The 1,087,991-nt window shown below is 39.2% G+C and overlaps 8 protein-coding genes, 1 long non-coding RNA gene, 1 other non-coding gene and 2 pseudogenes across 31 annotated transcripts in view; 5 read left to right on the forward strand and 7 right to left on the reverse strand.

Moving 5' to 3' along the window:
* The window catches only part of GALK2 (galactokinase 2), a 132,620-nt gene extending 97,981 nt beyond the window's left edge, over positions 1–34,639 (forward strand). Inside the window, exons 9-10 of the mRNA XM_045162158.1 lie at positions 18,705–18,906; positions 34,080–34,639. Coding sequence (XP_045018093.1) covers positions 18,705–18,906; positions 34,080–34,287 — 410 coding nt within the window. The 3' untranslated portion in view covers positions 34,288–34,639. The remainder of the gene's footprint in view (positions 1–18,704; positions 18,907–34,079) is intronic.
* FAM227B (family with sequence similarity 227 member B) lies at positions 34,523–238,141 on the reverse strand. The gene is made up of 16 exons (XM_045162068.1): positions 237,989–238,141; positions 236,926–237,050; positions 234,821–234,874; positions 232,320–232,551; positions 229,696–229,763; positions 226,673–226,708; positions 225,805–225,909; positions 219,729–219,827; positions 210,977–211,078; positions 207,042–207,168; positions 196,225–196,362; positions 65,581–65,678; positions 60,507–60,669; positions 42,151–42,226; positions 38,412–38,481; positions 34,523–34,744 (listed from the first exon to the last, which is right to left on the reverse strand). The coding sequence occupies exons 2-16, from the start codon at positions 236,971–236,973 to the stop codon at positions 34,631–34,633; spliced, it is 1,530 nt and encodes a 509-aa protein (XP_045018003.1). The 5' UTR covers positions 236,974–237,050; positions 237,989–238,141; the 3' UTR covers positions 34,523–34,630.
* Positions 105,893–167,618, forward strand: FGF7 (fibroblast growth factor 7). 2 transcript variants are annotated; one of them, XM_006077806.4, is made up of 4 exons: positions 105,893–106,184; positions 106,777–107,331; positions 165,069–165,172; positions 166,429–167,618. In XM_006077806.4, exons 2-4 carry the CDS (start codon positions 107,046–107,048, stop codon positions 166,621–166,623), a joined length of 585 nt encoding a protein of 194 aa, XP_006077868.1. In that variant the 5' UTR covers positions 105,893–106,184; positions 106,777–107,045; the 3' UTR covers positions 166,624–167,618.
* Positions 238,142–248,247: 10,106 nt separating the features above from the next.
* Positions 248,248–267,104, forward strand: DTWD1 (DTW domain containing 1). Of its 2 annotated transcripts, XM_006077797.3 has the most exons (5): positions 248,250–248,404; positions 252,861–253,179; positions 257,294–257,437; positions 259,641–259,890; positions 266,786–267,104. In XM_006077797.3, the coding sequence occupies exons 2-5, from the start codon at positions 252,916–252,918 to the stop codon at positions 267,031–267,033; spliced, it is 906 nt and encodes a 301-aa protein (XP_006077859.1). In that variant the 5' UTR covers positions 248,250–248,404; positions 252,861–252,915; the 3' UTR covers positions 267,034–267,104. The 2 variants fall into 2 exon arrangements, with proteins under 2 accessions (XP_025151349.1, XP_006077859.1); XM_025295564.2 differs by lacking the exon at positions 257,294–257,437 and having other exon boundaries at positions 248,248–248,404.
* A 98,779-nt stretch (positions 267,105–365,883) lies between these two features.
* LOC123328043 lies at positions 365,884–531,449 on the forward strand. 3 transcript variants are annotated; one of them, XR_006542773.2, is made up of 8 exons: positions 365,884–366,603; positions 406,497–406,634; positions 517,363–517,513; positions 520,497–520,573; positions 523,828–523,898; positions 524,523–524,729; positions 528,501–528,522; positions 528,890–531,449. It is a non-coding gene; the product is annotated as an uncharacterized LOC123328043 (long non-coding RNA). The 3 variants fall into 3 exon arrangements; XR_006542772.2 differs by having other exon boundaries at positions 366,456–366,603; positions 523,828–524,729; XR_006542774.2 differs by having other exon boundaries at positions 366,456–366,603; positions 517,377–517,513; positions 523,828–524,729.
* LOC112577847 lies at positions 434,069–434,168 on the reverse strand (annotated as a pseudogene).
* ATP8B4 (ATPase phospholipid transporting 8B4 (putative)) lies at positions 522,487–859,754 on the reverse strand. Of its 13 annotated transcripts, none has more exons than XM_044924995.2 (28): positions 859,559–859,753; positions 797,101–797,168; positions 763,734–763,792; positions 728,535–728,648; positions 725,445–725,543; positions 720,586–720,647; positions 667,688–667,760; positions 657,474–657,544; positions 652,423–652,505; positions 641,188–641,346; positions 633,064–633,152; positions 631,925–632,121; positions 623,213–623,421; positions 618,972–619,015; positions 613,525–613,690; positions 601,863–602,051; positions 590,825–590,940; positions 587,455–587,619; positions 586,379–586,490; positions 582,584–582,689; positions 571,741–571,888; positions 568,771–568,954; positions 567,902–568,125; positions 543,430–543,513; positions 537,128–537,373; positions 532,325–532,463; positions 529,004–529,134; positions 522,487–524,655 (listed from the first exon to the last, which is right to left on the reverse strand). In XM_044924995.2, exons 2-28 carry the CDS (start codon positions 797,126–797,128, stop codon positions 524,374–524,376), a joined length of 3,579 nt encoding a protein of 1,192 aa, XP_044780930.1. In that variant the 5' UTR covers positions 797,129–797,168; positions 859,559–859,753; the 3' UTR covers positions 522,487–524,373. The 13 variants fall into 13 exon arrangements, 12 of the variants coding, with proteins under 12 accessions (XP_044780930.1, XP_044780931.1, XP_025151351.2 ...); XM_044924996.2 differs by having other exon boundaries at positions 859,268–859,753; XM_025295566.3 differs by lacking the exon at positions 859,559–859,753 and adding an exon at positions 815,158–815,358.
* Positions 531,888–531,959, reverse strand: TRNAR-GCG. The gene has a single exon. It is a non-coding gene; the product is annotated as a tRNA-Arg (tRNA).
* Positions 859,755–878,715: 18,961 nt separating the features above from the next.
* SLC27A2 (solute carrier family 27 member 2) lies at positions 878,716–934,998 on the forward strand. The gene is made up of 10 exons (XM_006077795.4): positions 878,716–879,482; positions 894,103–894,312; positions 899,899–900,057; positions 906,377–906,501; positions 920,884–921,078; positions 924,947–925,037; positions 925,619–925,817; positions 927,508–927,605; positions 933,463–933,593; positions 934,533–934,998. The coding sequence occupies exons 1-10, from the start codon at positions 879,005–879,007 to the stop codon at positions 934,707–934,709; spliced, it is 1,863 nt and encodes a 620-aa protein (XP_006077857.4). The 5' UTR covers positions 878,716–879,004; the 3' UTR covers positions 934,710–934,998.
* An 11,857-nt stretch (positions 934,999–946,855) lies between these two features.
* Positions 946,856–970,442, reverse strand: HDC (histidine decarboxylase). Its single transcript, XM_006077794.4, has 12 exons — positions 968,695–970,442; positions 965,720–965,892; positions 962,193–962,306; positions 961,124–961,246; positions 958,047–958,181; positions 957,675–957,818; positions 956,760–956,826; positions 955,763–955,925; positions 955,580–955,670; positions 951,550–951,648; positions 948,032–948,133; positions 946,856–947,898 (listed from the first exon to the last, which is right to left on the reverse strand). Exons 1-12 carry the CDS (start codon positions 968,723–968,725, stop codon positions 947,164–947,166), a joined length of 1,977 nt encoding a protein of 658 aa, XP_006077856.1. The 5' UTR covers positions 968,726–970,442; the 3' UTR covers positions 946,856–947,163.
* Positions 970,443–984,576: 14,134 nt separating this feature from the next.
* Positions 984,577–1,052,850, reverse strand: GABPB1 (GA binding protein transcription factor subunit beta 1). Of its 6 annotated transcripts, none has more exons than XM_025295575.3 (10): positions 1,052,717–1,052,840; positions 1,018,965–1,019,086; positions 1,016,445–1,016,552; positions 1,011,275–1,011,442; positions 1,009,479–1,009,673; positions 1,007,433–1,007,544; positions 1,006,930–1,007,043; positions 993,315–993,497; positions 990,640–990,755; positions 984,577–986,080 (listed from the first exon to the last, which is right to left on the reverse strand). In XM_025295575.3, the coding sequence occupies exons 2-10, from the start codon at positions 1,018,968–1,018,970 to the stop codon at positions 985,928–985,930; spliced, it is 1,155 nt and encodes a 384-aa protein (XP_025151360.1). In that variant the 5' UTR covers positions 1,018,971–1,019,086; positions 1,052,717–1,052,840; the 3' UTR covers positions 984,577–985,927. The 6 variants fall into 6 exon arrangements, with proteins under 6 accessions (XP_025151360.1, XP_025151359.1, XP_025151358.1 ...); XM_025295574.3 differs by having other exon boundaries at positions 993,315–993,500; XM_025295573.3 differs by having other exon boundaries at positions 1,007,397–1,007,544.
* Positions 1,052,851–1,066,873: 14,023 nt separating this feature from the next.
* On the reverse strand, positions 1,066,874–1,075,796 carry LOC102412915 (annotated as a pseudogene).
* Positions 1,075,797–1,087,991: the final 12,195 nt, after the last annotated feature.

Here is a 1,087,991-nt window from a genome sequence, read left to right on the forward strand (position 1 = left end):
TCAGTATGACACTCTCTACGTCCATCCATGTTGCTGCAAATGGCATAATTTCATTCTTTTTAAATGACCGAGTAATACTCCACTGTGGGTCAGGAAGATCCCCAGGAGAAGGAAATGGCACCCCATTCCAGTATTCTTGTCTGGAGAATTTCATGGACAGAGGATCCTGGCAAGCTACAGTCCATGAGATCACAAAGAGTCAGTGTGACTGAGCACAATATTCCATTGTATATATCCATTATACAATGGAATTGTGTTTTTCCATTCCTCTGTCGATGGACTTTTAAGTTGCTTCCATGTCTTGGCTATATTGAAAATATCTTTTTTGATCCATCTTCCAGAATAATGGAAATAAAAACAAAAATAAATAAATGGGACCTACTTAAACTCAAAAGCTAATGCACCACAAAGGAACAATAAACAAAACAAAAACACAACCCATAGATTGGGAGAAAATATCTGAAATGATGTGACCAATAAGGGATTAGTCTCCAAAATTTACAAATAGCACATGATGTTTAACAGCATCAAAACAAACAACCCACTCAAAAAATGGGCAGAAGACCTGAATAGACATTTCTCCAAAGACATACAGATGGCTAATAAGCACCTGAAAAAAATATTCAACATTGCTAATTATTAGAGAAATGCACATCAAAACTACAATGAGGTATCACCTCACACCAGTCAGAATGGCTATCATAAAAAAAAAAAAATCCACAAACAACAAATGCTGGAGAGAATGTGGAGATAAGGGAACCTTCCTACACTGTTGGTGGGAATGTAAATTGGTACAACCACTATGGAGAACATAAAAAACTAAAAACTGAGCTACCATATGACCCTGTAATCCCACTCCTGGGCATATATCTGGAGAAAAACATCATCCAAAAGGATACATGCTCCCCAATGTTCATCGCAGCACTGTTTACAATAGCCAAGATGAAATTGTTAAAGGATCAGTTGTGAATTTATTAGATGCTCTGCTTTGAGTAGAATGAGGCTTCTGTAGATATGAGGACGGCTGACCTCTCATTATATCCCCTGGTGCTTCTCTGCCGGTTTGCGTTAGGAAACCACCTTCTATAATCCTTGTCTACCTAAGAGGCCAATCTTGACATTTCTATGTTCCTTCCTTTTGTTGCTACCTTTACTTTCATTTTCATATTTTTAGGTTTCCATATAATTAAATATTTTCCTTATATACAAAGTTGCTTTTCTTATAGTTAATTCTGGTTATTTTGGTCAAAGTGTTTATTCTCCTGTATTGCTGTGTTCAAGGTGATTTTTCTTCAGTAACAACCAGTTCTGACATCTCAGGGGCTTGACCCAACAAAAGTTCATTTCCACTCTGCCTTTTGATCACAAGTCAGCACATGGTCTGTTCATCTGAGACAATCAGGGACCTGGGCTCAGCAGGGGCTCCATCTCAACATGTTTGCCCATAATCACTGTGGTCTGAGGAAGGGACTGTGGCTGATCGCTCACTGACTTTTAACAGCTGCCTCTTATTCTCTTTCATTGGCTCAAGCAGGTCAAATGGATGTGATGAATTTCAGAGTGGGTGGCAAGTGCAGTCTGTCTCAACGTGTACAAGGAAAACTGGAACATTTGGAAACAGCTCTAACTAATGAAAACCACACTGACCTGTGCTGTGTAGCTGGGAGTCTCAGCCCATTTAAATCTTGCTGATACCAATGAAACCAGCTTATTTTCTCATCTAAACTATGAAGCTGACATTCCCTTTCAGACAATTGGGATGATGAATATTGTTTTGACCAGATTCCAAATTATCTTCCCTTGAGGATTAGACATACTATGACATCTTTTTAAGATGCACATTTCTCTCACACTGGCATTTTATCTGCAATTTGTCTGGTGAAAGCCTTCTTAGTCCTCATGGCTTATCATTTTTTCCCCATCTTGTGGCATTCAATCTCTTGTCAGGAAACTATCATTCTAGAATCTTAGGGCATGGTCCAGGAAAACCTCTTCACTGTTTGATATTAATAGGTTCACTTCCTATGCCTTTATTATTTTCAAAGTACCTAGCTTCAGGGGGAAGAAAGTTTCCTAGCAAAAACTTCTTAAGTAGAAACTGTGTACCTCTTCCTACTTACATATGTTTGTTCCCAATTTGTTACATGTGAGTCAGCAGAGGTAAATTACTATGCATGTACCTAATCATTTTTGCAGATTACTGCCAAATATCAATAGTAATGACAACAAAAATTATTATTCATTGTATCTGTATAGACATTCACAGTTTTTAAAATTGAAGTGTGGCTGCTGTAAAATACTATGTTACAGGTGTGTGATATAGTAATTCACAATTTTTAAAGGTTATACTCCATTTATAGTTGTTATAAAATATCTGCTATATTCCTTGTGTTTTACAGTATATCCTTAATAGCTTGTTTTATACCTAATAGTTTGTACCTCTCACTCCGCTACCCCTCTGTTGCCCCTCCTGCTCCCTCCTGGTAAATGTTCGTTTGTTCTCTGTATCTGTGAGTCTGCTTCTTTTTTTGTTAAATCCACAATTTGTATTTTTTTAGATTCTACATATAAATGATATCATACAGCATTTGTCTTTCTCTTTTAAGTCCATCTGTGTTGCTGTATATATCATATATATGTATCATATATGTTTGTATATATATTATATCTTCTTTATTCATTTATATGTTGATGGACACTTGGGTTACTTCCATATTTTGACACTTAAAAATAATACTGCTATGAATATTGGTATGCATGTATCTCTCTGAAGTAGTGCTGCTATGAGTATTGGGGTGTATGTGTCTTTTTGAACTTTTTGTTTTTTTTGGATATTTACCCAGATGTGAAATCGCTGGATCATATGGTAGTTCCATTTTCACGTTTTCTGAGGTGTCTCCATACTGTTTTCTACAGTGGCTACACCAATTTACAGTCTCACTACCATTTGTTCTTTGTGTTCTTTTTATAACCATTCTGACAGTTGTGAGGTGATATCTCATTGTGGTCTTGATTTGCCTTTCTCTGAGGGTTAGTGATGTTGAGCATGTTTTCATGTGCCTGTTGGCCTTCTGTACGTTCTCTTTGGAAAAATTAGACATTCAAAGTTTTAAACACATAAATATCAATTGATCGTCACTCATGCTGTAAATTCCAGATGAAAACATGACAGGGCACCGCTCTATGTTAAGGGTAGAGACTGTGTGTGGTTTTTCTTTTTTTTAAGTTTGAGGAAGATGATTCCTTGTATTGTCTTTAGGAGGCAATGGGGTGGAAGAGACCACAAGAATGAACATCCCTCAGTCCATTAGACTTTAATGTTACAAAGCCTTTCTTTTGTCAAGGACCACTGGTGCAACATTAAAAAGACCAGAGACTACTTCCATAGGAAAGAAGTATGTTTAGTCTTTTACTGGGAAACTATGAAATGTTCCAAGAACAACAGATATACAATTCTAGTCAATTAAGACAAGAAATAACAAGATATGTGCTTCATTTCTGTCATTTAGACTTATAGGGGTAAGGGGGACAGATGAAGATCAAAAAGGAAAGAGTCATATGGACAAAAATAAAGGTAAAATGAATCTAATAAAGGGGGAAAGCCTGACGTATACACACGGCTTGTTTATGGAGGAGCACATACACAAAAACAGAGAAACCACAAACTCACTCATGCCTGTGAGCATTCACTTCCCACCCTGGTTCCCGGGGGGCTGCACAAACACATTTGCAATCATGGGCTTCTGTGAAATAGCATCCTTATTCATCTTTTCAGGATGCTCATGCTCAGTCATGTCTGACTCTTTGCGACCCTTTGGACTGTAGCCCACTGGGCTCCTCTGTCCATGGGATTTTTCAGACAAAAATACTGGAATGGGTTGCCATTTCCTACTCCAGGGGATCCTTCCTGACCCAGGATCAAACCCAAGTCTCCTGCATTGCAGGTGGATTTTTCACCCACTGAGCCATTGGGGACGCTCCCTCTTTTCAGTCTATCACCAATTATACTGCAAACACCTTGAGAATAGGGGCATCTCATTAGATGTTTATGAAATTGAAACATTTTACCTTCCCTAATTCTACCCTTTGGAAAGTCTGGGTGCAGTGTAGGCATATTGTCTTCAGTACTCACTACGAGGCTATTAGGACAAGCTCCCCACTGCGAGTTTGCCCCTCATCCACTGCCCAGGTCACCTTCTTGGTCTGCTTCAGAGCACACTGTTCAGAAGCAAACTCTGGGCAACATCCTGTATAATCTAGCTGGGATTAGATTTTTTGTGTGGCACATAACATAGCTTCTCACTTGCTCAAACTGTTGTTGCATTTTGGTAAACTACTACTTTTGATCATACTGGCAAATAAGTGAGTAATGTAAGAGAACAGAAGCAAATTTTTATTCTTTTATTCAACTGGTACTCAGTTGAGAGCAACTATTCAAGCATTGTGCTAGATGCTTTTAAGTTTGAGGTTATTTTGGTTAGCAACAGATGCATTAGCAATCTGTAAGGCCAGAATAGTTTTTGCCCTCATTTATTTATCATTTTGTGGGAAGAAAACAATAAAATAATGATTAAGGTGTTCTGATGGAAATATACTACTTATTCTCAGATAACTACTGATTTCTCCTCTGCCTCTCCTTTATCTTTGTCTCTTACATTTTTGTTCTCTCTTTAATTCAGTTCATGGGAGAAAGCAAAGACAAGAAGAACTCATTCCCTTTTAGGTTAAAATACCAGCACTGGCCAGCTCTAGGCAAGTGTGACCATTGTTTCCCATAGTCCTTCATTCAGCTCTGACCAAGATTCCTGCTCAACTCCCTGAGTTCTTTTCAACTGACTTGAGATTGCTCCTTTAATGTTTTCTAAAAACAAAGTGTTAGGGTAGTTCTGGGAAGTTAATGGGAAGCTAATTTCCTCAAGAAAGAGAGGCAAACAAAAATGCAGCTCATCCAGCCAGCAGTTCCAGCTTATTCATCTGCTGCTGGGATGGGAGCTGATATTTATTGAGAATCTGCTCTATTCAAGACAGGGTGTTAGGCTGAGCTACAAAGATAAAGATGGCACAATCTCTGCCCTTCTAAAGTAGTGTGTGATCATTGTAATTAGAAGGGAATACATGGTATTCAGTGTCTGGAATGTTGGGGGACAGCTTCATGGAAGAGGGGCCTTGAGATCTGGGGATTACAAAACTAGTCTGGGTAGCATACTGACATGGGCCTCCACTCTTGGACAGGCAGTGATGGAGTGTGGTATCGCAAGCAAGGCATGGTACTGACACACCGTAAGAGGTTGGAAAGGGACATGAACATTCAGTAGACCCATTGCGTCCCACTGGATTGGACTGTGTGTGCCCTCATTTATTGGACCATGGAACAATAATGCAGCATTTGATACAGTGAAATATTGGGGAACACTGTAATCAAAATGGTAATTGGGGAAGTTTATTATGGTAGCTGTATACAGGTTGATGGGCTTCCCCGGTGGTTCATGGGTAAGGAATCCTTCTGCCAATGCAGGAGACTGAAGTTTGATTCTTGGGTCAGTAAGATCCCCTAGAGAAGAAAATGGCAACCCACTCCAGTATCCTTGCCTGGGAAATCACATGGACAGAGGATTCTGGTGGGATACAGCCCATGGAATTGCAGAAGAGTCAGAGAGGACTCGTTGACTGAACAACAGCAACAACAATACAGGTTAATAGGCAATAAGAGGGAGACCAGTTAGAAGGTAGAGCAGTTGTTCAGACCTGGGATAAGAATCCAAAGTAGGGAAGTATAGAACGAGAAGGAAGGGAGCAGTGGACTCTGTCTTGTCATTTGAATGGCGCTGGAGTTAACAGGAGCTTACTATATTGCCAGAAAGCAGAATGCAGGTGACAGTGCCTGCAGCAGAGTGAAGCAAAGGTTTCAGGATCGGAGGAGTGGAATGTATTATAAAACAGTGCTGGCTCTTCTGCTCCTGAAAATCTGAGAGAGGGAAGCTATAGATATGTGGAGGTGCTGTTATTCTCTACAGACAAGATGGCATTATGCTGTGGATTTGAAAACATTCACAAGTGCCTCTTGGAATGTAGTTTTCCATGGATTAATGTGGTTTGTGTTGAAAACGCATATATATATATATATATATATATATATATATATATATATATATATATTTCATCAGTGGTTTTGCTTTTAAAAGCAGGTAGTTAAAGCCTTTTTTTCCTCTTAAATGTAAAATGCTAACTTAGTTTAATCTTTGCAGCATGGGAATGGGATATTAATGTGGCTGAAAACAGCTGTTTATTTTTTGTGGGTTTGACCATTTCAGAAACTTCACATTTATGAAAAATATTATTACTGGGGAAATAAATTTGAAACTGCGGTCCAGCTTCAATGAGGACTGTATAGTGTTTTTCCATTCTACTGCTTAAATGCTCCAAAGATTCTATGCCTCCGAGCAGGGACTTGTTATAACTGTGCTGCATGGAAAACAGGCACTCTGCAGTGTATTCTGAAGTGGATTCCCCCATCCACCTCTGCATGGCTGTTCTTGGAAACCAGCTCTTAGTTTAGCCCAGTGGAGCTATGTGTTTGGAGAGAAATTGGCTAGTAGCGTGCAGCTCCATGATTGTGCAAAGACAGCTAAAACCACAACTGCTTTTAGCGCCCCCCTTCAAAGAGTGGGAAAGCATTTTGGGGTATGGGAGCCTCAAAAAGATTAATTATACACTTACATGATAAGGTTTCCAGTTCTCTCTGACGAGCCTATTTATTTATTTTGTTTTGATTAATTATCCCAAGATGAAGTTTTTATCCAAGTTAAATCTGATTCCCAAAATATTTATCACTTTTAGTTTGAAGACCAGTGCTCTGTGTTCTTCCATCACCACACAATCTTTTTGCAGTTTGGTATTACAAGGCTTATGTGAAGAAACTCACTGTGTTGAGAATGAAGGAGATGACTGTCCAGCTCTACTTTGCATTCCTCAGACTGATGTGGGGAGACCACTCTTAAGAAGGGCATGCTGCTAAGTCACTTCAGTCGTGTCCGACTCTGTGTGACCCCATAGATGGCAGCCACCAGGCTCCCCCATCCCTGGGATTCTCCAGGCAAGAACACTGGAGTGGGTTGCCATTTCCTTCTCCAATGCATGAAAGTGAAAAGTGAAAGTGAAGTCACTCAGTCGTGTCCAACTCAGCGACCCCATGGACTGCAGCCTACCAGACTCCTCCATCCATGGGATTTTCCAGGCAAGAGTACTGGAGTGGGGTGCCATCGCCTTCTCTGAAGAAGGGCATACACGGACTAATGTGTATTCAGAGAAATTATCAGTGAGGGAGACTTGAAATCCAGTCATGTGAGGGAACTGGGTGGGTGGTCTGGAGAAAAGATTTAAATGCTAACAGAGCTGTGGTATTTCACTGCTGCTGGGGCAGACACTAGCTTAACTACCTGGCATCCAGGCCTTTTCCTGGGGAAATCTGTTACATGCATGCTGGAGAAGGAAGGAAGGTTTGCCTCCTATGGTAAAAGTTGAGGGGTCAGATTTTCCTTTTGTCTTGTCACCTGAGTGTGAGCAAAGGTCCTTGGTTCCTCCTGTGTCCTGGCACATGCTTATGTTTTGGGCTTTCAGTCTGTTAGGCAAAGGTCCATTGACAAAGTATCTAGAATCTAATGTCATATCCAGACTTGTGGAGGAGACCTCAGCAATGGTCCTCACTGTCTATTTCACTTGGCACGTGGCTTATTCCCACCTGGATTCTCAAATTCTAATAGAGATTAGGAATATGTAATCCTAATAAATTTTGTGAGTTCTCTAATACCTTTAAAATTAATTCCTTTCAATTAAGTTAGTTCATATAGGTTTCTATTGTTCAGAAACAATAATCCTGACTATATAATTGCTAAAGACCAGTAATCTTTTCTTGTTTCCAGCTTGAATTCTTAACTTGAATCCAAGGAAACTGTATGTTGAACTGTGTGTAGAATTTCATATATTTATGCACTCAGATGGGGGAGAGAAGGTTCATAGCTTTTATTCTATTCTCAAAAGGCTCTATAACCCTAGAAAGGCCAAGAACCACTTATGTACAGGATACAATGTAAAACCTTACTTAGCATAACATATAAAGCCCTTATAATCTGACCTCTGCCTTGTTGTTCAGTCGTTAAGTCATGTCTTACTCACTGTGACCCCAAGGACTGCAGCACACCAAGGCTTCCTTGTCCTTCACCATCTCTTTGAGTTTGCTCAACCTCATGTCCATTGAGTCAGTGATACCACCCAACCATCTCATCCTCTGTCACCCGCTTCTCCTCCTGCCTTCAGTCCTTCCCAGCATCAGGGTCTCTTCCAATGAGTTGGCTCTTCACATCAGGTGTCCAACTATTGGAGCTTCAGCTTCAGCATCAGTCCTTCCAGTGAATAGTCAGGGTTGATTTCCTTTAGGATTGACTGATTTGATCTCTTTGCTGTCCAAGGGACTCTAAAGAGTCTTCTCCAACACTACACCTCTAAAGCATCAATTCTTTAGTGCTCAGCCTTTGTTTATGGTCCAACCTTTACATCTGTACATGACTACTGGAAAAATCGTAGCTTTAACTATATGAACTTTTGCTGGCAAAGTAATGTCTCTGCTTTTTAATGGGCTGTCTAGGTTTGTCATAACTTTTCTTCCAAAGAGCAAGTGTCTTTTAATTTCTTGGCTGCAGTCTCCATCCACAGTGATTTTAGAGCCCAGGAAAATAAAGTCTGTACTGTTTCCATTTTCCCCCCATCTATTTGCCATGAGGGATGGGACCAGAGCCATGATCTTAGTTTTTTGAATGTTGAATTTTAAGCCAGCTTTTTCACTTTCCTTCTTCACCTTCATCAAGAGGTTCTTTAGTTCCTCTTTGCTTTCTGCCATTAGGATGGTGTCATCTGCATATCTGAGACCTCTGCCTACTGCTTTTATTTTCTCTTTTACTGTATTTCTTGTTCCTACTGGGCTTCATCCTCTTTCTATGCTACAATCATAATCAAGTCCTATGAATTCTTTAAAAGCACCTTGTGCCCATCCAAGTACTAACCAGGCCTGGCCCTGCTTAGAGCACCTCATGGTTTTTGATCTCCGTGTTTTTGTTCACAAAGTTCCTTCTGTCTTAATTTCCCAGTCCTTTCACCCTACCTTTTAAGTGGTTTGCTGGACACCTAACTCCTCTTTTAGACTTGAGTGGTTTCACATTGTACTGGTAGACTCTGAAGATCATGACCACTATTCCCCATCCCTCAGCCTACCTGCTTCCAGCATTGCCAGTAACTTTGTCAAGCTAGTAGCTGGCACGAATGTCTCTTTGCCATCCTGGGGCATTCTCCAGAGTCACTGAAAGTTGCTGTGCTGCCCAGGCACATCTCTGGGGAGAAGTTAACCCCTCTAGGGGCAATGATGGCACTGTCTGTGGATAAAAGACCCAGGCTTCCCTTCTCTTTCATAGGTGGACCTGTTCCCTTCCAACATGGTTGGAACCATGGTTCTCCATGGTTCTTCAGAGAGACCCCCGAGCACTTGGGCGGTGGTTGTTCACTGTGGTGACCTACATATTAAGCACATTTATTGACTTTTCTTCTTTCCTGTCTCACTTTCCTTATTTTTGTCTTCCTGCTTCCTGGATTTCTGCTACTTGCACTCAACTCTTTGTGTCAGGCTCTGCTTTCAGGCTAACCCAGATTGGGACACCCTATTGACTCTGAGCCTCTACTTTGGCTGTGAGGAGCTGTCTTTCCATCTGTTGCTTGTTATTGCTCATTGTTGTTTCTCTTTAGTAGACTATTGGAAAAAGGAAGAGAGTTCCAGAAAAACATCTATTTCTGCTTTATTGACTATGCCAAAGCCTTTGACTGTGTGGATCACAATAAACTGTGGAAAATTCTGAAAGAGATGGGAATACCAGACCATGTGACCTGCCTCTTGAGAAACCTATATGCAGGTCAGGAAGCAACAGTTAGAACTGGACATGGAATAACAGACTGGTTCCAAATAGGAAAAGGAGTACGTCAAGGCTGTATATTGTCACCCTGGTTATTTAACTTATATGCAGAGTACATCATGAGATACGCTGGGCTGGAAGAGGCACAAGCTGGAATCAAAATTGCCGGGAGAAATGTCAATAACCTCAGATATGCAGAGGATACCACCTTTATGGCAGAAAGTGAAGAGGAACTCAAAAGCCTCTTGATGAAAGTGAAAGAGGAGAGTGAAAAAGTTGGCTTAAAGCTCAACATTCAGAAAACGAAGATCATGACATGTGGTCCCATCACTTCATGGGAAATAGATGGGGAAACAGTGGAAACAGTGTCAGACTTTACTTTTTTGGGCTCCAAAATCACTGCAGATGGTGATTGCAGCCATGAAATTAAAAGACACTTACTCCTTGGAGGGAAAGTTATGACCAACCTAGATAGCATATTCAAAAGCAGAGACATTACTTTGCCAATAAAGGTCCGTCTGGTCAAGGCTATGGTTTTTCCTGTGGTCATGTATGGATGTGAGAGTTGGACTGTGAAGAAAGCTGAGTGCTGAAGAATTGATGCTTTTGAACTGTGTTGTTGGAGAAGACTCTTGAGAGTCCCTTGGACTGCAAGGAGATCCAACCAGTCCATTCTAAAGGAGATGAGTCCTGAGTGTTCTTTGGAAGGACTGATGCTAAAGCTGAAACTCCAATACTTTGGCCACCTCATGCAGAGTTGACTCATTGGAAAAAACTCTGATGCTGAGAGGGATTGGGGGCAGGAGGAGAAGGGGATGACAGAGGATGAGATGGCTGGATGGCATCACTGACTCGATGGACATGAGTCTGAGTGAACTCTGGGAGTTGGTGATGGATAGGGAGGCCTGGCGTGCTGCAATTCATGGGGTCGCAAAGAGTTGGACACGACTGAGTGACTGAACTGAACTGAGTAGACTATTACTTCTTTTTTTTTTAATTAAACATTTATTTTGTTTTTTTATTGTAGTAGGAACACATATGAAATCTATCCTCTTAATAAATTTTAAGTGTACTATACATTATTGTTGACTAGAGGTGAATGCTGTACAGTAGGTCTCTAGAGCTCATTCATTTTACTTAGTTGAAAATGTTTTGTCTGTTTGTCTACTGATGATTAACTCTCTACTTTTCCCTCCCCTAGTCTCTGGGAACCACCATTCTGGCCTTCGATTGTATGAATCTGATGATTCTAGCTAACTCATATAAATGGTACTTGTCTTTCTGTGTCTGGCTTATATCACTTGGCATAATGTCCTTAAGAGGTCCATCCATATTGTTGCATATTGTAGAGTTTCTTCCAAATTTAAGCTTGAATAATAGACCTAGATAGCATATTCAAAAGCAGAGACATTACTTTGCCAACAAATGTCTGTCTAGTCAAGGCTATGGTTTTTCCAGTGGTCATGTATGGATGTGACAGTTGGACTGTGAAGAAAGCTGAGCACCGAAGAATTGATGCTTTTGAATGCTGTGGTGTTGGAGAGGACTCTTAAGAGTCCCTTGGACTGCAAGGAAATCCAACCAGTCCATTCTAAAGGAGATCAGTCCTGGGTATTCTTTGGAAGGACTGATGCTAAAGCTGAAACTCCAATATTTTGGCCACCTCATGCAAAAAGTTGACTCATTGGAAAAAACTCTGATGCTGGGAGGGATTGGGGGCAGAGGGAGAAGAGGATGACAGAGGATGAGATGGCTGGATGGCATCACCGACTCAATGGACATGGGTTTAAGTAGACTCTGGCAGTTGGTGATGGACAGGGAGGCCTGGTGTGCTGTGGTTCATGGGGTTGCAAAGAGTCGGACATGACTGAGTGACTGAACTGAACTGAATATTCTATTATGTATACATCATTTTTCAATCCATTCTTCCATTGATGGACATTTAGTTTGCTTCTACAGCATAGATATTATGAATAGAGCTGCAATGAACATGGATGTGCTAATAATTCTTTGAGATCCTTATTTTAGTTCTTTAGGAGATATACCCAGAAGTGAGATTGCTGGATCATAGGATAGTCCTATTTTTAATTTTTTGAGGATTCTGTGCTGTTTTCCATAGAGGTTGCACCATTTTGCATTCCCACCAACAGTGTGCAAGGGTTCATTTCTCCACATCCTCACCAACACCTGTTGTCTTTTGTTAAGACTATTACTTTTTGAGAGTAAAGAGCTTATGTTATTCACTGTTGTTCCCTTGGTATTATTAATAAAACTGGCATAAAGTGAATCCTTATCCATGTGTAAAAAACATAAGATATGAGAGCTTTCTTCAGATCTCTCAAGGGCTGTCTTGTGTTTACAAATGTCTGTGGAGCAGAAATAAGACCAAAGAGTAGAATTTACAAGGTGATGGACCTTTCTTCCATATGGAACTATCAATGCACCTAAGGGAGGGACCTTCATTAGTAACAGTGGTTTGTTATGGCATGATGACTCACTTGGTTTGTCCACTCTTCTGTCTCTGGCCAAGAATTCCTGTAATAGAGAGTTTTATGGAAAATGAGTCCCACACACAGATGCCTACAGAGACCAGGCAGACATGTGAACTAATGAGGCAGTCCAGGCATAAGATAATTGGGAATGGTGGGAAGTACATGGAAATACAGTGCATGCCCTGCCTAAACAGGCTGGTTGCTCCTCAGCTCCAGCCAACAGCTTTGCAAGAAGGTAGGTTCACCACTGCCAGGCCTTTCATTTTTTTCAAGGGAAAACAGAAATCTAGATTCTTAAAACTTCTCAGTTTAAAAAGTATGTGGGTCAAGAAAGCATCACTGTGGTTGGTTACTGACCATGGTTGTGAGTGTGCAACCTTTGTGTAATATATGTAGCAGAGGATGTTAAAGCCTCAGGTGTGAGGACAGCCTCCTCAAGAAACTGGCCTGGGGTCTGATCAGTTTGCCCCCTCCAGCCCATAAACATACTCTGCCTGTTCCCAGCTTGGGCCTTTGGCCATCCTGTCCTCACAGCAAGGAAGCTCTGTGGCTCTGGCATTTCCCACTATGGCTCTTTTTCCCACAAACCCTATCTTCTTGGTCCACCTCTAGTATTTCCTGCTCTTGAATATCTGCTGCACTTGGTCATTGTCCAGTGGTCTCATAGTCTGTCTTATTTAACTGAGTTATAAGTCTCTCATAGTAGGGGCTTCTATTTCACATGTCTTTCCTGTCATTTGTAGCATAGGGTTCTTGCAAGAAATACGCTTGCTCCTTGGAAGAAAAGCTAAGAGAAACCTAGGTGGCATATTAAAAAGCAGAGACATTACTTTGCCAACAAAAGTCCATCTAGTCAAAGCTATGGTTTTTCCAGTAGTCATGTATGGATGTGAGAGTTGGACTGTGAAGAAAGCTGAGTGCCGAAGAATTGATGCTTTCGAACTGTGGTTTTGGAGAAGACTCTTGAGTCCCTTGGACAGCAAGGAGATCAAACTAGTCCATCCTAAAAGAAATCAGTCCTGAATATTCATTGGAAGGACTGATGCTGAAGCTGAAGTTCCAATACTTTGGTCACCTGTTGTGAAGAACTGATTCATTGGAAAAGACCCTGATGCTGGGAAAGATTGAAGACAGGAAGAGAAGGGGACGACAGGGGAGAAGATGGTTGGATGGCATCACCGACTCGATGGACGTGAGTTTGAGCAAGTTCCAAGAGTTGGTGATGGACAGCAAAGCCTGGCGTACTGAAGTCCATGGGGTCGCAAAGAGTTGGACTGAACTGAACTTGCTCTTCTGAAGCTGAACTTCCAGTGTTGAGAGATAAGCACAGGCCACTGAACAAATAAGCATAAGAAAATTGGACAGTATTTGTGAGAATAAATAAAGTAGTTTTGGGAGACAAAAATAGGATGGAAAGAATATGTGTGTGTGTGTTTGTGTAGGTGTGATTATTCTGGGTTGGAGATGGGGGAAGGTCTTCCTGATGCTGTGACATCTGAGACTTGAATGACTATGAGGGGCTAGCCATATCAAGATCGGGGAAGAACGTTCCAGGGCAACAGAACAGCTGATGCAGTGGGTCCAAGGCAGGAGCCTGTGTGGTGAGCTGGAGGCTCAGCAGGGAAGTCATCGGGAAAGGAAATTTTAGAACTAGCAACTAAATTATTCAAGTGAACTTATTGTACAATTATTACTGTTTAAATGTATATGGTTGTGATCATTTAGATCTAAGAATCTCTGCCATGATTTCAGGATCAGATTCAGTAATTACCAAAGATTCACAGAGGAGAAAGTGATTGTTTTAGAATTCACATGACATATCCTACTTTGAAGCCTCAGATTTCCCATGGATAGGATAGGACACTGGCAATGTTTCAGGAAAATGGCACCTGGTATTATATTCTTAAACAATATTTGTGTTGGAAGTAGTCATATAGCAGTGAGCATTCATGCAGTAAGAAACAATTCCTTCATCCTTTAATAATTGCCCTCAAGGATTATAAGAGAGATGAAGCATCCATTTTAAAAGTTAACTGGACAAGGAAGAAAGCTTTGTCCACAGAGTTTCAGATTTTCTTGGATTTTCTGGTATCTACACAACAGAGACCTGCTGAATTGCCAGCCTATAACAAGCCACAACCCTGGATCCAGAGAGCATTTGTGATGTCCAGCCAATGCAGAACTGCTTTCCCTCCCAAAGGGTGGTCTCCAAATCTGTTGTAGCCTTTGGCAAGACATTTGTATCACAATTAAAAACAGATGCCCTTTCTGCCCTTTCCTTTGTTGTCTGAGTTACTACTGTTCAGGGGGTGTGAGCCATGGCAGTCTCTCACGCACCTTCAGAACACCCAGCGAGAGTCCTCATTAGACATTCCTGTCCTGAAGCCTTGCTATGAAACACTCAACAAAACAGAGTAGACACAGGGAGGTTCTAGTAATCTGCTCAGTACCTTCTGAATGTTTCTTATCACAAATCAGAACACCAGTCCTGAGGTTTAATACAAAAAAAACCCACCTCTCTCTAGATAGTTTCTACTTGAGAATATTTAATCCTAAAGGAAAAATATTTAATCTTAAAGAACTGTGTAGTCCTAGAGGAAAACCAAAGCACGCTCTTGCTAATGGACTGTTTGTTGTTGTTGTTGGTACTGAATTTTATTACAGGATATATTTGTATTATATATATATATATGACATTGACATTCCAGAGTATCAAAAATCACTGTGAATTCTTGATTAAAAGAGACTTATTAAACATAAGACTGAATATAATGTGTGGACTTTGCTTGGATCTTGCTGTAAATTGAAATTGAAACAACTGGGAAAATTTAAATATGGATTGAATATGAGACGGTGTTAAGGAATCATTGGTAATTTTGTTAGATGTGATAATGATACAGAGGTTACGTAAGAAAATATCCTTATTTTATAGAGTTGCACTCTGAAATATATAGGAAGGAAATGTCACATGTATAATTTATTTTAAAACACTAGCAAAATATTGAAGAAAATATTGCAAAAAATTATTGTTCAGTCTAGGTGATGGGCGTATGGAACATGCTATTGTATTTCCTTTGTTGTCCTGTATATAATTTGAAGTTTAAGAAATTCTTTGCAAATTGTGACATAGCAGAGCAATTTGTCAGCTAAATAGCACTATTTTACAATGTTAGTGGATGTTGCTTTATTGTGCCTTTTGTGCTGCAGCCATAAATGTCAGTGGACCTGGAAACTAGATGATTTTTTGGAAATGAGACACTACAGGAAAAATGAACCAATATTCTCTTCTTATGTATGCCCTCCACCCTACCCCTGTGTTCTCCTTTTGCAACTTGGCCCATGAGGGAGGTGAAATAGTTCACAAATAAAACTGAAACATATGGAATCCTAAAGCTAGAATTTTAAACATTTTGTTTCATTGTCAACTTTTAAAAAGAATATTTTTAAACTATAGTTACCATAGTCATTTTCCTCCTTTTCAAAATGTGTTCTATAATCTGGATTATATTCAGTTCAGTTCAGTTCAGTCGCTCAGTTGTGTCTGACTCTTTGCGACCCCATGGACCATAGCATGCGAGGCCTCCCTGTCCATCACCAACTCCCAGAGTCCACCCAAACCCACGTCCATCGAATCGGTGATGTCATCCAACCATCTCATCTTCTGTCGTCCCCTTCTCCTCCTGCTCTCAATCTTTCCCAGCATCAGGGTCTTTTCAAGTGAGTCAGCTCTTTGCACCACGTGGCCAAAGTATTGGAGTTTGAGCTTCAACCTCAGTCCATCCAGTGAACACTCAGGACTAATCTCCTTTAGGATAGACTGATTGGACCTCCTTGCAGTCCAAGGGACTCTCAAGTCTTCTCCAACACCAAAGTTCAAAAGCATCAATTCTTTGGCACTCAGCTTTCTTTATATACATGGATTATATTAACATGTATAAAATTATTGGTACTGTCTAATGTAGATACATGCCTATCAATGGCCCATCTTTTCCTTTCTCTGTTCAGGGATTTTGAAGGAGTTCTTGTTAAATCTACTAGTGCTTTTTCTTCAGACAACTTTGTTGCAGATGCTATGTGCCAGTATTGGGTATTGTTAAGACTTTCTTACCTTAAGATATTTTGATAACTAGACCCTAAAATAATATATTTTAATATATAACAATTCTCAATAATATGTAATATTCCTATTTCCATTGAACCTATTGATAGAAATAACAAATTCACACTGCAGTGTGCACTGAGTCACATGACCTGGCTACTGATGGAGCAAAGCATGTTGTTATATTTTTATCCCCACCTACATTTAACTTGTAAGTTCATTTTTTGACTTATTTTTCATCCTATGTAGTATCAGTAGTTATAGATTCAATACCAAAGGGAATCTGGCTGTCCCCTTTCCTCAACTTGTACATTTTTAGTAAGCTGTGAGTACTGGCACTTTTTTTTTTTGAATAACAGTGTCTAAATGGAGGTATCTTGATTTTGAACTGGAGTTAAAGCATCCTTCTGAATGTCCAACAGTGAACACGCACTGTGCTCTTGTCACATAAGGCACTGGTGAAGGTTCTGTGGAGTACCAGGTTGCAGACTATCAAATGCTTGGAACCAGAAGACCTGGTTTCTGTCTTCAGGAGTTGGCAAACTTTGTGCAGACAATTACTATGGAAAGTATATGATAAGTATATGAGTTATGAGGGTGGTACTGTGGAGGGGAAAAATGTAACCTAAAACTTTAACATAATTTGTTGGTTGTTAAGTATGTTGTCATGCATTTGGTATTTTTTAATATAAAATTATAAAAGCACTACTGAAAAAGCAGTAATATTCTAGGGGAGAGGAACCTGGAGGCAGATCCTGGAAGAGAGAATCATGTAGAAAAGGCTGCCTTGAAAGTATGTTCAGTGTCCTTCAGTTGTGGGGACAGGGGCCAGTTTCAGGTAGCTCTGCAAGGAGGGAGCCAGGGAGAGATCCTACAACTTCACTCTCTTCCCTCCCACCTCTCGTTGATATTCTCCCTTTTTCTAATCTAAAGACAAGGGAGCCCACTGGTGTAGTCCATCCAAGTCAGCCTCCTGGGGCAGATAGCAGAGTAGATAACAGCAGAAAGTAGAACAATTATCATCTTCTTCTCAAAATATAACAATATGGGGGGAATGCTTGGAGGGAGTTCTTCACAGAATCTAAAATGTTAGAGCTGGAAGGATCCTGAGAAATAATTTTCAACTTCATTTTGAAGATGGAGAAATAGAGCTCTATTGAAATAGCAACTTGAGTACAGTGAGTTGTCTCATGGCTGAGAAGATATGACAGACCTTTGGAGAGCCCAGGCTCTTCCCAGCAGGTCAGGCAGATTAGCCTCCATGTATTTTTCAAGTTTTTCCCAGAGGCACCCCACTCACTCAGCCACTGTTCAGCATGAGTGAAAATGGTAAGAAGGTTTTGGTTGTTATTCAAGGGAACATATGGGTACTATAAACACAGTCAATGCAGTAGGGCTTGTTTCTATAACTGAAGTAAGAGTCATTCCAGATAATCTGGAAGGCACAGAAATACGTCAAGGAGAAAGTAAAGCCGCCCACAATGCACCACAGAGATGATGACTGTTAACATTTTGGTGCTTTCTTATAATTTTTAAAATTAAAATGTACAGTTTCATATTTTATGTGTTCACTTAATAATGAACAGTTTCCCATGGAGTAATAGAATGCTTTAGCAGCAATAGTATAGCATAATATTTTTAATAGATGTAGCATGATTTTAAAAGTATTTTCTGTTGTAAGCAATGTGGATTCATTCTTAGTTTCTGCTGTGATAAATAATGCTACAGTATATACACATATATACATGTGTTTTTTACACACACACATACAGAAGTAATTGTGCTTATCTCTAAGAAACATTTTTGTAAATAAAAGTTCTAGTATAAGCATTTTCAGGGGTTCTTTCTGGTGGATCACAGTGGAAAGAATGTGGCTATGGGGTAAGACGTCATGACTTGTTCTGCTCTGCCACTTTCTAGATGTGTGACCTTAAAGTAAAATTGACTTGAAAAGAGAGTAATTTAGACTATAAGGAAATCTTTCAGAAAGACCTATTTAAAATCTAAGGTATTAATAATAAAGACAGAAATGGAAGTTCTCAATAACTGTATTTTTCTTTGCACTGAATTGTCCAGTAACTTTTTTTCTTTAGAAAAAATTTTTTTTTTCCTGTCCAGTAACTATTTCTAACTCTGTCCACCATAATCTTCCTTCCTAAGTGCTCACCTTCAAACTCTACCAGCGGGCAAAGCACGTGTACAGTGAGGCTGCGAGAGTGCTCCAGTTCAAGAAGATATGTGAAGAAACACCTGACAACATGGTCCAGCTGCTTGGGGAGTTAATGAACCAGAGCCACGGGAGCTGCCGGGATATGTACGAGTGTAGCTGCCCTGAGCTGGACCAGCTGGTGGACATCTGTCGGTGAGGCTGAAAGAGCAGTGTGGTGGGATGCTACCAGGGAAACTATTTAATGGGGAAAATAAGTGGGATGCCACCAGGGAAACTGTTTAATGGAAAAAAGCAGCATTTTTGTAATCTTCTCAGTGAAGGAAGATCCTTTCCACTTTGTATCAGAGGGTTTGTCTGTGACATACAGCTAGACTTGTTCCTTCCTGAAGATGTGTAAGATAAAAGATTGGAGACTCAACTCCATGGCTTTATGAGGTTCCAGGTTTGGAGTCCAGAGAAGGCAATGGCACCCCACTCCAGTACTTTTGCCTAGAAAATCCCATGGACGGAGGAGCCTGGTAGGCTGCAGTCCATGGGGTCGCTAGAGTCGGACACGACTGAGCAACTTCACTTTCACTTTTCACTTTTATGCATTGGAGAAGGAAATGGCAACCCACTCCAGTGTTCTTGCCTGGAAAATCCCAGGGACAGGAAGCCTGGTTGGCTGCCATCTATGGGGTCACACAGAGTCGGACACGACTGAAGCGACACAGCAGCAGCAGCAGGTTTGGAGTCAGTTCTTCACAACATCATAAAAAAAGACTTTCCCATCTTTGGATGATGTTTCAGGGACATTTTCTCAGACACAGACCCTGTTGTTACTTTCTCATGGTATTTTAAGCAATGGTTTTCACTACACTGCAGCTCCACCAGCATCTCCTGTTTGGTGTCCTAAGTTTAACAGTTTTATTCAAAAGAGGAGAAAGAAAGGAAAGAGGACCTCAAGCCTAACAGAAGTGTATCAGGGGAGAGGATGCCGTAGGAATTACTCAGAGGCAGCATTTCCTGTTTTCTAGGTTTAGATTAGACAGTTTGGGGAAAAGGATTGAAGAAAGCCCAGTTTATGAATGGACAGTTGAAACACAAATGTAAAGAGGGAAACTCTTTCATAAAGCCTGAGAACAACAGCCTTATAATTGCTGGAGAATAGGGATAACAGAGTAGAATGGTTCCTTTACCCAGAAGGGAACTCATTGACCTTGGAGGATAGAAAGGGAAATTGGGAGAACTCTCAAATGGATTGATGTTCTTTCCATTGTGAGAAAATCATAGAGAACTGCCTGCAATTAGCAATGAAAATATAATTAACCACTTGGCGCCTGCGGCTTGCCTCACTCATTGCCACACACCCAGCCTGAAAAGTTTAAACCAAGTAGCTCCAGTGATTGTAAATGACATGTGTAACCCAACTTGTTGAGAGACTTGAACACAACCTTGCTGAAAATCACTCTGCCAGTGTTTCCTCACTGTCTGCCAAAAAGGCTTTCAGAGCTTGTTTCATTGAAAGTACTCTCTTCTGAAACTATCAAGGGCAGATATTGTTCAGTTTGGGAAATAACAGGAAGTGGAATGATTTCTGCAGAAATTTAGCAGAAGCATCTTTACTAAGAAGGTAGTAGGATAGTTTGGATCCCATCTGAAAAGCAATGGAGGGGTATTTACCAGCCTCCTGGAATTCTCAAATGGACTTTCTTGTTCTGGCATGGTCAACCAGATCTTGTCTTTATGCAGCATACATTCACATGGGTAAGGAGGGAAATGACAACTAAAAATAGAGTGGGACTGATAAGTGTTATGAAAAAAATAGAAAGGCTGGAGAGTCCTAGGGGTGGGTGGGTAGTCTTTATACTGACTGGCTGAAGAAAGTCTCTCTGAAGAGATAGTTGGGCAAAGACCTGAAGGAAGTGAAGAAATGAGAACAGTGGCTTCACATGTGAGAACAGTCCAGGAGGAACAGTACACGAGGAACAGTACACACGGAGGGCAGTATCGGAGGAGAGGGCAGCAGGTGATGAAGCAGGAGAGGCCATGGGGAGTCATACCCCTGAACCTTGTTGGCCATTGGAAGGACTCTGAGTAGGAAAAGGTGGCAATAGAAGTGTGAATTGATCTTATGCCAGATGTGCCTTGAAGGAAGAGTCCAGAAGATCGCTGTATGGGTGAAAGTGAGGAATCAAGATGACTTCTGGATTTTTGACCAGAGAAAATTTCCTTGTTTCTGTGAAAGCCATATTTTGGGGTGCCAGGCTTCACATTTCTGGGTCAGAATGATCTTCTAGTTCCATAAGATATGAAAGCAGGAAGAGGCCTTAGAGATCCATGAGAGTTCTAAGAGGGTAAGAGATTGGAACAAGGAAACATAACGAGTCATTGGGAAAGCCTAGCTCCCCATCCAGGTGTTTTTTTTTTTTTCGCCACACCTGTTTCTCTCTCCTTGGGTTATACTGAAAGTGAAAGTGTTAGTCAATCAGTCATGTCTGACTCTTTGTGACCCCATGGACTATAGCCCACCCTCCAGGATCCTCTGTCCATGGGATTCTCCAGGCAAGAATACTGGAGTGCATTGTCATTCCCTTCTCCAGGGGATCTTCCCAACCCAGGGATTGAACCTGGGTCTCCCACATTGGAGGCAGATTCTCTACCATCTGAGCCACCAGGGAGGCTGAGATGTATTTGAATGAGGGACTTTAACCTATTTTATTAAAGTTTTAATGATGGAGGCTCTGGTTTTCTATAGGTTGCAGTATTTGAACATGGAGCAAAGCCATGTTGAGCAGGGAAGGGCAACGTGTGGAGAAGGATGAAAACTGGGCTGGAATTTAGGAAGGATGCGTTCTAGCTCTGCTTTGTTTCATTCTGAGCTTTGTGACTTTGAACTGTCACCTTGCTTTATGATCTCCAATATGTTTTTCTGTTCTAGCAGTCTATAGATCTATATATATATTTTGAAAATGTGCTTCTAGTAGAAGATTTGGAGAAGGCAATGGCACCCCACTCAGTACTCTTGCTTGGAAAATCCCATGGATGGAGGAGCCTGGTAGGCTGCAGTCCATGGGGTCGCGAAGAGTCGTACACGACTGTGCGACTTCACTTCCACTTTTCACTTTCATGCATTGGAGAAGGCAATGGCAACCCACTCCAGTGTTCTTGCCTGGAGAATCCCAGGGACGGGGGAGCCTGGTGGGCTGCCATCTATGGGGTCGCACAGAGTCGGACACGACTGAAGCGAATTAGCAGCAGCAGTAGCAGCACTCCTTTTCTTAATGGCAGCTAAACTGTCTCTGTCTAGACCATTTTCATCTGCTGTACTAATTTTCAGTTGGGTCTGGTGTAAGGAGCTCACTCCCTTTTTTATGGTTGTTTTGTTTGGAATTGCTAAGTATCAAAATTACTTTCTTATTCTATATGGACTGTTTGGACTGAGTTTCCCATATTGAAAGATTATCTTTTGGCATGTTGGAAATATTGGCTAGAATAGTTGTCTGGCCTCTTAGCTTCTTAAATAATTAATTTTCTCTTTGCTGTAACTGTGGGCAGCAGGTGATATTCTCCAAATATGCCAGTTGATTGCTAGTTACTAAAGGTCTTGAGTAGTGGAGCAACCTCAGAGGAGAATACTCTGGGAGAATTAAGTAGATGTAGTCATTAATGCCATGACTTCCTAAGTCAGCGCATATTTTTCATAGGGCTATTTTTGTCCCACAGGAAACTGTGGTCTAAACTCCATTTTCAAAAGCTCTGGCACTTTGCTTTATGTGGATGTATGAGGCGAAAAGGGAGGAATGCAGAAGAATGCAAGATAGTGGTAAAACAGAATGGTTAAAACAGGAGAGAAAGACAATAGGAGAGTAGTAAATGGTAAATGAAAAAGGTGCAAATTAAAATGGCAAAACTCTTAAGCCCTGGTTCCTTCTGCAGCTTTATGACTATCTTGGTGGGCAAGCAAGTGTGGGATGTGCTGGGAAGGACCTGGCAAGGCCTGGTGTGGGCCATTGGTCCCATAAAGTCATCATCTGGTAGAGTACTGTTTTGTATAAGAACCACCACCACCTCCATAATTCCCTGTCTCCTTAAAAAAAGTTAACACCAACAGGCAATTGTGATTAAGACTGGGCAGCCTGAGAAGGTTGGTTGCCTTGTGGTGATCAGAAGAGGGAAGAGGGAAGCTGAAGTTGAGGAGGAGCACTGCCAAAGACTCTCTTTAGATCACCTTCCCTGGTCCACTTGTGGCACTTAAAATTCTGTTAGTTTTTCTGAAGGCCTGCTTGGAAACTATTTGCTTGAAAAGACAACTGACTGATTGAGTGAATGAAGGATGTGATATGTAGAATACTAGGCACTATCTACAAATCTGAATGTGATCTGAGCTAGGTGTCTCCTGGTAGCTCATCTATAGGACAGCTTTATGACTCAAGTGGAGAGAAGTGGGGGAAAAAGGATAGAAGAGATCACAAATGCTTGAATTTGTTTCAGCTGAGCCTTTTACTGCTCTTCAAGAGAAAATCAGTTTAAAATCCAAAGAAAAGGCCAGAGAGGGAGAAGGAAATTATACTTATTCAGTTAGACTGCTTATTTTTTTAATTAAATTAGAAAACCTCAATTATATGAAATAATGAAGAAAACAGATGAAGCTTGCCCAATTATAAAATGATTCTTTTAAATGAACTAAATGTAAATTTTAAGAAAATGGGATTTCTTGAGGAACACAATAAATTTTGTAACCAAGTCAGTTATATATGAGACAGCTCATTATTATATAGAATAAAGAATGGTTATATAATACTTAAAAAATAGTTAATTTTTTATTGCCATTTTGACACTTGTTGAAATTAGAGAGGACTCACTGAAGTGTTACTGCCCAAGCTACTAAGGAAGATAAATAACAAGTTTTAAAAGACCAACAAAGGTTACAGAAGTTCATTTGTGGGCTTCCTCAGAAGCCTTCCCACAACTTTATTCCATGGCTGGCTGTGTGGCTTAGCTTCTTGCAGCCATTTTCCTAAGCAGGTGGGAGTAGGGAAGAATGAAGTGTAAATCCACCTGTGTGTGCTCTTTTCCTCATGATCTTATGGGCTAATCTGAACACTGTCAAGAAAAAGGAAGAGAGAGCCATTCAGCTGCCTTAGGGGCACACTTCTCTTTGGGTTTCTGTCCTCCATTTATTGTCCCCCTCCTCCTACACTCCCCTCCCCCAGTATGTGTGCCATTTGCAGGACAAACCGACTGGTCTTCCATGACCTTTGTGGCTTAAATTTATAAAATGGATATGTGGTTGTATTTTCTTATACATTCTCATTTGAACACTGTTTGAAGTCTATGGTTTCTTGAATCAAAAGCAATCTAGGGGGTACTCTTTCTGCCCCCTTCTGATGCCTATGTCAGAAGCTTTCTCTATCTCCTTTATACTTTAATAAAACTTTATTACACAAAAGCTCTGAGCGATCAAGCCTCGTCTCTGGCCCCGGATTGAATTCTTCTCCTCCAGGGGCCAAGAATCCCGGTGTATTCGCATGATTCAACAACAACCTTTCATCTTGGGGGCTCGTCCGGGATCCTTCAGGACAAAGTAAAGATGCTTGGAGCTTTAGTTCTTTGTTCTCTTAGCGAACACGTTTTCTGCTGTGCTTTACTAACTCTACCGTGTGCTTGTGTGAATGAATGGCATGTCCTGCGTGAAGCAAGTTAGGAGCCCTGCTCTGCAGTTCCACGGTGATCTCATACGGCTTATGGCAGAAACCTGTCGGGGCATTATACCGACCTGCCAATGCCAAGAGGCACCCAGTGTCTCCTTTGGGAACCGACCAGAAATGGGCAAAGCGTGTGGACCGAACTCTCCTTTCTCGGTCAAGCTTTTCGGTCTCTTTGACCATTTCATAACTCCTTGGGAATTAGAAGTACTAACCTAATCTATCGGATCATAGACTTTCAAGAGACTTGTGATCTATATTGTTACTGTATACTGTGGCTTAGGTCCCAAACTTGGATTGGTAGTCAAGAAAGCACCTAGCCTCGCTAGGAATCAAAGTTCAGAAGCTAGATGGAGCTCTAGCTCCCAGAACATCTCTGAGGTTAAAGGTTACTCAGATTGGGACTGCGATGGGTTTTTTTTCCCTTTGGTAACGCCAGCTCTTAGTGGACCAGAGGAGGCTGTTATACTGGTGTGGTGATGCTTGGAAAGAACATCACAGTTTTATGTTCGTGTTGGTCTTATTGTGGTCAGGAAATACTCAGGGTCGTGCACAGGCACTCAGGTGACTAATATTTCCCACAGCGGTTTTAGCTTGGGAGGCATTCCAGAAGGTTACTCTGATTCACCCCGGGTGACATCAGAGGCAAGCAAGGTTAAGGGTGAAGAGCTGGACGTCAAGTAGGGATGCTATCAAGTCTACCCCTGGTACATCCCCACCCCATCTCGGTGGTAGAACCGGGAGGGACGAGTACGGCGCCTGCGTCGGTAAGGGACAGACTAAGTCCGACTAGGAAGGAAAAGCTTTTGGTGTAACGTCTGTCTACACCCCCATCTAGATCAGGGAGGGACGCCTCCGGTAGAAAAAATGGCGCTGGTCGCTTTTTTTCTCTCTTACAGATGGGAGCTAACAATTCCAGCCTCACTCCTTTGAACTGTGTCCTGAAAAACTGGGATAGATTTGATCCCCAGGGCTTGAAGAAGATACACCTGGTCTTCCTATGTGATACTGCATGGCCACGGTATCCATTGGAGGACGGCGAACGGTGGCCAGTTGGAGGGTCTCTTAAGCATAATACTGTTCTACAATTAGACCGGTTCTGTAAGGAACAAGGGAAATGGGTAGAAGAAGCATATGTGTTGCCCTTTTTCTCTCTGCGAAATATGCCAGACTTATGTCCTAAGGGTATAGATTTGGGCGTGAAACCTTCAGCTCCCTCCTGTCCTCTTACTCTGCCCCCGTGCGGGGGACTCCAAACTGGGATTCAAACTGCCCACATGGAGGTCCAAACAACTCCTGTCTCAGTACGACCTCAGACTACTCTGGTTTCAGTAGAAACTCAGACCATCGAAGTAAGAGATGAGATGGAGGACAGGAGACAAAAAGAAGAGGAAAAACAGGTTTCTCCAATCTATCCCTGGGATCATATGCGCAGAGCAGCCAGAGAGACTGAGGAACAGCCACACAAGCTGTTGCCTCTTTATGAAACACCCACTGGGAGAAATAATCAGTCTGTGAGAGTTAATAAGCCTTTTTCTTATCAAGAAATACAAAGAATCAAGGAGGATCTGGGAGACTATTTAGATGACCCAGAAAAATATATTAGAGCTTTTAAAGGTGTTACTCTGCTTTATGACCTCACTTGGAAGGATGTGATGTATATCTTGGGACAAACGCTGACTCCTGAGTCAAAGACTCGAGTTTTGGGAAAAGCGGTTGCTTATGGAGATGAATGGCTTGGTAATGAATCAGTAGGGAAGAGGGAGAACGAGATAGCGGCCCTCCCCACTGGGAATCAGGCGGTCCCAACTATAGAACCAGACTGGGACTACAACACAGCTAAAGGAAGATGGGATCAGAGTCATTTTGTTAGATGTATTCTTGAAGGACTTAGGCAGGCGCGTTCTAAGCCTTTAAACTATGGCAAATTGGCAGATATAGAACAGGAGGAGAAAGAAGCTCCTGGTAAATTCCTAGATAGACTGAGAGAAGGCCTTCGCTGATTCACTGAGATTGATCCCGAAAGTGAAGAGGAAAAAGTGATCTTAAAGGATAGATTTCTCACTCAGTCGGCTCCAGATAGCCGCCGCCGTAAGCTATTAAAACAGGCGTATGGACCAAATCAGTTACAACTGGCTCAGTCTATTATGGTAGGGAATATGAGGAAAAGAAAGAAAGGCAAAAAAAGACAAAGGAAAAGGCGGAAGCCTTCGCCATGGCTATGAAAAATGTTCTTAAACAGCCTGAGAAAAATGCCCAGAGGGGCCCAGGTGAAAAGGGATGGGCTTGCTACTACTGTGGAAAGGAGGGGCACCTCAAGCGGGATTGCCCTTAGGCATCTAAGCCGCCCCTGGCTCCATGTCCGGTCTACAAAGGACCACACTGGAAGAGAGACTGCCCCCAGAGGCGTAGGTCTCCCGGGTCGGACTCTCAAGACAATCAGGACTGAAGGTGCCCGGGGGTCCCCACACAAGCTCCCGTCCTAATTACACCTGAGGAACCCCGGGTATTAATAGTTGTGGGGGGCCAATCCGTCGATTTACTTTTAGATACTGGGGCAACTTATTCTGTGCTTACTGAAGCCCCTGGCCCACTTTCTTCCCGATCCGCTTCCGTAATGGGACTGTCTGGACGAGCCAAAAGGTGTTATTTCAGTTATTCTTTATCTTGCAACTGGGATTCTGTGCTGTTTTCACACGAGTTTCTGATCGTGCCAGAATCTCCCTCACCCCTTTTGGGAAGGGATATACTGAGCAAGGTCCATGCCTCTGTTTTCATGAATATGGAGCCCTCCCTTTCTCTCCCTTTAGTTAAACAAAACGTAAATCCTAGAGTATGGGCTGATGGAAAATCTGTGGGTCGAGCACAAAATGCTATTCCTGTAGTTGTTAAGCTCAAAGACCCGCACGTATTTCCACATAAGAAGCAGTATCCACTGAAACGTAGTTAAGGAAGGGTTAAAACCCATCATTGAAAATTTAAAGGAGCAGGGACTATTAATTCCCTGTAACAGTCCTTGCAACACTCCTATTTTGGGTATAAAGAAATCGAATGGTAAATGGAGACTAGTTCAAGATTTACGAATAATAAATGAGGCTGTAGTTCCTTTACACCCCGTGGTGCCTAATCCTTATACTCTATTGTCTGAAATTCCTGAACGGGCCAAATATTTCTCAGTAATTGACTTAAAGGATGCCTTCTATTCAGTGCCTTCGGCGGAAGAAAGTCAATTCCTATTTGCCTTTGAAGACCCTACGCAGCCAGCTTCTCAATTAACCTGGACAGTTTTGCCCCAGGGATTTCGTGACAGTCCTCACTTATTCGGACAAACTTTGTCACTGGATCTACAAAACTTTAATAGCTCTGAAGCAGTGGTGTTACAATATGTAGATGATATTTTGCTCTGTGCTGAGACAGAGGAAGCTTGTTTGCGAGCCTCAGAAGATTTCTTAAACTTTCTGGCAGACTGTGGTTACAAGACATCAAGAGAAAAGGCTCAGCTTTGTCAACAATCGGTTAGATATCTGGGCCTAATCATATCAGAAGGGACTAGGGCCATAGGCCCTGAGAGAATTAAACCTATACTAAATCACCCCCTACCTATGACTTTAAGACAATTGAGAGGATTTTTGGGAATCACAGGTTACTGTCGCATTTGGATTCCGGGTTAGGGGGAACTTGCCCGGCCTTTATATAAACTTATAGCTGAAACTCAGCAGGCCCAAACCGACAAACTGGTTTGGTCTCTAGAAACTCAAAAGGCTTTTAAGGTCCTTCAGACTGCTCTCCTGGCAAGCTCCAGCTCTGAGCTTGCCCACAGGGTCAGAATTTAATTTGTTTGTCACTGAAAGAAAAGGTGTGGCATTGGGAGTTTTGACACAACCCCGAGGGCCTCACCAGCAACCTGTAGCTTATCTAAGCAGAGAATTATATGTAGTTTCACGTGGGTGGCCCCACTGCCTAAGAGTAATTGGGACAGCGGCTTTATTAGCACCTAAAGCTTTAAAAATAATTAATGGACGAAACCTTACTGTACTGACTTCTCATGATGTGAGTGGAATCTTAAATTCTAAGGTTAATATTTGGATGACAGTAGGCTTTTTAAGTATCAGTCGTTGTTGTTAGAAAGACCAGTAACTAAGCTTAAAGTTTGTAAAAATTTAAATCCTGCCACTTTCCTTCCTGAGAAGGAAAATGAAACACCTGATCACGATTGTTCTCAAATCCTAACTTTAAACTATGCAACTCGAGAGGATCTAAAGGATAAACTGCTGGGTCTGTGGAGCGCTCCCCTCTTCGTCAGTGGAAGGCTTCCCGTGGTGGACATCCCCACTTCAAGGAAAAGACTTTCTCCAAGTCTGTGAATACCTTTGACAACAATCACATGCGATGCCTCTTCTTCATCTGATGACATCTACCAACCCTAAAATGGACTGGTGCAACACTTTGTACTCTAACTATGGACATAATGTGACTTTTAATTTTGATTATACATTGTCTCGGTTCAATGACTATTTTTCTACATATGAGGTAAATAGGCCTAGATGGTTTTTTACCTGACGTTTATGAAATATGGGATGAGGTTACATGGCTAACTCCTGAAAAAGGACGCTTAATATCTACTGCCTTTATATGCTGGGAACAAACAGAGCCGTCCCCAAAAGTTAGCCAACAACTTAATTACAATGATTGGAAACAATTGGGATATTTGTCTCAGGAAACATGCAATGTAATCATTCCCGTGTTTTCCAATCCCAGATCAGGTTCTCCCTTTGTCTGGCCAGGCAAAAATTGGGACTGGATATCTCAGTCGCACTGGCTTGCTCCAAATGGGACTTATTGGATATGTGGCTCTTACCTACGGGCATGGCTTCCCCCTGGTTGGATAGGGAGATGCACCCTGGGTCTAGCCTTTACTCATGGCTTTATATTTTCAGAGCTTCCAGAAAAGCCTGCTAATTTACCCCACCTTAAAACTCGGTGGGCAAGGTCTGTATTTTATTGGTATGATTATTTGGCTGCAGCATTTGTTCCCTCTTTGGGAACTACAGATGTTATGTTACGAGTGGATGCTTTGACTAATTTTACTCAACAGGCATTACAAGATTCTCAAAAGGCTATTTCAGCTCTTAATGCTGAACAAGCACAAATTAGAAAGGTGGTTTTACAAAACAGATTGGCTCTAGATATTCTGACAGCTGCACAAGGAGGAACTTGTGCCATTATTCATACCCAATGCTGTACATATATACCTGACATGAGCACGAATGTTACTCATTTTACTAACCACATGAACAAGATGATTAGGGCCGTGGATACTCCTGAAGCCTCAATTGCCTCACTTTGGGAGACGTTAACTAGTTCCCCATGGTGGACAACTATCTCAATTACAACAATTCTGGTTGTTTTGTTCTTGCTGTTTGCTCCCTGCATCTGTAATTGTATAACTGGATTTGTTTCTAGCCGCATGAAAGCTTTTAAGTTACAAATGGTTGCTCAAACTCCTGCTACTGCTGTAGCTTCCTCCAACTACTATTTGGGGCCCCTGGATCAGATATCCTCAATATGAGGATTAGGAGAATATGTTGCCTCACCAATTTAGGGACAACGCCCCTTGTCAGCTCGGAAGTAGTTATGGAATGAGAACGACGCCCCTTTTCCCTAGGCAACATAATTCTCCTAAAAGAAAAGGGGGGAATGAAAGGGTAACAGGCAGGAAGGCCAGGGGTCTCCAAATGGAGGAAATAGCCTGCAAGTGTCAGACATTTTTATCTCTCTTAAGCGGCAGGAGGAAACAAACTAGCAATATTTTTTTCCTTCTCTATACAAATTTAAAGAGAGGTTTCTCTTAAAATACTGTGTTGCCATAATGACACCTGGTTTCGCCTGAAGTTAGCTTTTCTTGAGCCTAGAGATAACCAATGCCTTTTTCTTATGGAAATGTTTGTCTTAAGCTATGCTAATGTACTACACCTTTACTCCAAACCCTGTCTCCAAGTCGGTTCCGCCTCTTGGCCCAAAACCTACTTGACAAACCAGTATGTTATACTCAGATATTGTTCCCCTAATCTATGTAAATGAAACTATTTGTATGGTGGTCTGCCCTTCTTTAAGATTCAAGTTAATTATTTTACGGCCCAAGATAAACCATTTGGTGCCAAGATTATCCCAAAATGCGTCTTATGGGCGAGGGGCCTGGTGCTATTCTGAATTATAAGACATTCCTTTCTTTCATTAACAGACTGCTAGTGACTATATAACATCCAGCTGAAGACTAGCAAGGGGGTACGCTTTCTGCCCCCTTCTGATGCCTATGTCAGAAGCTTTCTCTTATCTCCTTTATACTTTAATAAAACTTTATTACACACACACACACACAAAAGCAATCTCAAAGTGTTTCTAATAAAAACCATAGAAATTGTTCTAGAAGCTGTGTTTTCCTGAGATTCTAATCAGAAAATTTTATACTTAGAGCAGAAGCTAAAAGTCTTTCCAGAAAAAGAGTACATTACTGATTATATATATATATATAAAATACACATATAATTGTTTCAAATTGTTTTATTTTACTCAATATATTTAAAATTTAGCCATTTCTTACAATTTACATTTTGTTAAGATAGTTATTTTATAATTGGGCAAGTATCATTTTCCTTTATTATTTTACTTTGTTTCACATAATTGAAGTTTTTAACATTAATTATTAGAAACTCCCAAGTGCCTGGAATTATGCTGGGCTGGAATTAGATAATAACCTGTCCCTAAATTCAAAATTTTCTGAAATAACTTAATATCTATTTATAAAATATATCCCTCTGCAGTTTGTGGCAAAGCTGGGACTTACTGGATCTCTCCCCACCTCCTCCCTCAAGGCCACCTTTGATCCATGCCTTACTTTAGTCAGTGCTTTATGGTCAACTCAGTTCATTTAAAAGTAGGAAATTTTATTCAGGCTATACTTAGGTGTCTGGAAAGCTGATTATATAGGAGTACACTTTTTAGTGATAAAAGGGGTCAAAGGGGAACATTCCTTATAATCTATATCTGCCCTAGTCTTTGTTTTGTAGATCATGCCTTATAAGGCTGAGGCTGTTTTTGTTGTTTTGACCAAACCTTCCTTGTTAGTCCCAATCAACTGACCACAAGCATCAAAGTGATATTTGGGATTTTAGGGGTTTGGTTTTCCTAGTTTTTGTATTGCTTCTCTGATGTGCTGTAGCTCAGGAGCTGTATTTTTAATGTCTCACTAGTTTCCCAGGAAAAAAAAGCAGTTGTGAAAAGTTCACTCAACACCCTTAGCTCACCTAACTTTTTTCTTGATTTAAAGCTTATTAGTTTACTAACTCTGGCTCTCTCACACAATTTCTATGGCCACATACCAGCAGGGCACACTGCAGGCAGTATCTCGCTGCCTTTGTGAGTGTGTATAACTGGGCAGGCTGCTGACTAGCTGTTGGGGCAGCGCCTGGTTTGTGATCACAAGTGCCACTGACTCGGGTAGAGGGCTCTTTATAATAGCACTTACCGTTCTTTGGCCACCTCATGCGAAGAGTTGACTCATTGGAAAAGACTCTGATGCTGGGAGGGATTGGGGGCAGGAGGAGAAGGGGACGACAGAGGATGAGATGGCTGGATGGCACCACCGACTCGATGGACGTGAGTCTCAGTGAACTCCGGGAGTTGGTGATGGACAGGGAGGCCTGGCGTGCTGCGATTCATGGGGTCGCAAAGAATCAGACACGACTGAGCGACTGATCTGATCTGATCTGATCTGACCGTTCTCTACAGGGGAAATTTGAGCCCTGATGATTTCAGACCATGTGGTTGATGCAATCTAGTTCATTTTCATTTGTAGCAGGCAGGGTGGTGACAGAGCAGCTCTGGAGACTTAAAAGTGAATGATTTACCTATAAAGACTTCTGGGGTCTGCCCTCTGGAAACTGGCAGCAGAGTCAGGAAAATAAGCCCCCTGGCACAATTCCTATGGGTTTTACAGCCAGTTAGAAACACTTTCAGTTTGCTTTAGATTCAATTTTGAGACCACAGTTTTCAAAAACTGTTCAAATGAGAAAGTGTAAGAAAATATGCCTAGAAGTTCACTGAAGACCATAAAAGAACTGGTTGACTTGAGTCCAGAAAAATGGTATAGTTTGGGTCTTAGAAAATCAAATAAGAGGGCATACTGTTCTCTAAACCATACCATGCTGGCTTTGATGGTTAGATTTTAGTGTCTTTCAGAGATACTTCAGTGACACCTCTGTTTTTCTCAGCATCTTCCACAAGAAGAGATAGTTTGATATGGCTGTGTGACAACTTTTTTTTTTTAGTCCACCAAATTGCAAACTAGCCCCTTGCCAGCCTAGGAACTCAAGATAATACTAGAATCTCAGGGTAAGTGAAACTTTTCAATTTAGGCTCTGTTTATCTACTGGGCCATAAACTGAATGTTTGAGGGGCAGGAGGAGATGAATAATCTATTTGCTTGCAAGCATTTTTGTTTTCTTCTCTAGACATCTACTTTCATATGAAAAATATATTTTAATGAATATAACAGATGATGAAAAGAAATCAACTGAGAAAATCATTGAGGGGGAAATGAATTACTGATGTGCAATAATTCTCATGTCCTAGAATAAGGGTAATATTCTATTGATATTTTCCAGGAAATAAAGTAGCTCATTTATATGGAAAAAAGGGACAGAATTGTGCTAAATTAATTATGAAATTCTTAATCTGCTATGAATTTGGAGTAAATTTTATTAGGATGAATTTGGAAGCACATGTGAACTGTTCTTGTCAGGATAAATTGCATCTTTTAAAGATGAGTGATCTTTGTACTTGTGTAGGGCCTTTCACTTTGGTATAAATCTTAGGTTTGAAACTGTGCTTGGTTGATGGCCACTAAAATTACCTCTTGCTGCACGGAGGCTTATATAGTCATTTCCATCTCAACCACACATTTTGTTCAGATGAGAAATTCTGAGTCCAGTCATCAGAACCAGCTCCTGAAGGCACAGGGCAAATGGGGATGGACCTGCTGAACCACTACCCTCTTGTGGAAAGGTCTGCATAATTTCCCTTTAGAGATTAGCAGGTAAACTAACTTAGAGTTTAGTAACATTCTTTGTTGATAAATTCATTTAGCACAAATCTAGGCTATCTGTTCTAGGTTACTGAATGCAGCTTAAATAGCCACCAGAGGAAGCTCTCACTTGTATGTATAAGACTTGCACTTTAAATTTTGATTTGCCCTTTTATGGAGCAACCTTCTGATTCATACTTTTGATTACATGTACTACCTGTTTTCTTTTTACTCCCTCTTCTTGATCACCTGAAGACTTGTTATATAACTCTTCAAATGCTGGCTTTATGGAATCAAGACTACAGGGGGTTATTGCCAGCCTTCATGAAACAGGAGTACTACTAATTTTTACTAAACAGCCAAAACTTGGGGCTAGTTTTAGATACAATTAAATTTCAAATCACCTTCTGATAATAGTACAAATTTTGTAATGTCCTAAAATGTTTGACAACACTGAAAAAAAAAAACCCCACAAAAACCCACAAAACAAAGCACACCACATAATCTCTCCTTAGTTCTCGGAGTGTTCTGAAGCACCAGGAAAATCAACTCTTATTTTCATTTGCAAGTTCTAATTTTTTCTCTCATTGTTTTAGGAAATTTGGGGCTCAAGGATCACGACTTACTGGAGCAGGATGGGGAGGCTGCACAGTTTCAATAGTACCTGCTGAGAAGCTGTCCAGCTTCCTGGCAAATGTGCACGAAGCCTATTACCAGAGGAGCAACCGAAGCTTAGCGCCGGAGAAGCAGAGTTTGTTTGCTACCAAACCTGGAGGTGGAGCTTTGGTTTTCCTTGAGGCCTAAACAATGTAAAAAATCTCCAAGAAACTATTTAGAGCATTTAGGGACTGGCAGGACTTCTTATGCCATAGTACATTAATCCTCCTCCTGTTTTGTATTATGAAGAAATGGTTGCTATTATCAAGATATATTTCCAAAGAAATGGTTGAAATCTCCCCATGCTTCATAAAGATGATTTTTCCACCTGAAATATGTTTTCTACCAATAACGGCAAAGATTATGCTTGGATAGAGATCTCTTAAGATAATTTACTTAGATTTATTGATTTCAAGATTTTTAAAGACACATGGTAAAAGCCCATCAATACGGGTACCTCATGGACTGTATCTGAAGTAAACACACATTCTTAAATGCAGTTTACTTCTGGTTCCTCCTGGCATTCTTCTTCCTCAGGGCCTTCTGTTGATGATGGTGATGACAGTGAAGCCAAGAGCTCTCTGTCAGTTAGAGCTTCAAATCGCTATTAAAATGACACACTATTAAGGAGCCACAGATGTTTCTGGATATTGTATACTTGAAAGTGAGATTCTCCCAGTTATCAACTTGAGGGAGATCACTTAAATTTTTTTCAAAAAATGGATTCAGGAAGAAAATCCCAGGCTGATTGAATTTTTTTAACCATTTGATAGCATATAAACAGTTACTTTCAATTCTTTTGGCCCTGAGCTTTCTCTATCATAAAAGAGAAACTTTAGATAACAAAACAAAACAAAAAAAACACTTCAAGTTCTTGTCTCTGTGCACATGGAAATAGATAATTATCCAAATATTAATTCAGATCATTCAATTTATCCATGGAATTTACTTTATTCCTACTCTATCCTTCCTTTTCTTAAATGCCACTCGAGTCCAGGATGCAGGTTTACTATTCTAGGAAAATCCATCTGCGCCTTGCAGCCTGCACTGTATGTCGAGCAAGGCTTGTTTGTATATGTGAACCAATGTAGGGCAGGTGTGAGGCACGCAGGCGAGGTATGAAAAGGCCGAGAGTGGGCTCTGGGATTGGGTAGGCTTGTTGGTAGATGCCTGTTTATCAAAATGGGCAGAAAGTTTGGCCTCATGGTTATGGTTAATGAGTGGCTGTCCCCCAGAGAGACTACAGGAAGGCCTCCCTGAATTATATCACAATTTAGACCAAAAAGCATTTTGCTGGCATAGTCAGATAACTGAGGGACAGCAGTTATTTGGCATAAATTATCCATAAGTTTATCACAATTTTCTGTTATTCTCAGCTTGGTTTTGCTCAAACACTGGGCATCTTCTTGAATCTCAGTTTCAGAGAAGCTGAGACAAAACTGGTTGTAACATTTCTCAAAGAACAGCAGTCATATACAAGCACTAGGAAATCCATTATTCTAAAATAAATTTTGGTACATTTTTATTCTTAGCAGAAAGGTAAATACTTGAGAAAACTTAAGTCAAATTTGCTTGCATTTAAAAAATTGATTTAAAATTATAATCCTTTAATAATTTTCCATTTTTCCACAGAAGATCTGTGGTTGATTGATATATAATTCTTTGAAGATACCCGAATTATTGTAAAAAATGCACTTGCTTTTGCTTTGCTATTCTATTTAAATTTTTCACAGGAGAAACCTTCTCCTCTGAAATAGGTAAGTAAACATTTCTTGTGCACACTCTGCTTTGGAGGACATAGCCATTCTAAGCTGAATCTACTCCCGTATTTATCTTGATGTCTGGCTTGAAGAAAAATATTTTTCCAGTGAAACCATCTCCTAGTGTTATTCTAGAAATTGTGAAAGATGTTGAACTCATTTGTGGAAAGGAGAGGGCTAAAGAAAGTGAAGTCCCTCAGTTGTGTCCAACTCTTCAGGTCTGCATGGACTGTAGCCCACCAGGCTCCTCTGTCCATGGGGATTCTCCAGGTAAGAATACTGGAGTGGGTTGCCATTTCCTTCTCCAGGAGATCTTCTCGACCCAGGGATCAAACCTGGGTCTTGGCAGACTCTTTACCCTCTGAGCCACCAGGGAAGCCCAAGGGAAGGGAAGCCAGGAGGGAAGACTTTCTTTCTTTCTTAAAGGATGAATAGAATTTGAAAGCTGGGGAATAGGCAATGCAGATGATCAAAGTATATGATTATGGATAATAAGCACCATATGTTCAGAAGACTTGGTGGGAGTGAAGGGTTTGCCTTGGGATGGATGTAGTGGAGAATAAGATGGGTGATATTGGTTGGAACCAGATTTTGAAGAGCTCCGTGTTCAGCAGGTAGACCAGGTATTGCAAACCAGCAGCCCACAGGCTGTGTCTGATCTACAGATTTATACAGTTTGACCTCCAGGGTATTTAAAAACTCGAGTCCTAAACAGGAATTTTACTGAAGAATCTGGCCCACTCTAGTATTCTTGCCTGGAGAATCCTGTGGATGGAGGAGCCTGGTGGGCTGTTGTCCATAAGGTTGCACAGAGTCGGACATGACTGAAGTGACTTAGCATGCATGCATGCAGTGGAGAAGGAAATGGCAACCCACTCCAGTATTCTTGCCTGGAGAATTCCAGTGACAGAGGAGCCTGGTGGGCTGCCGTCTATGGGGTCTCACAGAGTCAGACACGACTGAAGTGACATGGCAGCAGCAGCAGCAGCTGGATTGCAAATGGTAAAAGATCTGATAACACTTTGGTCTCCATTCCTGCAGTCATAGTGACCTATGTGAGGAAGTAGCGGCCATGTTTAGCTGAGGCACAGACTCTCCAGTGTGCTATGCTTTCCACAGCTCATGTCGTTTCCCTAATATTCAAGCCATTTACTGTTAACCAGCTGAGGTCATTTGCTCTTTACCAGCTTACTTCCACAATTTTCTTATACTAAATAAATATTTCTCTGTACCTGTGTCTTTAGCAGTAGTAGTCAAGAGAGATCATGAAATAATGGGAGGAATAATTTTTTGTGTGTGGAAGCATTGTTTTATTTGTTTAATATATAACACCCCAACAGTGCAGGAGATGCAAGAGACTCTGGTTGGATCTGTAGGTCAGGAAGAGCCCTTGGAGGAGGGCAGGGCAACCCACTCCAGTATTCTTGCCTGGAGAATCCCATGAACAGAGGAGCCTGGAGGGCTACAGTCCATAGGGTTGCAAGGAGTTGGACACGACTGAAGCAACTTAGCACACATGTACTCCTTTGTTACCTTTCTGCTTCATTGGACTGTCTTTGATCTGTTTTTGACATTACAGCAATAGCCAATGAGGATTGCTCTAGATTTTTGCATGGAAGCCTGGCACGCTGAAAATGAAAAGCTCTCTCTTATTCCTAACCTCAGAATGTCCAACCTTCAGATTTATTGTACACTGTTCTCTACATGTTCTTTCTTGTTGGAAGGGAAGAAGGACCTTTAGCTTTAACAGGATTGCCTGTAAGTTGAGGAGGAAGAGAAGGGAAGGGAATAAAGAAAACGCCTGCCTTTTCTTTCCTTCTTATACTTGAGTCCTATTTAGAGCCTTATCATTTCTTATGTCGAGAAGGCAATGGCACCCCACTCCAGTCCTCTTGCCTGGAAAATCCCATGGGCGGAGGAGCCTGGTAGGCTGCAGTCCATGGGGTTGCTAAGAGTCGGACATGACTGAGCGACTTCACTTTCACTTTTCACTTTCATGCACTGGAGAAGGCAATGGCAACCCACTCCAGTGTTCTTGCCTGGAGAATCCCAGGGACGGGGGAACCTGGTGGGCTGCTGTCTTTGGGGTCGCACAGAGTCGGACACGACTGAAGTGACTTAGCAGCAGCAGCATTTCTTATGTTCCTGTTAATTGAGGGCAAGGGTCATTCATCTAACATAGGAATCCAATATATTTTTGTTGAATTATTACTGGGAAATAAAAATTCTGACTGCATTTGGAGGTTTTCAGTTGTATAAAATGCTTCTGGTCAGAAGCGAAGATGGGGATGAGTGAGCATGAGCTTGTCACAAATCATGAGACAGAGATTATACTTAATGTACATGTGGATGATTAAATAACAAGAATGTATTCTATCCTGCTACTGTAACCTGGACTTGAAAATGATATATTGCTTATTAAGTATATTCCAGTCTTCATAAGAGAAGCTAAAGAGGGAATTCTCAATTATTTTCAGGAAAAAACAAAACAAAACAAAACAACCAACTTACCAGTTGATGGAGGAAATTCTCAAAATCACTCTTAACTTCATAGGGTTTCTTGGTAGCCTTTGCTTGGAGTCTAATTGTGAAAACAAGACAAATGGTGAGCAAACTAATTGTTTTAATACTGACACCAACTAAGCCAGCATCTACAGGGTTTAATATGCTAGCATCTACCACTTTGCATATATTAATTCAATTACTCTGACAATAATCCTAGGAAGTAAGTTCTACTATTATCCTGTATTATAGATGAGGAAAGAGGCTTAGATAGGTTAAGTGACCTGTCCACAGTCCTTCAGCTAGCAAGTAATAGAGGATTTGTACCCGAGCAGTGAGACTAGAGCCCTCCATTGTAATCACCGTGTAACACTGCATCCCAGCAGTGAAACACCCTCTTCAGTGAGAGGGTCCACACAGTATTCCCTTCACTGACTCCACTCACTGTGCTCCAGTGGGGATTGCAGGATGAGCCACTGGGGAGGGAAGAGTAAGAGGAACTGGTCTGGGAAGGATCTTGGCAGGGGAGAGAGAGATGTAAAAGGATGGAGGGTGAGAGTGCTTACTAAACCTTAAGCTCACTGAGGGTGGGGATCCAGGAATCTATCATGATCTCGGCCACCAACTACTCCATTCAAGAAATATTTATGAAGGAGTTAAATAACTGAACTGAAGAGGCAGCAGGAACCTTTCCAGAGATTATGGATGAAGACAGGAGCAGAGGCAGGCCAAGCAAGTAAGGATAGGAACTTGGGACCAGGGATAGACATTAGGAAGAAAAACATAGGTAAGAGAAAGAAAAATGAAAAGGGAAGAAGGATATTAATTTCAGTGGCAATTTTCAAGTGAAACATTTAAAAATTATACTGTGAAATCTGTAGGAAGTAAAATTTTCTAAAAATTCCAAACACACTTTTGCTTGAGCATGAAGCTTGGATTAGCCAACCCCTCATAAGGCCTGCTCTACATTTCTTCAGCATGTAGTCTAGGGTTCCCTGAGAGCATGCAGTAAGGCTACTTCTTAGAGGTCTCTTGCATTAGTGTTCTCTGACTGACAAATGCTCCCTCACTCATTCTCTACTTTATCTCTGCCAATTTTATCTTCTAAGCCTGGGTTTTCTCCTCATTTATTACCCTCTTGGGCTCTCCTTTCCTGCTTTTCTTATCCTGGCTCTTATGGTTGTTTTGGGTCTCTTCTTCATAGCACTATTTAAATACACTCCAAAATATCCCTGGTGCCCTTTTTTCAGTAATACTCTCTTAGAGTCTTTTTGACTGCAAGTCATTCTGAGACTGGTTCATCTTGCTTTGTTAAAAATCAATCCATCGTCAACCCACTTTTAACTTACAGTCCCTCTCTTCTTATTTTTAAATAACAGCTTTGTTGGTATATCTCATACCCTAAAATCCGTCCTTTTAAAGTATGCAATTCAGTGGCTTTAGTATATTCGCAAAGCTTTGCAACCATCACCACTACCCAATCTCCCATCTTTGTCTTTCCTTTCCATGAGTGTCTTTTTTTGAAGACTACAGATGGAAACTTGAACACTCTGCCTGTAAATTTAACAGGCTCACTGGAGTAAGATATCCATCTGAGTATTTCCCCCTTCACATTCTCCAGCAGTGTGCCATTGCATAACACATATTTGAGTGCTTCTTGTGAGGTGCTCTGAAAATTGGTCTACATTCTTCTGCATATCCTGAGTGGTGAGAGATCCTATCCTCTATAGATCTGATTTTTGGGAACCTGGAAATAAGATCTTATAATTTGTGTGTTGTAAAGGTGAAAGCTGGATGATAAAATTTTTGGTGAAAAGTGAACTAAGGTTTTAAAATAATGAGCTGAATTTTCTCATGTGACTGAGAGACTGGGTTTACAAGTTGCAAAATAGCAGTCAGAAGTATGGCAGTATGACTGGAAGAAAATTGTGGTTTATTTGAAGTGCTGTACTCATTGGACATTTATCCTTGCTTATGTGGATATACTGGAAGAAGAAGTGGGTTAGTCCCAATGCCTTATAGTTTTCTTTTTTATACCCTCATTTATGAAATAAACACATGTGCCCAACTTTCTTTGTTTCAGGGGGTACAATGTTTGTATGTATAGGGGAAGCAGCAGGGGCAGAAAGGGGGCAAAGAACTAGCCTGAGACAAAGTAAATAGGTTGTTTTTCTATAGTTCACATCTTCTGTAGGGCAAGGCATGGTTATGGATCTTTAAAAGGCCCTCAGCTTAAGTCCTATGCCTGGTGGAATAAAAGGAGATGATGATAATATTTAGCAATTAATTAAATTAGCAGAGTAAGTGATTATATGGATAAAATAGTGCTAATCCAGATGAACTATTGAGTAGAAAACTTCAGCAGATATTCCAGTTAGTGAATTTTTACATATTAAACCCATTGTGGTTTACATAACAGTTATTCAATTAAAATATTTTTTAAGCACTACAAGTTGAATAAGAAACAAACCTATGAAACTCCTTGTCAACTTTTTCCTGTCGCTGTCTTAGGAGTTTTATTTCTTCATTAATTATGTGGTTTTCTCTATAAAATCAAAGTTTGGAGTTAAGTTTTTAAAATAATGCAGGCAGTTCTCATTGAGAAAGAATAAGTCAACAATTTGCTGCCTTCCACATATCAGTAAAAGTTCCTTACAAAACTTTTCAGCATCCCCTCCCAATGCATGACTTTGGTATGAGGAGTTCCCCATCACATCTCCCCTTATAAACATGCACCAAAGGCATCATCCATGTCACCTAAGCATGGTCTGGACTCCACCTTGCTGCTTCCACACAGACTGTCTTATAAGGTACCCGTCCCTGTTCTTCCCGCTGAAAATAGGAACCCGGGAGTTGGTGATGGACAGGGAGGCCTGGCGTGCTGCAGTTCATGGGGTCGCAAAGAGTCGGACATGACCGAGCGACTGAACTGAACTGAAGGGTTCTGTATGTGTGTCTGTGTGTGTCATGTGTGTCAGTGGGAGGGGAATGGGGCCCCAGGGGAAGTACCAGCTCAGACTTCTGTCCTGCCTGCTGGATGGAATGGGACTTGGCTGACTATTCTTGGGTTTCCCTCTCATTGATGTGCTTCCTGAACAGCATCTGGTACCGAAAGGGTAGGATACCCATCCTTTCTCCCCTTTAAGGGCAATAAGACAGCTAGACAGTGACCTTGATATCACAGGCAGAAGAACTGGACCCTACCAGTGCTCATAAAAACTGATGGACATCCTCATTAAGCCATTTCATGCTTTCTGGCACATAAGAATACTATAACTGGGTAAGAGTAATAATTTTTAGTTAAGCACAAAAAACTTAGAGTGTTTCCCCAAGAAAACATTCCAGAAAAGACCCCCTGCCTTTCCTCCACACCACCCCTACTCCAAGAACTCCTTCTACTGCAAACAACCTGTCTGTTCTCCAGGGCTTATCTTTGTAAATGAATAATACTCAATCTCTGTTCTCTGGAACTCTCCCCTGGTTTCTCCACATTGGAGTACATCCCCCCACCCAGACCATGGGAAAGCTTCCTTCCTTCTTTCAATCCCTGATACATGCCTGGTCGCCATGGTTACAACATACATTGACACTTACCTGAAAGGAATCTCCGAGTCTATTATAAGATGCTCAGAGGTGACTCTTCTTGTCAGTAAAATAAGGAGCTTAGTTGTAGATAATTTCTATGGTCACTTCCAGTTTTAAAAGTGTCTATGATTTTATATTTATCATTAGTGTGAAGTAAACTTACATTCTAAATTCCTTTCGGTTCTTTGCAAATTGTCTTTTTGCCTCCTTTAGAATATCACGATAAGTTGGTGCAGGTGGTGTGATAGGCCTATGGTTAAGGAAAGATTTTCAACTAGGAAAATTTGGCAGAGGTAAACATATCCTTCAAAGGAGGACTCAGGGAGCCATCTTGCCTGGGCTTCCCAGGCATGAAAGATCTCAAGTATAAACGTGAATATTATGTCTGGGGTTGCACTGAAAGGACCAAAAGAAGTCAATACCCATCAGACCATGGCAAATTTATATCCACAATCTCGACTACACCATCCATAGTGCAAAGGACTTACAATTTCATAAATCCCATAATTACTATGTTCATGTTTTTTTTTTTTTTTTTTTTTTTTTTTGGTGTGATTTAAAGGCAGTGATTTGTTAAATGTAAATATTAAAACTGTACTAACATTTTTGTAACTCTGGACATTTCTTCATTTCTATATAGACCGAAACCTCAAAATCTCTTGGCTTTTGAGAGACTCTGAAAGTGACTGGCAGCATATGTTGGCTGCCTCTGCTAACTGCATGGAAAAAGGTAATAAGCAGAAGATAAAAATGTTCTGCTAATGAATCTGGGGCTCTTATACTGTCTGTTCCTGTTATAGCAGTGTCTGTGTCCCTAACCCTGGTCTTAACCCATGTTTGTGTCTGGCAAAGCAGACACTTGCTTCCCTTCTGAAGTGGCAATCAGAAAGTGACTTGAAAGGAGGGCAGCCCTCATCTTGTGTTAATACCTTAGGTTCATTGATAAAGTAGGAGCTCTTAAACCTCTGCTGTAATTAAGACACAGGGAATGAGTTTGTATTTCCATGGTCCCACTCTTCTACCTGAACCACCCTTCAGTATCACCTCCATCTTTCTCTGAATACAATTTGCTCATTTAAAACATATTTAAGTTCCCTTCAAGGATGTTTTTGATGCTCGCTTAAATCTTAATTATCTGGTATAAGAATGTTAGGAAAAGTCTGATGGATATGGTTCCTGAGACAGGTAATTTCCTGAGTAGTGTATCTCAATTGAGATAACCAGCATGAAAAACACGAATGGCTTCACAAGGAAGATTCTTACAATAAACTTGTATAAAATTAATGTCTTCCCTATGATGCTCTAAACTACTCAGGAAATAACTTAAATCAATTATGATTGAATAATTAGTGATTGAATAGTAAGGTCTTAGAATTAAGGAAAAGAACACTTGGTTTCTGCATACTCCAGACTACTTTTTCAGCAATGCTAGAGTGATAAATTTCTCTCTGCCAGTCACAGAACCTGTTAGCAGCATCACTGAGTTGCTGGGAAGCAGTGTGGATAGCAGACCACACTTCATCCTACCAAGCACAGAGTTTGGGAGGATCTAGATGATTATGTTATCCTGAGTAGGATAGGAATTCTCTGAAATAGATTTGAAAGAGAAGTTCACTCCTGTTCTTTATACATGCCAAGTTTATTTTAACTCCTTAATCATATCTAGGGTCTAGAGTATAATTATCGTAAAGATACAAGCCTAGAGGAGGAATCTCAAGATGGTGGGGTAGGAGGACGTGAAGCTCACCATCCTCCACAAACACATCAAAAATACATCTCCGTGTGGAACGTTTTTCACAGAAAATCAATTGGAAACTGGCAGAAGATCTCCTATACAACCAAAGCTGTAAGAAGAGTCTCTGCATAACCAAGTAGGATGGGAAAAAAGGAATCAGGACAGGACTGGCTTCCATGGGAGGGATCTGCAAAGGAGAAAAGGTCCACACAGGGCAAACCCTGGGAGCCCCCTTGTTTGCTGGGAAGATAAGCTGGGCAGAGGGGCTGGAGAAGCCCAGACTCTACTTGTGAGGAGTGCCTGTGTGCTGACTTGCTTACAGTCAGGGCAGAGAGAAACTGGTAGCCGGCTTGCCACATTTTCCAATCTGAAGTGGGCACTGGGCAGGGCTACAAACATGTGCAGTGACTAAGCACTGACTCTCTGGCAGACAGACTCTGGGAGAGGACTTGATCTGGCTTAGTGGAGATAGCCTGGGTAGTCTGGGGTGTATTTTGGGCCATACTTCAGAGTCCTCTGTCACTGCTTGCATGGTAGGGCCAGGTGCAGCTGTGGTGGACTTTGTTGGTGCGCGCAAAATGTTACACCACAGAAATGCTCAGTGGGTGCTGAGTCTCAGATGGAGAGCCCCTGGGTAGGAGCATGCAGTGGTTGGTTTCCCAGAGGGAGTTTACTGGATCCACCCACCTCACACACCAACTTGGAGCCACATTTGGCACAGAGACAACCCAGGTCTCAGGCAGCAGCACAACTACTTCAGTTCCTGCAGCCGCAATGCCCAAGTACCGCCCACTCCACACTAAAGCCTAGTGCTAGGTCTGGGATGAACACGACAGAGAAAAAGATGTGACTTTGGGCTGCTTCTAGGCAAAACTGCAGACACCTGCATGGGTAATATATAGATTCGCTGTGACCATATTGGCCTCACTTGCTTCATGGTTGTCTCGTTTGAAGCAGGCCATGCACTCAAAGGCAAAGGAGTCTGACTGAACTTGACCCTCAGGGCTTCTACTCCAACAACTGAGGAGCAGACACCACCCTGACAGGGCTGAGAAAGCCACAGAGCAAGGAGGAGGCCCCACCCAATGTCCAGAATAGGCTCTGGACATCACATCACCAATTACTTCCCTATCAGGGGGATAATAGCCAGCATACTCTGAGAAAAGATGTTGCTAGCACCTACACCAAAAATATTAGATTCATAGACTGCACAGGGGTGTTTCCAAATAAAAAGCCCTTTAAAGCTAACTATTTCTCCTAAATTAATAAAGTCAAGTAAAATGAAAAAGCAGGGAAACTACTCCAAATTAAAAGAGAAATCACCTGAAAGAACAAAAAAGGAAAGAGACCTCACCAGTCTACCAGACCCTAAAGGAAGTAATAAAGGTGCTAAAGGAATTAAAAGATTATCGATAAAAATGCAGATCACTGTAGTATAGAACTAGAAACTATCAAATCAAAGTTAGACAACTCAGTTGCTGAGATAAAAACCAATCTAGAAGCAATGAATAGCAACTAAATAACATAGAAGAAGATATCTGGAAGACAGATTAATGGAAATCACCAAATCAGAAGCTCAGACAGAAAGACAAATGAAAAAAAATGAAAGCAACATATGAAATCTAGAGGATAATATAAAGCATGTCAACCTTTGCGTAAAGGAGAAGAGTTCCAGAAGAAGAAGAGAAAAGGGGATTAAAAGTAAATTTGAAGAAATTATTGATGAAAACTTTCCAAATCTAAAGAAAGAAACAGGTATTTAAGTACAGGGAACACAGAGGGTCCCAAACAAGATGAACCCAAACAGACACACACCAAAACATATCATAATTAAAAAGCAAAAGAGAAGATTCTAAATGCAAGAGGAAAAAAAAAGTCAGTTATATGTGACCCCCATGCCCCATAAGGCTATCAGCTGATTTCTCTTCAGAAACTTTGTAGGCCAGAAGGGAGTGGCATGATATACTCAAAGTTCTGAAAGGAAAAAAACTTGTAACCCAGAATACTCTATTCAGCAAGATCATCATGTAGAACAGAAGGAGAGAGAAAGTATTTCTCGACAAGCAAAAATTAAAAGAACTCAACAGTACTAAACTTACTCTAGAAGAAATCTTGACAGGTATCCTCTAAACAGAAAAGAAACAAGAATCTATAAGAAAGGGAAAGTCACAATAGGAAAGGCAAATATATTAAAAAGTTGAAGATCACTTAGATAAGATAGTACACAGATTAAAAAAATAATTCATTTTTTGTAAAAGTGATTTTAACTGCAATCATCAGCAAAAGAATGATATGTAAAATAGGACATCAAAATCACAGAAAGTGAAGAAGGGAACTATAAAAATGTAGATTGTTTAGAATGTGTTTGAGCTTGTGTGACTATCAATTTAAAGCAAGTAGATATAGTTAGGGGTAAACATACTTGAAAACCAGGGTAATCACAAATCAAAAACATATAGTAGGTTCACAAATGCCAAAAAGAAAGGAACTCAAGCATACAAAAAAGCCATCAAAGCACAAAAGGAAAATCAGAGAGAAGACACAAAAAAGAAGTGCAATATCAACAGGAAAACAAGGCTTAAAATGGCAATAAGTAACACTTATCAATAGTTACTTTAAATGTCAAGGGATCATATCCTCTGACCAAAAGACATAGAGCTGTAGATTGGATAAAAATCAAGAACCTATAAAATGACCTACAAGAGACTCACTTCAAGATGAAAGACACACACAGATTGAAAGTGAAAAGATGGAAAAAGATACTTCATGTAAATGGAAATGACAAGAAAGCAGGGATAGCAATGCTCATATTGGACAAAATAGACTTTAAAACAAAGTCCATAAGGAAAGACAAAAAAAGACATTATATTATGAAAAAGGGACAAATACAAGAAAAGGATATTACAGTCATTAACATACATTCACCCAATATAGGAGCACTGAAATATATAAAACAAATACTAACAGACATAAGGGGGAAATTGACAGGAATACAATAACAGTAGGAAACTTTAACATCTCACTGACATCAGTGGACGGATTTTCTAGACAGAAAACCAATAAGACAACAGTGGTCCTAAATGGCACAATAGACTAGGTAAACTTAATTGATATCTACAGGACCTTACATCCAAAGCACCCAGAATGCACATTCTTTCCACGCATACAAGGAACCTTCTCTAGGACAGACCACACAGCTACTGCTGCTGCTGCTGCTAAGTCACTTCAGTCGTGTCCGACTGTGTGACCCCATAGACGGCAGCCCACTAGGCTCCTCTGTCCCTGCGATTCTCCAGGCAAGGATACTGGAGTGGGTTGCCGTTTCCTTCTCCAGTGCATGAAAGTGAAAAGTGAAAGTGAAGTTACTCAGTCATGCCCGACTCTTAGCGACCCCATGGACTGCAGCCTACCAGGCTCCTCCGTCCATGGGATTTTCCAGACCACACATTAGGTCATAAAACACACTTCAACAAATTTAAGAGGCTAGAGCTTATCTCAGGCTTCCCTAGTGGCTCAGCTGTAAAGAGAATCCATCTGTAATGCAAGAGATGCGGGAGACACGGGTTCGATCCCTGGAGGAGGAAGATCCTCTGGAGGAGGGCATGGCAACACACTCCAGTATACTTGCCTGGAAAATACCATAGAGGAGCCTAGAAGGCTGTGGTCCATAGGGCTGCAAAGAGTCGGACATGACTGAAGCAACTGAGAATGAGGATGAGAGCTTATCTCAAACGTCTTTTCTGATCACAATGGTGTATGAAACTAGAAATCAGCAACAAAAAGAAAAATAGGAAAAGAACAAACACATGGAGACTAAACAACATGCTACAAAAAAACCAATGGGTCAACAATGAAATCAAAGAAGAAACCAGAAAATACTTTCAAGACAAAAGACAATGAAAATACAACCTTATAAAATCTATGGGATGCAGCAAAAGCAGGTCTACAAGGGAAGTTCACAGTGATTCAGGCTTTCCTCAAGGAACAAGAAAATCTCAAACAGCCTAACTGACCACCTAAGAAGTCAGAAAAAGAACAAACAAAATTCAAAGTCAGCAGAAGGAAGGAAATAATAAGGATCAGAGAAAATAAGAGATCAAAACAACAATAGAAAACATCAATAAAACCAAGAGCTGTTTTCTGAAAACAGAAACAAAATCAACAAATCTCTAGCCAGGTTTACCAAGAAGAAAAGAAAGAGGACCTGAATAAACAAAGTAAGAAATTAAAGTAGAGAAATAACAATGGATATTGCAGAAATACAAAAAATCATAATACTATGGACAGTTATATGCCAATAATTGGACAACCTAGAAATGGACATGCTTTTAGAAATGTCCTGCTAAAACTGAGTCAAGAAGAAACTTAATTTGAGTAGACCGATCAATAGACATAAAATAAAATCTGTAATTAAAAAAGCTCCCTGCAAACAAAAATCCAGGACTAGATGGCTTCCCTGGGGAATTCTACCAGATATACAAAGAACTTATACCTATTCCTCTCAAACCATTTAAAAAAAACCAAGAGGAAGGAACACTCAAATTCATTCTGTGAGACCATCATCATCCTGATATCAAAATAAAAGACACTACTAAAAAAGAAAGTTACAGGCCAATATCTTTGATGAATATGGATGCAAAAATCCTCAACAAAATAGCAAACTGAACCCAACAATACATAAAAAGGACCATACATCGTGATCAAGTTGGATTTATCCCAGGGTTGCAAGGATGATTCAAAATATTCCAATCAATCACTATGATATATGACATTACAAAAAGAAAAGACAAAAAACACATGATCATCTCAATAGACACAGAAAAAACATCTGACAAAATTCAATATCCATTTATGAAAAAAATCTCACCAAAGTGAGTATAGAGGGACCATATCTCAACATGACAAAGGCATTTATGACAAACTGAGAGTCAACCTCATTTTTGACGGTGAAAAACTGAAGGCCTTCCTGCTAAATTCAGGAACAAGACAAGGATTCCCACTATTACCACTTTTATTCAACATATTGGAAGTAGTAGCCACACCATTCAAACAAGGTAAAAGCATAAAAGGTATCCAAATTGGAAGGGGAGAGGTAAAACTGTGACCATTTGCAGATGACATGATACTCTATACAGAGAACCCTAGCGTCTCCACATGAAATGTATTAGATCTGGTACATGAGTTCACCAAGGTATCAGGATACAAGATTAATATACAGTAATATGTTGCTTTTCTTTATACTAACAATGAAATATCAGAAAGTAAAAAAAAAAAAAAAAACCCTTATTTAAAAGTGAGTCTAAAAAAGTAACTTGGAATAGACTTAATCAAGGAGGTGAAAGAACCATTTGCTAAAAACTATGCTGCTGCTGCTGCTAAGTCACTTCAGTCGTGTCCGACTCTGTGCGACCCCATGGACAGCAGCCCGCCAGGCTCCCCCGTCCCTGGGATTCTCCAGGCAAGAATACTGGAGTGGGTTGCCATTTCCTTCTCCAATGCATGTACGCATGCTAAGTCGCTTCAGTCATGTCCGACTCTGTGCGACCCCATGGACAGCAGCCCGCCAGGCTCCTCTGTCCACGGGATTCTCTAGGCAAGAATACTGGAGTGGGTTGCCATTTCCTTCTCCCCTAAAAACTATAAAATGCTAATAAAGGCAACTGAAGATGATTAAAAGAAATGGAAAGATATCCTATGCTCTTGGATTAGAAGAATTAATATTGTAAATACAGTCATACTACCCAAAGCAATCTATAGATGTAATGCAATCCCTATCATATTACCCATGACATTTTTCACAAAACTAGAACAAATAATCCATATAAATAAAATGTATATGGAACTACAAAAGACTTAGAATTGCCAAAGCAATCCTGAGGAAAAATGAACAAAGCTGGAGACATAACGCTTCCAGACTAGACAATACTAGAAATCTACAATAAGGAAAACAGCAAGGTATTGGCATAGAAAGAGATATGTGAATCACTGGAACAGAATATAGAGTCCAGAAATAAACCCACATACCTACAGTCAATTAATCTACTTCGATTATACAATGGAGAAAATAGTCTCTTCAATAAGTGGTGCTGGGAAAGTTAGACAGCTATTGTACATGTAAATCAACAACACAGAACACTCCTTCATACCATATACAAAAATAAACGCAAAATGTTTTAATGATCTAAGTATAAGACATAACACCATAAAACTGGAAGAGAATATGGACAAAACATTCTTGGACATAGGTTGTAGCAATATTTTCTTATATTGGTCTCAAGGCAAAAGAAATAAAATCAGAAATTGACAAATGGGACCTAATAACATTAAAAGCTTTTGCACAGGAAAGGAAACCATCAACAAAACAAAAAGACAGCCTACTGGATGGGAGAAAATATTTGCAAATGATGAAACCAAGAAAGGGTTAATGTCTAAAATATATAAACAGCTCATACAACTCAATATCAAAAAACCAAACCATTCAACAAAAAATGGGAGTTCAGTTCAGTTCAGTCGCTCAGTCGTGTCCAACTCTTTGCAACTCCATGACCATAGCACACCAGGCCTCCCTTTCCATCACCAACTCCCAGAGTCCACCCAAACCCATGTCAAATGAGTTGGTGATGCCATCCAACCATCTCATCCTCAGTCGTCCCCTTCTCTTCCTGCCCTCAATCTTTCTCAGCATCAGGGTCTTTTCAAATGAGTCAGCTCTTTGCATCAGGTGGCCAAAGTATTGGAGTTTCAGCTTCAACATCAGTCCTACCAATGAACACCCGGACTGATCTCCTTTAGGAGGGACTGGTTGGATCTCCTTGTAGTCCAAGGGACTCTCAAGAGTCTTCTCCAACACCACAGTTCAAAAGCATCAATTCTTCGACACTCAGCTTTCTTTATAGCCAAACTCACATCCATACATGAGCACTGGAAAAACCATAGCCTTGACTAGATGGACCTTTGTTGGCAAAGTAATGTCTCTGCTTTTTAACATGCTGTCTAGGTTGGTCATAACTTTCCTTCCAAGGAGTAAGCGTCTTTTAATTTCATGGCTGATCACCATCTGCAGTGATTTTGGAGCCCCAAAAAATAAAGTCAGCTACTGTTTCCACTGTTTCCCCATCTATTTGCCATGAAGTGATGGGACCACATGCCATTATCTTCGTTTTCTGGATGTTGAGCTTTAAGCCAACTTTTTCACTCTCCACTTTCACTTTCATCAAGAGGCTCTTTAGTTCTTCTTCGCTTTCTGCCATAAGGGTGGTCATCTGCATATCTGAGGTTATTGATATTTCTCCCGGCGATCTTGATTCCAGCTTGTGCTTCATCCAACCCAGTGTTTCTCATAATGTACTCTGCATATAAGTTAAATAAACAGGGTGACAAGATACAGCCTTGACATACCCCTTTTCCTATTTGGAACCAGTTTGTTGTTCCATGTCTAGTTCTAACTGTTGCTTCCTGACCTGCATATAGTTTTCTCAAGAGGCAGGTCAGGTGGTCTAGTATTCCCATCTCTTGAAGAATTTTCTACAGTTTATTGTGATCCACACAGTCAAAGGCTTTGGCGAAGTCAATAAAGCAGAAATAGATGTTTTTCTGGAACTCTCTTGCTTTTTCCATGATCCAGCCGATGTTGGCAATTTGATCTCTGGTTCCTCTGCCTTTTCTAAAACCAGCTTGAACATCTGGAAGTTCATAGTTCACGTATTGCTGAAGCCTGGCTCGGAGAATTTTGAGCATTACTTTACTAATGTGTGAGATGAGTGCAATTTGCGGTAGTTTGAGCATTCTTTGGCATTGCCTTTCTTTGGGATTGGAATGAAAACTGACCTTTTCCAGTCCTGTGGCCACTGCTGAGTTTTCCAAATTTGCTGGCATATTGAGTGCAGCACCTTCACAGCATCATCTTCCAGGATTTGAAATAGTTCAACTGGAATTCCATCACCTCCACTAGCTTTGTTTGTAGTGATGCTTTCTAAGGCCCACTTGACTTCACATTCCAGGATGTCTGGCTCTAGGTGAGTGATCACACCATTGTGATTATATTGGTCGTGAAGCTCTTTTTTGTACAGTTCTTCGTGTATTCTTGCCACCTTTTCTTAATATCTTCTGCTTCTGTTAGGTCCATACCATTTCTGTCCTTTATCGAGCCCATCTTTGCATGAAATGTTCCCTTGCGATCTCTAATTTTCTTGAAGAGATCTCTAGTCTTTCCCATTCTGTTGTTTTCCTCTATTTCTTCGCATTGATCACCGAGGAGGGCTTTCTTATCTCTCCTTGCTATTCTTTGGAACTCTGCATTCAGATGCTTACATCTTTCCTTTTCTCCCTTGCTTTTCGCTTCTCTTCTTTTCACAGCTATTTGTAAGGCCTCCCCAGACAGCCATTTTGCTTTTTTGCATTTCTTTTCCATGGGGATGGTCTTGATCCCTGTCTCCTGTACAATGTCACGAACCTCTATCCATAGTTCATCAGGCACTCTATCAGATCTAGTCCCTTAAATCTATTTCTCACTTCCACTGTATAATAATAAGGAATTTGATTTAGGTCATACCTGAATGGTCTAGTGGTTTTCCCCACTTTCTTCAATTTAAGTCTGAATTTGGCAATAAGGAGTTCATGATCTGAGCCACAGTCAGATCCCAGTCTTGTTTTTGCTGACTGTATAGAGCTTCTCCATCTTTGGGTGCAAAGAATATAATCAATCTGATTTCGGTGTTGACCATCTGTTGATGTCCATGTGTAGAGTCTTCTCTTGTGTTGTTGGAAGAGGGTGTTTGCTATGACCAGTGCGTTCTCTTGGCAAAACTCTATTAGCCTTTGCCCTGCTTCATTCCGTATTCCAAGGCCAAATTTGCCTGTCAACCCAGGTGTTTCTTGACTTCCTACTTTTGCATTCCAGTCCCCTATAATGAAAAAGACATCTTTTTGGGTGTTAGTTCTAAAAGGTCTTGTAGAGAGCAATATTGCATAGGAACCTGGAATGTTAGGTCCATGAATCAAGGCAAATTGGAAGTTGTCAAACAGGAGATGGCAAGAGTGAACGTCGACATCCTAGGAATCAGCAAACTAAAATGGACTGGAATGGGTCAATTTAACTCAGATGACCATTATATCTACTACTGCGGGCAGGAATCGCTTAGAAGAAATGGAGTAGCCATCATGGTCAACAAAAGAGTCTGAAATGCAGTACTTGGATGCAGTCTCAAAAATGACAGAATGATCTCTGTTCGTTTCCAAGGCAAACCATTCAATATCACAGTAATCCAAGTCTATGCCCCAATCAGTAACGCTGAAGAAGCTGAAGTTGAATGGTTCTATGAAGACCTACAAGACCTTTTAGAACTAACCAGGTTCTTAATTTATGTTAATTTACCTGAAATGAACTGACTTGAAAGATACAATTCATAGTAAATTTTAGTAATGACACACAAATTGTTAGTCACATATTAGTGATAAAAAATCTATATGTGCACGTGTGACAAAGATTATTGGAAGTCTTTTTATGAATAAAAGTAAAAAGGAATTGCACATGGCTCTAAGGAATTTCCCACTAGATTCTGTGTAGATGGAGAGTTATACAGAACTAGTGATCTACTATGAGTCTCAGTATTTCTTTTTCCCCCCATTGACTATTTGAATCTCCCCCATCATGGATAATCCACAACAGATGGTTTCTTTGTATAGCTTTTATTTTTATGCTGGGATAAATGTTGATAGGAATATATCCTGATTTAGTTTTAATTGTAGTTTAATCACCTGCCTCTTCATAGTTTTTACATGTTGGTCTGTATAAATGTGTGGTGGTGGCAGCTTGTGTTTATAGTAAGACAAAACACTCATCATGACATTGCATTGAGTTCAGATTTTTCCCAAACTGCAACAAAATGTGAATGAACATTATAAACTCAGGTTAGAAATACAGATACAGCCTATAGACTTTACTTTTTAATGAGACTCAACATTTTGTTTTTGAGTTTTCTTTTTAAAAAAATAAATAATATTTGTTTCACATGTAAAATAATTATTAGACTTAAGAGTTTAGTTTACTGGAAACTAAAAAATAAACTAAAGAAATACTCAGAAGTCTAATAATTATTTTACACATAAAAGAGTTGAGGTAGTCTACAAAAATGCAGACAAATGTGAGAAGGGAAAACTAGGAGCTCCAAATACATTTTGCACAAGATTCTTCCCAGTTTGAAAACATACCACACATTCAGCTCTGCATCCTAGAAGTCAGTTTTTCTTTTCTGTTTTACTCAAAACACTAGTATTAAGCAGTCACATTAAAAAAAGAGAAATTCAAAGATCATTCACTAAAAAATTTAAATTTTCTACTAGTAATGATTTAATGTATATTATCTAGTAAAAGAGCTGATAACTTTCCTTATAAATATACATTAAAAATCATGTCAGAATCCGCAGCACCTTGTGACGTATGATTACGCTCCCTCCCTCCCTCCTTCTCTAGACATATCTCCAGTCTTCTCAGTGTTTATATGTGGACCCTGAGACACTGACAAGAAAGCAATCTTCGTCTTCTCTTTTATGACTTTAGGAAATCATTCTGAGTCAAAAGAAATATTACCTGCGATGTTTATTTTTAAACAATCGGACCAGACCAAATGGATCTGGTCTACAAGACTCTGATTTTAAAATTGCATACTGATCAAGTATCATATTGTTCTGAATTTAGTTGAAAAAAGTGTGTCATAAGAATCACTTTTGCAGAAACTTATAAGGGAAAATAATCTGAAAAAAATAAATATAGATACGTAAAACTGAATCACTTTGCTGCATACCTGAAACTAATACAATACTGTAAACCAACTATACTTCAATAAAAAAACTAAGTAATGAAAAAAATGAATATGAATGCCATGCATGAACCTCCACTGAAATGCAGTTTTTATGAACTGGTTGGAAGGAGAATATGTTTGAGATATCCATCTGAAAGTATGGCAGGATAAATCTCTCTGTGAGTCTTGATAAAACAAATTTTTAATGAGTGGAAAAAGAGAATTTCTTTCTAAAGAAATAAATCATTTTGAAATAGAATGTGCTCAATCATGCAATCTTATATGTCTGAAGGAAAAACTATAAAAGTTATTTAATACAGGACCAGCTGTAGAAATTTGAATTAACTATATATTCTCAAATATGACAACATTGTCATGGCATCCCTTTTCTTTTGTCTTCTGTTGGCTTCTCTCCCTCTTACCAATCCTCTCCCAAACCATAATTGTGATTATTTTTTAAAACCTAGAATACGTTTTTTGTTTTTTTTTTTTTAATTTTTATTTTATACCGGAGCACGGTTGATTAACAATGTTGTGTTAATTTCAAATGTAGAGCAAAGTGATTCAGTTATACATATACTTGTATTTATTCTTTTTCAAATATTTTTCCCATTTAGGTTAATATAGAATACTGAACAGCATTTCCTATGCTATACAGGTCCTTGTTTGTTATCTCTTTTAAATATAGTGGTATGTACATGTCAATTCCAAGCTTTTAATCTATCCCTACCCCTTCCGTCCTGCTAACCATAACTTTGTTCTCTAAGTCTGTGAGACTAGAATATGGTCTTATCTTCTGGAATTATACATGCCCCCTGGGTAAACAATTCAGCACCAGAGTTTTTGAGTGCATTGGCTCAGAAACCAGATTGTCAAAGATAGACTACAAGTGTTATCACTTACTCTGGTGTCCTCAGACAAATTGTCTAACTTTCCTGTGCCTCAGTTTCCTTATCTGTAAACTAGGGACACACACACACACAGAAGTCGCTCAGTCGTGCCCGACTCTTTGCGACCCCATGGATTGTAGCCCACCAGGCTCCTCGGTCCATGGGATTTTCCAGGCATGAATACTGGAGTGGGTTGACATTTCCTTCTCCAGGGGATCTTCCTGAGCCAGGGATCGAACCCAGGTCTCCCGCATTGTAGGCAGACGCTTTACCGTCTGAGCTACCAGGGAAGACCAGACTAGGGACAATAATAGTAATTACCTCAGAAGTTGACATGATAATTAAATGAGTTAATAAATGTAAAGTACTTAGAAACAGTGCTTGGTATACAGTAACTTTTTAATAAAGTTTAAAAAACATTTTATAATGACAATTTCAAAGATTAATTTTGGACCAATGACTCCTAAATTTCTATCTCTATCCTCTAGCTTTCTTAATTTTAACAATAATGTCAAATTTTGTCAAAAAAATAAAATGAAATTTAGTCTTATCTTTATATAAACTGTTATATACCCACCCATCAGACATTTATTTAATACCTATTTTAAGATACTTTTTTTTTTCTCGTGTCAGGGATATGGAGGCAGATAATTCTTTATTCTCTATTGGATGAGAAAAACAAGTATAGAAATGGTTACACTACAATGTGATAAATATTTGGATTGAGGTATAAAGGGGCTATAAAATTATTGAAGACATTTGTCTAAATCAAACTCTTGCTCAAACATTGTGAGTTATCCACTGATGTATAGCAAATTATCCTGAAATTTGGCAGAATAAAACAAGAAACATTTATTATTGGATAGCTTCTGCAGGTCAAGAATCTGGGCACAGCTCAGCTGGATACTTCAGGCTCAGGGTCCCCTCACAGGCTGCAGTCCAGGTATGGCAAGGGCTGCAGTGATCTCAGGATCAAATGAAGGAGAAGCTGCTTCTAGGCTCACGCATGTGATTATTGGCAAGATTTACTTCCTCAAGGGTTGTTGGACTAAGGGTCTCAGCTCCTTTTTTTGTTTTTTCTTTTTGCATTTTAATAGGGCTTTCATTGCAGTAAAAATATATTATTTCCCACTACACTTAGGGTCCAAATAACAGGGTCTCAGTTTCTTGTTGGCTGTTGACTGGAGGCCTTCCTCACCTCCCTGCCTCTGGGGAGTCTCCACAGGACAGCTCGCAACTTGGTAGCTGGTTTCTCCCAGAGGGCTCCAAAAGAGCAAGCAAGAAAGGCTGAGTAGGACTGATGTCAGTCTTTTTGCAGCTGAATCTCAAAAGTGACATTTCATTATGTTTGCCATATTCTATTTGTTAGAAGCAAGTCGTAGGTTCAGCCCATACCCAATGGGAAATAATTACACAAGGGCATAAAACAGAAGGCGGGAACCACTGAGGACCATTTTAGAGTGTGCCAATCCCAAACATGATGAATTAAATTTGTCTTTTTTTGTTTTTGTTATTTATCTCCTCCACTTTCTCTACTATCTCCTACTCCTTCACTCTGAATAGATGTATTTATTGCAAAGTGTTATTTTTCCGCTTCAGAAAAGCCAGAGGACTCCAATAAGCCCAGAGGAAACTAATAAAAAAATATTCTATATTCTGAATAGCTGTAAATATAAATGTAAATAAATAGCTGTAAATGTAAACTTTCAGAAGAAAGATTAATTTAATGATCGTACAGTCATCACAGATATAAGACATCTGGACACAAATTTCATTAGCAGCTATCAAGATCTTGGTTTTAACACAACATTTTAAAAATCAACTATACTTCAATTTAAAAAAATTACTGACAATTACACACTGCTATATTTAAAGTGGATAATCAACAAAGACCTACTGTATAGCACAGGGAACTCTGCTCAGTGTGGCAGCCTAGATGGGAGGGGAGTTGGGGGAGAATGGATATGTGTATATGTGTGGCTGAGTCCCTTTGCTGTCTACCTGAAACTACCACAACATTGTTAATCAGCTATACCCCCATATAAAATTAAAAGTTAAAAAAAAAAAACCAAAACAACAAAAAAAATTTTTAAGGAAAAACATGTTAAAATAAAGATCTTGTCAAAAACATTACTGGGCTGTGCCGCCAACCACCAGCCTGGACCGTCATGTCAGGCAAGTAGCAGAATAGCAGACTGTTGCCAGCCCTGCTGCATGAATCACCTGGGCAAGCTACTCAGCCTCGAGCTCTGACCTCCTCATTTGCGGAGTGGCTGTATGAGTGCCTGCCCTTCCCACCGCCACAGGAGTTGTGCCATTTCTCATAATAACACATAGAGAGAGTCGATACATGCTTTGAAACACTGCCAAGTGCTGACGAATGTAAGGTGTCAGTATCATTTTGTTCATCATTAGATCTAGGAATATTTTTTCTTATCAGCAGGTATTACATTTTATAAGCTCAGAAAGTCTAATTACTTTCTTTTCTTAAAAAATTTTGTTTTATTGAAGTGTAGTTTATTTTTAATGTTGTATTAATTTCTGCTGTACTGCAAAGTGATTGGTTATACATATATACACATTTTTCCATATTCTTTCCCATTATGGTTTATCACAGGATATTGAATATAATTCCCTTACTATACAGTAGGATTCTGTTGTTTATCCATTCTGTATATAACAGTTTACATCTGCTGATCCCAAACTCCCAATCCATCCCCCACCACCATCCCCCAGCAACCACAGTCTATTCTCTATGTCTATGAGTCTGTTTCTGTTTCACAGATAAGTTCAGTTGTGTCATATTTTAGATTTATAAATGATATCATATGGTATTTGTCTTTCTGCTTATTTCACTTGGTATGATAGTCTCTAGGTCCATCTATGTTGCTGCAAATGGCATTCTTTCATTCTTTTTTATGGCTGAGTAATATTCCATTGTATATGCGTACCACATTTTATTTAGCCATTCATCTGTAGATGGACATTTAGGTTGTTTCCATGTCTTGGCTATGGTAAATAGTGCTGCTATGAACACTGAAATGGTATGTATCTTTTTAAATTAATTTTGTCCATAGCTGACACTTTCTAAATGGTGATTTCTTTCAGATTTTTAGGAAATGAAATAGTCTTCTAAATGGTTTCATGTTCTAGATATCCATTTTCTGCTTTTCCCATCTCAACCCGTACTTACACTCTTCCCACATTCTCAGTAAATTGGTGTTATGAAACCTTGTATTGCTGTTTGACAAATCCATGCCCATCAGAAATATAAATAGAGACATTTTTACAATCACAATAAAAATTAGCTAAAAATAAAAATAATCTATAATGAATGGTTTTATATATCTTTCAAGTTTCACTTCTAAACATTTAAAAATTTTGAATTTTAAACATTAGTTTGAATAATTCAAGGTTGATGAGCATCCTTAAATTACAAGTCTCAGAACAGACTGAATTAGTTCTCTAGTTTGCCTTTCTCCTTGTGTTCCAGAGTCATCCAAGTTAATTACATGTCCTTGCGGTCAGTGAGACTCTGGAGGTTATCTGGACTGAAATATGGGAGAAGTGTCCTAGAAAGAATCCTCAGAGTCTGCCAGAGCAGAGTTCTCCACACTGCTAGGATCATGTATCCTATGACTAAAAGCTATGTGAGCACACACCCTTATAGGTATAATTTAAAATTTAGAAATTATACACATATCAATCTGTATTAATTTATTAGGCATATTATAAAAGATGCCGTCTACAAATAGAAAACAGTGAGATGAAATAAAATATTAAAAAATAAATTTAATATGATATTTATTAATGGTACACTGAACCTTTTATCCTCAAATTATAGCGATTTGTTTTGAGGTCTATACAGTTTATAAATGCCTTGCAAATTAAACTGGCATCATACTATTATTTGCTAATTTTGAAAAGTACAACGTACATTTAGGGCTAGGCTCATTGTTGTAATAATGATGTCTATCCATATTTCAATTGATATTTTTGAAAATTTTTATTTTTTTGGCCTATGTCTCAGCAGAACTGATTGGATCACCACTAATTTTGTCTCTCAGTATGACTGAAAAGGAGCTCCTTCAAGAAATAGGGGAAATATCATTTTTTTTTTTTTTAATAGTCTTGCATTATAAATATTACCATCAATCCAAAGTTTCTTTTCAGGGAAATGTTTAAAGCTATTGGTCCACCAGTAAGTGTTAATTTAGTTAAATTACATGATATAATCTATAACTCTGTTTAACCATCCAAAGAAAACAGCAATAAATTGTGAACCTCAGACAATAACATAAGAGCAAAGATGTCATTATTATCCCTCAATACAGTAGAGTGAAGACTGAAATGTCAACTGAGTGAGGGTACCTGTCTTCTAAATATAAGTCAAGTATAATTTCTTTTTTATTTTTAAAGATATAAATAGGTACAATATATATATTTTCCACCCAGAGTTGTATACACCCCAGTTTAGAGACCATTTACTATATCCCTTTGTGTTCATCCATGTCCCTAGTGAGACCTGGGCAAGAATCGGTTACACAGAAGGGGGACAAGAATGTAAACAGACATGCCTGCTGCAACCAAAGAGCTCCAACTTCATTAAATTATTGGGTTGGCCAAAAAGTGTGTTTGAGATTAAAAAAAAAAAAAAAAAAGGAAAAACCCAAAAGAACTTTTTGGCCAACCTGATATATTTTTATATATTAAGCTAAGAAATATTCAGTTGAACAAAGGATTACATAGCTAAGGTATGTCTGAAACTTTCTTCTGGAGAAATCTAGAAGCCCATGACCCACAGTTCTGACAAATGTTTGAAATGGAACACTTTACTAAAGAGCTAAACATACCAATTTTTTAAGTTCCTGAGTTTTATGTTTATTTCTCTTACATGCAAAATCATAGCCTTAGATCTAAAAGAGAAAATACTTTTAGCCAAACATGCTATGAAAGTTTTGAATGTAATTCAATGCTAAATAGAGCATTAGTTATAAAATACAATAAATTTTTTTCTTAACTGAGACATTAAAAAAAGCTAAAAGTTTTGAATATTTTGGAGATAGATCATATTAAAGCAAAGCTTAAAAAGGATATGGTTCTTTCAGTATTTCAGTGAGTTTAGTCCTGACTTGTCTAGGGGCTTTGGAAATACCAGCTACCTCATGCATCTCAAGATAATATAAAATCAGTGGACTCTGACCTCCAAAATTGAAGAGAACACGGTTAAACTCTGGACCACTACTGATATAATGGGACTGTAAGGGGTAGAAAAAAAAGAAGAGTCAATTATTACTTTTGTGTATTTTTAAAGAACTGTAAATTAAATATATCTGCATTATAACTATAAATACAATTATTATCTGGTATATTAAAACAAAGGGAAATTTTGCAAGGCATTCTTCTTAATGAAAGTGCTTATGAGCCTATGAGTGTGTACTGTAAGGCTCTGGTGGTCTTTTAGCATGAAGACAGGCCAATAGAGAGAATTCTATCTGAAGAACAGAAAGAGAAAAATGAGCAGAACCCCAGAAAAAGGGATAGGAAAAAATATGAAGAAATAATGACTGAAACTTTCCAAGTTTTATGAAAAACACATCCTAGAAACTTAACTCCAAGTAGGATAAAGTCACATCTAGATGATCATAGTCAAAAGTGTTAAAAAGACAAATTTCAAAACCAGCAAGAGAAAAACGACATATAAGAGAACCCCCAAAAGTTAACAGGTGACTTCTCATCAGAACAGTGGAGGCCAGAAGCCCATCAAAGTGCTGATGAAAGAAACTTCGACCATGAATTCTGTGTCAGGGAGACAATCACCATAATTATAATTGCTTCAATATTCTTCTATTGACTTCTTGTAGAATACAAGGTAAGTATAGCAACTACTCATATGTTGTCTTTCCTCAGTTTTTGTAATTCCTAGATGAGAGATTTATTGTTGATTCCACTTCCTATGGGGAAAGATTTTTTTTTCTCATTTGTTTTAACTGATATATAAAATTCTCATATTTCTTTTGCTTATGGTCAATTTTTCACTGTATTCATTCATAGCTACTACAAAATTATTTCAAATGGTGGGACTATTGTAATCCCACTATTGTCTTCATGACAATTCATATCAGGTTATATCTAGCCTGATCTCAAAAACTGCATGCAGAACTGGACTGAGCTCTATCAAGTTTAAAAGGAGATCTTGCCTGTCTAGAAAGATGTCTTAATGACCCTTTTTCTGAGTTCTGTCTTGGTAATAATAAAACAGAAACTCTATCTTACTGAAGTTTTAGATATAGACATTTCTGTTATTTTTCTGCAGTTACTAGTTTCTAAACTACGAAAACCACAGTACACAGATGTGTCCTCCTCGATGAGAATCTATGACTTTAAAAGGATAGTCCCATCAGTAAAGAGCAGAAATAGGCATTAAATGCAAATCCAGTGTTTTGTGAAGCCTTAGCCATTTTCAGTGCCAAAGAATGCTCAAACTACTGCACAACTGCACTCATCTCACATGCTAGTAAAGTAATGCTCAAAATTCTCCAAGCCAGGCTTCAGCAATACATGAACCATGAACTTCAATCTGGTTTTAGAAAAGGCAGAGGAACCTTTCAAATTGCCAATATCTGCTGGACCATCGAAAAAGCAAGAGAGTTCCAGAAAAACATCTATTTCTGCTTTATTGACTATGCCAAAGCTGTTGACTGTGTGGATCACAACAAACTGTGGAAAATTCTGAAAGAGATGGGAATACCAGACCACCTGACCTGCCTCTTGAGAAACCTATATGCAGGTCAGGAAGCAACAGTTAGAACCGGACATGGAACAATAGACTGGTTCCAAATAGGAAAAGGAGTATGTCAAGGCTGTATACTGTCACCGTGCTTATTTAATTTATATGCAGAGTACATCATGAGAAACGCTGGGCTGGAAGAAGCACAAGCTGGAATCAAGATTGCCGGGAGAAATATCAATAACCTCAGATATGCAGATGAGACACCACCCTTATGGCAGAAAGTGAAGAGGAACTCAAAAGCCTCTTGATGAAAGTGAAAGAGGAGAGTGAAAAAGTTGGCTTAAAGCTCAACATTCAGAAAATGAAGATCATGGCATCTGGTCCCATCACTTCATGGGAATTAGATGGGGAAACAGTAGAAACAGTGTCAGACTTTATTTTTCTGGGCTCCAAAATCACTGCAGGTGGTGATTGCAGCCATGAAATTGAAAGACACTTACTCCTTGGAAGGAAAGTTATGACCAACCTAGACAGCATATTCAAAAGCAGAGACATTACTTTGCCAGCAAAGGTCCAACTAGTCAAGGCTATGGTTTTTCCAGTGGTCATGTATGGATGTGAGAGTTGGACTGTGAAGAAAGCTGAGTGCCGAAGAATTGATACTTTTGAACTACGGTGTTGGAGAAGACTCTTGAGGGTCCCTTGGACTGCAAGGAGATCCAACCAGTCCATTCTAAACGAGATCAGCCCTGGGTGTTCTTTGGAAGGAATTATGCTAAAGCTGAAATTCCAGTACTTTGGCCACCTCATGCGAAGAGTTGACTCAATGGAAAAGACTCTGATGCTGGGAGGGATGGCGGGCAGGAGGAGAAGGGGACGACAGAGGATGAGATGGCTGGATGGCATCTCTGACTCGATGGACGTAAGTCTGAGTGAACTCCAGGAGTTGGTGATGGACAGGGAGGCCTGGCGTGCTGCGATTCATGGGGTTGCCAAGAGTCAGACATGACTGAACGACTGAACTGAACTGAGCCATTTTCTTGGGTACTTTAAGGTCTCAAGTTGTCCAAAGAACTCTTGCTAAAGATATACCAAGTAGCCAAAATAATTAACAGAAGTCCCACTGCTTCCAATTACCCCCACAAAAGATAATGGCAGAAAACTGAGAACTTTAAGATTCCATAAAACAAAACTTTTATAGCCAAAGTCAATTTAGTACTAAATTTTAAGAACCAGGCAATCCAATGAACTTTGGAAGGGTCACAAAGGATGAACTAGGAAATTCAAGGAATGGTTTCAGCCTTCAGTTTTTCTGTTAGTTTACTAAACGATAATTGGTGACAGTGGATAGAAAGCTAAACTTTGATTTTGAGGTTTGAAAGTGTGTACTGTCAATGGTCATATGGACACTGGGAACCCATAAGCACCCATTCAGCATTTGGATGACACTGGTGCTTAGAAGGACTTCCTTGTAGCTCAGGTGGTAAAGAATCTGCCTGCAATGCCAGAGACTCCGGTTTGATCCCTGGGTAGGGAAGATCTTCTGGAGAAAGGAATGGCAATCCCCTTCAATATTATAGCCTGGAGAATCCCATGGACAGAGGAGCCTTGTGGGCTACAGACCACAAAGAGTCAGACACTTAGGAAAAAAAAAAGTGCTTAGAAAACTTTTCTTTCCATTGAACTGAAACATGTTCTCTGTACAGCTTTTACTTATTGTTATTGGTAAAACTTTTTAGTATGTATTAGTAAAAACTTTTTTGAGCCATATAGAAAAAGTCTAATCCTGCTACTAATCTAATCTACTGTAGCTCTCTACATATTTGAAAACAGTTATTATGGGCTCCAGTCTCATCTTTTCTAGTGGAAACATCTTTACATATTTTGGCAATTGCTCAAACATTATGGTTTCAGAGCCCTTTATTATCTTGATGATTATACCCTTTTACAATGCAGGGCTCCAAAATGAACATAATGCACATTCTTTGTCCAATCAGCACATATGTTTAGACAGCCCATGAATACAGTAGATTTTGGGGTCAATGACATTCTACTTTTGACACATAGAGAGCTTACTGTTGAAAGTGATTCCCAAATCTTTTCAGATGCCGCCAAGCCAAGGCTTTATTATTCTATACTTAGGAAGTTGTAATTTTGGACCTTTATACTTTTTCCACAGTAACAGTTTATCTTCTAAGATCAGGTCTGTTATTCTAGCCTGTTGAAAACTTTTGGTCATTCATAATTCTTCCAAGTTTTATGACGTCTACATAGCTAATAAAAAATGGCAACCATGTTTTCATCAAAGTTGTCAATAAAATGTGTGTAATACAGGGCCAATGATGCAGCAATATGGTGTACTGCCAAAGACATAACTGCCATTTGCTTTCTAGCTTTTAAAGTGTCATCTGAAGAAAGGTCATTTGGTCAGTTATAAATCCCTCCATCCATATTTCTCCAACTTGTAAACAAAGTATAAAAGACCATTTTTAGTGGTTGTTCAAGGTCAGCTATACAATTTCTATCATACTTTCCTGATTTTGAAATTTACCAACATTGCCCTCCTCCTCTACTCCCATCTCCTCCCCTGCCCTCCCATCCCCTGCAGCCAAGATGGTGCAATATTGCCATCTACATCAACCTGACTCTCAGAGGTTACCAATTTCTATCCTAAGCACCAGCAAAACATCCTTGGCAGGACTGTGACATTTGGAAGAGATTCTACATACCTGGATTATTAAAGACCTGGAAATATATGAATATGACTTTCATAAAGTGATTTTTATAGGCATAATGTAAAATTTAAAATAATGGTCAGACTTAACTAGATAATTCAGACCAAATTTTATCAATAAAGACTGCAACAGATTTAAAACTTAACTGGCCAACAAATTAAGAGTTCAAATTCAGAAGTTCAAGCCAACAGTCTCATCAAATTTTGGCTAAAGCAACACAAGGTAGCAAGTCCACAGGATCTCTATTTTGGAGGCACATTTAAAACTGTGGAGAAAGCAAACATTCAAGACTGAAGAGTAACAATACCTGCATGTGGTCATTTATTCCAGGACCATGGTTTAAGAGGTAGGGACAGGTCAATCACTGTTGCAAACTCCTCTGATGTTCTGTCTACAACTTTGACTGATGGTTTTTGAGGTCAGAGCCCTGTTTGTATGTCAGCCCAAGTAGAAGCAGTGCCAGAATTATGATGAAAAGATAAACATTATTCTTTTTCCTTAGAGATGAGGATAGTTTCAGAAATAAACACAACTTAGCAATATTAAGGTTAGTCTCCCTAATAAGTCTCTTCTGATCAGTTTTTCTAAAATATATATCGAGAGTATAATAACCTACATTGTCCATGTGAAACTGTTGAACTAATTATACTGAAAATTTAAAAAGTAAGAACATTTTTTTTTATGATCATTATACTTCAAACCTTTGTTGGTAGTTTTGGTGGTCTTGATTCTTCCTTGAATGCAGGCGTTGTATATGCTTTTGGGTTCTCTAAAATTTTCGATATATTGAAGTCTATAGCTAAAACAAACAAACAAACAAAAATTTCTTAAATTCTGTTCTTTTTTTCTTCAGAAAGGAATGACACCATGTCTTTTATTTTTTTCCAGCAATGTACATTAAACATGGAGAGAGGTAAAAGTGTGAGGTTAGGATATTGTTACATAATAGCTTGCTCCAGTCAATCTAGGCTCCCAGGTGGTAAGGAATCTGCTTGCCAATGCGGGAGCAAGAAATGCAGGTTCAGTCCCTGGGTTGGGAAGATCCCCAGAGTTGGGAACGACAAACCACCCCAGTATTCTTGCCTGGAAAATTCCATGGACAGAGGAGCCTGGCGGGCTACAGTTCATGGGGACCCAAAGAATCAACAGAGCATGCCCGCACGCCCCAGTCAGAGGAAATGAATATTCCATCTCATTTCACTTAACAGGGATTTAGAGTTTTCAAATTTATTCACTTACACTATTTCATGCTGTCTTCATAAACCATTTTATGAGCTAAGTAAATTTCCCACAACTTACAGATGAGAAAACTAAAGTGCAGGAAACTCTACGACTTTTTCTAAGATGAGTCTTGCTCTAAGTCTTACCCTACCATTTATTGAGAGTAGAGGAAAAGGATATGGACCTAGGGCTTTTGCCTCTGAGTTCAGAGCTCTTTCCATGACCCTCTAGTTAAGTAGAATAGGAGGTTTGGGCCTCGGCATGTTAGAGGCCACCTTTTCCATATACTGACAACACACCCAGATAAGGAAAGACTTGGTAAATTTTTTTTTTTTTTTTTTTTTTTGTAACCAGCATAAATATGCATGAGGGCACATAGGGATTCTTATCTTAAAGGAGAGCTATATCATTTAATCAGTCATGTCAATCAGCCTAAAAGCACAGGCTAGTTACTAAGGGTACCTCAATATAGAACAGAGAAAACAGGTGATCTGAGAAGTTTGCACTAGGTCTTGGCACTGACAATTATTACCAGTTACCAGGTAGACAAATTAGACTACAGTATTTGAGGTTGATGACAAACCTTAGAAGAATAAAGGTTACTTGGATTGATTATTTATGTTACATATTAAAAGATATTCGATGTTAGCTTGAAATACTGGAGGCAACGAGGCATTTGTCTCTGGCAGAGATTAAAAAATTGGCTGGCAAGGAGCCTGTATTTTAAGAGTGAAACAAAAGTTAGGTTAAGTTGGGAGTTAGAATGGGCAAGAAAGGTAATGAACCATATCATTTCTCTACTTTAAAACTTGCTCAAAAACATACAAACCATTATGGAAAGGAATTTGACAATATCTATCAATAACACAGACATTTTTTCTTTGCTTCAGTAATCCCTTCCCTAAGAATATATTCTTCACAATCTCCTACACAAGTACAAAAACACACAAGTACAAGTTTAATGATTATGTATTTAATATTTAAATACATAAAACCTATGTATTTAATAGGTGCAGGTTGAAAAAACCATGGTACTCCTATTTGTTGGAATACTATGAGCTGTAAAAAGAAATGAGTAACATCTCTGTACAGATGTGAAGATATCTTGAGGTTATATCATTAAGTGAGGAAAGCAAGTTGCAGAACAGTACACAGAGTATATTACTTGACTGAAAGTATACAATATGCTATGTTCAGTTTAAAGAGATAGACTTTCTATTGTACTTGCCTTCATTTGTATAAAGGAACACTGAAAAGATAAATAAGAAATGAATAAAAATATTCTCTTTGGGAGGAATAATTAAAAATAAAAATTGCTCAATTTTGAATTATTCTTAAATACATACTTAGGTGATATTACTCAACAGTGGCCACAGGACTGGAAAAGGTCAGTTTTCATTCCAATACCAAAGAAAGGCAATGCCAAAGAATGTTCAAACTACCACACAATTGAACTTATCCCATATGCTAGCAAAGAAGTAATGCTCAAAATTCTACAAGCCAGGCTTCAACAGTACGTGAACCATGAACTTCCAGATGTTCAAGCTGGATTTAGAAAAGGCAGAGGAACCAGAGATCAAATTGCCAACATCCATTGCATCACTGAAAAAGCAAGAGAGTTCCAGAAAAACATCTATTTCTGCTTTATTGACTATGCCAAAGCCTTTGACTGTGTGGATCACAATAAACTGTGGAAAATTCTGAAAGAGATGGGAATACTAGATTACCTGACCTGCCTTTTGAGAAACCTGAATGCAGGTCAGGAAGCAACAGTTAGAACTGGACATGGAACAACAGACTGGTTCCAAATAGGAAAAGGAGTATGTCAAGGCTGTATATTGTCACCCTGCTTATTTAAATTATATGCAGAGTACAATATGAGAAATGCTGGGTTGGATGAAGCACAAATTTGAATCAAGACTGCCGGGAGAAATATCAATAGCCTGATATGCAGATGACACCACCCTTATGGCAGAAAGTGAAGAAGAACTAAAGAGCCTCTTGATGAAAGTGAAAGAGGAGAGTGAAAAAGTTGGCTTAAAACTCAACATTCAGAAAACTAAGATCATGGCATCTGGTCCCATCACTTCATGGTAAATAGATGGCGAAACAGTGGAAATGGTGACAGACTTTAATTTTGGGGGCTCCAAAATCACTGCAGATGGTGACTGCAGCCATGAAATTAAAAGACACTTGCTCCTTGGAAGAAAAGTTATGACCAACTTAGACAGCATATTAAAAAGCAGAGTCATTACTTTGCCAACAAAGGTCCTTCTAGTCAAAGCTATTGTTTTTCCAGTAGTCATGTATGGATGTGAGAGCTGGAATATAAAGAAAGCTGAGCACTGAAGAATTGATGCTTTTGAACTGTGGTTTTGGAGAAGACTCTTGAGAGTCCCTTGGACTGCAAGGAGATCCAACGAGTCCATCCTAAAGGAGATCAGTCCTGGGTGTTCTTTGGAAGGACTGATGTTGAAGCTGAAACTCCAATACTCTGGCCAAATAGGAAAAGGAGTATGTCAAGGCTGTATATTGTCACCCTGCTTATTTAAATTATATGCAGAGTACAATATGAGAAATGCTGGGTTGGATGAAGCACAAACTTGATGCGACTAGCTGACTCATTTGAAAAGACCCTGATGCTGGGAGGGATTGGGGGCAGGAGGAGAAGGGGACGACAGAGGATGAGATGGCTGGATGGCATCACCGACTCGATGGACATGAGTTTGAATAAACTCCGTGAGTTGGTGATGGACAGGGAGGCCTGGGGTGCTGCAGTCCATGGGGTTGCAAAGAGTCGGACACAACCGAGTGACAACTGAACTGAACTGAACCTATCTTCTAGTTGTTATGAACAGATAGTTTAAACAAAAGGACCTTCATGTTTACCCTATGCACAACAAACGCCAAGACCCTCTGGTGGGCTGGTCAGTGTTTCGGGATGGGTACAGAGGCAGTTCTGGGCTCTTCAGTCTTGAGGTGGACTGTCTGCTAAGGGGCTATGCCTCTGCTGGTTAGTTGTTTGGCCTGAAGCTTCTCAACTCTGGAGTCTGTAGGCTCTTGAGTGGCACCAGGTCTTGGAGCTAATGAGCCAAGATACCAACTGCTGATGATGCTTCCCAATATGTCTGCACCCAGAGTCAATATAGCCCCTTTCCTGCCTCCCCACGAGACTCTCTAAGCCCAGCAGGGATATTGTGTTTTCCCTTTAAGAGTGAAATTTTTATTTTTCCCCAGTCTGGTGGGATTCCTGCAATTAAGCCCCACTAACTTTCAAAGCCAAACACTCTGGGGGCTTCTCTTCTCAGTACCAAATCCCTAGACTGGGTAGCCTGATGTGGGAGAACCTCTAAAATTTAATTATTCTCCAGTCTGTGGTTTACCCATCCAGGAGATAGGGGATCTGATTATATGGTAAGTCTACCCTTCCTACCAGTCTCTCTATAGTTCTTTCTTTATGTCTTTAGCTATAGAAGACTTTTCTGGTAGGTTCTAGTCTTTTTCATTGATGGCTGTTCTGAAGATAGTTGTGATTTTGGTGTGCTTTTTAGAGGAGGTGAGCTTAGGGTCTTTTTACTGTGCCATCATGGCTACTTTTGACAATATTTTTTATTTATTGGGACAATATTTTGCAAGTGTTATTCTATAAATATGTTTCTACTTTTCAGACCATGATTCTTGGTTTTATTTGAAAAATATCACAGCTAAGCTCATGGTGAATGTTCCACTAGTGGCAGAGCATTTCAAGACCTTAATCATACTCCAAAAACTGCTCTAAAAACACATAAGCCATTTCTGCAGGTACTTCCCAAGACAATTCCAGTCACAGTCTGGGAGACTTTTCAAGGTATTTCCCTCTCCTATTCACTAAAAGAGTGGCTCAAACTCCCACTTGACCAGTAGCTTGAAGCACGGGCATGTGAACTTAATGTGCGTTCCTGAATCAGAGTAGTGTATTAGTTAAGCCTTGGAGACAGATGGACACAGATTTAAACATCAGCTCTGCCATTTGAAAACTAAGTGACTTTGGGCAAATACAATTCTTTAAGCTTTCAGTTCCTTGAAATATAATTTTGAAATGATAATAATGATTAAATTATAGACTTGTTAACTGGATAAAAATGAGATCATATAGGCAAATCACATGTAACTGGCATCCTGTAATGACTGTGTAAATTTTAGACAATATTGTCATTACCATCATTTTTTAAGGAGAATGAATTCAAACTCTCTATTACTTCATACTTAATAAAAGATTCATTGAGAGAAAATATTGAGGAGTGATTGAGTGTTATCTATTTCTTTAGAAAATCTGAGACATATTCTTGAGCTGAGGTAGACTGAAAAAGAGATATACATTAGAACTGAATTTTCTTGGCCACTTGTAGATCCGTTTTTACCAGATTATACTTTGTCTTTATATGCCCTTGGTTAACATAGTGCCATGTTATAGACTCAAATATGGCTGTATTTACACATCAACAACATTCATTACATTACGTAGAGCTTCTCTTAGGAGAGGGTGTTAATCAGTTGAGGTGTTCACAAGTATTCACCTTTTCATCCTTCCAAGGCACATGGTAGGACTAAATATCTAGTCTCTTTGAAGATAATTATGGCATTTGCAACTTGCTCTGGGCAGTATAAAAATGAATTTGATTACAACTATATATGTAATCTCCAGTGACCCACTTTCCAGTTGAGTCTAAATTTCCTCCTGTGTTAAAGAGGTCTTTTAGACATTTTTTGGTTTCTTTAAATTATGTTCCCTATTGTAAATTATATGAATTAAGGCATGAGAAGACAGATTAATCTACCTCCATCAAGTGGGGAAAAACCCTACAAATGTGATTTCTTAAACCTAAACCTATTTTCCATTTATTCAATTTTTCATGCATTGCTTCAAGAAATGCTTTCTTTGCAGACTTTGTGAAAAACACTATAAATTTCAAGAGAAATTAAAAGTATACAGTTGCTGGCCTCAGTAACCAATTGTAATCAAGTAGGTTGATAAAACATATGCAGGTAATACTTGTTAAAAATTCAACATCTATTCAAAAGTTAATATAAGATGAAGAGGCAAATAGATTGTATCAGAAGTAAAACTTTAAGGATGAATTAGAGATTGTTTGTGGGATGAGTTAATCAGAGAAGGCTCACTTAAAAACTGATCAGATTTGCAGGAATGCAGACATGGAGAAAGAATTCAGGCCAATGGCATGAACATAGGGCTGAGGTTGGGTAACAAGGTATTTTAACAGGACTTTGAGGAGACCACCCTAGTTGCAGGAAAGTGTTACCGTAGGGATGTTTTAAGAATATGAAGAAGAAAAAGAGCAAAGGAGATTAAGATGAAGTGGTTAAGCTAGTGTAAGCAGATTTTTACTATGTGTCTGTCAGGAAATAATACATTGAACTCAAATCTTTGATGATGATTGAAATAATTGGTCTGTAATTATGAGTTAATTTAAATACTATAGTTGCTTAACAAATGATGTGAGTGATGTGGTTTTACCCCTTAAGTCATAAACTTGTTAATAAGCCTGATTATCTGAAATTATCATAAATTTTATAAATGAAATAGGAATGGACCAACCCAACCACTATGAAAATCATGAAGAAAAGAGGAGCCAAGGAATGTATAGTTACCTTTACCACAGAGGAATAAATTACAGTATTATTAGTGAAAAATCAAAACATTGAAATAAAATCAAAGTGGTAAAGAATTCACATTTTGGTGGTGTCAGTGTTATGTATGACTTACATGAAATACATATGCTTCATTCAAAATGTGGATGGAGAGGTCAAATGTAGCAGGCATAAAACTTTTGCAAGAGTTCATTATGTTTTCCTCTTAGTGTACATGTTAAATGAAGGGTGCTGTGGTTCACCCATATAATTTCTACTTTGTTTAGAGTCATTGTGCTCTAATGGGAAAAATGCTAGCAGAGGTCCTAGTGACGCAGTGTCAGTTCCCCACCCTTTCACCAAAATCTTTCCATTAGAATAATTACTGTAAGTTAGACTTCTGTCCTAAACAAAGAAACTAGCATTTTATTCCACCATTAAAAAAAATTCTAGGCTCTCAAACCTCTTCCATGGGTGGATTATCAACATTCACCACCAATAATATGTCTTAAAGAAAGTTCATATTGCAAGATCAAATTTGAAAAATTAATTTATGCTTTTAATTAAACTAAGATTTCTATGTCAATGAGGAATTAATAGTTAAAATGAATGATTAGAATAAGAATTGGCTCTTTTAATGCTGGTAATTCCAAATTCTTTGATCTGCTACCACTAAGCTCCTATCCTGACTACTGAGACTAACCAAATTCAAACTTAATGGAATCAATCATACCAAGAGAATAGACACCATCAGAAGTTTCATTTTAAGGCCACAAAGCACTAATAGAATTTGTGGAAGGTTTGAATTAGTTAGTACCTTGGGAAGACATGTCATTCTTAATAAAATTTTCTTAGAGAGAAATACTGAGTGCTACTACAATATGATCTAAGAACAAATTTTCTTACTAAAATAATTGGTACCATTATACTACAGTGGAAAATCCATGGGAAAGAAGAGAATGGCACAGATAGCTAGTGTTCTTCATTGAAGGAAATACTTGTGGGGATCTTTTTCAAATGCAGTTTTTGATTTTGTTATTAGGTATGGGGTGTAATAACACCACAGGTGCTGGTGATGCTCTACCATAGTCCACGGAGTTGCCTTTTGAGTAATAAGGTGGTAGGTAACACAGTGTTGCAACAGTTCCTCTCTAATGATGTGACTTTGAACCTGTACCCTCAGATGTAAAACAGTATCATGAACACTGGTCTCATAGGATCACTAGGAGAGTAAGTGAACATTATGTTTGTGAAGTGCTTGGCAAAGTTGACCTTAGACAGGAGCACAGAAGGAAAAGAGTATTCATGCGCACTTAGTCATGTCTGACTCTTTGTGAAAACATGGATGGTAGCCCACCAGGCTTCTCTGTCCATGGAATTTTCCAGGCAAGAATACTGGAGTGGGTTGCTATTTCCTATTCTAGAGGATCTTCCCAACCCAGGGATCAAACCTGTGTCTCTCATGTTTCTTATACCGGCAGGCAGATTCATCACCACTGCGCCACCTGGGAAGCCTGGGAAAGCAGAGGAATGGAAAATAATGTTGGTAACTGGGTATATGTGGTGGTGGGAGTTTGTGGAAGTTCTCATTGTCTTAATTTTCTCACTGAAGTAGGAAGCAAAATCACTATCTGAGATTGAGTATAGGGGACAGAGTGTTGGAGATATGAAAAGATAAAAGGGGGAAATAGTTGGCTTCATGAGTGGTAGAAATAAAGGACCAGAGGAAACTGTACGATTACCTGACAGAATTAAGGCCCACTGGAGTTGTGTACTTATGAATTAAAAATGAGACTAGTTAGCATGGTTGAATGTGTTCTCTGTGTACATTTAGCTGTACACTTTCAGATGTGGGAAAGATGGAGAATGATTTTTAATTATTTTAATTATTTTTAGTTGGCAAATTGTAAAAGGAGTTGGGGATGAATACAAAGAAGTAGCTAGAACTACTGACTACAGTAGTTAGGTAAAAAGGGAAGAAGAAGGGTTAGTAAGATCTATATATTGTTGGGATTTTATTTTTGACTTAGTATGCAGAAAATTTTTGGAAATGTTCTATCTGTACCTGCACTTGAATGGACAGTTGAGTTATTGCATGTAGCCTCTCTCTCTCTCTCTCTCACATGTTATAATCACTAGTGTTTTCCTGATATATATTATTCACTAACACTTTTTGTCAGATTTAACTATTATCATCTAAGAGGGGAGAATTAAAGTATTACGGATTTTATATGAAAAATTGTAAGCTCGTCCTTGAGAGTCTGAACATTTTTGCTATGTTTCTAGGCAATATTTTTGGTATATACATTTTCACACATTAATACATTCTGTTGGATTATTTGTTAGGTAGTCTCTCTTCCTTTTAGTGCTTTATTCCTTTAATTTGTCTGATATGAATATTACTATATCAGCTTTCTTTTGCTGAATACTTTTATCTTTTTCCATTATTATCTTTTCTCATTGCTTCATTTTTAACCTTCTAGAAGGTTTTGTTCTGAGAATTTCTTTTGTGTGTGTGTGAGAAGGATGAACATTCTTTTAAAATAACCTACTTGAGGTTTTAACTCTGAGTCAGATGTAGTAGGTCTTATAGACCAATGTTTCCACTTTAATAATTAGAAAAAGCAGGGTAAATGACAAAAATGTCGTTTTAAAGGACACTAGAAACAATGGTAGAACAAGCGGAAATTCCAGAGAGGGAAGAACCCTTCCTTTGTGAGCTGACAGGCCTCCAGTTATTTTCACCCCTTGAAAGCATCTACTAATTTGGGGTGCTACTGAGAATCGGGTCTGGCGTACGCAGTACTCTTAGAGAAGAGATGAACCATCAGAGCTTTAACAATCACGTAGGCTGGTATAAAATCAAGACAACTCCCAGGTACACCGCAGCTAATTTTTACCATGGGATATTTACAGAGTTCTGCTGTGGTATGGAAGGCTGGGACAGGGCTGGGTTAGAAGCTTCTCAAAGGGTGGACAAAGTCTCTTCCAGGTCTTAGACAGTGGCTAGGAGACAACATTTCACAAATAGCTGGTTGGTCTTCCCCTTAGGACAATATGTCAGATTTTGAAGATGTGTGTCATTGGAGGTTAAAGAGTTAAGCTCAAAACATTCAAAGCATAGAATTAACTCTCTCTCTCTATTTCACGGCTGAGGATATAGAGACTTCTAGGTTCTTAATTAAAAACCCACAAAGACCATGCCCAAAGATTAGGGAAGACCTAGAGTTCAGTGAATCTTATCAAAGCTGTATTCCATCTGTAACCCAGTTCAGTCACAGAATAAGGCATGGTGTTTAGTCCCTCATGCTAACTGGAAAAAGCAAGAGGCATCTCTGGTGGAAAATAATATTGTCTAAATGTCTATAGTTACTTTATACCCAATGCTTAATGTATAATAAAAGAGTGTAAGACAAGCAAAGTGCATGATAGATAGAGACACACAGATGATCCATAAATTGGAGTTTAGAGACAAAGGGCTTTAAAATGATATTATAAAGATGCTCAAGAAATTAAAAGAAAAGATGAACACGATAGGTGAAATTACACCAATAATCAGGATCTATAAAATTGAATAAAGGATCCGTTCTGGATCTATAATTACATACAGATGTACTTATAGATAAGTACATACTAATAAGCACAATGAGATGGCTGGATGGCATAACCGACTCGATGGACATGAGTCTGAGTGAACTCCGGGAGTTGGTGATAGACAGGGAGACCTGGCGTGCTGCGATTCATGGGGTCGCAAAGAGTCGGACACGACTGAGCGACTGAACTGAACTGAATAAGTACAATGACTGAAATTAAAAATTCATTGAATGTATTTAACAGAAGACAAGATTAACGAACTTGAAAGATGTCCAAAGAAAATATCCAAACTAAAACACACATATATAAACACAGAACAGAGAAAACAAAACCTTATAAGATACATGGGGTATGGGAGTCCTGAAGGAGAGGAGAGTGAGATTGGGGTAGAGCAGCATTTGAAGAGATAATGGTGGAGAATTTCCCTAAACTGATGAAGAAGGTCAACTCACAAATTTTTAAAGATTTAGAAAACTCCAAATATAAAGTACAAATATGAAGAAAACCATACTTAAGTATATTATACTCAGTCTGCTGAACAATGGAGATGAAGGGAAAAAATATTAAAAACAGCTGGGGAAAAAAGATACATTTCCTTCAAAGATGCAATGATAAGATTTTATTAACAGAAACAATGGAAACTAAATAAAAATTTTAAATGGCAAAACAAAAATAAAACTACCAACATAGAAATATGTGATCTGCAAAAGTGTGTTAAATGTGAAAGTGAAACAGACATTTCAGACATAATAGGACAGAGCATCCAGCATGCTTGAATTTTCTCATATTACTCTTGTATGTCTCAAGTCTCAACACCATTACTTATTGTGAGAAACTGACAAGTTACTTAACCTATTAGGGTCTTCCTTTGTCAAACAGGGATAACCATTCTATCAATCTTAAAGCAAACTATGAAACAATAGCATGATAATAGTAAACTCTATTTCCAGAGTTAGTCAATATTACGATAAACAGGTTTATAGTCTATTTACTATTTTGCCCTTATTTTCACATGCCACTCTCACTGTTGTCTAACAAGTACAGATCAGATCAGATCAGTCGCTCAGTCGTGTCCAACTCTTTGCGACCCCATGAATCGCAGCATGCCAGGCCTCCCTGTCCATCAACAACTCCCGGAGTTCACCCAGACTCATGTCCATCGAGTCAGTGATGCCATCCAGCCATCTCATCCTCTGTCGTCCCCTTCTCTTCCTGCCCCCAATCCCTCCCAGCATCAGAGTCTTTTCCAATGAGTCAACTCTTCGCATGAGGTGGCCAAAGTACTAGAGTTTCAGCTTTAGTATCATTCCTTCCAAAGAAATCCCAGGGCTGATCTCCTTCAGGATGGACTGGTTGGATCTCCGTGCAGTCCAAGGGACTCTCACGAGTCTTCTCCAACACCACAGTTCAAAAGCATCAATTCTTCGGCACTCACCCTTCTTCACAGTCCAACTCTCACATCCATACATGACCACAGGAAAAACCATAGCCTTGACTAGACGGACTTTGTTGGCAAAGTAATGTCTCTGCTTTTCAATATGCTATCTAGGTTGGTCATAACTTTCCTTCCAAGGAGTAAGCGTCTTTTAATTTCATGGCTGCAGTCACCATCTGCAGTGATTTTGGAGCCCAGAAAAATAAAGTCTGACACTGTTTCCACTATTTCCCCATCTATTTCCCATGAAGTGATGGGACCGGATGCCATGATCTTTGTTTTCTGAATGTTGAGCTTTAAGCCAACTTTTTCACTCTCCACTTTCACTTTCATCAAGAGGCTTTTGAGTTCCTCTTCACTTTCTGCCATAAGGGTGGTGTCATCTGCATATCTGAGGTTATTTATATTTCTCCTGGCAATCTTGATTCTAGCTTGTGTTTCTTCCAGTCCCGCGTTTCTCATGATGTACTCTGCATAGAAGTTAAATAAGCAGGGTGACAATATACAGCCTTGATGTACTCCTTTTCCTATTTGGAACCAGTCTGTTGTTCCATGTCCAGTTCTAATTGTTGCTTCCTGACCTGCATACAGATTTCTCAAGAGGCAGATCAGGTGTTCTGGTATTCCAATCTCTTTCAGAATTTTCCATAGTTTATTGTGATCCACACAGTCAAAGGCTTTGGCATACTCAGTAAAACAGAAATAGATGTTTTTCTGGAACTCTCTTGCTTTTTCCATGATCCAGCAGATGTTGGCAATTTGGTCTCTGGTTCCTCTGCCTTTTCTAAAACCATCTTGAACATCTGGAAGTTCACAGTTCACATATTGCTGAAGCCTGGCTTGGAGAATTTTGAGCATTACTTTACTAGCGTGTGAGATGAGTGCAATTGTGTGGTAGTTTGAGCACTCTTTGGCATTGCCTTTCTTTGGGATTGGAATGAAAACTGACCTTTTCCAGTCCTGTGGCCACTGCTGAGTTTTCCAAATTTGCTGGCATATTGAGTGCAGCACTTTCACAGTATCATCTTTCAGGATTTGGAATAGCTCAACTGGAATTCTATCACCTCCACTAGCTTTGTTCATAGTGATGCTTTCTAAGGCCCACTTGACTTCACATTCCAGGATGTCTGGCTCTAGGTCAGGTACACTAAGTGGTTATTCTTGTGTCCTAGACATGCTGTACCTATCTCATTAGCTATTTGGTAATCAAATTACACTGATTAATATATGCCTACAATTAATTAACTGGATCTTTAAAAAGTGTTTTACCTTGTAGTCATATCTCTTCCAGATTTTATTTTTATTGCTGGACTTTTGAATCCATATTCCCAACCAGTGGGAGTTTTAGTGTCTACAATACTACCAAAGGATAAGACTCAGGATATTATCTATAATCCTTGAGGTGGAACTAAAAGTCCTTGACTTTGTTATATGGCTAAACTACTATTATTTTGTTTTGTTTGACTGCTTTCCTTTGTTTCTGCATTTTCTCATTCTCTGATTAAATTTGCTCTTTGAAACTCTGGAAAGAACTCTATGCCTTTCCAACATTTTGCCACACTTGTTTTCTCTTATTTGGTTAAATCGTTATTAAAATAAGCTGCAGACTCCGCCAGCATTTTAAAAATGAGGCAAATAAAAAGCATTTATATAGCTATGATTATTATCATTTATGCTTATGCATAACTTAGCACAGAAGCAGACTGTGTACCAAGGATTCCAGTATAAGCAGATCATTGGGAGAAACAAGGAACATGGATTACAGAAGAAGTGAAACAGGAAAAATAAAATAGCCAATGAAAGACGCAGTATCAAGCCAGGTACCACAGTGGGTGACTAGATTATAATCCCCTGCTGCTAAGTCACTTCAGTCGTGTCCGACTCTGTGCGACCCCATAGACGGAAGCCCACCAGGCTCCCCTGTCCCTGGGATTCTCCAGGCAAGAACACTGGAGTGGGTTGCCATTTCCTTCTCCAATGCATGAAAGTGAAAAGTGAAAGTGAAGTCCCTCAGTCGTGCCTGACTCTTAGCGACCCCATGGACTGCAGTCTACCAGGCTCCTCCGCCCATGGGATTTTCCAGGCAAGAGTACTGGAGTGGGGTGCCATTGCCTTCTCTGTATAATCCCCTAGGGAATCTCAAAAATGACAGAATGATCTCTGTTTGTTTCCAAGGCAAACCATTCAATATCACAGTAAACCAAGTCTATGCCCCAACCAGTAATGCTTAAGAAGCTGAAGTTGAATGATTCTATGAAGACCTACAAGACCTTCTAGAACTAACACCCAAAAAAGATGTCCTTTTCATTATAGGGGACTGGAATGCAAAAGTAGGAAGACAAGAAATACTTGGAGTAACAGGCAAATTTGACCTTGGAGTACAAAATGAAGCAGGGCAAAGGCTAACAGAGTTTTGTCAAGAGAACCCACTGGTCATAGCTAACACCTTCTTCCAACAAGACAAGAGAAGACTCTACACATGGACATCACCAGATGGTCGACATCGAAATCAGCTTGATTATATTCTTTGCACCCAAAGATGGGGAAGCTTTATATAGTCAGCAAAAACAAGACCTGGATCTGACTGTGGTTCAGATCATGAACTCCTTATTGCCAAATTTAGACTTAAATTGAAGAGAGTAGGGAAAACCACTAGACCATTCAGGTATGACCTAAATCAAATCCCTTAAGATTATACAGTGGAAGTGAGAAATAGATTCAAAGGGATTAGATCTGATAGAGTGCCTGAAGAACTATGGATGGAGGTTCATGACACTGTACAAGAGGCAGTAATCAAGACCACCCCCTAGAAAAAGAAATGGAAAAAGGCAAAATGGTTGTCTGAGGAGACCTTACAAATAGCTAAGAAAAGAAGAGAAGCTAAAGGCAAAGGAAACGGAAAGATATATCCATTTGAATGCAGAGTTCCAAAGAATAGCAAGGAGAGATAAGAAAGCCTTCCTCAGTGATCAGTGCAAAGAAATAGAGGAAAACAATAGAATGGGAAAGTCTAGAGATCTCTTCAGGAAAATTAGAGATACCAGGGAACATTTCATGCCAAGATGGGCACAATAAAGGAAAAAAATGGTATGGACCTAATATAAACAGAAGATACTAAGAAGAGGTGGCAAGAATACACAGAACTATACAAAAAAGATCTTCATGACCCAGATAACCATGATGGTGTGATCACTCACCTAGAGCCAGAAATACTGGAATGCAAAGTCTAGTGGGCCTTAGGAAGCATCACTATGAACAAAACTAGTGGAGGTGATGGAATTCCAGTTGAGCTATTTCAAATCCTGGAAGATGATGCTGTGAAAGTGTTGCACTCAATATGCCAGCAAATTTGGAAAACTCAGCAGTGACCACAGGACACGAAAAAGTCAGTTTTCATTCCAATCCCAAAGAAAGGCAATGCCAAAGAATGTTCAAACTACTGCACAATTGCACTCATCTTACATGTTAGCAAAATAATGCTCAAAATTCTCCAAGCCAGGCTTAAACAGTACGTGAACTGTGAGCTTCCGGATGTTCAAGCTGGATTTAGAAAAGGCAGAGGAACCAGAGATCAATTGCCAACCTTCAATGGATCATCGAAAAAGCAAGAGAGAAAAACATCTGCTTCTGCTTTATTGATTATGCCAAAGCCTTTGACTGTGTAGATCACAACAAACTGTGGAAAATTCTTAAAGAGATGGGACTACCAGACCATCTTACCTGCCTCCTGAGAAACCTCAATGCAGGTCAAGAAGCAACAGTTAGAACCGGACATGGAACAACAGACTACTTCCAAATTGGGAAAGGAGTATGTCAAGGCTGTATATTGTCACCGTGCTTATTTAACTTATATGCAGAGTACATCATGCAAAGTGCCAGGCTGGATGAAGCACAAGCTGGTATCAAGAATGCCAGGAGAAATATCAATAACCTCAGATATGCAGATGACACCACCCTTATGGCAGAAAGTGAAGAGAAACTAACGAGCCTCTCAAAATGAAAGAGGAGAGTGAAAAAGTTGGCTTAAAGCTCAACATCCAGAAAACAAAGATCATGGCATCCAGTCTCATCACTTCATGGTAAATAGATGGGGAAACAATGGAAACAGTGAAAGACTTTATTTTGGGGGGCTCCACAATCACTACAGATGGTGACTGTGCCATGAAATTAAAAGATGCTTGCTCCTTGGAAGAAAAGTTATGACCAATCTAGACAGTATATTAAAAGCAGAGACATTACTTTGCCAACAAAGGTCCGTCTAGTCAAGGCTATGTTTTTTCCAGTGATCATGTATGGATGTGAGAGTTGGACTGTGAAGAAGGCTGATCACCAAAGAATTGATGCTTTTGAACTGTGGTGTTGGAGAAGACTCTTGAAAGTCCTGTGGACTGCAAGGAGATCAAACCAGTCCTTCCTAAAGGAAATCAGTGAATATTCATTGGAAGGACTGATGCTGAAGCTGAAACTCCAATACTTGGCCACTTGATGCAAAGAACTGACTCATTTGAAAAGCCCCTGATGCTGGGAAAGATTGAAGGCAGGAGGAGAAGGGGACGACAGAGGATGAGATGGTTGGATGGCATCACCGACTCAATGGACATGAGTTTTAGCAAGCTCTGGGAGTTGGTGATGGACAGGGAAGCCTGGTGTGCTGCACTCCTTGGGGTCGCAAAGAATCATACATGACTGAGTCACTCCACTGAACTGAACTGATAAAATCTCTGTGGAAAAAAGTACAAAACACATGCCTCAGAATTATCCGAGCCAAGGATGGCAGTGGTGGGAAGTTGTGGCATATATTAATTCTCTCTCCTCAGTTATCAGGTCTCTCCTCAGAATTACCCTCAGAGGCTATTAATTCCGGCCCTCTGTGTGAGGGCAAAGTGAGTTCTGGTAGCCCGTCAACCAAGATACAATTGCTAGCTGATGGAAGGCAAGTTGACATGTAGAGAACATCAGCAGATTTTCAACACATTTGAACCAGAACTTATTTAACACATTTGAACAAGGACTTAGGAAACAATAGTTTAGAACAGTACACTTTCAAAATTATTGAAATAAAAAGACATGTAATAAAAAAGAGAATCTTGACAGGAGCAAGATTTAGATTAGTTGTTATCTTTAGACTTACAGGTTTCAACATATAAAATTTTCCTTTTTTTTTTCCTCTTCTTATATTGCCCAAACCTGCAATAACAACACTGAACTGAGCAGTGACCCTATTCTTAATGTATCACCATTAACAATGATGTTCTACAGGTTTGTTGTATTGACCTCTACCAAATTAATGAAGCTTTCCTCTAAGTCTCATCAAACTAAAATTTATTTCATTTTTAATTTTTTATATTCTAATATTATTATTAATGTTAAGAATTAATATTAAATCATGTAAAATATTATATATTTTTATGCACTGCGAGATGACAATACTGTGTCATATAATTTTAGGTCTGTCTTTTGCAAGCAGTATATACCTGGAATTTTATTTGTGAATTTTATGTTTAATTATAACAATTTCTTAGAATCTGTTTTATGATATTAAAATTTAACATAGTCATATTTATTATGATGATTAATGGGTTTAAAATTATTTTTGCCATTTTATTTTAGTTTTCCTCTATTAACCAAACTTTTCAGTTATTTCTGTTTTACTTTCTTATTAGATTATTTTCCATTACTGTTTTCTTATCTGCTTTAGAAGTTATAAGTTTCATTTCTATTCTTCTAGGGATTAATCTTTTCATACTGTTCATGGGGTTCTCAAGGCAAGAATACTGAAGTGGTTTGCCATTCCCTTCTCCAGTGGACCACATTCTGCCAGACCTCTTCACCATGACCTGTCTGTCTTGGGAGGCCCCACATGGCATGGCTTAGTTTCATTGAGTTAGACAAGGCTGTGGTCTGTGTGATTAGATTGGCTAGTTTTCCATGATTATGGTTTCAGTGTGTATGTCCTCGGATGCCCTCTCGCAACACCTACCGTTTTACTTGGGTTTCTCTTACCTTGGACGTGGGCCAAGAGAACGCACTGGTTATAGCAAACACCCTTTTCCAACAACACAGGAGAAGACTCTACACATGGACATCACCAGATGGTCAACAGTGAAATCAGATTGATTATATTCTTTGCACCCAAAGATGGAGAAGCTCTATACAGTCAGCAAAAACAAGACTGGGATCTGACTGTGGCTCAGATCATGAACTCCTTATTGCCAAATTCAGACTTAAATTGAAGAAAGTGGGGAAAACCACTAGACCATTCAGGTATGACCTAAATCAAATCCCTTATGATTATACAGTGGGAGTGAGAAATACATTTAAGGGACTAGATCTGATAGACAGAGTGCCTGATGAACTATGGACGGAGGTTCGTGACATTGTATAGGAGTTATAGATCAAGACCATCTCCATGGAAAAGAAATGCAAAAAAGCAAAATGTCTGTCTGAGGAGGCCTTACAAATAGCTGTGAAAAGAAGAGAAGTGTAAAGCAAAGGAGAAAAGGAAAGATATTCCCACTGAATGCAAAGCTTCAAAGAATAACAAGGAGAGATAAGAAAGCCTTCCTCAGCGATCAATGCAAAGAAATAGAGGAAAACAACAGAATGGGAAAGACTAGAGATATCTTCAAGAAAATTAGAGATACCAAGGGAACATTCCATGCAAAGATGGGCTCTATAAAGGACAGAAATGATATGGACCTAACAGAAGCAGAAGATATTAAGAAAAGGCGGCAAGAATACACAGAAGAACTGTACAAAAAAGAGCTTCACAACCAAGATAATCACGATGGTGTGATCACTCACCTAGAGCCAGACATCCTGGAATGTGAAGTCAAGCGGGCCTTAGAAAGCATCACTACGAACAAAGCTAGTGGAGGTGATGAATTCCAGCTGAGCTATTTCAGATCCTGGAAGATGATGCTGTGAAGGTGCTGCACTCAATATGCCAGCAAATTTGGAAAAGTCAGCAGTGGCCACAGGACTGGAAAAGTTCAGTTTTCATTCCAATCCCAAAGAAAGGCAATGCCAAAGAATGCTCAAACTACCGCAAATTGCACTCATCTCACATGCTAGTAAAGTAAATTTACTAGCTCAAAATTCTCCAAGCCAGGCTTTGGCAATACGTGAACTGCAAACTTCCAGATGTTCCAGCTGGTTTTAGAAAAGGCAGAGGAACCAGAGATCAAATTGTCAACATCTGCTGGATCATGGAAAAAGCAAGAGAGTTCCAGAAAAACATCTATTTCTGCTTTATTGACTATGCCAAAGCCTTTGACTGTGTGGATCACAATAAACTGTGGAAAATTCTGAAAGAGATGGGAATACCAGACCACCTGACCTGCCTCTTGAGAAACCTGAATGCAGGTCAGGAAGCAAGTTAGAACTGGACATGGAACAACAGACTGGTTCCAAATAGGAAAAGGAGTATGTCAAGGCTGTATATTGTCACCCTGCTTATTTAACTTATATGCAGAGTACATCATGAGAAACGCTGGGCTGGAGGAAGCACAAGCTGGAATCAAGATTGCCGGGAGAAATAGCAATAACCTCAGTTATGCAGATGATGCCACCCTTATGGTAGAAAGTGAAAAGGAACTAAAAAGCCTCTCGATGAAAGTGAAAGAGGAGAGTGAAAAAGTTGGCTTAAAGCTCAACATTCAGAAAACGAAGATCATGGCATCTGGTCCCATCATTTCATGGGAAATAGATGGGGAAACAGTGGAAACAGTGTCAGACTTTATTTTTTGGGGCCCCAAAATCACTGCAGACGGTGATTGCAGCCATGAAATTAAAAGACACTTACTCCTTGGAAGGAAAGTTATGACCAACCTAGATAGCATATTGAAAAGCAGAGACATTACTTTGCCAACAAAGGTCTGTCGAGTCAAGGCTATGGTTTTTCCAGTGATCATGTATGGATGTGAGAGTTGGACTGTCAAGAAAGCTGAGTGCCGAAGAATTGATGCTTTTGAACTGTGGTGTTGGAGAAGACTTGTGAGAGTCCCTTGGACTGCAAGGAGATCCAACCAGTCCATTCTAAAGGAGATCAGTCCTGGGTGTTCATTGGAAGGACTGATTCTGAAGCTGAAACTCCAATACTTTGGCCACCTCATGTGAAGAGTTGACTCATTGGAAAAGACCCTGATGCTGGGAGGGATTGGGGGCAGGAGGAGAAGGGGATGACAGAGGATGAGATGGCTGGATGGCATACCGGCTCGATGGACGTGAGTCTGAGTGAACTCCGGGAGTTGGTGATGGACAGGGAGGCCTGGTGTGCTGCAATTCATGGGGTCGCAAAGAGTTGGACACAACTGAGCGACTGAACTGAACTGAGGATTGATCTAAAAATATTTAGCGTATTTTTATCAACATCTAGAATATATTTATATGTCTATTCTCCACTTAAATATAGGCATAGTCCCAGTAAATTTTTGTTTTTTTCCTAAACTTATCTTACACCACCTCCAATGTTGTAATCATTTAAGATTTTAGTTCAAAATTGTTTTAAAATATTTTTAACACTGAGATTTAAAAATACATTTAACTAATTTTTTAGTCTTTATTGTGTTCCCCCCTTATTAGCATTAGTATATTTGTGTTTATACCCATGTATTTATTTGTTTATGAGGCATAATTTACATAGCTCTCTTTTCCCCCTTTTGGTGTACAGTCCTTTGAATTTTGACAAAAGAATATGGTTGTATACTCAGCACCACAATCAACATATAGAATAGTTCCATTATCCAGATAATCATCCTGCCCCCATTTTCGTTAACCTTTTCCCCACTGCAGTCACTGGCAACCACCTCAGTCACTGAGTTCTTTTCTGTACCTGTAGTATTTGCCTTTTCTAAGGTCATATAAGTGGACCCATATAGTATGTAGCCTTTGTGTCTAGCTTCCCTCATTTAGAATAATGATTTGAGACTAATGCATATGTCGTGCATATTAGTGGCTTGTTTCTCCTTATTGTTGAGTAGTAGTTGTTTTTTTGTATCCCACATTTTCTTCTTGGAAATATTTTTTATTTTGCTGCACTAATTCTTTCAGAGAGAGTCTGTAGCTAGTAGATCTTTTAAATTCTTGTTTGTGCAAAGATATTTATATTTAAACTTGCTTTTGAATGGTACTTTGACTGATACATATTTTGGTTTAATGTTATTTCCCTCAGACTTTTGTAGGTATTTCTGCACTTTCTTCTAGGACCAAATCTACCAAATAATTTATCTGATACCAATCTGATTTCTAGTCCCTTTGTAAATAGTGTTGCTTTTATTTTTTGAAACTTTTAAAACTTTCTCAATAGTCCGAGTTCAGGGGTTTCACTAAAATGTGGGTCTTTATCCATTCTACTTGACCCTGGGTGGGCCATTTCAGTCTGAAGACTTGAATTTTTGTTCGACTTTGTAAGGTGTTCTTTGCTGTCCCTCTTTCCCTTCATATTCTCTCTGGAATTAGTTTTGTAGTAAAGAATGGACTATCTGAATTCATATTGCATATCACAATATTTCTCTGTTTGTTTTTTAACCTTCTTTATTTTTGTAGTACTTTTGAATGCTGTGATATTCTGAGCCTAATCATTTATTTTTTTAGCCATATTCAGTCTCTTGCTTAGCCATTCTTCAAAGATATTTACTTAGCCATCATATTCTTGCTTCCTAAGAACTATTTTTTATCTGCTTCATTTTCTTGTCAGAGTGTGTATTAAAAAAATGATGCAGCATAATTTCAGATAAGCTCTATGGGGCAGATATTATGCTTTTTGTTTTTGGATGGGAGTGTGTTTTTTGTTTGCTTTGTTTTTTCATCAGAGGATAATTGTTTTACAATGTTGTGTTGGTTTCTGCCATAAATCAACATAAACTAGCCATAGGTATACATATGTCCCCTCCCTCTTGAACCTCCCTCCCACTTCCCATCCCATCTCAATCCTCTAGGTTATCACAGAGCACCAGGTTTGAGTTCCCTGTTCAGTTCAGTTGCTCAGTCGTGTCCGACTCTTTGGACCCCATACATCGCAGCATGCCAGGCCTCCCTGTCCATCACCAACTCCTGGAGTTCACTCAGACTCACGTCCATCGAGTCAGTGATGCCATCCAGCCATCTCTTCCTCTGTCGTCCCCTTCTCCTCCTGCCCCCAATCCCTCCCAGCATCAGAGACTTTTCCAATGAGTCAACTCTTCGCATGAGGTGGCCAAAGTACTGGAGTTTCAGCTTTAGCATCATTCCTTCCAAAGGAATCCCAGGGCTGATCTCCTTCAGAGTGGACTGGATGGATCTCCTTGCAGTCCAAGGGACTCTCAAGAGTCTTCTCCAACACCACAGTTCAAAAGCTCAATTCTTCGGCACTCAGTTTTCTTCACAGTCCAACTTTCACATTCATACATGACCACTGGAAAAACCTAATACAGCAAATTCCCACTGGCTATCTATTTTATATATGTTAATGTTTATGTTTCACTGCTACTCTCACAATTTGTACCCCCTCTCCTTTTGGCAACCCACTCCAGTACTCTTTCCTGGAGAATCCCACAGAGGGAGGAGCCTGGTAGGCTACAGTCCATGGGGTTGCAAAGAGCTGGACACGACTGAGTGACTTCACTCACTCTTTTCCCCACTGTGTCCACAAGTCTGTGCTCTATGTCTGTGTCTCTATTGCTGCCCTGTAAATAGGTTCATCAGTACCATTTTCCTAGATTCCATATAAATGTGTTAATATACAATATTTGTTTTTCTTTTTCTGCCTTACTTTACTCTGTATAACAGGCTTTAGGTTCATCCACCTCACTAGTAATGACTCAAATGCATTCCTTTCTTTGGCTGAGTAATATTCCATTCCATTACATGATTGTATGTGTGCACCACAACTTCTTCATCCATTCATCTACCAATGGACATCTAGTTTGCTTCCACGTCCTAGCTACTGTAGATAGTGCTGCAATGAACATTGGAGTGCATGTATCTTTTTTAATTATGGTTTTCTTAGTGTATATGCCCATTAGTGGGATTGTTGGGTCACGAGGTAGTTTTATTTCTAGTTTTTTAAAGAATTTCCATACTGTTCTCCATAGTGGCTGCATCAGTTTACATTTTCATCAACAGTGCAAGAGGGTTCCATTTTCTCCACCTCCTTCCAGCATTTGTTTGTAGATTTCTTGATGATTGCCACTCTGACTGGTGTGAGGTGATATCTCATTGTAGTTTTGATTTGCATTTCTATAATAATGAGCGACGTTGAGCATCTTTTCATGTGTTTGTTGGCCATCTGTATGTCTCCTTTGGAGAAATGTCTGTTTAGGTCTTCTTCCCACTTTTTGATTGGGTTGTTTGTTTTTCTAGTATTGAGCTGCATGACCTGCTTGTATATTTTGGAGATTAATCTCTTGTCAGTTCTTTCATTTGCTATTATTTTCTCCCATTCTGAGGGCTGCCTTTTCACCTTGTTTATAGTTTCCTTTGCTGTGTAAAAGCTTTTAAGTCTAATTGGGTTCCACTTGTTTATTCTAGTTTTTATTTCCATTGCTCTAGGAGGTGGGTCATAGAGGATCTTGCTGTGATTTATGTCAAAGAGTGTCTGCCTGTGTTTTCCTCTAAGAGTTTTATAGTTTCTGGTTTCACATTGAGGTCTTTATTCCATTTTAAGTTTATCTTTGTGTAAGAGAGTGTGTTATATTACCATGCATTTGGTACACAGACCAGAATCCGACAGATAATGGCTGTTCAGTAAATATTTATTAAATAAATGAGTATGAAAAGTCTACTTAGAATTAAGATTAGATCTCAATTACAAGAGAAAAACTATTAAAAATTCCAACATATGGAGGCTGAACAACACGCTGCTGAATAACCAACAAATCACAGAAGAAATAAAAAAATAAACCAAAATTTGCATAGAAACGAATGAAAATGAAAACACAACAACCCAAAACCTGTGGGACACGGTAAAAGCAGTCTTAAGGGGAAAGTTCATAGCAATACAGGCACACCTCAAGAAACAAGAAAAAAGTCAAATAAATAACCTAACTCTACACCTAAAGCAACTAGAAAAGGAAGAAATGAAGAACCCCAGGGTTAGTAGAAGGAAAGAAATCTTAAAACTTAGAGCAGAAATAAATGCAAAAGAAACAAAAGAGATCATAGCAAAAATCAACAAAACCAAAAGCTGGTTTTTTGAAACGATAAATGAAATTGACAAACCATTAGCCAGACTCATCAAGAAACAAAGGGAGAAAAATCAAATCAATAAAATTAGAAATGAAAATGGAGAGATCACAACAGACAACACAGAAATACAAAGGATCATAAGCGACTACTATCACCAATTATATGCCAATAAAATGGACAACGTGGAAGAAATGGACAAATTCTTAGAAAAGTACAACTTCCCAAAACTCGATCAGGAAGAAATAGAAAATCTTAACAGACCCATCACAAGCACAGAAATTGAAACTGTAATCAAAAATCTTCCAGCAAACAAAAGCCCAGGTCCAGACGGCTTCACAGCTGAATTCTACCAAAAATTTAGAGAAGAGCTAACACCTATCCTGCTCAAACTCTTCCAGAAAATTGCAGAGGATGGTAAACTTCCAAACTCATTCTATGAGGCCACCATCACCCTAATACCAAAACCTGACAAAGATCCCACAAAAAAAGAAAACTACAGGCCAATATCACTGATGAACATAGATGCAAAAATCCTTAACAAAATTCTAGCAATCAGAATCCAACAACACATTAAAAAGATCATACACCATGACCAAGTGGGCTTTATCCCAGGGATGCAAGGATTCTTCAATATCCGCAAAGCAATCAATGTAATACACCACATTAACAAATTGAAATACAAAAACATATGATTATCTCAATAGATGCAGAGAAAGCCTTTGACAAAATTCAACATCCATTTATGATCAAAACTCTCCAGAAAGCAGGAATAGAAGGAACATACCTCAACATAATAAAAGCTATATATGACAAACCCACAGCAAACATTATCGTCAATGGTGAAAAATTGAAAGCATTTCCTCTAAAGTCAGGAACAAGACAAGGGTGCCCACTGTCACCATTACTATTCAACATAGTTTTGGAAGTTTTGGCCACAGCAATCAGAGCAGAAAAAGAAATAAAAGGAATCCAAATTGGAAAAGAAGAAGTAAAGCTCTCACTGTTTGCAGATGACATGATCCTCTACATAGAAAACCCTAAAGACTCCACCAGAAAATTACTAGAACTAATCAATGACTATAGTAAAGTTGCAGGATATAAAATCAACACACAGAAATCCCTTGCATTCCTATACACTAATAATGAGAAAACAGAACGAGAAATTAAGAAAACAATTCCATTCACCATTGCAATGGAAAGAATAAAATACTTAGGAATATATCTACCTAAAGAAACTAAAGACCTATATATAGAAAACTATAAAACACTGGTGAAAGAAATCAAAGAGGACACTAACAGATGGAGAAATATACCATGTTCATGGATTGGAAGAATCAATATAGTGAAAATGAGTATATTACCCAAAGCAATCTATAGATTCAATGCAATCCCTATCAAGCTACCAACAGCATTCTTCACAGAGCTAGAACAAATAATTTCACAATTTGTATGGAAAAACAAAAAACCTCGAATAGCCAAAGCGATCTTGAGAAAGAAGAATGGAACTGGAGGAATCAACCTACCTGACTTCAGGCTCTACTACAAAGCCACAGTTATCAAGACAGTATGGTACTGGCACAAAGACAGAAATATAGATCAATGGAACAAAATAGAAAGCCCAGAGATAAATCCACGCACATATGGACACCTTATCTTTGACAAAGGAGGCAAGAATATACAATGGATTAAAGACAATCTCTTTAACAAGTGGTGCTGGGAAATCTGGTCAACCACTTGTAAAAGAATGAAACTAGAACACTTTCTAACACCATACACAAAAATAAACTCAAAATGGATTAAAGATCTCAACGTAAGACCAGAAACTATAAAACTCCTAGAGGAGAACATAGGCAAAACACTCTCTGACATACATCACAGCAGGATCCTCTATGACCCACCTCCCAGAATATTGGAAATAAAAGCAAAAATAAACAAATGGGACCTAATTAACCTTAAAAGCTTCTGCACATCAAAGGAAACTATTAGCAAGGTGAAAAGACAGCCTTCAGAATGGGAGAAGATAATAGCAAATGAAGCAACTGACAAACAACTAATCTCAAGAATATACAAGCAACTCCTACAGCTCAATTCCAGAAAAATAAATGACCCAATCAAAAAATGGGCCAAAGAACTAAACAGACATTTCTCCAAAGAAGACATACAGATGGCTAACAAACACATGAAAAGATGCTCAACATCACTCATTATCAGAGAAATGCAAATCAAAACCACTATGAGGTACCATTTCACACCAGTCAGAATGGCTGCGATCCAAAAGTCTACAAGTAATAAATGCTGGAGAGGGTGTGGAGAAAAGGGAACCCTCTTACACTGTTGGTGGGAATGCAAACTAGTACAGCCACTATGGAGAACAGTGTGGAGATTCCTTAAAAAACTGGAAATAGAACTGCCTTATGATCCAGCAATCCCACTGCTGGGCATACACACTGAGGAAACCAGAAGGGAAAGAGACACATGTACCCCAATGTTCATCGCAGCACTGTTTATGCCAGGACATGGAAGCAACCTAGATGTCCATGAGCAGATGAATGGATAAGCAAGCTGTGGTACATATACACAATGGAGCCATTAAAAAGAAGACATTTGAATCAGTTCTAATGAGGTGGATGAAACTGGAGCCTATTTTACAGACTGAAGTAAGCCAGAAAGAAAAACACCAATACAGTATAGTAACACATATATATGGAATTTAGAAAGATGGTAACAATAACCCTGTGTATGAGACAGCAAAAGAGGCACTGATGTATAGAACAGTCTTATGGACTCTGTGGGAGAGGGAGAGGGTGGGAAAATTTGAGAGAATGGCATTGAAACATGTAAAATATCATGTATGAAACGAGTTGCCAGTCCAGGTTCGATGCACGATACTGGATGCTTGGGGCTGGTGCACTGGGACGACCCAGAGGGATGGAATGGGGAGGGAGGAGGGAGGAGGGTTCAGGATGGGGAACACATGTATACCTGTGGCGGATTCATTTAGATATTTGGCAAAACTAATACAATTATGTAAAGTTTAAAAATAAAATAAAAGTAAAAAAAAAAGATATTAAAAAAAAAATTAAGCCAAAAAAAAAAAAAAAGAAAAGTCTACTTAGTATTTGAAAAAAGTTTTACATTGCCTGGATTATCATTTCTCATAATCTTCATTATCTATTCTAGTGAGTTTTATATTATAGTACCTAATTCATGACTAAGCTTTAAAATGAAGCTGTTAGATATATGGTTGTGTCTGTCTATATGTATATATTTCTCTACCTTTGGATTGTACTATCAAAATTAATTTATAATTGAGCTCTACTTAATGGGCTTAAAGGAAATTAAACACTTATAAAAATTCCCAGAAATATAAAGAAACTAACCCAAATGAATTTCAGGTTCCTGTAAACTGAGAGACAGTATTAAGATTAATTTAAATTTATTAAGTTTATTAGTTTGCTTGTCAATTTAATTAATACAGACATGTTTTTAGAGTGATCAATATTAAGTATAATAATTTATTGTACCTAGGTTTAATAGAAATCAAGTAAGCCATCTGTTGCAAATGTGTCAGCAAGAAAAATAACTTGGTAGGATTAACTTTTTACTCAGTATATTAAATATAGTGAGAGAAGAGCTTTTGCGTGAATCTTTAGAAATAATTGTATTTTAGAACTGTCGACTTAAAAATAATCTCTTAATCTTCTTCTTCTGGGACGGCTATAATGTGAATGTTGGTGCATCTGATATTGTCCCAGAGATCTCTTAAACTGTCCTCATTTATTTTCATAATTTTTTCTTTATTCTGTTCCATGGCACAGATATCCACCATTCTGTCTTCCACCTCACTGATTTTTTTCTTCTGCCTCATTTATTCTGTATTGATTCTCTCTAGTATATTTTTCATTTCACTTATTGTATTCTTCAACTCCACTTGGTTATCCTTTATATCTTCTAACTCTTTGCTAAAAATTTCTTGTAACTCAGAATGGGCCTGAGAAAATATCTGAAGCTAGATGAAAACTTCCCTAACATGGGAAAGGAAACAGTCACTCAAGTCCATGAAGCACAGAGAGTCCCATATAGAATATACCCAAGGAAGAACATGTTGAGACACAAAATAATCAAATCAACAAAAATTGAAGATGGAGAAAATATTAAGAGTGATAAGTGAAAAGCAACAAATAACATAAATACAATCTACATAAGATTATTAGTTGAATTTTCAGCAAAAACTTGGCAGGCCAGAAGGGAATGACAAGATATAAAGTGATGAAAGGGAAAAACTTACAACCAAGAATACTCTACCCAGCAAGCTTCTCATTCATATTCAAAGGAGAAGTCAAAAGCTTTGCAGACAAGCAAAAGCTGAAATAGTTCAGCATCACCAAACCAGCTTTACACAAATGCTAAAGAACTTTTCCAGGCTTAAAAGAAAGACCACAACTATAAACAAGAAAATCACAAACTAGGAAAGCTCATTAGTAAAGGAAAACATAAAGTTAAGGTTGACAATCATCCACATATATCTACAATATCTAAGTCAATAACTGTGACAGGAGGGCAGTACTTATGTAGGATATTTGAAATGCATTTGAAATTAAGAGATCAAAAGGTTAAAACACTCATAATATACATATATAAAATGCTACATCAAAACCTCATGGTAACCACAAACCAAAAATCTACAGTAGTTATAACACAAATAAGCAAAAGGAATCTAAACACAACACTACAGAAAGTCATCAAATCACAAGAGGAGAGAAAAAAAGAGGAAAGGAAGAAAAAAGACCTATAAAAACAAAGCAATTTAAAAATGATAATAAGAACTTATATATCAATAATTACCTTAAATGTTCCAACCAAAAGATATATACTGGCTGAATGGATAAAAAACCAAGACTGTATATATGCTGTCTACAAAATACCCACTTCAGATCTAGAAACACATACAGAATGAAAGTAAGGGGATGGAAAACGGTATTTCGTGCAAATGGAAATCAAAAGAAAGCTGGAGTAGTAATAATCATATCAAACAAAATAAATACAAGAGACAAAGAAGGACACTACATAATGATAAATGGGTCAATGCAAGAGTAAGAGGTAACAACTGTAAATATATATGCATCCACCATAGAAGCACCTCAATATATAAGGCAAATACTAACTAAAGGGAGAAATTGACATTAATACTATAATAGTGGGGACCAATATCACTGATGAAAATATCCACAAAAATCCTCAACAAAATACTAGCAAATCGACTGTAACAATAAATTAAACAGATTATACACCATGATCAACTGAGGATTTATCCCAGGATGCAAGAACTTTTTAATAAATGCAAATCAATCAATGTGACATTAACAAGTTGAATAATAAAACCATATGATCATGAATAGATGCAGAAAAGGCTTTTGATAAAGTTTAACAACCATTTATGATAAAAACTCCAGAAAGTTGGCATAGAGGGAACCTATCTCAACATAATAAAAGGTCACATTTTATAAACTTACAGCTAACAATATACTTAATGGTAAAAATCTGAAAGAATTTTCCCTAACATCCAGAACAAGGTGAGGATGTTTGCTTCTGCCACTTTTATTCAACATAGTACTGGAAACCCTAGCCACAGCAATCAGTGAAGAAAAAATAATAACAGGAATTCAAATTGTAGAAGAAGTAAAACTGTCACTGTTCTCAGACAACATAATACTAAACATAGAAAATCCTAAAGGTGCTACTGAAAAACTACTAGAGCTCATTAGTGAATTTGGTAATGTTGCAGGATACAAAATTAATAGACAGAAGTCTGTTGCATTTCTATACACTAACAATGAAAGATCAAAAAGAGAAATTAAGGAAACCATCAAATCAAAAAGAGCAAAGCATCTAGGAAGACCTATGGAGGCAAAAGATCCTGTACTCTGAAAACTATGATATGCTGATGAAAGAAATCAAAGATGACACAAACAGATGGAAAGATATACCATGCTCTTGTATTGGCAGAATCAATATTGTCAAAATCACTGTATTATCCAAGGCAATGTACAGATTCAACACAATCCCTATCACACTACCAATGGCATTTTTCACAGAACTAGAACAAATAAATCTTATAATTTGTATGGAAACACAAAAGACCCTGAATAATCAAAGCAATCTTGAGGAAGGAAAACAGAATTGGAGGAATCTGGCTTCCTGCCTTCAGACTATACTACAAAGCTACAGTCATCAAAAGAGTATGGTACTCGTACAAAAATAGAAATATAGAACTATGAACCAGGATGGAAAGGCCCAGAAGTAAACCCATACACTTATGGTCAATTTAGGCAAAACAAAGAAAGCAAGAATATATTTAATACAAATGAGAAAAGACAGTATCTTCAATAAGTGGTGCTGGGAAGACTAGACAACTATATGTAAAAGAAAAAAAATTAGAACATTCTGTAATGCCATATACAAAAATAAACTCTAAATGGATTAAAGACTTAAATGTAAGCCTGAATACTATAAAACTCCTAAAGGAAAACCTAGGCAGGACATAAATTGTGGCAATATCTTTTTGGATTGTCTCTTAGAGAAATGGAAGTAGGGGAAACAATAAAAACAACAACCACTAAATTAGACCTAATTAAACTTAAAAGCTTTTACACAGGAACAAAACCATAAATAAAATGAAAACACAACCTACAGAATGGGAGAATACATTTGCAAACAATGCATCTGACAAGGGATTAATCTCCAAAACATACAAACAGCTCATAGAGTTCCATATCAGAAAACCAACAAGCAAACCAATTGAAAAATGGGCAGAGGACCGCAATAGACATTTTTCCAAAGAAGGCATGTGAAATATGCCCAATATGCCCAAAAGGTCATGAAAATATGCCCAATATTGCTAATTATTATTTATATAAAAAGAAAATGAAGTATCACCTTACATCAGTCAGAATGGTCATCATCAAAAGCATATAAATAATAAATGCTGGAGAGGGTGTAGAGAAAAGGAAACTGTCCCAGAATGTAAATTAGTGCAGCCACTATGGAAAACAGTAAGGAGGTTCCTTAAAAAATATAGCTACCGTATGATCCTGCAAATTCACTCCTGTGTATATATCCAGGAAATACTATAATTCAAAAAGATACATGCAGCTCAGTGTTCACCGCAGCACTATTTACAATAGTCAAGACATGGAAGCAACCTAAATATTCATTGATAAGTGAATAAATAAAGATGTTGTATATATATGCAATGGAATATTCAGTTCAGTTGCTCAGTTGTGTCCGACTCTTTGCAACCCCATGGACTGCAGCATTCCAGGCTTCCTTGTCCATCACCAACTCCCAGAGCCTACTCAAACTCATGTCCATTGCATTGGTGATGCCATCCAATCATCTCGTCCTCTGTCATCCCCATCTCCTCCTGCTTTCAATCTTGCCCAGCCTCAGGGACTTTTCCAATGAGTTGGTTCTTTGCATTAGGTGGCCAAATTATTGGGAGTTTCAGCTTCAGCATCAGTCCTTCCAAAGAATATTCAGGACTGATTTCCTTTAGGATTGACTGGTTGGATCTCCTTGCAGTCCAAGGGAATCTCAAGAGTCTTCTCTAACACCACAGTTATTCAGCCATTAAAAAGAATGAAATAATGCCATCTGCAGCAACATGAATGAACTTAAGAGATTATCATAAAAAGTGAAGTAAGTCAGAGAAAAGCAAATATCTTATCATTTCCTTTAAAGATAAGACTTGTTACAGAACAGACTAAGTCGGATGACTTAGTGATATACTGCTGCTGCTACTATTTGGTCACTAAGCAACTCTTTGGGACCTAAGACTGTAGCCTGCTAGGCTCCTCTCACCCATTTCCCAGGCAAGAATACTGGAGTGAGTTGTCATTTCCTTCTCCAGAGGGTTTTCCTGACCCAGGATCAAACCTGTGTCTCACGCTTGGCAGGCAAATTCTTTACCACTGAACCACCTGGGAAGCTTGGTGATATACTGAGCCACACCTAATGGGAATTCAACCAATTTAAGTCAATAAATTACTTATGACCTTACTAATAATACTAGTTATATTACCTATACACTACCTATTTTATGACATTGCTGTTTCTTACACATTACTAACACATTTAGTAACGCATTTAGTAATGTGTTACTAAATGTGTTACTGAGCCTTTGATAAAATGATGATTAGGTAACTTCAAGCAAGTAACCACTTATATAGTTCTATATAAGATCAATGACTATAATAGTGTAACTCTAGATATGGGAAGAAAAACTAGAGGGAACCATTTTCTGGACCATAAAAGACTAGTAAGACAGATGGTCCAAAGACACTTGGTTACTGTTAATAGGACCTAGTTCAGTAATAGCACATTGAGTGGCCCATCAAAAAAAAATCCTTGCCTGATCTACGAATGATCATTCCTAGCACCATGGGACAAAATGGTCATGAAATACCTCTCCAAGTATGATTGAATTTAATACCATGAGGGGACCTGTCACTACAAATTTTTGTTTGCTACCTGGTTCTACAAGAGAAAAGTCACTAGCTGCTGCATTTGCTGACCTTCAACACATTCTGAAAGGAGTTCAGGGCAGAGATCAGGAAGAGGCACTCTGTGCTCTTGGAAAAACTAGCAGACTACGCCTTCACATAGTTAGATACTTCCAGGAGAAAATTTTAATGAGCCCAATTTCTTGATATTACTCATATCTAGAAAAGCACTAAAATCATTAATGGACATCTGTTCCTGGTGACAACAGCAACTTCTGCCAAAATGTGTGCTTAATTGCACATACTCTAATTTTGTATATATAGAGTCCTTTCCTCCCAACCTCTTGGGAGCAGTTTCTCAGAGCTATCTGAGACTGTCTCCCAGACTATAGTCCTCCTTTGGCCCCAAATAAAACTTAGTTCACAACTCTCATGTTGTGCCTTTTCTCCCCCAGTCAACAAGAGCAAAAGTAGTTCAAATCGAGGTATATCTGATTGCAAAGATAACATTTGAATGGTGAAACCTCATCACAGGCCAGTTGTTCCATATTACCTCTAAACACCATATCCTCTCACACAGTATAGCTAGCAGCTTTTAGTAATTTCTCATTTAATATTTATTTGCTGTTTCTTAGTGGCTCCAATTTTTTGTCTTCTTTTTCCGGTACCTAGGCTTTGCTATCTTCTTGCTCCCGTAACACTTTGTATGTGTCATTTAACTTGTGAACTCTCAAAAATGAATTGTTAATGAGAAGAGTGAATCATTTTCCATGTTTGGTTTCCAAGATTTCTCATTTTGAAAGAATAAGTTTCTAAATATTAACTTGCTTTAAATGATTACCCATACAAAGCCTACCTCCGTAAACTTTATCTTAAATGAAAACGAAAAGCGTGCCAAGTTAGAGTACATGAATAGCTCTTTTAAAATTATTGAATAAAAGTTTAAATTACCAGAGGTTGCATCATTATGGGTTATTTGAGAATTGTTTGTCTTCTATAATATGAAGGTTATTCTCAGAGGAATACTGATTGGAATAGAAACCAGATGTGTTTTTCAAGACTAGACTGAAAAAAATGACAAACAAGTAGAAAATTAATATAAGAATGACTAAAGGAGGTTTCTAGAAACTTGAAGCATGGGTATAATAGAAAAAGTGTGTGTGAGAGAGAGAAAGAAGGAGAGAGAGGGAGAGAGAGAGATGAGAATAAAAAAAAAAGTAGAGGAGAAAAATGCAGAGAAAGGGAAGGAGATTGAATAGGATATGATAAAAAAGTTTCAGAATTCAAAACAGAACCAAAAAACTCCTAAATCTTAGTAAATGTTTGTATCAACAAGGAAAGCACAGAATTGAATTTTTACGTATAAACCAAAAAGGGGGAAAAAAGAGACAAGATGATCTTTCAATCTAAAAGGATTAACTTAAGTACTAAAAAGATGAGGACTACTGCTGAAAGGAAAAAAAAAGCCCCCTTTAAATTTAATATATAACATGCTCTGAGTGTGTTAAAATGATCCAGAAATTTTATATTTTTCATCTCTTCCACCTTGATGTTTTGAATTTGCTTCTTGGTTTTATAATTCAATTATATTAGAAATACAGTATATTAATAAATGTCAACATGCTAAGTGAAATAAACAGAACAGAAGGCATAAGGAAGTCAATCCAGGGAAGGTAGGAGTACACCATACATAATTTCATTACAATTTTTGAATTAGTTTTTAACCACCCCTTTTTCTTATACTAAGAACTAGTATTATTTTCTTTCTTTATCCAAGTCAAAAATAATAAAGTGAATTCTATCCTAATAAAACATTCTATCTTGGAACAATTTAAAATACAGTAAAACTGCATTCATTTGGAGTCCCTTAATTCAGAATTTGTTTCCATTCAAACTGAGTTTCCATTGAGGTTTATCTTTTTGCTTTGCAGATATTTCTAAGCTAGTACAAATTAGTAGGACAAATCAGTTGTCAGAGGAGATTTAAAAATATTTAAGAGAGAAAGCAACTTTCAAACATCTTTCAGAACTTTCACATTCACATTTGCAGATAAGTTAATAATCTATTTCCCTATTTTTCTTATTCACTTAAGCCAGGTGACAGTATGATTTATTAAACATATAGTTCTTGGCTAATAAACAGTATTTCTTTTAAAATATACTCCAGTTTTTTATTTGTACTAATTCAGCAATGCTCTAAACTCATGAAACAATGCTTCCAATTTCCAAGCTTCTTAGGCTAGGAAATCAAAGCAATAATTATAAGCAGCCAAAAATTCATTGGAAAAAAATCAGTCTTTTGTTGTTCTTATGGCTATTATCAAATGACTGATATGACTGCCTTTTTTTAACTTCACTATTTTTTCTTGACATTAGAGATACAAAAGTTTAGTTTTTGATATTCCTTGTTATATAATTCACTGTGGCATTATATGCTGGTATGAACTACTCTACTACAATATTCCTCTAGATATAAAGGTAATTCTCTGGTAGGTAAAATACCCAGGGAGAATGCCAACATTGTCATTAGAAACTTCTTTCTCAGTGTCACCTGAATTGACTCAACTGCACATTAAACTATATTTGGACAACTTTGCAACCCGTTTATGGCTGAAACAAAAAAATAAACTGCTTTAGGCTTTTGTAATAAGGTTCCACAACACAGCTTGCCTTCTGATAATTTCATGTGTTATAATACTGGGAACTGTGATATTCTGGTTGTAGATATTCTAGAAATACTGTTTCTGATATATTTATATTAGATTTAAATATAATATTTATTAATCTTTCTAATAAAATTTCTAATATCTAGAAAATTAGAGTCTATAGGGTCTCAAAGAGTCAGACACAACTGAGCGACTAACACACACACAAGACTGCTGTAAGAAGTTTTCATTTTTGCACCTGAGTACTTTAGAAAGAGATTTTATTTCTAATTCCACCCTTTCGTGGTAATTGATTTGCAAGATTCTTACTGGTTCTTATTTTAAAGGAATGAGAGGTGCAGATCCCTTGGGTCCAGAATGAATAGGGTTTGGGTTTATAGCATTCCTCTCACCTAACTTTCCAACTGCCTGACTTCCCCCTCCAGTGTCAGTTCTCTTCCAGTCTATCTGAGTTCTGCAAATGACACTGCTATTTATCCTGTTACACATGTCAGACATCTGGAATTTAACCTTGACTCTTCCTTGTTTCTCACACTGAATTATCACCTAGCTTTGTCTCCAAAATCTATCTCCCCACTTCTTTCCTCTCCCTGCTCTGATCCCAGTCTAAGGCATCATCAATTCCAAACTGAATTACAGCTACAGCCTCCTAACTGGTCTCTTTACTTCAACTTTTGCCATCCTCCAAATCATTCTCACAAAGTTTTCAGGATGATCACATTACTCATTGATTATTATACATTATACTTAGAATTACATCCAAAGTCCCCAACACTGATATCAAGCTCCTACACAGACAAGAGGGAGGGGACCTATGTATACCTACGGCTGATTCATGTTGACGTATGGCAGAAACCAACACAAACTTGTAAAGCAATTATCCTCAAAAATAAAGTAAAAACAAAAAAGATCCCACGCACATTGATCTCATATCACCTAACTTTTCTCTTGTTCACTCAACTTCAGTTACACTGTCATTTAGTTTCTAGAACATACCAAGCTCATTTTCACCTCAGAGCTTTTGTTTTTCCCTGTTACCTTTGCCTGGAATGTATTACCTTCATTTCTGATTTCTTCTTATCCTTCAGATTTCAGTTTAATCACCACCTCCTCAGAAAGGTCTTTTGTGACCAGATTTAAACCACAATGACATCCATGAAACATTAAAAACGATAGTTTTAGCACTCATTTTGCTATGTAGACAATGAACATGGAACCAAAGAATGACAATTTAAAGCAAAGAATGTAGTAACCCTAATTGCCCAGAGTCTTTGTTGTTTTCCATAATGTTTTCCTAGGGTTGAAGCAAAACTCTCTCCATAGCCATTACAACAATTTCCAACTGTTAGAGTGGCACTTGTTATCAAAAAAAGGCACTAATGTATAGCATTGAATCAAGGAGATAGATTCTTTGCTAAAGTTAAGTGTTAATTTAAGGAGAGTCTAGGCAATCAAGAGTAAATTGTATAATTTAACTTCATTATACAGATATTTCTGAATTGGGAAAAAAAGGAGTAGTAACTCTGGAGATCTTGCTCCAGGTCTAAAGTCAATCTAGTAAGTTAAAAATATAATTTGAAGAACTTGATTTCTAGATTAGCATATTAGATAACTTTTTACAAATGTAAATTAAACAACAATTTTATATTGACTCAAGAGACACAAAGAATCTAGATACACTTGTAAACTGAGATATTTATATAGTTGAGTCACAGGCACACAATTTTGAGCATATGACTCAGACTTTGTATCTTATATACAGTAAGCTTTAAAATGTTAGGGCATAAGTGTAAGCACAAAGTTTGCATGACTCAAGATTTATAGGAAGCCCCACACTTGCTCAATTATTTTTGACATTTTTCTTTGGAGTTTAACTAGTGCCTTTGCGCAGGTCTATAATGTTTATAAGTAGAACTGCCTGTACTCCAGCTTCCTGTTACACTTAGAATAACCTCTAACTCTTATTACCATGACCTTCAAAGTTCTTTATGATCTGGCTCCTGCCTACTTTTTCAGTTTCACTAATCTCTCACAATTCTTCCCACTGCTCATGTACTTCATTCAACATATTGGCCTTCTTTCAGTTCTTGGAACACACCAACATCAGTCTTGTTCCAGGCAGCGCAAACTTTATCTCCTCAGATGGGTCTTTCTAACTTAAAATAGGTCCCTCTATCCATTGACCCCTCTATCTCCTATCTCCTTGGACACCTTGTTTCTATCCCACCCACACCCATGCTGCCTCTGTCATATACACAGGCCAAAGAGCTGTGTTTATGTTCTCTCATCAGAATGCATTCTCTGTAAGTGCAAAGACCACTTCTAGAATACTCACTGTACCTCCAAAAGTCTGGGACAACATCTGGCACCAGATAACTATTTGATAAATAGTTAAGTGAATGAACTAAGGAAGTGAGTAACACTGGTTGAATGGCATGATCCAAAGTTGAGGCTGAATTGATGAAATGGGACTGACAGAATAAAAGATGAAAATAAATCCATAGTTTGGTGATAGTGATGAGAATGCAGCAGAAATAAATCTTGGATCACAATCTCAAATATGCAAGAGGTAACATATAACCTTATAAATGATCCTGGCTTCAACTTTGAGAATTTCACCCCCCCTTACCTCTCACCACTGGTTAGTAGAAACTTATGTCAACTATTGGGTTCCCTCCTCTGTTTCAAGATGAGATAGAATTCTGGCCCAAGACAAGGGACTCAGTTGTTGTGTCCTTTGTCTGTTCTAGTTACTTGTATGTGTCTACTGACTGCTCATGAAGTTTCTTCAGGTCTGGGTTCTCTGCCTTTCCAGATGTCTTTTAAAACATGAGAAATATTTATAAGGGGTGCTTTTGAGTCTGTCTGTTTTTAGACACGTAGGCAGTCTTTACTCTTTGGAGCTTTGCTGCTTCTGCTGTGTGCTGTGGTACTACCCGAAATGTAGAGTGTGGCTCCCCAAATAGATTTTTCTCTATGCTGCCTGATCTATGGGCTTTACCTTCTCTGGGATTCTTTTCAAAGACACTTGGATGTTTCACTTCTTTTCAGGGCATTTAGCACAACCCTATGAAGCAGATTTGGGCTTTACTCAAGTTGGGAGATAAATATGACTTTTTCTTCTCCTACATCTTTCCTTTTCAATCACAAAGTTTGGGTATCTTTTTGAAAATATGAATAATGTAAAAAATAGGATAAAGGAACACAATTTTGTATTTCTTAAACTTATTCTCCTGGCAGAAATTAAATTAGTTTGGGTCAGAATAGAGGCATAGAGTGCAGTTATGAGTCATGTCACTCTTCTGATTATCATACCATAATGGCCATTGCTCTTGGGATAAAGATCAAACTCTGACTTAGCCCACCAGGACCCTGCTTGCCTCTCCAGCTTTTTTACATACCAAAGTCCTTCTCATTCTCTCTCCTAGAGCCCACTGGTGTTTCCTTGTTGAAAGAACTCCCTCTCATCCTTTAAACTGCAGCTCTACTGGCATTAGCACAGGGAAAGCTTCCTATCGCCACTTATGGCAGACACTCATAGCACTGTGTACTTTATAGTACCTGTCCATGATGGACACTTTCTTTCATAAAATGAGAAATGCAAGAAAAAACAATAAAATGCTTTTTTTACTGTCAGATTACCAAAACCCCCAGTGTTTGACAATACACTATACTGAACAGGCACTATATATACTGTGAATGAGACTAAAAAACTAGTTCAACTTCTGTGGAGAGTAAACTGGCAAAATCCATTCAAACGATATGTTTATAATTTTATTCATTGTGTCATTTTTTTTTTGTAATAGAAAAAGACTGGAAATAAATTAATTGTTCAACAACAGGAAGCTAGTCAAATACATTGTGATATATTCATTCAGTGGGGTACTGTGCAGCTGTAAAAAAAAATGAGATAATTTTCTAAACACTGAGATGGGAAGATTTTCTTTTTTTTATTAAGTAAAAAATGCAACACGCAGAACATTGTGTATGATATGCTACCTTTTCCATAAAAAGAGAACAAATAAAAATGTATACACACATATATATTCAGTTTGCCTATATATGCATACAAAATTATGGAAAGATGCACCAGAAACTAAATATAGGTAATAACAATGATTACCTATAGGGAAAGGATGGGAACTAGGAGGATGTGGAACAGGATAGAATATAAAAATGTAAAAGAATGAAAATATTTAATGATGTTCCCTCCTATTAATTATATTATACATACCTATGAATGTGACATCGGAGAAGGCAATGGCACCCCACTTTAGTACTCTTGCCTGGAAAATCACATGGACGGAGGAGCCTGGTAGGCTGCAGTCCATGGGGTCGCTAAGAGTCGGACACGACTGAGTGACTTCACTTTCTCTTTTCACTTTCATGCATTGGAGAAGGAAATGGCAACCCACTCCAGTGTTCTTGCCTGGAGAATCCCAGGGACGGGGAAGCCTGGTGGGCTGCCATCTAGGGGTCGCACAGAGTTGGACACGACTGAAGCTACTTAGCAGCAGCAGCAGCAGCAGCTTTCAACAGAGGCAATTATAGAAGGGTCATCCCCTTCTGCTCTAACTTAGAAAAGTCATATTTGGTGCCTAAAGAGTAACTGAGTAAATTTAAATTGTGCTGTGCTCTTGATTTTGTTCCCCCAAGCATAGACACAAAGGGAAATTATAACTTATAATACAATTGAATGTATTAAATACTTGATTTTCTTTTCCTATTTGGTCTACGTGCACCACCTGGCGGTAAAGTAATGCATTTCAAGTGCAGTTGTGTGTGTGTGTGTGTGTGTGTGTGTGTGTGTGTGTGCGCGCGCGCGCGCTGAGAGTATTACCATGGGAAATAGAATGTTATTATGTATTCCTAAATGTTGATTTAGATTAACAATGCAATTATTTTGCAGCAAATACCTAATGAAACTCTAGTATACTAATAAATACATGCTAGAACAGGAAACTAATATATACATGCTAAAAAAGGGGAGAATAACTCATGGTGGAAAGCAAAATAGCATTCTCTTTTTCACATGAGCTATACCTCTTAAAATTCCATCCTTAAATGAACATACATTTATTGCATCAATGTTTTTACTGAGGACGAGTCAACCATTGATAACCAATATAAAACCATATAAAATTTTATTTTTAATTTTTAAGAATAATAATTTAAAAGTATGTATCCTCTTCCTGATCTTAGTAGGGTAAGCAACAAGTTACAGAATTTTAAAACTACAAGGCACCATAGAATCATCTAGACTAATTTTACAAGTGTAGTAGCTGAGATTCAGAAACATCAGGTGACTTGTCCAAGGTCATACTGGTAATTATTGGCTCAACTCAAGTAAGAATATTGTTATTCTTACTTTCAATCTAGGAACATAAGACATAAAGTTATAAGCAATGCTGAAATACCTCTAAATGAAGAGATATACCCTTAACTCAGCTATACACTTCTTGAAGACACTAAGGTGTGACTTAATACATATTAGGAGTTTTATTCTAACATTCTTAACACAAAAGAATAATAGTAGCAATATATGCTTCATAAATCTATGTAAAAGATTTCCTGTTAAAAGATCCCTTTATGTATATGGTCAAAGCAATATTTTTAAACTTATTTCAACTGCTATGAGACAACCTAAAAAATTCTGTTTCCCTTTCTAACTGCTTCAGAATCAGAGATTTGTTTCTACAAAGTAGGTACCCATTTGTAGATCTGAGCATAAACCATGTTCATAGCTCCCTCTCATGACCACTGAATGAATACTATACAAGCCTCTTTTATTCTCACTGTTGTATTCAACTAACAGCTTACTGGCTAAGTTTTAATTGCTTCCAATGAGGTCAGCAAAGGTATTTATCGAAAAGCTCTGAATAAAAGGCTCCACACACACACACACAAGCTCACACGCGCTCACACACACAGAAAAAATCCTCTTGCCTGCTGTTGATTTATGGAAACAATTATGATTCCGCTGGAGAATTTCTCAGCTGAGAAATAGTTTGTAGCTACAGTAGAGAGGCTCAAGTTGCACAGGGCAGACAACAGACATGGAATTCTTGTGTATCCAGCTGTTATCAACAGAACAAGTAAGTGACTGTTACTTGTCTTTAAAAATAATGCTAACTGTTTGTTAGTAGTTTATCTATTTCTCTGCTTTTAGTACTGAGGGGAAAAGTAAAGTTACCAGACTTTTGAGCCGTGTGATTATCTACAGTAATTACGTTATAGAACTTACATAAAGATAAGGTTGAAATTCTCCAGAACAATTCTGACGTTTAACTTGAGAACTGTGGGCAGTTCAGAAGAAAATAACTGTCAAACCACAACTGTAAAAGAATAAAGACATCTAGAAAAAAGCATTAATATTTTGTTAATAGGAACTTTAGAACTGAATTTAAATCAACAGCTCTAAATTGCTGGATGTTTCTTATCAAATAGGGACTGGAATGAATGGTACAATCATGTTCAGATTAATCTCTACTAATATAGAACTTTTATAAGTCTACAAATAGAGTGGTAAGGACCCTGACATCCTCTGTGAAAACTGTTTTAAATGTACCTTCACAGTAAGAATTACACAGTATGTTGTAATAGTATTTGCCCACTGAAATTTATACAATCACTTTTCATCTTCCTCTCTCTCCTCCCTCCCCATTCTTAATCTCTCATTGCAAACAGAAGTCAAGTAGCAAACAGCATCTCAGCAACTGAGCTTATTACAACCTGCTTTTATAAGGATATACCAGCAGAGAGTTATTTAAAGAGGACTCCTATACTGCTATCAGGAACTAAAAGGATAAGGCTAACAATTTGGAGAGTGCAACCGCTCTTCCTTAAACCAATCTACAGTTCACAGATAGGAAGAGGTCAATGACCTAGGAGCAACAATCAACTCAAGATTTAATTTTCATTATGTTATTCATGAACACCCGGAGCACTATACTATAATGCGCAAATGGATACTGACATGGATCCTGCCAAGTTTGCTCTACAGATCATGCTTCCACATTATCTGTCTAGTGGGCACTATATCTTTAGCTTGCAATGACATGACTCCAGAGCAAATGGCTACAAATGTGAACTGTTCCAGCCCTGAGCGACATACAAGAAGTTATGATTACATGGAAGGAGGAGATATAAGAGTGAGAAGACTCTTCTGTCGAACACAGTGGTATCTGAGGATTGATAAACGAGGCAAAGTCAAAGGGACTCAAGAGATGAAGAATAATTACAGTAAGTAATGTTTTCTTATTTATAGAAAAGCTTATGAGCCTTAACAATCTGTGAAAAGATCAATTTTCAAGTGACATGCTTTCTAAATTTCCCTTTTTTTTTTGAAAAAATCTAAATGTAATTTTCTATTGGCTCTTAATTGGGATAAACTATGTTCCCAAAAATATCTCCTGGAGTAGGGCAAATATAATAATATTACAGTTGGAGCTGATAAACCAAGCCAATTTGAAAATATATTCTCCATGTTCTAATCTCAAATGCTCATATGTTAAGCAAAACATAAATATTATTTATACTGAAATGTGATTTATTGTCTTCTAGCAAAGCTCACTAGGAACTCTCCTAGAATACTCAGTGAATGCTCACCAAAAATGCATTATCATTATTTTGAGGAAATACAGATTTTTTTCAAAAAATAATTTGGTTTCTCTTGAAAAAATATTTCCGTGGTGTCAAATACTGAATTGTGCTAAATTGACTTGTGCAATTGTATATAACTATAAAACAGATAGGAATCTGTGGTCTCCTCATCTGTTCATGTCATAGGAACTTGTATTTGATTGCTTAATTATTTACCTAGGCACAAAAACAGGCTCCTCCTAAAATTTTTTTAATCTTCATATTCTATGCCATAAAAGTTCTATGTTACCTTAAGGGAAATATAAATGTGAAGGAGGAAATAAAAGTGAGTTGGAAGAGACATTAATTTCATGATTCAAATGTAGATAATTATATTTTCTTCAATAATCAGTTATTCTTTTTATCTTGATGTATCAGGTTTGGATTTATCATTTAGCAGTTATGATTAATAACCAATTTCAAAAGTATTAAATTTTATGGAGTAAAATATATACCTGAACATGTACACTAAGAATTTAAAATCCCTGAGTGAAAAGAAATTTTGTTTGCATTACTAGCACTTGAACAATGTTATAACATATCATTTTATAATGTTACATATGTCAAATTTAATTGAAAAAGAATGCATGGGGGTGATACTGTAAACATTTGCTTAGCATAGTGCCAGGCTTACAAGTGAACATTTAAAACTTTGCTGCTTATTTAATAAATGTCTTTTAGGCTTCTAAACTATTAATAATAAACCAATATGGGAATATGGAGAATTATGTTTCCAATATGAAAATGCGAGAAACTACTTTTTAAACTATAATTGATATAGAATGTTAAGGCCATTTTAATGGATTGCTAACAGTATGGTTATTATTACCTCTATTAATAATGTTATCATGTTAGTTCTAGAATATTGTTCTGATTATACTGAAGTTTAGCTAAGGAAATAACTATTTGGAGGAAAGTTTTGTGGATAGCTATTTCTATGTGAGCAAAAGAATCTGGCTCATATCAATAAATGACCCCATGGACTGTGGCCTGCCAGGCTCCTCTGTCCATGAAATTCTCCAGGAAAGATACTGGAATGGGTAGCCATTCCCTTCTCCAGGGGATCTTCCCAACCCAGGGATCAAACCCAGGTCTCCTGCACTGCAGGAGGATTCTTTACCATCTGAGCCACGAGGGAAGCCCATTTAAAAGTTATTGAGATTTATAATGGATAACAGAACTTGGTGGAGAAAACAGAGCCCAGGTGGAAGTTATGACAGATAGGTCCAAACCCTGCCTGTGACTGACTCTGGTACAACTCCTTACTTTTTCCAATTCTCATTTTTTAATCTGTAAGATGTGGGATATGTACAGATGATCCAATATACATTTTAGTTCTTATAGTCTATTTTAATCTAAACTTTAGAATATATAACATAAATGTGAACAATCTAAATTATATGATTATATGATATAATTACCATATATACTGAATGAGATGAAAGTGAATATCATCTTAATGATAAGTTGAGCTGTCAAAACTAATTTCAAATTGTAGTAGTAAAGTTATTGAGCCTAAACACTGTAGAATTCTTCCATATGCTAATTCCTTTTGACTGCTTTTACCAAGTAATGAAAAAGTGAAAAATTAGATGCAAAATTCAGTGAAAGTGAACATTATTCATAATTATTTGGGATCAATTAGAATATCTAAAATTGGAATACCTACAATAAGAATGCATTCAGATATGTGTCTTATTTTGTATTAAAATTTCTTGAAACTATGAAACCCAGATATTTTAAAACATACACAAAGTGCTAAAATTTTCCATAGTTTGAAACACAATTTAGCACTGACCTTGAGTAACCATAAAGGCAATATGGTACATAATTTCTCTTCTAACACTAATTCTGTAGTGAAAAATAAAGGAACAAAGAAAGTGAGGAAGTAAAGAAGAAGGAAGGAAAGAAAGAAAGTCATCCTATATCATTATAAGTTCGAATGTCACAATACCAATGTACTAAAAGAAATAATATATATTATGTAAATAATCTTATTTCTATAAGCTTTTTCATAGACTGTATATACTTTCTTGATAGTATATACTATATATAGTGTACATACTTCCAGGTAAATTCTCCTAGAAAGGGAAGCTTACATCTGGATCCTTTCAGTAAGCTCCAAATTGTTGTCAAGCTTTGCTGCTATCTTACTGAAGAATAAGCCTGTCAGACTTCTTCATAAATAGAGGCTAACTCACTGTTGTCTACAGAAAATCCTAAGGTACTCCATTGAAAAATATACAGAGAATAACATAGAAGAGAATTCTAATATTTATTTCCTTACTAATTTTAAAATTGAGTGTCTCATACAAAAAATGCAAATTGCCCTAGGTGAAGCTGAAGCTATTGCATCCAGATTCAAAGAAATTGCTCAGAAGATTTCGTTTAAAAGTCAAAGAAAACAAAAATCTGAAATTACAAAACTTATTGTTTATATCTCTCAATCCTTAACTGAATTAATGAATAAATGAACAAAAGCTGTTTCCTTCCTATTTCATTAAAATGAGAAAGTAAAAGGTAATTGGATTATCTACTAGGTTGAAATACCAAGTACAGAAAGTGGAAAAGATCAAAATTAAACTTCGAATTTCATGTGTTCTGATGCCTTAACTTCGTTCATACATTGTTGAACGTTCTTCTTTGGAGGCCTTTTAAGATGGGATACATTTAAATGTCTTAGATGATAAAATTTGGCATGGAAAGTTGGACATCATCTACATGAACAGTGGTTTTCTGGGTTACCATAAGAAAGTCCCTAGTCTATTTTCATGGCTTTGCTTTGAATGAAAGGGAAAATGACCTGAAGATATTAATGCATCTTGAAGGACTGCTATCTTCACCAGCAGAAGCACCGCTCCTTCATAGGAATGTGGTTTATAAGATGTTGCTAAGATAATGGATTGGAGTAGGTAGGTGAGGTGAAAAATCTGGGTGTATAATTCTGCTTCCAGAAGTGTTAGGCTGGGGCAGGTGAATGGAGGGTTGGAGGAAGAGAAGGGGAGTGATAAGGAGTGGATATGACGGCTCAGGTCTCACATCTTTGTTATTGTTGTTTAGCCGCTCAGTCGTGTCCAACGCTTTTGCGACCCCATGGAGTGTAGCCTGCCAGGCTCCTCTGTCCATGGGATTTCCCAGGCAAGCACACTGGAGTGGGTCGCCATTACCTTCTCCAGGGGATCTTCCTGACCCGGGGATAGAATCCATGTCTCCTGCACTGGCCAGCTGATTCTTCACCACTGAGCCACCTGGGAAGCCCCTCACATCTTTAGGGAATTAAGAAAATCATCTAAGCTACTCTGGGTTGTAAGGGTCTCACTTCAGGCTTAATTACAGTGCTGTCTTGTGAAATATTTTGTATCTAAATAAGATTGAATAAATGGCAGAAAAAAATGCACCAAGGAACCCAACAGAAACAAGACTTGTATTAGTAACTGTATAAGCAAGACCCGGCTATGTAAAAATAGGAATTTATAAGAGGCCAAGAGCTGCTGAATTGCATTTCTGACTCTGGGAGAGAGAGAAGTTATCACTGGAGAACTGGTCCTGAGAGAGCACACTATTCTTACCCAAGGAGAGGAAAGCCTCTCCTCTTAACTTGTTCTCTGGTGGCACCACATTTAGCTTTTTAGTAGGCTTCTAAGAGATGAAACTAGAACCTAACCTGAATTAATAATAATAATAGTAAAAGTACAAAATGCCCCTCCAAGATGAAATAAGAATCCACATTCTCTGCAGAAGGAGAGCATTAATAATATCACAAAGGGACTGGCAACGGATGGTCAGTCCTTCCACTGATGTAGTCAGAGCTTTCCACTCGGGGACAAGGCCAGGGGGTGAATTTAGATAATTGGCCCAGGCAGCCCATCGGCAGACAGAGGCTATCACTCCACACCTGACACAAATAGCTGCTGTTTAAGCTGGGAGTTGAGGTGCCAAGTGAGAGACAGCAGCAGTGCGCTGGGCAAATGACAACTGCCCTGAAAGACAGATGTGAACTCAGTCCCTGGGAATGATTTTCTTGCTTCTGACATTCAATTACTACCAAAGTTTTTCTCTTCCCATTTCTTTAGAGAAGGAATTCTTAATAGCCATAAGCCATTGATTCAAGAAAAAGTATGCCTCACTTGTTACAATTAAGCATTGAAAGTTCCATAGTAAGAAAAGGGTTAGCCATTCTGAAAACTGGCCAGTGATTTGGCAATATTCTCTTTTGGATTGTTAGACTGTGATGGGATATGGCCTAACAATTGGCAAAAAGAAAATAAACACACTGTTGTTGGATTTGACTTTGACCACAAAATCTTCAGCGATTTAATTGTCAACAATTCTTTGGATAAGTTCCTGCTCAACAAGAATCTTTGCTAGTAGCTAACAAATATACGTATCTCCTCTAAATATAAAGATGGTAAACTTGCTTATGCTTCAGTGAGTTCTAGTAGGTTATCTAAAAGAAAAAAATAACTCACAAAGGAAGATTGTGAAAATAACTGTCAAAGGAAGAAATAAAAAAATCACAACCTCATTTAAAAAAAATAGACAATGACAAACATGTCTATGGAATTGAACCAAAACTGTAGAATTACTGACAAAATGGAATCCTATAGAACTGGTGACCTGCATTTCCTTAAGTTCCCAAGGTTTAAATTATGGAAGATTTGGAAATAACAGCTATTTGGAAATAGCTCAATTTGGAAATATTAGCTATTCTTTGAAAACTCTAATATTAAGAATAATTTTCCATTTTATGGTCTTCCTCTATTTTTAGGCTAATACCAGTGTCTGGTGTTTAATAAATGCTAACAACAGCTCATTGCCACAGGTGTATTTCTTATTTATTTTATAGATTCTTATCTGAACTGATCATCACTTTCATTTCTTATCAATCCAGAGTATCTGATCATGCATTTTACCTTGTGACTCAGTTGTATCACAACTCTTCAGCCTATAGTTTTAGAGCTTTCAGAGACCCAGGTGAATTGAAGAGGATGTAAGACGCCACCTTTTAGATCTATGTGGAAGGGATTTCTTTTCTAGATTTTTCAATTTCTCAGCCTTGACTAAATATTGAAATCAGCTGGGAAACTTTAAAAAATACTGATACCAGGTTCCATCCACAAAAATTCTCATTAGATTTATTTGGGGTGCAGCCTGGGCATCAGAAATTTCAAAAGTTCCCCAGATAATCCTGACATGGCTACAAAACTACGGGGATCACGTTAGATTACTGGGGAAAGCACCACCTAGTTAAAGGAGACTCTTGTGAAGGCACGAAGAACCCAGGCATCAGTGTTTGTTTAAAGCTCTCCAGTGATTCTAATCTGCAGCTAAGGTTGAAAACCACTACTTAAGGAGCCAAGGCTTCTAATTCAGCAGGATCCCCCTAGGTGTCCTGCGAATGTTTTGGAACCCTTAGAGGGCTCCAGAGTTCACCTTTGACCTGAAGGATTTTAAAATGGGCCCATCAGGAACGAATCTCTGGATAATGCATCAGGATTCAACATTTTTGACAAATCTTAGTGGATCCAACATTTGGTGAACTGGCTTGGAAATCCATGTGATGACAGCTTTCTAGCTACTATTTAAGAAGGCATCTTGGATGAACGAGTTCATTGCTGGGAAAAAAATAGGTCCTGTGCCACAATTTCACAATAACAGGCAGGTCTGATTCCCTTCTGACATTTCAAGTGGTGCTGCAAGCAGGGAACCTGGAGTATAGGCATCAAGGCCAGCTTACAAGGCACTTAAATTAGCCATTTATGATTATGAACCGATGCCCCCAAATTAGGGTTTCACCTCCTATGGCCACCCTACAAAAGCAGTGATTTAAAGAGACAAGCTGCAGTCTAGAAAATCCAATAGGAAAGAAACTACAAGCCTAGAGGGTTTATTCAGATTAGTGAAAGGCTACGAACCTAAAAGTTTGTTCTGTTTGTAAGTTAGGGATTAAAGCAAAGCTTTCTTTCCTTTCTTTTCTAAAGATCCCAGCTTTCTTCTACTGCACCAAAACAGCACAGTAACTTCTTTTACATTACGACTGGAATACAATACATTTCTATGTTTTAATTTCACATATGGCACATAGAAGAGGCAGGAATTGCATATACCTAAGTAATATGGATAAAAAACAACATTAAAGGAAATGGGCTTCCACATGAATTCCTATTTTTTCTAAAGTATATTCAAGCTTTAAAAAAATGTTCTGAGGTATGATTAACATGCAAAAAGTTGTAATTATTGAAAGTTACAATTTGATGAATTCAGAGGTAAGTATATATCATCATAATCTATGCCATAAACATATCTATCACTTCCAATAGTTTTCTCCTGATCTTTTTTATTATTATTAATAGTAGTAGTAATAAAAGTACTTAACATAAGATCTATCCTCTTCAGTTCAGTTCAGTCGCTCAGTCATGTCCGACTCTTTGCGACCCCATGGACTGCAGCATGCCAGGCCACCCTGTCCATCACCAACTCCTGGAGCCTACTCAAACTCATGTCCATTGAGTCGGTGATGCCATCCAACCATCTCATCCTCTGTCATCCCCTTTTCCCCCGCTTTCAATCTTTCCCAGCATCAGGGGCTTTTCAAATGAGTCAGCTCTTCCCATCAGGTGGCCAAAGTATTGGAGTTTCAGCCTCAGGATCAGCCCTTCCAATTCAGGACTGATTTCCTTTAAGATGGCCTACTTGGATCTATCTATCCTCTTAGCAAATATTTAAGTATATCTACAATATTGTGAACTAGAAACACTACAGTGTAGAGTATGTTTCTTGGATTTATTTATCTTGCATAACTGAAACTTAGTATCCTTTGACTAATATCTCCTTGTTTTCCCCACCCTCCAGTCTCTAGAAACCACTATTCTTCTCTGCTTCTATGAGAGGTGGCTAATATTTTAGATTTTTCCTGAAAGCTGTGTTATATAGTATTTGTTCTTCTGTATCTAGCCTATTTCACTTAGGATAATGTCTTCCCAGTTCATATCCAATCCTTCTACAAGCAAAGTAGGTTGGAAAATAAAAATTATCTGCCTTTCACGTGGTTCTGAAAACCACATCAAAGACTCACTGAACATTTGACAGTTTTTTGGCCAAGATTCATATCTGTATTTGAGATACCTGATTCTGACTTAGGTAGAGAAGCCATACCAAGTTTACTAACAAGGAAAACATTATTAAACTTAGTCAGCTATTTGTGTTTGTATAGTAAAGCAATGGCACCCCACTCCAGTACTCTTTCCTGGAAAATCCCATGGATGGAGGAGCCTGGTGGGCTGCAGTCCATGGGGTCGCTAGGAGTCAGACACGACTGAGAGACTTCACTTTCACTTTTCACTTTCCTGCATTGGAGAAGGCAATGGTAACCCACTCCAGTGTTCTTGCCTTGAGAATCCCAGGGACGGGGGAGCCTGGTGGGCTGCAGTCTGTGGGGTCGCACAGAGTCGGACACAACTGAAGTGACTTAGCAGCAGTAGCAGTAATATATAAAGACAAAGGAATTAGAGTGGGGAAGGAGAGAGGAGAACTATTCAATGCCCATGTCCTGGTAAAACTTGCCAGTTAGGCAGACAATATTCTTCTTGGGTAAAAAAAGTTTGATATATACTGGGGAGAATTGTCTTCAGAGATTCTTCAGTAACGTCAGTCAACTTCCCTAAAGAAGAATGTGATCATTACTAATGAAGTGGCCACAAGCACTTGATAGAGCCATTCACTAGTGTCCTAAGAATAAAAAGGAAGAAAATATCTTTGTCCCTGAACGGGAGAGAAAAGGCAAGAGATGAAAGGAAAGAGGACTTTATATACACATTAGTGAATTTTGTATTTTAAGTTTAGGGAGGACTTAAATACAAAGAATACTTATAAAATATAGCTTTTCTATTTTTTTAAATTGAAGTATAGTTAATGTACAATATTTCACCAACTTTTTGATGCCCTTACAGAATAAGGGAAATTGAGTACAATGGATTGGTACGAGTAGAGGGAGGGTTTCTGAGGTGAAAACAAAAATAAAATAGTGTACAGAGGGTTGAAATGATAATAGATTACTGCATGTGTTTCTGAAATAAATTTGAAAATCTGTGCATAAATCTGTATAATCTTTGCTTATTTATACAGACTATTCTGAAACAGTTTATTTTTCTGTTTAATACTAGAAAGGAGAAATGCGGTATATTTCAACATCCTTAAATAGCATATTTATCATGTTCCATTAAAAGCTACTGGAATATTTTCCGTTTCGTCTGCCTATCTGAACATCAGATATAATTGTAGATAAATGAGAAAATGATTTGACATCAAATTCAAAATCAACTCAGCCTGCAGATTTTTCTTACAGCAGCAATTCCAAACTTTATTTCTTAGAACACTAGTGTCCCTCAAGATAATCAATGGTGTTTCCTATAGCACAGTTTCTGCAGCTTATTGGAAAATATTATGTTAAAAAAAGCTGAGCAAGTTTTTTCACAGAGAAAATTCACTGAGCCTATACTTCACTAGCATGAATTGCAGAACTTTGAAAGTGAAAGTGCCTCAGTTGTGTCCGACTCTTTGTGACCCCATGGACTATACAGTCAATGGAATTCTCTAGGCCAGAATATTGGAGTGGGTAGCCTTTCCCTTCTCCAGGGTATCTTCCCAACCCAGGGATCAAACCCAGGTCTCCTGCACTGCAGACTGATTCTTTACCAGCTGAGCCACAAGGGAAGCCCAAGAATACTGGAGTGGGTAGCCTTTCCCTTCTCCAGGGATCTTCCTGACCTAGGAATTAAAGCAGGGTCTCCTGCATTGCAGGCAGATTCTTTACCAACTGAGCCATAAGGGAACTTTAGCAGACTATATATGCTTTCCCAAACTTATCTGACAACAGAGCATGCCCTCCACACCACCCACATCCTCCCTACTCTCACCCCTGATCTGGGTAAAACATTTAAATTTCTAAATGGAAACTGCAGAGCCAGGAAATTTATCTTTGGTGTAATGAAGAAATAAAACCAAGCTTCCACTCAGTTGTTCAGTTCAGTTCAGTCACTCAGTTGTGTCCAACTCTTTGCGACCCCATGGACTGATGCACGCCAGTCCTCCTTGTCCATCACCAACTCCCGGAGTTTACTCAAACTCACATCCATTGAGTCGGTGATGTCATCCAACCATCTCATCCTCTGTTGTCCCCTTCTCCTCCCGCCTTCAATCTTTCCCAGCATCAGGGGCTTTTCAATGAGTCAGTTCTTCATATCAGGTGGCCAAAGTATTGAGTTTCAGCGTCAGCATCAGTCCTTCCAGTGAATATTCAGGACTGATTTCCTTTAGGGTGGACTGGTTGGATCTCCTTGCTGTCCAAGGGACTCTCAAGAATCTTCTCCAACACCACAGCTCAAAAGCATCAATTCTTTGTCGCTCAGCTTTCTTTATGGTCCAACTCTCACATCCATACATGACTACTGGAAAAACCATAGCTTTGACTAGACAGATCTTTGCTGGCAAAGTAATGTCTCTGCTTTTTAATATGCTGTCTAGGTTGGTCATAGCTTTTCTTCCAAGGAGCAAGCGTGTTTTAATTTAATGGCTGAAGTCACCATCTGCAGTGATTTTGGAGGCCCAACAAAATAAAGTCTGTCACTGTTTCCATCGCTTCCCCATCTATTTGCCACGAAGGGATGGGACCAGATGCCATGATCTCTGTTTTCTGACTGTTGAGCTTTAAGCCAACTTTTTCACTCTCCACTTTCACTTTCATCAAGAGGCTCTTTAGTTCTTTGCTTTCTGCCGTAAGGGTGGTGTCATCTGCATATCTGAGGTTATTGATATTTCTCCCGGCAATCTTGATTCCAGCTTGTGCTTCTTCCAGCCCAGCGTTTCTCATGATGTACTCTGCATCTAAGTTAAACAAGCAGGGTGACAATATACAGCCTTGACATACTTCTTTTCTATTTGGAACCAGTCTGTTGTTCCATGTCCAGTTGTTAGAAAGGCTATAAAATGAACCTGAACCAATGTTTTAAGAGTGACCTTGAACCACAAATATATGCCAAAGTTAGGAGCCTGCATATAATTTTGGACTCTTGGTGGAGTATTTTGGTTATAAATGGTGTACTGAAATCCATAGATTTTTAGTGAGATTTAAACCTAGTTGGATGTTCTTTACTAGTTGGATGTTCTCTTATTCAGTAAAGAGAACTTTAAAACTATTCTCTTAATTTGAAATGCTGTCCAAGAGCTATGTAGGAGAAGGAAATGGCAACCCACTCCAGTATTCTTGTCTGAGAAATCCCATGGACAGAGGAGCCTGGTGGACTACAGTCCATGGGGTCACAAGAGTCAGACAAGACTGCTGCTGCTGCTGCTGCTAAGTCACTTCAGTTGTGTCCAACTCTGTATGACACCATAGATGGCAGCCCACAAGGCTCCCCCGTCCCTGGGGTTCTCCAGGCAAGAACACTGGAGTGGGCTGCCATTTCCTTCTCCAATGCATGAAAGTGAAAAGTGAAAGTGAAATCGCTCAGTCATGTCTGACTCTTAGCGACCCCATGGACTGCAGCCTACCAGGCTCCTTTGTCCATGGGATTTTCCAGGTGAGAGTACTGGAGTTGGTTGCTGCTGCCTTCTCCCAGACAAAACTTCAACGAAGAGGGTGAAATTGATAGTTGCTCAGACAAGACTGAGCAACTATCAATTTCACCCTCTTCATTGTAAGCTTATAATCACAGTTAGTTCACTTTACAGAAGAAAAGGAAAAACGCTCAGGAAATTGGCCAGCTTGCTAGTATACAAGTTCTAGTTTTAAAATGATACATAGGCTACCACAGTGAGGTATCACCTCATACCTCTCAGAATGAATATCACCAAAAAGACCACAAATAACAAATGTGGGAGAGGATGTGGAGAAAGGCATGTACACTGTTGGTGGGAAAGTAGTCAATTGGTGCAGCCACTGTGGAAGGTCCTTAAAAATCTAAAAACAGAACTACCATATGAGCCAACAATTCCACTCCTGGAACTGAAAGATATGAAAATGTACTTTTTATCCAAAACAAGTGAAAATATTAATTCAAAAAGATACTGTATCTCATTGAGATACAGCATCATTATCTACAATAGCATAGATATGAAAGCAATCTAAGTGTCCATCAACAATGAATGGATAAAGAAGATATAATATAAACCACACATATATGCACAATGGAATACTACTCAGCCATGAAAAGAAATGAAATTTTGTCATTTGCAACAACATGTATGGACCTGGAAGGTATTATTCTTAGTGAAATAATTCAGACAAAGATAAATAATGTAGGTTATCAATTATATGTGGAATCTAAAAAGTAAAACAAATATGAATATAACAAAAAAGAAACAGACTCACAGATATAGAGAGCAAACTGGTGGTTAACAGTAGGGAGAAAGAAGGAGAAGGGGCAAGACGTGGATAGGAGATTAGGAGGTACAAACTACTATGTATAAAATAAATAAGCTACAAAGATATATTGTACAGCATAGGGAATATAGCCAACATTGTAGAATAACTCTACGTGGAGTATAATCTGTAAAGATTTTGAATCACTGTGCTGCATACCTAAAACTAATATAATGTTGTAAGTAAACTATACCTCAATAAAAATATATAGGCCTGTTGTGCCTATTTAGGTGTTGTGAGGCTATGCTTAGTCACTCAGTCATGTCCGACTCTTCGTGAACCCCATGGACTGTAGCCCACCAGACTCCTCTGTGCATAGGGATTCTCCAGGCAAGAATACTGGAGTGGGTTGCCATGTCCTCCTCCAGGGGATCTTCCTGACCCAGGGATTGAACCCAAGTCTCCCACATTCCAGATGGATTCTTTACTGTCTGAACCACCAGAGAAGCCCATTTAGGTGTGTTCACTTTAATTAAGAAAGATTGGTGTTCAATATTAGCTGATGATTGAAATCATCATATCAAAAATTTCTGTGTGCAATGATGGATTGTTTTCTGGAAATATCTGGGTAGTGAGTTAACTTATAAACAGTAGATATTGAATAGTAAGCCTGATGAATTCACTGTGATTAACATTATATATTAAAGTTCAAGAAATTCATATTCAGAATACTGCTTTAAAACTTCTAGTTTCCTTATAGTCAACACAAGATGCTAAGAGACTTTGAAGGGGAAGAAATGAAGTGTTTTAAAGTTACACTTTCTCCCTATAATGATAACACAAGTTACTAATATTATTTTAGGATCATGAAAATAACTACTAAAGAGGTAAACTTACTGAGTTGTTACCATGGGCCTGGCAGAGTTATGCTCATTTTGCAGAGGCAACTTTGGCTCACAGAGGTAGGTAGCTTGCTCTAGGTTCTAAAGCTAGTGACTGTCAGGGTTGGAATATGAATGCGAGTAGGCTTAACTTCAAAGCATGCTATGCTATGCTAAGTCACTTCAGTCGTGTCCGACTCTGTGTAACCCCTAGACGGCAGCTACCAGGCTCCCCCGTCCCTGGGATTCTCCAGGCAATAACACTGGAGTGGGTTGCCATTGCCTTCTCCAATGCATGAAAGTGAAAAGTGAAGTCGCTCAGTCGTGTCCAACTCTTAGCGACCCCATGGACTGCAGCCTACCAGGCTCCTCCATCCATGGGATTCTCCAGGCAAGAGTACTGGAGTGGGGTGCCATTGCCTTCTCCGAACTTCAAAGCATAGCTTTTGTTATTAACACATGTATCATTATACTGTCACTGATATTATTAAAACATCACATATTAATTTGCATCATGCAATGGGATCATTTGCATGTAAAGAACTATAAACAGCTGAAATTATCTTCTCTATGATAGGCCCTAATGAGTACTTGGCATTTTCTTATTATTAAAAAGGCTCTATTCCAACTTGCCTTGTACAAAACATCTCCATTTATGTTCCTCTGAGTTGGGGTGGAAACCTTCAGTTTATTTGCTTACAAATTGCTAAAGATGCTGCAAAATTTGATTTGGTTGTTTTTTAAACACATTTTTGACATTTGTTAAAAACATTTATAATTCTGTTCATTAGTAAGTATCTTCATAATTGTTATAGAATACATACATATATACAGTTGGATTTCAGAGAGTAAATCAGTCAGTTTGGGGAGTATAGCCAGACAGCTCCTCTCTCTAAAGGCCACTAAATTCAAACAGAACAAACACAAAAGCAAATAAAAGAAGTCGCAGAGTTTTTTATAACAAGCACTTATGAAAGGTTGAAAAAGAAATGGTATATTGGCAAATTGGTTCTTTCTTTTGTCCACATTTACTATGTTCTCAATTTATTTCTAGTACTTTTAGGACTTTTCCCAATTAAAGGAGGCAAAAGAAAGGCAATAAAAATGATGAGTTAGTGCAAAGATAGTATGAAAAATTTTATCTTCACAGTGCTCTTTTAATATAAACATTAATACATGCTATATAATACTTAGGAGTAGACAAATGATTATAAAGTCAGAGGCAGCATAGGGATACGGAAATAACACCATATTATTTCTTTTGTTTTAAACTTTTTTCTAGTAATTAATTGACCTTGGATAAATACTGAACTATTCTGGGTCTCAGATTTTTTAAAATATAAAAAGATGGTGGTTAGAGCACATTGTTTGAATAGATTTCAATTGCAAAATGTTACCAATGGTACTAAGCAACTGAGGGATGGGATGGGAAGAAAGAGAAGGCATATTAGCTATAAATGCTGCATAATAATAAATTATCCAAAATTTAGCAACTTAAAACAGTACATATTACTTCATAGTGTCAGAGGGTGGGAGTCTAGGAGCAGCTGGGTTGAGTGGTTCTAGCTAAAGATCTCTTATGAGGTTACAGTCAGCTGTCACCAAATACTGACCCCAAATATTCATTCATCCACTTAATGGATATTGTTAAGCACATTATATGCCAGGAACTGTGCTAGTCGTTGGGGAGACAATAAAACAGAATTGAAGATAGAAACTAACTCTGCCCTCACACACAGTCTTCTTTATCTGCAACTGTCACATTCAATCTCTTTTTCCTAACAAACCTGTCGAGTCGTTTGTGCAGCACCTGCCTGCAGTGATGGCAAGAACTGAGTAGAGATACAGGTGCCGTTTAGAAGCCAAATTAAAAGGCAATTTGATCAAATTAAAAGGCAATTTGATCTAGATAATTAGGATTTAAGTTGAGAATACAATTCAATATTTATAGATCACCTTTAATGTGTAAGGTGACACTGTACAATAAAGGTTATGAAGACAAATAACTTTTGTCTTTACCGGGCTTTTATAGGAAATAATCTAGTAAGTCCTGAAAGTTACTAATACGTTTCATATGAAGAAAGGAGAGATCAGGAGAGTGAAAGTGAATACTTCTTGGTGAGCCTAAAAATGTAAAAAGGACAGAGTAGAAGAATTAGGAAAAGAAAATTTTAAATTTGAATTAAATTTGAATAAAATTTGAATAAAAGGGGGATTGGTTTAAGGATTCTGACAGAGGGTGAAGAGCTTTCCAAGTCATGAACAAGTGTGCAAAAAGGTTTGAATAAAAGGGGGATTGGTTGAAGGATTTTGACAGAGGGTGACAAGCTTTCCAAGTCATGAACAAGTGTGCAAAAAGGTATGGTTACAGTAGGGCGATTTTGGAGAATGGTGTCTTGTCCCGGCTAGCTAGAGAGTATGGTGAAGAGAAAGTAGCAACACAGAGCTAGTAAACATGCAAAATGCTTTAAAACACATTTTAACTTCATAGTACAAAAAGAGAAGATAGGAAAACAAAAGAAGAGGGTGTAGGTCAGAGGTGGGGAGATAGAATTAAAGGAGAGGTGTGAGGAAGTAAATAGAGAAAGACACAAGCTAAGGAAGAAGCAGGGAGAGAGAAGGAAAAGGAATACAGATTACAGATACATCAAGAAAAGAGAGACAAAAGGCAGAAAGGGATGCTCTGTAATCCTGAGGTCCACAGAGATTTTGACAGATGTAACCGGAGTACCCACCAGAGGTGGAGGGCATGGGGGCTCATCTTCTTGGAGAAGTTGATTGTGATTCAACTAATATTACCCTAATCACTCAATGAAATCATGTTAAAGGTCAGATATGCAAGACTACAGTTTCCTACCCTAATGTAAGGCTTTCTCAAATATATCATTGTAATAATTTATGGAGATAAGCCATCAGACCCATGGTAAATAATTGCAAATAATCTTGCATTGTATTGTTATTTCTTCAGACAATTGTAAGAACCTGAGAATATTAACTAAAGGAAATTCTTCTTGTACACTGCTGGCAAAAATACTTTGAGCTTTGCTTAGAGGGTAAGTGTGTTTTGAGCTTCTTTAAGGTTAGGAAGAAGCCAAAGTTGCACAGTTAGTCAGTGGTAGAGCCAGGAGTGCAACCTAGGTTGCTAGGTATCCAGAGATGCATTAATAAGGTCAAAGAGAAAAACATAATAAATAGCAAAGAAATCATATGCTACCACAAGAGCTTCTCAATCTTCATGCAAACAAATTTTGTTCTGGGGGTTTCACATACAAAAATTGTTTTGAAATATAGTCTTATTCACTGTAGTAATTAGTAGTTATAAGTAATAAAGAAATTTCTTTGAGATATTTTAAGATTAAAATCTAAGGAATCAAGCACAACTTTTCAAGAAATCATATCCTCCTCTATTTGTGAATTTGTACTCTATGTTTGACATCTGTGTGCAGGAAGAAATACTTACTTTAAAAAATTTAATTATAGTAAAAAAATCACATTCTTTTTACAGATATAAAAATACACACAGTTTTAGACTTATAATTATAAAATAAGAAACAAAAAGAACTGTGCTAAGTGTGCAAATGAAATAAATTAATGCCTATTGTTAATTTAAGAAAGTCCACCTCAACCCTTCAAGTCAAGTCCAGTTCATAATAAAACACTACCCAGTAGGAAACATTGCCATGTTTCAAGGATGAAACAACATCTATTTTCCTGGAGTGCATTCAAGCAAAATGTATGATATCTTACATAGAAGATAATTTCTCTTCAGACATCCAAGATTCTACATTTTGTTGGTTATGTTAACATTATCATAAACATGTTTTTCTCACATTCTAAATTTGAAGGCCATTACCATAAGAATGTTATAAGAAAGCTGTTATAAAATTAAAACAATGGTAATAATAAAATGGCTCACTCTGTCTCAGACAATTTCACAGTTTTCTGAGGAGACTGAGTGGTCCTTGTTATGTCATCTTCAAGGTTATATCAGCATCTCACAGTCCCCTAATTATCTTTCATGACCAGGTCAGAAGCCTCTGGATTTACTGAAATCTTTCTTGACTATTTTCATTTTGTACTTGTGGAAATAAAGTTCCTATTTATTATTTGCTGCATAAAACAATATTGTACTGAGGAAGAAATTTGTGAAATTTTGGTCAGTTCTTTCAAATATACCAGTCATTTTATTTTAGTTATTTATTTACACTGAAGTATTATGCCCAGCTTTTATGTTTCTTTGAAATTAATTTTTTAAAAACAGACTTTAGATACATGGTTAACAATAGCATTTTGTAAGCAATATAAAAGTTGATGGGAAATCTGTATGTTTTTACTTGTAGTTAAGTAAATTTTGGTAGAAAATGCACTAATGTGTTATTTGCTATGCTTAAAATAAATGTTCATCATCAATGATATATTTACTTCAGGTGGATTTTCTGGTAATAGTGATAATTTCATATTGATAGCTTTTGATAGCTATTTGCAATCAAATAGGCAAATTGACAGCTTTCCAAACTATCAGTAATTGTTGAAGAAACTGATTTGGGTGAAACTGTAGACTGTCCATGCTATGCTATGCTAAGTCACTTCAGTCGTGTCTGACTCTGTGCGACCCCATAGACGGCAGCCCACCAGGCTCCCCCGTCCCTGGGATTCTCCAGGCAAGAACACTGGAGTGGGCTGCCATTTCCTTCTCCAATGCATGAAAGTGAAAAGTGAAAGTGAAGTCGCTCAGTCGTGTCCAACTCTTAGCGACCCCATGGACTGCAGCCTAACAGGCTCCTCCGTCCATGGGATTTTCCAAGCAAGAGTACTGGAGTGGGGTGCCACTGTCCATGGAAAGCTATTAATGCATAAGAATATTTTTATTTAGAATGACTATATTTGTTACTATTGGGCTTCCCTGGTGGCACAGATTAGGTAAAGAATCTGCCTACAAGGCAGAAGACCTGGATTCCATCGCTGTGTTTGGAAGATCCCCTGGAGAAATGAACAACAACTCACTCTAGTATTCTTGCTGGGAGAATTACATGGATAGAGGAATCTGGCAGGCTACAGTCCATGGACTGTACCTGTACATACAGTCAGTCCATGGACATGACTGAGTGACTAACATTTACTGACTCAAAACTAGTTTAACTAAATTATCACCAACATGATGGAGAAAACAAAATCAAAGTTTCAAACAAGAGGAATAAATTGAATAAATAGCTGCTTGCCTTTTGCTTTTTGTGCAGATTAATATCTAAGGTCTTTTCAAATGAGTCAGCTCTCCGCATCAGGTGGCCAAGTATTGGAGTTCCAGCTTCAACATCAGTCCCTCCAATGAACACCCAGGACTGATCTCCTTTAGGATGGACTGGTTAGAACTCCTTGCAGTCCAAGGGACTCTCAAGAGTCTTCTCCAACACTACAGTCCAAAAGCATCAATTCTTTGGCACTCAGCTTTCTTTATAGTTCAACTCTCACATCCATACATGACCACAGGAAAAACCATAGCCTTGACTAGATGGACCTTTGTTGGCAAAGTAATGTCTCTGCTTTTTAATATGCTGTCTAGGTTGGTCATAACTTTCCCTCCAAGGAGTAAGCGTCTTTTAATTTCATGGCTGCAATCACCATTTGCAGTGATTTTAGAGCCCAGAAAAATAAAGTCAGCCACCGTTTCCACTGTTTCTCCATCTATTTGCCATGAAGGCATGGGACCGGATGCCACGATCTTAGGTTTCTGAATGTTGAGCTTTAAGCCAACTTTTTCCACTCTCCTCTTTTCACTTTCATCAAGAGGCTGTTTAGTTCCTCTTTACTTTCTGCCATAAGGGTGGTGTCATCTGCATATCTGAGGTTATTGATATTTCTCCCGGCAATCTTGATTCCAGCTTGTGCTTCTTCCAGCCCAGCGTTTCTCATGAGGTACTCTGCATATAAGTTAAATAAGCAGGGTGACAATATACAGTCTTGACGTACTCCTTTTCCTATTTGGAACCAGTCTGTTGTTCCATGTCCAATTCTAACTGTTGCTTCCTGACCTGCATATAGGTTTCTCAAGAGGCAGGTCAGGTGGACTGATATTCCTATCTCTTTCAGAATTTTCCACAGTTTATTGTAATCCACACAGTCAAAGGCTTTGGCATAGTCAATAAAGCAGAAATAGATGTTTTTCTGGAACTCTCTTGTTTTTTTGATGATCCATCACATGTTGGCAATTTGATCTCTGGTTTCTCTGCCTTTTCTAAAGCCAGCTTGAACATCTGGAAGTTCACGGTTCACGTATTGCTGAAGCCTGGCTTGGAGAATTTTGAGCATTATTTTACCAGTGTGTGAGATGAGTGCAATTCTGCGGTAGTTTGAGCATTCTTTGGCATTGCCTTTCTTTGGGATTGGAATGAAAACTGACCTTTTCCAGTCCTGTGGCCACTGCTGAGTTTTCCAAATTTGCTGACATATTGAGTGCAGCACTTTCACAGCATCATATTTTAGGATTTGAAATAGCTCACCTGAATTCCATCACCTCCACTAGCTTTGTTTGTAGTGATGATTCCTAAGGCCCACCTGACTTCACATTCCAGGATGTCTGGCTCTAGCTGACTGGGAGTGATCACATCTTCATTATTATCTGGGTCATGAAGATCTTTTTTGAAGTTCTTCTATGTATTCTTGCCACCTCTTCTTAATATCTTCTGCTTCTGTTAGGTCCATACCATTTCTGTCCTTTTTTAAGCCCATCTTTGCATGAAATGTTCCCTGGTATCTCTAATTTTCTTGAAGAGATCTCTACAGAGGATGAGATGGTTGGATGGCATCACAGACACAATGGACATGGCTTTGGGTGGACTCCAGGAGTTGGTGATGGTCAGGGAGGCCTGGCGTTCTGCGATTCATGGAGTCATAAAGAGTTGGACATGACTGAGTGACTGAACTGAACTGAACTGAACTGAAAATCTAAGGTAGATGTCAAACCCTCAAGCTTTTATGCTTCGGTAATTTAGCTTTGGCTTCTGCAATCAGAAGAGTCTTATGCACTTATAGGCTGCTCTAACCATTTGAGTGTTTTTGATTATTTTAATGCAGAAGAGCAGATAAAGAACTATAACCATTATCTAACAAACTAATTAATCTGAAGTTGAACGGGCAGAGATATGAATCAATGCATTATGCTCCTGCTTAATATCTATGGTGTTGGAGCACCAGATGACTGGACATGACCTCAGGCACTTTCATAAATTACTAAGACTTCTCTTTTCAACCTTCTCCTTGGCATCACCCTCCTGATGTTTCCCCAACTCTTCTGTTTCTCCTCATATCTCCTAATTGCTTTTCCTTGCTACTCCCTTTTCCTCCCTGCTTTCTCTTTCTTTTCTCTCTCTTTTCTTCCTAACTCTTTCAGCTTCTTTTCTCTATTTCTTTGCTTTTAACTACACATGATATATTCCCTGGTAGCTCATCTGGTAAAGAATCCGCCTGCAATGCTGGAGACTCTGGTTTGATTCCTGGGTCAGGAAGATTCTCTAGAGAAGGGATAGGCTACCCACTCCTGTATTCTTGGGCTTCCCTGATGACTCAGCTGGTAAAGAGTCCACCTGCAATATGGAAGACCTGGGTTTGATCCCTGGGTTGAGAAGATCCCCTGGAGAAGGGAACAGCTACCCACTCCAGTATTCTGGCCTGGAGAATTCCATGGACCGTATGGGGTTGCAAAGAGTCAGACATGACTGAGCAACTTTCACTTTCAATATCAAATTAATGTTAATGTTAAGTAATAAATGAGTAAATTCCCTGTACTTGAATTTAAAAAGCAATATAAAAAGAATAATGTCTATTTATTGCATTAAAAAACCTACTTATAATTACAACTTTATAAAAATAGACAGGAAAATGAAAATAAATATAACAGTGGTATGTTCAGGTGATTCTCTTTATTCTTTTTTTTTTTTTTTAGTGATTTCCAAGTACTTGATGAGCATATATTAGTTTTTTAATGAACATAAACATTTATATCTATGTTTATATATGTATACATTTAATTATAGTAAACTAATGTTGCTTTTTAAATATGTGGGTCTCCTTTCCTCTTTCAGTCACAGTCTGGTAGGATTAGAAAGGCTCCTCTAACCACTAGCAGTCTAAGAAATCCAAGACCTATATGTGTCAAACCTTTTCTTGAAGCTCTCTAAGAATGGAACCTCCTGCAATCCATTTCAGTATTATATTACCCAAACAGTTGAAACACTTTCTCATATTGAGAAATCATTCCTGCTTTAAGCCCTTCATCATGTTATTTTTCTCTGTGTATGAATAATAGATTGACATGACTAATAAAACACTTTCATATACTTAAGAGAAATCATGGAGATCTTCTCTGTCTATAATCATTCCTTGATGATTTCATCTAGTCTCATGGCAAATGACCACTAAACTAGTTATAGATCCTCATGTAGTTCTGGACAATTTTAGAACAGTCCATTCCTGTTCTCTAACAGAAGCCAGGAACACTGTATCACATCTCCAATATTTGACTAGTGAATAGTAATAATGCCTGACATTTTTGAAACTCTTGTGTGTGTAAGGCACAAAGCTAAGCAAGTCACATGTGACAACTAATTTAATTTTCAGATAAATTGAATGAGGGAGGCACTAATTATTTTTCTTTTAAAAATGAGGAAATAAAGCCTCAGAAGGATTGAGTAACTCTAAATAGACTTATTGTCTGAATAAAAACTTCTTTGAGGCTTCAAATAGGTATAGTTAAATGAGTTTAGTTTGTTTGCAAGCTTTTAGGACTTCTTCTTTTGTGCTTTAGAAGCCTTTATGCCTACTTTCTGTACTTTCTGGTTATACTCTCTATCATTGAAAAAGGTTTGGTAAGTGACTTCAAAATAAGTGAGAGATTTCTAATAATTAATATTTTATACGACAAAGAGGAAATGATGCCCCTAATATTATTTAAGTAATTACTTAACTAGTGTAATGAACAAATGACACCTGAGCAGGGGATCAGTGGGCCAGAGTTCTGGCTCCTACCTGTGGCTTGTATTATGAATTTTACAAATTATTTAATTTTCCTCAGCCTCTATTCTTTATAAGAAGATTAAACCAGGTGATCTAGATCTCATTTAGCTCTAAAAATCCTGTAACAATTTTAAGTGGTTTTTGGCTACTTAAAATGCTGGGCTGACTAAGAGATAGGGCTATGATTAGAGATGTGAAAGATGCTTTCAGTCCACAGAGAACTATGTACTCTTTCCAGTACTATCTCAGGCTGTGTTACCAAGTCCAAGCTTTTCTTGCTGCTGTAAGTAATTTCCATCTACACATGCTCATACTGAGCTTCTAATACTCTCTTCTATTTAACTTCTGTATGGAATGTAACTACCATGAAATCAGTCTATCCATAATCTAAAATAAGACCATGAATTAGTAAATGATTTTTACTCCTTTACCACTAAACCATTCTCTATGGGACAGTCCTTTTAATATATAAAGACAGTTGTATTTTTATTTAAGCTGATCTTTTCTATGCTAAACAATGTAAATTCCCTCAGCCATTACCTTTCAATGCAATTTCCTAGCCTCTTACCTTTAGTTCTCCAAGGATACCATCCACAGTGAGGTACCCAGAACACAAAGCTCCAAATTGAGCAGGGTGAGGCTAACAACAGCTGGACAACTGCTTCCTAAGCCCCACTTAACTTCTATTGTAAGGCGGCCAAATCTTGCAATTAATGTATTTTGGAGCAGAAGTACTAGACTATTGGCTCATCTTAAGCTTGTGAACTAAAAGTTCCACATCACTTTCAAATGACTTGTTGCCAAGTCAGGTCTGTTCTGCTTCTGTACTTGTGAAGTTGCTGTTTTTAATCTGTATTTATAGCACTTTGGCATTACCTTTCTAAAACTGCATCATGTTGGTATCATCTTAACATTCTTGTCAATCAGTAAAAAAAATAAAGTTGCATGTGAAGAGGTCAGATATTCCTTGCTATTGCTTAACTTTAGAGATCCTGTCATCCTGGTAATTTTGAATACGATGATTCTTGACTTGGGAAACAGGCCTTTAGAAACACATGGAGGAAACATGTCACGGATTTATGAAGAGAAGACAGTGTCATGCTGAATCACAAACTAGACTGTGACATTGCACATTCATACAAATATGGTTACATGGACTCATACAGAGAGGAACAGTAATGCGTGTGCCAAAGTGTAAGTCCATATGAGAAACAAATGAAAAACATAAAGCTGTAGGATTAACGTGCATTCTTAGAGGGCAATTCACTAGAAAGAAACCCGTAATGGAATTAGGAGAGCAGAAAGTGAATTTAGTATATATGTCAAGACTCAGAGCTGACAGGAGACATTAACTGAGTAACTGAGGAAGTGTATGCTCATGGATCTCCTCCTCATCTTTCATCAGTTTTCTCTTATTACAGGCTATCCCTTTCCTCCAAATCTTGGGACTTTTACTGTAACTCCTGACTCTCTAGAGCTCCTTGCTCTGGGCCTTTGTCTCTAATTATGTTGTTATAGACTTCCTTCCCTTGCTATGATCCTTCAAGACTTTGCTGAATGTTGATTTTTCAGAGCCCTCCTTTCTACCAACCATGCAATTAGAAATCCATTTTTAAAATTGATGTTATAATGGTTAATAGCTCATTGTGTAAACTTCCTCAGGGTATATGCCTTTTAGCTGTGGATCCCCCTAGGGATATGATGCTTTATATGGAGCAATTAGTTTCCAGTGATAAGATTTCAGGGAGGTTTCAGGCAAGAATATGGGAAATATATGTGTTTGGAGACAAAATTCCTTTATGCCCCTTGATTCCTATACTATAGGTTTTCCATTACTTTCTTAATCTTTAAATCCAATTAAAACAAAAATTAAAGTTGAACTTGTCATAATAGTGCATTGGAAAATAAACCTCATCTTATTTTTCAGTAACATTTGTCCCAGGCAGTTGGATAGCTTAGGTTCTCTGGAGCTGCCTTGTTATTCTTTTACACATGTGGACTGAGCCTGTTTGGAAAATATAACTAGTTTAGAGGTGTAGTTAGCATATGTTCAGCTAATCAACTCTCGAATGGACCAAGAAAATGTATTGTCCTGTTCAGTGCCATCTACATGTGGGGGAGGCAGGGAATTCAAATTCTACAAAACTGGTTTTTAAGAGACAGTTTAACTGCACCAAAATTTTGAATCAGATATAAACCCAATGACCTCAAAAAAGTAAAACAATTAAGCATTAACACATGGTTGCTTCTAAAATATTAACTAAGAATGTGGCTACTTATATGTGAAATGAATGTTACTGTCATTGAATTCTAAGCAACTTAGATTTTGCCAGTTTCTATTAAAGACTGTGTGCATGTGTGTGTGCTAGGTTGCTTTAGTCGAATCCAACTCTGTGCGACCCTATGGACTGTAGCCTTCTAGGCTCCTCTGTGCATGAGATTATTCAGGCAAGAATACTGGAGTGTGTTGCCATTTCCTCCTCCAGGGGATCTTCCCAACCTAAGGATTGAATCTGCGTTGGCAGGCGAGTTGTTTACCACTAGAGCCACCAGAAGTGAAAAGTGAAGTCGCTCAGCCATGTCCTACTCTTTGCGATCCCATGGACTGTAGCCTGCCAGGCTTCTCCATTCATGGGATTTTCCAGGGAAGAATACTGCAGTGGGTCGCTATTTTCTTCTCCAAGAGCCACCTGAGAAGCAACTCAAATTGGATAACTACTATAATAATACTAACATTGAAATACAATAATAATATCTTAATACAGTTATATGTCAAAGAGCTTAATGTTCTATGAGAGAAGAAATTATAAACAAAAATTTAAAAACTATTATTAGGTACAAAATTGATATCAAAGGAGCAAAGTTTCTTCTGTGAATTGTTGAAAAAAGTAAACAGTAAATTTTTTAATGCAACATTTAATTTAGACAGAAATTTATTCCTCATTGGAAATAAAGTTTAATAAAATGTTCAAAGGTTAAGCCAATGCAAACTCTAACCATAACAACTATGTGTCAGGTTATAATAAGACTAAATTTTAAAATCTTAATTTTACTGAAATTTTAGTCTTTATATTGTAATTTTTCCCACATCCTCTTATATCTCTTCCACAATTCACCTTTATCTGTACTTAGTTTTCAATAGATTCATTTACACTGATATTTTGAGTAAATATGAAATGACAGACTATCATAAGTGTGTCACTAATAAATTATTACTAATTAATTTTTAAGTATATCTCAAATCATGAGAAATACCTTTTTGCACTGAAGGCCTTATTGAGGATTGATACTCCTAATTTTTATTTATTTATTTTAATTGGAGGATAAGTGCTTTACAACTTTGTGCTAGTTTCTGCTGTATAACAATGTGAATCATCTGTAAGTATACATATATCCATCCCCCCCCTCTTGAACCTCCTCTCCACCGCTCCATCGCACCCCTCGGGGTCATTACAGAGCACCAAGCTGAGCTTCTTGTGCTTTATACCAGCTTCTCACAAGCAATTTATTTTACACATGGTAGTGTATATAAATCAATGCTACTCTCTCAATTTATCTCACCTTCTCCTTCTGAAGCTCGTAATTTCTAAAAACCACTTTATTAAGGCATGCCTGATATACAAAAACATATACATATTCAATGTATGTATATAATGATAAGCAATACTAGTCAGAGTTTTGAACATTAAATTACCTTACTAATTCAGATATGTGAAAATTATATGAACACTAGTTGACATTAATTTCTATACTAGCTGTAAAATGTGATGTTTGGTAAACAAATTAATAAGTAACCATAAGCTATTAGAGAAACCAAAATACTGTTTTCTGTCACCTGAGGGAAAAGTTGTCAGTTTCTGTCAATTGTTCTGCAGTTTCAAGCCATTTTTTTTTCATTCAAGTAATACATTAAAGAGAGCTTCTTGGATATGAATCTTTTGGAAATGTAATAAAGAAGTCCTAGTTTGGATTCAAATCCAAGCTAAGACACAAACATTAGCCATGGGCAAATTACATAATCTCTATGAATCTTGTTTTCTTGTTTATTGAGTAACAGAGATATTATCTAATTTATAGGATTAGGAAGTTATTAAAACAATGAGTATATGTAAAGCACAGAAAAGGGTATAGTAAATATAAATACAGTCATGTCCAACTCTTTGCCATCCCATGGACTGTAGCCTGCCAGGCTCCTCTGTCCATGGAATTCTCCAGGAAATAATACTGGAGTGGGTAGCCATTCCTTTCTCCAGGGGATCTTCCTAACTCAGGGATCAAACCCAGGTCTCCCACATTGCAGGTGGATTCTTTACCATCTGAGGCACCAGGAAGCCCAGGAATACTGGAGTGGGTAACCTATCCCTTCTCCAGGGGATCTTCCTGACCCAAGAATGGAACCAGGTCTCCTGCATTGCAGGTAGATTCTTTACCAGCTGAGCTATTAGGGAAGCCCAATTTATAGGATTATGAGGTTATTAAAACAATGAGTATATGTTAAGCACAGCAAAGGGTATAGTATATATAAGTACCCAGTAAATGTTGACTACTAAGTGCCTAACTTACTATGAAAAGGACAAAAAGAGGACAAAACTAAAAAGATATTTTAAATATTCTAAAGTCAGGACTTATCACTTTAACCTTGTTTTCCTTCCAGACAGTCCAAATTCACAGAATGTTGCTCTTGCTAAAACCTGTGCTGCCAATATAATGATGACTGTTCTCCTTTCTTTTAAACCTGTGGAAATCTTGGATAATCATCCAAAAATACTGCATCAATGTACATGAAGAGTTATAGCATGTTTGGTCCCCCAGTCTATATTCTATACTATGATAACTGTCATTTTCTACTCATATAGTCCTAAATAATTGTATCTATAAGTGTCACTTTGCTTATGACCTATATGCTGATTATCCTGAAATCTGAAATTCCATTCCTCTTTTTTTTCTTGAGCTCTTGGTCCATATAGCTAATTGTTACTAGATAATTCTCCTGATAGCCTCCAGGCATTTCAAGTTCAGTATGTTCCCAAATGAACTCATAATCTTTCTCAAACCTGCTCTTGTCTTCTATTCCTTACATAAGAGCTATGCCATCCTCCATCCAGTTGACCCAACTGGAAACCCTGCATTATTCCTCTTCATTAACTCACATTTTCTGTCACTGAGCCCTCCTACTATTCTATTGCTTAAGTATTTCTCAGCTTGGATCCTCAAGTCTCCTCGGAAACTGGTGCAGCTGAGAGGCAGTGTGGTACAATAAAAAGATGTGTCATACAGGCCTGGGTATGAAATTTTGCTTTACCCCTAGTCTATAATTTAGAGCTATAAATTTAATGTTCTCAAACCTTAGTTCTTCACTTGTAAAATGCATTGCACAAAGGTTAAACTGTAGAATGTATATATAACAGGAGATTATCAGTAAATATTAATTCATTTCCCTTTTTTCTCTTCTTCCGCTATCTAGCCATTCCTCTTGAAATTCATTTAGTTAAGGCTCTTGTCACAGTCCCACCCACTAATCTCTTAAATATCTACATTTTCCATTTTCTCAGCTTTGAATCCATACTTCAGGCTGTCACTGTGTGTCTTTCTAAACCCAAAACTTGATCATTGTATTCCTACTTACAGTGCTCATAATTTGATGGTTATGTAACACCTACAGGACCAAATTCAAATATTTGGCTTCAACCTCACTTGCTATTCCCCTCTTTCTTTTCTTCTACCTATACACTTGTTTGCTGTGATTCAAATATATCAGTATTTTTCACACTTCTGTGTATTTCCATTGGCCTATATTTAACCTCGTTCTTTCTCTATTGAGTAAGGAGACAAAACATATCCAGGAAACACTTTAACAACAAAAATTAGAGTGCCTGTCATCATGCCACACTGAAGTAGAATTAGCATGTTATTCTGGGCTTCCCTGGTGGCTCAGAGGGTAAAGCATCTGCCTACAGTGTGGGAGACCTGGGTTCAATCACTGGGTCGGGAAGATCCCCTGGAGAAGGAAATGGCGACCCACTCCAGTACTTTTGTCTGGAAAATCCCATGGACTGAGAAGCCTGGTAGGCTACAGTCCATGGGGTCGCAAAGAGTCGGACACGAAAGAGCAACTTCACTCACTCTCAGAAGAAAGGATTAAATAAATTGCCTTTGGAATCCCTGAAATATATCAAGGATCATCCAGAGGTCCACAGAGGGAAAACACTTGTTAGATCTCTTCCATGTAGTAGTTCCTCCCCCTTTTCCCATTTCCAGTTGAATTCCAGAAAAACAGAACATACAGAGAGAATGGGGGAAGAATATTAACCTATGTAAAAATCCTGGTAATAATAATGATAGCCAATATTTATTGTGTCACTGCTTTGTATATAGAAAATATTTACCTATCAGCATGTCCCCAGGGCTTCCCTGATAGTTCAGTTGGTAAAGAATCTGCCTGCAATGCAGAAGACCCCAGTTCAATTCCTGGGTCGGGAAGATCCACTGGAGAAGGGATAGGCTACCCACTCCAGTGTTCTTGGGCTTCCCTTGTGGCTCAGTTGGTAAAGAATCTGCCTGCAATGCAGGAGACCTGAGTTCGACCCCTGGGTTGGGAAGATCCCCTGGAGAAGGGAAAGGCTACCCACACCAATATTCTGGCCTGGAGAATTCCATGGACTATATAGTCCATGGGGTTGCAAAGAGTTGGACATGACTGAGCAACTTTCACTTCACATGTCCCCAAGTAAATTCAATTCTTCTGTGAAATTCCCTATTAATGAGTATTGGTTCCACTCAATTTATCTATACTTTTAATATAGATGAAATCTTAAAGATCTATTTATTCTCCACAACAACTGTACTCATAAAACACTCTACATGCCTTAAGTCTCACCACCCTCCATCAGCCAATTCCAGGGGTTTTGGAGAGCTTGGATTGAAAGCATGGACTATCCTTACAGAGCAGAACAATGTAAAGTTCAGTTTGGGGACCATCTATGTTAGGGTAGTAAAGTCAACAACTTTACTTGTTAAAAGCTTGTTTTCTATATCTCAGTCCACACCCACTGAATCAAAATCTCCGTTATTAGTTCTCTCAGGTGATTGGTCTGCATGCTAAAGATTAAGAACCTTAAGTCTAGGTGGAATGTCTGTTCATTGATGTCTAGGTGACATTCCTGTTTATCAACATGTCATCACTGTGCTAGGTGCTGAAAACAAAAGGTTAACCAGGCGGACGTGGTATCCCTAATATATAGAGGTCATTAAGTGAAGTGAAATGAAGTGAAGTCGCTCAGTCATGTTCGACTCTTTGCGACCCCATGGACTGTAGCCTACCAGGCTCCTCTGTCTATGTGATTTTCCAGGCAAGAGTACTGGAGTGGGTTGCCATTTCTGTCATAGTTGTTATGAATTCATCTAGCATGAAAATCAAAGTCAATCTATATTTCTGTATTTTTTTCTTTTGTTAAATATCTGTTCTTTGATGAACACCATATGTAAAAAACATGCATCAAAAGTCAGTATTTTTCAAAACAATTTTGTATTCTCTGAAGTAAAGCAAGTGTAATAAGGGCATGGTAAAGTAATAAGTGCTAGACCATACAGGTATTTAAATGCAGCATTCTGAGATATATAAGATAGTATTTTTTTTACTGAATTAATAATATAATTTACTGAATTATAACTATCAGTTATAAATAGGATTTATAGAAAAGTCCTGTAAGAAATATTTTTAACAGCTTAATTTCTTACCAAACATCTCTTACTCCTACAGACACACGTTTTAGATGGCAGTATTTAAAAGAATGCTTTTGGTGTTTTAAGTAGATGTGCATGCTATTTTCTTGCTCAAAGTAGGAGAAATAAGAAAATATACTTTTAGGAAAACTGCTCTACTTTGGGTATAGTCAATATGAGAAAATTTTCAGTTTGTCTCAAGTATGTAATCATTTCACTGTTGGGTATTATTGAACCATGGTTTTATTCTTTTATTTTGGTACTCAGAAATATGCTTCTTTCCGTTTTCACTGTAGAACTAAAAGTGTGTTGGAAACTGCTCCAGAATGGGGACTGTGTTGTGGAGGAAAATATCAGGAAAACTGTGGAAGAGCTTCCATGAACATAAATAAGACCTGGCTCAAATGCTGTTACATGCTTTAATTTTTCTGTCTTTTATAACTACTTTCAAAAGACATTCTAAAACTTTACAGGTATTAGAGAATTTTTTGTTAATCATATTTTATTGAGACTTTTTTTCCACTTCTTATTCCATACACATTTCAGAGTTAATTTTTCAGAGTTTTATTTTTTTACCCTATTTTACTCTGAGACCCAAATTATTACCAAAATTCCCATAATATGTTTGATGATCATATTATATAATAGCACTCTTTGTAAAAGAAGTAGAAACATATTTAAAAGTTGAAAGTAACAATGGAAAGAGAAAGCAGCTGAATAGTATCTTACATGACATATTGTTTCTGCCAACTAAAATTACTTGACAGAGTTAAGAAAGGTTAATGTAAAATGTAATGCTATGTAGGTAACATTTGAAGCAAAATTGCTGAAAACCTATATAACCATTTGTTCACAACTATAGCATTTCTACCATGGGCAAGCATTTATATACATATGTTTGTCTTCTCCCATCTCAAGAAGTTAATGCTCTAAAAGGAAAAATAACTACACAAGTAACTAAAATAAGGCCGGATATTGTAAGTGTTCTTTCTCAAAGGAGTGAGAGATATATTTTGGGAATTCGTGAAAAGGGCAAAAGAGGGGAGGATCAAGTACTCTGGCTTAGCTTTGAGAGATGAACAAAACATTGACAGATGAACATGGGTGGAAGGTTACTTTGTAGTCTCAGTGAGCAAAAGATTTAGAGTTGTGAGGATCAGTGGCAGTCTAACTTCATTGATGAGTGATAAGATGGGAAAAGGATAAATGACTGCTCCCACAATATGTATAACACTGTGTTAAGTGTCTTGTTGTTTAGCCACTAGGTCATGTCCAGCTCTGTTGGAGACCCCACGGACTGTCCACAGGATCCTCCAGGCAAGAATGCTGAAGTGCAGTTGCCATTCCCTTCTCCAGGGGATTTTCCCAACCCAGGGATTAAAGCCATGTCTCCTGCATTGGCAGGTGTTTTTGTTTGTTTGTTTTACCCCTGAGCCACCCAGGAAGCCTGCTAAATGTAGTACATGTAATTTAATTTAAAAAATTGACAGGATTGCCCCTATATTTCAGAGATGAAAAGTCAGAAATGGAAAAGTTAGTTACCCTGCTAAGAGCACAGAGCTGTTAATTAGAGGAATCCAGATTTAAAGCCATATCCTCAAACCAGTATTATTTTTATTACTACACAATGGTACTGAAATATGAAGACTATAATGCAAGGCAAGGACTCTGCATTTCATTTCATGGACCATGGAGCATTATCAAAATCTTATACGCAGTGTCGTTTCTTAAGGAAAGCAGGAGGCTGCTTCCCGGGTGAACTGGACTGGGAAAAGAGTGGGTTAAGAGAGAAAGTTCAGTTAATACTATAACATTCCAAGTGTGGTAACAATGGTATTGGTAATAGAAATGCAAAAAACACTGGCAAACTATCCCACAGGTGGAATTCATAGCACTGGTAACTAGATGTAGCAGATTAGAAATAAGAATTTTTTTAAAAAGCATTTACATTTATAAACTAGATGATTTGGAAAATTGTGATGCCATTAAACAAAACAGGAAAATCAAGGGGACTTAACTTGAAATTTGGTGAAATGTAACTGTGCTGGGCTAAGCCGCTTCAGTCGTGTCTGACTCTTTGTGACCCTGTGGACAGTAGCCTGCCAGGCTTCTCTGTCCACGGGATTCTCCTGGCAAGAATACTGCAGTGGGTGGCCATGACCTCCTCAAGGGGATCTTCCAGACCCAGGGATCTAACCCGCATCTCTTATGTCCCCTGCATTGGCAGGCGGGCTCTTTACCACTAGCATAATCTGAGAAGCCCAAAATATAACTACTTGCATCAATTCTTAAAAATCTATAGCAATAGCTTTTATAAGAATGAATGTATAGTCAAAATTCCTCCAACAACAGGAAACTTTATCATTTTCATTTTTCAAGAGGAGAGAAACCAGAGTGCAGACTTGGGAAATGAGTTTACCAGCGTGATCTTCAGAATCTTTGAAGTGGTCTCAAGGTACCAATGATGATAGATTGCCAATGCATTATTAATTCAGTATTTATTATAGAAAACAGAAGGCAAGCATTGAGGCTTCATTTATTATATTATTTAAAAATTAGATAGTTTGTGGGTGCATTATATTAAAGAAACCTAGGAGTTTTTATAGTCTTGATTAAATGGTATATTTCTAAAAAGGGCTTATAATAGTAAAATGAAATTGAACAATTCATTCATTTTGTGTGTTACGTCTATTACTGATATTTTTTCCTTTGGTTAGATAATACTTTCTTAATTTTTTCCCAACCCAGTATTCACTTCATAGCAAAAGTGTTGTTGGGGAGAGCAAACGAGTTAAAATATGTTAAGATTTTCTGAAAATTTAGTGAAAGGTGCTAAGGTGAGGGCTTCAACTCGATAAGATGAGTAAGTCTAGGTTATTTATAATTACTAACATCAACTATTAGTTCCCTGGACAAAAAGAACAAAAAAAAAGCATTTAAATAGTCACAATCCACAAAAAAGCTATTATTTGGCTTTGAGTCATATGTAAAGGTCATTTAAACTCATAAACATGCACTTCCAGCCTAGTTAACTTGTGTTTCTAATTAATTATCATTTAGAGGTTTTAGTTTTATTTGGATTATTTTTCATCCAAGATTTTCCTGTTCCCTGTTTCCCAATTTAAGATTCAACACACTTTATGCATTTTAAAATAATACTCACTGGAAGAAACTCTTTAAGAAAGCAATGACTAGAAATTCCTTTTTACTATTGCCAAACTTTTGTCTTTATAGAAATCAGAGTGAACTTTATGTTCCCATATTTTCTAACTCTCATACAAAGTGAAAATGTAATACACCAGACAACAAAACTCAAAATCAACTTCATGATAATGTTTCATAAAAGCAATGGGATTAGTTACAGTTGTGGATACTTTTGAAGTTCCTAAATTTGTCTTTTAAAATTTATTCTATAAATTTAATTAAAAGACAAAAAATAAGCTTTGCAGATAAATTCAAAACTTTTTTTTTGTGCACAAGTATTTTGCTTACTTTTTTTTACTAGGCTGCCCAACATTCTGCTCTTTAACTATAATTGGTTAATTTTTATTTTTTATTATGTTATAAGAGTTACCACTGGTTGTAAAAATATGATCTGCTATCCAGGTCAGTAAGACAATTCCTTTGATTATCCTTATTTCCTATTTTTTTAAAAAAGACTGCTGCTGAGTCACTTCAGTCATGTCCGATTCTATGCGACCCCATAGACTGCAGCCCACCAGGCTCCCCCGTCCATGGGATTCTCCAGGCAAGAACACTGGAGTGGGTTGCCATTTCCTTCTCCAATGCATGAAAGTGAAAAGTGAAAGTGAAGTCGTTCAGTCCTGTCTGACCCTCAGCGATCCCATGGACTGCAGCCTACCAGGCTCCTCTGTCCATGGGATTTTCCAGGCAAAGAGTACTAGAGTGGGGTGCCATTGCTTTCTCTTGTAATCAATGCTTGACCATATCCTGTCCTTCTTTGGTGATATGAATACAAATATGTGACCCCATGGACTGTAGCCCACCAGGCTCCTCTGTCTGTGGGACTTTCCAGACAAGAACACTGGAGTGGGTTGCTATTTTCTTCTCCAACAAACATTACAGAGTATCTTAAAAGTTTCCGGGGAAGTTTCAGAATGCTCTCAGTCTTTGTTCAAGAGAGGGAATGTGTATGCATGTGTGTGCATGCGTGTATCTGTTTCTCCTACCACATTGCAGTTGGCTGCAGGGGTAATTTGGAGGAGAGATCTGTATGTTTGGCCACTTTAAACATGGAAGGTAGGCTCTCAACAGGCTCTGTGTGTCAGGTGCACTGGATGCCTGCAGCAAGCTCAGAAGCTTTCTCAGAATACCTATTATTAGTAAATCTAGTGCATTTCCTGAATGTCCTCATCCTCATACGTCCATACAGTGTTGTATATTCTTGTGGCGTGGTATTCTTTTCTTTATTTTGAGGTAGAAGAGGGAAAACTGTTTAAGAAGGAACCTGGATTTCAGCATCATATTTAATGCTTCTCCTTTCCCATCTGATAAAGTGGTTACAGTTTCCTATATCTTTATCTTAACATATCTTAAAAGTCTGCTTGGTTTCTTTTCTATCTCTTATTCTGTAAATTTTGTTTTTATGAAATTCATAGAATATGGAACATCAGTTCAGTTCAGTTCAGTCACTCAGTCGTGTCTGACTCTTTGCAACTCCATGAATTGCAGCACACCAGGCCTGCCTGCTGCTGCTAAGTCACTTCAGTCGTGTCTGACTCTGTGCAACCCCATAGATGGCAGCCTACCAGGCTCCACCATCCCTGGGATTCTCCAGGCAAGAATACTGGAGTGGGTTGCCATTTCCTTCTCCAATGCATGAAAGGGAAAAGTGAAAGTGAAGTCGCTCAATCGTGTCCAACTCTTTGCGACCCCATGGACTGCAGCCCACCAGGCTCCTCTGTCCATGGGATTTTCCAGGCAAGAGTACTGGAGTTGAAAAGCCATTGCCTTTTCAACGGGCCTCCCTGTCCATCACCAACTCCCAGAGTTCACTCAAACTCATTCCATTGAGTCAGTGATTCCATCCAGCCATCTCATCCTCTGTTGTCCCCTTCTCCTGCCCCCAATCCCTCCCAGCATCAGAGTCTTTTCCAATGAGTCAATTCTTTGCATGAGGTGGCCAAAGTATTGGAGTTTCAGCTTTAGCATCAGTCCTTCCAAAAAACACCCAGAACTGATCTCCTTTAGAATGGACTGGTTGGATCTCCGTGCAGTCCAAGGGACTGTCAGAGTCTTCTCCAACACCACAGTTCAAAGGCATCAATTCTTTGGTGCTCAGCTTTCTTCACAGTCCAACTCTCACATCCATACATGACCACAGGAAAAACCATAGCCTTGACTAGACGGACCTTTGTTGGCAAAGTAATGTCTCTGCTTTTCAATACGCTGTCTAGGTTGGTCATAACTTTTCTTCCAAGGAGTGTCTTTTAATTTCGTGGCTGCAGTCACCATCTGCAGTGATTTTGGAGCCCAAAAAAATAAAGTCTGACACTGTTTACACGGAGCATAGTTATAACTAATATTTGTATGATGTGGTATATTATTATTTTATGCTTTTAAAAATGATCAAACACATTTTCAGAGGCTATGGGCAGGCTGTGGGTCACAGCATGAGCTGTACCTGAAGCCTGAGGCAAAGTGTGTTGGGGCCAGATCATCTCGACTCCTAAGAGTCACTGGGCTGTATCTTTTACCAGCTCCACAGTTATCTCTTAAACTAGGTTTGGAGCTTGATAATGATATGAAATTGGACATGTGGGAGTATTTACACCATGGAAACTGGCAAATACAAATCAGAGCCTTTTCTTCTGCAGAGTAAATTGTTAGATATTTACTAGCACACCCACTGCCTGGAGCTGAAGTTTCCACAGCTATCACCTTCCTCCTTGGCACCATACCTCACGACTGCCTCATTTGTCTCTACCAAAACCAGACTTCACATTTCGTTAGTGCTATGGCAACTCATACATGAAAAGTCAGACCAGAACATCAAGTATGATACAAGAGGCAGGCCCTGGACTTTGAAGAGAGGAAGAACACTGATATCCTCTCCCTGGTACTTACTGAAGTTACTTCTGAAGTTCTCCCATGCCCTACCCCTCACAAAAAGCCCCCAAAACTTATTGTCCCTAGAAATTGATAAACTGTACACTTAATTACATCATCTATAATCACTGATACACACACAGTAAGCAATATGCTCAGACATATAGTTATGCTTAAGAAAAGTAAAGTGTAATTTTTAGTGGAATAAATATAATTTACATGTTGTGGGTAAGTACTGGGTGTCCACATATAATCTCTGAATGCACTGTAGGTTCTGGAATATACATGAAATCAAATTAGCTCAAATTCTAAGGCTGTCATACCAAGATTCCTTTGTTTTTACTACTTATATTTTGACATTTCTTCACAGTGTATGCAATCATTACCAAGTATTTGAGGTGGGAGTATTAGTGAATTCCAAAAATGTTCTAACAACAGTCAAGTCATAAAACAAATATTTTAACCCCCACACATTGCATTCATTATAGCCTGAAAAAAGTCAGTCTTATATATTAATTACTGAACGATTCTTAAACCCTTCTGGCACTTGTAAAAATTGTACAAGTTCTCTGACTTGGCAATATAATTTTCTGTACTGAGCGGAGGCATATTAGAGGTCAAAGCTGTATGGTCTTCATATGTAAAGTAACTATCAAAGATGAGAGTCATATGTTTGCTTTTTGTTTTACTTGTTTTTTTTTTCATATATTGATTTTTATATTTCTTTCTTAAAGAAATTCTGCCCAAGCTAAACTCTACTATGTCAGGATCCAGTGTGGATAGTTGGCATCCATGTACCATATTATCCCTTGCCTACCTCTTCCATTTGTCTTAGTCTAGTTCTCTCTAGTCTGTTTCTCACCGATTCAAATACTGCCCATCTTGATGGACTTTTTCAAGACTGTCCTGTTTTCAGAAGTCCTTTCTTCCTGGACTGACACTAATCTATTCTCTTCCTTACTATTTTGCCACTGAGAGTTTTTCCTATCATGTGGGCTAATAGCAGGTCTCTATTTCCTAAAGGGAAATAAATAAAGGGGGCTGCCCCAGGTGGCGCTAGTGGTAGAGAACCTGCCTGGCAATGCAGGAGATGTAAGAGACACGGGTTCTATCCCTGGATTGGGAAGATCACCTGGAGAAGGAAATGGCAATCCACTCCAGTATTCTTGCCTGGAGAATCAGAGGATCCTGGTGGGTTACAGTCCACAGGGTTGCAAAGATTCAGACATGACTGAAGTGACTTAACACACATTTTTTTTTTTTTTAAACTTTACATAATTGTATTAGTTTTGCCAAATATCAAAATGAATCCACCACAGGTATACATGTGTGCCCCACCCTGAACCCTCCTCCCTCCTCCCTCCCCATACCATCCCTCTGGGTTGTCCCAGTGCACCAGCCCCAAGCATCCAGTATCGTGCATCGAACCTGGACTGGCAACTCGTTTCATACATGATATTTTACATGTTTCAATGCCATTCTCCCAAATCTTCCCATGTATACCTGTGGCAGATTCATTTTGATATATGGCAAAACCAATACAATATTGTAAAGTTAAATAATATCAAATTAAAAAAAAGAAGAAAAAAAAAAAAAAAAGCAATTCATTTCTCAAAGAGAGCTACCAATTAGTTTTTCTGTATTTCCCATACACTGAGCAATAGATCTGTGTATAATTCTAGACATGGCAGTTACACAGCCAAAAACTTTGTTTTATTGTATTTAGATTCAAAAACTATCAAACCGACATACTCCTTGGTCATTACTATGCTTATAAAAAGAACAGTGGCTTATTTGACATCAGGTGTGTTTTTCAATGCAAACTGTAGCTTATCTGAAAAACTGTATATTTCATTCTCTGGCACTTCTCCACACTTAATGCTACACGTCTTGTCTTTCAGTGAAAAAAGCATGTACTCTTGTTTAACTTGATCATATGAGGTTGATACCTGCACTATATTGGCTAGATTAGTCTATAAACTGTGCATCCAGGTAGTGAAGATACAGTATGCATATTCTTAAGGCATCAGAAAAGTAAGGGTAATCCTGATTTTTTTGAGGAAAAATTTTGGTACTCTAAGTATCATCACAGAAGAGATATCATAGAAAATTGAGCTGAATTCCCTTGTGCTAATTATTGCATTGATTGAACTTAAAATCAAAGAGGTGAAAGGTCACTATTTGTATATGGAACACTCTATTTCTGCTTTATTGACTATGCCAAAGCCTTTGACTGTGTGGATCACAATCAACTGTGGAAAATTCTGAAAGAGATGGGAATACCAGACCACCTGATTTGCCTCTTGAGAAATTTGTATGCAGGTCAGGAAGCAACAGTTAGAACTGGACATGGGACAACAGACTGGTTCCAAATAGGAAAAGGAGTATGTCAAGGCTGTATATTGTCACCCTGCTTATTTAACTTATATGCAGAGTACCTCATGAGAAACGCTGGACTGGAAGAAGCACAAGCTGGAATCAAGATTGCCAGGAGAAATATCAACAACCTCAGATATGCAGATGACACCACCCTTATGGCAGAAAGTGAAGAGGAACTCAAAAGCCTCTTGATGAAAGTGAAAGCGGAGAGTGAAAAAGTTGGCTTAAAGCTCAACATTCAGAAAATGAAGATCATCGCATCCAGTCCCATCACTTCATGGGAAATAGATGGGGAAACAGTGGAAACAGTGTCAGACTTTACTTTTTTGGGCTCCAAAATCACTGCAGATGGTGATCGCAGCCATGAAATTAAGACACTTACTCCTTGGAAGGAAAGTTATGACCAACCTAGATAGCATATTCAAAAGCAGAGACATTACTTTGCCCACAAAGGTTCGTCTAGTCAAGGCTATCATTTTTCCTGTGGTCATGTATGGATGTGAGAGTTGGACTGTGAAGAAGGCTGAGTGCCGAAGAATTGATGCTTTTGAACTGTGGTGTTGGAGAAGACTCTTGAGAGTCCCTTGGACTGCACGGAGATCCAACCAGTCCATTCTGAAGGAGATCAGCCCTGGGATTTCTTTGGAAGGAATGATGCTAAAGCTGAAACTCCAGTACTTTGGCCACCTCATGCGAAGGGTTGACTCATTGGAAAAGAGTCTGATGCTGGGAGGGATTGGGGGCAGGAGGAGAAGGGGACGACAGAGGATGAGATGGCTGGATAGCATCACTGACTCGAAGGACGTGAGTCTGGGTGAACTCCAGGAGTTGGTGATGGACAGGGAGGCCTGGCGTGCTGCGATTCATGGGGTCGCAAAGAGTAGGACACGACTGAGCGACTAAACTGAACTGAACAGGCACTCTGTTTTACATAATAGATATAACTTTGAAAAATTGATGATTGTGTTTCTTACACTTAATCACATCTGAATGCATAAAAAGGATCCCATTATTTAAAATATTTTACCAAAATTCTTTCCAATGAAAGTATTTTGCAGGATAAACAGTAAGCTTCTAACATATATATCTACTAAATTTAGATAATTCTTGAATAAAGTTTCTTAACGTGGAGCTGTTCTGCAATCCTTCTTTTTCTTACGCTGGCTAGAGATCCAGCTTTTCTTCAGAAATATCTTTAATCCAGTCCCTCGATTCTCTTTTATATTAATGTGGGCTAATATAGCTTAAACTCTCTCATCATTCTGTTTTAACTCTGTATCTCCCGACTCCTTGTGCAGGATCTGCTCTCAACAGCCCACAACTAGAAAGCCTGGGGAAGGAAGGTGAGGGAAAATTACAATGACTCTTACCAGGGGGAGGAAAGCTAACTTAGCTTTATTCAGAGTCTATGACTGCTCTTTCTTCTCCTGTTTAGCTGAGTTTGCTTTCAGTTAAGTTAGAACACAACTTTGAAAGATAAACAAGTGAGATGTAACATGAATGTAGCTGAGACTAGTGAAGATTATGGAATGTACAAAGGACATAACTATTCTGGAAGATAACTGATAAATTATAAATTTAATATTACGTTCAAAATAAATAATAAAATTCTCTTCTCTAGGCCCTAAATTGGACATTTACACATTCAATTTTGGCATATTGGAATTGTGCTGTGGTAGCTATAACATTATCAAATTCTCTAAGCATCAATAATACTTTGAGGTTGTTGCATGAGGTTGTGTCTCAAAGTAGGATTGAGAATCAGTATTAGTAATATACGCAAGTATAATTTATTGAGGAAACAAGTACACTCATCTCCAGCCCCAAGCCCTATCAGCCTTGCCTTGGAGAAGGACTGCATCAGCTTCTGTCTAGACCAGAGCTGCCATCTTCACTGGCCTTGTCTCTTAGCAATCCATCTCCTATGCTATTAACAGAAACATCTTCCTAAGCCGTTCAGTGGCTCCTGTCTTGTACAGGATAAAAACCTAAATTCAACTAGCCACATAAGGTTTTCATGATCTGGTTATGCTATGTTTATTGTTTTTTCTCTTGGCAGTTCACCTTGTATACGCTACAAGCACAGCAAACCAAGCCCCAAATGCCACGGTATTTTATGCTTTGTCACTTTCTCTCTCTTGCCTAATTTTTCCTGTATCACTACTATGTTGCTACAAACTTTCATGATTTTGTAGAACAGATGTTGAGGAAAGGCAAGATGGTTTATGTAAGAGGAAAAACCGCACCCATTTACTATATAGCTCTTTGAGAAATAAGCAGGTCGACATCATTTTTTTGATCTTCAAAATTATATGATGGGGTTCAAAAACCAAGTTTTTTTTTTTTTTTTAAAGAAGTTATACTACAGTCCTAAAATAAAGCTGATCATTTTCATTGAAGAGATACTTTTAAAACCTGCCTTTGTGAACTCTGACCACCCTCAAATACCTGTTGTATACAGAATACTTTTATTAGTATCATTGTCTAACTACAGCAATAATCCCATAAGGCATGGATTGAGCAGGGCATGACTTTTCAAGGATGGGGAGGAAATATTAGAATCTTCATGAAATATGTGCAGTTTTAAAAACTCCTAGTAACTCTGAAATCTTTTTCCCTGAAGGATGTTCAAAAATGCCTGCCCCATCCCCAACACCTAGCCTATCATTCTGAGAATCACTGGTTAAAGAAAAAGTACAAACCCAAAAAAAGAATTAGTCTGAGTGAATACTTTGAAAATATATAATGGTGAGATTCCTCAGGGATCACTAAAATGATCACAGTTAGTCAACATTTTCTAACAGTAAGAATATGTGGTGAAAATTCCAAGTTTACAGATTATGCTACCATCTTTAAATTAGTAAAATAAGCTAATGATGACAAGATTCTGGAAGAGATAATATGTGTATATACCTAAGTCAAAAACTGGCAGATGAGTTTTCTCATGAGTTTGCAGTAAAATTTAAATTATATTTATAAGACAAAGGGCTCTGAACAATAACTTCCTCATGAAAAAGCATCAAGCAATCACTCTGGATGTCTTCCTAAAGATATTAATATATACCTTTAGTCAAGAAACCAATAAAGTAATGGGCATCATCAGGAAGAAAGTAAGACGCAAAACAGAACATATTATAATAGTTCTGTGTAAACAACATGGTATATTTACATCTGGAAGACAGATGTCATCCTCTTTGCTTAGCACGAATAGGGACTACACAGTACAATGGAAGCATCCTAGAATTAGAATGGATGAATGATGTAAGATATATGCTAAAAAATCTGGGCTATGATCTAGATAAATAAATGTTTATTAAGATGAACTATATTCAGTGTCTATAAAATCATAAAAATATGGATAAGCAGAATAGAGACTTGTTAGTCAACTTATGAAATATTAGAACTAGCATACACTTAAAGCCTTAATGTGCTAGGAGCAAGGCAGAAAAATAGATGTGCTATACTACACAGCAAACAGAAAACATATGTAAGTTGTTACACATATAAGTACTGCATGCTAAAAATATAAATAGGTTCAAGAGAGGTTTAGCCAAAACTAAAAATGAAACCTATAACTGATTAGAAAACTAGAGATGTTTGGAATCAAACATGGAGCTGATTGAGTTGGCATAATAAAATATGATCTGAGATGAACTATAGTTTGAATAAACCATGGAATTTTGTGCTTCTTATCTAATTAGATGATCTCCAAAAATGTAATGAAAATTAAAGGGAAATTTAACAAATACTTCTGGTTAATCAATCTTTACCCTTAGGTTCTTCTGATGTTTAGCATGATTAAGACACTCATTAATTTTTTGAATCCTGGAGTATTAACAATTTACATTTGCTGATTTAACGTATGACACACTAGTTACCATGGGGTTTATGCATTATTCTGTCTTTCAGCACTTAATGAGAGTCTGCCAAGTACAAAGCCTTATAATAAGTACTAGAGATTTGCAGAAGTTGTAAGGTAATCTCCTCAAATAGCTTGTAAATCAGATTAAAAAAATAGGCTAAAATTATGAGGAACAATAAAATAGAGGTGATTGCTTTTGTAGTATAGCAATGCATTCTTAAAGTAAAATAGATGACGACAGATTAGAAAACTGTAAAAAATTATGGAGAAACTTGAATTTGAAAGAAACTTTGGCTTTGAAAGAAATATGTTGCTAAATGGAAGCTGTTAAAATACTGATTCCTAAGCCTCCCCTCAAACCTATTGGATCAGACTTTCTTAGGAGTAGGAACTGGGCATTTGAAAATTTTTAAAGAGTTCGTCATGTGATTCCATGCAGCCAGTCCATGAGGCAATATTTGGGAAATACTGAAATAGAGACTCTATGTAATTACGGGAACTGGTGGGCAGATGCAAGAAAAGTTTCTGGCAATTTGTATGGGAGAGAAAGACAACGAGCAAATCAGTTTGGAGCCAAAGGCCCATGTAAGTTGTAGAGGAACAAAGGGAGAAAATTGTACAAGTAGGCTGGAGTCAAATTTTGGAGGGCATTGAATTCCAAGAAAAAGAGGCTTTATTTTGTTTTGCTTTTAATAGGGTATATCATTGAAAGTTTGGAAGCAAAAGAATAACCATTATAACATGTCCTTTATGAATCAGTTCAGTTCAGTTCAGTCGCTCAGTTGTGTCCGACTCTTTGTGACCCCATGAATCACAGCACACCAGGCCTCCCTGTCTATCACCATCTCCCGGAGTTCATTCAGACTCACGTCCATCGAGTCGGTGATGCCATCCAGCCATCTCATCCTCTGTCGTCCCCTCTTTCTTCTGCCTCTAATCCCTCCCAGCATCATAGTCTTTTCCAATGAGTCAACTCTTCACATGAGGTGGCCAAAGTACTGGAGTTTCAGCTTTAGCATCATTCCTTCCAAAGAAATCCCAGGGCTGATCTCCTTCAGAATGGACTGGTTGGATCTCCTTGCAGTCCAAGGGACTCTCAAGAGTCTTCTCCAACACCACAGTTCAAAAGCATCAATTCTTCAAATTAGAGATACCAAGGGAACATTTCATGCAAAGATGGGCTCGATAAAGGACAGAAATGGTATGGACCTAACAGCAGCAGAAGATATTAAGAAAAGGTGGCAAGAATACACAGAAGAACTGTACAAAAAAGATCTTCACGGCCAAGATAATCACAATGGTATGATCACTCACCTAGAGCCAGACATCCTGGAATGTGAAGTCAAGTGGGTCTTAGAAAGCATCACTATGAACAAAGCTAGTGGAGGTGATGGAATTCCAGTTGAGCTATTCTAAATCCTGAAAGATGATGCTGTGAAAGTGCTGCACTCAATATGCCAGCAAATTTGGAAAACTCAGCAGTGGCCACAGGACTGGAAAAGGTCATTTTTCATTCCAGTCCCAAAGAAAGGCAATGCCAAACAATGCTCAAACTACCACACAATTACACTCATCTCACACGCTAGTAAAGTGATGCTCAAAATTCTCCAATCCAGGCTTCAGCAATACGTGAACTGTGAACTTCCAGATGTTCAAGCTGGCTTTAGAAAAGGCAGAGGAACCAGAGATCAAATTGCCAACATCCGCTGGATCATCGAAAAAGGAAGAGAGTTCCAGAAAAACATTGATTTCTGCTTTATTGACTATGCCAAAGCCTTTGACTGTGTGGATCACAATAAACTGTGGAAAATTCTGAAAGAGATGGGAATACCAGACCACCTGACCTTTATGAATAAAAATAGGTAAATATAAAGTCAGAGAGACTGAAGAGTGGTCTGGTTAAGAGCTAGTTTAGGTACAAATAATGAAGGACTGGACTAAAGTAATGGTAATGGAAATGGAAGAGAAGTACTAGACACAAACTTCATAATACAAAAAGGGCAAATGTGATTATTTCTGGTACAGTTTCAGGTAGCTGGACTGCCTTTTTATAGTTTAAGTATCTTTCTCTGTAAATTCATATTTTAAAAATTTCTTTTACTTTCCATTTTCATTCTGTTGAAAACATAACTACTCTATTAATAAAAGTCTTTGTTAAGACTGCTAGCAAAGAACGAGTGCCTAAGACTTATTAAGAACCAATGACGAAAATGGCTTTAAATCATGCTTTAATTTTTCAATGCTGATTACCAGCATGATCTAAAAACCAAGTGTTTAGAATTGTGTTATTGCCTGGGTGGCAGAATATTTAAATATAAATTAAAGAGGGAAGATTACATTATATATATGCCAGCTAAACTTCATAGGACATAGCAAAGTTAAAATAGAGGGATAATGTGGATGTGTGGTTTATCTTCTAAGCTGGTATCTCTGTGAATTAGGTGAAACCTACTTGACTCCTAGAGCTAGTTGTAAGCAAAGTGTGAAAGAAAGTGCCATAATTTCTCCCTTTTACGACCATTTCCTCTTTCATTCTTGGTGTCCTTATACTTATTCCATTAGCACAGTCACATTTTGCTCTCAGAGAAGATATAGACACTTACAACACATATGAATTTATGTCTCTGCGTTATGTCTCCCTGGTATATTTGTATTTTGAGCCTTCTCTCTAGTCTTATGTAATAAAAAATTTGGCTTCCTTCGGAATGTATTTGAGGCTTCAGGAAAAGTCAGAAAATGGGAGAGAATTTTTAGGTAGTAGGAAGAGATTATTTTCTATTTCACATAAAAATCTGATATTTACCTCACATCTACTGGTATTATGGTATCTGTACTTGTGATAATTTTGGAGCCATTTTTAGAACATAGTAAAGTGTTGTATTTGGCAGATGTAAATATTTTACATCTGCCAAACAAAGAATTCTTTCTGAATTAAAGTATAGAACCTACAAAGATAACAGGGCAAGCAAAGTATTTCCTCCTGGCTGATTGAGGGAATATGTTTTCCCTGGTGCAAAGAGGAAAATCGGCTCCTTTATGTTCCAGAGAGGCTGTAAATGATAAGGAAAAGGTCACAATAAATTGGTATAGAAATTTAATTCTGTGTAATACAGTTCAGTGGTCTTCCTCTGACATTACTCAGTAATATGCCCATGGAATCATCCTATTTGTTGCACAACTGAATAGTTTGCTTCTAATCCTGGCATAGTTCTAACCCTGCTGAAACAAGCTGTTGCAACTTAAATTCTTTCAAAACAAAACACTGCCATCACTGTACCACAAGCCAATGTACTTTCTAAAGATTTTCTAGTGTTTCATTTATTTTCTTAAAAAATTCCTGAATGAAGGACATGATTCTTTTTACCTAACCCAACAAGTTATTTAAGTGGTTTTCCACATCATTATACAATAGATATAGGAGTGATAAGAACCATAATTGATTTACCCTCCCACCCCCCCAGTGATGATGATAGTGTGGAATCAATTCTCTTGTTGCGGAACATTTCAGTTACATTTGATACTAACAATTATGCAATCATGTGGAACTGTTTTGAGTTTCATGCTGGTTTGATGGGAATTACACTTTCTGGGTTTTGGTAATAATTTATCTACTTGTGTTTCTTTTTTGCTGGCTTTGATTTGATTAGTTTTCTAATTTCTTTTAGTGTATTCCAAAGTTCTGTCTTAGATCTATTATTTAACAGTTACAGAGCATGCTTTTTTAGGATAATGTGATCCAAAGACAAGATTAGCATAACAACCACATGTATCAATTGTGTTATCTTACAATAGTGAATTCTAGGGTTCATGGGAAAAGTAAGAGAATCTGGAACCTGCTAGAGGTCACCACCTCCACAAAGTCTTTTGTACCACCTATCCAAGTGACGTCCTATAAAGAAACACAGGGAAAATGAACTTACTTTTTTCCCAACTCAAACACTGAACTATTGCCACTAGGCAGTGAAGTCAGCACGTGCACAGCATACCAACCTAATGGTCCTAATCCAGCACTAGACTGAAAATAAAATCTGTCTTTCATGTTAAGCAGTCACTTTGCTTAACAAATTTATTTCAATCTAAGATAATTTGGTGTTTGTTTTACTATAACTTTTGAGAAGTCAATTTTAAACAGCATGTACACATTACTAAAGATCACCTGCTTATGTTTCAGGTTGACACCTGGAAACAAAATATTGTCAGTTACAAATCCTTAAGCAAATACATCTTATATAATTTTCACATCTTGATAAAACTTGGTTCATATATAAGTTCCACATGTAAGTTGTTTATAAGAAAATAAATGACTCATAAATCATCTTAAAAATTAATTTAAGACTGACACAGACTTAAAGTAGTAGTATATGAGTCTTTTGTCTTCTTATAAGCAATTTATCTACAGTGGTCTATATAAGATTTATGTTACTCTGCTTTTGGACACATTTGCTTTAAATAATTAATCCTTGATTAGAAGTAAATATATCATTTTTTTCACTGAGTACCATCTATAAATAAACTGCTACTTCTTTCAGAGACACTTCGAAAATTAAACATAATTCCATTTCTACTTGAAGGAGAGGAACATTAAAATTAGTTTAATTATCAAAATATTTCATATTTGGTTGTAAAAAATTATATACAATTTATAAGCATTATTTTATTTCATTCTAAATCTCAGACCAATAAATCATTTGGCTTTTAATAGCACAACAATTTTTATTCCCTTTCTTAGAGTCAGAACAGTAAAAACAGCTTTCTTTTTATAGTCAAAGACAAAACAGTGACTTATGGATTAAATTACCAGCTGTCACTAAAAATTCAAATAACTTAAAGCTTTGATTTCGCTAAAAGCGGACTAAAACTAGTTGAGGCACTCATTTATAACAACTATTGGCATCAGTTGGTGCTAGTGGTAAAGAATCTGCCTGCCAATGCAGGAGATGCAAGAGATGCAGGTTTGGTCCCTGGGTCGGAAAGATTTCCTAGACTAGAAAATGGCAACCCACTCCAGTATTCTTGCCCAGAAAATTCCATGGACAAGGTAGCCTGGTGGGCTACAGTCCAGGAGGTCACAAAGAGTTGGACATGACTGAGCACACACACGCACATTGGCATAAATGAATAAACTAATCTTAATCACAAAGAACTTGTCATGAAGAAGTTACACCTTTAAAAGTAGTTGATAACAGCAATAATATGACTGAGAAGCTATTGGCTAAAATATATTACCATAATAATTAGCAAATTCAAAATGAAAAATAATTTTAAGGAAAGAACTGAGGACTATCTAGCCACTTCAATCCAAAGAATTCTCATTTCCACAGCACAATTAAAGAGTCCATTGATCCCAGTTTATCAGCAGATGATGGTATTGAATAGAAAGAGTAATTATACACGTCTCAGTATCACTCCCACAAGTAAAATTTAAGCCCTGCATACAACTGTAATCAAACTGAGACCTTCTGACTCATTCATCTTTTGAAGACCTTGGGATTGTGATCAGACTATGGATAATGATGACATTCCAGGATGTGACAGTAGACTACAGATTAAAGGGTTGGAGGAGTACATGTGAGGCCACTTCAGGTGATACCGACAGATACTTCCCTTTAACACTGTGAATACTGGGAATGCTGAGTAAATATGAAAACTTTAAAAAACACTAACATTACTGCCATATTTTTAAAAGTCCAATATCATGCAGAATTCTTTAGTGCTATGCAAAATTATTTTTTATTACTAACAAACATTTCTGTCAACTTTATACATCTAGCATAGCCAGAATTTTATTGTGAATTTAGATCACAGAGTAATTTGCTTATGCAAAATTCAAGAACAAGATACAGAGAACTGCCATCGCTGTAAACTTCATAAAACTTAAACACGTTATCATTCCCACCCTAACTTTTTCTCATGTGCGCATTCTCAAAATTAGCCAGGTTTACAATGATCCTTGACTTCTCTAATTCCCTATTCTTCTATCTTGGCCTCAACATCTATTGGGCCTAGAACCTGAGGAAATGGGCAGAGTAAGAAGGATGAGTAAATGAGATAGAAATAATCTGAACCATTGCTGTGAAGTGTATGTTGAGAAACTGTGTTCTATTACATTGACTGAAAGATGCTAGGTTAGACAACAAGGTGGTTCATTCCGGTATTATGCTCCACTTCCTAGAAAGTAAATATAGCATATAGGCATTGAGAAGGGAATCATCCAGAAAGAATGGAAATAAATGCTTCCAGGAACTCAGCAACTAGCCAGGAGAAATTCCAGGATGTAAAAACATCAGGAACTATTTGGAGTGACATGGGGTGTATTTGTTGTGTTTGTCTCTGTGTCTGAGATGGTTACCAATAACGTGCAATATGAATACAAACTTTATTTTTGGCTAGATGTAAAAGTGAAAAGTCTGAGACTGTTTTCTAGCTACAGTTTTTTAGAGAAGATAAGTATTTTTAGAGAGGGTTAAAAAAAATCTAATTCAGGAAGGAAGCCAAGAAGAAAAAAACTAAAGAAGCTTGGAAATCTAAACTATCTTTAAGAATTCGGTGAATTTAATAAATGGTGACAGGTTTAAAAGACATTTGCTCCTTGGAAGAAAAGCTATGACAAACCTAGACAGCATATTAAAAAGCAGAGGCATCACTTTGCCGACAAAGGTCCATATAGTGAAAGCCATGATTTTTCCAGTGGTCATGTATGGAGGTGAGAGTTGGACCATAAAGAAGGCTGAGCACCAAAGAACTGATGCTTTTGAATTGTGGTGCTAGAGAAGACTCTTGAGAGTCCCTTGGACAGCAAGGAGATCAAATAAGTCAATCCTAAAGGAAATCAACACTGAATATTTGTTGGAAGGACTAATGCTGAAGCTGAAGCTCCAGTACTTTGGCAGACTGATACAAAGAGCTGACTCATTGGAATAGACATTGATGCTGGCAAAGATTGAAGGCAAAAGGAGAAAGGGGCAGCAGAGGATAAGATGATTGGACAGCATCACCGACTCAGTGGACATGAATCTGAGCAAACTCCAGGAGACAGTGCAGGACAGAGGAGATTGGCGTACCACAGTCCATGGGGTCACAAGGAGTTGGTTGGACACAGCTTAGCAACTGAACAACAACAATTTCTCTTACCTCATCATTTAAAAACTAGAGGATTCTATTAATCAGATTAGAATAGCAAATTGTATTTCTTCAGTTTTAACACTACGTGATTTATATTTTAATTTACATTTATTTTAATACATTTTCTATCTGCATATACCACTTATGATCATTTTGACATTTATTTATCCTCAAATAATGCTTTAAAAATAATTAATTTGAAGATATATTGTAAAATAATCATGTGTTAAAAGGGAATATTTGATACTTATTTACATAAAATATGAATCATTATACTATACTTAAACTTTATAAAATAATCTTGAAAATATAGTCGTGTCTGACTCTTTGTGACCCCATGGATAGTCCATGCAATTCTCTAGGCCAGAATCCTGGAGTGGGTAGCCTTTCCCTTCTCTAGGGGATCTTCCCAACCCAGAGATCAAACCCAGGTCTCCCACATTGCAGGCAGATCCTTTACCAGCTGAGCCACAAGGGAAGCCCGAAATAAAATTTCTTTTTGATAGGCACACTTTTTACTATATCAATATTCTAAAATAATGAAATGATTAAAAATATTATTAAGGAAGACAGTGAGATTATATTACTGTAGTTTATGGCCTATATTAAGGGAAATAATGAAGATTATATTACTGTAGTTTATGGCCTATATTAAGGGAAATAATGAGCAATATTCTGTCTTGGGCTAACTATATTGATCTAGTTCTTGCTAAAAAACTGGTTTTAGGTAAGTAATATAACTAATGGAGATTCTGGAATCCATGTGTATAATGTATGACTGAAGAAACTACAGATGCTTTGCCTTGGTATGACCAATGTCTTAATCTCTTTGAAGCACTGTTATATGGAAAAAGTATTGATTATCCTGCAGAATTTTAGAGGATATATCTGAGAGTATGTAGTAATACCTAGGATCAGAGCTATCTGATAAGTGTAATGAGGCACTTCAGCAGTTGGTAATCTATAATACATTAATGTGAGTATATAGACAGAAAGATACATCAATAGACAAAACAAGATAGCCAATATAGGGTAAAGGAGAGGCACTGTATCAGTTGAAAAATGTAATGACTTTCATTACAATGTAATGAACAATATAATATTTAATAACTAATGTTGAAAAAGTTAGCTAGCTATTTGCAGGAACAAAATATCAGTTTAGAGTCCCATCTCAAACCATGTGCCAAAATTAATTCCAAAAGAATTTAAGAGATATATTTTAAACTTAAATTACAAAAGCAAGAAATAAGTGTGTTTCAGATAGTAGAATGGAAAAATACTTTTAAGCATAAAAAACAATATCATAAATTATCAAGAAAGACTGATACATATGGCTACACAAAATTAAGCATCTTAAAATAAATGTATAAATTAGGATAGTGCAGGATTAGAGAAAGAGTGAGAATTAGGAATAGAATGAGGGATGTTGACAGTGCCATAATATTCAGAGAATGTTTATGACTATTGGAAATAGGCACTTACCCTGGTTTAGGCACTTATGAGGTCACTGCTGGCCTTGAAGAGATAAAGCCATTAAGCAGATTAAAAGTTAGGATGCAAGTGTTAAACTGAGGAAAAGTGAACAAATTTAGTCTATATGTTCAAGAAATTTGGTGTTAAGTGAAAAGGGAGCTGCTGCTAAGTCGCTTCAGTTGTGTCTGACTCTGTGTGACCCCATAGACGGCAGCCCACCAGGCTCCCCCGTCCCCGGGATTCTCCAGGCAAGAACACTGGAGTGGGTTGCCATTTCCTTCTCCAATGCATGAAAGTGAAAAGTGAAAGTGAAGTCGCCCAGTTGTGTCCAACTCTTCGTGACCCCATGGACTGCAGCCTACTGGGCTCCTCTGTCCACGGGATTTTCCAGGCAAGAGTACTGGAGTGGGGAAAAGGGGGCAGGGCAGTCTTTTGAAAAGATTTCAGAGTTAGAGGCATGAACATTTTATTCATCTGGCCCATAGGCACAAAGCCTAGTGCACATGAAAACATCAAGTACTTATAATGTATTTAAAACTTTGAAATTTGGACACTGACAGTAAAATTTGACAGGAAAATTAAGAACTAGAGATTATCAAATATTTAACTTATAAAATATATTATGCCAACTTCTTTATTTATTAAATACTTTTTCATAACATAAAAAAACAATCAGATAATTTTTTTCTTTGCAAGAATTCCCTAGAAAGTACAATATTTGCAGAAATGAGTTTTCAAAAATAGCAAATGATAAATAAAATAAGTTACTTTAGACCAAGTAATTTCAAAAGAAAATCTATATAAAAGTTTTAAATAGTTATACTGTATCTAATGAAAATTATGGACGTATTTTGCCATTTGATTATAAAAATACGCTTTCAAAAATAAAAAATCAGTGTACAAAAATCAAAGCAGTGCTAACACATATCTTAGACTTACTCTTTAATTAAAGCCATAATAACATTAAATTAGTAATGAAGTTGATCAAGCCTAAATATTTTACGTGCTTTACTATTTACTTATATAAGTTAATTATAATTTGCAACTTGATGTTTTAAAATATCATTAAGAAAATTTCCAAACATTTTAATGTTAGATTTGTGTTGGGTGGTCTTGAGAAACAACAGTACGTAGGGTGTATGAATATCTTAAAACAGCTTTATTGAGAGAAAAATTTGGAAAGCATAGTTTTGTAGACAAAAGGCAATGAAGGGAGGGACTGAAGACATCCAAGACAGACAGGAGGATACAGAATCAAGAGTATACTGTTCTTTGAAGGCAATTCCTTTGAATTTACAATATCGTGTGTGCATGCTCACATGCACGTTTAATAATAATTTGAGCAGTCACATGCAGGGTATTTAAAAAATATAATACTATGATATAGGATTTTAGTATGTCAAATACACAACACACATTTATTTTTTTAACTTTTTAATTTTATTTTATTTTTAAACTTTACAATATTGTATTGGTTTTGCCAAATATCGAAATGAATCCGCCACAGAATTCTTTCTTGTTCTTGTACTTGTGACCAAGGTACAAAAGTCAAAGCAGTGCAAACACATATCTTAGACTTACTCTTTAATTAAAACCATACTAACATTAAATTAGTAATAAAGTTGATCAAGCCTAAACGTTTTACATGCTTTACTATTTACTTACATGTTAATTATAATTTGCAACTTGATGTTTTAAAATATCATTAAGAAATTTTCCAGACATTTTTGAGTATATTGAGTATTTCTGTATACATGTGCTGTGGATATTTATTTATAAATCTATGTATGTACAGTTATTTATAAAATAACCAATGCTATGTATCTACAATAACAAGGGTACAATATACAAAGTACAAAGTGCAACTAAAAAGACCAGAAGGAATTGAATTAATTTAGAAAAGATGTTTTCAAGTTTTTTAGACTTGAGACAACTTTATACTCTTAAAAACTACTGAGGACCCAAAGAGCTTTTGTTCATATGAGTTTACAACTACTGATACTTCCTGTATTCAAAATTAAACTGAGACATTTTAAAACTATTTACTGACCTATTTAAAAATCAAAATAATGGCCAATTATGGGACAGCTCATAATATTAGCATAAGAAGAAAACCAGGGTTGTACAATTCTAGAAATTTTCTTTTTATCTACTCTGCATATCCAAATAATTTTCCTAAAACACAATCTGACATTTTTCAAATTTCAAACATTCAAAGACTCCTCACTGTTGACAAATAAATTTAAAAATTTTTTATTAATAAATTGGCAATCAAGGCCTTCAAAAAACTCATCCTAACTTTTTTTCTAACTTGTTCTATTTCTTTGATACATTTCCTACTCCAGATAGCTCTAATTTCTATCTTCTAAAAATGAGTTATGAATCATAGACTCTATTATCTTACATAAACTTTTATCTCTCAATTAGCATGATGTTTCCATTCTATCTATGTCAACCTTATATCTTCTTCAAGATGTAATTCAAGTTCCATCTGTTCCTCAAATCCTCTGTTGACCACCTAGGATATGTAATACCTCTTTCTTCTGAATAACTATTGAATTTATTTTCTATTCTGTTCTTAGCAACTGGCATATACTGTTGCTTATAATTCATTTTAATTTTCTGTAGGAGGAAATATAATTGATTTGATATATATTTTATTAATCCAGATATTTTTATGATATTACAATTAAAGTCACCACATCAAGTTTCTAAACTATCACTCAGTTCAGTTCACTCAATCATGTCCAACTCTTTGCAGCCCCATGGACTGTAGCATACCAGGTTTCCCTGTCCATCACCAACTCCCACAGCTTGCTCAAACTCATGTCCATCGAGATGGTAATGCCATCCAACCATCTCATCCTCTGTTGTCCCCTTCTCCTCCTGCCTTCAATCTTTCCCAGCATCAGGGGTTTTTCAAATTAATCAGTTCTTCACATCAGGTGGCCAAAATGTTGGAGTTTCAGCTTCAATATCAGTCCCTCCAATGAATATTCAGGACTGATTTTTTTTAGGATGGACTGGTTGGATCTCCTTGAATTCCAAGGGACTCTCAAGAGTCTTATCCAAAACCACAGTTCAAAAGCATCAATTCTTCAGCGCTCAGCTTTCTTTATAATCCAACTCTCACATCCATACATGACTACTGGAAAAATCATAGCCTTGACTAGACGGACCTCTGTTGGCAAAGTAATGTCTCTGCTTTTGAATATGCTGTCTAGGTTGGTCATAACTTTTCCAGGGAGCAAGTGTCTTTTAATTTCATGGCTGCAGCCACCACCTGTAGTAAATTTGGAGCCCAGAAAAACAAAGTCTGTCACTGTTTCCACTGTTTCCACATCTATTTGCCATGAAGTGATGGGACTGGATCCATCATCTTAGTTTTTTGAATGCTGAGCTTTAAGCCAACATTTTCACTCTCCTCTTTCACTTTCATCAAGAGGCTCTTTAGTTTTTCTTCACTTTCTGCCATAAGGGTGGTGTCATCTGCATGTCTGAGATTACTGAAATTTCTCCCAGCAATCTTGATTCCAGCTTGTGTTTCATCCAGCCCAGTGTTTCTCATGATGTGCTCTGCATATAAGTTAAATAAGCAGGATGACAATATACAGTCTTGATGTACTCGTTTTCCTATTTGGAACCAGTCTGTTGTTCCATGTCCAGTTCTAACTGTTGCTTCCTGACCTGCATGCAAATTTCTCAAGAGGCAGGTCAGGTGGTCTGGTATTCCCAACTCTTTCAGAATTTTCCACAGTTTATTGTGATCCACACAGTCAAAGGCTTTGGCATAGTCAATAAAGCAGAAATAGATGTTTTTCTGGAACTCTCTTGCTTTTTGATGATCCAGTGGATGTTGGCAATTTGATCTCTGGTTCCTCTACCTTTTCTAAAACCAGCTTGAAATCTCTGCACCTTCCCCTCAATTTTGCTGTGAACCTAAAACTTCTCTAAAAGATAAATTCTTAAAAAATTGTTTCAAGCAAGAAACGTTCAAACACTAAAATCATAAATGCCACTAATTATATGAACAAAGAATTAGCATGGATATTTGATAGGGAAACACCTAAAATTCTAGGAGGAGATGTTGGAGAAGTTTTTTAAAATGTAGTAGCAATTTATACCTAGGTTCCTCATTTCTCATTCTCAGTACAATACAGGCTTAAATAACAAACAGGCAAAATGGTTTAATGAATGATTAAATCACAGGGGAAAAAAACCTCCAGGGAAGCCATTTTGGGCATATTTCCTAGTTTGTAAGGGAGACATCCTAATGAATAAACTGATAATTCTGTTGACAATATTGTTGACAAAAATATTGCTAATGAGGCTAAATGGCCAATTTACTTGACATATTGTTTCATTTTTCATGTTCTATTGTATGAGCTGATCTCTTTGATTTTTTTTGAAGTCTGTCATTATATTACCACAGTCATTATGGTAACAACTCAATGCACTCATGTAATATGCCTTACATATTTGGGAACACATTTATTACGTTATATATAAACATGAACTTCTTGTAAACATAAATCCAGATTTTACAGTATGAATGTATTATCACGACTGAGCCTGAAGGGAAAGTGTCTACATATTGTAATTCACATTACCTCTATCATTCTACAGTTATATTTTATAGACAGTGGGTCTATAAAAGAAAAGCCAGCAAATATGACAGATTTCATTCCCTAATTAAATCTGGCCCTGAAAGATACTCTAAGCCTTTGCATCAGTACTCTTCTTTCTATCTAAGAGAAAGTGTAATATTGAATAAGAGGGAAATAGCAGAAATAAAGGGACTTGAAGGAAAGGAAAGGTAAACACTGACTTCTTCACAGCATTTTTACAGTGGTAAGATCTTCAGAAAGCCACTATTTCGTATGTCCTTAAATAGATATATTTACCCAATTTTGAAGGTACTACAAATATGCTGAATCCATTCTTCATTGTATTGATATAAATTTAAACTAACTGGATTTTGCTGCATAAATTACTTCCCTTTGATCTTCCTGAACTGAATAAGAAGAACAGTTAGCTGCTAGAGAAAGTGCTCCAAGAGGGCAGGGTTCGAATTGAGCAGCTCTGAATTGAGCTGAGGACAGAACTGGCTTTCAGAATATATTATGTCAGCAATAATCATTACTATAAAGTTTAAGTACAAAAGTAAAGATGTTACGAGTTATATACTTTCACGGTATTATATAGTGATTAAGAGCCAGACCACTCAGGTTCAAATTCCACTTCTGCCACTTACCAGCTGAGAGAATCTGGGCAAATTAATTAACTTCTTTGTGCCTGAGCTTGATCTATAAACTGGGGATAATATGAGTACTTGCCTTATAGGCTTGGTGATAAGTAAATGTATTAATATATAAGAGTGCTTAAACAATCCTTTGCATGTGGTATCAACTCAGTAAACATTAAGTATTATTGTTATTATGATTATAGCAATGCAAAGAAATAGAGAAAACAACAGAGTGTGAAAGACTAGAGATCTCAATAAAATTAGAGATACCAAGGGAACATTTCATGCAAAGATGGGCTCGATAAAGGACAGAAATTGTATGGACCTAACAGAAACAGAAGAGATTAAGAAGAGGTGGCAAGAATACACAGAAGAACTATACAAAAAAGGTCTTAATGACTCAGATAACCATGATGGTGTGGTCATTCACATAGAGCCAGATCCTGGAGTGTGAAATCAAGAGGGCCTTAAGAAGCATTACTACAAACAAAACTAGTGGAAGTGATGGAATTTCAGCTGAGCTATTTCAAATCCTAAAAGATGATGCAGTTAAAGTGCTGCACTCAGTATGCCAGCAAATTTGGAAAACTCAGCAGTGGCCACAGGACTCACAAAGGTCAGTTTGCATTCCAATCACAAAGAAGGGCAATCCCAAAGAATGTTCAAACAATCATACAGTTGTGCTCATTTCACATGGTAGCAAAGTAATGGTCAAAATTCTCCAAGAACTTCCAGATGTACACTGGGTTTAGAAAAGCAGAGGAACCAGAAATTTAATTGCCAAATTCCACTGGATCATAGATAAAGCAAGGAAATTCCAGAAAAACATCTACTTCTGTCTCATTGACTACACTAAAGCCTTTGACTATGTGGTTCACAACAAACTGTGGGAAATATTTAAAGAGACAGGAATACCAGACCACCTTACCTGTCTCCTGAGAAACCTGTAGGCAGGTCAAGAAGCAAGTTAGAACATTACATGGAACAAATGACTGGTTCAAAATTGGGAAAGGAATATGTCTAGGCTATATATCGTTACCCTGCTTATTTAACTTATATGCAGAGTACATCACGCAAAATGCCAGGATAGATGACTCACAAGCTGGAATTAAGATTGCCAGGAGTAATACAAACAGCCTCAGATATGCAGATGACACCATCCTAATGACAGAAAGTGAAAAGAAACTAAAGAACCTCTTGATGAAGGTGAAAGAGGAGAGTGAAAAAGCTGGCTGAAACTCAACATTCAAAAAACCAAGATCATGGCATCTGGTCCCAACATTTCATGCAAATAGATGGGGAAAAAATGGAAACAGTGGCAGTTTTATTATCTTGGGCTCCAAAATCACTGCAGACAGTGACTGTATCCATGAAATTAAAAGACACTTGCTCCTTGGAAGAAAAGTTAAGACAAACTTAGTGTATTAAAAAGCAGACATCACTTTCTGACAAAGTGATGTTAGCATATATGTATATATATTTTACATATAGACATAGCTATGGTTTTTCCAGTAGTCATGTATGTAAGTGACCATGAAGAAGGCTAAGTGACAAAGAATTGATGCTTTTGAATTATGGTGCTGGAGAAGACTCTTGAGAGTTCCTTGGACTCTCAAGATCAAACCAGTCAATCCTAAAGGAAATCAACCCAGATATTCATTGGAAGGACTGATGCTGAAGCTGGAGCTCCAATACTCTGGCCACCTGACGCAGAGTGGAAGCATTGGAAAAGAGTGTGATACTGGGAAAGAGGGGGCAGGAGGAGAAGGGGGTGACAGAGGATGAGATGGTTGGATGGCATCACTGACTCAATGAACATGAGTTTGAGCAAACTCAGAGACAGTGAAGGATACGAAAGCCTGGGATACTGCAGTCCATGGCATTTGCAAGAGTCAAATGCAACTTAGCAACTGAACAATGATTATAGTAAATTGGAAATATAATTGTAGAGAAGAAAAAGCTTCAAATATGTAACTTTTTTGAAACCAAATATCTTTTTCTGCAAAATAAAAAAATTGATAGTTTGCACTTCCCACATTTTATAAGGACTAAGTGTTTGTATTTACATGTTCTGAGTGGGTCGGGGTGTCAGGCTGAGTAAATAATCACATTAATAATCTTAACTCCCAGTTGAAACAAATAAGAACAAATGGTCATTCTTGGATAATCTATAAAACTAAGTGAATAACTGACATATCTTTCTGTGATTCCTTGCAGACATCATGGAAATCAGGACAGTGGCTGTTGGAATTGTAGCAATCAAAGGAGTGGAAAGTGAATATTATCTTGCAATGAACAAGGAAGGAAAGCTCTATGCAAAGGTATTGATAGATGATAGCTTAGACTTAATTTCTCAAACTTATTTTTGTCAAAAGTATCTTCCCTTTCTGAAAAGTAAAAATGAAATTAATTCCTCTCACACTATGTAATTCAATGATTTCATTAAAACATTTTCTATTTAGGAATTAAGGAAAAATGTTTTGTGTCACCTTGGACAATCTGTTTAAGCTCTCTGGCCTTTGTTTCATCATCTGTAAAATAAGTTGGATTAACTGACCCTTAAGGATCCTTTTGGGCTTCCCCAATGGCTCAGTGGTAGAGAATCCACTTGCAATGCGGGAGATGTGGGTTTGATCCCTGGGTTGGGAAGATCCCCTGGAGGAGGAAGTGGCAATCCACTCCAGTATTCTTGCCTGGAGAATCTCATGGACAGAGGAGCCTGGCGGACCACAGTCCAAAGTGCTGCAAAGAGTCAGCAACTGAGCATGCATGCATGCAAGGATCCTTCTAGCTCTAAAATTTCATTTGCACTTTAGATCTTTAAAATATAAAATTTCCATCTATCAGCTCTTTTTGTTAAAGTCCATGCAGTTTGCACTTTGTTGATATGAAAATTCTTGGTGAAAAAAATCCAGACTTTTGTTTATCAACACAATCTCACAATGATAGACTTTGACTTGTAAGCATTCCCATTGTTCCCTCTTTATTACAATACAAATATGTAACAGTTTATCCCACTATAATATAGTGTAATTGACTTTTCTTTTGTATTCCTGGCATGGATTACATAAAAATATAAGTTTAACTGAATGAATGACAAGTTGGATGGATGAGCAAATTAACTTTTTAATTTTCCACCACTATCACAGGTAGTATAATAGTAAATGAATAAAAGTTGTAAAATATGACTTCAGCTGAGGGAAGGAGTATGTGTGTGTGCTCAGTCAGAGGATCTACTAATTATATAAAAATCTCAAGGTTAGGAAAAGAGTGACTTGGGCATAGTAATATGAGAGCTGCTAATTAGAGGAAAATAGCTCTTAAGAATAGTAGCAACTGATTGCCAAAAAGCAATGGAACTATGTTGCATATGGAACTATGTTGCATAACTAAATGTATAGCATTTTAGCTTTGTATAAAAATCTGATCTTTTTTCAAATACACTATCCAACAAACTGCATTATTCTTGATCAAAAAAGTCATGTAGGTTTTAATTTTACCAAATATTATGCTTATTCTTTGTTTGAGTCCTTCTAAAAATCATTTGGATAATGTTGTTTGTTGTTCTTCATTGCAGAAAGAATGCAATGAGGACTGCAACTTCAAAGAATTAATTCTGGAAAACCATTACAACACATATGCATCAGCTAAATGGACACACAGTGGAGGAGAAATGTTTGTTGCCTTAAATCAAAAGGGGGTTCCAGTAAGAGGGAAAAAAACGAAGAAAGAACAAAAAACAGCCCACTTTCTTCCTATGGCAATAACCTAATCATATATGGCATATAAGAAACCAGTTCCAGCAGGGAGATTTCTTTAAGTGGACTGTTTTCTTTTTTATCTTTTCTTTTCTCTTTTTTAAACTAACCAAGAAAGGCTGGAAAACTACTGAAAAACTGATCAAGCTGGACTTGCGCATTTATGTTTATTTTAAAAGACTGTGTTAAAGAAAGATTTGAAAAAAATATACACAAAAATCAGATTTAGTAACTAAAAGTTGTAAAAAGTTGTAAAACTGGTTGTACAATCATGATGTTAGTAATAGTAATGTTTTTTTCTTAAGTTAATTTACCCTTAAGAGTATGTTAGATTTGATTATCTGATAATGATTATTTAAATATTCCTATCTGCTTATAAAATGGCTGCTATAATAATAATAATGCAGATGATGTTATATAAGATGTGTCAGACCTAAAGGCTGCTGGAATGATCTGTCAGATAATCAAGCCAACACTAACTATGGAAGATGAGCAGTATTTGAATACGTTCTAGTGAAAAATTATGAACCACTCTACTTAGAAAATAAACAAGTATTCTCAAAAATTCCATTATGGAAATGAGTCAAAGCAGTAGTTTTATAAAAGTATAGAATTAGAACATGCTTGTACCTACCAATTAACAAGAACAAAATTCGTAATGCTGCTCCAATTGAAAGGGTATTGCTTACAGGATGTTTTTAAAAAATCTTGTATATAAAATAGCAATAATGATGATAATACTGTATTTCATCTCACTCACCACAAAATAACATTTTATAATCCCTAAAAGTAAAATCCAAAAATCTTTTATGTTTTTTTGAGGTAACATAATCTTTCTTTTGTATAATTCATATTCAGGAATATGGCTTTTAATAACGTTCTTCCTGCAAATAATCGTGCTTTTCTCCTCTGGTTACAGCATTAAACTCTATTTTAAGTTGTATTTGAACTTTACTGTTTTGTTATTTAAGTTTATGTTATTTATAAAAAAAAAAAAACCTTAATAAGCTGTATCTGTTTCATATGCTTTTAATTCTAAAGCAATAACAAAACCGTCTGGCTCCACTGCAAGTCCCCCTCCCCCTTGTGACCAACATCAAGTCTAGTACACAGCAGTCAGGCCAGCAAATCCTGGATGGCAGACAAAAATGACAGCCTGCAGCATTTCTTACAATAGACGTCTCACAGGGAACAATACAAAAATGTGAACTATGTTTTGCGACATATTCTCGTCAACTAAATTGGATCTTATAAGTAAAATCACTGCAGATAAAAGGACTTACAGGATTTAAAAGTTAAGCTTTGTTTAAGTTCATGAGAAGAAAAGTAAAATACTTTTAAAATATGCATACTTAAGTTAGTAGTTTTTCTAATCTCTAGAAATCTCTGCCATTTAAAATATGCCAGCATTGAAAGTTGCTTTCCTATTGAATGGGGAAGACACAATGTCTGAAGTGGAGTCTATAGTTAGGGATTTGAGACTCTGAATAGTAATCAAGGCTTGAGGTCAGGCTACATATGATGGACTTATTGGAAAGATAAATTTCTAGTTCATAATACTTCCATTAGAAGATCTTCGTAGTACTTTATTGTTCAATTGAAGGCCAACATTTATCTAAGTTAAACTGCTGATATGCTAACAAATGGTGGTTTTGATTTCAAACTATTTGTCATTAAAGTCCCTTTATTTCATACAAATATCTCATAATACATTTATAGGTAAGAGTTACATAAAAAGGCTAGGTCAACAGAAATAACAGATTCATTTGATTTTCTTGTGGCTCACCTACATGATGAGGCTGTAGGAAGCTATGAAGGATTGCCTGTCCTCAGGTATACTCTGGGGAAATGCCATGTCTAATAGTCTTTATTATTTGGCTCCAGGGCCTTGAATAACTTAGGTTCCTAGATCAGGCTTCTGTGCCCGGTATCTTGGGAACATACCAAGAGAAGAATCGATGTTTCTCATTATTTGTTTTCCTTACTGCCTAGCAGAGTGTCTCTACCCATAATAAATTTTTTATATTAATTCATTGAATGTTTAATATCAAAGTGAATTCATAATGAAACTAATTTTAACTAATTTTTAAAAGTTAGGGTGAAACATGGTTATATGGAAATTTAAACAGAAATAGTGTGTATATATATAAGCTCATATTATTATATGAGCTATATTAGGATCAAATACTCTGACTAGAGTTATACTCATGAACAAATTATAAAGCAAGACTGAATTAATCAATATTTAGCAGTAAATCTGACCCAGTAGTGTTTCTAGAAACACTTAACAATTCTTTATCCTCCCCCCTTTATTTATACTTAATGTGCAAGTTTTAGAAAATAAAATCTGTACTAATTACATACATTTAGAATTCAAGAGTCTTACAACTGCAAGGAATCTTAGTCCTTACTATTTCATTTGTAGACTAGGGAACTGAGATTGTATTTTAATAGATCCCAATAACACAGCAGGTTAGGTTCAGAGCTGCCACAAGAGTTGAGCTCACTCAGCATGTGCTTCTTGCTCTTAGATGATTACAATTATTAGTTAATAGCCTTTAAAAAAAGTATTCCTATAGAAATATAACCTTTACATTTACATTCAAATGTGCCATGTTGGGAAATTCACTTGATATATAATAATTAGTCTATACTGTGATGAATTGAATAAAAAGGAGGAAAAAAATGAAATTTCCAATTCTGATTCCTATTCAACTCGTACATGCACCTCTTTATTTACAAATGGAGAGCATTGTGCAAATTAGCCAGATAAACAGAGTAATCTTTTCTAAATGTTCTTTGAAAGAGAAAACTGGTTAAATACATTGGTTTTCAAGAATTAGGAAGGAAAAAACTGAATAGTTAACAAAAGAATAAAAAATATATTTTCAATGCAGTTAGTGAACTAAAATATTTTTACATAAAAATGCTATAATATAAATTATCAGGCTTTGAGCTGGCAAAAATTCATCTTAATGACAGAAAAGAAAGGATGCTGGATATAAATTCTTGGTTTCCATCTCTTAGTGTTTGCCCCTTCTGGTTCTTAAAGAACATAGAGATGGACTATGGAACTGGCTGTGTGTGCATCAGTCACTTTAGTGGTGTCCAATTCTTTGCTACCCTGTGCATTTAAGCCCACTAGGTTCTTCTGTCCATGGTATTTTCCAGGCAAGAATACTGGAGTGGGTTGCCATGCCCTCCTCCAGGGGATCTTTCCAACCCAGGGATTGAACCTGTATCTCGTGCATTTCCTGCATTGCAGGCAGATTCTTTAACTACTGAGCCACCTGGGAAGCCTGGAACTGGCTGTACTAAAGGCAATTCTGTAACCACAAATACCCTAAATCAATGCCTCTCAAATTTCCTACTGAAACATCAATAATAGTAGATGTAGAGAATGAGTCTAAGGAATAATGAAAAGGTATCCCACCAAAGACACAAAATTTCTTGAAAATTTTTCTTAAAACTCATGTGATTTTTGCATTTTATTCCATAATACACTTATGTCTGCTTTAATATAAAATTCACACCAGTGGGAAAAAGTGATATATCAGAAAGATGTGTAAGTTTTATCATGTGGCTTCATTTACACTACTATCCTACTGCCATATACCTAGGCATGAATAAGACACAAGAGAGCCTGTACTTCACACAGTTCAACTTTACACACAGTTGACACTTGGTTAAAGAAAACCAAAACTTTATATATTATAAAAGTTTACTACAGTGATGCTAAAAACATTTAAGGACCGTAGTATGAGTAGTTGATGCCATCAAGGTTTTGCATTCATTATGTCAGCAAATCTGGAAGACCCAACAGTGGCCATAGGACTGGAAAAGGTCAATCCTCATCCCAATTCCCAAGAAAAAAAGTGAAAAAATGAAGTTGCTCAGTTGTGTCCAACTCTTTGCGACCCCATGGACTATAGATTACCAGCGTCCTTCATCCATGGGATTTTCCAGGCAAGAATACTGGAGTGGGTTGCCATTTCCTTCTCCAATTCCCAAGAAGGGTAGTACCAAAGAAGATGCTACCTATCACACAACTGCATCCATCTCACATGCTAGTAAGGTCATGCTTAAAATCTTGCATGCTAGGTTTTAGCATTATATGAACCAAGAAATTCAAGATGTCCAAGCTGGGTTTAGAAAAGGAAAAGGAACTAGAGATCAAATTGCCAACATTTGCTGGATTACAGAGAAAGCAAGGGGGTTACAGAGAAAGCAAGGGAATTCCAGAAAAATTTCTATCTCTGTTTCATTGACTATGCTAAAGCCTTTGACTATGTGGATCATGATAAGCTGTGGAAAGCTCTTAAAGAGACAGGAATACCAGACCATCTTACCTATCTCCTGAGAAACCTGTATGTGGGTCAAGAAGCAACAGTTAGAACCGTGTATGGAACAACTGACTGGTTCAAGATTGAGAAAGGAGTACGACAGGGCTGTCTGCTGTCACACTGTTTGTTTAACCTATAGGCTGAGCACATCATGAGAAATGCTGGGCTGGATGAGTTACAAGCTGGAATCAAGATATGCAGGAGAAACATCAACAATCTCAGATATGCAGATGATACCACACTAACGGGAGAAAGCAAAGAATTAATGAGTCTCTTTTTTCTTTCTTTCTTTTTTTAAATTAAATTTATTTATTTTAATTGGAAGTCTAATTACTATACAATATTGTAGTGGTTTTTGCCATACATTGACATGAATCAGCCATGGGTTTACATGTGTTCCCCATCCTGAACCCCCCTCCCACTTCCCTCCCCATCCCATCCTTCTGGGTCGTCCCAGTGCACCAGCCCTGAGCACCCTGTCCTAATGAGCCTCTTGATGAGGGTGAAGAAATAGAATGAAAGAGTCAACTTAAGACTGCTGCTGCTGCTAAGTCGCTTCAGTCGTGTCCGACTCTGTGCGACCCCATAGACGGCAGCCCACCAGGCTCCCCCGTCCCTGGGATTCTCCAGGCAAGAACACTGGAGTGGGTTGCCATTTCCTTCTCCAATGCATCAAAGTGAAAAGTGAAAGTGAAGTCGCTCAGTCGTGTTCAACTCTTCGCAACCCCATGGACTGCAGCCTCCCAGGCTCTTCCGCCCATGGGATTTTCCAGGCAAGAGTACTAGAGTGGGTTGTCATTGCCTTCTCCAACTTAAGACTAAATATTAAAAAAAAAAAAAACTAAGATCATGGCATCTGGCTCCATTACTGAGTGTCAAATAAATGGGAAAAGGTGAAAGTAGTGACAGATTTCTTCTTCTTCGGCTACAAAATCACTGTAGATGGTGACTGCAGCCATGTAATCAGAAGATAATTGCTTCTTAGCAGGAAAGCTATGACAAACATAGACAGTGTGTTGAAAAGCAGAGGCATTACTCTGCCAACAAAGGTCCATATTGTCAACGCTATGGTCTTCTTAGTGGTCACATATACAGTTGTGAGAGCTGGACTGTAAAGAAGGCAGAATGCCAAAGAATTGATGCCTTTGAACTGTGGTGCTGGAGAAGACTCCTGAAAGTCCCTTGAAGAGCAAGGAGATCAAACCAGTCAATCTTAAGGAAGATAAACCCTGAATATTCACTGGAAGGGCTGATGCTGAAGCTGAAGTTCCAGTATTTCAGTTATCTGATTCGAACAGATGAATCACTGGAAAAGTCTCTGATGCTGGGAAAGATTGAGGGCAGAGGAGAAGAGGGCATCAGAGGATGAGATGGCTGGACAGCATCACCAATGCGATGAATGTGAACTTGGGCAAACTCTGGGAGGTGGTGAGGGACAGGGATTCCTTGGCACGCTGCAGTCTAAGGGGTTGCAAAGAGTTGGACGTGACTGGGCAACTGAACAACAACAACGAGTGGTTACTGTCAATCAGAGTATACCACACTCGTAGAATAGATTCAGGTCACTATGACCAACCTGTGGGCACCAGATGATTATCAGCTTCGAACATTTCTACAACTGCCTTAAAACAGAGTTTTTAGAGAATACCTATTAATTGGTCTGTCTGGTTTGAGTTCTTAATGCATATCTTAATATGATATAGTTCATAAAAACTTCATGTCTAGCCATTTCAGCACTGTTGCCAGGTTACTCCTTTTTTTAAATTTTATTTTTTTATTGAAGTATAGTTGATACATATTATATAATTTATAGGTGTTCAATACAGTGATTCATAGTTTTTGAAGGTTATACTCCACTTATAGTTATTATATTGGCTATATTCCCTGTCTTGTACAACTTATCCTTGTAGCTTATTTTAGACAAAATAGTTTGTATCTCAATGTCCTACCCCTCTATTGCCCCTCCCCCAGCTACTTTTTATTCCACTTCTATATTTATTCAGCAAAGCTGCTGCTTTCAATGAAGGTAATACTCCTCCCACGTATTTTTCCACTCATCCTCTAACTTTGAGTGGCTTGTCCTAGAAAATATACTTTTTCTTGAGTTGAGAAGACTTGATGGGAAGCAACAGAGAAAGTCCTAGTCTCTTTCCAATAACTCCTGTATTTACTCTCACTTGAGAAATATTTCAGTTTCCTTTTACTTCCTGGTTATTATATGGTTCCAATTTCCAAATCTTCAAATTGAATTTATGAAATGATAAAAATTTATTTAATTTTCATATCAATAGAACTTGTATTCTAATAACTGAAATATGAGATGAATAATAACATTTATCTTGAAGACAGAAGGCCTTTTTCTTGACATATCCAGTCAGCCACATATTAATTATCTATTGTTATATAACAAATTGTCCTAAAACTTAATGGCTTAAATTGGTTTAACTTTAAAACTTAATGGTTTAAAAATGATTTTAATTATCTCATAGCTAATGTGGTCAGCAACCTGGGCAAGGTTTAGCTAGGTGTCTCTAGCTAGAATCTTTTGTAAGGCTATAATCAAGGTGTTGGCCAGAACTGCAGTTATTTGTTCCTTCAATGCTCAACTCAGAGAGGAATTTACCTTAGGTACTCACTGGTTGTGGGTTTGAAATACCACTTCTTCACCACATAAACCTTGCCAAAGTTCCATTTGCCACATGGCAGTTCGTTTCCCACAGAGCAAGGAATTAGAAAGAATGAGAGAGAAAGAGTGCCCCAAATGGAAGCCACAGTATTTCATAGCCTAATCTTCAGTACTGTTCCATCACTTCGGCCTGTATGCAAGGGAAAGAATTAACAAAGGCAGACAAACCAGAAAACAAAAATTATTGGAGGCCATCTTAAAGGCTGCTTAACACAAGTCATAAACAATGATTTTAAGGTCACTGCCATAAAGATAGGCTTCTCTAGGGCCTCAGTTCAGTTCAGTTCAGTTGCTCAGTCGTGTCCAACTCTTTGCGGCCCCATGAATTGCAGCACACCAGGCCTCCCTGTCCATCACCAACTCCCAGAGTTCACGCAAACTCACATCCATTGAGTCGGTGATGCCATCCAGCCATCTCATCCTCTGTCGTCCCCTTTTCCTTCAGCCCCCAATCCCTCCCACCATCAGAGTCTTTTCCAATGAGTCAACTCTTTGCATGAGGTGGCCAAAGTACTGGAGTTTCAGCTTTAGCATCATTCCTTCCAAAGAAATCCCAGGGCTGATCTCCTTTAGAATGGACTGGTTGGATCTCCTTGCAGTCCAAGGGACTCTCAAGAGTCTTCTCCAACACCACAGTTCAAAAGCATCAATTCTTCGGCCTAATATGAGTCATTTGTGGCTTTCAGTGGTGAGCCATTCAGCAGAGAAAGATGAAGTAAGTTTACCCTCTGTGGCACACACTTGATCCTTTCCTGAAGGATACTTTATAGTACAATGCCACTTAGGATAAATGAAAAAAGACTTGAACCACAGTCTGAACTGTCTATTAGCTTGAGTCATGCCTCCTTGGAGAAGGAAATGGCAACCCACTCCAGTACTCTTGCCTGGAGAATCCCATGGAGGGAGGAGCCTGGTAGGTTACAGTGCATGGGGTTGCAAAGAGTCGGACACGACTGAGCAACTACAGTAATGGTAATGCCTCCTTAGATCTCCGAACGTAGCTGGAAAATTAACAGTATTACTTTGCCTCTACATGAAGGAAATGACACTGCCTTCAGATCCAAAATGAAGATAACCCTCCTCTTCACCTTCCTACCTCAAGAGAATAAGATCATATATGCCAATTGAAATTCCTCAAACCACAGAGTTTTGTCCTAGATGGTGGAGGTAGTCAGTCATAAGTTACCCAACACCACCTAAGGATAAGGAGCTAAAAACACTTGAAAAAAAAAAAAAAGACTTTAATGCAAGATACACATTGGAATCATCTGGGAATTTTTTTTTTTTTTTTTTAATAATGAGGCCTAGGTCCCACTTCAGATCAACTGCATCAGTATATCTGGGATGCAGCTCAGGCAATCGTATTTTTAAAGCTCTCCAGGAGATTTTAATCAGCCTATGTATTTGAGAACCAATTAACTAAGTGAAGGCAGCATGTGGGGAGGGGACATTTTAGGAATTATACCTGATTCTTCATCCTTGTTTCTTCCTTAAACACCCCCAAAAGCCTTATGTTGCTTCCCACCTAATTCCATATTTTCTAATATTATTCTAAAGTGTACAGTGCTTCTAGACACTAGGTTTTCCTAGGTATTTCCATATTTTGCTGTCACATTGGGGCTAAAATAAATACAAACACTGAAAAGAGAGCTACAAGTCTTTTTGCATTGGAACAATTATGGAATATAAAGTGCAAAAAGGGACACTCCCCCCATTCTCAACCCCCACCACACACATACCACATGCCATTCTCAAACAGGGCAGACAGAGTTTAGATTCTGTTAAATTATATCTCAGATACTGTAATTTTTCTATTCAAAACTATACTTATTTTCCGTATATGAATGGAAGCCAAAGTTTTTAGAGTGGTCTATTGGAAAAGATTCTGATGCTGGGAGGGATCGGGGGCAGGAGGCGAAGGGGATGACAGAGGATGAGATGGCTGAGGATGAGATGGCTGGATGGCATCACCGACTGGATGGATATGAGTTTGGGTGAACTCTGGGAGTTGGTGATGGACAGGGAGGCCTGGCGTGCTGCAATTCATGGGGTCGCAGAGTAGGTCACGACTGAGCAACTGAACTGAACTGATGGAGTGGCAATGGAAAAACTTAAGTGATTTAAAACTTAGATGGTAATTTAGGTATCAGCTAGAAAAGTGAAAAAAAAAAAAAGTAATAAAAGTCAACAATTATGCACTCAGATTGTTTGGCAGATATTACTAAATTCTCATGTCATTTTAAAGAAACTCAAACTGAACACTGTAGACAATATTTTAATGGGTATCATATGCCCACTGGTATGGAAAAGGCAATAGCCCCACAAAAATTGACAAATGTACAGAAGTTTGAAGTAAAGGAAATATTTAAGGCATGTATATATCCACTTAATGTCTCAACTTTAACAAAAGTTTTCTCTTAATCAACTTAATGAAGTTAAGGGATCCAACTAGACTAGATGAGACTTTATTTAAACTGATCTCCTATTGTTCATTATTTTGGTTGTTTCAAATTTTTCACCAAATGAGATTCTTTTTGTACATACTTCTTTATATTTCTAATTACTGTATGAAGATAATTATAACAGAATTATTAGACAAGAAATCCTTCAAAAATGCAGACTGCAATTTGATTTTCAGAAAACTTTTCCCCGATATATATTTCAAACTTTAGTACATGGAAGTAGATAAACATTTTCCTTAATATTTATGCTCAAAATGTAGTCAGCTTTTATTCTTATCTCTTCTTCCCTTTATCTGTTATCATGAAAATTTAGCTAGACTCTTGCTAGCTCAGATGTATGTCTTTCTAGATCCTTCTACATCCTCACACCTCATGTCTAGAGTTTAGCTACTCTAGAATGTTCCCTAATCATTTTTATGTCAAGTTCCTTCCCATCTCAGATACTACCTATTCCCATAATCTCCCTAAAATACACTTTGATGATGTCTGTTGTCAGTTAAAGAATCCACATTAGCTGCTCACTGCATATTGGGTTTTCCAGTACTCTTGCCTGGAAAATCCCATGGATGGAGGAGCCTGGTAGGCTGCAGTCCATGGGGTCCGCTAAGAGTCCGACACCACTGTGCGACTTCACTTTCCCTTTTCACTTTCATGCATTGGAGAAGGAAATGGCAACCCACTCCAGTGTTCTTGCCTGGAGAATCCCAGGGACGGAGGAGCCTGGTGGGCTGCTGTCTATGGGGTCGCACAGAGGCGGACACGACTAAAGTGACTTTGCAGCAGCAGCAGCAGCATATTGTGTTTAATTTAAATTCTTTAAAATAACATCTAAAGCTGTCAAACAATTGGTTCCCTTATCTGTCCAATCTTCTCACTGTTCACCACAGACCTTCGAGTTTAGTCCACTGTGTTTATTCCATTGTCTTTCTTTCCTCATTAGTCCATAATTTTTTTTAAAAAAAGATCCTATTTATTTTTTTCACTTACATATCCCAAGCACCTTTAATAGTATCTGACACAGAGTAAACAGTCAGCAAATATTCACTGAATGAATGGATAAACCAATTCTAATTCAGTGACAGAATAATAAGCACACCTCATTACAAAGCGTTGTTCCAATTATTTAAGCAGTATATAAATGTAGTTGTTGCAAATGAATAAAAATGTACCTTCCTGGGGTGGGTTCAAGATGACAGAATACTAGGATGCTTGACTCACCTCCCCTCATGGAAATATAAAAACTACAACTACATATAGAATGATTCTCACTGGGAACGAGCAGGATGGCTCTTCCACAACCAAAGCTGTGAAGAAAGATTCACACAGAATCTTGTAGGAAAGGAGGAGAAGTGATCTGGTCAGGACTTGCATTCCTAGTAGAGGGTACAGAAGAGAACGGGCTATAATACAGGCTCAGGGATTCTTCCTGAGGAGTGAGGTGTTATGAGACAGGAGGGAAGGGGCAGGGCATAACCGTTAAAAGAATGACATAGCCTTTGAAGATACTACATAAACTGGTTAGAACACATTAGGCCCAAGATGGCAGACAATTTGACTTCCAGTAGACCTTGAGTCTTATTATATGCTCACTGCAATACATTGGCATGCTAAATGACATACCCACAGATGCCATGACAGTTCCCAGGCTGATCATAAAAGGGCAAAAAGTGAGCAGTGGCCCACTTCCTAGAAATCCCTTCCCCTTCCCCCAAATAGTAGGAATAATCCTTCCACTCATTAGCCTAGGAAATTATCCAGCTCATATAAACAAACCACCCCATATTTTGGGGACTTTAACCTGAGAAGACCTACACTATTTCTGTGGAGTGTTTTTCCCAGGACTGTTCTCACCTTCTGAGATGAACTGCATTCTGTCTATGAAATGTCTATCTCTGCTTTCACTTTACTATGGCTTGCTCTTGAATTCTTTCCTGCATGGAGCCAAAGACCTCCACTGGACAGCCAATCCCAGGGCCTCACCCAGGACCTGACCACCTTCTCACGCCCCATTTTCCTGCAACCTCTTTACAAAGGATATTAATAAATCTACATCTTGCCTATCACTTAGCCTCTTACTGAATACCATATGTGCCGAGATATAAAGAACCTGAGGTTCATTAAATCCTGAGATGGGTTGCATGGTTTCAGTTAAAATATTTTGGGTTTGAGTCCCAACTGAGGTCCAATTGGGTTTGAGTCCTATCCTAAGTCAGAGACTGTGGGTTCAAGTCCCATCTGAAGTGTGACTGCATTTGAGTACCACCTGAGGGAGTGTTGGCAACCACTGCCAGCATGCCAGCAGGAACCTGGTGCACACACTTGGGAGGGACATGAGGGTGGCTCCAGGGAAAAGAATGCCACTGCCAGAGAGTACATCCCTGCTCACACAGAAGGCAGTGAGACTAGATCCAGGGGAGAAATAATTAGCACACTTCAGCATGTTCCTGCCCACACAGGGTGAGACAGCTCAGTAGTGTGGCACCAACCCTTCTGGCCTGACTCAACCTCTAACCAAAGCAAGGACACTGAGGAAAAGTGAAACCAGCACAGAAGTGCAACCCCAAGGCCTCAGGTCCTAGCCACCTGGAGGAGAAATCCTGGAGAAACCCCTCTCTCAGGGCTCCTGCTCCAACCTCTTGGACCTTATTCCCTGAGAGAATGGTGATGGCCACTGAGCAAAGGAGAAGTGTCAGGTTGCACTTGGCTTTCACTCCAGCCCCTTCAACTCTAGCCCTACCTTCCATCAAGGTGGTGGCTGCCAACACACCGCAGGGGAAAATCTGGCCCCTGATCACTTCAGGTACAGCCACCCATGAAAGCCACTGGCCATAAGAAGACTGAATAGGGACCTTCCCACACAAGTACTCACCATTAAGATCAAGATAGGTAACTGTTTAACCTAATTTCACAGAGACAGAAATTTAAACAAAATGAAAATACAGAAGAATATCTTTTCAAACAAAAGAATAAGAACCACACACCCCTGAAAAATGCTAATGAAACAGAGATAAACAATTTACTTGATAAAGAATTCAAAGCAATAATAGTAAGAAAATTACTTGAAGTTGAGAAAAGAATAGATGAACACCATGAGAATTTTAAGAAATAACTAGAAAATACAAAAAAGAACCAGTCAGAGCTGAAGAATACAATAACTGAAATGAAAAATACATTACAGGGAATTAACAGAAGATTAGGTGGCTTCCTTGTGTCTCAGTGGTAAAGAATCAACCTGCCAATGCAAGAGATGTGGGTTTGACCCTGGGGTCAGGAGATCCCCTGGAGAAGGAAATGGCAGTGACTCCAGTACTCTTGCCTGGGAAATCCCAAGGACAGAGGAGCCTGGCAGGCTATAGTCCATGGGGTCGAAAAGAGGCAGAAATGACTTAGTGACTAAAAACCAGCTAACAGGTGATATAGAAGAATGCATGAGCTATCTGGAAGATAGAATAATGGAAATCACACAATCAGAATAGCAAGAAGAAAAACAAATTTCAAAAATGAGAATAGCTTAAGAGCTCTGGACAACATCAAATGTACTAGCATTCACATTATAGGGGTCCCAGAAAGAGAAGAGAGAGAGGGGTAGAAAATGTATTTGATAAAATTTGTTGTTGTTCACTTGCTCAGTCATGTCTGACTCTTTGCGAACCCATGGACTGCAGCACGCCAGGCTTCCCTGTCCTTCACCAACTCCCAGAACTTGCTCAAACTTATGTCCATTGAGTCACTGATGCCATCCAACCATCTCATCCTCTGTTGTCCCCTTCTCCTCCTGCCTTCAATCTTTCCCAGCATCAGGGTCTTTTCCAATGAGTTGGCTCTTAGCATCAGGTGACCAAAGTACTGGGGCTTCAACCTTGGTCCTTCCAATGAATATTCAAGATTGATTTCCTTTAGGATGGACTAGTTTGACCACCTTGCAGTCCAAGGGACTCTCAAAAGTCAAATAGGTTCATCAGTACCATCTCTTCCTTCTTTGTGGACTTCTTTTCCACCATTTGTACTTTGAATATCCCCTAGGTGCTACCTTCTTCTCTCGTCCCTCTTTCCCAAACCATCCATGCCATGACTTTAGCCCTGTTCCCGTGCTTCTCCACAGACTCTTGAATGTAGCTACTTACTGGACATCCCCACTCTGATGTCATTCTGCCATTTTAACCCCAAGGGCCAAACCTGAGTTTCTGTTCAAAATGGAAATAAAAGCAAAAACAAATGAATAGACCTAATTAAACTAAAAGATTTTACACAGCAAATGACATCAATAACAAAACAAAAAGACAACATACTCAATGGGAAAAGATTTGCCTGCTAAAAGTTAATATCCAAAATATATCAGGAGCTCATATAACTCACTGTCAAAAACCACCTGATTAATAATGGGCAGAAGATCTGAATAGAAATTTTTCTAAAGAAGACATATAGATAGCCAACAGGCACGTGAAAAGATGTTCAACATCATTAAACCTCAGAGAAATGCAAATAAAACCACAATGAGATATCACATTCAACTTGTCAAAATGTCTATCATCAGAGAGACAACAAATAATAAATTTTGCCAAGCATGTGGAGTAAAGGAACTCTTGTACACTGTTGGTGGGGGTGTAAATTAGTATAGCCACTATGGAAAATAATATGGAGGTTCCTCAAAAATTAAATCTAGAGCTACCATATGATCCAGAAATTCCACTCCTGGATATAGATCCCAAGAAACAAAAACACTAATTTGAAAAGATTAATGCTCCCTAATGGTCACAGCAGCATTATTTACAATAGCCATACTATCAAAGCAACCTAAGTATCTATCAATAAACAAATGGATAAAGAATCTAAAAAGTAGAATATATGAATGAATATAACAAAACTGATTCACAGAGAGTAAACTAGTGGTTACTGGTGGGGCAATGGGTGGAGATGAGGCAAGATAGGTGAATGGGATAAGAGGCAAAAACTATTAGGTATAAAATAAACAAGATACAGGATGCAATGCACAGCCAGTATTTTATAATAAACTTAGATGGAGTATAACATATAAAAATATTGAATCATTCTATTGTACACCTGAAACTAATATAACAATGTGAATCAACTATACTTCAATAAAAACGGCAAGACATCACCTTGCTGTTCAACCTAGTGACAGTCTCTCAGAAGTATTCAAATTCAAGTTATTCACTTCTCCTTAGCTTGATATTTCCATATCACTCACTGGAAGATGTTAATGCATGTAATAATACAATAAGAACCCGATGCTTTTTTATGTTATCTAGTACCTCTGACCACTGCTATCAATCTACAGACCAATGTACCTGGGGGAGGCATTTGCAAGTCACCCAGTGGCAGACCATGGACAATTATCTTGGAAGCTAAATTAGTAATCAGAAAGTTGCATCCCAACTTAACAGAGTAAAGTTAAAGGATTTTAAAAGATATATTATTCAAGTTATTATGAAATCTAATTCACAACAATCAAATTTGGATAGTTCTGTAAAAAACATTATTAGTTTCTGGCTCTTTGGGCCATATCTATTCTATGCTACATGTCATTTACCCAACTTATGTTCACATAGTCTTTCTCCACATAGTATAAAAGTAACCAAAAATAGTACAAAAATACAACTTATTAAAATTAATACCACTTTGGGAGTTTATATCTCTGGCCTTCTTATTAGTGTCTTGGGGATTTTGCACCTTTTAGCCATGCAAATTTCTTGGTTTTCTTTCAGTGATGTATATTGAAGAGAACAATATTGAGATTTTACTGGCTTAATTCTCAGAGGGTTATCTTATTTTTATGTTTTAAAGTTTTTTTATTTTTAATTGTTCTTAAGCATTGCTCACAGTGAAGAGGTAGCAAAATGACCAAGGTGCAAGTTAAAGTTCAAGTATCTAATCAATCTGGCGATTACTTTAACCATTTTTGGAACATGTCATTTGCTAAATATCAACTAGTGCTTGTATATGAATAACTTAAAAAAATTTTTTTTACCTCCCCATAGCACCAAGTACAGAAATGTGCACATAGTTACTTAAAAGTTACATGTTAACTGAATATAAGAATATTTTTATTGCTTGTGGTTTAAACCATAGTCTATTTAAAATTCATAAAACATGATAATATTTTAACCTTAAAGACTAGATAAAGAGGAAAATTTTAGCTTAAAGATTAGGGGGAAGGTGTAAAATTTGTTTTTCAAGAATGATCTTCATCTGAGTTTAAAAGGTTATATGCTGTTGTACCACAATAAGAAAAATGAACATTAAAACTTTGATCTTGTAAATAATCTAACAATATACTGGTAAAGGGGAGCTGGCTTGTAAATGCTGAGTCCTTCCAGATACTGAAATTCTACAACTGCTTACATTCCAGTCCTAAAAAGGGAGATATGCCATTTTGTTTAGAAGGCAAATTTTAACTATCTGCTGTCTGTTTATCTCATTAAAAAGAAAAACAGAAAGTGCTTTTAGTTTAAAATTCTGGAGAAAAGTTAATCCCAAAGGACAATAAGCATCTCAAATGTCAAGAAGAAGAAATTACGTTTTGGATTAGAACAAGCAATTTCAAGACAGCAGCATACATGGAGCACAGATTATTGTATTCCTTGAAAGTCATACATATGCACAAAATATATATACTCATGTGTTACCCTGGATCTGCTCTTGACCTGCCTTAGCATTCCTCCAGCACAAAGAAGCACACACACACACACACAGAACTACTGAAGGAAAATTAGGGTAAAGACTTCCAAAATAATAAATCTATGCCACCAGTTTCTACTGCTAATTCCACCTCAACATTTGACAGAACACTTTTGGAGTTCATTCAGTATTCATAGATAGGAGGGATAGAGTAATGAAATTTTAGAAAAGGGAACTACAGAAATAATCTATTCCAATCACCTCAATTTTTCAGGTTGAAAAAATAAGGCTGAGAGGGGTTATATGTCATGCTCAAGGACATTCAAGTCTTTTTCTCTAAGTCTTTAAAAGTGCTCTAAGTCCTCAAAAGTTCTGGGCTCAGGGCCACTTTATACTCTTAAGAATAACTAAAGACAATTAAGAATTTTTATTTATATGGGTTTTTATATCTATTAGTATTTCCTATATTAGAAATTAAAACATAAATCTTAAATATGTATTTATTATTTCATTAAAACTAATAAACTGATTTCATATTAACATAAATTGCATTGTTTTTGAAAAAGATAACTCAAAATTTATCAAGAAAAATTTTGAGAAGAGTTACTCTGTTTCCTATTTAAAAGATTCCTAGTAGAAGACTAGATGTCTTAGTAGTCTTAGTAGAAGACAGCTGGATTCCAATATCTACTTTTGCATTTTTCAGACAGATTTTTGAAGTATATATTTATATATTGAAGCATAGTAATAAAACCCAGTATCACACAAATAGTCAAAAAAGAAAAGTATTTTAACATCTGTGAATTTTGATTGAATACTATACTCAAACTTGACAGTTCTAGTTTCTTAATGGTGGGTTGCAATGTAGATTCTGAAAATATAACTGTGCTTTGTGTACTGTTATACTAAAATCCACTGATCTGTCATACTTTTTAAAATACATATATGATTTTTTAAAATACAATGCATTAGTCATTTGAAAAATATTGGTTCAGTGAGTTATGCAGATATTCTAAATATTGACACATTTCTTTACAGTAAAAAAAAAATCACATTATTAATATCACCATTGACTTACCAGAGAAGTCAAGGACTGGGAAACTGTCAAGATCATGGTAGCAGATGCAAGTTCTTCAGAATTTTTGTTTGAAAGTTCAAATTTTATTATTGGCCATGACAAGATCAGCACAGTTCAGTCGCTCAGTTGTGTCTGACTCTTTGTGACCCCATGGCCTGCAGCACACCAGGCCTCCCTGTCCATCACCAACTCCTGGAGTTCACTCAAACTCATGTCCATTGAGTCGGTGATGCCCTCCAACCATCTCATCCTCTGTCATCCCCTTGTCTTCCCACCTTCAATCTTACCCAGCATCAGGGTCTTTTCAAATGAGTCAGCTCTTCGCATGAGGTGGCCAAAGTATTGGAGTTTCAGCTTCAGCATCAGTCCTTCCAATGAATATTCAGGACTGATTTCCTTTAGGATGGACTGGTTGGATCTCCTTGCAGTCCAAGGGACTCTCAAGAGTCTTCTCCAACACCACAGTTCAAAAGCATCCATTCTTCGGCACTCAGCTTTCTTTATAGTTCATGTGTCACATCCATACATGATTACTGGAAACCATGCCTTGGCTAGACGGACTTTTGCTGGCCAAGTAATGTCTCTGCTTTAATAATACGCTAATTAGGTTGGTCACAACTTTCCTTCCAAGGAGTAAGCGTCCTTTAATTTCATGGCTGCAGTCACCATCTGCAGTGATTTTGGAGTCCAGAAAAACAAAGTCTGTCACTGTTTCCCCATCTATTTGCCATGAAGTGATGGGACCGGATGCCATGATCTTAGTTTTTTGAATGTTGAGTTTTAAGCCAACTTTTTTCACTCTCCTCTTTCACTTTCATCAAGAGGCTCTTTAGTTCCTCTTCATTTTCTGCCATAAGGGTGGTGTCATCTGCATATCTGAGGTTATTGATATTTCTTCTGGCAATCTTGATTCCAGCTTGTGTTTCTTTCAGTCCAGCATTTCTCATGATGTACTCTGCATATAAGTTAAATAAACAGGGTGACAATATACAGCCTTGATGAACTCCTTTTCCTATTTGGAACCAGTCTGTTGTTCCATGTCCAGTTCTAACTGTTGCTTCCTGACCTGCATACAGATTTCTCAAGAGGCAGGTCAGGTGGTCTGGTATTGTTTGAAAGTTCAAATTTTATTATTGGCCATGACAAAAGCACCCATATATAAGGATTACTGCACTATTCTTTAATTCTTGTAGCAGAGACACTTCCATGTCCTGCAAAATGTGTGCTCCCTATTCCACAGTATATAGCTATTACTAGGTATCACTTTCTCAACCAGAATTTTTGACAGCCCTTCTTATACCTAGTGTAGCCATGGTTTGCTCTTACTAATGTTATGTGATTGAGGTCATACAGGTAACTTCTAAACCAAGACTTCTATGAGTGCATCTCTATTCCTCTTTTATTCTATTAATTCTATTGACTGTGAAATTTTATAGGATGGTGACTGTGGATCACCGAATCAGTATGTGCAGGAGAGGGACTCATTAACCACTAACTAATGCAATATCTCGTAAGACAGCTTTAAATATAGGTTAAGGTTTTAAAGAAATATGAGGCTCAAAGTTCAAATAAAAACAAAGATTTGAACAAGCTTCCACCCCAGAGTTCCTAATAGTTACAGTTTAAGCAGGTCTACAGGAAAAATTACTTATAAAAAAATAAGAGCACTTCTTTATGCAATTCTTCTCTTTTTAAAGTGCTACAATTGCCCTTTTAGTTCCCATACAAAAAACAGTGGTGTGTAATAGACCTGTGCTTTCCCACTGGAGACTCAGTTTCTTTCATAGGATCAGAAATTCTAATTCTTTGCTGTCACTGTACCTCTGGGCCACTCTGGCCCCACAGTGTGGGTTTTCCAGTTCTCCAAATGACTGCTTACTATTTCTAGAGGCATCCATATACATAATCGGGAAATAAGTGAGATTTCTCCCCCAGTCTTCTCCATCCTTCTTTGGGTTCAATGCCTGGGTCAGGAAGATCCCTTGGAGGAGGGCATGACAACCCACTCCAGTATTTTTGCCAGGAGAATCATATGGACAGAGGAACCTGGTGGGCTACAGTCCATAGGGTTGCAAACAGTCAGATACCAATGAAGCGACTGAGCACGCATACATACTAACAGCTTTCCTCCTTCTTTCTCACTTATTAAAATTTGATCTCAGGAAGGAATCTAAACACTCATTCACATTAGTCATGAAAGAGGAAATAAGGCCATGGTAATTTTCCTAGGTTAAAACTCTTATCCTATGATGAAAATTTTAAGCCTTAATATACTTACAAGCCTGTAAAATTAAATGTCTGAGAGGCTGTATGTGAAGTAGTTAAAAAGTTCAGGCTCTAAGGCAAGAATTTCCTGAATCTGAATTCATGTTGTTGTTCAGTCGCTAAGTCATGTCCAACTCTTTGCGACCCCGTGGACTGCAGCATGCCAGGCTTCCCTGTCCTTCACCTTCACTTTCTGAATTCATATTCCACCATTTATCATTTATCTAACCTTGGGCAAGTTACTTAATTTATGTTTCAGTTTCCTCATTTTATAATTTATAATAAAAGCAACCTATTACATAAGAATATTAATAACATGGCTCTAATAATTTAACACATTTTATCAAGTACATAGTTCAAATTGAAGATTTCCCTAATTTAAAAAAAAGTATTAAAATTTAATTTTGAGCAGTATATGAAAATAATTCATAATTAAACCTCTAACCTGCCATAATATCCCAGACTTAGATGCCTTATCCAGAAACAGAAAATGATTTTTTTTAGAATCTAATATAAAAAGTATTTTTCAAATATTTATAGGCAAATAAAACAGATGAAGCATTTCATAAAGATTTTCCATTAACACAAAAATCAGGAGTGTTTGAACAAAGACAATTTTTATGTTTTTCCAAATTTTTAAAATTATTTCATTAAAAATAAAGGATAAAAATCTCTTTAAAGCATGGTAGTACACCACTTAGAGCAATTCTATATTTTAGATTGCAGAAAATGGATACTGCAAAATAATAACTTCTGAGAAAACTAGGACTATCATGAAATACCCCGGAGAAGGAAATGGCAAACCATTCTAGTATTCTTGCCTGGAGAATTCCATGGACAGAGGAGTCTGGTGGACATAGTTAATGGGGTCGCAAAGAGCCAGACACAACTGAAAGCCTAACACACATACACACATCATGAAGTAACACATAAATAAACAATTCTTGGAACAAAAGTAATTGAGATAAAAGCTCATAAGCAGTATTTCCCTTAATAAGAGAAAAACACTTTCAGTGGTTGCTATAAACTCTGAGACCACATAAGTATATTCTCTTGGTGGCCAGAAATATTGGTCAATATCAGCTGATTATTTTAAATTTTTGAATGTTGACTATGATTAAACACTGAAATATAAAACAGTTTTACATATATATTATTTATGTAAAGAATGTAAAAAAACAATGTTATATATTACAGAAAGAAAGAACGCCCACAAATTTCCATATAATCATTACCTTTGGGGAGGGAGAAACAGATTTAGGGATGGTACAAAAGATCTGTAAATAAAAGACTTGAAAAACAAAAATGGCAAAATGCAAATATTTGTTATGTGTGGGAAGTATTTTCTATACTTTCCTAAATAGTTAAATAAAATATAAAAATAAAAGCAAATCTAAAAAGAAACCCCATGTAAAGTATTGGGATAAATATAACCACTTTGATCTATCTCTCAACTCTAAGTAAAACAACTATGAAACATACAAATAGGAAAATCTGCATGAGCACCAGAAATTAAATACAAAATCTGATATAGAAACCTATGAAACAGGACCAAATTTTAAAGTGTTTTTAATAGTAAGTATACTTTACCACATGATGGGAAAGTATACATGAGGAATACTCAATAGATCCACATCCCCACTGGCAGAAACTTACTTAGAAAACCAAAGCACCACTGAAATGAGATGCTTATTGGGGAATCCAAAGAGATGCCCCTTACTCGAGGTCACTTTAGAGACACCCAGTAGAATGATAACCTCCACAGTATAAAACATGATGTTGAAAACCATGATTTTCCCTAGGGACTTGATTTTTTGCTTTCAATCTCACTTCCAGGGTCCTTTCAATAGTCACTTAACACAAAACTGTTCTTGGTTTACAAAACATATACCAGATGAGTAGCTTATAGAAGACTATCCTACTTTTTAAAATTGATCCGTACATATTTTCATTTTTTATGAGGCAAAAGAAGGCAACTTTAGTCTGTCAAAGTACTCCATGTGAAAACAGAATCTGAGGCCTTTCTCTGGAGATTTTATTTCCTTAATGTCAGGGGATATTCTCCAATGGTGAAATGAAACTTTTTCCTTAAATATCTGAAACAGTGTCACTTTCCCTCCCTCTTCAATTTAGTCTTATAAGTTGTCTATGTCTTACTGGAAACATTTGGCTAAAATCTTTACTAGGTCTACAAAAGAGCTTAGGGAGATCCAAGAATATTAACTAAATTTTGGCATTGTGAAAGCTTATGAAAATTATCAAGACATGTTTTAGTGACATTTTTAAAATTTAAAGATAAATTTTAAAATATTGGAACATCTAAATAAAGTAAAAGTAAAAACTAAATTTTATTGATTAACTGTATAGGAAGAAAAAATAGGTTGGTTTAGACTCCTCTATTAAGACTAAATAACAAGATAATGAAGCAGTATCTAGTTTTATAGGAAAATGTGATTTGACACTTTTGATATTTAAATTGAAAAATAAACTCAGTATTTAAACAAAACATTTAATTTATATCAGTCTGACTCTCCCATAGATAAAAGCTATGAATTCTTGAGAGTGTTTAAAGAAAGGGCACTAACCACTGGCAGAGGATGAGATGCTTAGATAACATCACTGACTCAAAGGATATGAATCTGAGCAAACTCCAGGAGATAGTGAAGGACAGAGAAGCCGGGCATCCTGTAGTCTATGGGGTTGCAGAGTCAGACATGACTTAAGAACTGAACAACAACCACTTGAAGATACCAGGGAAAGACTAAAAGCAGACAGAAAAAGGAGGGGGAATTGAACTTCTAACATGGAGCCTGTAGGATTCTCATCAAGAAAAAAATGAGGAGAGGACTGAAATCCATAGAATTAGAAATGAAAAAGGAGAAGTTACAACTGACATCACAGAAATACAAAGTATCATGAGACTACTACAAGCAACTATATGCCAATAAAATGGACAACCTAGAATTCTTGAAAGATACAATCTTCTAAGACTGAACCAGGAAGAAATAGAAAAGATGAATGGATCAATCACAAGTACTAAATTGAAACTGTGATTTTAAAATTTCCAACAAATAAAAGTCCAGGACCAGATAGGTTCACAGTCAAATTCTATCAAAGATTTCGAGAAGAGTTAACATCTATCCTTCTCAAACTATTCCCCAAAATTTCAGAGGATGGAACACTCCCAAGCTCATTCTATGAGGCCACATCACTCTGATACCAAAACCAAAGATGTTGCCAAAAAAGAAAATTACACGCCAACATCACTGATGAACACAGATGCAAAAATCCTCAACGAAATATGAGAAAACCCAATCCAACAACATATTAAAAGAAACATACACCATAATCAAGTGTGATTTACCCCAAGGATGCAAGGATTCTTCAACATACATATATCAGTGCGATACATCATGTTAACAAACTGAAGAATAAAAGCCATATGATCACCTCAATATATGCAGAAAAAGCTTTTGACAAAATTCAATACCTATTTATAATAAAAACTCTCCAGAAAATGGGCATAGAGGGAACATAACTCAACATAATAAAGGCCATGTATGGGAAACCTACAGCAAACATCATTCTCAGTGGTGGAAAACTGTAAGCATTTCCTCTTAGATTAGGAATAAGATAAGGATATCCACTCTCACCACTTTTACTCATTCTTCAAAAAGTAAACAATTGGAAAAAATATGTAAAACAATGATTTTCATGTGTTGGTCAACAGGCAACACTGGACAATAATCCCCGCCCCTCAGCCAAGAGAAGAAAACCTAAAGAAGGAACACTTGTCTATTTTTGTCTCTAAAAAAGAAATTTCAGGCCACAGTGCAAGTGGTGGGAATCCAAACAGAACTGATTTGAAAAATAAAATTTAGCATGCAGGTAGGTCAGGGAAAGCTAAAATTCACAGGTCAGCATAACATAGATGAGACAGAAGCGCATACAGAGCAATCTGGAGCCCTTTGGAAGGTTATCCTTAAATTTTTGCCTGAGGTTGGTTTTCAAAAAAAACACAGGAAGGAGCAGACAGAACAATGCCTGGGGCTCGGAGGAAGCTCATTGTTCCAGACAGCCAGATGGGAAATCTGCAATACACAGAGCATGGAGTAGAATACTAAAGAAGAGAACTGTCTCAGCAGGGGAAGCAAGTTAGGCTAAACAAAAGACTTCTCTGGTTCCACCTAATGAAGCTTAAAATAAAGCCTCAAATAGACCAAAATATTTCTAAGTATTAATAACTAGACTGCATCACAGAAGAAAAACACTCAAAAATATATAAAGGAATAAAATAAAAACTCACAAAATTACAAAGTTTACTTAAGAAGAAACTGATCATTTGATCACTGTATCTATTAGAGAAATTGAACTTTTTTATCTGACCAAAAAAATCTGACCACAGAGAACTTTCCAGACCCAGATGGCTTCATTGGGTGAATTCTACCAAATATGTAAAGAAGAATAAATACCAATTTTACACTAACTCGTAGAAAAGAGAAGAAGGGGAAACATTACACTTATTACTAAAATGTGATAGGATGGTACAGAAAAGAAAACAAAATTTTAGCAAACTGAATTCAGTAGTACATGAAAAGGTTAATACATAATTGCTAAATGGGATTTATCCCAGGAATGCAAGGTTGGCTTAACATTTGAAAAATCAATCAATATAGTTCATTATATCAAAAGACTAAAAAAGAAAAACAATATGTTCATCTCAACAAATGCTAAAAAGCATTTGTCAAAATTCTACATATATTTGTTATAAAAAGAACAAGAACAACAAAAACTTCTCAGCAAACTAGGAAGAAAACGAAACTACCCCAACCTGATAAGAGACATCTATAAAAATCTTCAGCAAAAATTTAACATTTTTCATCTAAGATCAAGAATGAAGCAAGGATGTCCACTCTTACCACTTTTAGTCAACATCTTAAATATCTTAACCACAGGCAAGTAAAACACATTAAAGGCTTATAGATTGAAAAAAAATGCTCTTTATTCTCAGATGACATGACTGTCCATGAAGAAAATCTTAAGAAATCTAAGAAGACTACTAAAAATAATAAGAAAGTTTAGTAAGATCGCAGGATATAAAATATATCATATTTTCTATGTATTATCAATGAAAAATTAGGAACTGAAATAAAAAATACCATGTGCAATATTACTTGAGAGATGTGTGCAGCATCTACACAGAAAAAATACTGGAAAATATTGCTGAGGTAAATGAAATAAGTCCTAAATAGATGAAATATTCTATGTTCATGGAGTGGAAAATCAGTATTGTTAACATGTCAGTGCTTCTTGAGTTGATAGATTTAACCTAATTTCAATTAAAATTTCAGAGTATATAAATACTGATAAGTGGTTTAAAATTATACAGAAAAGACAAGACTCTGGATAACCAAAATAATTTTTTTAGAAGAGCAAAGGTGGAGAATTTACAGTACCTGACTCCAAGACATGTTATAAGACTACATTTATCAATGTAGTTTAGTATCGGCATCACCGAAACAAAAGTTAGAGTACAAGTGTGTACTTAGGCATAGGCCAATACAAGTGTTGTCAAAAGCTTTTTTGATAAAAGTTCCAAGGTAATTCAATGGGCAAAGATAATCTTTTCAACAAATGGTTCTAGAATAATATGCAAAGAAATGATCCTCAATGCTTACTTCACATAATTTTCAAAAATTATTGAAAATGAATTAGAGTCCTCAATGTAAGAGCTACAGTTATAATCTATAAAATTATATACTATAAAATTCCTAGAAGAAAATATGGGAGAAAATCTTGACTGAAATTAAGTTTCATAAAAAATTCTTGAATATGAAACAGAAAGTACAAACTATATTGGAAAAAATGATAAATTTGATTTCACCATACTATATAATTTTGTCTTTCAAAAGACACTATTATAAAATAAAAAGGGAACTACATATAATAAAAGAATATTTATAAAATATATATGTTAAAGAACATATCTAGAATATATAAAGAACTGTTAGAATTAAAAGAACACAAACAACCCAAATAAAAATAGCCAAAAGACTGAAATAAACACTTCAGCAAAGAAGACCTACAGATGGCAAATAAGCACATGAAAAGAAGCTCATCATAATTAGTTATTAGAGAAATCAAAATAAAACCTAACTAAGTACCAGTATCACAGAAGGCAATGGCAACCCACTCCAGTGTTCTTGCCTGGAGAATCCCAGGGACAGAGGAGCCTAGTGGGCTGCTGTCTATGGGGTCGCACAGAGTCGGACATGACTGAAGCGACTTAGCAGCAGCAGCAGCAGCAAATACCAGTATAACCCACAAGCATGGATAAAATTAAAAGATTATACAAAGTGTTAACAAGGAAGTAGAGTATTAATATAACTTGTATCCTGGTAGGAAGTAAAATTTTAGATAAATTTGGCTATTTCTTAAAATGCTGTAATGCACTTCCTATAGTACCCAGACTTCCACTACTAGATGTTTACAAAAGATAAATGAAATTCTATGTTTACACAAAGACTTGTAATGAATACTAACAGCAGCTTTACTTATAATAGCTTATAAGTAAGCTTACAATAACTTATTTTGGAAACAATGCAGATGTCTACCCACCTGTGAACAGATAAAGAAACTGTGGTATATCCTTACTATGGACTTAGCAAAATACAGAGTAACAAACTATTAATACATGCAACAAGATGAATGAATCTCAAAATAATTATGCAGAGTAGAAAATGCCAACAAAAGATAGCACATGTTCTATGATTTCATTTACATAAAATTGTAGAAAATGCAAACTAACCTGTACTGACAAAGCTCACAGGAGTAACTGCCTGGGGATTGAGAAGGAGGGAGGAATTACAAAAAAAGTCTAAGGAACTTTTGGGAATGGTGGATATGTTTCCTATCTTGAAAGTTGTGATAGTCTCATGAGTTTATATATATGTCAAATTGTCAAATTTTATATTCTAAATATGTGTGGTTTATTGTACATCAATTAGATCTCACTCAATAAAGGTGAAATAAACCATGTAGTTATTTGGAGCAAAAATCCTAACACTAGATAACGTGAGGCCATTATTTATGTAGATCTTCTAATATATGTGACAACAATAGCACAAAGGACAAAGAGGAGTAGATACATGTAATTACCCTTCTCCAAGTTCCTGCACGTTAGTGAAATAGGATAGCATTAACTTTAAGTAGGATTTCAATAATTTAAGGATGTGCTTGAAATCATTAAGGCAATCACAAAAAATACAAGGAGGTAATATGCAAATAGCCAATAGAGGAATAAAAATGGAATACTAAAAATATTTGATTAACCAAATGAAGATAAAGAAGGGGAACTGAAGAACAAAAAAGAGGAACAAACAGGAACACAGTAAAACAAACCTAACAAGAGTTATGTTGAACTAACTCAATAGTTATGTTGAATGTAATGAAGTACTCACTCCAATTAAAAGGAAGAAATTTTAAGACTTAAAGAAACTCCAAGTTTCAACTATATCTCATTTATAAGAGGTACACTGTAAACATAAAACACAAAGAAACTGTAAGTAAAATGTTGGGAAAAGAGGCACTATGCAGACCACAAACATAAGCAAGCTGAAGTGGCTGTATTAATAACAGACAGAATAGCACTCAGTAGAATTATCAAGGATACAAAGAAACATGATAATTAAAGGGAAAACATAATATATAAATGTATATGTACCAAATAACTTAAAAATGCATAAAGCAAAAATCAACAGAATTAAGGAGAGAAATAGATAATTCTACAATTGTAGTTGGAGATCTTAATATCACCTCTCAGAAATAAACAGAACAATTAAAACATAATAAACATACAGAACCAGAGTTAGCAAACTTCTTCTATGAAGGGCCAGATAATCCAATATTTTAGGCTTTGTGGGCTGCATATGACCTCTGTAGTATATTCTTTAATGTTTTGTTATTTTACAGCCCTTGAAAATTGAAAAATCATTCTTAGCTCATAGGATATATAAAAATAGTCCAGATAGTTTACTGAACCCTGATATAGAAGATCTAAAGTGCAAAGTGAAAGTGAAGTCGCTCAATTGTGTCCAAATCTTTGAGACCCCATGGACTGGAGCCCACCAGGCTCCTCCATCCATGGAATTTTTCAGGCAAGAGTACTGGAGTGGGTTGCCATTTCCTTCTCCAGAGGATCTTCCCCACCCAGGGATTGAACCCGGGTCTCCCACATTGCAAGCAGACACTTTTACCATCTGAGCCACGATAAACCACCTTCATCTAATTCAGACAAAATAATTGCAGAATATATATTCTTCTCATGTGCACATGGAATGTTTACCAAGACAGATCATGTACTGTAGAACAAATCTCAGTGCACTACAAAAGACTGTACAGATCACTATTTTTAAAAGTAGAAATCATTATTTTAAAAAGTAGATCAGATCACTATTTTTTAAAGCAGAAATCAGTAATTTTAAGATATCCAGGAAAACCCTAAATTTTTTAAAATTAAGTAATACACTTCTAAATAACCCATGGATCAAAATATAAATTATACTGGATATTAGAAAATATTCTGAATTAAATGACAATGAAAATATAACATCAAAATTTGCAGAAAGTAGCTGAAACAGTAATTGGGGAAATTTATAGCTTTAAATGCTTATATAAAAAAGGAGAATGATAAAACAAATAGAATAAATTCAAACAACAGGAAGATAAAGAATATATGGGAGTTCCTTACACTATTTTTACTGCTTTCCTATAAGTTAAAACTTGAAAAAATTAAAAGTCCCTTAATTTTTTATTTAGCCAAGTTATTTTTCACATGTAAGACTAAGAAGCAAAAAGAGATGTTTAAGATTGGGTCAAAATAGTAAATTATCTCTCTTTCTATACAAAATAACAAATATGTATGAAGTTCTATAAAAACAAGGGTAACATTAGCAAATAAGAAATTTCACATAACTACTAAAAGACAGAATGCTATCTATAGAGATAAGAGTGGCAAAAAATCAAAGCACTAATCAGAAAAGCAGTAATTAACCAATTAAACAATTTTAGAATAAAAACTAACTGAAGAGAGAGTTTTCAGAAGAGTAGGTTGAGGAGGTTAGTCCCTCCTTCCACCAGCCTGTATCAAGAAGTATAATGGAAAGGTATTTCCCTTTACACTAGGAGTTCTTAACTTTGCCTGCAAATTGAAGTCATCTGAGTACCTTTAAAAAATACACTGAGTCTGAGATTCTGTTTAGTTGGTCAGTAATGAGGCCTGAGCACCAGACCAGTGTTTAGTATTGAAATACAGTATAAATTAGAGAGACATGAGCTTGCCTTAAAGTGCTTATTAATATAGAGTAACTAAGAAGTTTGGTCTTATCTCAGAAATTTGGCAGGTATAAGAGAACACAAAAATATATCCATGTGAATTGGTATTTCAAGTAGTCTGTAAGTGGATTATCTAAAAAGTGAGCATTTGGAAACAAAATACTGGAATCCAACTATCTTCCTTTGTAACAAATAAACCACAAGTGGATTAAAGAATTGAATAAAAATGGAAATTTAAAAGTACTAGATAAAAGCAGGTAGATTGTGTTTTCATATTAGGTTAAGTAAGCCCTGATAAATATGCCCCAAAACTGACACTCTACAAAGGCATTATTTAAATTTACTGAATAAAACATTTTAAGCTTATCTATTGGTAAAATACATTATTAACCAGTTAGTAATACAGCCAAAAAGTAAGAGTATTTGTAGCATTCTTATACCTGAGAAGTTCCCTGAAATTAATATTAAAATCATAATAAGTACAAATGAGAAAAAGACTTAAGTACATGTAATTTTTATAATGAAAAACTAAAAACATAAAGCAGTATTCAAATTAATATAATACCCATCTATAGTGAAGTGAAAGTTGCTCAGTCGTGTCCGACTCTTTGCGATCCCATGGACTGTAGCCTACCAGGCTTCTCCCTCCATGGGATTCTCCAGGCAAGAGTACTGGGGTGGGTTGCCATTTCCTTCTCCACCCATCTATAAATTAAATGTTATTTTAAGACTCTCACCAGAAAGTAAGTCATTAAAAAATTCTGATAAATGAATAATTTCAGTAAGCAATATATAATAAATTTACTTACAAGCTGATATCTGTTCTTGATTTCTTGCAATCATGTCCTTTATAGATTTTGAAGGCATTTTCTTGCTACCATGAATGGTTGTTGTGGAGAGTTCTTTCAGTTTCCAGTGGGTCCAAAATCCTTTTTGAGGTGGTAAACCTGTTAATACAAAATGTATATTTAACCAAAGAAATTACTATTTTAAAAACATCTTCTGTTGAAGCCTTTTTTTGAGTATTATGCATTTAATTCTCACAACAGTCCTGTGAGAACTGCCAGTCTTAGGTTTCAAATGAGGGAATCTCTACACAGAAATGTTAATGTCTTATCATATAAGACAGTGAATCAGAAAAGAGATAAACATGATATATACCCTTCTGACTCAAAAATACAAGCTAAGTTCATAAACAGACACAAGAGAAGATTAACATTGTGAAAACTTGAAAGGACCTAAATATCCAACAATAGTACATCCAAACAGTGGATCATGAAGTATCCATAAGAAGTTACCTTGTAAGTATTTATTAACATATAAAAGTAATCATAGTATTGTTTTTACGTGAAGGACAATTTTACCTTATACAGATGTGTGACTGTAGCTTAATTGTTAACATGATTGCCTCTGAGCAACAATCAATAGATGATTACATTAAAAATTTTTCCCTCTCTGTATCTATTATTTTCAAAATAATGTTTTTGACTAGACTATAACACTCTAAAAGTAATAAAAATAAATTCTATTTAAAAAAGTTCCACTTTTGTTCCAAAAGCTGTGTAGGGTTGAATAATTGATTTAACCACACAAAACATTTATATCCTCAGCAGTAAAAATGAGAACAATATAAATTCCTTAGTATACTTCATATGCTTATTCTGATGGTTAATTGAGTTTGTATATGTTAAAGCATTCAGTAACTGGGAAACATGAATATAAAAACAAACATAAAATATAATAAACATATTAACATACACTGACATACTCATAAAATATATCCAATATTTTCCCAGTAGTGAGCATTCAATGAGGATTATTTGTTGTATTTTGATATCAAATTGGAATTTTTGAAGTGTTTTTAAATTTGGTCATTGCTTATTTTATATTAGTTGCCACTAGATAAAATATTCAAAACAATTCATTTGAATGTTTCTCAATATTGTCTGTGTTTTAAAATATATGGCATATTAGTGGAAAATCTGGGGTATAGGAAGGTCAACAGATCGGGATATTTAAAAGATAGTTTTTTATTGAATGGGGGATCAATGTCAGAGTAGGAAGACATGGAGCTCACTTCTCACAAACACATCCAAAATATATCTACACATGGAAGACAACTTAAAAAAAAAAAAACCAAAAAAAAAAAACCACAACTAATTGGAAAGCAGCAGAATATCTTTTATAAAGCCAAAACTGCAAGAAAGATCTCCATGTAACGGGGCAGAATTACAGGGGGAGGGGAAGGCGTTAGGGTGGGACCAGCGCCCCTGGAGGGGTATGGACAGAAGGTCCACATATGTGCATCCTTGCCTCGGGGAGGCCCCCTTGTCTGCCGGGAAATCCACTGAGACAGATGGGAGAGCTGGAGAAGCCTAGACTCTACTTGTGAGGCGGATGTGTGTGTCGGATTGCTAACAATCAGAGCAGCGAGAGACTTGCACAGATGGCAGCCACCTCATCACACTTCCCAGTCCAAAGGGCAAATGCCCAGTTCCGCTCACTCCACACCACGGCCTGCCAGGGGATCAGGAGAAAGATGCAGTCTAGTTGCTAGAAGTGGGACTGCTGACTTACACAGTAGCTCTAGTTTTCATTTTTGATGAACCTCCATACTGTTCCCCATAGTGGCTCTACCAATTTACATTCTGACCAACAACAAGGGTTCTCTTTTCTTCACATCCTCATAAATATTTGTTATTTGTAGTCACTTTGAAAATGGCCATTCTAACAGGTGTGAGGTGATATCTCATTGTAGTTTTGACTAGCATTTCCCTGGTGATTAGTGATGCTGAACATGCTTTCCTGTACTTGTTGGACATCAGTATGTCTTCTTTGGAAAAATGTCTTCAGTTCCTCTATTTTAAAAATCACATAGTTTTTTTTTGTTTGTTTGCTATTGAATTGAGTTCCTTTTAGCTTTTGGGTATCAATCCCTTATAAGATATGATTTGCACACATATTTAATAAATTCCTTTTACATTTTGTTGATTTTTTTTTTTACTGTGCAGAAGCTTTTTAGTTTGATGTAGTTTCACTTACTAATTTTTGCTTTTGTTGCTTGTGCTTTTGATATCATATCCAAAAAATTATTGCCAAGACATATAAGGAGCTTTTCCACTATGTTTTCTTCTTAAGAGTTTTATGGTTTCAGTTCTTTCCTCCATTTGAAGTTAATTTTTGTGAGTGATATAGAAAAAGCAAGGGAATTCCAGAAAAACATTTGCTTCATTGACTACACTAAAGCCTCTGACTGTGTGGATTACAAAAAACTGGAAAATTGTTAAAGAGATGCGAATACCAGACCACCTGACCTGCCTCCTGAGAAACCTGTATATAGGTTAAGAAGCAACAGTCAGAACCAGACAGGGAACAACAGATTGGTTCAAAATTGGGAAAGGAGTATGTCAAGGCTGTATTTTGTCACTCTGCTAATTTAACTTATATGCAGAGTACATCATGCAAAATGCCACGCTGGATGAATAGTAAGCTGGAATCAAGAATTGCTGGGAGAAATATCAACAGACTCATATATGCAGATGCTACCACTCTAATGGCAAAAAGCAAGGAAGAACTAAAGAGCCTGTTGATGAGAGTGAAAGAGGAAAGTGGAAAAGCTGGCTTAAAACTCAACATTCAAAAAACTAAGATCATGGCATCCAGTCCAATCACTTCATGGCAAATAAAAGGGGAAAAAGTATAAACAGTGACAGATTTTCTCTTCTTGGGCTCCAAAATCACTGCAGATGGTGACTTCAGCCATGAAATTAGAAGACACTTGCTCCTTGGAAGAAAAGCTACTACAAACCTAGGCAGCATATTAAAAAGCAGAGATGTCACTTTGTTGACTAAGGTTCATACAGTCAATGCTATGGTTTTTCCAGTAGTCATGTATGAATGTGAGAATCAGACAATAAAAGAGGCTGAGCACTGAAGAATTGATGCTTTAGAACTGTGGTGCTTGAGAAGATTTGTGAGAATCCCTTGGACAGCAAGGAGATCAAACTAGTCAATCCTAAGGAAAATCAACCCTGAATATTCATTGGAAGGACTGATGCTAAAGCTCCAATACTTTGGCCACCTGATGCAAAGAGCTGACTCAATGGAAAAGAGCCTGATGCTGGAAAGGATTGAGGGCAGGAGGAGAAGCAGGTGACAGAGGATGAGATGGTTGGATGGTATCACTCAATGGATGTGAGTTTGAGCAGACTCTGGGAGATACTGAAGGACAGGGAAGCCTGTGTGCTGCAGTCCACATGGTTGCAAAGAGTCAGACACAACTTAGCAACTGGACAACAATAAGATAGGAGTCAAATTTCATTACTCTACATGTGGTGATTCAGCTTTCCCAACGCCATGTATGGAAGAGATTATCATATTCCTATTGAATATTCTTGGCTTCTTTGTCAAATATTAGTTGACTGTGTTTGTGAGGGTTTATTTCTGGGTTCTCACTTTTCTTCCATTGGTCTGTGTGGCCTTTTTTGTCTAATTTCCATGTTTCACTCAAATTACATATCTGATCATACATGTTATCCATCTTTTCCACTTGAGCATTTACCACATTAATCATAGGTAGTTGAAATTTTCTGTCTAATATTCTAATACCTATGCCTTATCTAAAACTGGTTCTGATTATTTATTTGTCTTTTGATAGGTAGTTCTGTTTCTGGGGTGAGTTTCATCTCCACTCCTTCACTAAGGGCAACTGGATTTGCTGCCCTTCCTCCCTGCAACCTCTCTCCCTCCTCCTGCTGTGACTTAAAGCTTGTTGTTGTTGTTAACACAAAGGAGACGGAAGAGAAGGGTCCAGGCAAGGCTTAATGCCTTTTTTGTAGTGGTTTCTCTTATATTCCCCCAGGCTTTCTCAAGACTGTCATACCATCCTCAATTGTTACTTATAAAATATCTGGAGAGAAACTTGTAATGTCAACTTTCTCCTTGTTTATGAAGCTCCTAAGTGTCCTATATGGTCACATTAGACCATACTCAGCTCTAAGTAATTCATTAGAAATTTTGGCTAAATTCTTCTTACTGCCTTTTTATGGCATCTAGCTGCATCTGTCCCACGTGAGCAAGTGCTGACATCTGGTCTTCCCTTGGAGGCACCTGTCTTTCTGTAGATTTTGGGTTGACTGCCTTGGAACCTCTGATGGGTTCAAGGAAAGTTTCAAATTTTCAGGTAGTTTAGTGTTTTCAGGTAGAAGAGTGGAAGTAATATTTTAGTTTTTTACATTCTAAGCAGAAGCCAGAAGTCAGAGCACAAACCTTCATCTTACTCATTGTAAAGCGCCACATAGGATAGCCATAGCTTGTGCTAAAACCTAGCCAATCATACAAAATCTTAGTGTGTCTCTATACTAGGCAGAAGTATCCTCCAGAGTCTTCTATATCTTAATGTTCCCAAATGGTGAATATGTTATATTACCTGGCAAAGAGGAATTAAGGAAGCAGACAGAATTAAGTTAATAACTGGCTAGCCTTAAAATATGGACAGTATGCTGGCTTGTCCAGGTGAGCCCAATGTACTTAGAAGAGTCATAGATATGGAAGAGGGAGGTAGAAGAGTCAGTATTAGAATGATGCAATATGAGAAAGATGACTAGTCATTGTGGGCTTTGATGATGAAAGGCTATGAGGCAAAGAATGGAAACAGCTTCTGAAAAGCTACAAAGAGATTTTCCCTAGAGCCTCTAGAATAACACAGCTCTCCCAACATCTTGGTTTTACCCTGCTGCTGCTGCTGCTAAGTCGCTTCAGTCGTGTCCGACTCTGTGCGACCCCAGAGATGGCAGCCCATCAGGCTTCCCCATCCCTGGGATTCTCCAGGCAAGAACACTGGAGTGGGTTGCCATTTCCTTCTCCAATGCATGAAAGTGAAAAGTGAAAGGGAAGTCGCCCAGTCGTGTCTGACCCTCTGCGACCCCATGGACTTCAGCCTTCCCGGCTCCTCCATCCATGGGATTTTCCAGGCAAGAGTACTGGAGTGGGGTGCCATTGCCTTCTCCATGGTTTTACCCTAATGAAACTCATTTGGACCTATGACTTTCAGAACTCTAGGATAATATACTTATTGCTTTAAACTAAGTAGTAATTTGCTGCATTAGTAATAGGAAACTAACACAAGCTCTGGTGCTTTTTTCTTATTGTATATGAGGATCTCCAGGCTTCCCATGTTGCTCAGTGGTAAAGAATCCACCTGCCAATACGTGTTCGATCCCTTGGTTGGGAAGGTCCCCTAGAGAAGGAAATGGCAACTGACTCCAGTATTCTTGCCTGGGAAATCCCATGGACAGAGAAGCCTGGTGGGGCTACAGTCCATGGTGTTGCAAAGAGTCAGACATGACTTAGCAACCAAACAACAACAAATAAGGAACTCTGGTAAAAAAAAAAAAAAAAATTGTGAAAAACAAACCAAAATGAAAGCCAACTGACAATGTAAGCAATCAAACTGAATATAATGCAAAGAAACAAATAAAGCTATGACATCATCTTTTAAAAAAGGAATTTTTCATATATTAAGGAGGAGAAATTGAATTAAGTATTTTAGATCTATGATATAAATATTTCTCCAACAAAGAAATAAGAAAAATGTCTTTTTAAATTCCTTCAACAAGTGCTCTAGCCAAAACAAAATAATTAATCACAATTGAGAGAGAAAATCATAGTAAAAGGTGAAAAGGTCATTTATGAGCATAACACTCAGAAAACATGTGAGTCTTGATAGATATGCAATGTGAGAAAAAGCACCGTGACAGAAATCTGTACAAACACATTCACGTCAGATAAATCAGAGGCTCCAGTGCACCCACCACTACTGCCTTTGTTTTCAACTTAAATTCTTATCCCTGCATAAAAATAAAAATGAACAATTATGTACAGGACAGTGAATCTTCGCAAGTTTAATACATGGCGTCCATGTTACCAGCCCTCAGAAACAAAATATTCAGCTTCTAACACCATGGATTAGTTTTGTCAGATTTTTAACTTTGTATCAAAGAACTCATATAGAATCTACCTTTCTGTGCCTGGTCCCTCAACCTTGTTTGTGTGATTTGTTTACTACTGTATATGATTGTAGTTCACTCATCCTCATTGCTGGCAGTATTTCACTATATGAATACTCCACAGTTTATCTAAATTTTATATTATTGTGGGCATTTGAACACTAGATTTTGATTATTATATAAATAGCACTGCTATGAACATTTTGTACTTTTGGTATACAGAAATACATAGATTTCTGGAGGTTAGGAACCTGAGAGTCCAAATTTAACATATGTTTAGCTTTAGTAGATATTGGTAGTTGTCCAGAATATTCATATAATTCCACCTGCATAGCTACCTTTTATCTTAAGAAAATGCAGGTTTGAATTTTTTTTTAACTCTGAGATGAGTGTAGATTTACATGCACTTGCAACAAATAATACAGAGAGATCCCTGTGCCCTCTATTTAGTTTCCCACAATGGTAACACCTTGTAAAACTGTAATACGATATCACAATCAGGATATAGACATTGAGGCTAAGGTACAGTTTCATCCCAAGGATTCCTTAAGCTTCCCATTTTAGCCACACCTACCCTTCACTTTAAACCATTTCTCTGCTTGATGTGAAGGAGAGGCAATAAATATCAATCCTTTCGCTATACAAATATTTTCTCCTAAGGTGAAACAACCCACAGAGAAGTACTGAAGCAAGTGTTCAACAGTGATAAATAGCCTATGTTGGAAGAATCAGTTCAGTTCAGTCACTCACTTGTGTCTGACTCGTTGTGACCGCATGGACTGCAGCACACCAGGCTTTCCTGTCCATCACCAACTCCCAGAGTTTACTCAAACTCATGTCCATCGAGTCAGTGATGCCATCCAACCATATCTGTCCCCTTCTTCTTCCACCTTCAATCTTTCCCAGCATCAAGGTCTTTTCCAATGAGTCAGTTCTTCACATCAGGTGGCCAAAGTATTGGAGTTTCAGCTTCAACATCAGTCCTTCCAATGAATATTCAGGACTAATTTCCTTTAGGATGGACTGGTTGGATCTCCTTTGCAGTCCAAGGGACTCTTAAGAGGTCTTCTCCAACACCACAGTTCAAAAGCATCAATTCTTTGGCACTCAGCTTTCTTTATAGTCCAACCTTAACATCCATACATGACTACTGGAAAAACCATAGCTTTGACTAGATGGACCTCTGTTGGCAAAGTAATGTCTCTGCTTTTTAACATGTTGTTTAGGTTGGTCTTTGCTGGTGGCTCAGGTGGTAAAAGTGTCTGCCTACAATGTGGGAGACCAGGGTTTGATCCCTGCGTCAGAAAAGGTCCCCTGGAGAAGGAAATGGCAACTCACTACAGTACTCTTGCCCGGAAAATCCCATGGACAGAAGAGCTTGGTAGGCTACAGTCCATGGGGTCGCAAAGAGTCAGATACGACTGAGTGACTTCACTTTCTTTCTTTCCTTTCTTTCTAGGTTGGTCATAACTTTTCTTCCAAGGAGCAAATGTCTTTTAATTTAATGGCTGCAGTCACTATCTGCAGTGATTTTGGAGCCCCCCCAAGATAAAGTCTGTCACTGTTTCCATTGTTTCCCCATCTATTTGCCATGAAGTGATGGGACCAGATACCATGATCCTAGTTTTCTGGATGTTGAGTTTTAAGCCAACTTTTTCAAAGAATATGCATTTGCAAACAAATGTATTCAGGCTAGAAGTGAGAAAACTATCTATTCTGATATTTAAATCAGATAAGGGATCTATATTTAGTGTTCTTGCCTTAAACTCAGGCAGTTCAAAGCAGAATGCTTTGAAGACCAATAGGGACAGGCTAAAGTAGACATCCCCACTGGATTTACCTTATAAATCTCCTAACTCGTTGCTATTGCTCATCTCAGCATATTACATACATTCATGCTTGAATACATCACAGAAACTAGTTAAAAGCATAACAGTTGCAAAAGAAGTATGAAAACTATATTTGCAGATGATATGATAAATGACTTGAAAACCCTAGAATGAATGATAAAGCTCAAACAAAAGGATTAAGTAAGGAAGTGACTCATAATATTTACATACAGAAATCAATATGAATTTGGGGTGGGAACACAATGTAGTCTATAACAGGTCTGGAGGAAATCTGTTCTGTTCTTCACTTTTTCTCTTATGGTATTTTTTTTTTTTGTCTGAATGCTGTGCTCATTCTCTTTTTATTTCTTATATTTGAATTAGTTGGATTTTTCTCTGTAATTAGGAGACTCCTGTCTTGTGTATTTTGATGGAGGGGGCTGGTGCTCCAGGTTATTTTCTAGAATTTACCTCCCACAGACTCCTTCCTTAAAACATGAAACATTTTCTTATAGAAATGGTTTGGTTACTAAGAATTGACATAAAACAATTATAAAAGAGTAGTCAAAATTTGGACAGAAAGTTTTATGAGAAGAACTAGACTTCAGTCACTTTTTCAGTACTTGAGAACAGTCAATAACTTCTGGTAGTCCATAATGGTATAGTAGTCTTCGGAAAAAATATTGGAGAGATTTTTCTCTCCAATACCATAGTTTTAAACCTAAGTGCCTAAATCTCTAGCTAAGTACTTCAGGATGGACTTTTACTTCCCTTCAGTGTTTTGAGTTCTGCCACTCCTACTTATAATATAGTTTTAAGGGACTTTATTTCAGTCATACCTGAATGGTCTAGTGGTTTTCCCTACTTTCTTCAATTTAAGTCTGAATTTGGCAAGAAGGAGTTCATGATCTGAGCCACAGTCAGCTCCTGGTCTTGTTTTTGCTGACTGTATAGAGCTTTTCCATCTTGGAAAACTCAGCAGTGGCCACAGGACTGGAAAAGGTCAGTTTTCATTCCAATCCCAAAGAAAGCCAATGCCAAAGAATGCTCAAACTACCGCACAATTGTACTCGTCTCACATACTAGAAAGTACTGCTCAAAATTCTCCAAGCCAGGCTTCAGCAATACGTGAACCATGAACTTCCAGATGTTCAAGCTGGATTTAGAAAAGGCAGAGGAACTAGAGATCAAATTGCCAACATCTGCTGGATCATCTAAAGAGCAAGAGAGTTCCAGAAAAAATCTACTTCTGCTTCATTGGCTATGCCAAAGGCTCTGACTGTGTGGATCACAATAAACTGGAAAATTCTTAAAGAGATGGGAAAACCAGACCACCTGACCTGCCTCCTGAGAAATCTGTATGCAGGTCAGAAAGCAACAGTTAGAACTGGACATGAAACAACAGACTGGTTCCAAATAGGGAAAGGAGTACGTCAAGGCTGTATACTGTCACCCTACTTATTTAACTTATATGCAGAGTACATCATGAGAAACGCTGGGCTGGAGGAAGCACAAGCTGGAATCAAGATTGCTGGGAGAAATATCAATAACCTCAGATATGCAGATGACACCACCCTTATGGCAGAAAGCGAAGAACTAAAGAGCCTCCTGATGAAAGTGAAAGAGGAGAGTGAAAAAGTTGGCTTAAAACTCAACATTCAGAAAAGTAAGATCATGGCATATGGTCCCATCACTTCACGGGAAACAGATGGGGAAACACTGGAAACAGTGACAGACTTTATTTTTGGGCTCCAAAATCACTGCAGATGGTGACTGCAGACATGAAATTAAAAGATGCTTGCTCCTTGGAAGAAAAGTTATGACCAACCTAGGCAGCTTATTAAAAAGTAGAGACATTACTTGTCCAACAAAGGTCTGTCTAGTCAAAGCTATGGTTTTTCCAGTGGTCATGTATGGATGTGAGAGTTGGACTGTGAAGAAAGCTGAGCACCAAAGAATTGATGCTTTTGAACTGTGGTGTTGGAGAAGACTCTTGAGAGTCCCTTGGACTGCAAAGAGATCCAACCAGTCCATCCTAAAGGAAATCAGTCCTGAATGTTCATTGGAAGGACTGATATTGAAGCTGAAACTCCAATACTTTGGCCACCTGATGTGAAGAACTGACTCATTGGAAAAGACCCTGATGCTGGGAAAGATTGGAGGTGGGAAGACAAGGGGACAATAGAGGATGAGATGGTTAGATGGTATCACTGACTCAATGGACATTAGTTTGAGTAAACTCTAGGAGTTGGTGATGGACAGGGAAGCCTGGTGTGCTGCAGTCTATGGGGTCTCAAAGAGTCGGATACGACTGACTAAACTGAACTCCTACCTACATACACACACACACACACACACACACACACACATCATGATTCAAACATTTTTTTCCCCTTGATTAATGATGGTATGTTATATAAATAATTCAGTTAGCTCTAGAATTTACCCAGTATTATCTGCTATAAAAATGCCGGCAGTGTTCTAAAAGAAGCAGCTTGAAATACTTCTCTTACAAATATAAAATATATATCATACAGTTTTCTTTCTGTGGCAGTTTTGGTTTCTACAAGAATTCCACTGCCTATAAAATTATTTGCCTTCTAAAGTTAATGAGTGATTAATTTTATTATAACAGAATTTTCAGAATAAAATCATCATGCTTTTGAAACATAGACATCAATATTCTGTTTTGTAAGACAAAGAACTACAAAATTTTTGACTAAACAAAACACTGCAATTCAAAAGTTTTAGATACCAAAGTAATGATCAAAACTTAAATAACATTCATACCTGACAACCAAAGAAAAATATTATTCCCTAGATCTTCTTTAAATTCATCATTAAAGAGATTACTGGATTCTGGAAATGCTTCCTGGAATGTTGCATAGATAGCTTGTGCCAAACAATCAGGATACACCTACCAAAACAGAGCCATATTAAAATAATTTCATATTTCATGTAACATTATCTCAAATACCAAAGAAGTTATTGAGTTTGTGAAATATACATGTCCCTTTTTCTCCTTATAACTTGTTTTTGGCCTTTTTTGCCTCTTTGTACTTCCAACAACTGACGAATATGAACAAAGAAGAGTTGAAAATAAAGTCATATCAGTTTAGCTATTTGTTAGCATTTAGGGGAAAAAATTTAATTTGGATAAAGGATGAAGTTAACAGTTAAGGTTTAACGGTTCTACACTTATTTAATTTTACCTTGTTATTGATATCCTCTTTCAGAAAAAGTATACCCTCTTTCCAGTCATTATAATACAAAGTATATATACATTTAATTGAAATATATTTGACATGTAATACTGCGTAAGTTTAAGGTGTACAACATGTTGATATATTTGTACTTTGCAATATGATTACCACCACAGCATCAGCTAATACCTCTATTACATCACACAGTTATCATTTTGGGTATGTGTGGTGAGAAATAAAAGCATGTTTTTAAATAATTTAAAGCCCATTTAGGTGAGTTAATGTAGCATAACCCCAATTGTTATTGAGGTTATACTACATTGTTTGCTCCTTGGAATAAAAGCTTTCTTCTTGGAAGAAAAGCTATGACCAACCTAGACAGCATATTAAAAAGCTGAGACATTACTTTGCCAACAAAGGTCTATTTAGTCAGAGCTATGGTTTTTCCAGCAGTCATGTAGGGATGTGAGAGTTGGGCTTTAAAGAAAGCTGCTGCTACTGGACTCAGTCGTGTCCAACTCTGTGCGACCCCATAGATGGCAGCCCACCAGGCTCCCCTGTCCCTGGGATTCTCCAGACAAGAATACTGGAGTGGGTTGCCATTTCCTTCTCCAATGCATGAAGGTGAAAAGTGAAAGTGAAGTAGCTCAGTCCTGTCCGACTCTGAGCGACCCCATGGACTGCAGCCTACTGGGCTCCTCTGTCCACGGGATTTTCCAGGCAAGAGTACTGGAGTGGGGTGCCATCGCCTTCTCCGAAAGAAAGCTGAGCACCAAAGAATTGATGCTTTTGAACTGTGGTGTTGGAGAAAACTCATGAGAGTCCCCTGGACTTCAAGGGGATCAAGCCAGTCAATCCTAAAGGAAATTAGTCCTGAATATTCATTGATGCTGAAGCTGCAACTCCAATATTTTGGCCACCTGATGTGAAAAACTGACTCATTGGAAAAGACCCTGATGCCGGGAAAGATTGAAGGTGGAAGGAGAAGGGGACGACAGAGGATGAGATGGTTGGATGGCATCACCGACTTGATGGATAAGAGTTTGAGCAAGCTCCAGGAGTTGGTCATGGACAAAGACGCCTGGCATGCTGCAGTCCATGGGGTCACAAAGAGTTGGACATGACTGAGTGACTCAACTGAACTGAACCCCAATTGTAAAGCCATGAGTGAATATCAACTAATATACAGTACTACCAGTATTCTATTAGACTTAAAGTCACTTGACTACTAAGTTTCTCTCGGGGAGTAACTACACACAGGAAGATACCAGATTTTTATGTTAAAGATTTAAAATATTCTATTTACTATTTTGGAAGGCTGGCAGACACCAGAAACTGGAAGATGCAAGAGATGATTTCTCCCTTTGGGTTTCTTAAAGAAATTAGCTGTGTTGATACTTTGATTTTAATCCCATAAGACTCATTTTGGACTTCTGATCTACATAACTGTAAAACAATGAATTTCTATTTCTTTAAGCCTCTAACTTCATGATGGTTTTTACACCAGCAATAGGAAACTAATATAGTCACCTACCTCAGCAGTGCTCAAATCTGCTGGTAAGTGATGGTATTCTTTAAAGAATTTCATTAGTTTTTTGGGGTAGGGAAAAAGAGGCAGGCAAGAATGCTTTAAAAACACTGATATATTTAATTTTATTGAATCAGCCATGGACATTTTAAATGCTACTGGAAAGAGTCACATAATTGTGGTATATAAAATTATGCTAGTAATTAAAAAAATGAACTAGGTAAGGGGAACTTTTACATTTTGTTTTCTGTGTATATCTCAGCTTTAGGAGATTCGTGGGAAAAGAGATAAAGTGTCAGATAGTGTTGGGAAATTTTCTGAGGGAATATCATTGTATGACATTGGAAGAAATGAAATAAAAACCATATGTTCAGATTCAATTAATTTATACTGAATAGTGAGACCTGAAGATAATTTTTTGATTCTTAAATATTAATAGCTTTTCTCAGATGAGCCAATTAGTAACAAAACTCCCAATTATTTGAATGAGTTAAAATAGAAATTAGTCAATGAGAGATGAAGCTCCACTTCTACTTATACAGCTGAGGAGGTAATAGATATGTAGGGAGGTGGTCTGATAGACCACAGGGGGAAGGGTCCAATCACTAAGGTGTACATGTTATTTTTTCTCAAGAGAGGCTTTGAATCTTAGAAGTATTGAAATAACTTGGAAGTATTGAAATAACTTCTAATTTCTCCTTGGAAAATGCCACTGAAAATAGGGACTTCAGAAAAAATCAAGTTGTGATTTGAGAAGGATATAAAGACAACATCTTGATATCAAAAGGCACATCATCCCAAGGAGAACATTCGGACAATAAACGTTAAGACTAGAAATTACAGAATGAGGGATATGTAACTGTGCCATTGCTTGTTTGTTCACATTAAATAGGCTTTTAAAAATTCTTTTCTTAAGGCTTGTGTTAAAGCATGCTTGACTTTATCAAACCACGTATTAGATAGACAAGACCCACCACAAAAGGACAGACTAGGTGAAGGATTATAGATAGGAGAAATCCAGCCAGTTTTGTCATCTCTAGGCAATTTAATGACCAAAAATCCTAACCACTAATATTTTTCCTGTAAATAAGAAAAATAAATTTATATTAGCAGAGAAAATCCTAGTCTATCTTTTGGAATATCAGTGTTCTACAAGGCAAGTTATGAATCATGGGTCAACCTCTTCATCTGATGGATAACAGGCTATGGCACTGAAGAGACTGAATATCTGCAAGATCACCTGTGTAGTTAGTAGCAGACTCCTTATTCCCAGCCCACTGCTGGCTTCCTTCTATAATACTGTATGTACATTTTTGTAAGCTAGATCAAGATTGAGTATAAATATTTGGCAATTTTATGTTTTCTTGATAGACATTTATTTTATTTTAGGCTTTATCCATAAAAACATTTACTGACTTGAAAATACTCATATATTTCTGATTTTACAGATGTCAGTTCAACAAAGAATTTGAATGTGTCTTCTGCTTTGAAATGCTAGATGTTTACATTTCAAAATACTCAATGAAATTCCATGCATCTTCATTTCACATTACTCAAGAACATAAATGATTTTAACCAAATTATTTTAACATAGTAAAACAATATTTGATTCATAAATTTGTTCATTGTTCTTTACTGTTCACAGGTGCTTAGTGTTGTACTTATGCATAACACAAGAGGTTAAGTCCTCTTAGACCAAAATATACTTTATAAAGTAAAAGGAAAATAATTTTGTAGATTGAAAAATCAAGAATATGCTTAGGATAAGTCAATATTTTTCAGTATGCAAACAAATGGATTCTGTAAGGCTTTCAGTAGAATACAATTTTCTGGGCTGGGGGCATAACTTAAAATATTAGCTTTTTTACTCTACTTGAGGCAATTTTGCTTTCAAAGTAACAAAATACATTCTCTTATGTATTTAAAGAAAATAACTTTTTATAGTTCACTTGCTATAAATATAATTTGTATAACCACTTAACTTCTGTATTTACCTGAAAGAATGTATCCTTTCGGCTTAGAGGTATGCTCATGAAAAGTGACACATAACTTTCTGAAATTCTATCAAACAAGCAAGCTTGATTTTCTCTGTCAGGCTAAAAAAATAAAACAGGTATGGAATTAAAACAATTGATATTACAATTTAAAATTAGAATTTGTTTACATAATGTCAGTAATTCTATCTATTCTCAAACGGCAGATCAGATGCTATAATGGAATGAGCATGGGTTTTTGGCATCATGCAGACCTGAATTTAAATGCTGGTTCCATTATTCATTAGCTGCACTATCCTGGGCAAATCCTAGTCTCCTTGTTTGCAAATGTAGGTAATATATACGGGCCTTAAAGTAGTATCTTAAAATTCAATTGGGACAAGGATCGCATTTTGTTTGACTTTGTATTTAAAGCCCTCAGCACAGTGCCTGGCACACAGAAAGCAAACCAATGTCTGATGAATTAATGAAGGTTCTTAAATAGTGGTTGGCATGTACAAGGCTGTCAATGACATAGTTGCCTTCTATTATTCTATAGCCATTTCAAATCTTTCATAATAAGTAACTCAGTATAAAATTAAAGCAATTACTGGAATGAGACAGCCATAGCCAGAACTAGTAAAATAGTGACATGAAAGACTAAAAACAAAGTAGAATGTCATCAGTTCAGTTCAGTTCAGTCGCTCAGTCGTGTCTGACTCTTTGCGACCCCATGAATCGCAGGCCTCCCTGTCCATTGCCAACTCTTGGAGTTTACTCAAACTCATATCCATCGAGTTGGTGATGCCATCCAGCCATCTCATCCTCTGTCGTCCCCTTCTCTTCCTGCCCCCAATCCCCCCCAGCATCAGAGTCTTTTCCAATGAGTCAACCCTTCGCATGAGGTGGCCAAAGTACTGGAGTTTCAGCTTTAGCATCATTCCTTCCAAAGAAATCCCAGGGCTGATCTCCTTCAGAATGGACTGGTTGGATCTCTTTGCAGTCCAAGGGACTCTCAAGAGTCTTCTCCAACACCACAGTTCAAAAGCATCAATACTTCAGCGCTCAGCCTTCTTCACAGTCCAACTCTCACATCCATACATGACCACAGGAAAAACCATAGCCTTGACCAGACAGAACTTTGCTGGCAAAGTAATGTCTCTGCTGTTGAATATGCTATCTAGGTTGGTCATAACTTTCCTTCCAAGGAGTAAGCGTCTTTTAATTTCATGGCTGCAGTCACCATCTGCAGTGATTTTGGAGGCCCAAAAAATAAAGTCTGACACTGTTTCCCCATCTATTTCCCATGAAATGATGGGACCAGATGCCATGATCTTCGTTTTCTGAATGTTGAGCTTTAAGCCAACTTTTTCACTCTCCTCTTTCACTTTCATCAAGAGGCTCTTTAGTTCTTCACTTTCTGCCATAAAGGTGGTGTCATCTGCATATTGCCTGCATAGTGATATTTCTCCCAGCAATCTTGATTCCAGGTTGTGCTTCTTCCAGCCCAGCGTTTCTCATGATGCACTCTGCATGTAAGTTATAAGAAGGAAGAAATCTATAGATAATAATACTGTTAACATTATAGTAAAGTCTTAAGGTAGCACCTTGAATTCTTGCTCTATTAAGCAATGAAGAGATGAATTAAGAGTCCAAATTCATTTATGATATCAACAGTAGAAGCACAAGCTGGCATTAATAGGTTTTGGTAATAAACACCAAAAATGATTAAATTCAGTGGTAATTTTCTATCAAATTAGCAAGCCATATGACCTGGGATTCATAAATGTATAGTATCTTAGAATTAAAATGGAAGTTAGATATCACCTAGGTTAAACTTCTCTAATTTAGTGATTGTACTACTGTCCAGAAAGCTTAAGTGAATTATTTAAGGTCATACACAGTTAAGTATGACTGATGCTGATGCTCAAATACTTTGGCCACCTGATGCGAAGAATTGACTCATTGGAAAAGACCCTGATGCTGGGAAAGATTGAAGGCAAGAGGAGAAGAGGACAACAGAGGATGAGATGGCTGGATGGCATCCCTGACTTGATGGACATGAGTTGAGTAAACTCCGGGAGCTGGTGATGGATAGGGAAGCCTGGCGTGCTGCAGTCCATTGGGTTGCAAAAAGTTGGACACGATTGAGCGACTGAACTGATACACAGTTAAGTAACTGAAAGCCAGACTAGAATCCAGGTCTCCTAACTCCCAATATAGCTCTCATGACTCTGTAATAAGTTTATGGATGGAGATAGTAATAGAAACAATGATAATGTTAATAGCTAAAAATTCTGGATCATTTACATAATGGCAAGTGGTTCTAAGATTTAGGGTTGTATGAGAATTAAATGAGATTATATATAAAGTTGGCATGTTTCAGCTACACAACCTACAATCATGTATGAAGAAATATCTAGACAAAGTTTCAAAACATGTCTTTGACTAATACAATTCAGTGTAATGTACACATCAAATATACTTTCACAGGAGACTGAGTAGCAAAATAGTATGGTAAATTTTTATACATGTTTTTTATGCTTGAAAAGAAAAGTTATCCTACAGCTGATGGGCATTCAAGTTACTGATATGCTCATTAGATCTAGCTATTTAACATATGTTAAATCATTCTTGCATTCCAGGAATAAAGCTCATTGGTCAGGCTGTATAACCCTTTTAATATACTGCTGAATTTAGTTTCCTAGTATTTTGTTGAAGGCTTTTGTATCAATATCCATCAAAGAGGATATTGATCTGTACTTTTTTTTTTTTTGTAGTATCTTTAGCTTTGGTATCACGGCAATACTGGTCTCATAAAATGAGCTAGGAGAATTCCCTCTTCAATTTTTTAGAAGAGTTTGAAAAGGAATGGTGTTAATTCTTCTTTAAACATTGGCAGAATTCATCAGTGAAGTCATTTGGTCCAGGACTTTCTTTGTTGGGAGGTTTATGATTACTGATTTAATCTCCCTACTAGTTATAGATCTATTTAGATTGTCTATTTCTTCATTATTCAGTCTTGGAAAATTATATATCTCTAGGAATTTGTCCATTTTATACAGGCTATCCAATTTGTTATTATATGTTTATTCACAGTCCTCTTAATCCTTCTTATTTCTTTGCTGATAGTAAAGTTCCTACTTTTATTTGACTTTAATTTGAGTCCTCTTACTCTTGCTGCTGCTGCTGCTAAGTCGCTTCAGTTGTGTCTGACTCTGTGCAACCCTATGACAGCAGCCCACCAGGCTCCTCTGTCCACAGGATTCTCTAGGCAAGAATCCTGGAGTGGGCTGCCATTTCCTTCTCTCTTACTCTTGCTAGAGGTTTGTCAATTTTATTGATCTCAGGGAATAACTTTTGATTCTGTTGCTTTTCTCTACTATTTTTCAATTCTCTGTTTTATTTATCTCCACTCTAATCTATTCATTCCCTCCTTCTATTAGCTAAGGGTTCAGTTTATCCTTCTTTTTCTAGTTCCTTACTAGGTAAATTTAGGTTGTTGATATATTGTTTATTGATTTGTTTAAAACTACAAATTTCTCTTTTAGCACTGCTTTTGTTTTTCCCTGCAAGTTTTATGTTCTGTTTTTGTTTTCATTTGTCTCAAGCTATTTTCTAATTTCCCCTGTGATTTATTCTTTGAGTTATTGGTTGTTTGGGAACTCTTATACATTAATGGCAACTCACTCTAGTAATTTTGCCTGGAAAATCCCATTTCTAGAGGAGCCTGGTGGGTTACAGTCCATGGGATTGCAAAAGTGTCGGACATGACTGAGTGACTAAGAAACGACAACAACTGGTCTTTATTATTTCCTTTCTTCTGCATACTTTGGGTTTTCATTTCTTTGTTTAGTTTCCTACACTAGAAGCTGGGGTCATGGTTTTTGAGAACGTTCTGTATTTCAAATATAGGCATCTTAATGCTTTAAATTTCCAAATACTGCTTGAGGTATATCTCACAAATTTAATCTACATTAGCATTTTCAATAAGCTCAAAACACTTTTCAATTTCCCTATTGATTTCTGGTTTGACCCATAGTTCCTGAGAAGAATGTTAGTTTCCAAATATTTGAGGATTTTCCAGATAGCTTTCTGTTATCCATTTACACTATAATTCCATTTTGGTCTAAAAACATGACTTGATTCTTTTAATTTTATTAGAATGTTTTCCTAGCCCAGAATATAGTTGGTAAAGATTTAATATGTACATGAGAAAAATGTGTATTCTACTGTCATTAACAGGAATGCTTAATACATATCAATTAGATACATAAAGTTGGTTAACAAAGTATTGCTCAAATCATCTACATCATTCTATATCATTAACTGATTTCTGTACATTCTACCAATTACTGAGACTGAGGTGCTGAAATATCTAACTATATTTTAAGATTTGTCTTTCTCCTTTAAGTATAAAATTTTTAATTAAATGTTTCAAAGCATTTTAATTAGGTATATAAATATTTCATTGTTATGTCATAATGAAGAATTGACTACTTTGTGTTTATGTTAGTCACTCAGTCGTGTCCAACTCCTTGCAACCCCATGGACTGTAGCCTGCCAGGTTCCTCCGTCCATGGAATTCCCCAGGCAAGAATACTGGAATGCCGTTCTCCGGGGGATCTTCCGGACTCAGGGATTGAACCTGGGTCTCCTGCATTGCAGGCAGATTCTTTACTATCTGAGCCACCAGGAAAGTCCTCATTATACAGTTACTCTTCCCTGGTAACATTCTTTGCTTTCCGATTTACTCTGTATGATGAGGTGAAAAAAGTTGTTATTTTTGTGGGTTACATATGGCTTATCTTTGATATTTTATGGGTAGAAGTGATATACTTTCCAGGCTTCTGAATCATTTTGAGAGCCAAAGTCCCATGGACAATTTTGAAACCTTTAAGGGTATATCATTACTGGAATTCTTCTAGTCAAACATCATCAGGGAAACTTTTATCACTAGCCTATACATTAGCCAGGAATTTTTGGAACACTGTATTTTCACTATGAATATAATAATAAACATAATAATGATAGATGTATCCACTGAACACTTACCATATACCCTAAATACCATTTAAACAACTTCTATGTAAACAAACAACTTTAAATGCATTTCCTAACTTCCAATAAACAGAAACAAGGTAATTTTTAAAGTTTTTATGCAAGAAGTAACTATTTAGTTACATCATTTACTAACGGATAAACTTGTTTGGGGGGCTTCCCTGGTGGCTCAGGTGGTAAGGAATCTGCCTGCAGTGGGGAAGACCTGGGTTTGATCCCTGGGTTGGGAAGATCTGGAGAAGGAATGACTATCCATTCCAGCATTCTTGCCTGGAGAATTCCATGGACAGAGGAGTCTGGCAGACTACAGTCCATGGGGTCATAAAGAGTTGGACCTGACTGACTGATAAACACTTTCAAACTTGTTTCTGAAAGCCAGATCGTAATTCTATTGCACTGAATCCATATCACACTTATATAGTATTTCACAGTTTACTAGGGCTCTTACTTATGTTACTTTTAGGGCAAAAGAGAGAGTTTTTTTAAATCTGTTTTTGTTTGTTTTGAAGACGAGATTATTGAAGCTCAGAGCAATCTTCTGACTAACCCAAAGTTTTACCCTCAGTTCAATTCAGTTCAGTCACTTAGTAGAGTCTGACTCTTTGCAATCCCATGGACTGCAGCACGCCAGGCCTCCCCGTCCATCACCAACTCCGGGAGTTTATCCAAACTCATGTCCATTGAGTCGGTGATGCCATCCAACCATCTCATCCTCTGTCCTCCCCTTCTCCTCCTGCCTTCAATCTTTCCCAGCATCAGGGTCTTTTCAAATGAGTCAGTTCTTCACATCAGGTGGCCCAAGTATTGAAATGTCACCCTAACTACTGGGAAAACCAGATTTAAAATTTTAACTTCTTGGAGTAAGTTCAATTCAGCTCAGTTCGGTCACTCAGTTGTGTCTGACTCTTTGTGACCCCATGAACTGCAGCACACCAGGCTTTCCTGTGCATCACCAATTCCCGGAGTTTACTCAAACTCAGGTCCATTGAGTTGGTGATGCCATCCAACCATCTCATCCTCTGTTGTCCCCTTCTTTTCCCCCCTCCCAGCATCAGGGGCTTTTCAAATGAGTCAGTTCTTTGCATCAGGTGGCTAAAGTGCTGGAGTTTCAGGTGCAGCATCAGTCCTTCCAATGAATATTCAGGACTGATTTCCTTTAGGATTGACTGGTTGGATCAGCAGTCCCCTGGATCAGCAGTCCAAGGGACTCTCAAGAGTCTTCTCCAACACCACAGTTCAAAAGCATCAATTCTTTGGCGCTCAGCTTTCTTTATAGTCCATCCAACTCTCACATCCATACATGACTACTGGAAAAACCTTAGCTTTGACTAGATGGACCTTTGTTGGCAAAGTAATGTCTCTGCTTTTTAATATGCTGTCTAGGTTGGTCATAACTTTTCTTCCAAGGAATAAGCATCTTTTTTTCATGGCTGCAGTCACCACCTGCAGTGATTTTGGAGCCCCCCAAAATAAAGTCTATCACTGTTTCCTGGATTCAAGCCCAGCACTTTTTCTACCAGATCAATTTACCACTAAGTCACGAGTAATAAAAGAAATTTGCTTTTATATTAGTCACCTAACAATTACTGAAATAAGTTTCAGAGTCAGCATACTGAATCATGCTATATTCTGGAGTATGATTATATATTATTTCATATTGTGCTGTTGGTAATTAAACTGTACTAGTGGCTTGGGGGGAGGTTATTCTAGTTATAAAGTCAGTACTATTTATCATTTATCAGTTCAGTTCAGTTGCTCAGTTCTGTCCAACTCTTTGCGACCCCATGAACCACAGCCTATAAGGTGGACCTAAAAATAGACAGAATGTATGTGTTTTGTATTCACCTGAAAATGTAGCACAGCTTGAAATATGAGCTTACCTAACAGTACAAATATTCCCACACAATGCTGGTAAAAATGTATGAGCACTCACCACATTTATTTGATGTATTTAGGAACCCAGGAGGCCATGCTTTAATCTAGCTCACTGGCTTCATATATTTAACAAAAGAACCCTCATAGAAATAAAATCATAGGTGAAATGTAATCAACAGAACAGATGAAACAGGCGCTGTTCTGGTTAAATCATGGAAATGTTGCTTCAATATGACTTGGATACCCTTTCAGTTCCCTTAGAACAGTAGCAGAACTCTCACTCAGATCAATCATATAATGTTCCTCAAAACACATCAGAGATCTTAATGATATTGGAAATGTTATTAAATTGTAAGATTTTTAAATAATTACTATAATTTCAGGAAGCCAGCAGTTAGAGAGAATAGTTTGCTTAAAGACAAAATGACTTCTAATTCCTTGTTATTCCACAGATACCCCTATAAATGTAGTGGGTTGTTAACACTTATGTGTCAGATCTGTTTGTTCCAAATAATGTAGCTTGACAAAGCAGTTACTAGAAACATTGCTAGATTATGTTTCCTTCAAAAACTTGTCATATATATAATCCTAACAGATTTAAGTGGGAAAGTAATGCTTTCTCTCTGTTATCATGGAAAAATATAAATTTTTCCAGATCTGGATCTGGAATCCAGATCTGGAAAAAGAAATTTAAGGTAATGAAAGTCTCATTTTATGTTTCCCTACATAATTGCCTTTGTAGAACTGATACACCACTTCCTATTTCTCATTCAACTCCTAACAATATCAGAAATACAGGACAGATACTCTTACCTTGAATTACATTAATTATTCTAACACATGTGAAGTGATGATGAAGTGAAAGTCGCTCAGCTATTGTCTGACTCTTTGCGACCTCATGGACTATACAGTCCATGGAATTCTCTAGGCCAGCATATTGGAGTGGGTAGCCTTTCCCCTCTCCAGGGCATCTTCTCATCCCAGGGATCGAACCAGGTCTCCCGCATTGCTGGTGGATTCTTTTAACAGTTGAGCCACAAGGAACATAATGCTCTATTCAAATAGTTTTATGAAAAATCAATAGAACTCATTCCTTCATTGTATGAAAGAATCCATAAGCAGTTTTCCTTGGGCAATTTGAGCTGGGGAGGTGAAGAACTGAGCCTAATATCAGACTTCCCTGATGGGGCAGCACACCTTCTTAATGCTTGGACTGTGGTCCCCAGCATTACTCTGCTCTTCATTCTTCTAGATCCAGAGGCCACACAGCAGCCATTGGTATTCCCCACTTTCTCCAGGCTCATGTATTCTCTGATGTAAGACTCGCATACTGCTTATTTCCATTCTTTTACTGCTTCCCAGATACGCATGTCTTTCTCTTTTTAATCCTAAGCAGAGTTTTCATCTTTCTGAATCAAGAGAGGACCCTCTCCGCATCTGATATATTGTGTTTTCTAAGTGAAACCTCTTTCAATGTCACTGATTTGCAGTTGATTTTCTCTTTAGTGTTCAATGTCACTGATTTGCAGTTGATTTTCTCTTTAGTGTTCATCAGTGCATTATACTATTGAGTAAAGCTACAACTTTATTATTTACTACAATGTTTAACTACTCTTTTTCTGACTAAAACAGACTCTGGATCTTTGAAATCCACATTAAGGTTTTAACTCCTCTAAAAGAACTCTAGATTTCAAACATGACTTTTAATATATGCAGAGTACTAAAAAAACAAGCTTTGTGATAGGATCAGAAGAACATTAAAAAAACACCAGTGTTACCGTTAATGAAAAATTATGCTGCAAACTTTTTAAAAAGAAGTTTAAAAAAAACATTTTACCTTAAATTTATGGAGAAACCACCACCAAAAGCAATCATGCAAAAGAGCAAGAGAAGCTTCTGAGAGAAAATGAGTCCTCCAGATTTTAAAAACTTTTCCCTATGGAAAAAAGATATATATGATCAAATTAATATGTATTATAAGACACATTAATATAATAGGCTTTATAAAGAGTATGTATTTAATAGTTATAGACTACCACTGCTCAATAGAAATTTAATGTGAGTCATCCATATATTAAGTTTTCTAGTAGACATTTTAACAAAGTACAAAGGTGAAGTTTTAGTGACATTTAACCAAATATATTTAAAATATTAGTATTATAATAAATTTTATAAAATTATTAATGAAATATTTTACATTCCTTTGGGTACTAGGTCCTTGAAATACAGTATATATTTTATATTTACAACACATCTCAATTTTGAACACTGTATTTTCTTCAAAAATACTAGATCATAACTAGATTTTATAAAATATATGGTTATTATTTTTTAACTCTAATTTAAATTTTTTCAGTAATTGAATCAAGTAATTTTAAATTTATATATAATTAAAGTAAATAAATTTTAAAATTCAGCTAATCACAGGCATAGAAAATAAACTTAAGGTTATCAAAAGGGAAAGTAGTGGAGAGGGATAAATCTTAAGTTTGGGATTAACAGATACACACATTCAGTGGATCATTTTATCTTATTCATTAAAAGTTTTTAAATGGCAAATTCAGTACAGTTCAAGATTTATTTCAATGAAATCCATAGGTAGGAACTTCTCTTCCTCAAGTACAAGTCTACAAAAAGGATATTGTACCAACTTTTATGTGCGCTCAGTCAGTTCAGTCCTGTCCGACTCTGTGGCCCAAAAGACTGTGGCTGGCCAGGCTCCTCTGTCCATGGGATTTCCCAGGCAAGAAGACTGGAGTGGGTTGCCATGTCCTTCTCCAGGGGATCGTCCTCATCAAGGGATTGAACCTGCATCTCCTGTATTGGTAGGAGGTTTCTTTACCCCTGAGTCAGCAGGGAAACCTGCAAACTTTTATACCAAGGAGATTTTTTTTATCATGCATTCTGTAGGGGCACTTCTTTTTCAGAGGCCACTTTATAGAATACATTGGTAAGAGCTTCAACTTATTTAGTACTCCTTAATTACAAAAAACATAAAGAAAAAAGTAGAAAGTTAAAATACAAGAGAAAAATCTGAATTTTTGTTGAAATACTTTCTAAATTTCAAACAAGCATGCTTTTTAGTGTAAACTAATTACATGATTGCTTCTGTTCTAAGCTTTGGTTATGCTTAGTGACACTAACTTTCAGGAAAATTCCAAATTCTTTAAATTATTATCAGTATTTAGTCAAAACAACAAAAACTAGAAATCTGCCAAAAAATTCCAAACCCAGCTTAAAAAGTTAAATGGTACTTTCTTCCATTAACCTTTACCTTTTGTGACACTTTGATTCATATAAATGTAAACATACCTTGAAGCCTATACATTATCTGACTTGGAACTTTTTCTCCTATTACTGATTCTTTTAATAGGTTGGATAAAACTACTTCTAATGTCCTCTAAGACATTTTGTGTATATCTGTATGTTTGTGGCTCAGCTTTCTCATAATATAGGCCTCTTTTCACCCAATTCAATAAATTTTTACTGAGCATCATCTGTAGTCAAGGTTCTGTTCTGGATGGTACAGGGTATAATTTACACTTTATCAAGAAACTTAATCTACGACTGTATGTGCAAGAATGTTATTTGGACAGGGTAACGTGAATCCAGTCAATTTCATGGATTGCCTTGCCTTCAAGCATGTAACAGTAACCCTTTAACACTCTCTTTCCAAGCTTTAGATTCATAAAGTTCACTCTTGGAAAGTTACAATAAGCATTTCTATGAAATAACATTCCTTCTGATTTTCCTACACTTATTTTTTCTTCACTTTAATTTCATCATCTATTTGAATGCCATTGCATTGCACATGTGTAGCAGGCCAATTGCCTTCTCATACTGTTCATAGGGTTCTCACAGCAAGAATACTGGTGGGGTTTCTCATTACCTCCTCCAGGGGACCGTGTTCTCTCAGAACCTTTGACTGTGTGGAATTGGAGCCTATTATACAGAGTGAAGTAAGCCAGAAAGAAAAGCACCAATACAGTATACTAATGCATATATATGGAATTTAGAAAGATGGTAACAATAACCCTGTATACGAGACAGCAAAAGAGACACTGATGTATAGAACAGTCTTTTGGACTCTGTGGGAGACGGAGAGGGTGGGATTGAAAGGTTGTTGTTGAATCACGGGAAGATACCGGGATTCTTGGCCCCCGGAGGAGAAGAATTCAATCTGAGGCCAGAGATGAGGCTTGATCGCTCAGAGCTTTTGTGTAATAAAGTTTTATTAAAGTATAAAGGAGATAGAGAAAGCTTCTGACATAGGCATCAGAAGGGGGCAGAAAGAGTACCCGCTTGCTAGTGTTAACAATGAGGTTATATAATCCAAAGAATGTCTGGAGGTTGTAAAGACCTCATCAGACCTACTCCCATAATTTACATTTTAAGATAACACTGTCCTCAGGCAAGATACGTCCTTGTAAAGACCAGGTCTACTCCCATAATTTACATTTTAAGATAACAGAAGGTTGAATCCAAGGACTGTCCTTAGGCAGGATACATTATTGTTATATATTCCTAAGGAATGTGGAGAAAGAAAAAAAGTTTGTCCTTTCTTCCTCCTTGAGAATTCCAGACCCCTCTCTCCTTGGGGACCCCTAGACTCCCTATCAACCTGCCTAGGAACTGACTCTCTCAGGATGATTTGGGAGAATGGCATTGAAATATGTATAATATCATATATGAAACGATTCGCCAGTCCAGGTTTGATGCACGATACTGGATGCTTGGGGCTGGTGCACTGGGACGACCCAGAGGGATGGTATGGGGAGGGAGGAGGGTTCAGGATGGGGAACACATGTATACCTGTGGTGGATTCATTTCGATATATGGCAAAACCAATACAATATTGTAAAGTTAAAAAATAAAATTAAAAAAAAAAAAACTATGGAAAATTCTTAAAGAGGGGAATACCAGACCATCTTACCTGTCTCCTGAAAAACTCAAGAAGCAACAGCTAGACCTGCATATGGAACAACTCACTGGTTCAAACTTGGGAAAGGAGTACAAGGCTGTATATTGTCACCCTATTTAACTTATATGCAGGTATATCTTGCAAAATGCCAGGCTGGATGAATCACAAGCTGGAATCAAGACTGCCAGGAGATATATCAAGAACCTCAGATACACAGATGGTACAGCCCTAAGGCAGAAAGTAAAGAGGAACTAAAGAACCTCTTGATGGGGTGAAAGAGGAGAGTGGAAAAGCTGGTTTAAAAGTCAACATTCAAAAAAATAAGATCATGGGATCCAGTCCCATCACTTCATGACAAATAGAAGGGGAAAAAGTGGAAGCAGTGGCAGATTTTCTTGGGGTCCAAAAATCACTTCAGACAGTGACTGCAGCCATGAAATTAAAAGACACTTGCTCTTTGGAAGAAAAGCTATGACAAACATAAGAGTATTAAAAAGCAAAGACGTAACTTTGCTTACAAAGGTCCACATATAGTCAAAGCTATGGTTTTTCCAGTAGTCACATACAGATGTGAGATCTGGACTATAAAGAAGGCTGAGTGCTAAAGAACTGATGCTTTCAAATTGTGGAGATGGAAAATATTCTTTAGGGTCCTTTGGACAACAAGGAGATCAAACTTGTCAATCCTAAAGGAAATCAACTCTGAATGTTCATTAGAGGGACTGTTGCTGAACACTTTGGCCACCTCATGCAAAGAGCCAATTCACTGGAAAAGACTTATGTTGGCAAAGATTGAAGGCAAAAGGAGAATGGAGTGTCAGAGGATGAGATGGTTAGGTAGCATCATCAACTCGAAGGACATGAATTCGAGCAAACTCCGGGAGACGGTGCAGGACAGGGAAGCTTGGCATGCTGCAGTCCATAGGGTTGCAAAGAGTTGAGGTCACAGCAATTGAACGATGACAACAGGCCCATTAAAATTCTTTTTTCAAATCAGGTAGGTGTATTAACAAATAGAACACTGGTTATCTATGTTTAGATATACCATTGTTAGTTGTTATTGATAATTGCTAAGTCATATCCAGCTCTTTGTGACCCCATGGACTGTAGCCTGCCAGGCTTCTCTGTCCTTGGCATTCTCCAGGCAAGAATACTGGAGTCGATTGCCACTTCCTACTCCAGGGATCTTCCCAATCAGGGATCGTACCCGCATTTCCTGCATTGGCAGGTGGATTCTTTACCACCAGGGACACACTGTTGGTACATAAACTCAAAATATCCTAAACCTAGCTGCTTGTCATATCCTGTGTACTTCTTAACCCAACCCCCTATCTGCATACACTCCTCCCTTTCCCACTTCTTTCAAAAATGCTGGCATCCTCCAAGTATACAAAATACTCCTCACAGCTGTATTCTATGTCTTGTTTATGTGACCGACTTGTGATCTATGTTAGATGTACATGCATCCATGGTTAAAATATAGTCTCATTTTAGAATACAAAATGCTAAAATTAAAGATTATAGAATGTCTAGAACATTCCTAAGATTATTTTAACAATAATTTATATTAATTTCTTTATAATAAAACCTTTTCCCTGAGGAAACTTTGGAAAATAGTCAGACAATGTAACAAACATGCTCATGATCCAGGCATAATCATACCACCTATAGTTTTTCTCTTAAAAAATGAAATCAGGTGATTGTATCATGAGGGCAAACTAAGGCTTTCCTCTCATCAATATCCCATAAAATATAAAAGAGAATTGAGAAGCATCTATATTAGTATAGAAAATAAGAAAAGGTGTAATTACTAAATCATTTCAGGTGGAGTTTTCAATGGAGTTCTGTGGTTCCCTAATGGAGGGGCAAACAGGAGGCCCAAATCAGGTTAATCAGATTATTTCTTGGAATATTTTTTCTTGAGGATGAAACACTAAAATGATGCACTCTCATCTTGAAGAGTGAGGAATGGGCAGAGAATAATGGCTGACACTGATTTATCCAAGTTTAATGGCTGACTGTGCTCCTTCTGATCATCTATAGGGGACTATAGTAGGAGAGAAGATTGATTTTGTGTTGAGAAATAAAGAGCCACAGGAAGGCTAGTGGTGAAGGACAGGAAGAGGGTCTGTGTGCATGCATGGTAAATCGCTTCAGTTATGTCCAACTCTTTGTGACCCCATGGACTAGCTGGCCAGGCTCCTCTATCCACAGGATTCTCCAGGCAAAAATACTGGAGTAGGTTGCCATGCCCACCTTTAGGGGATCTTCGCAACCCAGGAATTGAACCCCAAGTCTCTTACCTCTCCTGCATTGGCAGGTGGGATCTTTACCACAAGCACTGCCTGAGAAGCTCCCAGCAGAGGGTCTACTAAGAGCCAAGTCCATCTCAGAGTCTGCCTGGAGGTACAAGGAGCGTTGTCCAAGTCCCCAGGAAACAGAAACCTTTTTAGTTGATCACTTCATATTTAAATGAGAGGGAAATCAATACCAAAAACCACTCAAACCTCATCCTATACCTGGCATTCAATGGCCAATGATCTATTTACCTTCCTGTGTGCAGTTTTTCAATAAACTGGCTACTGATATTTCTGTAGAGATATTTCTTAAAAATTCCTCATAAAGTTGAAGGTTCAAAAGGTGGGGCTGTGGGGAAGGGTTCTCCTAAATTATCCTGACATCAAAATGAGCAGGCTAACATATCCTGAGCTGATAGAGCGGGGAGAGGGGGAAACACCTGTTATAGTCATGTGCCAAATCAATGCACACTAGCAACCTCAGACTCCTGAGGCAGTAACACAGAATCAAATATATTCTCTTTTGGTTATCAAGGTGTTAAAAATATCACTGGTCTTTCCTGCTAGACTTAATGCCAGAAAGAATTAAATCTTGCTTAATACCTAATCTGTCATAGCTTTAAATAAAGGCCTAATTCATGAAATCATATTCTCCAAATGTATCATATAATAGAAATAAAATAATATTTACATACATCAAAGTTATGGGCCTTTAAAATAAAAAGATAAATTCGTTCAGCATTCAGATGTCTAGGTAGCTGAGTAAGCTCATTTGTTCTAAATCCTGGGAAGTCACAACCCTAGAAAGAAGAAAAATCACAGAACAGGAATTACTTAATTCTTTTCATATAACTACAGAAGACAGGTAAAAATTCTACTAGCATTCACTAGCAATTATATTACAAACTTTTACTAAAAATAAGTAAATATATTTTATCCCACCCAAGAAAAATCTTCGTATTATCCAACCAGTCCATTCTGAAGGAGATCAGCCCTGGGATTTCTTTGGAAGGAATGATGCTAAAGCTGAAACTCCAGTACTTTGGCCACCTCATGTGAAGAGTTGACTTATTGGAAAAGACTCTGATGCTTGGAGGGATTGGGGGCAGGAGGAGAAGGGGACGACAGAGGATGAGATGGCTGGATGGCATCACTGACTCGATGGACGTGAGTCTGGGTGAACTCTGGGAGTTGGTGATGGACAGGGAGGCCTGGTGTGCTGCGATTCATGGAGTCACAAAGAGTCAGACACGACTGAGCGACTGAGCGACTGAACTGAACTGAACTGAACTGATGATATTAAGAGCCCTGGCATATTCACATGTCAAAAATTTAAAAGTAAAAGCAATTATTTCAGAACTAATTTTAACTTAAATTACAACAAATTTTAGACAGGCTACACATAAAGAAATTGATGAGTCAGAAAAAGATAGCTTCTGTATTTTTTCCAACTCTCTCTTCTGGGGCCATTATCTATATTTATTGCTATATTACTTTAAACATTCTTTTAGTTCCACATAATATTTTTGATATATAATCTCATAAAACAGAAATTTTAAATACCTCTATATCCTTCTTTGTCTCCATTTCATCTGAAAGCTGGAAAAAATTTAAAATAAAATCTTTAAAATTCTAAATTTAAGTATTTTTAGACTTTGTAACTCTACTAAGTATATGTGTGTGTGTGTGTGTGTGTGTGTCTTACTGAGACAGAGAATGCTGTTGCTATATAAGATGCTGAGAATACAAAAATATTCCTTGTCCTCAAGTTAGTCTGGGGGTAAGAAGGGAGTCAGCTACATATACAAAACACAAAGACATAAGAGCTATAACAGAAATATATACCAACTACTTATTGCAGTTTGATTTTTCTGGGAAACAGACTGTGAGGTGGAAAACCAATTTAGTGTTCAGAATGTTTATGGGGATTGATTATCTATGGAAGGCAAGAGGAGACGGAAGACGGAAAAGTCAGCTATGAAGCAAGTCAATCAGCCCTGACCCTGAGCAGAGCTCTAAAACTGAAAGGACCCATAGCAGTTGTCCTGAACTGGGTTGACAGAGTCAGGTCTTTCTGTTTCCAACTTGTGAGTTTGAGTCCTGGGCGGTAGTGTGAGTGAGTGACTCCTAGATGATAGTTTCCTTGGGAGAGGAGATCTGTCTGTGAGAGGAATCCCTGAAGGAGCTGACAGCTGAAGGATGTCCACTAACAACGCTTTTAGCAGCTGGGGCAACAGGTCCTTCCTTGAAGGGGAATCTGGGTGGCACATCTTCATGCCCATGACATCACTTTACACAGAGAACAGGAACCCTTCTGTTTAGATTAGTTTGGGTGTTCTAGACATGCTAATATATTGTTTACTAACTACCTTGCAGGCAAGTTTATACACATTACACACATACATATATCATTTAAGAGATGACATAGGAAACCAATTAGAAAGGATGATGATATACTGCCATATGAAAGAGGATCACGTTATTGCCATTTAAAGTATTGGTAAATGGATAAAAAAGAGAAGGAAAGTGAGATCAGTTATAAGAAATAAAGCTGTATGCTTGAGAGCTACAGACATAATTGGTCAATAAATTGGGATTTTAAAAGATATTAATCTTGAAGTCCTGGTTTTAGTCTCCAGAAAACAAAGAAACACTGAAAGTTTTCAAAGAGCAGAGTAATAGTAACACAAAACTAGTTCTTGATAACACAATCTGAAAAATATACCACAAAAATATAAATAATAAATTTTAAAATACTGATGAAATCCAATAAGATATATTTAACAAAATTATCATTAAAAGTTTTGTTAGTGCAATTCATTTAAAAGGTCATTTTAAGAGATCCTGAAAAACATTTGATAAAATTCATTAGAATTTTTGAAATCCTTTTGAAAATACAAAATTTACAATGACTAATGTAACTAGTTATGTTGGCTTAAAACTCAACACTCAGAAAACTAAGCTCATGGTATTTGGTCCCATCACTTCATGGTGAATAGATGGGGAAACAGTGGAAACAGTGACAGGCTTTATTTTGGAGGGGCTCCAAAATCACTGCAGATGGTGACTGCTGCCATGAAATTACAAGATGCTTGCTCATTAAAAGAAAAGTTATGACCAACCTAGGCAGCTTATGAAAAAGCAGAGACACTACTTGGCCAACAAAGGTCCGTCTAGTCAAAGCTATGGATTTTCCAGAAGTCATGTATGGATGTGAGAGTTGGACTATAAAGAAAGCTAAGTGCTGAAGAATTGATGCTTTTGAACTGTGGTGTTGGAGAAGACTCTTGAGAGTCCCTTGGACTGCAAGGAGAGTCAACCAGTCCATCCTAAAGGAAATCAGTCCTGAATATTCATTGGAAGGACTGATGCTAAAGGTGAAACTCCAGTACTTCAGTCACTTGATGCAAAGAACTGAGTCATTTGAAAAGACCCTGATGCTGGGCAAGATTTAAGGCTGGAGGAGAAGGGGACGACAGAGGATGAGATGGTTGGATGGCATCACCGACTCAATGGACATGAGTTTGAGTAAACTCCGGGAGCTGGTGATGGACAGGGAAGCCTGGTGTGCTGCAGTTCATGGAGTCACAAAGAGTCAGACGCTACTGAGTGACTGAACTGAACTGTACCTCCTTTCTAGAAAACAATTTGGCAACGTGTATCAAAACACTTAGATTTTCACATTTTTCCCATGTATTAATAGTTTCACTTCTGAAATTTATCATGAAATAATCATGCATAATCACAAATTTTAGCTCTAAATATATTCCTAGCAGCTTTGTAAATAATAATGAAATTTAACCAAACATCCAGCAAGAGGGCTATTACATTAGTTTATTTTTTAAATGATGTAGAAACCCTTCTACATTTGGCAATGGTAAAAATTCCATAAAACATTGAATATGTTTAAAAGTTAGTTTAATTTGAATTTTAAATGTTTTTAAATAAAAAGACAAATGAAAATGACAATAGTGAGATATGTTATTTATCTATAAATGATAAAATAAGAATGCTTATCCTGTTTAGTGCTTAAGGCTTAATTTTCTATAATGACTACCTTAGTCATAATCAGGAAAAATAACATACCAAGTAATTTGAAATTTAAAAAACATTTGAGGAGATGGATGGATGAATGACCGCATTTCAAGTTTTTCTAGCTTTAATTTTAGAATGCATTTTTGAAAAAGACGAAGTTTCTCAAAGAAAGCTATTATAATTCTAATCAAAATCTCAGAGATTCTTTTAAAAAAGTTAACAAAGTAATTCTACAGGCAATAAAAACTGTTCTTTTTTCCTAAAGGAAAAAGACATTTGGGACATATACCCCTAAGTATAAGACATTATAAAGTTTTAAATAACCAGAGGATAAAATAAGTCTTCAAATAAATTGCAGTGATGTGAGAACACCAAAAGTCATACTGAGTGTATAAAGAAGACTATGAGCCCAGCTATTTTAAAAATACAGGGATAGATAGATGATAAAAAACTAAAAGGAAATTTTTAATGTTATCAATGCTTATTTATGAAATTATAGTGACATTTTCTGTGAAATAGTTTTTCAAGCAAGATGAAAACAAATACCATACCATTATCTTCTTTTCCTTATGGTACTTCTTCAGAAATGCCTTGTATTGTTTCAGTTTTCCATGAGAAACTTTAAAAAATGAGAGTTTACACATGTAAATACACAAATATCCTTTAAAATTGAAAAGCAGATTATATATAATTATATATATTAAGAAAATTATATATAAAACTATCCAATGATATCAACCAGTTATTAAATTTTTAAAATTTATTTAATTGAAGGATAATTGTGACGGTTTTTGCCATTTATCAACATGAATCAGCCATAGGCACATATATGTCCCCTTACTCCTGGTCCCCCCTCCCACCTCACCCCACCCCTCCTGGTTGTCACAGAGCATCAGCTTTGGGGTCCCAAACTCCAAGCAAATATTTTGATAAGCATAATGCTAGATACATAATGCTAGTCTGAGTTAAATTATATCTTTTCCTTTTCCTTTTGCTATTTAGAAATGTCACCTTCCAACTAGTCTGTCTTTAGTATTTGCTCCTATATCTACAATTTTACCTTAATCCCTTCTTACTGAACAACCCCAAGTTTTTCAAACAGCTCAGCCACTTACATCTGGTTGTTTCATGGTCACCTTAAACACAATATGGTACAGGACCCTGGAGCATGGCCCAGTGAAAGACTATGGGGGCTCTGAAGTCAGATAATCTAGACTTGAGTCTAAGCTCTGATACTTACATATGGAGGACAATGAGTGCATAAAAAGTTGTTTTTTAAAATTATGCACAGGTGCTTTCTCTATATATATATGTTTATATCAGATCAGATCAGTCGCTCAGTCGTGTCCGACTCTTTGCGACCCCATGAATCGCAGCACGCCAGGCCTCCCTGTCCATCACCAATTCCCGGAGTTCACTGAGACTCACGTCCATCGAGTCAGTGATGCCATCCAGCCATCTCGTCCTCTGTCGTCCCCTTCTCCTCCTGCCCCCAATCCCTCCCAGCATCAGAGTCTTTTCCAATAAGTCAACTCTTCGCATGAGGTGGCCAAAGTACTGGAGTTTCAGCTTTAGCATCATTCCTTCCAAAGAAATCCCAGGGCTGATCTCCTTCAGAATGGACTGGTTGGATCTCCTTGCAGGCCAAGGGACTCTCAAGAGTCTTCTCCAACACCACAGTTCAAAAGCATCAATTCTTCAGCGCTCAGCCTTCTTCACAGTCCAACTCTCACATCCATACATGACCACAGGAAAAACCATGGCCGCAGTCACCATCTGCAGTGATTTTGGAGCCCAGAAAAATAAAGTCTGACATTGTTTCCACTGTTTCCCCATCTATTTCCCATGAAGTGATGGGACCAGATGCCATGATCTTCGTTTTCTAAATGTTGAGCTTTAAGCCAACTTTTTCACTCTCCACTTTCACTTTCATCAAGAGGCTTTTTAGTTCCTCTTCACTTTCTGCCATAAGGGTGGTGTCATCTGCGTATCTGAGGTTATTGATATTTCTCCCAGCAATCTTGATTCCAGCTTGTGTTTCTTCCAGTCCAGCGTTTCTCATGATGTACTCTGCATATAAGTTAAATAAACAGGGTGACAATATACAGCCTTGACGTACTCCTTTTCCAATTTGGAACCAGTCTGTTGTTCCATGTCCAGTTCTAACTGTTGCTTCCTGACCTGCATACAAATTTCTCAAGAGGCAGATCAGGTGGTCTGGTATTCCCATCTCTTTCAGAATTTTCCACAGTTTATTGTGATCCACATAGTCAAAGGCTTTGGCATAGTCAATAAAGCAGAAATAGATGTTTATATAGACACAGCTATATATATGTAGCTTGTATAATTTAAAATTTTTTTTTAATAATTTTAAATAATTAAAAATTCCATAAGAAAATTCTCACACTAGAGAATTTAATAACATTGTATTTAGACACACTCAGATTTTGAAAACTCAAGGTCTGAAAATGGTATTAAGTAGCTAAATAATCACATCTATTTAATACACAGAAAATGTAAGTACAACCAATATCATTCTTAAGACATATATGACAAGTTTGCCCCTTAAAGAATAAGAATCACCATTAGTATCTAAAAGTGTTCTAAAAAGTATCAAAAGTATCTAAAAGTATTCTCAAAGTGTTAAAAATACAACTAGGTAAAGGCTATATAAATACTGAAAAGCAGTAAAAATTATCGTTACTTACAGATAAGCTTTTCACTCAGTCTGCAGTTATCCAATAGTGAATGCTAAGTATTTCTCACAAACTAACTTAGCTTATATAGGTGAAGTCTCACTCCTTTTATTTTGGTTATAGGTCTAACTGTTTTTATATCTTGATTCTTTCTGACTTGCTTTTCTCTGGTACCAATATTTGTTAATGCAACTCTGTTTCCCTGATATTCAGTTATCTCTGCTCCAGATCAAAGTTTAGAACTGTTTTAGGTTTTGTCCCAGCAACACTTTCTTTGAATCCAAATGGTCATGTTCAACTAAAAAGCCATACTGGACCATTTAGAAATGAAGAGGTTTTAAAATAAAATAAATTTATGTTTTTAGATATTTTTACCTTAGGATTTCATTCTTTATGAGAATACACACACAGATAGACACAAACACAACAGACACACATACAACTGACAATTACTTTATGTATATAAAAAATAGATTTACTTGTCCTGGAAATTATTCTGTTCCACTCAAATATTTCAGAAGCATGGTTTTTCAAAAGAATTGAACATTCTGCTAATCTTGACTCCATGGCCATAGCTGCATCATCTACTCGCAGGACATTTCCCCACAGATGTGTATAAATGGAAGTAAATGAACTATCTTCTTTTATTTTCTTCATAGTGTATAACAATTTATCACTATCCCATAAATGGATTTCCTTTGGCCAATGATCCTGCAGAAAATGTGAGACAGTACAACTTAAATCATTTTTTGAATGAATTTAAAAAGTTCAAAAATCAATGAACTAAAACTGAAGTTTTATTCTACAGCATAATTTTTATTAAATGTATATTTTTTAATTTGTAAAAAAACATAAACTTTGGAAGTTTCAAATGCTTTACAAAAACCTTCCTTCCTGAATCATTTGAAAGTAAGTTGCTTACTTGACTGATGCCATCATCCTTGAATAGTTGAGTATTTATTTCCAAAGAACAAAAACATTCCCCTACATAACCAACTATAACTATCAGAATAAGGAAACTGGCATTATTACATCATTCCTATATAATTCTCTGAGATTACGTGAGTTCATCAACTAAATCAATAATGCTCTTTATGGTAAAAGGATCTAGTTCAGTATCACACATTGCATTTAAGCATCATATGTCTTTAATCCCCTTTGGTCTACAACAGTTCCTCAGTCTTGACCTCTATGTAATTAAAGCCATGAGTTCATATTGATAAATTTAATTCCAGTTCCAAACATTCTAGTTTTCTCTTTTTCCATATCATAATTACCATCTCCAAGAGTGAAAAATCTAACTGACATTATCTTAAATATATGTACTGATTGGATCAATCTTCTCAGGTAACCAATCTCTCCTATCCACTGCTAGACTCTTCAGTATATGGATGCCCTTCTCATTCTGCTTAGGCTCTGACTTTTCTAACCAGGCCACAGTTTGTCTCTGTACTTCCTGGAACCACCTCCCCACCCTGGTCACATGTGAATACCATCCTCACCCCCTTGGACTCCGACACCTGTGGGGTCACATGGATATCTTCCCCATGGTGGCAAGGTTCCGAAAGCCTGCTCCGGGGGACCACAGCACATTTCCTTCCCCTACCAATGTGGATGCTGCCTTGTTTTGACCCCCAAATGGCTTTAGGACTACATTGTTCAGGAAGGGAAGGAGAAGAAGGAAAGGGAAGGAAAGGGGAATCACAACATTAATATCTGCAAATCTAAATACAAGATAATCTTTTAATTGAGTTGTTGAATACCAAAACAAAGAAAGATAATGGACATAATTAAAGGTTTGTGAATAAGAGAATGCTTTCTGGAAGAGTAGCAGTTTTCATAGGATGAAACTCTTTTAAGAAGAATGTGGGTAAGATATTCTGGGAATTTAGCTTAAATGGGAATAAATCTGGAGTCTGCAGATCAGAAATTTTAAATTTTGCCTTGGTCTATTCTACTTCCATTTTTCTTCCTTTGAAAGCTTCCTAAATCCACTATACTCTGTAATGGTAACAGGTGCCTGAATAATACCCAGAGTTTAATGCTGAAAAACTTCCCCAGCAGGATCTAGGTCCCCCAGAATTCTAGATGCATCAGTGCTCTCTCACAAATCCTACAAACATATGTCTTAAACACATAACCACCTGGGGAAGTTTTCCAGCCTTAAAATCTGGATATTATGCGTCAAAAATACAAAGATCTTTGAAAAATAAGATATGATCACAAGATACACTCCCTGGAGACAAACATTGTCAAATTAGAATGACAGCCACTTTTGAAAACACAGTCCTTATGTTAGGGGTCATCCCAATTGTTAGAGAAGTTAGGAAAGTGGCAAGAGGCTAAAATTGGAAGTGAATTTGGGGAAAGTGGGGAGAGGCTAAAATAGAAATGAACTTGAACAGATTTTACAACATGCCTGAAGGTTTATGAAAATACACCTTTATGTCAGACTTGAGATATTACAACTCTTGTTCAAGATATTGAATTATACTATATAATTATACTATGAATAAAGTATCCTGAAATTCTACCAGCTTGATTAGATTATGTTTTCTCTAAATACAGAGATATATCTGGTTAATCTATAAAGGATAAAATTAAGATGCTTATCTTTTTTAGTGCTTTTCTCTTTAATTTTCTAAAACGACTATCTTAGTTATAACCAAAAAAAAAAAATCAGTAATTTTGAAATTTAAAAAAAATCACATTTTAAGGAGGTTGATAGATGAGTGCTGGCACTTAGAGTCTTTATAGTTCTAACACTATTTGATTTTAGAATGTATTTTTTAAAAAGGACTGTTTCTAAAAGTAATTTCAAAAGTCTATTGTAATTCCAATCAAACTCTCAACAATTTCTTTTAAAACTGTCAAAGTAACTCTAAGGGCAATCAAAAAGAATTGCTGTATTTTCCTAAAGGAAAAGGATTGATACGTGTACCGGTGGTGAAGGTCCCATAAAACAGGATATTCTACTCACCAAGTTTTGAAGCTTTAAAAATTCTTCAATGTTCTTTGGAGGTTCTTGCATTTTCTTATGAAGTAAAATCAATATTATTCATTAACATAAATTCAGATTGTTTATAGGATGGTTATACTTAACTTATTTAAGTACATTATGATACTGGACTTCAGTTATAATTTTCAGAGCTTTAAGTAAGATATTGTAAACTATTCTCTTTGTAAAGTTCTTGTACTTTGAAAAGGGACAGAGATTAATGTTTAAATTCTGAGTCTGCAAACCAAATTCTATAAAAGGCCTCCTTCTCATGCACTTTTCCTAGAGAAAAGCTGCATATGAATCCTGCTCAACGTCCTCATTTCTAATTCCATCATGAGTTCCAAGATATTTTGGGCTATCTTGGACGGTGTCTACAATAAATTCAGAGTCAATAATATATAATAACATTCTCCTCTTACTGATGAAATATTTTAAGAGGCACAAAAGTGACCTGGTGAAAATAAATCTTTGAATGTTTCAATGTAATAAGTTATAATCCCATTTTTGTTAGTTTCTTTGTAAATTGAAAATGTAGTCTTTCACTAGACAGATTAATTTTAATCCAAACATTTTGCTATTCCTTGTTTTGGAGACTGCATACATATTCTTCCTCCTGCTTAGAAGGATCCCTGTTCCAAACTGTCTCCTTTCAATTCATTCTTGACCTATTTAACTCTTATATCAAACATCAAATTAAAAGTCACTTTTCTAGGAAGTCTTCCTAGGTCCCCCAAAGGTCCTTTATGGTAACAACAGCAGATGTGTTTCTCTATGAGGACAGAAAATGTAGTGTAACCACTGCTGAAGAGTCAAAATTTCATGTAGTGGCTGGCCAATGGTTGTAAATTGTGCACATAAACTGGCAATGTTCTTAAATTAATGAATAAATGAGTAGATTAATGTCAAAGAGATGTGGAGGTATTTTAAAAAAATAATAAAACCATTTCTAAAGAATGAAAAACCAATGAGAAGGCAAAAATAACAGAACTTCAGAATATCCTAATATAATACCCTAATGCTCTGAAGATGACATGTCTGAAAAGACAATCTTACAGTTTAATTTACTAGAACATACTTCACATCAATAGATACAATGACCAAGATTACAAAATCACAAGGCCATGCTTTACAAAATGACTACACATTTGAGGCTCAATAGAATATTTCATTGTCTTAATACTGTTTAAAATATGTGAAGAATATAAGTAAATGTATAACGGATAATACAATAACAAAATAAAGAGCATATGTGACAGTCATTATAAAAGAGAAGTATACAGAAGCAAAGATGTGTAGAGCTGTCAAATTTTATGAAAAACATGTGGCTTTAGGCCTAGTCAAACTGAGAAAAGAAAAAAATAAGAGATGGTATGCACAGAATACTGAAAGACAAAAAAAAAAAATGTTCATGATACAGTATCTTTAGGGATAGTGAGAATAGCAATTTTACTAGAGGAAAGCCATCAATATTTTTTGAAATGCACAGAATACAAAGGAATATAATTACAACAATTTAAATGGTACCCTTTCTCCCTGCCTTGTAATGGATGTTAAACCACTTCTAGAAGAAAGCACTAAAAATACTCACATTTCAACTAAAGGGAATTAGAAAAATGAATTAAAGAAATGAAATATGCATAGGAAAATTTCAGTTAATTTCAATATAAAATTCCAGAGTTCTCTAGGGGGAAAGTTAAAAGGAGGTGAGGCATAAATTAAACAGGCTTATGACCTTGGTAGGATGTAGGATACAAAATGCTAATGATTCCATGGTAACAACAAGAAAATCCTGGACCAAATAAAAATCTTACTTTTCTATGGGGTTCGTGAAAAGTGGTGGATGCCACTAAGCAGGACTATATAATGTGTGACAATTTAGAGTCCCGGTGCTCAGAAAATAAGAATTTCAAAATGGTAACGTCAGATCATTAAACCTAGTGTAGGGTCCTTCTTATCAGTAGATGCATGCAACCACACAGCTTGCAAGCCCATGAAGCTGCCCTCCTGGGAAACCCTGGTGACCCGAAATCCGGAAAGAAGCATCTCCTTTATAAGTAAGTATAAAGCTGTGGCAGTTCCCTTACCTGACCGTGAGTTCTGTGTGGCAACTGAGGGAAAAGTTGGCCTGCCATGGGGAGTAACTTTGAAGAGATGAAGAGAAATCAGCTGCGCTTCAAGTGTCTGCATGAGCTGGGGAACAGACTGGAGTCTGAAAGATACCCAAATGAAAAAATATAAATGACTCAACCAAATAGTCCCTTCCCAGGTACCCACATCTTGCTTCTGAATTTTGTTAAGAAAGCAGCAGTAGAGGAGGGGCTGGAAAGATACAGAACCTAGACAAGCTAACACATGCTTATAGTACTTGGGTTCCAGGAGCCCAGACAGAGTTGGGTCCAAAGGTGAACTGAAATCATCTAAAACTTCATTCCGCAAGTGTCCCAACTCAACACTGACAAGTGATAAAAGGGGGCTCTCAAGAGGGAGGTTGGAGCTTGAGTTAGTCACAGGTGAGCTTAATCTAATTAAAGCTACAATCAATCCTAAAGCCCAACTCAAATCTAGGAGGATTTTAAAAAATCAGCCTCTCACTTGAAGTGCCAAGGAGAGAAAAAGGCTTATGCTCTCAAAACTAAAATTAAATTAAATTTGTCTCCACAATTTTTTCCACAGAATGTCTAATACACAATAAAACAATTTCAAGACATACAAAGAAGGAAAATGGGATCCATAATCAAAAGAAAATACAGTCAATACAAACCAATTCACCGAGAATCCAGTTATTGTAATTAGCATCAAGGACTTAAAAAGTATTATAAATACATTAAAGACTTTACAGTATAGGTTTGATTATAGTGCATGAAGCCATGGAGTATTTCAAGAGACATTAAAATTCCAAAAAAGAAACAAATGAGAATTCTAAAACTATGCAACCACTAAACATAACTGGTGTCTATATTAATATCAGACAAAGTAGACTTTAAGAAAAGGAAAATTACCAGACATAAATAAGGTTATTTCACATTCACAAAAGGTTAGTTCCTTAAGTCATACCAATGACAAATGCGTCTGCATTTACTAAAAGAGCTTCAAAAGAAATGTAGCAGAAGTTTATAAAACTAAAGGGAAATACAGGCATTGACCTACACCTGCAGGCCTGCAAGTCTTGTAATTGCTCAGGAAGAAAGAACCTGTAAATGGTGACAGAAACATCAACAGTTTGAAATCTTGTAAGTCCAAAGTCCTGGAGCTACACCTCAACCCAAAAGGCAGTCTGGACATGGCAGTAATCTTCACTGTTCCAGGAAAAGGAGGCTACCATTTATAGGGGCAATTAACCTCAGATTGGCTCATCAGCTACTAGGTAAATTAGCAGAGGCGGGTCCTTTGCAGCCCCACTGGCTAATGACGGCAAATGTTTCCCCTTGATAAACTAGCAGGTAAAGCTACTTTGGTCCAAGGATTAGAATAACTGGCTGGGGAAGGAACTGGTTGAGCAGGGGATATTCAAAGAGGAGGAGAACTGCTGTTTTGAGGGGTCTGATCATACAACAGGCAAAACCACAGTGATAGCTGGAGATTTTAGCATACTGCTTTGAGTAACTGATGAATCAAGTGTACACACACACACACACACACACACACACACACATCAGTCAGGAGACAGAAGATTTGAACAACATTATCAAGCAACCTAACCTAATTGATATTTATAAAACAACTAAATCCCACAACTGTAGAATACACAGTCTTTTTAAGTAATAAAACGTGGAAGATGGACTCATGCTGTACCATAAGACAAGACTCAAAAATTCCAAATAATTGAAATCATTCAGGGTATGTTCTTTGACTATAATAGAAAATAGTAACAAAAAGACAACTAGAGAATCCTTAAATATTAAATAATCCATTTCTAGCTCAAAGAGGAAGCAATAAGAAAAATTAGAACATTTTCTAACTGAAAGATAATGAAAACACAATGTATCAAACTTTGTGGGATACACCTAAGCCTATGCTTAGAGGAAAACACAGTGCTAAGAAAGCTAAAAAACTGAAAAGAATTTAAAAATAAGTAGAAAAGGAATTAAAAGATATGGGAAGACTAAATAAAAATATGAAAATAGAGAACTCAACAAATTGAAAGTTGGTCTTTTGAAAGATTCTTTAGTAGGTTGAATTAAAAAATGTGAGAAAAAAATAAATGACCAATACAGGAAGGATAAAAAGGATGTCATTAGGGAACCTACACTGATTAAATGACTTAGGGGCATATAATTTAAAACTTGTGTCAATAATTTAACAACCTACAAGAGATGGGCAAATCCTTAAAAACTACAATCACTAAAACTGAAAGAAGATGATAAGGCAACTTTCAAAAATAGAGGAGGGAATACTTTCTTATAATGCCAGTATAACTTTGATAACAGAATCTGACAAGATTACCAAAAAAAAGAAAATTATAAACCAAATGTCCCTCAAGAACACAGATACAAATATCTTTAGCAAATTACTGGCAACTTGAGGAAAAGTCAGGTATAAAAAGGGTACATCATACTCATGTGTGATTTACCCTGGAATTCCAAAATCAGTTATAATACTTTTATATTGTCTCTAATATATCATCAGTGTGGAGTAGGATTCAGAGCTATGAGATTTGTGGTAATCTTTAATGCCTGAATTTTTAGATTCTATGTAATTGTTTAAACTGATTTTTATTCAGAATAATGACACATTAAAGATTCATAGAGTGAATACTGAACATAAATATTTTACATTTAGGTATTTTAACTTTAAACCTAGTATTTTCAAAACACAATTCATGATCATTGCTTGAAACACAAGTATTTAGTAGAGAAATCTTATTTTTAATTACAGAGGTTTCACAATTATCCAGGTTTAAAGCCTGAATTATCTTAAACTCTTTCTTCTGCTTCATTATCTCCTATACCCATTTTATCTCCACAATTCCTTTAAAATATCTTTAATCATGCCTACTTTAACATTTCTAATATTAACATAATAGTTTCATTTATGGCTTGTTTTTATCAAGTCATATGTGCAACTTATTTTTGTTAATATTTTTGTTGAAGTTAAACACACATACAGTAAATTGCACACCTCTTAAGTGTATGGATTGATTTTTCAATCTTTCCATCTTTCGTTAGATTTATCCCATTGTATACTCCTATTTTATGGTATGTTTTAAATGTTTAAGCCACAAATGTATTTTAAACATGTCCTTTTCTATGGTTTCTTGATAGTTAATAGAAATATAAATGATTTTTCTACTTAAATCACCTATATTGAGGTGTAATTTACTTACTACACAATTACTATGTAAAAAAATTACCATTTTAAGTGACAAATGCATACATCCATGTAACCCTCATTACAGTTAAAATGTGTAGCATTTAGGGACTTCCCTGGTGCTCCAGTGGTAAGACCCTGAGCTCCCAAAGCAGGGATCTTGAGTTCAGTCCTGGTTCAGGCAACTAGATCCCACATGCCACAACTAAGATTTTGCATGCTGCAACTAAAAGAAAAGATACTGCATGCCACAACTAAGACTTGGCATGGTTAGATAAATAAACATTTTAAAAAATGTACCCTGGAGAAGGAAATGGCCACCAACTCTAGTATTGTTGCCTGGGAAATCCCAAAGACAGAGTAGCCTGGCAGGCTACAGTCCACAGAGTTGGAGTCAGACACAACTTAGCAACTAAACAACAAACACACAATCAGGCAGATTGTGATTTGGGGAAATGCCTTTTGATGGAAATGTGGCATAAAGCAGAGTGAAGTGACCTAGCAATACGGAATGTAGAGTTTTGTAAGAAATTAAAATTTGTGTATAGAGTCATAGTTGCAAATATTCAAATAATAAAGTCTGTGGCTAAAGAAAAAAAAATTGTGTAATATTTTGTTGTTCAGTGGCTAAGTTGTATCTGACTCTTGCGACCCCATGGACTGCAGCATGCCAGCCTCTGTCCTCCACTGTCTCCTGGAGTTTGCTCAAATTCATGTTCATTGAACTGGTGACATTATCTAACCATCTCATCCTCAGCTGCCCTCTTCTTCTTTTGCCTTCAATCTTTCCCAGCATCAGGGTCTTTTCCAATGAGTTGGCTCTTTGCATCAGGTGGCCAAATTATTGGAGCTTCAGCATTAGTCCTTCCAGTTAATAGTCAGGGTTGATTTCTTTTAGGATTGACTGGTTCGATCTCCTAGCTGTGCAAGGGACTCTCAAGAGTTTTCTCCTGCACCACAATTGGAAAATATCAATTCTTCAGGGCTCAGCCTTCATTGAGGCTCTCATATCCATACATGACTACTGGAAAAACCATAGCTTTGACTATATGAACCTTTGTCTGCAAAGTGATGTATCTATCTGTTTTTTAATATGCTGTCTAGGTTTGTGAAAGCTTTCCTTCCTAGGAGCAGGTGTCTTTCAATTTCATGGCTGCAGTCACCATCCACAGTGATTTTGGAGTCCAAGAAAATAAAATCTGTCTTTGCTTCCACTTTTTCCTTTTGTATTTGCCATGAATTCATGGGGCCAGATGCCATGATCTTAGTTTTTTTGAATGTTGAGTTTCAAGCTAACCTTTTCACTCTCCTTCACCCTCATCAAGAGGCTCTTTAGTTCTTCTTCACTTCTTGTCATTAGAGGGGTATCATCTTCATATCTGAGGTTGTTGATATTGCTGCTGGCAATCTTGATTCCAGCCTGTGATTTATCCAGCCAGGCATTTTGCATGATGTACTTTGCGTGTCAGTTAAGTAACTAGGGAGACAATTTACAGTCTTGCCATACTCCTTTCCCAGTTTTGAACCAGTCAGCTGTTCCATGTATGGTTCTAACTGTTGCTTCTTGAACTGCATACAGGTTTCTCAGGAGGCAGGTAAGGTGTTTATTATTCCCATCTCTTTAAGAATTTTTCATAGTTTGCTGTGATCCACACAAAGGCTTTTGTATAGTCAGTGAAGCAGAAGTAAACGTTTTTCTGGAATTCCCTGCTTTTACCATGATCCAACAAATGTTGGCAATTTGATCTCTGGTTCCTCTGCCTTTTCTAAACCCAGCTTGTACATCTGGAAGTTCTTGGTTCATGTACTGCTGAAGCCTAGCTTGAAGTTTTTTGAGCACAACTTTGCTAGCATGTGAAAGGAGCACAATTGTACAATAGTTTAAATATTCTTTGGCAAACTCTTCTTGGAGTTGGAATGAAAACTGATATTTAGATCACTTCCATAATGTCTCCTTGTGCTACTTTATTGTTGATTCCTACAATTTCATGCAAAAATATCCCACCACTGGTGTTAGGCAACACTAATCTGCTTTATGTAACTATAGTTAGCTGTAGATTAACTTTGCCTGATCTAGACTTTCATAAAAATGGAATCATAACATTGCATACTCTTTTGTATTTGGTTTGTTTTGCTTAACATAAGATTTCTGAGGAATATCCAAGATCATCAAATATTATTGCTGAGTAGTATTCCTCTGTGTGTGTGTGTGTGTGTGTGTGTGTGTACGCATTGCCTTGTTTAAAGATTTGAGGTATTATAGGAAAAAAAGTTGCTATTATAAATACATACAATTCTGTGGATACATTTTAATTTCTCTTAGGTGGCTAGAAAAGGTAAATAACTTATGACAATTAAATAGAATTTGTAATGAAAATCTCACAAAGAAAACTCCAGACTCAAATGGCTTCATAAGTAAATTCTATAAAAGATTTAAGGAAGAAACCACACCAACTTTACTCATAATCTTGCAAATAACAAAGGGGAAAGGAACATTTCTAATCATGTAATATTTGTTGTCCTATATGTTATATGTCTTTTCCTCTGGCTGCTTTTAAAATATTCTCCTTATCACTGGTTTTCAGCAGTCAGTGGGGTTGTTTGTCCTTCCCTCCCTCTTCCCCCAACTCTCCCTCCTCTCCTTCCTTTCTTAATTCTGTCTGGATTAGCTGAATTTCTGAACATGTCCATTTATAGTTTTTATCAATTTGGATAATTATCCATCATTTTTATTCAAATGTTTTTTTCTTTTGCCCATCTTTCCTTCTGGGTCTCCAACTGCATCTATGGTAGATAGCTTGAAATGGTCCTACAGATCACTAAGATCGCTGAGTTTTTTTCTAAACTTTTTTCCTCTGTTTGTCAGTTTGGATAAGTAATGCTGTTAGGTGATCCAGTAAAGTCTTCATTTCAGACATTATGTTTTCCCCTAGGGCCTACCTTGAAGACCTAACCCTCAATGTGACTATTTTGAGATGGAGCCTTTGGAGAGGAAATTAAATTTAATGAGGTCTTAAGGGTGGGGCCTTAGCTCAATAAGAGTGCTATTCTTCTAAGAAGAGTAAGAGACACCATAGGGGTCTTTCTCTGCGCGCATGCACAAAGGCTATGTGAGGACACAGTGAGAAAGCCGCCATCCGGAAGCCAGAAAGAAAGGTCTCACCGGAAACCAACACTGACAGCACCTTGGTTTTAGACTTCAGGCCTCCACAACTGTGAGAGAATAAATTTCTGTTAAGTGACCAAGTCTGTAGTATTCTATTATAGCAGCTAGAGTAGGCTAACATAGATGTAATTTCTCAAAATTGATAGAGTCACTGGAATTGTCTATTTCCTTTTTTATCAGTTTTGGTAAATTACATTTTTCAAGGAAAGCAAAAAATGTCAAATATCTTGATATAAATATTTGTTCTTAATATCCTCTTATTATTTTTATCACCTGTAGGATATTACCACTTTCATTCCTGATATTTGTATTTTGAGTTTTCTCTTTTTACTTGGTCGGTTTAAGGCTTTTCAATTTTATTAATCTTTTCAAAGAACCAATTTTGGCCTGTTGCTTTCCTCTAGTGCACATTTGTTTTCACTTTCATTGATTTCTGCTCTTATCATCATTAGTGCCTTTTATTCTACAGATGTTTGAAAATTTTCCATTGAAAAATCTGATCCTCTTATGAAGACACATTGAGCTTTATATCACTATTTTAATCTTCTTCATTCTTCAATACAAACAGAAATCCAAGGCTTACTATATATTTAAGGAACAGCTGCAAAATATCAAAAAAGATAAAAATTAAAAAATAGAAATCAGAGAAGATAACTGAAAATAAAATCTGAGAGAATACAGATAATACAGGGAACAGAAGGAAACTTTTAAAATGTCTTTAAGATTCTTAGACACAGATGATAAAATGCATCCCTGAAACCAAAAAACAGTATTTTATGAGGCAATAGGGAAAAAATAAAAGGTACAAATATAATGAAATAAATTAAGTAGTCAACAAAATGTTTATGGGGAGGAAGCTGAAGCAATGTTCTGGAAACTAGAATAAAAGTGTTAAAGATAAGAATCAGAGGTTAAAAGATAAGAATTTAGATGATTATTTCCAGAAAATGACTTTCAAGCTAGAAATTCACAAATAAATACAGATAGCCTATCAATTAAATACATGGCATGCTTCAGATTTTTAAGCCAGTTAAAAAAAAAATCACCATTTTTCTCTATATTAGTTTCACATAGCTGCTCTAACAAATTACTGCAAACTTAACTGTTTAAATCAATACAGGTTTACTTATCTCCCAGATCTGGAGGTCAGAGGCCTGAAATGGGTCTGCAGAACTATACTCCTTCTGGAGGTTCTAGGGGAGAATTTGTTTCCTTGCCTTTTGCAGCTTCTAGGAGCCCCTACACTGCTTTGCTCCTTAGCTCCTTCTTTCAACCTCAAAGCCAGTAGCATAGCATCTTCTCCCCTTTCTGACCTCTTGTAATCCGTTTTATAGGAACACTTATGATTATGCTGAACCCACTTAGATAATCCTGTAATTTCCTCATTGCAGGATCCTTAACTTAATCACATGTACAAAGTTCCTTCTGCCACACGGGAAAACATATCAATAGGATCTGCATTGAGGGTGGTTATTATGCTGTCTACAATACTCTCATTTACCTTTTCTCAGGAAACTACTAGAAAATATGTTTCAGAAAAACAAAGGATTATGCAAAGAAAAAGGAACAAGGGAGCTAACACAGGAGAGCAGTATTGAATTAGTAAAAGCAACCAATACTGAATGAATTCGAGGTTGAAATGCTCTAGAGAGAACATCTGGAAGGAAAACAAAATCAGCTAGATTAATCAATATGTTTGATTGTAATGTTTTGTTACTTTGGCAGAGTTTCTGAGGATAGATTATTAATAAGTAGACAGAACATGGCAATTATTAAAGCAAAGAAATAAAAGGTTGTATTAAAAGTTAATGTGATCATATGTGGTTCAGGGTCAAATAATATATAAAAATGTTACTTTAAACAAAAACTGTGAGACTACTATATTGAGAGATGAGAGGATAAAAAGAGTGTGGGGGAGAGAAGGAATGTTCACACTTGAAAGTGGTGTTATAAAAGAGCTTTATGACTGACTTCTAAAGGAGAAAGTTAACAGATAATGTTGGAGAGTGAAAAAAAATCAAGAAACTGTAGTATATTTTGATATATGAAATAAATAACAGAACAACTGAAAATACTTGAAAAAAATTTTCCTTTTAAGAAAAGTATGGAGGTTACTTAAAAAACTAAAAATAGAACTAGTATATAATCCAGCAATTCTACCATTGGGCACACACTCAAAGAAAGCCATAATTCAAAAAGACACATGCACTCCAATGTCCACTGCAGCACTATTTACAATAGCCAGGACATGAAAGCAACCTAAATTTCCATCAACAGGGCAATGTATAAAGAAGATGTGGTACATATACACAATGGAATATTACTCAGCCATAAAAAGGAACAAAATTGGGTCATTTGTCGAAATGCGGAGGCACCCAGAGAGTGTCATACAGAGTGAAGTAAGTTGGAATGAGGAAAATATTACATATTAATGAATACATGTGGAATCTAGAAAAATGGTAATGGTGATTCTATTTGCAAAGAAGAAATACAGACATAGATGTAGAAAACAAACATATAGATACCAAAGAGGAAAGGGGTTTGGGGGAAATTGGGAGACTGGGATACATACTGTATGTATGTATTGATACATACAGTATTGATATTATGTATAAAATAGATAACTAATGAAAAAATGAAATCTAGCAGAGGGGTTGGGGACTACAGGATTTTTGGCTAAAAATTTAGAATGTGGCAAACTGTTATTGCTCACCAATATCTGTATGTTTCTCTACATTTCTCAGGCTCCCTTGCAGTTAAAGGAGGGACCTTGGATTAAACTGGTCAATGAAATGTGGGCAAAGATATATGCCTTTTTTAGGGCTGACCTCTAAAACTTCTTATGTGATTCACTGTGCTTTTTCTCTTGTCAGGTAAGCTGCGAACCCCAAGTCACAGGAAACAGCAGAAACACTAAAAATAAAAAGAAACTCACATTCTTGAGTTTAACACTTTATCTGACTAGTAACATCCACAATGGATTTCTTGTGAGAAATAAAAATCTACTGTGTTAAATCACTGAAATTTAGGGGTTTTGGTGACAGCAGTAAATTCAGTGTTGGTTTTTTAAAAAACAGCCAAAAATTCCTTGATGGTATTTTGAAAAGTGACATCTATGTCCCCTCTCCTAAAATTTGGACATGCCTTCAAACTCACTTACAATCAAAAGAATGTGAGAGAAATAATGCTGTTTCTTTTGGGGATTAGGTTAGAAAAACAACATGTAGTTTCTGCCTTGTTCACTGCAACACTAGGTTTTGGAGCACTAGGCATAAGCAGTCTGGTTACTCTGCTGCCATACCGTGGGGGGAAGCCCAGGCCACATGAAAAGGCAACACATTGGACCTCTGCTAGCATTCACAGTCTTCATAGCTGAATTATCAGAAAAAATTTGTCCCTCTACACGCCACTGAATACAAGACTCATTAACATAAAAAATGATTATTTTAAGACAGCATATTTTGCAGTAATTTATTACATAGTAATAGTAACCCAGTACACACTCTGATAAAGAAATAGAATCATTTGCTTTTTAATCTGTGCATTTGAATTAAATTAGTTTAAAATGATAAATTACTTATTGGCTTGAAGACTCTGCTATTGATTCTCCTCTTTCCCTTTCTTAAAGCGGTGGCTTTCAAACATTTTAAAAAAGAAACACAAAATGAGAAATACATTTTATAAACAGTGACCTAGTGTACATATACATGCATACATATATAGTTTAAAACTCCACAAAGTAATACTCAACCTTACCAAATACCATGCACTGCTTTTCCAAACTAGGCAATTTCATTTTTTTTTAAAGTGTAGTTGTTACTAGATTTCCTTGATTACAAATGGGACCTCCACCAATGGGACCCACACCATTCCTTTGAATAACACTGTACTAAACCATAATCATTCTTCAGAGCTTTACTCAAATCCAGCCAATAGCCCTTCACTGACCACTCCATTCCGAGTTCTTTTGAAATTCCTATAATTTATTAGCCATATTGTATTTTCTCTACTATGCATGCTTAACTTGATACTTAAGGTCCAACATTTCTGGCACCAGGGACCAGTTTGGTGGAAAATAATTTTCCCAAGAACGGGGGGGTGGTGGGGTGAGGGTGGGGGTGGGTTCAGGATGATTCAAGCGCATTACACTTATTGTGTGTTTTATTTCTATTATTACATTAGCTCCAATTCAGATTATTAGGCATTAGATCCTGGAGACTGAGGACCCCTGCCTAGGGCAATATTCTGTCTTTTAACTCTCAATTGCTAAACTCATAGTATTCAATAAATACATTGCTCAAGATCTAGCCAATGTGTTTTTAAATCTCACAATTGTCAACATGCATTCCTTCCCTACAGATGTTCTTTGGGGTGGGGGAAGGAAAAATGGTTTAATAATCTATCCGCATACTACGCTTAATTTCAGATTGGAAAAGTGCACAAAGTAGTCCCGACTCTGTGTGAGTTTGTAGTTTTAAAGTAGACCTCATTATCAAATACAATTTTTCAAACAGCTTTCATTACTATACAGCATACGAACTACTTCTCTGGACACAGCCATTAAAAATTTTTTAAAAAGTAATAGAACAAAGTTCTCACTAAAATATTTTAGGGATTGGCAAATGGGAAAGTGTTCTGTAGGAATAGCATTTTTCACAACACAATGCAACTACACCTTGATAGTATATTTCGAGAACCGCGTCCTCCTTCCGCGGTCCCAGCCAGTCTCAGGAGGGAGCTCAGCGCAGCGCTGGCGGGATGTGAGGCCAGGCCTCACGGAGCAGGGTCTTGGTTCTCTATCACTTCTCTCCGGAAAAGGGTGACACCACAAAAAAAAAAAAAAAAAAAAGCTGGGGCGGGACTTTGCCTCTAACCCCTCACGGCGGTTCTCCCCGCCCGTTACCTTTGCCAGCGGAACCCGCGCTGAGCCCGGGCCTAGCAACGGCCTTAGCAACGTCCGGGCTCCTCCCTCTGGTGTCGCCCGGAAAGCGCTCCGCCGCGGCCAGGCCGGACCAGGGCCGGGCGAGCACCTCGGGCTCCGGCGGAGCGGAAGACGCGTGGAGCTGTGCGAGGACTCGCGGGTTGTGCAGGTCTGAGTCCCACTCTGATCCCTCGTGCCGGTCTCAGCGCTTCTGTGGGGACCGGGGTCTGGCCGCAGCCCGGCAGCTGCGGGAGTGGACGCTCCTTGGCCGGGCCCCGGTGGAGGTCTTGCTGGGTGTCGCTTGTGAGTGGGGCCTTGGTCCCTGTGCGGCCGCTAGCATATTTAAAGTCTTGTGGGCCCTTTGGGGAAAGGGCGTCCAAATTTTTCCTCAAAAAAAGTTTTTTTTTTTTTCTTTTTTACCCCTAACAACTATTTTCAGTGCAGTCTGGCCCAAGAAAAGTCTGTTCAGGCAAAGTTAGTCCACTAGGTACCCTATTTTTTATTTTTCAGTGTTTGGAGTGATTTGCGGGACACTGGTTATCACTGAAGGAGAAAATTAGTGCAGGCATAGTGTGCCATGCAGTGTATTTAAAGTTTTAAGGTTATAAATAGGTAATAAGCAAAGAGGCTGCCCTTAAGTCTGAATTATTTCTTGGAAATGTAGGACAAGTCAGGAGGTTTATTAACACTGCGAGGTGCCAATTCCATGAAGTTGGATGATAAAATCACTGCTTGATTCAGAACCACAATATTTAAAATTTACTTCTCTCTAAACCCCAGTGTACTATGAAAAACTAAGGCAAGACAGTCTCTACCACAGGATGTGGTACGTGTGTGTGTGGGGAGTGGTGGTGAGGAGGGCACAGGCTGTGAGCCTGTAGGAAAAAGGTGTTACCTTGAATCTTGAACAGTAGACCATTGGACCTGTACCTATGACCAGGTTCTTAAAAATAGGAAAATAAAATTTAAGTGGGTTTTATTTGGTACTGTTACGATCCAAAGTACAGGATAAGGAGTTTGTATAATGTTCCATTGCTGTGCTGTGTGATCACTCGTGTCCCACTCTCTGTGACCCCATGGACTGTAGCCTGCCAGGTTCCTCTGTCCGTGGGACTTTCCAGGCAAGAATACTGGAGTGGGTTGCTATTTTCTCCTCCAGGGGATCTTTCTGACCCAAGAATTGAACTCCTGTCTCCTGCCTGGGGATGGGGGGTGGGGGTAGGAGTTAACTTATTTGTAACTAGGAGTCTTTTGCTTTATTATTTTGGAAAAACAAGAAAAAAATCTGCTAGGCTGCAGATTACAGGTAAAGGTTGTCAGATACTTCAGTAGCAGTTGCATAGTGAATGCTTCTTTTTCATAATGGTTTTGATTTAGTTAAGTATTTGTTGAATTCCTCATTCTGGAATTGCAGAGTGAAGGATTCTACTCTTGGGGAGTTGACTACTACTAGGAAGGATAGCTTAACTAAAAGGTAACTCCAAATTAAAATACATTTTCCCGTGTTAAATATCTGGAACTAGTAATAAGCACATAAAAGCAAAGAGGTGAAGAGATTGCAATGGGCCATCTAGAATCCTGACTTTGAGACTAAAAATACAGGATTATATGCAAGGTAGAATTGGTACAACTTGATTGAGTAATTAATTTGTGTGGTAAAGAGGGTAGAAAGAGAAAAAAATTAATTTGTTTTCAACCCAAGTTGCAAAATGACAGGTGCATATCTAGGTAAAAATATTTGTTAGTTCCTTAGGAACGAAGTCTTTTTATGTTCTCAGTAACCCCCACAACTCCACTTGTATTTATCACACATATTTGATGTTAAGATGTATGCTCTGAAAGTTTTGAATCATTGTGTGTGCAATAAATGATTTGTACACATTAGAAACAGGTTGTTGATTAGGTCAGGATGGATCCCGGTTCATATGGTTTTAGAGACCTTTGGAGGGAGCTCCCCATGACTTAGAACGGCAGGCCTCCTCTGTAGCCACCTTATCTACATGTGAGAGTGTTTAGGGAAGGCAAGGCAGGGAGCCATAGACCTTTCCCTTGCACCGTCTCAGGGTGTTTGTGTTGTTTGATTTTTGTAGAGAAAGGACTTACAGGCTCTGCTAATTTGGGGCCTCCCTGTTGGCTCAGCTGGTGAAAAACCTGCCTGCCAATGCCGGAGATGCAAGAGATGTAGGTTCGATCCCTGGGTCAGGAAGACCTCCTAGTGGCAACCCACTCTAGTATTCTTGCTTGGGAGATCCAGTGGACAGAGGACCCTGGCGGGCTACAGTCCATGGGGTTGCAAAAGAGTTGGACACGTCTGAATGACTAAACAACAAAAAAATTCATTTAGCTATATGGACAGACTGCCAAGTGGAATCCATGAGGATTTTTCTGAGGCATCTCAGGAGGAGTGCGCTTTGAGGCTCCAGAAAAACTCACCAGCAGTTTTCCATTAAACGTCAAGCAACTACATTGACTTTCATGACACTGTTGGGAACTGCATAGTTCCCCACTAATGCTGGGCCCTATAGTGGCACATGCAAATCCCTGCATAGCTACTGAAATACCCAGGGAAGTGGAGTCAAATTGAATTAGACCACTCCAATTGCTTTTTTAGGATGAGCCCATGATCTGGATAACTCAAGACTATTGCAGCCTAAAAATGTTTTTAAGAACCTCAGGTAACAGTAAAACAAAGCCAAACCAAGAGGATTTAGGGACCAATTAGTTTCCTGAGTTCAGTGATGAGACCTCCATTGGCTTGTGAGAATTGACCTTTTGTTGGCCAGAGAAGGATTTGTGACTCTGATTTCTGGAGACTAATAGGATCTCTTCCTAGATTTTTAAGCCTTCTCCTGTTCTCCGAATGACTTTTTGATCTTAGCGAAGATGTCTTTACCTAGATTTGTAGATGGACTATAGAATCTAACCTGCAAACCATCTGAAATTGTGTGCAGAATACTGCATCTTTAAGTGCATTTACTAGAGAGAAGGTCAAAGACTCTCACGCAGTCTTAAAAGGATCTGAGCCTCAAGGAAAGGTAACAGCTTAATATCCTGCACTCTCCCAGTCATTGAGGGCATACTGACAAAGATAAAAGTCATTTTTATGAAGGTGATTTGGAGTAGAGGTCACATAATGTTTTCCATTCATGAGGCAAGAGGAGGGATGGGACAATCATTTTTAAATATCACTTTGTCCTAGCAACCCAAAATGTAAACCCTTACCTAATCAGTACACATCAAAAATATTTATTGTATTTTGGCTTTCCCCTTGGATAAATTTGGCAAGTATATTTTACTTTTCCTTCAATGACCAACATCTTTTTTCTTTGCCTTTCTTTATTGGGTCCCAAGTTCCCTGGCATTTACAATCTCTAAAAAACTCCTGATGACTGATTAAATTAGTATCACTAACTTCTTGTTAGTAAATTATATTGTGTATTATGTTCCACTGGACTCTTTGTTCACTTTCATTTTGGGAAACCACAAAAAGTTCCCTGTTTCTGTCACAGCATTTCTCCTCTCAGTGTTTGTACTTGAAGTGCCTGGAGTCTCATAGTTAAACACCACAATACCATAAGACTTTAGGTTATGAGAATCATTTTACAGCTCTGGAATGCATATCAAATTAAGAGGGCCCCAGTCTCTTTTTCCCTCTAAGCATATTGTGCTTACAAAGTATTTGAATAACAGTTTTGGCAACCATCATCCTCCTTTGAACGAAATATTTAAATGAGAAAGCCACTTTACTATTTTATCTCTAGACCTGAAGACTGAATGGTGTATATTTTTGAAAGCAATATGAATTCTTAGAATGGGTGAACACTGATGTTACTCTGTAAAATTTTAACATTTATAAGATTACACTTTAATCTTTATGTATATGCCTTTATATTTTTATAGGCATATGTTTCACCTTTTGAGATATTTAAAAAATTATAATTGGTAGTGGATGCCTCTCATTTTAATGGATGTTTAGTTATATTTTTATGTGTGTTTTAATTTATGTTGGAGAGAATTACATCTTTTAGAACATAACCAGCTAAATTTTACTGATTTCACCTTGCATTTTTTTCAAGGTTCAGACTGAGAATTGATGTCATGTCAGAGTGTAATTTGATGTCATATAATAACAAGTGAAAGTCAGAGCTTGCAGGGTTGAATACATTCCTGGCTGATACTAACATAAAAACATTACATTCCTAATATAGAGCAAAAGTACTGTTTCTGGAGCAAAAATAGTCACTGAGAAATAAAATGTTTGGACCTAAACTTTATATTTGAAATAATTTTGCTGGGAGACAACCTTCCTATTTTTATGGAGGGACTAGCTGTAAAGGGTCTACCCTGGAGAATCCCAGGGATGGGGGAGCCTGGTGGGCTGCCGTCTATGGGGTCGCACAGAGTCGGACACAACTGAAGCAACTTAGCAGCAGCAGCAGCAGCTTTAAAGGGTAATTTTTTTTTAGTTTATTGCTTTTTAATATTATATCTTAAAGCATGCTAATCTAGTGGTTTAAAAACTTATTAACATTTGTTAGTAAATACTAAAGTCAGCACACAGTTGTGAATTAAACAGTGAGTGAAATGTTTTGTTTTTTATTTTGCCCCCCACTTTTTTTTTCTAGTGCACCTACAATATATGTTTTAGAAATAAAAGTTAAATTTTGATTTGAATGAAAAATGTCTCTCAATACACCTATATTTCTCAAAGAAAGGGAAGAAGATACTTCAAAATTTGTGGAAATACAGCAGTCACAAACTACATGCATAGCTGCAGAAGATCCTCTTCAAAACTTATGCTTAGCATCTCAAGAAGTTCTTAAAAAAGCTCAGCAAAATGGAAGATCAAAATGTCTCAAGTGTGGTGGTTCAAGAATGTTCTACTGCTATACATGTTACGTCCCAGTTGAAAATGTACCTGTTGAACAGATACCACATGTGAAGGTTGGTGAGAAATTTAATTGTTTGAAAGTAGGAGAATTGATTTTAAAAACACATCTGATATATCCCTATTCTAATATAACTGATAAGCTTGATAAATGACATCATTATGAAAATTAATTAATAGAAAGTTTAATCCTGTAGACCTGTAAACCTATTTCCCCCCCCCTTGTTTCTAGAAAAAGAGATATACATTGCTGAAACACTTGCGTATAAGATGAATACTGTTGTTTTTAATGAAATCAGTTACTTTTTAAAATAAATGATTATAATTCCTTACAGCATAGAAAAAATGTGGTATAAACTCGAAAACTACAAGAGACAAGTTTACAGGCTGCATGAAGGAGCTTCAAAAACCACCTCAGGGCCTTGGACTGCCCTTGAGAAGAACACATATTCTGAAGGAAGTAGGGTTGATATTTGCTTAGGCAGAATTGTGAGTTTAGCCTCATTCTATATGTGGAGACGGAGCACATGTCAGTGACCAAAACTAAACTAAGCTGAAATTGAAAAGACTAAGGCCTGCTCATTGGGCTGTGTTATGGTGATTTAACGCCAGATTTAAACAAGTTGATTTGAATTGATTGCTTACCTTATACTTTTTGTTGCCTATCAAGACTACTTTTGTATAGATAAACGGTCTGTAGACCATCATGTCTCTGTAATCAAAGACTTAGTTACGTATATGTTAACTTGTCTAACAGTGACTCAAACTTTAAGTTAAATGGTTTATGAAATTTGACTGCTGCCTATTAGGACCTTAAAGAGACCAAATTCTACACATGGATTCATTAGAACTTGCCAATAAGAAAATAAGTTTAATGTGATGATAAGGTTCATTTAAATTTTAGGTAAGAACAATACTTTGAAACACTCTATTTTGTTACTTGAATTGCATTTTAGCTTACATGTTACCTTGTCAAGTCCATGATCTGCTTAGGGGTCTAAAATGGAAAGTTTACTGGCCAAGAATAAGTAAGTATAGAATCCAGTAAGCTTTATAGTTACCTCAGAAAAACTGAGAGCTTGAGTACAATAATTCTTCTAAAGTCTGCACTGTTGTTCAGTCACTAAGTCTTGTTCAACTTTTTGCCACCCCAGGCTCCTCTGCCCTCTACTATCTCCTGGAGTTTGTTCAAATTCATGTCCATTGAGTTGGTGATGCTGTCTAACCATCTCGTCCTCTGCTGCCCCCTTCTCCTTTATCTCCCTTCTCCCATTATCCCCATCTCTCATATAAGAATGTTACATTTTGAAGTATAGTTTTGGAGGTATGAACAGAATCATTTCATCTTCTGTTTATATCATAGCCACATAAAGAAAATATCCCATTAAAAGTTTTATCTTAAGATATATTTTGTTCAAAATGATTGGTGATTGGAATAATAAAAGTTAATAATACAGGGCTAATATTTTTGTAGAAATTTAATAATTGAGTATTGTTTTTTAAATCCATGACCTAATGTCCACTATTTTAATGAAATGGCTAAAACACTATACCAAGAGTTTGATCAACTCTAAATGGCCTACTGGATGGCGCAAAATTTTCTGGAGTGTTTTATTTTAATTACCATACATAAAATTTTGTGTTACTACATAGTAATAAAAAAATCTAAAAAATTTTCTAGTTTCGACTTTAGTTTTACAAATTGTTCAGCATTTGCTTTTAGATAGCCTGCTTTGGAAAGGAGGATGACTAAATAATGAGTAAGTACCTCCCAAGCTATAAATTTTACTCTAGGAATTAAATTCATTAATATATATCTTTTTAATGCAGAAGAAAAATTTTTTAATGTCATGACAAATTCATTAATTTTTTTAAAAGTCATGACAAATTTTTTTTTTTTAAGGCGAGAAAAGGTCATCAGATGAAAGCTTCATCTTTATTAGAGTACTAGAATTGAAAAGATTATCTTTGCGAAGGTTGATAATCACATGGAAAAAGGCTAGAGTTTTCTGCTAATTGTATTTTGATAAATATGGGTAGAAAGTTTTGTGGTAAATCTCTCATAGGAAACATAGATGTTAGAGAACAGATTGATGGTCTTTAAATGTTTGAAAACCAAACATCTCTACTTGAACTGAGTCTGGTCAACTTTAGTAGTATTACTCTGTACCCTGTCATTGTTTAAGATATATCTTCTTTTAAAATGTGTGAACTAGAGCACAAACATATATTTCTGTATTTCCATGACTTGACCTGTGTCTGGGCTTTCATAGTATAATTTTCAGGCTTACTCAGGGAAAACTAAAGATACCTGGATTGGCTCCAAAAATACTTCTTGAGCACAGATATTACATAACTGTTTGATACTTGTAGATGTTAGTCCATGATATGCTAGTTTCATGATTTGTGAAATACATTAGTAGCTTTCAGTCCTGCATTCTTGATTTAAATGATGTCCTTCAGAGATAGCCAACTGATCAGAAATGTTGGTCATTGCCTTTGAAATTTTCAGCTCTATTCATCAGCTGTATAAGAAAGTTGGTTTTATTAGTATTAGAATACTTTGTCATGATCTGCTTTCTTTTTTTTTTTTTTCCTTTCTTCTTTCCTGCCTTCCCTGAACTAAGGTAATGCTGAGCTGCTACTGAAAGGCCCTTGGGGAAAGGGAATGTAGAGTAGCATCAGCTGGGATTGAGTTTCATGAGTAAAGTCTGATGTAGAGTTCAGCCAGAGGTAGACTGATGTAAAATCATTTGTGAACTGCCTACTTAAATGGTAAATTTTCTATCACTCGAAGTTGATTTGATGTTTTGAAGCAGTTGCCTTCAAATTATAAATGATCACTAGGCCTAAGTTGAGAAGGTAGGAGACATCGGGTTTGAAAGCCTGGATTGAAAACTAGGAATGTTTTCAATGTTATCTGGGATGTTTATGGCCCTTCTAGGATATATAGCTTCCTCTTTCCACATAATGCCAACTAACCTATAGTAGATCAGTAGTTGCCTAGGACTGTGGGTGGGAGTTGATGAGGTAAGGGGAAGGAGGAAGACACAAGAAGATTTTTAGGGATGATGGATATGTTCATTAGCTTTATTGTGGTGATGAAGTCAAAGGTGTAGCATATATTAAAACTCATTTGATTGTACACTTCAAATATGTGCAGTTTATTGTTTCAATCCTATCTCTTTAATAAATCTGTTCTAAAAAAACAAGATAGTTTTGTACTCCAGGCTAAATAGCTGTTGCCCCAGAGTAAATACCTAGAATGTTGCCTTTCAGTGTGGGCTGGGAGCTGGAACAGTACTTATCATAACATATAAATCATTTGAACTCTACAGCGAAAAATCTGTCCTAGAGAGAGAATTTCTCATATGATGGGAGAGATATGACTTGGCTTCTGTTTTCATAGTCATGGCTGAAGGCAGGATTCATACAAGCATTATACAGAAAACTAAACCAAATAAGTCAGCAAAATAATAGAAAAATCTATCTTAAACAATTTGCAAGACAATATTATTTTTGCATGTAGATATGACATAATTCATAGTAATTAAATAATGAAACTAAGGGAAATAGGCAAAATGATTTTTAAAAGTTATTTTTTATAAAGAGTATACCTCCTGGAACCATTCTGTTAACTCTTTTTCCAATTAATAAATAATTTCACATGCTGAGAATCATGATGTTAACATTAAAAGATAATGCCTTTGACCTCAAAAGATGTTTTGAGGAACAAAATTTTAACTTGAATTTTAAATCTAAAACTTTTGCCTGAGCTTATATTTCTTTTTAATATAAAATTAACAGACCTGAAAGTTTATAGGAATTATATAAAATGTTCTTGACACAGATATTTGAATGCAAGGAATAGGACTCAGTCCAATGTGACAAATGAATATGACATTGGAACATTGCTATAAGAGTCTGTTAAATGAGTTGAAAATAGTTCTAGTACATGATTAACAGTATTGAGAAATAAATTTGTGTTTGCTTTATGACTTAACTAGTCTTAGTATTCTGTTCTAAAAAAGTATGACTTTCAAACTATAAGTGTATTTATAGGAACTTAGTGTGAGCTTGCTGTTTAAGCTTTAAAGACCATTTTTAATAACATAAAAATTAGAATTTTCTATTTTTTTTGTTCATTTTTCTTTTTTCTCTAAATTTTAGCTACCATTGAAGATTGACATCATTAAACATCCGAATGAAACAGATGGCAAAAGCACTGCTGTACATGCAAAACTCTTAGCACCTGAATTTGTAAATATTTATACATATCCATGTATTCCAGAATATGAAGAAAAGGACCATGAAGTAGGCAGCTTATTTTTTTTTTTTTTTACAGCTTTTCACAATGAATCTAAATATGAATTTTAAACTCCCTTGCCTTTCTAAACTTACTTGAACATAATTTAATATTTAATGGTCTTGGGTTAACCTTCTGTAGCACTTAACAACATATAGTTTACTTCATTAGTATCTTATAAGAGCAAATGATCCTAGATGTTAGGCTTTTTTGAGTCTCTCTTTCCACTTTTACTAGTTTGCATTATTTCTTCCAATTTTTACTCTTTGCTAGTATTACTAGACCTGCTTTTACTTTTCTCCTTTTTCCATTCTTGTTTATACACTACACGTAAAAACGCTAATTTGATACAAACTGAGAAACCAGATTACAAATGTTGAAATTTCTCCAGAAGAAAAAAAGAAAGACTAAGCTAGAAGGATTTTTAGAAATCCTTTCTAAATTAAAAGCTTTAGTACATGGCTTTTGTGATATTTATTTTGGCTACTCAGAGGCCTTCCTTGCTCATTTCTAGATTCTTAATGGATTTTCACCTAGTTGAAATGGTCACATTAGTGACAACAGGTCCTTACAGCTGGTCTTGTTGAAAAGTGATGTTGCTATAGATCTCAAAAAACTAGGCCTTCAATACTTCTGAAAGAAACATAAACACCTCTAGGTCTCTTGGGAGAACTTTTGTTGGTATGGTAAATCTAGAAAGAAAAAATCAATGCATTCGTTTGTTTAAGAAAGAACTTGGTAAGTTTTTCCTTTCCTATCAATATATTGTAATTTTTGGTTGAATTTATATAGAAAGTTGTGTTTGTAAATGATATCTGAGTTTGGGATCTAGGAATATATTTGTATTTCCTTCTTTGATCAGCTAGATATCATGTCAGTTACATAGAACATAGTGTTAGGTAATATCAAAAGACATGATGTGCTTATAATCTAAGAAAACTAAGAAGCCCTGAACTTGCGGGAAAAGTAGGTGTGCATTGTGAGCGTCTGAAAAACTTTATAACGTTGAAGTTTATAAATTTAAGATTTTAAATTTTAATATTTATTTTTCATATTAAAAATGATAATCTCCACTCAAAAATCTTTGGAAATACGGAAAAATATGGAGGATAAATACCCATGATTCTATCAACATTTATTCATTTACCAAATATTTGCTGGGTGCCTGCTTTGTGTTAGGAGTTGTTCATACCTTGGAGGTTCTACAGTATATAAGGTCTCAGTAAAAATATGCTGAAAGAAAGGAAGTACCATAATTCACTGAGTAGTTTCTTAACAGTTAGATTTTTAAAGTTTTCACTGTAATAAACATACTTTAACATATATTCTGGGTATTGTGTGTATGTTTAGAATTATTAAGATAAATTTCCATAATTGAAATCTCATTTGGCTAGAGAGTATGAATATTTCAGGACTCTTGACTTATATTGCCAGATGGCTTTCACAGAGTTACGTTATTTAAACTTGACATCAGTAATGGCTTTAAAGGCTTATTACACTGTTTCCTCCAGAGAAGCCAATGGCACCCCACTCCAGTACTCTTGCCTGGAGAATCCCATGGATTGAGGAGCCTGCTAGGCTGCAGTCCATGGGGTCACTAAGAGTCGGGCACAACTGAACAACTTCACTTTCACTTTTCACTTTCATGCATTGGAGAAGGAAATGGCAACCCACTCCAGTGTTCTTGCCTGGAGAATCCCAGGAACGGGGGAGCCTGGTGGGCTACCGTCCATGGGGTCACACAGAGTCGGACACGACTGACGTGACATAGCAGCAGCAGCATACTGTTTCCTCACCAGCATTGGCTGTATCATTTGTTTTCTCTTTGCTTATTATATAGGTGAAGATGGTATTTAATTATCAAGCACTTTTCAATGGTTCTTTTACAAAGTACCCCATACTTTGCCTTTTGTCTTACAAAACATTATAGAGTTTAGTTTTTTTATGTAAGATACAATTAACCTGGTTTCTATCAATAAGTGAATAACTTATTTTAAAGTATAGAAGTATTTCTTGGTAGTATATTATGATTATAGGTTACTAGGGAAGAACCAAAAACTTTACCATATATGTATTAAAGAGGCACATATACTAAAACCTAATGCTTTTTTCTCAGATACTCAACATAGTTTTTCCTCTTGAAGTTTTAAGTCTGAATTTATTAATTTTGAAGATCATAGCACACTACTAACATAAGCTTCTTTGCTTTAGGTTGCACTTGTATTTCCTGGACCTAAGTCTGTTTCAGTAAAAGATATTTCTTTTCATCTGCAAAAAAAGAGTCAAAATAGCATTAGAGGCAAAAATGATGACCTTGATAAGCCATCCATTAAACGCAAGAAAACTGAAGAACAGGATTTGAATGACAGCAAGTGCAAAGACACAACACTGAAAAAAATTGTATTCATAGATAGCACCTGGAACCAAACAAACAAAATATTCACTGATGAGAGACTTCAAGGTAAATAAGAATAAAAATGTTGCATTTATTTTTTTGACTTTTCCTTCCCCCAGCTTTCACAAACTTCAAACCTACTGATGCATTTAAGAAGAGTTGCATTGCCACTTTTGCTTTATTTTTTCTTCTCTATTATATGCATCTGTGTGTACTTAGATACGTATATTTTTGGTTGAACCATCTGAAAGTAAGTTGCAGGCTTTACAGCGCATCACCCTTAAATATCTAAGTATACATCCTTAAGAATGGCGTAATTGCTATACCCTTATCACTATAAGAAAGTTAGCAAAGTTCTATAATCTTTAGTCCAAATTTACATTTCCCTAATTGACCCAAAAATATCTCTTGTAGCCTTTTTCCTCTGATACATCCTGTGAACTCAGATTCCATTTGGTTATTATGTCTCTTTAGTCTCTTTTAATGTAGAACAGTCCCCCTGTTTTTGCGTTTTATGACTTGGGCTTGTGTGACGAGGACAGATCAGTTGTCTGCTGGTTTTAATATTAGGTTCAGTTTAAATATTTTTGTAAGGATACTTCAGATAAGGATAAATCCATGGTTGTCTACAAAAATTCTACTTTATATATGTTGTTTTGATATAATTAATAATAGCATTCCCTTTCAGAAATGAAGCTGTTTAGGTGATTAGTTACCCTATTCGTAGCTAAAGTTGTATACATCAAGTAAGAGGACATGGTGTACCTTTAATAGGTGATTAGTTACCCTATTTGTAGCTAAAATTGTATACATCAAATAAAAGGACATTGTGTACCTTTTTCCATTACTGCTGATAATGTTAATTCCTTGATTAAAGCAGTGATTGCCAGATGTCTCCATTATAAAGTTTATTTTCTTTGTTGAAATTACTAGTACTCTGTGGGGTAATACTTTTAAGACACTGAACTATTTCCCAACTGCTTTTTACAAAGTGGTTTTAGTATTTATTGATATGTGTGTGTGTGTTAGTTACTCAGTTGTGTCCGACTCTGTGACCCCATGGACTGTGGCCACCAGGCTCCTCTGTCCATGGAAGAATTTCTTTCTCCCTCCAGGAAAGAATACTGGAGTGGGTAGCCATTCCGTTCTCCGGGGGGTCTTCCCGACCCAGGGTTTGAACCTGGTCTCTTGCATTGCTGACAGACTATTGCCTAAATCAGTAATTACATTAAGGATTACAAAAGGATGAAATTTTAATGTTATTATTTCTTCTACATTTGTTTGCTGGCATTCTTAAGTAAAGATGAGCTTTTCGTTTTTTCTCTCCTTTTTCCTCTCTCTCCCACAACCTCTTTTTGGGATCATTGTGGTCTTACGGATTTCCTTTTCATTCAGTATATTATAATCTATCATGATTGTATTCTTTTTGATGCCCAAATTGTCTAAAATTTTGCCATTGGGAACATTCAGGTCCTTTGTGGCATGGCCTCTTTAGTCTTTCTGGTACAACAAGGTGTCCCAAGTTCACTTGTACTTTTTTCCTGCCCCGGACCTAGAATTAATTGTTTGAAGGAACTATGGTTCTTTTAATGGGGAATGTTATTAGAAACCAAGATCTGATACATTTATTACTGCTTGTATATCATTGCTTCAGTGGACAGAGCCAAGAAAAATAAATAGCTATGTATTGAGTTCACATGAATAGTTCCAATTCAGATTTAACATTTCTTTCTTTTTTTTGTTTGTATATATTTCTTTAGAATGAAAAGCTTAGTTTCTAATAATTAATGGTTTAAAGAGTTGCTTTACTTGCCCAAATAACACAACTAATAATATGAAGAATATTACCTGTCTTGTTCGCTTGTTCCTTACTCAGTTCTTTAGGCTTTCTCAGTAGTTTTTTTAAAAGCTTTGGGTTTATTTCTGGCTCTTTGGTGGTTTTATTTGTATACCATATATGATTAGAGAGCAGGAAAGTTACCCAGTTGGTTTTAAGCAGTTTCCAAATCAGTTTCAAACTGGAAGAGCTTCTCCTGGGCAGTTATTAAAAATGTACATCATGTAGAAAAGAAAGTGTATGGCACTTTTTGGGATCTTGTGTTAATTAGTCTCAAGCTTAAGTGAATGACAATACTAGATTTAACTCACTTAATTTATATAGTTTATACCCCTTCAAAACATACATGTTAGTAAGATTTCTTTGTCATTCTGCTTCTCTCTGATTGGGTGTATGTGTGTGAGAAAGATAGACAGAGACAAAGAAATGGTGTATTTGTGTTCTTGTGTGTTTCTGTTCTTGTGTGTTTCTGTGTTTGGGAAGGGTGTATATATGGAGAGTGACTGCAAAAAGACGACAGAATAAGATTTGTAATCTTATTGCTAATGTTTGATTGATGAAACCCTAAAACCCTGCTCTTTGGAGTATTGCCTGCCATATTCCCTTGAATAGTTACAGTTGCACGTTACCCAGTTTGAAGATTTTTCCTGAGCCATTTTCTTTAAAGTACCTTATATGGTAATGGAAAGGATCAAATGAAGAACATAAGTGGTATTAACACTTGAAAAAAATTATAAAGGGGATTATTGAGGTACAATTTAAATCTGTTAAGCCTTTGTGCTTAAGGCTTCAAATCACATTTGGACAAAAGTTTTCTGTTATTCATTCTCAGATCACATAGAAAGTATCATATATTTCAGTTCTGTGCTACATCAGAATTTTAAATGGATTTCTTAATTCCTTCAAAATCATGAAATAAACAGATTTCTAGAGTCAGTTTTTTCTGCATGTCCTACTTCAGCCCCTGTCCCTTCTGACTCCTCATTGCACCACAGAAACTGTTTAGGGCTCAGCATATTTATTATCTCTATATGTGTGTGAAATACCAGTTTCCAGATAAGCCAAGTTACTTCCACAAGAAACAACCCTTGTTTGTTATAAATCATTGCCGTTAGGTTTTAAAACATTTTATCATTTGATGGGATTAAGCTGAACAACCAACTCTAAATTTCTATTTAAGCCCTCAAATGTACTGTGTTAGAATGTTTCTGTTTCTCTTATTATGAATGCTGAGATTACAAATCCTCTTAACAATGTAACATACTCTTTTGCCAAACTTTACAGAGAAATAGCTGTGAATGTTTTACTGCTCTCAAAACAAAACATTTGAAGTTTGAGTGCCTAATTTAATCATGAAATGTAAGCCTGCAAGTGAAGAGTGGCATAATGTTCTTGAAGATTCATCATTGAAAGGCTTAGGGAATGCATTGGGGAAGGATGGTGTCTTTTTCTTGGGGAAGGAGTCCAAATTACTAAAACTAGCATTCATCTCACTTCAATAAGTGGTGCTGGGAAAACTGAACGGCAGCATGTAAAAGAATGAAATTAAAATATTCTCTAATACCATATACAATAATAAACTCAAAATGGATTAAAGACATAAATGTAAGACAGATACTAGAAAACTCCTAGAGGAAAACATACGTGGTACACATATACAAACATACACACAATAGAATACTACTCAGCCATTAAAAAAGAATGAAATCTTGCCATTTGCAGTAACATGGATGGACTTGGAGGGCATTATGCTAAGTGAAATAATGGAAAGACAAATATTGTATGATATCAGTTATATGTGAAATCTAAAAAAATACAAGGATATAATAAAAGAGATGCAGACTCACTGATGTAAAGAACAAGCTGATGAATACCAGTGAAGGAGGGGCAATATAGGGGTAGGAAAGTAAAAGGGACAAACTATAAAGTAAGCTATAAAGATGTATTGTATGGCACAGGGAATACAGCAAATATTTTATAATAACTATAAATGGGGTTGGAGAAGGCAATGGCACCCCACTCCAGCACTCTTGCCTGGAAAATCCCATGGACGGAGGAGCCTGGTAGGCTGCAGTCCATGGGGTCTCTAAGAGTCGGACAGGACTCAGCGACTTCACTTTCACTTTTCACTTTCATGCATTGGAGAAGGAAATGGCATCCCACTCCAGTGTTCTTGCCTGGAGAATCCCAGGGACGGGGGAGCCTCGAGGGCTGCCGTCTATGGGGTCGCACAGAGTCGGACACGACTGAAGCGACTTAGCAGCAGTAGCAGCAGCATAAATGGGGTATAACCTTTAAAAATTGTGAATCGCTATGTTGTACACTTGTAACTTATATAATATTGTACAACATACTTTCAATTAAAAAAAGATTTGCTTTTTTTAGATTATTAGTTTTTCTTTTTTTTTTTTGACTTGTAGTTTTCTCAGGACTCAAATTTTAAACTCACCATTTTGTTTCTAAGATTGTAGCTATAGTTTACTCATTTTCACTACTGTGTGATGTATGATTGTGTGAATATACTGAGGTTTATTCAGTCGTCTGTTGATGAAACAATTTAATTATTTCTGGTTTTTGCTACAGCACTACTATGTGCTACTATTACACACAGTGCTACTATGAACATTCTTGCACATGTGCAAGCTTCCTCTAGGAAACATACCTAGAACTGGAATTGCTGTTTTGTTACGTATAAGAATGTTCAGTCTTACAGGACGATGCCAACTATTTTCCAAAGCGTGGGTATACAAGTTTATACTCCCATCATTAATGTGCAAGAATTCCTATCAGTTCATAATGCCTCCTACCATTGTGTCGTCAAATGTTGGATACTTGCCAATAGAGTGGGTATAATATGGTATCTGGTTGTAGTCATAATTTACCTTTCACTAATGACTAATTGGGTTGAGCATCATTTTGTTTGCTTATTTGGCCGTACAGTACTCTTGCCTGGAAAATCCCATGGATGGAGGAGCCTGGTAGGCTGCAGTCCATGAGGTCACTAAGAGTCGGACACGACTGAGCGACTTCACTTTGCCTTCTCACTTTCGTGCATGAATGGCAACCCATTCCAGTATTCTTGCCTGGAGAATCCCAGGGACGGGGGAGCCTGGTGGGCTGCCATCTGTGGGGTCGCACAGAGTCAGACACGACTGAAGTGACTTAGCAGCAGCAGCAGCAATCCTGTTCTGTGAAATATCTATGTCCATTTTTCTAGTGTTTTGTTTGTCTTATTGATTTGTAGGAATTCTTTATATATTCTAGAATATACATACTTAGGTTTTGAAATATCTTCATGCAGTCTCTGACTCATCTTCTAAATTTCTTAATGGTATCATTGAAGAACTGAAATTCTTAGTGTGGAATTTATCCATCTTTCATGTTTTAGCACTTTTTTCCTTTTAAAAATCTCTCTCTTTCACCATGACAAGGCTGTGATCCAAAAGATGCTTGCTTCTTGAAAGGAAAGCTATGATAAACCTAGACAGCATATTAAAAAGCAGAGACATCACTTTGCCAACAAAGGTCCGTATAGTCAAAGCTATGGTTTTTCTAGTAGTCATGTTCGGATGTGAGAGTTGGACCATAAAGAAGACTGAGTGCCAAAGTATTGATGCTTTCGAATTGTGGTGCTGGAGACTTTTGAGATTCCCTTGGACTGCAAGGAGATCAAAACAGTCAATCCTAATAATAATCCTAATAATAAAGGAAATCAATCCTGAATATGCATTGGAATGACTGATGCTGAAGCTGAAGTTCCAATACCTTGGCCACCAGATGCGAAGAGCCGACTTATTGGTAAAGATTCTGATGCTGGGAAAGATTGAGGGCAAAAGGAGAAGGGGGCAGTGGAGGATGAGATGGTTGGATGGCATCATCAACTCAATGAACATGAATTTGAGCAAACCCCATGAGATAGTGAATGACAGAGAAGCCTGGCATGCTGCAGTCCATGGGGTCACAAAGAGTAAGACTTTACTCTTAGCAACTGAACAACAACAACAACAGATGTCAATTGTGTTTTTCCCTTTTCAATTATTATGCATGTAATTAATTTATTGTTTTTGTAGTATTGTGTTAACTAAGACCTTGAGTGCAGTATTGAATGGAAGCCTTGTGGAGGTCATTCCTATTGTGTTACATTCTGATGACCATTGTCTTTTAAATGGCAGGTTTAGTCAGTTTATATTTGCTGTGAGTATTGATTTAGAATAAAATATGATTTTTTAAAAGCAAATTTTATTGTGAGTCTCAGTACTGGTCTAAGGTGCTAAAAGCCTTCTGAGTTTGTATGTTGACATCTGAGTTGTAAGAGATGAGAGTGAAAGTGAAAGTGGCTCAGTCATGTCCGACTCTTTGTGACCTCATGGACTGTACAATTTATGGAATTCTCTAGGCCAGAATACTGGTGTAGAGCCTTTCCCTTCTCCAGGGGATCTTCCTAAACCAGGGATCGAACCCAGGTCTCCCACATTGCAGGCAGGTTCTTTACCAGCTGAGCCACAAGGGAAGCCCAAAAGATGAGAGTACTATTGTAAGATTTCATGAGTCATTTCCTCTTTAAATATTTAGGAGCACAGCATTAGCTGACTGTGTCCCCAAGGCTCTGAAACACAGATGTGACAGCTAATGAAACAGCTCTAGGTACTCTGTACATGAAGAGAGAGCCAAAAAGTGATCATCCAGTAGCTTTAACAGTATTAAGAACCGTTAACCTGCCGATCTGGTCTCAGTGAGTTTCAGAATGAATGATGTCTTAAAAATGTCAATTTATCAAGGAAATGAAACTCTTCTGAAAATTGGTGAACTTAGTCCTGTCACAGGTTAAAGTGAAAAAAGACATTGGTAAATAGATGACAGAGATGACCATCTTAAATGTTAACCACTTGTAACCCATTGGTGTAAGGTCTGAGACTTACAGATAACTGTCATGGATAATATTTCATCCTGTGTTTTGTATTGCTTCTGTATATATCTTAATACATTTGAGAAAATACCCTGTTTGGAATTGGGATTGAAGAAGTCTAAAAAAAGAATCCTTAAAATAATTAAGGGAAATCATTATTGTACCATACTCTGTGGTTAACAAGAAATACCTATATATTTCTTATTTGTTTTTGGCAGGGTTGCTACAAGTTGAGTTGAAAACAAGAAAAACTTGCTTTTGGCGCCATCAAAAAGGAAAGCCAGATACCTTCCTTTCCACAATTGAAGCCATTTACTACTTTTTGGTAGACTATCATACTGATATATTAAAAGAGAAATACAAAGGACAATATGATAATCTTTTATTTTTCTACTCTTTTATGCACCAGTTGATAAAGAATGCCAAGTGCCCTGGAGACAAGGAAACAAGAAAACTTACCCAGTAGTTTTTTCAAAAAAGTTACTTATGTAATTTTATTTTGCTAAAATCAATAAAATTATAATTGTGCTTTGTTTATTCCTAGGAAATATTCATGTGTAATGTCGATAAGACCACTTGAAAAAGTAAGGTTTTATTTATTTTACTTCATATTTTTTAAAATGAAGATATTTCTAAGGGAATTTTCAGAGATAGTGTTGACTGAAAAATTCATTTCAGAAGTCACTTGCTCAAGTTTGGCAGATCTAAATTTTATTACTATATTTTAATATAATAATGTGTTATTTTATATCTATGTGATGTAATTAGATATTTCTTTAGAGATCTTCATATCTTTCCACCTATACTCACAGAATCTCCTCAAGTAATTTGCTCAAGGTTGATGGCAAACCTGGGCAGAACTAGAATTGTAGCTCCAGTCCATAGGGCTGTTTCTTTAAGTCCATATTGCCTGTGATGGACTTTTTTTTTTTTTTTAATCTGCATCTTTTTTAAGGCAGAATTGTTAATAATCACGTCCTGTCTTAGGGATGGACATATGACCCAGGTTAGCAAGCAAAATGCCTAGTGATTGATCCAGGATAAGCACATGTTTCCTTTTTGATAAGTAATATGAATGTTCAAGGAAGTAGGGACTATTTTTCTTAAAGCAGTATGGTTCACTGGTTAAAAGCATGGCCTCTAGAGCTAGACTACAGACTCTAGGGCTAGACTATCTAAATCTAAATCTCAGTTTTCATTTTCTACCTACCAGTCACTTGTCAGTTTCTTGATTACTGAAGAGACCAGTAATACGGTAGGTATTTTAGGATGATATTGAGGTTTAGCTGAGTGAATGTATCTTTGGGGCTTTCAGTAGCACCTGGCATATAGTAAGTGCTATACATGTGTTTGTTCTTTTTGTTTTATGAAATTGTGAACTAAGCATGATGTGTATAACCCTAGAGCTACTGGTGACATCTCTGCTGCAGGTGGCAAAACTTTGCCTTAGAATGAAGCCAGCAAAAGAAACAGTGGGGAGATAAAAAGACTTGAGTCCTGAGGACATGATTTAATCATCTAATCTAGCTGCTTGTGAATGGAGCCCTACTGTGCTGAATACCTTCTATTTGCCCTCTGGATCTGCCTTTCAGTCTTTCCATTCTGCTCTTTGCTCTGTGAGGTAGGTCCCCTTGCCCATTGGCTTTTGGTTGGGATCAGCAAACAGGACCAGCAGTAGGTTGAAAGTTGAAAATGAAATTGTGTTGTTTATCTCCCTGGCTGCTTTGCTGCCAGGTCACCAAGGGTGGCTGTGTCCCTTTCCTGAAGGTCATCTTACCAGGCATCCTTTTCCCAGCAGTTATTCCAGTTCATTTCAGACCCATGCTTCCTCCTTTTACCCCTTTTCATTTATGTAGTAAGGTCTCCTAGGTGTTCTAGCCCGAAAGTAGGTCATTTACACCTTGGTTTTCCTAAACTCTGCCTGTACCTTTGTAAATAGTGATTTTTGTATGCTGTTCAGTCGCTAAGTCGTATCTAACTCTTTCCAGCCCCACAGACTGTAGCCCGTTAGGCTTCCTTGTCCATGGGATAGACAGAAATAGAGTGGGTTGCCGTTTCCTTCTCCAAGGGAATCTTCCTGACCCAGGGATTGAACCTTCTCCTGCAGCTTCTGCACTGGCTGGTGAAGTCTTGACCACTGAGCCACAAGAGAGGTGTTTTTCTCAAAAGTCCCCACTTGAAGTTGTCCTCTTTGTAGGATATTGACTATTAAATTTCACCCACGTGAGTGCTAGAAATAGCAATACATTCCCCGAAGTACACTCAGTGGGACATGTGTTTTATGGGAAAAAAAAAAAAAAGTTGCGGGTAAAATTTGTTTGCTGCACGTTATATCCCCCTCTTAGAGATTCAAAAGGCACAGCATGAAAGTCCTGAGAAGTCCTGCAATAAACATTTTGAACTTCAAGTTAGTATTTCTTAAACTTTTTTTGAATAAGGAATGCCTGCTAACATACTGTGAAAATAGATCTTTTGAAACATTGTAATTTAGAGCAGTCCCTGATTAATGTATCTGTGGCAGTTGAGGCCTAATGAGGTTAAGTAACTTCTCCATAGGATCACACAACTAGTTAGTGGCAGAATCCTGTCTAGAATCTGGGACTTATGATTTGGGTCAGTGAGGTCACCATTTTATTACACTCTTCATTAAAAGGAATGTGGCTTATATAAAGTTTGAACATTATTAGCCCCAATAGTCTTAGCCAAATAAACTATCTGACTTGCCTATTAGTTAATAAGCAATAACTGACTAGCAGTTATTTTACAAGAATGGAATTAAAATGGATTTCTTCATGCTTAGGACTTGGCCCTGGGAACAGAGGAAGGCCTGAATTGATTTAAGCAGGGCCAGAGTTGGATTTCTCTGGGCTAAATTTGAGCTTTTCCGAGCCAAAATCGATTGCCATTTAACTGGCTCTACAAACCAACAAAATATAATTGTTAAAAGGGAGAAGGGAAAAAAACTCATTTGCTCCTGTCTTATAGCTGTCTTAAGAAAGACAGCCCACATACTCCATAAGAGCCTAATTTATAGCTAAGTCCAGAAAAATCTTAAATTCTTTCCCCCAAACAATAATAATACCTGTTGAACAATGAATTGTCTATACTTGTCTTGTTTTGCTTTGGTCTGAGAAACTGTAAAAGCCACCCTAATTCTTTACTCCTCCCTGTATTCATGGTGTTTTTTTCATCTTCCTTTGAAGTGCATTCTCAAGTACTTTCTGGCCCGTGTGTATTTCCAAACATCTAGTGTATTCCCACTTTTGTGCTACTGCTGTCGCCAAAAGCACGTACATGTCTGGCTTAGCTTCCTAGAGGGTGAGACATGCGTGAAGCAGAGCCAGATTACCCTGGTCACCCTCCCTGAATCCAGTCTTAGACTGGCTAGTAGCCAGTCAACCCACAGGTATGTGAGCCATCCCAGCCAAGATCAGTAGAACCTGACACCTATCCGATAATAGATGTGTGAGCAAGGGATGTCCATTGTTATGCCTCTGAAACTTTATAGCTATTATTTTACAGCATCATGTGTTTACAGCAATAGATATCTCATCTTTGGATATAGTATCTGACACATCTTTCTCAAGTGGCTTCTCACCTTCTTGGCCTCACTGTTTCCTAGGCCACCAACTACCTTGCCATAGCTATCACCCTATATAGTGACACTGTGTACTAGCAGGCTGGAGTGATTGCTCTGCCTCAGCTAGCCAATGCTCAGAATCTCTGGCCCATCCGAACACGTCTGGACTCAAGGAAGCATCATGGCACAGGGTTACCCCCAGTGATTGTCACAAGGGTTAGATGATGCAATCTGGGAAAGCCAATTGTCTGCAAGACTTGGATCAATGGACTAGAAGAAGCTGTTACACAAATTCCTATCCTTTTTCGTGGACTATTTTGAGACACAGTTTTTCACCCTCTCGCCCAAAGTATGTACCATGTAGCTAAGCAACTGCACTGGCCAAAAGATCAGCAATGTCATTTCATGACTTAAATCATGAACCAGAAATGAAATACTATTTGGTTTAATCAATTTGCATTTGCTTCCAGTCCTTGTTAGCCTTACATCTTTACTCTGACCAGCCTGGATTGCCTCTTCTAATAAAGTAATAGATTTAATTTGTGCCTCAGGCTCTCTTTTCTAGAGAAGCCAGGTGGTGAGGAAAGCAGATTAAAGTATTGCATGAATGAAGAGGTTTAATAAAGTAATTGGGGTTCTCCCAAATATGGGGGCTGCTGGGGGGTGAAGGTCTAGAAAACTTCAGTGGAAGTGGATTACAGAAACATTCATTAACTAGTTCAGCCTGAGATGCTCCAAGTACTCACAGCTTAGTTTGTAGAAATGTGCATGTATTGAACATAGCAGTCTTCTAATTTCCTTAATCTTTCTAGTAGCCCTTTGATTTCAGTTGAAAAGCATCTCTTTAATCCCTTCAGAGGTTGTACAAAATGAGTGTATAGTTACACCCTTTACTTGTCTTTCCCTTGTGTATGCGTGTGTGCTCACTCAGTTATGTCTGATTGTAGCCACGTGGACTGTAGCATTCCATGCTCCTCTGTCCATTGGATTTTCCCGGCAAGAATACTGGAATGGATTGCCATTCCCTACTCTGGGGGATCTTCCTAGGGATCGGACCTGCATCTACTGCACTGGCAAGCGATTTTTTTACCTTGAGACCATGGTGATGGCAATACCCTGAATTTGGTCTTTGTCCTAAAGCTATATTTAATGATTCAGCATTTGATTTGGTGAAAACAGTTTCATTTTCCAGCCTAGACTCTATATTCCCTTTTAGTAATATTTGTATAGCCACTTCCTTATGTTTGAATTCGTCTTTCTGTTAGAATACCTTATAAATTGCAGTTCATAGCAGCCAGCTTATTCTTTCAAAATTCTGCTTCTAAGTCTCACTTGGTGCCATGAGTGAATTAGGTACATTTTCTGTCTTCTGTGTTACTGCTAGTGATAATTTTACCAAATTTTTGCCTCCAAATGCTGACAGAAGACCCTTAGTGAAGAGTTTGGCTAAACTCTTAGTAAGCCTGCAATGAAGACCACCAGCCAAAAATCACCACTCATCAATAACACTTAGTGAAAGCCTCCAAATTAGAGGGGCCCAGTTAACAAGGAGGGGAGGAATCCAAAGGAAACAGAGAATGAAAGGAAAACTAAATATCTTAAAAAAAAAAAAATTCATTGTATTCACAGGACATGAATGGGATAGTGTGAAAAAGAACCAGCAATAGACAAGATTCTGTAAATTAAAAATGTGCTTGCTGAAGTAAAAAGTCAATACAAGAGTTGGAGGACAAAATATAACATAATGAATAGAAAATTGTAAATTCCAAGTAAAAGTCCAACCTTAGTTTAAAGTGGCAATTGAAACTATAGGCTACCTGTTACACTGTATTTAATAAAAACCTTGAAGGGAAAGACATTTACTGATAGTGTATATACTTAACAACAACCATTTGTTGTTAAGGAGAAAGTTAGGGATTATTTGTATATACCAGTTACCATAAATTCACAAAAAGGAAAGATTATTAGCTAGGTGGAATGAGTCTGTTCATACACCTAATCTATTAATCTACACGGACACTGCATATTCATGTTGAGTTTTTAGTGGGGTTGCTGAGATGGACCAAAGCACTACTCCACATTGTTTTTAACCATGTTTCTTTTTTTTAAGACTTGAGAGAATAAAGATTTGAGAGAATAGCATTGAAACATATATATTACCATATGTAAAATAGGTGACCAGTCCAAGCTGAATGCATGAAACAGGGCAGTCAAAGTCAGTGCACTGGGACAACCCAGAGGGATGGGGTGGGGAGGGAGGTGGGATGGGGGTTCGAGATGGGGGGAAACATGTACACCCATGGCTGATTCATGTCAATGTATGGCAAAAACCACAATATTGTAAATAAATTAGTTTCTTTCTTTTAAATGGAGGATAATTACAGTATTATGATAGTTTTTGCCATACATCAACATGAATCAGCCCCAGATATACATATGTCCCCCCCCATCCTGAACCCCCCCTCCCCTTTCCCTCCCTACCCTATCCCTCTGGGGTTAGGGTTGTCCCAGAGCACTGGCTTTGGCTGCCCTGTTTCATGCATTGAACTTGGACTGGTCATCTGTTTTACATATGGTAATGTACATGTTTCAATGCTGTTCTCAAATTATTCCACCCTTGCCTTCTCCCACTGAGTCCAAAAGTCTGTTCTTTAAATCTGTGTCTCCTTTGCTACCTACCCTGCATGTAGGATTGTTGGTACTGTCTTTCTATATTTCATATATATGTGTTAATATACAGTATTTGTCTTTCTCTTTCTGACTTACTTCACTCTGTATAATAGGCTCCAGGTTCATCCACCTATTAGAACTGACTCAGATGCATTTTTTTATAGCTGAGTGCCAGAGTCCAGCTCCAGTAGCCAGGGGATCAACCTGAAGAGATGAGCGGTGTCAGCGAGAAACGAGGCAGCCTCTCAGTTTTCTTGGACTGCCTATTTATTTCAAGCTTAAGATTCTCTTTTATACTTTTACAAAAGCATTAGGTCAGAGGTTTGACATTTTCAGTTCCCCTTGACCCAGATTTTTTGTCTCCATAAATCATCGTTGCCCCTCAAAAGGAGTTCCTGCCTCAGCGATTTTCTTATCTACTTCTTCTCATGTGTCCTTGTGAATACACTGTAACTCATGGTAATGTCTGGGCTGCATACCACATTCCTCAGTTTATTTCTTATCTTTTTAAATCCTGTTTGCCCTAGTATCCTAAGCTCACTATTTCTTAAAAAGGGCTTCTAGCTATTAATATCTCTAAAGTTCCTAATCTCTATAAGCTATAGTAGAATATGCTAACATTACAACATTCCTTAAATCTTTAGTTTCTAACTATTTTAATTATTCCTAAGCCCTAAATTCAGCAAACTCCTTTGCCATAAACACTTTACTCACAAATAGGCTTCAGATAGCAATCCCTCCCATGGCCTCAAGCTGCGGCCTACGTGCTTATCCTGGAACACTCTTTTGCAAAAGTCCTTGAACAAATGTCAATGATTAACTCTATGAATTATTCTCTGAGCACAGCTGCAGAAGGCTTTGTGCCTTCTCATGCTCATCTCAAGAACAATAAGCACCTTAATATTCTTTTCAGTCAACTCAGCTGAGGAGAGGAAAAAACAAGTCAGAATTACAAAGCCTAACTTCTTCATCCCAGGTCCATGCCTGCGGGACAAAAAGAGGGAGTTGGGGCCGTGCCTCTATTTTGTCAGTAATGCCTAACACGGCCCCCAACAGCTGAGTAATATTCCATTGTGTATATGTACCATAACTTCCTTTTCCATTCATCTGTTGATGGACATCTAGGTTGCTTCCTTGTCCTAGCTATTGTAAACACTGCTTCAGTGAACATTGGGGTACATGTGTCTCTTTCAATTCTGGTTTCCTCAGGGTGTATGCCCAGCAATGGGATTGCTGGATTGTGTGGCAGATTAGACTCAGTTTTTTAAGGAATCTCCACATTGTTCTCCATAGTGGCTGTACCAGTTTGCATTCCCACCAACAGTGTAAGAGGGTTCCCTTTTCTCCACACCCTCTCCAGCTTTTATTGTCTGTGGACTTTTTGATGATGGCCATTCTGACTGGCGTGAGATGATACCTCACTGTGGTTTTGATTTGCATTTCTCTAATAATGAGTGAGTTGACTCATTGGAAAAGACTCTGATGCTGGGAGGGATTGGGGGCAGGAGGAGAAGGGGACGACAGAGGATGAGATGGCTGGATGGCATCACTGACTCGATGGACGTGAGTCTGAGTGAACTCCGGGAGTTGGTGATGGACAGGAAGGCCTGGCGTGCTGTGATTCATGGGGTCGCAAAGAGTCGGACACAACTGAGTGAAATGAACTGAACTGAATAATGAGTGATGTTGGGCATCTTTTCAAGTGTTTATTAGCCATCTGTATTTCTTCTTTGGAGAAATGTCTGTTTAGGTCTTTTGCCCACTTTTTGATTAGATTGTTTGTTTTTTTGGTATTGAGCTGCATGAGTTGCTTATATATTTTGGAGATTAATTCTTTGTCAATTGTTTCATTTCCTATTATTTTCTCCCATTCTGAAGGCTGTCTTTTCACCTTGCATATAGTTTCCTTCGTTGTGTAAAAGCTTTTTAAGTTTAATCAGGTCCCATTTGTTTATTTTTGATTTTATTTCCATTACTCTAGGAGGTGGGTCATGGAGGATCTTGCTGTGATTTATGTCAGAGGGTGTTCTGCGTGTGTTTTCCTCTAGGAGTTTATTATAGTTTCTGGCCTCACACTTAGGTCTTTAATCCATTCTGAGTTTATTTTTGATGTGGTTTTAACCATGTTTCTATGTCATCCCCTTGAGAGTCTGACAGCCACAATCTTATTTTATATGTAGTTATAGTAAATAGTATTCATCTCATCACATATTTATTATAGAATATTATGTTTGATGGAGAAAAAATCTCCTTTACCTGTGCTGTAATTTTCACACTAAATACTTGGCGGATTAATTTAGTGTCTGTAACCTCATTGTCTTTATTCAGTAATTCTGCTGCTAAAATGAGTAAATAGCTAGTCGAAAAGCAACTCTTTGTTTTGGTCTTCTTTCTAAATGTCATTTCTAAAGTAAGAATAGAGTTTATTTTTTCCACTTAAGGAGATCTCCCAGAAAGGCAAAGAAATGGAAAAGAGAAGGAAAAAAAAAACAAGGACTACTCTATGCGGTCCTTTATCTAGGAGTACAGAGAGAATGAGAATCTTAAGGGGCAAGTTTTCTTTTAATCCCTAAAACTAGAAGACACAGGTTTTTAGAATTTAAAAAGGCAAAAACTAAGGCTTAACATCAAGGAATTGCAGAACACCACAGATACAAAGAAAATAACCATAGTTTTCAAAGAGAAAAAACAGGTCTTACAAAGGTCAAGAAGCATGGTGTCAGAGGACTTCTTAAAAAATATTGGAAAGTAGAAGACATTGGGATGATGACTTCAGAACTCTAGTGAAAATGATTTGGGTTCTGTTTCCAGTCATATAATCAATCAAGTGTGAGTATACAATAAAGATAGATCAGATCAGTTGCTCAGTCGTGTCCGACTCTTTGCAACGCCATGAATCGCAGCATGCCAGGCCTCCCTGTCCATCACCAACTCCCGGAGTTCACTGAGACTCACGTCCATCGAGTCAGTGATGCCATCCAGCCATCTCGTCCTCTGTTGTCCCCTTCTCCTCCTGCCCCCAATCCCTCCCAGCATCAGAGTCTTTTCCAATGAGTCAACCCTTCACATGAGGTGGCCAAAGTACTGGAGTTTCAGCTTTAGCATCATTCCTTCCAAGGAAATCCCAGGGCTGATCTCCTTCAGAATGGACTGGTTGGCTCTCCTTGCAGTCCAAGGGACTCTCAGGAGTCTTCTCCAACACCACAGTTCAAAGGCATCAATTCTTCGGCGCTCAGCCTTCTTCACAGTCCAACTCTCACATCCATACATGACCACAGGAAAAACCATAGCCTTGACTAGATGAACCTTTATTGGCAAAGTAATGTCTCTGCTTTTGAATATGCTATCTAGGTTGGTCATAACTCTCCTTCCAAGGAGTAAGCATCTTTTAATTTCATGGCTACAGTCACCATCTGTAGTGATTTTGGAGCCCAGAAAAATAAAGTCTGACACTGTTTCCACTGTTTCCCCATCTATTTCCCATAAAGTGGTGGGACTGGATGCCATGATCTTTGTTTTCTGAATGGTGAGCTTTAAGCCAACCTTTACACTCTCCACTTTCACTTTCATCAAGAGGCTTTTTAGTTCCTCTTCACTTTCTGCCATAAGGGTGGTGTCATCTGCATATCTGAGGTTATTGATATTTCTCCCGGCAATCTTGATTCCAGCTTGTGTTTCTTCCAGTCCACCGTTTCTCATGATGTACTCTGCATATAAGTTAAATAAACAGGGTGACAATACACAGCCTTGACGAACTCCTTTTCCTATTTGGAACCAGTCTGTTGTTCCATGTCCAGTTCTAACTGTTGCTTCCTGACCTGCATACAGATTTCTCAAGAGGCAGATCAGGTGGTGACAACATCTCAAAAAACTTACCTCCCATATATCCTTTTTGAGATAAAGATGCTTAGGAAGATTCTGGAGGATGTTTGCCAGCAGAATGGAGAAAGAAACCAAACCAAAAGGGAGGAGAGAGCCTCAAAAAAGCAGCAAAGGAAAGTTCCAGGATTCTTCCACTCAACAAAAATTCTTGGTTGTCCACTATGTGCTACATTCTTGTCTAGGTAGTGGATATAGCATGTCAGTGCCTAGCACGTATATAATACATGCTAAGAAGGAAAGTAAAGCAGAGTAAGAGACAAACAGTGGCTGATGTAGGAAAGGGATGCTATTTTAAATAGAGTTGTGTGGGAAAATCTCAAGGTAAAGTCAGAGACCTAAATGAAGGGAGAAAGCAAGTCATGCAGATAACACAAAGAGTAGCATTCTGAGGAGAGGGAACAAGTATGTGCAGAGGTCCTGAGTCAGCAACATGCTGGGCATGTTTGAGAAATAGCAAGGAGGCCAGTTTAGCTGGAATAAGGGAACAAGGTAGAACAGGATCATAGTGGAGTGGGGATAAGGGAACACATCTTTAGTGCCTTGGAGACCATGGTAGATGTTTGGATTTTACTCTGAGGGAGACGTGAAGCCACTGGAGGATTTAAGCAAAGGAGTAACAAGATTTATTTCTGATTCCTTTGTGAAAAACAGACTATAAGAGGGTAAGAAGCTAAATTGGAAGATTAATTAGAATACTGTTTCAGTAGTCTATGTGTCGGAGAAGGCAATGGCACCCCACTCCAGTACTCTTGCCTGGAAAATCCCATGGACAGAGGAGCCTGGAAGATGGAAATCCATGGGGTGGCTGAGGGTCAGACACGACTTCACTTTCACTTTTCACTTTCATGCATTGGAGAAGAAAATGGCAACCCACTCCAATGTTCTTGCCTGGAGAATCCCAGGGATGGGGGAGCCTTTTAGGCTGCTGTCTATGGGGTCACACACAGTTGGACACGACTGAAGTGACTTAGCAGCAGCAGTCTATGTGAAAGATGGTATTTGCTTGGACAAGAACAATTGTAAAAGGAGAGTGGTAAGAGATGGTCAGATCCTGGATATATCTTGAAATTAGAAGCAAATGTGATTTGCAGATGGATTAGACTCTGGTGGCTATGGGGATGCATGAGATAAGGGGGATCCCCTTCCAGGAAAGACCCTCTGATGAGCTTCAGGGAGTGTGGAGGAAAGAGATTATCTAGCTCTCAGCACTTCATCTGCAGCAACTATAGAAAACACTGTACCTGAGATTATACCTTCCCTAGATCTGAGGACTAAGCACTAAGTGGGGATGTAAAAGCCTTGCCATTTCAGCCTAATGCACCACATTGTGTCAGGCAAAACTCACTCTAGAGCTTCCTCCTTGGCTGAATCTGCTTCTTCCCCTTCCCTTGACAAGTGTTCTTTGATAAACACCTGTAGCCCAAATTCCATCTCAGGATCTTCAGAGAACCCAACTGTAACAGTTGATCCCAAGAGTGGTATAAGCTGCCAGTGAGGACTCCATCACGTGTGGCACATGGAAGGAACATAAGGAACCCCTGGCTCAAGGTGGCAACTTTTACAACTAGTAAAATGAGACGGTTTACCTGTGGAAGAGAATGAACTAGTGAGTGCAGGGTATCAGGTATTTGAGACTCATGAAGGAACTCAGAGATTGAAGAATAACAGAATTGGGTGGCTAGATACCACTGATGCTTTATAGAAAGTGGGTCCCTTTAGTTGCATACCGAGCTTATCTGGAATGGAATAGCCTGAGTGGCTGAACTGGTAATTGTCCTGGGAGAAGAAATACTGGAAGGTCAACCATAGGAAGTCTGGAATAGAGGCCTGTTGATGGACATATTGGCAATGAGTGTGAGCATAAACAGTGAGGGTCTTCGTATCACATGTAGCACTCACCAGAGTGCATCCACTATTGAAGGGGCACTAAACAATAAAGAAGACATGAATAAATTGCTCAGTTGGCATCATCCATTCTGCCTCAGTCATTGGCCAGTTGGTGCTGGCACTTGAGCACATGAATGGAGTGTCCACTGGGGAAGGGGTGAAGCCTGGGTGTGGGATGAACTGATCAAAGCTGATTTAACTCCTGCTGACAAATGCCCAACCTACCAGCAATAGAAAGAAATGCTGAGTCCCCAATATGTCACTGATCCTTGGGACCAAGTGTCAAGTTGGCTATGTTGGGCCCCCTCCAACCTGGAGTGATCACCTGTTTCTTGTCACTGGATAATCACATATTCCAGATACAAGGTTGCTTTTCCTTCCTACAGAGCCTCAGTCAGTACCAGCATCTGAGTGTTTATTAGATTCACTAGCATGGGATCTCACATAATGTCATACCAAACTAGGGGACCTATTTTTCTAAAAAGGAAGTGCAGGAGTAGACCAGTATCCACTGATAATGTCGCATATCTTACCACCCAGAAACTGCCAGCCTGATAGAGCCTTGGAGCAACCTGCTGACACTATGGCTGAATACCAGTTCAGAAGCAATACTCTGAAAGAGTGAGGTGCCATACTCCAGAATGTATTATATTATTGGATCAAAGATGTTTATATGGCACTATGCTTCAGTACAAAAAAATATGGGTCTGGAAGCCAAGGAGTGGAAGCAGAAGTGTCCCTTATCCCTTAAAATCACTTCTAATAACCTTTAAGGTGCCACTTGTGCTTCTTATCTTTACAACTCTGAAGGTCTTGGTCCTTAAAGGGGACACACTTTTTCTAAGAGATACAGCAAAAACCCCATTGTAATATAAGCTGCAGATGCCATCTGAGTACTTTGTGCTCCTTGTACCCAGGGACCAGCAGGCAAGAAAAAGAGTCATCTTCTTACCTATCTCAGAAGGAGATGGAGCTCTTACTATGAGGTAGGAAGGAGTGAGTATGGAGCCCAAGTGACATACTTAAATTATGACTGTCATGGCTTCCCAGGTTGCACTAGTGGTAAAGAACACACTTACTAATGCTGGAGACATAAGAGACACAGGTTCGATCCCTGGGTTGGGAAGATCCTCTGGAGGAGGAAATGGCAACCCATTCCAGTATCCTTGCCTGGAGAATCCTATGGACAGAGAAGCCTGGTGGGCTACAGTCCATAGCGTTGCAAAGAGTTGAACACGACTAAAGTGACTTAGCAAGCATGCATGAGTAGGCATAGCAACTTCATCCTGAGGACTGCATGGTGGCAGAAACTCAGGCCCTTCCGGGAATGAGGGTCTGGGTCACAACACCAGGTAAGCCCACAACAGTAGCCAAGGTGGAAGTGGAGGGTGAGAGAAATCTGGAATTGATAGTGGAGGAGGGAGATGACGAGTATTGATTGTATTCCACAGTCTTACTACAACAGTAGGGATTATAGTTTGTCACACTAGCTTCTATCTTTTAAGTTCTCCTGAGGAAAAGAGGCCCCTTCAGTCTTACAGGAGCTGCTCCCTAACCATACATGGAGTAATAGACATTTATGGAGCAAGTGGTGCATTGTGGTAAGCAAAAAGACATGCTACCCAGATTCGTTTTCAAGAAAGGACTTGCTGCCTGGCTGCAAGGAATGAAGGTCAGCTGTCAGCTTTTTCAGAGTCTGGCTCAAGTGCAGAGAGCCACTTTGTTTCAAGTCCTGCCCTTCCCACATCTGGTGACTGAGTGAGATCAGCTGCGTGCAGCTGCAGAAGTGACCCAGCACACATGGGGAGCAGAACATATAAGCAGTCACACAGAGAATTGCAAGACATTGTAAATAATAGTTATTAATTTTAAAACACTACATTTTAGGATGTGATTTGTTATTCTACAACAAATGAGAAGGAAATGGCATCCCACTCCAGTATTCTTGGCCTGGAGAATTCCATGGAAAAAGGAGCCTGGTGGGCTACAGTCCATGAGGTTGCAAAACGTGGGACACAACTGAGCGACTAACACTTTCACTTTCAACAGATGAGCAATTATCTGGAATGGTGTATAATCATAACAAAATGTAGAAACGTGGGTACCGGCTTTAAGACTAGGCAACAGGTAGATATTGGAGAGTGGCAAGAAAAATGTTAGTGGAGGCTGAAAGGTCAGTGTGGTAAAATATAGTTCCTCCACCTCTCGATAGCCACATCCTAACCCCCAAACCTATGAATATGTTACCGTATGTGGTAAAAGGGACTTTGCAGATGTGATTAAAGATCTTGTGTTTACTTTGGATTATCTAGGTGGGCCAATATAAACACAAGGATCCTTACAGTGGGAGAGGGATACATAAGAGGGAGTCAGAGTGATGCAAAATTAGGACTCAGCCCACTGCTGCTGTCTTTGCAGATGGATAAGGGGAACCACAAGCCAAGGAATGTGGGCAGCCTCTAGAAACTGGAAGAGGCAAGGAAATACATTCCTCTCTAGAGCCTCCAGAAAGGAAATAGTTCAGCCAACATATTGATTTTATTCCTGTGAGATCAGTGTTGTGTTTCTAACCATCACCGACTCAAGTTTGAGCAAACTCCGAGAGAGTGAATGACAGGGAAGCCTGGCATGCTGTGGTTCATGGGGTCGCAAAGAGTCAGACACGACTTAGTGAGTGAACAACAACAGCCTACAGAACTGTATAATAATAAGTTTGTGTTGGTTAAGACTGCTAAATTTGGTGTTACACAAGCAGGAGAAAAACAATACAAGTGGTTAGGAGACGATTAGCTTCAGAGAGTAGTGAACAAACTCTTAGTAGAGGATGGAAAAAGGCAGTAAGGAAATGATCAAATGCTGGAGAATGTAGGTCCTGAGTTATATGGTAACAGTACACTGGGAAATACTTTTGCCTGCCATAGCACAGAAGATAGAAAACGCACCTTATGGTGAAAGTACCAGTTAACTTTCTATAGCTTCTGACGATAACGTACAAGAAGAGAGAAATAAGCTAAAGTAGGAACTGTTCAGTTTAAAAGAAGTATTTAGAGGAAATGTTTCCAACCCAGTGCTTGTCATTTCTTAGGAAAAAAGAAGAATGACTGGCAGAGCCAGAATCCCAGAGGGAGGGGCCAAGAAGCAAGGCGAGGGATGGATTAGGAAATCACCAGCAGAGGGATGGACAGAACCACAGTCAAGCACTATCCCGTGCCCTCAGTGTAGGGACCCTCACAACAATTTTAGTTTTGTATCTCCCACTTCCCTGAGCCCTGTCTAGACCGAAGTGTTTGTGTGACTTTTCTTTTTCTTTCTTATTTTTAAGGAGTTCTATTTATCTATTTAGGTCACATCTTGTGGCATGTGGGATCTTAATTCCCTGACCAGGGACCCAGCCTGCGCCCCTGCTTTGGAAGGTGGAGTCTTAACCATTGGATCACAAGGGGAGTCCCTGTGTGGTTTTTCTGTACTAGGAAATATGGACTGAGAGAAGCCAATCTCAAATAGTTGCACCTGAGGAACAATACCTGAACTGTTTTTGACACGTCTGGACCTGATTTAGATGATAAGATGCTGAACTTGAATGAATGATGTCATGGGGTGAGACTTTTAGGATACCGGGTAAGTATAGTTTTGCACGTTAGGTGGGACAAGAATTGTAGCCAGAAGTTGGACAATGATGATTGTCAAAGATGGCCCCTAAATAATTCTTTACCTATTTCTACAGACGTAACTACTCTTTCCTTCAACAAATGGAATTCATTTTCCTTCCCCTCAGTCTAGGCTGGCCTTGTAACTTACTTTGACCCGTAAAATACGGACAAAGTAAGTCCTGACAGTTTCTGTTTTCATGTTATTGGATTCCCGAGCCATTATATTAGGATTCCATGCTGTGCTGCTGGACAGAAGGACCATGTGGAGAATCCCTAGAGAGAGAGGCCATGTGGGGAAGAAGTGAGATGCCCCAGTCAATTGCATTTTCAAGGCTTCAGACACATAAGGGAGGTCTTGAACCTTCTAGTTCAGCTTAGCAACCATCTGGACGCAGCCATGTGAGTGGTTCCAGCCAACACCATTTGAAGCAGAATGACCAGCCAATTCACAGAAACATGAGAAATTTTTAAATCATTTTTTAAGCCACTACATTTGGGGATGGTTTTTTTATCTAGTAATAGATAATTGATAAAGCAGTCTTTTTGTCTATGGAGGAGACCTTAAGTGAAAGACTTAGGACAAAAAGACCTGTAGAGAACTGAGGGACTTTTGAGGAGCCCAGCAGGTTCCTCTGTCCATGGGATTCTCCAGGCAAGAATACTAGAGTGGGGATCCATTCCCTCCTCCAAGTGATCTTCCCGACCCAGAGATTGAACCCTGGTCTCCTGCACTGCAGGTGGATTCTTTACCATCTGAGCCACCAGGGAAGCCAAAAAGGTCTTATAGCCTCTTATTTATTCTAACCCTGTGACTATGTTTTACTGTTGGTTCTTTTGGCCTTTGTCTTTGCTTTGAGATCATTTATGACATTGCAAATATTTTTCTAGCTGATAAAGTTGGAAATAAAAAATGGTAGGGAATACTTCACAGGCTTCAGGTTGTGCTAAAAGTTTATAAGAAGATATGGAATATGAGATATTTTCATTATAAAAAGGCTTGAAAAGTTAATATTACATTTTTTAACTTGAATATACATTAAACTTAGAGGTAATATGTTTTGTTATTAAATGTGTTATAAATATTTATGTAATTATAATACAGTATAGTCATAAGAAGCATCTATGAACATTTAACAGGTGCACTTCCCTGGTGGCTCAGGTGGTAAAGAATCTGCCTGTGGAGACCCGGGGTTCGATCCCTGGGCTGGGAAGCTCCCCTGGAGAAGGGAATGGCAACCTACTCCAGTATTCTTGCCTGGAGAATTCCATGGACAGAGGAGCCTGGCTGGCTACAGTCCATGGGGTCGTAAAGAGTCAGACACAACTGAGAGATTAACAGTTTCACTCTCATGAACATTTAATAAACAACTGTTAATTTCTAAAGCAGACACTGTGAGTGAAAGTTCTGGTTAAATTTTTAGAGTGAATGCTAACTATTAGCTTAAGAAATAAATTATATTTGTCCTATATGAAAGTGTTGATTCCAACTGGTTCTTTGCTGGGAATTCAAAAAAACAACTCAAATATGTATGAAAGCATATCTTATTTACTCTTGAACACCAATACAATAATGTTTACAATCTTATTATCAAGAGCAATGGTTTCTTCTAACACATGTATATCCTTGCTGCTGCTGCTGCTGCTAAGTCGCTTCAGTCGTGTCCGACTCTGTGCGACCCCATAGGCAGCAGCCTACTAGGCTCCCCTGTCCCTGGGATTCTCCAGGCAAGAACACTGGAGTGGGTTGCCATCCTTGAAACTGCTGCAAATAGACTCAAATCTTCTAATTATTGATGACTCCTTTTTTTTTTTTTTTTTTTCAGAAGAGGCAAAACGATAGTGATTTATTGTGAGGCTTACAAGTGCGTGCGCAAGGGGATGCAGGGCCCCAAGAACTCAGTGGGCTACAGTTTTATAATCAAAGGAAAAGTGGAGAGGGGGAAAAGACCACCTTCTTCATTCTTGACTAGATGTCGCACTTTCATCACCAGTGCCTCCTCCAGGTTGGACAAGGGAGTTTTCTTGTCCCTACATGGTTAAGTTGGGACTGTCATGCACTATGGAAAAATTATCTCAGGTCTCAGTATGTTGAGGGTCTTTCACTTTAAAATATAATCATTTCCTGAACCCTCCTCCCTCCTCCCTCTCCATACCATCCCTCTGGGTCTGATGACTCCTTTTTCTTTAATTGATTACATACTTTGAAATTTTATAACTACCTTGAATCTTAAGAAAAAATTGCTTTGTTACTTTCAGGGCTTTTTTAAAGTCTAATGGATTGGAAAGATAATGGAATTTTTTAGAGTCTAGATTTCTTCTATTTTCAGAGAAGATTTCCTAGTCTTTTTATCACTCATTATAGAGGATTTGTTACACAGAGATACGTTGTTAAATGTTTGCTATTGTAACCCTTTTTTCCTTCAATTTCTCAAGTAAACATTGTACAAACATTTTAGGAAACTCTAGAGAAAATTTTAATAACACCTAATAAATTCTCATTTAGGAAGGAAGGTAGGAAAGAGGGAAGGAAAACATGGTGAACCAAGTAGCCTAATGTTTTATAATCTTAGGGGTGGGAAATTCTTTTTTTTTTCCTTTAATGATACATTTCCCTGAGAACATTTGAAACAACAGAAGTCTTTGTTGCTTTTGGAAAATACTTTTGTAAAGTTAAAAATATTTTCCAGATTTAAGTCTGAACACCTCAGTTTATTTTCACAATGGGAATTAAGAAGCTTTTCCAAAAGTAAATTAATTTTATTTCTTAAATGAAATCAATGTACCAAGATATTTAAAGCTGGAACATGGTATCTTGAGAAGCCCAAGCTAGCCTTCTAGAGATGTTGCAGATCTTTGGAGGCACTACATGGAAAGAAAGGCTACACAGGGAATAAGTGAAATACCCTAATCAATACTACCAAAGCCCCAGACAAGTGAGAGATGCTTTCTTGAATTTTCTCCCTTGGCTATAGCTACCATCTGAATATAGCCACAGTAGCAAACCTGTGTAACATCACTTGAAGTTAACTATAGAAAATGGTTTAACTGGATACCACATAACTCTATATTAAGCAAGCAGATAGTTGACTGAATTTTTTTCAGTGCCTAGTCAATGATTCTGTTGTATGTGAAAGTAGTTATACTTGAGAGCCTTGATTCTAAACAAGAAAAATGAAGGTTTGCTAATCATTGCTTTTCCTCTCGAGGTTGCTAACATTAGGTCATTACATTTACTGTGCACTTTAAAAATAATCAGTAGCATATGGCTTGTTGAAGTGAGTTTGCAAATTGCTGGCAAACACCTTTTTATAACCATATATTAGAAATAATAAGAAATATTTTCTATTTCAAATTTCAGTTCCCTAAAACACATAGCATAGTTTGTATACCATTTTATAGGAAAGATTTTAATTATGGGTTATTGGACAACTGACTGTAATTAAATAATAACCAATTAGTCTTTTAGGGGCAGTGTACTTGGATTAAAAAGTTGCTGCTTTTTCTGTCTACCTATATTAAGAATTTTATCCCCAGGTGCAATGGATTGATTGTTTCTGTCCCTATCCCCAGCTCTCCTCAAACTCATGTGCTGAAATCCTAACCCCCAATGTGATGGTGTTAGAACTGGGGGCCTCTAGAAGGTGATTCAGAGAAGGTAATGGCACCCCATTCCAGTACTCTTGCCTGGAAAATCCCATGGATGGAGGAGCCTGGTAGGCTGCAGTCCGTGGGGTCGTGAAGAGTCGGACACAAATGAGCGACTTCACTTTCACTTTTCACTTTCCTGCATTGGAGAAGGAAATGGCAACCCACTCCAGTGTTCTTGTCTGGAGAATCCCAGGGACAGCGGAGCCTGGTGGGCTGCCGTCTATGGGGTCGCACAGAGTCGGACACGACTGAAGCGACACAGCAGCAGCAGAAGGTGATTAGGTTGTGACAGTGGAACCCTTATGAATGGGACTCCGTGCCCTTTTAAGCAAAGAAACCGAGAGATAATATCTCCTTACGTTTGTCAGAACTATACTGTATCCACACCCTGAACTGATTGGTAAGGGCAGCCCAATCAGTATTTGCATTTAAGCTGGATTGACTTCATTAAAGGGATATATTATCTGAAGTCACTTCTGGATGATGTTTTAAGCAAAGAAGTAAGGAGGAAGGGGATGGGTATTGGATAAACTAATATTTTTCAAATTTCAGATCTCAATCCATTAGTGGATCATATGGAATATAATTGACACTAAAAGTGAAATAAAATGGAATCAAATAAAGTAGAAATAATAAGCTCATCATACTTGGTGCTAACATGGTTTATGAAATTTATGTTTATCTATGTGTATATTGGGTCATGCTGTAAAATGAATTTCTCAGTATCAGTTCAGTTCAGTTCAGTCGCTCAGTCCTGTCCGACTCTTTGCAACCCCATGAATCGCAGCACGCCAGGCCTCCCTGTCCCTCACCAACTCCCGGAGTTCACTGAGACTCACGTCCATCGAGTCGGTGATGCCATTCAGCCATCTCATCCTCTGTCGTCCCCTTTTCCTCCTGCCCCCAATCCCTCCCTGCATCAGAGTCTTTTCCAGTGAATCAACTCTTCGCATGAGGTGGCCAAAGTACTGGAGTTTCAGCTTTAGCATCATTCTTTCCAAAGAAATCCCAGGGCTGATCTCCTTCAGAATGGACTGGTTGGATCTCCTTGCAGTCCAAGGGACTCAGAAGAGTGTTCTCTAACACCACAGTTCAAAAGCATCAATTCTTAGGCACTCAGCTTTCTTCACAGTCCAACTCTCACATCCGTACATGACCACTGGAAAAACCATAGCTTTCCTGGTATAGACTCATGCTATTAATATTTATATATTGCTAAGTTGATTTGCTAATAATTTGTTGAGAGTTTTTGTATTTCTATCCATGTTGCATATTTTTATTTTCACAAATACAAATATCCCAAACCTCCTCCTACTACATTTATATTTTGTAAATAAATTAAATTTTTGACTTAAATAAAATTTTAAATAATAATTTTAGATTAAAAAAAAAAAACAATGCTCATGTTTCTCTCTCCTGAGATTCATATACTCACTGCTTATACTGAAATTGCAAATCATTTCTCCCCACCAGATCCATCTATACCTAGTCATCTGAGGATCCTTTGGCAGTCTTCTCATTTTCTTCAAAGTCTTATTCACCCTAACTGGTCAGACTGTATACCTAGAGACAGAGCAGGCTCCGCCACTATAGATGGTCTCCTCCCTTTCCCCCTATAAACTCATGATTTCCAGGTAGCAGCGGGACACAAAGATGGCAGCTGGTCCATACAGATGTGTGCAGAGGAATCACCTGGGTCATAGTCCATGAGGACAGCCAGTCACAGGAAGAGATGGTTGACCAAGGGCAAAAGGCCCAGCAAACACTTTGGGGCAGGGTAGGCATACCAGCGAGTCACTAGTAATGGGAAACTTTCTTCTTTGCTGTTTGTTATGGTGATGAAACCATATCTGGCTCTGTTACCAAGTCTGCAATCATTTAGACAAAGCCAGCAGATAGGCTACCAGGCAAGTCTATATTTTAATGGCTACGTCCCCTAATGTACTTATAATACATTAATAGAACATAGTATATCAATGGGTCATTACTAACCTCTCTCTTTATTTTCTAAGTTGTTTTTGGATCTTGGACATATTGGCTATGGGATGATGCAGGATATTTTTAAGGATTTTTCCCTAAGATTTTACAGTGTTAAGTAAAACATGGGGAAGGGTTATAGGGGTATGAGGAAAGAAAGGCAGTAATAAAAATTGAAGAAAGGGAATGAGCAAGAGAAGGGGCCAGGGTGAGAATGAGAGTGTGCATGAGACTAAAGGCTTGGCATATTTTAAGCCTGAGATCAAGATTATTTCTTAATTGAGGCTCTTTCATGCAAGAATCAGTCCTTAAACTGCAAATATAACTGTACTGGCTCTAGGTAAAACTGTTTAGAAGATAAAGTCCCTCCACGATCTGATCTCAACTCTACTTCATTCTCACCAACTGCCACCCTTTAGCATATACTTAGTCTTCATCACCTTTGAGTTTCTGAAGAATACTAGGCTATGCCATGCCTCTGTGCCTTTACATTTTTTATTCCTTTTCCTTGAAATGTCTGGTTCTTGTCTTTGCTATAACACCTCTTCTGTGACTTCCTCCCAGACCATAAATTCTATAAGAGTTAATAATTCTTCTTATGCAAAACATTATGTGTATCACTTTCATTATAACAAGTAATTGTTGTATGGGAATTATTGGTTCTGCATTTGTTGTGTCACTGATCTGTGAGTTCCTGTGGGCACGGCAAAGTTACTTGTCATTTTTATTCTGTTATCACTGCCTGGTACACCATAAGCTCTTAGAGAATGTTGGTTGATCTCAATCCAATAGAGCTGTAACAAGAAGTCACTGTACAGCCTCTCACTATGTAGACTTATGTTCAAATATGCAGCTGTGTTGTGCTATTATAATTTATCTACTCTGGGAAGAAAAAAAACCAAACAACATTATTTTAGGCAGATAGCTGGGTCAAGCAATCATGTTCTGTTTTTCCATTGGGATAAGGATATCCCAAAGGAAAAATATATTGAACAGAATCCTCTTACATCAATTTTTTATATTTAAGGGAAAAAGGATTTGCAAAATTTTCCAAAAGTCAGTTAGAAAAATTAAGCCCCTATGCAATGTGATACTTCTAAAAATAATGCCCAGAGGAACAGCAGTTCTAGAGAATAATAAATCCAACCGTGGCTAGATTCCATCTTCATTTTGGAAACAACTGAAGCTGTGGCCAGCCCCGTCAGACAGTGGAATGCAGTTGAGAATTTGATATGGGGGAGAAAGGAAAGGGAACTAGGTATCCTGCTCTGAGGCAGTTGGCACAGAGTCCCTGGTTCCTCCCCTTCCCCCCACCCACTGTCCCCAGCTCTCTCCTCCTCACCCAGGAAGTACATTGGTGATCTGGACAAGGTCTGGCATTTGGATTCTGTTTGTACTGTGGGGGATATTGCGGTAAAAGGGCTTGAGAAAAACTAAGATGACAGTGTTATATTATACTGTACATCTCTAATTCTTCCAAGTTTGGACAAGTATCAAGTTAAGCCACAGAGAAATGCTTTCGTTTTCTTTAAAAATTTCTATAAATGGCATTTTGCAATTTATCTGAGACAAAAGAAGCACAATGGTTCCAACTTCATTAAGCTTTCCTTTCCCAAAAGTTTGACAAGATCACTTGCCTGCTAGAAGTGACACACCAGTCTTAACTGACAGTACTTCATGGAGAAGATAGTTTCCAGTGCTATCTTCTACCTTGTACTCTCTGCACCTCTCCTGTGTCCTTTATTCAATTATAGAAGCTCATATAGCAAAAGTGAGGAAGCTATTAGCAACTACATGAAAGTGGCATGTCTTCTGTTAAAGAGCCACCAGGAAAACTAATTTATGACTGTGTTAGTCAGGATAGTGGTTACCCTTAGGAGGAAGGGTTGGCAGTAACTGGAAGGAGACATGGGGAAGACTTCTGGGGGTGCTGCTCATGCTCTGTTGCTTGATCTAGGTGCCTGATTACATGGCTGTTCTTAACTAGTGAAACATAGTTGATCTATACCCTTATGATTTATATACTTTTCTGTGCGTGTGTGCATGCTCAGTCACTCAGTTGTGTCCAACTCTTTTTGGCCCCCTAGACTATAGCCTGCCAGGCCCCTCTGTCTATGGGATTTTCCAGGCAAGAATACTGGAGTGGGTTGCCATTCCCTTCTCCAGTTGAAGGTAAAAGTGAGTTGCACAGTCATATCTGACTCTTTGTATCCCATGGACTGTACCCTGCCTGGTTCCTCTGTCCATGGAATTCTCCAGATGAGAGTACTGGAGTGGGTTGCCATTTCCTTCTCCAGGGGATCTTCCTGACCAAGGGATCAAACCCAGGTCTTCTGCTTTGCAGGCAGATTCTTTACCAACTGAGCCACTAGGGATGCCTTATTTCAAAAAATAAAAAATAGTAATGATAAGAAAGGTATTAGGCCTGTGTTGGTTCAAAATGTAATACTTAGCCAAAAGAAAATAAAGACCAGTAAATCCAGATCTATATAATAATATACAGTGAGTCCCTTGGACATCAAGGAGATCAGGCCAGTCATTCCTAAAGGAAATCAACCCTGAATATTCATTGGAAGGACTGATGCTGAAGCTGAAGCTCAGCATCTACTTTGGCCACCTGATACGAAGAGCCAGTTTACTGGAAAAGACCCTTATGCTGGGAAAGATTGAAGGCAGGAGGAGAAGGGGGAAACAGAGGATAAGATGGTTAGATGGCATCACTGACTCAATAGACATGAGTTTGAGACAACTCCAGGAGATAGTGAAGGACAGGGAAGCCTGATGTGCTACAGTTCACGGGGTTGCAAGGAGTCAGACACAATTTAGTGACTGAACAACAACAACGGTGAGTATACCCAATAGGAGTGTGTGGGATATACTAAGGATGGAGAAGGTCGCCTGCCATATTGTTTAAGGATGTTAAAGCCATCAAGCCCTCAGCCACGGCAACCACCTCCAGCAGTGTACCCTGAGGGGATTCAGGATGGAAAAGAACATGATACTGACCCTTGGACTGTCAAGGTGCATATCCTAGGAACGATTTCAGTGAGCCCAGGCTCTTGCAGCTTCCCATACAGAGAAAAGCATGCTAAACATTAGCTTGAGATGTCTAGCTTTCTTTAATTAACAGTAATCTTTTATTGTTCCAACTACTTGATCTTTGTTGCAAACACCCCTGTATATTCTGGCTCCTCCCTTCCTCTTCAGAGCAGTCCCTCAGAGCTATCTGAGCTTAAGTCCTCAGGAAGTCTGCCAAATAAAATACAATCACCAGATTTTAGGTTGTGTATCTTTTTCAGTCGATGATACCTTTTAGTAAGAGATCATTTGTTTACTTTTGGAATAGGAGGCCCAAGTCCAAATGAAGAGGACTGTTTCTTAGTCAGTAATAGGCAGGAAAGGTTTTATCCAACTCTTGTTGCCACACTATCCAGATCCTCTTGGGTCATCTTCATATTTATTACTGATCAACTTTATGAGAAATATAGGGCAGATATTATCAACCCATCATTTAAAAGGGGGAGCCTGGGGCACATACTATATTAATAATTTGTTTAAGATAATAGAGAAAGTCAGTGTAATAGAATTTCCACTTCATACATGTCAATATGATGCATCAAAGGCAGCAAATCACTATGTTCAGTTCTCTCTTCGATATCAAATCAAGAAATTGCTATGATTATTGAGGGAAAGCCTCATTTGGACCCTGTTGATCAAGGCTATGGTTTTTCCTGTGGTCACGTATGGATGTGCGAGTTGTACTGTGAAGAAGGCTGAGCACCAAAGAATTGATGCTTTTGAACTGTGGTGTTGGATAAGACTCTTGAGAGTCCCTTGGACTGCAAGGAGATCCAACCAGTCCATTCTGAAGGAGATCAGCCCTGGGATTTCTTTGGAAGGAATGATGCTAAAGCTGAAACTCCAGTACTTTGGCCACCTCATTCGAAGAGTTGACTCATTGGAAAAGACTGTGATGCTGGGAGGGATTGGGGGCAGGAGGAGAAGGGGACGACAGAGGATGAGATGGCTGGATGGCATCATTGACTTGATGGACATGAGTCTGGGTTAACTCCGGGAGTTGGTGATGGACAGGGAGGCCTGGCGTGCTGTGATTCATGGGGTCACAAAGAGTCGTACACGACTGAGCGACTGATCTGATCTGATCTTGATCAAAACTTTCTTGGTTAAGCTCTTTTCCATGACTAATCTTACCTAACCTTATACCTAGGAAACAATATCCATCCCTCACTGTAATCTCCTGTAGACAGGAGGATGTGAGCTATCTCAGCTTTCCTCAAATAACAGACAAAACTGGCAGGTCTGTAAAAGGACGTTTTGGTAAAAGAGGATGGTAGAACTTTATGGGATATCCCCGCTGAGATTTTTGAGGTCTATGTGAAAATCCAGCAGTGGCTTCCCACTGGGGGAGCTGTGTATGCAATCTGCCCTAGATGCAGGCAACAAGAGGATGCATTATCTGTAGAGAGTTTTCAAAAATAATAAAGCCAACTAAAGTTTTTTGTCTGCTTTTTATTATCACCATGTGCCTGAAAATCCTCCTGAGTACTTCCAGAGACTTCCACCAGACGGGAGAGCAGTAGTGAGTACTATAACTGACCCTTCTTCCCTCCTGTACCCTTGTACCCATTTGGACATTAAAATATTAACTCTTGTAGTTGTAAAGCACGTCCTAATTGCCAATGCACTGAGAGACATCCTCTGTCTGTCTCTAGGGCCAAAAGGAGAAGGGAGATTTTTGTAGGAGGCATGGTAGGTAGACATTCTGGCTTTTTCCGGGTCTGCACCTATCTCATGACCCCACATTTCTGGTGTCTCTTCACAGAACCAGAGCCCACAGTATTTGAGCAGATGCAGGGCTGGCTCAGAAATTGTTGTGAAGGAGACACTCTTATTCCTCTCACTTCTCAAGATCACAGTGTTTCTGAAGTGCTGCCCACTGCCTTAAGCAGATGAATAACTTTCTCCACCCTTGTCCCCCTAATTAAGACCTCTTTGTTTACTTTACCTACTCAGGTTAAACTCACCGTCTTTCATTTTCCACTCTGCACCATTTCACTGTAGAAATGAATTAAAACCTCCAACACAAAAGAGTAAAAATGATAGCCTGTAGCTGTGACTGGTTAGTGACTGAGGAAAAGGAAAGGAGTGACGGGAAATGCATTTCCTCCCAGTCAGACTCTGGATATCTGTACTGAGGTGTCTGCTACCCCCAGTTATGCCGTGTGCCAAATTTTTATGCCTTAGTAACTGACTCCAAATTTAGTTCTAAAAATTTGAAAAGTAAGGGTAGATAGGTTGAACTAGCAAATGATAACTCAAATAAAACATAAACAGTAATATAATATCAGGCAAAATAAAAATTTAAAAGATCATTATTTATAACAAAGATTTATGATAATAAGCATAAGTGTTTATGTATAAAAAATATAACCATAAAATATGTATTACAAAAATCTTTGCAAACTCTGCTTCCCCAGCAGTCTAGTGGTTATGATTCCACACTTCCAATGCAGGAGGTGTGGGTTCCATTTCCAGTCAGGGAACTGTGATCCCGCATGCCATGCAGCACAACAAATAAACCAATAAATAAATAAATAAAACCATTTTTTTCCCCATTCTTCTTCCTGTAACCTATTATCTTAACACTTCTATCTCTTATTTACCCATCTATTATTCACCATAGAACTGTATTGTTTTTTAATATATGCATTTAAGACCATTATCATAATTGATTCTCAATAATCAAAGGAGAATATTGTCTGTATCAATATGAGTAAATTCCAGAAAGTGTCCCCACGAAGTATCACACATCCTATTTTTATGTATAAAATGTTGATAAATTCTGTATTTGTTAACTGAGTAGAACCTATGTATTATATTAGAATTTTTGAGGAGACACAGTGTTGTTGTTGTTCTTCGGTCACTCAGTTGTGTCTAACTCTTTGAGACCCCCATGGACTGTAGCATGCCAGGCTTCCCTGTTCTTCACCATCTCCCAGAGTTTGCTCAAACTCGTGTCCATTGAGTTGGTGATTCCATCCAACCATCTCATCCTCTGTTGTGCCCTTCTCCTGTGGCCTTCAATCTTTCCCAGCATAAGGGTCTTTTCCAGTAAACTGGCTCTTCGTATCAGGTGGCCAAAGTAGATGCTGAGCTTCAACTTCAGCATCAGTCCTTCCAATGAATATTCAGGGCTGATTCCCTTTAGGATTGACTGGTTTGATCTCCTTGCAGTCCAAGGGACTCTCAAGAGGCTTCTTCAACACTACAGTTCGAAAGCGTCAATTCTTTGGTTCTCAGCCATTTTTATGGTTCAACTCTCATATCCATTCTTGACTACTGGAAAAACCATAGCTTTGACTAGATGGACCTTTGTCAGCAAAGTAATGTCTCTACTTTTTAATATGCTGTCTAGGATTGTCATAGCTTTTCTTCCAAGGAACAAGCATCTTTTAATTTCATGACTGCAGTCACCATCTGCAGTGATTTTGGAGCCCAAGAGAAGAGAGTAGTCACTGTTTCCATTTTTTTCCTATCTATTTCTATGAAGTGATGGGACTGGATGCCATGATCTTAGTTTTTAGAATGTTGAGATTTAAGCTAACCTTAAATCCACATATCTCCTCTCAGCTCCTGTGCCACTCTGCCACTGCTCCATGAAAGCTTCAGCTTTTTATTATAGAGGACTGGAATGCAAAAGTAGAAAGTCAAGACACACCTAGAGTAACAGGCAAATTTGGCTTTGGATTACAGAATGAAGCAGGGCAAAGGCTAACAGAGTGTTGCCAAGAGAACACACTGGTCATCACCCTCTTCCAACAACACAAGAGAAGACTCTACACATGGAAATCACCAGATGGCCAACACCAAAATCAGATTGATTATATTCTTTGCAGCCAAAGATGGAGAAGCTCTATACAGTCAGCAAAAACAAGACCGGGAGCTGACTGGCACTCAGATCATGAACTCCTTATTGCCAAATTCAGATTTAAATTGAAGAAAGTAGGGAAAACCACTAGACCACTCAGGTATGACCTACATCAAATCCCTTATGATTACACAGTGGAAGTGAGAAATAGATTTAAGGGACTAGATCTGATAGACAGAGTGCCTGATGAACTATGGACAGAGGTTCGTGACATTGTACAGGAGGCAAGGATCAAGACTATCCCCAAGAAAAGAAATGCAAAAAGGCAAAGTGGCTGTCTGAGGAGGCCTTACAAATAGCTGTGAAAAGAAGAGAAGTGAAAAGCAAAGGAGAAAAGGAAAGATATAAGCATCTGAAAGCAGAGTTCCAAAGAATAGCAAGGAGAGATAAGAAAGCCTTTCTCAGCGATCAATGCAAATAGAGGAAAACAATAGAATGGGAAAGACTAGAGACGTCTTCAAGAAAATTAGAGATACCAAGGGAACATTTCATTCAAAGATGGGCTCGATAAAGGACAGAAATGGTATGGACCTAATAGAAGCAGAAGATATTAAGAGGAGGCAGCAAGAATACACAGAAGAATTGTACAAAAAAGATCTTCATGACCCAGATAATCATGATCGTGTGATCACTCATCCTAAAAGATGATGCTGTGAAAGTGTTGTACTCAACATGCCTGCAAATTTGGAGAAAACAGCAGTGGCCACAGGACTGGAAAAGGTCAGTTTTCATTCCAATCCCAAAGAAAGGCAATGTCAAAGAATGCTCAAACTACCACACAGTTGCACTCATCTCACACACTAGTAAAGTGATGTTCAAAATTATCCAAGCCAGGCTTCAGCAATACATAAAACATGAACTTCCAGATGTTCAAGCTGGTTTTAGAAAAGGCAGAGGAACCAGAGATCAAGTTGCCAACATCCGCTGGATCATGGAAAAATCAAGAGAGTTCCAGAAAAACATCTATTTCTGCTTTATTGACTATGCCAAAGCCTTTGACTGTGTGGATCACAATAAACTGAACAATTCTGAAAGAGATGGGAATACCAGACCACCTGACCTGCCTCTTGAGAAACCTGTATGCAGGTTAGGAAGCAACAGTTAGAACTGGACATGGAACAGCAGACTGGTTCTAAATAGGAAAAGGAGTATGTCAAGGCTGTATATTGTCACCCTACTTATTTAAGTTATATGCAGAGTACATCTTGAGAAACGCTGGGCTGGAAGAAGCACAAGCTGGAATCAAGATTGCTGGGAGAAATATCAATAACCTCAGATATGCAGATGACACCACCCTAATGGCAGAAAGTGAAGAATAACTAAAGAGCCTCTTGACTGACTCGATGGATGTGAGTCTCAGTGAACTCCAGGAGTTGGTGATGGACAGGGAGGCCTGGCGTGCTGCGATTCATGGGGTCGCAAGGAGTTGGACACGACTGAGCGACTGATCTGATCTGATCTGATCTGATCTGATTAATGTGAAAGAGGAGGGTGAAAAAGTTGGCTTAAAACTCAACATTCAGAAAACTAAGATCATGGCATCTGGTCCCATCACTTCATGGCAAATAGATGGGGACACAGTGGCTGACTTTATTTTTGGGGGCTCCAAAATCACTGCAGATGGTGATTGCAGCCATGAAATTAAAAGACGCTTACTCCTTGGAAGGAAAGTTATGACCAACCTGGACAGCATATTAAAAAGCAGAGACATTACTTTGTCAACAACTGTCCATCTAGTCAAGGCTATGGTTTTTCTAGTAGTCATGTATGGATGTGAGAGTTGGATAATAAAGAAAGCTTAGTGCCAAAGAATGAATGATTTTGAACTGTGGTGTTGGAGAAGACTCCTGAGAGTCCCTTGGACTGCAAGGAGATCCAACCAGTCCACCCTAAATGAGATCAGTCCTGGGTGTTCATTGGAAGGACTGATGTTGAAGCTGCAACTCCAATTATTTGGCCACCTGATTTGAAGAGCTGACTCATTTGAAAAGACCCTGATGCTGAGAAAGATTGAGGGCAGGAAAAGAAGGGGACAACAGAGGATGAGATCCCTGGATAGCATCACTGACTCAATGGACATGAGTTTGGGTGAACTCCAGGAGCTGGTGATGGACAGGGAGGCCTGGTGCGCTATGGTTCATGGGATCACAAAGAGTCAGACATGACTGAGCGACTGAACTGACTAAAAGCATACATGTCCCCAGACATAGTCACTATAATATAGTAGAGAGGTTGAGGTTCTTAGAAAGCTGGAATGCATGTTATAGGAAAGCCAAAGAAAGCACTAGAAGTGTTCTGACCTTTTGTTGTGGATAGAGAAGATTCGTTGCTCTTACTTACTCTCCACTGTTGTCACTGCCAGATAACTTGACATCTGAACATTGCCTGAATCATATGGGTCAGTTTTTGTAAGATCCTCACAGTACCGACTGTTGTGGGTCAAGGTAGCTTCATGTTGGATCCGTTCCTTAGGAATAAGGTAGGTGGAATTCTGTTGTAGAAGGTTGAAATGTGCCAGTCCATCTGACACATAATGTTTCTTTGTAACAGGAATCTTATGAATGAAGACAGAGATGGTAGAGGATGAGGGAGATATGTCACCAAGAGAGAATAAGAAGTGAACTATGACTGGGAAAGCCAAACAATATGAATTTGTATACGTATTTTTCATATCCTAATGTTCTCTATATGAAAATGGAGTCTGGGTGAAAACTTTTTTATATATCAAAACAGTTAATTTTCTTGTATATCAAAGACCATGTAAAAAGTTAGAGGAAAGCTTAAAGCTTAGAAGTATTAGTCATACATGTTACATATTTTCTTCTGTGTACATATATATATAGAGAGAGACATATATTATAAATATTGAGAAAATAAACATAGATGGTTCAATTTTTAAATTATATTTTTATTTTTTATTGGAGTGTTTCTGCTGTACAACAATGTGAATCAGCTATATATCCATACATCCCCTCCCTTTTGAACCTCCATCCCACCCTCCCCCAATTCTACCCCTCTAGGTCATAATTGAGCACCGAACTGAGCTCCCTGTGCTATAAAACAGCTTCCTACTAGCTATCTATTTTATACACAATAATGTATAAAGTTTATCCCGATCTCCCAATTCATCTCACCCTCTCCTTCCCACCATATCCATCTGTCCATTGTCTACATCTGGGTTTCTATTGCTGCCTTACAAATAGGCTGAGATGGTTCAATCTTTACTATTTTTTATACATGTCTTTCTTTATTTGTCATTTTATGTATTTATCACATTATATCTTCTGTTACGGCCTTTTGTGTTTATTTTTCACTATGACTTCCCTATCCCTGTCACGTGATTTTGAGCTGCTTGAAGGCAGGACACAGTGGGCCTCATAGAACTGGGCATGGCATTCAGCATACAGCAGGCAATCTGCATTTACTGAATGAAATGATTATGGTCCTGACCAACCATCAGTAAGGCAAATCGAGTTGACTTTTGAAATTGGGATGACTTCATTCTTACCACCATCTCTCTCTCTGGAAGAGTTTCATTTTGTGACACAGAATATGAGTTGTAAGACAGAAGTTAAGCAGTTTGTTAGGCAGAAGTTTATGGCTGTAAAACAGAATTGGGATAATTATCCTGCTTTGGGATTGAAACGGGCAGTGGAAAATTGTTCCACGGATGATGGTGCTGGGAAACAATTCAAATCAGCCCCTGACAGACTGACTTGGTATTCCAGGTATAATAATTTTCCCTCATATCTAGGCCCTCATCAATTACTTTTGAAATATTTGCTTTGAAATTAAAAAAAAGCTAAAGCATTGGTTCTATTCATTTTCACTTAACTCAGCTACAAGTATTCCCAACTGACAGTTTTCCACTCTAATGCTAACCAGGGCAAAGCTTCTGTCTCCCTTTATTTATTTATTTTTTGTTATCTTCATTTTTCTCACTTATAAAGAAGGTGGCTCTCTATTGTGAATATGATGATCATAAATTGACTGCTGAATGTTGGTTGATTGGTCATGACAGTTTGGTAATGTTTTCATCAAATAGACTTCCTTGGCCCAGATAGGCAGGGTGTGTGGCAAGAGACTGGTATAGTTAAGCTGAAATAAAAGCCTCTGAATTTGAATTTTCAACTTAGAGACACCCACTGTCCTTTCTAGGCTTATTCATTTTCCCTTCAGTTCCTATGTAAACTTTTAACACAAGAAAGTGAGATAGTATACTCCATTACAAAAACAAGCAAATGAAAAATTTTCCTTGAGAAAGGAAACAGCTCTTGACTTCACTGTCACATCACCAGTGCCATTTGCCTAGAGTACACTCTGTGTGTAGAAGGATGAATGACCCATCCTCTCTGCTCATCGCCTCCCAGCCTAGTCATTCTTTTGTCATAATTGGCCTCCACTCTCAGCTCTAGAGGCCGCCTATGTGATCTTCTCTCTTCCAGATACCTGGAATCCTCTCTCTTACAAAGAATAGCTCTCTTCTCACTCTCCTACTTAGATTTCACAGTTTTTTCTACCTCAGGAATCTTGTATACCTTCCTTAGCATTTGGCCTGGGTTCTCTGTTATTAACAGCATCAGACCTTGCTTCTATCACCAGTCACATCCACAACTGGGTGTTGTTTTTGCTTTGGCTCCTTCCCTGCATTCTTTTTGGAGTTATTTCTCCACTGATCTCCAGTAGCATACTGGGCACCTACCGACCTAGGGAGTTCATCTTTCAGTGCCCTATCTTTTTGCCTTTTCATACTGTTCATGGGGTTCTCAAGGCAAGAAGACTGAAGTGGTTTGCCATTCCCTTCAATTCAATGGACATGAGTTTAGGTAAACTCCGGGAGTTGGTGATGGACAGGGAGGCCTGGAGCACTGTGGTTCATAGGGTCACAAAGAGTCGGACATGACTGAGCAACTGAACTGACTGACTGACTCTGTTATTTATTTCCATCAGACCCCTCCCCCTACCAGATGAAACTGAACTGAAAGAGATAATGACTGAAAGAGATAATGTCTCATATTCTTTCATTTCCCTAGAGAGTCCATTATCAAGATCAAGCATCTTTAAAACTATCTTCAAAATAATTAGACTTTTCACACTACCAAAAGTGACCTACATCAAGAAGGGCATGATGAATAGATGCCATGATGCTAAAACTTCATTTTTCCTCTTTGAATTACTTTTTAAAAGACTCACTTCTGAAATACCAATTTGGAGAATCTCTGGCCCCAGAAAGGTAATTGGGGGTAGTTGGGGGAGTGGGAGTGGATTAACATGTATCATGTACCAGGAAAGGAAGATAGGGGAAGGAAAAACAAACCCCAAACAAGACCTCTGTCTTGTTATACTCAGCTGAAGATGAAAAAAAATGAAGAGTCAATCTTTAAGATATGGCATATTTAATTCTAGTGTTTTGACTTCTGATAATGTTAAAAAGCCTTTAGCTTGGCTCTTGTTGATCCTGTGTACTCGAACTAAACTTTAGTTTCTCAAGTGCTTTCTTTTAAAAGGAATAAAATATTTTATCCAGCATGTTATTTCTAATTTTCTTTCTACTAATAGCTTTCATACTCCCTTGATCTGAGCCCAGAACAAGATGGCTGATTAGAAAGACATTTCCTGCAAGAGGTTTGATCTAGACGTATCTACATCAAGTCAGAATGCTTGGGCACCATCCAAAAGGGCAGAAAATATGTTCTGTGTTATTAGAAATTCTGGAATGGAAGTACAAAGTAGTACGCAGTAAGTGAGAGCATGTTTTATATCTGTGACTGGATTTTCTAACATTTAGAGGCACAGACTAAAGCAAAAGGGAGCAGCAGTAGGTCCAGCCCTTGGCTTTGTAAAAATGCCAAGTTGTAATCACATCTTATTTATTTTTCAAGATGACACAACAGTCTAAGAAAATTTAGTTTACAGAAAAATTCCAGAAACAGTACATCAACAATCCCTCAAAGTATATGTAGTTATTATTTATCCCTTGGAGGTAGTGGAAATAAAAATGGAGGTAATTAGAGGAGTCATTATGGGCCTCGAGGATCACTGAAAGATTGATAATAGGGATGAGATAAACTACCTGCATTGCTAGCTGCTCAGTGTTATGCCCACTTGGATTTGAGGCTAGTGAATTCTCAAGGGCTGGTTTCTGAAGAAATAAAGAAACTCTACTTGGGCTTCTTAAGACTGTGAGGTTCCAGGCAAGGCTGAGTATTTAAAGGAAAACCTATAGGAAAACTTAGTGATGGATGGGAAGCCTGGCGTGCTGCAGTACATGGGGTCACAAAGAGTTGGACCCAACTGAGCGACTGAACTGAACTGATAGGAAAACTTGAACTTGGATTGTCCTGTAATATCCCAGTTGATCAAAGCAAGTATGTTCCAGAGGAACACTTCATTTCTGGAGCCCTGCAACACTGCCCCAGGATAATTCATAGGATTTACTTATGGCAACCATCTCATCAGTGACCCTGAAGATTGGTTCTACTTCTTTTTTGCTGTTCAACAAATCATAGCCAAGTTACTATTTAGTGTTATATCTCCTTGCCCACATGCTGTTGTTTCAACTTCTGCAAATGGGCCTTTGTCTTTGTTAAGAGAAGCTGGTTAGTCTGACTCTTGAAAGCCTCCAGTCAGCCCTCATGCAGGACTGACTTATCTGATGGACTCAAGACATGCGCTGTCTTTCTGAGAAGCTTCACAATATTGCTCTTCTCTTCAACATCACCCTACCACATTCCCAGAGACCCAGAACTGGTCTGCTCTTCACTGGGTTTGTGATTGTAAACGCTTCTTCATGGAGGGCAGAGGAGTTGAAAGCTTACTGAGGAGTTAAAATATTTACCAAGCAACAGTCAAAGACAGCTGAGAAATTATAGAAAGGTACAGGTCACCTGACATTCTCTCTCTCTAATTTCTTACTTTTTTTCCTTCCAATTTATGCAAAGAATTGAAGATCCCGAGAAATAGTTGAAATAGGCTAACTATTAAAAAGGCACTTTTCCTTATTTAAAGAAATATAGGCATAGATTTTGTATGACTTAACATATTTTAAAATAAGATACAAATGAAAAATTATATGGGGATCTCTCAAAAATGCATTATTTATCCTGTGACTCAAATGATTACTGATAAAGCTACAAATAATGTTCACTTGGGGGAATACAATGATTTTCAATTATTGACTTATTTCTTTACCAACAAATGTTTGTGGAACAGGAACTTTTCACTAAATAAGATTTATAGGGGAAAAAGTCAGGAGCTCATCATGAGAATAAATTACTCAGAGAGAAAAAGGGGAAATGGATATTGTGTAGAAAACCAGGAAGACAAACAAATGTGAGAGAAAACACCTGCTTTCCTATAAACATTTGACTTAATACAGTTCCCAGAAATGTTCAATGAAATAACTGTTAACAACAAATTCAGACTCAATTAACATAACATTACAATTTCAAAGGTCAAAAGAAAAAGCTGCCTTTCTTCTCTTTTTACTTTTTAGCTTTCCCCCTGTCCAGAATTCTCTGGTGATGTAGCCAACAGATGGAGTTATTTCTTTTTAAGCTTAAAGAAAGGTCACAAATAGCTTTCAACAGATTACAAATGATTTGACACATGATTTCAGAAGCTGGGAAAATTCCATGGACGCAGGAAAGCTTCGAGAATTGATGAAAAGATTTCATAACAGTGCAGGCCAAAATTAACATTGCGAGCACAGGTTCCATTTTAAGTAATTAGGTGCAAACCATAGCCCAGCCCTCTGGATCAGTTGTGACTGCTTTACTAGCCGATTTTGAGAATTCTTTGATATTTAAATTTGATGTTACTGCTTAACAGTAAAAGGCCTTTTGTTACCTTAAGGTAAAAAGCTTCTGCTTTCAAACCCAAGCCCAGTTCCCAGTATAATTTGAAGGATTACAAAGGCACTGTCCTGTCCAAAATTATTGTCATTAGACTCAACTGAAACAGTATTTTTATTCTGTGCTCACTACATGGCATAGAGATCCTTTTCATTGCTGTGGATATCTGGGCTTTCCTTCTTAAAGATGAAGGGATCCTCAGAGATGACTGGCCTACATTTTTACTAAAAGATGCAAGTTATTGGGAGAAATTCTAGAATACTACAGTTTACTTGAATCGGGCTTGTTAGGGTGCAATTAGCGTCTTTTATTGCTTGAAAGAGAACATTTTTGAGGTCCCTTAAAATTTGTGATGTGAATCCTCATAAGAATATAGTATTTGTTTACTTTTTCATCTTTTCTAGTTGATTTAAAGAGATTAATGAAGCCATGATCAATTTAAGCTCCCTCTCTCTTTGTGTGTGTGGTTAGTTGCTCAGTTGTGTCCGACTCTTTGTGACCCTGTGGGCTGTAGCCCACCAGGCTCCTCCGTCCATGGGATTCTCTAGGCAAGAATACTGGGGTGGGTTGCCATGCCCTCCTCCAAGGGTTCTTCCCAGCCCAGGGATGAAACCCACGTCTCTTATGTCTCCTGCTTTGGCAGGCACTTTCTTTACCACTAGCTCCATCTGGTCCATGGAGGTCATTGAGTTGTAACAGTAATTATATTTCATTCAGGATCATTATTAATAAGGCAGTGCCCTATACCAATTAGGGGCAATCAGAGTTGCTTTGCATTCTGTGCGCTGTTGCTTCAGTCATCCAACTCTGCGACGTTATGAACTGTAGCCCACCAGGCTCCTCTGTCCATGGGATTTTCCAGGCAAGAATACTGGAGTCGGTTGCCATGCCCTCTTCTAGGGGATCTTCCCAACCCAGGGATCAAACCCACGTCTCTTATGTCTTCTGCATTGACAGGACCTTATAATGGATACAATTAGTTTTGTCTTCTTTCTCAGCTCTGCCCATATTTAACCTGGTAGTTGAGAGTATTATAGGCTTCCTCTTAAACAAAGAAGATTTTAAAAAATATATTTTAAAGAATAGTCTCACGTAGATTTCATAACAATGTAACTTAGATGAGAGTTTCTTTACATATTTCAGTCTCAGTTTCCTCTTAAGTAAAATGAAGCATACATATTTTTTCTTGCTCAAAAATGTTATGATCCATGGAGTTTTTTTGAATCTTTTTTTTTCAATGAATGATGTAATGCTGTGGTACTCAAGAATCTTTGTGTACCACTCTTGGTCTTCCCAGGTGGCGCTAGTGGTAAAGAACCTGCCTGCCAAAGCAGGACTGCCTGCCAAAGCAGGAGATGTAAGAGATGCAGGTTCATGGGTTGGGAAAATCCCTTAGAGGAGGACATGGCAATCCACTTCAGTATTATTGCCTAGAGAATCCCATGCTCAGAGGATCCTGGCATGCTACAGTCTATAGAGTCGTAAAGAGTTGGACACGACTGAAGTGACTTCATGCATGCACACAGGCATGTGCTTTTCTTCCCAAAGTCCTAAAAAATGTACTCTACCAACACAAGAAGTTAAATCAAGAGAGAGAAAAGACCTAGGGTCTAAGACATAGTGACATCAATACAGTACACATAAGGAAGTCTGATTATGAGAGTGAACAATAATCTTAGGACAGTATTCAGTTGCAGGACTAGACAGTAATTCAGTTCAGTTCAGTCACTCAGTCGTGTCTGACTCTTTGCAACCCCAAAAATTGCAGCACGCCAGGCCTCCCTGTCCATCAGCAACTCCCGGAGTTCACCCAGACTCACGTCCATCGAGTCAGTGATGCCATCCAGCCATCTCGTCCTCTGTCATCCCCTTCTCCTCCTGCCCCTAATCCCTCCCAGCATCAGAGTCTTTTCCAATGAGTCAACTCTTCGCATGAGGTGGCCAAAGTACTGGAGTTTCAGCTTTAGCATCATTCCTTCCAAAGAAATCCCAGGGCTGATCTTCTTCAGAATGGACTGGTTCGATCTCCTCGCAGTCCAAGGGACTCTCAAGAGTCTTCTCCAACACCACACTTCAAAAGCATCAATTCTTCAGCACTCAGCCTTCTTCACAGTCCAACTCTCACATCCATACATGACCACTGGAAAAACCATAGCCTTGACTAGATGAACCTTTATTGGCAAAGTAATGTCTCTGCTTTTTAATATGCTATCTAGGTTGGACATAACTTTTCTTCCAAGGAGTAAGCATCTTTTAATTTCATGGCTACAGTCACCATCTGCAGTGATCTTGGAGCCCAAAAAAATAAAGTCTGACACTGTTTCCACTGTTTCCCCATCTATTTCCCATAAAGTGATGGGACTGGATGCCATGATCTTTGTTTTCTGAATGTTGAACTTTAAGCCAACTTTTTCACTCTCCACTTTCACCTTCATCAAGAGGCTTTTTAGTTCCTCTTCACTTTCTGCCATAAGGGTGGTGTCATCTGCATATCTGAGGTTATTGATATTTCTCCTGGCAATCTTGATTCCAGCTTGTGCATCTTCCAGTCCAGCGTTTCTCATGATGTACTATGCATATAAGTTAAATAAGCAAGGTGACAATATACAGCCTTGATGTACTCCTTTTCCTATTTGGAACCAGTCTGTTGTTCCATGTCCAGTTCTAACTGTTGCTTCCTGACCTGCATACAGATTTCTCAAGAGGCAGATCAGGTGGTCTGGTATTCCCATCTCTTTCAGAATTTTCCACAGTTTATTGTGATCCACACAGTCAAAGGCTTTGGCATAGTCAATAAAGCAGAAGTAGATGTTTTTCTGGAACTCTCTTGCTTTTTCCATGATTCAGCAGATGTTGGCAATTTGATCTCTGGTTCCTCTGCCTTTTCTATAACCAGCTTGAACATCAGGAAGTTCACGACAGTAATTAGTAGAGTTCAAAACAAGAGATCAGAGGGCTTCAGAAAGGCTACCTTAAAGAAAAAATAATATGCAATTTGTAATTTTTTGGTTGTGCTTGACATTGAAAACGTCTTTAGAATTCTCTTAAAAGAACTTGAGGATAAATTAGTTAGTGCCTAGAAAAGTAATTATTGAAAAATTAATTTAATTTTGTTAACTCCAGGGAAAGCAAAAGTTGTAAAAGAGAAATGCAATACACACTATGTGATTCTACTGTAAACCATTTTTGTATCTTGTTAATGATATGTGTTATTCTTTATTCAACTAGAGTTTGCATTATAATTATGCTACAATAATGGGTGGGAGGTCATAGAAAAAAATGTGGTTTGTGTGTGTGGTGAGGAGGGTTGGGAAGAGTTTTGCTGTGCAAAAGAGCTGTATCCTAATATTTCATAGCCATAAATCAACAGATATTATCTACAGTTATAATAGCAGTTTATACATAGAAATATGGAAATAAACACCAGGAAAAATAATAGAATGGCTTGAAAGTGATTGCCTCTGGAAAGTGGGATTCCATGGTGGGGGTGACATGGTAGCAGACCACTCTGCTCCCTTATATCATGTTACTGGTGGTGGGGGGACCCCTTGCAGGGCCTGAAAAGGGCTAATACTTGTCTAACACTCAGAGATGAATGGTCTGAGGAGACAAACCTGCTGACAAAGTAAGACACTTTATTGGGAATGGGCCCCCAGGTGGAGAGCAGTAGAATAAGGGAACCCAGGAGAACTGCTCTGCCACATGGCTTGCAGTCTCAGGTTTTATGGTGATGGGATTTGTTTCTAGGTTGTCTTTGGCCAATCACTCTGACTCAGAGTCCTTCCTGGTGGCACACATATTGCTCAGCCAAGATGGACGCCAGCCAGAAGGATTCTGGGAGGTGGTAGGACACGTGGCATCTCCTTTTGACCTTTCCCAACTTCTTATGGTTTGCGGAAGGTTGTTAGTTCTGGGTTCCTTACTAGGACCTCCTGTCGTAAAATAATTCATGCAAATTGTTACTATGGTGCCTGGCTAGGGTGGGCAGTTTTAGTCAGTGTGTTTCCCCTAACACTACCACTATTCTCAGACAATGTACAATAATTACTTCAATAAAATTTAAAATGTTTTCAAAAGTACCTTACATGTGTTCAAAGGAAAGGCACCACTGTTTGGCAGCTGTTTCTACCCAGACAGAATGATTCACTTTATTTCAGAGTGGTGCTTATATTTTTATCCTTTATTTACATTTGTAGAAATGAGATTGTCTACACTGACCTGGCCTCAATATAGATTGGAAATCAGTCAAGTTCTGAGTGCTAAAAATGGCATGCAGGCCATTTTCAGCAGTCACCCATGACACATGGTGACTTCTTTGGTACCTTCTTTGTCATTTGCAATGTGTCCTGCCTGCCACTTCCTAGGGTTGCCAGAAAAAAGTACAGGATACCCCATTAAACTTGAATTTCAGATAAACAAATACAATTTTAGATAAGTATATCCTCAATATTGTATGGGATAGGCTTGTGCTATAAAAAATTCATTGCCTATCTGAAATTCAAATTTAATAGGGCCTCCTGTAATATTAGTTGCTAAATCTGACAACCTTACCATGTCTAAATGTTAGTGGGAGTGTTCCTTTAGTTGCTAGGGTTAATGAGTGGTAAACATCATTACTGATTTCCCCAGACTCTGAATTTTTCAAGTTCAAATCAGGTCACTATCTCTCAGTTTCTTCCCTTGCTGCTTGCTAACATCACTGAAGATTTTATTTACATGATGATAGTGTATAGACAAAATAATAGCATACACCACAACAAAAAATAAACAAGCAAAAAACCCAAAAGTGTAGACTATATTACCCTGGAAGATTCCATTCTCATATATCCTGCATTCTTATATATTTTATACTGATGGTCCAAAGTATCTTTTATCCATGAGTGAACAAATACAGAAGTTTTTCCTGTGGTCATGTGTGGATGTGAGAGTTGGACTGTGAAGAAGGCTGAGTGCCGAAGAATTGATGCTTTTGAAGTGTGGTGTTGGAGAAGACTCTTGAGAGTCCCTTGGACTGCAAGGAGATCCAACCAGTCCATTCTGAAGGAGATCAGCCCTGGGATTTCTTTGGAAGGAATGATGCTAAAGCTGAAACTCCAGTTCTTTGGCCACCTCATGTGAAGAGTTGACTCATTGGAAAAGACTGTGATGCTGGGAGGGATTGGGGGCAGGAGGAGAAGGGGACGACAGAGGATGAGATGGCTGGATGGCATCACTGACTCGATGGATGTGAGTCTGAGTGAACTCCGGGAGTTGGTGAGGGACAGGGAGGCCTGGCGTGCTGCAATTCATGGGGTCGCAAAGAGTCAGACACGACTGAGCGACTGATCTGATCTGAATACCTTTATGTTAGTGATTCAGTTAGCTATTTCATTTTCCAACTCAGTACATTATAATGAATAAATATTTGAAGGATTTAACAAATATTAGTTGGTTCTGGACATAATTTGCTAAGTCATTTTTGTTATTTATCTAAATAGAGTACATTTCCACATATTGCCACTATTAGGCATCTTTACTTAAAACAAAAATGAATTTCAAATGCCTGATGAAGAAATAGTGGTCTAATCCACAAAATCATCAAAATAAATGAGTTAGCATGAGGGATTAAAAACAATTCAGTGACTCAGACTTTGTGACTAACTCTGCATCCAAACAGGTAACCAAAAAATGACCTCTCGTGCAGCTTTTTGAAAATGATTCAGTGATATTCTTGTTTCTCATAAGAAATAAAGGTTTAGCAATGTGCAGTTCAGTTCAGTTGCTCAGTTAGGTCCAATTCTTTGTGACCCCATGGGCTGTGGCATGCCAGGCTTCCCTGTCCATCACCAACTCGTGGAGCTTGCTCAAACTCATGTCCATCGACTCAGTGATGCCATTCAACCATCTCATCCTCTGTTATCCCCTTCTCCTCCTGCCTTCAGTAATTCTAAGCATCAGGGTCTTTTCCAATGAGTCCGTTCTTCGCATCAGGTGGCCAACGTATTGGAGTTTCAGCTTAAGCATCAGTACCAGAGAATCCTTATCAGACGCTATGTTGATAGCTGAAATTGGCACTAACTGTGAAAGTGCTGCACTCAATATGACAGCAAATTTGGAAAACTCAGCAGGGGCCACAGGACTCAAAAAAGTCAGTTTTCATTCCAATCCCAAAGAAAGGCAATGCCAAAGAATGCTCAAACTACCGCAGAATTGCACTCATCTCACACGCTAGTAAAGTAATGCTCAAAATTCTCCAAGCCAGGCTTCAGCAATATGTGAACCGTGAACTTCCAGATGTTCAAGCTGGATTTAGAAAAGGCAGAAGAACCAGAGATTAAATTGCCAACATCCACTGGATCATTGAGAAAGCAAGAGAGTTCCAGAAAAACATCTACTTCTGCTTTATCGACTATGCCAAAGCCTTTGACTGTGTGGATCACAATAAACTGTGGAAAATTCTGAAAGAGATGGGAATACCAGACCACCTGATCTGCCTCTTGAGAAATCTGTATGCAGGTCAGGAAGCAAGAATTAGAACTGGACATGGAACAACAGACTGGTTCCAAATAGGAAAAGGAGTACATCAAGGCTGTATATTGTCACCCTGTTTATTTAACTTATATGCAGAGTACATCATGAGAAACGCTGGGCTGGATGAAACACAAGCTGGAATCAAGATTGCCAGAAGAAATATCAATAACCTCAGATACGCAGATGACATCACCCTTATGACAAAGTGAAGAAGAACTAAAGAGCCTCTTGATGAACATGAAAGAGGAGAGTGAAAAAGTTGGCTTAAATCTCAACATCAGAAAACTAAGATCATGGCATCAGGTACCATCACTGCATGGCAAATAGATGGGGACACATTGGAAACAGTGGCTGACTTTATTTTTTTGGGCTCCAAAATCACTGTAGATGGTGACTGCAGCCATGAAATTAAAAGACGCTTACTCCTTGGAAGGAAAGTTATGACCAACCTAGATAGCATATTAAAAAGCGGAGACATTACTTTGTCAACAAAGTTCCGTCTAGTCAAGGCTATGGTTTTTCCAGTAGTCATGTATGGATGTGAGAATTGGACTATAAAGAAAGCTGAGTGGTGAAGAATGGATGCTATTGAACTGTGGTGTTGGAGAAGACTTTTGAGAGTCCCTTGGACTGCAAGGAGATCCAACCAGTCCACCCTAAAGGAGATCAGTCCTGGGTGTTCATTGGAAGGAGTGATGTTGAAGATGCAACTCCAATACTTTGGCCACCTGATGTGAAGCGCTGGCTAATGAAAAGACCCTGATGGAGAAGGAGGAGAAGGAGACGACAGAAGATGAGATTGTTGGATGGCATCACCAACTCAGTGTACATGAGTTTGGGTAAATTCTGGAGTTGGTGATGGACAGGGAGCCCTGGCATGCTGTGGTTTATGGGGTCGCAAAGAGTCAGACACGACTGAGTGACTGTACTGGATGGAGCTGATGAAACAGAAACAGACTCACAAATTTATAGAACAGATTTGTGGTTGCCAAAGGAAAGTTGGGAGAGGGAAGAATTGGGGGTTTGGGACTAGCAGATGCAAACTATTATATGTCTGATGTATAAACAACAGAGTCCTACTATATAGCTCAGGGAACTATATTCAATATCCTGTGGTAAACCAAAATGGAAACAAATATAAAGAAGAATGTATACACACACACATACACAGATATATCTTTTGTATATATTTTTGTATATATTTTTTATTGTATAAGTTTTATATATATATAACTAAATCAATTTGCTGTACAGGAGAAACTGACAAAACATTGTAAATCAATTATACTTCAATTTTAAAAATATAGAAGGGAAAAAAAATAAGAAAAAAACCCAAAACTGCATGCTCTGGACATGATAGAATTGATGTGATTAGGTGTCAATTTCACAAACTGCCTTTAGAGAACCTTAGCACAATTAGACAAAATTAATGTTTGTGAACACCTGCCGGGGTCCAGCCCCGTGGATCCAGGGAATTCGAAGCGGGGACGGCGTCCGCGAGGATCAGGAAACAATTGCTTAATTAAACGTTAATTAAGGATATAAAGAGTGGTTAAATAAGGATAGCTCAGTGACAAAATTCAGTGGAGAAAAGAGGCTGAAATAAGGATAGCTCAGTGAGGAAATTCAGTGGAGAAAAGAGGCTGAATAATTCAGCCAGAAGGTGAGAGAAAGAACGACACGGGGAGACCAAGTTTCGGTGAACAGGGCTGGGACTTTATTTTCCAAAGTAGTTTTTATACCTTAAGTTATGCATAGAGGATAATGGGGAAAGGGGTAGAGTCATGCAGCAAGCCAGGCTTTCTTCCTGCAAACTTATCATATGCAAAAGTTTAGGTGATTTGCATCATCTTCTGGCCCAGAGGCCTGTTAACATTTTAAGAAACTTATTTTTCTCTATAGGTGATTATTCTAAAGTCAGGCACCACCCTCCAAAAGCATTAGATAAAGTTTCATTCCTACAGAGCAAAGGAGTGGTGGGCTATAACAAGAAAAAGAATTAACTCAAGGGTCCCGAGTTACAAACATCAAAGCTACTACTTACACCAATTATATTAATCAATACACTGCCAGGGACACAGCAGGTAAGGGGTATGGAGACTTAGCAGCAAACATTGGCCCAACAAGTGAAAAACCCTTCACCAATACAATTTCTAATCAATCTTTTAACTGCTCAAAGGAATCTGTATTTAGACAGTTTAGAACATCTCATGTCTCTCACAGTTGGGAGGCTCTGAGCAATCACATGTGGCCGGAAAAACCTATTCATGCAGGCTAGAGGACTTCCAAAGGAGTTTGTAGGTTGAAACACTATCACACCCAGGAACTTTATTAACTGGAGCTGTAAGTTAACTCTTTTTTCAGAGAGAGGTAATAGGGGACAGCCCCCTGTAAAGTCAGAGGTGTAGGTGAGAGCACAAAGCAGAAAGTAGGCAGACTCTGGTTTTGGGGGTAGATGCTTGAGAATTTCCAGGGGGAACTCTTGAGGCTTGATCCCACCTTTGCGTATGCCAAGTCTCCTTCCTCATGACCTTTGCCATGGGCGGAGCTCGCTCCCGGCAAACAACAATTATCTTTGTGTATCATCAGGAGTAAGTGGTGTGTTTACTCACACACTGGACTACCTAAAATGAAGTTGTTCAATGAACTTGTGAGTTGCCTCCATTGGTGAAGTGGCTGTGATGTGTGGTAAAGTAATGACCTTGGATCCATTATTTATAGATAGTGTGTCTTTGTACAGACATAATCTAGTGTCAGGGATTCCTAGGTAACTGAAATCTTAGACAGTCATTTGAGGATTTCTCCAAGGATGGTTCTGTTCTCCAAATGAAACATATCTGAAAATCTGTTTTCTACCCTAAGTCATTCATAGTCACTCAACAGTAATCAGTGATGATTCTTCGTCTTTTTCCTCAGTCTTGGTACTTCTTGCCCTCTTTGCACCTTTTGGCACTCTTGAAAGCCACCTTAATCCTTAAAATATTTTCCTCCTGGCTTCTACAATACTCAGCTATCCTGATTTTTTTCCGACCATGCCTCTTCTGATTTTTATTTCTTTAGTCTAAAAATGTAAACAAGAAAATGGTGCCCACTCTCACCACTACTATTCAACATAGTTTTGGAAGTTTTGGCCACAGCAATCAGAGCAGAAAAAGAAATAAAAGGAATCCAGATTGGTACAGAAGAAGTAAAACTCTCACTGTTTGCAGATGACTTGATCCTCTACATAGGAAACCCTAAAGACTCCACCAGAAAATTACTAGAGCTAATCAATGAAAATAGTAAAGTTGCAGGATATAAAATTAACACACAGAAATCCCTTGCATTCCTATACACTAAGAATGAGAAAACAGAAAGAGAAATTAAGGAAACAATTCCATTCACCATTGCAATGAAAAGAATAAAATATTTAGGAATAAAGCTACCTAAAGAAACTAAAGACCTATATGTAGATAACTATAAAACACTGATGAAGGGTATCAAAGAGGACACAAATAGATGGAGAATATACCATGTCCATGGATTGGAAGAATCAATATTGTGAAAATGAGTATACTACCCAAAGCAATCTATAGATTCAGTGCAATCTCTATCAAGCTACCAACAGTATTTTTCACAGTACTAGAACAAATAATTTCATTATTTGTATGGAAATACTGAAAACCTCGAATAGCCAAAGCAATCTTGAGAAAGAAGAATGGAACTGGAGGAATCAACCTGCTTGACTTCAGGCTCTACTACAAAGCTGCAGTCATCAAGACAGTATGGTACTGGCACAAAGACAGAAATATAGATCAGTGGAACAAAATAGAAAGCCCAGAGACAAATCCATGCACCTATGGACACCTTATTTTTGACAAGGAGGCAAGAATATACAATGGAGAAAAGACAATCTCTTTAACAAGTGGTGCTGGAAAAACTGGTCAACCACTTGTAAAAGAATGAAACCAGAACACTTTCTAACACCATACACAAAAATAAACTCAAAGTGGATTAAAGATCTAAATGTAAGACCAGAAACTATGAAACTCCTGGTGGAGAACATAGGCAAAACACTCTCTGACATAAATCACAGCAGGATCCTCTGTGACCCACCTCCCAGAGTAATGGAAATAAAAGCAAAAATAAACAAATGGGACCTAATTAAACTTTAAAGCTTTTGCACAACATAGGAAACTATCAGCAAGGTGAAAAGACAGCCTTCAGAATGGGAGAAAATAATAGCAAACAACACAACTGACAAAGAATTAATCTCAAAAATATACAAGCAACTCCTGAAGCTCAATTCCAGAAAAATAAATAAATGACCCAATCAAAAAATGGGCCAGACGTTTCCCCAAAGAAGACATACAGATGGCTAACAAACACATGAAAAGATGCTCAACATCACTCATTATCAGAGAAATGCAAATCAAAACCACAATGAGGCACCATCTCATGCCAGTCAGAATGGCCGCTGTCCAAAAGTCTACAAACAATAAATGCTGGAGAGGGTGTGGAGAAAAGGGAACCCTCTTACACTATTGGTGGGAATGCAAACTAGTACAGCCACAATGGAGAACAGTGGAGATTTCTTAAGAAACTGGAAATAGAACTGCCATATGACCCAGCAATCCCACTGCTGGGCATACACACCAAGGAAACCAGAATTGAAAGAGACATGTGTACCCCAAAGTTCATCACAGCACTGTTTATAATAGCCAGGACATGGAAGCAACCTAGATGTCTATCAGCAGACAAATGGATAAGAAAGCTGTGGTACATATACATAATGGAATATTACTCAGCCATTAAAAAGAATACATTTGAATCAGTTCTAATGAGGTGGATGAAACTGGAACCTATTATACCGAGTGAAGTAAGCCAGAAAGAAAAACACCAATACAGTATACTAATGCATATATATGGAATTTAGAAAGATGGTAACGATAACCCTACATGCAAGACAGCAAAAGAGACACAGATGTATAGAACAGTCTTTTGGACTCTGTAAGAGAAGGCGAGGGTGGGATGATTTGAGAGAATAGTGTTGAAACATGTATATTATCATATGTGAAGCAGATCACCAGTCCAGGTTTGATGCATGAGATAGGGTGCTCAGGGCTGGTGCACTGGGATGACCCAGAGGGATGGGATGGGGAGGGAGGTGGGAGGAGGGCTTAGGATGGGGAACACATGTACACCCATGGATGATTCATGTAGAAAAATATGTAGGTGCTTTACCTACTTTGATTCTTGGAATTCTGTTTTTCCTTCTCCTTCTCTTCTTTTTGCTCCCCTTGAGTGGATAAATGATTCCATAGCAATATTTTAAGCCCTGCCTCTATCTCAAGATTCAGTTATGAATTTCTCTCTGTCTGCTGCCTATTTCCACAAAGATGCCACAATCATTACTTGAAACTTAATATCCTATGTCCAAAGTCAATAACTGTAATATCAGTTCTAAGAATGGATTATCCATTCTCTGCTTATGATACACTCATGTTTCAGGTGTACAGATGTTTGATTAATGAGCAAGTCACTTGGAAGGCAGACAGTAATAGAGTCTGCACTTTTGCATAATTTTTATTTACTATTCAAAATTTCTATCATCAGTACTGTCAATTTTCTCCAAAAGAATATTCAACCTAAGAAATAACTGCAAAAATGATTCCTAAGAAAATATACCTGTATTTTTTCCTTCAAGGGGAAAATGGTAAATCAGGGAAAATAACGTGTAAAATTCTGTGCTCTTAATTTGACAATAGTATGTTTATATACTTATTTTTTTTTTGCAAGTAATTTTCACTGTCAGGATTTCTGAGTTTACCATGTCCTATTCTTAAGTATTAGCATTTTGGTTTCCAAGATCTTTAATCAATTTTATAAATCATAGTTTTCTTAATGTAAGGATCTTAAGGATTCAGGTTTACAAAAATTTTAAATAATACATTTCCTTGGCTCTACACTCACTAAAAATAATCAGACTCTCTCATTAGTTTTGTCCCTGGTTACTTAACAATATCTTCCAAAGCTACTGAAAGGAGAGAAACGCTTCTGCTGCTGGTAGAATGTGAGTGGTCAGTTCTATTGTTCTTTAGGCCCATGAATGTCATATGTGTAAATAAAACACAATTGGCTGAACCTTCACATTCCATCAGTTACACCTCACCCATGAAATGATTCAGATTGTGTTTATTCAACTGCAACTATTTTCCGCACTCAGTGTAGAAAATCAGTCTGGCCAGTTGTTGGGCTGCAATTAGATAGAAAGGTCATGGAAGTCTACAGAAAGCAGCTAGGAAGAAGCAAGTTCTTCCTGGAATCCTGAAGACTTGTGTCTTTAGCTAGTTCCGCAGAATAAAGCAAGGAATTTAGCAAATTAATGGTTTCAGCATTACCAATATAAAAGTCTTAAAATGGTAAGCAAAGATGCCAGGTAATTGTTGAAGGTGATTATAGGCCTGATCCAGAAAAAACTATTTTTCCTCCTTTAACAAAATTTTTTTTACTCCTGTTTTCCCCCTAATAATAAAAACAAAGGGGTCCAAAACATGCCAAAGAGTGATGAATGCAAGCAGATGATGCCATTTATAGATCATTTAATGTTTGTGTGGTCGTTCTGCCTTAATAATATTCAGATGCTCAACCACTTTCGTTTTTTCTCCAGATTTTAAAAATACAGGAGAGATGTGAGAAGCCATTAGGAAATATATCTAATGTCAGAATTTAAGACAGCTACATTTGCTTTGTTCTCTCTCCCTCTTTTATTTGGTCTTAGGACTTTTTTGAAATTTGCATAAAACAAATATTTTACAGTTGGGAAAAAATTTTACTAGTTTTTCTGTGCAAATTGCCAGAAACCCTTGGCTAGGCAAATTGCTCAACCAAATGCAGCAGTATAGAGTGGTGCAGAATGTGACTTACCATGAGAAAAGGTCATCTACATTGTCTATGGTTTTGAATACTGCCTGAAATGGAGATTCGGTTTGTTTGTTTTTGCAATTCTGGATTCATATTTTATTTTTAGTCTTGGAAAGCATTCAGGGTGGGGAATTTTCTTACTTTCACTCGATAACACTCATGGCCATTTTACTAAAAAACATTCCTACTGGACCATCTGAAGCAAATCCATCAATCAGTTCAGTTCAGCTCAGTCACTCAGTCTGACTCTTTGCAGTCCCGTGGACTGCAGCACGCCAGGCCTCCCTGTCCATCACCAACTCCCAGAATTTACCCAAACTCATGTACATTGAGTCGGTGATGCCATCCAACAATCTCATCCTGTTGTCCCCTTCTCCTCCTGCCTCCAATCTTGCCCAGCATCAGGGTCTTTTCAATGAGTCAGCTCTTCGCATCAGGTGGCCAAAGTATTGGAGTTTCAGCTTCAACATCACTCCTTCCAATGAACACCCAGGACTCATCTCCTTTAGGGTGGACTAGTTGGATCTCCTTGCAGTCCAAGGGACTCTCAGGAGTCTTCTCCAACACCACAGTTCAAAAGCATCCATTCTTCGCCACTCAGCTTTCTTTATAGTCCAACTCTCACATCCATACATGACTACTGGAAAAACCATAGCCTTGACTAGATGGACCTTTGTTGGCAAAGTAATGTCTCTGCTTTTGAATATGCTGTCTAGGTTGGTCATAACTTTCCTTCCAAGGAGTAAGCGTCTTTTAATTTCATGGCTGCAATCAACATCTACAGTGATTTTGGAGCCCCCCAAAATAAAATCAGCCACTGTTTCCAATGTGTCCCCATCTATTTGCCATGAAGTGATGGGATCGGATGCCATGATCTTAGTTTTTTTAATGTTGAGATTTAAGCCAACTTTTTCACTCTCCTCTTCATGTTTATCAAGAGGCCCTTTAGTTCTTCTTTACTTTCTGTCATAAGGGTGGTGTCATCTGCATATCTGAGGTTATTGATATTTCTCCTGGCAATCTTGATTACAGCTTGTGTTTAATCCAACCCAGCGTTTCTCATGAATGTACTCTGCATATAAGTTAAATAAGCAAGGTGACAGTATACAGCTTTGAAGTACTCCTTTTCCTATTTAGAACCAGTGTGTTGTTACATGTCTAGTTCTAACTGTTGCTTCCTGACCTGCATACAGATTTCTCAAGAGGCAGGTCAGGTGGTCTGGTATTCCCATCTCTTTCAAAATTTTCCACAGTTTATTGTGATCCACACAGTCAAGGCTTTCACATAGTCAATAAAGCAGAAGTAGATGTTTTTCTGGAACTCTCTTGCTTTCTCAATGATCCAGCAGATGTTGGCAATTTGATCTCTGGTTCTTCTGCCTTTTCTAAATCCAGCTTGAACATCTGGAAGTTCACGGTTCACATATTGCTGAAGCCTGGCTTGGAGAATTTTGAGCATTACTTTACTAGCGTGTGAGATGAGTGCAATTCTGCGGTAGTTTGAGCATTCTTTGGCATTGCCTTTCTTTGGGATTGGAATGAAAACTTTTCCAGTCCTGCGGCTACTGCTGAGTTTTCCAAATTTGCTGGCATATTGAGTGCAGCACTTTTACAGTGTGATCTTTTAGGATTTGAAATAGCTCAACTGGAATTCCATCACCTCCACTAGCTTTGTTCATAGTGATGCTTTCTAAGGCCCACTTGACTTCACATTCCACAATGTATGGCTAGAGGTGAGTGATCACACCATCATGATTATCTTGGTCGTGAAGATCTTTTTTGTATAGTTCTGTGTATTCTTGCCACCTCTTCTTAATATCTTCTGCTTCTGTTAGGTCCATACCATTTCTGTCCTTTATTGAGCCCGTCTTTGCATGAAGTGTTCCCTTGGTATCTCTAATTTTCTTGAAGAGATCTCTAGTCTTTCCCATTCTATTGTTTTCTTCTATTTCTTTAGGTAGGTCCGTTTGTATCGTATTTTAGATTCCACATATAAGTGATATCATGTGGTATTTGTCTTTCTGTTTCTGACTTCATTTAGTATGATAATCTCTATGTACATCCATGTTGCTGCAAATGGCATTATTTCATTCTCTTTTACAGCAGAGTAGTATTCCATTATATATATGTACCACATCTTTACCATTCATCTTTCAATAGACATTTAAGTTTTTTCCATGTCTTGGCAGTTATAAATTGTGCAGCTACAAAACATAGGGTTGCATGTATCTTTTTGAACTGTAGTTTTGTCTTGATATATAAACAGGAGTGGGATTGCTGGATTGCATGGTAACTCTATTTTTAGTTTTTTGAGGAACCTCCATACTGGTGTGCATAGAGGCTGTTCCAACTTACATTCATACCAACAGTGTAAGAGAGTTCCCTTTTGTCTCCACACCCTCTCCAGCATTTGTTATTTGTAGACCTTTCAATAATGGCCATTCTGACCAGTGCGAGGTACCTCATTGTAGCTTTTGTTTTCATTTCTCTTATAATTAGTGATGTTGAGCATCTTTTCATGTCCCTGTTGGCCATCTGTATGTCTTCTTTGGAGAAATGTCTATTTAGTTCTTCTCCCCATTTTTTGATAGAATTGTTTTTCTGTTGTTGAGTTGTATGAGCTGTTTGTATATTTTGGAAATTATGCCCTACTTTGTTGCATCATTTTCAAATTATTTTCTCCCAGTCAGGGTTGTCTTTTTGCATTTTTATTGTTTCCCTTGCTGTACAGAAGCTTGTAAGTTTGATTGGGTCCCATTTTTTATTTTTGTTTGTATTTCTATTGCCTTGAGAGATTGGCCTAAGAAAATATTGATATAATTTATGCCAGAGAATGTTTTGCCTATGCTTTCTGTTAGGAGCTTTATGATGTCACTTTTTTTTATTAATATTTAAGTCTTTAAGCCATTTTGAGTTTATTTTTGTGTATGGTGTTGGAGGTGTGTTCTATCTTCATTGATTAGCACACAGCTGTCCAACTTTCCTAACACCAATTGTGGAAGAGACTGTCTTTTTTCCTTTGTGTCTTCTTGCCTCCTTTATTGACAATTAATTGACTGTAAGTGTGTGAGTTTATGTCTGGGGTCTCTATTCTGTTCCGTTGATCATCTGTCTGTTTTTTGTGCCAGTATCACACTGCTTTGATTACTGTGGCCTTGTAGTATTGTCTGAGGTCTGGGTTGGTTATGCTTCCTTCTTTTGTTCTTTTTCCTATGGATAGCTTTGGCAATTATGGATCTTTTATGGTTCCATATAAATTTTAGGATTATTTGTTCTAGTTCTGTGAAAAGTGTCATGGGTAATTTGACACTATTAGTCTCTCAGTTGTGTCTGACTCTTTGCGAACCCATGGACTGTAGCCTGTTAGGCTCCTCTCTATTCATGAGATTCTCTAAGCAAGAATACTGGAGTGGGTTACCATTCCCTTCTCCAGGAGATCTTCCTGGCCCAGGGATTGAGCCTAGGTCTCCTACATTGCAGGCAGATTCTTTACCATCTGAGCCACCAGGGAAGCTGGATTGAATTAAATCTGCAGGGCCATAAGTTTTTAAAGTTTATTATAGATAATAGGAACTTAAAATGACAGAAGTGTTACATCTAATCCACAAAACAATCATGGCATGAATATGTCCCAGGCCTTTATATGGCTTTCTATTCCTGGTTAGAAGCATCCTTGGTAAACACTTATTGAGTATCTACTATGTGATGGCAACCCTGAGAATTAATTTATCCCACTTTTAAAATTAAGCCACAAAACAGCCTAAAAGATATTGCCCAAGATCACCTGATAGAGAGTGATGAATGAAAAAGAAACTTGTATAAGGTATAGAGCTGAATGTAGGAATGTACAACTATCTTAAGTAATAGAACAGGGAAGACCTCTTAAGGTTGGGGACATTTGATCTAGGTTTTGAGGGACAATGAAAGGCATTTATAGTCAGTAGAAGAGGGAGAAGGCATTGTTGTACAAAGGCATAGACTTATCCTACCCTCTAGATGGACCCTTGGCATTTAGTTTGAAGGACTTAGGGTAGCATATAGGGAAGGGGTGTCACTTGTCTGAGGGCTTTCCTGTTTGGAACCAGGTGGAAGAAAACCAGACCAGAAAATATTAAGGAGAGTCTGAGTAAAAGTAAATCATAATGGGAAAATATGGGTAAAACATGATGACAATCAAGGAGTCTGGATAAGAGGCAAACTTGGACAGTTCCCTGAGCTAAAGAAATAGATGTCAGGGGTCCTTATAGAGGTTTTGGATGCTACCTAAATAGTAGCTCTTGAGGGAACTGACCCATTTTGGACAGGGATCAGGGTATGAATAACCTAGCAACCTTACTGAACTGCAGACATTGTTACTGGAGAATAAAAAAAAAAAAATAAGAACATGGTTTGATGGACTCAAGCCATGAAGGACTTCAGGTGCTATACCAAAGAGCTTGGGCTTTCTTATGTAAGAATTTAGGAGCCAGTGAAGCAGGGGTGGGAGAGAGAGTTAAGAAGGGGGATGATAAGATTGCGATTTAGAAATTTCACTTCAGTGGCTATACAGAGGGAGACTAGAAACTGGAAATAGTTGAGACTAGTTTGGAGGCAGTTAGAATTGTCCAGAGGAGAGATGTTGTTAGCCTAAAATAAGGCAGTAGTTGTGGCAATGGTGATGGAAAAGAGAGAATGCTCTTGAGAGATATTTGGAAGATCATAATCAAAGTGAGGATAGGTACAAAGTGTAAGAGACTCTTGATAGGTATGAAGAGCCAGGGAAAATGAAAAACTGAAAAGTCCTATTGGATTTCTGGTTTGGGTAGTGATGATGCCACTAACTGAAGTAGAAACTCTAATAAGAAGCACACGTCTTGCAGAGAAAACGCTGGGCATCTATGACATCCTGGTGATTCTGGTTTGTGTGCAGTTTGATATATCTGTAATGAGTCCTGAGGAAAAGATGAAATTGAATTTATAGACTATTTTTCCAATTTTACAGAATTTATTCTAGTCACTTTTATATATAGGATCTTTTAGATCTTTTAGATATAGATATATCTATATCTAAAAGATCTAAAAGATCCTATATTTATATATGTATAGAATCTAAAAGAAAAATTTACTTCACTCTTTCCAAGGATAATAATATAGTATTTTAATACTAACCTATGTGTTGGTATTGGAAGGACTATTTTGAGTAGCTTGGCATACCTGTCATTCTGTTATGGGTACAGCCTGTACTTGGAGAGAGATACCCCTAATATAATTTACATACTTAGCCAAAAACTTAGGAGTGTTTGTCTGCAGTGGTTTTCTGACTTCCTGAGTTGTGAACTTCTGGGAGAAATTACGGGAGAACTCACTGCGCTCCAGGACAATGGGCAGACTATTGAACGAGCCCTTACATCATGAAAATTTAATTAGAGAAAACTGTATGCACCTTGAAGAGCTAGGAGTCACAGAATGAATTCAGACACACTCCCAGAGGACTCAGCACATGAAAGAACATTTACTCACATATAAAACAACTTGTCTTTCCCTGTCCCATCTTCTAGTTGCATGACAGGATAATATGTCAAGACTCACCTATTTGTTGAAAAATGTTTTATTTCCCTCCTCTCCTGAGGCAAGAATATTAAGGAATGGAATTCAACAACTGCCAAACATTTGAAATTTGCTTCAAAAATTTGTTTTATCTTGTACCCATTTTTAAACCTTGGCAAGTGGGAAAAAATAAAAGTAACAATAAGCAACAGACAAAAACCCTGGCACAATAGTGTATCATAGACCTGACTTGCTTCTTTTAAATATTTCAGGATTATTTCAACTGACAGCAATGGAAGTTGAGTCTGAAAGTTTGGGCATAATTTTGGCTGAGGTTAGTTCTCTTAGGCAGATATTATTTTCATTGCCTTTTCTTAAGTGAATTAAAGTAAAATCTTTTAGATGTTTATTTATTTGAAATTTTTGTCACAGTGATCCTAACTTGGTGACCTTTGGGTTGTAACTGTTGCTCAAAATGTGCCCAATAAAATCCAAAATGTCTTTACCTTTGCAATGGGATTTGAGGGGAGGAAAAAAAGAACTACATATGCCTGAACTTCCATGAAAAAATATGTATAAATATACAGCTCTCAGTTGTTTACCCCATGTTAGGGGTCTGATTTAGGGGCAGCAGGAGTACGGTACCCATGTCCCACCAGTTTCCTTGGTATGCCACTGTTTTCAGCCTCCACAGAAACCATCAAGTCCCCAAGAAGCTTTCAGACCGCCGTTGACATAGACACTTATCCCAGTTACTAGGGCTCTAGAAATGATTGGCTTCAGTCAACAGTTATTCATTGTGACTTAGGCCTGAACAAAGTATTGAGCAGAAGGATCTCAGACTCAACATATCAAAAGCTGAACATATAGCTCTATACTTGTCCAGAAGAAATCTGTTCCTCCTTGTGTTTTTCCAGTCTCTGTAAATGGTGTCACCGCCTACCTAGTTATCCAAGCCATGGAATGAACTCCTACTCTGAGTTATAAAAAGTAACATGGTATATCGGTTAAGGGGAAAGATGCTGGAACCAAACTGCCTGAATTTAAATCCTGGATTTATCATTTATTAGCTGTGTGACTTTGAACAAAATTCTTAGCCTTTCAGTGCCTTGGTCTCCTCAGTCAAAAAAAGGGGGATGGTAATAACAGTACTTACTTCATAGGGATGCTATATGAGTTATAAATATTAAGAGGGTGAGTTAATAGTTATAACATACTTGGACCAGGGCTTAATAAACAAATACTATGCAAATATTTGTTACATAAATTTAAATACATGTTATCCTCACTACCTTACCAATCACCTGGACTTTTTTAAAATTTATTTTTAATTGGGGGAAAATTCTTGCCGTGAGAATCCCAGGGATGGGGGAGCCTGGTGGGCTGCCGTCTATGGGGTTGCACAGAGTCGGACACGACTGAAGTGACTTAGCAGCAGCCGGGGGAAAATTGCTTTACAATGTTATGTTGGTTTCTGCCATACAACGACACAAATTAGCCATAATTATACATATATCACCTCCCTCTTGACTCTTTATATACAGGCTTATAACTGGTTCTTCTGTCTTCATTCTTGTTCCTCACAATTTGTCCTTCATACTGTGACATGAAACCTTTCAGAGTCTCCTTCAGTGAGCTACATATAGGATAAAGTTCAATTCAGCCTCATCTCCTCCTACTTTTCTTCGTGGTACCTCATGACCTGACATAATTTCATGTAAAGTTTTTTCCTTTTTCCTGGATGGTGCTTCAGCTGTTTTCTACCTACTCAAGTTCTGTCATTTTCAATGAACAAGGTTCAAACAGTCCTCGACATAATAGACCAATTCCCCTCATCTAATCCAACAGTCCAGTTCAGTTCAGTCACTCAGTCCTGTCCAACTCTGCGACCCCATGGACTGCAGCACACCAGCCTTCCCTATCCTTCACCATCTCCCAGAGTTTGCTCAAACTCATGTCCATTAAGTCGGTGATGCCGTCCAACTACCTCATCCTTTGTCATCCTCTTCTCTTCCTGCCTTCAATCTTTCCCAGAATCAGGGTCTTTTCCAATGAGTCAGCTCTTCACATCAGATGGCCAAAATATCAGAGTTTCAGCTTCAACATCAGTTCTTCCAATGAATACTCAGGACTGATTTCCTTTAGGATTGACTGGTTTGATCCCCTTCCAGTCAAAGAGACTCTCAAGAGTCTTCTCCAACACCACAGTTCAAAAGCATCCATTCTTTGCCACTCAGCTTTCTTTATAGTCCAACTCTCACATCCATACATGACTACTGGAAAAACCATAGGTTTGGCTAGATGGGCCTTTGTTGGCAAAGTAATGTCTAAATATGCTGTCTAGGTTGGTCATAGCTTTTCTTCCAAGGAACAAAGAGTCTTTTAATTTCATGGCTGCAGTCACCATCTTCAGTGATTTTGGAGCCCAAGAAAATTAAATCTGTCACTGTTTCCTTTGTTTCCCCATCTATTTGCTATGAAGTGATGGGACTGGTGATCCCATTCTGTGCCATAATCTTAGTTTTTTATGATGCTGAGTTTTAAGCCAGCGTTTTCACTCTCCTGTTTCACTTTCATCAAGAGGCTCTTTAGTTCTTCTTCACTTTCTACCGTAAGGGTGGTGTCATCTGCCTATCTGAGGTTATTGATATTTCTCCCAGCAGTCTTGATTCTAGCTTGTGCTTCATCCAGTCCAGCATTTTGCATGATGTACTCTGCATGTAAGTTAAATAAACAGGGTGACAATATACAGCTAGATATTCCCTTCTCTGTGCTCTCATGGCACTTGGTACACTGTGTGTCAAATATCCAACTGTGCTGCAAATATCCAACTGTATTTCTCTTTTCTGCCAGGTTAGAGCTTCTCTAGTAACAAGTTCAGAGTTTGTCTCACATTTGGGGCCAAGACATGGTAGATAAAGCACTCAGAATTACCTCCGTCTCTCCAAGGAGTCTAATGTTGTACATTTTTGAGACAGAATGACAGAGAAGTATGTATAATACATGATGAAACCATGCAGGAATTTTTTCATACTTAAGGTTAAAGTCTAAACTATGAATTTAGGTGAGCTGTTTAAGTACAGATTTGACTAATGATCAACTAAAAACAAAATGAAACTGGCAATATTATTTTATTACAAAATTGACAAATATATTCTTTTTCAGTGATTAATATTGTCACTTTCTGACTAGCAAGTAATGACCTTAATAGCTATTTTTATGAAATATGTTAACTGTTACTTGCTAAAGATTATTCAGCTCTTAAACTGTACCTGGAATGTACTAAGTATGTAACATGAATCTACATGTAGAATCATGTAGATATTTCTATAAAATATAATAATTTGAACAGTATTAGTTATAAAGAGTGAATCTAAGGCTAAAGCTATGTGATGAAATGCTCACATATATTATGAGGGAGCAGTGAAAATATTCATAGAAATAATTTATATTTCTATTAATTAGAAAAAAAGGATGCCCCATATTTTAAAGACTGCCTCTGTTCTTCCTTGACTGAAGCCAGTCATCAGGGAGTCAGAATGGCCTGTCTCTCTTCCACAAAGGAAAGGTTTAGAGTAGATAATACATAAATAACTTACCAAACCTTCCCTCTGGCCACATAACATCAGTAAGAGAAAAACTACACCTGTAACACTAGGGTATATGTATTATATGATGATGTATATTTAGAAATATGAGATTCATTAAGTATGTATAAGCTAAAATGTTAATGTTTTTCTAAACAACTCCTCTTCCCCTGTTGCAATGCTAGCCTATTGTTATTTAATAATCAATTGCAACTTCATAGTTTTTCTAAATTACTTGTTCTTTGGACAAAATCTCCCTGCCTTCCTTGCAAAGGCCCTTAGATTAAACTAGTGAAAAGTGAAAAGGTTAGTCACTTAGTAGTGTCCAATTCCTTGTGATCCCATAGACTGTAGCCTGCCAGGCTCCTCTGTCCATGGAATTCTCCAAGCAAGAATACTGGAGTGGTTAATCATTTCCTTCTCCAGGGGATCTTTGTGACCCAGGGATTAAATCCCAGTCTCCTGCATTGCAGGCAGATTCTTTACCATCTGAGCCACCAGGGAAGCCTAGATTAAACTAGACTTTTCAGGAAAAAACGATTTTCTTTGGAATGTGCTCATTTTGGGCTTCCCAGGGGGCACCCGTGGTTGAGAACCCTCCTGCCAATACAGGAGATGTAAGATATGTGGGTTCGATCTCCAGTATCCATTCGAATACTGGAATGGCAACCCACTCCAGTATTCTTCCCTGAAAAATTCCATGAGCAGAAGAGCCTGGCAGGCTTCAGTCTTTTGGAGTCTATGGGTCTGCAAAGAGTTGGACACACTGAGTGTGCACACACATGCACACACATACAGACAAGGACTAGAAAATTTCTGTGTTGTTTTGCAGCTGAAAACATATGATTTCCAATATAGCTACTTTGATTTTTTTTCTCAGTGTTCTGCTACTTAATCTATGCACTGGCATCTAAATTCATATACTTTCCAGTCATTCTGAGCAGTTAAGGAAATTGTTATCCAAAACTTCTCTTTTCTTGCATGTAAATATTATTGAAGCATATCTATTTGTCTCCCAGTCCAGCTGGAATGTTTTTATTTCTTTGGAACTTACTTCAGCTCCAACACTTGCCCATTTCTCTGGAATGAATGAACTATTGCAGAGATGCCAACTTACCCTTTCTTTTACCACACTTCCTCAGAATTAGTATTTCCTTTTGTATGTCTTGACTATTTTCCTAGATTATCTGAGTGTTACCAGTTGTACCCAAGTAGAATATTTCTTACCTGTGTACCAATTACAAAGTGAAAATAAAGCGTTGACTGCCCAGTCTCTACCAGATGAATTTCCTAATTTTTATCAATTTATTTATTCACACTTTTTCTTGAATATCAAAACCCAATGAATGAAAAAGTAATATCTGTATATTTGTTAAAAATTGGATATTTGATTCAGTCAAACCTAAGTAGTTATGCATTCACATGGCATCTGAAAAGACGAGCACAACCATCATCTCACTCTCAGTTTCCGTGTTATTGTTTCTCTAATGATCCAATCAAATCCCTTAATCACACTCATCCTTTGGCTTAAGGTGAAGCTACTCTTTGCCTGGAGAAATAGTTTTTAATCAATTCAAGATGCAGCTGGAATAAATGCTACTGGCTTGAGTAGCCATTGTTCTTGGCAAATCTCTCCAAGCAATAAACAATGAACACCACACCCTCATGAGAAAGGGAGTGACGGATGAGGATAGTCATTGTCCTCATTTTATATTGCTAAATATTATTATGGTCTATTTATATCCTGTGGGGACTGACATGTAGGATACTTGATACAAAGCAATGCAGAACAATAAGTGATTGTGAGTCACTAAAGACAAGTATTCTAAGTTTAACAAGCTCTGAATTCAGTCATGAAACTAATGCTCATTGCAGAATCCATTAAAAAAAATAGAAAACTTTATCAATAAGCCAATAGGAGGAAAAATTTAGTCAAGGATTGAGCATATAGATCCATATAGTGTTTATTTGGAAAAAGAACAAAGTGTGTGCAAGCTTCGAAACATTCATCGCTTATACAAAACCACTTACACATAGCAATGAGTGCCTCAATTGTGTTTTCATTTGAACATTAAATAGGATTTCAATAAATTATGCCTTTTATAGTTACTCATTTTTAAAATATTTTTAAAACAGAATTTCATGTTTCTTATATTAAAATTGATATTTGTGCTTTAGTGATGTGGAAAATCTAATTCCAAAACCTCAAACACTACAGGGATTTGAACTTTGGATCTTATGCCTTAAATTCAGAGAATTTTCTTGTAGCATTGAGTATCCTCCTTATTAATCAATTCAGACTTAAGTATATGAGTTGAACATCTTTCAAGCTCTTCCTGTGGATAGTCAATGTTTTACTGTTTAAGGCATAGAGACTGAGAAGATAGTGAGCTATGATTTTCAGGATTAGTCAGGTCTAGATTACACTCATCCTCTGAAGAAGTGACCATTGTATACATAGAATATGGCCTTCATCCACTGGCCTCTACCAATGCAAGAAAATCTTATGAGAGGTATCATATTCATGGAGGCAATTCAGCATAATGGTTAAAAACACAGGCTCTCGATTCAGAGACCCCAGGGTAGGAGTCTTAGCTCCACTGCTTACAAACTGTGTGACTTCTGAAAATTTACTTAATCTCAGTTTGCACACAGTTATAGAAGTGGTACCTATCTGACAGAGTTACCAGGAGGATTAAGTAGGGTGATGCACATAAAGTGCTTGACACAGGGCCTGAAACTTACTCAATATATTATATATAGTCAACCCTCACTATTTGTGGAGTTAGTCTTGTGAACTTACCTACTTGCAGACATTATTTTTAACCACAAAATCAATACCCAGGGCACTTGCACAGTCATTCACAGACATGTTCATGGCAGAGAAAAATTTGTCACCCAATGGGTATGTTCCCTGATGAGGTAGAGTAAAGCAACACTCTGCCTTCTTACTTCACCTCTCATACCATGAACAAGTCTATTTAAGATGATTTTTTTCCCACACTGTTGTGCTTTTTCTTGGCAATTTCTCTATTAAAATGGCTTGTCTAAGGGATCAAAGAGAGGGTGGGGAATTTTAATTAGTGCCCTTCCTTCTAGATCTCAAACTCAAACTGCTACTTATTGATGGAATATTCCCTTTTATTTTCAGGGCCCTTATCCAGGGTGTTTTTTGTTTTATTCTGTGTATTCTCAGTTACAACCTTTGGGCACTCTATGGGAAGCCTCTGGGAACCACATGTAAGCCAGAGTTATGAATGGGCTCAGTTTCTTGTGTCCATACATGCTTTTGAGTCTACACTTCTTTACTTGATGATAAGACAAATCTGAATTAAGACTGATTTTATTTTACTACATGACAGAATTGCTTACATTCCAAATGCTCCTGGTTTATCACATACAGTTAAAAGCCTGGAACTTATCACGTTAGCACTGTTATACATTTTCCCTCTGTCTAGAATGCTTTCCTCTCTTTTTGGGAAATTGCACAGCCTTCCAGTTTTAAACTCAACTTAAGTGTCATCATTTTAGAGAGACCTTCCCTAACCACCTTATCCAAAGTAAATGCCCCAATATTGTCTATCATGGCAACCTGCAATTTTCTTCATGTTTATCACTGTAATTGTTTTTTATCTGACACGTGCTTATTATGTGGCTTCTATCCCAGCATCTAAGTTTCATACAGGAAAAAACTTGATCTCTTTTGCTTATTGTTTTCTCCTTATTGTCTAGGCCTTTGATTAGTGCAATAACCAGTGAATGAATGGATCTTATTGCATTTTGTCAGTTTGAATCTTTATATATTTATTTTCTACAAAATAGTTCATTATTTGAGATGAATTGCATTCCATTTTTAAGCTATCATTCTCAGCATCATCCAGCAAAAGATAGGAGAGAGAAAATTATGCACTTTTAAAACCTGGTGCACTATGCTCATGTCCATGATATTTAATGCAGCATCTCAGATCCTAACCCAATGTCCCAAATTCATACCACACATAAAACTTCAACTAAGCTGTCATTTGTTAGCAGGCCAAGTAGTACTTGAGTTTTTGCATTGGGAAATCTAAATGCTAGACAAGTATAACTTTGAGATTTTTATCTAGGATCTAAGGTAATAATCTGTGACACAGCATTAAAAAAAACACTGCTCCAAGAAGCAGAAAACAGGTCATAATCTCTGTTCTGCTACAAAACTTGCTGCATAACTTTGGGCAATGTTTTAAATCCCCATTGGCTTCCCATGTGTAAAAAATATGGATTTGGACCAGTAGACACTCCAGTTCCTTCTAACTCTCTATGGCTATAAAAGCTGAATAGAATCCATCTCCTCTTTCTTCACAGAGCCAAGACCTGCCAGGTGAGGTCTCTGACTGGAAGCACTACAAGAGACTCCTGCCAGGGTCTGCCATGTTCATGGAGCAGGACACCATTTGGAGAAGACACCTTGAAGTAAGTATCCAGTGAGGAAACAGAGAGAAAGACCAAGTTTTTGAATCTGCATAGCTTGTGCTTTCTATTTGATAGGTAGAATGCATGGGAAGCCAAATGGTCATGAGGACTGCTTAGTGTGCATGGAATTACCCCTATGGAGAAGGGGAAGAAAAGGAGTTTCTTGATAAATTGAAGGATAGTTGAATGAGAAAGTATGCTTGCTGAAAGAATTTGAGACACCCTTCCCAGCATTACCAGAATGTTGTTAACCATAATTTTAAGACTGTGATTGGCAAAAATTGCTCTCTGTGGTGATCACTGTTGAAGTTTTCTTCTGTAACTCTCTCTTCCCCTCACCCTAAGCTTACTTGAAGTATGATTGACAGATAAACATTGTATGTGCTTAGGTAGTTCAATATGATGTTTTGATATATGTATACATTGTGACATGATTACCACAATCAAGCAAATTAACATATCTATCATCTCACATAGTTACCCCTCTTTATTTTTGTGGTGAGAATACTACTGTCTTAGCAAAGTTCAAGTGTACAATATGATACATTACATTAGTATTATTTATAGTCACCATGCTGTACATTAGGTCACTAGAACTTATTCATCTTATAACTGAAAGTGCTTACCCTTTGACCAGCATCTCCTTGTTTCCTCTACCCTCCAAGCTCCTAGTGACTAGCATACTACTTTCTGTTACTATGAGTTGACTTCTTTTTTCAGAGTTCACATTTAAGTGAAATCATGCAGTATTTGTCTTTATTTGTCTTACTTATATATCACTGGGCATAATGGCCTCTGTCTTCATCCGTGTTGTGGCAAATAGCAGGATTTCCTTTCCCCATTGAATCTTCTTGGTTCCCTTGTCAAATATTAGTTGACCATTTACATGGTCCCACTGGCTATCTATTTTACATATGGCAATGCATATATTTCCATGCTACTCTCTCAATTCGTCCCACCCTCTCCTTCCACAACTGCGTCCACAGTTGAGAACTGTGTTCTGAATATTTGTGTCTCCTACAATGGAGGGATTTTAGTTCAGGAAGTTAGTTACTCAAGTGATGTCATAGCTTAAAAGCAAAACAAGGAGTAATGGTGAAGCGTGGGTACTAAGTTGTGCTAAGTCACTTCAGTCGTGTCTGACTCATTGCAACCTCATGGACTGTAGCCCGCTGCACTTCTCTGTCCATGGGATTCTCCAGGCAAGAATACTGGAATGGGTTGCCATGCCCTCCTCCAGGGGACCTTCCCAAACCAGAGATCAAACCCAAGTCTCTTATGTCTACTGCATTGACAGGAGGGTTCTTTACCACTAGCATCACCTGGGAAGCCCAATGGTGAGGCATCCCCCTCAAATTAGCAGTAGCAGGAGACTACTCTCACCAGTAGGCTAGAACTGTGCTGTCCAGCTTGGTATCCAACCACACTTTGTTTTTGAGCACTTGAAATGTGGCTGATCTGAACTATGGTATGTTCTTAATGTAAAATACATACGAGATTGTGAAGAATGAATCTGAGAAAAAGAATAAAAAATATCTCATAAATAGATTTTTTTATTGACTATACAGAGAAGTGATATGTTGAATATATTGAGTTATATATTGTATCTAAATTAATCTTACTCTTTAATTTTGACTTTTAAAATGTGGCTATTAAAAAATAAAAACTTACATATAATATTCTTACATTATATATCTGTTTGATCCTGCTGGGCTAGAGAGACAAATGTACAGGGTGGTTTTACCAAAGCTCAGAGTTCAGAACCTCAATGGGCTAACCCATTGAGAACTAGAGGCAGGAAGGAAACAGCTGTTGCTTGAAATGCCAACTGGAGCCATATAGAAGGGGAAGAGAACCATGGCTTTACCCTGTCACTCCAATCTCCTATCAGTGCTGCTGAACCCACAAGGAAGTCACCTGGGAAGCGCCATCTCCCAGGGGACCATCTTCTTGTATTAGCGTTGAGAGGAGCAAGGGCAAGGAATGCATCTGAGGGCAGATTTATTTAGATTTCAGCCTAGTTCCAATGTGTCCTTTTTGTTCATTCATTTATTCAACAAATACTGAGTACTACTTACTACAGAGACCATTTAGAACTGTTGTCCTGAGTTCCTGATCCTTGCTGTTCAGATTGTTTGCTTGATTTGGTTCCCATTCTCTCACTGCCTAGATTGTAGTCTGGATACTTAAAGCTTCCCTGGCCTTTGATCAGATGAGTTTTCCTCTGTTACCTTCTTGGTGTTTCTTTGACAATAAGTATCTGAACTTATCTTTTTATGTTCTCTTAATTCTTGGTGCCTTGTCTTGGATTGTCATTCTATTCTTTATTCATGCAGTTCTTTATTCTTTCTTGTTTATACTGCTTATACAATCCCTGGTACCAAACAATCAGCTACTTCCCACAGGGTATGAGGACTGTAGCCAGTCTCAAACCATAAACCTGTTTCTCCTTTCTTATTTTGTGCTTCCTGCTTCCTCTCTGTAATACACCACCCCAAATGAAGCCAGTGCTGAAAAATCTAATCTCAGCACCCATGGCATGAAAAGATACCTTAAAGGAAATATGAAGATTCAGAGATGGCATGAAAAGATACCTTAAAAAAATATGAAGGTCCAGAGTCTAAGGGTGAATCTTTCTGGCCCAAAATGAATTGTCACAAAGTGTTTACCTTGGAAAGGCTTACAGTTTAGGTCTGGTAATCATCAGTTTCAGAGAAAAATACCTATTTTTATCATCAATGACCATTTATCTGGGTAAAATGGTTATTGAATGTTAGGTACTTTACTAAACAACAGAATATTAGATAAAAAGGTAAGGTACTCCTGCTACTGCTGCTTCTGCTAAGTCACTTCAGTCGTGTCCGACTCTGTGCGACCCCATAGATGGCAGCCCACCAGGCTACCCCATCCCTGGGATTCTCCAGGCAAGAACACTGGAGTGGGTTGCCATTTCCTTCTCCAATAAAATACTCCTAGAGGGTAGATATAAGAAAAGATAAGTAATCCAAGAAAACATGATAAGAAGTGGCACAAATAATGAATGTCCTGGGAGTTTAGGTGACACTTTATGTCACAGAGTGTTTCAGAAAAGAAAGGAACCTGAACTGGGCTTTGTACAAGGCAAGAATTTGATAAACAAATGGAAGGGAAAAGTTTTCCACAAAGAGAAAATTGTATACATAGTAAGAATATACAGAAGCAGGAATAAATCCACTCTCTATTAAAGTGTAGATTATTATAGGCAGGAGTCTTTCAAGTCTTTCAAGAACAGTCTTTATCTCAGTGAGACCCTGGAGCAGTATCAACTTGAGTGTAGGAGCTTATAGTGTTTATTAAGATTACAGTATGGCTGGAAAGTACAGCTTGTTAGCAGCTGGAATGGGGTTTTTTAATGGTTATTACACTCAACACTACAACATGACTTTGTTGTCGTTCAGTTACTAAATCATGTCCAACTCATTGTGATCCCATGGACTATAGCATGCCAGGCTTCCCGGTCCTTCACTATCTCCTGGAGTTTGCTCAAACTCATGTCAATTGAGTCAATGATGTCATCCAACCATCTCACCTTCTGCTGCCCTCTTCCCCTTTTGCCTTCAATATTTCCCAGCATCAGGGTCTTTTCCAGTAAGTTGGCTCTTCATATCAGGTGACCAAAGTATTGGAGCTTCAGCTTCAGCATCAATCCTTCTAATGAATATTCAGGGTTGATTTCCTTTAGGATTGACTGGTCTGAGTCCCTTGCAGTCCAAGGGACTCTCAAGAGTCTTTTCCAGCACCACTGTTGGAAAGCATCAATTTGGCACTCAGCCACTTTTATGGTCCAACTCTCACATCCATACATGACATGACTACTGGAAGAACCATGGCTTTGACTATACAGACCTTTGTCAACAAAGTGATATCTCTGCTTTTTAATACACTATCTAGATTTGTCATAGCTTTCCTTCCGTGAAGCAAGCATCTTTTAATTTCATAGCTGCAGTCACTGTCCACAGTGATTTTGGTGCCCAAGAAAATTGTCCTTTCTTCCACTTTTCCCCCTTCTATTTGGCATGAAGTGATGGGACCAAATACCATGACCTTAGTTTTTTGATTGTTGAGTTTTAAGCCAGCTTTTTCACTCTCTTCTTTCACCCTCATCAAGAGGCTCTTTAGTTCCTCTTCACCTTCTGCCATTAGAGTGGTATCATCTGCATATCTGAGGTTATTGATATTTCTCTCAGCAATCTTGATTCCAGCTTGTGATTCATCTAGGCTTGCATTTTGCATAATGTACTCTGCATATAAATTAAGTAAGCACAGTGACAATATACAGCCTTGACATACTCCTTTCCCAATTTTGAACCAGTCCATTGTTCCATGTCCAGTTCTAACTGTTGTTTCTTGACCTGCATACAGGCTTCTGAGGAGGCAGGTAAGGTGGTCTGGTACTCCCATGTTTTAAAGAATTTTCCACAATTTGTTGTAATCAACACAGTCAAAGGCTTTAGCATAGTCAATGAAGCAGAAGTAGATGTTTTTCTGGAATTCCCTTGCTTTCTCTATGATCCAGCAAAAGTTGGCAATTTGATCTCTGGTTCCTCTGCCTTTTCTAAACCTAGCTGGTACATCTGGAAGTTCTCATTTCCATATTGTTGAAGCCTAGCTTGAAGGATTTTGAACATACCTTTGCTACCATGTGAAATGAGCACAATTATAGGGTAGTTTGGAGAAGGAAATGGCAACCCACTCCAGTGTTCTTGCCTGGAGAATCCCAGGGACGGGTGAGCCTGGTGGGCTTCTGTCAATGGGGTTGCACAGAGTTGGACACGACTGTAGTGACTTAGCAACAGCAGGACATTCTTTGGCATTGCTCTTCTTTGGGTTGGAATGAAAACAGACCTTTTCCAGTCCTGTGGCCACTGCTGAGTTTTCCAAATTTGCTGACATGTTGAGTGCAGCACTTTAACAACATCATCTTTTAACATTTTAAATAGCTCAGCTGGAATTCCATCACCTCTACTAGCTCTCATTTTATACCATAAGCTTCATAATGCCTGACATATTCACTGCTTAGTCCCAAGGAATGGCCCATTCCAGATATGCTCAGTGATTCCATGTTGCATGAATGAATACCAATAAATGGTGTAATAATGTATGAGTCCCTGAACTGAGGAGACCCACAGCAAATGTTCATTCAGTATTGCTATTCCAGCATAGAGCTTAGGGAATTAAGAATAAAATTATGCACTGTACTCCGATTATTAGCAGAAATCCCTTCAGTGACTTTGGGCAGTTTGTCCTCTGGGTCACAGTTTATAGGATTCAGAAATCCCAGTGGAGAATTTAGTCAACCTGGCATGTTATTAGGAAATGATAACATTTATAATATAATTGTCATCACCCACACCTTTGTAATAGTTTTCTTTATGGTAATACCTATTTAAGGCTGATTCCATTAGGTTCATCTGGATTGAATTAAAAGTTACATTAGATTTCATACCAGAGCTAATATTCCAGAGACCAGATCCTGCAGGCCAAGCCTAGTTCATTAAATTCTGAAATATCAAGGCAGATAAATTATTATCACAGAAACAAGGGAACCATATCACAGAAACCAGGGAACCATAAAGATCATTGAAAGTTTCAGGTGAACAGCATTATCTAAGGAAGGATTTTAAAGAGGTCCTAGTTTATTCACTTAGACCCTGGGGAGTGTTGCTGGGTGTCAAATGTGGGGTGTATGTTAATCCAACACTCTACCATATGGAGGCCAAATGGCTGTTTGGAGTGGGCGTTGTCTCTAGAATCAGCCAGAGTTGGATTCAAAGCCTAAATTCTACACATATTACTCTATAAATTTAAACAAATGATGGGAGTAAAGATAGTGCTTACACCACAGTTGCAAGAATTCAATAAAATACTTCAAGTAAAGCCCTGGTCTATCACAGAGAAAGTGCTCAGTAAATATGAGTTGTCTCTATAAGAACACTAGAAGTGTACCTAGTACACAGTAGTCTTTAGTTTTTCAAGGAGAAACCCACCCCCCCCTGCCCAACATACACACACAAAACAAACACACAAAGCTGGGAGTTCATTCAGACCAATTACATACATGTCCTGTTCCCTACTGTTGTTGTTGTTCGGTCTCTAAGTTGTGTCTAACTCTTTGCAACCCCGAGGACTACAGCACGTCAGGCTTCCTTGTCCTTCACTATCTCCCAGAGTTTGCTCAAACTCATGTCCATTGAGTCAGTGATGCTATCTAACCATCTCATCCTGTCACCCTCTTCTCTTGACCTCAATCTTTCCCAGCATCAGGGTCTTTTCCAATGAGTTGGCTCTTAGCATCAGGTGGCCAAAGGATTGGAGCTTCAGCTTCAACATCAGTTATTCCAATGAATATTCAGGGTTGATTTCCTTTAGGATTGACTAGTGTGATCTCCTTGCAGTCCAAGGGACTCTGAAGAGTCTTCTTCAGCACTGCAGTTTGAAAGCATCAATTCTCTAGGGCCCGGCCTTCTTTATGGTCCAACTCTCACATCCGTACATGACTACTGGAAAAACCATAGCTTTGACTCTGCAGACCTTTGTCAGCAAAGTGATGTCTCTGCTTTTAAATACACTGTCTAGGTTTCTTGTTTCCTATGCCTTACCCCAAAACATAATCCTTTCAACCCATTACTCACTTTGATCTTGAATTTATTTGCCTATGAGTTTTTGTGTGTGTGTATCCCAGATCCCCAGATGAGTGCTTCTTGCTCTGACTCCAGCACAGCCCCGGTACTAGTTTTAGACTTCACTGGCAAGGTTTTGGCTTATGGGTCTTGCTCTCCTTAGCAGCTGACCTAAGTTTGCCTCCAGGTTCTACCTCTATCCTCCTAATGGCTCATGGTGGCTTCATATTACTGCAGAGCTAAAATATATTTTCCAGAGAGGAAACAAAGTAAATAGGCTTAAAGTGGCCTGTTGGTTGAGGATAAGAGAACAGAGTTGGAGAGAGAGTTTCCAGGGTGGAAAGGTACACAGAACATACTTCCCCTACTTTACCATTTTGTCTGGGGATTGTGGCAGTTAAGATTGACCCTGGTGTCACTAAGTAGGGTTGATCAAGGAGCCACTTAATCAGAAAAGCTCTTTACCCTTAAAAATACCCTCCATTTTTCCACTTTGGGAAATGGAAAGAAAAAACTATTCCTGTGATTTCTCAAATCCCTGAAGTTTAGTTTGGGTGCAAATTTTCAAAGTGGTCTCTGCTGGAGTATTGCTTTTATAAGCTGAGAAACAGGCATTTGGCTTTAGGGAAGCCAGGAATTTGGAGGTGATCCATGATGGGCCCAGTGTCAGCTCCCAGACTTGTGATGTCCCATGGCATTTACAACTCACTGCTTTCCATTGAAACCATTGCCGCAGAAGAGGATAAGGAAAGAGTGAGCCCTCCTCATCAGGGAATTGCCCTCAGCCATTGGGATACCTGCTCTATTGTGGGAAACCCTGCAGTTTGAGCACTGGTATAGTTCAATATGGCAAGCACTGGAGGAAAGTGATGCTAATACTGATTGACTATTCCACCTCCAGTATATCATGAAAAAAATACAAGTCTGCAAATTTCTCCACCTTCCCACTAACCCCTTTCAGAGCCATTAAAACCACTTGGGGGCCTTAAGAGCTGGTTGTCTGGCAGCTCTAGGCCCCGTCCACAGAAAGAAAGATCTTTTCCACAAACCAGTCTTCTTCCCCAGTGCTTTTGCCCAGTCCTTCTTATTCCTGCCAGGATCCTGCCTGCTCAGTTATAATATTCCAGGAGATTTTCTCTACCCAGTAACACAGTTCAGGGAGTCCCTTCTAACACAAAATGTAGTATGTCTGATGGTCTTAACATGCCTCAGGCAAAAATTAACCATGATCAGTGAGGTAGAAAATGAAATGTTACTATTTTATATTAGTGTGGTCAGGGAGGATCTCTTTGATAAGGTGAAAATTGAGCAGATAATTGATAAAAATAACCAATGAGATTTGGAAATAGTAGAGAAAGATTATTCTAGGCAGAGGGAACAGCCAGTGCAAAAGCCCTGAGGTGGCAGAGTGCTTGGCATGTGTTCAAGGGAAAGCAAGAAAGTCGGTATAGCTGGTGCACAACAAATGAGAAGACTGATGGAAGAGCTCGTGGGGAGCCAGACCACTTAAGGTCTTAGAGGCCTTACCCTGGAAAAGGCAGGAAACCACGGGAGAGTTTTGGGCAGAAGGACATGATCTGACTTTTTTTTTTTTTAATTGTTGGTAAATGGTTGAGTTTTAAAATGATCACTGCCTGTTGTGTTAAGAATAGACTGTAGGAGGGCTTCCCTGGTAGCTCAGTGGTAAAGAATATGTCTGCTAATGCAGGAGGCACAGGTTCAATCCCTGGTCTGGGAAGATCTACATGCTGTGGAGCAACTAAGCCTGAGTGCCACAATTGTCAAGCCTGTGCTCTAGAGCCAGGGAACCACAACTATTGTGCCCAGACACTGCAACTACTGAAGCCTGCTGGCCCTAGAGCCCGTGATCTTCAACAATAGAAGCCACCGAAATGAGAAGCCTGGGCAATGCAATGAAAAGTAGCCCCTTCTCGCTGCAACTAGAGAAAAGCCTGCCCAGCAACAAAGACCCAGCACAGCCATAAATAAATAAACAAATAAAATTAATAAAAAAAGAATAGATTATAGGAAAACAGGAATTAAAAAACCAAGAAAATTATTGCAGTAATCCAGGTTTGAGATTGGAGAAGGCAATGGCATCCCACTCCAGTACTCTTGCCTGGAAAATCCCATGGATGGAGGAGCCTGGAAGGCTGCAGTCCATGGGATCGCTGAGGGTCGGACACGACTGAGCAACTTCACTTTCACTGTTCACTTTCATGCATTGGAGAAGAAAATGGCAACCCACTCCAGCATTCTTGCCTGGAGAATCTCAGGGACAGGGGAGCCTGGTGGGCTGCCGTCTATGGGGTCGCACAGAGTAGGACACGACTGAAGTGACTTAGCCGCAGGTTTGAGATAATAGCTTAACCAAGATCATAGCAGTGGATGTGGATAAGAAAATTGGAACAGAATGATACTGAGAATTGGTAGTATTCTGGATATATTTTTAAGTGGAGACAATAAGATTGATGGTAGAATATGAGGCTCACAGAAAAATTAAAGAAAAGTACCACAGATGGTGACTGCAGCCATGAAATTAAAAGACGCTTACTCCTTGGAGGAAAAGTTATGACCAACCTAGACAGCATATTCAAAAGCAGAGACATTACTTTGCCAACAAAGGTCCATCTAGTCAAGGCTATGGTTTTTCCAGTGGTTATGTATGGATGTGAGAGTTGGACTGTGAAGAAGGCTGAGTGCTGAAGAATTGATGCTTTTGAACTGTGGTGTTGGAGAAGACTCTTGAGAGTCCCTTGGACTGCAAGGAGATCCAATCAGTCCATTCTGAAGACGATCAGCCCTGGGATTTCTTTGGAAGGAATGATGCTAAAGCTGAAACTCCAGTACTTTGGCCACCTCATGCAAAGAGTTGACTCATTGGAAAAGACTCTGATGCTGGGAGGAATTGGGGGCAGGAGGAGAAGGGGACGACAGAGGAAGAGATGGCTGGATGGCATCACTGACTCGATGGACGTGAGTCTGAGTGAACTCCGGGAGTTGGTGATGGACAGGGAGGCCTGGCATACTGCGATTCATGGGGTTGCAAAGAGTCGGACACGACTGAGTGACTGAACTGAACTGAACCACAATTTTTGCCCAAGCAACTGAATTTATGAATTGCTATTGGTGGAGATAAGGTTAACTGCAGGAGAATTAAAGTTGAGGGGAAAAGCAAGAGTTCTGTTTTGAGCACATTGAATTTAAATTTGTATTAAATATGTGTGGAGATTTTGAGTAGATAGAAAGGACTTCATGTTAGAATTCCAGGCTGAACTATAACTATGAGCATCAGTGGTATATAAATGGAATTTAAAGCCATGAAATTACATGAACTTGTAGATAAATAAAGACATCCAAAGATTGAGGCCTGGGGCAGGACAATGTTTAGAAATCAAGTAGATGTGGAAGAATCACCCAAAGTGACTGAGAAGAAGCAGCCAGTGATGTATGAAGAGAACTAAAAGAGAGTGATGTGACAAAGCTAAAAAAATATTCAAGAAGGAGAAAGTGGTCAACTTACTGAATGCTGCTGTTGGGTCAAGAAAGATGAGAACTGAGAAATGACCAAAGTGGAAAGTTGAAAACTGGAAGTTGTCCTACAACTGAACATTTATGTGTTTTCTCTTAAAGAAAAAAATTGGAAGATCCTAACAGAAACATGTGAGACACAAACATTTATTAATTTCCACTATAAATTTGGTGACCAAATTTCCTAAACACTAAAATTGATACAGTTGGTATAATACTGGAGTAAAATATTTGAAAATTAGATTGTTCTCTAAAACTCAAGCCATGTAGACCAAGAAATAGACCAAGAAAGAGCCCTCTGCAGAGAGACTGACTCACTTGGATGTCCCTAGAGAAAAGAATGGCTACCCACTCCAGTTTCTTGCCTGGAGGATCCCATGACAGAGGAGCCTGGTAGGCTATAGTCCATGGGGTCACAAAGAGTTGGACACGATTGAGTGACTAACACTTTAACTTTCCACCCCACTGAGAATCAGTGACTCATTCATTCACTTATTTATTTTACAAAGCACATATCTATACCTCTTTATTTCTCTATTTTCCCCCCTACCTGCCTATCTATCTAACCATCCTCTAACTACAAACCTGCTGCTGCTGCTAAGTCACTTCAGTCGTGTCCGACTCTGTGTGGCCCCAGAGACGGCAGCCCACCAGGCTCCCCCGTCCCTGGGATTCTCCAGGCAAGAACACTGGAGTGGGTTGCCATTTCCTTCTCCAAACTACAAACCTACCTATCTATAAAAGCAATGCTGCTTTAATAGAAGATAGCTTTAACACATAGAGATTTTGCTAACAAAATCAGAAGAATTTATAGCATTTTTACTCTTTAATATCTCTAAAGGCTATATAGTAACACACTTTTTTTTTTCCTGTAAGAACAAGAACTACTTTGAGAAACAACCAAAACCTATCATTAGTGATTTACGTTTCTTTGTGTACTAATATATGGATTCTTAATAGGGAAGGTCAAGGGTGAGGCATTTCAGAATGCAAGTATTACATTGCAACACTTCTCAGAATGACCAATCAGGATAATGAGGATGTGTAAAGTAGAATTTGAAGTGCCTAGAGAATATTTTGGAGAAGGAAATGGCAACCACTCCAGTATTCTTGCCTGGAGAATCCCATGGACAGAGGAGCCTGGTGGGCTGCTGTCCATAGGGTCGCACAGAGTCGGACATGACTGAAGCAACTTAGCATGCATGCATGAATTGGAGAAGGAAATGGTAACCCACTCCAGTATTCTTGCTTGCAGAATCCCAGAGTCAGAGGAGCCAGGTGGGCTGCCGTCTATGGGGTTGCACAGAGTCGGACGCGACTGAAGTGACTTAGCAGCAGCAGAGAATATTTAGGGGGAAAAATGTCAGGTAGAAGAAATAAATGGCTATATGGGTTTGTAGAACAAGCGAGAAGTCTGTTCTGGGTAAATAAGAGTGTGAGCCATCATAAGAGGGAAAATTTTGGTTATGATAGAGACATAGAGATTGTAGAGAAAGAAAGAAGAACTGAACGATTATTCTGTTAAATTTTCAGGGGGCCTCCCTCTCTTTCATAACTATGCTTAATCAACATGACAACATTGTTTTTCTTGTACAATGCCCTTTTTCATTACATAATTGTAGAACTAAACTGTGAGAGAAAACAGTAAAAGCAATTCATCATCAGTCTTTACATCTCATCAAAGGAATATGCTGAGACATCTCTTGTACTCCCCGATGCCTTCTGCCCCCATCCTACTATTTTTGGATTACAGCTGTTCCAGTATCCTGTAAAAGCCTGGGCTATTTTCTTGGGGAAATTTCTGGCTAGGGATATTCAGAATAGAGTAATGCTTCTCATAAAAACAACAGAGCATGAAGTCCTAAGATGGAGTGTGTCTAGACAGTATTTAATTTGTTGTTTTCTTTCCTCTGAATCATAATATGCTTTATTTCCATATGTAAGCATTGTAAGACATGAAATGGCTCTGAAAAACACTACTACTCCTCTTTTATGAGGTTTATTACTTCTTGTTTCGAACAATAATGACACTACTTGGACTTTCTGTGGTAAAGCTGTTTGTTTTAAAAGGCAGATTTGATTCTGTAGACATTTTATTTATTTATTTATTTCTGCTACAAATTTTTTTTTAATTTTATTTTATTTTTAAACTTTACAATATTGTATTGGTTTTTGCCAACTATCGAAATGAATCTGCCACAGGTATACATGTGTTCCCCATCCTGAACCCTCCTCCCTCCTCCCTCCCCATACCATCCCTCTGGGTCATCCCAGTGTACCAGCCCCAAGCATCCAGTATCGTCCATTGAACCTGGACTGGCGGCTCGTTTCATATATGATATTATACATGTTTCAATGACATTCTCCCAAATCATCCCACCCTCTCCCTCTCCCACAGAGTCCAAAAGACTATTCTATACATCAGTGTCTCTTTTGCTGTCTCGTACACAGGGTTATTGTTACCATCTTTCTAAATTCCATATATATGCGTTAGTGTACTGTATTGGTGTTTTTCTTTCTGGCTTACTTCACTCTGTATAATAGGCTCCAGTTTCATCCACCTCATTAGAACTGATTCAAATGTATTCTTTTTAATGGCTGAGTAATACTCCATTGTATATATGTACCATAGCTTTCTTATCCATTCATCTGCTGATGGACATCTAGGTTGCTTCCATGTCCTGGCTATTATAAACAGTGCTGCGATGAACATTGGGGTACACGTGTCTCTGTAGACATTTTAAATTCAGCATGTTACATCTTCTGCTAGCATCTAATTCAGGTTTCTAAATATAGAACCATCTTTCCCTGCTCTCATTACCTCTTTTGTGATCAGGACAAGTGCCTTTGTGAGTGTGTGTAGAACACCTATGGGCCTCCCTGGTGGTTTAGATGGTAAAGAATCTGCCTGCAATGCAAGAGACCCAGATTTGATCCCTGAGTCAGGAAGATCCCCTGGAGAAAGGAATGGCTACCCACTCTAGTATTCCTTTTTTAAAATATGATTTTAATGTCTAAAGTATTTTTCGGGTACATACATTTTTAAAATTTATTCATTTTTAAGGATGACTGCTTTACAGTATTGTGCTGATTTCTGCCAAACATCAACATGAATCAGCCACAGGTATACATATATCCCCTCCCTCTTGAACCTCCCTTCCACCTCTCTCCTCATCCCACCCCTCTAAGTTGTAACAGAGCAGTCTAGTATTCTTGCCTGGAGAATTCCATGGACAGAGGAACCTGTCTGCCTACAGCCCATGGGGTCGGAAAGAGTCAGACACAACTGAGCAACCAACACTGTAGGACACCTATAGCCCAGCATCTTGTAAATCAGATACGTTTTCAGAATGAAACTGCCTGACCTAGAAAAATATTGAAAATTCGTGTCTTAGTTTTGATTTATTAGAAAATTAAAAATGTATATTTTAATACATTGAGTTGTTTAATGTGAAAGTCAACATCATTGAACAGAACTGCAGATACACACTGCCATTCAATTTTTTCTTGGTACTTCATTTCAAAATGTCTTCCTTTTATTCTCCCCCAAGAAACATATTTAAAGCTTTCTTTGTAATCAAAGCAAGGATTGTTTTTGACCAAAATGCAGATCATAAAAACAATATGAGTAATATATATAGAAGTATATTAAGAAAATGTGTGTGCTTTTATTTGTGCTGAGCTAGAAAATGCTCCAACAGTTAGAAAATCAAATCATGAATCTGAGCACCAGAAGTTCCTTTGGCATGAAGACATTCATGCAAAACAAAAGTTGGCAAAATGGTGGAAGTTGGGCAGAGAGGATAAATGGCATTTTGCAGTTGCCTTTTTAAGGCAGCCATTTTATTGTGTGGACTTTTTCACACAAACAAACCATGTGAAAATTTCAACTCCTCATATCCAGAAATATGGGGCATAATTATCCCTGTCCCATCCCTTGGCAAAGAAACTAGTAAGACACAAGATAAGTGTAAGGTAGGGTAAAGATAAGGAGACACCTAGACATCATTTGGCAGACACACTACACATAATTGAGAGACATGTATTTACTAGACTTGCTCATTTCAAAAAAGGCCATCTGTCATTCTTCATTAAAGCAACTGTCCATTCTAACAATTTACATGAATGAATGGTTCAAATGTCAAATTCTGATTTCTGTTTTAAAGCTATAGTAGCCATACTAATTTATTTTACATAATTTATTCATTTTTTGGAGCATTTCCTTTTTTTAATGGGAGTATAATTGATTTACAATGTCTTAATTTCAGGTTATAGAGCAAAGTGATTCAGTTACACATACATTTTTTTTCATATAGTAATTTTTAAAAAATCAATATGTGTAGCTTCTCCTTAATGACAGCTGTTTTTTTTTAAATTTAAAACTAAGGATAGACATGTATACTTTCTGTGGGTGGGCTTCCTGAAATATATAGTATTTGGGAAAAGGAGGATATTGGTGCAGTACTTTGATCTATTTATATCTCACTTTCCATGGGCTTCCCCAGTGACTCAGCAGTAAAGAATCCACCTGCAATGTGGAAGACGTGGGTTCAGGCCTTGGGTCGGGAAGATCTACTGGAGGAGAAAAATGGCAACCCACTTCAGCATTCTTGCCTGGAAAATCTCACAGATAGAGGAACCTGGTGGATTATAGTCCATGGGATCACAAAGAGTCAGACGTGACTGAGCGACTGAACAACAACATACTTCACTCTCTACAGGGAATCCTTCAGTACACAATAAAACATATATATTAATATCCTTAAAATGAAAGTCTCATAAGATTTCCTGGGGTTATTGTATTGCAAATATTTCTTGGCAATTAAGAAAAAGAGGGGAGAGGAACAAGATGACAGGAGTAGATGGACATGGAGTATATCTCTCTCCACAGATACATCAGGAATACACCTTCAAACACAGAAGTACATGCAGAACACCAGCTGAGAGTGGACAGGAGTACCTGACCAGTGGAAAAGAATATATAGACCCACACAAAACTCGGTAGGACAAAGGAACTAGGAGGAAAAACAGAAGTGTTAGTAGGACTCGACTTGCCCTTGGCTGGCAGCTGGGGGAACTGAAGCAGGGGTCCAATCCCCACATTGGGGCAATTTGTCTGAGTCAAAGGAGAAACATTTAAGGCTGAGAGTGAAACAGCTGATTTGTGGCAGCCTAAATGGAATGAGAATCAGACAGTCCTTGCTGCAGCCATACATACCCCAGACAGGGACGTAGATCCCCTGGAAGGTGCAGCGGTTGGGAGCTGGAGTTTAGGGATTTGTGGAGCAATCCCAGGGCAAGGGCTGCTGTTAACTGTGGAGAGATGGATTGAGGGGATGTAAGGGAGGAGATTGTGGTGGAAATGCATGTGGAGGAAAGCTGGGCAGCCATGGAAGCAAAGCGATACTACTGAGTCATGCATAGGGGGTGGAACCATCGCCATAACCTCTCTCCCCCTACACACCAGCATTGGCAATTGAACAGTAGAGAGGCTGGCCCATCAAACACCTGACACATTGAACTACAGAGTAGGACCCCACCCAGGGTGCTCCTTTAAGTGCCTGACGCACCAATCTACAGAGTAGGACCCCACCCAGAGTGCCCCTTTAAGTGCCTGACACACCAATCCACAGAGTAGAACTCCAGCCAGGGTGGGCCCCTCTATGTTCCAGTAACAGAGAAGGAACCCAGGCAAGGGAAACCCCTAAGTGCCTGAACAGGCAGAGCTACAGAGAAAGACTGGCCAAAGAGACCTTCTGATGGCCAGCTACAAGAGGCTCAAAAAAAGACTCTGATAGGGCCATAACTCCTGCAGCAGAGGCAGTGTGTGTCCCTGCACACTTGGCGCTGTCAGGGTCCCTGCAAGCCGAGCAACTGTGCCACCTTCATGCTCAACTCTCACTGGGGCAGAGCTGCCATAGGCAAAAAAAATCTTGAGTCTATGCATGCGGGGTCACTTCAGTAGTGTCCAACTCTTTGTGACCCTGTAGACTGTGGCCTGCCAGGCTTCTCTGTCAGGGAGGGGGTTCTCCAGGTAAGAATACTGGAGCATATTGGCCAATGCTGGTTTTCATACCCTTCTAGAGTTCTATATTTCCTTCTGCCCTAGCCGCCAACTCCCTGAGTACCTGGTGCTGCCAGAATCTCTGCGACCCAAGCAGCTGCACCACCTATGGACCTGGCCCTAACAGGGGCAAACTCAAGTCCTCCAGGGAAGCCTCAGGAGCAAACCCCAGTGGACGACCCACATGCAGAGGTGGATATAAAACCACAATTGAAACCCAGGGGCAGTGTGACTAAGGAAAAAGACGCAAAACCTTCCCACTAGCTGTACAAGCTGCAGATTAAATTCACATGATCAGCTAGGCAGACTCTGTGTCTATGGAATATATAAAAGGTCATTGAGAGCTCCCACAAAAGAAAACACACTGGTTCTGATAGCTGTGGATATTAGAGGCGAAAACACAGAGGAGTAGGACCAGATTAGAATCTGAGCTGCCCCTGCAGCAGGTCCAGAGGTCAGCACAGTGTTGGAGGGCATCCTCGGGAGGTGACGTGGACTGTGACTCCCAGCAAGGGAAAGGACTCTGACAGCAGTGACTCAGGAAAAACATTATTCTTATGTTTTGACTTGTCTGTAGATGTTTTTGGATTTTTTTCTTTTTTTTCCTCCCCCCCGCCCTCTGCAGCCAGTTGTAGTTGACTTTATTGGCACTATGAAATCTAATTAAGCTTTTGAGCTTTTTTTTTCCCTTTTTTCCTCACTTTTTTTTATTTTTTATTTTATTTTATTTCATTTTTTATTGTTGTTATAAACCCCTGCCTCTACATCGGGCTTTTGCAGTTCTGGGGAGTTTTTCTTTTTTTCCTCTTTATTTTTTAAATTTCATTTTTAATATTTTAAACCTATTATTATTTTTCTACACTTATTCCTTTATTTGCTTTTCCCACTGTTCTTTTCCCCTTGCAGTTAATCTTTAATGTATATAAATCTTAATCTACCTCTTTTTAACTTTGCATATCTATTCTTTCTTTCCTTTCCTCTCAACATATTTGTTAGTTTTATTTTCATTGCTTTATTCCCTACTTGGCACCTTGCTTTAATTTTGTTTTTCATCTTGTGCTTTAGCTAGTTTTGTTCTGGTAGATATAATTTTTGGTTTCCTTTGATTGCTGAGTCAATCTATTGTACTTTATTTTTGTTGGACTGTTTTGATTTTGCTTATGGGTGTATGTTTATATGTGTATATTCAGTTACACTTTCTATTGTTGTTATAGACCTCTGCATCTACATTGGGCTTTTGCAGTTCTGTGGAGATTTTCTTTTTTTTCCTTTTTTCTTTCTTCTTCCATTATTTTTTCTTTTCTCTTTTTTATAATTTTAACTTTTAATTTGTTAAACCTATTATATTTTTTTACATTTATTCCTTTGTTTACTTTTCCTACTGTTCTTTTCCCCTTGCAGTTAATCTTTAATGTATATAAATCTTCTTCATCTACCTCTATTTAACTTTGTATATCTATTCTTTCTTTCTTTTCTTTCCTTCCTTTCCTCTCAACATATTTGTTAGTTATGTTTTCATTGCATTATTCCCCACGTGGCACCTTGCTTTAGTTTTGTTTTCCACTTTGTGCTTTAGTTAGTTTTGTTCTTAACTGGTAAATATAATTTTGATTTCCTTTGTTTGCTGGATTAACCTATTGTACTTTATTTTTGTTGGACTGTTTTGACTTTGCTCATGTATGTATATGTATATGTGTATATTCCATTATTTTAATTATTTGACTGATTTTGTAACTGCCATTTTTTGGGGGCTCATCTTTGGTTTCTCATTTTGGATATTTGTTTTAATCTCACTTAATGCCATAACAAACCACTTATGGAATCATCATTCCCAACTGGAGATCAAGCCCTGAGCCTTTGGAGTGGGAGCACTGACTCCAAGACCCTACACTACCAGAGAACTAATCCTAGGGAGTATCAAATAGTGAGAACTCACACCAAGGAAACCACTTGAGTACAAGACCCGGCATCACCAAACCACCAGTAGCACCCTGTGAAGCATGCCTCATCTAAACAACAAACAAAATAAAACTACAAACCCAATCATCAGCAGACAGGATTACCACCTCACTCAGCCTTGCCCATCAGAGAAAAAAAAACAAACAAAAACTCAGCATTAATCTCACCCTATACAAAGCTTACACAAACCACTGGACCTTAGGAGGGCAGAAACCAAAAGGAAGAAAGAATTCAACCCTGAAGCCTGGGAAAAGGAGACCTCAAACACAATAAGTTAAAAAAAAAAAAAGAATGAAAAGGCAGAGAAATACTACACAAATGAAGGAACAAACTAGAAACACAAAAGTCCAAATAAATGAAGAGGAAATAGACAAACTACCTGAAAAAGAAATCAGAATAATTATAGTAAAGATGATAAAAAAAAAAACCTTGAAGACAAAATGGAGAAAATGCAAGAATCAATTAACAAAGGCCTGGAATAATTAAAGAATAAACATACAGAGATAAACAATACAATTACTGAAATTAAAAATACTCTAGAAGGAATTAATAGCAGAATATCTGAAGCAGAGGAATGAATCAGTAAACTGGAAGATAAAATGGTGGAAACAATTTCTGAAGAGCAGAATAAAGTAAAAAGAATGAAAAGAACTGAGGATAGTCTCAGAGACCTCTGGGACAATATCAAACAGGCCAACATTCGAATTATAGGGGTCCCAGAAGAAGAAGAGAGAAAGAAAGGGTATGAGAAAATTTTTGAAGAGATTATAGTTGAAAATTTCCCTAACATGGAAAAGGAAATAGTCAATCAGTTCCAAGAGGAGGCACAAAGAGTCCCATACAGGATAAATCCAAGGAGAAGCACACCAAGACACATACTAATCAAACTAACAAAGACTAAACACAAAGAAAGAATGTTAAAAGCAGCAAGGGAGAAGCAACAAGTAACATATAAGGGAAACCCCAAAGGCTTAACAGCTGATCTTCCAGCAGAAACTCTGAAGGCCAGAAGGGAATAACAGGATTTAAAGTACTGAAAGGGAAAAATCTACAGCCAAGATTACTATACCTGGCAAGGATTTCATTCAAAATTGATGGAGAAATAAAAAGCTTTTCAGAAAAGCAAATGTTAAGAGAATTCAGTACCACCAAACCAGCTTTACAACAAACGTTAAAGGGACTTATATAGTCAAGGAATACAAGAGAAGAAAAACATCTACAAAAATCAACCCCAAACAATTAAGAAAATGGTAATAGGAACATATATATCAACAATTACTTTAAATGTAAATGGATTAAATGTTCCAACCAAAAGACTCAGACTGGCTGAATGGATACAAAACCAAGACCCATATATATGCTGTTTACAAGAAACCCACTTCAGACCTCAAGACACATATAGACTGAAAATGAGAGGATGGAAAAATATATTCTATGCAAATGGGAATAAAAGAAATCTGGAGTAGCAATCCTCATATCAGACAGAATATATCTTAAAATAAAGAAGATTACAAGAGAAAAGGAAGGACACTACATAATGATCAAGGGATCAATCCAAGAGGAAGACATAACAATTGTAAATATCTAGGCACCCAACATAAGAGCACCTCAATACACAAGACAAACAATAGCAGACATAAAAGGAGAAATTGCCAGTAACACGATAATAGTAGGAGACTTTAGCACACCACTCACACCAATGGACAGATCATCAAAACAGAAAATTAATAAGGAAACACAAGTCTTAAATGATACATTAGATGAGATGGATTTCATTGATATCTTCAGGACATTCCACCCAAATGCAGAAGAATAAACCTTCCTCTCAAGTGCACATGGGACATTCTCCAGGATAGACCACATCTTGGGTCACAAATCAAACCTCAGTAAATTTAAGAAAATTGAAATCATATCAAGCATCTTCTCTGACCACAACACTATGAGACTAAATATCAATTACAAGAAAAAAGTGTAAGAAACACAAACACATGGAGATTAAACAACAGGTTTCTAAATAACCAACAGGTTACTGAAGAAATCAAAAGGGAAATAAAAAATTTCTATAAACAAATGACAATTAAAACACAACTCAAAACCTGTGGGATACAGAAAAGCAATTCTAAGAGGGAAGTTTAGAGCAATACAATCCTACCTCAAGAAACAAGAAAATTATCAAATAGACAACCTAACTTTACACCTAAAACTACTGGAAAAAGAAGGACAAAACACCTCCAAAATTAGTAGAAGGAAAGAAATCATAAAGATCCAAGCAGCAACAAATGAAAAAGAAATTAAAGAAACAATAGTAAAGATGAATAAAACTAGTAAAAATTAATAAAATAATAGTAAAGATTAATAAAACTATTTATTTTTTATTAATAAAACTAATAAAAGCTGGTTCTTTGAGAAGATAAACAAAATTGACAAGCCTTTAGCTAGACTCATCAAGAACAAAAGAGAGAAGAAACAAATCAACAAAATTAGAAATGAAAAAGGAGAGGTTACAACAGACAATGCAGAAATACAAGGATTATAAGAGACTATTATGATCAACTGTATGACAATAAAATGGATAACCTGGAAGAAATGGACAGATTCTTAGATAATTTAAATCTCCCAAGACTGAACCAGGAAGAAATAGAAATTATGAACAACCCAATTACAAGCACTGGAATTGAAACCATGATCAAAAAATCTCCCAAATAACAAAAGCCCAGGACCAGATGGCTTCACAGGACAATTCTGTCAAACATTTAGAGAAAAGCTAATGCCTATCCTTCTAAACTCTTTCAAAAAACTGCAGAGGATGGAACACTTCCAAACTCATTTTACGAGGCCACAATTACCCTGATACCAAAACCAGACAAAGACAACACACAAAAAGAAAACTACAGGCCAATATCACTGATGAACATAGATGCAAAAATCCTCAACAAAATTTTAGCGAACAGAATTCAGCAACACATCAAAAATCTCATACACCATGATCAGGTTGGGTTTATTCCAGGAATGCAAGGATTCTTCAATATATGCAAATCAATCAATGTGATACACTATATTAACAAATTGAAAGATAAAAACCATATGATCATCTGAATAGATGCAGGAAAAAAACCTTTGGCAAAATTCAGCACCAAATTATGATTAAAACTCTTCAAAAAATGGGCATAGAAGGAACCTTCCTCAATATAGTAAAGGCCATATATGATAAGCCTACAACAAGCATTATTCTCAATGGTGAAAAACTGAAAGCATTCCCCCTGAGATCAGGAACAAGACAAGGAGGTCCACTTTCACCACTGTTATTCAACATAGTTCTAGAAGTCCTAGCTACAGCAATCAGAGAAGAAAAAGAAATAAAAGGAATCCAGATCAGAAAAGAAGTAAAGCTCTTACTGTTTGCAGATAACATGATACTGTACATGCTGCTAAGTCACTACAGTCGTGTCCGACTCTGTGTGACCCCATAGATGGAAGCCCACCAAGCTTCCCCGTACCTGGGATTCTCCAGGCAAGAACACTGGAGTGGGTTGTCATTTCCTTCTCCAATGCATGAAAGTGAAAAGTGAAAGGGAAGTCGCTCAGTCATGTCCAACTCTTAGCGACCCCATGGACTGCAGCCCACCAGGCTCCTCCATCCATGGGATTTTCCAGGCAAGAGTACTGGAGTGGGGTGCCATTGCCTTCTCTGTACTGTACATAGAAAACCTTAAAGATAGTATCAGAAAATTACCAGAGCTAATTTAGCAAAGTCGCAGGATACAAAATCAATACACAGAAATCACTTGCATTTCTATATAATAACAATGAAAAATCAGAAAGAGAAAATAAGGAATCAATCCCATTCACTATTGCAACAAAAAGAATTAAATATCTAGGAATAAACTTACCTAAGGTGACAAAAGAACTGTACACAGAAAATTATAAGACACTGATGAAAGAAATCAAAGATGACATGAACAGACAGAAAGATATTCCATGTTTCTGGGTAGGAAGAATCAATATTGTGAAAATGACTATACTACCAAATGCAATCTACAGATTCAATGTGATCCTTATCAAACTACCAATGGCATTTTTCACAGAACTAGAACAAAAAAGTTCACAATTCACATGGAAACACAAAAGACCCCAAATAGCCAAAGCAGTCTTGGCTGAAAGAAGAATCCAGCTGGAGGAATCAACCTTCCTGACTTCAGATTATACTACAGAGCTACAGTCATCAAGACAGTATAGTACTGGCACAAAAACAGAAATATAGACCAATGGAAAAAGATAGAAAGCCCAGAAATAAACCTAGATACCTATGGTTACCTTATTTTTGACAAAGGAGGCAAGAATATACAATGGGGCAAAGACAGCCTCTTCGATAAGTGGGTCTGGGGAAATGGGACAGCTATGTGTAAAAGAATGAAATTAGAACACTTCCTAATGCCATACACAAAGATAAACTCAAAATGGATTAAAGACCTAAATGTAAAACCAGAAACTATAAAACTCTTAGAGGAAAACATAGGCAGAACACTTGATGACATAAATCAAAGCAAGATTCTCTATGACCCACCTCCTAGAGTAACGGAAATAAAAACACAAGTAAACAAGTGGGACCTGATTAAACTTAAAAGCTTTTTTCACAGCAAAGGAAACTATAAGCAAGGTGAAAAGATAGCCCTCAGAATGGGAGGAAATAATAGCAAATGAAACAACTGACAAATGATTAATTTGCAAAATATACAAGTAACTCATACAACTCAATGCCAGAGAAACAAACAACCCAATCAAAAAGTGGGAAGAAGACCTAAACAGACATTTCTCCAAAAATATACAGATGACTAACAAACACATTAAAAGATGCTCAACATTGCTCATTATTAGAGAAATGCAAATCAAAACCACAAATCAAAACTCACATTGGTCAGAATGGCCATCATCAAAAAGTCTACAAACAATAAATGCTGGAGAGGGTGTGGAGAAAAGGGAATGCTCTTGCACTGTTGGTGGGAATGTAAATTGACACAGCCACTATGGAAGATGTTACGGAGATTCCTTAAAACATTAGGAATAAAACCACCATATGACCCAGCAATCCCACTCCTAGGCATGTACCCTGAAGAAACCAAAATTGTTGAAGACACATGTATCCCATTGTTCATTGCAGCACTATTTACAATATCTAGAACATGGAAGCAAGCTAGATGCCCATCGACAGATGAATGGATAAAGAAGTTGTGGTATATATACACAATGGAATATTACTCAGCCATAAAAAGGAATGCCTTTGAGTTAGTTCTGAGGTGGATGAACCTAGAACTTATTATACAGAGTGAAGTGAGTCAGAAAGAGAAAGATAAATATTGTATTCTAAAGCACATATATGGAATCTAGAAAAATGGTTCTGAAGAATTTATTTACAGAGCAGCAATGGAGAGACAGACATACAGCATAGCCTTATGGACATGGGGAGAGGGGAAGAGAGGGTGAGATGTATGGAAAGAGTAACATGGAAACTTACATTACCACATGTAAAATAGATATCCAATGAGAATTTGCTGTATGTCTCAGGAAACTCAAACATGGGCTCTGTATCAGTCTAGAGGGGTGGGATGGGAGAGGGATGGGAGAGAGATGGGAGGGAGTTCAAAAGGGAGGGGATATATGTATACCTATGGCTAATTGATGTTGAGGTTTATCAGAAAACAACAGAATTCTGTAAAGCAATTATCCTTCGATAAAAAAATTAATTGAAAAGAAAAGAAAAAGAGGGGAGAAGGTTGTGCATTAAATGCCATTTGAATACACTTTGACTTAGTGGTGGCAAATGTTTGCCTCCAGTAAATGTGTCAAAATGCCTGTGTAGTCAAAAGAGCCTTGGGAAAGTGACACCGTGAAATTTTCCTGCTTCAAATGCCAACTTAGGAATCAAAATTAATTTGGACCAATAGAACATAGATAACTTTGTTCTCTTCATTATGAGAATAGAGGTTGAAAAGTGTTTTTATTTAATTGCTTTAAAGAATGCATGATTGTGTCTTTTGGAAACTACATATCAATCTCTTTTTTTCTACTGCAGCAAAATATCATATTTTAGAATACTTGAGAAATAGTGAAATATGGTTAACTTGCTATTTTATTTTTCTGATGTTTAAGAAATTTTTTTCTGTACATGGTTGTTTTAACCTTACTTTAGGAGAAGTGGGTACAGGGAAACATTATAAATGTGTTAGTTCTTTCTCCTGGCTTAATTGAATATTTAGTAATTCAATAAATATTTATTCATCCTCTTTTTGCAAGTGACATGGGATGAAACACTTTATGTTTTTGCCCTCAAAGTTCATTGTTGACTAGGATGAGATGGGGATATGAATGTAATTATATAGTATATTAGTAAAAATTGGCTGACTGTTAAAAAATGTTAAATTTCAAGGTTTAACACAGTAAAGGTTTATTTCTTGGTTATGTTGCTGTATACTGGGGGTGCACAAAGTGGATGGTGCAAGGTCTGCACTCTGTGCAGTCATTCATATTTTTCCCATTTAGTGGCTCTGTCATCTTCTGGTCCTCAGAGAGCTCCACTGAATTTTCTACATCTGTCTAGCAGGTCAGGGAAAAAAGAACATGGGGTATTCCAAGCGAGGTTTCATGGATCAGGCTTGGAGGCGTCTTCTTTCCATATTATTTTGGTCCGAACTCAGTCATATAGCTACACCAAACTTGAGAGCTTTGATCCAGTTCATAATATTTTAAAGATATTTAAAGTGTGTTTGTGTGTGTGTGTATTTCCATATATATGTGTGTGTGTTTCCATATATGTCTCTCTGATTTTCTGGGCTTCCTGTATTGGTACACACCATCTGTATTACAAGTCTGATACTTGGTGAAGACTCCTTACAGTGTTTTCTTTTTGCAAAATAATCCTGGCAATTATTGACCATTTTCTTTTCCATCAAAATTTTTGAATCACCTTATAAAAGCTCCATGAAAGGGCTTATTGCATGAAATGTTTTGATTGAAATTGCATTTGACTATAATTTTATTAGAATTGAATTTGTATCTAATTCACCCCAGACTTTATTACATGGTAGTTGTTCAGTAAACATTTTATTGACTAAATAAAAGAAAGATGACAATTCTAAGCTTCAGGACAATGAGCCCATTATAAATATTCTGTGCTCAGAATTGCCAACCAATTTTAAAATTGAGCAAAATAAAATTTAAAATTTTACTGTTGCAGATCATCCACCATATAATGTAGTCCAAAGATATTATTTTTTCAGGGCACTGAACTTAGTGATTCAGATATTTAACTATGACAACACATTTAAGTGTCTAGTACATTAGTCTTGTTATACATGGTAACAGCAGATGGTATGTTTGAATAAGTCCCTTTTGCTACACCACCCTTCTACTTTATTAACAAAGATCATTTTAAAGTAGCATGATCTTTAAAAAAATAGCTCACCCAGGGAAACAAAAAGTAAACATCGATGTATTATTTGTTACTTTAAAAATATTATGTAATACTTTTAAAGTTTATTAGTACTATTTATTTTTTAAATATAAATTTATTTATTTTAACTGGAGGTTAATTACTTACAATATTGTATTGGTTTTGCCATACATCAACATGAATCCGCCAATTACTACTATTTAAAATCCTTTAATTTGAGTGCTAATAGTCCCTAATCTGGAGAAGGCAATGGCACCCCACTCCACTACTCTTGCCTGGAAAATCCCATGGACAGAGGAGCCTGGTAGGCTGCAGTCCATGGGGTTGCTAGGAGTCGAAAACGACTGAGCGACTTCACTTTCACTTTTCACTTTCATGCATTGGAGAAGGCAATGGCAACCCACTCCAGTGTTCTTGCCTGGAGAGTCCTAGGGACGGGGGAGCCTGGTGGGCTGCTGTCTATGGGGTCGCACAGAGTTGGACACGACTGAAGCGACTTAGCAGCAGCAGCAGCAGTCCCTAATCAAGCTACAGCTACATTCCTATATGACTTTTTGACTGCTTGCTGAAGTTTAACAGCAGCATAACAGCAGCATTTTTACTCTTACTAAAATATGAGATTATCTTTTAAATACCAGAATATTAATATAGATCTATGGTGGTGAGCTTTTCCTAAGAGGTAAATGGACTACCAGTATGAACTAATGAGTAAACATTAGTATTATACGAAAAAAAGTTTGACACAAAGGATTTTCCAAGGAAAGGAAACACATATCAACTGGTATCTTTACCTACATAAGCATATCCTAATTGAATGATGTAATCCCAGGGCTGGAAGTTGCCTTGATAAGATTCATTACTGTTTCCTTCCTCTCTCCCTATCCCCTTTCCCCATAATGTCTCTGTTTCTAATCAGGAAGAACAAAGTTCATGGCTGAAAGGCAGTTTGGAAATCCAGATGGGCAGCAGGAAACCACAAGTCTGATTTTCTGTTTATAGGACTAGATAGAGAAGTCGACATGGTCTATTAAATTGACGAGGTCATTAATGGTTCATTCTTTCCCTGAACCCATAGAGGTGAAGGATAAAAAGATTCAGCATAGACCTAATGTGCTACAGTCACACTGCAAGTGGTGAGACACATGTAAGTCCCAAGCTCATGCCAGGAAATACTAAATACCACATTTCAAGGTATCTGTGAGAAAAAGTCCCAACTCCCAGCTTCTAATTTTATTTTACAGTCATCCACTATCAGACTGTTCTATAGGACTGAAAATGACCCAGAGCTCATGCTCAAAAGCACATGTAGGGCTTGTAGACTGTAAAGCAGGCAATTTGGAGTTCTAGCAAATTGGCAGAACATAGTTCTGAAGTAAAAACCATTCATAAAACTGTTTTGAGCACTAGAAACAAACATTAGAATTATTTACCAGGTAGAATTTTGAATTCTTACCAGTCTGGCTGAAGTTCAGAAATAACAGAAATGTGTCATAACTAGAGAGCAGGTCCTTTCCTGGTGTCCTGATAACCCAGAAATTATTATATAATAATTGCACACCCTCTACTACAGCAGGGCTTAGGATGGAGGGAAAAGCTTGGACCCTGGAGTCAGAGAGTTTGGGTTGGATCCCAGTTCTTTTGTTTTACCAGCCGTGTCTTGGGCCCAGGCCTTTGAAATCTCAGTTCTTCTCTCTGTAATATGGAAATAAAAGTACTGATCAGATTACTGTGCTGCTGCTGCTGCTAAGTCGCTTCAGTCGTGTCCAACTCTGTGCGACCCCATAGACAGCAGCCCACCAGGCTCCTCCGTCCCTGGGAGTCTCCAGGCAAGAACACTGGAGTGGGTTGCCATTTCCTTCTCCAATGCATGAAAGGGAAAAGTGAAAGTGAAGTCACTCAGTCATGTCCAACTCTTAGCAACCCCATGGACTGCAGCCTACCAGGCTCCTCCATCCATGGGACTTTCCCAGGCAAGAATACTGGAGTGGGTTGCCATTTCCTTCTCCAATGCATGAATGTGAGAAATCAAAGTGAAGTTTCTCAGTCATGTCCGACTCTTAGTGACCTCATGGACTGCAGCCCACCAGGCTCCTCCGTCCATGGGATTTTCCAGGCAAGAGTACTGGAGTGGGGTGCCATTGAGGAACTATCAAAAAATGCAGGCCTGGGATGGGAGAGTGAGGTACACTGAAGTACCTGGTCAAGAAATGTGAGTCCTCAGGATTAGAGAGAGGGTGGTAAAGCATAGTGGGGGTGGAGTGGGGTAGGGGAGTGACTGTGCACAAAAATGACACTTGGACTTGGAGTCATCCTTGATTCCTCTGTCTCACACCTGTAGTCAAATCACCAGCAAATATCAGTATCGAGTCAATTCTTACCAGGTACGCTGGTGTAAACCATTTTATTCTCATGTCCCAGTTACCATGGTAGCTCCCTGACTGTGCTCTGCCTACTCTTCCCTCCTACTGTTTGTTCTCTGAGTTCTCCTTGCAAAACACAATGTCAGACCATATCATTCCTTGCAAAGAACTCTCTGCTGTTGTTTAGTCGCTCAGTCATGTCCACCTCTTTTGCGACCCCATGGACTGTGGCCCACCAGGCTCCTCTGTCCATGGGATTTTCCAGGCAAGAATACTGGGGTAGGTAGCCATTCCCTTCTCCAGCCTAGGAACTGAACCTGTATTTCCTGCATTGGCAAGTGGATGCTTCACCGCTGAGCCCCCAAAGAAGCCCGGGTATAATCTTAGGCAGCTCCTTAACTCATTCTTTCCTCCTAGCAACCCATCTGACTTTTGTGAGAATTGACAAAAAGTGTCAGGCATTGCACGTAGTAGGTAGATATAAACGCTCATTAAACTAAAATGAAAGATAGCTGTTTTAAGTGGAAGGGGGTTCACAAAGTCGAAGCTCTTCTGCCTTCTGCCAAGTTTGATCTCATATGCTCTGAGTGCTGGTGTGATAGGAGGAAGGAAGATGATAATGAAAAGGCAAAATAAATGTCCCCAAGCTATTGTTGCCCATTTGTCCTTCTGAAAACTAAGAAGACACAGTGGAGCAATTCTGAGCAGCCCGGTTTTAGGATCAGATGTCTGTTTTGGGAAACCTGCTCTGATAGAGGAGTGAAAAAGAAAACCAACTAGGGAGTTGCTGCCGAGTTCTGGGTGAAAGATCATGTTCACTTGAGTCAAGGAGGTGAGAAGGGCTGGAGAGGTAGGCGAGGGTTTCTGTAGATTTTTAGGAAACAGAATCTATAGGATTTTATGGTCATTTACATATGAGGGGTAAGATAAATAAAGAGCCTAAGAGGAACTCTAAAATAGTCACTAGTAAGAGCTAGGAGTAAGAGCAGCAAGGTGGTTCCTCTGAGAAGAGGACACCGTTATTGTCACTGTCTCCCCCCACATGGTTGTTGCTTCTCAGTCCAGAAAGGGGCTTATCAGAGAAGTGAAAGCAGGTAAGGTGAACGGGAATACTGCTGAGGCTGGGTCTCAAAGGGGCAACTGTGAATGCTAAAATGAGCAACAGCATCACCTGGGAACTTGATAGAACTTGTTCCACTCAAACTTCCTGAGTTATAGTCTAGGCATGGGGCTCAGCAATCTGTGTTTCAACAGACCCTCCTGGTGCATGTTAAAATTTGAACACTGCTCTAAACAAGTCATTTTGATCCTGAAAATACGTCCATTCATCAAACCTCTGGGCAGTCAGACAAAATGGATGTATAACCAGGGGCCTCTGAAATGGGCCAGGATTCAGGCTGAAGAACAGTTAGCTAGACATTGGCAATGAGGCAAACGTTTACCTTCCTCTTCCATCTAAAGATACCACGTGAAACCTTCCAAATTCTCAAGAGAAAGGTGTCTCTGATGTATATTGTTTGCCTTTGCTGCTGCTGCTGCTAACTCGCGTCAGTCGTGTCCGACTCTGTGTGAACCCATAGACGGCAGCCCACCAGGCTCCTCCGTCCCTGGGATTCTCCAGGCAAGAACACTGGAGTGGTTTGCCATTTCCTTCTCCAGTGCATGAAAATGAAAAGTGAAAGTGAAGTTACTCAGTCGCATCCGACTCTTCTCGACCCCAGGGACTGTAGCCTACCAGGCACCTCCATCCATGGGATATTCCAAGCAAGAGTACTGGAGTGGGTTGCCATTGCCTTCTCCTGTTTGCCTTTAGTCTTACTCAAAATAAAACATTTTCAAAAGGAAAGTAAACGTGAAGGAAAGGTGAAAATGCAGGAGCCACACATACCACTTAGCATTGCTCTTGGGAATGCCAGGCCCTGCTTCCTCACCTGGCATTTTCAGTTACCTCCCACACAGCTTGCTCCAAGGCCTGCACCCAGAATCCCCTGCAGTTTCAGAATCTATAGAGCAGGAGTGTGGATCAAATGGAGTGGCCATAAGGACACTACTCTTCTGTAGTGGACTCAGTCAACCAGGAAAGGGTTCTAGTGAGACCTGGTGAGATATTTAGAGTTCTTCAATCACTGCAGCAAGAGGATGGTCAGACCAGGAGTGAGGCACATGGGTGAAGTCAGTTCTGCATGACAAATCCCTAGAAGGGACCTCTGTGGGTGTTTCAGTGTGTACTTCCATCTCTGAGCCTCAGCTGGCTCATATTCAAAATGAAAGGTGCTGTGTGCCAAGTCACTTCATTCATGTCTAACTCTTTGCAACCCCAAGGATTGTAGCCTGCCAGGTTCCTCTGTCCGTGGGATTCTCCAGGCAAGGATACTGGAGTGGGTTACCATGCCCTCCTCCTGGGGATCTTCCTGACCCAGGGACCAAACCTGCATCTCTTATCTCCTGCATTGGCAGGTGAGTTCTTTACCATTGGTGCTACATGAGAGTGAAAGGTGGTGGTGGTTTAGTCACTAAGTCATGTCCAACTCTTGCAACCCCATGGACTGTAGCCCACCAGGCTTCTCTGTCCACGGGATTTCCTAGGCAAGAATACTGGAGTGGGTTGTCATTTCCTCCTCCGGGGGATCTTTCCAACCCAGCGATCGAACCCATGTCTCCTTCATTGGCAGACAGATTCCTTACTGCTGAGCCACCTGGGAAGCCTCTAAATGAAAGAGTGGGACTAAATGGTACACCCAGTATTTTAATTTTTACTTGTCCTTTCATACCCCAGAAGTCTTGATCCTAGAGATGATATCAATTTAGTTTTTGTAGCACGAGAGAGTAATATTCACGAAACTCTCTATTATTTCCTATTTGAGGGAAGGGATGTCAGGATTTTTAGGATTGAAGAGACCTTAGAGCAAGATAAATCCTGTCAAACTCATATACTCCCAGAGGATTCTGTGAACACTTTAATCCTTGTATATCTAGTGTTTAATCCTTGTACAGTGTTTTTGAGGGCGATGTCAAATTTCCATTGACAAATAGATTTGAATTATGCAGAAGAAGGAAATTTCTCCAGCATTATAAATGGTTCTGGAGCAAGATTTTTAAAATCTTTCAAGAGTCTTCAAGACACAGATAAAGGCTATGATTCTGAAAGAGCACCTCATTCTTTAATATCTTCATCTTCAAATTAAAGCACTGAATAAGTTAGGGTTTGTTTTTTTCCCCAAAGTTTTTCTTTTTATATGGTCACAGCTCAGAGTGTCCACAGTTGTAGTTTTCTTCCACACAAAATTAGTTCCTTTACTTTTACTATTTCCTTTGTCTTTCCTTTTATCATTTGAAAAAAAAAAATTTTTTTGAGCAAGACTCAAAGGCAAGTAGAATGAGCCATCTTCTTTCTCTAGAATATTTGGAAGGCTTTACTTGGCAACTTCAAGTGGAGGAGAAAGGTGAGTCTTTTCTTCATTTTGTTCTTGAATGTTCAGCCAACAATATTTTGACTTGAGTCCTGTCCCATTTCAGAGGATTATACATCTGTTTTGTCCAGCTTCCCAGAGGTTTTGTGAATGAGTGCATTTTCAAAACCAAACATAATAACAAAAGAAGAAAATTCACATAGAATGTCTTTAAAAAAGACTCTAAATTGTTTTCTTGATTTCCAATAACCATGGTACCTTTTAATCATGACTTCAGTTAAAGGTATTAATTCCTGAACTGAATGAAATACATCTCTTTCTTATTTATTCTGTTACACAAATGCTTACATAATTTTGCCTTAAACATAATGTTTTTTCTGAAAATTTATAGTAGCTGAAAGCAATTTCCAGAAAGTCAAATGATTCCTCACAACATCTCTATGCAGTATATTTGGAGAGAGGTTGGAGTAATTGTTTTTCAAACAACAGATAAATGCAAAGAAGGATGGGGTGATTAAAACTACTTAGTGAATCACTTTATATAAATTCAGAAAAATTCCATAATATTCCTATTAATAATCAAGTTCTTCATATATTTGGAAATGTTTCTTGTGTTTTGTCTTATACTCATGTCCTTTAAAAAAAAAAAACAGCAATTTTATTGTCTCACAGTTATAGAGGCTTGAAATCTGAGACCGAGGTGTCGGCAGGGTTGGTTCCTCCTGAGAGTTGTGAGGAAGACTCTGTTCTAGGCCTCTCCCCTAGCTTCTAGGGTTTTTCTGGCAATCTTGGGTGTTCCTTAACTTGTAGACGGAGAAGGCAATGGCACCCCAATCCAGTGCTCTTGCCTGGAAAATCCTATGGACGGAGGAGCCGGACATGACTGAAATGACTTAGCGGCAGCTTAGCAGCAACTTGTAGAAGCATCACTGTGATCTCTGCCTTGATGTTCACATGGTGTTCTCCCTGTATGCATGTCTGCTTCCAGAATTTCCCTTTTTCATAAGGATATCAGTAATATTGTGGAGAAGGCAATGGCACCCCACTCTAGTACTGTTGCCTGGAAAATCACATGGACAGAGGAGCCTGGTAGGCTGCAGTCCATGGGGTTGCTAAGAGTTGGACATGACTGAGTGACTTCACTTTCACTTTTCACTTTCATGCATTGGAGAAGGACATGGCAACCCACTCCAGTGTTCTTGCCTGGAGAATCCCAGGGACAGGGAGCCTGGTGGGCTGCCGTCTATGGGTTCGCACAGAGTCGGAAATGACTGAAGTGACTTAGCAGCAGCAGCAGCAGTCATATTGGATTAGGACCCATCCTAAGGACCTCATTTTAACTTTATTACCTCTGTAAAGAGCCTGTCTCCAAATAAGATCACATCCAAGGTACCAGGGATAGGACTTCAACACATGAATTTGAAAGGGGGTGGGGGATACAATTCAGTTCAAATACTATGTAATAAAATAATAGCAAAAATGTGTTCATTTATTATTAATAGATTCCTTTGAAAGTATTTATTGATGATTCACTGCTTACAGAGCAATATGTTTATGTGCCTTTTAAGGGGATCATTTTACTCCAGTACTTTTCTGATTCTTCCTAGCATACATCCCAAACTTACCCCATCCTATACTATCAGGAGGGAACTTCTACTCCTCTCACCCAAAAGCACAGAAGAGAGAAGAGCTAAGGGAAGTAAAAAAGTTAACAGAAGTCCAAAAAAAGTACACCAGAATTATTTTTTTTACCTTCAGCTGTAATAAAGCAAAATGAAAAATTTCCTGAAACTGAGTCCCATTTTCTCCTGTCTCCACTTAAGCAGTGACATTTACACAAGACCCACTGTGGAATTTCTCTTTATGTAATTCCTGATTCAGAAAAATTTTGGAATTAAAGACTGTATAACTTCAGAAGATCAAGGGCTTGTTATAATTGAGATATCTATTGTTAAAACAGTACAAAACTCTCCTATTTAAAATAAGAGGATAAAAGATTGCTTAAGCTAGAAAGGACTCTGGAAATTCTGCTTCAGGGAACAGGTAGATTCCATCCTATGTCATTTTAACATAGTTTTTTGTTGTTGTTCTTGTTCAGGTGCTAAGTCGTGTCTGACTCTTTGAGACCCCATGGACTGCAGCACACCAGGCTCCCCTGCCCTCCACTATCTTTTGGAGTTTGCTCAGATTCATGTCCATTGAGTCAGTGATCCTATTTAACCATCTCATCCTCTGCCACCCTCTTCTTTTGCCTTCATTTTTTCCCAGCTTCAGTCTTTTTTAATGAGTTGGCTCTTGGCATCAGGTGGCCATATTGTTATTATTGCTTAAATATGCTAAGGTCAACAGATCATATGAGTGCCATTGAAAAGACACTTTGTAATATTCACAAGATTCCAATAGAAAGGGGCATGAAATGCCATGGGGGTCAAGTTAGGACTTCAGCATATGAGTTGGAAGTGCCAAAGGTGGGCATGAATGAGAAAGAGAGGGGAGAACTGGGAACAGGATATGTGGGAAGGAACAGACAAGGCAGGGTGAGCAGGTTTAGGATCCACTACTTTGAATAACTTCAGCAGAGCTGGAGCATAGGCACTATTCCTAGTTGTCTGGTACCTGGCTCTGAAGTGATGTTGGCAGATGGAGAGTAGTGAGAGGAGAGCTTGATATAGGAGGTGGTTGTGGTGTGGGCTTTAGACTGATTGCTTTGCACGTGAAAACCTTACTCCTGTGCAAGTTGTTTCGCATTTCTAGGAATTGACTGACTTTGGAAGAGGCAGTCCCTTTATGGGCAGCAATGCCCCAAATATCAACATCAGAAGACATTGTTAACAGACATGTGTCATTTATAGTTGCTCAATGAGGACTTTCTAGATGGGACGTTGATAAGGATCCTGAGATCATCTATGGGCTCAGTAAAAAGGAGTGATGTTTAATTCTCATGTTTGATTCAACATGTGCACTGATACGCCATTTCTGTATTCCAAGATTGGGCAGAATATTGTGAGGGTTATAACAGGTAGTTTCCCTTGTTTGATCTGGATGTGGTGTGCTATAAACCCACATCCCCCAAGGCTTATTGTTTCTACCTCTTGAACTCCCAAATGAAATAAGGACTTCAAACAGAATTGTCAAATACAAGTGATTCCCACGGGAGAGCACAAACTACTTAGACACATGGCTGAACTTAACTGCCCTCTCAGTGCAACTGATACACAACGAAATGGCTCACAGAAAAATGGCAGACCTGAAGCAAAGGAAACCTATGAAGCAGACATAATTTATTTTTAAAATAGTAAAAGTGAAAAGGTGAAAAGTGTGAAAGTGTTAGTCATTCAGTCATGTCTACTTTGTGACCCCATGGACTGTAGCCTACCAGGCTCACTTTGTCCATGGAATTCTCCAGGCAAGAATACTGGAGTGGGTTGCCATTCCCTTCTCTGGGGGATCATTCCAACTCAGGGATTGAACCGGGGTCTCCCGCACTGCAGGCACATTATTTACCATCTGAGCCACCAGAGAAGCCCTGGTATAGTAAAACTTTCCTTTTAAAAACTCTTTCCACCCTCTTCACACCTACTTTTTGGAGCAAGTGCTTTGTGTACTTGCATTTTCACAACTAGATGCTCAGGGTTTCTAAATTTATCACTTTTCTCTGACCCTCCCTTGTTGGGTCTCACCACCTACCTCACCTTTCATTCACAGATTCAAAAAACCTATCTAAATTATGAGCTAAAAACACTAGGGTGGGAATGGCAGTGTCCATAGGCTACAGATGTTACACTGCCTGGAAGGGAACCTAATCCATTACATCCATCTACAATTAGCTAGACAACACCTTGGGTCCAAAAGAAGATACAATTTAAAGAACTGTCAAAGGAATAGGAATAGAAGAGTGCAGAACTATAGGTAACGTCATGGCTGCCTGGGGTAGGTTCCAGGAAGAAAGTTGTAATAGCTTCCTCAGAAGAAAATTTTGCAAAGGAGAAATGAGAAAGTGTTAGAGCAAATGTTGCCTGTTCTGCTTAAGAACAGTCCTGACTTTATGACATCTTTTCCCTGAGAAAACATGCATAGGCAAAAATAGTCAACAGCATACACCCAAGAGAATTGAACAGATAATAAAACTTTGCAAGTTCCAAAATGCTGTAATATTTAGCATCAGTAGTTAAGAATGCTCTGGATAAGTTATTGGCCTGACTGGAGAAAGAGAGTCTTGTTTTCTTGCAAATATTTTGAGAGGGTGGAAATAATGGTTCTTCTGATTTCCTTATTTTTATAGGATACTTGATTCTGTTTGAGGCTAGCTTATGAATTTGAGCTTCTTCTAATTTATAAGTGACCTTTGGATGAGTCTGTAGTTGTTCCTGGAATTTATACCACAGGGATTCCCTTTCTGTACTCTTTAGTTAATTACTCAACATATCACACATAAATGCAATGGGAAGGCACACAAACATTTAAATTACTTTCCAAAGGAAGCTTACGTTGGAAAATATTTGAACTACATCCATCTTGTGGGTTTCTTTTGTCTAATTATAGCATTTTTTCATAACTTAGCCTTCCTGATAAATTATTACTCAAAAGCATTTAAGCTTATTGTTTCTTCTTCAGAATACTGGTGGCAACCCAGTACCCATTCAAATACTGCCTCTGACTTAAGTTTCAGTAAGCCCACAGGGAAGCCTGGCCTGCAGCAGTCCATGGGGTCGCAAAAGTCAGGTGCAACTTAGCGACTGAACAACAACAACAAGCCCACCACAGTACTTAAATGCTTCATGTGAAAGGTCATCTAAGATCCCAGGTCCTGAGAGGGGAAAATTTTCTACTCTGCTAACGTTTTGGTTTCTATTCTGGATCTTCTACTATAAGATCTAGCATGGCAATTCTGTGTCCTTTCTTTTCATGGAATATTTTGGAGATAAAAAAAATAAGGAGAAGCTGCTTCTCGAAACTATGGATGATTGTCCCCTTGGTGACCTGAATGACAAATTGTGGGTAGCGCAAGGCAATGGGAAAGTGATCTGCCTTCCAGGATGTCAGCAGATGGTCTCCTGGACTCATCATCTGTATTGCATCAAAAACACATGGAAGTTGTTTTCCACAGAGGCAGAGTTCTGCCCCAAACTTGGCACCAGGTCAGTTCCATACTGGGTAGTTACTGGGGACTTTTTTCCTTCAGTACCACTGTCATTATGCCACTTCCTTGCTCAAAAATATTCATTGGTTTGGTAGTGCTATTGTCTGGATATTGTGCCACCCCGCTCAATTCCTATGTTGAATCCTATCCCCCACGGTGATGGTATTAGGAGATGGGGCCTTTAAGAGGTAATTAAGTCTCCAAGGAAGCTCCCTCATGGGTGGGATTAGCGCCCTTATAAAGAGGCCAGAGGCCGCTCCCTTACCCCTTTACACTGCGTAAGAACATGAGAACATGGTCGAGAGGGCACGGGCTCTGAAACAGAATGTGGGCCCTCACCAGAACCGAACCATGCTGGCACCCTCGTCTTGGAATTCCCAGTCTTCAGAACTGTAAGAAATTAATTTCTGTTGCTTATAATTTACCCAATCTATGGTATTTTGTTATACCAAGTAAGACTGTTAGGCAGAATAATAGTCCCTAAAATATGTCCAAAAAAATACAATCTGTCCATATTCTAATCCCCAGAACCTTTCAATATATTACCTTACTTGGCAAAAGAGTCTTTGTAGATGTGATTAAAGTAAAATATCTTGAGATGGGAAGACTAATGTGAATTACCCAGGTGGACCCAATATGAGTCCTTAAAAGCAGAGAATCATTTTCAGCTGTGATGAGAGAGCAAGCATGAGAGTAAAAGCCAAAAGGAAAGAGAAGAGAGAAGGAATGTGCTGACAAGATGAAGGGTCAGAGAGATGAGGTGGAATACAGAGAGATTTGAAGCTTGAGAGATTCTTATAGTTCTCCCAACCCACCCTGTTATCCCCACCACACTTTTTCTCACGCTGTTGCTTCTCTGCTTCTCACATCTGAATCTTCACCATCTATTGTCTGCATCCCACTCTGGAACAAAGCCAATTCTAACCCATAATATTTTCTCTGCTTTTACATTCCTGCACAACTTACTTCTGTACCACATTGTACACCTAATACAGATACTCAAACTTGCTGGTCTAAGGCTGTCTCTACATTCTTAAGAATTATTAAGGATTCCAAAAATCCTTTGCTTATGTGAATTACATATTTATTGTATTAGGAATTAAAGAAAAATTTCAAGTAATTATTTATTATTTTATTCTTAAATAACAATAATGTCTCATTTCATGCTAACATAAATAGCATATTTTAGTAAAGATAGCTTATTTTCCAAAACAAGAAAATTTAACAAATGTGGCACTCAGTTTTGCAAATCTTTGATGTTTGGCTTAATAGAAGATAGCTGGATTCTCAATCTATGTTCCATCTCTTGCTATATACTTCTTTGGTTAAAGTATTTGAAGAAAAAATCTGGCTTCAAACAGAGTGCAGTCATAAAAGGAAATTATTTTTAAAGCATTTCCAGATAATTCTGGATATTCTTCTTTGATATTACACCAAAACTCGATAAGTGGTATTAGTTTCTTAAAGGTTAAATGCAATGTAGATTCTAAAACTATATCAGTGAGTCAGTTACTACTCTGTTACTTTAAAATCCATTGATTTCCCTTGCACTTTGAGTGGAATTTTCCCCCATGCATGATTTTGGAGCATGCATGATTGATTATTTGGAAAATACTGGTTATTATAGAGTCAGGCAAACCTTATAAGCATTAACACAATTTTATGATGCAATATCAAAAATCATGTTTGTTAGAATCACCACTGATATAATCAGAAAAGTATTTATGTATTGAAAAGCTGTCAAGTTTATAGTGGTAGGTACAAGATTTTAAAAGTTCTAATATTGAAAGCTTGAATTTTATTGTCAACAAATACCATCAGTTGTTTTCCTTGGTGTGACATGCCTCATTCATTTTTAAAAAAATATTGCCAAATATCCAAGTCTGAAAATCCAAACAGACTGTTTGTCAGTCTTTGTTTCATGGAAAAATAGTGGCAATTCCCCACTTATAACTTAAACTGCAGTGAGGGAGGGCATTAACACATAGTATCTTTGCCCTCAGGCTTCGAGCAAGACACAGATTTTCCTACAAATGACCATGAAATGTTTAAAGGATCTGCCCACATTCCTTCAGTTCGAGTAATCAAATCCATAGGCTTGTGCCAGCTGCAAGAGAAGCAGGCAATCTCTCGTTACTTGGTATAACAAGCTAGCAGGGAGACAGAGCTGAAGGCAAAGTCATAATGACCTTCCAGTTTTTCCTGTAGTCTCTCCTCCTAAGTGGGCTTCCACAGTGGTTCAGTGGTTAAGAATCTGCCTGCAATGCAGAAGACGCAGGAGACAGGGGTTTGATCCCTGGGTGGGGAAGATCCCCTGGAGGAGGATATAGCAATCCACTCCAGTATTCTTGCCTGGAGAATGCCATGGACAGAGGAGCCTGCCAGATTACAGTCCATAGGGTCACAAAGAGTCAGACACGACTGAAGTGACTGAGCATGCACACGCACTCCTCCGAAGTGGTACTGTTTAAAAGGTACAGGAGAGTATAGAGGGAAGGGGAAGTCTTCCCATAGGCCAAATATCTAAGGCTGAGGTGAGATGGGCCTTAAGAGCAATAGGAAAGTGAGCTCTGAAGAGCAGTTCCATTAGAACAAACTGAATTGAAGCTGTGGGCTTTCTAGCTTCATTTCCCATCTCTCCTCATTATGTTCTTTAACATAATAACCCCAAACAGCTATGTATGTGTCAGACAAGAATCAACATAAAACACAGATTAGGGAGGGGAGATAGAGAAGACAAACACAAGGAAAATAGAGAAGTAACTAAAGAAAAAGATAAATAATTCAAATCACTATAATTTTAAAGAAATTTAAAATTTAAAAAATCTCAGATAACAAAAAGATGCTAAAACAGTGAAGGATGATAAGCAAATTAATAGAGCAAGTTGGAAGAGAGAAGTAAAATATTGCATTAGAGGAAAATCATAATGAAATAATAAAAGTAGAATAAGTACAATTTAAAATGAAGCTTAGAATATAAAACAGTCTATAGAAGCGTATACAGGAAAAATGGGGGGGCGGTAGATAGCTGTAACTTTCAGAGAAGACAGTAGACAGGTAGAATATACAAAATACCCCATCTTCCTAAAGAACACATACACACATACTCATGCAATCAACAAAAAGATTCAGAAAACTGCAGAAAAGAACTTTCCCAAAATAAAAATGCGAAATTGCAGGTAGAAAGAAAAGATCATGCTAGTGCCAAGAAAGAATAATACAAAAACCGCTGTGACACATCTTGATGAAGTTACTGAACTTTAAGGGTAAAGAAATAATATAGGCATCCAAGTGGAAGTTTAACATTAAAGGGGAAAATGGCGTTTTCCTCAAACTTGTCCAGAGCAGCTGTTTTGTTTTGTTTTGTTTTTTTCCCCAATATTGTTCTATTTTGTGGGGCACGGCTGTGCTGGGTCTTTCGGAGAAGGCAATGGCACCCCACTCCAGTACTCTTGCCTGGAAAATCCCATGGATGGAGGAGCCTGGTAGGCTGCGGTCCGTGAGGTCGCTAAGAGTCGGACATGACTGAGCAAATTCACTTTCCCTTTTCACTTTCATGCATTGGAGAAGGAAATGGCAACCCACTCCAGTGTTCTTGCCTGGAGAATCCCCGGGACGGGGGAGCCTGGTGGGCTGCTGTCTATGGGGTCTCACAGAGTTGGACACGACTGAAGTGACTTAGCAGCAGTAGCAGCTGGGTCTTTGTTGCTACGAGGGCTCTTCTCTCGTTGTGGCAAGTAGGGGCAACTCTCTAGTTGTGGTGCTCGGGCTTCTCACTGCAATGGCTTCTCTTGTTGCGGAGCATGGACTCCAGGGCACGAGCTTCAGTCATTGTGGCACCTGGGCTCTAGAGCACTTTCCAACAATTAAATAAGTGAAATTAAAAAAAAAAAAATTTGTGGCACAAGGACTTAGTTGCTCTGCAGCATGTGGGATCGTCCCAGATTAGGAATCAAACCTATGTCTCCAACATTGGCAGGCAGATTCTATACCACTGAGCCACTTGGAAAGCCCCACAGCAACTCTTGATACCAGAAAAATGGAACTGTTTTGACAAAATCTAAGAGAAGTATGAATTGTATGCCTAGATAAGTTGCTTTTCAAATATAAAACCAGGAGACATTCTCAAGCATACAAAAAACCCACAGACTACAGTACCCATAATTTGTTCATAAAAAAGGAAAAAACTTGAAAATGAAACCAGGGCAACTTAGATATGAATCAAAATTTAAAACTTGGGCATAAAGAAACTGTGGTTTAAAACCCAGCTGTGGTATTATACATAATAAATAGATTTAAATTTAGAATTAAGACTAAACAGTTATGAAAATATAGTTACATGAAAAAAATAGAACTGTCACAGAGCTTTAAAATGTAAAAATAATACAACTGACAAAAATCAGAAGCTAGGGAAGAGGAACATTAGAATAAACTGAAGTGTGTTTACTTTCTTATCTCTCAGGGCAAGGACTTAACAGATGAAGTTCGGTGTACTTCCTTCACAGAAAAAACAGTGCATCTGATTGTTTTCTGTAGATTCCATCAACAAATGATTGCTGAATAGTGCTTCAGAGACCGTAGGAAAACCAGTCGCCACATCTCAAAACTAAGAACAAAAATAGAAGTCTTGAAGAATAGAGACATAATTGGTCTTCATCACAGGAGAAGGATCTCTTTTGAGGCAAATATATAGCAAATAGGATTTTAATATTTTCTTCATCTAAGAACAGATAGGTGTAGGTTAAGGAAATGTTCATATCTCCTGTGGTTACTGGGTTATACAAAAGCTGTCTGCAAAATCCCCTCCCCGCCACACACCCCCCACCCCCCGCCAAATTTTCTTCCTGATTTTGTTTATGGTTTTACAAAAACTAACCATATTGACTAGGCTAACTTTACCACTGGTGGTCATTTTTTCCTATTTAGCTGTGTTATAATTGGAGACATGAGGATGATTCATATGACCACACTTTTATGACAGCTAAAGCTGAAGATTGTGCATGAGTACATGTGGTATAACTTGGCTAGAAAAATGTATAAATATAAAATTACAATGGAAGATGTAATTTCCAGTGAGTAAACAATTCTAAATAACACATACAAGGCCAAGAATGCCATACTCTGCCATATAGATAACCCAGGGGAAGAACAAATAGAAGATGGACTTGTGCTTTAGGTTAGATTTCATTTCAGAGATGTAACAGAGTTGGAAGAACCTGGCACTGGTGTCAAACCAGATCCTAAAGCCTGGCTCAGCCTCTTTCGTATTGAATATCTTTGGATTAATTAAAGTACTGCAAATCTAAAGCAATTGTCTTAAAAATCTACTAAAGCAATTGTTTTCTTATTTTTATAAAATAATAGCCATAACACCACCACCTACCACAGGGTCATTGTGAAAAACGGTGAAATAACATGTGTGTTGAATTTAGTTGGATATATTCTCAGTAAATGGCAGCTAGATGTGGCCAACTTAAGAAAAAAAGGTGACATGAAATGCTTACCTCTAGAAAGCGGTTGTAGAAATGTTTTTAAGTAGTTGGAGAAGACAGTCTTCTGCCTTTCATTTCACATTGCCAGATACTGTCAGCCCAACAGGCATCTTGAATTTTAACCCTAAATCCTCCATTAGTGTTCTGTATGGCCTTGGAGCCTTAGTTTCTTTGGCTCGATGACAAGTAGATCACTACCTGACAATATATTGTTAGAGCCAAAGAGATATATAAGGAAGTGTGTGTGCGTGTGTGCTCAGGTGTGTCCGATTCTTTGCGACTTCATGGACTGTAGCCTGCCAGGCTCCTCTGTCCATGAGATTTCCTGGGCAAGAATACTGGAGTGGGTTGCCATTTCCTCTTCCAGGGATCTTCCCAATCCAGGGATCGAACTCAGGTTTCCTGAGTCACCGCACTGGCAAGCAGATTCTTTAGGAAGCCCTAGGAGATGTAAGAACTCTGAAAAATATGATGTTCCATATCAAGTGAGGAGATAGCTGGTGATGTCAACAATTATGCTTTAATAGCTACACTTTCTCTTCATTACACTTTGCTATTCTTTCTCTTCAACTAAGGAGCTAAGAAACCATGTGCTCTTGGAGGGGGATATTTTTATGTCTTTGTGTTCCTTTCCCAGGGATGCCCATGAATGGAATATTCTTCTTCCTTACTGCACAAAATCCCTATTTATCCTTCAAGACTCAGCTTAAATGTCACTGTTCTCTGAAACCTGCCTTAACTGTCCCCATTACCTGTGTTCTCACAGTATACTGTCACTTTTGCAGTGTTTATTACATTGTCCGGTGGTTTGTTTTTTTTTTTTTTTCCTTTTTTAAAAAATTGGGATATAGCTACTTTACAGTGTTGTGTTTCTGCTGTATGATGAGGTGAATAAGTTACATGTATACATATATCCCCTCCCTCTTGGACATCCCTTCTAACCGCCTCCCCAACCCCCCACCGCCACATCCCATCCACTTAGGTCACCACAGAGCACCGAGCTGAGCTCTCTATACTATACAGTAGATTCCCACTAGCTAACTCTACCACCAGTATGTAGCAACTAGAACATGAGTTCCTTGTAGTAGAGACACTTTCCATCACCATCACCTGACACAGTGAGTGGTTTAGAGGAGGCACTCAATAAATATTCTGGGGGGAAGGACAAAAGCTGGAAGTAGAGAGGAAACGAACAGTTCCGTCCAGTTCAGTCGCTCAGTCGTGTCTGACTCTTCACGACCCAATGAATCACAGCACGCCAGGCCTCCCTGTCCATCAGCAACTCCCAGAGTTCACTCAAACTCATGTCCATCAAGTCGGTGATGCCATCCAGCCATCTCATCCTCTCTCGTCCCCTTCTCCTCCTGCCCCCAATCCCTCCCAGCATCAGAGTCTTTTCCAATGAGTCAACTCTTCGCATCAGGTGGCCAAAGTACTGGAGTTTCAGCTTTAGCATCATTCCTTCCAAAGAAATCCCAGGGCCGATCTCCTTCAGAATGGACTGGTTGGATCTCCTTGCAGTCCAAGGGACTCTCAAGAGTCTTCTCCAACACCACAGTTCAAAAGCATCAATTCTTTGGCGCTAAGCTTTCTTCACAGTCCAACTCTCACATCCATACATGACCACAGGAAAAACCATAGCCTTGACTAGACGGACCTTTGTTGGCAAAGGTCTGCTTTTGAATATGCTATCTAGGTTGGTCATAACTTTCCTTCCAAGGAGTAAGCGTCTTTTAATTTCATGGCTGCAATCACCATCTGCAGTGATTGTGGAGCCCCCAAAAATAAAGTCTGACACTGTTTCCACTGTTTCCCCATCTATTTCCCATGAAGTGATGGAACCAGATGCCATGATCTTTGTTTTCTGAATGTTGAGCTTTAAGCCAACTTTTTCACTCTCCGCTTTCACTTTCATCAAGAGGCTTTTTAGTTCCTTTTCACTTTCTGCCATAAGGGTGGTGTCATCTGCATATATGACATTATAGATATTTCTCCTGGCAATCTTGATTCCAGCTTGTGCTTCTTCCAGTCCAGCGTTTCTCATGATGTACTCTGCATATAAGTTAAATAAGCAGGGTGACAAAAGCCTTGATGAACTCCTTTTCCTATTTGGAACCAGTCTGTTGTTCCATGTCCAGTTCTAACTGTTGCTTCCTGACCTGCATATAGGTTTCTCAAGAGGCAGGTCAGGTGGTCTGGTATTCCCATCTCTTTCAGAATTTTCCACAGTTTATTGTGATCCACATAGTCAAAGGCTTTGTCATAACCAATAAAGCAGAAATAGATGCTTTTCTGAAACTCTGTTGCTTTTTTGATGATCCAAAAAACGTTGGCAATTTGATCTCTGGTTCTTCTGCCTTTTCTAAAACCAGCTGGAACATCTGGAAGTTAAAGGTTCATGTATTGCTGAAGTCTGGCTTGGAGAATTTTGAGCATTACTTTACCAGCGTGTGAGATGAGGGCAGTTGTGCGGTAGTTTGAGCATTCTTTGGCATTGCCTTTCTTTGGGATTGGAATGAAAACTGACCTTTTCCAGTCCTGTGGCCCTTGCTGAGTTTTCCAAATTTGCTGGCATAGTGAGTGCAGCACTTTAATAGCATCATCTTTTAGGATTTGCAATAGCTCAACTGCAATTCCATCACCTCCACTAACTTTGTTCGTAGTGATGCTTTCTAAGGCCCGCTTGACTTCACATTCCAGGATGTCTGGCTCTAGGTGAGTGATTACAACATCATGATTATCTGGGTCATGAAGCTCTTTTTGTACAGTTCTTCTGTGTATTCTTGCCACCTCTTCTTAATATCTTCTGCTTCTGTTAAGTCCATACCATTTCTGTCCTTTATCAAGCCTATCTTTGCATGAAATGTTCCTTTGGTATCTCTGATTTTCTTGAAGAGATCTCTAGTCTTCCTCATTCCGTTGTTTTCCTCTATTTCTTTGCATTGATCGCTGAGGAAGGCTTTCTTATCTCTCCTTGCTATTCTTTGGAACTCTGCATTCAAATGGGTATATCTTTCCTTTTCTCCTTTGCTTTTTGCTTCTCTTCTCTTCACAGCTATTTGTAAGGCCTCCTCAGACAGCCATTTTGTGTTTTTTGCATTTCTTTTCCATGGGGATGGTCTTGATCCCTGTCTCCTGTACAGTGTCACGAACCTCTGTCCATAGTTTATCAGGCACTCTATCAGATCTAGTTCCTTTAATCTATTTCTAACTCCACTGTATAATCATAAGGGATTTGATTTAGGTCATACCTGAATGGTCTAGTGGTTTTCCCCACTTTCTTCAATTTAAGTCTGAATTTGGCAATAAGGAGTTCATGATCTGAGCCACAGTCAGCTCCTGGTCTTGTTTTTGCTGACTGTATAGAACTTGTCCATCTTTGGCTGCAAAGAATAGAATCAATCTGATTTTGGTGTTGACCATCTGGTGATGTCCATGTGTAGAGTCTGCTCTTGTGTTGTTGGAAGAGGGTGTTTGCTACGGCCAGTCCGTTCTCTTGGCAAAACTCTATTAGCCTTTGCCCTGCTTCATTCTGTACTCCAAGGCCAAATTTGCCTGTTACTCCAGGTATTTCTTGACTTCCTACTTTTGCATTCCAGTCCTCTATAATGAAAAGAACATCTTTTTTGAGTATTAGTTCTAAAAGGTCTTGTAGGTCTTCATAGAACTGTTCAACTTCAGCTCCTTCAGCATTACTGGTCGGGGCATAGGCTTGGATTACTGTGATATTGAATGGTTTGCCTTGGAAACGAATAGAGATCATTCTGTCGTTTTTGAGGTTGCATGCAAGTACTGCATTTTGGACTCTCTTGTTGACCATGATGGCTACTCCATTTCTTCTAAGGGATTCCTGCCCACGGTAGTAGATATAAGGGTCATCTGAGTTAAATTCACCCATTCCGTTCTATTTTAGTTTGCTGATCCTAGAATGTCAATGTTCACTCTTGCCATCTCCTGTTTGACTCCTTCCAATTTGCCTTGATTCATGGACATAACATTTCCAGATTCCTATGCAATATTGCTGTTTACAGCATCGGACCTTGCTTCTATCACCAGTCACATCCACAACTGGGTATTGTTTTTGCTTTGGCTCCATCCCTTCATTCTTTCTGGAGTTATTTCTCCACTGATCTCCAGTAGCATATTGGACACTTAGCGACCTGGAGAGTCCTCTTTCAGTATCCTATCATTTTGCCTTTTCATACTGTTCACGGGATTCTCAAGGCAAGAAGACTGAAGTGGTGTGCCATTCCCTTCTCCAGGGGACCACATTCTGACCGACCTCTCCACCATGACCTGTCCATCTTGGGTGGCCCCAAATGGCATGGCTTGGTTTCATTGAGTTAGACAAGGCTGTGGTCTGTGTGATCAGATTGTCTAGTTTTCTCTGATTATGGTTTCAGTGTGTCTGCCCTCTGATGCCCTCTTGCAACACCTACCATCTTACTTGGGTTTCTCTTACCTTGGTCATGGGGTATCTCTTCACGGCTGCTCCAGCAAAGTGCAGCCAGTGCTCCTTACCTTGGACAAGGTTGCCCCTCCTGACCTTGAAAGTGGAGTAGCTCCTCTTGGCCCACCTGCACCCATGCAGCTGCCACACCTCGGTCATGGGGTAGCTCGTCTCAGCCGCCGCCCCTAACCTCGGTCGTGGGGTAGCTCCTCTTGGCTGCCGCCCCTGACCTTGGATGTGGGAGAGCTCCTCTTGGCCGCTCCTGCACTGTCGCAGCCTGGCAATCTCGGTCAACGCCTGGCTAAATGATCTTGTCCTGAAGATCCCGGAACCCCCAAGATGATAGCTTACGATGAATGGATTCAGATTGGTGATCTTCGAAGAAGATTTAGCTTTGGGACCAGGGTTGATCACTCAAGAGTTTTTGTGTAGCAGAGTTTTATTAAAATGAAAAAGGACAGAGAAAGCTTCTGACATAGACATCAGAAGGGGTACGGAGAGTGCCCCTCTGTCTTTAGCAAGGGAGTTATATATTTTTTCATTAGTTATTACAATAAATCAAAAGAATGTCTGAAGGTTGTAAAGATCTTACTAGACCCACTAATGAACAGTTACTGAATATCTAATAAGTGTCAGGCATGTACCAAACCCTTCATATACATTCTCTCATTTAATTATTATAGCACTAGCATCTTTTCATGTATCTGTTCACTTAACAAATATTTCTTGAGCCCTATACTGTGCCAGGCACTGTTCTAGATGCTGGGAATATAGCTACATTTACAATCCAAGAGAGGGGAGACAGACATGTATAAATATGTCAAGTAGTGAACTATGAAGAAAAATAAAACTGGATAAGAAAATAGAGTACGGGAGTTAGGTAATGTTTTAGATTAAGGACCAAGGGAGCACTTTGTAATGAGATGACTTTGAGCAAAGATGTGAATCAAGTAAGATGATGGACTATAGATATCTCAGAATGTCCCAAAAGAGGGCCAGTAGTGCAAAGGCCCCAGACAGGAACACGTGGCATGTGTTTGAGGGCCAATGTGGAGGCCAGTGTGTCTGGAGAGGAGAGATCAAGGAGCTGAATGACTTAAGAGGTCAGAGAGAGATATCATATACCCTCATGGAAAGGCCATCAGAAAACTTTGTGATGTTATTTTCAGTGAGAGAGGACGGCATGGGAAGATTTTGACCAAAGAAGCAAGTTCTTTGAATGCTGTGGAGAATATAGACTTTGATGGAGCAAAGTGGTTGGAAGGAACCACTTACTCTTTCACTGCAATAGCTGAGGAGAATGTTGATGGAAAAGGAGACTAGAATGATAGCAGTGGAGACCAGGTACTGAATATAGTTTGCTGCTGCTGCTGCTAAGTCACTTCAGTCGTGTCCGACTCTGTGCGACCCCATAGACGGATGCCCACCAGGCTCCCCTGTCCCTGGGACTCTCCAGGCAAGAACACTGGAGTGGGTTGCCATTTTCTTCTCCAATGCATGAAAGTGAAAAGTGAAGGGAAGTTGCTCAGTCGTGTCCGACTCGTAGCGACCCCATGGACTGCAGCCCACCAGGTTCCTCTGTCCATGGGATTTTCCAGGCAAGAATACTGGAGTGGGGTGCCATTGCCTTCTCCGGAATATAGTTTAAAGTAGAGCAAATAGATTTGCTGATGGATTGTAAGTGTGGCATGACATAAAGAGGCTTTAAGCCTGAGAAACTGAACAAACGAAAAGACTGTATACTGAAGTTGGGAGGTTGTGGAAAGAATAAGTTTAGGGAACAAAATGAGTCTGTTGTATTAAATTTAGGATATCTATTATATATCCAAATGGAGTTGCTGAGTAGGCAATTTGACTTCAAAAACTAGGAATAAAACTACCATATGTATGTATTAGTCACTAAGTCATATCCAACTTTTTGTGACCCCATGGACTGTAGCCCATCAGGCTTCTCTGTCCATGGGATTCTCCAGTCAAGAGCACTGGAGTGGGTTACCATTCCCTTCTCCAGGAGTCAAAACCACCATATGACCCAACAGTTCTACTACTGGGCATATACTGTGAGGAAACCAAAATTGAAAAAGATACATGTACCCCAGTGTTTGTTGCAGCACTATTTACAATAGCTAGAAAGTGGAAGCAACCTAGATATCCATCAACAGATGAATGGATAAAGAAGTTATGGTACATATACACAATGGAATATTACTCAGCCATAAAAAGGAATGCATTTGACTCAGTTCTAATGAGGTGGATGAACCTAGAGCCTATTATACAGAGAGAAGTAAGTCAGAAAGAGAAAGACAAATATTGTATATTAACACATACATATGGAATCTAGAAAGATGGTACTGATGGACCTATCTGCAGGGCAGCAACAGAGACACAGACATAGAGAACAGACTTGTGAACACAGAGGGGAAGGAGAGGGGAGGACAAATTGAGAGAGTAGCATTAAAACATACATTACCATGTGTAAAATTAGACAGCCAGTGGAAATTTGCTATATGACGCAAGGAGCTCGAATCTGGTGCTCTGTGACAGCCTAGAGGGGTGGTGTAGGGTGGAAGATGGGAGGGATGTTCAAGAGGGAGGGGACATATGTATACCTATGGCTGATTTGTGTTGGTATATGGTAGAAACCAACACAATATTGTAAAGCAATTATCTTTCAATTAAAAACAAATACATTTTTTTAAAAGTTTAAAATTAATGGGAAAAGTTGTGGCTGGAGATACAGCCTTTTGAAGGTCATCAGCATAAAAATAATATTTAAAGTCACAGGAGTGGATGAGATTACCTGAAAAATCAGAATGCTGTGCTAAGTCACTTTAGTTATATCCAACTCTCGGTGACCCCATGGGACTATAGCCCACCAGGCTTCTCTGTCCATGGGATTTTCTAGGCAGGAATACTGGAGTGGGTTGTCAGTTCCTCCTCCAGGGGATCATCCCAACCCAGGGATTGAACCAGTGTCTCTTAGTTCTCTTGTATTGTCAGGCAGGTTCTTTACCACTGGCACTACCTGGGAAGCCCCCAAAATCAGAATAAATAGATGAAAATTGAGGTCTGAAGACTAAGTCCTAGGTACTCCAATGATTACAAGTCAGGGAAGAGAAAAGACTTCAGCAAAAAAGGCTGGGAAAGGATGGTCACAGAGGCAAGAAAGGAAGGGGGAGTGGTAGCCCAGAAGCTAAGGAGAGGAAGTGATTCAAGAAGACAGAAATGATCAAAAGGATCAAATACTGCTCATAGGTTCAACTCGGAGGTCTCAGAATTGATTTGGTAGGTTTATTATTGCCATTGGATCTGGTTATTTTAGTAGGTGTCTTTATCCCTCTTTGACGTAATCAAACTGAAGTTCGAAGAGATTAAGCAACTTGCCCAAGTTTAAACAGCTAAAAAACAGGGAGAGGGGCATATGCAACTGCAACACCAATCTGCCGTCTCCACAGTCAATACTCTCTCTCCTGTGGTCTCAGTTGTGCTCTACACGAGGCACCTAGTCAAGGGTGAAACTGGAGACTGAATCCAGCTTGTATTCTGCTTGCTAAACCAAATATTCTGAAGCAGGGAAGGGTCTGACTTGGGAAAGGGGTGTTTCTTCGCACAAAGGCAGGAGAGACTTGTGTGGTAGGAGGGAGAGTGATAAGAACTTGGACAAGTCAAAAGAAAAGATAAAAAATTTTAAGTAAATCTGAGCATTGCTTGTGTATGAAGATCACCTGTAGGTATTTAAAAATGTATGGATGGCTGGGCATCACTCCAGACCTATTGTATCAGAATCTCCAAAAATGATCACCTATGTACCCTAGCATTTATAGATGGATTGCACATCCCAACATCAAAAGACCTTAAAATCTAAGATCTTACCACAGCTACATAGTATCCAGAAGACTGTGTCTCTTTAAATTTGAGTGGAACTTTCCAACACGTGCAACAGCACAAAGCAGTGAAGAGTCGGGAATGGATTTTTCTCACTCTGCTCTGAAAATCCCTACTTCTGTCCCCTCCAATATACGTGCAGCTTTAACACTGGTGGCCCCATATGCCATTCCCCTTGTGATAAGCAAAGAAGCCCCTTTCCTATGAGTCGTCTTTTTCCTTTTCCCCTCTCCCAAGGCCCTTCTTATTAGATATTTTGCTAACCCTCCCTTCACAAGATTAACCTCTTATAAAAGTGGCTCCCATATGTTATGCTAAAAGAGTACATCCTAGGGGCTTCCCTGGTGGCTCATTGGTAAAGAAAACCTGCCAGTGCAGGAGATCTGGGTTTGATCCCTGATCTGGGAAGATCCCACATACCGTGGAGCAACTAAGCTCGTGTGCCACAACCATCGGTCCTGTGCTCTAGAGCCCGGGAACTGCAGCTACTGAGCCCACACGTCCTAGAGCCCGTGCTCAGCAGAGAGAAGCCACTGCAATGAGAAGCCCGTGCACCACAACTAGTGAAAACCCACACGGCAACGAAGACCCAGTGCAGCCAAAAAAAGTAAAACAAACAAAAAAAATTAATTAAAAAAAAAAAAAACTTAGATACATCCTAGCTAAAAAATGTGCCAGGTTTCAGAAGGGTTGTGTGATGGTGGGTGCTGGAGGAGAATGCGAAGACAAACTTGAACCGTCATAGCCAGAATTTTCAAAAGTTCCAAAAGTGAACATGTTGATAATCACTGATAAAACCTAGTTTCCCATTCCACTTTCTCTTCCCTGTGGATAAGGAACTTGAAGCCCATGAAAATTAAGTGACTTAGGAAGGTCATATAGCAAGTATAGTGGCAAGTCAAGAGTTAGAAGTCAGGAGATCCAGTGCTTAGTCTGGAACAGCGGAGGAATGGATGGTCTAGTGGGAATTTAGTATCACATTACCATGTAACTACCTAGGACACTGAAAACAATCCTAATATCTGACCCTGTCACAGAGATTCTAATATAGTAGCACGGGATTAGGCCCAAGTATCACAAAACCGTTTCTGATGCTCAGCAAGTTTCTGGGAACTAAGACAAAGTCATTAGCCATAGAAAATCTTAGGAGCTTAGAAGCCTCCAGTTGGCTCTTTTTAGGAAAGGAAAAAAAAAATCACGATAGGCCAAAGTGACATAAACGCAAATACAGATTAATAGGTATTTTGAAGGAACTCTGAGCAGAGTATAGGTAACAGAAGCAAATACCAGATTTGACCCAACCTTTTCCAGCTCAGTCTTACCTTGAAGCTTGGCTGAAGACTTTCTGGATTCTATGGGCCATCTCTATTTAGGAAACATCAAGTGAAACTGCAGGGCATAAAGGAGACGACTCCAGAGGATAGGGGAAGGACATGCAACCTTTGGCTTCTTGAGTCTCTGGCTTGTGTCTAGCTCACGTCATTAGCATGAGTTAAATTTCCTATTGTCATGGTGAGCTGAGCCTTGGACACTCTCTAGTTCTTGGGAGAGCAGTATCTCAACTAACAATAAGGGCCATGAAAGCTTAGCTGAAAGGGCAAATCAAAAGGCAGCAGTACTAGACTTTCTGCTCCTGATTTGGAAGAGAAGTATCCCTGGAAGCAGTGAATATTGAAGACCCCTTAACACAGGTTCTCTGCTTTGCTTATCACTTTCCATAGATTATGCAGCTGCTTTTTCAATTATGTTCAAAAGGCAAGCGGGGATTTAACGTGGCCAGTAATATAGATATACCGGTTCTCATGATCCCAAGGAACACTCCATTTGCTTTTCATTTAAATCAATTACTGGGCATTCCAACTTTTTAAATAGTACTCAAATCAAGGTTATTTGCATAACCTTTTTCTGTGGGGGGAACTGAGGCTTGAGACACACAAACCAGTGAGGCCCTGAGCATGGCTTTGCAGTGCAGTCAGGGGGCAGCAAGCAAGCAAAGCAAGAAAGAGAAGCCAATGCTTGAGGATACCACCCCAGTAATGGCACAGCCACTGGGCCAAAGCATTATTAGGCAACCCGCCTGGAGAAGGAAATGGCTAACCACTCCAGTATTCTTGCCTGGAGAATTTCAAGGACAGAGGAGCCTGGTGGGCTACAGTTGCAAAGAGTCAGACACGACTGAGCGACTATCACATCATGACAAATATGATTGATTGGGGTCTGCCTTGTCCATTTGGAAGGTGAGAGTCATTCCTGCAGAAAGGGTATGTGTTATCCTACCACCTCCCTCCCCTCTGAAAACAACCAGCTTTTTGTCTGTATCTGAGGGTCTAATTCTGTTTTGTTTATTTTTGTTTTTTAGATCAATGAATAAGTGGTATCATATGGTATTTGTCTTTTTCTAACATTTCTCTTGGCATAAAACCTTCTAGGTCCATCCATGTTGTCACAAATGGCAAGATTTCATTCTCTTTTCTAACTAATATACCATTGTACATGTATATATATACCACATCTTCTTTATCCTTTCATCAGTTGATAGACATTTAGGTTGCTCCCATATATTGGCTACTGTAAACAGTGCTGCAGTGAAAATTGTGGTGTACAATGTCATGAACCTCCATCCGTAGTTCTTCAGGCACTCTATCAGATCTAATCCCTTGAATCTATTTGTCACTTCCACTGTAAAATCATAAGGGATTTGTCTTAGGTCACACCTGAATGGCCTAGATGTTTTCCCTACTTTCTTCAATTTAAGTCTGAATTTTGCAATAAGGAGTTAGTGATCTGAGCCACAGTCAGCTCCTGGTCTTGTTTTTGATGACTGTATAGAACTTCTCCATCTTTGGCTGCAAAGAATAGAATCAATCTGATTTTGATATTGACCACCTGGTGATATCCATGTGTAAAGTCATCTTTTGTGTTGTTGGAAGAGGGTGTTTGCTATGTCCAGTGCATTCTCTTGGCAAACTTAGCCAGTCTTTGGCCTGCTTCATTTTGTACTCCAAGGCCAAACTTGGCTGTTACTCCAGGTATCTCTTGACCTCCTACTTTTGCATTCCAGTCCCCTGTGATGTAAAGGACATCTTTTTTTGGTGTTAGTTCTAGAAGTTCTTGTAGGTCTTCACAGAACAATTCAGCTTCAGCTTGTTTGGCATTAGTGGTTGGGGCATAGACTTGGATTATTGTGATATTGAATGGTTTACCTTGTAAACAAACAGAGATCATTCTGTCCTTTTGAGACCTCATCCAAGTACTGCATTTCGGACTCTTTTGTTGACTATGATGGCTACTCCATTTCATCTAAGGGATTCTTGCCCACAGTAGTAGATGTAATGGTCATCTGAATTAAATTCACCCATTCCAGTCCATTTTAGTTCACTGGTTCCTAAAATGTCAATGTTCACTCTTCCCATCTCTTGTTTGACCACTTCCAATTTTCTTGATTCATGGACCTAACATTCCAGGTTCCTATGCATTACTTTTTACAGCATTGGACTTTACTTTCTTCACCAGACATATCCACAACTGGGCATTGTTTCCACTTTTGCTCAGCCTCTTAATTCCTTATGTAGCCATTTCTCTACTCTTCTCCAGTAGCATATTGGGCATCTACCCACCTGGGGAGTTCATCTTTCAGTGTCATATCTTTTTGCCTTTTCATATTGTTCATGGGATTCTCAAGGCAAGAATGCTGAAGTGGTTTTCCATTCCCTTCTCCAGTGGCCCACGTGTTGTCAGAACTCTCCACTATGACCTGTCCATCTTGGGTGGCCCTAGTAGCTTGAATTCAGTAGCTTGAATTTTCACTTTGCTGATGATTTTCTTCACAGTGCGAAAGTTTTAACTAGCCCCTATTTATTTGTTTTTCTCTTGCCTGAGGAGACAGATATAGGTAAGAACTTTGCCTATGCTTCCTTCTAGGAGTTTTATGGTTTCAGATTTTACAATTAAATCTTTAATACACTTTGAGTTTAATTTTGTATATGGTATAAGAAAGTGGTTTAGTTTTATTCTTTTGCATGTAGCTGCCCAGTTTTCCCAACACAATTATTGAAGAAACTTTTTCCCCATTGTATACTCTTGCTTCCTTTGTCATAAATTAATTGACCATAGAAACATAGGTTTATGTAAGCATTCTCTGTTCTGTTTCATTGATCCATGTGTCTGGGGGCCAACACCATACTGTTTTGGTTACTGTAGCTTTGTAGTAGTTTGAAATCAGGGCCCATGATGCCTCCAGCTGTGTTCTACTTTCTCAAGATTGCTTTGGCTATTCAAGGTGAATTTTGGCTTCTCACAAATTTTAGAATTATTTTAGTTCTGTGAGGAATGTCATGAGTAATTTGGATGATAGGGATTGCATTACATATGTGGATTGCATTGGGTAATATGGGAATTATAATAATGTTAAAGAATATTAATTCTTCCAATCCATGAGTGCAATTTATCTTCCATTTCCTTTATAAATGTCCTATATGTTTCAGAATCTTTCACCTCTTTGGTTAAATTTGTTTATGATATTTTATTCTTTTTGGTGTGATTGTAAATGAGAATTTCTCTTTCTAATGGTTCACTCTTAGTGCTTAGAAATGCAGTGGATTTCTGTATGTTAATTTTGTGTCCTACAACTTTATTGAGTTTATTGTTTTGAATACTTTTCCATAATGTATTTAGAGTTTTTTGGATATAGTATACTGTCATCTGCAGAGAAGGACTGCTTTACCATCAGTTTTTCCTTTCCAATTTGGATGTCTACTATTTCCTTTTCTTAATTGTTCTGGGCAGAACTTTCAGTATTATGTTGAATAAAAGTGGCTTTGGTGGGTATTTTTGTCTTATTCCTGACCTTAGAGGAAATTCTCTCAGCTTTTCACCATTGAGTATTTTGTTAGCTGTGGGCTTGTCATGTATATTCTTTATTATGTTGAGGTATGTTCCCTCTGTATCTACTTTGTTGAGAGTTTTTATCAAACATAGATGTTAAATTTTGTCAAATGGTTTATCTGCATCTCTTCATATGATCCTGTCATATGATCTCTTCAGGAGACTGTGCATTGAAATGTATATGTATTCTGCAGCTTTTGAATGGAATATTGTGTGTGTGTGTGTGTGTGTGTGTGTGTGTGTGAATTAAGTCAATTTGATCTAATATGTCATTTAAGACCAGTGTTTTCTTATTAATTTTCTTTCTGGATGGTCTACTCATTGATGTAAGTGGGGTTTTAAAGTCCTCTAATAGTATTATGTTACTGTTCATTTCTCCCTTTGTCTGTTTAATATTTGCTTTATGTATTTAGGTGTTTCTGTGTTGGGTGCATAAATATATCATCCTCAGATTGACACATCAGCCATTATGTAATGCCATTTGTTGTCTTTTCAGTGTTCTTTTAAAGTCTATTTTATGTGCAATATGAGTATTTCTATGACAGCTTTATTTTTCTGTTTGCTTGGTATACCTATCTCCATCTTTTCAGTCTGTGTGTGTATTTAGATCTGAAGTGAGGCTCTGGTAGGCAGCATGCAAATGGGTATTGTTTTTGATACATTCAGCCACCCTATGTCTTTTGGTTAGAGCATGTAGTCCATTTATGTTTTGTTTAGGGTGATTATTGATAGGTATGTACTTATTACTGTTAACTATTTTCTCATTGTTTTTGTAGCTCTTCTTTGTTCCATTCTTTTTCTCTTGATCTCTTCTCTTATGGTTTGATGATTTTTTTTTGCATTATGTTTGAGTTCCTTTCACTTTATTTTTGTGTGTGTATCTATTGTAGATTTGCAGTTTATGGTTGCTGTGAGCTTCATATATATCAGTTTATTTTAAGCTGGATAGTTACTTATGTTTGAATGCATTCTGAAAGCTCTACATAGTACTCTCTGATACATTTGTTTTTGATGTACAACTTTATGTGTTCCTATTTTGTGTATCCCTTAACTACGTATTGTAATTGTAGTTGATTTTACTTCTTTTGTCTTCTAACCCTCACAATATCTTTTTAAGCAGCTGATTCCCTGTCTTTACTAAATATTTATTTTTTATCAATGAGAATTTTTTCTTTCATATATTTCTCTATTTTTAATTATGGTCTTTCCTTTTCCACTTAAAGACGACCCTTTAACACTTCTTGTAAGGCCAGTTTAGTAGTAATGAACCCTTTTTGTTTTTCATTGTCTGGGACACTACCTTTCCTTCAGTTTTGAATGATAACCTTGCTGGGTTGAATACCTAGGTAGTAGGTATTTTTTCCTTTCATGACTTTAAATATATCCTGTCACTCCCTTCTGGTCTGCAAAGTTTCTGGTGAAAAACACCTGAGAGTGTAATGGGAATTTTCTTTTAAATGACTAGTTGTTTTTCTCTTCATGTCTCTAAAATTCTCTGTCTTGAAGTTTTTTCAGTTTAATTGTGGTTTGTCTTAGTTTGGAGCTCTTTGGGTTCATCTTGTTTTGGACTCTCTGTTTCTTGGACCTGGCTATCTGTTTCCTTCCTCAGGTTAAAGAAGTTTTCAGTCATCATTTCTTCAAATAAGTTTTCTTCCCCTTTCTTCTCCTCTGCGACCCTTGTAATGTGCATGCTAGTATGCTTGATGATGTCCCAGAGGTTCTTTAAACTCTCCTCATAAATTCTTTTTTGTTTTTGCTGTTCCAATTGGGTGATTTTCACTCTTCTGTCTTCCAGATTCCTGACCCATTTTTCTGTATCATCATACCTAATATCAATTCTCTCTAGAGTATTTCTGGGCTTCCCTAGTGGCCCAGATGGTAAAGAATCTGCCTGCAATGCAGGAGACCTGGGTTCAATCGCTGGGTTGGGAAGATCGCCTGGAGGAGGGAATGACAACTCATTCCAGTATTCTTGCCTGGAGAAGCCCCATGGACAGAGGAGCTTGGCCAGCTGCAGTCCATGGGGTCGAAAAGAGTTGGACGCCACTAAGCATAGCACATTCTTCAGCTCTGATCAATTCTTTCTTATATTCTCTACTTCTTTGTTGACATTCTCACTGTGTTTCTCTGAGTTCAGTGAGCATTTTTATGACTCACTTTAAACTTCTAATCAGTTACATTAGGGTGTTTTTCTGGGATTTTATCTTTGCTTTCATTCATCTCCTCAGTTTGTTTGACTTTGTTATCAATTAGATGAAACAGCTACCTCTTGCATTCTTGAAGGTGTGGCCTTGTGTGGAAGCATCCTCTGTGTAGACTGTGTGTGTCAGGCAACTTTGGCAGGCTTGTTGGAGCTTCAGTGGGTATAAGCCACAGGGTCCAGTCCTTCCCCACCCATTTATCAGATGCTCTAGGGTTAGTGAGTGGGTTTCTTTCATGTATAATCGAGGTGACCTTGAACGACTGTTTTTCCTATGTGCCTCAGGGCAGGTGAGTAAGTGACTGGGTTCCTTCAGACATATCCCACCCTATTGCATGTTGCTGCATCAGGAGTGGGGTGGGGTCCCTTCAATACTGTGTCTCTCTGTTTCTCCTGCCCATCTCTATGTGGTCCCTGTAAATGAAAGAGGGCTGGAACTCTCTCCAGGGTTGGAAGCACCAGAAAGCACCATAATTTGGATTCCCCTTCCACCTTTAAAGCACAGGTGAAACACATTCTCGGCACTTTAGCCCTGCCAAAGCCACCCCTTTGATTTGTACAAATTAAGCTGCACAAAAGATTTTCATTCAGCCCTCAGTTCTTCAGGAGGAATTGCTCTATATGTAGGTGTTGATTCCTTGTGTCAATAGAAGGAGATGAGTTCAGGGTCTTCCTTTGCTGTCATTTTTGCACTGGAACTCTGAATAGGTCTTAAAGAAGGATGATTTTGCTGATAGTATCTGCAACCTCCCCCACCCCACCATTGTTATCCCTAAACTTTCTATCCTCTTTCAAAATACAGTTACTCCTGGAAGATTTAGTGCATTAAGCTTGTTTGGGATTCAACTGCAATTTACTATAATTTAGTTGGTTTATACTTACGTAAGTAGGGTCAAGAATACAGGGCAAGTGTATGAGGTGCTAGGGAAGGCAATACGGGGGTCTTTCATGGCTGTGATGATGGTCTGGGTAGTGTGGAAAATCAGAGACAGCACTAGAGGCCTATTTTGGGGTGGTAAGAAGGTATTATGGGAGAAAGCTAAGGAAAGTGAGAGAATGAGCCTTATACCAGTATTTCTCAAATGTTCATACATCTACTTTAGAGTCACTTGGGGAAGCTTTATAAAGATATATAAATGCTGGGGCTCCATCCAAAGATGCTGTGGCTCAGTGAGCCTGGCCTGGGGCCCAACTAAGTTTAATAACCAGTACTGTTAGGCACTTTTTATCTACCTCATAATTTTTCACAAGGTCAACCATCTTACTGGCTTTTCTTTACAAACACTTTTCACTAAGAAGGATAGCCTGGTCTACCTCATTGATCTTCTAAGCTAAGAACAAAATAGAGCAAAAAAGCCACTTTCTTCTAGTGGCTCAGTTTCCAGCGGCTGAGACCCTGACTTTTCTTGATGCCTATAGTCCTTTAAGCCTTGGGATTCTGTTGTCTCTGAAAATACCCAAGCAAATATCCAAGGAAAGACAAATTTCAGTCTGATGCCTTCTGGTAAGGGATGTTTATGAAAGCCAATGAATGATAGGGTTTCCTTTGTTGTTGTTCAGTCACCCAGTCATGTCCTCCTCTTTGCAACCCCATGGACTGAAGCATGCCAGGTCTCCCTATCCCTCACCATCTCCCAAAGTTTTTCCAAATTCATTTCCCTTGCATCAGTGATGCCATCCAGCCATCTCATCCTCTGATGCCCTATTCTCCTTCTGCCCTGAATCTTTCCCAGCATCTGCGTTGACTTTTCCAGTGAGCTGGCTGTTCGAATCAGGTGACCAAAATACTGGCGCTTCAGTTTCAGCATCAGTCCTTCCAAATAATATTCAGGATTGATTTCCCTTAGGATTGACTGGTTTGATCTCCTTGCTGTCCAAGGGACTTTCAGGAGTCTTCTCCAACACCACGGTCTGGAGGCATCTATTCTTTGGGGCTCTGCCACCTTTATGGTCCAGCTCTCACTACTGTACCTGACAACTGGGAAGACCATAGCCTTGACTGTATAGACCTTTGTTGGCAGAGTAATGTTTCTGCTTTTCAACACACTGTCTAGGTTTGTCATAGCTTTCCTTCCAAGAAGCAATTGTCTTCTGATTTCATGGCTGCAGTCAACATCCGTAGTGACTGTAGAGCCCCAAAAGATGAAACCTGTCACTACTTCCACCTTTTCCCCTTCTATATACCATGAAGTAATGCAGCCAGATGCCATGATGTTGGTTTTTTTAATATTTAATTTTAAGGTGGCTCTTTCACTCTCCTCCTTCACCTTCATCAAGAGGCTCTTTATTTCCTCTTTGCTTCCTGCCATTAGAGTGGTATCATCTGCATATCTGAGGTTGTTGATGTTTCTTCCACCTATCTTGATTCCAGTTTGTAACTCATCCAGCCAAAATTTCTCATGATGTGCTCAGCGTATAGGTTAAATAAAAAGAGTGACAGCAGACAGCCTTGTTGTACTCCTTTCTCAAACCTGAACCAATCAGTTGTTCCATACAGGGTTCTAACTGCTGCTTGTTGACCTGCATACAGGTTTTTCGGAGACAGTAAAATGGTCTGGTATTCCCATCTCTTTAAGAGCTTTCCACAGTTTGTTGTGATCCACACAGTCAAAGGCTTTAGCATAGTGATTGAAATAGAGATAGATATTTTTCTGGAATTCCCTTGCTTTCTCTATGATCCAGTGAATGTTGGAAATTTGACCTCTGGTTCCTCTTCCTTTTCTAAACTCAGCTTGGACATCTGGAAGTTCTTGGTTTGCATAATACTGAAGCCTGCTGCTGCTAAGTCACTTCAGTCATGTCCGACTCTGTGTGACCCCATGGACTGCAGCCCACCAGGCTCCCCCGTCCCTGGGATTCTCCAGGCAAGAACACTGGAGTGGGTTGCCATTTCCTTCTCCAATGCATGAAAGTGAAAAGTGAAAGTGAAGTCTCTCAGTCATGTCCGACTCCTAGCGACCCCATGGACTGCAGCCCACCAGGCTCCTCCATCCATGGGGTTTTCCAGGCAAAAGTACTGGAGTGGGGTGCCATTGCCTTCTCTGATACTGAAGCCTAGCATGCAGTATTTTTAGTGTGACCTTACTAGCATGGGAGATGAGTACAGTTATCTGATGATATGAACATTCTTTAGTACTAACCCTCTTAGGAACTGGGATGAGGATTGACCTTTTCCAGTCCTGTGGCCACTGCTGGGTCTTCCAGGTTTGCTAAGATGTTGAGTGCAACACTTTGATAGCATCATCCTTTAGGGTTTTGAATACTTTACTGGAATTCCATCACATCCACTAGCTTTATTGGCAGCAGTGCTTCCCAAGGCCCACTTAACTTCACATTCCAGAATGTCTGACTCTGGCTGACAGACCACACCATCGTAGTTATCTGGTTCATTAAGATCTTTTTAATATAGTTCTTCCATGTATTCTTTCCATCTCTTCTTGATCTCATCTGAGTCTATCAGGTGTCTACCATTTCTGTCCTTTATTGTGCCAATCTTTGGGTGAAATAATCCCTTGATATTTCCAATTTCCTGAAGGGATCTCTAGTCTTTCTGGTCTGTTGTTTTCCTCTAGTTTTATGCATTGTTCATTGAAGAAGGTCTTCTTGTCTCTCCATGCTATTCTTTGAAACTCTGCGTTTAGTTTGATGCACCTTTCCCTTTCTCCCTTGCTTTTCACTTCTCTTCTTTCTTCAGCTATTTGTAAAGCTTCCTCAGACAACCCCTTTGCATTCCTGCTTTTCTTTTTCTTGGGATGTTTTGTTCACTGCCTCCTGTTCAGTATTACGTACCTCCATCCGTAGTCCTTCAGGCACACTGTTTACTAGATCTAATGCCTGGAATTTGTTCGTCACCTCCACTGCATATTCATAAGGAATTTAGGTCATACCTGGCTTACCTAGTCGTGTCCCCCACTTTCTTTAGTTAAAGCCTGAATGTTGCTGTGAGAAGCTGATAATCTGAGCCACATTCAGCTCCAGGTCTTGTTTTTTCTGACTCTGTACAGCTTCTCCACCTTTGGCTACAAAGAGTAAAATCAATTTGATTTTGATATTGACCATTTGGTGATGTCCATGTGTAAAGTTATCTCTTGTGTTGTTGAAAAGGGAGTTTGCTTTTTCAACAACATAAGGAAGTTGCTTATGCCTTTTTAATTGTAGGATGTAGCTGATATCCTCGGGAGTGGGCCAGATCAACCAAGAAACCCAGCTTGAGTGTGTCTTTGCGACAACATAACCGTGTTGAATTCTTATAAAATATAGGAATGTGAGACAGAGCAATGGGGAAGATTGGTTAAGAGATGCCTCTTGTTTTTCCCCAGATACTTTGATGATACTTAATATTTTTACTGGGTTGAATCTGCTCAGTGTCTGAAGGAATTCAAATCTAAAACCATTTCCACATGTAGTTTGTATCAGACTATAATTGGTCCAATATTTGAACCAGTTTGGGTTTTCATTTAATAAGATCCTTATTCCAGATCCAAATGACTATTGAATCATTTCCAAGCTTGAATTGATTCAAACTGTGACTCTTTCTGAATGATGACGTGTTGGGTGGTTGTTTCATGGAGACCTGTGAAGCTATGTGGGAGGGCTGGGATGGGATCTTTATATATCCACCACTTGGTGGCTGATGAGTTCTGTAGTGGGACAATCCAGTGCTTCCAAGCCAGAGAACACAGAGCTATCACTGTCCACTGGGTGGGGCCTGCTCTTGCTTGTGACTCATAGTAAAATATTCTTAGGCTGGTTTGTCTCCAGACTCTCCCTCACTTTTTTCATCTATAGGAAGAGGGCAAATTCAGGTCTGGGGTTGTGTTTAAACGAAAGATAATCATGAGGAAGCTGGAATCCATATTCAAAAGTGCATACTCATTCGCTTCAGTTGTGTCCAACTCTTTGCGACCCTATGAACTGTAGCCTGCCAGGCTCCTCAGTCCATGGGATTCTCCAGGCAAGAATACTGGAGTGGGTTGCCATGCCCTCCTCCAGGGGATCTTCCCAACCCAGGGATTGAACCCACATCTCTTACATCTCCTGCACTGCCAGGTGAGTTCTTTACCACTAGGGCCACCTGGGAAGCCCATATATTCAGAAGGGTTCAGTACAGATAGAGGAGTACAGGTAGTGATAGAGTGCTGCTCAAAGAACTCAACCAATGACTTTAACTTTATGTAAAATAGGCTGTTATCTATAGAAATAATCAATTCTCAATGACAATAGAAAAACTTTGTGGTATATAGGATTATTTGGAATCCCAAGACTACAGGAAACTTAGAAGTATTCAAAATATTTATATATAACTTTTGTCTGACTATTACTTCCATATCAGAAGATAAAGGCCACATTCTCATGATTAGGATGTGAGTGATTCAATGGCTCAATAGCACATTAAAACCGTAGGAAGGTTAGCTGACAACTTTAGTTTCTATAAGCAATATCAATGTGAGTTGTGTGAATTCCTTAATCTAAAAGAACCAAATAGATATCATGTATTGCTTCATACATCTGTGCCTTTGTCAGGGTAATTGAAAACAGAGTTTTGGTGCATGTTTGGTAGGTTCTGATTAAAACTATAGGATCATGATCAAATAACCTTGTTTCTCTTCAAAACCATGGCCCTAGGCAGAAGTCAAAAGTGAACCAACAATGCTGTCTTTAAGTACTTCACCAACATATTTAATTCTCCTGTTCAGCCCATTTACAATTTTTTTCAAAAAGTATGCAGATTTAATGATCTGTGTAGCAGAAGTTTCCTCTGATGAGTATCTTATTTTGTTTAAACTTCTATAGACTCTTCTTGGCACTTGGCACTATTTGAAAATTCTTGGGGTACTGGTCAAGCTAAATTACAAACTCATAATATTTTCCCTTAGTTAATAAACTCTCTGAGCCAGGGAAGAATCTATCATAATTTATTTATGTCCTTTAAATGATAGGCCTCAAATCTGGTATATTTTATTGCTGGTCTCTAAATATGTTATAGAAATCATCATTGATTCTTCATTTCCTTAAATATACTAGTCCAAATCTCAAATCACAGGGAGATCCATAGGTCTGACTTTATAAGGCATAGAGTCAAAAGACAAGAGACTAATTCTGATATCTTTTCATCATGTTTTAATTCATTCTGAGAGTATTAAAGAAGGGCTTTGGTGGGAGAGTTTCCATGTTCCATGTTGGAATTGGTAGCATCCAAACTAAACAGGTTTCAATATTTGTGGTAGCACCTGGGGCTTTAAATTCCTTTTTATCACTGGAGTTGTGAGAGAGACTTGACATTTACTTAATTTGGCTGGCAATACTCAAAAAATAAGAACCACAGTGGATAAAATGCATGGATTTTAAAAAGTCACTCTTCTGCCCACCACCCATGGCAACAAGTTTGTTTATTTGGAAGAAGACTAAAACCTGAATTCCTACCAATAGTATGAACTGTAACAAATCTTAAAGTTTTTCTTGTGTGAGAATGCTGGAGAACACACATAGATAGGATGCTTGTCTTAGCTATTCCTTTCTCTCCTACTGAATTATTTTCTGAAGAATGAGGTTGATCCAAATTTTTCATACCTCAGTATCAACATCTGGAAAATATGGCTTACTGGGTATGATTATATAGTGTTTGAAGAAAAGGGAATTGTTCATTTATGAATAGCATGAGAAATCTGCACTAAAAATTAATCTTGGTTTACACTTTAGTAGAGTTTGGACTGCATACAAATTTAAGATATGAACACCATGATTTGCTGTGTAGATTTTTTTTTGTCCAGGTCTCCTTGTCTAATCTCTTTGGCTAGAATAAAAGTAAATCCTTAGAGGAGCCAAGCTGGGAACTCATTTTCTTCTCTTAAAGAATCAATGCTTGCAATAAGTTAATATCTACAGGGAATTTCCAAAATAATCAAGAATATACAACTGAAGTGATTGTGGTGTGGCTTTTAGAGTAAAAGCAAGACTACTTTCTTCAGAAAGGTAGTAATAATGTTTTTAGATACCAGACATTCAGTAATGAATGTTTGAGTTAAGTCTAATAAAAGCATATCCATGTAGACACCCATCCTTTCTACCCAAATTTGGAGTGGGGTTCAGAGCTCAAAACAATGTTTCTTATCTAGCTATTTTAATATTAAATCATATAAAGAATAAATTAAGAGACTGAGGTAAGAATTAAGTACTTGATAAAGAAATTGGTTGATAATCTGTATGAACTTTTTTTTTATTGGAGTTGAGTTGGTTTACAATGTTGTTAGTCTCTGCTGTATAGCAAAGTGAATCAGCTATATGTATGCTGTTGCTGCTAAGTCACTTCAGTCATGTCTGACTCTGTGCGACCCCATAGATGGCAGCCCACCAGGCTCTCCCGTCCCTGGGATTCTCCAGGCAAGAACACTGGAGTGGGTTGCCATTTCCTTTTCCAAAGCATGAAAGTGAAAACTGAAAGTGAAGTCACTCAGTCGTGTCTGACTCTGAGCGACCTCATGGACTGGAGCCTACCAGGCTCCTCCGTCCATGGGATTTTCCAGGCAAGAGTACTGGAGTGGGGTCCCATTGCCTTCTCCAGCTATATGTATACATATATTCACTTCCTTCTTTTTCAACACAAAGCATTGAGTAGAGTTCCCTGTGCTCTACAGTAGGTTCTCATTAGTTATCTATTTTATACTTAGTAGTGTATATATGTCAATTGCAATTCACTTCCACTCCCTGTCCCACCTTGGTGTCCATATGTTTCTTCTCTACATATGTGTCCCTATTTCTGCTTTGCAAATAGGTTCATCTGTACCATTTTTCTAGATTCCACATATGTGCATCAATACATGATATTTGTTTCTGACTTATTTCACCCTGTATGACAGTCTCTAAGTCCATCCACGTCTCTGCAAATGGCAGAGTTCCATTCCTATTTATGGCTAAATAATACTCCATTTTATATATGTGCCACATCTCCTTTATCCATTCCTCTGTTGATGGACATTTAGTTTGCTTCCGTGTCCTGGCTATTGTAAATAGTGCCACAGTGAACATTGGGATGCATGTATTTTTTAAATTAATTGTTTTATTTTAATTGGAGGCTAATTACTTTACAACATCGTAGTGAGCTGCTATCAAAAAGTCTACAAACAATAAATACTGGAGAGGGTGCAGAGAAAAGGGAACCCTCTTACACTGTTGGTAGGAAGGCAAACTAGTACAGCCACTATGGAGAACAGTGTGGAGATTCCTTAAAAAACTGGAAATAGAACTGCCATACGACCCCGAAATCCCACTGCTGGGCATACACACCGAGGAAACCAGAATTGAAAGAGACACGTGTACCCCAATGTTCATCGCAGCACTGTTTACAATAGTTAGGACATGGAAGCAACCTAGATGTCCATCAGCAGACAAATGGATAAGAAAGCTGTGGTACATGTATCTTTTTAAATACATGGTTTTCTTTAAATTAATTTCTCTTGGTATATGCCCAGGAAGGGATGGTTGGATAATATAGTAGCTCTATTTTTAGTTTCTTAAGAAATTTCCACACTGTTCTCCATAGTGGCTGTATCAATTTACATTTCCACCAACCAACAATTCAAGAGTGTTCCCTTTTCTCCATAACCTCTCCAGCATTTATTGTTTGTAGATTTTTTCAGTGATGGCCATTCTGACTGGTGTGAGGTGATACGCCATAGTAGTTTTGATTTGCATTTCTCGAATAATCAGTGATGTTGAACATCTTTTCCTGTGCCTCTTGGCCATCTGTATGTCTTCTTTGGAGAAATGTCTACTTGGGTCTTTTGCCCATTATTTAATTGGGTTGTTTGATATTGAACTGCATGAGATGTTTTGGAGATTAATCCCTCAGTCAGTTGCAAATATTCGTTTGCAAATATTTTCTCCCATTCTGAGGGTTGTCTTTTCATCTTGTTTGTTTTGCTTTGTTGTGAAAAATCTTTTAAGTTTAATTAGGTTCCATTTGTTTATTTTTGTTTTGTTATTCTAGGAGGTGAGTCAAAACAGGTCTTGCTGCAATTTATGTCAAAGAGTGTTCTCCCTGTGTTTTCCTCTAAGAATTTTGTAGTGTGCGACCTTACATTTAGATATTTAATCCATTTTGAGTTTATTTTTGTATATGATGTTAAAGGATGTTCTAATTTCATTATTTTACATGTTCAGTTCAGTTCAGTCACTCAGTCGTGTCCGACTCTTTGCGACCCCATGAATTGCAGCACACCAGGCCTCCCTGTCCATCACCAACTCCCGGAGTTCATTCAAACTCATGTCCATCGAGTCGGTGATGCCATCCAGCCATCTCATCTCTGTTGTCCCCTTTTCCTCCTGCCCCCAATCCCTCCCAGCATCAGAGTCTTTTCCAATGAGTCAACTCTTCGCATGAGGTGGCCAAAGTACTGGAGTTTCAGCTTTAGCATCATTCCTTCCAAAGAACACCCAGGACTGATCTTTAGAATGGACTGGTTGGATCTCCTTGCAGTCCAAGGGACTCTCAAGAGTCTTCTCCAACACCACAGTTCAAAAGCATCAATTCTTCGGCGCTCAGCTTTCTCCACAGTCCAATTTTACATGTAGCTGTCCAGTTTTCCTAGCACCACTTATTGAAGAGACTATCTTTTCTTCATTGTATATTCTTGCCTCCTTTGTCATTGATTAGGTGACCATAAGTGTGTGAGTTTATCTCGGGGCTTTCTTCCCAGTTCCATTGATCTATATTTCTGTTTTTGTGCCAGTACCATGCTGTCTTGATTACAATAGCTTTTTAGTATAGTCTGAAGTTAGGGACCCTTATTCCTCCAGCTCCATTTTTCTTCTCAATATTGCTTTGTCTATTTGAAGTCTATTGTATATTTCACTACAAACTGTAAAATATTTTATTCTAACTCTGTGAAAAATGCCATTGGTAATTTGATAGACATTGGATTGAATCTGTAGATTGCTTTGGGTAGTATAGTCATTTTCACAATATTAATCTTCCAATCCAAGAACATGGTATATCTATCCATCTGTTTATGTCATCTTTGATTTCTTTCATCAGTATCTTTCATAGTTTTCTGCATACAGGTCTTTTGCCTCTTTAGGTAGGTTTATTCCTAGGTATTTTATTCAATCTATGTGAACTCTTAATGTAACTATGAAATTATATAAATAAGAGTACATTAGGCTCCTGATTGCATAGGTAAATTAAATGCAACAGGCTGTTCCCTTGATGATTTCATAGCTATTGAAAAGCAATTAGTCAATTAAAAGAAACCCAAAAGAAATAATTTATTTAATTAGATTGAATACTTTTTTCATTATACATAGAAGTTAAGAGAAATTTGGAAAGGAGAAAGAGAATAAAAAATATAATCTTAGTTAACACAATAAACAAGAACAAAAAGAATTTTTCAAGGATCCCCAAATAGGGAATTTTAATTATTTTAAATGTATTCAAGTGTTAAAGTAATTAAACAAAGAGCTTATTAGACTAAGGTGGTTCTAATATCTTGGCAGCCTAAGTAAACAAACTGAAACCTAAGTGATAACCAATTACTGTAAGTGCCTCAAGGTTAAGAAATTGAAACTTAAGGACAATCAATCACACTGACTAGGCTTTCCCAAATAAGGCAATAGATTAAGCAGTAGCCAAGCAGATAACTTCTTTGCTTTGCTTCTGTGTCTGCTCTGTAAGACTTTCTCTTAAAGTCACTCTTTAGTGACTAAACTCTTTAGCCACTGAAGAGTTCCTACTCATTTTTGGTTTGGCATTTAGCCATTTCAAATCAATGTTTACTCAAATAAACTCCAAAACTTTAATGTACTTCAGTTTATCTTTTAACATAAGGAAAATTTCTCCATTGATGGGAACTGATTTCCAGAATTAGAATACATTTAAATGAGCAAATATAGTCTGATAAACAAATATTTGCTTTAAAAATAACATGTTTAAAAGGTACTCACTCATTCAGTGTGTTGGATCCTAGTGACCAGAAAGATTTAGTATAAAAAGGCTAGTCATGTAATTCTTCATGTGTTAGGCCAAAAGACTTAAGCGCTTAGGAGATATTACATTTTGCTAAGGGGGTGTCATTTCAGGGTCACTTGTGGCAAAGGATCACTAAGAAGTGGGGTACAAGGTTTAGCATCATCTCCAAGACAAAAATGCAAGGGTAGCAGTAAGACGGGATCAGAAAAATGGAAAGGCTGATGGCCAAGGAAGATCAGCAAGACCAAAACAAGATGATGATTCAACTTCAAAATTCATTAAGATATTTGGGAAAACATAACAAATACAAAAAATACAGTAATAAGGCAAGGGCTTCACAGAGTCTGAATTCAAGACAAAATAGCTGCTCAAATAAGGCAAAAACAAAAGAACTGAAAATATATAATACTAAATACAAGATCAGAAACCATGGTTGAAAGTCATTTCCTATTCCAGGGAATCTTCATGACCCAGGAATCTAATCTGTGTCTCTAGCATCTCCTGCATTGGCAGGTGGATTTTTTACAACTGCACCACCTGGGAAGTCCCTTAGAAATAAAACAGGAAATAATTACATCACAGGAAATGCAACAAGTGGCACCCTTCCATACTTAGCAAAAATGTGGACAACCAGTATGAAGCACTTCAATACTGAGAACAACTTCTATCCCCTCTCACTTCTTGGTAGAGCAGTCAGTTCCAAGGCTCAATTAATCTAGAGTCTGCAGGTTGTAGCAGATTAGTCAATTCAGAACATGAATATCTTGGCTGAATTGGGGAGTATGAAGACATGTCGGTGAGCATGCATATAGGGAATTCATTTATTAATTCACTTATTCGAAAACATTTTATATGGATATCAGTTAAAAAATGGTAGAGGAAGGGCTTCCAAAGAAACCTCTTCTCCTTAAAAGTGTAAAAAGACTGGCCCCCCCCCAAAAAAAATCAAGATCAGTTTTTTTTAGAACTCTGAAAATTAATCAAAGGCTTACAGTAATCTGGGGAGCAATTATTCAAGAAAAATGGCCAAATCCTGATGATAAAAGCAAACTTTGTGGTGATCTAATGTTCCCTAGTCCACCCCAACCCTCTGCTGCTCCAGTTCTGTGATAGCATTAAAATCCTACAGCCACCAATCACGGTGAAAACCAACAGTTTGGCAGCAACTGAAGAAGACAGAATGGGATTGGAACGCCTCCAAAGTTACCTTCCTGGAGAAGTTTTGACCTGTTCAGTGGTGCCATAGAAGATACCACTTCAAGGCTATCTTTAATTGTCCTGACATAGAACTTGCTCACTGAAAACAACTTTTTCCAAGGGTGTCTGTCAAAAACAATCATAGGCAGCTATGGCTGCCTGAAGCAGTAGGTAACATTTAGAGGAGACAATAGACTATTTAGAAATTGCATTTCTGATAAAGTTCTAATATCCACACTATATAAGCAACTCATGTGCAATGTGTGTTTGTGTGCACTTGTTCATGGTGTCCAACTTTCTGTGACTCCATGGACTGTAGTCCACCAGTCTCCTCTGTCCATGCAATTTTTCAGGCAAGAATACTGGAGCGGGTTACCATTTCCTACTTTAGGGGATCTTCCCAACCCAGGCATCAAATCTGTATCTCTTCTCTCTCTTGCATTGGCAGGTAGATTCTTTACCACTGTACCTCCTGGGAAGAGCTCTCAACACTAAAAAAACAACAAAATATGGGCAAACGATTTGAATCATAAGTTTTCCTAAGAAAACATGAATGGCCAATAAGCACATAACAAGATGCTCAATATTATTATTCATTCAGATCAGATCAGATAAGTCGCTCAGTCGTGTCTGACTTTTTGCGACCCCATGAATCGCAGCATGCCAGGCCTCCCTGTCCATCACCAACTCCTGGAGTTCACTCAGACTCATGTCCATCGAGTCAGTGATGCCATCCAGCCATCTCATCCTCTGTCGTCCCCTTCTCCTCTTGCCCCCAATCCCTCCCCCAGCATCAAAGTCTTTTCCAATGAGTCAACTCTTCGCATGAGGTGGTCAATGTATTATTCATTAGGTAAATTCAAATCAAAATCAAAATAAGACCCCCTTCATATCCATTAGGATTGCCATAATCAATAAGACAGACAGTAGCAAGTACTGGAGAAGATCTTAAGAAATTGGAATCCACAGTACACTATGGGTAGGAATGTAAAATGGTACAGCAACTTTGGAAAACAGTTTGGCAGTTTCTCAAAAAGTTAAACAGAGTTACCAGAAATTTCACTCCTTTGTATCTAAGAGAATTGAAACTATATATGCATATAAAAGGGGCTTCCCAGGTGGCTCAGTGGGTAAAGAATCTGCCTGCAATGCAGGAAACGTGGGTTTGATACCCCAATCCGGGTCAGGAGGATCGTCTGGAGGAGGGCATGGCAACCCACTCCAGTATTCCTGCCTGGAGAATCCCATGGACAGAAGAGCCTGGTGGGCTACATTCCATAGTGTCACAAGGCATCAGACATGACTGAAGCAACTGAGCACACACACATGCACACGAATATAAAAACCTTTACATGAGTATCCATAATGACATTATTCATAATAGTCAAAAAGTGGAAACAATCCAAATGCCAATCAACTGATGACTATATAAGCATATGCTCTGCTATGCTAAGTCACTTCAGTCGTGTCTGACTCTGTGTGACCCCAGAGATGGCAGCACACCAGGCTCCCCCGTCCCTGGGGTTCTCCAGGCAAGAACAATGGAGTGGGTTGCCATTTCCTTCTCCAATGCATGAAAGTGAAAAGTGAAAGTGAAGTCGCTCAGTCGTGTCCGACTCCTAGCGACCCCCTGGACTGCAGCCCACCAGGCTCCTCCATCCATGGGATTTTCCAGGCAAGTGTACTGGAGTGGGGTGCCATTGCCTTCTCCGATATAAACATAGTATGCTATATTCATACCAAAGATTATTATTCACCAATAAAAGCAATGAAATACTGGTTCATGCTACAGTATGGTAGAACCTTGAAAGTTTTATGACAAGTAAAAGAAGTCAGACGAAAAAGTCACATATTGTATGATTTCATTTATTTGAAATGTCCAGAAAAGGAAAACCCATAGAGATGCAAAACAGATCAGTGGTTGGCAGGAGCTGGAGGGAGGGTAAAATTTGGAGTGACTGCTGTTGGGTTGAGATCTCTTTTGGGGCTCATAAAATCTTATAAGATTATACAGTGAGTAATGGCTATTACTTACTCAGTCGACTTGCTCAGTCGTGTCCAACCCTTTGTGACCCCATGGACTGTAGCCTAGCAGGCTCCTCTGTCCATGGAATTTTCCAGGCAAGAATACTGGAGTGGGTTGCCATTTCCTTCTCCAGGGGATCTTCCCCACCCAGGGATAGAACCCAGGTCTTCCACATTGCAGGCAGACTTTTTACCATCTGAGCCACCAGAGAAGTCAATGGCTATACAACTTTGAATTAAAAAACACTGAATTGTACACTCTAAAATGTAGGATGAGTTTAGCATTGGGTAGATTTTACCTTTAAGAAAAAACTGTACTGAGGATCTAGCAAGTATCAGTTCCTATGTTGAGCACTGAAGTTAGAAGAGTGAGGTATGCTCCAGGACCTTGTGAGAGTCTAGTGAAAAAGAAAGACATAAATACAGTTGACCCTGGCCTACTGTAAGTTGTATGTGAATTTTTGACTATGCACAGGGTTGGCACCCCTAACTCCAACACTGTCCAAGGGTCAACTATAATTTACTATAATGAAAACCTGAAAAGGGGGAAATCAGAAGAAGCATGTAATATTGTTGGGATATTAGGAAAAGCTTCACAAAGGAGGCAGCGTTTTTGAGCACTGAAGCAGCTCATCAGACAGGCAAAAGGGAGAATGAAATTCAAGGCATAGGAAAAAATTAGTCAAAGATCTAGAAACGTGGAAGAGCAGGCTCTGGCAGAAATTCAGTGCATAACACAGTGAGTTCCTACTTCTAAATTTAAGAGGCACTTTTAAAAAATGAGACCAGGCAATGAACAATCGAGCAATGTCTCACCAACTATGTCATATCCCCAAATAGAAATTCACATGACAAAAACTGTTTATACCAGTCAAGATTAGCTAAGTGTATATAAGACTTTTGTCAAAAATCACTTCTGGATGACTACCTAAATGACCAGTAAATAAATGATTCAGAGTAAATAAATGAATTTGTGGGCCTTTATATGGACTAAGAATTTGTGAAATTCAGTCCCTTGGATCTCATTAAATATAAAGCATGGGAGAGTGGCTTCAAGTTACTGTATACTTTAGATGACTTTTTATTAAAATAAGAGATAGGTTAACAATGAAAGAGAACAATAAAAGAATATTTCAAGTATTTTTTCACATAATGAAGTAACTTTATTTATTCAGTTATTCTTTCTTTCAATGCTCATTTTGTGTTTATTTTGTGCCAGCTGGGTTAGTTGTTCTCTAGTTGTCTAAAGCTAGGTAAAAAAAAGTAAGGATGAGAAGGGTAAAGGTCATACACTTTCTTAAATGTATAAGGGTGGATACATAAGCAGCTTTAAAGGAACAATCACAAACCACAATCACAGAAAACTGATCAATTGGATTACATGGACCACAGCCTTGTCTAACTCAGTGAAACTATGAGCCATGCTGTGTAGGGCCACCCAAGACGGACCAGTCATGATGGAGAGTTCTGACAAAACATGGTCCATTGGAGAAGGGAATGGTAAACCACTTCAATATTCTTGCCTTGAGATCCCCATGATTAGTGTAAAAAGGCAAAATGATAGGACACTGAAAGATGAACTCCCTAGGTCGGAAGGTGCCCTAAATGCTATGGTAGATCAGTGGAGAAATAACTCCAGCAAGAATGAAGAGAGGGAGCCAAAGCAAAAACAACACCCAGTTGTGGATGCAACTCATGGTGGAAGTAAAAACCAATGCTGTAAAGAGCAATATTGCACAGGAACCTGGAATGTTAGGTCCATGAATCAAGGTAAACTGAGTGATCAAACAGGAGATGGCAAGAGTGAACATCAACATTTTAGGAATCAGTGAACATTTAGGGCTGGAAGGGGTGAATTTAACTCAGGTGACCATTATATCTACTACAGTGGGCAAGAATCCCTTAGAAGAAATGGAGTAGCTGCCATAGTAAACAAGAGATCAAAATGCAGTACTTGGGTACAATCTCAAAAATAACAGAATGATCTCTGTTCATTTCTATGGCAAACCATACACTATCACAGTAATCCAAGTCTATGCCCCAAACAGTAATGCTGAAGATCCTGAAGTTGAATGGTTCTATGAAGACCTACAAGACCTTTTGGAACTAACAGCCAAAAAAGATGTCCTTTTCATTATAGGAGACTGGAATGCAAAAGTAGGAAGTCAAGAAACACCTGGAGTAACAGCAAATTTGGCCTTGGAGTACAGAATGAAGCAGGGCAAAGGCTAATAGTTTTGCCAAGAAAACACAATGGTAATAGCAAACACCCTCTTCCAACAACACAAGAGAAGACTCTACACATGAAAATCACCAGATGGTCAATACCGAAATCAGATTGGTTATATTCTCTACAGCCAAGGATGGAGAAGCTCTATACAGTCAGCAAAAACAAGACTGGGAGATGACTGTGGCTCAGATCATGAACTCGTTATTGCCAAATTCAGACTTAAATTGAAAAAAGTAGGGAAAACCACTATACCATTCAGGTATGACCTAAATCAAACCCTTTAGTATTATACAGTGGAAGTGAGAAATAGATTCAAGGGATTAGATCTCATAGACAGAATGCCTGACGAACTATGGACAGAAGATCGTGACATTGTACAGGAGGCAGGGATCAAGACCATCCCCAAGAAAAAGAAATGCAAAAAGGAAAAATGGCTGTCTGAGGAGGCCTTACAAATAGCTGTGAAAAGAAGGGAAGCAAAAAGCAAAGGGGAAAGGAAAGATATACCCATTTGAATGCAGAGTTCCAAAGAATAGCAAGGAGAGATAAGAAAGCCTTCCTCAGTGATCCATGCAAAGAAATAGGTGAAAACAACAAAATGGGAAAGTCTAGAGATCTCTTCCAAGAAATTTAGAGATACCAAGGGAACATTTCATGTAAAGATGGGCACAATAAAGGACCTAAATTGTATGGACCTAACAGAAGCAGAAGATATTAAGAGGAGGTGGCAAGAATACACAGAAAAACTGTACAAAAAAGATCTTCATGACCCAGATAATCACGATGGTGTGACCACTCACCTAGAGCCAGAATGCAAAGTCAAGTGAGCCTTATGAACAAAGCTAGTAGAGGTGATGAAATTCCAGTTGAGCTATTTCAAATCCTAAAATATGATGCTATGAAAGTGCTGCACTTCATAGGCCAGTAGTTTTGGAAAACTTAGCAGTGGCCACAGGACTGGGAAAGCTCAGTTTTCATTCCAATCCCAAAGAAAGGCAATGCCAAAGAATGCTCAAACTACCGCACAATTGCTCTCATCCCACATGCTAGTAAAGTAATGCTCAAAATTCTCCAAGCCAGGCTCCAACAGTACATGAACCTTGAACTTCCAGATGTTCAAGCTAGATTTAGAAAAGGCAGAGGAACCAGAGATCAAATTGCCAACATCTGCTGGATCATCAAAAAAGCAACAAAGTTCTAGAAAAACATCTGCTTTATTGACTATACCAAAGTCTTTGACTGTGTGGATGACAACAAACTGTGGAAAATTCTGAAAGAGATGGGAATACCAGACCACCTGACCTGCCTCTTGAGAAATTGGTATGCAGGTCAAGAAGCAACAGTTAGAACTGGACATGGAACAACAGACTGATTCCAAATCGGGAAAGGAGTACATCAAGGCTGTATTTTGTCACCCTGCTTATTTAACTTATATGCAGAGTACATCATGAGAAACGCTGGACTGGAAGAAACACAAGCTAGAATCAAGATTGCTGGGAGAAAGATCAATAACTCAGATATGCAGATGACACCACCTTTAGGGCAGAAAGTGAAGAACTGAAGAGCCTCTTGATGAAAGTGAAAGAGGAGAGTGAAAAAGTTGGCTTAGAACTCAACATTCAGAAAACTAAGATCATGGCATCTGGTCCCATCAGTTCATGGCATGTAGATGGAGAAACACTGGAAACAGTGACAGACTTTATTTTTGGAGGCTCCAAAATCACTGCAGATGGTGATTGCAACCGTAAAGTTAAAAGACGCTTACTCCTTAGAAGAGTTATGGCCAACCTAGACAGGTTATTTAAAAGCAGAGACATTACTTTGCCAACAAAGGTCCATCTAGTCAAAGCTATGGTCTTTCCAGTGGTCATGTATGGATGTGAGAGTTGGACTATAAAGAAAGCTGAGTGGTGAAGAATGGATGCTTTTGAACTGTGGGGTTGGAGGACTCTTGAGAGTCCCTTGGACTGCAAGGAGATCCAGCCAGTCCATCCTAAAGGAAATCATCCTGAATATTCATAGGAAGGACTGATGCTGAAACTCCAATACTTTGGCCACCTGATGCAAAGAACTGACTCATTTGAAAAGCCCCTGATGCTGGGAAAGATTGAAGCTGGGACGAGAAAGGGACCACAGAGGATGAGATGGTTGGATGGCATCACCGACTCAATGGACATGAGTTTGAATAAACTCTGGGAGTTGGTGATGGACAGGGAGGCCTGGCGTGCTGCATTCCATGGGGTTACAAAGATTCAGATACAACTGAGCGACTGAATTGAAAGGAACAATAAGGCTGTGGTAGAAAGGATTAAGTACATATTCCTCAGATACAGTTAGGACAAAAACCATTCAAAGATAAAAGTTTAAATGGAGAGACTTACTTGTAAGGTTTGGATAAAGAATAATCCTAGGAATCATTTATGTTGCTGTTTAGTTCAAGCTCCGACTAGACATCAGGACCAGGGTTTTACAGAAATAACTGGACTTTCTAAACAAAATACCAAAGTTCTAAATTAGTACTTCCAGAGAGTATACACATTTACATCACTAACTATGGTAGTGTGTGTGTGCTCAGTCACTTATTCATGTCCATCTCTTTGCGACTCTGTGGACTGTAGCCCACCAGGCTCCTCTGTCCATGGGATTTTAAAGGCAAAAATACTGGAGTGGGTTGTCATTTCCTCCTCCAGGTGATTATAACAATTATAACTTGCTTGGATAATCCCATGGGAAGAGTAGTCTGGTGGGCTACAGTCCATGTGGTCACAAAGAGTCAGTCAGATACGACTGAACAGATGTAGGACAGACAGATGATAAAAGTTGGACAGAATACCATTAGACAATAGATTGTAAAGAAAAGAGAGTGGCTAAGGCGGCCAGAATTTGAGGGGTCAAGATCTCAGAGAACAGATGCATGTATTAAGAGAGTCTCATGTTTTACACTACTCTTTCCCCCCAGGGCATTTCTGAATTCAAATCATGGGCCATGGAAACAGAACAAAGTGGTGACCTAGTGCTGTGGTAGTCTCACTGGGCCAGAGCAACAAAACATCCAGGACTTGAGTCAAGGTACTGGAGAAAAGGGAACCAAAGGAAGGTGAGTCTGACTTTCTGCGTTCAATTTTTGCTTTGGTGCATTTTTATGTCTTCTAACCTATATGTGTATGTTAGGAGACTGAAAATCAAAGCAGAAAGCTGTTGGCAAGAGGCTAAAATACTAAACAAATTTTAGTAGTTGGTGCTAAGGATATAAAAGTTGGAGTTCAGAACCTTCTGAGTAGAAAAGACCAACGAAATATCCCAAATTTCCCACTGACTTTTTTTTTCTTTTATTGAGAAATGCTTGATTTACAATATTATAAATGGTTCAGGTTTATGTAACAGTGATTCACAGTTTCAAAGGTTATACTCCACTGGTAATTATTATAAAATATTGGCTACATTCCCTGTGTTGTACAGTATATACAACTATATACAAGCTATATCCTTGTAGCTTATTTTGTACATAATGGTTTGTAACTCTAAATCCCCTACCCCTATCCTGCCCCTCCCCACCTCTCTTCCCACTGGTAACTACTGGTGTTTTTATCTTTGAGTTTCCTTTTTTCTTATATTCATTAGTTCGCTTTAGTTTTAAGATTTATATGTGATATCATATGCTATTTGTGTTTCTCTCACTAACATATTTCACTTAGCATAATGCCATCCAAATCCATCCATGTTTTTGCAAATGCCAAAATTTCAATTTTTAATGGCCAAGTAGTATCCTATTGTACATATATTCCATATATTCTTTATACGTTCACATGCTGATGGACACTTAGGTGGCTTCCATATTTTGTAAATTGTAAATCATGCTGCTATGAACATTGGAGTCCATTATCTTTTTGAATTGGTGGATTTTTTATTTTTTTATGTATACTCAGGAGTGGAATTGCTGGGTCGTAAAATACTACTGTATTTTAGCTTTTGAGACAATTTCATACTGCTTTCCACAGTGGTGGAACCAATTTACATTCCTACCAACCATGTACAAAAGTTTCCTTTTTCCATATCCTTTCCAACATTTGTTATTTGTAGACTTTGTAGGCCTATGATAGCCATTCTGACAAGTGTGAGGTGAAATCTCATTGAGGTTTTGATTTGTGTTTTTCTGATGATTAACAGTGTTGAGCATCTTTTCATGTTCCTGTTGACTATCTGTAGGTTTTCTTTGGAGAAATGTGTATTCAAGTATTCTGTGCAATTTTAAATTGGATTGTTTGATTTTTTGCTGTTGAGTTGTATAAGCTGTTATATGTATATATTTATATACATATAACATGTATATATACATGTTACTTTTGGTTTGTTCACTTTTATTGAAGTATAGTGATTTATAGTGTATTGCAGGTGTACAGGAAAGTGATATATGTGTGTGTGTGTATACCTATATATATATACACACTTTTTCACATTCTTTTACCTTATAGATTATTACAAAATATTGAGTATAGCTCCCTGTGATACGCAGTAGCTAGGTCCTTGTTGGCTATGTATTTTATATATAGTAGTATTTATATGTTAGTCCCAAACTGCTAAATTTATCCCTCCCCACTTTTCCCCTTTCGTAACCATAAGTTTGTTTTCTGTGTCTATGGTTTTATTTCTGTTTTGTAAATGAGTTGATTTGTATATATTTTTTTTGGATTCCATGTGTAGATGACACCATATGATAATTTGTTTTTTTTTTCTGGCTTACATATCTTAGTATGATCTCTAGGTCCATCCAGTTCCTGAAAATGATGTAGTTTCATCCATTTTTATGGCTGAGTAGTATTCCATTGTGTGTGTGTGTACACATGCCACATCATCATTTTTTTTAAGCAAACTTTTTTATTGCAGTAAGTTGACATATAATATTACCTACGTTTCACGTGTACAACGTGGTGGTGGTGGTGTTCTGTCGTGTTGGACTCTTTGCGACCCTATGAACTGGAGCCCTCCAGGCTCCTCTAGTCCATGGCGTTTCCCAGGCAAGAATACTGGAGTGGATTGCCATTTCCCGCTCCAGGGGATCTTCCCAACCCAGTGATCAAACCTGAGTCTCCTGCGTCTCCTGTATTGGCAGGCAGATTCTTAAACCACTGCACCATTCATAATTTTTAAAGGTTACATTCCATTTATAGCTATTATAAAATATTGGTTGTATTTTCTATGTTCTGCAATACATCTTTGTAGTTTTTGTACTTTTTAAAATTTATTTTTAATTGGAAGATAATTGCTTTACAATGTTGTGTTGGTTTCTGCCATATAAGAATGTGAATCAACTGTAAGTATACATATGTCCCCTCCCTCTTGAACCTCCCTCCCACCTCCTACCCCATCCCACCTCCCTAGGTTGTCACAGAGCACCAGGTCAATTTCCTTGTGTTGTACAGCAACTTCCCACTAGCTATCGTTTTACATATGATAATGCATAAGTTTCACTGCTGCTCTTTCAATTCATCCTACCCTCTCCTCCTGCTGTGTCCACAAGTCTGTTCTCCATGTCTACATCTCTGTTGTTGTTGTTCAATTGCTAAGTCGTGTCCAGCTCTTTGCAACCCCATGGACTGCAGCATGCCAGGCCTCCCGGTCCCTCACTTTCTCCCAGAGTTTGCCCAAGTTCATGTTCATTGAGTTGGTGATGCTATCCAACCATCTCATCCTCTGCCACTCTTTTCTCCTTTTGCCTTCAGTCTTCCCCACCATTGGGGTCTTTTCCAATGAGCTGGTTCTTCCCATCAAGTGGCCAAAGTATTGGAGCTTCAGCATGAGTCCTTCCAGTGAGTATTCAGGGTTGATTTCCTTTAGGATTGACTGATTTTCTCTCCTTGCTGTCTAAGGGACTCTCAAGAGTCTTCTCCAACACCACAGTTCAAACGCATCAATTCTTTGGTGTTCAGCCTTCTTTATGGTCCAAATCTCACATCTGTACACGAATACTGGAAAAATCATACCTTTGACTATATGCACCTTTGTTCACAAAGTAATGTCTCTGCTTTTGAATATGCTGTCTGGGTTTGTCATAGCTTTCCTTCCAAGAAGCAGGTGTCTTCTAATTTCATGGCTGCAGTCACCATTTTCAGTGATTTTGGAGCCCATGAAGAGGAAATCTGTCACTGCTTTAACTTTTTCCCCTTCTATTTGCCATGAAGTGATGGGACTGGATGCCATGATCTTGGTTTTTTTTTTAATATTGAGTTTTAAGATAGCTTTTTTTTACTCTCCTCTTTTACCTTTATCAAGAGGCTCTTTAGTTCCTCTTGGCTTTTTGCCATTAGAGTGGTATCATCTACATATGTGAGGTTATTGATATTTCTCCCTGCAATCTTGATTCCAGCTTGAAACTCATCCAGCCCAATATTTCACATGATGTACTCTGCATGGAAGTTAAATAGGGTGACAATATACAGCCTTGTTGTACTCCTTTCCCAGTTTTGAACCATCAGTTGTTCCATGTGATATTCTGAGTGTTGCTTATTGACCCACATACAAGTTTCTCAGGAGACAGATAAGATGGTACATCTCTATTCCTGCCCTGTTTATCATCAGTACTGTTTTTCTATGTTCCATACATATGTGTTAATATACAATATTTGTTTTTCTCTTTCTGACTTAATTCATTCTGTATAACAGGTATATCCACCTCAGTTCAACTGACTCAAATTCATTCCTTTTTATACCTAAGTAATAGCCCATTGTATATATTTACCACAACTTCTTTATCCATAAATCTGCCAATGGACATTTAGGTTGTTTCAATGTCCTGGCTACTGTAAATTGTGCTGCAGTGAACATTAGCATACATGTGTTTTTATGAATTATGGTTTTCTCAGGGTATATGCCCAGTAGTGGGATTGCTCTTACATGTACCATATCATCTTTATCCATTCATCTTTCGATGGACACTTAGGTTGCTTCCATGCCTTGGCTATTGTAAATACTGCTGCAATGGCCATTTGGTTGCATGTACTTTTTTGAATCATTATTTTCTCCAGATATACGCCCAGAAGTGCAGGATGATATGGTATCTTTAGTTTCTTAAGGAACATCCATAATTTCCATATTGGCTGTACCAATTTATATTCCCACCAACCATGTCTGAAGAATCCTTTTCCTCCACACCCTCTCCAGCATTTATTATTTGTAGACTTTTTAAAGATTTATTTATTTTTAATTGGAAGATAATTGCTCTACAATGTTGTATTGGTTTCTGCTATACAATAACATGAATCAGCCATAGGTGTATATATGTCTCCTCCCTCTTGAACCTACCTCCCACTCTATCCCACCCCTATAGGCTGTCACAGAGCACCAGGTTGAGCTCCCTGCATCATACATCAAATTCCCACTGGCTATCTATTTTACATAGGATAATGTATATGTTTCAATGCTACTCTTTCAATTTGTTCCACCCTCTCTTTCCCCGCCATGTCCAAAAGTCTGTTCTCTATGTCTGTGTCTCAATTGCTGCCCTGCAAATAAGTTCATCAGTACCATTTTACTAGTCCATATATGTGTGTTAATATACGATATTTGTTTTTCTCTTTCTTACTCTGTATAAGTCTCTAGGTTCATCTACGTCATCAGAACTGACTCAGAAGCATTCCTTTTTATGGTTGAGTAATATTCCATCATAGATAGGTACCAAAGCTTCTTTATCCATTCATCTGTTGATGGACATTTAGGTGGTTTTCATGTCCTGGCTGTTGTAACTAGTGTTGTAATGAACATTGAACACATTCATGATACATGTGTCTTTTTGAATTATGGTTTTCTCATGCTATGTGCCCAGTAGTGGGATTTCTGGGTCATACAGAAGTTTTATTCCTAGTTTTTTTTTTTTTTTTTCATGAAATCTCCATGCTGTTCTCCATAATGACTGTGCAAGAGGGTTCCCATCAACTATGCAAGAGAGTTCTCTTTTCTCCACATCCTCCCCAGCATTTATTGTTTGTAGATTTTTTGATGATGGCCATTCTGACCAGAGTGAGGTGATATTTCATTGTAGTTTTGATTTGCATTTGTCTAATAATTAGCAATGTTGAGAATCTTTTCATGTGCCATTTGACCAACTGTATGTCTTCTGGAGAAATGTCTACTTAGGTCTTATACCCATTTTTTGATTGGTTTTTTGTTTTTTGTTTTTTTTTTTTATATTGAACTGCATGAGCTGTTTGTAATTAAATATTTTGGAGATTAATTTCTTGTCAGTCATATGGTTTCCAAATATTTTCTCCTTCTGTAGGTTGTCTTTTCTTTTCTTTATGGTTTCCTTTGCTGTGCAAAAGCTTTTGAGTTTAATTAGGTCTCATTTGTTTATTTCCATTACTCTAGGAGATGGATTCAAAGAGATAATGCAGCAATTTATGTCAAAAAGCATTCTGCCTATGTTTTCTCCTGAGTTTTATAGTGTCTGGTCTTACATTTTACATTTTTAATCCATTTTGAGTTTATTTCTATGTATGGTGTTAGAAAATGTTCTAACTGCATTATTTTACATCTAGTTGTCCAGTTTTCATATCACCACTTATTGAAGAGATTGTCTTTTCTCCACTGTATATTCATGCCTCCATTGTTATAGATTAATTGATTATAAGTACATGGATTTACTTATGGGATTTCTATCCTGTTCCATTGATTTATATTTGTTTCTGTGCCAGTACCATAATTTTTTGATTCCTTCAGCTTTGTAACATGATCTGAAGACTGGCAGCCTAATTACTCAAGCTCCATTTTTCTTTCTGAAGTTTTCTCTGGCTGTTTGTGTTGCCACTCAAATTTAAAATTTTGGTTCAAGTTCTGTGAAAAATGCCAATGGTAATTTGTTAGGGGTTACATAGAATCTGTAGATTGTCTTGGGTAGTATGGTCATTTTAGCAATATTAATTCTTGAAATCTATGAACACATTATATCTTTATATCTGTTTCTGCTCAATTTCTTTAATCAGTTTCTTATAACTTTCCAAGTATAGATCTTTTTCTCAACTGAGATTTTCAAAAAAGGTATACTGTAAAACTAGTAGCAGATTAAAATAGGCCAACCTTGAGTAGATCAAGATGATCTGCCCATCAGAGACAGCCTCTTCAATAAATGGTGCTGGGAAAACTGGACAGCTACATATAAAAGAATGAAATCAGAACACTAACACCTAACACCAGAACACTAACACTAAATTCCTAACACCATATACAAAGATAAATTCAAAATGGGTTAAAGACCTAAATGTAAGACCAGAAACTATGAAACTCTTAGAGGAAAACATAGGCAGAACACTCGATGACGTAAAGCAAGATCCTCTATGACCCACCTCCTCGAGTAATGGAAACAAAAGTAAACAAGTGAGACCTGATTAAACTTAAAAGCTTTTGCACAGCAAAGGAAACTATAAGCAAGGTGAAAAGACAATCCTCAGAATGGGAGAAAATAATAGCAAATGAAACAACTGACAAAGGATTAATTTCCAAAATATACAAGCAGCTCATACAACTCAATACCAGAAAACCAAACAACCCAATCAAAAAGTGGTAAAAAGACATTTCTCCAAAGAAGACATACAGATGGCTACAAACACATGAAATGATGCTCAGTATGGCTCATTATTAGAGAAATGCAAATCAAAACCACCATGAGTTATCACCTCATACCAGTCAGAATGGTCATCATCAAAAAGTCTACAAACAATAAATTCTGGAGAGGGTGTAGAAAAAAGGGAACACTCCTGCATTGTTGGTGGGAATGTAAATTGACATAGCCGGTATGGTAGATGGTATGGAGATTCCTTAAAAAACTAGGAATAAAACCACCATATGACCCAGCAATCCCATTCCAAGGCATATATCCTAAAAAAACCAAAATTGAAAAAGACACATGTATCCCATGGTTCAGTGCAGCACTATTTACAATAGCTAGAAAGTGGAAGCAAGCTAGATGTCCATCAACAGATGAATGGATAAAGAAGTTGTGGTACATATACACAATGGAATATTACTCAGCCATAAAAAGGAATGCCTTTGAGTTCTGATGAGGTTGATGAACTTAGATCCTCTTATACAGAGTGAAGTAAGTCAGAAAGAGAAAGATAAATATCATATTCTAACACATATATACAGAATCTAGAAAAATGGTACTGAAGAATTTACTTACAGGGCAGCAGTGGAGAAACAGACAATGAGAATAGACTTATGGACATGGGGAGAGGGGTGAAAGGGTGAGATGTGTGGAAAGAGTAACATGGAAACTTACATTACCATATGTAAAATAGATAACCAACAGGAATTTGCTGTATGTCTCAGGAAACTCAAACGGGGCTCTGTATCAACCTAGAGGGGTAGGATGGGGAGGCAGATGTGAGGGAGGTTCAAAAGGGAGGGTATATATGTATGCCTATGGCTCATTCATGTTGAGGTTTGACAGAAAACAACAAAATTCTGTAAAGCAATTATCCTTCGATTAAAAAAAAAAATCTGCCCATATGTTATCAGCCTGCTAGAAGAAAATTAAATACTCCTTAAAAGATGATGACTAATCAGATGTCTTATAATATTTCAAACATTAGATTCAACATTCAGTTAAACTTTACTAGTTAGGAAAGTGAAAGTGTAAGTTGATCAGTTGTGTCCAGCTCTTTGAGACCCTTTGGACTGTAGCCCAAGTTCCTCTTTCCATGTGATTCTCCAGGCAAGAATACTGGAGTCATGTCCAACACTATTACTCCATGGACTGTGACCTGCCAGGCTCCTCTGTCCTTGGGATTTCCCATCAAGCATACTGGAGTGGGTTGCAATTTCCTTCTTCAGGGTATCTTCCCAACCCAGGGATCAAACTCAGGTCTCCTGCATTAGGAGGCAGGTTCTTTACCACTGAGCCACCTGGAAAACCCATTACTAGGTGTATTAGAAAACAAAACAAAAATGTAACTTAAAAACAAATGATAGAAATAAACCAACCAGTGATTTGCATATTAGAATTATCAAATATAAACACTAAAATAATTATGATTGGAATTTTTGACAAAACAAAAAGATGGAGAATTTCATTAAACTGGAATATGTGAAAAAAATTAAAGGGAAATTTTCAAACAAAAAATAAAATAATTAAGAATTTAAAAAATGGATTTAAAAACATATTAGACACACCAGAAAAGAGGATTAGTGAACTGAAAAAAAGGTCAGTAGAAAGTGTCCAAAATAAAGTCCAAAGAAGGAAAAAATATTTTAAAAATTTTTGAAGAGATAAGAGATATGTGGAATCGGATGTAAAGATTTAACATACATGTAATTGGAGGAGAGGCTGTGGAAGACGCAATACTTGAAAAGTTACTGAATGAGAATTTTCTAAAACTATCAAAAGATATCAAGTCATAAATTCAGGAAGGTCTGCAAATCTCAGGATATAGAAAGGAAATCAGGATGAAATGAAAACAGGATGAAATCAAAGAGAACCATGTCTAGGCACATCATAGTAAAATTGCAACAAAGGCAAAAGAGAAAAATCTCTTAAAAGGCAAGGAAAAAACACACTACCTTCAAAGAGGCAGCAAGACTGACAGCCGAACTCTTATAGAAGCAACAGAAACCATGAAACAATTGATTTACATCTTTGAAATAATGTAAGGAAATAAATGTGAATTTAGAATTCTGTACCTAATGAGCATATTCATCAAAAATGAAGGCAAAATAAATACTTTTTCAGACAAAAGCTTAGCATTCATCATCATTTGTCCTTCACTAAAATACTAAAGAATTTTTTACAGAAGGAAAATGATCCTTGAAAGAGGTTTAATAATGCAGAAAGGAATAATGAACAACAGAAAAAATAACTACAGTGTAAATATAAATACATATTAATTAAAACAATAATACTAATGTTTGTGGGTTTAAAAATATGTATTGTATTGAAACACACAATACCAAAAGCACAAGGAGAGTTAAATGGTGTTAAGCTATTATAAACCCTTGAGGCATGCTGAGCAAAATAAATCAGACAGAGAAAGGCAAATACTAAATGATTTCACTTACATATGGAATCTAAAAAAATGTATTTACAGGGCAGCAGTGGAGAAACAGACATAGAGAATAGACTTATTGACATGGGGAGAGGGGGGAAGGGGTGAGATGTATGGAAAGAGTAACATGGAAACTTACATTACCATATGTAAAATAGATAACCAATAGGAATTTGCTGTATGTCTCAGGAAACTGAGGCTTCCCTGGTGGCTCAGATGGTAAAGCGTCTGCCTACAATGCAGGAGACCTGGGTTCGATCCCTGAGTTGGGAAGACCCTCTGGAGAATGAAATGGCAACCCACTCCACTACTCTTGCCTGGAAAATCCCATGGATGGAGGAGCGTGGTAGTACAACCCATGGGGTCACAAAGAGTCGGACATGACTGAGTGACTTCACTTTCACTTTCTGGAAACTGAAATGGGGCTCTGTATCAACCTAGAGGGGTAGGATGGGGAGGGAGTTTCAAAAGTGAGTGAATATATGTATGCCTATGGCTCATTCATGTTGAGGTTTGACAGAAAACAACAAAATTCTGTGAAACAATTATGCTTCAATTAAAAAACATATTTGAAAAATTTTTTTAAGTTTTGAGGGTTAAAAAAAAAAAACTGAACTCATAAAACAGAACAGATTGATAGTTGCCAGAAGCAAAGAGTTCAGGGATGGGGGAAATTTGTGAAACTGGTCGAAAGGTACAAACTTCCCAGTTATAAGATAAACAATTCCAGTGACATAATATACAACATGATAAATATAGATATCAATACTGTACTGTATATTTGAACATTACTAAGGGAATAGACTTTAAAAATTCTCATCAATTGAGAAAAATTGTAATTATATGAAGCAAAGGGTATTATAATTAAACATATAATAATTGAGATCCAAAATAAGAGTGTTGCCAACTAATAAGGAAAGAAATTGAATAATTATAAATACTTTACTATGTAGTATTACTAGACATAAAGTAAAATTTCTATACTCAACAATTCTAGAGATATAGATTTCAAAATAGTGAATATATGTATATGGATAACTGATTCACTCTGCTGTACACCTGAAGCTAACACAACATTGTAAATCAGCTATGCTCCAATAAAATTTTTTTAAAGATTTCATTTTGACAAATTTAAAAGGAAGATTAATACTTCTAAATATTTCAGTATTAAATGTTAGAGATAATTACTATATTATATTAATAGCAATAGAGGGACATTTCATTTTAATAAAATAAAGGGAAGATATATAACCTAAATTTACATCCAACTAGTAAAATAGCCTTATTTTTAAGATTAACAGAATTAAATGGAGAAATAAACGATTCCACAGTCATGCATAGAATAACTACAGAATGTTCAGTATTTTCAAATACACATGGAAAATTTGCCAAAATGACTGTATGCTGAAAAATAAAATAGTTTCCAATAAACAATAAAGAATCGAAGTCATAAAGTTAATTTTCCTGACCACCATGGAAACAAACTAGTAATATACAGATTATTCCCAAAAGAACTAGAAAAAAAATTTTAAGAAGGACATTTAACAATATGTAGGCAAGAACTTGTTGAATAGCATTGAGAAAAGGTACAAAACCTTGGCTCAGTCACCATTTTTCATTGGAAACTTTTCTGGATTTCTGTGTATGCTTTAATGAATGCATTTGTTAAGCTGGATTCTCCCGTCCTCTCAAGGACTGAGTTTTCTCCTGCACTGCAGAAAGAGAAAGCTCTTCTGACTTGCACTGCAAGTCTCCCTATTTCTTTGACTTCTTTGAAAACCTAGAAGGTTTTGTAAATTTTTAGTGTACATTTGCATGTAAAAGTAAAGAAAAAAATTCAACTGGACATTGGAAACATGTTTAATCCAGGCCGTGTTCAGTAGCAATTCAGCCCTGACCTTTTGGATAATCAGGCTGAACAAACAAACTGAAAGGAGTGGTGTGACAAATAAGATGTTCTATGAACAGATGAGCTGGTTAATGAACAAATTTAAAGTAACTATGACTGGGAAGCCTCTTTTCATGGCTCTTGCCCTTTCTGACTTAGTGAATGACAATACACAATTAGAATGCAGTGCTCTTGAATGAAAAGTCAATGAGTCAAAAACCAAATTTGATTGTATTTTGACCGACTGGACCAAAGGTGGATGGGTAGTCATCATCTTAGTGCTTCCACAGTGTCTCCATCCTTCCCTTTCTAGCCAATTCATCTTCTGTAGTAGATTGGTCATCAGGCTAAATAAAAATGTACACTTTTACTCCTATAAATTAATGGGAGTTAATCATTCACAAAGTTCAGAAAGCTTAGCATTCCTTCATGTGGACAGGGTTATCAACTCCATATGGTTGCATTCTCTTGTGCTTCATGGCTTTCTGTCTCTTCTCTTGTGTTTCCCCTGCCTAGAACCCCCTTCTTCACTTATCAGCCAAATGAGATCCAATAGGACTTCCTCTCTGAGACTCATGGTCCTTTCTGACAAAAATGAATGGCTATCTTGCCCGTGCTTTACTGTTGTTGTTTTTTTTTAAGCATGTCAGTTATAGCAGTTTTGTCCAGATGTGTTATTTATCTCTTTAAATATTTTCTTTCCCTTATATGATACCATGAACTCCACAAAATTAGGGTCCATGTTTCATTTTTTAATAGTAATATTGCGCTCTTACTATGAGCCAGGCTCATAGCATAAGCCTCACAGCAACCTTATTATAGTTATTTGTCATGCTCACTTTAAAGAAAAAGTCAGAGAGGTGAGGCAACTTGCCTGAAATCAACAACAATTTAAGTGACAGAGCAAAGAGTGAACCTCAGTTTGTCTGAGTTGAGAGCCTGATTCTTATCCACATTCTTCATCTTACCAGTTTCACCTTTGAGAAAGTTCTCTGGTGCTTAATAAAGGTTTGACATTAAGGGCAAGATTCTTCCACAACTATGTAAGTGCCCCAAAGAACATGTTTGTAATAGTATGCAGGTAGAACTGATGAATGCAGAAACTATGTATCTAATAGAAATTTCTTTCTATACATGTTTAAGCCAATAAGTAAATGAGCAGATTCTCTGAATTCCAAGGATGCATTTTATTAAAGAAAGCAGAAGAACAAGTGTACTGAAACCTCAAAGGAGTGTTTGCTTACAGAGATGTTCGGGAAGAGTGACAATGCCAAGCACACAGCCACAAAGGAAGGGCCACAAAACCTTCCTCCTGAAACAGCAGACTATGAGTGAGAAGTCTGGTTGATTTAATACTGTTCTTCTCTACAAGAAAACACTTTGAGTAGGGACCAGCCTTAAGCTTCCGTAAGAAGTCACCACTTTTCTCTTCTCCAAAGTCACTTAATCAGGATAAAGTAGGTCCATGAATTCTTCAGAAATGCACAGAGAGGCGGTGCCTTAGCAGCTCAGAAACATACATCTCCCTTTAGTCTAATCATTACCTGATTGACTGCTGGGAGTTCGTGTTGTCACTGGAGACAGCAACTGGTACTCTGAGTCAATTCTCGATTCGGGCAACAGTCTCATTTGATGAGTTTTATATCCCCTTCGTGTCATTAGTTGTTTTGTTTTCTATTCTTGGAGGTCTTGCCAGTGACAGTATTGCACTGAGATACAGATATAGTGCCACTTTCCTGTGGAAAAGTGAAAGTCACTCAGTTGTGTCCAACTATTTGCAACCCCATGGACTATACAGTCCATGGAATTCTCCAGGCCAGAATACTGGAATGGGTAGCCTTTCCCTCCTCCAGGGAATCTTCCCAACCCAGGGATCAAAGCCAGGTCTCCTGCATTGCAGGCAGATTCTTTACCAGCTGAGCCACAAGGGAAGCCCATTTCCTGTAGAAGGAGGAACCAAAGCAAGTGTCAACAGCTCCTGTCAAGAAAGAGGTCAGAGTAATTGGCAGGGCTGTCTCAGATCAGTGACTTAATCCCCTCCTAGGAAGGGTGGGAATAATGAAAACAGATTTTTATGATGTTTAGATGACTATGGAGACTCACTTTAAGCCTGCACTTAGAGAGACAAATGTTGCTCTTAGAGCCTGGGAAATCATATGCAGAGGAAATTTGAGGACATTACTTTCCAGTTCTTCATTTTCCTCCTTGCCTTGCCATTTTTTTCTTCTTTCAGCCAAATATTGGGGCATTGGCTGCATTGCTCTTAAAATACACAATTCTTCTTCCTGCAATACAACCCCTGGTAAGAGAGCGAGAGAACTGATGCAGATACATACTGCTGGGTTAAAGGACAAAGAGTAGGAAAAGTAGGAGTCCTTCCCTTCACTTTTTTATTTTACTCTTTTTTCTGTGCACATTTTATCTCTGATTCAATAATCAAGTTCTCAGATACAGGCTTGGACCCCCACCCCCACCCCACCCCCATTAATTAATTAGTTTCCTGACCTCAGAGGCTGTGTTCTTCAGCTCATCAAGGACCGTGGTGTTCTCTTGCTATCTGATACTCACCATGTGTAAGCAATATTATAAAGACTCAGGGCTTTAGTCGAACCTGGGATAGTGATTATCGGGACATGTATTAACAATACAGTGGGAGGCTACTGGGTTGAGTGCTGCTTTAAGGCCAAGGAGGTGGCTGGGTCCCAGCAGCAGGTACATTTGACTTCATCCTGCCTTTGGTCTTACCCCTATCAGCATGTTATCTCAACTCTGAAGGCCCCCAGTGATGACTGCTCCTCAGTCTCCAATGGACAAGAATTGAAGAAAAATTACCTTGAGTATATCTTCCATTCTTTTACGAAGTTACCAGAGTTATTAAGTGCCCAGGGTCTGTCTGTCGGTCAGTTCTTTGGCTAAGGCTGCCTTCAAACTCTGATTCATCCTCTGCCTACCCATCCCCTGCCCCACCCTCATCGCCCATCATATTTTGAAAGTTTAATCCCTCTCTCTGCTCACTGGCAGGCCTCATTCCTCTTAAGCATGGTTCTCATTTCCTTATTTTTATAAGCTGGTGACTATCCAGTTTTCTCCTAGGCTGCAATGTGCAACACAAAAACAAGTCATTTAAAATCTGCTTCATTGGGTTCAGGACCAATCTGGATACCAACTGGATAGGTCCAGGAGTTGATAACAGATACCCATCCCAAACTTGGCAGGTCTGGTGGGGGAAACTGAAGGAAAAGATGTAGTTGGAAAAGAAAAGAACCATCTGTTTGGCTATACCAGTGTCCAGGGAATTCTATATCAAATATGTTTCTTCTACTGGCTTCAAACATTGTCACAGTACACTGCTTAGCAAAGGGAAATAATATGTCTTTATATGCTAGGGGTGTGGGTGGTAAAAGATAGAGGAAGAGTATGGCCTCTGATGTTTGGAGTTCTCAGATTGAAAGTATGGACAGCTCCACCATTATTATCTCTATATCCTCAGCAACATCCCCAACCTCTGTAAGCCTCAGTTTGTCTATCAGTGAATTGAGAATCGTATTAGAATCTTCATTATAGGGTTGTTACAAAGATGAAATGAAATAAAGCATTGCAAAACATGTAAAGTACTTAGCCCATGGCAAAGTATAATGAAGACTTCTGTTAATGTGAGATAAAATTATCTTTTCATTAACAATCCTAAAGGATATTCATTGGAAGGACTGATGTTGAAACTCCAAAGCTTTGGCCACCTGATGTAAAGAGCTGACTCACTGGAAAAGACCCTGATGCTGGGAAAGATTGAGGGCAGGAGGAGAAGGGGGCAACAGAGGATGAGATGGTTGGATGGCATCACCAAGTCAATGGACATGAATTTGAGCAAACTCTGAGAGATAGTGAAGGACAGGGAAGCTTGGTGTGCTGCAGTCCATGGGGTCGCAAAGTGTCAGACACAACTTAGCGACTGAACAACAACAGCTTTCATGAACAAAGTTCACCTGAGTCACTTATACCTGTTTATGTGTCCAGATACAGGAAGCAGTATGTCGTCTCTGACACTGGTAACTCTGGGACTCTGAGGTTCTTTGTTCCAACTGCAGCCTGCTGAGGGTTGTTAAGGAATGGGTCAATGGCTACAGAGAAGATCTCTGAACCTAAAACAACACAAAGTGTATTTGAGGATTGACTCTCTGCCTAACCTCAAGAGGACATTGTCACTGCTTATCTGAAATTTGAATCTCCCTAGAATGGGCCAGATACAGCTTTTAGTCTGAGGTTAGTGTAATGAAGGTGTAGGGTGCAGGTAATGGCCACAGAAGATGTTCTATGCCACTACCCCATCACACACACACACACACACACACACCCACCCACCCACACATACACACACACCCCTAAATTCAGTATAAACCCAAAGACTCTTAGAGGGCATGTCATAGAGATAAATTTATCAAACTCTGTGGATTTGAATCTGAAACTTCATCTCATCCAAGAGCCTTCTTAGCGGCTTAGGAAGCCTCTCTATGCCTCATTTTTCTCTGTATAAAATAGGAATTATAATGGTTCATTTGGAAAGTGGTTTCAATTATATAATGCATGTAACATGCTTAGTGTGCTGGGTACAGCCTTTAGTATTAGCCACTGCTTTTTGTTTTTATTTTTTAAAAAGATATCAGAAGCCAAATCTGGAGCCCCAAGGCAAACATTATTTTGATCAAAGACAAAACAATCATATTTCATTCAGGGGTTTGTTTCAAAATATCTGCCAGATATTAGCAAAAGTAAAAAGCCAAATATTCAAAAAGACTAAAAGAAAATAAACCAAAATATCCAGTAACTTTCTATTAGTGATGGGATTGTGGTAAAATGTTGTTTGTTCTCTTTATACTTTTCCTAAATTCCAAATTTTGTGCAGTGGACACATATTACTCTTATAGTCAACAAAAATCACTGGCTTTTATGAATACTCATATATGCAATTATGACAGTATGTGGACTTTAACCTCTCTCCTTAATGTCCTCATTTGACCTTATCTTTGCCAGAACCTTTAGTTAAATATGGCATCTAATGACGGAAGAATTGTTAAAAGTGTAAATGAATGTGTGCTGTATGTGCGATGTTATTGATATTCAATTTTTTTGGCTCTGTTTCATTTTTGAAAAGTTAAAATACCAAAATGTAAAAATACCCTACTCTCAAGAACAATCAAATATTAGTATTTAGTCCTTTTGGCTTTAGATACATTGTTTATCTAACTAAAGTATTTGGAATATTACAAATAAAATTCAGGTTCCCTTTGTTTTCCTCTCCAGGTTCCATCCCCTATCTATTCTCCATGGGTGGGCATTATTATGAATTTTGTGGGTACCATTTCAGTCTACATTTTTGTATTTTAATTGCATATATATGCTCTATAAATAGTAGACAATATTGTTTTATATGTTTTGTGGTGTTTATAAATTTTTCCATAGCTTATTTTAACTCAAATTATATTTTCTAGACCAGTGCTGCCCAATAAAAATATAATTGAACCACATATTAATTTAAAATTTTCTAATAACCACACCTAAAAACAAAAAGAAGCAAAATTAAATTCAGTACATATTTTATTTAACTAAATATGTCCAAAATATTATTCTTCTAATATTAGCCATATTTCAAGCACTTATTAGCTTTATGTAGCTAGTAGCTACCATAATGGAGAGCAAAATTCTAGATCTATTTATACTGATACATATGCACTTAATTGTTGTGGAGCATCTCAGTTGATATATCCATTCACTTATTGATGGACAATTAGGTTTATTTTCCTATGGCAAATAATGTTTCCTTGATTTTTTTCTGTGTCTCCTGTTGTACACATACAAGAGTTTCTCTTAGTGAATATCATGATTGAAATAACCCATTCATAACAGTGAGCGTCTAATTGTAAGACTGTTTCCAAATTGCTGTCCATAGTGGTTATATCAGTTTAAAATCTTAACAACAGAGGCAAGAGTGCTGAGAATACTTGATCCAATATCTTCCCTGACAGACTCCCACCTTTAAATCTTATTAATTTTGGCAAGTTGTTTAATCTCTCTCTATCTATGAAATGAGACTAGTAAAAATACTACCTCATTGTTAGTAGTAGTAGATAAATTAATACATAAAAAGAAAGAACTTAGAACCATGCCTGGAAAATGTTAATTCCTCAAAAAATGTAAGCTATTGTTGTCAGTGTTTCATTTGTTTTCTCATAACTGCTCTATGGAGTAAGCAGGATAGTCACTCTTATTACCAAGATAAGAAACTGGAAAAACCCAGTCCAGGTCTGGGATTCATTAAATGATATTTAATGAGATTAAATAGCTACAAAGGACCCTGACACAACTAAGTGACTAAACAACAACAAAGATTTAGAATATTTTCCTCTTACATCCTGATGTTCAGTAAGAATTTCAGTTCTGTCTGCCACCATTATCACCAACATTGTTAACACTACCACATAATCAATACCATCATCTTACCTACTATCCCACTGAGATCAAACCTGCGTCAACTGGAATAGGTGATACTACATTGGATATTATTGACTGTGCTTCCATAAGGCCTGTGGTGGTTTAATCACTAAGTCGTGTCCGACTCTTGAGACCCCATGGACTATAACCTGCCAGGCTCTTCTGTCCATGGGACTCTCCAGGCAACAAAACTGGAGTAGGTTGCCATTTCATTCTCCAGAGGATCTTCCCAACCCAGAAATCGAACCTGGGTCTCCTGCATTGCAGGCAGATTCTTTACTGACTGAGCTACAAGGGAAGATCCATAATGGGTAATGCCTAGTGAGGGTAAATTAGACCCTGGTATTAGTAGAGATGTCTCAAGTCTAGGCAAGAAGGACAGATACTAGGAAGGGAGAGGTTTTCTTTTTTTCCACCTTATAGTCTTCTAAAATTTCTTCTTTATTTTCACTCATTGTGTGTGAATTTTTTTGTGGGTTTGTTTTTTTGTTTTTGTTTTTTTTTTGTACATCAAGGGGCTTTTTTGATTGGCAACTAGACCTTGAATTATACAGGGTTGGGTATCTGGATTATGTTATGTTCTTCTAAACAGTAAGTCTTATTTTAGAAGGCAGTTAGTTACTTTGGCTTGACTCAGACTCAGAACTCTGTCTTCCTTGTGGTAGATAGCAAATGACCTCCCACTCAATTTATTCAGCTCTCAGCTACTCTATATTTCAAGGCCTCTTTAGGTCTTCCCTGGCCATGTATAGTTTAGCGGTCATCCACAGTTTTTGGCAGATTTTGTATGTATATGTTCAAGGATTTCACCTTGTGCAGTTCCCTCCCTTCCAGGATAATTCCTCTAAGTTTCTGCTTTGCCAGCCCCAAACTGCATCTGATAGCTCAGATTAGTAAGACGGTGGCTTTCTGCTGCTGTATAGCTGTGTAGGCAGTAGCCTGAAAACCTTCAAATCACACTCATGGAAATTCTTCTTTCCTGTAGTTTTGATTTTGGTCACTCTCCAGTTCATATGTGTGTGTGTGTGTGTGTAGTCCAGATTTTGCAATTATCATCTAAGGAACAGTTCAATCCACCCAGAGTCTCCACTATTTCTGAAACTGCAACACCCTGTTAAGTATCTTTTAATTTAAAATGATTCTACCTTCCCCCATGCTATTTACCCACGGTAGAAATTGAATCTGAGTTGTAAGTACATTAAAGCATTTATAGTATTATCTCTTCTTCTGAAAATGTTTTATTCTTTCCTTAATAAAAATTTTTAAATGGAAAGATTACTTCAGCAATGATGCTGCTTACTTCCTATTACTTGACAAAAGGAGCATGATGTTTTGTTGTTCTACTTTTAATGATATTAAGACTGATCACTGCACTTGGTTGGAGATTTTCAACCAGCCCAGGCAGAAATCAGTACCTCAAGGGGGAGTTGAAAGTAGAATGTCTCTCAGTGGGCTGAGTCATTGAAAATGCACAATTGTGGAGCAAAAGAAAAGAAAATAAATTTTGATTTGACATATTATTTTCTGGCTTTTTCTGAGAAACCTGTGAACTCAGGTCAAGTTAGAACAGAAATAAAATGATGCAATTACTAGGAAAGACCCCAGAGAGCCCTTATATAGAAGAATTGTCAGCAACATTATGGAATACTTAGAATCACTAGAGTTTCATAACAGGAACGGCCTTATTGGACCCCATATTCAGTGCCAAGAATTTCCTACAGGATATGGTTTTACTTTCCTGTGCTGCCTATTCTTTCCTTACTGGTAGGATGACATCAATAATCCCAAAGGTCCCATAGAGCTCTAATAGTCTGTGATTTATAATCACCATCCCTTCCCAACTGAGGCCATATCTTGAGTTAATAGCTGAACTAAACCAAAGCATGGATCTAGTCTTTTCTATCCAGTACTCTTTCCACAAAGGAAAAGCTAACATTTATTGAGTATGCTGAATATTGTACATGCCACATATAATTTAATCCTTACTTAGCCTATCATAAGGCAGGTAGTAACTCCCTTTTTAAAATTATGAAATTAAGGCACAGAAAGCTAAACACTTTAACAAATGCACCTCCAAAGCATATCTTTAAATTTTTAAAAAAATTTTACATTGGAGTATCATTGATTAACAACAGTGAATTAGTTTAGGGTATACAGAAAGATATTCAGGTATACATATATGTGTGTATATATTTTTCAAATTCTTTCTCATTTAGATTATTACAGAATATTGAGCAGAGTTCTTTCTGCTATACAGTAAGTCCTCCTTGTTTATTTATCTTAAATATCTGTGTATGTGTCAATATCAAACTCTCAGTCTATCCCTCCCCCTACCTTTCCCTCCTAGTAATCATAAGTTCATTCTCTGTGAGTCTGTTCCTGTTTTGTAAGTAAATTCATTTGCATCATTAGTTCTAGACTCCACATATAAGCAATATGATCTGATATTTGTCTTTCTCTGACTTCTCTGATTATGGATGGAGGTTCATGACGTTGTATAGGACACAGGGATTAAGATCATCCTCAAGGAAAAAAAATGCAAAAAAGCAAAATGGATGTTTGAGGAGGCCTTACAAATAGCTGTGAAAAGAAGAGAGGCAAAAAGCAAAGGAAAAAAGGAAAGATATACACATTTGAATGCAGAATTCCAAAGAATATGAAGGAGAGATAAGAAAGCCTTTCTCAGTGATCAGTGCAAAGAAATAGAGGAAAACAATAGAATGGGATTGACTAGAGATCTCTTCAAAAAAAAATTAGAGATACCAAGAGAGCATTTCATGTAAAGATGGGCTCAATAAAAGACAGAAATGGTATGGACCTAACAGAAGCAGAAGATATTAAGAAGAGGTGGCAAGAATACACAGAAGAACTGTACAAAAAAGATCTTCACTACCCAGATAATCATAATGGTGTGATCACTCACCTAGAGCCAGACATCCTGGAATGGGAAGTCAAGAAGGCCTTAGGAAGCATCACTACGAACAAAGCTAGTGAAGGTGATGGAATTCCAGTTGAGCTATTTCAAATCCTGAAAGATGATGCTGTGAAAGTGCTGCATTCAATATGCCAGCAAATTTGGAAAACTCAGCAGTGGCCACAGGACTGGAAAAGGTCAGTTTTCATTCCAATACCAAAGAAAGGCAATGCCAAGAATGCTCAAACTACCACACAATTGCACTCATCTCACATGCTAGTAAAGTAATGCTCAAAATTCTCCAAGCCAGGCTTCAACAATACGTGAACTGTGAACTTCCAGATGTTCAAGCTGGATTTAGAAAAGGCAGAGGAACCAGAGATCAAATTGCCACCATCTACTGGATCATAGAAAAAGCAAGAAAGTTACAGAAAAACATCTATTACTACTTTATTGACTATGCCAAAGCCTTTGACTGTGTGGACCACAACAAACTGTGGAAAATTCTGAAAGAGATGGGAATACCAGACCACCTTACCTGTCTCTTGAGAAACCTGTATGCAGGTCAGGAAGCAACAGTTAGAACTGGACATGGAACAACAGACTGGTTCCAAATGGGAAAAGGAGTATGTCAAGGCTGTTAATTGTCACCCTGCTTATTTAACTTATATGCAGAGTACATCATGAGAAACACTGGGATGGATGAAACAAGCTGGAATCAACATTGCCAGGAGAAATATCAATAATCTCAGATATGCAGATGACACCACCCTTATGGCAGAAAGTGAAGAGGAACTAAAGAGCCTCTTGATGAAAGTGAAAGAGGAGAGTGAATAAGTTGGCTTAAAGCTAAACATTCAGAAAACCAAGATCATGGCATCTGGTCCCATCACTTCATGGCAAATAGATGGAGAAACAGTGGAAACAGTGGCTGACTTTATTTTTGGGGGCTCCAAAATTACTGCAGATGGTGACTGCAGCCATGAAATTAAAAGACACTTATCCCTTGGGAGAAAAGTTTTGACCAACCTAGACAGCATATTAAAAAGCAGAGACATTACTTTGCCAACAAAGGTCCATCTAGTCAAAGCTATGGTTTTTCCAGTACTCGTGTATAGATGTGAGAGTTGGACTATAAAGAAAGCTGAGCACCTAAGGTTTGATGCTTTTGAACTGTAGTATTGGAGAAGACTCTTGAGAGTCCCTTGGACTGCAAGGAGATCCAACCAGTCCATCCTAAAGGAAATCAGTCCTGAATATTCATTGGAAGGACTGATGTTGAAGCTGAAACTCCAGTACTTTGGCCACCTGATGCTAAGAGCTGACTCATTTGATAAGACCCTGATGCTGGGAAAGATTGAAGGCAGGAGGAGAAGGGGACGACAGAGGATGAGATGGTTGGATGGGATCACTGATTCAATGCACATGAGTTTGGGTAAACTCCGGGAATTGGTGATGGACAGGGAGGCCCAGCGTGCTGCGGTCCATGGGGTCGCAAACAGTCAGACATGACTGAGTGACTGAACTGAACTGACTTATTTCATGTAGTATGATAATATCCAGATCCATCCATGTTGCTGCAAATGGCATTGTTTCATTCTTTTTAATGACCCAGTAATATTCCATTGCATATATGTACCTCTTCTTCTTTATCCATTGATATTTTAAAGGATATTTAGATTGTTTTCATGTCTTCGCTGTTATAAACAGTGCTACAAAGCACACTGAAGTGCATGTATCCTTTCAAAACATGTTTTTCTCCAGGTATATGCCTAGGAGTGGGATTTCTTGATCATATTGTAGCCCTGTGTTTAGGTTTCTGAGGAACCTATTTTCCAAATGCTTGCACCAACTTACATTCCCACCAACAGTGTAGGGGAGTTCCTATGACTCCATACCCTCTCTAGCATTTATCTTTGTTGACTCTTTTTATGATGACTTTCCTTCATGGTGTGAAGTAATATCACATTATGGCTTTTATTTGCATTTCTGAGCATCATTTAATGTACCTCTTGGCCATCTGTGTGTCTTCTTTGGAGAAATGTATATTTAGGTGCTGGTGGTGTTCAGTCACTCAGTCATGTCCAACGCTATGCAACCCCATGGACTACAGCACCCCAGGCTTTCCTGTGCTTTACTATCTTCCAGAGTTTGCTAAAATTCATGTCCATTGAGTCAGTGATATTGTCTAACCATATCCTCACCCTCTGCTCCTTTTGCCTGCTATCATTCCCAATATTAGCATCAAAGTCTTTTCCAATGTGTTGGGTCTTATCAGGAAGCCAAAGTATTGGAGCTTCAGCATCAGTCCTTCAAATGAATATTCAGGGTTGATTTCATTTAGGGTTGACTGGTTTGATCTCCTTGCAGTCCAAGGGAATCTTAAGAGTCATCTTTAGTAGCACAGTTTGAAACCATCAATTCTTTGATGTTCAGCCTGCTTTGTTGCTCTTACCCTTCTCCATCAGAGGGCAGACAGACTGAAAACCACAATCACAGGAAACTAACCAATCTGATCACATGGACCACTGCCGCTGCTGCTGCTGCTAAGTCGCTTCAGTCTTGTCCGACTCTGTGCCACCCAATAGACGGCAGCCCACCAGGCTCCCCCGTCCCTGGGATTCTCCAGGCAATAACACTGGAGTGGGTTGCCATTTCCTTCTCCAATGCATGAAAGTGAAAAGTGAAAGTGAAGTCGCTCAGTTGTGTCCGACCCTCAGCGACCCCATGGACTGCAGCCTTCCAGGCTCCTCTGTCCGTGGGATTTTCCAGGCAAGAGTACTGGAGTGGGTGCCATTGCCTTCTCCACACATGGACCACAGCCTTGTCTAACTCAATGAAACTAGGAGCCATTCCAGGCAGGGCCACCCAAGACAAATGGATTATGGTGGAGAGTTCTGACAAAACATGGGCCATTGGAGAAGGGAATGGCAAACCACTTCAGTATTCTTGCCTTGAGAACCAAATGAACAGTATGAAAAGGCAAAAATTAAGACACTGAAAGATGAACTCCCCAGGTTGGTAGGTGCCCAATATGCTACTGGAGATTAGTGGAAAAATAAGCCCAGAAAGAATGAAGAGACGGAACCAAAGCAAAAACCACACCCAGTTGTGGATGCAACTGGTGATGAAAGTAAAGCCCGATGCTGTAAAGAGAAATAGTGCATAGGAATCTGGAATGTTAGGTCCATGAATCAAGGCAAATTGGAAGTGGTCAAACAGGAGGTGGCAAGAGTAAACATCAATATTTTAGGAATCAACAAATTAAAATGGACTGGAATTGGTGTTTAACTCAGATGACCATTATATATGGAGTAGCCATCATAGTCAACAAGAGTCCAAAATGCAGTACTTGGATGCAATCTCAAAAATGACAGAATGATCTCTGTTTGTGTCTATGGCAAACCATTCAATATCACAGTAATCCAAGTCTATGCCCTGACCAGTAATGCTGAAGAAGCTGAAGTTGAATGGTTATGAAGACCTACAAGACCTTTTAGAACTAACAACAAAAAAGATGTCCTTTTCATTATAGGGGACTGGAATGCAAAAATAGGAAGTCAAGAAATACCTGGAGTAACAGGCAAATTTGGCCTTGGAGTATGGAATGAAGCAGGGCAAAGGCTAATAGTTTTGCCAAGAGAACACACTGGTCATAGCAAACACCCTCTTCCAACAACACAAGAGAAGACTCTGCACATGGACGTCACCAGATGGTCAATACTGAAATCAGATTGATAATATTCTTTGCAGCCAAAGATGGAGAAGTTCTATACAGTCAGCAAAAACAAGACTAGGAGCTGACTTTGGCTCAGATCATGAACTCCTTATTGTCAGATCCAGACTTAAATTGAAGAAAGTAGGGAAAACTGCTAGACCACTCAGGTATGACCTAAATCAAATCCCTTACAATTATACAGTGGAAGTGACAAATAGATTCAAGGGATTAGATCTGATAGACAGAGTGCCTGATGAACTATGGACAGAGGTTCATGACATTGTACAGGAGGCAGGGATCAAGACCATCCCCAAGAAAAAGAAATGTAAAAAGGCAAAATGGTTGTCTGAGGAGGCCTTACAAATAGTTATGAATAGAAGAGAAGCAAAAGGCAAAGGAGAAATGGAAAGATACAGGCATCTGAATGCAGAGTTCCAAAGAATAGCAAGGAGAGATAAGAAAGCCTTCCTCAGTGATCCATGCAAAGAAATAGAGGAAAACAATAAAATGGGAAAGTCTAGAGATCACTTCAAGAAGATTAGAATACCAAGAGAGCATTTCATGCAAAGATGAGCTCAATAAAAGACAGAAATGGTATGGACCTAACAGAAGCAGAAGATATTAAGAAGAGGTGGCAAGAATACACTGAAGAGCCATACAAAAAAAGATCTTCACGACCCAGATAATCACGATGGTGTGATCACTCACCTAGAGCCAGACATCCTGGAATGGGAAGTCAAGTAGGCCTTAGGAAGCATCACTAGGAACAAAGCTAGTGGAGGTGATAGAATTCCAGTTGAGCTATTTCATATCCTAAAAGATAATGCTGTGAAAGTGCTGCATTCAATATGCTAGCAGTTTTTGAAAACTCAGCAGTGGCTGCAGGTCCGGAAAAGGTCAGCTTTCATTCCAATCACAAAGAAAGGCAATGCCAAAGAATGCTCAAGCTACTGCACAGTTGCACTCATCTCACACGCTAGTAAGTGAAGTCGCTCAGTCGTGTCCGACTCTTAGCGACCCCATGGACTGCAGCCTACCAGGCTCCTCCGTCCATGGGATTTTCCAGGCAAGAGTACTGGATTGGGGTGCCATTGCCTTCTCCATACATGCTAGTAAAGTAATGCTCAAAATTCTCCAAGCCAGGCTACAACAGTACATAAACTGTGAACTTCCAGATGTTCAAGCTGGATTTAGAAAAGGCAGAGGAACCAGAGATCAAATTGCCACCATCCACTGGATCATCGAAAAAGCAAGAGAGTTCCAGAAAAACTTCTATTACTGCTTTATTGACTATGCCAAAGCCTTTGACTTTGTGGACCACAACAAACTGTAGAAAATTCTGAAAGAGATGGGAATACCAGACCACCTTACCTGCCTCTTGAGAAATCTGTATGCAGGTCAGGAAGCAACAGTTAGAACTGGACATGGAACAACAGACTGGTTCCAAATGGGAAAAGGAGTACGTCAAGGCTGTTAATTGTCACCCTGCTTATTTAACTTATATGCAGAGTACATCATGAGAAACGCTGGGATGGATGAAGCACAAGCTGGAATCAACATTTCTGGGAGAAATATCAATAACCTCAGATATGCAGATGACACCACCCTTATGGCAGAAAGTGAAGATGAATTAAAAAGCCTCTCGATGAAAGTGAAAGAGGAGAGTGAAAAAGTTGGCTTAAAGCTCAACATTCAGAAAATGAAGATCATGGCATCTGGTCCCATCACTTCATGGCAAGTAGATGGGGAAACAATGACAGGCTTTATTTTTGGGAGCTCCAAAATTACTGCAGATGGTGACTGCAGCCCTGATATGAAAAGATGCTCTCTCCTTGGAAAAAAGTTATGACCAACCTTGAGAGCATATTAAAAAGCAGAGACATTACTTTGCCAACAAAGGTCCATCTTGTCAAAGCTATGGTTTTTCCATAGTCATATATGGATGTGAGAGTTGGACTATAAAGAAAGCTGAGTGCCAAAGAATTGATGCTTTTGAACTGTGGTGTTGGAGAAGACTCTTGAGAGTCTCTTTGACTGGAAGGAGATCAAACCAGTCAATCCTAAAGGAAATCAGTCCTGAATATTCATTGGAAGAACTGATGTTGAAGCTGAAACTCTAATACTTTGCCCACCTGATGTGAAAAACTGATTCATTTGAAAAGACCCTGGTGCTGGGAAAGAATGAAAGCAGGAGGAGAAGGGGATGACAGAGGATGAGGTAGTTGAATGGCTTCACCAACTCAATGGACAAGAGTTTGAGTAAACTCTGGGAGTTGGTGATGGCCAGGCAGTTTTGGTGTGTTGCAGTCCTTGGAGTCACAACGAATGAAACACAAGTGAGCTACTGAACTGAATAGCCTGCTTTATGGTCCAACTCTCACATCTGTATATGACTGCTGGAAAAACCCATAGCTTGGACTATACAGACCTTTCTAGGTGATGTCTCTGCTTTTTAATACACTGTCTAGGTTTGTCATAGCTTCCCTTCCAAGGAGCAAGCACCTTTTAATTTCATGGCTGCAGTCACCATCAACAGTGATCTCGGAGTCCAAGAAAATGGAATCTGTCACTGTCTCCACTTTTCCCTCTTCTCTTTGCCATTAACTAATGGGATTGGATGCCATGATGTTAGTTTTTTGAATGTTGAGTTTTGTTTGTTTCCAATCTTAAGATATTCCTTTAATGTATTTGAGATTAAATGCTACTTCATTAAAAATTTTATTAAATATAGAGACTCTCTCAATATAAGTCAGAATAAATTGAAGAACATAAGAATTACTTTTGAATCCCTTTAGGTCAAGTAAACAATCTATTTATAAAAACTTTGTAAGTATGTGGAAAAGTATTGGTCAGTCATGTCCGACTCTTTGTGACCCCATGGACTGTAGCCCACCATACTCCTCTGTCCATGGGGTTTCCCAGTCAAGAATACTGGAGTGGGTTTCCATTTCCTTCTCCAGTAGGCATGTGGAGTACAAGAGAAAACTTTGAATATTGCATTTACCAAAACAAAATAGTATAACTAAATTTAGTGACTGTATTTCAAATTTTTTAAATGTCAACCAAACTCATTTAAAAAGCAATTATATGCACCCATGGCTGATTCATGTTGACGGATGGCAAAAACCACCACAATATTGTAAGTAATTATCCTCCAATTAAATTAATTTTTTAAAAAGCAATCAGCTTAAATGTATAACCTTTATTGATTCTTCAAAATAAAACCATGGTGGTGTATTCTGCTTCTTAGGTAGAATAGTTTCTTTTAACAAAAAAAGTGCACATAGCGGTATAATGTCTGAAATATTAATTTTGGTAACTTACTTTATGTCACTGTTTCTGATATGTAAAATGAGCTTTCTTCTCAACTCCGTACTTGGAAAGTGTATGTCATGACTTAAAATTTTTATTTATTTGTTTGTTTTAATTGTAGGTTTGTCACTTTATAATATTACGATGGTTTTTGCCATACGTCAGTATGAATTGGCCATAGTAAAATATGGAGCGCTTCATGAATTTGTGTGTTGTCCTTGTGCAGGGGCCACGCTAATCTTTGTTTCATTCCAGTGTTAGTATGTGTGCTGCCAGAGTACTAAATGCTGTTTTAGGCCAGCTTCTTTGCTCTTCTCTTTTACCTTCATCAAGAGGCTCTTTAGTTCCTCTTCACTTTTTGCCATTAGAGTGGTATCATCTGCATATCAGAGGCTGTTGATATTTTTCCAGACAATCTTGATTCCAGCGTGTGATTCGTCCAGCCTGGCATTTTGCATGATGTACTCTGAATATAAGTTAAACAGGGTGACAATATATAGCCTAGTCTTGTGCATGTGCTGTACATGCTAAGTCGCCTCAGTCATGTCTGACTCTATGTGACCCTATAGACTGTAGGCTGCCAGGCTCCTCTGTCCATGGCATTCTCCAGGCAATACTGGAGTGGATTGCCATGGCCTCCTCCAAGAAATCGTCTTACTACTCCCCTAATTTGAACCAGTCAGTTGTTCCGTATAAAATTCTAACTGTTGCTTCTTGACTGGTATACAAGTTTCTCAAGAGACAGATAAGGTGGTCTGGTATTCCCATCTCTTTCAGAATTTTCCACAGGGTGAAAATTTGTTTGTTGTGAGCCACACAGTCAAAGGCTTTAACATAGTCAATTAAGCGGAGGTAGATGTTTTTCTGGAATTTCCTTGCTCTCTCTATGGTTCAGAGTATGTTGGCAATTTGATCTCTGGTTCCTCTGCCTTTTCTAAATCCAGCTTGTACACTTGGAATTTCTTGGTTCATGTACTACTGAAGCCTGGCTTGAAGGATTTTGAGCATAATCTTACTAGTATGTGAAAGGAGCTCAACTGTACAATAGTTTGAACATTCTTTGACATTGCCCTTCTTTGGAATTGGAAAGAAAACTGCCTTTTTCCAGTTCTGTGGCTACTGCTGAGTTTTCCAAATTTGCTGACATACCGAGTGCGGCACTTTAACAGCATCATCTTTTAGGATTTGAAATAACTTAGCTGGAATTTCGTCACCTCCACTACCTTTGTTTGTAGTAATAATTTTAAGGCATAACTTGATTTCACACTTCAGGATGTCTGGCTCTAGATGAGTCACCACACCGACGTGGTTTTCCGGGTCATTAAGACCTTTTTTTGGTACAATTCTTCTGTGTATTCTTGCCACCTCTTATTAGTCTCTTTTGGTTCTGTTAGATCCTTATGGCTTCTGTCCTTTATCATGCCCATCCTTGCGTGAAATGTTCCCTTGGTATCAGCTATTTGTACATTTTATTTGTAATTGGAGATTAATTGCAAGTAGGCCACATCATTTTCAGTTTGGGGTTGCAAAAGAACCCCATTCTGTGGGTTGTCTTTACATTTTATTTAAGATTTCTCTTGTTGTACAAAAGCTTTTGAGCTTATCAGGTCCCATTTGTTTATTTTTGTTATCTTCATTACTCTAGAAGATAGACCACAAAAGATATTGCTACAATTTATGTCACACAGCCTTTTGCCTATGTTTTCCTTTAAGAGTTTTATGGTATCCATTCCTACATTTAGATGGTTAATCCATTTTGAGCTTATTTTTGTGTATGGTGCTAAGAATGTTCTAAAGTCATTTTTTTTACTTATAGCTGTTCAGTTTTCCAAGCATTTATTGAAGAGACTGTCTTTTCTCTATTTATATTCATGCCTCATTTATCTTAGATTAATTGACTATAAGTGTATGGATTTATTTCTGGGCGTTCTTTCCTGTTCCATTGATCTATATTTCTATTTTGTGCCAGTATTGTTTTGATGGCTGTACCTTTGTAGTATTGTCTGAAGTCAAGGATCCTGATTCCTCCAGCTCCATTTTTGTTTCTCAATATTGCTTTGGCTATTTGGGGTCTTTTGTGTTTCCATACAAATTTTAACATTTTTTTGTTCCAGTTTTGTGAAAATTGCCACCGGTAATTGGTAGGGATTGTATTGAATCTGTAGATTGCCTTGGGTAGTATAGTCATTTTGACAATATTAACCCTTCCAATCCAAGAAGATAGTCTTTCCATCTTTCTATGTCACCTTTCATTTCCTTTATTGGCATCTTAGAGCTTTTGGAGAACAGGTCTTTTGTGTCATTGGAAGTGAAAAATGAAAGTCGCTTAGTCGTGTCTGACTCTTGGTGACCCCATGGACTATACAGTCCATGGAATTCTCCAGGCCAGAATACTGGAGTGGGTAGCCGTTCCCTTCTCCAGGGGATCTTCCCAATCCAGGGATTGAACCCAGGCCTTCCTCACTGCAGGTGGATTCCTTACCAGCTGAGCCACCAGGGAGGCCTAAGAATGCTGAAGTGGGTAGCCTATCCCTTCTCCAGGGGATCTTCCCAACCGAGGAATCAAACTGGGGTCTCCAGCATTGCAGGCAGATTCTTTTCTAGCTGAGCTACTGGGGAAGCCCTTTGTGTCCTTAGGTAGGTTGATTCCTAAGTATTTTATTTATTTTGATGTGATAGTGAGTGGGATTGTTTCTTTAATTTCTCTTTCTGATCTTTCATTTTTAGCATATAAAAATGCAATGGATTTATGTGTATTAATTTTGTATCCTACAACTGTATTGAATTCATTGAGCTCTAGTACTTTTCTGGTAGCATCTTTAGGATTTTCTATGTATGGTATCATATCATTGGCAAACAGTGACAGTTTTACTACTTCTGTTCCAATTTGGATTCTTTTTCTTCTCTGATTGCTGTAGCTATGACTTGCAAACTGTGTTGAATAAGTTGTGAGCATGGACATCCTTGTCTTGTTCCTAATCTTAGAGGAAATGCTTTCAGCTTTTCACATTGAATATGATGTTAGCTGTAGGTTTTTCATATATGGGCTTTATTATGTTGAGATACGTTCCCTTCATGCCTACTTTCTGGAGAGTTTTTGTCATAAACGGGTGCTGAGTTTTGTTAAAAACATTTTCTGTATCTATTGAAATGATCATATTCTTTTTATTCTTCAATTTATTGATGTGGTATATCACACTTACTGGGCCTTCCCTGGTGAGTCGCATGGTGAAGAAACTGCCTGCAATGTGGGAGACCTGAGTTTGATCCCTGGGTCAGGAAGATCCCCTGGAGAAGGGAATGGCAACCCACTTCAGCATTCTTGCCTGGAGAATCCCATGGACAGAGGAGCTTGCTGGGCTACAATCCATGGGGAGTCACAGAGTCAGAAACAACTGAGCAACTAACGCTATCACACTGATTGATTTGCAGATTTTGAAAAATCCTTTCATCCCTGGGATAAATCCCACTTGCCTATGGGTTTTTGTTGTCACTCTTTAGTTGCTAAGTTGTGTTGACTCTTTGTGACCCCATGGACTGTAGCCCATCAGGTGAATTCTTCACCACTGAGCCACTAGGGAAGCCCCTGATCATGGGGTATGATCCTTTGAATGTATTGTTGGATTTGGTCTGCTAATATTTTGTTGAGGCTTTCTGTGTCTATGTTCATCAGTGATATTGGCTTATAATTTTCTTTTTTGTGATATCTTTGTCTGATTTTGGTATTGGGGTGATGATGACTTCATATAATTAGTTTGGGAATGTTCTCCCTTTGCTATTTTTTGGAAATAATTTGAGAAGGATAGGTGTTATACTTCTCTAAATGTTTGATATTAATAGAATTTGCCTGTGAAGCCATCTGGTCCTGGACTTTTGTTTGTTGGAAGATTTTCTAATTATAGTTCAATTTCAGTACTTGTAATTGGTCTGCTTATATTTTCTATTTCTTCCTGGTTCAGACTTGGAAGGGTGTATTTTTCTAGGAATGTGTTCATTTCTTCCAGGTTGTCCATTTTATTCACATACAGTTGCTTGTAGTAGTCTCTTATGATCCTTTGTATTTCTGCAATGTTAGTTGTAACTTTTTTCATTCCTAATTTTATTGATATGAGTCCTCTCTTTTTTTTTCTTGATGAGTCTAGCTAAAGGTTTATCAGTTTTGTTCTTAAAGAACCAGCTTTTAGTTTTATTGATCTTTGCTGTTGTCCTCTTTGTTTCGGTTTCATTTATTTCTGCTTTGATCTGTCTTATTTCTTTCCTTCTACTAACCTAATGGGGGCGGTTGTTGTTCTTTCTCCAGGTGTTTTAGGTGTCTGCTCCTTGTTAATGGATGCTATAAGAATGTCAATTAAGTTTCTGCTCTAATGTCTCATTTAAGGCCTATGTTTCCTTATTGATGTTCTGTCTGGATGATCTGTCTTTTGATGAAAGTGGGCTTTAAAGTCCCCCACTATTATTGTGTTCCTATTGATTTTTCTTCTTATGGCTATTAGTATTTGCATTATATATTGAGGTGTTCCTATGTTGCTGCTGCTGCTGCTGCTAAGCCGCTTCAGTCATGTCTGACTCTGTGCGACCCCGTAGACAGCAGCCCACCAGGCTCCCCTGTCCCTGGGATTCTCAAGGCAAGAACACTGGAGTGGGTTAGGTGCATATATATTTACAGTATTTATTTCTTCTTGGACTAATCTCATGATCATTATGTAGTGTCCTTATCTGTCTCTTGTAACAGTTTTTATTTTAAAGTCTATTTTGCCTGACATGAGTATTGCTATTCTAGCTTTCTTTTTATTTGCATTTGCATGGAATACATTTTTCCATCCCCTCACTTTCAGTCTGTATGTGTCCATGGATCTGAAGTGCGTCTCTTATAGACAGCATATATACAGGTTTTGTTGTTCTATCCATCCAGCCAGTCTTTGTCCTTTGGTTTTTGTCATGCCGATGTCACACCGTTTGCCACTCCAATGAATACTCCCCAGAACTATCGCAGCCAGTGTCTTTGTCCACAGTGAGCCACAGCCACTTCCTGCCTCTGCAGGAGGGGTATTTGACCCATTTATGTTTAAAGTAATTATTGATATGTATGTTCTTACTGCAATTTTTACAATTGTTGTGGATTTGTTTTTGTACGCCTTTTTTCTTCCCTTCCTCTTTTGTTCTGTTCTTTTGTGATCTGATGACTAATTTTAATTTTGTGGTTGATTCCTTTTCTTTTCTGTGCATGTATCTATTGTAGATTTTCAGATTGTGGTTATCATGAGGTTTTGATATAGAAGTCTATATAAACAAGATTGTTTTAAGTTCCTGGTCTTTTAATTTCAAATGCATTTCCAGTATACTATATTTGTGCTCTTCTCAAATTGCTGATTTTGATATATCTGTGTGCTGATAATTTCCTACCTTTAGTGTATGTTTTCCTTTACCATCAAGCTTTCCCATTTATAATTTTGTTGTTTCCAGTTGTAGGCTTTTTCCACCTAGAGAAGTTCCTTTAGTGTTTGTTGCAAAGCTGATCTGATGTGGTATTAAATTCTCTTAGCTTTTGCTTGACTGTAAAACTTTTGACCTCTCTATTGAATCTGAACGAGAGTTTTGCTGGGTAGAATATTCTTGGTTGTAGGTTCTTCCTTTTTATCACTTTAAATTTATCTTGACATTCTGTTCTGGCCTGCAGAGTTTCTGCTGAGAAATCAGTTGATAACCTTATAGGAGTTCCTTTGTAAATTATTTCTTGGTTTTCCTTTGTTTCTTTTAATATTTTTCTTTGTCCTTAATTTTTGTCAATTTGATTACTATGTGTCTTAGCATGTTCTGCCTTGGTTATATCATGCCTGGGTCTCTCTGTGCTTCTTAAACTTTGGTGACTCTTTCCTTCCCCATGTTAGGGAAATTTTTAGCTATTATCACTTAAAATATTGGTGCTTTTAATGTTGATCTCTTAGGCTGTCCTCATTTCTTTTCATTCTGTTTTCCTCTGTTTCATGGCAGTGATTTCCACCATTCTGTCTTCCAGCTCACTTATCCATTCTTCTGTCTCAGTTATTCTGGTGCTGATTCCTTCTAGTATATTTTTCATTTCAGTTATTGTATGTTCATCTCTGTTTGTTATTTAGCTCTTCAAGGTCTTTATTAAACATTTCTTGTAAATTTATTTTTGATCTGTGCCTCCATTATTTTTTGAGATCTTGGATCATCATTACTCTGAATTCTTTTCTGGGTAGATTTCCTATCTCTACTTCACTTAGCTGTTCCGGGATTTTATCTTGTTTTTCTTCAGAAACATGCGCTGCGCTGTCTTATTTTGTCTAACTTCCTCTGGTTGCAGTTTCCTTTCCTCCAGGTGCAGTGTTGTAGTTCTTCTTGTTTCTGCTGTCTGCTCCTTGATGGATGAGGCTGTCTTAGAGGCTTGTGCAGGCTTCTTAGTGAGCAGGACTGGTTCTTGCCCACTGGTGAGTGGAGCTGGGTCTTGTCCCTCTGGTGGGCAGGGCTGTTCTCAGAAAGACTTTAAGCACTCTGTCTGCTGATAGGTGAGGCTGTGTTCCTGCCTTGTTGGTTATTTAGCCTCAAGTGTTCCAGCACTGGAGCCTATAGGCTGTTGTGTGGGACTAAGTCTGAAAGAAAGTGGTGGCCTCAAGGTGGGTTCACACCAATGAGTACTCCCCAGAACTATCACTGGCAGTGTCTTTATCCCCACAGTGAGCCACAGCCACTTCCCGCCTCTGCAGGAGACCCTCAACACTAGCAGGTAGGTCTGGCCTAATCTTTTATGAGACCATTGCTTTTTTCCCAAGGTACTGATATGAATGAGACCTTGTGTATTCCCTCCCAGAGTGGAGTTTCTGTTTCCCCGAGTTCTATGGAATTCTTGTGATCAAATCCTACTGCCCTCCAAAGCCAGATTCTTGGAGGCCCCTCCTTCCATTGCCAGACCTCCAGGCTGGGGAGAATTATCTGGGGCTTAGAGCTTTCCCTCTGTCTCATTGTGGCTTTCTCTTTGTCTTTAGGTGTCAGGTATCTTTTTTGGTAGGTTTTGGCTTTTTTTTTTTGGTTGATTGTTGTTCAGTAGTTAGCTGTGATTTTGGTGTTTTCATAGTAAGAGGTAAGCTCATGTCCTTCTGCTCCATCATCTTGTCTCCCCAAGCATCTACTCTCTTTCTTCTTGGTTGGTCCTTTGTCAGCACTTGATAATAGGTCCTTGAGAACACACATTTCACATGCATATATTCCCCCAAAATATGCACTCTGTATCCTTGGGTGCTGTGTCCTCCCAAAGCATATCTTGAGTGCTTTTATTTTTTCTACCAGTAGTATCACTATCATAACCCAAGCCTACGCCAACTCTCACCTAGATTCTTGTAATCTAACTGCTCTATTTTGTATTCAGTCTTGCCATCCCTCTCCAGTTTCTCCTCTCAGTAACCAAAGTGACCTCTCAAAAATGTAAACCAAGTAATGTCACCTTTCTATTCAGACTCTCCAGTGGATTTTCATTACACTTAGAATAAAATGTATTAATAGACTCCATACCTTGGCCTTTGAGGTCCTATGGAACCAGCCTTTATTTTTCTTTCTGATACTCCCTCTTTCCATGATGTCATAGATGATGCTTATAAAATCCCTGTCTTCATATTCCCTAAACATACTGGTTCTGCTGGGCTCCAACCCTTCACACTGCCCAGGTCTTCCTCTCCAGCATCTTCCCATCTCATTATTCAACTTTCAGCTGGAATATAACCTCAGCAGCATCCTTCCTGGCTGTGTAAGCTCAAGAACAAAGTGCCTACACAGTTATCACTATCTGAAATTTTTTTGCTATTGCTCAGTTGCTAGGTTGTGTCCAACTCCTTGCGACCCCATGTACTGTAGCCTGCCAGGCTGCTCTGTCCATGGATTCACCATATTATTATTTTTGTCTCAACCATATTATTTTTTTTTGTCTTATTCACTAGAACATATACCCCATATGTTAGTCTTACGTTCCCAAAGAAGCAAGCACCAAGGTGAGATTAGATGTGCAAGGCCTTTAAGTAAGAAAAACGCCCAAGAGGGAAAATGGGAAGGGAACACAGATTTGAGAGAGTCACCAGAACCTGATTCAAGTGTGAACCTGATGGAAGGAGAGAGGGCAAGAAGGTAAGGTTGAAGTGAACTAGACTGTTGTACAGTCTAAGGAATGCTCAGTAAGGCCATTGGTGAGCTCTCAAATCATAGTTCATCATCTTAAGAATACCGTGTCTCCCAAGAATGGACAGTCACAGGCATAGAGCAGTCCATTCAAACTGTGATCTGCAACAAAGGATGCAGTAGATTGCAGAGTACAGAATCTGTACTCTGAATCTGTACTTTTCAGAGTATAGAGGTGCCTGGTCAATTATACTACCATATTTGGAGACCTGTAAGGCATGTTTTTATGCCTGCCACACTTTATAAGAGCAAAGACCGCATGTGCTATCCATTCTCAGAGCTTTCATGATAGCTGACACACAGAAGATATTTAAGACATACTTATGGGACAAATAAATGAATAAACGAAAGAATGAAGAATCTTGCCCAAGATCACATAGGTGGAAGAGTTGAATTTGGAAACTAGTTTCTCTAGTTACAGATAACTAAGTGCTTGTTGTTGTTGTTGTTCAGTGGGCCAGTCATGTCCAACTCTTTGTAACCCCATGGACTGTAGTATGCCAGGCCTCCCTGTCCTTCACCATCTCCTAAAGTTTGCCCGAGTTCATGTCCAGTGCATCAATGATGCCATCCAGCCATCTCATCCTCTGACACCCTCTTCTCCTTCTGCCCTCGGTCTTTTCCAGCATCAGGGACTTTTCCAGTGAGTCAGCTGTTCACATCAGGTGACCAAAATACTGGAGCTTCACCTTCAGCATCAGTCCTTCCAATGAGTATTCAGGGTTGATTTCCCCTAAGACTGACCAGTTTGATCTCCTCGTCAAGTCTCTCCTTGACAAGGGGCTCTCAGGAGCCTTCTCTGGCAACACATTCAAAGGCTGTGCTACCAGTGTATACTGGTACACTTGTTATACTGTCTCTAAGACTGTTAACCAGAATAAAAGAAAATCAATTATGTACACTTGACCAGACCTTCATGAGATATTTACATCTCTTCTGAAACATTTTGTCCAAATGTTCTATCTATAAGATTTTTTTTTTGTTGGACCTGACAAAAAAACAGAAAAGATTGTATCCATCATGCAAAAAAAGTGTTAAATTCCCTCCCTTATACCACGTGTGTTAGATATACCAAGTGGAATATTGTTTTCTTCAAGCGTAGTTACAAAGTGGAGGGGAGAAAAAAACAAAACAGAAGACAATGCTCTTCCAGAAAGATTAAGAGTGGGCATCAACCCTGTTACTCTCAGTAAATGTCATGTAGAGAAAAGCAATGCATTCATGTTACCACTGTGTGATATGATGATCAAAAAGTCTGGAATATTTCTATAAAGGAGTTGAATTTTATCACAAAGGACAAACATCTAACTTGACCATCTTACAAAAATGCTCAAAAACAGAAGAGACGTCTTAAAACAAGCTTCAATGCATGCAAGGCAAGAAAAATAATAGAAACCACATTAAATATTTTTAAATGTTATACTTTGAAGCTGATAGCTTGAGATCAAAGACAGTGGTAAATTGCTTATCTAAAGTATCTTCTACTCAGAAATCTGGATGGCAAAAATACACAACTTGGCTCTGGGCCTTAATCATTTTCCCGAAAACCAAAACAGAATAGTACTAGTTGTCCAGAGAGTCCAAAGCAGTAAGCAAGGGAAAGTACACTGGTGGTGTGTAAGAGAGCTTGGTTCAGTGGCTTGTATGATGCAAAAGAGCTGATTTTCTAAAAATAAATCATGTTTCAAAACCCCGGAGCCTTCATTCTGTGTAGTGACTTGGAACCCAGAGAAAAGAATATCTCTTTGATTAGCCTTGGATCTTTGTTTTGACCCAAGGATCAGAAGGGCCACAGTACTTGGAGACAGGTGAGAAGAAACGAAGTAGAGAGAGATGATTAGTCATAAAAGAAGAGGTGGAATTTGTGATGGGCAGATAACTGATTTGCATAGGTAGAAATTAGGCAAGTGGGAGATGATTTAACATGGTATGAGAGGGAGAGAGGACGGCAGTCTGAATCTGATGGAGGGTTCTAGTGGAGACAAGGGTGTGAATGCTAATTTTGCACAATGCTGTTGTCTCTAATCTTGGTTTATATGCAAATTCATTGACTTCCACCTCAGAGTTACTAAATCAGGATCTCTAGGAATGGGGGCTGCAAACTTTTTTGATTTTAGGATCAACAAGTGATTCGCATGGTCATCCAAGTCTGGCTGACTGATTCAATTTGAATTTAAGGTCTCCAGTTAGTAGGAAATTAATGTCAGCAAATTCTACTGCCAGTATAAATACAGGTAACTGAAACCAGTAAGAATATCCTTGAGCTTACTTTTTTCATTTACTTAAAGATGTGTTTCTGAAATTTGATTTCATGATGTTGCATTCCCATCTCCTTTAAGTGTTGTAAAGAGTAGTTTAGAGTCAGACTAGAGGTACCACTAAGTATTTCAAAGGGATGATAAAACAGAAAAGAGATGACCATCAAGCCAAATAAATGAAACTGATTCACATTTTTAACAGTTTCATTGAAATATAATTGACATACAAGCAAATGCATATGTGAGTTTTGACATATGTATACAGCTATAGTGGAGAAGGAAATGGCTACCCACTCCAATATTCTTGCTTGGAAGATCCAATGGACAGAGGAACCTGGCCGGCTACAGTCCCTGGAGTCATAAGAGTCAGACACAACAGTGACTAAACCACCACCACAACCACAGAACCATCTCCATAATCAAGATAATGAACGTATCTATGACCCCCCACATTTTCGTTAGGTCCCTTTGAAATCTCTTCCTTCCGACTTTCCCTATTCCTCTGTCTTGTCCACAGGCAACAACTGATCTGCTTTCTATCAATTTAGTTTTCATTTTCTAGAACTTTATGTACTTAGAATCACTGAATGATCTCTTTTGTCTGGCATCTCTTACTAAGTATAATTTTAGATTCATCTATATTCCTATTTTATCAATAGTTATTTTCTTTGTGTTTCCTAAGCAGTATGTTATTGTATGGACATTCTAGCTTGTTTATTCACCAGGTGATATGCACTGGGTTGTTTCTGGGTTGGGGCTAGATAGGTCTCTTCATGGACATGTACTTTCATTTTTCTAGGGTGAATATCTAGAACTACAGCTAGATTATATGATAAGTATAACCATCACTTTTTAAGAAACTGTCAAACTATGTTCCAAAGTGATTATACCATTTTATATTCCTGCCAGCAATGTCTGAGTTCCAGTTCCTCCACAAGCCAAATATCCCTTGATCATAATAGATTATCATTTTTATATATAGCTGGATTTCATTTGCTAAAATTTTGTTTAGGATTACTACATCTGTGCTTAGGAGGAATATTGGTCTGTAGTTTTGTTTTCTCATTGTATTTGTCTGTTTTTCGTGTCAGGATAATGCTGGTCTCATAGGATGAATCAGGAAATGTTTTCTTCTATCCAATTTAATTTTCTGTAAGAGTTTGTGTAAATTTGGTATTATTTCTCCATTAAATGTTTAGTAGATTCATCCATAAAGATCATCTGTGCCTGGTATTTTCTTTGTCAGATGTTTTCTAAACTATGAATTAAATTTCTTTCATAAAACTAAAGCTACTCAGGTTATTTATTTCTTCCTGAGTAAATTTTGATAGTCTGTATCTTTTGAGGAATTTGTCAACAATGGCTTTAAAAGGCAGAAAACCGTGAAGCAGCACATTAGAAAATCTGAGATAAAATTATTTTCTATTCTTGGTCAAACAATTAAGCTTGGGCTTCCCTGGTGGCTCAGTGGTGAAGAATCCACCTGCTGGTTCAGGAGACATGGTTTTGATCCCTGATCTGGATAGTTCCCACATGCTGCAGAGCAACTAACCCTGTGCACCACAACTATTAAGCCTGTGCTCTGGAGCCTGGGCGAAGCCTGCATGCCTAGAGCCCACGCTCCACAACTAAAGGTTAGCTCACTCTTTGTAACTACAGAATAGCCCTGGAGGCCCAGCAGAATAAAAAACAAATAATAAATAAAATTTTTACAAAACAAGCTTGAGGTAGGGTAAATATATTTCAGTCATGCAAGTTCTTACACTCCAGAAGCTACTGAGGGATATGCTCTACCATAAGAAGTTAAATCAAGAGAGGAAGACAAGATAACCCAGAAATGGGGTGTCCAACATAGGAAATGCTAGAAAACTAGTCGAAGTTAGAGCAAAAGGACTCCAGGATGAAATGAATAAACTACTCATGCTTTTGTCAGTCAGTTCATTTGCTCAGTCATGTCCGACTCTTTGCAACCCCGTGGACTGCAGCACGCCAGGCCTCCCTGCCCATCACCAACTCCCACAGTTTACTAAAACTCATGTCCATTGAGTCAGTGATGCCATCCAACCATCTCATCCTCTGTCGTTTTTTGACTCTGTCTTTTATCATGAAAAATAGAATTGAAAGAATTTTTTAGTATCTATTACTATATTGGGGAAAATTAATAAGTACATACATATGTAAAATAGCCAGTGGGAATTTGCTGTATGACTCAGGGGATGCAAAGCTGCTGCTCTGTGATAACCTAGAAGGGTAGGATGGGGAAGGAGGTGGGAGGAGGGTTCAAGAGGGAGGGGACATACATATACTTAAGGCCAATTCATGTTGATGCATGGCAGAAACCATCACAATATTTTAAAGTAGTTATCTTCTAATTAAAATTTTTAAATATTAAAAAATGTATATAGATAACTAGGCAAATAAAAGAGTAAAGCAGTAATGAAGAAAAACAAAATTTTATAAAAAGAAATTGTCATACTATATCTGCTAAATAATTAACAATATTTATATAGATATAATTCACTAGCACCACCTGTGAAGCCCAGAGCTATAATTGTTGTTCAGTTGCTAAGTCATGTGCAAATCTATGCAACCCCATGGACTGCAGAACATCACGGTTTCCAGTCCCTCACTGTCTCCCAGAGTTTGCTCAAACTCATGTCCATGGAGTCAATGATGCCATCCAACCATCTCATCCTCTTTTGTCCCCTTCTCCTCCTGCCCTCAATCATTCCCAGCATCAGGGTCTTTTCCAGTGAGTCAGCTCTTTGTATTAGATAGCCAAAGTATTGGAGCTTCAGCATCAGTCTGAATATCATATTCCAGTGAATATTCAGGGTTGATTTCCTTTAGGATTCACTGGTTTTATCTCCCTGCTGTCTAAGGAACTCTCAAGAGTCTTATCCAGCACCAGAGGTTGAAAGCATCAATTCTTCGGTGCTCAGCCTTCTTTATGGTCCAACACTCATATCCATACATGACTACTGAAAAGACCATATTTTTGACTATATGGACCTTTGTTGGCAAAGTGATATCTCTGCTTTTTACTACACTATCTGAATTTGTCATAGCTTTTATTCCAATGAGCAAGCATCTTTTAATTTCATGGCTCCAGTCACACTCTGCAATGATGTTGGAGCTGAAAAAAATAAAGTCTATCACTGTTTCCATTTTTTTCCCCCATCTATTTGCCATAATGTGATGTTACCAAATGCCATGATCTTAGTTTTTTTGAATGTTGAGTTTTAAACCAGCTTTTTCACTCTTTCACCTTCATCAAGAGGCTCTTTAGTTCCTCTGCTTTCTGCCATTGGGGTAGTATCACTTGCATATCTGAGGTTGTTAATATTTCTCCCAGCAATCTTGATTTCAGCTTGTGATTCATCCAGCCTTGTATTTCACATGATATATTCTGCATATAAGTTAAATAAAGGTCACAATATACAGCCTTGATGTACTCCTTTCCCAATTTTGAACTAGTTTGTTGTTCCATGTCTTGTTCTAACTCTTGTTTTTTGATCTGCATACAGGTTTCTCAGGAGGCAGGTAAGGAGGTCTGGTATTCCCATCTCTTTAAGAATTTTCCACACTTTGTTGTGATCCATACAGTCAAAGTCTTTAGCATAGTCAATGAAGCAGAAGTAGATGTTTTTCTGGAATTCCCTTACTTTTTCTGTGATCCAATGGATATTGGCAATTTAATCTCTGGTGCCTCTGCCTTTTCTAAATCCAGCTTGTACATATGGAAGTTCTTGGTTCACATAATGTTGAAGCACAACTTGAAGGATATTGAGCATTACCTTACTAGCATATGAAATGAATGTAATAATCTGGTAGTTTGAACATTCTTTGGCATTAACCTTTCTTTGGAATTGGAATGAAAACTGACCTTTTCCAGTCCTGTGGCCATGGCTGAGTTTTCCAAATTTGCTGGCATATTGAGTGCAGCACTTTAACTATATCATCTTTTAGGATTTGAAATAGCTCGACTGGAATTCCATCACCTCCAGTAGCTTTGTTCGTAGTAATGCTTCCTAATACCCACTTGGCTTTGCATTCCAGTATGTCTGACTCTAGGTGAGTGACCAGATCATCATGGTTATCCAGGTCATTAAGACCATTTTTGTATATAGTTCTTCTGTATATTCTTTCCACCTCTTCTTAATCTCTTCTGCTTCTGTTAGGTCCATATCATTTCTGTCCCTTACTGTGCCTATCTTTGCACAAAATGCCCACCTGGTATTTCCAATTTTCTTGAAAAGATACTTAATCTTTCCCATTCTATTGTTTTCCTCTTTTTTTTTTGCATTGTTCACTTAAGGCTTTCTTATCTCTCTTTTCTTTTCTCTGGAACTCTTCATTCAGTTGGGTATCTTTCCCTTTCTCCTTTGCCTTTTGCTTCTCATCTTTTCTCAGTTATTTGTAAGGCATTATTTTGCCTTCTTGCTTTTTTTTCCTTTGGGATGGTTTTGGTCACTGCCTCCTGTACAATGTTGCAAACCTCTGTTCATAATGTGTCTCTTATATCTAATTCCTTGAATCTATTTGTCACCTCCATTGTATAATCACAAGGGATGTGATTTAGATCATACCTGAATGGTCTAGTGATTTTCCCTACTTTCTTCCATTTAAGCCTGAAATTTACAATAAGAAGCTGATAATCTGGGCCACAGTCAGTTCCAGGTCTTGTTTTTGTTGACTGTATAGAGCTTCTCCATCTTTGGCTGCAAAGAATATTATCAATCTGATTTCGGTATTGACCATCTGGTGATGTTCATGTGTAGAATCATCTCTTGTGTTGTTGGAAGAGAGTGTTTGCTATGACCAGTGTGTTCTTTTGGCAAAGCTCTGTTAACCTTTGCCCTGCTTCATTTTAATGGCATTAAATTTCTAATGTAAATTATTAAATGGATTGATTCACATAAAGGAATATCAAGTAGAGAAGAAACAGAAAAATTCTCATCTGACATAACTTGAAGTCAACAGATAATTTCTGTAAAGAGTATACACACAGTATATAGAAAAATGAAGATACATTCCAGAATAGAAAACCAAAAAATAGTACTGGACATACATATGTGTATAGCTTGGGACTACATTTTTCCTTTATAATCCTTATAGAACTATTTAACCTTTTAAACCGGAGAAGGCAATGGCAACTCTCTCCAGTACTCTTGCCTGGAAAACCCCATGGACGGAGGAGCCTGGTGGGCTGCAGTCCGTGGGGTCACGAAGAGTCGGACACGACTGAGCAACTTCACTTTCACTTTTCACTTTCATGCATTGGAGAAGGAAATGGCAGCCCACTCCAGTGTTCTTGCCTAGAGAATCCCAGGGACAGTGGAGCCTGGTGAGCTGCCGTCTATGGGGTCGCACAGAGTTGGACACGACTGAAGAGACTTAGCAGCAGCAGCAGCAGCAACCTTTTAAACTATATGCGTTATTTTGATAAAAATTAAAATTTTTTCCTAGACTAAAATTATCACTAAATTCCACTACTACTATGGTGACAGGAAACTTTCTAATTAAGTTTTTTTATTGTATAAATACTTGCGGATAATAATCCTCATAATGCTTATCGGACCAAGATCACAGTTCCTTAGCTTGTTACTTATGTCAGTTAGATATTGATGGGTAACAAACCATCCCAAAACTTAGTGGCTTAAAACGATTAACATTTCTCACAAGTCAATAGGTCAGTTGGATGCCTCGCCCCCTCATGTGTGTACAATTAGTGAAGGATCAAGTAGGCAGCTCTGCTGACAGAGGCGGCATTATCTCTTGTATTTGGAGTTTGCTGGTTCTTGGATAGTCTAGGATAGCTTTGGCTGGGACAATTGGATTTCTTTCATATAATCTCTTATCCTTTAGCCTATTAGCTGGACTCAGTCTCATAGCAGCCAGCAGGGTTCCAAGAGAGTGGGAAGGATGCAAGGTCTCTTGAATTCCAGGCTCATGATTATCACAAAATTACTTATGCCTCATTTCATGTCAGTACAATTGTAATGCAAGTTCAAATTGAAAGGATAAAAAATAGATTTTATCTTTTGATGAGAAGAGCTGCAAAGTCACATTGCAAAGGGTATGGGTCACAAAGAATTATGACTACTTTTGCACTCAAGTCTCCTTTAACCCTCAAACACACATTTTCCTTCCTACATGGGTTTCCCAACTCCATATACATTGTGTTAGTCCCTTCAAAATGTATAACAAGAGTACCACATATTTATTTCTCACTCGGAGAAGGCAATGGCACCCCACTCCAGTACTTTTGCCTAGAAAATCCCATGGACAGAGGAGCCTGGTAGGCTGCAGTCCATGGGGTCGCTAGAGTTGGACACAACTAAGCAACTTCACTTTCACTTTTCACTTTCATGCATTGGAGAAGGAAATGTCAACCCACTCCAGTGTTCTTGCCTGGAGAATCCCAGGGACGGGGAAGCCTGGTGGGCTGCCGTCTATGGGGTCACACAGAGTCGGACACGACTGAAGTGACTTAGCAGTAGCAGCAGTAGCAGCAAACTGGTACTTATTTCTCACAATTCTGGAGGCTGGTAAGTCCAAGATCAAGGCTCTAGCAGATCAATTATGAGGTGAGGACATGCCTTCTGGCTTGTAGACAAATCACCTTCTCATGGTTAATATATAGGTCAATAGACAAGCAGGCTGCCTTCTCTGATTTGGAATAGACTCCTGCCTATATACAATGACTGGGAAGAAAATTAGATAAGCCTCACACTGTGTAAGACCATGACTCTAGGGTGTGTAAATCAAGCAGTTTCAAGGAATAAAAGACAAATAAAAGAGAACAGTAAAGGAAGGTAGGAAGGAATGAGGGGAGGAAGGAAAAAAAGAACAGAAGGAAAGCTACTCCCTCTTTCACCCTCACTATGTATAAGGTCACTCAGTCTCCTTTTGGACCAAAATTATGAATGCTATTCTGGTCTCCCCTGCCAAGAGGGTCCTACCTATGTTTCTTACGTTGGAAAATTCTCTTCCCCTGCCTGGGCTCCGCTCTCTTTGGGCCATATCAAAAGGGGTCTGAACTGACGCACAGTGAAAGACTGCCTCCCCCTGCTGCATTAGGGCAGGGGTGTCCAGAGGCTTTCCTTCCTTCCTTCCTCATATTCCCTTCTTGCTGCATGAGGTTCTTGGCCCAAGGCAGTTTGGACAATCTCATAAAAACTAGAGATGAGACATCCAAAATTCCTTTTATTGATTATTATGAGGAGCTGAATTCCAATCTTCAGAGAAATTTGGCCTTCCTGCCCTCCACTGGCTTCCCTTCAGGACAGAGAGAACCTATTACTGTGTCTCCCAAGCTCCCCTGCCCATCTGCTTTTGTTGAAACAGTCTCTCTCCCATCTGTGTTTGATCTGCAATATTGCTCATTTTCTGGTAAAATATTTTAAAGCTTAGATATTTGTTTTTTAGTGGCTCTTCTGTGAGTTCCATTCATTCTTCCTCTAAAGGTACCATCTTTTCTGTTACTTTTAACTCATGTGGAATTTATTGCTGGATCGTGCTGTCACCACCAAAGGTTCTAACGGTCTTTCTTTTCCAATTTAAATGCAGGCTGTCAGTTGCTGAATGGGTTTAAGAGTCTTATGACTAGTAACAAGACCATCCAAATCAATCCCACTCCATAAGAGTAGAATTCTCCACAGCTCTGGTCAGTCTGGAGAGTTGGCACCTTCTCAGAGCCCCCACACACACTTTTTTTTTTTTTCATATTGCTCCAGTCTTTTAAAGGGGCATTGCCTGTTTAGTCTAATCCTATACTTTGAGATATTTGAAAACAGTTGTAAAAAATTTGATGAAGATTAAGATGTTTTCAAAGTTTAAAATGTTCTACATGTTTCATAAATGCTTTTTCATTCCTGAGTTGAAATATATTGACAGTTAAGAATCAATTGGTATAATTACGAAAAAAAGGAAGAAGAGGGGAGGTGGGTAGAAGATGAATTGTGCTGGCTGTTTGTATTGCCTATGCTGAATACATGAATAAAACAAAACATGATTAGGAAACCAAGAGAGACAGTGAAAAGTAACTTTGGCTCCAAAGCTATTGACCCTTATCTCCCCTTTCAGATTCTGGGTAAGGAAACCACAGAAAACCACATAGGTGATCCATGTGCGCATCTCTACACATTCTTTTCTTAAAGAAGATCCAGGTGTTTAAAATCATATATACATATAGCCTTCTCTCTGAATATTTCACACCACCTAGTAAACTCCCTGTAACTCCCCTGCATTTTATTGGCCTCTTTGTATTATTTCCTTTGCACTTCTCTCACTAACCTTCAGGCTCTCAGTGAGGAATCTCTCAGAGTGGTGTGTCCATGTTCCCAGCTAGATGGGAAAAAAAAATTAAACTATGTCAACCATAGAAGAATTTTCTGTGAAGTAAATTAAGCTTCGTCTCAAAATTCTTCATTTGTATGAACTTTGTCCAAGGTTCTAGACCTAATTCTGTATTCTTATTATTTTTCTTGAAAGTGCCCCTTTAAGTCATATAAGATTCAGGTCCCACAAAACCCAGATCTGTCCTGGACTCGACTTACCTCTGGATTTTCTCTTACCCATTAATTCATTTAAAATCAAAATACAATTAAAGTGAAAGTGAAAGTCACTCAGTCATGTCTGACTCTTTGTGACACCATGGACTGTAGTCTGCCAGGTTCCTCATTCCATGGAATGCTCCTGGCTGGAATACTGGAGTGGGTAGCTGTTCCCTTCTAAAGAAGCATCAAATTTAGTTTTTTATTTGAGTCTCTCCATCAAACAAAAAATTCATCAAAACTTATTTAAAAGGCATCTTCTTTTTCTTCCTGAGTTCTTCCCACACTTATATATGCTGTTGTATTTTCTTATCAATCAAAAATAATCTAGCCCCAAACTAAAATCTTTTGGCTTATCCCTGTAACTTTACTGTCTTCCAAGTGGAGGGTTAAGTCAAGCTGGAGGACAGCGCTTAGTCTTTTCCAGTGACTCAGGACACTGCTAGTCTCCAAACAGAAGAATATAGGAAGGCACCTTTTAAGATGTGTGTCTTTGTAGCTCCTGAAGGGCTGGATACTGTCTGCAATGTATCAGTTCCTTAGGACTCAAGTTTCAAAGTCTTTGGGAACAAAAATATGGTCATGATCCTAGTGTCAGTGTTTCTGCCCAGTAGAGAAGGCCCTACATGCATAGTTTGGGGATAACTTTTGGCCAGTGTTTACTCACAAGATGAGTCTTCACATACCTGAGTGAGTGATACCAGGGCAAGGAAACAAGGATAATTGGACAGGGAGTCTTGACCCCGCCCCCACCCCCACTACTAACTACCTGTGAAAGTGAAGTCGTGTCCGACTCTTGACTCTTTGCGACCCCGTGGACTGTAACCTACCAGGCTCCTCCATCCATGGGATTCTCCAGGCAAGAATACTGGAGTGGGTTGTCATTTTCTTCTCCAGGGGATCTTCCCAACCCAGGGATTGAACCCAGGTCTCCTGCCTTGCAGGCAGACCCTTTAACCTCTGAGTCACCAGGGAAGCCCCCTAACTACCTATATTGAGTCTGATAATCAGAGGAGTCAGAGCCTAGGCTTGAGCCTGAAGACCCTTGAATAAGTTGAGGAAAGTGAAAGAAGCAGATCCTCAGAGCTGTGTGTGGCTCCCTTCATCTGAGCAGCCCAAGTCTTCTCTTCACCTAGAAAAACTTGTAGAATGCAGCTCCCACCTAATCCTCTCCATCTTAGACCTTTTATTTGGCCTATGCTTTTCACTGCCCCTGCACCCCAGTTTTTGTTTTGTTTTTTTTTTTTAGAAACTTAGGATATAACCATGTAAAAATCAGGGTTAGGAGCACAGGCCAATCAGTCCTAGGATTGTTTATTATACCTGGCTTTGGTCACTCATTCTGGTCTTGGGTTAACCTCATTAAGCTTCAGTATATTTTATAGATAGAACAGGGTTAGAATTAATATGGTTGGTAGAAACTAAATGAGATGTCCGTCAAGTCCTTAGCAAATAACAGGCCTTCAGTAAATATTAGCTATTGTGGTTGCTGTGATTACTTTTTTGGAAGTCCCCTAAACAAAATGTATCTTCAGGTATTTGAAAGGGAAGAGTCAAGTTATATGGGCTTCCCTGGTAGCTCAGACTGTAAAGAATCCGCCTGCAATGCAGGAGACCTCGGTTCTGAGTTGGGAAGATCCCCAACTCAGAGGGCATGACAACCCATTCCAATATTCTTTCCTGGAGAATCCCCATGGACAGAGGAACCTGGCAGGCTACATACAGTTCAGGGTGTCACAAAGAGTCTGACACGACTGAGTGACTAAACACAGCACAGTCAAGTTATATACTGCCAAAGAGTATGGAAAGACATGCCCATTGACTGTACTTGCTATCCTTTTTCTAGACCACTAAGAAGCCCTGAGATGGGGGCAGGATGGGCTGGGAGGGCCAGAAACAGAAAGAGAAGAAAACGCGTAGAAGACAAGTGTGTTGAAAGAATAGGAATCCTCAAGGGTCAGAACGGTCTAGGGATAGAGTTTAGATTGCTGATGACCATTAGTGGAGCATCCTTAATCTATACTGAGCACCATCCTCCAATTCCACAGGAGTTTCTTCCTCCAGATGATTATGATGAATCTCAAAGTCTGGAAGGCAGCAGAGAAAACTGGAGTCCAAAGAACAGGTTCTTCCTATTGGCAGCAGAGTCCTGGGTTAACTAGTCAAGTCAGATAAAATATATCCACTTATTCAAACTAGCAGGTTTATGGCATTTTAAAAATAGAGATTAGTCTATTTCGTAAGAGGAAATTGTGAAGTGCTTATTTAATTCAATATAAGTACCACAAACTCTCATGGCTAGAAGGCAATTTAAAGACCATTCACTTCACTCCTGTTGTTTGTTAGATGATATAACTTGAGGTTCCGAAAGGTCAAATGACTTGCTCATGGGTACATTGCAACTTTGACCAGATAGCCAAAATAAAATTAGCGGGGACAGACAAACATTGGCTTGGCTTTTAACTTTTTATTAATTCAAACTTGATCAGTCAAAATTGGTTTAGAAATGTAGATACAGATTAAGAAATGCCCATGTGAGTGGAAAGAAAATAAAGACTTGGACTGTATTTATACTGCTTTTTCTTCTCTGAAAGATAATGTTTATAAAGACTTATTGATTCATAGACCATAAACTTTGAGAGAAGGTAGTCTTTTTTCCCTTCAGTCTTTTCTCTCTTTAAACATAGGAAAGTAACATGATAAAATACAGATTATTAGTGTCCTACTGTTCCCAGAACTGCCCTCCTCCTCTGTCCTTCAAAGAGCTGCCCATCTCTCCTCACCCCACTCCAATTAGGTTCTAAAGAGGAAGATCTCTTTCCTCCAGAAGAGTAATCAATCTAATTTTAAAAAATCCAAAAAACCAAAAACAAAAAAAAAAGGGAAAATGGCCATAGACAGAGGACGAAGTAGAGAAAAAGTCTAGGTGGTGTAGGATGGAGAGGATAAATTTTGTCAAAGAGTTTGAGAAATATGTTTTAAGCTATATGTTTTGATCTTCAATAGAATCCATTTCTAATTACCTCTTTCTCTTTAATTGGACTATACTTCTTCCAAAGGGCACTGGTATAAAACAACCTCTCCTAAAAACCTTTCCCCTAGAATTCCCCTTTTATAAGGGTTACAAGCAAGAGTTTACAGAGGCCAACTTGTACTTGCTCATGAGCACATTATGGGCATCTTTTCTCAGTTCCATTCAGTGGCCTCAGATTGGTAGCTTGAAATTGCCACGGTGGGAGTATTTACACCACAGAATTTGGCAAAGACTACAGATCAGGGCTTTTCTCCTCTTAAAGAGACAGTTTACCAGCACACCACAAGGGAGAAATATGGATAAAAGAATCCTCCCAATTCCCATGTTCTGATTTTGTTTTTTAATCATGATTGCTGTGTTTTCCCTTTGGACTCTCTTCCCTGAAAATAAATGCTTCTAAAAATATAGTATTGGGGACTGGAAGAAAAGCAATGGAAAACTAACTTCTCGGTTCTTTCAAGTTATAACTCCAGTGTCATTTGTTTGAGTTAACTTAATGTGTTAGAATGTGTCACTAGAGGAACAGAAAAGTAACTGTATCAATCCAGACACTTCAGTTTTCTTCTTTCAAAGAGAGAAAAAACAGCCTTTGTTCCAAGGTCACACTCCATACACTAGAACACTAGCAGCTGTTTCATGAGAGGCTAGAAGAATGTTTATAGTTTCATTCAAACCCATCCATCACCATTACAATAAATATGTACTATAACAATGGATAAATATCATCACTTTAGCATGTGAAAGATAGCATAGTTTTTCTTCCGTTAATTAAATTTGTTATTAATATTATAGCACTCTATTAGGAATCTTGGCATCTATAAAATATCTTTTACAAGATTCTTATTTTTTGTTTGTCATAAATACCTAGAAAAAAAATAATAAAATAACACTTCATCTCACTGGAAAAATATACAAGATAAAATTCTGCACCCAATTTCAGTGAACTACAGGTTAAAAACTTGCTTGTATGTAAGGTCCCTGTTCTCAAGGTATTTGCAGTCTCCTTGTGGAACTTTTTAAAGAACTTTTGTTTAGAAATTCCTTAAGAATTGTAACATATTCAGTGCATAATCTTAGTCATGGCATCTTCATCCTCTTGGGTTAGATTTAACTCATAGGAAGAAAAAATCCAGAGGTCATTTGTCACCAAACCATAAAGTGGGCAATGAAACTGGAAAAGTACCTTTTTTGGTAAAAAGAAGCAGAGAGAAGAATAATAGGACTGTTTTTCTTTCTGACTCATAAACTGGCTCTGTAGGTAACTCAAAACAAGGATTTCTGGAAGAGAACTGGGCAATGTAGCATCATCAGAATAAGTGGGTATCTTCCACTCATTCATATAACAAGTGTTTGTGGGGAAGTTGACAAAGGAGATGGCTCACTGGATGCATAAGTTTCTTAATTTCCACTAGTTTAGTTGAAAGAAATCACTCTCATTACTACATATCCTATTTTTTAAAATTAGCATCTATTTCTAAATATATATTTCTAAAAATTCTCATATAGCAGGCACTGTATTAAATGCTTTCCATGCATTTATCCAACCTCTGTGAGATAGATATCATTGTTACCTTCAATATATAAATGAAAAAACTGAAGTAGTTAGTTACATCAGCAGCAGCCTGGAATTTGTATCGTGAGCCTTTCTGATTCTCAGTCCTGTGCTCTTAACCACAATTAAGAGATCTTCCTCCTGTCAATACAAGAAAATCACACGCTACTTCCATCACTACATGAAAAGCCTCTAGAATGAAGCAGGTGAGAATTGAAATAGGAGTTCAAAAGCAGCAGGCACCTGTGTGGGCTGTGATACAACAGAATTGTGCAAAACTTTGGCCCAACAGATTGTTGTTGTTTAGTCACTAAGTTGTGTCCGACTCTTGCGATCCCAAGGGCTATAGCCCTCCAGGCTCCTCTGTCCATGGGATTTCCCCAGCAAGAATACTGGAGTGGGTTGCTGTTTCCTTCTCCAGGGGATCTTCCTGATCCTGGGACTGAGCCCTAGTCTCCTGAATTGGCAAATGGATTCTTTCCCACTGAGCCACCAGGGAAGCCCAAACAGGGTTAGGAAAGAGGAAAGAGGACTGGTGGCAGGCAACAGCAAGAACAGGGCACAGGTTTGACGGTAAGAACACAAAGATACTTTTGTTTGGGCAGGAAACAAAGGAACAGAACAGATCAGGTAGAATGACATCAAAGCAGACGGTTAAGTGACTGTAGGTGAGTGATTGCCCAGGAAAACAGGGTATCTGGGGAAAAGAAATAAACAAACAGAAACCAGGTTTGTTGCTACCTAAACTTAGAGGCAGAAATCAAGAATAGCATCTAGGGTAGAGGTTCTTACCTCAAATTTCCCAGAGAAATTTGAAACATATCCGAGGCCCATGACCAGATGGTCCCCCATATCAATGAATCTGGATTTCTGGGGACCAAGTCTCATTTTGTTTGTTTGTTTGGCTTATTTTGCTTTAAATTCCCCCAAAATGAAAGTCACTGGTCTAGTATCTTCAGTCAAACTAGATTAAAACAGATAAGGATGGAGTTCATGTGTTTGAAACACAAGTTGACCATTTGAGAACTAGGCCACAAAGAGGGAAACAGACTGAAAGGTAGTGAAGATACAAAAATGAACTGGTACCAAGAGACCAGATGGGGTAGGAGAGCCATGACACAAGTGTACCCTGTGTGTGAGTGAAAGGTTTGGGTTCAAACCAACTCTGTTCACACCAATCTGATGGAGAATCATACCAGATGCAGAGAGTAGAGTGACTTGATAAAAGGACTCTACCATTTGTTAGCTATGGGACCCAAGCAAGTTACTTGACCTCTGTGAGCCTCGGTGCTCTCACCTGTAATGGGAGGGCTAATCCTGTCTGTCTGTCAGAAATATATTACACACCCTCGCTATAGGAGAAAGATTTTGAGCTGACAGTCCTCTTGGAGATGTCAGCTCTAAAAACAGGTTGAAAACGGAATTGAAAGGTGCTCATTCCTGAAAACAAGGAGACGGCCATAGAAAAGTAGATTGCTGCCAGGTGGTAGGAAAGAGGGTCATTTTTTTTGCAGTAATGATAGGGGAAAAAGAAGCATGACATTTTTGGAAGGCAATGTGGAAAAATATATCACGAGCCAGAAAGATGTTTATACCATTTTATCCAGTAATCCCACTCTTGGAATTTATCCTAGAGAAATAAATCAACAGAAGAAAAAGAAGCTGCACTGTATAAAGGACTATAATGTTGAAGAATGGAAACAACCTAAATTGCCAAATATAGGTCAATGGCTAAGTAAACTGTTAAACGTCTACTCAATGGAATATTAAAGTTGAGATTCAGGAACTTTGTATCTTATTCATCTTTTAATTTTTAAAAGTTCACCATTAATTATACAAAGAATATTTTTTTTTAATTTTATTTTATTTTTAAACTTTACATAATTGTATTAGTTTTGCCAAATATCAAAATGATATTTTAAGACATTCAAAAATACAGAAAAACTAGAGTCCCCTTGACCAAATGACCAATCTTAATTTCCTGTCTAAAGGTGGCCACTGTTAGCAGTTTGGTACAGATGCCCCCAGACATTTCTTTAGTATATTTACACACATACACATATATACTTTACATATGCATATACACATATCTCAGTTTTCAAGGTGGCTCAGTGGTAAAGAATCTGCCTACCAATGCAGGCAATGCAGGGTTGAGAGACCCCCTGAAGAAGGAAATGGAAACCCACTACAGTATTATTGCCTGGGAAATCCCAAGGACAGAGGAGCCTGGCAGGCTACAGTCCATGGGCTTGCAAAAGAGTCAGACATGACTTACCAACTAAACAACAACAGCAACAACAACATACACGTGTCTATAAAGCTATATATTTTGTTTAGAGTGTGTGTTAAGAAAATGCCAATTTGCTGTTCTTGTTTTCTACAACTTTTTTCTTTTTATTTATTTTTAATTGAAGGATAATGCTTTGCAGAATTTTGTTGTTTTCTGTCAAACCTCAACATGAATCAGCCATAGGTATATACATATATTCCCTCCCTTTTGAACCTCCCTCCCATCTCCTTCCCCATCCCACCCCTCTAGGTTGATATAGAGCCCCTGGTTGGGCATTCTGAACCATACAGCAAATTCCCATTGGCTATCTATTTTACACATGGTAATGTAAGTTTCTAAGTTACTCTCTCCATATATCTCACCCTTGCCTCCCCTCTCCCCATGTCCATAAGTCTATTCTCTGTCTGTTTCTCCATTGCTGCCCTTATCTCCATTGCAGTTAAGTTCTTCAGGACCATTTTTCTAGATTCTGTATATATGCATTAGTATATGATATTTATCTTTCTCTTACTTCATTCTGTATAATAGGCTCCAGGTTCATCCACCTCATTAGAACTGACTCAAATGTGTTCCTTTTTATGGCTGAGTAATATTCCATCATGTGCATGTACCACAGCTTCTTTACCTATTCATCTGTTGATGGAGATCTAGGTTGCTTCCATGTTCTAGCTATTGTAAATAGTTCTTCAAAGAACAATGGGGCACATGTGTCTTTTTCAATTTTGGTTTCCTCAGGGTATATGCCCAGGACTGGGATTGCTGGGTCATATGGTGCTTTTATTCCTAGTTTTTAAAGGAATCTCCATACCTTCTATAACTTTTAAAAAATGTGTTTGTTGGCTTGTTTTCTTACCAACAGCCTTGGAAAGTTTCCATGTCAGTACTGATACAACACATTCTTTTTAAGAATGAATGTATCTCAGTTTATCTAACCATTTCCAGGATTGATGAGCAGTTTTGTGGTTTTCAATGATCAAGATTGCAAATGTTACAGTGAACATCCTTGTTTCTGTCTCCCGAAGCACATGTTCCTGAGGGCAGATTTGGATGAGTGAGACTGATAGTGGAATGGAGAGTGTCTGTACATTTCCCATGTTAATAGTTAAATGGATGCACTGGCTTCCTCTTGGCCAGCAAGAGAGGGCAGCTCCCATTATCCTATGCTCAAAACTAAAGTGGGTGTTATCAAACCTTCTGATATTGCCAGTATGCAAAGTGAACATTGACTTTAATTTGCACTTCCTGACTTCTTGTTAGGGTTAACCTCTCGTCTGGCCAATTCTATTTCTTTTTTAGCCTGTTACCTGTTTGTCACTTTTTGCCAGTTTTTCTAATTTATCATCATTTTGATACTACTGTCACATATCGGGTCAGTTTTAAGATGAGTGCTAAAATACTGAGTCAAATTATACTAGTAAAAATAATAATTAAATCTACATGAAAACACATAAAGTATTTATGACATAGTATTAAATTAAAGGGATGGATATAAATTATGTGCAATACGAAATGATACCCATTTGAACATAGGCTGGAAGGGAACACTTAGTAACATCAAAGCTTTTGAAATAGCAGTTAACATTTTTGTTTGTTTTTGTTTTTCATTTTTTAAAAAAAAATTTAGGAGTTAACATTTTAAAAGGCACATGATAAATGCTAAGTGTTGATCAAAATGTTTTACATGTATTAATACCTTTGTTCCTCAGAACAATCCCTATTAAATTTCTTTGAACTTGCTAGAAATCATAATTTATATAAGTGGCAAAGCCAGGATTTGAAAAAACTGAGCAATCTGACTCCAGAGCCTACATTCTTAACTACTATATTGTACTAATATAACTTTTAAAATTTTTTGTCATTTTCACGTTATAATTTATAATAAAAAATACCAATAGAGAGATATTGCAGGGGGGACTTTTTAGTCATCAGTCTTCATGGAGTATATGCACCTTAGTAGTCATCATGGCCTTCTATTTTGCAAGTTGGTAAATTCTAGCCTAACAGTAATGAGTGTAGCCAGGTCCCAGGGAACTGAGCCATATAAACCAAACTCACAAGAGACTGACTAATTTATAAGTCAGAACTATGTCAGTTTTGTTCATTGATACTGAGAGCTTTCATTGCCAAGAGAAATGCAATACTCCCAGCAGTCCAAACATGCTCTTCCTGCTGGGAAAGTCTAAACTGGAAACCAAATTAAAAAGTTACTCAATGAGAGCCGAGTAAAAGCAATGGGAAATGGATGAGCTTGGCAAGCAGTGTCTTCACAAAATAGTTACAGTGACTTTCAGTCCGCAAACACAGGTGTACAAGAAAAGTGACTTTTTAATAATATAATTTTTATTCTTAATCTTCTTCCTACCAAGCTACTGGGAAACTGAACTTCATTTTCCTTGTTCCCCTCTCCTCCCAGTGATTTCTGGAACACTATGCAAAGCCATTCTATGAGGGTGGGGTAACATTATATGTCATATGGTCCTTGATCCTCTACCATCAAGCTACCTAAGTTGCCAGTGAGATATTCCCTGTCACTTCCAGCTGCTGTCTGCTGCTTGTGTGCTATTCACAGCAAACAGGAAGCTTTCAACTGCTGCCCAGACCCCACTCAGGCCCGAGGCTGGCTGCCATTCTATCAGCCATGTTGCCTGTGCAGCCATTCCTGGGATGGTGGGGTGTACATCCTCTCAATCAGGGACACACTGCCTTTGTACTTGCCTTCTCTCTCACTCGTTTCTCAGGCAACACCAGGAGAAATGCCTTTCTTGCTACTGCTAAGTCGCTTCAGTCATGTCCGACTCTGTGTGACCCTGCAGAAGGCAGCCCACCAGGCTCCCCTGTCCCTGGGATTCTCCAGGCAAGAACACTGGAGTGGGTTGCCATTTCCTTCTCCAATGCATGAAAGTGAAAAGTGGAAATGAACTCACTCGGTCGTGTCCGACTCTTAGCGACCCCATGGACTGCAGTGCACCAGGCTCCTTGGTCCATGGGATTTTCCAGGCAAGAGTACCGGAGTGGGGTGCCATTGCCTTCTCCGGAATGCCTTTCTTAAGTGCGGTAAATCCTGCCTTCATGAATCTGGCTAATTTCTATGCTCATTCAGCATTCCTTTCCCTGTGACTTAGGCTTGTGTACCTATCCAAGACAGCTATGGGATTCTTTATTCTTTATGTACTGGTGGATAGCTCCCCTGACATGAGTTCAGAGACAACTGTTAGCTTGGGGTTGGGGTACAAAGCTAGACATCCTATCCAGATCTAGATAGGAAAGAAAGAAAAATGGAGGGAAGTTGGGAGAGAGCAATGGAGGGAGGGAGCAGAAGGAAGGAAGGAAGGAAAAGAGAGAACGTCTCCAGATACGCTTTCACATAACCTCATTTAGAGATGAGAACATCCAAGGCCTTCTCTATTCAGTGTTGGTACTTGGTTGGGTCTTCAGTAGCCACCTGACCTTTTTCTGATGTTCGTAACAACTGTACAAAACCTCTGTCTTACCACTGTTACTTCTGACAGACATACTGCATTTACTTTCCATCATGTTTTCCTCCTGTTGCTGTCCCTGCAGATGTCCTATAGACAGCCGGGACCATCTTCTCACAGAACAGTTGGCAATGCATAGTGAAATGTCATGTGTTCCTGGTGGCTCAACAGAAGGGGAGCTGGAATACAGCAATCCTGAGGCCTTGCCCTGAGGACAGGGCCTGCTTCATGGGTTTATACCCAGTGTCATCAAACATACTTGGTTGAATGTTCTGCTATCATTAAGTTCTTAATATTTTAACAAAAGGCCCTGCACTTTCATTTTATGCTGGGCCTCACATATTATACAGATGATTCAATCAAAAGGTCATCATCTCTAGAGGGAACTTACGAGGTCTGCATTTAGACACCTGTCTCCAGGATTTCTGAGATAGGACGCTGTAGAGAGAAATCAGATTTTAACTGCATTAAGGATTTAATTAATGGCTAATTTTGGTAAATTTGGTTAAGAAGTATCGATTCAAGTAATTTTTTTCAGTTTCAAAATTCTTTGGCTTTTTGAGTGATTTTAGTAATTATAAAAGTCCTGTTTGTGAGCTTAATGTGCATATCCTCTTCATTTATGGCTATATCCATACTTTTATTCATGGATGTAGCCTCACATATACAAATTGATTAGAATAATAGAATGATTGCAAAGTATATGTTGGAATTAATTGAGACAACTGTTTTCAGAATGACTGGTGGTTTACTTGGATGGTGTCTTTCTATAGCTCAAAAGTCTGTGGAAGCCTAACTGGACCAATGCCATGAGCCACCTTAATAAGGTTATTAAATTTCTGTCCCAAGCTGATTTATGGATCAATAGGCACTCTTTACCATAAGCTTCCCATTAGCTGTGGCATCAGCCTGAGAAAGGAGCCTGACACCCAATCTTTAGGCTCCCTAAAATGTGGTTTAGAGAATCCGTTTTATCAGCCAGTCCCATTCCATTCCATCCTGTCATGGTTAATAAAATACCCCAGGAGTTATAGATAAAATGATAACTTCATGTCACCAAAGAATTATAGTTTTTAAAAATATTTGTATCATTTCCTGTCAAGTGAATAATAACTCAGGCATGGAGACTGCAAATCAATGTATTTTCCTGCCTGCTTGGGAGAGAAGGCACCATTCAAACTAATCCCTGTATTTATAGGAATTGACAGACAATTCTGTCTTCAGAGGAGGGTCTGTGCAACCTTCCAGAAAACGTGGAATGTCTTTCATCACAGAAGGAAGAATGTTGTGATCTATTTCCTGAAATAGTTTATGGCTCTTGGAGATGATCTCTGGGTACCCAGCCCTTGGCTGACATACAGTGACCTCCCCAATAAGTAGCATCATGTACTGAATGTCTCTTGACACATTATGTATATCATGCATGTATATTGGCCACCAAACCAGGAAGGCCCTATCATCTCATTACCACTGCTCTTCTTCCCTTACAACTATTACTTAAATCTGTCAATAAGAAAATAAGAGTTTTTGTTTTTAACACTTACACAGTCTAGGGTAGAAATGTGTTATGTATTATGGTCTGATGAGTAGTGTCCAATGACAGACTCTGAATTTAGGGAGTTACAAAATAACGGAAAGAACAGTGAGAGTCTGGAACCATGGATTCAAGGATTATTACCCTCTGTCTGTCCCAGGTATGTGTGCTAAATTGCTTCAGTTGTGTCCAGCTCTTTGTGACCCTGTGGACTATAGCCTGCCAGGCTCCTCTGTCCATGGGATTCTCCAGACAAGAATACCGAGGACAGGTTACCTAATCTCTCTGAGCCTCATTTTTAAAATATTAAAATCAAGGCAAATATCCAAGGGTATAAATATACTAATACTCAAATTCATATGAACTGCTTCATGGGGTTGTTTTAAGGCTTAAAATAGATTTATCTGTGAAAACATTTGTAATGGGTAGTCTTGAAAAAAATTGGTGATCCAGAATTAAGACAACCTTGGAAGATTCTGTGTAGATTTTATTCATTCCTAAGACAGCGATACTCAATCTTGGCTGCTTTTACATTTCCCAGTGCTGAGGCTGTGTTCAGATCAATTAAATCAGAATCTCTTGAATCAGGATTAAGGCATCAGTATTCTTTAAAGCTCTCTAGGTGATTCTAGACAGATAAACTTGAGGATGACTCAAGGAAAAAGAAAACCACTTTCCTGGTTTGCTTCCTATAGGCTGCCCAAGCAGCTGAACAAATAATTTGGTTATAGGCTCCGTTAGGCACCTGGGATGCTTCTAGGCACATTGCAATTGCTCAAGAAATTTTTGTTGATAATCCACCCTTATGGCAGAAAGTGAAGAAGAACTAAAGAGCCTCTTGATGAAAGTGAAAGAGGAGAGTGAAAAAGTTGGCTTAAAGCTCAACATTCAGAAAACTAAGATCATGGCATCTGGTCCCATCACTTCATGGCAGATAGATGGGGACACAGTGGAAACAGTGGCTGACTTTATTTTTCTGGACTTCAAAATCACTGCAGATGGTGATTGCATCCATGAAATTAAAAGATGATTACTCCTTGGAAGGAAAGTTATGACCAACCTAGACAGCATATTGAAAAGCAGAGACATTACTTTGCCAACAAAGGTCCGTCTAGTCAAAGCTATGTTTTTTCCAGTGGTCATGTATGGATGTGAGAGTTGGACTATAAAGAAAGCTGAGCACTGAAGAATTGATGCTTTTGAACTGTGGTGTCGGAGAAGACTCTTGAGAGTCTTCTGCAAGGAGGTCCAACCAGTCCATTCTGAACGAGGTCAGCCCTGGGATTTCTTTGGAAGGAGTGATGTTGAAGCTGAAACTCCAATACTTTGGCCAACTGATGCGAAGAGCTGACTCATTTAAAAAGACCCTGATACTGGGACAGATTAAGGGCAGGAGGAGAAGGGGACAACAGAGGATGAGATTTTGGATGGCATCACCGACTCAATGGACATGGGTTTTGGTGAACTCCAGGAGTTGGTGATGGATAGGGAGGCCTGGCGTGCTGCCATTCATGGGGTCGCAATGAGTCGGACATGACTGAGCAACTGAACTGAACTGAATCCCTCCAAATGACTATGAAGAGAGTTGAAAACTCTTCACATTAAGTCCATATTACAGCAACTTGTCCTTGTTTAGTGAGTTACTTGGGGTAATTTGGCAAAAGATGGTAGTGCCTGTCAAAAAAATTAAAATGACTTTGCATGATAAGTCAGGTGGCGTGTTGACCACAACCACATAGAAATGAGTATAAAAGGAGGCAGGAGAGAAAGATGAAGCTGTGCTGGGGGCCCCAGCCAGCACATATGCACACAGCTTTCCTTGCCAGCTTGTGATGTGCAGCAGATGCCTTTGTTGTCTGGCTGACGATGGAAGATGCCAGAAAAGTGTGAAAAGCCTTATGAATATGTCCTCTGAACATCACTGACAAGCAACTGGACTCCAGCTCTCCCATCTGTCTCCAGCAGAGTTGCCGTCAGCCTTCCAAGTCTGAGAGATTGGCTGTGTGATAAATCACTCAGTGGCCTGGGAAGGTCAAGAGTTTTCTCGTGGTAGAGAGGTGCCTATGATGGCTGTGGGAGAGGGACAGGTTCTAGTGAGCCAATAGTCCCACACAGAGAACTAGGTAAAGGCTTAGGAAGGGTAAAACCTAGAGGGACTGATATAGTTGCATTGGGCTAGGAATTTTTTATATGTGATCACATTTAATGCTCAGAGCCATTCTATGAGATGGGTATCTTATTGTCTCTGTTTTTACAGATTCACACAGATTCAGAACTTAAGGTTCTGAAAGCTTAAATGGATATCTACAGATTGTATGTCTAGGAAGTGACAGAATGGGGGTCTTAACAAAGTCAGTTATCTCTCAGTTTGTGTCTTCTCTATCATAAGGACCTAAGTCATCTAAAGGTGAGCAGTCAACTAAGTCATCACTCAAGCCAAGCGAATCTTTGGGGTTTCTACCCATTCATAAGCCTTTCTCTCATCCTTGAGCTGCTACCTATGTTATTTTCATCCCAGAAAGTCAATCAACTTCCTTTGTGTCTGTGTCTTGTTACAGAAAGCCTTGCTACTTAGAGCGTGGTCCAGGAACCAGTAGCATGGCCTGAGAGTGTAGTATTAATACAGGTCAAGCTCCACTGCGTTTTAACAAGCTCACCAAGGGATTCATTAAAATGTACAAACCCTACCCAGAAATCTTTATCTGAAAAGGAGTTTAGATCAGTGACTCTCAAATTTGTATGCATTAGAATTACTTGGTGGTTGGGGGTAAAATGAAGATTTCTAGGTCTTTTGCCCAAGGGTTCTAAATTGGGAGCTACTGGGTAGGACCTGGGGAATATGTGTGTTTTAACAAAGCAGCCCAGCTGATTCACTAAAAGTGATCTGGAAAGATGGCTGTGATCAACATTGGCTCAGGAAGGTCATCCCCTGCCTTCATTTACAGATGATGAGACTGAGGTCAAGGAAGGGGAGGTGAGGTCATTGGTGATAGAATCAAAATGAGAATGACTTCCTTGAAGCAGACTAACCACATCGAGTTCAGTACTGTAGGCCTTGGAGAAAATCACTGCCAAGCCTCTGCCCCTTTTCAGGTTTATGATTATACTTCTTTTCCAGCGGTTTATAATTCTGACCCAGATGCAGTTGATCGACTCCTTGATAAGAGAGGAACATTCTGGACATGGTGTTGGAGGAAACAGTGGGAGTCACTGGATCTCACTGAAATCTTTGCTTTCATAGACCCAGTTTTTAAAATTTGTTTTGTTGTCAATGAGTAGGGATTGTTTTGGCAAGGAAGAGTTAAGAAACACAGAGACCCGAGTGAAATAGTAATATTCACACTTCCATCTGTATGTGCTTACAAATACGTTATCTCATTCAACCTTGGCAGAAACCCTGTGAGGTACCATTTTACAGCCATTGAACTGCAGAGTCAGGGATGGAACCTAGCCCTTTGGCTCCAGGGATCTCTCTGCTGTACAATTATCACCTTCTGGGGAGAGTTAGGAAATTCCACCTACAGACTGTAAGCAGTTGGTGGACCACAGTTTGTAAACCCAAGAGACACAATTAAAATCATGCTTAGGTTGTACTTTTATTACCATGACCATGGAAATTTAATAACATCCTTGGCATTTCATTGCATTCCTTAGGAAGAAAGGCAAGAAAAAAAAAAAACATCTTGGGGTGCTTTTATTCAGAAACAGTTCTTCTGGGTTTTGACATGACATAGTCAGGAAAGCATAATTTTTGTTAAATCATGCTTCCTCCATTTATTATGATACTGGGCACGTCTTTCTAATATCTACAAGCTTAGTTTTTCTTATATGTAAAATGTGTCATTGTGAGAATCATGCAGATACTTTTAATATGTAGTTTGACACAATGCTTAACGTACATGTGAGGACACAATGGGACAACAGGAAGTGAACCAGGAAGTGATTTCTCACCAGACACTGACTCTACTGGCACCTCGATCTCCAGAACGCTGAGAAAAAATACCCAGTTTGTGGTACTTTTGTTACAGCAACCCACAAGGAATGAGATACCTTCTTTAATATGAGACATTTCCACAGGCTTTCTTTGTCATTTTTTAGGAACGTAGTCCCTCTCCTTTTTTGTTTTTAGTAGAATGTTCCTCATTTTGATTTTTTTTTTTAATGTTTCCTTATGGTTAGACTCAGGTCATATATTCTCAGCCAGAACACCGCATAGGTGATGATGTATCCTCCTCAAGATATCTCATGGAGCCACAAGATGTCCATCTACAGTAGTCATGTTGATTTTGATTACTCTGACAAGTTGTTCAGGTTCTCCACTATGCCATTATTGTTTTCTCTCCCTCACAACTGACAGGCAATCTGTGGATACTTTTGTTGTTGTTGTTCAGTCCTGTCCAACTCTTTGCAATCCTATGGACTGCAGAATGCCAGGCTTCCCTGTCCTTCACTATCTCACAGCACTTGCTCAAACTCATGTCCATTGAGTTGATGATGCCATCCAACCACCTCATCCCCTGCCACCCCCTTCTCCTCCTGCCCTCAGTCTTTCCTAGCATCAGGGTCTTTTCCAATGAGTCAGCTATTCGCATCAGGTGACCAAAGTATTGGAGCTTCAGCTTTAGTCCTTTGAATGAATATTAAGGGTTGATTTCCTTTAGAATTCACTGGTTCGATCTCTTTGCTGTCCAAGGGACCCTCTAGACTCTTTTCCAGCACCAGAGGTTGAAAGCATCAATTCTTCAGCGCTCAGCCTTCTTTATGGTCCAACTCCCACATGCATACATGACTACTGGATAAAACCATAGTTTTGATTATATGGACCTTTGTTGGCAAAGTGATGTCTCTGCTTTTTAATATGCTGACTAGATTTGTCATAGCTTTCCTTCCAAGGAGCAAGCATCTTTTAATTTCATGGCTGCAGTCACTGTTCACAGTAATTTTGGAGCCCAAGAAAATAAAGTATGTCACTGTTTCCATTCTTTCCTCATCTATTTGCCATGAAGTGATGGGACTGGATGCCATGATCTTATTTTTTGAATATTGAGGTTTAAGCTAGCTTTTCCACTCTTCTCTTTCACCTTCATCAAGAGGCTCTTTACTTCCTCTTTGCTTTCTGCCATAAGGGTGGTGTCATCTGCATATCTGAAGTTATTGATATTTCTCCTGGCAATCTTGACTCCAGCTTATGAGTTATCCAGCCCATTATTTCACATGATGTACTCTACATATAAGTTAAATAAGCAGGGTGACAATATGCAGCCTTGATACACTCCTTTCCCAATTTGGAACCAGTCTGTTGTTCCATGTCTGATTCTAACTGTTGCTTCTTGACGAGCATACAGGTCTCTCAGGAGGCAGGTAAGGTGGTCTGGTATTCCCATCTCTTGAATTTTCCACAGTTTCTTGTGATCCACAGAGTCAAAGGCTTTAGTATAGTCAATGAAGCAGAAGTAGTTGTTTTATTGGAATTCCCTTGCTTTTTCTATGATCCAGTGGGTGTTAGCAATTTGATCTCTGGTTCCTCTGCCTTTTCTAAATCCAGCTTGTATATCTGGAAGTTCTTGGTTCACATACTGTTGAAACCTAGCTTGAAGGATTTTGAGCATTACCTTGCTAGCATGTGAAATGAGTGCAATTGTGTGGTAGTCTGAACATTCTTTGGCATTGCCCTTCTTTATGATTAGAATGAAAATTGATTTTTTCCAGTCCTGTGGCCACTGCTAAGTTTTCCAAATTTGCTGGCATATTGAATGCAGCACTTTAACAGCATCATCTTTTAGAATTTGAAATAACTCAGCTGTGGATGGTTTAAGACTATGCAAATATTCTTCTCTTCATCAAATCTTTCCCACATACTTATTAGTTATTGATGTTTCTTGCCTGATGCACTCTTTACTATGATGATTCAAAATGTTAATTTTCCAGCTCCCATTTCCTCTCCACATTTATAAGTTGGCTCTCAGTATTTTTTGGTAAGCATGGGCCCTCTATGCTCTCTCATTTATTTATTCATGTATTACTCGTATGGATGCATGGCTTTTAATTTTTTTCAAAAGTTCATCATCAAACTTAAGTATATTGATGATCAAATTATTCCACGTTTGGCCAGTTAGAACCCTTTACAGTTACTACCTTGGTCCTTGTGACATGATCCCCTTTTTTTTTTTTTAATGCTTTCTTACTTTTAAGAATAGCAAGATGTTCCAGGCTCACATTTTACCTACACTGCCCCATCCCTGGAGTTAGCTATTTATCCAAAGAGCCTTAGTTCCTTTTAATAGATAATGGTATTAGAGACCAGGCTCTGGGTTTTAGGTATGATCATTGCTACTAAGTGGGTCTTTGGTTCTCGGCCATTTCAATAGGCAGAGCTAGGGAATAGTTACATGTAAATATACCTGTACATATACATATACCTACACAAACATGCATATAAACACAATACATAATGACAAATACTCATATGTTTGCTTGTGCATATTACATGCATAGACATAATTATAAGAAAACATCGGTTCACACTGATTTCTCCAGTCTCAATCCATACCACTAAAGTTCTTTCTTGCCTTCTCTCATTCTATATTTGCATGTCCCTTCTTCCACAGTAGGAATTCTGACTTTCATCAACATTAACCCATTTGCTCAATCTATAAGGCATCTAAAATAATTTCAGAATTGCTTTGCTCATATTTCTATAATTGAAAAAAGTGCTAAAAAGAGTTCATAATTTGCAATTCTTCTCCACTCCTCATGCTCAGCTTTGGCCAAGATTGTGGGTATATGGTCAAAAAATTGCATTACTAGCCACTATCCTCATATATGACACCCTAATACATTAAAGCCCCAAGGATTACAGTAAGGAAATTTATTGGCTAAAGATCTAAATTAATTCAGGGTACCTAAAGAACCCATGGTTTTGGTGTGTATTATTATGAGAGACCCACAGGTCTGCTCTATGATGGGGACTGGTGTTCATGTCCTATGTTTCAATTCCTGTAAAAAATACAAATGGAATTGATTCGGGCTCAGAAACTAAGAGCCATGCTCCTCCAGATTGGTTTCTCTTTGATGTAGTCAATCCTCCACTATTTGCAGAGTGAACCATAAATTTGGTCTTACTACACTTCTTAAAACCTGCAGGCTACCAACTCATCACCAAAGTGAGAACGTAGCTTCCCATCTCCAAGCTCAGCTTCCAGAGTTGAATCCATGTCCTCTGGACAGAGCCAGTATATTAACTGGCAGACAACTGGAGAAAGCACAGTTTTCCTATAACTATTCTGAATCCCTCCTTTGATGTTGGGTTACAGTTCTCTCCTACATGCTGCAGTACACACAATTTCATCTGAATGAAATCCAGCTCTGATAACCCTGGGAAGCCACAACATGCCAGGAAAGAGATTTATACGTGTAGTTCTTTTCCACAGCAAGAAAATAATCGAGGTAGAAAAGATTGTCATTGAAACAGCAGTGCTTCCAAGAGCCTTCTGCTGTCTGTTGGAGGTGGTCCTATTCAGTCTTGACCCCTTTAGTTACAGTCTTCTGTTTGTAATCAGCTCATGATGAATAGAGAGTTAATAAAATAAATGTTAAGTCCTTAATGACAAAGTCCCCGATGTGATTTACATTTCTCTTGATTTTCAAAAGTGACTAGGAAAGGACCATAGAGATAGTGTTGGAGTGTGGCAGAATCAAGTGAGGACTGGGAACAAGGGACTTTGTTCTAAATGCTTATCCCTGGTCTCAGAGCATGAATTTGATTAGTACACCTATCTCAAAATCCGGCCTTTCTTCTTCATATCTTTTTCCACCATTTGTTCCCTCTGTCTCAGAGGCACTTCCTAAGACAGATTCAAACAGAAAGTAATGTTTGGCCCACCACTTCTCCTTCCACTTGAATTTCTACAATGTATAAGAGTGTGAGCCATGCTCTCCTAGTTCACGTGATCTTTTATACCTGCAAATTACCTGGAACACAATTCATAACCCTCAAATATAAACGTAATGGTCTTGTTCTTCTTTCCAGTTCTAGCTGGCAGTAGCAATTGTAGATTGTGGTAGGCAGTATTGGAAATGCCACTCCTCTTTCCAATGATCTTCACTTTCTGTGTAATTCCCTCAAGTATGATCTGGATCTGAGGACTTGCTTCTAACTCATCAGATCAGATCAGTCGCTCAGTCATGTCTGACTCTTTGCGACCCCATGAATCACAGCATGCCAGGCCTTCATGTCCATCACCAACTCCCAGAGTTTACTCAGACTCACGTCCACTGAGTCAGTGATGCCATCCAGCCATCTCATCCTCTGTTGTCCCCTTCTCCTCCTGCCCCCAATCCCTCCCAGCACGAGAGTCTTTTCCAATGAGTCAACTCTTCACATGAGGTGGCCAAAGTACTGGAGTTTCAGCTTTAGCATCATTCCTTCCAAAGAAATCCCAGGGCTGATCTCCTTCAGAATGGACTGGTTGGATCTCCTTGCAGTCCAAGGGATTCTCAAGAGTCTTCTCCCAAGACCATTCCCATAGAAAAGAAATGCAAAAAAGCAAAATGGCTGTCTGGGGAGGCCTTACAAATAGCTGTGAAAAGAAGAGAAGCAAAAAGCAAAGGAGAAAAGGAAAGATATAAGCATCTGAATGCAAAGTTCCAAAGAACAGCAAGAAGACATAAGAAAGCCTTCTTCAGCAATCAATGCAAAGAAATAGAGGAAAACAACAGAATGTGAAAGACTAGGGATCTCTTCAAGAAAATCAGAGATACCAAAGGAACATTTCATGCAAAGATGAACTCGATAAAAGACAGAAATGGTATGGACCTAACAGAAGCAGAAGATATTAAGAAGAGATGGCAAGAATACACAGAAGAACTGTACAAAAAAGGTCTTCATGACCCAGATAATCACGATGGTGTGATCACTGACCTAGAGCCAGACATCCTGGAATGTGAAGTCAAGTGGGCCTTAGAAAGCATCACTATGAACAAAGCTACTGGAGGTGATGGAATTCCAGTTGAGCTATTCCAAATCCTGAAAGATGATGCTGTGAAAGTGCTGCACTCAATATGCCAGCAGATTTGGAAAACTCAGCAGTGGCCACAGGACTGGAAAAGGTCAGTTTTCTAACTCATAGAATATGGCAAAAATGATAAATGTCCCTTCCAAGATTACATTACAAAAGCCCGTAATTTCTGTCTTCTTCCCACTCTCTCACTTGTACCCTCATTTACCCTCTCACCTGTTCACTCTGGTGAAGCCAGCTGCCATGCTGTGAACTACTCTTCAAAGAGATACACAGGCAAAGAATCAAAGGATACCTCTGACCATTAGACACTGGAGAACCAAGGGTCTCAGTCTAACAGATTTAGTTCACAAGGAACTAAATCTTGTCAGCTTGGAAGTAGATAGTCTCCAAATAAGCCTTCAGGTGAAACTAATCCCATCCTTGTGAGAGAACCAGAGTGCAGGACCCAACTAAGTCAGTCCCAGGGAAATTATTAATATGATAGTAAGTATTGTTTAAGCCACTAAGTCTGGGTATAATTCGTTACACAGCAATAGATAATGAACGCACAAATTCTTACTCAGCTGTGCCACAAAGTTAACCTTGCAACACATCAGTTCATCTCACTGGCTCCACCTGCATTCTTTCACCCTCATAAATGAAGCTTATGTCAATCTGTGTACTTCCTTTATTTTTTTTAATAAACATTTATTTGGCTGCATGGGTCTTAGCTATAGGACTCAAGATCTTCATCGTGTCATGGGGGATCTTTTACTGCAGTACACAAACTCTCTAGTTGTGGCACTCAGGCTCAGTGGTTGTGGCCTACAGGCTTAATTGCCCCATGGCATATGGGATCTTATGGGTTCTTAGTTCCCTGACCAGGAATCGAACTGGCATCCCCTGCATTGCAGGGTGGACTGCTAACCAATGGACCACCAGGGAAGTCCTTACTTGCTTTATAATGTCATTCAATTTCCATATTTTCTTGGCCCATTCCATAGGCTACTCTGCCACCATTCAAAATTGTTTTTTCTGTTGCACCTTAATAGCTCATGGCATTTTCTTTTCTTATCATCACTGAGCCTCATCACGTTCTTCCACAGCAGATATTCAGTAAATAATTGTGTATTGATTTAAATGTAAATATTCATTTCATATCATTTACTTAAAAGGGTTATTAATACCTATTCTTTGGTGGGTGTTGCGAATGAATTGGTAAGTAAAAATATACATAAGCCTCATGGAGATTACCATCTAGAGAGGGAGGCTGATATTTGCATTGGTAAATTACATAGCAAATGTGTTAGACATTAAGTTCCCTGAAGGAGAGGTAAAGGTGCTGTAAGAAAGTTAGAAATACTCGTTTTTATCTAGTTTAAGGGAAATCAGGGGAGATGCTCAGAAAAAGTGATAACTGAGTTAAGTTTTCAAAGATGAGTGGGTATTAACTTAGCAAAAATGAGCAGGGGTTTAGGGATGGAGGGAGGAGGAAAGCAGTCTAGACAAAGGGAACAGAATGTGCAAAGCAGTCTTTGAAGTACTTGAAAAGAGTTAATCTTGATATTGAAAAATAAAGAATGTGATATGAGATGAGCGGAGAGGTAGATGAGGGTCAGACTTGATTCTATCTTATTCTAGGCCAACTTTGGAAAATGGTCATTTCAAGAATATCCAGAAAGTCTCTGAGCTACAACTACATTCTTTTGGTGGCATTACAACCCAGCAGATCTCAAATATGTTTTAGTCCTATTTTAGGGAGTTGTTTTTTGAAGCTTGCTTTGATGGCACCCTTGAGAGAAATCAAGACCATGAAAAAATGAAAAGACAATGGCCCATGATCATAAAGAGTATGTGTTCTAGTTGGGGACTCATCATGGAAAAACAAGCCTCTGAATCACAGTTGCACAGTGCACATAAAATAAAACAAGCCCCTAAAATCCCAGTAGAGAACTCAACATTAAATAACCCTAGAGAATAAAGGGGAGATTAATGATGAGTAAATCCCTCTTAGTCTTGGTTCGCTCAAAGCCCACTTTCAAGCCTCTCTGACTAGCTAGTGAGTATCAGTCCTTTCAAAGATGTCTATGGTACAGTCTGGATCATAAGAAGGGAGGAATTGATCTCCAAAAATAGAAACAAGACAAGGCTCTGTGAAACTGATTTAAGATGGCAAGTGAAGAACCAAAGATACTTGTAGGAAACTCTGCTGTTTAGTGATACTGGAATAGTTCTGCTCATTTTATTTGGAAATGATAGAGGATGGCAGACACATATGTGACTCATATGCCTGGCACAAGTTGATGGTCAGTAGACACCTGTTGAACAGTTTGGGGAGGGCTCATTCATCATCTAGGAGATCCTCACCCACTGTGAGGATAGAGATTTCCATAGGAGGAATTATATTGCTTATGGACTCAAGGTGTCTTGAAGCCCTGTTTAGGGATTCTGTCTCTCTTTTCCTCCCTGACTTTAAGATGCAGCCAACTTGTATGAATGGCCCCTGCAGACTTCCTGTAAGGACAGGTCATATGGGTAGAAGAGACAATGCATGAGCCTGTAAGCCCTACTCATTAACTCTGCTTGCTCTTATGTGTGTTGGGATCTACCTCTTGAACTCACTCCTGAGTACTTGGGCCACCCCAACAGTATTGAGTGGTCCTGCCTGTAGGATTATAGGCTCAAGTCCAATCATCCACAAAACAAAAACTTAAACAGCAAATTCCAAGTGTACCTTACTCTTGAGTGGGGTGGGGGGAGTGGTGGCGGGAACCCACATGGAATTTTTAGGTATATGCAGATTTTCAGTAATCAAAAATGGCTACCATTGGGACTTCCCTGGCAGCCCAGTGGTTAAGATTTCTCCTGCTAATGCAGAGAGTGGGGATTTGATCCCTGGTTGGGGAGCTAAGATCCCACATGCCTTGTGGCCAAAAAAACAAAACATAAAACAGAAGCAATACTGTAACAAATTCAGTAGAGACTTTAAAATGGTCTATATCCAAAAAAAAATTTTTTTTAATGGCTACTATTTTAAAGCCCCAATGTCATTTCTTCTGTAAAGCTTTGTGTGAGCTTTCTGCCCACTATGCCCCCATCAGATTTTGAACCTACTTCTACTGTTGTTCAATCACTAAGTCATGTCTGACTCGTTGCAACCCCATGGATGGCAGCAAGCCAGGCCTCCCTGTCCCTCACTATCTCCTGGAGTTCGCCCAAGTTCATGTCCAGTGAATTGGTGATGCTATCCAACCATCGCATCCTCTGCCACCCTCTTCTCCTTTTGCCTTCAATCCTTCCCAGCATCACAGTCTTTTCCAGTGAGTTGGCTCTTTGAATCAGGTGGCCAAAGTATTGGAGCTTCAGCTTCAGTCCTTCGAATGCATGCATATTAAGGGTTGATTTCCTTTAGAATTGACTGGTTTGATCTCCTTGCAGTCCAAGGGACTCTCCAAAGTCTTCTCCAGCAGCACAATTCAAAAGCATCGATTCTTCGGTATTTAGCCTTCTTTACAGTCCAACTCTCACATCTGTACCTGACTACTGGAAAGACCACAGCTTTGACTATTAGACATTTGTCAGCAAAGTGATGTCTTTCCTTTTTAATATACTGTCTATGTTTGTCATAGCCTTCTATTATAAGCTGAAAATATTATACAGTAGTAACAGGATTTCATGAAATCCTCTTTGAGGGTATTCCCTAGTACTGTGCCTGACACACAGTGGGTCCTCCAGCATTTATAGAATAAATGAATGCATGTTACAGTCATTTTTCTGTGGAAACAAAGCATGGGCTAACTTTAGAGAAAAAAACAGCAATTACGCTAAAGAACTGACTAGGGACTTCTTTCACCTCCCTGTTTGTCTCAGAAGAGGACATTTTTCTGTGAAGCAGGTACTTGGCCTCTTCTGTAGTTGCCACAGTGGCTTGGAGGACCCCTGGAAGCCAGAACCTTCTCCTCTCCCATGCCCCATCAGAGCACGCTTGTCTGAGCACAGGTCCTGGGGCTCTAGGCACACATTCTGCAAAAATCTCTCTCTCTGTAGCACGAGATCCAAGAATGACTGAGCATGACTCAGTGAGAGCCCAGGGAAAGTGAGGGCTGCTGTGGTTTCTCCTCTTCCTGTGGAAAGATCAGTTGATCCTGAGCCTGGGCTTCCCATGGGTGTGGGCTGCTAGCCTGATGCCTCTGCTCTTTTCACTTGGCTCTTTCCTCAGGGCCAGGATGACACCTTAGGGGACTCACATCTGAATCATATCAGGAGGTCAACAGGGAGGAAATGAGAGGTGAGTGCAGATATCCTTTCCCCCAGCTGAATGGATAACAGACCTGGTAGTCATAATAACCAGCAGAACCTTGGGCATGTCCGGTATGCCAGCCACTGTGTGGAGGGCTGCAATGCACAGTAAATGTTCACTCTTCCTGTTATTGAGTGCTTACTCTGTACCAGCCACTATTCCAACAACTCCAGAAGTATTAACTATTTTAATCCTTAGCACAATCCCATGAGATAGGTTCTGTTATTACCATCACCATTTTACAGGTAAGAAAACCAAAGCAGGGAAAGAGTGATTAACTTGCTCAAGGTCACAGAGCTGGAATATGGTGGAGAGGACTTTGAACTCAGGCAGCCTGGCTTCAGAGCCCATTCAACTACTTAAATATTCAAGTGGTGGCTCAGATGGTCAAGAATCTGCCTGCAGCCCAATCTGCCTGGGTTTGATCCCTGGGTTGGGAAGATTCCCTGGAGGAGGGCATAGCAACCCACTCCAGTGTGCTTGCCTGGAGAATCCCCATGGACAGAGGAGCCTGGTGGGCTGCAGTCTATAGGGTCACACAGAGTTGGACATGACTGAGCAACTAAGCATAGCACAGCAATCCTTGCAAAAGTCCTTGCAGTGGTTACTATTCCTCCCATTTTGCAGATGAGGAAGCTGAAGTTCTAAGGTTCTTAAATGACCAGGATGAGATATAGAAGCAATTAACTAGAAAGGACGTGAATTTATTCTGGTTCCAGAGCCTGAGCACATTCCCCAGCATCATGCAGAGCTGAAGCTCAAGTTGGTTCTCTAACAGGAAATATTTACAAATTACTAGAAGGGCAGCATGGTTAGGATCTGTTCTTGAGAGATGCCAGGGCTACTGATTTTGTCCCTTTAGGATCTGCTATCCTCAGAATGACTGCTGCTACCACCCACAACAGCCCAAATGTCCCTCCTCAAAACCCTCACAAATAGGTGAGTGGTTCTGGCTCCCGGCTCCAGCCAGCATGTCTCTCTGAAACTCATTTCAGCACCCAGGAAAGAACTCAAGGACCAGGACATAGACTCTATCTGTGCTTCAACTCTGGCTCTAAACTCATGCCAAATGAGATGCCAAATGAGGGGGTTGCCAAATGAGGACCCCTGCCTCCGACCACCACCACCACATGTGTACTACTTTCCCTCTAAGTCCCAGTCTCCTTTGTTCTTTATTAAGGAGTGAAAATGGATAGCTGCCTTTTCAGGTGCCTAGTCCAAGTGCAAAATGATTCTAAGGACTGAAATCTGTGATTACTATTTGATAGGCTTGAGCAATGCCTGGTCCGTGGGAGGGTGTCCACAATGAAGATGAGAAGGAGCCACTTACTTACTTCTTGCCGGTGGGGGAACCATACTCTCCTTGATTCCCCTCCAGGCATGTGGTTCAAGTCATCTTGGCCAGTAGCAGCAACTGGGGCCCAAGCTGCACTGGGTCCACAGGAAACTTCACAAAGGTTTAGGCATGGAAAGCATTTGGAGCTGTGTTGGTCTCAGCTGTGGGGACAAGTGGGGTGCAGCCAGCAACCCCACTCTCAGCTGCCAGAGTGCAGGCAGAGGGCCTGCCTCCTTCCAGAAGGCATTTCCAATAAAGGGGATACATTTCTTTCATTAGAAAGAAAACAAATCCAGATTGACAATGTCACAGCATTTTTCAAGAGAAGAAGGAAACCATTTCCAAATGTCCTCAGTGAGCTCCTCTGGTGCACCTTTGGATGAGGCTGGCATGGGGAGGGAGATGTGAATTTACATAGAAAGTGAAAGGAGACCCCCACAATTCCACCATCAAAACCTCCCTCCTCCAGCTAAACGATGCTTGTTTGGCTACATCATAGGCTATTAGGGCTTGAGGAGACAAAAAGGGCACTCTCCCTGTTTTGCAGATGAGAACACAAAGCCCAGGGATTCCAAAGAACTCGACCAGCAGTTAGGACAGAGCTGCAGCCAGAACCTGTAACTCCTAATCCCAGTCCAGGGTGTTTTCTGGCATATCCCATTCCATACAACCATCGCAACTGAACACACTTCTACTCATGTGTAGCTGATGCTTGAAAGCAATGGTTCTCAAACTGGATACATGTTATAAATGCCTGGTGAGCTTTGAAAGAACACCAGTAACACCTAGGAGTCATACCCTGAGACTTGTATATAGTGGGCCTGGCATGAGGCCCCAACACGGGTATTTCTAAAAGCTCTCCAGATGACATGTACAGGATTGAGAGCCCAAGATTGAGAGCCAGTACTTTAAGGAATATAAAGGTGAAAACAATGTGTTCCCTTTCTTCTAGAAATTCAGAGGGACTGGGGAATGTATAAATAACATCCAAGCTCTCATGCAAGATGCTATAGATTGTCTAACAAGAATACAAATCTTGACTAACATTTTTCCCCAGAAGGTTAATCCAAGTAAATACTTCTGTTTATTCCACCTAAGCAAAGCTTGCTCCCCTTTTCAGGCCAATCTCAAATCACCCCTCCTCCATGAAATGTTTTTAACAAGACTCAAAGACAGTTGGCATACCTCTTCTCTGAACTCCTACACTGCCTACAGACTGTAGGTAACTGACTCAGCACCAAGTTACATTTGATTTCTATTGTTATGCTGTAGTCATCATGAAATGGAAACTTCCATTTCTTCAGTGTGTACTAGGTGCCAGCAATTCTGCTTTTTGCTTTCTGTACATTGCCACAAATATTCCCAGGAGCTCCACAAAGAGGGCATCAATATAGCTGTTGCATAGATTGAGAAAGTGAGGCTCAGAAATGTTAAGTATCTTGCCCCAAACCAGCTAGCTAGTAAGGACATATGAATCTGCATGCCTTATTAAGTTCTTTCAAATGCATCATTTTATGTCAAATATAAACACTATTCCTTTATTATAACATGTACTACTAATATGTTACTCTGCAAGCTGTAAACTTCTTTGTTCATTCTCTTCTTTAATCTTGACTATAGCTCTACCTCTTGAGAAACCTATATACAGGTCAGGAAGCAACAGTTAGAACTGGATATGGAACAGCAGACTGGTTCCAAATAGGAAAAGGAGTACGTCAAGGCTGTATATTGTCACCCTGCTTATTTAATTTATATGCAGAGTACATCATGAGAAATGCTGGGCTGGAAGAAGCACAAGCTGGAATCAAGATTGCTGGGAGAAATATCAATAACCTCAGATAAGCAGATGACACCACCCTTATGGCAGAAAGTGAAGAGGAACTCAAAAGCCTCTTGATGAAAGAGAGTGTAAAACTTGGCTTAAAGCTCAACATTCAGAAAACGAAGATCATGGCATCTGGTCCCATCATTTTATGGGAAATAGATGGGGAAACAGTGGAAACAGTGTCAGATTTTATTTTTCTGGGCTCCAAAATCACTGCAGATGGTGACTGCAGCCATTAAATTAAAAGGCGTTTACTCCTTGGAAGGAAAGTTATGACCAACCTAGATAGCATATTCAAAAGCAGAGACATTACTTTGCCAACAAAGGTCCATCTAGTCAAGGCTATGGTTTTTCCTGTGGTCATGTATGGATGTGAGAGTTGGACTGTGAAGAAAGCTGAGCGCCGAAGAATTGATGCTTTTGAACTGTGGTTTTGGAGAAGACTCTTGAGAGTCCCTTGGACTGCAAGGAGATCCAACCAGTCCATTCTAAAGGAGATCAGCCCTGGGTGTTCTTTGGAAGGAATGATGCTAAAGTTGAAACTCCAGTACTTTGGCCACCTCATGCGAAGAGTTGACTCATTGGAAAAGACTCTGATGCTGGGAGGGATTGAGGGCAGGAGGAGAAGGGGACGACAGAGGATGAGATGGTTGTGTGGCATCGCTGACTCGATGGACATGAATTTGAGTGAACTCCAGGAGTTGGTGATGGACAGGGAGGCCTGGCATGCTGCGATTCATGGGGTTGCAAAGAGTCGGACACGACTGAGCGACTGAACGGAACTGAACTGATAGCTCTGCAGTCAGCTTTATTTGGCAAGCAAGGGAATTAAGTCTGAAAAATTAGATAGAAGCTCAGGATCCCATGGCCTAGCCAGAAACCCAACTATTCTGATTGCGAGTGCAGAACTATTTCTACTCCTGTCATATACCATGTGTCAAGCTTTGTTCCTTGTTCACCTAAAGTCCTGTAAGGGTAAAGACTGGGTTTTTATGTTTCTCCTGTATTCCCCATATGTACCAGATATGCAGCCTGTGCCTTTATTAATTGATTTGCCAAGAAGTAGCAAGCATATCCTTATGAGGCATCCCGTCCCTAAGGACATGAATAACAGAACGCTTGCAGTACTTTGGGGACTGGAAAGAACTGCTGAGGAAGCATGACTGGTTTTTTCTAGTGCTATGACTAAGTCATGTTCTTTAAAAAAAAAAAAAAGCCTTCCAGTCACTGTTTATGAAGGTATGATTCTCAACTATCTGCATCAACAGAAACAAAAAACTAATGTGAATTAAGTGACCTGCTTAAGATCATGAAATGAACCAATGGAAGAGAGAAAATTTCCATCTGCCTCCCTCCAAAGTCTCTGATTTGAATCCAAGTCACCTACCTATGGCATAGCAGTGTTTTTTTACGTATTTAGTCAGAACTGACCTCATTTCCCAAAGGACTCCGAGTGGTTTGCAATATGAATAGATACAAGTAAAGATAAAATATAAACAAATGAAGATAACCAAGGATGGAAAAAAGGGGGAAAAAAGGTCAAGGAAAATATTTTATTAGAGAAGAAACATTGCCTAAAGCCCAAAACACTGCAGTGCATTTAAAATTGATCTTCCATGTGTGGAGTTCAGTTGATGAGGTATTTTTAAGGGCTCAGTAATTCCTCTGGGGCTTTACTCCATGCCAGATATTGACCCAGAAGTATGATTAAAGCAATCAAACTGTAGAATTTATCCCCAGGATGTGGTCAACATACTGTATTTATGCATCTGTGGTTAAAAGGGAAATCTGTCCTTCGAGACTGATGTTGCCAAAAGACCACGTCAGTGCTTTGTGCAGAACAGAATTTTTATTTCAACATCTCTGAATCATGTCCATTCATTCGTTTAGCAAGTATTGTGACAATAAGTCATCTGCCAGGAACTGGGAAATGCACTAGAAATTCAAAGTCACATAAGACACGGACTCTTTCCCACAGGGCTTCTCAGTCAAGAGGAACAAACAAAATTTATAAGCCTCTCGGCTTATAAATTACCAACAAAACTGTAATAAGATTCTAGAGGTGTCTATAAGGGGTGCAAATGCAGGAATGGGGACAACCACTTCACTGAGATTATCTGTTGTTTCTTATCTTCTAACACAATCTAATTACAAGGACACTGGGGTTCTGGGTGGAAGGGGCCATCCTCAGTAAAGCGTTGACTTGCTGAACAGCCCAGTATTTCTGATCTGCATGGATAGGCAGGCAAAAGGCAGCCGTTTCAGCTTAAAAATGATGGTCAGCAGGAAGAAGCTGAAAGAATGTAAAGGAATGCTGTGGCAAATATTTTTATCTAGATTATTGAGGCTGGTTTCTTGGCATGGCATAAGTGTTTTATTCTTGGCAATTCTCCATATGATAAAAACATGTTTAAAATCAAATTCAACTTTCTAAATGTTTCTTGAATGCATCCATTCAAGCCACCTATGATCACATTTAAATAAAAAATCTAACATCTTGAGAGAGATAAGATATGATGATGTGTATGCAGTTATCAGAACAAAAAACTGGAACCTAGTGACAAAAGTGATCAAATATCTTAATTCTTTGGCTCTCTGGTGAGGACTCAAAAATTGGGAGCAACCTCTTCTGGCTGAAGAAAATGTTAATGGTTATAAAAAATTTAGTACGAATACAGAAGAATTTACAAAGCAATAGTTGCAAAAGCAACCTGCATATAGAACTTACTGTGGGGGGCGGTCCTAAGATGGCGGAGGAATAGGACAGGGAGACCACTTTCTCCCCCACAAATTCATCAAAAGGATGTTTAAACGCTGAGTAAATTTCACAAACAACTTCTGAATGCCGGCAGAGGACATCAGGCACCCAGAAAAGCAGCCCATTTTCTTCTAAAGGAGATGTTTTATCAATGGTGCTGTATAGAAGGAAAAGTCTTGCGACTACTGTAAAAATAAGACTGAAAACCAGAAGCAGGAGGCTTACGTCCAAATCCTGAGAACACCAGAGAACTCCTGACTCCAGGGAACATTAATAGACAGGAGCTCATCAAACGCATCCAAACCTACACTGAAACCAAGCACCACCCAAGGGCCAACAAGTTCCAGAGCAAGACATACCACGCAAATTCTCCAACAACACAGGAACACAGCCCTGAGCTTCAATATACAGGCTGCCCAAAGTTACTCCAAAACCATTGACATCTCATAACTCATTACTGGACACTTCATTGTACTCCATAGAGAAGAAATCCAGCTCCACCCACCAGAACACCGACACAAGCTTCCCAAACCAAGAAATCTTGACAAGCCACCCGTACAACCCCACCCACAGTGAGGAAACTCCACAATAAAGAGAACTCCACAAACTGCCAGAATACAGAAAGGCCACCCCAAACTCAGCAATATAAACAAGATGAAGAGACATAGGAATACCCAGCAGGTAAAGGAACAGGATAAATGCCCACCAAACCAAACAAAAGAGGAAGAGATAGAGAATCTACCTGATAAAGAATTCTGAATAATGATAGTGAAAATGATCCAAAATCTTGAAATCAAAGTGGAATCACAGATAAATAGCCTGGAGACAAGGATTGAGAAGATGCAAGAAAGGCTTGACAAGGACCTAGAAGAAATAAAAAAGAGTCAATATATAATGAATAATGCAATGAATGAGATAAAAAACACTGTGGAGGCAACAAATAGTAGAATAACGGAGGCAGAAGACAGGATTAGTGAAGTAGAAGATAGAGTGGTAGAAATAAATGAATCAGAGAGGAAAAAAGAAAAACGAATTAAAAGAAATGAGGACAATCTCAGAGACCTCCAGGACAATATTAAATGCCCCAACATTCGAATCATAGGAGTCCCAGAAGAAGAAGACAAAAAGAAAGACCATGAGAAAATACTTGATGAGGTAATAGTTTAAAACGTCCCTAAAATGGGGAAGGAAATAATCACCCAAGTCCAAGAAAACCAGAGAGTCCCAAACAGGATAAACCCAAAGCGAAACACCCCAAGACACATATTAATCAAATTAACAAAGATCAAACACAAAGAAAAAAATATTAAAAGCAGCAAGGGAAAAACAACAAATAATACACAAGGGGATTCCCATAAGCATAACAGCTGATCTTTCAATAGAAACTCTTCAGGTCAGGAGGGAATGGCAAGACATACTTAAAGTGATGAAAGAAAATAACCTACAGCCCAGATTACTGTACCCAGCAAGGATCTCATTCAAATATGAAGGAGAAATCAAAAGCTTTACAGACAAGCAAAAGCTGAGAGAATTCTGCACCACCAAACCAGCTCTCCAACAGATGCTAAAGGATCTTCTCTAGACAGGAAATACGAAAAGGGTGTATAAACTCGAACCCAAAACAATAAAGTAAATGGCAACAGGATCATACTTATCAATAATTACCTTAAACGTAAATGGGTTGAATGCCCCAACCAAAAGACAAAGACTGGCAGAATGGATACAAAAACAAGACCCCTACATATGTTGTCTACAAGAGAGCCACCTCAAAACAAGGGACACATACAGACTGAAAGTGAAGGGCTGGAAAAAGATATTCCATGCAAATAGAGACCAAAAAAAAGCAGGAGTAGAAATACTCATATCAGATAAAATAGACTTTAAAACAAAGGCTGTAAAAAGAGACAAAGAAGGACATTACATAATGATCAAAGGATCAATCCAAGAAGAAGATATAACAATTATAAATACGTATGCACCCAACATAGCACCGCAATATGTAAGACAAATGCTAACAAGTATGAAAGGGGAAATTAACAATAACACGATAATAGTGGGAGACTTTAATACCCCACTCACATCTATGGATAGATCAACTAAACAGAAAATTAACAAGGAAACACAAACTTTAAATGATACAATAGACCAGTTAGACCTAATTGATATCTATAGGACATTTCACCCCAAAACAATGAATTTCACCTTTTTCTCAAGTGCACACAGAACCTTTTCCAGGATAGAACACATCCTGGACCATAAATCTAGCCTTGCTAAATTCAAAAAAATTTAAATCATTCCAAGCATCTTTTCTGACCACAATGCAGTAAGATTAGATCTCAATTACAGGAGAAAAACTATTAAAAATTCCAACATATGGAGGCTGAACAACACGCTGCTGAATAACCAACAAATCACAGAAGAAAGCAAAAAAGAAAGCAAAATATGCATAGAAACAAATGAAAATGAATACACAACAACCCAAAACCTGTGGGACACTGTAAAAGCAGTCCTAAGGGGAAAGTTCATAGCAATACAGGCATATCTCAAGAAACAAGAAAAAATCAAATAAATAACCTAACTCTACACCTAAAGCAACTAGAAAAGGAAGAAATGAAGAACCCCAGGGTTAGTAGAAGAAAGAAATCTTAAAACTTAGAGCAGAAATAAATGCAAAAGAAACAAGAGAGACCATAGCAAAAATCAACAAAGCCAAAAGCTGGTTCTTTGAAAGAATAAATAAAATTGACAAACCATTAGCCAGGCTCATCAAGAAACAAAAGGAGAAAAATCAAATCAATCAAATCAGAAATCAAAATGGAGAGATCACAACAGACAACACAGAAATACAAAGGATTATAGGAGACTACTATCAGCAATTATATACCAATAAAATGGACAACTTGGAAGAAATGGACAAATTCTTAGAAAAGTACAACTTTCCAAAACTGGACCAGGGAGAAATAGAAAATCTTAACAGACCCATCACAAGCACAGAAATTGAAACTGTAATCAGAAATCTTCCAGCAAACAAAAGCCCAGGTCCAGATGGCTTCACAGCTGAATTCTACCAAAAATTTAGAGAAGAGCTAACACCTATCCTACTCAAAACTCTTCCAGAAAATTGCAGAGGAGGGTAAACTTCCAAACACATTCTATGAGGCCACCATCACCCTAATACACAAATCTGACAAAGACGCCACAAAATAAGAAAACTACAGGCCAATATCACTGATGAACATAGATGCAAAAATCCTTAACAAAATTCTAGCAATCAGAACCCAACAACACATTAAGAAGATCATACACCATGACCAAGTGGGCTTTATCCCAGGGATGCAAGGATTCTTCAATATCCACAAATCAATCAATGTAATACACACATTAACAAATTGAAAAATAAAAGCCATATGATTATCTCAATAGATGCAGAGAAAGCCTTTGACAAAATTCAACGTCCATTTATGATAAAAACCCTCCAGAAAGCAGGAATAAAAGGAACATACCTCAACATAATAAAAGCTATATATGACAAACCCACAGCAAACATTATCCTCAATGGTGAAAAATTGAAAGCATTTCCCCTAAAGTCAGGAACCAGACAAGGGTGCCCACTTTCACCACTACTATTCAACATAGTTTTGGAAGTTTTGGCCACAGCAATCAGAGCAGAAAAAGAAATAAAAGGAATCCAAATTGGAAAAGAAGAAAAACTCTCACTCTTTGCAGATGACATGATCTTCTACATAGAAAACCCTAAAGACTCCTCCAGAAAATTACTAGAGCTAATCAATGAATATAGTAAAGTTGCAGGATATAAAATCAACACACAGAAATCCCTTGCATTCCTATACACTAATAATGAGAAAATAGAAAGAGAAATTAAGGAAACAATTCCATTCACCATTGCAATGAAAAGAATAAAATACTTAGGAATATATCTACCTAATGAAATAAAAGACCTATATATAGAAAACTATAAAACACTGGGGAAAGAAATCAAAGAGGGCACTAATAGAGAAATATACTGTGTTCATGGATCAGAAGAATCAATATAGTGAAAATGAGTATACTACCCAAAGCAATCTATAGATTCAATGCAATCCCTATCAAGCGACCAATGGTATTTTTCACAGAGCTAGAACAAATAATTTCACAATTTGTATGGAAATACAAAAAGCCCCGAATAGCCAAAGGCATCTTGAGAAAGAAGAATGGAACTGGAAGAATCAACCTGCCTGACTTGAGGCTCTAATACAAAGCCACAGTCATCAAGACAGTATGGTATTGGCACAAAGACAGAAATATAGATCAATGGAACAAAATAGAAAGCCCAGAGATAAATTCACACACCTATGGACACCTTATCTTTGACAAAGGAGGCAAGAATATACAATGAAGAAAAGACAATCTCTTTAACAAGTGGTGCTGGGAAAACTGGGAAACCACTTGTAAAAGAATGAAACTAGAACACACTCTAACATCGTACACCAAAATAAACTCAAAATGGATTAAAGATCTAAACGTAAGACCAGAAACTAGACAACTCCTAGAGGAGAACATAGGCAAAACACTCTCCGACATAAATCACAGCAGGATCCTCTATGACCCACCTCCCAGAATATTGGAAATAAAAGCAAAAATAATCAAATGGGACCTAATTAAAATTAAAAGCTTCTGCACAACAAAGGAAACTATAAGCAAGGTGAAAAAACAGCCTTCAGAATGGGAGAAAATAATAGCAAATGAAGCAACTGACAAAGAATTAATCTCAAAAGTATACAAGCAACTCCTGCAGCTCAACTCCAGAAAAATAAACAACTCAATAAAAAAATGGGCCAAAGAACTAAATAGACATTTCTCCAAAGAAGACATACAGATGACTAACAAACACATGAAAAGATGCTCAACATCACTCATTATCAGAGAAATGCAAATCAAAACCACTATGAGGTACCATTTCACGCCAGTCAGAATGGCTGCGATCCAAAAGTCTACAAGCAATACATGCTGGAGAAGGTGTGGAGAAAAGGGAACCCTCTTACAGTGTTGGTGGGAATGCAAACTAGTACAGCCACTATGGAGAACAGTGTGGAGATTCCTTAAAAAACTGGAAATAGAACTGCCTTATGATCCAGCAATCCCACTGCTGGGCATACACACCAAGGAAACCAGAATTGAAAGAGACACGTGTACCCGCAATGTTCATTGCAGCACTGTTTATAATAGCCAGGACATGGAAGCAACCTAGATGTCCATCAGCAGATGAATGGATAAGAAAGCTGTGGTAACATATACACAATGGAGTATTAATCAGCCATTTTTTTTTTTTTTAAATAAAGCCTTTTAATTATCACACTTGCTACTGGATTAGACACAGAGGATTCACAGTGAGGGTAATGATGAGCGCGCTTGGCAAAAACAGGCTAAGAATACATTTGAATCAGTTCTAATGAGGTGGATGAAACTGGAGTCTATTATACAGAGTGAAGTAAGCCAGAAAGAAAAACACCAATACAGTATACTAACACACATATATGGAATTTAGAAAGATGGTAATGATAACCCTGTATGTGAGACAGCAAAAGAGACACAGATGTATAGAACAGTCTTTTGGACTCTGTGGGAGAGGGAGAAGGTTGAATGATTTGGGAGAATGGCATTGAAACATGTATAATATCATATGTGAAATGAAACACCAGTCCAGGTTCGATGCAGGATACAGGATGCTTGGGGCTGGTGCACTGGGATGACCCAGAGGGATGGTCTGGGGTGGGGGGGTGGTTCAGGCTTGGCAACATATGTACACCCGTGGCAGATTCATGTTAATGTATGACAAAACCAATACAATATATAAAAAAAATTGTACATAGGAACAGATTGGTTTACTAATTTACCTTCTCTGGTGAAAACAATTCATGTTAGAAAAAAATTCAATAAAACAGTTTGTACTTTTTCTGTAAAAAAAAAAAAATTTTAAAAGAAAGAAAGAAAAGGGAAATGTAAGCTGGGAAAAAAAAAAAAAAAAAGGAAGAACTTACTGTGATTGATTCCAGTATATGTGTCTGGAGAACTCCCAAAGCAGAGCTTCATGGAAAATTGATACAAGCCTAGTGTTAGCTCAAGGCATATAAGTTTTTCTGTAAAGCAAAAGCAGGTAAGGTAACTTTTAAAGAAAGTAATATAAAATTTAACCTTGCATTAACTCATAGGTTGGAAGTTGGAAAAAAAAAACTATCAGTTCGGTTCAGTCACTCAGTCGTGTCCGACTCTTTGCGACCCCATGAACCACAGCACACCAGGCCTCCCTGTCCATCACCAACTCTTGGAGTTCACCCAAACCCATGTCCATCGAGTCGATGATGTCATCCAGCCATCTCATCCTCTGTCGTCCCCTTCTCCTCCTGTCCCCAATCCCTCCCAGCATCAGAGTGTTTTCCAATGAGTCAACTCTTCGCATGAGGTGGCCAAAGTACTGGAGTTTCAGCTTTAGCATCATTCCTTCCAAAGAAATCCCAGGGCTGATCTCCTTTAGAATGGACTGGTTGGATCTCCTTGCAGTCCAAGGGACTCTCAAGAGTCTTCTCCAACACCACAGTTCAAAAGCATCAATGCTTCGGCACTCAGCCTTCTTCACAGTCCAACTCTCACATCCATACATGACCACAGGAAAAACCATAGCCTTGACTAGACAAACCTTTGTTGGCAAAGTAATGTCTCTGCTTTTTGATATGCTATCTAGGTTGGTCATAACTTTCCTTCCAAGGAGTAAGCGTCTTTTAATTTCATGGCTGCAGTCACCATCTGCAGTGATTTTGGAGCCCAGAAAAATAAAGTCTGACACTGTTTCCACTGTTTCCCCATCTATTTCCCCTGAAGTGATGGGACCGGATGCCATGATCTTCGTTTTCTGAATGTTGTTGAGCTTTAAGCCAACTTTTTCATTCTCCACTTTCACTTTCATCTGGTTACTAATTGTTAAAAAATAATTCAGCTGTTGTATCATAAGCATTCTCTCATATAATTCTCACAACCCTGCATGGAATGTCCAACGATCCTTATTTTCATGGCTTGGGACAGGTAGGTGTTGGCTAAACATCCCATGGGTGATGGGCTTTCTAAATGAAAACCACACCCTGCCTTCTCCCTCCCCTCCTTTCCCTAGGCAGCCAGACTATTCATAGTGTAGATAGTCTTTCACTTGTTTCCCCAAAGTCAGTCTTTCCCATGACTTTCTCCCCTACCTTTCCTCCTTTCTAATTCTCCATGATCCTCAAGCCCCTCCTTTTACCATAAAATATATTTTGTTTTGTCATTGGCTTTCATTGATTAACATTTTTTTTCAAGTTCTATTCCATTATAAGTTACTATTAGATATTAGGTATAATCCGCTGTGCTATAGAGTAAGTCGTTTTTGCCTATCTATTTTATTATGGTAATTTGGGTCTGTTAATCCCATACCCCTAATTTTTCCCTCCCCCACTACCTCTCACCTCTGGTAACCAAGTTTGTTTACTATGTCTGAGAGTCTGTTTCTGTTTTATATGTGCATTCGTTTGTATAATTTTTTAGATTCCACATGTAAGTTATATCATACAACTTTTGTCTTTCTCTGTTTGACTTATTTCACTAAATATAACATTCCCTAGGTCTATCCATGTTGATGCAAATGGTAATATTCCATTTTTTCCGTGGCTGAGTAATATTCCCTATCTTCCTAAGTCAGTCATCTATTGATGGGTCCTTGGGTTGTTTCCATGTCTTGGCTCTTGTCAATAGTGCTTCTCTGAACATCTGGGAGCATGTATCTTTTCAAATTAGAGCTTTACTTTTTCCAGATACATGCTCAGGTGTGGGATTGCTGGATCCCATGATAGCTCTATTTTTAGTTTTTTAAGGAACCCACATATGGTTTTCCACAGTGCACCATTTTACATTTCCACCAATAGTGTGCAAGGGTTCCCAACATTTATGATTTCTGTATCTTTTGATGATAGCCATTCTGATTGATGTGAAATACATCATAGTGGCTTTTATTTGCATTTCAATAATAATCAGCAGTGTTGCACATCTTTTCATGTGCCTGTTGGCTATCTGTATGCCTCCTTTGGGAAAATGTCTAAGTCTTCTCCCACTTCTTGATTGGGTTCTTTGTTTTTTCAATATTGACTTATATGAGCTGTTTCTGTATGTCAGATATTAACCCCTTCTTGGTAGCATCAGTTGAAAATATTTTTTCCATTCTGTAGGCTGTCTTGTTGTTGATGATTTCCTTCACTATGCAAAAAATTGTAAGCTTTATTAGGTTCCATTTGTGTATTTCTTTTGCTTTGGAAGAGTGATCTTAGAAATTATTACTATAATTTATGTGAAAGACTGTTTTGCCTATGTTCCTATCTAGGAGTTTTATGGTGTCAAAGCTTACATTTAGATCTTTAAGCCATTTTGAGCTTATTTTTATGTATGGCGTAAGGGAATGTTTTAATTTCATTGATGTACACATAGCTGCCCAACTTTCCAAATACCATTTGTTAAAGAGACTGTCTTTTCTCCATTGCATATTCTTGGCTCCTTTGTCACAAATAAATTGACTAGAGGTGTGTAGGTTTATTTCTGTACTCTAGATCAATGGCACAGAATGGAGAGTGCAGAAATAAACCTACCTGCATATGTATGTATGTATATCTTTTTTGTGCCATGCTGTTTTGTAGTATACTGTAAAGTCTGCAAGGGTCATACCTCCAGTAGGCTCTTTTCTCTAGTTTGCTTTGGAAATTCTATGTATCTGTGGCTCCATAGAAATTTTAGGATTATAGTTCTAGTTCTATGAAAAATCTCATGGTTACTTGATTGTTGTTGTTTAGTCACTAGGTCATGTCCACCTCTTTGCCACCCCATGGGTTACAGCATGCCAGGCTTCCCTGTCCTTCACTACCTCCCGGAATTTGCTCAAATTCATGTCCATTGAGTTGGCGATGCAATCCATCCATCTCATCTCTGTCACCCTCTTCTCCTCCTGCTCTCAATATTTCTGAGCATCAGGGTCTTTTCCAATGAGTTGGCTATTCGCATCAGGTGGCCAAAGTATTGGAGCTTCAGCATCAGTCCTTCCAATGAATATTCAGGGTTGATTTCCTTTAGGATTCATTGGTTTGATCTCCTTGCAGTCCAAGGGACTTCTCCAGTACCACAGTTTAACAGCACTCAGCCTTCTTTATGGTCCAACTCTCACATCCGTACATGACTACTGGAAAAACCACAACTTTGACTAGACAGACTTTTCTCAGCAAAATGATGTCTCTGCTTTTTAATACACTGTCTAGGTTTGTCATAGCTTTTCTTCCAAGTAGCAAGTATCTTTTAATTTCATGGCTGCAGTCACCATATCCAGTGACTTCAGAGCCCAAGAAAATAAAATCTGCCACGGTTTCCATTTTTCCCCTTGTATTTGCCATGAAGATGGGACCAGATTCCATGATGTTGGTTTTTGACTGTTGAGATTTAAGCTAGCTTTTTCACTCTCCTCTTTCATCTTCATCAAGAGGCTCTTTAGTTCCTCTTCCCTTTCTGCCATTAGGGTAGTATTATTTGCATATCTGAGATTGTTGATATTTCTCCAAGCAATCTTGATTCTAGTTTCATCCAGCCAGGCATTTTGTATGATATACTCTGTATAGAAGTTGAATAAGCAGGTGAAAATATACAGCCTTGATGTACCCCTTTCCCAGTTTTGAACCAGTCCATCGTTCTATGCCTGGTTCTAACTGTTGCTTCTTGACCTGCATACAGGTTTCTCAGGAGACAGGTAAGGTGGTCTGGTATTTCCATCTCTTTAAAAATTTTCCAGTTTGTTGTGATCCACACAAAGGCTTTAGCATAGTCAATGAAGCAGAAGTATATATATATATATATATATATATATATTTTTTTTTTTTTTTTTTTTTTTTTTCTGGAACTCTCTTGCTTTTTCTATGATCCAGTGGATGTTGGCAAATTGATGTCTGGTTCCTCTGCCTTTTCTAAATCCAGCTTGTACATCTGGAAGTTCTTGGTTCATGTACAGTTGAAGCCTAGACTGAAGGATTATGAGCATTACCTTGCTAGCATGTGAAATGAGTGCAATTTTTGCAGTAGTTTGAACATTCTTTAGCATTGCTCTTCTTTGGGATTGGAATGAAAACTGACCTTTTCCAGTCCTGTGGCCATTGCTAATTTTTTCAAATTTGCTGGCATATTGAGTGCAGGACATTCTCAGCATCATTTTTTAGGATTTGAAATCACTCCACTGGAATTCTATTACCTCTACTAGCTTTGTTTGTAGTTATGCTTCCTAAGGCCCACTTGATTTCCAGGATGTCTGGCTCTATATGAGTGACAACATCATTGTGGTTATCCAGATAATTACAACCTGTTTTGTTATTTTGATAGGGTTTGTACTAAATCTATAGATTGCTTTGAATAATATCACTAAAATTAAAAATATTAATTTTTCCAATCTAAGAACTGGGTATATTTCAATCCTCTTTAATTTCCTTTACTAATGTTTTATAGTTTTCAATATAAATGTCTTTCACCTCCTTCAGTTCAGTTCAGTCGCTCAGTCGTGTCCGACTCTTTGCAACCCCATGAGTCACAGCACGCCAGGCCTCCCTGTCCATCACCAACTCCCGGAGTTCACTCAGACTCATGTCCATCGAGTCAGTGATGCCATCCAGCCATCTCATCCTTTTTCGTCCCCTTCTCCTCCTGCCCCCAATCCCTCCCAGCATCAGAGTCTTTTCCAATGAGTCAACTCTTTGCATGAGGTGGCCAAAGTACTGGAGTTTCAGCTTTAGCATCATTCCTTCCAAAGAAATCCCAGGGCTGATCTCCTTTAGAATGGTCTGGTTGGATCTCCTTGCAGTCCAAGGGACTCTCAAGAGTCTTCTCCAACACCACAGTTCAAAAGCATCAATGCTTCGGCGCTCAGCCTTCTTCACAGTCCAACTCTCACATCCATACATGACCACAGGAAAAACCATAGCCTTGACTAGATGAACCTTTGTTGGCAAAGTAATGTCTCTGCTTTTGAATATGCTATCTAGGTTGGTCATAACTTTCCTTCCAAGGAGTAAGCATCTTTTAATTTAATGGCTGCAGTCACCATCTGCAGTGATTTTGGAGCCCAGAAAAATAAAGTCTGACACTGTTTCCACTGTTTCCCCATCTATTTCCCATGAAGTGATGGGACCGGATGCCATGATCTTCGTTTTCTGAATGTTTAGCTTTAAGCCAACTTTTTCACTCTCTACTTTCACTTTCATCAAGAGGCTATTTAGTTCCTCTTGACTTTCTGCCTTAAGGGTGGTGTCATCTGCATTTCTGAGGTTATTGATATTTCTCCCAGCAATCTTGATTCCAGCTTGTGCTTCTTCCAGCCCAGCGTTTCTCATGATGTACTCTGCATATAAGTTAAATAAGCAGGGTGACAGTAAATAGCCTTGACGTACTCCTTTCCCTATTTGGAACCAGTTTGTTGTTCCATGTCCAGTTCTAACTGTTGCTTCCTGACCTGCATGCAGATTAGCTGAGTTCATTTCTAGGTAGTTTTTTGATATAATTTTAAATTAGATTTTTGTAAACTTTTGCTTTCTGATATCTCACAATGCGTATAAAAATCCAAGATATTTCTGTTTGTTAATTGTATACTACATTGCTTAATTCATTCATTAGTTCCAATAGTCCTAGGGTGGAGACTTTAGGGTTCTTTACATAGAGTACCATGTCATCTGAAGATAGTGACAATTTTACCTCTTCCCTTCCAATTTATATATTTTTAATTTCTTTTTCTCATCTGATTGCTATAGCTAGTATTTCCCATATTGTATTGAATAGAAGTGTTAAGAGTAGGCATCCATGTTTTGCTTCTGAATTTAGTAGGAAGGCTTTCAGCTTTTCACCATTGAGTATTTTGCTGGCTATGCATGCTCATGCTCAGTCGCTCAGTCGTATCCAACTCTTTGCAACCCCATAAACTGTAGCCTGCCAGGCTCCTCTGTCCATGGGATTATCCTGGCAAGAATACTGGCATGGGTTGATATTTCCTCCTCCAGGAGATCTTCCTGACCTGGGGATTGAACCTGTGTCTCCTAGGGCTCTTGCATTGGCAGGTGGATTCCTTACCACTGAGCCCCCTGGGAAGCCCAGGGGCTGTGGGTTGTCATAAATAGCCTTTGTTATGTTGAGATATGTTCCCTCTATATCTACTTTGAGATTTTATCATGAATGATTCTTGAATTTTATCAGAGCTTTTTCTGAATCTATTGACATGATCATGTTTTTGTCTTTGCTTTTGTTAATGTGGAGTATCACATTGCTTGATTTGCATATGTTGAAACATTCTTGCAACCCTGGAATGAACTCAGCTTGATCATGGTGTATATTCTTTTTATGTTTTTGTTTGTTTGTTTTTTGGATTTGGTTTGCTAGTATGTTGTTGAGGATTTTTGCATCTGTTAATATATTCCTCAAAGATATTAGCTTGTACTTCTCTTTTATGGTAGTGTCTTGGTCTGGTTTTCTAATGGTGGCCTTGTAGAATAATTTTGGAATGTTCCCTCTTCAAGTTTTTGGGAATAATTTGAAAAGAATAGGTACAAGTTCTTATTTATATAATTGGTAGAATTCACCAGTGTATCCCTCCAGTCATGGACATTTGTTTGCAGATTTTTTTAGATTACAGATTCTGTTTTACTTCTAGTGATTGGTCTGTTCAGATTATCTGTTTCTTTTTAAATCACTCCTGACAGACTGAAGGTTGCTAGAAATTTGTCCATTTCATCTAGACTGTCCAATTTAGCATGTAAGAGTTCGTGGTATTCTCTTGTGATTTTTCGTATTTCTGTGCTGTCAGTTGTTATTGCTCCTTTGTCATTTTAATTTTAATTATTTGGATCCTATGTCTTTTCTTCTTCAGAAACCTTACTAGAAGTTTGTTAATTTTGTCTTTAGAAAAAAACAGCTCTTGGTTTTTATTGATCTTTTCTATTGGTTTTTACCTCTATTTTAAAAAAATTTACTCTCTAATCTTTTTTAGTTTCCTCTACTGACTTTGGGCTTTGTTCTTTTCCTAGTTCTTTTAGATGGTAGGTTATGTTGTTTTACTTCAGACTAGTTTCTTGAGGGAAATCTGTTTCACTATGAATTATTTAGAACTTCTTAGGTTGCATCCTATAAATTTTGTAAAGTTGTGTTTTCATTTTCTTTTGTCTCAGGGTATTTCCTGATTTCTTTGATTTCATCAATGTCCATTGGATTTTTCACAGCATGTTGTTTAATCTCCACATATTTGTTCTTTTCTTCTTTTTCTTTCTGTGGTTGATTTTTAGTTTTGTATTTTTGTGATCAGAAGAGATGCTTGAAATAATTTCTATTCTCTTAAATTTTGAGGTTTGCTTTGTGTCCCAGTATGGGGTCTATCCTGGAGTACATTCCATGCAGGCTTGAAAAGAATGTGTATTCTGCTTTCTTTTGGATGTGTTGTCCCTGTTGTTGTTCAGTTGCCAAGGCATGTCTGACTCTTTGTGACCCCATGGACTGCAGGATGCCAGGCCTCCCTGTCCCACACCATCTCCCAGAATGTGCCCAAGTTCATATCCATTGAATCAGGGATGCCCTCCAACCATCTCATCATCTCTCACCCTCTTCTCCTTCTGCCTTCAATTTTTCCCAGCATCAGAGTCTTTTCCAGAGAGTTGGCTTTTCACATCAGGTGGCCAAAGAATTGGGGCTTCAGCTTTAGTATCAGTCATTCATCAGAATCAATTAGTATTCAGGGTTGATTTTGTTTAGGGTTGACTGGTTTGATCTCCTTGATGTCCAAGGAAATCTCAAGAATCTTCTCCAGCACAACAATTAGACAGCATCAGTTTTTAGTGCCTTTACTTTCTTTATGGTCCAACTCTCACATCAGTACATGACAACTGGAAAGACCATGGCTTTGACTATGTGGACCTTTGTAGATAGAGTGATGTCTTTGCTTTTTAATACACTGTCTAGGCTTGTCATTGCGTTCCTTCCAAGAAGCAACTGTCTTCTAATTTACTGGCTGTAGTAAAATCCGCAGTGATTTTAGAGCCCAAGAAGAGGAAATCTGTCACAGCTTCCACCATTTCCCCTTCTATTTGCCATGACGTGATGGGACTGGATGCCAAGATGTTAGTCTTTTTAATGTTGAGTTTTAATCTGGCTTTTTCACTCTCTTCTTTCACTCTCATCAAGAGACTCTTTAGTTCCTCTTCACTTTCTGCCATTAGAGTGGAATTATCTGCATGTCTGAGGTTGTTGACATTTCTTCTGGCAATCTTGATTCCAGCTTGTAACTCATCCACCCCAGCATTTTGCATGATGTACTCTGCATGTAATTTAAATAAACAGGTGACAATATACAGACTTCTCATTCTCCTTTCCCAATTTGGAACCACTTAGTTGTGTCATGTAATGTTCTAACTGTTGCCTCTTGAACTGCATACAGGTTTCTCAGGAGAAAAGTAAGGTGTTCTGGTATTCCCATCTCTTTAAGAGTTTCCCACAGTTTGTTATGCTCCACACAGTCAAAGGCTATAGTGTAATCAATGAAGCAGAGGTAGATGTTTCTTTGGAATTCCCTTGCTTTCTCTATGATACAGAGAATGTTGGCAGTTTGATTTCTGATTCCTCTACCTTTTCTAAACCCAGCTTGTACATCTGGAATTTCTCAATTCAAGTATTGCTGAAACCTCACTTTAAGGATTATGAGCATAATCTTAAGTGCAATTGTCTAGTAGTTTGAAAGTTCTTTAGCACTGCCCTTCTTGGGAGTTGGTATAATGATTGACCTTTTCCAGTCCTGTAGCCACTGCTGGGTTTTCCAAATTTCCTGACATATTGAGTGCAGCACTTTAATAGGATTAACTTTTAGGATTTTAAATAGCTCTGCTGGAATTCCATCACCTTCACTAGCTTTATTTGCAGGAGTGCTTCCTAAGGTCCACTTGACTTCATACTGAAGGGTGTCTGGCTCTAGGTGAGTGGCCATACCACTGTGGTTATCTGGGTCATTAAGATCTTTTTTGTACAGTTCTTATGTATATCCTTGCCATCACTTCTTGATTTCTTCTGCTTCTATTAGGTCTTTATGGTTTATATCCTTTATTGTGCCCATCTTTGCATGAAATATTCCTTTGATAGCTCCAATTTTCTTGAAGAGATTTTTACTCTTTCCCCTTCTGTTGTTTTCCTCTATTATTATTATTATTTTGCATTGTTCATTGAATAAAGCCTTCTCATCTCTCATTATTCTCTGGAACTCTGCATTCAGTTGGGGGTACCTTTCCCTTTCTCCTTTTCTTTTCACTTCTCTCCTTTCCTCAGATATTTGTAAAGCCTCCTCAGACAACCATTTTGCCTTTCTGCATTTCTTTTTCTTTGGGATGATTTTGGTCAGTGCTTCCTGTACAGTGTTATGAACTTCTGTCCATAGTTCTTCAGGCATTCTGTTTACCAGATCTAACCCATTAAATTTATTTGTTACCGCCACTGTATAATCATAGGGGATTTGATTTAGGTCATAACTGAGTGGCCTAATGGTTTTCCCTGCTTTATTTAGTTTAAGCCTGAATTTTGCTTTAAGGAGCTGATGATCTGAGCCACATTCAGCTCCAGGTCTTGTTTTTGCTGACTGGATAGTCCTTCCCCATCTTTGGCTACAAAGAATGTAATCAGTCTGATTTTGGTATTAACCATCTGGTGATATCCATATGTAAAGTCACCTCTTGTGTTGTTGAAAAAGGGTGTTTGCTATGACCAGTGCATTCTTTTGGCAGAATTTTGTTAGCCTTTGCCCTGGTTCCTTTTGTACTCCAAGGCCAAACTTGCCTGTTATTCCAGGTATCTCTCGGCTTTTTACTTTTGCATTCCAGTCCCCTGTGATGAATAGGACATATTTTTTTTGGTCTTCATCCTAGAAGGTCAGGTAGGTCTTCATAGAACTGCTCAACTTCAGCTTTTTCAGCATCAGTGGTTTAGGCATAGACTTCGATTACTGTCATGTTGAATGGTTTGCCATGAAAACAAACTGAGATCATTCTGCAGTTTTTGAGGTTGCACCCAAGTACTGCATTTCAGGCTCTTTTGCTGATTATGAGAGCTTCTCCATTTCTTCTACAGAATTCTTGCCCACAGTAGTAGATATAATGATCATCTGAATTAAATTTGCCCATTCCCAATCATTTAGTTCACTGATTCCTAAGATGTTGATGTTTATTCTTGCCATCTCCTGCTTGACCACATCTAATTTATCTTGATTCATGGACCTATCATTCCAGGTTCTTAAGCAACACTGTTTTTTTACAGCATTGGATTTTACTTTCATCACCAGACACATCCACAACTGAGCATTGTTCCACTTAGGCCCAGCCACTTCATTCTTTCTGGAGCTATTAGTAATTGTCCTTCACTTTTCCCCAGTAGCATATTAGACACCTTTTGACCTGGGGGGGGGGGGTGCTCATCTTTGGGTGTCACATCTCTTTGCCTTTTTAAACAGTTCATGGGGTTCTCATGGCAAGAATACTTGACTGTCTTGCCATTCCCTTCTTCAGTGGACCATGCATTGTCAGAACTCTCCACTCTGACCTGTCTGTCTTGGGTGGCACTACACGGCATGGCTCATAACATCATTGAGCTACGCAAGCCTCTTCATCATGAGAAGGCAGTGTTCCATGAAGGCACTTTTGGATGTAGTTTCCTGTAGATAGTAATTAAACCCAACTCATCTGTAGTGTCATTTATGGCCTTTGTTGCCTTGCTGAATTTCTGTTTGGATGATCTATTGATGTCAGTGAGGTGTTAAAAATCTCCTATTATTACTGTATTATTGTCTATTTCTCTCATGTCTCTTAGTATTTTATCTAAATATGGAGATACTCATGTATTGTGTGCATGCTGTGCTATGCTTAGTCGCTCAGTCATGTCCAACTCTTTGCAACACCATGGACTGTAGCCCACCAGGCTCCTTTGTCCATGGGAGTTCTCCAGGCAAGAATACATGTTAAAAATTATAATATCTTCTTGTACTGATCCCTTTAAAATTACATAATGCCTTTCTTTTTCTTTAGTTAAAGCCTTTGTTTTAAGGTCTATTTTGTCTGATATGGGTATTGCTACCTCAGCTTTCCTGTTGCTTCCATTTGCATGAAATATTTTTATTCCATCCCATCATTGTCATTCTGGGTGTGGTTTTTACCATGAAATGAGTCACTTACTGGCAGCTTATTGCAGATATTTGGTGTTTTTTTCTTAATCCAATCAGCCACTCTGTCTTTTGATCAAAACATTTATTCTGTTGCTATGAGAAGTGGTTATTGATTGGTATGTATTTTAGAGCCATTTTGTTCCATGATTCCCCGTGGCTTTTGTAGTTCTCTTTGTTCTTCTTTTTTTCTGTTGTGATTCGATGATTTTCTTTTGCAATATGCTTGAGTTCCTTTCTTTTGATTTTTATGATTCTATTGTATGTTTTTGATTTAGGTTACCATAGGGTCATGTCAGCAATACGTGAACCATGAAGTTCCAGATGTTCAAGCTGGTTTTAGAAAAGGCAGAGGAACCAGAGATCAAATTGCCAACATCCACTGGATATCGAAAAAGCAAGAGAGTTCCAGGAAAACATCTATTTCTGCTTTATTGACTATGCCAAAGCCTTTGATTGTGTGGATCACAATAAACTGTGGAAAATTCTGAAAGAGATGGGAATACCAGACCACCTGACCTGCCTCTTGAGAAACCTATATGCAGGTCAGGAAGCAACAGTTGGAACTGGACATGGAACAACAGACTGGTTCCAAATAGGAAAAGGAGTACATCAAGGCTGTATATTGTCACCCTGTTTATTTAACTTATATGCAGAGTACATCATGAGAAACGCTGGGCTGGAAGAAGCACAAGCTGGAATCAAGATTGCTGGGAGAAATATCAATAACCTCAGATATGCAGATGACACCACCCTTATGGCAGAAAGTGAAGAGGAACTAAAAAGCCTCTTGATGAAAGTGAAAGTAGAGAGTGTAAAACTTAGCTTTTAAAGCTCAACATTCAGAAAACGAAGATCATGGCATCCAGTCCCATCACTTCATGGGAAATAGATGGGGAAACAGTGGAAACAGTGTCAGACTTTATTTTTCTGGGCTCCAAAATCACTGCAGATGGTGACTGCAGCCATGAAATTAAAAGACGCTTACTCCTTGGAAGGAAAGTTATGACCAACCTAGATAGCATATTCAAAAGCAGAGACATTACTTTGCCAACAAAGGTCCATCTAGTCAAGGCTATGCTTTTTCCAGTGGTCATGTATGGATGTGAGAGTTGGACTGTGAAGAAAGCTGAGCGCCGAAGAATTGATGCTTTTGAACTGTGGTGTTGGAGAAGACTCTTGAGAGTCCCTTGGACTGCAAGGAGATCCAACCAGTCCATTCTGAAGGAGATCAGCCCTGGGATTTCTTTGGAGGGAATGATGCTAAAGCTGAAACTCCAGTACTTTGGCCACCTCATGCAAAGAGTTGACTCACTGGAAAAGACTCTGATGCTGGGAGGGATTGGGGGCAGGAGGAGAAGGGGACGAAAGAGGATGAGATGGCTGGATGGCATCACCAACACGATGAACGTGAGTTTGAGTGAACTCTGGGAGTTGGTGATGGACAGGGATGCCTGGCGTGCTGCGATTCATGGGGTCACAAATAGTCGGACACGACTGAGCAACTGAACTGAACTGAGGGTCATGTATGTTGGTCCATAACTATACCAACTTGCTTTAAACTCTTAGTCATTCAAGTTCAAACACGTTCTCAAAGATCTATTATTAAGTGCTCTCTACATTTTGTGTTTGATGTCCTATTTTATATATTCATGCTTATACTTTTACTGCTTATTGTAGTTATAATCACTTTTAAATTTTTTATATTTTTTAATGTATGTACTGATTATTTATATAATCTTCATTCCTTACTTTATATCTGCCTTTCCTATAGTGGCTTTCCCTTTCTTATAGATTCTTTCTTCTTTGCTATTTAGAGAAGACCCTTAAATATTTATTTTTAGGGTATGTTTAGTATTGCTGAATCCTTTTATCTTTTGCTTGTCTGAGAAATATTTTATCTCTCTATTCTAAATTATAATATTTCAGAGTAGAGTATCCTATGTTGCAGGGTTTTCCCCTTCAGGGCTTGGGATACATCATGCCACTCCCTTCTGGCCTGCAAAGTTTCTGCAGAGAAATTAGTTGATAAGCTTATGAGGGTTCCTTATAAGTGACTCCTTGTTTGTTTCCTGCTGCCTTTAGAATCCTCTTTTATGTCTAACTTTTGCCATATTAATTTTGACATGTCTTGGCATGGGACTGCTTGGGTTTGTCTTGTTTGAGACCCTCTGTGCTTCCTGTACCAGGATACATGTTTCCTTTTTAGGTTTGGGAAGTTTGGGGCCATAATTTTTAATATAATTTTTATTTGGAGTATAGTTGATTTACAGTGTTGTATTGGTTTCAAGTGTGCAGCAAACTGGTTCAGTTATATCCATTCTTTTTCAGATTCTTTTCCCATATAGGCTATTACAGAATTTTGAGTAGAGTTTCCTGTGACATAGAGTAAGTCCTTGTTTATTATCTATTTTATATATAGTAGTGTATATATGTTAATCCCGAATTACTAATTTATCCCCCGCAACCTTTCCCCTTTGGTAATCATAAGTTTGTTTTTGAAGTCTGAGAGTCTATTTCTGTTTTGTAAATAAGTTCATTTGTATAATTTTTTAGATTCCACATAGAAGTGATATCATATGATATTTATCTTTCTCTGTCTGACTTACTTCACTCAGTATGACAATCTCTGGGTCCATCGATTTGCTACAAATGGCATTATTTCATTCTTTTTTATGGCTGAGTAATATTCAATTATACTTATGTACCACATCTTCCTTATCCATTCCTCTGCCAATAGATATTTAGGTTGCTTCCAGGTCTTGGCTGTGGCAAATAGTGCTGCAATGAACATCAGGGTGCATGCATTTTTTCAAATTATAATTTTCTCCAGATATATGACCTTGAGTGGAATTCCTGGATCTTATGTTAGTTCCATTATTAGTTTTTTAAGAAACTGCCATACTGTTATCCATAGTGGTTGTACCAATTTACATTCCCACCAACAGTTTTGAAGGGTTCCCTTTTCTTCACACCCTCTCCAGCATTTATTGTTTGTAGATTTTTGGTGACAGTCATTCTGACTCGTGTGTATACTTCATTATAGTTTTGATTTCCTTTTCTCTAATAAGTAGCAATGTTGAGCATTTTTCTAATATCACTGATGAATACAGAACCCAAAATCCTCAACAAAATACTAGCAGACCAAATCTAACAATATATTAAAGGATCATACACCATGATCAAGGTGATTTATCCCTGAGATGAAAGGACTTTTCAATATCTGCAAATCAATTTGTGTGACTCACCACAGTAACAGACTGAGGAATAAAAACCATATGAATATCTCAGTAGATGCAGAAAATCTTTTGATAAAATTCAATACCCATTTATGAAAAATATTCTCCAGAGAGTCAGCATAAAGGGAACCTACCTCAACATGATAAAGACTATATATGACAAAGAAAACATCATACTCAATGGTGAAAAGCTTAAAGTGTTTTCTGTCAGATCAGGAACAAGACAAGAATGTCCACTCTTGCCACCTTTATTCAACATAGTTTTGAAAATCCTAGCTATTCCAATCAATGAAGAAAAAGAAATAAACAGAATCCAAATTGGAAAAGAGGTAAAACTGTCATTGTTTGCAGATGACATGATACTATATACAGAAAATCCTAAAGATGCTGTGAGAAAATCACTAGAGCTCATGAGTGAATTTAGTAAAGATACAGGTACAAAATTAATACACAGAAATCTCTTGCACTTCTATACACAAACGACAAAAGACTAGAAACAGAAACTAAGGAAACAATCCATTTACCATCTCATCAAAAAGAATAAAATATATAGGAACAAACCTACCTGTGGAGGCAAAAGACCTGTACTCTGAAAACTATAAGACACTAATGAAAGAAATTGAAGATGATACAAACAGAAAGCTATATCATGTTCTTGGATTGGAAGAATCAATATTGTCAAAGTGACTTTACTACCCAAGATTCAATATCATCCCTATCAAATTTCCAATGGCCTTTTTCACATACCTAGAATGTTTTTTAATGTGTATGGAAACACAAATGACCCCAAATAGCCACAGCAATCCTGAGAAAGAAAAATGGAGCTGGAGGAATCAAACTCCCTGACTTCAAACCACACTACAAAGCTACAGTAACCAAAACAGCATGGTATTGGTACCAAAACAGAAATATAGATCAACGGGACAGGATAGAAAGCCTACTAATAAACTCATGCACCTATGGTCAATTAATCTATGACAAAGGAGGCAAGAATGCACAACGGAGAAAAGACAGTCTTATTAATAAGTGGTGCTGGGAAAACTGGACAGCCATATATAAAGAATGGAATTAGAACATTCTCTAATATATTATACAAAAATAAACTCAAAATGAATTAAAGAGCCAAACATAAGACCAGATACTGTAAAACTCTTAGTTGAAAACAGAGGCAGAACATTCTTTGACATAAATTCCAGCAATCTTTTTGGATCCACCTCCTAGAATATTGAAAATAAAAACAAAAATAAACAAATGGGACCTAATTAAACTTAAAAGTTTTTGCACAGCAAAGGAAACAATAAATAAAAAGACAACCCACAGAATTGAGGAAAATATATGCAAATAAAGTGACCATCAAGGAATTACTCTCCAAAACATACAAACAGCTCATGCAGTTTGATATCAAAAAAGCAAACAACCCAATCAAAAGATGAGCAGAAGATCTAAATAAACATTTCTCCAAAGAATGGACGGCTAAAAAGAACATAATTTCTTTAAATACGTTTTGATACCATTTTCTCTCTTCTCCTGGATTCCCTGTTATGTGTAGGTTGGCATGTTTTATATTAACCTGTAGATCTTAAATGTTGCTTCTTTTTTTTTTGTTTGTCTCTCTGTCTGCTGTTTTAATTGGCTGATTTCCACTATCCTGTCTTCCAGATCACCGATTCATTCTTTTGTCTCATTTAGTCAGCTATCCATTGCTTCTAGATTGTTTTTTAATCTTAGAAATTAATTTTTTTGTTTGCTTATCCTGATAGTTTCCAATTCCTTGTTTTAGTGATCCCTGTTTCTTTCAGTAATCCTTTTAGTTAGCATTTCTATTACCAGCTTTTTGAACTCGGGACCTGATATACTGGTGAGCTTTGTTTTATTTGTTCTTGCAGGGGATTTTGCTTGTTCTCTTAATTGGGAGTTGTTCCCCTGCCTTTTAATTTTACTTAACTTTCTCAGTCTCTAGGAATTTAGGAGAAATAGTTAACTATTGTGCTCTTGAAGAGGTGTTTTTATGTGGGAGCATCACTATGTAGACTGTGTGTGACCAATGTGTTGGATGCAAGACATAGTTTTGATAAGGATACGAGCCATGTCTTCCCTCAGAGTGTGTTGGCCACTATACCCTGATAGGGATGTGGTTGGTATTGGGGGATCTAAAGCCTATGAAGCGTGTGAGGCAGGACTTTTTCTTGCTCCATGGCTGTTGCTACCCTGTCAGGGACCAGATCTGCTCACCACATGTTGGAATAGAAATCCTGAAGTTCGGACTTGATCAGGCTCCATTTCCCTTGAATGCCTGCCGTGCCTCAGAGGAGGTGATCACTGAAGCCAGTTGAGGCCCGTGAGCTCACAGAGGACTAATGTGCTACCTGTGTAGCCATCTGTGGTTCCACTAGAACACAGCTAATCACATCCCTTCTCCCATATGTTCATCTCAGATCTTTTACAAGGCTGTGGTGTGAGGGAGAGGGTCAAAGCACTCACTGGCTGGAAGATGGATCGTGGCATGCAGGTTATCTCCTGCTGCACCACCTGAGAAAGCACCAACAATGGCCACCATCGCCCCACCTGGACAACATCCCAGGCTCCCTGGGCTCTCCCTGAGCAGCTAGACCAAGTGTTCCCCCTGGGCCCACCTGGCTCAGACCTCAAGCCAAGTTGCGGCATGGAGTGAGCAGGGCCAGAGCCTTTGTTGGGTTGGAGTGGGGACAGGAGCAGGGACCAAAGTGCACCAGTTCCAGTGCTACTGTAATCTTTGACAATGCCTGCTACTGTCCCACCCCAGCTGCATTCCAGGCCCTCGGGCTGTCTCTGACTAGCTATACCAAGTCTTTTCCCAGTGCTTGGCTGTCTCAGATCCCACACTAAGTTATGGTGGGGAATGAACAGGGCCAGGGTGTTTGCCCCGCTTGGATTCAGGAGCATGGTGAGGCAGCAGCCACTAGTGCAAAGTTCTTTCCTCCCTGATTGTTGGCAAGCCAGTACTCACACATTCTTTGCAGGTAAAGTCTAGGCTTCCCCAGTCCTTTCTTTTGTTCCAACAGCTCTCTCAACAGCCAAGGAGGCTTGTCTCCTCCATGTAGACCACAGGACTGGGAGGCCCAGTCTGTGGTTTCACCTACTCACTCGCCAAGGTGAGGGTTCATCTTTGTGGACCTATTCTCCCTCTCAGATCCCTCCCAGGGACAGAGGTTTAGACTTTGTCTTTTCTCCATGGTACCCATTTACACAGGCTTCTCTGATGGCTCAGCAGTAAAAGAATCCACCTGCCCAGATCAGGAAGATCCCCTGGAGGAGGGCATGGCAACCCACTCCAATATTCTTGCCTGGAGAATCCCATGGACAGAGGAACCTGGTGGGCTACAGTCCATAGAGTCACAAAGAATTGGACACAACTAAAGTGAAATGAAAAGATGCTTACTCCTTGGAAGGAAAGTTATGACCAACCTAGATAGCATATTGAAAAGCAGAGATATTACTTTGCCAACAAAGGTCCATCTAGTCAAGGCTATGGTTTTTCCTGTGGTCATGTATGGATGTGAGAGTTGGACTGTGAAGAAGGCTGAGTGCCAAAGAATTGATGCTTTTGAACGGTGGTGCTGGAGAAGACTCTTGAGAGTCCCTTGGACTGCAAGGAGATCCAACCAGTCCATTCTGAAGGAGATCAGCCCTGGGATTTCTTTGGAAGGAATGATGCTAAAGCTGAAACTCCAGTACTTTGGCCACCTCATGCAAAGAGTTGACTCAATAGAAAAGACTCTGATGCTGGGAGGGATTGGGGGCAGGAGGAGAAGGGGACGACAGAGGATGAGATGGCTGGATGGCATCACTGACTCGATGGACGTGAGTCTGAGTGAACTCTAGGAGTTGGTGATGGACAGGGAGTCCTGGTGTGCTGCGATTCACGGGGTCGCAAAGAGTTGGACATGACTGAGCGACTGAATTGAACTGAAAGTGACTTAGCATGCACCCATTTACATGGAGATCTTTCTCACAGGTTTGGTTGCATAGAAGTTCTGCCAGTTTCCATTAGTTTTTCATGTGGATTGTTCCATATGTTTTGACATATTTTTAATGTCTTTTGTGTGGAAAGGTGGGCTCCACATCCTCCTATTCCACCATCTTGATACTGTTCATCAACTTGTTTATGCCAAGGACACCCAGGACTATCCCCACTAAGCACTAGTATTAGGGAAACCACCTTGACTATGTAGATGAGAGCTTTTAACACCCCTCTCATCATCATCTTTGTATTTTAACACCCCTCTCATCATATTTGTCCATATTTTTTCAGCTTCAAAGTAGCCCCTTCCAGATCTTGACAAGGTTCTCAGGGAAGATGAAAACATTTTAGAGATTACGGATGATTCCAACTTCCATTATCAGACCACAGATCACTTTAAAGACTACAGTCAGTCAAAAGAACCTGCAGTATAACTCAGAGAAGAGAGGAGGCCAGAAGGAAGAGCACCTGTTTTCAAATATTTGAGATGCTTTCATGAGGAAGAGACTGACTCAACATATTCTCAAAAGGTGGAAGCAGGCACTGGGTGGTGAAAAGAGTACAGACTGAGGGAAGGACGATGCTCAAGACAAACTACCCACCTTACAACACTGTCTCAATTATCACTGATATCCAAAGAAATATAGTTCCTCTTTGGAGCTGCCCAGGTGTCCAGGACTCAGGGAAGGCACTCTACTCATTTGCTCCACCCCATGTCTTTTTTTTTTTTTTTTTTTTTTTTAACCTTGGAGCCCTCCCATCCAGCAGCAAGTCAACTAAATGCCTCTGACTGCTCTATGGTGCTATTTTGGAGAAAGTCCTCAGGCCTGGAGGATCAGATAGAAAGCCAAAAGTGAAGGCTAAGCAGCAGTTGATGAGTATATAATTGAGAATAGCCTTTGGGGGTTTAGATCTGATACCCTTGATTTCAGCCTAATGGGTGGATGGACCAAGGAACACCACCACAGTGTAGCTAAAAGGAGGAGGGTTGGGGATACATGTGGAGTGATAAAGAGCACAAGAGACCTACAGGCAGCTTGGACTGGACACACATATCTCATCTTAGAACTTCTCAGAATGAGCTAATAATAATGATTACTATACAAAATAGCAAGTCAAAGAATTACTCAATGGATCTGGGTTTGTTCCACAGAAATTTGGAGATGTATAGAGCTGTGAAAAGAAGAGAAGCAAAAAGCAAAGGAGAAAAGGAAAGATATAAACATCTGAATGCAGAGTTCCAAAGAATAGCAAGAAGAGATAAGAAAGCCTTCTTCAGTGATCAATGCAAAGAAATAGAGGAAAACAACAGAATGGGAAAAACTAGGGATCTCTTCAAGAAAATCAGAGATACCAAAGGAACATTTCATGCAAAGATGGGCTCGATAAAGGACAGAAATGGTATGGACCTAACAGAAGCAGAAGATATTAAGAAGAGGTGGCAAGAATACACAGAAGAACTGTACAAAAAAGATCTTCACGACCCAGATAATCACAATGGTGTGATCACTGACCTAGAGCCAGACATCCTGGAATGTGAAGTCAAGTGGGCCTTAGAAAGCATCACTACAAACAAAGCTAGTGGAGGTGATGGAATTCCAGTTGAGCTATTCCAAATCCTGAAAGATGATGCTGTGAAAGTGCTGCACTCAATATGCCAGCAAATTTGGAAAACTCAGCAGTGGCCAGAGGACTGGAAAAGGTCAGTTTTCATTCCAATCCCAAAGAAAGGCAATGCCAAAGAATGCTCAAACTACCGCACAATTGCACTCATCTCACATGCTAGTAAAGTAATGCTCAAAATTCTCCAAGCCAGGCTTCAGCAATACGTGAACCGTGAACTTCCTGATATTCAAGCTGGATTTAGAAAAGGCAGAGGAACCAGAGATCAAATTGCCAACATCCGCTGGATCATGGAAAAAGCAAGAGAGTTCCAGAAAAGAATCTATTTCTGCTTTATTGACTATGCCAAAGCCTTTGACTATGTGGATCACAATAAACTGTGGAAAATTCTGAAAGAGATGGGAATACCAGACCACCTGATCTGCCTCTTGAGAAATTTGTATGAAGGTCAGGAAGCAACAGTTAGAACTGGACATGGAACAACAGACTGGTTCCAAATAGGAAAAGGAGTTCGTCAAGGCTGTATATTGTCACCCTGTTTATTTAACTTATATGCAGAGTACATCATGAGGAACGCTGGACTGGAAGAAACACAAGTTGGAATCAAGATTGCCGGGAGAAATATCAATAACCTCAGATATGCAGATGACACCACCCTTATGGCAGAAAGTGAAGAGGAACTAAAAAGCCTCTTGATGAAAATGAAAGTGGAGAGTGAAAAAGTTGGCTTAAAGCTCAACATTCAGAAAACGAAGATCATGGCATCCGGTCCCATCACTTCAGGGGAAATAGATGGGGAAACAGTGGAAACAGTGTCAGACTTTATTTTTCTGGGCTCCCAAATCACTGCAGATGGTGACTGCAGCCATGAAATTAAAAGACGCTTACTCCTTGGAAGGAAAGTTATGACCAACCTAGATAGCATATTCAAAAGCAGAGACATTACTTTGCCAACAAAGGTCCATCTAGTCAAGGCTATGGTTTTTCCTGTGGTCATGTATGGATGTGAGAGTTGGACTGTGAAGAAGGCTGAGCACCGAAGAATTGATGCTTTTGAACTGTGGTGTTGGAGAAGACTCTTGAGAGTCCCTTGGACTGCAAGGAGATCCAACCAGTCCATTCTGAAGGAGATCAGCCCTGGGATTTCTTTGGAAGGAATGATGCTAAAGCTGAAACTCCAGTACTTTGGCCACCTCATGCGAAGAGTTGACTCATTGGAAAAGACTCGGATGCTGGGAGGGATTGGGGGCAAGAGGAGAAGGGGATGACAGAGGATGAGATGGCTGGATGGCATCACTGACTCGATGGATGTGAGTCTCAGTGAACTCCGGGAGATGGTGATGGACAGGGATGCCTGGCGTGCTGCGATTCACGGGGTCGCAAAGAGTCGGACATGACTGAGCAACTGATCTTATCTGATCTGATAGTATCACATTCTTTTATCTTTCTATATCCAGTTAGGCTAGCTCTCAACCTCTAGTCTTTCCATACATCCCCTGGCTTCTATAAAAATCTCAGCTCTTACTTGGTGCCAGGAGCCAGGAGAGGGCCTAGTTCTTGGTCCCTAGTGAATGTCATTATTTCCATGGTTCCCATGTCACCTCTGTTGGTGTCTGGCTCTCCCAGCTGGTCACAAACAAAGTTACAGGAACAAGGACTATTGCTCTGAAGTCCTGAACCATAACTGTTTTTTTTTTTTTCTTTTTTTTTCAGTTATGTATATATTTAATTTTTTAATTGAAGGATTATTGCTTTGCAATATTGTGTTAGTTTCTGTCAGACATTAATCAGCCATAGGTATACATATCTCCCCTGACTCCTGAATCTCCCTCCCCATCCGACCCCTCTTTTAATCCCCATGTTGAGTTCCCTGCATCAAACAGCAAGTTCCCACTATCTGCTTTTCACATGGTAGTGCATATGTTTCCATGCTGCTTTCTCCAGTTGTCCCACCCTCTCCTTCCCCCAGTCCATGTCCACAAGTCTGTTCTCTATGTCTGCATCTCATTGCTGCCCTGCAAATAGGTTCATTAGTATCAGCTTTCTAGATTCCATGTATATATGCATTAATATATTTGTATTTCTCTCTCTGACTTACTTCACTCTGTATAATAAGCCCTAGGTTCGTCCACTTCATTAGAACTGACTCAAATCAAATACATTCCTTTTTATGGCTGAGTAATATTCCATTGTGTGTGTGTGTGTGTGTGTGTGTGTGTGTGTGTGTGTGTGTATACACCACAGCTTCTTTATCCATTCATCTGTCAATGGACATCTAGGTTGCTTCCATGTCCTGGCTATTGTAAAGAGTGCTTCAGTGAACACTGGGGTTCATGTGTCTTTTTCAATTATGGTTTTCTCAGGGTATAGGCCCAGTAATGGGATTACTGAGTCATATGGTACTTTTACTCCTAGTTTTTAAGGAATTTCCATACTGTCCGTATCAATTTACATTCCCACCCACAGTGCAAGAGGGCTCTCTTTTCTCCACATCCTCTCCAGCATTTATTGTTTGTAGATTTTTTTTGATGATGGGCCTTTCTGATCACTGTGAGGTGATACCTCATTGTAGTTTTTATTTTCATTTCTCTAATAATGAGTGACATTGAGCATCTTTTCATGTGTTTGTTAGCCATCTGTATGTCTTCTTTGGAGAAATGTTTGTTTAGGTCTTCTACCCACTTTTTGATTGGGCCTTTTGTTTTTCTGGTATGAGCTACATAATTATTTATAAGATTTTTATTTATAAAAATATTTTACCAATAATGTCAGTAATTCATAAAGATAAGAAACCATTCACAATACCTCAGGACAGTTTGTCATTAATGCTATACAGTTAGAAACTATTCCTGTTGTTCAAAACACATAGCTTTAGGAAATATAAACAATTAGCTGGTATAGCACAGCAATACCAAGAAAATATTTTGACCTGCCATATAGTATCTATGAATTACTTAGCTTAGAAATTTTGTTTTTATCTAGTTCAGACCAAGTAAAGTGAAAGTCGTTCAGTCATGTCTGACTCTTGGCAACCCCATGGACTATACAATTCATGGAATTCTCCAGGCCAGAAAACTGGAGTGGGTGGCCTTTCCCTTCTCCAGGGGATCGTCCCAACCCAGGGATCAGACCAAGTAGGCACATTATAAAGAAAAATAGGTACAGTTTCCATATGTGAGTTAGCATGTGATCAGAATAGGGCTGAATGCCAGCCACAATTAACAGTAGGCAAGCATCAGTCATTCATGATTCTGTCCATCCTTACTGGTCAGTGTCCTTGCTGAATACATTGATGATGATTTTAATATCTCTCCCAATCACCTAATCATGATCCCAAATTAATTCTTTTTCAACCATTACTTAATAAAAGTGTCATCGTCTCAAGAAAGTAATACAGATTTTATTCAAAACAGTTTCTGAGGATGTGTTAGAGTCAGTGTAATTCCCATCCAACCTCTGTCCATTAGTTTGTACTTACATATTCATACAGTGCTGCACACTGAGGGGAGCGGCAGAGAGGGGACCAGAAGTAAAATCATCAACATCAGAGGAACATCCTCCTCTCTGCTCATTCAGGAAGACAGGGAACATAGAAATATTTGTGACAAAGATGAAGCGACTACATTTCTCCTTGATCATTACTTCCAAAGTAAGTTCACCATCATCTGACTATGCATCCTGATCCAGTAACATATTTTTTTTTTTTTATAAACCCAGGGATGCAGTTTATTAAAAATTTAAACTTGCCCTTATAAACTTTACGGGAACCAAGCTTGAGATAGCCAGAGATTTCTGGCCAGCTCATCATGATTATTTTTTGAACTCTGGACATTTACGTATGCAGCTCCAAGCTGATTTGCATTTTTCACCAGTTACAGGAATGGATCTGCCAGGAAATTTTGAAACGTGAGGACAGATAGGCCGCTTTCTTGGTTAAATCATAGCTCCAGTCCTACAGATCAGCCCAGCCGGACCCTCCAGATCTTTTGCAATGAGCATTTTTAAACACATGGGTCATTTAATTCTGGCTTCCAGGCAGTTCGGCAAAATGCTTAGGCTACAGAATTGCAAAAGTTTATGAATTCTCACCAAGGAATGAAATGTGACGCAGTAGAGCACAGTGCAGACATTTAATACCAGATGTTAATGTAAAAATTGGAAAATTGTGGCCTCACATAATTATCTGATCCCTGACCCACAAAAGCCATTTGCAGTCCAGAAGGCGTCATCGTTTCTGGCTTCTTCCACTATTAAACTTTGTGTCTAATTTTTTTAACCTAAAATAGTAATTCTGAGTTATTTAACTGAGGTAACTAGATTATATAAATCTCAAGGCATTTTGTGCACATACTAACAGAGTAATATAAGTAAAAATTTTTCCTTGCTGTAAAAATCAGAAGTAAAGCCTTTCTGATTTGTTGTTTCCTAGTAATTAAAAAAAAATAGTGTCAGGCACATTTTCCTTGTCTATACTCCACCACCATCTATTAATAACTTCATGAAATGCATAAGGGAAAGGTGGAAATCTTGCTAATTTTCATTGAAAAGAGAACACCTGAAATACACATTTCAAAATACATTGAACTTGTTTGCACTGCTTCCTTGAATCTGTATCCTTAAGCAAAATGATTGGTTTAGGAGGATAGACTGTGGAGATATCCCAGATCTCTGAGGACAGCCTGGTGCCAGAATGAAGAACTGCGGCTAAGAAGCTGCAGACTTGCTGTCACTCAGTGAGTTCAGCTCTTTTACTTCCTGTGTGACATTGGACAAAGCACTTAACCTCTCTGTTTCTTAGTTCCCTCTTCCTAAAAGTGAGTTCAGCACGATCACTCTGCCCACCAGACAGGGTTGCTGTGAGGCTCAAAGAATACACAAACTGAAAAATTCTATATAACTATGAAGGAAATAGCTCAAGTTCTGTTGTTTCAACTTGAATCTTGAGGAGACTGGGACCCAAAGAATCTCCTCTAAGGCCAGGGATAAGGTATTGAGAATTTTAAAGAGGCCCTCTTTTGACCTTGCATGAGTGTCTTACTTTTATTTCCTTATACTTTTGATACTAAAAATGGCAGAGAGGAAAGGAGTTGTAAGATCTCAGTGAATCACTAGTAAGAAACTGTGTTCAGCTGACTCGGCCAGAAGCACTACTCTGGGGTTTAGCACCTCTATGAGGTGAGACTGAGAAAGAGCTGGAGATAGGAGGACACCAGGGACTAGAGAGACAGAAGCCAGTGCCAGAGCCAAGCGCTGCCCTCAGGAGAGCATCCAGTTTGATCTTTTCCCCTTTCACTCTTCTTTCCTCCCTTCCTCCCTCCCATCAAAAACAATTGCAAATATATAGCAGGCAGTACTGGAGGATCCAACTCATAGAATGTGTGAATAAGAAACTGTCTTTGAGACCATGCTGACCAATTTCTCCACTGATGAACTGACCCTAAGGTCTAGGGGATTGGGTGGCATGCCCCGCCTCACACCAATCAGTAGCATCACTGCCATAAGAAGTCAGAGCTCCTGACCCATATTCCAATGAAATTGTCTTTTTTTAATTTAATTTTTATTTTGTATTGGAGTATAGTAGATATACAATGTGGTATTTCAGGTATACAGCAAAGTGATTCACTTACACATGTACATATATCCATTCTTTTTCAGATTATTTTCCCATATAGATTATTACAGAATACTGAATAGAGTTCCCTGTGCTATACAGTAGGTTTTTACTGATTATCTATTTTATACATGGTTAGTGTGTTTATGTTAATCCCAAACTCTTAATTTATCCCCTGCAACACACATCTCCCCTTGGTAACCATAAGTTTGTTTTCAAGTCTGTGATTCTGTTTCTGTTTTGTAAATAAGTTCATTTATTATTTTTTTTAGATTCCACATACAAGTGATATCATAGATATTTGTCTTTGTCTGACTTACTTCACTTAGTGTCATAATCTCCAGGTCTTTCCATGTTGCTGCAAATGGTGTGATTTCATTCTTTATAATGGAGGACTAATATTTCACTGTATATATGTACCACATCTTCTCTACAATGAAGAGTTAGAAGCATTTTCTCAGAGATCAGGAACAATACCAGGATGTCCACTCTTGCCCTTTTATTCAACATGGTTTTGGAAGTCCTATCTATGGCAATCAGAGAAGAAAAGGAAATAAAAAGAATCCAAACTGGAAAATAAGAAGTAAAACGGTCACTGTTGCAGATGACATGATACTGGACATAGAAAACCCTAAAGATGCTACCAGAAAACTACAAGAGTTTGCTAATGAGATTTTCTTGACCTCACATTAACTATGCAGGAGGTTTTATTTGTTTTTCAAATACAATCTAATATTTTTTCCTTTGAGGAGTTAAATTCATTTTGCAGGAAGTCATATCACCTTAAGTGATATATATCTGGAAACTCTTATCTCCCTCCCTCATTTTCCAGTCCCTTCTTTATCTCTTGCTTTCTTCACCCCTCTCTGTCTTTAGATCATAGATATATATGGGGGCAAATGAGAGAGAGAAAAATAGGAAACACAATTTGGTCTTTTTTTTAATTTTTATTTATTTTTTTATTGAAGTTGATTTACCATATTGTGTTAGTTTCAGGTGAATAGTGATTCAGTTCTTTCTTTTTCAGATTAGATTGTATTATAGGTTATTGCAAGATATTGAGTATAATTCCTCTGGTAAGCCATAAATCCTAACTATTTATATATATTATATATACAGCAGCCTGTTCATCCTACACTCATTTGTCCCTGTGCCCCTCCCTCCCCTCTTTGGTAATCATAAGTTTGTTTTCTATGTCAAAAAGTCTGTCTTTTGTATATACATTCATTTGTAATATTTTTTAGATTCCACATATAAGTGATGATATACAGTATTTGTCTTTCTCTGTCTGACATATTTCCCTAAGCATATTATTATCTAGGTCCATCCATGTTGCTGGAAATAGCAATATTTCATTTTTCTTAGGTTGAGTTGTAATTCATTGTGTGTGTGTGTGTGTGTGTGTGTGACATTTTTTAAGCCAGTCATCTGTTGATGGGGACTTGGGTTGCTTTCATTTCTTGACTATTGTAAGTAGTGCTGCTATGAACATTGGGGTATATGTACCTTTTTTATTAGAGTTTTTGCCTTTGGGGGCTATATGCCCAGCAGTGGGATTGCTGCAGCCAGAACTAGAGGGCCAAGATCTCAGAGTAGCTTCATGCATTGAGAGAGTCTCATATTTTACAGTTTTTCTCCCCAAGGCATTTCTCATTTCAAATCATGGAACGTGGAAATATGGTAGAAAATGGTGGCCTAGTGCTGTGGTAGTCTCACTGAAGCAGAGCAACCAAACATTCAGGACTTGAGTCGTTACTGGAGAAAAGGGAACCAAGGAAAGGTGAGTCTGACTTTCAGCATGCAATTTTTGCTTTGGTGCATTTTTATGTCTTCTATGTCTTCTCTCTATAAAGAACATATTAACCATAAAAAATGAAATCTTGGCATTTTTATATATGTATATATACACACACACACCCTGCCACATATTCTTTCTTTCTTCATCTGTTGATGGACACTTAGGTGACTTCCATATCTTGTCAATTGTAAATAATGCTGCTATGAACATTGAAGTGCATGTATCTTTTTGAATTGTGGTTTTCTCTGGATATATGCCTAGGAGTGGGATTGTTGGATCATATGGTAGTTCTATTTTTAGTTTTTTTTAAGGAAACTCCATACTGTTCTCTATAGCGGCTGTACCAATTTACATTCCCACCCGCAGTGTACTTGGGTTCCCTTTTCTCTACACCCTCTCCAGCATCTATTATTTGGAGAATGTTTGATGATGGCCACTCTGACTGGAGTGACATGATACTTCATTCTGTAATACTTACCAGGGCTTCCCTGGTAGCTCAGCTGGTAAAGAATGTGCTTGTAATGCAGGAGACCCCGGTTTGATTCCTGGGTTGGGAAGATCCTTGGAGAAGGGAAAAGCTACCCACTCCAGTATTCTTGGGCTTCTCTGGTGGCTCTGTGGGTAAATAATCCGCCTGCAATGCAGGAGGATTGGGTTCGATCCCTGGGTTGGGAAGATCCCCTGGAGAAGGGAACTGCTACCCACTCCAGTACTTTGGCCTGTAGAATCACCAAGGACAGAGGAGCCTGGCATGCTACAGTCCCTGGTGTCTCAGAGAGTCAGACACAACTGACCAACTTTCACTTCACTCACTCTGACTGGAGTGAGATGATGCTTCATTGTAGTGTTAATTTGCACTTCTCTAATACTTAGCAATGTTGAGTATATATTCATAGGCCTTTTGGCCGTCTGTATGCCTTCTTTGGAGAAATGTCTATTTAGGTCATTTGCCCATTTTTTGATTGGGCTATTTCTTTGATATCAAGCCACATGAACTATTTGTAAAATTTGGAGACTAATCCCTTGTTGGTCACATCGTTTGAAAATATTTTCTCCCATTCTGTAGGTTATCTCTTTGTTTTGTTTATGGTTTCTTTTGCTATACCAAAGTTTTTGAGTTTAATTAGGTCCCATTTATTTTTGTTTTTTTCTCCATTAGTCTATGAGCTGGATCCAAAAGGATTGCTACCATTTATGTGAAAAAGTGTTCTACCTATGTTTTCCTCTAGTAATTTTATAGTATCAGGTCTTATGTTTGGTCTTTACTCCATCTGAGTTTATTTCTGTGTGTGGTGTTAGATAATGCTCTAATTTTATTCTTTTATGCTTGCCTTTCCAGTTTTCCCAGCACCACTTATTGAAGAGACTGTCTTTTCTCCATTATATAATCTTGTCTCCTTTCTCATAGATTAACTATAAGCATGTGAATTTCTCTCCAAGTTTTCTCTCCAGTTCCATTGATTTCTATATCTATTTTTGTGCCAATACTGTTTCAGTTACTATAGCTTTGAAGTAGATAGAATGTGAAGTCTGAAAGGATTATACCCACAGTTTTGTTCTTTTTCCTCAGGATTGGGAAATTCTGGGTCTTTTGTGATTCCATATAAATTTAAGGAGTAACTTAAAAAAATTTTTTACTTCTATATAACGTTTAAAGGTTATACCCCATTTCTAATTATTAAAAAATATTGGCTATACTCCCCATGCTGTGCAGTATGTGCTTGTAGCCTTTCTTACACCCAGTGGTTTGTATTACCCACTCTTCCACCTCTGTATTACTCCTCCAAATCCTCTCCCTATTGGTAACCACTAGTTTGTGGTACCCACTCCAGTACTCTTGCCTGGAAAATCCCATGGACGGAGGAGCCTGGTAGGCTGCAGTCCATGGGGTCGCTAAGAGTCGGACACGACTGAGCGACTTCACTTTCACTTTTCACTTTCATGCATTGGAGAAGGAAATGGCAACCCACTCCAGTGTTCTTGCCTGGAGAATCCCAGGGACAGGGGAGCCTGGTGGGCTGCCGTCTATTGGGTCGCACAGAGTCGGACATGACTGAAGTGACTTAGCATAGCATAGTTTGTGGTAACCACTATTTGTGAGTATGCCTCTTTTTTGTTATATTCACTAGTTTATTTTTTTATATTCCACTATAAGTTATATCATATAGCTTCTGTCTTTGTCTGACTTATTTCACTTAGGATAATGCCCTTTGAGTCCATTCATGTTGCTGCAAATGGCAAATATTCATTCTGAATAGTATTCTATTGTATAAATATATACCACACCATCTTGATCCATTCATTTGTTGATGGACATATAGGTTGCTTCCATGTCTTAGCAATTGTAAATAATGCTGCTGTGAACATTGGAGTTCATGTATCTTTTTGAATTAGTGATTTGGGGTTTTCTGTATGTATACTCAGGAGTGGAATCTCTGGGTCCACATGGTAGTTCTTTCAGTTTTTTAAAAAATCTCCATACTGTTTTCCACAGTGGCAGAAGCAATTTACATTCCCACCTATGGCGTACAAGGATTCCCTTTCATCCACATCCTTGACAACATTTCTTATTTGTAGATTTTTTGATGATAGTCATTCTGACAGATGTGAGATGATATCTCTTGTGGTTTTGATTTGCACTTCTTTAATGATTAGCGATGTTGAGCATTTTTTCATGTGTTTGTTGGCCATCTGCATTTCCTCTTCAGAAAGTTGTCTATCAGTTCTTCCACCCATTGTTTAATTGGCTTGTATGGTTTTTGATGTTGAATTGATTCTTCTCAGGGGTGGGGGTCCTGACCTTATACAATTAAGCCTTTATCAGTCATATCACTTGCAAATATTTTTTCTTAGAAATATTTCTCCTAGGTTATCTTTTTGTCAGTGGTTTCCTTTACTGTGCAAAAGCTTTAAAGTTTAATTAGGTCCCCTTTATTTATGTTTGCTTTTATTTCCATTACCCCAGTAGTCGGACACGAGTGAAGTGACTTAGCAGCAGCAGCAGATGAATCCACCTTTTTGAAATCAGGATCTGGTACACTGGTGAGTTCTGTTTCATGGAATTTCTCTTGCTCTTCTTATTGGGAGTGGTTTATGCATTTTCATTTTATTTAACTTTCTCCTAAATTCATAGAGACACAGAAACAGCTTTTGTGGTCTTAAAGGGCATTTTTATATGGGAGCATCACTGTGTAGACTGTGTGTGGTATCTTTGGTGAAAGGGCTGGTTTTAATATGGACACCAGCCACATCTTCCTTCAGGGTGTGCTGGCTGTCTTCCCCTTGACAGGGAGCGTGGCTGGCATTGGAGGGTGTAAAGCCTGTGTTGGGTATGAAGTGGGATTTCCTCTCTGCTCTGTGGCTGTCACCATCCTGTCAGGGGCGGGGTCTGCTCCCCAGGTGATGGGGTAGAAGCCGGGCTGGTTGGGCCCAATCAGGCTCCATTCCCCCTGAGTGTGTGCCCTGCCCCCGCCCCCCACCCACTCCCCACCACCACACTCACAGAGGAATGATGTGCTGCCTGTGAAGGCCTCTGCAGCTCCACTGGGATGCAGCCCAAGGTCACATCCCTTCCCTGTCTTGTTAGTCCCAGATCTAGTACAACATGATGATGTGGAGTGGCTGGGGCATTCACCAGTCTGGAGCTGGAGTCAGGGCTTTGTGGCTGCAGGAACTGAGGTGGCTGAGCTGCTGCCAGTGATCTGGGCTGCCTCCGCCTCCATGCTCAGCTGCAGTGTGGAGTGGGTGGAGCTGGAACACTGGGCTGGGAGGCTCACTGTGGCAAACTCGAGCAGCACTGCCCAAGCACACGCTGACAATGACCACTACTACCTTAACCAGATCACATCCCAGAGCTGTCTCTCTGTAGCTACACAAATCTCAGGGCCAGCTGGCCCAGGTCTCATACAAAGCTATGGTGAGGAGTGAGCGGTACTGGAGCGTTTGCCCCATTCGGATTGAGGAATGCAGCAAGGTGGCAGCTGCCAGTACAAGGCTCTGTCTGCCACGATCGGCACACACAGACTCCTTGGTACTGAGTTTGAGCTTCTGCAGCCCTTCTATGTGTCTCAGCAGTTCTGCCATTGGCCAACAGGGCTTGTCTTCTCCATGCTGTTCCCCAGGCCTGGGAAACCCAGACTGTGGCTCGAACTGCTTGCACCCTAGATGAGGATCCACCAATGCAGGACTTCTCTCCCTTTCAGATTCTTCTCAGGGGTGGGGGTCCTGACCTTATGCTTTTTTTCTGTCCTACCTTGTTAGGTGAAGATTTTTTTGCAGCTTTGGCTGTATAGGAGTTCTTCAGTCAGTTTCCAACTAGTTTTCCATGAGAACTATTCTGTATGTAGATGTATTCTTGATGTCTCTGGAGGGGGAGGTGAACGCCACAGTCTCTCATTCTGCCATCTTGGGCCCTCCTTTGGAAAACACAATTTGTAATTGTCTATAAGAGCTCAAAACTTGGACAAAGACTTTAAAAACACAAGTTATCAACTTTAGTCCTAAATATAGAAATTAATTTTTTTTCTTTCCAAATAATCTGATAGTTTACATAAAACTAAAATTTTACTATTCCCCAAAGCATCACCAACACCCTTCAGGCCTTTTTATCTTCAGGTTCAAAATAATCCTTGGCATTTGAAGGACCTTGCAATGGGTGTGTGAGTTTATTTGGATCTCATAGGGCCAAGTAAACTGATAAATGTGTTTCTCTCACAGCTATCCACATTATCTGTTTATAAACAAACAGCCTTATTTAATTTGAACTGAATTTGCAAACGTGTACCATTCCTAATCTTTCCCATCCCTTAAACATAGGTTGAACTGGTTCATTTTGTTCTTGACTCTGATCCTAAGAATGAGTACACTTTCCCTAAGAGAGAAAAAACAATTAGTTGATCAATGTAACAAAGACTTTCCCAATGAGTTTCCAATAAAGAAACAACACATCAAACACCAACAGTGCCAAAATATTTACTGAGAGTTTTCAAATCTTTCAAAAATGTTACAAAAAGCAAGCAAACACAGTGAAACTAATGACAAATTAGACACTACAAACTAACATCTGGATAAATCTATGCAGGCATGCAAGAGAAAAGGGTAAATCTATAAGTATTAACTATGATTAAAGCACTGCATTAGGCTTTTTTTATACATATCTCATCTGACCCCATTCAGGAAACCTTATCCCAGATGTGGAAATTAAAGCAAAAAAAAAAAAAAAAAAAAAAGGATTGTGTGATCCATTAATATCTTGCTAGCCTACTATCCATCAAGCTCACCAAGGGCCATCTGACTCCAGAAATATAACTTGAATAATTCAATAAAGACCAGATTAAATATTCTATAAAGTTGGAAACTGATTTGTAGAAAATTGATAAAACATGATTTTTGTTTTCTTATAGAGAAATTTACCTTCATGGTTAAAGTTATATAAAAATACCTCCAAGGTTATTTTCCTTTACGATACGAACCAAAGTAAGGCTCTTACTTTACAGTCTCATTTCATCAAGACCTTTCCCACTGATTACTTAAGTTCCAGTTCTTCACATTTGCTCTTTTCAAACTCTTATTCTGATTAGTTAAATGGCACTTAACTAATCATCTATTCACTGAGAATTGTTTTTAATGATTTAAGAATTTGTGCTTTGACAATCCTCAAACAACCACATGAGGTAGGTAGAATATCCTCATTTTACAGAGGAAGAAACTGAGCCCCGAGGAGGCACATTACCTGCCAGAGGTTACAAAGGTAAGGAACAGAACTGGAGTTTGAACATGAATATGCCTGAATCCTTTTACAGATACTGCACTGGCAACTCACACGTGGACTGAAATCTGGGCTGGTGCATCCCCAGAAACTCAACACATATGTTAGAATTACGAGTATGGCAGGGGAGCAACCTCAACCTGCATACTTCAATAGCAAGGAAAGAGATTATTTGTTTGGTTTCAACTCTGAACTTTTCAAAATTGGAAATATCAAAAGTATTTGCAGATATAATTAATTACATGAAATACTATCATCAAAGTAAAATTTCAGTGCTTTGCCAAGTCCATCAATAGTTATGGATGACACAGAGTAAATAACTACTCAGTTTGTTATAAAAGTCATTGACAAGTACTTAGAATACTTTCTATCTAGAGTCTGTCTTTGACATTTCATGAACATGTCCCTGAGAATTTCTTGAATAAATGTGAACAAGTTGTCAGCCTACCCACTGTAAAGATGTTCAGTCTACTTTGTCTCCAGACTAGTAGAAAAATGTGGAATACCAGCAAGTTTTTCTTCTCTTTAGGCATGAAGGGGATCTGTTGTTCTGACTGAACACACAGGTAGAGATCAAGACTGGAGAGTAACAGGCTGCTGGTAAGTCTGAAAGCACCTTCGTGTACAATGTGCACCTCTAAAATCTTAAACATATATCTTGGAAATAGCTGACCTTACATATAAGTGTTAATGTGTCACAAGGATGCTTTTCACAGCTGGGATATATACCTTGCGAATGTATCCTTTTATCCAGCTTAAGATCCATTCTCTGTGTATACAGATTTACAAGTGTTTCTCCATAAATGAGATTCTAAAGTACAGATTGATTGGTATCTAGGTCGATAAAAATCTTTGCTAGTATTTTGAGACTTTTATCCACCAACTCATCAGTTAGGCAGTGCCCTCTGGCCAGGCTGTCAGTAGAGTGCATCTCTATCCAATGTGTACTGGCTGCTGTTTGCCACAGGTGAGGCCATCTACTCCAGCCTAGCCCCTGACCCCAAACCCTGGAGCCAGCTGATTTCAGCTCCAGCCAAAGTGAAAAGATAACTGTGTGGTTCAAATTCATCTTGACTCACAGTTTCACTGTTTTATCCTGGCTAAAGCTGCTCACTGTGTCTGTGGTTTTCTTACATAAATTTTCAATCCAGCTAGTGCTATTATACAGTGTCTTTTCCAACCCTGACGATGGGGGTGGATTTTTAGCTCGCATGTTTTTTCCAGATGTGATAAGCTCGCCGTAGCCCTCTTGGTGAGCAAAAGCATATCCAGATCTTCGCGAGCTTGATCTCCGAGTCTGAGGCTTTCGGCTACGCATGGGCCTTGCCTTCTTTTGAGCCTTCTGCCACTGGCGGATCTGGAGACAAAGGAGACCCAGGGTGAGAAGGAGCATCCAAATGACAGACTCCACATAGCAGGCCACTTCCTGAGGTAAAAGCCTTTTCCGTGAAAACTGTATCAGTAATAACCAACTACTCAACTTCACTGCAAAATCAAGTTTTTTCACCTAAAAGCCAGGAAAACTGGATACTGGTCAGTTTTTATTTCTATGAAGAGACTATTAAGCAAACAAAAAGTGTTAAGACAAATTTCAGAATTGTCTCCATCTCATACATCCATCTTAAATGAACAGGAACATATTTTGCACAGAATGATTTTCTAACTTGCACCACCCAAACTCAGTCAGTGTAACAATTTACAGTCCCATTTCCCCCAAGTAAGCCTTTCCTTTCTCTTTTAGAGGTTCTCTGGCTCCAAAAAGTTAGTGGTGACTGGACTAAGAAAATTTAGAAAATAAGAGTCATAAATTTCAAATTCTTGTGACAGGTCCAAATACCATGAGATTTGTCATGGTTTTGATTTCTTGTAGGTTTTCTGGTGACCTTTTGAAAAGCTCAACATTGTTTGAGTGGGTTTGTAGCATCTCATTTCCCTGTAATGCTGAGGAGAGAAAAGATCCAAGGTTTGATGCTTAGCACCTTGTTCTCTAGATGAGCTGACTGATCACTTGGATTCTGACCTTCATGTCAGGAGAAAGCCATGAAGCAGAAAATCATGGTGTACATAAACATAGGAAGGAATGAGCATCATCTTCCTTCAGCTCATCGATCATTGTCTGGATTTACATCAGAATGAGCTCACAGGGCCAAAGGGAAAGGGCAAACATTAGAGGGGAATGAGTGAGTCATTTCAGAAGGAATCTCTTGGCACTTTGGCCCCAGACCAGGAAGGATTTCATGATAAGGGAATGTCTACATCAGTTCTTCTCATCATCAGCCTGGTCACTCATCTCATCAGTATTTCCCCCTTCACATGACGTTGGGCTTCCCTGGTGGCTCAGACGGTAAAGCGTCTGCCAGCAATGTGGGAGACCCAGGTTTGATTCTTGGGTCGGGAAGATCCCCTGGAGAAGGAAATAGCAATCCACTCCAGCACTCTTGCTGGAAAATCCCATAGACGGAGGAGCCTGATAGGCTACAGTCCATGGGGTCGCAAAGAGTCGGACACGACTGAGCGACTTTACTTCACTTCATGACGTGGCTACAAACGTTGTGTCCACGTGTGTCCCCTCTTTTTCCTTTTCTCTTCCTCTCTGGGTCCAGATCTAACAACATTGTGTTGCTTATACTCCTCTTTCCATGAAATACTGAAATATGTTCTGTTAATCCCTTGGCTTAGGTATTTCTAGAATCTATTCTTTCTGTTTTTCTTCTAACTGTACTTTTCAACCCAGCTATTATGAACATCACCTCCCCCTTGTGTTTAATAATCTGTTACTATTAATATATTTCTACAGGTATTTAGAGCCCCTTCACCTCATACCTTATTTGTCTCTCTTTTACTACCCTTTACTTTTCCAAGTCAGTTAATTTCCATCAAGCTTCCCTTTGCCTTGGGAGCAAATGTCCAAAATGCTGCCAGGGGTTACATGGTAGCTCTGTGTTTAGTTTCTTAAGGAACTGCCATGCTCTTCTCCATAGTGGCTGCACCAATTGACATTCCCACTAATAGTACCTGAGGGTTCCCTTTTCTCCACACCCTCTCCAGCATTTATTGTTTGTAGACTTTTTGACAATGGTCCCATTGACTGGAGTGAGATGATACATCATTGTAGTTTTGATTTGCATTTTCCTAATACTGAGCGATGTTGAGCATATTTTCATGTGTCTTTTGGCCATCTGTATGTCTTCTTTGGAGAAATGTTTGTTTAGGTCTTCTACCCAATTTTTGATATGGTGGGTTTTTTTTTGTTTTTTGTTTTTTTTTTTTTTAATTGAGTCCCATTAGCTATTTGTAAATTTTGGAGACTAATCCCTTATCAGTAGCATCATTTGCAATTTTTTCCTCCCATTCTGTGGGTTGTCTCTTCATTTTGTTTATGGTTTCCTTTGCTGTGCCAAAATTAGATCCCATTTGTTTATTTTTGTTTTATTCCCATTACTCTAGGAGACAAACCAAAAAAAGATATATTGCTGCAACTTATGTCAAAGGCAAAACATTCTGCCTATGTTTTCCTCTAAGAATTGTATGATATCTGGTCTTACATTTAGGTCTTTAATCCATTTTATTTTTGTGTATGCTGTTAAAGAATGGTCTATTTTTTTTTTTTTACATGTAGCTGTCCAGTTTTCCCAGAACCATTTATTGAAGAGATTGTCTTTATTCCATTGTACATTCTTGCCTCCTTTGCCACAAATTGACCATAGGTACATGGGTTTACTTCTGGGCTTTCTATCCTGTTCAGTTGAGCTCTATTTTTGTTTTTGTGCCCATATCATTCTGTTGTTTTATAATGTAGTCTGAAGTCAGGGAGCTTGATTCCTCCAACTCTGTTTTTCTTTCTGAAGACTGCTTTGGCTATTCAAGGTTGGTTGTGTCTTTATAAACATTTTAAGTTTTTTTTTGTTGTTCTAGTTCTGTGAAAAATACCATTGGCAATTTGATAAAGATTGTATTGAATCTGTAATTGCCTTGGGTAGTATAGTCATTCTGATAATATTGATTCTTTCAATCCAAGAACATGGTCTCTATTTCCATCTGAACTTGTCATCTTTGGTTTCTTTTGCCTTATTAGGTAGGCTGATTGATTCCCAGGTATTTTGTTCTTTTTGATGCAATAGTAAATGGATTGTTTAATTTCTCTTTATTATCTTTTGTTGTTAGTGCATAGAAATGCAACAGATTTCTGTGTATGAATTTTGTATCTTGCAACTTTACCAAATTCAGTGATGAGCTTTACTACTTCTCCAGTACCATCTTTAGGATTTTCTGTGTATGGTATCATGTCATTCACAAGCAGTGACAGTTTTACTTCTTCTATGCAGTTGTTGGAACATAAATTGGTACAGCTACTAAGGAGAATGTATGGATATTCCTTAAGAAACTAAAAATAGAGCTACTATATGATCTTGCAATTCTACTCCTGGGCCTATATCTAGAGATTATCATACTAAGTGAAGTTAGAGAAAGACAAATATGATATCACTATAGGAAGAATCTTAAAAAATGATACAAATGAACTTATTTACAAACAGAAACAGACTCAGAATATTTAACAATAGCTTTAAGTTCATTCTCTAATTACGTTGACATTATTTAAAATGGAACTCTCTTCTTAAATTCCTTTTGAGGTTATTCATTGGTAGTTTATAAAACTAAAAAGATTTTGTGTACTAATATTTTGTATTGTAAATTTATGTATTTGACAACTAGCTGAAGTTATGCTTTAAATTTATATGCATGCTAAATTGCTTCAGTCGTGTCCAACTCTATGCCAACTCCTTGCAACCCCATGATTGCAGCCTGCCAGGCTCTTTGGTCCATGGGATTTTCCCAAGCAAGAATACTGAAGTGGGCTGCCATTTCCTTCTCCAGAGGATCTTCCCCACCCAGGGATTGAACCTGAGTCACTTACGTCTCCTGCACTGGCACTGACAGGCAGGTTATTTACCACTAACACCACAGCTATAACTATGTGTGTATACTTATCAAAATTACTGTTATCAGAGTGCTTTTTTAAATAATCTATTCGTTGTTTTAACTGTGATGATGTGGATTTATGGTGTAGAGGAATATGTTAGTGGTACAAAGTGTTTTAAATGTGATGTTGACTTCCTATTACTGTTATTTGGTGCATGAATCTTATATCAATGTTTGAATTGCTTATTGGATTGTTAAGTGTGCAGTTTGCTTTGATTGTAGATGCTGTAGATGCTTCAGAAAGGTAAGTCTATGGTTGGGGTTTGGGTTAAGTTAGGGGTTGGGCGGAAGAATGGAAGGGAAGGATAGACTGGGAGTTTGGAATGGAGATGTATACACTGCTATATCTAAAATAGATAACCAGCAAGGACTTGTGTAGCACAGGGAATGCTTCTCAATATTCTGTAATAACCTAAATGGGAAATGAATTTGAAAAAGAATAGATGCATGTATATAACTGAATCACCTTGCTGTATACCTGAAACTACACTTTAGGCTCCTCACCCACATTTACTGTAGACAGTGATCTCCACTGGCACTCCCAAGTGCTAGTACATTCAGATGTGGGCAGTTCCAGCTACTGCAGTGTGATGCTGTGCACCTACCTGTAGGTGTTTGCTGATGAGAACTTCATTAGCTTTTCCCTGGACTTCTGGTCAGGCAGAGGACATGATTCCAAGAGCAAAGAATCAACCCCTCAAGTATCCATCAGAGCTGCAACATACCTGATCACTCAGAGCTGGGAATAAATCCACCTTCAAAAATCTGAATGCCACCACAGGCATAACTGAAGCCACTGTTGTTAAGAGAATAATAAGCCAGGTGCACTTCTGGGTCAAGGAATGTCGTGCATTTCCTGTTATTAAAGGAAAATAAACACTGTGGTTATAAATCAGACTGAATTATTGAATTGATTGTTTAGATTTCCTAGAGAGAACACTGGGTATCTTTCCCCAGCATATAGTATGTTCAGTGGTGATAAGAAAAAGGCAAGAACAATGGTCAGATCACCCTTGGGAACGGCTTCATGGCTTGATCACTAGGAGACTGATAGCCAGAGACATGCATTGTCTGATCCAGGTTCAGTCCACCTTCACTGAAGAACAGCATTCTCTCATCTAGTTTCAGGATGCCTCAACCACAAAGCAGTCATTAAAGCCACATTTACCCTTAAAACTACCATATCAAATGACACAGTAGATGTTCTAGATCCAGGTACAATCGCAAATGATGGTCTTTTCCACTGGCTATGTCATAAAAAGTAAGCTGTATCTATGACAGGATCAACCTTTTAAATCCAGGCAACAGCCTCGAGCGGACATGCTGATCTCTCTAATGTTCCCACGGATAGGAAGTCCTCAAGGTCCCAAGGTGATCAGAGATGCTCCTGGGTTTGTGAAAAGAGCCTTCTCCACACTGGGAAACCACTGGTGCAGTCCTTCAATATACTAGTTCTAGAGAATAGTGAAGCTCCTTCCCAAGCCTGGAGCCAGTGTTCTTATTTTATACTCACACCTCATATCCTGGGCTGTTCGCCTAAACAAAGCAATAGGGGTCAGTGAGGCAGACAGGAAAATTATACAGAAGATGTCAACTGTACTTATATTGCCAAAATGAGCCTTTGTTCCTTTTGTTGGTTTTCTAGGGATATGATACATCCAATTATCCCTCCCAATCCTACAGCATTACCACTATTTGAATGGGCTTTAGGTGTGAGGGCTTGGCTACTTATTGGAATGTCTGCATTTTCTTCGTAGGATAGACACTGCCTACCAAAGACCGCTTGATTCCAACTGCCTGGGCAGAAATGAACAACTCCATAAATTAAATATCTCTGAGCTTCAAAAAGCTGCAGCCATGGCTGGAAAAAACCCCATCACTTTAAAACCACACTCCTGTTTGCTGCTGGCTACTAAGAAAAAATTTCTTAAACCTCAGTGTTGATCTAACTTTTGAAAAGTCTCATTGGAACTCAGTAATTAATTCCTGGAATGGCATGTGCTTAGCTGGAGAGAGTGGTCACCACTAGACTACTTTCTCCAGTTGAGGCATTCCAGTCTCATTATGTATTGGCGAATGCTCTCTTAGGACTGGAAGTCTGGTCAACACACTGAACTTTCAGATTTGGCACCAAAGAGAAAAGAAAAGGAAAAACTTAAATGTCTCTTTTTTCCCTCCTAATATGCTTATTATTCACAACCATCATGTTTCTACACGGTTGCAACCTTTTGGTGGACAAAGGATTAACAGTTTATATTAAGTAAGAGTGGTGCAATTTAAATATTTCCAGGTACACAGAGCAAGACAAAAAATTGAATATAATACTCTTAAATGTATATATGCATTTAAATGGAATTACATCTCAATTACAATTACATTCTTGGAAATGTATAACCCGATAGTTGCTCTTATTTTGCTTTCTCCATGAATCAGTCTTCTAATAATTGTTTTCTAGACTCAGTTTCCCAACTAATGGATGCAGATCTCAGCCTTACCTAATCGAACTCAAGAAGGTTGTCACTGTGCATCTCTTTTCCACATTTCCAGGATGAACTCAGAAACATCTCTGTTACGAGCTTATTTCACACACACTAGAGATTTTAAAACTTCTTTAAAAAGTCTATTAATAGCCCCACTGTGTAAAGCTCAGTGGCCTTTGCTGGGAATCATTTCAAAATATGGGGGGCAATGACAGTATACTCCAAAGGTAGACCAGACATATACTCTTGGTGGACTCAGAATATCAGGGGCTCAAGGGATTTTAGGAGGCCTTTTGCTACCCACCCGCTGTTCAAATCGCTTGCAGTGTCCCCAACCAGTAATCAAGTCACATTTTCTTTAATCATCATTATCAGTAAATGTTAACCAGGATAAAGTACTATGTACCAAGCTGCATGTTAAGCATTTTATATGCATTATCTCATTTAACCCTCACAAATTCCCTATAAAAGTAGGAACTATTAATATCCCTAAGTTTAGAATTGAAGACATTAAGGTATTAAAAGGAAAAGAAACTTGCCTAAGGTCACACATCTTATAAGTGGCAGAGAACACTGGCTGGCTGGCAACAGAGCCTACACTTTGTGCCACTTACAGCCTACTGTCCAGCCATTTTTAAAAGACTAAATTATACACTGGGCTTCCCAGGTGGCACTAGTAGTAAAGAAAGTGTTAGTTGCTCAGTCTGTCCAGCTCTGTAACCTGCCAGGGTCCTCTGTCCATGGAATTCTCTAGGCAAGAATACTGGAGTGGGTAGCCATTCCCTTCTCCAGGGGCTCTTCCCAATCCAGGGATTGACCAGGTCTCCTGCACTGCTAGGCAGATTCTTTACCATCTGAGCCACTACCCACCTGCCAATGAAGGAGACATAAGAAATGCGGGTTTGATCCCTGGGTCAGGAATGTCCCCTGGAGGAGGGCATGGCAACCCATTCCAGTATTCTTGCCCAGAGAATCCCATAGACAGAGGAGCCTGGCGGGCTCAAGTCCATAGCATTGCAAAGAGTCAGACATGCGGCCCCATGGACTGTAGCCCACCAGGCTTCTCTGTCCATGATATTTTCCAGGCAACAGTACTGGAGTGGGTTGCCATTTCCTTCTCCAGGGGATCTTCCCCACCCAGGGATCGAACCTGGGTGTCCTGCATCGCAGGCAGACGCTTTACCCTCTGAGCCACCAGGGAAGCCCACTTAACACACACACAAATTATACACTTCTTTTCTAAATGAACATAAGTTCCACAGGTGAACTTTGGCATAAATGCTGGTTATAATGTGGCATAAAAGGGAGAGCCTGGCATTTCTTTCTCTTCCCTCTATCATATACCTGAACTACATGGTTTTCAGGCAGCTCTGATATATATGTGCTATGCCTCTTATTTGAAAAGGGACAGTCTACTGCATCTGCACTGTTAGGAAACTGTAAGCCTCCAGCTGTCTGGTTCAGTCAGTTCCTAGAGACAGAATTACTGGTCATTCCTAGTCCCACCAAAATGAAGATACATGACATCTTGACACAAGGCCCCAGCAAATAATATGACTCACTTACCAACAAACGGAAACTGGTTTGGGAAGAGGCCAAAGATGCCATTACTGTGCATTGTAAATAAAATGGAGAAATAAGTGGCTATGCTGCCCCAGATGAAGACATGGTTAATGACAGTCCAATAGCTGGTATCCAAGGCTATCTGTAAATAAAGTCAAATGCCAAGGGGAGATTGTTGAGGATGAAAAGAGCATCATTTTACTGAGTAATGTCTCCTCAGGACACTTCTGTGAAAAGACAATTGTACCTGTCTAGTCAGCAGCCAACCACAGGCTCTACCACTTTCTGCACAACACAGGGGACTGATGTGACGTCTGGTAGACAACTGACCTTAGGCCTTGCATCTGCAGCCGTTATATCTAACAATATTGAGTGAACATCAGGAAGTAAAATGTTAAACTTTTAAATGAGAAAGCAGAGTGGCTTCTAATTTCAATGCTACTTTCCAAATTGCTCTCTAAATTTGTCTATTGGAAAACTTTTTCATAGTGAGAAACTGCAACATTTTAAGATCTGGACATGTATTTTCATTTGACCATTTTGACACAGGTATAGTCTGTTTTATATCAATATTCTAGTTCATTTTGATTACCATTTCTGTTAAATTATTCAAATAATAACAAAAATCCTTAATCCACTTTTGGCATCAGGAGTCGGGCTTCATGGTGACCTGGGAGCATGTTCACAAGCCCTTTTCCCATCTAATAACTTGTTATGGCAGCACAGCTGAAAAAGAGTGATCTGATATGGACAAACTAAGGAAGCCACTAGTGAATATGAACACTTCAGTTCTCAGAGGAAAAATACGTAGGTTCTGTGAAACTGGGTCATTTGCAGTGATGTGGATGAACCTAGAGTCTGCCATGCAGAGTGAAGTGAGTCAGAAAAACAAATACCATATATTAACTTATATATGTGGAATCTAGAAAAATGGTGCTGATGAACCTACTTGCAGGACAGGGACAGAGATGCAGACAGAATGGACACATGGATGCGGGGGAGGAGAGGGTAGGGTGAATTCAGAGTAACATTGATATGTATAACACTACACCATGGGTAAAATAGATAGCTAGTGGGAACCTGCTGTATAGCACAGGGAGCTCAGTCAGCTCGGTGCTCTGTGATGACCTTGCAGGGTGGGAGGGAGGCTCAAGAGGGAGGGGGTGTATATATACATATAGCTGATTTACACTATTGTACAGCAGAAAGTAATACAACATTGTAAAGCAGTTTTATTCCAGTTTTTCTAAATAATTTTTTAAAGTAGGTTCCAGCATCCTTATTTGCATCTCAGAGGTTCCAAATGGTCCAAATGAAAGTTTAGATTTCTAGCAGAGTCTCAGAAAGTCTCAGAGTCACAGATTTCCTGCCTGCCCAAGGGGGCTCTACCTACACAGTAAACAGACTCTTCTGCATTATAGAGGCATACTTCCCCTTCCCACACGAAGTTACTGTCCTTTAAAATGATGCCCCATAAAAAGAATGTTAGCAGCCTTGATGAAACTGCAGGAGTGCCAAAGGGACAGCCTTTTCTTTCCTCAAGAGGCCTGAGAACAAAGAGCCCTGCCTTCTATACCTCAGCAAAGAAAGACTTGCTGGTTTCCCTGCTCATTCCTCAAGACAGCTGACCAAAATCTCTAGCTCTAACGTTCACCATCTGTCAGTTCATCACCATTAAAAGACACCAATAGTTTGACCTGTGTAGGTATGAGTAGGCAAAGAAAAATCACAACCAATTTAAGAGGATTTGACTTGGGGGGAAAAAAAAGGTAGTTCCTACAATGAAAAAGACAAGCACTGTAACAATAATTTTAAAAAGTAATGCGAACTCTTAAGGAGAAGCAATTAGATAATAGAAAAAAATTCTGGAAGAAAAAAGTGTTATTTCTGAATTTAAAAATTTAATAGAGAAACCAAATAAGAATAGTTACTGATTAGAACTGAATATTCTGTAAAAACAAATGGAAACATCTCATAAGGGCAAAAACTCTAAGAAATGGGAACCATGTGCAAAAACAATATGAGACATGGATGGTAAATCCATAGATGTCCAATCCATAGGCCCAACATTCAAAGAATGGCATCCTAGAAAGAGAAAAAGTAGCAATCAAAGAAATGATGAACCCTGCTCTGTGATAGCAGCAAAGATTTTCAGATTGAGAGCGTACTCTAAATTATAGGCAAATCAATGAATGAAGTTATATTCTGGTAACATTTGTGAAGTTCAAGGATAAAAAAACATAGCTTCTAGACAGAAAAGATACTATTTACAAAGGAAAGAGAATCAACCTATTATCAAGCTGTTACAGTGAAACAGAGATGTAGTGGAAAATCATTTACAGAATTCCTAAAACACTCTGATTCAAGCATCTTATGCCCATCTAATATATGATTTAACTGTGAAGATAGATTTGAACTCAAACATGCATCTATGTACTCCTGCAGAAATTACTCGTGCTTAGAGAGGAAAACATGTTAATGCCACTCTCAAAATGAGCTTATTCACAAAATTCCTGAAGTTTACTCTGTACTAGAGACAGCAGTTTCTGATTGAAGCCATGATTTCATGATGGATGCCTTAGCTATGTCAGATACTTCCAATTCACTCTATTGTTTCCTCCTCTGCTACAGAATTAAACACAAGGGACCTAGCCATGGAGCATTCACAAAGCATCAATATGCTTTATGTAGTTGTGAAACAGACAAACAGAACTCTGAGTGGAGAAATCTGGTTCTGATTTTGGATGCTATCTGACTCTGAATTTTGAACTCCCAAGATGTCAAGTGTTAGATGGCTTTGGTATGAACTTAATGATACTCACTTAGATGGACCAAGGAATGGCAGAGATGTCATTTAAAAGCAGTATGTTTACATTTGACTCATTCAGTCTAATAAATATTGAGTCATGAAGAGAAAGTCTGGGGTTTAACGAGATCTTTTGTTGATATAAATAGCTAAGATTTGTAAAAGAGATTATTTATAGGATAGAAAAAGGACTGACCAAAGACAATTCAAACTCTGTAAAAATTAAGCCCTTGATTGATACTTTCCCCCTTAAAACACACACAAAGGCAAAGAACAGAGGTCACACAGCTTGTTGTATCCACCCAGAGGTACAGATTTTAATGGATTAGAAAGCTTTTGTGAACTCTGACTCAATATCTAATAGTATTGTCCTCCATTTTCATTAAAAAAGAAATAAAAAAAAACTCAAGATGTCCAATGATGATCAATGGATCATCAAAAATCATTTCTACCAGGTGGGAATGTAAATTGGTGCAGCCATTATGCAAAACAATATGGAGGTTCCTCAAAAAACTAACAGTAAAGTTGCCATGTGATTCAGCATTCCCAGTCCTGAGCATGTATCTGGACAAAAGTATAATTCAAAAAGATACAGGTTCCTCAACGTTCATAGCAGCACTGTTTACAATAATCAAGACATGGAAGCACCCTGAGTGTTCACTGACAGATAAAGGAATACAGAAGACGTGGCATGCACACACACATGTGCAGACAACACACTGGACGACTACTCAGCCATGAAAAGAATGCAATAATGCCACTCGCAGCAACATGGATGGACCTAGAGATCATCATACTAACTGAAATAAGTTAGAGAAAACAAATACCATGATATCACTTATATGTGGAAAATAAATATGATACAAATGAAGAAATTTATGAAACAGAGACTCACAGACATAGAGATCAGACTTGTGATTGCCAAGGTGGAGGGGGTTTAGGAGAGGGATAGATTAGGATTTGGGATTATCAGATGCAAACTACAATATACAGAATAGATAAACAACAAGGTCCTACTGGAAGAGGTATAACATATTCAGTATCCTGTGATAAACCATAATGGAAAAGAATATGAAAAAGAATATATATAAAACTGAATCACTTTGCTGTATAGTAGAAATCAGTACAATACTGTAATTCAATAAAATAAATTAAAAAAAAATTATTCCTACCAGAAAAGCTTATATGAACTTGAGATTCAAATGTGCCACACACCTAACATTCAACCTCTTGAATACAGAAATGTACTGCCAAATAAACACGACATCTCACTATAAAACTAGATGCCTGAAGCAGGGCACCCAAAGCCAGTGCTCTGGGACAACGTAGAGAGGTGGGGTGGGGAGGGAGGTGGGATGCAGTTCAGGATGGGGGGACACATGTATGTGTATGACTGATTCATGTTGATATATGGCAAAAACCATCACTATATTGTAAAGTAATTATCCTTTGAGTGAAATAAATTTAAAAAACCTAAAAGTTACTTTTACAGAAATCATGGGAAAGTTTCTATTATCATTAGAAACTTTTTCTCCTAAGAAGAAAACACAAGGAAGAATTAGTATATCAGTTCTCTTTACATACAGTGTTCAGTCCCAAGAAGTGCCCAATACACTGTGAGGTTTCTACTAATATGGAGGTTATAGACACAAAATGCTAATCGCCCACATCTGGGGATTTATGTTAAAACCTCCTGTTTCATCTCAGAATGTGTAGTTAAAAAGAAAACCCCCGTATTACAGGGGTCCCCAGCCTGCAGGATCTAATGCCTGATGGTCTGTGGTTGTTGTAATAATACTAGAAATAAATGCACAATAAATATAATGCATTTCGGAAACCATCCCCCCACCACCCTGGCCTGTGGAAAAATTGTCTTCTATGAAACCAGTCCCTGGTGCCAAAATGGTTGAGGACCCTACTAAGATTACTGTCAACAAATGAAGCAGAATTTTACAAGAAGTAAAGCCATCCAGTTAAGATATTTTCACCAGTAGGGTTACCTGCACGCTGACCACAATGATCAAAGACGTGGCCATGGTCACTGCAAAAGACTGGTAGTCTGCAGTGTGCTGTCCATCTTCTCCAGCCATGTTGTGAAAGGCCCCATAAGGGATGAAGAAAAGGGCTAATGAGGTGTAGATTCCATGTGCCATACAGATGAAAAACTCATGCTTGTTAAAAAGTAGATTCAGCTGCCCAGGTCTGTAGAGCTGGGGATAATCCATGCTATTCTGGTCACTAACATCCTGTCAACAGAGAGTTACTTTAGTGGAGGAGCCTCGAGGAGAAGTTAGAGAAACTCTGAATTTCCTGTCTCCGGAAATAGCACGTGCATATCTAAACATGGCCTTCCCAGGTGGCTCAGTGGTAAAGAATCCACCTGCCAGTGCAGGAGATCCAGGAGATGAGGGTTCAATCCCTAGGTCAAGAAGGTCCCCTGGAGGAGAAAATGGCAACCCACTCCAGTATCCTTGCCTGGAAAACTCCATGGACAGAGGAGCCTGACAGGCTACAGCCCATAGGATCGCAAAGAGTTGGACACAATTGGGCATGCATGCACTATCTATGCACGCCCTAATATGCACTACTCATTACTTTGTTTTCATTCCCACAGTAACCCAAAGAATATTAAAATTATCCCTACTTTATATAGGAGGAACTTGAGTCTCCAAGAGAGATTCATGAGAGGCAACACAGCTTTTATAACAGAACCAGAACTTGACTGCATGTGGATATTTGGCTTCACACTGAAGTTTCTTTTCTCTACTCTCCTGCAGCTGCACTCATGCTCCCAGAATTCCAGGACATCCAGTGCAGTCAGTGGGTCCTGGGGTTAGCTGCCAAGGCAGTGACAGGGGATGCCAGCAGAGAGCCTGAGTCAGAAAAGGCCCCCCCGAGTTCCCAACTTCGGGGGGAGGGTGAGCAGAAGGAAAGAAACAAGGAAAGAGGGAACAGAATGTGGATTCCAGGTGCAAGGGAGCTGAGCCTGCAGAAGTGAGAGTTCTACCCAGGGAGGGCTCCATAGGCAGCTACCAGGTGCTTAGGTTAAAGAATTTAGACAGAATGAGAGGCATCATGTTTGGGCCCAGCCAGGCCCTGGGAGAAGCTAAAGCTGTGCTTCTCAAACTTAATGTGCACACTGATAACCTGGGGAACAGATGGCACTTCAGTAGGTTTGGGGTGGGGCCTGAGACTGCCTTTCCAACAAGCTCCAAAGCAGTGCTGGTGACCACACTGTGAGCACCACAGCCGAACACCACAACCGCTTCAAAGCCCGACAATCCTGAGTTCAAACCCCAGCTCTGCTGCTTAACAGGTGTGTAGTCTTAGACCCGTCACTTAACCTGTCTGAGCCTCAGGTTCCTCATCTTCAGAGGTGCAAACAACACCATCTCCCTCACAGGATCACTGTCATGATGAAATGGGTATGTATTCAGCAGAGTTCTTGCCATAGTTCATATAATTAAAAAACAAGATGCTTCTATAAATAATAACAAGATAATGATAGTAATAGTAACAACAGTGTTACAGTCTCAGAGTCAAGTGGCCTGGTGCTAGGTTGAGGTCTGTCACTGACCGTATAACTTTAGGAGTATGACCTTAACTTCTGAGTTTTAGTTTCCTCCTTATACAATAAGCAGTGCCATAGATGGTCACTGAGGCCTTCCAGCATAGCACCCCATGATCGGAAGATCATTTTAAGGGTCAGAGTAGACAAATCAGAAAAGGATATGGGTAGACACTCAACTTGATGGCAATAAGGGGCCTTATTGTGTATACGGAACTTCCCTGGTGGCTCAGACGGTAAAGTGTCTGCCTGCAAGGTGGCAGACCTGGGTTCAATCCCTGGGTCAGGAAGATCCCCTGGAGAAGGAAATGGCACCCCACTCCAGTACTCGTGCCTGGAAGATCCCATGGACAGAGGAGCCTGGTAGGCTACAGTCCATGGGGTTGCAAAGAGTTGGACACGACTGAGCGACTTCACTTATTGTGTATACAGTTGACCCTTGAACAACATGGGTTTGCAGTAAGTGGGTTCACCTACACACAGAATTTTTCAATAAATATGTACTACCTGATCCACTCTTAGTTGAAACCTCAGATGCAGAACCATGGATATAGAGGGGCAACTCTACAGGTAAAGGAGAATTTTGGACTGTGTTGGTGTACGAGCCAAAGTGAGGGGGACCCCTAACTTTTGTGTTGTTTCAAGGGTCAACTGTATATTTTTTATCTATATCTTTTAGCTCTTAGGTTATTTCCATATCTTATTTACTATCAATAATGCTGCAATGAATATAGGACTCTCTATATCTTTTCAAATTAATGTTTTGGCTTTCTTTGGATAAATACCCAGAAGTGGAATTGCTAGATCACTTGATAGCTCTATTTTAAATTTTTTGCAGGATTTCTATACTGTTTTCCATTCTGTTCACATTTTCTGCTTAATCATAATTCAGTCTTGGTAGGATGTATGTTTCTAGAAATTTATTCATTTCTTTAAATTGTCCAATTTGTTGCTGTATAATATTAGTCTCTTATGATCCTTGTATTTTTGTGGCCATTGTAATCTCTTCTGATTTTGAGTCTTCTCTCTTCTCTTATTGGTGAGTCTACCTAAAGGTTTGTCGACTTTATCTTTTCAAGGAACCAGCTTAGTTTCATGGATCGTCTCTATCACTTTCTTAGTCTCTATTTCATTTATTTTTGCTCTAATTGTTGTTTTTCCCTTCCTTCTACCACCTTTGGGCTTTGTGCTGTTCCTAGTTCCTTGAGGTATCAAGGCAGGTTGTTTGAGTCTTTTCATGTTTCTTGAGGTTGGCATTTATTACTATGAACTTCCCTCTCGGAACTGCTTTTATTCTATCCCACAGATTTTGATATCTTATATTCCCATTTTAATTTGTCTCAAGGTATTTTTAAATTTCTTCTTTGATTTCTTCTTTAACCCATTGCTTTTCAGGAGCATGCTGCTTAATCTGCACATATAAGTGAATTTTCCAGCTTTCTTCATGTAATTAATTTCTAGTTTATACCACTGTGGTTAGAAAAGATACTTGATATGATTTCAATTTGTAAAATGTATTAAGACTTTTCATAGCTTAACAAATGATCTTTTCTTTAAAATGTTTCACGTGCACTTCAGAAGAATTTGCATTCTATTGCTTTTGGAGGGAGTATTCTACATTTTTAGAATATATAGATAGATATAGAATATACATATATTAGAATACATATATAGATATAGAATATATAGATATAGAATATATATATTCTGTATATATTCCTTGTATTCTATATATTATTCTATATATACATGTAATAATGTATGGTCTTTTATATACGTGTGTGTGTGTGTGTCTACACACACATTAGAAGTGTTCCCTGGCAACAGTCATAAAAGTCAGGACACCAGACAGGAGTATGAGATCCTTTCTGGGTCAGGCTGATTACTATAGTCCCATAGGCTCCTTGGAATAAAAGCTATGACCAACCTAGACAACATATTAAAAAGCAGAGACATTACTTTGCTGACAAAGGTCCATCTAGTCAAAGCTATGGTTTTTCCAGTAACCATGTATGGATCTGAGAGCTGGACCATAAAGAAGGCTAAGTGCCAAAGAATTGATGCTTTTGAACTGTGGTGTTGGAGAAGACTCTTGAGAGTCCCTTGGACTGCAAGAAGATCAAACCAGTCAATCCTAAAGGAAATAAACTCTGAATATTCACTGGAAGGACTGATGCTGACACTGAAGCTCCAATACTTTGGCTACTTGATGCAAAGAACTGACTCATTGGAAAAGACCCTGACACTGGGAAAGATTGAAGGCAGGAGGAGAAGGGGACGACAGAGGGTGAGATGATTGGATGGCATCACCGACTCAATTGGGATGAGTTTGAGCAATCTCTAGGAGTTGGTGAAGGACAGGGAAGCCTGACGTGCTACAGTCCATGGGGTCGCAAAGGGTCAGACATGACTGAGTGACTGAACTGAACTGATGGGACCAGGAATGCAAGTTTCTCTGGCTTCCAGAGTTAGGCAGCCAAGAGGTGTCCCCTGGGTGGCAGCCACAAAAATAGGGGCACCAGACACATGTACCAGCACCTGTTCAGGAGATACTGGTGATCTGAAGTCTGGCAAAGGGAGCATGCAAGGATGGCACTGACCCTCTGTCCCTGGAGCGTGTTCCAGCAGACTCCGAGATGTGTGTGTTCAGCTGGATGCCTGCTCCCAGGCCGACACTTAATATAAGCTGGTGAGCCTCTGTGACTGGCATGATCTGCTGTGTCTGCACTGGGCCCAGGAGCAACTGAGTCTGAGCACATGGGCCCATTCAGAACTATTTCTTAGATTGCTTCAGTCTTGTGGGTCTTGGAACAGGAGCCCCATTGGTTTGGGGGAGCTTATCTCTAGTTGCACGTTTTAAAAGTTAAGGTGCTCAATGTGGGGTGCATACCCTTCACTCCTAAGGGAAGAACTTCAGGCTTTGAGTTTTCACCTGGTTGAAGACTGCTGTGCTGAGGGTGGGGGTAGGGTTTATGGCAAGATTGTGTCCCAGCCTCTCCAACTCGCTTCCATGAGTGTGGTTCTCTTCTTGTTTGCTCAGTGTATAGTCTTCACTCAGACAGCCTTTAGGGTTGTTTAAGAGAAAATTTTTCCTTGTGTAGTTGTAGACTGTGTCTACAGCAAGAGGTGAGTTCAGGATCTTCCTTTATCACCATCTTGAACTCTCCCCTTATTATATTTTTTTCCATATTGCACAATAACCATCTTTTCCCAGAAATTTTTATTTTTAATATTTTACCCCACATTCTGGGCAGCTACAAAGCACCAAGAAAAGGAACACTTGTAAACATGGGCACTTGGAAATGAAAGAGCCTAATCCTTTATATCCAAAGTCTTCAAGAGTTCATTGCTTTTTGTAGAATTTCACAAAATGAGTTGTTCACAGTCTGCCTTTTTTACATACAAGAAGTGAGGCTTGCAACTGACTACAAAGCTTCAGAATGGGAGAGCAGAATGAGCTCATAAAGTTAAGATTTATATTTTGCAATAATAGATGGCTTTGGGCCAGAAAATGAGGCCTAGCAAATGGATCTAACAACAGCCTGGAGAAAATCTGGTCTCCTTAAAAATACTTCAAAAATAATTTTTTTAAATAATACACTCTAACTGTGCCATGGAAACTCCTCTGGCTAGTCTTTCACTTCCCCATGGGCAGCCAGACTTTTTCCCCATCCAGGAAGTACCCTCTAAGGCCTTGAGTGTGCCAAGGACCTACCATTTTATAATTGATTCCCTCCCTTCACTCCCCTCAAGCACATTGAGCTAAACTAAAGAAAACCACACCCTTTCTCTCTCCATGGCTCTGGGGCTCTGTGTCTCCCTCTCCCATTGGCAGGGTGTTCCTCTGGCCTTGAGTTTCTGTTCTGAGTCGTGCTGGGCAGTTTCACCACAGATGCTAGCTCTTTGCACTCCAGCCAGCTCCATGCTTTTCTATGTATCCTCACATGGTTCTCTGCACTCTCAGAAGCTAATACAGGATTCCCCAGTGTGTGAACTAGAGAGACTAGTTCTGAGGCATATTGGTCAGTTCTACATGAAAAATAAGTAAGTAAGTGTAAGTCCTATGAGTTTGGGAAATTCTGGGCTACAATGTAATTAAAGAGACTATTTCTTGTAGGACCTCTCAGAGCCTTTAGAGAAAATAATGTAGGGTGTGAGTCTTTAAGAGGATAGTAATCAAGCTCTGATGCAAGATCTTTTGGGGGAGTTGGAAGGGTTTTTGATCCATGTGATACCTATTAAGGTATCGACTCCATTCTTAGGACTCTTTCCATGATTTGCATCTTCTCAGTTCAGTTCAGTTGCTCAGTTGTGTCCAACTCTTTGCAACCCCATGGACTGCAGCACGCCAGGCCTCCCTGTCCATCACCAACTCCCAGAGTTTACTCAAATTCATGTCCATTGAGTCGGTGATGCCATCCAACCATCTCATTCTCCATCGTCCCCCTCTCCTCCCACTTTCAATCTTTCCCAGCATCAGGGTCTTTTCAAATGAATCAGTTCTTCACATCAGGTGGCCAAAGTATTGGCGTTTCAGCTTCAGCATCAGTCCTTCCAATGAATATTCAGGACTGATTTCCTTTAGGATGGACTGCTTTGATCTTCTTGCAGTCCAAGGGACTCTCAAGAGTCTTATCCAACACCGCAGTTCAAAAGCTTCTACTTAGAAGCTAAAAGCAACTAAAAGGCATCAACGGAGCAAAGTAAGTTACAAAGACAAAGGAAAACACATACCTGGTCAAAAATCCCCATGGCTAAAACAGGCAGCGATGTGTAGACAATGTTAAAAAGGGTAATGAACCACTGGTCGTAGACAGTCTGAAATGAAATTAACACATCAGTGAGAAACAGCATGCATAGGTGTGAGAATATTCACTTTTAGGCTCTTGGACTAACTATCTCAATTTTCCTAAAGTGGATGGGAGTTTGGTGTTAGAGTCAGATAGACCTGAGTTCTCCCCAGGCTCATTCTCTTAACAGCTTTGCTGCTTTATGGGACACCTAGATCTCTCTAAACTTCAATCTATTCATCTCTAAAATGAAGTCATACTTTCCTTATAGAATTTCAGTTGGGGAGAAGGGCATCAGACATGTAGAACACCTAACACAGTGCTGGATGCACACAAGCTCTGGCCCCTCTGGAGGGTTATTTCACCCTTTAGGTTTTCAATGTCTTCTAATAAGTCCAATTATCTGAACCGCTAAGCAATAAGCAAAGGATCCATGAACACCTTCAGAGGGAGATACAGAAATGAACCTGTCAGCCCCATCCTGTGTTCACATGGAGAACTTTTTTCTTGTGAGTGGTTTAAAGCAAGGTGGGCATGGAGCTAGCTGCTTGCTACACTGGATATAAATCAGACAATAAAAATACCCCTCACACCTACAGACAACAGTTCCTTGCATGAACCTCACTAAAAGTGAGGCATGTGAAATAGTCCTTATATCTCCTTTGTATTAATAAGTACATAGAAATGTAGAAACAGAATGGAAAAAGTATTATAGATCTTATCACAGGCAAAGGGAAAGATTAAAACATAGGTCTCCAGCTCTAGAGACTTCCCTGGTGTTCCAGTGATTAAGAATCTGCCTTGCAATGCAGGGGATGCAGATTCGATCCCTAAGACTCCACATGCCACGCTCCACAACCACTGAGCCCACATACTCTGGAGCCTGTGTGCCACAACTAGAGAGCCCATATGATGCAACTGCTGAAGCCTGTGCCCTCTAGAGCCTTCGAGCCACACCAGAGAGTCCATGCATCATGATGAAAGATCCCACATGACACATATAAAACCTGATGCAGCAAAATAAATAAATATTTTAAAAACAAATAATGGCAAAACCAATACAATATTGTAGAGTTAAAAAATAAAATAAAATAAAACAAACAAATAAATAAAAACAAATAAAATAGGTCTCCAGCCCCTAACCAATGTCTGTTCTACCACTGTATCATTCATTCATTCAATATTTATTAAGAAACCGCTATGTGCCAGGTACCAGGTTCTCAGCAATGATAATTTAACATGATACAATCATATAAAAATTCCTCATGAAATCTTCACTGTAACAAAAAAGATTTTATATAATAAACAAGATATACAGCTGATGAGTAAGTGAGTGAGTAAGAAAGTAACAAATACTAGGGTAGAAAGAGGGTAGGAAATATGGAAGGGTTGTAAGGTGATTGGAGAGGGTATCACTAAGAAGTAACATTTGAGAAAAAAAAATCTGAAGAAAATTAAGGATCAAAATATGCAGTTTTCTGGGACATGAACATTTCACATGGCAAGTAGATCACATGAAAAATCTGTGAGGCAAGAAAGTATCTGGCAGGTTCAGAGGACAGCAAGACAGCCCATTTGGCTGGAGCAGAGCACCCTACATGGAGTATCATGAATTTCAAAGAAATAATTACAGGAGGATCCTATAGAGGTAACTATGGATTGTTCCCTAAATAAAAGATGACGGCATTAGAGGATTTTGAGCACAGGAACATCATGATTTGTACTTTAACCTGATTCTCTGGATTCTGTGCTGAGAACAGACTACAGAGGCACAATTGTGGAAGTTGGGAAACCGATTAGGAGGCTAGTGCGGTGCTCCAGGTGAGAGATGACGGCAACTGGATCAGATCATCAGTGGAAAGAAGTGCTGGAGTTTGAATATTTTCTGAAGCACACTTTCTTCTTAGGGAAATTCTGAAAGCAACAGGAATCTTAAATGCAAATGTTCCAGACAGAGAAGCTAAAGGTAGGTTCTGCATAGTTATATAGGTAAGGCAGTCTTTCAAATCATGTCCTATACATGTAGATAATATAGAAGAAAAAAATATTTTGGTGGCTTTATTGCTAAATCTGGATTTGGACTATTACATGTCTTTGCATTGCTCTTTGTTCTTGAGATGGGTGTATACTTGTTCAAGGAAAAGAGAAGGAAGCCAGTCTTTAAAGGCCAAATCTCAATCTGAAATTTCTGTTGAAGCTCCACAGGTGGTTTTATTCAACACTGAATAAACCAGACACTGTGAAAAATGCTGATTATTGTATTCTCAGCAAGGTTAGTCCCTTGGTAAGAAGTAAGGAGCATGGACATGTCAATCAATTCACGAAGACTTCATTCTTAGGGCAAAAAAAAGAAAAAGAAAAAATGAGAACAGAAAAATGGAGGTGTGGGCTAGATGAGAGAAGGAAGGAATTTGCTTTGTTCGCTGAATATCTCAGAGAGTTGAGGCCTGGAATCTACATAGGAAAGACCTGCTCTGTGTCATTCTCTTTGAGGGTATGCCAAACACCAGGCAGGAAAGCTGAATTCTACTACCAATAAACAGTGGAGACAGGATTTAGGCAAAGGGGCAACATTAGGGACCACCATCAAGAGGCCTATGCTTGTGACTCCGAATAACCATTTCTAGTAACCAGTTTTTAAGTTCTCTTTTGTTATCTGTGCGTGCATGCGAAGTCATTTCAGTTGTGTCTGACTTTTTGCTACCCTATGGACAGTAGCCCACCAGGCTCCTCTGCCCATGGGGATTCTCCAAGCAAGAATACTGGAGTGGGTTGCCATGCCCTCCTCCAGGGGATCTTCCAAACCCAGGGATCAAACCTGCATCTCTTACATCTGCTGCTTTGGCAGATGGGTTCTTTAGCACTAGCACCACTTTAAGGCTTATTAAATTCTGTCTGAACTCTGCTGTGAGGATCTGAAAGGGGGCCTTATGTCCAGTGATACGCTAGATGTTTAACAACTAGCTGTTTAAAAACAGAAAGAAAAAGCCTGAGTTGTAACATTTACCAATTTCCATGATGTAAATATTTTCCATTGGCTGTTCAAGCGGTCATATCACTGAGTTAAGAAGAGATGTGCCATAGCACACCACTGTATAGTATTTCCACCACATCAATCCAACAGATACAATTAACCTCAAGAGCATAATCAGCAAAAGATGGTAAACTCATTTAAAAGTGATTCAGTGGGAGGAGAGGGTGGGATGATTTGAGAGAATAGCACTGAAACATATATATCACCATATGTAAAAATAGATAACCAGTGCAAGTTTGACGCATGAAGAGGGAACCCAAAGCCTCAGCTCTGTGACAACCAAGAGGGATGGGATGGGGACAGGGTGGGAGGGGGCTTCAGGATGGAGGGGACACATGTATACCTGTGGCAAACTCATATTGATATACAGCAAAAGACACTCACAATATTGTAACTGTCCTCCAATTAAAGTAAATAATTTTTTTAAGTGATGAGTTTGGAGTAGTTATGAACTTTGTTTTCCATATAGTTCATTTAAATTATAAGTTTATAGAATTTAATTTTCATTAACAGCTGTGTTTAACCACTGGCTCACATTTAACAAGCAGTTCTTAGGGACCAATATGGGCTAACTCTAGCATACCTCAGCCTATGTTTATGCTGGGAGCAAAGCAGTACTGACAGTGCAGATTCTAGAGGACCTGAGACTCCGTGTGGCAAGAGAGAACCTGCAGAAGGGCAGGGCAATTGCCTGGAGTGTCAGGCAACCACAAGAATAGACCAGAAAAGCTTGTCAGCATTCCCTGGAAACCCCAGGATATTCTAGCCGAGGTATCTGGAACAAGCCTGGATTTATGGTACTCATATAAGACAGGCGCATGTGCCATCAATAACAACTGATTAATACCAAACTCCCCACTGAAGATGCACGTATGCATGCTCAGTCATGTCCCACTCTTTGTGAACTCATGGACTGTAGCCCTCCAGGCTCCTCTGTCCATGGAATTCTCCAGGCAAGAATACTGCAGTGGTTTGCCCTTTCCTTCTCCAGGGGATCTTTCCGACTCAGGGATTGAACCTGCATCTCTTGCATCTCCTGCATTGCAGGCAGATTCTTTACCACTGAGCCACTTGGGAAACCCTATATGTGACAGAGACATGTGCCATCAGTAACAATTGATTAATACCAAATTCCCCACTGAAGACAACAACAAAAATGAAGGGTAAAAAAAGTATCTTCATCAAAGCCTCAATGAACTAATGAATGGGGAATACCTGTCAAGATAAGAGAGAGGATGATAATTTAAGAACCACTTCAAGGCCTAGAATGACGTTTTTTTTCTTCTCCAGAGACTATGTTTATCTCTATCAGCTGCTGAGGTTGGGATGAAAGCCTGATGTTTTGTGGGCCAACCAATGTCCTGCCGTAAGCCCTAATCCCAGGAGGCTGTCCAGATTGGGAAGTATTTCAACAGGATCTTTACCCTTGACGGGAACATTATCCCTCTAGTCTCAGAAAATGATTAAAAGCAGAGGGTCCTGAGCTCCTCGTTGCCTTCTGTAAATCTTCAGCATCCCCAGGGCACATGGCTCAGAGCAGTGAACCCTCCAGGGGCCCAGCCCACAGTAGAGTGTTAACAGAGTCGCAGATACCACCTCCTATCTGCCAAACTCCTGTCTGCTCAGCCTCTTTCTCTTCCTTCAGACAAACCAATGTGTCCGAGTCTATTCCTAGAAATATATGTCAGAATGCCTGCCTTCCTGTACCAAGAGACCTATGAAAATGCTCATACCAGCATTGGCTATAAAAGCCCCAAACCAGAAACATTCATGGCAGACACTGTGGTATACTGATATCATAGAATTCTACAAAATAATTAAAAGCAAGGAACTATATAACTATATCCAAAACCACAAATGAATCAAAAAATACATACGATGTTGAGCAAAAGAAGCCAGACAAAAAAGTATGTTTCCCTTTCAGTAAAGTTTAAAAATGTGCCAGTCTATGTTGTTTAGAGGTTTATACTCATATGGTAAAATTATAAAAGAACATGATTATAAAATATCAGGACAATGATTACCTCCAGAGAGTCAGAAATGAGGTGTGACTGAGAAAAGGCAAGGGAGCTTCTGGGGTTTGGCAACCTTCTGGTTTTTGCACTGGATCATGGGGATGTGAGTGTTCATTTTACAATTTGTTAAGCTGACATTTATATATTATGTACTTTTTTGTAGATTTGTTATTTTTTACAATAAAAAGGGAAACACATGACCTATTCTTTAGTCACACTCTGGTGGGACTTTGGGCAATGGGAGTATTTTAAATATCCTGATGCCCAAGCCATATCCAGGCCAATTAAATCAATATCTTTGGAGGTGGGATGATCAAAGTATCGATAATTTTAAAAATTTCTCTGGTGAGTCCACTGTGAAGCCAAAATTGAGAATTTCACTCATCCCATCCAGAAAGAAAGCAGTAGCTGGCACAAACCCTCAAGTATTTTATGATGGTTTCATATCAATTCATTTCATGATTGAAGCATGGAATATTTAAGAGTGGGAAAGCAATTTAATTGAAGTCTGATACCCCCAGGCAAAACCTCATACTGTTGGATCTCTTCTTCCTCTACCTCATCCACCATCCAACTTCTACTTACTGAGGACAGATGATTTCCTCATCAAGAAAGAAAGAATCTGGAAAATTACAACAAGCTAAACTGTGAGTGGGGCTTCCCTGGTGGCTCAACAGTAAAAAAAATCCATCTGCCAATACAAAAGACACAGGTTTGATCCCTGGGTTGGGAAGATCCCCTGGAGAAATAAATGGCAACCCACTGCAGTATTCTTGCCTGGAATATACCATGGACAGAGGAGCCTGGGTGAGCTATAGTCCATGGGGTTGCAAAGAGTCAGACATGACTTAGCAACTAAACAAGAACAACAAGTGATACATATTGATAGAGTCCTGAGATCACAGCATTGGAAAACGTTGGCCTATCAAGTGTTAGGACCAACTGCTAGCCCTGGTACTCAGCATTCACAGCACTGAGCATGGTATGAAAACACTGCTCAATCCGTGGTATCATTTGGCAAGTTTCTTTAAAAGCTTCCCTGCTTATGTCACTTTGTGTACAACAAATACAATTCTGTATGCTGGTTTTTGTCATTTAAAATGATACCATTAGCTTAAAATCTTCAAGTGGTTTCCCATTTTACTTAGAGTGAACTTCTAAGGCTCTGCCCCATGCCTTAAGGCCCTTCCTGATCCATGCAGCCTACCTCTTCAACTTTGCCTCACTGCACTCTCGTCCTCACTCACAGAGCTTCAGCTTCACCGATTGTCTTTCTCTAACTTACCAGGCTCATTCTATGTCAGGGGACGTTTGCACTTGCTATGCCGTCTGTCTGGAATACTTGAACCCCAGGGTATTCATATGAACATTTCCCTCTAAACACTCAGGTCACAGTTCCAGTGTTAACTTCCCAATGAGAACTTCTACAATACCCAGTGCTTTCTTAATAGCAATTCTGAAATTATCTCACTAATTTACTCCTTTATTATCTGTTTTCATCTCTCTCGAATATAATCTTCCCAGGTAGCTCAGCTGGTAAAGAATCTGCCTGGAATGCAGGAGACCCCACTTCGATTCCTGGGTCAGGAAGTACCCCTGGAGAAGAGACAGGCTACCCACTCCAGTATTCTTGGGCTTCCCTGGTGGCTCAGACAGTAAAGAATCTTTCTGTAATGTGGGAGACCTGGGTTCAATCCCTGGTTTGGAAAGATCCCCTGGAGGAGGGCATAGCAACCCACTAGCATTCTTGCCTGGAGAATCCCCATGGACAGAGGAGCCTGGTGGACTATAGTTCATGGAGTCACAAAGTCAGACAGTACAGAGTGACAGAGAACAGCACAGAATATAATTTCCGTGAAACAGAGACTTATGCACAGTGATAACTCCCATATCTAGAGCAGTGTCTAGTCAATGGTGGGTGCTCTAAAAAGAGTTGTTGAATATTTTACAACTTTTTATAAATGTTAAACATTTAACTTGCTAGTAGACCCTCCCCTGAGGACATGCCATGGGCTTTGCAAATTCAGTGTGTCCAGCCCTGGACTCATTCTCACAGTCCCTTAACCAGGCCTCTTCCTATGTTCCCTAAATCAGTTTCTGACACTACCATTTCCATCCCAGAGCCCAAGTCAGATATCTGATCTCTCTTCCTCTCTCCAACACCCCACATTAAATTAATCCCAAACCCCACTGACTTAACCATGCCAGGTGGGTGGAGTTCCAGCCCAAACCATTCTTCACTTCAGTTTGGGATGGGAATCCCAAACCAGGGATTCCCATTCTTTCCCTCTTCACCTGCTTCACTCTGATGGATCCCTGAAAGGTCAGCCCAGGGTCAGACCTTCTAGTAAGCCTTTCTGAGCTCTGCCCACTGCCATCTTCCATAGCTGGGTTCCAGGCCAGTAGTCCCATGGCATTCCATACCTCACTGCTTCACAGCTGTCGACTCAGTAATAATCTATTTAATAATCATTCCTATGTCAGGGGACATTTGCACTTGCTATGCCCTCTGTCTGGAATACTTGAACATGCTGGTTCCCAGGCCCTCCCCACTAGACTTCAAGCTTCTTGGTGAAACTGCAGGATCCCATGGGGCTCCTGGGCATGGAAGCCTTTCCATGTGCCCCATTTCTTGTTTGTAGGGAACAGCTCCAACGTCTATGACCTTGAGTTCCAAAGGGAAGATTCCAGCAACTGTTAATCAGGAACAGGACACAGAGACAGGGTGAAAAAGAGAAGAAACAACACTGAAGCCTAGGACAAGGTCCTGGTTCCACCTCAAGGGAGTTTCAGTTCAGTCACTCAGTCACGTCCGACTCTCTGTGACACCATGGATTACAGCATGCCAGGCTTCGCTGTCCATGACCAACTCTGGGAGCCTGCTCAAACTCAGGTCCATCGGTGATGCCATCCAACTACCTCATCCTTTGTTGTCCCCTTATCCATCTGATTTCAATCTTGCCCAGCATCAGGGTCTTTTCCAGTAAGTCAGTTTTCTGCATTAGGTGGCCAAAGTATTGGAGTTTTAGCTTCAGCATCAGTACTTCCAATGAATATTCAGGATTGATTTCCTTTAGGATTGACTGGTTGGATCTCCTTGCAGCCCAAGGGACTCTCAAAGAGTCTTCTCCAACACCACAGTTCAAAAGCATCAATACTTTGGCACTCAGCTTTCTTTATAGTCCAACTCTCACATCCATACATGACTACTGGAAAAACCATACTTTGACTAGATGGACCTTTGTCAGCAAAGTAATGTCTCTGCTTTATAATATGCTATCTAGGTTGGACATAGCTTTTCTTCCAAGGAGCAGGCATCTTTTAATTTCATGGTTGCAGTCACCATCTGCAGTGGTTTTAAAGCCCCCCAAAATAAAGTCTCTCACTATTTCCCCATCTATTTGTCATGAAGTGATGGGACCAGATGCCATGATCTTCGTTTTCTGAATGCTGAGTTTTAAGCCAACTTTTTCACTCTCCTTTTTCACTTTCATCGAGAGGCTCTTTAGTTCCTCTTCACTTTCTGCCGTAAGGATGGTGTCATCTGCATATCTGAGGTTATTGATATTTCTCCTGGCAATCATGATTCCAGTCTGTGCTTCATCCATCCCAGAATTTCACATGATGTTCTCTGCATGTAAGTTAAATAAGCAGGGTGACAATATACAGCCTCTACGTACTCCTTTTCCTATTTGGAATCAGTCTGTTGTTCCATGTCCAGTTCTAACTGTTGCTTCTTGACATGCATGCAGATTCTTCGGGAGGCAGGTCAGGTGGTCTGGTATTCCATATCTTGAAGAATTTTCCAGTTTGTTGTGATCCACACAGTCAAAGGCTTTGACAAGGATCAATAAAGCAGAAGTAGATGTTTTTCTGGAACTCTCTTGCTTTTTTGATGATCCAACAGATATTGGCAATTTGATCCCTGGTTCCTCTGCCTTTTCTAAATCCAGCTTGAACATCTGGAAGTTCACAGTTCACGTACTGTTGGACCCTGGCTTGGAGAATTTTGAGCATTACTTTACTAGCATGTGAGATGAGTGCAATTGTGCCATAGTTTGAGCATTCTTTGTCATTGCCTTTCTTTGGGATTGGAATGAAAACTGACCTTCTCCAGTCCTGTGGCCACTGCTGAGTTTTCCAAATTTGCTGGCATATTGAGTGCAGCACTTTCACAGCATCATCTTTTCAGGATTTGAAATAGTTCAGCTGGAAATCCATCACGTCCACTAACTTTGTTTGTAGTGATGCTTCCTAAGGCCCACTTGACTTCACATTCCTAGATGTATGTCTCTAGGTGAGTGATCACACCATCATGGTTGTCTGGTTCATGAAGATCTTTTTTGTATAGTTCTTCTCTGTATTCTTGCCACCTCTTCTTAATATCTTATGCTTCTGTTAGATTCATACCATACCTAGAAATGGTATGGATCTAACAGAAGCACGTAACAATAACCTCAAGGGACATATATAACAATATCTTTGAGCTCTTTAGCTTACACTAAAATTCCCAACAAATGCAAGATGTCAGCACTCTTCCTTCCAGAGAAGACCACAGAGGTCAGATTAAAAGAACCAGAGAAATGCATCAAGAGATTACCTGAGACCAAGTTAATGGAGTACAGGCCCTTATATACCCTGACCCTTGTCAGCACATCCCCCCTTTGAACCATTGCTATAAAACTCCTCACAAATCCTCCCAGGCTGGGACACACAGCCTTCAAGGGCAGGCGTTCACTGTGTTCCCCTTGGCCTGGCAAAGTAATAGACTTATTCTTTACTACTGCACCTAAAATTCTGTGTCTGACAAATGGATAGTGCCCATAAGTGAATACCCTCAATAAGGAAGGAAGGAAGGAAGATAGGGAGGGACAGAGGGAGGAAGAAACATGCAAAGATTCAAGCTTCAAGTTGTATGTTTAACAATTTTTTTTAAAAAGGTGCATTTTCCTACTAATTATATTTTTTTATGGAAATACAATCTTTTACTGCTACAACCAAAGATATTTGTACCCATTAAAAACTACTATATTAATAAAATCAATGGAAAATTAGAGCATGAGTTAAGGAACATGAAATACCTTGATGTAATTATGCATTTTCCTCATGAATATTTCATTATATCAACCACTGTTTACTCTAACTCTAGTTTTGCCTCTACAAATGTCATTCATGAGTCACTCACTTTTAAAAAACACCTTCTAGTGATGTGTATTGATTTAGCACAGTTTAGGCTTTAGGGGCTTGAAAGATAAAAAGGAGAATTAAAAAGCTGGCTTAAAACTCAACATTCAAAAAACTAAGATTATGGCATCTGGTCCCATCACTTTATGGCAAATAGATGGAGAAACAATGGAAAGAGTGACAGACTTTATTTTCTTGGGCTCCAAAATCACTGCAGATGGGGACTGCAGCCATGAAATTAAAAGATGCTTGCTCCCTGGAAGAAAAACTATGACCAACCTAGACAGCATATTAAAAAGCAGAGACATTACTTTGCCAACAAAGGTCCATCTAGTCAAAGCCATGGTTTTTCCAGTAGTCATGTATGGATGTGAGAGTTGGACCATAAAGAAAGCTGAGCACCAAAGAACTGATGCTTTTGAACTGTGTAGCTGGAGAAGACTCTTGAGAGTCTCTTGGGCTGCAAGGAGATCCAACCAGTCAATCCTAAAGTAAATCAGTCCTGAATATTCATTGGAAGGACTGATGTTGAAGCTGAAACTCCAATACTTTGGCCACCTGATGCAGAGACCTGACTTATTGGAAAAGACCCTGATGCTGGGCAAGATTGAAGGCAGGAGGAGAAGAGGATAACAGAGAATGAGATGGTTGGATGGCATCACCGACTCAATGGACATGAGTTTGAGCAAGCTCCAGGAGTTGTTGATGGACAGGGAAGCCTGGAGTGCTGTAGTCCATGGGGTCGCAGAGAGTTGGACACGACGACTAAGTGACTGAACTGAAATGATTAAAAATATTAAGTCACAAGCAGTATTTCTACTATTACAGGCTCCTTCCTCTCCCTGCAAGAGATCTCCAACTACTCAGAAAGTTATCCTAGTAAATGCTCCACTTCCCCTTTAAGTCCTTAGATATATTCAGAAAAATGTAAAGATCCCCTCTGATGACTAGGACCAGATGAGAGGGACATACTAGCCAGATCATGACCCACATGGACTCCCATCCATTTTCTCCCCTTCCAGGCATCCTCAAGCCCTCTACTACCTCCACTATCCCCATCTCTCTCTTCTGCTCATCCCCACTGTTATGGATTGACCAGATGCCCCAAAGAGATGGAACGGGTAAAGGAGGGTGGAGGAGGGATTCTTTTGCAGCCTCTCGTGTGAGCAGCATTCTGGCCTGAGACTATATCAGACCACTGCTGACATTCTGATGTGGGGTGACTCAAAATTGTTTATATAAACAGGAGTCTTGAACAAAAATATTTGTCCTAGGAACTGCATCCTCCTAGGGGCAGCCATACCACCTCTACTTCTAAATTTTCTGTTCTGCATGATGCTACTAATCTCTTTGGAAGCCTAAAATTGTCTCTTCACAGATCAGAAAAAAAAAAAGTGGAGTGTTCCTTTTCCCTGCCTCACTGTTTTCCTATTTAGGGAAAGCTCCTCCTTGCTCCCTTCCCTGTGGGAGCAATTTATCAACCTTATCAACCATTTTATATAGAGTAAAAATACCCCAGCTACAAATTACAATCTAACAGCTTGGGGAACACAAAAGCTATGATTTATAGAATACCACATTTAAATAAACTTTAATAAGGATCTCAGACAGTTACAAAGGGCTTTCTATTCTGAGACCGTTGGCTTAGCTCCTTGTTCAAATGACAGGACAAAATACCTCTCTGGAGACATGTATTCATCCCTTTGCTGTGTGTTTCAGAGGAGAACTATATAATGATACTTTTTTTTTTTCTTTTTGGCCTTAAAAAATATTTGCCATTTAAAGAAAACACATTGTGGGATAAATATGAGGTGCTCAGCCTCAACACATCTGTTACTGATTTGTGTAATTAACAGAAACCCACTAGCTGGATCCAGGAGTAATGGCCCAGGCCTGAGCACCCACCCCTCCCTGGGTTTTCCCCAGAGCACATCTGGAAGGCGAGGCGGTGGCAGGGGAGTGAGGGGGGAGGCGGGTGGGGACTGCCAGCCAGGTTGAGATGGGCTTGCAGGTAACCAAATCCATGAAGTCATCCAAGCCTTGAGATTAGTCGCACTCTTTCACGTCACTTTCCAAACTTTTCATTATGAGTTTTCTTATACTGTTTGACAGAACTTATGTTTTTCTGGCCTTGACAAGATAATTGTTTCCATATCACAGCAGAACTTTAAAAAAAAAAAACATACACAGCCCTGTATCTCACTGACAATGATAAATTGTCATCAGATAATATCAGAAGTACACAGTGCCAGTATTTGCATGGTTTCAAATGTGAATTTCCTAAACAGGGATTCAACCAATGGGTTTGTTTTTGTTTTTTTTTTTGCTGTGGGGTTTTTTTGTTTGTTTGTTTTGAGGCGGGTGGGGGGCTTATCTCTGGTTGGGGACAGTTTACCTTTATTAAAAGTCTTGAGGGCATAAGGTACTTTAAAAATAAGTTACACATATCAATAGTGTACATGAGCACACAGTGGATTCCATGAAAACCACGCAGGCTGTGATGACAGATTGGAATAAGGTATGTCCTTAGAAAGGATCCATGATTCAGTTTAAAGATTTATATGATCTTTCTCCAAATCCCCCTGCTCCAGAAATCTGGTGGAAATCTCATCAGGAGAGATTATATTTAAATTGTCTTTTTAGTGGCAGTTTGCTGGCAGAAGGTGGCTTTCAGCTTCCAGATGATTCCAGGAGGCAGTTTGCCTAGAGGCAGGCCTGGCCTTTCTAAGGATCTGAGTTGCAGGAGACACTCCCTACAGTACAAGGTCTCTCCCTCTCAATAAGACAGTTCATTTTCTCCCCATAGTCATAGTATACTGAGTGTTTCTGGATGTTTCTCCTTCCTTTAGATTCCAAACAAAGCAAACATTTGCCTGATTAGGGGTTAGGAGAAGACAGTTTTTTTCTTAAAGATATAGCCATTCTCTCGAAGGTCCTTGGAGAAGGAAACGGCAACCCACTCCAGTATTCTTGTCTGGAAAGTCCCATGGACAGAGGAGCCTAGCAGGCTACAGTCCGTGGAGTCACAAGAGCCAGACATGACTTAGCAACTAAATCGCCACCACCATTCTCTCAGTCTGTAACAATTCCAGTGGCCACTCATCAAGCAGAGCAGAATGAGCACTGAAGAAAAAGTCAGAAGGCATGGTGAATTCTGGTCTTTGCCTTGTCTATTGCTGATCCTCAGCTCTTGGGGAACTTGGATTCCTCCTCTATAAAATGAGGAACTAGACTCAGTATCACTGACATTCCCTGCCAGAGCAAAGATTCTAGATTTCAACAAGGCACACACATTTTGTTCTGTGTCCAGACTGCTTCTCCCAGGAAAGGTCCACCCAGCAAAGCAAACAGAGTTTGGTCTCTGCCCAGCATATTCTTTCCCCATGTGTCCAGAAACAGTCACAACAGAGGTGAGCCACTGAGGTTAAGCAAAGGGAAGTCCACAAACCAAGTACAACCAGCCTGCAGCATACCATCCTCCATCCCAGTGACCTCAGGGCCACCATGTCACAAGCAGTGAGAGGTCCCACCCATCGGCCCCTGGGAACCTTGCACGTCACAGCTGAATGGGCTCACACATCTGCCCCAACCCACCTACCAGGAATCTACTGGAGCTCTCATCAGAGAATAGGAGCCTAGACAGAATTCACCAGGCACCGAGAGACAGGCCAAGGTAGTAAAGAAACAGCACATGTCATTTCATTAAGTAATTAAACTGGTGTCTTAAAAGTCAACAACATGTCTCTGGACACACATCTGTTTACGTTTGGTCAGATGTTTTCAGCTGCAGAGTGGATTACTTCAAAGCAGTCTGTTGAGAGAGGCAGGGAAGAAAAATTTAGGTGTTTATGAATCATGCTGAGATTGGACAGGGTTGGCCACAAGATACATCCCATCCGTGACAAATTTAATTTTAAAAAACCCTTGGTGGAAAAATAAGAGAAAGGTGACTACAGAGTTACTCGACATCAGTTTCATATTTATGAAAATGAAACCGTTCCCAGGCTGTTAAGTTCCCTGAGGGCAGGAACTGCATCCCTCTGGCTCATTCTCTTATCGCTGGAGGCCAGCAGAGCACTTGGCCCCAAACTGGCACTCAGTTTCCTCTTTTGAAATGAATGAGCATTCAGAGACTATAGGTTCTGTGCTAGAGGATGTCAGCGAGTCTCAGTCTTGTGGTGACTAAAGAGGTGACTGCAGATCAGGCCTGCCAAGGATGGACCTCTGCCCACATGCTTAATGTTTCTGCATCTGCGGGGCCCTGGAGGTTTTATTGCTACTGGCTCCATTTCACTGCGGAGCTTTCAATTCCACTGAAGCAATTTAGGAGAAGGATGGCAGGGGTGGGAAGACGTCAGACGGCCAACTTTCATTAACAGATTGGAAGTAAGCAGCTTTCTAATGGGTTCTACGGGCTAAGAAAGCCTGTCACCCAGCATGTGGCTTTGGAGGCCCAGGACAGCTCAATGAGTTCAGTGGGTGAAAAAGTGTCACTGAAAAAATGTCCCCTATTCAAAAATTCTCCTTCTATGCAGACTAGTGTCTCTCCCAAAAATGCTGTTTTCTTTTCACTTGCCTCATTTACAGCATATTGTCCTTAGAAAAACAGGGCTAAGAAAAAAAGCCAAAGAATTTTTTCAGTTAAACCTGTTGTTAATCAGGAGTTTCTAGTGCAAAACAGGGAATGGAAAAGAGACCATGAACCCAACCCATCCCAATTCCATATCTAGGTTAACCTCACAGCCAGTTCTTAGTAATACTAACACATCAGCCCACTCACATGTGGGTGGTATGCAGCGTGCATGTGCGCTTAGCCGATCAGTCCATGACCTTCGGACTAGAGCCCACCAGGCTCCTCTGTACGTGGGATTCTCCAGGCAAGAATACTGGAGTGGATTGCCATTTCCTTCTCCAAGGGATCTTCCTGACCCAGGGATCGAACCTGTCTCCTGTGTCTCGTGCACTGGCAGGCAGATTCTTTACCACTGCGCCACCTGGGAAGCCCAGGGTAGGATGGAGGAACACCAGTGTTTTCATCTTTATAGAAGTACAACATCTGTTCTAGAATATACTTCTTGCTTTATACAGTAATACCATGCAGTTTATAAAAGTTATTTCTGAATGAGTTGATTTTAAGTGGAATTTTAGAAATTAAAAAGATATTTTAAATTCCACTAACAGCAGGTCAGTTGGAAAGTATTTAGTTGTGACAGGAGGGTTTTCCTCCTTTTAATCAAATATGTTATACCTTTGCTTCCCAGATGGCACAAAGATAAAGAATCCAGCTGCCAATGCAGGAGATGCAGGTTTAATCCCTGGGTCGGGAAGATCCCCTGGAGAAGGAAATGGCAACCCACTCCAGTATTCTTGCCTGGAAATTCCATGAACAGAGCAGCCTGGTGGGCTACAGTTCACAGGGTTGCCAAGAGTTGGATATGACTGAGCACACACACACTTAAAACTTGATACAAACCAGCCCCTGCATCCCTGAGGTAGCTAGACTTTCAGGCCTCCAGACTTCCACTTAATTTTGAAAGTATTCATATTCTCACCTGAGATTTAATTGAGCCCCTGAAGTCACACCAAGTCCTCATAGATTCTCCCTTTCCCTTGCTCTCCCATTAACTTCAAATGCAGTACTTCTATGAGACATATTTGTGCATGTGTCTATTTCCCAATGAGAAAATGAGTACTCTGTGGGTAGGGACTTGACCTAGTCATCATTTTATCTTCTCTTCCCAAGTCAGTAAACAAGCATTTTTACTAGCAACTTGACAATGCCGTGTGACTCATGGCTATGGGCAAGGGATGAATTATTCAATTTAAAATGATAAAAATTTAAATGTTTATGAAATCAGAGTAAACAATTTGTAATAAATGTATATTTCTGAGTGCCATTAAGAAAAATAACATTTTTGAAGAATGTAAAACAAGAGGGATTTCTCAAAAATGTGATGATTTTTTTAATGAGAAAATACAAAATGTATGTTCTCAGATATATAAAGGTTGATATACATCCACATATATTTGTTTTTATAATAAGGACAAAACTTTGAGGATAGTGAAAATGAGTTTGTAAAAGTTTAAATGTAACTCCCTCTCCCTACTTAAGCATTTAAGACAGGGTTATTTCATCCCTAGACTAGAGCTAATTAATAGAAGTTTTTGAAAGAGAGGACCACAAATAGCTTATTCTTTTGGGAAAAATATTCTTAGCATCATTTTGTGCTTTGTACATCTTATCACTTCAAAACATTGAAACTATGATAAATAGTTTTGAAACTCTCACCACAGAGACATCTATTCCAGAATTTCCCAAAGATGGTTCTGTATGGTACCTATTCTATAGAACTTTATGCCTATTGCTTGGAAAAAACAGGGTTCTATGCCAAGGAAGTTTGGGTAATAACACTAAATCTCATTGACTCTAAGACTATTTATCATAAGAGACAGCATAATCAATGCAAAGATTAGACCAAAGTGGGGATCTAACATTCTCATAAAGCTAAGGCAGCAAAGGATTGAATCCTTAGTGTGAGAGTTCAGAGGAAATAAATCTTCATGTAGAAAGGGACTGCAAGGAAATTTGCCTGTTTCAACCTTGGCACCAGCTAAATGGAGAGACAAAAAAAAAAAAAAAAATCTCCTGAAACCTGAATCTCTGATGGTATTCAGCAGAGTTTGCAATTTAAATTAAAAAAAAAAAAAAATCCTAAAACAGAGAGAAAGATCTCCGGTAGGTAGTGTCCTCAGGGACTCAGTGCATGCCACACAAATGCTCTCTAGAAAAGAGAGACTCAGGAGTGATGTGATCATGATGGCAGCTTAGGTCATCCCCAGCTTCAGTTCCCCTCACAAAAAGACCACCAAGCGACTGTCCACAGCCAAGAGAGCACTGTGAAACCCCAGGAATGGGAGTGAGTGCCCCACTGGATCACAGAGACCGAGAAGGATCACCTTAGAAGGGAAAGAACTACACTCTGACCCTGTCACCTCTCCCCCAGGCTGGCACAGCACTGCACCAAAAGGGCCCCTCTGGGCCTATGCTTTCTCCAGTGAGGGAAAGAGAGCCCAAAGTGGATCAGATAGAGACGTAAGGGAGACAGAGCTTATAGCAATCAGCACTCAGCAGCACTGAAGCAGAGATGCCAGCCAGGGGTTCTGCCCATTTGCAGAGCTGACCCAGTAACCCCTTCTGGCCAGGAAATCTTGTTTGGTCCAGGCAGTTCTGCCTGATATGGGTACTCAGTCAACAAGCTATATTTGCTGTGTACCCTGTTCTGTAGCCTCACCCGTGCAGAAGAGAAAACTTATAACCCCACCTAACTGCTGAATATAGCCCCCAGTCCCACTGAACCAGGAAGCCTGGGCAGTGAACCCAGGGAACCCTCGACCCTACAGCCTGTTTATACAGACCCCCAGATCAGAAGGCCTACCCAAGTCTCAGGTATAGCTTCTGACCCCATGCAACCATGGAGTCAGAACAGTGACCCCGGGCAGCCTCAAAGCCCAGCCTGTGATACTATCCAGTCAAGGAACCCAGTCTGTAGATCCACCCTGAAGCAGAGCCCAACAGACAGAACTGCCCAATTGCTAAACACTGCCTATAACCCAGCCCACTCAGGGAGCTCAGCTAGTGTATCTACTCAACCATGGAGCAAATCACCTCTGGGTTCCACCTGATGAGGGAACCCAGACAGGAACCCAGCCCAGCTTTGGGGCACATACTTTGGTCCCACCTAATCACAGAGAACAGCCTGAGGTCCCTCCAAACTTACAGCCCTGCAGGTGGCTCTACATAAACAAAGAATCCAGCCAGTAGCATCATCTGGTCAGGAAACAGTCTGAGATGTCATCTACCATGAGCAATCACAGAGCCCAGCCAGCAACAGCCCCCTGACCTCAGAGCACAGGCAGGGACTTCATCTACTAGAGACCCTGACAGCATCCCCCCCCCCCACCTGCCCACAGATGCTGCCAGCTGACCCATTTAGTACTCCAAGCTGAAGGAGATCTATAAACTCTCTGACAAGGAATTCAGAATAATCCTCTTAAAGAATTTCAGTGAACTGTAAGAACCCAGAGGAAACGAAAATTAACAGAACAATACATAAACAAAATGAGAAGTTCAACATAGAAATGGAAATCATTAAAACAAAAATCCAACAGCTGAAGGATACAATAACTGAAGATGTCAATAGAGAGCATCAACCAAGTGGAAGAAAGAATCAGTAAACTAGAACATAGGTCATTTGAAATTATCCAGTCAAACTCAAAGAAATAGAAAGCAAAAATGATGATTTTCATGGGCTGGAGAGAGAAGGAAATAGGGAGTTGCTTTTCAATAGATATAGAGTTTGTTTCAGTTTTATAAGATGAAAAAGTTCTGAAGGTCTGTTGCATAACAATGTGAATGCACTTTTAATATACTGAATGGTACATTTAAAATGGTTAGGACAGTAAATTTTATGTTTATGTGTCTTAACACAAAAATATTTTAAAATTATTTTTAAAAAGCTGACATAGACTATAATTAAAAGACCTACTTCATATGATTATTATAAGAATTGAACAAATACAGGTAAAGCATTTAAGCAATGCCTGGCACATAGTAAGTGATAATTAAGTGTTAGCTATAATTACAATTTGCTTTTATCCTTACTTGTTGGTATCAACAATATCATGACTCCACTTAGAAGATGACATCAAAGCATTGATGTTACTACAAGGGTACTGTCATTGACCTGCTGCCTTTTCCTCTCCAACAGATAATAACAAGTTACTACTTGCCACTCTGCTGACAAGCCTATCTACTGTTGTGAAAATCCTGGAACTGGAACCTTAAATTCTCCACAGTGTGGATAGCTAATAAAATTTGTGATATCAGTTTGCCATGTCCACCAAGAAGACACCTCTCAGACATCCCTTTCTGTACCTAAGATACCACCAGTTCCTGCAGGCATCACAGTCTGACACATAGTAAATATTCACTGATTTGATGAAAGCCTTTAGTGGTAAGACTGAAGTGTCCTGTCCAGTAGGTGTAAACCTAAGTCTCAATTTGATCAAATCATCATAAAAATTAGGGCAAATGGCCCTAATAGCAATCCAAGATAGCAATCCAAGATTTCTACTCAGTAGCCCAATTGGTCTCATGTGGTGACTCCTCCTCTGCTTAAAGAGGATATTCCCTGCCTTATTTAAATCAGCCAAGATCCAGCCAAAGCAAAATAAACCAGGGAAAATCCACTCTATGTCTTTTTTAGAATGAAGCTAAATATATATATATATATATATATATATATAAATAATTAAGGAATATTACCTATGGCCCAATTAACTATCATATTATATTAATATTAATACAACTGAAAAAACATCATTCTACTTTCTGGAATCAATGCCATAATCACACTAAGATCTTAAGACACTGACTCCACAGTGTTAGTCAGGCTGTACTTATTTACACAGACCAGATGTGAAGCCTATAGAAATGGCCCTTGGTGCAGGTGCAGTAAGTGGCACCTGCAGGAGTGACTGGAGGCAAGTTGGAAGGACTCTCCTTGCTGGATCTGCCTCAAGGAACACAAGGAAGGACCCTAGAGACATCCTACAACACTGAAATGACTATACACCTTCTATGTGCCAGGTGTCATTCAAGAGTGTAGGCTGAGGGACTTCCCTGGTGGTCCAGTGGTTAAGAATCCACCTTCCAATGCAGAGGACCGAGGCTCAATATCTGATCAGGGAACTAAGACCCCACATGCCATGGGGAGACTAAGCCCATGTGCCACAACAAAGATCCCTCATGCCACAACCAAGACTCAATGCATCCAAATAAGAAAAAAAAAGTAAAATACATAAATAAAAATAGTCATATGTGCACAACTCAGATATGCTTTCTTTCCTGGAGGAGTTCAGAGTTAAGCTAGATAAAATCATAGTAGACTGAGTTAATTGCGAAAAGCAATCCTTTCTCCTGAAACAAATACCCCTCTTTCTCCTGACCTTGTCTTAGTGCATGTATAAGCCTCAGGGGCCAAGGTTTTGGCAAGGTGTATAAGGAGATTCTAAGCCCTGTGGAACAATTCTATTGGGAGGGGTGATAAGACGTTGGCTAAAGTGGCTGCTCTGCCTCAGAAAAGATAAGTAGAGTCTAGAATGGACCAAACAGCATCAGCAGACTGGATTTCACTATGGGCTCTGGGTTCAAAAAGCATATCTTCAGATTTTCTTCTGTATTGCCAGCCCCCTGGTTCTCAAAGTATGGTCCCCCACCTGCAACATCAGCATCTACAGGCAACTTGCTAGAATTGCAAATTTCTGGGCTCTGCCTCCTACCTACTGAATCAGAAACTTGATGGGAAGCTGTGTTTTAGAAGCCTTCCAGGTAACTTCCATGCACATTAAAACTTGAGAACCACTGGTCCAGCTCAACTCACCACCATCAGAAAGAATACAGAGGGCCAGTCCAGACTGACAATGGATTTAAAAGAAGGCCATGCAATTAACTAGTTTTCAGTGTAAAACATAATATAGGGTTGGCCAAAAAGTTCATTTGGGTTTTTCTATAAGATCTTATGGGAAATCCCTAATGAACTTTTTGGCCCACCCAGTAATAACAAATAATAAAAAGAAGAAGACAGGAACACAGAAAAGAAACATGCTCAATTAAATCAACCATTTATGAAACCTAATCATAAATGGGTGATGTGCCTCATAGCTGAGTTTACATCAGGTATTCATGTCTTTAGTGCAATCACTTTTCCACCTTGCTGTTCTCTTTCAAACTGAAAATACTGTTGAGAAGATTAAAAATCTAGTTGTTTAACATCTGACTCTGCCAGTTTTATCAGATCCTGAAAGCAGAGCATAAAATCATACAAATGTAGACATTACAAGTCATTGAACATCCATTTCAATTTCACAGTTTCAACAAAGACAACTCTGATGGTAAATTTGCCTATCCAAGCTTCGTGTGTCTGCACATTCAAATCATTAACTACTCCTCTGTGTCCTAAGAGGTCTAAGTAAGAGTTGACATCTCTTCAGTGTCTTATGATCTTTCAAAAGCCCCAAACATCTGCAGTATGAAAACTGGATATCTCAAAACACCACTTGGCAAATAGCCTTGTTTCATTCTCAAGGGGAGGAAAAGCCAACAGCCCAGGAGGGCACAGGCCACACTCACACTTGTCTTTGTTGCACTTAAGGTGGAATTATAAGCAGGTAAATATCCCCACCCTGGTGCCTTTTTGGGGGGAGTGCTAAGAAAACTTTTATTTCTGAGAAGGTAAAATCAAGATCACAATAAACTGGAAAATTCTTAAAAAGATGGGAATACCAGACCACCTTACCTGCCTTTGAGCTTGTGGAGGTGATGGAATTCCAGTTGAGCTATTTCAAATCCTGAAAGACGATGCTGTGAAAGTGCTGCACTCAATATGTCAGCAAATTTGGAAAACTAAGCAGCAGCCACAGGACTGGAAAAGGTCAGTTTTCATTCCAATCCCAAAGAAAGGCAATGCCAAAGAATGCTCAAACTACCACGCAACTGCACTCATCTCACATGCTAGTAAAGTAATGCTCAAAATTCTCCAAGCCAGGCTTCAATAGTACGTGAACCATGAACTTCCAGATGTTCAAGCTGGTTTTAGAAAAGGCAGAGGAACCAGAGATCAAATTGCCAATATCCCTTGGATCATCGAAAAAGCAAGAGAGTTCCAGAAAAAAAACATCTACCTCTGCTTTATTGACTATACCAAAGCCTTTGACTGTGTGGACCACAACAAACTATGGAAAGTTCTTCAAGAGATGGGAATACTAGACCACCTGACATGCCTCTTGAGAAATCTGTATGCAGGTCAAGAAGTAATAGTTAGAACTGGACACAGAACAACAGACTGGTTCCAAATTGGGAAAGGAGTTCATCAAGGCTGTATATTGTCACCCTGCTTACTTAACTTATATGGAGAGTACATCATGCGAAATGCCGGGCTGGATGAACCACAAGCTGGAATCAAGATTGACAGGAGAAATATCAATAACCTGAGATATGCAGATGACACCACCCTTATAGCAGAAAGTGAAGAGAAACTACAGAGCCTCTTGTTAAAAGTGAAAGAGGAGAGTGAAAAAGTTGGCTTAAACCTCAGCATTCAGAAAACAAAGATCATAAAAAAAAAAGAAAACGAAGATCATGGCATCTGGTTCCATCACTTTATGGCAAATAGATGGGAAAACAGTGACAGACTATTTTGGGGGACTCCAAAATCACTGCAGATGGTGATTGCAGCCATGAAATTAAAAGACGCTTGCTCCTTGGAAGAAAAGCTATGACCAACCTAGACAGCATATTAAAAAGCAGAGACATTACTTTGCCAGCAAAGGTCCCTCTAGTAGTCATGTATGGATGTGAGAGCTGGACTATAAAGAAAGCTGAATGCCTAAGAATTGATGCTTTTAAACTGTGGTGTTTGAGAAGACTCTTAAGAGTCCCTTGGGCTGCAAGGAGATCAAACCAGTCAATTCTAAAGGAAATCAGTCCTGACTATTCATTGGAAGGACTCATGCTGAAGCTGAAACTCCAATACTTTGGCCACCTGATGCAGAGAACTGACTCACTGGAAAAGACCCTGATGGTGGGAAAGACTGAAGGCAGGAGGAGAAGGGGATGACAGAGAATGAGATGGTTGGATGTCATCACCGACTCGATGGACATGAGTTTGAGCAAGCTCCGGGAGTTGGTGAAGGACAGAGAAGCCTGGAGTGCTGCAGTCCATGGGGTCACAAAGAGTCAGACACGACTGAGCAACTGAACTGAACTGAAAAACCAAGACTTTGTTTTATTTGAACTGTCTAGAGATTACCAAAAATATCAACAAAAATATCAGAGTCTGTTTTTCGTTTTGGAGAATGTTATTATTAAAAGAGAAAATTCGGGTACAGGTGTGCCTTACTTTAAGAAATTTCAGCTTCTCAGAGAAAGAGAAAAATGTACAATAACTATTTTCTTTACCACAAGGATTCACTAATTTCCCTCAGCATATTTAACATGCTGCTGCTGCTGCTAAGTCACTTCAGTTGTGTCCGACTCTGTGCGACCCATAGACGGCAGCCCACTAGGTTCCTCTGTCCCTGGGATTCTCCAGGCAAGAATACTGGAGTGGGTTGCCATTTCCTTCTCCAATGGATAAAAGTGAAAAGTGAAAGTGAAATGGCTCAGTTGTGCCTGACTCTTAGCGACCCCATGGACTGCAGCCTACCAGGCTCCTCCATCCATGGGATTTTCCAGGCAAGAGTACTGGACTGGGTTGCCATTGCCTTCTCCAACATTTAACAAAAATGCCAAAAATTAATTCATACTCAATTTTTCTGAAATAAAATAATTGAAAAAAATAGCTCCATGTATACCATTGAAACCAGTAACTAAAACCAAGAGGAAAGAAGAATTGAAGAAATCTCCAATAATAGTTACAGTTACCATTTCATTCTCAAGAACAATCTTTTTCTTTTGTTGTTGTCTAAAATAGTGATGCCATTTTTTATTCACAAATATATTTAAATGCTGTAAGTCTTACATTTCAGTTGATTCTCAGGATCAAAACTTTCCTGATATCCAAGATATGGGCTTAAGTAACCTTTAAGATGGCTATAAATAGATATAAAAATAGAATCCTAATTTACAAATTTGCTAATATTTCTTCCTTGCCACCAACATAACCTATAGATCATTTTTAGCTAATGAATTGCTATCAAAACAGCCTTGAGGTTGGAGTTTCAATTCCTTCCCCTGATTTGAAATATTTACAGTTAGTGTGTTGGGTGAGTGACCATCTTCCTAATAGATATGTTTCAACATTTCTTATTATTGTTTCTCAAATCCTCAATTAAACCTACAGCAAGCTTACCTGTCATCATACAACATTTCAATAAAAATATAAAAATGCACAGAAAGGTTGTACTCATTAGTTATTATGTAAATAAGCAAAAGATAAAAATCTAGCTAAATTATTTTTTTAGGTTGAACACTCAGGTCAACTGTGAATTACATAATTGTCACACTGTCATTTGTATTAGACATATGAAAATAATCTCTATATATTATAAAGAACCATGAAGAACAGTCATTGACAATCCAGGGGATCTTATAAAAGAAAAAAAATTTTTTTTTTTTTGCTAACCTGGGCTGAGAAACCACAGAAGAAACCAAACCAGAAATGCACAAGTGTGAAGGCAAAATTCTTATAGAAGAAATAGCATAAGAATTTGCACATTCGGACGTAGGACCACCTTCCATGAACAAGGAGAAGCCTTTGGAGGTATCTGAACTGTGCAAATGAGTAGTCGCTGGCTAGGACTGCCTGCAGTCCTTCCTGGCCACTGATGCCGATGCCAATGTGAGCACCTACAAAGAAGAAGGACACTTTCACTTCCCAGACAAAGACACCTTTTTGGGGAAACTATTTTTCTTTCTTTCTTTATAGCCATATGGCATGGCTTGGGGTATCTTAATTCCCCGACCAAGGACTGAACCTGGGCTTCAGCAGTGGAAGCACCAAGTTCTAACCACTGGACCACCAGGGAATTCCCCTATCAATCTTCTTGTAATGCTATTATTTATTCATGGAAATCTTACAACTATAGCATTTATCATTTTCCCCACACATTATCTCATGAAACACTCTTGATAGTTAGGTATTTATCCTAGTTTTATAAGAGAAAATTGCTCAGAAAGTTCAGTAACTTGAACAAAGATTTACAATTTGTGGCAAAACATAACATTTGGGACTATGTGTCTAGTGTTCATTCCTCTACACCATAGCTATTTACTTCTCCAAATAGTGATAGATACACAAATGATTTAATTAAAGACAGAGGGTTGTTTTGTTTTGTTTTTTTTAATGAATGGTGGATGCATTGTACCTGAAAGTATTCATTTTAGAACCACTGGGAAAATTAAATTTCAATGCAATTTCCATTATATATTGCCAAATGCCGAACCTGGGCCTCCACATCTGTAGTGTGCCCCATTAAGCAAATGTCTCCTTACTTTTGATCATGCTGACATCATTGGCTCCATCGCCGATGGCCAAAGTGACAGCATTTCTGTACTTCTTCACAAGCTCTACTACTTGGGCTTTCTGGAGAGGGGTGACTCGGCAGCAAATCACAGTCTTACACATGCAGGCAAGTTCCAGAAGATCATTCTTGACATCACTTTCTAGGGCATGGGCCTAGGTTATTTAAAAAAAAGAAAAATCCACAATAGAACAAGAGAGATGTCATTTGGGAAGCAGATTTCTTATTTCTCAACTGATTTCTAAACAGTTTAATTCACTTCAATAAGTCATTGTTGACTCAGGGTCACACAAACAACGAGAGAAGAGAGTACTGAACGTCTACTATGTGCCGGGGAATTTTACCATAAAAATCAAAAACACAGCACCCTGCGTGTCCTCCCTGGTGCATTATCATGCTGTGCTGGCAAGATACAGTTCAATGCCAGGGAAGCGCCAGAATCCACTAAAATAAGGGAAAGTGAAGGACAGCCCAATCTACCCCTTCACCAAGCTTAAAATGAACTACAAAGTGACGATTTGTTTGTTCTGCATGGTGACATTTTTGTTTCCTTTGCATTGTTGTTTTGTAATTTAGTGTTTATTGTTGTGGTTGTGGATGTGAGGGCAGATGAGGAGCAAATGATCCGGAGATCAGTCCTTGAAGAGCCTAGTGACTGAAATCAGGCAAGTTCTGTGCAAAGGGTGGCATGCAACCTGTATCTCAGACAGGGAGCTTCAACCAGTTCCACCCTTGCTCCTCCCCAAATACATTAGAGCCTTTAGACACACCAAGAAAGGACTGAAAAAGAGAACATAGTCCTTTGCAATTAACTGTAATTTTTTTTCTAGAAAATATCTCACTCTACATTATTTAGTAAATGCATTAAGAGAAAACAGGAACCCATCTAACCTTTGAGTCGGCATTATCTTTGAATGAATCTCTAGCAAGATGTTCATAGCCCATCACATTCTGGTCCCTATATTCCTTTTGAGGTCTGTCTCTACCACCACCTTTAAGTTTACTCTTTACTCCTGTCATGCCAAATTGCTTGTTTCTACAAGGTAACAGGTTCTTTCTTGCCTCTGTGCTTTTGCACTTGCTGTTTCCTCTACCTGAAAATATCGCTTTCTCTAGGAATTCTTCCCTAATTTTCCCATGAGGAACTAAATGTGCTGCTTTGCCTCTATGCTCTCAAAGCACCATGTCCATGCTTCTGTATAGTATTTATCACAATACTGTGAGATTAGCTCTCCCACCAGATGACAATCTCTAAAACAGAGACTGTTCTCTTCATATCCTTATCCATCTTCAGGCTCTAGCACTATGACCTGGGCATGCTTAATAAATGTTAATGGGATGAATGGAAAGATGGGTGAATGAGTATAAAAACATAACTCTAATGTAGAAAATTCTCATGTCAAGGCCTAGAATTTTTAGGGGAAATTGTGAATTAGCATTCTCAAATATAATTTACACTCTCTGAAACAGAAAGCTGGTAACTGGCTGTCTTGCTCAGAATGGTTCCCATCTCTCTCTTTTCTTTTTTCTTTATTATCAACAACAAAAACAGACACAGACTGTGAGAAAAAAGATCCAATTACACTCTGCAAAGCATCAAGATCTGAGCAAAGTGAAATCACGATATTTTTTAAACTTCTGACCATAGTAGGAGAAACACAGCCAATTCTCCTTAAATGAAAAATGATATTTCATGGTTTCTAAAGCTCAGGCTTTGAAGCTGAGGGAATTCTTGAAGAGCAACTATCTTAGATCTTTCTTTCAACATATTTGGAGACAGAGAGAGAAAATCATGTGTGTTAACACCTGAGTGCCCTAACTGACCTCACACTGACCTCACTGAACCTGAGAGAAAGTCCAGGCACAAGTCTTTAGGGAATCTTTCCCTATCGTGGTCCCTGGGGAATTCAACGAAGGCCACCAGCTCCAAGTCCCAGCTGACAGGCTTAGAATTCTCAGTTGCTGCTCATTTGTGCAAGAGAGAAGTTCGTGTCATCTGGACAAACTTTCAACTAAGCTTGGCCTGCAGCTGAGCTCTGTAACTTTCCATGGTGTAGAAGACAACACATCGGTACGTCTGGAACCCAGCTGGACAATGCTCTAAACGCTAAGAGCTAACAGACAGCTGATTACAAGGGGGGAAACACAATATACTCCTGTCCAACTTCTTCTGTCCTCTAAGAAATAGTCTACAAGGAGATCCGTTTGTTTTCCAATCTCTGAAAGTGAAAAATAATCATCAAAGCTGGAAAAAGATGTGAGATTAGCTCTTTGTGCATATAAATGATCATTTCACTCAAGTACAATCAGAGCTTTTGTTTTCTAAGTTAGAAACTCAGAAGAGCATTTTGATATTTGTTCAAGATTTGGAACCTGAACTACATTAAAAGCACAATGGAAGTTTATTCTATTACGACAAGAACCAGATTTCCTAATCAAAGCAAATTGTTTGGCATTGCTGTAAAATGCTGCTATTTAGAAAAACCACTAGAGGTATCTTAATGGCAGTAATTTGGTGTAGTAATTATATGAAGGTCAGGTTGTGCTCTGCAAATCGCAAATGTTAGGAAGAGCAATAATTGCAATACATCCATCCAGTTGCATTATTTTAATTAAACAACAGGAACTGTGATACCCTCCCTGAGAAGAGCATTTAAACAATACTGCTGAACAGTCTACAGTCATTAAGACAAGACAGATATTCTCTGAATTCAGCATTTCTTCAGATCCTCCCCTTTACTGTGATGGTTCGAGCAATAATGTATGAAATATATATTACAAGCTTCCCTTTCCTTTGCAAACAGGAAATCATTGTGTATGCCCTGTTTCTAGCAGTGTCATTTGTTTTGAATACACAAAAGAAGATTTCGTTATGACAGCAGAAAAGAACTGATTATCGGGGTGGAGAAAAAGAAATAACAAAAGCCTTAAGCGAACTCACCAAACTGTGGCCATTTATGATTAAGGCATAATCCCCTGTTACGGTTTCTTCTACAACTGAGTCCAGCTCCAGCGACTGCTTTTTTTCAAAAACTACATGTCCATTGGAAAAAATTCTGTTTTGTCCAAACAAATTTTTCTTTGCTTTCCTTAAAGGAGAATGGAGGAAGGCAAATCATAACAATGTATACGGAGCATACCTATCCACTCTAAGGAGAGGTTAGCCTAGAGGTAGATTCATTTCGTCACTATTCAGACTGCTTGCATGAGATTCAGTTTCAGTGAGCTAGCTGGATGATTTGTTGTGATGGGGGATACCATAGCAAATTTGCAAATTCCAGGAAGTAGGAGGGTAAACACAAGGAAACAGAATCATCTTGAACGTTTTAAATTACCTTAAAGCTAAATCATCATTGTGGGCTGGGTTGGAACCAGGGGCTCTTGATAAATTTGATATATAAGGTTACCTGAGCTTCATGGACTTAAGAACGACTGATCTGGCACATGATATTGTTAAATAATGGAAAGGGAAAGACTGAAGACAACTGATGAAATCTTCTAGGAATTCTGGGAAATTCTGTACATAAATTAATCAACTTGTAGAACAATGTAATACAATCCCACTTAAAACAGCAGCCTTCTGAGAAGCACATCTTTTATTTTATTTTATTTTTTAAATTTTATTTTATTTTTAAACTTTACATAATTGTATTAGTTTTGCCAAATATCAAAATGAATCCGCCACAGGTATACATGTGTTCCCCATCCTGAACCCTCCTCCCACCTCCTTCCCCATACCATCCCTCTGGGTCATACAACAACTCTATTGTTGGAGCTAATGAGTACAATTTTCACTTAAAATATCCCATTGTATTATAATGACTATGCCAATTCAGTAAATGCCATTATTTGTTTTTATTGTCAAATTTCTAAAAGATGTGCTTCTCAGAAAAGGGAACCCTCTGAGAAGCACATCTTTCAGAAATTTGACAATAAAAACAAATAATGGCATTTACTGAATTGGCATAGTCATTATAATACAATGGGATATTTTAAGTGAAAATTGTACTCATTAGCTCCAACAATAGAGTAAGTCTTCTGAGAAAGGAGCTACAGACACCAAAGTGTAGAGGGCAGTTCCAAATGGAAACTCCCTCCAGTGCCCTAGATCTCATCAGCACTACAATAATCCTGCCCACATCCATCGCTGCTGTTTAAGAGGAGGACTGTATGGTGACTTAATACTCTTCCTTAGAAGTGGAATTTTATTCTTCTCTTCAAAATGGAAAGACAATGCCTTTAAAGGGAGGAAAATCTCCTCTCCGAATCCCTTGGATAACACGCTTTGAAGTAACATAGGGTGAGCTGACATGACTGCTAGAAATTTCAGTCACAACCAGGGAACCACACAGTAGGTGCCCCCAAAGATGAGTGGCAAAGCCAGACACCAACACTTCGGGCCACAACATGCATGTGCGAAACGAGCACCCAGGACAGAATGGGGAGAGGCCAGAAAATGGGTATTTTGTCTTAGAGCGAAATGAAACGATCCCCCAAAGGCTCATTCTATGTTTAAAAAAAAATTTTTTTTTTACTTAAATGGTTGTGTCTTTTTGTTTGTTTTTGTTTTTTGCTGTGGCTCCTCTGAAGGAAAAGAATGTTCACATTATAAAAACAACCATTTTAGCCCTCAGCTTTCTAATTATTTGAAAATGTACCACTAATTGTTTACAAGTTAAACTGAAACACACACACACACACACACACACCCCTTCTAGCTCAACATCTCCTTCTGCTGTTCAAGACCAAAATCACAGCCTGCATTTAGGAACCCAAGGAACCCTGAGGTTACATGCCCTTGGCTCCAGGGGTGACATGCTATGTTTAGCAATCAGTTTGCAGAATGAATGAAAAAGATTAATAAAATCAGAGCGCTATGTGTGAAATTTAGGGAGTTAGGGTAGGGAGAGGGAGGGAGGAGTAGACATGAAAAATCATTGCTTTAAGTGGGAGATACAGGACTTTTGCATCAGAGAAGTATGTAAGGGAATCCTCCTCACCATCATGAAAATTTACAGTCCCAGGTAATGAAGAAAGCAAGAGAGACAAGTTCCTCTGAAACGAAAATATTTCTCTGACAGGTTTGCAGAGCTCATGAATTAGGTCCTCAGAAAGCACCAAAGGGCCAACATCTCCTGAGGTCTCCTTTTTAGTAAAGTTCTCACTTGCTGTATTAATGACTCAAACTCTTGTTTTCCCCCCAGAGAATGAAAACATTCCAAAGAAGGGTGAAGTTCATGAAAGTATTGGCTGAAATTCTATTTACTTAGGATTTTTTCCCCCTAAACTGTCTTCCTAACATCTCACATGATCCCTTTTCCAGGCAGAAAAGGGACAGACAGTGTTTCTGGCCCTGCTTAAATCCCCATTGCACTCCCTCTGCAGAGCCTCCGTTTGCCCATGCTCTATAGCTGTCATTTCTTTTTCTTCCTAGAACTTAGCTCTTCAAACACCAGCTAGTTCTCACAAAGCAATTTATTAGGAGGGGAAAGTGACACATAACTCCCTTCAAAGACTATGAACTATACAATGAACACACAATGCTTTACCACAGAATACAAGTTACAAATGCTAAAACAAAAAGAGTGCCTGTTTTTTCCAAGCTCTGTAATGAAGGGCAGTCTGTTACAATGCTGGCATACAGAAATGCGTTAATGTCTGAGAACGACCTTGGTTGGCATTCACAGCCCCACACCAACCACTGAAACCTCACCACAAACAGAGCAAAGCACAGCTAGGCCCATGTTGGCTTACATGCAATCCATAAAGTAAAGAGAGAGCAGGAAAAAGAGTCGTTTTGTCAGGCTTCTTAAGGCACTCTGTATTCAAACATGAAAAGGACCTCTTAGAAAATGGATTGAAACTATGATATTGTATTTAGAAGAATACAATTTTGACTTTGACATGAGCACTGGACTTGAAACCTGGAGATCTGGCTTCAGGCCCAAGGTCTGCCTCTGACATGTCATATGCCCACAGCTGAGTTAGCTGACCTCTAGTCACTTGATTAGCCAGTCACAGACCCATGGGAGAACCCAGGTCTTCAAATTTCTAGTCCTCTGTCTGCCGCATCAAAAAGCTTACACATAGTTAGCCACAGGCTGCCTCTAGGCTGGGACAAAGACACAGTGCTAGAGCAGCAGCTAAGGGACATTATCCTGCCATCCAAGGAGAAAGTACATGAAATTCTGACATCAAGCCCCAGTTTCATCCCTTATTAACTGTTTGACCTGTAAGATACTCAACCCCTAAACCAGTATCTTTATTAAAATCTAGGTGAATGGTACCAGTCAATCACACTGGTTGATACCATTATGAACACCGGGCAGCTCTACCAGGCTGTACTAGGAGGTCTCCAGTATTAAGTGCCCTAAAATTTTACAATTTATGATAGAAACGAAACATACTAAAACACTTTGCCAGGGTGAGAATTAGGAACAAGGGGCATTTTGTTTGGCCTGCATAATGTTTAAAAAGAATCTGTATGAATTTATGGACAACATGATGTTCACTTTCACCAAACCCCCAGCCACTAATGCCTTGTACAGCCGAGATCACACAACCAACATTACCTTTCTGACCCTGGAGCCATTTGCTTTTATGACCCCTCCTCATTCAAACAATAACTATCCACCAAATAGGTATATAAAAAATGCAATACACATGTTGTTGAGTAAAGAGGAAGCATCAGTTCCTAGGTATATCACTGGAATACTACTCAGAAGCAATAGAGTCTCTTCATGGTTCAGTTAATTTTTCTAATAAAATATGTGATCAGTGCAACAAAAATGAAACATGGATTTGGTTTGCTTGTAGGCCCAAGCAAACTTAAATCCTCAGTCTGCTTTTCTTTGGGCAGAAGACATATGTTATCAGTGAAATGTAATCAGTGTAGTAATCTTCAAAGAAACCTTCAGTTCAGTTCAGTTCAGTCGCTCAGTCGTGTCCGACTCTGCAACCCCATGAATTGCAGCACACCAGGCCTCCCTGTCCATCACCAACTCCCAGAGTTCACTCAACTCACGTCCATCGAGTCAGTGATGCCATCCAGCCATCTCATCCTCTGTTGTCCCCTTCTCCTCCTGCCCCCAATCCCTCCCAGCATCAGAGTCTTTTCCAATGAGTCAACTCTTCGCATGAGCTGGCCAAAGTACTGGAGTTTCAGCTTTAGCATCATTCCTTCCAAAGAAATCCCAGGACTGATCTCCTTTAGAATGGACTGGTTGGATCTCCTTGCAGTCCAAGGGACTCTCAAGAGTCTTCTCCAACACCACAGTTCAAAAGCATCAATTCTTCAGTGCTCAGCTTTCTTCACAGTCCAACTCTCGCATCCATACATGACTACTGGAAAAACCACAGCCTTGACTAGATGGATCTTAACAGGGTTTAATTGTAGATTTCTGGACAGGCCCTTAATACTAAAGCAGCAAACTTAACCCAGGACTCAATGTGCTTAAACATTTTCATGACATTAAATTTGAAAATCTTATGTGACATTAAATTTGAAGCAAGCATCTTCATGAGATGCATGAAAATACATCACTGTTTATGATGTAATTGAAACACATTTGATGGGTTTAAATATGAGCATTGTAGGTCATTTTCCCTCAAGAGCTGCCATCACTTAGGTCAGCGGTCCCCAAGCTTTCTGGTACCAGGGACTGATTTCATGGAAGATAATTTTTCCATAGACTGGGAATGGGGGGAGGGATGGTTTCAGGATGATTCAAGTGCGCTGCATTCATTGTGCACTCTACTTTACTTCTAGTCTAATGCTGCCACTGATCTGACAGGAGATACCAGTTCATGGCCTGGAGGTTGAGAACCTCTGACGTAGATCCTGTACTTCTGATACACTTTTAAAATATTTTTGCATCAACTCCCACTGAACTGAAACATGTAACACAAGAAAACTGAGTGGTGTAAATTTATAATTTCAATATTTCATCCCTAAAACCCTGGGTTAGATGTAAGAAGCCAAGTATAGGATTGTAGAGAGCACCTCTAGTAATAACTTTTCTTGGATGTTCTTTTCCCCTCTAATATAAGAAAATGCATACTATAAACATATTGATTCTTCTCATACAGAATTTTCTACTATGTACTGCCGCTCTGTCTTAGACTCTAAGAATGCGGTAATCTCCAAATCCTGGTTGAAATCAACATTATTTTCCAGCAAGTTAAGAAAAGTGGGCTCAAGAGTCCTGAAATACTTAGGCTAGATGGAAAATATTTTTCTCCTTTGAATATATTGTTCTTCTCAGATAATCTTTTGGCTTGCTGTATGAACACTATTACAATTTCATTAACACAAAGTGCCAGAAATAAGAAAGCAAACATGACCCATAATTCTGTCATCCAGAGAGAACCACATGAGGAGCTAGGAGGATAGGTATGGATATAGATGTATATAGTGTTTTACACACATACATACATACCTGTATACACATATATGCCTTTTTAGAAAAATGGATCATGTTATGCATGATATTTCATAATCTCACTTTTCACTTATCATGGACATCTTCCAATGTCAAAAAACACATAATTACTTTTAAGACTATATGGTATCTCATTGCATCTATGTATCATACAAATTAACAAAATCCTGGTGGCTGGGTGTTTGAACAATTTCCAATTTTCTATTATAATAATTGATGCCACAATATCTATGTATGTATGCATACAAACACACATGCATGCACACTCAAACATACATACACTTGTCCATTTATTTTCTTAAGGGCAATTCCTAGAGGTAAAAACGACTGGGTCAAAACTGTACACATATATAATTTTGAAATATATTGCTAGTTCACCCTCTAGAAAATTTCTACCAACTTACTCTCCTGACAGTATATAAGAATTCATATTTCTTCACATTCCTTCCACATTCCTACAGTTATGTCACCCACTTCGTCAACCACACGCACCTGGATAAAATCTTGAGGTATTAATTTCGGTTCCCCACCCCTTCTGCAATCACCACTGCTACCACAGACGACCCTCTCTGTTTACTCAGAAACATACCTTGCCTCAGGAGGATGTGACAGAGCCAAACACAGAGAAAACAAGCGTCAATATCTTGTTTTCTGAGTATGAAAATAGACTCTTGAAACGCAAAGCAGAATTGCCATCATGAATTCCAGCAATCTGGAATTCTAGTAATTGGGCTTTTTGAAACGGAAGAGTGTCAAAAAATTAATCCTTAAAAGAATCAGAGCGTAAAATGTTGCCCTCAGCGATAGACTGGGGAAAAAAAAAAAAAAGACTCCTTTTCTCTGTTTCCTATCTAGCCTAAAGGAGAGAGACTGAAGAGGAGATTAGATGCTCATGAATCAATCACTAAAGAAGCCTAGGTGCTGCTCCCACTCGGGACTGGGAGTGGGTCGCTTTTGGGAATCTGAATGTGCAACAGTAGTCACTGAAGCATGGTGACATGAAGGGGAGTAGAAGAAAGGGATTTCAGGAACAGAGGCACCATGTGAGGGCACTTCTCAGACACAGAGAAGTGAGGAAGAACCCCTGAACACCCATGTTTCCCCAGGAGGATGTGGAAGTCAGCCCACAGGGAAAGCAAGTGGGACGTGCCAGATGCCAGCGGGGCAGATGCTGAGCCTCCGTGACAGTCAGGCAATAGCACGGCCTAGCCTTGAACTAAATGTACTCACAGTGCCTAATTTAATTGTTCTGTCATCAGGCAGAAAAGGGGTTCAAGTCTAGTTTTAGAAAATTTTATGAGTTTCTGTTCTTGCCCAGCTCAGTATATTCCAGGTTGTGAAGTCAGAGAAGCTAGAAATGACAGAGCCTCCTCCTTCTTCCTTCACATCAAATCAAATTCTGAGTCCTATCCATTATACCTCCAAAACAGCTGTGAATTTCATTCCACTCTTTCCTTCCCCATTCTTACAACCTCACTGCCTTAGTTTAACCCTCAACATTCCCAAACTTGAGTATTCCAACAGCTTCCTAAGGCATCTCTCCATACCATTCATTTTTTTCCTCAAACATACTTCATCTATCCAGTCACGCAAGTGTTATTTCTAAAGTGTAAAACTGGATTTGTCTCTATTCTGCTTAGAAGTCCTCCATATCCATCCAATACTTTCAAGATAAAGTACATTCACTTTTGCTTATCACTCAATCACCACTTTTATCTCTGAGAAATTGTCCCCACCCATAACTCTGTACTACACTCTAACTACGACTTGACACATGGTTCCTGAAATATAACATGGTGTCTTTCTCATCTGTATGCCTTTGTGTATGCTATTCCATCAAGCTGCAATACTGTTATCCAATGTAATCAACAGAGGAAGAGGATTCATAAAATGTGTAATGGGGGTCAGGATATTGTTTTCAGTATCTTAAGAAGGTTAATTAAAAGTGTAGTTTTTCTATGATGAGAATGCAAAGACTGTCTAATTCTTTAAAGTTTTGTTTTACTTTCAGCTACTTTGTATCAACCTAGTATAGCAAACCACTATATCACACTAGTTAGAAGCCATAACTGAAGATTACATGTGTCTTTGCCAAATAAAAATTAGAAAACCTAATTGTTACTGATACAATTTTATCATTATTATTTATATGATCTTAATAATAGACTCCAAAGTTTATTGGAAAACTATTTTTTAAAAATTAATCCTTGTTGGTTGAAAGATTGGGAACAACGGCTAAGGAAAGAGGGCAGGAGGAAGGGAGGAAAGACAGGAGGGAAGGCAAGAAGGATGTTCAATGAATGGTCATAAAGCTTTAAGCTCTTATATTAATCCCTCAAATAAAATCATTTATAGGGTTGGTATTTGCATATTTTCCCATTTTACAAATGAGGAAAACAAACAGAGAGGTTGAATCAGATCAGATCAGATCAGTCGCTCAGTCCTGTCCGACTCTTTGCAACCCCATGAATCGCAGCACGCCAGGCCTCCCTGTCCATCACCAACTCCCGGAGTTCACTGAGAGAATAGTGTAGCAAAAATCACTTAGCTAGCCAGAGCACAAAGACAAGATTCCAACTTGGCTCAAGTCAACATAGATTCTATACTTTTCCACTTAAGCTGGCTGTCTCTACCTGAAATCCATTCTGCTATAGTTGCCAACCTGGTGTCTGACCTCAAGGGAAGCAACCAGATGCTTCAAAAACTGCATTTTTAATATTATTTAAAGAGAGTAAGAGTACACCCATGGTGTTTTCAGAGAAATGTGGCAAGTGAATGGGTGCACAGGCTCTGGGGCCATGCTACCTAGATTCAGCCCCACCCGAACCACTTGACTAGTTGTAAAACTTTGAGCACATTATTTACCCTATGTGTGTCTCAACTTGCTAACTGCAAAACAAGGATAATGATAATGTCTTTCACTGGGTTGCTTTGAGAATGAGATGAGAGAATACATGCCTTCCGCTTACTACAGTGTCCAAGGCATTGTCTCAAGTTCAGTCACTCAGTTGTGTCCAGCTCTTTGTGAACCCATGGACTGCAGCACGCCAGTCTTCCCTGCCCATTACCAACTCCTGGAGCCTGCTCAAATTCATGTCCATTGAGTCAGTGATGCCATCTAACCATCTCATCCTCTGTCATCCCCTTCTCCTCCGGCCTTCAATCTTTCCCAGCATCAGGGTCTTTTCCAATAAGTCAGTTCTCTGCATCAGGTGGCCAAAGTATCGGAGTTTCAGTTTCAGTAACAGTCCTTCCAATGAATAGTCAGGACTGATTTCCTTTAAGATTGACTGGTTGGATCTCTTTGCAGTCCAAGGGACTCTCAAGAGTCTTCTCCAACACCACAATTCAAAAGCATCCATTTTTTGGCACTCAGCTTTCTTTATAGTCCAACTCACATCCATGCATGACTATTAGAAAAACCAGAGCTTTAACTAGACAGACCTTTGTTGGCAAAGTAACATCTCTGCTTTTTAATATGCTCTCTAGGTTGGTCATAGCTTTTCTTCCAAGGAGCAAGCATCTTTTAATTTCATGTCTACAGTTACCATCTGCAGTGATTTTGGAGCCAAAGAAAATAAAGTCTGTCACAGTTTCCATTGTTTCTCCGTCTATTTGCCATGAAGTGATGGAACCAGATGCCATGATCTTAGTTTTCTGAATGTTGAGTTTTAAGCCAACTTTTTCAATTTCCTCTTTTACTTTCATCCATATAGTCAAAGCTATGATTTTTCCAGTAGTCATGTATGGATGTGCGAGGTGGACCATAAAGAAGGCTGAGCACCAAAGAACTGACTCTTTCGAACTGTGTTGCTGAAGAAGACTCTTGAGAGTCCCCTGGACTGCAAGAAGATCAAACCATTCAATTCTAAAGGAAATCAACCCTGATTATTCAATGGAAGGACTGATGCTGAAGCCCAGTCCTGAGCCACCTGATGCAAAGAGTCAACTTATTGGAAAAGATCCTGATGCTAGGAAAGACTGAGGGCGGGAGGAAAGGCAGTGACAGAGGATGAGATGGTTGGATGGCATCACCAACTCAATGAGCATGAGTTTGAGGAAACTCCAGGATAGTGAAGGACAGGAGAAAGCCTGGCATGTTATAGTCCATGGGGTTGCAACGGGTAAGACAGGACTTAGTGACTTAAAAATTATTAAATAAATTATTAATTTTCCCAATAGACTCTATAGACTCTATCATTAAACTTATAGAAATAATAATGATCCAGCAATCCCACTGCTGGGCATACACACTGAGGAAACCAGAAGGGAAAGAGACACGTGTACCCCAATGTTCATCGCAGCACTGTTTATAATAGCCAGGACATGGAAGCAACCTAGATGTCCATCAGCAGATGAATGGATAAGAAAGCTGTGGTACATATACACAATGGAGTATTACTCAGCCATTAAAAAGAATACATTTGAATCAGTTCTAATGAGGTGGATGAAACTGGAGCCTATTCTACAGAGTGAAGTAAGCCAGAAAGAAAAACACCAATACAGTATACTAACGCATATATATATGGAATTTAGAAAGATGATAACAATAACCCTGTGTACGAGACAGCAAAAGAGACACAGATGTATAGAACAATCTTATGGACTCTGTGGGAGAGGGAGAGGGTGGGAAGATTTGGGAGAATGGCATTGAAACATGTAAAATATCATGTATGAAACTAGTTGCCAGTCCAGGTTCGATGGACGATACTGGATGCTTGGGGCTAGTGCACTGGGACGACCCAGAGGGATGATATGGGGAGGGAGGAGGGAGGAGGGGTCAGGAAGGGGAACACATGTATACCTGTGGCGGATTCATTTTGATATTTGGCAAAACTAATACAATTATGTAAAGTTTAAAAATAAAATAAAATTAAAAACAAAAAAAATAATAATGATAAAATTATATCAGTAATAATGAGATTTTCCAACTTTTACTTGTCAAATACATATGTGGTCTCCAGCCATAGCTTCTAATGAGAATGATACAGATATTTTCTACAGTGACTAAGACAGTGTAAAAATGTTGGGAGATTCGATCTACAAGTATTAAGGTTAAATGGAGACACAGTAAGGAAGCTCACGGTGCCCCACTGTTATGCTGCGTGAACTGTGTTGAATGGGCTGTGTTAGCCCCTTCAGGACTAGAGCAAGTGGCAAGCCATTTGCCTCTAAGCCATTTGGTCAGACCCCAAATGGACTGAGTTTAGAGAAAGCAAAACTAGTTATAAGAAAGCACTTTCTAAAGTGCTGGGGAAATAATTAGGCACACTCTTTCTCAACTCTCAGATTTTCCTTTCCCCTCCTTCCCTCTCCTCCTTTCCTCTTTCCTTTGACACTCACCTGAGTTCTTCTCTGACCTCCGCAGCTGTGTTCCCTGCTATGATGAACACATCATTCATGTCATCAGTCAGCATGTTGCAGGCATAGCCAATATTAATGGCAGTTTCTGATACAAAAGAAAGCCCACTTCAGTTAGAACATTACTTATTAAGATAAGCATCTTTTTCATTAGAGTTTTGAGACCTTTCCATATTTCCTTAAGGCCTACAGGCCTCCTTAACTTCAGAGAGAGTATGATTGGTAATAAAATAAATACAAGATATCGAGGAAGAAATTTAAAAATTTGCTAAATCCACACACACAAAAAAAAACAACCAACATCTATGAATCCTCAACATTCTCATCTAGTTTTTAAAAGAACTTTTTGATTTCCAAAAGGAGTATTCATGAAAAGATCCCAAGATCTTGTGATATAGTAAAATGTATACATTTTACTTGTATAAAATTTTACCAGAAGTCTTGAATACTGTCTTTGCAGAGCTGAAATACTAAGCTATTATTCAATCTGATATAATAGACAAATTGAAAACTCCCCAATGTTCAGTTGAACAGCAGAAAAATGATTTTAAGTTTTAAAAATTCTCCCACATGCAACATTGCCATATTTCCATTAAGTGACTAGAAATTTGGAATTTGAATATCACCTCAAAAACAAACCAGGACTGCTGCTACTAGATAACTAGAATATTACATGATATTGACCAATCCAACCTCTAATTTTGTATAAGTAGAGCCTAGGATAGGTAAGTACCCCTTCCATCTTCAATACAATCATTCAATTTTTAATTTTATTATTTGTTAGATTCTTGTGAATTCTATAGAGTCATTAGATTTGTCATAAGTCAAGGAAGACAACTGATAAAACTTCAGCATATCCTTTGTAGAAACCACAGAAATTAAAGCTAAGTAGTAAACTTATAAGTATTCATAACTAATTGAATGGCTGTACACACTGATCAAGTGAAGTCTCTAACAACCCAGCACAGAGCTCAACTCTCTGTGTTTTACATTTTGTAGTCGGTGATTTGAGTAAACATATAGAGAACTGATTTATCAGGTCTGCAAATCCGCCAATGTTCTAAAAAGTAACTAACATGTAAATAGAATCTTAAAAATATGTATGTCAGTTAACTGAATATTTCTGGTCTACTGATGGCCAAGCAGAAAATCATGCTTGTTTTAACCATTACTGCTAGCAATAGACCCAAACTAAATTGATCACCTTTTCTTTCCTAGGAAAGATGGTATTGTGAACCTAATGACTCTTTCTCTGATGACTTGGAGTTTTGTTATGCCTGAAAGTGGGTCAGCTCTTCGTGTCCAACTCCATGGGCAATCTTGGAATTCAGCCAGGTTACACTTGTACAGTTGTGGTGGCTGTTAAAATACCAAAATATTTTCATACCAGTTGATAAAAAGCTGCTTCCTTGAGTCTCTCCAAAGCCTACCCCTCCTTGAAGATTCCCAAACCTCCCTACCAAGAAGAAACTAAAGAAGTAATGCTGAAGTCTCCAATGTCCTGCTCCAGAGCTCTGCCACTCTGTGTTCTAAACTGGGATCAGTGCACATACAAACTAACAGTTAAACATTTTAATACCATTGCTGCCTACGAGTATAACTATTATTTTTAAGAAGTATTTGAACTGAAACTCAACTGACTCCACAGTGTACTACAGAAGATATTTGGTTCACTTCAGTCACTCAGTCGTGTCTGACTCTTTGCGACCGCATGAACCGCAGCACGCCAGGCCTCCCTGTCCATCACCAACTCCCAGAGTCTACCCAAACCCATGTCCATTGAGTCAGTGATGCCATCCAGCCATCTCATCTTCTGTCGTCCCCTTCTCCTCCTGCCCTCAATCTTTCCCAGCATCAGGGTCATTTCCCTTTGGTGCTCAGCTTTCTTCAGAGTCCAACCCTCACATCCATACATGACCACTGGAAAAACCATATTCTTGACTAGACAGACCTTTGCTGGCAAAGTAATGTCTCTGCTTTTGAATATGCTATCTAGGTTGGTCATAACTTTCCTTCCAAGGAGTAAGCGTCTTTTAATTTCATGGCTGCAGTCACCATCTGCAGTGATTTGGAGCCCAGAAAAATAAAGTCTGACACTGTTTCCCCATCTATTTGCCATGATGTGATGGGACCAGATGCCATTATCTTAGTTTGTGAGCTTTAAGCCAACTTTTTCACTCTCCACTTTCACCTTCATCAAGAGGCTCTTTAGTACTTCTTCACTTTCTGCCATAAGGGTAGTGTCATCTGTATATCTGAGGTTATTGATATTTCTCCCGGCAATCTTGATTCCAGCTTGTGCTTCCTCCAGCCCAGCATTTCTCATGATGTACTCTGCATATAAGTTAAATAAGCAGGGTGACAATATACAGCCTTGATGTACTCCTTTTCCTATTTGGAACCAGTCTGTTGTTCCATGTCCAGTTCTAACTGTTGCTTCCTGACCTGCATACAGGTTTCTCAAGAGGCAGGTCAGGTGGTCTGGTATTCCCATCTCTTTCAGAATTTTCCAGTTTATTGTGATCCACACAGTCAAAGGCTTTGGCATAGTCAATGAAGCAGAAGTAGATGTTTTTCTGGAACTCTCTTGCTTTTTCAATGATCCAGCAGACGTTGGCAATTTGATCTCTGGTTCCTCCGCCTTTTCTAAAACCAGCTTGAACATCTGGAAGTTCATGGTTCACGTACTACTGAAGCCTGGCTTGGAGAATTTTGAGCATTACTTTACTAGCATGGGAGTGAGTGCAATTATGCAGTAGTTTGAGCATTCTTTGGCATTGTCTTTCTTTGGGATTGAAATGAAAACTGACCTTCTCCAGTCCTGTGGCCACTGCTGAGTTTTCCAAATTTGCTGGCATATTGAGTGCAGCACTTTCATAGCATCATCTTTCAGGATTTGAAATAGCTCAACTAGAATTCCATCACCTCCACTAGCTTTGTTCATAGTGATGCTTCCTAAGGCCCACTTGACTTCACATTCCAGGATGTCTGGCTCTAGGTGAGTGATCACACCATCATGATTATCTGGGTTGTGAAGATCTTTTTTGTACAGTTCTTCTGTGTATTCTTGCCACCTCTTCTTAATATCTTCTGCTTCAGTTAGGTCCCTACTATTTCTGTCCTTTATAGAGCTCATCTTTGCATAAAATGTTCCCTTGCTATCTCTAATTTTCTTGAATAGATCTCTAGTCATTCCCATTCTATTGTTTTCCTCTATTTCTTTGCACTGATGGCTGAGGAAGGCTTTCTTATCTCTACTTGCTATTCTTTGGAACTCTGCATTCAAATGGGTATATCTTTCCTTTCCCCTTTGCTTTTCGCTTCACTTCTTTTCACAGGTATTTGTAAGGCCTCCTCAGACAGCCATTTTGCTTTTTTTGCATTTCTTTTTCTTGGGGATGGTCTTGATTCCTGTCTCCTGGACAATGTCACGAACCTCCATCGATAGTTCATCAGGCACTCTGTCTATCAGATCTAGTCCCTTAAATCTATTTCTCACTTCCACTCTATAGTCATAAGGGATTTGATTTAGGTCATACCTGAATGGTCTAGTGGTTTTCTCCACTTTATTCAACTTCAGTCTGAATTTGGCAATAAGTATGGTTAGTTTGATAGTAAATTTTTGTTATATATTCGCTTTCCTCTTTGTATTTGAAACTCTTTCCTAAGTGGAGTACTGGGCAAATGTCTTACTAATTAAGCTTCCTGGTTCATTAAAATTGTACCACAAGAATGATCATCCTCTTTTCAAAACATCATCATCTATTTTCAAATTACCTTGTTTGTCTCCTGTTAGGACCCAGATCTTAATATTGGCTAGTGATAAGCTTGTAACTGTTTCAGTCACACCATCTTGTAACTTGTCTTCTACAGCAGTGGCACCTAGTAGCTTCAATGAAAAATAGAGAATACCTTACGTTAATGCATGCATATAATACCCATAACATCTATGGCTTTTAATTACAGAGTTTAGAGGTCAAAGTACATAAAGATGGAAATTAGGATGTGTTGATATAGCAAGCATCCTTTATGTACAGAGGTGGGCTGGGAAAACCCCCAGAAGGAAGTTCCCTAATCCAGGCAACTGGTGAGCATACCAATTAGTGCAGAGATCCTGGAAGATAGAATTTACATGAGGGATATGATATGCTCAGATAAAACATTAGCATAAATGATCAGAAGCCATTTGGGCTTGTAGAGCCTCAAGAATCCCCCAGGTGTCTCAAAGGAAATGCCTCATCTCAGAGTCAGGACCTCAAAATAAAAAGTAGAACCATTCTCTTCAATGAACAAACCATCAGATGTTGTGAACTAAAAAGTGAAGGTTCTTATGCAATATTTCATCCAAAGATGATCAAGGTGTGATCCTAGTACATCACAACAGCTAAACAGTCTAGCCACTGGGGCCCTAGGGAAGAGTGGTTTCTAGAATAAATCACACTCTGGACAGTACAGATATCATCAGCATCTCATGGCTCTAGGTTGGTTTAGAGCTGGATCCCCACTCTTCACAGCAAGTTTCCCTGTTCTAAAAGGGTGGGTCATACAGCATGGAGGAAGAAAAAACACAACATCAAACAAAACATGATATACCAGAAGCTGACAAAGAATAGGGAGTCTACTATCTTCCAATCTTGGGGGACTTCCAATGGCATAAGCTACTGCTAATTGAAATAATCCTCTGGCCACATATGGCAAGCTCAAAGCCAACATATAAAGCATGATTCAAAGTTTGAAAGAGTAACATCTGCTGTGTGCAAGATGATTTAGCCAGTGGATTATTCCCTTGCTAGATCTCTAAACACATACTATCCCTTGTGTAAACACAAACCATCATGCTTCTAAATGCATACCATCAAATCCCTTTCAATTTCTTCATACAGCCCTGCTATCCGTTCATCCCTCTCATCTGTGGTAGTATTTGCATCTTCAAGCATCTTATGCCACTCTCTGAAGTACTTGTCATCCAGATCTCTGTATGCAATGGCCAAGGTTCGAAGGCCTTCTCCTGCAAATTCCTGCCAGGACAGACAGAGACCTTGGAACCATCCCAAAACAATAATCACAACAATAAAACAACAAAAGTAATGAGTAAGAAGTTATGCACTCAAATTCATTTTAGCCCAAGAGCACAACTTAGTCCTCTTGACTCCAACTTTTTAGTCCCCTTGGAAATGGGAGATGCTATTTTTATTTTGTATTTTATTCCAACGGGACTGAAACATTCAGAGGACCTAGCATTCCCCCTTAAGACTGCTGAAACACCCACTAAAGGGTCCTCTTTGAGGTGTGATCAATGGTGCGCGTGACTTGAGGTAACCATTCAAAGCAACATGTTGGTTTCTCACCTATATTCTGCCTGATGGAAGCACTGCTAGTGATGAGAGGGATTCAGCCTGTTTTATGGGCCATGGCCCTCAGTTTTCAGGGGAGAAGAAAGGACCTTCAGAGGAGCCACGGCTCTCAAATCAAAGGAAGGGGGCTCTCACAAGGGGCTGCAACATGACATCTCACCAAAGTCATGCTGCTGCTGCTGCTAAGTCGCTTCAGTCGTGTCCGACTCTGTGTGACCCCATGGACTGCAGCCTACCAGGCTCCTCCGTCCATGCTTTCCCCCTAATAATATAGCGATGTCTAAAACTTACTCTCTCCTACTTGTGTTTATGTTTCAAGATTTATAATAATAAAGTAAATGTATTCAATAAAGATGAAAAAAAAAATGTCATGCAATAGAAATTCAAGGGTATTAATTAACGTTATAATAATAACTCTAGAGGAAAAGTGAGAAAGGTAGGAAAGTTAATACAAATTTTCACTTCTGGGAACTAGTACTAGAAGTGGTGGTGGTGGTTGTTCGTCATTAAGTTGTGTCCAACTCTATGACCCTGTGGACTGCAGCATTCCAGGCTCCTCTGTCCTCCACTATCTCCCAGAGTTTGCTCAAATCCATTAGAAGTTGAAGCTGACTTTTACTTTTCATCCTAAAACCTTTATAATATTTTTTTTGCTGTAGTAAAGTCTAATTTTAAAAATAAAATTGCTTGAAATTTTAAAGAGGTCATCAAGCCCAGTTACTTTTAAAAAATAATTTTTTTTTATAAACTATCTTCTATAGAGTTAGTATTTAATAACAGGTCAAGTTTATCAGAGGATGATACTCCTTCTTTAGTGTCTCAGTCAACTGAGAGTCTGAAATAAAACCTTGAGTGCTACATCCTTTTAATATGCAAATAATTCACTAAACATAGGAGACTGGTAGTTGCTAAGTGTTTCAGACAGTCACAATAGCTAGAAACATATGTTGAATGCTTGGATAAATGCTAAAAACCTCCCACTTTGCACAGGCCTCTATGGCCACTTTATGGCCTTCTATACTGGAAGCATTTTTATAGCCATTTCTGCTCCTTTGGGCACTGCCATGAAGCATATCTTCTCTGTTGTATTCTGGCTTATGGGACAGACACAGGTTGGCAATCAGACACAAATTAAACTTTGACACACCCTAATTAGGAAAATGGAAAATCAGTGCCCACTGTGGTGATATGGTTTAGCCCAGAGAGAGTATGAGAAAAATTATCCAAACTTATCTCGTAGACCATTGGTAGCACTTTGGATGTTGCAATCACACTGTACAAGCCCTCCCTTCCAAAACCACCACTGGGTCCCCAACTGATCTGAAAATCTAGTTACTGCCTTATAATGATCTTTTGTCCTCTTAATTCCGACAAACACTTCTTTGACTTTAACTTGCAACACCCCTGGGCATTACCAGTGCTTTTCTCTCTGTTCTGCACAGCAGTGAATCAACTCTAAGATGACACTACAAAAGGGGACAGATGATTTAAGTTATTTAATTAGTGCATGAAACAAGTTGAATCCTAAATCAACATTTAGGATTAGCAAGATCATTTCCCATCATTAAATCATTCAAAAACCAATAACTAAATATAAATTTAAAACCTCAGAATTTAGAAGTCAAAATGAATAAAGTGAAAGAAGCAAAAGCAAGTCAAATTGATACTCATAGAAATGTAGAAAGATCAAATCAGGTTTCCCATACTTTAGTATGAAAATCCAGGACCTTGGTGTTTGAGCAATGGCAAAATCAAATGCTTATGATTCCAAAGTTGTTTTCATAAAAAAAAAAATTTTTTTTTAAAGGATCATGATGGCCTTCTGGAAGAGATTAAAAGAAAATCAAGAATGCTCTATTGGGAAGACAAAAACAATAGCTATGTTTGTAACCAATATTACCAAACAATCATTCTTTAAACTTAAAGTCAGGCAGAGGTTTTTATTTATTTGTTTGTTTTTTAAAGATTCAGGGAATTTTTTTTTATATTAAATATAGGGCTTGGCAAAGAAAATGAACCCTCAATTGCTTTTTAAAGGAGAGAAACCAAGGAGGAAATAAGAGTTCTGAGCAGTTGCCCTTAAATTTCATATTGTGTTTAACAGAACCTCAAACATATGCTAGAATGACCCTTGAAATCTCAAGTTTTTAAGTCAGATAACATTTATATTTATTCTTAGACTCTTACTCTTTTGCAAAAAGAAAAACGTATGCCAAAGATCATCCCTGCTCCCTTTAGAAAGCTTCTAGAAAGAAACTTTGCATAGTCTCAGGCTGTATGCATTTGCTAACTTCAACCCAGGGAACATTAGTGACTCATCATGATATATGACCTGAATAAAAAGACCTTTAAAGGAGAAAGTTGGCTACAAAGATTATTTTCCTCTCACCATATAAACATGACCCTAAACTATCCCCTGGGTGGAGGGGAGTAACCCTAAGAGTACCAGATACATTAGTACCAGACACATCAGAACCCAAGGGAAAGCAATTCTCCAGTTCCTCTTCACTAAAACCAGTCCAGTCATCCAGGTGGAACAGCCCCCAGCTGTAAGGAAGTCAGAGCAGGTTTCCCTTGGTGTCCTGAGTCATCTCCTGACCAGAGTTGGTTGGTTGGACCACTCAGCGGCTATTTCTCATCAGCTGTGGATTCATCCACCTTGGAGTGACTGACCTGATGTTCAGCAAGGCAAGGGGTGGGTCCATGTGCCAGTTTCTAAACGTTCATTGGCACAGTTTCCTGTGCAGCCATTCTCCACACACTTTCTATTTCAGAAATCAGATCACTTAGCTGATATTTTAAAAAAAAGACCTAACCACAGGAAGCTGCTAAAGGGCCACTGTGCTAACCTTACCACAGGGGCACTTACACTGAGATGGTCTGAAGTCAAAGTCAGAAGGTCTTCATTGGATGGATGAAGTCTTTCAAACAGAATAGTGTCTGCTCCTTTGGAATAAAGCTTTATCTGTCCTTCTGGGTTTCGAACTGAAAAAAAAAAAGTTGGGAAAGTAGACAATAATCAATGAAATCCATCAAAATTAGACTCTCCTTGGCCTCCAGCCAGGCAATTTGGAAATGAGCATCAGGCTTTAGGCAGTCATAAAATACTCAGTGCCTTTGGTTAAAAGGTCATTACCTAAGTCACCTGACTTTACTCCTGTTTTGTTAACTTAGAAATATTCCATCTACAGGAACAAGTATTTTTGTTCTGATGTATATAACCTTCCTATTTTCCTTGCTTACTATTTCTGAAGGGCTAATACATTTAAATTTAAGCCTTCTGTATTGAGCAGAACTGAGAGCTTTGTTTGCCTGTCTCCTGATGTGAAATTCAAGACTGACTATAGGAATCAGCTATCAGCATTATGCCAAATGATCACCATATGGAATTCAAGTCATTCAAAGTCAGGGCTTATGGATTTTTCTCAGCCCTTGCTGATATATTTCCTCACTACCTTTACTCCTCAGAAAAGCTCTTTTACTCTTGGATCATAATCCTAGCTACAAGCAGACTTCTCAGGGGGCTTTCAAAACTGAAGTTTCTACCTTCTTCCCACTAAAAGTCTGTATTAGTAGGGCTGTGCTTTAACCTGCTCTCCCCACGTTTGGGAAAGATAGCCTTGATGAGGCTCCAATCCCTCATTTACAATCCTCAACTCCTCCCCTGGGTGTCACACATGTTGCTGTCAGACAAATCTTTCTTTAAGCCACAGAATACTTGACCTATATTTGTAGGCTTGGTTTTACATCTTGGCACATATCAGGCACCTAATTATTTATTAAACAGATGAATGATATAGAAATGTATTTCTCCCCTACTACATCTAAAAGTCAGATACAATTTAGGACAACTGCTCGTCACAGCTTCATAGTTTGAACAGTGACCCTCACAAGTTTCATCGAGTCTAAGATTATTATATGCTTTCAACTCAGTTGTACCTTTTCTCTAAAAATAGAGTGCCTCATAACAAATGGACATAAATATTGACTACTATTAGTTTAAGAGGATATGAAGTTCAGAGCTTGATTTAAAGGAATATAATACCACAGTACAATAAATTACTTTTCCCCATAACTTTTTTTAATTGAAATATAGTTGATGTACAACATTATATAAGTTACAGGTGTACAATACAGTGATTCACCATTTTTAAAGGCTACACTCCATTTATAGTTACTCATGCTAAGTCGCTTCAGTCCCAGCTAACTCTTTGTGACCCCATGAGCTGTAGCCCACCAGACTCCCCTGTCCATGAGATTCTCCAGGCAAGAATACTGCAGTGGGTTGCCATGCCCTCCTCCAGGGGATCTTCCCCACCCAGGAATCACACCTGTATCTCCTGTAGCTCCTGCATTGCACACAGATTCTTTACCACTAAGCCAGGGGGGAAGCTCAGAAGTTATTCACAATATTGTAGAAGTTATTCTACAGTATTGGCTATGTTCCCTGTGCTGTACAATATATCCTAGTGGGTTATATTATACATAGTAGTTTGTATCTCTTAATGCCCTATCCTTAAATTTTCCCTGCTCCCTTTCCTCTCCCCACTGGTAACCATTAGTTTATTCTCTATATCTGTGAACCTGCTTTTTAGTTGTAGCCACTAATTTGTTGTATTTTTTAGATTCCACATTTGAAAGATATTATACAGTATTTGTCTTTCTATGTCTAACATTTCATTTAACATAATGCCCTCCAAGTGCACCTATGTTGTTGCAAATGACAAAATTTAATTCCTTTTTATGGCTGAGCAGTATTTCATTGTATATATATACCACATCTTCTTTACTCATTCATTTGCTGATGAACACTGAGGTTGTTTCCTCTAATTTTTAATGACCCTTAGTCAACACTTGATCTAATCCAATTTCCTCCTAGCTTGAATAAACCTAATGCACCCTGGAAACTTCTTTGTATTGGGATTTATCTATGGGTTGTCTTCTCTTCTAAGACCCATGGTCAACTTTCATAGTTTCTAGAACTTATGCAATTTTTCTTGTACTCGGCTCAAATGTCCACAGTGGGGAAAATGAGAGGAAAAAAATGCAATTTATATCTATTCAATCAAGTGGGAGGAAAACATTTACTCCTAGGAAAGGCTTTCTCTTTCTTTTCTTATACAGCAATTCAATTTAATTTCTCCCACATTTTCTTCCTTATGTTACCAGAGCTATAAAGTCAAAGTGTGTATATCCTCCACTTGCTAGTAAAACTTCTCTATGACGGTTCATTTTTTAAAGTCCAAGGTAGGATATTGATTCTCAAACTTCTTGGTCTCAGAACCCCTTTACACTCTTAAAACTTCATGAGGACTACAGGTGGGTCCTATCTATCAATATTTACCACACTAGAAATTAAAACTGAGAAATGTTATTATATCAATAGTCATGACACTAATAATATTAATCAAAATATAAGTATTATATAAATAACAATAAACATTACATATTTACATAAATGACACTTTTTCCAAAACAAAATAGTTTGGGGAGTGGCAAATGTTCTATATGATTATAGAGCTCTTTAATATCTTGTTTAATAGAGGACGGTTGTATTCTCATATCTGCTTTCTATATTCAATCTGTTGTGATATCACATGTCATGTGGCTTTTGTAAACCTCTGTGACATACTCATGAGAAAAAAACTGAAAGATAAATAACATTAGCAATGTTATAAAAATACTTTTGTCCTTATGAATCCTCTGAAAATCTTTCACGTTTTCCTAGGGTTCCCCAAACCACTCATTGAGAATCCCTGGTCAAGGGAAATCACAAACTGATTACGAATTGTGCAAATTCCTTACCATCTCTTTGTCTCACCATCTCAATTTCTATTCTGAAAAAGAGATATTTAAACAACCTAACTTCTAATGTCATTCCAGCTCTACAATTTCCTGATTTAGTAAAGCTTTTCCATATCCGATGCCTTCTCTTAACTCAGCATTAACTCCTTTAAATTTGAGTTTGCATAGTCCAATTTCATGGAATCCTGCTTAATTTTACTCACTGAACATTTCTTTTAGCAGCTCAGCTAGTTTTATATCCATTTTCATTCAAGGCAGTTCTGCTAGGAAATCTTTAGGCTAATAAAATCTCAGTCCTTTCAGAAGTTAGCTTTTTAAAATAAATTTAAAATAACATAGCAGTTTTAAATGATTGAGATAAATAAACAGAGTCTGGACAAAGGTCACAGATTTTAATTATAGAATTTGTTCCCACTGCCTGTCCTTTAAATATTGGTGTTCTTCATAGATTTACCCCAAATTGACTTCTCATCCCATCCTTCACACGCTCTTTGGGCTGTCAGATTCTGTTTCTGGCTTCAGCTATAGGATGGTTGCTCTAAATGTGTATCTCCTGCCTAAATCCATTTCCAGTGCTCCCTTCTGCCTGGACATCTAACTACCAACTGGACATCTCCTCTTAAATGTGCCTGAGCACATTAAACTCAAACTGGAAACATTACCTATCACCAATAACTAATTATTCCTCCTATGTCTCCGTTTTTTTGTTTTTTTATTTTTTTATCTCCAGTTTTAAATATCAGCTTCACCGTCCACTCAGTCTCCCAAAGCAGTTATCTGGTCATCACTCAAATCTCCTCCCCCTTCACCACCCATATCCAATTGAAACCAAGAGGTCTCTGCCACCTTCTCTCTTTCCTAGATTATCATATTAACCTAACTGGTTTTATTCATCCCAGTCCTGTTTCCCTCCTGTTTTCCTTCTATAACACAGCCATCACACACAGGGTGAATCATCTTCACACTACTGTGTAGAATCCCGTAATTGCTTCCTTTTGCCCTTAGATCAAGTCTGGACTCCTTTGTTGTTGTTCAGTCACTCGGTTGTGTCTGACTCTTTGCGACGCCATAGACTGCAGCATGCCAGGCTTCCCTGTCCGTCACTATCTCCTGGAGTTTGCTCAAACTCATATCCATTGAGTTGGTGATGCCATTCAACCATCTCATCCTGTCATCCCCTTCTCCTCCTGCCTTTAATCTAACCCAGCATCATGGTCTTTTCTAATGAGTCAGCTCTTTGCATCAGGTGGCCAAAGTATTGGAGCTTCAGCATCAGTCCTTCCGATGAATATTGGACTCCTTAATGTGGCAAAAACAGGAATCATCTAGATCTGCCCCCTTTTAGCCTATTTCCTACCCTGCTTCACCATCTTCCTCTGAATGCAACCACAAAGTAGTTTTCAGTTTCATATTCTACTTCAGCTTCAAGTTCCTAGAACATGGTAGGTACTTAATAAATATTTGCTTGATTGAGTTAAATTATAATTATGCAAAATATGTTGCAAGCAGTAGCTATGCTTTTGTGATATAAAGAAAAAAAAATATTCAGAAATGGTTCCAGGTTTCTGCTGTAAGAGTAAATATAATACTTATACCGTGAAGGTTGATGAATAATTCTACTTGCCATATTTCAGTTGGGTTAGAAATGCCGGTCACATCTCAGTGTGATTTGTACTTTGATAATCCTTAAAAGGTTTAGAGTTGAGAAACCTTTATATAAAGATCTTGTAAGGGCTTTACAAGGAGCTACTGTAATTTATTCTTCTTTAATAATTATCTGCCACTTGGCTCTATTAATAACTAGCCTTGAATTTTATCTGTTTTTATTTATATAATTAGTAAATATGTAAATAACTATTTACATATACCCAAAACTATATAATGAGATCTATACACGTCTCAAGGTTTCCTAGATGGTGCTAGTGGGCAAGAACCTGCCTGCCAATGTAGGTGACCTAAGAGAGGCAGGTTTGATCTCTGGGTTGGGAAGATCATCTACTGGAGGAGGTCATGGCAACCCACTCCAGTACTCATGCCTAGAGAATCCAATGGACAGAGGAGCCTGACAGGCTATGGTCCTTTGGGTCTCACAGAGTCGGACACAACTGAAGCAACTTCGCAAGACTGCACCCATATACTTAACTATAAAGCATATTTTTTTCAGTTCAGTTCAGTTGCTCAGTTGTATCCAACTCTTTGTGACCCCAAGGACTGCAGCACGCCAGCCTTCCCTGTCCATCACCAACTCCCGGAATTTGCTCAAACTCATGTCCATTGAGTTGGTGATGCCATCCAACCATCTCATCCTCTGTCGTCTCCTCTTCCTGCCTTCAATCTTTCCCAGCATCAGGGTCTTTTTCCACTTAGTCAGTTCTTTGCATCAGGTGGCTAAAATATTGTATCTTTTATACCTTCTGACAAAATTATTTACAGAAATCTATTTTTATTTAGAATAAATAAAAACCTCTGAATAAATCAGGGCTCTTGCCCCAGAATGAAAGTACCACTGGTACTGAAACTGTACATTCATGATTCAATGAATGATTATCTAAAACAAACCTGAAGAAGGAGAAGACCTAGGAGGAGGAGGAGAAGAAACAGCAACAAATGTCTGAGACTTTGTGTTGGGGTGTTTTCCCCACCAACCCGTGACAATCATGAGTCTGACACTGCTTTTTTTTTTTTTTTTGGTCTTATTATCAAACATAGACTTGTCTACCCTAGTGGAGTTTCTCTTTCAAATTCCTCCTGATTAAAAAACAAACAGAACTGATTAAAAAACAGAACAAACATAAAGCCCCAAGCCTCCATGCATTCTGCGGTGGAACACTACCTTTCTTCATATGGGATCCATTAAGGCAAACATGTGACGTTTGTGGTTAGGCTGTGATTTCCCTTAATAGTGACTGATGCTGGGGAAAAGCCAAAAGCTTCCCTGTGTAGCAATCTTAGGTTTTGTCAACACCCTCAGAGCAAAGAGAAGCCAGTTCTGGGCCAACCCAACATCAATAACACTTCCCTGAAGCTGTAAATAGAAGATAGTCCCTGCTGATACAACATCAGGCCAACACCCAGAGCAGCATATGTGCTCATTAGTAACACTGACAATGACTGCCTACAGCCTGTTGTCAGAAAAATAAAAATAAACACCCTCAGATGATGCTTGGTTTTTACCTGCTGAGAGCAATCTCCCAGGGCTAGTTTCCAGTAATAAGACACCAAAAGTCCTACTGTTACATACACACACGTTTTTCAGAGTAAAAATTGATTTAACATGTTGATCAGGATATTCATAAGTTGTAAAATGTTGGGTTAAATGTTATTTAACAGATATTCCTAGAGAACGTACTATGTGCTTAAGCACTTTGCTTGGCCCTGGGTAGTTTATGAAGATTAGGGCACAGTCCCTGCCTTCAGGTAGCATGACTTTAATGGGGAAAGCCTGAGTATCACAGGACTGGTATCACACTAGTGCTTCGAACAAGGGGCTCTGTGAAACAGAGCAGAATGTGGTTATTTGGAAAGGAGGAAAAGAATCGAGAGAATGGGTGACACCTGAATCAATATTACCAGATGATTAGGAGTTTTCTGAGAAAGAAAGAGGAAAAGAGGAGAGGTCTACATTGAAATAGTCCATGCAAACAGTGTGAAAGTGCACAAGGCAAGCTGAGTATCTCAGCGGAGAATAAAAAGTAGCTACGGATCTGCAATATGTGAACCGTGAACCTCCTGATGTTCAAGCTGGTTTTAGAAAAGGCAGAGGAACCAGAGATCAAATTGCCAACATCCGCTGGATCATCGAAAAAGCAAGAGAGTTCAGAAAAACATCTATTTCTGCTTTATTGACTATGCCAAAGCCTTTGACTGTGTGGATCACAATAAACTGTGGGAAATTCTTCAAGAGATGGGAATACCAGACACCTGACCTACCTCTTGAGAAATCTGTATGCAGGTCAGGAAGCAACAGCTAGAACTGGACATGGAACAACAGACTGGTTCCAAATAGGAAAGGAGTACGTCAAGGCTGTATACTGTCACCCTGCTTATTTAACTTATATGCAGAGTACATCAGGAGAAACGCTGGAGTGGAAGAAACACAAGCTGGAATCAAGATTGCCAGGAGAAATATCAATAACCTCAGATATGTAGATGACACCACCCTTATGGCAGAAAGTGAAGAGGAACTCAAAAGCCTCTTGATGAAAGTGAAGTGGAGAGTGAAAAAATTGGCTTAAAGCTCAACATTCAGAAAACGAAGATCATGGCATCCGGTCCCATCACTTCATGGCAAATAGATGGGGAAACACTGGAAATAGTGTCAGACTTTATTTTTTTGGGCTCCAAAATCACTACAGATGGTAACTGCAGCCATGAAATTAAAAGACGCTTACTCCTTGGAAGGAAAGTTATGTCCAACCTAGATAGCATATTGAAAAGCAGAGACATTACTTTGCCAACAAAGGTCCATCTAGTCAAAGCTATGGTTTTTCCTGTGGTCATGTATAGATGTGAGAGTTGGACTGTGAAGAAGGCTGAGCGCTGAAGAATTGATGCTTTTGAACTGTGGTGTTGGAGAAGACTCTTGAGAGTCCCTTGGACTGCAAGGAGATCCAACCAGTCCATTCTGAAGGAGATCAGCCCTGGGATTTCTTTGGAAGGAATGATGCTAAAGCTGAAACTCCAGTACTTTGGCCAGCTCATGCGAAGAGTTGACTCATTGGAAAAGACTCTGATGCTGGGAGGGATTGGGGGCAGGAGGAGAAGGGGACGACAGAGGATGAGATGGCTGGATGGCATCACTGACTCGATGGACGTGAGTTTGAGGCAGAACTCCGGGAGTTGGTGATGGACAGGGAGGCCTGGCCTGCTGCGATTCATGGGGTCGCCAAAAGTCAGACACGACTGAGCGACTGAACTGAACTGAACTGAAGGATCTCTTAGTCTAAGGAAATGGCTCCCAAACTGTGGTCCAAACAGTGATGCAGCAGCATCAGGAACACCTGGGAGCTTGTGCGACATGCAAACTTTTATGCCCCACCCCAGACCTGTTGAATCAAAAACTCTAGTGCTGCACTTTAACAGCATTTAAAATCTGCATTTTACTTTATACTTATCTTTCCAAATCACATATTCGCCTATCTTCTATATTACCAGGTGCTTCCTAACTATGATTCAAACTGTAGAAGCCCTAAAATAATTCAATCATATTAAAAGAAAAGCAGAAGAAGGGCACATAAAAAACACTATACGTATAGCTAGAAATACTAATCAAAGTCAGACAACAAACTGGAAAAAAATGTCTGCAAGCTACATCACAAAGGGCTTCTCTCCTTAATATATAAGGACTTCTGTAAATACAGAAGAAAAAAATCTAGCAGTTCAATAGCAAAATGAGTGAGGAGTACTAACACTGTACAGAAGGAAAATATACATGTATCTCAAGCATAGGAAATAAACTCAACCTCATCTGTGATAAAAATGTACAAACTAAAACTACTGTTACATGCCATTTTAAAAATTGACAAAAATCTGAAGTTTGATGTTGGTGAGGATATAGGGGGAAAGGCATTCCTACTATGGAGATGGGATTGTAAAATGATATACCTGCAATGGTAATAACCATTTTGGCAATTTGGCAATAACCATCAAAATTAAAAACATGTTTATCCTATGACCCAACAATCTCATTTCTGATAAATATTCTGAAATAACTGCACATGTACAAAATGAAATATGTACAAGGCTATTCATTTCAGTACTTGTAAAAGCAAAAGTCTGAGGACAGCATAAATGACCACCACAAAGGGACAAAATGAAAGTGTTAGTCGTTCAGTCCTGTCCAATTCTTTGCGATCCCATGGACTGTAGCCCACCAGGCTCCTCTGTCCACAGAATTTTCCAGGCAAGAATTCTGGAGTGGGTTGCCATTCTCTTATCCAGGGGACATTCCTGACCCAGGGATCAAACCTGGGTCTCCTTCAGGAAGACTGAGCAACTAGCACTACCACTACTATACTACTACTACAAGGGACAAAATAAATTTTGACTTAATCCATAGAGTGGAGATTTACATAGTTTAAAAATTTTTAAGTATATTTTTTTATGTACAGATAAGGAAACAGTTCTTAAATGTACTGCTAAGCTAAAAAGGCAAAAATAAATAAATAAAATCTGCATTTTAATAAGTCTTCCTGGTGGTTTTGATGGAAGCTGAAGCTTGAGAGCCAATAACCTAGGGGCACAAAGTAGATGGAGGTATCAAAAGCATGTGACCTACAACAGGGATAAAGAGGCCAGACTTTGGAGACAGACAAATCTGGATTCAAATATTTGCTCTGCATCTTACTGGCTTTGTAACAAGATACATGACAATACTGGGAAAGATACTTAAAATCTTTGAGCTTTAAATGTCCCATCTCCTGATTGGGGGTGACATACTATTCAGATCAGATCAGTCAGATCAGTCGCTCAGTCGTGTCCGACTCTTTGCGACCCCATGAATCGCAGCACGCCAGGCCTCCCTGTCCATCACCAACTCCCGGAGTTCACCCAGACTCACGTCCATCGAGTCAGTGATGCCATCCAGCCATCTTACCCTCTGTCGTCCCCTTCTCCTCCTGCCCCCAATCCCTCCCAGCATCAGAGTCTTTTCCAATGAGTCAACTCTTCGCATGAGCTGGCCAAAGTACTGGAGTTTCAGCTTTAGCATCATTCCTTCCAAAGAAATCCCAGGGCTGATCTCCTTCAGAATGGACTGGTTGGATCTCCTTGCAGTCCAAGGGACTCGCAAGAGTCTTCTCCAACACCACAATTCAAAAGCATCAATTCTTTGGCGCTCAGCCTTCTTCACAGTCCAACTCTCACATCCATACATTACAAGACTTTAATAAAATATTTGTAAAGTGTTCAGTTCACTCACACTGGCATATAGCAAAAGATAGATAACAATTTTAATAAGAACATAGTTGTGACAAAGTTCTATATTAGACTTACAAAATTTGAGATAACTGTAGAATAACCCAGTGAGAGAATCCAAGAGAAGCCTGAAAATGTGTATAGAAGCCTCAGAGACAGACTAAAACTGAAGAACCATATGGGAAGGACACAAAATATAGGCAGTAGCTGCCACCATGTGAGTGGTCAAGATTATACGAGGAAAGCGCAGAAGAGAAAAGGACACCAACACTGAAGAGTATGATGAAGACCAGTCAGCTTGAAAGGGAGCTCGAGAAAGCAAGCACAGGACAAGGGGAGACCCAGGAGCCAGTGTGGTCAAAGAGGCCAAAAGAGGAGTGTCAAGAGAAGCAGATTAACAGTATCAAATGTCACTAAGTTTAAAGAGATAGAGATGATAATAGAGGATAGATATATCCACAGATGGACAGTAAACAGATAAGGAGGAGGGAGGGAGGGAGAGAAGGAGGAAGGGAGGAAAGAAGGAAGAGAGGGGATGTCATTGCACTGGGTAGTTAAGAGGTGATGTCAAACTTCTGAGAAGGAATTCTGTCTTGAAGATTAGAAGCAGAAGCCTGACCCTTATAGGCTGAAAAGAGAAATCAAGATGAGGATCAAAAACTAACCTTGAAAAATTAAGTTGTGATGGGAAGAAGAAAAATTGGGTGGCAAAATCAGTGGAGATCAGAATAGGAACAATATCTTTAAGGAAACAAAGATGATCATAGAGTTGCAGGCTGAAGAAAGAAGTCAGTGATGAAGAAGAAAGTGAAGTTACAAGCAAGTGAGAAGGGAGTGAGTAAGGAAGGGAAATGGATGGGAACAGATAGAACCTTTAGCATTGAAAAGGAACAAGAGCAATTTTAATCTGAAGCAGAAAACAGACTGAGTAAAATCGTAGCTTGGGGATGAAGGCGGAGAATGGGGCAAAGGGTAAGGTGACGGTGCTGGACACAGAATAAGCACTTGTTTCTTTAGTTACACTCACTGCTACCGAGTTGAGGCTAAGCTGAGGATGACACAAGTTCAAAAAGTTAATACATATCACAACTCTCAGCACATAACTAGAGTGAAATCATCCTTGAGAAGTTTTCATATAACCACAGTATTATCAAAAGATCGAAAATACTCGCAGCCACCAACCATACCTATGACAGACATCCTTTTTCGGAAATTGTTGAAATCCAAAAAGGCAAGCAATTGATAAGTAACTAGTGTTCCCAATTCTTCTATTGTTATTGTCTCTGGGGTCCGAGACTTAAAGATGAACCCCAAATTTTTTGCAGCAGTCACTAGAGCTCCTTCATCAGGTGACTGAACTTGGTAAATCAGCTCTCCTAAAAGGAAAAGAAACAAGTGGATCAAATAACAAAAAGAAACAGATTATTAATATGATGATAGTAACATTCATAGAACAACCAACATCAATTTCAACTTATTCTATAAGACCCAACCCAAGTGTCGGCTCTAGAAATTAGACTTTTTCCACTCACTAACCAGCTGACCAGGCACCAGTCCTGTGGAACTTTCAGGACACCATACATAACACCATGCATAAGAGCCCTTGTCAGCTTACAGGAAAAAACTCATTCCTGAGCCTGCCTCCCTCCTATGTGGAAAGTTTCTTAGGTCAGAGACCACACCTTTGTATTTTCAGTGACTAGAAACATGCCAAGAAAATTTCACAAACTAAAACACTTAATATAAATTAACTCACATAATCCTCATGGCAATGAGGGAGGGATTATTAAAATTATTACAGGCATATCTCAGATATATTGCAGATTTGGTTCCAGACCACTGCAAAGAAGCAAATATTGCAATAAAGTGATTCACATGAATTTTTTGGTTCCTCAGTGCATATAAAAATTACATTTACATTATACTGTTGTCTGTTACGTGTGCAATAGCATTATGTATAAGAATATACATACTTAATTAAAAAATACTGTGGAAAAAAAATGTTAATAATCTGAGTCTTAAGTGATTCATAATATTTTGGCAATAGTAACATCAAAAAATCACTGATCACAGATCACCATGAGAAATACATGTGTTTGTCACTAGTCATGTCTGACTCTTTGTGACCCCATGCACGGTAGCCTGCCAAGTTTCTCTGTTCATGGGATTGTCCAGGCAAGAATACTGGAGTGAGTTGCCACTTTTTCTCCAGGGGATCTTCCCCACTTGAGGATCGAACTTGGGTTTCCTGCATTGCAGGCAGATTCTTTACTAGCTGAGCCATCAGGTGAAAAAGTTTGAAATATTAAAAGAAATACAAAAATGTCACACAGTGACACAAAGTGAGCAAATGCTGTTAGAAAAATGGTGCCAATAAACTTGCTTGATGCAAGGCTGGCACAAATCTTCAATTTGTAGAAAACACAATATATGTGAAGTGGAATAAAGTGAAGCACAACAAAATGAGGTATGCCTGTATTTCCACTTTATACTGGTAAAATTTATGAAAATGTTATGCGACTTTTGCAAGATAACACACCAGAGTGACGATGCAGACATCCCAAATTCCTCTTCAGTCTGCTACTAATGATCTTTTTATGAAAATACATCAAAGAAATCCCTTGAAATATAAGGAATCAAACCAGGATATTAATGATTGGTACCTGATATTGTGTATGTGCTGGAGTGGGAGTAAGAGGAGAGAAGAGAGGAAAAGAATGAATGTGGGAAAAAAATAAAAATACACTTAAAAACCAGCATGAATAAAGTAAGCTCTTCTATATACAAGTATCTTTGTATGTAAAAATAAATTAGAAAAAATTAGGCAGAGCTAGATCCATATTTACTGACTTATAATAATGTCCAACATAAATTGTTAAGAAAACTGGTTGCATATTAATCTATGTACTAGAATTCTTTTTTTGTTAAAAAAAAACTACTTACATATCTATCCATATATATATGCGTACATGTATAAGCAAGTAGAAAGTGTGAAATCATGTATACCAAATGTTAACATTAGTTACCTCTCTGCTGCTGCTGCTGCTAAGTCGCTTCAGTCGTGTCCGACTCTGTGCGACCCCATAGAAGGCAGCCCACCAGGCTCCCCTGTCCCTGGGATTCTCCAGGCAAGAACACTGGAGTGGGTTGCCATTTCCTTCTCCAATGCATGAAAGTGAAAAGTGAAAGTGAAGTCACTCAGTTGTGTCCGACTCTTCGCTACCCATGGACTGCAGCCTACCAGGCTCCTCCGTCCATGGGATTCTCCAGGCAAGAGTACTGGAGTGGGTTGCCATTGCCTTCTCCGAGTTACTTCTCTAGAGATTGAATTAAAGTTCATGGAAGAAATTACTATCTTTGCCTTTATAAATCTTTATGTTGTATGGCTTCATTTGCTACAATAGGCATAAATTAATTTTTGAAATTAAAAAAAATTGAAGCAATTACTTCATCTATTATGAAATGACATCATAACTTCCACTTCTGGAAACATGGTGGACTAGGTTCCAGGATCAATCTCCTCTGTTAGAACCAGCTATAGATTCTATAAATAAAATGCATTTAAATATTTTTGCATGTACCCAGGACTGGCAAGAAAGCAGCAGTTGCTCAGGTCAAAGACTGAGGAAAAAAAAAATATGGTTGGAATAAAGGATGGGCATTTTTGAAACTAACTGGTTTCCAGTATCTCAGGGCATTGGTTAGAAAAGACATAGGCCAGGGAAAGAAGTCTAATAGGAGATCACTTCTTAAAACTGAGCACCCTCCCTCCTCAAAAGGATGTTCTCTCAGTATGAAGGTAAACTGGAAAACAGTGCCCATTTTAAGAGTACCTATAAGGAAAACTGTCTATTTATAAGAGAAAAAAATATGCTGAAAATTTATAACAGAAAACTGACTTTCATGTATATTTGCATCCTAAATTCACAGATTACCCAGATATTGTGAATTTAGGTTGAAAATATACATTAGTGACTAAGTGAAAGTCACTCAGTCATGTTTGACTCTTTGCAACCCCATGGACTACACAGTCCATGGAATTCTCCAGGCCAGAATACTGGAGCGGGTAGCCTTCCCCTACTCCAGAGGATCTTTCCAACCCAGGGATTGAACCCAAGTCTCCCGCATTGCAGGTGGATTCTTTACCAGCTGAACCACAAGGGAAGCCCAAATAGTGTCTAAAGGAAATGCAAATCCTTTCTTGGAGAAACCAGTCTTAGCCTCAGAACCTGAAAATTTTCTACAAATGAAGTCCCAAATAAAATGGCCAAGATATAATTAGAACCAAGAGAAAGAACAGAGAGAATAATATCCCTAAAAACTTTAGATATTGAAGTTATCAGAAATACTACAAACACTTAATGGATTTCAAAAAATAAAAGAGAAAATTAATCAGATTTGAAAAAAGAATTAAAGACTTAATAGAAGTCAAAAACAGCAGATTAAATACTACTAGAAAGAATTTGTGTACAGGGGGAAAAATGGGGAAAATTCCAGAATATATCCGAGAGAGACAAAGAAAGGAAAAAAATCAAAGAATTATTAAAAGACATAGAGAATAAAGTGAGACTGTTACACACTAAAGACTTATTACAAGAGAGAAAATGAGTCAGGGTCCATATTTGAAGAAATAATATGGCTGAGGAAATTCCAGAAGTGATAAAAGACAACATTCTATGGACTCAAGAATCTCAATGAATTCTAAGCAATACAAATATTTTAAAAATTCACACCTACACTAAGAATATGAAAGAAGAAGAAATCTCAAGTCTATGCCTTGACCAGTAACACTGAAGCAGCTGAAGTTGAACAGTTCTATGAAGACCTACAAGACCTTCTAGAACTAACACCCAAAAAAGATGTCCTTTTCATTATAGGGGACTGGAATGCAGAAGTAGGAAGTCAAGAAACACCTGGAGTAACAGGCAAATTTGGCCTTGGAGTACAGAATGAAGCAGGGCAAAGGCTAATAGAGTTTTGCCAAGAGAACACACTGGTCATAGCAAACATCCTCTTCCAATAACACAAGAGAAGACTCTACACATGGACATCACCAGATGGTCAACACCAAAATCAGCTTGATTATATTCTTTGCAGCCAAAGAGGGAGAAGCTCTATACAGTCAGCAAAAACAAGTCAAAACAAGCAAAAACAAGTCTCAAGTCAGCCTCTTGAGAAACCTGTATGCAGGTCAGGAAGCAATAGTTAGAACTGGACATGGAACAACAGACTGGTTCCAAATAGGAAAAGGAGTATGTCAAGGCTGTATATTGTCACCCTGCTTATTTAACTTATATGCAGAGTACATCATGAGAAACGCTGGGCTGGGTGAAGCACAAGCTGGAATCAAGATTGTCGGGAGAAATATCAATCACCTCAGATATGCAGATGACACCACCCTTACGGCAGAAAGTGAAGAACTAAAGAGCCTCTTGATGCAAGTAAAAGAAAAGTTGGCTTAAAGCTCAACATTCAGAAAACTAAGATCATGGCATCCAGTCCCAACACTTCATGGCAGATAGATGGGGACACAGTGGAAACAGTGGCTGACTTTATTTTGGGGGGCTCCAAATCACTGCAGATGGTGATTGCAACCATGAAATTAAAAGATGCATACTCCTTGGAAGGAAATTTATGACCAACCTAGACAGCATATTAAAAAGCAGAGACATTCCTTTGTCAACAAAGGTCCATCTAGTAAAGGCTATGGTTTTTCCAGTGGTCATGTATGGATGTGAGAGCTGGACTATATAGAAAGCTGAGCGCAGAAGAATTGATGCTTTTGAACTATGGTGTTGGAGAAGACTCTTGAGAGTCCCTTGGACTGCAAGAAGATCCAACCAGTCCACCCTAAAGGAGATCAGTCCTGAGTGTTCATTGGAAGGACTGATGTTGAAGTTCCAACTCCAATACTTTGGCCTCTTGATGCGAAAAGCTGACTCATTTGAAAAGACCCCGATGCTGGGAAAGATTAAGGGCAGGTGGAGAAGCGGACGACAGAGGATGAGATGGTTGGATGGCATCACCAAGTCAATGGACATGGGTTTGGGTGGACTCCGGGAGTTGGTGATGGACAGGGAGGCCTGGCGTGCTGCAGTTCATGGGGTCGCAAAAGGTCGGACACGACTGAGCGACTGAACTGAACTGAACCAGGGAGAAAGGACTGATCACCTTCAAGTCACAACTAAACTAACAGCTGACCATGCAGTAACAGAAATAGCAGTCAAAATATAGTTAAATATCTTCAGTGTGCTGAGAAAATTGTCACCTTAAACCTTTGCACACAACAAACATCATTCAAGAATAAGAATGAGCCAGGGGAAGACGGATTATGGGAGAGAAAGAATTCAGAGTTTGGGATTAGCAGATGCAAACTATCATATAAAGGATAGATAAAAAATTAAGGTCCTACTGTATAGCCCAGGGAACTATATTCAATATCCTGTGAAAAGAATATAAAAAAGAATGTATATATATACATACATATATATGTGTGTGTGTGTGTATATGTATATATAACCGAGTCACTTCACTGTATAGCAGAAGTTAAACACAATATTTTAAATTAACTATACTTCAGAAAAAAAAATTTTTTAAAGAATGGGATGAAATAAAGTTGTTTTCAAAGCTTTTGAGAGTTTATTACCAGTAGCTCCTGCCTAAAAGAAATTCTAAAGAATACATTTTTGACCAGCAGAAGCTCAGTGATTGGACAGCATTAAAGAGCATAGAAATAAGTAAATATATAAGTAAATCTAAGTAAACTGACTGTAAAAACCATAAAAATAACCTCTTGAGAGACTGAAAAAGAAAATATGAGACAAAAATACTATATAAATCAGGACAGGGTGTATTAGTATTGAAGTGTTTTAATGTCCTTATTTTGTTCACAAAGGCTTAGGCTATGTTGAGTCAATTATGCTAAAAGTTCTAGGCTATTAACTAAGAATACAAATAAGAGTATATTATTTTCAAGGCAGTAGAAATAAAATTGAACTAAATCTATAAGACTGGAAGAGGCAGACAAATGATAGGGTAAATATAAAATACAAAGTAAGATGGTAGAAAGACATCTATCAGTAACTACAGTAATTATGTATTAAATTGTTGCTGTTGTTGTTTAGTCACTAAATTGTATCTGACTCTTTTGTAACCTCATGGACTGTAGCCCAGCCGGCTCCTCTGCTCATGGGATTTCTGAGGCAAGAATGCTGGAGTGGTTTGCCCGTTTTCTTCTCCAAGCCCAGTGATCAAACCTGTGTCTCCTGCATTGGCAGGAGGACTCTTTACCACTGAACCATAGGGAAGTCCATATATTAAATACTTAGAACCTAAACATATTGATAATCAACAATGGGTAATTAGCTAAATGTTCTATTTAAGATTTGGTTTAGTTAAACTAGATATTCTTTTAAATATCAAAAATTTTGCCATTTAAAAGAGATGTGTCTAGAACATTAAAAAAAAAGAATGGCAGGAAAGAGTATGGAAAGCTGAACAGTGCAAATACTAACAAGAGGGAAACATCAATAACTATACTGGATCAGACAAAATAAACATCTATAACTATACTAACATCAGACAAAATAAACATTAAGGCAAACGTGTTACTAGAGATAAAAAGAGTAAATATATATTGATAGATGTTTTCATTTAAAAAAAATTTAACTCTAAACTAGTATCTAATAATGTGATCTTAAATATACAAACATTAGCAAAACAAAGTAGAATTCATGAATACACAATTACAGTGCATCTAACTATGCTTGTGGCTTCCCTTGTGGCTCAGCTGGTAAAGAATCCGCCTGTAATGCAGGAGACCTGGGTTTGATCCCTCGGTTCGGAAGATCCCCTGGAGAAGGGAAAAGCTCCCCACTCCAGTATTCTGGCCTGGAGAATTCGCAGAGAGTCAGACACGACCAAGTGACTTTCACTTTCACTATACCATAGTGCTTTAAATACATTCTCACTAATCAAGAAATCAAGTAATCAAAAGAATCCAGAGAGGGAGAAGATTAAACAATACAATTAACACACAGTATCTAGCAGATATATTAAGAACCCCATTTTCAATAACTGGATAATGCACATTTATTTCAAGCACACACAAAACACAGAAACTGAATACATCTCAAGCCATAAAGCAAGCCTCGACAAATTTTAAAGAACTGATTTTAAGGCAATAAGAAAAATTTTCTAAATTTTTTATCTCTTTAATTGACATCTACCTAATAGAAAAAAACTTGTATTGAAGCCTTTGTACCTTCCACTTCTCTGCTTCTGAAATTCCTGGCAAAGGGAATGAGAATATCAACTTTCCCAAATGTCTCCATGAAACAAAGAGCACTCACTTAAAATAAAAGCAATACCCTCAGCTATAAATTATATAGTCATGTAGTTTTATGTTCATCAGATTTGGGTTCTGTTCTTTATCATAACTAACATTTATGTAAGTAAGGTTTATATTTTCCAGTGCTCTTGAACATACATGGATTTAAGTCATCTATCCTATAATTAGAGCTTTAAAAGGAGAAAAAAATGTAATTTCCCCTTATTTAGTATTGTAATCCTTCACCGAGAATTTGAAATCTCATAGGAAAAAACTGAAATAGTTGAAATGATACACACATTTACTTCTCTTCACTTCAAAATGCTTTTATATGGCAGAAGAGATTAGTCCATATCCACGAGAACAGGTACAACTTAATAATACTAAAATGTTAGTAAGAATGTAAAGGTACTAGAATTCTCATATACTGACAGTAGGAATGTAAAATGATACTCCATTTTTGGAAAATAGTTGAGCAGTTTCTTAAACACACCTATGCTATGATCGGGCAATTTCCATTCCTAAGTATTTACGAAAAACAAATTTGTTAACTTTTTTAAAGACATAAAAATATTTATGGCAGCTTTACTCATAATAATCCAAAGCTAGAAATAATCTAAATGTCTGAACAGAGGGCTGGGGAAGAATAAAAGTGGTAAACATATTCATACAGTGAAATGTTACTCAAATTTAAAAAAATGAACTACTGATTGATATGACAACATGGATGAATGACAAAAACATTACATTGTATGAAAGAAGCCAGACACAAAAGAATACATATTGTATGATTCCATTTATATGAAGTATTACTATAAGAACAGGCAAAACTCATCTTTGATGATAAAAATCAGGATAGTGGTTGCTTGGGCAGTGGCTGGTGATGTGGACTAGAAAGGAACATGAGTAATCTTTCTTGAATGATGGAAAATATTAATACTTTGATCGGGGAGGTGGTTACATGGGTGTATATAATGGTCAAAATTCATTAAGCAATACACTTAAGATCTGTGTTTTATTGCATTTAATTATATCACAACAGACATAATGGACTTTTGGGCACAGTGAGGGAGGGAGAGGGTGGAACGAAGAGAGTAGCATTGAAAATACACATTACCATATGTAGAATTAGATAGCTGGTAAAAATTTGCTATGTGATGCAAGGAGCTCAAATCAGGTGCTCTGTGACAACCTGGAGGGGTGGGAAGGGGTGGGAGGGAGGCTTATAAGGGAGGCAACATATGTTTCCTCATGGCTGATTTGTATTGAGGTATGGTAGAGACCAACACAATATTGTAGGGCAATTATCCTCCAATTAAAAATTAATTTAAATATTAAAATATCACAATATGAAAAAATTGTAGTGATACCATAAAAGAGGAATGAATATTTTCAGTGAACCAGAAATTTGAGAAATGTAAAATATAAAAAGTAGATTTGATAAATGAATAAATAAGAAAGGAGAAAAACTCAGTTCAAAGAATTTGAAAAAGAAAATTAATACAGAGTTAAAAGCAATGCCCAAAGTTTCTCCAAATCAGAATCAACAAAAGAGAAGAGCAGAAGTGATCTTGGGGGCACCAGAAATAAAATGAGTTGAAGAATTCCACTCAAGCTTGCCAGGACCACTTCGGCTCCTCCTCCTGCCAGCTTACTTCCAACAACAGGCTACAGTGATATTTGCCTCAAGATGAAACCTTGAAAATGTTCTTTTACACTGAGTACACAATCCACCTAAGGAACCTTTTATGGTTTTCATGCTGGGGCTGGAGACTAAAGCTGAAAACAGCCAGAAATAGCTTTAGAATCCCATAAGGATAAGAGAAATTAATTAACAAAAGAAAGGGAGTCCATGACTGTGATACTTTCTTTTAGGCCAGACCTTAAGTACAACTTTCTCTGAAATGAGAGTTCTGCACCATTGCAACGGAAAGAATAAAATACTTAGGAATATATCTACCTAAAGAAACTAAAGACCTATATATAGAAAACTATAAAACACTGGTGAAAGAAATCAAAGAGGACACTAACAGATGGAGAAATATACCATGCTCATGGATTGGAAGAATCAATATAGTGAAAATGAGTATACTACCCAAAGCAATCTATAGATTCAATGCAATCCCTATCAAGCTACCAACAGCATTCTTCACAGAGCTAGAACAAATAATTTCACAATTTGTATGGAAATACAAAACACCTCGAATAGCCAAAGCGATCTTGAGAAAGAAGAATGGAACTGGAGGAATCAACCTACCTGACTTCAGGCTCTACTACAAAGCCACAGTTATCAAGACAGTATGGTACTGGCACAAAGACAGAAATATAGATCAATGGAACAAAATAGAAAGCCCAGAGATAAATCCACACACATATGGACACCTTATCTTTGACAAAGGAGGCAAGAATATACAATGGATTAAAGACAATCTCTTTAACAAGTGGTGCTGGGAAATCTGGTCAACCACTTGTAAAAGAATGAAACTAGAACACTTTCTAACACCATACACAAAAATAAACTCAAAATGGATTAAAGATCTCAACGTAAGACCAGAAACTATAAAACTCCTAGAGAAGAACATAGGCAAAACACTCTGACATACATCACAGCAGGATCCTCTATGACCCACCTCCCAGAATATTGGAAATAAAAGCAAAAATAAACAAATGGGACCTAATTAACCTTAAAAGCTTCTGCACATCAAAGGAAACTATTAGCAAGGTGAAAAGACAGCCTTCAGAATGGGAGAAGATAATAGCAAATGAAGCAACTGACAAACAACTAATCTCGAGAATATACAAGCAACTCCTACAGCTCAACTCCAGAAAAATAAATGACCCAATCAAAAAATGGGCCAAAGAACTAAACATACATTTCTCCAAAGAAGACATACAGATGCTAACAAACACATGAAAAGATGCTCAACATCACTCATTATCAGAGAAATGCAAATCAAAACCACTATGAGGTACCATTTCACACCAGTCAGAATGGCTGCGATCCAAAAGTCTACAAGCAATAAATGCTGGAGAGGGTGTGGAGAAAAGGGAACCCTCTTACACTGTTGGTGGGAATGCAAACTAGTACAGCCACTATGGAGAAGAGTGTGGAGATTCCTTAAAAAACTGGAAATAGACCTGCCTTATGATCCAGCAATCCCCCTGCTGGGCATACACACTGAGGAAACCAGAAGGGAAAGAGACACGAGTACCCCAATGTTCATCGCAGCATTGTTTATAATAGCCAGGACATGGAAGCAACCTAGATGTCCATCAGCAGATGAATGGATAAGCAAGCTGTGGTACATATACACAATGAAGTATTACTCAGCCATTAAAAAGAATACATTTGAATCAGTTCTAATGAGGTGGATGAAACTGGAGCCTATTATACAGAGTGAAGTAAGCCAGAAAGAAAAACACCAATACAGTATACTAACGCATATATATGGAATTTAGAAAGGTGGTAACAATAACCCTGTGTATGAGACAGCAAAAGAGACACTGATGTATAGAACAGTTTTATGGACTCTGTGAGAGAGGGAGAGGGTAGGAAGATTTGGGAGAATGGCATTGAAACATGTAAAATATCATGTATGAAACGAGTTGCCAGTCCAGGTTCGATGCACAATACTGGATGCTTGGGGCTGGTGCACTGGGACGACCCAGAGGGATGGAATGGGGAGGGAGGAGGGAGGAGGGTTCGGGATGGGGAACACATGTATACCTGTGGCGGATTCATTTTGATATTTGGCAAAACTAATACAATTATGTAAAGTTTAAAAATAAAATAAAATTAAAAAAAAAAAAGAAAAAAAAAATGAGAGTTCTGACACAGAATCCTAGCACTAGATTTGAAAAAATAAGTTAAGCCCAGGTATCATATGAACTCCAGGAAGCAGGAAACTCCATGCCCAGAAGACGAGCAATATTTTGTGACTCTCCCCAACAATTTTGGGAGACAGGCCGCTATCAGAACCTATATTCACCAAGAGGCAAACTGGGATGCTCAAACACAAATAAGAACAGGCAATAACAAACAGTAAGACGTTTGAGAACAACATGAAAGTTAGACACAGAACTCTAAAACAACATTTCATAAAATGAAACAGCAGATAGCTATTAAAATAGAACTTAAAAAATGAAATAAACGAAGGTAGAGATAAAAAAAAATTTACTTAAAGGCACTGTGATATCCTCAGATAAAAATGTCATTATTGGCATTAGTATTACAAAGATAAGTATTGCTGTATGCAAATACGGTATTCAGTCAAAAAAAAATATCCCTTTTAACTGGCTTATCTAGGCCCTCATCTTTTTACTGTTCCTAATTTTTTCTTTTAAGTCTCTCCATACTTATAGAAAACATTCAGTATACAAATAAATACAAAGAAAAGCTAGTAATAGGTAAAGCCCTTGTGCAATGCTGTATTTTGGATTAGAAAATCCTTCCAATTCCAAACATTTCAATGAAAATATATCTATTTAAAAAACAAGACTCAGACACACTTTGCACTTACCTGCACTATTTTCCTCTGACATTACAGTGTGGCAGAGTGCAAGTAACCTAAGGAATTCGTGCACTTTGGGATCACCCAGTTCAATGGATTCCATCAAATGGTGGTCAAAAAACTGAAATGTTCTCTCTGCTTGAGGGCTGACTGAGAAACCCACAGTCTCTTTTTTCTGTAGGAGAAAAACAACAACAAAACTGTAGACTTAATTCCAACAAAAGTCTTTTAAAATTCAAAAACACTTCCTCTAAGTATTTTTAGAGTTTGTATGACTTTTCAGCCTCCAAAGCCTGGCACTAAAATGGCTTTCTGTTTCCTCATTACTGTTAAATATCATCTTCTCATTTCAGAGCCATGTAAGCCTTCATTACCAGAGCAATAAACCTTCCAAAAGCATATGGAGAAGAAAAAAATCCAATGACTGTACAAATTCTCAAATATTTACTTCAACTCCTAAATACAAAGAAGCCCTAAAAATTAAAAGTTGCTTTCAAAACCTACTTGATGGAAAAACTTGACCTGACTTGAACTCATTTTGGCAGCAATATCTGACCTGGAATAGTATGTGCATAATTATAGACTTTTTAAAGTATCAGTTCAGTTCAGTTGCTCAGTCATGTCCGACTCTTTGCGACCCCATGAATCGCAGCACGCCAGGCCTCCCTGTCCATCACCAACTCCTGGAGTTCACACAGACTCACGTGCATCGAGTCAGTGATGCCATCCAGCCATCTTATCCTCTGTCGTCCCTTCTCCTTCTGCCCCCAATCCCTCCCAGCATCAGAGTCTTTTCCAATGAGTCAACTCTTCAAATGAGGTGGCCAAAGTACTGGAGTTTCAGCTTTAGCATCATTCCATCCAAAGAAATGCCAGGGCTGATCTCCTTCAGAATGGACTGGTTGGATCTCCTTGCAGTCCAAGGGACTCTCAAGAGTCTTCTCCAACACCACAGTTCAAAAGCATCAATACTTCAGCACTCAGCCTTCTTCACAGTCCAACTCTCACATCCATCCATGACCACAGGAAGAACCATAGCTTGACTAGACGAACCTTACTTAGCATGAATTAACATTTCAAGATACAAAAATATTAATGTGTTTGATTACAGAGTACTTCTCTGATCTAACTAAAGTAACTGCAAAATATTATGACAGAATTAAAATCAGGATCTTGAGATATTTGTACTCACACATTCACTGCAGCATAATTCACAATAGCCAAAAGGTAGAAACAACATTGGAGAAAACAATGGCACCCCACTCCAGAACTCTTGCCTGGAAAATCCCACGGACAGAGGAGCCTGGTAGGCTTCAGTCCATGGGGTCACTAAGAGTCGGACACGACTAAGGGACTTCACTTTCATTTTTCACTTTCATGCATTGGAGAAGGAAATGGCAGCCCATTCCAGTGTTCTTGCCTGGAGAAACCCAGGGACAGAAGAGCCTGGTGGGCTGCAGTCTATGGGGTTGCACAGAGTCAGAGGCGACTGAAGCGACTTAGCAGCAGCAGCAGCAGAAACAACATAGGGCTTCCCTAGTGGTTCAGATGATAAAGAATCTGCCTGCAATGCAGGAGACCTGGGTTTGATCCCTGGGTTGGAAAGATCCCCTGGAGAAGGGAATGGCTACCCACTCCAGTATTCTTGCCTGGAGAATTCCATGGACAGAGGAGCCTGACAGGGTACAGTCCATGGGGGCCACAAAGAGTCAGACATGACTAAGTGACTAACACTTTCACTTCACTTCAGAAACAAAAATAAAACATCCATCAAATGATGAATAAAGAATATGTGGTTTTATATATTTATATATACACACATACACATACACACACACACACACACACACACACACACACACAAAAGGAACCTTGTCTTTATGCTGCAACATGAATGAACCTTGAGGGCATTACATTAAAAGAAATAAATCACTCACAAAAGAATAAATATTGCATAATTCTATTTATGTAAGATATCTAACGTAGTAAAATTCACAGAAACTGAGTGTAAAACAGTAGTTTCCAAGACTAAAAGAATGGGGAAGTGGGGCATTGCAGTTCAATGAGAAATTACAGTTTCAGATGTACAAGGTGAAAAAGTTCTAGAGATCTGCAGTACACACTGTGCTCATATTAGTTTACTGTCCACTTCAAAATTTGTTGATCACAAAAATGAAAGAAATAGGATTAAAGATAGAACAAAATAGAAGATAATATTAATATTAAATAAGATCTCTGTTAATTCACTGACTGATGAAAAGCATAAAATGTACTACTAATTTTTAAAAGTTTATTACTCGAAGGACTAGATGTGTGATAAGGTCTTTGCAAGAACAACCGATGAGAAAATGCTTTTCAAATACACTTTGTCTTGGAGACTGCAAAATAATATTTTAAATATAATACTTAATATATCCAAGTACATGAGAATACATACCAGTATACAAGGTAGTCCATTAGCTGTGTTTATTTCAGAATCATCGAGACTTACTTTAATCAAAGATTGTTTTGTTCATGTAAGAAAATTTAAAAACAACTACCCAATAGGAGAAAAAATTGATCAACTCACTAGTATGAAGTAAAATACACACTGGCCTTAGACTTTCCTAAACCCCCTTCCCCTGACACCCAGGGAAGAAACCATGACTCATAAAGATTACAGCCTGTCAGACTAGAAAAATAAATAGAAGGAATATAAATTGGAAAAGAAGTAAAACTGTCACTGTTTGTAGATGACATGATCTGTACATACAAAGTCCTAAAGATGCTACCAGAAAACTACTGCTGCTACTGCTGCTGAGTCGCTTCAGTCGTGTCCGCCTCTGTGTGACCCCATAGACAGCAGCCCACCAGGCTCTCCCATCCCTGGGATTCTCCAGGCAAGAACACCGGAGTGGGTTTCCATTTCCTTCTCCAATGCATGAAAAGTGAAGAGTGAAAGTGAAGTCACTCAGTCATGTCTGACTCTTAGCGACCCCATGGACTGCAGCCTACCAGGCTCCTGTGTCCATGGGATTTTCCAGGCAAGAGTACTGGAGTGGGGTGCCATTGCCTTCTCCAAGAGAAAACTACTAGAGCTAATCAATGAATTTAGTAATGTCATTCAATGATTAAGTTAACAGATAATTCTGAACTGCTATTTCTCATGAACCCTTCTTGAAACTGGAGGATACACTTCAGCCAAATAAAAGATAACTGGAAAAACAGTGGGAAAGGGAAAAGTAGTTAGTGGTAAGTACTGAATCTTATTACCTGAAGAACTAAATATAAAAGAAACAGATTAGTATTATAAAACAAAATGTATATGCTATATACATTGACTACATAGAAAAACTGCTTAAAAATTAGAAGCTCCTGATGTCCTCATTTTAGTATTTGAAGGTCAGAAGATACCATTTAAAAACTCAAATCAACTAAGAGAAATCTATGTACACTTAAGATTAAGAAGCATCATTAATAAAAATAGTAGGAAAATATGAAGGAAAGAAAGATAAACATCATAATTTTACCATTTTTCATATTAGGAAATTGATAGATACTCCTTACAAAAAAAGAATTAAGAGTATTATACAAACTTTTGAAAGTATACAGTGGAGAAACAATGAAATATTTTCCCAAATACTGTAAGAGAAGCAAGCACATAGTCTGTAGAATCCATATAGAGAATTATTAAAAAATTATAAAATATAATCTAAAATATTTAATAGATCCAATGTAATGGCCCTAACTCACTTACTAAAAAAATTGCACATAAAGTAAAAGCCAATCCTATGCTATACGTTCTTAAGAGACATATCTAAAACAAAGTTATTCAGGAATATTGAAAAAAATGTGGGCAAATGCAAATCAAAAGTTAACCAGGAGACATGATCTTAATATCAAGTAAGGTTGCATCCAGGACAAGGAGAATTAAATGAATCAAAGAAGAGCAAATTCATGATAAAAATATAACTACTATGAACATCAATGCACCTCACAAGAGCATCAATACTCATAAAATGAAGACTTCAGGCTATAAAGGAGAGCAAGAGAGAGAGAGAGAGAGAGAAATTATCAAAATGCTTTTATTAATCTCTTTAATCCAAACAAATAACATAGATAAAAAATGAGATAGAAGACCTAAATAATATAATTAATAAGGTACAATTAAATGACAATACAGCTAATTTTATACCTTGAAGACAGAAAATACATAAACTTTCATTTTAAGGACCCTGGAACACTGACAACAATTGATCATATTAAGGCACAAAGAAAACCTGAATAAATGCCCCAAAGTAGAAATACAAATCTATTCTTTTATTAAAAATATTATAAGGCAGGAGTGAGGCCCAACCTCTTCGAAATGTTTAGTTCTTCTCATGGTTCAGTTTGGATATTCAAACTGATATAACAAAAATAAAGATATTACAGGCCAAAATCCATGTAATAAAACTAAAGCAGTGTTCAAAGGGAAATTAATAACCACAAATTCTTGTACAAAAAAGGGAGAGAACAATTTTTTTTATTTTATTGAAGTACAGTTGATTTACAATGTTGTGCTTAATTTCTCCTATACAGCAAAGTGACTTTTTAAATAGTCTTGTCAAAATTCAAAAACTTTGACTGTGCTAGTGAATGTAGGAGAAAGCAGACACTCTTGTACATTGCTTGTGACAGGGTAAATTGGTGGATAAATGTATACATATAACTGATTCACTTTGCTATATAGCAGAAACTAATACAACATTGTAAATCAACTATATTCCAACAAAAATTAATTAAAAAAATAAAAAAATTGATAAAACATTGTGTTGGTGAGGGTAGGAGAAAGCAGGCATTCTTATACATTGCTTGTGACAGGGTAAATTAGTGCAAATTCTAAAAAGGGCAATTTGGAAATATTGATCAAATTAAAAATGCACATACATTTTGACTTAGCAATCCCATTTCTAGAAATGGAACTTGTTTAAAAGTATAGGATCCATGTGATATAACATGTATACATGGTTACTTTTGTTGCATTTCCTTTACAAGCAAAATGTTGAAAATATTATGAATGTCCATTTCTACCTCCTTACATGATTTAAGAAACATCAATATAATAAACTATTATTCACCATTAAAAGAATTAGGGAGCCCTTTTTTTCCCACTGATATAGAAAGATCTTGATCACTGCTAAGGAAGAAAGTTAAGCACAATAAGTATAGTTCACTACCACCTATGTAAAAAATTGAGAAATATATTTGATTGTATATAATAAATATCTCTAACAGAGGGGGAAAAAAGACAGTGAACTCTGTGATTGGGAAACCTGGATAAGAAGGAAGTTTGAACCATATGAATTTTTTTTTAAGTTACATATTAAGTATCTAATCTGGTCATAGTGGAAATTAGGCTTCTAGGAACTCATCATTTTTTAAAAGCATGTACAATTTGAAATTAAAAGTAAGAATGAATTTAATCACCTCCACACCTTAGTCATGTCAGTCTTCTGACCCAGGTCATCATGCACTTCACCTGCCAAAACCAAAACTGAGAATTAAAAATAGATGAAATTGAAACTAGATTTACACATTTAGTTTGAAGATATATACTTGTTTATTAAAGCACCACTACTAGATGAATTATGAGTTCAAACTTAAACAGTAACACTAGACATGGCAGTTAACACAGAAAGATATTCATTTGCCCAAAACAGAACTAAAATCAGTACATATTAATACAAAATAAGTCATAATTCTGTTTTTCTGTAAATTTTATCATTCTGTTGTTACATTATCTATGATGTTTGCACAAGGCAAGTTTTTGTTTTTCACTTTGTACACACTGTTGGGGAATCCAAAATGGTATGCAAGACAGACCAACTGTCATCAGTGCTATAGCGTGGTGAGTACATCTTTGTCTATATTGGTCTAGGCCAGACACATCTTTAATATCTGTAATGGCAAGGTCAAATTAGCATGTAAACATTAAACAACTGTCAGAGCCTTCTGTAGTCAGAGAACATAGCCACCCAACTATTCTTAACATAAAGCCAATACGTACTTATTACAAATATATTGGAAAATACAGGGATTTTTAAAACAGAAATGAAAATCTTAAAAAAAATTTTTTTCATTCCTGTTTTATGGATGACAGAACTGAAGAACAGAATATAAAGTGACATGTGAAAGTCACTCAGTTGCATCCAACTCTGTGCGACCCCATGGACTATACAGCCCATGGAATTCTCCAGGCCAGAATACTGGAGTGGGAAATAATTCCCTTCTCCAGGGGCACCTCTCAACCCAGGGATCAAGCCCTGATCTCCCACAGGATTCAACTAAGACTAAAAAGTCAGCATAGTATAGTAGTACTGTTAGTCACTCAGTGGTGTATGACTATTTGTGATGATGTGGACTATAGCCCAACAGGCTGCTCTGTTCATGGAATTCTCCAGGCAAGAATACTGGAGTGGGTTGTCATTCCCTTCTTCAGGGGATCTTCCGAACCCAGGGATTGAACCCAAGTCTCCTGCATAAAGGCAGATTCTTTATCCTCCGAGCCACCAGGGAAGCCCATAGTAGGTTTTTAATTCAAATCTCTCTCTTTTCACTATTCAATACAAACATGCATGCTAAGTCGCTTCAGTTACGTGCAACCCTTTGGACCATAGCCTGACAGGCTTTTTTGCCCAGGGGACTCTCCAGACAAGAACCACAGGAGTGGGTTGCCATGCCCTCCTGAAAGGGATTTTCCCAACCCAGGGATCGAAATGGCATCTCTTACATCTCCTGCAGGTTCTTTGCCACTAACACTACCTGAGAAGCCCCTCACCATACAAGAGTATGACCCAAAAAAGCACTCATAAAGAGTTACTGGTGGTTTTTCTGGGGCTCAGGTATAAATCTAGAATACAGTGAGGCTGCTATATGGGAGGAATCCCTGAGCTAGTGAATGAACCTCACCCAGCACCTGGAATTTAAATACCAAACTCACCACAGTTATATTCTAGTCATTACCCCCTATGCTATAACTCTGATAAATGATAAAAGCAAACAAACTGCCTTTGTGTAAAATGGTGTTCTCAAAGAAAGCCTCTTCATAAGGCTGGTGATGAAGCAAAGAAAAACTGAAGTCTAAGAAAATGATAGATCTGAGAAAGAAAACAGAGCTTTAGGCAAATAAGAATGGACTATAAAAATTTCCCAAGGCCTGGATCTAGGGCATAAACAAGGCCAACTGTATGGGGGGAAAATGATTCTGGAGCAATCTATGAGTTCTTTAGTAAGAATATATTTTACTGACATTATAAATTGGAACAGCTTTACAAATTAAAGGTCTAAAGGGGTTGTTAAATCTTTCAGTTACTTTCCTGCCTTTTATGAGGGAAATTACAAGCTCTCAAAGATCATGGCATCTGGTCTCATCACTTCATGGGAAATAAATGGGGAAACAGTGGAAACAGTGTCAGACTTTATTTTGGGGGGCTCCAAAATCACTGCAGATGGTGATAGCAGCCATGAAATAAAAAGACGCTTACTCCTTGGAAGCAAAGTTATGACCAACCTAGATAGCATATTGAAAAGCAGAGATATTACTTTGCCAACAAAGGTCCATCTAGTCAAGGCTATGGTTTTTCCAGTGGTCATGTATGGATGTGAGAGTTGGACTGTGAAGAAAGCTGAGCGCAGAATTGATGCTTTTGAACTGTGGTGCTGGAGAAGACTCTTTCAAGTCCCTTGGACTGCAAGGAGATCCAACCAGTCCATCCTAAAGGAGACCAGTCCTGGGTGTTCACTGGAAGGACTGATGCTGAGGCTGAAACTCCAATACTTTGGCCACCTCATGCGAAGAGTTGACTCCTTGGAAAAGACCCTGATGCTGGGAGGGATTTGGGGCAGGAGGAGGAGACGACAGAGGATGAGATGGCTGGATGGCATCACCGACTCAATACACATTAGTTTGGGTGAACTCCAGGAGTTGGTGATGGACAGGGAGGCCTGGCGTGCTGTGATTCATGGGGTCACAAAGAGTTGGACATGACTGAGCAACTGAACTGAACTGAACTGAATATCATAGGATTTGTAAATTTGGAGATTTGCAAAGATCTTGGGATATATATATTGTGAAAATCCAGGGACTTTTCTAATAACAGCCCCTGTGACAAACATCAGCTCAGTTCAGTTGCTCAGTCATGTCCGACTCTTTGAGACCCCATGTATTGCAGCACGCCAGGCCTCCCTGTCCATCACCAACTCCCAGAGTTCACTCAAACTCATGTCCATCAAGTCAGTGACGCCATCCAGCCATCTCTTCCTCTGTTGTCCCCTTCTCCTCCTGCCCTTAATCCCTCCCAGCATCAGAGTCTTTCCAATGAGTGAACTCTTCGCATCAGGTAGCCAAAGTATTGGAGTTTCAGCTTTAGCATCAGTGACAAACATTATCTTCAAATAAATCTTGGTCCCCATGTCTTAAAGTTTCCTTAGGATAATTTCCTAGAAGTGATATTGTTTCTATTATATTACCAATAAGTGCCATGGCAAAAGAATACAAAAGGCCTACAAAATTCAAAATGACTCCAATACTCCAACAAAATTTTTTTCATTTAAACTGCTCCTGGGTTGTATTTATCAAAAGCATCTGAAAATAATATCAAAAGAAAAAATTTTAAGAAAAGGTTCTATTTTATTTAGCATCTTCATAATATTAATAGTGATGTAAGAAAAACGCACAATGTAACTGAGGCCGTGTGGAAGTCCAGGTTGAATATTATCTGGTCTACTACCAGAGAAAGGTGGGGTAGGTGTGGACAGAAGAGAAGTGAGGAAACCATGGCAACCAGGGGTTATGGGGAGTGGAATAGCAGAGGGAGGTCAAAAGACAGGAGAGTATGAAAATCAACTTATATTTCTCAGTTTTGCTCAGGATCAAATCTTACTTTAAAATATTTGGCAATGTGTGAAGTTTCCCATTAAGAGACAAAGGAAAGGTTTCTCTCTCTCTCTTGGATTTTCTTTACTTCCCGAGATTTTTGCACTGAGAAACTGGACACTCGAGTTCAGTGAAGTGATACTGGGAATCCAGAGGAACCTGACAGGAGCCCTCCGGAGAGCTTCCATGCTCTCAGAAGGAACTGTCTGCTAACTGGCCTAAGTCAGGGTGACAAGGGTCACATGTAACTAACTAGAAAGGCTGAAAATCCCCAACAGAGCAGGTATCCTAACAAAAGCATACAAATAGGAACTCAATATTGATGAAACAGCTTGTCTGACCACTAAAGGTAACCCTGTGCAGTGTGAATTTTCAGGAATGAGTCATAAATTCTTATAAACACAGACACTAACATCAATTGAGGGCTGTTAAGAAGCAAGTATAAAATACTGCTTTCACTGAGATAAATCAGGCTCTGAAGAACTCCTCCTCCCTGGAATATGAGTCTATTAAGCACCACGGATCACACAGTTTGAGCAACAAAAGGAAGCTTGGACAGTATCTAAACTAACCCTCATGGGGTTACATGAATGGTAACAGATCCAAAGCTTTATCTGAATTATTCAACATTCACCCAATAAATATTTAGCAAGTGTTTATTATGTGCCGACCACTCTGGTGGATGCTGGTGGTCTCCATATTAATAAGAAAGCCAGAGACTTTTTTATTTAAAAAAAATAGGGTTTCTTAATTTTTTTAGGACTGTTAACAATAACAACAAAAAGGAAAGGTTTCTCTTACCATAGATTCTCCCATTAATGGAACATTTTTTAAAAGTCATGATGTTTTGAGTGAGGGTACCCGTCTTGTCAGAGAAAACATATTCAATCTGGCCTAGTTCCTCATTGAGAGTGGTCGTTCGCGCTTCAGCAGGTGTTGCCTTCCTGGAGTAATACATCTTCCGATCCCAGTTTATAAAATAACTGTGTCCCAGACGAATTACTTCCACACTTTCATCCATTTAAATGGAAAAAAGAGAGAAATACTCCATCAATCTCAGAACATAAAAAGCTTTACCAAAGCAAGAAGTCTGCTAATGTCTTCAGAGTTTAGAAGAAAATGTGAATGCTCTGTTTCAAGGTCCTAGTCATCTTCCGAGACATGTCAGCAGAAAATGTTCAAAGACATTTCCTTGTAGCACCTTGAAACAATGGGCTGACTTGGCATAAAGCCTTCAGGAAAGTTCCATGCTTCTCTATTTACATTAAACAGGCCCAGGCCCAGTGGAGATTTCTTGTGTAGCCTACCAGTTAATTTGATGTGGCTTCATTTTACCAAAAGAGGTAAAAAGGAGTCCCTCCATGAAGCACTAAGCGAACCATAGTAGATATTGAGTAAAAACAGGGTGTATTGTCATATTACTTTGTCCATTTACCAGAAAAAGAGCATTGTCTTGTGATCTAGTGGTGATTTATGACTTTCCAGTTCCAGAAGTGGAATTTCTAAAGCCAAGAGTATAATATTTTTCAGTCTTTGTCATACACAAGGCCAGATCAACTTTCAAAAAAATTACAACAATGTAAGTTTCTACCATTAGATTATTGAAAATTATCTTTTAGTCTATGCCAAGTCAAATGGCATCTTATTACTGTTTATTGAATTTCTTTTCTTATCAATGAATTGAATATCTGTTTCAAGTTTTATTGGCCAGTTGTATGCCTTCCTGGAATTATCTAATTCCATTACCTTCCAAGTTCATCTTTCCTATTCAGGTATTAGTGTATTTCTTATTGATTTATATATATGGAATATATATCTATATACATTATATCAATATGATACACAGTTTATCATTCATCTTTTAATTCTGTTTCCACTATTTTTGACACAAAGAACTTCTCCCTTTTTAATCAATCAAATTTATCAATGGTTTATAGTTTCTGCTTATAGCTTCTTTGGGGGAATTTTTGCTTAGATAAGCCTTCCCTGTGGCAAGATTTTATATATATATATATATACACACACAGATATCTATACTTTTCTCCAAGTTCTTTAATTTTTTCCACATTTAATTCTTTCTTGCAATTAGAATTTTCTGAAGTATGACATGCATATGAGAAGCTAATTTCAATTTTTACCAAATGTATTCATCACTATTTGTTGAACAATGAATCCTTTCCCCTATTGTGTTAAGATGACTCCATGTCACATAAAGATTACTTCCTAACTAGATTCTGTTTCAGGTATTTCAATTTTGTTCCTTAATGTGTGATTCAATTTATCTCATGTTTTCATTATTGCAGCTTCATAAAATTTGGCATATGAGGTAAGAAAATCTTCATTCTCTTCTTTTAAAAAAATTCTTACCTGTAATCACTAATTTATACCTCTTGATAAAATTAATGTGTTCATCAAATAAACTTTAGAATCACTGTATCAACTTTCTCATAAAACTTACTTGAGATTTTATTAAAGTTATATTAAACTCAATTATTTGAAAAGAATGAATATTTTATAATAAATACAACTTAAAGAAGGATAAATCTTCTGAGGAGTTCAACTTTGAAGAAGTACTTCTATTGGTAAAGAGTTTTAGTTTAGTTTTGTTTTGTTTTTGCACATAGGTCCACACCATAGCTTGACAGATTCATTCCTAGACATTTTATCTTTTTATTGATGAGATAATTTTTAATTGCTTTGGTTCAATGTGTTTTTAATAAAAGAAGCTTTCCTTAATATTAAAAAAAGTGATTATGTGACAAAATTCAACATTTCACTGAATTATTTTACTGAGTTTTACAGAGTTATTCTATGGATTTTCAAGGTTTATAATCATATTATCTCTGCTCTTCCTCTCTAAAAGGTTTATTTTGGTTTCATGTCTCATTTTTTTTAATATTTTAGTTGCATGACTTAGTACATTAACAAGGACATCCAGAACAGTATAAAATAGTAATGATAAAGCAAGGACTTGTAGCTTATTTCTGATCTTTGTGGGAATTAAGCTTTGGTTTTCTCATCTGTAAACTAAGTTGAAAGCAGCTTGATTATGCTAACTCTGAATATTTATCTCCTAAAAGACAAAAGATGACACACAAGTTCTTTCTGCACATAAATCCTATACATCAAATTGACAAATCATTAGCCAGACTCATCAAGAAACAAAGGGAGAAAAATCAAATCAATAAAATTAGAAATGAAAATGGAGAGATCACAATAGACAACACAGAAATACAAAGGATTATAGGAGACTACTATCAGCAATTATATGCCAATAAAATGGACAACTTGGAAGAAATGGACAAATTCTTAGAAAAGTACAGCTTTCCAAAACTGAACCAGGAAGAAATAGAAAATCTTAACAGACCCATCACAAGCACGGAAATTGAAACTGTAATCAGAAATCTTCCAGCAAACAAAAGCCCAGGTCCAGACGGCTTCACAGCTGAATTCTACCAAAAATTTAGAGAAGAGCTAACACCTAACCTACTCAAACTCTTCCAGAAAATTGCAGAGGAAGGTAAACTTCCAAACTCATTCTATGAGGCCACCATCACCCTAACACCAAAACCTGACAAAGATGCCACAAAAAAGACCAATATCACTGATGAACATAGATGCAAAAATCCTTAAAATTCTAGCAACCAGAATCCAACAACATATTAAAAAGATCATACACCATGACCAAGTGGGCTTTATCCCAGGGATGCAAGGATTCTTCAATATCCACAAATCAATCAATGTAATACACCACATTAACAAATTGAAAAATAAAAGCCATATGATTATCTCAATAGATGCAGAGAAAGCCTTTGACAAGATTCAACATTCATTTATGATAAAAACTCTCCAGAAAGCAGGAATAGAAGGAACATACCTCAACATAATAAAAGCTATATATGACAAACCCACTGCAAACATTATCCTCAATGGTGAAAACCTGAAAGCATTTCCCCTAAAGTCAGGAACAAGACAAGGGTGCCCACTTTCACCACTACTATTCAACACAGTTTTGAAGGTTTTGGCCACAGCAATTAGAGCAGAAAAAGAAATAAAAGGAATCCAAGTTGGAAAAGAAGAAGTAAAACTCTCACTCTTTGCAGATGACATGATCCTCTACCTAGAAAACCCTAAAGACTCCACCAGAAAATTACTAGAGCTAATCAGTGAATATAGTGAAGTTGCAGGATATAAAATCAACACACAGAAATCCCTTGCATTCCTATACACTAAGAATGAGAAAACAGAAAGAGAAATTAAGGAAACAATTCCATTCACCATTGCAATGAAAAGAATAAAATACTTAGGAATATATCTACCTAACAAAATAAAAGACCTATATATAGAAAACTATAAAACACTGGGGAAAGAAATCAAAGAGGACACTAATAGATGGAGAAATATACCATGTCCATGGATTGGAAGAATCAATATAGTGAAAATGACTATACTACCCAAAGCAATCTATAGATTCAATGCAATCTCTATCAAGCTACCAACGGTATTTTTCACAGAGCTAGAACAAATAATTTCACAATCTGTATGGAAATACAAAAAACTTCGAATAGCCAAAGCAATTTTGAGAAAGAAGAATGGAACTGGAGGAATCAACCTGCCTGTCTTCAGGCTCTAATACAAAGCCACAGTTATCAAGACAGTATGGTACTGGCACAAAGACAGAAATATAGATCAATGGAACAAAATAGAAAGCCTAGAGATAAACCCACGCACCTATGGACACCTTATCTTTGACAAAGGAGGCAAGAATATACAATGGAGAAAAGACAATCTCTTTAACAAGTGGTGCTGGGGAAACTGGTCAACCACTTGTAAAAGAATGAAACTAGAACACTTTCTAACACCATACACAAAAATAAACTCAAAATGGATTAAAGATCTAAATGTAAGACCAGAAACTCTACAACTCCTAGAGGAGAACATAGGCAAAACACTCTCCGACATAAATCACAGCAGGATCCTCTATGACCCATCTCCAAGAATATTGGAAATAAAAGCAAAAGTAAACAAATGGGACCTAATTAAAATTAAAAGCTTCTGCACAACAAAGGAAACAATAAGCAAGGTGAAAAGACAGCCTTCAGAATGGGAGAAAATAATAGCAAATGAAGCAACTGACAAAGAATTAATTTAAAAATATACAAGCAACTCCTGCAGCTCAATTCCAGAAAAATAAATGACCCAATCAAAAAATGGGCCAAAGAACTAAACATACATTTCTCCAAAGAAGACATACAGATGGCTAACAAACACATGAAAAGATGCTCAACATCACTCATTATCAGAGAAATGCAAATCAAAGCCACAATGAGGTACCATTTCACACCAGTCAGAATGGTGGCTATCCAAAAGTCTATAAGCAACAAATACTGGAGAGGGTGTGGAGAAAGGGGAACCCTCTTACACTGTTGGTAGGAATGCAAACTAGTTCAGCCACTATGGAGAAGAGTGTGGAGATTCCTTAAAAAATTGGAAATAGAACTGCCATATGACCCAGCAATCCCACTGCTGGGCATACACACCGAGGAAACCAGAACTGAAAGAGACACGTGTACCCCAGTGTTCATCACAGCACCGTTTATAATAGCCAGGACATGGAAGCAACCTAGAGCTATCAGCAGACGAATGGATAAGAAAGCTGTGGTACATATACATAAGGGAGTATTACTCAGTCATTAAAAAGAATACATTTGAATCAGTTCTAATGAGGTGGATGAAACTGGAGCCTATTATACAGAGTGAAGTAAGCCAGTAAACACCAATACAGTATACTAATGCATATATATGGAATTTAGAAAGATGGTAACGATAACCCTGCATGCAAGACAGCAAAAGAGACAAAGATGTATAGAACAGTCTTATGGACTCTGTGGGAGAGGGCCAGGGTGGGACGATTTGGGAGAATGACACTGAAACATGTATAATATCATATGTGAAATGAAACACCAGTCCAGGTTTGATGCATGATACAGGATGCTCGGGGCCAGCGCACTGGAATGACCCAGAGGGATGGTATGGGGAGGGAGGTGGGAGGGGGGTTCAGGATGAGGAACACGTGTACACCCGTGGTGGCAAAACCAATACAATATTGTAAAGTAATTAGCCTCCAATTAAAATAAATAAATTTATATTAAAAAAATAAATCCTATATATCTAGTTCTATAAGTACATGACATACCTACATCTCCCTCCGCAGAAATGGTATGGTGTCAGTTCATTTTCTATTTAAATGCTAATACTTTTTTTCACACAAACTAAAAAAGCACACTGTAACTCTGTAGAATCATAAAAACCAATGTCATATTCTGCATGTATTTATTTATACATTACCCAGTTACAATCTAATCTTAATTTCATTCCCACCCTACTTCCTTGTAAGTTCCTTGCTAGCTGTTCTAATCAGCTTTGCTCTTCCTATTCCATTCACTCAGAAAGCATTAGCACTTATGAACTAGCCACAATGCCTGACCTGTCATAGGTAGTCAGTTAGTGTTGAATGAGTGAATCCTGACCCTTTATTCCCCAATTTCACCAGTAAGGACATTAAGACCTTCAGAGGTTGTGAATAACCCAAGGTCACACAATCACAGAACCAAGACTAGAATTCAGGCATCTGGTAAAGTTAATGCATACCAGACCTGGAGAGTGCCATAAAAAAATGGCATTATGCATTGTCATAATGTGAGTAACTGTTCAATCACTTGACATTTTCATTTATTTCAAGGTAAAGCATCTCCCTAAAAATCTAAGCAAAATGAATGGAGAACAGAATTTAATCCTGTGTTGTGGTTCAAGTTGGTGGAAGTATTCTTAATTAATTTTAATTCTTAGACCTTAAAATAGTCTATAGAGAAGAAGGTATCCTTTTTGTTTGGAAAAGGAGGATTTAGGAGAGTCACAGTGGAACATTCACCCCTTTGCTTTATAATAGCAGAGAAAAGGAGACAAATGTTCCAGAGTTAGTATAATCAAACTGCTTAGTGTTTTCTGCCTGGATGCTCAAAGAGCAGGGCTTATGATTTCCCCCATTCTGTGGCAAAATAAGCAACATGGAAACAAGTTTCTTTTGCTTTGGAAAAAAACACTCAAAAGCTAATTCCTTGGGAGTACAACAATTACATTTCTTAAGATGGTGTATTAAAAACTGTAGCTGGTTATATTTTAACACTATAGATAAACTGACAGCATAGAAATACCCTGCCAAAATCAACGTATTACGCTCACATGGAATTGTTAACCATTTAGTGTAAATTCTGCACCGTTATCCTTTAGTGACACAGCACTGATTTATTCCTTGAACCTTTGGAAAATTTTGTAAAAAACCTTCATCCCTCCAATCAGAAATACCTGGACTTCTCTTTTTCCAGATCTTGGTATGGAGCAACCTGAAATCTCCCAGAATGCTTTTTGCCTCAACTTTATGTCAGGCTGACCTCAGATCACTGTTCTTATTTGGTGAGGAAAAAAGCTCATATTATCTTCATCAATACCATGGCTTAGCAACAGGCAGAAAATTCTAGTGTCTTTTGATGTCTTGGCTGATTAATAAATCATGTACAACTTAGACATAGACACTGTGCCAAGCGTTAGAATACTTGGGTTTGGATCTTGGTTCTGTCCCTAATCAGCTTTACACTCCTGAGAAAATCATCTCATTTATGAAAGAAGTTCAACAGCAATGACTTCAAAAGATTTGGGGAGAGGGAAATGTAAATGAGATAATGTATGTGAAAGCACTTTATGTAAAATACAAATGTCTATCTTACATTAATTGTCTAGAGGTAAGGTGATATTATTTGGAGCAGAAAGTAACTCAGAAGTCAATTATTTTAATCCTCTCATTTTACAGCAAGTATTTCCTAGGCAAACTAGGGCACAGAGAAGCCAAGTACTTTATCCAAGGTCACACAGCTATTAGTGGCAAAAATACCAGAATGTGAACTTGGACTATTCCAAACAGGTTTCCTTTCTGCCACTGCAGGGAACACATTAGAAGGAAAAAGGACCTGGGAATCTTGGTCTTTAAAAAACAATATTAGAAATCATAAAATGAAAAATACCAATACACTTCAAAGAAAGAGTATATACGGAATATACTTCCTTTGTGAGGACACATGAAACTGCTCATGTGCAGATGGTAAGTCACTCTGAGCATCTATTGTTCATTTCCACATAAAAGGAAAGCTATAAAAGCTGACCATAGCTCCTCTGGCAAAGAGCAAGATTTACTACAGACTTTATAATTGGATACAAGCATGAGAGGTCCTCAGAATCAAAGACAAGCCAGTAGGATACATTTTAAATAGAGCCTGCTCTGACCACAGTTCCAGAAGGCCCAAAGTAATTTGTGGTGTTGTGGCCACATGCCACTATTTCAAGTCAATTTCCCACAACTTGACATTTCAGTTTCCTGACTGCTATCCAAAATAAGGGTGGATTTTGTGCATTAAACTTCCCCTGAATTAAACTTCATCAGAGTGAGGATTTTGGAAGGAGAGAAAAATAAGCTCATAAAAATTAGTAGAGATTTAGAGCTGGTGATTTTGTGTATTGTTAAAATACTGGTGATGAGGAACGTCAAACAACCAAGTCTCATCTTGGCTCCAGTGTCTTTGGGATTGTCCGCCTCAGTCTTGGCAGGATTAGGATCAAAATTGTCTCAGGTACAGATTCTAGGGCCAACTTCTAACTTTTATCAAACACATACATAAACACACACACTCACAGAGTGCTTATGTATAGATAGATAGGCAGACCGTTTTAGCCCTAGTTTATAGGACCAAATCTAGAAATGACAAATCAACTTGTAGAGGGAGTAATAAGCCAAACTTCTTTTTCAACAATGAATAAGCACCAACAACCATATTTCAACTCCTTCAAGTATTAACTGATAGTTACTAATAAAAATAGAAAGAATTAATATTCACTGAGCTCTTATAATATGTCAGGCATTTGTCTAAGAGCATAATAGGTTTGCTTACTCTCTATACTACCTTTTAAAGTAGAACTGTTACTTTCTCCATGTATAAAACGAGGACACTGAGGTACCAGGAAGTAAAGTAACTTGCTCAAGGTTATGGAACTAGGAAGTGGTAGCACAAGGTCTAAATCCTGGTATCTGGAGCCAGATTAGTACCAAGAAGGCATCATCTCAATAGATCCCCCCAAATATTTCTCTGTTTCTTTCCCAACATCAACCCAATTCTAATTCATTAGGTTGCATGAGACTACATGGTAGTCCATGTATTCCAGAGGAGAACATTCCTAAGAAACCAAATCAAATCAAGAAGAAAATAAAATGCATCTATTGTTAATTTGAAAATGTGAAACTTAAGCAGATTAAACAGCTTAGTTGCCTCATTTGTAACAGATGGGGCAAATCATGAGCAGTTAGAGACTTCTATCTCACTGCTGTAATTTTAAAACAAACAAAAATGATTACATAGAACACAGGCTTTTGACAAAATGGTTTCAAAGAACAAACTCTCATCTTACCTCACATATAATGAAATGGGTACCACTGTATTAAGGATAATAATATATGACCAGAATGTTAAGAATCCTGAGAACACAGAGTTCTTCTCTCTTTCATTCCAAAAGAGGAAAGTTCTGAATTGGTTCCCAACTTGATTCTCCCAGATTGAATTTCCAATCGCAAGAATAGTTCCCAAGCATATCAGAAATCCAAAAATCTGAAATGAGTATAGAAGTCCAGTTAAGGTTAACTTGAATCCCAACTAGTCACATCAACACAATGCAATTACACTTCTAATTCCAACTGTTATTTGAAAATCAAGTTATACAAAGCTCATCTAATTATCATTAATCATATGAGTAAAATGTAATATGCTTACATTGGGAACTTGGCTAAATATTTTACATATACATTTTCTCACTTAATTCTCCCATTAACTTTCTGAGATAGGAAAAAACATTCACACTTTACAGGCCAAAAACAAAAAACAGACAGGTTACATAACTTGTTTATGGCCACAAAGCTAATAACTTCACATCCTCTATTTGTGAAGTATGCATACGTTTAAGTGGCTTTCAAAGATTAAGGGCTTCCCAGGTGGTGCAGTGGTAAAGAATCTGCTGCCAATGCAGGAGACACAAGAGACATGGGTTCCCTACCTGGGTCGGGAAGATCCACTGCAGTAGGAAATGGCAACCCACTCCAGTATTCTTGCCTGGAAAATTCCATGTACAGAGGAGCCTGGAGGGCTACAGTCCATGGGCTCGCAAAGAGTACATCAGTAATAAAAGACTTTCTCAGACTAGTCAAGTCTCTTGGCTACAGATCTAGCTACACAATGATTCCTTGAAGTCAACAAGATAGATAAGGGTTAGTTAAAATACTGCATGACATACACTAAAAATTTTCAGGTTGCTTTTGAGATTCAAAAAAAAAGTAGAAAGCAACCTCAAAATTTTTAGCCAACTCCTACATTTGCAAATACTCTATCAGTATTAGCGAAGCAGACATTTTGGAGGTAACGAGGCCCCAAATGCAAAATCTCCAAATACAAATTCCACAAGAAGAATGAAGATTTCTGAAAGAAATCTCATCAGAATGTAAGAAACATATTCAGATAATGATTGTGATATTGCCTAATTTTGTTATAATAACTTACCCATAGTACTAGAGTATTCATCAGTCTATCAATGCTTGTCCTCTTAAACTTTGTCTTACCACTGTTCTGCATTAGTTTAGTGTCAGGACCTGCAAAAGAAAAAAGAAAAGAAAAATAACTTTGAAATGATTAGATTATGTATTATTATTATTATAATTAATTCCTAAGAATATCAAATGTTCCTGAAAGGAAAATAACGTTTTTCCAAAATAATTTGAGTTTTATTAAGAGTAGGATTATTAAGTTGTTTATGATGATGGAATTCCATTTGAGATATTTCAAATCCTAAAAGATGATTCTGTGAAAGTGCTGCACTCAAATGTAAGCAAATTTGGAAAACTCAGCACTGGCCATATAACTGGAAAAGGTCAGTTTTCATTCCAATCCCAAAGAAAGACAATGCCAAAGAATGTTCAAACTACCACACAACTGCACTCATCTCACACGCTGGTAAAGAAATGCTCAAAATTCTCCAAGCCAGGCTTCAGCAATACATGAACCATGAACTTCCAGATGTTCAAGCTGGTTTTAGAAAAGGCAGAGGAACCAGAGATCAAATTGCCAACATCCATTAGATCATCGAAAAAGCACGAGAATTCCAGAAAAGCATCTACTTCTGTTTTATTGACTGTGCCAAAGCCTTTGACTGTGTGGATCACAATAAACTGTGGAAAATTCTGAAAGAGATGGGAATACCAGACCACCTGACTTGCCTCTTGAGAAAGCTGTATGCAGGTCAGAAAGTAACAGTTAGAACTGGACATGGAACAACAGACTGGTTCCAAATAGGAAAAGGAGTACGTCAAGGCTGTATATTGTCACCTTGCTTATTTAACTTCTATGCAGAGTACATCATGAGAAACACTGGGCTGGAAGAAGCACAAGCTGGAATCAAGATTGCTGGGAGAAATATCAATAACCACAGATATGCAGATGACACCACCCTTATGGCAGAAAGTGAAGAGGAACTCAAAAGCCTCTTGATGAAAGTGAAAAAGGAGAGTGAAAAAGTTGGCTTAAAGCTCAACATTCAGAAAATGAAGATCATGGCATCCGGTCCCATCACTTCATGGCAAATAGATGTGGAAACAGTGTCAGACTTTATTTTTCTGGGCTCCAAAATCACTGCAGGTGGTGACTGCAGCCATGAAATTAAAAGATGCTTACTCCTTGGAAGGAAAGTTATGACCAACCTAGACAGCATGTTAAAAAGCAGAGACATTACTTTGTCAACAAAGGTCCGTCTAGTCAAAGCTATGGTTTTCCCAGTAGTCATGTATGGCTGTGAGAGTTGGACTATCAAGAAAGCTGAGTGCCAAAGAATTGATGCTTTTGAACTGTGGTGTTGGAGAAGACTCTTGAGAGTCCCTTGGACTGCAAGGAGATCCAATCAGTCCATCCTAAAGGAGATCAGTCCTGAGCGTTCATTGGAAGGACTGATGTTGAAGCTGAAACTCCAATACTTTGGCCACCTCATGTGAAGGGCTGCCTCATTTGAAAAGACCCTGATGCTGGGGAAGACTAAGGGCAGGAGGAGAAGGGGAAGACAGAGGCTGACATGGTTGGATGGCATCACCAACTCAATGGACATGAATTTGGGTGAACTCCAGGAGTTAGTGATGGACAGGGAGGCCTGGAGTGCTGCAGTTCAGGGGGTCAAAGGGTCAGACACGACTGAGCGATTGAACTGATGATGAAACAACTGATTCTCAACTGATATCTTTAACAATAATCCTGGAAACTGCAAGAGAATTGATCTCCTTAGAATAGGATAAATCCAGACATAATTTGTAGCTAAAAGGTTTAAGAAATGCTATTTTCCAAAAATCTATGTATGGATGTGCTTATAGTTTGAAGCAATTCAAGTCAATCAAATGGAGGAATGATTTGGAAATGTTTAAAAGAATGTAGTAATAAACACAATTCAGAACACTGAAGTCAAAAATGGAAAGTTAAGGGAAAAAATCAAATGCTGGATGTGTTTCCCAAAAAAGATTTTTGGTGGCTTTAATGGAGAAACTCCAAACAATACAACAGCAAGTAATTTAAACCTTTATTGGGTATTGCACACTGTTTATATGATATGCATTTTTGTAACAGCAAGAATTGTCTTAAATATGGTGTTGAGATTTATTTCAAGTAATCCTTTTAAATCCCATGTTAAATATTTACTAACTGCCTTGTTCAAGAAATTCTAAGAATAATATTAGCTGCTTTAGAGGCAGATTATTAGATGACTAACAAAGAATATTAGATTATATTGCTAAGTAAATTCCTTATAAACAAAGATGCTCAATAGAAGTGATCACATTTTAATTATATCTGATTTCCCTAGTCTTCCCTCTCTATACCATCTTCCCACAATTACCACCAATCCATGTACCCACTTAATAGAGGAGGAGAAGGGGAAGGAGGGAAAGGAAAGAAAGGGGGTACACATGAAATTATACATCATTCTAGAAGTCAAGAAACAATGGGAACATTCCTAAAAGACTCCTTTACTTAAAAGACAAATTGGAGTAAAGACTGGGGTCTCATAACAATTCAGTCTTGAGTTACAAATTGTACCCCAGTGTCCTTTTCCCAGCCAATGCTGGGCAAAGACCACCCACTTTTTCCCAGAATCGTTTATTAAAATCATCTGGACATTGAGGGTGGGAAGCATTTCTTTTAGTAAAGATCACAAAGGGCAAATAAAGTTTGGGATTGCTAAAAGCTGAAATATTGAAAGACCAGTTTTGTGCTAAAAATTTACATTTCTTAGGCATACATACACACAGACTAGCAAAGAATCTGCCTAATGAGTTCTTAAGTACTTATTTAAATATAGCCACAGATGTTGAGACACACATCTCTTCTTCCCCTCATAGTCAAGATTTTGAAAGAATTTTCTTTACCCTTCAGCCTCTGATTTTTTGTCTCCAACTCATTTCTCAAGCTAGTTTCTGAGCCAATCACTCCACCAAAACAGATCCGGCATTGTCATCTATATCCTCCATGCCTTCTTTGACCTCTCAGCAGACTTTGACACTGTTGACTATTTCATCCTTTTGAAATACACTCTTCCCTTAGCTTCTGTTTTACAATGTTCTGCTATTCCTCCTACCTCTTTGATAGCTTCTTTGTTTTCCATTATGCTCACTCCTTTCTTCTCAACCATTAAACAGTGAGACTTCTTAAAAATTAAGTATAGACCATCTTCTCTTCCTTCTCAACCCACCTTCCCTGAGAAATCTAAGATCATAGCTCCAGTTAACATCTGTAGACCAAATATGTATCTTCAGCTCAGATCACTCCTCTGAGCTCTAAACTTATATATTTCATTGTCTATATGATATCTTCCCCTGGATGTTTCTAAGGCCCCTCAAGTGGCCCTTGTCCAGCCTAGCTTCTGCTCTTTCTCCAGGGTTCCTTATCTCAACGAATGGCACCACTCTCCATTCAGTTGTGAAAGGTAGGAGAAACCTCAGAGTCTAATCTATCCCATGACTCCCACTCTAATGCAAAGTATCATCACCTCTCAACTGGACTGTATGTAGGAAAAGCCTAGCAACTTTGTCTCCTGCATCTGCTACCATCCTACGTATACACTTTTTCCTGGATCCTATTGACCAACTTTAAGAATATTACAGGCAAAAGCAAAACTTTCCAGTTTAACACATACACATATCATCTGTGTGAAAAACTGACAATGGCTTCTCAATGCTCTTAGGATAAAAACCAAAATTCTGAATACAGACCATAAGGGTCCTGGATGGTCCAACCTCTATCCCTGTCTCTAGGCATGTGTCCACCTCTATTCTCTAAGTTTTCCAAGTTCCACACTGGCCTTAAATTTTGCCTTTTTTTTTTTTTTTTTTAACCTCTCCAGCCTCATTCCCACCATAGGGCCTTTGCCTATGGTGTGCCTTTTAGCTAGCTTGTTCTTTCCCCTCAGATTCCTCCACCACACACTCTTGTGAGTTCATGTTCTTTTTCTTTAGAGTACTTTTCTCAGTTTGATATTATACACTCATTACTATAATTATTTAAGAGTAATGCCTTTCTTTCCTACCAGACTCAAATCACATGAGTGAAGGGACTACACTTTTATTGGTCACATTCTTGCAAAAAAGTAAGTAGCACAGTGCCTGCCACATAGCAGGTACCCAGTAAGTAACTGTTTAATGAATGAATTTATTTGTTAAGTACCTACAATGTTTTAGGAAATATCTATATGTGCTTTTCACATCTTATTATCTCACTAATGCTTAAAACAAGCTGATCTGATCTGAGGTGTACTTATGTCTTCCTTTAAGAGTTTTACAGTATCCAGCTTCACATTTAGGTCTTTATTTCATTTTAAGTTTATTTTTTGTATGGTGTTAGTGTTCTAATTTCATTTTTTACATGGAGCTGTTCAGTTTTTAATAAGCACCAGTTATTAAATAAAAAGCTTTTTCTCCATTGTAAAAAAAAAAAAAAACAAGCCAATAAATTAGGTATTATTATCCTTAGGTCAATAACAATGAAACTGAGGATTAAAGAATTTAAATAACTTGCCTGAGGTTTCCTTTTTTTCTTTTTTTTGGCCTGTAAGCATCAGAGCCAAAATTAGAACCCAGATACATCTAATTCTAAAGCTTTTGCTCTTAACCACTATTTTTAAAGCCATATGAAATAGTCCATTAATTCATTAACTCACTGACTCATTCAATCAATATGTAAGACTATGACTCATTCAGAGTTCAAACAGGAAATAGATGACACACTGAGCAAGGATTATTAGAGGAAGGTATATTTATAAAGAGACTCTTTACAAAAGTACTGGTGGGTGTATAGGAGGTACAGGATTAGTAAAATGTTAACATAGTAACCAAGCACTTCAGAGCAATCAAGATGTTTCTTCATCTACCCTAGAAGGGAGACATGAGGGGAGGGGTGGTTATTGCACCCTAAAGGAGAGAGTTGTGTAAAGTTTGCAGCTTCTAAAGGAAGGGTGGCTTTATGTTGAGGGACCCAGCCAGCTTTAAGGGAGGCAGCTGGGGAAATAAATACAATGACCTGAGTCTTCTTCCTTTGATTTCTTCCCAGGGATCCCCAAAGACAGGACCAAAGTCCAAGGAAACCTATTAGTGTGAACCACACAGGTCAGCCTCCCAGGGTAGAGAGAGGAGTGTGAAATGGTGACAGCGGATCTGCAGGGGCAAGTGGAATACAGCCAGCACAAAAACCTACTATGCGCCAAGATGGTGCTGACTCCTATGGACCCCTTACATGGATAAGACTGCTACCCTTAGAAACAGGACTTTCTCCTGTCGTGAGTTAAAAGAAAAGCCATTCCAGGGAGGCGTGGCCTAGCTGTTAATGTATATCATAAAATCTTCATAAATTATACATTTGTAAAGTAAACCATGTTTATGTCAACTACACTTCTTACACAACCCTTAAGGGCAGGTATAACTAGAGTACTAATACAGAAAGAATAGTTAATTTGTTTGAGATAACTTTCGTAAGATCTAGGCATTCACATGGACCTAGTTCCCGAAGTTAGATGTCTCAAGACTTAGGGTGCTGAGACACTCCTTTGTTCAACTTTAGCACTGACAAAATCAACCATTCCTCTGCCTGCAATTATTCTAATTAAGCTTTCTATTAATATTTGTGCCTAGATGAAAGTTAATATAGGCATGCTCTGCTTTATAAATATATATAATAAATAAATGCTCTGCCAGTGAACGTTAAGGTCACATCACAAAAGAGGGTGATTCCCCATTTCTCCCTGCCAAGATCCAAGAGCAGTACATTATCCCAACTCTCAGCCTATGGAGCAGATAGTGTGCTCTGAATTGATGTCAGAAGAAGCGAGAAGCAGGGAAGGAAGGAAAATAGCAATTGTGAGGCATTCTCTTCCATATGCACTGCGTCTCTGAGCCTTTATAGTGACTCCCTAATGTACTCATTCCCACATTACAGCAGATAAAACTAAAGCTTAGGACTTTTAAGTAACCACGGTTTAACATCCTTCAGCTGGCAAACAAATCTGAACCCAGATATGTCCAATCCAAATTCTGTGAACTTTCTGTTATACTGTTTCGAAGGGGGACCTGTTCAACTTACCACTCCACTTTCTTCTGTGGAGGAGCATTTCCACACAAAGCCAACGTGATGAAGAAAAACCTGACCCCTGAGTGGCTCGCATCAGCTGTCCTAACATAACATGCTATAGCTGAACCACGGTCCTGAATGAGTCATTCCAAACAAGATCACACAAATGCAAACAAAACTTTGGGTTACAGCCCACTCCTAGGATGATGCACTTCCACTTCTCTAATGACAGGGAACAAACTGAGAAGGTCTTTCCCATCGGAGGACCTTGAAGGGCTTTCCTGGTGGTCCAGTGGTTAAGAATCTGCCGGCCATGAAGGAGACACAGGTTCTATCCCTGATCCAGGAAGATCCCACATGTGGCGGAGCAACTATGCACGTGCACCATGAGTACTGAATCCACACTCTAGAGCCCAGGAGCCACAATTACTGAAGTCCACACACCCTAGAGCCCATGCTCTGCAACAAGAGAAGCCATCGCAATGAGAAGCCTGCACATGTAGAAACTAGAGAATAATCCCCACTCATCACAACTAGAGAAAAATAAGCAGCAATGAACACCCAGCACAGCCAGAAAACAATAAAAAATAAATAAAATTATTTAAAAAAATAATAAAAGAAACCTTCAAGAAATCTCTTCATTAAGTGTGACAATTGAAGTGGGAAGATAAAGAGAGGGAACACATGTATACCTGTGGCGGATTCATTTTGATATTTGGCAAAACTAATACAATTATGTAAAGTTTAAAAATAAAATAAAATTTAAAATAAAATAAAATAAGTGTAAAAAAAAAAAAAGACTAGCATGCTTTTTCTCAATACAAGATGCAAAATAAGGAAATATATAATCAAGGGTTTATTCCCCTGACTAAAGAATAAAAGCATCTGATGAAAACATGATGAAACTAGATTCATTCCCAGATAAAATGACATATACTGCCTCATTTCGAGGGATTTCTCAAGTCCTTATAATGGCAATGCCCCGACAGTGAGACCTCGTTAACACTCACAGCTGAGAGTATTTAGGAGGAATTCAAAAGATTTTTCTAGATTTGGAGCACTTTTGAGACTTTAATGAACATTTTGTTGTTGCTGAAGAAAGTCAGTTAAGAAAAACATTCCAATTTTGATTGCACATATAGTCAATGGGCCCAAAACACATCTTAATTTGGTGTCACAAGAAACAGGATTTTAAAAAGTCAAGGGCTAACAATTGAAGCCATGAGTAAAAATTGAGAGGCTTTATGAAATGATGCTACTGCAAGCTTCCTTGGCAAGAAAGTGCCACCTTGGGCCCTTTAGAGATAAATTCAGTTCAGTTCAGTCGCCCAGTCGTGTCCAACTCTTTGCCACCCCATGAATTGCAGCACCCAGGCCTCCCTGTCCATCACCAACTCCCGGAGTTCACTCAAACTCATGTCCATCGAGTCGGTGATGCCATCCAGAGATAAATTAGAGACAGGAAAAGTAGCAGCAGGAAGAGTAAGAGATGCTCCCCTTCCTCCCTCAAGCCCCACCCCCACCTCCAGCCTGCACAGTCCTTCCAGAATCTGCTGGCCTGCTGACAAATAATAGAAGAAGCTCTGAAGTATACACAGAAACGACTGCAAGATCGTTAGACAGGATCTCTAACAAGGCTTTTCTTAAAGGACTGCTTGAAATTGGCAAACTATAAAATCAACAACAGAGCCAGGACTTTCTTTCATGCTTGTCCTCCACTTTAAAGGCAGGCTGATTAATACATATGATGATAGGGATGATTGAGATGGGGTTAGAGAATAAGAAAATAAACATCTAGCATCTGAGCAATTAAGGCCCATGCACTCTCAAGAATAAGTTCGTGATGTCAGTGGTTCCTTACAGAGTGGGGCCAGGCACACTGTTTCTAGAGCAGCGGTGTCTTACCCTGGTGCTCTACACTCTGTAGTCAACTCAGAAGGGCACTTTGCATGCTCATCCAACCTGGAGAGCCAAAGACTGTGCCCATGCAGTTCTCAGGAAGAGTTCACCCACTGTACCCTGGGAAGTCCACTGTACCTGCAAAAATAACCATTCCAAAACACCAGCTGGTATTTCTCAGGACACAGCCCCTCAGGATTATCTTCTCATTGTTGAGTGAGTGCTTGCTGCCCTTCCAAGAGAGAACTCCGGTGAATTTATCTAACTTGTTGTTAGGCGCCTCACACACAACAATCCCTGTAAAATACAAGAAACAAACATCTTTATGCCTCACCTTGAACTCTCTTTAGAAGCCTGCAATACCGTTAGCAGCCTACTTCTCTCATACAGTTCATTTTCTTTCTCTTTTCAACAGCCCAGTATCATATATATGAAAAAGTGAAAGTGTTAGTCACTCAGGTGTGTCCAACTCTGTGAACCCCATGGACTGTAGCCCGGCAGGCTCTTCTGTCCATGAAATCCTCCAGGCAAGAATACTGGAGTAGACTGCCATACCGTTCTCACACACACACACACACATACAAAGTCAAGCTAGGAAAAATCACCTGGGGCAGGGCACAAATGTTGTGAAACATGATTTTCTGCACTGTTCAAATAAGAATAGAAACCCCAAGAGCCATGGGATGTTTTTTTCCTTTAAAAAACAATCACTTTCATGTTGATATATGGCAAAACCAATACAATATTGTAAAGTTAAAAAATAAAATAAATTAACAAAAAAACAATCACTTATCTCTACTTTTAGTTTGAAACAAATGATTTTTGGAAAGATAAAGCAGAGGTGATCCTAAAAGTTTTTATTTCATCTTTTTTTTATTATTATTTAATGTAACTTACACACAGGTTAAGATGGCATACTTCTAGTTTCACAACCAAAGTTAATTGGGTCTTTCTAGGCTCATAATCAGAATTTCGGGTTCCTATTATACTCCACCCCCAGGAAACCTGGGCCTTGTTTGCCCCATGTGCCTGAGAATGCATGTGATTCCTTTCAGCTGTTCCATGCTTCTTATCTTGATTAGATTCAGAGTTCTGGGGACTCTCAGAGGCACCATATAACTTGCCCCAAACTGTCCGAAAGATGTTTCTAGTTTTTTTTTTTTGTTTTTTTTTTTTAATACCAAGCCCATTCCAAATCAATCAATCAATTTGTTCAATTATTTCAATAAGAAAATACATTTTTAGGATGAGGGTTCTCTTGATAGAAAAAGAAACCAGAAATAATCTTTCACGGACTCTGTCACAAAGTATATCTATTAGATTTAAGTACATTTGCATTGCACATAGTTGGGGTTAACTTTTTGAGTACAAAGATTTGAAAGACAGAGGGAGAGAGGAAGGAAAAGAGAGGAAAGGAATGAAAAAGATAACTGAGAACAGATCAAAACAAGATTCAAGCCAGCCAGGGGTAAGATTAGTGTGTACAAAATTCTCTCCCCAAAACAATAAAGATACATTTATTTAATCAGAAACCAAAAGGGTATTTTGCAACATAGAAAGCAACATTTGGAAAATAAAAAAGGGAAGTATGTCTTTAGCACTGACTGAAGGGAAGAGAGACCAGAACTTCCTACAGAACTTCCATATTGCACTGTTTACACCCCCATCAAACACCCTCCTGAACTTAGAGACTTCTTACCTGACTCCTTTCCTTCCCAGGATGATATGTTTTCCTTTTAAAGCTCATAGACATAGGTGATGGGAGCTTCTCTGGTGGCTCAGACAGTAAAGAATCTGCCTGCAATGCAGGAGAGCTGGGTTTGATCCCTGGGTTGGGAAAATTCCCTGCAGAAAGAAACGCTACCCACACCAGTATTTCTGCCTGGAGAATCCCATGGACAGAGGAGCCTGATGGGCTACAGTCCATAGGGTCTCAAAGTTGGACACGACTGAGCAACTAACACTACAACAAACCTAGATGACAGCAACCAGTTTTCACATGGCCTGATCATTCCTAACCAACCAGATTGCTAAAGTTAATAGACCTTGCTTGAAAAAACAAAACAAACAAAACCCTGAAAGGAATGAGAGACTCTAAGGGCTCAGGTTGCTTTTCCAAACCCATCTACCTTTCCCCAGAATCACTGAAATATTGCTGCCGAAACACCCCAACTGGGACACACACTGGCTTCTTCCCAGACATCTACTGCTAACTGTGAGTGTGCTGGCAGAAGGATTTGGATGAGGCTAAATAATCCATACAAAGTCACTTTTTGTATGAACAGGAATGGCTAAGTCCTCATTTGCTCCTATTATAGCATATCACAGATATTCAAAAGTAAGTGAAAACTGATTTCAACTGGCCCAAGTTATTTAGACAACTCCATTGTGGAAGAGGAGACTTTTTCTAAACTCTAAGAATTCAACATCTTTTTTTTGTTGACCAATAATTAACATTCCCAAATTTTACAGAACCTTGAACTAGGCATCACCAGCAAAACCTAAATAAAATAATGGATCCATAGCAACCATTAAAGCTTATTCCAGATTCAAGACTCAATTTCTCCAGCTTTAAACTTGCCCACTAAAAAAAAAAAAAATGTGCTTTGGGCAAAAACAACAAGATACACAGTTCCTGCCAACAGGAATATAAAAAACAGGCTCATTTGATCATTTTTATTGTTGCAAGCAAAGACTGACATTGAAGCAAATATAGCCTTGAACATGCTGGCTGGCTCCTCCCTGGCCCCAAGGCTCATCCATTTCTGGCCTGACACCACGGGTGTGGTTCTAGACAGGAACAGGCAGTAAGGCCAAGGGGCTATGCCTCAGTTTTTGGAGGCCCAGCACCAATTCAGTCATTCTGGAAGAGTATGAGCCCAGTGGTTTAAGTACATACTAAATACAGGGCCTAGTGAAAATAAAGTAGCATGAACAAAGCCAAGCTACTTTTTTTTAATCTTTAGAAGTGCTCCGCTTCCCTCTTTTAGTCCTGTTAGCACAAAACACAAACTTCCCAATGTCTTTTCTTCCTCTTTCCAAAAAGGGTAAACAGGTTCCTTTTAATGGAGCACTGTATTCACTTCCGTATCCCCATAACCTATCATACTACCTACATAATAGGAACTTAATAAATATTTGTTGGAGAGATGGATGGAAAGATGATTTCAAGAGAGAGATGGGAAGGTGATGTGGGTACCTGAGCAGATCTAAGATGAATGAAAGAAGTGGTGGTATATTTCCATGGTAACAATGATAAAGGGGATTGGAAGACCTAATGGTCTAACCACAGTGGGCCACTTAAGTTGGCCTAACTCTGAAGCGATACAAATAGATCTGAGAACACTGAAAATAAAGTAGGCAACTTCAAGCACATTAGAAGCAAGCAAAAATATATCCCTGCCATAAAGCACAATAAGGATTAGAGAAAAACTGTAGGACCCTGCTTCCCTCTGCTAACTGAGTCATAGAGTAAGTGGCAGGTAACAGTTTGACAATGGATGAGAAAACAGTTTAGAAAAAAGAGCATTGTTTCTCACATAGTTATTCACAGAACACATGTACAGAGAACAAAATCATCTTTGATGAGCAATAAAACAACTGGGGGAAAAATCATGTCAATTATGAAGTATAAATATAATGAAACTAGTCAGTCACAGTTGTTTGCTTCTCTGAAAAAAAAATAGATGTGAAAGCAGATAGCAGTTCATCCAGTTTGCAATCACAGAGAAATACTCGAGGCTCGTACCAAACAAAATCTACAAGATTTCACTCTGAACCCTCCTGGCATTCCAAATTTAGTCAGCTGGATTGCTAGTTAATTAACAACCTACTATTGTTCTCAAACTAAAGTGTTCCACTGTAGAATGGAAATCTATAGTTTATCATGAAAATGGAACTCAGTGTCCCATATTTCAAGATTTTCCCAGAGTACTTGACTTTATTTCTTTATGGATATTATTACTGTTAGCAATGCTTCTTGATTATCTGCACTGCAACTCTTCTCGAAGACAATTAGCTATTGAATTAAGACATCGTTGCTGTTCAAGAGTGCTCCAGCCAAGTGCTTATTAGAGTTTAGAAGACTGCCCTCTACTGTTGCCCTGACGATTGTGATAAATATTTTTTTCTTAGAAAAATGTCACCTTCCCATTTTCTAAAACCTCATTACTCTTCAACCGTAAGCCTTAGCTACCCATCATCATCACCATAATGGCCATATCACCATAATGGCCACATCAACACCAGCAGTAAAGAAAAAAGTTATTTTCTTCACAAGGCTTCTGTGTCTCACACAGTCACATCAGCTCTGCTACTGAGCTGTGCTTCTATCCAGGTGAATGAGAAACTGATCTGGAAAGTTTAAAAAGTCACAAGATTCTAACAAAGACTTTCTGTGTGTTTGGATTTTTTTAACCAAAAAGAGATGCTTGTTTTTCTGTGTTTTAATTACACACATGCTCTTCTTTAGAAAGGACCACAAAAATACACAAAGATTCCTTAAATAAAGAGTCAACCTTTCCCTGCTTCACAACTCAGTATTAACAGTCATACAAAATATGTAAACTTGTCATTGTTGCAAAAAAACAGATCTTAGTCCAGTAACAATATGCAAAAGATTCTTAAACACATTTGGACAATTTACATCCGGGGCTTTCCCCAAGGCATAAGACTGACCAGTTTACAAATGTATAATTGAAACTATTTCCAGTTATTTATAAAAACTTGTCAATTCCTGAAAGACTTCAAAATGAAAAATCAAGATCCACTCTATTTTTATACTTTTTATAATATTAGGCCAAGTTATATATCATTTTTTATACAATTCAACAGACTACATATCAATTTTTCTGATGTTTGAAATGTATAAAAATATTTATATGAGAACTTTTCAAATAAATGGATTTACCTACCAAAACCCAACTCTGTCGTGCATGTACTGGTTTCTATGTTTGGCCAACTCTTCTATAAACTCTTGTCAGAGATCCTGACATTCAAGATCACTGAGAACTTTGCTACTTTTAAAAAACATGGTGATGTCATCTGGGTCCTGGATGGACTTGATCTCCAGAATTTAATTTTGTACTTTCAGGTTTAAAGTATTCTTCAATTAAAATCTTACCCTTATCAGGAGCTAAGCAGTCATGCTGATTCCCCTGACTCTCCAATAATGCCTTTTTGTTTACAATTTAGAGCCTCTCATGTAAGGCTTGGAGAAGAAAATGGCAACCCACTCCAGTACTCTTGCCTGGAAAATTCCATGGACTGAGGAGCCTGGTAGGCTACAGTCCATGGGATCGCAAAGAGTCGGACAACTGAGCGACTTCACTTCACTTCACTTCATGTAAGGCTTTGCCAGTAGTCCTAGGTTCATATTCTACTTCTTCCACTTAGTAACCATGTGACCTTGGGGAACTTATTCAATTTATCTGGGTCTCTGTTTCCTAGCCCATAAATTGGAAGTAATAGTAATCTCTTCCTCCTGGGGCTGTAAGGATTTAATAAAATAAAATGTGCAATTACTTAGCATGGTGCCTGGTACATAGTGACTACTTGTTCATGTGTCAACATCATGGGTAGGCCTGGGAACTTTAGAACTTTTATCTAATTAAAGGTTTCTTTGAGGATGAGTCCTTGTTCAAATCTGTCTTCTCCCCAGGGCTATAAGTGCTATGAAGGCAAGGCCTGAGTCTGACTTGTTAACCACTGTATCTCGGGGCTTAGCAAATCCCTTGGCTTTGTGTGAAATATACATTTAGTAAGTAAATGAACAGGTGGCCGAGTGAATGGATAAAAGAAAAAAAAAGAAAGAAAGAAAGCTCATGCCATGCCTTAAGAGGCCACCAACAAGTTACTGTCCTTAGGTTTAAGAGCAAAAGTGGGGAGGCAGGGAGACTTACAAGAGACATCCTAAGGCCCTACCCACCTCAGTTTTGATGCTTGCTGATGTTGTCCCCAGTTTGGAGTTCCCAGTGGGGACTTCTTGGGTTCAGTTCAGTTCAGTTCAGTCACTCAGTCATGTCCGACTCTGCAACCCTATGAATCGCAGCACGCCAGGCCTCCCTGTCCATCACCAACTCCCGGAGTTCACTCAGATTCACGTCCATCGAGTCAGCGATGCCATTCAGCCATCTCATCCTGTTGTCCCCTTCTCCTCCTGCTCCCAATCCCTCCCAGCATTAGAGTCTTTTCCAATGAGTCAACGGAAACTCGGGTATTCAGCTACTTAGAAGATATGATACGTCCTTTTGATACAGGACTGGAACTGTAGTTCGGTGCTAAAGATAGCAGTGTGACACAAATGGCAGAAAGTGAAGAACTAAAGAGCCTCTTGATGAAAGTGAAAGAGGAGAGTGAAAAAGTTGGCTTAAAGCTCAACATTCAGAAAACTAAGATCATGGCATGCGGTTCCATCACGTCATGGCAAACAGATGGAGAAACAGTGGAAACAGTGTCAGACTTTATTTTTCTGAGCTCCGAAATCATTGCAGATGGAGATTGCAGCCATGAAATTAAAAGACGCTTACTCCTTGGAAGGAAAGTTATGACCAACCTAGACAGCATATTCAAAAGCAGAGACATTCCTTTGTCAATAAAGGTCCATCTAGTAAAGGCTATGGTTTTTCCAATGGTCATGTATGGATGTGAGAGTTGGACTAAAAATAAAGCTGAGCACAGAAGAATTGATGCTTTTGAACTGTGGTGTTGGAGAAGACCCTTGAGAGTCCCTTGGACTGCAAGGAGATCCAACCAGTCCATCCTAAAGGAGATCATTGGATGTTCTCCTGGATGTTCATTGGAAGGACTGATGTTGAAGCTGAAACTCCAATACTTTGGTCACCTGATGCGAAGAGCTGCCTCATTGGAAAAGACCCTGATGCTGGGAAAGACTGAGGGCAGGAGGAGAAGGGGACGACAGAGGATGAAATGGCTGGATGGTATCACCGATTCAATGGACATGGGTTTGGGTGGACTCCGGGAGTTGGTGATGGACAGGGAGGCCTGGCGTGCTGCAGTTCATGGGGTCGCAAAGAGTCGGACACAACTGAGCGACTGAACTGAACTGAACTGACACAAATCTCAGGAGAAAAAATACATGGTAACTAGAAGCAAAACCAAGACCTTACTCAGATTTGCCCAGATGTCACAAGCTAAAAGATACACACAGCAAAGACAGAAAGGGCATGCCTCACACATCTGTCTCATCTATTAGACCTTGCCATAGCCAGGCAGGGCACTTCCAAATGTACAAAATGCTGACATCATACTTCTAATTTAAGCTAAAGGATACAGTGTGTGCTGTGTGCTCAGTAGTTCAGTCCTCTTTAACTCTTTTATGACCCTATGGACTGTAACCCACCAGGCAAGAATACTGGAATGGTTGCCATTTCCTCCTCCAGGGGATCCTTCTGACCCAGGGATCAAACTCATGTCTCCTGCATCTCCTGCATTGGCAGGTGGATTCTTAACCACTTAACCATCTGGGAAACCTAAGGGAGGCAATATCTGGTTTTACTTCTCATGACTGAAAGAAATTTTTTTTAGCCCTGAGAGGAAAACTTGAAATCTATTGATATCCCATTATGACAAAGGTTAACAGAGGAGACCTAAAAGAGGGGATAGAAAAAGAATGGAGGAGAAGTATCAAAAGAATCATGATAGTACCTGTGAAGATATGTTGTAATTCTACATACTTTGTATTGCAACTTGTCCTTAGAGGTGCTTAATGATAAACTTGATGTGATGTGTCATGCATGCTCAGTTGTGTCCAACCCTTTGCGACTCCATGAACTGTAGCCCGCCAGGCTCCTCTGTCCGTGGAATTTTCCAGGCAAGAATACTAGAGTGGGTAGCCATTTCCTCCTCCAGGGGATCTTCCTGACCCAGGGACTGAATCCACATCTGTGTCTTTTGCTGGGAGGCAAAATTCTGGGAGGCAGATTCTTTACCACTATGCCACCAAAAACTTAATAAACTAAGAATACAAAGAGAGTGATGAAAATATAAAATATTTTAAAATAATAGAGAAAAAGAGAATTCAGATAGAGGAGATAAGTAAACTATTAAAAACAAAGAGTTGAAGGAGAAAGATGCAAAGAGAATAGTTAGAAATAATGCAAAAAGGGAGGAAAGAAAAACGATGGCTAGGGTCATGAGAGAAATGTGTGTATATAGTAAAAGTATTGGTGTGTGAACGTGTATGTCACAGAGGTAGGGAAAGAATGAAATTAAAATTAAGGCTTAAAAAGAAGGAAATGAAAGAAAAGTTGAAGGCTATAAGAAAGCAAAAGCAATTGCGGGAAAGATTTGGGGTTTGTTAACTGTTCCAACTCTTTCAAAGACTTTTCCACATATTGCATCACTCATCTTTAAATTTGTCTGCTAAGAGGGGGGGATTAATTTTTATATTCTATCAAGTTTATTTCCCCTTAATCCCTCTATTCATTTTTCAGATGTTTTCTTGGAAATAGGAAATCATATTTTAATATGGCTAAACCCATAGAACATCCTATTGCCTTGAATGTTATGGTAGATTGAAATTCAACCCAAGATTTAAGAAGAAAAAGTAAATTTAGCAGAGATCTGATATTTAGCCCAGAAGTGTACCTGCCTCATAAATTTGGCATTACATGTTCTCTGAAAAGTGATCACAGTTTATGTATAAATGAGAGACAATAGAGGTCTGTGTTGTCTTTATTGGCAAAAACTATTATATATTAGAGGTTTTGTGAATCACCTATGCTATTTGAAGCAAATGCAGACCACAACTATTAAGTAATAATTATGAATACACTTTTAAAATCAATTTTATTAAGTATTAATAAAGACTTTATCTGTGTATATATATACATCCACATACACACACACACAAGTCCTTTAACCTCTCTGGACCTGTTATCCCATCTGTGATAAAAGAATTATTTTAGGTGAAGAAGTATTTTCTGCTTTAGCCCAAGCAGCACCACTTGTATTAGTTTAAATTTCGGACTTCTGTGTTCAACTCTGTTTTGTTTGGAGGAAAGATTCTGCGGAAAGTCATTATAAAACCACCACAGCAGATGGTCCCTTTCCCAGCCACTGCCTCCAAGAGAAGGGGCCCCAGCACTCTTGCTTTGTCTTACAAGTTCCCATCAGAAGTCTCTTCTTCACCCATCATTTCATACTCCACCCTCTGTCCCTTACCTTAGGCCCCTCCTTTGCTCTCTCATGTCTTTTTGGGGCCTGAGGCTGATCCTGTCCCCCACTCTCTGGCCCCTGTGACCATTTATTCATGCATTCATCAAGGATTTGTTGAGCAATCACTCTGTGCCATGCTTTGTTCCAGGGACTTGGCATTTATCAGTGACCAAAACAGAGATCCTTGTTCAGCTCACACTGCAGCAGGTAGAGATAGACAATAAATAACAAGCAGAAAATAAGCACTTTGTAGAGAATGCCAGATAAGTGCTATGAGAAAAAAGAAAAAGTCAAGCAGGCCAGGGAGGATTTGAGAGGGGTATGAGGAGTCATGTTGAGAAGGCAGATTCTTGGCCCCATTCCTGCAGTTCCAAGTAAGAAATCTACCTAATCTAGTGTGTCCCTTTACACAGGATCCTGGAATTGACCTCTGGTCACGGGGTGTGGTAGAGACAGCACTCAACTCAACTCCATACTCATTTCCTCTCTTGCAGTTAGGTCAGGCCCATGTGACTCGTGTTGGCCAATGAAACATGAGAGGTAGAGCAGTTAAAAGTTAGCTTGTCTCTTTCATCTCCTCCTTACTCTGATGTAATCACCTTAAGGCCCATTAGTCTAGGCATCAAAGCTACAAGATGAAGAAGCCCATCCAACCTGCATCAGATGCTACATGAGGAAGAAATAAACTTCTACTGTTTATGCCACTATGATTTCAGGGTTGTTTGTATCTAAATCACAGCACAGGCTATCTGTGCCAGTATCTATGAAAGAAAATGAGCTGGCAATTATAACATAATTTTCTGCTTTTTAACAGTAAAGTAAGCAAGAAGTCATGAATTTTTACCTCCTCATAGATTAACAGAGGTGTAAAGGTACACTTCTGCCAGGAAAGAAATGAGTAAATTACATTTAGGTTGCACTTTTAGGACTCTATGAATATTCCTTGACGTGTTTTAAGGAAGTATTTTGATTCATGAACACAATTTACTTTTTTGGATTCATATAACAGTAAAATTTCATTGAAAAAAATTACTTAGTAGAAAATGTGTAATTTATTTTAATCTAATCAAAATATTTCTTGGGCCATTCAGTTTCCTGGCTATTCCCCTGACTTAAATCTCAAACTGGAGGAATATTTTTTTTCTGTAAACATTTGTTACAATGGCACTCATTTAAGAAAGATTAAAATATTAACAGTATCCAGATGGAGTCTATAAGCAAATGCAAAGCACAAGCAATAGGAGCTCTAAGTTGTGCCCTAAGAAACTTTAAAATGTAAAGCTGCCTGTGCTCTAACTCACAGGATCTTGCTTGTCCATATTTTCATTTAGTAGACTCCAAAGGAAACATTTAGAAAGATAGCCTCAAACTCATAAATATGGGTTAATAAATAAAACAAATCTGTATGGAAATATTGATATCCAAGAGAGACCATTGAGGGATGCCAGGAAGACCCCAAAGATTCTCCAACCACCTATCAGGATGCCCGAAGTCCTACCATTAATTATTTTTCCTTTGACTAGAAGAATTTTGCTACTCTGTGACAGCTTTGATAGAAAAGAACAAGACACAGATGGAGTAGAATAGGCAGGGGAGACCATGCTGAGGAGCATGGGACTGGGTTGAATGATGTGAAGATGGTGATAACAAAACCCTGGTCTAAAATACAGGGCAATAGTTGACAACTGATTGATAAATTATAATGTTCTTCTTGAACACCTACTATCTTTATGATATTATACCAGGCACTCTGAAAGACAGAAATATATGAGGCAGAGTTACTGTCTTCATCAAGTCTGTAGTCTGGGGTTTGGTCTTTGTTATGGAGCCAGAGAACACATGGCTAGTTAGAGCTAGTGTGGCCTGTTACTCATCCTCAGCAAGTCTGTATGAGGCTCCAGGGAGACCCAGGTCAGGCAAATGAAAGGTATTATAGGACCAGAGGGAACGAAGTCTAGAGAAGAGAAAACAAGGATGAAAGGAACAATGAACTGATACAGCCATTCTCCCCTTGTTAAACATTTTTACCCTTGAGCGTGAGAGGAGATCACAGGCTTTGATGCTTGGAGAATTTTATGTCCTTCCACCAAATAAAAAGAAACATAAATTGAATTTCATATAATTATTTTGTTACATGGCTTTGTTACAAAAGCTTTTTGGTTTTGAGGTCTTTCTTTTTCAGTTTTAAACACTTACCATCAAACTTTGCAAGTCTGCTAATATCTGCTCCAAGTTCTGAGGTAACTGAGAGCGCGTGGCGCACTTTAAGGTTTGTTTCCCTGTAAAATTAATTGACATGACATGAACTTTTAAATGAAGTAGCCCAACAGTATCTTACACAAAGCAATCAGGGGCATTTCCGCAATTTTAGCACATGCAAAATCCAACACAAGAGATTCAAGAAACTCCCTCTGAATGTCATTCACACCTCCCACACTATCTCAGGAAAGTGGACAAGTCTTTGCAGACTCCGAAGAGTTAGCATTCCATCCACGGCACATCTCTGTAACAACAGTGATCTGTTTGGCTATTTAGAAAAACAGAGGATGTATTAATAATAAGTATGGTTGCATTCGAACATTCTTAGACATCATGCATGAGTTACAAAACACATTAGGAATGGGAACACAGTTGCCAGTTAAAGGAGGTCAGTATCACTCCAGAATCTGGTATCTAGGCAGAAGTTTTACTGGTTAAGAATGGTCATAGCAAATTTCACAGTAGCTGAAATTCAAATGGGAAAAGGAATACAGCTTTCTTTTTCTTGAAGAATCAAGCCAAGAATCCCATACATCTAGAATCATAAAACTAGACAGGAACTAAGTAGATCACAAGGAGCTGGTCATCTTCTTCCAAGCAAGACCATGTATACATTGGACAGATGGCTGTCTGGTATTCATGAGATGACCAGCAGTGAGGATTCTATGGCCATCACTCAAGTCTCCTGTTTAAGGAGTTTGTCATGTTAGCTTCCTCACTGAGTTCAACCAAATTCTCTTCTACCATAGCTTAAGAGCATCTGTCAGAGTTCAGTCTTTATGGAAATGTTTAGTAGTGGGTTCAGTAGTAGTGGGTCAACAAATATTGACTGAATACATACCATAGTCACCCATGAAATCAATGCAGCCCTGAAGGTTACTGTCCTCTTGAGGAAAACAAGTGGTAGGTAAAAAAGCAAATATCACCTTTTGGAAGTGCATGCCAAACCATGAAAAACTGAATTTAGAGAACTGAGCAGATACCTGCAACTTCATTTAATCTAAACTTCTCCATGATTAAGTTTCACAATGATGTTATGGCAATAAGAACTGAATCCAAGGAATGCCCATTAGTCAAACAGCTTACTGCAGAAAACATTAAGCGAATGTATAATTGAAATAACTTTATTCAAAAGTCATTTAGATCTTACTGATCTAAATCTACAAATTCTAGGAGGCAGAGATGAGTATAGACAGTCAAAAATAACTTCATAATTGAGGCAGAAACTGAGTTGGGCTTGATGGAAAAGAGTGAGACAGTGGTGTTGAGATTAAAGGACAAATATTTGCCCTTTAAATGACTTTTCAAATAATTTAAACAATCACACCAACTGGACTAGACAGCTCTCATTCCTCAGCCCTATTCCATATATGCTGTCACTCACCAAAGTTCATCATCATGTTAATTTGTTTCCTCAGGATTCTAATATCTCACTTCTATATTCAGACATGGAAACTAAAGAGGAAGAATAATCACACACAGCCCTCACTGATAAAAAAAATTTTTTTCCAAAACTCCTGATTTTTTTTTCTCAAATAATATTTTTTAATCTGTAAAAAAAACTACAAATGACAATATAAAATAACACATGCATAAAGGATCTGAATAGACACTTCACTAAAGAAGAAATACAGTGATAAAAAAAAAATTCACTGTCATTTCTCACTAGGGAAATGCAAATTAAAACCATAATGAGATACTACTACTTGCCTACTATCTAAATAATAATACTACTACATGCCTACTATCTGAACTATCTGAAATTTAAAAGATTGATCATACCAGGATAGTCACTGAAAATCTCATATACTAATAGTGACATCTAAAATGGTACAGTCACTTTGGTCAATATCTTGATAAACTTCAAAATGATTTTCAACATAAGAAACAATACAGAAAGATCCTTTTTACCTTTTAGTCAATTTCTCCTATGGTACCATCTCACGAAACTGTATCACAATATCACAACCAGGATACTGACATTAACAGTCAAGATATGGAACACTTCAATCAACACGAGGATTCCTCTGGGCTCCATTTATGGACATACACCTTCTCTGCCTCCTCCAACCCATCTTAAACTCCTGGCAATTCCTAATCTGTTATCCATTTCTCTAATTTTATAGAAATGTTATATAAATGAAATAATACAGTATGTGACCTTCTGATATTTACTTTTTTCACTCAATATGATTCTGTGATGATTCATTCAGGTTATTGCATATATCAATAGTTCATTCCTCTTTGTTGCTCAGTAATATTCCACAATATGGATATACCACAGTTTGTTCAACCATTCACCTGGTGACAGACATGTAAGTTGTTTCTAGTTGGAGATATTACAAATAAAGTGCCCTAAACGTTTGTATACAAATTTTTGTGTAAGCATAAGTCATTTCTCTGGGATAAGTGCCAGATAATGAAACTGCTGGATACAGGAGCTACATGCTTAGCTTTTTAAGAAACTGCCACACTCTTTTCCAGAGTGACTGTAGCATTTATATTCTCATCAGCAATGTGTGAGTGATTTGGTTTCTCAATGTTCTTGCCAGCATTTGGAGTTCTCACTAGTTTTTATTTTGGTTATTCTGATAGGATAAGTGGGAAGTGATATATCATTGTTGTTTTAACTTTAATATCCCAATGGCTAAAGTTGTTCGGCATCTTTTCATGTACTTATTTGCCATTTGTAAGTTATCTTTGGTGAACTGTCCTTTAATATCATTTGTCAGTTTTCTAATTGGATTTTTTTTACTGTGGAGCTTTAAATATTTTTCATATATTCAAGATACAAGTCCTTTGTCAGATATACATAGCAAGTATTTTCTCCTAGTCTGTAACTTTTATTTTCATACTCTTAACAGAGTCTTTTGCACAGAAAAAAAAAAAAAAAGAAATTTAACATGACAAAGTCCAGTTTGTCAAATTTTCCTTTTATGCATTATGCTTTTTGGATCAAATCTAAGAGCTCTTTGACTAGCCTTAAATCTTCAAGACTTTCTACTATGTTTTTTTCTAAAGGTTTTATAGTTTTATGTTTTATATTTGAATTGTTTCCTTAACAATTACAGGACTACTCAAACTATTTCATACTGGATGAGTTCTGACTGTTTTTCAATGAAGTAGTCCATTTACTCTAGGTTGTTAATGTGTATAGAGTTATACAGAGTATCTGCATATCTTTTTGATGACTTCAGGAACTATTGTAATACTCCCTGGTTCATTCATGATATTGTTAACTTGTATCTTTTTTTTTTTCCTTTCACAGTCTTAAAAATGTGTCTATTTTACTGATGTTTTCAAAGAACTAACTCTTTCTTTTTCTATATTCTTTTTCTATTTTCAAATTCATTGATTTTCTTTTCTCTTTGCTCCTTCCTTCTACTTGCTTTGGTTTATTTTGCCATTTTCTAGGTTATGAATGGAAGATTTGATAATTGGTTTGAGGCTTTTTTTTCTCTTTTCAAGTATATACACGTATAGCTGTAAATTTTCCTCTTAGCACTATTTTAGCTTCTGCCAAACCAAGGGTAGGATCACATAGGCTGATCTCTATTTGGATACCTCAGTACAGCAATGATTTAGAAGGCAGTGGTTAAAACCATGGGCTCTTTTGTTAGACTGCCAGGTTTGAGTCCTGGTTTCATTTGTTAGTCTGGGACAAATTCTTTAGTCTCTCCAAGCTTTCGTTTCCTTGCCTATACAATAGGGCTATAGTACCTACATCAGGATTAAATGATAGAATCCATCTCAAGCACACACTTTAAAATGTAAGTGTTCAATAAACGTTTTTATGTCAGACAGACTAACTGAATCCATTGAAACGAAATTACTATATGAACTATAACTAAATTCCAAATTAGCGTCTATGTCAAAACTGCATCCTACTTCATTTCTCTCTCTACATCCTCACTTGACCCAGTCCAAAAGTTGCCTTATAAAGTAACACCAGTTCTTCTTTCTTCAAGAGATCTTGATTGCCATTCCTCTCGTTTTCTTTAGAAAAGCACTTCATATTAAAAACAAATAAACAAAGAGACCCTTCCAGGGAATCTCAGTGAAGAATCCCTATGTAAACTATATATATTACTCACATATATAATTAGCTCATTGTTTCTGAAATAAATTCAAGAAAAAAGACAGAGTTTTCACAAGATCTGCAAAGTAACTAGCAAATGGACTAAATGGGACTTCCCTGATGGTCCAGTGGCTAAGACTTCACCTTCCAATGCAGGGGGTGCAGATTCAATCCCTGGTCAGGGGCTAAGATCCCACGTGCCTCACAACCAAAACACCAAAACATAAAACATAAGCAGTATTGTAATAAATTCAATAAAAACTTTGAAAATGGTTCACATCAAAAAAAAAATTTTTAACAGACTTTGCAATTTACCAGTCTTATTTCTTCCAAGAATATAAAATTAAGAGTATTTTTTTTAGTTTTTTTGATTGAGGTATAGTTGATTTACAGTGTTTCAGGTGTACAGCAAAGTCATTCAATATACACATATATTCTTTTTCAGATTCTTTTCCATTATAGGTTATTATATTTAATGTAGTTCCCTGTATTATACAGTAGATTCTTGCTGTTTATCTGTTTTATATATAGCAGTGTATGTATGTGTTAATCTCAAATCCCTAATTTACCCCTTTGGTAATCATAAGTGTGTCTATATCTGCTTTGAACTAAGTTCCTTTGTATCAATTTATCAATTTAGATTCCACATTTAAGTGATATATGACATTTGTCTTTCTCTGAGTTACTTCACTCAGTATGACAATCTCAAGGTCCATCCGTGTTGCTGCAAATGGCATTATTTCATTCTTTTTAATGATTAATATTCCATGGTGTATACACACACACACACACACACACATTGCATCTAAGATTAAGGTTTAAGATTTAAGTTAGGTTTTGTTTCTAAAGCTATTGCTCTTAAATAAATTGAAAACCAATCTAAAAAATTATTTGAATTGTAATAACTTACCCATCAAGCTCAGCAGTTTCGATATAACAGAGACCATGTGGCTCACTACTTGATAGGAGAAGGAGATCAGCCTATTTTGAAAAACCATGATAAAGAATATTTGAGGGGGGAAGATTGGTTGAATGCCTTCAACACTGTATCACCCCTCCATTACTAATGAGTCAGCAGTCTTAGGAAAAAAGTGAGACATGAAGTCTTGCTCCACCTCTCTGACATATGCCCTGAATCAAAACCCCCTCTGCTTCCTTGTTCCTGCTTTGCACTCTCTTGGCCATCAGAACATAGGCAAGGGCAGGATATAGCATATAAATTAACAACCGCTTTATTTTTTAATAGAAATATATAAAGTTTTTATATATTCCCATATAAAATTTATCTTTTATAGAAATATATAAAATTCCATTTTCTTGCTTTGATAATTGCTCATGGAAAATATAAAATGTTCTCCAATAAGATAATTGGAAATACTTATATGCACACACTTTAATTCTTCAGTTATCAGTAAAGAGCAGAGGGCAGGCAAAGAAATGGGGAAAGACAAAAGTGAATAAGCAGGAGAAAACTGAAAACAATAGAAAAAAATGAGAGGCAAGGAAAGAGAAAAGGATTAAAGGAAAAACAAACTTGAAAAGATAAACAGAACAACAGGAAGATTCAAGAGGGAGGGGACATATGTGTACCTATGGCTAATTCATGTTGATGTATGGCAGAAATCAAACCAATACTGTAAAGCAACCATCCTTCAATTAAAAATAAATAATTTTTTAAAAGATAAACAACAAAAAAAGAAAAAGATGATTGTGTATAAGAAAAGGGAAAGAGAAGAAAAGCAGGGGTTAAGCAAGAGGGCTGGATAGAATAGAAAACATGGTAAAAACAGAAAACATTCAGAGATGAGGAGCTAGTCTAGGACAGAGATAAATTATTCTCTTGGTGCTTTGGAAATGACTGATCATGATTCAGTTTTAGAACTCTGGTAGCTTTCTACATTGGGAAATTGTTTCTTTGAAATTTCAAAATTAATTTTAAAATAAAAGTTTTTATGAAATTCTTAAGGATATGAATATCTACAAAGAACTGACTAAAATTATAGCAATTTATTTTGACATATTAGCCTAACAATTTTCTACCTCTAAATGTATGACTGGCACTCCAAAACTGTAAATTTTTCTTACCTTTGGTTTTTAAATACTAGAAATATCCCATTATCAAAGCCTGGAGGTTAAATTTAGAATCAAACTACTCATTTCATTCTCTCAAGTGTTTAAATTTTCAACTCAAAAATAGGCCAGGCGTAGCTGCATGTATGGGGGAATAGTTTTGTCTAAGTCATAACAAAACAGAACTGAAAAAAAAACTCAGTGACAAACCCCTAACAAAATAAATGGGTTTGTACTATCAAGGTTCTTCAACTCTGGATGAAAAAGTCACAGACGTCTGTCAAGGCAGAAATTATTTACTTTCTGACTTCTCACAACATGACCAAAGCAAACTCACTCTGAAGAGGACATGTGAAGAGTATATGCCAGTTATAAGCCAACATTTTTAAAGTGAAAAAGTGTTATGAAAATGAACCTTGATTTTATTTCTCACATTTACATTACAATGAATAAAGGCATAAGGCACAACAGCAGTAGAGCTTCACACTCTTTGGCCTATAGTTCTCCTCCCTGAGTTTAACAGGATCATTTTAAACAAAAGCCAGAATTCTCTAATTGCTACCATCTGTGACTGAAAAATAGTTATGAAGTTTAGAGAAAGATAACCATGTGTACCTACGGTTGCTTTTCTTCAAAATTCTGCCTAGTAAGAACTATCCAATGTTACTGCGTAATTTTGAGCTCAGCTGCCTTAACACATATTCTCAGCAAATAAGGAGAGAGACTGTTGGCCACAGTTGGCTCAGAACATGTGACTGGGGCACCACTGCCACCTGGTGACTGGATTCTCTCCTGAGCAGTGACTCAACTCCTAGAGGCAGAAAGTGTTAACCTCACAGGTTCTGGGCTAACTCTTTCTGCTTTTTCTATACCCTGGGAAGCTAGGACTTCTATCTTCCCTTCATCTACCTTCCCTGCCTCCTCCTGTAACCTCCATTGTCAACTTTTTCTATGTCCTCTGAACCTTCCTCCTGTTTTCCCAATCCCTAATCCCTGCCCTGCCTCCCCTCACTCTTCCTCTGTTCTCCCAGCCCAACTGCTGAGTTTGGGTATTTCCTTTTGCTAACTTCTCTCTTCAAGTTTTGTTCATTCACTGTAGCTGAAGAGCATGTGTGAACGAGCAGTGGCCAGCTAAGTTGCCATCATGCCGCCCTGCTTCCACACGCACTCGGTAGTCCTTTTGGAAAGGAAGGGCAGGAGAGCTGTAGGAACAGCCTTGTTAGTACTGGATTGCTCTCTGCTCTTTGGAGCAGGGAGTAGGGCAACACATGGGTGGTCTTAGGGTCCAACAAGCCCCAACAGTCTGTCAGTCTCAGGTCAGTCCTCCTTAAGCTGATCCCTTCAATCTCTCTCAGGGACCCAATTCCTAGTCGATTCAGAAACTTGTGTTTGAGTTGGAGGTGTTTATAATACCAATAGCCAAAATTTGGTGAGTTTTTACTATGTGTCTGGCACTATTCTATATAGCCTAGCCTTAATGCAGTATTTTATTTAACTCAAAGAAATCCTAAATGTATATCTTGGTGCTATCTCTACTTTACAGATGAGTAAAGTGAGGCCCAAAGAGGTTCAGTAACTTGAGGCCACACAGTAAGTAGGGCACTAGGGTGTGAATCTAGGCAATTCAAGGCCTATACTGCCTATACTGCCAGGAGTACTAAATTGAGTGAAAACTTCTTTCCTTCAAGGATTTTATAGTTTAGTAAAGACAGAATATGATAAGGGTTCTAAGTATCTTATTAACAAAGTGCTATGGGAGTAACAGAAAGTGTGATTACTGGAACTCACAGTGGGACCAGGCAGCAGTTAATCCCAACCATACCCATCTTCCTTAGACTCTTATTTGTACTGGGTTGGCCAAAAAGTTAGTTTAGGTTTCCAAGAGATGGTATGGAAGAGCGCGAACAAACTTTTTGGCCAACCCAATACTTTCTTCTGTCAATTATTGGTTCCTTTTCCCTGTGCCCTCCCAGGAAAGATTCAACTATCTCTCTCAAGAATTGAGGACTGTTTTTAACACAGTGTCTCTTCATCCACCTTCCAAAGGTAACAAAAAGCCCAAGTAGCAGCTTCACGGAGACCTGAAACAAATATATCAGCCAGAGGACTCTTGAAAAGAATCTGCAGAACATCTGTAAGTTCTAAGAGCCAATGACACTAGTCAGTTCAGTCGCTCAGTCATGTCCAGCTCTTTGCGACCCCATGAATCGCAGCACGCCAGGCCTCCCTGTCCATCACCAACTCCCGGAGTTCACCCAGACTCACGTCCATCGAGTCAGTGATGCCATCCAGCCATCTCATCCTCTGTCGTCCCCTTCTCCTCTTGCCCCCAATCCCTCCCAGCATCAGAGTCTTTTCCAATGAGTCAAGTCTTCGCATGAGGTGGCCAAAGTACTGGAGTTTCAGCTTTAGCATCAGTCCTTCCAAAGAAATCCCAAGGCTGATCTCCTTCAGAATGGACTGGTTGGATCTCCTTGCAGTCCAAGGGACCCTCAACAGTCTTCGCCAACACCACAGTTCAAAAGCATCAATTCTTCGGCACTCAGCCTTCTTCACAGTCCAACTCTCACATCTATACATGACCACAGGAAAAACCATAGCCTTGACTAGACAGACCTTTGTTGGCAAAGTAATGTCTCTGCTTTTGAATATGCTATCTAGGTTGGTCATAACGTTCCTTCCAAGGAGTAAGCATCTTTTAATTTCATGGCTGCAGTCACCATCTGCAGTGATTTTGGACCCCAAGAAAATAAAGTCTGACACTGTTTCCACTGTTTCCCCATCTATTTCCCATGAAGTGATGGGACCGGATGCCATGATCTTCATTTTCTGAATGTTGAGCTTTAAGCCAACTTTTTCACTCTCCACTTTCACTTTCATCAAGAGGCTTTTGAGTTCCTCTTCACTTTCTGCCATAAGGGTGGTGTCATCTGCATATCTGAGGTTATTGATATTTCTCCCAGCAAACTTGATTCCAGCTTGCGTTTCTTCCAGTCCAGCGTTTCTCATGATGTACTCTGCATATAAGTTAAATAAGCAGGGTGACAATATACAGCCTTGACGTACTCCTTTTCCTATTTGGAACCAGTCTGTTGTTCCATGTCCAGGTTTAACTGTTGCTTCCTGACCTGCATACAGATTTCTCAAGAGGCAGGTCAGGTGGTCTGGTATTCCCATCTCTTTCAGAATTTTCCACAGTTATTGTGAAAGTGCTGCACTCAATATGCCAACAAATTTGGAAAACTCAGCAGTGGCCACAGGACTGGAAAAGGTCAGTTTTCATTCCAATCCCAAAGAAAAGCAATGCCAAAGAATGCTCAAACTACCACACGATTGCACTCATCTCACATGCTAGTAAAGTAATGCTCAAAATTCTCCAAGCCAGGCTTCAGCAATATGTGAACTGTGAACTTACTGATGTTCAAACTGGTTTTAGAAAAGGCAGAGGAACCAGAGATCAAATTTCCAACATCCGCTAGATCATGGAAAAATCAAGAGAGTTCCAGAAAAACATCTATTTCTGCTTTATTGACTATGCCAAAGCCTTTGACTGTGTGGGTCACAATAAACTGTGAAAATGACACTAGACTCCTAGATTTATTAGGCATAATTAATGTTTTGTTGAATTAAAGAGCCAATGAAGCTAAACCTCAAGCAATTATATAACTTCTAAAAGCTGTGCAGCTAAGGGCTAACAAAACATTCACATAATTGTATCACTTTTTTCTCTCAACAGTCTCATTGGGGGATAATATTCCTACTGTGTGAATAAGAAACCTGGGAAGGTCATTTCCAGCCTCACAAGCACAAGAAGAACTAAATTAACTCAGGTAATGCCCATAGCAAGTCATGGTGAAAGCTTCATCACATCTAATAGAGGAACCCAGGGCTCTAAGAGCTTTAAAGCCATACCCATGACCATATGGAGCTTAAAGGGCAAAGCTAGAACTAGAACTCAGAACTCTGATCCCAAAATGCACACTCTTTCTTCTGGTTGGCTACAGAATGACTGGAATACAACCATAAATAACAAACAGCATTTTGCTTTGCTAGTGTTCAAAAATCAAAACTACAATGGTGAAAGGATACTGGGATTTGATTCATAACCAAATGGAAAGATATTTTGTAGAATTAACTGAAACATCATATTTGGATCTCCCTTCATTTTTTAAGCCATTCTCAAACATGGAATTCTTCTTTATCATCTACAAAATTATCTCTTCTTTTATAGTCCAAAAATAAAAATCCAAAATGGCTCATGTGGTGTGAATAACTTGTGGAAAAATATGTTGATATGGACAAAAATCAGAATGAGGTCATAAAAATGAAAATGTATACGATTATAGTTAATATTTTTCTTATACAGAGTGAAGTAAGCCAGAAAGAAAAACACCAATACAGTATACTAACTCATATATATGGAATTTAGAAAGATGGTAACAAAACCCTGTATACAAGACAGCAAAAGAGACACTGATGTATAGAACAGTCTTTTGGACTCTGTGGGAGAGGGAGAGGGTGGGATGATTTGGGAGAATGGCATTGAAACATGTATAATATCATATATGAAACGAGTCGCCAGTCCAGGTTCGATGCACGATACTGGATGCTTGGGGGTGGTGCACTGGGACGACCCAGAGGGATGGTATGGGGAGGGAGGAGGGAGGAGGGTTCAGGATGGGGAACACATGTATACCTGTGGCGGATTCATGTTGATATATGGCAAAACCAATACAATATTGTAACGTTAAAAAATAAAATAAAATTTAAGTTTCAGATCCATTGTTCAGATCCAAATGTTCAAATGCATGTTGAACATTTCACATTTTTTTTTAAAGAGGAAGATTTATTTCAGCAATTAGAGTAAAACAAGTAACTCTGAAGTTATAAAAGTTAAAATAACTGAAAATGCAATTCAACCACAAAATGGCCTCCCTAAAAGGATATCCTTTAAAAGATGTTGAAAAAACATTGGATGAGACACCCTGATGATGGGTCGAGAGAGAGACAAAGCCTGTCCACGGTCAGGACTGGAGTTTAGGTCAAACTAGTCCTTTCATTTCTTAAGGTGAAATTTTCAGTTTCTGTAGCAGAAGAATGCCTTTGTTCTAAAGCAAAAATTTACCGTTGTAAACATCTAAAACACAAAGGCCATTCTGTGGAGGGAGTGGAAGGGGAGCTTTTTCCAAATAAGCTAAACTACTAAATTCATGTGAAATTCAAATATGCTCATGTCCAGGAAAAGGTTTATTTCTACCACCAGATAAGAAAAGCAAAACATAAATTTATATTAAAAAAATAAATTAAAAAAAATAAAATATACTTAAAAAAAAAAAAGGCAAAACAGGAAAATAGCACTGCAGTCAGTTAAAGGAGGAAGGTAGGCATGGTTCCCACGGACCAGGGTCTACCAGTATCGGGAACTCTGCAGTGTGGTTTTCTCACACTATTTACTTGGTTCATCTAACGCAAGTCAGTCTCATTGTGATAACTGAATTATGCTCTCCAATTTTTCTTGGTCCTAAAATAAAAATAGGAGCTCTGAAAATTCAGTCCAGAAGTGTTTTAGATTTTTTAAGGTAAAGGGCAGTAAGGATTTCTTATCTGGAAAACAGAGGTGAGTAACTCTTAACAGGCCAGCTAACTGGTCATCTCAGACAAGCTCCTTTCCTTGCTTAAAGTGACTTAAGTCAAATTAGAAATACTAAGTTTGACAGTTATAGGCTATGCATTAGAATTGGGAGCAGCACTTCTAGCATCCAAGCCTAGAGGCTCTGACTCTGGAAGCCCAGGCTCAAGGTAATTAGGACAGGTCTTCTAACAGAGGCAGGAGCTGCATATGGTAGTGGTAATGAGTGGGGTTAAAACCCAGATGGAATTTAATTCCTAACCTTCCTATTGACAAGCTATCTGATGGCACTGCACCTCTATTTTCTTATCTGTAAAATGGGAACAATAATAGTACATAACCTGCTGTCATTGGGCTAATGTGAGGATTAAATGAGTTAAGCTGTATAAAGAGTTTTTAATATTATCTGATATGTGGCATGTAGTCAATAAAGGCTAGCTATGATTTTTCATGATCTTCACTATCTGGTTTCCCAGGCTCTACCTCGGTGCAGTAACTCAGAAGTGAGTCTCTTTTAGAGACCTGTGATTGTTGCTCCCCACATGTAAGCTCTCTGATAGCCTCTAACAGCTGATGCCAGGGAGTAGGAAGGTATATTAGCACTTCTAAGTGATTATAGCAGTTCACCCATAGAAACATTTATTTGTCCCTGAAAACAGCTTCATAGGTGCTGAGTAGCTGCACATGGAAAACTTTTGAACAAAGTGACCTAATCAAGAGGCACTGAAGTGTTCTGGCATTTGGAGGACCCCCTCACTTATCCAAAGACTAAACCAACAGAGCTATAATTGTAGGAGTCAGACAGACATGACTGGAAATTTGAAAAATATCATCTGTTACTGACCAAGCAGTTGGAGACCAGGCTTTAGGTCTGTGGGCTGAGTGCCTACTAATACTTCGCTCCAGATAGACAGATTATCCAGCCATAGATGAAGCTCTCTGGAAAATCGAAATTACCCAGACCCTCCCATCAGCCCCACCATGGGGATTTACTCCTATAAAATGAATGCTGTGACCAAGCAGGGCAGAATGTTCTCTCTGTACATAGACAGAGCCTGAAGAGAAAGGGAAGGAAGGAGGTGCCAGGTCATGCACACCTGTTACTGCCCCACACTTGACAATCAGAGAAGTCACTCCTGAGAAAGAGAGGGGAGCAAGCAAGGGGGTGCAAGATGCTCAGTGTTATTTTGTTGCTGTCCCTCCAAGTGAAAGCAAGAACAACAGGACCTAGGGAATGTTTGGGAATAAATAAGCATTTCCGCCCCATCACATGACCACAATGAAAAGGCTACATCTGCACTGTCCAATAAGGAAGCCACAAGTCACACGTGGCTATTTAAATCTAAATTAATTAAAATTAAATAGAATTTAACTTTCAGTTCCTCAGTTGCATAACCACATTACCAGGATTCCATATCCACAAGGTGCTTCTGACTGTTCTATATTTGGACAGCACATAGAACATCTTCTTCACTGCAGAAAGTGCTACTGGACAGTGTTGGGACACATGGATCACGAACTTCATGGGAACTCATCTAAATGTGGATTCATTTTAAACCAATGCTAACGATGTGTTTGTGGAACTGGTTTCCTGCATGCGATGCCTGCAGTTATACTTGTCTCCATGTTTCATTCCACAGAAAGGTTTGCAATAACAAGCAGCGTGTATACTATAACACAGAAAATACAACTAAATTAAAAACAAAGACCAAGGAAAGTGCAAGTTAGAATATTAAGGCTTTAGAAGGCAAGTTGGAGCACCAATACACTATGGGGTCAGAGAAATAAGCACTTCTCTACTTAAAGTGTGAACTTTTTTTTTTCTTTTTTTGACTTTTAAACAACAGAAATTTATCTCTGATAGTTCCAGAGGCTGGGAATCCCAAGATCAAGACACTCACTGCAGGATGCCCTCATCCAGTGACAGCCATCTTCTTTCTGTGTCCCCATGTAGCAGAAAGGGTGAGGGAATTCTCCATTGTCTCCTCTCTAAGTGTGCTAATCCTACTTTTTTTTTACTTTATTTATTTTTAATTGAAGAATCATTGCTTTACAGTATTGTGTTGGTTTTTGCCAAACAACACGAATCAGCCATAGGTATAGATGTGTCCCCTCCCTCTTGAACCTGCCCCGCCACCTCCCTCCTCATCCCACCCCTCTAGGTTGTTACAGAGCCCCTGTTTGACTTCCCTGAGTCATACAGCAAATTCCTGTGAACTTTTTTTGAATGTCCTATTCACTGACTAGTTGCCTTAGCATGGGTTGCTCTCAAGAATCACTATACACAGAAAATGACTTAATGAAAGAAAACTGCTTCTGAAAGTGACTATTTAAGAGTCTCAACTGAGTAATTCTTATAAATAGATCTTGGAGCCGTTTATTTTATCCTGTGGGAAAATGTCTCAGATTTAATGAAGAACACAACTTGATGAACAAAATGGTATTAACACAAAAATTTTCCTCACTAATCTAATATACATTTGACACAAAGACTATATAGAATTTTTAATCCTGTTCTGAATAGCTTTTATACATAGCCTTGCATTTAATATGATCTATAGTTAGTCACATATTTTAGTCTGAATTGATCCCTTGAATTTTATTAAGAGAACTGTAACCCAGGAATTTTGAAAACATAAATTATAGTGCATTTGAAAGACAAAGTAAAACCTCAAAAATAGCATTTAGTGAGAACATTCAATCAACATTTTCTGATTGTGATTATTCAGGAGAGAGCATTCATTTTCCTCTTTCCCTAGCTAGTCTTTTCTCCTAAAATCCTGCAAATTAACAGCATTAATTCTGTTGTTAAGGGACAGTATTCCAACTCTGCAGGAATAAACTATTTTTAAAGTATTCTGGAGCATTTTAAAAGCTGTTATTTACATCAAACGATTTTAAATCTTTTTATCTATTAGGTTAAAAGACCCAAAAGAAAATAACAAGGTGACAATCACTCAGCCTTGTCTGAATTATCATGTTATTGAAAGTAATTAATCAATATGTCCTTAAAAGTATCTTATAATTGAGACATTTTAATAATGCTTCTTGGTATTCCCTCCTTGCTGCTGCTGCTGCTGTTAAGTCACTTCAGTAGTGTCCAACTCTGTGTGACCCCAAAGATGGCAGCCACCAGGCTCCCCCATCCCTGGGATTCTCCAGGCAAGAACACTGGAGTGGGTTGCCATTTCCTTCTCCAATGCAGGAAAGTGAAAAGTGAAAGTGAAGTTGCTCAGTGGTGTCCGACTCTTCGCGACCCCATGGACTGCAGCCTACCAGGTTCCTCCATCCATGGGATTTTCCAGGCAAGAGTACTGGAGTGGGGTGCCATTGCCTTCTACGATTCCCTCCTTAGTTATGCTAAATTAGTACAGATTTGCTGAATTAGCCTGAGATAAATTCTTTAAACAATACAAAATACTCACAGCAACAAATTGGTTATTTTCTAATTTAATGATGTCTCCCACTTTGACGTTCATCCATTTTTCATTCTGCAGTCTATGAACAAAAACAAAATTAATTTTTTTTTCAGGAATAGAGAAAAGAATCAAGAAAATGTATTCACAATATAGCATCATATGACAGAAGAAGCAAGTAAGACTTTTTTCCTAGAATGCTCAAAGAGCCTTGAATAACAAAGTCATTTACCTGAGTGATGTGGGAACTAGAGAGAGGTCAAAAGAGGTCAAGCAATTTGCCCAAAGACCCAGTGAGTTAGTTATCTCTAGAGCTAGACTCAAATGCCTAACTCTTGGCGTGTACTCTTCCTACCACTCCATGGTGCCAGCTTTATACAGCAGCTATTAACTCTTACTTGCAGAACATTCAAAAACAAAAAAGCTCAGGGGGAAGGAAAGGAATAAATTTAGTCATTAATATTCTTTTCAAACTCTATGTTAATATGAAAACATCACGGCTGTTGTCTCAGACGTCTGTTTAACTGGAGGCAATATATGAAGGAGATAGAGCAAGGGAGAGTAGTCCAGGGCAACAGCTAGAATGCAAAAGGAAAAGAACAAAAATTCTGAAAAGAACAAAAGCAGCAATCAATGACAAAAAAAAAAAAAAAAAAAAAAAACTGAACAAGAAAGACCACCTACAAATCATCCACAGTATTCTGGCCAAAGGACAGGCTTGGTGGCATTCTAACAGCTAGGATGAACAGCTCAGAATTGAGAACATGGTCAAGATGTTACACTGTTTTCTTCGAGGTTCATGTATATAATGGAGTCCCAAGTCTACCTTCACCAGGTTCAAAGCGGTTTATGACAAAAAGCTGTTGTGTCTCATTGGTCAGGCCCCTCTCAACAAGTTAGGCAGAGAGCCCATCTGGAAACACACCACCTGTGTGTATCCATGATGCTCTTTCTGAAGTTCTCTGAAATGTAAACCAGCTTTGTTTTCTGAGTTGGAAACCTTCATCACACCTCCTTCCCAGCAATTTCTTCTAGGAGAGAAGGCTGCGACAAGAAGGGCAGGTTTCCCAACAAGTTAAGGTGGGCAGATTAATTTCATTGTGAAGTTTTTGAAAAACAACCTAATTTACTTGTTTTATAGGCTGGAAAACAGTTTTAAATATTTATACAACTGTGAAATATACCTCACACTATCAACCCTGCTGGGTCATTTGGCTTAAACACTCCAAGAATTTCTCTTTAATACAGCTCCAAGTACATGTTGTTCTGGAAAGTTTTCAATTGAAGCATTTTCATCTCTAACCAGAATTCATTCATTTTTCCAATACCATACTTTTCTGCACTTTATCTAGTTTAATGACAATGAGAGAATCTAGGAAGCCTTTAAATCTCATTTTATATCTTTTTACAGGTACGAATAGATTATGTGTTGGTCTGTTTCTCCTGGGGTATCTACTTTGAGGCATTAGTGACATGTCTCAGGGAACAGTATCTCAGATAAAATAAGACCAAGACAGAGACCGTGTCTTTATTTATGGAAACTGCACAGCTACTGAATTTCCCTGAAGTCTCTATTGAAAGTTCCTCTGCATCAAGAAGACGCTGAGAAGACACTAACTCTCTTTAGTAAACTCTTATTCCTCCTACCTGTATACTCTAAGCTCTAGGAAGGACCACAACCTACCTCTTCCACCCAAATGGAAAAGTCAAACCAAGTTAAAAGGAAACTCTATAGGATCTCTTATACATTTCAAAATATACATTTGAGAGTTAAGTAACAACAGTACAAACAAGAGTTAAGTAACAGATAAGTAACAACAGCCACTGTTTGGGGGGAATAGATCAAAACCTGAGTTTTCTTACTTAATTCTAACTTGTTTTTCTCTAGTGTATTAATATTTCCCCCCATAAAACCAAAGCAATTGGAAAAGATGCTTTTAAAAGTCTGGTGGTATCCATGGGAATTACTTGAATTAACTGCTACATTTGGAACAATAGTGGAATAAAGTCTCTAAGAAAACAATCTGTGGAGGCGGTCCTAAGATGGTGGAGGAATAGGACGGAGAGATCACTTTCTCCCCCACAAATCCATCAAAAGAACATTTGAATGCTGAGTAAATTCCACAAAACAACTTCTGAATGCCGGCAGAGGACATCAGGCACCCAGAAAAGCAGCCCATTGTCTTCAAAATGAGGTAGAAAAAAATATAAAAGACAAAAAGAGAGATAAAACAGGTAGGGATGGAGATCCGTCCTGGGAAGGGAGTCTTAAAAAATAGAGAAGTTTCCAAACACCAGTAAACACTCTCACTGCTGAGTCTGTGGCAAGCCTTGGAACCACAGAAGGCAACATAATAGGGAGGAAAAATAAATAAATAATTAAAACCTACAGATTACGTGCCCAATGGTAACTCCCCCAGCGGAGAAGCAGCGCAGACGCCTGCATCCACCACTAGCAAGCGGGGGCTGGGCAGGGAGGCGCGGGCTGCATTGCTTAGAGTAAGGACCAGGCCTGAATGCCCTAAGGGCAATCTGAGGGAACTAACTTGGACTAGCAAACCAGACTGTGGGATAGCTACCAAGCGAAAAGCCCTAACCTAAGACAGGAATGGGAAGTCAAGAGTGCCTTAGAAAGCATCACTATCAACAAAGCTAGTGGAGGTGATGGAATTCCAGTTGAGCTATTTCAAATCCTGAAAGATGATGCTGTGAAAGTGCTGCACTCAATATGCCAGCAAATTTGGAAAACTCAGGAGTGACCAAAGGACTGGAAAAGGTTAGTTTTCATTCCAATCCCAAAGAAAGGCAATTCCACAGAATGCTCAAACTACCACACAATTGCACTCATCTCACACGCTAGTACAGAGAAGGCAATGGCACCCCACTCTAGTACTCTTGCCTGGAAAATAATATGGATGGAGGAGCCTGGTAGGCTGCAGTCCATGGGGTTGCTAAGAGTTGGACACAGCTGAGCAACTTCACGTTCACTTTTCACTTTCATGCATTGGAGAAGGAAATTGCAACCCACTCCAGTGTTCTTGCCTGGAGAATCCCAGGGATGGGAGAGCCTGGTGGGCTGCCATCTATGGGGTCGCAGAGTCAGACACAACTGAAGCGACTTAACAGCAGCAGCAGCACACGCTAGTAAAGTAATGCTCAAAATTCTACAAGCCAGGCTTCAGCAATACATAAACCGTGAACTTCCAGATGTTCAAGCTGGTTTTAGAAAAGGCAGAGGAACCAGAGATCAAATTTCCAACGTCCGCTGGATCATAGAAAAAGCAAGAGAGTTCCAGAAAAACATCTATTTCTGCTTTATTGACTATGCCAAAGCCTTTGACTGTGTGGATCACAATAAACTGTGGAAAATTCTGAAAGAGATGGGAATACCAGACCACCTGACCTGCCTCTTGAGAAATCTGTATGCAGGTCAGGAAGCAACAGTTAAACCTGGACATGGAACAACAGACTGGTTCCAAATAGGAAAAGGAGTATGTCAAGGCTGTATATTGTCACCTTGGTTATTTAACTTATATGCAGAGTACATCATGAGAAACGCTAGGCTGGAAGAAGCACAAGCTGGAATCAAGATTGCCGGGAGAAATATCAATAACCTCAGATATGCAGATGACACCACCCTTATGGCAGAAAGTGAAGAGGAACTCAAAAGCCTCTTGATTAAAGTGGAGAGTGAAAAAGTTGGCTTAAAACTCAACATTCAGAAAATGAAGATCATGGCATCTGGTCCCATCACTTCGTGGGAAATAGATGGGGAAACAGTGGACAGTGGCTGACTTCATTTTTTTGGGCTCCAAAATCACTGCAGATGGTGAATGCAGCCATGAAATTAAAAGATGCTTACTCCTTGGAAGGAAAGTTATGACCAACCTAGATAGCATATTCAAAAGCAGAGACATTACTTTGCCAACAAAGATCTGTCTAGTCAAGGCTATGGTTTTTCCAGTAGTCATGTATGGATGTGAGAGTTAGACTGTGAAGAAAGCTGAGTGCCAAAGAATTGATGCTTTTGAACTGTGGTGTTGGAGAAGGCCCTTGAGAGTCCCTTGGACTCCAAGGAGATCCAACCAGTTGATTCTAAAGGAGATCAGTCTGGGTGTTCTTTGGAAGGACTGATGCTAAAGCTGAAATTCCAAAACTGTGGCCACCTCATGCGAAGAGTCGACTCATTGGAAAAGACCCTGATGCTGGGAGGGATTGGGGGCAGGAGGAGAAGGGGACGACAGAGGATGAGATGGCTGGATGGCATCACTGACTCGATGGACATGAGTTTGAGTGAACTCCAGAAGTTGGTGATGGACAGGGAGGCCTGGCGTGCTGCGATTTATGCAGTCTCAAAGAGTCAGACATGACTGAGCGACTGAACTGAACTAAACTGAAGACACCATCAGGCCCGCTCACAGGACAAAGGACTGAGCAGAGCGAGCCGGCTGCAGACCATGCCCCTCCGCTGACAGGCAGCCAGAGCCAGAAGGGGGCAATCACAGCCCCAGAGAGGCATTATCTACCAAACTGCAAGCAGACTTCGTTGCTAACTAAGACTTCCTGGAATTCTGGACGGTCAACATCTGCCTAAGAAGGTGTGCCAGTTGTACCCCCAGAAACCCAGGCAGCAGGTACGGGGGAGGTGATAAGTCGCAGCAACTGCGCTTGCCAAACACCTGGTCACCTGAGCTGCTTGGACCTGGGAAGGACACAAAACGCAGGCCCAACCAAGTCTGCACCTCTGAGGACTACCCGTGTACCTGAACCTGAGTGACTTTTACCTGGGAAGTGCATACAACCCAGGGCTGGGCTCAGACAGTTCTCAGCAGAGCACCTAGAGCCTAAGCAGTGTAGACAGGGAAAGCACACACGCCATGAGCGGGGGCAGGCCCAGTGTGGCCGAGACACTGCGAGCACATGCCAGTGTTATTTGTTTGCAGCATCCGTCCCTCCCCACAGCACGACTGAACAAGTGAGCCTGAAAAAGTGTTCACCACCACTCCCTGTGCCAGGGTGGAAATTAGACACTGAAGAGACCAGCAAACAGAAGAAGCTAAAACAGAGGGAACCTCCTTGAAAGTGACAGGTGCAGTAGGTTAAAACCCTGTGGTTAGCACCGACTACACAGGAAGGGGCCTATGAATTTTGAGAAATATAAGCCAGATCAAGGAACTATTCAAAAATGAACTGACCCCACACTGCCCACAACACCATCAGAGACAGTCCTAGATATATTTTTACTATTTTTACTATCATTCTTTATTTTTTTTAAATTTTTAAGTCCTCTGTTACTCCTTTAATTTTCATTTTTATAACCTACTATTACTTGGCAAAAAAAAAAAAAAAAGACCCTATTTTTTAAAGCAAACTTCATATATATAAATTTTATAATTTTTGTGACTTTGTTGTTTTTTTTTTCTTTAATATTGTATTTTTGAAAATCCAACCTCTACTCTAGATTTTTAATCTTTGCTTTTTGGTATTTGTTATCAACTTTGTACCTTTAAGAACCCAATCTTCAGTACCCATTTTTACTTGGCAGCGAGATTACTGGCTGGATTGCTCTCTCCCCCTTTGAACTCTCCTTTTTCTCCACCAGGTTGCCTCTATCTCCTCCCTCGCCCTTCTCTTCTCTACCCAACTCTGTGAATCTCTTTGTGTGTTCTGGACAGTGGAGAACACTTAGGGAACTGATTACTGGCTGGATCTGTCTCTCTCCTTTTGATTTCCCCCTTTATCCTCCTGGCCACCTCTGTCTCCTTCCTCCCTCTTCTGTTCTCTGTATAACTCCGTGAACATCTCTGAGCGGTCCAGACTGTGGAGTGCACATAAGGAAGTGATTACTGGCTAGCTTGCTCTCTCCTCTTTTGATTCCACCTCATCTCATCCTGGTCTATCTCCCTCCTCCCTCTTCTCTTCTCCATGTAACTCTGTGAACCTCTCTGGGTGTCCCTCACTGTGGAGAAACTTTTCATCTTTAACTTAGATGTTTTATCAACGGTGCTGTACAGATGGAGAAGTCTTGAGGCTCCTGTAAAAATAAGACTGAAAACCAGAAGCAGGAGGCTTAAGTCCAAATCCTGAGAACACCAGAGAACTCCTGACTCCAGGGAACATTAATAGACAGGAGCTCATCAAATGCATCCAAACCTACACTGAAACCAAGCACCACCCAAGGGCCAACAAGTTCCAGAGCAAGACATACCACGCAAATTCCCCAGCAACACAGGAACACTGCCCTGAGCTTTAATATACAGGCTGCCCAAAGTCACCCCCAAACCATAGACATCTCATAACTCATTACTGGACACTTCATTGCACTCCAGAGAGAAGAAATCCAGCTTCACCCACCAGAACACCAACACAAGCTTCCCTAACCAGGAAACCTTGACAAGCCACCCGTACAACCCCACCCACAGCGAGGAAACTCCACAATAAAGAGAACTCCGCAAACTGCCAGAATACAGAAAGGCCACCCCAAACTCAGCAATATAAACAAGATGAAGAGACAGAGGAATACTCAGCAGGTAAAATAACACAATAAATGCCCACCAAACCAAACAAAAGAGGAAGAGATAGGGAGTCTACCCGATAAAGAATTCCAAATAATGTTAGTGAAAATGATCCAAAATCTTGAAAACAAAATGGAATCACAGATAAACAGCCTGGAGACAAGGATTTAGAAGATGCAAGAAAGGTTTAACAAGGACCTAGAAGAAATAAAAAAGAGTCAATATATAATGAATAATGTAATAAATGAGATCAAAAACATTCTGGAGGCAACAAATAGTAGAATAACAGAGGCAGAAGATAGGATTAGTGAGGTAGAAGATAGAATGGTAGAAATAAATGAATCAGAGAGGAAAAAAGAAAAATGAATTAAAAGAAATGAGGACAATCTCAGAGACCTCTGGGACAATGTTAAACGCCCCAACATTCAAATCATAGGAGTCCCAGAAGAAGTCAAAAAGAAAGACAATGAGAAAATACTTGAGGAGATAATCATTGAAAACTTCCCTAAAATGGGGAAGGAAAAAAATCATCCAAGTCCAAGAAACACAGCGAGTCCCAAACAGGATAAACCCAAGGCAAAACACTCCAAGACACATATTAATCAAATTAACAAAGATCAAACACAAAGAACAAATATTAAAAGCAGCAAGGGAAAAACAACAAATAACATACAAGGGGATCCCCATAAGGATAACAGCTGATCTTTCAATAGAAACTCTTCAGGCTAGGAGGGAATGGCAGGACATTCTTAAAGTGATGAAAGAAAATAACCTACAGCCAGAATTACTGTACCCAGCAAGGATCTCATTCAAATATGAATGAGAAATCAAAAGCTTTACAGACAAGCAAAAGCTGAGAGAAGTCAGCACCACCAAACCAGATCTCCAACAAATGCTAAATATCTTCTCTAGACAAGAAACACAAAAAGGGTGTATAAATTCGAACCCAAAACAATAAAGCAAATGACAACAGGATCATACTTATCAATAATTACCTTCAACGTAAATGGGTTGAATACCCCAACCAAAAGACAAAGACTGGCTGAATGGATACAAAAACAAGACCCCTATATATGTTGTCTACAAGAGAGCCACCTCAAAACAAGGGACACACACAGACTGAAACTGAAGGGCTGGAAAAAGATATTCCACGCAAATAGAGACCAAAAGAAAGCAGGAGTAGCAATACTCATATCAGATAAAATAGACTTTAAAACAAAGCTGTGAAAAGAGACAAAGAAGGACACTATATAATGATCAAAGGATCAATCCAAGAAGAAGACATAACAATTATAAATATATATGCAGCCAACATAGGAGCACTGCAATATGTAAGACAAATGCTAAAAGTATGAAAGGGGAAATTAACAATAACACAATAATAGTGGGAGACCTCTGTACCCCACTCACACCTATGGATAGATCAACTAAACAGAAAATTAACAAGGAAACACAAACTTTAAATGATACAATAGACCAGTTAGATCTAATTGATATCTATATGACATTTCACCCCAAAACAATGAATTTCACCTTTTTCTCAATTGCACATGGAACCTTCTCCAGGATAGATCACAGCCTGGGCCATAAATCTAGCCTTGCTAAATTCAAAAAAATTGAAATCATTCCAAGCATCTTTTCTGACCACAATGCAGTAAGATTAGATCTCAATTACAGGAGAAAAACTATTAAAAATTCCAACATATGGAGGCGGAGCAACATGCTGCTGAATAACCAACAAATCACAGAAGAAATCAAAAAAGAAAACAAAATATGCATAGAAACAAATGAAAATGAAAACACAACAACCCAAAACCTGTGGGACACTGTAAAAGCAGTCCTAAGGGGAAGGTTCATAGCAATGCAGGCATACCTCAAGAAACAAGAAAAAAGTCCAATAAATAACCTAACTCTACACCTAAAGCAACTAGAAAAGGAAGACATGAAGAACCCCAGGGTCAGTAGAAGGAAAGAAATCCTAAAAATTAGGGCAGAAATAAATGCAAAAGAAACTGAAGAAACCATAGCAAAAATCAACAAAGCCAAAAGCTGGTTATTTGAGAGGATAAATAAAATTGACAAACCATTAGCCAGACTCATCAAGAAACAAAGGGAGAAAAATCAAATCAATAAAATTAGAAATGAAAATGGAGAGATCACAACAGATAACACAGAAATACAAAGGATCATAAGAGACTACTATCAGCAACTATATGCCAATAAAATGGACAACTTGGAAGAAATGGACAAATTCTTAGAAAAGTATAACTTTTCAAACTGAACCAGGAAGAAATAGAAAATCTTAACAGACCCATCACAAGCACAGAAATTGAAACTGTGATCAGAAATCTTCCGGCAAACAAAAGCCCAGGTCCAGACGGCTTCACAGCTGAATTCTACCAAAAATTCAGAGAAGAGCTAACACCTATCCTACTCAAACTCTTCCAGAAAATTGCACAGGAAGGTAAACTTCCAAACTCATTCCATGAGGCTACCATCACCCTAATACCAAAACCTGACAAAGATGCCACAAAAAAGAAAACTACAGGCCAATATCACTGATGAACATAGATGAAAAAATCCTTAAAAAATTCTAGCAATCAGAATCCAACAACACATTAAACAGATCATACACCACGACCAAGTGAGCTTTATCCCAGGGATGCAAGGATTCTTCAATATCCACAAATCAATCAATGTAATATACCACATTAACAAATTGAAAAATAAAAGCCATATGATTATCTCAATAGATGCAGAGAAAGCCTTTGACAAGATTCAACATCCATTTATGATAAAAACTCTCCAGAAAGCAGGAGTAGAAGGAACATACCTCAACATAATAAAAGCTATATATGACAAATCCACCAGAGAAGGCAATGGCACCCCACTCCAGTACTCTTGCCTGGAAAATCCATGGACGGAGGAGCCTGGTAGGCTGCAGTCCATGGGGTCACAAAGAGTCGGGCACAACTGAATGACTTCACTTTCACTTTTCACTTTCATTCATTGGAGAAGGAAATGGCAACCCACTCCAGTGTTATTGCCTGGAGAATCCCAGGGACAGGGGAGCCTGGTGGGCTGCCGTCTATAGGGTCGCACAGAGTTGGACACGACTGAAGTGACTTAGCAGCGGCAGCAGCATGACAAATCCACAGCAAACATATCCTCAATGGTGAAAAATTGAAAGCATTTCCCCTAAAGTCAGGAACAAGACAAGGGTGCCCACTTTCACCACTACAATTCAACATAGTTTTGGAAGTTTTGGCCACAGCAATCAGAGCAGAAAAAGAAATAAAAGGAATCCAAGTTGGAAAAGAAGAAGTAAAACTCTCACTCTTTGCAGATGACATGATCCTCTACCTAGAAAACCCTAAAGACTCCACCAGAAAATTACTAAAGCTAATCAAAAAAATACAGTAAAGTTGCAGGATATAAAATCAGCACACAGAAATCCCTTGCATTCCTATACACTAATAATGAGAAAACAGAAAGAGAAATTAAGGAAACAATTCCATTCACCATTGCAACAAAAAGAATAAAATACTTTGGAATATATCTACCTAAAGAAACTAAAGACCTATATATAGAAAACTATAAAACACTGGTAAAAGAAATCAAAGAGGACACTAATAGATGGAGAAATATACCGTGTCCATGGATTGGAAGAATCAATATAGTGAAAATGAGTATACTACCCAAAGCAATCTTTAGATTCAATGCAATCTCTATCAAGCTACCAACGGTATTTTTCACAGAGCTAGAACAAATAATTTCACAATCTGTATGGAAATACAAAAAACCTCAAATAGCCAAAGCAATCTTGAGAAAGAAGAATGGAACTGGAGGATCAACCTGCCTGACTTCAGGCTCTTACTACAAAGCTACAGTCATCAAGACAGAATGGTACTGGCACAAAGACAGAAATATAGATCAATGAAACAAAATAGAAAGCCCAGAGATAAACCCTCGTACCTATGGACACCTTATCTTTGACAAAGGAGGCAGAAATATACAATGGAGAAAAGACAATCTCTTTAACAAGTGGTGCTGGGAAAACTGGTCAACCACTTGTAAAAGAATGAAACTAGAACACTTTCTAACACCATACACAAAAATAAACTCAAAATGGATTAAAGATCTAAATGTAAGACCAGAAACTATACAACGCCTAGAGGAGAACATAGGCAAAACACTGTCTGACATACATCACAGCAGGATCCTCTATGACCCATCTCCAAGAATATTGGAAATAAAAGCAAAAATAATCAAATGGGGCCTAATTAAAATTAAAAGCTTCTGCACATCAAAGGAAACAATAAGCAAGGTGAAAAGACAGCCTTCAGAATGGGAGAAAATAGCAAATAAAGCAAGTGACAAAGAATTCAAAAATATACAAGCAACTCCTGAAGCTCAATACCAGAAAAATAAATGACCCAATCAAAAAATGGGCCAAAGAACTAAACAGACATTTCTCCAAAGAAGACATATGGCTAACAAACACATGAAAAGATGTTCAACATCACTCATTATCAGAGAAATGCAAATCAAAACCACTATGAGGGTACCATTTCATGCCAGTCAGAGTGGCTGTGATCCAAAAGTCTACAAGCAATAAATGCTGGAGAGGGTGTGGAGAAAAGGGAACCCTCTTAAACTGTTGGTGAGAATGCAAACTAGTACAGCCACTATGGAGAACAGTGTGAAGATTCCTTAAAAAACTGGAAATAGAACTGCCATACGACCCAGCAATCCCACTACTGGGCATACACACTGAGGAAACCAGAAGGGAAAGAGACACGTGTACCCCAATCTTCATCGCAGCACTGTTTATAAGAGCCAGGACGTGGAAGCAACCTAGATGTCCATCAGCAGACGAATGGATAAGCAAGCTGTGGTACATATACACAATGGAGTATTACTCAGCCATTAAAAAGAATACAGTTGAATCAGTTCTAATGAGGTGGATGAAACTGGAGCCTATTATACAGAGTGAAGTAAGCCAGAAAGAAAAACACCAATACAGTATACTAACGCATATACATGGAATTTAGAAAGATGGTAACGATAACCCTGTATGCAAGATAGCAAAAGACACACAGATGTATAGAACAGTCTTTTGGATTCTGTGGGAGAGGGTGAGGGTGGGATGATTTGGGAGAATGGCACTGAAACATGTATAATATCATATGTGAAATGAATCTCCAGTCCAGTTTGGTGCATAATATAGGATGCTTGGGGCTGGTGCTGGGATGACCCAGAGGGATGGTATGGGGAGGGAGGTGGGAGGGGGGTTCAGGATGGGGAACACGTGTACACCTGTGGCAGATTCATGTTGATATATGGCAAAACCAATACAATATTGTAAAGTAATTAGCCTCCAATTAAAATAAATAAATTTAAAAAAAAGAAAACAACCTGCAAAATCCCAAGGCATGCAAAGAATCCCTGATAATGAAAAATCTGATATGCTCAATATGGATTCCTACTGGGAAAATAAAGCAGAAAGAAAAAGGGGAGAAAATCTCTCTCCTCATGCTAGATCATTGTGCTCATTCTCCTCTGACCCACACACCCCTATTTGTATTTTACCCTCTACTCTCTAACTTATTAAATATTTCCAAAAATAATAAAACACTTAGAATCAGTTATCTGACCATTCTCTACAAAGATTTGACCATTAGTCTGCTAATGTCATCCAACAGGCCAAAAAAGCAGAAAATATTAATAATAGCTATATGAACTCAGTCTCCCTTAGTTTATCTTACTCTACTTCTTTTCTCTCTTGCCACCTGTCTGCCCTCTTCCCAGAACATGTACCTTGGAGCGCCTCTTCCCAAAAAGGCCCCTTTGTAACTCCAGATACCTCCGAACACCTACTCTTGTCCTTGGTCACCTATCCATCTCCACCTATCCCTATGCAAAGTCCTTCCCTAAGAAGCAGCACTCCAAACACTTGGCTTCCAAAGTCTATGACAAACAGCATTTGAATCGTAAAAACTTTCTGGGATGTGCATGTACACATTTCACAGGATATAATATAACCTCTGTGACCAATGAGCTACAGAGAACACCAGGCGACAATGTCATCTGACACAAAATTTTTCTGAACTTGAAACAAAATATTGTTTTGAAGGTACACAATCATTGGAGATATTTCCTCGAAACAATTATTATCCAAAACTAATTACCAATATGACACAAAAAACAGCAAGTGGTATTCTTTGAATGTTGACCCTGACCCTAGCACTATTCAGCTACTTCATCAATAACCGACACAACACCACATTCGTCAGATTTGCAGATGGCCTCCTACCAAGAAGAGAGCATAACCCTTACAAAGATGATTATGATAGAAAGTTACAACTTGGGACTTCCTTGGCGATCTAGAGGTTAAGCCTTCATCTTCCAAAGCAGGGGGTGCAGGTTTGATCCCTGGTCAGGGAGGTAAGATCCCATATGCCCCAGGGTAAAAAACAAAACAAAACAAAAAAACATAAAACGGAAGTAATATTGTAACAAATGTAATAAAGACTTCAAAATTTGTTTTGGTCCACATCAAACAAATTCCTTAAAAAAAAAAAAAAAAAAAAAAAGTTATGACTTGAAGAGGCTACCAGAAACTGAACCAAGAAGAGAAGGAAGAAGTACAGACCATTATCTTGCAGAGGAGAAAGTAATGTTCTACAGTGTAATTAGGGTCATGAAAAAAAAAAGGGCCTGGAGACATTAGTAATCCATAAGTTCTTGGTTAAGCCTCTCATTTGAATATATATCTACAGAACAATCAATATGTATAATACAATCAGAGGAGTTTCTTAATTTTATTTACTATTCTTTCTTACCAGGTAATTATAACTGCACTTAACTAGGACCTCAGAGTACACTGCAATGAGCACTAAGGATCATAACTATAGAAGTACCAAACCTACTAACAAGTATAAACAGATAAAGATCTGCAAAGGAATTTAAATTGAATATATTTTAAATCCCACCATATTTTCTTTTCCTACCCACTACCACTGACCACACAACATCAAAGACATATCAAGGGATGGAGGGACAGATAGGAAAATTTCCTTTAAAGCTCATCTTCAAAATATTTCTAGACTTCTTCTAAGATTTTGGTTGGTATGGTCATTTCATTTTGTCATCATCCTGACACAATAAAACGGACATTCCCTGACTCTATGTGTGGTGCAGCTGCTCTCAAGGCTCATGTTGGAAGCAAGTGTGCATCACAGCTCCGTGAAGGGAAAAACAGGATGACCTTTTGCACTGTGACAATGGCACTTGGCTCCACAGACTCGGTATTTTTAAACTTTGCTTTTACGTTTGTCAAGAAAAACCCTCCCATTTTAAGAGAGGATTTGCAGTATACAAACACTCTGAAAGCAAGTTAATTCATTGTCCTGAATCAAGAAATTCCAAGGTTTCTAAATATGCTTCAGTATCACAGAATTGCTTCAGGTTTTGAAACTGACATAATTCGAAAACAGTTACAGTAATAAGTTAGGCTTTACCTTATAAGCCCAAAGCCAATCACCACATAATAAGCCAAACTTCAAGATAAGAACTCATAAAATTTAAATTCTAAAGGTGCCATAGAAGATATGGCATTAAACTGTCACAGAATAATGACTAGAATTATTTTGAGGAAAGAAGTTTTAAAAATATACCCACTAGCTCTATATCTACTCTCAGAACATCAGAGAATCTGAGTTCTGAGAGAAGGTGATGAGAGATAATCACAGTATTGAATAATTATTGATAAATTGGCCTAAACCTAATTCTTCCTTTTTTAAAAAATGTTTATTTGGCTGTACCAGGTCTTAGTCACAGCATGCAGGGTCTTTGATCTGGCATGTGGGATCTTTAGTTGCATCATGCAAACTCTTTGTTCTGTCATGTGGGATCTAGTTCCCTGACCAGGATTCAAACCTGGGCCTCCTGCATTGGGAGGGCAGAGTCTTAGCCACTTTACCACCAGGGAAGTCCCTGAATCTGCTTCTTTCTGATGAGGCATAGCATACTAAGAGTTGTTATGATTTGCTGAGAAACTGCCTGAAGAAATGAGAGTGAGACAGCACCTACCATTCTCCACGTCACTGAACTGTTAACACCAGAGGCTAGAAATCACCTGTTTACCTTGAGCAAGATCCCAAGTCCATTGCTGAAGCTTAAGGGACAGAAAGAGGAGATCTTCATTGGTCTCTTCAAAGCTCCTGTCATCCTTTCCACAATCTAATGCCCATGAGCAACACAGATTATCCTGAAAAGACTTCCTCAAAAACTTTGTTGTGGTACTACATAGAGAAGATAATAAAGAAGGCCTGTGTAATTGACTTCATCTAATTAACCAAACAATCCACGTGAACTTGGTTTCTTCCTTAATCTCAAGCCCATGTCAGCTCTGTAACATACAAAAGCATTCCTCTGCTCATACCGACTTTGTTTTATTCACTACTGTATCCTTGTGTGTGTTAGTTGCTCAATTGTGCCCAACTCTTTGCAAACCTATGGACGGTAGTTTCCCAGGCTCCTCTGTCCATGCAATTCTCCCAGCAAGAATACTGGAGTGGGTTGCTATTCCCTTCTCCAGGGGATCTTCCCAACTCAGGGATTGAACCTGGGTCTCCTGCATTGCAGGCAGATTCTTTATCACTGCACCACCAGAACCTAGAATAATGCCTAGTTTATAGTAGGCACTCAGTATTTGTTGAATGAATAAGTAAATTAATAACTATAGAATCATTACTTCTAAAAACGTTTGCTGATGATAGCATTTCCCTGAATGTCTAATAAGAACTATAGCAACGAACAATTTATTTAAGGCTTCCAGGGACTGTGTTGGTCCCTCAATGTACAGGGTTGCCAAATAAAAATAAGTGTGTGAGTGCTCTGTCATTCAGTTGCGTCTGACTCTTTGCCACTCCACTGACAGTAGCCCACCAGGCTCCTCTGTCCATGGGATTTCCCAGGCAAGAATAATGGGGTGGGTTGCCATTTCCTTCTCCTGTGGATTTTTCTGAGCCAGGGACCAAATCTGAGCCTCCTGCATCTCCTGCATTGGCAGGTGGATTCTTTACCACTGAGCCACATCCAATTAAATTTGAATTTAAGATAACAAATAATGTTTTAGTTTAAGTGTGTCCCATGCAACATTTTGGATATAGTTATATTCAAATGTTGTCATTGTTTATCTGCATTTCAAATTTAACTGGAGGGCCTATATTTTGCTACATCTAGCAACACTGGATGGAGAAGGCAATGGCACCCCACTCCGGTACTCTTGCCTGGAAAATCCCATGGATGGAGGAGCCTGGTAGGCTGCAGTCTGTGGGGTCGCTAAGAGTCGGACACGACTGAGCGACTTCGCTTTCACTTTTCACTTTCATGCATTGGAGAAGGAAATGGCAACCCACTCCAGGGTTATTGTCTGGAGAATCCCAGGGACGGGGGAGCCTGGTGGCTGCCGTCTATGGGGTCACACAGAGTCGGACATGACTGAAGTGACTTAGCATAGCATAGCATAGCAACACTGGATAGTATCTTATTTCTTTTTTAATCCTCCCAGCAGCCCTAAGAGATAGGTACTATTGCTACTCCCATTTTATTAACTTTACTCAGAAAAAAAGCTGAAATTCATAGAGACTGGGACACTTGCCCTAGTCTTCAACATCTATCAAAAATTCAAATACCCACATACTTTGACTTTCTACTTTCAAATACCCACATACTTTGACATTCTACTTTAAAAAACTAATCATACCAATGCTCAAAGATGGATATAAAAGGATTTTTTTCAATATTTACTTGTAATAGCAATGTATGAGAAACCATAAGTGCCCATCAATAAGAATGTTAGAAATACCAGGATACATCTATCCTATCATGCCTCATCTTCTCACTGGAATACAGTGCAACCACTAAAAAAAAAAAAAAATAGATCTATACGTGGTAATGTGAAATACCCTCTAAGTTACATTATTACGTTGAAAAGGAGTACATGCAGAACACTCATATGCATTGAAAGATTCTGTGTTTTGAAGCAAAGATTTACATTTGCATTTGTCTGCAGTTATACACATAGAAGATTTCTTGAAAGACACATGAGAAACTGTTCAGTGGTTGCCATTAGAAAAAGGAAACTAAAAGGAGAACTGGGATGTAGAGGAGATGCCATTTCATTGTATACTTTTTCAGTCTGTTTGAATTTTTGGCATTACACATATTGGTATTTTAAAGGACAACTGGGGAGTAAAAATAGAAGAAAACTCCTCCAAGTTTATATGTGAGTGGCAAATCAGAACTTCAAAATGAATCTGCCTGAATACAAAGCCATGTTCTTAATAAATCTATACTCATTATTCTTTTTTTACTTTATTTTCTATGATAATTATGTATCATCTATTTAGAAAGAGGATGGCTCCTAAGGAGCTGAAGAGATTCAAGCATAGCAATAGTACAGGCTCCCAGTGTTTAAATACAGCTGATTCAAACCCAGCTTGCAGTCATGGTCCCCTGACACAAATGTCCAGTGGACAGCAGCAGTCTCTGGTTCTTTTCAATCCCACTGCTGTCAGAGCCACACTAAAGTAAGAGATATAGGTTGTCCCTAATCCTCTAACAGACTGGTGAGCAGGATCTCATTACACTGAGATTGAGCATAAAATGGCATAGCCTTGTCTAATTCAATGAAACTATGAGCCATGCCATGTAGGGCCACCCAAGACAGACGAGTTATGGTGGAGAATTCTGACAAAATGTGGTCAACTGGAGAAAGGAATGCCAAACCACTTCAGTATTCTTGCCTTGAGAATCAAATTGCCAACATCCATTGGATCATCGAAAAAGCACATGAGAGTTCCAGAAAAACATCTACTTCTGCTTTACTGACTACGCAAAAGCCTTTGACTGGGTGGATCACGATAAACTATGGAAAATTCTTAAAGAGATGGAAATATCAGACCACCTGACCTGCCTCTTAAGAAATCTGTATGCAGGTCAAGAAGTAACAGTTAGAACTCTACATGAAACAACAGATTGGCTCCAAATTGGGAAAGGAGTACATCAAGGCTGTATATTGTCATCCTGTTTATTTAACTTATATGCAGAGTACATCATGAGAAACACTGGGCTGGAAGAAGCACAAGCTGGAATCAAGACTGCCGGGAGAAATATCAATAACCTCAAATATGCAGATGACACCACCCTTATGGCAGAAAGTTAAGAAGAACTAGAGCATCTTGATGGAAGTGAAAGAGGAGAGTGAAAAAGCTGGCTTAAAACTCAACATTCAGAAAACTAAGATCATGGCATCCAGTCCCATCCCTTCATGGCAAATAGATGGGAAAATAATGGAAACAGTGAGAGACTTTATTTTTTTGAGCTCCAAAATCACTGCAGGTGGTGACTGCATCCATGAAATTAAAAGACACTTGCTCCTTGAAAGAAAAGCTATGACCAACATAGCTTTGACCAATATGCTGCCTAAAAGCTGGACAGCATATTAAAAAGCAGAGACATTACTTTACCAACAAAGGTCCGTCTAGCCAAAGCTATGGTTTTTCCAGTAGTCATGTACGGATGTGAGAGTTGGACTATAAAGAAAGCTGAGTGCCGAAGAACTGATGCCTTAAACTATGGAGTTGGAGAAGCCTTTTGAGAGTCCCTTGGACTGCACGGAGATCCAACCAGTTAATCCTAAAGGAAATCAGTCCTGAATATTCATTGAAAGGACTGATGCTGAAGCTGAAACTCCCAATACTTTGGCCACCTGATGAGAACTGACTCATTGGAAAAGACCCTGGTGCTGGGCAAGATTGAAGGCGGGAGAAGAAGGGTATGACAGAGGATGAGATGGATGGATGGCATCACTGACTAGATGAACATGAGTTTGAGCAAGCTCCGGGAGTTGGTGGCGGACAGGGAAGCCTGGCATGCTGCAGTCCATGGGGTTGCAAAAAGTTGGACATGACTGAGTGACTGAACTGAACATGACTCATATCTTTAAAATCTATTTATTTTGAAGAATGCAGATGTTTTCCTTCTTGTCCTCACTTCTTTTTAGCACCATGCTGATGCTGAGGCAGAACCACAGAGGTCAATGGTATTGCTCCCATTTTGGAGGGGGAAAGGGTAAGAAGAGGGAGAAATGATAAAAGGTAATAATTCTACAGCATGGATAGTTTGGTTTATAAATTTTATTAGAAAAAATGCAGTATTAGCAATGCCTTGCCTAATTTATACAAAGGTCTTCCCAGATGCCTCAGACGTAAAGAATCCGCCTGCCAAATAGGAGATACGGGTTGAGGCCCTGGGTCAAGAAGATCCCCTGGAGAAGGGAATGGTTACCCACTCCAGTATTCTTGCCTAGGAAATCCCATGGACAGAGGAGCCTGGTGGGCTACAGTTCATGAGGTTGTAACAAGTCAGATACAACTTGACTAAACAACAACAACAATTTATACAAATCCTTGTAGAGTCTTTTGAGCACTATTTGGATGCAGAAATACACACTATTTTTAAAACAGAATGAACAATTCACTTACTAAGTTTTACCTGAGCAATAAGCCACTGACAGTCGTACAGAAAAACTATTATTTTAATCATTTCTATAAACTGAAACATATCTCCTGAATGAATCTCCCTAGAGCCCATTTTCTGTAATTTCTTGGTAGAAATCCATTAGTAGATGGCTAATAGATGATGCAACCCCTAGGAAATTAGAAAAAAATTATCTCAAAGGAAGACTATTTCATCTGCTCTGATATATGAATGCTGAAGGAATAGTTTCATTTGACCATGGAGCAAACAGTTATTTCGGTTCAGGTCACATTCCTGGGCAGCAGAATCAGGAGGAAAATCTGCATGCAAGAAGTTTATCAGCAAGTTCTCTTGGGAATAATCCGTGTGGGGCAGGAAGGAAAGCACTGGGCAGAGTGGGGAGCTGGACTGCTGCTGCAGCCACAGAAAGGGCTCAGCTAACCCCAGGGGAGCTCTGAGCTGGAATGGGCCTCTCGAGTTGGATCAAGGGTTCCTGGCCTTTATACCTTAGCATGTCCAGTCACTGGACGCAGTCTGGTCCCAGATACAGCAGAGACTTTAATTTAAAAAAAAAAAAAAAAAACTGTTCCTCAGCTGGGAGCTATTCCCAGAGAGAGCTGACAGCTGAGGGCTGTGTGCAGGCAGCACACCCAGCTTGGGGAAATACATTCTGCATTCTGGAAGAGAAACTGGGGTGGCAGCAGAGCACATGGGAACTTTATCAGGATTGAAGCCCTACAGTCTGTTTTCCCATCGCCTCTAACCATGTTCTTAATCATTTTTCAAACATAGGGCCAAATTAAGAGAGAAGTGAATATATGTTAAGCCAGAAAAAAACTAGTTGCTTACTATATCAAGTAATAATGCATGCCATATTGACACAGAGCAAAAGTGTCTCTAGGGGGTGTGATCTGGTTTGCTCTAGTCAGAGAACACAGCATCTCTGGAAACAGCATTCCTGACCCTGCAGCACAAAGCACAGCTGAGGATATCACTGAAAGATAGGGAGTTAATTTACTTAGAAGATTTGCAGTAATATTAAATCCTAAACAATTTTAAAGAAAATGTTAAAGTGTTACTTTAAAGTAGGCTCTACTATTTATCACTTTGAGTTCCTCAGAAACAGGATAGCATATAGGTGAATTTTTCATTCAATCAAAATCCACTGGCATGGGAGGCACTATCATCCTTCATTTTAGGAGTTCAAGATTGCTCCATACACACAACATGTGCATTCTGAGTCAGGCACTGCACTGAGTGTTGAAGCTACAAGTAGAATTAGATACAGACTGTGATTTCAAGAAACCTAGAGACTAGTGGGATATAAATACGGCTCTTCAATAACCCCAATTCAATCATTTTTGCCTTCTAATACCTGAAACATGTGGATATTCTTCCACTCAGCATTGAGGAATACCTGTATTCAGGAGAATGACCTCAGTGTGAGATTATTTGCCATACAGCTGTCATCAAAAGCTGAAAACTGAGAAAATTGATAGGCCAGAGAAATTGTCTAATAAAGGATATATTAACTTTCATTCCTCAAGATACTCTCAGCTTTGTCCCCTTACACAGTGAGCTCATCAGAAAACTATATGCCTGGACTGTATTACTCTGGTCCCTCTAGACTTGGCTTCTCAGAATCATGACTTAAAGTCATGCCAAAAGATTTCAATCAGGATTTACTTGTGGTCATGAGGAAAGTATCTCCACTTTCTGAGATTTCAACCATTATGTCATTCACATCTTTCTCTCAGGACCAGGATAAATCTTATTGCTTGTAATTACTAGAATACATCCTTTCATTGGGCCATCGGTTCTGCACCCTAGATGCTTTCATTATGAGGAGAAACAAAGTTCAAGGTAATATTTGAACTTCATGAGAAACAAAGCCTAACGGATTGTTTTAACAAAAACTAGAAATTTTTAAAGTAAAGATTCTGTCCTTTGAGGATGACATTCTAGGGACAATCTTGATACTTGAGGAAACAGAATACTATTTAGAATGGACCAGAAGCTGCAATCAATTTTTTTGAATCCTTACATTTATCAAGAGGAGAATCTTTACCTTAAATTTATGAAAGACATGATGTAACATAGTAGAAAGAGCCTATGTCATGAGAACCAGAAGACACAGACTTGGGACTAAGTCTACTACCAACCAGCCATGTCACTTGGGCAAGAAGTTCATCACAACTAGAATTCCCAACTATGATCTATGTTAATCGGTTCATGCCAACTCCTCAGAATGCTTCTTTAAACAGAATCCTAAGGATTTAAAATGTGATAAACCCATCTGACATTTAAACATGTGTTATGATGACACCTATGAATTTTATACAAGTTTATGAAGAATTCTATAAACTATAAAATAATACATACCTTAAAGTATTGTGACTACTTTCTTATTACTATAAACCACCTCATTATAAGAATGGTACATTCAAATTTTTAAGTCTTCAAAAGAGCTATCTATATTTAGTATCTCCACTTCAAGACTGCCCATGCTTCTTTCTCCAATCAGAATTTTGTCTCAATCCCTCCATCTGTAATCTCTCTTCATGATGTTAAATCCAAGGATCAGTTCTCAGTCTTCACTATACCCAGCACAGTTAACCATTCCCTCCTGCTTCAAACACCTTTTCTTTAAATTCAGAGCACCATATTCCCTTGGTTTTCTTCCTACTGCATTAGTCACTCCTTCTTAAGCCCTTAGCTACTTTTCTCTTCTTCCCATCTTCAGAACTCCTCTCTCTTCTGTCTAGAGTCTGGAGTCTCACTCTAAGTGGCTGGACGACTCCCTCATATATCTTCAGATCAGACTTCTCCCCTAAGCTTTTTCTGCTCAACCTACATCTCTACAGAATGGTTACTATCTCACTAGAACTCTGGTTTCCAAGTCTAGTCAAAAACAAAACATAAAACAATCAATGTCACAACAACATGCTTCTTTCCCAGTTTTTCCTGTCTTGGACCTCACCCAAGAAAACTCCTCCTGATTTCTCTCTTCACACACCTCCATATGGCAGCACTCCTATTGACTCTAACTTCAAAATACATCTCAAAGTGTGGGTATTAGATAATGTTAAAGTTAAATGAGTACTGCTATTTCATTAAATGTAGTTATGGTATTTGGGCAAAATATATTATAAGTCCTTATCTGTTCCCGAGAAACACTAAAGCAGTATTTACTGACAATGTGGGTATGACACACAGAGTTTACTTTTATTAGTAAAATATCCCAAATAATAAAAAGTGAGAATGGATACAAAAATAGCAGAAGCTTGATGATGGCTGCAGCTAGGTAATATATAAAAAAGAGTTCACTGTACTGTTCTATTTTCATGTGTTTAAAAATCCATAATAAGATATATTCCACTTATCTTCTCTACTACTACCACGAGTTGATGATGGCACCATCATCATCTGTACAACAGTAGAAAACTCACAATTTGTCATTACCATTCTACACTTGCCCTTCTCTGCTGTCCACTATCCACACACCAGCCAGAGAAGTATTTTTGTCCGTCATGCAATTCTCCTGCTTAAAACTAGCTTCACATCACATTTAGTATAAAATTGGAATTTTCCAACATGATCTATAAGAATTGGCTCTTGCCAACCCCTCCGAACTCCCCTTTATCACAATACCCTAGCTAGAGTAGACATCTTACTGTTAAGTTCATTGACACTTTGAGGCCTTTATACTTATTGTTTTTACCCAGATCTTGGTATGGCTAGGTCCCTCTCAAATCAAATTGCATCTCCATAAGAGAACTTCTTTGGTCACCTTGTTTATTTGGCTTCCAGATTTGAAGGATCCCTTTTATCTTTTTAATTGAATGAAAATTCTTTAAATTCTATAGTGCTTTATAATTTTCAAAAGCTCCACACATATGATTTCATATAATCTCATAATAACCCTCTTTTTTTAATCCCTTGTCCTTTTATTGCCTCCTCTCCCATCTCTTCACTGGTAACCACTAGTTTGTTCTGTGAGTCTGGCTTCTCTTTTGTTTTATTCATTAATCTGTTGTATTTTTTAGATTCTACATATAAGTTACATCATAAAGTGTTTGTCTTTTTCTGTCTGATATTTCACTTAGCATAATGCCCTCCAAGTCCAATCATGTTGCTGTAATGGCAAAATTTTATTCTTTTTATGGCTGAGTATCCCACTGTGTTTATGTACACACACACACACACACACACACACACACACACATCACATCTTCCTTCTTCATTCATCTATTGATGGACACTTAGGTTGTTTCCATATCTTGGCAATTGTAAACAATATTGCTATGAACACTGGGGTGCATGTATCTTTTCAAATTAGTGTTTTCAGAGGGTTTTTGACTATATATCCAGGAGTAGAATTGCTGGGTCCTCATACTGTTTTCACAGTGGCTACTGCTACAGTTTATATTCCCACCATCAGTGTAAGAGGGTTCTCTTTTCTCCACATCCTTGCCAACATTTTCTTTTTGGTGATAGCCTTCTGACAGGTGAGAGGTGATTTCTCAACTGTGGTTTTGCTTTGCATTTCCCTGATGATTAGAGATGTTGAGCATCTTTTCATGGGCCTGTTTGGCCATACTATTTAAACTCATCTGCCTATCTCTCATCCTACTACTATGCCCTATTTTGTTTTCTTAGTTGCATTTATAACAACCTGAAACCATATTACTTATTAATATTTTGTTTACTGTCCATTTTCCCTACTACGTAGTTCACTCCTTAGGATAGGGATTTGTCTGTCCTGCTCATTTCTGCATCCCTAGCAGGCAAAACAGTGCCTGGCATATATAAGGGGCTCAATAAATATTAGTTGAATGAATATTTGAATGGATTTGTTATTTACATAGTTACTCATACTGTGTGCTTAACACATTTAGCTCTAGGGTCGCAGTGAATAATAGTTCCATATGGCTACACCTGTCTGTGGGAAGGCCCTAAAAATCTAGTAGAGATAAGCACAAAGTACAGAAAGAGTAAATATAGAATGAATCCTTGCAGGGCAAAGGTTAACAGTTTAGAAAATAAAAATGTTATTCATTTTCCTCAAAGTGTGTACTTGTGAGTTACATTTCTTCACAGCTATAAGGCAAGTGGCACATCCCACAGGGATGCCAACTTCTTTCACAGCTTTACATTTCCAATTTCTTCACTATGACCTGTATCATGAATGTATGTTGCCAACTGAAAGAGTATGTGGATTCTGAATTCATAAATATTGAACACCTACTACATGTCAGGCAGTAGAGAAGCACTGTGAATAAACCCTGAAGAGTCTCCCAGTCAAAGGGGAAGACTAAAATGGACTGTAAAATGCTGTGCTTAACTCTAGCTTGGTGACAGGTACATGTTGCTGCTGCTGCTAAGTCACTTCAGTCATGTCCGACTCTGTGTGACCCCACAGACGGCAGCCCACCAGGCTCCCCCATCCCTGGGATTCTCCAGGCAAGAACACTGGAGTGGGTTGCCATTTCCTTCTCCAATGCATTCAAGTGAAAAGTGAAAAGGAAGTCGCTCAGTTGTGTCCGACTCCTCGCGACCCCATGGACTGCAGCCTACCAGGCTCCTCCATCCATGGGATTTTCCAGGCAAGAGTACTGGAGTGGGTTGCCATTGCCTTCTCCGCAGGTACATGCTACAGGAATAAAAAGAGGATGCTGATAGTTCTACCTGCCTGAAATAGATACCGAAGGGTTTTCCAGAGATGGTTAACCCAGGAGTTGAGCCCTAATGGATGAAAAAGGGAGAAAGGAAAGCATAGCATTGCAGGCTGAGGTAAAGCAAGTAGTTCTATGTGATTGTAGATAATGTTAGAAAGACTGGCTGGGAGCTTGACTGGAGTAAGTACTTTGATGGTAAGGACAGAGTAGGGAGTTGCCAAGGAGTTTTTAGCAGAAATATGTTGTGATCTGAGTTGTTTTGTAGAAAGAAAACTGTCAGGAATATATTTGGCTCAGCACAACTCAATCCTGCTTAGAGAAACTATACACACACACTACACTAGCGAAGACTCTAAAACAATCTCTCTCCACACCATGTAGGGATGTCATTGTTTCCCACTGGAAAAATTTACTAGAAGACAAAATCTAAAATTTATTCTCAAACAGAACTCAAAAAAATACTGTAGACCCACAAATGGCAGTGAATAGAATTAGACAAATCACTAAAAAGAGAAATGACAGTTAATATATACTTGAAAATGTAATCATCTTCACTTTCTAGAAAACAACATATTTTTAAAACAAGACATCTGTTGTGTATCTGCTATGCAAAACAACTTATGCAATTGGCCTAGATTTTCAAAATGATAATACTCAAAGTTCTGATGGTGTTGTGGAAAAACCACTTTGTTCAAATGGGAGGATAAATGGGCATGAACTTCCTAGAAAGCAATTTCACAACATTATTAAGAACCTTTAAAAAGGACAAAGTCTAGGTTCCCTAGAAATACAGCCTGGTCAGGAAATACAGACAACCTGGATGGGAGGGCAATTTGCGTGAAAATGGGTACATGGATATGTATGGCTGAGTCTCTTCACTGTTCACCTGAAACTATCATAAGATTGTTAACCAGCTATACCAAAATACAAAATAAAAGTTAAAAAAAAAAAGAAAGAAACATAACCTAAAGAAATAAAGATACATATGAAACATTTCAAAAATGCTCCTCCTAGAATTATATATAAAACAAAATATTAGAAAAAAGTTAATTTCCTAATAGGGGAATGATCAATTATAGTATATCTATTATTTAACTACTAAAAAAAGTTTTCAAATAATTTTTAATGACATAAATGAGTTATATCAAAAGAAAAAAGTAAAATAAAAAGCTATTGCATGGGCTTTTTTGCATATACACACAAAAAAAAACCAAAAAATACAAGGAATAAAACTTTACTCCAAAAAAGTAGAAATTGATTTTTCTGTATTATTATATTTTTAATTGATTAATTTTAGTCAAAGATTCACCTCTTCCGGGAAGCCTCCTCTGACCTCTAGACTAAGTACCCTTTCTTCAGTGTTTCTATGACAGTTCATGAAAATTCCCATCATCGTCCACATTATACTGAAATTACCTACTTGTTTCTCTCTCTCCCCACAAAATGAGAATTCATGAAACTAGAAATGGCATGTTAATCATCTCTGGCACACTAAAGATACTTAATATTTAGGGAACTAAGACAGACTTAAACATTTCTCTTTGGCTCAGAATAGCTATATGTCTGGTTTTAATAGTGCTGGAACAATAATTCAAGTGGTCCCAATAGGACTGGCTGGCTCTCTTGTGGAGCCCTAACCAGGCCAATAGTGGTAGGTGTAAGCAGGAACTTCAACATTCTCCCATGCCACAACTTAGGACAATAACCTGAACTCCCAAATTAATCCACTCTTCCTGGAACCTGTAGGCCTAGCTAAACCCAGCTTCTGGTGAAGGTATACCTAATACATGCACTGCCCCATCCATCACTCCATGGGCCACAGCTCTGGACAACCTTGGAACAGCCAAAGACTTTGGGTTGAAGGTTGGAATATTAAATGGTAGTTCTATTTCTCATACTTTAGAGGCAGGAGGGGTGGGAAAGGCCTTATAATACAATCCCTTTATTTCTCTCTGGCATTCCTCAAATCTCAAAGTCTCTAAAATTCTCTGACCCCTGGATCTACGTAGATGATCCCTTTTTTTTTTTTTTTTTTTTGGTCCAGAGTAGACTCCAGTTTTCTCTATTAAGAAGATGAAAACGTTCCATCAGAAAGTTGCCCTTTGAATTACTTTCTGGAAAATATTCTACACTGTATGCTCCATCCAGCTCTTGGATGAAGTTTTTCTGTGTCAGAGCAATGACACACTGGTCTCACACTCCCCGGGCCCTCTATACTTTCTAGATATCAGGGGGATTCGGGCCTTATGGTTTTATTTGTAATCTGCTAATATATATCTGGCTTCCCAGGTGGCTAAGTGGTAAAGAATCTGCCTGCCAATACAGGAGACACCGGTTCAATCCTTGGTTCAGGAAGATTCCCTGGAGAAGGAAATGGCAACCCACTCCGGTATTCTTGCCTGGGAAATCCCATGAACAGAGGAGCTTGGTGGGCTACAGTCAATGGGGTCGCAAAGAGTCAGGCATGACTCAGCAACTGAACAACAACAATACATAGGCAAGTATGTAAATAACAATCTTTTCTCTTCTGAGCTTCTTCCCTAATCATAAGAGCCACTGCTGGGAAGTGTGTTGTCGACTTGGTTAATTGGGAGATTTTTACACTGGGGATGGTGGTCAATAATTAAGCATCATTTGAGTAGGACTAACATTAGTTCGACATTAACAGTACCAGACTTGAAACTTCATACCAGACTGGCATGAACAAATTTGCATGCCAATTCTAAATACTTATGCTGTGATACTTTGCACTAATTTACATATGCTATTACAATTTCTACCTTTTTAGACATCTAGTATTCGAAAATGTTCTCTACTTTAAAAGGCCTACATTGAATATTGTTTTCTTATCCTTCTTTGTATCTCAATTCCAGTCTTCTTTCTTCTTTACTCCTAGAAGAAGAGTGAGAAGAGAGATACAAAGAAAGGACAAAATTTGGAGTGAAGAAAAAAAGAAAACTCTGAAGTGGTTCACCAGGACACAGTTAAAAGGTCCTCACTGATAGTCTACATATAAAAAGGAGTGATAGCATCTCTGTGCCTTGGCACCCAAAAGAATTAAGGCCAAAGGCAAAAAAGAAAAGCAAAGGTCTTATGGAATTACTTTCTATAATGAAGTGTCAAGTGAAAAAGAGAAAGCACATACACAATGGAGTATTATTCAGCCATTAAAAAGAATACATCTGAATCAGTTCTAATGAGGTGGATGAAACTGGAGCCTATTATACAGAGTGAAGTAAGCCAGAAAGAAAAACACCAATACAGTATACTAACGCATATATATGGAATTTAGAAAGATGGTAACAATAACCCTGTGTACGAGACAGCAAAAGAGACACTGATGTATAGAACAGTCTTATGGACTCTGTGGGAGAGGGAGAGGGTGGGAAGATTTGGGAGAATGGCATTGAAACATGTAAAATATCATGTATGAAATGAGATGCCAGTCCAGGTTCGATGCACGATACTGGATGCTTGGGGCTGGTGCACTGGGACGACCCAGAGGGATGGAATGGGGAGGGAAGAGGGAGGAGGGTTCAGGATGGGGAACACATGTATACCTGTGGTGGATTCATTTTGATATTTGGCAAATCTAATACAGTTATGTAAAGTTTAAAAATAAAATAAAATTAAAAAAAAAAAAAAAAAAAAAGAGAAAGCACAACAGAAAACAGGACAGATGTGGGAAGTGAGGTTGCAGCATGGTAGTTACCTGAGGGGGAGCAAATAGAGGAAGCCAGGTCCCTTTTTCTATTTATTCTTTTCTTACTCTTATAAGAAAATTAGGTTCTATTATTTAAAAAATAATAATAATCTATGTTTAGTACCCAAGTTTCAGAAGAAAATAGTAAGTGAAAGAAGGCAAATCTCCAGTAAAGGCACGGACCTAATAACTTCCATAGCTGTGACCCCAAAACCTATTTCTAATAAAGCAAGTGTTGGCAGAGCTGAAGCCTCAAGGGGATTAAGTTTGGATGCTCCAGGCCCTGTTGACAGAGACAGTAAACAGACTATATGGTAGAGGTCAGTAACTTCCAACTCATATCTAATAACTGAGTCTAGAAAGAGAAAAAAAAAAAAAAAACAAACCCTCAGCTTTCCTCTTTTGGCAGAAAGCTTTACTTTTCTACATTTTAAAACGATTTACAGTTCATATGGTTTCCAGACCCGCTCTCCAGAAGCAAGGGCACAGTTCCCTGCCTGGGTCTCTCAGCTCTCCACATGTGATTTATCAGGCAGCCATCCAGATGAATATTTGATTTGAAAATGAAGGCTTAAATTTAGCAGTGTGAAGGGGGAAAGTGTGCCTGAATGCAAATGTCTGGAAAAGGGCAAGGTAACCAGACGAAGCAAACTGGGTTAACAGGATTCATTAGCAGGCAATTCACAAAGTCCTGCTGGAGGGCAATATCAGATGCAGACACAAGGAAACCCATCTCCACATCCTCATCTCCAGTGTTGAGAGCTGCCTGGGCTCCCACATTTTTGGTTTTCTGACATGCTGCAACCTGGGGAGAGCCGAGAAGCAAACAGTAAGCATTGCTTCAAATGCTTCCTAGAGCTCTGCTAATTCAGAAATGAAGCCCAGATGGACCAAATCCTCTCCCTTTCTTTAATGTCAAGCACAGTCTCAGGCATGTTAAGGTGCAGCAACATCAGGGAGACTCCAAATAATACAAGGCATTTGGGTTAAAGATGGGTCTGACATCCAAAGACCCCACAGCAGACACCATTCTCCAGTGGTGATGACAGCAGGCAATGATGTGCACAGAATATGCAATATGTGGATACCCCACTTTCCCATATTAGTTGCAGGGAAGAAGAAGGATAGGGAATACTAAAAAGATATTCTGATCTTGCCTCAAAGTGAGCTGTTTAATTTAAATGCATTTAGTTCATCCATCACATAATTATTGAGTCTCAACTCCATGCAGGATGCTGCTCAGTCAGGTGACAGAAATACAGAGACTGTCGCAGCTTCCAGTAACTTAAAGTGACATGACAGACAAGCAGAGCAGGACAACTCCCTTCTCCCACATCTATCATGACCCCCTTCCACTGACTTTTCCTCCATGCAACAAACATGCACTTTTCCAAAAGCAAATCCTTCCACATATTCTGTTTTTAGGAAAACACTCAAACTCTCAATGCAGTCTTCAAGGCCCTTCAGTCTCTGACTTTGGACCATTTTTCCAGCCTCGCTTCACACTGCTTTTCTCTCAGTCTTGCCCTTTGCGCTTCTGCCATGATCACATCCTCCTTTCCACCATAGGGCCTTTGAATATGCTGCTCCCTCTGTCTGTAATTCTCCTTATCATTCCATCACCCCACCCCTCATCTAATTAACTCCTAGTTGTCATAAGCTCTCAGCTTAAATTTACTACTCTTGCAAAGAACCCTTTTCTAAATTTCCTTACCTCTATCCACTTCCCCTGCCACACATACCCAAAAAAAAACCCATGCTTCAGAATCATAGTTTTCCTCAACAGCACCTGCCTTGGTTCATGATTACACCACTTAGCGTGACTGCAGTGGTTCTTCCTTATCTGTGGTTTTAGTTTCTGCAGTTTTAGTTATTTGCGGCCAGCCACAGTCTGAAAACATCAAATGGAAAATTTCAGAAATAACTCATAAATTTTAAATCATGCAGTGTTCTGAGTATCATGAAGAAATCTTGCTCTGTCCTGCTCCACCCTACCTGGTACATCAACCAGCCCCTTGTTCAGTATATCCCACCCTGTATTCACTTAGTAGCACAGCATTGCAGTGCTTGTGTTCAAGTAATCCTTACTTTACTTAATAATGGTTCCTAAGCATGGGAATACTGATGCTGGCAATTCAGACATTTTCTTACTGTGCCTAGTTTTAAATTTTTACCATAATTTTGTATGTATAGGAAAAAACATCAGAGAAGGCAATGGCACCCCACTCCAGTACTCTTGCCTGGAAAATCCCATGGATGGAGGAGCCTGGTGGGCTACACTCCATGGGGTCGCTAAGAGTCGGACACAACTGAGCGACTTCCCTTTCACTTTTCACTTTCATGCATTGGAGAAGGAAATGGCAACCCACTCCAGTGTTCTTGCCTGGAGAATCCCAGGGACGGGGGAGCCTGGTGGGCTGCCATCTATGGGGTTGCACAGAGGCGGACATGACTGAAGCGACTTAGCAGCAGCAGCAGCAACTGTCCATGATTTCAGGCATCCATGGGGGAGAGAGGGTGGTCTTGGATAAGGGGAGACTACTGTATTTTATTGGGCTTCCCTCATAGCTCAGTCAGTAGAGAATCTGCTGGCAATTCAGGAGACCCGCATTCGATTCCTGGATCAGGAAGATCCCCTGGAGAAGGAAATGCAATCTACTCCAGTATTCTTACCTGGAGAATCCCATGGACAGAGGAGCCTGGCAGGCTACAGTCCATGGGATCCAAGAGTCAGACAGGACTTAGCAACTAAACCAGTATTTTATTAAGTATTTAATTAAGTAGTTAACAGTACTTTATTAAGTCCACCCTTCTCACTAGATACTGTGTTTATGGTTGCAGAGACCATGTCTATTGGGGTTCACTGAATTTCTGGTACCTAACATTAACAGATGTAATAAGCATCAAAAATACAAATAAATCAAATGTAAGAAGACCATCATGACACTATGTGCCGTGATAGAGACAAGCAGGATTTGGGAGCGTCTGGTTAAGGCATTAACCCTGGGAACATCATGCTCTGAACTGTTTTCTGACACTTTCTGCTACACTTTCTCCCATTTGGAATACAATATTCTCATTGTTGGGAGATGCTATGGTTAAAATCCCTTTCTTCTTTCCCTAATATATTCTGTAACTTACTCTCATATCTAACTTTCCTCTCCCATCATCATCTTCTATTATTTATTACCATTATATTCATCCTTACATTTCCAGTATCCCATTTTGTGTTAAGTCTTTTTGTACTGACTTCACTTCTTAAGATCTTCACCATCACCACAAAGGTGAAGAGACTCACAGAGCCTTAGTCCTAAGGGCTAGAAAGGACCTTGAATATCTGGCCCAATGGTACTCAAACTTCAACATGCACAAGAATCCCACAAGGTGCTAACAGAGTCCTCTCCCAGACTCAGAGATTTTGATTCAGGAGGTCTGGGAAAAGCAGTCCTCAGACCTCACTGAGAGAAGCACTGTATGGTCCAGAAATGCTTGTGCTGGCCCCTCAGGGGCCACCATAGACAGTAAGATGGCAGCTGAGGACCCCAGCTGTACTTGTATATATTCTAAACACTGGACTTCTATATAAGATTTCATTTGAAAGGGATCTGCTGGTTGGAAAAAGTTTTTAAATGACTGATATCCACTCCCTTGTTTTGTAGATGAGAAAATTGAAGTCCTTGGTCCTTAGTCACACAGCAAATTAGTGACAAAGCTGAAATAAGACATCAGCTTCCTGACACTAGACTGGTGGGCTTTCCCTAATAACCACACTGCTGTGCCATTCAATACCCCTATAATGAGATGTCTATACATGACAATGACAGTCATAGATGGACCACATTTCACCAAGCAGGTAGTTTCAAACATGAGAGAATGGATTTATGCTAATTCATCTATCTGTATTTTTCACCCAGCATGTTCTCAGGCTCCGGGTGTTAGTCACCTTTATGACCTGTGCATGCTCAGTCGTTCAGTCAGTCGTGTCTGATTCTTTGCAAACGTATGGACTGTAGCCTGCCAGGTGCCACTGTGCATGGGATTTTCCAGGCAAGAATACTGGAATGGGTTGCCATTTCCTCCTCCAGGGTATCTTCCCAACCCAAGGATCAAATTCACATCTCTTACGTCTCCTACATTGGCAGGCGGGTTCTTTACCACTTAGCCACCTGGTAAGCCCTTCATGACCTGGACCCTTCCCTAATTCTCTTCTGTCTCCCTCCCCTCTCATCCTCTCCCCTCATTCAATTAGCTCTCCAATGGATGACCTCTGTTAGAAGACAATTTTTCCATGATTTATCCTGAGACAATGGTATCTCTGCTCCTAGCCTCCCAAAACGTGGGTTAAGATACTCCCAAGTGTGTTCTCCAGTCCTGTGGCCAGTGCTGAGTTTTCCAAATTTACTGGCATACTGAGTGAAACACTTTCACAACATCATCTTTCAGGATTTTAAATAGCTCAGTTGGAATTCCATCACCTCCACTAGTTTTGTTCATAGTAATGCTTCCTAAGGCCCACTTGATTTCACTTTCTAGGATGTCTGGCAATAAGTGAGTGACCACACCATCATGATTATCCAGGTCACTAAGAACTTATTGTACAATTCTTCTCTGTATTCTTGCCACCGCTTCTTAATATCTTCTGTTTCTGTTAGGTCCATACCATTTCTGTCCTTTATTGAGCCCATCTTTGCATGAAATGTTCCCTTGGTATCTCTAATTTTCTTGAAGAGATCTTTAGTCTTTCCCATTCTGTTATTTTTTCCTCTGTTTCTTTGCATTGATCACTGAGGAAGGCTTTCTTATATCTCCTTGCTATTCTTTGGAACTCTGCATTCAAATGAGTATGCTTTTCCTTTTCTCCTTTGCCTTTAGCTTCTCTTCTTTTCTCAGCTATTTGTAAGGCCTCCTCAGACAACCATTTTGCCTTTTTGCATTTCTTTTTCTTGGGGATGGTCATGATCCCTGCCTCCTGTAAAATGTCCCGAACCTCCAAGCATAGTTCTTCAGGCACTCTGTCTATCAGATCTAGGCTCTTGAATCTATTTGTCACTTCCACTGTAATCGTAAGGGATTTGATTTATGTCATACATGAATGGTCTAGTGGTTTCCCTACTTTCTTCCATTTAAGTCTGAATTTGGCAATAAGGAGCTCATGATCAGAGCCTCAGTCAGCTCCTGGTCTTGTTTTTGCTCACTGTACAGAGCTTCTCCATCTTTGGCTGCAAAGAACATAATCAATCTGATTTTGGTACTGACCATCTGGTGATGTCCATGTGTAGAGTCTTATCTTGTGTTATTGGAAGAGGGTATCTGCTATGACCAGTGCTTTCTCTTGGCAAAACTCTGTTAGCCTTTGACCTGCTTTGTGACAGAAGAACTATACAAAAAAGATCTTCATGAACTAGATAACCACGATGGTGTGATCATTTACCTAAAGCCAGACATCCTAGAATGCGAAGTCAAGTGGGCCTTAAGAAGCATCACACGAACAAAGCTAGTGGAATTGATGAAATTCCAGTTGAGCTATTTTAAATCCTGAAAGATGATGCTGTGAAAGTGCTGCACTCAATATGTCAGCAAATTTGGAAAACTCAGCAGTGGCCACAGGACTGGAAAAGGTCAGTTTTCATTCCAATCCCAAGGAAAGGCAATGCCAAAGAATGCTCAAACTACCACACAATTGAATTCATGGCACAGGATAGCAAAGTAATGCTCAAAATTCTCCAAGCCAGGCTTCAACAGTACGTGAACCATTAACTTCCAGATGTTCAATGTGAATTTTGAAACGTCAGAGGAACCAGAGATCAAATTATGAACATCTGTTGGATCATTGAAAAAGCATGAGAGTTCCAGAAAAACATCTACTTCTATTTTATTGATTACACCAAAGCACTTGACTGTGTGGATAACAACAAGCTGTGGCAAATTCTGAAAGAGATGGGAATACCAGACCACCTGACCTGCCTCCTGAGAAATCTGTACACAGGTCAAGAAGCAACAGTTAGAACTGGACATGGAACAACAGACTGATTCCAAATCAGGAAAGGAGTACATCAAGGCTGTATATTGTCACGCTGCTTATTTAATTTATATGCAGAGTACATCATGAGAAATGCCAAGCTGGTTGAAGCACAAGCTGGAATCAAGATTGCTGCAAGAAATATCAAAAACCTCAGATATGCAGATGACACCACTCTGATGACAGAAAGTGAAGAACTGAAGAGTCCCTTGATGAAAGTGAAAGAGGAGAGTGAAAAAGTTGGCTTAAAACTCAACATTCAAAAAACTAAGATCATGACATCCAGTCCCATCACTTCATGACAAACAGATGGGGAAACAATGGAAACAGTGAGAGACTATTTTATTGGGCTCCAAAATCACTGCAGATGCTGACTGCAGCCATGAAATTAAAAGACATTTGCTCCTTGGAAAAGAATTAATGACCAACCTAGACAGCATATTAAAAAGCAGAGACATTACTTTGCCAAAAAAGGTCCATCTAGTCAAAGCTATTATTTTTCCTGTAGTCATGTACGAATCTGAGAAGTAGACTATAAAGAAAGCGGAGCGCAGAAGAATTTATGCTTTTGAACTGTGGTGTTAGTGAAGACTCTTGAGAGCCTCTTGGACTGCAAGGAGATCCAACCAGTCCATCCTAAAGAAAATCAGTCCTGACTATTCATTGGAAAGGACTGATGCTGAAGCTGAAACTCCAATACTTTGGCCACCTGATGGGAAGAACTGACTCATTGAAAAAGACTCTGATGGTAGGCAAGATTGAAGGCGGGAGGAGAAGGGGACGACAGAGGATGAGATGGTTGGATGGCATTACCAACTCGATGGACGTGAGTTTGAGTAAGCTCGAGGAGTTAGTGATGGACAGGGAATCCTAATGTGCTGTAGTCCATGGGGTCGCAAAGAGTCTGACATGACTGAGCGACTGAACTGATACTGAACTGATATTTGCATGAAAATTTCCCTTGGTATCTCTAATTTTCTTGGTGATCTCTAATCTTTTCCATTCTATTGTTTTCCTCTATTACTTTGCCTTGTTCACTTAAGAAGTCTTTCTTATCCCTCCTCGCTATTCTTTAGAACTCTGCATTCAACTGGGTATGTCTTTCCTTTTCTCCTTTGTCTTTCACTTATCTTCTTTTCTCAACTATTTGTAAGGCCTCCTCAGATAACCATTTTGCCTTCATTTATTTCCTTTTCTTTGGGATGGTTTTCGTCCCCACCTCCGGTACAATGTTACAAACCTCTATCCATAGTTCTTCAGGCACTTTGGGTGCTGCACTCAATATGCCAACAAATTTGGAAAACTCAGCAATGGCCACAGGACTGGAAAAGGTCAGTTTTCATTCCAATCCCAAAGAATTTGGGGCAATGCCAAAGAATATTCAAACTACCATACAATTGCACTCATTTCACTTGCTAACAACGAAAGGCTCAAAATCTTTCAAATTAGGCTTCAACAGTACACGAACCGAGAACTTCCAGATGTTCAAGCTGGATTTAGAAAAGGCAGAGGAATCAGAGATCAAATTGCCAACATCCAATGGATCACTGAAAAAGCAAAAGAGTTCCAGAAAAACATCTACTTCTGCTTCACTGACTATGCTAAAGCCTTTGACTGTGTGGATCACAACAAAATGTGGAAAATTCTTAAAGAGATGGAAATACCAGACCACTTTACCTGTCTTCTGAGAAACCTGTATGCAGATCAAGAAGCAATAGTTAGAACCGGACACAGAACAATGGATTGGTTCCAAATTGGAAAAGGAGTATAATAAGGCTGTCACCCTGCTTATGCAGAGCACATCAGGCAAAATACCAGGCTGGATAAATCACAAGCTAGAATCAAGACTTCTGGGAGAAATATCAACAACCTCAAATATGCAGATGACACCACACTAATGGCAGAAAGCAAAGAGGAACTAAAGAGCCTCCTGATGAAGGTGAAAGAGAAGAGCGAAAAAGCTGGCTTAAAACTCAACATTCAAAAAACTAACATCATGGCATCTGGCCTTATCACTTCAGGGCAAATAGATAGGGAAACAAAGGAAATAGTGGCAGATTTTACTTTCTTGGATTCCAAAGTCACTGCAGACTGTGATTTTAAAAGACACTTGTTCCTTAGAAGAAAAGCTATTATGAACCTACACAGCATATTATGAAGCAGGGACATCACTCTGCCAACAAAGGTCTGTAGAGTCAAAACTGTGGTTTTTCCAGTAGTTGTGAATGGATGTGAGAGTTGGACCATAAACAAGGGTGAGTGCCAAAGAATTGATGCTTTCAAACTGTGGTGCTGGAGAAGACTCTTGAGAGTCCCTTAGAAAGCAAGGAGATCAAACCAGTCAATGCTAAAGGAAATCAACCCTGAATATTCATTAGAAGGACTGATGCTGAAGTGGTCAATACTTTGGCCACCTGATGCCAAGAGCTGGTTCACTGGAAAAGAAACTGATTTTTGGAAAGATTGAGGGCAGGAGGAGAAGGGGGTGACCGAAGATGAGATGGCTGGATGGCATCACCAACTCAATGGACATGAGTTTGAGCAAACTCGGGAAATAGTGAAGGACAGGTAAGCACCGCGTGCTGCACTCCATGGGGTCACAGAGTCAGATAAGACTTAACAACTCAACAACAATGTGTATTCTCCCAAAGCACTTCATGCTTCCTTTTATCATGGCACCTACTGCTGTAAAATAATAATCTGTTTGTCCACCTCCTTCTCTGGACTCTGGGCTCCCCAAGGGAAGGAACGTGGGTCTTAATAATCCCTGTATCCCTAGTATTAGCACAGTGGCTGGTACAGAGGTGTTACATAAATGTAGGTTTAATGATAGGTGAGTACTGCTGCTAAGTCACTTCAGTCATGTCCGACTCTGTGCGACCCCATAGATGGCGGCCCACCAGGCTCCCCTGTCCCTGGGATTCTCCAGGCAAGAACACTGGAGTGGGTTGCCATTTCCTTCTCCAATGCATGAAAGGGAAAAGTGAAAGTGAAGTCGCTCAATCGTGTCCGACTCTTCGCGACCCACATGAATTCCTGCCACTACTCTCAAAGCTCCTGTAAAATGTCTACTTCATATCTCTGATGAAGCCCAGGAGTGTGTTGATTGACACACAGAGAAAATTAGATCCAAATGAAACATGCCCTGTTGCCAACACAGTCCCCTTCAATCTTCACTGTAGTCCATGCATTCTCCGTCATGAAGCCCTCTCTAATCTCAATTCCATTTCTCAATGCTTTGCTTTTCTTCTTTACCCCTGGAACGCCCCCATACTGGGCTTAACACTGGAAATTAGTCAAATTTAAAACCCAATACTTATTTTGAATTAATGTGTACTCTTCTAAAGCTTAGAGAAAGTACACTTTTCCCACATACATTCTTCATTTAAAATGCTAACAATTTCTTTCACATCTTTAAAAACTAATTCTTTCCCCATCATCCAAGTCAATTCCTTCTGAAATGTTCAGCATCAGAATCTCAATTACACTTCCCCTTTCTTCCTTACCATTAGGAACTAGTCCACAATGCCACAGAGTTTTTCTTTTCATGGGTTGCTGACAATATCACTCTTACAGCCTCCAAATTCCCAGATGCTTTTGAGTCTTTAATTCTAATTTAGAGATGATTATTCTTACTTCTATTCACACTGACTTCTCTTTCTCCTGTCACTATTATAATTTCCTTGCCAAAGATCAAGAAAGAATTTTTTAAATTCCTGACGTGGAATAAGGGACTAGATCTTGGTTTTTGAGAATACTGTTCAAATTTAAAGGTGGTTTCATGTTCCCTGAATTACAGCTTTAAGGCCCCATTTCCACTCAGGCTCCCAAATCCTACTGAGGTTTTCTGTCACTTGGCATCAGTTTGTCTGTATACTGACAAAAAATTTAGAAAGCTGCACATTCGTAATGAGATGAGTTGTTTTGCTCACTCACCTTACCTGTGAGTAAAAACAATGAAATGTGAGTGTATCCTGGCAATTCTAGAGATAAACCTATTACATACAGTATATGTATGAATGTATTTTATTGGGGGCAAAAATTATCTTTTATTTAACTCTGCATCCCCAGCACATAGCATTCTGCCTGATACAGAGTAGGGTTTAATAAATGCCTGAGTGAAAAGAAAAAAAATGAACAAATAAACAAACATAGAACCTCTGGTTAAAAGCTAAAAAAACAGTGAGCATTTGTTTCCTAAGTCCACTTTAACAGTGGACCACAAAGTAGGTCTTAAAACAGTAAATCGTTACTCTCTCACAGTTCTACAGGCTAGAAGTCCAAAATCAAGGTGTATGCACAATGCTGCTCTTCCGACAGGCTCTGGAGAAGGATGTGTTCCACGCCTCTCCCCCAGCTCCCAATAGCCTCAGGCATCCTTGATTTCAGGCTTTATAGCGCCAATCTCTGCCTCCATCTTCACCTTATCTTTTTGTCTATCTTTTTCCCTGCTCTTCTCTTATACACTTGTGATTGGATTACCAGGATGATCTCATCTCAAGATTCTTAACTTAATTATATAGGCAAAGACCCTTTATCCAAATAAGATCACATACACAGTTTCCAGTGGATCTAGCTTTTGGGGTGAGAGGAGCACCATTCAAGCCATGACAATAAGGTATAATATGATTGCAATTATTTTTTAAATAAATAGTATGTGGAATAGAAAGAGAAAAGAAGAGGAGAAAACAAAGATACTCAGATGTAAGAGAAAAGGGAGCAATAAAATGCCTTCACAAGTTCATTGCAGTTAACACTGATCTGGAAAGTGGAATCAAGAGAAATATCTGTCCTTTCTTTATATTCTTTTTAAGTTGTCTTCATTTTCTACCCACAAAAGACAGATAATATATCAATCTAAAATGCATGGGAGAAGGGAACACATTGAGATTAATCTCAGAAGATCTAAAGCAAAATGCCCTTGTAGTAGAAATGTACACAGTTAATCAACAGTACGTAGTTAATTGACAAATGCTGTCAAAACTTTTCCTGGGTTTGGTTTAGACAAACCAGTGGGCTCTGACTGAAACCAAATTTACTTACTATAATATTACAATCTCTTTCAGCTTTCAGATTTTATCTTAAGCCTTTACATTATTAAAATTAATGTTCTGACATTTCCAAGGCCTTTGTGGTTTAGATTTATGTTTGTTTTTTCAAAAGAAATTCTAGATCTCTCCTCATGACAACAGAGAAGTGATGCATAAACCTATTTTTTTAAAAAGAGAAGCAAGTTTTAAATGTTACATAGAATGTGGTGTATTTTTAGCTTCTATTGTCATCTCAGATAAAGTGGGTACTAACTACAGAAGAGCCTGATATTTTGATGAGCAGCTGCAACAGAGTTTGTGTTCAGAGCCAAGGAAGAAGCAAATTACTTTGAGTAATAAAAGGGAGATAAATATGAGAAGCCCCAGAACTGAGAGGAGACTGGAGTCAGCTATACTGAGCATTGGATGGGTCAAGGAGAAATGATACAGGCCAACAGCCAAGAAAGAGAACTCTGGGGAATAAAAATGTTAAAATGCGATTTCTCATGGTTTGCTATGGAATTTGTGAAATAAACTTCCTCGTTTATACCCCTACAAAGTCTTCATTCAACTCTACCTTGCTCTCTAATGCTTTCATCTACAGGAGCAGGGGCGTTCTTCAAGGGAGTTTTAAGAAGAGAAAAAAAGTGGCTAACATCTGGGTTATAGAAACTTTAAAAGGAAATTAGGAGATGCCTCTGAAAAAAAGCCCATGTGCAGAGTTTTGAAAGTGCTATAATTTCCTATTATTTCAAGATGTATCTCATTCAGGGAAATAGTCATCATTTAGAAATTCAACACTTAAAAAATTGTATTCATTCAATATAATAATTGATTACAATGGAAAAATCATTTATAAGAACTACAACGTCAAAGCTTACATACTGCTGCTACTGCTAAGTCACTTCAGTCATGTCCGACTCTGTGCGACCCCATAGACGGCAGCCCACCAGGTTCCCCCGTCCCTAGGATTTTCCAGGCAAGAACACTGGAGTGGGTTGCCATTTCCTTCTCCAATGCATGAAAGTGAAAAGTGAAAGGGAAGTCGCTCAGTCGTGTCCAACTCTCCACGACCCCATGGACTGCAGCCTTCCAGGCTCCTCCATCCATGGGATTTTCCAGGCAAGAGTACTGGAGTGGGGTGCCATTGCCTTCTCCAAGCTTACATACAAAAACCAGCATATCCCATCTGCAAAACTGACATGTAGACTCGCCCATGAAATGATCAGTCTAAGAGTTAAGCTGAAATTAATTTGAGGATGAAACTATTCTTGAGACTATTCTTTTATTCTGACTTAGCAGTGCTAAAGCTGAAACTCCAGTACTTTGGCCACCTCATGCGAAGAGTTGACTCACTGGAAAAGACTCTGATGCTGGGAGGGATTGGGGGCAGGAGGAGAAGGGGACGACAGAGGATGAGATGGCTGGATGGCATCACTGACTCGATGGACGCGAGTCTGAGTGAACTCCGGGATTTGGTGATGGACAGGGAGGCCTGGCGTGTTGCGATTCATGGGGTCACAAAGAGTCGGACACAACTGAGCGACTGATCTGATCTGATCTGAGCAGTGTGATCTAAAATTAAATCAATTTTAAACCATTTCCACTGAGTCCAAAAAACAGAGACTACTCCCACTAGCTTGTTTAATTCATTGTCATTTAAGCCCATAATAGTGTGTTTTATTAACATTGTTTTAAAAAAAGAAGAATCAATATTTTTCACCTCAAATTTTCTTTTCAAATATGCAGAGCTATTCATATAGATTCTGAATAGCTGTCCCCTAAACCCAGTTGTGCCAACATAACATAAATTATCTACAATGGGCTAGAGATTTTTAAAAACACTGAAACTTGGTGCTCTGTCTTGTGCTTCTGCATTTAACACAGAAGTTTCCACTCTGGTTGCAAACCCACGGGCCCTGATGAAGAAAAGATAACTCAATGCAGAGTTCATCCATTCTCCCAAGAAATTAATAGAATTCCAGAACCTTGCATGTAACCACTCACCCAATTACAAGCAGCACACAGACACACTAAACATGCATCAGCTTCAGATTCATCAAGTTCAATGACCTCAGTTAGTTTTTGTTTAGGAAGCTCAAGGGCAAAAAGAGCATATTTAATAAGAAATAATAATCCGCTCTTACCCAAGACTGACATTTTGGATCATAATCCAACAAAGGATGATGACATACGTGAATTACCCCCTCCTGAGTCGGTTATTGCCAAGAGTTCAACAGCATATGATAGATCTTTTGACCATAGGTCTACATACCTCTAATCTGGCAGTACAAATATGGGAAGAGTTCCTTCCTAGCTGCTGAAAGGATCTGCTAGCCTTCTGAATCACTACCCAAATGTCCTCAAGGAACTCTGCAAACCAAAACTGATGCATATGAGTGCCATACAGCTAGTAATTGCAATATAAAACTTATATTCAAACCGTTTCAAATTATTGATGTTTGGGGATTTACATGTGTCACTAACACATTTTTTAAAGCAGAATGTTCTGGAGCTTTTTTTCATGTTGTGCTATGATTAAGGAAAGATAAACTTGAAATTTGATGGTGGTGGTCTGACAAGAAACCCTTGTTTCAGGAAACCCCCATGTGTGGTAGAACTGAAACCTCCCACGCTTTGGTCAACATACCCAACCTGGTCCTGTTCACACTTAAACCCGAGATACTCTGACAAAAGTTACTATCAGTGGGCTGAGTAATAATCCTTAAGGTTTCAATTACTTAATATAAGAAATAACAGGGTCAGGGTAATCATTCTAGGTGGATTTGGTAAATACATCACAAAACCCAGTATTATGGAAAAGGGTAACTATCGATTTAGAAAAATCAAGAAACTATACTTTAAAATTAAAAACAGAGTAAATATCAAGCAGTGAGAAAATGGTCACGTGAATTATAAGATATAAATTCAACTGAGTACAGTCTTTAAAAATGCAACACTTAGGGAGGCTTAACAGGGAGGTGGTACATATATAATTGTGGCTGATCTGTGTTGCTGTATGGCAGAAACAAACAAAACATTGTAATGTTTCCCCAATTAAAAATAAATTTTTAAAAACGCAACCCTTAAAAATTACATGTATAAAAATAATAGAAAGAGATTTGGAAAATGGTAATGACATGGTGTGAAGTAAAAACAAGAATAAAAATACACATATATACACAATTATGAAAAATCTTGAGATAGAAGGAAAAAACAGAAAGGAAATATAGGAAAATAGTAACAATAATTACTTTTGGATAGTGGAAGAATGAATGTTATTTTCTCCCTTCTACTTTTTTCTGTCTCCCAAATTTCTCTTAATAAACATATGCTATTTTTATAACAGGAAAAAATACCAAATTAAAAAAAAAGAAATGTTCTCTTCTAATATCCAATGGGAGATATCAAACTAGAAAATTTGATTAGACAAGGAGAAAATTTACTCCTACTGAATTAATACATTTGTTTTCATAATCATGCAGCATATCTAGGAATATGAGACTTGAAGAGGGAAGACAATACTCTGCAGTACAGAAAGCCCTTGTCTTTCCCTATAAATACTCAGTTTCAAATGAAAAATGATTGAAGAAGATTGACAGGAAGAATCCCATGAAAGAACTTTGGAGATTTAAGCCAAGTGTGCCAAAGCTCAGGAAAATATCAAGTGGAATGTGTTACATAAAAAGTTGATGGGCAAGAGCAAACTGACATCTAGAGGAGTCAGGGAAGTATCCCACCTGAAGGAGGGCAGGGCCAGCTCAGATTCTCCTAGTGCAGAAGTGTAAGTTCAGAAGATGCTAGGTAAGTAACAAATGCTAAGAAAAAGTAGCACTGACTCAAGGTGTTCACAATAACACAAACCACAATGCCAAAAGCCAGCCAAAGCAAACAGAGACTCCTGAGTTGGGAACCCAGAAGCCAGCCCCATGGCAAAGAGTTCATTTTCTTCTTTGCTGTTTTCTCATCTGTAACCAAGAGCAGTGCTACCCAATAGAACTAGAATTCCAACCACAAATGTGGGCCACAAAGGTAATCTTAAATTTTCTGGTAGCCACATTCAAAAAAGTTTTTCAGAAGGTAAATTAATTTTAATGTTATATTTAACCCAGTGTATACAAAATATAACTTCAAAAAGTAATTTAAAACAAATTATTAATGATATGTGTTACATTTGCTTTTTGGTACTAAGTCATTGAAACCTGGCATACACAATGTACTTAACAACACATATGAATTTGAACCAGCCTCATTTCAAATGCCCAGGAGCCCATGAGGTTAGCGGCTATCTAATTGGGTAGCAAGACTTCCACATTCCTTTCCTTGTTCCAAACCCATATGACTAGGAATGTTGATGGGACAGGACAAAAACTGGAAGCTGCATATAGATATATGAAAGTCAAGAAACAATTCAGCGCTGAAGACAACACATGTAACAGGAAAGAAAGAAAAGATGAAAATGAGGAAAATTTAAATTTCTCAAAGAAAAGCTAGCAGAGTAATCATTGATTGGCCATATGTTTGACTAAAACCGTGAGCCTTACTACAAAAAAATGTAAATCAGTATTACAGAGTTCTTCTTTTGTGAGGCTCAGATAGTAAAGAATCCGCCTGCAATGCAGGAGACCCAGGCTTGATCCCTGGGTCAGGAAGATCCCCTGGAGAAGGGAATGGCAACCCACTCCAATATTCTTGCCTGGGGAATTCCATGGACAAAGGAGCCTGGTGGGCTATAGTCCACGCAGTCACAAAAAGTCAGACACAACTGACCAAATAACACTTTCACTTTCATATAAAAAAATTATACTATCATTTTAAAAAATCAACGGAATTCTTTCCCTTGGATGTCTTTTACAATTTGAGAGATACAGGCATAGAGATAGAAGTGTGGGTAAAGAAATGGCCTTGGCTGAGCGACTTCACTTTCACTTTTCACTTTCATGCATTGGAGAAGGAAATAGCAGCCCACTCCAGTGTTCTTGCCTGGAGAATCCCAGGAACGGGGGAGCCTGGTGGGCTGCTGTCTATGGGGTCGCACAGAGTTGGACACGACTGAAGTGACTTAGCATAGCATAGCATAGAGGTTCTTGATTGTGTCTGCATAGTAGAATCACCGTGGAAACTTGAAAAACAAAACACCAAGGCCTCCCTTGCAAGCCTTGCAAGCCACTCATTTACTTGCTCTGGGACTGGGTGGAGCACAGATACAACACACAGCCCAGGCTGAGAAGTGCTAGATGGAATGACCTCTGTTGAAACCTTCAGACCGGTTCACACAGCCCCTTACCTGCCTGGGTGTTTCCATGGTGGCAGCTGGCCCAGGTTAGCATGCCCTGAGGAACCCTCATGAGAAACACTGGGTGTCTCTTGACATGTATTTCAAGAGACAGAGTCAGCAGACGGCATTCATAGCCTGGAAGAGAACGTTTTCCTCCCATACATCAGACACAGCAATTTCTACACATGGAATCATTCACTCCTGCCTAGTTTTAACACTAAAGTCACCACAAGATTTTATCAAAGGTTAATTCAACACCTATTTCTTAAGCACTTTCACATAAGATGCAGAAGATTGGTCCTGACTGGAAAGGAACGTAAGTAACAAAATCAAAACATGAAATTGAAAAGGAAGGTTATAAACAAAGAATCTTGTCTCCCTAATTATTGTGTGGCTTAGGTTAATAATGTTCATTAGCTTGCCCCATGCTAAGAATGTAGATGAGTAATGCTCCAGGCACCAAAAGTAAGGATATATATGCTTATTCACATACATATTATATTTAGATAAACTATATATATTGTGTGTGTTAGTCGCTCAGTCATGTCCAACTCTTTGCGACCTCATGGACTGTAGCCCGCCAGGCTCCTCTCTCTGTGGCATTCTCCAGGCAAGAATACTGGAGTGGATTGCCATTCCCTTCTCCAGGGGATCTTCCCAACCCAGGGATCAAACCTAGGTCTCCTGCATTGCAGGCAGATTCTTTACCATCTGAGCCACCAGAGAAGCCCATGAAACCATATGTATATACATATACATAAATTAGACTTCTAATCACTCATGACATAATATATAAATGTAGGCTTTGTGGTCTGATTACATCATCTCTATTTATTTTATATATAGTTTATATTATTAATTACGTTTATATTTCTATAATTATATGCAAAGCCCTTCAGATGCAAAATAAATAGAGAAGATGTGATCAGACCACAAAGTCTATATTTACACATCATGTCGTGAACGGTTAGAAGTCTAATTTAGGCTCTTACTTGCCATGGAACCCTGGACAAGCCACTCCCTTTCTAGGCCTTAATCTCAGCATCTCTAAAAAGAAGCACTATCACCACACCTTGGGGTTTTATCAGAATTAAATGTGGAAGCATGGAGCCCACACATGGTAGTTGTTGATTAAGTATGTGTTGAATCTGAATGTAAATGTCCATCTTCCTCACTTCTGAGAGCAGCAGAAGGGATACCTGAAGCCCAGAAGGAAAATTAATTGCCCAAAATCACATAGCGATCACTTACATAGACAATGTTTTCTGACTGTGCTTTCATCTCATCCCCTTCCTCTCAGGGATCTCATCCCCTTCCTCTCAGGGATCTCCTCCCCAAGACTAACCTTGCCTCCCCTCCCTCCAGGACAAGCCAATGATGCCTCCCCTGCCCTAGCATGAACCTCAAGTTCAAGCCTTCTGCCAGAAGCACAAAGAGAAGCCACAGGTACCTGGCAGTACCCAGCCCAGTAAGACACTCATCTCCAGCAACATCCAGACACCTGTGATTCTCTAGGCTTTTTACTTTAACCCTGTGTCATGACCCACAGGTGCCTAAAATAGACCCCAAAGCACTTTCCCAATATTTTCCATTAACACTGCCATGGGATTAAGCATGCATTAACTACTCTTAAGTCAACTTCCTTGAAAGCAGATCCTGAGATGAGGATTCATACGCAAAGGATTCATTAGGAAAGCACTTCTGAGAGAAAATGGAAATGAAGATGAGAAGTACGTGGAAGGGGAAGGAGCCACGCAAGGGTATGACTGCAGGCAAAGTCCCACCTTCAGCCTGATTTCAACACGCACTTGCGGTGCAAATTAAACCTCAGAGCTTATCCAGCTCAAGCTAGAGGCACTGCTCTTTCTTACTCTTGCACCAATTGGTCATTGGTTCCAGTAGTCCAAGGGCAGTGCTCTGAAGAAAGTAGCAAGTGCAAGCCCTTTGAAGCAATGCAGACAGCAGCCTAGGGTAAGCCCAGCAACACAGTAGTGGTCTGACACGTCCCTCACAGCATCCTCTACAATCACCAGCTCCAAAGGAGGACTGAAAGCTCCCCGGGCTTTCTCAAATCTAAGCCCATTTGATATCTCCAACTTTGCAAGTCCCAAAAAGTGAAAAGCCAGTGTTGAAAGCCAGAGTACATTCTGCAAAGACCACAACCCCAGCCACTGGTATTGGCTAGTAAAGGGACTCTGCAACATTTTATAGATAAAGCTCCTCTGGTAGATTGCCCTCTCAGCAAGAATACTTGTTACTGCTCAGTTTGAAAGTTCAACAGCCACTCAGCCACTGTGCTAGGCTCAAGGGACACAGACATGATCAACAGAGATGGCCAAAGGAGCTCACAGTAGTAGATAATCTTAAAAATGAAAAACGCTGCATGATTTTTAACCATATCTTAAAGAAGACTCCATTCTCAGGACTGCCCTATGGTCCAGCAGTTAAGAATCCACCTTCCGATGGAGGGGACCCAAATTCGATCACAGGTCGGAGAACTAAGATCCAGTATGCCACAACTAAGACTCGATGCCGCCAAAAATAAATAAGTAAATATTCTGAAGAAAAGAACACTCCATTCTGGTTATGTGCTTCTACCTTCAACTGTACAGAATCAGGAACAGGACTTTTCAAAATGTCACATATATCAAATTACAAAGAGATGCTACCTCAAAAGGAATTGACAAAAAGCTAAATGAAAGCACAAGACCAGTGCTACTTCTAATAACCATGACAAAGATTATTGTGTGGGACACATACAACCATCAAGTTTCTGAATATCTAAGTTACTGGATTACTCCCACGGCCTCCAGGTAGAGGCCTCAATATCTTTCACTGCCCAAATACAGTCACAAAAGTTAACTGGTAATTTGAGATTCATTAAAAGATATACTGAAGCCTTTGAGTTAGACAAGGCTGTGGTCCTAGTGTGACTAGATTGACTAGTTTTCTGTGAGTATGGTTTCAGTGTGTCTGCCCTCTGATGCCCTCTTGCAACACCTACCATCTTACTTGGGTTTCTCTTACCTTGGACATGGGGTATCTCTTCATGGCTGCTCCAGCAAAGCGCAGCCGCTGCTCCTTACCTTGGACGAGGGGTATCTCCTCACCGACGCCCCTCCCGACCTTGAACGTGGAAAAGCTCCTATAGGCCCTCCGGTGCCCACGCAACCACTGCTCCTTGGACGTGGGGTTGCTCCTCCTGGCCACCGCCCCGGCCTCAGGTGTGGAGCAGCTCCTCCCGGCCGACGCTAGTCAATCTAATCACGCTAGGACCACAGCCTTGTCTAACTCAATGAAACTAAGCCATGCCCTGTGGGGCCACCCAAGAGGGGTGGGCATGGTGGAGAGGTCTGACACAATGTGGTCCACTGGAGAAGGGAATGGCAAACCACTTCAGTATTCTTGCCTTGAGAACCCCATGAACAGTATGAAAAGGCAAAATGATAGGATACTGAAAGAGGAACTCCCCAGGTCAGTAGGTGCCCAATATGCTACTGGATATCAGTGGAGAAATAACTCCAGAAAGAATGAAGGAATGGAGCCAAAGCATAAACAATACCCAGTTGTGGATGTGACTGGTGATAGAAGCAAGATCCGATGCTGTAAAGAGCAATATTGCATAGGGACCTGGAATGTGAGGTCCATGAATCAAGGCAAATTGGAAGCAGTAAAAAAGGAGATGGCAAGCGTGAACATCGACATTGTAGCAATCAGCGAACTACAATGGACTGGAATGGGTGAATTTAACTCAGATGACCATTATATCTACTACTGCGGGCAGGAATCCCTTAGAAGAAATGGAGTAGCCATCATGGTCAACAAAAGAGTCCGAAATGCAGTACTTGGATGCAATCTCAAAAACGACAGAATGATCTCTGTTCATTTCCAAGGCAAACCATTCAATATCACAGTAACCCAAGTCTATGCCCTAACCAGTAATGCTGAAGAAGATGTAGTTGAATGGTTCTATGAAGACCTACAACACCTTTTAGAACTAACACCCAAAAAAGATGTCCTTTTCATTATAGGGGACTGGAATGCAAAAGTAGGAAATCAAGAACACCTGGAGTAACAACAGGCAAATTTGGCCTTGGAGTACAGAATGAAGCAGGGCAAAGGCTAATAGAGTTTTGCCAAGAAAATGCACTGGTCATAGCAAACACCCTCTTCCAACAACACAAGAGAAGACTCTACACATGGACATCACCAGATGGTCAAAACTGAAATCAGATTGATTATATTCTTTGCAGCCAAAGATGCTACGCTATGCTAAGTCACTTCAGTTGTGTCCGACTCTGTGCGACCCCACAGACAGCAGCCCACCAGGCTCCCCCGTCCCTGGGATTCTCCAGGCAAGAACACTGGAGTGAGTTGCCATTTCCTTCTCCAATGCATGAAAGTGAAAAGTGAAAGTGAAGTCGCTCAGTCGTGTCCAACTCTTAGCGACCCCATGGATTACAGCCTAACAGGCTCCTCCGCCCATGGGATTTTCCAAGCAAGAGTACTGGAGTGGGGTTCCATTACCTTCTCTGGCAGCCAAAGATGGAGAAGCTCTCTATACAGTCAACAAAAACAAGACCAGGAGCTGACTGTGGCTAAGATCATGAACCCCTTATTGCCAAATTCAGACTTAAATTGAAGAAAGTAGGGAAAACCACTAGACCATTCAGGTATGACCTAAATCAAATCCCTTATGATTATACAGTGGAAGTGAGAAATAGATTTAAGGGCCTAGATCTGATAGATAGAGTGCCTGATGAACTATGGACGGAGGTTCATGACACTGTACAGGAGACAGGGATCAAGACCATCCCCATGGAAAAGAAATGCAAAAAAGCAAAATGGCTGTCTGGGGAGGCCTTACAAATAGCTGTGAAAAGAAGAGAAGCGAAAAGCAAAGAATAAAAGGAAAGATATAAGCATCTGAATGCAGAGTTCCAAACAATAGCAAGAAGAGATAAGAAAGCCTTCTTCAGCGATCAGTGCAAAGAAATAGAGGAAAACGACAGAATGGGAAAAACTAGAGATCTCTTCAAGAAAATCAGAGATACCAAGGGAACATTTCATGCAAAGATGGGCTCAATAAAGGACAGAAATGGTATGGACCTAACAGAAGCAGAAGATATTAAGAAGAGGTTGCAAGAATACACAGAAGAACTGTACAAAAAAGATCTTCATGACCCAGATAATCACGATGGTGTGATCACTCACCTAGAGCCAGACATCCTGGAATGTGAAGTCAAGTGGGCCTTAGAAAGCATCACTATGAACAAAGCTAGTGGAGGTGACGGAATTCCAGTTGAGCTATTTCAAATCCTGAAAGATGATGCTGTGAAAGTGCTGCACTCAATATGCCAGCAAATTTGGAAAACTCAGCAGTGGCCACAGGACTGGAAAAGGTCAGTTTTCATTCCAATCCCAAAGAAAGGCAATGCCAAAAAATGCTCAAACTACCACACAATTGCACTCATCTCACACGCTAGGAATGTAATGCTCAAAATTCTCCAAGCCAGGCTTCAGCAATACGTGAACCGTGAACTTCCAGATGTTCAAGCTGGTTTTAGAAAAGGCAGAGGAACCAGAGATCAAATTGCCAACATCTGCTGGATCATCGAAAAAGCAAGAGAGTTCCAGAAAAACATCTACTTCTGCTTTATTGACTATGCCAAAGCCTTTGACTGTGTGGATCACAATAAACTGTGGAAAATTCTTCAAGAGATGGGAATACCAGACCACCTGACCTGCCTCTTGAGAAACCTGTATGCAGGTCAGGAAGCAACAGTTAGAACTGGACATGGAACAACAGACTGGTTCCAAACAGGAAAAGGAGTACGTCAAGGCTGTATATAGTCACCCTGCTTATGTAACTTATATGCAGAGTACATCATGAGAAATGCTGGGCTGGAAGAAGCACAAGCTGGAATCAAGATTGCTGGGAGAAATATCAATAACCTCAGATATGCAGATGACACCACCCTTATGGCAGAAAGTGAAGAGGAACTAAAAAGCCTCTTGATGAAAGTGAAAAGTGGAGAGTGAAAAAGCTGGCTTAAAGCTCAACATTCAGAAAATGAAGATCATGGCTTCTGGCCCCATCACTTCATGGGAAATAGATGGGGAAACAGTGGAAACAGTGTCAGACTGTATTTTTCTGGGCTCCAAAATCACTGCAGATGGTGACTGCAGCCATGAAATTAAAAGACGCTTACTCCTTGGAAGAAAAGTTATGACCAACCTAGATAGCATATTCAAAAGCAGAGACATTACTTTGCCAACAAGGTCTGTCTAGTCAAGGATATGGTTTTTCCCGTGGTCATGTATGGATGTGAGAGTTGGACTGTGAAGAAGGCTGAATGCCAAAGAATTGATGCTTTTGAACTGTGGTGTTGGAGAAGACTCTTGAGAGTCCCTTGGACTGCAAGGAGATCCAACCAGTCCATTCTGAAGGAGATCAGCCCTGGGATTTCTTTGGAGGGAATGATGCTAAAGCTGAAACTCCAGTACTTTGGCCAGCTCATGCGAAGGGTTGACTCATTGGAAAAGACTCTGATGCTGGGAGGGATTGGGGGACGACAGAGGATGAGATGGCTGGATGGCATCACTGACTGGATGGACGTGAGTCTGGGAGCACTCCGGGAGTTAGTGATGGACAGGGAGGCCTGGCGTGCTGTGATTCAGTGGGTCGCAAAGAGTCAGACACAACTGAGCAACTGAACTGAACTGAAGCCTTTAGTTCAAATTCATCATGTAATTGCACATATTTTTAATATATTCCATATGAGATGATAATTCAAAGTAATTGAGTCTGATTATCAAATATTCTCTGGGGAATTAATCAGATCATATTGTCAGATCTAATTCCCAGTCAGAACTGCAAGGCTTGAGAAATTCAAGATAGGCAACAGTCCAACTCAAAGTTATACACTACATCAGCTTACAGACAGTCACCACCTCATAAGAACTTGCTCAACACCACAAAAGTACTCAGGGTCAGAACTAAACTCAAGTCTCTCTGCGCATGAAACCCAGGCTTTTAAATACCATGCTATAGTGGCTACAATTCAAAACCTGCTGACGCTGGAAATGAACCACACGGTTCCAAGCATCTTTATGACTCTGTTTCTATAACTGTGGTTTTAGATTAAGATCATTTTTCTTCACTGTGCATTTAACACCATTTTCTAAAATAATCTAATAAAGGAAAACTATATTATTCATTGCACTGTAAATAATCAGTCAATATTTTACTTATAGAAAGAGATTAATTACTTTAATCCTACCAGTTATTGTCTAAGCTACCTAGCCCTTCTCGATGTCCATTTCTTAGAATTTTTCCATCTCATGTGATTAATTCATTTTATGATATTCCCTTTAAAAACTGCATTCTTCACAGTATCCAAATGCTTCAAAATCATCAACAGACATGACTGATTGCCAGACTGAAGTACAATGTTACAAATTTACCTTGCCATATGTTATTATTAGAAAAAAAGGGACAAAGAGACTAAGAAACAATGAAATGAAGGTTTAAAATTTACCTTTTTGAAAGTTTTCTGAAGGCGTTTTTGCTATTGTTTGTGTGTAAATACACATTTTAAACCATTTCAGGGTCAAGAACCATTCCCATATATATTTTTTTCATTGATGGATGAATTTTACAGCAATTAAACATCTGTGTTATGGTGAATAATCCATCCTAAACTCAACTATCAAGTTGGTACAAAGTTCTTATCACTATATTTATATGTGTTGAAATCTCTCTAGCAATATTCCCAGAAATTACCAAATTAAATCATTCAAATACTTACTAAACATCTACTACATAAAAGACATCATATGTGTGCCAGTTCCAAATAGTGTTAGATCTAGAAATGAAAAAGTAACTATAGCATGTCTGTATTCGACAAAGGAAACTCCAAAGGAATTTATTTGAAGTAGAAGTTGAGCGAGTAGCACAAGCATTTGCTGAACATAAAAGAGAGCTATGAAGATACAAAGGACTTACACTGCAATTTTTAACAAGTTAAAAGGGGGAAGAAACATATATTCAACTAAAAGAGAAAGTCACCAATGGTCCAGACCTGTTTGATGACCTGAAATCTTAAAAGTAACTGAAAGAATGTATTTCTTACTTGCTGTCGATGAGCACTTCAGATTGCCGATTATTCACCTGATTATCACTCTTGTGGCGAAACTGAAAATCAAAGCATTTGTGAAAAGATATATTAAATCAGTGCTCTGTTAAATCAGACCTAAATGGGAAAGAAATCCCAAAAAGAGGGGATGTATGTATACATATGTACAGCTAATTCACAATGCTGTAGAGCAAAAAGTAACACAACATTGTAAAGCAAATATACTCCATTAAAAATTTTTAAAAACACATTAAATCATACTTTGTCAGCACAAATAGTGACACTGAAAATACTTTGAGTTCACCTGTTTGGAAAACAACATCAAGTCTAAAATGAGCATGACTTATGCTTACCTTAGCCCCAGCTCCATGCGTTCTAAATTAAGACTCTTCTCACTAAATCTCATTCTGGGTGTCACCAATGGAATAAGTCTGGCCACATGCTCTTCCAATTCCCACACATTTTTAGCTGTCTTCTAAGAAGACAATGTGCCTTTTACTCTGTCACATAGTTCCAGAGAAAACCATACATGAATTTTGATGTCTTCAACAAGGAATGGGGGCTTCCATTTTTCTCACATATGTGCTCAATACTTTACTGAACATCATCCATTCTGTTTTATGGATTTCTTTGAAGTCAAGCAATTACTTGTAACAACATGTATTCTTATTCTCCAGAAATTCTTATTGTTAACAGTGATCTTATGAAATACTGAACATTTAAAACAAAATCAAAATATAATACTGAACCACATTTGGTGTGGATTCATGTTTTTATGCCCAAGTGATCCTATTTCTTATGCTATATTTGCTTGGAAGAATCCACACATTATGAGCCTTCTACTAAACTAATAAATGAGCAGCCATTCAGACAGGAACAGGCTAAAGTAGAGATAAAATGTTATTTTAATTGATTAGGCTAAATGCACAGATGAAGAGGCGATAGTATCAGGACATAAGAAATTTTGATTTCATAGATTTTAATCATCAGGATTATCACTTTTTCCTTAAAAAAAAAACACCTAACATTGTATTAATATCACAGTATATAAACTGCTTCAATCAGCCCTTCCCCATTTTCAACATCGTTACCAAATCCATCCCATTCTTTCTGTTATGCTATGCTCAGTGCATACAATTACACTGATTGCCATGTATAAGTCAATGAATATTACTAAGGAAAAAAGATACTTGGCATTTGTTAACAGGGAGTTTTATAACACTGGTAGAAGAGTAAATTAAGTCAACCCATCATTGGCATGCGAACTTCTCTCCAGCAATAAGAATAGAAACATTATTCTGTCCAAATATGTAATTTGAAAGGGGTGGATGTTCTGTTTTCCCCTCCATACCTACACCTCATCCTTCTACACTCTGCCCTGTGCCAGGGGATGCTGATCTATTTAATCCCTGCCTTTTGGCTACTGATTGGGCTTGGGTGGTATTGACAGAAAATCACTGGATCAGAGGAGAGTAAAATGGGGTTATGTATTACTGGTTTCTTCTGAACTGGGTCAGCAATGGGTGCTTCCTCTATAGATAGCCCTCAACCTCAGCTCCAGGTCTGGTAACTGCCTCCTCCCTTTGCCCCTTCAGGTCTAGAAGTAATACTGCCACCTTTGTTGCTACCCTACGTGCTTTTCCTCACTCACAACCCTTTTAATAGTGCCTTGATTATTAATCTTTCTCCAATCTTCCCCCATTCCACGGTGATATCTGTTTCCTGCCAAGACCCTAACTGATAAAGATATTCTGTTGTTAAACTAGACATATTATCATAAAAATAAAAAGATATTCAGACATCAGAGACTTAATATTTAGACACCTCTATATCTAACCTGAACAAGCTTCCCAGGTGGCGCTAGTGGTAAAGAACCCACCTGCTAACTAGCAGACATAAGAGATGCAGGTTTGATCCCTGGGTCAGGTAGATTCCCTAGAGGGGCATGGCAACCCACTCCAGTATTCTTGCCTGGAGAATCCCATGGACAGAGGAGCCTGGTGGGCTACAGTCCACGGGGTCACAAAGAGTCAGACATGACTGAAGCAGCTGAGCACACAAATTGACTAGCTGGCTGGCATCACAGAAAATCACCATGGAGTTCACTGCCTAAAAGCTGAGCGACCTACTCTCCGAGCCTCAGGATGCTCAGGGTTTTCCAAGGGATCTTGCCATTGACACAGATGGAGCCTGGGAAGACTAGAAACAATTATCACAGGTTCAGAAGATGTATAAACCTATCACTCAATGGCATATAGAGAGCTATTGAGGCTAGAGCATGTGCAGTCACCTAGGCTGAGAATAGAATTTGTCTGAATTTAGAATGCTTGGTTTTCCCAAAACTGTTTTAAATCTGAATTTGATTGACTTCCTTTGGATTATGGAGATTTCAAAACTCTCCATCATCTTATACCTTAATATTTATATTAGTTGCTTGACTTTTTAAATTACTTGATTTTTTAATTTCATGCAAAGATGGGCTCAATAAAAGACAGAAATGGTATGGACCTAACAGAAGCAGATGATATTAAGAAGAGGTGGCAAGAATATATAGAAGAACTATACAAAAAAGATCTTCATGACCCAGATAATCATGATGGTGTGATCACTCACCTAGAGCCAGACATCCTGGAATGTGAAGCCAAGTGGGCCTTAGAAGTATCACTATGAACAAAGCTAGTGGAGGTGATGGAATTCCAATTAAGTTATATCAAATACTAAAAGATGATACTGTGAAAGTGCTGCATTCCATATGTCAGCAAATTTGGAAAACTCAGCAGTGGCCACAGGACTGGAAAAGGTCAGTTTTCATTCCAATCCCAAAGAAAGGCAGTGACAAAGAATGCTCAAACTACCACACAATTGCACTCATCTCACACGCTAGGAAAGTAATGCTCAAAATTCTCCAAGCCAGGCTTTAGCAATACGTGAACCGTGAACTTCCAGATGTTCAAGCTGGTTTTAGAAAAGGCAGAGGAACCAGAGATCAAATTGCCAACATCCATTGGATCACTGAAAAAGCAAGAGAGTTCCAAAAAAACATCTATTTCTGCTTTATTGACTATGCCAAAGCCTTTGACTGTGTGGATCACAATAAACTATGGAAAATTCTGAAAGAGATGAGAATACCAGACCACCTGACCTACCTCTTGAGAAACCTGTATGCAGGTCAGGAAGCAACAGTCAGAACTGGACATGGAACAACAGACTGGTTCCAAATAGGAAAAGGAGTACATCAAGGCTGTATATAGTCACCCTGCTTATGTAACTTATATGCAGAGTACATCATGGCAAATGCTAGGCTGGAAGAAGCACAAGCTGGAATCAAGACTGCTGGGAGAAATATCAATAACCTCAGATATACAGATGACACCACCCTTATGGCAGAAAGCAAAGAGGAACTAAAGAGCCTCTTGATGAAAGTGAAAGAGGAAAGTGAAAAAGTTGGCTTAAAGCTCAACATTCAGAAAACGAAGATCATGGCATCCGGTCCTCTCACTTCATGGCAAATAGATGGGGAAACAGTGGAAACAGTTGCTGACTTTATTTTGGGGGGCTCCAAAATAACTGCAGATGGTGATTGCAGCCATGAAATTAAAAGACGCTTACTCCTTGGAAGGAAAGTTATGACCAACGTAGATAGCATATTAAAAAGCAGAAACATTACTTTGTCAACAAAGGTCTGTCTAGTCAAGGCTATGGTTTTTCCAGTAGTCATGTATGGATGTGAGAGTTGGACTGTGAAGAAAGCTGAGCACCGAAGAGTTGTTGCTTTTGAACTGTGGTGTTGGCGAAGACTCTTGAGAGTCCCTTGGACTGCAAGGAGATCCAACCAGTCCATTCTGAAGGAGATTAGTCTTGGGTGTTCATGGGAAGGACTGATATTGAAGCAGAAACTCCAATATTTTGGCCACCTGATGCAAAGAGCAGACTCTTTTGTAAAGACCCTAATGTTGGGAAAGATTGAAGGCGGAAGGAGAAGGGGACGACAGAGGATGAGAGGGTTAGATGGCATCACCAACTCAAAGGGCATGAGTTTGGGTAAACTCTAGGAGTTGGTGTTCCACAGGGAGGCCTGATGTGCAGCGGTTCATGGGTCGCATAGAGTAGGACACGACTGAGCAACTGAACTGAACCGGTATGATGAGCAGAGGATGCTGCTGCTGCTGCTCTGCTGCTGCTAAGTCGCTTCAGTAGTATCCAACTCTGTGCGACCCCATAGACGGCAGCCCACCAGGCTCCCCCGTCCCTGGGATTCTCCAGGCAAGAACACTGGAGTGGGTTGCCATTTCCTTCTCCAATGCATGAAAGTGAAAAGTGTAAGGGAAGTCCCTCAGTTGCGTCCGACTCTTAGCGACCCCATGGACTGCAGCCCACCAGGCTCCTCCGTCCATGGGATTTTCCAGGCAAGAGTACTGCAGTGGGTTGCCATTACCTTCTCCAGAGCAGAGGATGTGAGAATGCCTAATATCTGCCAGTTCCTAAAACTTAAACAAAGACTTGAGATACAGGATAAATAATACTTTACTGAATGGAAACAGGTTTGTCTATCAATTCTGATCTTACCACTAATTATTTGTATGTTCATTAAGAAATCTTTAGTTCTTTATAGGTGAGAGTGTCTTCATGTATAAAATGAGGGAGTGAGTCTACTTACTGAAGCCCCGTTGCTATTACTATAAACAGCCCTGGCTCTATGACCTCTATATTAATCATCAGATAACCATAAAGCTTCTTATGGCAAATATTTGCCAAAATAACTTCATTCAAAAATTTCAAATGGATCTCTATTTTCTACTTCTGAGAGGTCACAACTGAAACTGAGACCACAGGAATGCTCAAAAGCAAATACTTACATAGTCATCTGTGGCATCTTTGACAGCTGTCATAGTTACCACTAGGACCAAGGGTACAATGGTGGTAAACCAAGTCAAGGAGGAAATTTCTGGAATCAGCTGAAACAAACATTTCAAGTAGTTTAGTGCTTTTAAGTTTCATAAACATAGCTTTCAAGTTTTGTCATTCAACTTTATAAGACAACAGAAATTAATGAAATGATATTCAGTTATTTGTACAAATGTAGAACATTCGATAATTTAAGTGTTTGCACTCAGATATAAGACACAGAATAAAAGCATCATTGAACAATTTTCAGACTACCTGGCAAAAAATTAAATTTTTATAGCAAGTTGAGAAGAAAGCTTCTTGAAGTCTTTTGCAAATGATGATCTTTTCCCAGGATGATAAATGTCACCTATCTTTTCTCAGCTTCTCAATTCAACTTTTCACAGTTTTACCAGCTCCTTACCAATTCTCAAAGAGAGAATCTTCCAGCACCTACCTTACACCAGACACAATCCCAAATACTTTTTATATATGATATCACTTGATCCTCAGAGAAGTTTATCAAGTTAGATTCTGTACCAGAGGTGTTTTGCACACATCTAGAGTGTTTATATTGCATGTAAATAGTGCACAGCACAGAATACACCGTGAATGACAGCCACGAGTCCGGAAATGCCACAGCCCTGGGCACCATTTCCCTATTTTATAAAAAAAAAGTATCAGAGAAGTCAAACTGATTAAGCAGCCCAGAACATACGCTGCTAAAAGTTGAATCTAGGTCTATTTGACTCCAAAGCCTGGGCCTCTATCTGTAAAGCCACCCACCTAAGAGAGACAGAGTGACAGTCAACATGACTCTCTTACATAGGCAGTCTTCAAGTGGGGTTCATTTTGGAGTTACTTCAGGGCCATCAGGCAGGGAAGGATGGGTGGAGATGGTCAGTGTATATTGATCAGGCCTCAACCAAACAGCACTATAAATTTTATGTAATAGCTTCCACATAAGATCAAAAAGAAAAACCCTCAAAACCCTATGAAGGACCAACAAAAACATCAGCCTGAGTGGCAGAAAAGATGGATTCTAATCAGAGTTGTATCATTAACACATGGTAAAAGCTTCACACCTCACTTAACCTCTCCAGATCTCATTTCTGCATCAATAAAAGACAGGAGATTATACTGAACCATCCTAAAGAGCCCTTCTAGATATAAAATTCTGTGAACAGGAACCTTTGGTCATAAATAAGAAAACCCATTAGAGAAATTAGGGAAGTGGTGTAAAGGGTTCTATGAAGACACCAAAAGCAAATTCATGGGGGGAAGAGAAAAAAAGTCTCTTCCAAAATTGTAAGGTGTACTTTCAGTGCTATTTTTTTTCTCTTGTTAAGCATCCAGTTCTTTTTTTTTTTTTTCCTCCCTACTCCAGGAGGACTCCTCAGACCCTACCTGCTTACCTCTTAATGGTTTCACGCCCTCTTAAACTTTCTCTCCAAAGTTCTTTTCAACTTTCCCTCATAGTACTTGGTGACTATTGGTCTTGTGCAGGTATTTAGCCTTAGATGGAGTTTACCACCCACTTTGGGCTGCATTCCAAAGCAATCTGACTCCAGGGAGACCTGGTCTGGTATACCAGGTCTACCAACCTCACACCAACCCTGGGCTGGGCCTCCATCAGAAGGAGCAACCAGTTGTTTTCAACTCTTCCCTTACTTCTTAATACCCCTCTACTTTGAGTACACATAATTTTGATGGACTGATTCCATCCAACTGGCTTTTGGACTTTGGCATGTGATCCAGGTCAAGACAATCACTGCATTAAATTCCTGTGCCAGAGTGACAGGTTTGGAAAAGGAAGGTAACAGCATGGTCCAATTAAAGCTAATCCCAAGACTTTTTAGAGAACAGAAAAAGTGATTCATTTTCATTCTCTCTTTCTCCCTCTTTCCTCTCCCCACTGCCTCTCCCTCTCCTTCTCCCCCTCTGCCTCTTTTTTACATCAGCATTGAAGCCAGGAAAATAAAACTCTAAAGTTTTCAAGGATCACCAAAGTAGACAGAATCTGCCTGAGAGTAAATATGAAGGAAATAAAAAAGAGAAGTGACATCCTGTTGAAACAGTTGTCATAAAGTACATTAAGTGAATTTAGATGTCTGTGACTTACATTAAGTGAACTTAGATGTCTACAACTTACAACCAAGATTCTTAAGACAGTTATTCTACTGAATAAATTGTTGTTTAGTTAAAGAAAAAACAGTGCTCAAGCTATAATCAAGACTGTACATATCCAGTTCATCCTCTTTTCTCCTATAATTAATGCATAGCCCAGCAGATTCAGAATCTACCTGTTTGATGTGATTACTTTAAAATAAATATAAGGTAAATAACTGGCTAATATGAGCCACTTATATGTATGCTAAATCTTTGACTTATGCCTTTCCTCCCTGAAATATCAGTAAAATTTGAAATTTCACTTAGGTTCAAATTTTAGTCAAGTGGGAAGAAAAAGGAAGGTTACCAACTACCAATGAACCACTCAAAACTATAAAAAAAGTCACAGTGAAATAACATATAGCATTTACTTATATATGTGTAAAAAATGTCATTGTTCTTATTTTTTTATATTTATTAAAATATTTTTTTCTTTTTAAATTTTATTTTATTTTTAAACTTTACAATATTGTATTGGTTTTGCCAAATATCGAAATGAATCATTGTTCTTAGATGCAAATAAAATTTGCCAAATTAAGTTCCACAAACCACTAGTCAGATAAATTCTTTGCTTCAACTCTGTCAATAACCATGCTGTGAATGTGATAGGGAGATAAAGAAAGGAAGCAGTAATTATTAGGCTCTGGTTTGGTTCAGATAAAGCTCAAGGCAGCATTTTAAAATGACCTCAGTGTTTAAAATTATGAATGTACTAGTTTTTTTACCCATTCCTATCCCTCCCACACTTGTGAAGAGAAACAGCAATAAAAACATCAAAAATCTGATAAGGCTGCTTTTCTATGCATGAACATTTAGATAAGCTAAATAATTTTCTCAAATTATCTGAATACTCTTAACAAACAGATGATGAAGAAATACAACCTAAACATTACCTGCAAAATCAGAAGGAAAAGGAAATATGCATTTGCCACTCTTTGGAACTGTTCAAATAAATTAATCGGCAAGAAGGTGAGAATGTTGTACTTGGATGTGTGGATACGATTATCCTGAAAAAGAAACAGCATCACATTAGTTTGGGGTGAGGCATGACTCATTATCAGAAACAGCTCTAAACTTATGAGAAAGAGCATGAGTTATGCCAGAGCAAGAAAGATAAGCCAATTCTCTAGGAAATTTTAAACTCTGTGTGGGCCAAGGGTTTCAGTTTTCCCAAGAGGACATGCTCCTGATACTAGGTGAAATTACCATTCAATGTTATAAAATCATCCATGACTTAAAAATTTATCAAGTGCAAAAGTCTGCCCCTGACATTTTTTATCCTTATGTATTTACTCACTTGGCAGCCATTTCTTGAGAACCTACTGTTTACAGACACTGAGCTCATGGCTGCGATTTGTGAAGTAAAAAGGAACTTCAGGAATCACTTGGTTCACCTTCCCAAAGCCATGACCCTTTAGATAACTCTGACAAAGGCCCCTAGGTCTATCTTTGAGAGTCTTCTGGTGGAAAACTGACCACCTTACAAGGCAGGTGTAATCCTGTTTCCATTTCAGGATGGGAAATGATAGAAAGGTCTTTATTATGAGAGACTCAAATCTGCCTCCCTGTAAATTTTGCCATATGCCATCCATCCCTGGGGTCACCTAAATAAAGTCTAAGCCCTTTCCATATTGACAATCTTCAAATACTTGAGGGTAACTCACAGGACTCCCCTAAATCCTCTCCATTATGATCTAGGTGTTCACGAAACCCTTAGCCATTCTCCATGATTTTTTCATGGACATCTCTTCCTGATCAGCCTCTTCTGCATCCATCCCAACCTCTCTGCATCTCTCTTAAAACATGGTGTCCAAATGCAAATATTCATTGCAGATCTAGCTCAACTGGTCCACATACAAAAGAGCCTTTGATGTTCTGTGTTATGGATTATTGTACTAATTTGCCTTAAAATTTCATTAGCATTTTGTCAATTAATCTGTTTATTCACATTGTTTTGATTAATTAAAATCTCAAGGTCATTTCTTCATAAATCACTATTAAATCAGGTCTCCCATTCTTAAATATTCAGTTTATTTTTTTAAGTCCTGATGATTTTTCACAAATTCCTTTTATAAGAGCCAAATTAAAAAAAATAATCTTGAGTGTGCTATCACAAAGCACTAAATATTCCTCCCAACTTTGTGTCATCAAAGAATTTCAAACACATGCCTTTTATAGTCTTTCAAAACTATATAAGTTTAGTTACCAGAGATTTCTCCAGATTATAGTTGATATCTTTTTCAGGCATTTACATAAAACATATTAAATATATATTATTTAACAATTTATAAATCTAACTACATTCTCATGAGACTTCACTCTATCTTATTCACAAACATAGCAGAAGAAATTTGATGTGACAGATCTTACTGACACTCAGAATCAGCATGCCTAGAGAATTTCTATCCACTCATCTCATAACATGGAGATTAGTCCATATGATTTTTATTTATTTTTATTGAAATATAGCTGGTTTATAATGTTTTTCTAGTTTCTGGTATACAGAAAAATAATTAATATATATATTCTTTTTAATATTCTTTCCATTATGGTTTATTACAGAATATCAAATACAGTTCCCTGTGCTATAGAATAGGACCTTGTTTATATCTGTTCTATATATAATAGCTTGCATCCATCCATCTAATCCATCCATCCACCCCCACCCTTCCCCTTGGCAACCACAAGTCTGTTTGCTATGTCTATGAGTCTGTTCTGTTTCATAAATAGGCTTGTTTGTGCTGTATGTATTTTTTAATTAACTTTTATTGGAGTATAGTTGCTTTACAATGTTGTTTTAGTTGTGTCATATTTAGATTCCACATATAAGTGATATCACATGGTATTTGTATTTCTTTCTTACGTATCATATATATGATAATCTCTAGTTCCATCCTTGTTGCTACAAATGGCATTATTTCATTCTTTTTATGACTGAGTAATATTCCACTGTGTGTGTGTGCGCACACAGGCACCTATGTGTATATACACATATATCACATCTTCTCTATCCATTCATCTGTTGATGGACATTCAAGGTTGTTTCCATGTCTTGGCTATTATAAATAGTGCTACAATTAACATTGGGATGCATGTATCTTTTTGAATTACAGTTTTATCTGGATATAAGCCCAGGAGTATGATTGCTGGATCATATGGCAACTCTATTTTTAGCTTTTTGAGGAGTCTCCATACTGTTTTCCATAGTGATTTACATTCCCACCATCAATATAGGAGGGTTTCTCCGCACCCTATCCAGCATTTGTCATTTGTAAATGACAGCCATTCAGCCCGAGTGAAGTGATACCTCATCATAGATTTGATTCTCTAATAATTAGCAATGTTGACCATCTTCTATGTGCCTATTGGTCATCTGCATATTATCTTCAAAGAAATGTCTGTTTAGGATTTATGTCCATTTTTTTGACTGGGTTATTTGTTCTGTTACTGAGTTGTATGAGATATTTGTATATTTTGGAAATTAAGCTCCTGTCAGTTGCATCATTTCCAAATATCTTCTCCCAGTCCATAGACTGTCTTTTCTTTTTGTTTATGGTTTCTTTGGCTGTGCAAAAGTTTTTAAGTTTGATTAGATTCCATTTTTTTACTTTTGTTTTATTTCTATTGGTTTGGGAGACTGATCTAAGAAAACACTTGTACAATTTATGTCAGAGAATTCTCCTCTAGAAGTTTTATGGTGTCATGTCTTTTTTTTTTAATTTAAATTTATTTATTTAAATTAGAAGCTAATTACTTAACAATATTGTATTGGTTTTGCCTTATATTCAGGTCTTTAAGCCATTTTGAGCATGATATGAGGGTGTTTTCTAACTTTATTGATTTATGTCCAGCTTTCCCAACACTATTTGTTGAAGAGACTCTTTTCTCCATTATATACTTTTGTTTTTGTCAAAGATTGATTGACCATAGGTGTGTGGGTTTATTTCTGAGCTCTCTATTCTGTTGCACTGATCCATATGTCAGTTTTTGTGTCAATACCATGCTGTTTTGATTACTGTCATTTTGTGGTATTGTCTGAAGTCTGGAAGGGTTATTCCTCCTGCTTTGTTCTTTTTCCTCAGAATTCCTTTGGTAATTCTGGGTCTTTTATGGTTCCATATAAATTTTAGGATTATTTTTTCTATTTCTGTGGAAAATGCCATAGGTAATTTGACAGGGATCACACTAAATCTGTAGGTTGTTTTGGGGTAGTATAGTCATTTTGATGTTAATTCTTTCAATCCAAGAGCCTGGGATACCTTTCCATTTCTTTGAATCATCTTCAATTTCCTTTATCAATATTTTATAGTTCTAAGCATCTGTCTTTCACCTCCTTGGTGAGGTTTATTCCTAAGTATTTTTGGATACAATTTTAAAAAGGATTATTTTTTTTTTTTGCATTCCCTTTCTGATATTTCATTGAAAGTGTAAAGAAATGTAGCCAATTTCCATGTGTTAATCTTGCATCCTGCTACCTTGTTAAATTTATTTATCCATTCTAATAGTTTGTGTGCAGAGCCTTAGCATCATGTCATCTGTGTATAATGGCAATTTTACCTCTTTTCTACCAATTTGAATAGCTTTTATTTCTTTTTCCTATCTGACTGCAGTGGCTAGCACTTCCAGTACTACGCTGAATAGAAGTAGTGAGAGTGAGTCTCCTTGTCTTGTTCTATGTTTTAGCAGGAAGGCTTTTTAGCTTTTCACCATAGAATGTACTTTTGGCTATGGATTTGTCATAAATAGCCTTTATTACATTGAGATATGTTTCCCTTATGCCCACTTTGGTAAGAGTTTTTATCATGAATGCATGTTGAATTTTATCAAATGCTTTTCCTTTATTTATTGAGATGACCATGTGGTTTTTGTATTTTCTTTTATTGGTGTGGTGTATCACACATTGATTCTGTGTATTTTAAACCATCCTTGTGACCCTGTGATGAATCCAACTTAATGGTGGTATATGATCTTTTTTTTTTTTTTGGAGAAGGCAATGGCACCCCACTCCAGTACTCTTGCCTGGAAAATCCTATGGACGGAGGAGCCTGGTGAGCTACAGTCCATGGGGTCGCAAAGAGTCCGACACGACTGAGTGACTTCCCTTTCACTTTTCACTTTCATGCATTGGAGAAGGAAATGGCAACCCACTCCAGTGTTCTTGCCTGGAGAATCCCAGGGATGGCGGAGCCTGGTGGGCTGCCATCTATGGGGTCGCACAGAGTCGGACACAACTGAAGCAACTTAGCAGCATGATCTTTTTTATGTGTTGTTGGATTCAGTTTGCTAATATTTTGTTGAAATTTTTGCATCTATATTTACCAAAGATATTGGCTGAAATTTTCTTTTTTGGTAGTGTCTTTGTCTAGTTTGTTATCAGTGTGATGGTGGCTTCATAGAATGACTTTGGGAGTGCTCCCTCCTCTTCAAACTTCTGGAAGAGTTTGAGAAGGATCAGGATAAGTTCTTCATTGTATGTTTAGTAGAATTCTCCAGTGAAGCCATCTTGTCCTGAACTGTTTTTTTGCAGGGAGTTTTTTTTTGTTTGTTTTACTTTTTTTTTTAAATTACAGATTCCATTTCACTTCTAATGATCTGTCTGTTCAAATTATTTATTTCTTCTTGATTCAGTTTTGGTGGGCTGTATGTTTCTAGAAACTTGTCCATTCCTTTTAGGCTGTCCTATTCGTTGAAAAATAATTGTTCCTAACATTCTCTTGTGCCTTTTTGTATTTCTGCAGAATCACTTATTTCTCCTTTTTCCTTCATATTTTATTTTGTTTTTCTCTTTTCTTTTTGGTGAGCCTGTCCAGAGGTTTGTCAATTTTGTTTACCCTTTCAAAGAACCAGCTCTTGGTTTTGTCAATTTTTTTCTAATTTCTATTTTATTTTCTCTCTGATATTAATTTTTCCTTTCCTTCCACTGACTTTAGGTTTTGTTTTCTATTAAGTTTTTTATTTCAGACTTTTCTTATTTCTTGAGGAAGGTTTGTATCACTATGAACTTTTCTCTTAGACCTGCTTTTGCTGCATCCCATAGATGTTGAATGGTTGTATTTTCATTGTCATTTGTCTCAAGCTATTTTTTAATATCCTCTTTGATTTCATCATTGACCCATTGATATTTTTAGTAGCATGTTGTTTAGTTTCCATGTAATCATTTTTTTTTCTCATGTTTCATGTTTGAGATAATTTCTATCCTCTTAAATTTGTTGAGGCTTATTTTACATCCTAGTAGGTGGTTAGTCCTAGAGAATGTTCCATGGGCACTTGAAAAGAACACATATTTTGTTATTTTGGAATATAATGTCCTAAAAATATCAATTAAGTCTAACTGTTCCGTTGTATTATTTAGGATCTCTGTTGCCTTTTTGATGTTCTGTGTGGAACATCTGTCCATTGACGTGAGTGGGAAGTTAAAGTCTTCTACTATTATTGTATTCATATCAATTTCTCCCTTCACATTTGCAACCCACTCCAGTACTCTTGCCTGGAAAATCCCATGGACGGAGGAGCCTGGTAGGCTGCAGTCCATGGGGTCGCTAAGAGTTGGACACGACTGAGTGACTTCCCTTTCACTTTTCACTTTCCTGCATTGGAGAAGGAAATGGCAACCCACTCCAGTGTTCTTGCCTGGAGAATCCCAGGGACGGGGGAGCCTGGTGGGCTGCCATCTATGGGGTTGCACAGAGTCGGACACAACTGAAGCAACTTAGCAGCAGCATATTCATTTTATGTATTTGGGTGCTCCTATATTAGGTGAATATGTTAATGCATATACTATCCTCTTCTTACATTGATCCTTCTATCATTATATAGAGTCCTTCCTTCTTTATGCACTTTGCTTGAAAGTCTATTTTGTCTCATGAGTATTGCTACCCCCAATTTCTTGTCATTTCTATTTGCATTAAATGCCTTTTTCCATCCCTTCACTTTCAACCTATGTGTATTTTTTTGCCCTATTAAGTAGGTCTCTTATAGGCAGCATATTGTAGACTCTTGTCTTTTTAACCAGTCTGCCACTTTAAGTCTTTTGATTGACTTATTTATTTCATTGACATTTAAGGTAATTATTGATAAATATATATTTATTGCCATTTTAAACCTTGTTTTCCAGTTGATATTTTATTTCTTATGGTTTCTTTCTTTGCCTTTTTGCTTTTCCTTTTATGGTGAGACGGTTTTCCTTTATATTACATTTGTGTTCTCTTCTTTTTGGTTTTTGTGAATCTATTGTATGTTTCTAATTTGTGGTTACCTTCTTTTTAAAGTATATTAACACATTCCTATATCTAGTTGCTTTAAATTTGTAGTCACATAGGCTCAAACACATTCTTTTTAAAAAAATATACATTTTCTTTACACTCTATTATTCTCCCCCACCACATTTTGTTACTTTGATGCCCTTTTTTTACATCTTCATGTTTTTTCTTTGCAGTTCATTGTGGTTATCATAACTTTCATCAAAAAAAAATTTTTTTAACTTCTGTACTGGCTTTATTTAAGTGACTTATTTTCCAGTTGTAATTTTCTCTTTCCTATAGATTCTTACTTGTTTTCTATTTAGAGAAAACCTTTCAATATTTTATTTTAGAATAGGTTTAGTATTGCTATATTTTAGTTTTTGCTTCCTTGTGAAATTCTTTATATCTCCTCTATTCTAAAGGATAATCTTGCAGGGTAGAGTGTCCTGAGTTGCAGGTTTTTCCCTTTCAGAACTTTGAATATACCTTGCCACTCCCTTCTGACATGCAATGTTTCTGTAGAGAAATAGGCTGAGAGCCTTACGGAGATTCCTTTGTAACTATTAATAACTTGTTTTTTTCTTGATGCCTTAGAATCTTCCCTTTAACTTTTGCCATTTTAATTACAATGTGTCTTGATGTAGTTCTGTTCAGTTCATATTGTTTTGGACCCTCTACACTTCCTGTAACTGGAATTCTGTTTCCTTTAGGTTTCATACTTTTAAGCCATAATTTCTTCAAATATGTTTTTGATCCCTTTTTCTCTTTCTTCTCCTTCCGGGATCCTATGATGTGTAGACTGACATGCTTTATATTATTCCATGAAAAAGTGTGAAAGTAAAAGTATTAGTTGCTTAGTCATGTCTGACTTTGCAATCCCTATAAGCGGACTGTAGCCACCAGGCTCCTCTGTCCAGGGAATTCTCCAGGCAAGAATATTGGAGTGTTTGGCAGAAAGCAACACAATTCTGTAAAGCAATTATCCTTCAATTTTTAAAGAATTCAAAAAAAAAAAAAAGAATACTAGAGTGGATAGCCATTCCATTCTCCAGAGGATCTTCCCGACCCAGAGATTAAACCTGGGTCTCCTGCATTGCAGGTGGATTCTTTATCATCTGAGCACCAGGGAATATGACATAGATCTTGAATATTGTTTTCTTTTTTATTATCTTCCCATCTGCTATTATGATTAGATGATTTCCATTATTTTATCTTTCAGATCACTTACTTATTTTTTTGCATTATTCAGTTTGCTATTTATTGCCTTTCACTCAGTTTTCCTCTCACCAAATCAGCTTTCTAATTTTTCTTGGTTCCTCTTCATAGTTTCTAGTTCCTTTTTAAAATAATCTGCATTTCTATCAATAGTCTTTTTTAATTCCTTTGTTATTTTTATTTTCTCTTTTTATTTTAACTCAGAGACTATTAGACTGGAAACGTCTGTTTCACTGTTTCTTTCAGGGGAATTCTCTTGATCTTTTAATTAGGAATGGTTCCTCTGCTTCTTCATATTACTTACATTTCTCTTACTTTATGAATTTAGGAGAAGCTACCGTGGTCTACTGAGGTCTTGGAGAGCTGTTTTTCTGTGGGAGTGTTCCTGTGTAGTGTACGAGAGTCTAATGTTTTTGGCTGCATGTGCTGTTTTTAGTACAGATGCCTGCCACATGGTTTTCCTCAGTGTGTGCTGTTTGTTATCTCTTTGGTAGAACATATGACTGGCGTGGTGATGACAAAAGCCTGCACTGGATGTTGAGCAGGGTCTCCTCTTTGCTCTATGGTTGTCACAGTCCTGTTGGGGGCAGGGCCTGCTCCACAGTTGTTGTCGTAAAAGCCCCCAGATCCATTTCTGAGCTGTGATGTGAAATAGGCAGGTCTTTGGAGAAGGCAATGGCAAAATGCCAGTACTCTTGCCTGGCAAATCCCATGGACGGAGGAGCCTGGTAGGCTGCAGGCCATGGGGTTGCCAAGAGTGGGACACGACTGAGTGACTTCACTTTCACTTTTCACTTTCATGCACTGGCGAAGGAAATGGCAACCCACTCCAGTTTTCTTGCCTGGAGAATCCCAGGGACGGGGGAGCCTGGTGGGCTGCCGTCTATGGGATCACACAGAGTCAGACAAGACTGAAGCGACTTAATAGTAGCAGCGGCAGAGTTATGGGAGGAGCCACTGAGTATGCCTCTTCCTCCAGAACTGTCCACCAGAGAGTACATTCTGTGGTGTCACCTGTTACCTGTGATACGGGCTCACAAAGTACACAGTTCCACCTCAACCGTGGGAATGCAGTTGGCCCTGGTGTTCCTCTGGAGCTATATTCACAAAGCCACCAGCACAGATCTGTAGGTGCAGCTCCACTTAAGTCAGGTACCAGGACCGCAGTAGTTGTGCACCTGGACTTGCTGTGCGAGCTATGGAAGCAGCCCAGACCCAGACCCACCCCAGCGTGCATGTGCCTGCCAGCAAAGCCCACAGCTACTAATGTCAGAACTGCCCAAGCCATGGGAGCACCCATAGTCCGCTCGGATGTCCTGCAGCACTGAGTTTACAAAGGCACCAGTGGCTGGGGGGTAAATATGTGGATTACAAAGCCATGGGGAGAGGGCTTAGTTTCAGCCCTTCTTCCTACATCATGTAGCACCTGCAAATCAGCTCCAATTTCAGCCCCACCTCCACATGTGGGCAATCCACTGGCTCTTGCACACTCCCAGAGCTCAGAAAGGTGGAGACACACCCACTGTGAGCATAGCAATAATGGGGCTGCTATGGCAACCTTCATGCACCCACTAACAATAGCGCTTCACTACCTTGGTAGTCTGGGAGTATGCATGTACTCCTTGGTTGCAGCCTGTACCACACTCCGGCCCCGTCAGGCTGTCTCCGTGCAGCTCTGTCCTTTGAAGCTCACGTTTCAGCACTCAGCATCGCCACTCACCAGCAGATGCATGTCTAGGGCTGGGGATACCAGGGAAGTGGTACAGGCTTCCTGTACTGGTCCCTCTCTGTTCTTGCCACAAACCAGCTGCTGTACTCTCCTCGAGCCCCTGAAGCTCCCTCTCTGTCCCAGCTGATCTCCCCGCATTTGAAGGGCTTCCCAGGGTGAGGAAATGGTTCCTCTTTCACAGCTCCCTTCCAGGGATCCCATCCTGATTCTCTTTTTTCTTTCACCCTACCCAAGTATGTGGTGATCTTTCTTGCAATTTTGAGGTTCTGAGATCTTCTGCCAGCGTTCAGCAGTTATTTTATAAGAATGGTTCCACATGTGGATATATTTTTGATATATTTGTGGAGGATGTGAGCTCTTCATCTTTCTATTCTCCCATCTTGACTGGAGCCTCCTCCCATGTGGCTTGCTTTAAATGAACCTACAATGATGCCTAGTAATCACTACTACCTGGACTATCCAGTCCATGGAATTCTCCAGGCCAGAATACTGGAGTGGGTAGCCTTTCCCTTCTCCAGGAGATCATCCCAACCTAGGGATTGAATCCAGGTCTCCTGCATTGCAGGTGGATTCTTTACCAGCTGAGCCACAAGGGAAGCCCAAGAATACTGGAGTGGGTACCCTCTTCCTTCTCCAGGAGATCTTTCCAACCCAGGTACCCTCTTCCTTCTCCAGGAGATCTTTCCAACCCAGGGATCAAATCCAGGTCTCCTGCATTACAGGCAGATTCTTTACCAGCTGAGCCACAAAGGAAGCTCAAGAATACTGGAGTGGGTAGCCTATCCCTTCTCCAGTGGATCTTCTGGACCCAGGAATCAAACTGGGGTCTCCTGCATTGCAGGTGGATTCCTGACCAACTGACCTATCAGGGAATCCCAAAGAAAATACTGTCATCTGTTAAATGGCCATTTTTACCATTTATCAGGAATCAATGAATCCAGCTCTACGAAACAAGTTGTGGGAGAGTAAAAGAAGTGTCCAGAGAAGGATTTGCAGCTTCGTTGGACTGATGAATAGCACTGTACTGAAAACTGTCTGTAAGCTGATGATCACTATTTTGCACTGAGTTTTCTATCCAAAAAGTTGACTCGGAAGGAAGAGCTGTTGATCACAACACGTTTTTCTTAAAAAAAAAAAAAAAAAAAAAGGGACTTGGAAAACTAATGGGAAAGAAGAAAGCTAAGGAGAAAACAGTTAACCAAAAGGATCACATGTTCCTAATTCCATTTTACATTTTCCTGCTAAGTTGAAACTAAAATAGAAGTTAAGCCTGTATCTTACTAAAAGGATAGACAACAGAACATTTGCTGGGACCACATTCTAAACCCTGACAGGAATTATAAAGAAATTCTCCTATAAAACTGAATTCCACAAAGGTGGAGGGTAAATTGTATGGGACAGAGTGATAATACCAAATAGGGACTGTGACAATTCTGTTTAAATTGACTTACAGCAACAATGGTGTTTGTTCTACTGGCTTTGTTGTGACTTAGTCACAGATGATGCCAACACGCATAGCCGACTGGGAACAAGGAACGAGGGCTCCCCCTCCTGGAGAATCTCCACACCCATTTACCTTTGTTCTTCAATAAAAAAAGGAAAAACAATGCTTCCGTTTCTACTGCCCTATCCAAGAATGTGACCATCAGTTAGACTGTGATATTTGGCCATTTCCTTGAGCCAGCCTATTGGCTTACTGTTATATTGGACAACTCATTCTATAATATAGCATGGAAGAGCTTCTCAACTATCCTCTTTGCACTACTTTTCTACCAAGGACCACTAGCAATAACCCAACTTGGAAGAAAGGAGGAGGAAGTGGACGAGAAAGAAACCAAGGAGATGGGAGTACATGGAGGGAATCTGTAGAGCTTCTTTCGTGCTGACAGACATCAGGCTGGAAGTCATGGCTTTAGTCTGTTAGCCAAGTGGACTAGCCAACTGACCCCACAATGAGGTAGGTTTAGCCACACAGACATAAGTAATCTGGGACCAGGACAGACCTTCCACATGGTAAGAAAGAGCTTGTCCGTAGAAAAGCATCAGGAACCACCTGCTTCCTTTAGGAAGCTCACTTCCCAGAGGAAGAGGGCAAAGCTGAGCTGAAGAAGCTCAGATATTTACCCAAGACATATTTACCCATCAGGGAAATAACTCCACATCATGGGGCAGAGTGAGAAAAGGGGTGGACAGAGAAACATCACCCCAGTAGAGACCTTTCCACCTGGAAGGGAACATCAGAATGAGGTAAAGGCACTGCTTCTCTGAAATATAGTAAAACAAAGGCCCTGAGATGAGCAGAAGGTAGCACACCTGAGGATGTAAAAGAGGGACTATGAAGCTAGAGAGGTCAGCACAAACTGTAGTTAGAGAAGTTTCTCACAATCAATACTACAGATTTTAGTCTTTACTGTAAAGTCTTAGGTAATCCTGATGAGGTTCTAATTTTAAAAGATTACCCTAACTACAAGGGGCAGTGGGAGGTGGCTGGGACAAAGATGGTGATGACAAAGAATAGATGTGAGAAGACCAGTGAGAAGGTCTTTCAATTATTTACAGATGAGAGATGATGGATGGCTTAGACCGGGATGGTGGCGGAAGGGTGGCAATGAAATTATAATAGTTTCTGGTATTGATTAAGCTCTTACTATGTGTACTGTTCTAAGAGCAACATCCTTATGAAAGAGGTACTATTATCCCCCTTCTATAGAAGGGAAATCCAAGATATTAACACAGCAATATTAAGTAGTTTACACAAGATTGCACAGCTTATAAGTAGTGGAACCAGGATTTGAATCAAGTCTCTCTGCTTCCAAAGCCCATTCTCTTTACCACTAAGTGAAGTGAAGTCGCTCAGTCGTGTTCGACTCTTTGCGACCCCATGGACTGTAGCCTATCAGGCTCCTCTGTCCATGGGATTTTCCAGGCAAGAATACTGGAGTGGGGTGCCATTAAGGAAACTTCTCCAGGAGATCTTCCTGACCCAGGGATCAAACCGGGTCTCCTGCATTGTAGACAGATGCTTTACCAACTAAGCTACCACTGTGCTTCCCCAATTCATTGCAAAGCAGATGTCTCTTCTGCTTTCAGAGCAATCAGCCCTTGCTTTCTCCTGTACTCTATTTCTGGCCTGCTGCCATTTTCTGACCAGAAGAAACACTATATGCCTACTCTCTCCTCTTGAGTCCACCCCCTCAGCAGGAGCCCTGTTTACCTACTGTCTAGTGTAGAACCACAGCTTCCCTGAACTCCTTTCAGTCCCCCTCAAAGCTCAATGCAGGCAAATAGTTTAGCTAACCACTCCCTTAATTTAGCTCTCCAACAGAAGCAGCAGAAGTCTTTAACACTGACTACTTGGTGGAGGGGAAGAATAAAGTAAGAAAATGACAAATTCTTCAAGAAGGGGTCATCAAATAAAATATTCATAAAATGAAAAACATAATTTTTTATAATCTGATTTTATCGTGTAATCATATTGCTTAAGAAAACAAAGCAAATGGAAAGTAGCAGATACTGCTAAACTAGCAGACAGAGCATTTCAGGAGTTTGCCTCAATTCTTCCACTGGCAAAATGGAGTAATAATATTTCTCATTACATTTATACAATCGTTGTGCAGATAAGATGGTATCATAGACATGAAAGCAATTTTGTTAAGTTGAAAAAAAATTATAAATATACAAGATATTTGTGACCAACCCTCAAATAACCCAAATGGGTTTAGGAAATCCAGTGTCCTAGACAGGATAAACCAGTTATGCCACAGTAACCAACAATTTCAGAATTTTCATGGTTTAACATAATAAGGGTTTGTTTGTTTTTACTCATACTACTTGTCTAGCATGAGCCAGCAGGGAGATCTGCTCAACATAGTTACTTATAATGGACCAACCACCATCTCAAACACTTCCACTTGCATTAATGGAGGCAAAGAGAACACTCTGAATAGTCTCACACCCACAAGTTAATGCTTCAACCGAAAGGCTCACAGCTAATAGACCAGAAAGAGTAACCAAGTGTCCATAAAGCAGAAAGCCAGAAACACTAACAGACATCAATAATGGCTACCATAACCAAAAATGGAAACTAACCCTAATATTTTAAGAGTGCAAGACACAACGGATACAAAAAGTAAAAATAAAAAACCAACCTCAGTGTTCCCAACCCAGTCCTGTTTCAATGCCAAGTATAACAAGTATTTCCCCCTTTACCTCAGCTAACAGCGCCCCAAATTTCTTAGTCCTGTCATCTAGATTGACTCAACTCCAAACCATAACTCCAAGGTCAGGCCTGCTGCTGCTGCTAAGTCACTTCAGTCATGTCCGACTCTGTGCGACCCCATAGATGGCAGCCCACCAGGCTCCTCTGTCCCTGGGATTCGCCAGGCAAGAATACTGGAGTGGATTGCCAGATTAGTGTAAATCAATTACATGCCCCATCCTTCTAATTACAAATTTGAATTCAAGGATTGGTACACGACCTACATCATGTGATTAAAGTCTTACTAATGTATCAGTTTGGGGAATTTGCTGGCAATATAGGCTTTTTCTCTCCTACTGAAGTCCAACCTGGAAGAAAGTAGCCTTAGGAGTCACTGACAGCATTTGGGACCATGAATGGAGGAGGCTGCCAAGAACAAATTCTACACTGAAGATGCAGGGCCAAGAAACACTGAGAATGAAACCAAACCAAGCCTCTTCTGAGAAGAACCCTACCTCTGAATTCTTTAGTTATATGATCTGTCCATGTCTTATATTGTCTGCGTTAATTTGAGTTGATTTTTCTTTTACTCCCAACCAATCAAATCCCAGGTAAGAGTCTTAATAATATATAAAAGATCAGTTTACACTTTTATATAATAATTTACTTGTATCTCTATATTTGCCTTAAAGAGTGAGTCATGGAAGGCTGAGCCTAACCGCGTTTGGTGGTTGAGGACACTGCCTGCATCTGTGAATCCCACAGGCCAAACCCCAGGAACTTTCACAATGAGTACCAAAGTTTAAGCACTAGCAAAAGATCTTCCCAAATTTGATGAAACATTTTTATTCCATGACAGTTATAAAAAGTAACTGTCAGGATCTTGAAGGGGGAAAGCCTATTTTTCTTACCAGAAGAGGAGGCAGATGTGGTATTGTTATAGTACATCCTGGATTCCAGAGAGAGAAATAGCCCTGATTCCTAAGGGAGAGATTATCTTTAAACCATAAAATGAAAACCAAAAGAGACTGTGTCCACAGACTACTTGCATTAAAAAGGAAGTGGCCTAAAGGCATTTGCATCACACGGAAATATGTGAAACGCCCATGTTTATGCAAAGATCCCAAAAGAATGCATGTATGGGGCAAGCGGGTGTGGAGATCCGGCGTCTGGCGCCTCACTGGTACCAGGGAGAACCACAACTCCTCAGTATTAGTCAAAAGTTGCCCAGTGAGGAGCCCACAGCGTTCCTATTTGGAAGGAATGGAGAAGTGATAACTACGGAGGAAGGGTCAACACACAGATGAGGCTTTACTGAGAACCGCTAAATCCTTATCATCAGCACCAACACCACCACTATCAGCAGCTTCAGAACATTCTCCTAAGCTTGGGCTCCCCACCATGAACAAAAACATGTGTGCGAGGGGAGAACAAAGGGACATGTCCCCGAACCTTTATCTTTTCATTTAATTTAGGGTCTTCTGTGTGTCAGGCACTGGATCATGGAGCCAGGACTACCGATGTGAATAAACAAAGACCCTACCCTCTGAGAGGAAGTTTGCACTTTAGATGTAGGGAGAGAGGCAGACAATAAACTTGTAAACTGATAACACAAATTAAGTAAGTGATCAGTGCCAGAGAACAGTGAGCAACAGTGCAGGAGCACCTTCCCTGACAAGAGTCGCTTTAAGAAGCTGCTTGTCTGGCTTTCCAGGTTAATGCAACCTCAAGATTTCACTATCTGTTAAGAATGCTGGGGCACCTGTCCCCCAGGGATGCCCCAAACAGTGCTTCAGGATAGCAGAAAATAAAATAAAATAAAACATAAATGTGTGTGTGTGTGTGTGTGTGTATACACACACACACTCCCATATATATTTTAACAAAATATTCAAAAGTTAAGGTTTCCCAAAAAAATGGTTCCTAATGTTCAAAGTACAGATTGTCTTTATTATATATGCATACACATTCATGGACTTCTTTGGTGGCTCAGTGGTAAAGAATCCACCTGTCCATGAAGGAGACATGGGTTTGATCCCTGGGTCAGGAAGATCCCCTGGAGAAGGAAATGGCAACCCACTCCAGTATTCTTGCCTGGAGAATCCCATGGATGGAGGAGACTGGCAGGCTACAGTTCAAAGGATCACAAAAAAGTTGAACACAACTTAGCAACTAAACAACAACAATACACATATTCATATAAACATATACATGAATACATCTATACAAATACATATATATGTAAGACTCCTCATTCCATGGAATTTTCCAGGGAAGAATACTGGAGTGGGTTGCCATGCCCTTCAGGGGATCTTCCTGACCCAGTGATTGAACCCAGGTCTCCTGCTCTGCAGGCAGATTCTTTACCATCTGAGCCACCAGAGATGCCCAAGTATCATAATTATATATATATATATATATATATATATAAACACACACACATATATATATGAATATTGGGAAGGTTTTCTTTTTACAAGACCCATATTCAAAAAGTTTGAAGACTGTCAGACGAAACACTGTCATGGTCAAAGGAAATAAGTGTGGCCCGTGTGTCATGAAGGGCTTCCCATGTGGCACTAGTGGTAAAGAATCTGCCTGGCAACACAGGAGACTCAAGAGATGTAGGTTCAATCCCTGGATTGGAAAGATCCCTTGGAGAAGAAAATGGAAGCCCACTCCAGTATTCCTGCCTGGAAAATTCCATGGACAAAGGAGCCTGGAGGGCTGCATTCTATGGGGTCACAAAGAGTGGGATACAACTGAGAGACTGAGTATGTGTCATCAAGACTTAGACACAAGATGGACATGCATGACTATGTCTGTGATGGTGTTTCTGTGTCTCCCAATAACACCAGATAACAGGTGTTACATATGACAAGCACTATGCTAGGCACTGTACATACATCATCTCAGGTGATCTTTAAAAGAGAAACAAACAGTGAACTGTTACAGTTGCACTCCATTTTACAGATGGAGAAACTGAGGCTTACAGCAGTTGCAAGCATTGCTCATAAAAGCTATGTTTCATGGAGTTATGTATTCTCCCTAATGGTATGTGTTTTCTGAGAAATGAGTAAGAAACAAGGAATCTTTAGATTCCCTCTTGATCAATGAACTCATTGATCCTCAGAGAACATTCTGCAACTGGTGAAGAAAAGAGCCTCCCTAAACTAAAGCACACTAAAGTGGACCATGCACACTAATTCAATCAGCTGGAGCAGTCGCTCTCAGTCTTTTCAATCTAGGGAGAGCATCACAGGGCTTGTCTAGGGAGCATCATTTCCCATCTAGGCCTCAGAAACATAGACAGTGGCAGCAAGCTTTCAGGAAGGCCTCAGTCTCACCTCAGAGCAAATCTGCCTGGCAGTGTCATAAACCTTGCTCTGTTTTCCACTCTCAGGCCTTGGTTTAGCGTTCCAGCATCTGAAGGACTATTCTAAAGCTAGTAAGTGGCTTCTGACTAGTAATTTATCTACAAAAAGCTAATATTGGACAATTACCAAGTGAACACATTAAATTTCCCTCTGAGATTAATTTAATCACACTAATTTTTTTTGTCTCCAGGGTGTTTAGACATGTACAATATAAAAGACTTTTAAACCATTCCAGATAAAATGTTAACTTTTCTTTTAAGATATCTGAAAAAGGACTAAAAAGACTCTTAAAATTATACAGAGGGAGAGAGATTCAGTATATGATTTATCCAGAGAGATATGAGGTAAAACAAAAGAAAAGCAGAGAAAAGAAAAAAGAAATCAAAGGTTGTATTTCGGTGGGACTCTCACAGGGCATCCCTAAGCACTTGTTTGTCTCCTAGTTCTGGTTTTCCAAAGCTCTTCTGTGCCTCCACCTTGATGGTCTGATATCTGCTGGGAACAGGCCCGAGCTTTGGCTCACTGGCTCATCTCAGTCCAGGGCTTACGAGGCTTTGGACAACCAGAGTGGGCATTTCTTTGAGGTGATGTGGAGTTGATTGCTGAACTACAAGGGCATCTTTGGATAACTCGGTGCATACAAACTGCTTTGTTTATTAAGACTAAAAATCAGTTCATGTTGTACAGTCTGGGAACGAGGCCAAACTTCAGGCAGGACCTCGGCATTTATGACAATAACAAAGGCACAGTGGAAAAGTCCAGTTAATGAGGAAGGCACCCATGAAGAATTTCCCAAAGGGCCAAGGGGTTATAATAACACACTACAAATAGTATGATCCTTCCTAAGACTATCTCTTATACTAGGGTTCTGCACAAATAACACCAGCCCTGGGGAACTATGCAATTTTCTCCTGAAACCCTGAGGATCAGATGAGAAATGTGTGTAGCTCTGAGTTCCTATATTCTGGAGGTTGCTGGGGCAACAAGGACCTCAGGTCAGATCACAGAGGTGTCCTCCTCCAACATTCTTGGGTTTTCCTGGTCTTTAGCCCATTCTCATTCAGGGTAGGCTGATAAACCTAAATTTAGACAAACCCACACTATCTGGTTTTATGATTTTTGTTTGTTGAGTGATTTTTCTTTGGGAATAAAGGTGTTGAGAAGAGAGAATAAGGGAAAAGTTGGCAAAGACGGAAGGAAATCTGTCTACATGGAATAGGGGAAGAGAGAGGCTTCAATAGCATTTTCTATCATTAAAACACAATTCAGTTCAGTTCAGTCACTCAGTTGTGTCTGACTCTTTGTGACCCCATGAACCGCAGCACACCAGGCCTCCCTGTTCATCACCAACTCCCGAAGTCTACCGAAACCCATGTCCAAAGTCGGTGATGCCATCCAGCCATCTCATCCTCTGTCATCCCCTTCTCCTCCTGCCCCCAATCCCTCCCAGCATCAGAGTCTTTTCCAATGAGTCAACTCTTCACATGAGGTGGCCAAAGTATTGAAGTTTCAGCTTTAGCATCAGTCCTTCCAATGAACACCCAGGGCTGATCTCCTTTAGAATGGACTGGTTGGATCTCCTTGCAGTCCAAGGGACTCTCAAGAGTCTTCTCCAGCACCACAGTTCAAAAGCATCAATTCTTTGGGCCACATTTTGTCCCTGCACTCACCCTCTGCAATGGCCCACACTCTGAGGAGTGTGCTTCTCTCTGAATCTGAATAAATCCACTTCTTACCTATCAACTTTGTCTCTCATTGAATGCTTTCTGTGATAAGGCATCAAGAACCTGAGCTTCATTAGGTTTCAAAACCAGGTACCATGGGTTTTGGCTGCCTTTGAGTCCCAGCCACATGGGTTCAAGTCCCAAGCAGGGTTTTGACTGGGTTCCAGTTCCAGCCATGTGGGTTCAAATTCCAATCTGAGGTAAACAGTTTCAGTGGCACCCCTCAGGCTTCTAGGAAACGTTATGGTTCCAGACCTGAAGCAAAGCCCTCAACAGCCTGTGGTTTAGCTCCTTGAAGGCTGATAGGAATGAGTCTTGCTCACCTCTATGTACTTCACCCCTGTGCCAGGAGCAGAGTAATTCCTCAAAAATTTTTGTCCTCAGAAATTTCATTTGTAATAATACTTTTAAAATTGTAATAATAGTTGGGGGTATGAAATAAATGCATGAATAAACAAACAAATAAGTTGCGATGATTCAGAGAAATCCTCTACCAGAAAAACGTTCACACTTACCATTTGCCTAGCAATGTTTCAGGCATGGGGTAGTAGGTAAGGGGGATACAGAGGCATTAATTTGCACCAACCATTGTTCTCTAGCCACTGTCCTCCATTACAACTCAAATACCCAGGGAAGACAACATATTAATTTATAACATGTCAAAATGAAAAGTATATCCTTCCTATGAGAAAGATCTTGGAAACGAGAAAGCACCAGGCAGACATGGGGAGTAAGATCTGGGGAAGGAAACTTGAAAGCAGGAAATGGGGCATAGTCCACACATAGTCCACACATACTCCACACATAACTAGCTTCAGTTGAAAGCACTTCACTTACTATTAGCATATACAGTAACTGAGGGAAGGGCTTATCACAACCTACAGTGCTAATCACATTGTACCCCCTCTACTCTGTGAATCCAAACTGGATTTCGCATGTGTGACTAAGCCCCACCATTTCCCTGAAAATACCACTGAAATATGCCATGCTTCTGTTACAAAATTACATGAGATACTTTCTACATATGCCTTCTTACTCATTACAGACACACTATCGTAAAGAACAATGACAGGAACTATTGTAAAGGAGGAGGAGAAGGCAAGAACAGCAGGAAAGGGAAGGAGGAAGGCAGACATGCTGTATAAAGAAGAATTACACATGGAGGAGGACAAACCAAACCTCCAACTTCACATGCAGAAATTAAGAGCGAGCCTTTGGAAACATACACATTACCATATGTAAAATAGATAGTCAATGAGAATTTGCTGTGTGACTCAGGAAACTCAAACAGGGGCCCTGTAACAACCTAGAGAGAGGTGGGAGAGAGGTTCAAGAGGGAGGGGACGTAGGTATACCTATGGCTGATTCATGTTGATGTCTGGCAGACACCAACACAATATCATAAAGCAATTATCCTTCAATTAAAAATAATTTTTTAAAAAAGAAAAAAAAAAAGCCTCCTTGCAAACCTTGTTTCGGATGTCAAGAGTTCTTGGAGACATTTTCCCTTCAAATCTAAATCATATTCACCATAAAGCCACAACCATCCAAGTAGTAAGGACTTGGGTAAATACCAACTGTCCCAAGAGATAATTGAGTACTAGGAAAATTGGAATCCTGAATCTGGAAGGTGAGTCTACATTTTACCAACTAAGTGACCTTGAAAAAAATCTTAAAACCTCCAATTGTCAGTTTTCCCATCTGTAAATTATGTGTAGTAATATTTACCTTGCACAACCAGGAAGATCATATGAGATAATGTGTATGAAAGCACTAGCACTGTGCTTCCTAATTAAATGCATTTTTCTTCCTTTTTTGCTTTTGCCAAAACCTTCAGGGCACTTGTAACAGAAATAAGAATAGAGGATCTGTCCAGTGTTTCTGAAACTCAAAGTGTGTATATGAATCATTTGAGGCTTTTGTTCAAATGCAGATTCTGACTCAGTAGTCTCATGATGCAGGCCGAGATTCTGAATTTCTAACAAGCTCTAGAGGAGGAGATGATGATTGGTAGAAAACTGCTCTTCAAGAAGCAGAGTAATAAAAAGCCTGTAAGTTTTGACAGGCACAAAACTTTGTAATATAAGAAAGGGTCCATGTATTTTTTCAAAGGGCTATGTAAATAATTTAGTGAAATTAATACAAATCCAAAAAAGTCCCATCTGTCAACTACAGATTACGAACCTCGAGTAATACTTGATTTCAACATGAGACTATGGAGCCAAATCAACATTAGAGCTACAACGCTGAAATGCCTTAAACTAGGGCTTAGACTACAGACAGAAAATGTCCTTTTAACTCAGCTGCAGGTATTTTTCTAGATTTCTCTCAATCCTTAGAAAAATACACTGGATGAAAATAAAAATGAGAGATACTTCATGCATTTTCAATTAAAGCTCAAGCAAATAAAAAATTCAGATCAAGCATTAAGTTGGGGGCCGGGAGAGAAAGACTATGGCAGAAATTCCACAGAAATTCGCAGGAAGAGAAAGGGAGAGGAACAGGAGGAACCCTTTTTTTAAAATTATAAAATGCTAGAAAACTAACCCTCTGCATAGAAAATAACATATAGAGACTGACTAGATTCAAAAATTTATTAATAATTATTTGTTAATAAAGCATAAGTTCAGAACTATTCCTAGTGTCAAAACACTTTAAGTATTCACGTTTAATAAATACATGTAAAATTCACATTTGAATTAAACAAACAAAAAGAAATTCAACTGCCTTTCATAATCAAAACATTCAATTCCAGAATAACCCAGAATATTTGAATGACTACATCATCTTCTTCCAACAGTTTAGGTTCAGAAGGGCTTGAAGGGGATTGGTAATTGCCTTTTTGCGTAGCAAATGCTTCCTCAAATTCAGACAAGGATTAGGTTTCCAAATCAAGTTAGCCCATTTTTATACTATATAAATGTAACATGATATTTTATCATTCTTTCATATTTTTCAAAAGATATTTATTACTAACATCAGTTGCTCAGTCGTGTCCAACTCTTTGAGACCCCATGAACCTCAGCACACCAGGCCTCCCTGTCCATCACCAACTCCCAGAGTTTACTCAAACTCATGTCCATTGAGTCGGTGATGCCATCCAACCATCTCATCCTCTGTCATCCCCTTCTCCTCCTGCCCTCAATCTTTCCCAGCATCAGGGTCTTTTCAAATGAGTCAGCTCTTCGCATCAGGTAGCCAAAGTTTTGGAGTTTCAGCTTCAACATCAGTCCTTCCAATGAAGACTCAGGACTGATCTCCTTTAGGATGGACTGGTTGGATCTTCTTGAAGTCCAAAGGACTCTCAAGAGTCTTCTCCAACACCATAGTTCAAAAGCATCAGTTCTTCGGTGCTCAGCTTTCTTCACAGTCCAACTCTCACATCCATACATGACTACTGGAAAAACCATAGATTTGACTAGATGGAACTTTATGACAAAGTAATGTCTCTGCTTTTTAATATGCTGTCTAGGTTGGTCATAACTTTCCTTCCAAGGAGTATGTGTCTTTTAATTTCATGGTTGCAGTCACATCTGCAGTGATTTTGGAGCCCAAAAAAATAAAGTCTGACACTGTTTCCACTGTTTTTCCATCTATTTGCCATCAAGTGATGGGACCGGATGCCATGATCTTATTTTTCTGAATGTTGAGCGTTAAGCCAACTTTTTCACAGAGGCTCTTGAGTTATTCTTCACTTTCTGCCATAATGGTGGTGCCATCTGCATATCTGAGGTTATTGATATTTCTCCCAGCAATCTTGATTCCAGCCTGTGCTTCTTCCAGCCCTGCGTTTCTCATGATGTACTCTGCATAGAAGTTAAATAAGCAGGGTGACAATATACAGCCTTGACGTACTCCTTTTCCTATTTGGAACCAGTCTGTTGTTCCATGTCCAGTTCTAACTGTTCCTTCCTGACCTGTTTCCCAAGAGGCAGGTCAGGTGGTCCGGTATTTCCATCTCTTTCAGAATTTTCCACAGTTTATTGTGATCCACACAGTCAAAGGCTTTGGCATAGTCAATAAAGCAGAAATAGATGTTTTTCTGGAACTCTCTTGCTTTTTCAATGACCCAATGGATGTCGGCAATTTGATTTCTGGTTCCTCTGCCTTTTCTAAAACCAGTTTGAACTGGAAGTTCATGGTTCACATATTGCTGAAACCTGGCTTGGAGAATTACTAACATAAACATATTTTTAAAAGATTCATCTCTTCTTAGAAAATTATCTTCTTTACCCAGATATAATGAAAATGTTAACTGTGAATCTGTTTGTGTCCTCAGCCCCTCAGTCATGTTCTACTCTTGGCAACCCTATGGACAGTAGCCTGCCAGGCTCCTCTATTCTTGAGGTTCTCCAAGCAAAAATACTGGAGTGGGTTACCATTTCCTCCTCTAAGGGATTTTCCCGACCCAGGGATCAAACCCATGTCTCCTGCATCTCCTGCGTTGGCAGGTGGATTCTTTACCACTGAGGAAGTCCCAATTGTAGTCTAATACCACTTAATTTTATACTTAATATTATAATATATTATGCTATTATTTTATTTCTGCATATAAGATAATGTTAAAATCTCAAGGTGACCACAAATCCCTGAGGAGCTAAGATCCTATCTTATACTTTTATAAACCTCTAAAGGATTTAATGAAGTGGTAAAAATTACTGATTACTCAATATAAGTCTGATAAACCCAATTTTCAAAATGCAAAATAATATGTCAAGGGAAAGCAATTCCATTTATCAGAACAAACATGAGCTATTAATAAGTGTTAGCAATTCACAACACAAACAAGTAATTTCCAGTATATAACTTAGAGAAGTACATTTGCCAAAGAAAGATAGGTTCTAGCATAAGTACAGATTTTTCACACTTTTAGCATAACGTCTTTGTGTGGTTCATTAACATTTCCATATCAGAGAGTGAGAGAGAAGGAAAAAAAAAATCAAACATTTCTTTACCTTATTTTTCTCACCTAGAAAAGTCTGAACAATGCTTTCTCTGCAAAGCATTAAGAAGTTCAGTCTATTGTGCTTCTAATCTCAAGAATGTCTTGCTTATAACAATGCTGTTTTTGCGGCATTTGGCATACAAGAGTGTTTAAAATATTGCCGTATAGGACTACGTGTTTTGCAAGAATCATAGAAACATGATTTGGAAAGCAATCTTCAAAGTTCAATTATTCATTCCAACCTTCTGCTTCCATATAAGTTATCTAAACCAGCACTATAATAGATTTAATATCTTTAAAGGCTTTCTGCTAATTAAGACAGAGAGCAATAATGTAGCACAATTAAACAAAAATTGGGTTGGCAGCCAGGAGAGCTAATTATAGAAACTGGAAACTAGCTAAGGCAACAAGACATAATGATTATGGTCCAATGGCAACCTGTTGGAAGGCATCTAGTGATAAGGCATTGGCTCTGTCCTCAACTGTGTTGTGCTCAGTATTTTACTTAAGAACTTACATCAGGGATTCTTGAACTCAATGGACATGAACTTGAGCAAACTCTGGGAGATAGTGGAAGACAGGGAAGCCTGGCGTGCTGTAGTCTATGGGGTCGCAAAGAATTGGACACAACTTAGCAACTGAATAACAACATCAGTAATTCTTAACCTGCTTGCTCATTAGAAACACATGGGTGGATTTCTTTTTTTAATATCACTGCATAGACTCCATCCCCCAGAGCGTCTGACTTGATTGGCCTATAGGCTTATACATCAGTGAAAATGAAGAAGGCATGCTCATAAGTCCACATGTGACACAGGCCAGTAAGGTCTGTTCTACAACAAGATGCAGAGATAAATGTGGCACAGTCCTGATCACTAATAATGAAAATGAGGTTAATATGAGATTAATAGGCACCAATAATCACCAAAAAACTAGTGCCATCTTTGGTTGCAGTAATAATGCTTCTACTTCAAGCTGGTCAAATAACTTTTAGAATATTGCTTGACTTTGGAGCAACCCACTTTAAGAAATGATAGCAAAGCTGAAGCTCTTTGAAAAGAAAGGGAATTGGAGATATTCTGGAGACAAGTCTACTTAGTGAGCCAAATATCAGAAAGGTTGTCATGGGAAACAGGAGATGCATTTGCTCTGCTTTGGCCTCAGAAGAAAAGCTAACCCAAAGGATAACAGAGCAAAAGAAGATCACTTTGCATCAATCAGTAGACAAACTGTCTTATGGTCAAAGCCATACAAAGAGAGAAAAGGCCCTTTTAAGAGAGGGATACAAACACAGACTGGATGTGCCGTCAGCGAAAATTCTGTAGAAGTTGGGAAAAGCTTTAAAGGATAATTGTACACTGAGATTCTGTGATGAACTTCAGCTATCTTCCTTACTGTACCAACCAGGTTTTCTCATCTGAATAAAATAACTCCTCTTCCGTGCACTTTCAGACTACTGGTGCAGAATGATGTCACCAACTGCAACATATATACATTGTACCTGGACAGGCCACAGCTATAATGAGGTGACCTTGATTCACAGCAAACTTTACAACCAAAGAGCACACATGAAAACCAGAACAACCAGCGCTGCCAGAAATGTCACATCAGGATATCAGCAGGTAGAAATTTACATCACCCATCTAGATATAAGAATCTGCTGTTCTCTGCGCCAAAGAACAGTCTTTCACCATTCAAGCTAGAAAATTCTTACAAAGACATACACACATTCTTATAGCTACAACAGTCCCTACATGCACATAAATACACAACACACAAATATTTATATATATGGCTCCTTATCAATTCTTAGTATCATTTTTAAGTGATCTCCAGGTCTAACTTTAATGCCTAAATAGTTTACTTTTGTAAGAAACTGCATATAGAATGTCAGATATAAAATTCACTAGTAATCTAGTACTGGTTTTATAATAGTAGACATGAATTTGAGACTAAACTGTTAACACAAATGATTTGATTAATCTTTCAACTACAAAATATAAAATGTGATAGTTATTAACTTTTAATAATATGAATCACAGAAACAAACTGTTTGGTCCAGTAAAGAAAATTACAAAACCGGGTTAAAAACCACCTTGAGACTGTTGGGTTGGTGGTTTTTCCGTTAGCCCCTCAACTGTTACTGAACTTGCCCAGTATTATCCACATGATTGATTTATGGATTACCTTCATAAACCACTGGCCAACAAAGGAAATTGCAGTTGTAGTTCTTGCTTCACACAGGAGGTTACTTTCCTTCCTGCTCCATCTTTTCATTTCTCAGCCTTAGCTTAATCTAGTCCACCAGAGCTACGCTACAACAGAGCTCCAAAATGCAAACATCAAAATTAGCTTATTTTAACTCTTTTAATTCCAATTACATATTGTTTGAAAACTATTTAAAATTTTATATCATTGCAATGAATAAAGTAAAAGCAAAATAAACAAATGAAGCTAATTATGTGGCTTTACTAGAAAACTTACTTCGTAGAGCAGACAGAACAGAACTAACTTATGAGGATGCTGAAATTATCTCACTCAAACCTGGAAGAAGTAAAAATCAAACTCTTCAAAGTTCTAGAACTTAACTGGATTTTTAAATTTTCTTAATGTACCATTTTAGAACATTTAGAAATAGGAATTCAGAGGCTAAAACAAAAGGTTTAAAACAGATCAACCAAATTAAGGAAACAAAACAAAAAATTAGACAAATGCTTAGCCAAATAACAGTATTTAAATAAATCAGATGTCAAAATGATGAAATATTTATACTTTTAAAGTCTTGACTCTAGAATGAAAATGAATTTGAGGGATATCCAAAAATTATCTTTTCTCCTACAAGTATTTATAAAACCTCTGTCATGTAGAACATAGAATAATGGACACGGATATTAACAGCACACAAAACAGAAAGCGTTTCAATGTTTGCTAAAAAGTTACTGCTACTATAGTAACTCCCCAATACAAAAGAACTCAACAACCAACAACCAGAAAAGACAGCAAATGCAAGTTACTGGCACTTTCCACAACCAATTCCAACTAGTCACAGTGCCTGGCATCATCCATACTTTTTGGTTGGTACATAAATTGCTTTAATCATCAGGCTTCTTGGTGAGCATCTACAGCATGTTGGCAGTACAACTACGCTGCTCATGAAAAAAAGAAGAGAAAACCAAATGTTCCCAGGATTAAAACAGGACTAGGATGTGTCCCAACATGTAGATATCCCGAGTCTTTCAAAGAAAATGTTTAAAGTTTTACCTTCCCATGGCTTTCTGTACCTAGTCAAAATGTGAGAAAACTGACTCAAAAATCCTTCACTTCATTTCAGTGAGTCTGAAAGCTTAAATACTATTTCTCTTTTTATTCCTTATTATTAACTAAGTAAGCCCTTCTTTTCTGAATGTTTTTTCCCTTGCCCTCTGACTTCCAAAAAAATTAAACTGCTTTCTTCAGGTCCACCAACTGCTTCCATGTGATGTAAAGATATTCTGCTTCAACTTTTACGTTCATGAGCACCTAGCTTCAGATATGGTTACGGACCGCCCTGTACCCCACCCCACCCCAGCTTTCATCTCCCCCTTTCCCTGTTTTCCTCAGCACTCCCCTCTCTAACTGAGTGGGAGTTTCTATCCCTACACCTTTCAGCCATCACTCCTTAACAAGTTCTGTTTTTCTTCTAACTTGAAGTGCCTTCTTCCAATGGATATCCTTAATCTATTACTCTAACCCCACCCAAGTTACATTCCCTATTAACCTGGGCATTTCCGTTTGATTGTCAAATCTACTTAATCCAGAGGGCTACTAAAATCCTCTCTTTGTGACTCCTCAGCCCCTTGAGAGCCTATTACCTCATATTCAAATTCTTTTTTTAAAGTCAGGTCTCACCTACCTGAACTATAATTTCCCTTGACCCATCCCCACCACCAATTAGATCAGTCTTGAGGATTTTTCTCCCATTTCTCGTTTATAACAAGTGGTGGTACATATAAACAAACAAGTCTCAAGTCATTTCCCATTTCCTCTGTTAACACTTCGTCAAACATCTTCACTCACACTGAGCCTTCATTTCCCTTAACACAGGCCGCATCACACAATTAGAATTTAGCATTACCTTTTGATTATTACCTATTATCAAATTCATTCCTATGTGCTGTTCTTCTCTACTTGAATAGATTACACACGCTCCTTGAAAGTGGAAAGCAGAATCTATATCCCCTTTATAAATAACCCCAGCACTTCCCTGGTGGCTCAGACAGTAAGGAATCCGCCTGCAATGCAGGAGACCCGAGTTCTATCTCTGGGTTGGGAAGATTCCCTGGAGAAGGTAATGGCAACCCACTCCAGTATTCTTGCTTGGGAAATCCCATGGAAAGAGGAGCCTGGCGGGCTATAGTCCAATGAGGTTTCAAAGCAGAATATCTTTAAATTACATGGAAGCAGTTGGTGCACCTGAATAAAGCAGTTTAATTTTTTTGGAAGAAAGCAGTTTAAATTTTTTGGACATGACTGAGCGAAAAACACTTTCACTTTCAGCACTCAACACATTGCCTGTCTTAGCAACAGGGTCTTCTAGCATGCAGTTTGGGGCCCATCTAAAAATACTCTACACATTCCAGTTTCCTCATGTATTTTTACTCCTTTCAGCTTCACATTCTTTTTGTAAATCTCCTCAGAACCTCTTTGGAAAGTAATTAAGTCAATGAACACATGTTGCTAGGTCTAGAGTAGGTACATTGTGAACATACTGAATTTTAAAAATCATTTTTATTTCTATTTTTTAAAAAAGGAGACAATGAAACATTAATTCACCCACACACAGGAACAGAAAGTTTTACTGTTATGTCAGTCTGGTCTGAGAGAAACACAGACACATCATTACAATGTGGGCCTAAAGAGGTCCAGTGACTGTTCAAGTTCACACATCCAGAGTGATGGTGGGCCACAACCTCTGACTCCACTCTTAACCACTTATTCTGAGTTAAGAGAGAAGTGACTATGTAAACACACAAGTCCCAGCCAGTGGGTGGGAGGGAAATGGAAGGGGCTCAGCTGAAGGGCATCTTGGCGATGTCATCGTAGCACTGACCGCTGAGAGTCCGCCATATTGTCACACTGAAGAAACACTTTTTGGAAAACCCAAATGGTTATTGTTTTACCAATCACAAAACTCATAAGAGCAACAAGAGCTTCCATTTAGTAACCATAATATCAACAAGCCATCTCAAGATTCTAAGAATAAATTATGGTGTTCAAACTGACATTTGGGGAAGGAAGGCCTCCTTTAAAAGCATCTAAAACTACTTGGCTAAATTTTCACCAACTTCAAGCCAGGATACTTCCTGAATAGGACCAGTAATTTAGCTCAGGGAAAAAACTCTTTAGAAACTTCCCATCTAACTTTGTGCAAGAAATATTTTCAGATAAAAGCTATAAAGTGTTCAGGTTTACTGGACTATCTGAGTTGGAGGCAGGATAAGTTTCTCAGCACTCAGACAAGTTCCTCCCCCTTCTCAAATTATGTTTGAGTTCAAGAGAATTGAACAGGGATATGTCTGTGCTGACATAAAGAAAAATAACAGGACACAGTGGGAAGCAGTGTTTTCCAATATTTCTTTATTTTTTAATAAAGTCAGAAAATAGCTATAATTAATCTAACACTTTTTTCTGACATTTTTGACATCAACACATTCTAATACAATTACAGCTGTTTTCACTACTCCTACCGTTCACTCCGAACTCCTCCTAACAGGGATCGTGAGTGGCTGTCTGGCTCGCACTTATGTTTTCCTAACATTTTTAACATTAACATATTTTAATACAACTGTTCTCATTACTTCTATTATTCATTCCTATTATTAACCAAGAAAACTTTGAAGTCCTTTCTAATGAGAAGAATAAGTCTAGTGCTTGGCTCACTCTTCCTCCACCCTGGTCCTGCTTTGTGTTAAGCATCTTGGCAGTCTGAAAGCCCACTTGCAGGTTTATGTTTTCCACCTTTCAGTTTTCACAATATCATGTCTCATTTGCCAATTAATTTTACTTAGAATCATTAACCTTGTCTTTTGTTTGTATTCTAAACCCTTTATCTTTTAAAAGCACTTTTGGTCATTTTTTAAGACTGTTCTATGTTCTATAAATTGCTTTGAAGCTTAAGGGTTTGTTGATAAATTAAGGTTTTTCTAGGTATTGAAATATCTTTTTTCAGCCTTCAAAGAGAAAAGTTTGCTTGGCCAGTCTTTGTGTTTGTGGAAATTATACCATTTATCTGTGCTTTGTGTAAATTTTTACCCCAAGTTCTCATCTACAAATGCTAAGGGTAGGATTTAAGGTCATTCTTAGCCTCACATTTGTAAAATTTTGTATCTCCTTTATCTACCTTTGTCTTCAGAGTATAAAATCTTCACCAGCAGGTATGTAATAAGAGAAGGAGAGGGAATTCAGAGGATTTGTTTGATGGGTTTTCTGTTGTTACTGTTTTTCAAGATTGGTCAAATGAGCAGCAAGGTATCATGGAAATAAACAGGCGTTCAATTTGACCAATCTAAATTAGGATTCTACCTATGAGCTGTGTGACTTCAGACAAATGACTAAATGGGACACCGCTTCATCTCTTAGGGTTTTGTGGAAGATTAGCTATATGTGCAAAGCACCTGGTTCACAACTACACTCATAGTTTTAAGAATATGAGCCATTATCCAGCTCTGTGACCTTGAGTAAACCACCTGAGATCTCTGTGCATCAATGTCTTCATAAATAAGAGTGAGATAAGTAAAGTGCTCCCTTCACAGGGTTGTGAGATGAAATCAGTTTACTATAATAGAATGCTTAGAACCATGTAAGCACTTACATATGTGTAACCTATTATCATTATTAACACTAACTTTGTTACTGTCATCACAGTTAACCATACATCTGTCAATATCCATACTAAGAATATCAGGATTATTTCCTGAACTTATCAAATGCATTGCACAGAGTATTAAGTACTAGCACTTTCATATGGCTTAGTTGGCAAGTTGGAGCGGGGTGTTCTCTACAATCATAGTCATTCACACTGTTAGCCTTCTTGCTTTAGGTGCATCTGCATCTCCATATTGCATTCCCTGCATAATTTGTCAGCAGCTTCTACACCTTTAGTATCACAGACTTGCTAACTTTTTGACATGATATCTGCTACAAAAAGTAACTTCAGCCAATTTCTCACTGTCTTCCTAAGCCATTTTCACTAATATCTTACTTTACCCAGTACTTTATAGGAAATCTAAAATTGACTGTGCATACTTGCCCACAAACATGTTAAAGAAAAAATTCATAAAAAAGGTTTAGCCTAGGATGTGGTACATAGTACACATCCAATATATACTACCTAGTCTTACTGTTATCAAATATTTATATAAATTATTTCATTTAACCCTATGGTAGATAATCCTCTAAGGAAAATGCCCCATTTCACAGGTAAAATTAATGATATGCAGAAAAATAAATATATTGAAATCACAAGTTAGTAAATGAGAAAGAGAGTAAAGGATTCAAACTGTGGTTTATCTTATCCCCAAACACTCTCTCTACTACATTTGAGGAAGCTTCGCCACTTTTTATATACTTTTATACTTTCATATTTTTTATAATTTTCGGTTTATCCCCATCCCCTTTTCAGCCTTTAGGGAAGAATATTACTTCATCAATTATTAAGATCATTCTCGCTGAGATCTGTTCAGTTCAGTTGCTCAGTCATGTCCGACTCCTTGCGACCCTAAGAATCACAGCATGCCAGCCCTCCCTGCCCATCACCAACTGCCAGAGTCCACCCAAACCCATGTCCATCGAGTCGGTGATGCCATCCAACCATCTCATCCTCTGTCGTCCCCTTCTCCTCCTACCCTCAATCTTTCCCAGAATCAGAGTCTTTTCCAATGAGTCAGCTCTTCACATTAGGTGGCCAAAGTTTTGGAGTTTCAGCTTCAACATCAGTCCCTCTAATGAACACCCTGGACTGATTTCCTTTAGGATGTACTGGGTGGATCTCCTTGCAGTCCAAGGGACTCTCAAGAGTCTTCTCCAACACCACAGTTCAAAGGCATTAATTCTTAGGTGCTCAGCTTTCTTCACAGTCCAACTCTCACATCCATACATGACCACTGGAAAAACCATAGCCTTGACCAGACAGACCTTTGTTGGCAAAGTAATGTCTCTGCTTTTTAATATGCTGTCTAGGTTGGTCATAACTTTTCCTTCCAAGCGTCTTTTAACTTCGTCGCTGCAATCACCATCTGCAGTGATTTTGGAGCCCCCCAAAATAAAGTCTGACACTGTTTCCCCATCTATTTCCCATGAAGTGATGGGGCCAGATGCCATGATCTTAGTTTTCTGAATGTTAAGCTTTAAGCCAACTTTTTCACTCTCCTCTTTCACTTTCATCAAGAGGCTCTTTAGTTCCTCTTCATTTTCTGCCATAAGGGTGGTGTCATCTGCATATCTGAGGTTATTGATATTTCTCCCAGCAATCTTGATTCCAGCTTGTGCTTCTTCCAGCCCAGGGTTTCTCATGATGTACTCTGCATATAAATTAAATAAGCAGGGTGACAATATACAGCCTTGACATACTCCTTTTCCTAGTTGGAACCAATCTGTTGTTCCATGTCCAGTTCTAACTGTTGCTTCCTGACCTGCATACAGGTTTCTCAAGAGGCAGGTCAGGTGGTCTGGTATTCCCATCTCTTTCAGAATTGTTCAGTTTATTGTGATCCACACAGTCAAAGGCTTTGGCATAGTCAATAAAGCAGAAATAGATGTTTTTCCGTAACTTTCTTTTTCGATGATCCAGCGGATGTTGGCAATTTGATCTCTGGTTCCTCTGCCTTTTCTAAAACCAGCTTGAACATCTGGAAGTTCATGGTTCACGTATTGCTGAAGCCTGGCTTGGAGAATTTTAAGCATTACTTTACTAGTGCCTGAGATCTGTACGTTTTTTTAAAAACCCATTTCCATTTGAGGTAATATCCTTTAAAGCTACGCGAGACTGAGCGAAAGGCCCGTGGCTTCTGCCTTTCCTAAAAGGATAGCCCACGTATGAAGTGCTTCAAAATCCTTAAAATCAGATAGATATAGATTCAAATACTATCTCTATAAAGAATAGCTCATGGGGTCACTTTTTGTTATTCTACTTTAATCCATACAATAAGTTTATGAAATCAGTACGCTTATTATCTGTAATTTTTATCTGAATAGACTGAGGCTGAGAAGAGTCCTACAGCTCATGTGTGGCCAGACATCCTATTGGGAGTTCCCAAATCAACACACCATCAGCCAGATCTGGTAGGGACCCTTGTTCACTCTAGGAGGGCCTGGCTTATCCCCTTTGAGCCATGGGAAGGGTCATTAGCCCCGGGACACTCATGTCCCTCTCTGCTCTGCAGCTTCCTTCTCTCAACTCTTGGTGTCATTCTTGGTTTTCCTAGACCTTAATGGGCTTTGTTTTTTCCTTAGTATGTTTAAACTCAGGGATGAAGCTGCCTTATTCCATCTGCTGCAGCTGCAGAATATTGTTCTACTGCCTTGTCACTGTTAAGAAGACCAACAGAAAACACATACATCTGTGTGCTTCTGTTCAATATCATGCAAGCTCAAGAAAATAAAAACCTCTGTTATTACTGGCATATTATTATTAATAGTAAAAGAAAGATGAAGCAAGCATGGCAAATGGTTACTACCTGTTTAATCTGGGTAGTGGGCACACAGGTGATATATTATTTCCTGTACTTTTCTCTAAGTTTGAAATATTTTATAAATTAAGTAAAAATAACCATAAAGAACACTATCATCTTACAAGTAACATAAAAAATATGGCTTTCTTTATACAGTCACTACTCACAGAATGAAAATACTTCTTACATATTGGAAAAATAAGGATATAGCCAAATATGTAAATGCATGATTACCCAGTAGTAGATTACTGAACTTTTCCCCCAAGGTCTTAAAATATAGACTTCTACTCCTCTTATTTAGGATTTGGTGGTCAAGGCTTTCAAGGGTCATCCTCAAGAGTTAAGGAACTGGCTATAAAATGGATAGAAAGGCATGGGGCCAAGTCTAGTGATGACCAGCCAGGCTAAATGACCAGATGGCAGGAGGCTGAACAGAGTGGAAATAATCACCATGGAGAAAGTCATCCTCCCACTCCCACTCCAGGCTAGAAAGCACATTCATGAGCCTTCTGAGAGAGATTCCTTCTCTCATGGGGAGGCTTACTTTAACCAAGTTTATAAAATTAGTGAATAAAATCAGAGTTGCCATATATTATTCTAATGAGAAATCTGTCATAGAGGCAGTGTGCTGTAGAGAATCTCCCTGTAGAGAATCACAAGTTTAGGTAATTAGCACAGCATGAGAAGAGGAGTGGTTAGCTATCTCTGTTGGTATTGAGCTAGAGCCGTCCAATGCTTTCATCTACACATATGGAAATGACCTCCCAAAAGGAACCAAATACTAAAAATAATCCATTGGCCAAAATTCTCTCTCCTCTAGTTAGTTCCTGGATGGACACTGCTAAAGTCTGTCCCATGAAACTCACATTGCTACATCTTAATAGTCATCAAACCCCTCTGTGAATTCAGACTCTGGTTAATGTGCTAGTAACTCAATCATACCAGGTCTTATAGGCTGCATGTCAACTGCAGCATCAATTCTACCAATTATCTTTCTTAGAACTTATCTTAAAAGCCCATGTAGCAACTTAAGTTGAGTTAAGGAAAGAGGAGATTTTAATGAGAGTCGGACACGACTGAAACAACTTAGCAGCAGCAGCATGACATAATTCACAGTGTTCACCAGTGTATCCCAAGTTTCTAGAATAGTGCCAGTCACTTAGTAGATGTTCAATAAATACTTACGTAAATGAAAAAAAAAAAACCTTGCTTAAAAAAAAAAAAGGTACTTCAGGGACTTCCCTGGTGGTCCGGTAGCTAAGAATCCACCTGGCAATGCAGGGGACACAGGTTGGATCCCCAGTCAGGGAATTAAGATCCCACATGCCTTGGGGCAACTACTGAACCTGAGCACCACAAGTAGAGAGTCTGTGCACCTCAACAAAAGATCCTGCACGACGCAACAAAGATCCTGTGTGCCCAATAAATATTTTTTTTAAAGTAGTTCAGTACAAGCTTAAAGCCCACACATTTTAAATAATAATTCTCACTGCTCACTTGATAAATACAATCATTCAGGTTGGGGAACTTTCTCCTACATACAATTTTCCACATTCAGCCTGAGTTGCTTAGCGAAAATCCCCAAATGTTATTCATCCCCCATCAGCCACTTTCACCACTTCTATCACAAAGTACTACCATAGAGGCCTATTTTCATAGTATCCTCACATTATTCAAGTGCCCGATGGGCACCAGAATAAACTAAGCATCATTCTTAAGAAGATACTTCATCTTATTCCCATACCAATATGAATACCAATCATTCTTAATGTGTAAAAAAATAAGTGTATAAACATTACTAAAATCTAAATTTATTTTTAAAAATCTGAAACATATGGCACCTTACTATTAAAATGGGCCAACAAAGTTTTTAGTGAAGTCAAAGTTCTAGAAGGTATGAATCCTACTATCTTAAGACCTACCCCAGGTTGTGTGCGGGATATGTGTTTTACTCACTTTGTACAGGAACTTCTCATTATATTCACGGTCATTGGCTTTTACTATCCGTTCCACTTCTAAAGAGAAAGAGAAATCAGGTAAGAAATTAAATTTTCAACCAAAAGAAACATACAAATCATTAAACTAACATCACATAGGTTACTTTGATTGTCATCAAGGTTGCAAGAATTCTTTCTTTTGAAATTTGGAGGGCATTGGGTTTTTTTCCAGCATAAGAGTTGGAACGTGTATCGGAAAAGTCCCCAAATGGAAAGCTGAAGTGTTTTTCATTGTCTTTCTAACGCCAGCCATAAAGCAAAACAGTATGTGTTGCCAATTTCTATATCCCTTTCACTCCATAAAGACCCTTTCTGTTAACTTCAAGTAGTTTCTAAAAAAAGAAGAAGCTATGTCAAATGCCACACTGGAAAGGAAATTTTGTTTTGCTACAGAATTGTAAGACGTAACATAGCCAAACAAAACCATACTGAAGTGGCCTGTGAGGTCACTGACCTTATGGTTATGGAGCCAATGGTAAAATTTCTAAACAACCCATGCATAGTGAGAGGAACTTGACATCTTCAGGACACTGAGACTGGCCCTTAGCTGGAAATGGCCAAAAAAATTAAATCTCTTCGGAAAGCAAATGCAGAATTTCAGCTCAAGGTAGCAACTTATGAAGATCTTGAAGTCATCTCCTCCCCACAGACACACCAAATCAACAGCTATACCTGGAACAAGTTCCTCTGAAAAACACCTAAAAACTAGCTGAGTGATGCCCTTCACATCAGACAAACAAGAGGGAAACCAATCAAAGCAGGTAGGAAAGTCTGAGACACAATCTCAACCCCACACAAAGGAGAAGGGAACTCAAAACCCAGAGCTTCAACCTGAGAAGCGAAGGGTTCATACCCCAACTTTCCAGATGAGTACCTGAGAGACAGCCTCCAAAGCATCCGCTTCAAAGACCAACAGGGCAGGAATATGGCAAACTGAAGCACAGCTCTTTAAAGTGCCTACAGGCAGACTCACCCACCCCAGGGCCCAGCACAGAAGCAGCCTTTTGAAAAGCACCAGAAAAAGACTCCCTTGCTAATTTTAAAACATTGGTCTTAGGGGCAGGGACCTCTGGCATACTCCCCAGAGATGGCAGTTGGTGGGCACAATCTCCCTGCTCTACCTCTGCCTTGCTAATGCAGATGGGTGCCATCTTTTATTTCTTCCTTTATTCTTTTTCTTTTTCTCCTTGTCTTTTTGTTTTCCTATTTCTATTTTCCCTTTTTATCTTCCAATAGGTGCTATCTTCATACTCCACCTTTGCCATACTCCAGAGTTCTAGGATCCCCTGGAGGGGATGTCCAAACACACTTGGTGCCCCAGTTTCTACATCTGATGACCCAGTTTTTTACAGCTGCCACCCAGGGAATACTCCTTGGCCACTTGGCTCTGAAAGTCACAGCCTTGTGTTCCTGGATCCTATGGAACTGTAAAAATCAAAGATTCTGTTCTTGGCAGACTACCATCCTCAGGGCACTGCACAGACAGCTGACTAAAACACATTCCCAGTCTTTCTGAGAAAGAGAACTACATAAAACCTTGGGCCTGTGGGGCAGGCTTCTGGTCTGGCACTCAGGGGACTACACACAGGCTCCCAGGGAATAGAGGCCAAGGGGCACAATCTTTGCATTCTCTCTATACCTCACTCCAGCTCACCAGGATCTTCAGAAAGGAGCTTATCCCTTCTCTGGGGCCCAATTTTTCTGTCTACTGCCAGGGGACAGCTCCTTATCACCTGAAAGTAAGTACAAATAACAAACCAATAGGACCACAAACCCAAAGATTATCATATTGCAGAAATTAAAACTTGTAAAGGGCAAAACAAGCCTTTGACTGTGTGGATCACAGCAAACTGTGGGAAATTCTTAAAGAGATGGGAATAGCAGACCACCTTACCTGCCTCCTGAGAAATCTGTATGCAGGTCAGGAAGCAACAGTTAGAACTGGACATGGAACAACAGGCTGGTTCCAAATGGGAAAAGGAGTATGTCAAGGCTGTATATTGTCACCCTGCTTATTTAACTTATATGCAGAGTACATCATGAGAAATTCTGGGCTGGATAAAGCACAAGCTGGAACCAAGATTGCTGGGAGAAATATCAATAACCTCAGAAATGCAGATGACACCACCCTTATGGCAGAAAGTGAAGAAGAACTAAAGAGCCTCTTGATGAAAGTGAAAGAGGAGAGTGAAAAAGTTGGCTTAAAACTTAACATTCAAAAAACTAAGATCTTGGCATCTGGTCCCATCACTTGAAGGCAAATAGATGGGGAAACAATGGAAACCGTGAGAGACTTCATTTTGGGGGGCTCCAAAATCACTGCAGATGGTGACTGCAGCCATGAAATTAAAAGACGCTTGCTCCTGGGAAGAAAAGTTATGACCAACCTAGACAGCCTATTAGAAAGCAAAGACATTACTTTTCCAATAAAGGTCTGTCTAGTCAAAGCTATGGTTTTTCCAGTAGTCATGTATGGATGTAAAAGTTGAACTATCAAGAAAGCTGAGCGCCAAAGAATTGATGCTTTTGAACTGTGGTGTTGAAGAAGACTCTTGAGGGTCTCTTGGACTGCAAGGAGATCCAACCAGTCCATCCTAAAGGAAATCAGTCCTGAATATTCATTGGAAAGACTGATGCTGAAGCTGAAACTCCAATACTTGGCCACCTGATGCAAAGAGCTGACTCATTGGAAAAGACCCTGATGCTGGGAAAGATTGAAGGCAGGAGGAGATGAGGATGATGGAGGATGAAATGGTTGGATGGCATCACTGACTCAATAGACATGAGTTTGAGTAAACTCCGGGAGTTGGTGATGGACAGGGAGGCCTGGCGTGCTGCAGTCCATGGGGTTGCAAAGAGTCGGACATGACTGAGTGACTGAACTGAACTGAACTGAAAGGGCAAAATAAGACAGTGCCCCAGAAACACCAGCAGAGCATGTTTCTATAGTAAGAGTAGCAAATTCCCACTCCATGTTTACTGAACTCAGAGTTGACAAAAGGGTAATAATGGTGGAGCAATGAAAGTGATAGAAGAAAGACCAGTCAAGTAACAAACAGATGTCAGTGTTGGACTCTCCTAGTAACTGACCTGACCATCTCAACCTGGGATTCCCTTAATCCCACAGCTCTCCACCTAGATAAGTGACAGATTGTAAAAAGTATAGGGATGTGCTAAGAGTTTGGCTTTAGAGAAGGTACACACAACCACAGAGATAAAGGTGACTGGAGAGTAGAAGTAACTTGGAGGCACATATTAGGGATGAGGAAAGGAACAGCAAGAAAGAAACAAAGAGGAGGAGATAAGAAGGAGATAAAGATAAGGGAGATGAACAGGGAAAGAAGGAAGGTAGGAACATGTCTTACCACCTGTACCCTATGTGCCAGGCATCATGATTTATAAGAACTGATTCCTATTTCCCAAAAGTCTAAGAGGAATCTAAATGTCTCTACATCCCCTGTGTTGGCTCAGCTTTCAGGTATGAAGTTCACCTCTGAGGACTGCTCCTGACAAACAGTACCCTGTCTTTGGTTATGATTGGACTCCTAGCATTTGTAGAGTGTTTATTTATCTGTTTGATAGCCACCTCATGACTTCCTTCTTTACCACTGAAAAAAAGTCAGTTCCCTGCGTATAACTCTGAAATTGAGAACCCACCAGGAAGCAACCTCTCAAACAACCGCCCTCTGAAAGAACGATTTCAAACTCTGACTGTAAAAGCATCATCCTCTCTTTCTTGCTGATTCTCCAACAAAGAGCAAAAATATCAAAGCCCAAAATGAAGTTTTGGAGGCTAAGGAGACTTAAAAACTTAAAAAGCTAGATGATGTTTTTATTCCCCACATCAACCCAGGCATAGTAAAACTGCTGACAGGAAAACAACTGATGTTACTGGCCCACTGGCATCCTGTATGTAATTTCCAGATTAGCTGTAAATTAAAAATCAGATGTGCTACTCTGCTCAGTGTTATATGGCAGCCTGGATGGGAGGGGGATTTGGGAGAGAATGGATACATGTATATGTATGGCTGTCCACTTGAAACTTTCACAACATTGTTAATTAGCTATACATCAATATAAAAGAAAACATTAAAAAATCAAATGTGCTCATATTAACTGGCTTTAGTTTAGATCATATACCTTCAGTTGATGATCATTTTTAAATTACACATTTGTATGAAGCACATCCAAGCACAGAATTCTATAGTTCTGTGTCTAGTTTTGCTTACTCTAAATATCCTATCCAGTGTCTCCATGAAACTACGCTCCCTAAGGACTGAAAACAGCCATTTTCCAAAGTGGCCAAAGGAGTAATTTCTGTGCTGGGAAATTTTGGATCTTCTCCCTAGTGCTCACACTGCTCTTGCCCCTGGAGACTTTGTTAGAGCCAGGAGGTCCTCTCCTCTATTTATATCTGTGTGCTCACTTGGTAGCTCAGTTATGTCCAACTCTTTGTGACCTCCCTGGACTGTAGCCTGCCAGGCTCCTCTGTCCATGGAGTTTTCCAGGCAAAAAATATTGGAGTGGGTTGCCATTTCCTTCTCCAGGGGGTCTTCCCAACCCAGGGATCAAACCTGTATCTCTAGAGTCTCCTGAAATGACAGGAAAATTCTTTACCATTGTGCCACTTGGGAAGTCCCTATTTATTTTTAAATTCATCTTATTAAGTCTTCATCTTTACTTCTATACTTTCAGTAAGCATTTTCTTTCTGAACTGAGTCTTCATGAAAAAAATTCTGGCAGATTTTCATCCATTCCTTAAGCCCTGCAAAATTCTGGCTTTGGATCTAAATTTCTAGTTTTCTGCCTTTTACCTTTTTATGCTAGGCCTGAATTGTCTTTGTAGGAATTGACATTCTTCCATGTACTACAACAGTATGTGAGGGGATATAAACCCCTGTTGGCAATAAGTCACATCCTGCCAAGAACAAGAAGCCGAGACCGAATTCCCCATAAACAATGCCCACTGAGAACTGCTCAGAGGTTCAATGACTTAACGCCTGCCACTTCATAAGCATCCTTCGAAATGGGAGAGTAATATAAGGAAAGTGTTCACCAAGGGATTTATCATTTACCAAGGTAAGCTCATTCCTGCACAACTGGTGTCACTAAATGTGTCTGGTTCCAAAAAGAAGCAAAGTGATACACATGGATTATAGAATATAGTAAGCTAGCATATGTTCACAGTGAAATGAAAGAGCTCACTGTTCAAGATAACATGTCCTTCTATTTCCCTTTCCTCTCAGGTCCCACTGAAATGACAGAAAATATTTTTCTAAAGAATAAAAACATAACAATGTTAGAAAATAAGAATGTGAGTTAGCAGAGGCTCATATATTTTAAAGACAGTCTAGAAAATAAAATAGAAATCAGATGGAATCAAGTTGCCCCAAAAAAGAAAAAGATAGGAACAATGCTAGCCAAAAGAATTAGAAGAGTGGTCTTTCACAATGGTGCTCCAGACAAGTTCCAAATTCAGCCAATAAATACAAAGATTGAGAGTGTGCTGTAGTTATGCCTATTAGCTTGGCAAAATGATTAATAGGGTAGCCTTTTACTCTAAGGGGTGTCCCTGTTTGGGAATATTTCCCTAGTGGTCCAATGGTTAAGAATCTGCCTTCCAATGCAGGGGACATAGGGCTGACCCCTGATCAGGGAACTAATATTCCACATGCCACAGTGCAACTAAGTCCATGTGCCACAACAAGAGAGAAGCCCACTCGCCTCAAGGAAAGGTCACATGTGTCACAATGAAGACCCCACATGCTGTAACTAAGACCTGAGGCAGCCAAATAAATAATGATAATTTTTTAAGTGTCCCATGTTTGGAACATAAGTTATCTGATACCCTTAGTTTTAGAGCATTATCAAAATAATTAAATTGTAATTGAGCCAGTTGGGCCCTCTTACACACACTGCCCTCACCCATTGAAGAGAGCAGGCAACATGCTGAGGGAGGAAACTAAGAGTGGGTGTTCAGGCCTAAAAGAGAAGCAGCTGCAAACTCCACATCACCTACAGCTGACTTATGCCCTAGTAAAACCTGCCTTCCTGGGGTAATTGTGGTGTTTGCCAGATTGCCTGACTATACCACAACACTACAGAATGATTCTCTCTGCTCCTCCCAAATTCAAATGTTGAGACTTAATCCCTGATATGATAATATTTGAAAGCTTTTGGAAGGTAATTAGGTCATGAGGGTGGAGCCCCCACAAATGGGATTAGTGCCCTTATAAAAGAGGCCCCACTGAATCCTCCTACACTTTTAGTAAGAATGTAAATTGATGCAGCCACTATGAAGAACAGTAGGAATGTCCCTTAAAAACTAAAAATTGATCTACCATATGATCCAGCAATCCTACTCCTAGGCATATACCTGGAGAAAACTATAATTTGAAAAGATACATGCACCCCATTGTTCCTTGCAGCACTATTTACAATAGTCAGGACATGGAAGCAACCTAAATCTTTATCAACAGGAATAAAGAAGATGTGGTACATATATACAATGGAATATAACTCAGTCATAAAAACAAACAAAATAATGCCATTTGCAGCAACATGGATGAACCCAGAGATTGTCATACTGAATGAAGTTAGGCACAGAAAGACAAATATCATAGATTGTTTATATGTAGAATCTAAAAAAAAGGTACAAATGAACTTATCTACAAAACAGAAGTACAGTCACAGATGTAGAAAACCAACTACGGTCACCAAGAGGTAAAGGAGGGGGGAATAAATTACAAGTTTGGGATTGACATATACACACTGATATATATATGTATATGTGTGTGTGTGTGTATGTGTGTGTGTGTATATATATATATATATATATATATATATATATATGCTGCTAAGTCACTTCAGTCGTGTCCAACTCTGTGTGACCCCACAGATGGCAGCCCACCAGGCTCCCCCGTCCCTGGGATTCTCCAGGTAATAACACTGCAGTGGGTTGCCATTTCCTTCTCCAATGCATGAAAGTAAAAAGTAAAAGTGAAGTCGTTCAGTCGTGTCTGACTCTTCATGACCCCATGGACTGCACCCACCAGGCTCCCTCGTCCATGGGATTTTACAGGCAAGAGTACTACAGTGGGTTGCCATTGCCTTCTCCATATATATATATATATAATAGATAACTAAAAGAACCTACTCTACAGCACAGGGAACTCTATTCCACACTCTGTAACAGCCTATATGGGAAAGAATCCAAAAAGAAAAGAGTGGATACACATATCAGATCAGTGGCTCAGTCGTGTCCAACTCTTTGCGACCCCATGAATCGCAGCACGCCAGGCCTCCCTGTTCATCACCATCTCCTGGAGTTCACTCAAACTCATGTCCATCGAGTCGGTGATTCCATCCAGCCATCTTACCCTCTGTCGTCCCCTTCTCCTCCTGCCCCCAATCCCTCCCAGCATCAGAGTCTTTTCCAATGAGTCAACTCTTCGCATGAGGTGGCCAAAGTACTGGAGTTTCAGCTATAGCATCATTCCTTCCAGGGAATACCTAGGACTGATCTCCTTTAGGATGGACTGGTTGGATCTCCTTGCAGTCAAAGGGACTCTCAAGAGTCTTCTCCAACACCACAGTTCAAAAGCATCAATTCTTGGGCGCTCAGCTTTCTTCACAGTCCAACTCTCGCATCCATATATGACCACAGGAAAAACCATAGCCTTGACCAGACGGACCTTTGTTGGCAAAGTAATGTCTCTGCTTTTGAATATGCTATCTAGGTTAGTCATAACTTTTCCTCCAAGGAGTCTTTTAATTTCATGGCTGCAGTCACCATCTGCAGTGATTTTGGAGCCCAAGAAAATAAAAGTCTGATACTATTTCCACTGTTTCCCCATCTATTTCCCATGAAGTGATGGGACCAGATGCCATGATCTTCATTTTCTGAATGTTGAGCTTTAAGCCAACTTTTTCACTCTCCTCTTTCACTCTCATCAAGAGGCTTTTGAGTTCCTCTTCACCTTCTGCCATAAGGGTGGTATCATCTGCATATCTGAGGTTATTGATATTTCCCCCGGCGATCTTGATTCCAGCTTGTGCTTCTTCCAGCCCAGCATTTCTCATGATGTACTCTGAATATAAGTTAAATAAGCAGGGTGACTATATTTATATATGAATCAGCGAACTGAAATGGACTGGAATGGGTGAATTTAACTCAGATGACCATTATATCTACTACTGCGGGCAGAAATCCCTCAGAAGAAATGGAGTGGCCATCATGGTCAATAAAAGAGTCCAAAACGCAGTACTTGGATGCAATCTCAAAAATGACACAATGATCTCTGTTCATTTCCAAGGCAAACCATTCAATATCACAGTAATCCAAGTCCATGCCCCAACCAGTAACACTGAAGAAGCTGAAGTTGAATGGTTCTATGAAGACCTACAAGACCTTTTAGAACTAACACCCAAAAAAGATGTCCTTTTCATTATAGGGGACTGGAATGCAAAAGTAGGAAGTCAACAAACACCTGGAGTAACAGGCAAATTTGGCCTTGGAATATGGAATGAAGCAGGGCAAAGACTAATAGAGATTTGCCAAGAAAATGCACTGGTCATAACAAACACCCTCTTCCAACAACACAAGAGAAGACTCTATACATGGACATCACCAGATGGTCAACACCGAAATCAGATTGATTATATTCTTTGCAGCCAAAGATGGAGAAGCTCTATACAGTCAGCAAAAACAAGACAAGGAGCTGACTGTGGCTCAGATCATGAACTCCTTATTGCCAAATTCAGACTTAAATTGAAGAAAGTGGGGAAAACCACTAGACCATTCAGGTATGACCTAAATCAAATCTCTTATGATTATACAGTGGAAGTGAAAAACAGATCTAAGGGCCTAGATCTGATAGTTAGAGTGCCTGATGAACTATGGAATGAGGTTCGTGACATTGTACAGGAGACAGGGATCAAGACCATCCCCATGGAAAAGAAATGCAAAAAAGCAAAATGGCTGTCTGGGGAGGCCTTACAAATAGCTGTGAAAAGAAGCAAAGCGAAAAGCAAAGGAGAAAAGGAAAGATATAAACATCTGAATGCAGAGTTCCAAAGAATAGCAAGAAGAGATAAGAGAGCCTTCTTCAGTGATCAATGTAAAGAAATAGAGGAAAACAACAGAATGGGAAAGACTAGGGATCTCTTCAAGAAAATCAGAGATACCAAAGGAACATTTCATGCAAAGATGGGCTCGATAAAGGACAGAATGGTATGGATCTAACAGAAGCAGAAGATATTAAGAAGAGATGGCAAGAATACACAGAAGAGCTGTACAAAAAATTTCTTCATGTCCCAGATAATCACGATGGTGTGATCACTGACCTAGAGCCAGACATCCTGGAATGTGAAGTCCAGTGGGCCTTAGAAAACATCACTACAAACAAAGCTAGTGGAGGTGATGGAATTCCAGTTGGGCTATTCCAAATCCTGAAAGATGATGCTGTGAAAGTGCTGCACTCAATATGCCAGCAAATTTGGAAAACTCAGCAGTGGCCACAGGACTCGAAAGAAAGGCAATGCCAAAGAATGCTCAAACTATCGCACAATTGCACTCATCTCACACGCTAGTAAAGTAATGCTCAAAATTCTCCAAGCCAAGCTTCAGCAATATGTGAACCGTGAACTTCCTGATGTTCAAGCTGGTTTCAGAAAAGGCAGAGGAACCAGAGATCAAATTGCCAACATCCGCTGGATCATCGAAAAAGCAAGCGAGTTCCAGAAAAGCATCTTATTCTGCTTTATTGACTATGCCAAAGCCTTTGACTGTGTGGATCACAATAAACTGTGGAAAATTCTGAGAGAGATGGGAATACCAGACCACCTGATCTGCCTCTTGAGAAATTTATATGCAGGTCAGGAAGCAACAGCTAGAACTGGACATGGAACAACAGACTGGTTCCAAATAGGAAAAGGAGTTCGTCAAGGCTGTATATTGTCACCCTGCTTATTTAACTTATATGCAGAGTACATCATGAGAAACGCTGGACTGGAAGAAACACAAGCTGGAATCAAGATTGCCAGGAGAAATATCAATAACCTCAGATATGCAGATGACACCACCCTTATGGAAGAAAGAGAAGAGGAATTCAAAAGCCTCTTGATGAAAGTGAAAGTGGAGAGTGAAAAAGTTGGCTTAAAGCTCAACATTCAGAAAACAAAGATCATGGCATCCGGTCCCATCACTTCATGGGAAATAGATGGGGAAACAGTGGAAACAGTGTCAGACTTTATTTTTCTGGGCTCCAAAATCACTGCAGATGGTGACTGCAGCCATGAAATTAAAAGATGCTTACTCCTTGGAAGGAACGTTATGACCAACCTAGATAGCATATTCAAAAGCAGAGACATTACTTTGTCAACAAAGTTTCGTCTAGTCAAGGCTATGGTTTTTCCCGCGGTCATGTATGGATGTGAGAGTCAGACTGTGAAGAAGGCTGAGCGCCGAAGAAGTGATGCTTTTGAACTGTGGTGTTGGAGAAGACTCTTGAGAGTCCCTTGGACTGCAAGGAGATCCAACCAGTCCATTCTGAAGGAGATCAGCCCTGGGTGTTCTTTGGAAGGAATGATGCTAAAGCTGAAACTCCAGTACTTTGGCCACCTCATGCGAAGATTGACTCAATGGAAAAGACTCTGATGCTGGGAGGGATTGGGGGCAGGAGGAGAAGGGGACGACAGAGGATGAGATGGCTGGATGGCATCACTGACTCGATGGACATGAGTCTGAGTGAACTCCGGGATTTGGTGATGGACAGGGAGGCCTGGCGTGCTGCGATTCATGGGGTCGCAAAGAGTCGGACACGACTGAGAGACTGATCTGATCTGATCAGATATATACACAGCTGATTCACTCTGCTGTACACCTAAAACTAACATAGCATTGTAAATCAACTACACCCCAATAAAAGGTTTAAAAAAAAAAAAAAAGAAAAGAGGCCCTAGAGAGTTCCTTTGCCCCTTCCATTATGTGAAGACAGAAGGAAGACAACTATCTATGACCTAGGAAGCATGCTTTCATCAGCCCCCATATCTGCCAATACCTTGATCGTAGACTTCCCAGCATCAAGAACTGTGAGAAATAAATTTATGTTGAGCCACCCAGTCCGTGTATTCTGTTATTACAAACAGAACAGACTAAGACACACAGTAAAACTTCTATGTGAGCTGACTCTATCACTGGACCTCGTATTTAAAGGAGAGGCCTGACAGGAAAGAGACTTTGAAACCACACTAATCCATCTAGTCCTTCATTTGTAAATACAGACCAGCAACCATAAGTCAAATAAGACATCTGAGAGAAACCAAGAACACAAAACAGAAGATTCCAAGGGGAAGAGATAATGCTGAAAACAGGTGGGGGAAGGGGGTTGTTTTTGTTTTTAATTCTAATTAGTACCTTGAAGATATTCAAGAAGACATGGTGCCCATGAAACAAGAGCAAGCTAATAGGAACAAAGAAAATACAGGACAAGAGAAAGCTCCTGGAAATTAAAAATATTTAATGCACAAACTGTATAATAGGAAAGACAGAATGAAAACTAAGACTGAAGAAATCTCTTAAAATATATATGAAAATGACAAAAATGAAATGTGAACAAAAAAAACCACTTGGGAGAAAAAACATAAAGAATGGGTGGGAGGAAATAAATAGAAGAAAATTTCTCTGTACGAGAATAAGACAGCTCTTCAAAGCAAAAGGGCCATCAAGTGGTGATCAGGATGAATGAACATGAACCTACAAATATTCATAAAATTTTGAATTCTAAAAATAAAGAGAAAAACATTAAAAACTTACAGAAGGAAAGAGGTTTTCCTCCAGAAAGTAGTCTTACTCCACTAGGAAAAAAATGGGTAGCCTCAGAGTTACAAGAACTAGACCAACATGAAATTTCTCATCAGCAACAAGGATGATAGAAAACACAGGAGTGATGCCTTCCAGTTTTAAGGAAAATATTTTGAACTTAAAATTCTATACCCAGTAAAATAATCAATCATGAAGGGACAATAAAAACATCTTTAAACATGCAAGAGCATTTACACACAAGATGTCTCCAAAATAACTACAAGAATGTACAAGAAGAATAACGGTTTAAGTATTGAAAGTAAAGTTGAGTGGAGGAAAAAATGAAAGGATAATGAGCAGCTAGAGTCCATAATGAAAATAAAAATGCCTGACATGATGACCCACACATCTGTTCCAGGTGGACCACCAACTCTACAGAAAAAAGGAAGGCATGGCTAGTAGTAGTAGTGTTAGTCGCTCAGTCGTGTCCAACTCTTTGTGATCCCATGAACTGTAGACCTCCAGTCTCCTCTCCATGGGATTCTACAGTAGGCAAGAATACTGGAGTGGACTGCCATTCCCTTTTCCAGAGGATCTTCCCAACCCACAGATCAAACCCAGGTTTGATCTGCATTGCCGGCAAGATTCTTACTGTTTGAGCTACAGGGAAGACCTTAAAAGGTAAAATAAACCAATTTCTTTGGGAAAGGACAATTATGTATTAGCTCTTGGCTAAAACAATAATTTCTCTAAGAACTCCCCATAAAGTAGTCATTGTTTGATATAAAGAACATAAAGCGAGGACTTCCCTAGTGTCTCAGTGGTAAAGAATCCACCTCCCATTGCAGGAAACACGAATTTGATCCTTGATTCAGGAAGCCCCACGTGCAGTGGAGCAGCTAAATCTAGGCACCACAACTGTTGAACCTGCACTCTAGAACCTGGGAACCACAACTACTGAAGTTTGCATGCCCTAGAGCCTGTGCTGCACAACAAAAGAAGCCACTGCAAGGAGAAGCCCACACACCCCAACTAGAGTAGCCCCCACCAGCAGCGACTCAAGAAAAGCCCGAGCAACAACAAAGACCCAGAACAATCAAACATAAATAAAGTGTTTTTTTGAAAAGAACATAAAGTGAGATTTTTAGAACTGTGTTTTATAATAAGCCTAGGGATATCTCAAATACAATCCCAAGAGCCCAACAAGAGTTTCTGTGGGCCCAACATTCTGTAGTTTCTAAGGCCAAACATCAGTTCTCTGGCTGAAGTGATGAAATTCAAAATGTATTTCAGGTTATTTAAATGAGCAAATGAACTTCATGTCCTTTGAGCAATCATCTTAATTATTATTCCTCTCTGGTGAAGTACAAGTCAAGAGTCGTCACTTCTGTTCCTTAAACCTAAAGTAAGAAACTGACTTCAAGAAAAAGATGAAGAAAAATGTATATAAACATGCTTTACAAAGTATGTGAAGATGTGAGAGGGGCAACAGAGACTTGACTCTTCAAGGGAAATTATAAAAATGCCTCTCAAAAGTGTTTACCTGACCCTAAGCCCCCACCCTGTTGCCCCAGGGGACGTTAACTCCCCTGTAGGTCCTAGCTATACTTATATATGGCCAAGCGGACAACCATGGAGAAAGCGAAAAAAACATGCAAGGCTGTATGATGATTGTGGTTGGCCCCTTTCACCATAAAAAGAACTTAAATTTTCATTTTATTACTGCATTTGTATAAAGAAAAATATATTACTATTCTATAATAAAACATTTTTATAGATTTAAAAAATTATTCCTCTCAACTGCACTTGTGCTAAACACTAAATGACTATAAGGTTGAGATTGAACTTCCTAGGAAATACCTGGAAAACTGCTACTCTGTGTTGCTAGCTGAGTATAGATGTATAAGGCAGAAGAGCAAGCTGGTAACAGTGTTAACATTCTTTTGTGACAGCTGAGGAGCCCACCAAAGACATGTGCTTGGATAGGAAGCCATCCTTCACCATTTCAGTGGGCAAGACAATAGCCATTAGCAGAAGCAAAATTATCTTAGACATTGTTTTTAATCTGCTGCAGAAGAGAGGCAAAAGAGGTCATTAAACCCTCAAAGTCCTTCTTCATACAGGGTGCTGGAAATAGACTTCACTCTTCAAATCTCAGGAAGGCCAAAATAATTTGTTTGCCTCAAACAAAATATCAATGAAGCACTCATGGAATGCTTATCTTTGAGCCATGTGCTTCCTGTTACGTAGAGAAGAGAACTAACTGAGGCTACCCCATCTATTTTATGAAATGATTATAAATCAGTTAAATGTTAGGGAACATTTATTAAAAAAGAGTAACCTGAGTTTCGGAATATGACCTGGAGGAACCCCCTCCCTCCCTGAAATAATTTTCTCATAGGGCTGACAGTTTGTTTGACTCAGTTTCAGACAATAAAACCATATCCATTTATGTATTATGCATACTTGCCTTTCCTTACAGAAGGAGGAGATGCACCTAGAAAATCCCAAAAATGTTATCAGATCACTAAGACATAAGTTTAAAAGATGGGAGGGACCTAAGACTACTCTGCTGGAAATTTCTAATTGTAAGCACAATGCTGTTCTCATGTTAGCAAGAGGTTTTAGACCCATAAATATGAGGTTGATAATGTGGACTTCCTTCATGGTCCAGTGGCTAAGACTCCACACTTTCAATGCATGGGGCCCAGGTTCAATTCCTACTTGGGGAACTGGACCCCACATGCTACAAGTAAAGATCCTGCATGCCACAACTAAGAACCTGAGTGCCACAACTAAGACCCAGCGCAGCCAAATAAATAATTTTTTAAATGAGTTTGATGAAGGAGCCCTCAGAAGAAGCCAAGATAGTGAAGCAAGAGACTTGAGATCTCCTTCCACCAGATCATCTGTGTGAGCACTTTTAACTCAGGAAACTCTCCTTACCCATGCTTCCTCAGTAATAGAATGCCACATTATGGGGCCATCATTAAGTGAGAAAATGTTTGCAAAGCACTTTATAAACAGAAAAATACTCAAAAATGACTTTTTTTAATGAAAAAAATAACAGGTGAAAAAGAGGAAATCATCTAAGTTCATATAGTCAATGTCACTATTATTACTATAACTGAAGAGGGTCTGAAGTAATTTTCTGAATATTTTCAGTAGAAATTGGCAAATACCCATTGATTCTATGCTAGGTTATTGAAGGCAACACCCACTTCCTAATCTGGGCTCTTCTCTCTCATAACATAATAAATTACACATTATCCAGCTTCAACTTTCAGGAGACAAGAGAAGACAGGTCACTTAAACATTTTTTTTTTTTTTGGATGAGTTTGTCTCTGAACAATGCATATTGTCTCCAAACAATGTCAATGTGACCTTAGTGTTTAAAACTAGTTAGAAAATGTAGCAATTCTGTTAACAAGACTAAGAGTAAGGGGAAGATTTAGGAGGTTTCCATTGGGCCCATGAGTGATCACAGCAACTATGAGCCCATAATTAACGAGCATACTGTCTTTCTTCATTTAACTCCAGAGCATTTTGTCCTTCACCAAATGCGGCTCAGAGGACAGTGTCTAGGCAGTTGGCTTTAGCTCCCCCAAACCATGAAATGAGGAAGCACCATGGAGAATTTGGGGGTGTCCCTATAAAATCCTGATAGCACAGACTAATATTTCCTCATGAAGGCTGGTCCCAGTCCAGAAGTTGAAGAATGTCTCCAAACATGGAGTGTCACTTGAGGTTTGAGGGTTGTAGGATTTGGGGTTGGGCAAAAATTCCCTCAAGCCAAAATAATAACTTAAGCTTTTTCCCTTCTTAATGTTCTTTCATTCTTCACAATCTGGCCTGTGTGGTTGGGAGCCAAAGTAATTCATTAAAGACAAGAGGAAAGAAAAATGAGCAGGGCAAGGTTTTAAAGACAATAAAAATAAAAATAATAAAAAAAAGAGTTCCCCAGCCTTCAAGATTTCCTGATTTTACTCCAAGAGTACATTCCGATACAACTGAAAAATGTGTATTCCGAATCAGGGTTTTCTACTGAAACTCAGTGGTGACCTGCATCTGTGAGGATTTGTTGACATTTAAAAAGCAAACGAACGGGAGAATTGAGGCAAAAAAAAATCCTTCCATGATTTTTTAAAATTCTTGTGCTCTCAAAAGAGCTTGGAAACAAAGTTAGGGGAGTCAACAAATGCTAAAGGGCCCTGGGATTGTTTTCCTCTGGGTTGAGCCAATTTGCTTATCAGGTCCAGATATTTGGAAAACTTGATTTATTGAGAGATTTGTTCCTCTCATGACTTCCTACAGCTTCACAAAGAAATAGAAAAATATTTTACTAATTCATTTCTCCTCGAGCATACATGAATTATACTATACACATTACAAGTTAAATCGATAGAATCTTCCCATGAGCCTCACCATGTGGCTTTCTTCTCTAAGTACAGATTCACAACTGGAGATTTAAGACTTCACTGTAATACAGTGAAAAGAATAACAGCTAATGTGTACTGAGCACTCCTTAAAAGTTAGATGCTGTATGAAGCATTTCACATGCATTAACCCTCACAACAATCCTATTAGGTACTCGCTGTTATTAACACCACTTTACAAGTAAGAAAAATAAAGGCCTAGCACAATTATGTAATAGAATCTGATTTCAAACACTGACTGTAAAAGGAGCTTGGAAGAGATTCTAAGGAGATGGTGGGTGGTACCATGCAGAAATGATTAGAGAACTGCACATTAATGTACCCATGCCTGTGTCCAGAGGTCAAAGACAGGAAGATGAGACCTCTCTCAACAAAAGTGATCCTCCAGGGGACTTTCCTGTGGTTCAGTGATTAAGGCTTCCTGCTGCCAATGCAGGGGTGTGGGTTCAATCCCTGGTTGGGGAACTAAGATCTCACATGCCCTGGGGCACAGCCAAAAGATTTTGTTTTCAAAGTGATACTCCAGGATGTACTTCAAAACACAGACTCCCTCTCAGTCAAACCTGGGGCCCTGTGACTCCTTACATTTCACTGCTTCCAGGCTTCTCTCTGCTTCACAGTGGAGTACCACCTCCCTCTCCCAGAGAACCTGACTGACCTCTCACTAGAGGCTTTCCCAAACCCCTGTCCAAAACTTGTTTTCTTACCAACCTTTTTCTTATGGATACAATACTAGAAAACTGGATTTTTATCTACATTCTCTTACAATTTGATTATCTACAGCAAAAACTATATTGTTATGAACTATGCCAGGATCAGAATATTTCCTATACAGATAAAAAATAGCTATATTTTCCCACAGCCTATCCATTCAAAAAAAAAAAAAAAATCGGAATCTACCCCAAGGATTACAAGAGCCTAAAAAAGCTGAAGGATATTTAATTTCCCTTTGTGAGACACAGTCCAACTATTCAAGGGAAATCAAGCCACCTGTCACAAAGTGAGAGGAAAGAACCCCATGTGGGAAAGACAGAGATGTGAGAAGGAAACCCGAGGAGGGCTCTTATCTGCTTCACACCCCAGGGCTTACACAGGAAGCTGTGTTTCTCAGAGCTTGTGTTTGTCATTTTGAGACGTGTAGGGCTATAAACTGAGTTTCTTTAGTACATACTAGTTTCTGAGCCTTAATTTCTGAAACCATTTGGCAAATAAAATCTGATGGAGCCAAGACTAAGTGATTTATTGCCGAAATATTTACTGAACTCCTTTGAGTTCAGTAAATATTGAGTAAAGGCTCTATTCTAGATAGTGAAGGAAAAATAAGTAAGCCAGCCATCATGTTCAAAGGTCATGTAAATGTGCACAGCAACGAAGTGGAAGAGAGGCCTAGAGGGCCACAGAAAGCAGAGTAAAGGAAAGTCAAGTCCAGGTGGGGGGTCAAAGTCATTCCCACCTATCCTGGGAAGCTCTGAAGGGAACTTAGGTGAATACAAACTGTGGAGTGTGGTAGGTTGACCCTGTCCAAGCTGAGTCATAGTCATTTACTAAAAAGAGAAGGCATTTGGTGGAGGTGGTCTGCCACCCGCAATATGGTGAAATATGGACTTTGCAAGAGGACATCTACAGTTCCTCCTCAGCTGTACCTTCTAGCAGAATATTGGACGAATTGAAAAGATGAAAAGAAAAACATAGGAGCCTTGATTTCTTTACCTATCCATGAACCAGCCAAATAAAACACATTTTAAAGGAGATGAAAGACAGCCAGAACTTTGAGCAGAAAATAAGTCTGCCCATTTCTCCGCCCCTCTTCTGACCACACTCTGGTCCAAGCCACCTCACCTCTCCTCCTGGCTGTGGTAACAGCCTCCCCTTGGGTCTCCTCACTCCTACCCTTTCATCTATTTTCAACAGAACAGAGTGACAGTTCCAGAATTGCAGTAGTTTCCAATTGCTGCTCTACGAAATCACCACAAATGTAGTTGTTTAAAACAGTACCAATGTATTGTCTTATTATTACGGAAGTCAAAAGAATGAAAATGAATCTCACAGGGATAAAATTAAGCTGTTTCATCAAGACTGAGTCCCTTCTGGAGGCTCTAGGACAGTCTGTTCTTTGCCTTTTCTAGCCTCTAGAGGCTGCCCGAATTCCTTGGTCATGTATGCATCACTCTGACTTCTGCTTTCATTATTACAACACCTCCTCTGACTTCTGCATCCCTCTTATAAGAAACCCTTTTGATTACAACGAGCCCACTTTTATAATCTAGGATAATCGTCCCATCTTAAAATCCTTAACTCCATCACATCTGCAAAGTGTCTTCTACCATGTAAGGTTACATGTTCACAAATTCCAAGGATTAGGACATGGACACCTTTATCTTTGCAGGAGCCGGGCATGAATCTGCCTACCACAAGACTCATCTCTGTCCTCCACACAAAATGTCCAATTTTGCTCAGGAGAGAAGCCAGTTCTTCTAATGAAGCTTAAGCTTCAGCTTCAGCTTACCTCACTTGCACATTTCATCCCAAGACCCTGGGTGTAGCACTAGAAATCTGTTTCACTCTGTCTTGTTTTTTGATGTGCAAGATTAAAATATTTTAGCCACAAAGGCTAAGATCATTGTCTCCACTCTATTTCCTCCCATCACATTTTGCCTTGTACTAGACAATGCTGGGATAAAAGACTGCCAAGTTAAAAATACACCAAGTTGTGTTTAGCAGAATGTATTTATGTGATTCACTGTCACTTCTGTACAAAGTCACTGGCGGTCACCCAAAAGTAAGAATAATTCTGTCTCCATGGGGAATTACCTAGCATGGCAAGATGAAAGTGCAGAGCCCAAGGTCATATGGCAATATGACTGTGTCTGGTAGCACCTGGCACCAGAAGTATGTGAATCATGGAAGAAACAGGAGTTTGCAACACTGAGCCAGAAGTTAATCTGTCCAGGATTCTTCCCATCATCACACATGTAAAACTGTACATGGAAGGTTTACTTTTCATTAACTACTAGTCAAAACAAAATTTATCTCCCATTAGTAGTATTAGGAGAATCAAATGCTTGAGTATCCTTGATACTATATATAATAAGCCTATCATATATTTTTCTCTTTACATAAGAATTAAACATATAAAATGTATTAATATCCCAGTGCTGACAGAGCACAAACCCATTTCCAATATTATCATATATAGTTAAGTACATCTGTAACAGCTCAGATATGAAGGAAACTTGATGGAAGTTTTCCCAAGGTTAACAATTCTAAATCTTTATATGACATTACGAAGTCATGAAGTTGCAGTTATTCTCAGTTCAATTAAGTCATTCAGTCGTGTCTGACTCTTTGGAACCCATGAATTGCAGCACGCCAGGCCTCCCTGTCCATCACCAACTCCCGGAGTTCACTCAAACTCTCGTCTATTGAGTCGGTGATGCCATCCAGCCATCTCATCCTCTGTTGTCCCCGTCTCCTCCTGCCCGCAATCCCTCCCAGCATCAGAGTCTTTTCCAATGAGTCAACTCTTCACATGAGGTGGCCAAAGTACTGGAGTTTCAGCTTTAGCATCATTCCTTCCAAAGAACACCCAAAACTGATCTCCTTTAGAATGTACTGGTTGGATCTCCCTGCAGTCCAAGGGACTCTCAAGAGTCTTCTCCAACACCACAGTTCAAAAGCATCAATTCTTGGGCGCTCAGCTTTCTTCACAGTCCAACTCTCACATCCATACATGACCACTGGAAAAATCATAGCCTTGACTAGACAGACCTTTGTTGGCAAAGTAATGTCTCTGCTTTTGAATATGCTATCTAGATTGGTCATAACTTTCCTTCCAAGGAGTAAGCGTCTTTTAATTTCATGGCTGCAATCACCATCTGCAGTGATTTTATTCTAGACTATCATAATTTTAAAACTAATTTTAATGTGCTAGAGGAAAAAATGAATTATCTTTCTAGTATCTCTATAGAAAGTTATGCAAAAAACAATGGTCATAAAACACGCAATCAAAAAATAGGGCACCAAAAGTAGAGGAACAAAGGCATTATAAAGGTCTATCAAGTAGTGAATTAATGAACCTGTTATTTTTCTGAATTTTGTGATATGCATGGTATGTTACGGATTTTCAAAATTGAGATTTATAAGGATTTGTTTTCTCATGCTAAATGAACATTACCTTTAATACTTAGTTTTGTATTAGTTTAAAGCTTCAAAAAAAAAAATGGATCTAGCCCTGACAACCACCCTCCCCCTTGCTCAGTCAGCTCCAGGCACAGCGCCTCTTTGTTGTTCCTCTAACAGGCCAGGCACACTCCCACCTCAAAGCTTTTACATTTGCTGGTCTCTCTGCCTAAAATGCCTATCCTCCAGTAACTACATGATCCCCCTTCTCACTTCTTTCAGATATTTGCTCAACTATGTCTTTCTCTATTCAGCCTTCCCTGATTATCATTTTTAAAACTGCAACACCTCCAGTACACAAGATGACTTACTTATTCATTGATTGTTAACTATCTCTCCCTGTCCTCCCCACAAAATGTAAGCTTCACACAGACTTAAGAGTTTTTGATTTTTAAAATCTGTTTTGTCAATGAATTTCACCTTTTTCTCAAGCGCACATATAACCTTCTCCAGGATAGATCACAGCTTGGGCCATAAATCTAGCCTTGCTAAATTCAAAAAAATTGAAATCATTCCAAGCATCTTTTCTGACCACAATGCAGTAAGATTAGATCTCAATTACAAGAAAAAAACTATTAAAAATTCCAACATATGGAGGCTGAACAACACGCTGCTGAGTAACCAACAAATCACAGAGGAAATCAAAAAAGAAATCAAAATTTGCATAGAAATGAATGAAAATGAAAACACAACCCAAAACCTGTGGGACACTGTAAAAGCAGTACTAAGGGGAAAGTTCATAGCAATACAGGCATACCTCAGAAACAAGAAAAAAGTCAAATAAATAACCTAACTCTACACCTAAAGCAAACTAGAAAAGGAAGAAATGAAGAACCCCAGGGTTAGTAGAAGGAAAGAAATCTTAAAAATTAGGGCAGAAATAAATGCAAAAGAAACAAAAGAGACCATAGCAAAATCAACAAAGCCAAAAGCTGGTTCTTTGAGAGGATAAATATAATTGACAAACCATTAGCCAGACTCATCAAGAAACAAAGGGAGAAAAATCAAATCAATAAAATTAGAAATGAAAATGGAGAGGTCACAACAGACAACACACAAATACAAAGGATCATAAGAGACTACTATCAGCAATTATATGCCAATAAAATGGACAACGAGGAAGAAATGGACAAATTCTTAGAAAAATACAACTTTCCAAAACTGAACCAGGAAGAAATGGAAAATCTTAACAGACCCATCACAAGCACGGAAATTGAAACTGTAATCAGAAATCTTCCAGCAAACAAAAGCCCAGGTCCAGATGGCTTCACAGCTGAATTCTACCAAAAGTTTAAAGAAGAGCTAACACCTATTCTACACAAACTCTTCCAGAAAATTGCAGAGGAAGGTAAACTTCCAAACTCATTCTATGAGGCCACCATCACCCTAATACCAAAACCTGACAAAGATCCCACAAAAAAAGAAAACTACAGGCCAATATCACTGATGAACACAGATGCAAAAATCCTTAACAAAATTCTAGCAATCAGAATCCAACAACACATTAAACAGATCATACATCATGATGAAGTGGGCTTTATCACAGGGATGCAAGGATTCTTCAATATCCACAAATCAATCAATGTAACACACCACATTAACAAATTGAAAAATAAAAGCCATATGATTATCTCAATAGATGCAGAGAAAGCCTTTGACAAAATTCAACGTCCATTTATGATAAAAACTCTCCAGAAAGCAGGAATAGAAGGAACATACCTCAACATAATAAAAGCTATATATGACAAACCCACAGCAAACATTATCCTCAATGCTGAAAAATTGAAAGCATTTCCCCTAAAATCAGGAACCCGACAAGGGTGCCCACTTTCACCACTACTATTCAACATAGTTTTGGAAGTTTTGGCCACAGCAATCAGAGCGGAAAAAGAAATAAAAGGAATCCAAATTGGAAAAGAAGAAGTAAAACTCTCAATCTTTGCAGATGACATGATCCTCTACCTAGAAAACCCTAAAGACTCCACCAGAAAATTACTAGAGCTAATCAATGAATATAGTAAAGTTGCAGGACATAAAATCAACACACAGAAATCCCTTGCATTCCTATACACTAATAATGAGAAAACAGAAAGAGAAATTAAGGAAACAATTCCATTCACCATTGCAACAAAAAGAATAAAATACTTAGGAATATATCTACCTAATGAAATAAAAGACCTATATATAGAAAACTATAAAACACTGGGGAAAGAAATCAAAGAGGATACTAACAGATGGAGAAATATACCGTGTTCATGGATCAGAAGAATCAATATAGTGAAAATGACTATACTACCCAAAGCAATCTATAGATTCAATGCAATCTCTATCAAGCTACCAACGGTTTTTTTCACAGAGCTAGAACAAATAATTTCACAATCTGTATGGAAATACAAAAAACTTGAATAGCCAAAGCAATCTTGAGAAAGAAGAATGGAACTGGAAAATCAACCTGCCTGACTTCAGGCTCTTACTACAAAGCCACAGTCATCAAGACAGTATGGTACTGGCACAAAAACAGAAATATAGATGAGTGGAACAAAACAGAAACCCCAGAGATAAACCCACGCACCTATGGACACCTTATCTTTGACAAAGGAGGCAAGAATATACAGTGGAGAAAAGACAACCTCTTTAACAAGTGGTGCTGGGGAAACTGGTCAACCACTTGTAAAACAATGAAATTAGAACAGTTTCTAACACCATACACAAAAATAAACTCAAAATGGATTAAAGATCTAAATGTAGACCAGAAACTATAAAACTCCTAGAGGAGAACATAGACAAAACACTTTCCGACATAAATCACAGCAGGATCCTCTATGACCTACCTCCCAGAATATTGGAAATAAAAGCAAAAATAAACAAATGGGACCTAATTAACCTTAAAAGCTTCTGCACAACAAAGGAAACTATAAGCAAGGTGAAAAGACAGCCTTCAGAATGGGAGAAAATAATAGTAAATGAAGCAACTGACAAAGAATTAATCTCAAAAGTATACAAGCAACTCCTACAGCTCAATTCCAGAAAAATAAATGACCCAATTAAAAAATGGGCCAAGAACTAAATAGACATTTCTCCAAAGAAGACATACAGATGGCTAATAAACACATGAAAAGATGCTCAACATCACTCATTATCAGAGAAATGCAAATCAAAACCACTATGAGGTACCATTTCACACCAGTCAGAATGGCTGCGATCCAAAAGTCTACAAGCAATAAATGCTGGAGAGGGTGTGGAGAAAAGGAAATCCTCTTACACTGTTGGTGAGAATTCAAACTAGTACAGCCACTATGGAGAACAGTGTGGAGATTCCTTAAAAAACTGGAAATAGAACTAACTGCCTTATGATCCAGCAATCCCACTGCTGGGCATACACACTGAGGAAATTGAAAGAGACACATGTACCCCAATGTTCATCACAGCACTGTTTATAATAGCCAGGACATGGAAGCAACCTAGATGTCCATCAGCAGATGAATGGATAAGCAAGCTGTGGTACATATACACAATGGAGTATTACTCAGCCATTAAAAAGAATACATTTGAATCAGTTCTAATGAGGTGGATGAAACTGGAGCCTATTATCCAGAGTGAAGTAAGCCAGAAAGAAAAACACCAATACAGTATACTAACGCATATGTATGGAATTTAGAAAGATGGTAATGATAACCTTGTATGTGAGACAGCAAAAGAGACACAAATGTATAGAACAGTCTTTTGGACTCTGTGGGAGAGGGCGAGGGTGGGAAGATTTGGGAGAATGGCATTGAAACATGTATAGTATCATATGTGAAAGGAATCGCCAGTCCAGGTTTGATATATGATACAGGATGCTCAGGGCTGGTGCACTGGGATGACCCAGAGAGATGGTAATGGGGAGGGAGGTGGGAAGGGGGTTCAGGAGGGGGAACACGTGTACACCCGTGGTGGATTCATGTTGATGTATGGCAAAACCAATACAATATTGTAAAGTAATTAGCCACCAATTAAAATAAATAAATTTGTATTAAAAAAAAAATCTGTTTTGTCCACAGTTGTTTCTTTTCTGTTTGGAACAGTGTCTGGTGTGTAACAGGTATTCAGTATGTATCTGTGAAATGGCTGGCTGGCTGACTGGATGAGTGGATAAATGAATAAGTGAATGAATGAACTACCAGTCAAGGTTGAGATTAACATAAGACAACCAGTACTACCACAATGATACAAGATCAATCCAGTCAAAATCATTGAAATGTGATGTTTTAATTGGTTTGTTCATCATATGAAGGCAGGTTTACAATTCACAGTAGGCTTTTCATTTCTGAATTATTAAAAGTATTTTTCTTTATAAAAAATACCATGTTTGGGATTACCTCATAAACTTTCAGACTTCATTCCACCATCAAAAGGAAATCCAGATTTCAATATTAAGACTAGAAATAAAAAATCTTAATTTTCTTTAAATTACGAAGTTCTATTTGAACAAATAGTGAAAATGATGTTTTTGAGAAATAGGTCCAACATCCTGATTGTGGGCTGGAAAGTGTGGGATTCTTGCCATCCTGGGGAGTGAGATTTGGACTTTTTTTTTTTCCTAGTTTAATTTTATTTTATTTTTAAACTTTACAATATTGTATTAGTTTTGCCAAACATCGAAATGAATCCGCCACAGGTATACATGTGCTCCCCATCCTGAACCCTCCTCCCTCCTCCCTCCCCATACCATCCCTCTGGGTCGTCCCAGTGCACCAGCCCCGAGCATCCAGTATCGTGCATCAAACCTGGACTGGCAACTCGTTTCATACATGATATTATACATGTTTCAATGCCATTCTCCCAAATCTTCCCACCCTCGCCCTCTCCAACAGAGTCCATAAGACTGTTCTATACCTCAGTGTCTCTTTTGCTGTCTCGTACACAGGGTTATTGTTACCATCTTTCTAAATTCCATATATATGCGTTAGTATACTGTATTGGTGTTTTTCTTTCTGGCTTACTTCACTCTGGATAATAGGCTCCAGTTTCATCCACCTCATTAGAACTGATTCAAATGTATTCTTTTTAATGGCTGAGTAATACTCCATTGTGTATATGTACCACAGCTTGCTTATCCATTCATCTGCTGATGGGCATCTAGGTTGCTTCCATGTCCTGGCTATTATAAACAGTGCTGCGATGAACATTGGGGTACACGTGTCTCTTTCCCTTCTGGTTTCCTCAGTGTGTATGCCCAGCAGTGGGATTGCTGGATCATAAGGCAGTTCTATTTCCAGTTTTTTAAGGAATCTCCACACTGTTCTCCATAGTGGCTGTACTAGTTTGCATTCCCACCAACAGTGTAAGAGGGTTCCCTTTTCTCCACACCCTCTCCAGCATTTATTACTTGTAGACTTTTGGATCGCAGCCATTCTGACTGGTGTGAAATGGTACCTCATAGTGGTTTTGATTTGCATTTCTCTGATAATGAGTGATGTTGAGCATCTTTTCATGTGTTTATTAGCCATCTGTATGTCTTCTTTGGAGAAATGTCTATTTAGTTCTTGGCCCATTTTTTGATTGGGTCATTTATTTTTCTGGAATTGAGCTGTAGGAGTTGCTTGTATATTTTTGAGATTAGTTGTTTGTTAGTTGCTTCATTTGCTATTATTTTCTCCCATTCCGAAGGCTGCCTTTTCACCTTGCTAATAGTTTCCTTTGATGTGCAGAAGCTTTTAAGGTTAATTAGGTCCCATTTGTTTATTTTTGCTTTTATTTCCAATATTCTGGGAGGTGGGTCATAGAGGATCCTGCTGTGATGTATGTCAGAGAGTGTTTTGCCTATGTTCTCCTCTAGGAGTTGTATAGTTTTTGGTCTTACGTTTAGATCTTGAATCCATTTTGAGTTTATTTTTGTATATGGTGTTAGAAAGTGTTCTAGTTTCATTCTTTTACAAGTGGTTGACCAGATTTCCCAGCACCATTTGTCAAAGAGATTGTCTTTAATCCATTGTATATTCTTGCCTCCTTTGTCAAAGATAAGGTGTCCAGATTTGGACATTTTATAGACAAAATCTCTATAGCCTCCCAGGTGGTGCTAGTGTTAAGGAACCTGCCTGCCAGTGCAGGAAACATAAGAGATGTGGGTTCAAATCCCTGGGTCAGGAAGATCCCCCAGAGGAGGGCATGGCAATCCACTCCAGTATTCTTGCCTGGAGAATAACATGGACACAGGAACCTGGTGGGCTACAGTCCACAGAATCACAAAGAGTCGGAAACGACTGAAGCAACTTAACACATACATAGCATTTAAAAGACTACTTAAAATAATAACAACGACAACAACCATTCAGTAGGTGCTTACTATATGCCAGGTACTGGCTCAAATGCTAAAGTAAAGGACTGTTCTAAGGTGTGGGTCTATGGAAGGAATATAAAGCATCTTTAAAAATAAATTATTATAATTCTATGGATGAAATTTTTCAATTAAGACAATTTTTTTTTATAAAACCAAAGTGTGACAATTAGATTATTACACAGTTGGAAATACTAATAATAAAATGGAGAATTGGAACAATGTATTTGGAAATATGTTCTAAGACCAATAAACATGTATGACATAGAATGCAATTCTGAATATTATTGCATTATTCACTGGAATGAGACAGCTCAAAAGAGATATATATTTGTATACATGTCATAGCTAAAGCTTAAATCCATTTTAGTAAAAAAGACTGATTAACATATTGATTAAGAATTATTTTCTTATTCAAGTTAACTATTCCTTTTGCTCATTTCTTACTTCTAATCCTAACAATCTAAAATATTTATCTAACGACCCAGATAATCATGATGGTATGATCACTCACCTAGAGCCAGACAACCTGGAATGTGAAGTCAAGTGGGCCTTAGAAAGCATCACTACGAACAAAGCTAGTGAAGGTGATGGAATTCTAGTTGAGCTATTTCAAATCCTGAAAGATGATGCTGTGAAAGTGCTGCACTCAATATGCCAGCAAATTTGGAAAACTCAGCAGTGGCCACAGGACTCGAAAAAGTCAGTTTTCATTCCAATCCCAAAGAAAGGCAATGCCAAAGAATGCTCAAACTACCACACAATTGCACTCATCTCACACACTAGTAAAGTAATGCTCAAAATTCTCCAAGCCAAGCTTCAGCAATACATGAACCGTGAACTTCCAGGTGTTCAAGCTGGCTTCAGAAAAGGCAGAGGAACCAGAGATCAAATTGCCAACATCCGCTGGATCATCGAAGAAGCAAGAGAGTTCCATAAAAACATCTATTTCTGCTTTATTGACTATGCCAAAGCCTTTGACTCTGTGGATCACAATAAACTGTGGGAAATTCTGAAAGAGATGGGAATACCAGACCACCTGATCTGCCTCTTGAGAAACCTGTATGCAGGTCAGGAAGCAACAGTTAGAACTGGACATGGAACAACAGACTGGTTCCAAATAGGAAAAGGAGTACATCAAGGCTGTATATTGTCACCCTGCTTATTTAACTTATATGCAGAGTACATCATGAGAAACGCTGGACTGGAAGAAGCACAAGCTGGAATCAAGATTGCCGGGAGAAATATCAATAACCTCAGATATGCAGATGCCACCACCCTTATGGCAGAAAGTGAAGAGGAACTAAAAAGCCTCTTGAGGAAAGTGAAAGAGGAGAGTGAAAAAAGTGGCTTAAAGCTCAACATTCATAAAACGAAGATCATGGCTTCTGGTCCCATCACTTCATGGCAAATAGATGGGGAAACAGTGGAAACAGTGTCAGACTTTATTTTTTTGGGCTCCAAAATCACAGCAGATTGGGACTGCAGCCATGAAATTAAAAGACGCTTACTCCTTGGAAGGAAAGTTATGACCAACCTAGATAGCATATTCAAAAGCAGAGACATTACTTTGCCAACAAAGGTCTGTCTAGTCAAGGCTATGGTTTTTCCAGTGGTCATGTATGGATGTGAGAGTTGGACTGTGAAGAAAGCTGAGTGCCAGAGAATTGATGCTTTTTAACTGTGGTGTTGGAGAACACTCTTGAGAGTCCCTTGGACTGCAAGGAGATCCAACCAGTCCATTCTAAACGAGATCAGTACTGGGTGTTCATTGGAAGGACTGATGCTGAAGCTGAAACTCCAGTACTTTGGCCACCTCATGCGAAGAGTTGACTCATTGGAAAAGACCCTGATGCTGGGAGGGACTGGGGGCAGGAGGAGAAGGGGACTACAGAGGATGAGATGGCTGGATGGCATCACCGACTCGATGGACATGAGTTTGAGTGGACTCCAGAAGTTGGTGATGGACAGGGAGGCCTGTCGTGCTGTGGTTCATGGGGTTGCAAAGAATCGGACACAACTGAGCGACTGAACTGAACTGAACAACTATAGAATAATGTGATATAATGTAGCTTTCTGATAATCTTATAAAACAGACTGTTTTAAAACAATCTGCTTCCCACTAAAACAGGATAAAATGTCAGGAAAACCCATTTATTGAGAACAATGATAAAAGATGACATATACAAAGCTGTTTGAAACTACCATGGAACAACAAAATCAGCCAGGACTTTAAGGGAAAAGTTCCAGCAGAGAAGAGAAATATACTGAGATGAACCTGATACTCTGTTCTTTTCCCCTGAGGCATGTGATAAGTTCTAACCTGCCCAGAGATGAGACAATAATTAGAATTCAGAGCCTGGCAGAGAAGAAGGGCCCTAGTAACATACTAGGTTTTGGATTGACTTAGAGTGAGAAAAAGCTAAAGCAAACAAGGTCTTATGAACACTGAAACCCAGCCTTAACTTGTCTCAGTCCGTGACTGGATCAAAATGACCTGTTCCTTCTCTTACTGCTTGCTGGAAGAAAGGTAAATCTCCTGAAGAAAAATGACATCCAGACCCTCTGTAACTTTTTCATATGCAACGTGTAGATTTTAATAATAAACTAGCAGGTATGGTACAGCACAATAACCAACTATTGAAAACCAAGAGATAGAAAATATAAGCAGGCTCACAGATAGTCTAGATATGGAAACTGTCAGATATGGACTTTAAAATAACTATGATAACAAGATGGATAGTTTCACTAGAGAACCAGTATATAAATAAAAGAAACAAATGGAATGTCTTATTCATCTTTTGTGTCACCAGTCCTCTGCAATAGGAACAACCCAGTACCTACTAAATAATATATAGGTATCTTAACTTCAACAAAAGCACTACCTCCTTTGTAGGCACAGTATATGCAGCATCTGGAGCCGACAATACTTTTAAGGAACACAAAAATATTTAAATTTTCATTTAAAGTTAGAAGAAAAATGAATATAATAATAATGGATACATAATAATGAGTCCAACCTGGATTATATTTGTCTTTAAACCCTCACAACTGTAAAACTTAATTTTCAGTATTTTTTGAAACACATAATGTGACCTTGGTCTGATCTTCCCACCCTGGACCCTGTGGAATAATGCATGTTGCTCCACAACCTTCACATTTTGGAATCAATAATAGCTTTAGAGCTTAAATAAAGCCTCCAATTATCTACCTCTTTTGCTTACCATATTAGCTAACAACCTAAAATCTGAATTAGGTATTTTACACATGAGCAACATTCTTTGTTGTTCATATGTAAAATATGAAGCACATATATGCTTTAAAGTGGTCATCTTTGGATTTCCCCTTCAAGCTTACACCAAAAGGATGAATTACAAATAACAAACAAACAAAAAGAATAGATTGTAAGTGTGTTTTAAATATTTGAGTCAGTTAGCTAGAATTTTCCACATGCTGAAGACTGTGAGATTTATGTGAATATGGAGATAATAAATAGTAAAGCATATATCTGGGAGAAAATTCTTGGGTTCCCACAACACTTAATGGTTGGCTTGTTATATTCTCACATACATCATCAATGTTCCAAGCTTCTTGATGATGTTGTGAAAGTTTATATAAATATAAGTGCACATTTCTTAAATGTAGATCTTAAATAACTCAGTGAAGTAAGATATCACTTCTGCCTGATTCTCTCCCTGACAACAGCAGGCTGACTAGAAGTTCTGTAGTCTGTGCTCCTCTGGAAAACATACTGGTAGTGATGTTTGGTAAATTGTTATTAAGTTATCACTGCTACTGTAAACTTAATTGTATAAAGATATGTTTTTTTATTAAATCATAAAAAAAGTTATGTGAAGTAAAGTTGGTACTACCTAGCATATCATAGGTGCTCAAAAATATTTGTTGACTGCGTGAATAGAGGAGTGGAAGAGAGAGGAGAAGAAGGAGAGGAGAGGAAGGAGAGGAAGCAAATGTGGCAAAATGGTAAGTAAATGAATACTGTAGATTGAATAAGGTCTCCAGCATCAACTGATGCCAAAGCTGATGCTCCAGTACTTCAGCCACCTGATATGAGGAGCCGTCTCATTGGACAAGACCCTGGTGCTGGGAAAGAAGGCCAAGGAGAAGAGGGCGGCAGAGGATGAGATGGTTAGATAGCATCACTGATTCAATGGACATGAACTTGAGCAAACTCCAGGAGAGAGTGGAGGATAGGGAAGCCTGGCGTGCTGCAGTCCATGGGGTCACAGAGAGTCGGACATGACTTAGCAACTAAACAACAAAGATCTGCAGTCTATAAATAGATCTATAAGAATTGATATAATCTAAAGATGTCACATTCCCAATCATGATGATGCAAATGATGGTGACACCAAGGTCAGTGTCTCAAGTCATGTGGTCATTGTAACAAGTCCAAGAGGAAGAAACTAGCCTCAGCTTTCTGTGCCAATTAGCACCACAGTGAATATAGACCCACCTATGTGGCAACATTTCACCTCATTACAAAGCTATTTACAAATGGGCTACTTAATAGCTCATTACAAATAGCTATGACAGTCTGTAAAATGAAATTCTATATGAGGAAGATCAGCAAGTTGTGTTCCCCATCAAGAGTGGTTCAAGTAACTAATTTATTAGTTTCCCATTTAAATATTATTTCAGAGTATTTGCACCCAAGATGTTCAATCCAAACGACTGAGTGGAATGACTTTTGGAATGGACTTTTGCCAAAAATCAATATGATGACAAACTATTCTAAATCTAAAAGAAAATAAAGGAGTTTAAAGCCAAACACAATGTGTGAACATTATAATTAGATATCATACCAAAAATAAGAACAAGCTCTGAGACATGAGATATGGGGACAACGGGGGAAACTGAAAAAAGGAATGTATGTTACTGATTCATAAATGTTTCGCTTCTTGGATGTGGTGACAGCACTGCGGTACGATGGGCGCCCTTGTTCTTAGGAGATCTGTGTGAGGCATCTGGGGATAAGAGTCATATCTTCAAAAACAAAAAAGTTTATGCGTATGCATGTGTTTCGGTGCGTGCTGGCGGAAGGGAGAGGAAAAAGAGGAGGTAAATGTGGCAAAATGGTAACAACTGTAGAATTTAGGTGAAAGATATTTGGGTGTTTATCATTCTTCCAATTTTTTGTAAGTTCCAACATTTTCAAAATTAAAAGTTAGAGGAAAATATAAAAAAATATTATGCTATAGAGAAAAGTTTAAGGTAGAAAAGGTATCTGTGATTACAAGATTAATATTTAAGAGCCAGTTTCAAAATAATGCACACCATAGTTCCATCTGGGGATATGTTGATAAATATACATTAACGTATTAATAGAGGTCACTGATTGGAGCCCTCTAAATTGGACAATGTGGCAGACTGGAGCAGTTATCTCTGGATTGTCCAATTACAGTTACTTCTATTTTCTTAATTTTATTTATAAAAAATTACTTATTTTATACATATGCATTCATATATACATAGAAAGTATTTTTAAAAAGTGAAACTGAACTTATCAAAACCTCACAACAGTAGATTCTGTTGGAAACTTGTCCTTGTCAAAACCGGTTAATCTAATGTTTACATTATTAAGGTAATACCAGTGACTAGGTATAAATAAATCACTATTTGTAAAAGAAAAAATGACGACAATAATTCTAGACTCTTAAATAAGCTCTGGAAATATGAAACTATTACCCCAGAGGGCATAACTAATGACCTACAGGTGCAAACTACACTGAGACAGATTTCAGCTCATTATGAGACTAAACATTGCAATGAATGTGTCCAAAAAGGGAACAGACTGCACCAAGAAATAACTGCCTATCAAAGTAGGTTAACCAACTGTCACACATAGGATTAGAAGGAGAATATTAGATATACTCTAATCCAGCCTTTCCTCTCTAACAAGTCTGAAATAAAACAGTAGTAATAAACCAAATACACTTCCACTGAAGGAAAAACTACACAATAACGTCACTGACTAACAAGGTTTAAGACAAGATTAATACTCTCAGGTCACAATAATGTATTTCTTAACACTAGAATACTATTAAAACTGTTTTGTTAGACAAATTACTCAACCAGAAACCAAATATTTCTTGCCATAGTGAACCTAAATTATTTCTAACCATAGGATCTTGGTCTTAAGTGTTGGTGTAATCATACAATGGAATACTACTTTACAAGGAAAAACTGAAGAGCAAAATATTGATACATGCAACCACATGGAAATATGTCAAAAACCTTATACTTAGTGAAAGAAGACACAAGAATACATGCTGCATGGTTTCATTTATATTAATTTCAAAAATAGGTAAATCAACCAAGTAGAAATCAGAAGGTGGTTGTGTACAATGCAGGGAAAATGAAAAAAAGGGGCACAAGGAACTTTCTGGAGTGATAGAAATATTGTTTCTTGCTTTTCGATAATTACAAATATACATAAAATTGTCAAAGCTCAAGCAGAACACTCAAGATCTATGTGGTTTTTGTTTATAAATCATACCTCCTTGAAATTGAAATGAATGCTAAAAAAAATCATATTTGCTTTGTATCTCCTGAAGAACTCAATACTTACCAAGTGATTTCTTCTTACTGCAGAACATTATTGCACTTGATTATTTTTCACCAGGCCTCACAGCTGGCCTATATAAGAAAACGAGATATGTACAAAACATTAGTATTTGAGAAACACTCGTTAACCAAAAATTCCCATCATTCAACTTTCTTACTAGTCAAATCTAGATGACTAGGAAGTCATTAAGAGAACAAATAACAGACTCCATTTATGAGACTTAAATCTAACCAGACAGACACAGAAAACAAACTTATGGTTACCAAATTGGCGGAAGGGATAAATTTGGAGTTTGCAATCAAAATATACACACTACTATATATAAAATATATAACCAACAAAGATCTGCTGTATAGTACATGGAACTATGTACAATGTCTTATAATAATCTATAATGGAGACAGCAAAAGAGACACTGATGTATAGATCAGTCTTATGGACTCTGTGGGAGAGGGAGAGGATGGGGAGATTTGGGAGAATGGCATTGAAACATGTATAATATCATGTACGAAACGAGTCGTCAGTCCAGGTTTGATGCACGATACTGGATGCTTGGGGCTGGTGCACTGGGACGACCCAGAGTGAGGGTATGGGGAGGGAGGAGGGAGGAGGGTTCAGGATGGGGAACACAGGTATACCTGTGGTGGATTCATTTCGATATTTGGCAGAACTAATACAATATTGTAAAGTTTAAAAATAAAATAAAATTAAAAAAAAAGAATGTATATATGTATGTGTGTATATATATATACATATATATGTGTGTGTATATACATATATATACAGATGTGTATATATGTGTGTATATATGTATATGTATATACATATATATGTATATACATGCATATATATACACACACACATATATGTACATAGAGAGAGAGAGACCCAAGTCAATTTGTTGTACACCTGAAACAAACACACCATTGTAAATCAATTCTATTTCAATGAAAAGTTTTAAGAGAGACAATTCTATATAAAAATTACCTATTTGTATTATAGCAGATATATGGAACTTAAAGTAAGAACAAGTATGAAATTCAATTTGGGATTAAAATGGAACCAAATTTTCTAATATATCCAAAACCCTGTAAATTTGAATATTACAAAGGTGATGCTCCAACACCTGCCTTTTATTTAAGTGCCAAGTGTGATTCCTTCCAGAGTCACCCAAGTCCAGGAAGTGCAGATGGTCCCATATAGAATTAAATGAAGGAGGAACATGCCTAGACAGATAGTAATCAAACTGACAAAAACTAAGGACAGAGAAAATATTAAAAGCAAGAAAGGAAAAGCAACAAATAATAAACAAGGGAATCCCCATAAGACTATCACTTGATTTTTTAGCAGAAACTGTACAAGCCAGAAGGGAGTGCCTTGATATATTGAAAGCAAAGAAAGGGAAAAACCTAAAACCAAGAATACTTTGCTCAGCATGACTCTCATTCAGAATTAATGGAGAAATCAAAAGCTTTATAGACAAACAAAAACTAAAAGAATTCAGCACCATCAAACAAGTGTTACCACAAATGCTAAAGCAATTCTTTAAGCGTAAAAAAAAAGGCCACAATTAGAAACAAAAAAATTACAAAATGGTAAAGCTCACTAATAAATGTAAACATATAGTAAAAGTAGAAAATCATCTACACACAAATATGATGTCAAAACAGTAATTGTGAGAAGAGGAAAGTACAAATGCAGGATACTTGAAATGCATTTTAAATTAAGAAATCAGCAACTTAAAACAATCATGTATACATATAGACTGCTATACCAATACCTCATGGTAACCATAAACAAAAAATCTATAAGAGATAAACACACAGAAAAGAAAAAGAATCCAAACACAACACTAAAGATAGTTATCAAATCACAAGAGAAGTAAACAAAAGAGAAAAGGAATTTAAAAAGTCCTACAAAATCAAACAACTTTAAAATGGCAATAAGAACATATATATCAATAATTATCTCAAATGTAAATAGATTAAACGCTCCAACCAAAAGACATAGGCTGGCTGAATTAATACAAAAACAAGATCCATATATATGTTGTCTGTAAGAGACCCACTTCAGATCTAGAGACACATACAGACTCAAAGTGAGGGGATAGAAAACTGTATTCTATGCAAATAGAAATCAAAGGAAAGCAAAGCTAGAGTAGCAGTACTCCTATCAGACAAAACAGACATTAAAATAAAGACTGTTACAAGACACAAAAAAGGATATTACATAATAGTCAAGGGATCAATAGAAGAAGATATAACAATTATATATGCACCCAACACAGGAGCACCTCAATATATTCAGCAAATGTTAACAGACATAAAAGGAAAATTGACAATAGTACCTTGGTGGAGGACTTTAGCATTCCACTTAAATCAATAGAAACATCATCCAGACAGAAAATCAATAAAGAAACACAGGCTTTAAATGACACATTAGAACAGATAGATTTAATTGACATTTATAGAGCATTCCATCCAAAATCAGAAAAATATATCTTCTTTTCAAGTGCATATGGAACATTCTCCAGAATAGATCACATGCTGGACAACAAAGGAAGTCTTGGTAAATTTAAGAAAACTGAAGTCATACCCAGTATCTTTTCCAACCACAGTGCTTTGGGACTAGAAGTAAATTACAAGAAAAAACAGCAAAAACCACAAACACATAGAGGCTAAACAATATGCTACAAACAACCAGCAGACCACTGAAGAAATCAAAGAGGAAATTAAAACATACCTAGAAACATAAAAATGAAAATACCATAATCCAAAACCTGTGGGACATAGCTAAAGTAGTTCTAAGAGGGAAGTTAATAGTGATACAAGCTTAGCTCAGGAACGAGAAAAATTACAAATAACAACCTAACCTTACACTAAAGCAACTAGAGAAAGAACAAACAAAACCCAAAGTTAGTGGAAGGAAAGAAATCATAAAGATCAGATTGAAAATAAATTATATAGAGACAAAGAAAACAATAGAAAAGATTAGTGAAACTAAAGATTGTTCTTTGAAAAGATAAATAATTGATAAACCTTTACACAGACTCATCAAGGAAAAAAAAAAAGGAGAGGGTTCAAATCAATAAAATCAGAAATTTTGAAAAAGGAGAAATTACAACTGCCAGCACATAAATTCAAAATATCAGAGACTACTATGAATAACTATACACCAGTGAAATGGACAACCTAGAAGACATGGACAAATTCTTAGAAAGGTACAATCAACTAAGATTGAGTCAGGAAGAAACAAATTATGAACAGACCAATCATATGTACTGAAATTGAACCTGTAATTTAAAAAAACTCCCCAACAAAAGGCAGGACCAGATGATTTCACAGGAGATTTCTATTATACACTTACAGATTAGCTAACACCTATCCTTCTGAAACTATTTCAAAAATTGCAGAAGGAACAATCCCAAACTCATTCTATGGGGCCCCGATCACCCTGATACTGAAACCAAACAAAATATCACAAAAAAGAGAAAATTACAGGTCAATATCAATGATCAACACAGACATAAGAATCCTCAGTACTAACAAACCAAATCCAACAATGCATTAGAAGAAGCATATACCATGATAAAGTAGGATTTTTAATATCTGCAAAATCAGTGTGTGATACACCACATTAACAAGTTGAAGAATAAAAATCATATGATTTAAATAGATGCATAAAAAGTTTTCAACAAAATTAAACACCCATTTGTGATTTAAAAAAAAAAAAAAAAACCTTCTATAAAATGAAAAGAAAATCTTCCATAAAATGGGCATAGGGAAACTACCTCAACATAATAAAGGCCATATATGACAAATTCACAGCTGATATGATACTCAATGGTGAAAAACTGAAAGCATTTCCTCTAAGATCAGGAATAAGGCAAAGACGTCTAGTCTTCATCACTTTTATACAATATAGTTTTGAAAGTTCTAGCCACAACAACTTGAGAAGAAATAAAACAAATCCAAATTGGAAAAAAAGAAGTAAAACTGTCACTGTTTGCAGATGATGTGACACTATACATAGAAAATCCTAAAGATGTTACTAGAAAGCTACTAGAACTCAATGAATTTGGTAGTTTCAGGATAAAAAATTAAAACACAGAAATCAGCTTCACTCCTATACACTAATATTGAAAAAACAGAAAGAAAAATTAAGAAAACAATCCTATTTACCACTACATCAAAAAGTATAAAATACTTGGAAATAAACCTAGCTGAGGAGGCAAAATATCTGTACTCCAAAAACTATTAGATGCTGATGAAAGAAATCAAAGAAGACACAAATAGATCTAAAGATATAACATGTTCTTGGTTTAGAAGAATCAATACTGTCAAAACAGCAATACTATCCAAGGCAACCTACACATTTAATTCAACCCCTATCAAATTACCAATGGCATTTTTCACAGAACTAGAAAAAAGTTTTTAATTTGTATGGAAACACTAAAGACCTCAAATAGCAAAAACAGTCTTGAGAAAGAAAAACAGCAGGAGGAATCAGGCTCCCTGACTCCAGCCTGTTGTACAAACCTATAATCATTAAAACAGTATGGTTCTGGTGCAAAAATGGAACTGTAGATCCATGAAAAGGATAGAAAGCCCAGAAATAAACCTACTCATCTATGGTCAATTAATCTATGGCAAAGGAGGCAAGAATACAATGGGGAAAAAGCATTCTCTTCAACAAGTGGTGCTGGTAAAACTGAACACCTACATATAAAAGAATGAAATTAGAACATTCCCTAACACCATACCAAAAATAAACTCAAAATGGATTAAAGACCTAAATGTAAGACCAGAGTCTAGAACTCCTAGAGGAAAATATAGGCAGAACACTCTCTGACATAAATCACAGAAATATCTTTTTGGATCCCCTCTCCTAGAGTAATGGAAATAAAAACAAAAATAAACAAGTCAAACCTAATTAAACTTAAAATAAAAGTTTTCGCCCAGCAAAGGAAACCATCAACAATGTGAAAAGACAACCTACAGAATGGGAGAAAATATTTGCAAATGATGTGACCAACAAAGGGTCAAGCTCCAAAATATACAAACAGTTCATGCAGCTCAATATCACAAAAACAAAAACCCAATAAGCAAAAGATCTAGATTGACATTTCTCCAAAGAAGACATACATATGACCAAAAAGGCAAATGAAAAGCTGCTCAACATTGCTAACTATAAGAGAAATGCCAATGAAAATTACAATGAGGTATCACCTCACACTAGTCAAAATAACCATCATCAAAAAGTCTATAAAAAATAAATGCTAGAGAGGGTATGGAGAAATACGAACCCTCTCCACTATGGAGAACAATCTAGAGGTTCATCTAAGAGCTAAAAATAGAGCTACGCTATGATCCTGCAATCCAACTCCTGGGCATAATTCAAAAAGATACATGCACCCCAATGTTCACTGCAGCACTATTTACAATAGTCAAGACATGAAAGCAAACCAAATGTCCATTGACAGATGAATGAATAAAGATGTGATGTGCATGTGTGTGTGTATGGAATATTACTCAGCCATAAGAAAGAATGAAATAATGCCCATATGCAGCAACATGGATGTACCTAAAGAGTACCACGTACTAAGTAAGCCAAAGACAAAAATCATACAAACATTATTTCCACATAGAATCTAAAATTTTAAAAGACACAAATGATCTTATTTCCAAAAAGAAAGAGACTCACAAAGAAAGCAAACAAACTTATGATTGCCAAATGGGAGAGAGGGTAGTGAAACGGATATATTAGGAGGTGGGGTTAACAGACACACATGCTCAGTTGTGTCCGACTCTCTGCGACCCCATGGACCAGGCTCCTCAGTCCATGGGATTCTCCAGGCAAGAATATTGGAGTGGAGTGCCATTTCCTTCTCCAAGATATACACACTCTGTATAAAACAGGTAGCCAACAAGAACCTACTGTATAGCACAAGGAACTATACTCAATATTATGTAATAACCTACCTATAAGGGGAAAGAATCTGAAAAAGTATGTGTGTGTGGTGTACATATATGTGTGTGTGTGTATATGTGCTGCTGCTGCTAAGTCACTTTAGTTGTGTCCGACTCTGTGTGACCCCATAGACGGCAGCCCACCAGGCTCCGCCATCCCTGGGATTTTCCAGGCAAGAACACTGGAGTGGGTTGCCATTGCCTTCTCCAATGTATATGTGCTACATAATATATAAAAGTATATGTATGAAGTAAGCAAGGAAAACATAAGAAAAATGGGACTATATCAAACTAAAATACTTGCACAGTGAAGGAAACTGTCAACAAAACAGAAAGGCCACCTACTGTATTTGTGAAGATATTTGCAAATGATATATCTGATAAGGAGTTAACATCCAAAATATACAAAGAACTCGTACAACTGAATATCAAAAAAAAAAAACCTAACCCCATTAAAAAATGATCAGAAGACCCAAAGAGACATTTTTCCAAAAAATACATATGGATGGCAAATGGATACATAAGAATGATGCTCAACATCACTAATCAGCAGAGTAATACAAAACAAAACTACAATGAGATGCACCCCAATGTTCATTGCAGCAACATTGACAATAGCCAAGACATAAGGAAATTACCTAAATGTTCACTGAAAAACGAATGGATAAAGAAGATGCACTGTGTGTGTGTGTGTGTGTGTGTGTGTGTGTGTATACACACACATATATACATACAATGGAATACTACTCAGTCATAAAAAAGAATGTCATTTGCCACAACATGGATGGATCCAGAGAGTATCATACTAACTAAATTAGAAAGAGAAAGACAAATAACATAATACCATGTATATGTGGAATCTAAAATATGATACAAATGAACTTAGCTAAGAAACAGACTCACAGATATAAAAATCAAGCTTGTGGTTGCCAGTGGGGAAGGGAGTTGATGAGAGATGGATTGGGAATTTGAAGTCAGCAGAGCAAGCTATTATATACACAATAGATAAACAAGATCCTACAGTATGTGTGCCGGCTAAGCCACTTGTCATGTCCGACTCTCTGTGACTCCATGGACTGTAGCCTGCCAGGCTCCTCTGTCCACGGGATTCTCCAGGCAAGAATACTAGAGTGAGTTGCCATGCCCTCCTCCAGGGGATCTTCCCAACTCAGGGATCAAACCCACATTTCTTATGTCTCCTGCATTGGCAGGCATATAGAGAACTATACTCAATATTCTGTGATAAACCATAACAGAAAAGAATATAAGAAAGAAAGTGTATATGTGTATATATATAAAACTGGACTTTGCTATACCATAAAAATTACATTACAAATCAACTAAATTTTTTAAAAACTACAATGCAATACCACTTCACACATGTCAGATGGCTATTATCAAAATGATGACACATAGAAAGTGTTGGCAAGGATGCAGAGAAAAGAGTTTTCTTATGCACTTGCACTATGGAAAACAATATGGAGATTCCTCAAAAAAGTAAAATTAGAACTACCATAAGATCCAGCAATCTCACTTTGGGGTATTTTTTCACTTTTGGATATTTTTCCAAATAAAAATACTAACTCAAAAGGACATTAAGCACCCCCATGTTCGTCACAGTAGTATTTACAATAGCCAAGATATGGAAGCAAATAGCCAAGATATGGAAGCAACCTACGTAACCACTGATAGATGAATGGATACAGGTGTGGTGTATATAAACAATTAAATACTGTAAAGCCATAAAAAAAAAAATGAAATCTTGTCAATTTTGATTACATAGATGGACCTAGAGGGTATTATGCTAAGTGAAAGAACAGAAAGACAAATACTGTATGGTTTCACTTATACATGGAATCTAAAAAACAAAACAAATGGATAAATAAAACAAAACAGAAACACATACACAGAGAACAAACAGGTGTTTGCAGGGATGGGGAGACAGGGGGAAGGAGAATGAGTGAAATAGGGAGATTAAGAAGTATAAACTTGCAGTGACTAAACAAATGAACCATGAGAATGAGATGTACTGTGTGGGGCACACAGTACATAAGAATATAATATCTCTGCATGGTGATAGATGGTAACGAGACTTACCATGGTGATCACTTTGTATAGAAATATTGAATCATTGTGTTGTGCACCAGGAACTAATATAGTGTTATAGGTTAATTATACCTCAAAAAACAAATAACAAACTCATAGAAAAAGAGATCAGATTTGTTATTACCAGAGACAAGGGGTGGGAAGAGGGGGAATTGGATGAAGGTGATTAAAACATACAAACTTCCAGTCAGAAGATAAGTACTAGGCATGTAAAACACAACCATGATCAATATAACAGTAGTGCATGTTACGTACAAAAGTCGTTAAGAGGGTAAATCCTGAGTTCTCATCACAACAAAAATAATTTATCTATATGAAATTATGGGTGTTCATTAAACTTATTGTGGTAATCATTTCATGATGTAGGTCCAGTCATGCTATACACCTTAAACTTACACAGCACTATATGTCCACTACTTCTCAATAAAACTGGAAGAATAAAATTATTTAGAAATAAATAGGGGGCAGAATAATATTATGTTTCGTTTTTTCCCCTACATGTGGTCTCAATTTTTTCATATGGCAAACTCCATTAAAGATCTAGAACGAATCAATAAAGGGTAAACAACGTCAACCCCGTAGACCATAGACATGAACTCAGACACCTCTGCAAACACATGACAGTAAGGAGAGCTTCTGAATTCATATTCCCTAGGTTAGCAAGAGAAATGACTTGTTTGTTCGTGCTCAAAGATGTGGTGTGGCAGGATGCATTAAACACCCACGAAAGAAGAAGCTGGTCACTCAACTAGAGACCAGAAAAGAGGAAGAGCAATGCGTATGGCTTAGCAGTTACAAGAAAGGAGGATGCAGAGGAATTTCATCAACACCTATTTCTCCACTATCAATTTCTAGAATCTAAAAAGCCTGAACCATCAGCATTTCTCCCTGTTGTGCACCTAGATTTATAAGTTCCTATCCACTACAGCCAGGAAAAGCCATAGCCTCAGCAGTGCTGAGGGAATAATGCCCACCACAAGGTGTCCCTGACATGTAGGGCCATCAACACTTTCTAAGACCCACTGCTTTTCCAGGAACAAGTCACTAATATTGATGAATCCAACATGAAGATGGGGTTACTACTGCTGGGTGCTGTGAGAAGCCAAGAGAGGTCCTCCAATATGACCCATCAATAACTCTTCTGTTCCTCTTCCAATGCCTTCTACGAACTGCTACAAGGCTGCCTAAAACAATCCTCCCCTCCCCTCACTGTTCCCCAGCCCTAGGCAGCAGACACCTCCAGGACAGGCTGGCTGACCAGTTACTGCTTTCCCCTGCATTCCTTCATTAATAGGTTTCCCTGTTCCAGCCCTGACCACCCATAGACTTGGGTCCTCACTGAAGCCAGAGTGATATTGATAAAAGTTAAACAGCATTATGTCACACACCTACTTAAAACCTTTTAATCACCTCCTATTGGCCTTAAAAAAATAAAAAGATCAAATTCCACGTGATTCCGTGGCCCCTCTGCAACCTGGACCCTGCTAGTCTTTCTACTCTGATTTCTCATCACTCTCCTTACAGTCCCCATTCCTCCTCACACCCCCTCATGTCTATACTACAGAAATACTCAACTCAGCTTTTTCCATTTGAGGGCCATGATGCATGTTCTTTCCTCGGTCAGTCATAATCTAATACCCATGGTCAATCCTTACACCTGACTGATTTGTACCTATCTTTTCAATATCAACTCAAACTGCACTCCCAGCACTTATAGGAGTTCTCCCCTGGCCCCCCAAATCAGAGATAAGACCACTTCCTATGTTCTCCCATAGAATCAAGAACTTACCATCTCAGAGCCTCTATAATTCTAGAATTTATTTGCCTATCACATTAGCTGTTTTTCCCTTAGTCTACAAACTCCAGTGGGGCAGAGAACTGATCTGTCCGGATCATAGTTGTATCTTCCGTATTAAATGCATGACTGGCATGCAGCAGTGCTCAATAAATGTCTCCTAAATGAAAGAATGAATTTCTCAGTTTCTATGAGGAATGAAGTAAGAGCTTCCTGATACTAAAGGCATTTCCCTTTTAGCAACTCTCTCTTCCTAGACCCCAACTCCAAGTTCAAGACAGTTTTAGATTCTCCCAAACTGGGAACTTTGTGGCTTTCTTGGCCACTCTCTCTCTGGCTGGTTCCTATTCTCCTATGTAACCCCACCTCCAGCCTAGGAAGAACCTCAAAGAATGAGAAGTGTTTGGTTAGCAATAGGAAGAGTGTTGCAGGCAAACTGAATAGCATGAGAAAGGAGAAGGAAATTTGCAAATCTCTGGGAGGAGAAGGGCAAGAGGAAGCACCCTGACTCTAAAAGAAGATGCACAAAAAGGATTTTTTTTTTTTTTTGAGGAAAAGACTTTCTGTGAGAAAAACATGGACAAAAGTAGGTTTTTATCCATGAGGAGCTATTTTTGTTCCAACAAAATTTCACAACAGATACAAAATGTGGACACGGGAAAGGGTGGATGGATTCAGTGACAATGACACCTCGATCTGATGGCCCCGTCTGGCCAATGGGTTTTAAGGTTCATCAGAAAGTTCTAAGTCAACTTGTTAGGGCTTGAAAACTCTCTGGAGACTAAGTTAACATATTCTGTTTTCATGAGCTCAGAGTCCCTCGAGCAGGTAAAAGGAAGAACAGTTCTTTAAGCAGGATGGCAAAAGGGACTCTCCACCCTGACAGGTGCCAATGAGAATGCAGGCTAGAAGAAGAAATTTAATCTCTCAGGAAGTTATTAGGAGTACTGGCCACTGGCCAACATTTTCTTCCTTTCTCCTTCTTGGTTTGCTAGATTGCTTTGAGGGATTAGCACTAACAGATAGCCAGTACACAGGATGAACTTAATATATATTTGTGCAATACAAAGGTAACTAAAGAGAAAATATCCATGTAACCCCTTCCATCTCTTATTTTAGACCTTCCTACAAGCACTTTTCATTTTAAAATCCCCAGACAATTAAGCATAAAGCAAAACCATATCCTTTCTAAAATTACCTTTAAGCCTTACAATTATTTCAATGCTTTTAATTTCTCTAATAACACCTTCCAAAATATCTTTAAAACTTTTTATTTTTAATATAATGAATAAATCTTTTTTAATTTAGTCATTTTTGCCTTTGTAGAAAATATGCTCTATTTCATATTTAATGCAGAGTGATAATATAATTACTGTTGTATGAATTAAACACTTCTCTGAGGTTTGTGAAAATTGTTCCTTATTAATGATTTTATCCAAGTGTTTTTATCCTCTAAAACATGTGGTTGTAACAAAAATTAAGATTTCAAGTCCACGTTTCCTCCAATCCAATCTTTTCTTTATAATAACAGCAACCCAGATAGATCTAATGGAGTATTCATAGTAATATATCAGATCCTAGTGTAAATTTGAGGAAGTAAAATTTAGTTCTTTTATTGTCTTATATTTATCAATTCACCAAAATACCCCAGCTGACACTCACTGATGTTAGAGAAAAGAAAAAGCCATCTTCTATTGAACTTTCAGATCAGTGAGAGTCTAAGGAAATAGACTGAAAAAAAAAAAAGTGATAAAGGATTTGCTAAAATAAAATCTAGTTTAGGATTTTGAAATTCAGCCATTTACAAGTGCTGAAGCAAACATTATTTACATAAAAACATTGTTCCTTTTTTGAAATCACCAAAAGCAGAAGAAGTGGAAGAAGGTAAGTCGCTGAATAGGTTTTATCTTACCCTTGCCTTCATCTCGTGCAAGGGGTTAAGATGGTGGTTTTCATGTGTCAAAGTCTTGCTGGATTTTTATAAGAAAGACAGGTCTGGGGAAAGTAGGAAGAGAGAGAAATATAACTCAAATAATAGCTAGGCACTTTACCTATATTAATTCATTTATGTGAGTACTCTTGGAAAAGATTGAGAGTGATGCTTGCATGAAGAATTTGATTTTTTTTTTAATTTCAAGTTCAGGTTTTGAATCTTGGTCACAGAATTTAATTCTTCTAATAGAAAAAAAAATGGCAAAGTCAAAAGAAAACTCCAGTTTGTTTAGGGAAAATAAGAAGTTGATTTCAGATACCTTGAGATTAAGGGCCATAAAAAGACATCCAAGTTGGAAATGCTACTCAAGCAGCTGTCTGCATAAGGGGGTGTACGGGTCATATTATGATTCCTCATAGAGGTCCTTACTTTACAATTAAAATGGGTACACTAGGGTACAGGTGACTCAACACTTTAAGTAAAGGATTAAAATGGAGTTTCTCTTTAAAGATCGGAGGCCATTCAACAATCAGGTTATTATAGTTAATTCCCCTTGCTCCAATTCCACAATCACCAAGCAACCTGCTGATAATAACTTGCTTTCCCACAGAAGTCTGCCTACAGGGAAAGAATACACTAGCCATGCATGCTGAAGTGAACATTCTGGTCCTCCTGACAGTTACATTGTACATTTTCAATTAATAAATTGTGGTTCATCTGTCTAGATCATCTGTCTCCTGAGCTATATTACTCTGCCCCAGAAATGTAGATCTGTTTTTGGTATGCTGTTGACTTATGGTCTAAAGTATACAGGACAAATGACCCACCCTGGCCATAATGAACTCACGACAACAGGCCACCAAGGGCAGGGCCAGCTGATCTGCTCAAGGGGCAGCAGGATGTGGTAGCTGCAAGCTTGTCTTTTGGAGTCAAAGAAACTGATCTTGGATTCCTGCTTTTTCCACCAGCATTACAGAATCCAGGGCAGGTAAGCTGTCTAAGCCTCAGAACATACCTGGACAGGTCACTGGGAAAAGGGAGCTCATTATATAGCTATCTTGAAGGCAGTCCTCTGAACTTCCTCTGTCAAAATGTCTAAATAAACATTAGGATAAAATGAGAACCGTAAGTGTAACTCCTGTAAGACATTCTGCAGCAAAGGAGGTAACTGCAACTGGGTAATGAGGCTTTAAAGAGAAGATGTATTTACAGTGGGGATCCAGGGCCATAGCAATAAATTGAGGGAATAAAACCAGTGGGAAGAGAGAATGAAAATATGAGGGAAGGGGACAGCAAGACAAAAGAATCAGAGGAGACTGGAAAAGAAAGGGGAAAGGAAGGGATGGAGCAGTTGGAGAAGGGACAGGAGGAGCAGCTGAAGCCAGGAGAGTAGGGCAAGCAGATTCCTGGCCACTCTCCTTTCTCGCCAGAGTGCTGCCAGGGAGCACCCTCAGCCTGGCTTCATCTCAGGGTCAAGGGAGGAACAGGGGTGTGCCCGAGGAGGATCCTCTACATCCTTTGAGCAGTGCATCCTCTCCAGTTCTCAGGACTTGGCAACAAGACCCCAGAGAGCTTCAAGGAGCCCGACTCAGCCCTCACCCCTGTGAGGTCTCTAGCCCCCCCACCCGTCTGCTCTCCTGTCTCCATTCTGTTCTTGCCTCCCTCTCTCCCCAGCTCTGCCTCCTCTTCCTCTTGGGAGGCATGTCCTGAACAGGAGAGACTTTCTGGAGAGCAGACCCCAATCTGAGCTCAGCCACTTTCTATCTAGCGTCACTTTGACCAGGTCACTTACCCTTCCTAAGACTCACTCTCCGAATCTGTAAAACAGAAGAAATAATGCCTTCCTCCCAGGGCTGTAGCGAGAATATACAGCTCACTCCATAAAAATGTGATCCCTCCCCCTCCTTCCTTCCTCCCCATCTGTCTTCTCTCCTCCTACTCCCTCCCCTTTTCTCTGCTTTCACTCTCTCAGTTTCCTTTCCCTGTTTCCTTCTCTTTCACTTTCTCACTAAAGCACTTGCCTTCTAACCCAACCCACCTCCTTTCTGAAGACTAATCCACCAAGAGAGAGGGGAGGGCTGAGGCTTAGGTGAGCGGGAGAACCCCTCTGCTTGAGCAATGCTGCTGCTGCTGCTAAGTCGCTTCAGTCGTGTCCAACTCTGTGCAACCCCATAGACGGCAGCCCACAAGGCTTCCCCATCCCTGGGATTCTCCAGGCAAGAACACTGGACTGGGTTGCCATTTCCTTCTCCAATGCATGAAAGGGAAAAGTGAAAGTGAAGTCGCTGAGTCTTGTCCAACTCTTAGCGACCCCATGGACTGCGGCCCACCAGGCTCCTCCGTCCATGAGATTTTCCAGGCAAGAGTGCTGGAGTGGGGTGCCATTGCCTTCTCCAACTTGAGCAATAGTGGGGGCCTAAGGATGGGAAGTGGGATGGCAGGATTAGGGAGTTAGCTCCTTCTTTCCTCCTCTGCTGTCCACCGTCTCTGGTCCTGCCCCTGCCCCTATTCTCCCTCTGGCCCTAGGTTCCCAGAAGCTCAAAAGCAAAGCTTCAGCGAGTCCTCCCACCTCTGAACATGGTGGCCTTGCAATCATATATGCTGGCAACACTGCCCATCAGCCCAAGAATATTCCCCCTGCTCTGGGCCTCTAAGGGATGGGGTCGGGGAGGGAGCACATCTCTGAGACTCCAGGGAAGGGATATTTTTGGTCCAAAAGGGAAATCTCAGCCTTGGGAGGTTAGACCAACAATGGATAAAGTAAAGAATAAACCCAGGCCTCAGTCCTACATGTGTGCAGCTTTGACTATGAAGTGAGAGTAGGAGGTATAGATAATGTTCTCATCATATTTGGTGTCAGTGACAACTGCCAGCACCCATAGTGCTTGCAGAGCGAAGATACTGGGAAAAAATAAAAGTAAAAAAATTTAAGCCAGTCTGTGTATGTGTTTGTCAAAGTGATGGTTAGCACAGCCAAATGTATAAACTGCCTACCAATTATATCTAATTACCATGCCTCAACAATAAAGTATTTTATTTCCCATATAATATATATCAGATCGATGGTGTTGTGAGTTATTATGTCGACACTGAAGTCTGTTTATATTCTGTTAGGCATGCAGCCACAGAATACTAAAGTGGTGGGAACCCTGCTTCCTTTTTCCTCTTGTTTATGTCCTGCTTATTTTCCAACAGTTTCCTTTTCTCTTTCCTTTCTCATCCTTTCCTCATCTGCTCTCACTGCCTCTCTTGTGCATTTTCAAAACTTTTTCCTCATCCTGCCCTTTCTCTATCAAACATGCCTCCCCCGGCTTCTTCTTTCCCCTTCTTCTTTCCCCTTCTCCATTAGCCTAGAGCCAGAGGACCAGGTTTGATCCTGTTAGCTCTCTCCTTCCAGCAAGTTCCCCTCCATTCTAAGCCCTGGTTTTCTTATCTGTAAACAGAGAGAATCAGCTAACTCATGGGATCATTTAACAAACTGAGGTCATGCCTGTAAAAAAAAAAAAAATTAGCACAGTGCCTCCTGATACAAAGTTAAACACTCAAGAAAGGAAAGCTATTACTTTAATTTTTCTTAAATATATCCTTAACTCTATATATGCAGAAAACCTCCTATCAAATTTGAGAGTATCTCTACTGACATTCAGTCATCCAACACTTATCAGACACCTGTTTTACATCAAACTTGGGCTGGGTAGAGGGAGGCAAGGATCATTTCTTCAAAAGCCAGGAGTCTGGGGTAGATGAGATCATAAACATAGAAAGTTCAATATTGCAGGTCTGTGTCAGAAGAAGGGACTGAGAACCATGGAGACAGAGGGAAGGGAGTCACCAAGCGTGCTTTGCAGAGTCAGCTATGATCTCACACATGGTAATTCCCAGTCAAGTCCTGAGTTTGCTCAATAAAACAAGGTAAGTACAGGCAAAAAGAATAGCAAGTGGAAAGACCAAGTATTGTGAAAGGGAGCAGTGACAGTCATGGAAGCAGACTACAGGGAGCATGGAGGAGTGTGGTGTGAGGGGGCTGGCAGGATAGGTAAGGGATGGAGTCTGAAAGAAGTCATCATTGTCAGCGTCATCACTCCCATCCACTAAGTACCTAGCCTCATGCTAAGCACTTGTTAAATGTAACCTCTCATTTAATCCTCACCAAAATATTATGGGCAGGAACTGTTGTTCTCCCATTTGATAGATGAACTGACACAGGACATTGTTACAGTCAAGATCCTGATAGATCCTCAGGTATTGGGGAGGCAGAAGTGTTCTCTCTGCAGAAAGGTATGCTTAGAATCTAGGCTCCCTTGTCCACTGTCATTGCTTCCTCGTGTCCCTCTGTGTGAGTGCAAGCTGACAGAGTTTTTAGGAAGGTTTTACTCTCACAGCCAAGAACAGGAATGGAAAGAGATGGGGGATAATGGCAACAGGCAATGGAGCTGGATTCTAGAAATGTGTCTGCAGTTGAAGTTGACAAATGTTAAAAATGGTCCATATGCTGGGGCGCGAAACAAGAAAGAATCTGGGATGACTTCTGAGCTTTTGGCTCAGGACAAGAGAGGATAACTAATGAAAATGACAAACAGAGCAGTGAAAGGAGAAGGTAGGGGAGCAGGAGCAGGAATTGAGGTGCGGCAATAGTTAAGTTCACTTTGAGCACACTAGGCTTGAAACGCCTCTTGATCACTGAAAATATCCTCAGCGCAAAAAAGAGACCGATTTGTAGACTTGGAATCATCAACATATAAGGAAGCACTGAAGTCATGGGGGATGAATGATCTCATTCAGAAAGAAGAAGAACGAAGAGAAGTGAGGAGAGGCCAGCGGGTGAGGATGAGTCACGGAAAGGAGGAGGACAAGGTCCTAGGGAACACCCAACATCAAAAGAAGGTTCAGAGAAAGATATACGGAAACAAAATGCTGTAGTTTTCCTCCTACACCCTCTTCTTCAGGGCATCCAGCACAGAGGCTGGTGCAGGGTAGGCAGGTGCTCAGCAAACTAACACTGAGTGAAGAAGGGGAGAAAAGAAAAAGGTAGCCTCAAATTAAGGAAGGACTGTTTCCAAAAATACAATGATTAATACTTAGTGTTTATATTTAACATTTAATTAGAATATTATTTGTCAATATTGCCAAGAAGTAAGACTTGAGGCATGCGCTACAAACGTGGAGCATTTTGAGGTTACCGTGTTTTCCTTGACATCTCTTGAGAAATCCTGAAAGCAAATACTAGCATCTGATTCCTGTACATGCTCTGCAACCATCTAGTATACATACATTAAGAAGTTTTATTTCAAGGACAGTAACAGTTTCTTATTTGAAACAATAGGTTAAGTTTCTTTTTCCTACTAAATGAAAATTTCTAATGTATCATGTAAGAAAAAAATAAAATCCTTCTGAGCATAAAAAAATCCTCCAACAACACAAAAAAATCACTTGGCTCCTCATTTGTAAAAGATGCATCATGATGATGAAACAATATAAAAACACAAGACAGACAAATATAGGTCTCAAAATCCCTCTGAATTTACATTCCGCTGTAAAGGCAGGCAGGGAATGACACAGGTAAGGTGGCTGGTCTTGAACACAGGTGTTGGTAATCCCATACATGATACCATATCTCCTCACCTCCTTTATGATAAGTTTTCAGCTTCTATTTAATGTTTCTCACTCATCTCTTTTTTCTTCAAAACAGCTCATTGTTAACTAAGAAAATGAGACTCCCTCATGTCTATCAACAAAACAACTAGAAGAATCCATTTCTCTGTTCAGAGAAATCTCAGTACTAGAAACGTATCTACCCCTTATGCCTTAGAGGGAGACTTCAGTGACAAACTGTTTATGTCCAAAGGAAGAATGGATCATAAAATGAACAACATCTTGAATAGGTGCATCAGTTATGAGCCCTCTGGGGGGAAAAAAAAATCTAAAACTAACTGTGGTCAAAGGAAGTGACAAGTATCCAGAAACCAAGAAAAAATGCTGCACTGATGCTTCTCCACTAGCCATGTAATAGATGATGCTAACAGAATCAACATTTGAACTTCAAAGGAAAAAAAGAAAATGTCCTATTTTCCAAATCCAACTAACTTTCCCCCAAAATTATTTTTTAATGAGAGGAGAATAATGACTGTTTGCTAAACTTCAACACAGAGAAAATAAAAACAAAAGAGTAACCCAGAGAAAAGAAACAAAAAGCACCAAAGGAGGCAGAGCTAACTCTCTCTTGGTCCCAGCAACCCTTCAGTGCTCCCCAGACTCACCTCAGCCTGGACCTAAGCCTCTCCCCACAAAAGGGAGATTTCCCAGCAACGCAGCAAGATCAAACAGGTACCCATTCCGTGACCATATCAGTGAGAACAATGAGAAAAGCCAGGCTATTCTGAAAGCTCTAGTAATTACACAGAAAACAAACTGGGTCTCTAGGGGACATTCTTGAAAATCTGAGATCAACTCCCGGAAAAACACTCTTGGCCGCTTACCACTACCGGAAGCTGCTCGAGGGTAGATCAGAAGTAGCATCTCATCAGAAAAGGAGGAAGGAGTTGCAGGGAAGCAGCTTCACTACCAGTGAAGCACAAAGGGAGCAAAAAACGGTCCTTGGCAACATACCAAAAGCCCAGAAGAGTTTCTCCTGGAAGAGTTGCCTGTTACTACTCCCAGGGCAGAACTGGTTAATCTTGGAAAAACAAAAGGGAGCTCCCTAGAGGCTGGCTTCCCCAGGATTGCTTTTTCTGTAGGAATCAAGAGTTCAGAAGAACAGAAGCAGATAAGGAAAGGGGTCACCATGGCTTCGAATTATCAAACTTTTATCAACCCTCAACTGAGGGAGATAAGTAAATATCTTTGGAGTTAGTTCCTACCTGTTTTTGCCAGAGTTGAAGGAATCAGCGATGTCAATATTTTAAAAAAATCATTAGAAGGGGACTTCAACTCTCTTATAGATGAAAGCTAAGCACATTCAAGCAACATGTAACATGCAGAGCAAGGACTTCTTTTTCCCCCAACATCCTTAATTTCAGCTCAGAGGAAGCAAACCATTAACCCTAAGGATGCTGAAGAACAAATGCACATGGAAACAGATTTAAACTTCTTAGTTTAGAATTGCTTAGAGAGGGTTCTGGTTGTTGTGCTTTTTTTTCTTAAGTGTTCTGGTTTTTAACATGGGATTAGATAAAAACAAAATATTTTGGTCCATGTCTATTTTGAAAGGATTAGGGCTACTTTTCAATATATCTAAAGCCATTGATAGGATTTCCAGAAGTTACAACAGATTTGCAGTTAAGGACTGAAACCAAATATATTTTAATCATATCTCTCTAACCAGAGCAAGTTGATCCCCTGCGTCAACTCTCTTCTCAAACAACATGACACTGAGCCCTCAACTTTCCATTGAAAGCCAGATCAGAGAGAAGGGAGGGCCTTTCCATGCCAGGGCTCCACAGTCACAAAGAAAGGAGAGATTTCTTGAATCAATGGAAACAGAATAAAAACCACAATCAGAGAAAACTAACCAAACTGATCACATGGACCACAGAATTGTCTAACTCAATGAAACTAAGAGACATGCCATGTAGGGCAACCCAAGACACACAGGTCATGGTGGACAGTTCTGACAAAACGTGGTCCACTGGAGGAGGGAATGGCAAACCACTTCAATATCTTGCCTTGAGAACCCCATGAACAGTATGAAAAGGCAAAAAGATATAACATGGAAAGATGAACTTCCCAGGTCAGTAGGTGCCCAATATGCTACTGAAGAAACAACTCCAGAAAGAATGGAGAGATGAACCAAAAGCAAAAATAACACCCAGCTATGGAAGTAAAGTCCAATGCTGTAAAGAACAATACTTCATAGGAACCTGGAATGTTAGGTTCATGAATCAAGGTAAATTGGAAGTGGTAAAATAAGAGATGGCAAGAGTGAACATCGACATTTTAGGAATCAGTGAACTAAAATGGACTGGCATGGGCGAATTTAATTCAGAGACCATTATATCTACTACTGTGGGCAAGAATCCCTCAGAAGAAATGGAGTAGCCATCATAGTCAACAAAAGAGTCCAAAATGCAGTACTTGGGTGCAATCTCAAAAACGACAGAATGATCTCTGTTCATTTCCAACACAAACCATTCAATATCACAGTATTCCAAGTCTATGCCCCAACAACTAAGCCTAAAGAAACTGAAGTTGAATGGTTCTATGAAGACCTACAAGAACTTCTAGAACTAACACCCCAAAAAGATGTCCTTTTCATCATAGAGGACTAGAATGCAAAAGTAGGAAATCCAGACGTATCTCAAGTAACAGGCAAGTTTGGCCTTGGAGTACAAAATGAAACAGGGCAAGGCTAATAGAGTTTTGCCAAGAGAATGCACTGGTCATAGCAAACACCCTGTTCCAACAACACAAGAGAAGACTCTACACATGGACATCACCAAATGGTCAACACTGAAATCAGATTAATTATATTCTTTGCAGTCGAAGATGGAGAAGCTCTATACAGTCAGCAAAAACAAGACCGGGACCTGACTGTGCCTCAAAGCATGAGCTCCTTATTGCTAAATTCAGACTTAAATTGAAGAAAGCAGGGAAAACCACTAGAACATTTAGGTATAACCTAAATCAAATCCCTTACAATTATACGGTGGAAGTGACCAATAGACTCAAGCAATTAGATGTGCATGAGTGCGTGAAGAACTATGGACAGAGGTTCATGACACTGTACAGAAGGCAATGATCAAGACCATCCCCATGAAAAAGAAATGCAAAAAGGCAAAATGGTTGTCTATAGGAGGTCTTACAAATAGCTGAGAAAATAAGAGAAGTAAAAGGCAAAGGAGAAAAGGAAAGATATATTCATTTGAATGCAGAGTTCCAAAGAATAGCAAGGAGAGAAAAGAAAGAATTCCTGAGAGATCAGTGCAAAGAAATAGAGGAAAATAACAGAATGGGAAAGACTAGAGATCGCTTCATGAAAATTAGAGATAGCAAGGGAACATTTTATGCAAAGATGGGTACAATCATGGACAGAAACAGTATGGACCTAACAGAAGCAGAAGATATTAAGAGGAGGTGGCAAGAACACACGGAAGAACTATACAAAAAAGATCTTAATGACATGGATAACCACGATGGTGTGATCACTCACCTAGAGCCAGATATCCTGCCGTCTAGAGTCAAATAGGCCTTAGGAAGCATCACTACAAACATAGTGGAGGTGACAGAATTCCAGTTGAGCTATTTCAAATCCTAAAAGATGATGTTATAAAAGTGCTGCACTCAATATGCCAGAAAATTTGGACAACTCAACAGTGGCCACAGGATTGGAAAAAGTCAGTTTTCATTCCAATCCTAAAGAAAGGTAATGCCAAAGAATGTTTAAACTACCGCACAATTGCATTCATCTCACACGTTAGCAAAGTAATGCTCAAAATTCTCCATGCCAGGCTCCAACAGTACGTGAACCAAGAATTTCCAGATGTTCAAGCTGTATTTAAAAAAACATCCACTGGATCATCGAAAAAGCAAGAGAGTTCCAGAAAAACATATGCTTTACTGACTATGCCAAAGCCTTTGACTGTGTGGATCACAACAAACTGTGGAAAATTCTTAAAGAGGTGGGAATACCAGATCACCTTACCTGCCTCCTGAGAAATGTGTGTGCAGGTCAAGAAGCAACAGTAAGAATTGTATATGGAACAACAGACTGGTTCCAAATCAGGAAAGGAGTACATCAAGGCTGTATATTGTCACCCTGCTTGTTTAAATTATATGCTGAGTACATCATGTGAAATGTCAAGCTGGATGAAGCACAAGCTGGAATCAAGATTGCCAGGAGAAATATCAATAACCTCAGATATGCAGATGACACCACCCTTATGGCAGAAAACGAAGAGGAACTGAAGAGCCTCCTGATAAAAAAGTGAAAGAGGAGAGTGAAAAAGCTGGCTTCAAACTCAACATTCCAAAAATGAAGATCGTGGCATTTGGTCCCAGCACTTCATGGCAAATAGATGGGGAACAGTGACAGACTTTATTTTCTTGGGCTCCAGAATCACTGCAGATAGTGATTGCAGCCATGAAATTAAAAGACACTCGCTCCTTGGAAAAGCTATGACCAACGTAGACAGCATATTAAAAAGCAGAGACATTACTTTGCCGAAAAAGGTCCATTTAGTCAAAGCTATGGTTTTTCCAGTAGTCATGTATGGATGTGAGATTTGGATCATAAAGAAAGCTGAATGCCAAAGAATTGATGCTTTTGAATTGCGGTGTGGGAGAAGACTCTTGAGAGTCTGTTGGACTTCAAGGAGGTAAAACCAGTCCATCCCTAAAGGAATCAGTCCTGAATATTCACTGGAAGGACTGATGCTAAAGCTGAAACTCCAATACTTTGGCCACCTGATGTGAAGAGCTGACTCATTGGAAAAGACCCTGATGCTGGGAAAGATTGAAGGCAGGAGGAGAAGGGGACAACAGAGGATGAGATGGTTGGATGGCATCACCAACTTGATGGACATGAGTTTGAGCAAGCTTGGGGAGTTGGTGATGGATAGGGAGGCCTGGCATGCTGCAGTCCATGGGGTCCATGCTGCAGTCCAGAGTTGGACATGACTGAGCGGCTGAACTGAATTTCTTGAATCAAGAGTGATGGCTCCCTTCCTTACATGAGAAAATGGACCAAGAACAGTCTATATGAAGAAGCAATCATTTCTTTTAAATATTTATAATGAAAAACTCCTTTGAATTAAAAAAAAATTTAAGTATAACCTCTATACCATTTTTTACCTGTCATATTGACAACTATTACAAGTCTGGTAGTTACCTTTGTTGAAGGATATTTAAGGAAATCTACACCTTCTCCTACATTGTTAATGGGGATAAAAATTGATAAAATATTTTAAAGGGAAATTAATGCCTGTCAAATATAGAAATGTGTATGTTTCCCTCTCTCAGGAATTTACCTTATAAGATGATCACAAATATGTGCAAACATACTACAAAAATGTTACAGTGCTGTGATAGCAAAAAATCTAAAAATGGCTTAAGTATAGGAGACTGGCTAAGTAAGCAGAGGTTCAGCTCAGTTCAGTTGCTCAGTCATGTCCGACTCTTTGAGACTCCATGAATGGCAGCATGCCAGGCCTCCCTGTCCATCACCAACTCCCCGAGTCCACCCAAACCCATGTCCATTGAGTCGGTGATGGCATCCAACCATCTCATCCTCTGTTGTCCCCTTCTCCTCTTGCCCTCAATCTTTCCCAGCATCAGGGTCTTTTTAAATGAGTCAGCTCTTCACATCAGGTGGCCAAAGTATTGGAGTTTCAGCTTCAACATCAGTCCTTCCAATGAACACGCAGGACTGATCTCCTTTAGGATGGACTGGTTGGACTTCCTTGCAGTCTAAGGGACTCTCAAGAGTCTTCTCCAACACCACAATTCAAAAGCATCAATTCTTCGGCACTCAGCTTTCTTTGTAGCCCAACTCTCACATCCATACATGACCACTGGAAAAACCATAGCCTTGACTAGACGGACCTTTGTTGACAAAGTAATGTCTCTGCTTTTTAATATGCTGTCTAGGTTGGTCATAACTTTCCTTCCAAGGAGTAAGCGTCTTTTAATTTCATGGCTGCAATCACCATCTGCAGTGATTCTGGAGCCCAGAAAAATAAAGTCAGCCACTGTGTCCATTGTTTCCCCCTCTATTTGCCATGAAGTGATGGGACTGGATGCCATGATCTTAGTTTTCTGAATGTTGAGCTTTAAGCCAACTTTTACATTCATACAAAGGAGTACTACACAGCCATCAGGAGGGGGTCGAACTGGAGTGGAGTCAGATGGTCTGGGTTCAGATCTGACTCCATTAGTGACTTGCCAGGTGACTCTGAGAAAGTTCTCAAACCTCTCTGGGCCTCAGCTTCTCCTCCATAAAAAAGTGATAATTATAGTATTTACAATAGAGGATTGTTGTGAATAAGACAGTGCTTGGAGCATAGTCAGTTCAGTTCAGTCGCTCAGTCATGTCCGACTCTTTACGACCCCATGAATTGCAGCACGCCAGGCCTCCCTGTCCATCACCAACTCCCGGAGTTCACTCAAACTCATGTCCATCAAGTCAGTGATGCCATCCAGCCATCTCATCCTCTGTTGTCCCCTTCTCCTCCTGCCCCTAATCCCTCCCAGCATCAGAGTCTTTTCCAATGAGTGAACTCTTCACATCAGGTAGCCAAAGTACTGGAGTTTCAGCTTTAGCATCATTCCTTCCAAAGAAATCCCAGGGCTGATCTCTTTCAGAATGGACTGGTTGGATCTCCTTGCAGTCCAAGGGACTCTCAAGAGTCTTCTCCAACACCACAGTTCAAAAGCATCAATTCTTCGGTGCTCAGCTTTCTTCCCAGATGCTCAATAATTATTAGTTGTTATCAACAAAAGAAGTAGGCCTTTTCAGACTGACAGGGAAAGATGTCCAAGATGTACTGTCATGTGAAAAGAACAAGTTGCAAAAGAATATGTATAGGATAATCCCATTTAGTCAAAATATTTTAAATACACTTGCTGCTTACTGTTTCTTTCAACTAAAATATAAGCTTCTTGAGAGCAGGGACTTTTGTTCACTGTTGTATCACCAATGTCCATGAGAGGCATTCAATAAATAATTGTTGACTAAATGGACGATAGCAAGAAAGCTGAGCAAGAAGAAATAAGAACTACCAGTGAAGATAGTTATTAATATATTAATATTTATATTATTAATACTATAATAATAATCAGTAGCATATTAATAATAAGACCTGGTGGGCCCTGGGAGAAATGTTTCACTGGTTCTTACCCTTTTGTACTACTTAAATTTTCAGTCAACCAATGAAAATGTAGTTCTTAGAAAACAGTGATTATTTTTTTACATGCAATATCTTGAGATCTACTGTTGCCCCCACTAGCAGCACACAGATGGAGGAGCAAGTGATGCTTTTCCCCCATAATCAGATAAATTAATGAGTCGAAAAGCAACTTACAAAAGAAGGAAAGCACAGAGCTCTTTTTTTCTTCTTGGCTTTCTATTGATTTTTCCAGTTATTCCTATAATCTCCAAGCCAGAGAGGCTCTGCCCTAGTCCATGGGAACCCCTTTCCTGTGTCTAAACATCAACTGCACAATCCTAACTTGGTATCTTTGCTCAGGGCATCCTCTCCTTTGGAGAGACCTTTCCCAACCTGTCCTTAAAGAACCATATCACATCCTCCCTCCTCACTTCCAGCCTTTTCTGTCTTCCTAGCACCTCTGGTCCCTCCCTCATAGGCAATGCCAGAGACTAGGTTTAGGTTTGGTACTATCCACCAGGCCTTCCCCTCTCATGTCTGCTATCTTCCCTCCCAGCTTATACATTGCTTAAGGTAGGACTATAAGAATTGTGCTTTTTGTTTTGCAAGACCCCTCATACACATACATACATACATACACACACACACACACACACACACACACACACACACACACGGTTTTATATTGTAAAGGAGAGAGTCAACGTTAAGGAGCTACATGCTGTGATTTTTTTTCCATTTGCCCACAAGTTTCTAACATTTTTGTCATCCTTCCTGTAATTTCAAGACTAGAGGTGTCTTTTTTCAGCTTACTAAGCATATTTTTGTTAAATGCTTCTAAGAGATCTGAACTGGTCTAAAACACTCTAATTATTCCTATTCTACCTAGTCTGAACTGATTAAGTTACAGTATTTTTTACTAACCAATGACACTGACAGAATGAGGAATCTTAATGGGAGGAGAAAGTATAGAAGGGGTTCCACGCCTACACCAAGACCACGAACACCTGCCTCATGTTTACCCCATGCACAGAAGCTCTCATAATGCATGCTTATGTGTGTGTGTGAGAGAGAGAGAGAGAGATTTCTAGCACTGATTACTTACTTTGAAACATTCATTTAAAAATGCAAGTACCTTGCCACTGAATATTCTTTTAAGGATTCTCAATAGTCTATTAAGGATTATGTCCTTAAAATCACAGAGCATCAAATTTATTTGTCCCATCAATTTAAGTCCCCAAATTCTGTATCCATCTTTGGAATATAAGCTTACAGGAGTTGCCACTATTCCTCTGCCAGGCTCTCATCACCCACATCTCCCCTTGAGTTTCTTCTTTTCATTTAGATCTGTGGTCAAAGTCACTGACTCCCAGAGGCCTGTTCTGGTCAACCTACCTAAAACAGCACACACACCCAATCAATTCCTATCCCTTATCTTCCTCTATTTTTCTCCACAGGAAAAATACTGTGTATTTTCTTGTCTTGTCCACTTTCTTCCTCCAGAAGGTCAGCTTCAGGAGAGCAGGGACTTTGTCTTGTTCATGATGTATATCCAGGGCCTAGAACCATGCATAGTAGGTGTTAATGAATGCTGACTAAACAAATGGATAGTAATAACGTATAGTTGTTTGCTGCTTAGTAAATATGTCTGCATCTCCCTCCAGAACATTAGCTCTTATCTCCTTCTCTGCTGTATTTTAACAGTGCTCAGCAGAGAGTAATTTATTCATAACTGAATTAAAGCTGAACTCTGTCAAGCATAGTTCTCTATATCAGGGGTCCCCAAGCAGGAGGGTGAGCAGCAGGTGAGCAGGTGAAGCTTCATCTGCAGCACCCCCAGCACTTACTTTTACCACGTAAACCATCCATTCCCTGCCCCCAAGAAAAAAATGTCTTCTGGGCAACCAGTCCCTGGTACCAAAAAAGGTTGTGGACCACTGCTCTATAGGACACTTTCCATTTCTATTAAACTTCCCCTTATATTGTGCCCTTAACTTAATTTCTCTCAGTCCACCTTATCAGTCCCCAAAGTAGTACCAGTTGGCAGACCTAATTTAAATAGACTTCACCACAGACCAGTAGTGATGAGTCAGATTTCAGAATCCTCCATAGCTGCATCTTGAAGCATCAAATTAAGGGAAGGAGGAGGAGGCAGCAAGGAGAAAGGATAGAGGCCTAGAGCACGTTGAAGGTGAATAAAGAAGGTGCCCACTCTTTAGGGCACCAACAGAGGTTCTACACTTTCTCTGGATAACCAAAAAAAGTGTATCTGTGCTCGAAGTAACAGGAAAAATAAGGGTTTAAATGTTCTGTTTTTTTCCTCTTCTAGGTACATATAACCAAAAGAATTCAAGACAGGGACTCAAACAGATACTTGTACACCAATGTTCATAGCAGCATTATTCACAATAGCCAAAAGATAGAAACAACCCAAATGTCTGTCAATGGATAAAGAGATAAGTAAAATGTATAAATATACAATGGAATATCATTCTTAAAAAGGAATGAAATTCTGATACATGCTACAACATGGATAAACCTTGAAAATACACACTAAATGAAATAAGCCAGATACAAAAGGACAAATAATATATGATTTCATTTATATGATGTACCTAAAATAAGCTTTTTTAAAAAAAAGAGGTTACAAGGGCTGGGGGAAGGAAAGAATGGGGAGTTATTGTTTACGGTGTATAGAGATTGAGATGATGAACAAATTCTGGAGATAGTGATGATTATACAGAATTTTTAATGCCACTAATGTCACTGAACAATATACTTAAAATGATTAAAATGGTATATGTTATGTTATTCCCCTTAGATAATATTACCTGAACACAGTTTTATCTTTAATATTCACTGGTCAGCATGTACATTGATATACACACACATCAAAAGTTCTGTGTTTTTTGAAGGCCTTATTTTGCTTTAAAACCTTACTTTTTACAAATGACCTTCCTGTCTGTAATCTAGAGTTTCCAAAGAACTTTCTCAATGATTGCCCTGATTGGTCCTCACAACAATCCGGTGAATTATGTTAAAAGAATTTTGATTAAATGCCTGAGCACTTGAGAGAAAAGTTTTTCTTTCCTCATTTACCCACTCTGTTGGTTAGTCCTCCAACTTCACACACATTTCATCATAAGAAAGAGATGGAATTCTTTATACTTAAGATTCTAAATCCACACAGTTTTTCTGAAAAAAAAAAAAAAATAGCAGTATATTTCTTAGAACCTATGAATATGTCTAGCTTTACTACCAAGACAGCTGAGAGCTGAAAACACTGTTTTAAGTAAACAGGTTGCATGTGTGCTCAGTTGTGTCTGACTCTTTGCAATCCCATGGACTGTAGCCCACCAGGCTCCTCTGTCCATGGAATTTTCCAGGCAAGAATAATGGAGTAGGTTGCCCCACCCTCCTCCAGGGGATCTTCCCAACCCAGGGATCGAACCCATGTCTCTTACGTCTCCTGCACTGGCAGGCAGATTCTTTACCAAACAGAATAATCACCTATACATCAAGTGGATTGCACTGATTCATAGGTAGAAATCTACAGTTGGAAGAAATGCATTTAACGAAGATTTTTTCATTCAAAAAATGTAGATACTCTCTCTGATAGGCACTTTGTGAAACACAGAAAGATTAACAAAATGTGACTTTTGCTCCTGAGACCCCTGGTCATATGCTGGGAAACAACAGACATGCAGATGAGAGGTTTCTACAAGGAAAGGGGAAAACAGCAGGCTCTGCTATTGAGAAAGAGACTGTGGAACAGGAGTGTCAGCCACTTTGTATTGATTGAAATCTTGTTACAACAAAACGGGGGGCTTCCCTGGTAGCTCAGTTGTAAAGAATCCGCCTGCCAATGCAGGAGATATGGGTTCAATCCCTGGGTTGGGAAGATCCCCTGGAGGAGGACATGGCAACCCACTCTAGCATTCTTGCCTAGGAAATCCCGTGGACAGAGGAGCCTGGTAGGTTACAGTTCACAGGGTCGCAAATAGTTGGACACAACTTAGCAACTAAAACACCACCACAATGAAACAGACTAAGAGGTAACAGGTACCCTGGAATTTAGCCATTACAAGAGTTTCGAGCTATTCTCTTTGCTTGCTCACTTTTTTAATGCCTAGAAAGGAAGATTCAGCTGATTGAAGTAGCAAACCAAAACTTGGTGTCAGCCTGAGTGACAGGGAAGTGTCTCTGGCCTAATATTGCAATTCGGACATACACAATAAAAAAGGAAAGAAAATCAGAACAAACTATACCTTGACTCTATAAACAATCCACCTGCTATGTGTAGACAAGAAGCCATCTTAAACCTATTGAAGAATCTCTTTGAAAGACGATCTGTAGGTTTACAAACCTACATAGCAAAACAAGGGAATCGCCGAGTTATAAACCATACATTGTTGTGAAACTACTTAACTGCCTTCAGTTCAGTTCAGTCACTCAGTCGTGTCCGACTCTTTGCGACCCCATGAATCACAGCATGCCAGGCCTCCCTGTCCATTGCCAACTCCCGGAGTTCACCCAGACTCGCGTCCATCGAGTCAGTGATGCCTTAAACTCTGCTTATAAAATTAGGAAAATTAAAACCTTCTTAATCTGTCTAGATCAAATGAGATATTCACTAAACAAATAATAAATGAATATGAAGTATAAGTGCATGAGCAAATTGCATGTGCAGAACAAGAATAAATAACACAAAACCCAGTACTTGTCACATAGTCATTGCTGGGCAATGGTCAACGTTCTTCGTGCTATCTCTCCAGAATCTTCCCAAATGGCTACATTTCCCAGATTGGAAGAGTGGGGAGACCTCCAAATTCTGAGCTCTCCCCGCATCTCCAGTTCTTCCCATCCTGATACAACCACCAGGGGCTCTCCTGCTTTCCCCTCTTCTCTGTAGCATTTCCTTTCAATACACCATAAAACAGCACAAGAAACAGACAGTTCTAAAGAATGAGCTCAGTAAGGATAAGGACAAGTCTTAGTTTTTCTTCCTACACTCCAAGGAATTGTTTGAAAACCACCGCTCTATGAAAAGATTCAGCCAGTGAGATAAGTGCTCTGAAAATGTTCCTGCCCCTCCATGTCCTTTTCTTTTCAGTGATTGAAACCTACTCACTTTCGGTTCAGAAATGTGTTCACCAAATTTAGAAAGCGTACATACCTTCACAGTCTTTAATTTCAAAAAAAGAGGGAGAGTTTTCTAACCTCTTATAGTTTCATTTACTGCCTGGTACTTTCCGTGGTGTGTTTAGCTAAGTTCACCACAAGACTACAACTCAACTCCTCCTCCACCAATCTCCCCACCAATTACTTCCCCTTGGTCAGTTAACCTTTTGTGTAAGAAAGTAGGTTTCCTTACATTGGTCAACATCAACGACTAACCCATTACTGATAGCGTAATTTCCTATGTGGAACTTTCCATCCTCGATGAAGAGACACATGGTTGAGTCTTAGTTATTACTGAACTAACTCACAAAAAGAACAGAAAAGAAACCAGGGAAAGCAAGAAGGAAGACATTTCTTTATAAGTTAGGCCCTCATAGTGATCCAGATTTAGGAAGAGAAGAGATTCCTCCTCTACTACTAAAATTTCAGGAATTAAAAGTAAACTAAAAATATTATATATCCATGACTATACTAAAATTAAGCCAGTATGATTTTTAAAATAAGATACATAAATTCCTGGATGCTAAAAGTACTTTTGGGGACCAACGCCTCCCAGAAATTTGGACGTCTCTTCAAGGGCTCTCCTGAATATCCCTTTCAGTGCAGTCACTCAGACACAAAGCAGAACAGTGGGGTCCAGAAAGTCTGTTATCATCCAAGCCCACTCACCAAAACCAGGTGATCTGCATTTCACTTGTCCTTTCAAATGTGTTCTGAACCATGTGTTCCAGAGCTAGATGACCCAGCTCTAAACCCGATGGCCTAATCTAAGTCAGACAACTGGCATCCTGAGTTGTAAAAGTCATTCTAAAGGTTCGTTTCCAAATGTTCCACAGACAAAACTGGATCCTGGGTTAGACTGTTGGCCCCAGTGAGAGAAACACTCCCCAGAACAATGTACCTCTTGAGATCAGGGGAGCATGGTGTCTTCTTTGAACACAATAAGTGACCAGGAGATATCTGGGGGCTCTGTTTTAAAATAGATCAACATCATAAGCCATTAAATAATAGGGGGCATTTACCTGAAAGGAGGAGTCAATCTGGAAAGGATTCGATCTGGATGGTTTCAGGGTTCTAGTGGTTCTTGCACCTTCAAAACACAGGAGTAGCCTGACACTCTTTGACACTCACTCCAGCCCCACATTCTTCTTAGCAGGCTATCACCCGGCAAGAAAGAAGCATTTTGGCCATATGGCTTTTAAAAAGCTCTTCCCTTCATTTTTTTAAATTTTATTTTATTTTTATTTTTATCCCTGCAACATCAATAAGTATGAACACTCCCTACTCCTAGCATGTCATTTGGAAAGTGCAGGATCAAAGTTCAAGATCAAAGAATTTCGGGCTCCTAATCAGAACTATCTCTATTTCACACATCTGTCACCATTTTCTAAGGCCCAGTTCTGAACCAACACCTCTGCAAGACATTAGGGATGCCAAGATAAACAAGACCTGGTCTCTGCCCTAGAAAGAATCTTTCTAGCAGAAGAGAAATAAGTTCTGAATAAGTCACTTTGATACAATATAATAGAAACTCTAAGAGAAGTGTCCCTGTTCCAAATATGCTTTGGAATATACGTAGAAGGAGAACTTATTCCTGTGGATGTGGAAGCGTTAGGGAGGAAACTCTAGATACCACTTGAAGCTGAATCCCAAGAGATGAGTAGAGAAGATGTGTGTAGTTCCATGAGCCAACAGTCCAAGAGGAAAATGCCACTGGTAGCTTTTATATCCTCTGTTCATCTACTACTCATCCCACCTCAAAGAACAGCTGCCCTCTACTGCCACCTGGGTTTTCATTCCAAATGGCCAGAGTCACGCATCCTACAGCATTAATGAATGTGGAGGACAAAAGTGAGTTAGTGAGCACTTTCAGCACATCAGTAAAGGTAATTACTAGGCCCTGGGGGATCAGAAAGCAGGCAGGGGTTAGGCAGGAGTTGAATCCTGAAAGCCTCAAGTGCTGCCTTGGGCACTCGACCTCTGAGGAAAGCAAGATGGATGTGTTCTTACCTGCGTAAGGTGCTGACCCTGTGCTATACTGTAGAGTGTAAGGAAATGCACCCTACCGTGAAGCTGGAATACTGCACAGGGGGCATGGTGCAGGAGGTGAAAACTCAAGATGGAAGAAGGGAGGCCAAGCTATCTGAAGTGGCTGCAGGATTATCCCACCCTCTAGAGATATCCCCTAAGGGAGGTAAACAGACCCCATTAAAAGCTTTCTTTGGGAAAATATAAATTCCAGACGAACAATAACAAAGAGTACACCCCCCCCCCCATTTCTGAACACATTCCCACAAATGCTGAGCCGCCTTGAGGTAGAATGTGCTCCAGTCTCCAGGCCTAGGACCCACGCTGACTGAGTGTATGACACAGCTACTTCTGGCGCATCCTCATGTTTCTATGCATCCTTTTAGGTAAGGAAGGTGTTTTTCAGAAGTTCCCTTATTGGTAAGCCAATGTTTCATCTGTATCTGGTCTTTCAAGGGAGTGAGTGAAGTGAAGTCGCTCAGTCATGTCCGACTCTTGGCGACCCCATGGACTGTAGCCCACCAGGCTTCTCCATCCATGGAATTTTCCAGGCATGAGTACTGGAGTGGGTTGCCATTTCCTTCTCCAGAGGATCTTTCCGACCCAGGGATTGAATCCGGGTCTCCCGCATTGCAGGCAGACGCTTTACCATCTGAGCCACCATCTGTATCCAGTCTTTCAAGGGAAGCAGGCATGAATACATTCCCAGAAAAGGAGAATGAGATCTGGGGTTATGTCTCACCAGAGGGAAGAGAGAAATGATGGAGGCAGACACTAAAGTCCTGGCTTTTCCTAGCTTGGGCCTAAGCTTTCAAGAGAGAGTTGAGATATACAGAGGCACCTGGGAAATATGGCTGAGTGTCCTGTGTCCTCCAGCTAGACTGGATGCCCTGTCCACCATGACACTACATCCAGCGAGAATGGAACAGCAGGTGAGCACTGGAGGAGGACAGTGGCTTCAGGTACCTACGCTTGTATTCCTGCTTCCTGGCTGCTGATGAACAGCAAGGTCTAAATCAAGATGAAGATATTTCCTTGTACAAAGAGAATCCAGAGGATCTCATGAGGCAGGAGACAGATGGGCCCCAGGCTGAGCAACCAGAATTTGTTTCCTGTGGACAGATACTGCAAGATAAAGAGGAGGAAAAGCTGAACACTGTTCAGATAAGAGACCACATTTTTCTCTTTCTCGAGGTCAAGGAGACCTTCCTGACCACATATGTGAGAAAGACTCCTTGGAGGTCAAAAGAAAGGGGGTGTCACCTCATAGCAAGTAATGTCAACCTACCCATAGGCCTTTTCACTAGACTCCATCTTGGCTAAGAGATGCACATGCACACATGGGAGGACCCTGAGATAAACCAAATAAGGACACAGAATCTGGCGAAGCATGATGATTGTCCAGAGGAAATCCAGAAGAAATGCCCTATATAAGTGATTCAAACTGCTGCAAGGGCGTGACTTCTCTGAGCCCACCTGTGTGCATATCCATACTTACTCTTTTCCTCCTAATAAACACTTTGCTTGTTTAACTACTTTCTGCCTCTTTGTAGAAACTCATTTTCTGTAAAGTTGATGGGCCAGAGCCTTGTCACTGATCTCTGGTCCCTGGTGGTCTTGTGGCTAAGATTCAGTGCTTTCACTTTCAGTGAAGTCACATGACCTGACTTCAACCTGTAGCCAGGGAACCGAAATCCTGCTTCAAGCTGCTGCAGGCTGAGGTCACTCAAGTTCACCAGCATGGATCCAAGGCTCTCACCTTGTCACTGGCACAGAGGCAAATGAGTCCTCCATTTCCCAAGATGCCATCTTGGAGCGGGGCAGGGAGAGGAGAAGAATCTAAGAAATCTGGAGCTCCTCTTGAGTAAGAAGCTGCACTTGCCCATCATGGTGTTGGTCTTGCTGTAATCTCCACCTGTCCAAGCCTGAAACACTTGAGGGTCTGCAACACCCACAACTCAAGGTCTCACACATAGCACGGAATGTAAGAGCCCAGGACCCTGTGAAGAGATTTCCTAAGTCTTGATGACCCCTCTTGGGGTCTCACTTTCTTCATCCATAAAATAAGAGTCTCAGACTACAATGCCTAAGCAACCATCCTAAATCTAACATTCCATAATAACAGTGATAAGTACAAACTCCTAAATAACTATACAGTACTTACAATTTTCTAAGTGCTTTATACATAGCCACTCAGTTCTTTCTTAAAACAATACTGTGACATATAAGCCTTTTGGGGCTTCCCTTGTGGCTCAGCTGGTAAAGAATCTGCCTGCAATGCGGGAGACCTGGGTTCTATCCGTGGGTTAAGATGATCCCCTAGAGAAGGGAAAGGCTACCCACTCCAGTATTCTGGCCTGGAGAATTCCATGGACTGTGTAGTGCCTAACCTGTCTCTGCTTCTGTGTAATTATGCCTCCTTTCACTCCTTATAGGAGCTGGTGTGAGTTTATTCATCCCCAAAAACTAAGATGTGTCTGGTTCTCCAATAATGTGCTAGGAATATAAACTCACTTCATTACAATCAGGTAAAGACAGCAGAAGCACCCCAAAACCTTATAACTTAATCCTTAACAACAATATCTAAAACCACTGATATACTTCAATAGTCTCATCTTCACAGTTAGTAATATTATTAGGAATAATGCTAACAATATGTATTATGTATTGATTAACAACAACTAAAATTAGTAATACCTTCAAAAAGATTATAAAATCATGCTATTACTCTTGTATGTTCTCAGATTTTTACCCAATATCAGAAATAAAAATGTTTTGTTCTAGAAATTTTAACTGATTATATTAGACCAAACTTTTACATGGTTTATCAGATTTACTTTGTCCTTTAGGCTATTTTTTTTAAGTTACTGCGAAGGAAAAAATACACTTATATGTACATTTATATCTCCAGTCCACTTTGCTATAGACCTGAAACTAACACAGTATGTAAATTAACTACACTTCAATTTTTTTAATTGCTGAATTAAAATGTATTACTAAAATTAAAAACTGATCCTCAATTCAGTTACTGTAAAACTTTGAAGTATATTTGGAACAACTTGGGCATGTGAATCTACTTTTCTAGTGGTAAATTTTATGAAATTTAACAGACCAAATATCTCCAGTGAAAATTAAGTGCCTACATTGAGGTACATATATATATAAAACACACACATGATTTTAAAGACTTAGTATGGAAAAAAAGAATGTAAAATCTCTCTTTAGTAAATGTCTATATTTATTACAAGCTGAAATGGTAATATTCCAGATATACTGTATTGAATTGAATAAAATGCAGTATTAAAATTACCTTTAATGATTAAAAAATGTTAATGTGAAAAAACACTGGTTCTGTGCCTAATGATAACAGTCACACTATAATAGTAATTTAGCAGCTGGCCTATGGTTTGACATTTAGGAAGCTAATACAAAAATATACAATTTATTGACAACACTTAGACATATACTGTACTATTGAGTAATTAGTATTCTATTTCCTGAATTCCATTATTTGCATAGTGAAAAGTATAGAATTGACTATCCTAAGTCTGTGCCAGAGATATAAAGATTAATTAGACATAGATTCTTACACAGAATGTTGCAGTTCAGTAGGAGAAATAAAAAATAAAATAAATTATTATGACAAATTATGCAGTGATAAGTGCCTGTATAAAGAGAGAAAGAAAGTTGCAATAGGAAGGGAAAGAGAAGAGATTCATAATCAAGGCAAACTCAGGATAGAAAATATTCGAGCTGGGCTTTGAAGGGTTGGTATGATTTATGTATATAACAAGGGTGAAAATCATTCAGGCAGAGAGAACAACAGCAAAGTCAGAAAGAATCAAAAAACAGTATGGGCAAGAATTAACAAATACTGTGCTTCAGTCTGCCAGATTGAGCATACAGAAGACACTGAAAAAAATTAAGGAACAAAAACATATGTTTAGATTATAGACTCTTACAATTATATAGGCAAGTGGTAATAATCACCTAACTTAAGGCAATGTCAATGCAAATGCATAACAAAGTATAAATTCAAGAAGCATTCCAAAGATAGAAACAACGCTTGGCAACAGGAAGGAAAGAGGGAAGGGAAAAGTCAAAGATGATGCTGAGTTCTGAGCCCTAATTCTAAAACAATGTTGGTGACCTTGACAAAAATCATGAAGAAGAAGAAAGAAGGAGTTCTGATCCATCTATTTGAGCCATATGTACTGCTGCTGCTGCTGCTGCTAAATCGCTTCAGTCGTGTCCGACTCTGCGACCCCAGAGGCGGCAGTCCACCAGGCTCCCCCGTCCCTGGGATTCTCCAGGCAAGAACACTGGAGTGGGTTGCCATATGTACTAGCCTCAGCTAACTTATCACCAAGCAGGAGAGAATGTTTCGAACCCAACAGTCACTTTGTGATTCATCAGACATGAGGGTGAAGTTACTTTCTCTCACAGAAACAAAACAAAAGCTGCACGTGATTAGCCAGATCTTTCAGGAGCAAGAAAATGTTGAAGTGGGCTGTCTAGAATGACTCAGTCTTAACTCAGAGCCTCAAAATCTAACCTTACAGGAAAGTTTTAAAGCCTTTATGTTCCCCTCTTTAATCCTTAACTAGTTGAAACCTGAAAGCTATCTTTTCTCTTTTGAGATGTAGTTGTGACATATTTCCAAACTTTCAGTTTCATCTACAGTTACAAAAAAAAGTTAGCATGACATATTCTCAACTTCTAAATTGATCAAGGAGGTACTCTAGATTTCATCATTTGATTTTGCCCTCTGTCAATATTCAGAATAGGCTTTTTCCACATTGCTCTTAATCTCTAGCCACACCACCATCACTTGATGGTATTACACATCAGAGAATCTTTCATTTTAACCTTGTTTCCATGAATCTTTCTCACTCTGGTTTGTAGGAACTGACTGAGATACACCCAGAGCTTTTGACATGTCACATCTGTCCATCACGATTGCTTTGGGTGACCTTTTCAGTATACATTTATCTATGCTCCTAGAGTCTTTTAAGTTTAAAACAATCTGGGTACAAATTGTATATTTTTCCAAAAGTGTGGACAGCAAACTGAAAATTCAAGTTCAAGAATTCCACACAGGATTGTATCTAGCAACACAATAAGCAGATAACTCTATGCTGAGCAATGGAGTCTCCTTCCTGGACATAAATTTATAATTGAAACCTGACATATATAAAACTGTAGGTAAATACTGATACCATTGGAGCAGAGCACCATAAAGAGAAATTTCTTAGGCTCCTCTTGTATTCAACTAGGAAACTTTTGGTCCAATTAAGGGAACACAAATGTAACTTCAAAGGGCTTCAAAAAGTGTGCAAATTTTCACTGATAAAAGTTTATCTCCTCGAGATTAAACTATACAGTCCTCAGACATTTACTAATCCTCTCACATACGTTTCAATGAAAGGTGAAGCTGTTTTATTTACTCCAACCTTGAGTGTGGAGATTTTCTTCTTCTGAACTATTGATGTAAGCATGACATTTAAATACACGAGTAGCAGCAATTCTATTTGAATATCCTGATTGCGTCAATTACCGTGATGCTGACCATGTCCATTCCACTCTGAAGTTTAAATAAACAGGACCACCTCTCTCTGCTCTTAGCAGAGGATTTATAGGGGCCATGTGTCTGGCATTCGGAAAGATGTTGGCTTGCTCTCAGCAGTGATTACATATACAATATTGTCATATAATTTTCGGATTTTTCAAAGACTTCAAAGCTCACAACCTTCTGTGAACTTGCTATCTGGTTATGTTTATCATAGCAGGGAATAAAGGGAGAAGTGCTATACAGAGACTGTAAATTATGAGCACTTCACAAATGCATTTTGTATGTCTATAAAATGCCAAAATGTCCAAGAGAAAAACAGAAAGGCTAGTTGGTCTACCACCCATACAGGGAGAAAGCCAGGCTGGAGCAAATGTGACTTAAGTATTGGTTTGAAAGGGCCATTTAATTTTTCCATGATCAAGATATTTTATCCTAATTTTTTCCTTTGCTAAATGAGTGATGTTTAATTGGTAAGTAGAAATGAATTCATTTCCTCTCCACTCTCTTTTCTAAAAGTGACCAGATGTCCCATTTGGGGGAATTATCTTCATGACATGGTTCTGAGAACACAAAACAGGCCTTGTGAGAGAGCAGAGGTGGGTGAAGCCCACCCCTGCCACTTTGTAGCCAAATACCACTGGGTAAGTTGTTTTTCCTGTGGTCATGTATGGATGTGAGAGTTGGACTGTGAAGAAGGCTGAGCACCGAAGAATTGATGCTTTTGAACTGTGGTGTTGGAGAAGACTCTTGAGAGTCCCTTGGACTGCAAGGAGATCCAACCAGTCCATTCTGAAGATCAGCCCTGGGATTTCTTTGGAAGGAATGATGCTAAAGCTGAAACTCCAATACTTTGGCCACCTCATGCGAAGAGTTGACTCACTGGAAAAGACTTTGATGCTGGGAGGGATTGGGGGCAAGAGGAGAAAGGGACGACAGAGGATGAGATAGCTGGATGGCATCACTGACTAGATGGACGTGAGTCTGTGTGAACTCCAGGAGTTGGTGATGGACAGGGAGGCCTGGTGTGCTGTGATTCATGGGGTCGCAAAGAGTCGGATACAACTGAGCGACTGATCTGATCTGAAGTTAACCCTTTGTGTCTCAGTTGCCTTATCTGTAAAGGATCCTGCCTTATCAAGCTGTGAAGACCAAATAAGATAGTATGTGTATAGTACATGGAAGGCAATGGCACCCCACTCCAGTACTCTTGCCTGGAAAATCCCATGGATGGAGGAGCCTGGTGGGCTGCAGTCCATGGGGTCGCTAAGAGTCGGACACGACTGAGCGACTTCCCTTTCACTTTTCCCTTTCATGCATTGAAGGAAATGGCAACCCACTCCAGTGTTCTTGCCTGGAGAATCCCAGGGATGGGGGAGCCTGGTGGGCTGCCGTCTATGGGGTCGCATAGAGTTGGACACAACTGAAGTGACTTAGCAATACATGGAAAGTATTCAATGAGTACTATTATTATAACTGAAACACTAGATAGAAGAAATAAAAGTTTATACTTTTCACCTCAGGGATTTGGCCTTGAAGGACCAATAGAAATTATTTTTGAGAGGACTCTGAATTCTCTATTCCCATAGATTCTGTTCATACTTTACTAGAACACTTGGAATACTGATGTCCTCCTCTGCATCAAGCACTGAAAGAGGTTTCTCATACATATTATAGACATAAAATCAAGCAAAACGTAATGTCAATTTTTCCATGAATACCTTCCTGTTTATTCTCTCATTATGTTTTGTTCACCCAATAAGCACCTATTATATGCCAGTCAACGGGCTATCCAAATGCAGTTGTCCAATATCCCTGGCTCTTACCAATCAATGAATAAACTTTTCTAGAAAAGCAACATTTAGAGAAAGGCTTAGATACCCTATGCCAGAATGTTCTAGGAGGACTTATTCCAAAGGATGGAGAGTTATGCAACTACCTCTCTGCAGTGCTGGCTGAGGCGAGCCACTGGGCCTTTGCATGACTGAGCATCATAGTGCATCATCATGACTCAAAAGTGATCAGTTACCAAGTGACATTTAAACATCTTGACCAACTACCAGCAGCATTTTGCTTCAGTTATTGAAAGCTCCTCAGAGTGAACATGGTCCTGGGATAAGATGTGAAATCATCGGCTTCCCTGTGGCTCAGAGGTAAAGTATCCGCTTGCAATGCAGGATCCCAGGGTTCAATCCCTGGGTCAGGAAGATCCCCTGGAGAATGTAATGGCAACTAAGATTCTTGCCTGGAGAATTCCATGGACAGAAGAGCCCGGCAGGCTACAGTCCATGGGGTCACAAGGAGTCAGACAAGACTAAGCGATTATCACACTTTCGCTGCCTCTGAGGGTAAAAACACATATTGCCAGGAAGTACACAGCAGAGAGGCACAAAAAGAGTGTCATTTTTAGTCACTCTGCACCATGAGTGTCTGCTATCTCTTCCCTGTTAAGAACGCTCAGCAGGTTTCTCTCATGAAGTGTTGCCCATGCTCCTTAAAGCTGTACACAGGTTTAGAGGTGGGAGGGGCACCATTTTAGAGAAAGTAACGGAGAGGGACTGAAAGGAATCTAACATTTATTAAATGTCAAATGCCACTTTAATGATCTTTCCACTGTACCACACCTTGTAGCAAGATTTAAAGATTTGTCGGACATGACTGAAGCAACTAAGCACATTCTTCTCCCAAATTTCCCATTGATCACAATTTAAGTATCAACACTTTGGTAAGACTGAGCATAGCCTGCCAACTGCAATGCCCATCTCAGTATCACTGACAGCATCTATCACTTTTCTTCCTTTTAAAATCTATAAACAGTGCTAGAACACTGTCTTTCACACTGGAGATGAGTAGACTAGGGCAACCTCTCTGGAGGGCAGCCTGGCAGTGTTCCAAACAACTTATATATGTGTTCCACCTTGGAACTTAATCCTCCCATTTCTGGGAATGTTCACTAAGAAACGATCAGCAATGTGGCAAATATGCATACATATATATATGTGGTGAGCAAATCACAAGGCATCCTTAGTTCATTTATAGATATGAAAAGTGAAAGTGTAGTCACTCAGTGTCCAACTCTTTGCAACCCCGTGGACTGTAGCCTGTCAGGCTCCTCTTTCCATGGAATTCTCCAGGCAAGAATACTGGAGTGGGTTGCCATTTCCTTCTCCAGGGGATCTTCCCAACCCAGGGATCGAAATTGGGTCTCTGGTATTGCAGGCAGATTCTTTACCCTCTGAGCCACCAGGGAAGCCCTATATAGGTATATCAGTTCAGTTCAGTTCAGTTCAGTTCAGTCTCTCAGTCATGTCCGACTCTGCGACCCCATGAATCGCAGCACACCAGGCCTCCCTGTCCATCGCCAACTCCCAGAGTTCACTCAGACTCAGGTCCATCGAGTCAGTGATGCCATCCAGCCATCTCATCCTCTGTTGTCCCCTTCTCCTCCTGCCCCCAATCCCTCCCAGCATCAGAGTCTTTTCCAATGAGTCAACTCTTCACATGAGGTGGCCAAAGTACTGGAGTTTCAGCTTCAGCTATATTTATATAACCAAATGAAATGTGTGTTCACTAGGCAGGTAGCCACACTAGAACACCCTGAAAGGCACTGTTGCCCACCTGCTAGCAGATACCAGAATTGAAGATACAATGCCAAGGAGGAACCATCATGTAATAAGTCAACTGAATTTCACTGACTGCAAATATCCCAATTTCAAATCAGAAATTAGAAAAAAAATTATTTTTAATCACTGCGTCACTTTTTACACATAGCCTTTTCTCCCTTTGCCACTCCTATTACTTCCCCATACCAACCACCGAGAGCACACCACCTTCATTATCCAAGAAGTCTACCTGCCTTGTAAATCCTTTCTTTCTTTCCAAAGTCAAAGTAGGCATGAACAGGACTCAATCGCTGGTATGAAGAAAACTGTGTGAATAAATAAATGTATCTGTTCTATAGATAGTCAATGCTACTTTGAGTGACTCTGATGTATCAGAGTGAAACTAACAGTGCAAACATTAGATAGTTCTCACTGCCTATCACCCTTCCACAAAACCTCAAGCTTGAACTTGAGAAAATCCATATTACCCTAGACTACACATATTAGGGGAAGAAACTTCATTTAACCACTATGTTCTAGGTCAAGTATTTTTATTAGAAATCATATTTTATCTTGAATCCTAGAGTTCACATGCACAGTAGGATAGTTTCTGCCTGATGGGCAGAAATTAAACTTGGGAAAAGCACAAATTGGTAGCTTCTTGCACAGAAGATAACACAAACAGTGCAGAAAGATCATCCCCTGGGGGTTCTGAGAGGAAGTACCTAGAACCTTAAAACTCAGCTTCCACTATCTGGGCTCAGCTTCCTCTGACCGCAGGCTCTTCAACTCAGCCCCTACCCACAAGATCACAGGGCTAGTCCAGTCCTTTTCTGATCCTGCACGTCTCCCTCTTACTGAGACTAAGTCTCAAGATTCACACATTTCTGCAGAATCTACCTCCTTATGCTCTTAGTGTTTATTTGATTACCTGTAATTTTCTGTTTAATGATATGTCCTCTCCTTAAGACTCTAAGCTCCCTAAGAACAGAGACTGTGTCTGTCTCATTCACAGCTTTATCCCCAGTACCTAGCACAATGCCTAGCATATTGCTGGTGTTTAATCAATTTTGTTCCTGGGATATTGTGACTTATAATAAGAAGAACAGGGACTTCCCTGATGGTACAGTAGCTAAGACTCTGTGTTCCCGATGCAGGGGGCCTGGGTTGAATGCATGCTCAGGGAACTAGATCCTACATGCCATAACTAACACTTTGCAAGCTGCAACTAAAACCTGATGCAGTCAAATAATTTTTTTTTAACTGAAGTATATATGTGGTCTTCATCCCTGTTACTGGCATAGAGCTCCTAAAACCCCTGCAATTTCCTAAGTGATAGGAGTAATTGAGGTGGCTTGTCTTTTGTTATGAGGTGACTTTTGGAGAGCATCTAACCATGGGGGGCTTGTTGCCAGTAGAACCTACCATCTAATTAGACTGTTGTGACATTCAGTCCAACCCCAAACCTCCAAGTACCGCAGAAGTTGGGTAACTTTCTCTCCCACATCCAGCCTCTCCCTGGAATACACCCCTTGAAAACTGGGGATCTACTTTGCTCCTATCAGGCAATCCCCCACCTCCAGGGACTGAAGTCCAATCTCTGAGCATCCTTAGGCATCCAAATTATGCTGGCTTCCACCTCTCTGCAAGCTCCACTCTGCTCACTTCCAACAGCTGCATCTTTCCCCTGGTGCAGGCCTCATCTCCTCACAGGCTGTATTTATCTACCAGTCTCACTGGAAAAGTCTCGCCCATTCTGGGAAAGATTGAGGACAGGAGGAGAAGGGGACAGTCGAGGATAAGATGGTGGGATGGCATCACCAACTCACAGACATGAGATTGAGCAAACTCTGGGAGATAGTGAAGGGCAGGGAAGCCTGGCATGCCACAGTCCTTGGGGTTGCAAACAGTTGGACATGACTTAGTGACTGAACAACAACAACACTGGTTCTTCCTTATCTTGCCTCTTTTAATACCAATAGAATTCCAATTCTCAGTGTGGAGACCTCAAGAGAGAGTCCAAGCAAACAGACCCTCAGAGTGTTCCCAAATTCAAGACCTGAGATAGTACGGAAAAAAATACTGTGATGCAAGTTGCCAGTGTAAAGAAAGTTATGTTGAATCACCCACTACAATGTACTAAACTGTCTGAAACTCCAACAAAAGACTCAATAAGAGCATTTAAACACAGTCTACTTGGGAACATAGTTTATTCACAAATACATACATAAAATACTTTAAAAAATTCACAAGTGAAACAAAATAATATGCAGTTAAAATAGTGCAAATATTAATAGAGGAGGAAGCAGCCAAGATGGGAGGGTTATAGCCAAGATGGTAGAATACGAACACCCTAAGCTTACCTCCTCCCAGGGGCACACCAAAATCACAACTATTTACAGAGCAACTATCTAAGAATGACCTGAAGACTAGCAGAAAATATTTTAAATAAGAAAATACAAAAAGATGGGTAGGAGGGGTGGAGACATGGTATAGTCAAGACTCATACCTTCAGGTGGGCAACCACAAACAGGAGGATAGAGAGAAGTTCTTCCCAAAGAGTGAAGGCTCTGAGATCCATATCTGGTTCTCAAGCTGGATGGGGCAGGGGGGATGGGAGTCCTACACTGGGAAGATGAGCCCCAAGCACTAGCTTTGAAAGCTAGCAGGAATTGTGTATGAGATAGCTAGAGGGTTGTAAGAAATAGACACTCTGCTTTTAAAAGATAAATGCAAAGAATTCTCTGGTGGTCCAAAGGTAGAGTCTACCTCACAGTGCAGGGGATGCAGGTTCAATCCCTAGTTGGGGAACTAAGATCCTACAAGCCATAGAACAAGTAAGCCTGTGTGCCACAACTAAAGAGCCTATGTGCCACAACCACTGAGCCTGCATGCTCCAGAGCCCGCGCACCATAAATAAAGAGTCTGCGCACCACAACGAAAGAAGATCCTGCAACGAAGAAACACAGCCAAATAAATAAATATCTTTTAAAAATACATCAATAAATAAAAGGTGAATGCAAAAATCTTACACACTTTAAGACCCAGTACAGAGGCAGTAATTTGAAAGGAGACTGAGTCATCCCATTTCCTGATTTTGGCAAGCCTCTCAGAGAGGCAAGAGACAATGAGGACTTCCCCTGTGGACACAGGGGCTGGCAGCAGCCATTTCTGGCAGCTCATTCTACAACAAGGACACTGGTGCTGACAAGCACCATTCTGTAGTCCCCAATCTAGCCTGTTAGTGTCAGGAGCTTATCCATCCACCAGCAGGCCAACATCAGTCCCAGAGCTCCTAAGATCAACTAGACAGCTGCTCAAGGACCCAGCCTCACCCACTGGCAGGCCACCACCAAACCAAAGAACACCCAGCCCATATAGCCAGGCACCCTGTGACTTAGCTCTTCCCACCAGTAACCAGCAGCCTCAGCACAAGGCAAGACCAGTCAGTTAACCAAGAAGGGGGCAAGCTAGACCTAAAAACACAAGAGACACAAGTTTGATCCCTCGGTTGGGAAGATCTCCTGGAGTAGGAAATGGCAACCAACTCCAGTATTCTTGCCTGGAAAATTCCATGGACAGAAGAGCCTGGTGGGCTACAGTCCACGTGGGGGTCACACAGTCAGACATGACTGAGAGACTAACACTTTCACTTCACTTTCACTAGAGCATATAGCTCTGGTGACAAGAGGGGAGTGTGATTCTGAGCCTCAAAAGCCCCTTATGTCAGAGACATGTCTGTTTCTCCAAGATCGTGAGATGTAGACAACCTACCTAATACATCTGCTCTGTGAACTCAGGAGAAGAAAGGATGAACACAGTGAGAAGTTTAGCAAAGAATTAGAAAATATAAAGAAAAACCAAACAGACTGAAAAATATAGTAAGTAAAATTTTTTTTAATTACACTAGAATGAATCAACAGTAGATTAGATGACACAGAGGAATGATCTAGTGAACTGGAAGACAGAGTGGTGAAAAACTACGTGAGCTGAACAGGAAAAAAAACTTTTAAAAATGAGGACAGTTAAAGAAACGTTGGGACAGCATGAAGCATACAAAAATTTGAAAGATAAGGGTCCCAAAAAGAGAAGAGAGAGAAAAGGGTAGAGAATTTAATAGAAATAATAGCTGAAAATTCCATAATCTGGAAAAGGAAATAGACATCTGGGTCCAGGAAACACAGAGTTCCAAACAAGATCAACCCAATGAGAACCACACCAAAACACACTGTAATTAAAATGCCAAAAATTAAAAGATAGAATGAGAATCTTAAATCAGCAAAGGGAGAAACAATTGTTTACATACAAGGACTCCCACAGGTTAATCAGTGAAAGTTTTACAGGCCGACAGGAGTGCCAGGATATATGTAAAATGATGAAAGTAAAAAACCTACAGGTAAGAATACTCGACCCCACAAGGCTAGCATTCAAATTTGCAGGAGAGAGAAAGGGTTTAACAAACAAGTAAAAGTTGAGTTCTGACCACTAAACCAATTTACAAGAAATATTAAATAGACTTCTCTAAACAGAAAAGGAAAACCACAACTAGAAATTCAAAAATTACAAAAAGAAAAAATCTTATTGGTAAAGGCAAATGAAGAGTAAGAATAACAGATTAACCACTTTAAAGTGAGTAGAAAGGTTAAAAGACAAAAGTAGCACAATCATTTATATCAACAATAAATAGTTAAGGGATACACAAAAAGAAGTAAAATATGATGTAAAAAATATTAAACATGGGCAAGAGTGAGGTAAAATGCAGCATTGTTAGAATATGTTTGAACTTAAGAGATTATTAAAGAAAAAATATATAAACACATACACACACCACCATGGTAATCACACATATACCTCACGATAACCACAAACCAAAAATCTACAAGAGATACACATACAAAAAATATAACACTAAAAACACTCATCAAATAAGAAAAAAGAGGGAAAAAAGGAGCAAAAAAGAACTATAGAAACAATTAACAAAATGGCAGTCAGTACATACCTATCAATAATTACCTTAAACATAAATGGACCAAATGCTCCAATCCAAAGATAAGCAGTGGCTGAATGAATAAAGAAAACAAGACCCATATATATGCTGCCCACCAGAGACTCACTGCAAATCTAAAGAAACACACAGACCGAAAGTGAGAGGAGAGAAAAATGTCTCCCATGCAAATTGGAACAAAAAGAAAACTGGGGTAGCAAAATTTGTACTGACAAAAATAGACATTAAAATAAAGCCTCAGAGAGGCAAAGAAGGAATTACAAAGTGATCAGGAGATCAATCGAACAAGAAGGTAAACAACTGTAAGTATATATGCAAGCAACACAGAAGCGTCTAAACACACAATGCAAACATTAACAAACAGAAAGGGGGAGGTCAACAGCATCACAATCAAATTAGGGCAATTTAACACCCCACTTATACCAATGAAGAGATCCTTCTCAACTATTCTAAAAAACTAAAGAAGAAACACTCCCAAACTTACTTATGAGGCCAGCATCATCCTGATACCCAAAACAAAGACACTACCAAAAAAAGAAAAAAGAAATTTAATAGTCAATATCCTTGAAGAACAGATGCAAAAAAAACCTCAACAAAACTTTACCAAAACAAATTTAATAATGCCTTAAAAGAATTATACACCATGATCAAGTGCCCCTCCAGTAATTATACACCCGCCCCTCCAGTAATACCATGATGATTCAATATCCACAAATCAATCAACGTGCTATGCTGTATCAACAAATTGAGGAATAAAAATAACATCTCAGTCGACACACAAAATTAAAAATCCACTTTCGATAAAAACTCTCAATAAAGTGGATGTAGAGGGAATTTATCTCAAACTTAGGAAAGCTATCAGTCCGCAGCTACCACCACGCTTCACAGTGAAAAAAGAAAGCACTTCTGCTAAGATCAGGAACTAGACAAGGCTATCCACTCTGTCACTTTTAATTCATACTAGTGATAGCCCTAAAAACTGCAGTCAAACAAGAAAGAGAGATAAAAGGAATCCAAACTGGAATGAGAGAAGTAAAACTGAAGGATACGTGCACCCCTATGTTCACTACAGCACAGTTTGCAATAGCCGAGACACGGAAGCCACCTAAATGTCAAATGTCCATCAACAGAGGAAAGGATAAAGACGGCATGGTACATATATGCATTGAAATATGACTCAGCCATTAAGAATGAAATAATGCCATATGAATCAACATGGATGGACCTGGAGATTATCATACCAAGTGCAGAAAGTCAGATAGAGAAAGACAAATATATGATATTGCATATATGTGAATTTTTTTAAAAAATGATACAAATGAACTTATTTACAAAGCAGAAAACACACTTAAGAGAAGGGAAGAATGGGGGAGGAAGGACAGAATGGTAGTTTGGGTTTGACATGTACACATTGCTAAATTTAAAATAGATGACCAAACAGAATCTACTGTATAGCCCAGGGAACACTGCTCAATACCATGTAATAACCTAAATGGGAAGAGAATTTGGAAAAGCATAGATACATATGTATAAATGAATCACTTTGCTATATACCTGAAATGAACACATTGTTAATCAACTATAGAAGGGCTCCTTTCAACATCTCTTGTAAGGCAGGTCTAGTATTAATGAACTCCCACAGCTTTTATTTCTCTGGGAAAGTATTTCTCCCTCACATCCGAATGACAACTTTGCTCTGTATTCTTGGGTGAAAGCCTATCTTTCAGAATTCTGAGAATGCCATTCCACTTTCTCTTGGCCTAGAGGATTTCTGCTGAGAAATCTGCTGATAACCCAATGAGTTACTGTCCTTTACTCCTGGCTGCCTTTAAAACGCTTTATTTTACTTTTGACCATTTTAATGTGTATCTTGGAGAAGGTCTTTTTGCATTGAGATAATTAAGTGTTCTCTTAGCTTTAAGGGCTTGTATACACAGTTCCTCCCCCAAGTTTAGAAAATTCTCTCAGCTATTCTTTCCTTAAATAAACTGTTCCCTCTTCATCTTCTCTATCTCAGATATCCATTCCCCTAATGTTGCCCTTCCTAAGAGAGTCAGCTCTCATGGGATTTCCTAATTTTCTAATATTTTCTCTTTCCTTTTCTACTTATATCATTTCTTAATGTCTGACTTTGAGTTTGTTAATTCTCTTTTACATGTATCTGCTCTATTTCCATTGCATTCTTCATCTCATTTATTGAATTTTTCAACTCCAGAATTTGTTTGGTTCCTTTTTAGAGTTTCAATCTCTTTGATAAAGTATTCCTTCTGTTCATTTATTTTATTCCTGAGTTCACAAAACTGCCTTCCTGAGTTTTCTTGTAGCCCACTGAGTATCCCCATGACAAAGTATCCCCATCTTTGAATTCTCTATCAGTCAGATCACAATATTCCATGACTGTAAGTATGCTTTCTAAAGGATTGTCACTTTCTTTTTGTAGTACGGTGTTATTGTTGTTCTTCGTGGTGCCTGATGAATTGTTCCTCGCTGGGGCATATGAATTTAAGTGATGATCTGGGGCTTCCCTGTTGGCTCAGACATTAAAGGATCTGCCTGCAATGCAGGAGCTCAGTTCTGTAACTCAGTCATGTCTGGCTCTTTGCGACTTCATGGACTGCAGCAAGCCAGTCCTCCCTGTCCATCACCAACTCCTGGAGTTTACTCAAACTCACGTCCATTGAGTTGGTGATGCCATCCAACCATCTCATCCTCTGTCCTCCCCTCCTCCTGCTTTCAATCTTTCCCAGCATCAGGGTCTTTTCAAATGAGTCAGTTCTTCGCATCAGGTGGCCAAAGTATTGGAGCTTCAGCTTCAGCATTAGTCCTTCCAGTGAATCTTCAGGACTGATTTCCTTTAGGATGGACTAGTTGGATCTCCTTGCAGTCCAAAGGACTCTCAAGAGTCTTCTCCAACACCACAGTTCAAAAGCATCGATTCTTCGGCGCTCAGCTTTCTTTATAGTCCAACTCTCACACCCATACATGACCACAGGAAAAACCATAGCCTTGACTAGACAGACCTTTGTTGGCAAAGTAATGTCTCTGCTTTTTAATATGCTGTCTGGGTTGGTCATAACTTTTCTTCCAAGGAGCAAGCATCTTTTAATTTCATGGCTGCAGTCACCATCTGCAGTGATTCTGGAGCCCAGAAAAAATAAATTCTGTCACTGTTTCCCCATCTATTTCCCATGAAGTGATGGGACCAGATGCCATGATCTTCGTTTTCTGAATGTTGAGTTTTAAGCCAACTTTTTCACTCTCCTCTTTCACTTTCATCAAGAGGCTCTTTAGTTCTTCTTCACTTTCTGCCATAAGGTTGGTGTCATCTGCATATGTGATATTGATATTTCTCCTGGAAATCTTGATTCCAGCTTGTGCTTCTTTCAGCCAAGCATTTCTCATGATGTACTCTGCATATAAGTTAAATAAGCAGGGTGACAATATACAGCCTTGACAGCAAGGCTGAAATGGATGAACCTAGAGTGAAGTCAGAAAGATAAAAACAAATATCATGTATTAATGACCTGGATTCAATCCCTGGGTTGGGAAGATCTTCTGGAGAAGGGAATGGCTACCCACTCCAGTGTTCTTGCCTGGGAAATCTCATGGACAGAGGAGCCTGACAGGTCCAGGGGCCTCAAGAAGAGTCAGAGGACAGAGTGACTAACACTCACCCTTATTTTTTTTTTTAAGAAATGACAGTACTTTCTTCTGTTTTCCAGTAGGTGGTGCTATAACACAAGTTTTGGTTTCTGTTAAATGAGCTGCCCCTGGTTGCATTCAACCCTTATATATAAATGTACAGATGTGTGGAGTTATCCAGCATCCTATTGTGTTGACAGAGGCACCTTTGTTGATTTGTAGTTGCTATATGGTTGTAGATTGAAAGGGGTAGAGAAAGGCAATCCTTTACTCCACTCCACTTTCAAGAGTGGGCACTTTCCAGCCTCCACCTCTGAGAGAGGTGTGCCTCTGTGCCTTCAACTATTGCTTCTTATGCCTCCGGGGTCACTGCTGCCTTGCTTCTGCCACAACCACGGCAGTCACTGACATGGTGGGCTCTTCCTTCACATCCAGCATCCTCTGAGTTGTAGCTTTTACTGCCATGGGGGAAGGAGGACACTGGTGGGATGGTTGCCGAGGTCGCACAGGCACCTCTACCTCTTAGGTGCTATAAGGCTCATGGGCTCCACCACTGCAGAAGGAGGTGGAGGTTGGATTGTGGGCAGCCCAGTGGCTGGAGGAATGGGGTCCTTGCCCCACTGCCATTGTTGCCAAGTCACTTGTGGCTCTGGCGCTGCTGTGATTAGGTTAGAGTCACACACAGCAACCTCACTGTTGCTGCTAGGTTCTCTGGAGCTGTGGAGTCAGCTGCCACGGTCAGAGGGCAGGGCCTGAAGGTGCTGACTTTGCAGTTCCCTCGGTTCCACTTCTATTTGTTCCCATCACCAAGCTTTATATGTATGGATGTGTGGAGTTATCCAGCATCCTATTGTGTTGACAGAGGCACCTTTGTTGACTTGTGATTGCTATACGGTTGTAGACTGAAAGGGGCAGAGAAGCAATCTTTTACTCCACATGTTACCGATGTCTCCACAGTCAGGGCCCAGGGAAGTCTTTCTAATCTCTTGTCATCATGCCCGAATCCCAAGATTTGTTTGGTTGTTCCACTGGAGCAGAAGCTGCTGCATACCATGAACTGTAGCAGAAGCCCCTAGAGTCATATAGTGACAAGAAGTCAAGTGGTAAGTGGGAAAATTACTGGAGGTAGAGTATGCGTTAGCATGAGACTGAGGACTTCTGGAGGTCTTAATTTTTTAAGGGGGTGGGGAAGTGTGATAAAATTGTCTGAGTTCTACCTCTAGTAACCTTATCATATACTCATGGTATATGGACAGTGGACAAAGACCCTCTCTTGGTCCTGGCAGAAAAAGAGGCCAGCAATGAAGTATCACTTCACATCGGTCAGAATGGTCATCAGCAAAAACTCTATAAACAATAAATGCTGGAGAGGTTGTGGAGAAAAGAAAACCCTTTTGCACTATTAGTGGGAATGTAATGAAAAAGGAAAAAGACTACTGATACAGCCGCTATAAAGAATGGTATGGAGATCCCTTTAAAAAAATAAATAAATAAAAAAAAATAAAAAAATAAAAACTAAGAATAAAAATACCACATGACCTACCCAATCCCACTACTGAGCACATACCCTGAGACCATCATAATTGAAAATAACACATATTCCCCAATGTTCATTGCAGCACTATTTACAATAGACAGGACATGGAAACAACCTAGACGTCCATTAACAGATGAATGGATAAAGTTGTACACACATACAACAGAATATTACTCAGCCATAAAAGCAAATGAATCTGAGTCAGCTGAACTGAGGTGGATGAACCTATAGTGAAGACAGAAAGAGAAAAACAAATACTGCATGTTAATGCTCATATATGGAATCTATTAATGCTCCTTGGAAAAAAGGTATGACCAATTTAATGTCAGCTTTAATGTCAACTTATTAAAAAGCAGACATTACTTTGCCAACAAAGGTCCATCTAGTCAAAGCTATGGTTTTTCCAGAAGTCGTGTATGGATGTGAGAGTTGGACTATAAAGAAAGCTGAGTGCTGAAAAATTGATGCTTTTGAACTGTGGTGTTGGAGAAGACTCTTGAGAGTCCCTTGGACAGCAAGGAAATCCAACCAGTCCATCCTAAAGGAAATCCGTCCTGAATATCCATTGGAAGGACTGATGCTAAAGCTCAAATTCCAATACTTTGGCCACCTGATGCGAAGAACTGACTCTTTAGAAAAGACCCTGATGCTGGAAAAGATTGAAGGTGGGAGGAGAAGGGGATGACAGGATGAGATGGCTAGATGGCATCACCGACTCAATGGACATGAGTTTGAGTAAACTCCAGGAGTTGGTTATGGACAGGGAGGCCTGGCGTGCTGCGGTGCAAGGGGTTGCAGAGAGTTAGACACAACTGAGTGACCGAACTGACTGATGGAATCTAGAAAAATGGTACAAATGAACCTGTTTACAGGGCAGGAATAGAGATGCAGACAGAACAGACTTGTGGACACAGTTGGGGAAGAAGAGGGTGCGATGACTTGAGACAGTAGCATTGACACATATATATATATATATATACACTGTCATATGTAACACAGACAGCTAGTGGGAAGCTGCTATATAACACAGGAAGCTCTACCCAGTGCTCTGTGACAACCTAGAGGGGTGCGATAGGGGGAGTTCAGGGCAGGGGATATATGTATACTGATGGTTGATTTATGTTGTTGTACGGCAAAGCCAGCACAACATTGTAAAGCAATTATCAAATTAAAAATAAATTTTTAAACAAAGGAAAAAAGGCTACGCTTTATCTGAACTCCACACTGCTTTTAGAACTGAGTTTGATGCTGGGTGACGTGTCCTGGTAAGCAACAAGAGCGAGCTTCTGTGCAAGGTGGGTGCCATGTCTGGGATGAGCACAGGGTGCGTGTGTGCTCAGTCGCTCAGTCGTGTCCGACTCTGTGCGACCCCATGGACTGTAGCCCACCAGGCTCCTCAGCCCACGGGATTCTCCAGGCAAGAACACTGGAGTGGGTTGCTGTGCCCTCCTCCAGGGGATCTTCCCAACCAGAGATTGAACCCATCTCTCTTAACGTCTCCTGCTTTGGAAGGCGGCAGGAGTGGGAAATTTGCTTGGGTTTGGTTTCAAGGCATGAGGTTGATGAATAAATCAACAATTACTTGAGGGTACTGAAAATCTTAAGGGGTAAGACTTCATCTAATAGCACAGGCTCTAGAGGGCTCATGTCGCCTTCTGGGTTGGACAATGACTAGTTGAAGAGAATTATTTATTGGAAGCTGTGTGTGAAGTGGGACCGAATGAGGAAAGTAGAAGCAGGGGACCCATTTAGGTCTCCGTGTGAGGAACGACTAGAGAAACAATTGAAAGAACAGGAAGGAAAAGGAGAGGCTGAAGAAAGACTGACAGTACATGCAGACAGAGGACTTGAAAGGCTGAGAGAGAAAGTTTCTTTCCGAAAGAAGAGTAAGAAGAAAGTAAGATTTCAAAAGTGTCTGTTCTGATTAACTGGGAACAGGATTTGTGTGACCTGAATTAGAGTTATCTGGGTGGAGTGACAAGGAGAGGAAACAGACTATGAAGACTAAGAGAGAAAGCTGATGCTAGAGTTTGTTGTTACAGGTCATCTGTTCTAAAAGAATAGAAGGAAAATGAGATGATCTGGTAGCTGGCTGGAAAAGAAAAAAGAATATTTTTTTCATATATAATTGGAAGCTTGAATACAACAGAAAGAGAACAAAAGGGTAAGAAAGATGAATATATGGAACTTTCACTGATATCTAGGAGACTCCCCACAGTAATCACAGCAGCAGGAGGTGAACTGGCAAGTTTCTAGGCAGCAAAGCCTAGGATGTGCTGAGCCAGGCTCACTGCAGGTCCTGACTCTTCCATCAACTGACCCTGGAAACTTAATCACTCACAATCCATATCCTAATGTGTAATGTGGGACCAATAATCATTTCCCTGTATACCCACCACTGTTCCTGAACAACACTAGAAACTCAAATGTCCCTTGGTTGATTACCTTGCAGAGTAGTTATGAGAATATAAAAAAGAAGAACACATGTGGGAAGGTTTTAGAGTGCTATAAATGTCATTATTCAGTCAATGTTATTTGTCAATGTAGATCAATATTTATCATGTGTTAATGTCATAATATGACTTCATTTATTCTACTTCCTGAACTTAAAATATACATGGAGTGAAACAACATACCTTTCATCTCTAGGAGAAATTACTTACAATTAAGTTTTAATATGTTTAGGGCAATGGTATCTAAATATATCCACCTGCATAAATTGCAAGAGAATCAACAGCAGAACATTTCAAAACTGTACTTAGTTGTACTTCGAGATTCTCTGATTCTGTAGTTCTGAGGTCAGACTGGGTGTGAGGGGATGGGGGGGGGGTGTTTGTACTAAAGTTCCTAAGACAAGGGAATGGCCAAGATGGCAGAGTAGGAAGACCCCAAGCTCACCACCTCTCAAGGACACACAGAATTTATAACTATAAAATTTACAGAGGAACTATTGATGGGAAGGACCAGAATCTAGCAGAAAAAAAGCTTCTACAACAAAAGATATAAAGAAAGAACCACAATGAGAGAATATGACCAGCAAAGTCATGGTTTAGTCAGATCTATATACACCCCTGGTGGGTGACTCACAAACAGGAGGATAATTACAATTGCAGAGTTTCTCCCCAAAGTGAGGGGTCTGAGCTCCATATCAGACTCCCCACCCTAGGGGGTCTTACACTAAGACAAGCCCCCACAACATTTGGCTCTGAAAGCCAGCAGGGCTTACTTCTGAGAGTGCCAGGGGGCTCTACTCTTAAAGGATGCTTACAAAATCTCACATGCTCTGGGACCCAGGGTAGAAACAGTAATTTGAAAGAAACCTGGGTCAGACCCACCTACTGATCTTGGAGGGTCTCCCAGAGAGGTGGGAAGCCACCTCTTCACCTTGGGTACACAGACAGTGGTGGCAGCCATTTTGGGTCGGGGGTGGGGGTGTTCTACCATGCAAACACTGGTGCTGACAAGCACCCTTGAGCTTATTAGCATCAGGACCCAACCCTGCTCCTGCCCACCAGAGTGTGGGCACCAGTAGGGCAAGGCCTCAGGCCAAGCAACTAGCTGAGTGGGAACATAGCCCCAACAACCAGCAAGCAGGAGTGGTCTTTAAAAGTTCTGAGCCCACAGCCACCATGGGACATGGTGCTGTCCATGAGAAGGCCCAGGACCTGACTCCATATACTAGGGCATAGACCCTAGGACCCAGCTCTGCCCACCAGTGAGCAGGCAACAACCCCAGGACATCCTGGGCCCTGATCTCACCCACAGGTTAGTGGGCTCTCACCAAGGACCGGCCTCAGCCAACAGTAGGGCAGGCATGTGTTCTGGGACCCTCTGAACCACAGCCAGCTGCCTCGTGATCCAGCCTTATCAATCAGTGGCCAGCAGACTTCACTCCTGGCAACCAACTAGGCCAGGAGCCAGTCGTGCCTACCTGATCACCCATGGTAGTCAGCTCACTCACTACACAGGACCCACACATGCCAGGTGAGTGACACCTCTAGAACACAGGGCTCTGGTGATCAGAGAGGGTTATACTGCTGGGATATGTATGACATACCCTACAAAAGGTTAAGAAATGTAAACAATCTACCACATTACAGGAAAAATCATGTTCCAAACAAAGTAACAAGATAAAACCCCACAAGAGTGGGATGATCTGAGAAGAGTGGGAGTGGGATGATCGCCAGTCCAGGGTCGACACATGAGACAGGGTGCTCAGGGCTGGTGCACTGGGGTGACCCAGAGGGATGAGATGGGGAGGGAGGGAGGAGGGGGGGTTCAGGATGGGGAACACATGTACACCCATGGCTGATTCATGTCAATGTATGGCAAAAACCACTACAATATTTTAAAGTAATTAGCCACCAATTAAAATAAATAAATTTTTTTTAAAACCCACAAGAACTAAGTAGAGATAGCCAATCTGCCCAACAGAGTTCAAAGTAATAATCATAAAGATGATCCAATAACTCAGGAGAAGATTGGATGAACAGAGTAGGAGTTATAAGTGCTTAAAAGAGTTAGCAAATATAGAGAAGAACAAAACAGAGATGAATACAATAACTGAAATGAAAAATACACTAGAAGGAATCAACAGTAGCTTAAATGATACAGAGGAACAGGTCAGTGGAACGAAAGAGTAGTGGAAACCACTAAAGCTGAACAGAAAAAGAAAAAATAGCAAGAAGTGAAGGTGGTTTAAGAGACCTCAGGGACACCATCAAGCATACTAATATTTGCATGATGGGAGTTCCACAAGGAGAAAAAAGGGACTGAGAACATATTTGAAGACATAATGGTTGAAAACTTCCCTAACCTGGGAAGGGAAACAGACATCCAGATCCAGGAAGCAAAGATGGTCCCAAAGAGGATCAACCTAACGAGGTCAATACAAAGACACATTTTAATTGAAAGGGTAAAAATTGAATATAAAGAAAGAATATTAAAAGCAGCAAGGGAAAAGAATCAAGTTATATACAAGGAAACTCCCATAAGGCTATCAGATAACTTTTCAGCAAAAATTCTGCAGGGGAGAAGGGAGTAGCATAAAATATTTAAATAGATGAAAGGGAAGAACCTACAACCAAAATGTTCTACCCATTAAAGGTTTTCCTTCAGATTTTATGGAGAAATCAAAAGTTTTACAAACAAAAGCTAAGAGTTCACCACCACTAATTCACCTTAACAAGAAACATTTAAGGGAATTCTCTAAGGAGGGAGGAGGAGGGGAAAGAGAAAGAAAGAGCTTCCTGGTAAGGGGAAATATTTAGTAAAGATAGTAAATCAACCTTATGCAAAATTAGTAAAAAGGTCAAAAGACAAGAATAGTAAAACCACCTATATTTGCAGTAAGTAGTTAAGTGAAGTAGCTCAGTCATGTCCGACTTTTTGCGACCTTGTGGACTGTAGCCTACCAGGCTCTTCCCTCCATGGGATTCTCCAGGCAAGAATACTGGAGTGGGTTGCCATTTCCTTCTCCAGGGGATCTTCCCAGCTCAGGGATCAAACCCGGGTCTCCCGCATTGCAGGCAGACACTTTAACCTCGGAGCCACCAGGGATTCCCGTAAGTAGTTAAGGGACACACAAAACAAAAAGATGTAAAATATGATGTCAAAACAGTAATTGCGGGGGAGGGACGTAACAATGTAGAGTTGTTAAAGTGCATTAGAGATTCTGAGATTAGTAACTTAAAATAACACAGATAGCTATATAAACCTTACGGTAACCACAAATCAAAAACCTATAATAAAGACACACAGAAAAGAGAAAAGAATCCAAAATAACAGTAAAGATAGTCATCAAATCACAGGGAAGAAAGCAAAAGAAGAACAAATAATCAAAAATTAACTACAAAAGCAATCCCAAAACAATTAACAAAATGGCAGTAAGTACATATGTATCAGTAACTATATTAATTGTAAATGGACTAAATGCTCCAGTGAAAAAAACAGAGTGGCAAAATGGACATAAATACAAGAGTTACATACATGCTGCCTGAAAAAGACTCACTTCCCATCTAAAGACACACACAGATTGAAAGTGAGGGAATTGGAATAAGGTATTCTATGCAAATGGAAATCAAAAGAAAGTCAGAGTAGCAATACTTTTATCAGACAAAATAAACTTTAAAACAAAAACTGTAAAAAGAAACAATAAGGGACATTACATTCATAATGATCAAGGGATCAATCCAAGAAGATGCTGTGACAACTGTAAATATACATGTACCCAATAAAAATATTTTTACCCAAAGCAAATATCAACATACCTAAAGGGAGAAACTGACAGCAACACAGTAAGAGTTGGGGACTTTAACATCACACTTACCTCAATGAACAGACCAACAAGACATAAAATCAATAAAGTAATATTGGCCTTAAATAACACATTAAACCATTGACTTAATATATATATTGGTCAAAATCCATATATATATTTATATATAAAACTCCATTCAAAAAACAGCAGAATACACATTATTTTCAAGTGCACATGAACATCCTACTGGACAGAACGTTCTAATCGACATCTAACCCAACATTCTAATAGGCCACATAATAAGCCACAAAAATATTCTCAATAAATTTAAGAAAAGTGAAATCATATCAAGCATCTTTTCCATCCACAATGCTATGAGACAAGAAATCAACTACAACAAAAATCTGCAAGAACACACACACACACACACACACACACACACACACACACACAGGCTAAACAACCAACCAATGGTCACTGAAGAACTCAAAAAAGAAATTTAAAAATATCTGGACACAAATGAAAGAACAATAATCCAAAATCTATGGGATGCGGCAAAAGCAGTTTCAAGAGAGTAGTTTACAGCAATACAAGCCTACCTCAGGAAACAAGAAAAATCGCAAGCAACCTAACCTCACACCTAAAGGAACTGGAAAAAGAAAAACAAAACCAAAAGTTAGTAGAAGGTAAGAAATCATAATGATCACGACAAAAATAAATGAAATAAAGACTAAAAACAATAGTAACTAAGATCAATGAAAAGAACTGGTCTTTGAAAAGATAAATAAACTTGATAAACGTTTAGTCAGACTCATCAAGAAAAAGAGCCCACATCAGTAAAATCAGAAACAAAAAAATTACACCATAGATCATTGAAAATTATTGCAAACAATTATACACTAATAAAACAGACAGCCTAGAAGAAACGGACAAATTCTTAGAAATGTACAATCAAGAAGAAATAGAAAATATAAACAGACCAATTATCAGTAATGAAATTGAATCAATGATTTTTAAAACTCCCAGAAAACAAAAGTCCAGAACTAGATGGCCTCCCAGGTGAATTTTACCAAACATTTAGAGAAGAGTTAATGCCTATTATTCTCAAACTATCACACAAAATTGCAGAAAAAGGAATGCTTCCAAACACATTTTACAAGGCCAGCATCACACTGATAGCAAAACCAGACAAAGATACTACAAAAAAAAAAAAAAAAAAATTGAAAGAAAGAAAGAAAATTATAGGCCAATATCCTTGATGAATACAGATGCAAAAATGTGCAACAAAATATTAGCAAAATGAAACCACCAATACATTAAGAAGATCATACACCAGATCAAGTGGAATTTATTCCAGGGATGCAAAGATTTTTCAGTATCTACAAATCAATGTAATAAAACCAAATTAACTAACTGAAAAATAAAAATCACATGATCATATCAGTAGATACAGAAAATCTTTTGATAAGTTTCAACATCTATTTATGATTTTAAAAAAAACCTCTCAACATGGTGGGTATACAGTGAACTTACCTCAACATAATAAAGTCCATATATGATAAGCCCACAGGTAAAATCATACTCAACAGTGAAATGCTAAAAGCATTTCCTCTAAGATAATGAAGAAGACAAGAATACCCACTCTCACCACTTTTATTCAACATACTATTGAAGTCCCAGCCACAGCAACTAGACAAATAAAGAAATCAAAGGAATCCAAACAGGAAAGGAAGAAGTAAAACTGTCACTGTTTAAAGATGACATGATACTATACATAGAAAATCCTAAAGACACCACCAGAAACTACTATAGTTCATCAATGAATCTGGTAAAATAGCAGGATACAAAATTTATATCTGGAAATCTGTGCATTTCTATATACTAACAACAAACTACCATAAAGAGAAATTAAGATAACAATTTCATTTACCATCACATGAAGAAGAATAAAAGACTTTAGGAGGAGGTAAAAGACCTGTGCCCAGAAAACTATAAGATACTGATGAAAGAAACTGAAAACAACACAAACAGATGGAAAGATACATTGTGTTCACGGACTGGAAGAATGAATATTGTTATAATGATCATATTACGCAAGGCACTCTGCAGAGTCAATCAAATCCCTATCAAATTACCAATGGCATTTTTCACAAAACTCGAATAAATTCTAAAATTTCTATGGAAACACAAAAGACCCCAAATAGCGCGAACAATTTTGAGAAAGAAGAATGAAGAAATCACACACCTGACTTCAGACTACACTACAAAACACTATGGGACAAGCACAAAAACACTGACATTGACATACAGATAAATGGAACAGGATAGAAAGCCCAGAAATAAACCACACACTTAGGAGTTTATGTCATAGATCAACTAATCTAAGGCAAAGGAGGCAAGAATAGACAATGGAGAAAAGACAGTCTCTTCAATAAGTGGTGTTAGACAACATGGACAGCTATGTAAAAGAATGGAATTAGAACATTCTCTAACACCATATACAAAAATTAACTCAAAATGGATTAAAGACCTAAACGTAAGACCTGAAACCACTGAACTCCTAGAGGAAAACAGGGGCAAAACACTCTGACATAAATTGTAGCAATATGTTTTGGATCTGTCTCCTAAAGCAAAGGAAATTAAAGAAAATAAACATGAGACATAATTAAATTTAAAAACCTTTGCACAGCAAAGGAAACCACTGACAAAACTAAAGACAACCTACTGAAAGTGAGAAAATATTTGCAAACAATATGGCCAATAAGGGGTTAATATCCAAAATAAACACCTCATACAACTGAATATAAAAAAATTTTTTTAAATGGAGGGATGAGGAGGAGGCTCAAGAGGGAGGGGATATGAATATAATTACGACTGATTCACATTGTTTTATGACAGAAACCAACACAACATTGTAAAGCAATTCTCCACCAATTTGAAAAAAAAAAAAAAAATGTTTTTAATGAGCAGAGGACCTGAATAGACATTTCTCTAAAAACAACATACAGATGGCTAACAGGCACCTGAAAAGATACCCAACATCATTAATCAGAGAAAAGCAAATTAAATCCTCAATGAGATATCACCTCACACTAGTCAGAATGGCCATCATCAACAAGAACACAATTATCAAGTGTTAGTAAGGGTGTGGAGAAAGGGAACCTTCATACACATTGGTGCAACCACTGTGGAAAATAGTATGATAATTCCTCAAAACACGAAAAATAGAGCTATCACATACCCAGCAAGTTCACTGCTGGCAATATATCTGAAAAAAATTAAAACACTAATTTGAAAAGATATATAAACCCCAATAGTCAAAGCATCATAATTTACAATAGCCAAGATACAGAAGCAATCTACATGTCCATCAACAAAAAAGTGGATAAAGAAGATGTGAGATTATGTGTCAATTGATAAATATAAATATACACACAAACATACAGTGGAATAGTACTCAGTCACAAAAAAGAATGGAATTTTACCCTTTGCAGCAACACAGATGGATTTAAAGGATATGACACTAAATGAAATAAATCAGAGAAAGACAAACACTATGATATCACATAGGAGTAGAATCTAAAAAATACAACAAACTAATGAATCTAACAAAAATAAGCAGACTCAACAGATACAGAGAACAAATTCATGGTTAACAGTGGGGAGAGGAATGGGGGAGGAGCAAGATAGGGGTAGGCAATTAACAGGAACAAACTACTATGTGTTAATATTAAAGAAATGATATAAGTATATATTGTACAATAGCCTTTCCTGGTGGCTCAGACAGTCAAGAGTCTGCCTGCAATGCAGGAAACTGGGGTTAGATCCCTGGGTCTGGAAGATCCCCTGGAGGAGGGCATGGCAACCCACTCCAGTATTCTTGCCTGGAAGATCCCCATGGACAGAGGAGCCTGGTGGGCTACAGTCCATGAGGTCAGAGAGTCAGACACAACTGAGAGACTAAGCGTGCGTGCACGCGCACACACACACACACACACACATATTATACAACACAAATATAACCAGTATTTCATAATAACTTTAAATGGAGTATAACCTACAAAAAATTTGAATCACAATGTTGTACACCTGAAACTAATATAGTAAACCAATTATATCTCAATTTTTAAAACTCTATGTCCAGGCAAACAGCCCACCATGCATAAGAGAACTCAAAGACATTTCAGACAGACAGGTTCTAAGATAAATTAATTCCCATGCTCCCTTTCTGGGAAAAATAAAATAAAAATAAATTTGTTAAGGCAATTCTAATGTGCTGGCAGCTTGGGAAATACAAATGTTCTACAAAAGGACTGATGCCTCTCATTCCATTATTAGACTGTCCTCAAAAGAGCGAAAAGCCACCAGCATCGTTTAGAACTCGACCACGGAAGGAACTGTGGGTCAAAAATCTCCACCCCAGTATCTGTGAGCCCCTGGACACTCCGGGTTCACACCTCCTCCCGGGCCCCACCTCTTTTGGTTTTCTTCCCCCTTTTTCTAAAAGCTGCCTCTACCCCAACCCTTGGGGTTCTGCCCTTCTCCAAAACCAACTGCAGCAAGAGCAGCCAATCCTCTGCCTCTTCCGGCTTGGCTATCCTTGCAGATAATCAGCACACAGGCCACTTCCCTTTTAAGGCATGGTAACTGATGGTTACCACAAAGGTAGGTGGGAGGAGAAAAAAGTAGGGGAGAGAAAAAGGTTCCAGACTCCCCAACGCCTTACCGTCACAACCTTGGTTCATGGTTTTGGCTTCCCACCAGAGAGAGGAGCCAGAGGGAAATTACAGTGGTGAAGAGCCGATGGCGTCAAGATGGCACCCGTGGAGGAAGATGGACTCCCTGCCTCACATGACTCTGCTGCTATACGGGAAACAACTTCCTCTCCCCTCTCCCCCCCCCCCCCAAAAAAACTCTAAAAACTGTCTAACAACTCCTACACATCAGGCAGAAGCAGGGAAGGCCCACACGAAAGCGGGTAGGAGGGCCTGGGTTGCAACTCTGCCATGAACCCTACCTCCGGTGCTGCAGAGCCCAGAGTTGGGAGGGAACTCAGACCTGGAGCTTCTCCCTGAGGAGTGAAGGGTTTGAACCCCATATCTGGCACCCCAACTTTTTAAGATTTGTGCCTTAGAGACCAGCCCCCAAAACACCTGGCTTTAAAAACCAAGCGAAGGTCCCGCCCAGGAATCCCACAAGGCAACGGGAGAAGCCAGAAGCAGCTCTTAAAGGCCCCGTGGGCTCGGGCTCACCGGGAGGTGCTCCGATCTGATGTGAATAAGACTCACCTGCTAATTTTAAAGCTTCTGCTTGACAGACAGACATCTAACTGAGCACACCTGAGCTTGCGGGCAGCATGCTGAGCTCTCCCTCTGCCTCACTCTAGCCAGTGAGTGTAATCTTGTTGTTGTTCTCCTTTTCCCACCAGGCACCATCTCTCTGCTTCATCCCAGCTGGTGGGCGTCAACGTCACACTACCCCCTCCGCTCCAGAGCCCCACTGCCCCTACAGGGGACCTCTTACTCACATTTGATGGCCCGGTTTTTGTGGCTGCCACAAGGGGATTCACTTGATCACCTGTTTCTGGAGGGCAGAGGGCTTTCAACCCCGGGTCTCATGGGACAGGAACCGTCAGAGAGACAGTTCTTGACAAGCTACTACCCCCAGGGCACTGCTCAGACAGCCAACTGACACACAACCCCGTCTTTCTGTGAAAGAGGCCTATTTGCTTGCCCAGGAGCTTTGGCCTAGGGGCAGGCTTCTGCTCTGGCACACTTCTAGAACCCCAAGACACTGTCTTTGCAATCTCACTCTGCCTTGCTCCAGATAGCTGGTATCTCCTAGAAGGGAGCTCGTGCCCTTGTCTAGCACACCAGTTTTTTGTGGCTGCCACCAAGGGACACCAGAGGGTGGCCAGTTGGCTTATACCTATGGGTCCCATAGGTCTGTAACCAACAAAAGAAGACTTCTTAAACAGCTGCCATCCCCATGGCTTGGAGAGGAAACAGCAACCCACTCCAGGATTCTTGCCTGGAGAATCCCATGGACAGAGGAGCCTAGCTCGCTACAGTCCATGGGGTCACAAAGAGTGGGACACAACTGAGCAACTAACACTTTCACACTTTGATGCCTCACGCGCTACAGTCCATGGGGTCACAAAGAGTGGGACACAACTGAGCAACTAACACTTTCACACTTTGATGCCTCACGCGCTACAGTCCATGGGGTCACAAAGAGTGGGACACAACTGAGCAACTAACACTTTCACACTTTGATGCCTCAGCCCAGTCAGGGCTATCACGCCAGCTCATCTCAGTAGCCAGCTAGCAAGTAGGAGGCAGAGAAAGAACAGGATGAAAAGTAGGGGAATCCTGCAGTTTGATACCTGGCGTAGAGTTTCCAGGCCTGTTCCCAAGCCTTCAGATATGTGGCTTTTGGCAGTAAGACTAATTCTACACTTGCCTGGCTATTGGAATGAGCCTGCAATTGGAAGATACTTAGTTCCTCTAGCCTAATAGGGTCACAAAAGACAATAAGTGATATTAAATAGTACTTTCTGCGAGATTTGCTAAATTAATCAGGGTATGGTAGTACCTCTATAATTTCTGGAAAGAGTTCCCAGCTCCTAATCTGAGTTAGAATGAATCCTGCTGTTTAGTTTACTTTTCAATTTTGTCCTTTTTTTAAAACTTGTTTTTAAAATCAGGCTCAAACCAAAAACTGAAAGAAGTTAAGATCATTCTTAGTAGAGAAATTTCAATTAACTTTAGGTTTAAAATACAGTCTACTGAATCTTAAAATTAGTTTTAATATTTGCTCTCTATAGCATCTTGCCTGACTTGAGAACATATAGATGAATTCAGGCTTCCATATTGGCTCAAGGGCAAAGAATTTCACCTGCCAATGCAGGAGATTTGATCAAATCCAGGTTTGATCCCTGGGTTGGGAAGCTCCCCTGGAGAAGGAAATGGCAACCCACTCCAGTATTCTTGCCTGGCAAATCCCATGGACAGAGGAGGCTGGCAGGCTACAGTCCATGGGACTGGAAAAGAGCCAGATGTGACTTAGCCACTAAACAACAACAACGACGACTAATAGATTGATTCAGGGTCACAGTCTGTCTGTCTCTGTCTGTCTGTCTGTCTCTCTCTCTCTCTCTCTCTGGTATAATATTAGATTACTGAAAGATGAAGAGGATTCAGCATGAGATTTTTTTTAAGTTAAATTGATATGATCTGAAGAGTAAATCCATTTAAAAGATTTCTGCACTGGGCATGCTCCACAGTTCCTTCCTGGCAGGTTTATCCCTTTCTAGACTTTAGAAACCTTATTCCTAGGACATTACTGCCATCTAGTGGAAATTGTATTAAATGCTCTCTCAAGGCAAATTTCTTTCCCTACTTTCTCTCCCACCACTCTAATCAGCCATGCATTTCTTTTTCTGTTCCTCTACCTGATAGCTGCCTCCAGTGCACCCAGAATAGAAAATGTTTGGTCAGTCACTAGGGCCATCTTTGAAATATAGGACTTAGTGCCAACCGAACAGTTCAATCGCTCAGTCATGTCCGACTCTTTGAGACCCCAGGGACCACAGTACGCCAGGCCTCCCAATCGATCATCAACTCCAGGAGTCTACTCAAACTCATGTCCATCGAGTTGGTGATGCTGTCTAACCATCTCATCCTCTGTCATCCCCTTCTCCTCCCACCTTCAATCTTTCCCAGTATCAGGGGCTTTTCAAATGAGTCAGTTCCTCGCAACAGGTGGCCAAAGTATTGGAGTTTCAGCTTCAGCATCAGTCCTTCCAATGAACAGTCAGGACTGATTTACTTTGGGATGGACTGGTTGGATCTCCTTGCAGTCCAAGGGACTCTCAAGAGTCTTCTCCACATCATAGTTCAAAAGCATCAATTCTTCAGCGCTCAGCTTTCTTTATAGTCCAACTCTCACATCCATACATGACTACCGGAAAAACCATAGCCTTGACTAGACGAACTTTTGTTGGCAAAGTAATGTCTCTGCTTTTTAATATACTTTCAAGGTTGGTCATAACTTTTCTTCCAAGGAGCAAACGTCTTTTAATTTCATGGCTGCAGTCACCATCTGCAGTGATTCTGGAGCCCCCCAAAATAATGCCTGTCACTGTTTCCACTGTTTCCCATCTATTTGCCATGAAGTGATGGGACTGGATGTCATGATCTTAGTTTTCTGAATGTTGAGCTTTAAGCCAACTTTTTCACTCTCCTCTTTCACTTTCATCAAGAGGCTCTTTAGTTCTTCACTTCCGGCCATAAGGGTGGTGTCATCTGCATATCTGAGGTTATTGATATCTCTCCTGGCAGTCTTGATTCCAGCTTGTGCTTCTTCCAGCCCAGCATTTCTCACGATGTACTCTGCATATAAGTTAAATAAGTAGGGTGACAGTATACAGCCTTGACGTACTCCTTTCCTAATTTGGAACCAGTCTGTTGTTCCATGTCCAGTTCTAACTGTTGCTTCCTGACCTGCATACGGATTTCTCAAGAGGCAGGTCAGGTGGACTGATATTCCCATCTCTTTCAGAATTTTCCACAGTTTATTGTGATCCACACAGTCAAAGTCTTTGGCGTAGTCAATAAAGTAGATGTTTTTTCTGGAACTTTCTTGCTTTTTTGATGATACAATGGATGTTGGCAATTTGATAGCTGGTTCTTCTGACATTTCTAAATCCAACCTGAACATCTGGAAGTTCATGGTTCACATACTGTTGAAGCCTGGCTTGGAGAATTTTGAGCATTACTTTGCTAGCGTGTGAGATGAGTGCAATTGTCTGGTAGTTTGAGCATTCTTTGGCATTGCCTTTCTTTGGGATTGGAATGAAAACTGACCTTTTCCAGTCCTGTGGCCACTGCTGAGTGTTCCAGATTTGCTGGCATATTGAGTGCAGCACTTTCACAGCATCATCTTTTAGGATTTGAAATAGCTCAACTGGAAATCCATCACCTCCACTAGCTTTGTGTGTAGTGATGCTTCCTAAGACCCACTTGACTTCACATTCCAGGATGTCTGGCTCTTGGTGAGTGATGACACCATCGTAATTATCTGAGTTGTGAAGATCTTTTTTGTATAGTTTCTGTGTATTCTTGCCACCTCTTCTTAATATATTCTGCTTCTGTTAGGTCCATACAGTTTCTATCCTTGATTGTGCCTATCTTTGCATGAAATGTTCCCTTGCTATTTCTAATTTTCTTGACGAGACCTCTAGTCTTTCCCATTCTATTGTTTTTCTCTATTTCTTTGCATTGATCACTGAGGAAGGCTTTCTTATCTCTCCTTGCTATTCTTTGGAACTCTGCATTCAGATGGGTATATCTTTCCTTTTCTCCTTTGCCTTTCACTTCTCTTCTTTTCTCAGCTATTTGTAAGTCCTCCTCAGACAACCACTTTGCCTTTTTGCATTTCTTTTTCTTGGGGATGGTCTTGATCCCTTCCTCCTATACAATGTCATAAACCTCTGTCCATAGTTCTTCAGGCACTCTGTCTATCAGATCTAATCCCTTGAATCTATTTGTCACTTCCACTGTATAATTGTAAGGGATTTGATTTAGGTCATACCTGAATGGTCTAGAGGTTTTCCCTACTTTCTTTAAGTCTGAATTTGGCAATAAGGAGTTCATGATCTGAGTCACAGTCAGCTCCCAGTCTTGTTTTTGCTGACTGTATACAGCTTCTCCATCTTTGGCTGCAAAGAATATAATCAACCTGATTTCGGTGTTGACCATCTGGTGATGTCCATGTGTAGAGTCTTCTCTTGTGTTGTTGGAAGAGGGTGTTTGCTATGGCCAGTCCATTCTCTTGGCAAAACTCTATTAGCCTTTGCCCTGCTTCATTCCGTATTCCAAGGCCAAATTTGCCTGTTACTCCAGGTATCTCTTGACTTCCTACTTTTGCACTCCAGTCCCCTATAATGAAAAGGACATCTTTTTGGGGTGTTAGTTCTAGAAGGTCGTGTAGGTCTTCATAGAACCATTCAACTTTAACTTCTTCAGCATTACTGGTCGGGGCATAGACTTGGATTACTGTGATATTGAATGGTTTGCCTTGGAAACGAACAGAGAACATTCTGTTGTTTTTGATGTTGCATCCAAATACTGCACTTAGGACTCTTTTGTTGACTATGATGGCTACTCCATTTCTTCTATGGGATTCTTGCCCACAATAGTAGATATAATGGTCACCTGACTTTAATTCACCCATTCCAGTCCATTTTAGTTCGCTGATTTCTAGAATGTCAACGTTCACTCTTGCCGTCTCCTGTTTGACCACTTCCAATTTGCCTTGATTCATGGACCTAACATTCCAGGTTCCTATGCAATATTGCTCTTTATAGCATGGACTTACAGCCAACAGGACAGCAATATTTCTATTCAGTCAAAAGTGATTTGGCAGAACCACGTGTAAGAGAAAATTACAATTTAAAAATATTTGTGTGAATAAAAAATAATTTTAAAGAGTGAAAAACAAAATGTATATGGTATGCTACCTTTTATAATAAAGAAGGAAAAATTTTTAAATATGTGCTTACAAGAATTCCTGAAGGTCCAATAGTTAGTGGCACTTTCACTACCATGGCCCAGGTTCAATCCCTGTTTGAACTTTGGGAACTAAAGGACTTTGGGAACTAAAGTGCTGCAAGCTGTAGGGCTCAGCCAAAAAAAATGCTTGCAATGTTGTATATCAATTGTATCTCAATCAACCTTGGGGAAATACATTTGCTTATTTTTAAAATGAAATGCAGAAAGAATAAACAAGAAACTAATGGGACTGGTTACCTAAAGAGAAAAGAAAGAAATGAGTAGAAAAGATACAGAAAACAATGGAAACACTCTGATTATATATTTGATTTTTGAACCCTGTAAACATTTATATTTTTTAAAGATAAAATTAAAGCAACAGGTTGCAGGGACCCTAAATTAAACAGAAACAGATCAACCTGAGCATGAGCACATAAGTAATATGACTACTTACAAGAAGAAAAAATTATTACAAATAATTTTCGAATGTAAAACTAACTTTCCATCTTTAGGGAGTATTCTAAGGATAATAAGAACTGTGAGAAAATCTTGAACCTGGTAAGTTTATTGTTGGCAGCAGTAGTAATTCTGAATCTAGTTTTGTGTGTATTTTAAAATGCCAAATAAATATATTGATATTGTTGGAAACAAGTTTTCCGGGAGAGATTTTTTTTTAAGTCATGGAATGGGGAAGAAGATGGAAACCGTATGGCACTGGATTAAGAAATTGGTGATATTGTTACAAATCCATGTTTTTTAAAAGTACTTATTTCCACCTATATGGGAATAGAATCTAAAAAAGAGTAGATATATGTATGAGTGAAGTGAGTGAAGTCTTTCAGTTGTGTCCAACTCTTTGTGACCCTGTGGACTGTAGCCCACCAGGCTCCTCGGTCCATGGGATTCTCCAGGCAAGAATACTGGAGTGGGTTGCCATTTGCTTCTCCAGGGGATCTTCCCGACCCAGGGATTGAACCCAGGTCTCCCGCATTGCAGGCAGATGCTTTAACCTCTGAGCCACAAGGGAAGCCCGATATAAGTATACTCCAATAAAAATATTTTTTTAACTTGCAGGCATCAAATATATATAATAAAAGAAATTTAAGTATGTATTTCCTAGGTTTGTCTGTTGAAAGAGCTTAGAAGCAATGAGTCGCCTGTAACAGGGAGTACAGCTTATATCCTGATCTCAGTGTCCAAATGCTAGGGTCCAACGGAAGGAAGCAGGGTCCCATGACGAAATAACTGACTCCAGGCTGAGTCAGGGTAATCCTGGAATATATTCTCATTTCAGAGCATAAGAATGTGCTGAAAGGCTGATCATTCTTGTTATTTAGTCACTAAGTTGTGTCCAACTCTTTTGTGACCACATATGGACTGTAGCCCACCAGGCTCCTCTGTCCATGGGATTCTCCAGGCAAGAATACTGGAGTGGATTTCCATTTACTTCTCCAGGGCATCTTCCTGACGCAGGTATGGAATCTGTGTCTTCCACACTGGCAGGCGGCTTCTTTACTACTGAGTCACCAGGGAAGCCCCTCAAAGGCTGAGGGGGAACATGCAAAAGGACATAGAAGCCAGCCAAGATAGACAGCAGAAAATAATTACACATTAAACTCTTTGAAAACCCATGAGTGTATACCCATCCTTAAAAAGAAAGGAAAAAAGAAACGAATGCCAATGAATGCATGCAGAAGGAATAATAAAAATGAAAGATCATTATTTTAGAACCACCATAGGAATAATAGATTCAGGCAAGAATGATTAAAGCATGCTAAAATCATTCAGTGAAACAGCGGGGCATAAAAAAATGCTTATACAGTCTGAAAGTATCACTCCACAGTGATATAGATTTGTTACAAAGGAAAATATACCTTTACAACACATCTGGCAGCCAGCACTTTGACGAAGTGATTGAACTTAATATGGGTAAAAATCAGCAGGCTCCTCTTGATAAGACACACTGAGAAGGATTCAACATCATCCCTGTGATATTCCTTCCCAAAATGCCTGGGCTGAATCTATTCTTAAGGAAACATCAGATAAATTCAATTGAAAAACATTCTACAAAACAACTGGCCAGGACTCCAAAAACATCAGTGTCATAAAAGACTAAAAGTGACTGGAGAACTGCTCTTGATTAAAGGAGACAAAAAGAGACAGATAATTAAATACAATGTGTAATCCTGGATTGGCTCTTAGATGATTAAAATACTATGAAAGACATTATTGAAATAACTAGGGACATTTAACTAAGTACTTATCTTAGGAAATAATATTAAATATAATATCAGATCATAGAATTGTATCAATTTTAAACTTCCCATGTGTTATAACTCTATTTTAGCCAGATTAGAGAATGCTCTTTTTAGGTGATTCATGATGAAGTCTTTAGGAATAAAATGTCACAATGTCTATAACTATCTCTCAAATGGTTTAGCATGGTCTTGTTCATTAATATGGGCTTCCCAGGTGGCTCAGCAGTAAAGAATCTGCCTGCAATGCCAAAGACATGGGTTCAGTCCCTGGGTCAGGAAGATCTCCTGGAGAAGGAAATGGCAACCTACTCCAGTGTTCTTGTCTGGGAAATCCCATGGACAGAAGAGCCTGGCAGGCTACAGTTCATGGTGCTGCAAAAGAGTCAGACACAACTGAGCAACCAAACAACAAATGTGCTCAGTTGTTCAGTCTTGTCTGATTCTTTGTGACCCCATGGACTATAGCCCACCAAGCTCTTCTGTCCATGGGATTTCCCAGGCAAGAATACTGGAGTAGGTTGCCATTTTCTACTCCAAAACAGTAAACTAACATCCATTAACAAATTAGTGTGTATCTCAAAAATATTAGAGGTCCTAAAAAATGATTCTATGCTTAGGAGAGAATGTCATGATTGGTTGCCATGGTGCCCAAAAGGCTCCTATATATTCTCTGGAGCATGTCATAAGCATGAAACATGTAGACACAAAAGAGCAAGCTACAAGCTAGAAGATAAAAAGGAAATCCCAGCGCCATTAGTTGAGTCAAAACTTTTCTTAGCTAACTGACCTCCTCCCTTGCAAAGAAATGAGGACAAGATCTGTTTTTTTTCTAGTTAATGACAACTAATAGTACTTTTTAAATATTTATTTATTTATTTGGATGCTCGGGGTCTTAGTAACAGCATACAGGATCTTCAGTCTTCATTGTGGCATGCAGGATCAATTGCAGCATTCAAACTTTTAGTTGTGGCATGTGGGATCTAGTTCCCTGACCAGGAATCAAACCCAGGCCCCCTGCATTGGGAGTGCAGAGTCTTAGCCACCAGGCCACCAGGGAAGTACCATGACTAACATTGTAATGAAACAAAAGGCAAGTGTGTAGGGGTATATGTGTATTTGCTTTAAACTTTCAAGAACTCTGATCGTGCCAGAGTCCACTCAGATGGGTAGGAAATAGCTGTAGAGAAGAGCTCTTTAGAGTAAAGCCACTGTGAAAAAAAAAAAAAGCATGGGCAGTGTGAGGAACACTAGTAGAAATGGAAACTACATGAAAGAGTCAAATGAAAATGCTGGATTAAAAAAAAAAACATAATACCAGGAATAAATAATTATTTAGATAAGCTTATCACAGCTGAGGGGGAAACTCAGTATATGGAGATAGGTCAAGAAATTCCCCCAACTGAAACACAAAGAATTAAAAAAAGAATGCATAAAAAACTGTTGAAAAGTGTCAGATGGCCCAGTATATGAGTAACTGGAGCCATAGTGGGAAAGAGTAAAAACTTAGGGCAGAAGAAACATTTGAAGAGATAATGATAAAAAAATTTCCAAAATTATGAATGACATCAAACCATAGATCAAAATTTCATAGCACCCCAAATAAGATAAATTAAATACCATACACACACACACACACACACACACACACACACCACTAGTCTGATTACTGAAAACTAAAGATAAAGAAAAAATCATGAAGATAGCCAGAAAAAAAAAATCGATTACATACAAAAAAAAAAAACACAAAGATACGAAATAAAGGAGTCATGCTCAATCCTATTTGTGTACCCACTGTACAGACTCTAGATATCATCAGCTACCTCAAAGGAGGAAAAAGTATAGTCATAGATTACTGGACAGTAGGAAAAAGGGAGGATGGAAGCATGCCTTGCAGCTTGGAAGGCATATCTGTGCAGTAGTTCACTTGCATGGTCTTTGGGGGCAGACAAACTTTAATTCCATCCTGAATGTCATTGACCAGTCATGTTCAGTTTTCCTGTCTATCAACCAGAGATAATGATGTATACTCTGGAGGGGCACTAAGAGAACTAAGTAGACGTAAAGCACTTAACAGAGGGTCTGGCATAAAGTCAGTGCTTCGAATTGCAAGCTGAATTATTAGCATAAGTTTTGCACCTATGTCTTAATGAAAAATTCCAAGCAAGTGCAGAGGCTTCAATAAGCTGTCTTGGACTCATCTCAGTAGTCTACTTCTATCTCCTCCCTACAATATTTTCAACATAGTCTGTGATCAGACCTAACAGCTTTATGTCCAAAAAGCTTTCAAGGAAAATCCAAACACTTCTACTTGCCATTCATGGTAATTTCTATGCTTTCAGTCATTCCTACTAAATGATGTAACTTAAATTCCTTATGGACTACTCTGTTGAATAGAAAGTACATTCTTTCATCTTTGAAGATTCTAAGCAAAATTTATGTATGTCCCCATGTTACTAGGGGTTTCCAGGTGGCTCAGTGGGTAAAGAATCTGCCTGCAATATAGGAGACCCAGATTCAATCCCTGGGTAGGGGAGATCCACTGGAGAAGGAAATGACAACCCACTACAATATTCTTGCCTGATAAATCCCATGGACAGAGGAGTCTGAAGGGCTACTGTCCATGGAGTGGCAAAGAGTCAGACATGACTTAATGACTAAACCATCACCACCAAGTTACTAACAGCAATTGCCTCTAAGAGAATCTGAGGGATTTGGGTTCAGGATGGGAGGAGCATTTACTTTGCACAATTTTCTACTCGGACTTTTACTATTCTTATTTTTTTAACCCTGCTCATGTGCTATTTTAAAATAAAAATAATCTTTAAAATTACCAGGAGATAAAAGAAATACAGCAGTTAGAAACTATGCAAACCAGAAGGCAACAGTGATATCTTGAAAGTACCAAAAAGATTAGAACTATTCATACCAGAATTCTTTACCCAGTGAAAATACCATTCAGAAATCAAGGTTAAATAAAGACTTTTTCAGAAAAACAAAAGCTGAAAGAATCTACTTCCAGAAGACCTATAGTTCAAGAAATGTTAAGGAGAAGTTCTTCAGACAGAAGGCCCATGATACCAAACTTGGATCTATACAAATAATCTTGCCATATAAGTATGGCAATTATAATTTACTAGTGAATAGAAGGTAGTTACCCATAACTGCTGTATATAGTAGTCAGAACTCAGTGGAGACATTACAATCTGAACAAATGGAAGAGAAACATAAGACAAGCCAATTAATATGTAAGGTTGCAGTCTCCCCTGGAGGCATGGGTTTGAATCCCACTGGAAATGGCAACCCACTCCAGTACTCTTGTCTGGAAAACTCCATGGATGGAGAAGCCTCATAGGCTACAGTCCATGGGGTCACAAAGAGTTGGACACGACTGAGCGACTTCACTTTCTTTCTTTTCTTTCTGACAAGACTATCTTTAGGGCTTCCCAGGTGGCACTAGTGGTAAAGAAATCGCCTGCCAATGCAGGGGACACAGAGATGCAGTTTCAATCTCTGGGTCAGGAAGATCCCCTGGAGAAGGGCATGACAACCCACTCCAGTATTCTTGCCTGGAGAATCCCACGGACAGAGGTACCTGGCGAGGCTACAGACCATGGGGTCGCAAAAAATTGGATACAACTGAAGTGACTTAGCACGCACACACGCACACCATGCCCATAGTCCCTTTACAGGAAAAACTGCCAAGTTTCCACAGCTGAGTACCTATACAGTGACGGTATTTTGAATTGGGAGACTCCATCCCCCTCCCTCTCCCCACCTCCATGCATCTCCATGAATAAACAGAGCTGACTGGACCAAGACCCTGCACTTTATTCAACTGCAGTTATCTATAGGCTGGACAGCAACCTATGGATATTTGCTTTAAGAATTCTATACAATTGTGTATACAAGTGATTTGTTTGGGCTACCAGATTTGTTATCTCAAGAATATGAGCTAGATATTTGGTATCTTGTAATAACCTATAATGGAAAAGAATCTAAAAAAAGAATAGATACATGTATAACTGAATCACTCTGCTGTATAGCTGTAACACTGTAAATCAACTATACTTCAATAAAAATATGAATATAAAAAAAGATGAGCTATAAAATTAGGGGTGTAATTGAGCAAGAAGAGAGCCCACACTGAAAGATTTGCAGGGAGAAGAAAATAACCATATGATATAAGGTAATAGAAGACACCATTTTAAGCAGAATCCATGCAGTGGGCTGCGGGGCAATAATTTGAAGATCTGAGAGTTTGTGGGAGGAGCACCATTCAACCCACAACACTTTATATACCAGTGCCTATAGGAGTCATAAAACTGGGGGTGTAGTCCCTACTCCACAACTGACTTGCCATAGCTGACCTTCAGTACGTTGGCTAACCTCCCTGGATCTCAATTCACTGACCTGAAATAAGAATAATAATATCTGCCCTACCAGTTTCACTGTGAAATAGTGTTCACCTAGTACACTTTAAATAAATGCTAAATGAATAAATTAGCAAGTGAATGACTGAATAACTGAATTCATGTGGAGGTATTCAGTATGCCATATCAAAACAGATTTGGAACTCGCCAGAAGGTAAGGGCTGAATATTTAGATTTGGGAGTCCTCATCATCAAGAGGAATAGATGAGGCTACCTAGAGAGAAGGAGACAGAGAGAAGAAAGAGTTCCAGAAAAACATCTATTTCTGTTTTATTGACTATGCCAAAGCCTTTGACTCCGTGGATCACAATAAACTGTGGAAAATTCTGAAAGAGATGGGAATATCAGACTACCTGACCTGCCTCTTGAAAAACCTATATGCAGATCAGGAAGCAACAGTTAGAACTGGACATGGAACAACAGACTGGTTCCAAATAGGAAAAGGAGTTCATCAAGGCTGTATATTGTCACCCTGCTTATTTAACTTATACGCAGAGTACATCATGAGAAACACTGGGCTGGAAGAAGCACAAGCTGGAATCAACATTGCCAGGAGAAATATCAATAACCTCAGATATGCAGATGACACCACCCTTATGGCAGAAAGTGAAAAGGAACTAAAGAGCCTCTTGATGAAAGTGAAAGAGGAGAGTGAAAAAGTTGGTTTAAAGCTCAACTTTCAGAGAACTAAGATCATGGCATCTGGTTCCATCATTTCATGGCAAATAGATGGGGAAACAGTGGAAACAGTGTCAGACTTTATTTTTGGGGGGCTCCAAAATCACTGCAGATGGTGACTGCAGCCATGAAATTAAAAGACGCTTACTCCTTGGAAGGAAAGTTATGACAAACCTAGATAGCATATTAAAAGCAGAGACATAACTTTGCCAACAAACGTCCTTCTAGTCAAGGCTATGGTTTTTCCTGTGGTCATGCATGGATGTGAGAGTTAGACTGTGAAGAAAGCTGAGCGCCAAAGAATTGATGCTTTTGAACTGTGGTGTTGGAGGACTCTTGAGAGTCCCTTGGACTGCAAGGAGATCCAACCAGTCCATCCTAAAGGACATCAGTCCTGGGTGTTCATTGGAAGGACTGATGCTGAAGCTGAAACTCCAGTACTTTGGCCACCTCATGCAAACAGTTGACTCACTGGAAAAGACCCTGATGCCGGGAGGGATTGGAGGCAGAAGGAGAAGGGGACAACAGAGAATGAGATGGCTGGATGGCATTACCAACTCAATGGACATGAGTTTGGGTAAACTCCGGGAGTTGGTGATGGACAGGGAGGCCTGGCGTGCTGCAATTCATGGGGTCACAAAGAGTCAGACACAACTGAGCGACGGAACTAAACTGAATCAGAAGGTTATGGGAACATTCCTTTCATGTGAAGTCTACATGAAAGTCCAATATGTGAAAAATACACACAGAGCTCCTCTGTCTGGAGCTAGATAAGGTCCAAGAGCCCTAGTCCATGCTCTGTAATGACTTCTCAGCAGCTCCTCAGAAGTCCTCAGGCTCCGCTGAACAGTTGGGAAACCACTGGGTTAAATCAGTGGTTCCTAATGTGTAGTCCCTGGACTGTCAGCTATAGCATTTTGGGTAACTTCTTAGAAATGTGAATTCTTTGGCTCCACCCAAGAATGAATCAGAAATTCTGGAGATGAGGCTTAGCAAGCTGTGTTTTAGCATGTTGTCCAGGTAATTTTGACACTCATAAAGTTTGAGAACCATGTAATAGGAAGGCAGACCATCTGCCTTTGAGGACTTCCCTGGTGGCTCAGTGGTAAAGAATCTGCCTGCCAATGCAGGAGACATGGGTTCAATCCCTGATCCAGGAAGATTCCACATGCCTCAGAGGAACTAAGCACATACACCACAGCGATTGAGCCTGTGCTCCAGAGCCCAGGAGCTGCAACAAGAGAAGCTACTGCAATGAGAATCCTGGGCACCACAACTACAGAGTAGCCCCTACTCGCCACAACTGGAGAAAATCCTGCTCAGCTACAAAGATCCAGCACAGATATAAATAAATAAATTTTTTAAATAAAATAATTAGGAAAATTTTTTTAAAAATAAATAAACCTTCTCCAATACTTTGGCTACCTGGTGCAAAGAGTTGACTCATTGGAAAAGACCCTCCCTGATGCTGTGAAAGATTGAGGGCAGAAGGAGAAGGGAAGATGACAGAAGATGAGATGGCTGGATGGCAACAATGAACATGAGTTTGAGCAAACTCCAGGAGACAGTGAAGGACAGGGAAACCTGGCCATAAAGTCAAAAAGAGTTGCACATGACTCAACAACCGAACAACAACAACGAAGAACATTTGAGGTTGGGACTGGGGACACTGGGGCTTCCTGAGTGGCACTAGTGGTAAAGAATCCACCTACTAATGCAGGCGACCTAGGTTTTGATCCCTGGGTCAGGAAAATCCTCTGGTGAAGAAAATGGCAACCCAGTTTAGTATTCTTGCCTAGAGAATCCCACGGACAGAGGTGCCTGGCAGGCTACAGTCTATGGGGTCACAAAGAGTCGGACATAGCTGAAGCAACTTAGCACACACACTAGGGACATGATGGGATTTGGGAACTGCCACTTGGAGTCTTTCTCTAAGACACCAGCAGGGACGGAAGGATGAGGGTAAAGCATCAGGAAAATCCTGACCAACGCTAGCAGGTGTCAACATGTGCTCCAGTTACCATGTCTATCTCCTGAATTCTTCTTGCAGTGACTCAGAATAGATCAGAAGAGAGTGAGGATTTGCAGTAACCTAGTGCTCAGAGAAGGCGATGGCACCCCACTCCAGTACTCTTGCCTGGAAAATCCCATGGATGGAGGAGCCTGGTAGGCTGCAGTCCATGGGGTCACTAAGAGTCAGAGACAACTAAGCAACTTCACTTTCACTTTTCACTTTCATGCATTGGAGAAGGAAATGGCAACCCACTCCAGTGTTCTTGCCTGGAGAATCCCAGGGACGGGGGAGCCTGGTGGGCTGCCGTCTATGGGGTCGCACAGAGTCGGACATGACTGAAGTGACTTAACAGCAGTAGCAGCAGTGCTCTGTGGGGCTTCCCTGATAGTTCAGCTGGTAAAGAATCTGCCTGCAATGCAGGAGACCCCAGTTCAATTCCTGGGTCAGGAAGATCCCCTGGAAAAGGGATAGGCTACCCACTCCAGTATTCTTGGGCTTCCCTGGTGGCTCAGATGGTAAAGAATCCGCCTGCAGTGCAGGAAACCTGGGTTCAGTCCTGGATTGGGAAGATTCCCTGGAGGAAGACATGGCAACCCACTCTAGTATTCTTGCCTGGAGAATCCCCATGGACAGAGAAGCCTGGTAGGCTACAGTCTATGGGGTCACAAAGAGTCAGACACAACTGAGTGACTAAATACAGCAGAGTGCCCTGTGAAGAAAGTTTAAGAAAAAGAGGAGTCTAAGAGTCTGCATTGAAGTGACTGGTCAGGAAGGAACCAGACTCTTGATGAAGGTAACAGGCTCAGTGGACATGGGAGCATGAAAGAGGAGGGAACTAGGTGGCTTCATTAAGGGTGTGGGGTGAGGACTCACCATGATTGAGACCTCAGTGATGAAACAATCCTGACTTAATATCCAAGAAATTTGGTTGTAATTCATGTATCACTGTTGAATTTGTATTTTTAAATGTTCAAACTTACATAGAAACAATATCTATAGACAAAAAAAACAATAAAAGTTGCATTTATTCTGCATTCAAAAATATTTTAAGTTCTATCTTTTGTATATGTTGGTATAATGTAGTCTTCATCCTTCCTTGAAAAGGTCTATACTTTTCTTTTGGTGTATATTTTTCCTTTTTGTGTATATTTTCATGGTAAAATACACATAAAATTAACCATCTTAAACATTTTTGAGTAAACAGTTCAGTTATATTTGCCTTTTTAATGCTGAAAAATGTCCTTTTTTCATGAAATAGTAGTAAAAACAGACTATAGTTGGCTGGGGGAGCTAAGTTTTCTTGAAATTTTTTTAAGTTGGTACTTTATTTTGAAATGCTACTGGACTGAGAAAACCAGAAATCTGTGACCCATTACCTTAAATCCCTTAAGTTGGGATTTAGAAGGACAGAGAGTTCAGGGGTGGAAATAGACAAGAACAGTCATACAGAGAGGAATATGCAGGGCATTTTTTTGAAAGGTATAGACCAGATTCGTCCAAACACAGTGCAATTAAGTTTTGATCCATTTTCAAATACTTAGTGCCTAATGATGTCCGGCTCATAGGAGAAACTCAACACAGATTTGTTAACTGAGTGCAGTGAAAGTTCAAGTCAGTATCAGAAGAGCCAGAAAATAAAGTTTGAACTTCATTTTATAAACCAGAGCTGCCACCGCAGATGTTTCTAGAATGCGTAACCAATGTGCTAAGCTACCAATCTTCTCCCTCCACATGGGAGCCAGGCAGGACCCAGGGCGTCTAGCCAGCTCTAGCCTAGATGTGTTCTGGTATGCTGTACAAATATGACAGTTGTCTATAGACACCATGAGTGGAAGTGGGTGGGAGGCAATGAACCAGTCACTGAAGATAACTGGACATTGGAGAGATGACTGATGATAGCAGCATTTCCACGAAGACCATCAGGCTGGTGGGAGACCACTAAGCAGAGCCCATGTTGGAAGCTAGAATCATTGGTTAAAAGAGTTCTAAGATATATATAACAAACATTAAATATCTCTCCAAATTTATTTCTTCTCCTCACTTCCTTTTTAATAAGACCCTGATTTTTCCATAGTATGGTGTACATGGAATTGACTTTACCCTCAGCTCCATGAATGAGCCCTGACTGTTTAAATCAATCAGCACTTCTCTTCCCCCATCCCACAAAGACAGACACATATCCCAGGAAGAGCTTGCTTTCTTCTTTATCTTTCCTTCTTTTCTTTTTTTCTTTCCTTCTTTCAAATGAGGACTTTTAAGGAAAAGTTTCTTACATTTCTGTCTAAAGTCAGCACAGGAAACAGGTCACTCGAAGGGGTTGACAGCCATCTTTGGACCATGAGGGAAGAGCTTACTGGAGAAAGGAGTTGATGGAGCAGAGAAATGGAGAAAGGGAAACTTGGTCCAGATCTCAGTATTTTTAAGCCATAGAGGAAGGCTTACCTGAAGCCCTGCCCTGGACCCTGAGTTTTAAATTCCCATGTCTGCTTAAGCCAGTTTGGGTCTTGTTTCTCTTTCATTTGCCACTGAAAAACTACGGATGCACAAGGCTAAAGTGATACTCAGAGTAAGAGAGGAGAAAGTGGGCATTTGGGGCAATCAAGCACTCTGAAGAAGGAGTGACTGTTTAAGGACAAGACAAGAGAGGTCGGTCGAGAAGGCTATGCTGAAGTGACTGGTCCTGAAGGAACCAGGTGGCATTGGGCTGGAAAAGGAGGGCTGGATCTAGCTTTAACATGAAAAGAAGAGGTGCACACCTGAATGGTTTCTGTCCTGGCTTCTGCTTTAACACTACAACCTTCCCCTAAGGGATAACCAAGTCCAGGGGATCCTTCCCCCTCTTACCCCCAAGGGAAATGATGCAACCAGTCATTAGACAATAGCTGGTTTAGCCATGGAAAAGAGAAAGGGTTGTTGCAACAGGTTCAGCCATTTAAAAAGGAGGATTAAACAGAAATGAGGGAAGGGGAGTTTGTGATAGGAGGTGGGGGGAGAAAACTGCTAAAGAAAGAAGAAACCCAGAGAATAAGAGAACAGCGTAACACATTGCGGTTAATAAAGCAATGGGCCCAGGACCAAACAGATACACCAATTCCCAAATCTGAAGCATCACTTATCAGCTGTCTTAATTCACCTCTCTAAGTGTCCCTTTCCTGTCTATAAATGAGCTTGAAAATTCTACCTTTAGATGACTGTGAGGCTCCAAAAATATCATACAAGGAAGCCCATAGCAGAGAGGGGTAGGCATTCATTACTCCTGGTTGTCGCATAGAATAAAATGAATGAACAGCAGGAAGACAGGCGAGGAAGAGAGGAAAATGCTGCTTTGCTTAAATTCTGACCCTCCTCTATAGCAAGGAGCCAGGGTTCATTCAGTACAGAAGCAGCACTTGAGGAAGGGAAAAGAAAGGACGACACTCAAAGAAATGGCTTCTGAAAAATGCCAACGTTTGCTTCATTTTCTCTGCGTTGTGCTTGTTTCTCACGGAACCACTTAGTAAACCGAACTGAATTGGACTGACAATACTTGAGAATTTTCAATATACGGCGGGGGGAGGGGGGCACTTAAAGAACAACGTATCACATATCATAACAAATCAAAACGGCCCCGAATCTTGATTTCATGTACCAAAGTGTGGCGCCACCTCCAGCCTAATCTGGGCTAGCTGGGCCCTGCATGACGTCTCGGATTAGAGCGCCTCACGCACTGCCCCCCGGGCTGGGATGAGCTGGAGGCGTCAATCGAAGGCGCTTTTGTTCACCCTTGAATTCTTTATCACTAGAGCCTGCCTGGCAATTAGCTCGGGGTTTGGCGGAGTCCCGACGTAGTGGGGGGATGGGGCGGGGTCCGGCGGGGGGGGGGGGGGGGCGGGGGGTGCAAGGGGCGGGGTGGGGGCGTGGCGGAAAGCAAATGTGAGAAACAAAGAGAGACCAGGGGGAAAGCCCCTGAGACCAGGAAGGAGAGATGGGATTCTGATTTGGCAGTGGCACCTGCTACCCGCTACTAGGAAATCATAGGACTGTTGTATTTATAAGGCACTTTATTGGTAATAACCATCAGTCATCTCTAAAAGGTACACTAGCGCTCCGCCTGTATTATCCCCTCTAATCTTCTCAGCGTTTTCTAAGGCGTCTTAAGGTCACCATTTTTATAAGGTCACACCGTCGGGGAGCCCAGCTTTGCCCCCAGGCCGCCGCGCTCGGACGGGGAGGTGGCCGAGGCCTCAGCGAGCCGCGGAGCCGCCCTCCCAGCCAGCGGAGGACCGCCGGGGCGGGGCATACGCGCAGGTTACTGCACCCTCACGAGGGGGCAGGCTCAGCCGGCCTGTCATACCCAACAGCCAGCACCCCAGCTCCTTTTGCCAGAGATCCCGCAGCGGTGCGCGGGCGGCCCAAAAGCTCCACTGTCGCCCCCTCCTCGCTGTGCATCCCCGCACCGCCCGCAGTCCTACAGAAGCCCATTCCGCCGCCGCCCTGCACGCCCGAAGTGCGCCCACCGCCCTGGAGGGGGTAGGGGGCTCCGCCGCCGTCATGTTGCCAGCTGTCTACGCGGTTCTGGCGGGGTTGCTGATGCTCCCGCTGCTGGTGAACCTCTGCTGCCCTTACTTCTTCCAGGACTTGCGCTTCTTCCTGCTGGTAGCCGGCGTGGCCCGGCGGGCGCGCAGCAATGGGAAGCGCCGTCCGGTGCGCACCATCCTCTACGCCTTTCTGGAGAAAGTGCATCAGACTCCACACAAGCCTTTCGTGCTCTTCCGCGACGAGACGCTCACCTACGCGCAGGTGGACCGACGCAGCAACCAAGTGGCTCGGGCGCTGCGCGACCACCTCGGCCTGCGGCAGGGAGACTGCGTGGCAATTTTCATGGGCAATGAACCAGCTTACATATGGCTGTGGCTGGGGCTGATCAAGCTGGGCTGTGCCATGGCGTGCCTCAACTACAACATCCGCGGGAAGTCCCTGTTGCACTGCTTTCAGTGCTCTGGGGCGAAGGTTCTACTGGTCTCACCAGGTGAGCCTGGGGACCACCTCACCCTGGCACTGGGCTCCTTCTCTTGGCAGCCTGGCATAGGGGTTGCGGGGGACGAGGGTTCAGATCAGAACTAGAGATGTAGAGAGAGGGGATGGCAACCCTTCCTCCAAACGCTAATTAATGGTCATTAGAACCTTCTGTTGTAGAAGCTGATCAAGCCAGATATTATGTGAATCACCGTACATGTAGTGTTGCTGGTAATACAACAGATAGGGTTGACTTTGTAGATAAGACCAGTCAGACCAGAGAGGTGAAGCTTTATGTCCCAGATCACAGAATTGGGAGGAGGGGATTAACTAGATCTGTCTACCTCCAGAATTCAAGGTCCTAGCTGGTGCTGACAATATCTGCATTAAAATCCAGAGGGTCTAGAGTGTGAAGTCCAGAGGATCCAGAGAGACTGTTCCCTCTGCTCCTTGATTGACTGTATAATCCTGGGAAAGTCACTTTCCCTCTCCATATCTTGGTTTCCTCCTCGGTAATGGTCTTCAAGACTGCTTCCAGCTCTCAAATTCTGCTAGCCTCCCTGGATTCTCACTGCAGAAAGAGAGAATCCACCTGATCCCCAAGAAGACTTTGATCACCTGCTGCAAGCCCTCGTGAGCCCTCATTACGTTTATAACAACAGTGACCTTTGGTTCTGTAGTTGCCTCCTGCAGCTTTTCAACAAGACCTGAAATGGTAACTTCATGCTCCAGTGGTGACCAGGTCAGGAAGAATCCGAGAACCTGTTACCCAAAGGACTAGCTGGGTTTCCTATCCCAGGAAGCTTTTCCCTACACTTGAATAAGGACCAAGGATTGCTTTTCACTCTCTCAGTAAGAGGAGAGCTAAACAGGTGTGGGCTAAAAGATGTGGGGAAATAGGGAGCCAGGAAGTCTCACCTTTCTGGAATGTCCTTCTTTCTGTGCCAAGCTCTATGCTGGATGTTTTTATTACCCTGAGAATTAATATATCATTACCCCCTGTCACACAGCTGAAGAAACTGAGGCTTAAAATTCCAACCTAGGTCTGTCTAGTTTCAGAGCTCATGACTCTCCCTACACCATGCTACCTTTCTCTTCACAAATGAAAAGTGTTAGAGCTGGAACAGACTAAGCATCCATCTTTTCTCCGCCTTCATTTCATAGTTGAGGACTCTGAAGTACGCTAAGGAGTTTGCCTAGTTACAGTAAGTCAACATGTCTATTCATTTTGGGAAGCCAGGAAACTACACACCTGTTTCACCAGACATAAATAATCCAAAAAGAAATGAAGGCTCTGCATAAAAGCTGAAAAGCAAAGGGGTAATTTTAAAGGCATTATTTGAGGGCTTCCCACATGGCATAGTGGTAAAGAATCCACTTGCCAATGCAGGAGAGGCAAGAGACTCAGGTTCAACTCCTGGGTCGGGAAGATACTCTGGAGAAGAGCATGGCTACCCTCTCCAGTATTCTTGTCTGGAGAATCCCATGGACAGAGGAGCCTGGTGGGCTACAGTCTATGGGGTCACAAAGAGTTGAACACAACTGAGTGCCTGAGCACACGCGTGCACACGCGCACACACACACACACACACATACACACACACATTATTTGAAGGGGATAGCCTTTTGAAGAAAATTCCCAACAATTTTTAGTTGCCTGGGAAGAGAGACAACTTCACTATTTAGTAACTGCAAGACTCTCTTAAACCCATTTACCACTTGATTCAGAGGAAAGTTATTAACACAGTGGTCTGTGTACCACTTCAGGAGGTATTGAAGTACTTTTTACCTGCATATTATTCCAGGTCCCCTCGTGAGGAAGTCAAGGCCTGGGAGTTTTGTTGACAAAGAAGCTTTGATTTAAATGACTATACTGGAGTTTGGTTCTGTAATCAAATCAGAAATACAACCAGATATCTCCCTTTTTGCCCAGGCAACAGTCTTCTGTCACTGAGTATTATGCTTTGGTCAGCATATGTAGAGAGTATAATGAAATTCCAACATTCAGGTCAAATTTGAATGACTTTCCAGTGGACCTAGAGCACTCTGACAGTAAACTGACCTTTGAGAGAGGCCATACATTTGAAAACCATTCTGTTTTTCCAAATCACTGAGAAACTGTTACACCACATGCAGAATTGCACTCTGATCCGCAACAGTTACTGCCATGGGGGTAACAGAGTCCAAAGTTGCATGCTGGTTAGTAAATGTGCTCATGTGCAAATGTGTTGAATGGACTGATTCTTCAAATTCTTTAAAGTTGGAAAGAATCTTAGAGATATCCTAAGATTAACAAGTGTGTTATATAACAAGTGTGTTGTTTATATAACTCTTAACAAGTGTGTTGCTGCTGCTAAGTCACTTCAGTCGTGTCCGACTCTGTGCCACCCCATAGACGGCAGCCCACCAGGATCCCCCGTCCCTGGGATTCTCCAGGCAAGAACACTGGAGTGGGGTGCCATTTCCTTCTCCAATGCATGAAAGTGAAAAGTGAAAGCGAAGTCACTCAGGTTCTTCGCGAGTCTTGTCAGACTCTTCGCAACCCCATGGTCCGCAGCCTACCAGGCTCCTCCATCCATGGGATTCTCCAGACGAGAGTACTGGAGTGGGGTGCCATTGCCTTCTCCTAACAAGTGTGTTATACTTCAATAAAACGTTTAGAAGAGTCACTTTAATGAGTGGAAGAATCACCTGGGGAGCTCATTTTAAAAAACAATTTCCTGAGCCTCATCCCCCCAAAAACACTGATTCAGCAGGACTGTGGGGGAGGCAGGAAAGTATATTTTTATAGCAAGCCCCATCCCACTCCTAGATGATTTGGAAGCAGATCGTCTAAGGAATAGGCTTTGAGTCTGGTAATTTCCACTTTGTTTAATAGTTGTTTATTTAATAGTTGTTTATTTAATAGTTGTTTGTTTAATAGTTGAATGAACGAAGGCCCAGAGGAGTGATATCAATTGCCCAGGGTCAGAGAGAACTGGAGACAGAGGCCAATTATTTTTGTCTCACTTCTTGGATGCTTTTTATATTCTATTATGCCATCTAAACATTGGACAGAAAGATGAGAAGTTTTACAAATGTTGGAGGGGTGACAATTCAACAGGGTTTGATTCTTTACTTCAAATTTCAACCTCAGAGCTCATGGGTTTCTTGAGTTTCAACTGTGTCAAATTCTGGACCATATGCAAAGGATTGGCACAGTGGTGTTTATGATGAAGATTGATCCCCTTGTCATGAATTTGGGGGACTCTTCACAAAGCTTAACAGGGCTCAATCCTGTCAGGCATTTCAGTACCCAATTTTTTTCATCAGAACTTACTATACTTAGAGAAAACCAAAGACTCACAACACCTCCCTGCATCCATCAGAAATGCCCATTTCCCAGAAAACAGGATTTTCTCTGTGTGGTGCATTTCAGGATCCTTCTGCATAGACGGCTCTAATGTAAGTAATCACAGGGTAAAATTACCTTCAGCTATTGGAACCTCCATCAGTGTTGTAGTTGATAGAAACCAATTTATTGGGCCAGTCGTTTTTCAAGCAGTTTCCCAAAACAGGTAAGACAGGAAGCCATACTTAATTTCATATAACATAGAATATTTTTTTTAAAAAAAGAGTCCCCCAAATAGTGAATTTGCTTTGTTTCCATTTATGCTAACATTATGGCACCCCACTCCAGTACTCTTGCCTGGAAAATCCCATGGACAGAGGAGCCTGGTAGGCTGCAATCTATGGGGTCGCACAGAGTCGGACACGACTGAGCAACTTCACTTTCACTTTTCACTTTCATACATCGGAGAAGGAAATGGCACCCCACTCCAGTGCTCTTGCCTGGAGAATCCCAGGGACAGGGGAGCCTGGTGGGCTGCCATCTATGGGGTCGCACAGAGTCGGACACGACTGAAGTGATTTAGCAGCAAGATTGTTGCTAACCTAGCTCTTCTCCTGGAAGGATAACTCCTTCATTAGCTCACTGGCCAGGTCTACCTTGCATGGCTCAACCAATCATGCACAGCACCCCCAGTGTTGATACTACTCTTGTATAAGGCTTTAGTAACAAAGATGGGCTTCCCAGCTGGCGCTCATGGTAAAGAGCCCACCTGCCCATGCAGGTAGACATAAGAGACCTAGGTTTGATTCCTGAATTGGAAAGATCCCTTGGAGAAGGACACAGCAACCCACTCCAGTATTCTTGTCTGAAGAATCCCATGGACAGAACAGCCTGGCAGGCTGTAGTCTATAGGTGCACAGCGAGTCGGAGATGACTGAAGCGACTTAGCATGCACGCAACAATTAAAGATACTTTGTGTTTCAAGATTGAGATCCAGAGAAGTTATAAAATGTTCCCAATTATCTTTGACCTGGTCTTTCAGGGTTGTAAAAAATAAAATTTGACCTCCTTTAAACACTGTGATAAGATAAAATGTTTCCAATAGCTCTCAAAAGTATTGCATCATTGAAAGTTGTAAAAGAGGAGAACATTCTAAAACTAATGTCAGGACCAAAGAGAGCTCTTGTCAAATAAACTTTTGAGGTTAGATGCAGAAAAGCAGATGGTATAACAATTTGATATCATATCAAGAAACATTTCCCACAAGGTACAAGCTAGTTGCCCTCGTGGGAGGCAGAGAGAAAAAGCTAAATTAGTTTAAGGATCTTACAGTCCAGTTGAAGAACTAAGTCACATGTGATTGGAATGATGAGGAGAATGTGATAAGTACACTGGGAGGGCTTCAGAATGCTGTAGAGGAAAGAGAAGAGAGGATGAATGTTTCTTGGGGGCATTGACAACAGAGCTGCTGCTGCTGCTAAGTTGCTTCAGTCATGACTGACTTTGTGTGACCCCATGGTCAGCAGCCCATCAGGCTCCTCTGCCCAAGGGATTCTCCAGGCAAGAATACTGGAGTGGGTTGCCATTTCCTTCTCTGTGACAACAGAGCATAGGTAAGTGCAATTGGGGAGCAGGAATTCTAGGCAGGAGGAGCCCAGAGGCATTTTTCCTCAGGTCTCCAACTCACTCCAGTATTCTTGCCTAGAGAATCCCATGGACAGAGGAGCCTGGCAGGCTTCAGACCACAGGGTCGCAAGAGTCCAGCATGACTTAGTGACTAAACCACCACCAACACAATAAGATGCTTTGTTAAAGAGTTTTACTATGTAAGGACTACAGCAGGCTGGGCTTAAGTGTTAGTCATTTGTAAACTGTTTACTGAGGAAACTCTACTGTAGAGAAAATAGGACTCAGAAAACCCAAGGAATGGCCAACAGTGGTGGCCTCAGACTCATGCAAGGAGATAATTTTCTAGTGCAAACTTCAGTCAAGAATCAGGGCATAGATATAGCCTCTCCATTCCTCTTCTGGGCTGCTCAAGGAGTAACTTAGGTGTGTTGCAACTTAGGTGTGTTGCTTCAATGTACTTTGTCTCAACAGGTTACAGTTCTCTCATATATCTTTGAATAATGCCTTAGTAATACCTAGCACATAGTCGTCACTCAGTAAATATTTGTGGCATTAATCAGTTCAGTTCAGTCGTTCAGTCGTGTCCAACTCTTTGCAACCCGATGGACTGCAGCGCACCAGGCCTCCCTGTCCACCACCAACTCCCAGAGCTTACTCAAACTCGTGTCTACCGAGTCGGTGATGCCATCCAACCATCTCATCCTCTGTCGTCCCCTTCTCCTCCTGCCTTCAGTCTTGCCCAGCATCAGGGGCTTTTCCAATGAATCAGTTCTTTGCCTCAGGTGGCCAAAGTATTGGAGTTTCAGCTTAAGCATCAGTCCTTCCAATGAATAGTCAGAATTGATTTCCTTTAGAATGGACTGGTTGGATCTCCTTGCAGTCCAAGGGACTCTCAAGAGTCTTCTCCAATACCACAGTTCAAAAGCATTTGGCAAAACTAATACAATTATGTAAAGTTTAAAAATAAAATAAAATTTAAAAAAAAAGTTTACTTTCAACAAGTTAAAAAAAAAAAAAAAAAGCATCAATTCTTCAGTATTCAGCTTTCTTTGTAGTCCAGCTCTCACATCCATACATGACTACTGGGAAAACCATAGCTTTGACTAGACAGACCTTTGTTGGTGGCATTAATAAGTTCCATTAAAAAAAAAGTTCCATTATTTTGGTTGGTTGTAACAAGCTTTCTTCTTTGAAGTTGAAGAACTATTGGGATGGTCATGAGGGCATGAAAAAAAATGATGTTAAAACAGTCAAATATATCCTGATTTGAGAAAATCCATTTAGACCCAATCTGCCCCAGGCCCAGCCTCTCCCTACCACAGACTTTTAAAAAAAAAAAATTAATATAAATTTATTTATTTTAATTGGAGGCTAATTACTTTACAATATTGTATTGGTTTTGCCATACATTGACATGAATCTGCCACAGGTTTTTTTAAACTTTTTATTTTATATTGGGATATGGCCATCAACAAGCAATGTTGTGATAGTTTCAGGTGAATGGCAAAGGGATTCAGCCATACGTACACGTATCCATTCTCCCCTAAACCCCCCTCCCATCCAGGCTGCCACATAACATTGAGCGGAGTTCCCTGTGCTAGTCGGTCCTTGTTGGTTATACATTTTAAATATAGCAGTGTGTACGTGCCCATCCCAAACTCCCTAACTATCCCTTCTCCCCATCCTTCCCCTCTGCCCCAGCAACCATAAGTTCATTTTCTAAGTCTGTGAGTCTTTTTTTGCCCTATAAGTAAGTTCATTTGTATCATCTTTTCAGATTCCACATATGAGGGATGTCATACAATATTTCTCCTTCTCTGACTTACTTCACTCAGCATAATACTCTCTAGGTCCACCTATGTGGCTGCAAATGGCATAATTTCATTCTTTTTTATATCACAGACTTATTTTGCCTCCCAGTTTTCTTCTGGCAGAGGGCTACAAGACAGACTCTCTCTCCAGGACTCACTGTGAGAGAGGGAGCCAGTGATGGGCACAGAATGGGCTGCTGGGGAGAGTCTGTGCCCAGGATGGAAGGACACAGAAACCCAGACGACAAATGAGGAGGGTATTCAAGAGCTAGGGTCCCAGCCAAGCAGCCCACGGTCTGAAGAGAGAGCTCACTTAAAGACATTCTGTAAAATTTTTCTTCTTGACCCAGTCATAACTAAAGCTTGCAAGGGAGGACGATTGTACATCTCCATTCAAAAACAAACCAGCACATTGCTGGCATGTTTGGGAATGTTTATCAGTTTATTTTCTTTAGCAATAAGAAAGGAGTGAAGGGGTAAAGACAAAATAAATTCTAAATCCGCAGTGAATGTTATTGAATCCAGAAGAAGGACAGAGTTCAAATTATACTGCATAATGAATGTAAGCAGCCAGTGTTTGAAAAAGACCTCCCACAGCCTCTGAGAAACCGGGAAGTACACAGGTGGTAGATAGGTGACTTGTTTGCTTATGGATATCAAATGATTATATAGGGCCTGGTATGATCTGGTAATCTCTGACAAGGAATTACCTTTGATTCTAGGGCTAGTTAGAAAGCAAGATGCTTTGACCAAGAACTTTAACTGAGAGAAGTGAAAAATAATGTTAAGAAATTATGTAACTATATAAATATGAGATGAGTGTGTATCTCCCTGCTAAAAATTTCTTTACTCCTGAGGGGCTTAGCCTTGATTAAACGTCTTTCTGACCTCAAGGTGATTTGCATTGTGGAGGGAAGGTAAGGGTATGCGAAAAGTGAGTGTCAGTCATTCAGTTGTGTTTCTTTGAGAACTCACGGGCTGTAGCCCCATAGGCTGTAGCCTGTCATGCTCCTCTGTCTTTGGGATTTTCTAGGCAAGAATACCAGAGTGGGTTGCCATGCCCTTCTCCAGGGGATCTTCCTGACCCAGGGATTGAACCCAGGTCTCCTGCATTACAAAAAGACTCTTTACCATCTGAGCCACCAAGGAAGCCCTAGGGGAGGTTATGCATGCCTCTATCTGAAGGGTGTTCTATGACATTGTGTTGATGTACAGACTATATGCTAGATTATTAATTACTATAATTCCAAACTGCCAATAATAGAAATGAGAAATCACAGTTACAAACTGTATTTTTAAAACTATTTTCAGACTGTCTCCATGATCTGTGTTAGAACCAGTTTGTTTCAGTTGCCTTTCTGACTGAAGGAAAGTCTTCAATCCTGATTTGTTCATCTGCCAACCAGTTCACATCATCCTGAAATTCTGATCAAAACCATTTCTTTCCTCTGCCTTCTTTTCAAATCTTACTTTATTGGTAAACATTTCTGGGGTGTTTTATGTAACTAACTTGGTTAGTTACTCATTCCATGAGGCAATCTAATAGCAAAACAAGCTACTAGATTGAATGTTTTTCCTATTTAAAAGCAGTGGGTTTAGCCAGTAGCATTTTGCCACTTTGGTGATGAAGATTGATTCAGCTCACTACCCACCCTCTCTCCCTGCTTTTGAGGAATGGGCCTGTGTCCTCATAAATTTCTCTTCTGACCTTCTTTAAAAAAAAAAAAAAAGGTTGTAAGTGGGAGAGGAAACTTCAGAAAAAAACTGATTTTTTTCTTTTCTATAAAATGGATCTTAAGGAGTGCAGATGCTATAATCAGTTGGTTTTCCATCATCCAAATGTGTACTGCTTTCTCTGAGGTTCTATAAGTGAAAGTGAAAGTGTTAGTCACTCAATCGTGTCCGACTCTTGTCTCCTACATTACAAGCAGATTCTTTATCATCTGAGCCACCAAGGGGGCTCTCTGGGGTTCTACACCCATCCATGATCTCAGCTCAGGCTAATGAAGAAAGGACAGATCTACTGTACACCCTTCAGGTGCAGGCAACTTTCTGTGAATACTATTTCTCATACCCATGCTTTTCATAAAACTTGAGGTTATTCTCTTCATCAGAAAGACAAATAAGAGATGATCCATATTACTACTGAAAGGCAGATCCGAATGCTTTCACGAGCACTGAGCATGTCAAGTAGACAGTGTCTTCCAAAATCTCAAGGTCCTTTACAGAAACTTGAACTTGAACGACTAGTACAAGAAAGTGGTAATCCTAGAAGCCTGATATAATTCTTTTCATTTTGTATGTAATGATCCATATAGAGACTCACTGAGCTTCTGTCCTCATTTGTAGAAACAAGGTTACCATTGTCTAAAACACAGGGTTGTTGTGAAAATTATGTAAGGTGATGTACGTAAAGCTACCATACAAACTGTCCTCCACAAAAGAAATTTGTAAATGTTTAATCAGTAAGAACGAAAGGCGTGGTGGATGCTGTGATGCGCTGCCCAATTCCCCACTCCAGGACTGAGGTACTCCTTCCTCTGCTGCTGGAGGCATTGGCAACGGCCAGCTATCAGCTGAGAACCATTCCAGGACTTGCCGTTAGTTGAAGAAAGCCTCTTTGCCCAAGGTCAAATACTACTGCCCCAATCTGCATCCCGTGACTGGTTGGTGGGCAGGCACAGAGGTAGAACCCACTTTGTTTCATTTGGGACAGCCTGAAGGCCCATCCCAGGCCCAGAGTCCAGGTAAGATCAATTGAGGGGGGCCACTGCATGGCTGCATCGAAGCACAATCTCTTCCTGCATCCAGTCTACCTCCGTTGCAGCCCCGCAGGCATCATTCCCAAGAGGACCCCTACACAAAAGTCTCAGAATTCCAGGGAGCTCAGCCTGTGTCAAGTAGAATCATTTTATCTTATGTGTCCTTGTTGATTGCCACGTCTATCTTAAGTGAGTTTCCCTGGTGACCCAGATGGTAAAGAATCTGCCTGCAATGCAGGAGACTCAGGTTTGATCCCTGGGTTGGGAATATCCCCTGGAGAAGGGAATGGCTACCCACTCCAGTGTGCTTGCTTGGGAAATTCCATAGACAGAGGAGCCTGGTGGGCTACAGTTCATGGGCACAGAAAGACACAACGACATGGGCACATGGACACAGCTGAGCAACTGACACTTTCACTTTTCACTTAATCTTCAGTAAGCAGATTTATAGTAATAATTACCAAAAAAATTCATGTGTGAAGCAGAAAACATGGGGGCCAGTCCTATTTATAACAGATTTAAGAAAAGACATTAAATATTAAATATACAGTTAATGAGTTGCATTCACATCCAGAATTTCCCTTCCAATCTCAGTTTATATATGTGTGTATAGATGTATTTATATAAATATTGCATCTTTAGTTTAAAGGGAAAATGTCTGTTACCATAGGACATATGTTGTGTCTGATTCTTTGGCACCCCATGGACTGCAGTACACCAGGCTTCCCTGTCCTTCACTATCTCCCTGAGTTTGCTCAAACTCATGTCCATTGAATCCATGATGCCATCCAACCATCTCATCCTCTGATGCCCCCTTCTCCTCCTGCCCCCAATCTTTTCCAGCATCAGGGATTTATCAGGTAGGTAAAGCAAAGGTCAGTATAGGACATGTGAGGTATGCCTTGATATGATTGGGAGTGACTGGAACCTCAAGTCAATATCCAAACGTAAATTCTACACCAACAGCCCAGAGGTCAGGTAAAGAAACTGTGCTGGACTGGGGCAATGGCCTTCCCTTCAGATAAGATGACCTCTGTGAAAGGTCAGGGATTATAAACCAAAAGCATGCAGAGGGCCAAGTGGAAACATGAGGGAACGGAAGCCCCAGTTGTCCAGATTACTTGAACTGTGATCAAGCATGATACCTGCTTAATTGCATTTCCTTTTACCTTTATTATTTTGTTGTTCAGTCACTAAGTTGTTACATGGTATGCTTCAGCATACCAGGCCTCCCTGACCCTCACTATCTCCTGGAGTTTGTCCAAGTTCATGTCCATTGAATCAGGTGATGCCATCCAACCATCTCATCCTCTGCTGCCCTCTTCTCCTTTTGCCTTCAATCTTTCCCAGCATCAGGGTCTTTTCCAATGAGTTGGCTGTTTATTTCATTATTACTATTATTATTTAATATAATAATTATAAATTATATAAGAAACTACTAATTTCAGATATATCATTAATGCCTGCATACATCTACTTTCAAAAAATTACAGAAAAATTAAAGTCTCTTTTGACTTATAATTTTTCTCTCATCAAGACTTACCAAATCTTGTCTGTTCTACCTCCCAACCATCTCTTAAATGCATCTACTTCTCTCTAGGCTCTGTGGTTACCTTAATGTAAAGCTTGATCTATCAAATGGCCTCCCTACCTCTGGTCCTTGCCTTCTCCAACCCATGTACCTGATGTAAGCCAGAGACCTGGTCCCTACCTACATCCAGTTTCTTCTCCCAACATTTTTCCCTCTCATTCTACGTATCAGTCAGCTTTAGCCTCTTTGACCTGCTCTGGCATCCTGCTGTTTGCCTCTGGGCTTCCCTGGTGGCTCAGACAGTAAGGAATCTGTCTGCAGCACGGGAGACCCTGTTTCAATTCCTGGGTCAGAAAGATCCCCTGGAGAAGGGAATGACTACCCACTCCAGTATTCTTGCCTGGGGAATTCCATGACAGAGGAGCCTGACAGGCTATAGTCCACTGGGGTCACAAAGAGTCAGACTCGACTGAGTGACTAAAGCTCACTTGTTTGCCTGTGGGTCTTTACATAAGCTGTTCCATGGCTACAAACAGGCTGAGTCCATCTCAGTGGATCTTCATCTTGCCAACTCCTACTCACCCTTCAGGAATCAGTTGAAATAACACTTCCTCTGGGTTGTTTTCATGCCCCTCCTCTGTGCTTCCAAAACACCACCTATGACACCTTATTTTAATGGATTATTTCTTGATTCCTCCCCCTTAGACCTGGGCTCTGTGAAAACAGTATCTGCTATACACACTGTTGCTTCCAATGCTGAGAACCGTACACACAGGAAACACACTTTAAATAGATGTCAAATAACTCTTGGGAGAGAGAGAGGAGGAGAATAAGAAATAATCCAGGTGATTTATGAACACACTATATAACTAAATATATTGGCTCAGTCTCAGGTAGAAGAGAAGGAGGGAGAGAGATTTCTTAATTCTTTAAGTAGCAATAGTAGTTTTGTTTTATTTTTAATTTACTTTCGTGTCCCTTACTTGGATGTAAGACATACCTCTATCACAAAAATGATTTAATTTTGCATTTGACTGGAGATTTATCAACTCACAGTATTGCAATATCTAAATCCTTAAACATCAACAGCTTTCGCTTATTCCTCTGTCTCTTCCCCAGTGGCTAATACAATACTTTGTGTAGATTCTTTCAGCTGTAAATACTTATTAAGCACTTATGGCAGGGCCAAGATGATCAAGTTATAATCTCTTCACCTCAAAGTTTTCACTGCCAAATAGAGGAGAAAAAGAAGTGAAGCGTGTTATACTACATACTAAACACACTGCTAGACGTATAATGCAAACTCCTATGGGAGGACCACAGAGTTAAATGCAATGAGGCTGTTTTGAAGGATGAACAGAAGTTTTTCCAGTGACCAGGGGCTAGGGGCAGGAGGGCGTTCCAAGCAGATGAAACCACCTGAACAAAGGTGGTAAGATGTGAGAATTATGGCTCCATTCACTTCACATAAATCAGTGTGATTAGAGGAAAAGGGACAAGGGTAGTTAAGAAGATGACATCAGAAAAATTGCGGCGGAGGATGTAGGCTGAGAAGAACCATAGAACCATCCACTGCATTAGAAAGATTCTATCACAAGGGATAAGCAACCACTGAAGGATTTTAAACACGGCAAGAACAAGAAGTCGGGCAGCGGTGTCACTGACACTGGAAGCAGGGAGAGGTTAGAGGCAAGGAGATCGGTCAGGAAGCTATTGTGACAATTTCGGTAGGAAATAATGAGAATCTGAACCACGGCACTGGCAAGGGACCTTAGCACTCCAGTTACCGTTTTTACAACAGTAATATTTCTGATGATCTTCTCAAAATACTGAAGAACTAGAGAGCAACCATTCAAAATGAAAGAGGAGAAGAGAGCATCAAAAGGAATAAGCTGATCTGATGGAGGTTAAAAAAGAACTAAGACAAATAGTACATTAAGGAATAATAGCCAGTAGACACTCCAGGAGAAAACTGTTCAAGAAAGGAAAGATGATTATAGTGTGTTACTTGGCTCTACAGTCATATTTGAAATAATTACATTGTCATAATCTAGTCAATCCTGATTATTTGTTCTAGAATTTCTAGAGTCAACACATAGACAAAGCTAGAAAGATAGAATTATAGTCTCAGAATAGATAAAAAATACCATTAACCCTGACAACATAAAGTGAAAATAATAACTGTTGGGGGTGAACAAGGGGGGAATGGGGGTGGGTTTCAAAAATGGTAAGACATGAGGTAGGAGGAAAAGTATGTAATTTGGTGAAGAAGAAGTGACTGCTAGAAGAAACAGCTAAAAAAAAAAAAAAAAAAAAAAAAACCTAACAGTCCTTGCCTCCAGGCAGCAGGTTTATTTGTGAGATAAGGGCCTACTGACTTGCATTATAAACTCTTTTGTACTATTTCATTTATATTTATCAGGTGCATGACTGCTTTGGTTAAAAAATTTTTTAACTTTTAAAATGCATTTATCCAGATGCTATCTCATGTCTTGATGGAGACATCATACGTAAATATCTGAAAAACAAAGCATATAATATGAATCAGATATAGCCTCCCTAAGGTAATTCCCTGGGATATTGAGTCACCTTCCTATTAAGAATAGGCCTATTCACTTCAGTTATCACAATTCAAGACAAAGAAGCTTAAAGAGCATCTCATCTTATGATCTAAAATTTAAAATAAAATTTAAAATGGCACAAAAATTCAAGTAACAAGCCTGAAATGTCGTTTGCACATTACATCAATGCCTTTAAAATGTTTTACCTTGACCCCTATAAAAGCTACATTTGTGTGTAGCTCAGCACTCACACACTCACATAGCTGAAACTCAAAAAAAAAAAAAAAAAAAGAATACTTACCTCTTCCTATGTATGTTATACTTTCTATTTTATTTTTTAGAAAAATCATCACTTTAAATGATTTTAACAATCCGCTGCCGTATTGTGACTCAGAGTTTGAAAAACATGCTAATCAGTCCTTTTTTTCTTAGGTCGGATAATGTGCTTATGAAATTTGGAGCTTATGTCTCAGATCAGCTGAACCTTCCTAGTAGAACTACTTGTTGCTGATATTTTAAAAATGTGTTACATAAAGTTAACTTCTATTATCCTTTCAGTAGCATGGTTCCCTTCTTTTCATTTCTCTTTGTCCTTAAAATTTTCTTTTTTTTAAATCTCTGGTCCTGTGGGGCATACACTGGGAATAACTAAATTCATTTCTGGAGTGTTTTGAGATATATATATCAGATATGCATATAAGTCATACACATGTAATCTTGGTTTTTACCTTTATGTGGTTTGTTTACATTTGCCCTGTAATGTACAGATTTCAATCATATGTCGCTTTTTAAACCATCAAAACTCAGCCTTCCCTTAAATATTGGGATCTTGTGGTATTTTCAGATGTGGTAAATTCCATGTTAAAAATACATAACTATAAACATTACTGTGTCTACATGTTTTAACAACACTTAGTGGAAACAAAATCACTACAAAATGTATTGCACTAATAGAGCTTGAATGGACTAATTTAGTTTGTTTGAATTTTTTTCTCTTATTAAATTAAGAACTACAAGCCGCTGTTGAAGAGGTGCTGCCAAGCTTGAAGAAAGATGATGTGGCTGTCTATTATGTGAGCAGAACTTCTAACACGGATGGGGTCAACTCGTTCTTAGACAAAGTGGATGAAGTGTCAAGTGAACCTGTCCCAGAATCCTGGAGGTCGGAAGTTACCTTTTCCACTCCTGCCTTATATATTTATACTTCTGGAACCACAGGTAAAAAATAAAGAGGGGACTCTCAAAGCAATGGACCTGTCCTGAAAGAGTTAAATGTTGGGTTAGATTTTTAAATGCTCTCTTTCTTTGGCAAAGCTTATCAGATAACTAATACTTCAGGGGATTTCGCTCACTGCCTGTGGGAAGTATGATCTTTTTCCATAGCACATGAAACCATTTGGGTTTTTCTAAGGTACGCATACTTCCCCCAGTTGGTGTATAGAACAGGTAGAGAGGTTAACCAAGAACTACAAAAATAATTATGGTGATGATAAGATTTGGCGCTGAATAGGTTGTTAGGATTTTTTTCAAAATGATTGTTGCTTTTTGATTAAGATTGGGCACTGAACAGATTTTGGAATTTTTTTAATGATCACTACATTTTGATTATACTTTGTCCAGCATCCATATATAATGTATAACCAATTATAAGTGGCTACCAAAGAAGACTATAGAACAATAATGGGGTTATATTTGTACAAACATTTTGACCACTATCTTTCAATGCAACAATGACTTGGAGCTGTTTGGTTCTGTGGATGTAGAATGGCTCTTAGCTCAGGGCCTAAAATGCTATATTTCATCAATCTAGGATGTCTTACACCTTCCGTGTAAGCTGTACTATTATTTTACATAAGCCACTAATAGAAAACACTGCCAACTGTCGTATTACTGAAACACTTCTATGTGGAACAGGCAACATTAAAGGTAGATGTACTAGGTGCTCTTCTAGGAGCTCTGTGGTATTTGTTCATACATTTCTCCCACCACTCTTAAGACAGGTACTACTCTTATTCCTGTTTTACAGATTCAGAAACTGATGGCTAGAGAGTTTAAGAGCTTCCCAAGAGAGGAAGTAGAAATGTCAGGCTTCACTTTGCTAGGCTGACTCCACAGCTCATACAACTGACCTCTCTGCCAGAATACCTCCTAGTCCATCCATCTGATAGCTATTTGGTGTCTGCCTACTCAAGGTCAGGGGAAATGTTACCAAAATGTAATCATATGAAGACTGAGAGATATATTTAAGAAAGGATAGGAAGCTACCCCCAACATCCTAATTATTCTTAATAATATTGGGAAGTTGAATATGTGAGTCATTTGGTTAAAATTTTAACTCAAGCAGATAATTATAGCATGCATTCTCCTTGTAAAATAATCACACATTAGAGATAAGGGTTACTTTGAACCTTATGAGGAGGGGTAGCTTGGGATGACCTATTAAAGCTCATCTCCAGAGCATAATAGCTATCGTTCTTTGTCAAAAGTTCTATTTCACCATGCCAACAGAATGGTAGGATGACATGGTTTAACCAGATGCTTCCACTACATCCAGAACTACCTCAATATATGGAACTTATACCCTCATTTCTTAATAGAATGGTAAAACTAAACTGTAAACTTTGATTTGGGAAGTAATTGAGGTAAAACAAGCCCTTAACTAGTGACTGGGAGTTCTAGTCTTAATACTAAACAGATAAGTACAGAACTTGTTCACAACTGCAGGTTTTGCCATGAAGTATAAAACCCATATTAGTGGAAAAAGAGAATAAGCACTCTTTCATCCAATCCCATAATTCAGAATTTACATTTAATTGGAATATAATTGGGTTGATGTTTATTTTACCTTTCTTCTTATCTCTGAATAAAATATCTGCCAAGTTACTAGTATTCAGTTCAGTTCAGTAGCTTAGTCGTGTCTGACTCTTTGCGACCCCATGAATTGCAGCACGCCAGGCCTCCCTGTCCATCACCAACTCCAAGAGTTCACCCAAACTCACGTCCATCAAGTCAGTGATGCCATCCAGCCATCTCATCCTCTGTCGTCCCCTTCTCCTCCTGCCCCCAATCCCTCCCAGCATCAGAGTCTTTTCCAATGAGTCAACTCTTCACATGAAGTGGCCAAAGTATTGGAGTTTCAGCCTCAGCAGCATTCCTTCCAATGAACACCCAGGACTGATCTTCTTAGGATGGACTGGTTGGATCTCCTTGCAGTCTAAGGGACTCTCAAGAGTCTTCTCCAACACCATAGTTCAAAAGCATCAATTCTTTGGCGCTCAGCTTTCTTCACAGTCCAACTCTCACATCCGAACATGACCACTGGAAAAACCATAGCCTTGACTAGATGGATCTTTGTTGGCAAAGTAATGTCTGCTTTTCAATATGCTATCTAGGTTGGTCATAATTTTCCTTCCAAGGAGTAAGTGTCTTTTAATTTCATGGCTGCAGTCACCATCTGCAGTGATTTTGGAGCCCAAAAAAGTAAAGTCTGACACTGTTTCCACTGTTTCCCCATCTATTTCCCATGAAGTAATGGGACCAGATGCCATGATTTTGTTTTCTGAATGTTGAGCTTTAAGCCAACTTTTCACTCTCCACTTTCACTTTTATCAAGAGGCTTTTTAGTTCCTCTTCACTTTCTGCCATAAGGCTGGTGTCATCTGCATGTCTGAGGTTATTGATATTTCTCCCTGCAACCTTGATTCCAGCTTGTGCTTCTTCCAGCCCAGCATTTCTCATGATGTACTCTGCATAGAAGTTAAATAAGCAGGGTGACAGTATACAGCCTTGAAGTACTCCTTTTCCTATTTGGAACCAGTCTGTTGTTCCATGTGCAGTTCTAACTGTTGCTTCCTGACCTGCATATAGGTTTCTCAGAGGCAGATCAGGTGGTCTGGTATTTCCACCTCTTTCAGAATTTTCCACAGTTTATTGTGATAACCCCAGAAAGAATGAAGGAATGGAGCCAAAGCAAAAACAGTACCCAGTTGTGGATATGACTGGTGATAGAAACAAGGTCCGATGCTGTAAAGAGCAATATTGCATAGGAACCTGGAATGTTAGGTCCATGAATCAAGGCAAATTGGAAGTGGTCAAACAGGAGATGGTAAGAGTGAACGTCGACATTCTAGGAATCAGTGAACTAAAATGGACTGGAATGGGTGAATTTAACTCAGATGACCATTATATCTACTACTGTGGGCAAGAATACCATAGAAGAAATGGAGTAGCCATCATGGTCAACAAAAGAGTCCGAAATGCAGTACTTGGATGCAATCTCAAAAACGACAGAATGATCTCTGTTCGTTTCCAAGGCAAACCATTCAATATCATGGTAATCCAAACGTATGCCCCAACCAGTAATGCTGAAGAAGCTGAAGTTGAACGGTTCTATGAAGACCTACAAGAACTTCTATAACTAAAATCCAAAAAAGATGTCCTTTTCATTATAGGGGACTGGAATGCAAAAGTAGGAAGTCAAGAAACATCTGGAATAACAGGCAAATTTGGCCTTGGAGTACGGAATGAAGCAGGGCAAAGGCTAACAGAGTTTTGCCAAGAGAATGCACTGGTCATAGCAAACACCCTCTTCCAACAACACAAGAGAAGACTCTACACATGGACATCACCAGATGGTCAACACCGAAATCAGATTGATTATATTCTTTGCAGCCAAAGATGGAGAAGCTCTATACAGTCAGCAAAAACAAGACTGGGAGCTGACTGTGGCTCAGATCATGAACTCCTTATTGCCAAATTCAGACTTAAATTGAAGAAAGTAGGAAAAACCACTAGACCATTCAGGTATGACCTAAATCAAATCCCTTATGTTTATACAATGGAAGTTACTAGTATAAACATTAATAAAAAGAATTCATTTAAGCAATCAGATAACAAAATGTTTTCCCTGTTTCTCAAAAGCAGTCATTAGCACAAAATTATATAATAGTTACCAAATATTATTTCTTCATTAATACAAAAGTTTAAATCAGGAAGTTTTCTGAAAGTGCTTAACACCAGCAAAAGATGTGTGTTTCTGTTTTAAGAAATATAATTCTGAGTTTTTACTATCTGGATAATTTTTTTTCAAGGTGAATACAATTGATTTGTTGATTCTTTCTTCTGTTTCTCATTATTAGTATAGAATGGAGCGTCAATAGTAATGACATCAAAGACCATCAATTGTGAACTGTGTTTACAGTGATGGTAGTTTGCCAGTCATACTGCTTTGCCTTATAACAAATTGCTTTTATTTAGGCAATACCATCAAATATTGAAGCATCTTAATCTAAACAGGATTGCCTTTCTCTTCACAAAGCCAGTTGACCCACTCAGGTTTTAAACTCTAGACCCATCCACTTTGCAATGACTTCATGGCCTCCCCAACTAAACTGACTCCCATAGGCAACAATATAAGCATACTCTTTCAATTGAGTCTTATAAAAAATTTACATTAATTATAGTTAAGAAAATACAAATGTACGTAGTGTACTAAAAATACACTGAGATACCATTTTTTCACCTTTCAGATTGTCAAAAATTCCAACATTTGAAAGGACACTTTTGAAGAGCTATGAGGAAACAGGTGCACTCCTATATTACTGATGGGGGAGTCAATGGCGACAGCCCTAATAACTGGCAAAGTGGCAGTGTCTAACAAAATTACAAGGTCTGATACCTTTTGGCCCAGCAGTCTCACATCAGCAAATTTATCCTACAGATGGAGCATCATTCACAGTGTGAAGTGCCATGTGGACCAGGTTTTTCCACATGTGGACCAGCGCCATTTGAAATTGCAAATTAGTGTAAATAAACTATAAAACACATACACAAAGGAGTAAATGCAGAGAGAATAAGTGGATAAAAAAATAAGGGAAATTTCTACATACAAATATGGACAGAACTTAAAAATACTTTGTTAGTGAAGGGGGGAAGTGCAGAATAGTATGCTTTTTTTTTTTTTTAATTGGGGGAAAGGGCAAGAACATATGAGCAAATGAGCCTATATTTACATAAAAAACTGTAGAAGAGTATGTGAGAAATTCATAGAAGTGGCTATGAAGGAAAGAGATAAGATGGATAGGGATGTATTCTCTCTGATTCTCAGTCTTCTCATCTGTGAACTAGAGAATATAATTCTACTTATATCATTAATTATAAGAATTGAGTGAAAATTTGACAATACCCTTGAACAATACGAGGGTCCACACAGCAGAGGATCTACATATAACTTATAGAAGGCCCTCCATATAGGTTCTTCTGCATCTGCGATTTTTCATCCATGGATTCAACCAACCATGGGTGTGTTTACCACTGAAAAAAACCCTCATATAAGTGACCCCAGGCAGTTCAAACCCCTGTCCTTCAAGGATACTTAGCAAGATGGTAGACCCAAAGCAGAAATTCAATAGACAGTCATTCGTTTTTCCTCATCTTAGCACTCTAATAACCAGCTAACTCAGGGGTCAGCAAACCATAACCTGTGGGTCACAAACACCACACCACCACCAGTTCTGTAAGTAAAGTTTCATGTCCACAGGGCCAGGTTCATTACTTTTTGTGTTTAGCTGCTTTCAGCTATAATAGCAGAGTTGAGTAGTTGCAATAGAGACTTATGACCCTGCAAAACCTAAAACGTTTACCATCTGGTCCTTTACAGAAAAAACTGTGAACTTCTGGTCTCACCAAATGCAATCTTCTAATCACTAGATGATGAATCTTCCTAAGATACATCTCTCTCCAAGACCATGTGTCTGTGAATAACCATTCTTGATTCACTCATGCTTCTCTTGTGCCTTTATGCAGGTCTCCCGAAAGCTGCAAAGATCAATCATCAACGCATTTGGTACGGAATTGGCCTTGCTGTTGCCGCCAAGGTTACACAGGATGATGTAATCTATTCCCCCCTACCCTTGTACCACAGTGCTGCGCTTCTGATTGGCTTACATGGATGTATCGTGACTGGTAAGCTTTTCCTCTCAACAGGGTATTGAAGCCCAGTACACATTCAATGTGCTCATAAGGAAAAGTAATACAAAATTTGCATTTTTCCTGTATGCTAGGAATAGTGTTTAATTCCATGTTAATACTGAGGTTGTTTGGCTTACACATAGCAAACATCTAAAAGAATTTATAGTGAATTCCATGATGGTCCATTGGTTAGGACTCCACATTTTCATTGCTGAGGGCCTGGGTTCAATTCCTGATCAGGAAACTAAGATCCCACAAGCCCCAAGGCCAAATAAATAAATAAAAAGAATTTCTATTTTCTCATGCCTGCCTGTCTTTTAATATAATGCTTTAATTGTTCAGCATATCAATGAGCAAGCTTCTTTTAAGTCTTTTAGGTCTTTATACAGGTTAAGATACTTGATTCTTTGATTCCACAAATAATTCTCTTGTGTCATTTCTGTCTACAGAAATCTGCATGTTGATCTCCATTAGCACCTAGTTTAAACTTCTCATTCAGCTGGCCTATTCTACTTCATTCTTCCCTCTTCCCACAGGCTCTCAGCTCTGGTCAGAATACTTAGATTTCCCCATCTCTTCTCTTTCCTTCTGAAACTTTACCATTTAAATTAGAATTGCCATTCTTACTACTGTCAACAGGATTTCTGCCCCTTGTGTACATAAAGTCTCAGTCCAATATCCACCTCTTCCAGGAGACTACCTCTAACTTTCCAACTAAACTAAAAAACTTAACTTTTTCTCCCATGTGACATTTTAAGTAATTATATATGTATATATAGTAACATATGCATATATTAATTCATATACAAATACACATGACTGCCCAAACCTCTGCTCCTTTTCCTCATCAGCTTACTGATCGGCTATAAAACCCTTAATCCAGCACCAACACCAGTCTCCAAATCAGCAAGGAATGCCTGGGTCTGATCATATTGTTGGGCCCTTCAAAAACAGAATGACTCTGAAGCCCTCCTGGGGATAAATCAATCGCTCATACATCTACTTAAGCATAATAGATAAATGCTAAAAAGGAAAATATAGTATTTTTAAAAAATTTCTCCTAAAACACTTGATTTTGCATGTTTAGGTGTAGAAATAAACTAATAACATGAAAAATATCTGTGATATTTTTATTTCACTTTACTACATTTCATGCTTATGTTAGGTTGGATATGATAGGTACATTGTTTTTACCTATCGTATTAGTTTTCTATTGCCACTGTAACAAATGACCATGAACTTTGTGGTTTAAAACAACACAAGTTGGTTCTCTCCCTTTTTTGAAAGTTAGAAGTCTGAAAGTCAAGATGTCAGCAAGGCTACATTCCTTCTGGAAGCTTGTAGGGAAGAGTCCATTTTCTTGCCTTTCCTAGCTCTCGGAGGCTGCTCACATTCTTTGGCTTGTAGCCCCTTTTTTATCTTCAAAGCATTTCACTCCAGACTTTTGTTTTTGTCATGCTTTCTCCTACTACTCTTGACCTTCTTGACTTCTTATCAGCACCCTTGTGATTACATTGGTCTCTCCCAATCAGTTCGGTTCAGTTCAGTCACTCAGTAGTGTCCAAATCTTTGCTACCCCATGGACTGCAGCATGCCAGGCCTCCTTGTCCATTACCAACTCCCAGAGTTTACTCAAACTCATGTCCATTGAGTCAGTGATGCCATACAATCGTCTCATCCTCTGTCATCCCTCTCTCCTCCCACCTTCAATCTTTCCCAGCATCAGGGTCTTTTCCAATGAGTCAACTCTTCGCATCAGGTGGCCAAAGTATTGGAGTTTCAGCTTCAGCATCAGTCCTTCCAATGAATATTCAGGACTGATTTCCTTTAGGATGGACTGGCTGGATCTCCTTGCAGTCCAAGGGACTCTCAAGAGTCTTCTCCAACACCACAGTTCAAAAGCATCAGTTCTTTGGCACTCAGCTTTCTTTATAGTCCAACTCTCACATCCATACATGACTACTGGAAAAACCATAGCTTTGACTAGATGGACTTTGTTGGTAAAGTAATGTCTCTGCTTTTTAACATGCTGTCTAGGTTGGTCATAACTTTTCTTCCAAGGAGCAAGCGTCTTTTAATTTCATGGTTGCAGTCACCATCTGCAGTGATTTTGGAGCCCAAATAGTCTGTCACTGTTTCCACTGTTTCCCCATTCATTTGTCATGAAAAGACTCTGATGCTGGGAGGGATTGGGGGCAGGAGGAGAAGGGGACGACAGAGGATGAGATGACCGGATGGCATCACCAACTCTATGGACATGAATTTGGATAAATTCTAGGAGTTGGTGATGGACAGGGAGGCCTGGCGTGCTGCAATTCATGGGGTCACAAAGAGTCGGACATGACTGAGCGACTGAACTGAACTGAACTGAACGGGACCGGATGCCATGATCTTTGTTTTCTGAATGTTGAGTTTTAAGCCAACTTTTTCACTCTCCTCTTTCACTTTCATCAAGAGGCCCTTTAGTTCCTCTTCGATTTCTGCCATGAAGGTGGTATTATCTGCATATCTGAGGTTATTGATATTTCTCCCAGCAACCTTGATTCCAGCTAGTGCTTCATCCAGTCCAGCATTTCTCATGAAGTACTCTGTATGTAAGTTAAATAAGCAGCGTAGCAATATACAGCCTTGACGTACTTCTTTCCCTATCTGGAACCAGTCTGTTGTTCCATGTCCAGTTTTACTGTTGCTTCCTGGGCTGCATACTGATTTCTCAGGAGGCAGGTCAGATGGTCTGGTATTCCCATCTCTTCAAGAATTTTCCAGTTTGTTGTGATCCACACAGTCAAAGGCTTTGACATAGTCAATAAAGCAGAAGTAGATGTTTTTCTGGAACTTTCTTGCTTTTTTTGAAGATACAATGGATGTTGGCAATTTGAACACTGGTTCCTCTGTCTTTTCTAAATCCAGCTTGAACATCTGGAAGTTCATGGTTCACATACTGTTGAAGCCTGGCTTTGAGAATTTTGAGCATTACTTTCCTAGCGTGTGAGATGAGTGCAATTATGCCATAGTTTGAGCATTCTTGGCATTGCATTTCTTTGGGATTGGAATGGAAACTGACCTTTTCCAGTCCTGTGGCCACTGCTGAGTTTTCCAGATTTGCTGGCATATTGAGTGCAGCACTTTCACAGCATCATCTTTTAGGATTTGAAATAGCTCAACTGGAATCCCATCACCTCCATTAGTTTTGTGCATAGTGATGCTTCCTAAGACCCACTTGACTTCACATTCCAGGATGTCTGGCTCTAGGTGAGTGATCACATCATCATGATTATCTGAGTTGTGAAGATCTTTTTTGTATAGTTCTTCTGTATATTCTTGCCATCTCTTCTTAATATCTTCAGCTTCTGTTAGATCCATACCATTTCTGTCCTTGATTGTGCCCATCTTTACATGAAATGTTTCCTTGCTATCTCTAATTTTCTTGAAGCAATCTCTAGTCTTTTCCATTCTATTGCTTTCCTCTATTTCTTTGCATTGATCATTGAAGAAGGCTTTATTATCTTTCCTTGCTGTTCTTGGAACTCAGCATTAAAATGGGCATATCTTCCTTTTCTGCTTTGCCTTTCACTTCTCTTCTTTTCTCAGCTATTTGTAAGGCCTCTTCAGACAACCATTTTGCCTTTTTGCATTTCTTTTTCTTGGGGATGGTCTTGATCCTTGCCTCCTGTACAATGTCATGAACCTCTGTCCATAGTTCTTCATGCACTCTATCAGATCTAATCCCTTGAATCTATTTGTCACTTCCACTGTATAATTGTAAGGGATTTGATTTGGGTCACACCTGAATGGTCTAGTGGTTTTCCCTACTTTCTTCAATTTAAATCTGAATTTGGCAATAAGGAGTTCATGATCTAAGTCACAGTCAGCTCCCAGTCTTATTTTTGCTGACTGTATAGAGCTTCTCCATCTTTGGCTACAAAGAATATAATCAACCTGATTTCAGTGTTGACCATCTGGTGATGTCCACGTGTAGAGTCTTCTCTTGTGTTGTTGGAAGAGGGCGTTTGCTATGACCAGTGCGTTCTCTTGGCAAAACTCTGTTAGCCTTTGACCTGCTTCATTTTGTACTCCAAGGCCAAATTTGCCTGTTACTCCAGGTATCTCTTGACTTCCTACTTTTGCATTCCAGTCCCCTATAATGAAAAGGACATCTTTTTTGGGTGTTAGTTCTAAAACGTCTTGTAGGCCTTCATAGAACTATTCAACTTCAGCTTCTTCAGCATTACTGATCAGGGCAGAGACTTGGATTACTGTGATATTGAATGGTTTGCCTTGGAAACAAACAGAGATCACTGTGTCATTTTTGAGATTGCATCCAACTACTGCATTTCAGACTCTTCTGTTGACTGTGATGGCTACTCCATTTCTTCTACGGGATTCTTGCCCACAGTTGTAGATACAATGGTCATCGGAGTTAAATTCACCCATTCCAGTCCATTTTAGTTCACTGATTCCTAAAATGTTGATGTTCACTCTTGTCATCTCCTGTTTGACCACTTCCAATTTGCCTTGATTCATGGACCTAACATTCCAGATTCCTATGCAATATTGCTCTTTACAGCATAGACTTTACTTCCGTCCCCAGTCACATTCACAATTGGGTGGTGTTGTTGCTTTGGCTCCATCTCTTCATTCTTTCTGGAATTACTTCTCCACTGATCTCCAGTAGCATATTGGGCACCTTCCAACCAAGGGAGTTCATCTTTCAGTGTCCTATCTTTTTGTCTTTTCTTATTGTTCATGGGGTTCTAAAGGCAAAAATACTGAAGTGGTTTTCCATTCCCTTCTCCAGTGGACCACATTTTGTCAGAACTCTCCACCATGGCCCATCCATCTTGGGTGGCCCCACATGGCATGGCTCCTAGTTTCATTGAGTTAGACAACAGTGTGGTCCATGTGATCAGATTGGTTAGTTTTCTGTGATTGTGGTTTTCAATCTATCTGCCCTCCCATGGAGAAGGATAATCTCCCCTTTCCAAGATCCTTAGTTTAATCACATCTACATATTCCCTTTTGTCATGTAAGGTAGCATATTCACGGGTTCTAGAGATTAGGATGTGGATGTGTTGGGAACCATTATTCTGTCTATATCATCCACCATAGAAGACTATCTCCTGCTTGCTCAAGACACTTACAAACTCTCCAGGATTGTAGGCCTAGCTGCTTCTCCAGGTTCATCTCCTTTGACCCACCCACCTTTCACCACTCTGGTCACAGACCAACTGAATCTTGGCCATCCCCCAACCTTCTGGACCATCCTTTCTTTATGTTCTTGTTTTTCCCTCTGCCAGGAATTCTCTCATTTTTCTTCATATTCATTTGTCAAGACCTAATTCAAATCCTACCTTTTTAAAAATATGTCTTTCTCAGCCCTTGCCCAGGAAAAATTTTTTTTTTTTTTTTTTTTTTTTTAATTTTATTTTATTTTTAAACTTTACATAACTGTATTAGATTTGCCAAATATCAAAATGAATCCGCCACAGGTTTACATGTGTTCCCCATCCTGAACCCTCCTCCCTCCTCCCTCCCCATTCCATCCCTCTGGGTCGTCCCAGTGCACCAGCCCCAAGCATCCAGTATCGTGCATCGAACCTGGACTGGCAACTCGTTTCATACATGATATTTTACATGTTTCAATGCCATTCTCCCAAATCTTCCCACCCTCTCCCTCTCCCACAGAGTCCATAAGATTGTTCTATACATCAGTGTCTCTTTTGCTGTCTCGTACACAGGGTTATTGTTACCATCTTTCTAAATTCCATATATATGCGTTAGTATACTGTATTGGTGTTTTTCTTTCTGGCTTACTTCACTCTGTATAATAGGCTCCAGTTTCATCCACCTCATTAGAACTGCTTCAAATGTATTCTTTTTAATGGCTGAATAATACTCCATTGTGTATATGTACCACAGCTTTCTTATCCATTCATCTGCTGATGGGCATCTAGGTTGCTTCCATGTCCTGGCTATTATAAACAGTGCTGCAATGAACATTGGGGTACTCGTGTCTCTTTCCCTTCTACCTTCCCTAACACACACACACCCTTAGGGCTTCCCTGGACTGTGTTTATTTATTGCAAGCTGATTTTACTAGAAAACTTTATGTCTTCTCCCCCACTATACTGTAATCTCCTATTGAATAAAACCATGTCTTATTCTTTTTTTTTTTTTTTTTGCATTGAATATGGTTGGTCCCTAACACTTGTTTATGAATGTAATTCACATATAAATTTCAAAAGTGAAAAATATAACTTGGGACTTTTTTGGTAGCATTCCTTTATTGGTACCTTCTATTCCTTCTCGCTAGGTGCTACTCTTGTTTTGCGGACCAAATTTTCAGCCAGCCAGTTTTGGGATGACTGCAGAAAATATAACATCACTGTCATTCAGTATATTGGTGAACTGCTTCGATATTTATGCAACTGTCCTCAGGTAACACTTCCTATGTTTCATTATCTTTTTGAAATGCTTAAGATGGGAATGCAAGTCACTTTGGATCATGCTAGGTTTCAACTGCTTCTTATATATCAGTTTTCAGCTTATACTGTAGTTTTTCATTATAAAGTTCTTGGCAGCACACCTACCATAACGAATTTGTTGGTTAGTGTGTTAGTAGCTCAGTCATGTCCAACTCTTTGCAACTCCATGGACTATAGCCTGTCGGGCACCTCTGTCCATGGAATTCTCTGGGCAAGAATAATGGAGTGGGTGGCCATTCCCTTATTCAGTGGGTCTTCCAGATCCAGGGATCAAACCCAGGTCTCCTGCATTGCAGGCAGATTCTTTACTGTCTGAGCCACCGGGAAAGCCATTACTTGATGGCAATCATTGTAATAGGGTTTCCCAGGCACCTCAGTCGTAAAGAATTTGCCTGCCAAGCAGGAAGCACAGGTTCGATCCCTGGGTCAGGAAGACCCCTGGAGAAGGGAATGGCAAGCCATTCCAGTATTCTTGCCTGGAGAATTCCATGGACAGAGGAGCCTGACAGTCTACAGTCCCTGCGGTCACAAAAGTCAGATATGACTAAGCATGCACACAAAGCAAAGCTGCTGTGATAACATTATTCCCTACCTTTGTACCTGTTTTCATACCTTACCCTCTACCCAGCATATCCTCTGCTTCCTTCTCTACTTGTTTAAACCCTACTCACTGTCAAAGCCCAGCTTCAGTGATACCTCACATGTTAAACTTATGTGAATCACCCAAACAGAAGTCATTGCTTCCTTCCTGTACCTCATTTGTTTTCTCCTTCTTTGTGGCCCTTGTCACTTTGCAGGTGTTGGTCTTCATGCCTCCCATGGGACCACATCTCATCGCCTTGCCCTCTCTTATACCACATTCATGCAGAAAACTTTTACTTAATGTTGCTTAGTGAATAAACTTAGGAACCATCTGACCAAATCTGTTTCCAAGCTTAGAACAGATGTCCCAAGGTAATAACTCCAAGTACTGTGGATCTGCCCCGCCTCTACTACTACTACTACTTAGTCGCTTCAGTCGTGTCCAACTCTGTGCGACCCCATAGACAGTAGCCCACCAGGCTCCCCCATCCCTGGGATTCTCCAGGCAAGAACACTGGAGTGGGTTGACATTTCCTTCTCCAATTCATGAAAGTGAAAAGTGAAAGGGAAGTTGCTCAGTCGTGTCTGACCCTTAGCGACCCCATGGACTGTAGCCCACCAGACTTCTCCATCCATGGGATTTTCCAGGCAAGAGTACTGGAGTGGGGTGCCATAGATACCCACATATCTTGATGGGGTTGTTTGAAAGAGCTCGTTCTGCCCAGGTTCTCAGCTCTCAGAGGGCAGCCTGCCTGGGACCACATCAAGGTCCCAATTTTTTACACCCATTATTTTGCACCCACTCATTCTTTACTGTATGAATTTATCCCGTGCACCATAGGATGTTTAATAGCATCCTTGGATTTTACACAGGACATGCCAGTGATACCCTCCCCATCCTCCCAGGTCATCATAATCAAAATATCTTCATACATTGCCAGATATCCCCTGGCAGGAAAAATCAACCCTTCATTAGGACCACTAAACTAGACAATGCAGTAAACTCACCAGATTCTACTTTCTTTAATCCTTTTACTCATCAAAAGAAAACAAACTCAAAGGATCACTAAGTTGATCAACTGCTATTTATAAGCACCAGTTATGCTCAGTTTCGGAGAAGGCAATGGCACCCCACTCCAGTACTCTTGCCTGGAAAATCCCATGGGCGGAGGAGCCTAGTAGGCTGCAGTCCATGGGGTCACTAAGAGTCGGACACGACTGAGCGACTTCACTTTCACTTTTTACTTTCATGCATTGGAGAAGGAAAAATGGCAACCCACTCCAGTGTTCTTGCCTGGAGAATCCCAGGGACGGGGGAGCCTGGTGGGCTGCCGTCCATGGGGTCGCACCGAGTCGGACACGACTGAGGTGACTTAGCAGTAGCAGTAGCAGTATGTTCAGTTTATATATAGGCTACCTTAGAAATGTTTCAGATCCAGTTCCAGACCATCACAACAAAGCAAATTCCACAATAAAGCAAGTCACATGAATGTTTTGGTTTCCGAGAGCACATAAAAGTTATGTGTATACCATGCTGTAGTCTATTAAGTGTGCAATAGCATTATATCTTTAAAAAGCAGTGTATATACCTTAATTCCTACCTTAAGTAGGAAGTCAAGAAACACCTGGAGTAACAGGCAAATTTGGCCTTGGAATACGGAATGAAGCAGGGCAAAGACTAATAGAGTTTTGCCAAGAAAATGCACTGGTCATAGCAAACACCCTCTTCCAACAACACAAGAGAGACTCTACACATGGACATCACCAGATGGTCAACACGAAATCAGATTGATTATGTTCCTTGCAGCCAAAGATGGAGAAGCTCTATACAGTCAACAAAAAGAAGACCAGGAGCTGACTGTAGCTCAGATCATGAACTCCTTATTGCCAAATTCAGACTTAAATTGAAGAAAGTAGGGAAAACCACTAGACCATTCAGGTATGACCTAAATCAAATCCCTTATGATTATACAGTGGAAGTGACAAATAGATTTAATGGACTAGATGTGATAGATAGAGTGCCTGATGAACTATGGAATGAGGTTTGTGACATTGTACAGTAGACAGGGATCAAGACCATCCCCATGGAAAAGAAATGCAAAAAAGCAAATGACTGTCTGGGGAGGCCTTACAAATAGCTGGGGAAAGAAGAGAAGTGAAAGGCAAAGGAGAAATGGAAAGATATAAGCATCTGAATGCAGAGTTCCAAAGAATAGCAAGAAGAAATAAGAAAGCCTTCCTCAGCGACCAATGCAAAGAAATAGAGGAAAACAACAGAATGGGAAAGACTAGAGATCTCTTCAAGAAAATTAGAGATACCAAGGGAACATTTCATGCAAAGATGGGCTCAATAAAGGACAGAAATGGTATGGACCTAACAGAAGCAGAAGATATTAAGAAGAGATGGCAAGAATACACAGAAGAACTGTACAAAAAAGATCTTCATGACCCAGATAATCACGATGGTGTGATCACTCACCTAGAGCCAGACATCCTGGAATGTGAAGTCAAGTGGGCCTTAGAAAGCATCACTGTTCATAGTGTTCAAAGCTAGTGGAGGTGATGGAATTCCAGTTGAGCTATTCCAAATCCTGAAAGATGATGCTGTGAAAGTGCTGCACTCAATATGCCATCGAATTTGGAAAACTCAGCAGTGGCCACAGGACTGGAAAAGTTCAGTTTTCATTCCAATCCCAAAGAAAGGCAATGCCAAATAATGCTCAAACTACCGCACAATTACACTCATCTCACACACTAGTAAAGTAATGCTCAAAATTCTCCAAGCCAGGATTCAGCAATATGTGAACCCTGAACTTCCTGATGTTCAAGCTGGTTTTAGAAAAGGCATAGGAACCAGACAGAGATCAAATTGCCATATCCGCTGGATCATGGAAAAAGCAAGAGAGTTCTAGAAAAACATCTATTTCTGCTTTATTGACTATGCCAAAGCCTTTGACTCTGTGGATCACAATAAACTGTGGAAAATTCTGAAAGAGATGGGAATACCAGACCACCTGATCTGCCTCTTGAGAAATCTGTATGCAGGTCAGGAAGCAACAGTTAGAACTGGACATGGAACAACAGACTGCTTCCAAATAGGAAAAGAATTACGTCAAGACTGTATATTGCCACCCTGCTTATTTAACTTCTATGCAGAGTACATCATGAGAAACACTGGGCTGGAAGAAGCACAAGCTGGAATCAAGATTGCCAGGAGAAATATCAATAACCTCAGATATGCAGATGACACCACCCTTATGGCAGAAAGTGAAGAGGAACTAAAAAGCCTCTTGATGAAAGTGAAAGTGGAGAGTGAAAAAGTTGGCTTAAAGCTCAACATTCAGAAAAGTAAGATCATGACATCTGGTCCCATCACTTCATGGGAAATAGGTGGGGAAACAGTGGAAACAGTGTCAGACTTAATTTTTTTGGGCTCCAAAATCACTGCAGATGGTGATGGCAGCCATGAAATTAAAAGATGCTTACTCCTTGGAAGGAAAGTTATGACCAACCTAGATAGCATATTCAAAAGCAGAGACGTTACTTTGCCAACAAAGGTCTGTCTAGTCAAGGCTATGGTTTTTCCAGTGGTCATGTATGGATGTGAGAGTTGGACTGTGAAGAAGGCTGAGCGCCGAAGAATTGATGCTTTTGAACTGTGGTGTTGGAGAAGACTCTTGAGAATCCCTTGGACTGCAAGGAGATCCAACCAGTCCATCCTAAAGGAGATCAGTCCTGGGTATTCCCTGGAAGGAATGATGCTAAAGCTGAAACTCCAGTACTTTGGCCACCTCATGTGAAGAGTTGACTCATTGGAAAAGACTCTGATGCTGAGAGGGATTGGGGGCAAGAGGAGAAGGGGACGACAGAGGATGAGATGGCTGGATGGCATCACCGACTCAATGGACATGAGTCTGAGTGAACTCCGGGAGTTAGTGATGGACAGGGAGGCCTGGAGTGCTGCGATTCATGGGGTCGCAAAGAGTCGGACATAACTGAGCGACTGAATTGACTGACTGATACCTTAATTTTAAAATACTTTATTGCTAAAAATGTTAACCATCATCTGACAATGCTGGCTTGCCACCAACCTTCAATTTGTGAAAAAAAAAAAAAAAAAAAGAAGTATCTGCAAAGCACAATGAAGCAGGGTATGCCTGTAACAGAAGCAGTGTGACATAAAGAAGTATAAGATGCTCTTGCCTTAGTTCTTTCTCTTCTTACTTTATGTGGTCTCTGCCCACATGTCACTTCATTAGAGAGATCCTTCCTACTAATTCTCAAGCATCCCATCCTGCCCCTTACCATGCATCTGTGGGTTACTGCTCTCTGTGCCACTGTCACTCCTGACAGACTGCAGGTTTGTATGACTGTTGTCTTTCTCCTCCAGTTAAATGAAAGCTCCATGCACCAGGGGCTTTGTTGATTGCCAGAGCACTGAGATCTGTATCTGGCACATTCTAGGCATCAACAAATTTTGCTGAATGAACCTCTAAATTCTTGCTCCTGAAAGATATGTAATTGACTTGGGGGAAGTAACGTGTTCCCCAAAAATATTTGGGCTTAGCACACATTATTCTAATTCATGAGGCAGATTCAACAGATTCCTGAGGGTCATAATTAGGTGAGTTGGGTGAGGACCTTTCCCATAGCAATTTTTGTTGATGTCATTATTGAGTGTTTTTCACATTAATATTCCACCTGGTGTGGAAGATTGCATGCTTCTGTATCAAACCCCGGAGAAGGCAATGGCACCCCACTCCAGTACTCTTGCCTGGAAAATCCCATGGGCAGAGGAGCCTGGTAGGCTGCAGTCCATGGGGTCGCGAGGAGTCGGACACGACTGCGTGACTTCACTTTCACTTTTCACTTTCATCCATTGGAGAAGGAAATGGCAACCCACTCCAGTGTTCTTGCCTGGAGAATCCCAGGGACGGGGGAGCCTGGTGGGCTGCCGTCTATGGGGTCGCACAGAGTTGGACACAACTGAAGTGACTTAGCAGCAGCAGCAGCAGCAGTATCAAACCCCAGAAATCCATATAGGGCCCTGCTGTTTGGCTTTTCTTCTCTGCCTTAAAAACACTTCCTTGTCAGTTAGAAGTCTCCTGGGGGAGGGGGCATGTTAGGTTTTTTTCCTGTTAGTTCTAAGGGGAGCCACCTTTGGAGTTGAGGAAAATAAACATGTTCTTATGTCACTTTTTCAGGTTCATACACATACACACACTTCCACATTTCCTTTTTATTAATATTGTCTCAGATGCTGGAAAGCATTCAGTTTGATTGGAGTTTTACATCATCAAAAGATATTATGATTTGTTGTATAATAGTAGTACCTAGACAACCTCTAATCTAGAAAGAGATTTGGAGTTTCTGTTTGCCCTTGATTTACCCCACCCCTGAGTTCTGGTCTGGTTTGTCTGGAAAATACTTATTAGTATTGTAAGAAATGCTCAAAGTCATCTCAAAAAACCTTCAGTTGAAGATTTTTTAAATGTTATGATCTTTTGTATAGAAAATGCAAATCAAAAATACAGTGAGGTAGCATAGTGGTCAGAATGGCCATCATCAAAAAAATCTACAAACAATAAATGCTGGAGAGGGTGTGAAGAAAAGGGAACCCTCCTATAGTGTTGGTGGGAATGTAAATTGGTACAGCCACTCTGGAGAACAGTATGGAGATTCCTTGAAAAACTAAAAATAGAGCTACCATTTGATCCATCAATCCCACTCCTGGGCTTATATCCAGAGTAAAATATGGTCCAAAAGGGTACACGCACCCCAGTGTTCACTGCAGCAGTTTACAGTACCCAAGGCATGGAAGCAACCTAAATTCCATCAACAGAGGAATGGATAAGATGTGGCACATGTATACAATAGAATATTACTCAGCCATTTAAAAGAATGACATAATGCCATTTGCAGCAATATGGATGACCTAGAGGGTGTCATACTGAGTGAAGTAAGTCAGACAGTGAAAGAGAAATGTCCTATGTTATCACTTAAATATGGAATCTTAAAAGAAATATATGAATTAACTCATTTACAAAACGGAAATAGACTCACAGACTTAAAGAACAAATTTATGGTTGCCAGCAGGGGAAGGAATAACTAGGGAGTTTGGCATCGACATGTACACAGTGCTATATTTAAAATGGATAACCAGCAAAGACCCACTCTATAACGCAGGGAACTCTGCTCAAGATTATATAACAACCTAAATGGGAAAAGAATTTTTAAAAGATTAGAAACATGTATATGTATAACTGAATCATTTTTCTGTACATCTGAAATTTTCACAGCATTGTTAATCAACTATACTCCACTAAAAAATAAAAAGTTAAAAAAGAGGAGATGATAGATATGTACAATAATATACTACTCAGCTATAAAAAAAGAATGAAATATTGCCATTTGCAGCAATAACAACAAAAGTGGATATAAACTAAAACTGATGGTGGAAGGCTTGCACCAATGTCATCAGAAATGCCCTGGGCCTTCGAGCTTCTGAAATAGGCTGATCCTGGAGCAGCTAACTCTACCGTCAGCCCCCAGGCACTGGATATCAGGAAGGCAACTCCTACCCTAGCTAAGCATATGAACCAAATGACACCCATCCACAGAATGACCTGGTTCATCAGGAGAATCTGGGGCAATGTTGAGAAGATGCTTCTCCTCCCTCTCCTGAGTCATGTTCAGTAGCTCCCTTGGTAAAGTAGAGGACTAGGGAGAAATGCACAAGCCACCTTAGGGCAGGAGTTCAGTTTATTACAGTACATTAGTCAGTACATTAACAGACTTAATGTAGTGCTTAAGAGCAAGGACTCTGGAGGCAGCATGTCTGAACTCTGACCATTTGAGCAGCATGGTCAACCTCTCTCAATATTTTATCAGAGACAGGAGACTTATGGTCTGGGGAAGACCTAGAGGAGCTCTGAACTTCTCAAGGACCCTAGGAACAGAGGAGGGCAGGGGTTGAGGCACTGAGAGCAGATATTGAGTAATTGTCTACTTACTGACCAGCTCCCTTGCCCTGCACAGCTTTCAGAACTCTAGCAGTAAGGGATGCTTGCAGGCAAGATGTTGGAGGAGAGCTAAGCTTTGTTGTTGCTGTTCAGTCCCCTAGTTGTGTCTGTCTCTTCGCAACCCTATGGACTGCAGCATGCCAGGCTTTCCTGACCCTCACCACCTCCTGGAGTTTGCCCAAGTTCATGTCCATTGCATTGGTGATGCCATCCAGCCATCTTAGGGAGTTACTCTTAGGGAGAACTAAACTTTCCCAGAAAAGAAACTGGACATCGGCTCACTGCCACCTCACTGGACAGAGCAGCTCAAGCATCTTTTTGCTGCCTTGTGCATGCTCAGTTGCTTCATTGGTGTCCGACTCTTTGTGACCCCATGGGCTGTAACCCACCAGGCTCCTCTGTCCATGGGATTCTCCAGGCAAGAATACTGGAGTGGGTTGCCGTGCCCTCCTCCAGGGGATCTTCCCAACCCAGGGATCGAACCTGCGTCTTTTATGTCTCCTACATTGGCAGGTGGGTTCTTTACAACTTAGTGCCACCTGGGTTGTCTTACTCCTAAATATGAACAGATTCCAAAGGAAAACCTCTAACAGGAAAGATCATTTTTAAAAAAGAAGAAGAAGAAAGAGCATTAATTCAGACAGTAGGAGAAGACTTCCAGAAATCAATAATTAATATTCTCAGAAATGTTAGAGAAGATATATTATATCCATAAAGCAAAAATAGTAGGCTACTAAAAAAGCCAGAATAATGCCTCCTGAAAAATAAAAATATGATTTAAAAATTACTTAATCCATAGAAAAGTTGCCAGATAAAGTTGAGTAATCTTACAGAAAATTGGAGGAAAGATAAAGTGATGGACATGAGTGGAGACAAAATAAGAAAATTAGAGGATCCAAAAGATTCAGTATCTGATTAATAGGACATTAGGGAAAGGATAGCAAAAATGGAGAGGAGGAAATTGTTAAGAAATAACAGAAGAAAACTTCCCAAAACTGAAGGATGCATTGAAAGGGCTAATTGAGTACCTAAGAAAATGAGTGGAATTTTTTTTTAATGCTTAAACCACACTATGATGTTATTTAAGACTATCAAAAGAGAGAGAGGATTCTATACGAATAACATTTAACTTGCCTACAGTAACACTCAAGCTGGAAGACACAGGAAGCTGTGCCTTCAAAATTCTAAGTAAACATTATTAATGATCTAGAATCTTATATACAACCAAATTATTAATCAAGTGTAAAATAAGATTTTCAGACATTCAAAGTCTCAAAAAAAACACCTTACCTCCTATGTACCTTCCTTTAGGAAGTTCCTAGAGAAAGTATTCCATCCAAACAGGAGAAAAAAGAAAAAGAAGACCCAGGATCCAGGGAAAAGAGACAAAGGATATTGCTAGGCCTGGAGAACAACTAGTCCAGATTGGAACAAAAGGATAAAAGGAATAAAAATGGAAAAAAGGAAATTGTATCGTCTGATAGAAGGAGTATCATTGTATTTAGATGCTTTTGGAGGATAAGGAAAGAACTACAAATAAAAACTAAGAAAATCAAGAAAATGGGCGGGGAGGAAATTATTCCTAGGAAAAACAAACATTTGTTCAAGAATTTGTTCATAGTATGTTACTGAGTTCATCAGTGGTGAGTTAGGGGCAGAATAATGTGAACATTGAATATTGATTTAACCAAAAACTGTGATATTGGAAAGTTGAGAGAGAGTTTAATCCTCATCCAGCACAATGGCAAATAAGTAAATAATGTCTAAAGTGTTTACTCGAAAGATAGCAGATCTTTTCATTTAGAAACACGGAGGTGAGAAGCAGCAGCGACAAGCATTAAAAGCATCTGCCTCTGGGTAGTAGGCTGGAGTCAAAGGATGAAGACAAATAAATGGAATAACATTTCTTCATGTAAAAGCCTTTCAGTACTGTTGGGTTCTTAAACTCTGTGTGTGTGTGTTGCTTTTTTTTAACTAAGGAAAAGCATGCTCTTCCGAAGTCATACAGATTTGGATTTGAATTTTGGGGCAACTGTGTTTCTACCTGTGTGATCTTGGGCAAATTGCTTTAAACTTTTCAAAGTTCTGTTTCCTCAACTGTAATCTGAGGCAAATACTTGATTATCTCTCACATTTCAGTAGGGCTCCTTCAGACCTTAGATAATACAGGGCAATTGCCTGACACAGAGCAAAACCCTCAATAAAAGTCTTCTGCTTCCTCTGATTACCTGGCACCCTGTACCCTCTCTGAACACCCTGACCTCTGACCCTTCATTAGTCATTCAATCTGCGGTGGATTAAAATGCCCCAGGTGTGTTTGCATGTTGCACCTCACCTGTAACGTGGAATAGAATGTTTGATATTTGTTTAAAAAAACAAATGAGCAGGTGACCCTTGACCTAAAATACAGTTCCTCTGGGGAGTGGCTCTGGTGATGAGGAAATTCCAAAAAGAGAAACACTGCTACTCGCAAGCCCTGGTGATCAAAAGCTTAGGTGAGAACCAGACATCTCCAAAGGCTTCAGGAACTCTCAAACATTTCCAGCCTACAGCCTTAATCCCTTTTGCTGGTGTAATTGGATCTCTCGGTTTCTGATAACACTAAGCTGGTGGTATTGTGACTGTGAGCCCAGCTACCTGGCACCTACAGGTGACAGATGCACCTGTGAGGCCAGCCCACTTCCCACATTTCAGAGCGCTGCAGCCTCCTGCATCCTAAGCCCTCCCTGGTGTGGATGTCCCAGCTGTGACCTGTTGAACAGGATGGCTGGTGTTTTCATGGCGGAGGTTATGTCTTCTTTTACTATGGGAATTACACTCTATGCCAAGCATAGGGCCAGGCACTATGGACAATATATAGAGAGATTTGGACTCAAAGGAGCTTACAGTCTAATTAGACAAAGAAATGAACTAACAGGGCAATGGTGGACTGCATGTAGAAGAAGTAAGGTCTCGGGTTTACACACTGAATTGCTACTCTTGAACTTCTCACGCAGGCCTGGGGACCAAGTCAGGTGGTTATTTTTTAAGCAAATATTTTTGATGTTTTATTCTCAGAGTGGCAGTGAGGCACACCAGTGTGGTGGCAAGGATAGTCTCTGGAAAGCTGACAGTCCTTGCTGAGGAATAGTGCCTTATAAACAAGGTGACCCTATCTATAAATCACTATCCAAACAGGGCCATTTGAGAGCAGAAGGCATGTCACTAAGAAGCACATCGGAACAACAGGTGTAAACCAGAACCGGCCCTGGCAAACCAGATGTATGGTGTCCTGACTGCTGTTGTTGTTTTAATCGCCAAGTTGTGTCCAACTCTTTTGAAACCCTGTAGACTATAGCCCACCAGGCTCTTCTGTCCATGGGATTTCCCAGGCAAGAGTACTGGAGTGGGTTGCCATTTCCTTCTCCAGGGAATCTTCCCCATCCAGGGATGAAACTTCTGTCTCCTGCATTGGCAGAAGGATTCTTTACCGCTGAGCCACCTGCAAAGCCCATGCTGACTTATTGGTACTTGATAATTATAAAAGGGATCCAAGTAACCTAGGGACCAAGAGAGCTGATGAAGAGAATAGGTTCCCAATCAGAACAAGTAGATTCGTGCAAGTTCAGAAGGCTTCTCGGGTAAGACTCCTCAATACACTGGTTAAGAACCACTGGCTCAGATTTCCCTGGTGGTCCAGGGGTTAAGAATCTGCACTTCCACTGCAGAGGGTGCAGGTTTGATCCCTAATTGGGGAACTAATATCTTGCAAGCCATGCGGTGGGGCCAAAAAAAAGAGCCACTGGCATCAAGCCCCTAGTCTGTCTCTCTGCCTACACATTTCCTCCTCATAAGACTGCACAAGGGGCCCGCTTTTAACTAGGGACAGGTATTGTCCACCTCTCTGGTTAGGTCTCCTGAAAGAACTTTATCACTTGAATTTTGACCAAGGCGCTACTTAAAAATTAAGTGCTCACACGCTGCTCCACTGGCTCCTTGACATCTCGCATGGAAACCATTCAAGTTTGGTTTGGTTTGGTTTTTAACCACCGGATCAAAGGTTCTCCCCTTGTCAGAGAACTGCCAGCCTCTCACTGCAAACAGTTTTTTTTTTCCAGAAAGGGTCTCTTATTCCAAAATCATTTCACAGTGATTTCACAGAATAAGAAATAATGTAATACACAAAAATAAACTCAAAATGGATTAAAGATCTAAACGTAAGACCAGAAACTATAAAACTCCTAGAGGAGAACATAGGCAAAACACTCTCTGACATACATCACAGCAGGATCCTCTATGACCCACCTCCCAGAATATTGGAAATAAAAGCAAAAATAAACAAATGGGACCTAATTAACCTTAAAAGCTTCTGCACATCAAAGGAAACTATTAGCAAGGTGAAAAGACAGCCTTCAGAATGGGAGAAGATAATAGCAAATGAAGCAACTGACAAACAACTAATCTCGAGAATATACAAGCAACTCCTACAGCTCAACTCCAGAAAAATAAATGACCCAATCAAAAATGGGCCAAAGAACTAAATAGACATTTCTCCAAAGAAGACATACAGATGGCTCACAAACACATGAAAAGATGCTCAACATCACTCATTATCAGAGAAATGCAAATCAAAACCACTATGAGGTACCATTTCACACCAGTCAGAATGGCTGCGATCCAAAAGTCTACAAGTAATAAATGCTGGAGAGGGTGTGGAGAAAAGGGAACCCTCTTACAGTGTTGGTGGGAATGCAAACTAGTACAGCCACTATGGAGAACAGTGTGGAGATTCCTTAAAAAACTGGAAATAGACCTGCCTTATGATCCAGCAATCCCACTGCTGGGCATACACACTGAGGAAACCAGAAGGGAAAGAGACACGTGCACCCCAATGTTCATCGCAGCACTGTTTATAATAGCTAGGACATGGAAGCAACCTAGATGTCCATCAGCAGATGAATGGATAAGAAAGCTGTGGTACATATACACAATGGAGTATTATTCAGCCATTAAAAAGAATACATTTGAATCAGTTCTAATGAGGTGGATGAAACTGGAGCCTATTATACAGAGTGAAGTAAGCCAGAAAGAAAAACACCAATACAGTATACTAACGCATATATATGGAATTTAGAAAGGTGGTAACAATAACCCTGTGTACAAGACAGGAAAAGAGACACTGATGTATAGAACAGTCTTATGGACTCTGTGGGAGAGAGAGAGGGTGGGAAGATTTGGGAGAATGGCATTCAAACATGTAAAATATCATGTATGAAACGAGTTGCCAGTCCAGGTTCAATGCACGATACTGGATGCTTGGGGCTGGTGCACTGGGACGACCCAGAGGGATGGAATGAGGAGGGAGGAGGGAGGAGGGTTCAGGATGGGGAACACATGTATACCTGTGGCGGATTCATTTTGATATTTGGCAAAACTAATACAGTTATGTAAAGTTTAAAAATAAAATAAAATTTAAAAAAAAAGTTACTACAAAAAAAAAAAGAAAGAATGTAGAAATGCTCTTCAGAATATTTGCTCTTTTAGGCAAATCGCTGCTCAGTTAATGAGATTTATTTGACAGGAGAGGAGAACCATAGTCACCTAGCACTTTCACCTCTCTCCATCCTGTTTTCTCTTAGAATAAAGGTCATCAAGCTATACATTTTGCAAGTTAAAATTATACTTATTTATCTGCCCCTCCCTCCAAGCTGTGATCTCCTGACCTCAATCAAATGCCTCATTAATATAAAATATCATTAAAATTATCTAAGGTTCAGGCATATTTGTAGGGCCTCATAAATGTGGTAGACTGGAAAACAGCCCAATTCTTATCCACCTCTCTTGCTTGATACAAGCTCAGCTTTCAGTTCTTAGACTCAAAACAGCTTTTCCATTGTGATTTCTATTTATAGCAAAGCATATTCCTCCAGGCCACCCGAGGCAGCTGGAAGCCAGTTCCCTCCCAGCTTATCCCCTCCCCTGTTGATTCAGCTCCACCTGCTCTTGTGGAGCTTGATCACCTGGTCTCTCTAGACAATGAATGCGTGAACAAGAGTCCTCTCCAGTCCCACCAGGCCCTCACAAGAGTGCTCTTGGATGACTCTATAGAAAATGATTCTCTCTCTCTCTCTCCCTGGACTGTGTTCCCATTTTCTTCTTCATTGTCAAGTGAAGACTATGGCTTCAGATTGTGTCACTCTCTGACAGACCTGTTCCCATAGCACCTACAATTCACTGAGATTCGCCAGCCTCATCAAGAGAACAATCAACATGCACAGGGAGCTCAGCTCGGTGCTCTGTGATGACCTAGAGGGGTGGGACTGCGGTCCAAGAGGGAGGGGCTATATGTATACATGTAGCTGATTCACATCATTGTACAGCAGAAACTAACATAACATTGTAACATAATCATACTCCAATATACAAAAAGGAAAACAACATGTGACTCAAGCTTCAAATTGGATGGGGATGAAATACTGGCTTCACTTAGTTTTCTGTCCAGTTGTCTCATATCACCTCTTAAAAATCAAAATGGGAAAATACAAGTCTTTCGGCTATTAAGTTCCCAGTGTTGGCCCATACTGTGTTTGGGAATCAGGGGGTGGGTATAATATGTGTGGGGGACAATAAAGGTGTGCACTAAGGTCAATTCATAACCAACATAAATATGTAGAAACACAAGGGCCATTATTAATATGCAAGTACAGCCTCCCAAGATGTTTCAGTTTGGTCTCTTCTTTCTCCTGCTACAGAAACCAAACGATCGTGACCACAAAGTCAGACTGGCAATGGGAAATGGCTTACGAGCAGATGTGTGGAGAGAATTCGTCAGGAGATTTGGGGATATTCACATTAGTGAGTTCTATGCTTCCACTGAAGGCAATATCGGATTTATAAATTACACGAGAAAAATTGGTGCGGTTGGAAGAGTAAACTACCTACAGAAAGTAAGTATATTGGAAAATGAGGGCATCTGCAGCCAGCTTTCAGTACATGGAGATTTCTTGAAAGCTGTATCATGATGATGCTCTTATTAGAATTCCATGACCCATCCCTATCACCAAGAGAGGTTTTGCTCATTCTCTATGACAATGACCTAAAAATGACAGGGTCCTTTAATTTTAACATATTAATTTCTATTAATGACAATCCACTATGATTTTCCATCTTTAACTTGTGTGAAGTCTTCTAATGCCATTTATACTTGTATATGTTAAAACACTTGAAGGTTACCAGTTCTGTATGTTAACTACACACTGTGAAATGTGGTATTTCTCTTTCACTGTGACATGTGTTACCATCAAGAGGCTGGTGGGGGGTCTTTTTATACGTATAGGTGCAGGGCCCTGTCCCCAGAGCTTTGGAAGGAGGGATACCTTGTGTTCACCTTTGTTCAAAGGAGGGCTTCCCTGATGGCTCAGAGGTTAAAGTGTCTGCCTGCAATGCTGGAGACCTGGGTTCAATCCCTGGGTCAGGAAGATCCCCTGGAGAAGGAAATGGCAACCCACTCCAGTATTCTTGCCTGGAGAATCCCATGGATGGAGGAGCCTGACAGGCTATAGTCTACGGGGTTGCAAAGAGTCGGACATGACTGAGCAATTTTACTTTCTCCTGTTCATAGGAGGGTGGGCCCAGACATCAGTATTTTTTTTAGTATTTTTATAAATAAAGTTTTTAATTGGAGGATAATGGCTTTATAATATTGTGCTGGTTTCTGCCATACAACAACATGGATCAACTAATCTTCTGTCTTGAACCTCCCTCCCACCCACCTCATATGCCACCCTTAGTGTGTGTGTGTGTGTCTTCTGTCTTCTGTCTTGAACCTCCCTCCCACCCACCTCATATCCCACCCTTCTAGGTAGTATTTTTTTAAAGCTATTCAACCAAGATTAAGAACTGCTCCTTTGAGAGAACCAGGATGCATCCGAGTTCTAGGATCTTGTAAACAATTGTGTTCACCTGGTAACCACACCGGGCTTCCCAGGTGGTGCTAGTGGTAAAGAACCTGCCTGCCAATGCAGGAGGCTAAGAGACGCAGGTTCCATCCCTAGGTTGGGAAGATCCCCTGGAGGAGGGCATGGCAGCCCACTCCAGTATTCTTGCCTGGAGAATCCCATGGACAGAGGAGCCTGGCGGGCTACAGTCCATAGTGTCACACAGAGTTGGACACGACTGAAGTGACTTAGCACCACGCCACAGTAACTATACCAGAAAGATATTTCTTATGTGTAAGCCAGCTCATGCAGCATTTTCTTTTCCCTCTCCGTCATTTTATTGCCTCATCTCCAGACAATCTCTTTGCCTTTTATTGTGTCTGAGCAGTCAGTCTTCCAGATGACCACCTATTCTGCAAAATTCCAGAAACATTCAGAAAATGCTGAATCTTCACTGGCTTGAACAGTCATTACTGTTGTTATGTCTCGAGCACCTCATCCTGCCTGGGCATGAAACGGCCACACCAGAGCTCCCAGGCAACCGATGCCCCCAGGGACTCACCAGTCAAATACAGAGGACAATAGTCCTCGTGCGTAAGAGAGCTGGCCCAAGAGACCAAATTCCACTACCATCCCAGACCAGCCCAAGGTCATGCCTCAACTTCAGAAATAAAACAAAAAGGGAAAATATAGAGCCTAGTGCCTGGCCCAAACTTAGGTAATAAGGGGAAAGAGTTGTTGAAAGAATTACATTAGATAGAATATAGCCCAGTGCCTGCCATATAATAGCCTTGAATAGCTGTAAAGATTATTATCATTCCATTCTTTGTATCCTGGCCTGATCTCCTGGGATTTCCAAGTCCAAGGCACCTCTCTAACAATAACAGCCAAGCCTGCACTACACATGTCCCTCCACTGTCCTCTACACCTGTGCCACCCAGTATGGTAGCCACTAGCTACACGTGGCTATTTAAATTATGTCCATTTTTAATCAGTTCTTCATTTGACCTAGCCACATTTCAAATGCTTAGTAGCCACGTGTGTTTAGTGACTACCACATTGAGTAGTACAGTTATAGAACATTTCCATCACCATAGAAGATTCTACTGGGCAGCTCTACTACAGACTTGAGAATCACTGTTGAGAGGGTCAGTCTTCTCTAGTCAGGGTCAGGCCAACCTGGATAAGTCCAAACCTTGGAGACCCAGGATAAATGCGGTTCAAAAACAAGAGAGGGCAGACAGCTGAGCTGAGGCCTGGTACAAGATATCTATGTTGTCACTTAAGTGTTAGTCACTCAGATGTGTCTGACTCTTTGAGACCCCATGGACCATAGCCCACCAGGCTCCTCTGTCCATGGGATTCTCCAGGCAAGAATACTGGAGAGGGTTGCCATTCCCTTCTCCAGGGGATCTTCACAACCCAGGAACTGAACCTGAGTCTCCTGCACTGCAGGCAGATTCATTACCATCTGAGCCACCAGGGCACTTACTGACACTCAAAAACATGAGTTGCAAGGACTTCTCTACTGGTCCAGATTTCACCTTCCAATGCAAGGGGTGCAGGCTCAACTCCTGGTTGAGGAGCTAAGATCCCACATGCCTCGCAGCCTAAAAACCAAAACATAAAACAGAAGTAATATTATAACAAATTCAATAAAGACTTTTAAAATAGTCCACATCAAAAAAGATATCTTTTAAGAAAGTGAGTTTCAGGGAAACAGTCAAACCAAACCTGAGCACTTGAGAAGTTGATGTTGTGTATTACTAGTTCTTCCCTTCTCATCCACTGATTGCCATGTTTTGTCATTTTCTACTTTAAACAAAACCATATTTTTTAACTAAAAAAATAAAGAAGATTACCATACATGTGATAGGTAAAGAAGCAATGATTACCACCCCTAATTTTTTTACATTCTTGCAAATAAACAAGATCTACATTTGTTGACTGTGTATGCTATTTGGTTTTTAATGGTTATCTGCTACTACAAAAGCATACGATTGGTTAATTTATGTATAGATTTGAATATAAATTTGAAATGGACATAGTAATCATAGTTAATAATTAAGTCGAAATACTATGATGTTTGTGTTTTGCTGCAAGTATAAAAAATAATATACTTATTGCTCTTAATTATATAAATTTAAATTCTTATGCCCTTGGATTATAGTAACAAGAAATACAGTAGAATTTTAATATTTTATAGCCATGGCATGAAACAAATTATACTATTGTACCACTGAATCTTAAATGTATTTGAGAACATGTCCCTGGAACACAAAACATTTAACAGTGGTGTATTAAGGTTAAACAAGATTTTTTTTTTGCAGGGGGTGGGTATTAAATAAGACTTTAAAAGCCCATTAGTGACATATCCATCAAAGAACATGTATGAGAATGTTCATAACAGCTTTATATTTAATAGTCTAAAACTAGAAACAATCCAAATGTCCGTTAACAGGAAAAGAGATAAAGTATGGTATATTCATACAAGGAAAGTTACATGGCAGTAAAAAGCACACCACTGACACAAACGCCAGCAGGAAGGGAGGAATATCATAGACACGTTGCGTGAAAGCAGCAGATACAAAGGCATATATTTATTTCATGGATTTGATGCTTAAGACTACTTGATAGTAATAAAAATCAGAATAATGACTTGAGAGAGAGGGGCAGGAGGAAACTTCTTAAGGTAATGGAAATGTTTAGTATCTTGATCTGGACAGTAGTTACATAAGTGTATGCATATGTAAAAATTCATCAAGCTGTACACTTAAGGTATCTGTACTTTGCATACTTTCTGTATGCTATAGCACAATAAACAATGAAAATCTGTGAAAGAATATGTGCTCAAAATTATCCATTTTAATTTTACTAGAAAGTCATAAATTATGAGCTGATTAAATATGACGTAGAGAAAGATGAACCCATTCGAGATGGAAATGGATACTGCATCAAGGTTCCCAAAGGTACAGTAAAATTTTGTTATATTAACCTGTCATGTCTTATCTTAACTGAGTAAACCTTAAGAACTAACAAACATATCACTGCTAAAATGAACACGTAAAATTTTTCAGAGTGGGTGGGGGAAGAGGTTTACTTTGTACCCCTGAAAATAGAGAAATTCCAAAAGGTAATGATTTACTACACATGTAATGTAACTATAATTTGAAACCTTGCTTAGTAACTTCTTCATTATGAAGGGGATATGTAATTATGGTTACAAAACTATAGCTAGTTTTAGGGGGCTTTTACTTTTAAGCTTAAACTACCATGCATTTGTCAAATTATGTATATAAATCATTATTCAGTAAAATATTACTATTAAAAGAATTACAAATGTGTAACATAGAGAATATGTGTGTACATGGTGTGTATATGTCTGTATATGATGTACATGGAAATACAGGTACATGTGCATGTAAGATGATACTTTCTGCAGCCAACTTGTTACCAGTGGGTTGTATGCCACCTGTTTGAAAGGCAGGTTAATAATAAAATTTTCCTACTGCTAGCACATAAAATAGCTATATACTTCCTTCTGTCTTAGGTGAACCTGGACTCCTGGTTTGCAAAATCACACAGTTAACACCATTTAGTGGCTATGCCGGAGGAAAGACTCAGACGGAGAAGAAAAAACTGAGAGATGTCTTTAAGAAAGGAGACCTCTATTTCAACACTGGAGATCTCTTAATGATTGACCACGAAAATTTTATCTACTTCCACGACAGAGTTGGAGACACATTCCGGTTGGTTTCTCTGAATTATTGAACCAAAAACAAACACATGCACAATTTGGCTTACTCCTAAATTAGAGTCATGTTCCATTTTGGTTGTGGTGTTCCATTTCCTTCTCTCTCTTTGTCATGTCAGTTCAACCTCCTGTATTCCCAGAAAGGGCTTCCCTGTTGGCTCAGCAGTAAAGAATCCACCTGCAATGCAGGAGACACAGGTTCAATCACTGGGTGGGGAAGATCCCCTGGAGGAGAGCATGGCAACCCACTCCAGTACTCTTGGCTGGAGAATATCACGGACAGAGGAGCCTGGTGGACTATAGTCCATAGGGTCTTAAACAGTCAGACACAACTGAAGCAACTTAGCACGCACACACATTCCCAGAAAATATGGAACAAAATACACAGGGTGTCACTCTGCAATGTGCAGTGAACTTGGCTGAGCAACCAGGTGAGACTAGGAGAGAAAACCTGTGCCTGCTTTGGGGCACCTTCATAACTTGGTCTGTTCAATTCCTCTCATTATCGTCAGTTATTACCAGTCACTCAGGTCAGCCAGGGATGTTCACACTGTTTTCTATCATAAGGCTTTTCTTCAGATAAAATCAAATGCAAATTAATGTGAAGATGATCTAGTTGAAGAGGAGGCAAGGGTTCTGAGCCCCACCTGGGCCTCTCCCTCCTGCTTTCCATCCCCAACCAAATGGTTTCCCACAGAACCCCCAAGTGAGCACAATGAACATTGAAAGTCATTGTAATAGACCATGAAATTAATTCTCAGCAACAGCATTGTCCTCCAGCCTCACGACACTTTGTTTAACCCAGCTTCCTTATTGTATAAACTCCCTGAGGCCAGACTCTGTGTCTGCTTGTTCACCCCCAACCCCAGCACCTAGCACACTGAATTACTTTTTGCATGAATGAATAAAGAAGAGATGGGAGTTGTCTAGTAGAAAGAGCATGGATATGAATGAGAACTCAGCTCCCAGGCTTCCTTTGCCCGTGAGCAGGTGTATTATCAAGGCAGGTAACCTTTCTCCACCTCGGTTCCTTCACCCATGAAATGAAGGTCCCAGTGATCCTTAGGGTTCCTTCCATCTCTAACACCCCATGACTCTGAATCTAAATCATTAGTTTATGCCACCTTCATGTTACTAAAAAAATACTTTGGGGAGATCTAAAGAATTTTAAATGTAAGCAAAATTTAACTAAAATTCAACATTTTATTCTCCCTACAAATAAAGTATGATATTTTCTTTCTTACTAAAAGCATTTTCATAGACATAAGACCCTGAAATACAAGTATGAAATTCTATTTAATAGAAATTTGCTAACTGAATTAAATAGCAAAGTTAGTGAATGAGGAAAGGGAGAGACCTAAACACAGCAAAAAGTCACTGAGATTTATTTTTTATTCCTAGTGCCTTTCTTAGGCCAAACCTGTATTTTAACATTAGAACATCATTCTGTGTACCACATTTCACGTCGGGAGGTTAAAATTCCACATTTTAGTGTTTAGGTATATGCCTTTGTCTTTCGTGCCTCAAGCAGGATGCCTCTCCCATGAGTTAAGTTGGAGAGTTTGAGGACCAAGGTGAGGAAGACAAATGCAGCCACCCCACAGAGGCCTGGGGAAAACACCTGCCACAGACCGCCTGGACCACAGACCACCAGTGACCTCTGCTAACCTTGCCTTTTCTTCCAGGTGGAAAGGGGAAAATGTGGCCACCACTGAAGTCGCTGACACAGTAGGACTGGTTGATTTTGTCGAAGAAGTGAATGTTTATGGTGTGTCTGTGCCAGGTATGCACAATGTATTATAAATCAAAGCTAAAACTCCTGCACTAACTGAACATGATTTTAACCCCAGGGCAAAGTTTGTCATCCTTTTTTCCTGCCAGCTGGAAAAGCAAACAACTCTTTCCCAGCTCCTGGGAGTAAGGGGCTCATGTCTGGTTTATGTGCATTCTAAACCAGCCCCGTGAGTCCCTCTGAACCTGGCCTTCCTCTGTGGTTCAGCTCCCCAGCTGTTCTGAGGCTCTCCAGCAAGACAAATCTCCCAGGGATGCAGGGTCCATGCAGCGTTTGGCATGCCTCGAGAAAACATGTGTCACCCTTGAGAGCTTAGAAATGGCACCTTGGCCTCTGAACTGGAAGGCACAAATAACAGGCAAGTGCATTGGGCTGCCGTCTGCAGGGTCACACAGAGTCGAGCACGACTGAAGTTACTTAGCGGCAGCAGCAGATGCTATACGAAAAAAGCCAAGAAGGGGCTGAGTTTTCCCAGACTTTTACAGCAAGTTCCTGATCCCTGCTTGCCCCACTGAGTTTGAGAAGCTGCTGCTGCTGAGCCTCTGCTAAGAGAGAGGGGAGTGTGGAGTCTGATTTGGGGTCCTGACTCCAACACCTGCTGGCTGTTTGACTTCAGGCAAGCCACTAAATTAGGGAGAATACCAACCCTGCAGTTAAGATTGCCAAGAGAACTAATTCAGTTTAATTACATAAATACTAAATATATGTTTATCAGATATGTACATGAGGGTTGTCATGAAATCATTATAATTATAGATGTCAAGAGGATTAAAACCTCCAAATCACTATCCAAATATAAGGTACTAGGGGTAATGGTGTTTCCTAGAACTCAGTACTTGGGATTCTCATCTATATTCAGAATGGAAATCCCAAAGTCCCTTTTTCTTGAGTTATGATGGTTTCACATGACATCGTACTGTCCTTTTGTTTATTAAAGACTATTTGAGGCTTTCTCTTGCCTGTTCCTCTCCAACTGTGTGACAGTGATATGATAGGAAGTGTAGCCACATCTTGGGTCAGAGTCTGACCCAAGTCCAACTTCTCATGTTGGACTTCAGGCTGAGTTAACACAAGGGCCCATATCCTGGTTGTCAGCCATTGCACCGTGTTCTCACAGATCCCACCCAAAATGTTGCATGCACTTCTAAATGCTGGATTTTTTTTTTTTAAGTAACAATACAAAAGAATGAGTATGACAAGGTAAGAGAATATGGGAAATGGAATGAAAGGCCTAATCCATGTTCTTCAAAGTGGTGTCACCTATAAATGGGCACTTGCCATCTGCCTCTACAAGGATCAAATTATGAGCTGCTACAGCTGGAGTTCAGGGTAGAGATCAGGAATTAGGCAATCTGCGCTTTGGGAAAAACTAGTAGAGCAGGTCTTCAGATAGATATTTTCAGAAGATTTTATGAACCTAATTCTTGCATCTCCTTTATCTATTGTAGAAAAGCACTAAATTCTTCATGGTGACATCTGCTCCTCATGACTAACGGTAACCTGCAAAAAAAAAAAAATATGTGCTTGATTGCATGCACTCCCCATTCACCAAAATCTCGTATATACTGACCTTCCCCACACCTCTTTCGAGCAGTTTCTCAGAGCCATCTGAAATGCTGTCTTCCAGGCTATAGCCCTCATTTTGTCCTCAAAACTTAACTCACAACTAATCCACCTGCAATGCAGGGGATCTGGGTTCAATCCCTGGGTTCAATTCTTGGAGAAGGAAATGGCAACCCACTCCAGTGTTCTTGCTTGAAGAATTCCATGGACAGAGGAGCCTGGAAGGCTACAGTCCATGAGGTTTCAAAAGTCAGACATGACTGAGCAACTAAACCACCACTTAAACTGTGCTTTTTTTTTTTTTTTTTTTTTTGGCTGACAGTGGGGTCCCTGGACCAACAACAGCATCATCGCCTGGAAGCTTGTTAAAAATGTGCTATTTCTCATATTAAAAATGCCCACCCCAGACCTACTGAATCAGAATCTCTGGGCTAGGGCCCCAGGAAGCTGTGTTTTAACAAGCCCTCCAGTGATTCTTAAAAACAATCAAGTCTGGTTTGAGGTGATGAATATTTTCTAGAACTAGATACGGGTAAGAATTGCACAACATTGTAAATGCCATTGAACCGTATACTTTAAAATGGTTAAAATGATGATTCATTATTTTACCACAATTTTTAAAAAACACTAAAGTCTGAGAAGCATGGAGGCCTAGTGGTTCTGAAAATCTAGCCAGTCTTCAGAATCATCTGGGAAACTTTTTAAAGCCAGGATCTAACGAATCAGAACCTCTGGGGTTTGGGACTCAGTCTTTTGTGTCTTTTTTTAAAATTTTATTCCCAAGTGGGTCTAACAACTAGTAATGTTTCGGAGCCACTGATATAGAACAAAGAAGAGGAGGCTAATAGGTTTCAAATGATTAGGAGACATCAGATAGAACAAGGAGCAGGTGTGTTCATATTGCTCTGGAGAACAGAACGAAAATGGATGGATTGAAATGACCAGGGAGCAGAGTTTAGCCTGAGAACTCTCCTGTAACCTGAGGGGCCAGCAACAAAATGCACTGTCTCCTGAGACAGACAGTGTCCCACCAATGTGTGAAGAGGCTGGCTGTCCACCAGGAATCCTATGAGAATTCTCACAGCAGTGAAAGATCAGGTACAAATCCCAACATCTCTCCCGTTTTCAGATTCTGTGAGTCTCAGTTCAGTTCAGTTGCTCAGTCATGTCCGACTTTGCGACCCCATGAAACTCAGCACGCCAGGCTTCTGTGTCCATCACCAACTCCCGGAATCCATCCAAACTCACGTCCATTGAGTCGGCAATGCCGTCCAACCATCTCATCCTCTGTTGTCCCCTTCTCCTCTCACCCTCAATCTTTCCCAATATCAGGGTCTTTTCAAATAAGTCAGGTCTTCACATCAGGTGGCCAAAATACTGGAGTTTCAGCTTTAACATCAGTCCTTCCAATGAATACCCAGGACCAATTTCCCTTAGGATGGACTGGTTGGATCTCCTTGCAGTCCAAGGGACTCTCAAGAGTCTTCTCCAATATCACAGTTCAAAAGCATCAATTTTTCTGCGCTCAGCCCTCTTTGTAGTCCAACTCTCACATCCACACATGACCACTGGAAAAACCATAGCCTTGACTAGGTGGACCTTTGTTGGCAAAGTAATGTCTCTGCTTTTTAATATGCTGTCTAAGTTGGTCATAACTTTCCTTCCAAGGAGTATCTTTTAATTTCATGGCTTCAGTCACCATCTGCAGTGATTTTGGAGCCCAGAAAAATAAAGTCAGCCACTGTTTCCTCATCTATTTGCCATGAAGTGATGGGACCAGATGACATGATCTTCGTTTTCTGAATGTTGAGCTTTAAGCCAACTTTTTCACTCTCTTCTTTCACTTTCATCAAGAGGCTTTTGAGCTCCTCTTCACTTTCTGCCATAAGGGTGGTGTCATCTGCATATCTGAGGTTATTGATATTTCTCCCAGCAATCTTGATTCCAGCTTGTGCTTCATCCCAGCAGCCTTGAAATGTGGCAGTTCATCTAGAGAAAGACATAAGTCTGCTGGGGTGATTCTCAGTTCCAAAGGACTTAACAAGGCTTTCATAGATCTCAGCTTTGAACCAGGAGAGAACTTCCAAGTTTGGGTCTAAAATAGAGATGACACCAGAACTGCCAAACTCCTTTCTAAAACTTTATATTATCAACAGAACTTTCTGCAATGTTCTGAAAATGTTCCATATCTGCACTCTCAGTATGGTAGCCAATTGCTACCATATGGCTGTTGAGCACTTGAAATGTGGCTGGTGAAACTGAGGAACTGAATTTTTCATTTTATTTAATTAATTTTAATAGCTACATGTGACCGGTGGTGACCATGTTGGTAGTACAGCTCTAGAGAACCCCTGGCTAAAATTGTTGCAGACAGGAGCCTTCCCCCTGGAGCTGAACTAGCACCAGCTGATCTGGGAATCAGAACAGAGACCTGAGATCCATCAGCACCATTTGCCTCTCAGAAGCAAGGTGCCAGCTGACACTGAAGATTTCTGTTGCATCAGCCTCTGCCTTCATTCTAAAAGGAGCTCACTGGAGACATTCAAGATTCCTGAGACTAGTGCCTTTGACACAGCTACCGGGGGCCCCTAAAGACAGAGGGTCCGGTGCCCTGCCTCCCTCCTTCAGACAAGAGGCAAAGCAAATGTGGATGCATTTCCTTTCTTGTAATCTTTCCTCTTGTTTTCTTTAGAGTCATAGGTAAACATGCAATCACCATGGGAGAGATTTCGAAAGCTGGGGCCCAAGTGATGAAGGGTGGCTCAATCTCCTTCTCTGGTTACAGTTAAGTAGTTCAGAAAAATGGACCCAGACTCCCACTGGGTCTCCTGGATCAGGTAGAAGATGTATTTATAAGTAATTACCATTGTCCTCACAAGAAAACAATGGTATTTGTTCTGAATGCCTCTCCACTTACAGCCCTACCTTATAGGATCTGTTTTCTCTGTGGAGAGTTCAACCTCTCAGGACTAGATGGCATCCAGGTGGAGGGTAGGGATGCCACTGCTCACCCTCGATCTGCCTTCACCTTCCTGTCTGTCAGCCTCTCTGAAATGCAGAGGCAAAGCTGTTAGGAACCATAATTAAATAACTAAGTCTCAGAGGTGACATTTGTACCTGGAAGCACAGTAGATCTGACCTGCCACCTAAAGAACAACATGAGCCCAGTTATCCCTGACAGGGGAACAAGGGTTTTTCATCAGAATTAAAAAAATTTCCTCTAGCCACTACTTCAACTGGTTGTCCATATGGTAGTTTACATTTAGGCTGTCAAACCGCAACATGAAATAGCCATAGGTATACATATATCCCCTCCCTTTTGAGCCTCCCTCCCATCTCCCTCCCCAGCCCACCCCTCTGGGTTGACACAGAGCCCCTGTTTGAGTTTCCTGAGCCATACAGCAAATTCCCGTTGGGTATCTATTTTACATATGGTAATGTAAGTTTCCATGTTACTCTCTCCATACATCTCACCCTCTCCTCCCCTCTCCCCATGTCCATAAGTCTATTCTCTATGTCTGGTTCTCGACTTCTGCCCTGTAAATAAATTCTACAGTACTTTTTTCTAGATTCCATATATATGCGTTAGAATACGATATTTATCTTTCTCTTTCTGTCTTGCTTCACTCTGTATAATAGGCTCTAGGTTCATCCATTGAACAAGTCTTTTAATGTCACTAAGCCTCAGTTTCTTCCCCTGTAAAATGGAGATAACATTTGTACCCCTTCATACGGTTGTCATGAGGTTAAATGAGATAGTACATAAAAGACATTTCATGGACTTCCCTGGTGGTGCAGTGGGTAAGAATCTGCCTGCCAAAGCAGGGAACATGGATTCAATCCCTGGGCCAGGAAGATTCCACAGGCTGTGGAGTAGCTAAGCCCATGGGCCACAACAACTGAGCCCTGTGCCTAAAGCCTGTGCTCCACAGCAAGAGAAGCCACTGCAGTGAGAAGCCTGTGCACCGCAACTAGAGAAAGCCCACGTGCAGCAACGAAAACCCAACACAGCCAAAAATACTAAATAAATATAAAAAATAAATAGATACGAAAACACACTTCGCAAAGGGCCTGGCATGTAATAAAGATTCAATCAATGTATAGCTTGTTTTATCATTAATTCACTTCAGAATTTACTTCAAAATATATTTTGAAATACAAATTCCAGCTATCCAAAAGAAACCCATGCCATAATGTTGTCTCAGTTCACTATCCTCTGACCTAGCAAAGCATCATAAAATAAACTATCTACAACACACCTAATTTTTATTCACTTTAACTCTAGGTCATGAGGGTCGAATTGGCATGGCCTCGATCAAGATGAAGGCAGACCATGAATTTGATGGACGGAAACTCTTTAAGCACGTGGTCGATTACCTGCCTAATTATGCAAGGCCCCGCTTTCTAAGAATACAGGTGAGACCCCGTTGTTATCAAGTTCAGTTATCCTTTCTCTTGGAGACCCCTGCCTCTTAGGAAACAACTCTTCTCTACCATGGCAACCTTGCCAGCCAAATTTTCACTACCCTTTTCAGGGAGCTCAATGAGGAAGCAGAAATACCAGAAGATAAAACTAGCTGAAACCGAATCCTAATCCCTTTCTCCTTAAAACGACAGACAGTTCATTCAGCAAGAATGTTAGCAAATAACTCACAACGTCTGTCTGATGCGGTATAACAGACACATAAAATAGAAATGCTCTGACCTTCTTATTGTTCCAGTTTTAAAAAATGGTTAAAAAAAAACACCTCACTGAAGTCCAGCACCTGTCTATGGCCTGAAATTTAACTGGGCATCATTAGCCAGTCAAAACTCCAAAGCTAAGCTATCACCAATAGAGGGACTGTTTTCTTTCTCAAACATTAACCCCTTAGTTTAACTCACTTTTGGACCTTGAGCACTGTGATTCTGTAGCTGAGGATTTAAGAAAAGCAGTGTTAGATTACCAGACTGCTAAGGTTATACAGTTATCTTTGTTGATATTCATAAAGCCCTGACATTTGCTTTACAATGAGACGTTGAGAGACATCAAAGTTGAAATATCCTCAAATCCCCCTGTTTACTGAAGCAGGAACAAGAAACAGTGTGAAAAAGCAGATTCGTCTGTGTGTAGATGACTGCTTTCCCCACCTCACCATTAATCACAATTTTCCAGCAACACCTGAAGCTTGCCTAGCAAGAGATGCTTCTGCTTCATATTCCACTGTCACAGCCCTTCCTCCCAAGTGAGCTTTAAGCTCTAAGGGAAGGAAAAATACCTCCACAGAGGGCCCCCTAGTGGAGGTTCTGAAGACAGGCTATACTGGTATCACACAGAACCCGCCTCACAGCTCTCAAATGATTGATGTTTTTCAGGACAGCATTGAGATCACTGGAACTTTTAAACACCGAAAAGTGACCCTCGTGGAAGAGGGCTTTAACCCTGCAGTTATCAAAGATTCCTTGTATTTCTTGGATGACAAAGCAGAAATGTATGTGCCTATGACTGAGGACATTTATAATGCCATTAGTAATAAAATTCTGAAACTCTGAATATTACCAGCGGGATAACTCAATGTATTTCCAAAAAGAAACTAAATGGATCTAGTACAGCCAACTGTTGATATAATCCAACTTTAATTTGATTGAAGATTGTACGGTGCATTTTTTTATGTATAGCGTAAGGGGAGACTTTTTAAAATTACACCTGAACCTTTGTAAGTGAAAAGATCTAGATATAATTATTTTTCAATTTGCACCTACTGTTTGTATTGCAAACTAAGCTTGTTAGAGGGAGGATGTTATTTTTTTTAATATGCAATAAAATAGATGAACACCAAGATATGAAATGGCACTGTTTCCTGACTTGATTCTAAATGCAGACCCTTCAACAAGTGATGCTGGGAAGACTGGGCAATTGCATGTAAAAGAATGAAATTAGAACACATTCTAGCACCATACACAAAAATAAACTCAAAATGGATTAAAAACCTAATTGTAAGATCAGAAACTATAAAACTCTTGAGGAAAACACAGGCAGAACACTCTCTAACATAAATCACAGCAAGATCCTCTATGACCCACCTCCTAGAGTAATGGAAATAAAAACAAAAATTAAACAAATGGGATCTAATCAGCCTTAAAAGCTTTTGCACTGCATCAGTTCAGTCACTCAGTCGTGTCCGACTCTTTGCGACCCCATGAATCGCAGCACGCCAGGCCTCCCTGTCCATCACCAACTCCCGGAGTTCACTCAAACTCACGTCCATCGAGTCAGTGATGCCATCCAGCCATCTCATCCTCTGTCATCCCCTTTTCCCCTGCCCCCAATCCCTCCCAGCATCAGAGTTTTTTCCAATGAGTCAACTCTTCTCATGAGGTGGCCAAAGTATTGGAGTTTCAGCTTTAGCATCATTCCTTCCAAAGAAACCCCAGGACTGATCTCCTTTAGGATGGACTGGTTGGATCTCCTTTCAGTCCAAGGGACTCTCAAGAGTCTTCTCCAACACCACAGTTCAAAAGCATCAATTCTTCGGCGCTCAGCCTTCTTCACAGTCCAACTCTCACATCCATACATGACTACTGGAAAAACCATAGCCTTGACTAGATGGATCTTTGTTGGCAAAGTAACATCTCTGCTTTTGAATATGCTATCTAGGTTGGTCATAACTTTCCTTCCAAGGAGTAAGCGTCTTTTAATTTCATGGCTGCAGTCACCATCTGCCGTGATTTTGGAGCTCCAAAAAATAAAGTCTGACACTGTTTCCACTGTTTCCCCATCTATTTCCCATGAACCGATGGGACCAGATGCCATAGGAAACTATAAACAAACTGAAAAGACAACCCTCAAAATGAGAGAAAATAATAGCAAATGAAACAACTGACAAAGGATTAATTTCCAAAATATACAAGCAGCTCATGCAGCTCAATACCAGAGAAACAAACAATCCAATCAAAACGTGGGCAGAAGACCTAAACAGACATTTCTCCAAAGGAGACATACAGATGGCTTATTGACGCATGAAAAGATGCTCAACATCACTCATTATTAGAGAAATGCAAATCAAAACTACAATGAGGTATCATCTCACACTTGTCAGAATGGCCATCATCAAAAAGTCTACAAACAACAAATGCTGGAGAGAATGTGGAGAAAAGGGAACCCTCTTGCACTGATAAATTGATATAAATTGATATAGCCACTATGGAGAACAATATGGAGATTCCTTTAAAAAAGGAATAAAACTACCATACGGCCCAGCAATCCCACTCCTGGGCATACACCCTGAGGAAAGCATAATTGAAAAAGACACATGTACCCCAGTGTTCACTGCAGTGCTGTTTACAGTAGCTAGGACATGGAAGCAACCTGGATGTCCATCAACAGATGCATCGATAAGGAAGTTGTGGCACGTATACAAAATGGAATATTTCTCAGCTATAAAGAATACATTTGAGTCAATTCTAATGAGATGGATGACCCAGGGCCTGTTATACAGAGTGAAGTAAGTCAGAATGAGAAAGACAAATATCCTATATTAACATGTATATATGGAATGGAGAAAGATGGTATACTGACGATCCTAATTGAAGGGCAGCAGAGGAGACAAAGACATAAAGAACAGAGTTCTGGATGTAATGTGGGAAGGAGAGGATGGGATGATTTGAGAAGATAGCACTGAAACATATACATTACCATAAGTAAAAGAGACAGTCAGGGGCAGTTTGCTCTATGACACAGGGAAGCCAAAGTTGGTGCTCTGTGACAACCTAGAGGGGTAGGATGGGGTAGGAGATGGGAGGGGGTTCAAGAGAGAGGGGACATATGGATACCTATGGCTGGTTAATGTTGATATGGCGGAAACCATCGCAATATTGTAAAGTCATTAGCCTCTAATAAAAAAAAATTCTTTAAGATAAAGAAATAATACAAGACTGAAAAATAAATGCAAACCCTGAACCTGACAGCCTAATTGGTCATTTTTCACAGGTCTCCCACTTATAATGCTAATGGTATTTTAAGTAAAGAAGGATAAGGAGGTGGGAGGTGAGGGGTAGGTCCCCAGTGAACAACTCAGTGGAAGTCCACATCTACTGTGAGGCCAACCCTATTCCCCAAGAGCATCCTGGCCACTGTCTACAGCATTATTCACCAAGTGATAAAGCCACCTATAGTCTCAGAAGAGGCTTCAGTCTAGAGTATCAGAGTTCTATACATAAAAAGGTGTTCAGCAAACTTTTCAGCTATAGCAAGGGTTGCAAACTCAAGTGTCTTCAGGATTTGTTTTGGTAATGTGGATGAGGAGAGAGGTCACAAATGAACATGGAAAACTTGGGGACAGCCACGGCACAGTTTCAGTCAGCTGATTACTGTCGTGGGGCTATACAGCCCAGGTACTTGGGGATGGCCTAAGGAAAACTACATATGCCACTGCATCTATGTGAATTTGCCAATAATGTAGAATGATGGTGGCTTGTGGGTCAGCATTTGGGAATTTTTGCAAAATGCTAGGTGTCTCTGCCTTTGCTTTATTGATCCTCCTTGTGAAAATTTTAACCCAGGTGACAGGAGATAGCCAAGCTTTTGACAATGTAACATTGTGCAATTTTGTTATTTGGAATCTTGTTAAGGTGACTCATGTTGTACGCAGTGATTGTGCTAAAGCAATCCTGTCATTCCACATCACATGGGACCTGTTTTCATGTGAGAGGTCAGCACTTACATCACGGCCATTAGAGTCCCAGGAGCCAAAACCTGCTGGGGCCTGACCACCTTTGACCCACATTTTAGACCTCCCAAGAAACTCAGATAGCCTCCTCAGTCTGTCACTTCCCCAAACCTCCGAGATTCAAGTCAGGAACCACAGCTCTGTTGGGATGAACAGAGGCACCACCTACAATATCCTCAATACCACTTTTCACTTTCATGCATTGGAGAAGGAGATGGCAACCCACTCCAGTATTCTTGCCTGGAGAATCCCAGGGATGGCGGAGCCTGGTGGGCTGCCGTCTACGGGGTCACACAGAGTCAGACACAACTGAAGTGACTCAGCAGCAGCAGCAGCAAACAAAATTGAGCAACCCATCCTATGACAGGTAATCAATTTTAAAGACTGATTTTTCTCTTTTAAAAGGGTCAAAAATTGTGTACATAGAATTGTCTGTATAAGTCACCTTCTTGATTTGAAAGCACAAATGGATTTTTTTTTTTAATACACTGATACCCATGTAAATGGTTCCTTGGTGGCTCAGTGGTAAAAGAATCAGCCTGCCAATGCAGGAGACACGGGTTCAATCTCTGGGTCGGGAAGATCCCCTGGAGGAGGAAATGGCAACCAAGTTCAGTATTCTTGCCTGGAAAATCCCATGGACCAGAGGCACCTGGTAGGCTATAGTCCATGGGGTCACAAAGAGTCGGATTGAGAGACTAAATAATAACAACAACCACCACCCTGTAAATCATTCAACAGGTCTCTGATTTCAAGTGCATTGGTTGGAGACATATAATGAGTGCATAGATAGGCTGCTACAGGCACCAAAATAATTTGGGGGTAAAACTAGTGAATGTCAGCATCTGAAATGAAAGCTAAGAAGAATCAGTATAAAAACACAGTGACCCTCCCTAAGAGATGATCTGTTACACATGTTATTCATTTGTACACCAGCGCCACAAGCATTTAGTGGGTCCCTGCTAAGGACCAACAGATAAGCTCAGCACAGTGTGATGGAGTTTTCCAAGCTGCTGTTTAGGAAGTCAGGTCAGACCTTCAAGGGAACCTGACTGGAAAGACCCCTAGAAGGAAGGCCAGAGTCTTCTCCAAGTGTTTTAACTTTTGAAAATAATTATTTTGTCATTACAGTTGGTGGGGCTGCATGAAGACTGTAAAGAGACAGCTAAGAGGAAAGATGTCAGTCAGGATCACTGCAGCCCTGTGCAAGGGGAAGCTGGATGCCTGGCCAACCCAGGTTTTCTAGTTGGGTACCGTCTCCCCAGGCACACAGAGTACCATGTTGTCATGTGGATATACAGCTGATGGTGCATTCCACTATGATGGTCAATTTCCTTTTGTACAGATGTCATACGTCTATGAAGCTGTAAGCTCCATGAGAGTAGAGAGTTCATCTATTTTGCTCATCATTATGTATCTAGTGCCTCATACATGGGAGGCAATAATTATTTGTGTTTTTTTTAATCAGGCAACCCTAATAAATATCTGGTTCCACATGCAAGCTTTTATATATATATATATGGGGTGTGGAGAGGTGTGTTGGAGGCAGAGAGGATGAGCTAAATAGATTATCTGAGTCTTCTAGTTCAGGTACAGCAGTGAGTCTCAAACTTGAACACTGAGAATCACCTTCACCAAAACGTTTTGGTAGGACACAGACTGGGACTTCCCTGGTGGTCCAGTAATTAATAATCTGCCTTGCAATGCAAGGAACACCACTTTGATCCCTGGTCTGGAAAGATCCCACATGCTGCGGAGCACCTAAGCCTGTGTGCCACAACTACTGAGCCTGTGCTCTGGAGCCCGCAAGCCGCAGCTACTTTTAGCCCACATGCAGCAACTACTGAAGTCCGCACGCCTAGAGCCCGTGCTCTGCAACCGGAGAAGCCACTGCAATGAGAAGCCGATGCGCCGCAACTAGCGAGTATCCCCACTCTCCACAACTAGAGAAAGCCTGCATAGCAAGGAAGACCCAGCCCTGCCAATAGTAAATATATAAACATATATTTTAAAAAAGACACAGACTGCTGGGACCCATTCTCCAGAGTTGAAACTGGAATTGGAATTTGCAGTTCTAACAAATTCCCAAGTGATGCTGATGCTGTTGATCAGGGGCTGCATTTTGAGAACCACTGACACAGAGAAAAAGCATCCTGAGTTACACATCATGTGTGCTTAGTATAATTCAGTTCTTCGGGTGTGGATTATCTTTCATTAACTGAAGCTCAGATCTTAGGTTTGGAGTGACTCAAAGTACAGGCGTCAGGGAAGGTCCAGCATAAAGCAGCACTCGATCATCGTTAGCCTTCAACTGTTCTTGAAAATTCATGTTAACAGTGTCTATTTACTAGATACACACATATGTATTATTTGCTACAGCAAAACTAAAAGCAATCCTAGAGAGTGTCTAGTCAAACCTCTTTAATAAAACAAACAAACAAAAAACAACGAAAGCCTGGGGAGGTGATGTACAGGCAGCTCATTAGCATCATTAAGCTCCCAGCCAGCACCTGCAGAAGAGACCACCTCTTTATAGACCAGAGCGTGTTTTCAGATCAGCAGCATCAGTATCAGCTGGGAACTTGTCAGACATGCAAATTATCAGGCCCCTCAGATCTACTGAATCAGAACCACTGGGGAGGGGCCCAGCCATCTATGTTTTAACAAGCCCTGCTGGTGACTCTGCGGCAGGCTCAATCTGAGAACCACTGGCTTGGAGCAGGGCTTCTCAAGCTTCAAGTTGCATAAGAAGTACATGGGGATTCCAGTGCTTCTGGTGCACATGCCCCTCCTGGAACAGCAAGCAACTCTAGAACACTGCTGCTTTTTAGAATCACAGGAGAACTGTTAAAAACCCCAAAGCCTTGGGCCCATCTGATACCAGTTAGATCAAGATTTCTGGGAGTGAGCACCAGGTATCAGTACTTTTTTTTTTTTTAAGACTCCCAGGTAATTCCAGTATGGGTAAAGTTCAGGGACCACCAGTTGATAACAAGGGTAATATGCAAGTATAAACTCTTGACAAAGATTCTCACCCTGACCAAAACTCTACCTAGGCTCCTCCAAGGCCTCTTCTCAACTGGGCCACAACCTTAGCTTTTAAAGACTTGAACAAAATAGCAGCAGAGTTTCTAAGAGTTCAAGGCCACACCCCTTGGATAATCCTACATCCCCTTAAAGTGGCTGCCTGAGAAAACCCAAGGCTGCCAAAGTATTTACCACTTATTCCAGCCAACACTTGAAGATAGGGTCCCTATCTCCCAACCTCTGTGGAAGGGTAGAGGCCTCACTTCGATAAGCACCAGTTAGCAAACCCAGGTGGGCTTTCCATGGACCAAACCCCTCTCCTGCTTTTGGTAATTTTTCACTTCCCTAACCCTACTGAGCCCCTGCAGGCGTCCTCCCTGTTCCCACATTCTCCCTCTAAAGTGCCCAGTGACCTCTGTACAAATATAGTTAAGCCTAGTTCACACTGGACTCATTTTTCTATAGCGAATAGTTATTACTGATTGAAAATCTGTTCTTAGCAGGATTTCCCTGATGGTCCAGTGGTTAAAAATCCACCTTCCAAAGCAGAGGATCCGGGTTCCATCCCTGGTCAGCCAACTAGATCCCACCCACATGCCACAGGGCAATTAAGTCTGCGCATGGCAAGTAGAGAGAAGCTCTTGCACGCAACAAAGACCCAGCAGCCAAAAAAAAAAAAGAAGGAAAAATGTATCCTTACCATTTTAACCTGCAGCCACTTTATCTTTAACAGTGTTAATATAACCAATTTCAGAACTACTCCCTATAAAAGTACCATCTAAAATAGAAAGAACTCACCATGGGTAAGCTGCTTGGGAACAAAACTTTTATTTGACTACAGGGTCCAGAAAGAAACGAAAATGCACAAGTTCCAAACCTAGAGAGGGAACATTTATCTGTAATGAAGAATTAGAGAGTTCTGATGAAAGTGAGATTCTGATCAAGGACAACCTTGAACAGTATGGTCTGGTGGGAATAGCATGAAGATAAGGAGTCCTGGGTTTGCCCATTTATAAGTTGTGTGACCTAGCATCTCTATTTCCTCATTTATAAACTATAAGTCACAGTGTCTGGCTCAAACTGTCTATGTTTTTCCTACCAAGGGCTTCTCCAAACTTTTTCTCACATTAAATTCAGATCTTTAGCATACTAAAAATCTGTAAGTACATTCATTTAGGCTCCAGAACATGCCCTGGTTAATAAATCAATATTTTAGTGGTTAGAAAAAGAAACCATAAACAAAAAAAAGACAACCTACAAAGAAGGAGAAAATCTTTGCAAATAATGTGACTGACAAGAGCTCAATTTCCAAAATATACAAACAGCTGATACAAGTCAATACCAAAACACAAACAACCCAGCCTAAATAGACATTTCTCCAAAGAAGATATACAGCCAGCCAACAGGCACATGAAAAGATGCTCAACATCGCTAATTATTAGAGAAATGCAAATCAAAACTACAGTAAGCTACCACCCACACTGGTCAAAATGGCATCCTTAAAAAGTCCACAAACAGTAACTGCTGGAGAGGGTATGGAGAAAAAGGAACACTCCTACACTGTTGTTCAGTTCAGTTCAGTTCAGTCGCTCAGTCGTGTCCGACTCTTTGCGACCCCATGAATCGCAGCACGCCAGGCCTTCCTGTCCATCACCAACTCCTGGAGTTCACCCAGACTCACGTCCATTGAGTCAGTGATGCCATCAGCCATCTCATCCTCTGTCGTCCCCTTCTCCTCCTGCCCCCACTCCCTCCCAGCATCAGAGTCTTTTCCAATGAGTCAGCTCTTCACATGAGGTGCCCAAAGTACTGCAGTTTCAGCTTTAGCATCATTCCTTCCAAAGAAATCCCAGGGCTGATCTCCTTCAGAATGGACTGGATCTCCTTGCAGTCCAAGGGATTCTCAAGAGTCTTCTACAACACCACAGTTCAAAAGCATCAATTCTTCGGCACTCAGCCTTCTTCACAGTCCAACTCTCACATCCATACATGACCGCAGGAAAAACCATAGCCTTGACTAGACGAACCTTTGTTGGCAAAGTAATGTCTCTGCTTTTGAATATGCTATCTAGGTTGGTCATAACTTTCCTTCCAAGGAGTAAGCATCTTTTAATTTCATGGCTGCATTCACCATCTGCAGTTATTTTGGAGCCCCCAAAAATAAAGTCTGACACTGTTTCCACTGTTTCTCCATCTATTTCCAATGAAGTGATGGAACCGGATGCCATGATCTTCATTTTCTGAATGTTGAGCTTTAAGCCAACTTTTTCACTCTCCTCTTTAACTTTCATCAAGAGGCTTTTTAGTTTCTCTTCACTTTCTGTCATAAGGGTGATGTCATCTGCATATCTGAGGTTATTGATATTTCTCCCGGCAATCTTGATTCTAGCTTGTGCTTCTTCCAGCCGTTTCTCATGATGTACTCTGCATATAAGTTACATAAGCAGGGTGACGATATACAGCCTTGACAAACTCCTTTTCCTATTTGGAACCAGTCTGTTGTTCCATGTCCAGTTCTAACTGTTGCTTCCTGACCTGCATACAGGTTTCTCAAGAGACAGGTCAGGTGGTCTGGTATTCCCATCTCTTTCAGAATTTTCCACAGTTTATTGTGATCCACACAGTCAAAGGCTTTGGCATAGTCAATAAAGCAGAAATAGATGTTTTTCTGGAACTCTCTTCCTTTTTCCATGATCCAGCAGATGTTGGCAATTTGATCTCTGGTTCCTCTGCCTTTTCTAAAACCAGCTTGAACATCAGGAAGTTCACGGTTCACATATTGCTGAAGACTGGCTTGGAGAATTTTGAGCATTACTTTACTAGTGTGTGAGATGAGTGCAATTGTGTGGTAGTTTGAGCATTCTTTGGCATTGCCTTTCTTTGGGATTGGAATGAAAACTGACCTTTTCGAGTCCTGTGGCCACTGCTGAGTTTTCCAAATTTGCTGGCATATTGAGTGCAGCACTTTCACAGCATCATCTTTCAGGATTTGGAATAGCTCAACTGGAATTCCATCACCTCCACTAGCTTTGTTCGTAGTGATGCTTTCTAAGGCCCACTTGGCTTCACATTCCAGGATGTCTGGCTCTAGGTCAGTGATCACTTCATCGTTATTATCTGGCTCATGAAGATCTTTTTTGTACAGTTCTTCTGTGTATTCTTGCCACCTCTTCTTAACATCTGCTTCTGTTAGGTCCATACCATTTCTGTTCTTTATCGCGCCCATCTTTGCATGAAATGTTCCCTTGGTATCTCTAATTTTCTTGAAGAGATCTCTAGTCTTTCCCATTCTGTTGTTTTCCTCTATTTCTTTGCACTGATCGCTGAGGAAGGCTTTCTTATTTCTTCTTGCTATTCTTTGGAAGTATGCATTCAGATGCTTATATCTTTCCTTTTCTCCTTTGCTTTTCACTTCTCTTCTTTTCACAGCTATTTGTAAGGCCTCCCCAGACCCATTTTGATTTTTTGCATTTCTTTTTCATGGGATGGTCTTGATCCCTGTCTCCTGTACAATGTCACGAACCTCATTCCATAGTTCATTAGGCAGTCTATCTATCAGATCTAGGCCCTTAAATCTATTTCTCACTTCCACTGTATAATCATAAGGGATTTGATTTAGGTCATACCTGAATGGTCTAGTGGTTTTCCCTACTTTCTTCAATTTAAGTCTGAATTGGGTAATAAGGCATTCATGATCTGAGCCACAGTCAGCTCCTGGTCTTGTTTTTGTTGACTGTATAGAGCTTCTCCATCTTTGGCTGCAAAGAACAAAATCAATTTGATTTTGGTGTTGACCATCTGGTGATGTCCATGTGTAGAGTCTTCTCTTGTGTTGTTGGAAGAGGGTGTTTGCTATGACCAGTGCATTTTCTTGGCAAAACTCTATTAGTCTTTGCCCTGCTTCATTCCGTATTCCAAGGCCAAATTTGCCTGTTACTCCAGTTGTTTCTTGACTTCCTACTTTTGCATTCCAGTCCCCTATAATGAAAAGGACATCTTTTTTGGGTGTTAGTTCTAAAGGTCTGTAGGTCTTCATAGAACCGTTCAACTTCAGCTTCTTCAGCATTACTGGTTGGGGCATAGACTTGGATTACTGTGATATTGAATTGTTTGCCTTGGAAACAAATAGAGATCATTCTGTTGTTTTTGAGATTGCATCCAAGTACTGCATTTCGGACTCTTTTGTTGACCATGATGGCTACTCCATTTCTTCTGGGGGACTCCTGCCCGCAGTAGTAGATATAATGGTCATCTGAGTTAAATTCACCCATTCCAGTCCATTTGAGTTTGCTGATTCCTAGAATGTCGACATTCACTCTTGCCATCTCTTGTTTGACCACTTCCAATTTGCCTTGATTCATGGACCTGCCATTCCAGGTTGCTATGCAATATTGCTCTTACAGCATCGGACCTTGCTTCTATCACCAGTCACATCCACAGCTGGGTATTGTTTTTGCTTTGGCTCCATCCCTTCATTATTTCTGGAGTTATTTCTCCACTGATCTCCAGTAGCATATTGGGCATCTATTGACCTGGGGAGTTCCTCTTTCAGTATCCTATCATTTTGCCTTTTCATACTGTTCATGGCAAGAATACTGAAGTGGTTTGCCATTCCCTTCTCCAGTGGACCACATTCTGTCAGATCTCTCCACCATGACCCGCCCGTCTTGGGTTGCCCCACGGGCATGGCTTACTTTCATTGAGTTAGACAAGGCTGTGGTCCTAGTGTGATTAGAGTGACTAGTTTTCTGTGAGTATGGTTTCAGTGTGTTTGCCCTCTGATGCCCTCTTGCAACACCTACCATCTTCTTTGGGTTTCTCTTACCTTGGGCGTGGGGTATCTCTTCACGGCTGCTCCAGCAAAGTGCAGCCGCTGCTCCTTACCTTGGACGAGGGGTATCTACTCACCGCCACCCCTCCTGACCTTCACCGTGGGATAGCTCCTCTAGGGCCTCCTGAGCCGGCACAGCCACCGCTCCTTGGATGTGGGGTTGGTCCTCCCGGCCGCCGCCCCCGGCCTCGGGCATGGGGTAGCTCCTCCCGGTCACCGCCCCGAAGCCAGGAGGACCCCATGCCTGAAGAAGCGGCCGAGAGTGCCAGGCTGCCACAGTGCAGAAACGGCCAAGAAGAGCTACACAAGTCCGAGGTCAGGGGCGGCAGCCGAGAGGAGCTACCCTGCGTCTGAGGTCAGGGGTGGCGGCCGGGAGGAGCTACCCCATGTCCAAGTAATGTAAATTGGTGCATGAAAAGCAGTATGGAGGTTCCTCAAAAAACTAGAGTTGCTGTATGGCCCAGCAATCCCACTCCCAGGTATATCTTTGGATAAAACTATAATTCAAAAAGATACATACAACCCAATGTTCACAGCAGCACTATTTACAATAGCCAAAAAACAGAAACAATCTACATGTCCACCAAAAGATGAATGGATAAAGAAGATACAGTGTGTGTGTATATACACACACACACACACACACACACACATATATACACACACAACAGAATACTACTCAGCCACAAAAAAGAATAAAATACTATCATTTGCAGCAACATGGATGCAACTAGACATTGTCGTACTAAATGAAGTAAATCAGAAATAGAAAGACAAATGCCATATGGTATCACTTATATGTGGAATCTAAAATATGGCACAAATGAATTTATCTACGCAACAAAAACAGATTCACAGACAGAGAGAACAGACTTGTGGTTGTCAAGACGGGAGTAGGGTTGGGGGGATGGATTGAGAATCTGGAATTAGCAGATACAAACTATTATATCCAGAATGGATAAACAACAAAATCCTTCCCTGTTCTACTGCATAGCACAGGGGACTATATTCAAAACCCTGTAATAAACCATAATGGAAAAAGAAAAACAAGTATTTCAGTGGTCAATTGAGTGACACAGAATAATTTTTTTCAGAGACAAGCACAATTTATTTCCACATTATGTTTCATGAAACTTGAAAGTCTCAGTGTCACAAGCTAAACCACAGAAGCTGCCCGTCAATGCCCCACCCTAGATCCTTTCTCTCTAGCCAGCCTGCTGGAGTCTTCTGGACCATGCTGGCTTAAATTCTCTATTTGAATCCTACCATAGGTCATGAACTTCTATGAGGTTCATGAGAAATTATTGGCTTTTTCCCAAAAAAAATGCACATACATATAAGCACATAAATTCAGAATCAATTTTAAGAGGTTCAGAGACTCCTTGAAACACATTTATGGAGCCAGGCTGAACCCCCTGGTCTAAACCATTGCCTGCAGAGGGCAGCAGGGCAGCTGTAGCCCACACTGAGAGCTGCATTCAGGAAAGTTGGGGACACTGTAGAACTTGATTAGTTTTTTGAAGGCACTCTTCTTCAGCATCATCACCTCTTCTGGGAACCTAGAAAAGATTCTGACCCGGGAGGAGCTGCCATTCTTCACAGAGCCTTCTGTGGTCAGTTGCTTTTGAGCACTCACAGGCACGCTATTGCAACTGAGGGAACGTACTGCCTTCCTCTTGTTCTGCACAGACAAATAACTGAACAGGAAGGAGGACAGCTTGTGCTCGGTGACGTCTGGAGCCTCTTCAGAGAAGCAGTCATCCAGTGGGTCCAGCAGGGTTTCAAGATGCCGGCTCACAGGACTGGCTCCCACACGTGGAGGCTGCTTGACGATCTTCCTGGAATGGGCTGGGTCATCGCCTGCCCCGTTGACAGAGGGAAAGGACATCTCCTTGGCCAAGGTTCTGGGGCCCCTGGTTTGGAGGATGAGGTTCGCCCCCTGAGGGCTGGGTTGGGAAGTACAATGCTGACTCAGGATGAGAGTGGCAGCATCCTGAATGAGATTCCAGTCTCTCAGGATGTCATCCCTGGTGGTGAACTGGGATGTCACAGTGAAACGGATGATCAACTTGTCCTGGATAGTGGCTGGAATGAGGAAGAGACGGCCGGCTTTAGCTATTTCCTTTAACACGCTTTCTGTGAGGCAGTTAGGACCCTGTTTGAAGGATAAAGACAAGAGCACACCATATTATTCCCAGTAAGCATCCCCAGAAGCCCAGTATTTACATTTCCAAGAGGCTGAAAGTCACCAAATAACACCCTTCACGTGAGACAGAAGATGGCATTACCTTGAGACGAAAAACCACCAGGCCAAGGTGCCTCTTGGCAGGAATTTCAAAGAAAGGGTCATTTCTGACCAGAGATTCAAAATACTTAGCCATTTCAGTGCCCTAGAATTGTGAACATCAAGAGAACTGAGATTATTAACAGGAAGAGAAGACTGTGCATAAAATTTCGCCCTGCTAAACAGGTTTAAAGCTGTCACGCCTGTGAACCATAGAGACCTAAGTGACTTCTGCCTGATTTTCTTCTCCATTTGATTTTGTTCCAAGCTATGAAACCTCCAGTGGCTCTGTATTTCTTGTCACATTAGCTCCACTTTGAGAACTCATGTCTCAAGGCCCTCTTTCAACCCGCCCCCAGAAAGAGAAGGCTTGCGGGACCCTAGTTTCCCAACCAAGGTTTGAACCCCGGCCCTCAGCAATGAAAGTACAGAGTGCTAACCATGGACCCCCAAGGGATTCCCAGAAGCCACCTGCTTTGCCATTAAGGCAATGTGCCCTCATAAACCAGCTTCAGGTGTCTCAGCGTCCAGACTGGCCAAGGGGGCTGGCAAGGGCCCACACCCAGCCCACGTTCTACAATGCCAGCCAGGAGCCTCTTGCAGGGTGCAGATGCTCAGAGGAAGCAACATTTGTTTCTCCTGCACATGAAGGCACAATGCGGGCTGCTGACAGCCCTGCCCCCATATCCTAAGTCTCCATCTTCCCCTAACCTCTCAAACATTTTCACCTCAAATGCCCTTTATCCTCTTTTTTCTGACATTCCACAAAGAATATACTTTTACCTATTATCCTCATGGAGATGGCTTTAAACCTGTTTAATGGGTACAGAGTTTCTGCTGGGGATGAAGGGAAAGTTCTGGAAATAGTAATGCAAGTTGCACACTATGTGAGTGTTCTTCATACCACTGAATTGTGCACGTAACAATGGTTAGCGGTGTCTCTACTCAATGTTATATGGAAGCCTGGATGAGAGGGGAGTTTAGGGGAGAATGGAAACATGTATACGTATGGCTGAGTCCCTCTGCTATTCACCTGAAACTATTATACCATCGTTAATCGGCTCTACCCTAATACAAAATACATTTTTTTTTAAAAAGAAAGAAAAAAAAAGTTTTAAGATTAAAGTTTAAGGGTTATGTTATCTATATTTTACCACAGTAAAATAATTTTAAAGCTTTGTACCATATTGATCTTTTACTGAAGTTATCATTTTTAATTTCCTACTTTTTTTTCTTAGAATTACTAAGTAAATAAGGCTAAAACTTACCCCCCGCCCCTTTTTTTTTTTTTGCCCTTTCTTTCATTTTTAAAAACTTCCCCAGGTAACCAGAAGGATCTTAATAAACTATTTGCTAAGTAATTGCTACTACCTGACTCTCACACTGGCTACTCTATTTCAAGAGAAATCAAAAGGATTTAGCTAACAATCTTTTTGATTTGCTACATACCTGATCCAGAATCACTTTATCTCTCCAAGGCATGGTCTGTTTAAAATTATCTCCAATCTCTGCCTAAGCACTTTTCATTTTCAAGCCCTAAAACTCTCTCTCAGGGAAGCACTCCACTAAGTGTTTTCTAGCTGTTTTATAATTTTGCAATTTACTTTCTAATTCTGTCATCATTTCCCCCTGTACCTCCTTCCCTCCAAACCCATTTCCATCTTGCCCTACCAATTTTGAGAACTTTCTGTGTAAATTTTTCTTACATCTACATGAGTAAGACATCTCAGGTACAAATCTAGAGAGGACGGCAGGTGGAACAGTGAGGGAAGCTCCTGGGAGAAGCGGAACTTAATCTCCTGGCATCATTTGGAGAGGAGAGGGTGGTTCGGGAGGCTGAGACACAGGTGAAGGTGCAGAGGCGCACTGAGGATGGAGCCGGAATGGGCCGGGAGAAGCCTGAGCTCAGACGCTGATAACTGGGTCCTTGAAAGCCAGGCCCCAGAGGCTGGGCCCAGTGCAGAAAAAGGGGAGCTGATGGGAATCGGGGACTTTAAGCTGGGAAGAGGCAGCATGAGGGAGTGGGCCCACACCTGCAGGTCAATATCCAGCCCTAAGTTGGAAGCAAAAGCATTTTCCTGACAATTTGTAGCCTCCACCACCTCATCCCCTAGCAACTACAGTTCAGTCTCGAGTCTGAAAATCAATCTAGAGAGAGCAAAAATGCCTCATGTCCCTCAGTAGGCTGGGTGACAGCCGCTCATTGATCAGCACCCAGTAAACCAACACCTTGATGTTAATAACAAATGTAAAATTACCAGCAGTAAGCCAGTCATCCTTAGTGATTCAACCACTTCATTGGGCTTTGTGTTTGTTAAAGAAGGAAAGAATTCCCTAGAGGAAAGGTGGACAGGAAAAGACACACAGAGGAACAAAGGACGACGTTTTTGGATTAAGCCTGCTGCTTTTATTCAACAACCTGGTCTTTCTCATGGGCACTTGTAAAAATGAGAGGAAAACACTGCTGACAAAGCCATTTTGTCTAGTGCTGCTTGACAAAAATCTTAGACATAATACAGATTGCAAGTCACTGCACCCACCTGGCTCAGTTCTGACCTGTGAAGCCCCTACAGAGGTGTCACAGTGAGACTGTCATTGTGAAATTTACCGACAAAATTTAAATGTGGTCTGAATACATTTAAACTTTTATTTTTATGTAGTTATAAATTCACAGGTACTTACAAGAAATCATAGACCACATGCTCTCTTACTCATTTTATTACAATGATGACAGCCTGCAAATTTATACTACAGTATCACCACCAGCATATTGACATGGACACAATCTACGAATTTTATAGATTGGGGGTTACCAATACTCACCTGTGTATGTGCTTGTGTGTATTTTGATCAGTGCAGTTTTATCACATGTGCAGGTTTAATAAATATGAAGGTTTACAAACAAACAAACAAAAAAAAAGAATGGCAGAGGGACTGTACCTATCTCAGTCACCTCTGGGTCTCTTTCCTAACACAATAATTTTTTTGTTGAATTGAGTTGAAATAAACTGTACCAAATATGCCTTCAGTAAATACTTACTGACATAATGCAGACTCGGTAGGTCTACATGTCTGAGCCAGGAGAGCCAGGTTTCTGGCATAACCATGAGAGTGACTAACATTTCCAGACAGCTGTGACAATGCGAGTAATTATTTAAAACACAGGCTCCTACCCTGGGCACATGCCACCCTTTGATTTACTCTCTATTTCTTTCTCTGCAAACCAGGTTCTCGGGCCACACCCACCTGGCGCTCGATAGTAGCAGAAGGGATGGTGAGACACTCAGGTGGGCAGGACAGACACCAGACAGCCCTTGGAGTCACGTTCTGCTCAGTGATCCTCTAGCTAACAAACAGATGGCCACCCTGAATAATCAAGTCCCAGGAGTTCAGGAACAGGCCCAGACATCTGAACCATACATCACAAGTCCCTAGGGCAGGTCTGCAAAGCAGAAACCAGCCTTCCTCCCCACTAGGCCACAAAGAGAGCCCAGGCTCCACCCACATCTGCCCACTACATACATGTCTGACATGCGCTTGAAGATTCTTCACCCCAAAGGACCGAATCACGAACCAGAGTTTAATAGAGCGAAAGCGTCGGCTCAAGGGGATCTGCCAGTGCTAGAACAAAGGAACACAATGCTCGTGGTTAAAGACAGGGACCCCCGCTGCTCCCACACACCCGCCCTGGGCTTCATCATCAGTTGCCCACACAGCCCTCCAGGGATGCACGCTGTCACCATGACTCCCGGGCCGTTGGTAAGAAGCCAGGCAAGTTACCCAGAGGCCGCTTCATCATGTGACCAAACCCTAACGAAGGTGGCCCTAAGAGCAGCACAGGTGGATGCCAGGTCCATAACCCTGAACCAAGGAAAAGACATTTTGCTTTAAATGCTAAACGTTTCACCCCAGGCTGAAATTCAAGATAGGGTGAAATACAACTTTCTCTAAAAAGAACCTAAGTTACTTGAATTGCAAAAGATAAAGTCTTATTTCTATTCCAGAAAATAAAGTTTTATTTCTATTACAAGAATGTAAAGTATGGGGGTCAAGAGTGCAGATGCTTGAGTCTTGAAACCTGGGTTTCTGCTCCAGCTCGGCCTCTTACTGCCTGTGCCCTCGGGCACCGCTGCTTCACTGGCTCCTCGGGAGACAGGAATGAGCAGCGCCTCCAGGGAAGCGGTGTGAAGAGAACCAGGGTGGAGAGCTTCACAGGAAACTGTCAGGAGATGTTGGCTATTTAGATGATAAAATGGGAGCCACCAATCACAGCGGCATTTCTGCCTAGAACCAAGATGATCGTTACTTAATATCACTGTCCTGTCCTCATCTTCCTTGTGACATTCCTGTGTCCTCAGGAGGCAGCATTCCAGTCCTCGGATTTCAAATAAGCAAGCATATCTCAGCCCCTGTTACACTCAAATTGACCCTTTGCTCCTGGTGACCAAGTCCAACAGAGCTTAAAGTTCAAAGTTGCAGGCACCAAAGAGCTGAAAATGTTCAAACCAATTCCACGCTAATCTCTAAGGTCTGAAAACAGAGCAAAGGGTTTGGAAAATATTTGCAATTGTCCTGATGAGTACTGTGAGTTCAAATGACCTCCTCCTCAAGTGTCAGAAAGATTTGCCACAATTTCTGTTGACTAAAAATAAATATTTGTTCCATCAAATATTTATCTAGTCCTTCACAGAATGGCCTAATCCTCAAAACTCTGCACATCTGCATCCTTCACCCCAGTTTCCAATTCAGGCACAGTTTGGACATGACCCCTTGGTTGATGGACAATGTTTCTCTGTATCGAGTACTAAGCCTTTGATTTCCAAGCAAAACACTCCAGTGTTGACGACCAGCTTGGGGACTTTCTCTGCCAGCAGAGGGCATCAAAACCTGGATACAGGACAAAAATCCCTGTGACAAGGAAAGTGTAAACTCCACCCTTAGTTAGATGGACACTCCAGATGTAGACTATTGAATGGATAATAGTGGTCTTTCCTAAAAATATAGTTTTCCAGATGGCTATGGCCAATTGACTACAATAACTGACCAGCAAATTAAATGAGAAACAGAGATGATTTTCATTTTGGTTTCTTTACAGTCTGTCCATATCCCCCAGTTGTTCCTCTTGTCACTATTCTGAAATCAATCCATGCTGACCCAGGAGGGTGATTCTAGCTGACATTTTCTGTTGGAACAGGAAATTTGGACATGGCTCTTCTTTAACTCAAGGTATCACCAAATCTTTTCTATGTCCTATCAAGGTTTTGCCAGTCTCCCTGCCAAGGACAAGACAATGCCCTCTCCACTAACTGTGGGGAGAAGAGGAAGCTTCCTGATGTCAGAGGAATCTAGCCCTGATTTTAGGTGGCTCCAGGGTCCCAGGGATGAAGTCCTCAAGTCTTCTCTACCAGGTTGCTGCTCTATTTCTGGCTCATCTTTAAATGGCTGAGCTTTTATTTAAAGTTTCAGTCACCTGGGTGAAAAAGAGCTTGTGGTATGAGTCAGAGCATCAGTGAAGACCCCTGGGATCACAACGGACAGCAGCTTCACGTTTCTAGGAATCGCTTCAAGATTTGAAAATTAAAATCCATAAGATTAGAGGTGGGGGGAGGAAAAAATAAAGTAGCACCTTCTGGTTGTAGAAATATTCACAGTAAGATTTCCCTGGATCAGTGCTAAGAAAAGTTCAATTTAACATTCTTATGAGTGATCTGCAAGAGACAGAGCACTATAAAATCTCGAAAGTGATGGGAATGAGCCACAAGAAGATCCTGAGATAGGGTTGTGGACAAAAAACAAAAACACAAAAAGTAAATAAAATCCAAAATGGGCCAAGGTAAAAAAATGCTCTTAAGTTATGATGATCCAAGTTTACTTACAGGAAAATAGGCATCATATCATACTCAGGAGAGAAACCCAGAATTATCCCTAAAGATATCTGGCCCTTGGGCTGCTGTATTTTTTTATTAAAAAAAAAATACTGAAAACCCAATACACAGGGCAGTAGCAATGAAAGAACCATTATTCTTCTATTTTTATCAACTTCTGGAGGGTCCTCCCGGACCACTGTAAGCTTATTGTCAGAAATTCTAATCAAAAAGCTTTGAAAAAAAAATCTAAAGAAATATGAACTGGTCCAAGGGATAGTAACCAATATAATCAAGAGATGACAGAGTGATTATTTTAGGACTAAAAGGGCTAGATGCTTCAGCCCAAGGCAAGAAGACAGAACTGTCTCTTCACAAAAAATGACTCACAGATAGCAGGCATCGCTCTCTGTGCTTCTCTGAATTCATTCATTCAATCCTCACAGCAAGCCTAAGAAGATAGTACTGTTATTATCACCCTCATTTTATAGATGAGAAAACCTAAATAGTTTAAGTCATTTGCCCAAGTCCATACAAATTAATAAATGGAGAAGCCAGAATTCAAATACAGGTCATCTGTCTTTGGTACCTACATACTTAATCTCTTTACTATACAACAAATCTCTGCAGCTTAAAAGAAGAGCTTTTAGAAATGTCATGCCTACCATTTATGGAGCATTACCACATTCCCAGGAATAAGTGACCTACATGTATGTTTCCACTGCAGCCTCACAATACCCTATGAAACCAGTACTACCATGCCCATTTTGCAGATGAGAAAGTCAAGGCTGAGAGAGGTTCACTAAGTTTCCCAAAAGCCCACTGCTTGTATGGAATCTCAGAGCCAGCTCATCTCACTATCCCTCGCTTTGGCTATGTTATATGTAATTTGCTAGTTTACATCACTGGGTGTGTGCGTGCTAAGTTGCTAAGAGTCCTGTCCAACTCTGCAACCCCATGGACTGTAGCCCGCCAGGCTCCTCTGTCCATGGGATTCTCCAGACCCAGGGATCGGACCCACATCTCTTACGTCTTCTGCATTGGCAGGGGGGTTCTTTATCACTAGCACCACCTGGGAAGCTCTTACATCCCTGTCTCCCCTATAATTAAAGGAAGGACCCATCTTCAGACTGAGAAGTAAATCTGAAGAAGTTATTTCCCCAAGAGACAGTACAGACTGAGAATGTGGACAGCATCAAGAGACTGGGGTGTAGCTACTGGGCAAGCAGGAACGCTTGGAGGCATCCAGAACTTCAGGAAGGGTACACATTGCCCCATCCCCATCGTGTAGCTTCCCACAGCACCTCAACGGGGGCAAAAGGAGGACAGTGGTGTAAGCAAGGCGCCTCTTCTCCTGCCTGTGGAAATTCTCCACCCTGCCCTGCTGCTGGGGAGTAAGCAGAAAAGATTACCCAGGATGGAGGCAGAAGGGAATTGGGAGAATTTTTAAATGCCACAGATACTTAGGAAACTTGCACACTGCCTCAAAGGTTGGTGAGATTTTCTAGGGTTTTTTATAAAGTTTTCTGGGTTTCATTCTGTATGCTCAGGCACGGCTTGACTCTGAAGGTACACAGCGGCCATTCTGTGGGATGGGCTCAGAATGTGAGGGAAGGAGAGCCTCGGGGTCAGAAGCAGCCAGTTTTCCATCTCAGAGGCCACCAGGCTGTCCACGCCCGGCCACTCACCATGAAGTCGGTGGCCACGCCCGAGTCAGCGTGCCTGAGGTAGACAGGGTCTACGCTGAAGGTCTGCTGCAGCTTGTACTTGTCCTTGACCCTGCGGGGTTCCAAATGGGCATCAGTGGACTCAGGCCTCTCTGGAGCAAGCGAGGCCTTCCCACAGGCTGGGAGCCCGGCTGCCACACTCACCAGAAGCCGGTGCAGTCAAAGTGCACCATCATCCACTTGGAAGGGTTAAAGGTGAAGGAATCGGCATATTCGATGCCCTTCAGAAAGCCCCGGAACTCGGGGCACAGGAAGGCAGTGCCTGCGTAGGCAGCGTCAATGTGGAGCCACAGCCCCTCACGGGCACCTGCGGAGGCAAACGTCACCTGCTGGGGGTGGCAGCGTGGGTGGGCGTTGGTTGTCGCCAGCCAGCTAAAAGGCATCTTTCGCCTGGCCTGGCTGCTAGGGAAGGACTGGGCAAGGATGCCCGGGGCGGAATGGGACACAGAGGCATGTGGGCACAGGGGGAGGGTGTCAGTGCAAGGAGTGGGGCTCAGGGAGGCAGGGCCACCCCTGTGGGGAAAGCCTACGAGCCTCAGCCTGGCCTTTCCTCTCACCGACCAGACGGGAGACACCCTCTTGGGCTCCACTCAGAGCCTTCTGGAACAGAAACCAATTTACCACTGGCCCAGAGAACAAGGTTAATGCATCCAGTACAAACATTAGAGAGGGAGGGGCTCTGTTCCCTAGTGGGCTTCTCACTTGAGAATTCTGAACAGTCACATTTGGGCTTCTCTTCTGCCCTTATTCCCCACACTCGGGTGTTTACTCTGCCCTGCCCTTTTCATTTTCTTAGCCGAGACTAGAAAATATTCCACTATGCCTCATTTACCCTGTGTTTTGGATACACCCTGCTTTAAGCAGATTTCAACATACAAGGGAAAGGGTGAGAAACCTGAGGACCTCCCACTGCGGCCTTGAGGATAGGATGCAAGGGAGGTCAGCTCAGTCCCCCACTGGAGAAGCAGTGACCTGGCTGCCTGGGAGAAGGCACTCGTGACCTCTGGTGACTCCTCCCATGCTCTGTGCCTTGACCAAGGAGGGACAGGAGAATTCCACTGAGCTGGCTTCAGGCTGTTACTCTAGGGAACGTGTTAAAACTCATCACTTGTCTTCCTAGCCAGATGGGGCAGACACTTACAGATGGGGCCCAGCTCTGACAGGCAGTCAAATGCACAGACCCCAGTGGTCCCCAGCGTTGCACAGACCTGGAGGGAAACAAAGGCGGTTAACATGGGAAGATAGGCTGGTGTGACACATTCGGCCTGAAAAAAGATTTTGTCAAAGACATTATCTACCCCATGCATCCGACTGGAACAGCGGGTATTTCACACTGTTTTAACATGACCCACAGTAAGAAATTATGCACTGAAGAACTGATGCTTTCAAATTGTGGTACTGGAGAAGACTCTTGAGAGTCCCCTTGGACTGCAAGGAGATCAAACTAGTCAATCCTAAAGGAAATCAACACTGAATATTCATTGAAAGGACTGAGGCTGAAGCTCCAATACTTTTGGTCAACTAATGTGTAGAGCTAACTAACTGGAAAAGACCCTGATGCTGGGGAAGATTGAGGACAGAAGGAGAAGAGGGCGACAGAAGATGAGATGCTTGGATGGCATCACCGACTCAATGCACATAAGGTTGAGCAAACTCAGGGAGATAGTGAAGGACAGGGAAGCCCGGCGTGCTGCAGTCCACTGGATCACAAAAAGTCAGACACAACTTAGCAACTGAACAACATCAACAGTAAGAAATATCTTTTAGAGCGCCACCTAGGACATACACACATGTGTATTTGAAATAAAAGTTTTACCACACAATGCATATTCTTAATACAGGAAGGTACTCTCATATTTTCTATTTCTTGTTTTTTTCTTTTAATCCTGGTTATGACCCACACAACTTATTTCCTAACATATCAACTCATACTTTGTAAAACAATGTATTTGAGAACCTTTTGGCTCTTGTTTGCAGCCTGTTACTTACCTGAATTCTGCCAAAATTCCTTCCTCCCCTTCCAACTCTACTGTTCTGAGAACGTGGTCTGACTTACAAAGATGGGCACCAGGCCCCTTTCCCTGTCCTCCTTGATGGCTTTCTGAAGAGCTTCCCCTCGGAGCGAGAAGTTCTCATCCACAGGCAGAAATTTCATCTTGACCAGGGAAATCAGACCAGCCTTTTCCACCGAGGAGTGGGCCTAGAAGGACCCCAGAAACCTGTTAGCAGAGTCGTCCGGGAATGAGCACTCCCAGAAACCACTGAAACCAGACAAAGGGAAGCAAATACAGTATCTGACGATTGTCTTCCCCCATGGTTCCTTGGAAAATCTCCCAGGCCTGAGTAGCCCTGAATCCAGCAAGCTTCTGTCTACAGGGAAATCACTCAAGGATTAAGATTCCAGAAGCCAAGCCTGAAGGCAACTCACCTGGTCGGAGGCATAGGCCACAAGCCGGGCGTTCAGGAAGGACTCGTCTGCCTCAGGCTCAGAGGCTTTCATTTCCAGGATTTTGTTCTTCCTTGCTGCCAGCAAGGCGATCAAGGTGGACTCGCTGACTGTGCTCTGCAGTGGAAGAAGGGTAGCTTCTCCATGTATTCTCTTGACAAATTCCCTAGCTTCATAGGTGTGTGTGTGTGTGTGTGTGTGTGTGTGTGTAATAGCTATTCTTGAGGAAGCACACACACAGCTCCTGCCTAAGGAGCTGCCTCCCCCCACTCCCCAGCTCGCATGCCTGTTCGCCATCTCCATTCCCAACCTCTTATGCATTCCTGGGACACCTCCCTCTCCTATAACTTTCCGATTTTCAACATCTTTATAGGCCACAGGGACCAAAAAGAGAATGTCCAGAGAATGCTTGATACATGTCTGCTTATAGATATGTTTGTTCCCTGTGTTTAAAAAAAAAAAAACTTTCAATGTATTCATTTGGCCAAAAAGTTCAGATCTTTGGCCAAAAAGCTCGGATCTTCCCATACCATCTTGTGGAAAAACTCAAACTTTTTAGCTAACCCAGTATTGTGTGAAATGGAGTTTGTTTCTGCAGGGATATCCCAGAGAGGGAGGGTCCTGGCCCACAGGCGAGAGGACTGGGGCCTCAGTGTTGCTGCCGATGGCTCTTGTGACCTTAAGCTAGTATGACCCCTCCAGAAGGCTCTTTTCTGTTTATAAAATGGAGAGCGACTCTTTTGCTGCCTCCCAGAGGGGACCATCATTATCCAAAAAAGATTAGGCAGGATTTTGCTCTGGCGATGACTGTGGGAATCCTGGGGGCCACCTCAGCAACCTCACAAGAATCTGGATGTTCCTTGTCATTCGTTTGCTCAGTCTTTGGTGTCCTGGCTCCTTGAAATCTTCAGGTGACCTACAACTGATTGGTCCCTGCTGAAAAGCCTGGCAGACTGTGTCACAGAGAGTGGTATAGACCAGATCCCACAAGATATTCAGTGGCTAAAAATTACTCCACGATAAGGAAGCCAGCAGAATAGTAATAATAACGATACCACCTTCTACCCATATAGCAATTCATAGTTTACAAAGAACTTTCTGCCATCCCTCTTGCTCCTCATCAGACCTGCGTCACATGATTACTGTCTACATATGAGAACAGTGATGCTCAGGGAGATGACAGGACCAAACCAAGTTCATAGAGCTGATGGATACAGGAGAAAGCACTGTTTGGATTTAGACAGGCCTGGGGTTTGCAGCCTCATTCTTCCACTCACCAGCTGTATGATCTGGAGCAAAATTTTAACCTCTCTGAGCTCCAGCGCTCTGGTTTCAAACATCTGGGATGATGTCTAAATGACACTATTCACCTACAGGATTCTTGAGATAATTAGATGAAAAGCAAGATCGTGCCCAGCAGACATTTAGCATGTTCTTCCAGATATAATACCTGCAGTTGTAACTATCTGCTAACACCCAGAAGGTCTACAACATGCAGTAATTTGTCTTTCTTGTGAGGGTCAGATTTAATCAGTACAAGACTGGAGGAGATGGGACTTCCCTGGTGGTCCTAGTGGTTAAGATTCCACCTACCAATGCAGGGGACACAGGTCTGATCCCTGGTCCAGCAAGATTCCAACTAAGTCCGTGTGTCACAACTGCCGAGCCCCAAGTGCCACAACTGCTGAAGCCCGCACACTCTAGAACCTGTGTGCTGCAACAAGAGAAGCCACCGCAACGAAAAGCCCAAGCGCCAGAGCTAGAAAGTAGCCTCCATGCGCCACAACTAGAGAAAGCCCATGTGCAGCAACAAAGACCCAGTGCAGTCAAAAATTTATAAATAAATACGTTATTGTTTTAAAAGACTAGAGTGAGAGAGGGAGTCACTTAGCTAGCAAGTGGGTGCAGCAAACATCCCAGTTCTCATCTTAGGGCAGCACAGCTACTTTTATTTAATAGATGAATTCACTGAATCCTAACATCCACCCTTTGAGGGAATAAAAATTATGATTATTATTTCTCTACCTAATCATAAAATCAAGAAATCATTACAGAAGAATTCAAGAATCTGGGGCTTCTCAAAGATCTCAGAACCAAGCCCTCATGAATGTCAAGGGTTTATAGATTAAGTACCTAGCAATGTGCACAGCCTATGGGAGGCACCCAGCAAGCTCCTCTGTGCTGCACTGATCTTGACAAAAACATTAATATTTGAAGAACTATCATTTGACAGATAGTCAAAAGACAGGATTAGAGGATAAGATAAATCGATTGTTAATTTCTCTCACTGGCAAGGATCTCCTGGACCTAGGAGGGTGGGTAAGAAGTCTCTGCTTGCCTTCTCTTTTCCAATTACCATAAGGTGTATCACGGGACAAGAGAGGGGAGTTGTCAGATTATAAACTAAGAAAGCTGAATCAGGTGATCCCAGAAATGTGATCCCGTGTTGACATTTTGTGTGTGTGTGTGAGTGCATGCTAAGTCGCTTCAGTCATGTCTGACTCTTTGCGGCCCCATGGACTGGAGGCTGCCAGGCTCCTCTGTCCATGGGATTCTCCAAGCAAGAAAACCGGAGTGCATTACTGTGCCCTCCTAGAGGGGATCTTCCAGACCCAGGGATCAAACCAGCATCTCCTACAGCTCCTGCCTTGGCTGGCAGGTTCTTTACCACTAGCACCACCTGGGAAACCCTGTTGACATTTTGTGCTGTGCTGTGCTTAGTCGTTCAGTTGTGTCCAAATGTTCAGAAGCCCTGTTAACATTTTAATCATTTTCTAAAAAAAAGAAAGCTGAAAGAAGAGTGGAGACAGTGGTGGCTGCATTTAAAGGCAACAGAAGTCAAGCTGGTAGTGACAGCAATGGAGGGAGCAAGGACTGTGGTGGGGTTGATATGTGTGATGGTCGCGGCGGTCGTGACCGTGGGGGTGATAATGGCAACAGCAGCGGCAGCGACGGCGGTGGTGTGAGGACATGGCAGAAATTCCATAGGAAACATGAGAACTGCCCGGACACGTTTGGCTTATCTTTTCCTACTTAGTCCCTATGCTACGAGGAGGCACCTGCAAGACGCCTCCCCCCTGGCTGCCGGGGTGGTGGTGCAGGAAGTGCTCCGGGAGTCCCAGCATTTTTGCCAGCCAGTCCATGACGTTCATCTCCAGCTCCGTGCACGCAGGACTGGAAGCCTGAAAAAAGGGAAGCAGCTTCATCTGGACTGCTTCGGGGCACCAAGATGCCCCCACCGGCCCCCAAACACATCTGTCTCTGCCTTGACCTTCCCTAGGCCTAACCTATCTTGTCCCTGGAGAAGGGAGAAGGGACCACTTTCGGGTCCTGTGTCCCATCCCTGCCCCATCCTCTGCCAGACCAAAAGGGGAAAAGAAAACGGGGCTTTGGTTCATGCCATCCTCAATGAGGTAAATTCTCCTGTGATTCCAAAGCCTTATGGACAAACAGGCCCAGAAACTTCCATTTGGCTTCCATTTGGCTCCCTAAGTCCCTAAAATATCCAACTGAAAAAGCATTCTAAAGGCCAGAGGGAAGTTTTAGGACTAAGAAAGAAACCACTTCCTCCTGGAAAAGATAGCAATTCTCCCAGCTTCCAACCCACCCCACCCACCCACCCCTACACACACACACACACACACACACCCTATAATAGTCAAGGCTTAAAATACAGAGCTGTTCTAGGAGGACTCTGGCACAATTTAAAGCTGATTGGTGCTTAAGAGCTTATTAAGGGAAGTCTTAGGGAATACCCCTAACCCCTCAAAGATAATGTCACGACTAGGTATCAAAGTGCTCAGAGAATGTCAGAAACTGGTAATAGCCAGATGTCAGTCCAGATCTCATCTCTATCTATATGAGCTGTGTGGTCTCGGGGAGATAAGTTACTTAAGCCTTAATTTCTTAATTGGCTCCTACAAAATGGGGCCAATACTCATAGTTTCCTAGGGTTAAAGAATAAGGTGAGGTCATTTATATAAAGCTTAAGCTCAAAGAAAGTAGCCACTGTTAACATTTACCTTGAAACCCTGTTCAGAAGCCAGGACAAAATACGTCTGTCCCAGGATGGCCCTTCTTGCTATGCCTTCTTTACCACTGGTTATAGCCACAGCCACTGTTACTCACCCAGGTGAATCCCAAGCAGTTGATGGCATCAGCCAGCATGTCTCCCAGCAGCGATGGCCAAGAGGTGAGAGCTGGGTAGTAGGCATGCATATGGGGGCTCTGCCAGTGCACCACCTGGAGGCAAAGCATAGACGCAGGTGGCACCAGGGGCAGCTCCGGGGGCTTTCCTCCTCCAGAGATCCTCCCTGGCATGGGGAAGCACCCACTCTAGAGATTGGCTGACACTTTCAAGACAACCAAACAAGTGACACAAATCCATAAAAATAAGACATATTCACAGTTCTTGCTGCCCACATTTCTCCTATTCTAAGCTCGTTCATCAGTGGAGCATTTGCACATAGGCAAAGACCAGAAGGGAATATGCAAGATGAAAATCGCTATGAGAATCAGAGTTGTGGATTCTGGGTACTCTTTGCATTAGTCTCCAATGCTTAGCCCCCACAGCACTCCTATCCAGTAATAAAAGGAAGGGGAGATTGTGCTCTGTAGCAGCAGGTGGCTTATCTCATCCAGTCATTTGCAAAAGGCATCCCTAGTTCTCTGGGCAGGCAGCTCCTGTAGAGGTCAGTGTGCATGGGCTCAAAGCTGTCCTGAGCTTCCCAGTAGAGATGAAGAGAGGAGGAGACCAGAGGACAGAAATACCAGTCCAAGGATATGGGACCCTGCTTCCAGGTTAACCCTTGAGCCCACAGTTGGACTAACCAGATGAAAGGAGGAGCCAGTGAACAGGGACTCCCTACAACAAATCTCAGAAACATTTTTGATGGCTCATCGGCCTCCTCTGGTTTCATCTCACAATCTACAAACATGACCCATTCATATCTGTGATCACATCTTTGAGCAAAGCTGTGTTCCCCAAAGGAAGGCATTTCTCATACAGACCTGATGTTCCAAAACCTATTAATTCTTAGAAAGCTACTGAAAGTGCATTTCCTCCATGATCCCTTCCCCAGCCCACATTGATCCCTTCCCCAAACCCATGGAACGTTCTCATTCTAGATATTTTACCCTACTGAGAGCCCATGAGATAACACTGTAGTTTATTACTGAGGTATTTCATGTGCACAAATCCCTTCAATCCTTCAAGAGCAAGGACAGTGTTCTGGAGAGTGTGTATAGTAGAAGGAGCACAAGATTTAAGCCCAAGGACACAGGTTCCAGTCCTACCTGTTGGCTATTAACAAGCTGCATGACCTTGTAGATTTACTGTGATGCCAATGAACTTAAGCATCAAGGTCCCGTGTTTGCATGGGTCTCTTTCAAGATTAATTCTTCATTTTTTTTTATTTAAGGGGGTCCCAAATTTTGCATCCAATTAAGACCTCATAAAACCAGGATCCTCCCCTGTACCTCTCTCTCTCTCAACCTCAGTTTCTCATCATAAAATAAATCCCATCTCCTGGAGTTGTTGTGTGAATTAGCTTGGGAAGAAATTTGTAAAATGTAAAGCACTAATGTTAATGGTAAGCTAATCACATGGTGATAAGCATATCACATCCTGACTTGACTCTTAGGTAACAGACCTCTTCCTCTGAATTTCACCAGGCAGAAGATGTCATAGGTAATAACAACATCTTCCACTTTCTATTCTTTATCTTATTTAATTCTCACAGTACTCCTATTAGGAGTTTCTACCATCATCCCTGTTTTACAGATAACAACTGGGGCTGGCAAAGACAGACAACATCCCCATGATTGCATACATCTGGTAAGGACAGATGGCAGAAATCCAGGACTGCCTGACTCTGGAGCTCAACACCTAAGCAGGATGGCACTCTGCCTTCTCCCCCTGCTCTTCTCTCCCTCCCTCCCTTGGTTTCTCAAACCAAGGCTGAAATTAAGTCAAAAAGAGTTTTTCTTCTTCTGTGTCTAGGGCATGGCGTGGAGGGGGAAATTAACCCAGTTTTCAGTGAGGCGCTGACCCATATGAGAAACCAAAGGGCCAACTGCTTTCAGGCCAACTCTCAGAGGCTGGTGCAGCCTGAGAGATGAGATGAAAGATTGGGTCTTCATTATCAATGTGCTTAGTGACAGTATTTTGGAAACCCAGAGAAGGGCTTCCACCTCCTGGCCTTATCAAGAGGCAATTGTCTGTTCTAATAAGATACATGAGATCAGATAAGCTGGAGGAATGCTTATCAAAACAGACAGACCTCTAGGTCCAGAAATGAACCTCTTTAACCACACCCCCAGCAACTGCTGGAATTTCTTTCAGTCAAATGAATCAGCTCGTTTCCACCTCTTCTGACAGTTGCTTTCGGTCTCACTAGCAAATTACGGTTGATGACTCCGCCAGTTACATTTTACAGAATGAAATCCATGAGATAATCTTATCAGGAAGCTAGCCTCCCTGGTAGAGCTTTGCTGATATAGAAAATGTCAAACGATGCTTGTGAAATAGGCTGAATGGTCAGAGATGAGCATTTGCCTTTGTACAAATATGCTATCACTTGCTGTGTTTGAAGACTATCTCGCCCCTGCCTCCAGGTGTACTTCTGGCACATCTGAGTCCAAAACTCTTCGGGGGTGATGGCAGCAAGTGTCAAGTCATGCTGGGGAAGGGCAGCTGGACACATGGGCTTCAAGACACTAGCACTCCACGCAGGGAGAACTGTCACTTTGGAAAAACAACTAACCTGTCTGAGCCTGTTTGGGGATAAAACAAGCCAGTCTACAATGTAGCTAATATGGTGCCTGGCACGTGGCGTGGAGCACAGTAAAAGGCAGCCCTCAGTGGGAGGAGCACGGTGCACTTGCAGCAGGAGCACTGGGCACAGCTCCTCACCTGGTGCTTCGGGCTACCATCACAGCCCACGGTGGCCCCAGCACAAGCCCCAGGCAGCAGCCAGCCTCTGTCAGTTCCCCAGCACCCCCCCCCCCCCGCCCCGCACTGTCACCTGGCTCTGCCCCTTGTCATCCAGAGTATAGACGACTCAGGGGGAGCTCCGCCCTACTCCTGAAAAGCAGATCCATCAGGAGATCTCTCTTGGTCAGGAAGGATATAGTTCCCACTTCAGAGGGGAAAGTGACTGGGACTCACTTGGCTTCCTGGCCCCCCAACCTGACAACTGGAATGCCCTCAGAGGTGGGTGTTCTTGGCTTCCCTGGTTCCCTTTGGCACATATCAGGATTCCATAGGAGAGCCCCCAGCTCTGCCAACGGGAGCGCCAGGAACCAACTCCCACCTCCCCGCTCCATCTTGCTCCCCACAGTCATCCTTCCCCCTCTGGCCCAATTTTCACCACTCACCTTATCCCATCAGATCTCCATCCTTCTGTCAGACAGGCCCTAGGATGCAGTTCTTACTCCCTCCTGCTCCCCACCCAATTCTACAGGTCAGTCCTGGCACCAGAAACCTAACTTCAGTCCAAGTCCCAGCCCTCCATGTGCCCAGGAGACAGGCTGGGATGTTGGTGGTCTAGGGCCTAGGGGTCATCTCACGTTTACCCAAAGCAGGGTTTCCAGGCCTAGTGCCCACCCTCCTTCACCCCAACATCCAGAATCACCCTGAGGTGACTGCATCTCACCCCAGGCATGATGATTCGCTCAATGTCCCCAAAGATGCTGTCCCAGCTGTCGGGCTCCATGGGCGCACTCTCAGGCAGCTGGGCTCGCAGGTAGCCGGGCCTCACGTCCGGAGTCACCCGCCGCTCCCGCACAGTGGTCAGGTACTGGCAGATGTAGTCCACCATCTCCTTTCCTAAAAGAGAGGCAGAGAGGCCAGCCTCATGTCCCCTGACTGGGCCTGGCTAACCCATGCCCATCACCCTTGGCTTAGGACCAGAGACTTGGTGAGGAAGGAGATGGATTCATGGGCTGAGTCAGGGAGGGTCTGACCCCAAGCACACAGCTTGTCTTCAATTAAAAAATTAAGAGGTGTGCAAAGGAGTGAATGAATGATGCAGAGAGTATGTGACTATATAAATGAACAAGAGGAAAAATTTCCAAGGCCTCAAACTCTAAAACCAAGGTAAAAAAGTAAGAGTGTTAGTTGCTCAGTTGTGTCCGACTCTTTGCAACCCTGGGCTTCCCTGGTGGCTCAGCTGGAAAAGAATCTGCCTGCAATGAGGGAGACCTGGGTTTGATCCCTAGGTTGGGAAGGTCCCCTGGAGAAGGGAACAGCTAACCACTCCAGTATTCTGGCCTGGAGCATGCCATGGACTGTATAGTCCATGGAGTCACAAAGAGTCGGACACGACTGAGCAACTTTCACTTTGCAATCCTATGGACTATAGCCTACCAGGCTCCTCTGTCCATGGGATTTCCCAGGGAAGAATACTGGAGTGGGTTGCCATTTCACCAAGATAAAGTATTTATATTTCCTCCCCTTCCCTTCTCCATATCAATCTTGAACAACTCTCCCACCTTTCTTTTTCTTTTCAAAAAACAGAGTATGTATTTATTCATCACCTTATAGGTTCAGTATAAACACTGTGGCTCTTTATAACCAGAAATTACACACACACACACACACACACACACACACACACCCTATACTCTTTGTTCACACAAATGGCAAGCTGCCACACCAGGTTCTGATAAAAGATTTAAAAATTCTATTAGTTCACCATTTCCACTGGACCATTAATTCCTTACATTTTTGGACCTGTGAATATCTTTGAGAATCTGATTAAAACTGTAGATTTATACACATACGATTTTGTGTATAATTTCTGAGGTGCATGGATTCCCCAAAGTACAACCACAGGCCCAGACTAAGAACGCTGCGCTAGCCTGAAATCTTGGGGAAATGCAGGACTATGTCTTAATCAACTTATCTCCCTCAGTTCTGTCTCCACCAACACCTCAGTGCCTGGAACAGTTTTCAGATGCTCAAAAAATTTTGTCAAATGAACGAATAAAATAAGGAAGAAAACTCAGACCTTATAAAGCTAATGTGGGATATGATTAAGCAAAGCAACAATTATTATGAAAGATTCTCCTTTACATGTTTTCCAAATAATCTAGAAACAAATTTTATGTGTGTTTCATACATAGATAGATTTCATGTCTTAAGAGTCAAATCATGTTCCCTTTTTCTTATATCTACTTCCAGTGAATAACCAAGAAGAATGAAATCTGTAATAGGAAAATGTGGTTATGTTGATTGAATATTATACATGTTATAAATCTCTTGAAAATTCTACTCTAAGACTTCACTGTAGTCTTTCCTTTCCCTATTTTTTTCTTAACTGCAATCATACCCACCCAAACATTTGATCCCTGAACAAGTGTGATATGTTCAAGAGGTATACTTCATTCAATGAGGATTTAACAGGGAAAAAAATAAATAGGGAAGAAAAACACCCAGGTCAAATACTTGAAGTCACTGCAAATTATCTATCCTTTCTTCCCTTTCACTTCTGCAGAAAAGGGTCTCTATCTTCAGAGCCTCTGTCTCTTTCTGTCTGTCATTGTTTCTCTCCCTCTCCATCTCTCTCAATATCTATCATTTCTCCTTAGGACTCCCTAGGCTCCTTTCTGCCTGCAAAAGAGAGAGACAAGGAAAGAGAATCTGATGTCTTCCCAATGCATCAGCTCACGAAAAATTCTTATGAACAGAACTAGCCCCAGACAAAACTGTGAAAACTCCCAGTACTTCTCTCTTCTTTGTGCTCTCCTCCAACCGTTCCACGGCCTGATGCCTCTCATGGTTGCAGCAGCATCTCCCCAGTGCTCTGAGAGCCTTGGACCTAGCCCTCCCCTTGTCCAGGGACTGTATGGAATGTTTTTGTGTTCCACACACAGGATAAATGTCCACAGGAACCTGCTCTCGGCTGAATGCCTTTGGAAAGCAGTGGAATAAGCTAATGTCCACTGAAATGCAAAGACATATCTACTTAGTGAGTTATGTCTGGGTAGACGAGAGGAAAAGTTGGATTTTAACATAAGACCATGACTTACCGCAAAATAACCTACTAGTGGGGATGAGGATATAAACACTTATAAAAAGAGAAATTATAAGCAACTACCTATTTCCCCTCTTAGGACAGCCATGCCTGAAAAACAGGATAACCTTCTGGTTTTGCTCATCACACAAGGTTTGAGATACAGTAGTTGCTCTTTAAATACGGTATAAATGACTAAATGAAAGAGCTCTCCAGGCAGAGTCACACAGAAACAAACAGGAAGAAAGATGAGATTTTTGCAGGGACTGCAGAATACTAAGAGGAATTCTTTTCTCTTTCAGAAAATGAATGATCCCCCCTTTTCCCATTTAGTGGATCAGAAATCCAAATGCCCTATTCTGTGGCAAAGTGGAAAGGAAGAACGTGGCTCAGCAGTGTGGACATCCATGAGAGTCGCTGCCTGAGAGGGATGATGAACAAGAGGCTGGGAAAAGTTTTAAACTCTGATCCCACATTCCCTTCTCAGGAAAAATTTTGCAGAAGCCAACTCTCAAGAATCAGCTCTAATGCTCCAGTCAAAAGACACCCCAACATCTAAGCATCAGTTTTAGAAGAGTGGCCATGGGGAAAAGGCCAGGGAACCCCGTGCTCACCTCTCTCTCTGTATTCTTCAGGCTCCATCATATCCCTCGGGCTCAGGGCTGGCTCCTTCTTGCAGAGGACGCAGTAGAGGATGCGCTCCTGGGTAGCCCTCTGTGCACCCTTTATTTAAAGGGTTCTCCTCTCTTCCCCCCTTAGCTCCACCCCTCAATGTCTCTTCCTCTAGGTTTAATTAATTCCACCCCTTCTTCTCCCAGTACTTGTTGGGAGCAGAGACCACTTTAGCAGGTCCAGAGACCTAGGATAAAAGGCATGTCTAATTAAACAGTGCACTTAGCAGGCAGCCTCCTGGTGGATATGGTAAAGAGCCCTCTTTTCTTTCTGCCCCTGGATTCATACAGTGGAGGACGAGCCTCACACAAAGCTCCCAGCTCTGTAGCCCAGAATGAAGCCAAGCAGGTGCCAAGTAAGTAGCAAGGGTTGTTAGTATCATTCTTGCCACTGGGTCCCCATCTGAGCCAGGAGGGAGAAACAGCACTTACAGGGATGCTGTTCTGCTGGCCACACGGGTGCTCAGGAACAGGCAGATGTTATCACCTAATACGATGGATTTTTTTTCTATTATTACTAGATAATACTTATTGCTGTAGTGATAAGAAAACAGATGAGCAAAAAAAAGCAAAAATGGAAACATCACTGAGATTTAACACTTGAAGTACTTAAACGGCTGTGCGTGCCTGTGCTTGGAAAGGGAGATGTGGAAACTACTGTGGGGAGGGGAACACTACTCCTGGAGCTTGATTTCTGAGTAAAAAGTGATCAAATGCTTTCAGGTGTCAAAGAGAACCGTCCGTTTGTTTCCCATCTTCACCTTCCCTGTCCCCCTGGTGGAGTTTGATGGTTACTCCTCTCATGGCATGGCCCCTCACGCTCCTCCTTCCAGCTCTCTGGCTGCTTGTCTCCTCCGACTGGCCCTTAAGTGTGGGCATGCTTCAGGGGATTGCTCTCCCCTCGGAGGAGCCTGGTGGGCTGCCGTCTGTGGGGTCGCACAGAGTCGGACACGACTGAAGCGACTTAGCAGCAGCAGCAGCATCCTTCTTCCTAGGTGGCCTTATCCATTTCTATGACTGCCCCCCTCCACATTTCTATGGCTTTAAATGATAACAGCTGAGGGACTTCCTGGTGATCTAGTGGCTAAGACTCTACACCCCCAATGCAGAGGGCAAGAGTTCGATCCCTAGTCAGGGAACCGGATCCCACATGCCACAACTAAGAGTTTGCGTGCCTTAACCAAGATGGACAATCCCACGTGCTGCAACTAAGGCTCAGTGCAGCCAAATTAAAAATAAAGAAACAAATATTACCAAGTGATATCCTTATAGATAAAAACCCCATGTCAAATTCTTACCATGAGGCCCTCCCAGGCTTCTGAGTTCGAAACCCTTACATTCAACTGCCTACCAGAAAAATCTTCTTGCATGGCTCTTAGGCATGGCAAACTTAACATGTTACAAAATTGAATTTTAGTCTTTCCCTAAAAACCTGCTTCTCATTCAGTCTTCCCCATCTCAGTTCATTATATCTCCATCCACCCATCTATTCAACAGAATATAACAAAAGGAAATGAGCTATTGATAACAGCTACAACATGGATAAACCTTGAAAACACTACGTTAAGCGAAAGAAGGTAGTTATACAGGACTACATATCGTATGATGCCATTTACATGTAATGTCCACAACAGTCAAATTTGTAGAGACAAAAGGTCGAGTACCAGCTACCAGAGGTTGACAGCTTAGGGAAATAGGGTTTGGCAGTTTTATGGCTTTTTTATTTTGGGGGAGGAGGGGATGATTTTTTGGAAAGATTAAAATGTTTTAAAAATTTTGTAATGGTTACACAAATCTGTAAATATACTAAATGCATTGAATTGTATACTTTAAATGGGATTTCCTATGACAAAGGAGACAAGAATATACAAGGGAAAAAAGACAGTCTCTCCAATAAATGGTGCTGGGAAAACTGAACAGCTACATGTAAGAGATGAAATTAGAATATTCTCTTATACCTTGTATTAGTCACTCAGCTGTGTCCTCTTTGTGACCCCATGGATAACAGCCTTCCAGGCTCCTCTGTCCATGGAATTCTCCAGGCAAAAATACTGGAGTGGATTGCCATTCCCTTCTCCAGAGTATCTTCCCAACCCAGGTATCGAACTGGGTTTCTCCTGCACTTCAGGTAGATTCTTTACCACCTGAGCCACCAGGGAAGCCAAGAAGAATAAACTCAGAATGGATTAAAGACCTAAATGTAAGACCAGAAACCATAAAACTCACAGAATAAAACAGAGATGGAACACTCTCTGACATAAATTTTAGCCATATTTCTTTGGATCTGTCTCTTAAAGCAGAGGGAATAGAAGGAAAAATTTAAAAATGGAAACTAATTAAACTGAAAAGCTTTTGCACAGCCAAGGCAACCATCAACAAAATGAAAAGATACCTACTGAATGGGAGAAAGTGCAAACGATTTGATCAATAATGGGCTAATATCCAAAATATATAACATTAAAAAAAACCTGATTTAAAAATGGGCAGAAGACCTGAATAGACATTTTCCCAGAGAAGACACTGAGATGGCCAATAGGCACAGGAATAGATGCTCCACTTCATTATGCAAATCAAAACCACAAAGCAGTATCACCTCACATCAATCAGAATGATTATCATCAAGTCCACAGATAAAAATGCTGGAAATGGTATGGAGAAAAGGGACCCCTTCTATACTGTTGATGGGAATGCAAATTGGTGCAGCCACTATGGAAAACACTATGGGATTCCTTAAAATTTAAAAAAAAAAAACTAAAAATAAAGCTACCACATGACCCAGCAATTCCACTCCTACACATATATCTGGAAAAAATGAATTTGAAAAGATATATGTACCTCAGTGTTCACAGAAGCACTATTTGCGGTAAACAAGACATGCAAACAATCCAAGCGCCCATCAACAGATAACCTGGTTCAAGATGGAATATTACTCAGCCATAAAAGAATGAAAATTTGCCATTTGCAGCAACATGGATAGACATAGAGAATATTATGCTTAGTGAAGTAAGTTGGAGAAAGACAAATACTACATGATATCACTTACATGTAGAATAAAAGAAATAAACTAGTAAATATAACAAAAAAGGAAAAATAAATAGGATTTAAAGTATGCTGCTGCTGCTGCTAAGTCGCTTCAGTCATGTCCGACTCTGTGCGACCCCAAAGATGGCAGCCTACCTGGCTCCTCTGTCCATGGGATTCTCCAGGCAAGAATACTGGAGTGGGTTGCCATTTCCTCCTCCAACGCATGCATGCATGCTAAGTCGCTTCAGTCATGTGCGACTCTGTGCGACCCTGGGGACAGCAGCCCACCAGGCTCCTCCGTCCATGGGATTCTCTAGGCAAGAATACTGGACTGGGTTGCCATAATAAAGCTGTTGATGAAGCACGAGGAAGTGGAGGAGGAGCAGGAGGAGAAAAACCTCAGGAACTTAAGGTCTTTGATGAGTAAATGTCCTAGTAGATTTGGATCCAGTGATATTGTCAATAGTATAAAAAAGTTTTCACAGGAGTAGGAAAAACAATAATATTGACAGTGATAATAGCTGACATTTATTGAGCACATGAAAACTGAGTTAGGAAGTTTCAATGATAAACTCCGAGTTATTTTTCTCTTCAAGTGTTACTTCTGCTCCTTCTCTTTGATTCGTCTACAACTCCAATTATGCCTATGTTAAACTTTTTAACCAGTATCTGTGTATGTATACATACATATTATATATTATATAATATGTTATATAAATTATATATTTTATATTGTTTCCCATCTTCTTTTCCCTCTGAGTTTCAGTGTGGCAATTATCCTCTGATCTATCTTTGACTTTTCTCTTCAGATGTATCTAATGTGATGATAAACCTGGTTATTGATTTTCCTGATGTCAGTTATTGTATATTTTTCAGTTGTAGAATTTCCATTTGGTATTTTTTTCCCCATAATTCTTATGTTCAACAGATGACACACCCAGGACATAAAAAGAACATGCAAAGATCAACTTTAAAAGACAGTATACCCAATACAAAAATAGATAACAAATTTGAACAGGTACTTCTCCAAAGAGGATATCTAAATAGTCAATAAATTTAACAAAAGATGTTCAATCTCATTAGTGATCAGGAAAATTCAAACTAAAACCACAATAGCATATTACCCCAAAACCCAAAGGGCTAAAATGAGGAAGACAGCAAATATTAAGAGCAATTGGAGCTCATACACTCAGGTCGGGGCATAAATTTAAACATGTATCCTGGAAAATATTCTCTCATATTATCTTCCATAGCTAAACATATATATATACATACACACACACACACATACACACACACACATACATATATATGTATATATATGCTAAAAAAAAAGTGTTCACTTTCAGGTAATTAACCAACAAAAATACTCTTATATGATCAACGTAAGAATGTGCAAGAATGCTCACAGAAGCAATATTCGTAACAGGTAAACACTGGATTCAAACGGTCATCCATGCTATGGGTAAATACATTTTGATATGCCAAAAGAGTACATACAATATACTTCCATTATGTGAAGTACAAGCTTATGCAAAATAAATACTTGATGTTATGAGACAGGATAGTACCTACCCTTTACAAAGAGTGCCTGGAAGGAGACTCAGAGTCTTCTGGGATCCTAGTTTTGTTTCATTTTCTTATCTCGATGCTGGTTACATGGGGGCATTTAATTTGTGAAAATTCATTGAGCTGAAACTTAGGTTTTCTTTATTTTTCTATATGTGTGTTATACTTCCAATAAAACTTAAGAATCACATTTTATTAGGGCTCTCGCCCATACTTGGTTGTTGTATTCTTTACATGTGTACTAGCAGGTAAATTCTTTTTCTTCTAGTATGCCACCCCAAAATGGGTATTTACTCTGTTTTGTCGGAATCTATGAGGTTCCATTAATTAATGAGTTTTTGTGGGGACCTCCCCAGCGTCTCATGGTTAAGACTCAGTGCTTCTATTGCAGGGGGCATGGGTTAGATCCCTGGTTGGGGAACTAAAATCCCACATGCCATGTGGCGTGGCCAAAAAAAATTAATGAGATGTTGTAAAAGACAGTTAATGAAAGCAGTATATAGGATGCAAGGTGTTATCAATATTTATCAGTGTTTTAAGAGGCAACCTCTTGTTCCATGGGCTCCTCCTTCTCCACTGGGATTAGGTATGTAGCCTAGACTCCTTTCCACAAAGTGGAAAAATTTCTCATTTTTTTCCATGTACTTGTATTGGCATGGAAATACCATCATTCCTGACTGCTCTTAGTAGCTACGTAAAGTATGCAAAAATAAATAAAATTTTAAAACCTACACAAATGGTTGGTTTGTTATGGTTTTCAATCTCTTACCAAATTTTAAAATTTCAACTATCATTTTCTTGAACATAATAAACAAAGTTTTATTTTTTAATTGCTGCTGAATGATATAAAAGAAGACATGACTACATGTTCTTGGAAAGTAAGACTCAACACCACAAAGATATCAATTTCCCCCAAATTAATTTACAAATTTAACACAACCCCAGTGAAAACACCAACAGGTTCTTAGGGTGTTCTGTTTTGAATTCAGTAGCCATTTTTACAATTAATAAGGAAAAATGAATAAACTAGAATAATGAGGAAAACTATAAGAGTAACAAGAAAGTTCTGCTCTTATGAAGAAGGTATTAAAATACTTGAAGCTTTAATAAGTAAAACAATGCAATACTGGTATATGAAGAGACAAAAAGAACAAATAATTAAAGACATATAATAAACATGGCAACTCAGATCAGAAAGGTGCTTAAACAAGGGGTAGTCATCCAGAAAAAAAATAATGAGTTGTATCCAATCCTATCACCATGTACCTTGATAAGTTCCAAAAGAATTTAAAATATAAATGTAAAAAATAAAAGCATAAAATTACATGAAAGCATTACTATAATCGAGGTAACACTTTCATGTGTGCTAAGTTGCTTCAGTCGTGTCCAACTCTTTGCAACCCCATGGACTATAGCCCACCAGGCTCCTCTGTCCATGGAATCCTCCAGGCAAGAATTCTGGAGCGGGTTGCAATGTCCTCCTCCAGGCCCAGGGATCAAACCTGCATCTCTTATGTCTTCTGCATTGGCAGATTCTTTATCACTAGCACCACCTGGGTATATGCATATGTCCGAGGTCATCAACTTATTAATATATACATTAAATATATAATGCATTTTTTATATGTCAATTACATACCAACAAAGCTGTTAAAAAAAGGAAGATGAGGGGCTTCCCTGGTGACTCGGTGGTAAAGAATCTGCTTGCCAAAACAGGAGACACAGGTTCGACCCCTGATCCAGGAAGATCCCACAGGCTACACAGCAACTAAGCCCATGAGCCACAACAATCAAGCCTGTGCTCTAAAGCCCAGAGCCATGACTACTGAAGCCCTGCACAGCCAATAAATAAATTTTTTTTTAAAAAAGAAGATGAAAATTACATGAAGAAAATTTAGATGCTTTTCTAGTTAACCTCAGAGTGAACAATATGTTTCTAGCTACGGCTCAAAAGCCAGAAATTATACATTCAACTGTATTTTAAAAAAAACACCCATAAGGAAAGTCAAAAGACAGTGAAAAACTGAGGAAAACTACTTGCAACTCATAATACACGAGCAAGAAGAAAAAGGCCAACACTCTGATAGAAAAGATTGGGCAAAGAATAGTAAGAGAAATTAGCATAAAGGAAAATATAAAACCCATAACTGAGAAAATCAACTTAAATCTATACTCAGCTACTACATTATAGTTACCAGAATAACACATTCTGTTTGCTAATAACAGTCTGTGGGCAAGCCGACAGCAAAACAGGTACTCCCATTGAAAGAGAGGTGGCAGGGCAATCTGGAAATACCTGTAAAACTGCAAATGCACTTGCCCTTGACCCACGTCTTCCACTTTAAGATATCCCTGTCCACCTGTGAAATGACAAGCATACAAGGGGATTCTTTGCAGCAGAGTATGTAGTGGCAGAAGATTGGAAACAACGTAACTGTCCATGACTAGGAAACTAATTTAACTAAGGCACATGCACAGTGCAACTCTGCAGAAAAAGGAGTAGGCTCCAAGGGATGAGGAAAAGAGCACAGTGCAGAACAGGGTGTACCATTTGTGAAAAAAATGGGGAAAACGAGAATGTAGCATATATTTGCTTCTATGTGGCTCCCTGCAAAAAGTAAAACTGAAATTATTAATAATTAATAATGGTAGTTACCTGGAATAGGAGTTGAGCAGATAGGCCTGGAGGTGAGAAGAGGATTTGCACAGCTGCCTTTTATAACTTTTATTTTTACTGTATTTATTTACTTTCTTATTTAATAAGCATTTACTACCTATTTTAATTAAACTAAATTTTTTTAAAGATGTGATTATAATAAAATGCAACTTTCTTGGGATTTCCCTGGTGGTACAGTGGTTAAGAATCTACCTTCAACTGCAGGGGATGTGGGTTCGATCCCTGGTCAAGGAACTAAGGTCCCACATGCCGTGGGGCAACTAAGGCCGAGCACTGCAACTACTGAGCCCACGCACCCTAGAGCTCCATCTCACTTGCCACACTCATACTCACAGTGTACACCTCCTTGTAACTCCATGTATAGACTCATCACACACACATACCTCACACTTAAGACATGTGACATTTAAAAATTTAATCATACTGCACTCTAGGAACAGAATTTGTTTAACATTCTAATGGCTGCATTATATTCTACCATATGCATATACTGGAATCTTCCACCAATCCTGTATCTGGACAATTAAGTTTGGGGAATTTTGTTTATTGCTATTAATAGGATTAAAATAGAACATTTTGCCCAGTGAGATATTTCTTTCAATAAATTCCTAGAAGTAGAATTGCTGAGTAAGAGTTTTGGTGGGTTTTGCAAAATGCCTTCCAGGAAGAGTAAGTGTATCAATGTTTCCCCACACACAGATACAGTGAGTTCTGTTCCTTCTTTTAGATGTGAACAGATTATATAAAGTTATAGTAATAACTTGTTACTTTTATACAATTTGCTGTTTGGAATGTTTTAAGTTCTGCTTAAAAGAACTGAGATGTGATGTCTTCCACATTTGGTCTATCCTTTTCACTTTTAACTGAATTTAGGAAAGTAAGTTTACTGGTGTGTGCCTTAAAGCCAGGCAACAACAGAAATAAGAGCCTAGAACTCCAGCTTCACTGAGAAACTCCACAAAGAAATACTATGCTTGTCTGATGAACGGGGGAAGTGTGAGCTGCAAATAGAGTGGTGAAACGGCCACCAAGGAAATGAGATTTTACTGGAAACAAAGGAATTAGTAGGACTGAAGACAGAGAGCTATGCCCTCCAAGGAACTGCTTAGAACTGAGGAACTGGTTTCACTTTCAGCCATGTAATGAAAGGGGACTGCTGTGCCCATAGTAATGCTATTTGCCCCCTGAAGAAGCACTGGGCACAGATGTGACACAGATGTAGGCTAGGGCCAGTCTAAAACAGGTTACATGATACGAGGGAAAAGGAAGTCCAGCTTCTTCCAGGGAGCAACTAGTTGTACAAAGAGCAACCAAGCTTAGTTGTTCACTGGGGAAGGCAGCGTAACGATGGAGCAGACAGACACACTCCCTGAGGACAGCAGAAAATCACGCCTTTGTGTCCAGCCTTGCAGTTTTAACACATATGATTTGGTTCAATCTTCACAACCTAGTGAAAGCCATTTTCTATCTCATCCTTGAGAAACTTAGTCTCAAGGAAATTAAAACACGTGGCTAAAATTACACAAAATAATCATCGAAGGGACCAGGATCTGAACTCAGGATTATCTGCTCCAATATCCATAGTCTTTCTATCACAACAGGCTGCTTCTCTCAAGTTTGGTATCTACAGCTTTTAAGCCACCAGAGCTTTAGGGTCAGGGCTAGTGAAATTTTAATTTTTGGAGGTTTTGCTATAAATGCTTCTGAATGTTTGAATACACATCACATGCAATAATCCAAACATTCATTGTCCTTTCAAATACAATTCAAAACACAACTGTAAAATATTTTTTAAAAAATGTAGTGCAAGAATGGGAAGATATTACCTTGAGTAGTTATATTACATCTTCTAAAAACAGTAAGTGTGGAAATGAAAAATTTTTCTAATTATCTGGGAAAGTATATATAATAAAAAGGAGATAGTATTCAACTAAAAGAGAAAAAGATTCACGCTGTGAATTAAAACTTCATTCCACTTTATATATAGGCTCCTTGAGTATTACACTGATATAATACTCGAACTCAGCCTGGCATTGGGTTGCACATAATACTTAGTAAACATGCACCTATTGAGACAATTTTAAAAAGCTTCTTTTAAGTCAGACACTGGGGGAAAATATTCACCACCAGCAAAAGATTAGTTTCCAGAAAAAATATTAAACATCAACAAATCAATACGAAAAATACACAGTAAATAAAAGGCCATGAACTAGCAATTCACAGAAGAATAAATGCTAATGGACAAGAAACGGGAAAATGTTCAGCCTCACTAATAATAGGAAATTACAAATAATGAGAACAATTTCAGACCAATGAACACTGGCAAAATAGTGTAATAAAATCATGTGTTTGTTAGATGTGGGGAAGTGAGAATTCTCATCTCTATTCAGAGCCACTCTGGAAAGCAATTGGACAATGTCTGGTAAAACTGATGACCCATCATCTAACTATTCCATTTTCTGGAAAAACCTAGCACACACATGCACATACAAAGATAACAAACATATGAGGCTATTCATTACAGTATTGTTTATAACAGCCAAAAATAGTGACATCTCTATACATAAAACAAAGAATAAATACACATGGTATACAGAAAGTCCCCTACATACGAATGAGTTCCGAGAGCAACTTTGTAAGTCCAATTTGTTTGTAAGTCCAACAAAGTTAGCCGAGGTACCCAACTAACACAACAGGGTATATAGTACTGTACTGTAATAGGTTTATAATCCTTTTCACACAGATCATATGTATATAGAAAACAAACACAGAAAATAAAACATTTTTAATCTTACAGTATAGTTCCTTGAAAAGTATAGTAGTAGAGTACAATAGCTGGCATACAGGGGCTGGCATGAATGTTTGCATCTTTGAAAATCTGCATCTTGAAGATTCATGTGTACGGGACTTATTATATCCTTATTTAATTTTATATAACAGTCAAAACGAATGATTAGATATTCAGATATGAATTAATGTCTAAAATGTTAACGAACTGAAAAAAATATGCACAATGACATATAAAATGATAACTTTAACAAAGTTTAAGAACCACAGAAAACTCTACCCTATGTTTATGAAATTTGGTATGAAGAAAAATCATGAAAATGTAGATAGAACAAAACATCTCAACCTCAGGATAGTGGCTATCTTTTAGGAGAGGAATGAGATGAAAGGGGGGGATAAAGGGACTTCAGCTACATCTGTAAGATTGTTTCTTAACAGAAAAGATTTGAAGCAAAGAAGGTAATTTTAAGATTTATTAAATTTTGGTGTAGGTACATGGATGTTTGTTATTCTCTATGCCCTTCTATATGTTTTGAAGCTTTTATTAAAACAACAAGTGAATATTGAATTTTATCTAACAAAAGTAGTAAGCATTCTTAGCATACTTCAGCGTTTGATGCCAAGAGTCTATTATACGCAGAGGAAAAGTTTGGAAGTAGTCACTTCTCTGGCACACTGAAATATCTTATAAAAAGAGGATACAGGTTCATTTAGGTGTAAGCTTTCTTAATGTATGTTACTTTTCTACAGCAAAATATGCAAAAGCAAATTAAACTTAATTCTTGAGTATAAGGATGGCAAGTATAGGATAAATATGAAAAATAGTAATAAAAAAGTTAATGCTTTACTGAGTTTAATCTGGCATACAAGAAAAATATTTTCTTACAGAAAAACAAAGGAGACATTAAAATTCATAAAATTCAAAATTATAATCCATAAGACTAGAATTATATTTATTTATATACATAGAAAACATATAACATATTAGTCATGCACATGAGATCAAAACCACTCAAATGAAAAACTGAGTAAGCAGTTAACAGAGAATACTGGACAGAATCATAGAGATCAGGTCAGAATTTTTCCAGGAGGAAAACAGCAGTTTGGGGGAGAGTTACAATACTTATCTAAAAATGAAGAGTCCCAAGAACCATATGCAAATTATATTCATTATTTGATTATTATTAAAGTGAAATCTTTTAAAAGGAGCTCAGAGTATCAAAATGATGTAAAAAACTGTAAGACTCTATATTTGGAAAACAGTTTCAGTAAGTCACAAAAATATTGATATCAAAATTTTCATTTGGAATCAGAGGTATATTTTCCATTATAAATTATACAGAGTAATCTGAGAATGAATTCAGAGCTTACGTCAAACTGAGTCCATGTGCACTGAGATGTTCTCACCTAACAGAGAAAGCAAATAGCAAACATCATTCAAAACTACAAGAGACTAGTTATCTATAATGAAATCCAACTACAGTAAATATGACTTAATGAAATAACGAATATATTAGTTAGCTCATTCCTCAGTTGATCTGACATGATGGAAGGAGATATTTACTCAATAGAAGCTAGGTGAATAGAAAAAAAATTTTTTCTATTTGCTATATAAGCCTGAGTGCTGATGCCTTGGGAACCCATCCATATGGATATAAAGGTTCCTACAATTGTTTTGTGATTTTATCTGAAAAGGGTTTTCTTCTTGATATATTTTCATTTTTCAGGTATTAAGACACAAAGACATTTTATAGATTTTTATCTGGAAGAAACTTTGTATGGAGTAATTAAAAAAATCATATTAGCATAAAGCATCTGTGAATATGTCTGTCAACTCATCAGTTCCTGTTATGTGCAAGGGTTTCTTCTACCTTTCAATAAATAATATCATAAATGACTATGTTGAAGAAAAATGCTGGCACAGATTTTCTTTAGCAATATGTTTTGAATATATTTTGTATACAGATCTTTTTGCTAAAAAACATGTGTAGTCCAAATTAAACGGGATTTCACATTTATTTCCTTTGGTCTTCAGCTGTTATTTTGAATGTCACAGAAGAAAGCTCTCCAAGTCCCAACCCTCAACCATCATAGAGAAATCCAGAGCTAGAGTAAATGAAAAACTATCTTGCTGTTGATATTAGGAAAGACTGACATTAGAAAATAACTTCTAATAAAAATAAATCACATCACAAGCCCTTTGGGGAAGTAATTGAGAAATAAATAAAATAACAATAAATGAAAATTAGTTGAGTACAGTCTCTGCAGATACCAGTTTTCAGAAAAGGCTTCCTGAAATCACCACAGATCAACCTAGAATTTATCATCCCAGAGTTCTAGCAACTCTGCACAGTGAAGTCTTAATTAAGTAATTAGGCAATCAAGACACGTAATGAACTGTGTCTAGATAGTACCTAACCAGTACTATTCCAGATGCCTGGGAAAGAAACTAATGCATTACCAGGAATTAATTCATCAGGCCCTAACCTTAGGACATTAGGGCTTGATTCTGCAAGGGTTTGATTCTCTCACAGAACCCTAGTTGAGAAGGGCTGCCCAAGAAGGTGCCTATTCATTTAAAATCAGTATCTCATTCCTTTCATGAAGATATAAACAGAAACATCCTTAACCCAATGCAAAAATTAATATCACCAGGCATCTTTGTTTCTCACACAAATACTGCAAAGTGGATTGTTTTCTAAAAAAGAAAATAAGGAAGGTGTTCATTTACACATAAGTGGAAATAATTAGCTATCAATGTGGCAACCTGATGACTGTTAACTATAAATCCATCATTATGTACTAGAAACATATTAAATGTGGATTGCTGAAAATTTTCATTATTAATATTTTATTCTCAGTTCTTTTAAATCTCTGCCTATAACACCACTGAGAATAAGTAGAATACAAAGCTTTTCCAGCCCATTTCAAAACAGAAGCTAAAAAGAGAAAAGAAAAAGCATACCCTTTTCTAGTTATAAATTCTTGTCTAAGTTTTTATCTTATAGTACAGTGAATCAGGCCTAAATGATTGAGCAATTAAAGTCCAACATAACAGATTCTGAAAAAAGTGGACTTCCCCCAAAGTCACAGCCTCCTGTACAATATTGTGAACTTCTGTCCATAGTTCTTCAAGCACTCTGTCTACCACATCTAATCCCTTGAATCTATTGGTCATCTCCAGTGTAAAATTATAAAGGATTAGATTTAGGTCAGACCTGAATGGTCTAGTGGTTTTCCCTACTTTCTTCAATTTAAGCCTGAATTTTGCAATAAGCAGCTCATGATCTGAGCCACAGTCAATTCCCGGTCTTGTTTTTGCTGACTGTATAGAGTTTCTCCATCTTCGGCTGCAAAGAATATAATCAATCTGATTTTGGTATTGACCGTCTTGTGATGTCCATGCATAAAGTCATCTTTTGGGTTGTTGGGAATGGGTGTTTCCTATGACTAGTGCGTTCTCTTGACAAAACTGTTAGCCTTTGCCCTGTTTCATTTTGTACTCCAAGGCCAAACTTTCCTGTTAATCCAGGTATCTCTTGACATCCTACTTTTGCATTCCAATCTTCTATGATGAAAAGACTTCTTTTTTTGATGTTAATTCTAGAAGGTGTTATAGGTCTTCATAGGTCAACTTCAGCTTCTTTGCATCAGTGGTTGGGGGCACAGACTTGGATTACTGTGATGTTGGTTTGCCTTGGAAATAAACCGAGATCATTCTGGCATTTTTGAGGTTGCACCTAAGTACTGCATTTTGGACTCTTGTTGACTCTGAGGGCTACTCCATTTGTTCTAAGGGATTCTAACCCACAGTAGTAGATATAATGGTCACTTGAATTAAATTCACCCATTCCCTTCCACTTTAGCTCACTTTTTCCTAAGATGTTAATGTTCAATCTTGCCATTTCCTGCTTGACCACGTCCAGAAACAGTAAGGACCTAACAGAAGCAGAAGAAATTTAAAAGAGATGACAAGAATAGAGAAGAACTATTTTAAAAAGGTCTAAATGACCCAGATAACCACGATAGCATGTTCACTCACCTAGAACTGGACATCCTGGAGTGCGAAATCAAATAAGCCTTAGGAAGCATTACCACGAACAAAGCTAGTGGAGGTGATGGAATTCCTGCTGAGCTAATTAAAACCCTAAAAGATGGTACTGTTAAAATGTTGCACTCAGTAAGTCAGCGAACTTGGAAAACTCAGCAGTGGCCACAATACTGGAAAAGGTCAGTTCTTCTTCCAATCCCAAAGAAGGGCAATGCCAAAGAATGTTCAAACTACAGTACAATTGCACTCATTTCACATGGTAATAAGGTTATGCTCAAAAACCTTCAAGCTAAGCTTCAACAATACATGAATTGAGAACTTCTAGATGTAAAAGTTGGGTTTCAAAGAGGCAGAGGAACCAGAGATCAAACTGCCAACATGTGTTGCATCAAGGAGAAAGCAAGGGAGCTCCAGAAAAAGGTCCATTGCTGCTTCACTGACTACACTAAAGCTTTTGACTGTGTAGATCACAACAAACTGTGGAAAATTCTTAGAGAGATGGGAGTACCAGACCACCTTACCTGTCTCCTGAGAAACCTGTATGCGGGTCAAGAAGTAACAATTAGAATCGGACATGGAACAAACTGGTTCAAAATTGGGGAAAACATACAATAAGGTTATATATTGTCACCCTGCGTATTTAACTTTTATGTAGAGTTCAGTTCAGTCACTCAGTCGTGTCCAACTCTTTGCGACCCCATGAACTGCAGCACACCAGGCTTCCCTGTCCATCAACTCCCGGAGCCTGCTCAAACTCACATCCATCAAGTCTATGTAGAGTACATCATGCGAAATGCTAGGCTGGATGACTCAGAAGTTGGAATAAAGACTGCCAAGAGAAATATCAATCTCAAATATGGAGATGATACCACTCTAACGGCAGAAAGCGAAGAGGAACTAAAGAGCCTCTTGATGAGGGTGAAATAGAAGAGTGAAAAAGCTGGCTTGAAACTCAACATGAAAAAAACTAAACTAAGAAAAAAACTAAGATGGTATCTGGTCACATCCCTTTATGGCAAACAGAAGGGGGAAAAGTGGAAGCAGTGACAAATTTTGTTTTCTTGGGGCCCAAAATCACTGCAGATGGTGGCTGCAGCCATGAAATTAAAAGATGCTCACTCCTTGGAAGGAAAGTTATGAACAACCTAGACAACATATTAAAAAGCAGAGACATCACTTTGCCAACAAAAGTCAGTCTAGTCAAAGCTATGGTTTTTCCAGTAATAATATATGGATGAGACAGTTGGACCATAAAGAACACTGAGCGTCAAAGAATTGATGCTTTCAAATTGTGTTGTATGAGACTCTTGATAGTCCTCGAACTGCAACAAGATCAAACCAATCAATTCTAAAGGAAATCAACCCTGAATATTCACTGGAAAGACTGATGCTAAAGCTGAAGCTCCAATAGTTTGGCCATTTGATGAGAAGAGCCAACTCACTGGAAAAGATTCTGATGCTGGGCAAGACTGAAGGCAAAAGGAGAATAGGGCGGCAGAGGATGAGATGGTTAGATAGCATCACTCACTCAAAGGACATGACTTTGAGCACACTCCAGGGGACAGTGGAAGACCTGGTGTGCTGTAGTCATGGAGTCGCAAAGAGCTGGACATGACTGAGTGACTCAACAGCAAGGGTGGAATATTGCCGTAATACACAGAACAAACTTTTTAATGTGTGAAAAAATGTGGTCAAAAATATAAGTCTACACTGAACATATGTGGAAAAGATATTTAATTGTAAAATAGAAAAGTAGGCCAGAGTACAGTTTTAAGGGTAACTGCTTCTTTATACAGTATAGGTAATCTAGAAGGGTCTTAGGGTTAAACATTTTCATAAAGCAATAAAACATTAAAAAATAAACCAAGAAAAGAGCTTGAAGTTATGTTTTACAAAAAAAGCAACAGTATGTCAGAGTTTAATGTCCATACATTTGTGGAATTCAACAATACTGTGATGAGAGCCAGTCACAGCACAGACTTACAGCTTTCACAGGGAGAAGATAAAGTTATGTTAGACATATCTATAGCATCACTGTAGTACAAAAAGTTCTTGTTCTACATACAAAAGCAATTTTTTTCTTTTCTGTAAGAATAATTTCCTGGGGGGGAAATGAGTCCATGAAGTATTTCAGAAACCCATATGTTTTGAGTTTTCCAAAAACATTATCTTAAAATCCAGTGCCTTAAAGTGCTTTCATGTGGAAATCATGATGGAAGGCACAGAATAGTTTCACATCCCCACTATGAAATTTTCAAAACATAAATTTTGCAGTTTGAAAATTCAAGATATCTTGTAAGCTGCTCCTTCCAAGAACATTGTCATTCCAATAAAACCAGCTGCTAGCTTACTTAGTTTCAATGACCTACAGAATAAAAGGGTTTCTTTTTTTCCTAGTAACCTTCATCATCTTTGTGGGAAAAATAATACCTATGCAAGTGATGCATTCCAAAATTATAAAACATGCAGAATATGTACAAACAGAAAGTTTTTAAAAATATTTGCTTCATATACATGTAAATCTACTTGGGTATAGCTGAAATTGAACAAATATAAAAATCTGCTTTCTAAAAAATGTTTTCAGAGAATCTGAGACAACTTAAAGCTGTACAAAGATTTCCTGGTAGAAATCTTCTCTTCATATAGAAGTTTATACCAACAGGAGTAATTCCAGCATCAGTCCACCACATAATTATTACACATTTGGTCTAATCAACAACGATCACCCTTAAAACTGTTTTATTTCTGAGAAATTAAGGTTTGTACTAATATCAAAAAGAATTCACAAAAACGGTGGCTTATTGTGTTTTTGGATCTCTTCAACAATCTTTATCAACTCATTTGGAACTGTAAAAAAAAAAAACTATTTACAGAATTCAGTTTTAAATACATTTCACAACTTCTAAAGTTTTATGTTACAAGAACTCAGAGCTCATGGCTTAAGTCCAATTATCCATCTGTAGTCTCTTCAATTATCCTGTCTTCCCATGACTGCACCTTATCGTGTACAGTTCAAGATTGTATTCTTTCTTGACCAAAAGTAAACTCAAATTATATGTTCATTTCAATTAAACAGCTTCTTTATTAGTCTGAAGACGCGTCATAGCTTCTAATTTCTGTCTGTAGGCCTCTGCTTCCTGTTCTTTCTTTAGAAGTTGTTGTCGGTATTTCTGTGCTTCTCGATTAGCTTCATCCAGCTGTTTCTGAAGAGCTTCTCTCTCCTAATTAACAAAAAAAAAGTTTTTTTTTCATAACTGCACAGGTACATTAACACATTCAAGCATATATCCTACAAATAAAGAAACCTGTAGTAGTTAAAAGTAGCCATCTATTGCTATTTCTGAGACATCTTGCCTTTTCAACCAATTCTCTTATAATTAAAGCCCTCATTTTGAGCTCCTCAATATGAGATAAAGGCTAGTTTCTGACCTCAAGGAAATTATTTGCTAATTCGAAATAAAACTACCATGATGAACCCAAACTGGGTACCTGTACTTTTATACCAACTATAAAAACTAGTGAAAAACTTAAATAGGGAAATATATAGCCATACCTCTTTACATCTTTATCTGTGATGTTAAAAAGCTACTAATTATAAAAAATAGTATTCATTGAAAACCCATTATATATGTTGATTAACAAGGTGATTTCCAATAACAAGTCCCTAAGATAGATATTATGCCCATTTTATAGATGAGAAAAATGATGCTCAGAGATGATGTAGCTTTCCCATAACACAATGAGTCAGGTTTATGAGGTTCTACTATTACTGTGTTTAAAACTATCATTTCCTATGATAGTAAGCAAGATTCCTCACCTTAAAAATTAAGAGGGCTGGTCTAGATTAGTATTTCCTAAATTATATCATTTTACAAACCAGTAAAATATTAATTTCTCTATTGTGATCCATTATATATTGTAAAACACGTGTATTAAGTTCCTGAATAAATTGAGAGGTGAAACACAAATCTGGTCCAATGAAAATGATATTCTTTCTCCTCCTCCTCACTCTGCCCTTATACAGTTGTCTAAGGGAAAACATTTCAACTCCTTTCCCATACCTCCAGTAAGCATATGGACAAAAACTCAACTTGCACAGACCCAAGCTCAGTCTCATCTCAGAAGCACAAGCCCTCTGAATGAGGTGGGGGCCAAGAGCAGAACTACTAGTCACAAAATGAGGCCAGGTTCCCACTGGACAAGATACTTAACCAGAGAGAACTGCAGGTAAAGGCAAGGGGTTGGCAGCTTGCTGGGAAAGAGGACACTATGAGGGTCTCTTCCACTCTCTTTGACCCATGTCCATTGGGAAAACCAAATGATTCCCTTCCCTTCGCTATTCACATGGTCCATAAGGAGGAACATGTCTAATAGTCCTGCCTTCCTGTGATCCCACTGCCTTCCCTACACTGGGAATGAAGCTAGATCCAACATTAGTTTTTCCCATGAGCCCACCAAAAGTTGGAGTGATTGATTACACATGTAGTCTGCAAATTGTCCAGTTGCATCAAATGTACAGTAGAAGAAAGGTGTGCCCATCATCTCCAAGTTAAGAAATGCCTAAGCCCTACCCTGCTCCTCTTTTCTCCTTACTACTGGCAAGATGCCAACCTCATATAAGCAATGGACACCAGTCCCTGTCAGTGAACTGCAGGACTTTAGAAAGGGTGCAAGCTAGACCACCTTGCTCCGGTAGGAGAACACACAGCTGTGCATTTAAATGTTTTACAATTTTACCTGTCCTAATAAGATCCTTTGCCAAAGTTTTGAATATAGATAAAAACTTGCCCTGATTTGGTAGGAAATATTAGAAAAAATAAACTTCAAGATATCTTATAAAATTAGCTATTTATTCACATTTAGACAGAGCAAGAGATTCACAATTATTTCAGTTTATGAAACCAATAAGGAAGATATTTATCTTACACTACAACTTCATGCCCAACAATATATTATTATTACATTAAGCAATAGAATAATGGAACAAAGACTTCAAATTTGCTTTATTTCCAAATAAGATTCTCAAATTCTGTTTCAACTATTAGCAATTATCTTTTAACAGTTTTATATATGATTTTTTAATATTCCAATTTATTTTACTTTATCTATTATAAAGCAAAAAAATCACAATAGTGATTTATCTTCTACCATACCTCAGTGTAACTTTTAGAAGATAATAATAATAGCAAGTTACTGAGCATTTACTATATGCTCACCACTGTACTAGTCCTTCACATGCATTCTCATTTGAACCTTTCAACAATTTGATAATGTAGGTGCTATTATTTTCCCCTTCTTACAGATGGGGAAGCCAAGCCTTGAAAGGTTAAATAACTCGACCAATCACACTCAGAAAATTATCATTCAAACCTAAATTTGATTCCAGACTCATATTCTTAACCATTAACTATTTTTTAAAAAAGAAACCGAGGCAGGGTGTGTGCGCTGTCCACTTGTGTGCGAACATCCTCTAACTGCCAAGGGCCAAACACGACCCTATTTTATAAATAAAGTTTTACAGAAATACCGCCGTACCCACTCATTACCAAACTGTCTGTGGCTGCTTTTCCACTACAAAGGCTGAACAGAAGGCAAAACACACCCTATGGAACGTTTAGCAGCATCCCCAGCCTCCATACACTAAATGTCAGTGGCATTTCCCTCATTGTGACAACCTGAAATGTATCCAGATATTGCCAAATGTCCCCTGGGGTCAAAATTGCTCCAGTTAAGAACCACTGATTTGAGAAACTCTTGAGGTTTTTGGCCAAGCAATCACTTAGAAAGGAATATAAAAATATATCCCTAAGACAACTCTACTGGTCATCTACGAAAATAAAATCCAAAGAACTACTTCATGTACTCTAAGAAAACAGTTTAATGAAAACATTGGAGGTCTCTCTTCATTCTGTATCCCCTGCCTGCCTCTACCATCTCTGCTCACTCTATGCTTCAAGGTCTCTCTGCAGTAGCTCTAAGATTATGCAACTTTGGCCTGAACATTTCCGGTGATGATAAATAAGATTTTTATTACCAGATAACTCAATTAGAAAAATTGAGCTGAAACTCTAACTTCCTTAAGTTCTTTATATCAAGGTAAAATTCCATCTCCCTGAAGTGCTGTCTCCTTGGTTCTAGTTAATTTATATACCTCAGTTCATACTTCCTTGTTATTTGTAATTATTCTCCCTGGTTTCTGAAAGACTGTAGGTGGAATCAGGGTGAAATTTGAAGAAAACAGCAACTCTCTCTGGTTGTTAGGTAAATAAAAGCTACAGGCTGCATATTCACTGTTTTAAAAATGGTGAACTGACATAAATCAACTGTACTCCAATTAAAAGAAATGCTGAATTGAGTCAGTTTATGTTAAATAAAAATTCAAGTAATTTAAAAGTGTTTTATTAAATAGTTAAAGCAAAGTACATGACAAAATCTTTTTCATTTTATGTCAGAAAAAAAAGATCAACTGATTTATCTGTAAAAGATATTAAAGATTATTAAATAATAAGTATACTGACACCATTCAATGAAATAAATGGTTAATTTATAAGAACTTTAGTGTATTACTCTAAATTTTGAAGAAATAAAACAACACACCCTCAATAATTAAACATTACTAAACATCTGGTTAAAACATGAATTAAATTCTTCTTAACTCAGTAATACATACTTTGAGATTGTGGTCACTAGTCTTACATGTAAATGAATTTGGGCAACAATATTTTCTAACTGTCCTCAGTTAGAATTACGTTTCCTTTAGGTGACATTTTTTAAAATCCTCTTTTTTCTGTAATAACAAGAACCTTAACAAAGATTTTCTAAATACTCACTGATGTTTACTATTCACATATATTAGATATAATGAATGTGAATATAACAATAGGCTGACTTTTTCAACTCTCATAAAACCCCCAAAATGCAGATATTGTTATCCTAAATTCAAATGTGGGAGAAAATAAAACAGAAGTGCAGAAAGGTAAGATAACTTGCCTCAAAGCTAATAGGAGGGGCAAGAAGTGGGATTCAAATCCAGCTCATTTAATTTCAAATCCAAACTTCTTGTCTTTACATTGCAGTTGCTCTTTAAAAGTTATTCAAGAAAGATCTTTTTTCATTTTGATGTAGTTAATTATAAACTTGGGGGAACAATTCTATTTACAGAAATGTGAGAAAAAAATCTACGAGGTAACTATGGAATAGTCATATTTACAAACTAATTTACAATTTCAAACTAGATTGGCAGAGGTAAAAAAAAAAAAAGGTGACCCTATCAACAGCTAGTCTACATTTAATTTCCTTAATGGACTCAACAGTGAAATAAGCGGTTATCTATGGCTTTTTCAAAAAAATAACTCAGTTGACAAACTCCAACATTCTTTAAGAGGATCTTCCAGCCCAAATAGACATTTGCATTTCATTTTTGAAAGAAAAAAAATGTTTAGTCAATATATAGTGACATTCCCTTTAGTGACTGTGAGAATGATGTATGTAAATTTAATAGAAAATAAAGGATGAAGTGCAAAAACCAAAGACATTCCAATGTTACCATGATGAAAGACTGTTACAAACAGATTCTTCACTCATTCATTCATTCATTCAATATTTATTTATTGAAGGCTTGCTATATGAATAAGGCAAAAAAAAATTAGACAAAAAATTACTCATTCTATATCAAAACAATACTGTCAGTAATAAATATAGAAGACAAAAAAAAAAAAAAAGCAGATGAAATTTATTTTGGATGACTGCAGCAAAACACACCGGGTAAAAGACTCCTTACTTCTATTTCTGCAGACTCCACCCGGTTTTCAATTATTTCAATACATTGTCTTTTGGCTGGCGGTTCTTCACTTATAACAGTTTCTTCAGCAATGTCCGTTGCTGGTACTGTTAATACTAAAATGAAAAAATTTACTCATTACTTCATTTTCAGATAGGTTTAGAAGAATGAAAACTAGTCTTGATACTGTTGATGCAACTCATCTAAGATAAATATATTCCAAAGCCAGTTATTTCATAACACTGATTTCCTTTTTATGAGAAATGTCCATATTTTTGTCTTCAACTTCTTGCCTTTTTACTGAAAACTATCATTTAAAGTGCCTATTTTTTAATTTTATAGACAATACATTCATATGGCTCAAAATCAAAATAATATTTAACAAGCATATTTTGCTAACAGATAATTGCTTTTATTGGTTTCTTATGCATTGTTCTTGTGTTAATTCATGTAAAAACGAATATGAATTTGCAATTCTCTTTTTTCTTTCTTTCATGAAAGTATCTGCTGTTTTCACTTCATGTATCTAGGTACCTTTCATCAATACTTACAGAGCTTTCTTGAATTTAGCTGCATTATATTCCACCATGTGGATACACTATTTCGAACACTGTCTGTTCATAAGCTTTGCTCGTCCATTGGGTGGTTGGACTTTGCCCCAATTTTTAGTATCTATTTATACAAATGTAAATATACTGAGAGGAAGAGGCTGTCCTTGCTTTGCATAACAGAGCAAGAACGTAAAAATGAGTGTACAAGCTTAAACTATGCAAAACAATCTTACTAATCATTGGGGAAAATACAACCTTCCCACAGCTTCTAATGACAAAACATTAAAAAAAATCTCTTACTGTCATTTGTAAACGTAAACAAATGAAAAATAGTAAAACTATTATTAAGAACATTAGAAATATTGAGAATTAAAGTATTTCTTTTAACTCATATCATACTACATTTAAAATTTACTCAAAAAGAACTGAGAAGTTTACATTTGTTTCACTGGACTGTCTACATAGTCTATATAATCATATGCCATTTATAATTTTAAATTATGAAGGCTTTAACTGTTTCTACTAATATTCAGTAAGTTCCCCTCATTGCTCTTCCTCCTCTTTCATCAATATAAATTTCAGAGTTTGGCAAGTTCCAAAAAAAGACCTATTGGTTTTTATTATGGCCTAAATTGTGTCCCCCTAAAAATTCAAATGTTTAAGCCCTTCCTAATCCTCAGTACCTCAGAATGCATTTGGAGACAGGATCTTTAAAAAGGTTAAACAGGTAAAATGAGGTCATTTGAGTGGGTCCTAATACAGTGTGACTGCTGTCCTTGTAAGAGGTTAGGTCGCAGACGACACACAGACTGAGGGATGGCTCTGAGGACACACAAGAAGGCAACCGCTCGTAAGCAAGGACAAAGGCCTCGGAAGAAACCAAGCCCGCCAGGACCTTGGTCTTGGACTTTCAGCCTTAGTACTGGGAGAAGATAAATTTCTGTTAAGTTACCCAGACTGTGATAGTTTGTATGGCAGTCCTAGTAAATTAATTATTTAACAGCCTTTCACTCCCATCACATCACATTTATCAATTAGGTCAGGAAGAATTGAGAGCTTTATGACAGTGAGTCATTTGAGCCATTTGTTCATCAATGAGATTAGTCTGTGTGTTTAATATCAAGTTTTGGAACAGTGTTGTATTTGCTTAAAACAAATACTCTGAAAGCTTTTTTTTTAATATAAATTTATTTATTTTAATTGGAGTGAAAGCTTCTTCTTTTCTATATAGTTAGAATTAGTTCTTAAAGCTTGTGAAAGTACTTGGTCTTGATCCAAATCCTGGAGCACCTGCAGGAGAGAAAAGCCTCCCAAGGCTTCACAGGTCAAGTGTTTCCTCCTCTACTGCTAAAGAAACAAAATCTTTCCTTGAGACCTAGTCTCTCTGCAAGGCCATACCTCCCTGCCACTCTCAATCAAACCTAGTTTAGGAGGACTTCTCCCTCCAGCCCTCCCTTTCCCCCACTTCCTTCATGGCCATGAAGAGACTTGGTCTTTACAATCCTGAGTCATTTTCCAGAAGGTTATATGTGCACATACTTTTCTTTTAGATCAGGGCAGGGATTGGGAAATACTGGGTACAGGGTGATGCTTGCTCAGATAGGAACTTTCTGCACCTTCTCTTTCTGCTTCCTGCAGCTTTCACGTCTAGTCTATCTTAACCCTACTTGCAGCACTGCCCACTCAGACTGGGCCCTGTCTTGCTGGAAGTGTATATTTATTGCTGATTTCTGAGCTCAACTCCTTTTCTTGATGCACAACTACGGGTTTCCTCAGGGAACCTGCCCTGGCTTAGATTTTAAGATGTTTTTGGCAATCACTTAAAATATGGAATCTTGTGGTTTTCTCAGCCTTTTAGTTTGATTAAAATGTATCTGGGGCTTATGTTTCATCCATTTTATTACTACTCTCTTATTACTCAAAATGAAAAAAATCGGACAATTATCAACAAAGCTGCTAAAAGTTGCCACCGTGTCCAACTTCTTTTTAAGTAGCCTTTTCTCACATAGTGTTTTTACAAGCTCATACAATATCTGAATTGTATTAAATGGCCTAGGAAAAAGTACTGTCCAATTTCCTGAGAATTAAGAATAAACACCATTTATGTAAATGCCTTCTACCAACCTTGTTGTCCATCTGGCATGGTCACAATGATGGGCTGACCTATTCCACTTGTTGGAATGGAGTGCAAATTTCCAAGCTGAATTCCATCTGTAACTATTGTGATGACTTGCTGACCCCCTGAACTAACTACTTGCTGAATTGCACCATCCACAGATTCTGCAGTAACTACTTCCTCCGTAGCCACTACTGGAAAAAAAAAAAGTGAAAATCAATGAACATACATAGAAGCATGAAGAGAAGTTTGTTTTTACTCTGCTACTTTTGCTGTCTTTGCTTCTTTGAGTGTGTTATCCACCCAGCTGTGTCCAACTCTTTGCGACCACATGGACTGTAGCCTGCTAGGCTCCTCTGTCCATGGGATTCTCTGGGCAAGAATACTGGAATGGGTTGCCATGCCCTCCTCCAGGGGATCTTCCCAAACCAGTGATCGAACCCGGGTCTCTGGCATGGCAGGCAGATTCTTCACAATCTAAGCCCCCAGGGAAGCCATTTTTCTTATGCAGGAGAGCTTTTACATGGTTTTTAAATTCCGTCTCTAGTGGTGCTGTAGATACCTATATTAACAGCTGATTACAAGTTCCACAATTTACAATAAGGGAGTTCCAGCTATGTATGCATACATGTGTTTAAATAAACTGCCTTCATTTAGTTCTATGAGGTGCAAAATTTATAAGATCTCCTAAGGTCACAGATATGACAAAGTACTTATACCATCTTAATAAAATTCTAAAATCCAAAAAATAAAATACTGTATGTGGTGATACTCCATCTAAATTTACAAATGAGTTGATATACATTTCCCATCCAACAAAACATGGAGCTCTGTACTTCTCAAGCAGACAGAATAAACAGCATTCCCTTTTTGGATTGTGTGAGCAAGGCCTGCCTTTATAGTAAGCGGCACATAGATCTGGTACTGTTGGATATCAAATAATACATTAACATTTACATAAATAAAATTCAAAACTATACTCTCAGTATTTCATGAAAGGTTCAGACAGGATTCTGGCAGCTGAAAACAGCAGCACTCCAGGCCTTGACCAGGTAAAGAAATTGCCAAAATCCCTTCCCACAGGCAATTCTATACCCAACTACTGATCCCAAAAGACATATTCACAAACATTCATATCAGCTTTACTCATATTAGTCAAAAACTTGAAACAAATCAGATATCCATCAAAAGTAGAATGAATAAACAAACTGGTTAACAAAATGGTAGATTCACACACTGGAATACTACATAGCAATTAAAGTGACTAAATACAAAACATGGATAAATCTGACAAAAGAGCATACTGGGGGGTGTAAATCAGACACAGTATACATAATGAGTACTTTTCATTTATGAACTGAGCAATGAGATTAGACAAGAGTATTTACCTTGTGACAATTCATTAAACTATACATTAACGGATTTTTCTGTATATATATATATATGTTACACATTAAAAAAAAAAGGCATCAAAAGGAAAAATGACAGCAAATGAACAGCAAACACATTGAATTTTTAAAAATCCACTTATCCATGATAATATCTCATGAAAGAAGAGAGAAAGGGGGAAAGAACTAGGATCTTCTTGATAGAAGAATGACATTAATTAACAAAAGAAGAAAAATTATCACTGTAACCCCCAGTGTAATAACTTATTTAAGAAAGCATCACCAATGGATGTTAAAAAAAAAAATACTGGTGAAATGTTTTTGAGAGACAAAATGTTCAAATGAATCTACAGAGTTCAAAGTCATAAAGAACAAGCAAGGGGGACTTCCCTGGTGGTCCTGTGGCTAAGACTCCGTGCTCCCAACAAAGGGAGCTAGATCTGGTCAAGGAACTAAATCCCACGTGCCACAACTAAGACCCTCCATAGCCAAATAAACAAATTTTTTTAAGTATAAAGAAAGAAAAAAAAAAAAGCAATACAGTAGGACTATTCTAGTTTGGGGGAGACTCAAAAGACAAAATAATTGAATACAGTGTGTGAATTCTGACTGGATCCCAGATGAAAACAAACCATTATAAAGAACTTTTAAATATGAATCACATGTCAGATAGTATTACTAAACTAATGTTTATGTTTTTAGAAAATATAATAGAACGGTGAGTATGTAGGAAGTGTCCTTGTTCTTGGTAGATACATGCTGAAGAATTTAAGGATCAAGTGCCATGATGCCTGTAACCTACTTTCAGATAATTTGGCAAAATAAAAGCATGTGTCTGTGTGTGAACATGCAGTGGTGGCAAGATGTTAACAGGTGTGAATACAGGTACAAGGTATAAAGTTCATTCTCCCAATTTTTCTATGAAAAAAAGTTCTAATATAACTAATTCTGAGAAAGGAAATGACAAAAAAAACTATTTCTAAATGATATGGTTCTCTGAAATGTGTTATTTGAGGTAACACTTTACCAAAAGTGTAATGAAAAAAAATAATTCTCTCCTAAAGTCATGCTACCCTTCAGATACACATTTACTCTGAAACATGCTAAGCTGCTACCAACTTCCAGTAGAACAACCTGGATATCAACAACCACAGGATTCACTAAATACAGATATGCCTTAATTAAACAAACTCCTTTTTTTAAACAAAAAAGGCAAGATAGGTACTGGGACCCTAGTTTTCAAGGATGAAGTCATGGCAAGAGATATGGCTGTAACTCTGCAACTCTGTTACTTGGGTAATCAGAGATCACAATACAAACCACAGATGATATTCAAAATGCAAACAATCTTTATGTTTTCGGTTCTCTCATTTTTGTTTGTCTTAAACAATAATTACACTTTATCACCAAGCACTTAAGAAAATTTCAGGAAGATAATTATAAAATGAAATGTAGGGCATAAAACAGTAATATATTCGATAGAATAACTACTGAGGTTTTCAAACACATTAACTATTGCTTTGATTTTTCTTTTAAATATCCATATGAAAAAGAAATGTTCACTCTGGATGAATGGTACCTGTTAGTAGCAAATATTTCTAAAACATAATCATACATAAGAAATTTCTGAGATCACACATAATCAAGACACAACTCGAACTTTCATCTTTGTATTCTTTGCAATGACTATCATTAAGATAACAGAGTTCTGGCCTTTCATCTAAAAAGCTTTCTTTTTAAGTTGTACTTTGGTGAGGAATTAAGAAAAAATTATAAGGAAACCAATTATGTAAGAAAGCAAAGTAGCCCCTGAGTAATCCTAAGAACAGCCTAACAGTGAAGTGTTGAAACATAAGAATAAAAGAGAAAACCTAAAAACTTTACAAAGAATGTCATTAAAAAAAACTATATATCCACAGATATATCCAAATATAAAACTCCTAGATAAAACAAAATAACTAATAAATATTCATTGCTAATTTAAAAGTCAAGCTGTAATATACAAAGAGAGGCTAGATAACCTGCACCATCTTTGAAAATATTTGAGACCTCTTATTCAACCTAACTTTTGAATTTTAATGCCATAAAATTCAACTAAGATAAGGAAAAAACTGTCTTTGAGGTATTCTTAAAAGACTGAAAATTCTATGTATATAAACATTTCAACAATAAAACAGAAACTATGCTTACTGAAGTAAAGCATAACATTTCAAAAGTATTATCTCCTGAATTCGAATCTGAAATTAAAAAAAAAACAAAAACAGGCAAAAACAAAACAATATTATCAGCTCCACTAACTTATCCCTGAAAGCCAATTCACTATTAGGAGAAAGGAGGGAAACAGCCACCAGACTCATTATACCTTTGGAAAAACCACTGTATTAACAATTAGTCAAAGTTGCACTAAAGACAAAAAGAAGGGTAGTCACAGATATTCATTTAGTCAAGGGATTATAAAGCTGTGCCACAAGAAAAAAAATAAGTCTAAGCAATGCAACATCAACGTAAGACTGCAAACAAAAGCCATAAAACAGAGTTTTATGAGAGCTAATTTCAAAAGGACTAAAATTACATGGTATATTTAAGGCCTACATCTAACAATTTTAACTTCCAATTCTATATCCAAATAAAGTGTAAGTGAAAGTCATTCAGTCGTGTCTGGCTCTTTGCGACCCTATGGACTGTGGAATTCTCCAGGCCAGAATACCAGAGTGGGTGGCCTTTCCCTTTTCCAGGGGATCTTCCCAACCCAGGAATTGAACCCAGGTCTCCCACATTGGAGGCAGATTCTTTACCATCTCAGCCACAAGGGAAGACAAAGAATACTGGAGTGGGTAGCCTATCGCTTCTCCAGCCGACCTTCTCAAACTAGGAATCGAACAAGGGTCTCCTGCATTACAGGTGGATTCTTTACCAACTGAGCTATGATCCAAATAACTCTCAACTCTATTCACTTCTTATTATCTCTTTGCCAGATCTTAATCCATGCTACCATTACTTCTTCCCCAGGTGAGTGCCACAGACTCCTAACTAAACTCCCTTTAGTTTCATGCACAGGAAAATATAGTAAGAGAACATTTCAAATATGTATGTTTCAGGAAGATGTTTGCTTTTTCTAAAATTAGTGAAATGAGAGCATAAGAAAAAAATAAAAAAGCATATTTTAAGGAAACCTCTGCACAACTTTCTAGTCAAGTGAAATGGTCAATTGTGTCTAAACATCTAGAACTCATACATTATTTTCTGATGGTAAATCTCTTACCTGGCTAGGTAACTACTATGACAAATCAAATAAAGCAAAAGAACGTAAATACTAACAAGCAAAAATGAACCAAAACTAGACTGAAAATCAGATTTATTTCGTATAAGAAGATGAAATATCAGACAAAAGAAAAATATAATTCTTAAAATTATCAAGCACTATGATGGTAACTTCCAGCAAATAGAAACCTTCTTAACTTAGAGGTGAGTTAAAAGATGAAAAAGAAACGCATTCCCTCAGTTTAAATAGATGTCCACACTTAGTCCCTGACAGAGTGTATATACATATACATTTTTTATAAAGAGGTAATATTTTCTTTAAATCAAAATTTTATCAAAGCTTACTAATCAGCACCTGCTAAAATACAATTTCATAGGAGTAGCTATCATCTATAAAATTTTTCTTATCTGTTTGGGCAGAAATCAGTATACCAAGTAACACTGTGTACAAATAAAGAAAAACTTTTAAGAGGCACATGAGTTACAGATAAATAAACCTTAATGAATCTACAGACTATGACAGTGAATAATTACTCTGTTTTATATTTGAAGTGCTCAAAATGATAATATCCTTCTCATGTCAATTTGAGACATATGATTTTGACAATAGGTATCACATTTTTATTTTAATTATACCCTAATTGAACCAGAATTGAAAGAGACACGTGTATCCCAATGTTCAGCGCAGCACTGTTTATAATAGCCAGGACATGGAAGCAACCTAGATGTCCATCAGCAGACGAATGGATAAGAAAGCTGTGGTACATATACACAATCCAATATTACTCAGCCATTAAAAAGAATACATTTGAATCAGTTCTAATGAGGTGGATGAAACTGGAGCCTATTATACAGGGTGAAGTAAGCCAGAAAGAAAAACACCAATACAGTATACTAACGCATATATATGGGATTTAGAAAGATGGTAATGATAACCCTGTATGTGAGACAGCAAAAGAGACACAGATGTATAGAACAGTCTTTTGGACTCTGTAGGAGAGGGCGAGGGTGGGATGATTTGGGAGAATGGCATTGAAACATGTATAATATCATATATGAAATGAATTGCTAGTCCAGGTTCGATGCATGATACAGGGTGCTCGGGGCTGGTGTGCTGGGATGACCCAGAGGGATGGGAAGGGGAGAAAGGTGGGAGGAGGGTTCAGGATGGGGAACACATGCACACCCATGGTGGATTCATGTCAATGTTTGGCAAAAACCACTACAATATTGTAAAGTAAATAAATAAATAAAACTGAAAAAAAAATAATATAAAGAGGGAAAAAAAATTATATCCTAATTACCTGAAGCTTGCTCCTTAATAAATCAATTCTTAAAAAGATTAAGTAGCAGTATCAGTGACTCAGTTCAGTCGCTCAGTTGTGTCCGACTCCTTGCGACCCCATGGACTGCAGCAAGCCTGGCCTCCCTGTCTATCACCAACTCCTGGAGTTTATTCAAACTCATGTCCATTGAGTTGGTGATGCCATCCAACCATCTCATCCTCTGCCATCCACTTCACCTCCCACCTTCAATCTTTCCCAGCATCAGGGTCTTTTTAAATGAATCAGTTCTTTGCATCAGGTGGTCAAAGTATTGGAGTTTTAGCTTCAGCATCAGTCCTTCCAATGAATATTCCAGACAGATTTCCTTTAGGATGGACTGGTTGGATCTCCTTGCAATACGAGAATACACAAAGAAACTATACGAAAAAGATCTTCACAACCCAGATAATCACGATGGTGTGATTACTCACCTAGAGCCAGACATCCTGGAATGCAAAGTCAAGTGGGCCTTAGGAAGCATCACTGCGAACAAAACTAGTGGAGGTGATGGAATTCCAGTTGCCCTATTTCAAATCCTAAAAGATGATGCTGTGAAAGTGCTGCACTCAATATGCCAGCAAACTTGGAAAACTCAGCAGTGGCCACAGGACTGGAAAAGGTCAGTTTTCATTCCAATCTCAAAGAAAGGCAATGCCAAGAATGCTCAAACTATGGCATAATTGCACTCATCTCACACACTATACTCAAGAATGCTCAAAATTCTCCAAGCCAGGCTTCAACAGTACATGAACCATGAACTTCCAGACGACCACGCTGGATTTAGAAAAGGCAGAGGAACCAGGATCAAACTGCTAACATCTGTTGGATCATTGAAAAAGCAAGAGCTCTAGAATAACATCTATTTCCACTTTATTGACTATGCCAAAGCCTTTGACTGTGTGGATCACAATAAACTATGGAAAATTCTGAAAGAGATGGGAATATCAGACCACCCGACCTGCCTCTTGAGAAATCAGTAGGTAGATCAGGAAGCAACAGTTAGAACTGGACAGGGAACAATAGACTGGTTCCAAATCAGGAAAGGAGTATGTCAAAGCTGTATATTCACCCTGCTTATTTAACTTATATGCAAGAGTACATCATGAGAAATGCTGGGCTGGATGAAGCAATATCAACATCAGATATGCAGATGACACCACCCTTATGGCAGAAAGTGAAGAACTAAAGAGCCTCTTGATGATAGTGCAAGAGGAGAGTGAAAAAGTTGGCTTAAAACTCAACATTCAGAAAACAAAGATCATGGCATCTGGTCCCATCACTTCATGGCAAATAGATGGGGAAACAGTGGAAACAGTGACAGACTTTTATCTTTTTGGGCGCCAAAATCACTGCAGATGGTGACTGAAGCCATGAAATTAAAAGACGCTTGCTCCTTGAAAGAAAAGTTATGATCAATCTAGACAGCATATTAATCTAGACAGCACATTACTTTACCAACAAAGGTCCATCTAGTCAAAGCTATGGTTTCCCCAGTAGTCATGTATGGATGTGCGAGCTGGACTATAAATAAAGCTGAGCACTGAAGAATTTATGCTTTTGAATTGTGGTGTTGGAGAAGACTCTTCAGAGTCCCTTGGACTGCAAGGAGATCCAACCAGTCCATCTTAAAGGAAATCAGTCCTGAATATTCAGTAGAAGGACTGATGCTGAAGCTGAAACTCCAGTACTTTGGCCACCCGATGCGAAGAACTGACTCATTTGAAAAGACCCTGATGCTGGGAAAGATTGAAGGTGGGAGGAGAAGGGGATGACAGAGGATGAGATGGCTGGATGGCATCACCGACTCAATGGACATGAGTTTGAGTAAACTCTGGGAGTTGGTGATAGACAGGGAGGCCTGGCGTGCTGCCGTCCATGGGGTTGCAAAGAGTCAGACACTACTGAATGACTGAACTGAACTGTTGTTCCATGTCCAGTTCTGTTGCTTCCTGACCTGCATACATATTTCTCAGGAGGCAGATCAGGTGGTCTGGTATTCCCATCTCTTCAAGAATTTTCCACAGTTTGTGGTGATCCACATAGTCAATGGCCTTGGTGTAGTCAATAAAGCAGATGTTTTTCTGGAACTCTCTTGCTTTTTCGATGATCCAACAGATGTTGGCAATTTGATTTTTGGTTCCTCTGCCTTTTCTAAATCCAGCTTGAACATCTGGAAGTTCACAGTTCACATACTGTTGAAGCCTGGCTTGGAGAATTTTGAGCATTACTTTGCTAGCATGTGAGATGAGTGCAATTGTGCGGTAGTATGAGCATTCTTGGGAGAAGGCAATGGCACCCCACTCCAGTACTGTTGCCCGGAAAATCCCATGGATGGAAGAGCCTGGTAGGCTGCAGTCCTTGGGGTCGCTAAAAGTCGGACACGACTGAGTGACTTCACTTTCACTTTCCACTTTCATGCATTGGAGAAGTAAATGGCAACCCACCCCAGTGTTCTTGCCTGGAGAAAATCACGGACAGAGAAGCCTGGTAGGCTGCAGTCCATGGGGTTGCACAGAGTTGGACACGACTGAAGTGACTTAGTAGTAGTAGTAGTATGAGCATTCTTTGGCATTGCCTTTCTTTGGGATTGGAATGAAAACTGATCTTTTCCAGTCCTGTGGCCACTGCTGAGTTTTCCAGATTTGCTGGCATATTGAGTGCAGCACTTTCACAGCATCATCTTTTAGGATTTTAGGTCAACTGGAATTCCATCACCTCCACTAGCTTTGTTTGTAGTGATGCTTGGCCCACTTGACTTTGCATTCCAGGATGTCTGGCTCTAAGTGAGTGATCACACCATCATGATTATCTGGGTCGTGAAGACCTTTTTTTATAGTTTTTTTGTATAGTTTTTCTTTCATCTTCTTATACCAAAGTAGCAGTATACTCAACTATTAAAGCCATTAAGAAAGCCATTCCTCTAGCCTACATCTTTTCCTTAGTAGAGATTCACCTATGCACCTCATAAAGAGTTGAATAAATATTAAATTACACATAAAAATGAAATAAATAAGAAATATATATTATTCAAGCAAATCTTTGCTGTAGTACACTCACAATTTTTAGATAGTTTTTATATCCAACATATTAGTAGTAAGAAATAGACTTTTTAAAATTTGCATCAAATTCTTAAATTTTGGTGTGCCATCAGAGTCACTTTTGAGAACACATTAAAAATATAGATGTTAGGGCCTCACCCTAAACCTACTGGATCAAAATCCACTGGGAAAGAACTGGGGCAAATGAATTATTGAGAAGGTGACTCTGATTCGCACAAAATGTAAGAAAGCTGCTCTTATGATATTATCATATTAATTCAAACTACATAACTGAGAGGAGTTTAAATTAGTAGAAAACTTGAATCACAGAATATTTAAAGGAATACAGCCTTCTAATCATTGGGTACATAAATTAACAAGATCATTTCCAACTATCTCCAAGCAAAAATTCTACTAGTTTTAATAATAGAAAATGACAACTATTATATTAATGTTTGAGTTGCCTGATATTTCTCCTGAATTATCCCTTTCCAACATTATGAAGGACTTATTTTTTTTATTTTTTAAAAAAATTTTGAACTCCCCACAGGGCACGTGGGATCTTAATTCCCCAACCAAGTATCAAACTCACGTCCCCTGCGTTAGAAGAGCAGAGTCTTAACCACTGGACCACCAGGGAAGTTCCTAAAAAGGATGTTTTAAACAAGTATTTTGTAAACTCGGAGGCATACTTTTTGTTGTTGTTGTTGTTTAGTTGTCAAGTCATTTCCAACTCTTTTGCCACTCCATGGACCGCAGCCCACCAGGTTCCTCTGTGCATGGGACTTCCCAGGCAAGAACACTGGAGTGGGTTGCCATTTCCTTCTCCAGTTGATCTTCCCATCCCAGAGATTGAACCCTCATAATCCTGCTTGGCAGGCAAATTCTTCACCACTGACCCGGCAGGGTCAGGGAAGTATACTGATACTTTTATTAGAGGCTAGAAATTTTTTCACTGATTTATTTCCAAAATGAGCTAATTTAATGTATCAAAAGACAGTTGTATCCTTCCTTAAAAAGAAGTTAAAAGTAAATAACTTAGCATTTTGATTGATGTATCACTTTCTTATGAGTTTGCTGAGTAATCCCTTATATTAACCAGATGACTATTGTGACAACAAAATGACATAATGCAAATAATGCAAGTAGAGCACTCAGCACAATGACAAGCTCATAGCAAGAACCCTGTACATATTAACCATCAAAAGTGAAACTGCTGGTCACTTAGTTGCATCTGACTCTTTGCAACCCTGTGGTCTGTAGCCCACCGGGCTCCTCTGTCTATGGATTCTCCACACAAGAATACTGGAGTGGGTAACCATTCCCTTCTCCAGGAGATCTTCCCAACCCAGGGATCGAACCCAGGTCTCCTGCATTACAGGCAGATGCCAAATTAAATTTATGACTTACATCAATTGTTACATCATCTTTTTCTGGCCTCACCTGTACCAAGATAGAGCTGCTGCTGCTGCTGCTAAGTCACTTCAGTCATGTCCGGCTCTGTGCGACCCCAGAAATGGCAGCCCACCAGGCTCCTTCGTCCCTGGGATTCTCCAGGCAAGAGCACTGGAGTGGGTTGCCATTTCCTTCTCGAATGCATGAAAGTGAAAAGTGAAAGTGAAGTCGCTCAGTTGTATCCAACTCAGCGACCCCATGAACTGCAGCCCACCAGGCTCCTCCGTCCATGGGATTCTCCAGGCAAGAGTACTGGAGTGGGTTGCCACTGCCTTCTCCACTAGTAATTATTTAATATAACTATGAAAATTAGCATAGGCCTATGGACTCAGGAACTGAAAAAAAACTCTCAAAAAACCAGTAAAAATGAACATTAGCACCAAACTCATCAGGGTATAATGAGACTTATTGAATTACTTTTTTGTACTTCTATTAGACAAAGAATTATGAAAATTATGCATGGAGATTAAAAATTTAATCAAACAAATTAAATGCTTAGCAAAATAAAGGTTTATGAGGAAAGAACAAAACTGGAAATATTTAATAAAAATACTAGTAAGGAAGTAATTTAGTAACAGACTCTAATCAAACTTTGGCAATCCGAAGTTGTATTTGCTTGTAACACCAAGAAGACGGAGGTATCATTGGGTTTCACAGTGAAAGCATTATACTAGACTGATTTCCTTTATGATGTTCCCATTCAACTAACATTAAGATTTGTTTTATACATCAAAGACGCTTCTAACATAATCATGAAAGAATGTTATAAAGCCATAGTTCAAATGAAATAGCATGGTTTCCTAGACTATCATAAGCACCAATTTTCTATATGTAGGACCATATATGCCAGCTAGCCTCCATTTCAAATGCAGGTCACTTGTGGCTACAGTCTGGTTATATAGCATCAGAAGACATGTTTACTGTACTACTTAGCACCAGTAAAAGGAAAGAATCTGAGCAGACCAATTAATGTACTCAAGGTTCTTATATTTTGTTCTTCAGCCATTTAAAAAGGGCAAAAAGGAAGACATTTATTTCAACAGACTGTTTCAACAGATATACCTCAGAAGTAAAAGTAGTGATAATTACAAATATTTATTCTTATCACAAACCAAATTATAACCTGAAGAAACTGCATAGAGGAAACAGTGTACTTGGTAGTCACAGATACACAACTTAGGAATAAGTGAGACCTTGAGCACGAACTTCCTTTCATCACTAAATAGCCTTGCTACTTTATGCAAAACTATTTAACCTTCACAAAACCTCAATTTCAACATATACAAATGGAAGTATTAATTAATTTCCCAGATCCTGAGATGTCCTTGAAAAAGCATACAACATTTCTAAATTAGGATGAGTCTGACAACTGATATCAACAGAAACTAGACAGCCAAGAGGCAGAGAAATAACTTGACTGAGCATGTGCAAACCAACCTGTGAGAAGCTATTTCTTTATGTGATTACACGCCTCAGCTGAGTTGTTTACACAGGTGTCAATGTACTCACCTGAACTTAAACTTAATTCAAACTCGTAAAGTATCTTCAGAAAGATCCCACTATGACGTAGCAGTGAAATGAAAAATTATTGTGTTCACAGAAGATTGCAAGCCACATGCAATAAAAGTCAACTATTATTACCAATTCTCTCAGACTAGACCACACATAACATTTTCAAAGGTTGATGACCATTCATGGAGCCAAACGTCTAAATGCCAATACTTCCAGCTGACTTTGAAGAAAGGATGCATTTACAGTGATATGTACTTTAATAAAGGCAAAAATATTTACAAGTTTAATCAAACAGAAACCCACCAATGAAATTAACTTTCTTTGATACGCTTTTGCAATTACAAAGGTTCTGAAGAGATCCTTTGGCACAGGTCATAAAAGCCACACGTCAATAGGATGATGCACATAGCTGCTACTGTGAAAAGGGGATTCAGAAAAATCTTCAGATTCCCAAATACAAAGGTTTAGATTCAAACACTGGTTACAATGCTAAAGAAGCTGGAGAATGAAGAAATGTTTACTATCACTAGTTGGGGGTGGAGGTGTGGGGAGAAGGGAAGGGAGGGAGTTGGGAGGGAGGGAGGGAGAGAGAAAGGTGAGAGAGAGGTACTCCCTCCTCTAAAAAATACATCCTCCAGTCACCGCTTTAAAGACACAAATCCAGTAATATCTACCTTCAATCTTTCTGGTGAAGATTAAATGAGATCGTAAATAAAATGCTTGCCACAGTGCAAAGCACACACCAAACTCAACTGAACTGACCTGAAAGCACTCGCAGTAAACACGCAGTGAACTGTTGTTGTTATTAGTCACATTAAAAAAAACATTAATTTAAATAATGAAAACAACAAATTATTCTTTACTTTCATAAGCACTGTCCAAATATAGTGGCTTAAACTACAGTAAGAAAAATAATTTTGTGGAGTTTTTTTAATTCTCTAATTAAAAAAAGAATTTCACTTACATAATTACAGCAAGAACTAGTTTGGTTAAGCACTGGGTTGGCCAAAACGTTCTTTTGGGTTTTTCCATAACACCCAAACGAACTTTTTGGCCAACCGAATATAATAAGGTAAACCTTATAATATAATATAAGGTAAACCTTATCTAAATTGGCTATTAATATTGTCTGTAATCATTTAACCCCAGGTTATCCTATAATGGTAGTTGTCGGTATGCTACTTCCTGGTTTTGTCAGTCATTAAGATTTTAAGTCATTCTAATAGAACTGCCAAAATTTAAGTTATGAGAAAGACAGCAAGTTCATATATATTTATCTAATTTTTACACAAAGTCACAGACTAGTAAAACAATGCTAAACTGGGTAAGCAGATATGTTTCCCGTGAACCATACAAGTTTGTTAATAATTTTAATTAATTTTAATTGATTGCTAAATTTTTATATCCTTTTAAAACCCAGATTTTCAGCTTCCCATGAAAAAAACAGAACCTGGAGACACGGACTGAGGATCTTAATAAAATCAGCTAGAGTGGATAGCATGGGCACACTCACCCTGCCCGACTCTTCTCAGATGGCCATAAACTCAACCCTATCCCCTTTCACCTTCCAAATTTTCTTCCTGGCCTTTGTCAATATTTGAGTCTCCAACTTCTGATGTACACATTTTGACTTATTTTTCTAACCTGGAGTTTCGGAAGAATTGGACAGTGGAGCAGATGCTTCAGCTAAGGCAGCTAACGTAGCTAATACTGATGTAGAGGAGTTTCCAAACTGAACAGCAGACACACCCGTTTCATCTATAAGAAAGGAGAAAACAGGTTTGAATCTTTAAGGAATTTAATCTAGTGCATTTTTCTGGCAAACTACTTTACTTTATTCAACTGTTAAATGAAGCTTAGATAATATTAGTTTTGGGAAAACAAGCTTGGATAGCATTAGCTTTTGAAAGGTCATATTGTAAGTATGTTTTGCAGTATCACCTTTCTTTAGATTATTTTTCTCATACAAGTTTGATTTTTGCCAATTATAAGAAAGAAAACCAAGGTGGCTAATATAGTCTTACCCTTATTCTCCAACAGTCCTTTCTTAAAAGGATGTATACCTACTAAAGCATAAAATCCCAATAGCTATCCTATATGCATCTCAATACCTGTTGCCTTGGATGAATTTTCTGAAGATACCAGACCTGTTAGGTTCACCACCCCTCCAGGTCCAATGATAAACTGCGGTGTTGCAGCATGTATCGTCACAGTGTCGGGACTCTCTGGGTTTGTGTTGATTTGGTTCTGCATAGCAATCTAGACAACAAATTACCAGAGCTGTTTTTCAGAATTACAACCAGAACATACAGCACAGACTTTTAATATCATACAAACACAAATATAAAGGAACATTCTGTAATCCAAGAATTATATAATATAAATGGAAAGCTTTGTTTATGGTCTATTGAAAGTACAGAAGTAAATCATAGGTATGGACTTATATCCTAAGTTTCCTGATTAGATAAAGCAGCAAAAATCCCATGTGAGGAGAAATTAGTATCTGAGAGACTTTTACAGAACACAGTTGAGGGAACTCCCTGGTGGGCCAGTGCTTAGGACTCTGTGCTTTCAACACTAAGGGTGTAGGTTCAACTCTTGGCTAGGGAACTAAGATCTTACAAGCTGTGCAGAGGGGAAAGGAAAAAAAAAAAAAAATATATATATATATATACACACACACACACACACACACGTATGTATTACAACTGAAAGATATTCTGCTGCCCTGTAGTTAGAGAAAACAAATTATTTAAATCAAAATTTATGTTCTCTACTATGTTTGGCAATATATAACACTACCTATATAAAGCATATCCTTCCCAATTGTTCTCCATCCTCAATTCTAGGCCCCAAACTGCAGTCAGAAGAAAAAAAAATTGAAAGAAGCACAGCATGTGTTTATTTCCCTGACTATACAACATATTTTAAGTAACTAGGTGAAGTTCAATAGACTCATATGGTCTTATAGAAGAGTTCTACTGGGAAGAACAAGAAGCAATAAGTAAAGAAGATAATTTACATCAATGTTGTCTAGCTAAAGAAAAGAGAGGTAATGCTGGTTATTAGGAAAACTTGTCCAAAAGCCAAAAATAACTGTGTTCATAAACAGACTTGAGGATGGTGAAAAAAAAAACCAATCAGAATGATGAGGACTACCATTACTCACCAAGGGGACATTATTATGGTTACTTAAAAAAAACTTCAGTGGGAGGACAACAGAGTTGAAAAATGATATGGTATCCAAACATGCAATAAAATAATTAATAGAATAAAATGTCTAGAAGGGAATTCAGAACCTTAAAAACACCGAAACTCATCACTTTATCTAATCTTCTAATGTTACATGCAAAGACTATGGTCTTATAATTAGGAAAATAAACAGTAATGAACAAAAAGGAAGTGAAAGAGGAATAGGTCTGTCCAAAATAATGTCCAAAATGAAAAACTATAAGCTAAATAATACCCTGAGGAAACCAGGGTCGAAAAAGAAAAATCTATCCTGTTGTTCACTGCAGCACTATTTTCAATAGCTAGAACATGGAAGCAAGCTAGATGCCCGTCAACAGATGAATGGATAAAGAAGTTGTGGTACATATACACAATGGAATATCACTCAGCCATAAAAAGGAACACATTTGAGTCAGTTCTGATAAGGTGGATGAACCTAGAACCTATTATACAGAGTGAAGTGAGTCAGAAAGAGAAAGATAAATATTGTATTCTAACACACATATATGGAATCTAAAAAAATGGTTCTGAAGAATTTATTTACTGGGCAGCAATGGTGAAACAGACATAGAGAATAGACTTATGGACATGGGGAGAGGGAAAGAGAGGGTGAGATGTATGTAAAGAGTAACATGGAAACTTACATTACCATATGTAAAATAGATAGCCAACGGGAATTTGCTGTATGGCTCAGGAAACTCAAACAGGGGCTCTGTGTCAACCCAGAAGGATGGGATGGGGAGGGAGATGGGAGGGAGGCTCAAAAGGGAGGGGATATATGTATACCTATGGCTGATTCATGTTGAGGTTGGACAGAAAAAAAACAAAATTCTGTAAAGCAACTATACTTCAATTAAAAAATAAATTTAAAAAAAAAACCTATAAGCTAAATAGTTAAATCATTCATATGACAGAGATCTTTATTATTTTCTATTTTATTTTAAGTTAAATCCAAAAGTTACCTGTAGTATTTCTGCTAAATCTTCATTTCCATTGTCTATTGAAATATCAAATGCAGTTTTACAAAATTTACTTTGCGTGTGTACATCAGCACCATATTTGATTAAAAGTTCCACCACCTCTTGATGATTGTGTTCCGTGGCCCAATGTAAAGCTGTCATCTTCAACATGTCCTTTGCATTAACATCAGCACCATGCTATAAAAATATTTCAAAATAAGAAATTTCTAAAATATGAAATATAAAAAGTCCTGATATGAAAATACTAACCACTGTGCTTTAAACCAAGAATTTGTTACTAACATGATCAACTCTTATTTCTGTGTGCTGAATAATCCACCTGTTCCCAGAATCACCATACATCTGTTACTTAGTCAGTTTCCTATCATGCTGGCTTTCCCAACTGCCTTCTTTCTAATTTCTCAGGAATACAGCAATTATTGTTTCAGCCACTCAGTCATGAGCATGAAGGGCTAAAATGGCATAAGGAGTGAAGGAAAACCATATGGCTTCCTCCAAAAGCCTCCAGCCCCTTTACACAAAAATATCCTTTGCTTTCAAAACCAGTGCAATATAATGAATTAATAGGGATCTTTCTACAGGTACACTATTCATAATGGTAGTCACTAGACATATGTAGTCTGAATACAGATGCTGTGTATATAAATACACAGGAATTCAAAGACATCACACCAAAAAAAGCATGTAAAACATCTCAGCAATAATCTTTATACTGATTCATATTGAAATAATTTTTTATATATACTGAGTTAAATAAAATATAATATGAAAAACTTTTTCTTACTTTTTAAATGTAGTTAATAGAAAATCTAGAGTTACATGTGATTTGTATTTATGGCTTACGTATATTTTTTAGATAAGTTGATCTAGAGGCTAGAATAAAAAAGATTAAGAATATCTACATCTAACACTCTCTGTTTCAGAATTTTCTCTTTGGCATTTATATGATTAAAGAAAAAGCCCTGTCCATACTAGTTTGTTTGTTTGTTAATTATCCAAACTAACATTCCCTTCAATGTACATTTAAAATGTGTTGAGTAAAACAAAGTTACGGGTCGCTGATAGCAAAGACCAAGATCTAAGAAATCAACTGTCTGACTTAACTAAAAACATACATACAAAATTTTTCCCCCCACAAAATAAAACTTTAAGATAATTTTCATTTAAATAAATGCTTACACACAAAAAGTGAGATAACAGGCATAGAAAAGGCAGACATTCAATCAAACTGAGACAGGCTGGGACCTAAGACCCTTTGCTGCAGAGCCTACACCTGGACAAATATCTCCTCTAGCAACAGAATACAGAGAAACCATAGGGACTAAAAATAACTGCATGTGCGATTGGGGCAAATTATGAACATTAAATACAAAACGACCAAAATCCCAACTGCCACTTCTGAGGTGTTGGGAGCAAAAGCTGGGTACTATACACGTCTCCACCAAGGGGGAGGGCAGACCACTCAAGCAACCCCTCCTACCTAATGGCTGGACTGGCCCCTACCCTCACCCTATTTAAGGGACCAGCTTCTCCCTCCTCAGAGAATGAGCAAGAGAACCTGTTACCTATTTTCACTCCCTCATGCTGAAGCACAAGTCCCTAAAAAGCCCTGCCTGAATTTCTTGTCTGGTCTCTTATTAACTTCTATTGATTAAGGAGTCCAAGGACCCTGGCCAGTAACAAAACTAGTTCCCTTCTCCCTCTTACAAAACCACTATGGTTTTATAAACCTTTGTGGGCTGACTTTCAAAAGCAGAGTACAAAAAGAGAATACATACCTTAAGCAAAACTTCCACTATGCTGGCGTGGCCCTCAGAGGCGGCCATATGCAATGGCGTTCGGTCCACTTTGGTTCTGGCATCTCTACTTACACCAGCTCGGAGTAGTACTTCTGTGGTGGAATAATGTCCATACTGTGCTGCCAGATGAAGTGGAGAAGTTCCCAGCTACACCACAAGGAAAAAACAAAAACAAAAAAAACCCACATGTATAGTCATTTTTAAATATACTTCTATTTCTACCTTCTATTTTATATATTGTGTCTACAGAGCAAGCAGATTATCTTTTTATCAAATGTTAACAACAGTAATTCAAAACTGAAAAGGAGTAATTTTTGCTGATCACAGTCTCTTCAAAGGAACCTTCAAGAAGTCCCATTCGTTTCTCAGTGAGGAAGAAAAGTCAATATTTTATTTGATTCAAACGTGCTGTATTTTTTTATCAGATAAATAGTCTAAACAAAATTAATTTCATCAGCAATTAGAGTTTGAGAAATTTTTGAGTACTAGGATGTTTTCCCTATACTACTCACACAAAACTTCATCTATGAAACTCATATCAAATAAATGTTAGTGTATATTTTTACATTAAACTGTTTCATAGGAATTACAGCACCTCAGTAATCTTTTTAAAGGAGTTCATACAGTCATTTTTCAAGGGAAAAATCTGATCTGAGGTGCATTGCCAAAGGTGAGTTAAGACAGATCCAAAATTCACAGCAGAAACTAACACAACACTGTAAATCAACTATTCAGTTCAGTTCAGTTCAGTTGCTCAGTCATGTCCGACTCTTTGCGACGCCATGAACTGCAGCACACCAGGCCTCCCTGTCCATCACCAACTATATGTGCCAATAAAATTTTTTTAAAAAGAACCAAAACAGAGCCCAGTTCTCCTGAAATTGATTCCATGTGGTCCAGTCACTACATTAACACAACATTCATACAGGGGAAATACATACTAATATGTGAAGAAGAGCTTTATCAGAGGTATAATTTTTAACAGGTCAAAATTAGAATTATATGATATCCCAAGCATTTAGAAGCACAGAAAGTCCCTACAGCTCTATGATTATCAAGGCATTCATTTTAAAGAGCCAAGATAGTTCACTAGAACACGTGACTTGCTAACACCACTGCAGTAATAATAGCAACGAAGGCTGCTGTTTCCATAGCAAGCACTATTCTAAGGCCTTTACACTTATCTCATTCAATCTCCTTATAACATAGGTACTATTACTATCCTCATTTGGCAGTAAAAGAAACTAAGCACAAAGAGGTTATTAATATGCCTGAAGTCACACAGCAAGAGTCATACTACAAAGCTAGGCATGTGCTCTTAATACATGGTAAAAATGGAAATCACTTACCCTGGGAATACTTATTTTAGTACTATTAAAAGCCTTGTATTTTTAACAGATGGTCATTCCAGCAGATCAAAGAATATTCTTAAACAGTCCTTTCTTTCTCCATATTCTATTCTGTTTCTTAAACTGGCCCTTTCTATACTCTTATATTCTGATATTTAATAAGTATCTCAGCAGCCCATTTAGCAGCCATGAGCTCTACTTAGTATGCTATAAGGTTTATTTTTTCTTCTTGAGACCTTACCTTTTTGGTTGATGATACAAAAAATACATATATATATTCATACATATATGTAGTTTAAAGGGGAAAAATAAGGTAAACACCATCACAGTCTAGAAATAAAACATTACCAAAATTTAAAATCTTTCTACATGCCACTCCCTAAAAAACCCTTCCCTTAATCCATGAAGTGGGATAAACATTGTTTTACTTTGCTTTTTTTATTATTACTATATATCTCTAAGTAATATACTTTGGTTCTGCCTGCTGAGCTTTACTTAAATAGAATCACATTTCATGTATTTCCCTGAGACTTGCCTTCTTTTGCTTAACATCCTAAGATTCACCCATGTTGATGAATTGAAGTGTGGTTCACCAATTTTCTCTGCTTTGTAACTTTCTACCAAGTGAATAAGCCACAATTAATTTAACCAATCTATTGCTGAACATTAAAATTTCTAGTTTTTTGATATTATGAATAATGCTGCTACTAAAAATAGTCTTATACATGTCTCAAGTATATTAACAAGAGTTTCCTTTGGGAATATTCTTTGAAGTTCAATAGCTATTCCTTAGGGCAGGTACATATTCAGACTTACAAGGTACTGCCAAATTGTCCTCCAAAATGTTTGTATCAATATATGAATCTCCTCACCAATAGCTGGTACTGCCAGACTTCTTAATTTTGTTTTTGCTAATCTGGTGAATATGCAATAGTATTTCATGATTTTACTTTGCATTTGCCCAATTTTAATGTACCTGAGCACCTTTTCATGTTTATTGATCATTTAAACTTTCACTTTAGTAAAGTACCATATCAAGCCATTTGCCCTACCTCCTTTGTCATTACTGTCATGGGAATTTCTATGTATTATTGACATTAATTTTTCTTAAGGTTTTTTGGTGTTTTTTCAAGGTTTTTTTTTAATGGAAGTATAACTGATTTACAGTATTATATTAGTCTCAGGTATATAGCCTAGTGATTCAGTATTTCTATAGATTATACTTCATTAAAAGTTATTATAAAATAATGGCTACAATTCCCTGTGTTATACAATATATCTTTGTTGCATATCTATTTTATACATAGTTTGTATCTCTTAATCCTATATCCTATTTTGTCCCTCCTGGCTTCTCTCTCCCTACTAGTTTGTTTTCTATATCTGTGAGTCCAGTTTCTATTTTGCTATATATATTTATAGAATCCATAAACAAGTGGGATCATACAGTATTTATCTTTCTCTAACTTACATTGCTGCAAATGGCAGAATCTCATTCTCTTTTATAGCTGAGTAATATTCCACATCTTCTGTATCCATTTTTGTATTGGTAGACACTCAGATTTCTTTTATATCTTGGCTATTATAAATAGCAGTGCTATGAACATTGGGGTGCATGCAGCTCTTCAAATTTAGAGTTTTCATTTTTTCCAGATAAGATACCCAGGAGTGGAACTGCTAGATCATACTAGCAGTATGGTACTAGTGGAATTGCTGGATAGTTCTATTTTTCATTCTTTGTGGAACCTCCACACCATTTTCCATAGTGAATGCACCAGTTTACTTCCCCATCAACAGTGTACAAGAATTTCCTTTTCTCCACATTCTAGCCAATATTTATGTGAAGATTTTTTTGATAACAGCCATTCTAACAGGTGTGAGGCAATACCTCATTGGTGTTTCGAAGGCTTTTTTTTGTCTTGATGTACTACAGGATCACTATGATGTGTCTAGATGTGTACTGATTGTTTTTATTGATCCTGCTGGAGATTTACTGGGTTACTTGAATCTGTGAGCTTCCATCTTTCACCAGTCTTGGAAAATCTAAACCATTATTTTTAAAAATAATTTCATCCCTATTCTCCCTCTCCTTGTAGATTTATGATCAGATATATGTTAGACTTTCTCACACACTAGCCTTCATGACTCCTGACATCATTCATATTTTCTGTTCTTCTCTGTGCTACACTGTTGATGATTTTTATTTACTAATTTTCTCTTCAGCTGCTCCTCATCTGTTGTTAAAATTTTATCTACAGTCCTTATAAGTCTGCTTAATGCTATCAGTTGTTCCAGTGGGTTATTATCCAAGTTGCTTTGTGTCCCTGTGTCTTCAGTTATTTCTGACCATTCCTTTTCCGTGGAATTTCATTTGTGGATATAAAGACTGGGATGAAGTAGGTCCCTCCAAAAAGGATATTCATTTGCTCATGTCAGAGACCTGGGGAAACTTCTAGTCCAAAGATCACTTTAAATTCATTTTTCACTTCACGGTTTTGCAGAATATATAAGTATTTATGAGTTAAGGCCACAAATGTTTGACTCCAAATTCACATCAACAAAAATTTTCCTCTCTCCGTTTGGTACTTAGATCAGGCCGGTTGATTTGTCTTGCAGTATCCAACAACAGGGGCAAGGGCAGGCAGGAGGAAGGAAGGGTATTTCTGGTTTACCCTTACCATGAAGGTACATCTCTCTGGGATTCCAGTATTATGGGGAAAGTATCTCTATAAGACTTCTCTGTGTGAGCAGTCTCAGGCCTTCCTCTAAAGTCACCTATGCCAGGGAGGTGGGAAAACCAACAAGCAAATAAATGTACTGAGTCAGCAAATGTTCTAAGTGTGAAATTTCTCTGGCTCTGGCCTTCGCTTGATTTTTCAGGTTGATAATCCCTGTCTAACTCATTGGTGCACTAACAATTTTTTTTTTTAATATTCAGTCAAAAAATCTTTATCTTTTAAAGACAGGTGCTGGAATCTATGGATGAAACAAAATGATTCCTGAAATTTACTTTAAAATAATACAAAATAAAGAAAGTAAATGGGACTACAGAGAAAACAAGACTCATCTGATTTGACAATTTTTGAAGGGTATGCAGAGGTTAATGTGTTTGAAATTTTCCATAATAAAAAAATTTGTTCTGAATAAAAAATAAAAAAGAACATGGAACAAGTAAGCTAAAAACAACAAAATCAAAACTCTGAAATTTTTAGGCATTACCAGTGGGAGAATTAATCCAGATTCTTAACCCTCCATACTACCAAGAACATCCCTTTTGATTTACCTGCAGAATTGAATAGTTATGGTTTTTATCTTCTTCACAATTGCCTTCTATAATTACTAAGAACCCCTTCCCATATCTTTCTTCCTTCTGGGTCATGTTTGTAATAGTTTCACAAGTATCAATTGAAATGCAAACATTTTTACTTTTTAGAATCAATTATAACATTAACACCAAATTTGTTTTTTCTGAATTATAAATTCTACCTATGCTATTTATAAGGCCTTTAAATTAAATCTCAAGCAGCTACCTTTTACATTCATCCTACATTACTGAAATGCATAATTTAAGGAAAAATCCATGGTTGGACAGAATATTTAGATAAGGTTGTCCAATATTTTTTTAAAAAAACTGTATTAAAAAAAGCTAGCTATAAGTCTAAAACTGCAAACAAATTTGCAAAGAAAAAAATTACTTTTCACCATTTATAAACACAATACTGACTAAACTTTTAACTGGAAAAACAAAAAGTGAGAACAGGAAGAAAGAAAAAAAACCCCACAACATTAAAATCATTCTTTACCCAGTCTGTAGTAAAAGGAGCTCCATTAGCCATCAAAATACGAACTTCATCATCTTGACCTGCTCGTGCCGCTTCTAAAAGCTTCTTTCCCAAATCTACCAGGGACATCTAAACAAAACACAGATGAATTTAACATCTCCATTTATATATTATGACATGACTTCTTTCCCCTTCTATCTTTATTAATAAGTCATTTCTCAATTATCTCTTTAAAAGGTTGTGATATAGTTAATCTGAAACTACAGATCACACAAAAGTAATTTTTATTTGAACTTTGGAAGCAGATTTTTCTTTCTTATTAAATTTTTACATAGGGTAATAAAATTAGTTTGAATTCTCTGAACATAGCTAGTAAAAAAAAAAACAAAATAGAAGAGGTAAGAGGTAGAGAAAGCTTGTCTAGAATTAATACTAGCAACAAACTGTTTTCACTGGAGGAGTTGCAGCAATAAAATTATCTCGCAAATATAAACATAAATAAAGTAAATACATTACCCTCTTTAACTGGTAAAAATTTAAAATAAATCTATCATAATTTTCTTTTGTAACAGTAAATGTGCTCAGAATTTGAAAATAAGTATTTTCAATCCTTGTACAGGGATTTGCATGTATGTTCTTTCAGAAAAGGCACAATTTACATGTAATGACAATAAGGAAAAGAGAGTCTAACGGTATTATCAATAGAGTATGTGTCTCACTAAGCATCTATAAAGTAAGTATGCCCTGTAACTGAAATCCTGAATACAAGATACACAAGGTATCTGAAAAAAACTAACGTCACAGTCTAGGGAGTGGGTGGGTGTGTGTATTGTCTTGAATAAGAAATACTGAAATATCTGTTGGGGAAAGAGCATAACAGGAATATGTAGCACAAGAAAGATTTTAAAGTATCAGAAATGCTCAAATCCAAGGGAGAAGAAAGTTCCCAAATCCAGAAAGACTATTCAATAATGTTATATGTAGCCACAGGAAAGGCAACAGGTAGAATTTGAAGGTTGTGTGGAAGGGAAGATAGACAACACCTTAAATTTACACAAGAAACATGACTGGCACATGAATTTGTCTCAAAAAGTGAATACTGTTTGAGTTGAGGGGAAATAAATTATAAGAGAGGAGTGTCAGCTTGATTAGTGTATCCCAGTCTGCTATGAACAAGTATTATCTAGGAAGAGGGGAAAGGCGTATGTGTGTGAGAAGGATGTCGACAGAGCTCAGAGAGGCTATTTATACCAGAAAGGAGCAGAATGCATCACACATAGGTGTTAGGAAATCTAAAAGGGCTGATTAAAAAATGTCCCCAAAAGAACACGTTTGTGCTTAAATTATTCTATTTTTTAGTAGATTTCATAACATAGAAATACCAAACAGAAAGAGTAACCAGGAATAGATGTTAATACTGGGTGACTAGGTGAGATGTTTATGTCCAAAACAGGCATTTGTCACTAGACAGGAAAGAATTTCTTATAGCTGTTCAATTTGTATGAATACAAATAATTCATAATATAACCTATGTGAAAAATGAGAAAAACAACCATATGCTCTTGTGGATTTTATGTGGGGGGGTTTCATATGCCTTTTTGTGACACAACATTTTCACTCTTGAATTTCTGATATTCTTTTCTTTTTCCTCCCATTCTCTTATTCATACCTTGCTGTAGTCACCGGAACCCAAAATGTTCCATTATCTCACTAAAAGTACTAAAATCAAAAGAGGTTATTGTTCTTCAATGAAGAATTTTTCCTAGGGAATATGTACCAGCTGGATGTGAATTAACATCATATTCACTAGGCAAAGAAGCTACAATAATAACGTCCTACACTAAAGGCTGCTGCTGCTGCTAAGTCACTTCAGTCGTGTCCGACTCTGTGCAACCCCATAGACGGCAGCCCACCAGGCTCCGCCGTCGCTGGGATTCTCCAGGCAAGAACACTGGAGTGGGTCGCCACTTCCTTCTCCAATGAATGAAAGTGAAAAGGGAAAGTGAAGTCGCTCAGTCATGTCCGACTCTTCGCAAACCCATGGACTGCAGCCTACCAGGCTCCTCCATCCATGGGATTTTCCAGGCAAGAGTACTGGAGTGGATAAGGTAAAAAAGAAAGACCCCTGTTCTACAGAGGCAGAGCAAAATCTAAACTGGCCATACTAACAAAGATAGTAATGGATGACCAAAATTTCATATTAACCTGCTTTTACAATGAAATAAGTCTTTCCCCCAAATATGCATTTTAAAATATGTCTTCAGTTCAGTTCAGTCACTCAGTCGTGTCTGACTCTTTGCAACCCCATGAATCGTAAGCACGCCAGGCCTCCCTGTCCATCACCAACTCCCCAAGTTCACTCAAACTCATGTCCATCGAGTCAGTGATCCCATCCAGCCATCTCATCCTCTGTCGTCCCCTTCTTACATAGTAATAAATCAATTTGCATTCATTCAGCACACATACTGCCTGATGGACCCTTTGGCTATATGGAGGCATTTTAGGGATTACTTGGGAGGAAGGATGGGATGAATACTTAACCTTCATTTAAAGGGCAAGTGTCAGGGATACTAGAGGTCCAGCAATGCAGGGAACAATCCAGTATGGCAAAGAACTGTCACATGTTGGCTGACTTTCAAAGGTCCCACTGAATATATCTAAAACTAGAAATAAATAATAAGTAAACAAAATGTATTTTCCCACAGTATTAATGTATCCCAAATTTTCTAGAATGCAACAATTCATCTTTCATTCAGAACTTTAAGAGTTTTTCACCATTTTGGAAAATGATGCCACCAATGCCAATACCACTTGGGTACCTGAATCGCCAATATAATACTATATTGTAAGCAGCTTTCACAGTTATTACATTCATAGTGATTCTATGTACAGGTACAAGCATTTCACTACCTTCTGCTTCATCTAGTGTAATCTGCTCCAGTACTTACATATTGAAATACACATATTATTATAAATTGCTTTCCTTCTACTTCCCTTTATATTGAAATTAGGGAGATACAAAGATTTTTAAGTTGTACAGATAATATTAACTATAGCTTTCATTTCAAGCTAGGAGAGTAGGCAAAATAAAATATTTATTATAAAAGCAAAACTAATGAATATATAAGATTGAAAAATCAACAGAAGAACATACATGTGAGATCAAGTAAGACCAAAGTCAAAGATGCTCTAATTTTCTTGTCAAGATAGTAAAAGTTAAGATGATAAAAATACTAAAATATAGCAATTTCACTCATACTTCTCACCAGACAGGAACCATGAACACCACAGTAGAATAATTCCGACCCTTAGAGGAGCTCAATTTTGTTAGGACAACAAAATTGACCAAGGGGACCATAGCTCCACATCAAGCCATCAGTTTACTTACTTCATTATCTATATATTAAATCCTCAGAGATAAAGAGTTAGATTTATATAAAACCACTTAAAGACTTAGCAGAAAAGACTGCTTTTTTGCTTTGGCAAAGTGGCAAATATCTTTCCCACAAGCAAATGGAGAAGCCTAATTCAATTCAATAAATTTTAATGAAGGTTTAAAATATTTACTGAAAATATATATGTGTATGGTACTGAATGCCATTTAGTTTAAAACTCTCTTCTTCTTGAGAAGAAAACAAAACAAAATCCACTGCAAAAAATTCCCTCTTGAATTTCTCTACTATTTCTAAAACAGCTTATCATAATCTGATATAAACCATTTTTAAAATCCAATTAAAATGTATGTTAATAAGATCTATAGTGAGTGCTAAGTCACTTCAGTCGTGTCCGACTCTGTGCGACCCCAGAGACAGCAGCCCACCAGGCACCCCCGTCCCTGGGACTCTCCAGGCAAGAACACTGGAGTGGGTTGCCATTTCTTTCTCCAATGCATGAAAGTGAAAAGTGAAAGTGAACTTACTGAACTAGCTACTTTTGCTCAAAAGTACCTGCTGAGAGGGCCATCTAGTGGTAACAGAACTTACTACCAGTAATTTGTTTTGAATTTCTGTAATTCATAGTTTAACAGTAGCCACAGGACTGGAAAAGGTCAGTTTTCATTCCAAACCCAAAGAAAAGCAATGTCAAAGAATATTCAAACTACCACACAATTGCATTCATCTTACACGCTAGCAAAGTAATGCTCAAAATTCTCCAAGCTAGACTTCAACAGTACGTGAACCAAGAACTTCCAGATGTTCAAGCTGGATTTAGAAAAGGCACAGGAACCAGAGATCAAATTGCCAACATCCATTTGATCATAGAAAAAGCAAGAGAATTTTAGAAAAACATCTATTTCTGCTTCTTTGACTACACTAAAGCCTTTGACTGTGAGTATCACAACAAACTGGAATATTCTTCAAGAGACAGGAATGTCAGACCACCTTACCTGCCACCTGAGAAACCTGTATACAGGTCAAGAAATAACAGTTAGAACCAGACATGGAACAAGAGACTGGCTCCAAATTGGGAAAGGAGTACGTCAAGGCTGTATATTGTCACCCTGCTTATTTAACTTATATGCAGGGTACATCATGTGAAATGCCAAGGTGGATGAAGCACAAGCTGGAATCAAGATTGCCAGGAGAAATATCAATAACCTCAGATATGCAGATGACACCACCCTTATGGCAGAAAGCAAACAGAACTAGAGAGCCTCTTGATGAAAGTGAAAGAGCAGTGACAAAGCTGGCATAAAACTCAACATTCAAAAACAAAAATCATAGCATCCGGTCCTATCACTTCATGGCAAACAGATGGGGAAACAATGGAAACTGTGACAAACAATTTTCCTGGCCTCCAAAATCACTGCAGATGGTGACTGCAGCCATGAAATTAAAAGATGCTTGCTACTTGAAGGAAAAGCTATGAACAACCTAGACAGCATAGTAAAAACCTGAGACATTACTTTGCCAACAAAGGTCCATCTAGTCAAAGCTATGGTTTTTCCAGTAGTCATGTATGGATGTGAGAGTTGGACCATAAAGAAAGCTGAGTGCTGAAGAATTGATGCTTTTGAACTGTGATGTGGAGAAGACTCTTAAGAGTCCCTTGGACTGCAAGGAGATCAATCCAGTCCATCCTAAAGGAAATCAGTCCTGCCTATTCATTGGAATGACTGATGCTGAAGCTGAAACTCCAATACTTTGGCCACCTGATGGGAAGAACTGACTCATTTGAAAAGACCTGATGCTGGGAAAGATTGAAGGCAGGAGGAGAAGGGGACGACAGAAGATGAGATGGTTGGATGGTATCACTGACTCAACCGACATGAGTTTGAGTAAGCTCCAGGAGTTAGTGATGGACAGAGAAACCTGGCATGCTATGTAGTCCATGGGGTCGCAAAGAGTTGGACACGACTGAGTGACTGAACTTAACTGAGAGTTCTTACGGAGAGCGGAGGTGCTACTATGGCTTTCAGTGGGGCTGGCGTGACTGCTGCGGCCTCAGCAAATGAAGCTCCCCAAATTCCAGACAACATTGGGAGACTGGCTTCAGGGCATCTACCGCTTTGGCATCGACAGGAATGACTTCCAGAGGAACTCGATTCTCAATTTGGGACTCTTTGCTGCAAGAGTGTGGCTGGCCAGAAATTTGAGTGACATTGACCTAATGGCACCTCAGCCTGGGTCTAGCTGTGAAGACACATAGAACCCCTGTGTGGTACTCGATCCTTTCAAAAACAGCCTCCAATCTGTGACCACCACAAGACTTGCCCTGATGGTGGCCGAAGTTTGATTCAGATGGCACGTTCCCTTCTCTGCCTGACTTCCTTTCTTTGCTGAGTCCGCTCATGACACCCTTCTCTGGTCAGCATGCAGGCTTCAGCTTAAGTGTTGTCTTCTATTCTGTAAAATGCTGTACATAGATCCTAAGTTTCTGCAGGGGATGACCTTTGCTCTTATCCTGAGGAATAATCTAATGGCATTTTAACAAATAAAGCATGTACACAAAAAAAGAAAAGACCCTGATGCTGGGAAAGATTGAAGGCAGGAGGAGAAGGGGATGACAGAGGATGAGATGGTTGGATGGCATCACCGACTTGATGGCCATTGAGTTTGAGCAAGCTCCAGGAGTTGATGATGGACAGGGAAGCCTGGCGTGCTGCAATCCATGGGGTCACAAAGAGGCAGAAACCACTGAGTGACTGAACTGAACGGAATTCATAGTTCAAAAAGCTATTGTGAGAATTACAGCTTTTACTGGACATGAAAACTCTCTATAAAACTGAAGTATTAGTTCCATGTGAACTGTTATTAACACTCAAAAAAGAAAATGAATTAAAACACTTAGAAAATGTAAGCCTACTATAATATACTTAATAATAAACTTTGTCTCATTCAAAATTTTAGAATAAAATGTGCAATATCACCCCCATGCTCAATGAGTACAATTATAAACCCAATAAAATTCTTCTAGTTTTTCATCAAGAAATTTAACACTATGTGTATATCTAAAGCTTTTAAAATGTTCACACTTTGACCTGGTAATTCCACTCATAGAAATCACAAGAAAACTATGTGAAATATCAATGTATATTTAGTAGTGTTATTTAAAATTGGAAAACACTGAAATGCCTTACCACAAATAGTTAAATTAATATATATCATAAAGGAATATTGTAGTCTTTGTATTTTTTTACTTTTTTGGATAATTTTGAGCATATATAAAAATAGACACAATAGTATAATAAAATCCCACACAACCCCCACAGAGCTTAAATACAGATTTTGCCCAGCCCCTTTCCCACCCACACTCGTAAATACAAGATACCGTAATAGAGGAAAACAAATCTGACTCCATATTGGATCTGTTTCTTTTACCTTCACCTCTGTATTCTATTGCTTTTGCTACAGGTTAAGAATATTGCCTGCAGGGACGCCCCTGCAGTCCAGGTTAGGATTGCACTTCCACTGCAAGTGGCATGGGTTCGATCCCTGGTCAGGGAACTAAGGTCCCACATGCCTTACAATGTAGCAAAAAAAAGGAAAAATATACAGGATAGCCCATTCTCAAGGTTCCAACCTTTAAAGGTGTAACAGTTTTCTATTCAAATAGAGACTAAAAAATACAGAATATATTAATAGCTCTTTTCCTCACCTTTGGGCATCTATACACCACATTCTACTGTAGTGTTGTAGGTCAATTACACCTCAAAACAAACTCAAGGAAACAGATTTGTTGTAACCCGAGGTACGGGGTGAGGAGAAGGGGTTGGATGAAAATAATCAAAAGGTACAAACTTCCAGTTATAAGAAGTTGTAAGTAAGTACTGGGGTGTAATGTGCAACATGATTAATATAATTAAAAAACACTGCTGCATGTGTGCTTAGTCACTCAGTCGTGTCCAACTCTTGCAATCCGATAAGACTGTAGCCACCAGGCTCCTCTGTCCATGGGATTCTGCAGGCAAGAATATTGAAGTGGGTTGCCATTTCCTTCTCCAACACTTCTGTATGTTATATATAAAAGTTGTGAAGGGAATAAATCCTAAGAGTTCTCACCACAAAATTTTGTATCTATATGAGATGGTGGACATTCACTAAAATTTACTGTGGTAATCACTTCATGATGTATATAAGTCAAATCATTATGCTGTACACCTTAAAATTTATATAATGCAGTATATCAATTATATCTTAATAAAACTGGAAAAATATATATATAAACATGTATATGTTTTTTTTATATATATGGCATTCTTTTAGAAAAACTGCATGCGATGAATTTTCCATTATGAGACTAGATAGACTTTCCTTCTAAAAACTATAGGAAGATATAGCCTTAGTCCTTGTAAGACTTCACAAACTGATTTGGGGATGAAACATCCATAGATTCTACTTTGGACTCTACTTCATCTTTGCAACTCACTGTCCCTTTACCTCATTCAACTACTAGTCTCTTTTAAATCACATGTATTTATCCCAGAAAGAGACTGAGGCTTGAAAATGAGTATGAGCATAGAATGGAGATAAGGGTAAAACTCTATTAGACCTGGACCAGTACACAGTTTTGAATTAACCAGGAAAGCATAACATACCTGTTTACTATAAAGTGGAACCAACCAACTGCTGGCTGTTGTAAGGCACAAGAGTGAAGCATCAACATCCAACAATAAGAATGCATACACTTCGATCCTTTCTTTCCAAGATTTCTATTTCCTTCCTTCCCCTCCACTACCTCTACTCCTATACACTCACAGCTTCATACTTTAAACATCACAATAGCCTCTTAGCTGACCTAACTCTGGTTTCTCCATCCTGCTGCCAGGCAATCTCCCTAAAATACAATTTCATTCAATTTAAATATTTCTATACGTGAGTCTCTAGGGGGCTTCCGCCAATACAGAAGACACAAGACACTCGGGTTCCATCCCTGGGTTGGGAAGATCCCCTGGAGTTAGCAAATGGCAACACATTCCAGGATTCTTGCCTGGAAAATGCCATGGACAAAGGAGTCTAGCAGGCTACAGTCCATGGGGTTGCAAAGAGTCCGATACAACTTAGCGACTAAACACACAAATGTATGTGAGTCTCTACCCTCAAAGAACTCATCATCTAGTAGAAAAGACGTACATTTCATGACCTCTTTCTCATCAGTACAATCATTTTGAAGAACAATTCATCAGTATCTAGTCGAGCTGAAGAAGCACCTACCCACTGCTGCAGGGATTCCACTGCTAGGAAGCTAGCCTATTTCCTTGTATATTTTACAGCATGTGTACAAAGAGAGCAACATGTATGAGAACGTGTATAGAAATACTTTTTGTAATAGAAAAAAGAAAAGAAACTACAAGTGATTTAAGTATCAACAGAAAAATATTTTAAAAGTTTTTATTACAAAAATTTTCAAATATAGAAAACTATATGTGTGTATATATATATATATGTGTGTGTGTGTGTGTGTGTGTGTGTGTGTGTGTACACACACACACCTACCCATGTGCCCATCACCCACGTTCTAAATTAAAAGTTGGCCATCTTGCTTCCTCCTGCTCCCTTCTAAAAACAAATGTACTTTAAAGCTGACAAACACTACATCTGGTTGTTACACCTCTAAATTAGTTTTGGTGGTGGTTTAGTTGCTAAGTCGTGTTCAACTCTTGGCGATCCCAAGGACTGTAGCCCGCCAGACTCCTCTGTCCATGGGATTTTCCAGGCAAGAATACTGGTGTGGGTTGCCATTTCCTTCTCCAAAATTAGTTTTATTCTAAGTAAATTGATGCATCCCCATGTTCACTGCAGCATTATTTACAACAGCTAGGACATGGAAGCAAACTAAATATCCATCAACAGAAAGCATAACGATATTGTGTATGTGTCAAGTTTTATCATATTACTTCAAGACCAACCAGAACTCTGTGGATTTGCTTTGGCTCCATGTGAATATTCAATTACCAATGAACCTTTTGACTAACACTTTTATAATCCATTAATGATCCTGGCCCAAGTCAATTACTCCATAACAGGTTGTAACAAATTGTGATTTCCAATTCTATAATTCTTTCTATATTTACTATCTGGCATTCCTCATTAACTATAATATAGTTTCTACTAAAAAGGCAGTTCAAATGTTTACTGATTCTCAGAGTCAAGAACAGGTATAAACACCATTTCCATTTATTCTGGGGTGTTTTTTTGTTTCTATACATTACTCTCCTTATTCTTTTTCATTTCAATCTGTCTCAGTTGTGGCCAAGGGCTTCTTCGGGTTGGCTTTCGTGTCTGTGAAAGTTTTCCCACTTCTGGCAAAACATGTTCCAGTTGCACTGTGCATGTTTCCGCCACAATCCTGGAATCAGTCATTTCTTGAGGAGCTTTGGATCCTAGGTAGAAGTATTTAAAGACCAAAACTGGAGCAAGAGCAGTACTCATTTTTACCAAAGGGACACACTTTTTCTAGGTCTTTCCCATGGGCAGAGCTAAGAAAGAAATATATATTTAGGTAGAATTAAGAAATAAATATTTTAAATCATAAATTCATACTGGCATTTATAATTCAACTTATCACTGTCAGGTTTTTTTGCTTCGTTTCTTTGAATTGTACGCTAGTATCTCTATTGCCTCCTAATATATAAACATAAAGGGCTTCCCAGGTGGCTCAACAGTGAAGAATCTGCCTGCCAATAACAGGAACTGCAGGCTCAGTCCCTGGGTCAGGAAGATCCCCTGGAGAAGGAAATGGCAACCCACTACAATATTCTTGCCAGGATAATCCATGGGCAGAGTAACCTGGCAGGTTACAGTCCATGGAGTCACAAGTCAGACACAACTGAAGTGACTGAGCAAGCACACACATAAGCATAAAACTTATGGATTTTACCCTACAATATATATCAAATGCTGTCAAAGTAAAAATATCAATAATTCCTAGGCATACATCCAGAGAAAACCATGATGTGAAACAATACACACATAATAGATTCCTCAGTCATAAAAAAGGAATGAAATAATGCCATATGCAACAACATGGGTGCACCCAGAGATTATACACAGTGAAGTAAGTCAGACAGAAAAAGACAAGTATCATGTGATATCACTTGTATGTGGAATCTGGAAAAAAAAAAAGGTATAAATCAAATTGTTTTACAGCAGCACAGTACTCAGCTATGTGAAAATACTATTTTATTTTTAATTTAAAAAAATGAGTAAACTTTTACTCTGTAGCAATCAAGTCGAAATTTCAACCTACAGTTTAAGTTCGTGTATCAACTACTTCAACCTCATACATTCATTTCATCCAGTTTTCTAACCTTCCATTTAATAACCTCCAACAGTCATCAGAATCTAATAGTTCTTCCTCATTCCATACAAGCCCACCTTATTCCAGACCTCATATTTCCCATTTGCACTGGTCATGACCCTTTTCTCCAAATCCCAGATTTCAACCAACCCATTTCTTTTTTTTAATTTTTTATTTTTAACTTTACAATATTGTATTGATTTTGCCATATATCAAAATGAATCCGCCACAGATATACATGTGTTCCCCATCCTGAACCCTCCTCCCTCCTCCCTCCTCCCTCCCCATACCGTCCCCCTGGGTCGTCCTAGTGCACCAGCCCCAAGCATCCAGTATCGTGCATCGAACCTGGACTGGCGACTCGTTTCATATATGATATTATACATGTTTCAGTGCCATTCTCCCAAATCATCCCACCCTCTCCCTCTCCCTCTCCCACAGAGTCCAAAAGACTGTTCTATATATCAGTGTCTCTTTTGCTGTCTCGTATACAGCGTTATTGTTACCATCTTTCTAAATTCCATATATATGCGTTAGTATACTGTATTGGTGTTTTTCTTTCTGGCTTACTTCACTCTGGATAATAGACTCCAGTTTCATCCACCTCATTAGAACTGATTCAAATGTATTCTTTTTAATGGCTGAGTAATACTCCATTGTGTATATGTACCACAGCTTTCTTATCCATTCATCTGCTGATGGACATCTAGGTTGCTTCCATGTCCTGGCTATTGTAAACAGTGCTGTGATGAACATTGGGGTACACATGTCTCTTTCAATTCTGGTTTCCTCAGTGTATATGCCCAGCAGTGGGATTGCTGGGTCATAAGGCAGTTCTATTTCCAGTTTTTTAAGGAATCTCCACACTGTTCTCCATAGTGGCTGTGCTAGTTTGCATTCCCACCAGCAGTGTAAGAGGGTTCCCTTTTCTCCACACCCTCTCCAGCATTTATTACTTGTAGACTTTTGGATCGCAGCCATTCTGACTGGCGTGAAATGGTATCTCATACTGGTTTTGATTTGCATTTCTCTGATAATGAGTGATGTTGAGCATCTTTTCATATGTTTGTTAGCCATCTGTATGTCTTCTTTGGAGAAATGTCTATTTAGTTCTTTGGCCCATTTTTTGATTGGGTCATTTATTTTTCTGGAATTGAGCTGTAGGAGTTGCTTGTATATTTTTGAGTTTAGTTGTTTGTCAGTTGCTTCATTAGCTATTATTTTCTCCCATTCTGAAGGCTGTCTTTTCATCTTGCTTATCATTTCCTTTGTTGTGCAGAAGCTTTTAAGTTTAATTAGGTCCCATTTGTTTATTTTTGCCTTTATTTCCAATATTCTGGGAGGTGGGTCATAGAGGATCCTGCTGTGATGTATGTCGGAGAGTGTTTTGCCTATGTTCTCCTCCAGGAGTTTTATAGTTTCTGGTCTTACGTTTAGATCTTTAATCCATTTTGAGTTTATTTTTGTGTATGGTGTTAGAAAGTGGTCTAGTTTCATTCTTTTACAAGTGGTTGACCAGTTTTCCCAGCACCACTTGTTAAAGAGATTGTCATTAATCCATTGTATATTCAACCAACCCATTTCTAACATTCCTCTTCCCCAATAAGCTTTTTCTTAAATGAGCTAACTCCTCAACAATTCTACCTTTCCATTTTTATCAGTAATTTATGCCATAATCTGTACACTTCCTCTTTGTTCATTAAACAAACGTTTACTTAGCATACACTATCTTCCAACAGAAAGGCAAACAAAAACAGACAAGTCCCTAACCCACAGAGCTTTTGTAGTAAAGGGAGAGCCTGGCAGTTAATCAATCAACCAATCAGTTAAAGTAGTAGTGATGACTGCTAAGAAGAAAATATAAGGCAGGATAAGAAAATGGAGACATTATACAGGAGACAGGGGTCAAGACCATCCCCATGGAAAAGAAATGCAAAAAAGCTAAATGGCTGTCTGGGGAGCCTTACAAATAGCTGTGAAAGGAAGAGAAGAGAAAAGCAAAGGAGAAAAGGAAAGATATAAGCATCTGAATGCAGAATTCCAAAGAATAGCAAGGAGATATAAGAAAGCCTTCCTCAGAGATCAATGCAAAGAAATAGAGGAAAACAACAGAATGGGAAAGACTAGAGATCTCTTCAAGAAAATTAGAGATACCAAGGGAACATTTATGCAAAGATGGGCTTGATAAAGGACAGAAATGGTAGGGACCTAACAAAAGCAGAAGATATTAAGAAGAGGTGGCAAGAATACACAGAAGAACTGTACAAAAATGATCTTCATGACCAAGATAATCACGATGGTGTGATCACTCACCTAGAGCCAGACAACCTGGAATGTGAAGTCAAGTGGGCCTTAGAAAGCATCAGTACGAACAAAGCTAGTGGAGGTGATGGAATTCCAGTTGAGCTATTCCAAATCCTGAAAGATGATGCTGTGAAAGTGCTGCACTCAATATGCCAGCAAACTTGGAAAACTCAGCAGTGGCCACAGGACTGGAAAAGGTCAGTTTTCATTCCAATCCCAAAGAAAGGCAATGCCAAGAATGTTCAAACTACCACACAATTGCACTCATCTCACACACTAGTAAAGTAATGCTCTAAACCCTCCAAGCCTGGCTTCAGCAATATGTGAACCGTGAACTTCCTGATGTTCAAACTGGTTTTAGAAAAGGCAGAGGAACCAGAGATCAAATTGCCAACATCTGCTGGACCATCAAAAAAGCAAGAGAGTTCCAGAAAAGTATCTATTTCTGCTTTATTGACTATGCCAAAGCCTTTGACTCTGTGGATCACAATAAACTGTGGAAAATTCTTCAAGAGATGGGAATACCAGACCACCTGATCTGCCTCTTGAGGAACCTGTATGCAGGTCAGGAAGCAACAGTTAGAACTGGACATGGAACAATACACTGGTTCCAAATAGGAAAAGGAGTACATCAAGGCTGTGTATTGTCACCCTGCTTATTTAACTCCTATGCAGAGTACATCATGAGAAACGCTGGGCTGGAAGAAGCACAAGCTGGAATCAAAATTGCCAGGAGAAATATCAATATTTCAACCTCAGATATGCAGATGACACCACCCTTATGGCAGAAAGTGAAGAGGAACTAAAAAAGCCTCTTGATGAAAGTGAAAGAGGACAGTGAAAAAGTTGGCTTAAAGCTCAACATTCAGAAAAGTAATATCATGGCATCTGGTCCCATCACTTCATGGGAAATAGATGGGGAAAGAGTGGAAACAGTGTCAGACTTTATTTTTGGGGCTCCAAAATCACTGCAGATGGTGATTGCAGCCATGAAATTAAAAGACGCTTACTCCTTGGAAGGAAAGTTATGACCAACCTAGATGGCATATTCAAAAGCAGAGACATTACTTTGACAACAAAGGTCCATCTAGTCAAGGCTATGGTTTTTCCAGTAGTCATGTATGGATGTGAGAGTTGGACTGTGAAGAAAGCTGAGTGCTGAAGAACTGATGCTTTGAACTGTGGTGTTGGAGAAGACTCTTGAGAGTCCCTTGGACTGCAAGGAGATCCAATCAGTCCATTCTAAAGGAGATTGGTCCTGGGTGCTCTTTGGAAGGAATGATGCTGAAGCTGAAACTCCAGTACATGCGAAGAGTTGACTCATTGGAAAAGACTGTGATGCTGGGAGGGATTGGGGGCAGGAGGAGAAGGGGACGACAGAGGATAAGATAGCTGGATGGCATCACCGACTTGATGGACGTGAGTCTGAGTGAACTCTGGGAGTTGGTGATGGACAGGGAGGCCTGGCGTGCTGCGATTCATGGGGTCGCAAAAAATCGGACACGACTGAGCGACTGAATTGAACTGAACTGAACTGAAGACAATGGAAAGTACTGGATTAGGGACAGAGAATTGCCATTTAAGAAAAGTCTAAGGACAGGCCTCCTTGAGGAGGTGACATGCAAGTAGAGACACAAATTAAGGAAGAGGCAAAACAAGGAAGGATCCCAGAGAAAAGCACCATGATGGATATAACAATCTTTAAACTGCTCAACATCTAGGGAATTCTCCTCATCAGTCTTGAAAGAAGAAATCTCCACCCATTACTGAAGCTAGTTAACTGCTTTCCCAGCTTTCCTTGCAACTGGGATACAGTCATATGATCTCCTCTCCAAAAGAGAAGTATCTAAGCTGGAATTTAACTTAGGTGACAGTGCCATTAAAAAAGCAGGAAGTACATAGAATCCATTATGACAAGAGCGTCAGCAGAGTCCAATCACAGTAACGATAGGAGTTTCTTTCTGTGATGTATTCCTTTCCTATAAAATTCACCAGAGGCGGTTTCTGGTGCTTAAAGCTAAGAATTCTGACTGTTCCTGGTGATCCAGAGAGAGGCCAAGCACTGGGTTGGCCAAAAAGTTCACTCAAGTTTTTCTATAAGATGTTACATGAAAGCAAAATGAACTTTTTAGCCAACCCAATATACAAGCCCTGAGATAAAAGTAGAAGAGTAGGATATGCAATCACAAAGGTATGAATGGGCCACTTCATGTAGGGCCTTATAGGCACTATTAAGGAGTCTGGATTGTATTCGGTTTACTAGGAAGGTATTAGAATGTTTTAAACTTAAGGGTTGTGATGTGATTGAATTAGTTTTTTAAAAAACTACACATGTACAGATGTGAGAGTTGGACCATAAAGAAGGCTGAGCGTCAAAGATTTCGAACTGTGGTGCTGGAGAAGACTCCTAAGAGACCCTTGGAGAGCAAGGAGATGAAACCAGTCAATCCTAATGGAAATCAAGCCTGGATATTCATTGGAAGGATTGATGCTGAAGCTCCAATGCTTTGGCCACCTGACTGATGCAAAGACCCAACTCACTGGAAAGACACTGATGGCTGGGAAAGACTGAGGGCAGGAGGAAAGGGGGTCAACAGAGCAGGAGATGGTTGGATGGCATCATCAACTCAATGCACATGAGTTTGAGCAAACTCCAAGAGATAGTGAAGGACAGGGAAGCCTAGCGTGTTGCAGTCTATGGGGTCACAAAGAGACATGACTGAGTGACTGAACAACAACAACTCATGTCACGTGGGAAATACATAGAAGGTGGGAAGAACTGAGACAGGAATACTAGTTATGAAAATATTTCAGGCTGATAGTGCCTTGTGCTAGGATGATACCTGTGTAAACATTTGGACATTTCTACCTTTAAGTACTATCTGCTGCTGCTGCTAAGTCGCTTCAGTCGTGTCCGACTCTGTGCAACCCCAGAGATAGCAGCCCACCAAGCTCCCCCATCCCTGGGATTCTCCAGGCAAGAACACTGGAGTGGGTTGCCATTTCCTTCTCCAATGCATGAAAGTGAAAAGTCAAAGTGAAGTCGCTCAGTCGTGTCCGACATGGACTGCAGCCTACCAGGCTCCTCCGTCCATGGGATTTTCCAGGCAAGAGTACTGGAATGGGGTGCCATCTACCTAGGTTTAAATCTAGCATCTTATTGTATGCTTTCCACTATTCTCTGTTCAGTTTCTGTTCTTTCTTGTCTTCTTTCAGATTGATTTTTTTTTTTCTAACATTCTATCTATTTCATCTACTGATTTGGAAGTTACATCCTCTCTTTCTTTAGTGGTTCCCTAGATATCATACCATGTATTAAATTCTGCTACTAAGTCACTTCAGTCGTGTCCAACTCTGTGCGACCCCAGAGATGGCAGCCCACCAGGCTCCGCCATCCCTTGGATTCTCCAGGCAAGAACACTGGAGTGGGTTGCCATTTCCTTCTGCAATGCATGAAAGTGAAAAGGGAAAGTGAAGTCGCTCAGTCCTGCCCAACTTTTAGCGACCCCATGGACTGCAGCCTACCAGGCTCCTCTGTCCATGGGATTTTCCAATCAGGGGTACTAGAGTGGGCTGCCATTGCCTTCTCCAGGTATTAAAGTCTACAGGTAGTCAAAATCTTTAGTTCCCCCTTCCCCCAAAACCTACAGAGTTTAGAAGATCCAACCAACACATCAATCAAATGCAATGTGTGGACTCTGGATACAGTCTGAAGAAACTAAATGTAAATTTTTAAAAATCATTTTTTTAGGGCACTGAACAACTATTTGCATGATACCATTAGTGATGGATACTTGTCACTATCAGTTCAGTTCAGTTCAGTCGCTCAGTCGTGTCCGACTCTTTGCGACCCCATGAATCGCAGCACGCCAGGCCTCCCTGTCTGTCCATCACCAACTCCCGGAGTTCACTCAGACTCACGTCCATCAAGTCAGTTTTCATTCCAATCCCAAAGAAAGGCAATGCCAAAGAATGCTCAAACTTGTCACTATACATTTTTCCAAATCCACAGAATGCACACCACCAAGAATGAACCCGGAGAAGGCAATGGCACCCCACTCCAGTACTCTTGCCTGGAAAATCCCATGGATGGAGGAGCCTGGTAGGCTGTAGTCCATGGGGTCGCGAAGAGTCAGACACGACTGAGTGACTTCCCTTTCACTTTTCCCTTTCATGCATTGGAGAAGGAAATGGCAACCCACTCCAGTGTTCTTGCCTGGAGAATCCCAGGGTCGGGGGAGCCTGGTGGGCTTCCGTCTCTGAGGCCGCACAGAGTCGGACATGACTGAGGCAACTTAGCAACTTAGCAAAGAATGAACCACAATGTAAACTATGGACTATGATGTGTTAATGCAGGTTCAATTGTAACAGTGTACTACTCTGGTGGGGGATACTGGCAATGGCAGAGGTTATACATGTATGGGGAAATATGGTGTATGAGAAACCTTTCTATTTGCCCCTAAATTTTGCTGTGCAGCTAAAACTGCCCTAAATTTAATATAAATTTAAAAAGACAGCCTTCAGAATGGGAGAAAATAATGGCAAATGGAGCAACTGACAAACAACTAATCTCAAAAATACACAAGCAACTCCTGCAGCTCAATTCCAGAAAAATAAATGACTAAATGACCCAATCAAAAAATGGGCCAAAGAACTAAATAGACATTTCTCCAAAGAAGACATACAGATGGCTAACAAACACATGAAAAGATGCTCAACATCACTCATTATCAGAGAAATGCAAATCAAAACCACTATGAGGTACCATTTCACACCAGTCAGAATGGCTGCGATCCAAAAGTCTACAAGCAATAAATGCTGGAGAGGGTGTGGAGAAAAGGGGACCCTCTTACACTGCTGGTGGGAATGCAAACTAGTCCAGCCACTATAGAGAACAGTGTGGAGATTCCTTAAAAAACTGGAAATAGAACTGCCTTATGACCCAGCAATCCCACTGCTGGGCATATACACTGAGGAAACCAGAATTGAAAGAGACATGTGTACCCCAATGTTCATCGCAGCACTGTTTACAATAGCCAGGACATGGAAGCAACCTAGATGTCCATCAGCAGATGAATGGATAAGAAAGCTGTGGTACATATACACAATGGAGTATTACTCAGCCATTAAAAAGAATACATTTGAATCAGTTCTAATGAGGTGGATGAAACTGGAGTCTATTATCCAGAGTGAAGTAAGCCAGAAAGAAAAACACCAATACAGTATACTAACGCATATATATGGAATTTAGAAATATGGTAACGATAACCCTGTATGTGAGACAGCAAAAGAGACACAGATGTATAGAACAGTCTTTTGGACTCTGCGGGAGAGGGAAAGGGTGGGATGATTTGGGAGAATGGCATTGAAACTTGTATAATATCATATATGAAATGAGTCACCAGTCCAGGTTCAATGCATGATACTGGATGCCTGGGGCTGGTGCACTGGGACGACCCAGAGGGATGGTATGGGGAGGGAGGTGGGAGGGGGGTTCAGGATGGGGAACACATGTATACCTGTGGCAGATTCATGTTGATGTATGGGAAAACCAATACAATATTGTAAAGTAATTAACCTCCAATTAAAATAAATAAATTTATATTTTAAATAAATTAATTAATTTTTTTAAAAAAGAAATGCTGTATCACCAACAAAATTTGATCAAACAGATTATGTTGAAAAACATGGAAGACAATGATTCCAAGTTAAAAACAAGATTTTATAGATTTAGATTTAATCAAGAAGTTTTTAGGAATAAACAAATTTCCTTAAGTAACATTTTCCTTGTGATATATGTTAAAAATCTATATCTAAATAAATGTTTTCAATAAAAAATAAATAAAAAAAAATAAAAATGTTTAAATAAACATACAGTTTTGTCAGAACTTACACATTAACAATTAAATTATCACTATACAAAATAATAAAATAAATTTAAAAGATCATTTGGAGATTTGAAACACTGCTTAAATGTGTACTGATATTAAGAAACAGTGCTTAAATGTGTATTAAGATATTAATATTGATAATAAGAAACTGTCTGGATCTGACAATGATATTTAGTTTAAGTTTATAACATTTTAGGATTAAAAACAAATATTTACAGATTAAATGATGTGATACTTGAAATTTGTTATAAATTAATTGAGAGATGTATGTGGAACCAGATTAGCCATGAGTTGATCACTGGTGAAGTTAGGTAATGAATATGTGGGGTTCATCATACTCTTTCTTTTCCTTTTATATATTTAAAGTTTTCCACATATTTTTTTAAAATTTACCCTCCTTCTAGACAAGGACCCCAGAATCTAGAATCCTATTCATTTCCATTCTGCTATTGTCTTGTTTTTTAATCCATTAGATAATTTTTACTGTTCTATAGTCCTTGTTCCTTCTCATTTTCTAAATATACATCACTTTATTTTTCAGCCCTTCATATCTTTTATTTTGACCATGTGGGGTTCATTCTGCTGCCACTGCTGCTGCTGCTGCTAAGTTGCTTCAGTCGTGTCCGACTCTGTGCAACCCCACAGACGGCAGCCCACCAGGCTCCCCTGTACCTGGGATTCTCCAGGCAGGAGAACTGGAGTGGGATGCCATTGCCTTCTCCGGGGTTCATTCTACCTGATGTATATACTTTAGGACTGCACTAATAAGGTGCATGTAACCATTTAAATTAATGAAAAATTCAGTTCCTCAATCACACTAGCCACATTTCAAGAGTCCACCAGTCCTATGTAACTTATAACTACAATACTGAACAGCACAAAGAATATTTCTATCATTACAAAAACTTCTACTGAATGAAGCTGGTTTAAATTATCTTTAATCAATGTTGATAACAATCTGTTTTTGTTTAAAATATCTTTATTTCCACCATCATTCTTCAAAGATATTTTCACTGGGCATAAAATTCTAGGTTGACAGGCTTTTTCCTTTGTTTTTATTTCATTTCATATTGCAGATATTATTTCACTATCTTTTGATTTATATTGTTGAGAAGTCATCTGTTAGCCTAATTCTTGCTACTTCAATGGTTATCTTTTCCTTCAGCTACTTTTTAAATTTTTCTTAATGTCATTGGTTTTCTACAATTTCATTATGATGTGTGAATTCAAGATGGCAGTGCAAAAGGACATGAGCTCATCTTCTGCAAGAACTCCAAAATTACAACCCTTTGCTGAACAACAGTCAAAAGAAGAATGTTGGATCCCACCAAAAAAAGATATCCTACATCCAAGGGCAAAGGAGAAGCCCCAGGAAGATGGTAGGAGGGGAAAAATCACATTTAGAATCAAACCCCATACCCCCCAGACACACTCAGAGGGCTCAAACAAACCTAGTGCGCACCAGGACTCAGAGACCCCAGAGAATGAGCTAGAACTGTGTTAGAGTGTCTCCTGTGGAGGTATTGGTCAGCAATGGCCTGCCGCAGGGGCAGGGGCTCTAGGTGCAGCAGACCTGGGTATGACATAAGCCCTCTTGGAAGAGGTCACTATTAACCCTACCACAGAGATGCCAGAACTTACATAGGACTGAGGAAACAGACTCTTAGAGGGCACAAACAAAATCTTGTGCACACCAGGACCCAGGAGAAAGGAGCAGTGACCCCGTAAGAGACTGACCCAGACTTGCCCATGAGTGTCCAGGAGTCTCCGGTGGAGGCGTGGGTCAGCAGTGGCCTGCTGCAGGGTCAGAGGCACTGAGTGCGTGCATGGGATCTTTTGAATGAGGCTGCCATTATCTTAATTACCTCAACCATAGTTTGGTCTCAGGACAAACAACAGGGAGGGAACACAGCCGCTCCCATCAACAGAAAATTAGATTAAAGATTTACTGAGCATGGCCATCAAAGCAAGACCCAGATTCCCCCACAGCCTGTCCCTCCCATCAGAATGCTTCCACAAGCCTCTTATCCTTATCCATCAGAGGGCAGAAAGAATGAAAACCACAATCACAGAAAACTACTCAAACTGATACATGGACCACAGCCTTTTCTAACTCAATGAAACTATGAGCCATGCCATATAGGTCCACCCAAGATGGACAGGTCATGGTGAAAAGTTCTGACGAAATGTGGTCCACTGGAGAAGGGAATGGCAAACCACTTCAGTAATCTTACCTTGAGAACCCCATGAACAGTATGAAAAGAGAAAAAGATAGGACATTGAAAGATGAACTCCCCAGGTTGGTAGGTGCCCAATATACCATTGGAGACGACTGGAGAAATAATTCCAGAAATGAAGAGACGGAGCCAAAGCAAAAACAACACCCAGTTGTGGATGTGACTGGGGATGGAAGTAAAGTCCAATGCTGTAAAGAACAATACTGCATAGGAATCTGGAATGTGAGGTCCCTGAATCAAGGCAAATTGGAAGTGGTCAAAAGGAGATGGCAAGAGTAAACATTGACATTTTAGGAATCAGAGAACTAAAATGCACTGGAATGGGTGAATTTAACTCAGACGACCATTATATCTACTACTGTGGGCAAGAATCCCATAGAAGAAATGGAGTAGTCACAGTCAACAAGAGAGTCTGAAATGCAGTACTTGGATGCAATCTCAAAATCAACAGAATGATCTCTGTTCGTTTCCAAGGCAAACCATTCAACATCACAGTAATCCAAGTCTATGCCCCAACCAGTAATGCTCAAGAAGCTAAAGTTGAATGGTACTATGAAGACCTACAAGACCTTCTAGAACTAACACTCAAAAAAGATGTCCTTTTCACTATAGGGGACTGGAATGCAAAAGTAAGAAGTCAAGAGATACCTGGATTAACAGGCAAATTGGGCCTTGGAATACAGAATGAAGCAGGGCAAAGGCAAACAGTTTTGCCAAAAGAACACACTGGTCATAGCAAACACCCTCTTCCTACAACACAAGAGAAGACTCTACACATGGACATCACCAGATGGTCAGTACTGAAATCAGACTGATGATATTCTTTGCAGCCAAAAGTGGAGAAGATCTATACAGTCAGCAAAAACAAGACCAGGAGCTGACTGTGGCTCAGATCATTAACTCCTTATTGGCAAATTCATACTGAAATTGGAAGAAAAGTAGGGAAAACCAACCGACCATTCAGGTATGAACGAAATCAAATCCCCTACGATTATACAGTGGAAGTGACAAATAGATTCAAGGGATTAGATTTAACAGAGTGCCTGAAGAACTATGGATGGAGGTTCTGGACACTGTACAGGAGGCAGTGATCAAGGGCTTCCCCAAGAAAAACAAATGCAAAAAGGCAAAATGGTTGTCTGAGGAGGTCTTACAAACAGCTGAGAAAAGAAGAGAAGCTAAAGGCAAAGGAGATAAGGAAAGATATACCCATGTGAATGCAGAGTTCCAAAGAATAGCAAGGAGAGGTAAGAAAGCCTTCCTCAGTGATCAGTGCAAAGAAATAGAGGAAAACAATAGAATGGGAAAAACTAGAGATGTCTTCAAGAAAATTAGAGATACCAAGGAAACATTTCATGCAAAGATGCACACAATAAAGGACTGAAATGGTATGGACCTAACAGAACATATTAAAAGGAGGTGGCAAGAATACACAGAAGAACTATACAAAAATGATCTTCATGACCCAGATAACCATGATGGTGTGATCACTCACCTAGAGCCAGACATCCTGGAATGTGAAGTCAAGTGGGCCTTAGGAAGTATCACTACACACAAAGCTAGTGGAGGTGATGGAATTCCAGTTGAGCTATTTCAAACTCTAAAGGATAATGCTGTTAAAGTGCTGCACTCAATATGCCAGCAAATTTGTGAAACTCAGCAGTGGCCACAGGACTGGAAAAGGTCAGTTTTCATTCCAATCCCAAAGAAAGACAATGCCAAAGAATGTTCAAATACTACAGAATTGTACTCATTTCACATGCTAGCAAAGTAATGCTCAAAATTCTCCAAATTCTCCAAGCCACCTTCAACTTCCAGTGATGTTCAAGGTGGATTTACAAAAGTTAGAGGAATCAGAGATCAAATTGTCAATATCCGTTGGATCATAGAAAAAGCAAGAGAGTTCCAGAAAATCATCTACTTTTGCTTTATTGACTATGCCAAAGCCTTTGACTGTGTGGATCACAACAAACTGTGGAAAATCCTTCAAGAGATGGGAATACAAGACAACCTGACCTGCCTCTTGAGAAACCTGTATGCAGGTCAAGAAGCAAGTTAGAACAGGACATGGAACAACAGACTGGTTCTAAATAGGAAAAGGAGTACGTCAATCCTGTATACTGTCACCCTGTTTGTTTAACTTCTATGCAGAGTACATCATGCGAAGTGCTGGGCTGGATGAAGCAGAAGCTGGAATCAAGATTGCTGGGAAAAATATCAATAACCTCAGATACGCAGATGACACTACCCTTAAGGCAGAAAGTGAAGAACTAGAGAGCCTCTTGATGAAAGTGAAAGAGGAGAGTGAAAAAGTTGGCTTAAAGCTCAAAATTCATAAAAGTTAAGATCATGGCATCTGGTCCCATCACTTCATGGCAAATAGATGGGGAAACAATGGAAACAGTGAGAAACTTTATTTTGGGGGGGCTCCAAAATCACTGCAAATGGTGACTGCAGCCATGAAATTAAGACGCTTGCTCCTTGGAAGGAAAGCTATGATCAATCTAGACAGCATATTAAAATGCAGAGACATTACTTTGTCAACAAAGGTCTGTCTAGTCAAAGCTATGCTTTTTCCAGTAGTCATCTATGGATGTGAGAGTTGGACTATAAAGAAAGCTGAATGACGAAGAATTCACGCTTTTGAACTGTGGTGTTGGAAAAGACTCTTGAGAGTCCCTTGGACTGCAAGGAAGTCCAACCAGTCTACCCTAAAGAACATCAGTCCTGAATATTCATTGGAAGGACTGATGCTGAAGCTGAAACTCCAATACTTTGGCCACCTGATGCAAAAAACTCACTAGACAGGACCCTGATGCTGGAAAAGTTTGAAGGCGGGAGGGGAAGGGGCCAACAGAGGATGAGATGGTCAGATGGCATTACTGACTCAATGGACATGAGTTTGAGTAAGCTCCGAGCATTGGTGATGGACAGGAAACCCTAGCATGTTGCAGTCCATGGGGTTGCAAAGAGTCGGACATGACTGAGCAACTGAACTGAATTGAACTGAACCAAGGTGTAAATTTATTTTTACTCTAATGTGGATTCATTGGGATTCTTGAATCCTAGTTTGGTATCTTTCATTGTTTCTGGAAAACATCAGTAATCACCTCTCTAAATGACCTATTTTTCTTTCTTTCTCTTCTTCTGGAATTCCAATTAAGACTTTCTCACACTATCCTCCACATCTCTTACCCTGTCATCTATATTTTCCATCGTTCTCTCTTTTCTACCTTGAAGCTACATCTTGGATAATGCTGTCTGATCTATATTCTAGTTCAAAAATTTTCCTGATGGGTCTAATGTGCTGAAAACTGCACCATTAAGTTTTTAATTCATTTACTCTATTTCCAGTAGTTGTAATTGTTATTTTCAAATCTACAATGCCATTTTTTTCTGCTTCCTCTCTTCAGATGTGTTATTTCTGTGAACACAGTAATTATGGTTGTTTAACCTGTATCTTCTAATATGTGATGCCTATGACGATCTTTTTCTGCTGTCTCTCCTTTCCACTGGTTCTTGCTCATGTTTGTCTGTGTGTATGGTTGGTTATCTTTGACTACGTGCCAGTCAGTGTCCTTCAAAAATTATTTTGGGGAGTCCTAACATGAAGGATTGCTTCACCAATACGTGAACCGTGAACTTCCAGATGTTCAAGATGGTTTTAGAAAAGGTAGAGGAACCAGAGATCAACTTGCCAACATCCGCTGGATTATCAAAAAAGCAAGAGAGTTCCAGAAAAACATCTATTTCTGCTTTATTGACTATGCCAAAGCCTTTGACTCTGTGGATCACAATAAACTGTGGAAAATTCTTCAAGAGATGGGAATACCAGACCACCTGACCTGCCTCTTGAGAAACCTGTATGCAGGTCAGGAAGCAATAGTTAGAATTGGACATGGAACAATAGACTGGTTTCAAATAGGAAAAGGAGTACGTCAAGGCTGTATATTGTCACCCTGCTTATTTAACTTCTATGCAGAGTACATCATGAGAAACGCTGGGCTGGAAGAAGCACAAGCTGGAATCAAGATTGCCAGGAGAAATATCAATATTTCAACCTCAGATATGCAGATGACACCACCCTTATGGCAGAAAGTGAAGAACTAAAAAGCCTCTTGATGAAAGTGAAAGAGGAGAGTGAAAAAGTTGGCTTAAAGCTCAACATTCAGAAAAGTAAAATCATGGCATTTGGTCCCATCACTTCATGGGAAATAGATGGGGAAACAGTGGAAACAGTGTCAGACTTTATTTTTTGGGGCTCCAAAATCACTGCAGATGGTGACTGCAGCCATGAAATTAAAAGACACTTACTCCTTGGAAAAAAAGTTATGACCAACCTAGACAGCATATTAAAAAGCAGAGACATTACTTTGTCAACAAAAGTCCACCTAGTCAAAGCTATGGTTTTTCCAGTAGTCATCTATGGATGTGAGAGTTGGAGTATAAAGAAAGCTGAGTGCTGAAGAACTGATGCTTTTGAACTGTGGTGTTGGAGAAGACTCTTGAGAGTCCCTTGGACTGCAAGAAAATCCGACCAGTCTACCCTAAAGAACATCAGTCCTGAATATTCATTGGAATGACTGATGCTGAAGCTGAAACTCCAGTACTTTGGCCACCTTATGCGAAGAGTTGACTCACTGGAAAAGACCCTGCTGCTGGGAAAGATTGAAGGCAGGAGGAAAAGGGGACAACAGAGGATGAGATGGTTGGATGGCATCATCAACAGACAAGAGTCTGAGTGAACTCCGGGAGTTGGTGATGGACAGGGAGGCCTGGCGTCCTGCGGTCCATGGAGTCACAAAGAGTTGGACACGACTGAGGGACTGAACTGAACTGAAAGATCACTTTCTTATTAAAAAGCCCTTTTTATTGCTTTTAATTTCAGGCATCAAAAGATATAATTAAATTGGAACTATGCTAATAAATTTCCTATTTCCCATATAAGCTATCAGATATACATTCTCTATTGCTCTATCTACATTCTATCTGTGCGTACCAATGTCCCTATTTGACTGTAAAATTATGACATCACCACAAAGCTGTTTTCAAAAAAAAAAACACAGAATATAAATGTCTGTAATCAAAAGATAAAAAATGTTTATTGATGACTATTTACTATTCATGTGTAAGACAACCTCGAGTTCTATATCGAAAAAACATAAATTATACACACACATCACACACAGGGTTTCCCAGGTGGCTCAGTGGTGAATTCACCTGCCAATGCAGGAGCCTCAGGAGGTGTGGGTTCGATCCTTGGGTAGAGAAGATATCCTGAAGGAGAAAATGGCAATGCACTCCAGTATTCTTGCTGGAATAATACCATGAACAGAGGAGTCTGGTGGGCTATGGCCCATGGGGTCACAGAGAGTGGAACACAACTGAGTGACTAAGCAGCCACACACATATACACACAAAACTACAAAAGAGTAAAAGCATTCATCAACTGGCATGACCAGAACTTCTCATGCCAGCCAAAACCTAGTCTTCCTCTTGTATTGCTGATAACACTATCACCCTCTTTTCCTCCCAAATTAGAGAATCTGTGAGCTGTCCTCAACTCCTCCCTGTTCCTCTTGTCTCTACATACAGCAGATCATCAAGTCTTATAGGGGCTACTTTACTTCTCCTTTGCTCTTCTGTTTTCAATAGTTCAAAACGTCAAAGCATAGAAATGTATACATTGAAGTCTCAACAGAAGCATTTATGCTACTCCCGTCTTCTCCCCAGCCACAATTATTCACCTTCACTAGTTTCATGGATATCCTTCCAATATTTCTATAGTTACCAAATGACTGCATTACTATATACACTTTCTGCATTTGCTTTTTTAATGCATCCTGAAGATCCTTTCCTATTAGTTCATAGAGGGCTTCCTCATTTTCTATAAAGCTGCTTAGTATGCTGTTGTATGGATACATCTCAGTTTACTGTAGGTGGACTTTATTGCTATTATAAACTACACTGCAATTAATAACTTTGTAAATGCATCATTCCATTTCATAGGACTGTAAGATAAATTCCCTGAAGTTGGGCTGCTGGGACAGGGATAAATGCAATTGTAATTATGATAGATACCAACCTGCCTTCAAGTCATTTATTTTTTTAGTTTTCTTCTTTTTTTTCGAGTCATTTTAAAACTAGTCCTTTACTCCCTGTTCTCTTTAACATTGTATTCTTGTGTCTGTATTCATCCATTTATCCAGTTTTACTCTTCATTACATTCATTACCACCTGACATTTGTTTATTGCGCCCTCTCTCCCCCAACACTGAATGTCAGCTCCAAGAAAACAGACTTTGTCTTCTGTTTTGTTCACTACTGAAACACCAGAGATTGGAACCGTGCCTGGCACAGAGTACTGTTAGGCTGAAGAGGCTTTGACCAGCCAGGAAAAGGAAAAGGAAGAACACATGGAGTCAAACCTAAGCATGGCATCCTATAGAGCAAATACTATCTTGGTGATGTTAAGAAGTCAAGAACAAGGCTAAAGAAGCAGAGTGTAAAACAGAAAGACTTGAAAGCCAGAAAGCAGAGTTTGGACTTTATCCTGTAGACAACTGAGAGTCGTTCTATGTTTTGAGCAAACGATGATCCATTCAAACATTTATTCAGCACAAGTTCAATTCACTTTGCTTGGCACAGTGGAGAGTGCAAAAGTCAACAGCACATGTTCTCTCTTCAGGCTGCTTAGGTTTAGCAGCAATGGGCTCAAAAAAATTTTAGGAAAATTATTCTGGCAGCCATATGCAAGATGGATTGGAAGAAAGTTAGAAAGGGCAGGACTTCCCTGGTGGTCCAGTGGCTGACTGCAAGCTCCCAATGCAGGGGGCCTGGGCTCAACTGCTGATTAGGGCACTAGATTCCACATGCCACAACTAAGACTCAGTGCAGCCAAATAACTAAGTAAATATTTTAAAATAAATAAATAAAGTTACAAAGGGCAGATAATAGGCAATGCAGAATCCCAAAAATAGAGATCCAGGAAAAATTAACCTAAAGAATAATGCTGACTGCTGGATATAAGAAATAAAGGAGAAACATATCACAGATGACTTCAAGATTTAAGCATGATGATGATAAAACAAAGAAAAATAAAGTAGGTGGAAGTTGGGTAATGATAAACCAAAAAGAGAATGAAATTCCTTGAGCCTCTCAAAGGCAATACTTGGTAAACCAACTGGAGACACCAGCCTGGGGAGTACCCTTACGGGTCATCAACATATAGAACATCCATGAAGAAGAGACAAAAAGAGGTGAGCACAGAGCCAAGGACTGAGAGGAGTGACAGCGCTAAGAGGATCGTGAAACAACAGAAATTCACGAATGAAGCAACTAGAAAAGGAAAATCAAGACGGCACACTAACATGAAAGGCGAGGACAGGAAAGGTTAAGAAGCCTAAGTGGAAGGCCATAGCAACACATACACACTGACTGACTAAAACCAGGATGAAACCAATACCATTGGGAAGGATGTCCCTTGAAGCAACAGTCTGAGTATGTCACATTCACATGTAATGTCATTACAAAATTGCAATAATGTAGGGAAGAAGTAGTGAAAGAGCTGAGGGCAGCAATATTTTAACTGTCTTAAAATTTTTGAAATAAAGAAATGAGGAAGATAGCTAAAAAGAACAGTAGTTAATAGTTAAAGTCGTTTCTTTTCCTCCTAAAACATAGAAGTCTGTATACACTGCAATATTTGAAGGTAAGGAGAAATCCCTGCAGTTAATGATCAAAGTGATCAAAGGAAAGTTAAGTATGGCAGCAAGATTCCTAGAGAAGCAAGATTCCTCTTCTATTCTGTTTACAAAATAAGGTGACTGGATAGATCTGTCATAGTGACAACATGCAAGCTTGCATTCTATACTTTTTCAATTAAATATAAGTCAGTGACATCTCTTGAGAGAGAGAAAAGATACAAAACAACAGCAAAATATCAGATTAATAAAATGACTGCCAAGTAGCAAGGGTCTATTGGATTTGTACAGCATAAATTTATAGTGGCCAAGAAATTTTCATAATTACCTACCTTCCCCAACAAATACACTGCGATCTCTGAGGAAAAACAGGAACTAGACAGGTAGGAAGATTTGACAACAGGAGTCCAGTAAAATATGAAAGGAGTGATTGATGTCAAGTTCAGGCTATATATAATACATACAGGAATAAACTAAGGGAGACAAACTGAGGGTCCCTATGAACAGAACAGATAAAGGAGCATAGGTGGAATAATTGCAATAATTGCAGAAGTTCACACAAGCCAGTTAGGATGTAAGAAATTTTTTTAGATCATTCACTTAAACAGTATACTGTTTGCTACGTCTAAAAATTTGTGTGTCTCCCCAACCCTGAATTTTATGTTGAACTCCTAATGCCCAAAGCGATGGTATTAGGAAGGAGTCTTTGGAAGGTATAGTCAGATCATGAATGAGATAAATGTCCTCATAAAAAGAGACCTGAGAAGGGTCCCTTTGCACCTTCCACCATAAAAGGATACAACAGAGAAGTCTGCAATCTGAAAGAGGGCCCTAACCAGAGCCCTGTGATGTGGCACCTTGATCTTGGACCTCCTATACATGCTTTAATATTAAAAATGTTGTAATAGTAAAATAAAATAGGACTGAAAATTAAGTAAATTCCACAGGTTCCTTAACTGCAATTCCAAAAGCCAAAAAAAGCTGTGAAACCCAAAATAACTTGTTTGGCAGTAACACCTTACCTAAACTGACATGAAGTTATTTATAGTCTTTATTTACCCCACTTGGTGTAAAGGTTCATACATTTTGCAGCAGAAATAGTAACTTGTTTGAAGCAGGCTACTGCACTAACTGTTGAAAGATTACATTAACACTACCTTGCTGCTGCTGCTAAGTCACTTCAGTCGTGTCCGACTCTGTGCGACCCCATAGACGGCAGCCCACCAGGCTCCCCCATCCCTGGGATTCTCCAGGCAAGAACACTGGAGTGGGTTGCCATTTCCTGCTCCAATGCATGAAAGTGATGAGTGAAAGTGAAGTCGCTCAGTCATGTCCGACTCTTCGTGACCCCATGGACTGCAGCCCACCAGGCTCCTCTGTCCATGGGATTTTCCAGGCAAGAGTACTGGAGTGGGGTGCCATTGCCTTCACCTTAGCTATATACAAAAAATTCTTCCTGGGTGGCTCAGATGGTAAAGAATCCACATGCAGTGCGGGAGACCTGAGTTGGGAAGATCATCTGGAGGAGGGCATGGCAATCTACTCCAGTATCCTTGCCTGGAGAATCCCATGGACAGAGAAGTCTGGTGGGCTACAGTTCGTGGGGTTGCAAAGAGTCGTACAGGACTGACAGACTAAGCACAGCACTGGGCTATTAAGTATGTCTCAGACACTTTCTCATCAATTTATATGCTCCTTGGAAGGAAAGTTATGACCCATGTAGACAGCATATTAAAAAGCAGAGACATTACTGCGTCAACAAAGGTCCGTCTAGTCGAGGCCACAGTTTTTCCAGTGGTCACGTATGGATGTGAGAGTTGGACTATAAAGCTGAGAGCCGAAGAATTGATGCTTTTGAACTGTGGTGCTGGAGAAGACTCTTGAGAGTCCCTTGGACTGCAAGGAGATCCAACCAGTCCATCCAAAAGGAGATCAGCCCTGGGTGTTCATTGGTAGGCCTGATTTTGAAGCTGAAACTCCAATACTTTGGTCACCTGATGCAAAGAGCTGACTCATTTGAAAGACCCTGATGCTGGGAAAGATTGAAGGCAGGAGGAGAAGGGGACAACAGAGGATGAGATGGTTGGATGGCATCACCAACTCGATGGACATGGGTTTGGGTGGACTCCAGGAGTTAGTGATGGACAGGGAGGCCTGGTATGCTGCAGTTCATGGGGTCGCAAAGAGTCAGACACGACTAAGCGACTGAACTGAACTGAACTCACTTAATCCTTCCAAGCACCATGAGTTAAGTATTGCAATTATTTGAATTGCACAAAGAAGGAAAGTAAAGCAGATTAGGCAAGTTGCCTAAAGTCACAGAACTAGGGAGTGACTAAACTGGGATGAACACAACATTTAAAATATTACACATAAGGTGAAAAAAAAACATAAAATACAGAACTGATTAGGTAGGGTGGCAAGAATCAGTGGTGTTTCTTCCTATTCAATTAATATATTAGAGTGGTAAGGAATCAAACAAACACAGAACACTTCACGCACTTTCAAATACTCATTTATGTGCAGTTCCTTAGCCAACTTGCATAAATTGCACAGTGTAAAATTCAAACTCAGCTTATGCTAGTATCTTTAATTTTTATTGAAACATAACCTTAATCCTTTTAATCCCAAGATACATAATAATACAAATTCACTGTAAAAGTTAGAAAATTTATGTAAGTAAAAAGAAAACAGTCTTCTATAAAATTACATACAGAAATAATCACTTAACAATTTGGCAATTTCCTTCCAGATGTCAAAATACCTGTTATTTAATCAAAATAAAATCATATTTTTAAATTTACTTTTTTTACTTCACATACACCAAAACATAATTTCATGTTTTTACATTTTTATGGCTCAGCAGTAAAGACTCTGCCTTCCATTGCAGAAGAAGCAAGTTTGACCCCTGGGTCAGGAAGATCCTCTGGAGAAGGAAATGGCAATCCACTCCAGTATACTTGCCTGAGAAATCTCACGGATAGAGGCAGCTGGTGGGCTACAGTTCATGGGGTCGCAAATGAGTTGGACACAACTTAGCGACTAAACAACAACAAAGCATTAAAAAAATGGCTAGGCAGGACCCCCACGGTAGGAATGTATCCTAATTCTGTGAAACATCTAAGTTGTTTACAATTTTACAGCATAGAACTGCTTGTAACCAAGTCTGTGCTCTACCAGTTACTAATTCTGCTAACTTGGGTGAGCTACCTAGTAATTTCTCTGTATCTCAATTTTCTCTTATGAAAAATGGGAACAGCATTACTTACTATATATGATTAATGTGGGGAAGGAATCAAATGTGTTAATATGCAGCTTTTATTATCAACGATGCTGCAACTGGTTGTAAACAGCTACCGATTTATTGGTATATTTCTATTACACCAAAATAAAAACCAAAACAAATTCACTTAAAATTTCCACATCAGAAGGTATGCCCATTTTTCAGGCTTTGAATATGCCAAACTACAGCTGGGTTTAAAAAAACCCTCATTAAATAGTTCTCTCATTTAATATTCATTTTTCCTTATCCAAGAAAATGAAAACTATGATCCAGTTAAGCTAACTTGTTTCAGTTAGCTTTTGCTCTTCCACTTTTGTATCTGCAAACCTACACATATTTGTAAACTCTCAGTCCGTAGGGAACTTAAGGAAACCTGGCGAAATCCTGATTCGGCTCACCATTTCCCCTTCTCTTGAACTCCTAACTTGAACGCCCATCAGTGGACGGGGACAGCCTACCACCAGAAACAACCCATTATACTGTTGTTGAGGAATTTTTCTTCCAGGAATGTTAAAATCTGCCTTCTTCTAATTTCTACCCCTTACTCCTAGTTCTTTCTGGTCAAATCAAACCTGATTGTTCTGACAGGATAGATGAGCTTCTCTTTTTTGGGCCAAAGATCACCGTTTTTCAACTTTTCCTCCCTTCCATTTCCCTCCACAATCAAAATTCTCTGGCCATGCTCTATAGTTGGGTGGTTTTTAAACTTAGTTGTTTATCATCTAAGGAATGTGAGAAAAACAGAGTGGGTCAGTTCCTATCCTACTTAAGCTTGGGCCTCCATAGGTCTTTTTAATGAGCTCTCCAGCTGATTCTGATACAAAGTTTCAGAACTGATCCAAGATCCCACTTACAATAGGATAGTATGCTATTTGAAATAATACCCCAGGTACAACACAACCAGTACAAAGTAAAGTGGGGCTGACACCTTGCTCTTCAAAATGGCATTTACTTTTTAAAATTTTTTAAGTGTTCATTCATATTAAATGTACAATCAGTTAAAATGATCGAGTCTTTTCCACACTATTTGTGCATTAGCATCTTGGGCCCTAACAGCCAACCTTTATAATCATTCCCATTAAAAGGTTAAGAGAGCCAGGGCTAAGAATTTTAGGTTTCTATTTCTAAATGGACCAATGGCCCTACAGGTGGATTTATTTTCAGTGGGGAAATCACTTAATGGTCAAGCCTCTAACATTATGGACATACTTAGCCCAAATAATAAAAACTGCATTAGCCCACCAATGTCCGAACGGGACAGTTGGCTGCACCAAAGTATCTTCTCTGTGCAGACCACTGTAGTCAACATTGTGAGGTAACACACAGGCCCTAATACTAATAAACTGACCAGAGAGCCTGATGGAACAAACATCTTCAGAAAAAGTTAAATATACTAATTATAGTTGTCCTGAGGTAGACACATTAGTGCTACAGAAACATGATTACTAGTTGGAAAGCTCAGGGACCAAAGAAATGACTCACTGGAAAACTAAGTTGCCCTGAACTTAAAGGTTTTGTTTCAGTTTGCTTATTAGTATTTGCAGAGAGAAGAGATGGAGCCTATCCACACTCAACCTGCTTGCAAAGGGCTATGGCACCCTCATCATTAATTCATGAGTCAAAACTTTCTCGCAGTGACTCCGAACCCCTCACAACTTGTTTTACCTGCTATTTCTAACTTAAGGTACTCAAGGGCCAAAAAAAAGTCCATTCTATAGACGATGAGCTCATCATAAATATATCTAGAGCTGAGGGTGGGGAGTACAACTCAAAATCCAATCTGATATTTATTTTCATGTGAATAGCAAACATCAAAAATATACCTGGCATTTTCTAGCAATTACATGAAGACAGACCAGATGCTTCCTGTTGATGGAACAGGAGAGAACTACAGACTGACAGAATCAGACTAAAGTTCACAAAACAACCAGAAGCTTCATTTCAGAACCATTAAACCAAAGCAGGTATGGCTTTAAGTGTTCACACATTTACAACTGTCCTCCAACCTAGAACACCCAGACTGATTCAGAAATAGGTAACTCATGAACTCTTAAGTTACAGAGTTAGCTCTACATTTGTATATGGGTTACAATGCAAAAGCAGTTTCACCAAAGGTTTCACTGCGGGACTCCTTTTTAATCTGGCACTCCGATAATACTTTGAAGTGTTCAACTTCAGAAATTACACTTGCACACAAGTTTTCACAAGCAAATTTAACATGGAATTCGTGTTTTATTTGTGTACATCATTAAAAATAAGTTGTGGAATTAAAAATTAAGTTTAATCACTTAAAATTTTTTCAAATATTGAGTCTCTAAAATCATATGCAGATTATGCAATCTTTATTCATGATGTTTATGCATCTAAATCCCAAATTGAAAAAAAGCTAGAGCTCAAGAAAAAAAGCACAGGAAACAACCTTCTTATCCGTATTTTTTTAAATGTGTCTTTTACAATAATATCCTGATTTGATTTGAATGACAGCAGGATAGAAATGACACATTTTTCAGCTTTTAAAAAAAGAAATGAGTATACAGTGGCGTTTACCAGCGGTTACATGATGTGATAACACAACAAACTGAACGCAGAAGTAGGTTCACGAATCCAGCTATCTTCTGTTAGACATTCAAAAGAAACAGAAATGCAAAACAATGTCACTCTTGCCTAAAATATCACTTGCGTTAACATGCAACAGTCCTTTGTTATTTTGTGGGAAAATAAATTCGAGAAAATGTTAAGAAAAAAGACAAAGCCATCTTTCGTTTCCTTAAATTCAAACTCTGAGCCTGAAAGTGGAAGTGTCAAGGTCGATGGTTACATGTCAGTGAGAAGAAATTTAAAGCAAGCTGGGTGGGTCCCTATGTGAAAAAAGACTATCTGCAAAAAGAACTTCTGGCCACTAACTTCTGCATAATAAACTATGGTGCTTTAACTCTGGGATGGCAAGTTACTGCACTCATTACACCAAACCATTTTCTAGATAAAAACTGTACTTCACAAAAGTAACTTGCCTGAATAGAGACAGCAAATCAGTGTCCATAGAGAACACTTAAGATACTTCCACATTACCAAGCCCCCTTCAGAAGTACTGTGGTCTCTGCCCCTCCTTTGAACAGATGTCTCCACGCCACAGTCCAATCAGGTTTAAAGCAAGAGTTATGTGTACTGAAAACAGGCTTCAAGTGGGGAAACACACACAAAGCAGGCCTGTATCATTCCTTTGGTTTCAGTTTTCACGATGCACCCTCGAGGCTAGGCACGCTGGTTCAACATGGTAAGAGAGCTTCAACGAAAACACACTAAAAACACACTGATGGTGCTGAGACAGAAATGACCTGGCAAAATTCTCAACTTCGTCCCGGAGGCCGTGCACCCGCAGATGCCGGCGGGCAAATGCCAAGAGCAGAAGTCCCCAGCATCCAGAGCAGCTGGCTTCCTCCCTCAGGAACTCGAGTCCCCGAGGCCGAGGCAATCGCCGCGGCCGACCCGCACGGAACCAACTGGGCGCTCCCGTTAACCCTGTCCGGGCCGGCCAAGCCGGCTGCTCCCGCCGCGGCCCGAGCGCCTCCAGGCCCCGCAGCCCGAACAGCACAGCGCGCCGGAGGCCGGCCGCCCCCACCGACCCTTCCTCGCTCCGGCTGGGCGGTCCGGAGGCCCAGACAAAGACAGCGGAGGCTCCCGGGGCGGCAGCGCCAAGGCCGTAACGCGCCAGCCTGCCTCGCCCGCCCACCGCCTGCTACTCGGCGGCCGCAGTTCCCGCAGCCCTGGCCCGACCCTATCCCGCTCCAGGGCCGCCGCTCGGCACCGGCCCGGCGGAGAGCCGCGGGGAGGCCGTGGTGCGCCGGGGCCGACGAGGGGGCGGCGGCCGCCACCATGTCTGCCCGCCCCTCCCAGAAGCGGGGTGCCAGCGGACAAAGCGCGGCGGCGGCGCGGGCGGAGCGGGGACCCAGGCCCACCCCGCCGACCCCCGCGGAATAAGCGGGGCCAGGAGCCCCGGAAACCCGGCGCCTTAATGCAATAAACAGGAAATCGCGGGGATGATCTGGGTTCCGGGGGAAGTGGAATTATTTTTTACCAGCGAAGAGATCAACTTCCACATCCGGTGGTAACAGGGCCCTACACAGACCCGCACTGACCTGGAAAAGCTTCGGGAGCGGCGACGGGGGAGCAGCAGGAGGTGGTTCGGGGACCCGAGGCGCCTCGTACCCTGCCGGGCTGACGCGGCCCCGCTAAACACAAAGCGCTTCAGCTGCACAGGGCGCTATTTTCCGAAAATGCCGCGTCTGGTCGGCGCCCAAAATCCCCACCGAAAAGTCCCCCGTGCTGCGCGCGGAGGGACACATGGTGTGCGAGTGAGTCAAAGCTCCCAGCATCCCTCCCAGACCCGGCCCTCGTCAACTCTTCGCCTGAGCCTTTCCGCCCCTGCCCTAGTTAGCAGATCCCCCTCCCGCCCACTCTCCGATCCCTCCCGGCGGGAGAAAAGGGGGCGAAAGGGTCTGATTTTTGTTTTTAACGAAGAGGAGGGAAATAAGCCATTTCTACAGCTTCAGCAACACAAAGAAACCGGCGGAATGATCCCTCTCGGCGACCGCAAGTCCCGGCTCGCCCAGCGCCTGCGCGGCACGGGGGTGGGAGCTGCGGCCGGCCATGTGCGCGGCGGAGTAGCGGGCTGGCCACGCAGCCTGCCCGCTCGTTTCTGCGGGGCTAGGAGTGGGAGGCTGAAGTACGTGTGCTAACCTTCTGTCCCGCATGAGCGCTGAGATGAAAACATACATGTTCATGTAGCTCCCTCCCTCTTTTTTAAACATTGTGGTGGTTCCTTATACTTTGTAGATCCTAATAACTGCTCGCTGAATTCCCTTGAATTACTGTCAACTCAGAGGTAGAAGTCTTGTTTTTCCGGGGTTGGGATGTTAAGGTGTTTGTTGCATTTTATTAAGAAAGTAGCAAAAGTTTATTTGAGGGCGCTTACCTGGCGGCCCAGTGGTTAGCACTTTGCACGCTTCAGCTGTAGGGCGGAGGTTCGATCCCTAGTCAGGTAAATAAGCTCTTGCATGCTCCGCACCCCCCCCCCCCCAAAGTTTATTTGAGAATGGTGATTTGCAAAGTAAGAGTCTTATGAGTTTAATTTACTTACAATGGTTAGCTAAGAAACCCATAACATAGATAAACTTCTTAACAGATGAGCCAGAGAGTGACTTTTCCAATCTTCAACCTTAACAATTTTTGGCATCTTATATCTATGAATTGGGAATATGGGAGACAGCACCAAGATTTTAATTTAGAAGAGTTTACAAATGAAATACATATTGCCCACTGATTTAGGGTGGCCTCAGGTAAACAGTCTTTCTCCACCTACCTATTTGTAATATTGATGTAGAGATTTGTCTTTGTGTAACTTACAAAAATGTTGTGCCTAAAATAAAATGAATGACATAGGAGTCGTATTCTGTTTTTTTCTTTAGTATTTTCAGTGCTTCTTTGGATCCTCACATGCTTTTCTTTAACATTGATTTATCTGAGTAAACATTCAGTTAATGGTTGCAATAGAATCTTTGCTCTCGTTCTTATGCTGCAGAATGTGAACAAGTAGATAGACATCATCAGGAGTATAATGAGGGTAAACTGCTGAATGCTGTGAAATTTCATACAGGAGGAATCCCTTATTTACCTGTGAAGGAGGCATGGCATGTTGCAGGAAAAGCAGTTAGCTTTAGTAAGGGATTTGGGGAGACTTGCCAGACAGAAGTAATGAATGCAAAGGTTAGGAGACAAACACTAGAAATGGTTGAGTGTGCGGAAGATTTTTCACAAATCTTGTGTGCAGAAGATTTTTCAGAAATGCCTAGAGATGTATCTGAAGAGGTCTAGTCATAAAAGCCTTGAGCGCCATGTGCAGAAGAGCTGAGAGCTTTTGAGAGCTAAGAGGAAGATGTTGAAAGATTTTAAGTAGAAGCATAGTAAGATCAGATTTGTATTTTAGATCACTATTAGGTAAAAGTCAGAGGCAGAGAGAACAGTCTGTGAGAGATTAATGACTTGAACTGAGTGGTGGCAAACAGGAATGAAAAGTATGACCGAAGATGTTGCTAAGAGCTTGGTGATTTGGTTGACTGGATAGGGAATGACAGAGGGCTGTGTCAAAAATGACTCCCAAGTGTCTTGGAGGAGCAGTCTGAAGGATATCTTCATGGAGATTAGAAACAAGGGAAGAGGAATACATATTAGGGGAGGAAGATGGTTCTGTTTTGACCATGTAGAATTTGAAGTGCTTATGAGGCAACCAAGCAGGTATATCTAGTAGGTAGTTAGGTATTCTTTCATTTAAGTTGTTTCGAGAAAAACTGTAACTGGCACTCTGCTCGTTTGGGCAGATTAAGCAGGGAAAAGACCAACAAATTTCCTGCTCCTGTTTCTGTGGAGGGAACAGACTATAAAGCTTTATAAAAGAAGAGGAAAGATAATATCACTATCTTTCATGAAGAAAATGAAAGGGTATTTGGATGAAGCATTTCTCTGGGAGAGAGAGCCAGCAGAATTTTGGAGCTTGTTCAGAAATGGCCTCTCTCAGAGTTCCCTGATAGCCTAGTAGCTAGGCTTTACTGAGGGGGCCCAGGTTCAGTCCCTGGTTGGGGAACTGAGATCTTGTAGGCTGCATGGCCTCTGAGAAAATATTATTTGGAGCTAAGACTGGAATGGGAATAAGTTAGTTGAGGCCAGTATTCAAGACCAAAGGAATAGTAAGGCAAAAATCCTAAGATGAGAAAGCAAGAAAGGCAATGTGGCTCAAGTCTAGAGAGCAAAGAAAGGAATAGTAGAAGTTTACATCCTTAGTAAGTTTCAGAGCTTTAAAGCCATTGAAGGATTTTAAGGAATAGTGGTTGTTTAGTCAGTCATGTCCAACTCTTGTCAGGCTCCTCTGTCTATGGGATTTCCCAGGCAAGAATACTGGAGTGGGTTGCCATTTCCTTCTCCAGGGGATCTTCCCAACCCAGGGATGGAACCTGCATCTCCTGCACTGGCAGGCAGATTCTTTACCACTGAGCCACAATGGAGTAACATAAATAGCAGTAGAGATAAAGTGAATGTATTGAAGAGATATTTTGTGATTAGACCTAACCTATATTGCTAATGAGTCAAACAGGGAAAGGGAAAAATCAGGAGATGTGGGACTTGATTATCTAGTCTAGCACTGTCCAGTATAAACATAACACAAGGCATATATGTAATTTTATAGTAGCCACATTGAAAAAGTTAAATGATTAAAAATTAATAATCTTTTATTTGACCCAGTGTATCCAAAATAGTACTATTTCCTGTGTGATCAATATTTAAAAGTATTAAATATTTTAAAGTGTTTTGCATTCTTTCTGTTATTACTAAGTAAGTGTTCAAAATCTGGTATGTTTTTTACATTTATAGTATATCTCAGTAATTGATTTCATAAAATTTACAGTTGAAAAAGTAGATTCACATACTCAAATCATTCCAAACATTTCAAAAATTGTGCAGTAATTGAATTATGTATAAGTTGTTTTCATTTTAAAAATTAAAATCTCACTTCCTAAATTAGCCACATTTCAGCTGTTCCATAGCCACTTGTGGCTAGTTGCTACTACATTGGACACTGTAGGTCTACTGGAATAAAGAATAGTAAAAAATGAGACCAAAAAAGTGTGGAACCAGTCTGGAAGGCCTTTGGTGTCATGTTAAAGGATTGGGATGTTACCCTAGAGAGAAAGGGAACAGTGGATAGTTTTTAAGCTAGGGAGTAACACAGCATTGTGCTTAAGGCTAGAAAAAGGCAGCTAGGTGACCAGCTGACGACTCAGGATCAAGAGCGACGCTTCAGATGAGTCCCCACATTCCAAGACCTGACCTCAGTCTCCAGAAGTCTGATTTTTGTCAGTGCACTGGAGCGGTGCTGCCAAAAATGTGGGCCACAGGCTAGTGCCAATCGACAAACCCGTTGTTATTGATCCAAGACAAGGCATTTATAGAAATCAAGAGTAAGAATTTAGAAACTTACAGCCATTAGTGTTACACTAATTTTACATCTGTGGTTGTAATAAAAATTGAGGGTTTGTATTGTTGTATATGCCTTTGTTTTCTTTTTTCCCTTTTCTAGTCATTTATTTTTATATTTTATAAAAGCGTCTATGATCTTTCACAACAGATAAATTTTGAAGCACTGCTCTAGAGACACTCAGCTGAGGGGAGTCAGAATGACCAAGTAAGTTCCCAGGCGACTTATCTAAACTCATGATTTTTCTGTTTTGTTTTTTTTTTTTTTCACTTTATAGTGAGAACTATAATAGCTAAGAGGGCTTCCCAGGTAGCTCAGTGGGTAAAGAATCTGCCTGCAATGCAGGAGATGCAGACAGATGCCAGTTTGATCCCATGTTGGGAAGATCCCTGGAGAAGGGCATGGCAACCCACTCCAGGATTCTTGCCTGGAGAATCTCAAGGACAGAGGAACCTGGCAGGCTACAGTCCATAGGGTTGAAAAGAGTTGAACACGACTGAAGCAGCTGAGCATGCATTCACTCATAATGGCTAAGAGGGAAATAGATGTACGCTCAGCTGTTCCTGCCCTATCTAAATTGAAGACTACATGGAAATAACCAAATTTACAATGGCTACCACTTATTAATTATTCTTATTTGCCAGTCATTATGAGAAGCCTGTTGACATATTACTGTCTCATTTAACCTTCATAATAACTCTTAAAATAGGTATTATTAACCCCATTTTTCCAAAGAGGAAACTGAGTCTAAAATAGGTAAATAACTTGCTTAAAGTCACCAAGTTGGTAAATGTTAGAGACAGGGTTCTAATACAGGTCTCTTTTCAAAGCTATTGTCTGTAATCACTTTTTTTGCCATTATAATGCAAGTATCTAGCAGATTCCCTGGCACACATTGTTTTAGAGAGAATATGTGAAGTCAACTACATTACCTCCCAGAGAATCATTAGTGAAATTGGGGCCAAAGTAAGGGGAGTTCGTGGTATTCTAATAGTATCAGAAAAATGCATTCATTTTTATAATACAAATATGTGTTTGCTCCTATTCAGAATGTACTGACTCCCACAAATCAATAAAAAATAAAAAGACAACACAGTAGACACTGGTAAGAGATTTAAACAGTCACTTCAAAAAGAGGGTATCTAAATGGCCAGTAAACATATAAAGATGCTCAACTTCCATCACTAGGGAAATGTAAATTAAAATCATGAGGTACTGTTGCACACCCACAATAATGGTTAAAATGGAAAACACAGGCAATGTCAGTACGGGAACAAATGAAAATTTACACTGTTGGTGAGAGTGTATACTGGTATAGCCAATTTGGAAAATGCAAACTTAAAAAAAAACACATGAAACCAAACTTGACATAGAGATTTAGGCTTAGGTAGTAAAATCTATAAAGAAAAGAAAGAAAATGATTGTCTTTAGGTGGGGAGTGATGCCTAGGCGGGTATGTAGGGGCGCTTCTAGGGTGTTAGCAATGTTCTATTTCTTAAACTGGGTGAGGGTTGCAGGTGTTCACTTTTTTGTTGAGCTGTCTGTTTAGGGGTGAATGACTTCTCAACTACCAACTATTACCTTGCTGACTGAGCCAATCTTTCTGAGCCAAGCATTAAAATGTGAAAGATAAGGTAGGTCTGATTTCTGGGGACGGCAATGGTGAAGGAGAGGAGAGACAGATGCAAAAAAATACTGCAAAACATGAGGCAGTTTGAGAAGCTGAAAGAGGATGGCCGTTAGAGTAAGAAGCCCCAAGTTCAGGACTTAGCTGGTTTTTCAATCTAGGCTGTAACCACTCTAGCTTATGACCCAGGTATATCTCCTAACTTGCCTTAATTTCACTTTTCTCACCTGGGGCTGAGGGAAGTTTGATAAAATGGATGTTTTTGTTTTGTTTATACCACTTTGTAAGCTATTAAAATGCCATATAAAGTTTTGCAAATTTTTGATTCAGTGTGATCGGAAAGGGGAAGGAGTGAGGATGACTGAGATTTTGAGTCAGAGTGATAAAGGTTTTGGTAATAGCATGAACTAAATGATTTGGAAAAGATACTCTGTTTATGTGTTTATGCCAGAACATCAAGGTGGAATTATCAAACAGATTTAGAACCTAAGTTTTGGTACTCTGAAAAAAGGTCAGAATTGGTGAAAGAAATTAGAAATTACCTGCATAAGGTTAATAATTAAAGCCACAGGAGTGACTTCGTATCGTTGGAAGAGAATACAGAAAAACAGTACCGAGGACAGAAAACGGAGGAGGAGAGGAAATCAGCCTTTATTGAGCACCTACTGAACTGTATGCCCACTGGTCTACATTTATTGTCTCATCTATTCCCCTCAAATTCCAAGATAATGAATGAAGCCTCATTTGGCCAACTGCCTGTGTAGACTCACAATAAGGTAAAGAACCAACATTTCAAACCAGCTTGACTCCAGCTTGTATGGTGCACTACACCATTCCTAGAGCCAAGTGTTTCTCATAGAAGTCCTGGCAAAAATCTGAGTCAAGGAAGAATAAGCTCTAGAAAAGACCATTGGATTTACATGATTTGTGACCAAGGAGTTTCTGGAACCCAGAGCAGTGTCTGTACTCCATCTGTTGTGCTTCTGTGAGCATGGTTAATCCAGACAAACATTTGTGTCCTAGACCTCTGGCAATAAGAAAAAAAGTCAAGATGGTAACTGTGAAAATTAGTGTAATAAAAACAAAGTCACTTATTAAAGCCTAGCTAGATACTCTTTTTGCCAAGTGCTTTAAATCATGCCGAAGCTTGAAAGAGAAATGGGAATAACTCAGACATGATTCAGCGTTGTTTGCTGCTTTGTTCATGTACTGCCGAGAACTATCTTGAATATCACCAGTAGTATGAGTCCTTCACTTTGGAAAACACTGAGAAGTTATACAATAATATTCACTGTTTGGAGTGCACTTTCAGTCACCTGAAATTTTAAGGAAAAAGATTGAGATGGCTTTGCCAGCCAAGGACATTATAACTTAGAATGAAAGGTAATTTTGCTGGTGATAAACACATGGCTTTTGGAAAGCAGCAATATCTCCTCAAAATTTAGAGTAATTCACTGTATCTATGAGGAAAACTTTTCCCTACTAAGTTTATTAAAACTATTTACTCTTGGAATAGCATCTTAACATTGAAAAAAAAAAAAAGTAAAAGAATGTTCCACCCCAGTATAATTACTGGTTTCTTACTGCATGTTTTTAGATTTGCAGATGAATAATGTGTGCATTTTTGGCAGAGACTGCTGTGGAATTTTTGATTGCAGGAGCGTGATGTCTTCTGTCTTTATTTACTCCCTCTTTCTGAGTTCTACAGAAGACCATATATATTATTCTGCTCTTTGTACTTAAGACATCTTGGGCTTTTCTGTGAAAATGCATAAAATGCATACTCTTTTCTTACCCCTGCAGATTATTTAACTAGTCATTATCCAATTGAAGGACGTGAGTTTCTATTTTTTCATGTTCTAATTAGTGTTTGGATGAATATCTTTGTATATACATCTTTTCTTGTATATTTAAGCATGTCTCATCTCAGTTCCCAGAGTGGATTTACTCTGCACAGGGGCATCTGGGATTTTTAATTTTGATAGGTACTGATGTCTTGCCTCCGTGTACCAAATGTTTCTCCACAGAGCATTACCAAATTTTTGGATTTTTCCCTGTGAACTTTGGAAGGGTAGATTATTTCAAGTCCTACCTAATATTTTTCAGGCCCGATAACAGAATCCTTTGGTTAAACTGGGGGAAATGAGATTTGGTTTACACAATTTGTTCAGGGTGCAAATTCCTTGCTGCAGCTCCTGCAGCTACACACCCACAACTAGTAGAAACATGGTTGCTTATGCAGTCAAAGCAGCTAGCAAAACCTGGGAAAGTGCCAAGAATGACTGCAAACACCTCCACCTACACTTTTTTTGTGTGGCAAATTTGCAAGCTTAGCAGTATCTAAAATGTCCTTCAGCCTTTGAATTACAGAGAATCAACCTGGTAAGAGGGAGGGAGTTATTCATTTTGTGAAAAATTCCTCTAATATGATAGGAGCTGAAAATGATTTTTATTTCATTTTGCTTCAGTGCTGAAGTGGCACTGAGAGGAAGAAAGTAGAGCTATTAGGCTCTTAGCTATTAGCTATTAGGGTCCATCTGCACTGGGAGACACAGAGGAAAGGCCATGTGAGGACCCAGTGAAGAGGCCATCTGCCAGTCAGGAAGAGAGGAACTAAAATGGCCAGCACCTTGATCTTGGACTTCCCAGCCTCTAGAACTGTGAGGAATAAATTTGTGTTGTTTAAACCACCCAGTCTGTGGTAGTTTGTTGTGGCACCCAAAGTTGGCTAAGAGTATTTCTTTTGGAGCCTGGTAGGCTACAGTCCATGGGGTCGCTAGAGTCGGATATGACTGAGCGACTTCACTTTGACTTTTCACTTTCACGCATTGGAGAAGGAAATGGCAACCCACTCCAGTGTTCTTGCCTGGAGAATCCCAGGGACGGGAAACCTGGTGGGCTGCTGTCTATGGGGTCGCACAGAGTCGGACATGACTGAAGCGACTTAGCAGCAGCAGCAGCAGCTCAGTCATGTCCGAATCTTTGTAACTCCGTGGACTGCAGTACACAAGGCTTCCCTGTCATTTAGTCTCCCAGAGTTTGCTCAAACTCATGTCCATCGAGTCGGTGATGCCATCCAACCATCTCAACCTCTGTTGTCCCCTTATCCTCCCTCCTTCAATCTTTCCCAGCATCAGGGTCTTTTCCAATCAGTTGGCTCTTTACCTCAGGTGGCCAAAGTATTGGAGCTTCAGCTTTAGCATTAGTCCTTCCAATGAATATTCAGGATTGATTTCCTTTAGGATTGAATGGTTTGATCTCCTTGCTGTCCAAGGAACTCTAAAGAGTCTTCTCCGGCACCACAGTTCTGTATCTCTAGTTTTCCAGATTCATGAAAGTCCATCGGAAAGAAAATTGTCATAACTCTTAATAGTGTTCTGTCTTTCTTTAAATTGACTGCAAACAACACATTGTGTAGTTTTTGCAAAATTTGGAAACTGTTACCTCTTTAGGCATGGCAGGTAACTATTGGGAATTCTTCAGTTTATTTAATATACCCAAATTTGCATCTCAGGAGTGGCTTGCATCTCAGGAGTGGCTTGAAATTTGGAATTGTTAGGTAGGAAGTTAGGCATGAGCAAGGAGGGGGTGGAAAAAGGTGCAAGCTGATCTCTAAACCCCATCCCAGACACGTCCAGAAAAGCTCACAGATATGCTACAAAAATAACCACAGAGACTTATCCAACTCCTGCACATGCACCCTAGGCACACAGTAGATACAAATTAACCACGGGGGCTTTTCCAACTCCCAACACACTAGCTCTAGGCATACAGTGGATACAAACTAACCACAGGGGCTTCCTCAAGTAACCTTAGGCAACTAGGGGCCCATGACTGGTTCATAAACATTGTTTACATACTTCCATCTGATTATCAGTTCAGTTCAGTTCAGTCACTCAGCCGTGTCTGACTCTTTGCCACCCCATGAATCACAGCATGCCAGGCCTCCCTGTCCATCACCAACTCCCGGAGTTCACTCAGACTCACGTCCATCGAGTCAGTGATGCCATCCAGCCATCTCATCCTCTGTCGTCCCCTTCTCCTCCTGCCCCCAATCCCTCTGACTGAATTATGGGAAGATGTGAACAACAAAGCCTGTTGTTATGTAGCTTGCAACTGTCAATTGGCCTTTAGCATATGTCCATTTGCATTCCCTTTCTTGACTGGTGGCAGGTATAAGACCTATTTTGCACAGGGCACAACCAAAAGGAGGAGACAGGAAGTAAGAAAAGGGTGATGCCAAGAGGGATCTTTATAACTCCTTTGGGGCTGGCTTGTTCCCATGTCTTGGGAGTACCTGTTTAATAAAAGATCTGTCTACTTAAACTGTAACTGAGCTGTAACTTTTCTGTTGGTTCAAACCCTTTAGTCCATCGTTCCGAATTTTTGTTGCAATGAACAAGGGAGAGAAAAATCAACCTGACAACCATTCTGTCTCTAGAGTTGAAATAAGAGGCATATAAATGCAGGTCTAAACTCATTCACTCGATGGACTATAAGTAGTGGTGCTGCTGCTGCTGCTGCTGCTGCTAAGTCGCTTCAGTCATGTCGGACTCTGTGCAACCCCATAGACAGCAGCCCACCAGGCTCCCCCGTCCCTGGGATTCTCCAGGCAAGAACACTGGAGTGGGTTGCCATTTCCTTCTCCAGTGTATGAAAGTGAAAAGTGAAAGTGAAGTCGCTCAGTTGTGTCTGACTCCTAGCGACCCCATGGACTGCAGCCCACCAGGCTCCTCTGTCTATGGGATTTTCCAGGCAAGAGTACTGGAGTAGGGTGCCATTGCCTTCTCCGGATAGTGGTCTCAGTTCAGTTCAGTCACTCAGTCGTGTCCGACTCTTTGCAATCCCATGAATCACAGCACGCCAGGCCTCCCTGTCCATCACCATCTCCTGGAGTTCACTCAAACTCACGTCCATTGAGTCGGTGATGCCATCCAGCCATCTCATCCTCTGTCGTCCCCTTCTCCTCCTGCCCCCAATCCCTCCCAGCATCAGAGTCTTTTCCAATGAGTCAACTCTTCCCATGAGGTGGCCAAAGTACTGGAGTTTCAGCTTTAGCATCATTCCTTCCAAAGAATACCCAGGGCTGATCTCCTTCAGAATGGACTGGTTGGATCCCCTTGCAGTCCAAGGGACTCTCAAGAGTCTTCTCCAACACCACAGTTCAAAAGCATCAATTCTTCGGTGCTCAGCTTAACTGCAAAAGCTAGATGATGGATACAGGGTGTTCTTTGTATTCTTTTCTACGTCTGTATATGTTGACATTTTCTGTACTAAAATGTTGTTAAAATATGATTATGTATAACTAGTGACTTATACCTGCTGAAATTAACATGTAAAGAATCATCTATTCAAATGTCTTCTGAAGCATGGAAATTTAAATCCTGGCTATTAGCATGAATTGAACTTCACTTACCATGCATTTATCCAGCAGCCACTAAATGCTTTCCTGTAGATTTTTCTCATTTAATTTCTGCAAAGGTAGGTGTCATCCCCATTTTACAAAGGAGGGAAATGCAGACTCTAGATAAGTAATACACAGGTAGAAAATAGAATAATTGGAATTTTTCCTTCATTTAGTCCGTCTCCCCAAATTCATGTTTTATTTCTGCTATACCATGCTGCTTCTCAGACATATCTGACCACCTTTTCCTCCATGCTGTTTTTCTTTTAGTAGTGAAAGCCTGGCACAACAGGTGGACAAACGTGTGGAAGATTTCTGGAGTCTTTGTCCTCTCCTTTCCTGTTAAGGCAGCTAGAGGTCCCAAAAAAAGTGTAGGTGAAAAGTGAAAGTCACTCAGACATGTGTGATTCTTTGCAACCCCATGAACTATACAATCCATGGAATTCTCCAGACCAGAATACTGGAATGGGTAGCCTTTCCCTTCTTCAGAAGATCTTCCCAACCCAGGAATCAAACCCAGGTCTCCCGTCTTGCAGGCAGATTCTTTACCAGCTGAGCCAGCAGGGAAGCCCTGAGTTCCAAAGCAGAAGTTAAAAGTTTACTGCACCTGAAGGAAACCATGAAACAAAGAATTGATAAAATTCTAGACCTAACTCACCAAGCTTTTGTTCTCCAAGAGTCCATTTGACCATTATTGCATACATTTGTGTCAGTTACTGTTCAAGATACCAAGCTGATATCCTCATCTCACTTTCGGAACATAAATTAAGAGCTCAACCTTGAGGACTTTATGCTAACCTTGAGAGCATTATGCTAAGTGAAATAAGTCAGATAAAGACAAACTCTGTATAATCTCACTTAATATTTGGAATCTAAAATAACCAAACTCAGGGACTTCCCTGGTGGTCCCTTGGCTAAGACTCAACACAGGGGGCCCAGGTTCAATCCCTGATCAGGAAACTAGATCCCACAGGCTGCAACTAAGACCCAGTGTAGCCAAACAAATACATACATAAATACCAAACTCTTAGAAATAGAGTAGATTTGCAATTGCCAGGGGTGTACTGAGGGGCAGGGGTGTGGTGAATTAGAGAAGAATGGGTAAAGGTGGTCAAAGTGTGCATCCTTCAGTTATAAGATAGATGAGTTCTGGGGATCTCATGTACAGAATTGTGACTATGGTTAATTCTGTACTGTATAGTTGAAACTTACTAAGAGAATAAATCTTAAAAGTTCTCAAGGCAGGAAAAAAAATGGTAACTGTAAGGTGATGGATGTGTTAACTAAACTTACTGTGGAAAACACTTTGCAATATAAGCTTATGTCAAATCATCATGTTGTGTGCCTTAAACTTAATGTTATACATCAGTTATCTTTCAGTAAAGCTGGTGGGGACAGTGGTCTTAATCCTAACACAATTACCTCTCTCCTCCTCCCTAACATATCCCCACTCCAGCCTCAGTCGGAAGCAGCACCTACACAGTTCAGGAAATGGACAAGGTACAAGATAGGAACGGAGTAGCCTGTCCAGCCGCCCCTTGCTTTCTCCTTTCTCTTAGTAAGAACATACCAAGTTTGCAATCTAAGGAAGCTTGGGACAGCTCCCTAATTCCAAACCAGTTATTAACAGTGGGCCTTTAAGAATATGTAATATAGAGTGCAACACAGTTTAAAAGCCCCATCATAAAGTGTGTGGAGGAAAGAGACCAGATTTTGTAAGCACTCCTGTTTAAAGCAAGACTTGAATCAAAGAAAGGCCTTATGTGGGATCTGGGTATTTACATTCCCTTTATTCTCCATCACCTACCCATCCTGCAAATAAAAATCACCATACTTAGGCAAATCTAGACTTACCTATGCTTAAAATAACCCCATCTGACTAGCCTACAGAGTGGGTCATGTGGGGTAGACTTAACTCCATGGTGTACTTTCCCTGCCCCTGGATTTCTGCAACTCTGGGCCAGAAAAACCTAAGATGACAGAGTAAGAGCACAAACTCCGGTTTTATCCAGAGAGCTGTCCTTTGACCTAGCAAGAATATACTGAGTCACCAGAGAAGCTATAACATATTTGATTCTTTTTAAAAAATATTAGATGCTTGAACCTTAAGAGTTGGAAAACTAAAAAATGAGAAATTGAGAATTTCAAGTAAGAGTGAGAGAATACCTACAGATTATTTAAGGGCATAAACTCAAAAATGCCCCTGCCTAACCTATTGAGAAGGCTTTCAGTAGGATGAAAAGGTGAGAGCTGCCTTTTCCCCTGGCTAACACATCTCTCTAACAGCAGAAAATTAATAGCTGGGGTAAGGTATTATTTGGGACTTCCCGGGTAGCGCTAGTGGTAAAGAACCCGCCTGCCAATGCAGGAGACAGAAGAAATGCGAGTTTGATCCCTGAGCTGGGGAGATCCCCTGGAGGTGGGCATGGCAACCCACTCCAATATTCTTGCCTGGAAAATCCCATGAACAGAGGAACCTGGAGGGCTACAGTCCATGGGGTCTCAATGAGTTGGACACTACTGAAGTGACTTAGCACACAGCACGAGGTATTATTTAGTAAAGAACTGAAGCCCATACCTTGATTTAAATTTAGATATTTAGTTTTTCACATGTACTAAAAACTGATTTTTCCATCCTTCTGCCATCTGTACACATGTGCACAAGATCTAGAAGGAAGTACTCAGGTATCCCTCTTCCCCTCGAGCTCTTCAAATGAAACTCATTTTGCTTTTCCCCTCCCCAACTTTTTTATCTTTAGCAAGGTACCGCCTTTTGTAAATAATCCAGGCTCAAAACTTTATCTTCATTTTTCCAATTTACTTTTTATTTCATAATCCTAAACTTAATTCTGCAATCCAACTAGACTAGGAGGGAAATAAGGAAACTACAGAACCCAAAAAGCTGCAGCACATGAATAGATGTTGAGTATTTTCAAATAGCACAGAGATTATAGGATGGAGTGAAGAGATGAAGTTGGTGGGGTACACTCCTGAGCTACAGAAGGAATGGTACAGAAGCTAAAACACAAGTCATTTATTGGAGTTGTTCATTCGTGCATGCATGTTAAGTCACTTCAGTCGTGTCTGACTCTTTGTGACTCCATGGACGGTAGCCCGCCAGGCTCCTCTGTCCGTGGGATTCTCCAGGCAAGAATACTGGAGTGGGTTGCCATGCCCTCTTCCAGGGGATATTCCCAACACAGAGATCAAACCTGCGTCTCTTATGTCTCCTGCACTGGCTGGTGAGTTCTTTACCACTAGTGCCACCTGGGGAGGCCGAGTTGTCCACAGTCAGCATTAAAGAGCTTCTTGGTGGTTCTGCCATTCCCGGACCATAGCACTCCATGGCTTCCACGATATTCATGTCCTCTTCTGCCTTGCCAAAGACCACAGCTTTGCCATCCAACCATTCAGTCTTGACAGTGCAAACTGGGAACAGTTTGTGTCGGATCCAGCATTTGCCATGGAGAAGATGCTGGGACCCATGTGCTTCGGGATGAAAGTCTCCTCATCATATCTCTCCCCACAGATGGATTTGCCATTAGTGCCATTATAGTGTGTGAAGTCACCACCCTGGCACAATCATTCACAATCTTTTCACAATCTGTGAAAGCAGGAACCTTTTTAATGAAGTCCTTTCTCCCCAGTGCTCAGAGTATGAAAGTTTTCTGCTGTCTTTGCAACTTGGTCTACAAACAGCTTGAAAAAGACATGGTCCAAGGGCTTATCACGCACAGCGTTATCAAAGAAAACAGTGGAGTTGACTGGCTGGGAGGTGGTAGTGTCTGCAAAGCCAAACTTTCTTCATTCTTTAGTGCAAATTGCTTGTCCTCCTGGAAAGGAACCTCTTTTGCATTTTAACCTTTATCTTCACAAGTAAGGACTTCAACTCAAACAACTCTTTACCATATTTCCTTAAGATGACTGAGTCTTATTGCCCTCTTTGAATTTAACCTTTCCTGTCTGCCCCGACTATCTTGCCTGACTTCCATTGTGATCGTCTTCAAATATTGCTTTCATCTTGAGACTCCTCTGAACATTACCCTACAGAGTGTCTAGGCCCTATCCAACCCTGGGTTTGAGCAGGCTTGTGGACAAGGATGATAGCATGTGAAAATACTTAGCATCATCCCTGGCATATAGCAGGCACTGTTGACTTCTTTTTCTTTTTATCGAGCTAGTTTCTTTACTGTCCCAAAGACTACCAGTGGTAGTCCAAGGCCTACCTTGGAGATATTGTAGATTTGGTTCCAGACCATCACAATAAAGTAAATCACGTGAGTTTTTTGGTTTCTCAGTGCCTATGAGTTATATTTACACTATCCTGTAGTCTATGAAGTGTGCAAAGCATTGTATCTTAAAAATACATACCTTAATTTAAAAATATTTTATTACTAAAAAATGCTACCCATCGGGCTTCCCTGGTGGCTCAGTGGTAAATAATCCTCATTCCAATGCAGGAAACACAGGTTTGATCTCTGATCTGGGATGATCCCACATGCAGCAGAGCAACTAAGCCCGTGTGCCACAATTATTGAACCTGTGCTCTGGAGCCTGGGAACCAATACTACCAAGCCCATGCACAACTACTGAAGTCCAGGCATTGTGGAGCCCATACTCCTCAACGAGAGAAGCCAACACAATGAGGAGCCCACGCACCACAACGAAGAGTCGCCCTCCACTTGCCGCAACTAGAGAAAAGCCTGCACAGCAACAAAGGCCCAGGACAGCCAAAAATAAATTAAAAAATATATTTTTAAATGAAACCCATCATTTATGCCTTCAGCGAGTTGTATTAACATCAAAGATCACAAATAAAATGTGATCACCATAACAAATGTAATGAAGGTTTGAAGCATTGCAAGGATACCAAAATGGGACACCGAGACATGAAATGAGCAAATGCTGTGGCAAAAATGGCAACAGTGCACTTGTTTGATGCCACAAGCCTTCAATTGATAAAAAACACAATATATGTAAATTGAAATAAAGCTCAATAAAATGAAATATATCTGTATTCTCCCTCCAAGAAGTGTATTCACTTCAACCTTCTGCCTCTCCAAATCTAGCAAATGTGAACAAATTCAAATTCTATGTTCAAATTTTAAAACTACCTTAAAGGTCACAGAAGTAGGAGCAAATGGAAAACCACACCTTATTTTTGGCTAAGAAATTCAACATCATAAAAATAATGTTATTTAACATGTCCAAAAATACTAATAAGGTTCTAGGAGGGACAAAAGAAATGGGAGGAGGGGAGCTAGCAAGGCTGATTCTAAAGCTCATATGGAAAAAATAAACAAGAATGGCCAGAAAACTGGCAAAGAAGAGTGATAAAGGGAGATGAGCATCTGGTAGATATAAGACCATAAAGCCTCAGTAAGGGCACTAATCCATCCTCAGGACCTAAACACTTCCCAAACATACCAGCTCCAAATACAAATGCATTGAGGATTAGGTTTCAACATAAGAATTTTGGGAGGACAAAAACTTAAGTCTGTAGCACCAAATGTCCATGGATAGGGAACTACAGAAGAAGAAAAAAGCAGTGATAGTATAATATAAACGATATATCATTAAGTTAAGAAGTAAGGTGTGGAAAGTGTATATACTGTGCTACTTTTTAATAAAAAGAGAAGCTATATAGATAAATACACATACCCACGAGGACAGTAATGCAAGCAGGACTTTTCAGTGTATACCTTTTGATACCGTTTTGTTTTTTAAACCATATGAGTAAAGTGTATTACATTTTTTTTTTTTTACCTTTTTTAAAAGAAGATAATGCCTTCCTAACTATAAACAGAAATTTAAGAGTTGGGAAGAGGACTTGTCTGGTAGTTCAGCAGTTGAGAATCTGACATCCATGGAAGGAGAAGTAGGAAAGGGCCTGCTCTAGGGCCTGGGAGCCTCAACTACTGAGCCCACATGCTACAACTACTGAAGCCTGCACACCCAGAGCCCGTGCTCCACAGCAAGAGAAGCCACTACGATGGTTGGGGAACCAAGATTCCACGTGCCACAGGGCAACTAAACCCCTGCACCACAACTACTGAGTCCACACTCCGAAGCCCATGCTCTGCAACAAGAAAGTCCACTGCAATGAGAAGCCCACGCACGGCAACAAAGAATAGCCCCAGTTTGCTGCAACTAGAGGAAGTCCGGGCACAGCAAAGAAAATCCAGTGCAACCAAAAATTAATTAATTAAACTATTTAGAAACTACTATGTATAAAATATCAAGAATATATTAAATACCACAAGGAATTATATTCAATATCTTGTAATAATTTTAAATGGAGTATAATCTGTAGAAATACTAAATCACAGGTTCCCCTGGTGGCTCAGTGGTAAAGAATCCTCCTGCCAGTGCAGGGAACATGGGTTCAATCCCTGGTCTGGGAAGAGACCACATGCTGTGGAGTAACTAAGCCCATGTGCCTCCACTATTGAGCCTGTGCGCTATGGCTCGGGAGCTGAAACTCCTGAGCCCATGTGTCACAACTACTGAAGCCTACGCACCTAGAGCCTGTACTCTGCAACAAGAGAAACCACCGCAATGAGAAGCTTGTGCATCACAACTAGAGGGGAGCCCCTACTCACTGCAACTAGAGAAAAGCCCATGCAGCAACGAAGACAAAACACAGCCTAAATAAATAAAAAATTTAAAAAATGACCAGATCACTATGCTGATATATCTGAAACTAATACAATAATGTAAATCAACTATACTTCAACAGAAACAAAAGTGTTTAAGACCATGCTTTCTATGCAGGGGCCACAGGTTCGATCCCTGGTTGGGAATTAAGATCACCACATGCCACAGCCAAATGGCACAACCAAATTCAAAAAAAAACAATTTTTTAAGAGAAAGACAGATACTGTGTAATCTTTTATTTGGGGAGTCTTATAAACTCACAGAGAACAGATTAGTGGTTGTCAGGGGCAAGGAGTGAAGGATGGGCAAAATGGATGAAGGAAGTCAAACAAACTTCCAGTTAGTTATAACATAAATAGGTAAGGGGAATGTAATGTACAGAATGGCAAATATAGTTAATATTGTATTGCATATTGAAAGTTGTTAAGAGAGTAAATCTTAAAAATTCTTATTGCAAGGAAAAAATATTCTTTATGTATGGTGATGGGTGTTAACTAGATTTATTTTAGTGACCATTTTGCAGTAAATACAAATATAAAATCATTATGTTGTCCATCTGAAACTAATATAATATTTAATGTCAATTATACCACAATTCAGAAAAAGATAAAACTTGGCAAGTTTGTTTTTGTCCCTCAAAGAGTTCCTCCATATAAAAATCTGATAAGAAGCCTGATTCTTGGTCCTGGAAGGTTATGCTCCTCTAGACTCAAGGATTTCTCCAGTGGTTTCTCTAGAAACCTTCTGAGTATATCACATGATGAAGTGGGAGAAAGCTTACGCTTGAGACTCCTGTATATTGTTGTTGTTCGGTTGCTGAGTCATGTCTGACTCTTTGTGATTCCATGGACTACATCATGAAGGCCTTCCCTTGTGGCTCAGCTGGTAAAGAATCCGCCTGCAATGTGGAAGACCTGGGTTCGATCCCTGGATTGGGAAGATCCCCTGGAGAAGGGAAAGGCTACCGACTCCAGTATTCTGGCCTAGAGAATTCCATGGACTGTATAGTTCATGGGGTTGCAAACAGTCAAACACGACTAGAGCGATTTTCACTTCACTACAGCATGTACAGTCTTCACCTTCTTCCACTATCTCCTGGAATTCGCTCAAGTTCATGTCCATTGAGTCAGTGATGCTATCTAACCATCAGTCCCTTATACTACTGTCTTTCAAATCCTAGTTCTGTCAACAACCAGTTCCATGATGTTGAATATTTCAAATCACTAAAGCATTCTGGTGGCTGAGACCTTAATGAATCTGCCTGCAATGCAGGAGACCCAGGTTCAATCCCTGGGTCAGAAAGATCCCCTGGAGAAGAGAATGGCTACCCACTCCAGTATCCTTGTCTGGAGAATTCCATGGACAGAGGAGCCTCGCTTTACCATCCATTGGGTCGCAAAGAGTCAGACATGACTGAGTGACTAACACTTTCTAACAAACCAATCTGAGCCTTGTTCTCCTTATTTGTAAATTTAGAAATAATAATGCTCATCTCATAATGTTATAGTGATTTAGAGATAAGGCATGTGAAAATCCCTGATATGGTAACTGACCCAAACCCATCCCTCTTCTTATCCACAAAGTGATTTACAAATTGATGAAGAAACAAGTGAACAGCTTCCCCAAGCAGTAATATTTGCCTTATTTATAGAAACCTGTACTACCAGTTTCTAAACACAGGGGCAAACCAGGTCTCTTAGAAGTTTGCCTTGGCTTGTCTATAGCGCTTTGGTTTTGAAACATTGTGCTCTTGAGGTGTGTCACACTATGTCCTGATTTTAAATGTTAAATCTGGCTTTGTCAAGGATATTTGGTTTGTAAGGATCTCTCAAGTTTCCATGAGGTCCTCAGGTATGACAAGGCAGAGTCTCTGCCCCTTACGTGATAACCATCTATAGAGAATATAAGATATTTAAATAAATAGCAGTTACACAAGGCAGAAAGTAATGTGTGTCTTAAGGACAAAAGAGATGTACATAGAAAATGCTATGGAGATTTAATAAGGAAAAATTACTTCCAACTGGAGACAATAAAAAATGGATTTACTCAATCTTTCATTAGACATTTATCATAGATGTGTCTCTGCAAGGTATTAGGCTAGACACAGAATACAAAATTTAAATTTTATCACACTTGTTCTGGGGGAAGTAAGAACTAAGGGGGAAAGCCATAGGAAAAAACAATTGCAGTACTATGGGTTAGGGACTGTTTTATAAGAGGTATGTTCAATGTGCTTTGGAAGTAGAGATCAAGAGTGATTAACTCAGTGTACAGAGACTGAGCAAAAAATGATGTTTGAGCTGGTTTTTGAAGGATAAGGAGGAGTTTGCCAGATAGAGAAGATTGGAAAAGATATTTATTAAGACGTTGTCTTTTTATTTTGAAAAATGGGAAGACTCTAAATATTCAGAAGTAGGGTAAATCCAGAATTGATCAACAAAGATCAGAAAATCAGAAGAAAGTATGAAGTGAAATAGTTCTTACTATGATATGTGAGTAGAAATTGATGAATCTGATCCAGTTTATGGTGGGATTAAAGACAGTGAGGAACACTATTAAAGACATTCAAACTGGGACAGGATAAGGTTAGAACTTTGAATTAAGGATATTAAGTTTATAGTTGTATACAGGATAAGTTGCTTAAGGGTACACTAAGAGCAAGGAGGACAAGTAGGAGACTATTGAAATAGCTAGGTAAGAAGTAACGAAATCAGACTTCCCCGGTAGGCCAGCATGGGTTCACCTAAGCCAATGCAGGGGACATGGGTTCAACCAAGTCCATGCGCCACAACTACTGAGCCCGTGTGCTGCAACCACTGAAGCCCGTACACCTAGAGCCTGTACTGCACAAGAGAAGCCGCCGCAATGAGAGCCCCACACACCACAACAGAGAGGCCCCCATTAGTCTCAACTAGAGAAAGCCTGTGTGCAGCAACAAAGACCCAACGCAGCCAAAATAAATAAATAAAATACTAAAAAGTACCAATATCATGTAGAAAGTGGCAGGAGGAACAGAAGGGAGAGGCCAAATGACAGAAGTATTGCAGACATGAGGTGTGGTTATTGGCAACCTGAGTGCTTGAGAGGACGCTGTACCATTAACAGAAATAAGAAATGTAAGGCTTGGGGGAAGTCAAAAGTGGACACACTAGTTTTGTGAATCTACAGAAGATCAGTTTCCATACAGCAATAGAAACAATAGGTAAGATGGGACAAGTGGTTAAGGAGTAATTGGAAGTGAGAAAGTAGAGGCAGCAAACATGGCTACTTTTTGTGAACTTTGGCAGTGAAGGAAAAGAGTGTATGAGGAAAGATGTTGAGGGTTTTCATTGTATGATGAACTGGAGAGATTGAGCTTACTTGTAGATGGAAAGGGAAAACGAAAAGCTGACCAAAACTTGACAAAAGAGAATGGGGTAAATGATAGAGCAAGGTTATGGTTTCAGAGGTATTAGTGGAGAAAAAGATAGGACCTATTTGTGTGACAATAATTTCTAAGCATAAGAGATAAAGAATTTCAGTTTCTACTTCAGATGATCTCAGATGATTTGCAGATAATTTTTTTTCCTGTATGGAAAATCTCACCCTGCTTTTTTTTCCCAGTCCCTTGGCAATTAAAGCAATTTCAGATTGGCTTGCAACATAGCCTACTTAGTAAGAGACACTGTTAAAGTAGAATGGGAGTTCTGTCATTGTTTTCCCTAGTATTCCTGCTGTAGAGAACCGCTTGTTCAACCACCTCAGATTTGATATCACAATACTCTATGACTGGCTCTTCAAAAAAAGCTGTTCAATCTGGATAGATGTTGATTTTCACAACTTTCCCAATTCAGACATTTTAAAAGCCAGGAGTAAAAGAATAAAACTTCTAGAAGAAAACATAAAAGAATAGCTTCATGACCTTAGAATAGGCAATGACTTCTTAAACAGGACAAAAACACACTAATCATAAAGAAAGGGAAGATAAACTGGATACTATTAAACAATTGTTGAGTTTTGTTTATCAAAAGACATCAATAAGACTAGAAAAAGACCAAAACACAGAGTGAAAGATGTCCTCAATATGTAAATAGACACATACTCAGAATACATAAGGAGAAGGCAATGGCACCCCACTCCAGTACTCTTGCCTGGAAAATCCCATGGACGGAGGAGCCTGGGAGGCTGCAGTCCGTGGGGTTGCTAAGAGTCGGACACGACTGAGCGACTTCACTTTCATTTTTCACTTTCATGCATTGGAGAAGGAAATGGCAACCCACTCCAGTGTTCTTGCCTGGAGAATCCCAGGGACAAGGGAGCCTGGTGGGCTGCCATCTATGGGGTTGCTAAGAGTTAGACACGACTGAAGCGACTTAGCAGTAACAGCAGCAGCAGAATACATAAAGAATGTCTATAAATCAGTAAGAAACAACTAAAATGAAAACAGGAAATATTCAAGTGTTGGATAAGGATTTGGAGCAACTAGAACACTCATACATAGCTGGTGAGAGTCTATATTGGTACAACCACCTTGAAAAACAGTTTACTTGTATCTCATAAGCAAATCCAGCACTAAGCATCTATAGAGCAGAAACAACTGGGTTCTATGCATATGTCCTACAGTAGAATGAATGAATAATGTAGCACACTTATATAGTGTAATACTACTCAACAATGGGAATGAAAGAACCGCAACTACACACAACAATATATATGAATTATACTACACACATCATAGTGGGCTAAGAAGTCAGAGTTCATACTGCATGATTAGAATTCAGAAACAGGCAAAGATAATCTAATCAGTTAGAAAAGAGGATAGTGGTTGTCCCTGGTGTGTGTGATGGGGGAGCAATGTAGCAACCAGAAAGGGGAGCAAGAGAAATTTCTGGAGTGTGGATAACATTTTCTTTCTTGATCTGACAATAGTTATACAGGTGATTTCAACTTGTGAAATTCACTGAGATGTACATTTATGATTCATGCACTCTTCTGTGTATATGCTATACTTCAGAATTTATTTTTTAAGACAGAGATCTCAAGTCTGTCAACCTTGTCCTCATGATAGGCTCAAATCAAGACATGATCAGGATTGTCATTTATTATTTTCTTTCCTTTTTCATCCATTTATTAAAATTATTCACATTTCTCATTAGTTTCTGCCTTCCAAATCTCTAACTGGCAAGTTCTCCACATCTTGAAACCCTTTAATGATTTCCACACAAGAGAATATTATGCCAAGTTCTGTGCTTTGTGGTCTGTGCTTTTGTGTTATAGAGAACAGAGTATCTCCCTTAATCCACAAATCTAATGAAATTGCTCAAATAACCAAATGGGTAATAACAAACACTTAGTTTGAAATTCACAAGCATAAAATCCTTACAGCACTACTACAGCTACGGAATCCTTGGTTTGGTCAGTTCTCTTGACGCCTTTGTTGCCACATTCTAGTCTTCCGGTCTCCTTGAGAACATTTTGGGTGATAACACCAAGTTCAAGGAACAGTAATGATAGTGGAGGCATGTTGAGGTCAGGAGGTCCTTGTTCATTAGTTATTCAGCATTCTGAAGAGACCACGAACTATGCAAAAATACTTTCAGTATGGACATCTAGGTACTAGAGGAAAAAAAACAAAACATGTTACCACAGTAGTAGAAAATAAAAACAAGCTTAATGTCATGGATTCCTAGGATTCAAAAAATACTACATTCCTGGTTCAGAGGGCATGCACATTTTGATCGGTATTGCATTTCACCAAAAATGTGATTTGGAATAAATGACATTTTTAATAACGTTCCATTTCTAACCCAGGAACATGATATATCTTTTCATTTATTTTCTTGTTCTTTGATATAAAGTTTTAAAGATTTCTCATTTAGTCCCTGCCCATTTCTTACAATGTTAATTTCTAAATAAACACGAGCAATGACTTTGAAACTCCTGGGGACTCAGTGCTCCCAAGAGAGCCCAAGTGGGCAGAAAGTGAATCCATTTTCCTCTTTAAATTACATCTCTTGTAGTATAATTCAGGAAGGAAAGACTTTCTACTAATAGTCGCAGATAAATCTGTCTTTTAGTTTTGGCTAGGACAAAGGGAAGAAGAGGAACGAACACATGGTTGTGTTTCAGCCTTTTTTGTTTTGGTGGTGAAAATCTGAATGTGTTATCTCTAATCAGCTAATTTTCCATTATTATTGCTCTTCTACAGTACTGCCATTAGGCCCAGGAAAAATAAATTATTAAAGAACATGGAAGTGTCTCTGACACTCAGGATGGTATAAAACCCTTAACAGTCACCTGCATGATTAATTTCGTTTGGTTTTCAGGGAAACATGTCACATTTGTTGCTCTGTCTTTGAAATAAAAGGCAACTATGTTCAAATGCCACAAAGCAGAGATTCTCAAACTTCTTAACTCAAGACCCCTTTACATTCTTAAAAATTGTGGGCCCTAAAGAGCTTTTGTTTATGTGGATTACATCTATTGACATTCACCATAATCTAAATTAAAACTGAAAAAATTATCATTTAGCAATAATAATAAACCCATTATGTGTTAATATAGATGACATTTTTCTGAAAAATAAGTATATTTTCCCAAACCAAAAAAATTTCATGAGAAGAGTGACACTGTTTTATGTTTTGCAGATCTCTTCAATGCCTGGCTTAATAGAAGACAGATGGATTTTCATCTGCTGCTGCACTCAATTTGTTAGAGTATCACACATCATACAGCCTCTAGAAAATTCCATTGTACATCTGTAAGGGAATGAACATGCAAATGATGTCTTAGTATTCTTAGGAAAGTAGTTTTGACTTTGTAAACCTCCCAAATGGAAGTGGGAACTTCCTGCAATCCCCAGACCACAATTTGAGAGCCACTACCACAGAGGGTTGGCAACTTCACATGGTTCAACCTTACATAATCTTGTTCCTCAAAATATTCAGCACCCATATGTCAAATAATTACTTACATTTCTTTAAATATGGTATGCATTGCTTCTTAACAATTTTTATACTTTTCATTCTTTCAGTAATGTGTGGGTAGTATGACACATATATTCAACTTTCACCCAAATAAATTTCTGATTTCAGAAAATACGCTAGTAGAAAAGTGCTAAAGGATAAATGATACATATGAATACATGAACTTCCTGATAAATTCAGGAAAAAGAATGACTAATATGAAAACATTTTTTCATGTTATCACCACTCAAAGAAACCCAAATAAAGCAACAAACTGACAAACTCTTGGGGTTTTTTAATTGTAAAAATATGAATTCATATCTTTCATCATCACATTTAATGTTATCAAGTTTTTGGGAAAATGCTTGGTAATGGGGTATGAGCTGGTTCATAAGAGCTCAGGGGTACCTATTACCAAACTGCCTTTTAGTGAGCTCATCTTGGGATTTGCCCTGCCCTTTGTCCCAGAAACGCCACTTCTGAAAATTATTCTAGGGAGATTTTCATGGATATACACTAATATTTATGTTACAAATCCATAAGGCTGTATATTTTTATATTAAATGCTTTTTATAATATTGTTTTGTTGTTGTTGTTTAGTCGCTTAGTCATGTCCAACTCTTTGTAATCCTGTGGACTGTAGCCTGTCAGGCTCCTCTGTCCATGGGATTTCCCAGGCAAGAATACTGGAATAGGTTGCCATTTCCTTCTCCAGGAGATTTTCCTGACCCACAGATTGAATTCTTGCATCTCCTGCATTGGCAGGCAAATTCTTTACCACTGAGCCACCAAGGAAGGAATAATCTAAGTGTCCAGTGCTAGAGTTAAATAAATTAGGAAGTTATTGAGTAATATTCTGCAGTCATTAAAAGTGAATTTTAGAATTCAATAGTGACCAAAAAAAGTGTTCATGAAATAGTAAGTGAAAAGGAGCATGACAAATCAGTGGGTATAGTATGACACAGCACTGTAAAATATACATGTACTTTGTAGAGTAAGGAGGTTAGAAGACATGTGTGCCATGTCCAAATCTCATGTCGAATTCTCCAGAGGGAGCTTAGCAGGAGAGTTAGAGCGAAGGTCAAGTTCCTACTCTTCACCTAGTGTTGCGTCTTGGGCACAGGGCTGCCTACAGCCAAGGCAAGGAGATACATTTTTCTGAATTGTTCAAAAACGTCAGATAGACTATTGATAGCCCTGGGATTTCATCAAGGTACAGGTATTACTTTTGTGAAAAAAACAAAACAAAACAAAAAAAAACAACTATTTTTAAAATATATCTTTTTATAAGCAGACAAGTGATGGTAGTTGAAGCTGGAGAGTGGGTACATGGATATTCATTACACTGTTCTTTTTCTCCCTATGTTTGACATTTCCTTCAGTAAAAATATCTTTTCTGACACTCTTATGAACATAATACTTTATATAACTTGCTATTTGTTAAAATATTAAATCCATATCTCTTGTCATAACTGGGGCTTTTGGTCTCAAAATCTCTGACTTAATCCAAAGCCTGAAGAGTCTCTAAAAAATTAAAGCTTCACAGCAAATACAAGCCACTGTTAATTTAACTTGCAATGTTTCAGCAAGATTAACAGTGACCTTTTAGACTCCCACAAAGCACTATACTTACCTCAAGTACCCACTTAAAATCTAAGCCTGTGGGGGTTTTCGATTTGAAAAGATGAGTAGGTCTTGGTTGATAGTTCTGACCTGCGTCAGAAAAGTATTCAAAACTAGACACAGAAACTCTGTCCTTTTCCCCCCTTTCTTTGAGTAATTAAAAAATCCTTAAGTTGATGAGCTATTTATTTGACAATTATCAAAGCCTAAGTTGTCACTTAGGAGAAGGTAATGGCAACCCACTCCAGTACTCTTGCCTGGAAAATCCCATGGACAGAGGAGCCTGGTGGGCTGCAGTCCATGGCGTTGCTAAGAGTCGGCACGACTGAGAAGCTTTACTTTCACTTTTCACTTTCATGCATTAGAGAAGGAAATGGCAACCCACTCCAGTGTTCTTGCTTGGAGAATCCCAGGGGCAAGGGAGCCTGGTGGGCTGCTGTCTATGGGGTCGCGCAGAGTTGGACACGACTGAAGCGACTTAGCAGCAACAGCAGCAAGTTGTCACTTGCTGAAATGTTTGCTTGAAATCTGATCTTTCTAAGCTAATTGTCCCTTGTGCTTCAATCAAAGTCACAGGAAAGTTTTTCTCCTCTTACCAAATGTACTTATTTTGTGATCACTGTTCCATCCCTAACTGAAGTTGTTAACTTTAAATTAAATGGGAATTTTCTTTTTCACCTTGACCCCGCACATTCAAGAGAGATCAAATCAAATTTTATCTGTAAGCTTTGGACACATATATTCAATTTCTTTAACTATCTATCTCCGTTTGGAGGTCTCTTAGTCACTACATATATAGTTGTTCATGGGGAGGGGGAAGGCAGGGCTGACTAAATTAAAAATTTTTATTTTTATTTTTTTGAAGTATAGTTTTTATAATACTATATTAGCTTCAAGTGTACAGTGGAATGATTCAGTATTTTTACAGATTATATTAAGTGTTACTACAAGATAGCACATGTTCAAAAGTGATCCCCTTCTCCCCAAGCCTGATTCTCTTCCAATGTTTCCCAGCTTTTTTTGGTGGGGGGAGCCTCATTGTGAGGCACAAAGGATTTTAGTTCCCTGATCAGTAATTGAACCTGTGCCCTCTGCATTGGGAGCGTGGAATCTTAACCACTGGACCACCAGGGAAGTCCCTCCTTATCTTAATGAATGGCTCCATCATCCACCCAGTGGATGTTAGTGTCCTCAGCAGCATTATTTTTTCCCCTCACCTGATCTCTTCATATTTCCTCTCACCTGCTTCAAACTATTCTTTCCCACTGTGGCAAATGAGATCATGTCATCCCCTTGTTTAAAACCCTCGAGAAGTTTTTCATGGCTTTTAGGATGAAAACAAAATCCTAAATCCTACATATGGTCTATAAGGCCCCAGATGATCTGACCCCTGCCTGCTCTAGCCACTTTCACATCCTATCAATTCTCCCAAAAAACCTGCATCTCCTTCCTACCTCAGGACTTCAAATATGATGTTTCCTCTATCTAGAAAGCTCTTTCTCCCTACAGCTCATTGCATTTCTAATTAATTAGATGACTAATTAGTAATCTGGAATGAACAGCAGTTAATCCTGGCTACTATTTCAGGGGAGCAATTCTGTGCTAAGCACCTCTTGCTGCTGCTGCTAAGTCGCATCCAACTCTGTGTGACCCCATAGACGGCAGCCCACCAGGCTCCCCCGTCCCTGGGATTCTCCAGGCAAGAACACTGGAGTGGGTTGCCATTTCCTTCTCCAATGCATGAAAGTGAAAAATGAAAGTGAAGTCGCTCAGCTGTGTCCGACTCTTAGCGACCCCATGGACTGCAACCCACCAGGCTCCTCCATCCATGGGATTTTCCAGGCAAGAGTACTGGAGTGGGGTGCCATTGCCTTCTCTGAAGCACCTCTTAGGTACTAAATAATTTAATTCTCTGAGCCACTGTATGAGGTGGGGCTCTGGGATTATAACTGAGGTGACAGTTAGAATCAGGTGAAAGTTAGAGTGTTAGTTGCTCAGTCATATCCGACTCTTTGTGACCCCATGGACTGCTCCTGCTGGGCTCCTCTGTCCATGGAATTCTCCAGGCAAGAACACTGTAGTGGGTAAACATTCCCTTCTCCAGGGCATCTTCTCAACCAGGGATTGAACCCAGTTCTCCTGTACTACAGGCAGATTGTTTACCATCTGAGCCACCAAGGAATCCCTATAATCAGCGAGAGGGAGAAAGAAGGGAGGAAGAAAGAAAGAAAGGTGGAAGGGAGGAAAGGATGGGGAAAGAAGAAAGGATTTTAAGGACTTAGATCATGCATTTGTAGAGGCTAGCAAGTCTAAAATTCATAGGACAAGCTGGCAGGTTAGTGATTCAGGTGAGTTATATAGCAGTTTTGAGTCTGAAGGCTGAAAACTTGGGCAGAATTTCTATGCTGCAGTTTGGAGGCAGAATTCTTTTTTTTTTTTTTAATTCAGTTCAGTTCAGTTGCTCAGTCGTGTCCAGGTCTTTGTGACCCCATGAACCGCAGCACGCCAGGCCTCCCTGTCCATCACCAACTCCTGGAATCCACACAAACCCATGTCCATCGAGTCAGTGATGCCATCCAACCATCTCATCCTCTGTCTTCCCCTTCTCCTCCTGCCCTCAATCTTTCCCAGCATCAGGGTCTTTTTTTAATTACTTTATTTTAATTGGAGGCTAATTACTTTACAATATTGTAGTGGTTTTAATTTCTTTTCGAATCCTCAGACTTTTGCATTTAAGGCCTTCAACTGATTGGGTGAGGATGAGGCCCACTCATGTTATAAACTGCTTTACTTTAAAACAGCTGATTGCATAATGTTAATCACATCTGGACAAATCGTGACATCACTTATATGAAGAATCTAAAATAGGCAAACTCAGATTGGTTGCCAGGGGCTGGGTAGGGAAGGAAGCATGAAGGTACAAGAGCACCATGTACTCCTTTGATCTAAGGGTACAAAGTTTTAGTTATGTAAGATAAATAAGTCCTAGAGATCTATTGTACAGAATAGACTCTATAGTTAACAATATTGTATTTTATACCTAAAAATGGACTGAGAGGGTAGACCTTATAATTGTTCTTACACTTGAAAAAAATTAATAATAATAAAGAAGGCAAGAGGAACCTTTTAGATGTAATGGGCATGTTTATATCACTACACACTGTAGTGATAGTTTCACAGACATATCAGTTCAGTTCAGTCACTCAGTCATGTCTGACTCTTTGTGACCCCATGAATCGCAGCACGCCAGGCCTCCCTGTCCATCACCAACTCCCGAAGTTCACTTAAACTCATGTCCATCGAGTCAGTGATGCCATCCAGCCATCTCATCCTCTGTCATCCCCTTCTTCTCCTGCCCCCAATCCCTCCCAGCATCAGAGTCTTTTCCAATGAGTCAACTCTTCACATGAGGTGGCCAAAGGACTGGAGTTTAAGCTTCAGCATCAGTTTCCAATGAACACCCAGGACTGATCTCCTTTAGGATGGACTGGTTGGATCTCCTTGCAGTCCAAGGGACTCTCAAGAGTCTTCTCCAACACCACAGTTCAAAAGCATCAATTCTTTGGGCTCAGCTTTCTTCACAGTCCAACTCATATCCATACATGACCACTGGAAAAACCATAGACTTGACTAGACGGACCTTTGTTGGCAAAGTAATGTCTCTGCTTTTGAATATGCTATCTAGTTTGGTCATAACTTTCCTTCCAAGGAGTAAGCGTCTTTTAATTTCATGGCTGCAGTCACCATCTGCAGTGATTTTGGAGCTCCAAAAATAAAGCCTGACACTGTTTCCATTGTTTCCCCATCTATTTCCCATGAAGTGATGGGACAAGGTGCCATGATCTTAGTTTTCTGAATGCTGAGCTTTAAGCCAACTTTTTCACTCTCCTCTTTCACTTTCATCAAGAGGCTTTTTAGTTCTTCTTCACTTTCTGCCATTAGGGTAGCATCATCTGCATATCTGAGGTTATTGATATTTCTCCCGGCAATCTTGATTCCAGCTTGTGCTTCTTCCAGCCCAGTGTTTCTCATAAAGTTCTCTGCATATAAGTTAAACAAGCAGGGTGACAATATACAGCCTTGACGTACTCCTTTTCCTATTTGGAACCAGTCTGTTGTTCCATGTCCAGTTCTAACTGTTGCTTCCTGACCTGCATATAGGTTTCTCAAGAGGCAGGTCAGGTGGTCCGGTATTCCCATCTCTTGAAGAATTTTCCACAGTTTATTGTGATCCACACAGTCAAAGGCTTTGGCATAGTCAATAAAGCAGAAATAGATGTTTTTCTGGAACTCTCTTGCTTTTTCGATGATCCAATGGATATTGGCAATTTGACCTCTGGTTCCTCTGCCTTTTCTAAAACCAGCTTGAACATCTGCAAGTTCACTTCATGTATTGCTGAAGCCAATCTGATCACAGACATATACTTACCTACAAATTCATCAAATTATATACATTAAAAATGCACTGGTTTTGTTTGTTTTTTGTTTGTTTGGAGGTTTGGGGGGTTTTTTTTGGCCACGCTGTGTGGCATGTGGGATCCTAGTTCTCTGACCAGGGATCCAACCCATGCCCCCTGCAATGGAAGCATGGAGTCTTAACCACTGGACTGCCACGGAAATCCCATGTATGTACTGTTTTGTATTTCAATCATACCTCAATAAAGTAGTTGAAAAAATGTTCGTCACATCTACAAAAATACCCATAATCTAGTTAAGAAATAAAATTAAATGTCACAGTGGGGAAACATACAAGCATAGTTGGCTAGTGAGCTGTTTATATATTTATGTATCCGGAATCTTCAAGGAGAACTGGGCTGAATAACTTAGAGCCAAGTAGTACTTGAAGTTATAAAACGAATGAATGAAATTCCCTGCAGAGAGTAACAGTGAGATGGGGAGAGGGCTGACGGTGGATGATAGGAGACAACACCATCTTAGAGGGGTGGACGGAGAAAGTGGTATTGTTGAGGTGACTGAGGAAGAGCTACCTGTGAAGCTGGAGAAGTACCAAGAGACCATTAAGCCACAGAAATCAAGACAGGACAGAGTTATAATGGATGCTAGAGACAAGTCAAGGAAAGAAAGGACTAAAATGTCCCCACTGGATCTTGCATTTAGGAAATCCCTGGTGACCTTTAGCAAGAAGAGTTACTCCTGAGAGAAAGGTGAAGAAAGAGAGACCCTGAACTTAAGCTTTCTATTAAAAATGTGAAGGAATCTTGTATGGAAAAGGAAGGAGGGTAAGAGAGTGATGATAAAGGAGGATATAGGATGGAAAAAGTTTGGGGGACGTGTGTGTTTGAGATAGAAGAACATGTTCATGTTCAGAAAGGAAAGGCAGTAAGAGAGAGACAGAGACAGAAGTTACAAGGGAAAAAAAGCGGGGTGGTAATTGACAAAGCAAGGTTCCTGAGGAGGCATGAGGGGATGGGATGTAGAACACAAGTAGCCTAGGACTAAAAGTGGGTTGAGTGGTGACATACAACAACTCTCAAGGAAGAGACAGCTCTCTGCATGTAGTAGAATAATAAATCCGTGAGTTGGAATGAACTTCAAAATATCTTCAGCTTCAAGATGTCCCTTGTGTTTCAGTGCTGCCAGTGCAGGAGACACGGATTCCTGGATTCCACATGCCGAGTGGCAACTAATCCTGTGCAGCACGACTACTGAGCCCACGCTCTAGAACCCACGAGCCACAACTATCGAGCCCGTGCTCCACCACTACTGAAGCCTGTGCACCTAGAGCCTGTTCTCTGCAACAAGAGCAGCCACCACAATGGGAAGTCCGCACACTAGAGCTAGAGAGTAACCCCTGCTCGCCGCAACTAAAGAAAGCCCGGTTGCAGCAACTAAGACCCAGGGCAGCCAATAATTAATTAATTAATTAAAAAATATATCTTTGGCTTCAGCCAGGTAGTGCATTAATGTTTCCACTTATCTTCAGAACCACATTTTAAACATTTAGGTAATAAGATTGCTGACATGTGCCTTCCAAAAAGAACAATACTGCTTAACACAGATCTGTGACAAAAACAGGCCATGCCTTATTTTACTATTTTCCTGATTCCCTGTGAGAGAACCCACCACCATTTGTAAGCTCTACTGACTCTTTTGCTGTATTTAAATAAGATGCTAGTAAAGAGGTTCTGCTCTTACATTAGATATGAAGATGTTTACCTTGTTATTGATATGTATCATTCATGAAAAATATTATTTTAATTGGAAATACTAACTCCTTTAAAACATTTTTATAGAAGCATAGCTATAAACAAGGTTTCTATTTTGCCAAAAAGCTAAATCCCAGTAAAATGTCCTTCAGTCTGTTCCTGACACATAAATTCAGAGAAGTTATAAATGGAATTCAAGGTGCTCTTTAAAACTAAATGTGTACTATTGTGTGTACCTTCTGCATTCTAACAGGTCCTTCTTGCCTTTGAAATGCTATAGGTGGTGTGACTCCCCTTCAACTCAGCATTTTTGTGGGGATTAGAGGTTTGAGCTAGACTCTGACCCTCTCACCCTAAGACAAGGAGTTTTACCCAGCAGTTTGCAGGTTATCAGCCATGGACTCTAATATGTTTCTAATAATGTGTAAGCAACAATTTTATAGTCTTCAAGTGAGCTTGTTACCTGGCCCCCAAAGACTATAGCTTTTTGGAGTTTGTTTCCTGTTTTTAGCCATTTTCCACTTCCCCAATCTGCCTGCTAAATTATGCTTTGAATCAGACATTAGCCAGGGGTGGATGACTCTTTTAACAGAGGAAAGCTAACCAGAGACACTTTCTTGATGTCATAAATTTTTCTGCACAAGATGCTGCTTTGGAAATAGCTGTTGTCACCTGAGAAAACTCTGTTGTATATGTGAGACTTTGAACATCAGGGAATATGGCTAGAGGACGGGAATTATGGTGGGAGTAAAAACAGGCAAGGAAGCACTGAGGGAGAAACATAGATGTTTTACCACTCTGTGGCCCACTGTTACTGGAATATTATAAAAATTTTGCACTCATGCTATTATGTGACTTACAAAGCAACAACAGCTGAGATGCATGAGGACATGGGTTCCATTTCTTTAATATGTTTCCCTGATATCAGTGAAATGATGTAGTGTTGAAGACATGCCTTTCAGTATACCCAGATGGGATAAGAAAGCAGCTGTCAGTGTCTGGACATTAGCCCACCCTTGGCTCAGGGTTTCTGGCCTGGTCTGACTCTGAAACCTTGGTGCTCTGTCCTTGGACTTAGAGCTCAGCGCTGTGTAACCCACCGGCTCCTGCATAACCCAGGAATACCTCACATGTTACTGCACACTTAGCTGTGAACCAGCTAAGTATAATAAACTAAATAAATTGTTTACAAACAAAAAACTCAGGGAACTTCAGCACATGTGCCTTCCCTTGTGCACTCAAGTATTCTCCTTTGTTAGGGAGGAGATCATATCTCATGGCAAACAGATGAGGAAAAAATGGAAACAGTGACAGACTTTATTTTCTTGGGCTCCAAAATAGCTGTGGACAGTGACTGCAGCCATGAAATCAAAAGATGCTTGCTCCTTGAAAGAAAAGCTATGACAAACCTAGACAGTGTATTAAAAAGCAGTGACATCACTTTACTGACAAAGGTCCATCTAGTCAAAGCTATGGTTTTTCCAGTAGTCCTATATGGATGTGAGAGATGGACCATAAAGAAGGCTGAGCATCAAAGAATTGATGTTTTCAAACTGCGGTGCTGGAGAAGACTCTTGAGAGTCCCTTGGATAGCAAGAAGATCAAACCAGTCAATCCTAAAGGAAATCAATTTTGAGTATTCATTGGAAGAACTGATGCTGAAGCTGAAGGTCCAATACTTTGGGCGCCTGATGTGAAGAGCTGACTCACTAGAAAAGACCCTGCCTGATTCTGGGAAAGACTGAAAACAGGAGAAGGGGGCAACAGACGATGAGATTGTTGGATGGCATCACTGACTCAATGGACAAGAGTTTGAGCAAACTCTAGGAGACAGTGAAGGACAGGGAATTATGGTATGCTGCAGTCCATTGCGTCACAAAGAGTTGGATATGACTGAGCAATTGAATAACAACGTATATTCAAATTTCTCTGTGCTGTCTCTAGGCTACCCAAAACCTTCTATGAAACCTTGTTTCTCACATTACTCCCATCTTATCTTCACTTTCAAAATCCTATACAAATCTGTTTGTTCTCTGTTTCAGGCAGTTCAGTTCAGTCGCTCAGTTGTGTCCGATTCTTTGCGACCCCATGAATCGCAGCTCGCCAGGCCTCCCTGTCCATCACCAACTCCCGGAGTTCACTCAAACTCACGTCCATCAAGTCGGTGATGCCATCCAGCCATCTCATCCTCTGTCGTCCCTTCCCCTCCTGCCCCCAACCCCTCCCAGCATCAGGGTCTTTTCCGATGAGTCAACTCTTTGCATGAGGCGGCCAAAGTATCGTTCAGCTTTAGCATCAGTCCTTCCAATGAACACCCAGGACTGATCTTTAGGATGGACGGGTTGGATCTCCTTGCAGTCCAAGGGACTCTCAAGAGTCTTCTCCAACACCACAGTTCAAAAGTATCAATTCTTCATCACCACCCCCCCCCTCCACCTGCTCTGTTTAATTCTAATAGAAGGCTTCCTGATTTGGGAAACTAGTTAAATGCTAAGAAGGAAGGTTTTCTCAGAAATACTACATTTTCATATGAAGTAATGAATAACAGTAACATTTCAGTTGCCATGATAAGTCAGAGGAGGGATTAAGAATGACCTTGTCTGGGGGACTTCCCTGGTGGTCCAGTGGTTAAGACTCTGCACTCCCAAAGGAAGGGGTATGGGTCTAATCCAGTTGGGGAAGTAAGGTCCTATATGCCACCTGGGACAGCGAAAAAACAAGACAACAACAACAACAAAAAAACCTTGTCTGTCTTACTAATTGTGAAAAACAAATAGTGGAAAGAAAGCAACATTATTTCAAAGGCAATACATGTTGGTGAGTCAGAGAACCAATGGCAATTCCACAGCCTAATATGAACCACTGAAAGGATGCATACAGTTTGTGTATTGGGGGGTGGGTAGGGGCACTGGAATTCAGTCCTGTTGGAAGAGCAGGCCTAAAATTCCTTTTACATGGCACTT

This window comes from Bubalus bubalis, chromosome 11 (assembly GCF_019923935.1).
Source record: "Bubalus bubalis isolate 160015118507 breed Murrah chromosome 11, NDDB_SH_1, whole genome shotgun sequence".
NCBI classification, from domain to species: Eukaryota; Metazoa; Chordata; class Mammalia; order Artiodactyla; family Bovidae; genus Bubalus; species Bubalus bubalis.

Coding starts and splice junctions, on each gene's coding strand:
- FGF7 (XM_006077806.4), top strand. CDS start 107,046: ATGCGCAAATGGATACTGACATGGATCCTGCCAAGTTTGCTCTACAGA. Junction 107,332..165,068: donor AGAGATGAAGAATAATTACA/GTAAGTAATGTT, acceptor GATTCCTTGCAG/ACATCATGGAAATCAGGACA. Junction 165,173..166,428: donor AAGGAAAGCTCTATGCAAAG/GTATTGATAGAT, acceptor TCTTCATTGCAG/AAAGAATGCAATGAGGACTG.
- FAM227B (XM_045162068.1), bottom strand. CDS start 236,973: ATGGCAGGCCAACTTTTCCCTCAGTTGCCACACAGAACTCACGGTCAG. Junction 229,764..232,319: donor CAGAATAATTTCCAGGACAA/GTAAATCTATTT, acceptor CATTTTTTAAAG/TTTCTCATGGAAAACTGAAA. Junction 38,482..42,150: donor AACCGAAAGGAATTTAGAAT/GTAAGTTTACTT, acceptor TTTCACAATTAG/ACTCCAAGCAAAGGCTACCA.
- DTWD1 (XM_006077797.3), top strand. CDS start 252,916: ATGTCTCTCAATACACCTATATTTCTCAAAGAAAGGGAAGAAGATACT. Junction 253,180..257,293: donor AACAGATACCACATGTGAAG/GTTGGTGAGAAA, acceptor TCTAAATTTTAG/CTACCATTGAAGATTGACAT. Junction 257,438..259,640: donor ATGAAGAAAAGGACCATGAA/GTAGGCAGCTTA, acceptor TCTTTGCTTTAG/GTTGCACTTGTATTTCCTGG.
- ATP8B4 (XM_044924995.2), bottom strand. CDS start 797,128: ATGTTCTGCAGTAAGAAGAAATCACTTG. Junction 619,016..623,212: donor CATTAATGGGAGAATCTATG/GTAAGAGAAACC, acceptor TGGTTTTGGCAG/GTGAAGTGCATGATGACCTG. Junction 571,889..582,583: donor GAGGTCAGAGAAGAACTCAG/GTGAGTGTCAAA, acceptor TTCTCCTTTAAG/GAAAGCAAAGAAAAATTTGT.
- SLC27A2 (XM_006077795.4), top strand. CDS start 879,005: ATGTTGCCAGCTGTCTACGCGGTTCTGGCGGGGTTGCTGATGCTCCCG. Junction 906,502..920,883: donor ATTTATGCAACTGTCCTCAG/GTAACACTTCCT, acceptor CTCCTGCTACAG/AAACCAAACGATCGTGACCA. Junction 933,594..934,532: donor CCCGCTTTCTAAGAATACAG/GTGAGACCCCGT, acceptor GATGTTTTTCAG/GACAGCATTGAGATCACTGG.
- HDC (XM_006077794.4), bottom strand. CDS start 968,725: ATGATGGAGCCTGAAGAATACAGAGAGAGAG. Junction 965,893..968,694: donor TGAAGAATACAGAGAGAGAG/GTGAGCACGGGG, acceptor CCTCTCTTTTAG/GAAAGGAGATGGTGGACTAC. Junction 948,134..951,549: donor TTCAAGCGCATGTCAGACAT/GTATGTAGTGGG, acceptor TCACAATTCTAG/GGCACTGAAATGGCTAAGTA.
- GABPB1 (XM_025295572.3), bottom strand. Junction 1,009,674..1,011,274: donor TAGTGGAAGTTTTGCTTAAG/GTATGTATTCTC, acceptor ATATTTTTATAG/CATGGTGCTGATGTTAATGC. Junction 990,756..993,314: donor CATGCCAGATGGACAACAAG/GTTGGTAGAAGG, acceptor TTTTCATTTTAG/TATTAACAGTACCAGCAACG.